Genomic DNA, 1,153,433 nt, shown 5'->3' on the forward strand with positions numbered 1-1,153,433 from the left:
TTCCTAGTATGAAGTACGCGGTGCTGGAGTGAACTGTTATTGTTGCCCCTGCACCATCCTCCATCTTAATTTAAGGTGGCAGGACAGCTAGGGGGCTACAGCCACAGCACCATCCAGCTCTGTGTGTTTCACACCGTCAATGGCGCGTGAGTTGAAGGTAGGAGCACACTGGAGGTGGCAGAAAAAGGTGCTGCGGGGCAGAGGGCGAAGAGCACATGGGGTGAAGGGATAGAAAAAGTGTTGCCTGGGGGCAAAGGTGGTGCCGGGAGCTCAGGGGGCACTGGGGGAAGGTGAAGATTTTAAAAAGCTGCATGCAGGGTAATGGCTGACAGAGGAAATCGAGCCTCTTGCATATCATCTGAGTCCTGGGCCCCAACATCTGCTCCTTGCAGCATGCATGCTTTCACCTTTGGGTGGCTGATCCACCTTCACAGGAGGAGGGAAAAGAAGACAAGGCCGCTCTCTGCCTGCCCTCATGGTTTTTGGCTCTGCCACCCGGCATGATCAATTCAAGGTATGTTGACATTGACACTATTGTTACATTGATGCCCACAAAATGCCAAGAATGACCCTTTTCCACCAGGACCAGTATGGAGACATGCTAGCTGACAACAAATATAAAGACGACAGGTCCACAGTTTTATCATATATGAACTTCATGCCATAGATGCATATAAGCATCACCAACATTGTGCCAAGGCCATCATTTGATCAGACTAGGCAATTGACATTAAACTGTGATGCGCATATCTTGTAAAGAATTACAATCTTTTTACAGGAGTCAGCATTTTACTGGGAATCTGGAATTGGCATGATCCTACAGTTACCCACAAGTTGCAACTATTATGCCAAGAGCCAGCAATTTACCGGACTGGCCTGTGGGTGCACCACTCATGCGAGTGCATACAAACATGCACACTCAATCTCTATCTACCCCTCTCGCTCAATTAGGCATGCAAGATTGCACCCACAAACATTCACACACGCCACTGGAGTTTTTTAATGTGTGCCTTCTGCTTAGTAATAGAACTGGGGGTCGTGTGTAAGACGATCTCTATTACACATGCAGGATATATATATATATATGTAGGCTAGTTTCCGAGAATATTACTAGTATCTGTGTAGGCTAGACTGGCAGAGAAATATGGACACCTATGTGGAACAGAATTGTGGAATATTGCTGCCATCCAAATAGGATAGATTCAGAGTACGTTATGGCATCTATGTCATTTGTGTAGGATAAGCTGGGAGTGTATTATTGGCATCTGCATAGAGAAGCTTAACTAAGCACTGCTGCTATTGGTGTAGGATAGATTCAGAGAGTATTAGTTGCATCTGTGAACAACAGCTCCACTTAGTTTTGTGGGTGTATGTAGGATCGATAAATAGAGCAGTGGTGTAATGGGACCACTGTGGGCTAACTTTATGAACTATTGATGGCTATCTGTGCAGAATATATTGTTACATGTTCTGATAAGATAGCCAGCTGTGTATGACAGTTTCAAGATGTAGTATAGGTTTGTAGAGCATTGACAACATCTGTGAGTGTTTCTGGTATCTGTGAATCACATTTTCATACAGTAATGTTGCCATCAAGGTAGAATCCATGTTGGATATATTGTAAAGTATTATTAGCATCTGTGTAGATTACCTTCCAAAAGAATTGATGGCATCTATGTAAAATGGCTTCCTATAGACATGTTGAGACCTGAGTGGGACAGCATCATGAAATATTGCTCGAGTCTTTGTAGGATAGATTCAGAGATTAAGATTGTGCGACAGCTTCATGGAATATTGTGGCATCTATGTACGCTCTACTCATCGTGTGTCATTGCATTTGTGTTGAATAATTCAAAAGACCATTTCTTACATTTGTGTAGGATAAACAGAGTATTATTGTTATCTGACTAGTAAAGCTGCTAGGTCAGCGGTGGCCGCTACAGGTAAGAGCGGCGGTGGGGCCGGCTGGGGGGGGGGGGGGGGGGTAGATTTCGAGTGACGACCCGGGGGGGGGGGTAATTATTTATTTATTTTTCCCTTTTGGTCGGATCTCGCAATCCCCCCTGCCAGTCCCACCACCCCACCACTCTTACCTTCAGCGGCCACAGCTGTTCTAGGGGTGTTAATGGTGTATGTAAGCTAGATTCAGATAGTATTTTTGACATGGGTGTAGGACAGTTATATGAAATATTACTTTTATTGCTGTAGAATAGTTTCATAATAGTTGATTGATTTCTTTGTGGAGAAACTGTAAGATATATTGCTGGTATATAGGCAGACTTCTTAAGTATAATTGCCTTATGTGTATAATTGCCTTATGTGTAGCACACCTTTAAGTAGTATATGGGGTGTCTATTTAGGGGAGAGACAGAATTATAGGCATGGGTGTAAAACAACTTAAATGAGTATTGCTAGTATGAATGTAGAATAGGATCATGCATTATTAATGGCACCTGTGTAGGGCAGCTTCATTGAAGATTTCTGGTATTTGTGTGAGATTAGTTCAAATCACACAGCACTTGGTATCTATGGGGGCTAGCTTCCTTGAATATTGCTGGTACCACACTAGAATAGATCATTAGAGTGTAATATGCAGACTTGTAGGGCAGCTTCATGTAGTATTGCTGGTATCTTTGTAGAGCGTGTAATTGCCATCTGCGCATTGCATCTGTAGGGTGTACTTCTGCTATATGTGTAGGACAGTCATAGAGAGTTTTTGGCCTGTCTGTGGGACTGCTGTAAGGAGTAACAGTGGCATCTCTCTATGGTAGGTTCATATGGAATTAGAGGCTTCAGAGTAGAGCCATTCACCAGGGTATTACTGGTATCCATGTAGAATAGATGTATAGAGTCATGTTGTAATCTGTGTAAGATACCTCCTGGATGTCTTGCTGCTATCCATGTAGAGCAGAGCCAAGAGTAGCATTGGCACCGATGTAGGGCAGCTTTATGGAGTATTGCTGGTATGCATTATGTGTAGATTCATAGAGTAATACTGTCGCCTGTGTAAGACTTTTTCATGGAGTATTTGTGGTATCCATATAGGATAAACTGTTAGAATGAAACAACCTTCTGCGTAGGACTGTTTCAAGGAGTGTTGGTGGTCTCCTTCTTGGATAAAATAATTATTTTCAGCATCTGCATAGGACGGCTTCATGGAGTATTGCTCAGATCTTTTTATCATTGGCATCTTTGTAGAAGAGCTTTAGGGATTGATCCTTGTATCTATGCAGGATAGATGCATAGACTGCTACTAACAGGGACAACTATAAAAAAATAGAAAATGCGGCGTAACGGCCAGAGCTGCTGACTTTGGAACTGGGAAACCAGGTTCGAGTCTCTGCATCGGCTCATCATCCTGTGATTCTGGGCAAGTCACTGAATCTCCCCGTACCTACCAAAAACAAATGCTTCCTTGTATAATACAACTGGTGCTCATGTAAAGCGCTCCGATACCTACGGGTCGAGTTTATAACAAAAAAGAGAAATGTTGGTATCTGTTTAGGATTGATCCATAGAGTATTTTTATAGGCATCTGTGTAGCACCGCCTCGGGGAGTATTGCTGACATCTTTATAGTATAGATTTCTAGAGGATAGTTGATATCTGTGTAGAGCAGCTAGAAGGAGTAATACTGATGTGTGCCCAGGACAGATTCATATATTGTTTTATCATAGGTGTCTTTGTGAAAGAACTTTCAGTAGTGTGGCTTGTATCCATGAAGGATAGGTTCACAGAGTGTGATTCGTTTCTATGTAGGACAGCTTCAAGAAGATTTGCCGGTACCGTGTAGGACAGATTCATTGAGTAATACTGGCAACGGTGTAGATTTATGGAGTATTGCTGGCTGGCCTCTATGTGGACCCTGAATCTCCACGATGAATCAGTCGAGTGAAAATGTAATAAGAGGGCTTTGGAAGAACTTCCTAGTGGCGTTCGGAATGTCTTTATGCCCTTCTTTTGGATAATTGCAAGGCATCAAAACCTAGAAGAATTTCTAGACACCCACGATTTCTCGGAAATGAGGGGCAGTGGCTTCCTAGTCACAGTATTCCCATAGACTTTTAAAAGGATCACAAGATTCCTGATATGATCACATGAGGTTCCACAGCTACCTAATCAAAAAGGCATGGGTTTTTTTTTCAGGAAGGGGCGTTCTGAATGGGGAAGGGAACATTGATGAGCCACTTGGGAAGAGGTGTGGTGCCGCGGCCTGGGCGACTGACGCCGGAATCTGGGGATCACGGTTCGATCCCCGGCGCCGGCGGCAGATTAGCCCAGCACCATGTGACTCTGGGCAATAGCTTGCTTAATCTTCCCGAAGGCCCCCAGCGCCTAGAGACCCTTACGGGTGATTGTTCGCGCTTTACAAATGTGGATTATTATTGGGCACATAATCCCCAATAAAGGTATGCCATGAGTGGGTTTAACATTTTATAATAAATGCAATTTTTTATGAAGTGTTTCATACCAACCTTCTGCCATCTCCAACGTCTGTAAAAGGTAGGTATTATTGTTACCCAGTTTAATGGAGCACAATTTAACAACTTTAGAAGGATAGAAAACTGAGTCAACATTCCGAGCCTCAACTTTGTAACTTGTAAGACTCAGGATATAACTAATGAGAGAGTTTAACATGGTGAGCCTCCTTTTGCCAGCATTTACTTCTGAGTTAACGGCACAAGAAGAGGGGCACAATACCTGGAAAAACCACTTAACACAGGAAAGTCCTGATCAGTCCAAAGATGTAAATAAGAAGGAGAGTTGGGGTGTGCGGATGAGAGATACGGCACAGATTATGCCTCCATACGTTGACGACCTGTTAATCTATGTGGTGGATCCGGAACCATCTGTGCCTCACCTACTTGGGCTGACGGCCCAGTTCGGGCACATCTCAGGGTTCCGTGTCAATCAACAAAAGACAGTGCTTTTTCTCCTGGCGGCGTTGGCGGCCATCAGTGCTAATGAACTCCCCCTGGTGGAGTGGCAGTGGGAGACGGTAAGCTTTCATTATTTGGGAATGTAGGTTGCTCATGATCAGTTAAGTCAATATGATTTTCATATCAGCAGAGTGATGTCTGGTCTCATTGCCTCATCACATTTCTGGACTTCGGTGCCGCTGTCATTGTGGGCAGAGAGGCATTGAGCAAAATGGTCTTATTAGCCCACTGTCTATCCACCCTGCAGAACTCATTCTGTGCATTCCCGCCCTCACTGTTTCGCAGAATCTATAGCCTACTAGTGACGCTTGTATGGGTGGGTAAGAGGTGTAGATTCCACCTTGAGATCCTTAAATTGGCCCCCACCAGGGAGGCCTTGGGCTTCTGGACCTTAAACTATACCATCTCGCGGGCCTTTTGCAATAAGCCACTTTGTGGTGCGAGGAAGGCCCCAAATGGGAAAATAAACTTGTATCAGGCACCGTTGAGGTGGTCGACCTTCCTAGGGTACTAATGCCTAGTCGCGCCCTTCCGGCCGGTACCCTTCTTTTAGTTACACCTGTGGCGTCAGCATGGGAGAGGGCTGTCAAACAGGTGATAAGTTGGGCACTCTGTGCCAGGCTCCTACCAATCTGGTGGTTATGCCATTTTACACACATTCGGGACTCTGTTGAACTCTTGGGGTGGCTGACTGGGGACTGCAGGAGAGCGGGAGACCTCTTTCTAAACAGAGTCTTTATGTCCAGGGAGGAAATGGGTACGCCCTTTGGAATAGGTGAGGGGCAGTTTTTACAGTATGCCAGTTTTTCGCACACTGCTAGGACATCTGGGTGGTGTTCTGGGAAGAGCCGGCAGAATCCCTGGTATTAGAGGGGATACTGGACCCTGGGTCCATGAAGGGTATTATATCTCGACTGACCGCAGCGCTGAATTCTGATGGAAAGATTGGCCGAGCTCTAAAGCCTGCCGTTTGGGATGAAGATCGTGGCTGCCCACAGACACTGAATGGAAGAGGAGTCTGGCTCACGTGCGTGAGGTGGCCAGTAACGCCAGGTTTAAGCTGACACATTTCTATGATATATATATATATATATATATATATATTCAGTGAAAAAACCATAGGTTTCACACATGTTATAGTTAGCTGTACATTTCACTCGTAAAAAAACAATGAAATTCCACGTTATAGTTAGTGCAGGCAACTATAACTCACGCGACCGCAATCCTCTGCTGATGATGTCAGATATTACATCACTGATGACATATGTGTCTTTATGAAAAATAAATATTTGTAATATATGCATAGCTAAAGATACAGTATTAGCATCAACAGAGGATTGCGGTCGCGTGAGTTATAGTTGCCTGCACTAACTATAACGTGGAATTTCATTGGTTTTTTACGAGTGAAATGTACAGCTAACTATAACATGTGTGAAACCTATGGTTTTTTCACTGAATTTGCAAGGTTTTTTAAATGCTAATTCCTAACTATAACGTGTGTGAAACCTATGGTTTTTTCAGTGAATTTGTACGGTTTTTTAAATGCTAAGTTATGTATTTATTTTTATTTTTTGCGCGCACGGTGCGCTTCGCGCACCGTGCGCGCGCTGTGGGCGCTCGGTGAGCTTCGCGCACCGAGCGCCCACATTGCGCATTTCGTACCGTGCACGCCTCGCCATTTTTTTCAAAATATCAATTGTTTTTTTCTCCCTTGGGGGTCCTTAGATTTATATATTAAATGTGATTGTTATTTATTTATTTATTTTAAATTTTTTTTTACCGTACGCGTACGGTAAGCTTACCGTACGCGCACCCGCGATTTTTTTTAAAAATGATTACATTTATTTTTCATACTTTTTGGCCCTTCGTGAACCCCCTGACGAACGCTAGGGGGTCTGCAACTCTCTTCGTTGCCCCCTTTTCATGTTATCTACCTTTTTTTTTCAGTGCGACAGACAGAAAATGGCGGCCGATACTTCCTGGTTTCGACCGATTCGAATGTTTACTTTGATCTAACAACCAATCAGAAACGCGCTTGCGCACGGCACCGTACGCGTACGGTAAGCTTACCGTAAGCGCACGGTAAGCGCACGGAGCGCTGCCACAGATATATTGATTTAAATGCTATTTTCTCAGGAACTACTGAACAGATTTACACCAGACCTACAAAAGGCACTTCCTTGACCTTATGGCTACCTCTCTGCCAAATTACAAGTAATTCTGTTCAGCCGTTCGGGCTGTAGCTGTGTCTAAAGGTCCTATGGAAAAATGCATGGGGAAAACGCGTTTTGGGACCCCCCTTTTTTTTCAGCCCCCGCTTGACGAATCACCCCGAGACTTTCAGGGTAGGAGCGGAGCGTAGCGCCCCATTAGTTTTGAAAATTTCACGAGGATTCGTCAACCGGTGCCAAAGTTATTCAAAATAGAATTTTCAGATTTCCTATGGAAACATGGTCCTAACTATAACTATCTACTGGCGACCGCCAGTAGATAATATATATAAAGCTTACCTGACACCGCAGTGCCTACATAGGGTCTGCCCAGAGAGGTCAGTGGAATGTATTTGCTATAATGTAATTCCGGCGGATTTCTGGCACGTCGCGTGGGACTGTCCCCTGCTTCGGCTGTTTCGGGAGGCGGGGCTGGGTGAGTAGCACAGAGTAACATAGCGCATGTGAATGCTGCCCTTACGATCCATCACTGTCTGTTGCCTTTCCCCAAGAAGCGGAAAAAAAGCAGACCAAATTTGCCCAGTTGCGGTTTGTATTAGCGCGAAGCTCAACATTGGACAAGCCCGATTCCTCCGAGTCCGACTTGGGCTAAGTGGCTCTCTAATCTCCTGGAGTGGACAGTGAATGAAGGAGGTAGACTCCGGAGAGTCCGTACGGACGAAAATGCGGAGCGTAACTTTGAGATCTGGGGCAGTATGATTATGAAACTGACAGATCTTGATATTGACGGAGAACATGACCTTGATGATAGTTTATGGGAGGGACGACCTTTTGACCTGCCCATGCTGACTGCGGTTCAGCCAGCCCCTGACCAGTTCACAGGACCCGCTGGCACACACGCACACCCCGTGGTAATCCATGACCGGAGGGCCCAAGTATAAAGTGCTGAAGTCAATGGTACATGAGCTACTACACCTCTGGAATAACTGTACGTTCAGCATTTGAATGGTTAATAGGCGCCCCCTCCTATCTATTGTTGCGCCTAGCTCTTCACACTACCCCGCCTCCAACCCCCACACAAGGGAAATGTAATGATTTATATTATTGCTGGTTTTTTTTATCCGCACCTACTGGGGGTACATGAAGACGCTCAAGTTGTATTGTTCCCTTTTCTAATTTCTATTTCCACTGTTGAGCCTCTGCTAGTGGACTGATTGTGGCTAGTTGACCCCCCTTGAGAGGTTCCTATTCCTATGTATCGCATTTTAATATATCAAAACATGCATTGCCTATATCACTCTGAAAAAAATACAATAAACAAATAAAAAAATAAGAGTGAGAGTTTCCTCTGTGCTTCTGAACACATGAATTAACAAAGCACAGGGTTTGTTAATTGGTTTTGAGAAGTCTGTTACCCTGGACTAAGTCATTTATCCTCAGACTTGCTCAGTCCTTTATCTCACTCTTCATCATGAATACACCTTACGCCAAAAGGTTTCGACTCTTGTCATGGCCAATGGAGTGGGTTGCATAGTAAGCTAAATTTAGCAGTTTTGAGTGTTGGGAAAGGGGACCTACTCCTTGTGTTGCAGCTAGCCTCAATATTTGACCCCCAATAACTGGGCCCTTTGGACTAGTGAAAAGATGGCATTGTCTGTAGAGCTCACTCACTCACTGCTCACAACTAGTGGCAGCTCATATCCTGGCATGGGCAAGCACAGATGATGATGAACCCGCAAACTTCGGATGCAATTTGGAAATTGGTAAATTTGCGTTTGTGCGTAGTTTGGTAATTAGTAATTGCATAAATTGTAGCCAATTCAAAGTCTGACAACCTAAAATGCGGAAAGTGCATAAATTGCACTATACATTTTAGCTGTGAAATAGAAAACGCAACAGTAGGCATCGTGGATTTCATCATACCAGTGTGCAAGGCAGTGTTCAAGCCACCAGAGCGCTGTGCATCAGTATCAAAGGGGCAGGAGTATCTTCCTAAATAATTTACAGAGTGTACTGAACATTAGGCCGAGCCAGCAAAGATGGCGGACATGCTCGGGTAGAGCTCCGTATGCCAGCCCAACAATCAATATCTATGCTTGCCGGCGAAGCACTAGGCACGAGCTGGGAAGCATGCACTGGTAAGCAGATGCCCCGATGGGTGCCTGGGAGCAGCAACTGTAAGCGTGCTGCCTCCGAAGTCGGAAGTACCGAGAGCTTCCACCACTGCGCTACTCCCAAAATGGCAGCCCGACGAACTAGAGGCGTAGAGCCAGAGGCTCCCAGCAGCAAGCAGTAAAACCCCAGCCACTGACCACAAGCACTGAAGCGAAATACAACCAGTGCGAGCACCTGCCCAGTGAAATAGCTCAGAGGAAGGGGAAGCGCCCCTAAACAGGAATGCGGCCCTGAGCCTACAACCACCGCAGTGGGAACCCAGTGAGAAAAAGAGTGGAGCAGAACAGGTCCATGGACGTGGGCACCAATAGCCTCAGTCCACAACTGGCGGTAATCACCAGCTGCTGGGCGCACCTAGACTGGGGGACCAACGGAAGGAGAAAGAATCAGCCCAAATCCTTACCTGCCACAGCCAGACCACCAGCGGGTATTCCACTATCCAGCACCAGATCAACAAGTGTGGAGAAGGTCCGCTGGAGAGAGAAGACATGGCGGGAGAGAGAAGGCACCAGTGAGTCCCTGCCCTGTCGGTCCCAGTGGGAATGTGCGACACAGGGGCACCATAGCCAGAACAGAGGAGAATCCTCACCGCACAGTCACTCCCGAGCAGCCTGTCTCTGGTGGCAGAGCGGCTCCAATGAAACTGAGTTCAGCACAGGAGTCTGCCCAGGAATGAAGTCCGGTGCCGGCAACCGCCAGTGGAGGCCAAAGGGAGAGGCCGATTGCAACTAGTGTGGGCCGGCCACCATAAGCGCCAAAATGTTCCAGTCCGCAACCAGCGGAACGCAGAAGCTGAGAGGCGCACCTCGACCGTAGGAGAAGGCGGGCTGAGAAGGAATGCAGCCAGACCCCCCCCCCCCCATCAGCCATAGGTAAATCTCCAGTGGGCGCTTCTGCTCCCCAGCGCCAGATACTAGATTCACAGGGGAGAAGGCAGCTGACAGTTAAAGAGGGACCCCCGCATGAGGGAGGAGAAGGCTGCGAGCCTGTGCCCTGCCGAACCCCTGTGGACATGAGGAGTGAGAATCCTCCCGCTGAGGGGTGCCCGAAAAGACTGGCTTGTCAACCCTAGTCACCGGCAGCCGCCGAGGGTACCTGTGAAGGAATACTGAACTGAGGCAGGCTGGCGAGCTGCTGCATTTCGATGGTCGCTCCAGGCCCCGGGGCACTAACAAGCGGGGATCTCAGCAAGAGGTACACATGCAGAGAAATATTGGCCTGAACAGGGAGAACCCAGTGGAGCTTGGTTATGTTATGTTATGTTAACAAGCATTTGTAAAGAGCAGCTATCACTCCGAGGCGCATCATGGCGCTAAGCAGATTGCTTGGTAGACAGGGCAGCTGAGGGTGGAGAAATGATTTAGATAATTGATCTGCATAGTGCATCAGGAGCTGTAAAAATCCAAGTTTTTAAGACTTCCTGAAAAGAGTTTCTGATTGATTGGATAAAGCAAAGGTGGTTGATTAGTTGGTTCCAGGCTTTGGAACCAACTCCCAAAGCCTGGCATAAACTCGACATCGCTCAATTTATTGGCCTCCTCTCTACGACCATGGTCGGCACTCTGGATGATCCAAACATGGCCGATAGATCATTGTCGGACTGGATTCTTCATGCTTTGGACTCTCTCATCCCGGTAAAGTGGTCAAAAGAAATCGTACTACCAAATCCCATCCTTGGTACAATGCTAAGCTTACATCCTTGCAGAAGGTGTGCAAAAAGCTGGAGAGAGCTTGGAGAAGGGACTACGACCCTAATTTGAAGGGGTGTTATTAGGCAGCCAAACTGAACCAGCATCCTACTATGCAGCCGAGATCAGGAGCAGTAATAACCCCTCCAAAAGAATCTTTTCGATACTGAAAGCTCTTAAATCATCAACAGCCTGAAATACGACCGTAATATCGTCATATAAGCAATGTGAGGCTCTTGCCTCCTTCTTTGTTGAGAAGGTAGAAATGATCTATAAGTCCTTCCCACAGATAGCATTATGTTCTGATTGTGCGCCTAGACCCCCCTCTATGCATACTCTGGCTGTCATCCCGCCAATCTCACAAGAGGAGCTGTATGTGCTCTGTAGCAAGATTAAGCCTGGGGCTCCCACTGATCCACTGAAGCCTTACCAATTTATGAAGATCCTACCTGTGCTCCTTTCTCCCGTGATCAATCTGTCTCTCTCTACGGCAGTTGTCCCCAGCTCATGGAAGCAAGCCAGGGATGTCCCCTTGCTAAAAAAAACGAATCTTGATGCAGCAAAACCAGAGAGTTTCCGTCCCATCTCCCTCCTACCCTGGGTATCTAAGATCTCGGAGGCCTATATTAATTCTATCTTGACGGGCTATCTGGAGGAAAATAACATACTGGACCCCTCTCAGAATGGGTTTCGCTTTAGTCACAGCACGGAATCTGCTCTCCTAGCTGTGACCGAACATCTGAGGGGGGCTTTAGGCGAGGGTCGTACTTCAGCACTGATCCTATTAGATCTTAGTGCCGCGTTCAACACTGTGTCACACCAGATCCTGCTGAAATCACTGGAGGAGGCGGGCATCACAGACTCGGCCGTGGACTGGTTTGCCTCTTTTCTTACGGAGAGGACCTTCCAGGTAGCTGCCCCCCTTTCGCCTCTAAGATTTACACTATCAAACAGGGGGTGCCGCAGGGCTCAGCTCTGAGCCCAACCCTCTTTAATCTCTATGTCCAACCTCTAGCTACGCTGGAAAAGAGCAGTGGGCTCATGGCTGTGTCCTATGTGGATGACACTCAGTTTGTAGTCACACTCTCAGACAATCTAACCCGGTAAGCATCTGAGTTTAGGAGCGATCTTGAGGCCATTGCGGAGTGGATGACTGCCAACTGTCTCCGGCTCAATGCTAGCAAGTCTGAGGTTTTGCTGGTAGGTAAAGACACTGAGCTGTGGAGTGAGCACTGGTGGCCTGCTACTTTGGGGCATGCACCCGCCACCAAACAGGTGGTAAAAAACCTGGGCGTCTGGGTAGACGCTGTCCTCAGCTTCCAGACACAAACCAAGAAGGTGGCAGGAACCTGTTTCAGTATATTGCACGGGCTCAAACCTCTGTTAGGGTTTTTTGACTCCTCCATCAAGCAAGTCATTGCCCAGGCTTCTATATTGTCAAGACTGGACTATGCCAGCTCACTTTATCTTGGGTCTAATAAAACTGAAATCTTGCGACTGCAAAGGGTTCAGAATGTTGCAGCAAGAACTCTTCTTCCCCTTCCCAAGACTTGCTCTGCGTCTAGTGCCATTCATCGGCTTTATTGGTTGCCTGTGGCCAAACGTATAGAGTTTAATTTCCTCTGTATCTCCCTTAAAATCATGAACTCTTCCTCCCAAGCTGTCCTGGCCAACTTGCTTGTACCATACACTTCTCTCTGACAACTTCCGTCAATGGGACAACATCTGGCAGTCGTCCCTCGGGTGAGGAGGGTACGTGCCGGGGTCGTTCCTTTCGCACATTAGCTGCCAAACTTTGGAACGCGCTTCCCTTCTCCATCCGCAATTTGAAGAGTTATCTGGCATATCGGAAAGTAATTAAACCATACCTCTTTCCTCCGTTGTAGGCTTCTTCCGTTGGTAGAGGCATCACAGTTTTCTGCTGTGAGCGCCGGGACGCCTCTCTGCTGCGGCAGCTGTGCACTTAATAAACTGTATAACATAACATAACTGCAATTGATTTTCCCCCTTTTAAGACACATTTGAACACTGGGGGTTTTAGCAGATTGGGGTTAGATAATCTAAGAGTATGGTGTGGTACGTAGCGCGCAACCCTGGTCCGGAGATAGTGAGGGCCAGAGGAGTGGAAGATTCTAAAGGTAATTATCAGAATCCTGAACAGAATTCTTTTGTGGATTGGTAGCCAGTGTAGTGCTTCCAGTGCAGCCGAGGCTGGCGATCTCCTGGGCCATTTGAGTACTAGACGGGCAGCTGCTCATTGTACCATCTGGAGTTTGTGTAGGACCGACTTATTGGCACCTGCATCGAGGCTGTTGCAGTAGTCCAATCTAAATGTAATTAGGGCCACTGCAACTGTTTGTCTCGCCGTGCTAGGGAGAAAGTCAAATAACTTTAAAGTGATTTTATCCTATGAAAGCAGGTCCCAACTACTGCTAATGATTGATGGTGGAAGGATAGTGTTGCGTTGAATTTGACCCCCAAGTTTCTTGCTACCTTCACTGTGTTGGGGGGAGAGGGGATGTCAGATGGTCACCATAGACTGGGGAGAAGGTGTTCCCTTTCCCCAAAGGCATAATTTCTGTCTTTTCTGAATTGCATTTTAGGTGGCTGGCTTTCATCCAATGAAAGACCACTGTGAGACATTGACAGAGGTTTTCTTCAGCCAGTGTGGTATTTTTGTCTAAAACCAAGATTAGCTGCGTATTGTCCACATATGAGATGGTCTCGATGTTAAAGGACGATATCAGACTAATCAATGGAACCAGATAGGCATTAAAGAGCACTGGACAGAAGATGGACCCTTGTAGAACCCCAGACAGCAGGGATTTTTCCACTGACGGATCTTGCCCAAGGGGGATGACTTGTCTGCAGTTTTGCAGAAACTATTTTAGCCAAGCCAGGGCAAGATGAGAGATACTGTAGGATTCAAGACGGTCCAAGAGGATGACATGTGAGACCGTAGCGAATGCGGCTGATAGGTCTAATAAGACCAATACAGCATTCTTTCCTTGATCAAGGGCAGCTTTAATGGTTTCAGCAGTGTACAGAAGGGCTGATTCCGTAGAATGCTGAGGCCTAAAGCCTGATTGATTAGGGTGTAAGATATTAGCTCCTTCCAGGTAAGTCATCAGTTGAGAGTTAATTAATTTTTCAGCGATCTTGCTTAGACATGGAAGTAGGGAGATGGGTCTGAGGTTAGTAAGGGTGGTGGGATCGACAAGTTTCTTCTGGAGCGTTTTGACTGCTGCAAGCTTCCATTCATTGGGAACTTTGGCAAGTGACAGGGTGGCATTTATTATCTTGTTTATGACTGGATTGAGAATGTTTATCATAGAATGTAGAATTGACGGGGACAAGAATCGAAAGGGAACCTGATTTGACAGCAAGAGTTGCCTGGCGAGTTTGGTCTAGGCTAAAAGACTGAAACGTTTGACGTGCCGGTCTGTTTTTACCTAAATCGACATTATTGTTGACGGAAGAGACGGGGGTGCTGGTAAATCTTGTTGTAATGACTAGAACTTCTATTCAAAATAATCCGCTATGTGGTCACAGAGAGACTATGGCGGGCGGATCTTTAGTTTAAGGGATGTGGGATTAGTGAAGGTGTTGACTAACTTAAAGATAGTTTTTTGGTTTGAATTTGCCAGTTTAAGCATTTCGGAAAAATAAGATATTTTGGTTGCTTTGATTTGATGGTGATATTTTTTAAGAGCTGTTTTGAACTTGATTAATTCAGTCTGTTCATAATTGTGTCGCCATCTAAGTTCCAGGATCCTACAGAGGCTGTGTATTTCTTTCAAGTTTTGGGTGCACCATTGGGCCGAGGGTTTCTTAGGCGGTTGGTTTTTTTTGTGAGCCAGGGCACACAAAGCGGTCCCTCAGGGTAAATATCCACTGCGTAAAGCATTGGTTGTCTACTACTGGATCCCCCGACAACTTGGGCCTGCAAACTGATGCTTCTCGATCGAGATTGGGGAGGGCTGCCATATCCCTCCACCTGAGCTTGGTGTTATGAGCGGTGGGGATGCGTCACTTGGGGTTTTCACGCGCTGAAATCTGATTTCTAAGGGAATCAGCTTATGATCAGACCAGGTTAGGCTAATTGGGGCCTTGACTGTAAGAGTCATGAGGTTAGAGCAGATACCATCCAGCGTTTGGCCTGCATTAGGGGTCCGCTGTTCCAGGCCAAGAATCTGCATAATTTCCCTGAAATGTATTGCATCCGGGTCATTTAGGACATCTAGGTGGATGTTAATATCTTACAGTAGTTTTAAATTGGAGAATCTAAGAGTGAGTGAGCTCATGATGTCTCAAATACTATCCAGGAAGGTTTTATAGGGGCCAGGTGGATGGTAGAGCAAGGGTCATTCAAAGGCGAAAGAGTCCTCTAGTTGGAAACAAAAGCTGATACCTTCTGTACCTTTGAAGTCTGATATTTCAAATACTGAACATTTCAGTAGGCTATGATAAATAATCGTCAGACCTCCTCCACATTGCTCTGGTCATTCTAGTCTATGAATAAGATAGTCAGGGGGGAGGGCACAGATGATATCTGGATTGCACCAGGCTTTAAGCCAGGTTTCTGTTACAAAGAGGCAATATAGGTTATCATTTAGGATTAGGTCATAGATGTTTTGGGCATGTTTGCATAATGATCGAGCGTTAATAAGACCACCTCTTAGGTAGGTGAGATCTGGACAATCGCCATTCATTGTGTTCTGTATGGGCTTAAGAATTGTTTTACAGTTTCTACTGCAGATTGGACCCTTCCAGTTTGCAGCATCAAGAGGGTTCTTACAATTGTGAGGGTAGTTATTAAGGGTCAGAACAGGGGGGCATATTATCAAGAACGGCGTTAAAATTATCACCGCTTTCGCGGCAGGAAACTGCAGCTAAAGCGGCGATAATGGGTCTGATAATATGCCCTAGAGAATTCCAATAGAAGCCCATGTTCTGGTGTGAACATGGGCTTCTATTGGAATTCTCTAGGGCATATTAACAAGCCCATTATGGCCGCTTTAGCAGCAATTTCCTGCCGCTAAAGCGGCGATAATTTTAACGCCGTTCTTCATAAAATGCCCCAGAGTCTCTAGTGAAACACATACCTGGTCGAAAAAGAGCAGCATTTCTGGCGTTGGGTGTGTTCCAGACGCGGACGGGCGCAGACAAGCTTGCCTTTGTAGCGCCTACGGTGCGCCGGCAGCACGTCCGCTGCCCGCTGGCACCATCTCCCTATTAAATACACAGAGGCTAAGGACTCAAGGAGGAGCCTAGACCAACTCCCTCCCAAGATGGCCACCACCTGCTGGCCCTGCGGAAGTAGGAAAGCTAAGCACCAGTCCTCCCTCCACTCAATCAGCTGGTTGATGCGGTGGACTGGGGAGGAATTTGCGGGTGGTGTAGCGATGCTGTGGATTGAGGTAAGAGTCCAAAAACAGTTAAAGTGTGTAAAAAGCAGAGAGCGCTAAGCTTGCTAACAGTGCTAGAAAGGCGATAAAAAAAATTTGAAGAGTCACAATACACTCTGTATAAAACATGTTCTGTGCAAACGAAGCTTATCTTACAAACAAAACTGGCACCCGACGTACCTGTCAGCAGCTATCCGCTATAGCAGTAGACAGCAGTAAGGGGAACCCGGCCGCAGAGGAGTGAAATGTAGAGTATCCCCCGGGCAGGAAGGAAACGCAAATCAGCAGCCAGCCTGCGACTTTCCCCGCCATAGCGCCAGGCAGGCTGATTGCAGACCGGATCGACGAGCCGGGAAGACATACATTACGAAGTTAAAGGGGCTGAACATGTCAGAATAGGAGGGAACCATCTACTGGGAAGGCCCCTCAGTAAACCGGGAGAGGGCAGACAGTGCGGGTCAACAGCAACGCAAGGCGTGGGAAGCCCAGAAAACCCTCACAAGTGCAGGGATCCACCTGGACGATATGGTCACAACACTCATGCCAAGGTGGATCAGATGTAACAACCTGTGAGAAAGATAGCAGAATCAGGCACCCAGGGCCGCATCGTCTTTCTAACAGCTCATATCGAGATGCAGGCCGCACCCAGCACCTCAATAGGCATTTGACTCTGAGAGCTCTACCAGCCTGTAGTGGAGGAGACCCCGGAATTTGATGAGGAACCTGGCCTGCCACAAGAGGCGCAATGGGGCGTTTGTGCACCAACAAAGGGCAGCAGACGCCAAAAGTGTCACGACGCACCCACCCGGAGGCCTCTGAACACTGCCCAGTCCCTGAAACAGCTACCTTGTAAGAGATGTCCAACAAACTCGACAGAGTGCTTGCCGCAATAGAACACTCAAGAGTCTCAATGGAAGATAGAGATGGTGCCCTGTCCTCTGATCTCAGTCTTTTGTGGGACGACCACTGCAAGCTTGCAGATAAAGTGACGGATGGAGAAAAAGTAATCATCACTCTTCAGCCGCTAGCCAAGGCATAGCAAGAAAGCTTACAGGACCTTAAAACTTGAATCTCCAGACTGGAGGAAAGAGCAGACGATTTGGAAGGATGTTCTCAGTGTAGTAATATTCGAGTGATTAACTTACCAGAGGGGGTAAAGGGGTCTAACCTAGTACAGTACATAGAGTCATAGCTCAAATCATTCACACCAGATGCTTAACTCATGCCCTTTTCAGTCGCGGCTGGCATGACTCGCGGGCAGGGGGTTGCATGATGGTAGGGGGTCGTGCGGGTGGTGTTTTAATTTTTTCTGGTCCCGCGTCGTCTCTGCTTCTCACAGGAAGCAGGCAGCCTCCCTCCCCTCCCCGAAACCAATCACAATGCTGCAATGGAAGCATTGTGATTGACTGGGACGCCGACCACACAGGCATCTATGGGGAGGCCATTTTCTCCATGTAGGCTGCATGCAGCCTACATAGAGAAAAGGCAGAGTGCGTATGACTGGTTTGGTCGGCCCTGGGGCCGGACAAACAGTCAGCGCCCTCAGAGTGGGCAAGCCACTCCTGTCCTGCCCTAGAGCAGGACCGCCTACCAGCCTGCCCCAAACTAAACCCTTCTGCTTTCTCACAGTGCGCGAAGCAGAAACATAAAGTGGTATTTATAATACCATTTTATGTTTCTGCTTCTCGCACTGCGAGAAAGCAGTGGGGCGACGCTCCTCCGCCCACATGGATAAGCCGTCCCTGGCCCTTTTTCTCAATGGTTAGAGCCCACAGAGTCCAGGCTCGGTTACCCCTGCCAGGGACGTCACCACGACCGCTGCTTCTGAAACTACTCCACTTTCGAGACTGGGACGCATAGCTGAGAGCGGCCAGACAGCACGGACAGCCCCATCTGGAAGACAAGCAAGTAATGATTTTCCCAAACTATTCCAGAGCAGTCCAGCGTAAACGAACATCCTTCCTGGAAGTAAAATGAGTGCTCCGTCAAGGAGGAATCCAATATTCCTTACTCTTTCAAGCCCGTCTCTGAGTTGTGCATGAGGGAGGCATGAAATTCTTTACAGACCCGAAGAAAGCAAACGATTGGCTGGAACTCAATGTGCTGTGCAAGGTGCACCGGGAAACCCCCAGAATGCACAGCAGGCGCAGGCAGGGGAATAGAATCAAGCAACGAAAAGAACAACAGCGCCCAATCCTGACCACGGGTCCCTCAGATCTTGAGGAAATAATGAAGGGAACGCAAGAGGGCACTTCAAGTAGTGGCAGAACTGGATTCCCCGGCCACAAACTCAAAAGACGAGAAGGGTCCACACATCTTCTCATTCGAGGATTAATCCAGAGAAAGCAGAGTCTCCTGTTTAGACTCGATAACACCACCATTGGTGACCCCCAAACAGCGGATACACTAATCTAAGAAACCAGCCCTCTTTACAGATGTCCCCCCTTCCCCTGCTCGATTTACCCATGAGCGGACATCTCGCATAGCTAATGAATCGGTGATTACAAGGTAGGCTCAAAACTACTGCTTCCCTTACATTTCTCCCTTTTTATTGAAGCACAATGGGCCTCGCCGGCCCCACACCTGGGACATACAGCACACACAGGGCATCGAAGGCAGGATCACAGGTCCACAGTACCCACAACACTTTAGAATTTGAGCTCCATGCTTAGTTTGGACATATCACCGGTTGTGATAGACCTGAGATGTTGTGGCCAGGTCCCCACACAGTTTTTTCTTCGCTCCTCAGTTACCTCTCAACACAGTGAGTATAACCCCATACAGGGTGGGCTGTCCCACGCAAAATGAACTTTCCTCAGGGGTTCAAGTCCAGGATTGGCACAAGGTGTTTTCCACCAACCCCTACCTGTGCAAGATGCACCACACCAGGATTACCATGGCAGGCGTCAATCTACTAACCTACTGCAGGAAACCCACCTTACAAAAGCTTGAACACAAGCACATGCAAAAAAGGCTAGCGGGGCACTTTTGCGGCATCACATACTCACCGTTTCCCCTTGGGGCGCTGATCTGGCTTCGGCCAGGGACTCCATTTAGAGAAACCCGCAAGATAGTGGACCCGGAGAGTCGGTATGCACTCATGAAGGGGCTTCGAGATGGACAATAAATACTTCTCTGTAGCATTTGCAGCCCAAACACTGAGCAGGGTAAGTTCTGGGACCTGCTGTCAGCACAACTGGCACAATTTACAATGTCACCCTCGGTTATAGGAGGTGACTATAACTGCGTTTTGGATCTCTCTGTGGACCGGTCCCATCCCCTGGCCCCTCGCTCCGCCGTCTTCGCACAAGTTGATCGCTTCAACTCATGGACAAAACAGTGGCTCCAGACGGATGCGTGGAGAAATCAGAACCCACAGTCTAGACTTTATTCCTTTCTTTCGATACCCCATAATTTACGGGTGCGCCTCGACCGGTTTCTGTGTTCATCAACCATAATTAACCATGGTACAGCAAACGGACTACCTCGGGAGAGTCGTCTCTGACCATGATGCACATCACATAGCCCTCAAGTGGCGACCAACCCCCCCACTGGTCGCCACTGGGAAACTGCCGCGGGAATGCTTGGAAGACCCTGTGTTTCGGCATGACCAGGTAGATAACTTTAAAGAATACTTTGAGAATAATGCACACTCGGCATCCACCAGGGCGCACAAATAGTACGCCTTCAAAGTTGTCACTCGAGGGGCATGCATCAGGCAGATCAACTGGAGTCAGTAGGACGCTCGAACGACGCCTGCGGGAAACCGAATGGGCACTAGTGGCTAGGACTAGCACAGCGGACTCAGTGTCAGCATCTCCACAGCAAGTCGCAGAAGCCAATACGGCTTATGCTGAAGCACTTATAGACTTGCGGAGATACAACTTTAAATTACACGCAATGAGAAAGAATAGAGAGGGGGACAAATCAGGGGCACTCCTAGCCTGGCTAGCCTGTCCGAACTAGGATACATGGCCTATCACCGAAATAATAGACTCCATGGGGGGCGTGGCACGCTCCCAGTCGGAAATCCTACAGCTCTTTCAGAACCATTATGCTATGATCTACAAATGCCCCAAACAAGCCAGCCAACGATTAGCAGACCACTTCCTGACACCCCTTACCATCACGCGGGTCCCAACAGAGGATAGTTCACTCCTGGACACCGAACTCTTACCCACAAATGTGAAGCAGGCCATAGGGGCTCTTGTGTGGAACAAAGCCCCGGGGATGGATGGCCTGCCCTTGGAGTATTACGGAACGTTTGCCATGCTGTTATCTCCAAAACTGGCAGATATGTACAAAGCAGCATTCGAGGAGGGGGAACTACCCGTCTCCCTCTGGGAATCACTAACATATTAATTCCCGAAACCTGAACGAGACCCAACACAACTGGCCTCATACCAGCCAATAACCCTGCTATCCACCAATTGAAACATGCCAGGCAAAATCCTCAAGGATCGTCTAGCCCAGACACTCCCACTATTAATACACCCAGACCAAAATAGGTTTGTGCCGGGAAGGAGCACCTCGCTAAATATACGCAGACTGTTTCAGGACCAGGAGTGGGCACAGAGTCGCTACCCTCAGGCGGCTTATCTGATCCTGGATCTGGAAAAGGCATTTGATACCCTAAACTGGCCTTGCTTTTTCAGGACGCTCGAGCGGATGGAGCTTGGTCCGGTCTTCAGAGCATACACAAAATTACTATATACAAAGCTCACATCCAGGGTGAGACTGGGAAAATATATTTCATCGTCCCTTCCAATAGAGAGGGGCACCCGTCAGGGATGTCCCCTCTCTCCCCTGCTGTTCGCGATGGCGATGGAGCCTCTAGCGATCCGATTGCTCCGGGAGGGACAGAGCTGGGGTATCCCGATAGCAGGCACCACACATAGTGTGGCCTTATAAGCAGATGACCTGCTGCTGTATGTACGAGATATCACAGCAGATCTCAGCCCCATCTGGACCACACTTGCGGAATTCGCACCCGCGTCAGGCATGAAAGTTAGCTAGGTGTAATCTACCATATTCCCGCTGAGCCCGAACCTTCCGCCCATTAAGATACGCGCGGGCAGCTCGAGAATAGCCTGGAGTGAACAAGCCCCACGCTATCTTGGTATCACACTCTACCATTCCCCCTCAGACCTCTTTGACGGCAATCATCGCAGAGCTCTGGCTAGTACTAAAACGCGGGTAAAGTTCTGGTTGAACTCACCCCTAGCCCCTTTAGGCACGATAGCACTGGCGAAAATGATCCTAGTGCCACAATGCCTCTATCACTTTGCCAACATTCCAGTCATTCCTCTCCGCTCCTTCTTCCATGAACTGGATGCATTGTTATCTTCCCTCATTTGGGAAAACACATCACATAGTAGCCCTAGCAAAACTGCAGCTGCCAACAGACCGAGGGGGACTGGGAGCCCCTTCCTATGAGGCCTGTTTCTTCTCGGCGCAGCTTCAATGGCTATCTCGATGGACAGCGGGGCGACAGCTGGAAGAGACCGCCTCGGAAGAGGGCTTAATGACAGCGCAGGCTCTCTGCCGGCTGCTGCTCCAGGGAGGCCGCCCAGTATCAACGCAACCCATACAGGTGGCTGTAGCACGGGCTTGCATTTGGCACCTCCACCGCATGTAAGGCGGAATCCCCCTATATACTCCCTGCTCCCCCTAACCGGTTTACACTGCAGTGACTAGCCTCTCAGTTCTTGAGGTGGGATCCCTGTTTGTGGAGGGCCAGCTGCTCCCATTCAGCCAGATAGTGGAAGAAACTGACCTCCCCTGGGGGCAATTCCTTCTGCACAGACAGATAGTGCTCAGCTGCTGAAACCTATAGAACCTCTCTGAGGGGGAGCCCCCAACACATCCTGTGCTCCATGCAATACTCCTCATGGGCACAGGTAGGCACTTAGTCACTTGGCTCTATAAAGCCATCTGTGACCTCACCACCACTACACTTACCCTACTATGACAGAAGTGGGAAGAGGAATTGGAGTGTCCACTGCATGACATACATACTGCACAGGGCATACCTAACACCAGTACAGCTCCAATGGTACTACCCTGGAACACGCTTCTTATGTCCGAGGAGTCAGTCTCCAGACGCGACTTTCAAACACATGTTTTGGCAATGCCCCACGATACAGCTGTATTGGCAGACGATTCAAGGCACACTAAGGTACATAACGGGACTCGCCGACATAAACACTTGGAATGCCAGTGGGATCAGAGTATTCTGCAGGCAAAAGACTCATAAGGTACAAATGTGAATTGCATCCCTGACCCTCCTGTTAGCGAAGAGAGCAGTTGCTATGAACTGGTGGGATCCAGAAGGGCCCCCGATAGCGTCATGGACAGGAGGCGGTGGGTAAGTGGGGCTCAGCAGAGGAAGACACAATAAGGCAGAAAGATGTGCGGGGCATACGAAAGCACCATATATCCATAGAGTGGGCCATGACACTAAACCAATTTCGACACCAGGTAACAAACACCCCACAGTCACCATCTTTGTCCACGGCAACGGATGTCTCAAGGCACGCCATAAGGTCGAAATCATCTGAGAATCCCCAGACACCGCCGGGACCCCCATACACAGCGCGCCATCAGGGAGATAATAGCATTTACACACCACCCAGATCCACAAGCGCTCAGACCCCCCACCATATATTGATGACAATATAACCCCCTGACAGTCCACGGGGGATGGTCCACACCCTCACCTCCCCTACCCCTGGTTCCATCCCCCAGTTAGTTGTTGGTACCTGGCAGATTTAGAGGCCAGATCTCATCCTGGAAGAATGGTCACTACAGGTGCCATACACAGATAGGACCTGATGCGGCACAACATTAATAGAGCAACCACCTGACATATCCACTAATACTATGTACCACCATAAACTTTAAGGACATAAAGCAATGTGGAGGATGTTTGCGATTAATGTGCCAATGATACATAATGCTAATGTACAATGTAATCAAAATATGAAATAAAATCGTTTGAACAAAAAAAAATATACTAAACATTATATGCATGATAGACTCACCACGGACATTTGATTACAAACAACGTGTAATTTGTCAAGCAATGTTGTGCTCAAGCCATTAGTGAAATCACAGTGCTCACTTTTAGATTGATGCCTTTGGGTAAAGAACAATTCACCAAAACTGTGTAAAATATGCGAGCTAAATATAAATGAAAGAATAAATCCCCATGCTCAGATCTAGGTAAACTATTCCCTTTCCTCCCCATCTCTTCATCTGCTTCTCACGAACGAGTACAAACACTTGATGAATTGCTTGGCTAATTCTCAATGTTCTGCTCGGTTGCTGTTTTTGGCACTCACTGGACGCTTCTGCTCTGTCGTTTCTCAGGAAAGGTGACACGCATTGGAGACACCTATTGGTAAAGTCAAACGCTCTGACCATTTTATAAGTGTTCGTGTTTCCTTATTAAACTGGTGCATTTGTGGCATGGGGGATTGTCAACGGCAGGTCTTTTAGCCATGGTCTCAGGAGTATCATCTTTGCGTGGTGAAAGGGTCTGCTACCTCTAAACGTCAGGCTCCGGGATGCAATAGAAACAAAGGAAGTGGAATGGGAAGTCATTGTATGGTGGAATTAAAAAACAATCTGTAGACCAGGAAAAAACTCTCTGGCCACTCCAGGTCAGTCAACAGGAAGAGCAGGGCTAATCCAGAGAATAAACATGATACAGGACAAATAAGGAGCAGCACGAACAAAACCAACGAGTCCAAGAAGTGAGCAACAATCTCAGTTGCAAAAAAATGTGAACACAGTTTGGTCTCCTAAAAAAGGAACTCCCAGACGTAGATCTTTAAAAAAAAAAGCAGGAAGTACTATTCCACCATATTGCCATGGGAACTATAATCAAGGTTACTGTAATTATGTGGCAGAGGAGAACCAAATTATGTGTCAGGGTTGACAAAATTATGCAGTAAGAAAAGGCAAATTATGCTGCGTAATGTGTCACATTTTGTAATACAATACTTTATCACTTTGCCATTTTTACCTATACTAACACTGTTTTGGGAAATATGTTACTTCATCAGCACAATATAACATTCAGATACACCACTAGGCAACAGAAAGGTGACCAATAAACCTTTACACAGGATCTTTCACTTTGCTGAGACTCAGGTAGCTGCCTTTTCAGAACCTTTCAATCTTTTTTGAGCTAGAAACAATTTTTACTTTTGTTAAAATCTGCAGATTATGCAATAAAATAGATGATGGATTATGTGGCAAATGCGGCAAAGCCATAATATTTATGAAGAAGACACTGCAGCCACAAAATCTGATCATTCCAGTGGTTCTGGATATAATTGGCCATATAAAAGGCTTCTTTTTCAGAAATAACTGATAAACTAGAATCATATGAGAAAAAATAATAAGCTGAAAAAAAGCAGCACCTTCAACATTACAGAGACACTGCAAGCTGAACTCAAGCTCTTTCCCGGCTATATATGACGTTACAGAGGTACCGCACAAACTCGTCTCTTAAGTCCTAGTGCGCACACAGAACTGGGCTCCAAAACGCTGCTAAAAGTCACCAGGACAGCTGTACACTGTGCATTGAGACGGCACCTGATATGGAGGTGCAGTGCAACCTAGAATGCTACAATTGGAGGCAACAGCACCCTTGTCCTAAAAATCCCTAAAAATGTTTCAGCAAGAGAAGCCATAAAAAAATTACACTGGCTTCCAGTCAGGCAGAGATGCAAGTTTAAAGTCTTATGCCTGGCTTTTAAATCATTACACAATCTGGGACCAACACAATTTAGGTACAAATTAAAATGGTATGTTCCCAATAGAACCCTACGGTCAGGAACAGCCAGGAACATGGCAACTACCCCCTTCAAGAAGGCCACCTGGGGAAGCAGGAGCCTCTTTAGATCAGCAACAATGCTGTGGAATACATTACCCATTACTTTAAAAACAGCACCCTCTTTGATTAATTTCAGGAAAGGTTTGAAAACTTGGTTGTTCACACAAACCATCTGAATTATTCAACATGTTTGCTCTCTGTACTAGTGTTTTTACAGTTCTTAGATCATTTGTAGCGCCAAGACGCCTCCGGGCATGAGTTGCGCTTTATACATTTTAATTCAATTCAATGTAATGAGCGAGTCACAATGGTTTATATGAGAATGGTGCTGCCTTGTGGTGCAAGCTGTGGCCTTGTCATGTTAGTCGGCCTTCTTGAACATGTTCTTGGTGAATGAAACAAACACTGATTGGGTTTGGGCGGACCACGCACACCGAGGGACTCCACATCCCGGCATTCTTTGTGGCCCGTGTGCCGCCAACGCGCCTGTTGTTCTGCACCCGGAGGCGCACAAAAAGCACCAGTGCCTCCCGCAGCGCAGGAGAGACGACCATGCACACCGGGGTACTCCACATCCCGGCATTCTTCGCAGCCCGTGTGCCGCCAACGCACCTTTTGTTCTGTGCCTGAAGCACACAAAAAGCACCAGGGCCTTCCACAGCACTGGAGAGCGGACCGTGTACACCAGGAGACTCCACATCCCAGCATTCTTTGCGGCCTGCGTGCTGCCAACACGCCTGTTGTCCGCACCTGGAGGCGAACAAAAAGCACCACGGCCTGCCTCAGCATGGGAGAGCAGACCACGCACACCGGGGACTCCACATTCCAGCATTCTTTGGGGCTCGTGTGCCACCAACTCACCTGTTGTTCTGCACCCGGAGTCTCACAGAAAGCACCAGGGCCTCCCGCAGCGCAGGAGAGTGGACCACGCACACCGGGGGACTCCACATCCTGGCACTCTTTGTGGCCCGTGTGCCACCAATGCGCCTGTTGTTCTGCGCTCTGAGCTGCACAAAAAGCAAGAGGGACTCCCGCAGCAAGGGAGAGCAGACCACGTCACTGGGGGACTCCACATCCCAGCATTCTTCGTGGCCAGTGTGCCGCCAACGCTCCCGGAAGAGGCTGGGCCCCCCTCCGTGAGATCTGCCTCAGGGTCCATCGTGACTTGTGTTTGACCGAGTACTCAAGCTGCCACCACGAAAGGAGGTACAGTGTGTTATCCCCCCTAACTTTCTTCCTTGTTATGAGAACTGTGGCCGAGGTCTGCTCGTCCCCTGTTGCTTTTTTGCTTGCAATTTGCTCCATTTTAGTCCACCTTAGTCATTAAGTATGAGCAAGAGGAAGGAGGGTTCGAACATCAGCAATTACCTAACTCTGGCAGTTGATATGGTTTCTAATGAAATACGACTGCTGGAATGTCATCTTTCACTTACTGCTGATGAAAATGTTGTAATTGCCCTCCTTGCCCATCAATCAAAGCTTTATTGAGCTGCAACTGCTGCTGAGTGTTTCCACCTCAACAAGTCCACCTGCTGATTCACTGGCCCGCAACTGTCCCGTAGAGTCAGGTCAAATTCCTGGTATCAGCATACCCTGTTTGGGGGTTTGGTCCTCAGTGCCAGGAAGGGGATCTGAGTCTAGCACTACTGGAACAGAGGGTGGTGAGTGAATCTGATGTTGAGTGTGGCCAAGCGCAGAAGAAAAACTGCTAAACCAATGAAACCCAGAAATCCGTCTGTAAACGGCAAAATGGCTCCACGTAACAGGGCTGGCAATGATGAAATGACTGGGTCCCTGTCTGTGGCAAATGCAATTACTTGGAGCAAACTGAGTATGCATATTGGTGAACTCCTGGACTCCAAATTGCGCCCCATTATTGATCCACTAGCCTAATTTGAAGCTAAACTGGTGAAGCCCTTGGATCTCAGGCCTTCCGCTTGCACCTAGTACTCAGTCACTGATTTATCCCCTATCATATCTGAACAGAGCATGGAAATGCAACATCCCAAGGTTAAATTACCTGAAAAGCAATCGTAATTATGTGCCTCAAGCCAGGCAACCCTTCCCGTGATTGATCTCCCCCTGCGTCTGCTCCTTACGTTGTTGCCTTGAACAATGTCTCCAAGCTTGCAGCGGACAGTACGGAAACCACCAGGGGACTAATGAATAAATCCATTCACTGGCTGAATAATAACATTGCTGGAAATTGGGACGTTTCAAAAGAGATCCTGATGGAAAGATGTGTGTGGGGGGGATTGGGCACAATGGTGATGTTATTGTGGTTAATTTTCGTAATCCATTTGTTGTCCAGGAAGTTCTGCATAAAGCTGGTTTAGGAAAGGTTAAAACTAGTCCTGTCAAGATATTGCCAATAGCTTTTAATATCAGCATCTTGTTAACCCACCACCTGTATTCCTGACCTCCCCTCTCAAACAAAAATTCCCCTGAATAACAGATTCTCAGCCTTGGCCAGGTTGGAGGACATCAATTGACGGTTTAGGGAGGTGCATGGCTGCTCCAGTCAACTTCAGAAGGGTGGAACACATGAATGTGTTGCCCAATTGTCTACCAATTGTATTCTGATCCATTCTCAGATAGAGCCTGGTGCTCAGGACAAGGGCAGGGCACCCGATTGCCCAACCCCTGTTGCCCATTTTATTAACATTCTTCCACAGAATTCCCTTCTCACAGGATCCAGATTACTGGAGGGGGGGGCGCATCTGATGGTTCCATCTCTACCGCCCATCTGTCTATTAACTCCACTCTGAACTATCCCTATATAGGGCCTGGTGTACTGGATAAGGGTAGGGCACTTGACAGTTCAATTCCGGTGGCCCAATTGTCTCCCACCCTCCAACAGAACTCCCTCCCCCCAGGGTCTGGCATGAGCACCTGCACGGACGAAGGCCCATTAAACAATGTTTGTTTAAATTTTTTAAGTTGGAACATTGCGGGTCTAGCCTCTAAAATCTTGATTGATGGATGGCGTTCATTTGTTGCAAACTTTGATATAGTTTTCTTGCAGGAAACTTGGGAGGTAAATAAAATAGCGTTCAATGGCTTCATGTGCTTTAGTCTGCCTGCAATCCCATCCTCATCTGTAGAGCAAAAGGGGGTTTGACCAACAGGTTTAAAGGTAATATTGGCTGCTTAGTTCTACCGATCCATGAGGATCAGGACTTCTGCCTTAGCTGGAAAGATACCCATAGGATCTATTTGGTAAATTTCTATAATAACAACTTCTCAAGTAAGGGTGATTGCAACTTTCAAGGTCTTTTTGTAGTGATCAATATGATTGTGGAGAAAGAGGAATGCCCCCTTAGGCTGATGGTGGCGGGGGACTTCAATGCTAAATTGGGGCAACCCTCGTCTATATCTCCAACTACCATAGCCATCATCAGTCTTTATTCGATTTTAAAAGATCATAAAAGACACAAACATATAACAAAACATGGCATCTAGAGCCCAATAGAAATTTTTTTTTTAAACCATCAATAAATACTTAAAAATGTATAAAAAAACATTAAACAGATCAGGATGACAACAGAGTTAAAATGTACATAATTAGAAACCACCCACATCTACTACAGAGTAAAGGACTGTCAATTACTGAAGTTCATATCATGTTTACATTAGTTCAAGTAGGTTGATGAGGACACTGCAGAAGTTTACTAGAGGCTTGAGCCCTTAAAATCCATGCCCATCCCAGAAATTTGGCTAATATTATAAAAATAATTGGTAAAGTGCTTGTGCGTAAAATTCTTAATGCGACAGCACTACTCCTAGTACCTAAAGTTCTACACATTGGGGACAACCAGACTCGTCTAGGGGTGGCAAATACTGGGCAAACAAACAGAAAGTGGGCGGTTGATTCTGCTTGTAATCCACATGCAGGACATGTTTCCTCACGTGCACTAGTCCATCTTCCTGTAAGAGACCTAAGTGGTAAAGAGCCAGCTCTAAACTGAAAGTAGAGCTTCCTATCTCCGGGTTTCGTGATCAGGTCCCAGTACTGTTCTAGAGCAGGTGTAATCTTTGCCTCCAGATAAAGGACCGGTCATCCCAGAGGAATTTGCACTACTCCATACATGTTGTTCAACTCGTTCCCAATAAGTCATTTGTAGAGTTCTCTTTGACGGGAACAGTGCAGCCACTGGGTCGCTCCACAACCCCTCCATACCCAAGGCTATCAGGGTCTGTCGGAGATTCCTCAACCATCCGATCTTGTGAAAGACATCTAATTTTATGACATCCATGAGACCTTTGGCATAGGGGGAAAGCTCCGGAGTGGTCCAGAGCCTTCGCCAATATAAGACCGGGCGGAGTTTAGCTATATCCATAATGGCCTTCCTACCTAGTTCGTATCTTAGAGGAACCAAAGGGGTACTCTGAGGAAGACCTGTTATACCGCGGAGGAATTTATTTTCAGCTGTAGTTAGAGAAGTTAGCTGGTCAAACCTCCATAACTCTGCCCCATACAAAACTGAGCATAGGGCCTTTGCCTCGTAGACTTGGAGCACAGGTTTTATGGGTTTAGTAAGAGATTTCTTATGCTCCCTGGTTAATGCTCCTGATATTTGTCTGAGTTTCAGGGCAGCCATCTCTATATGCTTGCTCCATTTGTTATCTTTTGTTACATACATACCTAAGTAAACAAAGTTGTTAACCATATATAACTGTTGCCCAGTCATAAAAAACTTTTTCCCTCTGTAGCTTGGGTGTGGGTTAAAAACCATAAGTTTCGTCTTGGTCACGTTTACCTCCAAACCATGGCCAAGACAAAAATCCTCGAAAACTAGCAAAGCTCTTTGCAGGCCACTCGGTGTTTTTGATACAATAAGCGTGTCATCCGCAAACATAAGGATCGGAGTGATAACTCCGGCCAGCTTTGGGGCATCTGTATTAGCACTAAGCATGGGTTCTACTATCCCATTGATGTATAGCGAAAAGAGCGTGGGGGCCATAGTACAGCCTTGCCGCACACCACGCTCTACCGGGAACTCGGGAGTAACCTCACCTGGGCCTCCCCACTGAATTTTAGCAAAATTAGTCTCGTGTAGCCTCATAATCAGGGTAATCTGCGGGGAGCCCTAATTTTTCCAACACCGCCCACAACCGCTGATGAGGCACAAGATCATAGGCAGCTCTTAGATCCACAAAAGCAACATAGAGACTGCCTTTTCCCAAGGTAACCACCTTCCAATGGAGTTGCACAAAGCGAAAAACCTGATCCACTGTACTAGTTAGTTTACGAAAACCAGCTTGGAAAGGGGACAGGATTTTGTTGTCTTCGATCCACTCTAGTATCTGGTTCAAGACCATCCTCCCTATAACCTTCTGGATTGTGTCTATCAGGCTGATTGGTCTGTAGTTACCTGGTAATGTCTTGTCACCCTTCTTAAACACTGGAATTATGACTGTCTCCCCCCCCCCCCATGATTTAGGGACTGGGGCACCTTCGGCCACAGCATTTGCCAGTAATGTGATATACTTACTCCAGCAGTTTTTGTTGTGGAGAAAGAGATCAGATGGGACCCCATCTAGTCCCGGAGGTCGTCCAATTGCTACAGATCCCAGAGCCTTTAAGGCATCTTCGATACTAAAAGGGCCTTGGCGATAGAAAACATGGGTTATCTCCCAAGTGGGGTTAGACTTAAAGTTACATGCATATTGGGGTTTGAAATATTTTAGCCATTCCTCTTGTGTGACATAATTTGAAGGTCTGTCAGGCTGAGCTCCTCTGTCCCACTTAATAATATTCCAAAATAACTACCTTCGACCTATGTGCCCGAGATATTGATTATAATGTGATAGACTCTAGGGGGCAGGTCCTTTTCTCCCTCCTGGCTGAATGGGGCCTGGTCAACAAGGTCCCTAACTTTACCAATTATTATATTTCAACCTTCATAGGGCCGGGTGCTGGGAGCACTATTGATTACATTTTTACCTCCTGGAGTATGTCCCCAATTGTTAACAATTGTGAGGTCCTTATTCAGACCTATAGTGACCATAACCCCATTTCTGTTAAGATACAGCTGCCACACGTGCAACTTAAGATGAAGTCTTTGCCTCCCCAAGACTTATCTATCAAGGATGCAGGGTGGTTTGGCTCACCACGAACCTGATGAGCATTTGGTTCCAGGTTGTACGCAATAGTACTGCCCTGGTGAATAGTTTCAATCGTGTACCTTGCGACCCGACTCTCATCCTAACTGACTGTTCAAACCTTCTAGTAAAGATAAAAGTGCTGCTTTCCAGACCCAATGTTCATCCGTGTAGCCATGCCAAACCATGGTTTGATAAAGCATGCAGAGCAGCCAATGATACCTTATGCAGGGCCTTAAATCAAATTCCCAGACACCAGTGTGCGATCAGGGAATGCAGAAAGTTATACCAGCGAGCCATTAAAGAAGGAGGTCGGCCATGAAGGAGGAGAAATGGGAATCTATTGTGGGAGCCTGCCAATCTAAAGACCCACAAGCTTTTTGGAAATCAGTGCGGTCAGTTTTATCCCCTGTTTCACCAACAGTTAAAGTAACAGTCCATATCTCGGCTGCGGCATGGTTGGCGCACTTTGCTGGGCTGTATTCTACGGACTGTAAGGTTGGTGATCCCCAGTGCAGTTGCCTCCAATGTGCTCAAAATTTGTTTTTAATGAGGAGGAGGTTCTTAAAGCAATTGTAGACAGTGGGCCGGATGGTATTCCACTTGACTTATTCAGGGAAGACCTAGTATTCTGGACCCCGGTCCTTACTTCAGTTTTTAACTCTACCTGCAGTGAGCGGGTACCCATGCAGTGGCGATCATCTATAATTGTGCCTCTTTTAAAAAAAGAAAACATGCATGATGTCAGGTGCTATTGCCTAATATCCCTTCTGGAATCCTCAGCTAAAATTATAGTTAGAGTTGTGTTGGATCGCTTACTGGATTAGATGAATGCTAACAGTATACTTGCACCAAGCCAGTACGGGTTCAAAAAGGGGCTCGTAACAATTGAGCAGTGTCTTAACATCCACCTTATTGTGGCAAAATACAAATAAGTCAAGGGTGTCTCCACCCATTTGGCGTTTATGGACCTGTATAGCGCATTTGATTATGTCTCCCGTTCAAAGCTGTGGGTCATCTTAGAGAGCATGGGTGTTGACATGGGGCTGGTTACATTCTTAAAGCACCTCCATCATGGGCTTTCAGCCTCAGTCAGGTTTGGGAGCGCTGGAAAATGCACAGAGTCATTCAGCATTAAGCGTGGGGTGCACCAAGGTTGCGTCCTTGCCCCAGTCCTTTTCCTTCTCTATATAAACAACCTGGAGAAAACATTGGTTTCTGTTGGGACAGACGTTCCGCTTGTGGAACAAAAGGCCGTGCCCACACTGCTATATGCTGACGACGCTGTTCTCCTGGCAAGGACTGCCAACAGCCTTACAAAACTTATTTTCAGTTATGTTAGCTTTATGAAGGACCTGGGCCTGGAGCCACATTTCAAGAAAACATTCACAATGATATGTGGCCAAAAAAAATACTTCAACCCGTACTTCATATATAGAGGGCAAACCCCTAGAGAGGGTCAGTTCCTTCCCCTATTTAGGCCTGGATTTTGACAAAGGCTGTTTGTGGCATATGCGCATTAAATATAGAATAACCTGATACACCCATGCTGTAGGCACTACTTTCTTGCTTGCCATGTCTATTGGTAAAAAGCACATTGCTCCTATATTAGAGATATACAACCGCAAATGCTTGCTGATTTTCACATATGGAATGGGTATCTGGGGTTGTAGGGAGGCACATACAATGCACATACAATGCAGATAGAGGAGAATAGATTCTGCCCCAGTTATTAGGTGTCCCCCCTCATCTCTGCATTGTTCCCTTCATCTGGAGCTACGCTTGGAGTATTTCCAAGACACAATTAGTGCTGCCCCCTTGGCCCTTTGGTGCTCAATTTGGTCCAACCAAGAAGCCGACTTTAACCGGGCTGTTATTAGAGATTGTTTAAGCTGCGACCGTGGTTTGACCATTCCATGGTTTCAATATATTAAAACTTGTTTTTCTACACTTGGCTGCGCCTCATTGTTTGAGCACCCAGAGGCAATCTAAAAGAAGGACAGAAAGTGGGTTTGGGACAGTTTTTGTAAGCACAAACAAATTTCTAGGGAACTATTGGAAGTGGCCAATAACTCAGTTAGAGATTATTGCCTTATTTAAGCAACTCCATCAATTGCTCCGTATCTTTTATACGTGACCAACGTTTATGAAAGAAATTTGTTGACAAGTTTTAGGCTGGGTTCTTTTCGTTAGATGATATGTGTTCCTTTAGGTCAGTATTCTTCTAACACTGTTGCCACTTGTCCATGTGATGAGCAATCGAGCCAAACTATTTTACATGTTGTTTTTTCCTGTCAATTCTATCTTCCGTTTACTAGGAAGTTTTTATTACTGTTACTGCACAGACTTAAATTTTCTAAGTGCAAAGCGGCTCTCTTCTACCTACAGCAACTTAGCGATTGTAACATTTGCTTTGCAGTTGCTAGCTTTCTGAAGTGCACTTTAGCTAAGAGGAGTATGCTGTTTTGATGTAAAAATCACTTTAGTGATTTTAGTAGTCATTGTCCCTGATATGTTTTTTAAATGTCCATTGCTGACGTCAATTTTTAATCATTTTTAATAATTTGCCACCATGTTGTAGCTCCCTGGAATTGGAACTGGAACTCTTGCTCTGTCACTTTATTTGATGCTGAATTAGTCCTTTTTGCACTGTCACTTTATTCATCGTATATTAACACGAGGAGTTCATTCGTTAAAAAATGTGATAGTCTCTAACTTACAAGACATGGACTTTCACAGGACTTGTCCTATTTGTAATATGGGGTTGTCATTTTTTAATATGTGAGTCTATAATGAATTTAGTTTTTTCTTTTACTGTGTGGACCTTTTATGATCTGTCCTTGGAAGATCGAAGACAACTTGACTTGACTTGAATGACTGTATCTTTGGATCAGTGGTAGAACATGTTATCTCCGAGAACATGCTAGCTTGATGTTTGAAAGTGAAGTTCTCAGTATGCTGGTTGACATTCTTGAACATTTACTGTTGGCAGGAAAACTGGAAAAAACACAATTGGAAATGGCTGTGAAGTGGAGCTCTTTAAGGTGACCTTCGTAAACACACTTGTGAGTGAAAGCGAAACCTTGTGCATGCTAGGTAGCCTCCTTGAACCAAGTCTTGGTGGTAGGAGATCTCTAATAACAATAACAATAATAACAATAAATGACAGCTAGTTTTTATACAATGTTTGTTACCACAGTTTAGATGTTTGATTCCAGTAGAAGGTGCTCTCTTACTTGATTTATTGGTACTCAATTTAGTGGCCATGGAAGCTATTGAGGCGGAAAAGTCCTTTGCATGTTTAAAGACGTGTACCCCTGGCCTGAGTGTACAAAAGTAGCATTATCTGGATCCCTAATACTGATTTTTGTTGTCATAGACAAACATGGATCATGCATGTGCTCCATTACATAAGCCTGTCTCACGGATTACTATCATGTTGGACCGGAATGGGCGCCCCAAGCGTTACCCTCATAGTGGTGGAAGGCTACTGCCTTCACCGCAAGCTAAGCAGCATGAGTGCGGTGGTGGAAGCATATCATGTAGTGATCAGTAGGAGCGAACTGGTCCTTGTTACCCTGAGTCACTGGAGTGAGGCCCACATGCTCACTCACCTTTTTAAAGATATGCTGCTGTGTCAACAAAACAAAATCAGAGCCGCACCACAGACATACAGACATATAACCAAATTAGAAAATAGACATCAAGGTATCATAAATAGATTGAAAGAACGCCTGAAAATGGAATGGATATGTTCATTTTCTTCTTTATTAATCTTTGTTCTGTTCATAAAAACCATCAGCCAAAGTGTTTCGTCCTTCTTAACATAAGACGTCTTCAGGGCTGTAAGTAAAAAAATATATATAAGGTATATACACATTAAAAAAACACTCCATGCATAACTGACTACATTAATATGTACAAAAACATCTATATACAAAAAGACAAAACCTTTAACACAATACAATGCAATATATACATCTGAATATAACCAAAACTAGTGTAAATCATTGGTCTATGAGCACATTTAAGACCATACCCGAACAAATAAAAAAACAGATGACAGGACATCCCAATTGTATAAAAACAAAGTGTTTGACTCGAATAGCATGCAAAGAGCACTGCATACCCAAAAGGATATATAAAGGCAATAATTCTGTAAATGACTCATTGTGACATCATATTGATATAAGAACAAGACTGTCTTGTAGGGTCTAGCATTTAAAATTCATGCTAGGGAACCTATGAGCCAGGATTGCCTATGTTCAAAGCACAATATAAGCCATTCATCCGTGCAAATCCAAAAAGCAAGAAAAAGAGAAGGAAGAAAAAGGTGCACCACACCCAGAACGACCAAAAGAAAACACCCAAACAAGGACCATATTGTGAGCTAATGGAAATGTACATAAAGAGACACACCCATGTCATTGTAAAGTGTCAGACAAGCTCGCTAAAGGGCACCATTGGATAAGGGCACTTTCCAATATATATGCCCTCTGCTGGCCTCTGAAAAAGGGAACAAGACATTAAAAAACCATAATATTGTAAAAACAGAAAAAGTATATCCTATGGAATAATTACATGAAAGTCGCAAAGACCATTACCCCATTAGTGCTGCCTACCTGTTTAACATAGTGAAAAAACACTCCAAGCAGGCGAGGAAGTCATTCAAGAAATCCAATTGACAAATGAAAAAGTGTAGGTCAACCACGTGGTGTGATAACCATGTGTCAGCATTAAGCATGCAGGTCTAATTGCGAATAGCACTCAATGGTGGAGAATCTCCACCCAATCATGTGCAACTATAAGAGAATTAACACCTTGTAAGTGATATTTGAAATTGACAAAAAGGAACTCAGTAAAGGAGATCAGTTTCTAGATTCCATATGAGATAATCAAACATTAAGTAAAAACTAATATGGGGCCATCTTAACCTCTCCTGAGCAAAAACACTATAACACGGTTGTCCCAATCATACAAGGCCAGTCTGGCTTAATACTAGGGAAACCGTCCCACAACAGCAGACATTGTGTCTGAGAAGGGTCATAAGCATACGAGGGGCACAAGGATTATATAAGGAAGCATAAACAACTGTAACTGTAACCAGGCCTGATGGGAACAAAAAGCAAAGTGCTGTCTAAAATAACTACTTTGCATGCCGACATGCGGCACCAGGGCCCAACATAATATATAGATTTTTTTCAAGGCAAGTTGCAATTACCATCGCGTGCGACAAGACTTGGTGCTGTATCAGCATATATAGCAATTACTAAGGCATAAATGCACAACGCTGCAATGAATGCTACTATCTTACATAGTAGTGCGCAAGCACAGAACAGAGAACTCCATTAGGAAGACATGACAGGCTTAAATGCGCATCCAGGTGTAAACTCTGGTCGCCCTCATGAACTGTGTTGTGGGACAATCAGCTTCAGAGTCTTTCCATCTGTGACAGACATCCTCTCAAGTGGGAAGAAGAGAATGATAAAAGTGTACAATTCAAAGGAAGCAGAACTCCAACATACAACTTCACCGATTCAGAACATAAATTACATTTGATGTCTGGAAATGGACTATAAGAAAGGAATGATGAGACTCCAAAATGTGTCTTCTGCCAAGAAGCCAGACGGGCTGTGTGAGAAGAGGAAGCTCTGAAAGACTTCTGCCGGTGTCCAGACTGGAGACAGGGCCTTATGTTCTCCCTGCTGGATGAGGGGACATCACCAATGGAAACTAAGACCACCTGCCGGAGAGCCTGGAGCATAAGCGCCTTTTTGCTTGTCAAGACCAGTATGCCCATTGGAGGTAGCGAGGTCCAGTGGGGAGTCCTATAGAGAGTACTCCATGAGGGATGTGTGAGGGAACAGCTGTTTACCAATTGGGGTGTTGCCCTTGTGCAGTGTTGACTTGGCAACCCCCTTATGCCAGGAGACAGCCATTGAAGACAGAGCGGTGTGCTAGGCTCTGTTCAGGACTTGCCCAGCCCACAGCGCTGCATTGCGGTGACCCCATATGCCAGGGGCGGCCACCGCTACTGCTGCGAGAGCACTAAAACTCGTAATCGCTGGGGTGGAGACATTACAGCGGAGGAGTCTGTGCTTGATTTGTGAATGACCTTGCCAACCCATATTCCGGGAAGGGCTGAGGGTACCGGCTTTGCCAAGAAGATTGGGCTGTCGCCTGAGGAAAGACGGAGGGTACGTTCAGTGGGTTGAGCCTGCACAGCGAGAGAACTGTTCCTGACTGACCCCGGAGCACTGTAGATGACCCCGCAGATCACGTCGCACCCACACTGGGCTCTAGTCAGGAGCTGAATGATTGGATTAAGTGTGGGAAAGATTGATTTACTGCTTCTTATTTCAGGCTTGAAGCATCTCCAAACACTGGAAAGCCAACAGCGCTACTCGGGAGAGTCCACACCTGATGAGTTCTGTTGTGTGCACCGCGAGCAGCCCGACTTCTCCAAGCACAATCAGAACTCTTGAGTGCTTGCAGTCAGGGCACTTGCTGCAACGCTGAATGCTTCCGTGCTGCAGATGCGGGTTAGACTTAACCTGGGCCTGTGGGACCCCAGGAGACTCCCTACTGATGGTGCTGCGTCACCATAGATACAGTTGACTAATTCTAAAGATTCAAAGAAGACCTACTAATACGCATTCCCTGGATGCAGCCACCAGTTAATGTGGAATAAACCTGGCTGTGTTGCAAAGAAGTAGGTGGGACAGGGATTTGCATAACAAATGCTAAAGTTCCAACTTCAAGGGGATTGTGTTTTGCTAATGAATGTCGTAGGTCCTTTGCATGTGTAGAGTTTAGAAATAAAATACTTATTTTTCACGTAAAAGCAAGCATTTGACTATACAATGATTTACTGACAATACTGGGTGCACTTTGAGATATAAGTCATTTTCATGAATCTGTACCTACGCTCCCCTCCCCCCAAGGGAACCTTTGCCTGCTCGTCCATGGTTACCACTAAGAGTCAAGTGCGGAAGGGCTACGTTGCTCAGGATCCATTGTAAAGCCTCAGCCACCACTCTTGGACCCAGTAACCCCTGCATTCCCCATGGCCCTCTGAAAGGGCTTCTGGCAGAAGAATGAACAGATGCGTTGGCCCTGCCACGGTTCGGATTGCTTTCCAAGTTGTGCCAAGTTATTAAAAATACCAATTGTGACTCCTTAGGTAATCTTTTTCAACCGCTTTTGATCCCATCCATGCAGCTGGCATACCTGCACTTTGTACATATTTAATGTGCACGTTAGTCACAGCTTGTAAAACGGTGCCCAGACATTCGCTAGCCAGGCATTCAGCAAGCGAGCTGATGTCACTGGAAGGAATTCTCCCATTGGCTGCCACCTAGGAGGGTAGCGCGAATTCTAGCCCCGAGCCATCCAGCTGGCAGGAACCCTGCCTCTGTCCATTCAAACACAAACCAGAACACCTCAGTCATTCGTAACCCAGAGATGCAGTTCTGCCCTAGGTCCAGACGAACATGCTGAAACAAGCAGCATCCTGCCTCGGCATGAACTAGACCGGTAGTGACATACATGGGAACGCAGAGGATGGCGTCATCAAGCCTATTTCCTCACAATCGTAAAACTGTTTTAAGCTATAGATGACTGCCAAACCAGGAAGACAATTTTAAGACTTCCAAAAGAGCGTCTGAAATCAGAAAAGGCCTCGACACAGTGTGGCCATTTGGATTGCGCAGCTTCAGACTGTTTTAAGAAAAGAAAGAAAGTAAGTAAATCACACCCATATACCCAGTGACATAGCAAACGTGTAATATGTCCTATTACAAACAAAGAAAATGGGCATCCTCACACTCCCGAATTGGTATTTAAAGATAGCCATTGCATCTCTGGGCACTGCTGTCTTTATTCCTGCTGCATTGATGTTAACAAGGTCACTACCTAAACATCGATGAGTCCCTCATTTAAAGATGTGCCTCTCTTGTCCCTATCTCCCTCCGTCTCTCCTTTTCAGTCACTCCTCTTAATCCCCCTTCCAGTCTGTCGTTTTCTCACTCCCAATTAAGCTCTTTCTTTCACATTTTTTCACATTTTACTTGCAGTCTTTCCTCACTCTTTTTTCTCCATCATCTACCTCTCTCCTTCTTCTTCCAAGTCCTATATTTTTCTCCGCTACGCCATCTCTTTATCTTCCTTTCTCTCTTTCCCCCTCATATCGTATTGGATCCTCTCATTATCTTCTTCATACTTCCTTTTACCGTCTTCTTATTTCCAGCCTTTCTCTTTCTTCTCCATTTCTCTGTTGTTCTCCTTTTTCTTCATCCTCCTCCTTTCCCTCAATTATGTACTTCACTGTTTCTCTCTCTTTCTTCAGTTTCGATTCCTGTCTATACTCAACTTCCCCTCTCTTTTTCTTTCTGCCTCATAGCGCCTTCTTCCCATCACATTTTCTTTCCTTTGTTTTTCTTCTTCCTGTCGCTACTGTCCCGTCAGTCCTTCCAATTCCTTTCTCTACTTTTAAGCTTTCTCCTTTGTAGTCCTTTCTTCCATTTTCTCACCCTGCCTCACTTCTCAATCATCTCCCTAGCTCCCACAATCTTTTTTTCACCCCATGAATCCTAATGTTTCTCCTGTATTGCCCTCCTCCATTCTCATATCCTCTTTTCTTACATCTGTATTGCTCTTTTCCTATTAGTTTCGCATTTTCTTCTTCTCTATCGCCTTCCTTTACATATTCTTTTCTCTGTCCTCTATCGTCGTCCTCGTCTACTTGCCCGCTTGCTCCCACTTGCTTGGTCTTCAGTGTGAAAGTTGCTTTTCAATAAGATGCAAAGTTTAATTAAAGCACTTTATGCTGGCACATGTGGGCTAGAGGCCAAAATAGGGGCTGTTAATCTATGATAATAGTGTTCCAAATTCTCTTTGTCAGATCGCTGGCAAACTGTTTTACACCGTGATGCTTCCGTTTTCATATTTGCTGACAGTGAAAACGCTTACAAACAGGCTAATAAGCAAAACTTAGCACCCTATAAACATTTGGTTCTTACATTAGAAAATGTCATTTTGTAGGTCTACCATCTCCAATTAAATAACACTCAATAGTACTGGCTGCTTTTCTTTACTACAATAATAATGTAGTTTCAATATTTAGTAGGATTTCGCGCAGTGAACATTTTGTTTTCTGAACTCGTGTTGTATATCTGTTATTCATAATTCTATTTTTCTGCAAGATTATTCGGCAGAATCTTCAAGTACTCACTCATATACCCGGCAGAACTCCTGATCCAAACTTACACCCTCGGAAACCACTTGCATACCACTGCCACCTCAGAGTTGGAGTGGAAGTTCAAGGCTTTGGCCTTACTATGTGTCTCGCTCTTCATAACGCTTACTCCAGGAAGAGGAAAGACAAATGCAGGCCCATGCAGGTACCAGCAAAAACACAATTAGATTGCAATGGCAGTTAAAGAAACGGGAGCAGACCCATAATTGTCACCGTCACAACAACAGTCATCCCATGGCCAACCGTGGCCACCACAGAGAAGACATGCATAAACAAGGCTCGTAAATAAAGACTTAAGGGTGTGCTCATGATTTAGCGATCTTATGCGGTCTCCATCTTTGTAGTATTAATTGCTGTTACATGCTTCTTTAAATCCATGCGATGTTCCTAGATCTGGCTTTACAGTGCAGCTATGTGCAGATCTATTGTTGCCAATTAAGTTCTCTGCTTCTTTTTTTGCATAATTTATTCGTCACTCTATGCCTGAAAGGGTATTCTTTTGACTTATACTGGGTGCTCCCTTGTGTCTGGACAAAGCTATACCTCTCTGAAGAGCTCTAATTAGAGCGAAACACTGTGTCAGGGGTTGCTTTTACTCATTTCAGGTTGGCTTGGTTGGTATTTTACCAATTCAAAGCTGTAATACTGTGCCTGGAGTGATAAATGGCTTTTGTCATTTTACAGCTCGGCAAGGACAGCACTGTGCTAGTCCTATGCTTAAAGACTTTGCTGTAAAAATGGCAGAAGACTTTGTCCATTTCTATCTCGGCGTGGATAGCACTGTGCTAATCCTATGCTTAAAAACTTTGATAGAAAAGCAGACATTTGAGGTGAGCAGATCTAGAGTGTCGCTGGTGTTGAGAGTGCTCTATACAGGAGCTGCTCTCCACCTAAACTTGAGAACTACCCAGAGTTCTCTGCTTCTTTTTTTGCATAATTTATTCGTCACTCTATGCCTGAAAGGGTATTCTTTTGAGATATATATATATATATATATATATATATATATATATATATACACATATATATATATAATATATATATATATATATATATATATATATATATATATATATATATATATATATATATATATATTACCTACTGGCGGTCGCCAGTAGGTAGTTATAGTTAGGACCCCTTTTCCATAGGAAAACCTCAACATTCTATTTTGAATAACTTTGGCGCCGGTCGACGAATCCTCGCGAATTTCTCAAAATAGGTGGGGCGCTACGCTCCGCTCCTACCCTGAAAGTCTCGGGGGGATTCGTCAAGCGGGGGCTGAGATAAAAGGGGGGTCCCAAAACGCGTTTTCCCATGCATTTTTCCATAGGACCTTTAGAACGAGCTACAGCCCGAACGGCTGAACAGAATTACTAGAAATTTGGCAGAGAGGTAGTCCTCAGGTCAAGGAAGTGCCTTTTGTAGGTTTGGTGTAAATCTGTTCAGTAGATCCTGAGAAAATAGCCTTTAAATCAATATATATATCTGTGGAAGCTTACGGTGCGCTTACCGTGCGCTTACCGTAAGCTTACCGTACGCGTACGGTGGCGTGCGCGAGCGCGATTCTGATTGGCTGTTAGATCTTAGTAAACATTCGAATCGGTCGAAACCAGGAAGTGGCGGCCGCCATTTTCTCTCTCGAACTGTCAGGGGGGTGAATAAAAAAGGTGGATAATGTGAAAAGGGGGCAGGCTCGACAGTTCCTGACCCCCTAGCCTTGGTCAGGGGGTCCCAGAAGGACCCTCAAGGGCAAAAATAAAAAAAAAATATTTTTCGAAAAATCGCCGTATGCGCGTAGCGTACGCGCACGGCGACCTGCGGAATTACGCGTACCGTGCGCGCACGGAAAAAAAAAATTTGCGAAAAGGGAAGCTTAAAAAAAAATAAAAAAAATTGTGAGGTAAGGTTGGCTCTTATAAGAGCCGTTGGGTTCATACAGGGATGGAGGAAAGAAAGAATGGGAGTATTATGAGCGTCTACAAACATGCTGGTCTATCTTATTGTTAATAAGGGGAAGACTGACCTCCCCAAAAACAATAAGACCACCACATTTTGTACACCTCATTTCAACACTCGCAAATCGAGGGTTGATGTCCAAAGGAAAAGAAGAAGGTGATGCTCCAACAACAGAGGAAGGGCTCAGCTGAGCTGCCGATGATGTACTCGGCTGAGCATCTGAGGCTGGGCTCTGGTGACTTACTGAAGAGTTTTCTCCAGTATGTCGAGCAAAGGTCCTTGGGTGTTTGTCCTGAAGGTGTCTCATCATAGAGTGATTTCCAAAGGAATATTTCCTACTTGGATTTCCTCTTGATAAAACACGATCACAAAGTATGCAAGTGACCTTTGGAGCATTGACCTTTTTCTCCCCCTCTGGAAAAGTGAAATACTCCCATACAAAAGAAGTCTTTTGTTTCCTCCTTCTCTGGATCATGGTGGTGCTGCTGGCCTCACTCTCAGAAGAGCTCTGCTGTTCTGCCATTGTATCCCAATGTCAATCCAGCTCCTGCTCCTAGAGAATCACAAGCAGAAATGAGGGGAATGGGTGTGGTGTGGGAAGAATCTGGAACTGAAAGTAGTATCAACCAATGAAAAGTGTTCTTTCAAGCAGTAAAGAGGGGAATGGGTGTGGTGTGGGAAGTTTCTGGAAGTGAAAGTAATTTCAACCAATAAAAAGTGTTCTTTGTAAGTCACATGGCCTACCGTGCGCGCACGTGACGCTTACGGTGCGCTTACGCAGCGCTTACGTCACTTTCGCGCATGCGCATTACACGCCCCTGCGTAACCGCGACATTGCTTCCGGGTGTACGCGTACGGCACGCACGTATCACGTATCGCGCATGCGCATTACACGCCCCTGCGTAACCGCGACGTTGCTTCCGGGTATACGCGTACGGCACGCACGTATCACGTAGGCGCGCTGCACTAATTACGTCCAGAGCGCGTAGCGTCAGCTTACCGTACGCGTATTTTACAAGCGCGTAGCGTCAGCTTACCGTACGCGCACGGAAAAAAATGCATAAAAAAAAACCGTTCGATAATGCAGGATATAGTACATAAATTATTAAAAAAAGGCTTACAAAAAATGAAATTAAAAAAAATTGCATTAAATTATAATAAAAATATAAAATCGAAATAAAAAACCACTATCCACATTGACCCCACCCCCTGTGCTTTTGGTGGCGTTAAGTGGGCGCGCACGCCACGAATGGCGTAAAGTAACTTAGCATTTAAAAAACCGTACAAATTCACTGAAAAAACCATAGGTTTCACACACGTTATAGTTAGGAATTAGCATTTAAAAAACCTTGCAAATTCACTGAAAAAACCATAGGTTTCACACATGTTATAGTTAGCGGAAATTTTACTGATAAAAAACCAGTGAAATTCCCCCGTTATAGTTAGTGCAGGCAACTATAACTCACGCGACCGCAATCTTCTGCTGATGACATATGTGTCTTTATGAAAGAAAAATATTTGTAATATATGTATAGCTAAAAATGTATGGAAGAAGACATGGGCAAATAAGTGTCTAAATACAGTATTAGCATCAGCAGAGGATTGCGGTCGCGTGAGTTATAGTTGCCTGCACTAACTATAACGGGGGAATTTCACTGGTTTTTTATCAGTAAAATTTCCGCTAACTATAACATGTGTGAAACCTATGGTTTTTTCAGTGAATATATATATATATATATATGTATATGTATATTGGGCTTTAGCTCCACCTAGAGCAGTATTTCTCTATCACAACATACTATCGGCTCTTTAACAGATCCCCTCACCCTTTAGGAATGCATAAGAAACTAGTTTACATCTGAACAGTGATCCGAATGATCACAGTGTTTGTCACATTCAGTCCTTTATACCATATATGGATTAAATACAGAACGTAATACCTTTTTCCTACATTTTCAGCTGCCATTCATAAAGCCAATAAGCTTAGATTTAGTGCACTAAACTGCATTTATGAAAGCAACGAAAGTACATTGCACTAGTAAATGCCTAGGCTTGCCAATGTTGGCACTTAGAAGACAGATCTATTGCCTTTTCCAAGGCGTGTTCCCCTTGCCTCCACTAAGGATTCTGAGAATGTCTTCATGCCCACATGAATGCCTTCATCCCCACATTTACCATTGTGGTCTTTAAGTCTAATCAGTCATTTTTTTCTGAAAGATGCAACCACTTGTATGGTCCATACTTCCCATAAAGACGCCATCCAGTGTAGAAACAGAATGCAGCACAAATGGAAAGAAGAAAAAACAAGGTGAAATAAAGGTATTTCTGTTTGTTGAGCCACTTTAACACCTTACACTTTAACAGCTGCACCCATGGAATGCCCTCTCATAGCGTATTGCATGAAAGGGGGCCTTATTTATACTGCCTTAAAAAGCCAGGGTTGATTTGTATGTGTGCGCCACGGGAGCGTAAAACAAGCATTTGCAATGCAATAGGTCTCGCATTTACGTGAGTTTAAGTTAGTGGCATTGTAAACTATAATGCCTTTTATTTATGTTTTAAAAGCCAAAACATAAATAAATGATATTGTCATGTACAATGCCAATAGCTCAAACTCGCATAAGTGCGAAACCTATTGCAAATGCTTTTTTTGGTCTCCTGACTCCTGCCTGCAGCGAGGAATCCTGGGTATATCAGAGTACCTGAGAGCACTAAATGAAAGAGGGAATGAGAGCAAGTGGTGTTCCTGAGGTGTGGGCAGGATCTGGTAGTAATAGAGCAGGGTAGGAAGCAAAAAAACAGCTCTGGAAGATATTGTAATACTACTCCTATATGGCACAGAGCTTGTGAGTTTAACCCTCCCTTGAAGGGTTTGGGGGGATTCCCATCCAATTTACTGTCCTCAAAAGTGGGGATGCATACTCCAATACAGCATGCTCTGCGTGTTTACGTCAAGAAAACCGCTAAAAAGGGGCAATCTTAGACGAGACATTTAAAAATCACTTCAGGAGCAGTGTAATTGTCTTGTTTGTGATTTTTTTTAAATGTAAGTCCGTGAACTGAAAAAAAAAATCACAACAAGATTTTTCCTAAAAAGCGGTTACCAAATACAGCCTATGAGTCTGGAAATATTCTAAATGCAGATCTCAGGCAGGGATCTCATGTTGGAAATGTTCTTAGCCTGTGGCTTCAGGCATGCTAAAAGAGTGGAACCGCTTGGCCACCCCATAATCACAGACGGGATGATCCCAGCACCAGTGTGTGCATGGGAGAGTGAACACTGAGCATCAATCGAAGGTGCAGGGCCCGACTTCTACCGGGTGCAGTGATTCAGAGGTCAGTGACAACACTAAGGGGTATATTCACAAGAACGTATGATAACTACCGCAAGAGTAGCTTAACGCAACTCTCAACATCGCAGCAAATCGCTGTAAAATTTTGCTGTGCCAACCAAGTATTCACAATGCGGGGGTAGCATGCACCAGATAATGCGTCAAATGTCAGTGTAAAAATCAACGCCACACCGCAAAAATGTGAAGCGCGAACGCAATAAATCATGCGATGCGGCCAATCGTGGTACCAAAAATCTGCGAAAAGCAGACACAGGCCTGCAAATCCCAAGCGTCTGGCGGGAAAATGCACTATAAAAGAAAGTTTAAAAAAACCAAAACCAATTCAAACTGCGTAGCACCATGGATGCACCTAGACCGAGTGCAGAGGACAAGCCGAACCCCACAAGCCCCACAGAGGGCCCGCCAGGAACCCCGTATTCTGGAAAGGGCAAGGAGAAGAGGAAGAGGAAGAGGAAGACGGGGTTCAGTCTGCAGGAAGACCGGATCATCGTAACGGAGGTGACAGAACACCATCAACAACTGTTCGGCACCTCCACTGCGGCACTGGCAACCCAAACGGAAATATGGCAGGCCATCGTCACCAACGTCAATGCAGTCGGAGTGTCGAGGAGGTCAATGGAGGAGGTCAAGAGGCGCTGGCATGAAGTGCACAGCCGAACCAAACAGAAACTCGCCGCCAACAGGAAGGCAGTAACGGCGACAGGTGGTGGGAGTTCTGTGACACAGGAGGAGCTGGAGGAAATGGTGGCCACAGTCAGCAGTGTGGAGATGGTGGCAGGATTTGGGACCCTGGACACAGCTCAATATGACCTGACCCAACAGCAACAGAGTGAGTAACGACCAGGGACTGGGGGGACGGGGGGAGATGGGCACAATGGCACACATGCACAATTATGTGTAGCACACTTCACACCCAAAATGATCGTGGAACATGTCCCTGATAGCCTTGGCACACTGCAGCACACATAGAAACACCAAGTAGGCCTCCGTCCACAATGTGCACAAAGGGGCCCCCCTCCCTATCACCAATATTTCAACCGACCCATGCACATGTGCTGAATCCAGCAAAGCAGTGGCTCTGTGACCCACACTGATTATGCAAGTGACACTGCATGCCCGCATGGCAGCTGCCAAAAAGAATGACATGGCCCACGATTCGACATGGAGGTGGCCCAGTGCGGATCACATCCGTAAAGGAGCAGGTCACACTCTGACATATCCACGTGCACCCACAACACATGCCGTACAATACACCCAGCAGATGAACAACGCACCAGGCCACAAAATGTTTCCAAGAGCACACATGACCCAAGTCATAAACAAATCAGCCCCCAAAAAGCACACAATTCAAAGTCACCCCGCCTCAAAGGGAGAAGGCTACACGAAATCAGAGCTGCAGGGCAACTCCCCCACAATGCAGCACACACACATAGCAAGCACAGAACATCAGCAATGACGGCAATGTGGCACAGAGTGCAACACCAACACCACAGGACAGGGCTCACAACAGGTTCCGCACGTGCGTAGTAACCGTCCACTCACATCTGACATTGCCTGACTCTGTGTGATGACAATGTACGGGTACTACCACACATCATTCATGTAGTCGAAAAACACACTGACTGCCATCAAATAGCCAGCTCCACCCAAACAATCACAATGTACACTGGCATGCAGTCTGAATGGAAACATCTGCAAATCTTCAACATACATGTGTAACTCTGTTAACCTATATCTCCCCTTTACATTGCAGGGAGACAAACAACACCTCCTGCAGAGCACACCACACTTCCCATCATTGATGATGAAGAGGACAACCTGCACATATGTCAAGACACCCTCCAACGCATAATGGACAGCCTCTGCACCCCATCCCCAGGAGCAGGGCAGGCCAGCTGCCCCAAGGTGACCCCACCACCTGCACAGACCACACAGCAGGAAACACACACCGCTACAGCTGTCTCCCAGGACCCCCCGACCAATACATGGAGTTCCAACAGCGTGTGTGGGCTTGCCAGGTGGAGTTGGCTGAACAGCTGCGGGTGGGTTTCGAGCTCGTGGCAGCCAAACTCTATGCAATGCGTGGGTGTCTGAGTCCCATCAGGGACCACGTACAGTCCCTATCGGACAGCCCCTGTATGCACCATGCTCCACCACAGACCTTGGCTGACCTCGCTGGGGCCATTAATCGAATAAAAGTACTGTCTGGTCAGACAGGCACCAGCGATGACAGCACAGACTTGGCACAGATGCGGAGGTCAATGGAGACCATGGAGCAGATACTGGCTGGAAGCATGGCTGCCACGGCTGGACACCAGCGAGTAGTAGCTGGGAACTTCAATGCCCTGCGGTTCATCATCTTGCCATTGCTGCCACTGAGCCTGTCCCAGATGACTGAAGCGGGAACATCGACACACACATCTCCGACCCCTGAAGTGTCAGTGGCACACAGTGATGCTGGCCCATCACCTCCGCAGTCGGATGTGTCAGTGGCACACAGTGATGCAGCCATCACCCCGCCACACACACCGGACACAGAACCCGCATCAGGGGAGCAAGATGGGGAGGGTAATTACTGTGTGAGGAAGAAGGCAGTAGCATCCATGTTAGAATTGGGGATCTCTGGTTGGCACAGGTAGGTACTTGTGACAAGCAGGGACCCTCTCCTCTAGTCAGGGTAAGGGGTTGCACTCCTAAAATAACCCCTGCTCACCCTCTAGGTAGCTTGGCGCGAGCAGACAAGGCTTATCTCAGAGCGTTATAGGTTAAGCATTTGTGACCACATACAGTAACCCAGTGACAACACCACAAATGGACACCACACTAGATTTATATCAAAAATAGTGATCTTTTATATAAAGGCTTAGCACAAGACCAAATAACGACAAAAATGACATACACAGTTCAAGAATATGATTGTAGAAAGAGTTCTTAGGTTAGCGACAAAATCATTCACCTTAGCGTCCGTTTCAACCCCCAGTACCTTATGATGCGATAAAAAGTTCCTAGCGGCACTTCAGCGTTGAAAATCAAGGTGTAGCTTTTCCAGTAGAAATTTACTCGCTAAGGCACAATGCGACAAAATTCGGCCAGCTAACGAGCGGGGCGACAATTTCACCAGCGGTTATCTCGGTTGAGTCTGCGACGATTTTCACAGCGATAAAATTACTCACGCTAACGAGCGGTGCGATGATCTTGGCTTGTTCTGCGACGATTTCACACAGCAGCGGCAGGCTCTGCGACGAAGTTCGCAGCAATAGAATTCTTCCCGCTAAAAGGCGAAGTGCGGATCTAGGGCTGGTAGCGATCAAATTCGGTCCGCTAACGAGCAGGGCGATGATTTTTCCAGCGCTGATCGGGCTCAGCGGCAGCAGGCTCTGCGACGATGTTCGCAGCGATAGAATTCTGCCCGCTAACATGTTGGATTGCGGTTCTTAGGCTGTTAGCGATCAAATTCGGTCCGCTAACGAGCGGTGCGATGATTTTCCCAGCGCTGATTGGGCTCAGCGGCAGCAGGTTCTGCGACGATGTCCTCAGCGATAAAATTCTGCACGCTAACGAGCGGTGCGATGGAAATTTTCTCGCTAAGCCGGCTGTGCGTGAAAAGGTGGAGATCTTTGGTTTCTTTTGTCTTGGCCAGCTTCCCACAGCAGGCACAGCTCCCAGAGGCCCCAAAACTGGTTCCAGCACTCTAGGAGGGGCAGAACTCACACAGGAGAGCTCAGGGGGAAGCTGGGGGTGAAGTCCTTTTGTTCTTGGGACTTCTTAACAGGAGGCCAGCTCTTCTCAGGCCCTTGGAGATATTTTAAAGCACAAGTTGAAATAAAGTCTTTGTAGTCTTTCTCCTCTCCTTCAGCAGCAAGGCAACCACTGCAGGCCAATCCCCCAGGTCAGGGACAGTACTCCTCCTTACAGCTTTCCCAGTTCCTTCTCCTCAGGCAGAGGTTCTTCTTGTCAAGCAGGATCTAATTTCTTGGGAGCAGGGTCCCAATACTTATACCCCTAAATCCTTGGTTCGTCTGGGGTAGAGGGGCCTTTGCCCAGTCCAAACAAGTTCCTGAGCACTTCGTTGACATGACTCTGACTTTTTATTCGGGGTGCAGGGCACAGACATCAGCTGCTCCACAGGAGGTGGAGCCAGCATTGTGGAGGCAGAGCACAGCCCTATTCAGAGTCCAGGTGTACTCCTCCCACCCATCTGAAATAGTTAGGCAAGCAAAAACCAACTTTCTAAAAGTGGCATTTGCAAACACAGAATATTAAAATAAACTTTACTAAAAGATGTATTTTATTATTCTGAGTTCAGTCATACTAAACTCGAATTTCTACCATGTTCCCTGGGTCTGTTAGGATTATAGAATGTAACAATTCTGACAGCCCATTCTGGCCTATGGAGAACAGGTAGCCTTACAATAGTGAAAAACAAAAATGGCTGTAATTCACTATTAGGACATGCCACACACATCAGGGCTTGTCCTACCTTATGCTTACAATGCACTCTGCCCTTGGGCCTACCATAGGGGTGACTAATATGAAGTTAAGGGAAGGTTTAGGGACTAGCAAGTGGGTGCACTTCCCAGTCAGCATGACAGTTCCAGACTGCATGCAGGTTCTGCAATGGCAGACCTTAGACACATTTTACTAGGCCGCTTCTGTGGGTGGCACAACCAGTGCTGCAAGCCCACCAGCAGCATTTGTATTTACACGCCCTGGGCACTCCTGGTGCACTTTACTGGGGTCTGACAGTAAACCAAATAAGTCAATCATGGAATCCAACCAACATATACATTTTAAATAGGGAGCACTTGCACTGTGGCACTGGTTGGCAGTGGCACAGTACTCTGAGCAGCTAACACCAGCAAAACACATGAGGCACAGCGACAAAAAGTGGAAGGGAGACTCACGCCAAGGTGCCAGGTCTAACACGTGTCCCCTCCAGCTGAAATGTGGGGAGAACTACCCTACCCCAGGGAGTTCCTCATCACTAATGCGGAAAAATCTGGACAGACCGTCAGCATTGGCATGATCTGTACCAGGGCGATGTTCCACCATGAAATCCATGCCCTGTAGGGAAATGGACCACCTCAACAGCTTTGATTCTCACCCCTCATATGCATCAACCATCTGAGGGGCCTGTGGTCTGTCTGAACCCGGAAGTGAGACCCAAACAGGTAGGGTCTTAGCTTCTTCAGTGCCCAGACCACAGCAAATGCCTCACGCTCAATAGCACTCCATCTCTGTTCCCGTGGAAGTAACCTTCTGCTAAGGAAGTCTACAGGTTGATCTAGGCCCTCTTCATTAATCTCTGAAAGAACAGCCCCCACACCATGCTCTGAAGCGTCTGTCTGAACGATAAACTCTTTGGAGAAGTTGGGAGCCAAGAGCACGGGCGCCGTGCACATAGCAGCTTTCAGGGCCTCAAAGGCTTTCTGACAGGTGTCAGTCCAAATCACTTTCCTGGGCTGCATCCTAGAAGTCAGCGCTGTCAAGGGGGCAACAATGTTGCCATACCCATTGACAAACCTCCTGTAGTACCCGGTGAGACCTAGGAAGGCTCTCACCTCTGTCTGGGTTTTAGGCGACTCCCAATTCAGGATGGTTTCTATCTTGAGTTGAAGGGGCGGCACCTGGCCGCTCCCAACCTGGTGCCCCAAGTACACCACGGAACCCTGCCCGATCTGGCACTTACTCGCCTTGATCGTGAGGCCTGCCCTCCGCAGCACCATCAACACTTCCCAGAGGTGGCGCAGGTGTTCTTCCCAAGTGGAGCTGAACACTGCGATGTCATCCAGGTAGGCAGCACTGAACTAATCCAGTCCAGCCAACACCTGGTTGACCAACCTCTGGAAGGTGGCGGGGCACTCTTCATCCCAAAGGGCATAACCCGGAACTGGTAGTGCCCATCTGGGGTGGAAAATGCTGACCTCTCTTTGGCCCCCTCGGTCAAGGCGATCTGCCAGTGCACAGACGTTAAATCAAACGTGCTGAGGTAGTTGGCAGCCCCTAACCGATCTATGAGCTCATCAGCTCTGGGGATGGGGTGTGCGTCAGTCCTGGTGACTGAATTGAGTCCTCTGTAGTCCACACAGAACCGGAGTTCGGGTGTGGCTCCCGGCGCTGCAGCCTTTGGGACCAAGACCACTGGGCTGGCCCAAGGACTGCCGGAGGACTCAATTACCCCGAGTGCAAACATCTTGGAGACCTCTTCCTTGATGCATGCCCTCACCCTGTCAGTCACCCTGTAGGCCTTGAGCCTCACAGGTGTACTATCCCCAGTGTCCACATCATGGACGCACCAATCAGTGACACTGGGAACCAGGGAAAACAGATCAGAAAATTGTCCCAGCAGCTGGCAACAATCATTCTGTTGCTCAGGGGTCAGGGCGGAAGAGAGGATGACACCATCCACTGACCCATCTTGCTCCTGGGCTGACAGGAGGTCAGGAAGAGGCTTGGTCTCCTCTTCCATCCCAGCATCTGTTGCCAAGAGCATGCCCACTTGGGACCTCTCCAAGTGGGGCTTGAGGCGGTAGACATGAAGGACCCTTAAGCGGTTCCTTGGAGACTGCAAGTCCACCAAATAGGTAACAGGACTCTTGCGCTCCACAACCTCAAAGGGACCTTTCCACTTATCCTGGAGCGCACGCGGCTCCACGGGGGCTAAGACCCACACCTTCTGTCCAGGCTGAAGCTCTACCAGAGTGGCATTCTGGTCGTACCATCGCTTCATCTCCTCCTGACTGGCTTCCAGATTTGCCTCAGCAAGTTGCCTGAATCGCCTAGTCTGATTCCTGAAGGCCAGCATGTAGCTATATACATTCTGGGGAGGTTTCCTGGGAGATTACTCCCAGCCTTCCTTGACCAGACTTAGAGGTCCTCTCACTGGGTGGCCATACAGGTGCTCAAAGGGGTTGAACCCTAGAGATTTCTGTGGCACCTCACGGTACGCAAAGAGAAGGCATGGCAAGAGGACGTCCCACTTACACCTCATGGGTTCTTCCAGACCCATTATCATGTCCTTGAGGGTACGGTTGAATCTCTCAACCTACCCGTTTCCTTGGGTGTGGTAAGGTGTGGTGAACTTGTAGGTTACACCACACACTTGCCAAAGGGATTTCATATATTTGGATATGAAATTGGTACCCCGGTCAGACACCACCTCTAGAGGGAATCCCACTCTGGAGAAAATTCCCATCAGTGCACGTCCCACCACGGGGGCCGTCACTGTCCTCAGAGGGATGGCTTCCGGGTACCGGGTGGCATGGTCCACCAGGACCAGGATAAACCTGTTGCCCATGGCTGTCCTGGGGTCCAGTGGCCCCATAATGTCAATCCCCACTCGCTGGAATGGGGTACCGACCACAGGGAATGGCTGGAGTGGAGCCTTCTGCTTCCTTCCACTCTTTCCACTTGCCTGGCAAGTCTGACAGGTCCTGCAGTGAGTGTCTGAACTCCTGCGCATTTGGGGCCAATAAAAGTGGGTGACAATCCTTTCAAAGGTCTTGTCCTGCCCCAAATGTCCTGCCAATGGCACATCGTGAGCCAGACCCAGTAGGAAGGCTCTGAAGTCCTGGGGTACCACCAGCGCACGGGCTGTCCCAGGCTCAGCAACCTTAGGCTCTGTATATAGGAGGTCGTTCTCCCAGTAAACGAGACTGATCACCTGCGGCCTAGTCTGCAGCCTGCAGCCGCATACCCACGAGAGAAGGGCATTCTTTCTGTGCCTTACAAAAGTCCTCCCTGGAGGGACTTCCTGCCGCCAATGGATCAGCTCAGGCAGGTCTCCCAGTTCAGCTATCTGCTCCCCTGTAGGCTCCAGGGCATCCCCCTCAAGGTCTAATTCCTCCTGGACCGTGGGAACTTCAGAGGCCGGTTTCCTGTGCCCCCTGCTCCTTCTCTCTAAGGCCGGTCCCTGGGCCTCCCTCTCAGGCTCCAGGACCTCTTGAGCACCTCTACTCGCTGCCATGGACCGTGTGGTGACACACGCCCAATCCGGCATACCCAACATCTCCAGGTGAGCACTCCGCTCCACCTTAGCCCAAGGTGAGCTCTCCAAATCGTTACCTAACAGACAGTCTATAGGGATGGCGGGCCTCACAGCTACCTGAAGAGTACCAGAGACCTCCCCACTCAAAGGGAACCTGAGCCACCTTGCAGTGACTCTCTGTGTTGTCAGCGGCAACAACTGGATAGAATGCTCCTGGGACCACCTGCTCTTGAGACACCAGGTGGCACTTGACAGCTGTTACACTGGCTCCTGTATCTCTCAGAGCTTCCACCCTACGGCCATTGATGGTCACCCACTGCCTGTATTTCTTAGTGTTATCAGGCAGCTGGGTTTGGGGGACCATCTCACAGTCTCCTAATGAGACAAGGGACATCTCTGCAGGACCCCACCCACCTTGGACTGCCATCTCCTCCCCCAAGGCTACACTAGCCATCTGCCGGGGCGGAGCACCAGTGGGTGCTGGTTTACCATACAAAGGACACTTTAAATCAGAGGCAAAATGCCCCATGGTACCACACTTGTAACATTTTAGGGGCCCCTTCTGAACAGGGGGACCTGTCGGGGCCCCAGTCGGCTTCTGGGGTGGAGGAGGCTGAGAACCTTTCCCTTGGTTCCCTTGGGGATTATTTTGGGGCCTTCTTGGGAACTCCCTCTGTTTACCCTTGTCCCCCCCACTTTTCTGCTGGGGACCCTGCCCACCTTTAGCGGAGTCTCCCACTGGGCCCTTGTGGACCCTGGTACTGACCCAGCGGTCCGCCTCCTCAGCAAGCTTTCTAGGGTTAGTCAGCCTACTATCAATCAGGTGCTAGCGTAGCTCAGAAAAACAATTACTGGACAAGTGCTCCCTTGCCATTAAATCAAGAAGCCCTTGAAAATCATCAACCTTTCTACCCTTCACCCAACCATCCAGTGCTCTGCAAAAAAAAGTTACATACGTACTGTTTGGAATCTTTGTGCAACCCCTGAACCTTTGCCTATACAACTCAGGGGTCAACCCATACCTAGTCATCAAAGCATCTTTCATATGGGGATAAGAATTATACACATCTGAAGGCAAGTCTAGCAGTGTGTCCCGCCCCTCACTCAGGAACCGTCCCCACAACCCCACTCCCCAATCCTTCTCAGGGACCCGGTGGGAGGACATGGCTACCTCATAGGCCTTGAACCACTGCCCTATGTCATCATTTTTAAAGAATTCCTTTACCACATCTTTTGGTATGTACAACCTTGATTCTACCTGCACTGGCGGTGTGCTGCCACCAGAGGGAGTGAGTTCTAAACTCCTAGCCTTCAGCTTTATCTCCATCAACTTTGTTTCATGCTCCAGTTGAATTCTTCTCTCTTCCAGAGACAGCTTTTTGCTTTCCAACTCCCCACTCAATTTTGCCATCTCCATTTCATGTGCTCGGGTTTCTTTCCTGTCTGCCAACTCCTCTGACGACAGGCCTCCGCCAAAACTCTGGACGCTTATTGCTGGTTCAATTATGTCTGCCTCCTCCTGTGATCTGGACTCAATCCAGGCCCTCAGCGCCTTTTGGAATTGGGATTTGTTTCTGCACCCAGTCCGGTAAACTCCAAACTTCCTACAGAAGCCCTTCAGCTGGGCCAATATGTAGTCCTCTAATTTTTCCTCTTCCCATTCTACTCCTCCAAGGTCAGAGATCACAGATGCTGCCTTTTCCACAACGACTGAACCAGGCATGACTTAAAAAACTGGAGATTTCTTGGCAAACAAAAATTAAAAGTATGTAGCTGCGTTATGGTCTGAACTCGCTAAGTGGTGTTCACCAATCACTGTACATGAATCACAAATGCAAATACAGGATCCTCACCGCTGACCACCAATGTTAGAATTGGGGATCTCTGGTTGGCACAGGTAGGTACTTGTGAAAAGCAGGGACCCTCTCCTCTAGTCAGGGTAAGGGGTTACACTCCTAAAATAACCCCTGCTCACCCTCTAGGTAGCTTGGCGCGAGCAGACAAGGCTTATCTCAGAGCGTTATAGGTTAAGCATTTGTTACCACATACAGTAACCCAGTGACAACACCACAAATGGACACCGCAATAGATTTATATAAAAAATAGTGATCTTTTATATAAAGGCTTAGCACAAGACCAAATAACGACAAAAATGACATACACAGTTCAAGAATATGATTGTAGAAAGAGTTCTTAGGTTAGCGACAAAATCATTCACCTTAGTGTCCGTTTTAACCCCCAGTACCTTATGATGCGATAAAAAGTTCCTAGCGGCACTTCAGTGTTGAAAATCAAGGTGTAGCTTATCCGGTAGAAATGTGCTCGCTAAGGCACAATGCGACAAAATTCGGCCCGCTAACAAGCGGGGCGACAGTTTCACCAGCGGTTATCTTGGTTGAGTCTGCGACGATTTTCGCAGCAATAACATTACTCACGCTAACGGACGGTGCGATGATCTTGGCTTGTTCTGCGACGATTTCACACAGCAGCAGCAGGCTCTGCGACGAAGTTCGCAGCGATAGAATTCTACCCGCTAACAGGCGAAGCGCGGATCTTGGGCTGGTAGCGATCAAATTCGGTCTGCTAACGAGCGGTGCGATGATTTTCCCAGCGCTGATCGGGCTCAGCGGCAGCAGGCTCTGCGACGATGTTCGCAGCGATAGAATTCTGCCCGCTAACAGGCAGAGCACGGATCTTGGGCTGGTAGCAATCAAATTCGGTCCGGTAACGAGCGGTGCGATGATTTTCCCAGCGCTGATCGGACTCACCGGCAGCAGGCTCTGCGACGATGTCCTCAGCGATAAAATTCTGCACGCTAACGAGCGGTGCAACGGAAATTTTCTCGGTAAGCCGGCTGTGCGTGAAAAAGTGGAGATCTTTGGTTTCTTTCGTCTTGGCCAGCTTCCCACAGCAGGCACAGCTCCCAGAGGCCCCAAAACTGGTTCCAGCACTCTAGGAGGGGCAGAACTCACACAGCAGAGCTCAGGGGGAAGCTGGGGGGTGAAGTCCTTTTGTTCCTGGGACTTCTTAACAGGAGGCCAGCTCTTCTCAGGCCCTTGGAGATATTTTAAAGCACAAGTTGAAATAAAGTCTTTGTAGTCTTTCTCCTCTCCTTCAGCAGCAAGGCAACCACTGCAGGCCAATCCCCCAGGTCAGGGACAGTACTCCTCCTTACAGCTTTCCCAGTTCCTTCTCCTCAGGCAGAGGTTCTTCTTGTCAAGCAGGATCTAATTTCTTGGGAGCAGGGTCCCAATACTTACACCCCTAAATCCTTTGTTCCTCTGGGGTAGAGGGGCCTTTGCCCACTCCAAACCAGTTCCTGAGCACTTTGTTGACATGACTCTGACTTTCTATTCAGGGTGCAGGGCAGAGACGTCAGCCTCTCCACAGGAGGTGGAGCCAGCATTGTGGAGGCAGAGCACAGCCCTATTCAGAGCCCAGGTGTACTCCTCCCACCCATCTGGATGTCAATCTCTCTATTCACCACCAGGCTACCTAGCCCTGCCCCTCTGGAATTCCCCAGCCCTGTCACTCACACAAACCAGACAGGCAGATACACATCATAGCAGAGGCGGGCTGAAATGGTTAGGCAAGCAAATACCAACTTTCTAAAAGTGGCATTTGCAAACACAGAATATTAAAATAAACTTTACTAAAAGATGTATTTTATTATTCTGAGTTCAGGCATACTAAACTCGAATTTCTACCATGTTCCCTGGGTCTGTTAGGATCATAGAATGTAACAATTCTGACAGCCCATTCTGGCCTAAGGAGAACAGGTAGCCTTACAATAGTGAAAAACGAAAATGGCTGTAATTCACTATTAGGACATGCCACACACATCAGGGCTTGTCCTAACATGCTTACAATGCACCCTGCCCTTGGGCCTACCATAGGGGTGACTAATATGAAGTTAAGGGAAGGTTTAGGGACTGGCAAGTGGGTGCACTTGCCCAGTCAGCATGACAGTACCAGACTGCATGCAGGTTCTGCAATGGCAAACCTTAGACACATTTTACTAGGCCGCTTCTGTGGGTGGCACAACCAGTGCTGCAAGCCCACCAGCAGCATTTGTATTTAAAAGCCCTGGGCACTCCTGGTGCACTTTACTGGGGTCTGACAGTAAACCAAATAAGCCAATCATGGAATCCAACCAACATATACATTTTAAATAGGGAGCACTTGCACTGTGGCACTGGTTGGCAGTGGCACAGTGCTCTGAGCAGCTAACACCAGCAAAACACATGAGGCACAGCGACAAAAAGTGGAAGGGAGACTCACGCCAAGGTGCCAGGTCTAACAATCCATCACTGCCAAATGGCCTGTCCCTACCTGGTTGTGCCCTATGCATCATGCCCTGAGACAATACCTCCCACTGACACCCTGAACACTCTGCGTCAATCTCCGGACCCCGACACGGACTGCCATATATACACAGCAATCCTGCTGCGGACTGCACTCCCCCTCTTCCTAATCACTTTTCAATCCCCAAAGGACTCTGGTTGGCCCACCACTAGGCTTCCATGTAATGTGGGCTTGGATAGGCATGTACAGCTCCAGCTCCGTCAATCACCTGAATGTGAATAAAACATTCTAAATCACACAGATGTGTCATGACTATGTTCACTCACGTATGGAAGTATGGCTGGAAGTAGGGACAATGATTGCACATGAAGGTACACCCTGGTAACTGACATCTATGCGCATGTGTATCCCTGAGACACATGGCCAATTGGATGACTGTGAAGGTGAGTACTAGCTGTGTCCCCATTGCACATCAACAACAATCTCACAACCCCCCAACATAGGCACACGTCCATGTATTGAATAGGGCTGTGTGTCGGAATGACCGAATCGGTAGCAGGCCAGGAGTGGTGTCCTACATCACATGTGACAACAGAACTTCACATCGCATACCTACTCACACACATCTGTGTGGACACATTCTGTTATGATATATGACATTTCTCCACATGGTCAGAGGTTGGACACGATACTCACATTGCGAGAGTCATGTAAGTGCACAGGTCGTCCAGCAACTATCCCAAAACAATGTCTGGCTCACAGGGGTGGAGCTTACAAAAGGGAGCCACCCCCATTGCACATGAATCAGTCAGTTCCTCCCTGTGTAGAGATGATGCTCATTGTGGCACACAAGTGGACAATCTAATCAACACACATCACAGTTAGACACCAGTGGAGTGGCATAGACTTTATTGGCATGTGCGTGTCAGTACGGACGAGGCTACGGCCACAACAGGCAGGGACATGCTTAAGACACTTACACGCAGCATGGGAACATGTCGAGGTTCAGAAAATGGTGAATCAAAAATGGGCAACAATCATCACGGATGGCAACGGTCTCAGCCCACCTTGCCTTGCTGGAACAGTCATGTGTTGTTTGGCGTCTGCCCATTGCCCCGTGTGAGGGAGCATGACTCACTGCCCCTGAGATCTGCATAGTGCTCTGCCACCGGAGTGCGCCGATTGTCTGCTCTGCTGACAGTGATCAGGTGAAAGGGTCCAACAGGTTCACGTGTTGTGCTACAGTGCCATGTGTGTACTCTCCCCCCAGCAGTGTGTCCGAATTGGTAACGTTGCCAAATGATGCTGTGCTGCTCCGACCATGGACCTGCATCACCTTGCACAGGTGTGTGTACACACGTATAGTTCCACGCACATGCATCCAGAGTCCTGATGAAGGCAGACATGTCCTTTGTTGTGGTGGGATATGTGAGCATTCCCAATAATGCAACAAGTTGTTGGGACCTGTGCTGTGGGTGACAATCTGATGTGGCTGCAGGAACATAGTTACTCGTCCATGAATGCCCGTGCAGATTCTTGTGCAATGTGTTCCAATAGTACTTCATTGTCATGTTCAAGGAACACCAGGGTGAGCCAATCCATTAACAGGTCCAGGCAGGTGTGCTCAGCCCACGCCGTTTCACCAATCCACAACACAGCCCAATAGGGGAGCGCCTCGATGTGGTCACTGCACACGAGGAATTGTGCAATCTCCCATGCGCAACTGCCAATACATACGCACTATGTCAAGGCATCCCATGCACGGCTATCTCGGTTACACTCCTGTTCATGATCCAACAGGGGGCGCAGACACAAGTCATAATCTAATTAATCTACGGTTGTGTTGGATAGGCAGACATCCATGGGACACTCAAAAGTGCATGTTCGGCAGGGGAACCAGGGCTGAACGCAAGTGACGTAGGCCAAGCAGAAGCTCAGCCGTTAACTGATCCACAGCACTGCCAGTGGCAGTGCGCCCAGTAAATGCTGCATACATGCACCGTACTGTTCCACATGACGGGGGTTGTGCATGTGCCCGGGATGGCCTGCCATTGCGTTGGTGCGTCTCGTGAGAACGGCACTCTTCTGGACTGCGGCAGTTGTGTGGAGGATATGCCACAGCTCTGAGCAATGATTTGAATGTGTGTGCAACGATGGGGAGAATGGGTTGCTGTTTCCGTGAGTGTCACGGGCATCCCATGCGGGGGTACCTCAGGCAGGGGCTTCTGTGTGTGGGGTGTGGATAAGTCAGATAGTTAATTGGAGCAATGCATATTTTGGGAGTCGTCCCCATCTGCCATGGCACCTCTCTCAGGGTGTTCCAGCCACGTTCTGGACCAAGGTCAGAGGTGCAGGTGTCCTCCCGCCTTCTGCTTTGGAACAGTGGAGCTTTCATCCCTGATGTTTGTCTGACTACTACTTGCGTTTTTGGAATGTGATGTGGCTTTGGTCCTGGGATTGGGACAAGGCCTTGGGCTCATGGTGTACGAATGGCGATACACACACACATGTTGGCATGTGGAGCCAGGAGCCCGAGAGGCCTTGCGCTGCTTGTGCAATCTAACTCTGTTTATCTTCCTCGCTCTCTCCCTCTCTTTCCTTTGTTGGGCGCATGGCACACCTTCTTTTCTTGGATTTTGTCTTCCAGGCTGTGTCCTACAGATTGTCCAGTGAGGACCCGCTAGGACTCATCCAAATGGTTGTTTTGGGTTTTGTTTGAATATTGTTTTGTGTTGGTGATTGCATTGCTGTATGACTGATTCTCCATTTTCTGGCCACGCATGTATGTTGATTTTCCTGCGACATCAGGCTAAATATTTGTTTTGGGATTCGTGTTGTTGGTTGCAGTTTCTTTGTCCGGGGTTGGGGGGGCCGGAGGGGAGGGTGTTGCGGGCCTGGGGGTGGTGTCGGTGGGTGTTGTGGCCCTCTTGGGTGTCCGTGCTGCATGTTCAGTTGCTCGGGGGCATCTGTTGCTCTTCATGTGTGGCTATGGGCTGTGCTCCCTTGTCTGATGCAGGTTGTGGTCAGAATTTGCACCAGGTCTGAGCAGGTGTTAATTTCCTGGTGCTAACACGCCTTATCGTCTGTATTGTTTTCCTATCGCAGATCTGTCTGGTCGTTGAGAATGTTGCGGAGTGATGTTGTCGCTGCTTTTTGCTCGGGAACACCTACTCTGCATCTCATTAGCGATAGTTGCCGGGGACATCTGTGGTGGTGTTTGTTGCGGATGCTAACATGGGAAAAGTGGTGCTGTCAGCTGTTTGCACTGGCTTGTGAATGGGGTGGTAAATTTATCACGACTTTGGCTGTGCTAAAGTGCCGTTAAATCGGAGATAGATCCTTAAGAATATCCCCCTAAGTGTGCAGAAACGCAGCGTCTCGATTATAACAATGAAGTTCCTGTAAGGAAAGCACTATAACCTATGTTAACTCTATGGTGTCCTTGTACAAGTACAGTTGGAGTGACATCAATACAGAGTCTCGTACTAATCGAAGATTTACTCGAGCATTAATGCCGAAAGAAAGGGAGAGACATTACCACTTGAACTCACTTAAGGAAATGCTCACCTCATTCCCATGGGACTGTAGAAACGTTACTTCTTGTTCTGTAAATGTTGTCATGGAGATCAACTTTACCCGGTGAGCAAGTTGCAAGGACAATAAAGGCGTGCAACGGCAATAAGGAGCAAGCTGCCGCACTGCCTAAAAAAAAAAGAAAATTAACAGAAGGGGCGCCGCCGCTAAAGTTAAAGCATGCCTTGCAGGTAAAAAAGAAATAACACAGATCATAAGGATAAAGTTGCAAGGAAAATAAAGGTGTGCGGCCACTGTAGTTACAGCGTGCGGTGCAACGGCAATAAGGAGCAAGCTGCCGCACTGCCTAAAAAAAAAAGAAAATTAACAGAAGGGGCGCCGCCGCTAAAGTTAAAGCATGCCGTGCAGGTAAAAAAGAAATAACACAGATCATAAGGATAAAGTTGCAAGGAAAATAAAGGTGTGCGGCCACTGTAGTTACAGCATGCGGTGCTGCCATAAAAACAAAAAAAACAATAAGGTAGATGAAAACGTGCAAGCAAAGCTGCACAATTGCCAGTTAGCATCGGTGCCTGCAGTAGGAGAAAAACATTGAAGAAAATAGTGCTTACAGTCTAAAGAACAAGTACGGTGTAACAACCAAAGTAAAAGGGCCAGTCCTCATGGGAGGTTATTAATGAAGTCAAGGTGGGACTAAGGAGGGACTAACAAGCCCAATAACAAATTAGAAGCCAGCATTTACGAAGGACAATGACACAAGCCAATGACAAACATGAGCGGACAGTGGGTCGGGCTTCCAAATGCGTACTCTAATACAGTATGTCTCGCAGAGCGAGCAGCGCATGCACGCTGCCTCTAGGCTCGACCTAAAAAAGTGCCACTTGTAAATATGTCCCTTAGAAATGTATATTGTCCATGATGCCAAAAAGTTTTGAGACACCCTTGAATACATGAGGAAGGGGTGAGGGATCTCATGGGGACACCTGTCAATTCATAGTGGACGGATTTATAAACTTTTTTTGTGATCACAAATAGTATTTGCTTGACTGAAAATAGAACGCACATGAGTTGGCCCAAAAATAAGAAAGTGCAATATGAACCCGTCGTGGCTCACAATTCATTGACTTGTGAGTGGAAGCCAAACAAATAAGAGAACTGCCTTCACTTCGATCAAATTATTATTCATATTATCACTTTGAGTTTTATATAACACTAGCTAGACCCGAAATGAAAGTGTATGAGCAATTTTCAATCGCCAGAATATAAATTAGGTGCTCACAAAAAAAGAGCTAATCTCTCAGAGAAGGTGGGCTATGCATAAACAAGTTTTAAGTGATTTTCGCGTGTTTCCCGTGCATGTAATTTGCTCATGTCCCAAAATGGTGTGAGTCAGAAATGAAACCATGGCATGCTGAAACGAATTCTCCTAACGTTTTTCTTCAAACTATTCCTAAGGGAGGAACAATCGCTTGTTGTATCCTCTAAATCCAGTACTCTTCTCGTGACACTTGACTGTGAGCAAATTCCACAGCCGATATTTGCAGGTTTACCAGTGGTTACAATGTTACATTTTTGTGCAATTCCCTCGCTATTCTAATCAGCTTGGTACAACATTATGAAGTTATGCATGGTGGTGACTTAAATTGTTGAGATCACTACATAGATTTTTGGTGTGAGGAATGGGGTGTGCTGTACGTAGACGGCCAACGCCCATTAGGCTGAAAAGGCTTTACCCCCCCCCCCCCCCCCTCGTCTCCAGTTGACCTGACTTTGGACTGCACAGGCAGTTGGTTAGCTGTCATGGGCTGGGCTGGACTGCTCAGACTGGGCCTCATCCAAAGTACTTCATAGGAATTCAAAAGACCGTTTATCAGTTCATGTGTATTTTAATTGTTACCAGCCCCTTGCTATCCCCACCCTTGTTATGGACTTGTACTTGCCAGAATGGGAGACAGGAGGTAAGGATTTAATTTACAAAACAAACGTGGCCATGTAGCACAATAATCTGAAGTGCCCAGCCATTGGCCTGGTTTGCCCCTAAGCTCTAAAACAGGAACTGAGGTCTCAACGTATTACATAATTCATCATTTAAAAATCTGCCAAAGACTCACATTTCAAAAAGTATATTTCTTTAACTTGGAAGCATTTCACTTAAATACACTAAAACAAATTTCTGCATTGACTGACATTTATCAGGATTCAACAGTTCCCAAACGTAAACTTTGAATTTGAAACACTCATGCCTGAAAAAACGACGATATTAGCAGGGCCACTGGGATTATGCAATTCAAGCGTTTTTCAAATAACATTGGATTGGCCACATTTGCCACATAACCCTTAGTCTGTTGCATAATCTGTAGATTTTGACAAAAATCAAATGGATCACAATTTACTACAAACATGGTGATACATGTCCCTGCACTCTGGAAGGCCATTTGCAAAGGTTGAATGGTCCTATTCCAGCTGCTTAATGCTGTATTAAAATGTTAAATGTTAAATTGGCATTAATAGGTGAACTCTTCAGAGACAATGCTACCATGTGTAAAAACGACAAAAATAATGAGGTAATACTATCATGAAATGAACTGGTTTATGCTGCATTATTTTCCTTTTCTTGGCACATAATTTAGTTAACACTACTGCATAATTTGGTCCTCCTCTGCCGCATAATTCCAGTTGCTCTGGCTAGTAGTGAACTAAGAGGCAAGTCAGTTGTCATGTGAGCCCCACTTATATTTTTAGAACATACGGATCAACATTAAAGTCAATTAAAACATATAAACGTGAAATTTTTGAAGAGGGCACAGGCTAAATTGAAGTGGTTTTTTAAGGTACTCCTAAGAGGGACGATAGAAGACATGGAGCCACATTGAAATAAGGTAATTGCCTCGAGTAAAACAGATCTTGTCTAGCACTTAAAACGTGTTGAAACCAGGTTTCCTGGTTTCAGGTGCACAATCTAGCCACTAGAGGAAAGGGAAGTGGCTTTGTGACTGAAATAAGGGCATGTTTGGCAGAATCCATAGGGAGTCTTGGCCCGAAGTTCCAATAGGACTTTATCCGGTATACAACCTTTACAACGCAACTTTTACAACGCACTACACTTACAACGCATTTTTTACAATGCAACATCCACTACAACGCATTCCATTACATCGCAGGACACTACAACGCATTTTTAAAAACTACCTTTACAACGCATTCCATTACATCGCATACTACCTTTACAACGCATACCATTACAACACATAATATTACATTAAAACCCCTACACTATCCAACACTTACCCTACTGTTGCACCCCCTGGAGTTAGAATAGTAATTTTTACCCCTATACTATCCAACACTTACCCTACTGTTGCACCCCCTGGAGTTAGAATAGTAATTTTTACCCCTATACTATCCAACACTTACCCTACTGTTGCACCCCCTGGAGTTAGAATAGTAATTTTTACCCCTATACTATCCAACACTTACCCTACTGTTGCACCCCCTGGAGTTAGAATAGTAATTTTTACCCCTATACTATCCAACACTTACCCTACTGTTGCACCCCCTGGAGTTAGAATAGTAATTTTTACCCCTATACTATCCAACACTTACCCTACTTGTTGCACCCCCTGGAGTTAGAATAGTAATTTTTACCCCTATACTATCCAACACTTACCCTACTGTTGCACCCCCTGGAGTTAGAATAGTAATTTTTACCCCTATACTATCCAACACTTGCCCTACTGTTGCACCCCCTGGAGTTAGAATAGTAATTTTTACCCCTATACTATCCAACACTTACCCTACTGTTGCACCCCCTGGAGAAAGATTAGTAATTTTTACCCCTATACTATCCAATACTTACCTTAAATGCAATGTAATATTATGCGTTGTAATGGTATGCGTTGTAAAGGTAGTATGCGATGTAATGGAATGCGTTGTAAAGGTAGTTTTTAAAAATGCGTTGTAGTGTCCTGCGATGTAATGGAATGCGTTGTAGTGGATGTTGCGTTGTAAAAGATGCGTTGTAAGTGCATGCGTTGTAAAAGTGTGCGTTGTAACGACATACATCCCTTTATCCACAGCCAGAGCTCAGAATCTGGGTCTGGCCTTCAATGATTGTTTCACCTCTAGAAAAGTAACTTTCGGCATGTCCAAAAGGCTGACATTTTGAGGCAGGATCAACTTCGATAACCATAATTCAAATTACACTGAATCCCCACTTGCCAACTGCCAAGGATAAGGAGGATAACTTGAAGTGTCTAGGGATACATCATCCTGCATTCACACAGCTCACACTTCACTCACTCACACACGTTCACGAGTCATCAACCGCTCACACAGGCTCACCTTTTACTCTATCCAGTCACAAGACCACACTGGTCACCGAGTTCTCACACGGACATACCACTCACCCTACACTCACACCTCTCACACTGCACTTCCTTTCACCCTGCTCTCACACTGCTCACCCTGCACTAACACAGCTCACCGTCACTCAGCACCTCCAGACCACGCCTGTAACATACCACACATTAAACTACCGAACTCTTTCGAACATGCACACGTCTACAAATGCAGTCACAGTTAGAAATGGGGGTTTTGGTTGGCCAGGGTATGCACCTAAGCCAGGCTGAACCCACCACTCTTGTCAGGGTACAGGAGTTACACACACATGATAACCCCTTGGTAGCTCGGCAGAGCAGTCAGAGTTATCCCAGAGGCAATGTGTAAAGCGTTGACACAACAGACACCAGTGACACACTAGGCACACCACAAAAAGAGACTCCACACAAGGTTATATAAAAATATCCTTTGTAACATACAGAAAACACATTAGACTATAATCACATAAATCACTGTGCCACTAGGCACTTGTCATAAAAATGTATATAAAACACATAGATCATCAATCAATTTGCCTTAAGGCAATGGTCATAGCATCACATGTAGTGCACTAAAGCAATACTTATAGGTTGCACCAGTCATCAAGAAAACGTCATAAAGACATTAGGCATAGCAACACCTTACTCCCTCCCTGTACATATTATGCAGCTCCTGAGAAGGGTATAACACAACATCACTCATAACATTAGGGCATCAAATGTATATTTTAGTTCATACATAAACCCCCCCATTTCACTGTACCTGAATCTCCAAATGTTCAGTGCTTTACAGTGCTTCTCTTCCAGGTTATAGGGTAACCAGGCAACAGGTGCAGGCCGTAGCAGCACCTGTGGGCCTTTTAACAGAACTGCAATTATTTTCCTGGTGTTGATTATGCATCCATATACATTTTAATCAGGGCCCCTCTGGACCGGAAAAGTTGCGACAAGTATGGCCACACAGTGCCTCCCAGGTATGCCAAAAGAGGAGGGGGGCACACACACAATAGATATCCGCAGGGAGCCTCCTCTGGGCCCTGTCTATAGAATAAATCAGGGCAGCTGCCCACGAATGAGCGGTGCAGCTGCTGAACCCTGCAGTTTCCCTCACCACAGTATAGCGCGTCCGGAGCCCTCCAAGGCCTCCTGGACGGCTGCTCTTGCCTCAGGCCTGCCCCTTTAACATGTGGGTGGGCAATTTACAGTATCCAGCCCAGGCGCAGACTTGCTCTGCTTCCGAGGTCAAGCACCTCCTCAATAGCCCCCCGGGAGATCATGCAAACTTTCGACTCTATGGGGCCGTGCTGCTGTAGGTTTCCAAGGTATGGCCTCAGGTCTGTCTCGACTGTCCTGTGTCACTCGTCATGCTAACAGGCAGCACTCACTGGTGTGCTCGCCTGCAGAGTTTCCTGGTGGCACCACACTGCCGGCAGTCACAGAAGATTAACTCGCTCCTGGTGGCTTCCTGGTGGTGCTGGTCTTCCACTTCCTTGGCAGCGGGTGGCCCAGCCTACGATGACGTCCACATTGCCATGCAATGTGGGGGGAATTCCCGGCTGGGATTCCTTCCTGTTTGGATGTCTCAATGTCTCACAGCCCGGTGCTACGTTAGCAGAGCCCTGGCTGGAAATAAAATGTGGGAAAAGCCGCCAGGGAGAGGAAGAACGTTCCTTGCGCCTCAGCTCTCCCCTCCCTCCACCACGCGGCATGCGCAGCGCTACAGTGCAAACGCAAGCACTACTTCCCAGCAGGGGAAGTTCTCCTTACCGGCTGCAATGGAAGACACAGCACTCTTTCACATGCTGGGCTGCCAGACAAAGTTCTTCTCAAGCGCTTTCCTTTTCGTCTTTCACACAGAAAGGCACCAGGACACTTCAGTCCTTTTTCTGCTCCAGGCAGGAGCAACCACTGCAGGCCGTCCTACCCCGCACAAGCCAGTGGCAGCGCTCCTCACAGTTTCTTCAGCTATCCCCCCAGGCAGGATACTTTAAGATCCACCAAGGATCTTTCTTGAAATCTTTTATCTCCCAGTGATTCTCTTTGTGACAAGGATCTCTGAACCCATTCTAAAGCAGTCTTGTCCTCCCTGGTGCAGCATGGCCACAGGAGGCGGAGACAGCATTGTGAAAAAGGAGACACAGCCTATACAGTTGTAAGCAAAACAGCCCCCACCACTCTAAATGCAGACCAGGTCTATTCCGCCCAGCGATGAGTCACCCATGTAAGACAGGACACACCTCAACCCCCCTAATGACTGTCTAGAGTGAATGGATATCCCCAGCTCCTGTCACTCAAACACCAGCCGCTGAATACACAAACAGCCAGAGGCACACAGATTGGCAAAGTAAACAAATGCCAACTTTCTAAAGGTGGTATTTTCAAACACAGAATTTAAAGACTACCTGTACCAAAAGGTGCATTAATAAAGTCTGAGTTCAGAGAGCCTATACTCAATTTTTCTATCCTGTCGCTATGGAAAGCTACACATGTTAAATGTTACAGCGCATCCGAATGATAAGCCTATGGGACAGATAGCCTTTCAACAGTGAAAAACGAAATACACAGTATTTCACTATCAGGACATGTCAAAAATACCAGTACATGTCATACCTTTCACATGCACAGCTCCCTGTCCATGAGGGTACCTTGACCTACCTTAGGGGTGCCTTACAGGTGAGTAAAGGGAAGGTTTGGGCATGGCAAGTGGGCGTATTTCCCAGGACAACATGGCAGCTTACAACTGAGCGCGCAGACACTACATTGGTAGGTCTGAGACACATTTACAGGGCTACTCATGAGGGTAGCACAACCAGTGCTGCAAGCCCACTAGTAGTGTTTGATTGACAGGCCCTGACACACAGCGTGCACTTTACTAGAGACTTACCAGCGAACCAACTATGCCAATCATAGATAACCAATCATATCGGAATTTATACAGAGAGCATATGCACTTTAGCACTGATCAGCAGTGGTAAAGCACCCAGAATCCTAAATACAACAAAAACAGGGAGAGAAAAATAGGAGGCAAAATGTTTGGGGGTAAACCTATTAAAAGGGCCAGGTCTAACATTCACAGAATATCTTTTACTCCTGCACTACTAGATGCATATTCAGTTCCATCCATAACTACATCTCCAATGCAATAGGGGAGAGGGTACTAAGACTGTTGGATGGTATGGGAAAGGAGATTGAGCTCAGGCTGGTGTGGGGGCCAGAACAGTCTTAGGCTGTTGGGATTGGCCAAAAAGGAGTAGTGAAAGCAGGCGAAGGCAGCAGGAGGGGGGGCAGCATAGCAGGCTAAGGCTGAAGCACTACAAATGAGGCTTTGAGTTGCTGTGGGAGTTGACTGGTACCGCAGGTTGGGGATGTGAAGCCGGTGGGGGAAGAAATTACAGCTCAAGAGGTACTTGTTGGCCCTTCACAGAGCCCCATTGGCCTTCACAACAGCCACTGTGAAGAAAGGTGGTGGGTAAATCTGTGGCCAGGCATGCTGTTTTTGCTTCTTCTAAAGCCATAATGTAGACCAACGCCTGGGCCCTGTTGGCCTGTATAGCAATAGCACTCTGCAGGGGCTGGTTTTGGAGGGGAAAGCGTGCCGAAGCTGCAGACGATGTGTGAGATGGGAGTAGTACATGAAGGATCCAGTGAAGTTGTAGAGAATGAAATGAGGTTGTAGGTTGGTGTAGGAGGAAGGCTGGGATGAGGATGTTGTGACCCAGGTCCGCAGGCTGAGGCTGCAGTTAGAAGCACTTCTGGAGTGCAATGAAGTTTGGACAAAACAAACTTTTTTGTCTTGAATTTTACTGATCCAAATGGGGTAGAAAAAAACAATAAGCTCAGATGCTCCTGCACCATCACACTAGACATGGCAGCCATTTTGGAAGGGGGAAATCCCTTGTTGGGAAGCACTATTCACCAATACTTCTACAAGTTATACTGCTGTTGTATCAAAGAGTAGTATTCTTAGCCAAAACTATTGCATCATTGTTGAGGGGTCTTCTTCTTGCACACTGTCACATTATTTCGTTTTAATGTGGTAGCCATGTTAGATGAGGGAACACCACTCAGGAGTCAATAGATGTGCAACAAACACTGCACTCTTTCTCAGCAGCACAACACAAGTTCTGCCCAATCAAATGCTGTAATCAAGGTAAACATGTGGGAGAGGCAAAAGTCTCTCTCACTGTTGTGTTTCCTAATGCTTTGTTCTGTTGATCACCCAAGGTATGGCGATAGCCAGACCTAAAAAGTGCATCTCAGAAGTTTTGAAACACACTCAATACGGTGCTTAGAAATTCACATCATAGCACTATACATTAACTTAAGTACAGTTACGTCATGTGTTGTGTAATATTGGTGAATATCCAAAAGTTGTGAAGTAGTTTTAAATACAGAATTAGTTTTATTTAACAAAACCTTTGTTTTCATTCTTTCCCTTCAATGCCTTTAGTTCCTTTTGTACCGTTCCTGCCTGAGCCCAATGAGCCCTTGACTCCCTCTGAAAACTTAGGGGGCCATTACGATGTCGGGCGGATCGTCACCACCCGACTGGCGGTGGCGATCCACCCGACATCTCACCCCACCCGCCCTCCATTTACCCCCTGCCGCATAACAATGGCGGGGGGGACAGCGGCGGACAGAAAGACCATCCGCTGCATTTCCGCAGGCAAGCAATCATTCTGATTGCCTGCCGTGCGGTCCTGGGCCATAATATGGTGGCGGTGCCTAGCAGGCACCCCCGCCATATTATGATATGTGGGGATTTTGGCCTTTCCATAGCGGCGATGCCGCCATGAAAAGGCATGCGGTCTTTGGCTGTGGGGGCCCTTTGCGGGCCCCCACGGGGGTGGGGGAGTGGGGGCTGTACTTGGGGGGTACCTATGGTACTCCCCTTCATTGGCATGCACAAGGTGGCATGCACCGCGCGGTGCCTGTCACGTTGTGCATGCCAATGCACAACATGCATATTTGACATTGTGGCGGGTGCTGCTTACAGCACCGCCTGCCACAATGTTAAATATGTGGTATGCGACCACCATGGTGGCGGCCGCATCCTAAAGGGCACAGCGAGACCGCCGCACCTCTGGCGGTCGTCCCGTTTGCCGTTACGGTGGTGGCATGGGCCCCTTAGTATTAAGTGAATAACATTGACCAAATAGACTTAGGTGGCATATAGTGTTTAGTTGGTCACTCTGAATACAAATCCTTTCTGGCAGAGGGCATATGTCAAATCCAGTTTGGCGGACATGGGGAAAGCAGGAGCTATCCAGCCTCTATCCCTCATATTGTCTACAAAGATATCTCTGTCTATATTGCTTGAAATGATTGTCCCTCCCCACTGACTGAAGAGTGAGCGCCCCTTAAAGTCAGGTCTAGTTGCGCCCCTGGCTGTAAGTATTAGCAGTGTGTGTGTAATCCACCTTCATAACCGTTCTTATTCTTTTTTTTCAAACTTATGTTTGATGTCTTATCCACCCTCCTGGATTTTTATCAGAGAAAAATATCTTCTATGGATATAATACCTCTCTATTTCTGCCAAAAGAAACTGTGAGGAAAAGCATGAAGAAAATTATTTTGGGAATATATTTCCAGTGAAATAGTTACTTATTAGCAGATAAGGCAAAAGCCAGTCCTTTATTGTAGAATAAACTTTATTTGCTAGTCAGACAAGCATTGGCATAGCCAATAGGTCTCGCCTTTGGGACCTTATAAGTGTTTAGCCATGCAACAGTTGCATAACTAAACACTTATAAGGTCCCAAAAGCGAGACCTATTGGCTATGCCAATGCTTGTTTTAACTGCTGCAATCTATTGGAGCCTCACGGAGAACATCAAAGCGGGCGTGCGGCCGCGAAAGTGATCGCGATCAAACATCAAAGCGGCAGCGCAGCCACGAAAGTGAAAGTAATCGCGGTAAAGCGCGGCACGCGTACCCGCGCACATGCACTGTAGCTCTAGGCTGGCCTGGTAGCACTTTTTGGAGCCCTCACAAAATGACTCGCCAGACCAGCGCATGCACTGGGTCAGGCGAGACCTAAAAAATCCTCGTACCTACAGGAAGACTTTCAAGTTTTCTTTCTCGTGGGAGCTTCTGCAGTCAATCCTGTTCACCCTGCTTTACATGATCTGCCTGCTTCTTATTTGTTATCAACTCTTCTGCTGTCTGTCACTTTAAGATTTCAGTCATTTTGAGTCCAGTGAATGTTAATATGGCATATATTTTGAGCAGACCTGATTTGTTTTCTTAGGACTAGTCATTGCCTTTGGGTGAGTGATGGGGCTTAGCTTTGTGCTGCAGCCATGAAGACAGCTGAGATGGATTGGTTCAGTTGAACTGGGATTCACATTTAGACTGACCCTATGTGGGGGAACCTGCCTATTGGGCTATGCCCCACAATTAGATCTGCAGAGTTAAAAATAATATCTTATAGGGTATCCCTAGGCTCATCTTTATAATGTGGTTTGAGAAGCACCAAGGGACTTCAGGTATTAGTCCAGATTAGCAAGTTCTTTTTATCATAACATAAAATGGTGCATGTGTCATAATTTACCAAATAATACAATCAAAGAAATAAAGATCTTCATCATCTGGGTGCGAGCAGGAGTTCCTTTTGTCTGCACGGAGGTGGTGGTGGACCGGGAGGGGAGGTACACCTTGGTGCGGGGGAAGTTGAACGGCCAAGAGCTGTTGCTAGGCTCGCTGTATGCGCCCAACGTGGATCAGGCCTCTTTCTTGACGCGGTTGACGCAGCTCCTACACCCTTATGCTGGGCTCCCCTGGCTGCTGGGAGGGGATTTTAACATGGTACTAGACGTCCAGTTGGACCGATCCTTCCCGCCCCTCCGCGCCACGGCGGTGGAATCTACCGCCCGGGCGTTGGGGGATTGGCTCACGCACTGGTCGCTGCAGGACTTGTGGCGCACACTTCACCCGACGGACAGACTGTACTCCTACTACTCAGCGGTCCATGATCTCCATCTGCGACTGGACAGGGTGGTGGGGACCCAGTCGTTGCTCCCGCTTGTCGAACAGTCGGAATATCTGGGGCGGACGCATTCCGACCACAACCCCCTATGGCTCCGGATCTGCTGGGTGGCGGACCGCCCGCCGGTGCCCACCTGGCGACTTCAGCCGAGCGCCCTGGAGGACCCGGAGTTCCACTCCTCCCTTGGTACGGCCGTCCTGGCCTACTTTGATGCTAACGAGGGGACGGCGAGCAGTGCCTTGGTGGAGTGGGACGCCCATAAGGTGGCCATCCGTGGGCACTGCCTGGGGGCCCAGTGGAACATACGAAAGGCCCTATCGGACTCCCTAGTGCGCCTCGAAAACGACCTCCTGCAATACGAGAGGGAAGGAGAAGGAGGAGGCAGGCACTCGCGCAGCCTGGAGGATCTCCGCGGGCAACACGCGGAGCTCCTGGAGCGGCTCCGCTGTCATAATTATGCGGCGCACACCGCCAGAACACACGCCAGGGCGGATAGGGCGGGCCGCCTGCTGGCCTGGATCATCCGGCAGGAGGATCGCAGGACCCCGATCGGAGCAATCCGTGGGGAGGATGGAGTGTTGGTACACACACAGCGGGAAATACACCGGTCCTTCGTAGGCCATTACAAACGCTTGTACGCGGCTCAAGGGACGGGCCCCCGGCACCTTCTCGGGGAGTTTCTCGCTTCCATACATCTACCCGTGGCTACCAGGGAGCATAACGCGGCACTCAGTGGCCCCCTTTCCCTAGAGGAAATCGGGGAGGCGATCCAATCGTTAGCGACGGGCAAAACTCCGGGGCCGGACGGATTGCCCGCGGAGTACTATAAGGCATACCGCGAGACCTTGGTGCCGCTGCTGCGCGAACTTTACAGCAAATCGCTGGAGGAGGGGTCGCTCCCACCCTCCATGCGGGAGGCGTTCTTAGTCTCCCTACCTAAGCCGGACCGCGATCCCACGGCCCTGGGCTCCTACCGCCCCCTGGCGATGCTTAACGTCGACTACAAGATACTGGCGAAGGCCCTGGCGGAGCGGTTAGCGCCGGTGGTCCCGCACCTAGTGCACCCTGACCAGAATGGGTTTGTCCCAGCGAGGTCCACGTCGCTCAATCTCAGACGATACTTTCGGGTGGCCGGTGAGGCAGTGCACAGATGGCCCAGAGCAGGGTGCCTCCGCCTTGACTTGGAGAAGGCGTTTGACTGCCTGGAGTGGGGATACCTGTCCACGGTGCTGTTGCAGTACGGACTGGACGGGGACTTCCTCCGGATGGTTGATCTACTTTACAGGAACCCCACGGTCCGTGTTCGGTTGGGCCCTCATGTCTCGGAGGCGGTGCCGGTGGGCCGGGGCACCAGACAGGGATGTCCCTTGTCCCCACTGCTGTTCGCCCTGGCGATGGAGCCCCTAGCGGAGGCTCTGCGGACGACCCTGGGCGATGGGATACCACTGGGAGACGCGGTTCACCAGGTGTCGCTTTATGCGGACGATCTGCTGGTGTACGTCAGAGACGTAGGTAGTATGCCGGAGCGCCTGGCCCCGCTGCTGCGGTCATTTGCCACTATTTCGGGGCTTCGCGTAAACGCGGGTAAATCTTGTCTATACGCTTTTAGCGAGGAGACTGCGGACCCGGGTTACAGCCTGAATGGCACGCCGGTACAGTGGAGGGGCGGTACCTTCCGTTACCTGGGGATACACATTTACCGATGCCCAGTTGACTTGTTTGATGGCAACCTGGGGAGGGCGGTCACGGCGCTTGGGTCGCAGGTGGCCTTCTGGAATACGCTTCCGCTAACCACCACGGGCAGGGTGGCGCTCGCCAAAATGGTCATGCTCCCCCGTCTACTATACTACTTTGTCAACCTGCCACTGTACGTTCCGCCCGCCTTCTTTGGCAGGCTCAACCGGATGCTGCGGGACTTTGTCTGGGGTAACGCCAGGCACCGGTTGGCGCTAGCAAAGCTTTTCCTCCCGACGGACAGGGGTGGGCTGGCGGCGCCCTGCTTTGAGCATTACTACCTGGCGGCGCAGCTGCAATGGATTGCCCGCTGGTTAGCCGACAGGGGCAGGGATGACACAGCCACGGGGGCTGCCCCCTACTCGTTAGAGCGCGTGACCGGGCTTTTCCACCCCCTGGCAGCGGTAACTGGGCCGATGCCGCTCCTCCTGGCAGTGGCGCACAGGTGCTTTAAGAGGGCCTTGTACCTCACGCGTGCGGTGGTGCCATACGCGCCGGCGATACCCTTAGAGGGTTCTCCTGGGGGTGGGGGGGTGCTCGCGGCCCCCGTGCTGACGGACTGGTGGGCGGCAGACGTGCACACGCTGGGGGACCTATACAGGGATGGTGAGCTGATCCCGTACGAGACCTTGGTGTCGGAGGACGGGCTCCCACCCGGTGGATTCCTCTTGCACCGCTCACTACTGGCGAGCCTGACCGCCAAATGGGGGAACATGGCCGCAGAGCCTGCCCAACATCTGACCATGCAATATCTGCATGTCATGGGACGGGGCGGGCACTTGGTCCGCTGGTTTGCCGCCTCATTGCGAGAGCACACGGCGGTCGATCTGGGCCCACTTCGTGGCAAGTGGGAGCTGAACCTGGGACGGCCGCTGACGGACAGGGAGTGGGAGAGGGTGCTCAGGAGCCCAGTGCGTATCCCCCGCAATCTGCGGTTTCGCCAAATTCAGCTGTTCATAGTCCACAGGGCCTACCTCTCACCAGAGCTGATTAACAGGTACTTCCACCGCGTGGATGCGCTTTGCCCCCGGTGCCGCGAGCTGGGGGCGGGGTTGCTACACATGCTGTGGGGCTGCCCTGTGCTGCACGCCTATTGGAGGGCGGTTAATGAGCAGCTGCAAGGGAGTGTGGGGCGCAGCGTTCCCTTTGACTGGCCCGAACATATCTTACACCAATTCACCAGATCGCCCAAAGACAAGGTAGTGTCCAGATTTCTGGACCTGGGGCTCGTGGTGGCGAAGCGCCTCATCACCAGGAGATGGAAGGCGCCTGACCCGCCGCACGCGAGGGCCTGGAGTTCATCGTTTCAGGCATGGGCCAGAGCGGAGGGGACGGCCATCCGCAGGGAGGACACACTGGGGCTGCGGAGGGAGCCCATGGCGGACCGCTGGGAGCAGTTGCTTGCCGAGTTCCGGCGCTCGATGGGGGAGGGCACCACGGGCAGCAGGGAGGAGGCCAGGCAGGACGGCAATGGCGCAAGCGGCGGCGTAGTGTAGGCAGCCTCGCTGGCGAACCAGTGCGGCCCCCATTGTCACAGGTCCACTGGTGAGGCGGTAGGGTGCGATTGGGGATGACTGTGCCTATTGGAGCTTGGGGGGGTGCCCCTGGGGTTGTGGGGGGGGTCGGGGGCGGACTGGGGGGTGGGAGCACACCAAACACGTTAATATACACGCTGCCTTTGTTATGGGTTCTTTCCTTTGTATTGCATGTCACCTTTTTGATTATATCGACACCTCAGTTGCATTGGCGAGTCTAGTTTTCCTATACGGCTCCATGGCTGGTGGGTGGTGGGGCTGGCCCCTTCTAACGAGATGACATCTGAACTCCTAAGGATGAAGGGACTGGGCCTCAGGAGGGCGGTGGTGGGCGCGCCAGCAGACACCAGACTGTCCCCCCCCCTCCCCCCGACAGTTGGCATGATTCACCAGCATGTATAAATCTCCGACTTGATGTCTATGTAATGCGATGCCGTAAGATATGCTTGTGTAATATGATCTAAAAACTTAATAAAACAGATTTGAAAAAGAAATAAAGATCTTCATAGTACATCCAGATTTAAATATGAAGAAAATAATTTGTGTGTTCAGAAGGTAAAATGTTCAATTAGATTAGAGGACACAGAGCAATTTGTCAGCTAAAGCTGCCCTTAAGGAATTAAAGAGAGCAGCTAGTCAACAACAGAAAGAGTAACAGAATAAAAATAATGTGCAGAGTGACCTTTCATCAATGTTAAAAACCTATTTGAACTGGTATTTGGAGCCGACGAGCCCTGTGCGAGTCAGTTGCAGAAGACTCAAATCTCAGGTGATGAATAAGCAGGTGTGTGCAGTCAAAATGAATCCTAAACTTAACATTTTGAGCTGCTTCACTTTGATTTGAAGTGTAGCAAAATCTCCAAACGAGTGAGAGATTGTTGTTAGTATCCAGGTTCAACTCACATGTACTCACCAGTGAATGAAAAGTTGCAAGGTCCTTTCCACAGCACACAGCCTGCTAGCTCTCTCCAACACCATCCGTCAGCATGTAGGAAGACCCAGAGTACAGGGTGAATCCACTGGAAAATTCCAAGAGACATCTTAGCGGCTGTCAATACCTTCAATGATGCAGTTTCAAGCAGGGCTGCAGATTCTGGTGTCCATGGGAATCCAGCAGGTGATTTTCTGGTTACAGCCTTAATGAGACAGCTCATGGTCGATACTTTCCTTCCATCCTCTTCCAAGCTCCATGATTCTGCTTACCAATATTTTCCTTACCTGAGAGTAACAACTGGGCTGAGAAAGTCTTGCAGGCTTTTGTGGTGCAGAAATCCAAGCTGGTGAACGAGAGACTCTGAGTTTTGTCTTCCTCCAGCACAAGAGATCCCCTGCCCTCTAATCCCATGTATTTAATCCAGCTTCATGCATGAAGAACAAACAGAATCTTCAGAATAGCCTGCCAACACTTCCCAAGCTACATGATGGGCATTTGGAGACTAAGGGGCTGATTACGATGACGGCGGTCTTACCATCATCCCGCCGCGGTCGCCGGACTGACTATTTCGCCAAGCAGGTGGCCTCCACAACTGCTGCATTATGACTTTCCCACGGGCTGTCGGTGTTACTGTGGCTGTGTTCACTGACAGAATATCGATTCCCAAAATATCCCCATACACAAATATCGATGCAAAAGTATCAATGTCAAAAATATCGACATCCTATATTTAAAATTGTAAGTACAAAAATATTGAAACAAAAATATTGATGTAAAAAATATAGATGTACAAAATATCGTTTTTTTATTTAAATAACAATGTTAAATATATTAAAAATGAAATTAACTTTAAAAAAGTATTTAGATTTGATATACATTTTAACAAATATAATAAAAAATGTAATTTTAAAAATATTTAAACATACATATATAAAATGTTATATATATATATATTTATTTTTTTAAACAAATTGCCCTCAAGTAGGGATGCACTCGACAGCTTGCCTGCTTTTCAGCATATCGGGTAAGCTTTCGGCGGTAACAGGTAAATTCTATTGCTTGCCTTACGCGTTTTGAGGCTTTCATGCCTCTTTCTCAAAGGCTGTGCTTGTTCCAATCAAGGTGAAGTGACATGCTCACATTTCAACATATTTATTCAGCTGTTTTTAATTGGCTACAGGTCCTAAGTGGGCCGCGCTTAATGCTCTATGATTTCCATTGCATGCTGGGACATTGAGTCCAATGAGAGCCACATATTTAATTCCCAAAGTTGGTTCACTGTACCTTGGGATTATATAAGCGTTTATTATATTCCTTGGCAGGATCCTGCTGCTACACAAAAGTCCTTTTCACATCGGGCTGTACAAAGTCATGGACGCAGTTCCAGACGCAGCCTCTCTGATTTGGCGAGATGGTGCTATCCCCCACGGCGGGGCCGCCGTGCCGTAGTTTTTCAAACAAATTGCCCTCAAGCACTGGGATGCACTCGACCGCTTGCCTGCTCTTCAGCACATCGTGTCAGCCTTTGGCAGTAACAGGTAAATTCTATTGCTTGCCTTACACGTTTCGAGGCTTCCATTACCTTTTGAAATATTGTAAGCATTTATTATATTCCTTGGTAGGATCCTGCTGCTGGCACAAAAGTCCTTTTCACATCGGGCTCACTGTGCTGTACAAAGTCATGGACACAGTTCCAGACACAGCCTCTCTGATTTGGCAAGATGGTGCTATCCCCCACGGTGGGACCGCTGTGCCGTAATATTTCAAACAAATTGCCCTCAAGCATTAGGGATGCACTCAACAGCTTGCCTGCTTTTCAGCATATCGTATCAGCTTTTGGCGGTAACAGGTAAATTCTATTGCTTGCCTTATGCGTTTCGAGACTTCCATGCCTCTTTCTCAAAGGCTGTGCTTGTTCCAATCAAGGTGCAGTGACATGCTCACATTTCAACATATTTATTCAGAAGTTTTTAATTGGCTACTGGCCCCCAGTGGGCCGCGCTTAATGCTCTATGATTTCCATTGCATGCTGAGACATTGAGTCCAATGAGAGCCACAAATTTAATTCCTGGTTCACTGTATATATATATATATATATATATATATATATATATATATATATATATATATATATATATACATATAGATATATATTATCTACTGGCGGTCGCCAGTAGATAGTTATAGTTAGGACCGTGTTTCCATAGGAAATCTCAAAATTCTATTTTGAATAACTTTGGCGCCGGTTGACGAATCCTCGCGAAATTTTCAAAACTAATGGGGCGCTCCGTTCAGCTCCTACCCTGAAAGTCTCGGAGTGATTCGTCAAGCGGGGGCCGAGAAAAAAGGGGGGTCCCAAAACGCGTTTTCCCCATGCATTTTTCCATAGGACCTTTAGACACAGCTACAGCCCGAACGGCTGAACAGAATTACTTGAAATTTGGCAGAGAGGTAGCCATAAGGTCAAGGAAGTGCCTTTTGTAGGTCTGGTGTAAATTTGTTCAATAGTTCCTGAGAAAAAAGCATTTAAAGCAATATATATATCTGGAAGCGCACCGAGTGCCCACAGCGCGCGCACGTTGCGCGAAGCGCACCGTGCGCGCAGGGTGTACGCACGGTGAAAAACCTGAAAAAAAAAAAAAACAAATACATAACTTAGCATTTAAAAAACCGTACAAATTCACTGAAAAAACCATAGGTTTCACACACGTTATAGTTAGGAATTAGCATTTAAAAAACCTTGCAAATTCACTTAAAAAACCATAGGTTTCACACATGTTATAGTTAGCTGTACATTTCACTCGTAAAAAACCAATGAAATTCCACGTTATAGTTAGATCAGGTAACTATAACTTGCGCGACCGCAATCCACAATGTGTCATTTCAGATGTCATCATTGATGTGAAGAGTGATGTCACTGACCATGTCATGAGTGATGTAATATGTGACGTCATCAGCAGTTTATTGTGGGCGCGCAAGTTATAGTTACCTGATCTAACTATAACGTGGAATTTCATTGGTTTTTTACGATATATATATATATATATATATCAAAACACAAGGTGCCCGGAGAGAAGGAAGCCCACAACAGGTAGGTTTAGCCAAATTTCTTTACTTGGAGGGAACAACAAGGAAACAAAGTTCGCCAGCACAGGAGTGTCGTCCAAGCCGCCTGACGCGTTTCGTGGTATTCACTTCTTCAGAGGCGATGGATTGGTTGAAAACAAGAGGCAAGTCAAGTTTCAGGCACTTAAATATCAATTTCATACTCCGCCTCTGTGGGCGTGGTCACAGTTCGTGGCATGATGGTAGTTGCAGTGCCATATTTTCTACAGTGAGCTGACGTTACCCCACATTAGAAATGTCAAAATAAACCAACAGTGGGGGGTGCCGCAAACCAAATGCCCTCGTTGACGCTGGGTGTCTCCAAGCAATAGGCACCTGTCCCATGAACAACGGCGTCGATTGGCGTCGCTGCAGGGGTGCAGAACACCAGTGCTTCCTCCGCGGCTCAGGCGAGACCGCTAAACATCAAAACACAAGGTGCCCGGAGAGAAGGAAGCCCACAACAGGTAGGTTTAGCCAAATTTCTTTACTTGGAGGGAACAACAAGGAAACAAAGTTCGCCAGCACAGGAGTGTCGTCCAAGCCGCCTGACGTGTTTCGTGGTATTCACTTCTTCAGAGGCGATGGATTGGTTGAAAACAAGAGGCAAGTCAAGTTTCAGGCACTTAAATATCAATTTCATACTCTGCCTCTGTGGGCGTGGTCACAGTTCGTGGCATGATGGTAGTTGCAGTGCCATATTTTCTACAGTGAGCTGACGTTACCCCACATTAGAAATGTCAAAATAAACCAACAGTGGGGGGTGCCGCAAACCAAATGCCCTCGTTGACGCTGGGTGTCTCCAAGCAATAGGCACCTGTCCCATGAACAACGGCGTCGATTGGCGTGGCTGCAGGGGTGCAGAAAACCAGTGCTTCCTCCGCGGCTCAGGCGAGACCGCTAAACATCAAAACACAAGGTGCCCGGAGAGAAGGAAGCCCACAACAGGTAGGTTTAGCCAAATTTCTTTACTTGGAGGGAACAACAAGGAAACAAAGTTCGCCAGCACAGGAGTGTCGTCCAAGCCGCCTGGCGTGTTTCGTGGTATTCACTTCTTCAGAGGCGATGGATTGGTTGAAAACAAGAGGCAAGTCAAGTTTCAGGCACTTAAATATCAATTTCATACTCTGCCTCTGTGGGCGTGGTCACAGTTCGTGGCATGATGGTAGTTGCAGTGCCATATTTTCTACAGTGAGCTGACGTTACCCCACATTAGAAATGTCAAAATAAACCAACAGTGAGGGGTGCCGCAAACCAAATGCCCTCGTTGACGCTGGGTGTCTCCAAGCAATAGGCACCTGTCCCATGAACAACGGCGTCGATTGGCGTCGCTGCAGGGGTGCAGAACACCAGTGCTTCCTCCGCGGCTATATATATATATATATATTATCTACTGGCGAGATAGTTATAGTTAGTACCGTGTTTCCATAGGAAATCTGAAAATTCAATTTTGAATAACTTTGGCGCCGGTTGACGAATCCTCGCGAATTTTTCAAAATAGGTGGGGCGCTCCGCTCCGCTCCTACCCTGAAAGTCTCGGGGTGATTAGTCAAGCGGGGGCCGAGAAAAAAGGGGGGTCCCAAAATGCGTTTTCCCCATGCATTTTTCCATAGGACCTTTAGTCGAAGGTACAGCCCGAACGGCTGAACAGAATTACGTGAAATTTGGCAGAGAGGTAGCCATAAGGTCAAGGAAGTGCCTTTTGAAGGTCTCGTGTAAATCTGTTCAGTATTTCCTGAGAAAATAGCATTTAAAACCATACCAATATCTATACGCATGCACCGTGCGCGCACTGTGCGCGCACCCTGCCGTGCGCGAGCGCAATTCTGATTGGTTGTTAGATGTCAGTAAACATTCGAATCGGTCGAAATCAGGAAGTGGCGGCCGCCATTTTGTCTCTCGCAGTCTGAGGCAGTGAAAAACAAAGGTGGAGAACGTGAAAAGGGGGCAGGGTGGACAGTTCCTGACCCCCTAGCCTTTGTCAGGGCGTCACTGAAAGACCCCCAAAGGTGAAAAAAAATTGATTTTTTTTTTCGAAAATGCGCTGGGTGCTCGCACGGAGCGCGCACGGTGCGCGCACGGCACGCACATTGCATCGTGGGCGCTCGGTGCGCGAAGCGCACCGAGTGCCCACAGTGCACGCACGGTGCGCGAAGCGCACGGTGCGCGCACGGTGAAAAACCTGAAAAAAAATATATATTAATAAATACATAACTTAGCATTTAAAAAAACGTACAAATTCACTTAAAAACCATAGGTTTCACACATGTTATAGTTAGGAATTAGCATTTAAAAAACCTTGCAAATTCACTGAAAAAACCATAGGTTTCACACATGTTATAGTTAGCTGGACATTTCCCTCGTAAAAAACTAATGAAATTCCCCCGTTATAGTTAGTGCAGGCAACTATAACTCACGCGACCGCAATCCTCTGCTGATGACGTCAGATATTACATCACTGATTACATATGTGTCTTTCTGAAAAATAAATATTTGTAATATATGTATAGCTAAAGATTAATGGAAGAAGACATGAGTAAATAGGTGTCTAAATACAGTGATGTAATATCTGACGTCATCAGCAGAGGATTGCGGTCGCGTGAGTTATAGTTGCCTGCACTAACTATAACGGGGGAATTTCATTGGTTTTTTACGAGGGAAATGTCCAGCTAACTATAACATGTGTGAAACCTATGGTTTTTTTAAGTGAATATCTATATATATATATAAATTTTTAACAGAAGAGTGCGACATGGTGACTCACTGCAGTAAAATTGAAGGCACCACAAGTACCAGGAGGCCAAAGGGATGGCCACGCCCACATGGGCGGGATGCAGTAAGTTTTCAAACGGATGCCTGATAAAATCACCGTGAACCAGCACTCTCAGTGAAGCCTGTGCCCCTGAGGAAGTGCGAGAGCATGAAACGCGTAGGGCTGGACGAAATCACCGAGAAGTACTTTGCTGTTCTGTCACGCTGCATCCTCAACCAAATAAAGTTGCTGATATCGATTCCTTGTTTGGGCTATCTCATTCCAGGCAAACTTGTGTTGGATTCGTAGCGGTAGCGCCTGAACCGCGAGAGGAGCCCAGCTGGTTGTGCAGTCTGCCGCTTTGCTTAAGTGTCAGGGCGGCCTATGGACAGGGATGCCGATTGAGGAATAAACGAAGGTGTGACAACAGCGGGGTGAGCTTCTCAACCCACTTGGGATTATTAAGTTTTTAACAGAAGAGTGCGACATGGTGACTTACTGCAGTAAAATTGAAGGCACCACAAGTACCAGGAGGCCAAAGGGATGGCCACGCCCACATGGGCGGGGTGCAGTAAGTTTTCAAACGGATGCCTGATAAAATCACCGTGAACCGGCACTCTCAGTGAAGCCTGTGCCCCTGAGGAAGTGCGAGAGCATGAAACGCGTAGGGCTGGACGAAATCACCGAGAAGTACTTTGCTGTTCTGTCACGCTGCATCCTCAACCAAATAAAGTTGCTGATATCGATTCCTTGTTTGGGCTATCTCATTCCAGGCAAACTTGTGTTGGATTCGTAGCGGTACCGCCTGAACCGCGAGAGGAGCCCAGCTGGTTCTGCAGTCTGCCGCTTTGCTTAAGTGTCAGGGCGGCCTATGGACAGGGGTGCCGATTGAGGAATAAACGAAGGTGTGACAACAGCGGGGTGAGCTTCTCAACCAACTTGGGATTATTACGTTTTTAACAGAAGAGTGCGACATGGTGACTCACTGCAGTAAAATTGAAGGCACCACAAGTACCAGGAGGCCAAAGGGATGGCCACGCCCACATGGGCGGGGTGCAGTAAGTTTTCAAACGGATGCCTGATAAAATCACCGTGAACCGGCACTCTCAGTGAAGCCTGTGCCCCTGAGGAAGTGCGAGAGCATGAAACGCGTAGGGCTGGACGAGATCACCGAGAAGTACTTTGCTGTTCTGTCACGCTGCATCCTCAACCAAATAAAGTTGCTGATATCGATTCCTTGTTTGGGCTATCTCATTCCAGGCAAACTTGTGTTGGATATATATATATATATATATATATATATATATATATATATATATATATATATATATATTCCAGCTCCAAAAACAGGCACACAGCACTCACGGGACATTGGTTGTTTTAATTAGAGCAAATGCATTTCGGCGCATTGCCTTCTTCAGTGCTCATTTCAAATGCCGTCAAAGTTACACAAGTTTAAATTGCTTCACGGGTGATTTCATTGGAGGAATGCATAGAGTAAACAACAACGAAGGACTGAGTTCTTGGTGCAAATACCGATGTTATGGCAGCCATGTCTGCATGCACATCCATTACTTCAAACCTTTCAGTAATCATTTCGTTTTGCCATTATTAGTAACTTCTTTTAGTCTTTCATAGACAATGCAGCATTTAGTCTTGCATAGAATAAAAACGAAACTTCTTTTCAATGTACCTTGCATGCAGACATCTCCTTGCAGTCCTTTAGCAAATTAACAGCCTCCATGTCCCACAAAGCCTTGTGCCATATTGACAGTCTCTCTGTCCCTCGTCACTACCGTGGTTTTGAATAGCACGCATTCCTACAGGTTGCAGTCTGTATGACTGGAATCCATCAGTTAAATAACTGACAACCCTTCAGGTCGGTAGGTTAGTATTTCACTTCAGCCACGGCGGTTCAGGCAGTCATTTAATACAAAGCTCCAGGTTTCAGGTTTCACCCAATCTGCCAAAACTCAAGACGGGTGCCTTCTCCTGCAAATGTGAGGGTGAATCAGTTATTTAACTGATGGATTCCAGTCATACAGACTGCAACCTGTAGAATTGTGTGCTATTCAAAACCACGGTAGTGACGAGGGACAGAGAGACTGTCAATATGGCACAAGGACTGCAAGGAGATGTCTGCATGCAAGGTACATTGAAAAGAAGTTTCGTTTTTATTCTATGCAAGAATAAATGCTGCATTGTCTATGAAAGACTAAAAGAAGTTACTAATAATGGCAAAACGAAATGATTACTGAAAGGTTTGAAGTAATGGATGTGCATGCAGACATGGCTGCCATAACATCGGTATTTGCACCAAGAACTCAGTCCTTCGTTGTTGTTTACTCTATGCATTCCTCCAATGAAATCACCCGTGAAGCAATTTAAACTTGTGTAACTTTGACGGCATTTGAAATGAGCACTGAAGAAGGCAATGCGCCGAAATGCATTTGCTCTAATTAAAACAACCAATGTCCCGTGAGTGCTGTGTGCCTGTTTTTGGAGCTGGAGTATTGTACGTGATTCACCCTCACGTTTGCAGGAGAAGGCACCCGTCTTGAGTTTTGGCAGATTGGGTGAAACCTGGAGCTTTATATATATATACCAAGCTGGTGTGGGGCCCGATATCCAATATTTATTGGGACATCACTTGGTGTTGGACTTGCCGTCATTACTTAAGAGGCAACCCTAGAGGACTCCAACTTCCAGCATGCAATGCGCCTGGCAGGATGAATGCGAGAGGTTTGACACACCCTTGAGATGGTGGAGGGGCAAGTAATCACCTGACAGGGAGTGGTCATTATAACATCTGCGTTTGACCCCCAAGGACAACAAGGAGCCCATGAAACCGGCACTGAGGAAAGCCAATCAAGGCTGAAACGCGTCTGCCAAAAGCGTTTCATGGACCTGTGACACCGCGCGCAAGAAATTCAATAAAGCCGTTTTCTGTACCCCGGAGCTGTGTCGTGCTTTCTTTCTACCTGGAGAGAGCATTTGGTTCATATATATATATATATATATATATATATATATATATATATATATATATATATATATATATATATATATATTATCTACTGTCGGTCACAAGTAGATAGTTATAGTTAGGACCGTGTTTCCATAGGAAATCTGAAAATTCTATTTTGAATAACTTTGGCGCCGGTTGATGAATCCTCGCGAATTTTTCAAAATAGGTGGGGCGCTCCGCTCCGCTCCTACCCTGAAAGTCTCGGGGTGATTAGTCAAGCGGGGGCCAAGAAAAAAGGGGGTTCCCAAAACGCGTTTTCCCCATGCATTTTTCCATAGGGACCTTTAGTCCAAGGTACAGCCCGAACGGCTGAACAGAATTACTTGAAATTTGGCAGAGAGGTAGTCCTCAGGTCAGGGATGTGCCTTTTGAATATCTGGAGTCAATCTGTTCAGTAGTTCCTGAGAAAATTTCTGTTAAAAGTACATATATATCTATAAGCGCGCACCGTGCGCGCACCGTGCGCGCACCGTGCGCGCACGGTGACGTGCGCAAGCGCAATTCTGATTGGTTGTTAGATGTCAGTAAACATTCGAATCGGTCGAAATCAGGAAGTGTCGTCCGCCATTTTGTCTCTCGCAGTCTGAGGCAGTGAAAAACAAAGTTGGAGAACGTGAAAAGGGGGCAGGGTGGACAGTTCCTGACACCCTAGCCTTTGTCAGGGGGTCACTGAAGGACCTCCAAGGGTGAAAAAAACATTTTTTTTTTACGAAAAAGCGCGGCACGCACAACGCATCGTGGACGCTCGGTGCGCGAAGCGCACCGAGTGCTCACAGCGCGTGCACGGCGCGCGAAGCACACCGTGCGCGCACAGTGTGCGCATGGTGAAAAACCTGCAAAAAAAAATATTAATAAATAAATAACTTAGCATTTAAAAAACCGTACCAATTCACTTAAAAAACCATAGGTTTCACACATGTTATAGTTAGCTGGACATTTCCCTCGTAAAAAACCAATGAAATTCCCCCGTTATAGTTAGTGCAGGCAACTATAACTCACGCGACCGCAATCCTCTGCTGATGACGTCACATTAATCTTTAGCTATACATATATTACAAATATTTATTTTTCAGAAAGACACATATGTAATCAGGGATGTAATATCTGACGTCATCAGCAGAGGATTGCGTTCGCGTGAGTTATAGTTGCCTGCACTAACTATAACGGGGGAATTTCATTGGTTTTTTACGAGGGAAATGTCCAGCTAACTATAACATGTGTGAAACCTATGGTTTTTTAAGTGAATATATATATATATCACTCACTTAAGTCCGGTAGTGCGGGGCTTTGCCACGCAGCGGTCCTGGGCAGAATCCAGAGTTCCTCGATTTCAAACACAACTTTTTCTCCTTTAAAAGAAAAAAGCTCAGGACACACCAAGATTCTGAAATCTGTTTATTGCATAACAGACAGCCTCCTACCGACGCGTTTTGCCTTTACGGCTTGGTCACGGTAAGGCAAGCAGTGTTTCACTTCCGTATACATTCACAAATTGATTAAACATAGAAAGCGTCACGCATATTACTGGCAAAAATTAGTGGACACCATATTGTAATGGTAAAATCCCCGTATTTTCAAGGCTCATTGGTCTTCATGGTAAGAGTAAAGTGCAAGTGCTTCATATTTGACAGACATTACATTTGCTGTTATAACTACAAATTGCAAGTCATCATTCACTTCATGCCAATGTAATGATTGTGCATATCTAACCACGATAATTTTGGCTTGAACCCACATACATGGAGTACAGTTATGCATCCCGCCCCAGTGGGCTAACAGATGCTCTCAATATTTGGCTGGTGCAATAAATAATTGTAAACATGTCTTATAGTCTAACCTAGTACTTCACAGACAACTTCTCTGTAATTCAAGTGCCAGTACATTTCATTTGTTGCTAGGCAAAAATCCGTAAAGTGCAATTTTACATTGATCTTGCCCAGATGGGCTAATATCCCACAATGATTAATACCACCACAATTGTAAAAAACACCTTATATTTATAGGTTTCATGAAAAGGCACAACTGTTGATGGTGTCAAATTAATATATATTTCCTTTAAAACAATTAATAAACTATTAATTTTAATTTATTTTATAATGTTATAAATATATAAAAATTTACAAATAAATATATATATTTACATACACTTCTAACAACATCTAATAAATAACATTATATTATAAATTAAAACATTAAAATATTTAATAGTCTTTCAAATTAAATTTTGCACTCCATTCAGTGCAACAGTAGGGAAAGTGTTGGATAGCGGAGGGGTAAAAATTACTATTCCCACTCCAGTGGGTGCAACAGTAGGGAAAGTGTTGGATAGCGAAGGGGTAAAACTTACTATTCCCACACTAGTGATGAAGTACTGGGTATTTTAAGCCCAGCGGTGCAGGGGAACACACCCTATGACTTCGGGGTTCTTCCTGTTTCAGACCTACAGAAACACAGAGGTGCCGATCACGATCCGGCAAAAACCGGGTACGAACCGTCGGACGGAGCACAATCTCCGCCCGACGCGTACCCGGTCGTCAATTTTTACAAACAAGGAATTACGAATCGCACGGGTACACCATTACCGTACGATTCGTAAAAAAGCCCGACCGAACAAAAAAACACCTACCAATGCGATCCGGGAAAGCGCCGACCTGACGTCGGGACGCTCGCAGCCAGCCATTCACGACCCAGGAATCACGATTCGCACCGACGTCACCCCGCACGGTGAATATTTTGCGGCAGCCAAAAACTGCCGGGAAATCAGGACGACGCGAACAAGGACCACCAGTACGCGACGGACAGACGACGACGCGAACAAGGAGGACCAGTACGTGACGGACACACAGGACGACGCCACCAAGGAGGACCCGTACGCGACAGGACGACGCGAGCAAGAAGGACCCGTACGCGACAGGACGACGCGATTGGAGTACCAGTACGCGACGGACAGACATGGACCCGAACCTACGAGTCATCCCTGCCCTCATAGCAGTACACCTCCTCTACAGGTTACGACGCAGACGCCGCAGAAGGTCAGAATAACTAAGGGAGGGGGGAAAGTGGGGTGGGGTGGGGGTGGCACGACCAGGGCAGGCCACAAAACAACCACATAAGTCACACACCACACATGGCCTGGACATACCTGACTCCCATGCCCTGGTCACCACGAGGGGGTGGGGGCGTGTCCTGATAAGCCAGCGACCGCCACAACGGAAGTCCGTCACCACGCGAACCGGCAACACAACCAGACAGGTACGTCCCGTACCCACGCCTGAAGAGCGTGGGTACGAGTCGTACCACGCCCACACACACGTCACCCCAACAATGGCGGGACGGATCGTACCCACGTGGCAAAGGCCTGGGTACGGCCCGCACAAGCATCACATAGCGTGGGGACGGATATGTACGGACCCTACCCCCACCCCGTATGCATGGAGCGTACCCCCCATGCCAACAGTGTAAGTACGACTCGAACCCTCACCCGCGGACCTACGGACCGTACCCCCACCAGTGTAAGTACGACTCCTACCCCCACCCGCGGACTCACGGACCGTACCCCCACCACACCAGTGTAAGTACGACTCGAACCCTCACCCGCGTATGCAAGGAGCGTACCCCCCACCCCAACAGTGTAAGTACGACCCGTACCCTCACCCGCGTATGCATGGAGCGTACCCCCCACCCAACAGTGTAAGTACGAATCGAACCCTCACCCGCGGACGTACGGACCGTACCCCCACCCCCACCAGTGTAAGTACGACCCGTACCCCCAACCGCGGACTCACGCACCGTACCCCCACCCCAACAGTGTAAGTACGACCCGTACCCTCACCCGCGTATGCATGGAGTGTACCCCCACCCCAACAGTGTAAGTACGACCCGTACCCCCACCCGCGGACGTACGGACCGTACCCCCACCCCCACCAGTGTAAGTACGACTCCTACCCCCACCCGCGGACTCACGGACCGTACCCCCACCCCAACAGTGTCAGTACGACCCGTACCCTCACCCGCGTATGCATGGAGCGTACCCCCACCCCAACAGTGTAAGTACGACCCGTACCCCCAACCGCGTATGCATGGAGCGTACCCCCCACCCCAACAGTGTAAGTACGACTCGAACCCTCACCCGCGTATGCATGGAGCGTACCCCCCACCCCAACAGTGTAAGTACGACCCGTACCCTCACCCGCGTATGCATGGAGCGTACCCCCACCCCAACAGTGTAAGTACGACCCGTACCCCCACCCGCGTATGCATGGAGCGTACCCCCCACCCCAACAGTGTAAGTACGACTCGAACCCTCACCCGCGGACGTACGGAGCATACCCCCACCCCAACAGTGTAAGTACGACCCGTACCCCCACCCGCGTATGCATGGAGCATACCCCCCACCCCAACAGTGTAAGTACTACTCGAACCCTCACCCGCGGACGTACGGACCGTACCCCCACCCCCACCAGTGTAAGTACGACCCGTACCCCCAACCGCGGACTCACGCACCGTACCCCCACCCCAACAGTGTAAGTACGACCCGTACCCTCACCTCGAATGCATGGAGCGCACCCACACCGTGTATGTTCCAAGCGTACATATCCAGAAATAGGAGGTGTGTGTGCAGAGTCCACCCAGCTGTGCCCAGAGACAGGAGGGGTGTGTGCAGAATCCTCCCAGCAGTGCCCTGAGACAGGAGGGGTGGGGCCCTATCACTCACAGCAGTGCCCTGAGACAGGAGGGGTGGGGCCCTATCACTAACAGCAGTGCCCTGAGACAGGAGGGGTGGGTGTGGAGTCCTCCCAGCAGTGCCCTGAGACAGGAGGGGTGGGTGTGGAGTCCTCCCAGCAGTGCCCTGAGACAGGAGGGGTGTGTGCAGAATCCTCCCAGCAGTGCCCTGAGACAGGAGTGGTATGTGCAGAGTCCTCCCAGCAGTGCCCTGAGACAGGAGGGGTGGGGCCCTATCACTAACAGCAGTGCCCTGAGACAGGAGGGGTGGGGGCCTATCACTTCCAGCAGTGCCCTGAGACAGGAGGGGTGGGGCCCTATCACTAACAGCAGTGCCCTGAGACAGGAGGGGTGGGTGTGGAGTCCTCCCAGCAGTGCCCTGAGACAGGAGGGGTGGGTGTGGAGTCCTCCCAGCAGTGCCCTGAGACAGGAGGGGTGGGTGTGGAGTCCTCCCAGCAGTGCCCTGAGACAGGAGGGGTGTGTGCAGAATCCTCCCAGCAGTGCCCTGAGACAGGAGTGGTATGTGCAGAGCCCTCCCAGCAGTGCCCTGAGACAGGAGGGGTGGGGCCCTATCACTAACAGCAGTGCCCTGAGACAGGAGGGGTGGGGGCCTATCACTTCCAGCAGTGCCCTGAGACAGGAGGGGTGTGTGCAGAATCCTCCCAGCAGTGCCCTGAGACAGGAGGGGTGGGTGTGGAGTCCTCCCAGCAGTGCCCTGAGACAGGAGGGGTGGGGCCCTATCACTAACAGCAGTGCCCTGAGAAAGGAGGGGTGGGGGCCTATCACTTCCAGCAGTGCCCTGAGACAGGAGGGGTGTGTGCAGAATCCTCCCAGCAGTGCCCTGAGACAGGAGGGGTGGGTGTGGAGTCCTCCCAGCAGTGTCCTGAGACAGGAGGGGTGTGTGCAGAGTCCTCCCAGCAGTGCCCTGAGACAGGAGGGGTGTGTGCAGAATCCTCCCAGCAGTGCCCTGAGACAGGAGGGGTGGGTGTGGAGTCCTCCCAGCAGTGCCCTGACACAGGAGGGGTGGGGCCCTATCACTAACAGCAGTGCCCTGAGACAGGAGGGGTGGGGGCCTATCACTTCCAGCAGTGCCCTGAGACAGGAGGGGTGTGTGCAGAATCCTCCCAGCAGTGCCCTGAGACAGGAGGGGTGGGTGTGGAGTCCTCCCAGCAGTGCCCTGAGACAGGAGGGGTGTGTGCAGAGTCCTCCCAGCAGTGCCCTGAGACAGGAGGGGTGTGTGCAGAGTCCTCCCAGCAGTGCCCTGAGACAGGAGGGGTGGGGCCCTATCACTAACAGCAGTGCCCAGAGACAGGAGGGGTGGGTGTGGAGTCCTCCCAGCAGTGCCCTGAGACAGGAGGGGTGGGTGTGGAGTCCACCCAGCAGTGCCCTGAGACAGGAGGGGTGTGTGCAGAATCCTCCCAGCAGTGCCCTGAGACAGGAGGGGTGGGTGTGGAGTCCTCCCAGCAGTGCCCTGAGACAGGAGGGGTGGGTGTGGAGTCCTCCCACCAGTGCCCTGAGACAGGAGGGGTGTGTGCAGAATCCTCCCAGCAGTGCCCTGAGACAGGAGTGGTATGTGCAGAGTCCTCCCAGCAGTGCCCTGAGACAGGAGGGGTGGGGCCCTATCACTAACAGCAGTGCCCTGAGACAGGAGGGGTGGGGGCCTATCACTTCCAGCAGTGCCCTGAGACAGGAGGGGTGTGTGCAGAATCCTCCCAGCAGTGCCCTGAGACAGGAGGGGTGGGCGTGGAGTCCTCCCAGCAGTGCCCTGAGACAGGAGGGGTGGGGCCCTATCACTAACAGCAGTGCCCTGAGACAGGAGGGGTGGGTGTGGAGTCCTCCCAGCAGTGCCCTGAGACAGGAGGGGTGGGTGTGGAGTCCTCCCAGCAGTGCCCTGAGACAGGAGGGGTGGGTGTGGAGTCCTCCCAGCAGTGCCCTGAGACAGGAGGGGTGGGTGTGGAGTCCTCCCAGCAGTGCCCTGAGACAGGAGGGGTGTAACACATGTGTGTGAGGCCGGAATTACCCACATCCATACTGCCTACAAGGGAACATGTCCCCATGAACTCATGTCAACAGACTCCACACACAAGTACAGTGAACACCAAGGATGCCACGATTGTTGCAGGTGGAGACATGGCCATGCATGCATGGCCAAAGTAGAAGGGCTCCGTCACACACACAGCTCATGTACACACAGCTCTGCGCTAAACATTGGGAACACCCTGCAGGGAAGAAATCTGGGTACACAGAGGAAGGAATACACCCTGGGACAATTGAACCATGCAGTAACTGCTGACATGACCTAAGGAAGTTAGCCAACACCTTGTGATGGCACACAGATCCCAGGGTCGCCCCAATGAGCAGAACACTACTACAAATCCCACACACCCAAAGCCTTAAACACCACCCAAAACAATGTAGCAGCCCCACCAACACCAATACCACCATAGCAGGAGTGTGATAATGAAAACAAAATTAAGCTTTATTCAGCATGAGCACAATGTCCGTGGATCGCAGGCAGTTCAATTTTTACAAAGGCCATAGGGCAGTCAATGATTCCCAGCTGGATGGGGGACACAGTGGGATGTGTGTCCCCTACCTTGCCTGCACAGTCAAATGGCATCGTCTTCCATACTGGTGAGGGCATCAGGGGGGGGGGAAGCAACAGGCACCGCAGGGACATCAGGGCAAAGGGGCGGCGTTGTGGGTGCAGGGATGGAGGACTCAACCACAGGGGGTGTGTCATGGCCAAAGGCGGAGGCCAGGATGGCACTACACACCTTAGCAAGGTCCTCCAGGGAGTCCCCTGCACCCGAAGTGACCTCAGGCCCCAAGGGGGGGGGGGGTCAGAGGGATGGGTTGCAGCGCCACCGGGGGAGGGTGGAGACAGGGGGGGAGACTCAACCACCCTGACCGAGGACTTCCTTGACCGCTTGCGTGGTGGTGGAACTGTGGGGCTCAGGGACAGAGCGGCCATGAAGGAGTCCTTGGGGGAGATGTGGCCAGGAGAGCTGAGGGGAGGGGATTTGGAGGGAGTGGATTGTGTGGAATGCGGACTCCCACTCTGGCTGCGTGTCACACATTTGCCCCCCGACCCAGTGGGTGTGCCTATCTCACCCTGTGTGTGCGTGTCAGGAGGAGTGCGGTGGACCTTCCCTGCTGGTGTGGTGCCTGTGTCTGTTATGGTGGGTGCATGCCGACGTCTGGGTGTACGTGGGACAGGCATGGAAGTGGGAAGTGTGGATGGGGCAGGGGTAGGTGGGGGGAGGTCGCGCTGCAGGAGACCCACTGCTGCAGTCAGTGTGGAGTCTATGGACCTCAGCAAGTTGCGTTGGTCAGCCTGCGAAGAATGAATGCCCTCCAAGAATGCCTCGATGTTGGTGAGGGTTTTCCCGTGGGCATGGAGGACATTAAGGATCGCAGCCTGACCAACCTGCAGTTGCCGCTGGATGTCCATAGACTCAGCATTGGCGGCAGCAGTGGAGACAGGGGCAGGGGGTGCGGTGCCTGGCAGGAAGGAGACATGCGGTGACCGGGCACGCTGGGAAGGGACACGAGCAAGTGGGAGGCGGCTGATGGGAACTGAGGGGGCGGTGCAAGGTGTTGTTCCGCTGTCAGCTGCTGGTGCAGCCACCGCCCACTCGGAGAACTCCTCCTCGGACCTGTCAGCTTCGTATTCTGACGTGCCAGTCGACAGGTCCTCGGCAGCACTATCCTCCACCTCTGTCCCACTCGATGTACCAGCCCCGATGTCACGGCTGGCACTGGTGCTCGGTCCCTCCACCTTGCCTGTGTCCATGTCTCCCTCTGTGTCCCCCGACGATGCTGTGGGCAGGGTGGAGAGACATAAATTAATCAGACAGCTGTACACATCAGTCACATGAGTCCAATCGACATAGGTAACATTGCATAGCCTGAAAAGGAAGATCCCTAACATCTTCAAAACAAGGTACCGATGTAGGGCATGAAACACACAGTTGGTTGAGCCACCATGCCACTGAAATACCATGGAGAGCCTGAGACAATAGCTAAAGACAGGAAACGGAGTCTGACATAGCACCCAGGCCCTGGGGACAATCCAGCACTGCATCTGCACCACACAGCATTGGCAAAAATACCGATGACCAGGGACCATATCCATGAACTTGAGACACATGCTGCATAGGTAATGCTGCAAACATGCCCAACATGACTCGGTCACTGCACCTTGCGTGTGTGTCCAGTAACATCACACACTGGCCAGACCCAGCAAGTAGAAATCCGGATTTGACACATAGGCATTGCCCGCCCCAACAAACCCCCACACGAGGCAAATTGTTGAGACACAGGTGGCACCAACATCTCATAGTCTGGGTGATAAACACAGGGGCAGGCAAAAAGCAAGATTGGACGCCAAACAGCCAAGGTGCGCCTGTACAAATAATGAGGTACCAGTGCCCATCCTCAGATGAGTATAACAAGACACACAGGCACTGGCAACTGTGAGTATGAAGAAGGACAATCAGGTCAGGCTGCACAGTGGACACCTGTACATAATAGCACGTCTATATACATGGTGACAGGGGACAATGGCACAGAGCACAACCTACGCTGTAGACAGTGAGAGTGTTCACGTTGATGATGACACATACAACACTGAGGATAAGGTGCCCCAGGGGACAGTAGTGGGCACGCAACTACATGCTACTGAATGGTAATGACTGCTACACACGTCACCATCCCTGCACTATGCGTATCGCACACTCATGCACATCATGTCACAGGCCACTACATAGGACATGCGCGCTGTGAGGCATGACACATGAGAGACCAACTCCCATGTCTGGAGTCAGCATCAGTGCCAACTGACATGGAACCCACATGCAGTGAACTTGACAGTTCACAGGCAAGGTCCCACAACCTGTTACACACCACCCCCACACATGATGCTACAGTCATTGTTCTCGTGGACAAAGCGCCAGCCTACATTACCTTGTGAAGGAGTGACTACACACAGACCAGGGAACACATTGCAAGGAGGGGAAGGGTGGCAGGGGCGCAGCGCTATACTGGGGCAAACTGGATCTGCACAGCACCTTTAAACCCTGCCAGTGAATTCATGCCACTGTGCCCTTACAATTGCCGGTGACACACAACAAACGCACATGTACCTACCCCCTTCCGGCTGCTGCATCGCCTGTAAGCGCCTCTCCAGGTCTGGAAAGACCACCGGCAGCACACGCCTGTGGAGGTGGCTCAGACGGCGGCGGCCGCGGTTCTTGTGGCTCTCAGGTGAGTCCCCCAGCAGGAGCCGTGCAATCCTCCGCGTCCAGCACCGGATATCCTGCCAGCGTTTCCTCACCTGGGACAGGCTCCGCCTCCGACCATCCACACGCCTCACGGCACTGACGGCGGTCAGCCAGATCTGCTCCTTGGCAGTGGCGCCTACCTGTGAGGAAGAACAAGTGACACCACATCAATACACCAGCCACATGTCACAGAGAGACATATGAGAACAAATTAGCTGGTTACAACAAGGCATGTCATGCAGCCAACGCATTGCACCTCTGTCATAGGGACATCATCCTCTGGTGAGGGAAAAGGCAGTACGTGCCATAGTGGGTACACAGGTGGAATGATGGCAATGTCACAATCAATGATCAAGGCTCACACTGTGCATCACACCCACCCCTCCTGTCTCAGGGCACTGCTGGGAGGACTCCACACCCACCCCTCCTGTCTCAGGGCACTGCTGTGAGGACTCCACACCCACCCCTCCTGTCTCAGGGCACTGCTGGGAGGACTCCACACCCACCCCTCCTGTCTCAGGGCACTGCTGGGAGGACTCCACACACACCCCTCCTGTCTCAGGGCACTGCTGGGAGGACTCCACACCCACCCCTCCTGTCTCAGGGCACTGCTGTGAGGACTCCACACCCACCCCTCCTGTCTCAGGGCACTGCTGGGAGGACTCCACACCCACCCCTCCTGTCTCAGGGCACTGCTGTGAGGACTCCACACCCACCCCTCCTGTCGCAGGGCACTGCTGGGAGGACTCCACACCCACCCCTCCTGTCTCAGGGCACTGCTGTGAGGACTCCACACCCACCCCTCCTGTCTCAGGGCACTGCTGTGAGGACTCCACACCCACCCCTCCTGTCGCAGGGCACTGCTGGGAGGACTCCACACCCACCCCTCCTGTCTCAGGGCACTGCTGGGAGGACTCCACACCCACCCCTCCTGTCTCAGGGCACTGCTGGGAGGACTCCACACCCACCCCTCCTGTCGCAGGGCACTGCTGGGAGGACTCCACACCCACCCCTCCTGTCTCAGGGCACTGCTGGGAGGACTCCACACCCACCCCTCCTGTCTCAGGGCACTGCTGGGAGACATCAGGCCCCCCCCCCCTGGTACCCCCCCGACAGTACATGGCATGTGTGTCACACCAGGACACAATGCCTGAAGTCACAGTCACAACATAGGGACAGTCTGTGGCAGTGGCCTATGCACTCACCTGATACCCTGGTCGCCCATACAGCATGGGGTACTGTGGGAGGATCACATCCAGCAGAGCCATGTTCTCCTCCAGGGTGAATGGCTGTGTCCTCTCCACAGCCCTTGACATGGTTCCAGGGAATCAGTAGCAGCAGCTTGGTCGACAAATGCAAAGATGTGCAGGCAAGTACTCCCTCATGGGACCTGGCTGCCTTATATGTGCCCTTCTGCCCAGTCTCATGCACAGGAGTACAGAGTGATTGGTCACTCACATTTGCATCCTATGTTTCCACCAATCCCTTCAAACCTAGCAGTCTGTGGGTTCTCTATCGGTTTCATTCTCCTGCATGATGTCAGCCCCACAAACACATTGCAACAAAGTAGAAGAATTCCAACTGACTTCTGCTGTGCACCTTCCAGAACAATTTCGAAATTTGAACCTGGTCTCCATGACAACCAGCATGCATGTAGGCCTTAATATTTGTCCCCTATGTAATTTGGAGAATCACACACAGGTACGGTGCGTTTCCGGGCCCTAGGGCACCCCAAATGCATGGCAACGGCCCGTACATGCATGCCTACGTTCACTATCACTATGGGTCTGCACGCGTATGCGTACCCGTAGTGGTACGGACCGTACACACGCATGTACGCTCACTATCACTATGGGTCTGCACGCGTATGCGTACCCGTAGTGGTACGGACCGTACACTCGCATGTACGCTCACTATCACTATGGGTCTGCACGCGTATGCGTACCTGTAGTGGTACGGACCGTACACACGCATGTACGCTCACTATCACTATGGGTCTGTACGCGTATGCGTACTCGTAGTGATAGTGAGCGGACATGCGAGTGTACGGTCCGTACCACTACGGGTACGCATACGCGTGCAGACCCATAGTGATAGTGAGCGTACATGCGATTGTACGGTCCGTACCACTACGGGTACGCATACCCGTGCAGACCCATAGTGATAGTGAGCGTACATGCGTGTGTACGGCCCGTACCACTACGGGTACGCATACGCGTGCAGACCCATAGTGATAGTGAGCGTACATGCGTGTGTACGGCCCGTACCACTACGGGTACGCATACGCGTGCAGACCCATAGTGATAGTGAGCGTACATGCGTGTGTACGGCCCGTACCACTACGGGTACGCATACGCGTGCAGACCCATAGTGATAGTGAGCGTACATGCGTGTGTATGGCCCGTTCACTATGGGTCTGCACGCGTATGCGTACCCGTAGTGGTACGGGCCGTACACACGCATGTACGCTCACTATCACTATGGGTCTGCACGCGTATGCGTACTCGTAGTGCTACGGACCGTACAAATGCCTGTACGCTCGCCATCACGATGGGTACACATACGGCAGCACTCCCACAGTGATTTGGGAACATACACAGGCCCTCTTAGCAGCAGTACGGCGGTTCTTACACATCACTGTGGTGATAGGCGACACACAGGTAGGAATAGGGCGGACATACTTGTCCATGGATGGACATACTTGTCCAGGAATGGACATCAAGGCATCGTCTGTGCATTACTACATGTGTGGGGCACAGGTGTCACAGGCTGTGATGTGGAACATGCCTCCTGAGTGGAGAAGGCACCAGATGTATGATGAGATGTGTACAGGTGTACTGTGTGAGGGTGCTATGTGTGCCAGGCATGCCCTTGACTCCTTTGACATGTGTGCATGTCGGACTGCGCACTTGGGGTGAGCGTCACTGGAATGGCACGGACAACAACACACGGAAGTGTCCCATGATGCCCGGAACAGGGGTCATGACACATGACTTGTCACTACCCACAGTGCACAATGTGACTATGTCATATATGTGTCCGGGATTTACATCAGGTTGATGTTGTAGCACCCTCAAAAGCTGCAGCAGTTGCAGCAACCAACATGTGTCTGTGTGTAGATTGTCATTGCACACTGTTCCGCACACCATGCCACATGTGTTATCGGATGTGAGGTGCACATGTATGCATGGGACACGGAGTAGCGTGACAAGGCCATGTCAGCATCCTCACAAGGAATGTGTGGTGAGTCATGACATGTGCACCTTCATGGCAAGGTGTGTGGGCTGGACTAGTGTCATGTCATGTGACCTGTGGCTCCAGTGTTCCGCTACCAGTCTCTGCAATCGGCATCCCACTTCTGCTGATGTGTGGGTGTATGTCACTCCTGTCTTGCGTCGGGCTGTTCACTTGCACTGGGACACAGCCATTCCCATGGCGTGGCATGGGGAGGTTCTCAATCACCGTGTGTAGCTGGGTCTTGGAAGGAGTGTCACCTTGCATCCATACGTGTCCTGGGCATGTAGCACATACCTCACTCCCTATGTAGCATGTGTGTATTGCCAGATTTACATGTGCTCAGTAGACATGAGTTGTTGTGGTAGTGCACTCACTCTTCCTTGTCACTTCCTCATTACTGCAGAGCACCGCCTCTTGCCCGGATAATTCCAGACTTGGCTGCCATGCAGGAGAATGACAGCATCCGGCTCTACCGCTTCACCCAACCGTTGATTCAGGAGTTGACGGCGAGACTGACACCACACCTGCAACCGCTGCACAGGTATCCCACGGCACTGACACCCCAGCTGAAGGTAATGGCTGCCCTACATTTCCTTGCCACGGGTACCTTTCAATATACCATAGCTCATGTTGGTGGCATGTCCCAGAGCATGTTCAGCGGTGTGCTGCATGATTTCTTAGAGGCCATGTTGATTCACCTGGATGACTTCATCAAGTTCCCAAACCCTGAACAGATGACAGAGGTCAAGCGTGGATTCTATGCCCTGGGAGGGATGCCCCATGTCATTGGGTCCATTGATGGGACACATGTAGCTTTGGTACCACCACACGCACGGGAGGTGGCGTACCGAAATCGGAAGCACTACCACTCCATCAATGCCCTTGTGGTGTGTCTGTCCAACATGGTGATTTCACATGTCTGTGCTCGTTTCCCAGGTTCAGCACACGATGCCTACATCATGAGGCGTAGCGGGATGCCTGATATGATGATGCAGCTGCGCAACGAACGGGCATGTGTTGTTGGTGGGTACAGTCTGTCTGTCCTGTATTCTGTATAGCCGAGCAGCACGACCGCTTCGCCAGTTCTAACGATATCCATGTGCTTTCCATGTAGGGGACGCTGGCTATCCCAACATGCCTTGGCTGCTGACACCTCTCCGCAACCCCATCACGCCGGCCCAGCTCCGCTACAACACCGCCCATGGCCGGACAAGGCGAGTGATAGAGAGGACGTTTGGCATGCTGAAGAGCCGATTCCGGTGCCTCCACAAGACCGGCGGCGCACTCCCATATGCCCCGGCGAAGGTTTGCAAGATCTTCATGGTCTGCTGCATGCTGCACAACATGGCAGTTGAAAGAGCTGTGCCACTCATCCTGAATCAACATGACGAGGACCATCCACCCGTGGAGGACGAAGGGCTTGGCAATGGGGCTAGTGATGTGGAGGATGTGGAGCCGCAAGAGGACATCCGGACTCGCCTCATACGCGACTTCTTTGCTTAGTGGTGAGTACCAGTGTCTGAGTGTGCACGCCTTGGTCCCCGTGTGGCATGTGTTGTGATGTGTGTCTCCACCTGCATGTATGGCACGTGAGTCAGAGGTGTGTGTGGGTGTGTCACTGGAGTGATGGTGGCAGTGATGGTAGTATTTCCCCAGTCATAATTGTGACCTAGCATGTTGTCATCCATACATGTGTCGAGTCAATGCACATGCAAGTGGCTGTGCTTTTTGTGGCTGACTTCTTTTGTGTCCATCTTCCCCAGGTACTTGCGCATGCCGTCTGCTGCTTGCATTGTTGTGGCACTACTATTCCTCATGGACACGTCATCGTGGGCTGACTCAGCGTTACAGGCACGGACACGTTTGGAAGTCTCCATGGGGTAAGGGATGCATCTGGGGTGTATTGGGTGTGGCAGTTGTTCACGATGTGTGCACACTGCCCCGGTCGGGGTTTGGTTACTCTGCAGACATGTGGCATCCCCATGGGACACGACATGCAGCTGGGTACACCTGAATAGATGGGCTGCCTGGTTGTCAGTCATCAGTGATGGGATAGTGGATTGTGATGATGGCATCAATGTGTGTGACACTGCCCTCGGACACATACGGTTAACATTGGCTTGACATGGCGTGGGACTTCCACATCAGCGGATCTATGGTGTATGTCAGGCTCTCCGTGTGCAGCTGTGGGTATTTAGCTTTTAGCCGACACTTGTGTGCCAGTTCCATGGCTATCACGCATTTGTGCTGCAGAAGGGGGGTGCCAGTGTTGGACCCACATGTTACTCCACATGATGTGTTCATGTGTACTTCAAGTTGCCTCTGCAATCCCAAAAACATGACTAATAAAGGTGTCCCTATGCCTCCAAGGTGCCTCTTCTCAGTCAATGCTGGTGTGTTGGCACGGTGCATCCTGCATGTCTGGCATGGTATTCCCTGATTGTGGCTATGTGTCAATGTGTCGAGTGGCAAGATGCAAGCTGTGTGTGTGTGCTGAGACTGTGTATTGGGCATGATGTCCATGACTGTGTGGGTATTGTGACATGTGCCATCCCCATGCATCCAACGTTGTCCATGACCCCATTCTCTGCATCCACCGGACTCAAGCTTGCAGGACATGGTTCTGCCACCTGTCTACACATACCTGGGTGCCCCCCAGGACACTGGCCAGGATCCCTGACCTCTGCGCATGACTGTTGCTGTACTCAATGTGTCTGTCAGCACGGTTGTTCGGCCACCCCCTCAGCTGGTTGTGCCCATCACGGGTGTGTATGGTGCTCCATGTCTGTCTTGCCTAATAAACTGTGACCCATGTGTCCTGTGCCAGACTCAGGCCCCAGGGTGTGGATGGTTGAAGAGAACAGATGACTCAGGCATGTTTAGACTTTAAAAGACACATGTTAGGTAATAATGCTACCAGCAGGCATCTACTCTTAATAGTGTGATTTATTATTGGGGGGGGGGGGGGACAAAGTGAGGTGCTTTCCGGGATTAGGGAATCCAAAGTTCAGTAGGGGAGTTGGTGTCCTTGCCATTGGAAATCCTCAGAGTCCATGCCACAGTCTTTGTCAACATTGGTCAGCCAGTGACCAGCAGGGCCATGTGGCAGAGAATGTCTCTTGATGCTGTGATGCTGTTGCTCCAGTGGGCCAGGTGCCAGGCCAGGTGTCCTGGGAGATGGTGATGTAGCAGCCACCCTCACGGTCCTTTCCGTGGACGACCCGGTCCTCCTGCGGGGAACATCACCAGCAGGCCGTGACGACGTCTGGGATGCTCCGTCGGATGTTTCCTCCTCCTCCTCCTGATCCCTCCCTGTGGGTGGTGATGTTCTCCGCCTTCTGGCACAGGGAGGGTCGGCCATGGTGTCGGCCATCCGACGGAGTGTAGCGTGAATCCCCTGGAACGCCGTCACTTGCTCAGCCTGTCTGTCCTCCATCCTCCGTTGGTGTACCAGTAGACAGGCTATTAGGTCCGCATGTTGCTGGGCCTGCTGGGTCTTGATCCCCTCGAGGACGGACACAACCTGGGCCATGCCCGTGGTGTCCTGCCGGTATGAGTCCAGGATGTTACGGACATGGGAAAATACCGGATCCCCAGCCAACTGGTCAGGCTCGCGCCTCCGCCGTCCTCCACTCCCACCACCCCTGCCCACTTGCGCCTGGCCTGCACTTGTGGGCACATGGGGTCTCCGGGACCCCTGAGGGGTGGCATTGGCGTTGTCGCCTGCCTCCTCCTGGGTGCCCGGGACACCGTGTCCCTCCTGGCGAGCCTGGCTGCATTGTGGTGTTGGGGCAGGGATCCTGGGTGTCTCCTGGGATGTGGCAGGAGTGGGGGTGGTGGTTGGCACGGTTGTACCTGACGCAGGTGCTGCAGGTGGTTGGACACCAGAGGGGCCAGGTCGGTCGGGGTCGTCCGCAGAGTGGTGAGAGTGGTCGCTGCCGGTGGGATCGGTCTCCTGCAGATCCGGGTCCTGTGAGTGTTCCCCCCCAGTGTTGGGGGGTGCAGCACGACGTTGACCTGTGTGTGAGAGAGACAATGTTAATTTTGGTCCATGCAACATCCATGTTTCATCCGTTTCAAACTTGGCACATTTCCTCTTGGAATTAGGATCTGTCTTGCATTCCACTCACAGTGCACTTGTGCATGGGTGTGTCCCTTGGGCACCAATTTGGCACCTTTAACTATGTGTGGCACAGTCTTACTTGCTGCGTCACGTGTGACTGCAGTCAGCAGTGGAGTGTGCAGGTGTGGCGATCCATGCATTTGCGCCTTCCTTGTAGCACTGTACATGTGCACATGGAGTGGATCCACACACTTATATGATGCAGGTAGCTGTCCTTGTGCTCGTGTACAGGTTGTGACATGGCCCTGCGTTTTGCCATGTTGAAGAGGGGGGGTTCTGGCACTGGCCACCCTTGTCTACATGCACGCAGTCCACCTGCTGACGAGCAGACATTCCCACACACCAAAGGACTGATTTGCTCTCCCTGTGTCTCCCTCCTTCTCTGTCCCCCTCTCCCTCCCTCTCTGTCCCCCTCTCCCTCCCTCTCTGTCCCCCTCTCCCTCCCTCTGTGTGTCAGCCTCCTCCCTCTGTCCGTCTCCCTCCCTCTCTGTCCCCCTCTCTCTCCCTCTCTGTCCCCCTCTCCCTCCCTCTGTGTGTCCCCCTCTGTCACCTCGGCCCAGCTTCCTGGGCACAGACTGTTAGCAGATCTTTGAATGGCCCTTGGCTTGTTGATGTGAGTTTGTTTCTGATCTCCAGGCACCCATTGGGTGTAGTGTCTGTGTCTGCGCTGCTGCTGTGGTGGTGTGTGCTGCCACTCTTTCACAATGTTGGCTGATCATTAGCTGCCGTCATGTGCAAACTAGTGCCTTCACCCCCATGTTTTAATGCAAGGCATCCGCCATTTGCTGGCAAGTCATTCCTGTGTTGGGACACACTGTTTGTCTGGCTGTGACCTAGGCCATATGGGCAGAGGGCATTGTTGTCTGCTTTGGAGTCGCACTATGTGATTTTTGGTGCCCAGCCTCCCGCCATCCGGGTTACCGTGTCATGTGTTGTTGTCTTCTGTGGCCTGTGACTTGACATTGTCCAGCTGGGTGCATGGGGCATGGTGGCAGCAGTGGCATGTGCCTGCTCATGGAGTGTGGTTGAGTCATGCGATGGCTTGTGGTGGTTGCGTGCCTGTTGGTAATTGTGGTTGTGGTTGCAGTTCCCCCCATGTGAGGTGCGTTGTTTGTGTACTCACCCGGGTCTCGGAGTCCTTCTAATCCTTCGACTGCCTCCACCGGCAGTATGGCCATCACCCTCTCCTCCCAGGGATGGTACTGTACGGGTCTGCGGGAGGGCCCTCCTCCGGTGGCGTTGGCCTGGTCGTGTTCCTCCTGCCTCTTGGCTCTGACCCTCCTCCGCAGATCGTACCACCTGTTCTGGCAATCCTGCTTGGTCCTCCTGGTGTCCGCAACAGCATTCACAGCATCGACGATGGTCTGCCACATGGCTGTTTTGGCTGCCAGGCTGGTGCTTCTGACCAATGTTCCAAAGATCTGTGGCTCGACTCTGAGGATTTGATCAACAAGGACCTCCAACTCTCGGTGACTGAACTTTGGATTCTTGGTAGTGGGCATGGTGAGGGGTGTGGGTGGGGATGGTGTGGGTGTGGGGGGTGTGTGGATGTTGGGGGGGGTGTGGATGGTTGTGTGTGTGTGTGAATGTGATGAGAGGGTGTTTGTGAGGGTGGTCGTGTGAAGGTGTGCAAGTGTAAGGTGTGGTGTAGCTTGTAGTCTGGTTCTGTGGTGTCTGGCAGCAGTGAGTCTGTTGCAAAGGCTCATGGTTTGTGTGTGTGGGCCCTTTTTATTGGTCCATGGGTGGGTGTGGCATTGTTTGAAGTTTGGGTGGGTGTGTTATAAGGAGTGGTGTTGTATTGGGCCTCTGTTTGTTTTTGGCAGTTGCAGGTCAGTGATTGTGATATTTTAGTGGTTGTTGGCCATGTTTAGTGGCTTTGTGCCTTTCGAATGGTGTATTCTTGTGTTGTTTTGTTTAGTCCTGGTTGTGTATGTGCGTTTTGAGCGTGTGTACGGTGTGTACAGGGGCCATTTGGTTGTACGATGATGTCCTTGTGTGTGGCTTTGTACGACTCGTACATGCGGTTTTGATGTTGGGGCATGGGGTGCGCTCCGTACTTAGGAGGTTGTGTTGGGGGTGCGCCAGGAACTACTGGGGTGTACATAGACGGTGGTACGACACGTACAGGGGTGGGGGTACGACTGGAACGTACTGGTGTGTAGGTACACGGGGGCTATGACACGTACAGGGGTGGGGGTGGGGCTCGAACGTACTGGTGTGTAGGTACACGGGGGCTATGACACGTACTGGGGTGGGGGTACGACTGGAACGTACTGGTGTGTAGGTACACGGGGGCTATGACACGTACTGGGGTGGGGGTACGACTGGAACGTACTGGGGTGTAGGTAGACGGGGCTATGACACGTACTGGGGTGGGGGTACGACTGGAACGTACTGGGGTGTAGGTACACGGGGGGGTACGACACGTACTGGGGTGGGGGTACGACTGGAACGTACTGGTGTGTAGGTACACGGGGGCTATGACACGTACAGGGGTGGGGGTGGGGCTCGAACGTACTGGTGTGTAGGTACACGGGGGCTATGACACGTACTGGGGTGGGGGTACGACTGGAACGTACTGGTGTGTAGGTACACGGGGGCTATGACACGTACAGGGGTGGGGGTGGGGCTCGAACGTACTGGTGTGTAGGTACACGGGGGCTATGACACGTACTGGGGTGGGGGTACGACTGGAACGTACTGGGGTGTAGGTAGACGGGGCTATGACACGTACTGGGGTGGGGGTACGACTGGAACGTACTGGTGTGTAGGTACACGGGGGCTATGACACGTACTGGGGTGGGGGTACGACTGGAACGTACTGGTGTGTAGGTACACGGGGGCTATGACACGTACTGGGGTGGGGGTACGACTGGTACGTACTGGTGTGTAGGTACACGGGGGCTATGACACGTACTGGGGTGGGGGTACGACTGGAACGTACTGGGGTGTAGGTACACGGGGGGTACGACACGTACTGGGGTGGGGGTACGACTGGAACGTACTGGTGTGTAGGTACACGGGGGCTATGACACGTACAGGGGTGGGGGTGGGGCTCGAACGTACTGGTGTGTAGGTACACGGGGGCTATGACACGTACTGGGGTGGGGGTACGACTGGAACGTACTGGTGTGTAGGTACACGGGGGCTATGACACGTACTGGGGTGGGGGTACGACTGGAACGTACTGGGGTGTAGGTAGACGGGGCTATGACACGTACTGGGGTGGGGGTACGACTGGAACGTACTGGTGTGTAGGTACACGGGGGCTATGACACGTACTGGGGTGGGGGTACGACTGGAACGTACTGGTGTGTAGGTACACGGGGGCTATGACACGTACTGGGGTGGGGGTACGACTGGTACGTACTGGTGTGTAGGTACACGGGGGCTATGACACGTACTGGGGTGGGGGTACGACTGGAACGTACTGGGGTGTAGGTACACGGGGGCTATGACACGTACAGGGGTGGGGGTGGGGCTCGAACGTACTGGTGTGTAGGTACACAGGGGCTATGACACGTACTGGGGTGGGGGTACGACTGGAACGTACTGGTGTGTAGGTACACGGGGGCTATGACACGTACTGGGGTGGGGGTACGACTGGAACGTACTGGGGTGTAGGTAGACGGGGCTATGACACGTACTGGGGTGGGGGTACGACTGGAACGTACTGGTGTGTAGGTACACGGGGGCTATGACACGTACTGGGGTGGGGGTACGACTGGAACGTACTGGTGTGTAGGTACACGGGGGCTATGACACGTACTGGGGTGGGGGTACGACTAGTACGTACTGGTGTGTAGGTACACGGGGGCTATGACACGTACTGGGGTGGGGGTACGACTGGAACGTACTGGGGTGTAGGTACACGGGGGGGTACGACACGTACTGGGGTGGGGGTACGACTGGAACGTACTGGTGTGTAGGTACACGGGGGCTATGACACGTACAGGGGTGGGGGTGGGGCTCGAACGTCCTGGTGTGTAGGTACACGGGGGCTATGACACGTACTGGGGTGGGGGTACGACTGGAACGTACTGGTGTGTAGGTACACGGGGGCTATGACACGTACTGGGGTGGGGGTACGACTGGAACGTACTGGGGTGTAGGTAGACGGGGCTATGACACGTACTGGGGTGGGGGTACGACTGGAACGTACTGGTGTGTAGGTACACGGGGGCTATGACACGTACTGGGGTGGGGGTACGACTGGAACGTACTGGGGTGTACCTAAACGGGTGGGGGTATACATATATGGGGGGTACGTGTCGGACGTACGGGGGCTGGGGGGGGTGTTGGGCGCGTATGCGGGCACATGTCTCCATGGTTGCTATCGGTGTTCGGTGCGGACGGTGTTTTTTCCATACGGTTGTACGCTCGGACGCACGGGATGGATCGTGATTCCTCGGTCGGACTTGGCTTTTCACGTTTGTAAGGTAAATCGTCCGAGGACGTGTCGGACACATTTTCCGACCCGAGGACGTGTGGGGAATGATTCCCAGTGCGGTTCGTATGGACTTTTTACCATGCGAATCGTGATTGCCAGTTCGTACGGCACTTGTACGATTCGTACGGTAAAAAGACCAGATACGAGTCGCACGGGGGAATTTTTTACAGGATCGTGATTGGCACCAGAGTCTTCTGGGTGAAGTCAAAGATCAGTTTATTGGCTGCAGACCAATTACAGGCGTCCGAGAAGTACAACAGCGTGTATGTTCTCAGGAGACTGCTGAGAATCACAGAAACGGGCTTCTTCTTAAATACAGAATATCCTGCCTCAGGCATACATTCCTTAGTTTTATGGCAAGGTCATATAAAGTATACATTACAAACGAAAAAGCAGAATCATGATGACCATCCCACATTCCAGTTAAGCCAGCCCGCAATTATTTACACAGCAAGGTTCAGATCCCACATCAGATATCAATAGGCCCCAATAAACATGAGCATCTCCTGTTTGGGAAACAAGCCATAAAGTAGGAACAGTCAGGTGCGAAAGAGATTAGCTGGAGGCTCGTGTAAGAAGAAAAGACTTTATGGTGTGTCAAGCCCTGATGCTAATCACAGGTGGCCAGTGGACGGGGAACTCGTGAGACCAGTTTGACCTGGGGCAGCGGAGCCAAGCTGCCCAGGTCACAGAAAAGTCAAGGAAAGGCACATGTGCTCTAAAAGGCCTGTGTTCGCTTCATGCTATATAGCCTATGTGAGGGCAACCCTAAGATGGCCACCGATACAAAATGGAACCCACGTAGTGAGGTGAAATAGCGAATACACAGTGCATCCACAACTAAAACGTTACAAAAAGCACTTGTACATACCGCATTAACCATTCGCGGTTCACTATTACCAGGATGGACAGGGGTAGGGCCTTGCCTCCTACGCGGTCCCAAATTCTAAAGTACGACAGACCCTCCTTTTGCCCTTACATAGGCAATAACTATACTCTCATCAATCCGAGTCTAAGTCAATATTCATGAAGTCATGGAGATGTTGCTGTAGCATCATCCTATTACTTAGCTCGTCCCTCGATACAAGTTTCCTTACACATAACGTAGCACAGAGGCCACATATCGCAGGAGCACACTGTATGCACAGACAGAACAGGAAAAGGATGGCTAAGACCATTCCAATTACCATCAGAACTTTCCAACCCCAGGCAGATATCAGTTCCCAGAACCACCCCACCAGTGACCAATCTCCTTTATCCACGTGTATGGACTCGGATATTTTATGCAGTTTGGAGATGGCTTGATAAACTGTTGGAGCGTTGTCTGGTATGAAAATGCAACAACTGGATTGGATAACCTTACATACCCCACCTCGGTCTGCAAGTATGACGTCTAGAACCATGCGGTTCTGCAAAGTCATGAGGCGATCCGCTTGGAGCTCAGCTGTCAAATTACCAAGGGCACCAGCCGTAACATTAACAGTGGATTCAACCACACGAGTCAGCTGTCTCAGGTTCCTACTATTAACCATAGGTCCCCAAAATGGCAGGAAACCCAAAAAGAAATCTCCCGCTTCCTGACCGGCAGTATCCTCCTTACTAATCACGCCTCTCACAACTCTGGTCTTGTGATAGTCAGAGGCGGCAGTAAATGTTGGCGGTAGCAGATTTGCAATATAACATGTGCCCGAGAAGTCAGGGGGCAACCATGTATATGCTCGATCATTGCAGATAAAATATGTACCCTTGGCAGCCAAAAACGCAGGGGAAAACTGTGACGGAAAAGTGTACGTTTCAGTACAGTCACTTCTTCCCAGTTGAGCTCTAGGATTCTGACCATTACCTTGCAAACAGAACCGACCTATGTGGGGTACGACCCAGATTGGGGATGAGATTTTCCGCTGTCTTTCACCTAGACTAATACTATACCCCGTTGCGTTCCACCCTACATAAGCTCTCAACTCTTCTTTTGGAATGGATGAGTATGCATCGATATCTCTGCTCATATCGGCAACTCCTTTCATTAGAGCTTTGTTATTGGTGCTAGGTCTGATGGAACGCGGTTGTCGCGGGGAGTACGCTTCTAGTGCATAGAGAAACATGGTCTGGAATACCCATGACGATCCATTGTAACTATACGGCAGCACTAGATAAGGAATACCCTTATTAATGGTATGTGGCATTAAACCACACACCCAGCAATTGGTTGTATTCATGACTAGTTGGTGCTGGTGCAAGAGCTGAATAAACGAGTTGTTTACAAATTCGGACCGTCTAACTTGTTCATGTTCAGGTAGAGGGTGAAAAGAGTGTGAGGAGATAGTAGGAGGAGGTATAGGCTGTACTGTGGGTGCAATGGGCTCTTGAGAGGAGAAAAATACAAATCCTACAGTAAACACTATCGTACTACATAATACAAACAGGCATAAAAACACAAAACGTTTGCTTTTCATTATTTTACATATTCTTGCTTTAAAGTTCATTTCCTCAGTGAGTCTCTCCATCTTGAAAAGCTCCATCCTCTAATCGTGCCGCTCGCGGCGGGTAAGTTTCTTCTGCTAAGGAGTACGCCTGTCAGTCCAGGGAACGCCCTAGACCAACCAGAACCGTCGACCTAACGTCTTCGGCCTGTACCCCAAAGTCTTGGTACCGCGACCCTGCGGCTGAACCCGGATGGTGGTTCGAAAAACAAAAAAAAAAATCAAGAAAGTCCTTCAGATGGGAGAGCTCTGGTTATCAAAAAATAGAAAGGCAAAAGAAAAAGAATATTTATTCGTCCATGAGCCTTGGTCTTAGATTGTAACGAGAACGGCCAGGTACTGTTTGATCTTGGAACAAAAGTTCAGGCTCTGTAGTGTCCAATCAAATTGACGGTGGCACAGCTTCTTGCAAAATATCGTCACTTTCCTGCGCTGAAGTTGTGCCTTTTATGCGTGCATCACTGAACGGCACAAAACGAGGTACAGTGTCTGTTTCAGAGTCTGCGATACCCTCCTGGACCCACTGGTCGTACGGCAGAGGCAAAGGGATCCTCTTTACGTGGGCGCCGTGGATCCAATTCCTTTTCCCCTTTACTCGAACAGCCGATCTTGCAGACAGTAGCACGAGATGAGGACCAATCCAGCGGGGCTCATCGTTGGTTTTCCGCTGGAAGTTTTTCACAAGGACCCACGTGCCTGGTTCGATAGGGTGTCCAGGAGCTTCAGAAGCCGGGGGGAGAGTATCATGCACCTGTTGGTGTAAAACACGCAGTTTAGCTGTCAATTCGTGCAAGTAATCAAACAGTACTGGATGCTCGATTTCACTGAATTTCGTCGGCCTTGGCACACCCCATACATTGGCCGGGCGGCCAAAAACGACCTCGTAGGGACTAAGTCCCACTCGTGAGTGTACGGTCATTCTGGTGGACAGGAGTGCTAGAGGCAGAGCGTCAGGCCATTTAAGACCTGAGCTCGCTTGGATTTTGGCCAGTTTGAGTTTTAGAGCGCCATTGTAGCATTCTACTAATCCAGCTGATTGGGGGTGATTTGCAGCGTGAAACTTCTGCTTTATCCCTACTCCCTCACACACATTCTTCATCACTTGACCCACAAACTCACTCCCATTATCACTCCACACCATTCTTGGCATTCCAAACCTAGGGAAAAATTCCTTCACAAGGGCTTTGGCTGTGGATAGAGCAGTGTTATCCTTTAGGGGATAGGCCTCTATCCATTTTGAGAAAGCGCAAACAACCACCAATACATATTTCAGGTTGTTGCACCTTTCCATGTGGATAAAATCCAGTTGCAAAACTTCAAATGGATATGATGGAGGCGCAAAATGACCAGCTGGAGTTGGGGTTCCCCTACCAGGGTTGTACTTCAAGCATACCATACAATTCTTGACCACATTCTCTGCACACTTAGGAATTCCAGTATTCTGCCATACTGGAGCCAACAACTTACAGATTCCTTTTGTACTGATATGTGCCATTCCATGTGCCATAGTAACCACTGGAAGCACATATGCATCAGGTAACAACCATCGCCTATGTTCTGACAAATCAATCCAACAACCATTCTCATCCAACTTACCCATACTTTCTCTCCACTTGCTCAACTCTTTCTCTGTGGCTTCAGCTTGAAGGGACTTTACACTCTCTATTGTGTTTTCACACATTCCAACATTACCAACCCATCTGGCAGGGCCTGCAACATACATTCGAGTCTTCACATCTTTTGCTGTTTCTTTCGCGACTTCGTCAGCAAACGCATTACCACGACCAACATCATCAGTGATTTTCCTGTGCGCACTGCATTTCATAATTGCAACTTGCAACGGTAGGGTCAGCGACTCAAGGAGATCATTCACCAACTTGCCATTCTGAATCTTAGCTCCATGCGAAGTCAGGAACCCACGGTCCTTCCACAATCGCCCAAAACTATGAGCCACGCCAAAGGCGTACTGGCTATCCGTATATATGTTCACTTTCATTCCTTCAGACAACACGCATGCTCTCGTAAGGGTAATCAGTTCTGCTGCTTGAGCCGAATTTTGTGGCACACGTGCAGTTTCCACAATCGTATGCAAAGTCGTGATAGCATATGCAGCAGTCGTATCACCATTCGGAAGTTTGAAACACGAACCATCCACCCATAAAGTACCATCACACTCAGTCAGGGGAGTATCTTTGAGATCTACTCTCCCTTTCGTCTCTTCTTCTGTTCTGAACAGACAATCATGTTGCTCAATCTCATCTAGGTCTGCTGGGATTGGTAATAGTGTAGCTGGATTCAACGTGTTGCATCTCTTTATGTGTATATGATTTGCTAACAGTGTCAGCTCATAACCAGATAATCGCGCACTAGTTAAGTGCTGTGTCTTGGTCCTGTTTAACAATGTGTCCACAGCATGTGGAACCATAACAATCAATGTGTTATCCATCACTAGGCCAGCAGACTGTCGAATAGACATAGCTGCGGCGGCTGTGGCTCTCACAGCTTGGCAATGCCCTCGCTACCGGGTCCAAGGTTGACGAAAAATATGCGCATGGACGCGGTCTGTCGCCAAAAGGCTGTGTTAACACTGATAATGCACAACCATCTTTCTCGTGAACATACAATGTAAAAGGCTTGCTGTAGTCAGGGGTACCCAACACAGGAGCTGAACACAATGCATTACGCAATTCCAAAAAACTTTTCTGACACTCTTCAGACCATGGAATAGGATTCGGTGTGTCTTTACATGTTAATGCTAACAAAGGTTTTGCCAACAAGGAAAAATTAGGAATCCAATGCCTACAGTATGAAGTAATGCCCAAGAAAGCACGCACTTCTCTCTGTGTTCTTGGCACACTCAACTGTGCAATGGCTTGAATTCTTTCTGGGGTCAGTTTCCTTCCCTCCTTCGATAAGAGATGACCTAAGTAGGTCACTTCTTGTCGACAATATTGCAGCTTTGAGAGAGACACTTTGTGATGGAAGGCAGACAAATGACGCAACAATGACAAGGTAGCTTCTTTGCAAATCTTTTCAGTATCCGCGGCGATTAGTAAACCGTCAACGTACTGAATGAGGATAGCGCCACTGGGTAAAGCCAGTGCATCAAGCTGCGCTTTTAAAGCCTGGCTGTATATTGATGGACTCTCACAGTAGCCCTGGGGAGCGCATTTAAAGTGGAAACTGCGACCTCCTAAACTAAAGCCAAAAATGTCTCTGCTCTCCTCTGCAATTGGGATGCTAAAGAAAGCATTCTTTAGATCGATCACTGAGAACCATGCAGCGGAGGCTGGAATCATGGTTAACAAGGCAGTTATATCAGGGACAACTGGAAACTGTGGCACAACAATCTTATTAACCTCTCTAAGATCAATCACAAATCTGTAAACAGGTGGCTGTGAAGGGTCCGTTCGTTTTAAGACAGGTAAAACAGGACTATTGCAAACGTTGCCTCTTGTCTCTTCAATTACACCCTTTTTAATCAAATCACTGACAATTGCTAACAATGCTTTCTGACCTTCATTGGAGATCTTGTACTGGGGAATACGTGGCAATCTGACGTTGGCTTTTAAAGTGACCACGTATGGCGGTATTTCCAGGAGACCCACATCATTGGGACCAGTGGCCCAGAGGGCATCCGGAAGGGATGACAATTCAGGTGGCATTGCATTTTTAGACAAATACATTGGGGAAATCACTTTCTTACCTAATGTAAGTTGTACTCCTGAGGGAGAACAATATAGCGTCGCATGTAATCTTTTCAGCAAATCTAATCCTAGCAGATTTTCACCACAACCTGTTGTTAGAATGAGGGGTGCTTTTAACTCACAAGGTCCAACAGAAAGTGACATAGGACTAGAAATCGGGTTCCTAACTGGGGCGCCAGAAAAACCTACTGAAACATTCATTTCGCCAGACAAAGGCGCGCCAGGGAGTTTTGAATGCATGATTGAACTCTTTGCAGCACCAGTATCCAGCACAAAGGGCTCCGTTATATTTGCTGTAGTTACTTTAACATAAGGTCCGCTCTGATCCACTGGCACTGAAACAACTCCCTCTCTCTGTCTACGGTGGTCCTAGTAATCATCATCTTCTACATTGTCGTCTTCCGCATAATAATCATTATTGTAGTACTGAGCTGTATTGCCAGTCGCATTGGCTTGCTGATCGAAGCTATTTATGGTATTTTGAGGCGGAAGAGGACGCGTGTTCTGGGGAAGATTTCCACGCCCTCTGCCTCTAGGAGCTTGCTGAGCACTTCTACCTCTTGCGCCATACGCATTACTGTTACGCTGCATTAATTTAGGGCAACTATATTTAAAATGACCTTCCTCTTTGCAATATGAACATTGGTTGGGACCTACAGGGATTCGTGGTTGATAATACCCATTCATTTGCAGACTATTCTGAAACTGTTGGGGTTGCTGATAGATACCTTGTGTTTGCCTATAATTACTCTGTCCTCCACGTGGCGGATAGGCCTGCTGCAAGAGGACCTTTGTCTTTAGTTCTTTCGTTTTCTTATCTGTTCTATCTTTTTCGTCTTTGTCTCTATTCTCATAATACTGTGCAATACCCAGTATTTGCGCTGAAGAGGAAACAGCCCAAGAACTTTCTGAATCTTTTAATTTCTTACACAACTCGGGTAGCAGATTCTGCACAAATTTATCAACAAATAACCGTTGGCCACCTTCAGTGCTCATGTCTTGACCACTGTGGTCGATAAACGTTTCTTCAAACCTGGTGAAAAAATCAGACACTGTCTCATCTTTCTTCTGCTTACATGCGGATAGTTTATCCCAATTTACGCGCATCGCAGGCATTATAGTTTTCATGTAGGTAATAATTCTACCAGGGAGCGCTGCTATGAGGGGCTCAGGTTTTGCACCACCAACTTGTCTAGCGTCTGCAGCAACGATATTAGCCCATGTATCACCTAATTCTGCAGCGTGATCTACATTACGAATGGATCCCCATAAAGGCTGTGGAACCACATTCCCAAACAGCATATCTATGTCAGACAGATTCATTACACAAGATTCTGCAGTTTGTCACTACTCCTTATAATATCCTGCAGGGTTTTTACGGGGATCAGGTAATGTCTGTTTAAGTGCTAACACCTCAGATCGCTTCCATGGGACGTGAACCAAAACACGTTGAAAATGTGCTGGAGCAGCAGCAATACCTCGAGCGGCATCAGCCGCAACAGCTTCCTTCCATACCGGAGGGACTTCTCTCATGGGGTATTGTCGCGCTTTTCCCTTTTTCCCCACAGGGAAATCTGGTTCAAACAACGACTGTTGACAGTCATCATTCCTCAAGGCTAATAAGATCGCAACTGCTCTATTGACATCGGGGCCCACAATCATACCTTTTCCAAAATCGAATCTCACTCAACATAACTCCTGCGGGTTTGGGTTTGCACCATTATCCTCCAATTCCTCACAGAGGAATTCACACATTTTATCAAAGACATACCTCTGTTTTGGGGCATCCCATTGGTGAAAAACGTTAACAACTGATTCCACATCATAGAGTGAAGGGAAACCAATCCACCTACGCGCCAGATGATCTAACACCTCTTTCTCGTCGGGACCAGGCAGCTGACTGCGCAATTGCTTACGCTGTAAGCCAGGAGTCGCACTAGATGACCCAAGGAGAGGCGACATTAGACTAGTAACTACATTAGCTAGTCGTTGTCGTGCTGAAGGAGAAGTTGAGGCGAGAACAGGGGGATAGACAGAGGGAAGGAAAACGGATTCAGATACAGGTACCGGGGTAGTGCAAGAAGGAGCGCCAGAGGAGACCGCTGGCGTGCTAGGCAAAGTCGCAGGAAGCGCAGGGGCAACAGGTAGCAAAACTGGCGGCCCTTGAGAGGGCTGCACTGCAGGGATAGGAGCCAGCTGAGGAGGAGCTGGCGGCTGCGGGATGACTTGTGGCATATTTACTGGAGGTTGCGCATTTACAAGCTGTGGAGGTGCGGTGGCATTTTGCGCATACGGGGGTGGCGAACTTAGCAAATAGGACATTAGGGAATCTTTCTCTTTCTCTTTTGTCTCATCTTGCACAAGGGGTGACAAAACAGGGTAACATTTATCAATCCCTAGTTTGCGCTGTCTATGTAATTGCTCATTCCTTTGTTCCTCCTCATTATCTTTAAATTGCACAGCTGCTTGCATCACTGACATACCTCTCTCTCTCTTATCTCTTTTCGCTAGCTTAATTTCCTTCTGTTTGGCTTCCTTTCGCCATAGGCGGAAAGAATCAAACATCGCCGGCCGGGCTTTCTTTTTAAATAATTTTACTTCCAAATTATCTAAGATATCTGTATCGAAACTACCATTTTGGGGCCATTTTAAAACACCGTCCTTTCTGGTGTATCGGATCCATATTTCATTATATGCAATGGGGCCCACGCCATGTTTTACATAAAGCTCATAAGTTGGAGTTCCAATTGGAGGAACCGGACATGAATCCTCTAACTGGAAATCCCTTCTACAACTCAAACAAAACCAATTACCAAATACACTAGCACCAGGCATCTTCGCTCACTAGTCTAGTTTCAAACGTCAAAGGATTATCGAATACGATAGTCTCGTGAATACACAAGTCCTCTGGCTTTGGGACTTGCAAGCACCAAATCAAAATGATCCCGAAGGATACCAAATTCAAACTAGGAGACGCTGCACTTATACTTAACTGAATATTGATGATCAATGGCGTCACCAGAAGACTCTCTCGATTGTTTCGCTCTGCCAAAATCGTCAAGGGTCCAAAACAGGGCGATTAATCAGGGCAGCAGTCCTTCGTAGCCGTCGGGACGCAGAGAACCTCGCAAAAAAGACTTTTGGACCACGTCGACATGCAGGGGTCGATGAAGTGGCGGCCTTCCTCCAGAATTTCCACACGAAGCTCCTCACGAACCTCTGGCTTGGACCGGTACCGCTGAAATCGCGCCGAGTTGGGCGCCAACTGAAGTACTGGGTATTTTAAGCCCAGCGGTGCAGGGGAACACACCCTATGACTTCGGGGTTCTTCCTGTTTCAGACCTACAGAAACACAGAGTCTTCTGAGTGAAGTCAAAGATCAGTTTATTGGCTGCAGACCAATTACAGGCGTCCGAGAAGTACAACAGTGTGTATGTTCTCAGGAGACTGCTGAGAATCACAGAAACGGGCTTCTTCTTAAATACAGAATATCCTGCCTCAGGCATACATTCCTTAGTTTTATGGCATGGTCATATAAAGTATACATTACAAACGAAAAAGCAGAATCATGATGACCATCCCACATTCCAGTTAAGCCAGCCCGCAATTATTTACACAGCAAGGTTCAGATCCCACATCAGATATCGATAGGCCCCAATAAACATGAGCATCTCCTGTTTGGGAAACAAGCCATAAAGCAGGAACAGTCAGGTGCGAAAGAGATTAGCTGGAGGCTCGTGTAGGATGAAAAGACTTTATGGTGTGTCAAGCCCTGATGCTAATCACAGGTGGCCAGTGGACGGGGAACTCGTGAGACCAGTTTGACATGGGGCAGCGGAGCCAAGCTGCCCAGGTCACAGAAAAGTCAAGGAAAGGCACATGTGCTCTAAAAGGCCCGTGTTCGCTTCATGCTATATAGCCTATGTGAGGGCAACCCTAAGATGGCCACCGATACAAAATGGAACCCACGTAGTGAGGTGAAATAGCGAATACACAGTGCATCCACAACTAAAACGTTACAAAAAGCACTTGTACATACCGCATTAACCATTCGCGGTTCACTATTACCGGGATGGACAGGGGTAGGGCCTTGCCTCCTACGCGGTCCCAAATTCTAAAGTACGACAGTGAGTGCAACAGTAGGGAAAGTGTTGGATAGCGGAGGGGTAAAACTTAATATTGCCACTCCAGTAAGTACAATAGTAAAGAAAATGTTAGATAGCAGTGGGGTAAAAATTACTATTCCCACTCCAGTGAGTGCAACAGTAGGGAAAGTGTTGGATAGCGGAGGGGTAAAACTTGATATTGCCACTCCAATGGGTGCAACAGTAAGGAAAATGTTGGATAGCGCAGAGGTAAAAATTACTATTCCCACTCCAGTGAGTGCATCAGTAGGAAAAGTGTTGGATAGCGGAGGCTAAAAATTATTCCCACTCCAGTGGGTGCAACAGTAGGGAAAGTGTTTGATAGCGGAGGGGTAAAAATTTCTATTCCCACTCCGGTGAGTGCAACAGTAGGGAAAGTGTTGGATAGCGGAGGGGTAAAAATTAATATTCCCACTCCAGTTTGTGCAACAGTAGGGAAAACGTTGGATAGCGGAGGGGTAAAAATCTATATTTCCACTTGAGTCAGTTCAAAATTAAAAACAAACAAATTAACAAGAAGAACACAAATGATTTTAAAAAACAAAAAAATAAAACATATATAAAAGTTAATACTTTTTATTTTCTCCCCTATAAAACCACACAATTCACAACCCACATTTAAATTCTTTTTTCAAATGTACCTCCATAATTAACATAATTAATTATCAATTAAACAAATATTATTAATTTCATTTTTTTTAAACAAATTAAAATTAATTGACTTCCCAAACGTTACCCGTATAAAAACAAAACACACACACAAAATAACAATAACACTTGCCATAAATATTTATCAATTGATAAATCAATATTAATAATCAACTAATTATTAATTAATTAGACATAAATTACTTTCCACCCTCTACCCCAATAAATACCACAACCATTTCCATAACTAATTTTACATTAATGAATTAATATCAGTAAACAACAACCTATTAATTGATTTTAAAGTATTTACTTCCCACCCTTCATCACTATAAACCCCACAACTTACCATATTTTAATTAAGTAATTAGCATTATTTAACAAACAATTATTAATTAATTATAAATAAATTACTTCCCCCCCTATTCTCCTATAAACCCCACCACCCACTCCTAAAAAATGACACAATTAACAAAATTAATTACAAATTAATTAATAATTATTAACAACCAATAATAAATATTTAATAATAAAATAACTCCTACCATTAACACTATAAAATATAAATGTAATAAATATTAATAAATTACAAATATTATGACATTTATTATAATTAAATTAATTCCCACCCTATTCCCCTATAAACCCACATCCCGCTCCTAAAAAATCACACAATTAACATAATTGCAAATTAATTAATTGATGATAATTAACAGCTAATTAAATAATAATTAATAATAAATTAATCCCTACAATTAACACTATAAAATCTCAATTAAATAAATACTAATACATAAAACATTATAATTAATGTATTATAATTAAATTACCTCCTACTCTATTCCCCTATAAACCCACAACCCTCTCCTAAAAAAAGACACAATTAACATAATTGCCCATTGATTAATTTAAAACAATTAACAACTAATTAATAAATAATTAATAACAAATTAATTCTCACAATTAACACTATAGAATTAAATAAATACTAATACATAAAAAATAATCATTAATTTATTATAATTAAATTACTTCCTACCCTATTCTCCTATAAACCCGCAACAGAACTTAAAAACACAAAATTTAATTAAGATATAATTAATAACTACTAAAAATGTAACACATATATTAAAAAACAAAACAAATTCTTATACCAAAACATAGATCACATACTTTTAAAATACATACTAAAATACATAACACTAATTAAAACATCGATATTTTAAACAACTATGGGGCCCATTAGGAAGTCTGCCCGCCACCCTAGCGATGTTGGGACCGGCCGCCGGTGGTGCGGCGGTCCTGCACTGCCAATTAGGATGCGACAGCCACCCTGGTGGTCGCATTCCACACATTCAACATTGCGGCAGGTGCGCCGCAATGCCAAAGAGGCATGTTGTGCATTGACATGCACAACGTGGCAGGCACAGCGCGGTGTCTGCCACATTGTGCATGACAATGAAGGGGGATACCATAGGTACACCCCAAGTGCAGCCCCCAACTCCCCCCACCTACTCGGTGGCCCGCAACGGGCCCCCAAAGCAATTCCCCGCAAGCCTTTCGCCGCCATAGAAAGATCTGTGAAACCCTGCATCATAATATGGATGGCGGTGCCTTCTAGGCACCGCCACCATATTATGCCCTAGTTCCGCCCAGCCGGCAATTGGAACGATTGCCAACTTGCGGATAAAGCGGCGGACGACGTTTGCATCTGCCGCGATGCACCTCGCCATAATAATGAGGCGGGGGTAAATCTAGTTGGGATGGCATGCGGATCGCCACCGCCGAGCCCGCGTTGGCAATTTGCCCGCCATCCTAATGACCCCCTATATTTTTGCAAGCGATATTAACAACTTAGATATTTCCAAAACGATATTTCTTACCTGCATGTCGATATTCTTGACCACAATATTTTTCCTGTCGATATTTCTGTATCATGATATTTAAAACTCGATATTTGTGTATGTCGTCATTTTAAACTCGATATTCTGTCTGTGCAACGGTGTGATGACGGTGGTACGTATCGTCACAAGCCAGAATGCAATGCTGGCTAGACTGCTGGCCGCTGCACACGCCCACAACGTGATTCCAGCCAGTCAGCAGTATGTGTTCATTGTTAGAGGAGCTGTAAACTACCTGGCGAGCCAAACAAAAGGTACTGAAGCGCTTAACATGTGTACCTGCACACATGGGCAAAATCACCATCAGCACATTTTTTTTGGCACTTTTACTGCCTTTGCGCCGACACACGCATGGCGGTATTCCCTCCAGGAAAAGGTCTGCGGAAAGTCAGTTCATACTAATGCCGGTAGTAAAAAGGCCTGCACCGCCTCCATGGGCTGCCTCTGCCTCTCCCACCGCTTCCGCAGTAGCAGGTTTTTCCGCGGTGGTGGCTGTCTTGAGGCGGACTTCCCACTGTCCTCATAATCGGGCGGTCAGACTCCCAGGGGAGTGGGTGGTCAGACCGCCAAAAAGCAATGGCGGTTCTCTTACCACTGTTATCGTAATTGGCCCTTAAGAGTCTACCTAGACCCTGACTAAGAACCGAAAAGCAAAACCAGTTTATTCACTAAAAATTGCATCTGCTGAGCGTACTCTTTCTCATCTCAGCACATAGTTAAACTTTATAGCTCTTTATTTGGTGAAGTCAACTGCAGCATGACCTTATTTTAAATCCAGTTGTTTGAGAAATAAGGTATATCTAGTTTCTCTTACACAACTTGATTGTGATGGGATATCAAAACATGTGATTATAGGTTAAGATTCCACATATTGAAAACATTTCCGCTTAGTAGAAATTCCCTCTTTTTTACATCAGCTGTGTGCCCCACTACATGTTACACTCTAATGACAGGTAGCAGCAGAACACACGGACAGTCTGGGTATGCAAGACTGACTCTTTGTTCCACACAATGATTGTGTTAACTTTCCATAGGGGAGGAAACTTGTCCCACTTACCTATGCCAAAAATGACACATTTGTGTCCTTAACCTATAAGGTAGCAATTATGACAATTTATTTTCCTGTTCAATGAGTGTTCAGATGCCCCAGGCCTGGCCCAGAGTACAGGGGGCTCTGAAACGTATCCATTTTAAGCACAACACATGTCAGGGACTTATTTTACAGGGCTTCGACATCATAGACCCTTAAGGCATTGCAAAAATTGTCTATAAAAACAAAAAACAGGGAGAGATTGCCAAAGCAGGAGGATTCTTCACACTTTTGGTAGTGGAAATGGTGGAAACTTTGAGAGGTATAAGAAATATTTGGAGAAATGGAACACCCTGACTTCAGCCCCATGAAAGGCAGTCAGTTGCCTGTGATTCCCGTTCACTCCCTGTTGTAAGAGTTACTTATGTATCAGCCCTCAAGCTTGTACGTGGTCTGACTGAGCAGAAATCTTGCCTTCTGGAGATGATTTGGGTGAAGGGATTGATGCAGTAATTAATGTAGACAGCTGGAAACGAGAGACACGTAGTGAAACAAGAAGTGAATGCAAAGTGAGACACAAAGAAAGTGCCCACAGGACACAACGTTTCAGTTCTCAGTTTGCCTAGTTCACATTAAGGACCGTGTTCCAAGCCTAGCTCTTGAAATCGCCCTCCCAGTGCACTATGGGAATAGCAAATGTGTATTTCTTAGAATGGCGAGATCACTTCTCTCCAACCTTAGTGCAGAAGAACCATTATACCAAAGGCAGGTGAGCAACCCTTTTGCATGTAAATGTCCCAGTGGTAAAACTGCCCTAATGCGCTATGCAGCCCATGACTCAGCATCGTGGCAACAAGGAGTTGTCTTGATCACAAGGAAAACTATTTTCTGCACATTCCAGCATATGAATTTCTCAATTACTCATATTTAAGCCTGGGCAAAGCACTACGCTACGCTCGCGTAGTTTGTGAAGTTTGCGCTACTTCGCACTACGCAAATTGCACGTAGCACAGTGCAAACATGCGTAGCGTAGCGTTGCCTAGTGCAGCGGTCATTTTTTGCTTGCTCGTGGTTCTCAACATCAAGTTGGCGACCGCGAGCAAGCAAAATGACATCCCGGCGAGACATTTTCCTTGTTCGCGATCAGCAACATCAAGTTGCCGATCGCGAGCATGGAAAATAAACATCCTGGCGAGATTCTCAACGCGGGGAGGTCAGGTTTCTCATTGCGAGTGGTCGCGTATGCTCGCGACCGCTCACGATGAGAAACTACCAGTCCGCGTTGAGAAAGCTGCCGCTCGAGTAAAAATCTACTCGAGCGGCAGAAAACTACAGCTCGCACTGTGCAAGATGCCGTTTTCAATGATTCCACAGTGCCGGATGCTTGTCCGCACTGTGCAATCATTGAGAACGGCATCTTGCACAGTGCGAACAGGGTACTACGCAGTAGCTCGCGTAGTGCCAAGTGCACTTTGCTTAGCTTTGCGTAGTGCTACTTTGCGAACTACGCCCAGGGTTACTCATATTACGTTTTTGCGTACATAGTCAAAGTAGTGTGCTTTCTGAATTCACCTGGACTTAAGGATGGAAGCCTCAACTCAAAAATGGAGAAGGGAAGCTTTTCACGGACTGGACTTCCGTACTATACTGATGTGCCCTTGAGCTTCTCACATCTAGTCACCTGGATAAAGTGTAGGGTTAGATTTGCGAACTTTAGACATTTGGAAGGCTCATGAATATGGAAGGTCTTCGAAAGTTACTTAAGGTACGTTTTTTGATGGATGTAGATAGTCTTGAAGTGCTATCTTTTTAATTAGAAACTGGTGTAGGATTTTAAAGTGATAATTAAATTGAATAAGCAGTATAAACGTCAGTTGCATGATTCTAGATAGTGAGTTTTCCTAGAATTTGAGGAACTCTTTGTAAATGGCATTGCACTAGTCCTTGCATGACTTCCATCTGAGGGAACCCGAGAGTCATTTTGCCACTAATCAGACATGACAGGATGTCCAGCATCATATTCTAACCATGTCAATGATTCGTCAAAAGGATCTTTATTTTACATGCAAGTGTGTAACCTTGGCACTCCCTATGAACCATACCACTACCTATGTCCTCTCTTTTTTACATCCCTATAGCGTTGCTCCACACTCTCCCACTTTTACTTCATCATTCCTTCTCTACCTCATTATATTCCACCATCTTAAGCTCTGTGCCTCTGACCCACCCTCTACAAAACTGACCCAGCCGCTACACAACTGACCCAACTGCTACACAAGTGACCCAACCGCTTCACAACTGGCCCAACCGCTTCACAACTGACCCAACCCCTATACAACTGACCCAACCACTACACAACTGACCCAACCTATACACAACTTACCCAACCTCAACACAACTGACCCATCCTCTACACAGCTGACCCACCCTCTACACAACTTCCCTCTTATGTTATAGCAGAACCCGTTACCATGCTGCTCTTATTGTACTTATTATGAGACTAGCAATAATGGCATTCACTTACCCAATAAGCATGGAAGATTAAATTAAAGTAGGTATATGGGGCAGTGGATGGCCCAGTCTCGTGGCAAAGCAGAAAATGTGGGCAGCTTGTGGCCCACCATCATAGTAAATCACAGATACTTGATGAAGGATGTCTCATTTTCAATAAAAATCAGAAAGAGGGGCAGAGGAATGCAGAGTGTTGCTATAAAACGGAACGAGGGGCAGAGGATGTCCGGGCTTCATACCAAGAAATGGGCAGAGGCTAGTCCCACAGTAAGGCAAACATGGGGGCAACAGAACCTTTGCCTCTCAAAGTAAGGCAGGAGAAGTTGTATGTGTGCTGCAGTCCCGCAATGAGACAACAACTGGACACACTTAGAGGCCCATTAGTATGTCGGGTGGATCACCACCGCATGGCAGTGGCGATCCGCCCGACATATCCTCCCGCCTGCATGCCAATTCCCCCTGCCATATTACTATGGCGGGGGGGACCCCGGCGGACAGAAAGACCGTCCACCGGTTTTCAGCCGGTAGGCAATCCGCCCTATTGCCTACCAGGCGGAAAAGCAGTTAATATGGTGGCGGTGTCTGGTAGACACCGCCATCCATATTATGATGCCAGTGGGGTGTTGCCTTTCCGTGGCGGCAACATCGCCACGGAAAGGCAGGCGGTCTTCCACATTGGGGGCCCGTAGCGGGATGCGGAATGCAGGATGCGCCCGCCAGTGTGGCGGGCGCATCCTAATTGTAGATGCAGGACCACCGCATGCATTGCGGGCAGTCCCGTTTCCCGGGGGTATGGCGGGCGGGCAAAGTCCGCCTGCCATACTAATGACCCCCTTAGTGAGCACATTTTACGGTAAGACAGTCTCAGTGGGAGGATATGGCCTAGTTTCAGTTTCAGTAGGGTGGGCATAGAGGCAGCAGGAGCAGGCTGAAGAGGCAGCAGGAGCAGGCTGAAGAGTAAGACAGAAGCAGGCTGAAGTGAGGGCCTACCTCAGAATTGCACTACGGCTGGAGGAGGGGTGAGAGTGTGGCAGCTCTCACAGTGAGACAGGAAGAGAGAGCACTGAGTGATGCAGTCACAAAAGTGGCAGAGGCATCGATTGGTTCTTGCTAGCATTGGCATGAACAATTGTATCAATTTCAAAGAATATATCAGTGGAAATATGGATTAAGGCAAGCACGAGCCCCATTCCAAGATGACCATTAACTTGAAGATGAAGCTTGCTGTGACCTCTTGGGTTGCACCATGTTCACCATATGTGCTGTGTCCCTGCAGTCAGCCATATTGCTGCCTCTATGTACTCTTTGCAGACTCTGCACCACCCATATGTAATCACTTCCAGTACTCGCTGCAGGTCAAACACATTGACTGGTTTAAATCAGATGCAATAGCTACAATTGTAATTGCCCTTAACTCTTTTCCGTTCTGCGCTCTGAATATGAGAATCGACAATTTCAAAACTATTTAATAATAATGTAGGAAATTGAAAGACACGCTGTAATCTGGATATAATGGGAAAATAGCATTTTATGTCCATGGGATTAAGGGGCTATAAAAGGTGAACACCAGCGCTGCTAAGAAGGTCGAGAGCAAAGGAGCCCTGATGGACTTGCTGTTCTGGGGTTTGCAAGAAACTTGATACAGCGAAGCAACGACTAGCAGTCCAGGCGTGGACCATGAAAAGTATAAGTGAAATTCAACAACATGGCACATTCCTGCCCCCTTCCTTCTTCTACAACCTCCCCTTCCATCTGGAAGGCATTAGTAGGCTCAGGGGCCTCCTACCTAAGAACAGCAGAAGCAGGCTTTCTTGCAATTGTATTTTCTATTTAGTTACATCATATTTCTGATCCAGACCAAATGTTACGAGGGCGTCATCTCCTCTCCTACATTTACTATTTTAAAAAAAAAAACATTTGTAATTTTAATCCTTTTGTAGTCCATTATGTTATATTATAGAAAAAAACTAAAAACATTGAACTTGAAACTATATATTAACGCATTCTCTTAAAAGTAAACCCCATTGCCTAGTAGATAGATCAGAGTTACAATGCATCCCTGCTTGCACAATGCTAAAAAACACTAGTTGCACATAGACATATTTTGGCAACCACAGAGTTTCTGTTGGGGGGTAGTAACTCATGTTCCAGCCATGGGCATCTATTCACCAAAATGCCTGGGGTAGCAGAAGTGACACCACCTACCCCTGACCTTAATGCCATCACAGGAAGTGACATCATATGACCTTAGTCTTCCTAGGAAGTGATGTGCATGACCATAACCCTGATGACATCACAATAATTGACATTACTGAAGTTCTATAATAAATGCATGTTTAATATAATAATACAATATAGACCAATATCTGCATTAGAAACCACCTGTATTAGGGTGCTTAAATGGTATGCAAGGGGATGACTGCTTGTTTCTATTATTCCTAAATGAAAAATTATCTATTCATCTGAAGAGGATGTAATGCCACAAAACACAAAATAGCACTAGGAACCTAAATGTTTTATACAACAAACTGCCATGATTTAATAGTTCCCCTCTTGTATACCGTAAAGAGAAATTTGTTGATAAACCATAGGGAGACAAAACAGAGATTTAAATAAAACAATAGTAATGTCCACATGTATTAATTGATGTAGAACATAGATTGAATATGAACTATATTATTGGCCTATATTATTATTTAGTGTAATACATCTTGATTTAAGGCCATTTGTATATCCCTGTCACTTGTGTGAAGCAGAGGCGAGGGTATTTATTCAGACAGTTCGTTTTTCATGTATTTCACAGTAATGAAATATGACAACCACTTGTTTAAATATGTTTGGTTTTAGTTTTATTTTTAATTATTCAGAAGAGTGCACATTGCACTGCTAAATGTTTTACTTTTGTAAAACCGAATGGGTATGGTCCAAGTACCAGTCCCAGTGGAAGCTGCAGAAAGTGAACAGTTCCCATCAAGACACTGTTTACCTTTTGTTCTTGAAGTGGTATATGGTGATTTTTGAAAGAGGTGAGCCATAATACTTGAATTGTAGACAGTCAGCATGAAATCTTATAGGGAGGGTTCCGGTGGTCTGCTCCCCAAGAACATTTTGAAAAAATGGAACCAGATAGTGGAATGATACTCAAAGTATAGCATGGGGCCACATGCAGCCCTCCTGACCATACAGCACTGGCAGCTGTTCACTCCACTCCACACTAACACTAAAAAAATAGTAAATACACAAGCAAGTCTTGTTTCAAAGGTTCATTGAAGTTAAAGAAAGGAAGTAACTAGGTTGTCCTGCACCACTTAATTTTAGGAACACCTTCATTTTCAAAGCCATCTTGCAGCAAAAGTGTTAAAATACGCTAAGGTCTTTTCAAAATTCAAACAGTGTATTTCATTAACGTGCAAAACCATTTCAGCTTAGTACATCAGATTATATTAGCGCATTGAGAAGTCTTTTTTCATTCTTCCCCACACACTGAAAACATTGCCAATAATGAATTAAGAGGCATGTGTACTCTCAGGGTAGCCTGGGTTCCTATAATCCATTAACAACATTATAGTTTAGTAAATCAAACACAGGAGAACGTTTTGTACAGTGCACATCCTGAAGTCATGTATTTTCTAGGTCCTCTTTTATGTGATAATGAAGAAAAAGGAGGGAAAGTGAAGTTAAACAATTTCATAGGATCACGCAATTTGGTACAGTGGGGAAGCTGGGATTAATCCCAGGTTATCTGGTTTCACATTGTGCAATTCAGCAACTAGATGTACATGCTTTGCTTCCCCTATAATCTCCTTACCGCTGCCTCCCATCAAGACTGCCACCCTGCAGACACCAATGCAGCCCTCTGTCACATCACAGACCACACTTAGTGGCCCCTGAGAAAATGTTTGTGAGCACCCATGAGATAATGCATTTAAAGCACAGTTTCCATATACATTTACTAAAAGCCACAGGCTCTGAAAAATGAATCATTAAATATTTAAGCCTTTCATGGTATTTAACTTGACGCTCCCTAAGAGATGACCCAATGTTTTCCAAACTGTAGTGGTAACACCCCCATATGTCACCAGTGCATAATCTTGATAAATCTGCCCGTAATCTGAGTCATTCTCACTCATTCTCATTATCTGTCGCTCACTCTCACTCACTTTCATGCACAGATACATGCTCACACAGATACGCTCACACATATACATGCTTTCTCTCACACACAAACACACTCTTACCATTTTATTTTACTTACCACAGCTGCCAATGAAGGTTTTATTCCAGCTCCTGCTGCTTCATTTTTTATTATGCTGATAGAGAATAAAACACTAATATTCACTATTAGCTTAATAAAAATGGGCCGAAAAGGAGAGTGAGCCAGCTCATTCCTCATGGTACTGATTTTGCCAGCTCCGAGGGCAGGTGTGGCAAAAGCAGTACCAGTGGGAAGCACTGGCGACCCTTAAATGACATCCATTGGTTCAGCTTGCAATGCAAGAGACTGCCAGCCTGTTAGCAGCCTTTGTTGAAACAGAGACAGGCCATATGGTGAGTGAGCAATGATCTTGCATTGCACCCACTACTGACTTTGTTCTTTCTACGCTCTCAGCAAGTTACCCACGGAAGCTGAAGGTGGCGATGATCTTTGAGGGACGTACAGTCTTTGAAAGTGGCATACCCCTCTGGGGGTTAGGATGGAATCGATGGCTTCAAACCCTCTACCTATTGGCATTTTGTATGATCCTGTGACATTAAATATACTAACACCCTAACTTTTGTACAACATTAGTATTTGGAAAGTGGTGTTTAAGATCATCCGAACATCTGACAGAAGCTCAATTCTTCATGATGAATCAGGAAGATAAAGACAAGTCCCCTGAGACCAGATGGAGTTGGTTACATGTTATTACTTCTACATATGTGTTTTTGTAGCGTACGTTATACACTATTTTAGTGGACAGTACAGGCTCTGCTGATAAGGCTCAATTGCTATATAGTCCTCTGTGGCACAAAAACATTATATTAGGTGTGGACCTAATGGAATGAAGCGTGTGTGCCTGTTGGGCTTTCTGATGATAGGAGACTGGCTATAGGGCGTTAGGAACTCTAAGGCGCTGATTACAGGTGCCATTCTGGGGGGTGCAATATGTATGGCACTCAATACCTTCCAACATCCGGGTTCAAAATATATTGGTGGTGCAATAAATATTGCATACTATAATGGAAGGCATTCAAAATGGGCCACAGCATGTGGATTTTAGAGCTTACTTCACCGAAATCTGCATGTCTTCGCAATTGTATTTTTGGGAAGTTTCCCTCATGAGTATCCACAAGTTTGACCTGCAAATATGTACCTGGGAAATATTGTGGGGTAGCAGACTTTATCTCACCTGCCAGCCAATTATGGGACAAACTCCGCACAACTCATAACTCTGATCGACTATGGAAACGCCCTCTACGCGGGAGCCCCGACGAAGCTCATCAAACGACTACAACACATCCAAAACGCCTCGGCACGACTGATCCTCGACGTACCACACCACGGCCACATCACCCCCCACCTGAGGGACCTGCACTGGTTCCCTGTCAGCAAGAGAATATCCTTCAAGCTCCTCATCCACGCACACAAGGCACTCCACAAGACCGGCCCAGCCTACCTCAACAGACGGCTCTCCTTCTACATCCCCAAACGCCAGCTATGCTCCGCCGACCTCTCACTCGCCGCCGTCCCGCACATCCGAAGAACAACCACCGGCGGGAAATCCTTCTCCCACCTCGCCGCCAAGACATGGAATACCCTCCCACTGAGCCTACGACAGACCCAAGACCTGCTGACCTTCAGGAGGATGTTCGAGACCTGGCTGTTTGATCAGTAGCGGCTACCTCCCCCCCAGCGCCTTGAGACCCTCGCGGGTATGTAGTGTGCTTTACAAATGACTGATTGATTGATCCCTGCACAAATAGGTTGTGCAAGGGTCAGATTTTTCAGACCCACTTCTGATCAGGGCCTAAGAGACAGTGTAGTGAACCTTCGAAGATGGCTAGTGCCCAATATAAGTATTGCAGCCCTACAAGTGATGGCAAGGTATACCCACCCTGCTTTGAGATGTGGGTCCTGCTGAAGTAAATGAAATATGGCATACTTAGACCACGGGGCTGAAATGCTGGGTCCCGAAGAAATTTCAGCTCAGAGCCCCATCTGTTGCCTGATGCCGAGTAGCCTCAATCCTTTGATTTACCTCCATAAGCCATCAGCAAGGGGGAGTTCCAAGATTTATTTTTTCCCATTTCCAGTACTGGTGGACATGGATGGTGGTGAAAGGATGTGGCTTAACAGCTAAAGCGGTCGACCTCGAAGCTAAGGAACTAGGTTTGATTCTCGACAGGAACGCTCAACATCCTGTGATTCTAGGCAAATCACCTAATCCCACTGTGCTTAACAAAAAGAATACGTCTGTCTGTAACGCAACTGGTGCTCACATAAAGCCCTCAGATACCTTTTGGTCGAGGTCGTGCTATATAAACCCCCCCCCCCCCCCCTAAAAAATGGAACATTTTATATATGCGATCAATTTGCCCAAATGTCCTACATCGACCAATGTTCCTGCTCCAATGTGCTTTTCAGTGCTTCATTCATTGCTCATTTTCCCATCTATCCCTTGGGGTAGAACAATCATTTATAAAATAGAACGAAATAGATTTGCTTGCTTTGAGATCTTATAATATTGCACAATTTTTAACATAATCCCAGATCATAACACCCATTTTATGATAATTCTGACACTGAAGCCATGCCTCCCAAAGCATACTCTCCTAGCTAGGTCATTCTTCCCTTACAACCTATGCTAGGTATACGACCTAGAGGTAAAGGTCACATCTCCCGAACTGTGTGCCAAAGGAGCGCAAACTGGATTATAAATGAGTGCTGATTTGGAGGATTCCTCATGTTCGGACCTTCGGCGATGTCTACACTGCATGCCTACTTGCCCCAGTCTCCTCATTCCAGCTCAGTCAAGAGACCGATTTTAAGACCGTTAAGCCAGATTCACAAAATAAATCATATTCTTACTCCCTTACTTTTACACCTGCATTTGGAGTAAATTTAGAGTTTTGGGAAAAATCTTTAAAATGTTAACAAGTTTTCCTGGGACGTACATTTAAGAATGCATATGACTTAAAATATATGCATTTTCACATGAAAACATTTTTTTGAGTTTTTATCTCCACAGCAATAAATACCCCATTTTTTGGGGTGTTCCCCTTCTGTCCCCAAGGGATACAGATTACGCCTTTGAGGGTAGAGAATCTCTGACTGGATTCAGGGTGGGAACATCATTTAAACATGTGTGTTTATGCACAAACACACATGTGGATATTCATTAGGCCTGGGCTAAAATTCCGTTCCGCTCGCGGAAATTTTTTGCTTGCTCGCGCTGTAAAATAATACATTCTCGCTTGCGCGCGATCGCCTTACCTGAATCCCCGTGTTCGCCAACAAGTTTTCCCAATCCAGTCGCGTTCTCGACGAGATGTTGGATTGTTGGTAGCCATTTGCGCTGTCTCGCGACAGTTTGAGCCCGCGGTAACGTCATTCGTCACGCGATCACGTCTTTCTTCTCGCGATCAAGCACCGCGAGACAAGTGAAAACAAGATGGCCGCGCCCGCGAGCAACCGCATGGGTAAGTTGGCGAGCCGCGACCACGCAGAAAATACCGCGAACGGGCGGGAAAAAAACTTCCGCATCTTCGCAATATTTCCGCGTGTTTGCGGAGATTTTTAACATTTTCGCAAATTCCGCCCACCCCTAATATTCATTCACCTACTTTTAAAGGCATCCTGGCCCTCGTACATCCATTCACCATTCGCGTGAGATTTGCTTAAAAACACAAACTCACACCAATCCGGTGTAGTATTCAGTATGAGTAAATTAATTTGCTCGCTAAATTCTCGTGTTATGAATACCAAACGTGAATTTACACTTTTAGCAATCTTGAATTAAGTGTACAAAAGGCATGGTGAGTCAGTCAATTTGAGATTATTTCGCTAAAGGAAAGACAGTTTGGGTTTATAGGAACTTCTGAATGTCTTGAAAACGTTTTCTGTTTTTTGGCCTTTTTATTTGCTCTTGCTTCCATGTCACTCAACTTTAATAATTGCAGATTCATTTATTTTTTGATGGAGTTTTATATAGTGCGAACTAGACCTGAAAGTATCAGAGCGCTTCACATGAGCACCAGTTGCGTTACAGATGGACACATTCATTTTTGTTAGGCATGGGAGATTAAGTGATTTGCCTGGAATCACAGGATGTTGAGCGTCCCTGCCGAGACTCGAACCCCGTTCCCCAGCTCCGAGGTCGACCGCTCCAACCCTTAGGCCACATGGTTTCTATCCTGACCATCTTGTGCCATTTTCTATATTTACCATTTCTTTAATCCGTCTTAAATTGATTATGCTATCCAATAAAAAACAAATATTCTTCTGAATTATAACGAATTGCTAAGTGTTTTTAGGTATCCACACTAAATTAAATAAAAATCAAGATGATGAAAGCAACGATGATAATAATACATCAACCATTAGGACAGTCTGCAAAATTAAAGTAGCAGCCTACTTATGTGAAAACAAGGACAGTAGCAATATCAAAGAACTACATAACTAAAGCATTAATGAAGAATGGTTACAAAGAAATGAAGTAACATATTGGTTATTTGTTAGCAGTTATCTCTTGAAAAGTAAAGATGAGTCAGTAGGAAAGAACTTTCTGATGCTGCCTCATGCTTAAATAGTATTAAGTATTCACTGATCCAAGTGAGAGCAAATTGGGTGTCACACATATCTAGATGTCCTTATTCTGTTGATTTTGGAATGACACTGTTTCATATGACGCCAATCAGGGGCGTGGTGACCCCCCAGCTTTAGCAGATAAAGCGAGGTGGAGTTTGTGATGAGCCTATTCTGTCTGCAGTTCAGCTGAAAAAAGGCTCTAATTCCAGTGAAAGGATGGGTGGTTGGTTGAGTAAGTGAAAGGACTGATGGATAAATCGGTGTGTGGCTGAAAGGGTGGATAGATGGATAAATGAAAGAGGGAAAAGAAGGATGTAGGGTGGATAAGTGAAAGAATGAATGGATGAGTGAAAAGGGTGGTTGGATTCATAAGTGAAAGAATGGATGAATGAATGAATGAATGAATGAAAGGGAGGATGAATGGATGGATGAGTGAAAGGGTGGATGAATGACAAGAAAGCATGAATGGATTAGTCAAAGAATGGATGGACGGGTTGAGTGAAAGAGTGGATAGATGGATGGATTGACTGGGTGGATACATGGATGAGCAAAAGAATGGATGGGTGAAAGAATGGATGCTGGGATGTCGTGACTCCCCAGCTTTATAAGCTTCAGTGGGGTGGAGTTCTTGATTGACCTCTTCTGTCTGCAACTTGGCAGACAAAGGAGAGTGAGTGAGTGAAAGGATGGATGGATAGGTGAGTTAAAGAATGGTCGATGGTAGATGGATGGATAAATGACTTAAAGAATGTATGAAAGGTTGGACGAGTGAAATAATGGATGCACTAGTGAAAGGGTGGATGAATGGATGAAAGGCTGGATGGATGAGTGAAAGAATGGATGGATGGATGAGTGAACGGGTGGATGGCTGAGTGAAAGAGAGGATGGGTGGATTTATGGATGGGATGAGTGAAAGGAAGGATGGACAGATGAGTGGAGTGAAAGGGTGGATAGATGAATGGATAGATGGGTTGAAAGGCTGGATGGATGAGTGAAAGGATAGATGGAAGAGTGAAAGAATGGATGGATGAAAGGATGAATGAAAGGGGTGGAGGGTGGTTGGATGAGTGAAAGAATGGATGAGTGAAAGGGAGGTGGATAGATGAAAGCGTGGATGGAAGGACAAGTGAGAGGGAGAACCGATGGATGCAGTGAAAGGAGGAATGGATGACAGAATAGAGAGATTGATGAGTGAATGGGTGAGTGAAAGCATGGATGGATGTGTGGATTGATTGTTGAGTGAAATGATAAAGGGATGGGTGGATGAGTAGTAGGTGGAAGGATGAGTCAAAGGATGGATTATTGGATTGCTGAGAAAAGGGTGGATGGATGGATAAATGAGAGGGAGGACAGATGGATGGAGTGCAAAGATGGATGGAAGACAGAAAGTTTAGGTTGCTGAGTGGATGGGTGCATGGAGAGATGGATGAGTGAAAGGGTGGATGGATGGGTTGATAAATGGATAGATGGATAGGCTTGGAGATGAATGCATAGGTTTTAGATACGGATGGGTGGAAGGATAGAATGGTAAAAGACTGCATGTCACAGTCGCATTTGTCTTTATTCGATCTCCTGAAGGTAGATCATAAAAGATACATACAATAAGAAGGAAACATGTAATATAAAACACATATGTTAAAAAGACTAAACACTATAGAATAATTTCTACTATGTAAAGTGACAGTGCATACATTTTGAATCCAAGAACATCAAACTAAAAAAGACAACAAGATGGATAAAAAGGAAGATTCCAGGGACAAACTTACACTTTACAATACAAGACCCACAACATTTATAAAATGGAAAATGAAAACTATTTCATCAAAACAACATGCTCCTTATTTTGGCTAAACACACTTCAAGAAGCTAGCATCTGTGTGGCATACACAGTGGTCATTGAGTTGCAGCAGGTAAAATTGGGCGGCTTTACACTTAGAAAATGTATGTCTACGTAATAGGGGTAGTAAAAATGTCATTGTGTACGGCAAGTAAAATTGACAAAAGAAGACAAAGTGTAAAATGGTTTGGCTTGAATGCTCATCACATGGACAAATACAAATAGAATCCGAAGAATACTGGCCAAGGGGAAAATAAATTAACCAACAGAAGGAGCCTAAACTGAACCTTGCCAGCAGTGTTCTCTCATACACATTAATCATGTATATTAAGTATGAGGCAGTAGTTGGCACAATTTGAATGATGCAATATTCTCGGACTGCTGGTTTACCCACTTCCGTTAGTTCCCTAGTAGCTTGTTTGTGCTGTAAAAACAGTCCTGTACCCAGTTTCTGTCTTTCTTCACAATTGTCTCAGGGTGCTCAAACAAGTGGGCACATCCCAGCACCTAGAAACTCTCTTTGATATACTTTAACCACATAATCGCCGAACCATGCTCACAAAATAAACAATCTCTAATGACTGACTGATTAAGTTCGGCTTCTTTCTTATACCATATAGAACACCAAAGAGCTACGGGTGCGGCATTAATAGTGTCTTGAACATATCCCAAGCCTAACTCCAAATGCATTGAAAAATGCAGGGTAGAGGGAGGGACACCTAGTAACCTGATCCAGAATCTGTTCTCTTCCGTCTGCATTGCAAGGGCATCCCTATCTCCCTAAATACCCATTCCATATGTCAAAATCGGCAAGCATTTCTGTTTAAAGATCTCTACTATCAGGGCAATGGGTTTTTTGCCGATGGACATGACAAGGGAGGAAGTAGTACCAACAGCTTGGGTAAAGCACATTATCCTATTTTTAGTACAGGTAGACCAAGTAAAGCCCTCATCAAAGTCCAATCCCAAATAAGGGAAGGAACTGACTCTGTCTAATGTTTTGCCTGCAATATTGAGGGGGCATGTTTTTGTATCTCTGGGTCCACAAACCATAGTAAAGGTTTTCTTAAGCTTAGCCTCCAAGCCCAACTCTTTCATGAAACTGCCATAACTAAAAATAAGCCTCTTGAAGCCGTTGGCCGATATTGCCAGGAGCACTGCATCGTCAGCATAAAGTAATCCTGGAACAGGCTTTTTCTCCACGCACGGCACATCTGCCCCAACGGATACCAGAGTTTTTTCCAGATCATTTGTGTAGAGGAAAAAAAGAATTGGGGCAAGCACGCATCCTTGGAACACCCCTGCTTAATACTGAACGATTCTGTGCATATACCGGCACTACCATAACTAACTGTTGCCATATGGTCATGGTGAAGAAGTCTTAAAAATGAAACCTGCCCCTCTTCGACATCCATATTCTCTAAAAAGGACCAAAGCTTTGTTCTAGATAAGTAGTCAAAAGCGCTTGACAAGGCCATACATGCCAGGTGGGTAAGACTCTTTTTTTCTTTTTTACTGAGCAGAAACACAGAGAGTAGAAAGAATTGCTGCAAAAATAAATAGGAATCCTTGTATACATAAAATTTGAACGCCAACATACATAAAGTGCAACGAGCCATATTTAACAATTATATGTCCTTCAAATAAAATCAATGCTGGCTACCATCGGTAGATCTTACCAATAAAAAGTACCATATGCCTATTTACCATCTGGACATAAAGATAGAAATTAATCTTGAAGAAGATTTAACAAAGTGCAATTCGGAAATAACATACAAATATAAAGTGCCAGATACAATATTTAACGAGCATGTACTATTCCCATTCAATTACATTGGTTTCTTATGGATACATTTCCCTCTAAAGTGCAGTGTGCTGATTTGCCATCAAAACATCATGTAAACAATTCCATCTTCCAGGCAACCTTTGCCAAATAGTGCAGCCAGTGCAGTTCACTACAATACTTTCCAAACTACCAATTTCTAAAGTGCGGTGCTAAAGTTCTTTTTCATAGATTCTAGGCAACTGCTCCGTAAAGGTCTCTATCCTCCCCATATATTTCCATACAGCATTAAACATTTTATTGGCACCTTCTTGGCATATGCTTCCTCAAATTTCCTAGTACAAATCAATTTATTCAACCATTCCAAATAAGTAGGGATTTTCTGAGACCTCCATTTCTGAAGTACTAGAGAACGTGCCACAAAGGAGGCAATTGCTACAAATGTTTCCTACCCTCTCCATAACCCAAGGTTGTGTCTCTGGATTGCAAGGCCAAAAAGTGCAATCTCGGCATCAGGGTTCAAACTTTTCTGAACTCCTCAGCTTTAAGCCGAAAAGATCCTCTCCCAGAATTGTCCTAGCTTTGGGCAGGTAAAAAAAATATGGAGCCAACCTCCCTCGCCTCTGACAGCGAAAACATTGATTCTCTAATTCCGGGCGTATCTTGTGAAGAGCATGGGGAGTATAATATGCCTTCTACGCGACAAAAATGCCATTCTTTTGAAACCAGCCACTTTTATGGCCTTGCTGCCTATTTGTGCAATTACTTGCCAATCCTGGTTTGAAAACCTGCATTGTGTCTCCTGGGACACTTTTTCTAAGACTTTATTGACCATGATTGGCTCCCCTTGAGAGCGTATACAGCGATACCAATTGCCCACCCCTCTCAGCTTTGCTCTAAACAGAGCAATCACAAGTGGAGTTGGGCCGGAACAAGGTGAGAGACTGCACTTTTTTAGTTGCAAAATCTGAATGTATTAAAAAAAAAGGCTTACTCTGGTCGCCACACCTAGCTTGGACCTCTTGCCAAGTAATGCCTCCATCCCCCCACAAAAAAATGCCCTAGCTCTTTAAATCCCCAATTGTGCCAGGACCTTAGATGGCTGCTCTGAATTTGGAGGCCCCCTGACTGATGTCTAGTTGGAACACTGAGAGTTTTACTCTCGGAGCCTTCTTATTCCAAGCAAACCTTCAAAAAAGTGTTTCTAAGTCTTTAAAATAGGTCATAATAATTTGTATAGCCACACGGCCTATAAATATAAGTGGCAGTAATGACCTGATAATTTAATTGATACATTGCAGAATATTGACTACGGACATAAATCCCTAAATATCGGATTGGATTGGGAATTGTTGTTTAAAATTGTCGGGAAGAAAATCATTCAAAGTATTCATTATTAAAATCTCAGGCTTGCTTTCAATTAATTTTGGAACCTCCAATCAACTCAAATTGTGTAAATTCGGCTAATAATAGATCAATATTCTGTCTTACCGGACTAAGATATAGAATAATGTCATCCACACACAACTTCGGTTTGGCCATTTCTTGTATTGTTGCTTTTATCTCCATGTTGTTGCGAATTCTTGTGGCTAAGGGTTTGATAAAAAAAGGTAAAAAGCACGGGGAAAGTGGGCACCCTTGCCTAGTCCCCCGATTTACATTGACTGTCCCAGCTAGATTTGAGTTCATAAACACTTGTGTCTGTGCCCCTTGATAGATATTACAAAGCATTTTTATGACCTGGGAGGGAATCCCATAGCTGCCCAGGCCAAAAAAAAGGGCATCCCAGTTCACTAGGTCGAACGCTTTTTCTGCATCGACCATCATAATGAGAGCTGGAGTTTGGTAACTGTTAAAAAAATCAAGTGCCTGTACTAAAAACCCTGTATTTGTGGACATCAGTCTCCATTCAACGAACCCTGTCTGGTCTTTATGGGTCACTTGTTGTGCCAAGAGTGTAAAAAGATGTGCCCAGATTTTCATTAAAATTTTATAGTCTGAATTGAGCAAACTAATTGGTCTATACGAATTAACATCTCTGGAGTTTTTCCCATTCTTTACAAAACTAACAATAATGGATTCCTTAAAGGCTATCGGAACCGGACCACCCTTTTTCACATAATTAAAAAGCTCCTCCAAAAAAGGTGTTCATTCCTAGGCAAAGACTTTATACAATTACAGTAGCAGCCCATCGTTGCCGCATGCTTTTCCTCCCGACATTGAGGCAAGGGCTGGCTGGATTTCAGCTACTGAAATATCAACTTGAATCTCCTCTGCCTGGCTATTCGATAGCTACAGGAGATTGATATCCTCAAAGTATTGTTGAATTGCCTCTTGCCCCACCATATATTTAGTCACATACAACTGCTCATAATGCTGCAGAAAAACTTGAGGAATCTTTTCCTTATCAGTCACCAGGGTTCCTTATAAAAGTTGGAATGTCACAGCCAGAGGGGTTAGCGATCATATTGACCAGGCCTCGTTCAGCCAGTAGGGGAAATAGGACCCACCCCCTTGTGTCCATCGTATAGCAAACTGCATCACAAATAAATGGTTCAAGAATAGTTGAGGGACGTTCTGCCAGAGCCTCTTTTCCACCAGCATATCACTTACTGCAAGAGGCCCTGGAAATTACAATCGCCCTTGCTGGAGAAATTATTGTTATAAAAATTCCCCATATAGAATTCCAGCTAAGGAAAAAGACTTGCACCTCCCCCTAGTCCAAGAAAAGGGCAAGATAGAACAGCCAATATTTACTTTAAACCAGGCTGTCAACCCCCCTTTGGCTCTTCCCGCTGGAGACAGTATCGCTGGCAAACTAAAAACAAGTAAAACCATCAAAAGCTGTCTCTTTCTCTTCCCATATTTTCTGCATAAAGACTTTATCATACTTCAAGATAAAAATTTGCCAGCCTTTGTTGAAAATTTTGGAAGCTAGTCCTGCCACATTCCAGCTTAGAAATGTAATATAAGTATGATCAAAGCCACCTTCCACCATTGGAACGATCGCTTCTGGACCTTTTGGGAGATTAGTCTGGGCTGCATTGGTAATCAATTGTACAGCAGGAATAGGCCTAAGAGATACACCACCCTCAGCCGAGGAGCCCAAGAATTCCCACTCCTCGCACTCCTCGCTTGGCCGTCAATCATTGTCCTCCAGCCCGCCCAATACTGTGCATCTGTTATTAAGAGGTACAATCAGTTGGGAGGGTTCTGACGGAATCCTAGAAGGAGCACTCTTTGTGGCAGCTAACCCATCTACGTCATGGTGTAAGGTGAAAAAGTGTCTGTAGAAATAACCAAGTGTCAGAGTCTTAACAGAGCTGGTTTTAACCAGTCCGGCGCCAGCTTGTCTCAGGATCTCCATTAAACCAAAGGATTAAAAAAGTTAACTACAATATCATCCCCCTTGTACCCTTTTCCCAATCTGCCAACCCCTCTTACATGTCTTGCCAACAATATCTCTTTAGATATTTCCCCGTGACCAGGCACGTTCATGTTCAACCAGTGAATAGTTTTGTTCATAAGGCCCCTTGTGTTTTTGAGGTTGCCAACTCTGAGTCTGGGAACGTTCGCCAGAACAATAACCTAGGTTTTAGAGGTGGGAGGTAAGTCAAACACAGGAAGCGTGTCCGTGCTGGAATCACATATTACAGGTGGCTGGACAGCTTGATTATCTCTAATGGGGTGTGCTTTGTTGATCCTGGATGTTCTGGTAGGAGCTGTGAAGATATCAAAATCAGGGACTTGGTTATCAGCAGCACCCCCACCCCTGTGAGTGGAAGAATAACTTAAAGGGGGGATAAGGGTGCACTGAGTCTCCTGAGAACAAGTGAATGCCCTTAAGGCTGGTCGCATTGCTATTTTGACTTCCAACTGGTCCAGGTGATCAGTAATGGGGCGCAGTTTCACATCCAATAGCTCGCCTATGTAACAACTAAGCTGGGCCCAGATGTTCTCATGTGGCAACAGATACTGGCACAAGTACCTCATCGTCATTACATGGCTTATTTCGGGGGCCATTTTCACTTTTGCAGCGGGATATCTAATTTTTTTAATATTAACGTATTTCCTTCTGTGCTCAGGTTTTCGGCTACTCGCTGGGTCAGGCTCACAGTGTGGATCGCTAACCACCATGCCGGTAGGACTATGCTCAATGGCATTGGACTCCGCTCCCTTTCCTTTTGCAGTAGGCACAACCCCTGGGCAGGCCATCATAACGTTAGCACATAGCCCTCTCTCCCCTAGTAAGGCATCTCCAGGTAAGCCTGCAGGCGGGCCTGAAGCCAAACTAGGCATACTCAACTGGGCGAGTTCAGATGAACTTTGAGCATTAGGATGTTTTAGAGGTACTGCTAGGGCAAGCTCCTCAGGTGTAAGGGAGAGGTGTCACTCTACCAGCCTTATTTTATTATTAACCATAACCAAAGCCCGGGTTAAATATTTATCAATGGTAGAGCGAGTACGAGGCGGTGGCAGCGTGCTAGTGGCACCAAAAGATCCCTTCTTTTTGCCCATGCTCGAGTACAGCAAGTAAAACAGTTCAAAATATAGAGAGGGACCAAGCACCTCGGGCTTCAAAACAAATGCACACGAAGGGGCAAAAAGCAAAAACGTACAATACCTTTGATGGTAGAGGTCAGCTTAAGTACCCTTGTTCATGCTCCTAGGATATCTGGGAACAAGTCTCAGGGGGGTGGCTATGACAGGCTAAGATGGGGCCCGTGCCGAGCCTGCAGCCATGGGAGAAGCCTTGATGCTTTTTGTGGCGCTTCGACGGATTACAGGTGTCGCGACCCCTCAGGGCCCCTCCTCTGGGGCTGAGGCTGGTGCGGCAGGTTTCAGCATCCCACACATCCAAGCTCTTCACATGTTTATAATACAGTTCCCCCCAAAAAGGCCACTCGGGCCACTCTTTAGTCTTTTTTCTTTTTGTTCTTCGTTTGTTTACTTGTGTAACGCATTACATCCCGGCGTTGAGTACTCTATCAATTAGGAGACGGTGATACTGGTGAAGTATACTGTCGTTGTTCACTGGCCCTATTCTTCGTCCCGGTCTGGCCCGTGCACCTCACCAAGTCCAAGGTGATTCCGGTAAACACTCTTGCTGAATGATAGATGAAAGATTGAGTGGATGACAGACTGTAAAGGTGGAATTGTGGATATCAGCAAGTGGATGGAATGATGAATGGATATGCTTGGACAGAAGAGGCAAGAGAGCTCTTATATGGAGGATTGTGATGACTTGCTCTGTTTGCTTGGTGCCATAAGAGTTTTGGTTCGAAGTGGGTGAGGGGGTTCATTTTCTGGCTACTCCCTTAACGCCAATAGGGTCATGCATTAATCATCTACATTTACCTTTTGCTAGCTTTAGAAAACCATGGAGATTGGGCCTGATTCGCATTTACACCTTTTTCCCAACATTGGTATTTAAATACATAAACGTTTCATCCATTGCCTCGCAGCTTCCTTGCTGATGTGGATAAAGGTGATTGTAGAGTGAGTGATCCACTGAAAACTCAAGCCAGTCTCGAGCCAGATACCTGGCTCTGGCTCAGCTCGAGGTCCTCTTGGACCATCGGGTCCCAAAACAAGCTGAGCTTTCATGTGGCTTCTGAGTGTAAACCAAGCTCCGACATCATGCACCAAGAATTCCAGTCAAAGCACTAACTTTTGATGTAAAACAGGAGAGAGAAAGAGATACCCATCTAGTGGCAAATTGCATAATTTGAAACCAAAAAACCTGGGTTGAATCCCAGCTACCCAGCTCAAACAAATTGTCTGATACCAGGCAAATATTATTTTTCACCGTACCTCCTTTTCCTTCATTATCACAGATGAGAGCACCTTCACATATGTGAGTTGAGGGTGTGTTTTTTTTACATCAACCTCTTGTGTTTGATTAAATAGACTTTAATCCACATATAGAGTACACTTGACAACTGACCCATCTTAGTTACATAAAGGTGTTGCCGTGGTGGGGGCAGGAATGTGTTGAAAAACTATGGGGCATATGTACAATAGAAGTCGCATAGCGCAGCATTAGCCTCCATGGCTTAACACCACATTCCACCACCTCTGAAACGCAGGGCTGCACCATATTTACAACAATATGGTGCAGCCTTGCGTTTCCCCCAGCCCTGGCGCTACATTTAGCTGTCTAGCACCAACGCAGGCACCCTTCCTGCACATAAACAATCTTTAAATGGCGTTTTGTAACTTCTATGTGTGCTGCTTTACGCAGCACACAGAAGTTACAAAACGCCATTTTTTTGATGATTGTATATGTCCAGGAAGGGTCACTTTCCTGCCCATGAACAATCAATGGTGTTTTGCTGTTTCTATGTGTGCTGCACAACTCAGCACACATGGAAAGAGAAACAAGCATTTGCAATGCAATAGGTCTCGCATTAGGGAAGTGTGAGCAGTTTGCATTGCTATTAATAATGTAATAGTAGCTATTGGCATTTTAAATGATAATGGCCTGACTTTATGTGTTTGTTTTATAAACTATATTAAAAAGCCATTGCCATGAGCAATGGCAATATCTTTAAATTAGTAAAAAGCGGAGCCTCATCCATTCCGATCACCCAGCCTTATGTACAGCTGTGTGCAAGCTCTGGGGGTGGGGGAGGCTGGGGCATGAAACAATCGAGGGGTCATGTCTTTGCCACCTGCCACTAAATACTTTCGCCCCGAACCCAAAAGGAAGAAACATCGAGACACACTTGTGGGCAACGCCGACCCAGGAATTGCCTTACTTTCTGAGGGGATGTTAACCCCTGAGCATCCTTTAACGGCCACGAGGCAGTGATCACCAGGAGACAGTGGCTACTGGACATGTGACCCCTGAGGGGGCAAGCAGTGTCCTACAGTGCCACTCGCACCCGTCCCCTCGGGCTAGGGCGTAATTTGCCTTAATGGGGCATGCACATATCCCAGTGAGTGAGTGAGTGAGTGTAATCCAACCGACAAAACGCAGAAATTGCAAAGTTACGACCTGTGAAGTAAACATATATTTTCATTATTGACAGTTTACAATAATTGCACAGACACACACCCTTGCCACTTGAAGCACATTAACGTTGTGTACAGTAAGTGCACAGACACACACCCACGACGCTTGAAGCACATCAGGGTCGTGTACAGTATGTTCGAGTACACACATCCTCGCCGCTTGAAGCACATCCGCGTTGTGTACAGTATGTTCGAGTGCACAGACGCACACCCTCGCCGCTTGAAGCACATCAGCGTTGTGTACAGTATGTTCGAGTGCACAGACGCACACCCTCGCCGCTTGAAGCACATCAGCGTTGTGTACAGTATGTTCGAGTACACAGACGCACAGCCTCGCCGCTTGAACCACATCAGCGTTGTGTACAGTATGTTCGAGTGCACAGCTGCACACCCTCTCTGTGTGCTGCACAGGCACGCTGCACATACATTCGAACGCTCACGGAGGTGCGCTGCAGCTGTGAAATAAATACGATCGGACGGTTTTCCACGAGACGAAGGGCTCTCTGTGCCAGTGTTTGTTACATACTTTGTGTTACTTTCGAAAGTTCCTGTCCTTTGAGAAGTGCGCCGGAACCATAATGCCGGGAGACTCTCGCTCTCTGTTTTGTCTATGCAAGTTCGCATTTTCCGTTACACATTCACGATGTTACACCCGTAATTTGCTTATAAATACAGGAGCAGAGTATTCTGAGGTTGAGTTTCTATGTAGCGTGTGTATACACACACACACACAAAGACACACTTGTGTGTGTTAGACCTGCAGAGTGTAATGTGATATTCATTACAGTGTTGGGGACATGACTCGAGTCTTTTTGTGAACGTTGTTATGGGGCTCTAAACAGACGCAAGAATCAAACCGTTTCCAGTGCAAGGCTCTCAACAAGTGCCGAAAAGGGAGGAAGGGGATGCAAGCAGAGCATATGGTGTGCTGCCGTGTGCACTTTCCGGCCGCTTTGATGTCCTCAGTGGCCGCGCGGCTCACTGAGGACATCAAAGCGGCCGCGAAAGTGATCAGGCAGGCTGCCAAATGGTGCGCGCGCCCGGCGCACATGCACTGTATTTGGAGGCCTGAAAAGCACTAGTTTGCACTTCCAGATCCCCCTTTTACAAAAGCTCTCGCGAGAGCAGCGCTAAACGCTGACTCAGGCGAGACCTAAAAACGTGGAGAAGTTAAACATTTCTCCTTGTTGCACCAGGGTAATGCAAGGTATTCCCTGGTCTTAATGTTGGCGCTACCCCATATTTACGCCACCCTTGTAAATAGGGGGCAGCATCAAAATCAACAGGTGTTGCGGTGGAACGCCCACCGCAACACCCATTGCCCTCACCTTTCAAGCTATGAATAGCTTGAATGGGTGCCTTATTTACAAGGCAGCGTTAAGCCACGTTAATTGCCTTAATGCTGCCTTGTAAATAAGTCGGAGCCCCTATCGCCACCACAACATCGTGAAAAGGGACACTGTGGTGGTGATAGGGACTTGTAAATATGCCCCTATGACTTTTAATAAATACTTCTCAATGCAGTGGGATGATCTGCTGAACTAAAGGGAAACGCTTGCACATGTTAAAGAAAATAATCTTTTTTGATTTACATACCAATTAGTTTCAGGGATCAGGTCGTGCACCTCCTCTTAGACTGGGCTCTTGCTTGGTTTTCCCCTGTTACTTGGTCGGCTTTCCCTCCTCTAAGTATCTTCATATGAGCTCATTATGACAGTGGCGGCAGAGATGTCACGCAAGGAAATTGACTAGTCTGTTCATTTACAAACAAGCTAATCTCCTTGATCGCCAGAGGGTGCAAGGTGTTTATTTATGTAAATGGCAATGTTTGTGGAAATCAACAAAAATTAAAAATAGAAAAAAAAGGTTAACCTAGTCATTATAGAAGGAGCTAGGTTGTGAAGACGAAATATGACTAAAGGAGAGCTACACTATACAAAAGCTTCACCAAGAAGTAAGGTGATTATTTTGGACAGAAGTGTACATTTGTGGGTTTGAGCGTGGGAAACCCCCTTTTAGAAGTCTCACTTTACATTTTTGACAGAGGCCTTCCTGAAAGCCCGATTCAGAGATTTGGTGGGAGACTTTAGCATACTAAATTGTATTTATGTCACATTCATTATTTTCCAATTGTCAAATTATAAAATGATTTTCATCCAGCAAATGAGTCGCCTTTGGGACTTTATAAGTGTTTAGCTAGAGCTATTGGCTATTCTAATGTGTTTAAGCTATGTTGTAGAGTAGTGTGGCTTGTGTGCAGCATGTTGCAGAGTTATAATAAAAGAATGCGATAAGCATTTGTATTAACCTATCTATAATTAAGAGGATATTATGTAGAACTGAACGACTTATTAAAAAAAGAGAGAACGAAAATACCGCTTCACAGGGAAACTCTGTAATGTGCCGCAAATGTGCGTGGTTGTGAATAAATAGTGGAAAAGTACAACAAACCCCAAAAACTTCATTGGAGGAACTGGCGCAGAGACATTTAAGCTAACAGTAACACACGCATCATAAAATTCACATTTAATGGGCTGTCCGACCTGGATGTGTTGGCATCGTCGCAGGCACTGCTTAAATTCAAATTGCATTTATATAGCGCTTACTACCCTTGGTGAGGCGTTGATATGTGGAGGCTGAATTAACGGAGCACTATATTTTGGCCTTTACAAGAAACATCTGAACATTTTGGACAAAAACGTAGATACTGGTGCCCCTCCTGGCAAGCTGCGCAGACATAGGAGTGAAGTGCCGGATGACTCTGTGTAACCAACGCAGCATCGCTGATCTGCTTATTTTCATTTAACTACCTGATGCATTCTGGGAGCTGTAGTCCAGGTTCACATTACTTGGTGCAACTGAACTAACTCAGCAACAGCGATGACTTGTAAAACAAAAGTGCAGGCGTGTGAGAGGGAGGAAGGGCAGAGATGGCGGCAGGCAGGGCGTAGCTGCAGCACAAGGGCGCCTGGAGGGCTCACAGGCGCTTTCTAAGTAGATTTTATTTTAACAACCTCTTCCTAACAACCTGTTACACGTAAGAGCATGAGAGTTTGCTGGTAACTGTATAATAGGGTGGGCGGATGTCCTGAACTTTCCTTCCGTGCCCCACATCAACTTTATTTGTAGCATTTTGTTCAGAGAAGAAAAAAAATAAGATTTGCTCAGAAACATTATTATGTGCGGAATTGTCTGCGCTCCACCAGTCTCTGCATTTCATAGGCTTTTCTTTTTTGGATCCATTTCACAGGGGAACAATTAAAGGAAAAGAGAGAGTAAGAGCCGTTTCTTAAAGTTACGGTTTTCAGCAAGTGAGGGGGAGCGAGACAGAGACAGAAAGAGAGAGACTAACAGGAAGAACAAGAGAGACGGGGCAGCGGCAAAGCAGGAGAAGTGAACACGCTATGGGGCATATCTACAAGGCGGCTATAGAAAATTATCGCCGCTTTTGCGGCCGTTTTCGGCCGAAAAGCGGCGATAATTGTATCGCCTAATTAGCAAGGTCACACTAACGCGTGAAACCTTGCTTTAGCGCACAAAATCTTAACGCCCAGTTTTGCATCTCTATTGAGATTCAAAGTGGCCGTTCCTGACCTAACATGACAGGAGAAATGTCGCTAAGCGACATTTCTCCTATCATCAAGCCCCACGCTATGAAGCATAGCGGCAAGAAAAGTAGCGATAACCCCTGTTATCGCTACTTTCCTTACGCCTGCTTCAGGACTGACTTAGCCATGATATCCTATCGAAGGTGGATATCATGGCTAAGTTTGTGGGGCCCTATCAACAAGCTAACGCCACATTTCGTGAGATTAGTGCTAGGTTTCCAGCGATAATCTCACGTTAGGCAGTTAGCGCTAGGATTTTTATCGCTTTTGAGATAATCGTTGCTAATAGCACGCTATCTCAGCGATAACAATCCACGCTAGCAGGCGATAATTATCCTAGCGCTAAGTGTCTTCTCTGGGCGAGGAGGGAAAGACAGAGGGGCATATTATCAAGACAGGCAATAAAATTATCGCCGCTTTAGCGGCAGAAAACTGCCGCTAAAACGGCGATAATGGGCTTGATAATATGCGCTATGGAATTCCAATTGAAGCCCATGTTAGATGTCCTTCACAATGGGTCACTGAAGTGGTTGGACGGGTTAATAATCTGGAGAATTTTTTCGACGTCTCTTTCACTAAATGGGGAAAAGGTGCCCCAAGACGCATTGTTCTTGGCTATCATGAGGGTTGAGTTGCACTTTTCAGAGAAGTCATGGGGTGAGGCGGCAATAGAGCCTTCTTAGAAGCTAAGTCAGTGGAGATGAGTCGTGATTTTTCTGTGAAGAAAACTGCAAATTTCTCACAGGAGGGTGGGTTGCCACTCGGATCTGAGAGGTTTGGACCGTTAACCGATTGCTGTTTGACCAATTCGAAGAGTTTCCTGGGGCGGTTTGCTGCTTGGTCTAGTTGTAGTCTGAAATAGTCAGACTTAGCTCTCTTGATTTGTTTATTGTCTGACATCTCTCAGGAGTTTTAGTTGTCCGAGGAGGGATTGGATCGCCAGGAGCGTTCAACTGCTTTAAGGTTGCGACGTTCTGAATTTAAGTTCTCATTATACCACAGTTTGGATATTTTTGATGCAATAGTTTTAGGCTGGTGTGGAGCAATGTCATCCACGATGAAGGCCATGGTCGAGTTGTAGGTGTCCGTGAGAGTTTGCTCCTCGACCAAGTCGGCTTCGGAGGAGAGGACAGATTTACATTGGGCAGCTAGATTGTCGTGGTTTATTGATTCTGAGATCCCTTTTCCATATCTTTGATTTAGGAGATTGAGCCTTCTTCAACACCACCTCCCTGTTGATATAAAAGAGGATGCTGTGATGATCCGACCAGTCACAAAAGGTTGTGGATTCTAAGGTGATGGTCTGTTCTTTGGCGATGATGAGGTCTAGAGTTTCACCTTTAATGTGGGTGGGTTGGTTGGTCACAGTGCTGAATCAAAGCTTGATCATTTAGAAATGATTTAAGGCAGGATACCGCAGGGTCGTTGGGGTTGGACCAATGCAGGTTGAAGTCCCCAAGAAAGATTTGTGACACAGCAGAGTCGACATTGCTAGAGATGATATCCATTAATTGCTCAATGAAAGGGAGATTGTCCCCCGGTGGGTGGTAAAAGGTGTGTAGTTTACATATCGGTAGGTTCTTACTTGCAATGCTAAGACAGAGGTATTCACAGGAGAACGGGGGAGAGGACTCTAAGTATGAAATCGAGAGAGTATTTCTGTAGATACAGGCTAGACCCCCACCCAACTTCAGAATTCTGTCAAGCCTAATTATATCATGAGTGGGAGGTACTAGGAGGTCTAGGATAGGAGTGGAGGCTGGATTTAGCCAGGTTTCAGTGAGGATGATAATATCTAAGTCATTGTGTAGGATGAGGTCAAAGATATCTGAGGCGTGTTTTCTGGCTGATCTGCAGTTTAATAGTGCACATTTGAGATTTAGGGGATTTAGGGGGGAAGGGGTCTGGGTGACTTTCACCCTGGTAAGGTTGTCAGAGTTGCTGCATCTCAGATTGCGGAGAGATTTGTGTTGGAAAGGATGGAGTGTATTTGCCTCGGCGGGGTCAGGCTAGAGTTGGTCCAGGAGGAGCAAGAGTTGAGATGATCTTGGAGATCAGTGGATGTCGAGAGGGACTCATTGCTTCTGGGGCATGGTGGGGAGTTTGGCGAATGAATAGATTTCGAAATGGAGGGGGCTAACAACTGACCTATGTGATCAATGTCCCAGTGGAGCCTCTGGGCCAATTTAAAGAGCTGAACATGGTAAAAAGATCATCTGAGAGGGCTTTCAGGTCATGTAGCTCAGCCGTGAGACGGCGCAATAGTAGAGATATATCATCTAGGCATACTGCTATGTCTGAATTATGGGCAAGGGATGTAGGGTGTACCGGAGAGGCAAGCGGCGTCGGAAGGACTTGGGGAAGGCCTGTGAGGTCTACTGTGGTGGTGAGAAATTCCTGGATAGGAGACTGATCGGAAAGAACTAGAGGACCTTTTGATGGTAAGGTTGGAGCCTTAGCAAGGGGGGGAGGTCATGGAGCTGAGGTTTGGGTAGATCAAGGGCCGAGGGTGAGCGTTGCACAGGTTCTAGCCTAGCAGGGGCGACATTATAGGGAAGGTGGAAAAGTCACCTGATGGGGAAAGGTTTAGGGAGAGTGAGGAACTCACAGCTGTTAATGGGGGAGTACTGGGTAAACCCATCGAAGAGGTGGTGGATGAGTAGGGGACAGTGGAATTGGTGTATACCGCTTTCCTGAGGGTGGGGTAAATATTGCCCATCTTAGCAAGGTTGTCATTGGAGGCTTGTATTAGAATGATCCCATTATTATAGAGGGTGATAGTGGTGGAGGCTTTGAGGGAGGGCGAAGGAGACGTTGTTAGCTTGAGACCATGAAGGGTTTTCTTAGCTCCTGATATACGCAACTTGGAGTAGAGCACGGTACGCCAGCAAGCACATTTCCTGGTATAAAAGATGAGGTCATTAACCACAGTGCCCTTGTTTTTGCAGAAATAGGGGTCAGAGTTTAGAGTTTCTGGACTAGCTTTGAGGATTCGATGTTTGTGTTTTTTGCGGCATTCTTGGAGAGGTTAGATGGGTAATTGATGATGAAGGCGTTGAGACCTTTGGGATCGGGACTTATCTCCATTTTAATCAGGGAACCTAGTGAGGAAGGGAGCTCAAAGAGGAGAATCAGGAGGAGAGAGGACACGGCAGCAAATCTAGAAATCACAGTGGAAAAGGTGAGGGGGCGCAAAGATCACACTTTTGTAGGCGCGGAGCTCCTGCTGTGCAGATCCAGTGGCAGGAGTGGAGGAGTGCACCTCAAGAGTAGTATGTATAGCATCAATGAATATACGTGAAAATAAAGCTGAGAGTATCCAGGAGGACCCACATTTTTCAAAACTCCTTAAAATCCATAGAGTGGTGGAAAGCACCTCGTGAAATGCAGGCATAGCCTCAAGACCAGTGGAGATAACAGAGAGAAAAAACAAAACTGCTGCTGACGTCACCCAGAAGGATCCAATTTTAAAGTCCAGCAGTCGGCTTCCAAAGCTTCAGTAATAGAATCGGGCTTGATATGGAATCAGCCGATTAAAGTAACGAATCCACATGCAAAACACAACTGTTGACAGGCCTGTAAAGCCACCATCAAACAATAAAACGAGGAAAAGTATCAAATTGGAGCCGCCATTACAAGGTCAGGCACTGTGGGGTGATTTCAATGTCTACAACCCGCCGCCCTTTTAGGGTCAGGCAGTGATTAGCATGCGAGACCACATGCAACTGTAATTGCCATGGATTAAAGATCACATTCACTATGGCTGAGTAATGTAATGCCTCCCCAAGGCGCTTGCATAGCGCATTGTCTTACATAAATTGCCACGTAAGACCAGAAGATGAGCCCCGGTTAATTTAAGACGCGGCCATTTTGGGTCCAGTCCAGCCATTTTGCCCATTTTCGTTGCAGCAAAGAAACAACAAAAACGCGAGTAAATACCTGTTTTTGAGAGAGCATCAAATCATCTAGGCGGAGGGGCCGGACTCAACGTACAGCTCACCTAACGCCCAGACGTGCGCCATGAGGACCCAGAAAGATGCTGACCGGGCAGGAACTGTTCCAGGGAGTCGATGGTATCAAGGGGGGTCGCCGTTTGAGGTGCCGGTGACCGGGTGCAACCACTGGCCACTCAGGGTCTCGCACCGGGACAGAACGGACCTGCTCAATCGAGCCCAACAGTATGGGGCCGGTATCTCTCACAAGCAAGAGTACAAGACCTACAAATGAGCGTGAGTAATGAACAAACAAATATTGTTGTTCCTGGTGCTTGAAGAAAAATGTGGCTTCTCAGATCTGAATGGAGCAGATGTCATGGTGAGTAAACCGAAGCAGTTGTTTATGATACTGATTTTAGAGCAAAGGCCAATGTTTATAAAATCTGACTAGAAAGCTGTGTACTGATCCATGAACAAAAGCTGTTTTGTGCCACCTATTAGCAACAGTGGATGTTTGAAATGCCCAAAGGACAAAGGGAGGGGTGTTTCATTAAGGGCTGCTCTAACTATTTTTATGTTCCTGCAGTCTGTAAAGTGCATTTATTTGACCCAATATTTCTCTGAGTTCGCGTATTATATTAGACTGAACAGCTCAGAAACAGAAAGAGACAAACTCTTTCCAGGCAGCACTGTCTGATAATTAGCCACTAACTCAGAGAATAATGGGCTAAACAATTCACTTTATTCACTGCAAGCAGGGTCGGACTGGCCGAAAGTGCAATCAGGCTGTGCCCGACAGGCTGGTCTGACAGGTCAGTGTGTGGGACAATATTTAGAACGTTTGTGAGCCTGATTTACTGTCTGCTGGGATGGTTTTTATTGTTGATTTCCTTATATTTCCAGCAAACATTTCCTGCAGTCAAGAGCCTAACACAGGCCCCTACACCCCTAGCGGAGCAGAAGGCCTCCAACCCTTTAGGGGTCCTCGTTATTCTTCAGGGGGCCCCCATGCAGCCCAATGCCAAGAAATATTTGTGAAATGTGGGAAACTTCTGTGCCCCTTCTCTTATTCTGCCGGGGGGGGGGGGCATCATTTATGCCACTACCCGCAGTAAGCTGAAATCCTTACAAGCCACCATACCATGCAAAACACTCAAACAGTGCGTCTTTATAAGTTCAAAACTGCCCCGTTTTGCAAACATTGATTAATTTTTTAGCTGTCTAATTTAATAATGGATGCCACTTTTATTTTGATGCCTGGACCTGTTTTTTGCCCCAGTCTTCCCCTAACTGCAGGTGTATAAAACAGATGCTTGGTCCTGTGCTGAGCCAGCTAAGCCATTCATGATAAGGTTCCGGTTTTTGGTATCAGGCTGATTTGGATTGGTTACATTGGAAAATCTGCAGAATTATCAACGTACGATGGTCCACCATGTCAATTTGTAAGTGATCCCGCTGGAAATGTGAGAATGTTAGAAATGGGGGTCTCTAGTTGGCAGAGGTAGGTACCTTTGTCCAAATAGGGACCCTTTCTTCTAGTCAGGGTAAGGGGGGATACACAATTTAGATAACCCCTGCTCACCTTGGTAGCTTGGCACGAGCAGACAGGCTTATCCCGAAGGCAATATGTAAAGTATTTGCACCAACACTCACAGAATCACAGTGATAACACCACAAATGGACATCACACTGGTTTAGAAACATAAAGGATCTTTATCTAAACTTAGCAAGACCAAAACAACAAAAATCTAACATACAAGTATTAAGAAAAATGAGCTTCAAAATGTTTTAGCAACTGAGTCTATAGAAAACTATGGATGCGTGATTTCTTGCTAAGTACCTGTTGTTGCAACAAAATTCACCAGGCCAAGCAGCCCCAGCGATGAGAAGCATCGAAAAACAAAGAGATGCATAGTTCCTGAGACATTCGTGGATGCGATGTGACAGTTTCGCTGTACACAGGGGAGCGATTGGTTGGGTCCGGTCTGTAGGGGGAAGTGATGCGTTGATTCTGATACAACTCCGATCCGCTGGTGTTGCGTCAGGGAAAACTTGCCGCACAGGGACGATGCATGGAAATCCGGGATGCGTCGGCAAATGGCGCTGTGTCGACCTTTTCAGCCGCGATGCGTCGGTTCTTGCAGCGGCAACAGGTGCTGCGTCGGTTTCAGCAGCGATGCAGCGGTGCGGGGAGATTTTTCTCGCACAACAGCGTTGCGTTGGAAAAACTGTTGCAAGAAAAGCAATGCGTCCATTTCCTCGGTGTTGTTTTGCTTTACAGCTCCCAGCAGCAGAACCAACCTCCAGAGGCCCCTTCACAGTCACAGGCACTCCTAACAGGTCAGAACTCCCAGCAAGGAAGTTCAGGGGAGCTGGAGGTGAAGTCTTTGTGTTCCTGAGACTTCAAAACAGGAGGCAAGCTCTACTCAAGCCCTTGGAGACTTTCCTTAAGCAGGGGATCATGCACACAGCAAAGTCCTTCTACTTTCTTTGGCAGAAACAGCAACCGCAGGCCTACCCCAGACACACAGCAAGGGCAGTACTTCTCCTCAGTTTCTCCAGCTCTTCTCCTCAGCAAAGGTTCCTCTTGATTCCAGAAGTAGTCTAAAGTTCAGGGGTTTTAGGTACAATACTTATACCCCAAACTCTCCTTGTTCTCTCTGTGCAAGGGTCTCTGAGCCCAGTCCAAACCAGTTTTGTCCTCTCTTGTGCAGCTGCCTGGCAGGTAGTGGAGACTGCATTGTGTAAGGCAGACAGGCCCTATTCAGGTGCTAGTGAGAACTCCTTACCCTACTCTGAATGCAGCCCAGGTCTATTCATCCCAGCCCTGACTCATTCAGGAAAGGCAGGACAAACATCAACCCCTCCCCCCTTGGCTGTCTGAGAGAATGCACCTCCCCTGCCCCTGTCACTCCAAAACCAGACAGTCAATACACAAACAGGCAGAAGCACACAGAATAGTTAAACAGAAAATGCCTACTTTCTAAAAGTGGCATTTTCAAACATACAATTTAAAAACCATCTTTAGTACAAGATGTGTTATTAAATTCTGAGTTCAAATAGCCTAAACTTTATTTTTTTATCTTATCCCTATGGGAAGATATGCTTGTAAAATGTTACAAAGCATTCCCCATTCTCTCCTATGGGGCAAGATAGCGTTTCAATAGTGAAAAACGAAATTGGCAGTATTTCACTATCAGGACATGTTACTTCAGTACATGTCCTACCTTTCACATACACTACACCCTGCCCAGGGGGTACCTTGGGCCCTACTATAGGGGTCTCCTATATGTAAAAAAATGGAAGATTAGGGCCTGGCAAGTGGGTGCACTTGCCAAGTCGACATGGCAGTTAGCAAATTACGCACAGGCACTGCAGTAGCAGGCCTGAGACATTGTTTCAGGGCTACTCATGTGGGTGGCATAATCAGTGCTGCAGGCCTACTAGTAGCATTTGATTTACCAATCCTGGCACACACAGTGCACTTTACTAAGGACTGACCAGTAAGTCAAATATGCCAATCATGGATAACCAATCATGTTCACAATTTACACAGAGAGCATGTGCACTTTAGCACTGATTAGCAGTGGTAAAGTGATCAGAGTCCTAAAACCAACAACAACAGGTCAGGAAAAAATAGGAGGAAGAAGCAAAAAGTTTGGGGATAACCCTTCAAAAAGGGCCAAGTCCAACAGATAATTATTGCGCTTTTTAAAATCTGTTACTCCAGGTATTAGAATTTTGAAATGTGAGATAATTATTGCCTGTTACAAGTTATGCCCTTTAAAATAAAGCATAACGTATACTTCTTGGTAGTTTGCGACCGAACTCTGCATGCAAAACTATTTGCTGGTCCATTTCCCCATTAAATTTCAGCAGGTTCGACCTGCCAAAATGCACATGGGTGAATTGCAGGTGATGTGTTTATTCCCATGAATCTTGTGATTCTGATCCATCCACAGGATCACTGACAGAATATTGACCACCACAATATCGACTTACACAATTATCGGGACATAAATATCATTGTCAAAAATATCGACCTCCTATATTTAGCATGGTAAGTACAAAAATATCGAAAACAAATTTCGTAAAAAATATCGATGTACAAAATATCGTTTTTTTATATGTATAAAAAATAATGTGAAATTAATTAAATAATTAAAGTAACTTAAAAATAATTATTTAGATTGATTTGTAAATTTTAACAATTATAAGTAATAAATGTAATTTTAAAAAAATTAAACATACATATATAAAATGTAATATATATGTTTACTTAAAAACAATTAATAAATAATAATTTTAATTAGTTTCAAAATCTTATAAATATATAAAAATGTATAAATAAATATATATATACATACACTTTTAACATAAAAATTCATTTAAGATTTTTTTATTATAAATTAAAATATTAAAATATTAAATATTTTTTAAACCTACATTTTGCACTACATTGAGTGCAACAGTAGAGAAAGTGTTGGAGAGCGGAGGGGTACAAATTAATATTCCCACTCCAGCAAGTTCAACAGTAGGGAAAGTGTTGGATAGTGGATAGGTAAAAATTACTATTCCCATTCCAGCGAGTGCAACAGTAGGGAAAGTGTTGGATAGCAAAGGGTAAAAAAATGTACTATTCGAACTCCAGCAAATGCAACAGTAGGGAAAGTGGTGGATAGCGGAGTGGGAAAAATTGGTATTCCCACTCCAGTGACTGCAATAGTAGGAAAAGTGTTGGATAGTGGAGGGGAATAATTTACTATTCTAACTCCAATGAGTGCAACAGTAGGGAAAGTGTTGGATAGCTGAGGGGGATAAAATTACTGTTCCAACTCCAGAGAGTGCAACAGTAGGGAAAGTGTTGGATAGCGGAGGGGTATAAATTACTATTCCCACTCCAGCGAGTGCAACAGTAGGGAAAGTGTTGGATAGTGAAGGATTGAAATTTACTATTCCAACTCCAGCGAATACAACAGTAGGGAAAGTGTTGGATAGCAGAGAGGTAAAAATTAGTATTCCCACTCCAGTAAATGCAATAGTAGGGAAAGTGTTGGATAGCGGAGGGGAAAAAATGACTTCCCACTCCATCGAGTGCAACAGTAGGAAAAGTGTTGGATAGCGGAGGGGTATAAATTACTATTCCCACTCCAGCGAGTGCAACAGTAGGGAAAGTGTTGGATAGCGAAGGATTGAAAAATTACTATTCCCACTCCAGCTAGTACAACAGTAGATAAAGTGTTTGATAGCAGAGGGGAAAACATTACTATTTCCACTCCAGTGAATGCAACAGTAGGGAAAGTGTTGGATAGCAAAGGGGTATAAATTACTATTACCACTCCTGAGAATACAGCAGTAGGGAATGTGTTGGATAGTAGAGGGGAATAAATTACTATTCCCACTCCTGCAAATGCAGCGGTAGGGAAAGTGTTGGATAGCAGAGGGGTAAAAATTCCTATTCCCATTGAACAGAATTCAAATTTAAAAACAAACAAAATATCAACCACAATACAATAATAATAAAAAGCTACAAAACAAAACATATATAAAAATGTAAAAAATTACAAACATATTGTAATGTTAACAAAATCTAAAAATTACATACAAAGATTAATTTAAAAATAAAATAAAATAATTTACAAATATTTTATAATAGACATTATTTATCATAAAAGATATTCATTATTACATAACTTTAATATGTTTTCCCTACCCTATAACACCACACAATTTACTTACAACACACATCTAAATTAAAAAAATGTGTACCTCCATAATTAGCACAATAAATTATCAATTAAACAAATATTATTAATTAAAAAACACATTAAATCAGATAAAAATTAATGAACTGACCAAACGTATACCCCTATAGTACCAAAATCCACAAACAAAATAAAAATAAACAATTACCATAAATATTTATCAAGAACTAAATGAATATTAATGATCAAGTAATCATTAATTAATTTAAACTAAATTACTTTCCACCCTCTACCCCAATAAACACCACAACACACACCTAAAAATAATTACACAATTTCCATAACTAATTTTACATTAAATTGATATCAATTAACCACAAATCATTAATTAATTTTGTAAAAATTACTTCCCACCATTTACCACTATAAACCCCACAATTCACACAACTAACTAATCACACAATTGCCATATTTAAATGTTAATTAATTAATTAGCATTAATTTACAAATAATTAATTAATTATAAATAAATTACCTCCCACCCTATTCCCCTAGAAACCCCACGACCCATTTCTAAAAACATGACACAATGAACATAATTAATTACCAATTAATTAATAACAATTAACAAGCACATTTTAAATAATTATTAATAAATTAAGTCCCACAATTAACAATATAAAATAAAATTAAATAAATATTATATAAAGAATATTAATACATTTATTGAAATTAAATTACTTCCCACCCTACTCCCCTATCAACCCACAACCCGCTCCTAAAAAAATTACACAATTAACATATTTACCAATTAATTAAAATTAACAGGCAATTATTAATTAATTAATAATAAATTAATTCCCACAATTAACACTATAAAATCTAAATTAAATAAATACTAATAAATAAAAATTAATATTTCATTTATTATAATTAAATTTCTTTCGACCCTATTCCCCTATAAACCCACACTGCTACGGAACTAAAACGCAAAATGTAATTAAAATAAAATTAATAACTACTAAAAATGTAACACATATATTAAAAAACACAAGCAATACTTAGACAAAAAAGCATTGACGATGCCAATAGGTATGTTTTTTGTAATTGTATAGTGCACGCATACAGAAGCATACACCATAGCAATACTGACTACATATACATAGATCAATACACCTGCAGAAGCATATTTTTCCAAAGATTAATACACAAAGGCAACTATTAATAAAAACCAACAGGCAAATAAGCACAGGGTGAATTGCATCAGAGGGACACTGGTCAATGTGCAGCAGGGGAGCAAAGGGTGATGTGTAGGAGAGGAATGGAAGATGATTTACATCATAGAACCACTAGTGAAGGGAGTCCTGAGTGATATGCTGCTGAGTAACATGTGTCATGGGAGTAGTGCAGGCACGGCCGGCACAGGTAAGGCGTTGGTGCGGAGTGGGGGGTAGTCGACGGAAGACCTTTAGCTGTTGTTGATATAGGTCCAGGGGGGAAGCTTTCACCCAAAGTTGTTTTAAAATGGGGTAAAGCAGGATATTGGAAAATATCAGACTTCCTTATGGGAGATAGATGGCAAAACTTAGTGGAAGTAAGACAGCGTATACATGATGACTTCCTCCTCTCTGGCTCATTTAGAATACTCAGCAAAGCTTTGTGGATTTGGATCTCGGCCAGATCTTTCTTAGTAGCAGAGAGGTGGCATATGCTCTAAGTGATGATGGAGTTTTTTAAAAGCCAGAGGAACGGAAAAGAATGCTGTTAGTATGCAAAGGCATTGAATCGGGCCAAAAAGCAATAAAAAAATGGGACAAATACAAATGCCCTGAAATGACAAATAAGACGTGGAAAGAAGTCAATATATTAAACTTTAGTGTGTTAAGAGGGGGCAAACGGGTGACGGATGCTTTTTTTCTCTAAATGGCTTCTATATAGAACCCCTGTTTTTTAAACATACATTAATCCTGCCCTCCCAGGTAACTTTTCCTGGTGTATAGGGCATTCCCCAGTAAACTGGATGCATGTTATCAGCCATTGCCCATCTATACAAGGATTCTGGATTGAACAATATCAGTACCTTTTAAGTGAATGGAGGGTCAATCTGCCTTCAACTACTTGGCTGAGAGTCTTGGGGTATGACCCGGCATTGGGCTTGTCCAATACGTGGGTACAATTTATATATTGCAACAGCTGTAGCTCAATCCCTTTTACTTAAAAATTGGCAAGCGCAGGTAATTTCCTCAATGAAGGACTGGCTACAAAAAATAAGATGAGTCAGAACCAGTGAACAGTTATATGATATACGAATAGGGGGAGTTAGGACATTTGAGAAACTCTGGGGACAATATTTTCAATCTGAAGATGCAATAGCAGTTTAAAAGGGACTGATTAAATTAGTTAAACTCTTCTCCCTCATCTGACTGTAGTTACTGTATGAGCTATTCTCCCTTTTTTCTATCTGGTTTTAAGTCAACTGCATTTTTTAGTGATTATAAGATTTTTTGCTATGATGATATTCTCTCATTGTAAGTTATACCTTGTGTATTTATTTTATTTATATAACGTGAAATTTATATTGGTATTGAAGATCCCTATGTGTAATTTAGGATGAATATTCACTGTAGTTTATATCTATGATACTGCAATACCTGGATTCCAAGAAAAATAAAAAAAATAAAAGGACTGGGAAGCAATGAGAGAGGTTGTGGGGAAGAGAGGTTTAGGGAAAACCAAAGGGTGGTAGTAGGGAAAGCACAGACAGCGAGCTTGCTGGACAAACTGCAGACGCATTCACTCTTAAAGAGTGCATTTGTAAAAGTTTTTTAAAAGTCCCTTTGGGAGGCATGTGGCGAGTGGTAGGACACTGGCCACAGGAAGCAGTACTTGGTCCAAGCTCCAGGTCATGGACGAAGACTCCAAGTATGGGAGGAGGAAGCCAGAGGCCAGGAGGAGTGCTAACCAGCCGCGTTCCGTGGAGGGAGTTCTGTGGGGCGGAAAGGCGGGGCGGGGGAGGGGCAGGGTGGGGGGTACTAAAAACCGGAATATGGATAATTGGAGGTAAGTAAACAATTAAATAAATAAAACGAAATTCGTAACGCGCGCTGCATCGCAAAATGCGCGCTACGAAATTTGTTTTATTTATTTAATTGTTTACTTACCTCCAATTATCCATATTCCGGTTTTTAGTACCCCTCACCCTGCCCCTCCCCCGCCCCACCTTTCCGCCCCATGGAACTCCCTCCACTGTCCACGGCTGGTGCTAACCAATAAGAAGCAAGGAAACAAGAGTTAGGTGGGAGTCAACCAATGGTAAGTTCAGGTAAGTAATGGGCGGGCTTTAGGCCCCTTTCAATTTTATTGCTAAGAGATTTAGCAAGCACAGTGCAAGTGCTGTGCAGTCAAAAACGAAAAATGGCCACCCTGTCACACAGCATTTGAGTGCATGTGTTGTGGCACTTGTGCACACACTCATGTCATCAGGCTGGGCCAAGATAGCGTCATGACGCTTACATGAACCATCATCCATCATTGCGCTAAGCCTTTGCTTCTTGTTTTGTTTTCGTTTTTGTTTACCTATGTTTTTCAGCATTAACCATAAGGCGGGTTTTTTCTTTGCCGATGATGAATAAAAAGCAGTAGCAAAGCCAAAACAATGCTTGTCTGTGAAGTGACTGTAACGTTCGTCGAACGAAATCCCGGCATTTCCTACATTTTTGTAATGATGAGTCAATGCATGGGAACATTCTAGTAATGTTGGGACACAATCAATCACGTGACAAGAAAAGCTTTTCAGGGCTTGAGAAAACAGTCTAACTTGCCTCCAGACATCCTTGAGTGTAATACGGATTTGTCGAGTCCCTACATTTTAGGGAATTCCAGTGTATTATTGAACTTGGAAAATCTGTTTTTTTGTTTTTGAATGTTAAATGGAGAGACGCCTGCCCTGTGGCTTTTAAAGGTCGCTGAAAATAGCAATCCCTGTGCTGCACGGACGTGTGGAGAGGAAGCTGTCCTCAAGTCGCAGGAAGAAACCCCCCCAGTAATCCAATCCCTTCCTTCTTTCTCGTGAACCACTGAGCCGCTGAGCCGCAGACACTGAAGAGATGTAACAAGATCTTGCTCCCTTTATGACTGCGGCTTCCCGAGCAGAAAACCCAACGGACTCTTTTCGGAAACCAGAATTGTTGGTGAGAAATGGCTGTGAATCGTGCTAGTGGCCAAGAAGAGTTCGAATAACTCATAAATTCTGTTTTTTAACTTTAGAAAACACTGAAGAACTAAAGCATGCGTCTCAAAGCCAATTGAGTGTTTAGGTTCTAGTTGGGCGTTCAAATGGCTTGATTTACAGATACAAATATGTGTTTGGAATTGATGGATTTATTTTATACCAATAAAGCGATTTATTCACATGTACTTGTAGGTGTGAATAAATCTCTCCAAGAGTATGGGTGTGCCAAGGTGGAAATGCGCTGGAAGTTTGGGCACACCTTCAAAATTCAGTGTTAATGGGTATTCACAAACTTTGTCATGGCATACTCCCAGCATAGACACAGTCGTATATTTACACCTGTCAACGACACAGGTAAATACAATGACCAGAGTGGAAAAGGGGAGGGCCGATGCCATAATCAGTGGGGGTTTCGGTGAAAGGGGATTTTTTTCCACAGAAATAGTTTGCCTGTATTTAAAAAAAAAAGAAATGGTTTGCAGTGCCACAGCATTACTTTCATTTTAATTTATGTGTTAATTAAGACTGTTTAAGTATACAAAAATGCTTTTGTATTGGTGTCAATAGAACTTCACAAAATATTTTCTGAAGTACTCGTGAGAATCAGTGACAGTTGCATTTCCCATGTATACTCCTGTTTTGTTTAAACATTCTCAATTGATGAATAGGTGGGATTTTAGTCTGCATCGGGAAACAGAAACAAAGTAACTTAATAGTTTAGAGAGAATGATTCCTGACACATCGGTTTAAGGGCTAATGTGTTATTTCCTAGTGTTACACGAACTTAATACCTATGAAATGTAGCATACTATTCTGCAAGACTCTTAAGCAAAAGAGCAGCTTCTAGAGTCTCTATAGTGTGACCTCAAGGTATATTGGAAATCGAAGGCAAGTTTTAGACCATTTCTGTGACTTAATAAGGTACGTATTTTGGGGCAGATGTACAAGAACTGACGCTTCTATACAAATTAGTAGAGATGCGTCAGTTCATTTGCGTCACGCAAAAAAAACCCTTGCGCCACCATGGATGCGTCGCATTTCCAATGTGGCACACCGTGGCGCAAGGATTGACAGATGCATGATGCATCTGTTGGCGTAAAGGCAACGCATTGCTGGAGTTGTGTCGCAAGTGCGACGCAACTCCAGCAGTGCTTCGTAATGCCTATTCCTATTATGTTGCATCACTCCTTACGCCTGCTTCAAGCAGGCGTAAGGTTTTGACGCAGTGTTGTCGCAGAAGTGACCCCATGAAATCTTGTAGATTTCACTGCGTCACTTTTACAAGGCTTTCTTACATCGGAATGCCCACCCTGCATACATTATACTTGATGCAGGTATAATGTAGAGCACGGCTTTACAACGTGACGCCTCTTCGTAGATGCGTCACATTGGAAATGTGTTGCAAAGTGGCGCATTGTTTACAACGCCTCTGCATCACAAAAATGACGCAAAGGCGGCATGAAAGTGTCGCAAGGGGCTTGTAAATCTGCCCCTTTGTGTTTAAAAGTACACACATTTAGATTTATTTTCTGTTGATTGCAACATGGTGCATGAGATTCCATGTAAGAACACAAATCATTAATTGTTGGTGAATAACAGTTTAGATTGGATCTCCTGCTTGTGTGTGTCTGTATACTCTCATTATTAGTGTCGATATATCTTTATATATATATCTATATATATCTATATATCCAATATTCGACCTTTTCACTCGGAAGCAATCGGAGGGACACGGCGGGAGCATCAAGAAAATTCTTTATTGCAGGAAGTATGGCATGACGCGTTTCGACAGTAATTGTCTTTATCAAATGCCTTCACACCAGTTTTGGCTCCAAACGCTGCTTTTAAATAATTCTGCTGGTAACCCATTGGTTATAGTTCAGCTGGGCCGACTTCTGATTGGAGCATTATTGAAGCCCACATTGGTGGACTTCAAATCCCAGAAAGCACCATGATGGCCTGCCAGGTAAATATCTCGTATCGGTCCCAATGTTCTCATAGTGAGTGCTGAAAGTTATGGAAATTAAAAGCATTGCCTGTGCGCATGTAGATGCAAACCCGATGTCCCTGCAAAATTCATCCTCCTTTGCCCCCAGGCGTCCAGCCACTTCATTCCAAGTCACACTAAGCCGGAGATAGTTATGCAGTGATTAACCTCTCTCCGTGTAGTCACGAACTGTGCATTTACAGCAGTCTATAGCGATCCCTGGATGCGGCGGTCACGGAGAAATCCAACACCTTGGAAAAACTTTTCTTTGTTGCCCTTGAATCTCCGGACACTCTTTGGACGGGTCACCTCAGCGCGCCAGGGGCTAGCGCGCAAATATATCCAATATTCGACCTTTTCACTCGGAAGCAATCGGAGGGACACGGCGGGAGCATCAAGAAAATTCTTTATTGCAGGAAGTATGGCATGACGCGTTTCGACAGTAATTGTCTTTATCAAATGCCTTCACACCAGTTTTGGCTCCAAACGCTGCTTTTAAATAATTCTGCTGGTAACCCATTGGTTGTAGTTCAGCTGGGCCGACTTCTGATTGGAGCATTATTGAAGCCCACATTGGTGGACTTCAAATCCCAGAAAGCACCATGATGGCCTGCCAGGTAAATATCTCGTATCGGTCCCAATGTTCTCATAGTGAGTGCTGAAAGTTATGGAAATTAAAAGCATTGCCTGTGCGCATGTAGATGCAAACCCGATGTCCCTGCAAAATTCATCCTCCTTTGCCCCCAGGCGTCCAGCCACTTCATTCCAAGTCACACTAAGCCGGAGATAGTTATGCAGTGATTAACCTCTCTCCGTGTAGTCACGAACTGTGCATTTACAGCAGTCTATAGCAATCCCTGGATGCGGCGGTCACGGAGAAATCCAACACCTTGGAAAAACTTTTCTTTGTTGCCCTTGAATCTCCGGACACTCTTTGGACGGGTCACCTCAGCGCGCCAGGGGCTAGCGCGCAAATATATCCAATATTCGACCTTTTCACTCGGAAGCAATCGGAGGGACACGGCGGGAGCATCAAGAAAATTCTTTATTGCAGGAAGTATGGCATGACGCGTTTCGACAGTAATTGTCTTTATCAAATGCCTTCACACCAGTTTTGGCTCCAAACGCTGCTTTTAAATAATTCTGCTGGTAACCCATTGGTTATAGTTCAGCTGGGCCGACTTCTGATTGGAGCATTATTGAAGCCCACATTGGTGGACTTCAAATCCCAGAAAGCACCATGATGGCCTGCCAGGTAAATATCTCGTATCGGTCCCAATGTTCTCATAGTGAGTGCTGAAAGTTATGGAAATTAAAAGCATTGCCTGTGCGCATGTAGATGCAAACCCGATGTCCCTGCAAAATTCATCCTCCTTTGCCCCCAGGCGTCCAGCCACTTCATTCCAAGTCACACTAAGCCGGAGATAGTTATGCAGTGATTAACCTCTCTCCGTGTAGTCACGAACTGTGCATTTACAGCAGTCTATAGCGATCCCTGGATGCGGCGGTCACGGAGAAATCCAACACCTTGGAAAAACTTTTCTTTGTTGCCCTTGAATCTCCGGACACTCTTTGGACGGGTCACCTCAGCGCGCCAGGGGCTAGCGCGCAAATATATCCAATATTCGACCTTTTCACTCGGAAGCAATCGGAGGGACACGGCGGGAGCATCAAGAAAATTCTTTATTGCAGGAAGTATGGCATGACGCGTTTCGACAGTAATTGTCTTTATCAAATGCCTTCACACCAGTTTTGGCTCCAAACGCTGCTTTTAAATAATTCTGCTGGTAACCCATTGGTTGTAGTTCAGCTGGGCCGACTTCTGATTGGAGCATTATTGAAGCCCACATTGGTGGACTTCAAATCCCAGAAAGCACCATGATGGCCTGCCAGGTAAATATCTCGTATCGGTCCCAATGTTCTCATAGTGAGTGCTGAAAGTTATGGAAATTAAAAGCATTGCCTGTGTGCATGTAGATGCAAACCCGATGTCCCTGCAAAATTCATCCTCCTTTGCCCCCAGGCGTCCAGCCACTTCATTCCAAGTCACACTAAGCCGGAGATAGTTATGCAGTGATTAACCTCTCTCCGTGTAGTCACGAACTGTGCATTTACAGCAGTCTATAGCGATCCCTGGATGCGGCGGTCACGGAGAAATCCAACACCTTGGAAAAACTTTTCTTTGTTGCCCTTGAATCTCCGGACACTCTTTGGACGGGTCACCTCAGCGCGCCAGGGGCTAGCGCGCAAATATATCCAATATTCGACCTTTTCACTCGGAAGCAATCGGAGGGACACGGCGGGAGCATCAAGAAAATTCTTTATTGCAGGAAGTATGGCATGATGCGTTTCGACAGTAATTGTCTTTATCAAATGCCTTCACACCAGTTTTGGCTCCAAACGCTGCTTTTAAATAATTCTGCTGGTAACCCATTGGTTATAGTTCAGCTGGGCCGACTTCTGATTGGAGCATTATTGAAGCCCACATTGGTGGACTTCAAATCCCAGAAAGCACCATGATGGCCTGCCAGGTAAATATCTCGTATCGGTCCCAATGTTCTCATAGTGAGTGCTGAAAGTTATGGAAATTAAAAGCATTGCCTGTGCGCATGTAGATGCAAACCCGATGTCCCTGCAAAATTCATCCTCCTTTGCCCCCAGGCGTCCAGCCACTTCATTCCAAGTCACACTAAGCCGGAGATAGTTATGCAGTGATTAACCTCTCTCCGTGTAGTCACGAACTGTGCATTTACAGCAGTCTATAGCGATCCCTGGATGCGGCGGTCACGGAGAAATCCAACACCTTGGAAAAACTTTTCTTTGTTGCCCTTGAATCTCCGGACACTCTTTGGACGGGTCACCTCAGCGCGCCAGGGGCTAGCGCGCAAATATATCCAATATTCGACCTTTTCACTCGGAAGCAATCGGAGGGACACGGCGGGAGCATCAAGAAAATTCTTTATTGCAGGAAGTATGGCATGACGCGTTTCGACAGTAATTGTCTTTATCAAATGCCTTCACACCAGTTTTGGCTCCAAACGCTGCTTTTAAATAATTCTGCTGGTAACCCATTGGTTGTAGTTCAGCTGGGCCGACTTCTGATTGGAGCATTATTGAAGCCCACATTGGTGGACTTCAAATCCCAGAAAGCACCATGATGGCCTGCCAGGTAAATATCTCGTATCGGTCCCAATGTTCTCATAGTGAGTGCTGAAAGTTATGGAAATTAAAAGCATTGCCTGTGCGCATGTAGATGCAAACCCGATGTCCCTGCAAAATTCATCCTCCTTTGCCCCCAGGCGTCCAGCCACTTCATTCCAAGTCACACTAAGCCGGAGATATATATATAGATATGTTGGACCCGGCCTCGTGGCGTGGTCCCGAACCCTCTTACCCGACCCGACGGGGGCAGCCCCCACCCTTCGGGGTCCCGCCGGATTGTACTTTGCCGCCCGCACCAGCCTACGCGACCCGGCCTCAGCCCCAGCGAAGCCCCGACATCGAGGCACCAAGATCCGGCCACGGGGTACCAAGTGGCCACTCCACCGATCCCGGAGGAGGGGAGTTTCGATGGGACCCCCAACCGTCCCTCAACGCCTGGGTTCAATCGCCCTCCGGCCCTCCTGGGTGCTGGCGCCCCTGCCGCTGGGTGTCTGGCCTCTCCCATCTCGGCCCTTCCGCCCCCCAGGCGCAAGGGTCCGGACATCAAAGGGGTCCAGACCTATATCTGGGGCAGCCTCCCGCCAGGACGGCAGTTGTATCCTGGAGTCAAGAGCCCTGCTGATCGGATCGCGGCTGACCCTACGGAGAAAGACTCATTACTTGGAACTTGGACCTCTGAGCCCTGCTGACTGCGTCGCGGCTCCCCCCTCTTGCTGAGAAGAAGACCCTCCCAGACCATCGGAGCCCTGCTGACCTCGTCGCGGCTCGACCTCGCAGAGAGAAACCATCGGAGCCCTGCTGACCTCGTCGCGGCTCGACCTCGCAAGAAGAAACCATCAGAGCCCTGCTGACCTCGTCGCGGCTCGACCTCGCAAGAAGAAACCATCGGAGCCCTGCTGACCTCGTCGCAGCTCGACCTCCCCGCAGCAATCCCCCTGAACCGTACGGAACCCCCGGCTCGAGGATTGAGAGCTAGGCGCAAGGTGTCCAGTACCAGGCTAAGACTGAGACTGTCCCGCTACCCCCTCCCAACAAGACTTTGAGACTCTTTTGGATCTCTCGATCCACCTGTAAATATTGCCACAGAATCTGCCGTGCTTACCGATAAAAACGTATAAGAATTGAAACCCTGGTTGTGTCCCTTTGTGGTGGGGGGGTTGCTTGGCTGTTACGAACCTAGGAGAAGGACCTCACCCAGGAGGCTTCTCAGCGGCGCTCGGCTACTCGCCTACGGAACGGTGATCCTCGGGGTGGTCCGTCCGATACCATCGGGCACCCGGAGGGCGCCCTTCTAACATTGGTGGCCAGCGGTGCGATCCGAGCCCGACGCAGTTCGTACAGCGAGTAACGCACCCACTACCTACCTAGACACAGGGTAACCATGAACGACCAGCAGACCACCCCAACTGCGGAGTTCCGACAAGAACGGTTGGAGGAATATACACATAAGGAACTAAAACAGTTTTGTAAAGACAAAGGCATCGCGACCACCGGATTAAACACAAAAGAGGACCTGCAGAAAGCCCTAAAGACCTGGGTAGAGTACGAAGCGGCCTCCCCCCAAACCGAAGAAAACCCGGTACCAACCACAGCCCCGGCAGAGGGGAGAACAACCAGCACGGAGACCGGCCTCTCCCCGGAGGAGATCCGAGAACGGGAGAGGGCCAGGACCCATGAGTTAGAGCTCGCCTGGCTCCGCCTGGACGGCGAACTCCTACTAGCCGAAAAGAAGTTGGTCCTAGAGCAACTGCGGTTGCAAGAAGAAATAGAGGAGAAAAAGCGGCACCGAGAACTGGAAGAGAGGAGGCTAACCCTCGAGCATGAGCGGGGGTTGAAGGAACTCGAAATCAAGTCTAGAAATGGAGAGACCGGCACCCCCGGAAACCGAGACACCCCCCCGCCGGTCGAGGCGAAAGTACATATCCCCAAGGATGTCGTCAAAGAGTACTACAAAAACGACGACATCCAACAATGGTTTAAGGCCTACGAGGTAGCCATGACCGCCCATCGGGTGCCCCGGAAGGATTGGGGTGCCGGCCTATGGGGACGGTTCCTCAGCGAAGGCAGAGACACCCTGCTACAGCTCCCCGACGCAGTGATGACCTCCTATGACCATATGAAGGAGGCCCTGCTCACCCGCTATGGGCTCACCCCAGAGATGTACCGCCAACGCTTCCGGGACTGCAAGAAGCTCCCCGGTACCACCTGGGTGGAATACGTAGACTTTTTTAGCAGAGCCCTGGAAGGTTAGATCAAGGGCAGCAAGGTCACCTCCTACAAACAACTGTTAGACCTCATTGTATGGGAGCACCTCTCCAACAACTGCTTCATCGAGCTGAGACAACACCTCCTCGACAGCAAGCTGACCGAGCCGCGGAAGCTCGCCGCCGAGGCCGATCGATGGGTAAACACCCGGGTCCCAAGAAACTCGATGGGGGAGTACCAACGGAACCCCACGGGGCCCCCCCGCCAGCGGGGTGGAGGGGGAGGAGGATCGAACAGGAACAGAGACTTTACAGCGGGGCCACCCCGGAGTCCTCCCCGGGGACCGCCCTCCAACCGCACGTCCCCGTCCCTCGCACGAAGAGGGGCACCTCCAGCCCGACCAGGGCCTCGACCGACGGTAACGTGCTACAACTGCCAACAACCCGGGCACTATGCCAGTGACCCTACCTGCCCCGTGAACCGACGAGCGGGGACCACCGGGCCACCCCCCCGCCAGTTGGCGGCCGCTGCCCTGGGGGCGGGGGGAGAAGAGGAAGAAAACTACGACGCCGGACCAACCGAGTGGGAACCCGCCGCCATGACATTAGTCTGCCTGGGCAGTCGGGAGATGGTACCCCGGGCTCCCATCCCGAGCAACACCCAGAAGTACCAACAGTGGGTCACCATTAATGGACGCCGGGCCGAAGCCCTCCGAGACACCGGAGCCAGCGTGACAGCCGTCCGCTGCCACTTGGTGACCCCCGAACAGATCTTGCCTAACGTACTGTGCCCCGTCCGGTCGGCAGACAACACTGAGAGCTGGTGCCAGATGGCCCGGATTCCCTTCGAGTGGGGGGGAGTGTCGGGCATGCTGAAGGTCACCGTCCGCGACGACGCCCCCGTGGACTGCCTCCTCGGGAACGACCTGGAAAGTTCCCCCTGGGCCCACGTTGAGCGCCGAGAGCATCTGGGGATGCTGGGACTGCCCGAATGGGTCTGCGCAACCACCCGGTCCACGACCGCCCGGGCCATCCAACCGAGCGTCGAGGCTTCCCCCGAAGAGCAGGAATGGCCCGAACCACCAGCCCCCTCCGTCGAGGAAGAAGCCGACACCGAGGCCGGGCCGCCAGAACTCGCCCCGGACGAGGTCGCCGCGCTCGGCGACCTCCCCGAACTCGCTCAATGGCGCCAAGAAGGTGGCCCCACACAGGAGCAGTTCTGCCAAGAACAAAAGACCTGCCCCTCCCTCGAAGGGACCCGACAGCAAGCAGCCGCCCAGGCCGCCGGAGACCAGGCGGGGACCCACTGGGTCTATTGGGACAACGACCTCCTCTACAGCGAGCAGAAGACCGCGGAATTGGGGGCCAGCCGCGTGCTGGTGGCCCCCCTCAGGTTCCGGGACTTCCTACTCAATCTGGCGCATGATGTGCCCCTCGCCGGGCACCTGGGGCAGGACAAAACATACAGCCGCCTGGTGACCCACTTCTACTGGCCCTGCATGCAGAAGGACGTGGACAATCATTGCCGGACCTGCCCGACCTGCCAAGCCAGCGGGAAGAGCGGGGGAAGGGTCAAAGCCCCTCTCCAGCCTTTCCCCGTAGTCAACACCCCGTTCGAGCGAGTGGGGATCGACATCGTGGGGCCCCTGGACCCCCGAACCTCCCAGGGGCATCGCTTCATCCTCGTCCTGGTCGACCATGCCACCCGATACCCCGAGGCCATCCCTCTCCGGACAGTGACGGCCCCCGTGGTGGGCCGGGCCTTGATGGGAATCTTCTCCCGAGTAGGATTCCCCCGGGAGGTTGTGAGCGACCGAGGCACCAACTTTATCTCGAAGTATATGCGGTCCCTGTGGCAACAGTGCGGGGTCACCTACAAATTCACTACCCCATACCACCCCCAGGGGAACGGTCTAGTCGAACGATTCAACCGAACATTGAAAGGGATGATCAAAGGCCTGGAGGAGCCCCTGAGACGCAAGTGGGACGTCCTGCTGCCCTGCCTCCTGTTTGCCTATCGGGAGGTCCCGCAAAAATCTCTGGGGTTCAGCCCCTTCGAACTCTTGTACGGACACCCTGTCCGAGGCCCTCTCAGCCTGGTCAAAGAAGGCTGGGAGACCACCATCCAAAATGCTCCCCCGGATGTCTACCGGTACCTCCTGACCCTGCGAAACCAGACACGGAAATTCAGGGCACTGGCCGAAGCCAACCTCGAGGCCAGCCAGGAAGAGATGAAACGCTGGTATGACCAGAACGCCTCCTCCATCGAGTTCGAGCCCGGCCAGCAGGTCTGGGTCATGTCGCCCGTCGACCCCTGTGCCCTCCAAGACAAGTGGACCGGGCCCTTCAAGGTGGTCGAGAAGAAAAGCCCCATCACCTACCTGGTCGACCTGGAATCCCCCAGGAACCCTCTCCGGGTCCTCCACGCCAACAGACTCAAACCCCACTTTGCCCGAACCGAACTTAGTCTGTTGTTGGCTACGGACGATGGGGCCGAGGACGACTCCGAACCCCTACCCGACCTCCTGAAAACCTCCGAAAAGGACGGCTCCGTGGAAGGAGTCATCCTCTCTGCTACCCTGACTCCCGATCAGCGCCGAGACTGTCAAGGGCTGCCTCATCGCTTCGCTGCTCTCTTCTCCCTCACTCCCGGAGTCACCCGATGGTGCATCCACGACGTCGACACCGGGGACAGCCCCCCTGTGCGACACCGAGCCTACCGGGTCCCCGAGCGAGTGCGGGCCTGCATCCACGCCGAGGTCGCCAAGATGTTGGCCCTGGGGGTCATCGAACCCTCCGACAGTCCCTGGGCCAGCCCTGTGGTCCTGGTGCCGAAAGCTGCCGCCCCCGGCACCACCCCGGAGCTCCGGTTTTGTGTGGACTATCGGGGATTGAATGCCGTCACCAAAACCGATGCCCATCCCATTCCTCGGGCAGATGAACTGATCGACCGCCTAGGAGCAGCCCGCTACCTTAGCACCTTCGACCTCACCGCCGGATACTGGCAGATCGGGCTCACCCCCAGCGCCCAGGAACGGTCCGCTTTCTCCACCCCCGATGGCCATTACCACTTCTGCGTGATGCCCTTCGGCATGGAAAATGCCCCGGCGACCTTCCAGAGGCTAGTAAATAAGGTAATGGCCGGCCTAGAAGCGTTCAGCGCCGCCTACCTGGACGATATTGCGGTGTTCAGCAGCCACTGGGCCGAGCACCTGAGGCACCTCGGGGAGGTCCTGACCGCCCTCCAAAGGGCCGGACTTACCATAAAAGCCAGCAAGTGTCAGATAGGCCAAGGGTCAGTAACCTATCTGGGACATCAGGTGGGGAGCGGCCATGTGGCTCCCCTCCAGCCAAAGATCGACGCCATCGTGGCCTGGGAGCCCCCAACCACTCAAACAGCCGTAAGGGCCTTCCTGGGACTCACGGGCTATTACCGGCGGTTCATCCAGAACTATGGAAGCATTGTGGGCCCCCTCACGGAGCTCACATCAAAGAAGCAGCCCAAGAAGGTGCACTCGACGCCCCGCTGTCAGGCAGCCTTCGAGACCCTCAAGACAGCAATGTGTACCGCTCCCGTGCTGCAGGCCCCCGACTACAGCAAGGAGTTTGTAGTGCAGACGGATGCCTCAGAGTACGGAATCGGGGCCGTCTTGTCCCAGGTAAACCCTGAGGGGGTGGACCAGCCGGTGGCCTTCATCAGCCGGCGCCTGCTGCCCAGGGAGCAGAGATGGAGCACCATCGAACGGGAGGCCTTCGCCGTGGTGTGGGCCCACAAGAAGCTCCGGCCCTACCTCTTTGGCACCCACTTTCGGGTCCAAACCGACCACCGACCCTTGCGGTGGTTAATGCAGATGAGAGGCGAGAACCCGAAGTTGCTGCGATGGTCTATCTCTCTGCAGGGGATGGACTTCACTGTAGATCATCGGCCCGGCAACGACCACGCCAACGCAGACGGCCTGTCCCGCTTCTTCCGCCTCGGCGAGGAGAACCCCCAAGACGATGGGTGACTCTCCCTGCCTTCAGCTGGGGGGGACGCCTGTTGGACCCGGCCTCGTGGCGTGGTCCCAAACCCTCCTACCCGACCCGACGGGGGCAGCCCCCACCCTTCGGGGTCCCGCCGGATTGTACTTTGCCGCCCGCACCAGCCTACGCGACCCGGCCTCAGCCCCAGCGAAGCCCCGACATCGAGGCACCAAGATCCGGCCACGGGGTACCAAGTGGCCACTCCACCGATCCCGGAGGAGGGGAGTTTCGATGGGACCCCCAACCGTCCCTCAACGCCTGGGTTCAATCGCCCTCCGGCCCTCCTGGGCACTGGTGCCCCTCCCGCTGGGTGTCTGGCCTCTCCAATCTCGGCCCCTCCGCCCCCCAGGCGCAAGGGTCCGGACATCAAAGGGGTCCAGACCTATATCTGGGGCAGCCTCCCGCCAGGACGGCAGTTGTATCCTGGAGTCAAGAGCCCTGCTGATCGGATCGCGGCTGACCCTACGGAGAAAGACTCATTACTTGGAACTTGGACCTCTGAGCCCTGCTGACTGCGTCGCGGCTCCCCCCTCTTGCTGAGAAGAAGACCCTCCCAGACCATCGGAGCCGTGCTGACCTCGTCGCGGCTCGACCTCGCAGAGAGAAACCATCGGAGCCCTGCTGACCTCGTCGCGGCTCGACCTCGCAAGAAGAAACCATCGGAGCCCTGCTGACCTCGTCGCGGCTCGACCTCGCAAGAAGAAACCATCGGAGCCCTGCTGACCTCGTCGCGGCTCGACCTCCCCGCAGCAATCCCCCTGAACCGTACGGAACCCCCCGGCTCAAGGATTGAGAGCTAGGCGCAGGGTGTCCAGTACCAGGCTAAGACTGAGACTGTCCCGCTACCTCCTCTCAACAAGACTTTGAGACTCTTTTGGATCTCTCGATCCACCTGTAAATATTGCCACAGAATCTGCCGTGCTTACCGATAAAAACGTATAAGAATTGAAACCCTGGTTGTGTCCCTTTGTGGTGGGGGGGTTGCTTGGCTGTTACGAACCTAGGAGAAGGACCTCACCCAGGAGGCTTCTCAGCGGCGCTCGGCTACTCGCCTACGGAACGGTGATCCTCGGGGTGGTCCGTCCGATACCATCGGGCACCCGGAGGGCGCCCTTCTAACAAGATATATGTAGAGAGAGAGATATATAGATATAGATAGATATATATATTTACTACCTACAGGCGGTCACCAGTAGGTAGTTATAGTTAGCACCATGTTTCTGCAGTTTTGACTTGCCTCTGGCAAGCCGAAAAATGGGGGCAGAGAAAAAGGGGGGGGTAAAAAAACTTGCGTTTTCCAAGCTAATTCCCGTAGGAGTTTTAGATACGACTACAGCCCGAACTGCTGAATGGAATGCACCAAATAGGGCAGAAAGGTAGATATTGGTCCAGAGAAGTGCCTTTTTTCTGATTTGGTGTAAATCGGTTCAGTAGTTTTGGAAATATTAAGGGAAATCCAACTTTGTATATATAGGGATGCAGATCCTCCATTGATCCTCCTCACATTCTCGAATGCATGCGCCAGCAGCAATGCAGTGAATGGCTGGTCGCAACCTGAGAGGAAAGTTGCGGCCGCCATTTTGTTCATCTGGACTTGGTTCCCTGCAGGGTAAAGTTAAAAAGAGATAGAAGAGGTCAGGGTAGAGGTACCCTGACCCCATTGAACTAATGATAGAATGTAAAAAATGTATCAAATACCTTTTCTTGTCTACCACGCCAGGATTTGCGGATCCTCCTCAGATCCTCAACGATTCAGGTGGATTCAGGGAGGAGCCGGGGATCCAGATCTCAATTTTAAAAAAACGTACACTCACTCACAGATCCACACACCTGCTCACACACTCACTCACACCCACTTAACCACCCACACACACCCACTCACACACCCATACAGCTACTCACACACCCACTAAAATACCCACCAACCACTCACACACCCAATCACAGACTCAAACATCCACTCACATAGCCACTCACACAGCCACTCACACACTCACTCAGACACTCACACAACCACTTACACACCCACTCACACACCCATGCAACCAGTCATACACCCACTTACAGACCCTCAAAACGACTCACACAACCACTCACAGACACACTCAGCTTTCACACAACCACTTACACACCCACTCACACACCCATGCAACCAGTCATACACCCACTTACAGACCCTCAAAACGAATCACACAACCACTCACAGACCCACTCAGCTTTCACACACCCACTTACACACTCACTCACCCACTCACACATCCAGGTTGCAGGGATGGTATATTTAGGAAATAGCATTAAAAAACATAGAAATCCACTAAACAAACCAAAGTTTACACGGACGTTATGGTTAGGAAAATAAATTAACAAAACCTTAGAAATTCACTGTAAAAAACAAAGGTTACAGGGACGGTATGGTTAGGCTCATATTTTTCTCATACAAAACCAAAGAAATTCAGCAGTTATAGTTAGAGTTATCTCAGGTAACTATAGCTCGTGCCCTAAAGTAACTATAACTCGCGACCTCGCCATGCACTGCTAATTAGCGCACATGTTTAATCAATCATGACATCTTCTATGACATCCTTGACAATATCACTGCAACATTTGCTGTAAAATTATTGATGAGAAAACTGTGCATGGTGAGGGTGTGAGTTATAGTTACCCTAGAGCACAAGTTATAGTTACCTGAGATAACTCTAACTTTAACTGCTAAATTTCAAGGGTTTTTACAAGTGAAATCTGAACCTAACTATAAAGTCCCTGTAACCTATGGTATTTTTCAGGAAAGGTATATTGTTTTTATTCAAAAGCGTTTTTTCTTTTGCCAATATCTTTGGCGCCGTTTGACGAATTTTTGCAAACTTTTCAAAACTAATGGTTTGCTCAGGTCAGCACCTTTCTTGGACGTTTTGGGGTGATTCGTCAAGCGGGGGCCAAAAATTAAAGGGGTTCCCAAAACACGTTTTCCCCATGTTAATTTTCCCAGGAATTTTGGAACAGGCAACAGCCCAAACTGCTGAACGGAATTACACCAAATTTGGCAAAAAGGTAGCTCTTGGTTCAGAAAGCGCCCTTTTTTAAAATGGTGTAAATCCATTCAGTAGTTGCTGAGAAATTAAAAAAATACAAATATCGATATCTGAGCGAATCCTTCTAAGAACAAGGTTAATTCTGATCGGCTGCCAACCCTCCAAACCAGAATATGTTGGCAGCTATCTTGTGACTCAGTAACTGACCTAACAAGAAAAGGGGCAGGATAGAAACATCCTGACCCCCTAGGCCTGCTCCAGGGGTCGCCGAGGGCCAAAACAAGCATTTTAAACAAAATAATTTCAGCCAAATTCACGCTGGGTGTGCAAATCCAGATGAAATTATAATAAAAATGAAGCATGGTCTCCCGCACTTCATATGTTTCAAGCCCCCGGGAGGGCTAGGTCCCGGGGGCAATTCTTAATTATGGTGTGGGGGCCCCCACAGTCCCGGGGACCGCCACCTCCCTGGGGCTTCTTGTCAAAAAATGCATTGGGGTGCTCCTGCTCCCCAATGCTGCCCTGACAAATGCCACCTCCCCAGGGCATTCCTAATTATGTGCGGGCCACCCCAAGCCCCGAGGACCACCACCTCCCCAGGGCTTAAATTAATGTAATATAAGTGTGGGGGGTCCAGTATATCTTACTGCACTGCTCTTGCTTCTTTCTGTACCTCTCTTGCAAATTTCTGCACCCCTCTTGTCTCTTTCGACACCCCTCTTCTCTCTTTATGCACCCCTGTTCCCTCTTTCTGCACCTCTTCTGCCTTTTTCTGCACCTCTGCTGCCTCTTGATTTACCTCTGTTGGTTCTTTCTGCACTTCTCTTGCTCTTTCTGCACCCTTCGTACCTCTTTCAGCACCACTGTTGCTTCCTGCTGCACTTCTCTTCCTTCTTTCTGCACCCCTCCTGCCTCTGTCTGTATCTCTCTTGCCTCTTTGTGCACCTCTTCTACCTTTTTCTCTACCGCTCTTGCTTCTTTTTGCACCTCTGTTGGTTCTTTCTGCACTGCTCTTGCTTCTTTCTGACCTCATTTGCCTCTTTCTGCATTTCTCTTGCTTCTTTCTACACCTCTGTTGCTTCTTTCAGCAGTTCTTTTGCCTCTTTCTGTACTTCTCTTCCTTCTTTATTCACCCCTCCTGCCTCTTTCTGTACCTCTCTTGCCTCTTTGTGCACCTCTCCTACTTCTTTCTGCACTCCTCTTGCCTCTTTTAGCACCTCTGTTGCTTCTTTCTGCACTTCTCTTCCGTCTTTCTGCACCTTACTTGCTTCTTTCTACACCCCTCTTGCCTCTTTAAGCACCCCTCTTTTCTCTTTCCGCACCTCTCTTGCCTCTTTCTGCACCCCTGTTCCTTCTTTCTTACCTTTCCTGCATGTGTCTGTACCTCTTTTGCCTCTTTTGGTACCTCTGTTGGTTCTTTCTGCACTTCTCTTCATTCTTTCTGCACCCCTCCTACCTCTTTCTGCACCTCTCTTGCCTCTTTCTGTACTCCACTTGCTTGTTTCTGCACCCCTTTTGCCTGTTTTGGCACCTCTGTTGCTTCTTTCGGCACTGCTCTAGCCTCTTTATGCACCTCTGACTTTGAGGTAGTTTTCATCCCCCTGCCTACAGGGGAGGTCATGCCAATCACAGGGGTAAACCCAACCCATAGTGTAACCTAGTGTATGTAGGTGTTTTGACTGTATTCTAAGTGTTTTTCAGCATAGCACTGGCTCCGAGCCAGGTTAGTCAGAGTCAGTTACCACCAGTACCAGTCAGCAAAGGGGGCACAGGATGACTTTGCAACAAGGCCTCTTTCTGCACCTCTTCTGGTTCTTTCTGCATATCTCTTGTTTCTTTCTGCACCTTTCTTTGTCTTTCTGGACTTCTGTTGCCTCTTTCTGCATTTCTCTTGCTTTTTTCTGCAGAGGCTTAGTTAGCAATTAGCATTTAAAAAACCTTTGAAATTCACTGAAAAAAACCATAGGTTTCAGGGACGTTATAGTTAAGGATTAGCATTTAAAAAACCTTAGAAATTCACTGAAAAAACCATAGGCTTCAGGGACGATATAGTTAGAAATTACCATTTAAAAAACCTTAGAAATTCACTGAAACAAGTCACAGGTTTCAGGGACATTATAGTTAGTTGGATATTTCACTCGTACAAAACAAGAGAAATTCGGCTGTTATAGTTAGTTGCTAACTATAACTTGCACCCCACAGTACAATGCTGATGATGTCACATATCACATCATTCATGACATGGTCAGTGACATCACTGATGACATCACTGATGACATCTCAAATGACATCACTGATGACATCATCCACATGATAATCTGATGCACCTCCTCACACCCTAATATAACCCTTGATACACCCACTCTAAAATACAGACTACCATTTTCAAAACCATAGACACACCAATACCAGTTACTACATACCCACTCACTGATTCCTAGGTCTTCACACACATCTACTCATTCACCCATGCAGTCACTCATACATGCAGTTACTCATCAATACACCACTACCATATGCACTCATACACATATACAGACACTCACACACCCCCACTCATCCATAGAGTTACTCACACACCTAGTCAGTCATGCAAAGAATCAATAACACTCCCATTTATTCACCTATACAGTTATTCACACTCCACCTCACTTATTTATACAGATAGTAACACATACTTACTCGGATACAAGCACATACTCATTGATACAGCCACTCTCACAATCACTCACTCTCACATATAGTCATTTATATACTCCAGCATTCACATATACTGCCTTACACATATGTAGTTACTCACACATGTACCACTGAGACATCCATTCACTCAGCAACACACCCATACACACACTCACCCACCCAAAAAGCCCTTCACAGATGCACTCTTGAATCCATACACCCAGTGAATCACCCACTTATACATCTATGCACAGACACACACCCCCCACCCACCCACACAGACACTCAGGCACCCATACAGATACTCAGACAGCCAATCAATAACCCATATAGACACTCATGTAGCTATATATAATATTACAAAAACCGCAGCGTCCTCTGCTTTTTTGCCACACACGGACCGCAAAACTTGGTGCAAGTTGAATATTTATTTTGTGGATGTCTTCGCCATTACGCGTTTCAACGCCTCAGAGTCTTGGTCACATGGTAACGTTCTCGACATCATTTGCATTATTTAAAGTGACATTGTGCGTTGTGATATTATTATTATTATCTTCTTTATTGGGTTTTTTTTCAGAATGAAAAACCATAAAAGAAACATGTTAAGCATACAAATACATGTTAAAACAAAACTAATATTACAAGATTAAAATTTAAAATTGAAATTGGAATTCACACCGATACAAAATCGTATATCCTACAAATAAGGACTCTCATAGTATCATTACATCGCCGGGGCTTAGGAACAGCAGAAATTTTACAGATTTTTCCTATGCTTTATAATACATTTTAGAAAGTTAAGAACGAGATAACAGACCAGTTCCAATTCTGGCAGTTGGAGGCGTAGCATGGTAGGGCGACATTGTCTAAGTCCCCATCGTTTTAATAGAGATAGTAGCCAAACCTTCCTATGTGAATGATAAAATTTACAAAACAGAATTGTATGTAAGTTAGACTGCATTGATTCATCATCACAAGGACAAAGAGTGAGATTTACATCCCACATATTTCTCTCAGGGAAGGTGACTAGTCTATAGAAAAAGTTCAATCTGAATCTTGTTAGTAACATTCTGTCATAGGTACTAATCTGTAATGTTAAATATGGCTGGATAGAGTAAGTAGTCTGAATCATGTTAGCATGGAGGACCGAGGATTTTGTGGACTCAGATGTCAGCCTCAAAGACTCTAAATGAGTCAAGGCCAGTTTTTTCAACTCTTTCTTCGATATTTCAATAATATTTTTTGGTATTAGATAATATTTCTCCAGGCCAAGATCCTTGAAGAAGTTTCTTACATACCGAAGCCATTTTATTTTTGGAGAGTGATCAAAAGTCATGGAGTCTATCATAATTTCCTGGGTTAAGGCATTTTTATCTGAGGTCCAGATACGGCGCCAAAGCAATAATGGTTGGATCCATAATAGATCCTCTAGGTAGGGGATTCCAAGTTCCAGGTGAGCAGCATAGATTGAGGTGCTACTTGGAGTAGCTAGGAGGAATCTGAGGAAAGTATTTTCAGCCACCTGAAGGGCACCAACATTTACAAATCCCCAGATTCCCGCTCCATACAGAGCAATCGCCTGGCACTTGGCTATATACATTTTTAGTAACTCCACTGGGGGCCTTTTCCCTAGTCTCTGTGAAAAACTCATCAAAGACATTATGGCTCTTTTAAACAGATGGTATCTGGCCTCAACTGCTGGCCTCCAGTTAAGTCTTTCGTCGATCATAATACCCAGGTAGCAGTACTGGACAGTTACCTCAAGTTTTTGATTTTTGATCGTGTTTTTCCTCTGCCTGCTACCATGACAAACGTTTTTTTAACATTGACATGTAAGTCCAACCCAGCCATGAAGTCAACGTATCTATTCAGGGACTTCTGTAATTCACATGAGGTGTGTGCCAGAATGACTGCGTCATCAGCGTAGAGCAGAGCGGGAATCAAGCGCCGTTTTACCCGAGGAAGGTCCATAGCCCCCCTCAACATCTCTACCTCCAAACCATTTGTGTACAGAGAGAAGAGGAAGGGGGCCAGGACACACCCCTGCCTGACTCCACGCTTTACTCCAAAAGGCGCCGTCAACTCCCCCTTCGTACCAAACCGCACCCTTGCTGATGCTTTTGAGTATAGCTCTCTCAGGAAGTCTATAAGAGGGGGATCCACTCCCATGTGTGTCAGAATTGTCCAGAGTTTTACGTGTGACACACAGTCGAAGGCGGCGGATAGGTCTACGTAGACCATATACACCGTGTCCTTCTTTGCTTGAAAATATTTTCCCAATATCAGGCTAAGATTAAGGGCCTGCTCCACTGTTCCAAACCCCTCCCGAAATCCGAATTGGATGTCTGAGATAATATGTCCCTCCTCAGCCCACTGCCGGAGACGTTCAAGCACGACTCTACCAACGACCTTGCCCAAAGAGTCCAATAGAGAGATAGGACGATAACATTTAACGTCCTGACGATCTCCCTTTTTAAAAATTGGGACCATAATTGATTTGGTCCAAGAATTTAACAGGCCCACCTTAGCCGCTGCGGTGCATACTCTAGTAAGGATAGGGGACCAGAGATCCATATTGTATTTAAAGAGATCTACTGGGACCCCATCAGGGCCTGGGGCTTTCCCGTTTTTAATTAATTTCAGGGCCACTACAACCTCAGTAATATCAAAGTACAGAGAGATTGGATATTCAACTTTTGGGAGTGGAAATTCTAACCCTGTTGAAGAATCTGTATCATTAAAAATCTTAGAAAAGTGGGCCACCCAGGTATCTTCGTCTATGGCCACTTCTATCTTGGGACTATTTTTGTCTAGTAAGTATGGAGATTTGACAGTTCGCCAAAAAGCCCGACTGTTTTTAGAGACGGCACTAGTATGTAACTCGTCCCATAGTTTCTGTTTTAAATCATTAATCCTTTGCTTGCGTACAATTCCGTATTGCTGTCTCAGACGTTGGACCTGGGCCGGGTCTCTATCTGTTTTCTTCAGAGCCTTCTTTAACTTCGTTAAGGCCATAGTACAGTTATGATTAAACCACCCTTTGGTAGTTGGATTTAGGGTCTTTGGAGTTATTGTAAGAAGTCCCTTAATTTTCTCTAATATTTGTGAGAAATTATTTAGGACTTCTTCATCCGATTCTAATAAATCGAGGCACTTAGTTATGTTTGTATATGCCTCCTTCACCAGTTTTCCGGTTATTTCTTCTGGATTTATCACCCCCCATTTCAGAGTATATCCATTTTGCCTTCCTAGCTCCAGGTTATTCTGTGCAAGAGTTTTCGCTATAGCAACAGTTAAAGGTTGAGAGTTGATTGGATAAAACTCAATCCTGAGAGCGGAATGATCACTTAAGGTGTTTAACAGGACCTCAAATGACTTAACTCGGGGGGACAGTCCTAATGACAAGAAGATATAATCCACTGTCGTTTTATGACCCCTACCCACAGATGTCGGTTGCAGGAAATTTGAACCTGAACTTGGCTCGTTGGCTATTACAAGTTCCAGGTCTAATAGGATATTATTCATGGCGGTCCCCATCTTGCTATGGACAAAGTGCATAATGGGGGCGTCATGTTCGTCCACAATCCCACAACGATTTTTTCCGACGTGTGGGCATGGGTGTAGGTTCAAATCTCCTCCCCATATGAGATGAACTGCCCCTTTTCCTACCATAAAATTATGGGTTAGTTTGTCTTTAATATTAATAAGAAGGGTCAAAAATTGGTCCTCCTCTAAGTTATTATAGAGGTTAAGCAGAAGAACAGACTCTTTTTTATTGAAGGCTAAGATAAATAATTGAAAGTTTGGGTCGGAAGCAACTACAGATACTTTTAGGTGGTTAACTGTATTAGCGATGTATGTAATCAACCCCCCCTTGGGTTTGCCTATACTATTGCCCAGGGCTGGAGTGAAGTATGTTTTAAAGCCCGGGAGATGGAGCTCCGTCATGGACCAAGTCTCCTGTAGGCATATAATTTTCCCCTGCTCCAAAAAATTCGCCGCCGACCCGTCCTCAATTTTTGAGCGAAGACCCGCTACGTTCCAAAAGAGGATAGGTAAAGGCTGCGATTCTATGTTGGTCACGACTTCATTTGCTAATCGCATCGAATTTCCCTCAAACATTGGATTAGGTATCTTAACATTAGTAGATTCAGCCAAAGTTAGTGGTCAGTCGACCAATTCAAGAACACTGAACCTATTTGCCGTTGGAATACTGGCCCAGGCGTCCCTTTGGGGCGGCTCTCTATTTGGCATCCTCTGACTGTGGGAACCCCACTCGTCTCGTCCTCCACCCCCATATCGTGGTCTCGGTATGTACCGGGGCCCATCATACTGACCGAGACGAGGACCCGCTAATTGCCATGGGTTGGCAAATTTACCATAACGTATGGCTGCTGTTTCCCAGGGATGATCGTAGTTATTATTGGGAGACTCTCTAGAATGCCCAAAAGGATAAAAGAAAGAAAGTCGCCTAGTTCCTATTTCTCCCTTGACGTTCGGAAACTCCCATGAGCAAATATGATCTACTGCCCTGGGGTCTTCGAATGATATCAGAATGCAGTCTCCCGATATGGTTTTCCTGCTGTTTCCCACCCAGGGGGTTCTACGTACCATCAGGATCCTACATGACCCAGTTGCTGGGATGGGACGATTAATATTTAGCCAATATTGGACCTTGTTTTTCAGTGACCATGTGGGTTCTATGTTATGATCCTCTAGCTCAGGCACCCCTGTCATGACCACTACGTATGGACTAGCTTCCGGTGGCAAATCGACCGCCAATCTGATTTCGGGAATTTGCCCAATATCGTCTCTATTAGTTCCGGGCACCGCAAAATTATTGGCAGATTTTTTTGTAGACAAAATATTAGTTTTAGGCAAGAGTTTTTTTGGTGCAGGTATTTTAGAGACTGGGATTTTTACTGTCGAGGCGTTACCATGGGGAGGGGTTATAGTGATGTTAATGAGGGGATCCACTGCTCTATTGATGTCTCTTGCTTCAGAAGAAGGTATTTTAGATGAAATTTCTAGGGGTAAGGTTTCGAGTGTTTTATTTTGTCTGTGTTGACTCTTTTTAGGGGGGGGCTTGATTCCCTCCCTTTTTTTGTCCCCCTTCGGTTGCTTGAATTTCGTAATATTGACAAGATTCGATAGCTGGTACTCAATCTGTGTTAATCTTACTTCAAGTGGAGCAAGGACAGATTTTAAAAGATCTGCGATGTGGTTTATCAATTGTGAATTTTCATAGTCCTTTAATATCATACTGGATGGTAAGACGGTGGATGCTTCTACAGTAATAGGATCTTGATTTTCTTGTGTGGAATGATTGATTACCGCAGAGTCGACTAACTGATCTATACTAAGTGGCATTATCTCTTTACCAAGATGGTGGTCACTAGTCTCACGGGGGGGGTAAGATGTTTTGACTTTTTCTTATGTTTCTTATCGCCCCCTCCCTCCTCCCCCTTGTTTGCCTTATTTCATCTGATGTTAGTTCTGGAATCAGTTCTGGTGTCCTTTCTAGATCTAGACTTCGCTGGAAATCAGAAAGTTCTGAGGCCGACAAATCCACATTGTTTGGTAGGCTGCGCCTGCCCTCACAAAGCGGCCGCCTCTCAGTATTATTAGGCCTTTCCGGGGTTTTTGCGTTCCTTAGATTTCCTATAGATGATCTCTTGGCCAGTTCTAAGTCCAATGACACCCTGCCTTCAATTAAACTAATACTTTGGTCAACAAAATGTGTTTGCCTTGGCAATAAAATCATCCATAGGACCTAGAAGCTTTCCCCCCCCCCCTTACTTTGGTTTTCTTTCCTCTTGTTACAACCATAGTTTCCAAAGGCCCATATGGATAGATAGGGACTTATATACGCGAGTTATCAACACAGCTGAGACTTTGGGAATGTGCAAATACAAAGGTAATGAGTTCACACAAAGTCTAGTAATAAATGGACCGACCTCAGGGTATGTAGAAGGTTAGGGACGTGGCCCGGTCCGGTCTCTTCCGTCCTCGGACGGCCTCAAACGGCCCGCCCTTTGCCCGGGCTTCGCCCCGGGCGCTCCCGCGCAGCGGGGGAGCGCCTGCTTTAAATAGGAGAATACGTAGGCGAAGGGGGCCTGGCGTCCAGGGAGAGCAGCCCAGGTGTAGCCAGTTGGTCTCGCAGGGGCTCCTGGACAATGAAGTCCCCTGCTGCTCGCAGCCCTGGCCAAATGCGGTCACCCCTGGCAAAGGCAACCCCGTGTAGCAGCCCTTACGGTGATCTGCGGACGCTGCGGGACCCGCGCAGCGGGTCCGGCGAGTTGCTATTTGCAGGGACGACAAAGAGAGTCACAAAATAGTCCGGCGTCAGACCAGGAGGCGGTATGAATCCCGTTGTGATTGGTACAAGGTTTGCACATGTTCATAGACATAGAAGAAACACACATATATATATACACACATATGACTCTAATAATATTTTGCTTAAATGCATTTTTTACCCTATGGAATCAAATCGTCATAAACATCAATGTGTTTCCGAACTGTATATATTTTCCCCATTATCACAGCAGTTTATATTTTTTACATGTCACAGTAAGAATTGCGATAAAAATTAAAGATTTCAATTTTTTATCACCTCGTAATTATTTATTTTGTTTCTTGATCTAAAATTGAAGTTTGCTTGATATTTGCATAAATGCAAAAAGGACTAATTAGTTGCCTTACTGGTTGATACTGTTATTTCTTAGTATTTGAGTAGGTCATTGTTTCTCATTTTTCATTTCGCTGACATGCTATATAACCATACTGTAAATGTTTAGATATGCCTTGTAACCTTAGTGTGCAAATTGTGCAAAAATGTGCAAGAAAGTATTAGATAAATAAAATACTGTTATTGAATTACCCGTCCTTGTTGATTAAATTCCTATGTTTTTATAATTTTCACTGCTTTTTTGTTTCTATATTGTTGCTTGGATCCCACTTATGTCCATTCATGAAGATCACAATAACTAAAAAATCTTATTAAATTTGGAGTCATTTCATATATAGATTGCAGTTATATGTATGTCCTTACATATAGATATTGATTGGGTAATCTCATGGAACACATGCTTTTCAAATGTGGTACAATAAATATATTAATACATAACCATATATATATATATATATATATATATATATATATATATATATATATATATATATATATATATATATATATATATATATATATATTACCTACTGGCGGTCGCCAGTAGGTAGTTATAGTTAGGACCCCTTTTCCATAGGAAATCCGCAACATTCTATTTTGAATAACTTTGGCGCCGGTCGACGAATCCTCGCGAATTTCTCAAAATAGGTGGGGCGCTACGCTCCGCTCCTACCCTGAAAGTCTCGGGGGGATTCGTCAAGCGGGGGCTGAGATAAAAGGGGGGTCCCAAAACGCGTTTTTCCCATGCATTTTTCCATAGGACCTTTAGACAGGGCTACAGCCCGAACGGCTGAACAGAATTACTAGAAATTTGGCAGAGAGGTAGTCCTCAGGTCAAGGAAGTGCCTTTTGTAGGTTTGGTGTAAATCTGTTCAGTAGATTCTGAGAAAATAGCCTTTAAATCAATATATATATCTGAGCCAGCTTACGGTACGCTTACCGTAAGCTTACCGTACGCGTACGGTGGCGTGCGCGAGCGCGATTCTGATTGGCTGTTACATCTAAGTAAACATTCGAATCGGTCGAAACCAGGAAGCGGCGGCCGCCATTTTCTCTCTCACACTCTGAGGGGGGGATGTAAATAAAGGCAAAAAACATATAAAGGGGCTGTTTAGACAGCGCCCATGCACATAGCCATGTTAGTTGAGTCCTCAAAGGCCAAAAACGGTAAATTTTTATTTTTTGAAAATTTCGCCGATTACGCTTACCGTACGCGTACGGTGCGCTTACGCTAAAAATATTAATAAAAAAAAAAACACTCTCTGTGCATGGCATATTATTGTCATCACTTACAAATTAAATTTAACAGATTACCTATCACAAGGAAGCGCATAATATGTCCTCCATGTGCGCACGGTGCGTAACATGGGCACGCGGTGCGCGTAGCGCACTGCGTGCCCACCTTGCGTGTATGGCACTAACTGCGTAAAGTGGGCGCGCGGTGCGCGAAGCGCACCGCGTGCTCACCGTGCGCGCACGGTGCGCGAAGCGCACCGTGCGCGCACGGTGCGCGAAGCGCACCGTGCGCGCACGGAACGAACTGCGTTAAGTGGGCGTGCACGCCACGAATGGCGTAAAGTAACTTAGCATTTAAAAAACCTTGCAAATTCACTGAAAAAACCATAGGTTTCACACACGTTATAGTTAGCGGAAATTTTACTGATAAAAAACCAATGAAATTCCCCCGTTATAGTTAGTGCAGGCAACTATAACTCACGCGACCGCAATCTTCTGCTGATGACATATGTGTCTTTATGAAAAAAAAATATTTCTAATATATGTATAGCTAAAAATTTATGGAAGAAGACATGGGCAAATAAGTGTCTAAATACAGTATTAGCATCAGCAGAAGATTGTGGTCGCGTGAGTTATAGTTGCCTGCACTAACTATAACGGGGGAATTTCATTGGTTTTTTATCAGTAAAATTTCCGCTAACTATAACATGTCTGAAACCTATGGTTTTTTCAGTGAATATATATATATATATATATATATATATATATATATACAAAAAAGAAGTAGAGAACTCTGGGTAGTTCTCAAGTTTAGGTGGAAAGCAGCTCCTGTATAGAGCACTCTCAACACCAGCGACACTCTAGATCTGCTCACCTCAAATGTCTGCTTTTCTATCAAAGTTTTTAAGCAAAGGATTAGCACAGTGCTATCCACGCCGAGATAGAAATGGACAAAGTTTTTTGTCATTTTACAGCTCGGCAAGGTCAGCACTGTGCTAGTCCTATGCTTGAAGACTTTGCTGTAGAAATGGCAAAAGACTTTGTCCATTTCTATCTCGGCGTGGATAGCACTGTGCTAATCCTATGCTTAAAAACTTTGATAGAAAAGCAGACATTTGAGGTGAGCAGATCTAGAGTGTCGCTGGTGTTGAGAGTGCTCTATACAGGAGCTGCTTTCCACCTAAACTTGAGAACTACCCAGAGTTCTCTACTTCTTTTTTGCATAATTTATTCGTCACTCTATGCCTGAAAGGGTATTTTTTTGACTTATACTGGGTGCTCCCTTGTGACTGGACAAAGCTATACCTCTCTGAAGAGCTCTAATTAGAGCAAAACACTGTGTCAGGGGTTGCTTTTACTCATTTCAGGTTGGCTTGGTTGGTATTTTACCAATTCAAAGCTGTAATACTGTGCCTGGAGTGGTAAATGGCTTTTGTCATTTTACAGCTCGGCAAGGTCAGCACTGTGCTAGTCCTATGCTTAAAGACTTTGCTGTAGAAATGGCAAAAGACTTTGTCCATTTCTATCTCGGCGTGGATAGCACTGTGCTAATCCTATGCTTAAAAACTTTGATAGAAAAGCAGAAATTTGAGGTGAGCAGATCTAGAGTGTCGCTGGTGTTGAGAGTGCTTTATACAGGAGCTGCTTTCCACCTAAACTTGAGAACTACCCAGAGTTCTCTACTTCTTTTTTGCATAATTTATTCGTCACTCTATGCCTGAAAGGGTATTTTTTTGACTTATACTGGGTGCTCCCTTGTGTCTGGACAAAGCTATACCTCTCTGAAGAGCTCTAATTAGAGCGCAACACTGTGTCAGGGGTTGCTTTTACTCATTTCAGGTTGGCTTGGTTGGTATTTTACCAATTCAAAGCTGTAATACTGTGCCTGGAGTGGTAAATGGCTTTTGTCATTTTACAGCTCGGCAAGGTCAGCACTGTGCTAGTCCTATGCTTAAAGACTTTGCTGTAGAAATGGCAAAAGACTGTCCATTTCTATCTCGGCGTGGATAGCACTGTGCTAATCCTATGCTTAAAAACTTTGATAGAAAAGCAGACATTTGAGGTGAGCAGATCTAGAGTGTCGCTGGTGTTGAGAGTGCTCTATACAGGAGCTGCTTTCCACCTAAACTTGAGAACTACCCAGAGTTCTCTACTTCTTTTTTGCATAATTTATTCGTCACTCTATGCCTGAAAGGGTATTTTTTTGATTGATATATATATATATATATATAAATATAAAAAATATATACAGTACTACCTAAAAAGCCATGTAAAACCATCAACTCAATGTGCAAAGATGTTTTCTTGTGTATGCAAATTCCAATTTGTTAGTTATGGATGAGAATGTTATATACAAGTAAATACATCTTCCGTGATATTGAGACCCCCTGGGGCCTTTGAGTCCATCTCTAGAATGTATTTTGTCTCTAACTTTCTCAGTTTAGCTTCTTTATTACCACTCTGTCTACTTGGGGGTACTGAGTCAATTAGATAACATTTTAATTCCTTACTCCTGGAGTTGTGATATTCATGAAAGTGTCTAGCTACAGGATATGTATTATCATGGTTGTTAATGGTCCTAATGTGTTGTAAAATCCGTTTGTGGGCTTGTAACTTGGTACTGCCAATGTATTGTAGCCCACATGGACACATTAGGACATATATGACATATTCTGTTTTGCAGGTGAGTAACTTGTTGATTTTAATCTCATCTTGACTGAATGGCGTTGTATATGATGTTTTATTTATGCCCAATTGGCACGCCTTGCATGTTTTACACCTGTAAAATCCATTATGAGATTTGAGCCAACTGCAAGTTTCAATTAATTCCGGAGTAGTTGACACTAGTCTGTCTCTCATTGATGTGGCTCTTTTGTAAGTAATGGATATTCTGTGTGGTAGTGTCTGTCCTAGTACTGGGTCACTTAAAATTAGGGGCCAGTTACTTGTAATAATGTTGCGTAACTCCTTATGTTGTTTGCTATAATGCATGATTATACGAAATTCCTCAGACTCATTTTTCCTATCACAGATATTATTTTTCAGTGATGTCTGGTGTTCTTTTGTTTTATGTTTTATTAGGTCAAGTCTGTTTGTATTCATGGATTTATTTATTGCTCCCTCTATTGTTTTCAGTGATAGCCCCTCACTAGGAATCTGTTTTTGGTCTCCTCTTGTGTTTCATTACTATTAATCCTCCTTAACCTTAGCATTTCCCCATAGGGGATGCTATTGATCAGGTGTCGTGGATGGGCACTAGAGCTATGTAAAGTTGAATTTCCTGCTGTTTCTTTACGATATAATCGTGTTTCAATTTTATTATCCTGAATAAAGATATTTGTGTCTAGGAAATTTACAGATTTATTACTAATAGTGCCTGTAAATTGTAAATTCAATGAGTTGCTATTGATGGATTTTATAAACGTCTGTGCCTCATGTTCAGTGCCCTTCCATATAATGAAATGGTCATCTATAAAACGTAGCCAGATAACTATGTTGTTTTTAACAGTTTCCTTAAATTCTTTGGATAGAACCAGCTCCTCCCACCAGCCCATGTGTAAGCAAGCATAGCTGGGAGAGAAGCTGGCTCCCATGGCTACTCCTGTTGTCTGTTGGTAATGCAGATTATTAAACATGAAGACATTATTTGTCAAACAAAATTCCACCATCTCAATTATCATGGCACTATGTCCTGTTAGCTCTCCCTCTTCTGGTCTTAAATAATATTGAAGTGCCTTGATGCCATCATTGTGTCTGATACTTGTATACAATGATGTGACATCTAATGCCATCATCATATAGTCATTTTGCCATTCTACATCTTTAAGTTTGTACAAAAAATCTCCTGTATCCCTTACGTATTAGTTCAAACCTTGTACATGGTTTTGTAAATAAAAAATCCACGTATTGTGAAGTGTGTTCCAAAAGACTCCTTCGTGCAGATATGATTGGTCTGCCTGGTGGTTTGTTTCTGTCCTTATGTATTTTAGGTACAAAGTATATCGATGGAGTAACAGGATAGTAATTTTTCAAAAAGTTGTATTCATCTTTGGTTATCAGTTCTTTAGTTTTCCAGGATAATAGTTTGGTGTAATACTTTTGGTGTATTTCTTTTAGATCCGCTCCATTCCGCCTGGTGTAACAATTGGCATTATTAAGTTGGGAGAGTGCTTCTTTCGTGTAATCTGCTTTATTCCAGAGGACAATATTGCCTCCCTTGTCAGAGTTCCTAATGACTATTGAGGAATCCTTTTCTAATTTTTTCATGAGCATATGGTATCCTGATGACTGTTTATTATATTTTTCCTTGCTGTTCAGTACTTTGTAGTGCAATTTCTTTATCGGCGCTAGTTACATGTTCGTTTAAGACATCAATGGAGTCCCTTGATATATATACCACAAAGGAATTGCCCGTTATTAGGAGGCCCACACTGGATCCAAAGCGCCAATTTTTCGGTGGAGATAGCAGCCCCTGCGGTAAATCAGACATACAGCGACTGGTGTAAGTTGTCAGCTCTTTATTCCCCCAATAAAGCCTCAGTGGGCGTGTCTTTACAACAGAGCATTATGGTATGTGCAGTCCTTACTTTACTTAAATCCCAAGTGGGTGTCACTGCATCTCAAATCCCAATAATAAAACCACAGTGGGTGAGGCAGGCATTGTTGAATACGCTGTCAATACTGTCTCTCACTATAAGGCATGCTTCCAGTCCTGCATTACGTGCCCGAACCTTCAGACACTCCAGGGCCCGCACACAGGCGGCGGTTCCTCCTCGCGACCCAGGCATGGCCGCCAAATATCCCACAAAAGAATTGCCCGTTATGAGGAGGCCCACACTGGATGCAAAGCGCCAACTTTTCGGTGGAGATAGCAGCCCCTTCAACATGCCGCTTCCTGCTTTGGCCCTACGCGTTTCGGATGTGCTCCTTGATCACGAGCCATGCGGTAAATCAGACATACAGTGACTGGTGTAAGTTGTCAGCTCTTTATTCCCTCAATAAAGCCTCAGTGGGCGTGTCTTTACAACAGAGCATTATGGTATGTGCATTCCTTACTTTAGTTAAATCCCAAGTGGGTGTCTCCGCATTTCAAATCCCAATAATAAAACTACAGTGGGTGAGGCAGGCATCGTTGAATACGCTGTCAATAATGTCTCTCACTATAAGGCATGCTTCCAGTCCTGCATTACATGCCCGAACCTTCAGACACTCCAGGGCCGCACACAGGCGGCGGATCCTCCTCGCGACCCAGGCATGGCCGCCAAATGTCCCACAAAAGAATTGCCCGTTATGAGGAGGCCCACACTGGATGCAAAGCACCAATTTTTCGGTGGAGATAGCAGCCCCTTCAACATGCCGCTTCTTGCTTTGGCCCTACGCGTATATAAAGTTATAGTTAGAACCTAGTTTCCATAGGAAAATTATTTTTTGATGTGCTTATAACTTTGGCGTCGTTTGACGAATCTTTTCAAAATTTTCCAAAACGTTTCTCTTTTCAGATCAGCTCCTATCTCGAAAGTTTGGGGGTGATTCGTCAAGGGGGTGCTGAGAAAAAAGGGGGGTCCGAAAACGTGTTTTCTCCATGCAATTTCCATAGGAAACTTTAGACAAGGCTACAGGTCAAACTGCTGGACGGAATTACGCCAAATTTGGCAGGGAGAAAGGTCCAGAAAGCACACTTTTGTTGAAATGGTGTAAATCCGTTCAGTAGTTTTTGAGAAATTAAAGGAAAAACATATATATACATCTGGGTCGAGCTTGCCTCTGATTGGCTTCTAACAAACCAGGAAGTGTTAGCAGCCATCTTGTGCCTCGCATCGAGTGAAAATAAAATCAAAGGTCCTGGGGGCTCTGTCTGTGCGAGATACCCCTTTCACGCTCCCTCTCCCCACATCACCAGCTCGCAGCTATGCCTTTAGAAGCCAGTCTGTCGGCTCACAGCTCTCTACCTCTGCGAGCCAGTACACTGCTGCGTCGGCTCTCAGCTCTCTACCTCTACGAGCCAGTACGCGGCTGTGCCTTTGCGAGCGGGCGGCCCGAAGCTCTCCCTCTGCAAGTCGAGCCCACGGGCCGCAGCTCTTCCTCTGCGAGCCTGTGTGTGAACTGTTGAAACTAGGAACTGTTGGCAGCCATTTTGTGATTCAGTCCACGTCAGTTCACACCTCTCCATCTACAAGACATTGAGTCCGTAGTTCTACCTCTGCGAGGCAACTCTGAAAACATACCAGAGCTCTGTCTGTGCGAGATACCCCTTTCACGCTCCCTGTCCCCACATCACCAGCTAGCAGCTATGCCTTTAGAAGCTAGTCCGTCAGCTTGCTGCTCTGCGTCTGCGAGACGTCGGGCCCGCAGCTCTACCTCTGCGAGCCAGCCCATTAGCTCGTAGCTGTGTGTCTGCTAACAGGCCCGTCGGCCCGTTGCTCTCTCTGTGCAAGTTAGACCACAGCTCTCTGAAGCATAGCAGCCAACAACCTTCTCGGGCCCGCAACTCTCCCTCTGCGAACCACCGGTCGGCTCGCAGCTCTTTGTGTGCAAGTTCTCGGGCCCGCAGTTATATCTCTGAAGCCAAGACTGGAAATATACCGCAGCTCTCTCTCTGCGAGATACCCCCTTCACACTCCCTCTCCCCACATCACAGTCCCGCAAGTTAGAAAAAACTGTACTAATGACAAATAGCAGAATAGTAGTTTAATATTTAAAAAACCTTTGAAATTCACTGAACAAACCAAAGGTTTTACAGACGTTATAGTTAGAAATTAGCATTTAAAAAACCTTTGAAATTCATTGAAAAAAACCATAGGTTTCAGGGACGTTATAGTTAGAAATTAGCATTTAAAAAACCTTTGAAATTCACTGAAAAAATCATAGGTTTTACAGACGTTATAGTTAGAAATTAGCATTTAAAATACCTTTGAAATTCACTGAAAAAATCATAGTTTTCAGGGACGTTATAGTTAGTTGGACATTTCACTCATACAAAGCCAGAGAAATTCCACCGTTATAGTTAGTTCAGCCAACTATAACTCGAGCCCCCGCAATGTACTGCTGATGACGTCACATATTACATCATTCATGACATGGTCAGTGACATCACTGATGACATCACTGATGACATCTCAAATGACATCACTGATGACATCATCCACGTAAAAATCTGATGCACCTCCTCACACCTGAATATAACCTTTGATATACCCACTCTAAGATGCAAACAACCATTTTCGAAAAAATAGACACATCAATACCAGTTACTAAATATGGACTGACTGGTTCATAGGTCTACACACACATCCACTCATTCACCCATACAATCACTCATACATGCAGTCCCTCATCAATGTAACACTATCAAATGCACTCATACACCTATACAGACACTCACACACTGCCACATATCCTGGGTTACTCACACAGCTAGTCAGTCATGCAAAGAATCAATCACACTTCCATTTACTCACCTATACAGTTATACAGACACCAGCTCACTTATTCATACAGATACTAACACACAATTACTCTGTTATAGAATCACTGAAACAAATACACACTCATCCATGCAGCCACTCTCACAATTACTGACTCTCGCTTATAGTTATTTATTTACACCATCACTCACATATACTGCCTTTTACATATGTAGTTCCTTGCACATGTACCACTGAAACATCCATTCACTCACCAACACACCCATACACACACTCACCCACCCATACAGCTGTTTCCACATGCACTCTTGAACCCATACACCCAGAGAATCAACCACTCACACATCTATGCACAGAGTCACACACCTCCCACCCACACCCACACCCACACCCACACCCACAAACACTCAGGCAGCCATTCAAATAATCAGGCAAGCAATCAATAACTCATATAGACACTCATGCAGCTACTCACCAACCCATGCAGCAGCTTACACAACAACAGACAAACTGATACAGACTTTCACACAGTTTAGTCACTAACCCATGCATTCAGTAATACACGATTAATCACTCACTTATACAGTCAGTCACGTACCTAGTAAATCCTCCATACAGACACTTATACAACCACTCATTCTTCAATGGAGCTTGGCATATATATAAATCAAATTTAAACTTTATAGAAACACACAGTCACTGGATGATGTCATCAGTGATGTATACATATATATAATTTTTTATTTTTTTCATTTTAATCAATTAATTATTATTTAACCGTGAGATAAATTTTTATCGGTGTGAGCTAAGTGTCAAAATAGATCGGTAACAATACCACAGAGTGTGCCACGTAAAGTTGTTTTCATTTGCCTGATATGCCGCATAATTTGTTTTTTCTTGTGGTACTTTACTCTTACTTGCTGCAAAATTTAGTCAGCTCTCCTACAGAATGTGGTCCTTTTATGCTCCGTAGCTCTATTGAGTTTGAGTGTGATTCATTGAATGCATGCCCTATCTTTTGTAGTTGCACATTACATGTCAGTAAGCTGAAGGAGCCTTATGCTTTCTCAGAATCTAAATAATTGCATGTAATCTTACTGGGTTGTTGTAAAGGGTGTGTTTGCTTCTTATTTGTCTTCTTAGTGCTTCAGGCTGGCACACTTCAATCTGCCACTGAGGGTTTTCTCAAAAAGGGTTCTCTGCATTGGGCATTTTCAGCCTTCACCATCCCCAAGAAACTATAAGGGATGTTTTTGGAGGGTTTGGGTTATTTCCATGATGGTGTTCCATTGGGGTGTGCCTTGCAATGTTCCACCTAAAATATGCGTATTTAATATATGTCATGGATTGTCTCTATGGGACGGTTACAGTGGTGAATAGGGTCTCACAGCCAACTAGTAAATCTATGCCAGCTAAGGTGTGACATTTGCCAAATTTAAGGGTCTAGAGCATGGGTACTCGCAAACATTTTCTCAAGGACCACAAAGTTTGGTCTGTGATGTGACGAGGGTTGCATCAATGCCAGCAGGGTGGTGATTTGGGGGGGGAAAGGGTTCCAATAAGGTGGGTATAGGCTAGCTAAGCGAAGCATACACATCTAGTGGCTGAATTGCACAATGTGAAACCAGAAAACCTGAGATTAATCACAGCATCCCCACTTTACCAGTTTGTGTGGAATGAATAATCTGTTTGAATTTTGAAGATACTTTATCATATTTTTACACTTTAGCTGCAAGATAGCTTTGAAAATGAAGGTGTTCCTAAAATTAAGTTGTGCAGGACAACCTAGTTACTTACTTTTTTAATATCCAATCAACCTTTAAATAAAGGTGTGCCAGTGTATTTAACCTCTTTTAAATGTTAGTGCTGATTTCAGCAAACAGCAGCCCAGTGCTGCTGTTGATCCCGGGGGCGCATGTGAAGGTCAGAAGGGCCGCATGTGGCCCCCGAGCTGCACTTTGAGTATAACTGGTAACCCTAGTGCAGTGATAAAGGCTAGGCTGTTCTAGACTCATACAATGTGCTCTGATAAAGGATTTGGCAGGCTAGTGTCAAGAAGGATCCTTACTCTGGGCTCCTTATACATACACTGGTACAACTTATCTATAGGGATATAGTCTAAGCCCTGGTGAATTGTTGTGTGGGAAGTACCATACTGCTCCTATGAAGAGGGGTTCTCTTTCCCTAGTTTAACTCTTGTCACCATCAGTCCCAAACCACTAATTCCTGTTTCCATGTACAAACACGCCATAAGATCCATACTTCCAGGCCCTAGTTATTTGTCTCCCTGCGTCCTTCTTTTCTTTAGACATGGTGAACCTCTTGATTTTTTATCTACTGATCTCAGTCCAGGATCACACCTGGGACCTGTGGGGAAAAGTATGGTATCAACCCAGAAGAGCCGTGTCCTTGATTTTAGTTATCTTCTCTTCATTTCTATATTCTACGTGCCACCCATACTGTGCAGGAAAATTCTGCAGCTAGATCAATGCTGGAAAAGTCGACAATTAGATCTAGTGCATACTCAAAACAGCGTAGCCACGGGAGTGAGTTGGCAGGTGTGTGGTGTGCACTGGTACACTTGAAGAAGAGCAAAGTGAAAGAGGCAGTACAGGGTGCATATAGTGTATGCATGCAATCAGATGTTGTGGTGTCTAGTGGGGGGTGCGCTGTATAGTGTGAGAATGAATGCAATAACACAGGGAAGCAAATTATCATTATGAATAGTTGCTTGGATGATAATTTAATGGAGTATGTGTGTAATATCTTGTGGAGATGTATTGTGTTGTAGGGCATGTGGGTTGGAGGGTTGAGTTGGCTGGTGGTCTTATGTCATGAGGGTATGTCCTGTTATGTGCTGTGTTCATGGAAGGTCCACCAATTCAATGTAAAATGTCTCAGTTGCTGAGCTGCATTAAATTCCTAGCTGACCTCTCCCTGAATCAATTCCATGATAGTCCCACGCACAACTTAGACTCGATCCTTGACCTAATTATCTCCAACCCCAACTCCATTTATCTCGAATCTATTCTTCCCTGTGACTGGTCCGACCATCACTATATCAATTTCTGTATCCTTGAAAGCTGGAACTCCAAAAGATCACAACCAATAAAACAAAAACAGTGGAAAAGTCTGCTCCATAATACAAACGTTGATGAGCTCATATCTTGCTGCAATATCTCCCTACCGCCGCCTACAAACATGGCCGACGTTCACGACCTCACTGAGCACTATAATAACGCCATGATGTCTACCCTGAATGCAACTGCCCCCTCCCAACTAAAAAGAATACCCATTAAAGACTCCAAACCATGGTCCAATAACAGCGTAAATGCTGACAGACACAGCTTGAGATTATCAGAACGAGCCTGGAGATCGTCTCCATCCACGGCTATCTAAAATTGCTAAGACTAAAAAGAAGTAGATACAACAAACTCGTCAGAACGTCAAGAAACCTTCTTCAAAGCCCAACTGGACAAAGCCAAAAATCGCCCGAAACGGCTTTTTGAGCTGATTAATTCACAATCCAATAACACCTCTATCCAATCTCCATACGTCTCCAGCACTCAACCAAACTGTGATGCTGTTGCTGACTTCTTCCTCAGTAAGGCGAGCAAGATCAAATCAGATCTCAAGTCTGCTCTAATCAAACTTGCACCCTCCCCTGACTCCTCTTTTCCTACACCCCTCCGCCCACGACGACCTGTCTCTCCTCCAAAACACAATGCCTCCTGGAGTCAATTCACAACCCTCAATAACACTGCCATCCTCAACATACTCTCGACCCTGAAACCTTCTAATCACTTCAGTGACCCCCCTTCCCCCAAACTTCTTCAAAGAAATTATAGGATTACTAGTCCCGCTCTTGTCCAAGATCATCAATGCCTCTCTTCTACAAGGTGAGATCCCTGACTGCCTGAAGGCTGGCCTTGTGCTCCCTATTCTCAAAAACCCCACGACGGACCTTGAAGACCTGAATAACTACCGACCAATCATAAACATCCCTACCCTTGCAAAACTCCTGGAGAAATGTGTACATGAACAACTATGCAAACACATTGATCAATTCCAACTTCTCGATTAATTCCAATCAGGCTTTCGTGCGGGCACAGCACTGAAACGGCCATCACTCATATAGTGGATGATGCTCTCACTCTTCCTGACCAGAATAAAACCTGCCTACTAATACTATTTGATCTCTCATCTGCATTTGACACTGTCAAATATGACAATCTACTGAACCTCTTGGATTGCAGGATGGGGCTACTGGGCATGGTCCTTAAATGGTTTGCCTCTTTTCTCAACAACAGAATGCAAAGAGGCAAATCCAATCAATCTCTATCCAGCTCCAGTCCTGTACTCTGGGTGTCCCCCAAGGTTCCTCACTCTCCCCTCACGCTCTTTAACCTTTTCATTGAACCACTGACTGTAATCCTCAAAGCATCCAACATACAATATCACATGTATGCGGATGACACCCAACTGTACATGAAAATATCCTCCCCCGAAGACATCAAGTCACTCAACGGAACCTTGCTCAAAACCCTAAATTGGCTAACTACCAACCACCTCAAACTAAACACCCTCAAAACGGAATTCCTCCTCATCTCACCCACTAAGCAAAGCCCCACTGAGGTGAAATATCTAAGTAACCTCACTGCTCTCAACTGCACACCACACATAATTGACTCCAAGAGCACATCAGAGCATCTACCAAAGGAGCAAACTTCCAACTGAGCATCCTAAGAAAACTCAAACCCTACCTTCCCCAAGATGACTTCAAATTGGCGATGCAAGCATTAGTCATCTCTAGACTAGAATATGGCAATGCTACTCTATGTGGACTGCCAAAACTCAGCTTAGCCCCCCTCAGAGCTTAACTTAATGCAGTGACCAGACTCATCACCGGTTCCAAGAAAACCAACCACATCTCTCCAGACCTGAAATTGTTCAACTGGCTTCCATTTGAGGCAAGGATCCACTTAAAAATTGCATGACCCACAGAGCCCTACACTTCAATACCCTCCTCTACCTGAAAAACAAGCTCAAACTCTCTGGCTGCAATCGGCCCTCAAGGAGCACCAACACACTGCTGCTTAAGCCTACGAAATTTTTTAAAAACTGAAAACATACAATCGTACATTCTCTGACATTGTCTCGAGAATCTGGAACTCCTTACCAGCGGAAACAAGACTGATTCCCTCAACATTTGCCTTCAAAAGGGAAGTAAAGGCCCTTCTAATGAACAATGCGCTGAACTAGAAGTTTTTCTCCTCCTGCCTCCGATCCTGTTTAGCTGTCGCCTGCCACTTTGTCATTTTGTTCCTGCTGTATATTGCTTTTCTTGTTCCTGTTGTATATGTTTTTTTCTTTCTTTTCGCCTACAGCTATCATCCTATGTCTCCCGCAACCCATATGTAAAGCGCTCTGATACCCGCTTTAATCATGTTCGAGCTATACAAAACTTTTAAAATAAATAAATGGCTCAAAATGGTTTGGAACAGAGTGATCTAGTTGTGCAGTGCATGTAGTGCACAAATCTGTGCAGTTCTGTAATGTGGCAAAGTTTGTTTATGTGTAAGGAATTCTATAATGTGAAATGAAGGGATGTGCCACTTTTTAAAGGTGTGCAGTTACTGTGTGTTATGGTGTGACGATGTGTGGGGTGTTATGGTGTTAAGAGGTGTGGTAAGTGGAATCTACTGGACGATGTGAGGTAGTGTATTGTGGATGTTGTTTGGTGCAGTGTGGTACTGTAGACTTGTGTGAAATGTGTAGTATGGTGCAGCGAGTTTTGATTTTGCATGTTGTGGTCATAGAAGGCCTGCTATTTTGTGTAGATTTGTTGTATGATGTATGGTTTCTTTTTTGCTGTGCTGTAGGTGGTGTAATGGGATATGATTAGGTGTTATCTTTGTGTGAGGTGATTTGAGTGATATGCTACTGCAAAATGTGCAGTGATATGATGAAGTTGGGGGTGTTGTAGTATGATATTGAATTAACTAGAATTGGTACTTGTTTCTTACTCAGTCGAGAGTTTTAGGTGTGGAATGTTGCCTTGAAGTTGATGTGGTTTGACGGACCTGAGGTGTTACCATAACATCTTCATAGTCTATGGTTTAATTTAGTGATTCTTACTTGGAACGTTGTAAATGGTTCGAACTGGGCAATTAAGGAAGGGAATGAACGGAGCTGATTGTGAATTCTCCATACTGCCGCTTAAGGCTTCTGTTCAAATACAAAAAAATACATTATTAAATGCATTCACTGGAAAATCTGTTATGAGAGCACAACAATTTTGGCGACGAGGTGACATGTCAGCAGAAGCCCAGCATGGACTAAGTCTTCACTGAGTGCGGTGCACATAAATTTGAACCTCTTTTTGGAATAACATATGAACCTCTTTACGGGATCCATCTGCTCCAGGAAGCATTGCACTTGAGGATGAGGGATAATTGGAGGAGGTCCCAAAGGTGATGTAGCGATCAGTGCTTATGAAGCGACGGACAGACAGTCCAGGCAAGTCCACATCATAATGCCAATCTTCACGCAAGTACTGTTTTCGTTCTACATAAGCAAAGAGCGGTGCTAGTAGACCTACACAGGGATTCCCTCAAATAGTTATTACAGGTGAAAGAAAAATACACTATTTAAATGATCAACCCCCCACACACACACACGTTTGTGCTGATGCTGCTTGGTTTAATCTGAAGTGCACTGAGGTCAGTTGAACAGGACCTAGTCCATTTGCTCTGACCCCTCCAACTGTATGTGCGATTGGCTAATACATGATTGCTATATATTTAAATTGCCTATGAGACCCAAGTATATGGTACAAAGTGTACCCAGGGCTGATAAGTGGACTGCAGCCCGTATTGTGACACAGCTGCAGTGAGAGAATCAGTGGCGTAGCTAGACATGTTGCCGCCTGTTGCGGTACCTCTGGTGGTCGCCTTGTGGCAGCCATATGTAAGAGCGAGGGGGCTGCTGGCGATTCCTGCGGCAGCCACCCCGAGACAGCCACAGTTAAGAGCGGGAGTGCCTCCAAGACTCGTGCCGTTCGTGGCAGACCGCCCCCTCCCCGCCCCCCTCTTGCTACACCACTGGCCAGAGTGAACACATGGCTCAGGGTCTGCCACTGAAGCCTAGCCCAGCAGATGTTAAACCAACCTGACATGGCAAAATAAAGCCTCTTGCCAAGACCAACCCTTCCATTTTAATAATTACAATAGGGAAGACCTTAGAATCCCATAAGGTGGCATGCTAAATCTTAAAAAGAAGGAGATGATTCATTTATGTTTTACTTATCCTGACAGTGGATATTCGCAATTGTCATTTTCCCTGTAGCAAGGCTAGTAGTCCCATTGGATTACAGTAGCCCAACAAATAAGTGCTATCTTCATTCGGAACTACGAAATATAATGCATAGTGCGGAATTATGATTTAAATTGATTTAAAGGAACTATTAATATTAAGGTGGCTTTAGAAACTCACCACTTTCTTGCCCCAAAGTTCTAGTAGCCATATTTGATTAATGAAAGCCACCTGCTGCCCTTCTGCTAGGAGGTGTGATTGGTTCCCAGGAAAGGTGAACAAAAGACCTATTGGTGGGAGGAGGTGTGACCTCTTTCTGACAAGATGGCCCGAGGGCTGTGGTCGCAGATGGCCCAACTTCAAAAAGCCAGATGCCTCTGTTAGGCAAATGCAAGTTACACCTTAGTTTGCCAGCTCCTTTAAATAAGTACAGGCTGGCATCTCTCCCAGGGGGAAAGCCTGTTGAAGAACTGGCTTTCTAGGGGGTGGGGGGGGGGGGGGGTGACTTGTACTGGACACACCTCAGAGCTGTGCCCATAGCTCTGACCCAGAAAAGCAGGGTCCCAACACCTTGGATTGTGGCAAAGAGATGCACTATGGTATTTTTATGTGACAACCCCACAAGAAATTATGTAAGATTGGGTAGGATTGCCCAGTGAGAACTTTGCCATCATTGGTTAGGGAGCCCCCCCCCCCCCCCGCCTACAAACTCAAAATTGGCACCCCTGACTTCCAGCCTCAGAGCACTACTGGCTTTGGAAAGAACAGAAGAAGAACTGCACCTGCTGAACCTGTGGATCTCAGAACGAAAGGCTGCAACAAAGAAGAGTGTGCCTGCTGAACGAAGACAGGACTTCAGAAAGGGATGAGCTCTGCCTTCTGTCGACTCAGTGGAAAGAAGCCCCAAGGGCTGGACCTGCCCACACTTGTGCTAAGGACCAGTGAGTGGACTCCAAGGGTGAGTTGGCTAGCTTCCTGTTAAGCTGCCTTAACAGGACCCTTAGCTATTGCTAAAGTGTATTCTTTCTCCCCACAGAACTGCAGCTTCTGAGCCTAAAGCTGAAACATAAAGTTTTTGGCACATAATCAGATGCACCACCACTACTTTGCTGGTTATCAGGTATCACTACTGGCTTTGGAAAGAACAGAAGAAGAACTGCACCTGCTTAACCTATGGATCTCAGAACGAAAGGCTGCAACAAAGACGAGTGTACCTGCTAAACGAAGACAGGACTTCAGAAAGGGATGAGCTCTGCCTTCTGTCGACTCAGTGGAAAGAAACCCCAAGGGCTGGACCTGCCCACACTTGTGCTGAGGACCAGTGAGTGGACTCCAACGGTGAGTTGGCTAGCCTCCTGTTAAGCTGCCTTAACAGGACCCTTAGCTATTGCTAAAGTCTATTCTTTCTCCCCACAGAACTGCAACTTCTGAGCCTAATGCTACAACATCAAGTTTTTGGCACATAATCAGATACACCACCACTACTTTGCTGGTTAGTAGGTATCACTACTGGCTTTGGAAAGAACAGAAGAAGAACTGCACCTGCTTAACCTATGGATCTCAGAACGAAAGGCTGCAACAAAGACGAGTGTACCTGCTAAACGAAGACAGGACTTCAGAAAGGGATGAGCTCTGCCTTCTGTCGACTCAGTGGAAAGAAACCTCAAGGGCTGGACCTGCCCCCACTTGTGCTGAGGACCAGTGAGTGGACTCCAACGGTGAGTTGGCTAGCCTCCTGTTAAGCTGCCTTAACAGGACCCTTAGCAATTGCTAAAGTCTATTCTTTCTCCCCACAGAACTGCAACTTCTGAGCCTAATGCTACAACATCAAGTTTTAGGCACATAATCAGATACACCACCACTACTTTGCTGGTTAGTAGGTAGCCTTGTACTCCTGTGCAGAACCAACACTTCCACTGGACTTCTGGATTTCATCTGTCTGTCGACACTGAACCAAAAGCCGGGCCCACGCTGCAGAGGATCCCACCGATGAGTCTGTCGATGAGAAAAATAACCTGAAAAGTTTAAAGTGCAATGTCAAAGTTTGAGAGGTACCCACCTGACCCCTGCATCTAACCCATGTTCCTTCAGTGTCAGCCTGTAACTTTGACTTTGGCCCAAACCCTCACTTTCGAAGCTCATGGACTACTACTACAAGTGACAAGCAGTGATTTATAACATTTTTTGAGTGAGTTACAGTGAATTATGAAAACCTTCCAAAATCATAACTCTGGTTCCCTTCATCGTATTTTTTTTGTTCTAGTGTCTATTTAAAGATAAAAATGTATATTATTTCCTATAAATTCCAGTGCTATTTTTATTGTGTTGTATCTCCTAGTTATTCTGCTACCTAAAAGTGCTTTACACTTGTTTTCCTGCTCTGTGATTCAATTGTGAGGCGGGCGGGTCCAGAGAGAGCAGGGAGAGAGAAAAGCCCGCTGTGCACACCGAACCAGCCCGCCGAACCGGCGGCCACTGGTTGCTTGGAGAGCCCCTGATGCAGTGTGCAGTGGAGAGGAGATGGGCTAGGAGGCAGATGACAGGAGAGAAAGCAGTGAATTGGGAGTCCACCGAAACCTGCCAACGCCAAACACGCAGCCAACACCACTATGGGCCCCGAGTTCTGGCTGACAGCTGTAAGTGGCCACTCTGGCTTTCTGTGCTGGTGGATAGAGTTGCCCCTGGGAGGAGGACGGGAGTCACAACCCGTGGGTGGACTTGGCCACACCACTGTGTTGGCAATGTGGGTACTCTCTGCCTGCTGGGACACATTGGTGAGCAAAGTAAGTTTAGGTGCTGCACAGATGGGGTCCGCAGGTGAGAGGAAGGGTTCCCCATGGGTTAGTTTATTGGGCCCGAGAGTATGGACAGAGGGATCCAACTGGGTTCAAGAAGGCATGGAACTGGAATGTGCCCCCGCTGTTGCGGGCCAGGGTCCATGTTCTATCGCCCCAATCAGGGTAGTCCATCAAGGTATTGATTGGTCTCCACTGACTTTGAGCTCTGCATCTAACATCTTAATTTTTATGTCCTAATGTCATGATGTCATGATTCATGTTGTTGTATGCCTTACTAAGACCAAATAACAAATATAATTTCAGGACCTGCATAATGTGCGCAGTGAGGATGTTCTTGTGACATGTGCTGCCTATAAGTCTTTATCTTATTGCACTGTGATGTTATTACAATTGCCGAGTTAGCAAAGTGATTTATGTCTTATGTGACTGTGGTCTATGGGGCACATGCATCAAGCCTTTTCCCGTTCACAAATGGGCCGATCTGCAGAATCTGCCTGTTTGCGAATGGAAAAAGGCCTTTTCCTATGCATGTACGTTTTGGCATTCGCAATTTAGGTAATTGCAATTTTTTCCGATTACTTAAATTGCGAATGTATTTAGGGAATCACCATCAGCGATTTCCGAATGTCGATGCATGTAGCCTTTCCTAAATGCCAACTGTACATTTAGGAAACGCTAATTACCATCAACTTAACGTTGATGGTAAAATGTGCATGCTTTAAAAAATGCATAAAAATGCATTTTTCAAAGTGCCACGTAGCTTTACATGTGTAGACTTATCTTTTTTTGTGGGGTGCTTCAGGGGGGCCTTAGACCGCCGGGCACCCTTGGATTTGCATTTGCGATTACCAATTTGGTAATTGCAATAAGCAAATGCAATACCATTCATGCCTATAGGCCTTTAGGCCCATCCGAATGAATGGTGTCACTTTACCTAACAGTGATTCATCATTTTCGAATCGCTATTAGGTAATGTTAAGGAATCGCACATCTGTTTGCGATTCCTACATGCATAGCATTTTGCGATTCCCAAAAAGCGAATCGGGACAATTCGCTATTTGGAAATCGAAAAATGCAGGCTTGATGCATGTGCCCCTATGTGCTTTATTTACAATATATGAGATATTTGTATATACTGCTGTTTGGAGTCTCTTTTGTGGTGTATTTAGTGTGTCACTGATGTGCGGGTGTGTTGCGCAAATGCTTTACGCATTGCCTCTGGGATAAGCCCGACTGCTTGTGCGAAGCTACCAAGTGGGTGAGCAGGGGCTATCTTGGGGTGTAATTCCCTTACCCTGACTAGAGTGGTGGGCTCTGCCTGGCTTAAGTACATACCCTAGCCAACCAGAAACTCAATTTCTAACATGGAGAAACCAAATGTCATTACATTTTAGACACAGAGCACATGTACTGGTCACCAGTGATAATGTACCTAGAGTCCTAAAACCAGCAAAAACGAAGTTCAGCACATAGTCAAAAACAAAAAGACCGGGGAAACCATGCCAAAATATGTCAGATATACCAGTCAACCACCAAACCAATTTCTCACGTGCAGATTTTGGTGTTATTTTTTATTTGAATCCAAAAGATTGGAGTCTGGGGTAACTGTTTTACAAGATTATGCAGACTATCACTTGTTGATGGTGGGGAATTCCAAGAAGAAAGCAATAGTGTATGATAGGCGCCAAAACCAGCCTCATTGTCCATGGAATTTGAGAGTGGAAAAATAGAAAAAGTAAGCCGTTAAACGCATTTAAGTTTTGCAGAATTAAAACCCTTGGGTCTTGTCCCCAAGAAATAAAAGTATCATTGAAAGGTCATGGTGATGGCTTAAATAGTTTTTTTAATAAGTGAATGGGAAAGAAACATTTAAATATGTGCTTCAGGTCTATGTAACAAAAACATCCTGAACTCTTTTATATTCTATAGAATTAGTTCTTTTTTCAAGGTTGTTCTTTTTAGAGTATAGTAGAATATATTAGTCATTGTGCTCTGTTCTTAAAAGTTTTTCATTGCTACCTCTCCATCTTGAGTTAGGTATAGGTGAATAATTATTGCACCAGGTGCTGCTCTCAACCTGGGGCTTAACATTTCCAAGGCTGTTGATAATACCATATGCCGAAAGATAAAAGTGAGCTGGCTTCATCCCCTTCTCTAGGGTATTCTGTACTTGAAAATCTTATTAGGGATTCTTAAGTCGTTGAATTATCACATGAAGATTTGTTAATAGAGTTTAGAGAAGCAATGTTAAAGTGATGATTAAAAAAGCAGTGGGGGCTTTACATTTTAAAGAAGATGGAAGCCATCGTCCTAAAAGTGTGCGCTTTATAGTGGTTTCAAATGCAGCAATGATGGCAAAATAGTGGAATTATTTGCTGCCATTCCACGCCCATCTTTTACATGGATTTCTTTTTTATCCTTAGGACGGATGGAGCTCAAATTATAGAATAATATAGGGAAGTGGGAGCCAGTGTCTTGATATATGTATATGTACTCTTTGTAAGAATGGAATCTAGGCCTTTAAACAGGTTCTTGTGGCGTGCACCATGTTGTTAATCCCTGGAAACAAATATATTTGGCTAATGCTTCTCTGCCACAATGTATGAGCAGTTTATCAAGCAGTGTTTTTTAAACATAAACCTCCAATATTGATTAAAAGTTTTGAATTTTAAAGGCGTTCTTAGCTATATAGTTTGTTTAATTTTGATCATCCAACTGGTATTGTGTATTACTTAAGTACATTTGCCGATCACTTAATGAACTCAATAGCAAGTTTTAAATAAACTGAACTAACCAATTTGCTCTGTAAAAGTAGGTTAAAAATGTAATTGTCAAGTCCTAGTCATTTATAAATGTGATGTTACTTTGGAGTAATTTCTGAACTTAATTACAAATTTACATGTGGAAAACATATTTGTGATTCATTTTTAAAAAGCATACCGTCAATCAAAAATATTCTTTTTACTTGTATGTGCCACCATATTGCTTTTTAAAACATGATCACCAATCATATGCACCATGTAGGCTTTGTAATGTGTCACAAATAAGTGCAGTTGCCTTCATATTTGATTCCTAATACCATCTTCTTTAGTTTCAACTATAAATAGCAATTTCATGAGCATGTAGCTTCTTTGGGTCCTTCTGTAGCCACAGATGTTATATTTTTTGCCCATCACGTATGTACATTAGTCCATAGTATGCAAATTATTAAATGTTTATATGTGCATGGATTGTGATCTAAAGTGAACTCTCCTATTATCTAAAACATTTATTGCTTTTCCTTCACAGACAAGTAGATGTACACGTATGCTCACTTTAGATATGAGAACATATATTGTGTGCATGTATTTACATTCGTAGGCATACCAAAGATTGTATCTAAGCTTTGACTATAAAATAAGACTGTTCCCTTTTACATGGTGGATGTTATCGGGGTATGAAAAATTCCTTAAATGTCACTACATGTGATGTATTTGCAAATTACATATGCTAATTACCGGCCCCACAAATGCTTTTTTCTAATGGTATAATCCTATTTTAGGAGTCCGTAAACTTTTATCGACTTCTAAAATGAGATTGCTAGCCCATCCCAATTCGGTATTTGGCAGGGATATGTTGTGGGCATTGATTGTAAATACCGTAATCTGGTTGCCGACATTACAAAGTTACTTATTTGTGTGGTAACCCTTTACCAAAAGAGAAAGTGTCGCTCTGGGAACCCTTGCCCTTTGTGAATGTAAAACAAGCATTTGCAACGCATTAAGTCTCACATTACTGAAAGTTTGAGCTGTTGGCATTGCTAATAATAATGCTCTAACTTTCACTACCGCGAGACCTATTGCATTGTAAATGCTTGTTTTTTTATGGCAGGTTCATGCGCTAAGCATTTGACTGTATGTTACCAGTGGGCGAGTGGCGCATAACAAAAGAAATGCATGGCCGCCATTCTTGAACAGGAGGCATGCCACGCCAGCTTCATTGACAATCTGTGGCTTCCCTGGCGTCCGTGTTGTTAATAGGAAAGTGGGCCTAGTGTTAAAACCTAAAACCTGTGACCTGGGAGACTGCGCAGGCGCCATTGTTAAGTGTGTCTTGCCATTGGGGGAGCCATGCATAACAATAGAAATGCGCTTCCGCCACGCTTTAAAGCATGAATTTTAAAAAAACATAAAATAAAGTGTGGCGCTGCTTTCCCAAAAATATATTATAGTGTGAGCAGCAATCTTGAACATGAAGTGTACCACACCAGCTTAATTTACAATCTGTGGCTTCCCTGGCACCACTGTTGTTCATAGGAAAGCGGGCGCTGTGCTAAAACCTAAAGCGTGGCGCCTGGGAGAGGAACGGGGATCCGTGGCTGTGACATGCGAGACCACACGGCCGCCATTGTTGAGTGTGTGTTGAAGTGGGCGAGCCGCGCATAGCAAAAGAAATGCACAGCCTTCATTCTTAAACATGAAGCTTTTGCACTGTTGAAAAAAAAAACATAAAGCTTGAATTAAAAAAAAATAATTCATAATAAAGTGTGGCATGCTGCACTGCTTTCCAAAAAATATATTATAACGAGAGCAGCGTTAATGGCCCAGTTGCCATAAAGCAAAAACCAGTAGATAAAGCAAGGAGTACCGCACTGCTTAATAAAAGCAGTTGCACGGGAGCATGTTGCTGTAGCAGGAAGTCATTTAAGGAAATAGTGCTCACAGACTTTAAATAAAACATACAGAGTAACAACACATGCTACAGGTGCAGTCCTCATGGGGGGTTACAAAAGGGGGTACTAAGGAGGGACTGCTAAGCCTATTCACAAATCAAAAGCCATCATTTACTAAGGACAATAAGAGGAGCCAATTCAAAAGGTGGGCGGAAAATGGGCAGAGCTTCAAGTCCATACCTGAATACAGCATGTCTTGAAGAGACAGCGCAAGGGCTGCCTAGGGGAGACCTCAAAGGTTTGTTGGAGGGCAGACAGTAGCGAACACTCAAACATAAAAAGTACATTTTTTTAAATGAAGACCCATTTTCTTCAAGGGAATGATGAGCTGCATACTCACAAACATGTTAGGCCACGATCCCTGTAAAGGCCACTAACTGGAGTGTGTCGCAATCTGTATTAATTAATATTCATGCAATAGGCAGTGCTTAATTTGACCCGGTGGTTGCCAGTGGGGGCCACCAACACTCATGTTTGAGGACTGCCTCTTATTTTTCTGCATCAGACATTTACTGAGAGCAAGAGAGGGAAAACACACCAAGGAGAAAGACAAAGAAAGAGAAAAACTGAAAAAAATGTATGAAGGTAGAACGCAGGACCCTGCATGGGTGAGATAAAGGGGCAAATCTGGGAGTGGATTAAAACAGCGTGAGGTGGATTCAAGACAATGCAGCCTTGGTATTTGGTGCACCAACATATAATAGCACAAGCTACTGGCTTCTGAGCAGAGATTTTGGGACCAGCACGCATTCTTTAAAAAATTAAGCACTGGCAATAAGCTGGCACATGGCCCACTCTGAATCTGAATTCTAGGAACCGACCTACGAATTAATACGTTGTATACTGGTCGTAGAAATACTGGTTACAAATTGCAACAGGCATTCTGTGATTAGTATTCAGTACATCCCGACTGAGATCTTTAGGTTGGAAGTGCAGGTTAATTTGAAGAGGTTTCCAACTCAGAGCCTTCATTTAAAGTAGAGTTCACCCATTTAAAGGAACAACGCTGACTTTTTTCACTGGCCAAGCTGTACTTTCAGCTGGGAAGTGCCAGCACTACTCAGCAGGGCTGATTTACATTGGTGCGACAGGTGGCAGTAGGTAGACTAAGTAGCAGGGCAACAACATTTCTAAATTGGCTAGTGATGTGTAATATTTCTATTAAGAAAGCTATGCTTTGAACACATCTCAGTTATTGGTAACCTGTTACCAACTTTCTCGACTTTTATGCGTGATTCCTTGCAAACTGACTGGAAATGTTTCCTCCAGCATGTCAGTAATTACTCCCAAGTGCTAGTCGGGGCTGAAAATTGATGTTCTGTTTTCTTGTGACTCAACACACTATTTTGCTTGCCCTTTCAAACGGAATAGGTGTTGGCAATTTTTTTGTTTCTCGCAACAACTGAAAAGGAGTGTGAAAATAATGATTTTAAAGGGAACCTCAAGATGCTGGACACTTTGAGGACTGCAGGGATTACTACAAGTAGTAACTGGCGAGAACTTTGTACTTCCCATGTCTTAATTTCAATTCACTGTATTAGCTCTTCTCAGCAGGGCTGCCACTCACTGAATACAACAGCACTAATGGTACTTCACTCAGTGTCATGCTTTGACTGGGAAGGTACCGGCAGGGCGGTCCTAGAACTTGTGGGGCCCTGGGCGAAAGGAAAAATGTGAGGCCCCTCTGATTTGAATGTGACATCACAAGAATTTACATCATAGAAAACTAGGACTATTGATCATCTTTGTCATTGCTGAAGAGACCTATGGCATATGTACAACAGAATGGAGAAGTATAGCATCAAGCAAACATTGATAACATCACGCTTCGGCATTCTGAAAACGCAGGGCTGCACCATATTTTCAAGAATATGATGCAGCCCTGTGTTTCCCCTGCGCTGGCGCTAAATTTAGCTGCCTAACGCCAACGCAGGCACCCTTGCACCATAGTGCAAGGGTGCCTGTGTTGAAGGGAATCTTGAAATGCTGTTTTGTAACTTCTATGTGTGCTGCTTAATGCAGCACACATTAAAGTTGCAAAACAGCATTTTTTTTAAATGATTAGTTATGTGCAGGAAGGGGGTCCTTCCTGCACATAAACTACCATAGGCAATTTGCTGTTTCTATGTGTGCTGCACAAGGGGCATAGGATTGGATAGCAACTCTTTAAATAAACAAAGCCTGGGGAGGAGGCAAGCGGTTGATAGCAGAATAGTTTTGTGAGTTGCATTCTGGCTGTGTAACTGCAGATCAGGAGTTTGAATGTATGCAAGGCACAATCGTCCTTCCTGGGTCCATTATATGAGCGTCATTAAATAGTATAATAGTATCTACTTAGAAAAAGTGAATTGAAACACTATTATATGTAAGTGATAATTCAAATGACAGCTAAAAATACCTTTGAAACACCACTACATAGGTATTGTGTGTTTCACCACTGCGTTAATACCCAATGAGTTGAGTGCATCTTAACATGCTAAATATTCTAGGCAAAAGATCAGAATAACATCACTGTTACCAAGCATTGGCATAGGTCTCGCCTATAAGAACTTTTGGCTTTGGCAATGTGTATGTGCTGTGTTGTACAACAGTGTGGCTGCTCTTCAGCATGGTTAAAAGTTAGTGGCATGGAGTAGCCTTGAGGGGAGTGGTAGGAGTAGTGTCATAGGCTGGATTTGTTGGAGAAGAGCGTTGTTGAGTGGAGTAAGGGGGAGTAGAGTGTCATATAGTTGAGAATGGGGAGTAGAGTTCAGTGGTACAGTGGCAGAGAGTGTTGTAGAGTGCAGAGTCGTGGAGTGTGGTAGAGTGGAATGGGGTGGAATGGGGTGGAGTGGATTGAGATAGTGAGTGAATTGGATTGTAGTAGATTGGGGCTGAGTGAGGTCGATTAATTTGATTGGAGTTGGGTGGATTGAAATGGGGTGAGGTAGATTGGATTGAGGTGGATTGGAGTAGGGTGAATTAAAGAAGGGTGTATTAGATTAGTTTGGGGTGGATTGGATTGGATTGGGGTGTTTTGGAGTGGGGCGAATTGTTTTGGATTGGAGTGGGGCACACTAGATTGGTGCAGATTGGAGTTGGGCAGATTGTTTTGAATTGGAGCTGATTGGAGTGGGGCAGATTGGAGTGGAGCTGATTGGAGTGGGGCACATTGTTTTGGACTGGAGTGTGGCAGATAGCTTTGAGTTGAAGTGGGGCAGATTGTTTCAGGTTGGAGTGGGGCAAATTGTTTTGGATTGAGTGAGGCAGATTGTTCTGGGGAAGATTTTTTGGTATTGGAGTGGGGTTGATTGGATTGCAGTGGGATGGAATGGGGAGGAGGTGGGTTGGATTGGGTTGAGGTGAGCTGGATTGGATTGGAGTGGGGTAGATTGGATTGGGGTGGGTTGGATTGGTGGGGGGTGGATTGGATTGGAGTAGGGTGGATTGTGGTGCATTGGAGTGAAGTGAATTAGGATTGAATGAGTGAACTGTGGTGTGGCAGATTGGAGTGGGCGGATTGGAGTGGGGTGGATTGTAGTGGGGCAGATTGTTTTGGATGGAGTGGGGCAGATTGGAGTGGCACAGATTGTTTTGGATTGGATCGGGCAGACTAGAGTTGTGCAGATTGGAGTGGGGCAGATTGTTTTGGAGTCGGGCAGATTGGAGTGGGGCAGATTGAAGTGGAGCTGATTGGAGTGGGGCACATTGTTTTGGACTGGAGTAGGGCAGATCATTTTGGATTGGAGTTGGGCACATTGTTTTAGATTGAGTGGGGCAGATTGTTGTGGGGAAGATTTTTTGGGATTGGAGTGGGGTGGATTGGATTGCAGTGGGATGTAATGGGGAGGGGTGGATTAGATTGGGTTGAGGTGAGATGGATTTGATTGGAGTGGGGTAGATTGGATTAGGGTGGGTTGGATTGCTGTGGGGTGGATTGTGATACATTGCAGTGAAGTGAATTAGGATGGAATGGGTGGACTGGGGTGTGGCGGATTGGAGTGTGGCGGATTGGAGTGTGGCGGATTGGAGTGTGGCAGATTGGAGTGTGGTGGATTGGAGTAGGGTGAATTAAAGAAGGGTGTATTAGATTAGTTTGGGGTGGATTGGATTGGGGTGGATTAGATCGGATTGTGGCGTTTTGGAGTAGGGCGAATTGTTTTAGATTGGAGTGGGGCAGACTAGATTGGTGCAGATTGGAGTGGGGAAGATTGGAGTGGAGCTGATTGAAGTGGGGCACATTGTTTTGGACTGGAGTGTGGCGGAAAGCTTTGAGTTGAAGTGGGGCAGATTGTTTTGGGTTGGAGTAGGGCAAATTGTTTTGGATTGAGTGAAGCAGATTGTTGTGGGGAAGATTTTTGGGGATTGGAGCAGGGCAAATTGGATTGCAGTGGGATGGATTGGAGAGGAGGTGGATTGGATTGGGTTGAGTTGATGTGGATTGGAGTGGGGTAGATTGGATTGGGGTGGGTTGGATTGCTGTGGGGTGGAATGGATTGGAGTAGGGTGGGTTGTGGTGCATTGGAGTGAAGAGGATTAGGATTTAATGGGTGGACTGGGGTGTGGCGGATTGGAGTGTGGCGGATTGGAGTGTGGCGGATTGGAGTGTGGTGGATTTGAGTGTGGTCAATTGGAGTGGGGAGGATTGGAGTGGGTCAGATTGTTTTGGATAGAGTGGGGCAGATTGGAGTGGCACAGATTGTTTTGGATTGGATGAGGCAGACTAGAGTTGTGCAGATTGGAGTGGGGCAGATTGGAGTGGGGCAGATTGGAGTGGAGCTGATTGGAGTGGGGCACATTGTTTTGGACTGAGTAGGGCAGATTGTTTTGGATTGGAGTGGGGTTAATTGTTTTGGATTGAGTGGGGCAGATTGTTGTGCGGAAGATTTTTTGGGATTGGAGTGGGTGGATTGGATTGCAGTGGGATGTATTGGGGAGGGGGTGGATTTGATTGGGTTGAGGTGAGGTGGATTTGATTGGAGTGGGGTAGATTGGATTGCTGTGTGGTGGATTGGAGTGGGGTGGATTGTGATACATTGCAGTGAAGTGAATTAGGATGGGGGTGTGGCGGATTGGAGTGTGGCAAATTGGAGTGTGGCAAATTGGAGTGTGGCAGATTGGAGTGAATGGGACAGTACCGATGCTACTCAGCAGGGCTGCACTCACTGAATGGAACAGTACTAATGGAGCTTCTCTGGCTGCTATGCTTTGAATGGGACAGTACCGATACTACTCAGCAGGGCTGCACTCACTGAATGGGACAGTACTAATGGAGCTTCTCTGGCTGCTATGCTTTGAATGGGACAGTACCGATGCTACTCAGCAGGGCTGCACTCACTGAATGGGACAGTACTAATGGAGCTTCTCTGGCTGCTATGCTTTGAATGGGACAGTACCGAGGCTACTCAGCAGGGCTGCACTCACTGAATGGGACAGTACTAATGGAGCTTCACTGGTTGCTATGCTTTGAATGGGACACTACCGGTGCTACTCAGCAGGGCTGCACTCACTGAATGGGACAGTACTAATGGAGCTTCTCTGGATGCTATGCTTTGAATGGGACAGTACCGATGCTACTCAGCAGGGCTGCACTCACTGAATGGGACAGTACTAATGGAGCTTCTCTGGCTGCTATGCTTTGAATGGGACACTACGGGTGCTACTCAGCTGGGCTGCACTCACTGAATGGGACAGTACTAATGGAGCTTCTCTGACTGCTATGCTTTGAACAAGACAGCAGGTGCGCTTCTCCTTAAGATTAGTTTGGGGTGGATTGGGGTGGATTGGATTAGATTGGGGTGTTTTGGAGTGGGGCGAATTGTTTTGGATTGGAGTGGGGCACACTAGATTGGTGCAGATTGGAGTTGGGCAGATTGTTTTGAATTGGAGCTGATTGGAGTGGGGCAGATTGGAGTGGAGCTGATTGGAGTGGGGCACATTGTTTTGGACTGGAGTGTGGCAGATAGCTTTGAGTTGAAGTGGGGCAGATTGTTTCAGGTTGGAGTGGGGCAAATTGTTTTGGATTGAGTGAGGCAGATTGTTCTTGGGAAGATTTTTGGGTATTGGAGTGGGGTGGATTGGATTGCAGTGGGATGGATTGGGGAGGAAGTGGGTTGGATTGGGTTGAGGTGAGCTGGATTGGATTGGAGTGGGGTAGATTGGATTGGGGTGGGTTGGATTGGTGGGGGGTAGATTGGATTGGAGTAGGGTGGATTGTGGTGCATTGGAGTGAAGTGAATTAGGATTGAATGAGTGAACTTTGGTGTGGCAGATTGGAGTGGGGCGGATTGAAGTGGGGTGGATTGTAGTGGGGCAGATTGTTTTGGAGTCGGGCAGATTGGAGTGGGGCAGATTGAGGTGGAGCTGATTGGAGTGGGGCACATTGTTTTGGACTGGAGTAGGGCAGATCATTTTGGATTGGAGTTGGGCAAATTGTTTTGGATTGAGTGGGGCAGATTGTTGTGGGGAAGATTTTTTGGGATTGGAGTGGGGTGGATTGGATTGCAGTGGGATGTAATGGGGAGGGGTGGATTGGATTAAGTTGAGGTGAGATGGATTTGATTGGAGTGGGGTAGATTGGATTAGGGTGGGTTGGATTGCTGTGGGGTGGATTGTGATACATTGCAGTGAAGTGAATTAGGATGGAATGGGTGGACTGGGGTGTGGCGGATTGGAGTGTGGCGGATTGGAGTGTGGCGGATTGGAGTGTGGCGGATTGGAGTAGGTCAGATTGTTTTGGATGGAGTGGGGCAGATTGGAGTGGCACAGATTGTTTTGGATTGGATGAGGCAGACTAGAGTTGTGCAGATTGAAGTGGGGCAGATTGGAGTGGGGCAGATTGGAGTGGAGCTGATTGGAGTGGGGCACATTGTTTTGGACTGAGTAGGGCAGATTGTTTTGGATTGGAGTGGGGTTAATTGTTTTGGATTGAGTGGGGCAGATTGTTGTGCGGAAGATTTTTTGGGATTGGAGTGGGTGGATTGGATTGCAGTGGGATATATTGGGGTGGATTGTGATACATTGCAGTGAAGTGAATTAGGATGGGGGTGTGGCGGATTGGAGTGTGGCAGATTGGAGTGTGGCAGATTGGAGTGTGGCGGATTGGAGTGTGGCGGATTAAAGAAGGGTGTATTAGATTAGTTTGGGGTGGATTGGATTGGGGTGGATTAAAGAAGGGTGTATTAGATTAGTTTGGGGTGGATTGGATTGGATTGGGGCGTTTTGGAGTAGGGCGAATTATTTTGGATTGGAGTGGGGCAGACTAGATTGGTGCAGATTGGAGTGGGGCAGATTATTTTGAATTGGAGCTGATTGGAGTGGGGCAGATTGTTTTGAATTGGAGTTTATTGGAGTGGGGCAGATTGTTTTGAATGGGAGCTGATTGGAGTGGGGCATATTGTTTTGAATTGGAGTGGGCTGGAGTGTGCCAGTCTGAGCAGGATGCTCCCTCCCCTCATCAACCTGTCCTTAGCTGGTAATGTCCGGCTCCTTTTGGAAACAAAAAAGTCTTCTGTTGCCTGGAAACGGAATACACAAAAGGCAGACAAGACTTCTCCACCGGTTTTTTTAAACTGTTGTGCTGCCCCGCCCTCGTTCCTGAGAGCCCACTTTGCTGTGGTCACGTCCCCTACCTAGTCTTTCCCCTCCCCCCACCATTGCAGGCCCAGGAATGCTACCACGCCCTGACCAGCGAGTTTAAGACACCTCGCTTAACATTGACAATGTGATTGCATTGTGGAGGGGCCCTGAAGGAGCAGGTGGGCGGACTATGAAAGTGCAGCCTATCAGACAGAAGCGGGCCCCATGTTTTGAACTGAGCGCGGGGCCCTAGGCAGCTGCCCACACTGCCCATGCCTAGCGTCGGCCCTGGGTACCGGTGCTCCATGACTCAGCTGCTGGACTTTGAATGGAAGAGTACTGGCGCGTCCCGTCACGGCTGCCATGCATCAAATGGGACAGTGCCTGTACTCCTCCTCTAGGCTTCCATACTTTGAATGGGACAGTTCGAGTGCTTCTCTTCAGGGCTGATCTGCTTTCTATTGGACAATACTGATGCTTCTCAGCAAGGCTGCCATGCTTTGAATAGGACAGTACCGATGCTACTCAGCAGGGCTGCACTCACTGAATGGGACAGTACTAATGGAGCTTCTCTGGCTGCTATGCTTTGAATGGGACAGTACCGATGCTACTCAGCAGGGCTGCACTCACTGAATGGGACAGTACTAATGGAGCTTCTCTGGCTGCTATGCTTTGAATGGGACAGTACCGATGCTACTCAGCAGGGCTGCACTCACTGAATGGGACAGTACTAATGGAGCTTCTCTGGCTGCTATGCTTTGAATGGGACACTACCGGTGCTACTCAGCAGGGCTGCACTCACTGAATGGGACAGTACTAATGGAGCTTCTCTGGCTGCTATGCTTTGAATGGGACAGTACCGATGCTACTCAGCAGGGCTGCACTCACTGAATGGGACAGTACTAATGGAGCTTCTCTGGCTGCTATGCTTTGAATGGGACACTACCGGTGCTACTCAGCAGGGCTGCACTCACTGAATGGGACAGTACTAATGGAGCTTCTCTGGCTGCTATGCTTTGAATGGGACAGTACCGATGCTACTCAGCAGGGCTGCACTCACTGTAATGGAGCTTCTCTGGCTGCTATGCTTTGAATGGGACACTACCGGTGCTACTCAGCAGGGCTGCACTCACTGAATGGGACAGTACTAATGGAGCTTCTCTGGCTGCTATGCTTTGAATGGGACACTACCGGTGCTACTCAGCAGGGCTGCACTCACTGAATGGGACAGTACTAATGGAGCTTCTCTGGCTGCTATGCTTTGAATGGGACACTACCGGTGCTACTCAGCTGGGCTGCACTCACTGAATGGGACAGTACTAATGGAGCTTCTCTGGCTGCTATGCTTTGAATGGGACACTACCGGTGCTACTCAGCTGGGCTGCACTCACTGAATGGGACAGTACTAATGGAGCTTCTCTGACTGCTATGCTTTGAACAAGACAGCAGGTGCGCTTCTCCTTAAGGCTGCCATGGTTCGATTGGTACAGGACCAATGCTTCTCAGCTGGGCTGTTTTGCGGTGCATGGGACAGTTATTGCGCTTCTCAGCTGGGATGCTTTGAATGGGACAGTACTGCCGTTTCTCAGCAGGGCGCTTTAGCCTGACTAGAGCAGCACCAACAGTTTTTAGGTCTCGCCTGCCTACGCAGTGCGCGGAGACCTTTAGTCGCCGTGCAGCTCTTTTTCAAAGCACATACTCGTGCTTGTGGCGGCATACGCCTTGCAGGAGCGCACCACAAGCACGAGTATGTGCTTTTGAAAAAGAGTACAATGCTCGCGCACGCACACACGCCACTCCCGGGCGATCACTTTTGCGGCCACGAAAGCGGCCAATGCTTGTTAGTGTAAGAGGCATGGTCTACGCGACAAGAAGTGCAGTAGGCTTGGTTTGGGCAATTGTGCCTTGATATTACAAGAACGAGGCCTAGGATAATATGACAAGCATCTATTTAGTCCGTGTGTAAAAGAGCACTCTGTTACTCTGTATTATGCTGCTGTACATACTCAAACGCTCAGCACACTGATCCTGCTTTATGCAAATCAGTTTCAGACATTTTTGAACCGGAGAGGCTTTTCCCTGTAGTAACCTACTCCTTTCCAATGCTTGTTGCTTGACGGTGCTGCTTCAGTTTTATATTACACACAGTTTCGACACCAGATACAGTTGTATAAACACAGCTGTACCTGTCCTTCGCTGTCCTGCTTGTGACCCTCTTGATATGCTGCCTATGGCTGTGCTGGTAGACTCGACTACTTCATAAAGTGTCCAGCTTGCCTTCACGAGGCTAGAGACAGTTTGGGCCAAACAGGGGGCAGCACAGACTAGCTTGTTGGTGTGAAAACGCCCGTTTTATTGGAAACAGGTGCACCTTACAAACAACATCCCTTGGCCTGTGCCGTACAAAACTAATCCTCACTAAGTATAGCCTTCCTATCTTAACCCCAACCCCTTCCCTAAACATGTTTCCCCCCCTGCAACAATCATAACACAAATTACAATTCCTAACTTTCCTACCTTACCTAACTAGGTAACTTCTTATGTTCTATCCCACTGTAACCATACCTCATTATATCCCCAATGACCATGGGGAAAACGCCACTCGAAAGTCGGTTCTACCGGCTTTCGACCCCCCCTTAGGCCTCCTGAGGCTTCGGGTATTTGCACACATCCATGGCCCTGCCCAAAGCCTCATTCTGTCACAAAAAACCCTCATGTTTCTGTTGATCTTCCTGCGCGCCCTATCTATGGCCGCCGGCCGCTCAGCCCCTCGCCAAATTCTCCTTGGAATGAACTCCGACCATATGATGTAGCAACCGGACCACTGTGTCCGAATCTCCAGCAAATCCCGCTTCATTTGCTTCAACAAAGCCAGGCCCTTGCATTGCACTAAATCATTTCCCCCTAAGTGTATGACCAAAACATCGGGACACACTCCCCCCTGACTACCCTGTTCAGAGCTGTAAATAGCTCATGCCACCTCATACCCCCCTGTCCCTGCCACTGACATCGAAAAAGCCTAGGATCCAATTCTAAGTTAAGATACCTGCTCTTGTCCCATTCATAACTCTCTGCTCGCTTCACGAAAGAGTGGCCTGTGATGAGGATGGACAAACCGGCCACGTCCGGCCTCACCACCGCACCTGGAAGGAGACACATGTCAGAACAATGAAAATACATTGCCTACCTCCTCCTCCCTCCCGGAACCCTGCAACCTGACGTACGTCTTGTAACAATCCGACTTCCACCTCCCCAAGCGCATAAGGTCCTCCCTCCCCCACCCCTGTCTGGCTGCATCCGTCGCAACACCTATGCGAAAAGAATGCGTCCCGAAAAGTTTTGGGTCTTCACCCATGACGTGCTGGGCGTGCCGAAGAACCCACAGCAGCTGGGCCGCTGTCACCCATTCCCCCCCGACCCAGCGAAAAACCTCCCCCTCCACCGCTGTTAACCTGGACGCCAAAAGCCCTCCCCGCTCCGACACGGGCCCCAGAAGCACCCATGTCCCCGCGCCCCGCTGATCAGTCTTCGAGCGCTGCAACCGAACCGCCACCTTCCTGGTCCGCAACTCCACCTCCCCCCATCGTACCCCTGGCTTTCCCCTCTGTCCCACCAGCTCAGACACCCTAAAGGCCCCAAAATACATCCATGACATAAGAGTGGAAAACAAAATGGTCTCTTCCCGGTTGCGGCAAAAACTGGGCAAGCGCTGTATCGAACCGCACAGAATATGCGCTGTGATGGGACGACGCTGACGGGCCGTGGCACCTCTTTCTCGCACCCAACCCTCCAGTAAACGTGCGCCCAATTCCCCTGCCGACGGCGCATAGCCCCACCACAACTTCCCCATGAACTCTATGGCCGACAACTTGCCCGCGATCGTCGCCTTCGACATCCCCTTGTCCATCATTGCCAAAATAAACTGTACTACTTGCTCACTCCTCACCCCCTGATCGTCTTGTCGCCCCGCCCCACTGTCCAAAAACTCCCACCAAGCCTGCTCGTATGCTTTCCACTTGGACCCTGCCGCCGACCCTCTTACCAGTTGTACGACCCTTTCTCTCCTACCAACCACAGCCCCGCTAGCACTGGCGTCTTGTGTTCGTCCGCCGCCGTGGCTAGCCCATGGAACCTCTGCCACTGTGAACGAGACAGAGCATCCGCAATGTCATTGTCCACCCCCGGCACATGCCGTGCTTGAAACAAGATGTCATGCTCCAAACAGCGCAGCACATACACCCTCAACAACTTGAGCACCTGTGGGTTCCTAGCTGACTGCCGATTGATGACATGGACCACTGACATGTTGTCCACCTTGAAAATCACCCGTTTGTGTGCCAGTGTCCGCGCCCACACCGTCACTGCCACCACCAATGGGAACAGTTCCAAAAAAATATGCTCCTCCCCCACCCTGCCAGTGTGGCGGGCAGTCTTCCGCTCACCACCTCCCCTGCCAGTGCAAACCAAAACCGCCCACCCCCGCCGCATCCGAGGAGATGGTCACATCCCACTCCCAGTCTTCCGGGGGAGCCATCGGGATACCATTAAAGCGTGCTAAAAAAGCCCGCCACATGCGCAGATCCTCCTTTGTGCCCTCCGACAAACGCATATGATGGTGCGGCAGCGTCCCCCCCGCCAGGGCCCAACCCAGCCGTCTACAAAACGTGCGCCCCGTCCGCACCACCCAGCAGGCAATATTCAAATGTCCCAAAAGAACCTGCACCTCCCGCACTGTCACTTTCTGTTTTCCCAGCATGTTGTCCACCAAGCCCAGCATGTGCAGCTTTTTATCCCCCGGCAAGCGAGCCTCCATGGCCACCGAGTCTAGCTCAATGCCCAAAAATGACAGCACCGTGCTGGGACCTTGTGTCTTCTCTGGCGCCAGGGGCACACCCAGGTAGCCCATGAGCTCTGTAAAACTGTCCAGCTGTCGCTGGCAGTCTGCCGAACCGGACAGTCCCACCAGGAAAAAGTCATCCAGGTAGTGCGTCACCGTCTCTTTGCCCGTGCGCCAGGAAAACGCCCACTGCAAGAAGGTACTGAAGCGCTCAAACAAAGCGCACGAAATTGAACACCCCATGGGCAACGCTTTGTAGACTAAAATGGCGCCGTCAAACTGTATACCCAACTGTTGGTAATCCTCCGGGTGCACTGGTAACAACCGGAACGCCGACTTGATGTCACACTTCGCCATGAGCGCGCCCGTCCCCACCGCCGTGCGACATCCACCGAGGAGTAAGACACCGACGACAACTCCGCCACTATGTAATCATTGACCGATGCACCCTCCGGCCATGACAGATGCTGAATCAGGCAAAACTGTCCCGGCTCCTTCTTCGGCACTACTCCGATGGGCGAGATTATCAGATCCCGAATCGGTGCTGCCCCAAACGGACCCGCCATCCGCCCCTCCCGTACCTCCCTGTCCAATTTCTCCCGGACCACCGTTTTATGCGCAGCGACCGATTTCAGGTTCTCGGCCCACCTGGCAATTCGCGGACCCTCGTATCCCAGCCGGAAGCCCTCCTAAAAACCCCGCCGTAGCAGCCCCGCGTCTTCGGTCCGTGGATAAGACGCCAAGAGGGGTTCCAGCTGATCCGGCTTAACTGGCGTACGAGCCCTTGCCCAAAGTCCCTTGTCCCCCCTACCTCCCCGGCTTCCCGACTGCTGCCCCCCAGGTGCAGACTGTTGACCTTGGTTGCCTCCCGTCCCCCAGCATTGCACCACCGGGTGATGTTTCCCGCAATTTGAGCATTCATGCCGGAATTTGCAGTATTGTCGAGCACAAAGGCCTTTGTTGAAATCCCAACACGCTCCCACTGGGGTCCCGCCGGTATTGTCTCCCTGCCCCACCCCCACACGGGTGGGGTGGCTAGGGAAAGGGCGGGGCGCGAGTGGCAGCCCGCTGGCCGTATAGATTGTTTAGCCAAACTTCGCCCCTCCCATGGTCTGGTGGTACAAGTCCGAATCACTCTCCCCCCCCCCATTTCGCCTCCGGATCCCAGGCCAATCGCGCTCGAAACTCCTCATCGTAGTGCGACAACACGTAACCCCCATAGGTGACATGCGCCCTCCGGACCACATCCATGTATTTAAAAAGTGCGATGGACCTCTCTGGGTACTTTTCGCAGTATACACTGGCGAAAATCAAAAACCCCGCCGACCAATTCTCTATATTCAGGGGCACTCTCGGCCGCTTGGCTAACTCCTGCTCCTCCTCCTTCGACCCTTCCTTCGCCGTCAGCTCCCAGTGCAGGAGCTTCAGAATATCCACGTAATTCCCTTTCCATATCTTTTCCTTTGTGGCCAACGACAAGTGCGCCCCCAAAGGTTTCGTAATGCCCATATATGGCAATTTGCGCACCGGTAGATCATGACTCTCCTTCCCCTCCTTGCCGCCCTTTTCCTTCCCCCCAGCCACATCTGTGTCCGTGGATCCGACCTCCCCTGCGCCTGCGCCGTCCGGTCCCACCCCGCATCTCGCACATACGTGCCCTTATTCAAACGCACCCCCATCCCCTTCCCCCCATCCGTGCCGACCGAGACTGTAACCCGGGGATCCCCGCCCGACCCGCCCCCTGCCCCATTCCGTGCCTTACCTGGCGTCAAGGTCGGCGTCCGCACCGGATCCCGCCGCCTCACCAGTGGAACAGGGGGTGCCATCACTCTCGCTGCCTTGTGTCGTTGGTGCGCCTCCTGTAAGGTACTAGCAAAAGCATTACTCCGATCCCCCCCAACCCGCTCCTCCCCCTGCCTTTACTCCCGTATTTCCCCCTCCTCTACGCTCTCCTCATTATAGTCCAATTACACTCCCCCTGCCTCATAGTCTAAACCCGTGCGGTCCTGCCATAGGCCGCCCTCCGCGGGCTCCAGCCTGCTCAGCCCAGCTCGCTCCTTACAAGTGTGCAACAGCTCTCCGAGATCCACACTCTCTCTCCTCCTCTTGGTATGTCGCTCTTCTGGGTCCCAATCGGAGCTGACGGACCTCTGCCCACGTACCCCGGTATTCGCATCGACCCGTCGGGGTGGGGTTAGCGGGGACTTACCGCCCCGCCTTCCGTATGACGCCGCTGCAAGGTCCCTCGCTGGAGCGTGACCGCCCGCATAAGGCAGAGCCGGCCCATTCCTTCGGCGGATTGGAGCCGCATGCTGCTCTCCCAAGCACCTCGCCACACTGTCCTGCCGAAACAAATAGGTGGAGTCCAACATGCCGGGGTTAAAGTTACCCGCCGCCTCGCCCCAGCCTCCAGCGTCCCCCCGGGGTCCCCCCCTCCCGATCCAGGATGAATGACCCCCGCGCCGCGAAGGAGTCGACCGCCATGTCCCAGCGACCCACCTCCGCCCTGGGTGCCCCATCCCCCTGACCCCCACACCCCTGCCCCCTCCTCCCCGTCACTCCGCACTAGGGAGTCCAATTCCTGGCATACTGCCCCACCCCCGTGCCTCCCCCAGCCCACCCACACCGCCTCCAGCACCCGACGTCCCTGCTAGCGTCCCCCAGGCCTCCCCACCTGGCCCTCACCGTGCGTGCCCTCCTGCCCCCCTGTGCCCCACGATTTCCGCGTCATCACTGACCCCCGGCGCGGTAACTCCAAATCTTCTGCCCCCGCCCCCCAACCCCTCCCCCCTCTGCTACCGCCATGCGCCCCCCCATCACCCACCCACCCGCCCTGCCCCTCCCCCACCCCGGGCTCCGTGACCGGGCAGCAACCCCCGCACCCCCAATCTTTCTGCATGCCCCCCCCCCTTCCCCCTCCTCAGAACTTTCAATCAGTAGGGGCGAAGACCCACCCTCACTGATCACTGCCTGCGCGTCGCCCTCCTCGCCCTGCCGCATGACCGTGCCCTGCTCACCCCCCTGCTGTACCTGCAGTGCCTCTCCTCCCCTTACTTTCCTTGCCTGCCTGCCTGCCTTCCTCTCGCTTGGGTGGCCCCCCGCACCTTCCACAAACTGCAACTCGGGCCCCGCCCCGCCTCCCCCTTCGCCGCCTCCGTGCCTGCGCTGCCGCTGTCACCATGCGGCCGCACCCCCCCCCCCGCCGCCGCCCGTTTCCCAGCACGAGGTGGCTCACAAGCGAGGATCGCTGCAGCGACGCCGCTCGCCGCGCGTCGCTGGGGTCTCACCTTAGCGTCGGGCTACAACAAGTCCGTGCGGCCCGCTTCTTCTAGTAGGCGGGAGGCCTCCCGCACTCTCGGATCGTCGGAACGCGCCATCCGCCACCACCGCGCCCGTCCAAACTCCCGATGTCACCGCTGATGCGCCGCAAAATCACCACGCACCCACCACGAAACTCCCGCAGTGATCCCACCTGCCCTCTAGGGATATCCCGCAAACAACGCACGAGACCAGTGCCCCAAGCCGGCTGTTGTGTCACGATCACCAAAATGGTGGATCGCCACACAAAATGTCCGGTTATATAGCCCACTAGCCCAAAAGCAGCCCAACACCAGCCCAACCAGCCCAAAGAAGCCCAACTAGCCCAACCAGCCCCCGTGTTCCGGCTGCCCCTCCCTGGGGGGGCGAGCCTCCCGTTGGTTGGCCGCCCCAACAAAGCCCTATTGTGCCGGACCGACGTAACTTATGTAATGGCGACAGCTTTTTCTTTCTTGCAATGCCGACAACTTGTCTCTCCTCTCACCACTCGCTCGCAAACATGGGAGACCCCGTAAAGGTTAATTCCAAACACCTCTATTTTCTGACAGGGGCACATTATGGATACGCATTTGTGTCATCAGGCAACAAATAAGATTTCCCTAGTAGATACACTGTACAAGGGGCAGAGCCTAGAACACAATAACAGTACAGGTCATACATCTCACAGCCCATGCCTCAACAACAAAATTAAAAAGGTTTTATCGAAATTAAAACCAGAGGCTACCAGCCCTGCTTTTATCAATCCCGTATTCGCTGTACTGCAAACCTTTACATCGACTCACCTGTGTTCATTAGTACAAGTTCTACAACCACAGTGTCCAGAAGTTACACAAAGTAAACCGAGTTCCGTGCGTGCCAAACTTTTGAAATGGCAAAACCATGCCCACAGACAACTTCTTGACTGCAACCTTCGTTTAACCCCTTCCCCACTCATGATGGAACCGCTCCGTCATGAGCCACGGTCGCCGTGTGCTCATGACGGAGTGGTTCCGTCATGCTGCGGCCGTTGGCGGCCACGCCGCCCACGCGGCGCTAATTCCCCGCCTGTGCGGGCGATTAGCGCAGTGGGCGGAGTCATGACGGAACCACTCCGTCATGAGCACAGCTCAACCGCGGCTCATGACGGAGCGGTTTCGTCATGAGCACCGCGCCACCGCGCTGCACCCCCCAGCGCTGCGGCGGAATTCCCGCCGCAGCGAAAGGGTTAAAGGTGCGCATGTGTCGACGCTCTGATTGGCTCAATGGTAATCACGACAACGTTTCCACCGTGACGTCATCAGCGAAGGTCTCCTGAAATAAGTTCAAGGAAACTTATCCTTATTTTCAACATGCTGTCTTGCTGAAGTACCGTACAGGTCATGTAAATGTGCGTCATTCAATGAAATCATGTTCAACTGCGACACGTACAGGAAGGTAAACAAATAATAGTGAGGGCATCAACTAATCTCAAACCCATATCGTCGCGAGGCATCATGGGGCGCGTCTTAGAACGGGAAACACGAAAGAACAGAAACAAGCATTTGAAATGCAATCAGTCTCGCATTTACGCTTGTTTAAGTTATTGGCATTTTAAATGAGTGCCTTTTATTTATGTTTTAAAAACCAAAACATAAATAAAAGGCATTGTCATTTATAATGCCAATAGCTCAAATTTGCATAATTGCAAGACCGATTGCATTGCAAATGCGTGTTAAGTGGGGAGCAGGCATCAAGGTGAAGAGGCTTCACTGAGTGTTGCCCTTTCATTTCAGAGACGTTTTAAGGTGTGAGAAAAGAGGGAAATTGCCCAAAGGCCCCACCTCTCAAGGGGCCCCTCTTAAGAAAGTGAACCTTCTCTCTATTGGACCTCTGTCTAGTCTGAGCCTCCCTCCCTCACTGCCTGCATCTGCCTGAGACTGCTAGCTTAACCGTTTTTAGGGTCATTGCAATACATAGTTCAACTGTTTTTGTGACCCTATTAAACTTTAAGATATAATTTTGTATACATCATGCAGGCTTGAATTAGTAAATCCGTACAGAGGCCCCCATATTATGTCTTGCCTGGGACCCCCGACATCCTTCAGATTACACTGCTTCATTTGATCACTGTAATTCTGAAGGTGGCAGCTTTTGTCTCACTGACCGCAGCTCTGAGGACTGAAGTCTGTGTGATCCAATGAACAGCTCAATATGCTGTCCTCAAAGCCCTTGTGCTGGAAGGAAGGAAATAACAGACTGTGAGCCTCTCTGTTCGGATCCCTGTGCAAACTGACATTGCAAACTGGCTTAAAGTGGCAGCTTGACTGGCTTGCACTCTACCCCTTCACCTCAACATTTGAAGGTGTCTGACTAACAGTAACAATTCTCTAACATAAGATTGTTTGGGTGAAACCCATGCCCCCAGTGTATAAGTCTGGAGTAGTGCTGCAGAACACTGCGGTTTGTCATCGTGAGCTGTGTGGAGCAGCTTTGTCCTAAGGTTCCTACCACCTGCTCGGGCAGCTCAGGGCCCTGCCCTCTGTTGACCTATGACTTTTAAGCGGGGTTCGAAGTGGCTAAAGAAGTATGGGAACTGTGATCCTACGTACAACAGAGGTGGGGGGTCACTAAGTGTGGGGGCAGGGTGAGATGGAAATGTCGACTTACACTAATATCGAGTTTTAAATATTGTGACAGAAATATTGACAGCAACAATATCGTGGTCAAGAATATCGACTTTAAAGTAAGAAATATCAATTTAAAAAATATAGAAGTCATTAATATCGTTTGCCAAAATATAGTTGGTTAAAATATCGATTTTTAAATTAGTGTTTTAGTATATATTTTAAATGTATGTGATGTATTTTTTGTATAAGTATTGTTTATGTTTTTTTAATATATGTGTTAAAGTTTTAGTAGTTATTCATTTTATTTTAATTACATTTTGAGGTTTTTTTAGTTCCGTGGGGGGTTGTGGGTTTATAGGGGAATTGGGTGGGAAGTAATTTAATTATAATAAGTTAATGACTATATTTATTTATTAATATTTTTTAATTGAGATTTTATAATGTTAATTGTGTTTTTAATTTTTTGGGGGACATTGTTTAGATGCGGGCTGTGGGGTGTATGGGGTAAAGGGTGGGAAAGTAATTTAATTTTAATTAATTAATAATTAGTTAATTATTAGTTAATTAATTGACAATTAATTATGGCAATTGTGTAATTAATTTTAGGTGCAGGTTTTGGGGTTTATAGAGGTAAAGGGTGGGAAGAAATTTATTTTTAATTAATTAAAAACTAGTTGTTACTTATTTGATAATTATGGTAATTGTGTAATTAATTTTAGGTGTGGCTTGTGGGGTTTTTAGGGACAAAGGATGGGAAGTACTTTATTTTTAAATAATTAGGGGCCGATTCCGATCCTGTATTTTTTTTTCCTGTACGAGTCGTAAAACTGAAGTCCGAGCGCACAAGTACGATCCGTACCGGCGTTCCGAATTCACAAGCGTATGGAAAACGTCCCGTACGGAGCGAACTGTGTACGACCCCTACCCCGGGTACACTTGTGCCCGGGGTACGAGTCGTACGGCCCCCCACCCCAGCCCCGTATGTACGGACCGTACCCCAGGCGTACCCCCACCACAGCCCCGTATGTATGCGCCGTACACCCAGCCCCATATGTACACGCCGTACCCCCAGCCCTGTATGTACGCGCCATACCCCCAGCCCCGTATGTATGCGCCGTACCCCCACCCCAACCCCGTATGTATGCGCCGTACCCCCAGCCCCGTATGTACGCGCCGTACCCTCACCCCAGCCCCGTATGTACGCACCGTACCCCCAGCCCCGTATGTACGCGCCATACCCCCAGCCCCGTATGTATGCGCCGTACCCCCAGCCCCGTATGTATGCACCGTACCCCCACCCCAGCCCCGTATGTATGCGCCGTACCCCCAGCGCGTAGTGCTGGGGGTACGGCATGTCCATACGGGGCTGGTGTGGGGGTACGGTGCGTACATACAGGGCTGGGGTGGGGGTACGGCATGTACATATGGGGCTGCGGTGGGGGTACGGCACGTACATACGGGGCTGGGGTGGGGGTACGGTGCATACATACAGGGCTGTGGTGGGGGTACGGCACATACATACGGGGCTGGGGGTACAGGGCGTACATACGGGGCTGGGGTGGGGGTACGGCGCGTACATACGGGGCTGGGGTGGGGGTACGGCGCGTACATATGGGGCTGGGGTGGGGGTACGGCGCGTACATACGGGGCTGGGGGTACGGCGCGTATATACGGGGCTGGGGGTATGGCGCGTACATACGGGGCTGGGGTGGGGGTACGGCGCGTACATATGCAATGTTGGGGTACGCACCGTACATGATGACACGTACGATGTGGCTGATGGCGAGTACGTCGCGTAGCGGGCTCCCTTTTCCTCTTGCATCGCGGCATACTTAGCTTTTCCGGCACTTTTTGGCTCCCGTAAAAATATAGCCGTGTGGAGTGCTGTGGGTACGAATCGTACTTGCTGGTCCGTAAAACGCTGCCTGACTCCGTGCGGATGTCGCGTACGCGCTGTCCAGGATCGGAATTGTATGTATTTCTTAGCCGTACGGTGTTTTTTACGATTCGTACGGAAATGATATTTCTGTACGAATCGTACTTGCTGGTTTGTACGGTGGAATTCCCGGGTACGAGTCGTACGGAGAAAACGCTACGTACGACCATTTGTACCCGAGTTTTACAGGATCGGAATCGGCACCTTAATGATTAGTTGATAATGAATATCAATGAATTCATTGACAATTAATTAGTGTAATTATTTTTTGTGTATGGGTTTTGGGTTTATAGGGGTGAAGGGTGGGGAGTACTTTAATTTTACGTACTTTATAATTAGTTGTTAAATACTATTAGTCATTTAATTGAAAACTTTTTAGTTGTGTAATTAATTTTTTTACAGTTTAATGTTAGGTGTGGGTTATGGGGATTATAGGTGTAAAGGGTGTGAAGTTAATTACATTTTATGTGTTTTAATTTGTTTTGTAATTAACATTTGTTTAATTGATAATTAATTATGGTAATTATGCAAAAACAAATCTCGATGTGGTTTGTGAGTTGTGTGGTGTTATAGGGTAGTAAGTACATAGACTAAATATATGTAATAATTAATGTTTTTGTTAATAAATATTTTCTAAATAAAAATATTTCTTTGTTTGAAATTTTTTTAAATGATTTAATATAATATTTGTAGGTATCTGTGATATGTACTTAACATTATAATATGTTTGTTTTTTATTTTTTATTTTTAATATTAAATATATTTCTATTTTTATTTTTAACTATTTATATATTTTTTATTTGATTTTAAAAAAAATGTTCTGTTGTTGATATTTTTCTTGTTTATGATTTTTAACTGACTGAAGTGAGAATAGGAAATTTGACTTCTCTGCTATCCAACACTTTCCTTATTGATGCACTGACTGAAGTGGGAATAGTAAATATTATACCTCCGCTATCCAACAATTTCCCTATTGATGCACTGACTGGAATGGGAATAGTAAATGTTATCCCTCCGCTGTCCAATGTTTTCCCTACTGTTGCAGTCACTGGAGTGGGAGTAGTAAGTTGTATCCCCCTGCTATCCAACACTTTTCCTACTGTTGCACTCACTGGCGTGGGAATAGTAATTTTTACCCCTCCCCTATCAAACACTTTCCTTACTGTTGCACTCACTGAAGTAGGAATAGTAATTGTTACCCATCCGCTATCCAACAATTTCCCTATTGATGCACTGACTGGAGTGGGAATAGTAAATTTTATCCCTCCGCTGTCCAATATTTTCCCTACTGTTTCAGTCACTGGAGTGGGAATAGTAATTTTTACCCTTCCGCTATCCAACACTTTTCCTACTGTTGCACTCATTGAAGTGGAAATAGTAATTTTTACCCCTCCCTTATCCAACACTTTCCCTATTGTTGCACTGACTGGAGTGGCAATAGTAATTTTTACCCCACTGCTATCCAACACTTTCCCTACTGTTGCACTCAATGGAGTGGGAAAAGTAATTTTTACCCCTTCGCTATTCAACACTTGCCCTACTGTTGCACTCACTGGAGTGGGAATAGTAGATTTTAGCCCTCCGCTATCCAGCTGTCAGACTCTTACTTACATTTCTGCGGGAAAGGCATGCAAGCCGAAAGGTCCGAACTTCCCCGGTTCACTATTGTACCAACTGAGTCAAAGCAACAACAGTAAACTAGGGGAAGAAGGGAAAACAGGGAAGGAAGAAGAAAGTGTCCCACGGCGTTCCCCACTCACGGACCAGGCAGCCAGGAGAAATCCCTCCCAGAAAAGAGACAGAATGGGTGAGTATGTGAAGAAATGTTGACTAAAATAATAGTATTGAGGTAAGGTGTATCACTCTAAAGTACCTGAATAGTTCCCTTCTTCCACTAGTTATTGACAGGTTATTCAAGTGGGTTATACAAACTTTGTCTACAGAAAAGGAAAGGAAAGGCATCAGGAGGGTTATGCAACAATGTAGTGAAAAGGAAAATAAAAGAAAAGCAATGGCACCCACCTATGTACTACGATTGGCCCATGATAACAGGAACCCTGAGGAAAAAACTAATCCCTTAGCAACTTGCTAACACAATGTAAAAGCATACTCAGTATACGGGCTACACTAAATTCCTCCCTAACTTCAGGAAGAAGTAATACGGAAATCCTTTATTTTACAGGGATGAGCTTGTTCAGTCAAAATAAGGAAAAGGAAAAGACAAGATCTTCAAGGAGAAGGGTCCAAAGTAGATATGTGTCAGAACAAAGTTAATTACTGTAATCTTTGGCGGAGCATTCTGCACAGCTACCGTAAATAATGGATTGCTGGTTTCTCTTTTCTTTTCTCTTTGCCGGAATAGAGAAGCTTCCAGATGGCGATGCAGACATTAACTCAGGAGGCTAGGGGCATGTGCCGCAATAGCCGACGAAGAGGAACGCCAGGAACCTGCTGGGAGATCGAAACGAGGAGCCAGGATGACGCAGGCAGGAGACGCAATGAGAGAAGGAAAGGGACGCCTGGATCCCAACTAAGAACCGGAAGGACTGCAGGTGAGTAACCTGGAAGCAAACAGAAAGGATCTCAAAACTAGAACGCAAAGCCTTCCAGTATGGGATCAGAGGAGTTTTATACTCCTTTGCCGGTGCCTGCGTACATAACATAGCGGGACCGGAAATCATGACACCAACACTTTCCATACTGTTGCACTCACTGAAGTGGGAATGGTAATTTTTACCCTTCCACTATCCAACACTTTCCCTACTGTTGCACTCATTGGAGTTGGAATAGTAATTTTACCTCTCCGGTATCTAACACTTTCCCTACTGTTACACTCACTGGAGTGGAAATAGTAATTTGTACCCCTTCGCTATCCAACACTTTCCCTACTGTTGCACTCATTGGAGTGGAAATAGTAATTTTTACCACTTGGCTATCCAATGCTTTCCCTACTGTTGCACTCACTGGAGTGGGAAATTTAAGTTTAAAGATTTTTAAATAGTTTAATGTTTTAATTTATAATAGAATGTTTTTTAATAGATTCTATCTTATTGGTATTTGTATGTATATATATATATATATATATATATATATATATATATATATATATATATATATATATATATATATATATATATATATATATATACACACATGTATACATATATATATTTGTTAAAAAGTTCTGTAATTTTAAAATTACAAAATACATTTAAATCAATAGTTTAATAATTGTTTTAAAGTAAATATATATATATATATTAATTATTATATGTGTTTAAAATTAAGTTTATTTGTTATATTTGTTAACATGTATATTAAATCTATTTTTTATTACTTTTATTCTTTATTATATATAATATTTATTCATTTATTGTGTATATATATATAAAAATGACATTTTGAACAACTATATTTATGACCGATATTTTTTTCCGATATTTTTGTACTTACCATTATAGGTATAGGATGTAGATATTTTTGACATCGATATTTTGATCACGATATTTTTGTATGGGGATATTTTGGGTGTGGATATTTTGTCAGTGTACCCGGTCAAATACGTAGGTAAAAAGCAGAAAATATTCTGTAACTATTTTGTTGGCCTTACATCTATTGGTAACTGTACATACAATATACATTTAAGGTGTATGCATTATATTATATACTGTATACACCTTAAACGAAAAATAAGTCCAGGTTATACTAATCTGTGGGAAATACATTATTTTGATAGGAAAGCTCAAATAGTTAATGTGATTGCTTTAGATGTTTATGTGTGCAACCCAGTTTTCACAGATTTGAATGCTGGTTCATGCACTGAGGAATTGTTACTATGGGGTCCCATCCTGTGACAGAAAGCACTGTGAATATCTAAGTTGTTAGTTTAAATAAATGTATTCCACACAGTATAAGATAAGCTGCTTCCAGGGCTTTTAGTGTGCCGGGTCCCTCAATTCTCAGACCAGGTAGTAATTAAAAATGGGCATTGAGACAGGTCCCAAGCAGGCCCTATGATCATGTCCTTAACTTTACGGGCAAAAACACTGATCGACTTCTGAAAAATAGAATGTAAAAGATCGTTAGGGTAATCCATGTCAGTAATTTAGCCCCTGTTTATGTTTCACATGTTTTATTTAATCTTGAACTCCAAAGAGTGTTTGCTATTTCCAGGATGCTGTTTTTTTGTATTTTGTGGAGTAGCATATTACACTTGCATAGTAGATACTTTGAACTGAGTCGCCTCTGAGTGTTTACTAAGGGGCCCCAATTGAGAGGTCTGGAGTTGAGGTTGAATACAGTGCAAGTTTCTTGCTGTGCCTGTCAGTGGGTTCAAAACATATTCAGAATACATGGTCATCCAATCCTTGAGCCTCTGCAGAGCACACAGAACAATGGTCATGTATTCCAATTGCAATTGTGATTCTTTGGAAATGTTTTTGAAGGAAGTACGCAGTTCGCAAAACATTGCCAAGACACAAGGAAAAATTCAGCAATAAACCAGCCCTATAAGAAAGAAGTCAACACTGGGGACTGGTAAAGAAATGTTACTTTTTGTGAGATTTTTTTGAACCACTTTTTTTATTGAGTTGTTGCTGATGCTTTTTATTGTTTGGTAAATGGCGATGCTGCCAACACAAATATATTTAGATAATTCTGAGTCTGTTGTAAGGAAGTAGTACCTGATTAACAGTAAATTAATGTACGAGGAAATAAAGCTGAAAATAGAAAGGAAAAAAAACAAAAAACATAGATGAAGCTTGCAACAAGTATCCATAGGGAAGCAAGTGAGTTCTGTGCCAGGTCTCAGGTGCATGGTGAGATTTTCAGAGTTGGAAATCCAACCTAGTCACTGTCTCCTATACAACCCATAGTTTCTGGGTGGATCATCCCTGAAAAGAGCTTCAGCGGGAAAGCCTTGGCATAATCCAGTTTATATAGAATTACCCATCATGATCAAGGATCAAAACCTAGCAAAGGATCTAGCCCAAAAAAAAACAATTAACATGAAAAAGAAGGAATCATTATTTAAATCATATTTGAATTATATGTGTTATTGTGTTGTTTCCTGCTATAGCCAAACACCTTTCCCCTGTCCATAAAGAAGATATGTTTACACAATAGAGTTGAGACCGGTTATTTTTTCCTAAGTGTAATGTGAGAACCTGACACCTGCTGGCCAAGAGAGGTACGGTGGAATTCCTTGTCCCACCTGCACCATTGTCATCCTCCGAATTACCACCAGGTGTCTTCGTTGCTTATGTGTCAGAAGACACAGCAGAGAAAGGTATGTTTTCAAAGAAGGGGTATGCAACTACACAAGCACCTGGATGTCCACTTATTCCTTGGACATGTGGGCTTGTAAGCTCCACCCCAAGATCAGTGGTGCAATGCATAATAATGAGAACCCACTGCAGAATGCTATGGGGGGGGCTTAAGTTACCCATTACTCACAGATATACATTCGTCTTGGGCTGAATGCCCCCCTCCTGAAAATGTGGTGGTCCCCTAAGGAGTTGGGGGCTGTCGGCGCCACAGGGGTTGCAGGGGCCTGCATTACACTCCTGCCCAAGATCTGCTGCTCTGGGACTGCATGCTGAAAGAGAAGATGGGCTTTGTTGTGACACAATCTCATAGGTAGTGATTAGTTAGAGCGCTTGGCATGTGCTTAGAATAGAACCAGTAGCTCTTACACCTGATATCAGTATCAGGCGTGCGCTATCACCTCATAACAGAGTTCTGTTGGAACGTAGACCTGGGATGCAAGCCCAGCCTGAATTTACACCTAGGCTCTGAGACCATTAGGTCCTAACACCTGAGAGCCGAGCCCTCGCTGCGTTTACACCTACGATTAGAAATTAGGCTGCATTTACACCTGAAATCTGAGCCCAACATGCATTTACTCTTGAGATTAAAGACTGCATTTACACCTGAGATCTGAACTAGACTGGCATTTACACCTTAGAGTAGAGACTGGTGTGCACTTACACCTTAGATACGAGAGCGTCTTTCACTTACATCTAAGATTCGAGTCAGGCCTTCAGTGCCATCTGAGAATAGTGCAAACACTGTGCAAAAGGCTGTGCTTATGCCTCAGAACAGAGCCCAGTGGTCACTTACACACCAAGTCTGTGCCTGGTCTCTCTCGTTAGATACTAGTCTGCACTTACACCTGAGATACGGGTGCGGACTACACCCACACATAAGATCGCTTTACCTACATGCGAGATTAGAGGTCAGCCTGTATTTGTAACACAGAATAGGGCTAAACACAGTGGCTGCTCCTCCATAGGGGCTTGGGGGCATCACCCCACTGCTTTCTCACAGTGCGAGAAGCAGAAACATAAAATGGTAAAACTACCATTTTATGTTTCTGCTTCTCGCACTGCGACTTAGACTCGCTGAAAGAACATGGAGACAACACCCTTTTCCCTTCCATCTCGCCCTCCTTAGAACCGCTAGATCTACCTACAAAAAAAAATTCTTGCCTGTGCCAACAACAGACCCAGAGAACTGTTCAACATTGTTAGAAACCAAACCTCCCCGGCCCCCCTCAACTTGTTGGCCTCCACTAACAAATGTAAAGAACTTGCTAACTTTTTCTCCGAAAAAATTGCCAAAATTAATCAATCCTTCCTTGTAACTCAGCCCCCTCCCACCCCACAATATCCTTGTGATGCTACCTCAATACCACACTCCCCCCTGACTCTACCCCCTACTCATTCCCTACACCTTCCCTCATCTACCCTGCCTGAACCCTACCTCACTAACCCACTGCTTAAAAAGAATGCCTCTTGGCAGAATTTCCATTCCGTTTCCGAACTGGAAGTCTTTAACATCTTATCCAAACTAAAACCGTCCTCTCACACAAAAGACCCTCTCCCATCTACCCTCGTCCAAGATCTAAAGCATGTCATCGTCCCTTAGTGGACCAACATCATTAACTCCTCCCTTTCTACGGGGTGCTTCCCTGTCTCCCTCCAACTCGGACAAATCACACTCATCCCTAAAAACCCCAAGGCCGATCCTAATGGCCCTAACAACCTCCGCCCCATCTCCAACCTCCCCCTTCTCTCCAAAGCCCTTGAAAAATGTGCCCTACTTCAATTAGATAAACACATTGACACTTACAACCTGCTCGACTCTCTACAATCCGGCTTCCGCAAAGGCTCCAGCACAGAAACTGCACTGCCTAATATAGTGGATGACATCCACCTCGCCCTGGATAAGGGCAAGGCCTGCCTACTCATTCTTCTCGACCTCACTGCTGCATTTGATACAGTTAACCATTCAACTTTACTTAATGCACTCAAAGATCGTTTCGACCTTAATGGCACTGTCCTAAACTGGTTCGCCTCCTACTTCCAACACAGAACCCAACAAATTAAAATTCAAAACTGTCTCTCTTGCCCCACAACTGTCTCCCTCGGTGTACCCCAAGGATCTATCCTCTCTCTCGCTCTCTTCAACCTCTTTATGGAACCCCTTACCCTCATACTTAAACAATCCGGAATTAACTATCACCTGTATGCTGATGACACCCAACTGTACTATAGAATTAAATCCCACTCCGATATCTTACACCTCAACACTGCCCTAACCAAGATCCAATCCTGGTTCTACTCCAATCATCTCAAACTGAATCCAAACAAAATTGAAATCATTCTTTTCTCTCCTAAAAACAACCGTCTCCCCATTCAAACATGGATTGCTGACCTTAATGCCCTAAACTGCTCTCTCTCCCTCGCCGAATCAGTAAAATCTCTTGGCATCACCATCAACAGTAAGTTAACGCTCAATTCCCATATAAAAAATTCGGCAAAAGGAGCACTCTTCACACACTCCGACATCTCAAAAAAATCAAACCTTTCATTCCAGCTGAAGATTTAAAATCGGTTGTCCAAGCTGTAGTCCTCTCGAAAATTGACTACAGAAACGCTTTACTCTCCGGAACTCCCAAAGTTCACCTTGCCCCCCTCAAATCTGTTCTCGACCTAGCGGTCAGGCTAACAACCGACTGTAAACGTTTCAACCACATCTCACCTGCCCTCAAGGACCTTAAATGGCTTCCTATCAAAGCCAGATCCTCCTATAAAATTGCCTGCATTACGCGCAAAGCTCTTTATCAAAAGACCCCGCTCTACCTCTCAAACAAACTCAACAAAGCAGGTTGCGCCCGCCCGCTGAGAAGCACCAACTCTCTTCTCCTCATCCCCCCTCTTTTGAAAACAAAGCCTCTCAATTCTGCTCCTTCTCTGGTAAGGCCCCCAGCATCTAGAATGCCCTCCCTAAAGATCTACGAGCTAACCCCTCTTATGTCAGTTTCAAAAAAGACCTTAAAATACACCTGTTGAAAAAATATTGGGGTACATAATCCCTCTCTTACTGTACTTACTATACTCTCCCTCCTCCCTAATACCCTTACCTTCTCCCCCTCTTACCGATACATCCCCTTCCCTGACCCCTGTCCACCCTGCTTCCCTCCTCTCCCCACCCTAACATCCCCATCCCACCCTTCTCACGCACTAAACCCCGCCATCTTTATTCTGACCACTGAGTCTATCCCATGTGTACTGTATTATAATTTGTTACCTTTCTTTCCTTTTTCCAATCAATTAGATCTATAGTACTCAATATGCTCTTTTAGTCCACCATGTATTAATGCTGCATTTGAAACAACTGTTCTGTATTCCTGTAACGCTTCTCTGAGACCTGCCTGCTTGCCACAAACACTTACTTGCCGTGAGGGGAACGGCCCTTCCAGTTGGGTGCCTCTTTGCTTCTTTTCTTCGTTCTGCCTGTGGTCGCCTCCACCGCCGCCGTGAGGGGAACGGCATATCCGCACTCAATTTCCCAGCATCCCTGGTGAGCGGCGCTTGCGTTGACGACACCTGGCAGCGCCGGATTACTACTTAGGCCGCCAGGTGTCACCGCAACGCGGGACGCTTCTCTGAGACCTGCCTGCTTGCCACAAACACTTACTTGCCTTGAGGGGAACGGCCCTTCCAGTTGGGTGCCTCTTTGCTTCTTTTCTTCGTTCTGCCTGTGGTCGCCTCCACCGCCGCCGAGAAGGGAACGGCATATCCGCACTCAATTTCCCAGCATCCCTGGTGAGCGGCGCTTGCGGTGACGACACCTGGCAGCGCCGGATCACTACTTAGGCCGCCAGGTGTCACCGGAGCACGGGACGCGCGCGGGCAGCGCCCGGGCGAAGCCCGGGCCAAGGGTGGGCCCGTCCTTGCCCGTCACTGACAGGAGCAGACTGGACTGGGCAACCCCCCTAAAGACGTGTTCCTAGCAGATGCCTTCAGGTATTGTTGAAATTGCCCATATCTCCCTGCATGTTGGAGAGTGTTGTGATAGGGAAATAGTGTGGTAATTAAATAGTTTATCGACCTCATACTTCCTGTATATTCTCGCTTGACCTGCGAAGCCCATAGCGCCATAATTTGTTATCGTGTCTTTTTGCTACCACCATGCCAGCTAAAGATACGAAAGGGAAAGCGTCTAACGCACAATATTCTGGAACTATGGAAATTTATCACCAAGGTCAATTGCGTTATTGATCAGGAAATTACGCTGCTGGAACGCCGCGTATCACAGGATCTCGCGGCTGCCAGGAGGTCTTCGATGGGCCACATTGCCAATGTTCGTACCCCTGTCCAACAAACTACTAAAAGCCCTGTTACCCCATGCTCTGATATTGACATTTCGACTCTGGACTTGTTACCTAGTGGAATAGTTGCTGTATCAATGGGTGAAGAGTCCATGGTCTCTGAATCATTGCTGAGATCACCTCGCCCATTACCATCCACACACAACGTAATCCCAGAGCCATGCACTAGACAACTGCGTGATAGGCACCCTGGGGCTGTCCCCAAAACCAAACAAGGGCTTATCCCCACAAATGGTGGGAAGGCTAAGAAAGGCAGCAAAAAAATAAAGCCTGTGAACCATCCGAGAAATTCCAGAATGCTTAATGCCCACTTGGAGCAGCATACATTGGTTGCACCTGTAAATAAAGATGCACCCTTAGTTCTTCCATCACCTGTTATGCAGGATGCAAGTGGGGGGACTAATGCCATAGTTAGGGACGAGGGAAGTGCCCTGATCTGTCTAACATTTATGACGCAAATAGATCTCTCCTGCGTCCCATAGAGGACAGAATATATAAGATTGAACATCACCTATCTAGGATCGAACAAGGGCTCCGGGGTAATATCGATTCTAGAAGTAATACTGACCAACCTGGGGTCCCCAAATCGCTGGATAGCACCAGAGTAGAAACTGCATTGGCTGCTTCCCAAAACCTGCCAAGATTGCCCCCAACTCACCAGGACCTAACCGTAATTAACAAGCCTATAGTTGTACCCGATAATGAGCAACCACCCCAATGTAATGTACTCCAACATAAATATGATGCTAGGCCTTCTATATCCGAGACACCTAGGGGAGAAAACATTCCAATTTACCTCCTGAAGCTGCCCCATTTGTTGTCATCTTAACAGGGGTTCCCGTATTGGGTAAACACGAGGTTGAATCCCCCACAACCTTGAGAAATAGGGTTGTGCACTGGCTTAATAAAAACAGACCACTCCCATTGCACAAAGCCTGCAAGATAATCATGGTTAGGAGGGTGCCATGGGTTGGCCATTTGGCAAAAAACATAGGGGGGGATTGTATTCTAATCAACTTTGATGATCCAAACATAGTTGATCATATTTGTAATTGGAATGATTCTAAAATAGGTGTATCTATTAAGGCCTTTCCTTTGACTTATTTCTATCCCCCTGGCCACTTTGCCACAAAATCGGATGGATGGAAAATTGTGCATAGGAATGGGAGGGGCCTGCCACAAGGGCGTTGGCCTAGTCCCCCTTTTCCCCTGGATCCTATTTCTTTGCAAAATCGGTTTAGCAGCCTAGAGACTGTTGACTGACTGAGGGGCGGAGGAATGACATCAAGTAATTCTCCGCTCTCCCTAGGTTGCTGTTTACCCGATAATACATCCATCTCTTTGAGGGTAATAGATGCCCATAATAGTCGTATTACTAGTAGGGAAGTATTACCGGGGGTTAGATTGAGCGCCATATATGGTAAACCATATGTGGTGAAGTCAACTGTAGTACTCCCGAGGACATTAGTGGAAGAACAAAACATCTCTGAGGAAGGTGTGGTTAAACCAACAACTAGTCGAACAACACCTAAAAACGCTATATTACCAGAGGCAGGACTTAACATCATGACCTGGAATATAGCTGGCCTTAGTGTAAAGGTAAATACCCCTTTTTGGAATGATTTTATTGCACAAGGGTTCAACATTATATGTCTCCAAGAGACTTGGTATAAAGAACCTATTTATGTGGAAGGTTATACATCACACTGGGTATTGGCTGCGAACTCGGCAGCAGGAAGGGCGAAAGGTGGCCTCCTAATTTTAATATCAACCAAGTTAATTAAGTTTAAGCCTAACACTTATTATGAGGTGGCCCCTTATGCTCAGTTATTACGTTTAGAGCATGCCACAGGCAAGGACTTAATCATTATTAATTATTACAACAATACCTTTGATGCACGCAGGGGTCCCATCGTGCATGAAATAGGGAGAGAGATAGATAAGATGCTGGCCTGCTCTAGGAACCAACCGATTTTATTATGGGCAGGAGATTTTAATATACAGGCTTGTCCATATGCAAACCAAAGGACATGCGGCTTCTTGGGGGAAATAGACGATAATGTTAGTCTCCCACATACCCACTTCCCCCACTACGATTATGGAACCGCACTTAATAATTTGATAGCTAAATTGTACCTAGAGTTTCTCGACTGCTCCTTGAAAAGGGGCAATATTAAATGCCCAACTTTCAAAGGTAGGGGTGCCCACTCTAACATTGACCACATTCTCGCCTCCTGCAATACTGCGTATATCGATCTATGGATAATAGAGCAAGCAGTAAGCGATCATAATAGTATCTCTGTAACATTACTGACGTGGGGAAATGTACATTCAGACCCCATCAGTTTTGTTAGAGATATAGTTGCAGAGAGACCAAATGGGGTGAGAATCAAGTGGGCAAATGTTAATTCTGTTAAACTCCTGGGAGAAGTTATAACTAAATGTATAACAGAAATTGACTACTGCCTAAGTAATGAGATAGTACCTGCCATACTGCTTTCCAAATTTTATAAAATTAATACCGTTATTGAAGGCTTATTGACAGGTAGGAGTAGGCCATCGAAAACAAGGCCAGTCGGTTGGTTTGACAAGAATTGTATACAGGCCTTGTCGAAATTAAAAACTGCCCTGGCCACTAAACCTAGGGATAACACTCTTATTAAAACTGAACGTCATAATTATAAGATTTCCTTGGAAGTCCGGAAAAAAGAAATACAGGAGGAGTTATGGCATAAACTCAATTTAGCTGCTAACACTAATAACAATGGTTTATTTTGGGAGACAATTAACTGCCCTTTCCTTAAGAATGATACCATTCCCGAACTAACGTCACATGTAAACTGCAACGACTGGATTGACAATTTTACTAATATTTTTAACCCTGATAGGCTGGTTTTAGATTTTTTAGCAAATCACAACTCTCTATGGCTATCGTCACCTTTATCCATTAGTCTGGATGAGGTTTATTTGGGGCTGTCAAAAAGTAGAGGGGGTAAAACCCCGGGCCCGGATGGTGTTCCCGTGGACCTGTACATACAGGAGATGAACTTATGGGCACCAATTTTATCCCGTATTTTTAACGCTGCCATAGAAGGCAACTTTCCTTCGACCTGGGGACAATCTATTATTGTCCCCTTATTCAAGAAGGGGACCAGGTCCGAGGTACGGAACTATCGCCCTATCTCCCTCCTGGACTCATCAATCAAAATTCTGAGTAGAATACTCCTTAACAGACTGGAGATATGGGCAGAGGAAAATACTATTCTATCACCAGTCCAGTATGGGTTCAGGAGGGGAATGGGTACGATGGAGCAGTGCCTGAACCTCGACCTCATCATAAACAAATATGTTACGGTCAAAAAAGGGAACCTGTTTCTATGTTTCGCTGATCTCAGCAGCGCTTTTGATCTGGTCGAACATTCTATTTTATGGCCCATACTTTTGGAAATGGGTGCACCCAAAGATATTGTACATTTCCTGGCCAGACTATATGAAAGGCTTTCTTATAAAGTGCGTTTTGGCCACGATGGGGAATCCACTCCTTTTTTTAGAGTGACTAGAGGCATCAGGCAGGGTTGTGTTTTGGCCCCCTTGCTTTTTTCTTTATTTGTTAATCAAATTGATACAACCCTTAGACAAGTTCCTGCTGATGCCCCTCGAGTAGATGGCGATCCCATCCCAATACTGCTATATGCGGATGACGCCGTCCTCCTGTCACGTACCCAAATTGGCCTCCAACGCTTAATTAGCAGCTTCTGCAGGTTTATTGACAGCAGGAAACTGCTAATTAATAAAGAAAAAACATATGTTATGACCTGCGGGAAGAAGATAGGGGTTAAAAGGACTTTCTTCCTGGATGAGGCTAAAATTCAATCCGTTAGTAGTTTCTGTTATCTTGGTGTTACATTCTCTGGTGATGGGAGATGGGATAACGAATGTGAAAATGTGCACCTTAAAATGGTAAAGAATACCAATGGTGTATTTAGATTTGCCTCTAAGCTTGGGAATAGTAGAATCAGGGACATGATTTCGATTTATAAAGCCAGATGTTTATCATCCGCTTTGTATGGGGCTGGTGTGTGGGGTCACTATACCCTTTGTGGTAACCGTATCCAACTCGACGAAAACTCATTTTTGAGGCGTCTTTTGAGTGCCCCTGCATCAGCCTCTACAGAGCTAATCCATAGAGAGGTGGGTTTAGACTATATTAAAGATCTTGTAGTTCTTCGTCCATTGCCTTTATGGCGATCCATCTGGTCTAAAACCGAAACCATATTTACCCAAAAAGTAATTAGAGACTGTCTAAGGCTGGACCATTGTTTTCATATCCCCTGGCTCAGACATATTCATCACTGGTATAAGCTCCTTTTTAATTTGGATCCTTTTTTAATACCGGAGGAAGCTGCCAGTATATCCAAATCAGATCTTAAGGTGTCTTTTTTATGTCATTCAAAACAATCTAGAGATCTTGTCTGCGCCAAACAATGTACCTCTGTTTTTTATTGTGAAAATAACATGAGTGAAGGTTTCCAGCTATACCTAACAGAAGTTACAAGAAGATCTCATCATTTGTTCTTACCCGCCTAAGGCTTGGTATAGTACGCCACCTTGTGTCCTTCCCCATCACTAGGCAGCACAGTAATACTTTATGCCCCTGTGACGACTTATCCAAACAGAGTTGCTGTCATTTTATGTTGTTTTGTAAATTTTATACGTTTTTAAGACGATATTTTTTAAAACCTATCTTTTTAAAATACAATGTACGGTCTACTAGGAATGCAATGCAGTTAATGTTTAACCTGGAAAGTGCAGATATATGTTTTTATGTAGCTACCTATTTCCTAAAGTGTATGAGCGCCAGAAAATCCATTGTTATTTAATTTTTTAGGATTTCTGCATGTTGCACTGTCACTTTACCGAGCATCGTAGTGGTTTCTCCCGCGATACCCTGTATATGTCCCGAAATGCGAATTGCACTTTACATTGCATATTTTGCACATTAAGTGGCACGTTAGCCTTTAGGATATGCAAAATTATTGAGTATATTAGAACCATCTTCATCTGTTTCTATACCGATTATCTCATTTTGCACTGGCTCTTTTATGGGGATAGTATCATAATTAACTTGTCTTGTACATAACCATGTAACTGGTCTATACATCTTGCCCTTTTACAGTTTTATTGTATGTTTGTTGTATGTTCATATTTTATGTCTGCTATATGGTTGTATATACAAGCCGAATAAAGCATTTTTGAATTGAATTGAATTGAACATCATCATTCTAATGTTAAGCGCTCTGTTACCCCTGGGTGGAGCCAGCGCTATATAAAACTTCTTAAATAAATAAATAACACCTGCTGTTCTGCAGCTTGTATGTAAGACCTGTCAAGCACCAAGCCCCAGTCTCGCTGCCTCATTACAATTTTTTTTTTACTGTTAGCTTTGTAGGACCCTCAAACCTGTTTGTAATGTGTGTATGCACACTGTATACAAGGCTAAAAGGCTAATTTTATCTTGCTTCGGTCGGCTGAAATATTACATAGATTATTAAGCTGGCTGCATATGAATTTGAGTGTATTTACAAAATGATTGCTGCAGGGCAGTACTGAGCTCAGAAACAACAGGACACTTGTCATTATCATATGAAGTCTCTTTATTGATGTCATAACTACACTTTCACAATTGTTTATGAACCTTCTTGCTTTTTCACATTTGCTCGAAAATGCATCATTTGCCCACTCTTTTTTCAAAATTTTCTCGGGCGGAGAACCCCCTTGAACCCTCCATAGGTTGTTCGGGCTCGCTCGCTGCAGTGCAGTACAATAATTATTTTACGCAACACCACTTTCAAATCTCACCAGCCGCCACTGGCTAAACACCAGCTCAAGGCCAGCACGTAACCTCAGACCAGAGCCCAGCCTGCACTTTCACCTGAGATATGAGCCGGACCTCATTTACAGAGAGATTATCCTGCGCTTCCACTTACATGCGGAGCCATTATGTTCATAGACAATAAATAAGAGCTCCCACCAAACTCACGACTAAAATCAAAGGTTTGTTTGCATTTGTACCTGGGTTCTGAACATGGTTTTGTACCTGAGACAAAATTCCCCTTTGCACTTATAGTGACATTAAAGTCCAGCAAAATAAAATGTACTCTTGAACATCTCCGAATCACGACAACACCGTTAACATGTTTACATTGATCAGAAATAGCAATTAAATCGGTAACATTATGCAGCTGCTGCCTTCCGGAGCAGAGAGAAAAACCCCAGCCCTAACCTACAAAACTAGACTATTCGCAGGGTTTTAAGTGGGATAAAAAAAGTGGGGGGTCTCACAAAGGGGTGTGGCCGCTAAAATTAAGGGCGTGACTTTAAACATTTATGCTAAGAATCTGTGCTCGGCATAATGTGCCACCTGACTGGTAATTGGCTGCTTCTGTTATTGCCTCCACATGTATTATACAAGCCAGGACTATTGGCTTTGTCAAAGGTTGGTAGTTGCTAGGATACATATACTACATGCATACATACAATACATACAACTATGGCTTTGTTGTATATAATATATGCTTTAGTTCTTGCACGAGAGGTTATGGCGTAATGGCTAGAGCTGCCAACTTTCGAGCTGAGGAAGCAGGTTTGAGTAATCAGCGGAGGCTCCTGTGATTCTGAGAAAATTACTTAAACTCCCGTGCCTATCGAAAAATACATGAATATGTCTTTGTTGGTGCTCATGGTAAGCACTAAGAGTATTTCAATATAGAACTGCAAAAAAATTAAAGTTACATCAAAAACAGTGACCTCTTGCAGAGTTGAGATTTTTTTCCCCATTTTTAGAGTGAGGACGAAAATGGTGAGCCCGATAGGGACCCGTCTCGGCACCTGCTTTTAACGGCAGGACGCAGCCCACTTAAAGCCCTGACTATTCATTAAATCTAGGTTTCAATCTTGTTTGATACCGTGACCTGGGAAATCAAGGTTCCAAATATTTTTACTCAAACCATTTTTCAACACCTTTTTTTTTAAGATAAAACAATCTGTAGTTTTGCTGGGATGTAATCGGTATTGGGGTAATCCATATTGTTAAACTGAGAACTTTCAAACCCACATCCTCCCAGAGGGAATAGATTCTCAATGTAAGGAAAAACCAGGCTCGTTTTTGCAGTTTTATATAGCGCGAACTCGCCCCGAAGTTATTCGAGCGCTTTCTTCACATGAGCCCAACACAGTTTACATGCACACCAAGTACAGTTGTGTACTTTTCCGGCGTGTGTGCTTGTCGACTTGTGAATCTGAGGATAGTTCTGAAAATCGGGGCGGGCGAAGCAGCAGTGTCCTGCAGCAGGGTGCCTAAAGGAAGGGGACAGGCAGTGAGTGGTAGGACGGCAGAGGATAAGACCTGATCGAGTCTCTTGCTCAGCCGGGCAGGGGTAAGGGCGGGGCCCCAGCTTCCTCTCTTGTGTGTCGCCGGAGTGGCTCCTGCCTGCTCCAATCAGCGGGCCGACGCCCTAACAATGCAGCTTCTCTGCGAGTGTAACTGACTTCTGACACTAGTCTATTTTTGGCCGGCCCCGCCCCCTGCGTGCTATTTCTGTTCCCAATCAGGGCTGGGGGCAGTAGAGCTTCGCGGAGCCGCTGTGCTTGGGGGAGGGCAGGCAGGGGGCCAGCACAGGTGGATCCCGGGGCGGAGGGGGCCGCGTGGTGCTGGAGGCTGCGCCGCCTCACCTCTCTGCGCACAGGATGCAGGGAGCTGTAGGAGGTGCCCGGTAGTGCTGCAGAGACCCGCGGAGTCCTGCAGATGCAGTGTGCACGATCCACTTCCTGGAACCGCACTCTGCCCGGGGCTGGAGACTGCACTGCCCTCTAGATGCCTGCGCGCTGGAGCCTCTCTGCAAGAAACAGGCTGACGGAGTTGCAGAGCCGTTTTGAGGAGTTGATTCCTAGACTGGGGCGCTCGGCTCGGATTTCGGCCACCGCCAGCTGGAGCTGATCGGACAGCATCCGGGGGACGTCTGGAGCCATCGGGCGGGCTGCGGACTGTGGATCGGACCTCGAGAGGGCGGTGGGTCAGGTTCTTGCGGAACTTCTCACGCCCCCTTGCCAAGCGCTGGAGTATCACAGATTGTTGGTGCGAGAGGGACGGGCGTTGAAAAGAGGGGGTACTATAGCGATGGAATAGCAAACTTCAGCTCCCTAATCAGGACACTGACCCCCATCTTCAGAGAGGGGCCTCACATCGATTGGCCGGAAGATACACAGTATCGACAGATAGGCAGAAAGACACCATAACAGCAGATTTCCAGGGTGGACGGTACCAGTCAGGAGAACGCCGTGCACATACTGTTGGGCATCGGAGTCGGACCCTTGGCATGTGCCCGCTCCTGCGCCGGGACCCCCGCGGTTTAACGCCCGGTGCCCGGCTCGGATGAGTACGGCCAACGGCACAGGACGGGGACAGGAGACACCGCTGCTCAATGCCAGGATTACAGCAAATGTTAAACACCATTTACGAGGCCGATTCCCTTTTCTCTACAGATGGCATCCGAGGGAGGGAAGCCCTGAGGTCGGCAGCGCTCGGAAGCCAAGGTAGGTGCCTACTTTACGATGGTGTTTTCTGCTGAACGCCGGCATAGATCTGAGATGGACTTTAATCTGCATATATAACGCTCACAAGACTCTCTGCAGATGCATTGACCCAATAAGCTGTGTTTGATAACCTGCCATCCAGCCACACGTGTAAGTTCTTTCTCTGTTTTGGGCCGTGGCCCTTTTCTTCTCTTCCCTGTGGCTTTAGACTGTTCATGTACCAAGGCTTTCCCATCTTGTGATCCCATCATATACGAGCCAATGAAACACTGGAAGGTTCCGTGGTTTGTACCCTGTGCGCTGGAGAGCCCTTACCAAGGTGATAGACATAGAAGAACTTCCTGGCCCTTGGGAACCTTCCTCTCCCCAAAGCGCCGTGAGGCGTCTATGGCGCCGCCGGTGCTCTTCGGGAGTTCCCCCCAAAACAAGTGAAACAAGCGTTATGTTTTAAAAGGTAAAGTGACCCATAGGGTAGTTATGTGGTACCCATGAATGCCGGTACGGCCGGGGGCATACCGCAATAAGAGTCTCTCTCATGCTCTATCCAATAGATAGTGCTGGTTGTAGGCACGTCCCTGCTGGGTGAGCATGTTGACGTATGCCGAGGCTAGTGACGACGCCTTCCTAGTGTTAAAGAACGAGGAAGGCGCTCGCCTTTCACGAACACTTTGCTTACCTTAGATTAGTCCAGTGGCGCAGCAAGCGTGCAGTGGGCATGGGTGCAAGTAACGCAAATTGCCCATCCCTAACTGTTAAACGGCTAGTAAAATGCAACCCTACACTGGGTTCTGTAGGGCCCTAAGGCCTATGGGCTCCGGTACCACTGCACCTGTTGCACCATTGGTAGCTACGCACAGGACAGGTCCTAAATCGGATTGACCGGGACAGCGCCCTGGGCGGAAAGAAAATGTGTGTTTGTTGTGGGGGCGGGGGTCATTGCGGTGTGACGGCAGATGCGTGAGGAAGATGGGAGGATGGCAGGGGGTTGATGGGGTGCTAACAACAGCACAGGTACATTAAGGGCTGATTACAAAGTTTTTACGGGGACTCGATTGAGACCAAGCGGGGTGGACGGGCTGCTGTTTGCATAACGTTAAATCAGGCAACTCCCTGCTGCTCCCCTCGGATTATTGGCGCCCTGGGCTTGGGCCTAGCTCGCCCCTGCCAAAGGCCGGCCTTGCTACGCCCTTGTCCACTTGTGCATAGCGTGACTGCTCCAACCATATGTCTGCGGCCGACCTAGACGTCACGTGCTTCGACTCCATTAGCACGGTTATTACAGACACCACCAGCCCCTTACTGAAAACCGCACCGTTTTTGTAAGCATTAGCCAGCAAGACGGCTAAGGGGGCTTCCGCGCTTGCGGCATAGAAAGAACGTCAGGTTTCCTCTGTACGTAATCCTTCCGAGCTCAACCACCTGAGAGACCATATGTGAGACAATCAGCACTTGGACTTTGCAGGGGAATAGTTGTTCTGCTTGAATGTCACTTTTATTGCCATGGCTATAATTGGGCTTCTTATTATTGGCAGTAAATGTTCTTATTAATTTTAACACGTCATTTGGATTTATCTGCGCATCCCAAGGAGCCATAAAACAGGAATTCAGAAAGCCTGATAGTGCTGTGTGTGTGATTTATAAAAACGACTAACAGTTTGCGTGCTCCATTGAACATGGCTTCTGCAGCGCCAGCCTCCTAGCTGACACTGGGTCTCAGACTTGGAATTGGACATGTTTGCCAGGTTTTCTCCTCATACTCTCTTTCTAACCCTTCCAACCAATGCATTGATTCAAAATGTTTATTCGGCATAATACAATGGCCATACAAGTACATACAAATATATCATCAATAAATATCAAACATCAAAACGACTGTAATAGAATGTAGAGTTAAAAAACTATCAGTTCACTACAGTCGAATGCTTTTCCTAAAATATGTGGCACCCCATATATAAAGTGCAATCTTGAAACATACCAAAAGATTCCCAAGTGCAAATATAAAATGTAAGGCAATTTTATATGCCCTGATATTTTGTGCTAGGAAAATTGGTTTTAATTAATGTCTCCTCAGACCCTCCTAAAAACTTCAGATTCAAATAAAGTGCTGCGTGCTTTGTGTTGATGCACCGTCGCAAGGGCAGGGAGTCATGACTATGGGCATTTCTTTGATGTCAGGGAAGGCAACTAGATGATGTATGATGGGTAAAACCAAACCATGCTGAATGTTGGTCATCCAGGTCAGATAAGATTGACATCCCTCCTATAGATCATTCGATACATATGAAACAACTGTACGCTTCCTAGGATTCTTCCCACAATCTACGCTCCTGTCTGTGGTTTAAAAAGGATGCCTTAATTACACTCTTCTTAATGGAAAATGATATTTGAGGGTCTCTTTAAAAAGGTAAATTGAATATTAGATTAAAAGTTTCATTTATGTATGACAACCTAGGGATTTAAAAGCATAATCTAGGGCTAGAGAGTAAAAAATAATGGATTTAGTAAAACATGTTTCTGTTTTTGCCCAGATTGGCTGCCAAAGTAATAAGGGTTTTAAGGCTAATTAGTCCTCCAATAAGTGCAACCCCACCTCCTTATGGACTATAAAAGATGATGCAGAGGCATGTACACAAAGGAAATGCTTAACGAAGCGGGTGTCTTCTGCCTGAAGGATTTGCTAGGTGAATATCCCCACAGGCCTCCCCCAAAAGTTGTGGTTAACAAGTATCTTGCCGTATATATTTCAACCATTTCCTTAACTGGTCGGCTGCCAATTTTATTGGAAAACCTAAATACTCCCTCACAGGTTCATCTCATTTTCAGCTGGGCATTTAAAACCTGTTGTGTCCAAGATCCATTATTAGTGAATAAAATCCTTAGATAGCAAGAATAGTTAACACTTAAAATTGGTGAACCCACAATACATAAAGTTTTGCAGTTTTGCCCTGCAAACCATCATAAATAGTTTGGCCTATTTAATCTTCATTTCCCTAGCTTTCTTAAAATTCCCAAACGTATCCATCAATTTCTGTAGATTGATGAGTGTCCTTGATAACAAGACGGCGTCTTTGGCGTACAATAAATGTAGAACCATAGGTGCACCAGCCTGTAAAGTCTGAAGGATACCATTCACTCTAGTAATAAAAAGTGAAAAGAGTAACGGTGCCAATACACACCCCTGTCTAATTCCCCTCTTAATATTAAATAAATAGGAACATTCCCTGTTAGGGCCGTACCGAACAGTAGCCAACAGATTTTCATATAATCTTGCAAGGAAACCAATTATATTCCTCACAGTGCCCTGAAAATCAAGGTAGACCAAAGAATGGAATAGTTAACCAAATCGACGGCTCTACCGAGTTCGGCAAAACAAAAGTAGATGGACCCAGACTTATCTTTAGTGTACTTCCCTATAAGCAATTCAAGGTTCACACACCGCTTCACAGTCCCCCCCGTCCTCCCCTAAACCCAAATTCTACCTCAGATATGATAGAATTGTCTCAGCCAATCCGCCAATCTCTATAGAAAGACCTTACCCATCAGTTTGGCTGAGGATTCTAGGAGGGAGACAGGACTGTAGCATTTAGGATCAGATATATTCCCCTTCTTATAAATGGGGACTATAATTGAAATTGCCCAAGAAGGGGGACTTGAACCCTCAGCATTTGCATTAAGTTCCCTAGTCAGAATGGGATCCCAAAGTCCTCCATAACTTGGAACGTGTCAACTTGAAGCCTATCTGGTCCTGGCACCCCCGAACTCGTGTTTATAGCCACAAGAACCTCCTCCAAAGTTATATACAGATGGGTCTGAGACTTAAGCAGCTCTCCCTTGCCTGTTGGTGATGATGCATCCTCCATATGGGAGTCAAAGATGCCCATGAAGTGAGTGACCCATGCTTTACAAGATACCAGGTAGGTGAGTTTAGGCTGTGAGTCATCTTTTAGAAAAGAGGCGGTTACTGTGTTCCAAAATAGTGACGGATCCTTTGTTTCAGTTGCCTGTGCAAGATTTGACCAGGCCTCCTCTTGCAATACTCTCTTCCTCGCTGCGAGCACCTGCTTATAGTTCTTGCGCAGGTTCTTGATAGCTGAAAAGTCCCAAGGAGAGCTGTGAAGGGCATCCCTTAAGAGTTTGGCTGCCGGGCCGACGTGTGATCAAACCACCCCTGCTTTCCTGTACTACCTAACTTTAAGAGTTGTGTAAGTAGTAAATTAAGTGATCTAGTAATCGGCCCAAAGGCATTCTGTAGCCCATCATGGTCCACCTCCTTGTCTAAACAGTAGCTGAATTCTAAAGAGTTCATAGCTAACAGTTGCTGCAGAACTCTGCATAGAGCAATCCCTGCCCACTTAATCCGGATGCCATTAGGCCTAACTGGGGCAACATTGTGATGCATGCAATTCCTTTGATATTGTGAACCTGTATTGTCAAAGAGATAACTTATGGGTTGTGGTCACTCACCGCTGTTGGAATAATATTAGTGGAACAGACCAAATTCATAGCACCGGAATAAATCAAAGCATGATCAATAATAGTACGTGCATCTCTGCCAATTAATAAAGGTATATGTTTGCTTGCATCCACACAACTTCTTTCCAAACGTGTAAGATCGTACTTAACAATCAAAAGGTTCATGGCTTTTCCATAGTCATTACGATGAAAGTTTGGAATTTCAGCCCCCTCAACATCAGATATACCACACACCGTCTCGCATGGAAGGCGCACTTCCGAATATTTAAATCACCTAGCCAGCGATTAGTAATACTTTAAAGAATTGACCGCAGAAACTATTCAATTCCTTCATCTAATGCATACACAAACGGACTATGGGAAGAGTCAAAACAGTATTGTGAAAATTGACAACAACCAAATCCGGCCCACCTTTAGATGGTAACCAGAGAAGTTGTACAGAGGATTAAACGGTTGCTGCCATCCTAGTGGTAACATGTAACAAATTAGGTACTGAAATCTGCAGCCCCCCTTTACCATGCCTTGCTGGGGATGGAATAGCTCCTAGAAAAAGGCTGTAAACCCTGCAACGTGTACTGGCTCCACGCAAAAAGTCTCCTGAATACAAATTGCATTAGAACCTGAGGTAATGAGGCACCAGTTTGGGGAATTCAGTTTGCCAAAGGTGAATCAAGGTGTTTGTCTACTTCTAACCTAGTAGACGTATTTGATTTATAGCATTGAATATGAGTGGGAGCCACATGTTTGGACCGGCACCTAAGTCTGATAATTGGTTGTCCCATATCCTCATCACCAACTTTGTCCACACATCTACCCATATTGCTAGCAAAAGGATGATCCTCAATAGTATAGAGTCAATCGTTCTCCTGTTAAGTACTCAAACACTGGTACCTATTAGACAGTGGAATAGCGGATGGATATTGGATCGCTCATTAGGCGTCTCTAGGACTCAACATAAATAATGATAAAAGTTGCCCAGAGGAAGGAGCGTGATGTTTTTGCCAGTCGTTATAAGTGTCGCTGATCTACCGCTTATCTTGGTTGTTTGAAATGAATAATGAAATAGTACCCCATGAACACCTTTTCATTATGGCCGATCCAACCTTCTCTCCTTGTCATCAAAATTTGGTCAGCTTTGGCTATTGGAAATATAAACTTAGATTGGAGCTAGTGTAGAACTTGGTTCTTTAACTGGGAAGGGGTTTCAAATGTACCATGGGTCAAAGGCGGAACATTGACCGGTACTTCCACACAAGGACAACAAGCCGGCGGTAGATTTATGGTCATCGCATTGGACACCCCCTCATTACCATTACCTCTTCCATTTCCTGATAGATAGATAGATATATTTATTTGCAAAATTAATTAAAATCGTTGCAATTCATACAAAAAGAACATAAAAAGAACTTTCCGCTCTCAATTTAAAATAGTTTTTTTTGTTTTCAAAAGGAAAAGGGGAGGAAGTTCATAGCTGACTCAGCAGGGGTTCATGGGTGGTGTCTGCCAGTAAAATTGAGTTAATCTTGATCATGAATTTTACAAATCGGGCGGCCATCTGAGCTGAGTCCCCCTTCATACACTCCTCTAAGGCTTCTTGGCATGTCCGCACGTTGAGAATTCTCCAGATGGGGCACAACCAAAACATTCGAAAGGAGAGTAAAATTCTACAGATGCACAAAACGTGTATTAAGTTTTCTTCCATTTCCTGAGACTTGGATGAAGCCACCAGAGGAAAGTTCAAACAATTGACCGCCATTTGATTTCTGGCGTCATCAGAAATAGCTTTATTTAGGGTTGAGAAACTATGTAATACAAAAACTGCTGAATTCGACATAATGGTACAAGAATAGGTCACACGATTTTAAGAGCCAGATATGTTTACAATTATAACAGACAAGTATTATTATTTTTATTTATTATTACAGAGTTTAATATAGCGCGAACTTGACCCGAAGCTATCGGATATCAGAGCACTTTACATAGCACCAGTTGCATTACATGAGGACACATTCATTTTTGTCAGGCACGGGAAGATTACATGATTTGCCCAGAATCACAGGGTGTTCAGCGTCAAGGTATATTTACACATTAAGCACCCGAGTTCATGATAGAAGTCAGTTATCACAAACTGTGACAGGAACCCTTCGCTCAATTATTAAATTATTTCTCTGTTTTTGCTACTCCTGTTCAGTGTTAACAGCAAAAATATAGAATTTCCCTTCAAAAAATTACCAGAACATTTTAGCATTAACAACATGGACTTCCGCACTAGAGGCATGGGTGCCCAAGTTTTTGAGTGTTGATGTTAAGCACTTTGTACTTTAACAAATGTGCATAGGATAAATGAACAAGGGCTGGGCCAAAGTCCGGACTTCTTTGACGCCCAACAAAATCAGTGAGCCGAAAAAGTATTTGAAGGGACCACTTATAAGTAAAATGTACCTGGGGCATAATGACCTGGTGAAACTTAGTGTGAAAAACATTTGCTACAAATGGCCTCATCTTATCTGAGTATGCTTCAGGTTTGTGTAAGGATTTGGTAACAAAAAAAATCACTTTTGTGGGATTTATTTATTTGTTGATGCTTACCCCACTACCATTAGTGTTTTTAGGTCCCGCCTGACCCAGCGCATGCGCTGGTCTGGCGAGACTTATTGAGAGGGCTCCAAAAAGTGCTACCAGGCCAGCATAGAGCTACAGTGTATGTGCGCGGGCGCGCGCTTTACCGCGATTACCTTCACTTTCGTGATCGCGATCACTTTCACTTTCGCGGCCGCAGGGCCGCTTGGCATAGCAAATAGGTCTCGCTTTTGGGACCTTATAAGTATTTAGTTATGCAACTGTTGCATGGCTAAACACTTATAAGGTCCCAAAGGCGAGACCTATTGGCTATGCCAATGCTTGTTTTTATTTTTACAGGGATGGAACAGCATTCTGGGTAATGCTCATTCCATTAGACCAAAACTTTTTAAGGCCCAATAGAGACAGAACAGACTGAACATGGGAGACCAATTAAAAGGTAGGTGTCCCTTCGTAGTGTGGAACATCTGTATAAATATTACTGTGTGGTCACAACTCGTCTGAGGTGCCTAACATCTCAGCTGGGACGGCTCAAGGTTCAAGGCACCTAAAAAGGGCGAGGCTTAATTCGGCATAATTGGGAAAATGCTGGGTGTTCTAGTCTGCACATTAAGGGGGCTCTTATAACCTTATTTACAACCGTCCTCCACATACCACAATTTTCCCGGCTCCAGATCCTTGATCCATAAAGGGCCGAAGAGTGGCTGGGCCTTACAAATAGGTAAAGGTGGCAATGCAGCTCAATTCCCGAATTATGTGACAAAGTGCTTAGTGGAATTTGCTCTGCATGGTAATGGTAACACACACCGATTTATCTGGTCGAATTCCCAGTGTTGCTAAACCCAGTCCACGGTTCTACAAAGATGTGGATCCTCTCCAACAAAAACTGCCAATATGGATTCGGGGCATAAGTGTCTAGTCCAGATTTTAAGCCATATATTTGGTGTTGTGAGATTAATTCTAAGACGCCTTACATTACAGAAAACTGCAAACACTTCTGCAGGAACTAGCAACTACCACCTCTTCCTGGACCGAAATGGCTTTATCTAAACATGCATTCGACATAACGAAGATCTGGACTTTTCTTTGGCATGACAGAGGATAGCCCAGTGGGCACATGTAGGTCAGAGGTTCAGATCCGAGCTGGTCATCTTAACCTTTCCTATTTCTGATGTTGATAAAATACGCACCATTTAGTAATAGCAACACCTATTATTTGAGCATTTAAAGACATTTCACAATGCGTTTCTTAGCGTACTCAGTATAAATAGTAACAGCAAAAATTAATATAAATTTTATTGCAAGAAGTTGCAGCCTCATGAGCATTTGTGGGCATACTGGTTTACATGTTCTGGTGTGTGCGCTAACTGTTGGATGGAAAAATACATAATGCGCTTAGAGTGGCAACATTTCGTATGAAGGTGGTAAGTTTACTTGGAGAGATAAAACACTCTGACTTGTGGAATCTGTAGGTCTTCAGTTCGAATCTTGGCGAAGTCTTCTCTAGAAATTTCATAACACAACGTAGCGCCATTAAAAACGGGCTCTTCCCACAGAAACAGCGGGCGTGTTCTTTAGTGATCCCCTTCAGGCCCTACCATGTTCTAGCGCTAAGAGATTTCTATTGGAACAGTGGTGCCCTTCAGAAACACATGAAGCAGTATAGGAGCAAACTTGGGGACTGGAATGAGAGCACTCTGGTTATATGTCCAGGTATCACCGATGGCCCTTGGGTCGCCTTTTATGGGTGACGCTGCTGCATCGTTGGGAAAAACCCCTGAAGCACTTTAGGTCCTCCGGGGTCACGCCTCAGCTAGCCAGTCACGCCCATGCTTATAATGCAAAACTGCCATCTGCCAAACACAACCACTGTCCTTCCAGCCCTTTTGTCACTGGCCCCCCTATTCGTAGTGCCCCCCAGCGCACGACGGGAGACATCTGCCCTAAGCGGCCGAACTTCAGCCGGTGGTCTGGGCATCCCTCAAAGGCTGGCGGCAATCCGGTCTCACGTGTCTATCAAGAGTAGTATAGACTCCAGGACCTTTGCGTTAATTGAAAACCACCTTCCAGGATCCGATCTGACCCACTCAATGTGCCAGAATAGCCTGGGAAGGATGACGGAGGCAGGAATCGATTGCAGGAAATCTAGTATAGAATACCACAGCTGCAGTTACCTTGAGAGGTTAGGAACAAAAAAGACGCTCAACTGGCCACCCAACTTCCGATTGGTACCAGATTACACAGGGTAAGACAGACATTATTACGCACCCGCTATGCATCTTTGCGCCCACTATAGAAAATGCAGCAGGCTTCCCCAACAAGTAGCTCTCCAGCTACCCTTGAGTAGCTTACCTGTATGCAGCTCAACGTACTAACTTTAAAAGCTTATGCTTGGTTGAATTAATATATGATTACCAGAATACAAAAGTGTCTTCTTTGAGTAAAAATTTGAGTATTTTACCCAGACTCTCAATTTCCCCAAACCAATTTAAATCTGGTATTCGACTGATGAATCATGCAGCACTAGTGACTAACTGGTAGTATCACTTTGGTGCCATGGCATTCCCGCTATGGCCGGTAGGTATTACTCAAAAAGGTTGGAGATCCCGTGGAATGCATTAGAAGGCGAGTAGGCATTCGCTCATGATGCTCCAGTGCTGAGACAGCTCAGCCTAAAAGGGCAGGGAAGTCACAATACAGAAAAAGGTGACTCTTCGTAACATAGTCATTGGGGGTTCACGCAACAGCCTGTGGAACAGAATGATGTCTGCTGCACCAAATGGCAGAGATGTCGCTCGCACTGGAGAAGCTCCCTGCCATACCCAGATGCGTCATGGTGAATTTGCCTCCCCCTACCAAAGTGACTTTCAAAGGTTTGTAAAACCTGCCCTGCGATCAGGTATGCAATGCGCATAGTGCAAATGCGAATAAGACCTTTTTAGTGGTCAAATGCACTTCAGGGGCTTCAGGCACAGGCCCCCTCCTATTTCAGAGAGCCAAATTCTCTACTGTGCTTTCATAATGCACGGTAAAATTTGTAGTCCTAGAGTGCTGAAAGCCATGAGGTAAACTCTGCACACAATGTGTCCTCAAAATCATGAAGTAAAGTCCCCATGGAAGCAGAAACAAATCTGGACAATATGTCTTATGTAGGCACATTGTACTTCGAGTTTCATGGTAAAGTCTGCATAGATCATCCACTAAAATACCCGCAAGAAAGTCTGCATTTGGGGTTGTGAAGTAAAGTTTACACTTCACATGCCCTCAAAATCACATGGTAATTCATGTGATTCCTGTGGGGTCAATATGGCTGGGGTTTCTATAGCGCTCACCCACTCACTATCTTGCGCTATTTTCACAGCTCAATAGATTTGTTGCAGTGCTATTAAAGGTAGGGATATTCCCCCTTCCCCCTATAAATTATGTGATCCGAAGGGCTCCTCCAAATAATTGTATCAATCCTCCAAGCACACGCTCAGTTATTAGTCATGTTATGAACACCATTTCAGAGCGACAGCTTTGGTTCATTTCTTGATTTTCTTTATTTTTACTCTTCTTTTTAGCCGCCAACACGTGTTTCGTCGTGACTGGGTGTACTCCACGACTTCCTCAGGGCTAAAAATATAAGAAGAAATATAGCATGCTTGTTACAGCGTGTGAAATACACATATTGAATCACAGCTGGGATATAGGGCGCACTTGCATTGCCACTTGGTGATCATTTGTGGAAACCCATGTTTATATGTACATTAGTAAAATCCTCATTTACTATTCTTTCATTTTGTGGTATTTTAAACAAACAGTAGCCGGTATTGGTGACGTAACACATGTGAATATCCGAAGTCAAAATTAGCGAAGCATGCTACCATCCCAAGAAAACAGCAGTATATTGTGTATCATGTAGGTAATTTAAAGCATGCCCTTCGCATACCTGTCTTTCCCGTAATACGGTTTGTTGAATCAATCCTGTAGTCAAGGGAAATTATATGTGTCAATAAATATCAATAATGAGTCGCAATTGACACTTAATCACTGTGTCTAATTACTCCTACCTCAATATCCGTTCTAATTCCGTCCCAGATATCAGAAGAAAATATTCTTTATGTGGCATATCTGTATAAAACAACAATATCGTATTCACTTGTAATGGAGTAAATCTGAAGATGCTCTGAGCATATGATATTTACGCACCTTTTCTGAAAGCTTTATTTCCAGAGGGCTTGCACTACAGCATGTATGGAGATGTTAACCAGCATCTTACATATGCACCAGCAGTAAGTGACATCCCAGGTTTGGAAAAGAGAGTGCACACCTTGCAGTTAATCAGAGTGAAAGGGAAGGACTCTCCGCAATTTAATTTGCATGGATTAACGCACATTTGCGTTCCATAAAGACCTTCTGACTTATCCATAGGAAGGAAATCCTACATTTTAGACACTGGAGTACCTCAGAAAATCCATAAATGCTGTAGCTATCCTATAGTACTCCTTTGAAACCTTTGGGGTCACTAAAAGACAGAAATACCTTTTATACTTTGTTCTTCGTTTACAAAATGCAAAATGTCACTCCTCCACCTTTTTTCCTCTCTAACCCTGGTGATCCTGCATTACATTGGTCGAAATGGAAAAAAGTTTTCCTAAATTATGCAAGAGTTTGTGGAGTATCTCTGAGCGCAGAGAGAAAATCTGCGTTATTATTACACTGCCTGGGTTCCGAAGGACAGGAAGTGTTTGAACACCTTCCTGATTTGGCTGATAACTAATCTGATAGTCTCAATGAATTCGAGATCTGTCTTAAGAAACTTGATATGCACTACCTTCCGAAAGTAAGTACAATATTAGAGTGGTACCATTTTTGGAGGCGAGTGCAGAAGCCTGAAGAATCTGTTTAGGCTTATATTACCGCGCTTCGTAAATTGGGTGCCACCTGTAAATTTGATGGGTCTCTTGAACGCATTCGTGATCAATTTATGCTAAGATGCAATATAGAGAAAATTAAAGATGAACTTTGGCAGAAAGATGACCCAAAGCTTGATGAGGTTGTTGCTATAGCCGAGAAAAGCAAATGGTGTTCTGGAGAAGAAGGTTCACTCTGTTGCGAAGAACCCGGTAAAGCCTTCTTGGAAGCAACGTGAACCTTTACACTCCTCTTCAGCCTCTAAACTCAAGGGAAATTTCAAGATGAAGTGTTACCGATGTGACTCGATCGGTCATCTTGCCAACGACAAGTCGTGCCCTGCGCTCTCCTCTAATTGTCACAATTGTGGGAAAATTGGCCACTTAGCCAAAGCTTGTAGAGTTCAAAAGAACAAAAAGGGCAGACGAGTCAAAGAGGTTTCTCTCGAGTATAAAAGTGATTCAGACTATGATGAACTACACTGTGGTGAAGTTTTATTACAAGGACAACTGAACAAGGGTAAAGGACCTGTAGATGAAGTACAGGTGAATGATTGCAACATTAAAATGCTTTTTGACTCAGGGGCAAAAATCTCCCTTATACCCAAAGAATTCCTTGACATGAAACTTCATGGGAAGGTGAGAGTATACAAACCTGATATTAAGCCCCTGGCCTATGGTGGTCAACCCATAACATTGTTTGGCTATTTCTAATATAAATACAAAGGGACAATAACTGCTGGGAAAATATATATCTCCCGCAGAGGCGACAGCATTATTAGCTGGTTTCACCAGGCTGATCTGGGTTTGTCGATGGTTCCTGGTTGCGATCCATGCATTGTCCTCAGAGACATTACTCCCGATCCGGTCCCTTTGAATGTTGTTTCGAGTGAGATTGGTTCAAAAGTTGTTTCAAGTGAAGTTGATTCAAACTGTACTTTACGTACTGAGTTTAATGGGGTCTTCAATGAGAAGTTGGGTTGCCTCTCAGGTTATACTCACAAAATCACACTTAAGCCTGACGCTGTTCCTGTGACGTGTAAGGTGCGCAGCGTACCTTTGACCTTGAGGGAGCCCATGCGCCTTGACCTCGATAAGATGAAGAAAGAGGGGATCATTGTTGAGACGGAGGCGAGTGAGTGGTTGTCTCCGGTTGTTATTGCACGCAAGGCCTCCGGAGAAGTACGTTTGTGTGTGGACCTCCGTGCTCTCAACCGCGCAGTTGTCGCTGACAGGTACCCTCTTCCTAACATCATGGAGATGCTGGCCCAGTTAAGTGATGCATGTGTTTTCTCCACTCTTGATCTCAGGGCGACCTACCATCAGGTTAAAATTGAACTTAACTGCATTTATAACTCCTTTTGGCACCTACAAATTCACTCGTCTTCCCTTAGGCTTGAACTCCGCAGCCTCTGTGTTCCAAAGAGTCATGGAAGGCGTGTTGAATGGCGTGGAAGGAGTTAAGATATACCAAGATGACGTCCTGTTTCATGGCTCATCTCAACAGGAACATGATGTGAGACTGAGGGCTGTTCTCGAGCGATTTGGTGCAAGAGGTTTGACTTTGTGCGAGAGCAAATGCAGGTTCAATCTCTCGGAAATCGATTACCTGGGTCACTGCTTGATGGGGGATGGAGTCAGACCTAAGGATCGCCTTGTTAGGACAATTGAGGTCCCACAATCCAGGGACGAACTCGTCACCTTCTTAGGGATGGCGGAGTATTACAATAAATGTGTTCCTCGCTTTGCTTGCCGCACCTTCACGCTGAGATTCCTCTTAAAGAAAGGCCGTGTTGTTCTCATGATCTCCCCAGTGCCAGTTGGAATTCGAGGGTGTCAAGAAGGCTCTGTGTTCAGCTCCCTCCCTTCAGAGCATCGACATTTCTTCAAGCTCAATTCTGGTTACTGATGCCAGTTCAAAGGGCCTTGGTGCCGTCCTTAAGCAAGCGAGAAATGGCAAGGAAGTGACTATCATGTTCCTCTCCAGAGCCCTTGTCGGTCCAGAGCTTCAGTATTCCGTAATCGAGAAGGAGGCACTCTGTATCGTCTGGGCCATCAGGAAATTAAAAAATATTCTCTGGGGTAGCTCATTCGGATCACAAACCGTTAAAGGATGTGTTATGCAAGAAGGGTCTAGACGCTGTCTCCTCCAGAATATGCAAGTGGGTAATTGATTTTGTCGTTAAGTACATCCCTGGGGCGGATAATAAGGTCGCTGACTGCCTCTCTCGCTTAGTGCCTAAACAGTGTGGGGAACCCTCACCTGACCCCAAAGATTCATGGGAAATTGATGACTTTAAGGTGTTTGAAATTGTTGAAGGGATTGTCTCCAAGGCTGAGTGGAAGGACGCCATGAAAAGAGATATAGACATGCGCGAAGTTTGCAGATTGGTGTCTGAGGGTTGGACAGGCGTCAGGACTTTGAGTGAAGGTGTCCGGAAATTCTGGAACATTTTAAATGAACTTTCTGTGGCTAGAGGATTACTCTGGAGGGGCACCAGGCTTGTCCCTCCATCACCTGTTTGGGAAAGAAATTGTTCACTTAGCTCATCAGGGACACCAGGGTAGTTCCAAAACTAAGGAAAGGAGTTGATTACATTTTTGGTTGCCAAGCATCGATATCTTTGTTGAGCGAATGATAAGAGACTGCACAGAATGTAATGCCTGCGATAAGGTTTACAAGACTAGAGTACAATCTATGATCATTCGAGAAACACCCACACAATGTTGGCAACATGTAGCCTTAGATCTCTTGGGACCTGTTCCCAGTAAGGCTGGGCAGTCCTACGTCCTTGTCTTAATCGACATGTACTCTAGATGGCCAGAAGTTAAGGTGAAACAGAGTATAGAAACTAGGGACATTAGAAAATTCTTGGAAGACATCAGAATCTCTTCTGACTGCCAACAGTGTTCAGCTTGTGTCAAGAGAGATGGAGGAATTTTTGGCAGAAAGGGGATTACACAAACGTTGTTCTCTCTACCACCCCAAGTGCAATTGAATGGTAGAGAGGTTCAACCGTGTACTGAAGGAGTCCATTCAACTGGCCAAAGATCAGGGTAGGGATTGGAGATCTGTGATACTTGAGAGAGTTATGGTCTATCGCTTAACTCCTCACTCCACCACTGAGACAATTCCCTTTGTATTGTTTAGGGGTCGCACCCCTAACATTAATTTGTTCCGGACTTGGATGAAGGGAAAGGGTGACATTGTTGTTCATGAGGATACCCAGTGGCGGGCACTTCAGGATCTCAAGTCAGCCAAGAGGAAAATTAATTTTGATGACAGGCATGCTGTCTCTCACACGATTGTACGTGTGGGTGACCGCGTGAAAGTACGCTTTCCCCAGAAGTCTGCTGGTGCGAAATTCTCCCCTCCTTTTAGGGTGACCAAACTGTTTCGCAAAGCTGTGAAGCTTGACGATGGGCGCATTTGGAATTTGGGTAGGATTGCTCCCTTGTGTTCCAATGCCCACTCTGTTCAAGGTGATCTACATTGTCCCTCCAAGGTTGACTCTCCTCTACTCCAGATTTAGGGTTCCTTGGAGCTCACTTATGTTCTCTTGCTTCATTGTGTTTATATGCTTTTCTTTGTGTTTGGGGGAAGGTGTGTGGTAAATTGCCTTATGTGTTACTGTATATCACTAGGATGCTTCTATGTAGAATACTCTTCCACTGTGGCTCTAGAATGTGGAGTGCTTGGTCCCTGTTGCCAAGTGTTAGAGTCAGTTGCTGTTTGGTGCCCTATGGATAGGACGTTGCTGTATCTGATGCCTAATTAAACACTCCAAGAACCATACTTCCTCCTGTACTTCTTCACATACACTCCAAGGTGAGGTAGCAGCATTGTGACTTGTTGAATTTCCAACTTTTAACTTGGGACTTTGTGCATAGGCCCAGATTATTTTGAGAAAAGAACAAAGTGAAAACCAAAATCATTATGAATTTCAAAATAATTTTCTTTTAACCACTCCCTTAGAGATTTATTGAAGCAACCAAGAAAAGGTGTTTCTTTTCCTGTGCCCCTCCCAGGCCAGGCTCGCCTGCCCCAAACCTCCACAGCCCAGCGTGCCCACCAGAGCCACCTCTGAGTCCAGAAATCCAAGAATTAACTGGGAGCATGCGAGAAAATTCTCGAGCCCATGCGGGCCCCAGAGGGTCTTGCTGGACTGTGGTGGCAGAGATAGAAGCAACGCGAGCTGCAAACAATGGCTGTGTCAAACCTGCAGGGAGACCAACAAAGCAAAAAGAGAGTTGAGGAAGATGCGACAGGGCTCCAAGCTTCATTGAGATGCTCATTCTCTCTGAGGTGGTGAACGGGAAAAAGAGACCCGTCCGCTGCATCGCTTCGCCTTTTATTGGCAGGACTGCTGCATCTCTGGGAACGTCCTCCGAAGCGCTTTTGCATCTCCCGGGTCACGTTCCAGCTAACCAGTCACACCCTGCTCCTCACTGAAAGATTGTGGTGCATTGCGCCACAATCCTCGATTCAGGAATGGCTATATGTGCGGCTCCCCCGGGTTGGGCGAGCCTTTGTCATTTTTTCGATTGTGATTTCAATACATGTTCTGCCTGGGTACCGTGGTGTTTTGATTGCTCACAGCTTTGTGTACTTAGCTTGGTGGGTGTGTTTTTGGAATGAGGGGCATTCCTATGAGAAACATTTGTCCTTGGTGTCTTGGATATGGGGTGGTGCAAGAACCAGTGTCAGCAGACTTGTCTTACTGATGTCTGTTCTGCCTGGAATGTGCTTGAGATCTGTGTGTACTCAGGTCTTTAATCTCACACAGCATTGTGGCTTAAGTTTTGTTGGTGGTGGTATTGGGATGGGGGGATATTTGTAGAATTGGTGTCAAGAAGTGCGATATCTGGTGACATTACGGCCTCATGTGCCTGAGTACTGGAGTGCTGCATGTTTTACCCCATGAATGTCATTGATTGCCTTTAAGATTAATTGAGTGTACATTTGTCTCATTTGGATATCATGAAAATCTGGCATGTATCGATCCTCGTGAGTCAATGTTGGACACCTCTGTTTGTGAATGACTAGATCTTGGACAGGAACTAAAAGAAATTTCCATTAGCAATGTGCAGTTCGCGTTTGGGCGATCCCAAAAAAAGGAGGATACTACGAGGCGTGTATGGGTCTTCACTCGCAGGGCATGTGGAAACTGGGCACAAGAACAGTTAGCAAAGTCCCCCAAAGAAGGTATCAGGCTGAGCTGTATGCGGTGATGCTGACCACCTAGGTGTGACCCTAAGACTCCATCCATCCATCATTCAGCTGCTCTGTTTAGGTTAGTTCGGTGGTTTGTATTTTTGTCATAGCTAGATTACAGGTTTCAAAGTATATGTGAACAGGATTTCCATCATGCGTGCAGCTCTATGTGTTGGGTACTCATCACTTTTTGGAAGCCCTGGGCCTGCATGTTGTTAAGTGGTCAGTTGTAGGTTTGGAGTTGGAGTAGGGCGGTCTACCCTCAAATGAAAGTCTCCCATTATAAAAATGTTCTTGCCGTTGCTTGGCAGCTAGATTGAGTGTTCACAGAATGTATTCAGGAAGGTGGAGAACACCCCCCTCCCCCCTTGCTTACCCTATCTATTAAGTTGATGAATGAGAGGTGATTGTCTTATTGCCAGACTATTTTCCTCTGAAGCCAGCTGTGTCACAAATGGGTTCACTCAGGATCCCATATATGTATCTCAGGGCTGCTCAGATGTTTATTATGTTGAACTTCAGGTAGTGGTTCTGGGCAGGAGCAGAGTTGTTGGGAAGTTAACCTATGATGATTGGTCCCTTAACTGGGAAACTGATGGGTGGAAAATAAAGGAGGGTGTCAGAGGATGGCAGCATAGTAGTGGGGTGAGGCAGCTCTGCATTGGTGAGAGCAATGATGTGTCCCTTAACTGGGAAACTGAGGGGGTGCGGAATAAAAGTTGGATGTAGGGGCATTGCAGCAGACTAGTGGGGTAAGGGAAGACAGCTAGGCAGTAGCAACGGATACCCTTGAAGTGTATGGTGTGTGATGAGCAGACAATTAAAAGTATATTTCTGTAGGGACGCAGACAAAATATGGGGGAGTATATTCAGCTGTGCTCAGTTTTGTGTTTTTTGGATCTTACAAGCATTTCCCCAAAAGGCAGCAAATTTCTGTTATTGTCTTCAATCACGAACGTCATGACAGTACTGTAGTAGCGAATAGTGATTTTTAGGTCGAGCCTGCTACAGCGCAAGTGCTCTAGCTTGCAAGACACTGTTGTTTACACTAAAGGGCTTGGAACCTTGCTTACCATTTGTTGGCTTCAGTGTAACTCTTCTTTGCAGCCTCCAAATTGACCAGCGCAGGCCAAGTGTCACTTGCGTTTCTTTTATGTGGAACATGGACCCAGCACAGATTGATTCGAAGTGATTAGTGCTTCTCTGCTGATCACGCTGTGATTGAGGTGCTGTTTCTTCTTCCGCTCCTCCTGCCTCCATTTGGTACTCCCTTCCTTCTCCCCAGCACCTCCCTCGTTTTGTTTTTCGCGTAATGCCTTTCTCTGTCCGTTATTGACTCCCCCATTTGTTAACATATTGCACATCACTGCGGGCTGGTGTGCAACATGGCTTTAAGAAAAGGTCTATCTGACTTTTGGTTGTGGTGCCGGAGGTAGTATTTATGTTGGGGTTTTGGTAAATTGGGAAACATTTCCATACATCTGAAAAAAATGTGTTAAACATTTCTAATAAATAACATAAACTAAACCACAGTTGGTGCCAATCACAGTATTGGGTAAAGAAGTACAACCATTGTAAAGGGCCTCTAGAAGAGGATAAAAATGTACTTTTTTTAATTGACTCATTTTAAAGTCCTTCTCCAAGACAGTTCACACATGGTCAATAAAGCCAAAGACAAATGGCACAATATAGACTGAAAGACTGAACGTTTTGGGGTCTCTTATGTCATGGGGACTTCCAGAAGTAACAAGATCAAAGGAGCATGTGATAAGTTACAAAGTCCTGAACATTAAGGTAGAATTACCCAATGAAAACTCAGTGAAATAGGCTTGTGAAAAAAATATGACTTCACTCACAGGTCAGGACAGTGGATTGATAAAGTGGGCGGATCCATTGCCACATGCTATATGCTCGGATTGGCTAAAGCACAATGTGAATGACCCTTGAAAAGACCAAAAATGCCTTCACTCACAGGTCAAGACAGTGGATTGATAAAGTGGGCTGATCCATTGACCACATGCTATATGCTCGGATTGGCTAAAGCAAAATGTGAATGACACTTGAAAAGACCAAAGGATGCGGAGGGCTAACCGAAAGCCTTTGTACGTATACACGTCTGTGCTTTTTTGGTTGAAAACTTGAAGCTGGGGACACAGTTAAAGCTGCCTCTAGGTCAGTCCTAAAAGAGACGACCACCCGCGACATGCAAGAATTTAGCATAAATAATTCTATCTGACGCGCTTCATCACTGCCTCGGTTCTACTTTGGCCGTGTTGCAAAGCACTGTAGTTACACAGTGACAAGATGCTCCTGAGGAAGGCAGCCAGAGTGCACTTTGGATATTGTACAGAGACGCGCTATAGAGACTGTAAAATGACTTGTGACATGTGAGGGACTGCACCCTGAACCCCCTGCGCAGACGCATTCCAGAGCAAGAGAACTGCTGTGCGTGGGAAGAGGGCAGATAGTTTGAACACTAAACCTCTTCGTGAGGATACACACTTAACAGTTAATGAAAACCACACCACGTTTCTGAAAAGTGCTCCTAGAACACCAGGCTGTCTTCAGAAGGGCAGCGTGCTGTGCCACATGTGAAATTCATAGTAAGTCAGATATCCGAAGCCTCTGGGCCCCGTGGATGTTTGTGTACCAAATTACTGGGTACTACAGGCATAGGCAAAGCCACTAAGTCTAGCCTATGCATGAGCTATTGGCTTTGCCAATATGGTTAGTATTGTTGTACACCAGAGTGGCTGCTGTTCAGCATGACTAAAAGTCAGTGGGGTAAAGGAGAGTGGCATGTCGTACAGTGAACTGTTGTGGAATGGCGTAGAGGAGCCCGTAGTGGCATATAGTAGAGTTGAGTGGCAAGGAGTGGAGTGGCATGGAGTAGCATAAAATTTTGTGGAGTGTCGTGGAGGGAGTAGAGTGCTGTAGAGTAGAAGGGAGTAGAGTTGAGTGCTGTAGAATGGAGTACTCATGACATAGAGTGTTGTGGAGTGGTGTAGAGCGGAGTGGAGTGGCATAAAGGGTGTTGCATAGAGTTGTAGAGTGGCATAGAGTGAAGTAGAATGTTGTAGAGTGGAGTGTTGTCAAGTGGAGTGGCACAGAGTGTCATAGAGCGAAGTGGCATAGAGTGTCAGAGTGTAGAATGGCATAGAGTGAAGAGGAGTGCTGTAGAGTGGAGTGGCATTGGGTGGAGTAGAGTGTCAGTGGAGCAGAGTGTAATGGAGTAGAGCATCATAGAGTGGAGTATAGTGTTGTAGAGTGGAGTAAAGTGGCCTAGAGTGAAGTGGCGTAAAGTAAAGTGGTGCAGAGTATATATGGGTAGAGGGAAGTGGCAAGGAGTGCATTGGTTTTGAGTTAAGTGGTGTTGAGTGCATTGGCGTACAGCGCAGTGAGATAGAGTGCAGTGGCGTAGAGGGGTGCAGAGTGGAGTACGGTTGCACAGAGTGGAGTGGTGCATGGTAGAGTGGAGTAGTGCAGGGTAGAGTGCAGTGGCATAGAGTGCAGTGATGTGAAGTGGTGCAGAGAAGAGTGGTGTAGAGAGCAGTGATATAGAGTACAGTGGTGCAGAGTAGACTAGATGGGTGTAGAATGCAATGGTGTAGAGTGACATAACGTGCAGTAGCTTAGAGTGCAGTGGCATAAAGTAGAATGTTGTATAGGATAGTGCTGTAAAGTGCAGTGGTGTAAAGTAGTTGGCATAGGATGCAGTGGTTTTGAAAAAAGTGGTGTAGAGTGAATTGGCATAGAGTGCAGTGGTTTAGAGTACAATAGCATAGCGTTTATTGCATAGTGGAGAAGAGTGACATAGAGTGCAGTGGCATAGTTTAGATTGTTTCAGGGTAGAATGGAGTGGTGCGGGGTCGAGTGGAGTGGTAAAGAGTAGTGGTATAGAGTGCAGTGTTGCAGAGTGGAGTGGCACAGAGTAGAGTGGCGTAAAGTACAGTTGCATAGAGTGCAGTGGCTTAGAGTATATTGTTTCAAAGTAGAGTGAAAAGCGTAGAGTGAAGTGGTGCAGAGCAGGGTGGAGTGGAGTGGTGCAGGGAAGAGTGGAGGGGTACAGACTACTGGCATAGAGTGCAGTGGCTTCGGGGTCAGTATTGCAGAGTGGAGTGGCACAGAATGGATTGGTGTAGAGTGCAGTGGTGCATAGTAGAGTGGGGTAGAGTTCACTGACATAGAGTAGTGCAGAGCGGAATAGAAAATCATAGAGTGAAGTAGGATAGAGTACAGTATCATAGAGGGCAGTGGTGTACAGTAGATTATTGTGGCATAGAGTGTTGTGTTGTAGAGTGGTGCAGGCTAGAGTGCAGTGGCATAGAGTAAAGTGGCGCAGACTAGAATGGCATTAAGTGCCATGGCAGAGAGTGCAGTGCTGCAATGTAGAGTGTCGTAGAGTGCATTGGTGTATAGTGCAGTGGTGTAGAGTGTTGCAGAATAAAGTGACAGAGTGCAATGGTGTGGCATAGAGTAAAGTGGCGTACAGTGCAGTTGTGCAGAGTAGATTGGCATGGAGTGCAGTGATGAAGAGTGCATTGGTTTTAAATAAAGTGGTGTACAGAGCATTGGTGTAGAGTGGAGTGGCGTACAGTGCAGTGGTGAAGAATAGAGTGGCGTAGTGATGGGTGGTGTAGATTGAAGTGGCACAGAGTAGAATAGACTGCAGTGGCATAGAGTGGATTGTTTCAGAGTAGAGTGAAGTGGCATAGTGTGCAGTGGTATAGAGTAGAGTGCCGTAAAGTACAGTGGTGCAGAGTAGATTAAAGTAGCTTAGAGCGGATTGGCATAGTAGTTTAGAATGGAGCGATGTACAGTGGCGGCGAGAGCAGTGTTGTGGAGTAGAATTAACTGACATACAGTGGAGTGGTGCAGAATAGAGTGGCATACAGTGCATTGGCATAGAGTAGAGTAGAGTGCAGTAGCATAGATGTAGTGGCGTAGAGTGGCATAGAGTTGAGTGCTTCAGAGTACAGTGTAGTGTCGTAGAGTGCAGTGGCATAGAGTGGAGTCATGCAGATTTGAGTGACAGAGCGTAGTGACAAAGATTTCAGTGGCATAGAGTGCACTGGTGTATCGTGGTGCAGAGTAGAGTGGTGCAAGGAGCAGTGACGTAGAATAGAGTGGCGTAGAGTGCAATGGTATAGAGTTATGTAGCGTGCAGTGCTGTGGATTACAGTGGTATACAGAAGAATGCGGTAGAGTATAATGGTGTAAAGTGCAGTGTTGCAAGTAGTTGACATAGATACAGTGACATAGGGTGCATTGGTTTTGAGTAAAGTGGTGTAGAGTGAATTGGTGTAGAGTGCAGTGCTTTCGAATATAGTGGCATAGCGTATAGTGCAGTGACATAGAGTGTAGTGGCGTGGTGTAGAGTGCAGTGGTGTAGAGCAGATTGTTTCAGAGTAGAGTCAAGTGGCATATAATGGAGTAGTCAAGGGTAGAGTGAAGTGGTATAGAGTAGTGGTGTAGAGTGCATTGGCACAGAGTGCAGTGTTGTGGAGTGGCGTAGAGTGGAGTGGCAAAGAGTACAGTGGTACATAGTAGAGTGGGGTAGAGTGCACTGGCATAGAGTAGAGTGGTGCAGAGTATAGTAGAAAGGCGTAAATGGAAATGGCATAGAGTGTAGTGCCGTAGAGTGCAGTAGATTGGCATAGAGTGGGGCAGAGTAGAGTGTAGTGGCATAGATAAAGTGGCATAGAGTCCTGTGATGCAGAGTTGAGAGTGGTAGAGTGCAATGGTGCAGAGTAGAGTGGTGTAGAGTGCATTGGTGTAGAGTAGCGTGGCGTAAAGTATGGTGGCATACAGTGCACTGGTGCAGAGTAGATTGGCCTAGAATGCAGTGGCATAGTGTATTGGTTTTAAGTAAAGTGGTATAGTGTGCAATGGTGTAGTGTGCAGTGGCATTGAGTGCAGTGGCGTTGAGTGCAGCGGTGTAGAATAGTGTGGAGTGACATAGAGTGGAGTGATGCAGAGTGAAGTAGAGTGACGTAGAGAAGAGTGATCATAGTAGAGTGAAGTGGCACAGAGTGCAGTGGCATAAAGTAGTGTTGTATAGTAGATTAGAGTATCTTAGATTAGATTGGCCTGGAGTACAGTGGCATAGAGTGTAGTGATGCAGAGTAGAGTGAAGTAGAGTTCAGTACGCAGAGTGCAGTGGCAAGAGTAGAGTGGCATAAAGTAGAGTGGCAGAGAATGCAGTGGGTTGGAAAAATGCAGAGTAAAGTGGCGTGGCATAACGTGGAGTATGCAGGGTATGGTAGCATACTGCCATTGCAGGCAACACATCTTCCATTGAAATGACCTCTACATTTGCACTCACATACAGTTTTAATGATAAAGTATACAGCGCACAAACGATAATGTGTGGAAATGTCATTACCCAATGTTTTGATTTGATCGCCAGCACAATTCATTTACAGACATTTACATTTTGTTGTGTGCTAGAAAATAAAAATAACATCTTACAGCCTTCCTCACTCAGACTCCCAGTAGCCTTCATGATTGTCACATAATTCCTCTCACTTTGAAGTTAGAGACGGAAAAATAAACAACAAGCTTCCTGGAAGACACAGCCTCACATTTGACCAATTGCCTTTGAATGCACTGCAAATGTGACAAGATAAGAACGAGGTTTAAAGAAAGGTCTGTTTACAGAAAGCGAATTTGTGGAAGAATACAGTAAGCAAGATTTGGACAACCGGATGTATGAATTCGAGCTGGACAGCCTGAGCAAATAATGCCAGCAAATCGAAAGCCAGAAAATGTGAGTTGCATGCCACAAAGTCAATGGTAAGCAACGGGCTGAATGCATTCCAACGCCAACTTTCTGAATGTCCCCAAGATGCCTTTAGCAAACCAGAGAGCAACATGGTCTTCTCAGAGGAATTTACCCCCAAACGTTTAGCTTTTTCCTCCTAGTCTTTGTTGATTCTCTCTGTACAACCGTAGGAATCTGGGCACCTACCCACTGTACGGCAGAGGGAAAGTGTGCACGCCCGCCTCACCAGCATTGGGCATGGGGTTCAAATGCAATGGGTCTAGTTGGCGTACCTCTGCGTCCTATAAACAGGTACACCACATACCTGGGGCTGGTACAGCACTGGCTAGTTGTGGGACTTAGCACTGAGTGTCCCACCCACTGGATAGCCTGTCAACACCTTATCGGCCTGTGGGGCGCCATTACACCCCTGCCTAGGTTGGCACCAATTATGCCTCAGACAGCCCTGAGTGGGTAGTCCCACACCCTTAGGGTACCCCTCCCCCCAGGCAATCCCTTACGGGCGCAAGGAGGGGGTGGTAGGCTGAAGTCTAGGTAGGTACATATGGATGTTCTCTGTCCCGGTTGGGAAGAACCCCCAATGTGGGGCTTCCCCTACTTTAGAGTTCGGCTCTTCCTGTTGGATACTCCTGGGGTATTGCTGATTCTCTTGCGTGGCCTCAGGGTCCATGAGCACATCCTCACTGTCAAGGCAGTGGGGAATTGCATGCGCCTTCTTACACAGGCTAGGAAGAGGCACTGACTTGGTGTTCAGAAGCATGGGCCGGTCTGCCAACGCAGAGCAGGGAGCGTTTACTTGTATTTGAGAGGTGTTAACTATGTGCCTAGGTGCTCACTGGCCCTCATGCTATTTTGAATACGTGTCCAGCCTGCTGTTGCAGGTTAGAGGATGCGCCCTGGCACTTTTAGCATTGTGGATAGGTGCGGTCTGCCAACGTTGGCCGGTGAGTGCATATCTGCATTCTGGGGTTCTAACACCCTGGTCAGGCCTGCCGATGCAGACCTGTGTCTTCACACTTGCACCTTTGGTGCTATTGGTAAGGTACCCGGCCCGCCGGCACAAGACGGGTGTGTGCATTCGCACCCGTGAGGGGGTTGACCTGAGTCCGACTAGCCTGGGCAGGGTGCTGAGCGTGCACTTGCACCTAAGGTGCAAGGGCCTGGGTAAGTCCCGGTCTGCCATCGCAGACCAGTGTGTGCACATTGACAGCTGTAGTGATTAAACTCATGAGCAGCTGGCCATCGCAGGCTGCTGCATGTGTGCACCTAACCTGTGGTGCCCGTGAATGCGTGCGACGCCTTCCATCGCAGGCCTGTACGTAAGCACTGACAAACTTAATAGTTAAACCTGTACACAGTCTGCTGTGGCAAACTTTGACAGGCACACTTGCACCCCTGGTGCTCGTGACTGTGTCCAACCTGCCGACGCAGGTCGTGTGCGCACTAGCGCAAGTGCCCCCAGGTAGTGAGGAATGCCTGTGTGTTTTCACTACCTATGAGGGGGGGCTCTTCCCATAGGTTAACATGGGGATGTAGTTGGCATAACTTCAGGGTGCAATAGTGGATTTCAGTGGAGCAGCCTCTTAATGTTTCTTATCAATGGAATTCCCGATGCCAAACCCCTTCTGAAGGGGTTTATGGCATAACTCGCTTAGAAATGCCACTTATAAAATATGAAAATTTCTATGCCCTAAGAGTCTTGTGTGCTTTGTTGCCTAGCTCCAGTGGACACCAGGGTCGGGGGAGCACATCTGTACATTTCCCAGGTGGCAGCCATAAACCATGGGCATCCCAAGAGAACGGCAGACCTCTGCCATTTGAGGGCCAAATGAAATAGTTTGGAGAGCGAGGTATTGACACTTAGACTCAGGGGGCCGGTTCATGTACCCACTAAAGATTAAGATCCTTGTTCCTTGGCCCCATGGCAGACAGGCCTACAATTTTGGGGAGACAGTGGTGGTTCAAAGGGAAACCCCTTACACCACCCCTAACTTAAAAAACACAATAGCATAACTATGGGTGCCCTCCTTCAGCATAGGGTGAGATATGCTTGCTCGACGCAGGACTGGAGAACCCGGACTGCGTGGTGCATATTGCCAGAGGACTCTGTTGTGCACATGGAGGATAACTGCCAACGAAGGGAACCATCTGCCTTTTCTGAATATTGGCTGACCTGGGCTGAAAACCACCTGCAGTGTGGTTCCCTGAAGTGTGCTCTCCAACGGTCCGTCAGCGGGCCTCCTATTCTCCTGGAGATCTCAGGGACATCAAAGATCTCCCGAGAGGGACCTACACGATCTACCTGTGTCATCTGGGGAGGGTGCCCTCTCAAGTGCCCACATCGGCTACTGAAGTGAATCGAGTAGCGCGGTGTGAGCGTGGAAATCGTGCTGCACCTCTCTTGTGCGACACGCTGACTGCATGCTCATTGCGTTCGGTGCCTGATTCACAGTGTGCGACCCTTGGAGGTGGGGGTGTACCGGTAGTAGTGGCTCATTCTCCCTCATGTGACTCTACAGAACTTGCATCCGTGTGTGACTGGACTGGTCTGGTGCATCCTGCATCATCGTGCACCAGGCGCAGTGCCTCTTTTCCAGGGAGGTGCGGAAAGATCTGAAGTGTCTGTTGCGAATCATCTTAACGAGCACCAGATGCCTGGATTACCTGGGCACGGCCCTGATCATTGTGTACCGGACGGGGTGTCTCCTACCATTTAGAGGTTTCCCTGTATTATTCCTCATTCCTCAGTTATTCCGTGTTTGACCCTCATTGCGGCAGAACAACTACCCTCTCCACACCTGGCCCTTCTCGAAAACATCTTAGCACCAGGTAGTAGTCAGTGAGATTGACTGAGTTAAAGGAACGCTACTGAGACATTTCGGAAGCGGGCCATGGGAATGCATGAATCCTTTGTGTTTTGAGACCTGTGGTTGAACTTCCTGAGTGGCTGCTAACCTTCCCTTGTTTACGGCTACCTCCTAATTAAAACTGTACATATTCCCACCTGCTTTGAGAGGACCCAGACTAAGTGTGACTCAGGCCATGTGGCCCAGTATCCGGGAGGCGGGCTGGTTATCTTCCATCAGGGGGTATAGGACAATCGAGGTGAACTAGAAGGTGGAGGGAGCCTTGTGCCACAAAGTCTGCAGGGTGCGATATCCATTGACCTACTGGGTAGCAGTGGCACTGCATTAGGGTGCCAAGTGTGTATGTGTGCAAGAGCTTTTCTGTATGGACTGGTTGATACACATCGCACCGATTAGCAGTGTGAAGTGAGTGTGTGTGAGTGACGGTGTGCAGACTGCCCATGATTCCCGATACTGGCAGGCTGTGCCGATTTATGCGTTGATTTCATGCCAAAAGCACAATACATTTGATATTGGGTTTACCTGTGGCTCCGGTCACGGTGCTGCTAAAAAGTGTTCTATTTCTGTGTATGCACATATCTTTGAAACCGTTGTGACTGGGGTGTACCCTATAACCGTGTGGGACTGTATTATCAGGATTGCTAGGGTGGGCCTGGGGTGGACAGCGCTTCACACAACATAAAGGTGCTCTCTCTATTGGCAGGGGGGCGGGGTTAGATTATGAATTGTCCAGTGTGTATAATATTGATATCATAACCATACATGTGGGCCTGGTACTGCTAGTAATATTTCCAAATGCATGTTGCGTTATGCCCAAAAGTGTATGATGTTCATGTTATAATGATTAAGTATATTGAATACAAACGTTTTTACATACATCCTGTGTGAAGACTCTTTTGTGACACTCAGTGTATTTTATCCCATGTGACTGCTGTGCTGTAGCTTTACACATTGCCTCTGAATTAAACTTGACTGCTCAGTGCCAAGCTACCCAAGGGTGAGCACCGGTTACGGAGAGAGTGTAATCTCCCACCCCTGACTGGCGCGTTAGGTTCTGCCAAGCTGGGGGAATGCCTTCAGCCAACCAGAAGTGCCAGTTCCAACAGCTGCGACCTCAAAAACAGCAGTGAAGGAGGGGACTTTGACTCAGCTTTGTGTTTACCAGACATGGCACGGTTTATTCATTTTATTGAGTGCTAAATCCTACAAGTGTCCAGCGGATACATAGGCCGCGCAAACCATTATGCACTGACGCAGACACTTTCACTTATTATTTTTCAGTATCCTCAAGGAGTAATGGCGCTGAAATGAGCAGGAACTGCATTTGCTCTGCATTTGTCCGGTATGTGTGACTGCTTGCATTAAATGCAGCAGCTTTACCTCTGGTAACCTCTGTGTACGTGTAGGCTGCGCTTACATTACAGCTCGATGCAAAGACGCGCACTTTCTGCACTGCGTAGTTCGTTCATTGTTTGACAAGGACATTAAGTTAAAGCAGTCCTACGAGTAGACAGCCACACTAAAATGAACACATGTCTGACTTTGTAGCACGTTGTGAAGTACGGTACAAGGGAATGCAACCCGTAATAAAAAGCACCGCGCACACAAGCATGCAATATGCACTTCTCATATTTGTTGTGTTAAAGCTTCCAGAAATGACAGCGCAGCAGATACAATCAGATTACTTGGCATGTTCTCTATAGCGTTGCAACCTGCATTAATAAGAATCCAATTTTCTAGGTCGTACAAATCACATATTTGATGCTGTGTAACAGCATGCCGTGTTAGTACTGCACAAGCACACATTTCGCATGTTCAATTTCTGTTGTTAAAGCTTCTGTGTTAACCGTACAGTACTTACATGCTCACCACGGCACATGCCCCCTTACCATGTAATGGCATGCGGTGGCGGCAGAGCAGTACAAATACGTCTACGTGCTGCGTGTTCACTGAGGGGTAATGGTATCCAGTGATAAGTGCAGCCATACTTTTTCTTCGCATTACATATTTGTCAGTAAAGTCACGCATCAACAATAATAGCGGAGTGCAATTTCCATACTCCAGTATCAAACGAGAGAGAACCTGTACCATATGTTTTGTTATCTTCCTTGATAGGTTTTGTGAAACAACCCTCACCCACTAGTTCCATCAGTGGCATGCTTCATCACAGGGTTCCCACCCAGTGTACCTAGTATATCTGGGTGTGCTTCGACGCCTGAGTTACAGCAGAGCGTTTTTTTTCAGGGATGCAAATGAGTTTAAAAGGACCTACAGGGGTCCCTCCCTAGATAGGTTTGTTTTATTAATGGGACCCTCGATAAGGTTAAAAACTGTAAGGTTGGATGTGAAAAGAGACATTATGAGCTCCCACATCTGTTTGTCAGTCTACATGTTTCAGCCTCATCTTGTATGCCACTTAGGGTCAAATGACTTTCTTCAGGGCGAGCAACAAGATCTCTACTACATTATCTGGTATGATACATAATTTTGTGCACTCGTGATTAATTTGTATTGAGCCAAGCTATTTTGCCCATATCTTACGTCCTGGTTTTCTCAGCACAGGATACTGGGCCAGACATACGACCGTTTTTTGCGGTCCCAGAGGGCTTTCAGACCCCTATGCGAACGCAGAAAACAAGTTGGCCATGTACTATGCCTATTTTGCGAGTCGCAAATTTGCGACTCGCAAAATAGGAATAGCGAGTTGCTTTTAGGAAGGGGCGTTCCGAGGGCGTCCCTTCCTAATAACAAGTCCTCCAGGTATATATGACTATTTTGCGACCAAATTTGCGGTCGCAAAACAGTCGCAGTTTACCACCTTTCCCAGAAGGGTGGTAAAGCACTCGCACCCCGATTTTTCTGATTTCTTATAGTCACGTGGGCGTGAGATGTCACTGGGAATGGGCTTAAGAATGTATGATTGCCGCTTGGATGTGACACAAAGGCCTCTTGTTTGAAGAGCCTACCTTTTGTGGTCTGTCGTGGCTCCAGTCTTCTGGAGACAGGGTAGACTCACCTACTCACTATGGTGTGATTGCCCCACTTGAGATACAGGGGCGTGCAGTAAGCTCAGAGGTATGTAGCATAAGCTGTGGCCACATCTGGATTTCATTTGCTCAGGGCCTCAATACCATCCTTCTTCCTCCTTACTGTAAACCATACTTTTCCTGTGATTATAATCCTCTTAACCCCCCCCCCCCCCAGCATAGGAGCATGTTATTTTCAGTGCCTTGATAAGTATCTTCTTTGTCCGACAAACAATTTTGTAAGTTTAAATGGCCATAGGCTGTAGTGAGAGAAGGGCTGAAGCACAAAATTATGCAACCTAGGGTCCTACAACCACTCTCCATCTCAACCGTGGACTCTATCTGGCTTCAGGGGAGCAGGTTTTAGATGATGGAGCCATTTGATTGTGAATTTGCTGCCCAATCCTGGTAGCCCCAGGCTTTTAATGAATGCCGGAAGGCTAATACAGGCAATAACACTCTTTGGTATCCACACAAATAGTTTTGAAAACCCATAATATCAGATCTAGGTGTGTTTTTCAATGTAGACTTTAAACCCCATCTCGAGATTCCTTCTCCACCTACTCCGATTACAAAGATTCTTTACATCGGACCTTGATGTCAGGAAACCGCGATTCTTATTATATCTGTGTCTGGGAAACCGCTTTTACTTTAATCACTCAGTAACTATGCATTTTTAGATGTTATCCGCAAGGTACCTTCTTAGTCCTCTGTACTCTAATCATTTTACTTCTTACCATTTTGCAACCTAGTTGCCAATTGGAAAGATCCTATTTCCCTTCATAATCTTCATACCGCTGCCCGCTCGCCATTTATTCAGTTAATTCACAGCACAATTGAGCAAGCAGAAGACGATTGCATTCAATTTCCAACTCTGTGGTCTTCAGTATATGTATATTTCGAGATAACCGTTAACTGCCAGTTTCTTTGTGCCCCTTTGGGCTCTCTCTGCTCTGGATATTTAGGGATGTAATTACGATTTTAGTCAAGGGCTAGTAATTGACATGAGGCCATTTCAAAGCGATCCCAATCAAGACATTTGGTCTCAATGGTTTGAAATGAATCTTACAGTCGAAAACTGAGAACGGAACATTCTGGTTAAGGAGACACTTGTGTGGGCATGTTGGGGCAAAGGAAGTTTCGGAGACTGGTTAGTGGAGATAGAGGAAAAGAGAACGTGTAGGAATATCGGTAAAATTAGCAAAATCGCTAAACTGGAGGACATGTTAAACTATAAAGCTGAAAATGTTTCAGAATTTGGACCTCGTAGACAGTTCCCATTATTTGAAAAATATTGTACCATAACTTTGCGAAAAAGTTTGGCTTATGTAATCAAAACACTATATGAACATGTTAATATAAACTGGAGAGACGCATTAAAAACATGAAACTCATTTTTGCAAAACTGTATTTATTTCATTTTAGCAAACTATCAGGATATACTGTTCCAGTGATTTCACCTGTAATGTTTTAATGTACAATGCTAACTGTTAAAAAGTAACTTTTTTTTAAATGATTAATTTGTTTTTTTTTCCTCAAGTACCAGTGATGTTACTTTTTGATTGTGTATGTTGCATAGTTCTCTTCCTAGTACATCAAGAAGCATCTTAGTATGAGGCAGTTTACGTGTCGTGAGCCTACAGGGTTCCAGATGTGGGCGGGTCTAGGGGGCGGTGTGCAATAAAGATGAGGGAGTGTCTTGCTCAGTTAGTGAGCCAATCCATGGCCTTGGGAGATGCCCTCCTTCCCCTCCACATCGCCACTCGTCTTTTACCCTGCAATAAGGCCAACCCACTCATTTCCTACTGGTTTTGGGCACTGTCTTCACATTGCCCAACAGCGCTATTGTCAGGTCCACCTGTAGGGTCAGTCCAGTCTTATAATTTTAGCGTTTGTACCAGTTCATGCCAATTGCGAGCAATGCCAGGTGCACGAATCCCGCCTCCGATGAGGAGCATCTGTCGCAGCTAGTGCTGTCCCTTCCTATACAGTTTGAGGGGTGTGTAGTGTAATTGCTGTAGGTAGTTATAATGTGTGAGGCAGTGCCTCACATTCATTGATACTACTTTGGTATGCTGACAGCAGTATTCCCACTGCGCATCTGTAATTGCAGGCATCGGGTCTCGTGACCAGTGGTCTCGGGATCTATGTGCTGTCTTTGGCATGTCGGCGATAGTTAGCAGATAGAGTGGTGTGATGGTTTGTTTGGCAACTAGGCCAGCAGTGAGTAAGCTGAGTGGTCGCCAGTCTGCAGGCTCCTGCGGGTAAGATGGAAGGCCTCACTGAGGCTTTCAGTCGGTGGAAGGTAAACATGTCCAGGGGAGTGGACGTGCCATTAAATAGGTAGTCATCTAATGTCATCTAATGTTATGAATTGGCCAACTACATAAAGATCACCCAGTGTGCTAAATTGTCTCTCATGTAGGGATTATACAATTGCTATTTCATTGGTAATAGTCAACTTTAAGATGTTTATTAATCTAATGTACGGTGAGTACATAATATCAATATCGCATAACTGCGCCATGGGCAACCACGCCCACACGGTACAATGCACTGTGTCGATCTCCTGCAGTCGGTAGGTGTTTTCATCACTGCTGTGTTTAGGTTCCATGGAGCTACTAGTACTCGCTCTAGGTGACGATGATTAGTAATTATGGAACAAGTGAGTGGCCAAGTGGGTCTGTGCAATATAATATGCTTCAAAATGGGGTTCCCCTTGGTTATACGGCTGCTGCAAAAAATGTCAGCTTATGCGTGGCTGCTACCCAGCCTATGTTAGTTTTATTAGTCGTGACTGAACCTAGGTAAAGAAGCTGCGGGATAAGGGAAACTGAATGTTTTGACACAAATAGAGCAATTGTGGGAGTATTACTATTTGAACCAAGGCAATCTGGCCCGCCGCATGAGACGGTAGTTGGATCCATTTATCTATATTTGTGTATTATTTGTAATTGTAAATTTTAGACATTATTTCACCATAATTTTCCCTCATGGGGATGTCTACACCACTGTGAATTTGTATGCCAAGATATCTGCTCCTCCTGACCATTTGCCAAAGTGAACTTTTCCGTTATTGTGGTGGCCATGTTGACCTCTGGTCCTTTACCATAAGCAGGATGTCATCTGTGTATGGGAAAGTCAAAACTATGTGGGACCCATAGCAAATACCCCTTTCTGAGTGCATTTCCAACAGCCGACTCATCAAGGGTTCGCATTAGAGCAAATAGTATAGGAGATGAGAGACATTGCTTACGGGTTCCATGCTGTATATTTCTTAGGTGGATGCTAGGTTATTCACTTTGATGCGGGCCGTGGGTTTGGTTTAAAGTAACTCTATCTAATTAAGTGTACCTTACCCAGTCCCATTCTGGACAGGACCCTTAGCATGGAGGGTCATTCTATTGAGTCAAATGCTGTGACAGCATCGAGAAACAAGGCAGCTGCCTTCATCTCCGCATTGATCTGGTGTAAAACCGTGGAGTGTTCTCAAGTTGTCTGATGTGGAGCGGCTTGGTATGAAGTCGGATTGCACCAGTAGAACCAGACCATGCAGCAGTGGTAGCTGCAACGCAGCCAGGACTTTTACCAGGATTTTATTGTCTGTGTTAATGAGAGATAGCAATCGGTAGGAAGGGCAATGAATGGCGGACTTCCAGGTTTAAGTAATGTGGCTACTAGTGCTTCTCTGACAGTCGAAGGGAGTTCTCCCTTTTGAATCGCTTCACTGTACATTTCTAGTATGCGGGGAGCTAGGAGGTCTATGTACTCTTTATAGACTTCTCCTGGCAAACCATCGCGGCCTTGAGCCTTTACATTGCTTAAATCTTTGACTGCGTTTTTATTGTCATCTGTTGTGAGCGGGGCACATAGAATGCTCCATTCTGCCTCCTCTACCCAAGGGAGTGTGATGGATTCTAAATGTCGTTGTAGTTCTGTTTCTGTGTGTTGCCAAGTGGTATGGCATGATGTTGTGTAGTAGTGCATGTATTCTGCTAGAATTTCCTCAGAACGATGGACCTCTATTTCCTCAGTAGTCGTTAATGTCGTGTTATAGTCTGCTACCCAGCTCTGCTTCATCAATCCAGACAGGGTGCTGCCCAGACGCTCGCCCTTACCATAGGATCGACCTGCTGCATATTTGCCCAGTTAATGTATTTCCCTGTCCGCTGCATCACTGTATTTTCATTGTGTTGCACTTGTCATAAAATGTTGGGGTTGTTAGCTGCAGTGTATTCGGCTTCTAGCTGTGAAAGCTTTCCAAGATTAGCGAGGTTATATCTTATGAATTCTAATGTCCTGAGTCCCTTAGAAATGCATTCACCCCGTATAACAGACTTAAAGGTCTACCACACTGTACCCTTGCTCTGTACTGAATCTTTATTGATCTCAAAGAAATTGACTATGTCCTGTCTAATGTCATCCTTAAACACTTTGTCGAGTTACATTGTAGGTTGAAGACGCCATATGCGGTTCATGCCGTCTTCTCTCGGTAGGTGCATAGTCAGCATTACTGGTGAACGATCCAATAGTCTTCTGGGATGTGGTAAACTTGCTTCCTCCATCCCACTAAGTCCATAGTCCTCAGCCAGATGTCGAAGCAGGATGCGGTGCCATGTACTGAGGATTAAAGGAATATTCCCACCTATCCCCCACTCTATCTCTAGTAGGTCATGTTGTGACATAATATCCATTGTAGCTGTTCTGGTCCTGAGATATTGTCTGCCTCTGGTGTTAGTATTGTCTTTCGTACTGTGAAGCGTTCGAGTGAGATCTCCCCCCAGGGTATGGTGGAGGCCTGTAACTTAATCCATCATGATGATAGCATTGATAATATTGAGGGTCGTCGTAGTTAGGGCCGTAGATGTTAATGAGGATAATATGTGAATGTTGGAGTCATCCTAGTACTATAAGGAACCCGCCCTCTGGGTCAACGTCCACATGAAACAATACGAAGGGTTGTCCATGTCTAGGATGGGGTCATGGTAGTTTAGGAGTTTAGGTTCTCCGGGGTCCTAGCGTTTGGTGTGCCCGCTCCACAATGAATATGGAGGACAGTTGTCTTTTCCAATCGTAGACAAGAGTAGTTGTTCCACAAAGACCTCCATTTTCCCCATGACTGTTGTTTTACGGGACCCAACGACAGGAATACTGCTGTGGCTCGATTTGGCTTCCAGGTCTTAATTTTTTTCGCTTCACATATTCCAGTGCCTCCATCAGGCGTTTTTGTATAGCAGCAACACTATCAAGGAGCCTTCCACCTCCGAAATCTGGTTTTGGTCGGTGTGAAGCGTTCATGTTTTTCAGGGCGTTCTTTCATAGGTAGCATCCAGTCCAAGAAATAGTCAGTACATCTATTTTGCGAGTCCATTTTAGCGAGGCTACTTAGTAGAATCAGCAAGAGGGACTGCACTTCTGCGCCGGACTCAGCAGGTGTGTGCAACTCCACGTCCGTACCCAAGGTCTTACCTTGGAAGCGTGTCTCGTTTTTGGCCTCAAAGGCCAGCTTGCCCGGACTTAAGTCTGGCCTTCCAGAACTCATTGGTTCCCCTCGGTGGGCCATGTAACCGTGGTCACCTCTGTGGTTTATGACAGAGAGAAGCATTTTTTTAATCTTCACTGGCCGACGTTGCATAATTGTATTAGCCCTCTGTCTGTCAATATATATGTATATGATCTGGGGCAGCAAAAAAAAGGATGCAATCTCCTCTGTCCTGTGGTCCTGCCCATGGAAATCTAGACCTGACGGCTGGGCCTCGGCTGTCAGTTTGTCTCTGCCTTGGGAAGGGCTTTATGCAGGTGCGCAACGCCCATTGGGCTGAAAGGGCTTCATCCCCCCCCACCCTCGTCGTATGTCTCAGCCCGGGCTGCTGTGGGCTCGGCTGGGCAGTGTCTGGAGTCTTCGCTCTTGGCACGCCCAAGTTTTTCACAGGTCTTTAAAGAACATATGCACATTTACATACCTTTGTAAACTGGTTACCGAGGCTTCGTTTTTTTATGGTTCCAGTACCCCAGTAACCATGGGTGCCCACTCTGCCTATTCCTTTGCTGTAGTGTGAGAATGCATTTCATGAAAAGGAATATAAAGTAGAGTTGCTAAATGAAAAATGCCAGCCATGGGTTGTTTAAAGAGCCTGCAAAGACCTCGTCTTGACTAAATAGGGTTTAAAATAAAAAAGTATGCATTCACTTGTAATGTGACTTTTCAGTCTATGTTCCCTTTAATTATCAGTCATGGATCATTCAGGCAGCCCAAGAACACAATCAAGAGTGCTTTTTATTTATATTTGCTGTTCAAAGTATGCACATATAAGTGCTGAAAATACGGCTCTAGGTGACTGTTTATTTTTGTACCATCTAGGACTTCAAAATAATGAGCTGGCAACCCTAATCGTAAGACTGGAAGTTTGTTGCAGGATCAGCACATTATTTATTTCCTCCACCCTCGATCCCTGATTAATGCCATGATAGCAATAGTTTAACTTGTGTCTTAAACCCTATGCCGCCGTCAATAACATGCTGAATTACTTCACGTGTTGTCTCAATGCAGGGTGCATTCCCAGACACACTCCTCATCCTCGACGTTCACTTTCACGCTCACCCTGCATTCACAGCCATCACAATGCACTCACACTGATCACCATGCACTCACACCATTCACCTGCTCACCCTGCACTCACAGTGATCACAATGCACTCACACTGATCACCATGCACTCACACCATTCACCCGCTCACCTTGCACTCACAGTGATCACCCTGGGGGTAACTAGACATAATATCGAAAAAAAAATATCGAGTAGCAAGAATATCGAGTTTTTAATATCGAATGGACAGAATATCGACTTGCAAAAATATAGTGGTGAAGAATATCGAAAAACAGGTAAGAAATATCGATTGCAATAATATAGAAGTAAGTAATATCGACAGTCATAATATAGTTGTTAAAAATATCGAATTTTTTATAGTGTTTTAAGTGTTAGTATATGTGTTAAAAGTATGTATTAATATTGGAATGTATGTTAGAATATTTGTAAATTATTGTATTTTATGTTTTTTTATTTTTTTGTAATTTAATTCCGTAGCGGGTTGTGGGTTTATAGGGGAGTAGGGTGGGAAGTAATTTAATTATAGTACATTAAATAATAATTTATAGGAATTATTAATTATTTTTAATTTAATTTTGCGTTTTACTTCTGTAGCGGGTTGTGGGTTTATAGGGGAATAGGGTGGGAAGTAATTTAATTATAGTACATTAAATAATAATTCCTATAAATTATTAATTATTTTTAATTTAATTTTGCGTTTTACTTCTGTAGCGGGTTGTGGGTTTATAGGGGAATAGGGTGGGAAGTAATTTAATTGTTATTAGTTAATTATTAATTGGTATTGCAAATTAATTGGTTGTTGATTAATTATTAATTGGTAAATAATTAGTATTAATTGGTAATTAATTTGTATTAATTGTTTAATTGATAATTATGTTAATTGTATTCATTTAATATTTGTAGCGGGCAGTGTGTTTATAGGGGAATATGGTGGCAAGTAATATAATTGTAAATAAATAATTATTTAATTTATTTGTGTATATTGTTAATTAATATATCTTTAATTTAATTTTGCATTTTACTTCTGTAGCGGGTTGTGGGTTTATAGGGTAATAGGGTGGGAAGTAATTTAATTGTTATTAGTTAATTATTAATTGGTATTGCAAATTAATTGGTTGTTGATTCATTATTAATTTGTAAATAATTAGTATTAATTGGTAATTAATTAGTATTAATAGGTAAATTGATAATTATGTTAATTGTATTCAATTAATATTTGTAGCGGGTATTGTGTTTATACGGGAATATGGTGGGAAGTAATATAATTGGAAAAAAATAACTATTTAAATAATTTGTGTATATCCTTAATTAATATATTATAAATTAATTATTAATTGGTATTATTTGCATTTATTAATGTTTGTTATTGAAAAACAATTGTTTGTTAATTAATTATTAATTGTTAATTAATTAAACAAAAATGTATTGGTATTTATAAATAATCAATTCTTTTGTGATTGGTAATTAATTGTAATACTTGTTTTTGTATTAATAATTAATTAATTTAAAAATAAAAATACATTTATTATTTTCTCTACTATTGCACTTACTTGAGTGGGAATAGTAATTTTTACCCCTACGCTATCCAATGCTTTCCCTATTATTGCACTCTCTGGAGTGTGAATAGTAATTTTTACCCTCCCGCTATCCAACGCTTTCCCTACTGTTGCACTCACTGGAGTGGGAATAGTAATTTTTACCCTCCCGCTATCCAACGCTTTCCCTACTGTTGCACTCTCTGGAGTGGGAATAGTCATTTTTACCCCTACGCTATCCAACGCTTTCCCTACTGTTGCACTCACTGGAGTGGGAATAGTAAATGTTACCCTCCCGCTATCCAACGTTTTCCCTACTGTTGCCCTCTCTGGAGTGGGAATAGTAATTTTTACCCCTACGCTATCCAACGCTTTCCCTACTGTTGCACTCACTGGAGTGGGAATAGTAAATGTTACCCTCCCGCTATCCAACGCTTTCCCTACTGTTGCACTCTCTGGAGTGGGAATAGTAATTTTTACCCCTACGCTATCCAATGTTTTCCCTATTATTGCACTCTCTGGAGTGGGAATAGTAATTTTTACCCTCCCGCTATCCAACGCTTTCCCTACTGTTGCACTCACTGGAGTTGGAATAGTAAATGTTACCCTCCCGCTATCCAACGCTTTCCCTACTGTTGCACTCTCTGGAGTGGGAATAGTAATTTTTACCCCTACGCTATCCAACGCTTTCCCTACTGTTGCACTCACTGGAGTGGGAATAGTAAATGTTACCCTCCCGCTATCCAATGCTTTCCCTACTGTTGCACTCTCTGGAGTGGGAATAGTAATTTTTACCCCTACGCTATCCAATGTTTTCCCTATTATTGCACTCTCTGGAGTGGGAATAGTCATTTTTACCCTCCCGCTATCCAACGCTTTCCCTACTGTTGCATTCTCTGGAGTGGGAATAGTAATTTTTACCCTCCCGCTATCCAACGCTTTCCCTACTATTGCACTTACTGGAGTGGCCCGCTATCCTACACAGAAAATATTGAATATTTTTAATTAATATCACGTTAAGATATATGTATTAATTTTTTTTTTTTACTTACTTTAATTATTCATTAAGTTTACTGTTATTTAAGTATTTATAAGTATGTGTCAGTTAATTATATGTATTATTTCATTTATTTAACATTACTTTTAAAACATTTAAAAAATTCGATATTTTGACTAACTATATTATTTACAACGATATTTTGGATTCGATATTTTTGTAATTTCCTGTTTGGAGATAGGACTTCGATATTTTGGCATTCTATATTTTGGCATCGATATTTTTGTAAGTCTATATTTTTGTAGTCGATATTATGTCAGTGATCCCACTCTGGGCTCACAATGCACTTGCGCTGTTCACCCTGTACCTCACCCTGCAGTCACACAAGTACACTACTCGCCCTGCACTCATGTGACACTTCATGTGACACTTCACTCACCTGTCCCCCTCGGGGCCCGCCTCCCACCGCGGGGGCTCATGTTACGACAGTGGCTGCCCTGCCACCCAACCGGGTGTGTGGGGCAGACCCACCTAGGCGACTGACCCTTTACCTAGTGATGAACCTTTGACACTCATTGAGCCAGGAGAGACTGGCAGAGCAGTGAGAACCCGCTAGGCTTGTGTGTGGGGGGGGAGGGGGGGGAGGAGGAGAGACAGCTGTGCAGAAGATCCAGAACATAAGGGAGCCTGTCTCTGAAAGTGGGTACGGAATGCCTGGCCTGGCTGCCTCGCGCTGTCTCACTTGGGCCCGCAGAGCTCGCAGGGAGGGAGGGCCCTCTAGAGGGGGCAGATCTGCTCTGCCATTAAACCCAACGCTGCCAAGCAGTAAAGCTGGATTCGGGGCTGCGTGAGCTGCAGTGTGCACTGGGTGCTGCCAAAGAACTTGACGTTGTACACAAGGGCGTCCACCAAGCCGTGGGAGAGGGATGGGAGAGGCTTACTTTAACAAGCATTGGCATAGGCAATAGGTTTCGCCTTTGGGGCCTTTTAAGTGTTTAGCCATGCAGCACGTTATCGTGGGTGCTGTGCCTCTAGGGATAAAAGAGCTATACAAATGCTATGTCGCAAGGTAGAACAGAAATAGGACACCACTCAACAACGTTTTATTTACCGATTCTAGAAATCGGTTACAAGAGAAACTTGTAGTTAGGACTGTAGCAGTTATTGTGCTTGACACAGATTTCCATTTATGCAAGGCAGAATAAGGGAGTGCCGGGAACCAATCATTGAAGCTTGACGTAAAATGAATCCCAATAAGGAAGGGGGAGAGGTGTCTGCTCCACCCTAGGAGGGCTTTAGATAGTGCCTGAGGAAATGAAGACAGACTAGGCATGAAGACATTAGACAGCAATGTGCACCTGTTTACAGTATGCTTCCATCACATGGGGTGCTTTGCAAAAGGGGTGGGGAGAGCTCAGGAGATCTTGGTACTGAATGAGGAGGTACATATTAAAGCAAAGGCTTGCAGTGTATAAGGAGAGCATTCAAAGAGGCCCGGTCCAGAGCAAAGGTGGGGACCATGCTAGTTGCATTGCAGAGAGAGAGGAGGGGCGCACAGCCAACGTGTGCATTATACAGTGAGTGGTAATGTGTGAGGGCAGAGTACTGGGTGGTGCACTAGTGACAGAAACATAGGGGAGAATAATGACCTGGGACGATAATAAGGTAAATGCATGGGGGAGTACAGTACAGAGTGAGGAGAAACAACGTACTGGGAGAGACAGGGAACAGCAAAGAGGCACTGCTTAGGGTGGGGGCAGGCAGATTTAGTGGATACAGGGTAAAATAAGCTAAAAACTTGAGATGAACGTTCAAACATTTTGTAGTACTACCTAATGTAATTTTAGTAAGTGCCTTGTTGACACAACAAGAGAACTTTCAAAACCACCCTTCACAAAAATAAAATTGAAAATCTGCTTCAATTCATAAAAGCCGATATGTCTGTCAATGATATTCTCTTGCAGTAGAGGTGCAGCAGGTTACCTTTGATCTAAAAAAAAAAGTGAATGAGGAGCTGCACATACTTCGGTATAAATAACTGCATAATATACATTATGCTCCATGAAGAACCTATCAAAAGACCAACTAATGCAAGCATCTATATCAGTGCAAAACTGTGACGGAAACTCTCAAAAGTAGCAAAGTTTAAGGCAAAGCTTTACGTTTTACTGAGTATTAGGACAATTATAGAAAGTAGTGTCTCAATGTACATCTTAAAATGACTCTTCTGCCTAGTAAATTACAGGTCAAAACGTATAATAAAGCACTTTGTCAACCTTCCAACATGAAGAATGTACAGTACCCGTCACTTGATTCGCCTACTCCAACGCTATCACGCCGTGCAACTTAAAATCACACCGTTTATTTGGCAAGTAAGCATCCATCATAACCCGTATGTTGCCCTTTAATATCAGTTACTTAACAGCTAAACTAACATCGCAAATCGAACGGAATTTAAGAAAATCTGGTTTATGGTGACCAGAATTTTAAAGCCCAAAAACGTGGCTTTTCCCAAAAATAGAAGGACTACAATTTTACTTCAACCCAGCGCACAGAAAGACAGTGCTCCTCAGCAGAGAATTACAGAAGAGGCAGTAAGAACATTCATAAAATGCCATTTTTAAAGCCAGTAGCATGCCTGTTTATTAAATTGCTTTCTTATATCAGCTGCTAACTATCCCTACTTTGCAACACATAAAAAGCTACCTCCCACCGTTTTCAGCCGACCCTCCTTACATGACATGAGTTTAATTTTCTGAAATCTACCGGGACAGCTGGCGAAAAAACGGGACTGTCCGGGCAAATCCAGGATGCCAGGTCACCCTGCGCAGGTTATTTAGAGAAATCATTCAGAAACATTGGTTTTAAAAGGAGGTGGGCTGTTAAAGAAGCATGTGTTGTTCCTAAGAGATGTGTTGGGTTGTTAGGGCGGAGAAGTTGCGCTATAGGCTGGCAAGAGAAAAGACTTGTTTTAGTGGATAGGGGCATCACATGTGTGTGCTAAGTTGTTTGCAGATGACATGTTTACATGAGGACCTATAGCCAAAATAGGTCTTACGATGTTTACGTTCTCGGGTGTTATGGGGAAAACGAAAAACATCATATATAATGCACTGATGCATATAACCTTCCAGACCAATACTTTCTTCAGAAACTGAATGACCGGTGGTTGGCACAAACTAAAGGGTTAGCTTACCTGGCAGGAATACAGATAACGACCTTCAACCATGGTAGTAAGCCATGCTTTCAGACTCGAGTAGTTAGTTCTGGCGCAGCAAAGCTGATTGTCTGCTTTTAATAACAAGCACCTCACTGGCTGACATCTCAACACTAGAGTCCCATCTAAGAGGTCCGTGAACCAGTAGTTGGTGTGGAGGACATCTTTCAGTGGTCAACTGCTAGCATATGTGAAGAGTGGACCAGAGAATTAAGTGTTAACGATTTATGCATTATTAATATGCAGGATAAAGTATGAAGTTAACATTCACAGCAGTCGTACATGCCAACATTTAGAACACCAGTGTACATCCAAAGTGCAGATTCTTTGCACTCACCGAACAAGAGTTAATATAATTCACGTATTTTCATTTTCAACTACTCAAGGCTAATAAATAGGAACAAATGCGTAAAAGAAAGCTTTATTTCAGATACTGCAAGTCTCATTGCGAGTGAGAACAAAATCTCACACTTGGTCAGGCGGGCTACTGAATGGTAAATGGGACTTATTACAGAGTTTTGAGAATTACAAATAACATGCATGTTTTTAGAGCGTCCAAGGCTTCCGAAAGCCATCCCTGCACACATAAGGTAATACGAGTCAACTGGAGACCCTAACAGGGGCTGTGGGTGAATGAACATCATTTTGAAGAGTGATATGGGTTTAAACAGCGGTTGAAGTGCATTAAATAAGCAATACACTGCACAGGTGGTGGGACGGGGCGGGGGAGAGTGTTATTGGCCTATCATATACACTTTGAAAGGAGAGACAGGATCTGGCGAAGCAGGGACCGGACGCTACACAGTGTTATGTGTCACAGGCTCGCGAAGGACAGAGAGCGGCGCTCAGTGCTTCAGACGGTACAGGTTAGTACTGGAGCGGCGGTTCCAGGTAGAGACCGGTGGACTAAGGCGTCGGGTGAGGGCAGTGTGCACACTTTCTTTCAGAGGTGTGAACAGTAGGACCTGCAAGGAAGCCAAGAAAAAAGTCAGGCGGCCTGCTCTCAGTGCAGTCTCACTTGAGGGGAGCGGATTAGGGGGCGCAATATCTCCAGTAGTGTGGTTACGTAGTGAGGCAAGTTAAAAATGAAAGTGCTGTTAGTTAAGTGTTAGCTTAAGCATGGTTGTTTCATCCCGATATAAGGCAAACTAAAGATAAATAGTCTGTCAAACAATCCCTATAGCCCAAAAATTCCCTTACCACCATATGCTCCTACCCCCTAAACCCTAATAAAATACCTTACCACCCTATGCCCCTACCCACCCCAAATCCCTTAAAACTTCCTTATCCCCCTACACACCCCTACATCCTCCCAACAGCCTTACCACCCAATACCCTTACTCACACCTAAACCCTAAAAACACTCTTACCACGCAATAACCTTACCCAAAACAAAACCCTAAAAGCATCCTTACCACCCAATACCCTTACCCACCCGTAACTACACCCTTACCATCCAATATATTTACCCAACCCAGAATCCTAGAACTTCCCTTACCACCCAATATCCCTACTCACCCCTAAGCCCTAAAAACACCCTCACCACCCAATGCCCCTACCATCCTCTAAACCCTAAAACGCCCTTATAACATAATACCCTTACCCACACTTAAACCCTCAAAATACCCTTACTACCATATGCCCCTACCCACCTCTAAACCCTAAATATTACCCTTCTCACCCTATACTTCTACCCACCCTAAAAATGTCCTTTCCACCCAATCGCTTTGCCCACCTCTAAACCCTAAAAACACCCTTAGCACAATATACCCTTAAACCCTAAAAATCACCCTTACCACCAAAGACACTAACTCACCCTAAAAACACCCATACCACCTTATACCTCTACCCATCCCCAATGACTCGAAACCTAAACCCTTAAATGTGTGTGTGTGTGTGTATATATGTATATACACACGCATGCACACACATATATGTAAATATATATATATATACACATACATACACACATGTAAGGGTTTAGGTTTAGAGTTAGTAAGGATGGGTAGAGGTATAGGGTGATCTATATATATTTATTGTATTGTGATTGAATTTATTTAGCACTCACTACCCCATACGAGGCGTCAAAGTGCGTTTATGGCGAGTAGCACGCTACTCCGGAACCTATAAAAGGATTAGTAGTGAATTAGTATAGTGAAACTATGGAAGCAATTTCAGTGGTGGATATGTTAGTCAGTTATTTGGATTGAGAAGGATAGTGGAGGGATAGAAGAGGGAAAAAGGTTTGCATTTATATAGCGCTTGCTACCCTTGATGGGATGTTGAATCGTGTTTTGGGCGAGTAGCACGCTGTTTCGCAACCCAGAAAGGAATAGTAGTGAATGAGTATAGTGAAAATAGGGAAGCCATTTGAGTGGTGGATATGTTAGTCAGTTATTTGGATTGAGAAGGATAGTGGATCACTTTATCCCTGGGGCTTAAGTTTGTCACTGCCCATGTACTTGCAGTGCCTATCACCCTGGACAGCACCTGAATTCTGTGCACATAGGTGTGGTTTAGCCATGCTTTAGCACTAAATCGAAACTGACATCAATACTGTATCAACATTGCAAACTTGTTGTTTTAGAGTTTAAAAGCTGAAGTCATGAGCTACCTTAAAACAAATGTGGTTTTCCCACCTGGAAATCAAATTCTTGATATCATGACTTCATAGAGTTCAAAGCTCCATTTCCCAACGCCGTAAGCACCTCACATGGGAAGAAAAACTGGTTGATGCAGCAAGGTGCTGATGCTGAAAAAATTGTTTTGCAACCACAAAATTGGAAGCCGCAACAAAACAGAATTAAACTGGCTTCAAAGGAGGAGCAGGGGGTGGTGGCTGCGCTTTGGGTGAGGCCCTATTGGAAATGATGAGCCTCTCCCATTTTCCCTGCTTCCTTATGGTGAGGGAAGCAGGTCTGGTGTAGTGCTGAGCAGGGAGTTTAAATGAAAGGAAGATCTTGCCACTAGCACACTGTGTGACTTTATGCAAATCTTGATCTTTCACTGGGCCACGTTACTCCACTTTTGTTTGATGGTGTTTGGAAACTCTTTGGTTTGGTGGCGCTTAGTGCAGGATTATTTTGTGACTCCCTCTGACCCTATGTCGGTGGCTTACAACGAGGTACATTTTATTGAAGGTTCTAAAACTTTTGGAAACAGTGTGGTGCAGCCATCCTGCTTATCACTGAAGAGAAAATGCGTCCTTCAAAAGGAGATACTGACATACAGATGTATTTTCTAAAAAGAAAATCAAATCATGGCGGCATTCATTAGGAGCTCCTCCTCACTTCTCTGTGGTTCTCCTTTCTTTGACCGTCATCGTCCTTAAGGAAGAGTTTAAAAGCGTAGTTCATATTTGTACCGCGTGTTGACAGAGCTCCACATGTGGCTGGTGAGTTGACTTCACCAGACCTGATGAAGCAGATTTTGTTAACGTCCCTCGGGGGAAGACCACCTCAAGTTTGAAGGCTTTCTTCAGAAGCAGCATCTGAAAGGCTTTTTTTTCCCAGAGACACAAATTGCTGTTTCAGGCGAGAAATGAAGAGATTGTGCACTTTGGCGGGGTGTTTCACCTCTTGTAACTTGTTCACGTAAAGACAGACTCATTCTGGACAGCTGGAACTGTATAGGTATATAAAGTGGACAACATTCCATACGAATATGGGATTCCGAGGAAAACTAAAAGATGAAGTTTGTCAGGATATAAATTGTCCATTTTTGTAGACCAAATAGATAGTTAGTTACAGAGTACCTAACTGGGTTGACCATTGTCTAGAGAGAGCAGTGTAATCAGCAGTTTAAGTATTTGAACAATTCTAAATGATTTCAGATTGTATGTAACTAATTTGGGGAGTAAACTGCTAAGGACCTAATCCTGCTTGGCTCTGTTGGGGACCTGGAGGACCTAGGCCTGAGGCTAGCTTGAATCCAGTGGCACAGTGAGCATGGGACCTATGTCTGGGCATACCCTTCCCACTTAGGGCGACAAAAGCAGAAGGGGGACCTGCTTGGCAGTTCGAGCTAGACTGTTCCTATGAGGAACAGGATCAAGACTGATTTGCATATGGCTGGGTCCAAACTCAGGTGGCGTGGTGAGCAAAAGAACGATGGATTACACACAGTTCTTTGTGACTGGGGGTGAATGTTTGCATTGTTCAGCATTCCATTCATCATTTGTTCCTTTTGCTTTTGTTGTCCTAATTGGGAAGGGTATGTCCAGACGTGGGTCTCGTGCTCACTGGCCACTGAATTCAAGCTAGCCTGGCTGATGAGGGGTGATGCCCCGAAACAGGTCGCAGGATTCTTGTTTCTGGTCCAGGGAGGACCTGGCTTGGCAGTTCGGGCTGGACTGTTCCCATGAGGATCAGGGTCATGACTTGATTTACGTATGCCTGGGTCCAAACTGGGGTGGTGTGGTGAGCAAAAGAGTGAAGGATTAAACCGATATGTTTGTGACTTGGGGTGAATGTTTGCATTGTTCAGCATTCCATCCATCATTTCTTCCTTTTACTTTTGCAATCACTTCATAGCACACAGTGACACTTCTGGAGGGTGGCCAATTAACTTGGGTAAGTAGGTGAAGAAAACATAAGGCCTGATTCACAATCTGCATTTTGTAGTAGGTTTATTTGTACTATGATATTCCTACTAACTATGAAGTGCTATTCATTAACCTACATGCGGGGGTCTCCACCTCTACCTCTCCCATCTTTTATGTGTTGAAATCTCTACCCGACAGATGAGATCTTCACATACGTAGGTATACGTTTTAGTAGTAAATGTGGAAGGGACAGAGAGTGGCTGGAAAATGGGAGGGGTTACGGGAGGAGTAAAAAGGGGTTAAGGGAGGAACATGCACCCACAAAACAGTATGACAATTCCTATTCACAAACTACACTTCTAAAATTAGTACACACAAAACAGTAGTAAATGTTCTCCACCTCAGAGTTGGAGTAAGTTCTCACCACACCTGGTCAACCATGTGTACTGCAACACCCTCCCTCCTTGTGGGAGTGTCAAAGACCACAATTTACTTCCCCCCACGTCTTATTCTAGCAATGTTTCTACATGCATTTTCTTATATAATTCACCTAAACAGTGGTTTTTTAGATGGCCATTTTTGTTTTCTTTTGCTACATTCTCGGAAACAGTTTTGGGCCGGTGGTTCTTTAATGCCACTGGGACAAAGTACTACCCGGTAACCTTTAAGACCAAGTATACAGCTGATGAGTTGACTCCTTCTCAAAACAAGCTTAGTCTGCCTATATCTGCTTCAGCAGCAACTTCTACTTGTGAGTGTGCTCCCAAAAGCCACCTAGGCACCATTGGACTCATCTGCCGCGACCTAACAGATGCAGAGCCTCAATCCTGATCCGAAATTGTGGCCTTCTCAGCACTTTCTGTAAACCTGTTCTCTGTGCAAGGGAATTGCAGTTACAGTATTTATCAAATTGAGACACTCTTTACCTCTCAAAAAATCTTGTATTGCTGTTTATAAAATCAGAAGAAATGAAAATCTTCAACTACTGAAGAAGCACAAACGGGATTGAGATGGAGAACTGAGCTGTGCCATCACTTGCTTGGTATTAATAAGCAAATAGCTTAAGCCCAACAACGGAGTGTAATGATGTCTTAAGCCATCAAGCAGACAGGGTCTTCTGAGAAAAAAGAAAAGTGCTAGAAATCCACCTGCCCCGGTGCCAGTCTAGCGCACAGTTGTGGACCACAAAAGAATGCGGCCTTTGACACCGTCCCCCATGAGGGCCTGCTCGCAAGACTCTTTGAGATTGGCCTGCGGGGGACGGTGCTCAAATGGTTTTCTTCCTTCTTGGCCGGCCGCCGGCAAACGATCTGGACATCATCTGACACCGCTGTTATGCCGCCTTTGGGAGTCGGGGTCCCTCAGGGCTCTATATTGAGCCCGACCCTCTTTAATATCTATATGACCCCTTTGGCGGTGGTGGCGGAGTCTTTTGGTGCCCGGATCGTGTCGTATGCCGACGACACTCAGCTCCTCTTCTCATGTGAGAGGGGTGCTGACTTTGACGGGGAGAGTATCCAGAATTGCCTTGGGGCTGTGTTCGCATGGTTCCAACTGCACAGCCTCAAGTGCAATTCCGATAAATCGGAGGTACTCTTCTTCGGGTGCGATTCGGAGCCCAGCTGGCAGGCCTGGTGGCCCATCGACATGTTCCCTCCGTCCGGCTCTTCTCCCATGGCTAAAAACCTGGGGGTTAAGATGGACAAGGGGCTGACGATGAAAGCCCAGATTCTGGGGGTAACCGGCACCTGTTTCGGCCTGCTAAAAATGTTGCGGAAGTTTCTGCCTCTCTTGTCCGAGGAGCACAGGAGGCTGACGGTGCAGGCCCTGATAGGCTCCAGGTTGGATTATGCCAACAGCCTGTACCTGGGCCTGCCAGAGTATTTGCTGCAGAGGCTTCAAGTGGCACAGAACGCGGCGGCCAGGGCCATCTTTGGCCTAAGTAGACGCATCAGCGCCTCTGGGTTGTTGGTGACGCTACACTGGCTACCCATCCGCAAACGGATTGCCTTTAAGGCTCTGACCTTGGCCTATAAAGCTCTCCATGCGGTGGGAGCTAAACATCTTCAAAAGAGACTCGCTTTTTACCATCCTACTCGCGCGTTGAGGTCGGAATCTTTACTTCTTGCGGCTGTTCCGCGTGTGAAGAGGGCTCGCCTAGGGGGCCGCTCCTTCAGTCTGCTGGCCCCACAGATGTGGAATTCCTTACCGCTCCCTTTGCGGGGGGCGACTACTCTTCTTGATTTTAGGAAAGGCCTCAAAACCTGGCTGTTTTCTCAATAGGTTTGTTTGTAGCCCCGTTTCTTTTGTGGACTTTTGAACTGTTTTCTCTGTGTTGTGTTATTTTGTAACCTGTTCACCTTACCTAAAGCGCCGGGATTCTCTTTTTGAGTAACCGTTGCGCTATACAAAAAAAATAAATAACATAACATAACATAACATAACATTCGAGTAGCTGAAAGAACGCGCTTGAAAACCTCACTTGCCATTTATTTATCCCATGTTCCTCCGCATGACCAATGATCGACAACGCGCAGAATGGTTGGGTTGTCTAGAGGCTACGAAACAACTGGAGATGTTCTTCTTATCGGAGAACGGAAATCTGTATTACTGATAACTTACTTCTGGTCCTTGTGTACTCCTACCTACAAAGTGTGTGCTGATGTTCTAACTTTCTTTACATTTGGCTTGAGTTCCTTGATTTCTATGGATACAAAAATGTGTTTTATAGCCGCTAGTCAGCATTCTGTTTCAACACATTGTGCTTCTGGTTCGTTCTTCTCTACTGGAATTAATTTAAATCCCTTCTTATGAACCATAAATGGATATTTTCGTCATAGATTATGATGAATCTTAGATATGTTTTGTACCCACAATAGACTTAGCATAACTTTTATATCGATTACGTTTACAACAATGTTATCTAGACTGACAGACCTGCTTTTTGTAATTTGCAAAATGCATATTTCATCTGTAAACATTCCTTGACATTGTGGAAAACTGGTTAGCTACCACTCTGATATACCCTTGTGGTGCCTCTTGTTATATTTCTGAAGCTTGGAAGCCTATTCAATTTGGTTTCTTCACTACTGTTTTTTTAGGTCTGGCATGGCATTGTTTCTGTCTGTAAGTCATATTACTATAATTTCCTTAAATATGCGTACAGAGAGCTTTGGCTCCATCTAGACGATTATGACTCTCTCACCTTATGCTATTTGCTGTTTAGTGTACCATTCCAGGAAGTGATTACATTGGAAGGAACAGGAACTATTTTACATCTGAAAAATGACATTGTCACGCCATTCGTCACATTCAATTATTTTTCCCCTATACAGAGAGAAAATATTTTTAGATATTTTATTTCCATTATTGGGAAAACCAGTAGGAGAGGCTATAATGTAATCAAGAGCATCTGTATAGGCAAAGCATGTAAGCACGGTTTGTGAGTGCTGTGTTTGCACACTAAAGCCATACCTATTGGCTTTATCAAATTTTTGTTTCTTTGTTCGTAATGTTTCACATCACTCTCTTTGATTCCCCTCTCACTGCATTGGCATATCTCTTAACTGGGGCCAGTCTGTAGTCCCTTTTATTGGCACTGCCATAGCAGACCGAAGTTGTGTGTTTTTTTTGTTATAGTTGCACTCAGGGCCACATATACCCTCCCCAAGTGCATCGCTTGCATTGTTGCTCTATTTTATCTGACATCAGTGATTTCGATCTTCCAATGCACTCTCTCAAAATCTATGCTCAAAGCTTGTTCTACTAAATAGTAAACAGGCCTCAGACTTTTTATGCAGTTTTGCTGCATCTGTACTCCCAGAAAACCCTCGTGCAGTTCATTTTCCCACAAATAAATTCGCTCAGTGAATATTCATACTTACATTTTCCGTCAGCAGCTTTTAGTAATTTCTCAATATTTATATTTTTACTGGCCTTACAATGGAAATACTTGCAATATTGATACAGTACCAGCCATGTGACACCCCAAGACCCATAAAGTGCTCTCAATCTCCTGCACATCCATGACGCCATTTTTTCCGGTGTCTTCAGAATTGATATTCATGTGACTCCTCTGTGGCTTCAGTTACTTGCAGGTATTCTGTGTTTGAATCACAGCAGAAGGAGCCAGACCCTTTCCTCTTCTCCTTCTTCCAAGCAGTCACCATCTTTGTTTACTATTTTAATTCTATCATAGTATTGCCTCTGTACAGTGCCTTCTGTGGTACTTCCAGTCTCTGATATATTGATGTCTTCCCAGGACTCTTCAGGAACTATTTCATGTTCTTCTGCTGAACGCCACAGTCCCTTTTCACTTCTGTTGTATTGTGAGAGCAGGATTTGGTGTTATGATTCTAGAAAGATGAACAGCCAGTTGTCCTTTCAAATAGCACAAATAAAGCTATGCTTCAAATTATCAGGACTTCTACTGATTGGCTAATCACCCGGCAGGTTATCCAGCCACTGACAACTATGCTGCTAAGGGAGTGAGCATCTGAACATCCATGTCTTGAGTCCGTTCCTGAATTCCATCAGGGAGGGGGAGGTTTGGAGGTGGAGAGGGAGGGGAAGGTCATTCCAGGACTTAGAGGCGAGGTAGGAGAAGGGGCTATTACTTTGCCACCAGTTAGCGGCAGCTCCTCCATAATGGCGGAGGAGCGTCGCCTCACCTCTCAAAGTCAGCAGTTGAATAATAAAATGATAATAAAACTATTTTATTATCATTTTCTCTTTTACGTGACTGGCTGAGCATATGTGCCATAGGTGTGTAGGGAGGGGCGGGGCCAGGCCATGGCATGAAGGAGGTGTGGTGGGTACTGTAAGTGTGCATGAGGATATGGCCGTCCGTCTTAGGATGTCCAAACCAACATATGCACTTAAGTTTCTCGAACCCAGCTGTGGAGAAATGGCACAGACTCCCTGTATCTGAGCGAGCGTCAAACCAGCCCGCGAAGGCCAATCCCGGCCCATCTCTCATGCTTGGTAATAGCATGAGAGCAGCCCCTGCAATGGATGGGGAGACTGTGATGGTGTCCCAGGGATAGCCGGGGATAGGAGAGCCGAGGACAGAGGAACACTGAGGCATAAGGTGGCTGGCAGCATCAGGTAAGTCTTTTTTTCTCTTTTATTTCTTAATTCCCCCCCCCCGACTGCCCAAAGTGTGTCAAAATCTCTTACACCGGACCTGGTGTATGGTCCTCTCTCCTGGACTGAGAGGCATCTAAGTCCTTCTCTTGTGTATATTATCTGCCCTCTTGATGACATCAAGTTTAGCATAGTATGTGTTTTGGTTTTTGAAGGTTAAGGCACTTGGGTAGTATATATGATTGGTCCAGTCCCGGTATCTGGTATTTTTTGTAAGAAAATGTACAGAGACATGTTGCCTGTAAAATCATAGCACATCTAATGATCTAATCGGCTTTTTAAAAACTGGCATTGAAATGAAAATGCAGTTTTGTTAGGGCTGACAGCGAACCTGCTTTAGAACACAGGTCTTTGCAACATCTTTACTTAGTAGGGCTTACCATGTGGCACACTCCTTTCGTAGTGTCTGATAAATGCACAAAATTGACTACAAGTGCATCTTATCATGCACATAATTAGTTGATCATTCTTACTATGTGGCACACTCTTAGTCTATTTATATATACAACTGGACTCACCCATCAGGCTAAAAGGACTTGGTATAAATAATAATAAAAAACCTACCCTATAGGTATCATTAAAAAATAAACTATTATAGACTCAAAATTATATACACATAATTTATGAAATCAAAAGACAACAAGAAAAGAAAAACAAGAGTACTTGTTGTAGTCACAATATTTTTCGATATTTGACAGTTTTAAGGTTCAAGCAACAATAAAGAAGTGTCCCAAGTTCAGATCCCAAGTGCAGAGTGTATGAGCATGCTCAAAAATAGTACAGGCGGTGCAAACTGTTGCATAAGAAGAACGGCGAAAAGAATATTCATTTCAGCAAAGTTCATAAAGTTCATAATGGTTCCATTCTTTTTTATAGAATAATCCAATTCTTTTCCGGCTTATATGGTGTTGACGGCGTTTCGATATTGCATAATTCAATGGGTTATCATCAGGACATCATGTTTAAGGAAACATCCAGAAAACAAAAGAAGGCTGCATAGAAATTTTACCAAATACCATATTTGCCATAAGCCTAAGAAAGATTTGAGAACAACAACTCAAGGTAAAAAAGTACCTGCAAAGTCAATACTTGGATAGCTGCAAAACACAAACAAAACAGGGTCACTTATCAATATATTAATTGGAACCAGAACTTGAAAGAGCCAAAAAATGGTACAAAAAATGGTGCCAGCTGTAATAAGAGATGTGCTCATAGTAACAATACAAATTACTCAAAGATCGCGAATAATTGCTGAATTGTATGAATGCTAAATTGTATGAAAAAGAACTGCAACTGAAACAGAATAATCAAGTTGAACCAGGCAACAAAAGAAAAAGGTTTTGCTCTAATCAAAGGAATAAATCATTAAAAGGAAGTGACAGGAATGACCTGAACAGAATAAATCCCCTATAAAAATTGCTGCTGCAACCGTTAGCACGAGGGAATAGTGTTAATCGGATCGGAAGGTTGCAATCATCTCTGTTTTAAAGGATGGCCAATCAGTGGCGGCCGGCACAGGTAAGAGCGGTGTAGCAGGGGCGGGGCAGGATGGGGGGAGTTGACAGACGACGGGATAGGTAAAATTAAATAAAAAAATTAATAAAACCACTTAACCTTGTGCTGTCCGCATCGACGACTACTGGTTTGAATTCCCTAGACGAATGGAACAACTTGATCTCTGTTTGATGAAAATCACACACATTCTGACTTTCCTAAGGCTTAGCATGGATCGATATCTATTTAAACTCTAGATATGATGTATATACCATTGGTTCTAGGTAAGGCATTGCCAAGTCGGGGTCTAATTTACTTATCTAGATATGATGTATATACCATTGGTTCTATTTGAGGCATTGCCAAGTCGAGTTCTAATTTCCTTATCAAGGAAATAACTGATTCACTGTTTATGGCCAATATGTGACATCATTCACTATATTAGTACTCTGTTACATATGACATGAAGTTACATTTCTTTCTGTATTTTTATGCCAGCTAGATAGCAGCGTTTAATTTGATTAGTACTTTTCTTACTTACTTTCCATTTGTTAACCCTGACTTTGGGTGCCACCCGATTTTATATTTAATTTTCCTAGTCCTATTTTTTCACCCTTAAGTAATTAACTCCTTTTAATTGTTTTTCCCTTTATTGAGGCAGGACCTATTTTTGTAATAGAATGGAAGATTAGTCACTGTAATATGGAGACCTTAGTTTGTTGGCTTTCTGCGCAGTGTTATGCGCTATTTTATGTATATGGCCGATTTTGGACACACCAACCTCACATAAGATATTTTTTTTGCCAAGTAATGCACACTAGTCTCTGTTGATTTGCGTGTACGCCACTGATACATCAGCCATCCTTTACATTGTAGACACTAGCAGCCTTCCGACCGACATGATTCCTTCGTGCTGACTATGGCAGCGATAATTTTTTACTTGGATTTATTCCATTCAGGTAATTCCTGTCACTTCCTTTTAGTGATTTATACCTTTGAGTAGCGCAAAACGTTTTTCTTTTGTTGCTATGCTCAATTTGATTATTCTGTTTCAGTTGCAGTTCTCATTCACACAATTTGGTATTCATACTCTTGAGCAATTATTTAGCCTCAGTTTACACGCCGCTCTTCCCAGATTTTTTAGTAACTTGCATTGTTACCATGAACACAACTCTTTTCATGGGTGGCACCGTTTTTGCACCATTTTTTGTCTCTTTCCAGTTCTGGTTCCAACTAATATACTGATAAGTGGCCCTGTTATGTTTGTGTTTCGAAGATATCCAATTACTGACTTTGCAGGTACTTTTTGACCTTTAGTTGTTCTCAACTCATTCTTAGACTTATGACAAATATGGTATACAAGGTTCTTATGGTTTTAAAATTCTTTCTATGCAGCATTCTTTTGTTTTCTGGAGGTTCTCCTAAACATATTGTGCTGATGATGACCTATTGAACTACTAAAGGTCGAAACACCGTCGACACTATATTGGCTGGAAAACATTTGGAGTATTCCATACAAAACCATGGAATCAATATGAACTTTATGAACATTGTTGAATTTATTATTCTTTTCACCGTTTTCTTTTCTTCTTATATAATACTTTGTGCTGCTGACGCTATTTTTGAGCATGCTCACACACTCTGCACTTGGGACATTTCTATATTGCTGCTTGAACCTTAAAATTGTTGTATCTAAATATGTTGTGGCTACAACCATGGATCATATTTTCTTTTCTTTTTGTCTTTGATTTAATAAATTATCTGTATATTGTTTTGAGTCTATAACTGTTTTTTTTAATGATACCTTTAGGACAGTGTTTTTTGTTATTACACTCTTTGTGTAGTCTTTTTTTCGACTTTATCATTTTGGAGCATACATTTCACAATCGTAACAGTTTCGACAGAGACCATATACATCAAGTGGATAAATCAGATATCTAATTTCTTGCTTCACTGTATAGGCTTCATCAGTCTGCTCCAAACACCCCTTCACCCATAAGGCATTCATTGTATTTTTTTTTTTTTTTTTTAATTTTATTGAAACAATAAATCAGTTACAAGCATGGGCCTACAACCACCAGGGCCGAAGGCATTCATTGTAAAACTATGCAGGGCTCCTGTTCTCTATTGTATTTCATTTTCTTCTCTTATTTTTATTGCCTGTGTCGTTTCTGACCATATTTCCAGGTCTTCTATCACTCTTACTTCCGGCTTGACTGTTTTTGTCCTAATTTCTGCCTCAGCCGCCCACTCCAGGAAGTCCTTTTCCCGGTTAGCTACCATAGGACCTCCGGTTTTTGGTCTATGGATGGCCATTCAATGTTTGGCTAATACAAGACCCAGTAAAACAAATGTGTACTTAATCCCTAATTTTCTGGGCTTAGGGATGGCGTGAATGAGGCAGTGTTTGATAGTCCTGTCAGTATGTATCTTGTTATTGTTCTTACCCTGGTGGTCACTGTTTGCCAGTACCTTGTAAGGCATCTACAAGTCCACGTTATATTAAGAAAAAGTATCTCTCTCCATATTTTGGACACGTAGAGGATCTATCTGGATATATCCTGTGCAATCTATGGGCACTGAGCATATATTTAAATTTGTTTCATTGTTAGGATGATTAGTAACCTCCTTTCCCAAATGTCCACACCCTCACAACACTTCGCCGCATGCTGTAGTTGTGCTGCAATGTAATAGACCTCAAAAGTGGGCAGGCTAAGGCCACCCTCATTTCGATCCATCATTAGGAGTTCTAGGCATGGCCTACTTCTTTTTCTTGCCTACACTAGGGAAAATAATGGGTTATCTAGTTGTTTGCTTGTGGATCAAGGAATTCTGCACAATGTGTTTTGTAGCATATAAAAACAACAAGGAAGAAGTACCACCTCCATAAGGGCGAATCAGCCTATTATTAATATAAGATGAGTGTGTTCCAGAACTCTGTGGATATCTTAATGCTCTATATCGCTTTGCCAGTATTGTAAGCGTATTATTTTTCTGTTGTTTGAGCTATCTGTATGCCCGGGCAACTAAATCATTTGGTTTACCACTGCATTTCTATGTTCAAGAGTTCATCTGGTGCAAACATAGCTAGTCTACCCAGGGGGAAAATCACTGCCTATCTCAGTTTATATGTAGGCCAGTGGCTTCCGCAAACCTCTATACTTTGTGAAATGATCTATGGGGCATGGCCTATTAAGGTAAATCAACGTATCATCACCATACATGGAAAATGTGTGCGCCATGTCCCTGACTTTTATCCCCCAGATGGGCAGCACCTCTCTGACCCTAATCACCAATAGATCCAGTAGAAGGGCAAAAAACAGAGGCGACAAATAGTCTTAGTGTAGATTTTTTACAGGGGCAACATCGTTACAAAGAGCTTAATTAATAGAGAAACAGCGTCAGTAAATAGGCCCTCTCTGATAGGTGCAACTTCTTCACTCCAAGTGGATCTAATCATGCAACGTCTTTAGGTCAAGAATCCAAAAAGTGTTCAACATCTTTGATGAAGGGAGGCCCCCATTCATGTAATATCCATACATATCCTTGAATGTGGAGGTTCCTTCATAGGCAAACCTTAGTGTGCGTGTCCACCTCCGGAAGGGGGCCCTTAACTAGGGTTACAGCCCTTGAAACTGCACAGCCTTCTGTGATCCTAGCTCGTCCTCTCCGCAGCTTCCTTAATATTCAGCACCAGCTCAAAGCTGCGCGCACTGAGTTCACAGCACACTGAGTTTACAGCACACTGAGTTCACAGCACACTGAGTTCACAGCACACTGAGTTCACAGCACACTGAGTTCACAGCACACTGAGTTCACAGCACACTGAGTTCACAGCACACTGAGTTCACAGCACACTGAGTTCACAGCACACTGAGTTCACAGCACACTGAGTTCACAGCACACTGAGTTCACAGCACTCTGAGTTCACAGCACTCTGAGTTCACAGCACTCTGAGTTCACAGCACTCTGAGTTCACAGCACTCTGAGTTCACAGCACTCTGAGTTCACAGCACTCTGAGTTCACAGCACTCTGAGTTCACAGCACTCTGAGTTCACAGCACTCTGAGTTCACAGCACTCCGAGTTCACAGCACTCCGAGTTCACAGCACTCCGAGTTCACAGCACACTGAGTTTACAGCACTCTGAGTTCACAGCACTCTGAGCTATGACGTGAGGCTCGCGGCCTCTTAAATCGTTCAACATCAGCAGGTCAGAGCCTTCAAAACCTAGCACCAGTACAGTCCTTAAATTGTGCTACATGGAGAGGGCGCAGAACACTAAAGTGTGCAGCAAGCTTGGTATATCTAAAGTGTACACGAGAGGTCACAACACCCTAAGCTATGTCACATCGTTGGTGCACAGGGCCCATAACTGTGCAGTGTCCTAATGTGTGTGACATTCTTTCCAAACAGCCCTGTAATGCGTATGTCACTGCGGCCCCTATTGTCTGTAACATTCATTCAACGTAGCCAATAAAGTGTGCAATATTATGAGATTAGTTTCCTAAATTGCACACCATTCTGGGATCGCAGCTTCGTGAACTGTACAACCTCGTGGGTTCGCTGACCCTATTCCCCTAAAGATCCGTGAGTAAGGCGTTAGACGGTGCTATGGCACGGCTGAAGCCTGACTCATGCCTTTCTAAGCCATGCCTTCCCGGAATTCACTCGAAGTCTCCCATAAACCGAGGGGGGGAAAGCTTCAAGGGAGCCGTCGCTTCATAATCGTAGCCTTCCCGAGCCTTGTCGGGGCTGGCTCCGTGCGCTCTCTTTCTTAGTCAGTGAAACGCGCGTTTCGACAACCAGCATCGCAGGAATGGCCATGCTGGGGTGCGAGAGGGGAGGGGGCGGGTAACCCCTCTGCTGCTGGGCCGCCGTGTGAGTGCAGACCCTACGGCGGTTTCCAGAAATCAAGAAGGCAACCCCTCCATCATACCGGGTTTCTGCCCCTCGGACCCTCTGGTGCAGAGCGTCGCTTCCCACACACTCTCTCACCGCTGTCCTGCGGCAGCCAGCATGGCCAGTTTAAACCATATACTTCCAGTTAGATATTGCATGGCGAGACCAGTAGCCTCGTTTAACCGGCCATTTCTGCCCTAGAGACAAAGGACCCGGAGCCAGTGCTTTGTTTAATTCTGCTGTAGACCAGCCTGCACTGAAGACCTAATGTTAGCCAGGAGGCCAGTGCCATCCATGCCTTCTCTCCTGCTAGCCCTTTAGAACACAAAGGCAGCCACATTTTCTTAGTCAACCCCCGCCTAGTCCTCTTGTTAAGGTACACAGTGGAGAGTTGCGTTTATTTTCTTTCGCTCTAATTTTTGTTCAGATTTCACTGTCAGATTAGTACAGAGAGCAAAAAATAACCCTGTGTGGGAAGGAAATTGCATAACACTCCCCAGTGTTTCCAGATGTTAATCTGTGGTCGTCACTTCCTGTTTTACTTGAAATGACTTGTATCCATAGTTATGATGACCCATTGCCATTCACCGACTCAACTAGAGGTTAAAAATAAAGAAAAGCAACGATGATTGGTTAGACGTCGGTTTCGTAACATACAGCTACAGCACTGATCCACGGGTAATGTCTCCTGAATTTTCAGCAGAAAAACCAAGCATAGAATCAATCTGTAACAAACCGGCACTTATACAATCGGGGGGTTTGGTAAAAGTAAAACGCAGCTCCTGTTTCTGTTTGTTGGACCTGGTATGCGATTGACTGCTGCATCCCTACAAACCATACATAGGAGCCATTCTATAAGGGAGAGTGTTCATCCGTGCAGAGGAGGACACAGTTCCTTGGGGGTTTCTCCTAGGGCAAGATCGCAACTGGTGTTTGCTCTAGAAAATTTATTGGTGCGTATGCATGCCTTTCTTCTCTCAACCCGGCACGTGGAAGGCTCTCTCACGGACTGCAATCCGGGGTAGCCATTGCCTGGCGTGTCATGTCCTACTTGTCATTGTATGTGCTAACCCCATTTTCAGGTACCATTGATAAGGCGGGTAAACTCCTAACCCTTTTTTTTTTACTTACTGTACTTAAACCCATTGCTTTACCCCTCTCCCCTGGTCAGCAAAGAGGAGACTGTTGCAGGGCAAATGGTGAGACGGAACAGGGGGTCAAACGTGATGTCATCGGGAGTCAAAGATTGTGTGATATCAGTCCAGCTGTCTCTGGCATTTTGGTGAGTTCACGCCCATGTGCCCTCTATAAGAGCACGCCAGAGGCTGCGCTCGGGGCGTGCCCCGCTCGAGATATTGCGAATTACTCTCTTGGCCTCAGAGGCCCAGCCCCAAAATAGAAGTTGTGCCACAGATTAGGATCATCGCTGGCGAGAATACTTCCGAGGAGTTTTGTAATCGCACAACGGCCGTTCAGAAGACTCTCTTTTGCTGTAAGTGCTCTCAGGGTATCCTCGCGGACTGCTCAGCGCGGCCGGTGCGGGTTGATGAGCTCGTGCACAAATAAAAGGCACAGCGCAGCCGGTGCAGGATGATGAGCTCGTGCACAAATAAAAGGCACAGCGCGGCCCGTGCGGGATGATGAGCTCGTGCACAAATAAAAGGCACAGCGCGGCCCGTGCGGGATGATGAGCTCGTGCACAAATAAAAGGCTCAGCGCGGCCGGTGCGGGTTGATGAGCTCGTGCACAAATAAAAGGCACAGCGCAGCCGGTGCAGGATGATGAGCTCGTGCACAAATAAAAGGCACAGCGCGGCCCGTGCGGGATGATGAGCTCGTGCAGAAATAAAAGGCTCAGCGCGGCCGGTGCGGGATGATGAGCTCGTACACAAATAAAAGGCACAGCCCGGCCGGTGCGGGATGATGAGCTCGTGCACAAATAAAAGGCACAGCCGGCCGGCCGGTGCGGGATGATGAGCTCGTGCACAAATAAAAGGCTCAGCGCGGCCGGTGCGGGATGATGAGCTCGTGATAAAAGGCACAGCGCGGCCGGTGCGGGATGATGAGCTCGTGCACAATTAAAAGGCTCAGCGCGGCCGGTGCGGGATGATGAGCTCGTGCACAAATAAGAGGCTCAGCGCGGCCGGTGCGGGTGGATGAGCTCGTGCACAAATAAAAGGCACAGCCCGGCCGGTGCGGGATGATGAGCTCGTGCACAAATAAAAGGCACAGCCGGGCGGCCGGTGCGGGATGATGAGCTCGTGCACAAATAAAAGGCTCAGCGCGCCCGGTGCGGGGTGATGAGCTCGTGCACAAATAAAAGCCACAGCACGACTGGTGCGGGATGATGAGCTCGTGCACAAATATAAGGCACAGCGCGGCCGGTGCGGGATGATGAGCTCGTGCACAAATAAAAGGCTCAGCGCGGCCGGTGCGGGATGATGAGCTCGTGCACAAATATAAGGCACAGCGCGGCCGGTGCGGGATGATGAGCTCGTGCACAAATAAAAGGCTCAGCGCGGCCGGTGCGGGATGATGAGCTCGTGCACAAATAAAAGGCTCAGCGCGGCCGGTGCGGTATGATGTTAAAACAAACAAGTGATGGACGGAATGCTGACAATGCAGACATTCTCCCCCAGTCAAGAGATCTGGGTTAAATCCATCGTTCTTTTGCCCACTACGCCACCCCAGTTCAGACATGGCCATATGCAAATCAGTCTTGACCCTGTGCCTCATGGGAACAGTCCAGCCCGAACTGCCAAGCCATGTCTTCCCTGGACCGGAATCAAGCATCCTAGGACCGGTTTCTGGCTATCAGCCGTCATCAGCCATCAGTGCGGTATGATGAGCTCGTGCACAAATAAAAGGCATTATTTATTCGCATACCGTAAGGAACCAAACGCGTCTCGGATGGATTTCCTATGTCTGCTTTTACACGGGACAGATTGGAGCGTTTATGAGCCCCGCAGGATTTTGCAATATTTGCCACACGAATTTAGTTTTTTTTTTGGTTTAAAAGAACTGCCCCTCTTCCGACAGAACTGTCCCAAACAAGATTCACCCAAGGAAATAATGTTAAAATACTGCGTTTAAAGGATTTCTAATCAAATGCTTTATTAGTGACGTTTCATGAACACACATACATTAATGTGTTTCTGGTAATATGCACAAGGCATGCCGCGTGTCGTAAACCAGTGCATGGCTTTACAACACTCGAACAGGCCTGGTCATTACTCAAAGAATGTTTAAAGTAAACAAACACCTGAAATATAATGTGTGTCCTGCACCGTTAAGCTGCCTAGCGGTGCAATGCGGCATGTCGAAGATCCTACCCGCACACACACGTCTATGATGGAGGCCTGCGGTGCCAGCTGCTTGGAGAATGGGGCTACCAGAGGCCTTTCACGGGTTCTGCAGACCCGCGACACAAGGGAGGGGCGTGTTACAACACGCCAGGGGACCCCGAACCTTCAGGGGCCCCAGTTTAACCGAAGGCTAATGAAATACTGTGAGGTATGAGAGACAGCATCATTTTACGTCACGCCACTGGGCTGTCCCCGCATGATGGGGTGACTATGGAATATTGAAGTCGGCCCTTGGAAGTTTTTTTATACCAGTGAAGTGCACACCCCGAGGGACTGAGCTCTTCCGTGTCTAAGAAGTAGGAAACAAACAAGTAAAGCTGTTAGCATCTTGGAGTCAGTGGTCTGAGTGCGCCGCCACGCGCTGTGCTCGCAGGACAAGAGCACGTCGTGTCTGTCCCACGAGCGGGGAGCAGCACGCTTCCTGGAGTTTTTGAAAGTCAGACCTTGCCTTCCAGCTTGTCCCTTGCTTTGGGCAGAGTTCCCTTTGCAGGGATGAGCCGGTGGGGAGGGCGGGCACGGCTGTGGCAGAGCGGGGCCTGTGATAACAGAGCACTTCCACGCAGCCCCGCCCTCGGGAGCTGTAATCGTGTCCCAGAAGGGCAGTTATTCATTTGGGGCATGCATCTGCTGATTAGAAGCGACAGTTTACTCACGGCTTCAAGATATTTATGTTGTTTATATCAGCTGCACGTGGCTGCTTCTCTCCTGGGTCTCTTCCATGCAACGCTGTGGCGGCTTCTAGCAGCATCCCTCGACTTATTAATTTATTTACTTATGCAATTTAATATAGCATGGATTTAACCAAAAGGTGTCAGAGCGCTTTACAATAGGATCAAGTGCATTACATGAGGAGATGTACAAACTTACACGTTACAGAAAAAGTAAAATGAAATAAGAGGTGACAATCACAGCAACAAAACAAAAACACTGGGATTAGGTTAGCACAGGCATAGAAAACATATGAACTCGATTCTCGTAGTGAGGCACCTCTGGAGGTTCACTGGAGTGGTGGTGGAGGCCTACGAACTGCACCCAGTAGTGATGCAAAGCTGCGCCCATCAGGCTGGTGGGAGCTTAAGATGTCCTGTTTTACCTCTCCTCTTGACATCTTTCTGTCTCGCTGCTTCTCCAGCTATGCGCCGCCATTTTTACACACAGAGTGTTTGCAGGAGGAGGCTGAGGGCTCTGGGCTTCCCAGTGTTTCTCCCCACATCTTCATTGTAGTTTCTTGGTGCGCCTTCCTACAGATGTTATGTTATTGAGTATTTATAGCACGCACGGATACTCAGGAGTGTCCCGGCGCGTGAGCCAGTAATAAGGAGACAGAAGGGTGTGGAATGATGATAGCCACGATGGAGACGCCATCAGTCACAATGTGTGTACAGGGGTTTTCTCTTGGTGTAACCTTTTGTTTGGCCAACTTCCACGTGGATGCTTCCTGCCTAGGGTGCTGTATGCCACAGGACCACAAGGTTCGTCTTACTCTGTGCCCAAAGCGCCCTTAGGGGCTAATGGAGCAAGGTCTGGATTAGGGGGTTATTTCCTACCAGAAATTAGGCCTCCTGAAACACTCCTGCTTTTTGTCTCAACCCCCATTACATACACACATCAAGCATCCTCCACACAGCCTTTGGAACATGTAGGCTGACTCCCCAGGGAACCGTGTGGGCCATCATGCATATATATATACATATTGATATATATACGTTAGCAGCCAGACTCCACTGAGCACTCATTTTCAGTTTTGTAGTAGCGTAAAGGTCACACATAATATTTGACTCACAGTTTTTATTATATATATTATACGTTGATTTGGGGATTATAAACTGTTCGAGACTTTAAACTGAATCCCTTAGACCCTCACTCTTTTTGTGATATCTTATTCTTGTTATGTCTCAACCCCCATTACATACACACATCAAGCATCCTCCACACAGCCTTTGGAACATGTAGGCTGACTCCCCAGTGAACCGTGTGGGCCATCTCTGAGAACCCTGAGAAGTAAAAATCTCCTGCCCTGACCCAGGAGTGAAAGAGTTTTGGGGCACCACTGCCCCTTAAGTGAGATTGATAGATCTGTTGACAGCTAAAATGTTTTTGTCTTGTTCTTTACCACTTCTCACCCCAAAAAAACTTTGGAACATACATTTTTTTTAAATATTTGGAATCGGGAGGCAGAGTGCCAAAAGCCAAACCAGGAGCTTTTCCGGCACCCTGACATGTCCGTGCCAACTGTGCCCTTCCAACGGCATCGTCTTGGTTGCTTTCCTTCCCTACTGGCATGACTCTCACTTCCAAAGACTGCCTGTTTAGGAGCTTAGAATGTTGTTCTTCAGTTGAACACTCCAATATGAGGAAGTTGCATCTTGTTTGCCCAGTCTTGAGCTATTTTTATTTAGTCCTCCATATGCCTTTGGCACAATCCCTTATCCACAGCAGCCACAGAGACGTGTGTCATCGTTTTGTGCGAATTTGCTACACTCTATGGTAAAAACTGTGATGAACACCCAAACCATTGCACGGAAATCTACTGCTTGCCTTGGCACCTACGTAGCACAGGGAACTGGATCTATAATCCATTACTCGACTTTAAAACGCATCAGAGGCCTGCTTATTGTAAGCATTCCCCCTGTTGCCAGGATAGGGTGTCCTGAGCTCTCTTAGCCATCTTGGCTAGTGTGTCATTGTAGATGGACAGGAGTTGGCATCCTGTTCAGTTATGATAAATGCATGAATCTTCCTCTGTAGCACACACAAAGCTTAACCATGACAAAGGGACTGTACAGGCTTCAGCGAGTACCTGTTCTTTTATTCATGCGAGCAACAGATTCCAGGACTCAAGTGCCGGGCTATTAATGCAACTTGGAACATATCCAACAGCAGCCTGGAGAAGACACAATACTTGACAATCATGTTTGTGAGCCTGCTGAGGAGAGCTTGCTGGACGCTCGCCTTTACAAGCTTTTTTAAGCAACAATGGTAATGTTAACCTCCAATAAACTGGGGAAGAGACGAAGGTAGCCGAACACCTGTGTCAGCCAGGGAAAGAGAGAAGGACGAATACTCATCCCTATATGCTCGTGAAAGAGACAATGGTAAAGTTCACCTTTGTGAATAAGGGTGAGGAGACTTTGGTAGGTGATCTCACTTATCAAGCTGGAAAATACTGATTGGTGGATGCTCATCCCTAAGGGCTTGTTAAGGAGACGAATGAAATGTTCACCTACAAGAGCCTGTTGAAGAGACCGTGGTAGACAATTACCCCTCTGGTCCTAAAGAAGAGAGAATGGTGGGTGCTCATCTCTACGAGCTTGTTCAGGAGACAGTGGCAATGTTCGCCTTCAAGAGCCTGTTGAAGAGACCGTGGTAGACAATTACCCCTCTGGTCCTAAAGAAGAGAGAATGGTGGGTGCTCATCTCTACGAGCTTGTTCAGGAGACAGTGGCAATGTTCGCCTTCAAGAGCCTGGAGAAGAGGCAGTGGTAGACAATTACCCCTCTGGTCCTAAAGAAGAGAGAATGGTGGGTGCTCCTCTCTACGAGCTTGTTCAGGAGACAATGGCAATGTTCGCCTTCAAGAGCCTGTTGAAGAGACCGTGGTAGACAATTACCCCTCTGGTCCTAAAGAAGAGAGAATGGTGGGTGCTCATCTCTACGAGCTTGTTCAGGAGACAGTGGCAATGTTCGCCTTCAAGAGCCTGTTGAAGAGACCGTGGTAGACAATTACCCCTCTGGTCCTAAAGAAGAGAGAATGGTGGGTGCTCATCTCTACGAGCTTGTTCAGGAGACAGTGGCAATGTTCGCCCTCAAGAGCCTGTTGAAGAGACCGTGGTAGACAATTACCCCTCTGGTCCTAAAGAAGAGAGAATGGTGGGTGCTCCTCTCTACGAGCTTGTTCAGGAGACAGTGGCAATGTTCGCCTTCAAGAGCCTGTTGAAGAGACCGTGGTAGACAATTACCCCTCTGGTCCTAAAGAAGAGAGAATGGTGGGTGCTCATCTCTACGAGCTTGTTCAGGAGACAGTGGCAATGTTCGCCTTCAAGAGCCTGTTGAAGAGACCGTGGTAGACAATTACCCCTCTGGTCCTAAAGAAGAGAGAATGGTGGGTGCTCATCTCTACGAGCTTGTTCAGGAGACAATGGCAATGTTCGCCTTCAAGAGCCTGGAGAAGAGGCCGTGGTAGACAATTACCCCTCTGGTCCTAAAGAAGAGAGAATGGTGGGTGCTCATCACTACGAGCTTGTTCAGGAGACAGTAGCAATGTTCGTCTTCAAGAGCCTGTTGAAGAGACCGTGGTAGACAATTACCCCTCTGGTCCTAAAGAAGAGAGAATGGTGGGTGCTCATCTCTACGAGCTTGTTCAGGAGACAATGGCAATGTTCGCCTTCAAGAGCCTGGAGAAGAGGCCGTGGTAGACAATTACCCCTCTGGTCCTAAAGAAGAGAGAATGGTGGGTGCTCATCTCTACGAGCTTGTTCAGGAGACGATGGCAATGTTCGCCTTCAAGAGCCTGGAGAAGAGGCCGTGGTAGACAATTACCCCTCTGGTCCTAAAGAAAAGAGAATGGTGGGTGCTCCTCTCTACGAGCTTGTTCAGGAGACAGTGGCAATGTTCGCCTTCAAGAGCCTGTTGAAGAGACCGTGGTAGACAATTACCCACTGGTCCTAAAGAAGAGAGAATGGTGGGTGCTCCTCTCTACCAGCTTGTTCAGGAGACAGTGGCAATGTTCACCTTCAAGAGCCTGTTGAAGAGGCCGTGGTAGACAATTACCCCTCTGGTCCTAAAGAAGAGAGAATGGTGGGTGCTCATCTCTACGAGCTTGTTCAGGAGACAGTGGCAATATTCGCCTTCAAGAGCCTGTTGAAGAGACCGTGGTAGACAATTACCCCTCTGGTCCTAAAGAAGAGAGAATGGTGGGTGCTCATCTCTACGAGTTTGTTCAGGCGACAGTGGCAATGTTCACCTTCAAGAGCCTGTTGAAGAGACCGTGGTAGACAATTACCCCTCTGGTACTAAATAAGAGAGAATGGTGGGTGCTCCTCTCTACCAGCTTGTTCAGGAGACAGTGGCAATGTTCGCCTTCAAGAGGCTGGAGAAGAGGCAGTGGTAGACAATTACCCCTCTGGTCCTAAAGAAAAGAGAATGGTGGGTGCTCCTCTCTACGAGCTTGTTCAGGAGACCGTGGCAATGTTCGCCTTCAAGAGCCTGGAGAAGAGGCAGTGGTAGATGGTCACCGTAATGCAGTGCTTACTTTGAGCCGGAGGTTTTCAACACCGACTACTATGACAGCCTGCCCATTGTGGCGCTGTCTGTGTTATGTTTTTTAGAAGCACAACAACTGTTGTTTGATAATTAAATATACATTACAATCCCTAATACCTTTTACCCAAAGCTATAGGAAAAGCCTGGGCGGCATGTATTAGTCATCATTTTAACATGTATTCAAAGTCTGAATTGCCACGCTTGTATGAGTGCGATGGCTAGTAGCGATAGTACGGTCATTGGTATTGCTAGTGGGAGCAATAAATGGTGCAAGATGCAGTTGCCACCTAATAAGGGCCATTGTTTTACAAATTAAGCACTGCTGCTATGTGACTGCAGAAGAGAATTGTGGATGGGCATCCCTGCAAGCTAGTTGAAGAGACAATGACCACAATCAAGCCCACAAGCATTCTCAACAGACAGCAGCAGACATCCACCCTCATTAGCTTGATGCAGAGACAATCACTGGCATCTCCCAATAACCCTTGAGAAAAGACAGTGGGGCCTGTGAGTCTAGTGAAGATACGAGGGCAGACATTAGCCTAAGTGCCAGGAAATGAGACAATAAGTAGCATTCTCCAACTCGAGAAACCAAGGCAGGCAGTCATAACTATGATCTTAGTGAAAAAGGTGAGGTTCCAGTACAGTGATATGCAGTGCGTCACAAAACCCCAGATAAAATAGATTGGAATGAAATGATGGCAGACATTCCATCCACAGACTTGGCGAAGGTTTAAGACATTAACCAGCAGGAGTTAGGTAAAGAGACAATGGCATATAAGTTCACAGCGAAGTGCCTGGCCACAAAATTATATTTGGCATTCACCGTTAACAGTGTGGAGGAGAGACCATGATAGGCATGCACACACGTGAGCCTAGAGAAGACACGAGTCTCCCATCAGGTGATATGTAGACTATTACAAAATCGCAATAAATAAAAAAATGGTCCATGCATTCCTTTCACAGGCTCCACGAAGATATAATATCGGACATTCACCCCCATGATCTTACTTGCAGAGTTCATTCCTAGCCTGATTGTACACATCAGCCAATAAGCATGGACAACAGGGGAAAGCTGACGCTCGCCTCCCAATTTTGTAAAAGAGTTATTACCCAATTCAGAGAGGCGATGAGATCAGCCATCCCAATGAGCTTGGTGAAGAGAAAATCCTAAATGTTAGCACCTACGAGCCTGCCCAAGAGAGATGACGCGGAGAAGCCGTATTCAAGTGCCCTTAGCCTACCAAGAACTATGAAGGGAAATATGAACCCTTGTGAGTGTGCTTAAGGCGCAAGAGGCTGATGTTCGCTTCGAGAAGGTATATTTATATCCCCGAGAGCCTCCTGAAGTGCTGTCATGAGGTTGGTGATTAGGATGATGCAGATCTCTATAAGAAGTCAGAAAAGAATGGTGAGAGATGTTCACCTTCAAGAAGAGGGAAACGTTGAGATATTCCTGGGAAGTAGAGGAAGGCGAGATTTTAGACCAGTTGGAGTCTGGCCACCCTGTGTAAGATATAAATATATATTTTTTTTCTGGTGCTTTATATAGCACAACTTGACCCGAATGTATCCGGCATCAGAGCGCTTTACATGAGCACCAGTTGTGTTACATAAGGACACATTCATTTTTGTTAGGCACGGGGAGATTAAGTGATTGGCCCAGAATCACAGTATGTTAATCGTCGTTGCCGAGACTCGAACCAGGTTCCCCAGATTCGAGGTCGACCGCCCTAGCCGTTAGGCTACATCCTCATTCTGCAAATTTTGCAGGTTCTAGGCAAGATGGACCCTTTTATGTCCTTGCACAGGTGCCCTGTGAGTGACCTTGCATGGGGTGCCCATTCATGCATAAGTGGTCACGAGACCTGGCTTTGCACTGGCACACAATAGAGCACCATGTAGTGCAGTGTATATATTGGTTTAGATTTTATCGAGCCTGGACTCAGCCAGTCACTAGGGCAAAGACTCTCCATAGGGTGCCTGTTGCATCCACCTGAGAGAAGTCCTATAGAGGCCCTTCTGAACAAGACCCTGCAAACGGGGCTTTTCATCCGCCAGTTGCCACATGCTAACCATGCACCGTCTAGATGCTGCCTGGCCTGTCTTGGCCATAGCCTATCATGCTGTAAAAAACTGTGAAGGCTGTTAATTCTGCCTTAATCCTAGTGGTGTCCTTGCCCAGGCACATTATGCAGAAGGTGCTAGCAAGAAGGTGTCGTACCCAAACATTGTTTATCCCGGCTTTGCAATTACCCTGAAAATGACCCTTTAGAGATGCTGAAATTGCAGCCTGGGTGTTCGTTGGCTGCCTGGACGCCCCCAGTAACCTGCGAAAAGAACCGACATCCAGAAACGGCAGGGTCCAGCTGACATGGCGTTTCTTGCTCGGATGGTGACTGGCTGAGGGGGTGGCTAACCTGGCCATGCCGTGGAAAAGTACTTCCGGGATATGCCGGTTCTAGCTTAACCCCACCCATGCATACTTAGCGCTCTCACGAGTTCACGCCAGGGCTGTGCTCGTTCGGTTGCTTCCCTTTTAAGAGTTCCGAAAGGTACAGGGCACATGCCCCGGCACGCAGCCTTCGTCACTGAGTTCACACGCCGCAGATCCCAGCCTGCTGCTGATGCACCCACTGCGTGGGCCCACGCTTTTATCTCTCCCAAGCCACCTGAGTCACAGCAATAACACAAACAAAAAAGCGCCTGATTGGCAGGCCCGGTTCACTCTGGCGGTGGGAAAGGAGGGAGAGGAAATGAAGCCGCAGCCAAGCATCTTAATTGCATCCGTGAAAGAAAGACCATTTTCTAGCATTCATCGCTCGCAGCCAAACCCTGTGAAAATGATCCAAGCAGAATCCTTGATTGTGTGGCATCGAAGTGCGTGTGACCCGTGGACGGGGCATCCATGCGGGAAGGGCTCGCCCTCACCATGATCCCCTCAGCCCAAGGTTCATGTCATCATGGGTTCCGATGCTTTATGCCAATGTCGCTCACCGGTGCTCATGTGGATGAGCGGTGGTTTAGCTTTCTGGATAAAGTAGTCCCGAATGATCGGCTTATGAATGCAGTTTACTCCATATCTATCAGTCTGGTTATGAATGAAGTTTACTCCATATCTATCAGTCTGGTTATGAATGAAGTTTACTCCATATCTATCAGTCTGGTTATGAATGAAGTTTACTCCATATCTATCAGTCTGGTTATGAATGAAGTTTACTCCATATCTATCCGTCTGGTTATGAATGAAGTTTACTCCATATCTATCAGTCTGGTTATGAATGCAGTTTACTCCATATCTATCAGTCTGGTTAATATTGTGTTTCAGATTTGGGGCGCTCACCTCCAGAATCTGTCGAAGCTTTCAGAAACGTGTCCTACTTCGTTACATGCACTGTTGTGCTGGCAGGTTTGTGGGTTGAAATGACTAGAGCCACCCTGTTAGATGCTTCGCTCTCCACGGTCCAGTGCACCTCATTCACCAAGTGTTCTGCACTGAGGTACACGTGGGAATACACAGCGCAGTCGTATCCGCCAACGTTTTGCTACTGCTGCTGTCACCCTCTGTGCTGGCAAAAAAATGTGCTTGTGTGATGCACAACCACGCACCGGGGTGCAGAGATGAAATTGTGCTGTCTTGCATGATTTGTACTGAAAGCATTCCCTTCCAGTACAAATTGCTTTGCCTAGACATACCCCGAAGGATCCCATATATTGGATAGGTAGTGTGCACTACAGCACACGTGCAACACATTGTGTTTTTAGGTCTCGCCTGACCCAGCGCATGCGCTGGTCTGGCGAGACTTTTTCAGAGGGCTCCAAAAAGTGCTACCAGGCCAGCCTAGAGCTACAGTGCAAGTGCGCGGGCGCCGCGCTTGACCGCGATTACTTTCACTTTTGCGGCCGCTTTGATGTTTGATGGCGATCACTTTCGCGGCCGCACGGTCGCTTGGCATAGCCAATAGGTCTCGCTTTTGGGACCTTATAAGTATTTAGTTATGCAACTGTTGCATGGCTAAACACTTATAAGTTCCCAAAGGCGAGACCTATTGGCTATGCCAATGCTTGTTTTAGAAGGAAGCATGTTTCTCCCTATTAGCGCCTGCTCTTAAGGTAGTAATTCATTTTCGACGCTCAGCCCGGTTAAGATATCCCCTTAGATTAGGCTGTGCCTCAAAATGTATGGGTATTTGCATTGATCTGCCCCAGTAAACCTCTCTGGACGCAAGGCAGTGCAAAGCATTTTCTGTACTAAGAGCATCTTTCTCGTGCAAATTACCTTTTGCACTGGAATCTAAATACCTTGCAGTAGTTTCCACTGCTTCGTAAATCTGGGTCTAAAGGGCATGGTTCATAGGGCAAGTCTGATCTCAAATCTCCTCCTGGAGAATCAACAGTTCCAACAAACCCAAGGCTACTGCAAAGTCTGCTTCCGCATGTGGGTGCCAGAATATGGTTATTCTAGGATTCTGGCTCGAATATTGTGAGGCAGGCTCTGAGTTCAGTGGTCTCTGTTGACGACCATGGTGATTGTAAGGTAACACGTTTGAATCCGCAGATTTCGTGTTCCTTGCTTCTGAGGTGAGTGCCATAGAATGGGGATTAGCAACATCTCTTATTTAGATCATAGAAGTGTGGGATATGTGTAAAAGTGCTGTTATCATTACACAAAGATGAACGTGAGAGGGGCTTTGAAAACAGAATTTGTTCTAATGAATGCTGGAGAAGTACTAGGAGGTCACAAATCCATTGGGAATTAAACTAACAATAAAGCCAGGAGCAAACTCCCTGGGTTTCATTCTGGATACAAATCTTGATCTGAAGGAACTACAGCCAATTTGTCCAATTCATTTTCTATTAAGAAACAGGCAATCGTTTTTAAGCAAAGTTGTCAGACTAATAGTCCATGATTTGGTGCTACCCCTATCTGGACAACGGAAAGGAGTTGTAGTAGTTTTACTCAACGGTTCTTCTGCTTGTTGCACACTTTCCTGTACTCAGAGGTTTGGCTTAAGTCAGGAGCTCTAATAATGGCACATATTTCATCACTGCTGAATGGCACTGAGTTTTTTCTTATAGAAACAAATCCAACGTGCCGTGGTATTTTAATATAACGTCAACAAATGAGTAAGTCCCAGCGGTAGGACGGATGGCGAGGGAGGGTTATGTAGTAGTAGAGAGGAGTTGCAGGTGTTATGGTATAGAAAGCCCTTCGCTTACACTGGATGGGGAGGGGAGAGGTGTGTGTATGGTCAATGTTCTTAACGAGGGAGGAAGGATGGGCATAGAGAACGGGTGGTGACGGATGACACCTCCTCTTCCCAATGATCGATCGGTGCTGTGTCGGTCAGATGCCCAAGACTGGTACCCCACCCACTGAACTACAAGGAGGGGGACAGAAGGGGCTATTTCCGTTCACAAGAGAGCGGGAGGTCCAGCAAGAAGAGATGCCCCAGGGATGAACAATACCAATAAAGGGTATTCCTGCTGTTCCTCAATATATAGAAGAGGAGGAAGAAGAAGAGTCAAAGGAGAGGCTGGATCCAACTAAATACAATATGTGTTAAGAGTTGGTCATCCATTTGTTGGATAATAATGCCCTCACCCACCCTTTCAGGTGTCCTGCTTCATCATATGGGCTGCTCCTCATCGGGCCGGCGGTGCAATGCCTAACGGGCTCCCTTAATAAGGGGCACTTTATCGGAGATCTTCAATCCAACTGCCGTATGGTGAAGTGCGGGTGTGGGGGCCTGAGTGATGTAGATGTGAGTAAGTGATATAAAACAGGGTTGAGAGTGCCAGCTGGGAATTAATTTTATTCTGGGGGCCTCCTTCCCTGATTAAAAACGTGAAGGTGTAGCACTCAACAGAGTATAATGTCTCATATGTGAGTGGCCTATGTTATAATGGTCAACATGTTTCTCGCTAAGAGTTATTACACTCGCGATTCTTCAGGACCTATGAAACAACTATCTACAAATGGAGAGAATATAATAATAATAATAATAATATTCTCAGTTGAATTGGAATAAAGCGAGTCAGTATCTCCTAATTAAAATACCTGTTGGTGTCTGGTATTACCCTATTCAGTATTAGTCCAAACCACAACAGTACCCAGTACCCGGTACTCGGTAGCGAGGGTAGGTCTAATCGTATGACATGAGCTACGGAAAACTCGTACTTTATGAGGAATTGTTGCTCATGTTGCATCCACCGGGTACTGTAATAACTCTTAGCGAGAAACATGTTGATCATTATAACATAGGCCACTCACATATGAGACATTATACTCTGTTGAGTGCTACACCTTCACGTTTTCAATCAGGGAAGGAGGCCCCCAGAATAAAATTAATTCCCAGCTGGCACTCTCAACCCTGTTTTATATCACTTACTCACATCTACATCACTCAGGCCCCCACACCCGCACTTCACCATAAGGCAGTTGGATTGAAGATCTCCGACAAAGTGCCCCTTATTAAGGGAGCCCGTTAGGCATTGAACCGCCGGCCCGACGAGGAGCAGCCCATATGATGAAGCATGACACCTGAAAGGGTGTGTGAGGGCATTATTATCCAACAAATGGATTACCAACTCTTAACACATATTGTATTTAGTTGGATCCAGCCTCTCCTTTGACTCTTCTTCTTCCTCCTCTTCTATATATTGAGGAACAGCAGGAATACCCTTTATTGGTATTGTGCACCCCACCCATCTGGCCATGGTCATCTTCCTTTAAAGGCTTTACAATTATCAGATTCTTATCTTTACAACTATCCCTGCGGCCCCATTCATTGTGTTCGGCCCACTACATATCGCCATGCATTCTCCTCACAACCTGGCCACCCGCCATACTCCACCGCTCCGGAGGCCACCATTGGAAGATTAGCAGCACTGGATAGCAACCCTTAATAAAGGATGCGAGCATACGATTTGGCAGGGGTGACGCGGGAATGCTCACTTCAGTAAGTGTGATGAGGCAGTGGAGAGATGCCAAGGCTATGCAGTGTAGCAGGAAGGTGGGTCACGGCATTGAACAGCAACAGGAATGACAAGGGAAAGGAGCGAGGTCGAAGGGATGGTAAATATGTGCAATGTGAGACAAGGGGTAACTAATTAAATCAGTGTTTTAGGTGCGCATCGCAGGACCGGGACGGCTACCACTATGCAAGATTGTCTTAATCAATAACAATTTAAATGCATTTCGCCTATTTTCATTTTTTAAATTGTGTCTTAGGAGGACAACATGGAATTATGGCTTAATGTGGCCTTCCTAGATACACCGTAGACACTGTTGATATAGTGTGATAGGAGGATGGCTGGCATGTGTTAGGGGCGTAGCAGAGTTTGAGCCTCATGTAGTTATGAAAGGAAGCAAATCATACCTCTATTTAAAAATCGGAAATGTCCGGATACTAGAACTGTGTTTGAATACTTTATGCAATTGGTGTCTTTTTCCAAGAGTTAGTTAGCATCAGGCCTCCCTTCCTGAGTCTGTTATTGGCCCGGGTCCCCATCTTCCAGGGCCATACATATTTTAAAGGGGAGGGGGCCACATGGGCCCCCTTCCTGAGCCTCATTAGGCCCAGGGGACCTCATCCCCCCGGGCCTTACACGGCACCCCTCCCCGAGACTTATTATTAGACCCAGGGCACCCTATCTCCCAGGGCCGTTTTTTTTCAATGAAAGGGGAGGGGGGCGCATGGTCCCCCTCCCCAAACCTCATTAGCTCTGGGAACTTGATTCCTCAGGGCCGTTTGTTTAATGTAAAGGGAAGGGGGCCACACGGCCTCCATCCCCAAGACTTATTTGGCCGTGGGGACCCCATCCCCCAGGGCCACCACTTAAAATAAAGGGTAGGGGAGCTGCTTAGCCCCCATCCCCGAGTTGATATCGACCTTATACCCAGGGGCTTGAATTACGTAAAGGTGGGTGCCCTGGTGCCCACCCTGGGCATCCACCATTCACTCCCCAGCCAGTTCCCCACATGCATCGGGACCTGGCATTGCTCCTGCCCGCAGGAAGCAGCTACTTATGCTGCTCCCTCCGGGTGGGAGCAATATTTTGATCTCTTTCCCTGCCCACATCAGTTTGGGCAGGGAAACAGAGCAAACATCTTCTCCTAGCCAGTGGAAGCATTTTCAAAGATTCCGCCGGCTGGGAGCAAATTTTGTGTTTGCTCTGTGTGGCGGGAGTTTTGAAAATGCTCCTCCCATGTGGAAGCAAGCACAGGTTTCCCTGTCCGCTAAGGTGTGGGCAGGGAAAGCACTGTGTTCCAGAGGTGGGCTCCCCAAGTCACAGCTAGTGAGTAGGCCCCAGGGTCCCTGGGCCAAAAACTGCCTGGGGTGGGGAGCCACTCATGCCGCCTTCCCCAAAATAACAAATAGTGTAGTCCCCTGGATGGTTTAAAAAAAAAAAAGAAGCATAGGAGATGACACTTGTTTTTTAAAGAAAGACATTGCAGCAAATTTGCATAATCTCAGTAAATTTGCTGCAAAAATTATTTTAAAAAAATAAATAAATTGGCCCCAGGCCTTGGGGGTCAAGGTATTCCTATCCTGCCCCTTTATGTCTTTTTTTTGAAAATTTTATTGAACAATAAATCAATTACAAGCATGGGCCTACAACCACCAGGGCCGGCCGCTATATTCAGAAAGGATCATACAGATGTTAAGGCAGTAGTCGACTCCCGGGGTCCAGCCCCGTACATGACTCCGGATAGTCCTAGGGAAGCAGGATACATAAGTTTAACATAAATAACAAATAAAAACAAAAGGCGAGGCGTAAGGGCAAAAAATGTGGGTCAGGCTACATCCGGGGGACTCTACTTCTGACCTTCAAATAGCTATTTAAAAGGAAGGAGTAATGATAGGTCGGGGGGGGGGTCACGGGAGAGGAATGTCTATATTCGACTCTTCCAAAAGCCGCAAGGAACCATCAAGGGTCAGGGGGACAAGGCAATTTCGGTGTCCACTAGGGGGGGGTCACAGATACCCCCACGATACGAGTTCCATTGCCCCCAGATTCTACCCCATGCCCCCGGTTTACCACGAGCCACATACACAGTCTTCTCCCTGAACATGCACCAGTCCATGTTCTCCTTCCATACGGACACGGTGGGAGGCCGCTGGGAACCCCAAAGCTGCGCTATATCTCTCTTGGCAATCATGTTACCCAGGGCCGCCCACCGAGTCTGAGCCGCGTTATAATCATTGGGCTCCCACACATTCAAGACACAGCGACGCACCTCCGGCAGCAGCACAACCCCGGTGACTTGTCCCATGACCACATGAACCCGGCGCCAGTATTCCGCCACCTCGCGACACTCCCAAAGGATATGGAGAAAGGTGGCACTGAGTCCACATCCCCGCTTACAAAGCCCGTCTTCAGAAAATCCCATCGAGACCAAACGGGGACCCGTCACATACACCCGGTGGAGAATCTTAAGTTGGACCAGGCGGAGACGGGCTGGAATGGCCACTTCCTTGGGGGACGACAGTGCGGACTGCCAGTCCTCGTCGTCCAGTTCCACCCCATCCCCCGTCCACGCCTCCCGGAGGCGCACCAAGAGGTCAGCCCGATTATTGATAAGTTTTTTATAAATTAATGAAATAGTACTGTCGGGGACATGACCATCGAGTATGCGGTCCTCGAGGGGCGAAGAAGCCGGGATATTGGTCCCCTCCCCAAAAACAGAGAGCAGGGCATGCCGGATCTGGGCGTAGCGGAAGAACTCCCTTTCCGTGAGTTCGTATTCGCTCTGGAGCGCCGCGAATGTTTTAACAGCACCCTTAATCCATAAGTCTCCCACTCTACTAATACCAATCGTGTCCCAACGTTCAAACCCCTTCGTTGTCCAGAGGCTTCCCAGGCGGTCGGAGGCAAACAGAGGAGTAGCACATGTTAATCGCTCACTCCAGCCCAAGGCTACATTGGCCGCCTTCCAGATCCGTACCGCAATCTTAGTAGGGCCCGTAAGGGTCCGTCCAGCCGAGCTGGAGTAAAGTGCCCTGTTATAGTTTCCGCCGGGAAGCAGGAATTTATCCATCTCATACGCCGGATTCAAGCCAGGCGCATACGTGGCATGGTTAATGGCCGACAGCTGTGAGGCCCAATAATACCTGCGAATGTCGGGAAGCGCGATGCCCCCGTCGTACCAGGGGAGAGTAAGCTTTGCCAGAGCGATACGTGCCCGTCCGTCCCACACCAGTCTCCTCTGCAGGCTCTCCACCTCCCGAAAGTAGGACACAGGAATAACATCGAAGGAGTTCTGAAGTGCATAGAGAAATCTGGGAAGGGACATCATTTTAAACAGTGCTGCCCGACCCAGCGGGGACAAGGGCAGCTTACACCACCGAGCCGTGTCCTCCCTCAAACGACGAAGTGGAAGCAGGAGATTCTGCTCATAGCGAGCCACCGGGTCCATCGAGACGTATATTCCCAGGTATTTAAAGCCGGACAGAGATAATTGGATCGGAAGCCGAGGCGGCAAGAGAGGAGGGTCACCGGAGATAGGATAGACACAGGATTTAGACCAGTTGATCGTTAGACCCGAATTTCTCCCAAAGGAAGTCAGAACATCAAAGAGAACATTAAGCGACTGCCGCGGCGAGGTGAGATACAGGAGAATATCGTCCGCATACAACAAGACCCGATCCTCGAAGCCCGGGGCCCACCGGATCCCTCTGAGCGAGGGCTCCCAGCGGAGCCAAGCAGCGAGCGGCTCCAAGGCAAGAGCAAAGAGCAGAGGGGACAACGGGCACCCCTGCCTCGTACCCCTACCGAGAGCGAAGGGCCGAGAGACCCGCCCATTAACTACCACCTGAGCCATGGGTCCCGTGTAAAGAAGCTTCACCCAGCCAAGAAATCCCTCCCCAAAGCCGAATTTGGTCAAGACAGCCCAGAGAAATGGCCACTCGATGGTGTCAAAGGCCATCGTGGCGTCTAAAGAAACCAGCACGGCTGGTTCGGAGAGGTACTCCGCCCTGGCGAGGGCGCCGTGAAGACGCCGCAAGTTAAGAGCGGTGTTACGGTGAGGGATGAAGCCGCATTGATCAGGATGAATCAAATCGCAGATGACGCTCAACAAACGATTGGCAAGGACTTTCGCCAGGATTTTAGGCTCTGCATTTAGCAGCGAAATGGGCCTGTAGGAGGCACAGCGATCTCGTGGCTTACCGTCCTTAGGGATCACGACTATCGTTGCCAGACGTTGGTCGTCAGGAAGGGAGCCTGCCTCAAGGGACTCCTGAAACATACGACGGAGGAAGGGCGCGAGTTTATCCGGGCGCAACTTATATAATTCAATAGGCAGCCCGTTGGGACCCATCGCCTTGCCCGAACGAAGGGACCGAATCGCCGTTGCAATTTCATCTACAGACAAGGGGGCGTCCAGCTGCTCACGGTCTTCGACAGACAGGCCGGGCAAAGCAATATCCTTCAGCAGAAGGCAAGAGTCTTCTTCGTCCCTATCAGTCACCGGGGAGTACACGGCCCGGAGGTGGTCAGCGAAACATTCCACAATCTCACCAGGCTCAGTCACACACACTCCATCCGAGACACACAGCTCCGGGACCACACGGTTCACTCTTTCCTTCCTATCCAACCACGCAATCAACTTTCCCGCCTTGTCCCCGGCATCATACAATCGACCCTGCTGCTCCCTATACAACGTTTTGGCGGCGTCAGTGACAAGAGACCTGTATTCAAACTGTTTCAGGCTGAGGGCATGGAGCCCGTCCGGAGTGACGCCCGTCTCCAAGGCCGACTCCAGCCCCGAAATGTCAGTCTCCAGCTTCACCACTGCCTCACTCTTGAGCTTCTTAGTTTATGTCTTTTTTTAACCTTTTTTGTAGGGCTCTGTGGTGTAAAATATACAGTTTGTTTTAACCTTAATTTCTCCAAGACAACTAAACTGATTTGCACCAAAACACAAAAAGCACTCTTTCTGGACCAAGATTTAGCTCTCTGTCAAATGTGGTGTACATCCGTTCAGCGGGTTGGGCTGTAGGAGTGTCTAAAGTTCCTATGGCAAAATGAATGGGGAAAACACATTTTTGGGATCCCCCTTTTTCTTGGTTCCCACTTGATGGATCACACCGAAACGTTCCATGCAGAAACTAGCCAAAAAGTAGCACTTTTTTTGGAAAATTACATGGAGATTCGTCAAACGGGGCCAAAGTTATTAGCAACACATAAAAGGCATTTCCTACTGAAACACAATCATAACTATAACTACCCAGTGGCAACCGACACTGTATATATATATCAAAGAATGTTTGGGTAGCAGAAATATTGGCCAGCACTTATAAACTCTGTTACTGGTCCCCCCCTGCATATTTATTCTAATATAACATTTTTATTTTACTGAGTGTTTACCAACCTAAGGCATTAAGCATTTTCGTAGTATTTTCTTTTGTTATTCTTTTGTCTTATTTTCACTATGTATTGTAATTATACAGAAATACTGCGACAGCCAACACGTGTTTCGTGCACAAACGCGCATCTTCAGGGCTGTCACAAACAAAAACAATATACCTCAGTTTCTTATTTAAATCAACCATGAAAATTAAACAAACATCCCAAAAACATATATCAGAGCATATAGTTTTGCACAATAAGTGTTTTTCTGAGTGGGTGTATGGATGAGTGTGTGGGCGCATAAGTGATTCTATTGATGTGGATGAGTGTGTGGGCGCATAAGTGATACTATTGATGTGTGAATGGGTATGTGAGTGGTTTTGTGGATCGGTGAATGGATGCAAGAGTGGCTGTAAGGGTGAGTGAATAGCCCTGCTAGTAGCTGTATGGGTGAGTGAGTGGCTGTGTGAGTGGCTGTATGGGCAAGTGAGTGTGTGAGTGGCTTCATTGGCCTGTAAGTGGGTGTGTGAGTGGTTTTGTGGCTGTGTGAGTGACTGTATGGGCCTGTGAGTGTCTGTGAGTTGCTGTATGGGTGATTGAGGGGTTGTGTGAGTGGTTGTATGAGCGAGTGTGTGTATCAGTAGCTGTATGGGTCTGTGAATGGGTATGTGAGTGGTTGTGTGGGTGTGACACTGGGTGTGTGAGTGGTTGTATGGGGGTGTGAGGGGTTCTGTGGATTAATTTATCAGTGATGTCACTGACCATGTCATGAGTGATGTAATATGTGAGGTCATAAGCAGTGCATTGCAGGGCGTAAGTTATAGTTAGCCCGGGTATATAGAACTGCTGAATTTCCGTGGTTTTGTATGAGTAAAATCTGAGTCCAACAATAATGTCCCTATAACCTTTGTTTTTTGCTGTGGATTTGTAAGGTTTTTTAAATTCTATTTTCTAATTATAACGTCCCTGTAGCCTTTGTTTTTTTCAGTGAATTTCTACATTAAAAAAATTATATTTCTTAAGTCTAACGTACCTATAACCTTTGTTTTTTTCAGTGCATTTCAACATTTTTTTAAATTCTATTTCCTAACTGTAACCTGGAACCTTTGAGATGGGGTCTGTGAGTGGCTGTATAGGTAGGTGAATGGGTGTGTGAGTGTCTGAGTGGGTCTGTGAGCATGTGCATGAGTGTCTGAGTGGGTGTGTGAGTCGGTGCATGAGTCTGGGTCTGCATTAGAGTCTGAAGGTCTGTGAGTGGGTTCATGAGTCTGAGTGGGTGAGGGAATGGGAACATAAGTGTCTGAGTGGGTTGATGAGTGATTGGGTCTATGAGAGCGTGCAAGAGTTTTTGTGCGAGTCTGTGAGTGGGCGCATGAGTGGATCTGTGGATGTGTGAGTAGGTCTGTGAGTCTTGCAGTGGGTCTGTGAGTGGGTGCATGAGTGAGTTGGTGTGTGAGTCGCTGAGGGGGTCTGTGAGTGTGTGTGTCTCTCAGTTGGTCTATGTGTTAAATGGTAGCGGCAGTTTCAGTCGATAATCTTTCAAGTATTTGCCCGGCGGTAATCGCCTCTCATACCACTCGATAATTTACCAATAAAAGAGGCAGGCGCCGGAGACTGGAAGGCAGGAAACAAAGTTTTATTCCGTCGGAGCAGAACACATCAGATCAGACAGCAAGGTATCGTCACGAGGTGCTCTAACTGCATCTCTGAGACCTGGTCTCTTATACACTGGTTTATTGCTTTATTACACATAGTATATTCTTGAGATTCCCTTGATGCCTGAAAGAACATCCCCTGAAGCCCCGGCTCAGATCCGATCCCACACATAGATACAGTAGAAGTTCCCACCCTACCCGCAGTGGGAGATGGCTATCGCGCAGCAGGGAATTCCGCTAATTCCCGGGGGTGTGTGCAGCCGGCCGGGTCTCAGAGGGTAGGGGCTTTGATCTACTGTAATCCCTTTGATGTGGGGTGTTTCCCTTACAGTAGGGGCAATAAACTGCATCCGCAGGGCTAGGTGATGGCCTGGGACCAGTTCAGACAATGGGGCGCAGAGGAAGGGGGTTATCAAAGGAGAGGCATGACCATGTATGGGTTGTCGGTTGGAAGTGGTTCCGTAGCAGGGTCGCGCAGAAGGAGAGGGTTTATGGTCTGTATGAGAGAGCGGGGGTGGCCAGCGCGCGGGGGATGCTTGCAGCGCCAGGGGAAAGCGCTGGCGGTCGAGAGTGAGCGGGGAGAGAGTGGGGTGCCTAAAATGGCAGCCGTGCGTTCGCTTGTGCGTGGTGCTGGGGAGGGGCAAGATGGCGCAGATAATGTTCAGTTTGCGAGCTAAATTTCCACAGTCCTCCCTTTTAACATATCTCGCCAGCTTGTCCGGCCAATATTCGCCTTTGTTAGCCTTTCAGTTACAGTATCGTCAATGTTCGTCACACATTTTAAAGATACAGAGTCGTTTTAGGGTAGGCAGGAGTAATCTGACACATTTGTACATTGTCTCATACAGTTTGATAAGGTAGGCGAGGAGGAAGTACATTCAAAGTTGCAGTATAGTTGTGTACATGGCTGGTGTTGTATGAATGTTACTATACAAAGTTACATTTTCTTAACTTCTCAGTGTACAGTCGGAAGTGATTGATGCAACATCATGAAAACTTGATAAGAAGATAGTTAATATAATAAGGTGGTTGGGAGAGGATTTTCAACTTTGACATGGGTTCTTCTTTCCAGTGTCCTTGTTTATAAAGAGCTATCACTGGTAAGCTCTCATTGTTGTTCTTCTTTCGTTGGCACTGTTGAGCACCGGCGGTGGAACTAAGGTCCAGCTCAAATCCGATTTCTTCACGTGGCAGGGTGTGACCACTCACTGTTCTTTGATCACAGTCCTGTTCCTTAACACAGTTCACCACAGGTACTTTTGAGACAGGGTGCCGGCCTTCTGTTCCTCGGTAGTAGGTCAAAGTCATAGTCCAAATGAAAGAGGAAGAGAGAATGGGGTGGCATGGGATCGGATCAAAAATGCGGACCAAGGAGAGCAGAATCTTTTCAGCACTGGGCCCATCAATCGGGCCCGACGGGTTAAGACTTCAGGCACGCTGGTCAGTGAGCAGGGGCCTCGATGTAGCCCTTCGCGCTCATCGTTCTGATAATGGTGCCTCGTCTCACACTCTTGTTGTTTCGTCGCTTCCCCCTTGGTCGATGTCATAGATGTTTTATGATCCGCAGCCAGACTGTGCGTCACATCCGACCCCTCTCTTCCGATGGCTGCAGGTTATCCTTGAATAGGTTATAAGAAACGAAAGTCTTAGAGATCTTGGCAGGGAAGACATTTACATACTTCATTCTCTCTCCCAACCACTGAGTAGTTGCGGAAATGCTCTTATCTGTTACTACATGATTGGTGCCTATTAACTCTGATGTTAATGTGCGTGTTACTAATCTATTAATTACTGCTGTGGTGCAGGGTTCTGTGGGTGTCCCTGTCCATCGTCTGGCCTTCTAGGTGTCGGTTCCTGCGCCTTATAATACAAGGTTTGGTAGTACCCGTAAGTGCGAGGTGCTACTGTCATGCGTTCATGAGTATCCTTTTCATACAGTAGGTGACCTTTTATTAGCTTAAAACAGGGCCATCAGTTGTTTCGTTCGGGATACTCTGAGACGGCTTAGTATAGGGCTGGAGTTATTTCTGGGAGAACAGGGTGCTTTAGACATTCTATTTCGGGCTAATTGGTCAGGAGTGATTCTGGGTGGTGGAGATGGTGTCCTTTAAGAACAAAAACCACTGACATATAGTCCCCGTGTCGAGGGTCAAATTGGGAGACATCAGTCGTCTTACCTGTCCTTTCTTTCTCAGCCGATTAGGCTTAACGTTTGCAGAAAGGAGAGGTAGTAATCGTGGTAAAGTATGGTCGTTTTTGTTTCTGTCAATTTTGTTCGAACAACACCGTGTTCGGGCCAATTATACACTTACCAAAGAGGTGTATGTCGTTAATTTATTCAAGAAGAAGGAGGACAAGAAAGAGCCTTTTGCGAGGGAGGGGGAGAGAGAGGGAGAGAGAGAGAGAGAGAGAGAGAGAGAGAGAGAGAGACGTGTGCAGAGAGAGAGAGAGAGAGAGAGAGAGAGAGAGAGAGAGAGACGTGTGCATCAAGTAGGCTACTTTGGCGTACATACGACACAAAACAAGAGAGAGAGAGAGAGATGGGTAAGATAATAGGCCACTTGGTGCACACACAACATGGAGTAGCATGGGTCTGTTCCATATAAGAAAACACAAGCGGGGAAAAGACATAAATTCGGTGACCACGTACACACAAATGCCAGATAGGGTGTGACAGTACATGCATCAAGACGGAGACTCAGGGCTGCGTCGAGCACGGGGACTTCTCCTTTCCTGTCCTCTATTCCTATGTATGCTGCGTACCTTTAGCATTTTGTAGTTTATCTTATGGGTTGTCTGACCCTTTATTCTTCCTCCCTTTGATCGGTGGACGAGCACCTCAATCATACGATGACGCTCTCTTCAAGTGACCCGAACATGAAATGCATACACATTCATATCGTATAATCGTAGTACACACGCACAATCATATCATACAGTTTTTCATGTTCCCAATGGTGGTCTGTAATTTTACGCACTATCTCACAACGTTTGTCTATGTTTTCCCTGATATTGAACTTGGTTCGGTCCATGTCCACTCCACTCTTCAGTCGGAACTTCGTCGTGACCTATAGAGGGGAAAATAAGAGGGGAGGGGAGGGGAGGTGCAGTACTCAAAATACCCCAGCGCGCGCAGACACGAAAGGTTCTACCTACCATGTACCAGGCTAGCCGCCGGGTTGGGTAATACCACGGACCCATTATTCTTTAGTTTGAGGCAAAGATGCTCTAGTTCATTCATCTCCTAAATTCGCGTTCCCTGGTCGTGCATGTATTTCTCAATTGGTCGTGTATTATGGTGCAGGATACCATACCTTGCATGCGACATATACCTTAAGTTATAGTTCATTATTGATTTGACAATTCCTGGAAAAAGGGCAGGCGTGATGGGTACAAATTCCGTTAAACAAAAAGATTTTTAGGCAAATTGTGTCTGTGTTATCTGTATGCTTTCGCTTAGGAGTAACAATCATTTATTTAAAAGAAAAAAACTTTCAACAACCCAGATGATTAGTCATGACACTGATTTCGTAATTCCCTTTTAAGAAGCCCTTTATTTAAAACAATGTCAGTATGGAAGTACGGGCCTACAGCCGCCATAGACCGGCCACGGTGTGAGAGGCGTCGAGCAACATGAGCAACACTGGATTAACATAAAAATCGGTCCCCCCCCCCCCTTTTTTCCCACCATCATGTGTGTAAGCATCGCATATATATATATATATATATCTCTCTTTTTTAACACAAATGTCACGTGACTGGAACGCCACAAGGAGTTGTAGGCCACTCCTACATCAGCGCCATCTTAGGGCGGGGTCGGGTCAGTGCACAGTCTAAGTCTTTCCATGAATTAGCAGTTGAACCAGAATTCCTTTCGGCAGTTCGAGAACTTTCGTTAGCGTCAACTTTGCGTCAGCATGGCGTCACTGCAACCTTGTAGCAATGCCACGGTTTGTTCTTAGGGCGGGGCAGCAGGCGGGTTCTTCCGCCGACGCTTTACTGTCTCACTGTATCAAGCGGAGGCAAGGTGGCTGCCGCCCGGGGGCAAAAAGAGCAATGGTGGTGGTTTTGTCCTTACCGGAAGTCCGCAGGAGTCGAACGTCAAATGACTCCAACCAATTCTGCAAGGCTGAGGGGAGCGTTCTGTCAAGGGTGGGGCCCATGCCCTAGCAAACAAGCTTTCGAGTCCAGAATTGTCTCACGGTGGGCCAGGCCTGGAACCGGAGGGGTCAACCGCCGGAGTTCAAGGGCAGCAGTAGCAGCAGCTCTTCGGTACAGTCACCGGAGAGGAGCCAGCAGCAGTAACAGCAGCAGTTCGGGTGGTGCTGCCACCGGGGTGATTCCAGTAGCAGTGACGACAGCAGTTTGGATGGTATCACCACCGGGGTGGGTCCCCGATTACCTTGCTGCGGGGGCCCACTCCTCACGTCGGGCGCTAGCGGCAGTCCTGGTGAACCCGGTGCTTGGGTGGTTGCCTGGCGGCCGCGTGCAGGGGTGCCGGCTCAGCCGAACGGCGAATGAAGTGGCAGGGCGCAACTCAGCTGGCCGACGTGTGAAAGGTGTGGTTTGGGGTGCCCTCATCTGCTGGCGAGCCTCCACCTGGGGAGGTGGGGGAGGTCCGTCCGCGTCGCCTCCCCCCGCCAGGGCACCCTCCGTTATTGAAGGAAGAAGTGACTGGGAAGATCCGCACAGCGTGCCAGGGTGAAATTCAGCAGGCCGATGAAAAAGATGGCTGGGTGCAGCTTAGCTGGCCGGTGAGTGAAAGACGGTTGGGTGCAGCTTAGCTGGTCGGCGAATTAAAGACGGTTGGGTGCAGCTAAGCTGGCCGGTGAGTGAAAGACGGTTGGGTGCAGCTAAGCTGGCCGGAGAGTTAAAGACGGTTGGGGTGCCCGGCGAGCCTCCACCTGGGGAGGTGGGGGAGGCCCGTCCGCGTCGCTTCCCCCCGCCAGGGCACCAGCCCTCATTAAAAGAAGAAGAGAAAGCGGAAAGGGCCGCACAGCATGGCGGGCTCCGCCTTGGTGTTGCCAGAACTTCGGCGCTTCGTATAGCCTCCGGCCTATTCGCACAATCGCTCGCCACTGATGTCAATGGATTTTTGCATGGCTTTTATAGCCCAAAGTCAACTAAGAGGGACCGCCCAAAACAGGCCAATGTTGCAATTTCGAGGAAGGAGAGGCGAGGACGGTGTCACGTGGACGTTAAGGCTTTGGGATGGAGGTTGCAGCAGACTGTCATGTAAATAGTTGTTTTAAAACGTGTTTTAACCTGTTTACCCTGTTGGTGTGTTTGTTATATCCTATAAGTTATTAAAATGTTATAACTACATTACTTCGTTGGAGTGTTTGTACGTATTTGTAGTTTGATGACGAGCACAAGGAGGTTACTGTGCAATCGGAAAATTAACATAGCCCAATTGTGCGCGATCTAGCCCTAGTTTGGTGACGTCGATGGTGGGTGTCAGCAGGCTTCCGTTTGTGCGGGATTTTGTCATGCTTATTGGGCGGGGTGGGCAGTAGGGCAGACATGTTTAGGTAGCGAGAGTAATGGAGTCGGGCTACCTCGCGGTCGTCTCGACCGTGAGCTTGACTCGTTCCCTTGGTTTCATATGTCCCACAAAGGGTTAACTCCTAGCGTTATTTTAGTTTTTGTAAGGTCAAAAAGGATCCTACCAGTGCCTTTACTATCTTGTCGATTCCTGTTCGTTCATCCTTAGTTAATCGATTCATTCTGGTGGACTCTTTCTTTCCTATCTCATGGTCGTCTAGCGTTGTAGTCGACGTTGGGTTCGGCACAAGAGGCTCAGCCGGCGCGGAGGCCGTGAGGGCCGAGGCCCTTGTACTGCTTTCGCTCGTGTTCGGGGTTTGTGGGTGTTGTACTATTGATTGGGAGGGTGCATACGGAGGGGGCATGTAAATGATCGGAGGACCTAACAGTAACTCGTCATTCGTTCGCTGCTTGGAGGACAACTCAGGGTAGAGCAAAGAAGGGGTCCTAACAGCGTACTGGCCTGAGGTTTCGGGTTCCTGTCTTAGTTTAGTTTCCCTTCTCTCTTTTATGTCTTCTTCTAACTTTCTAGCGGCAAGGTGAGCTGCCTTTCGTAATTCCTTTTCTGCTTTTACTTCTTCCCTCTTTTTCCGTTGCGTTGCTTCTTTGCGCCACATGCCGATACTGTCAAGCATAGTAGGCGTCGTCTTATTGCTACGCAGAGCTATTTCTAGCGCTTCTATCTTATGGTCGTCGAAGGATCCCATCAGTGGCCACTGACTTTCGGGGTCCTTCTTGGTATATTTATGCCACAGCTTGCTATAAGCTACGGCGACTAGTCCATATTTAGTGAACATGTCCTTATTAGGGGTGCCTTCCAGTGGAGCCGGGTGGTTCACCTCTAATAAGCGGTCCGGGCAGAACCAACTACCAATCAGTGGGGAGAAGATAGGCATGACGGGTTTCAACGGGGACAAAAGTCAGCACTACCTATCTTTTCACTGCTTGCAAAGACTAGACAGAATATCTCTATTCCTCGTTATTTGTAAGCAGAGAATACCTCCAAAGAACCAATATCGAACAACTGGTGTTCGGACAATCAATCAATCAATCAATGGGGAGATAAAGATAGGCACGACGGGTTTCAACGGGGACAAAAGTCTGCGTTACCTACCCTTCACTATTTGCAAAGACTAGACAGAATATTCCTATTCTACGTTATTTGCAAACAGAGAATATCTCAAAAAGCACTATTCTTCAAAACAATCAATGTTCGGACAATCAATCAATGGGGAGATAAAGATAGGCACGACGGGTTTCAACGGGGACAAAAGTCTGCGTTACCTACCCTTCACTATCTGCAAAGGGAGAGAGAGAGAGTATTTCTACTCCTCCCCGTTTGTAGACAGCGAATATCTCAAAGAGAACAATCAATGAGCAATACTAGTATTCAAACAATCAATCAATTATTTCGCACTTTTGTCGTATTTCACGACCTTACCCGGACCGCGTGGACAGTTTCTCGTCTTCCGCCTCCAGCGCCCGATCGTCCTCTATTCTCCGTATTTGCCGCGGCACTCCTGATGGTTCCCAGTCAGGACCGTAGATCACTCGAGAGAGGTCTGCTCGGAACCAGTGAAGTTCGGATGATCGGCTGCCAGACGAGGGTCTATTGGGCAGGAGCTCTCCCGATCGTTGCAGTCGTTCACTCTGTCGTCGGGACCTCTCCCACTGGATCCACGTGTCGCTGATGGGCCCCACGTTTGGGACGCCAATTGTTAAATGGTAGCGGCAGTTTCAGTCGATAATCTTTCAAGTATTTGCCCGGCGGTAATCGCCTCTCATACCACTCGATAATTTACCAATAAAAGAGGCAGGCGCCGGAGACTGGAAGGCAGGAAACAAAGTTTTATTCCGTCGGAGCAGAACACATCAGATCAGACAGCAAGGTATCGTCACGAGGTGCTCTAACTGCATCTCTGAGACCTGGTCTCTTATACACTGGTTTATTGCTTTATTACACATAGTATATTCTTGAGATTCCCTTGATGCCTGAAAGAACATCCCCTGAAGCCCCGGCTCAGATCCGATCCCACACATAGATACAGTAGAAGTTCCCACCCTACCCGCAGTGGGAGATGGCTATCGCGCAGCAGGGAATTCCGCTAATTCCCGGGGGTGTGTGCAGCCGGCCGGGTCTCAGAGGGTAGGGGCTTTGATCTACTGTAATCCCTTTGATGTGGGGTGTTTCCCTTACAGTAGGGGCAATAAACTGCATCCGCAGGGCTAGGTGATGGCCTGGGACCAGTTCAGACAATGGGGCGCAGAGGAAGGGGGTTATCAAAGGAGAGGCATGACCATGTATGGGTTGTCGGTTGGAAGTGGTTCCGTAGCAGGGTCGCGCAGAAGGAGAGGGTTTAAGGTCTGTATGAGAGAGCGGGGGTGGCCAGCGCGCGGGGGATGCTTGCAGCGCCAGGGGAAAGCGCTGGCGGTCGAGAGTGAGCGGGGAGAGAGTGGGGTGCCTAAAATGGCAGCCGTGCGTTCGCTTGTGCGTGGTGCTGGGGAGGGGCAAGATGGCGCAGATAATGTTCAGTTTGCGAGCTAAATTTCCACATATGAGTGGGTGAATGAGTGCTTGAATGGATCTGACAGTGGGTGGCTCTGTGAATGGGAACGGGAGCGTCTGAGTTGGTGGATGAGTGATTGGGTCTATGAGAGCATGCAAGAGTCTCTGAGCGTGTGTGAGTGGGTGCATGAGTGTCTGAGTGGATCTGTGGGTGCTTGACTGTCTTAGTGGGTCTGTGAGTGGGTGTGTGAGTCTTGGAGTGGGTCTGTGAGTGGGTGCATGAGTGTGTGAGTTGGTGTGTGAGTCTCTGAGTGTGTCTGTGAGTGTGTGTGTTTCTCTCAGTTGGTCTGTGAGTGGCTGAATGAGTGCTTGAATGGATCTGTGAGTGGGTGCATAAGTGTCAGAGTGTGTCTGCCAGTGGGTGTGTGTCTCTAAGTAGATCTGTGAGTGGATGTGTGAGTGTATGACTGGGTCTGATAGTGGGTGCGTGGTTAATAAAAAGTTGGGGGGGCACAAGGCAGCAGGTCCTCGTGCCAGCTCCCCCTGTGACAGTCCTCCTATCCAGCTTGCCTGTAGTCCACTACTCTCTGTTGCCTTTGGTTTGTGCCTCCTCCGCTGGGTTTCTGCTTGTTGTTCTGCCTCTTTTCTCCTCGCTTTTGCTCATTATTTTGCCTCTTTCTGCCTAATATTTTGCCTCTTGCTGCTTGTTTCTGACCTCCATTTTGCCTCATGGTGCTCATTCTGCTCGTTATTTTGCCTCTTTCTGCTCGCTCCTGACCTTTACTTTGCCTCTTTCTGCTTGTTCCTGACCTTTATTCAGCCTCTTGCAGCTCCCTTCTGCCCTTTAATCTGCCTTTTTCTGCTCATTTCTGACTTTTAATCTGCCTTTTTCTGCTTCCTTCTGACCATTATTTTGCCTATTTCTGCACTTTATTCTTCCTCTTTCTGCTTGTATCTAACCTTTATTCTGACCTCTATTTAGCCTCTTTCTGCTAATTTCTGACCTTTATTCTGCCTCTTTCTCCTAATTTCTCTCCTTTATTTTGACATTTCTCGCCCACTGGAACCGTAGTGTTTCCTTTTCCTTGGCTGAAGCTGTCACAGCTCCCGCCAAGCAAAAGCAAAGAGCTCTGTCCCAGGGGTGGGCCCCCTGGGACAGACCAGCAGCCGGCCCTGGGGGAGGATTGTCCCCAGGGCCATTATTGTGTCTCGGAGGGGTTTTGTGAATGGGTATGTGAGTGGTTGTGTGGGTGTGTGACTGGGTGCAAGAGAGGTTGTATGGGGCTGTGAGTTGATGTGAGTGGTTCTGTGGATGATGTAATCAGTGATATCATCAGTGATGTAATTTGAGATGTTATAAATTATGTCAGCAGTGATGTCACTGACCATGTCATGAGTGATGTAATATGTGAGGCCATAAGCAGTGCACTGCGGGGCGTAAGTTAAAGTTAGCTCAAGTAAATATAACTGCTGAATTTCAGTGTTTTTGTACAAGTGAAATCTGAGCCCAACAATAACGTCCCTATAACCTTTATTTTTTGGGGGTATTTCTAAGGTTTTTAAATTCTATTTACTAACTATAACGTCTCTGTAGCCTTTGTTTTTTTCAGTGAATTTCTACTTTTTTAAATTCTATTTCCTAACTATATTGTACCTGCAGCCTTTGTGTTTTTTTCCCAGTGAATTCTATTTCATAACTGTAACCTGTAACCTTTGAGAGGGGGTGTGTGAGTGGCTGTATAGGTAGGTGAGTGGGTGTGTGAGTGGCTGTAGGGGTCTCGAAGTGAGTATATGAGTGGGTTTGTGGGTGTAGGAGTTCCTGTGTGGATCTGTGAGTTGGTGCATGAGTTTCTGAATGGGTGTGTGAGTCTTTGACTGGGTCTGTGAGTGCATGCATTAGTGTCTTTGAAGGTCTGTGAGTTGATGGATGAGTCTCTGAGTGGGTGAGTGAGTGGGTGTATGAGTGTCTGAGCTGGTCCTGATGGTGGTTGTTCCCAGGGCCATTATTGGCTCCAGGAGGGGTGCCGTGGGCCCCCTTCCTTCTCTTTTCATGGGCCAGCCCTAGGGAGATGGTGGTCCCCGGGAGGGGGCCATGCGGTCCCCCTCCCACATGTATTTTACTTGCTGTCCTGGGTGGTGGTTCTGGGGGCTCTAAAGAACACATGGAGGGGGGGGTCAGTGCGGCGCTCCTTCACTTTTTTTAAATTAAGCCCGGGGTTTCAGGGAGCTCATGGAGAAGGGTCCACACGCACCCCCCTCCGATATATAAAGAAAGCCCCGCAGAGGTGGTGGTCCCCAGGGCTCCTAGAGCCTTAGGAGGAGGAGCTCTGTGTGCCCCCCTCTTTTATAAATGCCCCCAGGACCGGGCTCACAGTCAGTTTTTTCCCCCATTAGTTATTCTTCCTCCTTCTTAAAGCCTGTCAACTCCCTCTTTTAAGCTGTCCTGTGAAAATGTTGTGGTATAACATCTTGCCCTGACTGTTTTTTAGATGGAGACTGAACAACTACCGCTATGTCACTTCCTGAGGCTTTTACTATGACATGGCTCTGTCGTCCTCTTTTCATTCATCTCAACAGAATGAAACACTGAAATTTATACCCTGTGACCTTCAGGCTAACAGCAGATACCAGCTGCCAGCACTGAACACACTTAGCTACCTGCCCACTTTTGTGCTGAAGAGTCTGTCGGCACTCTGTTTAGAAGTGGGGTGGTCAAGATTGCCACTTGTACTGGGCCGGAAGTAAAGCACACACGGACGAGGTGCTCCGTTCATCCTTGAAAAGCACTCAGTTTTGTCATCATATATACATACTCCCCACTGACCTTGTTGTGGCGAATGTGGTATTTTAGCTTCGAGAACAGCCACGCACTATGCTACACATGCAAGAATATTGATGCTGTTTTAACATTAATGCAGTGTATAGGTTAGCGCAAATGTTTGTTCTGGAGCTGTTGTGGCTCTGAAGCTTTGTAAGCTCTACTATCTTTATCAGGAATAAAAATACCCATTGAATCTAAGACACCTTCAGATATCAATAGCAGATGCTAAAAAGAAACTGATACCCAGTGAATTTGTCTCTTTTATATTTAGTAGTCCTGGGTGGAGTTCCGCAAGTGGCAGAGTGGAGCGCGAACCGTAGTTCACTCTGATCTCCCTGCCGCTCGAGTAGAAATTCTACCCGAGGGACAGCTCGCGCTCGCCAACTTACTGTTGGCAAAAGTGAGTGAAGAAAAAACTCAGCTGCACTACGCGGAGCGGAGTTTTCTGCACTCCTCGAGTGCAGAAAATTCTTCAAACCCCACGAACGGAGCGGAGTTCACCGCCCAGGCCTAATGTTTAGTTGTATGTCCAAACTCCATGGATCGACTGCCAACTGGATTAAGAAGTACTGGTCAGTAACTAGTCAACTGGAATATACACTAAGGTACGCCCCAGGTACAAAGAAGCTATTGCTAGAATCCTGGCCCAGTAGCAGCAGAGCGCCCTGTTGACACCACCTTTACCATTCAGCCATCTTGCAACATTTGTGACCTTTCAGCTCCTGGAATTTCAGATTTCTGTATGATAGGAGTATTCTGGTCTTTGTAACATCTTTATTGTCTATCAGAGCATTTTCTGTTTTGGAAAAACAACGTCTTATCTGCAGCCCAGATCTACTAATTCCTCTAGAATTCCAATGGTTTCTGTCCTGGTTGGCAACAATCTGCATCTAAAGGCAGAGAGTTAAGTGGCTCCTAGCAGAAATGTTCTACAATGGGCTTCAATCTCTGAAATACAGGTTTAACTGGATCAACCCCAGCCATACCTGCCCTTTTGCACAAAGCCTAATTTCCCAGGTGCCAGTTTGCACGTGCTGACACCCGGTGCTGATTACAATCCACAGTGTTTACCCCTGGGAAGTATGCTCTCTAAATTGTATTGCAACATTTAATTAGTGCTTAGCACCACTGTCGAGCACTGTAGCGCTTGCCTACAAGGTTAGCACACTACACCATGTAGGATGGTTGGTTGGAAGTGTGTTGTCTTAGTTTTGATACTGTGTGGTAAGTGTATCCATGTTTGGCGTGAAGACCACCGAGGTGTGGTTATCATATTATAGGACGCAATGCGTAATGGATGAAGAAGTATGAGAGAGGCACACAGTTGATGATTTTCAGTAAGCTGGCAACTTTGAGCAGCACTGCAGGTTCCTTTTTGGTATTTATATTAATATTTTCATAGTTATTTTAGCTGGATCCTGCATGGATCACTGACATAGTATGGTGTTAAACAATATAGTGGACAACATTTTTTATAAAACCTCGTTTACCACAATATCATGCTCCTATACTTATAATGGTAAGTACCAGAATACCAGGGGAAACATTTTGTTGGCATTAATATTGCCTAAAAATATACAAAAATGTAAAACAAATGTAAAATGTAGAGGTTAAAGTAGCAAATGTTAGATATTTTAATATATACTTTTAATATAATGTAAATTCAATAAATTCCACTAATATTTTATATATATATATAATTATGCCCCATAATTTGTACAAACCTTTTTTTAACATTATAGTAATGTTGCAGATATTTAAAATTTACCAAGCGGAAAACATAAATACACACACACACACACACAATAAGACGATAAAATACTATAAACATTCAAATGAATTTTAAAATAAATAGTATAATATTTTTTAAAAAAAACAATAAATGCTATAAAATCTTGTCAACCAATATTATTAAAACTATTGGAGTCTAAGGATATTAAACATACTATTCACACTCTAGTTTATGCAACAGTAGGGAAAGTGTTGGACTTTGAAGGGTTTCGATTTACTATTCCTACTCCAGTCAGTGTAACAGTAAGTTTAGCATTGGACTTTGGAGGGGTTACATTTTTCTATTCCCACTCTAAATAGCGCAACAGTAGGGAAATTGTTAGATTTCAGAGTGGTAAAATGTACTATTCCCACTCTAAACAGCGCAAAAGTTTGGAAAGTGTTGAGCTGTGAAGAGGTTAACTTTCCTATTTCTAGCAGTAGCGGCTGTTACCGAATAGGGATGGTGGAGTGGTGGGGGAGAAGTGAAGGGGGGGAATTAAAAAATAAATAAAATCACTTACCTGAATACCACCAGGTGTCACCTCTTCTCTGCAGCAAGAAGCACACAGCCTCCAAGAATTCCCTAACCAATCACAACGCTGCCTTCCAGCAGGGTTGTGATTGGTATGAGTGCTGTGGTTCGGCGCTTAGAGAGAGACTGGGAGGCTGTGCATGTTCTCCACCCAGGCTGTACAATACAGCCTGTGGAGAACATGCCAAGTACTCCTGATGGTTTGGCCGGCCCGAGACAGCCTGCCAAACTGTCATGCGCACTTAAGGTGCAGCCACCACTCCTCCTCCCTCGATGTCACCAGAGCCAGGCCGCGCCCTAACCTAACCGGGCTTCAACTGCAAGTTCAATACAAAACATAAAATTATAATAATGGAACGTTATAATCATTTTATGTTTTGTATTGAGCTTGCAGTTGAAGCAGTGGGGCGACGCGCCTCTGCCTTAGCGGAGGAGCCGCCGCTGATTCCTAACACAGTCTAAGAACTTCAAACACTTTAATTAACATGAAAAGTGTATATATATATGAATTTTTTTTTAAAAGTTATCAATTTACATAATTACTTTTAAATAAAATATTTTATTTGTGCTTCCTTTTTAACTTATTTATTGTAATTTGATTGCATATTTTATGTGATGCTTGTCTGTTCTTTTATGGTTATTTCTAATTGAATAAAGAGAATATTTAATTGAATTGGATTCAATAAAATAATTATCAAATAATGAATATTTGTATTCAATTATGAAATATCTTCCCAACCTATACCCCTGCAAACCTAGCAGCCCACACCTAAATATAACAAAAAAATAAGTATTGCATAATTTAAATATTTAGCATCAATTAAATAATTCAGTCATAATTAATTGTTAATTAATACTAAATTAAATTCCGATCCTAGTCTCCTACAAACCTAGCAGCCTGCACCTAAAATATAAGTAAAATAAATATTTCATAATTTACATACTCAAAATTCAATTAAATAATACATTTACAAATAACAATTGATTGTAAATCAATTATCACTTAATTAACTTCCCTCCCTATACCCTACAAACTTAGCAGCCTGCTTCTAAAATATAAGTGAAATAATTTAGCATTCCATAGTTGACACTATTAAAAATCAATTAAGTAATTAATTAATGATTAATACATTGTTAATTATTACCTAATTTCCCACCCTAGACCCATACAAGCCAAGCAGCCCGCAACTGTAATATAAGTAAAATAAATAAGTACTCCTGCAAACTTAGCAGCCCTCAACTAAAATATAAGTGAAAGAATTCAGTAGTCCATAATTTAGATAAGTATAAATCAATTAAATAATTAACAATTAATAAGTTGTTAAAGAATTATTACGTACCTTCCAAACCTAGACCCATACAAACCTAGCAGCCCACAACTAAAATATAAGTAAAAGAGACAAGTATTCCTTAACTTACATAATAAAAAATCAATTAAACAATTAATAATACATTTTTAATTATTACTTAACTACCCACCCTGTACCCCTTCTAACAAAACTGCCCACAAATAACATATAACAAAAATAAATCAGTATCACATTATTGACCTAAATAGCAATCATAAAATTAAATAAAATGTATTAAAAAAAATTCATAATTAATTATAACCTAATTAACTTCCCAACCTATGGCCCCACAAACCCAATAACCTGCTACAACACTATAACTTACTATTAATAATTGAATACAACATTCTAAATCACTTAAGATTACAAGCAATATTTTAAAACAAATAATATTTACATAAACATAGTAACACGTTATCTCAACTATATCATTAAAATAAGGAAAAATTATATTTTAACAACTAAATTACTGAAACTATTTAATAAACTCGCTATTCTTTAAAACAATATTACTTACCTCAAAACCAATATTCTTGTCAACGATGTTTGTACATCATGATATTTGTGTGTCATGATATTTAATTTCCAATATTTATCTCGATATTTTGCCTAAACGCCTATTCCACTGGGTTGTTTATTCTGATAAATTTTGCTTAAAGTTAATGGTCTTGAGCAGGCGTAGGTTAAAAAGGAGAAATGTTGGGGAGATCTGCTCTGTTGAATTATTTTAATATCATCCCAAATCTGACTGCCATTGTGAGATGTTAAGCAGTGGCCATAGTGTGTAGCTAGAATGAAGAAAAGAGGGAAGCCCTAATCACCCTGCATCTCACAGGTTAACCAAACACATTAATAACACAAACTGAGGTGTGGGAATAAATTGCTACTGTTTCATTAAAAGGATTACTTCAATTAATCTTTGGTCGAAATCTAAATTTCATACATTGTTTATTTAACACATCCAATAGTGTTCTCCAACGTTTTGGCACTAGGAATGCAACACTAGCTAGTGTCATTTATAAAATACTTGAATGTAACATTTATACGTAATCGATACAAAACATTACAAATAAACCATACACAGTGAAAAATAAAAACTCTTCTTCTTCCAATACATATAGAAAAAAGGCTGTGCTTGCAATTCTGCACAGTCGCAGTGACCGATAGTCTCTTTTGTCTGTACACATATGCGAAGTACCAATACCTCTCTTCGGTAATTAATAATGTGTACAGGGTACTTAATACATAGATGTTATACTTCAAAAGACTTCATTAGCAGAGTGTGTAGCTAGTTGGGACCTACAGTGGTGGACTAAATTTGAATCCTGCGTTGGCCAGTGGCATGTGTCAGACCTCTTCAGTTATTCCACGCCTGTTCATTTACTGTGGCTTGGTACTGCATTGGGTGATTGATTTGACCCTTAGGAGTTTTGTCTTATGTGAATGTAAGAGTGTTGTCAGAACCTTGTTCAGAGGGCCACAGAGTAAGCAGGATCTGCTGGGCCCAACCTTGAGGGTTAAAGTCTTTGCCTCCTGCTGTCCTGGGTCCCTGACCTACTATGGGTCCTGAACAACTGAGTACCACTTTAGCACTTGACTCTCAGTGGTAGCGCAGGTCGAGGAGCCCAAGGCTTCTTGTTGGGCAGCGGTAGACGCAGAAAGGTTAACACAAGCTCACAACTCAAGATATGCGCAGCAGCAGCAATAAATGATTGCCCATTCAAATACTTGCTTTTATGAAAGAAGGAGTATTTATATACAGTGACAAAGTAAAATGCGACATTCACAAACATTACAAACAGCCCCCTGAGGTCAGGGCTATGGCCTGATCGGCACAGCAGCAAACGTCACGGTGGCCCCACCTGTTATACGGGTTTGCCGTCTTGATACGGCATACGTACTATGACTCGATCGGCACAAATGCAATCTTCACTATGGCTCTACCTGGCATACGTGGGCAACGACTTGATACCACACATGGTCTACAGCCCAATTGGCAAGGCAGCAATCTTCAAGGAGGCCCCACCTGGCAAATGGTGTAGCCGACCTGGTACTGCACACGGCGATGATCCCTGTATTGTACCATTCACAGGCACACATACACCCAGCACATGTATTCTTCATGCTCTGCGCAGCACTACACACAGACTGATGGAGGCCAAGGTTGAGTTAAGCACACAGCAGCGGAACTTGAAATGAGTGACCCTGTAGGCCTCACTCCAGCGACAGAGGCAAAAGGACCTGTTCTCTCGCCTACTGATCACTACATATTATGCTGCCACCTCCACGCTTGTGCTGCTTAACTATTGGCAAAGGTAGTAGCCTTTCACCACTATGAGGATAGCGCTTTGGGCACCCTCTCGGTCAAAAAAGACCGTAATAGGTGGGACAGGCTTATGTCACAGTGCACACGCGTGATCCGTGTTCACCCAGGACTATAAAAATCAGCATTAAGGATCCAGGCATCATTACAGTTGGGGTATTCAGGGCAGGGGTCCACGTCCATCACCATGTGAAGGACTTTTCTGTCTCAAAAGTGTCAAGCAGTAACAGGAGTAATTAGGCAGTCTGTATGAACTACAATCAACTGTCTGTCCACTAAGTGTTATGGTAGATTTAGTGTAGGTTATAAATTGCATTGTGGTTGTATTAAATAGTACTTAATACCACTGACTAGGCATTGTTCTGCCATGTTGCTGGACAGCATGCTGCTCCTGATCTCAGGGTTACTGTTCTTTTGTAGTTCTCGTTGATTATTGGGATTAGTCTTGTGCGCTACAGAATCCATTCCATGCCTTTACTCCAGTTTCTATGTGATGGATTACATTAGTAGGAAATAAACTTAATTGTACTATCTGTAATTTACATGATACAGTGTTAGCTAAAACTGGGACATTGAGCCGTAGGGCACTATTAATTAGGGTGAGCTGTGGGGGGGGGGGGGGGGGGGGGATGGGTCAAGTTTAATTTCTGTTGTCCCTAGTAATAAGGTCTACTTCCTTTTCATCATTGCAAACCATGCCGAGGCCTACTCACTCACTAACTGGTCTTAGTTCTGCTTGTGGTCGGACAAAGAAAGGAATTACAGAAAGCCTGTGCTTTTGAAAACGGCCTGGGACTGACAAAGGTTTTGAAAACTATTGTGCATGTGACCCACTTATGTTGCCTATCCAATAGCAGTGTATCCTAATTTCTATTTCAACTTCCTTCTTCTTCTGTCATTGTAATTGTCCTACCAACACATCTGTAGACCGATTGAAAATGATGTACATTTTAAAGGTTTTTATCCTAAAATTAACTGTATAGGTGCATGTAATTATTATTTATAAATCAACTGAAAATGGATTTGAAATCACTGTCCACAGGTTTACCATGACCTCCTACTGCAGCGTTGAGCTTTGGTTGACCAATTTATAGATTTATTTTTTGGGAGTTTAATATGGTGTGAACTTGACCCGAAGGTATCAAAGCGATTTTCATGAGCCCCAATTACGTTACAGACTGGAACATTAATTTTGGTAGGCACGGAGAGATTAAGTCCCTCATTACGATGTCCCCGACACCGTTTCGGTGAGGGAACTGCCGGACATAGGTCAGTGGTTCCGCATACCAAATTATGATACGACCGCACATAGTGCGGGTCACAAACTCCAATTTTACAATGGGAGCTTGTGCGGCGGTCCGGAACCGCCACAGCACAAGCTCGCATTGTAAAATGGACGTTCTTGCACATCCCTGCACCGTGTGGCAGACACCTCAGTGTGCCTGCCACAAAGTGCAGAGATGTGAAAGGGAGCATCATAGATGCCCCCCAGGGCCACATGCGTAGGGCCAGGGCGGCCCTTCAAGGGGCCGCCAAAGACACTTTCCGACATCAGTTCCATGTCGGAAAGGCCAACGTGGATTGGCTATCTGAAAGTGTCATCATAATCCCGACTGCGGAAACGCCGTTCTTTAGGGATTATGAGGCCTTTCCGACAGGCCGATGGGTTCCTTGAGCCCGTCAGAACCGCGTTGGATTCCCCAGCCAGTTTACACTTGAACCGCCGACATTATAATTCAGTGGTCGTAATGTAAACCTACCATGCCGGTTGGTAAGCGGTGGGATGTTTCCCAACTGACATCGTAATTAGACCCCTATGTGATTACCCCAGAATCATAGGATTTACTCTATTTATTTATTTTAAAGGTTTTATATAGCGCTAGCTGGACCCTGAGGTATCGAAGCGCTTTACAAACTCAAGCGTGAGGTAATCAGCAAGGTTACCAGAATTACATAACATATAAAACTGTGAAAATAATATTAAAGAGGAGCAAGCAATAAAGTAAAAACTGAAACAAATGTAACGTCATTAAGGATGAGAATAACTGAAATGTGGTCCATTAAAAACAAATTGGTGGGGAAGGGAGGGGTGGAACATCATAAGCAAACCGGGTGAACACAGAGAATGAGCAGATCCAACAGAGCAACACAGGTATTGGACTGAAAACGTGAACCTAGTAGAGCCAGATTCAGTTTGATTCAAGAACTCAAGTATTTGTTGAGGAGATGGCATTTTAGGTCTTTTTTGAAGCCAGGGAAGGAGGGGTTGCAGCGAAGGTCCCTAGGGAGGGAGTTCCAAATGCTGGGAGCGTTACCAGAAAAAGAGCGAGTTTCTGTAATTTTCCTTTTTAGTTTTGGTGGCACAAGAAGAAGAGCGGAGGAGCTTCTCAAAGTTCTGGACATTCGAGTGTTAGTGAGCTTATTGTCTACGTAGTCAGGGCAGTGAGAGTGAAGTGCTTTGTGGGTGATGCAGGCAGTTTTGTAGATGCACCTTCCTTCGATGGGAAGCCAGTTTAGGACTTGAGGGCCGGCGTGATGTGATCATATAACTTGAGGTCTGCAATAAGCTGAGCTGTCATGTTAAGAACTGATTTGAGGGGACTGAGGTGAGTTTTCGGTGTCCCAGTAAGGATAGCATTCCCGTAGTCCAGTTTAGAGAGGACTAGAGATTGCATGACCTCTTTGAAATCATTCGATGGAATGAAAGGTTTAATTTTTTTGAGGTGTTTAAGTGTGAAAAGCCCTCCTTTGGCTAAGTTATTGATCTGATCCTTCAGAGACAAATTTTTATCCAGGGTGAAGCCGAAGGACTTTGCCGAGTTGGATAGAGTGAGCGAACAGTTTAGGGCCTTTATGTCACTGATTCAGTCTTTGATTGGAAGGTGGTTACTTTTGGGGAAGAATAGAATGACTTCTGTTTTGTTGGGGTTTCATTTTAGATGGTTGGAGTAAAACCAGAATTGAATCTTGCTCAAAGTAGTGTTGCGATGTAGGATGTCTGTGTGTGATTTGATGTGATAGTAGAGTTGCGTGTCATCTGCATAGAGGTGATATTTAATTCCTGTTTGTTTAAGGATGATCATAAGGGGTTCCATAAGGAGGTTGAAAAGGGAGGGGGGAGAGTATTGAGCCCTGGGGGACAACAAAAGAGACAGGTGTAGGTTTTGCGAGGTAAGAATTGATTTTGATTTGTTGCGTCCGATGTTGGAGGTAAGAAGAGAACCATTTTAAAACTGTGCCATTGAAACCGGAGCGTGACCTTCAGCGGTTCCAATAAAGATGCGTGGTTGACTGTATCGAAAGCCACTGAGAGGTCCAGTAGGATGAGAAGGTAGGAGTCTCTGGAGAACGACCTGTACAACGCGGTCGTTACACCGTGGTATGTTTACATCACGGGCATTACAATGCAAGTCGTTACAACGACTTGCTCTAAGCTAAAGAATAGTATGATTTACTATTCCAACACCTTCCCTACTGTTACATAGGCTGGAGTTGGAATAGTAAATCATACTATTCCTAAGTCCAGCGCCCACCAGCGCAAGTCGTTGTAACGACTTGCGTTATAACGAACGCGATGTAAAGTACCGCGTTGTGAATGTATGCGTTGTAAAGTCATACATTCAGGATCTCCATTCTCTAAGGCTCGAAGAATGTCATCTGTAATGTTGAGCATGGTGGTTTCTGTGCTGCAGCCTTTCCTGAAACCAGACTGGAAGGAGTCAAGTAGGTTGTATTCATTTATGTGTCTATAGAGTTGTTGTAAGACGCATTTCTTCATGGTTTTTGCTAAGAACAGGAGGTTAGAGATAGGACGGAGATTGTTGAGATCATTAGGGTCGGCCTTGGGGTTTTTGGGAATAGGTGTGATTTGACCAAGTTGGAGGGAGTCTGGTACACACCCAGTGGCGAGGGAGGTGTTAATAATTTTTGTCCAACATGGAGCGATAATGTGGTTTAGGTTGTGTACCATTTTAGCAGGAAGAGGAGTTGGCTTTAATTTCTCGACTATATTGAAGACTTCCAAATCAGTCATGGGTATGAAATTTGACCAATTGGCGCTGTTTTTCAAATGTGTATTGGAAGGGTAGTCGTCCGTATCAATCGGTGTTGATTGATTATGGGAAGGTTCAGGTGGTTGGGCTGATGAAGAGGGAGGAGGTTCGGTGCGGGTGGTTAAAGGAAGTGACAGGGAGGTGACTTGAAGGAAAGATTGATCAATTTTATTGTTTTTTTTTTTTTATTGAAGAAGTTAGCCATTTCATCACATCTTTCTTTGGAGGCTGTTATTTCGTGTGGGGCTTAAGAGATCTGTCGTTCGACTAAGTTCAATAGGTCTTTTGGCCTGTTCTTTGCACGCTCTAGTTGGATGCGAAATAAAGAGGCGCTTTCTCTGTAAATGTGCTTCTTATAGGCTAGCCTTGCAGCTCTGAGGTGAGATAGCTGTAATGATGAGGGGTTTTGTCTCTATGTCCTTTCTGCTAGTCCGAGTTGTCTTCTGTTATTGTTGAGATCAGAGTTAAACCATGATTTCGATTGAGTTGATCTTTGTTGTTTGAGTTTGAGTGGTCCTACTTGGCCGAGAACTTCTGTTACCGCCTTGTTGAAGTGTTCAGTGAGCTCATTTGCATTTTGAGAGTACGGGAGCCGTTGAAGTTGTTCACTGATCTTTGATTCAAGTTCCGTAGAATGGACATGCTTGAGGTTTCTGGTCCACAGCTTGGGTTTGTTAGCTGGGTCAGCGTGAGGTTTTGCGATATTCTTGATGTTGAAGAGTATGAGATGGTGGTCAGACCAGTCAATGGGGACGATGTCATTTAGGGAGAACAGTTCATTTCTTGTGATAATTGCGTCTAGGGTAGCACCTTTGATGTGTGTTGGTTTATTGCAGAGTTGCTTTAGGTCATTAATCTCAAGAAGGTTTGTGAGGCACCTGACTGAGGAGTCTTCTGTGTAGTTCAAGTGAATGTTAAAATCTCCCAAGAATACGTCCTTCGAGTCAGAAAGGGTGAACTGAGTAAGTAAGTAATCGAACAGGATGTTTAGTATCCCTGCCAAGACTTGAACCCTGTTCTCCAGCGTAACGCAGAGTGGCCAAAACTCCATGAACTCTGCCGGCAAAGTGTAATTTATCGTCCAACCCTTGTTTAAAACCTATTTTTAAGGAAATATCGTATACTGACCAGTTTGAAGGCGGTAACATTTTAATCAGATATGCAATTTTTAGCTGAGGCATACTACAATGTTTTTTTTTTTTTATTGGAAGTAAAGAGAAATCTTTTAGGGTAATATGTTGTTGACTTTTACAGCTATATACATTTTGAAAGAGTTGTTTTATTGTATGTTCTGAAGAAAGTTTTCGTGTAAAATGGTATCAATGTTAAGGTTTTTTGTATTGAATTTATGTGGGTTTAGTAAAATGTGTTATAGTTTAAGGGTCTAGTGTAAAATGGTATAGACACTAAGGGCCTCATGTAGGTAGCGAAATACCGGTCGGTAACGGCCGAAAATCGGTAAATATGCCGTTACCGACCGGTAATCAGACAAGTGAGATGTAGGAGTCCAAAAACCACTGTTCGGTAAATATGAGGCGGTAAATACCGATTCATAGTTACCGAATACATAATTAACGAATCGGTAAATATGAAGTGGTAAATATGAAGTGGTAAAAATCAAAATGACATGTAGGAGCACTCGGTAAATAAGAAATCCAAGAAAATCGGTAAATAAGAGTCGGTAATTAACACGGATTGAAAGCAGGTGGTAACCAACAACAGTGCAGCTAAGCAATCCCAAAATGCAACAGCGTGGACACCCTGGCAGCTATGTACGTCATTGCAAGGCGCCTACGTCTACAGGCAGCAGGACTGAGGGTTTGGCGACGGAAGGAACGCATCCACAGACAGCGCATCACACTATTCCAGCTGACTGATGCAGAGATACATGAGAGGCACAGGCTACACCCCGAAACCATCATGGACTCAATCAGGGACCCGCACCCACTCCTGGACCAGCCAATAAGAAGGGCGCACGCCATACCCCCACATGTGCAGGTGCTCTGCAGCCCACATCCGCTGGCATCCGGCATTTCTCAGGTGGTGACAGCTGCGGTGGGTGGTGTATCCCAGAGTTGCCTGTCCCGTTCCTTCAGGAATTTCTACCACCACTATATTGGCTGCATTGATGGGACACACATCCCACACTGTCCACCAGCTGACACAGAGCACATCTACAGGATCAGGAAGTCCACCCACTCCATCAATGTGCATACCGAATGGAATGATGTTGTGAATGGTCCCGTGGGTGGCAGAACCAAAAGGTGTGCGTATGCTAATTACAACGAGGTCTGCAAGTTGTCGCACAGTGAGGCGGCTTCCAGACTGAGAGCTATTGACCAAGCAAACATGGAGAAGGCCTAAGCCGTTATAGATATTAGCTCTAGCACTCTCACTTCTAGGATTCATACATGAGACAACAGGCACATGCAAGTACACGGCGCATGCAATGTACAAGCCCCGATTGTGGCGTGCGTCCTACGAGGTATCCCAGTGCCTGTGATTACACCTTCTTTCACTGTGCTTGCAAACGGTATTCATTTAATTATGATTAATGAAGTTTGCTGCGGGATGTGAGTGGTAATCCCATACATAACTGTCTCGCATGAAGTTGTCTGCTGCTATACTGTTCTTTTTCCACCCCCGCATGGGCGGCGGGATATTTCCATCTGGCCTTCGATTCCAACCTTGAAAGCAGAGTCCAACAAGTTGAGCAGAATAGAGCGCCATTGTCCCACAAAGAGGTGCCTTTGACTTCCTCTCGTGAAATATTTGTCCTTCACGTTGCTACTTCGCGCACTGAGGAACAGGCGCCTCTGAATACTGACCTCCCCCTGCATTTCGGCTCTTTGATCCAAAGTATTATCAATGCCTCGTCCACGACCGGCCTGGCTCAATTTATTTTGAACATGTGGGGCTCGGGTCTCGTGACCTCTTTCCAAACTATTTTTGGTGTAATTCCGGCATTTGTTCATTCACTGTTCTCGAGCATCTTTGGAGGTGTTCCGCTGCTTCTGGCGCTGGTGGCAGGTGTGCTGCTTTTACTCTTCATACTCCGGAATGGCTGCTCCTTCTGTGCCACACGAGCACCTGTCCCGTCTGCATCTTCTTCGTGATAGGATGCTTGACTACTATGGTACTTTGCCATTGGCGACTTTGAGCCTGGCTTATGGATTATCCTTCAGGTATTCCTACTTCACCTGCGTACAACCTGTATTACACTGCCTGGATTGTCCCTTTGAATGGCCTCTGGATTTGTGCTTGACCAACATGGTGTCTCCGGTGCCGGATTTCGATCGACTGATGCGGCCCTTAGTGTCTCACGAGTTGTCCTGTTCTGGTGTCCGGATCATGGCGTGTGGAGCGGCGCATGGTATCCTGGGTAATTGGGACATCTCAGCGGCAGCCTACGACTTCTTGTCCATGAGCTATTTGGAGGAACATTCCGGGTGCCCTCTGATTGTGCTGGAGGCTCCGTTGGTTGGAGAACACGTATGTTCCTTTTCTTTACTCAATTGGATGGCTGAGACTTTTAGTGGCCCTGGAAACGATTGCTTGTTGGAAGCCGTGGCCACATATGCTGCCTATACATTCATGGATTAACTGGATTGTCGTCCATTGCGCCTGTGCTACTGGACAGCACCCTGGCGCAACATTTATTTCTTTTATTTCTCGTGTTTCTCTTCCTGATGGTCTGCTTGAGTTTTTTACTTTACTTGCATTGTGTTTTTTGGAATTGTATGCTGCAATGAATTGGACTGTAGGACTTTGGCGCTGCATTGGTTACGCCCTGTTCTGCTCTGACGTAACTGAACTCTGCGTTCTCTCTTTTCTTGCCTATTACATATTGCTTCGCTCAAGGGGGCGTGTAGTGAGTTCTCCCTGAATACGTACATGCATTGTTCAGTTGGCATAACCACGTTGAATGTTATGTAGCCATATTTGTGTCTTTGCACACGACACTGCGTTTACATGTTCTTTCTTGAATAAACTGCTGACTCGAGACTTCCTTCAGACGAGTGCATTCTGTTGTTCCCATCCCAAGCTCTGCGCAGCGACCTTGGTCTGTACATGCTGTGACACACAGTCTGGAATGTTACACAATGCATGTTTTCCACTATAGGTTGTTCGACCCACGATTTAGCCATGGCACACGCGCAGCTGCACATACCTGACAGTTGGTGCTTTTCATAGCTCAGACATCATGTTTATTATTCAGACCGAAGACGAGCCTTCCTGCGAGGAGACTCCTGATGCTCCTGTGATGTGATTTCACTAAGCTGATCTTTGTGGTATGGGGTCCCCTATTCAAGCCTGAGAGACCTTCTGTGATGACATGATTGTGATATTGGCTACTTAGATAAGGGAAGGTGGTAGTATCCTCGGTATTTTCCGATTCGCTAAATACCACCTCGGTATTTTCCGATTCGCTAAATACCACCTCGGTATTTACCGATTCGGTGGATACCACCTCGGTATTTACCGATTCGGTGAATTCCGATTCGTATTTACCGACTGTTACCGAATCGGTAACTGTTACCGAATTTTTACCTACATATAACTTACCGGTTCTAATTTACCGATTTGGTACGGCTCGGTATTTATGAACCGGTAAAATTTGTTTACCTACATGAGGCCCTAAGTTTTTAAATTTAGAAATTGATGTTATGTCACATGTTATAAACTGAGCTGACTTCTAAGAAAATCTTTGGGCCCCCATACAAATTTATTTTTTCTTGCAAATCTAGCACTTCTGCTGAACCATATATGAAAAAGTCCTCAAAGTTTATGATTGAAAAATCAAAGATAAGTAAAGTCAACTTGGTAAATTATTATTTGACACCAGTCTCTCTGATTTCCTTTAGCTGAATGGTGGAGGAAGAAATTATGTTTAGCAGACCCAATCAGACCTGGGACACACCCTTATTAGATGGGATGTTCCAAGGTCCTCCTTAGAGTGGGGATTGGGGTGGGTAGCTGGACCTTTTGTGTGCTAGGGACTGCTTTCAGAAATCAGTGAGATGCATTTGTATTTGTGATAACAAACTTAGAAGGGAAGCTGCACTCCTGTTTCTCATCACTCATCAGCTATAAATAATGTGTGCATTGATTATAAATTTCAAGATCCTGCACCAACGGGGGGAAGATAAAGATAGCAAACCTTGAGTGGTCGGTTGAATATAGGTCATTCTCAACCACTCACAGAGATCAAGATTGCATTATGTTTTAAGACATTACAGGACTGGCACTGGACGTTGACAAAATTGAACAGAGCAGGTCTCCTCCCACACGCGACCTGCTGGAGATGTGCGAACACCTACTGCGATACAACACATATCATCTGTGAACGTCCCTCGACACAACCCTTCTGGTCATATGTTGGATCAGTCTTGAGTGCCTCTATGCCTCTACAACTACCACTCACCCCTTCAGTTATTCTCTTCCGTGATGTACGGAATTCACCTGAACTCTCACGCCAACAGCGTCGCCTCTTTCTCACAGCCCTGGCCACAGCCAAGATATGTATACTCCGCTAATGGAGGTAGCCATCACCCCTATCACAGGAGGCATGGCTTATGGCCGTGGTCCAAACAGCTTCTCCCGAACGCGTCATTTACAACCTGCAGGACCAGACCGAATTATTCCTCGAGACGTGTGCACCTTTCCTCCATGGCGAGAACACTGACAGGCACCCTGCCTCAGGTGCCCCAGCCCCCCCCCCCCCCATAAACTATGTTGGGCCATTCTGAATCATATAACACAGAAAGCTTACTCACCACCCCCTCCTTCCTTCCCCTCCCTACCTCCACTACTACTTGCATAATGTCGCTTTCTACCCCTACCTCACTCCCCCAACACTACCCTACCCCACCCATCCTGCCCTATCTCCCCTCATCCCATCCCTACCTCCTCCTATTTCCCCCTCTATGTAATTACAGACCCCTTACACTATCCCACCAACCCTTCCCCTTATCCTCCTGCCTTGACTCCCCATCCTCGTCCCTTTTCTCCCTCTCCTCTCCTCCCCTCTCCAACTCCATTAACCTTCCCCCCTACAGTCCCTTCTCCCCGTCCCCCCAGACATGCAGATCTACCAAATAACACGACCCACCCCCCTTACACCGGAGACAGGAGACGAGGGCCCAAGCCCCACCAGCCTGCTCTCCTTTTCTTTTTCTTCTTTATCTCTTTTATTGTGTCTCCACCCATTCCTCCAACAATATATGGATATACCACTGACAGCAGGACCGGAGGTTATTCCTCCCTCCCTCCCTGTTTTGCATCTCAACCTTGACCTCTGACCCACACTGTGCCTGCACCCCCCTGACCCCGGACGCTCTCCCTACTTACTAGTCCCACCATCCCTCTGCACAGAAGATGCCTTTTATTCAGGGTGCTCATCTTCCCCTATCCCCACACTACAGGCACCGCTGAATGTGTCCCCCGGGGACCAGCCCTACGCCAGTGACACGGGCCTTCCATGTTTTTCTCCTCGCAGGCAACCATCATTCATCCTTGGCCCTCGGTATTACTTAAGAGCATCTGTTAGTGCCCTCCAGCAGCCCTTGGACATTGTCTCCTACCTCACCCTCTACGCCTACCTTCCCACCCCACCCTCCTCCCTTATTGTTATGGATCATCTCATCCTGTTTTCTTCCATACGAAGCTGTCACACCTGACTATTGGATGACGTTTATCCATGCTGTACATTTCTACTCCTTACTTAATAAACAATTGCAACACAAAAAAGCTTGCATTATTAGTGTTAGTCACTGTGAGTTCAGGGTCAGACCGGTGTCTCCTCAACCATTGGCTGGGGTCAGGATTGAACATGTATTGGTACGATCACTCACAGAGGTGGGGCTCAACCCTTAATTGCTACAGTTGCTCACAGAAGTCCGGATTTTAACCGGCATAGGTTACACATTGCCAGTGTTCCATATCCAAGCTTTTTATGTACTTGGGTTTTCTTAGCGCCGCCTACAATCGATTTAATTGTATTATTTATACGTTGTCAATCAACATTGTTTAATAAGTGGACTGTCCTCTATATCTTTTTCGGGTTCACATAAGAAAGTACATTGAGAAAAGATTTGTAATTGAAAGTCAGATGCAGACCCTCTCTCCAACCGAAAATAGAGCTATTCGGAGCATTGTAATGTTGGTAGTAGGTGATCTCTGGGGGCCGAAGAATGGTTCCGCCCTCGCCACCCGCATGAATGGCGTATTCTGTAAGAGCACGTGACCCCGGCTGACACCTCAGCTGCGCAGACGGGATGATGGCTGGAGGAGCGGAGCTGAGCTGAGCTGCACCCTTCTCCACCCCGCGCGCCCTTCACCAGGAGTTCCCAAGGCCCGTCCCGGTCTTGGCTTTTTCTTGGGACATGCGTGACGCTCGTGGAGGCTTAAGATCGCCCGACTGATCTTTCTCAGAGGATTACTGGAGCACGGGATCTGGTGTCGGGGGTTCAAAGCCCGTGGCTTCGTAGACGTGATAAGTGGGTACCTTGGAGAGCCGCGTGCTACTTTGTGTTACGTGAGCGGTGTGACGTCCGAGCTGCAGGGCTAGTGTCCAGTCAATTCCTCATTGTGACCCTCCCTCAACACACAGACTAATACGTACTCCGCAGCCCTCTTCCCTCCAAATAGACACCGCTTTTCAGTCTCTGGCGGAAACATGGTTTGTCAAGTAGAGCACAGACAAGGCGCGCCCCTCTTCGAGTTAATTGCGAAAATAGTGGCACCACAGTTTGATCTACTTTCCTGCCCTGCTGCAAACCGTGTGTAATCTGTTTCAGAGTCGTTTTGCATCTATTCAAAACCAACTTGTTACACTATCCCTCTGAAGATCGCTGCCAATGTGTGTACTGCCAGAGGACCAGAAATGGACAAGAAGGAACCGTGCCACCTGAGAGCACACCAGAACCAAGAGAAGGATGCCCATATACACCTGATGAATATTCTCATGAGTTAGCCTCAATCAGGTTGGCCTCCCCAAGGACTTAGTGGCACAAATCTCCTGGCAGTATCGCAGAGACTGTTTGACACTGACTGAATGTAGGGCACCAGTAGAGGTTGTCCCACGGGCTCAACCCAGGCTGTGTTCCCAGTAACCACCTGATTGTATAAGAATATCTAGTGTAAATTACTGCCTTCTGACGTTTGACCAAAAGGCAACATATTACGTTATATCTAGTTTTTTAAAGTACATCTCCCTTTTCAAAGACCCAACACTGGCTAAACATTGAATTATTAATCTGTATTCAGTGGTTTGTTATAGTATTTGTAGCGTGCTACACATCGAAAAAGTGTTTTGACGCCTCGTCTGGGGTAGTAAGCACTATGTAAATGCAATTACAATACAATGCAATACAATATTCTAAGGGCTTCATTGAGAGTTTGCTGGGCGGCCCACCATCCACCAGCTTGGAGGCGGTCTTTATGTGTGCTGCCTTGCTGCCACTACTGCCCACCACATTTAGAGATCTCTGCAAACCTGGCTGAGATTGCTATGCCATTAAAGGAGCCGCTGCTATGGTAGCTCCTCTAAAGGCATACGTCTGCTGAGACGGTTGCCATGCTTAGTGTGGCCATTGAGCAAACTTTTTTCTTTAAAAATAAACTCCCAGAAGGGAAACCCACTGACTCCTGTTCCTCATACAGACCGATCTCGCTTCTAAACGCAGAGCCCAAAATACTGGCGAAGACGCTGGCCAATAGGCTTCAGTCGGTGCTTCCTTCATTAGTCCACCCCGACCAGTCGGGGTTCATGCCCCACCGCAACACGGCCCTTAACATCAGGAGACTGAACGGTGTACTGGGACAGCGCCACAGATTGCAGGAGGACGCGGTGGTGGTCTCCCTGGACGCCACCATGGCCTTCGATACCCTGGAATGGCAGTATATGTTCGCAGTCCTGCGAAAACTGGGCTTCGGACCTCACTTCACAGCTTGGGTGCGCCTACTATATGCTGAACCCCTGGCGCAGGTGCTGGTGAACAATAGGCTGTCAGAGGTTTTCACGCTGGAAAGAGGGACGCGGCAGGGCTGCCCCCTTTCTCCCCTTCTTTTCGCCCTCTCCCTGGAACCACTCGCGGCCTGGATACGGCAGGATCCCGCCTTGAGGGGCATAGCTTGGGCAGAGGGGTGGGAGGACAGGATATCCCTCTACGCCGACGACATACTCCTTTCTCTCTGTAAGCCGGGAGGATCGATAATTGTGGCGCTCGACATACTGGCTAGTTTCGGGCTCAATTCTGGATTCCGGGTCAATTGGGCCAAATCACATCTCTATGTCTTGCGAGGGGACCCCCCGAGGCTACCGGACACTTGTCCTATTAAGGTGGCAGAGGACGGGTTTAAGTACCTGGGAGTGTACATCACCGCTAATAAGGCTCTGTTGTACGAGCATAACCTTAAGCCGCCACTACTTCGGCTCCAAAGGGAAGCCAAGTCCTGGCAGCACCTACTGCTGTCCTTGTTGGGCCGGGCGGCCTTATTTAAGATGCTAGCGCTCCCACGGTTTCTCTATGCGCTACAAAACTATCCGGACCTGGTTCCGAACGGCTACTTCCTAGCTATCGAGGCCGCACTGCGCGACCTCCTCTGGGCCGGGCTACCCCGGATCTCGCTCGCCAAGCTCACATTGGGCTGGTACGACGGCGGAATAGCCCTCCCCGACATCCGTAAGTATTACTGGGCAGCCCACCTATCCGCGATCAACCAAGGGACGTATGGAGACGGTAACGATCCAGCCTACGGTATGGACAGATGGTTGCTCCCAGGGGGGAACTATGAAATAGCTCTTTACTCAAGAAGAGGTATGCGTCGACTCACGGGACCTACACTCCACTCGGTGCAGATCTGGCGCATCGCTCAGAAGAAGCTCGGTTGGTCGGGAGTCCTCACGATGGCCAAGCCACTCTGGGCCTCTGAAAAATTGGGCAACCTGGGGCGCACCAAGGGGTTCCGCAACTGGGACTTGATCGGTATCTCCCAAATTAAGGATATCTGGGGCCCTACGGGGATCCGCACATTTGCCCAAATGCAAGACGCGTATGAGCTGGCTCAAACCGAATACTTTAGATATCTGCAGGTGCGTCACTCCTTACAGGCCAATATCCCACCTGAGACCAAACTGCCACAAGCCTCCCCGCTTGAAGATAGATTGCTAGATGGTCACCTCGCGGAACACGCCATATCCCTCACTTACAAAAAACTTATCAATAACGCCCCCGATACGCTCATGCCCCTTAGAGAAAAATGGGTTGCCGAAGGGCTGGAGATAGATGACGAGGAGTGGCTATACGCCCTGGCTTCCCCGCGCGAGGTCGCGATATCAGCCCGACTGCGACTTATCCAACTGAAGATCTTACACAGAGTCTACATCTCCTGCACGAGACTCCACTCAATGGGGAGGGCAGACACGGTACTCTGTAGGAGGGGATGTGGTGGCACGGGTACCTTTTTCCATGTGTTGTGGGGCTGCCCCAAGATTCAGAGGTACTGGCGAAGGGTGGTGCGGTGTATGGAGGAGGTGTGGGAGGTGGAAATCCGCCCGGAGGCTAAGAGGTGCCTCCTCAATATATGGGAGCCAACGGACCTGCCACAGAAAGGGAGACTCTGGGTGACGCTCGGGCAAGTGGTAGCGAAGAAAAACATAGCCAGGCTCTGGGGAAGTCCTACTCCACCTAAGCTGTCAGATTGGAACATTGATATGGACTGGTGCATGCTGCAGGAAAAGACTGTTTACGTGGCGAGAGGGTGCCCACGTAAGTGGGTCGAGGTGTGGTCCAAGTGGAATGATTACAGGGGGGGCATTTGTGAGCCTCCTTCCGTCGCACAGGAGGACCCCGGGGATGTGTAAAATCCTGCTGCTCTTGTTGCTCCAAGTGCTCATAGAAAGACGTGGAGATACACCACCGGGACGTGCAATACAGACGGGGCCCTGAGTGTTGACCGTAGTTTGGGGGGGGGGAAGGGGGGGGGAGTTTGACTGTTAGGCATCTTTACGCCTGTTGGGGCACTATGCTCATGATTTATAGTGGTGTTGAAAAAAGAAAATGAGACCTTCAACTTCCTCCTCCTCAACAGGATACATTCACATCCTTTAACGCCGCCGTACACCCGGGTTGACGGCACATGGCTGTGTGATCAGACTACCTGTAAGAGTATAACCTTCGCGGCCGGCCCGTAGGGTTGTAGGCTTTACGCTGTGTACTGTGTAACTCTGAAATAAAGGTCTTTTAAAAATAATAATAAATAAATAAATAAATAAACTCCCAGTTAATTTGTTTTTTAAAAAGAAACCATAAATGACCCTGACACTCAGGAAGTTTTCTCCCAGGGCGTGGAGGTCATTTTTGTCTTCTTTTCTGTTCAGGAATGCCAGAATTTTCCTGGCCATGCAAACAAAAAAAAAAACTTCATAATGGCTGTCCCAAACAGAGTGGATGTTCTGTTTTTTTTTTTACATCCAATGGTTAGGTCGGGCTCTTGATGTGAGCTATCTGCGGGTAGAGCCAGTAGGGACTCCTCCTGTGGTAATATGTTGCTCCTCCCAACTGTAAACAGAGTTTCGTGGACAAAGTACTTAATGGCAGGGCATGATGCTCACCAAACTATAAATGAGGCCCTAAGTCCATTTTGGAAGGGTATTATTCCAGGAGCGTGTTGATTTGATCACAGTGTCATTCGAACCATGAGATATATGTGACCGGTTTAAAGAAATGTGTAGGATGAGCAGAAAAAAATGGGCATATTCTGGTCCAATTTTATCAGTCATTAGAGGCTCATTCCAAGTGGCCTGTTGATTCGATGGGACCATTAGTGAGACTTTTTGAGCCCACTGGTTTTACAAAATGGGGTATCTTACCAGAGACTTTGGCTGCTGAAAACAGCCAAGCTCTCTGGGTGAAATACTAGATAAAAACACTCTAGAATGTGCACGGAAATGTTGTTTTCCCCTACATCAAAACTATCTCCTCTACCCGGCTTCAAAGTTACAGAAACCCCGGTTATCAGTTACTCTGGGGAGGGCGAACAGGGGTTGTTTCAGGCAGCGATCTGTCCCACTCATAATGGAGTCCTATGCAGTGGCGGCTGGTGACTTTTGAAAGTGGTAGGGCGTAAAAGTTAGTGATGAGTGGGATTGTCCCCCTGAGAAAAGAATGGGTAAATTATGCATTTTCAAGCATATTTGAGAAAGCAAGAAGGTTAATTAAGCAATTATGAAAGTGTAATTATGACATCAATAATGCTCACTAACATTACTGTAAATAATCTCTGTGATGCCCTGCCATTTCTCATACGCGAGATCCTGTTTTGATCTAAAAGAACACTTTTTAATGGTTGTTACATGAAACAAACACATTTCTCTGCAACATATCTAGAATAGACTCTCACACATCACATACAATCAAAATAAATTAAAGGAAAACGTATTTAAATCAATTTGTTTAAAAAGAATTTAATGTCACCAGGGCAAGAATCTCTGCAGCAAATAGCTGGCGCTATAGGGCGGCCCCTGAAATTCTGGGGTGCTGGGCCAGAGCTGAGCCCACTTTGTTCATTCCTTAAAACGTCTCTGACCAGGCCCTGTGATTTTGTTTGTCCGGACAATTACATTTGGAAGCCCGAACTTTCATCAAACCACTTTACATAGGCTGCAAGCCATTTGTTAGGCCATAAACAAACACTGCACACATGCATTGATTGTCACTGGTGAAGCACTGGAGAGGAAGGGTTCATTGAATAAATACCACCAAGAGGCACGGGTATGGCTCTGACTATCTTATATAATAGATACGAGGCTACATCAAGCTTGCTTGTGACATGTTTCATGACAAGCTACAGCTCTGCCTGTGGCCTCATCCTATGCATTGTCAGAATCATTCTCAGGCGCTCCTTGCAGACAGACATGCATCCTACAGTTCCAGGGACATTAATATGTGTCATCATCACACTCACAGAGCTGAAGTGGGACAGCCACGGAAGGGAATCCCATGCATGGGAGCTACAGCTCGTGTCGTTTTCAGAGTGTAATACCGTTAATAGCATTTCCAATGGCCTGTGTTCTCAGGCATTAATTATTAATCAACAAATAATTAGCCTTAATGACGTCCATTCTGAGTTCATGTGCTTGGAGGTGGCATAAAATCTGTATGGATGGGATTTATTTGCACACTTTACCGGCCTTTGATGCGTGAAGCATGGCAGGACTTCACCAGGCACCTGCACAACGCATAGATTGAAAAAAGGCCGTTCGTTCGTAGTACAGTTTACCAGTTTGTGACATTTTAGGCAGCTGTGTGACAGAGAATTTAACAAAAGTAAGCACTAATTTGAATGAATGCAAAACGTTTTTTCAATTTTCTCAGTTGCACACAACTTTATGAAAAGCGGATGATTTCATAAAAAAATGTTATGTGTACATTTGTGCTATTGGCAAGGTGGGCATGTGACCAAACAGATGACCAGGAGTCAGAGTAGTACACAGGAACTGCCAGTTGTGTGTGCCTGGAAGACAGGAGGAGCGGGAACTGTGTTCGTTTGCAGGGTGTGGGTAGCGGAGTAGTGTGAAGGAAAAGGGGACTATGTGGTGTTGTGCAGCTTCGGCTTATAGCACAGAAGGTGAGAGCACAGATGTGTGAGGCCGCATGTCCCTTTCTGACAGCTAACAAAGGCTATTTGTGCATTCTTAGCCGTGTGTTCCAGGCAGGTTGAAAGTGCTCTGCAGGAGAACAGGTAAGTGTGTGGGGGTGTTTGTCGAGTAAGCAGCAGGCATTGTAATGTAGGGACAGGGAGCAGGGAAGGACAATGTGACAGACCGTATGTGTATGTGGTCGTGCAGTTTGGGGGAGCGGATGACGTGGAGTGCATGTGGGGTAGGTCGGAGATGCAGTGAGTGGGGAACAGGAAAAGCAATGTGCGTGTGCTGGAACAGCAGAAGCCTGATTTCGGATGGCCTGGAATGCGGGTGATGACGAGGGAAGAGGACCTTTACGGGAACTCGCACCTGGATGAAGTCCAAGTGCCTAAAGCTCAACTCGGGCGAAACGGAAGTCTCATCTTCATGACCAAGCCATCTCCCTGCGATGATACCTGGTGGCCCCCCGAACTCGCCCAACACCAACCCCCACCGCCCACACACGTAACCTCAGATTCATCCTGGACAGCCAACTGACCATGAGGCAATATCTCCATGCTGTATTCTCTTCCTGCTTCCATACCCTTGCATGCTCCGCAAGATCTTCAGATGGATCCCCACTTCCACCAGGAAAACTGTCACCCTTGTCCTCATATCCAGCCACCTTCATTCCGTCAACACACTCTATGCCGGAGCCACCAAACAGCTCCTCAACCGCCTCCAGACCATCCAGAAAACCGCATCAAGAGACACCCTCAACCTCCCTAGAAGAACCAGTGTCACCCCCCACCTCAAAAGCCTGCACTGGCTGCCTATCCAGAAAAGATGCCTTTTCAAACTCCTGACACACGCCTCCAAAGCCCTCCACAGCTCCGGACCCACCTTCATCAACCACCGCCTGACGCTCCACCGACCTACCAGCGAGCTCCACTCCACTTCCCTCACCTTGGAACGCATTTCCCGCATCCGTCGTAGCCACTGCGGAAGTCATGCATTCTCCTACCTAGCTGCCAAGTCCTGGAACAACCCCCCCCCTCCACTTGCGAACCGCCCCTTTGCTGAAAGACTTCAGGAAGAAGCTCAAGACATGGATTTTCGACCAATGCTCACAGAACCCCAGTGCCTGGAGGCCCCCTGGGTTGCAAGTCTTGCTCTTCAAGACTGACTGATAGATTGATTGAAGCGGTTGGTGAATGCTGCAGTACACAAAAAACACAAAACATAAAGCCACTGTGGGAGGGCAGGTCGGATAATCAGACGAGGAGGCTGTATATAATGGGATGCTTTGCGAGTTTTATTAGAAATGACAGGTATTGTGCCACTCGAAGGTTGTATAGGATTCTCAATAGTCCCCTGGTGTTCTTCTGTTGTTACTGGCCCTTCTACTGATGGTTCTCGGCCTCTTCCGACTGCTCCTAGCTTGTCATTGGATTCTTCCTTTCCCGGTTGTTCATCTGGACCCACATTCGTCCCACGGAGGCTCATAGGAGAGAGTAAAATACGGGCTGTCAGATACTTATACTGGATGTACCAAGAGTGTAAACCATCACCGTCACCGCAACACCAGGTGTGAATTGTGACTTCCTATTTTCTAAGGAGGGTGGCTTCCGTATGAGTGAACACGGTCGAGATTTGTGATGGGGAATTAGGGTTGGAGGGTGGATAGGAATACGGCCGCGACGGGAAGTGCTTGTTGCTAATTTACAGGGGTCCCCGTTCTCTTTCCTCCCGACAGCATCTAAGTCCCCAGTCAAACAGTAAGGGGTGAATATCTGCAAACGATTCTCAATATCGACATACAACAGTAAAGGGGGCAAATGCAAACCTAACTGCAATCAGTTCCTAATATCGGCATACAATCCCACCCTTTTTATCCGGTCCCACCCTCCACCCGGGCTTCTTTCACCCTCGCTCAGGGTTACTCACGGGCTCCGCCGCAACTCTCCTGAGCTGCGGCTGCTCTCCAGCCTCCTCCGGTGGGGACCACCACTCCTCGCACCACTTCTCGTCTTCTTCGGGATATCCGTCTTCGGTCTTCGTCCCGACCCGTTCTCCGTCCTCGCGTCTTTCCTCTTCGTTGCTTCCGCCTTTCGATTCCTCTCGTCCTTCTTCTGCTTCCTCCCCGATCCTGTATCTCTCGTCTCTTTTCACTATCTGGTCCGTAGTGCTTCCGGGGTTAGTCCCTCCTCTAGCCACGCCCTCATCGTCGATGATTCGTTCCTGCACATGGGGAGGACAAGGGGGGGTGGTTATCCTTTTCGTCGTTTGTTCGAAGGACCTTTGGCGTCGGGTGCCGACTCTCCCGGCTTCCTGAACTCAGGGGACACGGCGGTCCCCCGAAGGTAAGTGGCATGGGGAACCAGATTCCTTCTCACATCCCCTTTCCCTTGCTGTCCTTCCCGTAGGGGGGTTTGTTTGAGGAAATCGAAAGTCTACGTTTGCTTGTTCGCTTCCTTTACTGTGTTTGGTGTGAAATCGATACGGTTGGAGGGATAAAAACCACCGTAGCACTCTATCGTTGTTTCCCTTGTTACGTGCCAACCACTCTAATGGCACATGATCGGTATACAGGGTGAATTCCCTTCCTTCCAAGTAATACTTCAAGGCGTCAATGGCCCATTTGATGGCCAGGGCTTCCTTTTCGATGACTGCATAGTTCTGTTCCCTGGGGAACAATTTTCTACTAATATAGAGTATGGGTTTTTCCTCCCCTTGGTGTGTTAATTGAGATAGGACAGCCCCCAGTCCTTGATCGGAGGCGTCTGTTTGGAGAATAAAAGGTAAGCTATAATCGGGGCTAGCCAGCACGGCGTCTGATGTCAGGGTGGATTTCAAATTATGAAAAGCTTGAACCACTGTGGGGCTGGGATTTCTTAACATGGCTTCGGTTTTCACTGATTTATGTAACAGATCTGTTAGGGGAGCAGCTATTTGGGAGAACCGGGGTATTAACCTCCTATAGTATCCCAGGAGTCCCAGGAAGGCCCGGAGTTCTCGGGCAGTACGAGGGAGGGGAATTTGTGCAATAGCCGATAGTTTATTGTTTTGTGGCCGAATAACTCCTTCTCCTAACAGATAACCCAAGTATCTTACTGTTTGGGCTGCGAGATGGCTCTTGGCCGGGTAGATTTTAAGACCATGACTGCCCAATGCGTGAATCACTTCATAGAGATGAGTCAAATGTTGTTCCCAGGTTTCGCTATAGATGACAATGTCATCAATGTACGCCCCGGCGTACCTTTCATGTGGTTGTAGTAGACGGTTCATAGCCCTCTGAAAGGTGGCCGGAGCCCCATGCAACCCGAAAGGGAGTACTACGAATTGGAATAACCCATCGGGAGTGGAAAAGGCTGTCTTTTCTCTGTCTTGGGGTCGAAGGGGTATTTGCCAGTACCCCTTACACAAATCCAGGGTACTAATGTATTTAGCCTTCCCAATCCACTCTATCGTCTCATCCACTCGGGGCAATGGGTAAGTGTCAAACTCCGAGAATTTATTGACCTCCCTAAAATCAATACAAAAGCGCACCGAACCATCTGGTTTCGGTACAAGAACTATTGGCGAGTTCCATTCACTTGTGGAGGGTTCTATGATACCCATCTGTAACATCTGCTGGACCTCTTCTCGTATGGTGTTTCTACGGGCCTCCGGTAACCGATAAGGACGAAGGCGTACCATTTTCCCTACATGTGTTTTTATCGAGTGCTCCACCAAGGTGGTTCTTCCAGGGGTTAAGGAGAAGATGGGTTGGAGGGGCAAGAGAGTGTTCACTAATTCTGTCTGTAAGTCGGAGGGTAGCTCCGCATCAATGCATTGAACATATAAAGGGGTGTCCTTCACAGTCCCTACCAAAGAGGGGAGAGGCCCTTCCCATCGTTTCAAAAGGTTCACATGGTATACCTGGGTGGTTCCACGTTTTTTATCCAATTCAATCTTATACGTAACGGGAGTCACCCTTTCTAACACTATGTAGGGACCCTGCCATTGCCCTAATAGTTTGTGGTCGGAGGAGGCCAACATGAGCAGTACGGCATCGCCCACAGCAAAGGATCTACTCTTCGCCTTTTTGTCATACTGTACTTTTTGGGCTTCCTGTGCTTTTTCCATATTGTTTCTTACTATCGTTCTTATTTGTCCCAGATGGGTCCGAAGTTGGGCTACGTATTCTACTAGCGGTTTGGAGTGGTCTGGTTCCGCCTCCCAGGTCTCCCGCATCATGTCCATTAAGGACCTAGGTTGGTGACCATACAGAAGCTCAAATGGGGAGTATCCAGTGCTTTTCTGGATTTTGCAGCGGATCGCATATAGGGCTAAGGGTAACATATCCTCCCATTTTTTTGTTTCTAGATCCAGGAGTTTTTTTAGTGTGGTCTTGAGGGTGGCATTGTATCGCTCCACCAGGCCGTCGGTCTGGGGGTGATACGCCGCTGTTCTTATTTGCTTTATCCCCAGTTGGGCACATACTTGTCTCATTAACTTGGACACAAACGGTGTTCCCTGGTCAGTTAATATTTCCTTCGGGAACCCCACCCTGGAAAATATAGCGATCATCGCTTTGGCTATGCTGGTGGCATCGGTATGTTTTAAGGCAACGGCTTCCGGGAACCTGGTAGCATAATCTACCAGTACTAGCACGTAGCGACACCCGCTACGGGAAGGAAGTAAAGGTCCTATTATATCCATTCCGATTCTACAAAACGGCTCATCAATTATTGGGAGAGGTTGTAACGGGGCTTTTGGGGGTCTATTCCTACTGTTTTTTTGGCATATAGGACACTCACGACAATAGGTTTCCACTTGTTTGTATATGCCCTGCCAATAAAACTGCTCTAAGATTAATTGTTCTGTTTTCTCCTCCCCGAAATGTCCTCCCAATAAATGACTATGGACTAAGTAGAGCACTTTGTCCCTGAAAGGGGTGGGAACCAACAACTGGGGATTTGCTGTGGATTTGGCCTGTCTGTATAATAGACCGTTCTTGAGGAAGAATTGGGGTCCTACATGTAGCGGATCTACCTGGTCTTTGGCTTGGTTCCATGCTTCTTGTAGAACGGGGTCCTCTCTCTGGGCAGCTCGAAAGTCTTGGTTGGTTTCCCAGGGACTCTCTTCTGTTCTTACGGGAAAAGCGGAAACGGAATGACCCTTTTCTTTCCTTCTTTGATTCTTAGTTTTTCTAATCTTGGAGGGCGGCCACTCGGGATTCTCGTCCTGGGAGAAGGGAGCTACCTTCCACCAATCCTTCTCTTCAGGAACTGATTTCGTGAGTAGCTCTGATAGGTGGTTATAGTCGCTCCCCAGTATAATTTGTTCCGGGAAACGGGGAATTAGACCCACTTTCAGATCCGAGCCGGAATCCGAGGCATGTTGTATGCGAACATGAGTGGTGGGGTAAGCTTTAGTATCCCCGTGTACACACTGTATGTGTACCGTGCCATCTGGATCCCCACATGCCGGACCTAAATCCTGGGGTCGTACGACACTCTGTCGGCAGCCTGTATCGGCTAATGCTGTCAGGGGTTGTCCGTTTACATAGACCCCGCAGTGGTACGGTGGAGTTTGTTGGGTCGTGGTACGACAACTGAAGTTCCGAGCCACCCCGATCTCCATGGGTTCTTCCTTCTGAGGACAAAACGGGGCTATGTGTCCTAACCCCCCACAGTTAAAACATTGGGGTCCGGGGTGGGGAGGTCTGAACACTGGTGAGCCCTGAGGTCTAAAGGGTAGAGGGCCTGGGACGATAGTAACAGGGTCTGGCTTTCGGCCTAACGTAGGTCGAGAGGGTCGAGGAGTCCCACTTATCCCTGACCTCCAAGGATGCTCTTCTCGTCCCTTCTGTACTTCTTGGGCTCGGCTATAGGCGCTGGCTATCTCCACCGCGGTCTCCAGGGTTAGATGAGCATGTTGTCTCACCCATTTCTGTATGGGAGGATGAAGGGAGGACAAATATTGTTCCAAATAGACTTTGGCCATGATATCATCCTTAGTGGCAGTGGTGGGTTTTAGCCACCGATCGGCCATATCTTTTACTCGAAAATATAGGGCCCTGGGTGTTTCTTGGGGCCCTTCTTTGATCTGTCTGAGTCTCAATCGGTATGTGTCGTCATCGACGCCTAGTCGTTCCATGATGCATCGTTTTATTTCCGGATACGGAGTCATTCCTGTGATGTTTGCTGCTTGGTAAGAGGCTTGCAGGTCTCCTGAGAGCAAGGGTCCTAGATATTGTCCCCATTTGTCAGCTGGCCAGGCTGCTGCTAAAGCCATGCGCTCAAAGTTATTGAAGAAAAATTCCGGGTCCTCACCACTGACGTATTTTTGTAGGATGACTGAGGGTAACGTACTGGGACCTCTTTGTTGTCCCAGGGCATCTGCTATCTTTCCCATGGTCGTATCGTGAGACTGTCCTTGATTGGTGAGGACTTGTTGTAGTTTCCCCCGGTCTTCTTCCACCACCGTGAGGAATCTCTCCATTGCATTTCCTAGGCTCTCCTGATTTTCCGCCATCTTGTTCAGTACAGCCTCCATGTCTCCTGGCGATCCCACTTCTGACACCACCTGTGGGAGGGCTGGTCGGATAATCAGACGAGGAGGCTGTATATAATGGGATGCTTTGCGAGTTTTATTAGAAATGACCGGTATTGTGCCACTCGAAGGTTGTATAGGATTCTCAACAGTCCCCTGGTGTTCTTCTGTTGTTACTGGCCCTTCTACTGATGGTTCTCCGCCTCTTCCGACTGCTCCTAGCTTGTCATTGGATTCTTCCTTTCCCGGTTGTTCATCTGGACCCACATTCGTCCCACGGAGGCTCATAGGAGAGAGTAAAATACGGGCTGTCAGATACTTATACTGGATGTACCAAGAGTGTAAACCATCACCGTCACCACAACACCAGGTGTGAATTGTGACTTCCTATTTTCTAAGGAGGGTGGCTTCCGTATGAGTGAACACGGTCGAGATTTGTGAAGGGGAATTAGGGTTGGAGGGTGGATAGGAATACGGCCGCGACGGGAAGTGCTTGTTGCTAATTTACAGGGGTCCCCGTTCTCTTTCCTCCCGACAGCATCTAAGTCCCCAGTCAAACAGTAAGGGGTGAATATCTGCAAACGATTCTCAATATCGACATACAACAGTAAAGGGGGCAAATGCAAACCTAACTGCAATCAGTTCCTAATATCGGCATACAATCCCACCCTTTTTATCCGGTCCCACCCTCCACCCGGGCTTCTTTCACCCTCGCTCAGGGTTACTCACGGGCTCCGCCGCAACTCTCCTGAGCTGCGGCCGCTCTCCAGCCTCCTCCGGTGGGGACCACCACTCCTCGCACCACTTCTCGTCTTCTTCGGGATATCCGTCGTCTTCGGTCTTCGTCCCGACTCGTTCTCCGTCCTCGCGTCTTTCCTCTTCGTTGCTTCCGCCTTTCGATTCCTCTCGTCCTTCTTCTGCTTCCTCCCCAATCCTGTATCTCTCGTCTCTTTTCACTACCTGGTCCGTAGTGCTTCCGGGGTTAGTCCCTCCTCTAGCCACGCCCTCATCGTCGATGATTCGTTCCTGCACATGGGGAGGACAAGGGGGGGGGGGTGGTTATCCTTTTCGTCGTTTGTTCGAAGGACCTTTGGCGTCGGGTGCCGACTCTCCCGGCTTCCTGAACTCTGGGGACATGGCGGTCCCCCGAAGGTAAGTGGCATGGGGAACCAGATCCCTTCTCATAGCCACAATTTCCTCTTCCCAGGAATGCATCACTTCTGTTACAATAATACATCGTTGATAATGCTTCTCATATCTTGGATATTGTTTTTTTATTTCATCTTTCAACTGTCTAAGACTGGCCATTAGCACTTCTAAAATATCTCAAACCCCCTCCCACCCTGCTTTTCATATGTACATCTATGTATTACATCTTCTAAGGCTATTATAGAAGTCTTTTCTTGTCTCCCCTACTAATTTTGTGTGCAGTTTAGAGTATTATTCTTTCCTCCACTAAGGCTCCACGTTCACCTCCTCTCCTCGCCTTACAACACCACATCCACCATTTCTGCCTACACTGACTTCCCCTGTGGTTCCATTTTCACTTTTTAACACTTCCTCGTTTCTCTGCTCACGATCTGTCCCTGACTGCACGACGTGCTAGTACCTTGTTTATTCAAATTGAACAAACTATCTACTGGTCATGATCTGAAGGCCCTCCCCTCATCGTGCTCCTATTCCTTTTCTCTTCAAGTGTGCATGTTGTACCAGTGGTTAGTACCCCTGTCTTGTGTTACCTTTGATGCGACTGGTAATATATGATTCTGAGTGCCAATTTCTCCATTTCTCCTTCATATTGTTTTATTCCCTTCAGGGTTTTTGTTCCCCTTGAAATCCGAATGTTCCATTTCTGTTTTTCTTTCTTTTTGATGATTGCTTATACCAGGGTGACCATCTGCTTGGAGTCAAATCTGGGCAGTGACTGTAAAATGTGGGACAAATGGTCAAAATTCAGGACAGAAATTCAGGACAAAAGCTCAGTTTCATGATCACATCTGAAGAGAAGGCTATACCCCACTATTTTACCAATAAATGTATTTACTGTGTTTTAAATTGCACCATTTCTTCACTGTGCTCTCTATGTGATTGTGTCTAGGAGTATATTAGATTCAAGTGACACACTATGGGGCCGATTCCGATTTCGGCCGGAAGGTCCCTTCCGACCGAATGGGAATGTGATGGCTGGATTCCTTTCCGACGGAGCCATTCCGATGGGCTTGGTCGGAAAGGAATCCGACTCGGATTTCCGGATGGCTGACAACAGGCTCGGAGAGCCCGTCCGCCGTCTGGAAATCCCTCAGTACTCCCCCGGCCACCTCTTTATGACCGAGGGAGTACAATGGCAGTTTTTCACTGCCTTTTCGTGCTGGTCTTTCCGGCATGAAAAGGCAGTGGGAAACTGTCTTTGGGGGCTCCAGTAGGGCCCCAATGGGTGCGAGGCTGCCGAATGTGGACCCCTGCACCCGGTGGCAGGCACCTTGGGGTGCCGGGCCACAGGGTGCAGAGATGAACTGCACCCCTGCTTTTCACAATGCAAGCATGCATTCTGCTCGGAATGCATGCTTGCATTGTGAAGTATACGAGTGTGACCGAACCCTGTTCGGGCGCATCGTACTTGCAGGGCCGTAACCTAGGACAGCAGGTCAGTCGGTTACAGTCCGTTCGACATCGGAATTGGCCCCTATGTCTTTGTTAAATGGAAAACTGATGCCCTTGAGCACACTGTCAAGGTCATTACCCCTTCCAGAATCATCTTTTCCTTCTTTCTTGGAGAGAAAGTAAAAGCAACATTTTGATCATGTTTCTGATTTGAGGTGATTTTTACCTTCTGCTAAGTAAGTCAAGTTGAGCAACAACATTGGACTCACCTCGCCATCCATTAAACATCAAACCTTAACGAGAGGATTGAAAAGGTGCAAATGAAACAATTTGAATATTCCCACTCATACTTCATGATCATTGTACCAAGGGTGCGGTAAGCACTGCACCTCCATGTGCTGTTCAGTGCACCATACACCACTGAGTATTATACCCTTACAAACCGCATTCTACACCACCATAGTACAGGACACCGCCACGCTCAGCACACTGAATTACAATCTGAGGCACACGGCACCATCACCCTGAGAACAGTGCACCACCACGTTTTGCAAAGTGCACCATCACCCCCCTGCATGGTGTCGGTAAGGACTTTGATGGGAACATTCAGGGCTAGACTAGGCCAGGGTTTATGCTACAGACGAGGCCTACCTCCGGCCTCTAGCATTGCACAGTAATGGCAGGTACATACCAGCTGAGGTGTGGAGCGGGATCCTGGAGAGGGATCCTGGAGAGGGTTGACTCGGAAGAGGTTTTAAGAAAATGGCAATATTTGAAAGGTTAGAATAGTACAAAACCGGCTGCGCTGGGCTGCCCTCTCCAGAGCAAGGGGCAGTCAGTTAACTCGTGTTGTCAAATGTGAAAAAGCAGCATATATGGAAAAACAACAACAAATACATTTAATATAAAAAAGCCCTTCTGTTCAGGAAGGGTAGTCAGAGTTGTGTGAAAGCAGCATAGAGCTGGGACTGAGAAAGTCTTTGCAACAGGAATCAAACTAGGCAGACTTCAAGTTTCTGTCAATGGTTGATATAACACGGCAACTAGCAAAACTTTGGAAACTGTTCTCCATGATATCCCAGAATGCACAGTGATGTTCTGTCTGTGTCATGGTGCTATGTAAAATGGGGGGTAGTTGTGGGGATTTATTTATTTGCAGATTTATATAGCGCAAACTCGACCCAAAGGTATTGGAGCGCTTTACATGAGCACCAGTCACGTTACACAAGGACCCATTCATTTTTAGGTCTCGCCTACGCAGCGTGCATGCGTTGCATAGGAGAGACCTTTGGTCATCGGCACAGCTTTGCGGCCAAAAACGTTCCATTGCCTTCAATGGCAACCCGTGCACGTGTGGCGATTCACTTGCGGGAGCGAGCGGCTGGCGCCATATGTTATCAATTATCGAGGCGCCAGCTGCTCGCTCCCGCAAATGAATCGTGCAGGCCCCCTCCTCGCTCCCCCTGCTGCCTCGCGAGCTTGTGCTTTTTTTCCATACCAACACAATGGGAAGTCAGTGAATGATTCTTTTCCTCAGTTCCTCTTATCCTTTTAACTGAAGATTCTTATTATCACGGAGCTGCATATGTAACTACCAGTATTCTGGGAGGGGTTGCGTGCGTGCGTGCGCGTGTGTGTGTGTGTGTGTGAGCGTTTGCGCGTGCAGGTGTGTGTGCTTTGTCAGTCAATCGAAGGGGCAGATATACTACAGTTTGAACAACGCTGCTCAAAAACATTCTATGTCTTGCTCAAGCTAGCAAATTTAGAAAAGCGTAATATTTACCACACGACGTGTAGCGTTGATGACATGTTTTAATAAATGTAAATAAAGCTGCACTTGTGACGTAAAACGAGATATATCTGTGCGCTGTGATGCAAAGACTATTGAGCAGTACCTTGCATGCCATTTGAACACCAGGCATTATCTCAAGTACACTTATCTTCACACAGGCGACGGCCCAAGGGATACATTTTGTAATATTTTAAAATCTTGCATGTGACAGTTATAAATCACCATATGTAGATCACTCAAACTTTTATCCACTGTTTGTCACTTTTTCATTTGCGGTTAGTATTGCATTCGGCACTAGGCAACACTACTTTATATGGCTTTAGTACATAGAGGTATGCATAGCTCCTACCCTACGACATCCACTTTACACACATTAGTATGGGTTTTGTGCTAGGGCAAAAATGCATGCTTAATTTGTAAGGGCCTTTGCCGGTGCTTAGTACTTGAACACATCAGTTTAACAATTAAATATACATTTTCGAAAATAATTCTAACAGATCTGGTCTTACAGCTTTGGGCTGCCTGGAATTGTTCAAACTGTCCCATTTGTTGATTCTGGCAGGTCCATTTGGTACTACAAGCTGAGAAGTCTCCTGAGTAACACATTGGCCCTGGCAGTGTTTTTTTTACCAATTAATCATTGGTCCATTTAGCATTTTGCTTAATGAGATTTTCTGCGCAAAAAACATTACTGTGTGAAAGTTGATCGGCGCTATTGATCAAGCCACTTTGCGCCACATGTGTGTCTGTACAAAACGTTAGTAACTCTGCTTCCAAGAAGCCTTTTCTTAAGGACGGAGCCTACCAGAAGGCACAGTTGTCTGGTTTACTAATGACATCTTGACAGGTCAAAGCCTACCAGACAGCTCAATCGTCTGGTTTGCTAACAATATCTTGGGATATTCGGAAAGTTTACCTGGGACTGCATTCCACCCATTGTTTATTACTGGCTTTCTGGTTTGCAACTCAAATTTACTTACTTTCTATTTGGTGGCTTTTTTTTGTTTTAAGCTGTCCAGTGCAAGTTTGTCCCTTCCCTTGCCCAAATCTTATTTACTGTATTCTTCCACCTGTACTGGATTTCGCTAAACAGGCCTATAAATGTTGTTCTTATGTTGTCACATTGGCAGTGCAATGAATGATAGAGGTCAAATGCTGCATACAACATAGCCAAAGGTTCTGGCTAAACGCATAAGGTCCCAAAGGCGAGACCTATTGGCTATGACAATGCTTGTTTTGGTAGGCGCGGGGAGATTAAGTGATTTGCCCAGAATCCCAGGATGCTGAGCAGACGCCGAAACTCGAACCCAGTTCCCCAGCTCCAAGGTCTGCAGCTCTATCCGTAAGGCTACATGCTGGAAAGTTTGCTAAAAGTTGTTAGTGCTCATGTACAGTCGAACATTGTACTCGGACCGTATGGCTATTTTTCAGTGAGATAGCTCATTAGATTGTTCCCCAATTGCATAGCCCAATTTATACATTGCAAATCAAAGGAGCACATCTCAGCAGAGTCACCTCAGCATTTTATTCTTTCCAGGATGATAACATCAGTGCAATTGAGTTTTGTAATTATGCCTTGTCCCTTGTATTTGATGGATCTGGAAATAAGTGGTATGTGTGTTAGATAAAACAGAAGTGTGATTCAAATTAAGTATTTTCCTCACTGTCATTTTGGTGATATTATAGGCAACTTTTTGGGAAGGGAATATCTCCTGCTTGGTATACGGGCATGTTCCCCACACTGAGTACCCAATTATGAGTATGTCTGGCACCCTGACTTTCAATTTTGGCCTTGTCTCATGATAATCTAAGTGTGTGCACAGAGGCATACACCTGGCTCTGGCTATGAGAGTTTCAGGATTTGTCCCATGACCTCGTAGGGCAGGGAGACATTGAAGTGAGGTGAGGTGAAGTGGAGACAGGGCTGCCTTTCAGAATTCTACCAGGCCTTTTGGTTAGCAAGGAGCTGCTTATTGTAGGGGCGAGGGTGAGATTTGGGACTGCAGACTCTGTTGTGAAATGTGAGGAGATCTCTAAGTGAAGCTTGCCCTTTTATCTTTTGCTGATTACTGATTACTGATTCTGTCTGTTCCTCTGCTGCATGTGCTCCAATATGGAAGCAGCCCAGTACTACCTGCTGTGAAAAGCATAACGCTACATGAATGCTGTATGCGGAGGACAACCTGAAAAGGACATTTGAAAGAAGAAGCACACTAAACTGCTTATGCAGTTTATGCCAGTGGGTCCACATCCCCTGTCTGGAAACTGGATATAAAAATGGGACCGATACCATTCCACTTGGATCCAGTTCCAAGTCCTTTATGACCAAGGAAGGGAGTTTTCTGCAGAGTACTGAAAGAACTGTAGTGCAACCAGGGTAGGTGTCATCCTTACAAACAGTCTCCCGGAAGTGAGGGAACATCTTCTTAAACCTGTGTTTTGTACTGGGGTGCTATGTAGCTAAAAGCATGCTGTCTGAGGGAGGGAAGGAGCCTGCCTGCCCCTGCTGGAGGAGAGACTGTCCTGGAAGAGTGAAGTCCAGCATGTCTCCAGAGGCTGTGGGGCGCCCAAAAGGAAGTGAACTGCTCAAGAGCAATATTGGGAGCACCCTGGTACCTGTTGGTCCCCCAGCCTCTAACTGTCGTTCGTTACCGTAAGCAGGACGCTGCAGCTGTGGAACTGCTGGTCACCTGGGTGGGGTTGCAACTGCGTGATGGCTGAAAGCCCTGTCATGGCTGCGTCTGGCTGATTGCCGTAGGCCTGGACCCTGGCTTCACCATCGTGTTTGTTGTTGGCCTACTTGGGGCTACATGTATCTTCGGTCCACTTGGGACGGCAACCTTTCAAGATTGCTGGCTGCCCGACCCTCTGGTGTACCCACTCCTGTGGAGCCGCATCAGGGCAGCTTGATCTGCAACCTCACCTATGCAGTAAAAGGGGCTGCGGCATCTGCAGAAGAGACTGTGTTGTTACACAGCTCCTGCCCAAATCTGTTGAATACCTAGGGGCCTGTAGGTTCTCCATGGCTCTCGACTGCCAGATAACCACCCTGGTACACAGCAGCATCAGGAAGGACTCTCGAGATATTGCCTTGCCCGAAGAGGGATAAGATAACTCAGAGACTTCATTTGAGCTGTGCCTACCAAATCACTGGACCTGAGCCTGATTCACGCTACTCGTGACTACTCTAGACAGTGCACCTTGAACCAGGTAGAAGGCTTGGGCCATGGCAGTGCAGAGAATACATCCATGAGGGTCTTCGAGAAAGCATCGAAGCTGAAGCGGGCAGAGGTATTGTGGTAGCCTATGACACTAGATTGCCTCTACAATAACTGCAGATGCAGAAACGAAGCGGACCACATGGTGTGGGTGAGAGTGTCCCATCTCATGTCTGGATGTGATATGCTTGCAACGTTACTGCCGTCTAACAGCACCAAGAAGGTTCACCTGCTGCATAAAAATGCCAAGGCAGAGTCTATACATATACCTCAAAATTAGCAACCAAAGATCTGAGCCAACGGATGAACTGTTGCTAATCAACTCAGGGCAAGAAGAACAAGGCAGAACAATGGCTACATTCCGAGAAGCTGATCCCACCGTATCAGAAAGCATTGCTTCCCTGGAGGAAGTCTCAGCAGAGAGGCCAGGAACAGAAAAGGGACCATCAGAGTCGAAACACAGGTCAAATACCATGGCAAGCTCTGGTGATTCAAATATTATTGTTATAGATGGAGGCACATTATGGTTATTAAAACATAGAAAAGAGAGGGTTTTTTGTTTAGGACCTGTTGAATTTCATCCTATTTTCCATTCTCCTTTCAGTCCATGGTTCTTTCCACCCACCCCTCTTCTGTTGTATTAAATCGTTCCAGAATGCTGCGAACATTCTAAGGTGAGCTCCCTATTCCAATGGTCATTCTTGGCCATGGATGTCGGATGGAACAAACTAATAAAGCTTACCTCACGAGAGAAATATTTACTTTGTTGTTGAAGCTTTATTTATTTCACTGGCGACGAGTTGAAGTTGCTTGGATGGCAATTATCCAACATCCCCGCCGTCTGTAGCCCAGCTGCGGTGTTCGATTGACTGACATCTTTGAAGTACGCGACTAGAGTTTATTCCCTTGAGCAGTGACAGCTTCAGGATCCGGGTGTGGAGGAGAAATTCGTATTGAATTGCGGGAAGAAGAGGAAGTAAACCACTGAACACCCGGGTCGGCTGAGTAGCGTCGTGTCAAGGGAGGAGCTTCTGCGTTGACAAACTGACCACATGTGTTTTCTGTAAAAAATATTGAAAGAACTACACCTAGAATTTCGAGATGGTTCCTTGATCTAGAAGGGTACAATTTTAAGATTGTGTATATCCCAGGACCTAGTAACCAAACAGCTGACTGCTTGTCTACTCCCCTTGCCAAGTGAGGAGTTGGAAGTAAATGTAGCTGAAGAATTTGTGATTGCAGCTATTACAGCAGGCATACAGGAGAAGGAATGGGAAAATAGAGTGAAAGATGATCCAGCTATTCAGAGTGTAAAAGAATTCATTCTGATAGTATGGCCAACTAACTGCTCTGACTTATAAGATGATGTAAAGAGATTTTGAAAAGTGAGGAATGATGTGTACATATATAAGGAAAAATTGTATAGGGGAGACAAACTTGTTCCGCCTGAAAGCTTGCGTGAGAAGATAGTACTGTTAGCACATGAAGGTCACTTAAGATGCAGTCTAACGAAGAGTAAGACCAGGTTACATTATTGGTACATGGGCATGGACTCTATGATTGAAAGGAGTGTTAGACAAAGCATAAGATGTTCATGCAACGACAAGAGCAAACACGTGGCAAAGGTCACATTTCTGCTGTGGAAGTACCTATGGCCCCTTGGTCAAATTGGCACTAGACATCATTGGTCAAATAAATGTTAAGGGGCTAGTAGGAAGATTCATATTGACATTAGTGGATTATCACTCTAAATGGGAGGTCACTAAAATTGTCGGACAATGTCATTACTAGTACTGTCATTAACTTTTTACAATATGTATTCTGAAATGAGGTTGTTCCACAAACCTTAATAACAGACAATGGTGTTCAATTTTCATCATCGCGTATGAAAGAGTTTCTACATAGATTTTCTGTAAGCCATTTTCAAACTGCTCTGTATTGTCCGAGAGCAAACGGTTTAGTTGAAAGAGTCAACCGTATGATAAATGATTGTATCCAACTAAATGTGAACAGAGGGTTGGACTTTAAGGAAGAGTTGGATGAAATGATTCGGTCCTACCTTGTAACCCCTCACTCCATCACGGGGGTTTCCCCATTCAAGTCTCTCAAAGGAAGAGAACCAGGCACCAAGTTAAGTCTCCTGTGGCTATTTGGTAATAAGGTGGAGGAAGTAGATCGTAACAAGATCAGAGAAAGGGTCCAAGAACACCAAAGGAAATATGTTAACAGGTACAACAGTAAAGTGATGGTGAGGAGTAAGATTTGGAAGGAAGGGGATGTGATCAGAGTAAAACTACCAAGAGCAATATATTCCAGGTCTTCAAAGTTTTCAGAGAGGAAGAAAATACGTAAAGTGTTCAGAAATGTTGTACTTCTTGATGATGGAGAAGTGTGGAGCAATGACAGGATTGTCAGAGATATCAGTGAGGATGTACAAAATGCCTCAAGGGAATATAGTGTTTCCGGTACAGGGAGGACCTGGCTTGGCAGTTCGGGCTGGACTGTTCCCATGAGGCACAGGGTCAAGACTGATTTGCATATGGCCCGGTCTAAACTGGGGTGGCATGGTGAGCAAAAGAATGATGGATTTAACCCAGATCTCTTGACTGGGGGTGAATGTTTTGATTTGTTCTGCATTCCGTCCATCAATTGTGTGTCTTTTGCTTTCTTGCCCTAAGTGCGCCAGGTATGCCCAGACGTGGGTCCTGTGCTCACTGTGCCACTGGAATCAAGCTATCCTGGCTGAAGAGGGGTGAAACCCCGAAACCGGTCCTAGGATGCTTGTTTCCGGTCCAGAGAGGACCTGGCTTGGCAGTTCGGGCTGGACTGTTCCCATGAGGCACAGGGTCAAGACTGATTTGCATATGGCCAGGTCTAAACTGGGGTGGCATAGTGAGCAAAAGAATGATGGATTTAACCCAGATCTCTTGACTGGGGGTGAATGTTTTGATTTGTTCTGCATTTCGTACATCAATTGTGTGTCTTCTGCTCAAGGGAATACAGAGCACAAACAAATGCTGGGCATGATATTCAACCGAGAAAGGAGGTTCTTAGCAACCACTGTAAAAAAACGTTGTGGCATAATGATTATAAGATGTTTTAGCAATATATGTATATATATTTTCTTGTTAATCTACAGCTTTGCCATACGTTTATTTTTCGCTTACGTATTGTTTCCCTAGGGAAGGAGATGTGTTGTATTTTATCCTATTTTCCATTCTCCTTTCCGTCCATAGTTCTTTCCACCCACCCCTCTTCTGTTGTATTAAATTGTTCCAGAATGCTGCGAACATTCTAAGGTGAGCTCCCTAGTCCAACAGTCATTCTAGGCCATGGATGTCGGATGGAACAGACTAATAAAGCTTACCTCGTGAGAGAAAATATTTACTTCGTTGTTGAAGCTTTATTTATTTCAGGGCCCATCCTACATTTAATTATAGTAACGTACTCTCAATTGTTACAATCAAGTAAATTAGACACGGTGAAGTAAAGTGATTTGACTGCGATCACATAGTTTGGTCATGCAGGGAAGCCGGGATTTCAACCCAGGTTTCCTGATCACATATTATAAATTTAAGCCGCTAACTAGATTGACATCTAGTGTTTGCTCCATTCTTTTTGTACAGTTCTGTCAGGAGCTAACACACAGATAACATGTTAAAACAATCTGACAAAAGGAGGGACCAAAAGCTGGAAGCATTCGCACTGGTTTGCAATAGGAGATTCAATTGCAAAGGTTAAATTACTCACATGATGCTTCGACACTGTAACTGTGTATTCTACTATGCTGTCTGAGACTGTATGTCATTATGCCATGTATGATTATGATATCGTATCACGTTTTGTTGTTTATTTGAATGGTTGTGCAAAAATAAATAAAAAACAGATAAAAAAAAAAAAAACAATCTGACAAAAGTATCTACAAAACATACTTAGTGAAGGGAAGTGAGGACATTCTTTGTATGCTATTATCACGGCCTTTCTCTGACTCAAAATAGTGATTCAAGCCTTCAGAAAAGGAAACTAGATGTGATAGTCTTGAATGGGATTAAGAAAAAGCAAACACAGTTTGCTTTCCAGCCCAGCCACTCGCCTAAAGTCAAAATGACTGGCTGCAGACATATAGCCCTGTGGTCGACTCTCTCTGGTTACAACCCAAAGCGTCCAGCCAAACCAAGTCAGCCACATCTCGGCAGGGCGCTGGCAGGGCTGAATCCAAGTCACAGACACCCAAGCACAAGGCGGTCTCCAGATGAGACTGCTACATGTAAGCACAACTCGCTTTCAGAGAAGCTATAGTTATGGACACGTTCTGTCCGTTGTAACACTGATAACAGGCACCATGCCTGATTTACGGACCCTCCGTATAAATAACGTGTCCAGTAGAAGTTGTCGCTATTGTCCATTCTTCTTCTTGCCTCGGTCTACTTCACTGTGTTGTTCGCTTTTAAGTCTGCCTGTTCCCATCATCGTTTGCCTTCCCCATAATCTTTGCTTCTCCCTCTTTTATGTCCCTTTGCTGACTGTCTATGCCTGTTTTTATTCTCTTCAATGCTTTCCTCTTGTATTGGTTGTTTCAGCCTTGCTTTGGTTTGCACAGGGCTTTAAGTGGGATGAAAAAACTGGGGGGTCTCTCAAAGGGGCCAGTGTAATTAAGGGTAATTAAGGGTGTGGCTTAAAAACACTTTTTTGCTGTTTCTGTCATTGCATCCAGATATATGATAAAACAAGTAACATCATATCATACCTACAACAAGTCATGACTATTGGCTTTTTCAATGGTTGTTAGTTGCATAAGATGAATAAGCAGCAACTATGGCTTGTATATAATATTGAAAAAGCTTCCACTTAAAGCCCTGTTGACAACACGACAATGTTGCTGCTCCTGAGTTTCAAAAAGAGAAGGGAAATCCAGAGAGAAAATTACTCTCTTTAAAGGATTTCCCTTCCCCTCCAATGCTCACCTGGCATGATGTCATGCCGTAACTTCTCCACTAGTGAGAAGTGAGCACAGTGAGCACGCCCACACTAGTGTGAAGGAGCAGTGTGAGCACACGCACATCGATGTGCCTGCTGTCACTGCAGTCCGGCAACAAACAGACCGCCTGTGCCAGGGCACAAAACAGAGCCCGATAGAGACCCGTTTCGAGGCCTCTTTTAAAAAGCTGCCGGTGCTCAGTACTGGTGAGACCCGACCCACTTAAAGCTCTGGGTTTGCGTCTCCTCTTGTTCCCTGTTCCTATTAGTGTCTGCCTGATCTCCGTCACTTCCGTCCACCCTTTATATCTGTCTCCTTAATTTTTATGTCTGGCAGTAGTCAATTCCTTTTGATTTTACCTAAATTATGAATATAATATGCCTACTTTTAGGTTCTTTCAACGAGCCCTCTTCGTCCATTGGCATTCTGTTGTGTCATTCACATTTTAATTTTACATACTGATGCATACCGCATAGGAATGAGGGTCAGTCCACTTAAGCCATTGGCTAACTTCACTCTGGGTGACTGCATTTTACTCTTTCACGAGGCGTTCATGCACACTCAAAGTAGTTCCCCTCTACGCCAGGCATTACGATGGCAATGTGTGTTTAAGGTTAAAAAAAAGCTTTGTTGTGTACATTATTATTTTTAAGATTGACGAGGTCTCAGCAGCTTTCTCAGAAATAAAGTTTTGCAAAAAATCACGACCAAACAAAACAAGCATTGACGAAGCCAAAAGGCAGGCAGCCAACGCAAGACGTATTGGCTTTGCCAATGCTTGTTTTTTCTGTCTACTTTGCCTTTAAGTATTGCATTTTTTTTCTCCTCTTGACACTTATCACTTCTACAGATTTCACTTCCTTCTTATTTTGTCATGCGCCTAGTTTATATTTTACTTGATATCTCTCTGTTTCTGCCACTTTTGTATTTCCAGTGGGTGCCTGCTTACGTGATTAACTCTATTCTTTTTGGTGTATAGCTGTACCTATTACTGGTTTCTTTTTGGCTTGCTATTTGAGGCATGGAGCAAGGATTGATGTATGGTTGTTCTTGAGGATACATTGATACACAATATTAGATCAAGGAGTTGGATAGCCAACGATCATATGATCGACACGAACATGAATAACCTGATCTTGGTGAACAAGATCCTGCCATGGTAAATGGAAAACTGTATGGGTGACTATCAGTCCAGGGTTCTGGGTCCATCAGTTGGCGTGAAGCCATTTATTTCCTAACAGAGCTCTAAACTGTTGGACCTAGACATGGAGAAGGTTCCCAAATATGTGGATGTCACAGAATCAAAAGGATTCCTAAAGTGGCTAAGTCAGATGGAGCAACAGCCTACCTTGATGTTGAAAGTCAACAAAGACCAGGACAGCGAACACATGTAGGAAGAACAGAGAACAAATCGAATACTGGCCATTCATGGGCACAAACTCTATCTTTCCTGACTTAACTCGACAAGCTGGGAGGAGGAGGATGTCAAACGAAGCTGAATGCTGTTAAAAAGGTGCTTCAGTGGCTGAGGTGGGCCTGCTGTCATCTGCTAAGCTTAAATGTAATGAGAAAGCCCCTGTCCTGAGACTTTACAGAGGCTGGGGGCACTGTACTGCTGAGAGCCTAGGCAGGAATGTTATAATATTATTTCCCTTCTCTAAATTATATTAAGAGATGGACACAATCGGCAGTAATGACACAGAGAGACCTCTGTGCTCTGAGTTGGTCACGTTAACACATATGTTGATCAACTGATGTTGGTGTGCGCAGACGTGGACTTATCCAAGACTCTAGAAAGAGCACATAAGAGGGAAGCTAGTGTAGGAGTCTTTTGCATTTGGAGTAGATGTCTTGGACAAGTGGCTTGGCAATTTCTTTAACTGAGTTGCAGTTGTTTTTTATGAAAACACAGTTAAATATTAAAAACAAAATATCAATTGTACCAAACTCTATACAGTTACAGACGTCACAAACGAGCATGTAGCTGCACAATGGGTGAGGTCATATGCTGTCAGGGACCACATGAGGAAATGCAAGGCCCATTGGCCTAGGTCCCATCATGCGAAATTCGCATGATGGCATGGGTCACACATTAGTATGCTTTGTATGAGTCAATATGTTGGCATAAATCACATTACGGTAAGGGTCGCACACTGGCATTGGGGTCTCACTGACAGGGCCCTGATAAACTGTGGTGACACATGGCAGTGACCGCACACTAGCAGGGTTGGCACAGTGATAAGAGGGACACACTGGCAGCTAATATACACTCTGCCGGGGTCATAGAGTGGCAGGGGTTTCACACCGAAGCAGGCCACACTGTGGCAGAGATGCTGCACAATATGGAGGGGGGGGGTTGGTGTGGAGGGGGACCTTAGGCGGGAGTGACATTTAGGCAGGGGACTCACAAATACGTTTCCCAGATCTTGACACCTTTTTATCTAGGGTGTAGCGGCAAAATTCATTTCTCACTTTAAGAGTCGAAGAAGCGGATCCTTGTCCAGCAACACAGAGGAACCCTTTGGAGGGCACAACGCATTGGCTGGAGCCACGCTATGCCAAGGGAGACACCTATTGGGAGAAATTAATTTGGGTTGCTGGGTGGAGGGCATCACATACTAACTTGGATGTAACAGCACGGCCCTTTCCCTCTCGATTGTTCTCTTATAGTCTCAGAGTGGGCACAGAGGACTCAGATGGGTAACAGATCTTCTGTTAGGATGTGGTGGCCAAATTAATGTATCCCATAAAGATGCCAAGACGGGGTTCTTTATATAGCACCAAAGCTCTATCACCTAAAGGACATCCCAGTTGTCCCTTTTCTGATCCTGCCAGCCGTATGAGAACATTTCTCTCAGTCAGCTAGACTGAGGCTGTCATTTGATCTCCTGCTGCCGAAGATGGGGGCATTTGTGAGGTGCCCGCACACGATCCAGGTGAGGGTAGCTCGGATTACTTACTATTATCTTGAAATGCTCATGCATCTATACACATTCCCTGCGAAGTTACTGCAGAAATAGAAACAAACAAAGGAAGTGGCAAGCTTAAAATGGCCACTTCCTCTTCTTGTTGTTTTTTTAAAGCCATAGACACAGGGCTACAAAGCACGAAGAGGTTTTGGGAATCAGTATCGGCTCTAGGGACGCGCTTATCAGAAACAGAAGTATGTAACAGAGGCTAAAGGTACCTAGTGTCACACGAGATTTTCTGCTTCCTGATGTTTGTAGTTTGATGGAAGATGCAAAATAAATAACCACATTAATAAGCATTTGAAAATCCCAAAGGACTTGGCATTTGGCTTTGCCAGTGCTTTTTACATTGTCAAAAAATGCTCTTCAGCATTGGCAAAAAAAAAAAACAACTGTGATGATGTGTACATTTGCATGCATCATTGTGTAAATGCACGTATGCAAGATGATGCTACAGCGGCGAAGCATGATGAAGTATATATGTGCCTGGTTCATTGCACTTGGGCACTCATGTCATGCTGCTACTACTAGTTTAAAAAAATAAAAAATTCCATTCCAGGAAATGCTCTAAAATAGGGTATGCTCTAAAATAACTTTTGAAGAAGGTGCAACCTGGCAGCAAATTGCAGCTGCCAAGCCCTCCCAAAAAGATTTTTAAAGAATGAAAAAAGGATGCAACAAGATGGAGGTGGGGATGCAGACTTGGACTGGATGAGGGTGTGTGGGTAAAAGTTAATGCCACCTAGCGCCAAGAGCAATGAAGAGCAAACTCACTTCCCTCTTCGGAAACACGGTCATGGAGAAGATCAGGTAATATGACTTCTTGTGCTGAAAATGCGTGGAAATGATGGTGGTACGTCCTGGAGAGTTTGGATGTAAGAGTCCCCATTTTAAAATGGGACGGATTGAGTTAGTGACACCCATTGGATGAGGCTATCCTGAGAGAGGAAATTCATGCTAAATGGTTGCCACTCAGGACTATGGGGCTGCCCCATCAAGGTTTCCCAAGGAAAGTGTCGCAATTGCAAATTTATTTGCACGTCTTAAGTGATCTGGAGGGGTGGGCGGGATGGTCCATGTAGAAGTGCTTTATCCCAGCCCCCTTGATGCCCAAGAGCAAACAACAATCCTATAGGTCCATACAGTGCTGCAGCTTTTGGCAGAATTGAGCAGGTACTGTAGATGCAGGTGTAGCAGAGTACAGTTGTATGCGTTTCCCTGTAAGAATTGAAGAGCGTGTACTTAATCGGATAACTTTCAGCTAAGTGGCAACAGATTGATAGGAGCCTCAAGTCTTGAAGATAAGAAACAGGCACCAGCTCCTTTAGGGCTGACTGCAATTATGCCAACTTCTGAATATTTTTTACGGTGTGAGAGGTGTGGCTGGACCTTAGGAGGGGCGTACACTGCTGGTGGAGCACTACTACCCTTCACCCTGACCCACCCCCCAAAAAAAGAAAAGGCTTCTCAGTGTACCCCTGATGTCCGGGGATGTTTTCGTATCCCGGAGTGGACATTAGCTGTGCAGTGGCTCCAAACCCGAGCTGGAAACCCACTCTATGCAGGGGTTTCCAGCTTACCTTTGATCCAACGTGCGATATCCACTCCTCACTGGGTGACCGTGTGAAGAGAGCTGATCTTGTTTGGCACACGGTGGCACCCTGCGTGTTTGCAAGTCTGCCTCTCAGATGGAGCACATAGCCCATCTGGGGCTTCTTTATTCCCTCCCCAATTAAGGGGGCCTGCACATTCAAGCCATGAGCAGGTAGTGAAAGCCACAACAGTGGGCATGAAGCATGTGTAAAGGAGCTCCCATCTCTTTTCTGGTTCCGGTTTGCCTTGAAACCAGAGCCTAAATTCCCACCCCAGCCTACTAAAGAGCCCTTCTCCTGGGCGTGCTGTAAATTGATCTCCTTTTATCTGAATGACGAGCCTCAGTTCTACATGAACTTATGCCTCTGCAGGAAAGGAAATGAAGCAAGTAGAAGGAAGCACGAGGCACGTTGAAGAAGCTAGAAATTGTGTTTTCACAAATCTTTTCTGTTATTTGGCATAAAGATACATTAAATCTGATTTCATGCTGTCACAATATTTATCTCAAGTGGGGAAAAAATCAGCCTGCGATTTGTGCCTGTCATATGTTTGCTGTTATAAGATTGAACATTGATAGAGCGGACTCCACAAAATAAATCAAAAATAGAGTTTAAAAAGAATTCTCTTATTACGCTACCTGTAAGAAATTGGATTATTATTTGTTGTGGGCAATTGCCCACCTCGAGGAATAATCGCAGCTCTTGTAAGGATGATCCATTAAAGTTACAAACATTCATTTTAGCTCAACTCCCTGGTAGCTATGGCAAAGAACAGGCAGGCTTTAATTAGTGCAATTTGTAAAGTATTCATGCATTATCAAAACAGAATAAAGTCAAAAAGCAAAAGAATCAAAATCCCAAACCAAATTAGAAAAATAGAGCAAAAGTTTACAAAATAACAAAAAAAATTAATATGGGGAATCTGAGATATTAATTTTTAAATATTTAAGTCAAAATAGCATCAAAATGCAGAAAGGGCCAATGGTAGTCAATGGTCACAATAGATTGGGCCTAGGCGCGATTTCATGCTGACTGTGATGGAGCGTGGGTCGAATATATCAGCCAAATTCATCCTGGTCAAAGATGTTACTTTCTGACTTAGTTTTTTAAGGTGCCAACCAACCACAGGAGACCACTTCTAAGGACCTCAGGGGAAGCATTTGGAGACTGGCAGGGTTTCATACAGAGGCCAACAGCAGGGTCCAGTTTCCACTAGTCAGTTGGGTTGTTTCAATAAAAGCCCTCTTGCAGCTTGTTGTATCCCTGTAGCCATACAAGAGGTTAGACAACTTTCACTTGGAGTCCATATATTTGTCCTGCATACAAGAGGGAGCATCCCCAGTGCTCTGTACTCCTCTCAGGACATAGACAGCAGGTCCTGTCCTCTTCTGATTTTCCATGGGTCCAGAAAGTGTTCTGAAGAGGGTGCCTGGGGATACCACATTTATGTCTGTCACTAGTCACTTGGGGGAAGTTATTCCTGGCTTCTCCCTAACCCAAAGGGTAATAGTTCCCGATGGTAATCCTACCCATTTTTATAGACGTTTCTGTTTGCCTTACTGAAAATGGGCCCAAATTGCAATGTCTCAGGGCATTTTTAAGATGGCTAAAAAACTTCGAGCTACGCATCTTGGACTCTAAGGGTTGGAGTGTCTGTGCGGATTGCAATATGGTAATTCTAGTTTCATCCTACATCTAAGAATAAGTCCAGTTTGAGGCAGGCACTGTAGCCACAACCAATCTAGAGACAAAAGTCTGGTAGGACAAAAGCAAGGTCCTTCAGCAACCAGACAGGGGATCCATTCTGTTGTCTCCATTCCAAGTGTACTCCAAGTTTTACATGTGGCTCAGCAGACTAGTCAAGCAGGACTTGATACTTTTGTGTCAAAAAGGATGCCCACAGGCCACAGCCTGCATATTCTGTGGAGTTCAGAGGCATCCTCTCTGCCCATTTAGGACAATCTATTGTTTGTTCATGGTATGCATTTCACAACTTTTTCACACGTATTCAAGGTTGAGCGTAGGCTGAGAGCTGGCACAGTCCTTTGTTAAATGGCCTTCTGACAGTTCAGGCAGGTAAAGGGTGACTTTCTAAAAGCTACTTTTCCATAATATTTATTTAAAATCTGACTTCACAGCTGAATTGTGTTTTAATACCTGTTAAACATAGTAGTTTAATTATTTTTCTAGCTGATCCCTTTCCCAAGATACAGTATTAGTATTCTAATCTGTACTTGAGTTTTCTAAATAGAACAGCTATGCCTTGGACTTTGTCATTGTAGGGACATAGTAATGTTAATTTTCTACATGTCCCATTTTTAAATACCATGCACCCTACCTTTTGTGCCACAAAGCTTACAAGGGCGACTTACTAATATTTAGAAGGGAGGTTTTTACCCATGAAAAGGGTTATTTTAGCTGGTCAATTTGCTGCAGGCAGGCTACACAGGATAAGTCTGAATTCAAGTTTTTTATCACGCTTGTGAGTGGCACAACAAAATGCTGCAGGTGACATTTAACTTTTTATACCATGGGTGTACTTATGCACCATATACTTGGCCTTAAAGAAAAGTTAAATACTTCATTCAGTGATTAGTAAATTTAACCATTTTAAAGGGGGGCTCAGGCACTTTACTTCTGTTTATCGGGAGTTGTTAGAAATGGGGGTCTCTAGTTGGCAAGGGTTTACACCTTTGTCCAAGTAGGGACCCTTCGTACTAGTCAGGATAAGGGAGTTACACTCCTAAAATAACCCCTGCTCACCCCCGTGGTAGCTTGGCACGAGCAGTCAGGCTTACTCTAGAGGCAGTGTGTAAAGCATTTGCACATAACCAACAGTAATTCAGTGTAAGCTCTACAAACTGACACCACACCAGTTTAGAAAAATATCCTATATTTTTATATACTTAAGACAAGACCAATACGATAAAAATCCACAATACAGTACTTAAAAATCTTCCGTTCTCAAAGTATCCTTGAAAAACAGTTCCTTGATGTCGATAGCTCCGTCCGGGGCTATCACGGCGTCGTGAACAACCAAATCCAAACAGTTCTGGCTGACTGCAGCGTCACGGGTGAGCTACGGTGTCGGCAAGAACCGCAAACAGTACCTTTCAGAAATGCAGATCGTCGATGACCTCTCATTGTCCCACGCGTTGCAGGTCGATCTCCTCTCTGATGGAATCAGGAGCACTGACGTTGGCAGACGTCAGGTGCTGCGGTGCAAAGTGCAGCGGTGCGGTGTGCGGTGCTCTCAGGTCACGATGCGAGCAGCGGCTCAGTGGCAGCGTCAGATGGCGACGTCGGTGAGACCAGAGTCGCGGAGTGAGATGAAGGCGGTGCTCGTCACGGTGCTGGCAGGTCACGGTGCAGCAGCGGCAGCGTCGTCTTCGCTGAAGTGCTGTCGTCGGCTGACGAACTGGAGTAGATGGCACCGGCGTCGGTCGGCCAAGACTGCGGTGCGGGATGAGGGCAGTGCGTCGTGTAACTTTAAGAGTGGTGCCCTTGAACCACGGTGTAAGCAGCGGCATCGAGTCCGGCGTGGAACAGTGTTGTGGCGGATACTAAGGAGTCCTTGTGAAGCAAGGCGGTGCGGAGTGCGGTGCCCACAAGTCGTGGTGCGAACAGCGGCTCGGTGGCGGCGTCAACAGGCGTTGTCGGTGAGACCAGGGTCGCGGTGCGGCGTTGCTCTCTGCGGTGCCAAAGTTTCGGCGTGAAGCGAGGCGGTGCCCACAGGTCGCGGTGCAAACAGCGGCTCGGTGGCGGCGGCGACAGGCGTCGTCGTTGAGACCAAGGTTGCGTTGCGGCGGTGCCCTCTGTGGTGCCTTCAGGTCACGGAGACTTCTTGAACAGGGGGCAAGCTCTACCTCAAGCCCTTGGAGAAACTCACAAAAGTAGATAGCAGAAAGTTCAGTTCAGTCCTTTCACTGCCCGAGACAGAAGCAGCCACTGCAGGCCAACACAGCAAAGCACACAGCAAAGTGGTAGTTCCTCCTCACAGCTTCTCCAGCTCTTCTTCTTGGCAGTCTTCTTGATCCAAAAGAGTTCTAAAGTTCTGGGGTCTGGGTCCCCCTTTTTATCCTCAATTTCTCTTTGTTCTCTGGAGGCAGAGAGGCCTTTGCCTAGTCCAAACCAGTTCTGGTCAGTCCTGGAGCACTTTGTTGACAAGACTCCTTCTTTCCTTTCACAGTGTAGGCCAGGGACATCAGACGCACCACAGGAGGTGGAGCCAGCATTGTGGAGGGAAGGCACAGCCCTATTCAGGTCCCAGGTGAAACTCCTCACACCCTCACATGTAGATCTTGCTATTCAGCCCTGTGCTGACTCGTCCTGTCTCCTGGAATTGCCCAGCCCCTGTCACTCAAACTCCAGACAAGGAATACACAACCTAGCAGAGGCAGACTTGGATGGTTAGACAAGAAAATACCTACTTTCTAAAAGTGGTATTTTCAAACACAGAATGTTAAAACCAACTTCACTAAAAGATGCATTTTATCATTTTGAGTTCAGGCATACTAAACTCGAATTTCTACCATGTTCCCTGGGTCAGTTAGGATTATAGGATGCAATAATCAAACTGCCCATTCTGGCCTATGGGGAACAGGTAGCCCTGCAATAGTGAAAAACGAAGTAGGCTGTAATTCACTATCAGGACATGTCACACATACCAGGGCATGTCCTACCTTTCACATACAATGCACCCTGCCCATTGGGGTACCTTGGGCCTACAAAAGGGGCGACTCACTTGTAGAAAAGGGAAGGTTTAGGGACTTGCAAGTATGTGCACTTGCCAAGTCGACATGACAGCTCCAGGCTGCGCACAGGCTCTTCAATGGCAGGCCAGAGTTACACTTTGCGTGCTGTTTGCGTGGGTGGCACAATCCAGTGCTGCAGCCCACCAATAGCATTTGATTTATAGGCCCTGGCACTCGCAGTGCACTTTACAACGGACTGACACATAAATCAAATAGGCCAATCATGGAAACACCAATACAGAACACAGTTTATACAGGAGCACCTGCACTTTACTACTGGACAGCAGTGAGGAAAGTGTGCAGAATCATTACATCTGCAAAAATAGAGTCCGAAACGGGAGGTCAGAAAGCAAAATGTCAGGGGAAACACGCCAAAAGATGCCAAGTCTAACAGAAGTAAAGTACAAAGAGTTGTGCACAGATATGTAAATTTAGTGCACAGAGTTGTAAAGCCATTAAAAATATAGAGTCCACCACAAGAACGAAAAATAAGGGCTGAGAGCGCAGGAAAGGAAGACATTACCAGTATACAAATGTACATTATGTATGCTCATGCACCCTCTTTCCCGGCACGATGAGCAGCGAAATAGGAGAATTGTCATGGGGAGTCGTGTGTAACTTGGTGTTCTTCCACCCTTGTTCACCACACTTGATACTACCATCCCTCTTCAAATCACATATTAAAAAACTAATCCCTGACGTCTTTCCATAGGGTGACTGGGCGTCCTGGATTTGCCGGGACAGTCCTGATTTTGCACCCTCTGTCCCGGACGATTTTGGCAACTTTGGCTCATGTCCCGGTTTTTAGAGGGGGTTGACTGAAAACAGTAAAATGCACTTTTTTGGCTGTTCTAAAGCTGTGCTAGTTAAAAACTGTTATAAGTAAGCAATTTAATTAACAAGTATGATGCTGGTTATAGAAATTACATTTTATTTATTTTCTTAGTGCCTCTTCTGTGACCCCCTGTTGATGAGAGCTGTTATTCTGCGCCATTCCGTTGATATAAAATTATAGTCCTTCTTCTATGTTTGCAAAATGTCCTGGTTTTTGGTTCTCAAGATCTGGTCACACTATCTTTCCACCTTCCCCATTCTCTCTCAGCAATGCCTCTGGTGGCCTGCCACTCTCCCAATCAATCGTCTGGGATACATTCTCCTCACCCTTCCTCCACCCAATACAAACAAGCATTTGCAATGCAGTAGGTCTCGCATTTACACAAGCTTAAGCTATTGGCATTGTAAATGACAATGCCTTTTATTTATGTTTTAAAAACGAAAACAAAAATAAAAGGCATTGTTATTTGCAATGTCAATAGCTCAAACTCGCGTAAAGGCGAGACCTATTGCATTGCAAATGCTTGTTTGACTCCCTATCATGCAGCCTCTTTTTGGCCTTGATTTTGGGGTTTGTGCCTCAAGCCAGCGAAACCTGAAAGGAATTTTGGACTTGGATCCTAGCGACAGGCCTTACTTGCACATCCAGTGTGAGCTGGTTGTTTGTTTCTGTCATATGAATTTACTGAGACTCAGTTTAGATGTATCAAGTTTCTGAGGCCAGTGCATTTCCAAAATAGGTCATCTTTGTTTTGTAATTGTCCATACATTTGATGTACGTGCTATGAAGAAGGGAAGGCCTTTAGGGGAATGGTTTAATAATTCACACACTCTCCTCCTACAATAAATACAGCTTCATTGTGTCAGTGGATTCCACTACTGTTATTTATTGTTGACCACTGGTTAAAAAAACACTACTAAGCAACTTCACTCAGGCTGATACAATGACTTGAAAAAGCTCAGGGGCAAATTAACCCCCAAAGTGAAACTTGTTTTCAACAATCTTCCACAATAAATGGCACATCAGTGGAAGACATTGAAATATTGGAGCTCAAGGAAATCACGATATCACCCAAAGATACTTTTTCATTTACAATAAGCTCACCTGCGGCAAAGATCAACCCATTCAAAATCACACTGTTTGTGGAAATCTTTTATTTAATCAATATGGCACCGTTCGAAGAGCATCCATCCAATACCTCTTCTTGTTTTGTATATGAGTGAGTACAGTAGGCAATTTTAGTAGAGAAGTAAACATTGTCAGACCCACGTTTGTGGTACAACTGCACGCCGAGCTGTGACCCGCAGCAACCCGGGCAGGGAGTGACTGTAAAGTGAAAGCAAATTTGGGTGCGCGCTTGGCGGGGGCGGGGGAGCGCATTCCAGGCGAGGGAGCGGACCCTTTGAAGTACGATGCCAAACGGATTGCATGGCGGCACGATGCACGTGATTGTGCGCGTGCTCGCCGTGCAATCCACTTTTGGGAGCACTTTTGGGAGCCCCTTACTAGAGTCTCGCATAGCGATTGCTACGCAATAGCTAGGCGAGACCTAAAAATCACTTTCTGGCTTCCTGCCCCACCTTCTGCGCATTCTCTCCTCTCACTCTGTGAGAGCCGCTTTTCAGCATAGCATGCTTTTCCCTGGCAGCGCAGGTCTACCGAGACCAGTGGCTTTGAGGGGGGGTGGCAACTGATGACGCATGACTACACTCTCATTCCACTGCCTCCCTCGGATCAATAGAGTTGGAGAATCGCTAGCACAGCGAGAGCACAGGCTTCGGCACCTGGCTCTATTCTGTGCTCTGACGTCACTGCAGTGAAAATACTTCTATGTTGACGTCTCTGGCGACAAAGACGTGAATAACTCGGTTTCAATACCTGGGTTCTATATAATGGCTTACACAACAGATGTTTTTATTGCTTACCTAAATTGTACTTTTGTTGTTTACCTGCCGCGATGAACGGGTAAAGTTCTCTCTGCCTGCTTCATTCAAAGCTGTGGATTGCAGGTTGTCCGAAATTCAACCTAGCTTCCTGTTTGTCTGGGTCTCCAGCTTGAAATGTTTTTCCGGAAACACAGTGTGTTAGGATGACTTTCAAATATACTTCCTGGGTAGGCTAATTTGGCTGTGTCCTGTGAAGAGGAGAGTAGGAGGGACTTACAGAAGCTTCTCTTGAGGGATATAGGATGGAATATATTCCTTTGGAGCTGGTCTTAATGTAACTGCTGTTCACTCACCGGGAGACATGTTCAGGCATCGTGGGGAGCTTTGGCACAGGGGCAGCTTGCATAAGTAACTTGATATACAAGGGCAGACATATGAGAAGATTGTGTCTTATAGACAGATATAGGGGCTTGGATAAGATGGTGAGACAGTGAGAAGCTTTTTGTACGTTTCTGGGGTACATGGATGATGTGCTTACTTCACATGAACTGATGAGGTGAGAAGGTTGATGCGCACGAGTCAAGAAATGTGGTGCTCACGAACAGAGCGTGAGAAGCTTTGGGCACATGAACAATCACAGTGAGGAGTATGGGGCACTTGGTAGACAGTGTGAGGAGTGTAGGGTACATGACAGACAGACAGTGGGGGAGCTTCTACACACGAACAGATTGAAGTTTGTGGGGAGCATGAACAACAGCTAAAGGCGCTTAGAACACTTGGCCTGATGAAGCACAAAGATTGATGCGCATGGACAAACAACACGAGGTCCATGTTACTATGTCTCAGTCATATTCATTTAGGGGTTTGGGCACATAGGCAGGCAGTGTGCTAGCTTGGGGCACCTGGAAAGGCACTGCGAGGAGCTAAATGCACAAGACAAGAAGTTGTGAATTGCTGTGGTTACAGGAAGGGCCACGGTGAGGTGATTGAGCACAGTGATGGGGAATGCGAGGAGTTTGCAGTGCCTCGATGAATTCAATTCAATTATTTTGTTTTGGAACTCCTACGGAGGTCCACAAAAACACACCAACAAATTAAAAGGACAAACTTTACATACAATACAGAATTCTTCCTTATATATTGCTATAAAAATTCTTATATCAAACATACTGAGAGATGTGCAAATAATGCCACGATGAAGGAATTGGCCTCTAATTCACTGCAGCTGGCACTTTTCACAGGTAGTCCCAGGTGACTTTTCTACACGAGTGTAATCTCACGTAAATCCTTATTGTGCTTAGTGTGTTTCTTATATTTCGTGTTTGCGCTCTTAGTGCGATTTTTGCATGTCATGCAGACGACTTACTGCCCTTACTGCCCGATACATCAGTTACCTAGAATGATGTTTGTACCAGAGGGCATACCTTGAGTGACGTTTTTAAGTAGACTGCCACCCAAATGATTGAGCAGGTATTTCGTGGCTATTTTGTGTGGGTATGGCAAACATCCTGTACAGTTTGCACGCAGTCTACAGCCTTGTGTAAATCGTGCATCCCACAAAAATTCCACGGGGAACAAACACGCGAGTTCACTCACTACCTTTACAATCACAGCATCTGTAGTTAGCTCAGGGCACAGACTCCATAAGAATGCGGCCCCCGGGGGAAGTAGGGTCGACAGACAAGTCTTCCCCCGGGGTGTTCGCGCGAGACAAGGACAGGGAATTTGAGGGTGGGATAAGGGGCGGGGTTTAGGAAGGGATAAAGGGGGCTGGGAGAGGAAGTTCTTCCTCTTCCTGTCCCCAGCGCCCCAGGGTGGGTTTAGGAAGTCTGTTTTGGCCACCCGCCCACCCTACAAGTTTGATGGAAGTTTCGGGTGTAAGTTATGAAAGCGTGCCAGTTTAGGACGGGTTGAGAGCGTGTGTGGGCGTACTTGGGAGGGGGGGGGGGGGAGTCCATGACGGGCATACTCACCCTTCCGGGGAGGGGGATACTGGTGCAAGGTGGGGTGTGCGTCATGCAGGAGTGCGATGGATGGAGATGATGGAGGACGGTGGAAGAGAAGTGATGAAGCGAATGGGATAAGTGAGGAGGTTGCTGTGTGATGCGGGAGTGAGTACTTGGAGTATGGGAGCGAATGGAAGGATGAGAGATCTGTCGTTGGGGATTGTTGGGGGGTTTGATTGATGTTGTTGTTATGGTTGTTCAACCCTGTCCTAATAAATGGCCTTTTACGCTAACAAATTGCGTGGAGTGGTTATTGCGCGATGATCATCCATGCTCCTTGGTACACTCACGCATGCGTGCTGCAAAGACCGGAATACCGGACGCCGTGAGAGTCGAGGTTTATGGAAGTTATCACATAAATGACAGTCAAAGTATCACTGATTCAGGATAATTGTTCAACTAAGATGACAGAACATGGATGATAGCACAGACACAGCTGTGCTCTCACAACTGACTGGTTACTAGTTTTATCAGATTCAAGTATATAAGGAAATAACATCGTTCTAGGATGACATAAGCATAGACAAAACAAAAAATCGTTTCCACAAATGGGCAGGCCTTTAAGGGAGTGTCGACCCGGTCTCTGATTGGTCGGTGGGGATGAGGAAGAGCCTGTGACCCGTCGGGAGCCTACCTACCACGACGGGCTGTGCTACTTCCGGTCTGTTGTCCATTACAAGCTTCTATTTCAGGTGCTCCAGATCCGCCACTCACGAGACAAGGCGTGATTGTAAGAGCCACAACAACAGCGTATTTCGAAAGTATTTTGTGCCAGTAGATCAAAGACCGTGCCGTAGCTCAGTTGTCGGGGTCTCGCCAAAGCCCCAGTGTTTTGGAAGGTAATCGAATCCCGGCCCTTGCCGGGCCTCCGGTGGGGGCCGTGGTACGCGATACTGGTCTCTGAAACTCTAGTAGAGCTGCAGGGAGGCCCGCCAGGTCGAGGAGGTCATTGGAAAGGAGGGTTTCGCAGCGCAGAAGAGCCTGGCAATAGAAGTACTGCAATCTGATCTTCCATCTAATGATCCTTTGGAGTGCACAATATGAAATCAAACAATGAAAACCTTCACTCATTCCTCCACCCTCACCCAGCGCGATGGCACATCCTTGTAAGGCAGCAACATCTGCATGCCCTGCTTCCCAAGAGCCCCGACTGCCGGCAGTGCTGCCCTGCCCTGCCCCACCGGAAGTCATGCTGCCTGCTAATGATGCTCCTACATTGTAACCCACAGCAGTGCTTGGATCAGATGTTGGAGGATCTGATGCCCCCAGAAAGCTGGCACTAGCAGTGCTCCTTCTGCGTATAGCTGTCCCCTCAAAATAAGTATTGGGGTTTCCTATACAGGATATCATGCCTTCGGCGGAGGGGTCAACACCTCCAATGCAATGCATGTGCAGTGGCTTAATAAAACTTCAGCCCCCCCTGCAAAGACATAGGGTAGCCCTTTAAGCCCCGGACCCAGCCAGGAGCTCACAGTGCTGGAGGGGGCTCCCTGGAGCACGAGCCCCCCCGTCCCGCAGGGGCTGCGGGGGCTATTGTTGCGCCAATGGGCTTGTGTGCTTCAAAGGGTGTTAAGAAGACCACTAAAGCAGGTATGGACTTAATGTTTCCATGGAGAGATGGACATTCACATGGGTAGAATGGATGCATTCCAAGAGAAGGTTTGATGCCTCCCAGGAACGGATGGATGGGATGTTTTCTTGTGAACCAGGGCTAGATACCTCCAAGTGGTGAATGGCGCAAAGAGTGTGATGAATACTTCCAAACGAGTAATGTGTGCCACTAAGAATGGGATCATAAGGCATCTTCCAAAGAAGATGTGATAACTCAAAGGGTGGCTGCACACCTCCACAGGGGGATTTAGTCATTTTATTTCAGTTTTTATATAGCGCAAGCCTAGTTCAGTTAGACGTCAGAGCAATTTACAGAGGTGCAGGTGAACCACAATGTAGACACTTGAACTTAAAGTCTACGGCAAACAATTCACACAGATGGAGCAGGAAGTGTTGGACTGTTTCAAAGAAGGGTGGACACCTGCAAGTTATGGATGGTCATGTCGGCTCATGGTAGTCACCATAGTCACCACGAAGGGTGTGATGGTTAGTGGCAACAGCAGGACTCACAACTCCCAGACGGGACAGATACCTTCAAGGCTTCAATAAATGCACACCCAGTGCCTCTTCTACTGCACTTCAAGCTGCTGGCAGTGCTGTATTTACGGTACCTCTGCTCAGAATCAGCGCTTTCCAGCGCTGCATCTGAACAGTAAATGTGGGCGCTATTAAACATGCACCATCAAGGTCTCACAGCCGCCGTCCACTTCACATATGAATAATGAAACAATATTTTACATTGTAAACTGATATATCTCATTCCCTTCTATGCTGAGATATGTGGTGACATCATGCAACCCTTTACTTCAACAATAGTTTTTACTTAAAAAACAAAAAAATAGGTTAAAAGCCCGCATTGAAACCACTCGAATACCATAAAACCTCTCATTACATCCAAATTGAAGTTTTTTTTAATTCAGCTAAGTTATATAAAAACAGAGCTGTTAAGTGCTTATATTGACACACACAGCAGAATTTTATAAAAGTACTTAAATAGATCAGCAGGCTACTCAAAGCCTTTTCCGCACATATCTACAATAGTGGCAGTAAAGTAATGTTAAACTGTTGTAGTAAAGTAAAGATGGGTGAAAGATGCCTACTAATTGAAATTGCCTTAGAGTGACTTAGTAAACATTATTTGATGTGTACCTGTGGTGTGTGTGTGTGATGTGAATATGTGAGATGTACTTTCCCCCCTCATTTTTGGACTACTTTTGCAGTTTACATATGACTCTTGGCTGACTCTAAATGTAATACTTGTGGGAGAAGCTGGTGAGTAAAGCGAGCTTTAGGCATATGACTGTGTGTGATGAAGATGGGTGTAAATTTGGGTAGCTTTGGTAGCTGCTACAGAGTACATCAGGGCAGTGGCAGCTCCTCTGCTATGGCGGAGGAGCGTCGCCCCACTGCTTTTGCGCAGTGCAAAGTAAAGGAAATATAAAATGATAATAACTTAGAGTTATTTTTATTTTATGTTTCCTTTGTGGGCAGGCGGCTGGGCGGGGTTGCTCTGCTCTCGGAGCAGGGCAGAGGAGGAGTGGTTTGCCCACTCCTAAGTGCGCAATCAATGTAAACAGTCATGCGCACTTTCCCTGTTCTCCATGCAGGCTTTATTACAGCCTGCATGAAGAACATGCCCAGACCCCCATTCCCTGGTTGAGCGTCGAACCAGGACACTCAAAACCAATCAGAACGCTGCATTGTGATTTGTGTGGGGAACCTGGGTGCTTACCAATCACAACGCTGCATTGCATTTCCAAAGTTTCCGCTTCGACCCTGTCGTACCACACATGTGTACTACAGATTTTACTTGGAGCCTGAGAGTCGTGTGGTCATCATTGGCCATCACATCCTCGCAGGTGCCTCCAGTCTCACTGTGATGGTGGAAGTGGGTTTTTCTTCTCACCTCCCGACACTTACTAGCCCAACTAAGTGCTTGAATACAAACTGTCTATATCTGTCTTCTCTCTTTGGAGCTGTGATATGTCAGGGTTTCCGGAAGCCCATGAAGCACTCCTCAGAATCCTGGCAATGCAGTAAGATATCCACCTCTTGACATCCCCAACTCAGATAATACACACAGAATATTAGGGAATCAAGCGAGGGAAGGGAATAGGGACGGAGCAGCTGGGAATGGGAGTCCTGTAGGAGAGAAAAAAGACCATGAAACACAATTCAAAATAACCCTACACTAATAATCTTGCTACGACTGAGCCATACCTTGAATCATACAGTATAATTTCTCACAACATATGACAGTAATGGGTACTCTCACTCCTCTTGGCATACTCCTAGGATAGAAAAAGAACTATTATAAACGTTCTTTCTTCCTATCGCCCCTTCATTCCACTTCCCATTAAGAAAACACATTCAAACATACCATTCGAAAAAATACCAGAAAACCTGAAATAGGAGCCAATCCAAGAAAATCAAATGAAGAAGCACAAAGCAATTACTCCATTGTCTCACATTATAATCCAAAAGGCAAGGAAAAAGCAAGTTATATATCCGCTGGATATCCAAGGGTTAAGCATCCAAAGTACAAGTCCTCAGAGAACATCAACCAAAATACAGCCTGTCAGGCAGGGTATCTCCATAATCCAGATAGGCCATTAACTAATGAAGCAAATGACAAACAGAACTGTCCTTTAGAAAGGAAACAAATCCTTACTCCTACCTGGTAGAAATATAGTCCCGAAGAGGTCAGAAGAGGAACAGCAGTTCAGAGTAGAGCACCTGGGGTGATAATACTTCTTACCACCGCTCGGTGCCTGACGAAAGACTGGAATAACCGCCTTCCCAATATCGCCTTGGAATGCAGTTTTGTAAGGGGGATGAGACTTTTCAACGAGGCTGCGAGGTGGAAGCCGAGGGATTCACGGCACTCCCGCTGAGCTGCTCCGAAATTCCAAAGATGATCCGTGGAGCAAGGGCGGGATCGAATAGCCGTTCACCTCCTGATCAGGAAACACTGGTTCTCCTATCCAGGAGAACGGAACAAACAGCAAGGCGCAGAGAAAAGAGAAGCCCTGCGAGGAACCCGCCGTGCGGGCGTCTGGCACTAAAAGAAGAATTACGCACACCGGCCGGTGTGCGCAGATGAATTAAATACGCACTCCTCTTCCTCTCACTCTGACTTCTGGGAGTTGCAGTCCCATGATTCCGAAGTCCAGGCAGGTGCCGCCTGGTTTATATCCTGACAGTACGCCCCCCTCCCACGCGCCTCCTAGAGCCAGGTTTTCCATGACACCTCAAATAGAACGAGCGCACTGCGGACGGCACATGAACATTGACGCACGGTTCCCAGGAATCATCTTCCGAGGAGTAGCCCTTCCAGGACACCAGATACCACACCTTGCCCTGTCTGTACTTGGAGTCCAGGATACCTCTGACCTCATATTCCAGATGCCCATCACGCACCACTGGAGGGATTGAACGACATGTAACCCCACGTGCCCGCTTCAATAAACTACAGTGGAATACTGGATGGATACGGAGATTGGCCGGCAGTTTCAGGCGATAGGACACTGGATTGATCCTCCTCAGAACTGTGTATGTACCAATGTATCTGGGATGGAAAATGCTTCTCACCCTGAAGCGTATATTCCGTGTAAACAACCAAACCCGATCTCCCGGTTGATAAAGGGGACCATCCTTACGGTGTCGGTCAGCCCTCTTCTTGTAGGACAGTTTAGCCATGGACAAATGGTTAACATGTTTCATCACTGTAGGTTGATTTGCCACCTTGCCTGGAATAGACACCGGTAGCACTCTAGTATGAAACCCTTAATTGGCCAAGGACGGGTTCTTGCCAGTAGAATAGTGTAATGCATTATTGTAGGCTAACTCAGCCAACCCCAACAATGCCACCCAGGAATCATTGGCCTCTTTATCATAGCAAAATAGGTATTGTTGGAGGGTTTAGTTTAACCTCTCGGTTTGTCCATCTGTTTGCGGGTGTAAGCTAGTGGAAAGTGTTGAGTCAATATGTAGCGCCTTGCACCACATTTTCCAAAATCTCGCAATGAAGTGCGGTCCCTTGTCGGACACGATGACTTTCAGAATCCCATGTAATCAAATGATATGAGTCAATAATTAACTGAGCAGTTTGCCCTGCTGTAGGCAAATTGTTACACAGGATGAAATGTCCCATCTTAGTGAGACTGTCCACCACAACAAGAATAGCCGTATGCCCTTGGTCTTTTGGCAACCCTGGGACGAAGTCCACGCTAATATTTTGCCATGGTAGGGTCGGAGTGGGCATTGTTCTCAACTTTCCTCTTTGTTTTGCATGGTCGCCTTTTGCCCTGGCGCATGTCTCACATCGCGATATCCAACCCCTTACGTCCTCACCCAATAAATCCCACTAGAAATGACGTTGGATCAAGTGTTTGGTCTTTATACACCCTTGATGCCCAGCAAGAACCGATTTGTGACACCAGTTAAAAGCTTTCAACCGGAGCTCATGAGTTGGTAGGTAGAGTTTGTTATTGAAAAAGGGGAGGCCTTGCGCAAGTTTCGGATGACTATCGCCTGCCTCCCTTCTCCTCCAGGAGGCTAAGGACTTGTGCTTTTTTACCTCCTCCAGGAAGTCCTCTACCTTAACCACACATACCACTTTGGTAGGGTTAATGATGGCATCCAGAATCCCCTTTTTTTCCCCTTCTCCTGTGTCTTTTCTGGACAGGGCGTCCATCTTTCTGTTGTTGGAACCAGGTCGAAAAGTGACCACAAACTCGTACTCCGCAAAAAACAGCATCCATCGCATCTGCCGCTTTGAAAATTACCTGGCGGTTTCATAGATACTGCCTCCATTCCTGGAAGGCCTTCTTTATTGCAAGCAGTTCTTTTTCAGCAATAGTGTAGTAGCCCTCTCTCCTAGACCCTGTAAGTAGCTTGCGCCAATAGCATCTCAATTTAGTAGCCATTAAAATTGTTAAAATATTTAGGCTTTTTGCAGGCAATGTTGCCTGCCCTCAACAAAATCAGCTGCTCAGGTTGGCTTAGCTGGGTTTAGCTGAGCTGGGGCGGGTTGAAGAGGATGACGTTGTTCCTGCCTGCACATCTCCATCTCTGATCACCTGCCTTTCACACTCTCGCACTGCACTTTTCATCCTGTGCAACGAGTACCGGTGCGGAGCAGCAGGTGTGCCAGAGCAGAGCAGCCGGTGCAGGAAAGCGTCCAGGTGGCGCAAGCAGTATTGAACGGCTACCGGGACCCACAACACTTGCCTTTTTCAGGCTGCTTCCTATTAACTTGACTGGAGCAGCTTGAAAGGGTTAAGGAGCCCTATGCTGGCCTGATCAGCTCCATGGACTCGTAGTGGGCTGACTGGCTGTGGCGGGCACCGGGCATTTCCCCCGTGGGCACCACGGTGGGGGCTGGTTTTAGGAACCTGGGGGCCATTTTTGTTACCGGGGGCGGGCACTGTCGGCCCCCTGTAACAAAATCGGCCGAAACTGACCCTTTCAAACAGCTCAGCCGCACCCCCCTCTGCCCCCCTGGGAGGGGCACAGCCGAGCAGTTTGGCAGGGCCGGTTTTGGTTCACAGTCCGGGTCTGGTAGTGAGCCCCTATCCCGGCCTAATAGTTGTGTAGGCCATGCGGCTCAGTAGAAGTCCAGGGCACATAAAACCATTTTTTTTTAAATCCCCCCAAAAACATAGTCAAACACTGCCTTATTTTAATAATTAAAATAAGACAGAGTTTCACTCTTTTTATTTATTTTAAATCGTTTTATGTGCTGCGGACGTTCTCTGAGCTCCGAAAGATGCCGCTATTATTAAAAAAAAAAAAAAAATGAAACACTGCTTTATTTCAATGATTAAATGTAATCGTCAAAATAAAGCAAAAAAAAAATCAGCCTATATTAGAGGCACTGTAGAGCAGGGCAGCCCTGCTTCATCCTTGTGCTTCTGGATGAGGCAGTATAATCTCTTTGTGAGTGCTCCAAAAACAAAACGGAGCATTGGCATTTGTGGGCAGATGTCTTGGAGATGCATAAACCTGACCTCTTATGTCAAATGTTTTACAAAACAAGTACTCTCAATGAACCCTTTGCCACTTAATAAGTTTATTGTCTAGGCACTTTCGGAAATCCTGATTGAGGCAACTTGTTCGCTGACAGTTTTGTGTATGATTGTGAATACGTGGTATTTCGTGGGTTGTTTGATTGATCGATGCGGAGCATGAGGACGCCATTGCTGGGAGCTCTAAGTCATGGTTATTTTCGTATGTTATTTTCACCCACGAGATGTGCAACTGGTGAAGCTTGGCAGGAGATCCGAAGTCAATCCTATCAATGTTTCTAGGGAACTCTTAAGTATTTCGTTCAAACCACAGTATGGTCTCCGAAGAACTTAGTCTTCTAGTCAATGAAGCTGGGCATCTCTCAGAAAAATGCATGAGTTACTTGGCGTTTAGTAGCTCACAACGATTTTCACTGATCAGAAGTAGTTCTTACCGCAGAAAAAGTTGGAGACCTCTGATCTAGAACACAAATAGCGTTTATATTGTGTTATCAAACACTTAACCAACACCTGGGGATGAGGTGGTGGGAGGAGGAGATGCTAGAAGGAAAGAAGAGAGAGAATATATGTCACACAAGTTATTTTAACACACTAGTGCCGTTATACTTAGTTTTTGCCCAATTTTAAACATGCCATACTGAGTTTTAATCACAGCGGTAAGAAGTTACTCTGTATATTTTTGCTATTGGCAACATGTCATATTAAGAATTTGCTGCAGTGTCTGCATTTTGTTCTAGCCTCTTAACTGATGATAGCATCCTCATGAGTTGCAAGTCAAATTAAAATGTTACCCATTGGTCAGGCTCATGCAGTGTGTTTCCTATTTGGTGGCAAGATATAACAGTCTTTTTCTATTGCTAATAAAAATGGTAGTGAATCATCACGAGAGCAACTACAAATTCAACCAGTTCATTCTTTGAACATTGTTCAGTGGTTACTACTCACCTTGTTACTTACAGTTTGCGCAAATTACTTTTTGGCTAATTTGTATTGAACATTTTTCCTGACCTGTCTCAAAACATATGTAGAGTTTGTACCACTGATTTCTTTTTGGGGTAGTCTATGCTATAACTTTGTGCTGTCATGTTCCAAGCTGTAGTCCCATTTAGTGTGATTTGCATAAATGAGTGAGGTATATCACAGATGTTATAAGTATCTAAGAGTGGAACCAGAGTCTATCTTTTGAAAGTGAATATATCACCAAAATTATCTTTTGACCGGCAGGCATAGGGGCTATCCCGGGAAAATGGAGCTTGCTGGCAGAGAGTAGACGTGCAAACATGAATGAATTGGCCTCTCCACGTCCAGCATTGATAGTCAGAACAAAGAATCAATTCTCAGATTGGTTCCCCATGTTGCCAAGAGAGGACAGAAATGTAGCCTTTTAGTTTCTCTCTTGCTATTGCTCAGTAATCCATGGCTGTTGCCTCTTAACCACGGTCTCATAGTGCTATCTGGGTGTGTTTCATGTTAAACCTATTCTTCATCTCTAGGTCTTTTTCAGAAGACTGTACTTTCTCACACTACCTCTTTGTGTGCTTTCTGTCTCCTAAATGTTATTCACTTGAGGATTCCATGCGAGCAGAGCCTAATTTGAGCCGGTGGTTTCCGGTGCTCGGCACCAGCACTGTATTGTCACCACTGTCCCTTATGACAGCCTGCTACATAGTGGCACTGCTTGTCTTATACTTTGAGGAGCACAACAGCTGCTGTTTAATAATTGCATATACATTAAACTCACTAATACCTGACATCCAAAGCTATAAGAATAGATTGGGTGGCATGCATTAGTCATTTTAATGTATACTTAAAGTGGAATTGTCACACTTGTTTGAGTGTGATGGCTAGTAGGGCTGGTACTGTCATTTGCAGTGCAATTGGGAACAATGGATGGTGCAAACTGCAGTGGACTCCTGACAGTGGCCCCAACACTTATTTTTTGTTGTTGTTGTTTTTATTTTTTTACAAAGTAAGCCCTAATAATGCGAGTGTGCTGACTAATCGTATGCCTGTTCATGCCATTGGATCTTGCAGTGGATTGTGGTGTTTCTACCTCTGTTATGTTTCTGCTTGATTAGGCTGTTTAGCACAAGTGGGTCAGATAGTCCTCTGCAGCTTAATTTTCTCAACTTCTGATCCACTTTTGTTCTCTGGGGTATAGACTGAAGAGGGATGGAGTATATTGAGCTGTGAGTGCACAGACCATTGTCCAAAAACTAACCATCGGATGCACCTATCAGTCTCTCAGGTGGTTTTGCTGGTCTGTATGCTGTATGCCTTGTCTCAGTGACCCACCTCTTCTTTGTCCCATTGCATAAGTGTCCCATTGTCTCCCAGTATTAACCTCTCCACCATGCTTAGCTCATCTGGCCATTGAAGAATTGAATCAGCCACAAGCAAATATTAACTAGACACACTCCAAATGGGACAATCCAGGTTAGACTTCTAGGTGATTTCCCCCCTGAAAGGGAAAACAGCCAATCAGAGCCCGGGCTTGGTATGAGAGAGGTACAGAGGAAGTGTATTTTTGAATCCCTCTGGTGGACATGATCATGCCACATGGCTTTCTTAGGCGCCGTGGCTTTCAAAATCCATCACCAGATCAATGAGGAGAACATTAGATTAAAGTGGTAGGTAGACTATTGAAGGAGAGATTTACAGCCCAGGACCAAACAACAGTGAGAGAAGCGATTGTATTTAGCTGATTTCGCTCTCAGCTGCGATGACCAGGTAAGAAACCCAGGAGCAGGTAAAAGGGCAATGAACATTGAAAAACATATGGAAGAGCATGTGCAAATTTACTTAGATGTCATTAGTAAACACAAGAAAGGCTCCATTAATTCAGCAAAGATCCATCATGCAGGACAAAGTATCCGTACTGGTCTCGCCTCCCTTGACTGCTTGCCCACCAACCCAACTTCCTCTCAGGGAAAGAGGGTGACATGGGCTTTTTGCATACTGCAAGCCACAAAATGATATTTCCATGTTGATACCGTGTCCAGCGCAATAGTTTTGACATGCACATGATGGGATGAGGTCGGTGATTTACCGTGGCTGTATGGAGGGTAGGACATTGTCAGGCACTAGAAAGGGAAGGTAAAGATGGACAGTAGGGCCCTTTCAGAAGAAGTAAGGCATGTGTAGTAAATGGTGCCTCAGTCTCTAGGGTGGCAGCTTGTGAAGATGAAAACCTTCAATCAGAGGGCAGTGGGCCAGCATACATGCTGGTAACATAACTTTCAGCAGCCCAGTTACATTTTCACTGATTTTGAGAAGAACTGACCAGATAGTCACATTGAAATGAGCTGGTTGCTTTTAAAACATTATCCTGAGTATATCCCGGCTGTACATAGTCTTATGGAGGGTCGGCGTAGCGGTGTGGCAGAACCTAGAGAGTGGAAGTGGTGAAACCGTGGCCATTGGGCTGTAGTCTGGCTGCTGCACACTGTTTTAATTGTGAGTTCAATTGATACATTTTGTATTCTTTAGAAAGAAGGGAGGCATGATTGAGGCTATGTTTAAAGTATAAGGTCTGCCAATTAACAGCTTTCGATGTGGAAGCCCACTTAGATGAAAGTTCTGGAAAGTTATGGAGAGGTGCTTGCTGTTTGATTAGTCAATGGTTCATACATATAGATGGAAATAGCTACAAATGATATTGATGGCTCACAGGTAAAACAGGCCAACTATAGGAAGATTTAGAAAGGGCTTTAGAGTTTACAGCTAGGCCTGGGTGAAATGTTTCTATGCTGGCATAATCTTGTGTAATTTATATTACGCTTGTCATGCGAAATTCTTGAAATTCGGCCGCATTGTATAATTTCACATTTCTTGAGGTAAGAATCCTTTTCTTGGAGTGCTACAACAGTGGGTATGAACAGACCGTGAGTGATAGTTGTTTGTGGCACTTGTGTTTTTGAGTTAAGTTTGTAGTGCAAAATGCTAAAATACATGGCGCTAAATTCCAGATCAGTATTCTGTGTACACTTTCAAAACTTTGCATAGTTACACAAAGGAATTTTCGTGAATTTTGCGCACTCCTACCTACTTATGGCATACTTTGGAATGGCTTGCAAGCATTTAAGAGCAGGAACCAATTCACCTGCTTGGTGATGCTTGTAAGGGTCAATTGTAGTTTTCCCCTTGCTCTGGAACACATTTGCATGCAACTTAACAGCTTAACACACTTAGATAAAGGAACAGTGCATTCATTTCTTGCGTTGGGTGTAAGATATAAATGATTATCTGGTTTGATGACGCTGAGTTATACATTCCACGTCTTGCTCTGTGTGTCAGTTTTCAGGTGATTTCCCGTGACTTTCAGAAGCGTAACACAATCTACCATGGGAATTTGCCAAAATGACGGTGTAGGAGAGTGTGAGGCGACCATTGAGCAGAAGTGCATTATTAAATAAAAAAATGTGCTTATAGAAACATTGCGCTGCAACACAATTGCACAACATTTCAAATGTCACTCGCAGTGCTGGTCTTTCATGGGCAACTCCTGAACTAACATTTGTTCGATTCAGCTCCTCTTCTTTCAGCCATGTTTAGCTAACTGAGTAGAAACATCCTGGTCCTTCCTTTGCGCTTAGCACTTCATAAAGGAAGGAGCGGGCTATACAGATGCCAATACTAACAAACGATAAATGTAGCAGTTCCTTTCTTGATGAGTGAGCTAAAGAATGAAGCAAAGTGGTTTTAGGGCCTCTCCTTTTCCCACCAATGGAGGCAGCACTGAAAATAACAATAGCAGTCCTGCATTGTGGCAGCCATTGCTGGTCCACTCTAAGCTGGTAGCCCTCTAAAGCATTATTGTAGATGGGGCAGCTCTGCTACACCAAAACCTTCAATTTTCATTTGCTGCTACCATTTTCATTAAACTGTGACTGCATTGGCTACACCTATTTTAACATTTTTCCTATTTGATAAGTTAAACTAATCTTTCCTTCTTGATTACTAGTTTGCTGTTTGTTTAGGCAAATTAGTGAAGAGTTTTTATAAAAATTGACTTTGTTGCTCTAGGTTCAATATGTGTTTTCCCAGAGGTTGCAATTATATTATTTGTAAGAACATCTGCTATTGTTTTGAACAGTTTCCTGTTTGGCGGCAAACTATAGTTAACACAAGTAGATAATGGATGGAGCGCTTAAACTTTTCAGACACTCACCCCCAGTCACTATTAGATCTGGGTTTAATCCATCATGGGTCTTTAGCTCACTTTGCCACCCCAGTTCAGACACAGCTATATGCAAATTAGTCTTGACCGTGTTCCTCATGGGAACAGTCCAGCCAGAACTGCCAAGCCATGTCTTCCCGGGACCGGAAACAAGTATCCTTGGACCGGTTTCGGGGTGACACCCCTCATGCGCCAGGCTAGCTTGAATCTAGTGGCAAAGTGACTATAGATCTCCATTGGTTCAGCTCTTTTATCCCCTTGCTTGCATGTTAATGTTGTATTCAGTCTGACCTATAGTTATATATTTTTATTTTCATTTTCAATAATGGGAACCTACGTTAAGTCTCAGAGATATTCTATTACTTTAGCATATTGTTCTCAAGTAATTTTGCTACTCATTGGACATAAATGATACTGTCCTTTTATCCCATTGGTAACAAATTGTAATGTGTTTCCTTATTAGTCCTAATAGCAGATACACCTTCTTCAGCAGGGGAATGAATTAACAGAAAAACAGAGACCGGTTTTTGATTGGAAACATTCTACTCACATTTACTTTGCAAAATCAGAATTGAAAGCAGCATGTTGGAGAACTCTTGTCTTTCTCTCTCTGGGGGTTCTAGGTGGGGGATTCGAGGAGAAGGGGGGAATCCATGGTTCCTGCTTTAATGGATGGCTAGCTTATATCCTTCATTGCCCACTCTCAGCAAGTGTAACATTCCTTAAAGCACCCGGGCCTTAAGTAAATGCCCAACGCAAAACTGCATTTCATGGCAGCCATGGCACATTGCTGTGGCGCTGCCCTCATTTGTATAATTCTTTTGTACTGCTTCTCAGATTTTATTTTACATTTCCCCATTGTTCTTGAATTATCTTATTCTTTCTTTCAAAGTTATATTACACTTTTTTTATCAGCGGCAAAAGCTGCATTGTTAAATCAACACTGAAATGTATCGGTAATTGTTTACATTAGTGACATCTCAACCCAACTGTACTGCCACTTTTATACAGTGGCGACTACCCCACTATGACGGAAGAGCTTCGCCTCACTGCTTTTGAGCAGTGTAAAAAAAGGAAATATCAAATGATATAACTTTGGGTTAATATCATTTTATGTTTCCTTTGCTGGTGGGAGGGTGGGCGGGGATGCTCTGCTCTTGGAGCAGGGGAGGAGTGGTTTGCCCACTCCTAAGTCCACAATGTCTGTTTGGTCGGCCCTCTTGGGTCACCCTAACCAGTCATGCGCACTTTCCCCATTCTCCATGCAGGCTGCATTACAGCCTGTGTGCAGAACATGCCCAGGCCTCCATTCCCTGGTTGAGCGTCCAACCAGGACGCTCAAAACCAATGATTGGTCAGGGGAGCCTTGCTGTTCTTCCTTGCTTACTGTCCCACGAAGCGAGCAGGAGCAAGGAGCAGAGACACGGCGGCGGGACCTGGCGACAATGTAAGTGTACAAGTTTTAAAAAAAAATGTAATTTACATTTCGCTGATCCTTCCCCAAGCCCCCCCCCCCCCCCCCTCCACCCCTGTGTGTCCACACCCATCACACCACACGTGAGTCATGCTGGCCGCCACTGCTTTTATACCGCTGCAACGTCTAGAATCTTCTTAGTATCTAGTGTTGTTTTGATGACACATTATGTTTACTCCCCAGTGTGTTCAACATATATTTCTTTTTATTTGTTTTTGTTCAACACTTTTGAGATGTACCTTTCTGTCATCTAGAAGTTAGTCAAGTATCAGTTTAGAACAACAACCTGAAATTGCATAAGATTAGGAAACAGCCCATGAATGTAGGTTCTGACTGTGCTGCTGAAAGCACTGTGTCTTATTGATGCTTCTGAGGCTCACTGCAGACAAGGAAGTGCGCATACATTGGTCCTGCTTTATTGAAGCGAGAGAGGCTTCCTGCTTCCTTAGCCGCTCGCGCCTCTAAGGCAGCTTTGCTTACACTTGTTTGCAAACCTTATTATTTTTTGTACTTGTTTCCAGTGGTGGCCGGCATGTCTCACGGGGGCTGGGGGAGGGGGTGTAGGGCAGCGAAATGTAAATTAAAAAATGTATACACTTACCTTGTTGCCGGTTCCTGCTGCCGTGTCTCTGCTCCTTGCTCCTACTCTCCTCATGGGACAGGAAGCCAAAAAGAACAGCCAGGCTCCCCTGTCCAATTGTGATTGGTTTTCAGCATCCCAGTTCGACATTCAACAAGGGAATGGGGACCTGGGCTTGTTCTCCATGCAGGCTGTATTGCAGCCTGCATGGAGAACGGGGAAAGTGCGCATGACTGGTTTGGGTGGCTCGAGAGGGCCTACCAAACAGTTATTGTACACTAAGGAGTAGGCAAACGACTCCTGCCATGCGAGCAGAGCAGCATCGCCCACCTGCCCTCCCACAAAGGAAACATAAAATTATAATAACTCAAAGTTATAGTCATTTTATATTTCCTTTCCTTTACACTGCTCAATAGCAGTGGGGCAACGCTCCTTCGCCATAGCAGAGGAGCTGCCACTGATTGTTTCCTGTCTGTGGGTTTAGTAGCAGGTAAAGTTGAGCCGATGCTTTCGCCACCCATTATGTACAGGGATGAAATGAAAGTTGGCTGTATGCTGCCTCTGATATTACCTCTTGTAGCTGTAGACCTGATAAAGTGTGACCCAGGAAGGGAAACTCCTGTCTACTATTTGTCAAGGGTTGGGGCTCATTTTGAGAATTCAGTTTTCTAGGAGCCCTGCGCCACAAGGGCTATGCATTTTTGGTTCAGATGTAAGCAGATATAGATGAGGTTTGGCTTCATGCTTGGTTACTCTTACAGCCACGACTAAATCAAAAGCAGGGCACGAGTCGGGGGTACACGTGGGTGGATGGCTTCCACCCACTATTTTCACAGGGTGGACGCTGTTCACCCTGCCAAGAAGTTGAGCCCCACTGAAAAATATGCAGAATTTGTCCCGGTGTAATTTCCAAACACTGTGACACATTAAGCAGCGCCTGCACGTTGTTGTCTGCTTTCAATCGCATCAACGTGCAGGCGGGGACGGGGCTTTCTTATTCCAGACTCCTCCTGGGCCCATAACAAAGGCCCAATGTGAGGGGTCATCAGGCCTCCCTTGGTACACGGCTCCTGGCTGGCAGCAGTCAGGAGCCTCACACCTAGATGAAAATGCGGCAGATCGGAAACAAAGGCTTACACCTTGTTAGTACTTCACACACACTTAAGAGAGGTAGCTTTTCACTTTGTTCAGTCCCTGTTTAGGGGAGCTGCATACACTGTAAGAATGTCAGATGTGTTGATCTTTCCCTGTATTTGCACAAAATAAATGTAATTTATATAGTGTTTACTACCCCTGAGGAGGCGTCGAAATAATTTAGGTACCACTATTTTTTCTTTTAAAGCGCTATGGTTGAGGAGGTTTACGCTGACAAAAGGCAATACTGTTTTATGTGTAGCTTACAAAAGTGTGAATCTTCTTCCTAAATCAGGAGGGTTTCCCTATATGCTCCAAAATGCTCCAATGTACTCATGATAGACATGTTAAACGTATATGTGAGGGCTTAAGATCTGATGTCATTTTTTATGATGCCACTTCCTGTGATGTCACGCTGTGATGTCATGCGCCACGATGTCACATGCCATGATATCACATGCCGCGATGTCACGCGCCTTGATGCCACTTGCATTCAGATTAACTAGGTTAGTCCCCCCACTTCTTTTTTTAGGACTTGTGCCCTGATCAAAAGCACAATCTTTTAGGTTGCATTACAAATTACATTTAGAAATGCGAATACCAGGTTGAATAAATGTATGATTCCATTTTTCTTCTGTTGTTTTCCGAGATGAAATTAGTTTATTGGGTTCTTGGTACCCCTGAAACACTGACTGCAAACCTCACAATCGTGTGGCACCTCCAGTGCTTTGTGAGGCATCTAAAGACCAACAGGGTCATTCAGAAGCTGTCCGATGGCCGGCGGGCCAGCTTATTTACAGATTCTTGTCTGACTGTATTGTCAAAATAAACTCCCAAAGTGGACATTAAATTAAAAAAAACTAATGGTCTCTATCCGCATTAAGTTTTCTTCCTCCACTTGAGGTGCAGTTCCATTTTTACTGCCCACATTTGCTGTACTTTTAACGGTCGGCAGGGCTAGGGGAAATAAGTGACAGAAGAGACAGTTACTCCGCCCTAAATAGGGCAGAATGTTTGTTATTGTGACCTAGTTGTACGTTGGTGGACGCGCCTCAGGTTCAGAAATGCAAACTGGGGGAGCATGGAGGCTCTACAGGCGCTACATTGGCCATGCAGTGCCTTACCCTTGTAAATCAAAAATAAACATTCAAGGAAAATGGGCAGTAGTGGGGAGTTTCTGAAGTTAGCTAAGTTTAAAACTATATATTTCTTCTTCAGTAAAGTGCGCTGCTTACTTTTCATCGATCTCTATCGCGCCACATGTGTAATAGATGAACCATGCTTAAAAATGCTTTCCTAACACACATTTAAAACCCACTTATAACGCAAAACTCCCTTCATTGGCTATCTTAGCAGTTTCCAAAGGTAGACATCCCCAAACTTCGAAATGCACAGTGAAGTATCCTCAAAGAGGTGATTCATAAGGTTAAATATAGCACTGTGTACTTATTGAGCCGTTTACATCAATGCAATGGTGTGAAAAACGGACTAATGGCAATTAAACATAGACAAGCATTGGCATAGCCAATAGGTCTCGCCTTTGGGACCTTATAAGTGTTTAGCCATGCAACAGTTGCATAACTAAATACCTATAAGGTCCCAAAAGCGAGACCTATTGGCTATGCCAATGCTTGTTTTTTTAAACGGTCGTGACATACAAACACCAGCTGTGTCGATACAATACTGGCCAGGAAGCAACACAATGCCGTATTAACTTCTATGCTGTCAATATTAAGTAGCTTCCATATACAATGTGGGAACACCACCACCTTGTAGACAGTTGTAGTAACAAAGAGCAACAAGGAAGCTATCGACTTCAGGAATGTGAAAGAAAGCTCTCGTATCTTGAAAGCTGATGACCCATGACGAGAGATGAAAGCCATTTGGCGCCTCTGCTCGTAAGCGCGTGCCTGCGCACATGCACGCAAGCTCTAGGACACAGTGTAGCACTTTGAAAAGCCCCTTACTAAAAGTCGAGCAGCAGCGCATGCGCTGCTCTAGGCTCGACCTAAAAATAATCTGCAACCTACACTCAGGTCATCTTTGTCATTTGTAGTTCTTTTTTCACTTTGTCTTTGTATATTTCCTTTTTACTCCCTCATCTTAGTGGTGTAGTGTTCACCATGTGAATTTAAATTTCGGAGATGTTACATTTACTCCACAGTGGGAAATCCCAATTGTGTGCCATGCGTCCCCCCTTTCACTGCCTATCTCTAAAACAGATTTTCAATTTCTGCTGGTGTGTTTTAGACTAATGTTGGGGTTCTGTGATTTGCTTTGCAATCCTGTGATAGGTATTACTGGTGCATTGTTAATTTGTTCATATAATGTCCTTACAAGACCTTAACATTGTAAAGTTGGGAAACTTCGATCTCATCAGTGTATCTACAAGCTGGCATCTCACCCCTCCTCTCTAATAATTATTAATAACAAACTGCACAATTATCTAATGATAATTTAGCACTGTGAGAAAGATTAATTAGTATGGAAGTAAGGGTGCCCGGTGTTAGGGCTGGAACCTTTCCAATACTCTTTACAGTATCCACTGGATATATTTGCATACAGTTAATCTAAGTGGCAACACCCCCAATAAGTGTTTGTCCTGAAAATCTGTCATAAATCCAGACCCTCTTGGAATGTCATTTTAAATCCCCTGCATACTTGGACTTTCCCTGATATGAAACATTTATATCATTGGACCAACCTAGAGACTGCACTTTCTTGGTCTTAGGTAGAAGGGATGTCTCACAGATGTCCCATAAAACCATGTGACCTCTTGCAGGAAAGCCTCTGTAAGGCTGAGCTTCCACTCAGAAACATCTGCACGTTTTACCTTCTTTAGTATTGTGGTTTTTCCAAAACGAAGCTAGCCTTATTCAGATTTGGTGCTCTGGGACAGTGACTGGACAGCAAGATTATAATGCCTGATTGACCAATGGGATTCCATAGAGGTCAAAGAATAGGAGTTGCTGCTTGGTGCCAGTGGCAGCGTCATTCTGATTGGACACCTTCTTTGCACAATTCTTTTTTTGTGTGAAGGCGGCGCCAATGTTCAAGGTAAATGCAAGAAAAAATCTGTTGAAAGTCCCCTTTTTCCTGATTAAACAAGACCAGTGAAGAAGCCCTCATTTATTTTGTTGAGTTAATTTGGTCTTTTAATCAATTTGAGCGAACCATAGTTTAAAGTACCAACTCAGCCAATCACAGTTCTCAAGACTTTGGCTGCGACGGCTGATGTTTGCTTAGACCCTGGACTTAAGCCCTCCCAGCACCCGAGGATGCTTTTTAATAATAACCTTGGTAACTGATTGCTGAAGCCTTCAGACCTCCAAGGACCCTGGAAATCGCTAGCGCTGCATTATTAATAATGAGTAATAGAGGGCAACATGACCGAGCAGAATAGCCAGCTCAACAGTCTAAAGGTAGAATTCCAGAAGCAGACTCACTCTTGCGGCTTCACCCAACTCCTTGTTGATGGAACGTCATCCTTCACTACTGTGTTGTATGGTGAGGGCTTTTTTTGCATCTGAGGCTTGCACTTCTCAAGTTTCTATCTCATTGATGCATCCGCAGGGGAGCACAGAGGATTGAAAGGCACCCCGCACAGCCATTGGTCTGGATCTCTAGCGGAATACTTCTATACGGTAATGAGCACTCCAAGAGAGTATGACTGACCATATTAAAGATTATACTTAGCTTCATGCAGGAACTCTGTGGCTTTGCATAGTAATGCTGAAAATATTCTGGAGAATTTTTTATACCTGCATTTATGTATTATCCACATATTATTTTTATGGTGTCTTACGGGGATACAGTTGTTATCTTATGGTCATATCTTCTCTAATGTTATTACCGCTACTCACATGGTTTAAAAAACAGCTACCTTGCCACAACAACCTGGATGTTAGGGGACTTCTGACATGGCACTCAGCAAGTTTCCTGGACTATCTGCTCCAGTGTGTGGATGTTGACCATGTATGCTTCTTGAACAAACCTTTGTTTTTACCCTCTTACAATATAGAACATTTAGATGATAGTGTAATTTAGAACTAGGCCAGAGGAGAAATGACACTTGTGACTTCCTGACCACAAAGATATATTCAGTAGCACTAACCTCTGTTAGATATTGTATTCACGTTCAGTTCTAACTGCTTTATGTGTTTGATTTGATTTATTTTTGGGGATCTATTAAGTGCCAATTGTTCTTTTGTGATAACTTAGTAACTCGAGCCTTGTGAAATACTCATGAAAAACATGTACCTATATCATGCCATAGTATTAATAAACATGGACATCATGACTGATGTTCTTCATTCGCTGACCCAAGAGCCTTCGGAGGTGAAGGCTTTGTTAAAGAGCTCCGTTTTGAAGGGTTTTCTGAAACGGGGGTCGTTATGTCTAAATCAGAATTCAGGTTCCAGGGCACTCGAAGGTTTTAAGTCAAAGACTCCCTGTGATTCTGAAGGTTGAAGGAATGATGCGATATCAGGTGTGTTGCGACTAAACCAAGGCTCCTTGCGGAGATATAGTGAGATGATAGCATTTTTTTGGTTGTTAGCCAGATCTTGAATTTTTAAATTGAAATCGCATTTATATAGCGCATACTACCCCTGATAAGGCGTTGAAGTGCTGTACTGCGAGTAGCTTGCTACCAAGGATGCCAAAGCTTGTAGTCAGACCATTGGCTATTGGGAGTAGGCTTGCATGCTAAAGGAAAGCATTCCATACATTACAATATCTTTGTGGTATGTTAGTGACTTAGATCATTAGAGGGGTCCATGTGTGAAGCAAAGGAATTCAGAGAAAGCTTTAGGAGAGACAGGCGTGAGCTTTAGAGCTGCTTGTATACAGAATATGCATATTGAAGGGAAGCAGAAGTGCATTTGAAATAAAGGAGGAAAAAGTAATTCAAGGCCATATTTTCATGCAGGATTTAAAGGAGTTGCAAGTGGAGATTATATGTGACAACATTTAATCTGTGGATGTAAATGTGTGGAAAGAAACAGTTATATATTCAGCTCTAAAAGAATGTGTATTTTTAAAGACACAGCAGATATTTGCCTCATTGCAAAAAGCAAGCCCAGTGCGCCAAAGACCACGTTACCAGCGACTGTAAAACAGTGCGGCGTTCAAGCACTTCTCAGGACCCATAAATGCAATTTGGCAACACATATCACTGCACGCTGTATGCAATGCAAACAATACTTTCAAACCGCGAAAGATCCCCCTAGGTGTACTTTCTACAGCAGTAGATTCAATACCCTAAAATATTGTTATAGTTTATGCAAATCATTTTAAACCATAGATAAACAATACATATCATACTAACATGTTATGTGTACCACCCATCAACTTAATATATAACAAGGCAGCTGGTAAGCACATTGCAGCAATCTCAGTTCAGTGCATGCTTATGTTCACTATCTGTTTCAGAAGGTGCTGTTCCTTGCGCCCACCTGAAGATTGTCAGGCCCCACAGAACAGACACTGTGTACTGCAGAATGGATGTGTCTGAGGTCACCCTGACCCTCCAGCAGCCAACTTGCCTTGTATGCCATATTGATGATGCAGAGTGCCTTGAATTTAATCATAGCTGTCAGTGAGAGCCTACAGACTACTTTCAAAGCCCAGTTGTGGTGATGTAGACTCAATGATGTGTCAGTTGATAAAAGCTATAATTTTCTTTCTAATATTCCGCTTTCAGTACTTTGAGAAAATGTGTCTAATTCATAGTATTTTCTACTGAAAGTCTATCCAATGGGTTAAAGACCGTAAAGGGAATTTCCCAAGTCTGCCTTGCATGTTTCTCCTTCTGTGATAATCCATTGAAGAGTCTTGTGTCAGAGGCTCTGCTGCTCTCATTCTCTACTCTAAGCTTTCTGACCCAACAGCAGACAATGAGACAAGTCTTGTGTCTGACAGGAACTTTACCCGGCAACCGCCATGGAGCAGAGGGCTGGGAACCTGACATTGAGAAGAGGAATTAAAGGAAGCAAACCAAGAATAGTACCGACCCACATGTTCCTGTAATGTGGCCTTATCAGGGAAACATTTGGAATTCCCCCCACTCATGCACCAAAAATGTGTGCAATTATTTACTCAAATTATCGTGTTAACAATGTATTGTATAACACAGGGCTTCTCAAACACTTTGTGGTGTCAACTCACGTTTAATAATGTTGTGGTCCTGATACTTCAATTTTCAACATGACTTAGTATAAGGTAGGGCATGTCCTGGTGTGTGTGGCATGTCCTAATAGTGAATTACAGCCATCTTCGTTTTTCACTATTGCAAGGCTACCAGTCCCCATAGGCCAGAATGGGCAGTTTGATTATAACACCTTATAATCCTAACTGACCCAGGGAACATGGTAGAAATTCGAGTTTAGTATGCCTGAAGTCAGAATGATAAAATACAGCTTTTAGTGAAGTTGGTTTTAACATTCTGTGTTTGAAAATATCACTTTTAGAAAGTAGATATTTTCTTACCTAACTATCCAGCCTGCTTCTGCTAGCTTGTGTATTGTGTGTCTGGTTTTGTGAGTGACAGGGGCTGGGGGATTCCAGGAGACAGGGTGAGTCTGCACCGGGCTGAATAGACCCATCTGCATGTAGAGTGGTGGGAGGAGTAGCACCTGGGTCTGAATAGGGTTGTGCCTGCCTTCCACAATGCTGGCTCCACCTCCTGTGGTGCGCCTGATGCCCCTGGCCCACCCTGCCAATGGAAAGAAGCAGTCCTGTAAACAAAGTGCTCCAGGACTGCACAGAACTGGTTCGGACTAGGTACAGGCCCCTCTGCCTTCAGAGGACAAAGGATTTAGTAGTATGAATATGGGTACCCAGACCCCAAGACTTTAGATCACTTCTGGAACAACAAGACAAACCTCTGCCAAGGAGAAGAACCAAGGAAGCTGTAGGAGTTGCACTGCCCCCTTGCCAGTGTGCTGTGTTGCTGGGTTGGCCTACAGTGGTGTCTTTAGTGCCAAGTAGAGGAGAAGGAACTTTCAAAGAACTTTCATCATCTTGCAGAATATTACTCCAAGGGCTTGAACTTGTGCTTACTTCCTGCCGAAGTCTCGGGGACAAAAGACTTCACCACCAGCTCCCCTCTGAATTTTCTTGCTGGGAATTCTGTCTGCAGAAGCCTGCGTGTCGCTGGGAGCTGGAAGCGCGACTCAACGAAGAAGCATGTCGCAGTCGCAGCTGTTGCCGTCGCATAGCCGGAGAAGCGTGTCGCCACCGCAGAGGTCGCCGCCGCATCACCAGAGAAGCGTGCCTTCGTCAAAGCTGTTACCCGACACATCACAGGAGAAGCGTGTCGCCGCCACAGAGGGTTACAGAGTTCGCCGCACGGCCGGTGGGCGTGCATGCATTGTCTTTACGTTGTTGCATCAAGGGCACCATCTTATTGCATCGCACCGGATTGTCGCATCGCATTGAGGTGCTATCTTGTCGCATTGTAACCGGAATGCAGTACGAGAATCAACGCATCACCTCCTCTCCAGTAAGGACCAAGACACATCCCCTTCTCTGCGCAAGCACTGAGGCGCGACACATCATCTCCCCTGAAGCAAGGAACCGACGCATCTCCATCCTTGCGAACCTTTTGTTTGTTTTGCGTTACGCATCCAGGTACTTTTGTGAGAATTTTGTTGCATTTATCATCAACTTGAACTAAGTTACTTCTACCACCTTTAAGTCTATTTTGAGTACAGTATTGTGGATTCTTGTCGTTTGTGGTCTTGTGTTAAGTCTATATAAAGAATCTTTATTTTTATAAAACCTGTGTGGTGTCCATCTGTAGTGTTTTCACTGTATTACTGTATGTGTTCACTAATGCTTAACACACTGCCTCTGAGATAAGCCTGTCTGCTCGTGCCAAGCTACCAAGGGGTGAGCAGGGGTTATCCAGTAGTGTAATCCCCTTTCCCTGACTTAGAAGCAAGGGTCCCTATTTGGTAAAAGGTACCTACCTCTGCCAACTAGAGACCCCCAGTTCTAACACTCGTGAACCAAATGCTGTGCTGTGAGGTGCCTTGGCACGTCTGCTCCTTTGTGCAGTGCTAAATGAGCAATGAACAGTGCTTTATTTGAGCCTGTGGTTTCTGGTGCTCAGTGTAGGAACTTCCTTGTCAACACTGGTGCTTGTGGCAGTCTGCCACAGGGTGTCATGGCCTGGCTAATTAAGAGATAGCAAACACAAGGAGATAATAGACAGAGGGCTGAAACTTTTCAGACACTCACCCCTTGTCACAGATCTGGGATGAATCCATCATCGTTCTTTAGCTCACGTTGCCACCACAGTTCAGACCGAGCCAAATGCAAATCAGTCTTTCCCCTGTGCCTCATGGGAACAGCCCAGCCCAAACTGCCAAGCCAGGTCTTCCCTGGACCGGAAACAAGCATCTTAGGACCGGTTTCGGGGTAACACCCCTCATCAGCCAGACTAGCTTGAATCCAATGGCAAAGTGAGCAAGGGACCCACGTCTGGGCATATCCTGCCAACTTATGGCGAATAAAGCAAACACAAGGAGATCATGGACAGAGCGCTGAAACTGTTCAGACTCTCACCACCAGTTGCAGATCTAGGTTGAATCCATCATCGTTCTTTAGCTCACTTCGCCACCCCAGTTCAGACCCAGCAATCAGTCATGACCCTGTGCCTCATGGGAACAGTCCAGTCCGAACTGCATAGCCAGGTCTTTCCTGGACCGGAAGCAAGCATCACAGGATTTAGAGATAACCGCAACAGTTAATGTTTTATTAAATATACATTAAAATGACTATTAACTGCCGCCCAAGCCATTTCTAATAGCTTTCGGGCCTGAATTAGTCCGAATTGTCACACTTGTAGGAGTGTGATGTTAGTAATTGTGGTGTTACTATCATGGGCAGAGCTGGCAGGGTCAATGGGTGTTGCAAGCTGCAGTGGCTTCCTGACAAGAGCCCTGGCACTTATTTTTTCTATAAATTAAGCACTAGCAGTGAAGACCCTCTACATCCATTCTCCTTAGAATAGGTTGTTGCTGCGTAGTGCGCTAATCCTCACATGGAGCTTGGCAGGCATCAGCCTGTTGAAATCATGGTTGACACCTTCCCTGCATTTTCCCTCTGGCCTTCGAATATCAAACTGTGACCCACAGCAGCAGGAATGTGAAACTCCACCCCTTGGCCGGCCCGGCCCCCAGGCGCAAAACTCTCTTCCACAGCACTCGCCTGTGATTGCAATAGAGCAACCAAGTTATGTTTCCAATTTTAGTTAGTTACAGTTACACGCGCATTTCCCAGGCTGGTTGGTGTGATGTATTTTTATTTAGTGGACCCTCCCTTCTCCATATATTCTGGATGCATAACAGCTGTTCCTGAATTTCACTTTCAAGGACTAGGCCTACCTGCTCTCTGATAATGGTGTGGCAGGTGATGGTAGCAGGACAGGACAACTCTGTCCTGTACCCTCTGCAGAGAATGGGGACTTGCACCATCGGCTTAGAGTTTATGTTGCGTTGAGGGACTGAATTCACATTCAGTGTGTACGGGCCCCATGCTCATGCCCCATGGACGTGGCTAGACCGTTAACAGAGTTGATGTGGTAGTCTTTTGACACGGCGGATGGCTGTGGCACCTGGTCAACATAGAGGGTCCTGTATTGTGGATGGATCTTTTTTTCAAGCACCTTTGATGGGCGAGACACTGATGCACCACTGCGATCATGCACCATGGATGGGCTAGATTTTAATGACTAATAATGGTCCTTATGCTAATGAACTAGGAATGTGAATGATGCCATTACACTAGGATGGGCCTTTATACTCATGCACCATGAAAAGGCCTAACACTCATCCTTCATGGACTGATCTAAACCTCATGCACCTAGAATGGGTATGATTTCACCATAAATGGTCGTGATGGCCATGGATGGGCCTGATAGTCATGCACCATGAATGGGCCTGATAGTCATGCACCATGGATAGGCCTGATTGTCATGCACCATGGATAGGCCTGATTGTCATGCACCATGGATGGGCCTGATTGTCATGCACCGTGGATGGGCCTGATAGTCATGCACCGTGGATGGGCCTGATAGTCATGCACTGTGGATGGGCCTGATAGTCATGCACCATGGATGGACCTGATAGTCATGCACCATGGATGGACCTGATAGTCATGCACCAAGGATGGACTGATAGTCATGCACCATGGATGGTCCTGTTGGTCATGCATCATAGATGGGCCTGATTATCTTGAAACATAGATGTGCGTTATGCTCTTCCACAATGAATAAACCTGACAGTCATGCAGTATGAACGGCCCCTATGCTTTTGCACCATACATTGGCATGACGCTTATTCAGTAGGGAACGGCCTCATACCCATACACCATAGAAGGTTCAGGCGCTAATGGACAAGGGAGGGTCCTTACGCTCTCAAAGTGCCAAATTTCTTGTATTTTTCCAAGTCCGTATCCTTACTCTAGGGCCACCTGCAGGTCAATGCTACGCCAGGTCCACGTGAGCACCCTTTGCTCGTTAGTGTGTATGCACTCGCTAGTCTCTTTACTTATAGTGCATGTTCGACACAGAGGGAACATTAGCTTACCATTGACTCTGTATGGTAGTACAAGGAAGTAAAGCCTCATGAGAGGGTAGAATTTACATTTAACTAACCCAAAGTTTTCGTCTACGGCTTTAAAGTCCCTATATATGATGCTGGGGTGACCTACGGGTATGATTTCATCTTGTTCACAAATGGATACAGACTCGTGAAATCGTCGTAAAGTATTTTCTCACCCTCTCCAAGGGTCCTGTACAACTGTATTGGGTTTGTACAACCCCCAAATAAGGCATCGCGGGACTCCAAAGGTGTGGGTAACTCGTGTTACACATCTGATGTTAACATATCTAGCCACTTATGCTCACAGAGGGATCTCAGAATAAAAGCACAGTTTTAAACATATTTCACCTTTGACATCTGTGCAAGTGTTCAAATTTGGTATCCAACAGTCTATTAAACGTGTACCCACCCTTCAGCCCCCCTGTTCCTATCCTGTTCACCATTGCGCTGAGGGCTTTGTCACAACCAAAGCTTCAGGCCATGGCCTATCGCAGTCTGCATTGCAGCCCAGTTCAAAGCCTGCTTCTGACGTTTAGCGCTTAGGAAATCATGGTTTAAACAACAGATTTTATTTTATACATTTTGTAACCACAGATTTCCACACTGCCTGCAACCTCTTAAGCAAATGCAACACAACGAAACAAACGATATGCTTCAGCCACTGGTTCCCAAACCGCAACAGAGGTTCTTGAGCCCTTGCAGATAAAAGAAATAGCTGTTCCTCTGATACCCCTATTTTACACACACATTTTAATAAATACTGGCTATCACCATGTGCTGCCTTGTCAACCGGCTTTGGGGTGACACTGTAACGCTTTTGCATTTTCACAACTACAAGCTGACACATGTTTTTTTTTCAAGCCATAAATAAAAGCAGACATTTTCAGAGCTGGAAAAACAGAAACTGGGCTTCACTATGAAACACATTGAATGGAAACAATTTATTTTAATGATATGTGTTATCATTGTTTTTACCTGCAGCAGTAGTTTTCCTGTATTGCCCGGTTGCTCCCCGCAATTTAGCTTGAAGCTTTTCTCCATTTTGCTTGGGCCCCTCTGTCCATAGACTTAAAATAAGCATTTCACAGCTGCTTCTGATTGGGTGTGTGTGGCCTTGGGGCAGCATTTTATACTTAGTAGAGCTTGCTAAATATGCAAGGACCCACTTTGGGGAGGGGTAGCATCCATCTTCGTTTGGGTTCCATTTTAAAGCATATGGCTACTTCTGATTGTGTGCGTGGCCTTGGGACTGCATTTTATACTTAGTAGTGCTTGCTAATTATGCGATGGGCCCACTTTGGGGAGGGGGAGAAATCTGCATTTGGGTTCCATTTCATAGCAGATAGCCATGCGTCTGATTGTGTGTGCAGGCCCTTGGGATGACATTTTATACTTAGTAGAACTTGCTCATTATGCAATGGGCCCACTTTGGGGAGGGTGAGTAGCAGCCATCTGCACTTGGGTTCCATTTCATAGCATTCTTGATTCAATTCTGAATTCGTCTAGCCATTTCCAACAAAACTTTTTAAAGTCAAATATGCACCGACCAACATAAGACAGATGTCTTAGGGAGACAGTGGGGCCGAGGGTTCCGTCCATGTATTTCCTGAGCCTCTTGTTGAGGAGCCTTCCAGCTGTCTCATCAATGATTGATGGCTGCCGCTGTCTGAGCATGCCTAGGCTTGCTTTGTTAGGGACTCACATACTGTGCACCCTGACACCCTCCCCCGAAGTGATGGCACTTCCTGGGAGGGCTCAGAAGTCCCGGTAACGGAAGTGACATCACTTCCGGGGTGGTACAACTGAAACTTTTTGCTTGATGAGGAAGGTATCCCTCATTACTGCTGATAGGCTTGCCACTCATGCACTTGCTGCCGCAGATAATATCTCTGCAGAAAGGTGGGAAACATTGAGTATAACATTTTTATTTGTTTTTATAATCATCAGTGACCACGATAAATGGTCTGGTAATTTGTAACTTTCTGTACCAAATATAAGGTGACACCACAGTGCCATTCCCACGAGTAGAGCATGACGCTGTCAGAGAAGCACTGCAGGATAAGAGCACAAGGGAAAATACGGAGAAAAAAGTATTGTCTAAGGACACCTGCAGGGCAATTTCAGACCTGGCATCAAAGTGTGAGTGGTAGTAGAGAGACGCTTTCAGAGAAAGGTAATTGCTCAGGGCCCCCACATTCAAAGGGCCAAAATGGAGAAGTATAATCTCTCTCTAGTTGATTTCTGTTTATTTCTGTAATTTAACCTTTAACATATCATTCAATATTTTGAGGCAACATAGCCCTGAATTAGCAAAAAGATAATGAAAATGTAAATTGTTCCAAACATGGGCCCCCAAAATATTTTGTGGCTGGGGTCTGAAAATCTTTAAGATGTCACTGTGTGGCAGAGTCACTGGTGGGTGCAGGGCATTAAGCACGACTACTGGAGCTATGTGGCAGGGAAGCCCAAAAGATGTGACAGAGTTGACTAAATTATGTGAGAAGGAAAGGCACATTATCTGGTGTAAGAAATTGAATTATTTGTTGAAGAGTTTGTGAACACACTTAAAAGAATAATCACAATCCTTGTCAAGGTGAATCACAGAGGTGCATAAATAAGCCTGTGCATAACCCTCTGGCAGTTTGGCACAAACCAGTCAGGCTTAACTTAGAGGCAATGTGTAAAGTATTTATGCAGCACTCACAAAGCAATATGAATAACAGTAAATGAAATGACACCAGATCATAAAAAAATCCAATCAGTAGAACTGAAGGCATGTATTTTTTAAGTTTGAATTAAAAATAACGGCAACAGGTACAAAGCGTCAACGGCAGTTATCTGTTTGCACTGCAAATTCAAATGTTAAGGCCAACCGAGGTGGAGCGTTGGTCGGATACAGGGAACAGGTTTGTCCCAATGGACAGTTTACTTTCAGACATAGGAATTATTCTGGGGAAAAGTGGATCTCGACGAGTAATCGGCTTGGCAAGCTAGCGGTCAGCTGGATCCGATGCAGCTCTTGACGACGGCAGGTTGCTGAAAAGTGGGGTCCCGGTACAGTCTTCAATGGAAGCGGGAAAGCTCTGAGCAGGTGTAGCCTGCTCAGCATCGGTCCCACTGAAGCCCTGTACTTTTGGGCTTTAAAACTTTTCTGGAAGTCAGATCTCCTTCAGCATGCCAAGCCAGTAATTTGAATCTGACTGGCCATTCAATGGCTTTTTCTATACGGTGGTCCCGGTCTCCCGCTGGTTAGTTGAAGGAAAAGTTGGCAAACCGCTTTTACAGTCCGAACAGAAGTACACTTGAACATCAGCCAGGGGCCCAGGACCTGGGAGGCACAACTTGGGGGTTAGCACTCAACACAACAGAGGCCTGCAGCACGGCCCAGGACAGGTCTAGTTGGAACAGATCAGCAGGGCAGTTGCAGAAAAAGGCTTTTGGAAGCTGGTAGGTACTTCTCAGCACTGGGCCCGGCCCCTTCAAGGCCCTACCCCCTCCTCACACAGTGAGATTAATCGTCAAGTTGGCAGGTATGTATATTGTCCTTTACCATCTAACTCCAACATGACAAAACCCTTCTTCCCCTGATCAGAACCTCCTGTTCTCCCTCCCACTGGGTTTGGAACCAAACTGACTGGGAAGACAAAGGGAGGCAGGTGTATATGTGTAAGCTAAAGCTGCCAGTAACAGGATAGGTATCCTTTGAAGCTCAGGAAGGGGTTGGTCACAACCCTGCAGGTAATCCTGCTCATGGAAGTAAAAAACCTCTCCACACCCAACCCTTTTGTCCATTGTCTGAGAACAATCCACGTCTCAGCACTGGGGAGCCATTCACCACCCAGGTGACACTGGCAGAAAGGCACATTTGGATTAGGCAGAAGAATTCCCAGCTTTCAAGAAGTGTCATTTTCAGGATAGTTATATAAAATCCGACTTTAGCATTAAGTGGAATTTTAAATCACCATTTACGAAAGTACTTGAATAATTATTCTACCTTCTCCCAAGCCGAACTTAAGCATTATAAGTCGGTATAATGTAACCAGTATTTCACCATGGGAAAGCTGGTCTTGCTACAGTGAAAACCACTTTGGAGGTTTTTCACCGCCAGGACATGTAAAACTTTAAATATACAATATCCTACGTTTGAACTACTATTCACCCTGCACTATAGGGGTGACTTTGGAAAGGAAGCTTTAGGCTTGGCAAAAGGCTTATTTTGCTAGGTCAAAATGGCAGTTTCAAACTTCCTACCCAGGCTGCAATGACAGACAATGAGTGCTGGAGCCCACTAGACGCATTTAAATTTCAGGCCCAGGGTACATGCTGTACCCTATTCTAGGGACTTACAAGTAAATAAATGTGCCAATTGGGTATATGCCAATTTTGTCATGTTTAAAAGGGAGAGCAAAAGCACTTTATCTATTGCCAACAAAAGTGGGTACCGGTAAAGAAGGCAAAAATTCTTGGGGATTTTAATGCAAAACCTAGTAAGTTCCAACATCTGCATAACACAACACATTTGTGATAGTATTATTTCAATATTTTATCACTTTTTCACATGTTAAATCTGTCTGGGTAAAAATGTTACCTCATTTGTATCAGTTTAATAACGAAATAAGGGAGTAAGCAACTGAAAGATGGTTAGTTAACCTTTAAAGAGGCCCTTCCACTACACTGGAAGACTTTTCGCCACGTTTTTCGAATCTTTGGATCCGTTTAAACTAGAAATAAAAGTTTTTTTAGAAAGAAAATCTGCGGATTATGCAGCAGATGATGGTTTATGTGGCAAACGCAATAAATCCTTAATTATGTGGGAAACAGTGCAGATTTAAATTATGCCAGGTGCCCGTGCATTATGATGGTATGGGAACTATATAACCTGGCAGAATAGTGTGAAGGAAGCAAAGCATTAAGGTGACACTCAGAAGTCGGATATAGGCTTGGCAGCACATTGTGAGGATGGCTGTCACTGCAGGGAACAGGGCATGGATTGAGGACACGTAGAGGGCTGTGCCACACTGGCAGTATTGTGCGAGGGAGGCAGAGAGTCATTGCAGGGTGCGGGGCATGGATATGACACTCAGTGGTCATCTCCAGACCTGGCAACACAGTGTGAGGAAGACTAAGGTCACTAAAGACAGAGCTTCCTGGCCTTGGCTCCTTCCCCTTCTGTTGTGGCTGGCCCCGGCCCCTCGTCTCCTTCTGCCAAGGCCTATTGTCTGCAGGGGGGGGGAAGCCTTTTAGGTCAATGAGAGGAAACGAGGGGGGGGCGAAGAGAGTTCAGGGGACAGGATGAGGTGACGTGTGGGACTGACTGATGACTGAAAGGCATGCGGACCATTGTGAGCCATTAACTTACTTTCAGGAAGAGCAACAAAGGGGTCAAATAAAGCATGGCAACTATTAGCAAAAAAAAGAAAAATACGAAATTTACTGAGCAAGTCGTGAGACCTACTATTTTAAAGATATAACCAATTGTTATTGTTTTTAAATCCAAATAGTGTATTACAAACAGCCATGAAGGGGTTTAACTCAATAAGCCAACACACATGCTATATACAAAGTATTTAACATGGTGCTATAAGAATTACATTGTCACACACCAGGCCGGGTCATAAAAATGATATCTTCCTTTAACATACCACTTCTTAAAATTAAATAACAGAAATTATTGAAATAGATATCATTTCTTACATAAATCTAGCTGGACTCAATCTGATTTACTTAAATGGACAGCGTAATCGCTTATTTAAACAACTTAAATTATAAGGGTAGTCCCTGAACCGCCATACTTTTTAGACCTCACCTTTAGGATCAGTACCCCCAATTCCTGAAGGACCAAAAAATATGTCAGTAGGCGTGGCATATTTTAGCCTTGAATTCTTTGTTGTGAGCGCTGCAATGACAAATGCTGCAGCTATGCACCCTGATGCAGAGATGTCAAATTGTATCACTGATATAGCTATGAAGTAGTCTATGTGTCCTCTATTGCAGTGCATTGGTGATTCTCTCTCTTTATGCATTGTAATGGAAGCACTGCTTCGGTATAATCTTACACCTAGTACCTCATCACCTGTTATCTTCCCCAATAACCCTAATCCCAAGAATAAGCATTAATGGGGGCATCAGTATCTCTAGTGAGAAGATTGTTAGGAATTACAAGTGGGATTGTGAGGGTTTTTTGGGAAATTAGAAATTACCAGTGGATCTATAAATCTGGAACTTCCTCATTTTCCCCAAGTATTTTACCAATGAACTCTACCTGTTTTGGCATGTTAAAAATCTTTGGTTTGTCACTGCAAACTCACAGTTACCACAGACCTCTTAATAACGATGAGGCTAGTAACTGTTGATACCAGCCCCACTGAAATTTAAAGGCACTCATAATGAAGCCCCTTAATGTACCAATGTATGCCATGAAGAGGAAATACTCCATATATTATGAATGACAGTTCCAACTAATAATGTTTGTAATGTGGGCCATCAAAATGTGAAAGATACTTCCAAGAAGCAGCCCGACCTAATATAGTGAAATAAAATATTATACATCCCATCATATCACAAGTCACAGGCAGCAAGAAGTAAGAGTGGAATTGTGTCAACATGTGGCCACCAAAAAATACCCAGACTGTGTTCTTATTCCGAATACTCTACAGCAGTCGTGTTTGGACTTCTTTTGCTGGCTTACGGCTCAGTGCCAAAGTGTGTTGCTTGTTATAAACATACTGGTGATTGGTATGTACATGATTGACTGATTTGAGTTAGCTGTAAGTCCCTTGTCTAGGGGTAAGACAAATACCTAGGGCATATACCTTGAATTCTCCTCGTGGGCATGCAGCACTGGGTGTGTGTGCCATCCACGTAGGTAGCTCTTCGGTTGTGCCACCGATTTGCCCTGGTGGGGCCTGTGTGTGCAGGTTATTATTATTCGGCTTGGCATTATGAAAAGCTTCGTGCCAAGGTTCTGCATGTCTCTTGCTTTATCGGAGTTCTCCCTGGGGACAGGGTGAAGTGTCAGGAAGCGGTAGGGCATGTGTGCATTACATGCAATGGTCGTGAATGGCAACCGGATAGTGTGTTCTGTACGACGGGCCAGCTTCTCGCATTGGATTGGCATGAGGGAATGTAAGGAAAGGTTATTGAGCAGTATTTCCTACAGGCAGCATAGTCGCAGTATAGTGTTTGATGTCGACGAGTTCATAATGGCGAATCCACTCAGGTAGTGCGAGTGGATCTGACGTACGTATGTGGAAATGTAACTTTGGGAAAGTGGACATTTCAATGCTTGTGGCTCTGTGTGCCTGTTGGCCTGTCTCCACTTCACATCTGGGTGCTAAGAGTACAACTACATCTGTGCATTCCAGATAGAAGGCCATAAAATAGAGGCTCAAAGGGAAACTGCAGCCCTCTGACTGAGGGGCATTTCTGGGAGGATTGCGTGGGTGTGGAATTGACACCTGCATTCCAAGGGGCAGGGTCTTGACCCCACCAAATATAGTGATCAAATCTCCCGGGGTAGGATGGCAGACTGGACAAAATTTAGAGAGGGCCTCTGCATTTCAGAGGTGGCCTTTTGAACTGATAATAACTTAATTGTGGGTATAACCACTGGGGCTCCGGCCTCAAAAGTTAGAGATGCTGTTAGATTTGGAACCATACTATGCTGGTTCGACGCTGTGACATCGATTAGAAGAATCATTAGGGAGGGAAGGACTGCAACAGGAGTATCGGCAGACATGTGGTGGCCTGGAGCTTGTCGTGCTCCAGGAAGGGGACTAACACATTGTGTACATTGCCTGGACGTTGCCGGCCTGCAGCTAAGTGCCAACTGTGGTGTCCCGGGCCCCTAAGTACTCTCCAAGTGCCGGTTGACTGGCTTGTCCACAAGATCCCAGGGACACAAAGGATCTCCCTGTTTCAACAAGTTCCAAAGGACCACACAGGGTGTGGCAGAAACAGGTGGAAGTGATCATTGGTTGGGACAAGGACCGTCCCGACATACACCGTCATCACACTGTGTAGAGAGAGGAGTGAGCTCATAAAGTTCAGCAGCCCACCTGAGGATGTGAGACGTGAGAAGTCAGAGGATTGTGGGGGAAGCATGCAGAGTCCGAGGGGCCCGTGCTTGCAACCAGGGGACCTGTGCTAGCTTGAACTTCGGAGAGTGTGGTGTCAGAGGGGTTTTGAAGGACCTGAGCAGGGAGTTGAGATTGTCTTCGACCTCCAGAACGGGAGTACAACAGTGTCTGCAGCGCAGCCTCAGTCCGAGGTCGCTGGTTCTCTCTCCCTCGTCTCAAGCCACAAGGTACTTTGTTGAGAAAATCACAATGGGGGCCCGATGGCGTTCTGTTGTGCCTTGTGGACACCTACGGCAGGCTGTTGAGAGTTACAGCAGTTCACACCTCTGATCACACCTCTGATCAAATGATTCTCCAGACTTAGAAGCGGCTCAGTTTCCTGACCACAACGTTTTGTCTAAGGGTGGATAGAGATCCCGCACTTGTGCTGGTGCCGCTGGGTCCCTGGAGGTCTAATCTGGATGGAAGAAACTAGGTAACTGTTTCTTTCCGCTTTAGGTGGTTCTGACAATCTACTCAGCGTGGCGCCAGCAGGAGCAACATGTATCGTTGGCTGGTTTAGTGACTGAGGCGCTGGGTCATGAGGCGTAGTTAAAGACCTGTGATTGCTTGACCATTTCATCTGTCTGGGGAACGCGATATTCAGGAATGTTGTGTGGGAGGAATACCTCTCAATAGGGCAGATATGTTTATGCCCTTTAGATACTATTGGGAAAGTTCGACTATTGCATATAACTGTAAAGTGCATATACAATGTATATTTCGTTTTGATTTTAATGTGTGTGTAATACAAAGACTAGTCTTTTATGCATATGGTGTGTAGTATTTGTAGCATACACAGTGTGTTGCAAGGGTGGTGTTGTGCCAACACTTTACACTTGGGCCCTGAGGATAAGCCTGACTGGTCTGTGCCAAGCTACCCAAAGGTGAGCACAGGTTATCGGACATGTGTATCATACTCATCCTATCTAGGATGGTGGATTGTGAATGGTCTGATGCATCTCAGCCAGCTGGAAACCGTTGGGTCTAACAATATTTATTTGGTCCCTTCACTTCTAAGATTTCATCATTTTTTTAAAACCCCAAAGCAGTTGTTCTTAAGGTCTCGCCTGTGCAGCGCTTGCGCTGTCTCTTTGAGACATACTGTATTCATGTATGGACTTGAAGCTCCGCCCATCTTTTCAGTTGGCTCCTGTTACCGTCCTTTCCAAATGGTTGCTTTTGATTTGTGAATAGGCTTAGTAGTCCCTCCTTAGTATCCCCTTTTGTAACCTCCCATGAGGACTGGCCCTTTTACTGTGTGTCATTACTCTGTATGTTTTATTTACAGTGTTTGAGCACTACTTTTCTAAATGGCTTTCTCCTATTGCATACACCACATGCATACATGACATGCTTCCCTACAACAGGGTCACTTTTCAACCTTCTGCAAACTGTGCTCCTCATCGCCCGGGTGCCGCGCTTTAGGTTTCAGCACAGCGCCCGCTTTCATATTAGCATCAACATAGGCGCCAACTTAATATTTTAGCAGGTGCCACTTTTATAAAGCACCACGGCATGTCGCTTCTAATCAACAACAGGCCAGCACGCACAACTTAATTTTCCCTTCCTCCGGTGCCCCTCCCCATATGGGAACGAAGCCCGTGATAGAGATGGCTCTTGGGTGAGCATTATCTGTGTCAGTATCAAGCGGGTGCCGCCTTAGTTTTGTTTTGCACACCGCGGCGTGCCCCTTGAAGCTATTTTTGCTTCGCATTGAGCCCTCCACCAACTCAACCCAAACTCAGCCTTTCCCTTAATAAGACAGCAGCGCTTCTTCAATACCTGTTCCTCCTCCTCGGCATTTGTTGCTCTGCCCAACCTTCTCGCGACGGCTCTAGGGGTCTCCCTGCTTCACCATGCAATAAATGCGACACCTGCACTTTGTAAGTGCTAGAATCCATGGATACCCGCAGGGCTGTAGAAGTCTCACTGCCTCAACAGGTCCTGCCGGCGCCAAATGCTTGTGTATTTCTTCTATTTACATTGCCTTCATTTTGTATCTCGGTCTGTGTTTTGTTGTCTTTGCTATATACCCATTGCGTTAAGTGACCGCACTCCATAGGTGCATTATTTAACGTCTTGCTTCAGAATATTGAATGCAACTACGGCATTTGCTTTTGGAAGGTTTTAACAGCCAAAATAACGAAACAATATAATACTCTGGCGAACAGATAAAACACAGTATTTATTTTGCATGCAAAGAGTGTTCATGTGCTTCTTACCAGAGAGCCTTGTCCAGCGGGCACGATATGACACCATGAACCCGCCTGAGGTAAGTGCATCTTGCAGTCTTGAGCCAGACTTGTCTCCCACCTTCCGTAAACCCCTTATGAAGGATCATTCTGGTCTGGGCAATGTTTCTATTGACCTTGCAGCAGCCGTCCATTAAAGGCAAACAGGACAGATTATTTCTAACAAGCAGAAAAACCGCCTCTACCGCAAGCACAACGCGTTTCATTTACACCATAACAAGCCCCATAATGTATGTGCCAAACGCAGTCATTTCACGCTGCGGTGAGTGAGCTCACATTATATACTGAGGACCCGTATTTCCCTTAACGCTAGAAACCAGTATAAAATAACTAATACTTTAATAGTTTGCCCCATTATACATTGATTTATGCCAACAGCAAAGCACCACTTATTCTGAAAGCTTTTGGGGTACGTAATGGTGCTTTTAGTCTTGGACAGTAAAGTATCTTAAAGTATAGTTAAAAAGATGCTGATAAATCAGGTTCATTAGCCTGGGTTTACCCTTGTAGAAGCCATGCCGCTGTCCCTAACAGTTGCGGTTCGCGTGTGGGGGGCGGGTGAGGAGGTTGCGTGGGGGTTTGCGCAGGGGGGATTTAAAAAAGACATTAAAAAACGTCACTTACCGGGTCCCGCGCCGCCTCCGCTCCTGGCCGGTCCTGCGCCAGCGTTTTCCTGCTCCTGGAACAGGAAGCAGGCATCCTCCCTCCCCTCTACTAAGCCAATCACAACACTGCAATGGCAGCGTTGTGATTGGTGCGGACGGCGCCCCGCTGAGTGCCTGCAGGGAGGCCAATTTCTCTATGTAGGCTGCATGCAGATTACATAGAGAAAATCCAGAGTGCGTATGACTGGGGCCGACCAAAGTCAGTGCCCATATCATTGGGCAAGCCACTCCTCCCCGAACCCCCCCAACCAGGCATACCATTCTGCTTTCTCGCAGTGCAAGTAGCAGAAACATAAAATGGTTTTTAAAATACCATATCATGTTTCTGCTTCTCGCAGTGCGAGAAAGCAGTGGGGCGACGCTCCTCCACCCTAATGGAGGAGCCGCCCCTGGAATGTTTCTCCAATAATTGCCACTTATAACTTTTGCTCAATAAAACACCTTAGCCAGTATCTGTGGAAAATGCACCCTCCAAAAATCCACACTACGGGCACTTGAAGTTGCCACACGGGCATTCCTCCTGCCTCGATCACTCTTTCTTTGTCTGTTTCTCCGATAAATGTTTCACCCTTTCAAAATTGAAAAACTCAGTGTTTCCAGTAATAGTTTTCTAAATATATATATTTTTTTCTCCCAAATTAAAACGTGCTTCCTTTGTTGCGCGATGGATTTAATAAAACCCTGCAGTTACGTTTCAAAATGTAGCATTTTGAATAGCCGCGCTGCACCATGTTTTACAATAGCAACCTACATTTTAAAACTCTGCAGCCAGTACCTCAAAAGGCTTTGCTCCATAACAGAGACAGAAAGGTTCAATTCTTAGGCCCATCTATAATATGAGACTGTGCAAATAACGGTTACGGAGCCAGCTGCAATTGCGACTGACTCTGTCCCCGCTCCAACGGAATTCCAAAGAAATCCCTCTGCCTGGAAATCTACCTATTTCATTATTGTCCAACCAGCATTGAAATGACTATGGTGTGGTACGGCCTACCGCCCCCTCCTCCCCTGACTGTGACACAAAACCAATATAACATTTTGTTTGGAATAGGGGGTCGTTGACCCCCGATCGTATTTATTAACAAACAAACAAGTTATATTCATAATTTCAATACGCAGAAATGACAAGACAGGATTCGGTACATTTGTTGGTAACTGTTCTCACAATATATAAGCAGTCAGGGGCCAGAGATTCTGTCATCGCTGTGAAGTAGACTCTATTTAAGTTCATAAAACAAGTTGCCAGTTCTTTACCGCTTCCAGGCCCGGTGCCCTCTCTCTCTGCTCGAGGTCCTGTGCCCGCACCTGCTTCTCCTCCATCAGTCTTCCCTCTTCTGGACCCTCTTCCAATTTTAAAACTGCATCCCTCTCTGCTCTCTTCCTCTCCCTCAAATATCCTCCGTTGTGGCAACATGTCCTTCACTATGACCACTCGAAAGCAATTGCTTGCGTCCGTGCTTCATTTCTTCCTGTGTATGGAATGTTCTCGGATTCCATATTGTTAATGTTTCCAGCAAACATCTTCGGCTTTATCCAGTGTATTATACTGGGTCACTTGAGGCTTCCTTCAAAAACGCAGCATACACCACCCACTGCCCTAGGGGAAATAGTCATAATACATTTTGTTTACAAAATGGCACTAACGTCTCTCCCCCCCCCCCCCCCCCCCCCAAAAAAAAGGCTCCCTCACACCACTTAGGCGCTGCCGAAATCAATTACCATGAAATAAGACACAGTTGAAGACTTGTGTCCTTAAACTTATTTAATGGTTAATGTGAGTTGGATGTTATGTTATGTTATGTTATGTTAACCTCCATTTATAACACGCACGGCTACTCGAAAGTGTCCCTGTATCCAGGCAATGAGTGTGAGATGGCAACATGTCCTTCACTATGACCACTCGAAAGCAATTGCTTGCGTCCGTGCTTCATTTCTTCCTGTGTATGGAATGTTCTCGGATTCCATATTGTTAATGTTTCCAGCAAACATCTTCGGCTTTATCCAGTGTATTATACTGGGTCACTTGAGGCTTCCTTCAAAAACGCAGCATACACCACCCACTGCCCTAGGGGAAATAGTCATAATACATTTTGTTTACAAAATGGCACTAACGTCTCTCCCCCCCCCCCCCCCCCCAAAAAAAAGGCTCCCTCACACCACTTAGGCGCTGCCGAAATCAATTACCATGAAATAAGACACAGTTGAAGACTTGTGTCCTTAAACTTATTTAATGGTTAATGTGAGTTGGATGTTATGTTATGTTATGTTATGTTAACCTCCATTTATAACACGCACGGCTACTCGAAAGTGTCCCTGTATCCAGGCAATGAGTGTGAGATGGACGCTTCATTTCCCTCAGTCTATTTAAGCTCTTACTCTGTGCTCACATTAATGTGTGCCCTTATATTTTATATTTAGGGCTCCAGTTTCAACGCTGAACACACAATTCTGCACCACACAATTCAAAACCACCCAGCATAATTACACTATACATAATACCACGCAGCACAAGTTCATTCAACTCCACATTTAATAACACTCTACTCATAAATACACCCCACATAAAACCAATAGATACTACTAAGCAACTATCCACATAAATATACTCCACACTATGCCACATAATTCCAATCAGCACAGTTCTACGCCACACAGTCAACTCAACATGTTTCCACTATACACACCACATAATTCAACAAAAAAGCATAATACAAATCAACAACACAATTACATAACACACCACATACATACAATCCACACCACATGATTCCACATCACACCACAAAATTCAACAGCACACCACATAATTAAACTCCACTACATAACACTCCACAAAACAAAATACCATACCACATAATTACTCTCCATAGCACACAATCCGAATACACAAAATTCCTATACTCTAAATACCACATATTTACTAGCCACATAATTCCACTGCACACCATACCACAGTATTCCACTACACACCACATACACCACTTCAATCCAAAACACATAAGTAAAAAACATTTACATTTACAACGCCAATAGCTCTTAACTCTCGGAAATGTAAGACCTATTGCATTGTAAATGCTTGTTTAACATTGGCATGGTTATACCTAGTTGATTGTGGACTATTATGTTTATAGCACCTATGCAACTCCCTTGTGGTCCACCCCAAGCCCTCTGGAGTGCTTGACAGCTGTAAGCACAGTTTATGATAAAATAAAATAGACCTTTTATATCGCTGAAAGCTGAGCTCTATTGCATAACCATTTCCTGGAATCGTGTTTTGTGCACGAGTCGAAAATAGACAATAATTCTTAAAGGATGTATTTCCCAAAAAACTTTAAAGTGGAACAGTGGTAATTTCACCAACACCTTGGGAATAGCAGAATTGGTTTCATTCATCCATCCTCCCACGCAGCATCACAGGCTCTGTAATATGGCGCGTTCTTTGGTCCTGATGAAATGGCAGACCATTATTAACATTATGAAACCTGATGAAGAAAGGCCACAATATGTTTCCAATTATTTAAATAACTTGAAAATCCCACTAACTAAGCACACGCACAATGATAAATAAGTTAAATTAGATACTGGTAATCAATTTACAGTAATTATTTTAGAGCCCAGGACATTTTAAGAAAGCTATGCTGGGCCCAGTAGTTAAGCCTGTGTTTCTGTTCCAGTTGAGAAGTAATTATCTACTCTTTCCAGGCATTCTGCTCTTCTCAGTGCTGCCTTTTCGCTTCCGTTTCCTGTTTTAAGGCTTCCGACCGATCCGTTTCCATTCCTTGTTTTCCCAAGTATTCGCAAAAACCAGGACACATCCGTGGCAGGGTCTAGGGGTGGGTCAATAAGCGGAAACTGTTGCAGAGAGCCAACAGGGCTCATGAAGGGTCTCTGCCCGCTCTTTGTCTCTCTGGCAGAATACCTGTCTTCACTGCCCATTGAGTATGATGTCGTTATGTTATACATATTTTTGTCATGCAGCCTGCCATTGGTATGGCCGTGCAGCACCAAGCTGGTTTACGGCCTTGTTTGTCAAGTTCTGAGTAGTCCATGGCATACCTCAGACATGTGTTTGTGAGTTGTGATAATAGACAGTGTTAGGGTGTTCAATATATTATTGCTAATTAAATATATATGTAATAGGTTTCGTCAGTGTGGCCGAAGGTATAGCCAAGATGCCATGTACAAACTGGGTTATTTCACTTTGCAGAGTGCCCGGCAGGTGTGTAATTCCGTGCATTAATTGGAGGCATTGAGTTGTGCTGCAGTAGAAAAAGAATTGTTGGTAGAAATGAGTGACATTTACGAGGGAAGGGACTTGGCCTACACGCTGTGGAGGTGCAATCTAGGTTTATTTACTCTAGCCTGGCTCCCGTGGAGGAACTAGTACATCTCCAGCACACCTGAACATGGTTCATAGTAATTCCCCTCAATTTGAATGTTCACTTCTTGATCGGCTGACGCAAGTAGGAGGCATTTAAGGTGGTAAGGGTATATATTAGGGTTTGCGGGTGGATAAAGAAATTGGGTTTTAAGGGTGTTTTTAGGGTTTAGGGGTGGGTAAGGGTATTGGGAACAAAAGGTATTTTGGGGTTTAGAGGTGGGTAGGGGTATATGGTGGCAAGAGTACAGTAGGGTTTTTGGGTGGGTAGGAGCATACCGTGGTAGGGGTAATTAACAAAGGGGGCTTGGTGGGGTACCCCCAATCAAAATCAAAATAACATTATTTTATTGAAACAAAAATGGTGGGATGCGGAGGTCTCTCTCCCCCACACCCATCTCCTACAAAAAAGATTTTAAAAAATTAAAAAAGGAATATATATTTATTTTTATTTACCTTATTTATACTTACATGCGTGGTAAAGGCATGCGTGGTAAAACAGATGCGTGGTAAAAGTATGCATTGTAACGTTGTACAGCATTTCCGAATACCAAGGCTGCCTTGCCTTGATTCCACGCCATGCTTCGTTTTTCCCACCACCTTATACTTCCGGTCTTTTCATCTCACTTTTCCAGTTTGTTTTATCCTTGTTTTTTTCTTATGTCGCGTTTATGCTGTGTTTCTCCTCCTCCTCGTGCCTCTCTTTTCTGATTCTCTTGCGCTGGGTTATGGTGTGATGAGGAAAAATAAATTAGTCTCAGGCTAAATGCAATTTCCTGTATATTCTTGTGTAATTTCCAGCATTTCGCATTCCACGTATTACACTAAATGCTCACGATTACGCTGTTACGCAACGTCGTGTAATTGGGACGTTGATCTGGTAAAACTCCTATTGCGAGAGCACAGACACAATACAACACAAAAAAACAGAACACAAGGGGCTGTTGTTGCTCGTATCACTTTCAATTTTGTGCTGTATTTACTTTTGTGTGAAATGCATCCTTTCATCTAAAATAGATGTGAGGAGGATATATTTTCTACTAAAAAAATAGCATAAAACTCCAGATTGGCATTTCACAAACTTTCACAAGATTTTACGTTTTTTTTTAAAACATTTTAAATGGAAATTATGCAAATTTCACCCATACCTAAAGAAGTCCCTGTGCACAAAAAACGAGAGCTGATGCCCAACACCTGCCAGATCTGCACACTGAAACATTTCATGTAAGTCCCACAAGTTTCAGGAATTCTGGTCTTGTGATAGTAGAGTGGGTTCCTTTCAGGTGTTCGACCTCCTTGGTCCACCAGCCTTTCTGTGAGAATTCAAAAGGGATTTGGGATGCACCCTCGGGTACCTGAAGAAGTCTTTAGTTTTCACCTATTGTGAAGGATCTATCACTTTAAGCTCCTTTTAGACCAGCAGGTCTGGCTGTCATGATGACGCAGGTAGTATTGTATAAAATATCGCAAGAAACTCTGCAACATTAGGTGAGGGGCTGCACAAATGTTTCATATTACTGCAGCGTCACACTTAAATGGGCTGCACAGACTACCCCATCACCCTGCACTATGAAGGTTGTCCCTCTTCTAACATGGACAACTTTTGCCAATAATCCTCCAAAAAGTTCCTCTTAGTGCAAGAGTGTACCAAAAACAAGACCCTTCTGCTAAATTATACCCGGATTTTACTGTGGTTGGCCACCTCAGAGATATTTGGGGAAGTACTGGCCAATTAAGGGCTGGAAATCCCCTAAACTGCAGGTTTAGGGGATTCTGGCCACGATCATGTCTTGGCCAAACAGACTTATTTAGACTTGCCTGAGCCTGAATTTTGCAGTTTTCAAGTCCTTTCCCGAAGGATTTTGTGCCTAATGTGTGCCAGTGGTTGGCTTCATCTTATTTTTTATCATCTGATCTTGACCCAGATAGAATAAGGACGAGAAAGTTAGGAAACAGTAATAATGGGAGAATGCAGATATGAAAAGGAACACTCAAGGGTGATACAACGAAATAAGAAGCGCAAGTTGTGGAAGAAAGAGACAGGTTTAGCAATCAACCCAGTATTAGGCGGTGCTGGCCTCCCAAGACAAAGTTTGGCTCCCTGCACTTACGGTTTGTTTCACAGAACTAAGCAGTGAGGTATGGCAGAGCAGAGGTTGACTGTCCTCCTGAAGGATTCCCCACTGGTCGGTGAATCTGAAAGGCCAGCAGACACTCGGAAACCTGCACTGCTCTGCCCTTCTGCCTATCCCTGGCTCTGGCCTTAGCCACAGCATGGGTGACGGCCAGGTGACCCTGTAATCCATCCAGCGAGTCTGCCAGAAGGGGGCGCCAGTGTTACAGGTGGCCGGCGGATTGTTGGTAGCTCAGACGGAAGTACCTGCAGTGATGGCTGCACTTGCTGCTTTGCCAACCCTCGCTCTGCTTCTGAGGCCACAGCATGGGTGACGGCCAGGCGACCCTGTAATCCATCCAGTGAGTCTGCCAGAAGGGGGCGCCAGTGTTACAGGTGGCCGGCGGATTGTTGGTAGCTCAGACGGAAGTACCTGCACTGATGGCTGCACTTGCTGCCTTGCTAACCCTCGCTCTGCTTCTGAGGCCACAGCATGTGTGACGGCCAGGTGACCCTGTAATCTATCCAGTGAGTCTGCCAGAAGGGGGCGCCAGTGTTACAGGTGGCCGGCGGATTGTTGGTAGCTCAGACGGAAGTACCTGCAGTGATGGCTCCACTTGCTGCCTTGCTAACCCTCGCTCTGCTTCTGAGGCCACAGCATGGGTGACGGCCAGGTGACCCTGTAATCCATCCAGCGAGTCTGCCAGAAGGGGGCGCCAGTGTTACAGGTGGCCGGCGGATTGTTGGTAGCTCAGACGGAAGTACCTGCAGTGATGCCTCCACTTGCTGCCTTGCCAACCCTCGCTCTGCTTCTGAGGCCACAGCATGGGTGACGGCCAGGTGACCCTGTAATCCATCCAGCGAGTCTGCCAGAAGGGGGCGCCAGTGTTACAGGTGGCCGGCGGATTGTTGGTAGCTCAGATGGAAGTACCTGCAGTGATGGCTGCACTTGCTGCCTTGCTAACCCTCGCTCTGCTTCTGAGGCCACAGCATGTGTGACGGCCAGGTGACCCTGTAATCTATCCAGTGAGTCTGCCAGAAGGGGGCGCCAGTGTTACAGGTGGCCGGCGGATTGTTGGTAGCTCAGACGGAAGTACCTGCAGTGATGGCTCCACTTGCTGCCTTGCTAACCCTCGCTCTGCTTCTGAGGCCACAGCATGGGTGACGGCCAGGTGACCCTGTAATCCATCCAGTGAGTCTGCCAGAAGGGGGCGCCAGTGTTACAGGTGGCCGGCGGATTGTTGGTAGCTCAGACGGAAGTACCTGCAGTGATGGCTCCACTCGCTGCCTTGCCAACCCTCGCTCTGCTTCTGAGGCCACAGCATGGGTGACGGCCAGGTGACCCTGTAATCTATCCAGTGAGTCTGCCAGAAGGGGGCGCCAGTGTTACAGGTGGCCGGCGGATTGTCGGTAGCTCAGACGGAAGTACCTGCAGTGATGGCTGCACTTGCTGCCTTGCTAACCCTCGCTCTGCTTCTGAGGCCACAGCATGTGTGACGGCCAGGTGACCCTGTAATCTATCCAGTGAGTCTGCCAGAAGGGGGCGCCAGTGTTACAGGTGGCGGGCGGATTGTTGGTAGCTCAGACGGAAGTACCTGCGGTGATGGCTCCACTCGCTGCCTTGCCAACCCTCGCTCTGCTTCTGAGGCCACAGCATGGGTGACGGCCAGGTGACCCTGTAATCCATCCAGCGAGTCTGCCAGAAGGGGGCGCCAGTGTGACAGGTGGCGGGCGGATTGTTGGTAGCTCAGACGGAAGTACCTGCAGTGATGCCTCATCTTGCTGCCTTGCCAACCCTCGCTCTGCTTCTGAGGCCACAGCATGGGTGACGGCCAGGCGACCCTGTAATCCATCCAGCGAGTCTGCCAGAAGGGGGCGCCAGTGTTACAGGTGGCGGGCGGATTGTCGGTAGCTCAGACGGAAGTACCTGCAGCGATGCCTCATCTCGCTGCCTTGCCAACCCTCGCTCTGCTTCTGAGGCCACACCATGGGTGACGGCCAGGTGACCCTGTAATCTATCCAGTGAGTCTGCCAGAAGGGGGCGCCAGTGTTACAGGTGGCCGGCGGATTGTTGGTAGCTCAGACGGAAGTACCTGCGGTGATGGCTCCACTTGCTGCCTTGCCAACCCTGGCACTGCTTCTGAGGCCACAGCATGGGTGACGGCCAGGCGACCCTGTACTCCATCCAGGGAGTCTGCCAGAAGGGGGCGCCAGTGTTACAGGTGGCCGACGGATTGTTGGTAGCTCAGACGGAAGTACCTGCAGGGATGGCTCCACTTGCTGCCTTGCCAACCCTCGCTCTGCTTCTGAGGCCACAGCATGGGTGACGGCCAGGTGACCCTGTAATCCATCCAGCGAGTCTGCCAGAAGGGGGCGCTAGTGTTACAGGTGGCCGGCGGATTGTTGGTAGCTCAGACGGAAGTACCTGCAGTGATGCCTCCACTCGCTGCCTTGCCAACCCTCGCTCTGCTTCTGAGGCCACAGCATGGGTGACGGCCAGGTGACCCTGTAATCCATCCAGTGAGTCTGCCAGAAGGGGGCGCCAGTGTTACAGGTGGCCGGCGGATTGTTGGTAGCTCAGACGGAAGTACCTGCAGTGATGGCTCCACTCGCTGCCTTGCCAACCCTCGCTCTGCTTCTGAGGCCACAGCATGGGTGACGGCCAGGTGACCCAGTAATCTATCCAGCGAGTCTGCCAGAAGGGGGCGCCAGTGTTACAGGTGGCCGGCGGATTGTTGGTAGCTCAGACGGAAGTACCTGGAGTGATGCCTCCACTTGCTGCCTTGCCAACCCTCGCTCTGCTTCTGAGGCCACAGCATGGGTGACGGCCAGGTGACCCTGTAATCTATCCAGTGAGTCTGCCAGAAGGGGGCGCCAGTGTTACAGGTGGCCGACGGATTGTTGGTAGCTCAGACGGAAGTACCTGCAGGGATGGCTCCACTTGCTGCCTTGCCAACCCTCGCTCTGCTTCTGAGGCCACAGCATGGGTGACGGCCAGGTGACCCAGTAATCTATCCAGCGAGTCTGCCAGAAGGGGGCGCCAGTGTGACAGGTGGCGGGCGGATTGTTGGTAGCTCAGACGGAAGTACCTGGAGTGATGCCTCCACTTGCTGCCTTGCCAACCCTCGCTCTGCTTCTGAGGCCACAGCATGGGTGACGGCCAGGTGACCCTGTAATCTATCCAGTGAGTCTGCCAGAAGGGGGCGCCAGTGTTACAGGTGGCCGACGGATTGTTGGTAGCTCAGACGGAAGTACCTGCAGGGATGGCTCCACTTGCTGCCTTGCCAACCCTCGCTCTGCTTCTGAGGCCACAGCATGGGTGACGGCCAGGTGACCCAGTAATCTATCCAGCGAGTCTGCCAGAAGGGGGCGCCAGTGTTACAGGTGGCCGGCGGATTGTCGGTAGCTCAGACGGAAGTACCTGCAGTGATGGCTGCACTCGCTGCCTTGCCAACCCTCGCTCTGCTTCTGAGGCCACAGCATGTGTGACGGCCAGGTGACCCTGTAATCTATCCAGTGAGTCTGCCAGAAGGGGGCGCCAGTGTTACAGGTGGCCGGCGGATTGTTGGTAGCTCAGACGGAAGTACCTGCAGTGATGGCTCCACTTGCTGCCTTGCCAACCCTGGCACTGCTTCTGAGGCCACAGCATGGGTGACGGCCAGGCGACCCTGTACTCCATCCAGGGAGTCTGCCAGAAGGGGGCGCCAGTGTTACAGGTGGCCGGCGGATTGTTGGTAGCTCAGACGGAAGTGCCTGCAGCGATGCCTCCACTCGCTGCCTTGCCAACCCTCGCTCTGCTCCTGAGGCCACAGCATGGGTGACGGCCAGGTGACTCTGTAATCCATCCAGCGAGTCTGCCAGAAGGGGGCGCCGGTGTTACAGGTGGCCGGCGGATTGTTGGTAGCTCAGACGGAAGTACCTGCAGGGATGGCTCCACTCGCTGCCTTGCCAACCCTCGCTCTGCTCCTGTGCTGGCAGCTGCCGCTGTCCTTGGAGCCAAGGTCGCGCGGAGCACTGAGGCGAGGTTCCTGTGACTTTTTCCTCCCTCCGAGTGAAACGCATAATAAAGAGCACATCCAGCTTTGACCTTTTGATTCCGGCGCGGTAGGAATTTCCGCTGAGACTGTTGCTTTGTGCCCAGGGACGAGAAAGCAAAGGAAGCTAGAAAGAAAACCCTGCACAGCGCGGCTGGGAGCTCACGGTAGAACCTGCCCAAACTAGATGTATGCATCGGGTACAACTGCGTGTCCACAATCAAGGAAACAAGACGTAAAGGCTCTCTGGCAAAGCCTGGTCATCTGGTGCCTCCCGCGGGGGCGGTGGTCAGACACTCTGGATGTCAGCTTCTGTGTGTTTCTGCCCGTTTAAGAACACAACCTCGGTGCACTCTTGTTTCTGTATTGTGCTGAGTCCATTGGATATGCCCTAAATGTAATTTTCATGGCAGGTCATCTAAAGAGCTACTTACCTTTAGTCGGGTAATCTCCTGAAGCCATCAGCTGATGCACTAGTCACCTCCGGACCGTTCACCGCCAGGGTAGCTCTTCTCCAGAGTCTTTGCTTTTCAGTTCTTGTCTTCCTTCGTGCTAGCTCTTCTTTCCTTTTTCCTGGTCTAAGTTCACTTGCCGCAGGCTCAGGAAGTAGGGATCCCAAGGGTGCTGTAGCGGGAAGCGGCGTTTACTTAGCATGCGTTAGTTCGCATGCCGTTACTACGCGGTCGTTAGTACGACCGCGTTGTTAGTTAGCATACCTTTACTTCGCAATTCGGAACTACGAATTGCAGTAAGGGGGGGAAGGTGTTGGATTTAAAATCCAACACCTTCCCTAGTGTCCGCATAGACTGGAGTTGGAATAGTAAATTATACTATTCCAACATCCAGCACCTCCTTACTGCAATTCGTAGTTCCGAATTGCGAAGTAGAGGTATGCTAAGTAACAACGCGGTCGTACTACCGACCGCGTAGTAACGGCATGCGAAGTAAACGCATGCGAAGAAAAGTTATATATTCTGCTGTAGCACCCCAAATATAACCATGCTGGAGTTCAGGCGGTGACTGAGACATAAAAAGGCCTTTAAATTTTGTTTTTCTCTAGTCACATTTGTTGAGCGTTCAGAGACAGAGGTTGACTGTGAGGTTATGTCTGAGAAATTGCTGCTTATTTTTTCAGCATGGAGATGTATTTTCTTTTCTTTCTCTGGCTGCAAAGTGAGAGCATTTTCTAGATATTATATCATGTTATGCAATTTGTAGAGTGTACTGTCACCCGAGAAGGTATCCTGGCGCTCATCAGGTGTGTATCGAGCCACACCTTGGGCCTAGTGGGACTACATGAAAAGCCAGGTCTTCAGCTTCTTGCGGAATTCAAGAAGTGAGAAAGAGGCTCGTATGTGTAGCAGCAGATCATTCCACGCGTTAGGAGTGATGTAGGAGAAGGCTTGACTGCCAGATCTGGTTATCCACATACGTGGAAATAAATTATGTAACAATCTTGCTGGGGAGCAAGGAGTATGAAAAGAAAGGCTGTAGGATGTCAATTTTATTTTAACACAAAACAGCAATGAAATACCTGTAAAAGGGCTTCTCAAATATTTCAAATTATATCAGCCATCAGGAAGGCACATTTTTGTAATTCTGAATTGTGATGAAAACAAAGATTTTAATAGGATCAAAACAAATCAATACACTTTTCTTGGTGATGCACAAATGCTAAATATTTTCCGAGAGCCAATTTCCATACATTATCATATGTGCACCGTATAGGTTTATCAGTAAAAATGTATGTCTGTGCAAATGTTGTGGCCAGTTCAATGGAAAATGTGCTGTCTATAAATGACATCAGGTACAAGGTGCCTACAAGGGATTTTATTCAGAAAGAGCAATTCTTATTCAAATTGCAAAAAGGAAATTCAATGTCTATAATTTTTGAACCAATACAAATAGATTTAGTAACTTATGCAATCAATGTGTAAATAATCAAATCAGTAACAACAAACACAGGGATATCTTTTGATCAATATATTTTTTCATTTATAATTTAAAATTCATAGGGTACACTCAACACTGAAGCTGATTTCAATGCATACAAATGAAAAAGGTACACTACACTTTGACCTATAATTCATAAGTAAAAAAATCCATTCCTAATACAATCCAAAGAAGTGACATATATCTTCATAAATAAAACAGTCACTTGAAGTACATCAGTACGTGAGGAAATGGACAGTACAGTCGACGTTTCGGTCTTCTATCGTATGAATCCCTCAGACCATCTTCAGGACAACAGAATCTGCATTTAGCATTGACCCATTTAACAAACCGGTCAATCTATAAGACCTTGATAGTATTATATGGACTCCAAAGGCACTCACTGGTGCTCCTGGCCTTGCTCTGGTATCTTTATTGACAGAGCAATGATGCCGAAATCTTGTGGCGTATCTATTTTCAATGCAAACTGCAAGATATATATTCGCGCTATATGTTTTTTTTGCCCAGTCTTTCGTTATCCTAATCTTGCAAAAAGGGTTCATTTAGGTAAAAACAAATTCCAATTATTAAATAGAACTCCTGACAATGGTGTTACATTTTAAATTCAGAATTTGTGCTTTTCCAGACCAAGGACTCTTAAACTATACTGCCTACCAATACGTATGACATGTGACTCCTACACCTTGTAGTCCTTTGTCTTGCGTAACATTTCCTATATACTGATTTACACATCCATTATTGTCTCTGTGCAATGTGTGTGTGATGTAAGGTGCCCTGACACCTTACGCTGGTATGAGTGGCGCTATAAAATGAAATGAATCTGAGAGAGAGTGGTTATGGAGACTTAAGGGACACTGTTAATTGGTGGTAGTGAGGGAATCCGTGGCAGAGGTGGTCATTGGGGAGCACCAACAAACATTGTTGCACAGGGCGCCACCCATGCTTAAGCTGTCCCTGCTTTCTAATATCAAATGATTCCAGGACATAGATGCATGCTTTTCCGAGACTGAAGTGCTAATAACAGCATGTGCATGTGCATGTTTTTATTTTCTGCATTTACTTTAAAGCCTTTGTGCAGATAGGTGAGACGCGTTAAATGCGTGCCAGGCGGTACTCAGCACTGCTCTGTCCTTCAGCCAGATGGTAGAATTTGGAATCGGAGGGCCTGTCAAACCGTGCCTGTCGTTGGCTGCTTTTCCTTCATGCTGGTCGAACAGGAATGACTGGAACGGAATTGCTAGTAAGAAAACAACCAGATTAAGGTGCCACAAACAAAAAATAATTGTGCTGGAGCCCGGCCTGTGCTGCTGGCAGTCTGTGTGCTCCCGAAGCCCCACGCCTTGCAACCTGGACAAAAAAGGTGTGCACCTCCCACCTTTACACCCATGAGCACACCTAGGCAGGTTCCCTTACCCAATTCACAGACACAGGCTTGTGCCCTAGTTGTGATAATGTGACAGGACTGTTTCCTTGTTTGTGCTACTGTGAGATCTCTCCCTCCATGACAGTGCTGGTATGACATCACCTTGTGGCATGTCAATGCTAGGTTGAAATCACCTTTTCCTTGTCAGTGCTTGGGTGGAATCCCAACTTCTACTCTATGTTAGCCCCCGTGTGAGATCAACTCTTCCTTGTTAATGCTTTTGTGAGTTCACTGCTCTCACGTCACTTACAGAGTGAAGTCACTGCTTCCGTTTCAGTGCAAGTTGAGAATACCACTTTGATGTCAATGCTTGAGGGAGATCTCTGCTACTGCGTTACTAATATTGTGAGGTCACTTCTTCCGTGCCTGTACGAGATCACTGTTTCCATGTCTGTCAGTTCTAGGGTTAGATCAATGATTCCGTGTTAGTGTGAGATCACTGCGTTCCTGTGCGAATCTGTGATATGTATTGTAGTGTGAAGTCACTGTTTCTATATTAATGCTAACTTGAGATCTGCTTCTTCCATGTTAGTACACGTGAGAGACTTCTGAATTATTATGAAGTCACATTTACCATAGCGGTGCCAAAGTGAAATCATTGCTTCCCTAACTACATTAGTGCAGCACTAATGCATCTCTAAATGTACCCTTGTACGTCAGCTACTGCTCTATTAATGTAAGATCGCCATATCGTCTCAGTGTTTTGGAGTGTGGGATCATAACCTTTCCTAATTCTGTCTAGTGTGAGATCCCTGGACCCAATTTATAGACCCAGGACTTTCAGGGCCGAATTATGAGTCTGGTGGTCTGAGGACTGCCAGACTCGTGGGGACGCGGCAGTGGTGGTCCAGCCACCATTGCACCGGGGGTCCGACTGTCCGATTACAACTTTGGCTATTGGACAGCCATTGCACTGCCACAAACGCTGTGGATCCATTGCTCCCTGGAGGTGGCACAGTGGTCAGGGGCTCAGCAATATGCTGGTGATGCCGCTGCTGCACCGCCATGCATATTCCGAGTTTCAGGACTGCCAGCGGTGTCATGGCGGTCTTTACCCCATGAAAATGCTGGTGGTCCTGAAACAAAGGGGCCCCTACAGGGCCCCCTGTTGCCTATGTGCATGGGGATGCAAGCAGGGGGGCACAACATGTGCCCCCCTGTGTGCATGCACGCCAGTTCCTTCACAGCATAGACTTTGCAGTCCATGCTGTCATAGACCTGTTTTTGGCGTCCCCATTTCATGAGGCACCGCCGTGGGATCCCAATAAAAAGCCCGCTAGACATGAGGAAACTCATAAACTGGCAGACGGTGCACACACAGGTTTGGCGGCGTGGGCCGCCGGTGTGGCGGTCTGCTCCCTCACTGCCAAGCTCGTAATCAGACGTGTGAGATCATAACGTTGTTCCTTTCTCTTCTATTGTGATGTCACTACTTTCCCCCAGTGTCTTCTAGTGTGAAATCCCCACTTCTCCCCACTTTGTGTCATCTTTTCTAGTAAGAGATCACTTTTACCCCATGTCATGTAGTCTGCTATCACAAGTCTTTCTCATCCCATTCGTATCATATCAATACTTCTTCCCGCTTTCTTCCAGTGAAATCATTTTTATTCTTCCCCGTCCTTTGTAGTGTGAGATCACTACTTCATTCTGTTCTTTCCTAGTGTGAAATCACCACTTTTCACTATCTCCTCTAGTGTGAGATCACTGCTTCCATTTTTCAGTGATAGATATCTTGATTAGTTTGAGCTTAGTGCTTCAGTATCGGTGCTAGTTGAGATCACTACTTCCATGTCTGTGCCAGGGCAAGCTAACTGCATACGGGTCATCATAAGTGAGAAATAATCCAACATTACTGCTTCTGTGTTAGTGCTTCTGCAAAATCACTTTTTCAGAATTAATGCCAGTGGCAGAGCTTGAATTCGTGTGAGATCACTTTTTCCATAACCTGCCAGTGTGAGATCTTTGGTTGCTCTAATGCTTCTCTAGATGCACCAGTGTGTGGTAATTGCAGTGCCTTTGTGATATCGCTACTTCTTCCCAATGCCTTCTCGGTTGAATTCAGTGCCTTTCTCCATTCCATGTAGTGGTAAATCACTATTTCTTCCCATCTCACGCATAAAGTCACTATGTCTTCTTCCACATCTTTTTTAATGAGAGATCGTCATTTTTCCCTATTTTCTTCACATGAGGTCAGTACTTGTTCCTATCTCTTGATTTTTTTTTAGTAAAATCGTTTTTATTAGCGTTTCATAGTATAATACAGTACATATGCATCAGTTATTTCAGAAATAGACATCATGCTAAATTTACATCGTGTTGTTATTCATAGCCATTTCACAGTGTGTAACCCATCCATCATTTCATTGGGTAGTATCGCTGATGTGAGGAGGCATCTGGGTATAGAGCATGTGTCCATGAGAGGTGGTCTGTGGCCTGTACTGAAGATCGGGCGTGAGCTCTCAACGCTAGCCCTGTAGGTGACGTGTTGCTAGGCTGAGAAAACGATCTGAACTCTTCAAACTGGGGGATGAACTCGGGTACACTGTGTCTATAGTGACTTCGCATAGTAGGGGCCAGCGGGTTAATACATCCTGACTGAGCTTCTGATTGCACGGCGCTGAGAAGGGGGGGCAAAGGCGTCCGACCGTAGGCAACGCTTGGCCCCTATGTCCTGGTCCACTATCCTTGGCCCATTAGGTGTCTATTCTGTGGAGGAACTACAGTGGATAACCGTGGTGTGTGTACACGCTGTGGGGGAGCGGGCGCTCTGGGACAACGGCTCCTCCGCCGCTTCCTGTTTAAAGGAGTGTAATAGGATAGCCCAGGACATGGATATGGGGTGTTTGCGGATACCCTTAAGCTCTTCAGAACGAAGCACCTCCTCTTCTGCGGCACCCCATTTGTTGACCGCCTCCTGCCAGGCCACTAGCGGAGGCCCCCTCGGTGCCCTCCAGTGCATTGCGATGTACCGTTTAGCTAGCGGCAGCGCCAAAGACGCAAAACACGTCTCTACTTTCCGAGACTTGCAGCGCTTGTGTATGGCCAGTGCGCAGGCCTCCCAGGTGTGTATGTCAGTAAGTCCCGTGACTGTGAGGAGGGCAGCGTAGACTGCGGTCCAGTAGGCGCGAAGCGCTGGACAATCCCAGAACATGTGGAGAAAGGATGCGGCGGGCATTGGGCATCTGGGGCATGTAAAGGGCGTGTCTGGGTAATACTGTTGGAGCTTCTCGGGCGTCAAATAGGCGCAATGTGGTATGTGTAGTTGTATGCTTTTAAGTCGATAGTTGCGGGACACTTTTCTGGGGAACTCTAATGCACGGCCCTATTCCCTGTCATGCAGTGCCTTTGAAACTCAGAATCCCCTTTTGTCCCGAAGGGGCACGAAGGTGATTGGTTTTAGAGCCCGCACCGCTTGCACCGCTTTGTATATCCAAGTGACCAGATAACGCCCCGGGCCCATCTGTAGTAATATGTGTATCACCGGGTGTGTGGGGGGCTCAGTGTCTATTGTGTGCCACATTCTATGGCAGTCTTCTAGCAGTTGTTAATGTAAAATAAATTGCCCCCTAGGAATCGCCATATCCGCCGCCAACTCCGCAAATGTCTGTAATTGTCCATTCACATATAGAATGCCTACCTCCGTGATCTTGTGTGTCGTCCAGTCGCAGAGCGCCCGCTCAGTGTAATGTGCCCGGCCTCTTGGGAACCCCACCAGAGGCAGGATGGGAGGAGTACATGGGCGCTTCGCGGTCCAGTCGGTGTATGTGTGTCAGACAGGCTCGTGCCACCGTCATCTGAAGGGGCCGGTCACTTAGTTGCTCTACCCCAGGGAGCAGCATGCGAAGTACGGTTGGGGTGGGAGTGGGCCCAGTAGCTGTGACTATTTCCCCCAGCGCGCGGCCCACTGTCCATCTCGAAACCCACTGAAGCTGGGCTGCGAGGAAATAGGCCTCAAAGGAGGGAGCGCCCAGTCCCCCCTGAGTCACGGGCAGCTGGAGCTTAACAAGGGTGATTCTCCTACGGCTCGAGCCCCATCTAAGAGTACCGAGGAGGGTGTCCGGCTGGCGGAAGAAGCAACACGGAGGGATCACCGGAAGGGTAGCAAAATAGTAGAGCAATCGCGGAACCAGTATCATTTTGGCCACTGCGATTTTGCCAATGACCGCAAGGGGGAGATCCTTCCAAAAGTGCACGGAAACCTGCTACCAGCCATTACCCTACGATAGTTCCCTTCATAAAGGTTTGCGGTGTGTGGTATTAGCGAACACCCAGGTACCGCACTTCTTGGGGGCTCCAGGAGACTTCGATGCCTCCTAGCCGTAACGGACAGGGAGGAAGAGCGCTAACGAGTGGATATACCGTTGATTTAGACCAGTTCAATTTGAGACCCGCCACTGCCTCAAATTCCTGTAGCAAGTTAAGAATGGAGGTGAGATCCGATGTAATTGTTCCTATCTCTTGTAGTGTGGGATCACTACTTCTTCCATTCATTTCTAGTGTGATATGCCCCCTAGTTCCACATCTAATCTGATGTAAGGTCACTACTTCTACCCAGTCTCTTCTAGTGTGAGATTACTACTCGTAACCATCTCCACCAGTGTGAGTTCTAGTGCATGATTATTGGTTCTTTCCATTTCCTTCACTTTTGAGTTTACAATTCTTTCTCCTTCTCCTCTAGTATGAAATTGTGATTTATTTTCAAGAACTTGAATTGGGAGATTACCAGCGCTGGTTCTTCGCAATCTTTTTCATTCACAAATCTCCACTTATTCTTAATCTTCTCAACTCAAAGATCACTACTTTCTCTGATCTCATCTAATGGCAAATTTCATCTTCTTCTTTTATCCTCTAGTTTGAGAAATCTACTTTTTCCAATGTACTCTGGTGTTAAATATCCCCTTCCCGTCTCCTCTTATGTTAAATATCTGCTTCTTGCTTTGCTAGTGTGTGGTTACAGCATTTATCCACTCCTTAAATGTGACCACCGCTTTCTCTATCTACTCTTATGTGAGCTAATAATTTAGTCCATTCTCTCACAATGTGGATTATTGCTTCTTCCCAATTGCTTTTCATGTGAGATCACTTCTTCTTTCCAGTGTGTTCTAGTGTGAGATCACTACTTTACCTTTCTTCTTGCCAGCTCCTCTAATGTGAGATATATTTATTTCCATCCCCTAGTCTTACATCTCTTCCTTTTCCATTTTCCCTTAATGTGTAAAGTTCTATTTTCCACCACCCCTCTAGCTTGAGGTCGCTTCTTCTTATAAATCACTGAAAGTGTGAAACCACTTGGCTTTTCCAATGACATTTTGCAGGGTCACCCTCTCGTCCACCGGTACAAAGACCAACAAAATAGAGATCGGCACTGGAGTTGAAGTAAAATAAATCAAGTTTATTAATCACTCATGAGTGGGACCACGTCCACACAACACTCTCAAGTGCTGCAGGAGGTAGTACACTGAACTCACAGACCATCGTCCTTATATACTGGTTTTCTGTAATGTAAGCATATGGACAGAAATGGAATGAACAAGTTTAGAAATAGCTATCAGTAAACTAGTGCAGATGGATAACCACTTGGTCAGCAAATAGGGAGGGCAGGAATGCTTATGGCAGCAGTAAACAGTCAACAGATAACATCTAAGACCAGGTGCACCGGCAGCTACAAACCCCCAGCACGTACATTGCTTAGACATGCCAGGAGGTCAACTAAAATAGATGACACAAGCAGAGTGAAAAGGCAAACAGCAGAGTACGAAAGAACTGTGAAGGAAACGATATGGACACCACAGCCAAAATGGCTGTTGCTTATGCTAATGTTAATTATTACACGTTTCCACAGACGACACTTTTAGCATAAGCTAAGACATTTTCTTATTTCTTCAAAGGGGTATGATATACATCATGAATATCACTTAACATAATTCACAAATTTCTAGTTCCATTGCTAAACAGGCATTTGCAAATCTGGACATTCGTTTTTAGATGGAACACAAGCAGTACAAGTGGAAATACAGAGGGAACAGAGCATTGGCCCACATTGAATACATAAACAACAAGAGCAGAGAATTGCAATAATTATGAATAAGGCCAACTATACTTTCAGACCCCATACAGAAATTTTGCTCCAGAACCATCCAGTCCAAGTCCATGTTCCTGAGTTTTGATGTATCTCAGTGTCTATTTTATGCATTTTGGAAATGGCATCATAAACAGAAGGGGCGTGGTCAGGGATAAACACGCAGCAACTACTCCCGATAGACATGCTCCGCCACAATCAGCCAAGATCACATCTAGAACCATTCTATTTTGTAAAGTCACAATTCTCGTAATTTGGAGTTCTTCTGTAATATTTCCAAGAGCCATTGCTGTTTGATTAGTCACTGCCTCTCCCACTCGGGTCACTACTCAAGGTTCATCGGAAGATCTCGAACTGGGTCGTGGGAACTGGAGAGCCGAATGGCTGCAGTCCATAAGAACCTCAGGTGAGAAAAAAAAGGTCCAAGGGGGGTAGATTCCAGGGGACCAGGGCCAAAAAGGAAATCCCTGGCCAGGGAGCTCCCAACCGTAGCCCCTCACCTGGCAGCCATCTTGTCCAGTATGTTGTTCCTGTTGTATGGTTTTCCTTCTTAACTTGATAAAATATGCAAGGTGGGCTTGGAGAAAACTCTTTCTGACTTTACTGTGTCAAATGCTGCTTGAATGTTAAATTCAGCTAGACAGGTCTGCTGGAGTTTTACATTTAACATTTGGGGCCCACTTTAAAGTGGCCTCCCTATCACAGGAAAATGTGAGCTGACATCTGGGCAGGGCCCTTTCTTTGCCTCCTAGCCAGGCAGGCTCCATTCACAGTGGTCCTCTTTTTGACCATACAGTGTCAAAACCTGCTGAAGTGTCAAATCTTGCTTGACAGGTCTGCTGCGGTTTTACATATAACACTTGGGGCGCACTTCACGGGGCAAGAACAGGATGCCAAAACAAATCTTGTGTATCCGCTGGCTACTGAGAACCCCTGCTTTGTTCTACCGGACTTCTATCGCTGAGTTTAATGAGCTACAGTGACTGTCCCAAACTGGATTTTAGTGTTAGATGTGGAAGGACACTAGAATTACCATAGTACGCACCCCACACAAATCCCAGCATTCAGAGCTCAGGTTTAGTGTGACCGCGAACTCTTGCCATCTTGAAAATGCCTAATGTGGATAGGGTTGGCCCTGGGAACTTTTGCCCTATTGTTTAGGGGGTGCCCAGTAATCATTCCCATCTACTAGCATAAATGTGGCTTCTCCAGGCACCTAATTTAGTACACTCCTGAACCCGTGGAAGATCTGAAGAGGACTGAACCTGCTGTCTGAGATGTTAAAAGAGCCTAGAAGATTGGACTTGCTTTCCCCATTGTACACAGGACAAAGAAGTGAACTCCAAGCGTAGTAAGGCTGACCTCTTCTTAAAGTCACAGGGACAATTACAAGAGGCCTTTTCCTGCAACTGCCCAGATGATTAGTGGAAACTGGACCTGGACTGGACCCTGGTGTGTTTACTCTGTCTGACACCAAGGGAGCCTCCCCTGAGGTCCTGGGGGACTTGGAAGTGTACTTCTATGGTGGATTGGGACTTAAAGGACTAAGGTCAGAAGGTAAAAACTTTGACCAAGACGAATCTGGTTGGTGTATCCGGTCCATGCTCCATCGTGGTCAGCATCAAATTGTGCCTAGGTTTAGATCTACTGTGACTAAGAAAAAGTGGTTTCAGATAATACTTGTGAGGGCAAAGTGTGAAGTGGCACAGCAGAAGAAAGTGAGATAATGTCTCGTCCACCCAGGGAGCAAAGGCAGTGATCTGACCTCTCATCCGAAGTTTATAACCACCTTTTAGTTACTGAAGCCACCAGTAATGTTCCCAGTTGAAATTTTAGGTGGAGAGATCTTTTTTCTAACGGGTATATGTCAACAATACAGTTTTTAGGGTCCAGATCTTGATTAAATGAAAAGTAACGTTTTGAAAAAGGACTTTGAAGCTTAAAGTTCACTGTTTTTTGTGGCTTCAATATGCCTCTGTTTTTAGTTTAAGACTGTCCTTCAAGATCGTTTCCGGATGGAGCCAATATTCCTTCAGGCTAATACTAATCATAGCATTTGACAGGTGGGCAAACCATGGTAGCATATGATGATCGTGTTGTTTCATGATATCTAATAAAGTTAATCTGTATTATGCCAATTCATCCTTGGACCATATGCCCAGCCAGTATTTTAATGGAGCCAGTACGGTATAGACCTCAATTTTCCCTAGGCCTGATTCAGTTCTCACAGCCAGCATTGGCGTGACACAGCCCTGATGTACATGAAATTGTTCTCGGTTGTTTGTAGTTCTGCGGTCTTCGTATGTCTCCAAAATCTCAATGCCATATAAGCAAGCTATCATTTTATATGCCAACGTTGCTGACTTCACTGAGTGGTTGCCACAAGAGTTTGCAAAACTCAACCCTATCCCTGCTTGCTGGCCCAAAGTGATATTACTTTTCGAAAACTGTGGAGACCACTTGAGTTTATCGTGCAGTCTTGTGCCTAGATAATCCTAGGTGGTTACTTGATTTAGAGGTGTTTTGTAAATCTTAAAAGTGGCTCGCAGTTTTTGCTTTTGGTTGAGAATCATGTATTTTATTTTCCCTAAATTGATGGACAGTTTTCCTAGCCATGCAAAAGGACTCGAAGCCTTTCAGTAGGCGGGGCATCGATAGCTCTGTTCTAGCCAACAGTACCGCATCGTCAGTAAAAAGTAAGCTTGGTATTTTTTCATTGCCTGATTTGGGTATATCCAAATTGAGGTCCTGCAAAGTTGCTGCAATATAATTTCTGAAGCTGTTGAAGCAAGTTGGTGCATGAACGCAACCTTGTTTTACGCCTCGCTGTATTAGTATCTCTGCTGTGTATTCACCTGTAGTGATACATCTAATCCTTGTGGTGTGACCAGAATGCAGTGTAATTTCGTCTGGAATACTCATTCCATTTAGGATTTCCCATAGAATAGAGTGATCAACACTATCGAAAGTTGTTTGGAGGTCGACAAAGACCAAATTAGTAGTAGTTTCAAAATGTATATTTTACAGGGATAATGTCATACTCGTGAAACAGTTTCATATTTCATGGAAATGACAGCAATCTCTGAAATGCGGATATTGTTCTGTGGGAGCCTTGCTGTCTCTAGGCTTGACAGTGCATTTAGACAAGGACAGCCCCAAACTACTCTGCTAAGCTTTGCAATTGTCCTTTCATAAGAATTCTGATGTTCATTTCACCTGCAGTTGTGCCCATTGTTTACTGCACTTCCCAGGCAGTAGTACGCATTGTGCTGTCTTAACAAAGCAAAGCATCTTTTAAAAAAACAACCCTACTGTCTTAACTACTTATTTTAACATATTTCTGTTCTTTTTTTAACTTCAGATGGCAAACAGTACAGTCCATCATTAAATGTAGATTTTCTCAAAAACATTTGCCTATTGAAAAAAAAAATAGCAAATTTGTCATGTTTCACCCATGGAATAGAGATCTATATTACTATTTTGGTGTTCAGCTGACACTTGAAGAATACTTGGGTTTCCAGCCCTGAGGTTTGTGATGTCTCTTGAACCTTTCTGTGTTAGTATGGGGCCATATTCTGCATTACATATTTACCCTTTATGTATCATCCCTTCTGTCTCAATAGATACTGCCACTGTTTCTCCTACTTTTTTTCCTTATCTCCTTTTCTACCAGAGCTGCACTTAACTATTCTACCATCACTGAAGAATACACTTACCACTTTTACCCTCACCACTTTTACCCTCACTGCTTTAGCTACCACTGCTCCTACATCCCTTATTCTAATGTTGCCTCCACTTTTACCGCCACTGACTATCGCAACCTTTTACTACCACTGCTTTCACTAGCGCTGCTTGTATTACAAGTAGTTCGATCACTACTGTTCATACAAACACTGCTTTTATCCACATAAGATTACCACTGTTTCTACCACCCCAATGCTTCTGTCACTACTGATTTACCACCACAGCTATTTCCACACATGTAACATTGTAATTCTATTGAAGTGTCTGGTGTTTGTCTCTGGCAGCAGCACAGCTGGGAGGAGGGTGGTACTTAATCTACATGGATGTTTAGGTCTGACTTGATAGTGCAACTCTCACCTGACCTTTTAACCTACACAAGTATTAGGCTACAGTTCATTGCTTCCACCCAAATATGTTTCCATTCACATGCTTTTACTTGTAATGATTCACGTTACCATACAGCATGCTTTTAAAGCCAGACCTATTGGCATTACCAAGACTTGTTTCCATTGCTTCTACTACCACTTTTTCCAACAGTACCACGTTTACAAACACGAGTTCTATTATCCCTGTTTCTAATAGCACCGTTTTTATTAACACTACTTCTGCAGCCAGTGTTCTATTACAGCAAATACTACTACTGCTGTTTCTAAAGCCACTGTTTTACCACTTCTTCTACAACTGCACTGGGGTACCATGCCTTGCCCTTTAATAAAGGTACTGGCATTTTACGTCCATCACTAGCATTGGGCACTTGGGTATGATCGCTATAAGTAGATATCGGTCAGAGCATTAATACTTCAAATGCCCTTAGAGAAGGGCTTGGGTGTGGATGGTACCCAGCACTGCATCCCCTGCACATGGAAACGGCTCTGGGCCCATGTGGTTCCGTGTGAGGGGGGGGGCAGGCTCACAGCAGGGGAGTATTCAGCAGGTTGAACACATTCTGCTGTGATCCAGGAGAATGTGGTGCAGATGCAAAGGATTTGCACGTTTGGAATGCTGTGAAATGTGGGTCTGGGCATTGACTGTGTACTGCAGTTGCACTTGGAAACTAGTCAGTGTATAGACGGTGCTGTGGGCCTGGATGCAGCAGCGAGCCGTCATAGAAGGTTCTGGCCATAGTGCTGTGCAAATGAGCAAGATGGCTGGCCCATCGAAAAGGGTCGGTGCGAACGAAATGATTGACTACAGGGACAACCAACCCTACAGGGGTCCTGGGCTTATACGAGAGGATGTGGTCCGTTGGCTAGACTGCCGTCTTTGGTGCTGGAACCAGGGTTCGAGCCTCGGGGTCGCGTCCACATCCTGTGATTCTGGGCAAATTACTCAATATCCCCGTGCCTGAATGTGTAACATAACCGGTGCTCATGTAAAGCGCTCCAATACCTTCGGGTCGAGTTCGCGCTATATAAAATCTGCAACAAAAAAAAACGTAAGGTCCCCCACTATGCACTCACTCAGGAGCTCTCAGGCTGTGCTGAGCAGGGCCCCCTGAAGCTTGCCCCCTCCACCCGGCACTGCGGGGGCCTTGGTTACGCCACTGTCTCGTGCTTGAGGGAGGGAGCAGTGACAGTGCTCTGCTCTGTGTGAAACGGTAACTGCCCGAGACTCCTCTTACTTCTGTCGCGTTTACTAAGCAGGGCCGTCTCTGCTGCTTCGGCAAGGATCGGCCTCCTCTCTGTGGAAACGCATCACAGAATCCATAACAGATGGCAGGCCGGAATGTGACTGGTTCAGCCCCAGCCCATGGCACCAGCTCAGCTGGCAGGAGGCTAGAGCAGCTGTCGGGCTTCAGCCCAGGGATACAGAACAGCTGTGGCCGCCTGTCAGTTCCTGCGCACTGGTGCCCCAAGGTATCACTGGTGATCCTCGGGTTGCACCCCTGGCCCGGCTAAAGAGGGGTGTGGGGGGCATTCACTGCTCAGCAGCCACTATCGCTGATGGGCATTGGGGGTTGTGGCTGGGAGGCGCGGACTGCCCCTTTCTGTAAAGCGCTGTAAGGGTTGAAGACTGTAGTTGCTCTGTGAAGGAACTTGAATATACAGAGCTGTGAAGTCCGAGGACCCAAGGTGCTGTGCTGTGTCACCTGTCTGTAAAGTGCCATGAGGTGATGATGTGCAGTGTGGTCTAACGGTATCTGTAAAGCGCTGCGAGTCTGAGGATAGAAGGTCTCTTTTCTCTAACGGGTTGTCTGGGCGCAGTTTAAAAGCACCCGTTCGGAAAGCTCCGTAAGGTCTCATGATCAGGGGCGTAGCTTCGGGGGGAGGAGGGGTGGGCGGTGTTTGGTGTGGGACACCCCCAAATAAATGCTATTTTTGCTCTGGAAATTGGGTCTGGGAGTCCTCGTTCCGATCTCCTCGGCCTTTATTTGTTTTTGTCTCCATCCAAATTTGAGTGAAAGGTTTTAACTTATGAATTGTTTCATCAGGAACTTAGGGCCAGATGTACAAACATTCACATTTGCGAGTCGCAAATTGCGTCGAATTGAGACTCGCAATAGTGAATGTAAAACAGTGTCTCAGACACTGCAATTCCCAATGGGGTCGCTAATTGCATACCTCATTAATATTCATGAGGCAGTTGCAATTTGTGACCCCATTGGGAATGGCTAGCAATCACAGGGATGGTGGCCTGCTGGGGTCAGCAGACCACCATGTCTGTGACTGCTTTTTTAATAAAGCAGTTTTTTTTTTTTTTAATGCAGCCTGTTTTCCTTAAAGGAAAATGGGATGCATTTAAAAGAGAAAAATGAAACTTTTCAGTTTCATTTTTTAAAGGCAGGCTGTGGTCTCTGGGACCACTGCCTGCTCTTAAAAAATATTTTCGCACCCATTCACAAAGGGGGAGGGGTCCTCCGGGGACCCCTTCCCGTTTGCGAGTAGTTTACCACCCTTTTGAAAAGGATGGTAAACTGCGAGTTTTGCAACCGCAAACGCGGTCACAAAACAATCATACATTGCAGTCAGACTCGCTATTAGGAATGGATGCCCTTGGCACGCCTCTTCCTAATAGCGAGTCGCAAACCATATTTTGCAAGTCGCTAATAGATTAACTACTCACAAAATTTGGTTTGTTCATGGGGCTGACCAATTTTGCGGGCGCAAACGGGACAAACTCCTTTTGCGACCGCAAAAAACGGTCGTACATCTGCCCCTAAGACAAAGGCCCACCTGATCAAATCAGTATTGAACCTGTTCCTCATGGGAAAAGTGTATCCCACACCTTTGACTTCTCACCCCTTCACCCTTCATGGATTCTGGTCTTTCGTTTGAAAATTTGTGATTCACCCCCTGAATTTCTCTGACTAAGCTAGGCCTGTGCTCATGAAACCAATGACTGTAATCCCACACTTACGTCTAGTGTTGGGAGAACTGAGTATGAAGATTCTGTCTAAAACACAGTCTGTAAGTCTTTGTAAGGCCTGAGGATTGACGATGCTGTGTAATGCCACATTTCTGTGAAACACTGCGAGCAGTAGCGGCTCGTGGAGGGAGTGCTGCGGGGCGGTGCGAGGGAGGAGCAGGGTGGGGGGTAGTAAACTACAGAATACGGCCGAATGGAGGTAAGTAAACAAATAAATAAATAAACAAATTTTGTTGCGCGCGCTGCATTGCATTTGGCAATGCAGCACGCGCAATGAAATTTGTTTTATTTATTAATTGGCTTACTTACCTCTGTTCGACCCTATGCCGTAGTTTGCTACCCCCACCCTGCTCCTTCCCCGCCCCGCCCTACCACCCCGCAGCACTCCCTCCACGAGCCGCTACTGACTGAGAGTTCTGAGGATAGAGGGTGCTGCAAAATGTCACCTGTCCAGAAAGTATTTTCAGGTACGAGTATGAAGATATTGTCCAAAAAGCACCATTGTGCAAAGCATTGTTGGGTCTCAAGCTACAAACAGCTGTCTGTAAAGCACTGCAAACTGTGAGAAAGGAAGGTGGTGTCTGAAGACACCTATCTGCAAAGCTCTGGGAGGTCTGAGGATAAAAAGTGATGTCTAAAGGCACCTATCTGCAAAGCTCTGGGAGGTCTGAGGATAGAAGGTGTCTGAAGGCACCTATCTGCAAAGCTATGGGAGGTCTGAGTATAGAAAGTGATGTCTGAAGGCACCTATCTGCAAAGCTGTGGGAGGTCTGAGGATAGAAGGTGCTGTCTGAAGGCGCCTATCAGCAAAGCTCTGGGAGGTCTGAGGATAGAAGGTGCTGTCTGAAGGTGCCTATCTGCAAAACTGTGGGAGGTCTGAGGATAGAAAGTGCTGTCTGAAGGCACCTATCTGCAAAGCTCTGGGAGGCCTGACGAAAGAAGGTGCTGTCTGAAGGCGCCTATCTGCAAAGCTCTGGGAGGCCTGACGATAGAAGGTGCTGCTTGAAGGCACCTATCTGCAAAGCTCTGGGAGGTCTGAGGATAGATGGTGCTGCTTGAAGGCACCTATCTGCAAAGCTCTGGGAGGTCTGATGATAGAAAGTGATGTCTGAAGGCGCCTATCTGCAAAGCTCTGGGAGATCTGAGGATAGATGGTGCTGTCTGAAGGTATCTATCTGCAAAGCTCTGGGAGGTCTGAGGATAGAAGGTGCTGTCTGAAGGTGCCTATCTGCAAAGCTATGGGAGGTCTGAGGATAGAAGGTGTCTGAAGGCACCCATCTGCAAAGCTCTGGGAGGTCTGACGATAGAAGGTGCGTTCTGAAGGCACCTATCTGCAAAGCTCTGGGAGGTCTGAGGATAGATGGTGCTGTCTGAAGGCACCTATCTGCAAAGCTATGGGAGGTCTGAGGATAATAGGTGTCTGAAGGCACCCATCTGCAAAGCTCTGGGAGGTCTGACGATAGAAGGTGCTGTCTGAAGGCACCTATCTGCAAAGCTCTGGGAGGTCTGAGGACAGATGCTGCTGTCTGAAGGCACCTATCTGCAAAGCTATGGGAGGTCAGAGGAGAGAAGGTGTCTGAAGGCACCCATCTGCAAAGCTCTGGGAGGTCTGAGGACAGATGCTGCTGTCTGAAGGCACCTATCTGCAAAGCTATGGGAGGTCAGAGGAGAGAAGGTGTCTGAAGGCACCCATCTGCAAAGCTCTGGGAGGTCTGACGATAGAAGGTGCGTTCTGAAGGCACCTATCTGCAAAGCTCTGGGAGGTCTGAGGACAGATGCTGCTGTCTGAAGGCACCTATCTGCAAAGCTATGGGAGGTCAGAGGAGAGAAGGTGTCTGAAGGCACCCATCTGCAAAGCTCTGGGAGGTCTGAGGATAGAAAGTGATGTCTGAAGGCGTCTATCTGCAAAGCTCTGGGAGGTCTGAGGATAGATGGTGTTGTCTGAAGGCACCCATCTGTAAAGCTCCGGGAGGTCTGAGGATAGAAAGTGATGTCTGAAGGCGCCTATCTGCAAAGCTCTGGGAGGTCTGAGGATAGAAAGTGATGTCTGAAGGCGCCTATCTGCAAAGCTCTGGGAGGTCTGAGGATAGATGGTGCTGTCTGAAGGCACCTATCTGCAAAGCTCTGGGAAGTCTGAGGATAGAAGGTTTCTGAAGGCACCCATCTGCAAAGCTCTGGGAGGTCTGAGGATAGATGGTGCTGTCTGAAGGCGCCTATCTGCAAAGCTCTGGGAGGTCTGAGGATAGAAAGTGATGTCTGAAGGCGCCCATCTGCAAAGCTCTGGGAGGTCTGAGGATAGATGGTGCTGTCTGAAGGCGCCTATCTGCAAAGCTCTGGGAGGTCTGAGGATAGAAAGTGATGTCTGAAGGCACCAATCTGCAAAGCTCTGGGAGGTCTGAGGATAGAAGGTGTCTGAAGGCACCCATCTGCAAAGCTCTGGGAGGTCTGACGATAGAAGGTGCTGTCTGAAGGCACCTAGGTGCTGTTTGAGGTGTAGTTTTTGCCAAGCTCTGTTACGTCCCCGGGTAGAAGGTGCTGCATAACGTCAGCTGGCTATGAAGCGTTATAAGGGTTGAGTATCCTATTTTGTCGAGTTGAGTATATGCTGTCCTAAGCATCTGTCTGCAAAGCGTTGAGGAAAGAAGGCACTTTTTCTCAGCGTTTGGTTCTCTGTGTATGTATTCATTAGTTCCAGCGCGCCCCTGTTTCTCGCTGCTTATAAAACTTGTGTCTGTATATCTGTTTACTCAAACTATTGGCTCCAATCCCATTTTAAATCTCAGAATGAATTCGTTTTGCTTCAAACATACAATTGCCACGTGCTATTCAGGTTTGGAAATAAGTAGCTCACAGGCCATTAATTTTGGTTTTAGGAAAAGGAGAAAAAGCCACGTGAGAAAATCCATTGACGTCAGTGTTCTAATTCAGCATGTGTAATGCATGCCAGAGATCTGCGTCTCCAGAAGACTTTCCATCCTGGGGGGGGCCTCCCACGGAGTCACCCTTTCAGGGTAGGCTCCCTCAAGGCCTCCTCATGCAGAGATCCAGGGGGTCTATTGTTTATAGGCCCCCAACTCTCTTATCTTACTCGAATTTCCAGTAAATCAAATGTCTTTCTGCTGGTCCGGTTGCGTAGCTATTTTAATGTTAAGTTGCTAGGTAAGGAATTCCTGGTTACAGTTAGAACACGAATGCTGTGTAAAATGGCGTAAAATTGACATTGCTGGGGATAGCACTATGGGATTCAGAAGCTTATTACTGGGCGGCGCATTTAACCAATATCAACAGGTAGATATTCGCCCTTATGATCATTCTACCTGTCGACTTCAACGGGCAAAGTTGGGGACACAATCGCACATGCATTAACTCTATGGGAGTTAGGGGGGTTAGGGGATGCAGAGTTTACTCCCTGCCCCCCAAGTGGCCTGGAACAGGGCACAAAACGTTTGGGCTGGTCCCGTAAAATCACGAGAGGAACCTGGCTCGTGGAGGTCTTAAGCCAAGGGACGCAAGTGCAGTTTAAAAGACTCTGCTCACCGAGCTATTGGGTAATGTTTAATATGTGATATATGAACTAGGAGCATGCCAAATCTACCAGAAGCGCATCCTAGTCTGACAGACACACTAGAAGAAGCTGGTATAACCAGGAGCACCTGTAGGGCAGCAAAGAGACAGCCCATCCTACCAGAACCAAGCACAGCCATGTACTATGTTGAGCTGTTTAACAACATGAGGGGTCACGAAAACTATCTAGCACCTGCAATGTTACTTTAGCACTGTGCTACTACTAAATTCATGGAACCTCAAAGACCAACAAAGGCCATGTAATGAGCTTACACCTCACCGAATTGCGGAACACGCTGCACTTAAAGAGCTTCCAGAGCCTATATTACAATCCTGACCATTAGCAGTCACCAAGTAGGAACTACCCTTGGCCTACACTGGGAATGGCCTTTTGGGACCTCTCCCATACAAAATAAACCTGCCATGGCCCAAGGGGATGTTGGAAACCTACCTGGGACACAAGCGTATGGGGAGGAAGATGGACAGCAAGGGCAGGCGGCACCAATATGCCTTGCCACAGTGCCCCAGCAAGCCCAAATACCATCAATGGAACCAATTACAACAAATATTAGAGGAGTTAAAAGCAATGAAAATGTTGCAAGAACAGGCCCATAGAAAGACTAGCTCTAAATTAAATATGATTGATACCAATATGCAATGCCTGGCATAAAGAGTAGCAGAAGTGGAACAGAGTGACCGATCTGGAAGATTCTAATCGGGCCAGGTGTGTATAACTTCCAAACCCCAAGCTGAACTAACTGAGATAGAGGTTAAAATGGACAACTCAGAAAATAGGTCTCGGAGATCTAATCTACACTTCACAGGAATACCTGAAGGGCAAGAAAACGGAATCACAGTAACTGAGCTAATCTCCGAACTGATGCACGAATATGTTGACACGAACATGGCCGTGGGTATTATGGATTTCACCATTACTCGGGCACATCGGGTCCCTGATACACTTCTTTCAAAGACGAATCCTGAATATACACCATAACATGGGGTGCTAACAGAAATGTTAGCACCCCATCTGAATAAGTTTCTAGTTGATGTATTTATTAATATTCTAGAAGGGTGTGAAACTCCAAACTCATTTACTCAATCAGCAGTGGTCAGTTTCAGACTTGCACTGGTGGTTCATGGTGTCCTACAAAAGGATCAGAATGGATTCCTTCACGGGAGGAGTATGTCTACAAACACACACTACTTAATTCAGGCGATCAATTACTTCACTGTGCATAAGACTATAGCAGCAGTCATAATGTTAGACGCAGACAAAGCGTTCAGTAGAGTCCAGTGGAACGTTCCATTATCTGTGCTCAGGGCGGACTGGCCGTAGCAGGCACCATGTAAGTTTCCCCAATGGGCCGGAACGGTAGGGGGCGGTTTTGGACCGGTGGGGGCTGTTTTTGGTACAGGGGTTTTGCAGCAGCGCTGCAATATCGGCCCCGTGTACCAAAATCAGCAGCATTCCCCAGAGGCCAGTCCGACTTAATTGCCAGGGCCAGTTTGTGTTCCCAGTCCGGCCCTGTCTGTGCTAGCTAAATTAGCTGTTCGAGGCATATGAGCTGCAGATCACACACTGAGGATAAGATCGCCATCTGGTGTTGGGCTCGGATGATTGCAGGTTGTTGTTGTCTTCGGAGAAGTCTTTGGTCACGAGGTTGGTGACTCCTCCCCTGGACAACAGTGCGCATGGGCATCCACTCCATCGGCAGATTGTTTTTTTCCGCCATTGGGTTCGGATGAACTTTTTTCCGCTCCAGCAGAAAACTTCCAGCAATCAATTTAACTCTTTAATCTTCATTTCATCGACGTCGACATCAACTCGGACCGGTTCCGGAAGCGGCTGATGGACAGGACACCCTTCAAAAAATGCCCCCAGTGTGGAGCGAAGTTCCCCCACAGTGACCACCACGAGGTTTGCAACCTCTGCCTGTCGCCGGAACACAACGAGTCCACCTGTCCAGCTTGTTCCGCTTTCCGTTCGAAGAAGACCCTCCGGGACCGAAGAGCTCGACGCCATATTATGGCCAAACCAGCTCCAGAACCGGAGGACATCTTTGCTCAAGATGTTCCCGAAGACGACACCGAAGATCTCGAGATCGTGTCCGAAGCCGACGATTCCGATGACCTCATCACTCCAGGGCAGCGTGTGAGTACCACCCCCCCTGCCCCTGCCCCATCCAAAAAAGCATTGGTCAAGACTCCGCCAGTTGGGCCCAGTCGCGACCGGAAATCCTCTTCAGAAGCCCCGCCCTCGGGCCCGGCTCCGAAGACAACTAAGCCTGTGGGTGGCTCGGGCTCGAGCAAACCTCACCTAATTGTGCCTTTAACACCCTCGGCACCAAAACACCCATTGTCGGCACCGAAACAGGCTCCAAGACCGAAATCTCCTTCGGCACAGAAACGTTCCTCGGCACCGAAGTCTCCACCGGCACCGAAACGTTCTTCAACATCGATGCCTGAAAGTCCATCGGCACCGAAACCTCAGTCGGCACCGAAACCTCAGTCGGCACCGAAAAATCAGTCGGCACCGAAAAATCAGTCGGCACCGAAAAATCAGTCGGCACCGAAAAATCAGTCGGCACCGAAAAATCAGTCGGCACCGAAAAATCAGTCGACACCGAAAAATCAGTCGACACCGAAAAATCAGTCAACACCGAAAAAATCATCGGAGCCGAAAACTGCGTCCCCGCCGAAACAAGCTCATAAAGACCCGAAGCGGACGTCACAGACACCACCTTCGGAGCCAGATGATCTTTTTCGACCAGATCCTACTCAGAAGCGGATCTATATCAATCCTAAAACGGGACATGTGACTGCCATCCCATATAAAAAGCGGAAGCTGGACACTACACCTCCCCCAGCTCCCATACGGAAAAAGGACTGTGCTACTTCACCACTTCGTCCTTCCTCTCCTGTTTTACCTCCTAACCCGTCCCCCCCTCCTCCTCCTGATTCTCCTTTACCTTTACCTTTACCATCTCCCTATCATTCACCTCCTCCACAGGATGATAATGATGACTTAGGGGGAGGGGCGGACCCTGATTTATTTGATGATCCTGTTGACCCAAACGACCCTTTTACGTTCCCAGACCCAGCACCCATGGATGACTGGTCTTATCCTATACCTGACATGCCTGACCCCACTACCTACCCTTCCAAGCCCTCCCCTCCTGATGACCACCTAGGGTACGGCCAACTTATAAATAGGGCAGCAACATTCCACGGCGTTACTATGCACACAGACGCCATTGAAGAGGACTTCCTCCTTGATACCTTTGAGCAGTCACAAAAGACTGTTCACATACTGCCCATGATCAAAGGGGTCATAAAGCATGCTACTGAAGTCTTTAAGGACCCTGTTCGAGCTAGGGTTCTCAACCCACGCATCGAAAAAAAGTACCGACCAGCCCCGCAAGACCCTGCATACATTAAGGCCCAGCTCCCTTTAGACTCCCTAGTCGTATCAAATGCCAGGAAGCGCGCTAACTCACAGACAACTGGAGAAACGCCTCCCCCAGACAAGGAGTCTAAGCTTTTAGAAGCCTCGGGCAAACGGGTCGCCGCGCAGGCGGCTAACCATTGGCGTATTGCGAATACCCAGGCCCTGTTAGCCAGGTATGATAGAGCGCATTATGACCAACTTGAGGACCTTATGCAACATCTGCCTGAACCTTTTAAGTCCCAGGCCTCTGACCTCATCCAAGAAGGCAAATTAATATCTAATGCCTCCATTAAATGCGCCTTAGATGCAGCAGACACTGCTTCTAGAGCGGTCAATACTGGCGTCTTACTCAGACGACATGCCTGGCTCCGTATTTCCGGTTTTAAACCGGAGGTTCAAACCGCAATTCTAGCTCAACCTTTCAACCAAGAGCAGCTATTTGGCCCTGCAGTGGATACTGCATTAGAAAAAATGAAAAAGGATAATGAAACTGCCAAGTCTATGGGAGCACTGCAGTCTCATCAAAACCGGGGTCCCTTTCGTCGCTCCTTTTATAGAGGAGGCTCCAAAAACACATCAACTGAGACCACGTCCACCTTTAAAAATTCTGGACAAACATCCCCTAACAGAGGTTACTTCCGGGGAGGTTATAGGGGAAACAATAACAAAGGTCGAGGACGGGGCAACAACAACAACACCCGCACCTCACCAGCCACCAAACAGTGACTTGCCACCACTCCCCCCAGACCATTCCACTCCGGTCGGGGGGCGACTCCAACAATTCCTGCCTGTCTGGACTTCCATCACCACAGACAGGTGGGTAAGACAAATTATCCAGTCTGGCTACTGCCTCGAACTCATACAATCCCCCCCAAACATACCGCCCAAACAACGTCCAATGTCCTCGCATCATCTCTCTCTCCTCAAACAAGAAGTTCAATCCCTGTTACAAAAACATGCGATAGAACCAGTCCCCCTTCAACATCAGGGAAAAGGGGTATATTCTCTATACTTCCTCATTCCCAAAAAGGACAAAACACTAAGGCCCATACTGGATCTCAGACTACTAAACCAGTATATACATTCGGATCATTTTCACATGACCACTCTCCAACAAGTCCTCCCACTTTTACAACAGGGAGACTTCCTCGCCACATTGGACCTCAAGGACGCATACTTTCACATCCCTATGCATCCCGCTCACAGAAAATATCTACGATTTGTGGTAGATGGGCAACACTATCAATTTACAGTTCTCCCATTCGGAGTAACAACAGCACCCAGAGTGTTCACCAAGTGCCTAGCAGTCGTGGCAGCGCATCTCAGAAGACAACAGATCCATGTCTTCCCCTATCTGGACGATTGGCTCATAAAAGCCAATACATACCAAAAATGCGTTCTCCACACTCATCGCACGATTCAAACTCTCCACGATTTGGGATTCACTATCAACTACCCCAAATCCCACCTACAACCTTCCCACTTACATCAGTATCTAGGAGCAACCATAGATACATCCAAAGCCATTGCCTATCCCAGCACAGCCAGGATAGCCAGTATACAAAATCTCATCTCTCAATTTCAAACTCATCCATCTCTTCCAGCAAGAGTGTTCATGCAGCTCCTAGGCATGATGGCGTCGTGCATCTCCATAGTCCCACACGCACGACTTCAAATGCGTCCCTTACAAGAATGCTTAGCACAACAGTGGAACCAAGCTCACGGACAACTTACCGATCTGGTGTTGGTGGACAGTCGCTCACTTCGATCACTGAAATGGTGGAACACCATCAACCTGTCCAAAGGGAGACCGTTCTTAGAGCCTCTTCCACAAGTTGTGCTAACTACAGACGCATCTCTCACGGGGTGGGGAGCCCACCTCCTTCACCATACCACTCAGGACAGATGGACCAGTCAACAAAAACTGCTCCACATCAACCACCTGGAACTCTTAGCAGTGTTCCTAGCACTAAAATCCTTTCAAATTCACCTAAAGAACAAAACTGTCCTCATACGCACAGACAACATGACGACAATGTATTATATACAGAAACAGGGAGGGACACACTCTCTCCAACTGTCCCAACTGGCACAGCAAATCTGGAGATGGGCAATTCCCCAAAACATCTACCTGTTAGCAGAACATCTCCCAGGGATCCACAATCAAGTGGCCGACCTCCTAAGTCGCCACACACAACAGATCCACGAATGGGAACTACACCCCAAGGTTCTACTCCCCTTCTTCCAAAAGTGGGGACAACCAGACATAGACCTGTTCGCCACTCCCGAAAACACAAAATGCCCAACCTTCGCCGCCAGGTTTCCACACCCACAGTCGAAGGGCAATGCCCTATGGATGAACTGGTCAGGCAGATTTGCGTACGCCTTTCCGCCTCTCCCACTAGTTCCATTTGTGGTACGCAAACTGAAACAACAGTCACTAACACTAATACTAGTGGCTCCCACTTGGGCACGTCAACCGTGGTTCACCACACTTCTGGAACTATCTTTAGTTCCACATCAAAAGCTACGCCTCTCCCCGGATCTGTTAACCCAGAACCATGGAGAAATCAGACACCCAGATCCTCAAACACTGAACCTAGCGATCTGGCTCCTGAGGTCTTAGAGTTCGGTTACCTCAATCTCCCTCCAGACTGTATGAATATCATAAAAGAAGCCAGACGCCCTACTACTAGAGCGTGTTATGCCGCTAAATGGAAACGATTTGCCATCTACTGCGCTAATAATGACATACATCCATTGGATGCTTCCATCCAAAACATCATTTGCTATCTACTACACTTGCAAAGATGCAATCTAGCGTATTCCTCTATACGATTACACCTAGCAGCCTTGGCAGCCTACTTGCAAAATAGGCAACACCTGTCCCTTTTTAAGGTACCAGCCATCAAAGCGTTTATGGAAGGTCTCAAAAGGATTCTTCCCCCAAGATTGCCACCTGCCCCAGTGTGGAATCTCAATGTGGTTCTAACAAGACTCATGGGCCCCCCATTTGAACCTATGCACAAATGTGAATTGCAATTCCTAACATGGAAGGTAGCCTTCCTTATCGCAATCACTTCCCTGCGCAGAGTAAGTGAAATACAAGCCCTTACACTTGAAGAACCTTTCTTACAACTACACCGTAACAAAGTGGTTCTTAGGACAAACCCTAAATTTCTTCCAAAAGTGATTTCCCCTTTCCACCTTAACCAATCAGTAGAACTACCGGTCTTTTTCCCAAATCCAGACTCGGTAGCTGAAAAGGCCCTACATACCCTAGATGTTAAAAGAGCATTGCTTTATTACATCGACAGAACAAAACCTTTTCGAAAGACAAAACAACTCTTTGTTGCTTTCGCGCCACCACACAAAGGCAACCCGATCTCCAAATCAGGAATAGCCAGGTGGATAGTTAAATGCATCCAAATATGCTACCTCAAGGCTAAACGTACACTCACAGTTCCCCCTAGGGCGCACTCCACGCGTAAAATAGGGGCTTCTATGGCCTTCTTAGGCAATATTCCCTTAGAAGACATTTGCAAGGCAGCCACATGGTCTACCACGCACACCTTCACTAAACACTATTGTGTTGACGTGCAGGCCAAACAACAGGCCTCCGTGGGCCAGGCTGTCCTAAAAACTTTATTTCAAACTGCTGCAACGGATACAGGCGACCACCGCTAAGGGGAGCACTGCTGTATAATCTATCCTCAGTGTGTGATCTGCAGCTCATATGCCTCGAACGGAATATGCTACTTACCAGTATGCATCTGTTCTTGGCATGTAGAGCTGCAGAGTCACACACGCCCGCCCGCCTCCCCGGGACCTGTATCTGTTCCAGCATCCGTCTTACTTAGACATTACACATGGACATCCTTTCTTTCTTTTCTATATACTCCATCTTTTCCCATCATGGCGAAAAACAATCTGCCGATGGAGTGGATGCCCATGCGCACTGTTGTCCAGGGGAGGAGTCACCAACCTCGTGACCAAAGACTTCTCCGAAGACAACAACAACCTGCAATCATCCGAGCCCAACACCAGATGGCGATCTTATCCTCAGTGTGTGACTCTGCAGCTCTACATGCCAAGAACAGATGCATACTGGTAAGTAGCATATTCCTTCCCACCTATGTTTATTAAGGTACTTAAAAATGTATATTTTAATGGCAAGGCCTCTATTATTTATAGAACCCCTGGCTTTTGCCCTTTGACAAGATTATACTTTTCAAGCCCCTATAGTGGAATCAGTAAAGTTGAAACTATTTGCGATAATATGGCTCATTATTTGGCAGAGGAAAAAGCCAATATCTCATGCGCCTTGTCTAAAATTAGTGAATACGCGGAAATTGGGGGGTATAAGATGAATCCCTCAAAATCTAAGGCTTTGCTTTTTAATTGCTCCCCAGAGGTATTACCGGTATCCATTCAGCCTCATTATTCTTCCATCTCACCAATAAGGTATCTGGGTATTTTCGTAACATCTAAAGTAAAGGATTTATTTGAACTTCATTTTAAGGCAGCATTTCACAATGTGTGTAAGTTCTTAAATCGATTGCAAAATCTCCCTTTATCTATTATAGATCGAGTGGCTCAAAATAAAAAAATTAAGGTTTCACAGACCTTTTTTGACACAGTCAATATGGAAATTAGATATGTTTTATGGAAGGGGAGAAAGGCTAGACTTAGAATCCAAACCATACAGTTAGATTCAGAAGAGGGTAGCTTAGTCCTTCGGAATATAAAAAGTACTATCAGGCGTCATTACTTGAGAGGCTATCTAAATCCTCCTCAGCAAGCTCACACAGAGCTAATTTTACCTGCAGCTCATGATGAAAGAGTCGAGATAGGATCTTCCCCCTTTCTAAAGATCTCCAGTCTACACCAAAAATCCAGATACAGGACTCCCAGTGTCATTTTAGATCGGTTTCACAAAATATGGGAGTAATATAAGATCTCTTGGTTTCATCATCAGCTAACATCGGCAGACTGTATTCCCTTGGGTTTACCTTTGTTTGTTTGTACTTGTTCCCGGTGTTAACGTTTGGGATTTCGTAGGCTGTCAGATTTTTTTCACAGTGGGTGATTTGTGCAATGACAGAGATTAGTGCATTTAAACAGCAGTTTTATTGCCTCTTTTTTCCAGTTTTGCTCAAATCAAGCATTTCTGCTCTGCATATGGAATGGGAATTTATATCTTAGCAGATAGTTTGGGGAAAGCTTATTTGTTCCTCCAAAATACTAACCCTGGGCGTGGTTCGCGAAGTAGCACTTCGCGAAGCTACGCAAAGTGCAGTTCGCACTACGCGAGCTACGCGTAGCACTTCGCGAACTACGCGTAGCACTTCGCGAACTGCGTAGTACCTTGTTCGCACTGTGCCAGATGTCGTTTTCAATTATTGCACAGTGCGGACAAGCAACCGGCACTGTGCAATCATTGAAAATGGCATCTTGCACAGTGCGAGCTGTAGTTTTCTGCTGCTCGAGTAGATTTTTACTCGAGCGGCAGCTTTCTCAACGCGAACTGGTAGTTTCTCATCGCGAGGGGTCGCGAGCATACGCGACCACTCGCAATGAGAAACTTGACCTCCTCGCGTTGGGAATCTCGCCGGGAGGTTTATTTTCCATGCTCGCGATCGCCAACTTGATGTTGCTGATCGCGAACAAGGAAAAAGTCTCGCCGGGATGTCATTTTGCTTGCTCGCGGTCGCCAACTTGACGTTGAGGACCACGAGCAAGCAAAAAATGACCGCAGCACTACGCAACACTACACTACGCGTGTTCGCACTGTGTTACGTGCAGTTCGCGTAGTGCGAAGTAGCGCGAACTTCGCAAACTACGCGAGCGTAGCGTAGTGCTTTGCCCAGGCTTACAAAATACAGGGGATAGGGAATTGGTACAGACAACTCCATCCAAAGAACGGCAAGGCTTTGGTCACGGGCATTCTGTGGACAGTATAAGCCTCTACAGGTTGCCGCTTAGATTTCACCCAGTGGTTGTTATGTAATCGAATTAGTTAAAAGACTATCAGAGCTGCTAACTTGAGAAGGATGTCGTTTTACAGTAAATGGATGCTACACTATACCCCTTCAAAACTCCGTAAAATGTATTCAGGGGTAGAACCAGCTTGTTTCAGATGTGAGCAGGCTAATGGGGACTGGCTCCATGCTATGTTTACATGCACCATTCTTTTTAAATTCTGGAAGGATAATTTTGATGAAATTAGCCAAAAATTGCAGCTTATTCTCCTCCCCGATTCCTATGCTACTTTATTTTATATTGTGACACCCACGGGTGAGATGACCATTGGGCAACGTCGGATGGTTTTTTTCTCCACTTTGGTGGCAAGGTCACTGGTGTTAGCAAACTGGAAATCTGACGTGATTCCCATAGTTTTCCAACAGATCCAGAAGATACATACAGTATACACACATGCAGTTTCTATATGCAAAAAGAGTGGACTCTACAGCTAAAGTAAGCAGGATATGGAAACATTGGGAGTCAACTTTATGAGCTTTGGATAATGTTGGGGAGAATGTGTTTTTTGACTAATAAATAATGCAATCACATACTTTTCCACCGTGGGACCTGGTCTGCGCTTTATAGAACCTCAAAATTAAACAAAAGACCCATGTGTCTCTTGGCCATTGTGGTGTTATTAAAATGTATTTATTCAGCTATCAGGTCATAAAGTACTGACCTCTGAGATCCTGGAGCCGTTTACCCAGCGAGCTACTTCTGCTGTTTTTTCTTGATTGTAAATCTCAGGCACTGCCCGAGGGTATGCAATTCACATCAATTTTTTCAGTTTTTTAGATTTTTTTATGGATACTGAAAACCCTTCTTCAGATGCATCCTGACCTTTCTTCGCTGCTTGTTGATTGACTCCGCCTTGACTCCTTGGGGTGATCATCATCCTTTCTATTTTGGCTAGTAGCTGGGTGAGAAAATAAGTCCTGGGCGTGATCTTCTCAGCAAGAGTCATACAGTGAGCCTTTCTTCATAACTTCAGGCAGTGCTTCTTTATGCGATCATACGCAAATGAAAATGGTTAGAATTGACGACCAGCCTAGGCCTCTTCAAAACCAGTATGGTTGGGAAGGAAACAGCGTCACATGGAACAGAGTCTGGCATGATGCCAAGTCTGTCCCAGCCCTGTCAGTATTTCAGAGGTGCTATCTTGTCTCAGAATCTGCCAGTTTCTCAGTGGGCCTGCCTGGGATGCACCCGAGGTGATTAGTTTACCTGTGAGTACATTGTCAGATGGGTCACATATTTTCATGAGTGCACCTTGACCAGGTGCACCATATACTGTCCATGGCTGATTGAAAACAAAATAATCATTGGTGATGCCAATTGATTACTCATTTGGGACTTTTACTTGTGCCTTACAGAATTGGCAAGATGCAGTGCAGCAAGGTAAAAATCTTTAAAAATAAAAAACGGAACGATTCACGTTGCTATAGCATTTTGTAGGCTTGTGCCTGTTATTTTACGCAAGTGCACTGCAAAGTTATAAAGGCGGCATTTTTTAAGTTATCAAATCTAGGATAGATCAGTAAATGATAGAAGTAGAAGTTGCACAAAAGCGCTTTAAATGCAAACAGGCCAGCAGCTATTTGATGGCAAATGGGGTAAGCGACCTAAAAATGCATCGTTCTCGCTCCTTATGCAGGTGGGTGAGAGGCTGAAGCAGCACGTGAGGCAAAAGCACACGAGTAAGAAATAATGTGAAACAGAAGCATAGGAGGGCAAGTGCAACGTCAGGGGTGGAGGGGGAGAAGATCACGGGCGAGAGGGAGCAACATGGAGTTTGTTAGAGGGGGAAAAGAAGTACAGGAGGGAGACTGCTGGAAAACACATGCACTCTCATGAATGCTTAACCTAAATGAAAAAAAGTAGGTCCTGAAAATTAGGCAGTGGGAATACAGAAGTAATGAGGCTATGCTCTAGGGGAGGAACACATGCAAGTTGAAAAAGAAAGCCCATACAAGCTAATGAGTAAGAAGCAAGCAGTGACAAAGCCAACCAATGGTAAGCAAAGGGCGGGCTCTAAGTCAGCTGTAAGTTGATATAAGGTCTTTTCGAAACCAGGTCAGCTTGTGCTGTCAGGTAGGTGGGACCAAAAAAGGCATCATTCGCTCTGCGTATGCTGTCAAAATGTTCACATACACAGAACGGTGAAGAGGGTCAAACAAGTTGTTCCAGGTGAGCCAACTTCTCTGTCTGTCATTGGCCACCTCCCAAAGTCCTGAGACAGCTCCCCTGAATACTCACCAACAAGTGGGTACACTCAGACTGTGCCCCATCCTCATGCAAGCCCTGATAGCTTTCTAAAGGGCTGGGTTCAAGATACCCATGCGTAGATACTAACAGCTCAGCTCCTGCTGCATTGTTGGTGTCTGTGCCTGAGTTGATCCAGATTGCCACCATCTTTCTACAGCCCCATCTTTGTCTAGTGTAGAATTGGAACCCATAACACCTCTCTAAAAGGGCACCATAGAGGTAGGGCCACCTCTAAGTGGTGAAAATGTAGCACGTTACCTAGAGCCGTATCAGTTGTTCACATGCTAGAGGACTCCTTCTTTTGCAGGGGTCAGAATCCAGACTCAGCGTGCACTCCCTTTTCAGTGTTATTGCTTCATATCAGAGACTTGCATAGCACATACTAGGTAAAGGCATAAATGTGTGCACAAGACCTGTCCGACAGCGAGGACTTTCCAGTCATACTGCTTTCTTTTATCCGCGAACAAAACTTATGGCTATTTGTTTTAAAAGAGCTAGTGAACTCTTATCTGCTCTTTTTGTGCACGCGGCAGAAAACGTGCATTATTGTTGTTAAATTTGTACTATAAAGTTGGTCGTTATGTGCGTTCCTTGTAATTTGCTGGAAAATGTTTTTTGTGGCCTGCAAGTGTGGACAAAGGGCAACAGCAATTATTGCAATGACAGGTGGCCCAGTCAAAATTTAGGATGTCAAATGTACAAGTCTTGTCAACATATATTCAGGGCCACTGAAATTATAAAATTGTGTGGCTGCAATGATTTTCTCATAAATACAGATATGCCGCATTTGCCACACAATACATCATCTGCAGCATAATCTACAGATATTAACAACAAAAATGTGTTTTTAGCTCTAACGGTTTAAAAGTTACTAGAAATGCAGCAACAGTTGTTGCAGTGCATTGAAAGGTCCTTTGCAAAGCAGGGCTGGTCACCTTTCTGTTGCTTATTGCTAAATTTGGGTGTTAAACTGGTACTAATGAGGGACAACCAATGCCCAGACAGTGTTACCAAGTTTACAAATGACAAAATTATGAGGTAATGGTGTTACAAAATGTGCAGCATTATGCCGCTTAATTTGTTTTTTCTTTCTTCATAATTTACTCAACCCTGCTGCATAATTTAGCCCTACTCCTGCCGCATAATTCCAGTGGCCCTGCATATAGTTGGCTTAGTTTTAGGTGCTTACGTGACCACTTCTCACAGGTAATTGCGAATGTAGTCACATACCTGATTCAGATTAAGATGGAAGAAACTTGCCTCTATTAAACTTCTTTTTTATACATATTTATACATACATATATATATTGTCATGTGAATGTAATGGACCGTGAACAAAGATGACCATGCACTCAAGGAGCCGACAGTGAGGAAGAATTTACCCTTGAAATCTACCATGCTTGAGAAAAATTGCTAGAAGAATCTTTCAGGTTTTAAGGCTAGATGTGCAAATCATTTTTGAGGTTGCGAATGGTTTGCGACCGCAAACTCCTTTTTTAAATGTACAAACACCAAATTGTGACTCGGTAACTTGTTGCCGAGTCACAATTTTGGTTTGGAACCAAATAGTGATTTGGGTTTTGGAAAGTGCATGTTTGGGGCTTCACTTCCAAATTCCAAATCGTAGTAGTGTGGTAAATAAAATTCATTACCGGGACTTAATTTGATACGGAAACATAATAAAATAGCTCAGTAAAATGAGAGGCAGAATCCGTGGTATTAGAGGTTCGGAATGGGCTTTATTCCAATGAACGATTATAATCGGTTGCTCCAAGTTCCATCACCACGGAGGTTCAGGAAGTGAAGTACATACTTTATTGACAAGAAATGACTTTTATAGTACATACATTACAATGAAGCGAATGCAGTAGGCGTAACAATTGATAAGGAAAATAACGATTCATATGCGTAACCGAAAATGGGTGTAATAAGGAGTAAAAAGGAACATAATTGGTTATGATGTCATATATAGGTGGATCTATAAGATAATACTTGGCATAGATGCGCGCGCAGCAGCATGACGTGTGATTGACGTGCAACTAGGGGGTGAAGGGGACTTGACATTTAGCTCTACATGTGGAGACGAAAAGTCTGGGGGGTCAAGTCAACCTAATCCCAAATCATATCTAACATCCTATGTTTAAAGAACTATGTTATCCACAAAAGAAGGACTCTCGGACAGAATCTATTCTATACTGACCGTGCGTGCGTGTACAAGCGTCTAAGTGTCTACACTAAATGCGAGGGGGTAGGAATATTCCATGGTAACAGGACTATGAATTACTTGCATAAAGACAGAGAAGCCGAGCCATTGCTCGGTAGCTGGAAGAATGTTTATTTAAACTACTAGACAGGAATGCATCGGCTAAGGGGTGAAGCAGATAACTCGAAGGTGAAATACAGTTCTTGGCAGAGAATAGGCTGATGTCAGGCTTCGTGAGCCGCGCAGAGAATGAGACAAAGTTCATGGTCACAGATGCAGGCTCAGACGGGAGTTTTCAGAGGCAGAAGGCAAGAAGAGTTTGACGACAGAATCAGGGCCTACTTGCCTGGACTGTAAAATGGCATAGGTGAACCATATAAAGCTGGTGGCTTTTCATACTTAGGAATGGAATATCCGGCCTATTCATGGCGGATCTGACAGAGGACATGTTGACGGTGGACGCACATGTGTTTGCGTCTTCATAACTGGAACTGGAGGAAACATACATGTACTTGTAATATGCACATAGAACCGTTGGGGTCCAAGATAGGGGACATAACTGACCAGAAAAATCCATATTTCCACATTCCCTCCTTGTCCCCTACTTGCCCGTCAAGAGATATCAATCTTCATCAATCCATTGATCTGTTCATATAACATCATTTGTTCTTCTTTCTTCTTCCGTGACGAATGAATTCTTGGTGGTGGAATACACGATGTGGCACACAGACCACAGATCGCTGGTCCACATTGTAGACATAGACAGCAACTGAATAGTATGAGAAGGCCAATACCTAGGAATGATAGAACTCTCCATCCCCAGGCTGATATCACACTCCAAAACCAACCGGACCAAGTCCAAGTGCCTGGGTTCTGGTGTATCTGGCTTACAATCTTATGAAGGCGAGTTATAGCTTTATATACAGATGGCGAATTTTCTGGTATGAATACGCAGCAGCTTGATCCGATGACCCTACAAGCTCCGCCCCTATCAGCCAGGATGACGTCAAGGACAAGACGATTTTGAAGCACAACAATCCGCATAGCAGACTGCTCTTCTGTTAAATTGCCTAAGGCGGAAATAGTTTCATTCACTACCGCTTCAAGGGTTCTAGTTAATCTACGTATCAGCTTACTATTAGTAACAGTACCTATATAGGGAAAGATGCCTTTATTGAAATCTGTGTATTTTTCCCATGCTGTTTCAGTGTAATCGACAATTGGGAGATCTTTCCTTACTCTACTATTTACTAAATGAATATTTCTGTGATAATCAGGAGGAGCTAAAAAAACTGGTGGCAAAAGAAATGCAATGTAGCAGGTACCATCCCAATCTAGGGGTAGACGCATATATGCAGTCTGACCACATATAAAGTAGGAGTGGCGATAAGCTCTAAATGAAGATTTGCCTTGATCACTGAATTCTACTGTAGTAGTGCATTTACTATGGCCCATATGTATGGAACCAACTTTTCTTACACACAATTCACCTTTCGCTGGGAATACTGACATGGTTGGTAAAACTAGTTCAACTTCGGATTCGACATTTAGAACCATGAGATTAGGAGTAAAGTTACCTAATCCATATACTTCATTTTCTAGATCAGTTCCTGTTCCTTTGGGGCGACCCTCCTTGTCAGGGTAACAGACTTTGAATAAAACTAGGTTCAGATTTCCCCATACCCACTGGTCTTGGTAAACGGCTGTATCTGAGTCTATGGAATTGATTAAACTAAACCATGCTCCACAGGAGCCATTATGTGTAAACGGATGTGGAAAGAAAGGCAGGACTCCTTCATAATTCTGATAGGGAGGGAGCCGGCCACACACCCAACAATTAGTTGCATTACTAGTCTGATGGGAATGATGTAACATACTAATGAAAGTGTTATTGCGCAGCGCAAGTCTATAAGACAATTCATGCGGGGGTAAGTCACTAAAAGAATGTTCAGCAGTAACATTGTAAACGTTTCTGGCAATAGGGTAATATATGTGCAACAATATACTTGCAGTAATTATTAAAAGACTTAAGAAAAACAAGATTAATAATGTCACTATGCAATGGCTACGCAGTGATTTACAATACGCCTGTCGTTTCATCATTTTTCGCGACTGTCCATGATTCAGGTCTAGGCGATACATGTCGGAGACAGATTCAACCGCTTCACCTAGGAGAGGACTTAAACAATCAAATCGTCCGACGGCCTAGGCCTTAATTTTAGTTTATAGAGTTCTTTACTGTCGGCCTCAGCCAGAGGTAGTTTTGAGTCAATTGGTGAGGACACACGAGGTGGGCTGTTTACATCTGAAGGAAGTCCATGAAATTTCTTGATATGACTTGAATGCACCCATCCTTTCCTGCCCTCGATCTTCACGGCTGTCCTTGTGGTCAGCAGGACCAGCTGGGGTGTCTTCCACCTGGGCTCCAGCTGAGTCTTTCGGTCGAAATTTCTCACAAGCACAAGGTCCCCCGGAACTACGTCATGGGGTTTCACCTCAGTGTTGTCGGGAAAGGCTGCAGCTACCTGTGAACGACAAGATTGTAGTGCAGACATCAAGGAAGCCAAGTAATCTGTCAGCATATTACAGTCAATATCAGTTATTTTGCGTGGTATAGGCGTCCCCCACATATTTGGTGGTCTGCCGAAGATCACCTCATACGGGGATAGCCCTGTTCGAGAGTGTGCTACCATTCTCATGTAGAAGAGTGCAACTGGTAACGCTACTACCCAGTCGACACCTTTCTCTCTGCATATTTTGGACAGTCTGATTTTCAGTATCTGATTATGTCTTTCTACGAGACCTGCTGCTTCGGGGTGTCGGACACAGTGAAATTTCCACTGATAACCTAACAGAAGTGAAACATGTTTCATTAATTCGGATGAGAACGGCTGGCCGTTATCTGAGTGAACAACACGTGGTAAACCGTATCGTGGGAAGAATTCTCGAACTAACTGTTTGGCAGTAGTCGGGGCAGTGTAATCTGAAACCGGGTATGCCTCCGTCCAGCGGGACAGAGCGCAGACAACTACGAGAACATATTTGAATCCTCGACATCGTTCCATCTGGATATAATCCATCTGGAGTACTTCAAAAGGGTGATTAGGAGGATGAAATCCACCTTGTTCTACGGGAACACTTTTTCCTGGGTTGAACTGGCAACAGATCATACAGGTACGGACCTTTTGTTTGGCTGCTGCTCGTAAATGTTTATTGAACCAAATGTGTTGAATGCTGTCTAGCATAGCTTTTTCTCCTAGATGTGCTGGACTATGTATAGTGTTAACTATAACTTGGACCATTGAATCAGGAAGGAACCACACAGACTTTTCCTTCATCATCCATCCTTGGTCCGTTTGGATCCCTCCTAATTCAGTCCATTTCTTTATTTCGTCTGGTGTAGCATGTGTCTGTATGTCAATTACGTCAAGGGTAGGATCTTTAACTGTCATACAATGTGTCGGCATCGGGACTATTGTCTTTGTCATGTCGGATGTTTGGGTTTGAGCAGTCTGTTTAGCTGTTCTGTCGGCTAGATCATTGCCTTGAGAAATGATATCAGTAACCTTCGTATGAGCCTTACATTTCATAATTGATATTGCAGTAGGTAGATGTATTGCATCTAATAAGGCATGAATGAGGGGTCCGTGCTGAATGTGGGCACCGTGGGAAGTTAAATAACCTCTCTCTCGCCATAGCACGCCGAAGTCATGTACAACTCCGAATGCATAACGTGAATCAGTGTATATGTTGACTTTTTTATTTGTGGCTTGAATACAGGCTTGTGTCAGAGCAATAAGCTCTGCGGCTTGAGCTGACAAAGTATTTATACGATTAGTTTCAATGACTTCAGTATCTGTTGTGACTGCGTAAGCAGCCACCAACTCTCCTGTATTTGTTCTCATACATGAACCATCTACATACAATGTCAGGTCTGGGTCTGACAATGGGACATCGGTTAAGTCTTGTCTAGGTTTCGTCGTTATTGTAATAACTTCAATACAGTCATGGGCTAGTGGGTCTGTTCCGATTACTGGCAAAAGTGTGGCAGGATTCAATGTGTTACAGCGTCTGATTTCTATATGTGGCTGGAACAATGTAAGTTCGTACCCTGTAAGTCGCGCTATAGTCAAGTGTTGTGTTTGCGTTCTATTTACAAGAACCTCTACTGCATGTGGTACTTGAACTGTCAATGGATGTCCTAACACTATGGCATCGCTTTGTCTGATTGCTAAAGCTGTCGCTGCCACTGATTTTAGGCATGCAGGCAAAGCCTGAGCTACGGGATCTAATGTACTAGAAAAATAAGCACATGGTTTGTGTGCTCCTGCTTGTTCCTGTGTGAGTACTGACAAGGCAGTACCTTCGCGTTCTGTAACAAAGAGTGTAAACTGTTTTCTGTAACATGGCGTTGCTAAAACAGGTGCTTGACATAAAGCTTTCTTTAGGCTTTCAAAAGCTTGTGTATGTTCCTGAGTCCAAGGGAGAACAGTCGATGTGGCTGCCTCCTGTGTTGTCAATTGAATGAGTGGTTTTGCTAGAAATGCGTACTGAGGGATCCACTGCCTGCAATATGACGTGAGGCCTATGAAAGCCCGCACCTCCTTTTGTGTCTTGGGTATTGGCATGTTAGCTATTAACTGAATGCGGTCGGGTGTAAGCTGCCTTCCCTCCTTGGACAGCGAGTGTCCAAGATAAATAACTCGCTGGACACAGAATTGCAGCTTAGAAGGGGACACCTTGTGCCCCTTTTCGGCTAGAAATTGTAAAACTGTCAGTGATGCTTTTTCACATTCCGCTTCACTTCTCGCGGTGATCAACAGATCATCGACGTATTGAAGCAGAGCAGTGTTAACTGGCATGTGGATACTGTCGAGTTCTCGTTTCAGTGCTTGGCTATAGATGCTGGGGCTTTCTGTAAATCCTTGAGGTGCGCGTGAGAATTTAAAGCTACGTCCATTTAAACTAAATCCGAACAAATATTGGCTTTCCGGATCTATTGGGACGCTGAAAAAGGCATTCTTGAGATCGATTACAGTAAAGAATGTCGCTTCGGAATCAATAGCTGTCAGTAATGACGAGATATCTGGGACCACAGGAAATTGTGGCACAATGCATTTGTTTAATTCGCGCAGATCAATAACCAATCGATATACTGGCGGGGCCTTTGGATCTGTTCGTTTAAGAATCGGAATTATCGGTGAATTACATACATTGGAGTCTGTTTCTACAACTACTCCTTGGGTAATGAGCTCGTCAATGATTTGTAGTAAAGCCACTACAGCATCTGGTGGTAACTTGTATTGTCGCATTCGTGGTAGCACCACTCCTGCCTTTAATGTGACTCGATATGGTGTAATATTCATGCATCCAACATCAGTAGGGCCTTGTGCCCATAGATGTTTAGGTAAAGTCTGCAGTCGGGGATCCATGTCTCTAGACACATAATGACCTTTAAAATCACGTAAAAACAACCTTACTCCTTCCGTAGAACAACATATTATAGCTCCTAGAGCTTTCAGTGTTTTTATTCCTAACAGATTTTCTGGACATGATTTAGTAAGCAATAAATCTGTAGTTCGGGTCAAAGGTCCTATCGTAAGTGGGAGAGGCTGTGACACTTCATTAACAATAGGTTTTCCTGAAAAACCAAGGGAAATATTCTGTGAGCCTGAGAGGGGTGCCCCTGGAACTTCACTACGTTTTATGGTTGTTCGACTTGCCCCTGTATCGAGTAAAAATTTTCTGTCTTGGCCTAATAATTCACTATGTACATAAGGTCCTTCTTGATCTACAGGGATCTCGATAAGGGGTAAGTCAACTTCCCTCTCTAGGCTTGTTCATGCGTATCGTTGATAATCAGGATAGTCGTACTGTGCGGTCTGGTACAGTTGTCGTGTCGTGGTTTGTGTGGCAGCAACAGGCAGCGCTGGTGCAGCTGGCACAAACTGTATAGACTGTTGTGAAGCTGGCATGGACTGTGCATGCTGCGGAGCTCCTTGTTCATTCTGGTCCTGTCTAGGTGGCCGTGGTCTTTCTTGTGTTTTACCTATGGCGATATTATGTTTCAAAACTGGGCAATCGTGTACGTAATGACCTGGCTTTTTACAATAATTGCATGTCCCTTTTACAGGTCCGGCTGAATCACCGGAATGTGTCATACCCTTTTTATGTCCTTCAGCTGGGACTGTCTGAGAAACTAACATTTTCATTTTCGTGTCTTTCATGCGTCTGTGTTCATGTTCTTGTTCCTCTCTAATTCTATTGTGATGGTACTGTAACATTTGTAACATTTGTGATGGAGTGTTACCTTGCCAGGTACTCTCGAATTTTAATACTCTATTCTTTACTTGGGGCAGAGCATTTTCTACTAATTTTGTTACAAACAGATGTGGGTATGATTCGCTACTTGCTTTTAGGCCACTATTTATACCAAAACATTTTTTAAATCGGGCATAGTAATCACTAGTGTCTTCATCTTGCTTCTGTTTACAGGCTGAAATTGTACCCCAATCTTCCTTTTTTGTAGTTAGTAAACGTGGCAGTACCTGTACTAATAAACCTGGTAGTGCTTTAGTTTTATCCCCGAGTCCTGCTCCTGCAGTTCGGGCCTTTTCTTCTGCTTCTAATACTGACCATTCTATCTTTTGGTCTCCTACCTCCCACTCTTTTTCCCTGAGTTTCTCATAAATGCCAGCAGGCATCAATACCTTTAATATTGTCATAATGTCGGGATAGGTATACTCTCCCATGAGTAACATGTCTTTAATTTCTCGGTGAAAACCCGCTGGATCTTTGTCATGACTGGGTACCACTTTCTTCATTTCTAACAATTCTATTTTTGATATGGGCGTATATACAAATACGCGCTTAAACTCGTTGTCCTCGCCCTTTATTGGGTGCACTTCTCGTAAGGGATTCTGTCTATCCATGTAATACGTGGTTCTTTCCTTGATGGGCAATGAGACACGGTCTGAACATACAAAAAGAATATACTGCTTTCTTGATTCTAGAATTTCTTTAATTAATTTAGTACCTGAACCTCTCCATCTATTCATAAGCAATTCAGTCAATATGTCAGGTAAGGGACCAGGGTCCGAATGCTGACTCTGATATAGTATAATGAGTTGTTGAATCATATAAATCCCAGCTAACCGCTGTTCATCTGGGGTGAGATTAAAAAATGCGCGTGCTACTGTATCATCACTATATTTTCCGGGACTGTCCACCCAATGGACAGCTGCCCTAGCTAAATCTTGTTCATCCATAGAATCGAGGAAATGATAACCCCTTCGTTCTCGGAGTAGTTTGTCGGCGGCTTGGAACGAATGCTCGTTAGACCTGATGTTAATTATAGGTATTTGGAAATTCCTGTTATTATCTGGACATATCGGACGTATCGAGTCAATAGGACATCTATTACTATTACAAGATCTTCCTTTACCTACATAGGCTATGGTGTCTGACTGTCCTGCGGGCAGTCCTGACCCTTCCTCCTCGTTTTGTTCGAACTCGTCTACCGCTAATCTTTCTTCGTGTAGGCGTTCTATTTCTTTACGGATCTTTCGGCACATGGCTATTATACAATTTTGTTTATCATGTCTACCCTCTGATATATTCTGGCTCCATCTGGTAAGAATTTGCATTGCTTCCGGGTCTACCCCCGGTCGGTCTTCATTTCTGATCACACAATTTATGAGGAAACGTAACAGTTCCCCCTGTATCTCCACTTTCTGGTATTCCATAGCTCTGTTAATACATTCTGGATCTCGCCCTGTTTGGACAAAATGGTATATTTTATCTAGATGCGTAGTCATTCCTGGTAACTTCCCTAAGTACACTGCGGCTCGTCTGATACGCAATGATGCCATGATCATTTCGTCCTCTTTGCCGGGCACAGGGTCATATCTGCAATCTATAAGAAGTTCCTTAAGCGTACGGGCATTTATGAGTTTGGGGGTACGTGAATGTGCTGACTCTTGAAAAGTAAGTTTATTTATTCTGGGTGGCGTAGAAAAAATGTTACTAGCACCTCCCGTAGCCCCATCTGGGGTGTCGGGTGTAAAAGGATTCGTTGAACGTGACACAGCAACTATAGGTGTGGACACAGCTATAGAAGCAGCTGTAGGAACAGATGTAGAAACAGATGTGCTTGTCGGAACTTGTGACACGATCTGTTGCTGTAGGGATACGGGTACTGGGTCTTGGCGTTGAACCTCCCTGATAGGCGGTCTATGTGGGGCGGAATTAGCATACTCGGGAGCTGCGTCATCTAAATATGAGGAAAGAAAAACATCTTCTGCGGTTCTAGGATGCCCCTTAGGATGTACCTTTATTGGGAATAATGGGGGCGGCAAGTCTTTCGGTGTTTCTGGAGTAGCTTTAGGTAATCCTTCGGCCAGAAGGGGATACATACCATTCATAAGGGCATTTCTTTGTCTGTCTACTTGTTCTGATTTCACTCGGATACCTTCCTCAATTAATAGATTTTCTCGAACTTTATTGGAATTCTCTTTACTCTTCTCCTCCTGTCTACGTGCTTTTTCTGTACGTCTATGAGATTCTTTACGCCATAACTCAACGGCATCTTTCTGTGACTGTCTGACTTTCCTTTTCCATAATTCTTCTTCTACTTTCATGATGCACTCTGCATCCCAGGTTCCCGCTGTGGGCCACCTCTGACTTTCTGGTAATTCCTTGGTGTAGTCTACCCATAAATCAAGAAATAATATAGCGTCTAAGCCATGTTTATGATACATGAAGTACCCTGGAGTGTCCCTAGGAGGAATAGGAACGGCTTCTTCGAGTACCCCTTTTCTTGTAGTGATCTGTCTTAGTTTCGAAAAGAGCGGCATATTGAGAACTGATCTGATACTTAATCTTGAACACACTTAGTACAAAAGCACAATAATGAACAACCATTCATACCACAATATGCAGGACGTTTAACACATTAAACATTAAACATTAAACATTTTTTAACCTTTAAAATAACCAACAATGATGATCGTCTGCATAACTAATCACCAAGCATAATTCTTTGACAATAACTAGATACTTCGGAATACTTGATATACTGCTAAACAGTACATATACACTGCTAAAACAGTGCAGACCGGATTTGTGTACCCAAACCCGTCTTGACCGGCACAACCTATGTGCACGTCAGAAATGCCTCCCCAGCAATGGTACTCACCGGGTAGCTTCGGAAACGGAAGGCCTCGGAAACTGAACTTGGACCGGACTGGACTCGACTCGACGGAAACTGGACTCGACTTCGAACTGGTGGGCCTCTGTATACCTCGGATCTTGCTCTCTCAGCTAGGCTCTGGTCGGGATACTTCGCACTTCTCACCGCCTCGTCTGGGTGTTGATCGCAGCCTCAGTCGCCCCCGCTTGACCGGAGGGAGATACAGGAAATCCTGCTGGTACGCGTTATTGTCCGTCCAGCTGTGGCAGGAGACCGGGCCTGCAACTCACCGCCGGCGCGTGAGATGAGAAAGTGTCCCTGTTCGGGCGCCATTCATGTGGTAAATAAAATTCATTACCGGGACTTAATTTGATACGGAAACATAATAAAATAGCTCAGTAAAATGAGAGGCAGAATCCGTGGTATTAGAGGTTCGGAATGGGCTTTATTCCAATGAACGATTATAATCGGTTGCTCCAAGTTCCATCACCACGGAGGTTCAGGAAGTGAAGTACATACTTTATTGACAAGAAATGACTTTTATAGTACATACATTACAATGAAGCGAATGCAGTAGGCGTAACAATTGATAAGGAAAATAACGATTCATATGCGTAACCGAAAATGGGTGTAATAAGGAGTAAAAAGGAACATAATTGGTTATGATGTCATATATAGGTGGATCTATAAGATAATACTTGGCATAGATGCGCGCGCAGCAGCATGACGTGTGATTGACGTGCAACTAGGGGGTGAAGGGGACTTGACATTTAGCTCTACATGTGGAGACGAAAAGTCTGGGGGGTCAAGTCAACCTAATCCCAAATCATATCTAACATCCTATGTTTAAAGAACTATGTTATCCACAAAAGAAGGACTCTCGGACAGAATCTATTCTATACTGACCGTGCGTGCGTGTACAAGCGTCTAAGTGTCTACACTAAATGCGAGGGGGTAGGAATATTCCATGGTAACAGGACTATGAATTACTTGCATAAAGACAGAGAAGCCGAGCCATTGCTCGGTAGCTGGAAGAATGTTTATTTAAACTACTAGACAGGAATGCATCGGCTAAGGGGTGAAGCAGATAACTCGAAGGTGAAATACAGTTCTTGGCAGAGAATAGGCTGATGTCAGGCTTCGTGAGCCGCGCAGAGAATGAGACAAAGTTCATGGTCACAGATGCAGGCTCAGACGGGAGTTTTCAGAGGCAGAAGGCAAGAAGAGTTTGACGACAGAATCAGGGCCTACTTGCCTGGACTGTAAAATGGCATAGGTGAACCATATAAAGCCGGTGGCTTTTCATACTTAGGAATGGAATATCCGGCCTATTCATGGCGGATCTGACAGAGGACATGTTGACGGTGGACGCACATGTGTTTGCGTCTTCATAACTGGAACTGGAGGAAACATACATGTACTTGTAATATGCACATAGAACCGTTGGGGTCCAAGATAGGGGACATAACTGACCAGAAAAATCCATATTTACACAGTAGTATATATTGTTTTGCGACCGAAATGCGGATGTAAAACATTAGTATTTTACCGACACCTCAGAGAAAGCAGTAACCCATTCGCAAACGGAAATGGGTCCCCAATGGACCACAGGCTTCTTTGTGAATGAAAAAAAAAAAATGCACGTATATGTTTTTTTGTTCAAAAGAATTTTGTTTTCCTTTAAGGAAAACTGGTTTTATTTAAAGAAACGAAAATTACTTTATTTAAAAGCAATCACGGACATGGTGCTCTGCTGCCTTCAGCAGGCCACCATCCCTGTGATGGTTGCGATTCTTAATGAGTCACAATTTGCGACTTAGCTCATTAATATTCATGAAATAGGTTGAATTGCGACTAACTATGAATCAGTAATTTGCAAAATGGCCTATTAGTACAAAGGTCGCTTCGCAAATTACCACAATGGTCGTAAAAATACTGATCGCAAATTGCAACCTGTATTTTGCAACTAGTTTTACGTACATCTGGCCGTTGGTGCTGTCATGGGCAAGGAAGGAATACGCCATTTTCCATAGGCAGAAGCGGAGGAAAAACAGACAGATGAAACCCTAGCTCAGAGCTGGTGGAAATGCTTATGCAATCCCCTCATCTCTTTTTCGTCTGCTAGAGTAGTGGCAAGAGAAGAGCATCTCCAGCACCTTTACTTTCAGTGCAAAGCATTATATTAAATTTGATTTACAAATTAGGCTAAGTGTAATAATACATTATTCACTAAATCTGGTGCAGGCTTTCTTACTATGAAGGTAACCAACATGGAGAAATATAGCTAGCAAATGTACATTTGTTTTGGAAAAATAAAATTGTGTAAATACTTTAAATGATAATTTCATTGGACAATTTCTAAATTATGTGACATTTTGGCATGCAGAGCGTCCTTTCTATGCATATAAAGTATAAATATGGAGTGTATTGCAATGTTTTTGGTAATGGGTATAATTGAACTTTGACTGTAAGCTTTTTTCTTTTTCTCAGCGGATGTGACCCTGACCACACCTGTACGAGTGCCGCAGACCCTCCCCATGGACCTCCGTATGGGCCAGCGGCTCCCGAAGCCCTGTTCCGACACAGCAATCCTCGCTCTAAAGCAGACGCAGCAGCTGCAGGATTACATTTTCTTTCCTGACCCCCACCAGGAAGAGTTGGACCACATCACTCTCCAACAGATGAGGGTAAAGCAGTTTGCTCAGCACCTTATGGGGGTACAGTTTAGTAGCTGGGAGCAAAGCTGGTGGGATTCTGGGTTGGGTAATGATGGAGCTTGGGTTAGAACGGGGAGCTTTACGTGTGGAGTTGCTTTTCTGGAGGCCTGTGCGACTTTTATGTCAGCATGATGTGGCCACAAAGTTTGTATTTCTATAAGGTTTGCGATGTGTGTTTTCCGTCATAGACTGAATGTAGACAACTACAGTCATATACGATCACAACAATGTTGACCAAAGGGTCCAACCAATAGAATTCAAAATACATTTCTGCAGTTGCTCACATCCTTACATGTAGGGGATTTGTGCTGCTGATTCTGTGTGTTTCCGTTTTATTTTTGGTTCTGTCTCATCACAAGCTTAGTTGCAGTGACTGAGGAGCTAAGAGATTGATAGACTAATTAAAGTCTCCCTTGAATGAAGAGAAACTTGGGCTGAGGATGATCATCGAGGACCCCTGTTTCTAGGTTGTTGGGTTTCTTAGAATGAGAATATTGGACAACTGTCGAGAAGCTTTATGTGAGGGAAAAAAGGTTGCAGATTCCATGACTGGTTTGGTTGACAATGCTTCAAAGACTTGCAAAATGAGTGGGGACATTTGGGATGCACATGTCCAAAGAAATACCAAAGGGAAATTTGTTTTTTTGTTTTTTGGGGGGGGGGATATAGGAAAAGGTGCTAAAGAAGAAATTGTCTGTGTTTTTTCCCTGTAAATGGCATCAACAAAAGGTTTGCAATGCTGAAATCACCATCTTCCCAGCTTTCAGGAACAGGCAGACTTAATTCAGAAAACCAAATTTTTTACAACACTTTTGGCATTTTACTGGGAAATGGCCAATTTTTCCTATTTTTCTGTGCTTTTAACCTCCTTCTAGTTTGTGGTGGAAACAGGTGTAAAATCCATGGTGGATGCAGGAATGCTATACGTTACGGAAAACTAGACAGAATTCTGAATTCAGCAAGGGGTCATTTGTGTAGCTCCTTCAAGGTTTTCCAAACTAACTGCTAAAATAAAATAAAATTGAAAATATGTAGGAAAAAATTGCAATTTTTGACAACGTTTTCATTGGTAACTTCTCGTCACAATGGTCGATTTACAAAAGCAATAAACGATTGCATACGCTAGACCCTTCTGGTTGTGGGGATATATAGGGTGTTTTGGTTTTCTAAGAAATCGAGGTACCCAGAGCCAATAACTGAGTTGGACCGTGCAAGGGTTTTACCTCGTATACCGGATATAGATCAATTAATATGGTAAAATATAGAGAGTGAAAAGTAGGCATCAAGAAAACTAATGTATTTCCGAAAGGTGCGCAAGAAATGAGTTTATATGCGGTGGTTATTTACATATCTCTGAATTTGTGGGTACCCATACTAGCTTGTGAGTTAGAGGGCATTTCTCAAAATGTCTTTTTTCTTACACACAAATGCAGGAACATCCAATGGGTAATAAAAAGTTTTCCACTATTATATGCTCCCACATGTCTCCTGATAAAAATGGTACCTCACTTGTGTGTGTAGGCCTAGAACCTGCGAAAGAAATAGGGCCAAAAACACAACATGGACACATCACATTTTCCACTGAAAACTGACCTTGTTTTTGCAGTCTGCCTAGCTGTGGGTTTTGGGCCCGAGTTGAACTGATACATAGGGAAAGCTAGCAAATCTGTACCTTTTTTTAAACTAGACACCTAGGGGAATCAAGGATGGGGGGTGACTTGTGTCGTTCTCACCAGATTGTGTTACCCAGAATTTGCTGCAAACCTCAAAGTGTGACTAGAAAACACATTTGTTTCACTTTTCTGTGGTAGAAAGTTCTGCAGTCTGCAGAGAGCCACAAACTTCCTTCCACCCAGCATTCCCCAAAGTCTCCCGATAAAAATGGCACCCCACTTAAGCGGGTAGGCCTAATGCCTGCAACAGGAAACGGCCCAAACCACAACATGGACACATCATATTTTTCCACTGAACACTGACCCTTTTTTGCAATGCACCTACCTGTGGATTTAGGGCCCTAGCTCTCTAGCAAACCTGTACATTTTGTAATACTACACACCTAAGGGAATCAAGGATGGGGTGACTTGCATGGCTCTCACCTGGTTGTGTTACCCAGAATCCCTTGCAAACCATAAACTTTGACTAAAAAAACACATTTTCCTTTCATTCTGTGGTGGAGGGTTATGGCATCTGTGGGAAGCCGCAAACTTCCTTCCACCCAGCATTCACTCAAGTCTCCTGGTAAAATAAAGTACCACAATTGTGTAGGTAGACCAAGTGCCTGCGGCAGAACAAATCAAACCAAGGTCAATGAGTGTCCCTTTGCAAGGACTTCCGTTTAGGTTAATTTGATTTGTTCCTTTTGCGGGCTTTAGGCCCAGCCACACGGCCGCCTTCTTATTGGGACAAGCGGGAAAACAATGGGTGGTAGGAAATTTGTGGATTCCTTTTGATTCTGGAAGAGTACAGCACAGAAGTTCATGGAAAATGTTCGATTTTAGTTACATTTTAAGGTATGCAGGGCAATTGTGGGTAAGAAAAGGTTATGGAGTCCATAAGAGGTACACCTGTACTCTCCTGGGTGTCTACTTTTCCGAAATGCCAGGGTTTGGAAGGTTTTTCTGGGTGGCTTTGGAACCCAGTCCCAAATACTGCAGCTACACCTTTTCTGGTGTTTCCACATTGCTCTTGGACCCCACACCTTTGCCGTCACTAGACCCACCCACACAGGTAAGGTACCGTTTTTATCCTATGATATGTGGAAACTCTGGGTGGCAAGGAGTTTGAAGCTCCCAGCGGATTCCAGTAATTGGAGGGATCTATGCAAGCCACCCTGGAGTCCCCAGGTGTCTAGTTTACAAAAATATCTAGAGTTGGTAGATGTTCCTTAGAGAAAGCGTACACCCTGGCAAAGAAAGACTGGAAAGACAAATATTACTGCACAACCATCTACTCCTCAAGTACACACACATACTGGTTGGATTTGGCATGAGGGTGAGTAAAAGGTTCAAAGTGTAAATTTTATTAACAAGAGATTTCCCAAAAAGGAAATACCCTGCTAATAATTGAAAGTTCAAAAAGCTGAACCAGTTACTCATAGCTCGTGAGCTGTAAAGCCACGACAAGGCACCAACCTCTTTACAGGCCATTCACACACCTTTCATGCATGACGCACAAAACCATTCACACTGCCAGCTGCGGGCTCGGCACATTACACCACTCACATCAACAAACAGCACCATTCAAGGGCCCATCACTATACGCCCACAGGACTGACAGAACAATAACACTGCCTGGCAGATGACGGAGTTTGTGGACTGGCGTTTGACTGGCAGTGTGTTAGAAATAGGGTGTCTGGTTCTCAGAGAATGCACTCTATACAAGCAGTACCCACCACTCTAGTCGTGGTAAGCTAGATAAACACTAAAAGATATCCTATGCTCACCTTCTGGTAGTTTGGCACAAAACAGTCCGGCTTATCTAAAGAGACAATATGTAAAGTATTTGTGCACACACACATACACACAGTTACCCAATAAGTTAAGATAATAGTTTATTGTTAAGTTAATTAAAACCTTTACAATTTCCATGTAAAAAAGTAGCGTAGCAGCAAAGTTCATGTTCAAGAACAGATTTATTTTTTAAAAACATGTCATAAAACTTTCATGAATTGTTAACATACGTAAATCAATTGTCAGTAATTATTAGCACAGACCGTGAATTAGAAATCAAAGCACAGTTCTAAGAGAGAGTCTGTTCAGTGATCAGTTGATTTGTAAACAGTGATAATGGTAGGTTGCTATTGGCTGTCCTGCTTGGGTGTGAGTCGTCCGGGTGAGGGGCAGCCTGAAAATATGTTTTTCGCTGTAATGTGACCCTTTAACAGGCATTTGGATGTAGTAATGAAGTATTCATGGCGGTTGGCGACAGAGCTTTTGCCCCTGCCGCTTCCATAAATTGAACAAAGCGACATGCTAGCTGAACGTCTCCACCTCCAAGGCATGCCTTCACAGCTTGTCGACAGGTTCTTAACCCCTTACTTACAAAGAGTGGCTTCAGTAACTTTCGCCGTTCAGCCTGTAGAACCCTACAGATACACAATAGGTGTAATACACTTTCGTTGGCGTCTTCACATAAGCAGCATATTGTCTGACTCGGGGGTCGATTCCAAGGGGGAAGATGTGTTAATGATGGTAAGATGCCCAAACGGGAGTGAAGGTATTTTTCTTTCATCCTTCGATTAAATCCCACGCCTAGGTATGGTTGTGGAGAGGACTTATCATAGCTGTGGACAAGAAACCATCCGTGGGCTCTTTCAGTGAGTTTTGCCTTATCTTCTACTAGAGATAGTCTTTTCACTGTCTTGTTTACAGTTTGTTTAAAACAATGGTACCCTGAGGCCGCCCAGAGTTCTTCAAGTCCCAAACGATCTATTGCTGCTGTCAATTAGCTCCTTGCTGGGCACTCCCTCTTTAGATGTATTTCGATCCATAAATGGGAGTTCAGTTTACCTGCATCAGCTTATTTTTATCCTGTACCAGCTCTGGGCATAGGCTCCTTTGCGTGCTATGTCTTGGCAGGCCGAATTCTAGCCTAATTTGGGCTGGAGACACGTACTTTGGTAAGTTGAATATCATCCTGGCCGCTCTTGATACAGTGCTGTCTAAAGTAACCACGTCTCTTCCCCTCAGTCACTCACTCCCGTAAGTGAATGCCGGGATGAGTTTTGCTTGCCAAACTTGTAGCAGTGGGATAAGGTTGGGGCCAGCAGTTTTATGTTTAATCGATTTTATAGCTACCGCAATGGAGTTACCTCTTCTTTTAATTGCCTTTTTTTGTGAGTTGAAAGTCCCTTTATTATCCATCATCACGCCTAAGTACTTGTATTGGTCAACTGCTTCAATTGATGAGTCTGCCATATGCCAGCAGTATTTGGAGGTTCCCTTTTTTGGATGTATCCTCATAACCTTCGTTTTATCTTTGTTGATGGTAAACCCTTTGGATGCTGAATATCTACTAGTTGTATGTAGTAAATGTTGGAGGCCGATAGGGGTCCGACTGACCAATACGAGGTCGTCTGCATACAGTAGGTTGGAATACTCCACAAAGGGATAGAAAAATAGAATATATTTGTATGAGTAAAACAAGACCAAAATGACAAAAATCCAATATGTAGAACCGGGGTTATGACTTTTTAAAGATAAAATCCAATTATAGTGCTCAGAGACATAAAGCACCAACTGGGGACATCTGGGCATGCTAGCCCGTGGTAAATCCAAAGTTAAGGCTGACCACGATGGAGGGCCAGCTGGCTACAGGACTCACTCAGGTCCTACTGAAAAAGTACCTTGGATGCAGGAAGCGTCGACATCGAAGACTTGATGCGAGGAGTACAGGAAGCGATGCGTCATTGATCCCATGGATGCAGGTGATGCATTGGATCCAATTTGTGCAGGTGATGAAGGCTTCGGCGACTAACCCCTTTATGATGAAGGCGATGCATTGATGTCGAGCCATGCAGTACATCGCCGTTGAGCTTCTCAGTCCGTTGCAGCAGAGTCGTCAAGCGGTGCGTTGGTTACAATAGGCGCAAAGTCGTTGATGCATCGGTTTTGATGGAGCAGCACAGCAGAAATCACATTTCAAGAGCCCAGGACTGAACCCTTGGTAGGGAAGGGCTCACAGAGGGCAGTGTCCAGGTGCTGTTGAAGGGTTGAAGTGAGTCTTTTAAGTCCCTGAGACTTCAGAACAGGGGGCAAGCCAGCAAGTCCTTGGAGTCACTGTAGGTTCAAGTGAGATGGGTCCAGTCCTTGTCCTCAGCTGGGCAGATTTCAGTAGGCAGCAAGGCAGCACAGCAGTGCAGAAAGTTAGTTATTTCAGTGCAGCAGTCAAGCAGAGTGGCAATCCTTGTAGCACGGTAGTCTTTACTTCTGGCAGAGTTCTTCACAGCTCCAGTAGTTTACTGTCTAGGTAGGGTCAGAGCCACAATAGTTCAAAGAAGGCTCTTTGAAGCTCGCACAGTCCCAGCCCTGACTCCAGACAATTAGCAGGGGGTAATCAGTCCTTTGTGTGGGAAACCGAACACTACCTGTTCAGGTGTAAGTGTCAGCTCACCCTCTCTTCCTGCCCAGGAAGAGCTATCAGAATTCAAATAAATGAAGATGAGTTCTCTAGCGCACCTACCCTTCCTGTGTTTGGGGCTGTCTAGAGGGAATGCACAAAGTGTAGCTATCATCCACCCCAGATGTGTATTGGAGATGTGCTGCAGGCACACAAAGCAGTAAGAGCAGAGAAATGTTCACTTTCTAAAAGTGGCATTTCTAACATATAAACCCAACCTTGCCATTAAAGAAGATTTATCATTACTATTCCTAAGATATAAAACATGATTCATCAACTCCTTTCTGATCAGGAATTACAGCTTCAAACTGTATTAAGGAATTCCCACTGTTAGCCTATGAGAGGAGTAGGCCTCACGGTAGTGAAACATGAATTTAGCTGTTTATCACTACCAGGACATGCTAAATTTAAAAGCAAATGTTCTACCTCTTACTTGCACAATACCCTGCCCTATGTGTTTAAGGCTTGGCCCAGGGTTTTGAATGCCAAATCGAAGTGACAGTAAACTGAACTCACAGGCCTGAGACAGGTTTGAAAGACTATTTGTGTGGTTGGCACAATCAGTGCTGGAGGCCCACTAGCAGAATTTAATTTATAGGCCCTGAATATATGGTATACCACTTTACAAGAGTCTTACAAGTCAACTAATATGTCAATTGGGTACATAGCAATGTTACCATGTTTAGGGGAGAAGCACATGCACCTTAGCAATGATCAGCAGTGGTGAAGTGCTCAGAGTCTAAGGCCAACAAAAAGAATGAACAAAAAGAGGAGGTAAGCAGGCAAAAACGTTTGAGGGAAGACCACCCTAAGGATGACAGTTCTAACACGATGTATGCATATTGACTAGTAGTAATTCACTACACACACGGACACCTCCGACCAAATTCCAGGTCACACACACCGCCAGTCCATCCACACCACCAGCCAAGCGCCAATCTACTCACATCACCAGCAAGCACCAGTCAACACACACCACCAGCCAAGCGCCAGTCCACCCACACCACCAGCCAAGCCTTGGTCCACACACACTGCCATCACTTAAAAAAAAGAAAACAAACCAAGTGGTAGGAGATGAAAAACTAATTATGACTTCAAACACAATAGCTCTAAATAAATCAAACTACTACCAACCGTGAAACGAAACCAAAAAAATTAAATGATACAGACCAGTCAGTTCACCGTTATGCTCATGGTTGCTCCCAATATTTCAGTTGTGTGTGGTATGATTTAACACATGCAGGCACACATAGCACAGGATTAGAAGGACACTCGGGCAGCATACTCGATTCTCCTTCCGCACGCCTCTTCAGACACAGACTCTACATCTTTTACAGGGAAAGTGTTTTTTGGGTGTGGGAGGAATGTATTCAGGTATGTGGTGATCTTTCAGTCTAGCCACATCCTCCACCACTCCAACTCTAGGAACACTTGAATGCTCCATTACAAAAAGACTGCCTATCATAGACTGCTGAAACTGAAGAAAAGTCATCTGAATCTGGAGAACAATCCTCGAATACAACAAAACATTGAAAGTTGCCAAATGAAGCAAATGGATAGCCAACTTCTTATACCAAATGTATGACTTGCGAACAGCACTCTTAGGGTCCAACCTCTGATCTACTCTATCTACACCACCCTTGTGCTTATGGTAGTCCTAAATGCACACAAGTTTGCGAACTTCAGCAACCTGACCACAGTCACAGATGCAGCACTTTCATCATGAATGGTAGTCAGGATGTGGCCCTCTCTTTTGTCTGAAAAGTTCACAGCTAGAATTTCATCATTACGCAAGGCACTGCACTGTCCCCTCTGAAGTTTTTACATAGAAGCTCTTTAGGGTTCCTTTACGGTTAGAGTGGATTGTGCCATATGCATCAGTGTCCACTTTGAACAATTCCTTGAACGATTTTACACCATTGTAGAAATTATCTACGTATAAATGGTGACATTTTTTTAAAAGTCCTCTACCAAGTTCCCACAAAATGTTCTCACTGACTCCAAAAGTAGACGGACAACCAGGGTAGTCATTAGAAGAATCTCTACCAGTGTACACCCTAAAATTAGAGACATATCCAGCACTACTCTCAGGCAGCATATACATCTTAATACCATAAATTGCCCTCCTGTTAGGGATGTACTGCCTAAGAACGAAACAGCCCTTAAACAGGACCAAAGACTTTTCCACAGCCATTTCGTTCCCTGGAACACAGACCTCTGAACATCAATCTACAAAATGATCAACAACAGGCTGAATCTTGAATAAACAGTCACAATCAGGGTGATTCTTTGGCAGATCTGAAGCATTATCAACAAAATCAGCATCCGAAGCAGAAGCAAATACCGATCCCTACCTATGATTGCAGGAAGTTTAGAAGTTGCCATCAAAAGACTACTAGACCAATATGAAGAAAGAAACGCTTCCATATCAATCCCTTCAAATAAGTTAAACCCCATAACTTCTTCACCTCAACCTGATTTGAGGGAGTCCACCGGGTAGCTCTAGAGTGGGGCTTAAGTCTGACACTATTGTCCTTCAAATAGTGTTCAGCATACAAATTAGTCTTGTAAAAAATCTCATTCAAAAATACATCATCCATAAACAACTGAAATAAAATTATAGGCAAAAAAATTTCAGTATTGATTCTACAACCTGCAATATCACTAAAGGCAGGCAACACAGGTTGCACTATGTTTGGGGAAACCCAGAGTTTAGCATTTCTAATGGGAAGCCTTTCAGCCCCAGGCACTTGCTTCACACTGATCGTGGCTTCACTCATGGACCGAATATTCACTACCAGAAAATCTTGGACTTTGTCCTCTGCCTCTGGTGCAGACTCAGGCTTGGATCTATGGTCAGAGGAAGATTTGAAAAGCAAACCAACAACCTGCTGTGCGGTAATCATGCAGTTAGCCATAATCCTTACAAATTAAAGTAGCACAACAAATATGTCAACAATAACCAACACTGTGTTAAATATGTAATAAACAAACTGTGGCTTTGTTAAAAAGAAAGTACAACTACTAGTATATAGTAATTTGGAAGGAAAAATCAATCAATACAAAGCACACGAAGACCTATATACTCAAAAACGATATGACTCAGATACCAGAGACAGCATGACTGTGGATCAACTGCACCTACTCTGCATAGAGACAGAAAGCTCTAAAGAAGTCCCATTGGAATAAAAAAGAAAACACATTACACATATCACAAGGCAGTATAGAGAGTGCACAAATCAGTACGTTACTTTGAAAGACAATCACACAAAAAGCTAAAGATTCAAACATTAGTACAGCTGTCAAAAACAAATTATACAAACAGGCTAAGGATACACATTAGATGAAAATATTACAAAATTAATTGCTTACCAACCACAACTCCACAAACTTCAGAGCTGCCAAAGCTGCACCTGCAAACAGGGTTCAGCACACAACAAAGGAAACGATCGGCTCTGCAATAAAGAATAAAAATTCATACACAAAATAAAATAACACAGTATCATTCAAAACACACTGATATTCCCCCGAAAGGAGGCGGAACGAAGGCAAAAAAGACAACATGAGATGGAAGCAAACCCTACCCCAGAAGCACATCCCCCACCACATACATAACCTTATTCCCTGGTGACTCAAGTGTTCCTATCTACCCAGAGGTCTTAAGAATTAGCAATCTTCCCTTGGAGCTTGGAGGGAGGGGAGGGGGCAGAATAAAAAAAAAACAAAGGCCCTCAAGGGGAGCCACTCTTCTAGACACTATCCCTGGTGTATAGTGGGTTTCCGCCCCACTAGAAGGCAGGTCGGCCTAAAACGGGCAATCAGCCCTCGGGGACAGAATGCAAAAAAATTCTTACTCAAGGGGAGCAACCCTTGCCCAAGGGGTCTCTCCCACAAATCCAAAAAAGCCATGGCTCCACCTGGGAATCTTGGAACAGGAATCCAGTAGAGAGAGACACCGAAGGAAAGGAACAACTTTTTCCTTTCCCCCTCTGTGTGTTCTGCATCCACCTCCCACACCCCCCACCCATTGCCGGGAGAAGGACTTACCCAAACAGAGTCCTTTCTCCTCAAAGCGCTGGAAGCAAATTGCTTCCTGTGCATTTCAGCACCATCTGATGACATTAGCGTGCCATGGGCGCACTGACGTCATCAGATCGCAGGGGGGGGGGGGGTCGGGTGTTGCGGCAGAAGCACTTCCGCTGCCACCCCTAATGAATCCATGTTGTGGGGGGGCTCGTGAAACATAGAGTGGTTGTCTATAAGCTATTGCTGTTAAACCTCGTTGATGTGTACACTGTTATATACACAAGATTGTATCTCTTTTTCATGCTGTGGTTGTATTGATGTGGCCCAGCCAATAACACATTGTAGAATTTGTTTTTAATTATGTGAGCATAGTGTGACAATAAATCCCAAGACAGTGTGCCTGGTGTGATCTCACATATCCCAGTGTTGTATAGCCTGTGTATCTGTGCAGGATTTTGTGACAAGCTTCATTGCAAAACAGCATGGCTTGTAGGTTATGTATCCTAAAAGGACAAACTGTGACTGGTGAATCGATTTAGCCTGCTGTGGTAGTGCACATTTTGATGCAGTGTGAACTATGAATCCATTCTGCAGACCAAAAAAACAACATGTAGGAGATTGCCCTTTAGTCATGCTTATTGTGTCAACCTGAATCTCAGGAACATTACATTTCAATAGAAGTGGCTGCGTATGACAGTGGCAATCACAATGAAACTCCACCAATCTACCATTCACTCTCACTTTGTTATTCTTTCACTTTTTCACTTGTTCACTGTTGCTCGACTTTCAGTCTGTTTGCAGCCCTAGATGTTTTTAGCCAACCATTCACCAAAATGTGTGCATGGACAACCTGCCATGTCTATCCCGTATTTATCCACGTTGTGATCCCAGTTCAGGTACAGACTCCTATTTTAAACCCTACCAGGGTTACAGCACCATCTGAAAATGAGTGCCTTCATCTGAAGTGTGGGGCTTTTTCACTGACTGGAGTACTGGCTAATAGACTCCTACCCTGTATGCCGACTCTGATACACCAGGATCAATCTGGGTTCATCCCCAAACGCAGCACCACACACAGCCTAAGACGACTGGCACACGTGTGGCACTCCACACCTATAGAAACTGAAGATTGCGCTCTGGCGCTACTCAACGTAGAACAGGCTTTAGACTCAGTGGACTGGTCATTTTTATGGGCAACACTGAGGGAAATGGGAATAGGAGAGGTATACATTAAGTGGTTGCAACTGTTATATAACACCCCTCAGGCCGGGTTGCGTATGGGGGGGCTAATCTCGAGAGCCTTCACAATGCAGCAGGGCACCAGACAGGGGTGTCCCCTGTCACCACTCCTTTTTGCGGCGGCAGTGGAACCACTAGCGGAATCTCTACGGAAACAATTGGATAACTGGGGGATTAAACTGGGAGATACTAATCACGCTTCAAACTCTTCCGGCATCGATGAGAGAGGTTATAGTGATTATGATCCCTAAAACCGATAGGAACACACGAAAACGAGGCTCCTACAGACTGATCTCTCTCTTAAATCTGGATATGAACATTTTGAGTGGAGTACTGGCTAATAGACTCCTACCCTGTATGCCGACTCTGATACACCAGGATCAATCTGGGTTCATCCCCAAACGCAGCACCACACACAGCCTAAGACGACTGGCACACGTGTGGCACTCCACACCTATAGAAACTGAAGATTGCGCTCTGGCGCTACTCAACGTAGAACAGGCTTTAGACTCCGTGGACTGGTCTTTTTTATGGGTAACACTGAGAGAAATGGGAATAGGAGAGGGATACATTAAGTGGTTGCAACTGTTATACAACACCCCTCAGGCCGGATTGCGTATGGGGGGGCTAATCTCGAGAGCCTTCACATTGCAGCAGGGCACCAGACAGGGGTGTCCCCTGTCGCCGCTCCTTTTTGCGGCGGCAGTGGAACCACTAGCGGAATCTCTACAGAAACAATTGGATAACTGGGGGATTAAGCTGGGAGATACTAATCACATGGTCTCTATGTACGCAGACGATGCTTTAATTTACACTCAACAACCCACTCAAGCGGTTCCCAAACTATTAGATATACTACGCAAATTTGGGGAACAGTCTGGACTAAAAACAAACCCCAACAAATCAACATTGCTACCTATAGGACGGTTAACCAAAATGCCAAGGGAATCATGGCCAACGATAGGACTACCATGGGCGGTGCTTGACCCCAAATACCTGGGAATCAGACTGGCAAGTTCACCCGAGTGTCACCTGAAACTTAACATAGGAAGAGTAGTGGAAGGGGTGACGGGTGAGGTGCTCTTTTGGCAAGGGCTATTATTATGGCTCATGGGAAAAATCGCAATACAAAAATGATTGTTCTGTTGCGGTGTCTAGTACATCCCTACTTATTTCTTCAAAACATTGAATAATTTGCTAACAGAATTGTTATGGGGGTCAAAACGCAAAAGAGTGAGCTTAAAGACACTGCAGAGAACAGGGCAAAATGAGGGGTTAGAGGTTCCCCATTTGGAACTATACTGTATAGCCTCTCAACTTCAGCACACAATTCATTGGCTTGACAACAGTGATAACTGGGAAAAAAGGTTGCTGGCCAAAGCGAATGACAGTGACTCACTAGCAGGACACTTAATGAGGGTGCGGGGGTCTCGCAGGCCTGCCCAAACATAATCCAACATGTGGCACCAATGTGGGCCATGCCCAGTATGCTCCGGACATGCCGCTTTGGGTGATACAACCCTACGCGAAAATAGCGGAATCTATGTCCATCCATAAGTGGAAAGAAGGCAGTTGCCTGACAATTGGAGACCTATTCTCAAATAACGAATCCATCTCCTGTGAAAACGCAAAGGATATGTTTGAGTTAGGATGGGAACAATTTTTGCAATATAGAAAGATATCGCATGTGACCAGTGAACTGTGGGCATCATTTCCGGAAGAGCCATCAACAACAAAAGTGCTCCAAGTCATGTTGTATATAGCTCAGGATGGTCGTCTAGTCTTGCACATGTACCGAGCACTAAGAAAAGATCTGAAAGACCCAGTTCTGCCGGTCCAGGCGCGCTGTGACTAAGCCATGGGAGAGCCCCTATCAAAGCGGCAATGGATTAAAGTGCATGAGGGAGTTAAGGGAGTGAACTTTAATCTGAGGTTTAAGTTAATCCAATATAATTACATACATCAAACATACTTCTCCCCCAAAACATTAATTACAATTTTCCTGACTCAGACGGCCGATTGCCCCAGCTGTAGAGGTTTTTACATGCGGTGTGGCACTGTCCGGTCATAACCTCCTATTGGACCGAAATTTTAGATATGTTGGAAAAGACCACGGGATGGATAGTTTCCAAAGAATTGAGAAAAGTGTTGTTGGGACTGCTACCTACTCCCAAAAACAAAAAGTTAAGTAGGATACTGGTAATGCTGGGACTTATATTGGCGAAACGATGAATCGCAATATCCTGGAAGAGTCCCAACCCACCCTATATAAAGATGTTGTTGAATGATTTGTGTGAATGGGCGACAGCAGAAGCTACACATATGAAAAGGGTCAGGCACGACGAAAAGCTAGAAGATGACTTAAGTGTATGGACGGCAATGCTAGCAGACATTAAGGATATGCAGACAGCAATAACAACACCCACCACGAATACCCCATAATAATAACTCTACGTGAATGTGTGAGGAAATCATGAAACAGAACTAAGATAGAATACAGGTGACATTACAGGAGGGCGGTTTAACAAAGACTCTACAAGTGCTGAAACGGGAGGTCTAAGAGGCTGAGCTGGGATGGTGCTAAGTTAAGAAAAAGGAGAATTTTGATGCTGATTATAGTTATAGACTAAGACAAACAACTGAACATAGCTTGGAAATGTTGAATTGTAAGACACTTGGATATATAACATGTATAGAAAGTTGCTTTAATCCTAGACTTATGTGCGGACTAGATAATGGTCCATTTGATTGAACAGAATGCCAATAAAGATGTGTTATTAAAAAAATAAAAATAAAAAGTATATAGGTACAGAATACCCGGTTGAACAGAAAATGTGGGAAATGTGTTCTATGGATACTCTTGTATGTGATTGAGGAAAGTATTGTCTGGGAAACACGAGGAGAGCCAATTGTAAGAGGAAATACTATGTAGGATCAATGATGTTGTGGATCAATTGGATTAAATAAGATATTAAGTGAGAATAAATAGGAATGCACAACTGTTAATAGTATTGAGTATTGGAGAAAGAAAGTAAGGATCTAGTCTTCTTGGCTGCATTTCATTTGGGATGCACTGTATAATTCTATATGTAGGGAATACCTGGTTGAACAAAGAATGTGCAAAATGTATTCTAAAGTCTGTTGTAATGATATTTTTTGGGAGTGATTTGATGTAAAGTTGTAAAGATAATTTGAATTATTGTTATATTACAATAATATTATATGTATTGTAGAGACATCGATTAAAAAGTAAAAAGTAAACACAGCTGAATAGATTTATGCTATCCTGATGAAGGCTTGAAAAGAGTTGGCCGAAACCATGGCCACAACTATGGAGCCTTAGTCAATAAAAAAATGGAAGAATGAGTGGCTTATGAAGAAAAGCCTCTGAGTATTTATTGTGAACATGGGAAGGGGTATTTGAATAATGATAAACCACCTCACGTTTTTGAGCTCTCTCTGCCAAGTTTTCATTGATATAAGAGGGTGAATGATTTGCCTGCTTGGCTAGGTTTACATTGTATTTTAATATTTGTAATGTATTTAACAGATTTCAGGCAATTTATGTGATGTATCCAATGATTTTCTGATTTTTTTAAGTGATACATTTTTGATTATTACAGTGAAAAATATGTCTATGCTAAAGAGTATTCCATGTGTTTGAGATGGGAAACCCTTAATATTATGTGACCACACCTGGTAAATACCTCACCCTGCAGTGTCGGTATTTACCAGGGGGTCCATCAATATCTCGGCCTATTCTGTGGCACTTTTAATCGGGCTTATTCATCAAATTTAACAGATTTTACATTATAACAATTTCAGCAGCGTGATTTGCCACAAATTAAAAGTTTAAGTAAGGGGATGGGGGCTCACTCTAGCTAGATGAGGTATTTCCAGTAAATGCAAGAAACGCCTAAAAACAAAAACTAAATGTATACATAGAAACCATCTTCCATTCCCAAAACAAATAAGAAACATTAAACATACCAACTATTTATTAGAACTTGAAATATTGGAAGCATCATGGAAAAAGTGGCGTGACAGAACTTTTATGGATTTGTTTGGCCCTCTTGTTCTGAATTTTACAGTTTCTCTATCTGTTTTGCCCCATTTTATATTGAACATTGTACTTTCTAGAACTGGAATACTCTATTAGTATCATAGTCTCAGGTGGAGGTCAATAAATGTGTTTCCTCTTGATCATAATAGCCCCTCATTTGCATCTGATCCTATAACTCGGGATAAGGTCTGAAAGGCCAGTTACACCTTCAGCAGTAGACTATTACACGGTGATAGATAACCAGTTTGGGTGGTTATATCAAATGAAATCAAATGGCAACTATGGAATCAAGTGTTAAAATAAGAGGAAAAGCACCATGTAACGAGTTTAACATTGTCATTAAGACTATGCACACATATGTTTTCTTATTTACGGTTTGAACCAAATTTGGATAACTTTTAATAAGAGGAGAAGTGAATTGATGCCAAACGAGCATTACATAGTAAAATGTAAGTGGAGAAAATCATTAGAAGCAAAATGGCGAGAGAAGGAAACACCTGAATGACTGCAGTGGAGTGAACCAGATAGAGACATTGGGTAAGGAAAGGGAAAGGAACTTGAAAGGCCGCAGTTGACTGGATGGTAGGAACTCTACAGCATTTCCCTACAAGTAGTTGAATGAAAGGTCAGAAAGGTGACAGCAGAGCCATTCACGCATCAGTTAACATAGCAGTTGACTGACTTGCTTGCCCCTTTCAGAATAACTTGCCTGTCCTGTAGTGCGGTCTCTTTTTTAGCACATACTAGTCAATGTGTTGAAGAGAATGAATGAAAACATAGGGGAAGGGCGATCTTAACCAGCGAAATATAGGAAGAGAGCAACGGTTAGTGACCATCCAGACCTGGGTCATGTGAGGTATACAGAAAAGTAATCCGTGACAAGTTTGAATCATTTGATTTGAATATGACTCTATTGTAGGCAAATGGTTTGAAAAACAGTCAGTGAGAAAAAAACATTGAGAAGGGAAATACGTTTGAAAAAATATAACCAGGTTAAGAATAGGATAAATTGTAGGGTCAGAGTCAGAATTGAAACTAGTAATTGAGTGAAGCGTTAGTTAGGTTTACAATGTTCGTTCAGTTTAGAGTTAAAGTTATATGTTTAGTGAGGTGAAAATTGCGGGTTAGGACAAAGGAAAGGATTTGGATAACAGCGTGGTTTAGGTGCAGAGATATGGTTACGGTTATGGTATTGATTGGGGTTATTACTAGTTTTAGTGTTGCAGCTAATTTACACGTGCGAATGAGAGAAATGTAAAACGTTAGAGCTACATGTAAATTCAAGCTAATTGTTTCGAATAACTATTTTCATTGAAATGTGCAATTTCCTACCATTTGAGAAAGAACTTTTAGATTAGAAATAAACGCAATTATAACCAATTCGTTCAATTTCTTTACAGTACATCTGATGGAAACATTATTTTCACACCGTATTATAATTGAGTGGAGGGAAATTAGAATTAGTGGGGAAAGCAGCATGAAGGCCAGAGCCACATTAAACAGGTTAGAGAGTATGACTGTGTACATTGAGTTTACAGCAATATTTCGAATGCAGTGGAATTCCCTGATACAAAATGACCGGAAGTAGTCAGCACAGGAGATGTGCGTGATTTGAGTGTCAAAGGAGAGTGACTGATTAATCAATAAACACGTAGTATAAGCAGTCTGAAGATGATGTACTTTGAATGTATAAATAAAAGAAGCCAGGCTTCGTACTCTACTGAGCATGCTGGGTTCAGCCGTGGTCCGTGCAGGTAACAGTGGTGGGGCCATGTAAGGGGGGATTTCGAGGGCAGATGCAGAGAGAAAATGTATTATTTATTTAATTTAATCTTGGCATCGTCCCTCGAAATCCCCCCTTATCCGACCCCACCGCCTTTACCTGCACGGACCATGGCTGTGGGTTTCAAACTTGAAAGTAGCAGCATCCGCTATTTGACCATGAAGACCAGATCCATGACAAATGTTCAAGATAACATCTATGTAAATGGTTTCCATTAGGAGTAAATTTAAGTAAATGTATCTCGTATACAAATCCTAAAAATCTACTATCCCTAGTGGACCAGTGTTGGACACTCCACTCTCAGGGATGATAGATTTCGTGAGCCTTTCAGTGGGTGCTTCAGCTGCTTATTAGCAGGCCTTAGCGGGATATATTTGTGACTTTTTGCTTTTAATAATCTTTGTTTATTATTTGCAACAAAAAAATTGCAAAGTAACACATCCATATTTGCTGGCCACAAGATATGAATCCCTTGTAAAGCCTTTGTCTACCGTTTTAATGTAGGAGCTTGACACTGAAACATATCCCTTTCCCACACCTTTCCACACATCCCCTCTCCCACATTAGGAGCGCCATCCTTCCAGTAGCACAGTCCAACCCCCTTAAGTTCTCCACCTTCCTTCTCTCATGCACCGATTCAGAAAAGCGCCTCAGATCGCCTCAAATTTGTGTACATGATCGTTGAGTCTATATATTATTTGTTCAAAACACACAGCTTTGTACAAGTCTTCAAACCTTTGCCTGTGGGATGGAACTTTTGCTGTCTTCCAAAATCTCAGTACCCCCTCTTTTGCTATTGCTAGTGCCGTGGTTATCCAACACTTTACATGGGATGTCGGAGTGGGTAGCGCAGGGAAATAATGGAGAAGAACTCTGTTCTTGAAGCAATAGGGGCTTCCCCAGGGTGGCCGTATAGTGGAACGTTTTTGCTGCCAGTAGTCAGATACCTTCTCACATTCCCATAGGACATGTATGATGTCCTTCCTCCCTACTGCCCCACCAACAGCATGATTGTAAACTCAGTTTGGCCCTGTCGCCTTACCAGGGTCAAGTGCCATCTATGTAGAATCTTAAAGTGGCTGTATTTCAGCCGGACTTCCCTCAAATCCCTACTGTGATCAGTCATCAGTTCTTCCCAGTCTTCATCCTCAAACCCGATTGTAAGTCGGGTTTCACACCACCAACATAGCTCCATAGCCGATTCAGAAGGAGTAATTACTATCAATGGGGAGAGATTAAAGCCCCGAAATGGTGTCCCCAAAGTTTTTCCACATGCTTATGTATTTGTGTATAGGATTTCATATGGAGGCCTCCCTAATGCTGTGTTCAGGGCACTCTTTAGTTGTGTATATCTCCAGGCTTGTGTGGCTGGCAAACCAAAGTCACTCTGCAGGTCCATAAAGAATTTGATATCTCCATTTCTAATCACGTTCGTCAGACACTTAATGATACACCTTATTCAGACTGACCAGCTGACATCCGTTTGCACAACCTTGACAGTGCATTGTGCCACAGGGGGGTGCTCGCGTGCACAAATTCAGAAACCCCCACCAATGCATGGGCTCCTTTCCACTTCATCAGAGAGGATTGTATGACCGAATTTCCTGCCTTCAACCAGTTCGGTGACACGGTGTAGTATATCACTAAACCTCCCTCCACTCGTAGTATGTGTTGTTCCAGGGTGATCCATGGGGGCGTTTCCCTGAATGTTTTGGTCATTTAGACAGAGTGGGCTAGCTGGTGTGCAAGCCAATAGCATTCCACATTGGAAAATCTTAGTCTGTCCGCTTTCGAAGTGGCGTATAGTTTCAAGCTATGTAGCCATGGTTAAATCACCCCTCCCCTCAAACTAACAAATATATACTTTTATCTATTTGGCGTAGGAGGGCCCAAGGGATTGGTAGAGGTAGCATGTCAAAAATATAATTATATCTGGGTGCTACCGTTATTTTTACTACTTGCACCCTCCCCCACAAGGACAGGTTACATTTTCCCCATTTTCTAAACTCAGCAGCAGTTTTTTTTCCATTAGTGGGGTGAGATTATCCTGAACCATATCCTCTAGACCTCAAGAGACCAGCACTCCCAAGTATTTAAGAAGTCTTCGTGTCCACTGAAAGGGCGTGTTCCCTAGGGATGTAGGCACTGTTGTTCTCGTGAAGTGAAGAAGTTCACATTTAGTCCAGTTAATGTAGCTGTTCTGAACCTTTTGATTTGTGTACCCCCATTGAATCTTTACTGGAATCCAGAAACCACACTGAGTCATTTTTGGAGGCCTAAGCAATTTCTGTGATTTGAAACTCCAAACAAATTGCAGAGATAAAGAAACAAGCATACACTAAACAAATGCTCAAATATTTAAACATTTTGTTTGTCACTATAAAATATATTTTAAAATGTTCAATTTATGTACTTTTAATAAGTTATTAAATGTAATATTATTTAATTTTGTAAAACGGTTTCGGACCCCTTGAGTAGGCCTTGCAGACCCCCTGGGGTCCTTGGATCACAGGTTAAGAACCACCGAGTTAATACAATACCGTGAAAATTTTGTGAATCAGTATATCAGCGCCCTTAGCCTCTCTGCGAATTGTCGGGAGAGGGTCATAAAAATATGTTCATTATAGACTAACACCTTATGGGCACCCACCGCTGTCCTTATAACCTCAATTCCCTTATGTCGTGTGGCCACCTCCAATGGTTCCAGGGCCAAGAGAAAATGCCAGTGTAAATTGTTGAGAGTACAGCATTGAAGTGCGCAGGCCGAATATTAAAAACTATTGTCTAAGATAATACACAAGTGGAGAAGTGTGGCTCAATGATTAGAGCGGCAGACCCTGATGCAGAGATCTAGCCCGGGACCAGGGTTCAATTCCCCGCCTCGGCGGGTCTTGGGCGCAAAAATTCCACGGACCTGATAATTCTCGCCTCGGTGCCATTCCAATCATGGAGTCCCACTCTGCAACTCTGGGCAATAGCTTGCTTAATCTCCACAACGGCCCCACAACGCTAAGGATGCCTGGCCTCCACCTTGGGGGTGCCCAGGAGTGGACGCCTCACAGGGAAAGCCAGGATGGGTTCCACAGTGGTATTCGTACCAGCGCCTTGAGACCCTTGCGGGTGAGTAGTGCGCCATACAAGTATCAATTTACATTACATTTACATTTACATTACAGTTTAACGAATTGGCTGTTCCTCCCGCTGCCTCAAGTGCGGGATATCATTGCGTGAAACGCTTGCAACAGATATTTATAACCAATAGAAGAAAAGTTTATCCATATGTTTGCACAAATTGAAGTGCTTAAAACTTATAATAAGCACACTAATTATTTCTGGTGAATAGAGACTGTTAAAATGCAAAGCAGTACTTACGCCAAACTATTTCGCCTTTCTTTCGTATAAAACTTTACTGTCACTTAATCATAATACAAGAAAACATGCACGATATCAAAACCTGGGCTCCTGACTAACCCAGTCCCAGCACACACTATCTCCCATTTGGTTATACCTTCCTAACTTCAGAAACGAATAAGTATTTTATTGCATTAAAAAATGCATGACGCATACTTGAGTATTGATGGACATTTGCACAATTAAAAGATTGCAAAACACAATTTTTAATGTAGTTATGTTCTAAATCATTGTTGTTTAACTATTAAAAAAAATCAAGAGTGAAATCCACAGGTAGGTGCCAGTACTAAGGTAATTTTTGGGGAAGTTCTTTGTCCAACCTGAGGCAAGGTGATTCAGCCAATCTATTGATAGCCTAGACATATTTCCCCAACCCACCCCGAAGGATATGCGATTCACATAGTCCTCATCCAGTGGGGCTTAAAACAGTTTGGCAAGCACAGATGGTACACCAAAGTTTGTAAATCTCATCTATGCAATACCTATTCCACCCACCTTATTTAAGGTGCCAAAAGCTATAATCCACTTGGACATCCGCCATGCCTGATGGAGTATCCATTCCATCAAACTCTTAATAAGTACCTTGGTTCTTAAGTGATGCAGTGTCACACTTATCGAAAGTGATTTTGGTTTGTCACGGAATAAATGTCATCCTGCTTGGATACATTTTTTTCCAATGAAATGATGTCATGCAGGTGAATAAGGGCCCTTTTCACTGAAGTGATGTCATGCTGGTAGAGAGCACCGTTTGGACTTTGATGAATAGCTGTCTTACTGGTGGAGGACATCTGTTCTCTGAAGGTATGTGATGTTGGTTCAGAACCATCCATATAAGCCACAGGAACCACATGTAGACCCAAGTGGACATAGGCATATGACATCAGCATGCAACAGTGTCCTACTAGGTATCAATGGAAATTGAAATTCACGATTTATGCAGTACCAAGAATGTACTGTACTGTGCCACATGTCAAAAAATGAAGATATGACCAAAACAATTCGTTTTATATCACATCTCAAATCATTCTGAATAATTAGGGCCTTCCCCAGATGGCTTTGTGCAATTATGAATCTTTGCAAATGGACCTAAATAAATTAGGTATACTACTACTAACAAAAAGGTCTTGCAGTCGTACAACTGCTCACAAATTCCGTATGAACCACAGGTGCCTCTCTCTGGTGCATAACAGCCTTTGCTCTGCGTTAAAGTGTCATCATCCTTGTGGAGAACATCATTTGTTGAAGTGATGCAGTACTCATAGAGATCAGCGCCTGTTTTTACTGAAGTGATGTCATGCTGGTGGAGAAGCTTCAGTAAAGGGATGGAATACTCGTGGAGATCAGCATTTGTTCCTCCGTCAAGAAACATCATCCTTGCAGAGTAAAAGGTTGTAGGAATGGCTCTGTTGTTTTTGTCAAGGGTGGAGTAGTGACGTGTGGTACTGCTTCTGTCTCTGGACAAGGGACAGTCTACTTCCATTAGACATGTATAGTTGAATCAGAGTATTTAGAGTGCAATTAGATGTATAACAGACCACATTTCCGTTATATTTTCCTTTTTTGCAACACATAGTGAGTGTGTTGTTTCCTTTGGTTAACAGATTAAACTATTTCTCCTGAGGAAGAGATTGATTTCCCAAAAGACGTTGAGAGTACTCTACAATTTTCTTTTAAAAGTTGTGGTTTAATCTAAAATCTTAATCAATCCCTTTATAAATTTAAATCAATTACTCAAGAGTAATTGCATTGCTATGGAATAATTTCCCAAAGTATGTATTTACATATGAGGAAATAAAAACCTGAGACAGAGTATGGTCTACTTCTTGCTACAGTGTTGGTGTGTTCTCCAAGCTTTACGAGAGGTTTGCCATCTCACATTGTCGTAGGTAATCCCTGTCACTAGTGGTTACATTTATCTGTAGGCCCAGGCTGACTTCCCTCCTCTCTTTCCCAAATAGATACATTTATGCTTAGAGCCCAGAATTGTAGAAGTGAAAAGGTTAGTAAGGTATGGCAGTGCTAGGTTTTCCTTTCTCTGAAGAGTGGAGCTTGTGGGAGGAAAGGGACACAAGGGTTGAGATATAGCCCTTTGTCTGGCTATTAAGTGACGACCTGCTCCCACAGCAGGAGTGCCTAGTGTGCAAGAGGTGAGCCCTGCCCATACGTTTCTGGGTTCTAGGGCTGTTAATCTTAGTCGGTAGTTGTTTAGACCCGATCTGTCTGTGCTTGATCATGGTTGGTCACATAGTGAAATGCACCAGGGGACAGGATAAAGAACTCTGCCAGTTTCTTTCTATAATTTCTTATGCAGTAGCAGCATGCTACCATTCTCCAGAGCAGGGGCCACACGCTACTCCTGCATGGATGCATACTTCTGTTCAAGCCTTACCGTCTGGCCAGGCTTCACCTCAGTGCCCAATATTTTCCATATCTTGACTTCACTGCACCCACATCCTGGTCCATGGGGCCGCTGGAGAGATTTGATTCTCCTGTGATGAGACATGCCAAAAGTGGAAGACATGTTGAGCAACCAAAGCTCTGCTGGATAAACTGCTCTAAAAAAGAAGGGTTCTATGGCCTGGATCAGGTCAGTCCTGTATTAATCTAGCCTGTAGGGCAGCATGTATATTTTGAGTATAATATTAAGCAAAGTTTCAAGACATTGAATGCTTGGTGACTCTATTTTATTTTTAGTCCATCTAAATATAGAACCAAAACCTGTAAATTTGTAAAGTTGTTGCCAAGTAGCAGACATTTAGAACTAGACTATTTTTGAAAATCCAAAATACATATGATGTCACAGGCGTTTTGCAGTATTATGCATTTTTAACTTAAGTCAATTAGTTCAAACTAAACATAAATGCAGTACACATCCAGTGACAAGTGGGATCATTTCTGTATATAAAAGTAGAACATTTTAGAAAGATTCCTGTTTTTTCATAATTCTTTGTAGTCTTATCAGGTATTTTATTCTTTAACCAAAGTTGCTAAGGATTATGGGCTCGCTCTTCTTCTTGTAGAGGTAGTGTAGCACCTCTGTCACCTTCTGCTCTGGGGTTCTCAGAATTCTCTTGATGTGCCTCCTTACACCACAGCCAACCTGTCTAAGAGACCGTAGTTGCCTGTTATGATACCTTCCTTGCTAACTTCTATTACCTTTTCTTTATTCTCTACACAGCTGAACATGGAGACTTCCTGCCGTGACATAGATCCAGGGAAGCAGGAGGAGCTTCGCCAGCTCTTGAACAAGGACAAGAGCAAGCAAAGTAAGAACATAGTGTCAATGCGGCTGCCAGTGAGTCGTACGTTCATCACCTACATAGGGAAGATGTTTTATGAGTGATAGAGGCTGTCTTACTCTGATCAACTTAAAATGAATCAATTGTGAATGAGAGATTTGAGGCTAACACTGCATCATCAATGCGCTTCTGTGTTCCTACTTACAGCCATCTGTTTTCTGAATCTAAAAGACAATTATTGTGTAATTGAGTTAAAGATATACATAATTTCATTAACTTGAGGTCCGCTTGGTCCTAACATCAGCACATTAACTTGTGGTTAATTAGTGAAAAACTGAATGATTCACTGTTTGATACTGTTGATTACCTAATGGATTGGACAGCTCCTCCCTCTATTTACTGTATTTCATGCATCATATTTGTGGTGGTATTTGATGCTTCAAATTTGGATTTTATTTGATGTCTTAAATTTGGGTGGTATCTGATGCTTCCTATTCGGGTGATTTTTATATGTCCTGCTGGTTAAGATACTGATGCTACATATGAGGCACCAGGTATTCGGTGCTTCATTTTAGGAGTGGTGATTGAATATTTGATGTCTTTTTATGTCGAGCATTCAAGACCTCTTGTATATACTTTAGTATATATTTATATTTGTATGTACTTTGCGGGCTCTGGAGATCAGCCCTAGGATTTGTCTGCTTCCGCTTAGGGACTTTTTGTTCTGTTCAACTGCCTCTATTAAACTGTCTTGATAGAAAACAACCGGTAGAGGACCACCGAAGGCCCTGATTTTATATTAAAAACAGAGATTTGGACTATACCATTTCCAGCTGAAAGGCAGTATTTCTCTCCATGTGTGTAACGCCCTGAACGTCTCAGGATCGTTTAACAGACACGACAATGAGGACGCAACCACTTGTGAAGGGTTAGTTCTTTTAATGAAGGCAAATAACATACAAAGAACAAACAAAAGTTATAGTCACTGGAATCCTCCAGGCTAAGTACGTTACCAGCCCACAGCACGGATGGTCCTAACCGTCCTCTGCATATACGCCGATCCCGGCGTATGCCAACAGAGGGCAGAAATGAAATGGCTGACAATGCCAATCGGTAGGCTGTGAGGGGCACGAAGAGTGTTGGGGAGAATCGAGGAGTCAGGGAAACACCCAGCCGGGGTCTCTACCTGAAGGGAGCAGCCGCTCAACCTCTTCCTCAGACTGCACCGGGACGCGGAGTCACCTCCTGGTGATGCGTCACCGATACCCCAATCACAAGCAAGACGACTGAACCGAGAGCAGCCGCTCGATCGATCCTGTGGACTTCCGAGTCTGTAACGCGGCAAACACCTCCTGGTGTGCGTTACAGCTGGCAGTCCCTGTGTCTCTGGTCGGGCTGGGAGTTACGACTCCAATCAGCAAAAGCGCCACTGCGCTTGGACTCAGCCGAGTCAAAAAGCGAAGCTCAATGGTTGACCGGTAGAGCTTCCGGGTCCTTCACAGGTGACGATGGGGCAAGACACGGCCCAGGGAGTAACGACTCGACCTACCTCCGTTCTTGCCTTACTGGAGCACCACTCCGGAACACTGCTCTTCACGAAGCAGGTACGTCGGTGTAAACACAATATCCGACAGCCTTGTACCTCCCGGTTCCTCCCTTTATAGGGCGTGTTTTCCTGTTTACATAAGGGCGTGTTTCCCTTGAGTTATGTAACAGCTCTCCTGTTTACATAAGGGCGTGTTTCCCTTGAGTTATGTAACAGCTCTCCTGTTTACATAAGGGCGTGTTTCCCTTGAGTTATGTAACAGCTCTCCTGTTTACATAACCTCTCAACCGCTAAGCGTCCTGGGAGATGTAGTCCGTTTTCGCTGGTTACAGTTTTCCTCCCCTCGTATGACAGGAATTCTTGACAATGTGTTCCCATACCGGGCGTGTCACGCAGTTTGGTGCTTACTTTCCTCCATGTTAAAGAACAGTAGATGTTTCAGCACCCAGGCTAATGTGCTGCATAGCTAATTACATATAAGGTCCCAAAGGTGAGACCCATTGCATTGCAAATCCTTGTTTTACAGGCTACCATATTTGATGTGTACTTTATTTTAGGGCGGTATTCTGTGCTTTATATCATAGGGTTTATGCAGCTAACTTACTTTGAGGGACTCACCAATGAGTTTTATGTTTTTGAGAACTAAGGCTTCCTTGAATGGTACCTTTCTAGATGTTAAAACAGTACTAATGGTGTTTGTCCAGTGATGTGGTTCTGAGACCAAATATTCCAAAGAGGAAACTGCGATCCCACGGCCTAACATTTTTCAGATGACAGTGTTAAGTGTAATGTTTATAAACTTGAGTTGTAAATTAGGAAGTGATAGAGGTACAATATGGACTTGTGCGGATGTATAATGTGTAGTACTCTTTTCTTTCTTTTTTTTGCAAATCTATCTTTTTTTCATGTTTTTCCTAAAATGTTTTGAGTTTTGGGCTCTGGATAGCTGGAAGCTTCACCTCTGATTATTTAGGTCTTTCCGTAATGTTCCCCTTTCAGTGTTTTGTAAACCAGCTGCCTTGTGTGCATGAAAGGTGCAGGCTTCCTAAAAGTCAACGTGTAGAGAAGAAGTCTTTCTCCACTCACATTTGGAGCTTACCAAATGAGCTTAGATAATGCTACGTGGCAGTCCAGGACAGGCCTGGGTGTCAAAAGTGAAAACAAACCTGTTTTTGCTCCGGAAATGCCAGATTGTATACTGTGCCTACCTTAAATGTGCCTTAAAAGGTTAAACCAAGCTATTTAGTGTTCAAACCTGAAACGTAAGTGGAGTCTTTTCTTACATGTAAAATGGTAACGTGTTTAGGTGCTATATATTACGTTTGTGGCTACAGCCAGATGCAAGATTTTAATATGTTCAGTATTACTAAAAGCGAAATATTTCCCTCGCTCCCGCTACGAATAATAAAATAAAATAAAAAGTATTGGCCTTGCCAAAGTTTCCGATACAGGATAGTTTCAAATGTGACCGGGTACAAATGCCCCTTTGCTTCTTTCAGCGAGGAGGGTCTCCCAGACAGAAAGTAGCTTATAACTACATGTGATGAGAACAAGAACATTGGCTTCTGCGAGTGAGGACAACTTTAGTTGTAAAGGACATCATCTTCCAAAAACAAATCTACAGATCTATTTTAACCATGGGTGAGAAGGGGGTGGGGAACACCGCTTTGCTTTAGAACAAACATCAAAAGTAATCCTGCCCTCTCGTGTTAATAGTGCATTTTTGTTCTGAAAACAGTTTGGGTTTGATCCCAAAAGAATCTCAATTAGTTTATTTTCAACCTCCGACCACCAACTTTAGATTTACTTCATTTTTATGTGGTATTGATCATAAAATTCCCTGTTTATCTACATTTATGTGGGAGTATTAATTTGCTTTATTCTTGATCGTAAAGTATTTATCTTGCTGTTCATATACGACAATCAATTTTCTCTGAGGAAGGCCTTGCTCCGTGTGCCTGGCTACCAATTTTAGGATAGAAATTCCTCACCGAAATCAACCTTCTGGTTAGTAACTATATAGTTGTTTGTTTTGTGTTTAAAAGACTTTATTTGTTATAAATAAATATGATTATACAACACAAAGAACTATGATAAATAATCAGAAATTCACATATGGTATTAAGAACATGAGAGAAATAATAAAATCTTTATAATTTTGTAAGAGAGGGAAGGAAAGGAGGGGTACAGAAAAGAAAAGGATAAAAAGGAAATAACTGGTGTCCTAAGTATAATGACCTAAACAACAATGTTCTCATCCACATCCTAAGATAAATAAGTGAAACAAATATTGTATAATAAAAACAAGAATTCTATCCCACATACAAATACCATAGAAATGCAGTGAGAGAATATATATGGGGGATACAACATTTCAGATAATATAGAATTATTGTTGAACATGACATTTTCATCCTGGTTAAGAAATGCAGTGAGACATAACCATAACAATTCAGCATTATGAGAAGATAAACATTGAGTAGTATACACAGTATGTAATTTATGACGCAAGCATAGCGAATCCCACCACACCTTATAAGATAACATAGATGATGATTTCCATTTAAATGTAATTTGCTGAAAAGCAAACGCTAATAAAATATCTAATAACTTATGTTTAGGGAAACATGGTACAAGGTAATTAGTTAAAGAACCTAGAAAAATATAAAGAATATTAAAGGGATGCTCTAAGCTAAAAATCTTTCTAATCTGGGACCATACCCTATGCCAAAAGAAAGTGTATTGGGCCATCTAAACAACATATCCATAAGATCTGCCTTAGGAAAATCACAACTCCAACAGCTACCAAAAGTATATGAGATAATTCTCGAGCAGTGTAAGGGGTAAAATATAGTTTTTGATAGATAAAAAGTAGGGATTGAGTATTACTCACTGACCTAGAAATGTTATAGATACGTGCTCATATGTTATTCCAAAAAGTAACCTCCCAAACAATATCAAGGTCTTGTTCCCATAGGAGCTCCAACTTGGATTTGGTTCGAGAGGGGTCTGGAAGAGAAAGAGTATTATAAATAAGTGAAGCTTTAGGGCCAGTTTTCAGGAAATCAGTAAATCCGGAAGAAAAGGAAACTGAATAGGTGGACTGCTGCAATGAAAAATATACATCCAGAATAACACTCATTAATGATTGAAAATGAGGATAAAAAGATTTGGGACAATGATAAAAATTGAGGGAAAGAGATAGGAGAATTATTATGAAAAAGTTGAGCTACCCACATAAGACGCTTGTACTTCCAAGTACGCCAAAACAAAAGGCCTGTTATTGAGCTTAAACAGATAATTATACCATAATGACATCTTCAGAAATATAGAGGAAATCAAAGTGATTGGTAAAAAGGTTGATTTGATCAATACAACCTTTTTTGCAAAATAGAAGAATGGAAAAGCAACTTTGTAGAAGAAAAAGATAACAACTCGTTGAAAGTAAAAGAAAGTAGAAATGCTTTATCAAACTCCAGCCACAATGAAAAGGATGAAGTCAGTTCAGAAGTCCAAAGCGCCACATGACGAATGGTAAAAGCCTTAAGCGAATCATTAAAATTCGGAAGATTCACACCTCCAGATAATTTGGATCTTTATAAAGTAACTAAAGCTGCTCTTGTTTTTTTATTATGCCATAAAAATCTTATGAGAATAGTGTTCATTTTCTTTAAGAAATGCTTTTTAATATGAACTGGTAACATAGAAAGAAGATATAAAAAAGAGGAAAGATCATCATTTTAATAGAATCCAAGCAACCCCACCAAGATAAAAATAAAGGATTCCAGAAAGATATAATACTCTCTATTTTAGTAATTAATTATTTAAAGTTAATTTTGATAGTATCAGGAATAGAACTGGTAAACCAAAGCACAAATAATTAATCTTGGCAGAAGTAGACCATTTGTAAGATAGTAAGAGTGACTAAAAGTATATTTATTTAGTGGAAGGATTTCCGTTTTTTCTTTATTTATTTTATAGCCAGAGAACTGCGAAATGGAAGCCATTTCCTGCAAAAGTGGGGGCAAGGAACTATCAGGAAAAGAAATAAATAGAAGAATATAATCTGCATGAGCAGCGAATTGTAAATGCTGATCTCAGTAAGGAAATCCATGAAGGGAAGATTTATTACGAATTCGAGAAAGAAAGGGTTCAAGGGCTAAGACAAATAATAGAGGAGAAAGTGGACATCCTTGTCTAACTCGTGTATGAAAAGGGAAATAGGAAGAGACTCTACCATTGACCAGTATTGACGCTCGAGGAACACAATATAAAAGAGAAATAAGGGCTATGAATTAAGGACCAAATCCATGCCATTGTAACGATTTAAGCATAAACTCCCAGCTTATTCTATCAAACACCTTCTCAGAATCGATTGTTATGGCTGCAAGAGAAGCTTTGAATGTAGGAGCTTTACTAAGAACATTACGAAACAATCAAGCATTATCTGATATGAGTCTCCCTTAAATAAAATCAGATTGTTCTTTCCCAGTAAAATGAGGAAGAAAGGACTCTAGATGAAGAGCTAAATGTTTTGCAAATATTTTATAATCCACATTTAATAAGAAGATTGGTCTATAGTTTTTACAATCTTGGGGATCTTTACCATCCTTGTGTATAAGACAGATAATTGCTTCCTGGAAAGTACCTAAAGTGGTGGAGGAATTAATAAAATACTTAAACAACCGATCTAAATAGGGAAGAAGTAGGTGAGAAAAATGAAGATGAAATTGCACTGTGAAACAATCAGGACCTGGTGTTTTCACTAATTTTAAAGACTTTAATGCTCCAGACAGTTCATCAGAAGTAATTTCACCTTCTAAAGAATCAAAATCCAGGTCAGGGGGAGTAATATGGGAAGTCTGGCTTAGGTATTCCGCAATTATGAATGATTGGGGTACTACTTCTGTAGCATATAAGAACTCTTATTTTACAAACTCTTTCAAAATAGGTTGATGATTAGTAATAGACTGCCCTTGTGAAGTGGATCCAGAATCATTGACATGCCTCTTTCCTAACCTCTAAATAATTTGCTAGCAATTTACCAACTTTCTTTTTCCCACCATGATACCGATCCTTATTCTTCAGAAGTATGTGATTAGCTTTCTCAGTAGCAATAGCATTAAACTGCATTTTAGCCTGTAACAAATCACGCCAATCAGAAGACGATTTAGAAGAGCAATACCGTTTCCCGAAAATCTGGATTGAGGAAAGCAATGCATTATGTGCAGACTCTTTAAACGTGTCCCACAATAAAGAAGGAGAAATCTCTGAATTATCATTAAAGGAGAAAAATTTAGAAGCAAAAGGAATAAAAGAACTAGAAAATTGAGCATTCTGAAGTAAAAAATTATTGAATCCCCATCTCTGTGATAGGGATCTAAGGGAAGCCAAATCCAAGTTAGTGACAACCATGGCATGATCAGAAAGTACAATTGGAGTAATGTGGGATTGTGTAAGGCACTGTGAAAATGATTTAGAGAGAAAAATGTGGTCTGGTTGTGAAAGTGGACCAGGAGTAGCAGAATAAAAGGTATAGTCTTTAACAGTAGGGTTAGATAGTCTCCATAAATCTACCAATGCACTTTTAGAAATGGCTAAGTGAAATTATATGTACATTTTATGTGCCAAATATTGAACTGACACCTGTCTATGGAAAAAAAGATCTAAGATTTGATTACAGTCCCCACCTAGAATAACGTATGAATCATAATATTGTGCACAGTTTCTTGCAATGGAAGGCCAAAAAGAGAATGATCAGGTTGTGCAGGAGCATAAACATTCAATATAGTCAGAGGTATATTATCTACAAGAATATTAACAATAATCCATCTACCTGCATCATCCGTTTCTTGTGAAACCACAGTAAGATTAAGATACTTATTACACAATACAACAACCCCATTCTTTTTATTCACTAAAGGGGAAACAAATGCGTGTCTAAACCAGTTTCGTTTAAATATCAGTGCTTCAGATTGAGTAAGGTGGGTTTCTTGAAGAAGACGGAGGTCAGGATTAGATTTACCTAAATGCGATAATACTCTGTGTTTCACAGGATTAAGAAACCCCTTAATATTCTATGATATTACTCGGAATTATATAATGTGAATAAAGGCCATTTGAGAACGTTAAAACTACTAAAGACTAAGACAATAAATATCGAAAGGTAAAACATAAGAAAAAGCTAGTAAAAGAGGAAGGAAAAGAAAAAAGTGACAAATAGAGAATACGGAAAACGAGGAGAGGCAGAAAAGGAAGGTAACGAGAAAAAGCAGAAAGAAGAGACAGTACATATCCAAAAAGGATGACTGTAAGGACATACTTGAATAAATGACTATAGGAAAAAGAATGTGGTGGTGACGATGCATGAGACCATGACACACCCAGAAGGGAAGAAATCCACGTCACACCCGGACCATGTACACTTACGAAATAGGACCGCACAAAGTTAACATATACAATGAATCTGTAAAGAAGACAAGGAGAACAACTTAAAACAGACAGTATAACATATTAAATCATTTCCAAAAGTTACACATGAGACATATTCAATACTTCAAGAAAACCTTATTAAACTGTTAGAAAAATTCCTGAAAAGGAGAAAAAATCTTCAACCATTAGAGGGACTAGCTGTATCCATAGTGACCAAGGTATGCGTTTGTATGAAGTTTTAAGTTCACCTGGATCCTCAAACGTTGTCGTGTTATTCTCGAATGTCACAGTAAAGATACAGGGATGAAAAAGACCATATCTGGTGCCAAAAGAACACAGAGGAGTGCGGAGATTAAGAAATTCCTTCCTTCTGCTGCAGTGGCATTAGAAACATCCCTTGGAAATAGCGTCTGTAATAACCAACGTTTCATCCCCTGGTACAAAAGCTTGCAAATCAGGTGCATTTTTCCACTCTGTCCTTAAAGCCACAAACTCTTGAGAGCAATCATCTGGCCACAGAAAGTCTGATCCTTTAATCAACGACTTCCTCATAGAAACAGATTTTTTTGCATACCCCTTGATGAATGAACTGTAGTATTCCATAAATCCCAAAAAGGAAAGTAGCTCCTCTTTGCAACAAGGTTCCTTCAGATTAAGAATGTTGTCCAACAATCCTTTTTTTAGTTGACACACCAGAGCTAGATATGTAGTTACCAAGATAATCAACCTCTGCAATGCCAAATTTGCATTTATCCTTTCTTAGAGATAAACCTGCTTCCATCAACGTGCTTAATACCATATGCACTCTAACATCATGCTCTCTTTTGTTCTCACCACAAATTAACAAATCGTCTTGGTAACAACGTACCCCTTCCACTCATCGCAACACCTTCACAACGATCCTTTGAAAGACAGAGACTCTTGATATGAGCCCAAACGGCATACTTTTCAACTTAAAAGCTCCAAATGGTGTTATGAATGCCGTTTACTCCTGTGACACCTGATAGAGTTCTGTCTGATGATAAGCGGCGGTAAGATCAAGCGTAGTTAAGTGTTTCACACCTTTAAGTGTCATAATCAATGCATCAATGTTAGTCAGCGTAAATTTGTCCACCAACACCTTACAATTTAATGCTCTTAGTTCCACACACACCCTTATAGACCCACTGGATTTCTTCACCACTATAATGGGAACCAACCAATCTGTGGCTTCCACAGCTTCAATAACACCAGCTCCACCAATTTCTTCAGTTCTTTCTCAACACAGTCTTGCATAATCAATGGTATAGGCCTTACATTTGCTACTACTGGTACTGCATCTCCCTTTAACTTAATGTGATGTTTATTGTTCCACTTCAAATGAAACCTTTAAAACTGACTGTATTTGTTCTTGAGGGTCACTATTAGGATCAAGTTTGACACACAGGTGCTGTTGATGTGGCCACCCTATCAATGTATCTCCTTTATATGACACATATACATTTCCATTAGTCTTTTGTGTGCCAAGACTCAATTGAGCTACAAAATAACCCATCATATCTATTGGAAGACCTCCATACCCCCTGGAGAAATATCCATCTCTTTTAATGTCACATGTTTTTCAAAATGTTTTTGGAAAATATTCTTAGAAAGGATAGTTAGATGCGAACAAGAGTCTAAGCGCATTTGAACCTTAGTTTGATTAATTCGAACCAATGCACTTGGATGACAGTGTTTCCCTTTTAAATTAATCTCTTAAACATGAAAAATTACCTCTTACATTACTTCTTTTACATTCCTTAGTACACATTTCCTATTATTTATGCTATTACAACCCCTACCTAACTGCCCGTTCTTTCAGCATATATCTTTCCCTGCATGCTCTTTGCTCTCCACTTACCTTTTCTCCACTATATTCACTTCGCTTCCTATTTTATCATCTTTTTGATTGGCTTTCTTGACTATACGCATGTCTTTAACACATTTGACCATATGTTTCACTTTCTTTGCAACATTAATTACCTCATCAAGAGGCAGTTTGTCTTTGAGCCACAGTTCCTCACGTATCTTGTCTTTGCTACATTTCAACACAAATTGATCCCTTATTCTCTTTTCTACAGCTGACTCAAATTTGCAGGTAGGAGCAAGTTTCCTAAGACTGGTGACAAACTCTTCCACCGTTTCTTCCTGTCCTTGTGCTCTCAATCTGAAATAATACTTATCCATTATTGTGCTGGTGCGAGGAAGATAATGTTTGTCAAGTTTGAGAATACAAATTTCATATTCATTTAAATTGCGCTCCTCCTCAGGATTTAAATCTAGTAGTTTGTCTAAAACTTTCTGACTCTTACCTCCTAGACAATGCAAAAGTGATGAATACTTGTGTTCTGCACTTAAGTTAGTGCCACACACCCTGGCTTAGTTTCCCAAAAACATTTTCCACTTGTTCTGCCTAATTAACGGTTCTCCCGGACTATTCAGAAAAAACTGTGGTAGAGTAACGTTCTGCATGTTTTACTCCACCGTTTTCACTACTTATAGCCCTAATACAGATATGCAACCAACCAACTAACATACAAGATTTTAAGATGATAGAAAGGAGGTTTATAATGTAACATACACCAGGATGTGCCTGTCACCAGCTTTCCACTGTACCTGGAATCCTTTACAGTACAGTGTGCCTATCACCGATTTACACAATGATAGGCTTGCTTGTTCACCATAAGAACCAGAAAGAGCTGATTACTCACAGTCCGGTGTGCCTGTCACCGAGTTACTAATAACAGGCTTGCTTTCATCAACATGCGGAACAAGGTGTGCCTGTCACCGTTTTCTTACCATTCATTAATATTGTTGCCAATAGGAATTTCAACAATCGTACAGCAGAGGTGCCTCCTATCCCTTACTTCAACTTATTCCTATTTCAAAATCCCAATGCAAAATGGCCCCAACTGGCGTTAGTCAATTTTCTATAGGAAGTAGGGCTTGTTTTCTCGTACAACCCCTCACACCTTCTTTCTATATTTGGTTGAGCACGATATGTTGATGATGCACCTCCACTTTCACTGCACCAATCACCACAAAAAGTCTCCTGATATAGAATGCATATGTGTTTCATTCGACGCGGCCCCTTATTTAATAAATCCACTGTGATCTGGCCGAGTGATCCTCTCCTCCTTACCCTGACGCAAGGTTGCTGCATGCACTACCATCCACGGATTCCTCACCTCAGGCAAGGGACGGATGGTATGGTTTACCAGTGCTACGGTATGGCTTCCAGGGCACCATTGAGGTGTTACTCTTCAATCCTAGACATCCTCAGTCACCAGTGTAATGCTCCAATAGCACGATGCACCTCTTAAAATTTTTAGGACTAGGAGTATTTTATAAACACCCCATCTGGCACCGGGCTCAATACCAACTGTCGCTTGACCTCTGAACACAATGTTGTATATTCCACAATCTTCATAGGCAGTGGCAACTCGTGAACATTACCCTTCTCTAGATACCCACAGAAGACGCCACCCTATTGTGTGTATTTTAATACTACTCCAGTGCTTAATTTGTTAGAAAAATAAGTGTCAGGGGCCTCATTGGGAGGTCACTTTCACTTGCTGTACCCATTGCTGCAGTCAGTGATGCCAGTTGCAGTAACAACACAACTACTAACCATCACACTCCTACAAGCGTGACAATTCTGACTATTCCAGGCCGCCAAAGGTATAAGAATGCTTTGGTTTGGTGGCAGGTATTCGTTTTTTCATCTATGTTGAATTAATAAACAATTCTTGTTGCGCTCATCTCTAAATTAGACAAACAACGCTACCATGGGCCAGACTGTCATAAGTTTTGATGCTGACAATTAAGGGCCAGTGCCGAGCACCAGAAACCCCCGGCTCAAATAAAGCACTGTACTCACCACTATATTTGTGCTCCATGGCGCTTTCAGAATCTTGGGGCTTTTTACAGTTCTGGATCTTGTTGATCAATGCAGTTTGTTGAAATTGTATTTGGTTGTCTTTCATATTGTTTGAAGCCATATTGGAGTGTTATTGGTGAAGTTTTAAATGACTAGTCTTGTCTTTACTGGTAGACTATAGCGGATATTGGATTGTTAGATCGTTTTATGGATCTTTCAGGGAACATTATGCACAGGGATGTATTTGTCAAAGGACTTTTTTATTTGTGTTGTACTTCTAAGGTATAACATTGTTCATTGCTCATCTTAAAATAGCTGTTTTGTGTTGAAGCACCTATGCCTATTATATGGTGTCAATGCAAATCTTTCTGAGTGAATGTGTTGCAAGTTTAAGTTAACTTTTTCTTGAGATGTGAATGGATGAGCAGATATTGATATGATGTTAAAGAAGCAAACTGTTAGTCATTTGTGTGTCATGGAGAGTGTGAGTTGTGACTATAACTTGTTTAACTTATTCCATGGGGTTATCCTTTGGCTAATACCATCTTCTTTGAATTTCTTAAGGCAGACCTATCGCCAACCACCATCACTTCGATGTCTGGATCTTACTCTTCCAGCCACTGGAGTGCAGGCAACACACTTCCAGTGTCTAGAGGAAGCTAGTCTCATTCTTGATCTTGTGTTCTGCTAAGCCAATGGCATCCAATTGGATCCCACTTACCTCAGTAGTCAGACTGATACCACATTTTGAGTCCTAGTCCCATACATGTGTTATATAGACACACACATACACTCTTTCTTTCTCTTGTACTGCCACCACCACTATATGTGATTCACCCACGTCATGAACGGTAATCCAACACCCAGTATTATGGCATGCTTAGTGAGCCCACAGGTTCTGGATCTTGCATTACCAGGGACAAACCTAGACCTCTGTGCACATGGTAGATTAGTGGGGCAAACAATTGCATTAGATGTGAAGGGTTAACAAGAAAATTGGGATATCCGTTTATCATGCAGTTGTACACTCAGGGTACGAATTAACACCTGTTCAAAATGCAGTGCATATTCCTGTCCTAATTCCCCTTATGAATGTGTAACCAACTGTACAAGTCCTGATGATTGCCCCCTCTGATAACCCTGTTTCCCCTACTTGTATCCCCTCACTCATTCCCACTCATGCATAAATACATACATACTGGATGCAATTTTACATTACAGGGCTAGAGATATTTTTGCAAGGCGTGAGAAAGTGCCCCTCTATGAAATGATCACCACCACTGTTTTCTTGGTCTTTGGTACACTTTTGACAGAAATGCACTAGGTTCCTGGTATCATGGTCCCCATTGCCATGCCTCTTACCTAAAACTGTACAAGTGTTCCCCCAGTTGGCAATACTGTTACCCCCCCCCCCCCCCCCCCTTGTAAGTTTCTAGTAAATGAAATGGTACCCCTGGTACCTAGGGCAGGGAGGCTTAAGATGTTCTCTAAGGGCTGCTGCATGTATTAGGCTACCCTAAGGCAACCCCTCAGCATACTCATGCAAACTGCCATTGCAGGCTGTGTGAAATGGTGCAGAGAAAAGTGAAGACAAAACATGGCACACCTCCTGTGTGACATGCCTACAGACACTGCATGCAATATAAGCAAGCCACGCCTACAGCAGGCTTTACAGCCTTAAGGCAGGGTGCAATATATTACATGTGAGGACATTTCTACATGAGCAGATATGCCTCTGTGATGTCCATGCCGATTCTTGGAGATTGCCAGTGAACAGGTAAGCCATCTTGAGTATATGTACAGGCTACTGGTGATTACGAGTTCCCCAGCTACATGTTGGCTTCACTGAAACTAAAGATGTATGGTATTAAACATATTGTATTAATAAACTCACACTGATTCCATTGATGGATTTAATAATGCGTGCACCCAGCAAGCACCTTAGATGTACCCCCTGAAAACATACCTAACTCCAGTGCACTTGCTGGCTGGTGTAGACCAGCTTGCAACCACAGACAAGTTTCTGATCCCCTGCAGGTGAGAGCCCATGCTTTCTGAGGGCAGTAGCAATGCCTGCTCTGGCAGGATGGCTAAGTAATCAGCATATCAAGGCCGGAGTCTTCAAAGGCCTCTGCTGCCTTTGATATGTGACCCAGGATTCTCCCAAACAGAGGAAATTGCACCCCCTGCCCGTCCCGGGCACCAGGACAGGTGGAAAATTAGTTAGTCAGGAGGCATGTTCCGCATCAGGCTAGTTCCACCCCTAAGGTGGGCTGCCTGATGTGAACACGAAATCCCATAATGGAGTATTCTGGAGTCACTCCTGATGCCAGGAACTTAGATTAGATGGCTTCAGAAGAAGAGGACAAAGAAGAGGTGCGAGAAAACGAGAGCTGAAGACTGCTGTGGACTTTTGGTGCCACACCCTGTCTGCCTGCACCAGTCTCGACAGTCGTGACAGAGTGACTCATCCTGCAGCTGAGCAACTACCCCGGTAGAGTGCAAGCTTTTAGCAGATTGACAGCAATCTCCCTTGAAGTAGAAGAGCTACTCCTCTGAAGTCCACAGACATCAAATAAGCAGAGTCAGGGTCACAGTGTTGCCTCTCCCCATCCAACCCGACACAGCAGCTGCCCAGTAAGAGGTACTTGTGCTCCCAAAGGTCAGGTGTCCCCCCCCAGTGAGTGAGAGGGCACCAGGACTGACCGAGTTGCACAGCACCAATACCCAGGGTACCTGACCCCTTGCAGCAAACAAATCAGTTGAGAGTTGTTGGGTTGTATTTATTTCCACTCGTGCCTCTTGTGGCACCTGTGGAGTTCTATGTGCTTAGGGGTTCTAGAATGGGTGGTGCGGGAGAACGGTTGGACCCAGGAGCTGGACGGTTGGGTCTTCGTGCAACTCCGGTCTTGTTGGCAATAAATTAATCCTGAATCAACTTACCTGGTTGTGCCATCTTTGTTCTTGATAATCTGTTTCCACTGAAGAAGTGCAGCGGATTCCTGCGTTTCATGCCCATCTACAGAGTACCGCTCTCTCCCTGAGGTACTGTGTGTCACATTTACCGGAGTCTCCGCGATTTTGGGCATGACGCGAGCTCTGTTGCGAGTTGCCTGACCTTGTATGTCCTGTTCTCTTTTAACATACGCACACAACGTTAGCGCCCAATTTGGCGCTGCCAGACTTTGCCTGCCCTACTTCGAGATAACGTGCGCACGTACTCATGCAACGTCAGTGGCCATTTTAAGTTCCATCTTCTTTGAGTCTTTGCCTGAACTTGATTTTACGCGCTTTTACACACATACGGAGACTTTCATTGATGTTCATGTGTCTTTGGCATTTCTTCAAATTTGTTGTTTTGGCCGTTTTGTCCTCACTGAGTAATTAACACAGCGGTGACACACACACCTTCTAAAACACTATGTCCCTATTCCATTTCGGTGACACACACACCATTACCATAAGGACATTTTCAATAACAAATTCATGCAGTGCTACATGCACCTTCTTTTCCAGTGTTTTCTTATTTATTGCACTAAATTGTTCCATTTATTTTATTGAATCTGCATTTGACTTCCAATTAACTTGTGCGTATTTTCTCTGCCATGCATCAAGTTATAATGCCTCTTGCTGCTTCCCCTGAATCTGATTGGGAAAAATGGAAAGAAAGTTTTGAGGCATATTTGAATGCTCTTGACTGCGAGTCGGTCACACATAAAAAGAAATTTGCCATTCTAAGAAACTGTTTAGGTTCAGAAGGCTGCAGTATTTTGAAACATATTCCCAAAATCATAGTTTTGTCCATTGAAGGTGAAGGTGATGGAATTGAGGATGAATATGCTACAGCCATTAAATCCCTTGATACCATATTTAAAGCTTGTAAAAATGTTACGCTAGAAAGGTATACATTTTACAAAAGGGCACAATTACCAGGAGAGTCTGCTTCCAGTTATATGGGTGCTTCACGCATTTTAGGTGTTTCATGCGAGAACAAAGCATTTCAAGAAGAGATGATCAGAGATCAACTAGTAGAGAAAACCAATAATAAAAAAGTTCAAGAGGCTCATTTGTCCAACCCTGACTTGACCTTACAAAAAGCGTTGGAGATAGCCACCAGGATTGAAAGCTCCACTTCTTATCTGGAACAAATGACAATTTACAATGCTAGTTCTCCAACACAAGATGTTTTAGCTGTCAAAAGCAAATACAAAGCTTTCAAAGATGAGCCACGCCAAGAAAGACCTGGTGGAAATGTAAGAGCAAGTATCAAACCCTCTAATAAGAGTTGGGAATGCTACCGTTGCTGCAACACTTCTCATCTTGGAAATGCCAGATTCTGTCCTGCAATGGATAAAACCTGTGCCAAATGTTTCAAAAGAGGTCATTTCTCCAAAGTCTGTAAATCTGCTGGCAGATCGTCGTTCAATACAGTCTCATCCAAGAAAGTACTCAACGTTGACCACCTCACAGGAGAGTCATCCTCAAGTGAAGGAGACCGAATTTGCATGGTAACAAGATCTCAAGAACACGCACAATGTGCTTTTGCAGTCACTGCTAATACACAAGAAGTAAGACGACCTTTGTGTGTACTGAACGTCAACGGAGTGACATCAAAATGTTGGCTGATTCTGGATCCCCATTTACACTTATTAGTGATAAGATATGAGAGGATTTGTTTCAGTCGCAAGGGCTTTCTTTAAAACATTCAACAATATGGCCTGTTGGTTATGGTGGTAAAACCATCGATGTGCTAGGTGAATTCTATGCCAATTTATGTTTCAATGGCAGTAAATCTCAAGGTGTTGTGTATGTAGCCAAGGATGATGCTTGTTTGCTGGGGTGGCATGGCCGAGGTAATTTGGGGATTGTACTGGAGCTCAATAACCCTCACCAAGTCATATTAAAGAAAGATTTGATCTGTGTACAAACCATCAAGGAAGAAGAATGGGAGTCAACCTACCCTGAAATCTTTAAGGATGAATTAGGCCTATTCAAAGGGTTCCAACACAAGATTAGATTGGTTGGTGGTGCGAAATCATTGATGCACAAAGTTCGCAGAGTACCTCTAGCTCTGCGTGAGGCATTAAAAAAAGAATTGGACAAGTTGTGTTCTAGCAATGTCATAGAACCCATCGAATCTTCCGATTGGGTTTCCCCCATTGTTTTAGCCCAAAAAGCCAAATGGGGCGTTGCTCATGTTGCCACATGTGGGTTGATCAACACCCATTGCCCAACATCACAGAAATGACAACTACTCTGAAGGATGGTAAGGGGTTCAGTCTACTAGATAAGACTTCCGCTTATTATCAGATCGATTTGCACCCCGAGTCTAGGCACTACCCTGCGTTCATCACCCCGGAAGGTTTATTTCAATAAAAATGCATGCCTTTCAGACTTGCATCTGCAGTCTTTCAGAGGATTGTGGAGAGTATGTTCAAAGGCATTTCCGGGATGATGGCGTTCCAGGATGACGTGTTGGCACATGGTTCTTGTGAGAAGTTGGCCTGGCATATATTGGTCACTAGTTATAGTGGCCACCTTGCACCAGTCCAATTCGGCTCTTATGGTAGATAGGTTTAAGACAACCTTTTAAAGAAAGCTATCCTAGTGGTAGCTGTGGAGAGCAGCCTTCAGGCTAAGTCTCAGAGGAATGTAAAGCAGCTTGTTTTACCTTATAATCTCTTGAATTACCAAATGAAAGGACACCACACAAGTATATATATCAAATATATATGTATTTATTTCTAGACACACTCTGTGTCAGGAACACATTCAAATATCAACGTTTCACAATAAGTTAAGCACAAATATGGCTGGGGCCCTAGGGGCGTATCAGACCATATACTAAAAAAGAGGTTTAGGAAAGTCGACTTGCAAGGGAACAAGGCCTAGGGCCTGTAGAATCGCTGGGGCTTCACTAATCCACCCAAGGCAGGTAAGTAAAAGACCCACGGGAGACGCGTGCAGTGTGAGAACACAGCCGCGGGTTCCCTATTGATTTCAATGGAGCAAGTCGTGGTTAGATTTTTAAAGTTTTAGGGTACTTCGAGGAAGTCTACAAGCAAGCCACTTACAAGGCAAGTAATTCGAGGGCCAACACACACTAGGGCACCGGAGTGCACGAGTTACCTCACCCAGGGAAGCCGTGTGCATAGGTGTCTTTTGGTGTCGGGTCACGTCGCTGTTTTCTGTGGAAGCCAAAGAAGATTTGCTGCTTGCGAAGACTGGAGAAGTGTGCGGTGGAATCCAAGACTGGATTCAAGATGAAGATGACCTGAAAGCAGAAGGGACAGTGTTCACAGTCACTTGCCAGTGACCCGGGGCCAGGAAGATGGATACCCACGGAAGTCGGGTGATTTCAGGTGATCAAGGGTGTTTTGACTCTTCAGCCACGAGGTTCAGGAGGTGTCGACGATGACCAGGAGCTGGATTCGGAGTGTCCCACGAAGTCTGCAGCTTACTGAGGTGTCGGCAACCGGATTGGAGCCAACAAGCCTTGGCAACAGCAAGTCTCGTGGAAATCGAAGAAAGTCAGCGGTGCAGACCAGCAAGGTCTGAGGGACTCACCCAGCGAGGGTAAGTCAGGGCAGGCCTGGAGCAACCAGGGGAGCCCTTTGGTTCGAAGAAGAAGTCTTCAGAGGACCCACAAGCCAGTCGGCAAGGGATCGCGAAGACGCCTCGTGAGGATTCGCTTCACAGGAGCCCACGGTCACTCGGGACGAGGTAGGCCTCTGATTTTCAAGGGAAATCCTGCTGGAGGCTTGGACCACACGTGGTCCAATGCACAAATTCGTAGAACGTCGTGAAGGGGTTGCACTCGACAATAGTGCACGGTACCCGGGTATTGCTGTTCCTCGTCACTCGTGGGGTCCACTCACCTCAGCTCTGCTGGGGACTCACAATGGCCGTCTAAAAGTCAGGAAATCCACTTCCGGGGCTGCAGGGACTTCGGACTCCGGCGGGAGCGGGAAAGTTTGCGACCATTGTTTCAAGTTTTTGGTGCCTGCCAAGCAGGGGAGTCACTCCTTGACTCCAAGGGAGATTCTTCCGTCTTCCAAAGGTAGTGGAACGTCGAAGGGCAAGGATTCTTCTCGTAGAGTGTCGTCCAGGGATATCGGATTTGCAATGGCAAGGTTTACCTATCTTATAGTAAAAGACAGGGAGAGACTAGCTCTATGACCACTCCTCTAGGAGGGTCAGGGGGGTGGGTGGTTACACCCACTTCCCTTTGTCCAGTTTCGCGCCAGAGCAGTGGCTGGTAGCCCCTGAACCGGTTTGAGCTGGCATATGCACAGAGCAGCCTACTGCTCCCCCAGTGCAGGACTTCAAAGCACTCTAAGAGTGCACCCACCCAGCTCCAATACACTAAATCCTGTCTGGAAGGTGGTGACACCTCCCTGTGACAGGATGCCTATTGTTGGGCCTCCTCCACTGCAAGTTTCAGTCAGCAGCAGGAGGGCAGCCCAGTGTCTGTGCTGGTGGTATCCATTTTGTGATGCCAGGGCTCTTTCAGATTTGTCCCGTGTTTCCACAGTGGGTACATGTTGCCCCCTCTATAAGGGTGTGATCATAGTCCCACACCAGTTACTGGTGTGGGGGTATGATTCCAACCTGTTTGACACCAAACGCGACATATTTTGATGCAGTAATTCCAAAGTTAGCATTTACCGGGGGGTTATAATGCACTTAAGAGTATATGGTTTAACCACATCCACAAACAGCCACAGGAAATAGACCCTGCCAGCTGCAGAGGGGCCCTGCTCAGGCAGAGGCACCCCCTCACATTGTAAACCAAGCACCCTGCCCTCAGGATTGATAGGGCCTGCCTTAGGGGTGGCTGATAGGTTTATATTTGTGTGTATGGTGAGATATAGGAACCTATACCTCTGTGAGGAGTGCTAACACTACCTCACCCAGGCTGCAGTAGCAGCCTGTGGTGTCAGATTTAGTCTGCTTCCCAGGGGTGGCATAATACATGCTTCAGCCCCCGGTAGGCCTGTAAAGTACATATGCCCTTGGTACCCAAGATACCATATACTAGGGGCTCATAAGGCACCACAGTATCCAATCACTAGTGCATCTAATATGCACTTCAAGTTGTTTAGAGAGAACAGAGAGACTGGGGCCCTGATTAGCAGGGACCCAGCCAGACTATAGCCAGAAACCAGTGTTAACATCAGAAAATAAGTGGGGGCAACATAAGTGCAGATCCTACTCTCCTACAGTTCTGATCGGAAACAAAACAATGAAAGATTGCATACTGTTTTTTCTATTTTACAGAGCAAAGGTGTCACTCTGAGCCTTGAGAAATGTTGATTAAATGTGAGTTCTGTGGAATATTTAGGTTACAAACTGTCTGCCAAGGGTGTTGAACCTAAAGACAGCCTGGTTAAGGCAATAGAAGATTTTAGTGCACCTGGTGGTAAGGATCAATTGAGATCCTTCATGGGACTCAGAGTTTTATGCGAGATTCATACCAAATTGTTCTGCCAAAACTTTTCACATGAGGAATCTTCTAAAAAAGAATGTAGTCTTCAAGTGGTGTGTTGAGTGTACTGAGGAATTTAAGTTGATCAAAAAAGAAATTGCTCATGCCATTCCTCTTAAGCCTTTTGACATTAATGAGCACACGATAATTCTGACTGATGCTAGGCAGAAAGGGTTGGGCGCCGTTCTCATGCAACATAGAAATGGCAAGGATGAGGTGGTAGCTTTTGCTTCCAGAGGTCTTAGGGGTGCTGAAGCAACATACTCTGTAATGGAGCGAGAAGCTTTAATTTGCTGGTGGGGCATTGGTCATTTTAAACAATATTTATGGGGCTCCAAATTTACAGTAAGAGTGGACCATAAACCTTCAGTTCAGCTTTTCACCACCAAGGGGGGAGACAAGGCAACCCTTTGGATTGCCAAGTGGCAATATAGACTTTTAGAGCACAATTTCAATGTTGAGTACGTTCCTGGAAAGAAAAAAAAACATTTTGGCTGATTGTTTGTCCAGGTTTCCCAGCTGTCTAGATAATGCTTGTGATTACGAAGATAAGAATTTTGATTCTGAGATTTCTTTGTTATGCTGTGTCTCATCCGGATGGTGCCATTTTAGAGAGCGAATGGAGAGATGCGTATGAAGCAGACCTAGATATTAAGAGACTTATAAACCTGGTGTACACAGGTTGGACGAGAAAATGTTCACAAGATGATGCTATCAAAAAATACAAACATGTCTTCAATTAACTATCTATCGTCAATGGACTCCTTTATTGTTCTTCTTTACTTGGGGTTCCTGTAGGCATGAGAGACAAGGTTCTTAGTTAGTCCTCGAAGGTCACATTGGCATGCGTATCATGAAAAGAAGAATTAGAGAACATTTTTGGTGGCCTGGTCTAGATAAGCAAGTGGAACACTTTGTGAGAGACTGCATGTGCTGTGCTGTTAGTGATAAGTCACAAGTAACGGTGCCTAGTCCTGTAGAGGCTGTAGACATTCCTTCTAAGGCTTGGTCCAGACTTGCCATTGACATCATTGGTCCTTAGACGTTGTCGGTCAACGGTGTTCCTGAGTATGGAATAGTTCTGATGGATGATTACAGTCCCCACCACTGTATGATAGAATTTCTTGAATTCCTATTTGCAAGAGAAGGTATCCCTGATGAGGTAGTTTCGGACAATTGATGTCAATTCACATCTTTACAATTTGAGAAGTTTATTGACTTCATGGGAATAAAGCACTCCAAAACCTTGCTTTACCATCCAAGGAGCAATGGTCTCGTTGAGACGTTTAATAGGGTAATCAAAGAATATATATACAAATGTCCAAAGCCAGTGGTTTGAACTGCAAAAATGAACTGAAAAACCTATTGTGGGCAGTGCGCACCACTCCAAATTCTGATACTGATGTTTCTCCGTTCATTTAACTGAGAGGTCGTCTTCCCTCTTCTAAGTTGTTGAGAGGGTGGATGGGTGTGTTTGAGTTACCAGAAGAAAAGATGAAGGAGGTTGGCAAGAAAAGAGTGGAAGCTCAGAACAAATATGTTCAGCCAAGAACTAAGGAATTGAGAGTGAGGGTTGGTGATCTCATCAGGGTTAAATGTCAGCAGATTTTACCTAAGGGTGAGTCCAAGTATTCTAGTTTCACGACTGTTGAGAGTCAACAAAGCTGCAGTGAAACTGGAAGATGCAAGATGGTGGAACAAAAATCAAATCTCGGTTCCCAGGTCACACTATTTCGAGGCCCCTGGGAAAATTGTGTCTCCTGCCAATCAGGGTGAGATATGCCATGATGCCGTTGATCATGTTCCTTCCTCCAAGTTTACAAGATTACTCAACAAGTTTCATTACTATGTTATGCATTAGCATGTTTTATATTATGCTTTTTTCTTTTTGTTTTTCTCCCTGCCTTGTTTTTATGCTTTGTTTTATTTCCATATCTGTTCCTATGCTTTGTTTTGTTTCATTGTATAGGGGGGAAGATGTGTTGGGTTGTATTTATTTCCACTCGTGCCTCTCATGGCACCTGTGGCGTTCTGTGTGCGTAGGGGTTCTAGAATGAGTGGTGCGGGAGAACGGTTGGACCCAGGGGCTGGACCGTTGGGTCTTCGTGCAACTCCTGTCTTGTTGGCAATAAATTAATCCTGAATCAACTTACCTCCTGGCTTCAAGAGTCTAATCCGGACTCCCACTGCACCGAGACCGAGCACCTGTTGACGGACATCAGCACTGCAGAGATCCACATCCAGAGTGGCCCAGCTGTCCTGATTTCTGCACCCTCATCTGGCGAGACTGACAACAACGAGGCCCTTTAACGCACAGAATCCAGCCTTTCTATCCACTCTGCACCTGAGCGTCCTAGCCCGGGACCCGATAATCGACTGTGCCTTCTTGCTCCCATGACCCTTGTGACACGAGCCCCCATTGGGAGATCCTGGACTTGTCCCCAAGTCCCTCTCTGCAACCTATTTTTAGGTGCCCCCCTTTTTTTCACCAGCGTAGCGCGCAAAGCTCCCAACCTAACCAGTACCTCTGCACCTTGACGCCCCAGGGCAGGTAACGAGTAACTGCTGCAGGTGGTACTTTGGAACTTGGCCCCTTACGCCCGAAGTCCTGAAAGAGACCCCCAGAAACCGACCATAAATAACTGTATGCAACATATTAGTTTTTTCCCTTAGAAAAACATTGCTGCGTAAAGACGCTAAGTGAACATTTTACTTACCTGTAAAAATCGATATTTAAAAAAATACTTACTTGATAACGAAGCTCTTGGTATCAAAATGTATATAAAAATACGATTGTTCTCGGATTTATTCTTGAGTGTGTGTCTCATTTACTGCCTCAGTGAGTACAACAAATGCTTACCACTACTCTCTGATAAGTCAAAACTGCTCGCCTGCGTTACAACTACTGCATTTAGTGTTAACATTTTTGCTGCTGTAAACCAATAAGGTTTGCCTGTACTGTCTACACGGTGTACTTCATTTTGGTCCGCTATATAGAGAGCCAGCTTCCTACACAGGACAGTGCTTTACATTTTTCATGTTACCCAGCTGGTCTTCCTTTTACATTACTGTGCCGAACATCTTTCAGCATTGTTCTGCTGGGCCCATAATCCTGCAATTCAAATTAAATGCATCACAGCTAGTGAGGTATACGCAGCAGCACTTTGCTCATTCTGTATTTATGATCAGGGTGAAATGAGGATGTTCCCTATACTAGGTCATAGCTCAAGTTTGCTAATATTATCTACTGCACTCTCATGGTATGACCTGCACAAGTAAAGACGACTCATTTTGTACTATTTCACAGCCTTTTTCACACATGCCAACAATTGAGAACAAAAAAGACACCACACGACCCTTACCCCGTCAATTTGTTCATTGAGTTGCGTTGATGGGGAACATTTTCTAAGCAGAGAAGGCTAAAGTAAATGTATTTTTTACTTTAAAAGTCATTTGCATGCTTATGAAAATGCATATGTCATTAATTGTGGGTTACTTTTGAGTTAGCAGGTTGTTTAGGTTCAGTAGTTGCCCGAACATGTACAGTGACCTACTCACAAATGCCATAGCCAAGAAGAAGCACATTAACATTAATAGGGGAGGGTTACACAGTGCCACATAGCAGCAATGAACAAGGAACAATGAACTATGAAGGGTCAGGTTTAAACGGTTGCAGCTGTGGATGGCTACAGCGAATCCTGCCTGAGTGTAGCCACCGGTGACCCTCAGCCCCTCCCCTCGCCATTGGAGCAGTGGAGACACGTACCTTATTGCAGCTGTTGTTCGGTACGTGAATGAAGGCGGCCTGACGGAGGGTCGTGGTTCCATGCTGCTGTGTGGCGGAAGTTATCTAAGAATACTGATTATTTTTTTTTTTTCTTTTCTCTTTTCCTTTTTTAAACTGTTTTCTAATATTAAGAAGAAGCTACTAGGGGAAGAATAATACCTCCATGGATATAACTGTTATAAAGAGGTATACTGTAAGTGCGAGTAGCAGTAAAGAAAGCCCAGACGGTGTTTTTTCTAAAAAATAGATTGAACTATTAAACTGCGGAAAGATGTTCAGAACCGCCCTGTCTAACACTGGTGCTTGTTGAAGGTTTCTCCATCTACACACGGCACACAAATAACCAGTATTGGCATCTGAATTTTTTTTACATCGAAATAACCTCCTCCCCTGCCGCTTTGGTTCACCACGGTGGATTAAAAAAAACTGGAAACACCGACCTCATACTATATTTATATCTCACAATAGGGTAAATTAATAGTGTGTTTTGGGTTGTTTGCTCACTACTACCAAGATGGGTAAACATTTAAAAATCTCCAATCTATTAACCAATGCTGATACAAGTGGGGGCTGAAATCAAAGACTCGTTCAACTCAAGCGAAAATAGCCTCAGCAACTTTAAGAGCGGAACGCTTGCAGAAAACTCGTGAAGGCTCAGCTAGAATATCGAGCCCACTAAGTTCTGAAGACGATCTGGCGGAGCTCGGGTAGGGCACTAATGACGATCAGTCCCTGGAAACCCCTGAGACCCCGGCTTTAGAAAAGATTAATGAAGGTCTTACATCTGAGAGATTAGCGGTGGCTCAAGGCGACTTAGTTTCAATAGGGGCTATTTCATAGGACGACAGTCAGGAAGTAGGAAATCCTGCGAATTCAGAAACGTGCCAAAATCAAGAGTCTGCAATTGAAGATTCCACTGGCACACACCAAACTAAAGCTAAGGAGTATCCCCTATTTTTGAAGTCCAGAACACCTCTTCCACCTACTCAGCCTCCAGTTGCAGCACAAGAACAAGAAACTCTGGGTAAAAAACAAGCACACGGACCAATGGATGTTCCAATATCTATTTGTTCCCTATCTATTTCACCTTCAAGACCCCTGGATCATTCAAAGGGGGATCTAAGGGATGATCAGCCCTCGAGCTCCCTGGTAAAAACAACGACCTTAGCAGAAAGTCAAGTACCGACTCCGTAAGTGCCCGCCCGGGCCCTGCACTTAGACACTGGGGCCAGCTTTCAATGTGACATTAAATCCATGCTGAATCTCATCGTGGATGAGATACCTGAGATGAAAGTGACACAAGCAAATGAGATTGTGGCCCTACATCTTCGTTTGTCAAAAATTGAAGAGGCAGTCGCCAGCTATCCAATAAGATTGCAGGAGGCTGAGTCTAGGATATCTCTTCTCGAGGATCAGATGACTGTGATCCAGCAGCAGGCAACCCTGGATAAAAACCAAAAACTTTTTGGGAAAGTAAGCTTGAAGAATTAGAAAATCATTCCAGACGTTCCAATCTGCGACTGGTTGGAGTCCCAGAGGGTTGTGAGGGGACGCAAATGCTCCAGTGGGTGGAGTCATTCATTAAAGATAATGTGCTACCTGGGTTTACTGAAGATCTAACCATTACAAGAGCCCATAGAGTCCCAGCTCAGCCATTTCCGAATTCAAAGTTACCTAGAACAATCCTTGTGAACTTTGCAGACTTTCGGATTAAAGATCGGGTATTGACTCAGGCTATCCAAAAGAGACAGATTTCAACTCCAGAAGTTCCTAGCTGTCGCATCTTTTCTGATATGTCTGCAGCAGCAGCCCGCCGCCGGAAATAATTTGTTAAACTTCTCTACCTGTTTAAGGCACAAGGGGCTCAGGCTTCCATAGCCCAGCAATCTAAGCTCTGGGTTCTTGTACAAGGGAAATGTCATATGTATGCGAACCTTGAAGAAGCACAGGAGCTCCTTCAGAAAATCACTGTGGGAAAATAGAGAACTAAATCTGGTTGTCATTGATATAGTTTTTTTTCTGGAGAGGAGGGAAGAAGGAAAGTGGGAAAGAGGGGGGAAAAGGAGAGAAGTATGTTTCTGTTCTTCTTTAATTAAGAGTAAGGGAGGGGCAGGGCCACTAAGGGTGCAATAACATGGCACCCAGTTTGAGGGGTAGTCAATGGGAGAACGCAGGGGGTATGGTAGGCTATTCCCCATCTGCAGGGGTTCATGGGGAGGGTGGCAAGGTAGCCGGGGTAGAGTGTGGAGGGGGTTAGCAAAGGAAAAAATGAACAGGAAAAGTATGAAGCTCACAGGATTAGTTTACAGGGGACCAGGAAATTCCAGGGATCTGAGGCGAAACAATGGGAAATGTAAGTTTCAAATAATGGGAAAATATGTGGAAGGCCAACCAAGATGGAACCAACAATGCTGAATAGCAAAGCAAAGCAAGGAGAGCTTTATTCGACTACTATATTAACAATCATAAAAGCACATAAAAATACAGTCATATCACATAATTACAATCATCAGAATAAAAATATTAAAAATCCAGTTAAAGGTTTACACACCATTAATAAAACACCCATCTAGAAAGCGGCGTATGCCTTAACATTTATAGTTTGTCCATTCTAATAGACTTCCTTTGATAAAGTACTTTCTTTAAGAACATGGCCACACACCAGGCAGAATGTTCGTCCTCTAAAAACTGTAATTTGAGCAGTGCTGGGCGGCATTGCCGCTACTCATAATGATTTAAAAGTGATAAAATCCACGCTTTCCTTAAGACCATATAAAATTTTCAAAATAAGACTAAATGGATAGTAGATTGGGCAGATTGATTGTCACACAGACATGATTGCAGTTTACGTGACCAATCATTCACACTTGGAATAGTCACAAGTCTGTGGACAATATCAAATCTGAACCTGGTTAGTAATTGCCTATCAAAGCCACCTGGCACAAATGCTAGATAAGGTTCCATATGTGAAGTAGTGACAGTTAGCGGATGTTGGCTTACACTTGGCTTTAAGATCTCGCCTGCCATTCTTATTGTGGCCAACAGGTGAAGACCTTCCTTCCTTAAGTTCTTCCTGGTTATTGACTGCATGGACCCGGGGTCTGTAAAATATTCTAAATGTCCTAGGTCACTCATAAAATAAAACTCACCCATGGGATCTTTAAGGCCCCCTCCAGTTTAAGGCAGTCTTGTAAAATCTTCCTATTTAGCGTAGTCTGCTCTTTTAACCAGATCCTATGCCACAGGAGAATAGGTTCCAATTTTATAAGGGCTGAGATATAGGAGAGACCCAACTCGTCATGGCAGGCATATGAAGATGTGCTGGCTGGGACCGATAAAATGTATCTTAAGAAAGAGTTTTCTACAGTTTGCAATGCGTGGGTGTTGGTAAAGCCCCAAACACCAGCCTCATACTTTGTGGTGGTTAACATCCTTCCAGATGCTAACATCCTTCTGGATGCTCTTGACAAGGTTTTAAAGAACCTTGGTGGTGATCTAAATTCCATCAGTAATGCCAGCAAAAAAGAAGTTATGGTGATTTTTGTGGGGGATTTCAACTGTGTTTTATGCCTGCATGAGGACAGAAGAATCTGTGGACTTCATGATGATGATGAGGGTACCTGTAATACCCATTTTTGCCATACTCCAGTGGGAGAGCTAGTTAATGAATTGATGTTAAGTTTTGAGCTGGATTTCGCGAATGATTTATTGGCCAGTCCTATTTCCATGCCACCTGCATTTAACGGTAGAGGTGTATTCTCAACTATTGATTACATACTCATATCAATAAATAATGCTCCCAGGCTGTACTCCTTTATGGTTGATGATAATGCCATGAGTGATCACTTCCCCCTGTGTTTAGAGATTAATTTACCAGCACATAGATCTGGAAGGGTGGATAGTGGGATTGAGGCGTTAAGCAAGGTAAAACTCGACAAACTTAATGGCTATGCTCTATGATGGCCCAAGGTAGATCCTACCGCAGCTTTGCAACAATTAGTAGTAAAGTGCAGTTCTGCTGTTGATACGTGCTTGAGTGAGTCAGCCTCCCATGACCAGATCCTATTGTCCTTCCAGAATATAGTTGCTGGGGTGAGGGAATTATTACATGTACTACTCCGTAATAAAGTTAAAAAACAGGGGTGGATTGATACAGTATGCACAAAACATATACCAACCTAAAGAACGAGTTACATAGGGAGCCTAGAAGTCCAAATAAGTTAAGCAGGCAAGAATGGATTATAGGCTGGCCCTTAAGGAAAGAAAATAGACCTTGAGAACTGAAGCTTGGGAGTCCCTACATAGTGCGGCTCAGAGGAAAGACGGTGTTGTTTTTTGGAGGGCAGTGAAAGCCCCATTTTTGCAACCTCATGGCAGACCTTCTATAGAAATAGCTATTCTGGAGAAATCGTGGATTGATCACTTCTCTAGAGTTTACAATGGGCAGGACAATTCCATATTAACAGACAGTAATACACCAGCGGTTGACATTGCTTTCGAAGATTTAAAGTTCACTTTGGAGGAAGTAGAACGTGCTCTGTCTTCGAGTCAGGGCGGCAAAGCCCCTGGCCCGGATGGAGTCCCAATGGATCTGTTTAAGTGTAATATTGCCCTATGGGGGCCTATTGTAACAAAGGTTATAAATGCGAGCTGTGCAGCTCCAATGCCCAGGACCTGGAGGGAATCCATCATTGTCCCAATCTTTAAAAAAGGTGAATGAAATGAGCCTGGGAGTTATAGACCCATCTCATTATTAGACTCCATGGTCAAGGTAGTTGGACGTCATTTATTAGAACGCATGCAAGCTTGGGCTGAAGAAAGTGAGGTTTTATCTGATATCCAGTACGGTTTTAGAGAGGGGCTGGGGACAACCGAGCAGAGTTTGAACCTGGCCATTCTTGTGGGGAAATACACCAGAGCAAAGAAGGGAAGTTTGTTCTTGGTGTCCGTGGACCTCACCGCGGCCTTTGATTCTGTGATGCATGATAGGCTGTGGGAGGTTCTCGAGGCTGCGGGGGTGGACCCTTACATTATTCTCTTTTTAAGGCGCCTGTATAGTGATGCAACGGCCAGCGTGCGGTTTGGATTGGGTGGTGAGCGCACATCGGCTTTTCCCATCAGGAGAGGGGTCAGGCAGGGTTGCGTTATGGCCCCCTTTCTTTCTAATTTGTATATTAACGGTTTGGGAACTGCATTGCTTAAGAATAATCAAGACTTTCCTTCAGTGAATGGATGACCCATACCTGCTCTCCTTTACGCGGATGACGCAGTTTTAATGTCATGAACTCAAAATGGTCTCCAGAGGGTTTTAGATAGTTTTAGTAATTTTATGTAGGACATTGGCCTTGCTATTAATTTCTCCAAGACATTTACTATGTCCTGTGGTCGTAGGAGCAATAGGTTAAAAGTCATGTTTGTGGAGAGGCAGAAGTTGGTGGAGACTAAGAGTTTTACTTACCTTGGGATCCTTTTTGACCAAGGCAATGCATGGGCCCCAGCGGTTACTGCGAAAAAACTGGCGTTTAAAGACAACAGCGGTGCTGGCTTCTTTTTTGAAGAAGTTAGACAGGAAACTGCCAGGTGAGCTTATTCAAACATATAAAGCTAAATGCATAACCACGGCAAATGCAGAATATAAAAATAGTAACATGTAATGTCAATGGATTACTGAACCCGCGGAAAAGTTCTGCTTTTTTAAATTGGATAACTTCCCTCTCTCTCGAGATTATCTTTTTACAAGAAACACTTCTTAGGTCTGATACCCCAAAGATATCACTTCCCAAGAAATATGCGCAGGCATATTTTTCATCCGCCAATTTAGCCATTAGAGGGGTACTATTTAACACCCTCGATTGGCAGGTGAAGGATGTCTGGCGAGATGGTAAAGGTAGATGGCTTTCGGTAAAAGTAAAGCTTGAGGAAATAGTGTTGAATGTGGTTAACTATTACGGCCCTATTGAGGACGATACTGCAGCATTCGAGCAAATGTATCAATTGGCAGTACGAATGGAAGACATATTCATTTTGAGAGGTGATTTTAATTTAATTCAGAATTTGGCACTTGACACATCAAATAAGGCGAAACGCCAGCTAAAGTACAAAATCGCAAAACTAATAAGCAGTCTGTCAAAAGATTTCTCCTTAATAGATCCTTGGAGACTAGGGCATCCTGGTTTCTTGCAATTTACCTGTTACTCTGCAAGATTGCAAGATAGATCAGCATCCCGATTGGATTTTTTTTTGTGGATAAGTTGGTTGCCAATGGCTCTGCAAAAATACTGGCCAACTCTTTTTCAGATCACTCTCTAGTTTCATTTACATTAAAACTAGGAATCACTTCAAAAAGAGGCCAAGATGGCAGTTTGATAAATCTTTATTACAATATACTACTTGGGTGACAGAAACCAGGGGGTTTATCAAGGAGTTTTTCCTGCTTAATCTAAATACTGCCCCTTTGTTTATGGTTTGGGAGGCATTCACAGCTACTTTTAGAGGCCAGACAATATCATATAAGGCAAGAATAAGTAATTTACAGAAGCAAAGGATTCTGGAATAACAGACTGCCATGGAGAAGGCTAGATTAAATGCAACCCTTACAGATATAGCAGAGCCCATCATAAAAGCACAACATCAAGAGTTAGCTAGAGCCAAGGAGCAATTGAAGGATTTTTTCCTGGTAGAGGAAATTACAGGAAGTAAGGTCTATTAACAAAAACTTAATGAGGAAAGCCAGCAGATTGGTAGATTTCTGGCTTGGTCCACGAAAAGTCAGAAAGCTGCTCAATTAATTAGTCAAGTTAAAAATCCATCTACGGGTACGTTAAAAGATGACAAACAGGCAATTGCTGAGGTGTTCCTTGCACATTTTAATCAAATTTAAGCAGAAACACAGCTGATAGATGAGGCAGAATTGATGCATTATTTTGAATCACTGGAGCTACCACAGGTATCACAGCAGCTTTCGGAGACATTGAATGGCCCAATAGGAATTTCAGAAGTTCTATCTGTATTAAAAAGTATGCCCAATGCTAAGGCTAGTGGAGTGGACGGGATCCCGGTGGAAGTGTATAAGGCATTTCAAGAACTACTTCCCTTTTTAGTAAAATTGTTCAATCAAATAAATGAAGGTATAGACATCCCCAAAAGTTTTAAGGAATCAGTGCTAGTATTTTTTCTTAAAAAGGATAAAGATCCCTGCAACCCCAGCTCTTATCGTCCTATTAGTTTGTTAAATACGGACTACAAATTGCTTATGAAAATTTGGGCAAAAAGGATAGCTCTATGTGCACAATAGGTGTTTCATTCTGACCAAAATGGTTTTGCCCCAGGACTGTTGATGGCATCTAATATGTATTTTTTAATACAAGCCATTGATTATTTCTCCACCAGTAAGACCAATGTGGTGATTATGATGATGGATGCCGAGAAGGCTTGTGATTTAGTAGACTGGAGTCCTTTATTTTTTATTCTGGATAAGTTTGGTTTTCCGTTACAATTTCTACAAGAATTATATAGTTATGCGGAAGCCAAAATTATCATTAACGGATCAGACGCTGGTAAGGTTAATATTAAGCGTGTCACACGGCAAGGATGTCCGTTATCTCCCCTTCTGTTTTCTTTGTTTATTGAACCCCTAGCTGTCAAGAGCTTAATGATCGTGCCTTCCATTGAGGGGATGGCAAAAATCAAGCTATATGCGGATGATATTATTTTATATCTTAAGGCAGGGGCGTCTAATGTACAGAATGTTCTCGATGAAATCCAGAAGTTTACACAGGTGGGGGGATATAAAGTAAATCAAGCGAAAACTGAAATTCTTACATTTAATTTGATTCCTTCGGATATTCCAGCTTCCATACAGTTAAGGCCACCACATCCAGTTAGATATTTGGGGATACATGCTACAAATGAATTTGGGCAGTTATTTTCCCTGAATTATAATAGTATGCTCATGAAAGTGAAAAAATTATTAGATAAATGGTCTCTGCTCCACTTATCGTTAATAGGAAGAATTTATATGGTTACAATGTTGGTGCTCCCTTTGTTTCTGTTTCTTTTTAGCAACCTCCTTTTGAAAATTAGGAATTATTATTTTAAGGAGTTAGATCAAACAATTAGGAAGTTTGTATGGAATAATAAACACCCCCGGGTTAAGTTAGCTACATTACAATTAGATGTAACATCAGGAGTATTGGCACTCCCACATTTTTCAACTTATTATCAGTCTTCCCTAGCTAACTTACTTTCACAATCAGGTGAGGAAAATTCAATTTTTGACAATTTTCTGTTAGTACCCATGCTGAAGGAAAATGCTATAAGACTTCACGTTTTTTTACGTCTGGCGAAACTTCCTAAAAAACCCAGATATAAGGTGATATTGACATTAGCGGAAAGAACCCAACTATTTTTTAAATCACAAGATATTCCAGCATTTCATGCATATACCCCTATTTAGGACTGTGCAGTAGGAGGTCTTATATTGTCCAGAGGGCTTTATCAAGTATGGCAAGAACTAGGTTTTGTTCAGCTTGGGGATTTTTATAACCATGAAACATTAATTACCTGGGAAACGGCTCGATTGCAAGTCACTACTTTAACTACTGCCCTCCCTTTGAGTTTTCTTCAGCTAGTTAATTTTCTCAAAATTAATTATTCAATGATGGGTGAAGCGGCATGTCAAATCGCCAGGCAGATGGTAAATAAAATGGTGGGGGTCGGATGCTGGTATCGGCTACTACATCAAAAGGACCATTCCGAAGAGATTTTGACGAAAGAGCTCCAGAAAATTCATTCAGAGACGGGTTGCAAGTTCAATGTTAAAGAATGGAAACAGCTTAGCGAGATAGCGAATAAAGCACTTAGAGGCGCTAATTTTGAGAGAATGAACTTCTTATCTAGATGGTTAGCATATTACACACCCCAGAGATTGTATAAAATGTTTCATACGAGCCCGAACCAATGCTTTCGATGTAACAAACAGGGTAATGGAGGATGGGTGCATATATTTTATGAATGTAATATCTTACAGCAATTCTGGGAAGAGGTTTTTGCCAAGATTTCTCTGATTATGTCTTTGACAATTGATCCATCAGCTATGTTGGTTTTATTTGGTTCCTCAGGGGTGGTGAAATGTTTAACAAAATACCAGCAGTATTTTAGACTAATCTCCATAGCAGTCGCTAGGTCAACCAATAAACAACCCAGTATGGAGCACTGGTATGACAAAATGTGCAGGACTTTTAGATGTGATGAGGCCTACGCAAAACATGTAGGAGCAACTGTAAGATTTAGAGCTATTTGGCAGAATTTCTCTACTTATGGTATTGCAGAGGAAAGAAGATTATAAGACCTGGGTGCTCTATAGGAACTTTTTAATAAGTTTTGCTACTAGCACAATGCACTTTGGATAGTATGTGACCTTATTTATCTGCTAGGACATCAGCACATTGCCCTTTTCATGTGGTTAGAGGTATATTTGCCGCTAGTCTTATATGCACTTTAAATAGAATGTTCCTCAGTGTGATCTAGCTATTTTAGATCATAGCTGTCATTAATTAAGAATCGATATGTGTATTTCTGGGAAATCACAGGGAGTATGCCTGAGTATTGACTATAGCTTAATGTAGATTATTGAGGACTAGGTTTTATATTCTTTAGATTAGATGTATTATGGAATGTTTATACAGTTGTCATTAATCCAGATTTATCGATTTTATCGTAATTGAATTTGGTGTTGTTATTATTGGACATCTATTACCTGCGCTTCTTGTTATTTATTCTGTGATGCCCTACAGTTTGTCTGTTTGCTCTAGTTTATTTTCCTGTTCTAATAAATAAAAAATAATAATAATAAAAAAAAGGTCAGGTTTAAACATTACTTTGAAAAGCTAGCAGTAATTCTCATTGAGTACATGGAAAGATATTTCAACGAATTGTGCAGCATTAATGTTTCTGGTTAAGGTACTGAGGTATCCCGATGAGATCTCTGAAGAGATCTCTGAGATCATGGTTGAGCGCATCTTGTGGGTCTGTAAGGGCCTTTTGATGGCGTCTCTTAGTGGGGTCATCAACTCAGAAAACATCTAAATGGATTTCTGATGGTATCTGAGAGGATCTTGGAGAAAATCGCTTTGGTTGGTCTTACAGGATCTCTGAGGAAATCTCTGTGGGAGATCTCATGATCTTTGAGAGCATTTTTGAGAGTATTATTGAAGGGAATCTTTGAAGAGAACTCTGTTGTGATCCCTCCTTAGTCCTTAGAATGATTATTCGAATAATTCAACCATAATAATATATTTCACAGCCATGTGTGATACATGTACAGTTCACAAATTATAGAAGGAGGGTTAGTCTGCTTGAGAAAGAAAAGCTAACACTGTCAGGTACATCCCTTTGGCAAAACATAGCTCTGCAGTCTCATGGAACCTCCACAGATATTGGTACTGAAGGGATCCCTGTGGGATCTTTGAGGAAAGATCTGAGGAGATCATTGTGAAGAGTTTGTTATGGGTCTCTGATGGAATCGTGACAGGATATCTGTTATTTTGCACATCAGGCCACCTCAGTTTCGACCCAGCCATATGCAAATCAGTCTTGATCCTGATTCATTGGGAACAGTCCAGCCTGACTTCCAGGACAGGTCCTTCCTGAACCGGAACACAAGCAACCAAGACTGGTTTCGGCTGGACTGTTCCCAGTTGAGCAGGATCAGGGCTATTTTGCATATGGCAGGGCTCAAACTGAGGTGACATGATTTTCAGAAGAACAGGAGAGGGATGTGGCCGAGAGTAGTTACCAGTAGCTGTGATAAATTCTAGCATTCCCCCATTTTTTTTGTATACTTCGGTCGGAATTTGGGAAATGGGGAGGGGTCACCCGCCGCCAATCTAGGACAGCTCCCACTCCCTGACCCGTTTCTTTTTTAGGTCGAGCTTTAGCTGCACCGCGCATTCGCGGCTTGCTCTGTGAGGCATGCAGTAGTAGAGTGTGGGAGACAAGCTGCCCTCACTCTCTGCCCATATTTTTCATTGGCTTCTGTCGTTGTGCTTCGTAAATTCTGTCTTCTGATTGATTATGAGGCTGTTAGTCCCGCCTTATTATGGCCATGTCATCATTTGTACACTCCCATGGCTATTGGCCCCTTTACTTCGAGTGTTACACTGTATGGTACGTGTTATTTAGAGCACAATTTTTTTCTGTGCCTTCTCAACCCCTCCCCCTCTGTCCTTGCTTTCTCCCCCGCCCGCACTCCCGTTGTCTGTGCCTTCTCGCTCCCCTCCCATCCGCACTCCCGTTGCCCGTGCCTCCTTCCCCCTCCCCCACTCCTGTTGTCTGTGCCTTCTCGCACCCCCCGCCCTCCAGTCCGCACTCCCGCTGTCCGTGCCTTCTAGCCCACTGCCCTCCCCACCCGTCCGAAGTCCCGTTTTCAAAGCAATAGGTCTCGCATAAATGCGAATCCTATTGCATTGCAAATGCTTGTCCTTTATTGAGACTGTGGCAGCCGACTGTCTGCAATGCCATAGGTCTCACATTGCAAATAGTTTTTTGTACACTGGACAGTCCCTTTAAGCAGCCAATCAGGGCTGAATGATTGACCGGCGTGGACAGGCCCCGGGATCAAAACGGGGCCACTGCCATGCTCTAGGTCCTGGCCCATGGCTTGCTTCCTGCAAACACAGCGAAAGCACATGTGGTCATTGTATGGCCGTGTTCTCATGCCAGCTTCAGCAGATTGTCGCCAGCCCAGATGGTGATGTTTGCTGAAGTCCGGCCGTGGCCTGCCGTGGTCCCAGTGTCTGTCTGTGGAAATTTCCTACACCTGCATCGGGCGCTTAATGCAGTTTCTTACTTCCTGCCTTTTACATGTCCCGTCTCCCCCCTCGGCTGGACCCACCTATCGGCAGTGTGACCTCCCTCCTAAACCAAGGAATGCCCACGCTGCAGCCCTTCGAAACTGCACCGGGGAATGTGGCACCGTCGAAGATGTGAATCAGTAAACCCAAGGCATTCCAAGCGAAGTAAAGGTTGTGCGTCCTGGCTGCCCCTTTGACACAACGTCTTGGAGTGCAGCCACCAGGGTGCCCCCCAGGGCCGGACTGGCCGTAGCGGGCACCGGGCAATCCCCCGGTGCGCTGCACGGGTGGGGGGCTGGTTTTAGGCCCCTGGGGGCCGTGTTTGTTACAGGGCCGTTTTTGCAGCATAGCTGCAAAATAGGCCCTGTAACAAAATCGGCCGAAAACCGGCCCTGGCAAACAGTTCGGCCGCACCCCCAACCCCCCTAGGGGGCCGGCCGAGCACTTTGTCAGGGCCGGTTTTGGTTCCCAGTCCGACCCCGGTGCCCCCTTGCCAGGGCTTTTCACGTTCTGCAGTCCTTGCTGGCACAGAACCGCCAGTGGGCAGGATACCGAAGGTGGAATACACATGTATGTGGGCAGAATGTGGGTAGTTTCTGAACTGGCAACAGACCTTGCGGTTCGTTCCTCATCCCTTACTCCAGTGTGTCCGGTACCTGCCTAGGGTGTGTCAGAGAGCACAGAGGCTTGTCTCGCGGTGATTCTTGCAGCAACACCCAACTCTGTATGCAGATCCAGGCCCCGGAAGAAGATGGGAGCGTGTGGGCATCCTGTGTTTCCCATACCACACACCTTCTGCACATAACCTTCGAAAAGCAACATTATTTACTACGTACATTTTTAATCCTCATACTTGAATCTGCACGGTGTTTGTAAGTTTCCATTGTTTGATAACCAAAGTGATTGCAAAGGATCACACATTTTTACCAAATGAAAAAGTCTGGATTAACAGAAACCCAGGTTGTGCGCTACAAAACTTCACAACTGTTCACCAGGTTGCACCCCCCCTTGTCACTGTAGTATGATGGCAAAGGCATTAAGAACTTAGCCTTGCTTTAAATGGGCAGGAAGGTGGTTTTCTCGTACCAAGCCCACTAGCAGAGCTAGTTCATTGTACACCGGATGTTGAGATCACGTCCTTAGCACTTGAGGGTGAAAGCACACTCCCTAAGCTGGAGAGCACCTCCTGTAACGTGGCCATGAAGCCCTCTGCAGGGAAGTTAGTCTTACCTTTCTGGGTGAGCGACACAGAGTCTGTCAGAGGGCGTCTTACCTCTGCGGACCTGTGATGTCACCTGGGACTACATGGCTAATTATGGCATAGCATTCAGTACTGCTTGGTGGCATGCTTACGGGTCTAATGCATACTTGTAGACATGCACGGAGCACTCTCCAATCCAGAGGGATAGCAGTGCTGTCTGTGTTCATGCCAAGCAGCATTGTTCCAGATGGTGGTGTACAGAAGCTGTGCAGGTAGGGATAGCAAACTCCTTCCAAATAAGTGACATCACCATTGCAAAAGTAAAAGATAGGGATTTGAATTATGAACTTAACCTTTGTAAATGTATAAAGCCCGTGTATGCTTCTTTACATTGATGTCAGACGAGTGAGAGAAAAATTGGAACACCGATTGGGGACCTGAGCAGGACCCCCTCAATCTTTCACCAGCATAGATTCCCCCTATTCCTTATAGGCCGTAAAGGACACATTTTGAGCAGGGTCTCATGCTGTGGCCCCCTTCATGCCCCCCCAAGGCATATAATCTCCTGTTTTAATTGGATCCACGAAACCCTTGCTGTTTCGTGTGTACATGAGTTGGTGTACACCTACCCTCAGAAGCTTTTCTTCCCTGCCGTTTTGACATTTAAAAGTGAGAACCGGAAATGTGCAAATCAAGGACAAGTTATATTATTATTATTATTTTTAAACAGATTTATATTGAGTTTTCATAGTCAATCAAAACATGCATTACAACCGCTCCGTAGTGTGTATCAGAGCACAACTCTTTTTTTTTTTTTTAAATCTGTTTTTTATTGATTTTACACAACCATTCAAATAAACAACAAAACATGATACAATATCATAATCATACGTGGCATAATGACATACAGTCTCAGACAGCATAGTAGAATACACAGTTACAGTGTCGAAGCATCATGTGAGTAATTTAACCTTTGCAATTGAATCTCCTATTGCAAACCAGTGCGAATGCTTCCAGCTTTTGGTCCCTCATCCAGTGTCCAACTACAGCCTACCCTGCGTACTCAAATCTATCAATGCACAATCAGAGCACAACTCGTTAATATGAGCAACCCAATATGTCAATGGCAAACAAGAAAGGAACAAACAACCATCAGACTAATCCATCCCCCATAGGCAAGTACAAGTGATAGTGTGAAGGAGACTTCTTACCCTGCTTACATGGATTTGGGCCAGGACGTCGCCATCCATATATTTGATGGTTGCCTTATTTTTCTCCCTTTTAGCTCACCTGTTCTATGAAGTATCTAAAGTCTGCAACCTCTTCAACAGCCCTCGCCACACAACTATGAGTCCTATTTCCTTTCGAGTCCCAAATGAGCCTGCCAGAGTACTAGGGAAAGAGCTATAGAGTATGACGCACAGGAACAGTGCTGGTAAACATACAGTTTGTTGATGAACTCTTGGTAGGGTGACCAGAATTGTAAAGCCTAAAACTGAGACATTTCATAGGGATAGAAGAAGGACTACAATGTTATTTCAATCGAGTGCACTGAATGAGAGCACCTATTAGCAAGGAATTACAGAAGATGCAGTAAGAACAAAAATGAAAGCCACTTTCGAAAGCCAGTAGGATGCTTGTTAATTAAATACCTTTCTTATAACAGCTGATAACTATCCCTGCTTTGGAAATCCTAAAAAGGCACCTCCCACCGTTTTCAGTCGACCCTCTCTAAAACCAGAACATGAGCTTAATTTCCCCAAATATGCTGGTACAGCTGCTGGAAACCTGGGACTGCTCCAGCAAATCCGGGGCGCCTGGTCACCCTAACTCTCGGCCCTCAAAAAGAAGTGCAAGAGGCATGAATGTTGCTGGCGTAGAGCCTACGATCAAGGCTGCAGAAATGACGATTAGATTGCTCTGTAAGCTTATCATCTGGATATCAACGGGTCACTCCGAGACTATTATTCCAAGAAAATCTCCGCCTCCAAGAACTCATCTTCCAAATTTTTTCAGATTATAAAATCTCTTACCTCCCTTAACTTCTATCTCACACTCCTCATGCCATTGCTTGTTTGTAGAGAGCTGTAATGCCCTGGTCTCCTTTTTCTCAGAAAAGGTGGAAAACAAATATGCATCTTTTTTGGCTGAAGCCAGGAACCATCCACAACTGGAGGCATGGTATGACTCCGCAGGCAGAAATATTTAGCTTCAGCACTTTAGCCCTATTCAATCTGACAAAATCTCTTCCCTCAGCTACGCCATTAAATCTGGATCCCCAGCTGATCTTATTTCCCCCGCCATCCTCGAGCAGAGCTGTGAAACTATCCAGCCAGTTCTGTGTGAATTTATTAATTTTACTCTGTCCTTTGAATGCATTCCCCAGCAATGGAAACACACTATGGTGGTGCTCCTCCTCAAAATACCTCTACTCGATCCCTCCAAGCGGGAAAATTATCCACGTATATCACTCCTACCCCTTTTTTCCAAAATCGCAGAGAAGCATTTGAATGCAGCTTTCCAGCTATCTGTAGGATAATGATCTCCTGTACGGGACTAAATCTTGTGTGTGTCCCTCCTATAGCACTGAATCCGCCCTGCTGCTGACCTCAGTCAGCCCCATTTGGATCATGGATGAGGGGGCCACCACGGCCATTCTGATGTTGGATCTCAGTGCCACCTTTGACACTGTGTAACACTACATTCTGATAAAGAAGCTTTGGAACTGTGGCATCTATGACAATGCACTGTGCTGGTTGTCCTCCTTCCTGACGGTGTGCCCCCTCCAGGTCTCTCGAAAACCTTTTAATTTGATGGTGCAAAATCAGCCCAACCCCTTTTAATGCATATGTCCCCCTTCTGGCAGAGGCCATTGAGCGATATGGTTTTACCATTATTTCGTACGTAGATGACACGCAAATTGTCATCACTTTGTCGCAGACAGCGACACTGTGGCCTCCTTCCTCCGCTTATGCCTTTCAGAAGTAGCGGCATGGATGGACTCAAAACTGTCTGAGACTGAATGCCGGGAAGACGGAGGTAGTCCTTGGCAAACACATCAACATTTGGTCCAATGCTTGGTGGCCCACTGACCTTGGATCTGCCCCCGTCCAAGGCTAAGGTTAAGAATCTGGGCATCTGGTTTAATGATAAGTTGTCCTTTGATACCCAGATCGCTGCCCTCACTGGGAAATGCTTTGGGATATTGAGGTCCTTGAGAAAAATCCTCCACCTCCTACATGAAGCTGCCCAAATAACAGCAGTCCAGGGCTTTGTTGTTATCCAGGCTGGACTACTGCAGCGTTCTGTATCTGGGTGTGTCCCAGTCCCTTTGAACAGGCTAAAACACGTGCAGAATGCTTTGCTATTGCTTTAAGGCTTTTTCGTCTCAACGCCCTCATTATCTTCGGTTGATGGTGACACCCTATGCACCATCCAGAAACCTAAGATCCGATGAAGCTAAATGGGCCATCATTCCAAAGGTCAAAAAGGACAAAGCAAGAGGCTGGTCTTTCGGCCTTTTTGCACCTAAAGCTTGGAACTCTCTACCCGTGGAAATTCGGCAAGCCCTATCCGAAATACTTTTTAGTAAAAAATTGAAAACCTGACTTTTTAGCTCAGATTTAGGCTTCCCTGGGTTGGGCAACTTGTCTTCTCCGGACTCTCAGTATTCTAGTGCTGGGATACTTCGCAAGGAGTAGTTACTCGCTCTATAAATCACAGTATTATGATTTCCTTTTTGCTTATGCATTCACTCCTGCCCCCAACAGAAGGTTTGTATTTGCAGCTCCCAGCTGCAGTGCCGCGCTCTTGATGCCCCCTGCTGGTGGTGCCATGCAAATTGCCTGTTGAACTCACCAGCCATGATGGCAGAGCCTCTGAGGCCAGTTTTATCCATGACTTGCTTTATCCTCTTACCTTGGGTCGAGCTTCTAATTCCACTGCACGAATTTTCTGTAACTCCTCCATGTGAGAACTGCATGCAAAGATAGCCTTATCTTCGAATGCAACAACGCCCGGTTAACAAATAAAATGTACTTTATCATCCCAAATTGTTTCAGCATCTTTAGCATTTTTACAATTAGTTTATAATAATAATGCACTTTTGTAATACAAAGGTTGCATAAATACTTTATGATAAACTATAATAATGGGTACTATTGATACAAATAAAAAAATGCTGGTGTATTTAACGAAATATTGTTGCTCTTTCCTTAACATGAATGATTTCTTTTGCAGTCTTTATGGAATGTCACCGTTTCAAGATGGCTAATTAATTATAAATAACCAGCCCGTCAAAGAGTGGAAACTGCAGTTTTATTAGAAGAGGGCAGGTGTGCCATGCCTGCACACGTACTGTTGCACTTTTTTAGGTCGAGCATACGGCAGCGCGCATTCACTGCTCGCTCTGAGAGGCATGATGTATTAGGGTATGCACTGGAAGCCCCGCCCACTCTCCACCCATATTTGTCATTGGCTTGTGTCATTGTCCTTCCAAAATGGTGGCTTCTGATTTGTACAAAGGCTTGTAGTCCCTCTTTGGTACCACCTTGTCTGCATTTGTTACTGCCCATAATGACTGGACCTTTTACTTGGCTCGTTACACGGTCTCCGTTATGTACTGGGTGAGCACTATTTTCTTTAATGTTCTTTCCTTATTCCAGCACGGATTGCTTTCACTTTAGCGGCTGCTCTGCTTTATTTAATTGATTTGCAGCGCGATCTGCATCAGTTCAGTGTAGCACATGCATTTGTAATGCAACAGGTCTCGCATTTACGCAAGTTTGAGCTTTTGGCATTGTAAATGACAATGCCTTTTATTTATGTTTTGGTTTTTGAAACATAAATAAAACGCATTGTTATTTAGAATGCCAATAGCTCAAAATCACGTAAATGCGATACCTATTGCATTGCAATGTCTTTATTGGTCTTGCGTGCTTTCTGCACCCCTGGAAGGGCAGGGTGGCTATTTACACCCTATTTGATGGGTAGGAGGGGGTCAGAAAGCCCCCTTGCCCACAAGTACAAAAGTGAGAAATAGAATCCATGGTGTGGGTTTTGCCCATTCTGATACTCATTGTAGTCCCCTCTCCTGGTGACCCCTTTAGGGTGCAGATTGGAGTTTCTCTAATTTTCTTGCCCTCCTAGATATCGGTGATAGGTGTCCAAAGAATGGTATGGCATCAGGTGCTACATCCATGCGCCAAATACTCATTCTGTGCCCTGGTGGGGAGGCAGAATTGTGGGTGTTATGCCCATTCTGCCGGCCATTATGTCAAAACTATTCCCAAATGAACCCACATTACCTCGGAGTTGCCATGGTGGTGACTGATATTCATGCTGTGGACTCCAGAGGAGGTGGGGTTATAAAGATTATTTCCCTGCACGGAATTTGGGTGTGATCTAATTTTCACAGTCACCCTGATATCCCACAAGGTTAATAAGGACAAAGACCAGTTGACCACCAGTGACACTCAAAACCACTCTCGTACCCTCCATGGGGGTCTGTTGACCCGAATATAAAAATGTGGGCGCATGGAGATGAATCCTGGTGATTCCTAACACCCTCAGGAAAGATTACCTGTAAGAAGTTGGGGTTTGTTGAATAAAGCAAGCCACCATTAGCAATAAAAGTGCGTAAAGACACTAGCATGATAAGAGACACAATACATGCACTTTGTTTAGAAGCAGCCGCCAAGAGCAAGACCTTGTTTAAAGACACTTTAATTAGAAAAGATAGGTTGGTATACTTTGTTCTGAAGCCACCATTATGATCGGTTGGGTTAGAAATAGACTGAGCCACCAGGACTGTGATTAAAATGTGGCTTAAGTTCACATGAACAAGTCTGCAATGACAAGAGAGTGCTGGAAACAGTTCTGCGAGATTTTTAAAATCTTGGTTGCTATCTTGGGTACCAACAGTATGGAAACCACGCCCCGAATGCCACTTCCCTGCTAGGCAATCGGAGCATGTAGAGAGAGGAAGGAGCATTCATAACGGCACATACCTGCACCCTGATCCACATGGCGTCGAAAGCAGTGTCCCACGTCAGCGCGCCTGGTTACTTCCAGAGGAGTCGTGATAAAGAATGATCAGAAGAGAAAAAATGTAATAACATTATTTTTGAGATCTTTTGTTGTGCCCAAATCTTGAGACAACAAAGGTTTTCAGCAAAATGGCTAAAATTTGTAGCGAATCAAAGCTAAACAATTTTCTCATATTTCATGCAAAGTACTGTGATGAAAGGGCACTATGAATTGATCGGAACCTGATAAGACCGTTCGACATTACAAAGAATCTACTTGGTTTCCCGACAAGTTTGTTTATATCTCACACAATTACCTATAATTGAATACTCACCTGTGCAAGTGGAGGGATTGAATACTTAGTTGTGCAAGTTGAGAAACTGCATACTAACAGGTGCAACTTAAGAGACGGAATACTTACCTGTGCCAGTGGATAGAGTACTTGAGAGTATAATGAAAGGAATACAATAGCTACACAATTAAGAGCTGTATGTAGGGAAGAGGTGTGGCGCCGCGGCCAGGGTGACTGAGTCCGGAATCTGGGGATCACGGTTCGATCCCCGGCACCGGCGGCAGATTGTGGCGCCGCGGCCAGGGTGACTGAGTCCGGAATCTGGGGATCACGGTTCGATCCCCGGCGCCGGCGGCAGATTGTGGCGCCGCGGCCAGGGTGACTGAGTCCGGAATCTGGGGATCACGGTTTGATCCCCGGCACCGGCGGCAGATTGTGGCGCTGCAGCCAGGGTGACTGAGTCCGGAATCTGGGGCTCACGGTTCGATCCCCGGCGCCGGCGGCAGATTGTGGCGCCGCGGCCAGGGTGACTGAGTCCGGAATCTGGGGATCACGGTTCGGTCCCGGCGCCGGCGGCAGATTAGCCCAGCACCATGTGACTCTGGGCAATAGCTTGCTTAATCTTCCCGAGGGCCCCCGGCGCCTAGAGACCCTTACGGGTGATTGTTTGCGCTTTACAAATGTGGATTATTATTATTATTATGAGAAACAGATGTCATCGATGTGGAAGTTCACTTCTAGACATATCCTCTGATGTGGAAATTAATGTCCGTCAACTTTCAATTTTTCTCCCTCTCATCCCATTCCCCCCTTTCCTTCAGTGTCTTCTAAGAGTGCATGCTGTAATCCACCTGCTTTGAAGGATGCAGTTGGGCATAGGAGAACTTGTTTTGTACATCACTTCTTCTGGGCCAATGAAAAAAGGCCAGTCAATCTGAATTAACTAAAAGTAAGTGTGGTCAGATTCCAACACCCGATGGCAGAATGGTCCAGTTACCACCTCATTCTTTAAAAAAAGAATCCATGGGCCCAAATTTTACTTTTGGCGCACTGTTCCTTTTTCTACCACTGGGAACCTCAAGGCAGATTGGGACAGTGTTACAGGTTACAAAAAGAGCTCCTCCTCACAGGCGCAACGTCATGGCAGTCTACACATGCACTATGGAGAGCGCATTAGTGTAGTACAAGGTTGAAACCATGGCTCCATCTTTCACAGGAGGCAGTCTGATTCCTCTTGAAAGAAGGCAGTGCCTGGGAGGTTCTTGGGAGCTCTGTGACCCCCTCTCGGGGAACCTTCAGAGGGTGCTCTGACTATGTGCCACCTTTGTGTGGTGCACAATCAGTGTGACTCCCAACTGTTTTTTTCCCTATCTGGGGTGTGGAATTAATTAAAATATCTACTTGTCCATGGGGCAGGTTGCTTCATAAATCTACTTGTCGTGTAACAAAATCAACTTGCCCCTTTGATGCCCTGTAGTGCAGCGACAAATTATGGCAGCAATCTCATTATATAAGAGCTCTGATATAGCCTCTCTGATTATACCAGGGCGCATACCATAATAGTGTTTGAATACTTGCAATCCCCTTATGTGGCCACGTTTCCTGCTGATCTACATACTGGGGATAAAAGAAGTGGTAAGCCATAGTTCCAGGTTTGGAATGCCCTTTTGAGTATGTGCAAACCTACTAACTTGCATGTTTTAAGGGTTTTCAACAACTCTTCTCTAATCTTTTCCCATACTGACAAATGTTGAAAATTTACTCCTGACAATGGCAGATGTAAACCTTTTCCCAGAGTTGGGAAAAAAATGGTTGGAGGGAAAGGGAACTTGCAAACACTCAGATTTACTCATGAGCAAATCTACACATGCACATTTGCTCATGCTAAAATGCAGTTCACAAATATTTTCGAGGAGTACTTTTTCTTGTCCTACTTCTGTAAATGCTTGGGAATTCATGGAAGCCATATAGCTGCACTTAATGCAAGGACATATACCATGGGTGCATTTTTGACATTTTCTTTAATAATTGGGTCCCTAATTTAGTCTGGCGTTGACCGTGACCTTTTGTGTTCATTAAAATTCTGTCTCTCTTTCTGTATCGGCTGGCTTCACTGTGAGTGACAGCATTCTGCTCTTTCACAAGGAGCATATCGGCATACAAAGTAGTTTTGTTCAGCGCCAGTAACTACTGTGGCAGTGTGTGCTTTTTGAGACCCAAAACAATTTTTGCTTTTGCCAATGTTTGTTGTAATGCTGAGGGCCCGGCAGCGCCCACGCTAATAAAGTTTTACAAAAACCATGCCAAAACAAGTCACACATTGACAAAATTAAAAAGCTGACCACCAATTTCAGATTTACTGGCTTTGCCAGTGCTTGTTTATTTGTGTTTCCCATAATCTTATTGAAACTGGTTACACTGATTTTCCATTATGAATATTTTTGGTAAGTACTACAATGCATCAACACATTACTAAATGATGCAGCAAAGAAATGGTACCTGAAATTTTACAATAGTTTAGCAAAATGTTTTTTTTCCTGCTTTAATTTTTTTATGAACATTTTATTTTCAAAGCAAGGAATCATCAATCTTGCTTTGAAGCTTCTGCAAATATATGCATCTAATCAGAGAGAATTCTGGGGGCATTATACATAGCCTCATATGGCTAAACTTTGAAAACATGCATACACGTTTTTATACTGGAACCATTGTCAGAATTGCAGTCAGAGCTCACAACATTTACTTAGAGTGCTCACCCTAATAATAAAGGCTTTTCGTTAATGAACCATGCATACAAGTTTGAACAGCAATAACATGTTGGCTAAAATATTACCTTCATTGCAGACAGTGCCCTTCCCTGATCCATAAGGTGGTACTGCAAACTGGCAGCTAAAGGGTTTGTGCTGTAGGGGGTTGGGCCTACTTGTCATACACATGAAAACTGGTTGCCCTTGACCCCAAACAATATGCCTGTGCCGACACCGTTATGTGCATGTGGCCACTTACCCTTGTACATGAGGAAATTACTTCTTTGTGATCCCACCAGTGAAGGATGTGCGCTGTTGCAACCCATGTTACAGAATGGCACACACAAAAATCCACAATCTCTTCTGTAATATCAAAGTGACGTGGGGCACAATGTGTTGGGACAAATGCTCATTGTATCTTCAGGGCACTTTCTGTTATATGAGTGTTGGACCTGCGATGGGCAAGCCCAGCACAAAGGGGGGTAGCTTGGCTCGAGTGACAAGGCGGTAGAAGGCTGTTGTGTTAAGCCGGCTATGACCAAATAATAACTCCCTGCACACCACATAAAAAGAAGGACACCAAACCACTGTTATAGAAAAATACGTTTCGTTTATGTAAAAGTTCTCTGGGTTGGAAGAAGTTCAATTAGTTAATCACATTCACCTTTCTTACATGGGTTTGATTAGCTGTATACTGGTTGCGTAGGAATAAATGGTTGGACTCTAATAAATAAATATACTGGATAAATATCAGGATTCAATACATTTGGAATAAATATCAGCAATGACTGGAATAAATATCAGCAAAACATCACAGTTGCATAGCAAGTTAGATACCGATCGTTTCACATAAATATCTCAGGGTCATACTGGTATCGCTGCCACCAATTAATCACTTTCAGGGTAAACACATTTAGATTGCCATTTAATGCGGAATGCGCGCTCTTACAGTTTTTGAAGTGTTCACGGGTTCGGGCTCTCAGGGCACAAGATACTCGTGATAATCCTTTAGTTGCACTTAAGCATATTGCGCGTGTATCTGGAAGATAAAGACATACAATGACTACGGCAATTACACTCCGCGGCCAGCCGGTTCAATACTACTGCGGCCGGAGGAGTCTGTGCGCTTCTGTCAACGCAGGCGGGGTCTCCGAAGGCGGCTTCAGTTCACGAGTCCTCAGACCGTTGAACGGGCTGCCGGAGGGGTCAAACTACCTGCGCGCACAGTTCAAAATTGGAGCCGCACCTCAGTCCCGGAACAATGCGGCAACTTCAGGGGAAGAGACGGTCCCACCTCACTTTAGCTGCGCCGGTAAGCGCTCCAGTCAGTATGGCCCTTCTCCCAAGGGCGAAGGGGGGTTCCAGGGGCTCCGCGATCCTCCCTCCGATCTCACTCACGGGGGGGGCTTCCGCCCACAACAACAGTCCCCAAGTCACTCGGGCAGGGCAGAGACGGTACTCTCGCCCAAATGAAGGCCAGCCTTTCCCCGCCCCAGTGCAGCACCTCACCTTCTGTCCACGATCAGCGCTTCGACGGCGGTGGGTTCGGAGACGTCCGAACGCCCGCCAGGAGGCACTTAAGTTGAAGGGGCCCTGTCAAGGGTCGCAGTCGCGATCTCACCACTGGGGGAGGCGGGGAGGCTCTAACTATGGCCAAAGTCTCTGAGGGGCAATTGGGCACTCGCTGGCCAGGCGCTGAAGGCGAGAGGTCACTGCTCGCGCTTCTGACTGGAACGCCAGTCAGGGTCCACGCCAACAACCTCGGCTGTACTTCTGCCTGCGCTATCAGCTGCCTCGGGGGGGGGGAACAGGGCAGGTGTCAATCTGGTGTCAAGTCCTCTTCTATGTTTCTTCTCTTCTCCACTTTTTCTCATCATGGCCGCCAGGGACTGGGCCTTTTATAGCCAGTGCCCTGGGGTGCCAGCACGAGCCAGAAGGTTCTAGAACCTTCCCTGGCTGTGTCAATGACATGGCCCTTCCAAGGTGTCTTTTTGGTCATTAGGAGCCACCATACTGGGCTTCCTAAGGCAGCCATTTTGTGTACTTGTAACTTCTGAGGGGATTCCTGTCAGGTTTGCAGGTTACACAAAGTGCGCCAAAACCTCCGAAGGGTCAGAGGTCAGAAGGACTCCAATGGGAGTCACTCTCATAGGGGACAATGGTGTCCACCATTTTAGGGTTGACAACCTCAGTGTGTAATGCCACCGGTTCCGTCAGGCGCCTTGTACATTGGTGCCAGGAACTTGGTGAGCAACTGAGCGTCAAGGAGCATCTAACCCAATGGGACAACACACAAAAAGGTCCTGGTAGACAAATAAAAAGCGACAAATTTTAGGAGGCACGGGGGAACAAAATAAATCATGGTGTGAGGGGACTCTCAGAAGCAGACAGGTCTAACACGCGTCCCCCCCAGCTGAAAGTGGGGAGAGCTACCCAACCCCTTGGGAGTCCTCAACACTAAGGCGGAAATACCTGGAGAGACCGTCTGCATTGGCGTGGTCAGCTCAGGGCCGATGTTCCACCCGAAAGTCCATTCCCTGTAGGGAGATAGACCACCTCAACAGTTTTGGGTTTTCCCCCTTCATCTGCATGAGCCAACGAAGGGGTCGGTGGTCTGTCTGAACCAGGAAGTGCGAACCAAACAGGTATGGTCGCAGCTTCTTCAGTGCCCAGACCACCGCAAAGGCATCCCGCTCAATGGTACTCCATCTCTGTTCCCGGGGAAGTAGTCTCCGTGACAGGAAGATCACGGGCTGATCCAGACCCTCTTCATTGAGTTGCGATAGCACCGCCCCAATGCCAATGTCGGATGCGTCTGTCTGGACAATGAATTCCTTCGAGAAGTCTGGAGCCTTCAAAACTGGAGCGTTGCACAATGCCTGTTTCAGAGTGTCGAAGGCTCGTTGGCAAGCCTCGGTCCAGATGACTCTCCTGGGTTGCTTCTTGGCCGTGAGTTCAGTAAGGGGAGCCACGATAGTGCCATACCCCTTCACGAACCGTCTGTAGTAACCTGTGAGGCCCAGGAAGGCTCGGACCTCAGTCTGGGTCTTGGGGGTTCCCAGGCCACGATTGCCTCAATCTTTGCCTGAAGGGGTTGCACCGTTCCCCGGCCCACCAAGTGACCTAAGTACACCACCGACCCCTGCCCAATCTGACACTTGCTGGCCTTGATCGTCAGACCAGCTTGTTCCAGGGCCTGGAGAACGTCTTGCAGGTGCTGCAAGTGATCCTCCCAACTGCTACTGAAGACAGCAATGTCGTCAAGGTAAGCAGCAGAGAAGGATTCCTTCCCAGTGAGGATCATGTTCACCAGCCGCTGGAAGGTTGCAGGAGCGTTCTTGAGCCCAAAGGGCATCACACAGAACTGGTAGTGTCCATCAGGTGTGGAGAAGGCTGACCTTTCCCTCGCTCCACCAGTCATAGGAATCTGCCAGTACCCTGCTGTGAGGTCAATGGTACTCAGATATTGGGCAGCTCCCAACCGGTCAATTAGTTCATCCGCCCGAGGGATCGGATGAGCATCGGTCTTCGTGACCGAATTAAGTCCTCGATAGTCCACGCAGAATCGCAATTCTGGCGTGGTGCCAGGTGGTGCAGCTTTAGGAACTAAAACCACCGGGCTAGACCAAGGGCTATTTGAAGGTTCAATACCTCCAAGCTCCAGCATCTTAGCTACTTCACTTCGGATGCTGGCCTTCACCTTGTCCGACAGCCGGTAAGACTTAGACTTCACAGGTGGGCTGTCGCCGGTGTCCACGTCATGAACACACAGATGGGTCTTACCCGGGACAAGGGAGAACAGAGGAGAGAATGACCCCAGGACCTGGCGGCATTCCTCCTGCTGCTCCGGAGTTAGGGATGGTGAGAGTTTCACTCCCTCCAATGACCCATCCTTTTCTTGAGACACCAACAGGTCGGGGAGAGGCTCAATGTCCTCTTCCTCCGATCCATCAGTCACCAGGATCAACATGACTTCGGGCCTCTCATAGTGGGGCTTGAGGCGATTGGCATGCAGCACCCGACGTGGATGCCGTGGGGTCTTGACGTCCACCAGGTAGGTAGACTTGCCCATCTTTTCCAATACCTCATATGGGCCTGTCCAACGGTCCTGAAGAGCGCTTAGCTCTCCGGTTCCATCACCCACACCTTCTGTCCAGGCTCCAGCTCCACTGGGTGAGCGTTGTGGTCATACCACGCTTTCATCACTGCCTGGCTGGCTTCCAAGTTGTCAGAAGCTTGCTTCCACAACTTAGCCATTTGGCTCCGGAAGGCCAGCATATAGCTCACCACGTCCTGGGGAACTTTCCGGGGAGACTTTTCCCACGAGTCCCTCACCAGGCTGAGAGGTCCACGTACAGGGTGCCCATACAGAAGCTCGAAGGGGCTAACGCCCACTCCCTTCTGTGGCACTTCCCTGTAGGAAAAAAGTAAGCAGGGTAGGAGGACGTCCCATTTCCTCCGCAGGCTTTCGGGTAGACTTCTGATCATACCCTTCAACGTCTTGTTGAACCTTTCCACAAGGCCATTGGCCTGTGGGTGATAAGGAGTGGTGAACCGGTAGGTCACTCCACACTCCTTCCACATTGCCCGCATGTATGCTGACATGAAGTTGGTCCCCCTATCAGACACAACTTCCTTGGGGAAACCCACTCGGGTAAAGATCCCCATCAGGGCCTTTGCCACCACCGGTGCAGTGATGGTTCTCAGAGGAATTGCCTCTGGATACCTTGTGGCATGATCCACCAGTACCAGGATAAACCTGTGACCGGATGTTGTCGGTGGATCTAAGGGCCCAGCAATGTCGATGCCCACCCTTTCAAAGGGGGTGCCAACGACGGGAAGTGGTTCTAGGGGAGCCTTCAGCTTCGTCCCTGTTTTCCCACTGGCTTGGCATGACACACACGACCGACAATATGCGTCGGACGCCACCCTCATTCGAGGCCAATAAAAGTGGGGGACAAGCCTGGCAAAGGTCTTGTCCTGACCCAAGTGTCCTGCCAAGGGAATCTCATGAGCTAACTCTAACAGGAAGGCTCGGTAACACTGTGGGACTACCAGGGCCCGTGACAATCCGTGCACTGGCGCCCTGGGTTCACTGTAGAGGAGGCCATCCTCCCAGTAAATACAATAGTTCCCAGACTCGTTACCCGCTGCTTGGGCTTCAGCCTGTTGCCTCAGACCCTTGAGGGTGGGACATTCCCTTTGTCCCCTGCTCAGTTCCTCCCTGGACGGACCTCCCTCCACTCGCCAATCAGCGGGGATAGGTAAGTTCTCCAACGGAACCATGTCCTCCTCCGTGGACTCCGGGTCCACCTCCGTAGGTGGCCTATCCGTCTCACGGGGCACGGACGTCGAGGCAGGCTCCTCCTGTCCTCGGCATGCTCCCTCATCAGCAGCTACGGGGTGGGCCATTGTTCCAGACTCCGACCCCTGCGACTTCTCCTCCCGAGCAGTCGCCGACCTGGTACTCACACAGGCCCAATCAGGTGTACCCAGCATCTCTGAATGAGTCCGGTATTCCACCTCCTTCCAAGCATTGTGCTCCATATCATTGCCCAGCAAACAATCGACTGGCACGGCGGGGCTTACGGCGACTCGAAGTGGACCTGCAACCCCTCCCCACTCAAAGGGAACCTCGGCCACAGGATAGTGGCCCATTCTGCCGTCAGCCAGTGCGGCTGGATGAAGTACGCCCGGAACCACCTGCTCGGAGGACACCAGATGACTCCTTACCATAGTCATACTGACTCCTGTATCTCTCAGAGCTTCCCCTCTATGGCCATTGATGGTGACCCACTGCCCATACTTGGTAGTATTCGAGGGCACCTGGATCTTTGGAACCATCTCCCGATCACCCAGGGACACTAAGGTGACTCCCGCCCACTCCCTTCCCTCACTTAAGGGCATCTCCTCCCCGAGCGCTACACTAGCGACTCCCGGGGCCTTTCCTCCAGCGGGAGGGGGTGGTCTCTTTGGGCATTTCGGGTCTCCTTTGTAATGTCCAATACCACCGCACTCAAAGCAATGGACAACCCTTGGCTGCTGACTCTGGCCAGGGTTAGGGTTCTTCTGCGGGTTAGCCTTAGAGTTGGAAAAGGTGTTTTTCCCCTTAAAGTTATTTTGGGGGCCTTTGGAGAACTCTTGTTTCTTGTTATCTCCCCCCTCTTTCCTTAGGGGAGCGCCCTGTCCGGACTTCTGAGAATCTCCTCCAGTCCCCGTCGTGGACACTCGGGTACTTGCCCAAATGTCCGCCTCCTCATCAAGCTTACGGGGGCAAGTAAGTTTGCTGTCTACCAGGTGTTGCCTCCGCTCGGGAAGGCATTTCTCGAGTAGATGCTCCTTGAGAATTAAGTCATACAACCCTTGATAGTCCTCCACCTCACTACCTTGGACCCACCCTTCCAGGGCTTTCTTGGCAAAATCCAGGAAGTCAACCCAATTTTGTGAGCTCAGCTTGTGGCTACCCCTAAACCTTTGCCGGTATTTCTCCGGGGTCAACCCAAACTTCCTAATGAGCGCCACCTTCATGGCGGGGTAGTCTACCTGTTCCTCCCGGTCTAGGGCCAATAGGGCATCCCTTCCTGTCGGAGGCATGTACCGGTATAATCCACCACCCCAGTGCTTCTCATGGATCCCATGGGCTCTTAAGGAGACCTCATAGGCTGCCAGCCACTTGGCTATGTCGTCCCCAGCGGAATAACTGGCGACTACGTCCTTTGGTAAATGGGGCCTGGGCTCCCTGGCAATTTCCTTGGACTCGACACCCCCCGGAGTATTGTTAATGGTCTTGAGGTCGAGTTCTCGTAACTTGAACTCATGTTCCATCCTCCTCCCTTCCATCTCCAGCTTGGCCAACTCCCACCTTAACTGTCTTTCCTCTCTCCTGTCGGCTAACTCGGTTTCTGATAACCCTCTTGATGACACACTACTGCCCTCCCGTGAGGCTACCTTGGGGCTGATAGACATCGCACCCACCCCCAGGGGACATTCTGTAATCATCTCCATGACAGTTTCCCTGTCTGATTCCTCCTCCTCTACCGTTCCCTCCGTGTGTGCTTCCACCCAGGCTCGCAGACTAGTACGGAGCTCCTCTCTCTTGGCTCCTCGCCTAACGAACACTCCCCTTTCCTGATAGAACTCCCTGAGCTGTGCCACAGTATAGGTCTCCAGCTCTGACATTTTGAATTCCATTTTTGTCAGTTGAAAGTGTGGACCACCACTCCGAAGTAGGTTATGAAGATAGGAACTTTCTCTGAGGATCACCTTCACCCACCTCCAGGACAGAATTTAAAAAAAACAAAATCACAGAATTAGAAGGCCGCTGGGAGAATACTCCGGGTGTGTACCTGTGATGCACACTGAATTATTATGAGGTTCACAACAGCACGGCTCGTAATCCCAACCGCTGCCACCAATTTTATGTTGGACCTGCGATGGGCAAGCCCAGCACAAAGGGGGGTAGCTTGGCTCGAGTGACAAGGCGGTAGAAGGCTGTTGTGTTAAGCCGGCTATGACCAAATAATAACTCCCTGCACACCACATAAAAAGAAGGACACCACACCACTGTTATAGAAAAATACGTTTCGTTTATGTAAAAGTTCTCTGGGTTGGAAGAAGTTCAATTAGTTAATCACATTCACCTTTCTTACATGGGTTTGATTAGCTGTGTACTGGTTGCGTAGGAATAAATGGTTGGACTCTAATAAATAAATATACTGGATTAATATCAGGATTCAATACATTTGGAATAAATATCAGCAATGACTGGAATAAATATCAGCAAAACATCACAGTTGCATAGCAAGTTAGATACCGATCGTTTCACATAAATATCTCAGGGTCATGCTGGTATCGCTGCCACCAATTAATCACTTTCAGGGTAAACACATTTAGATTGCCATTTAATGCGGAATGCGCGCTCTTACAGTTTTTGAAGTGTTCACGAGTTCGGGCTCTCTGGGCACAAGATACTCGTGATAATCCTTTAGTTGCACTTAAGCATATTGCGCGTGTATCTGGAAGATAAAGACATACAATGACTACGGCAATTACACTCCGCGGCCAGCCGGTTTAATACTACTGCGGCCGGAGGAGTCTGTGCGCTTCTGTCAACGCAGGCGGGGTCTCCGAAGGCGGCTTCAGTTCACGATTCCTCAGACCGTTGAACGGGCTGCCGGAGGGGTCAAACTACCTGCGCGCACAGTTCAAAATTGGAGCCGCACCTCAGTCCCGGAACAATGCGGCAACTTCAGGGGAAGAGACGGTCCCACCTCACTTTAGCTGCGCCGGTAAGCGCTCCAGTCGGTATGGCCCTTCTCCCAAGGGCGAAGGGGGGTTCCAGGGGCTCCGCGATCCTCCCTCCGATCTCACTCACGGGGGGGGGGCTCCCGTCCACAACAACAGTCCCCAGGTCACTCGGGCAGGGCAGAGACGGTACTCTCGCCCAAATGAAGGCCAGCCTTTTCCCGCCCCAGCGCAGCACCTCACCTTCTGTCCACGATCAGCGCTTCGACGGCGGTGGGTTCGGAGACGTCCGAACGCCCGCCAGGAGGCACTTAAGTTGAAGGGGCCCTGTCAAGGGTCGCAGTCGCGATCTCACCACTGGGGGAGGCGGGGAGGCTCTAACTATGGCCAAAGTCTCTGAGGGGCAATTGGGCACTCGCTGGCCAGGCGCTGAAGGCGAGAGGTCACTGCTCGCGCTTCTGACTGGAACGCCAGTCAGGGTCCACACCAACAACCTCGGCTGTACTTCTGCCTGCGCTATCAGCTGCCTCAGGGGGGGGAACAGGGCAGGTGTCAATCTGGTGTCAAGTCCTCTTCTATGTTTCTTCTCTTCTCCACTTTTTCTCATCATGGCCGCCAGGGACTGGGCCTTTTACAGCCAGTGCCCTGGGGTGCCAGCACGAGCCAGAAGGTTCTAGAACCTTCCCTGGCTGTGTCAATGACATGGCCCTTCCAAGGTGTCTTTTTGGTCATTAGGAGCCACCATACTGGGCTTCCTAAGGCAGCCATTTTGTGTACTTGTAACTTCTGAGGGGATTCCTGTCAGGTTTGCAGGTTACACAAAGTGCGCTAAAACCTCCGAAGGGTCAGAGGTCAGAAGGACTCCAATGGGAGTCACTCTCATAGGGGACAATGGTGTCCACCATTTTAGGGTTGACAACCTCAGTGTGTAATGCCACCGGTTCCGTCAGGCGCCTTGTACATTGGTGCCAGGAACTTGGTGAGCAACTGAGCGTCAAGGAGCATCTAACCCCATGGGACAACACACAAAAAGGTCCTGGTAGACAAATAAAAAGCGACAAATTTTAGGAGGCACGGGGGAACAAAATAAATCATGGTGTGAGGGGACTCTCAGAAGCAGACAGGTCTAACAATGAGCCTATACTTTTTAGTGTGCTCCCTGCTTGCCCCCCCCCTTTGCAGGGGGCTGCACAACTGTTTGTGTACCAGAAGCAGAAGGGTGCAGGCCTGATGCTAGGACAGTCCAGGCACCACTGCATTCTGTTACAAAATAGTGTCTAGTGTGTCTGCTGCCCACTGAGGACGGCAGATTGGGGGTAACCCCCCACTGTATGCCCTCACCAGGGGTTGGAAAGACAGTTTGGTCTCAAGGGGTGGGGGAGTGGCCTGGCAGGATGGGCCACCCGCCCACACAATTTCTTTTTTAATGCCTATTCCTGGTCCCTCGTGGGCTGTCCTACCAAGTACCACGCATCAGGCGTTAGACTAACGCATTTTTTTGTAGTTCTCCGCATCACAGCACTGAAATGCATTGTCACGCATAATGCATAGTCTCAGCCCTGTCATAGAAGCGCTGCAAACTGAGTGTGTGTGGCATCAGTGAGCGCGCCTGTGTCCTGCTCGGCTTTTTCCGGCTTGGGGTGTGCCCTTGCAGCTGAGCAGGCCCACAGAGTCAGTGTGCTGCTGCAATGTATCTCCAACATTCCAATCCCGCGGTGTATCTCCAACATTCCAATCCCACGGTGTGCTCTTAGTTCTGGCAGCCGGACGTCACAGCCCTGCTCCCGGGGAGAGCCCAACTACTACTGAAACAGTTGGTGCCATCCTGCCCCAGTCAGGTTGTGACACAACTGTGTTGCACCACATGGGGGACGTGACATCACGTCCTTCTGCTGCCAGAGCGCGCCGCAGAATCCGGAGTTATATTTTGAGAGGTCGGTCCGTGGCAAATTAATCAAGGTGCTCGGCTGGTTCGCAGAGCACTGCTGCTCGCACCGGCCCAGCCGCCTGCGCTGTTAGACTAAATTTATACTATGCCCACACTGCTGCCCACTGTTAAATGGTAGCGGCAGTTTCAGTCGATAATCTTTCAAGTATTTGCCCGGCGGTAATCGCCTCTCATACCACTCGATAATTTACCAATAAAAGAGGCAGGCGCCGGAGACTGGAAGGCAGGAAACAAAGTTTTATTCCGTCGGAGCAGAACACATCAGATCAGACAGCAAGGTATCGTCACGAGGTGCTCTAACTGCATCTCTGAGACCTGGTCTCTTATACACTGGTTTATTGCTTTATTACACATAGTATATTCTTGAGATTCCCTTGATGCCTGAAAGAACATCCCCTGAAGCCCCGGCTCAGATCCGATCCCACACATAGATACAGTAGAAGTTCCCACCCTACCCGCAGTGGGAGATGGCTATCGCGCAGCAGGGAATTCCGCTAATTCCCGGGGGTGTGTGCAACCGGCCGGGTCTCAGAGGGTAGGGGCTTTGATCTACTGTAATCCCTTTGATGTGGGGTGTTTCCCTTACAGTAGGGGCAATAAACTGCATCCGCAGGGCTAGGTGATGGCCTGGGACTAGTTCAGACAATGGGGCGCAGAGGAAGGGGGTTATCAAAGGAGAGGCATGACCATGTATGGGTTGTCGGTCGGAAGTGGTTCCGTAGCAGGGTCGCGCAGAAGGAGAGGGTTTATGGCCTGTATGAGAGAGCGGGGGTGGCCAGCGCGCGGGGGATGCTTGCAGCGCCAGGGGAAAGCGCTGGCGGTCGAGAGTGAGCGGGGAGAGAGTGGGGTGCCTAAAATGGCGGCCGTGCATTCGCTGTGCGTGGCGCTGGGGAGAGGCAAGATGGCGCAGATAATGTTCAGTTTGCACGCTAAATTTCCACAGTCCTCCCTTTTAACATGTCTCGCCAGCTTGCCTAGTTTGGATCTATCCCCATAATACCCCGTACCTCCACCTCATTCAGAGCTTTCATCCGCTCAGTTTCAAAGTCCAAAGTCTTAGGGCAGATGCAGTTCATAAAAAGCGAACATAAAGGTGGCAGACACTGAATCCCCAAGCAACATCCACATAGTATCATGATTGGTATGAGGATGAATGAAAACAGCCTCCATCCCCAACCTTTAATAGCGTCCCAAAACCAACTCCCCAGTGACCATTCCTCTTGTTCTTGATGGACCTCTGTGGACAGTCTGTGGAGGTGTTCAATTGCTTTGTAGACTGAGGGTGAGTTATCCGGTACGTAGGTACAACAGCTGGACCCAATGATGCGGCATGCTCCTCCGCGGTCAGCCAGAACCACATCTAGAACAAGGCGGTTCTGGAGAGCCACCAGGCGGACGGCCTGAAGCTCAGCGGTGTTGTTGGCGAGGGCGCCAGCTGTAATGTTCATTGCTGTTTCGACTGCCTGGGTTAAGTGGCGGATGGCACGGCTGTTTGCCATCGGACCCCAGAGCGGAACAAGACCCTTTACTGCGTCCATGAACTGTGCTCTGGTGGAGTCGGTTTGTACAATGTCTTTGGCACGTTTCTGTCGGTGATGGTTTGCTGGAGCCACATACGTCGGAGGAAGGACAAAGGCGATGTAGCAGGTGCCTCCCCAACCTTTCGGGAGCCAGGTGTAGGCCTTAGTACCACACACGAAGTACATATTCGGGGAGGCAACAAAGGAAGGTGGGTCAACTGAGTCCAATGTTCGGGTGATGAGGCAGGAGCTGTGGCCCACCAGCTGTGCCCCCAGGCCTTCGAGGCATACAGATCCAGTGATGTTGATGACGGACAGGGCCACTGTTAGGGTGGCGGCCGTCCGTTTTCGGAGGTAAGAGAAGGTGGGTCTGGCTGGATTGTTGAACACTTGCATTTCAACTCGTTCTTTGGCAGGGATGTCCATGTGAAAGGAAGTGTTCGATCTCAGAGGGCAGAAGAGGGCGGAAGTTCTACCAGTTTTGTTCAGCCAGAACCCATGGTAGAAGTGTGACATGGTTCTGCCGGAAGTGGCATTGTCCTTGTAGCTCTCCTGCAGGAGGATCAGCCAGGCGAGGCAGGAACCATGGACAGAAAAAGGTGAAGGGATAAAAGGGATTGAGTGCCCAGTGGCATGTGGTAGCAATCCACAGATCCAGCAGTTAGTGGCGTTGGTGGCAAGATTGTGTTGGTGGAGTAACTGCACAAAAGAGTTATTCCAGAACTCCTTACGCCTTTCTCGGAGTTGGGGTGAAAGTGAGATCAGATGGTGTTCTTTCGTGGTGGTAGGTTGAACGGTAGTCAGCAATGTCTTATGAGCGGGTGTGCTCTCCTCCATGATCCAGAAGGTAACCACGAGGAGAAGGCAAAAGAGAAGGGAAATGAAAAGTGCTATGGTCTTAAAGCTGTGCATTCGGTCAGTCTTTGGGTTTTTGAAGTGGATCTTCGGACGTCCGGTTGCTTCCATCATCTTCATGTCGGGCGCTTCCATCACCTTCAAGAGACTCGGTAGCGGGCAGAACCACAGACTTTGTTTTAGTTTCTCTCCTGGTGGCCTTTGAGGTGACTAGGCTACCGTTCTGAGATTTCCACTTAGCCTGTGGTCTGCTTAGCCGAAGTTCTCTCCTTTCGTCGCAAGTTATACCCTTCTTTGGATGGCACAGTGGGATCGGGATATTCAATCAACTCAAGTGTCTCTGTATCCGGGCAGCGGCTCAGGGATGGTCGGTCTTTGTCCAGTAGTTCCTCTTGGGCGGTGATGTTGTCCGTGGTTGTCAGGGTCGGTGATACCTTCTTGCAGTGGTGTGCATGCAGCCAATTGCGTTTCCCCTCCACTCGAAGAGCTGTTCGGGTGGTGATCAGGACTTGCAGGGGGCCCGTCCACCGGGGCTCCAGACTCTTGGTGCGCTGGAAGTTACGCACTAAGACGAAGTCACCGGGTTGGATGTCGTGTCCCGGGCCCCTGGAAACATCGGGAATGGCGTGCAGCACCTGCTGATGGATAACAGACAACGTCTTAGTTAGGTTATACAAATAGTCAGACATGAGGACGTCCGGGACGTCGTGGATGGATGATGGTTTTGGTGCAGTCCAAAGGTTCATGGGCCGCCCAAAGACGACCTCGTAGGGGGTTAAGTGGTGTTTGGTGGGGGTGGAACGCATTGATAGCAATGCTAGTGGGAGAGCGTCTGGCCATCTTAGTCCTGTGGTGGCGACTATTTTTGCTATCTTAAGCTTCAATGTGGCATTGTGTCGCTCAACCAGGCCTGCAGATTGGGGATGGAAGACCGCATGGAACTTCTGTTTTACACCCAACCCTTTTAAGATGAGTTGGATAACTTCGGCTACGAAGTGGGGGCCATTGTCGCTCCACAAAATTCGACAAAGGCCGTATCGGGGGAAGAACTCCTTCAGTAGTACTTTTGCGGTAGTCATAGCGGTGTTATCATGGGTCGGGTAGGCTTCCACCCACTTGCTGAAGGCACACACAACGACAAGCACATACTTTAAACCTTGGCACCTTTCTAGCTGGACGTAGTCCATTTGTAGGACTTCAAAGGGGTGATTGGGGACCCCAAACCCTCCCCGGGGTACAGCAGTTCCTTTCCCAGGGTTGTGTTGGAGGCATACTAGGCATTGTTGGACCAGACGTTTGGCTGAGTCTGGTATTCTGTCGTTGTGCCAGACTTTGGAGATGAGTTCGATCATGGGGGCAGACCCTATGTGTGCGGGGGAGTGTGCCATGGTCAGCATGGGGATCAAGTATGAGTCGGGTAGCAACCATTTGTTCGAGTCTTTAGTTCGCCAACAACCGTCATCGTCCTTCAATCCTACCCGGGCCCATTCAGTTAATTCGTGTGGTGTGCTGGCTAGTTGGATATCCCTAATCGTTTCCCTAGCATCCTTCCATTTCTCAGTTTGTGACCTGGTCACGTACATGCGGGTCGTGGACCTATTCTCGGCTGTGGTTCGGGCAGTAATGTCAGCTAGTGCATTTCCCTGACCTATAATGTCTGTCACCTTCTTGTGTGCCTGGCATTTGATCACAGCTATCCGTGTGGGGAGGAGGACTGCTTCGGTCAGGGCAGAGACTAGATCTCCATGCAGGATGGGTGTGCCATGAGAAGTCAAGAATCCCCTCTCTTTCCATAAGAGCCCGAAGTGGTGAACTACCCCAAAGGCATACTGACTGTCTGTGTAAATGTTTGCGGTTGTCCCTGCTGCCAGGATGCAGGCTCGTGTGAGGGCAATTAGTTCAGCCGCCTGTGCGGATCGCTGTGTGATGCGGGCTGTCTCAACAACTGTTCGAGCTGTGGTGACTGCATAGGCAGCTGAGGTGGTGCCATCAGGGAGCTTGATGCATGAGCCATCCACCCACAGTTCTCCGTCAGGGTCCGGGAAGGCAGTATCCCGGAGGTCAACCCTACTCTTGGTTTGTTCGTCGGTGAGGGTCACGCAGTCATGTATAGGGGATGCATTGGGGTCAGCGTCAGGGAGAGGTAGTAGAGTAGCTGGATTCAGAGTGGTGCATCGTTTCAATGTGATATGGGGTGCAAGCAGAGTCAGTTCATACCCAGTCAGTCGTGCGCTAGTCAGGTGTTGTGTCTTGGTTTGGTTCAGGAGGGTATCAACAGCATGGGGTACCAATACTGTGAGGGGGTTCGAGAGCACGATCCCCTCACTTTGTCGGATAGAGACAGCAGCGGCGGCTACTGCTCGAAGGCAGGCGGGCAAGGCTCTGGCTACGGGGTCGAGAGTGGCAGAGAAGTAGGCACAAGGGCGTTGCTTAGGGCCTATGGACTGGGTTAGGACAGACAACGCACATCCCTCCCTTTCGTGGGTGTAGAGGGAGAAAGGTTTAGTGTAGTCTGGGGTTCCTAGGACTGGGGCCGAGCAGAGGGCGTCTCGTAATTCTTTGAAGGAGGATTGGCATTCGGGTGTCCAGGGGAGGGGGAAGGGGACATCCTTAGCCAGCAGGGAAAGCAGAGGCTTTATGGTGAGACTGAAGTTTGGCAACCACTGTCGACAAAAGGAGGTGAGGCCCACTAGGGATCGTACTTGCTTCTGAGTTTTGGGAACAGGGGTTTCTAGGATGGTTTGAATTCGGTCAGGGGTAAGTTTCCTCCCGTCTTTGGATAGTAGGTGGCCTAGATAAGTTACCTGGGGCTGGCAGAATTGCAATTTCTTTCTGGAGACCTTGTGATCGTTCTCCGCAAGGAAGCGGAGGAGGTGAATGGTGGCTGTGACGGCAAGAGGAGTGGTGTCGGCCGCCAAAAGAATGTCATCGACGTACTGTATCAATACCACTCCATCGGGTAGTTGGACTGCATCCAGTTGCCTCTTGAGGGCTTGGCTGTAAATACTGGGACTCTCAGTGTAGCCTTGGGGTGCCCTGCAGAATCTGTACGAACGGGCTTTTAAAGTGAAGCCGAACAGGTAGCGGCTGTCTGGGTGGATGGGGATGGAAAAGAATGCGTTCTTGAGGTCAATAACAGTAAAGATGGTGGCAGTGGATGGAATCAGGGTGAGGATGGTGGTGATGTCTGAGACTACGGGGTACTGGGGTATGACTACTTTGTTAACCTCTCGCAAGTCAACAATGAAACGGTAGGCTTTCTCATCCCCCTCGCCTTGCTTCTTTACAATGGGTAGGATAGGGCTGTTGCAAACATTACTCACTACTTCTTCTACCACTCCTGCCTCGACCAGGGACTCGATGATTTCCACCAATGCCTTCTCGCCTTCGGGTGATATCCGATACTGTGGAAGCTTTGGGAGCACTGCGTCCGGTCGGACGGTTATGTGTACCGGGTCGATCACCATGCGCCCTACATCTGAGTCGGTTTTAGCCCATAGATGTGAAGGTAATGTGTCGAGTAGGGACATATCAGCATCGGTTATAGAGAGCATACGCCGTGTGTGACAGGGTCTGGACAGATCTGGGTTATCGTGTAGGATGACTCGAACTCCGTCTGGGGAGCATCTGATAGTGGCTCGAAAATGTTTTAGCAAATCAAGTCCCATAATAGCATCGGGGGTGTTGGAGGAGAGCAGAAAGGTCGTGTCAGTGGTGTTATCTTCTAAGTCAAAGGAGATTGGTGCTGATAAGGGGTTAGTGGAGGGCGTTCCGTCAAAGCCTATTGAGGTTACGTGTGAGCCAGACAAGGGTGCCCTAGGAATCAGTCGTTTAGATAACGCACTACGTGTCGCCCCAGTATCTACCAGGAATGGAGATTTTGTGCCCAAGACCTTAGCGGTGACGTAAGGACCTTGCTGGTCAACACGGAGTTCGACTGGATCCCTCCCTTGCCCCTGGCGGTCCTATGCGAAGTCATGAGTGCTCTCATAGTCGGACTGCTGACACTGGTTTTGGCGGGGGCGATCAAAGGTGTTTGGTCTGCCTGGCCTGTCGTTGATGGTGTTGTTCGTGTGCCCTCGTCCCTGTCCTCTATTTCTGGGTTCATATGCTGTGTCTCTGGGGTCCCTATTCTTGTTTATTTCCAGAAGGACCGGGCACTGGGATTTCCAGTGTCCGAACCCTCTACAGAACGCACATTGATTTCCATCTAAGTCTCTCCGTCCGTTGTAGGGTGTAGGCGTATGGTCTCTAGGGGGTAGCTTTCTAGGGGCGGTTGGTTGGTAATTCTCTTTTGGGGGTTCCCTTCCTATGGTCACCCCTTGCAACTGTGCTATCATCACCCTCTCCTTTAATTCCTTTTTCTTCTTCTCTGACGCCCTATCGTTCTCGTTCTTCTGGTTTTCGTAGTATTGGGCCATCTGGAGAATTGCTGCGGGTTTGGAGGCTGCCCAACTGCTCTCGCTGGTCTGTAGCTTCTGGGAAACTTCTTGAGACAGACCCTTTACATAATTCTGGACAAAGAGGTGGTGTCCGGTTGCGGTGGTCATGTCTTGGCCACTGTAATCGGAAAACACAGTCTCGAATCGGGAGAAGTATTCAGACACATCCTCCTGGGGTTTCTGGCGGCAAGCCGTCACTATCGACCAGTCTACCTTTCTTTCTGGGATTAGAGTCTTCAGCTTTTGTACAATCTTGTCTGGGAGCTCTAAGATGGCTTTCGGGGGTTTCTGTCCTGGTGCTCGCTGTTTATCTATGGTATCGAGTTGTATCCAGGTATATCCGAACGGCTCAGCGTGGTCAACTTTCCGGATTTGTTTCCACACATCAGCCGGCAGGCATAGCCCAAAGAACAAGTCGATATCTGCCAACGTCATTATCGTTGAGCCTAAGGCTGTACCCAATTCAGTGTAGAAGGCAGTCGGGTTCTTTCTCAAGTCGGGTAGAGTCTTTCTAAAGGTCAAAATATCTTGCCGGTCCCACGGCTGGTAGACCCAGTTATATACAACCCTTCCCTTCGCATCTTGGTGGTTGATGTCGTCGTGTGTTCCCTGACCCCGTGGGGGGACCCAGTAGGGGGCAGCTTCTTTAATGGGCATCATGGCATCGGCCCTTCCTCCCTGGGGCTTAGTTGCTATGGGGGTTTCTGTTTTGGTGGTCTGTCCATGTTCTTTAAGGTGTCGGTAGACCTCGAGTGTACGAGTGAAGAGGTTCGTTACATCGCCCTCTCCTTCTTCCCCAATGTCTACCTTCCTATATAGGGCCGCTAAGCCTTCGGGACCTTTATCGTGGTATCTGTCCTCATATGCATTCAGGGCGTGATAACAGAGCCGTACGACGAAGTGTCGTCTGCGGCTGTCGGCATACGAGCTATACACGTCTGTTATATACTCCTCACTTTCTTTTCGCTCCACCAGCGTCCCTACTATCCTATCGATTCCTGATCTTTCATCCTTAGTTAATCGATTCATTCTGGTGGACTCTTTCTTTCCCATCTCATGGTCATCTAGCGTTGTAGTCGACATCGGGTTCAGTACAAGAGGCTCAGCCGGCGCGGAGGCCGTGAGGGCCGAGGCCCCTGTACTGCTTTCGCTCGTGTTCGGGGGTTGTGGGTGTTGCACTACTGATTGGGAGGGTGCATACGGAGGGGGCATGTAAATGATCGGGGGACCTAACAGTAATTCGTCATTCGTTCGCTGCTTGGAGGACAACTCAGGGTAGAGCAAAGAAGGGGTCCTAACAGCGTACTGGCCTGAGGTTTCGGGCTCCTGTCTTAGTTTAGTTTCCCTTCTCTCCTTTATGTCTTCTTCTAACTTTCTAGCGGCAAGGTGAGCTGCCTTTCGTAATTCCTTTTCTGCTTTTACTTCTTCCCTCTTTTTCCGTTGCGTCGCTTCTTTGCGCCACATGCCAATACTGTCAAGCATAGTAGGCGTCGTCTTATTGCTACGCAGAGCTACTTCTAGCGCTTCTATCTGGCGGTCGTCGAAGGATCCCATCAGTGGCCACTGACTTTCGGGGTCCTTCTTGGTATATTTATGCCACAGCTTGCTATAAGCTACGGCGACTAGTCCATATTTAGTGAACATGTCCTTATTAGGGGTGCCTTCCAGTGGAGCCGGGTGGTTCACCTCTAATAAGCGGTCCGGGCAGAACCAACTACCAATCAGTGGGGAGAAGATAGGCATGACGGGTTTCAACGGGGACAAAAGTCAGCACTACCTATCTTTTCACTGCTTGCAAAGACTAGACAGAATATCTCTATTCCTCGTTATTTGTAAGCAGAGAATACCTCCAAAGAACCAATATCGAACAACTAGTGTTCGGACAATCAATCAATCAATCAATGGGGAGATAAAGATAGGCACGACGGGTTTCAACGGGGACAAAAGTCTGCGTTACCTACCCTTCACTATTTGCAAAGACTAGACAGAATATTCCTATTCTACGTTATTTGCAAACAGAGAATATCTCAAAAAGCACTATTCTTCAAAACAATCAATGTTCGGACAATCAATCAATGGGGAGATAAAGATAGGCACGACGGGTTTCAACGGGGACAAAAGTCTGCGTTACCTACCCTTCACTATCTGCAAAGGGAGAGAGAGAGAGAGTATTTCTACTCCTCCCCGTTTGTAGACAACGAATATCTCAAAGAGAACAATCAATGAGCAATACTAGTATTCAAACAATCAATCAATTATTTCGCACTTTTGTCGTATTTCACGACCTTACCCGGACCGCGTGGACAGTTTCTCGTCTTCCGCCTCCAGCGCCCGATCGTCCTCTATTCTCCGTATTTGCCGCGGCACTCCTGATGGTTCCCAGTCAGGACCGTAGATCACTCGAGAGAGGTCTGCTCGGAACCAGTGAAGTTCGGATGATCGGCTGCCAGACGAGGGTCTATTGGGCAGGAGCTCTCCCGATCGTTGCAGTCGTTCACTCTGTCGTCGGGACCTCTCCCACTGGATCCACGTGTCGCTGATGGGCCCCACGTTTGGGACGCCAATTGTTAAATGGTAGCGGCAGTTTCAGTCGATAATCTTTCAAGTATTTGCCCGGCGGTAATCGCCTCTCATACCACTCGATAATTTACCAATAAAAGAGGCAGGCGCCGGAGACTGGAAGGCAGGAAACAAAGTTTTATTCCGTCGGAGCAGAACACATCAGATCAGACAGCAAGGTATCGTCACGAGGTGCTCTAACTGCATCTCTGAGACCTGGTCTCTTATACACTGGTTTATTGCTTTATTACACATAGTATATTCTTGAGATTCCCTTGATGCCTGAAAGAACATCCCCTGAAGCCCCGGCTCAGATCCGATCCCACACATAGATACAGTAGAAGTTCCCACCCTACCCGCAGTGGGAGATGGCTATCGCGCAGCAGGGAATTCCGCTAATTCCCGGGGGTGTGTGCAACCGGCCGGGTCTCAGAGGGTAGGGGCTTTGATCTACTGTAATCCCTTTGATGTGGGGTGTTTCCCTTACAGTAGGGGCAATAAACTGCATCCGCAGGGCTAGGTGATGGCCTGGGACTAGTTCAGACAATGGGGCGCAGAGGAAGGGGGTTATCAAAGGAGAGGCATGACCATGTATGGGTTGTCGGTCGGAAGTGGTTCCGTAGCAGGGTCGCGCAGAAGGAGAGGGTTTATGGCCTGTATGAGAGAGCGGGGGTGGCCAGCGCGCGGGGGATGCTTGCAGCGCCAGGGGAAAGCGCTGGCGGTCGAGAGTGAGCGGGGAGAGAGTGGGGTGCCTAAAATGGCGGCCGTGCATTCGCTGTGCGTGGCGCTGGGGAGAGGCAAGATGGCGCAGATAATGTTCAGTTTGCACGCTAAATTTCCACACCCACCATTGAATTTAATTATTTCCGAGCCCGGCTGCCGAAGGTGAGTGCTGCAGCCAGTGATGGGCCATCAAAGTCACGGATGACAGTCACTGACCGGGTTGCAGCTACCGCCAGAATTCAGAGGACAGCTGGCTGGCGGCAGGCTGTATCCTGGACCGCTTAAGGCGGATTAATTGCCACGGGGGTTCAGTCAAGCTGCCTTGCACAGTGAATCGCCGACGCGCCAGTCACGTTGCCTGGGGCTCAGGCTGAAAGATTCAAAAGAACAGAACAGTAGGTGTGTAATTATAACACGATAAAATGTAATGGTAGCGTGCAATCTGTCTGAACTCTATGGAAGTTACAAGGCCGCCTATTGAGGAACGTAAGCCACCAGCCATACCACAGACCGCATGACTTGTCTCTTATCTTTGGCCAGTTCCCTAGAGATACGCCTTCGTTTGAATTGTAGCCCTACCGACCCATAGGGCCGTCTCGCTCCTACCACTAGAATGTCTTTTGATCAGAAGTTTGCCCAATTGACAGGGTGGCCTTATATGATGGAACAGGTGTTCGACAGCAGTTGCATGCGATGTGAGACTTTCTTGATTCACAAAATGGCGTTCTTGACTGAGGAAGTGAGGCAGTCTCATTAAATGGGTGTAATTTCTGAAATGTATATGTTTCCCTTCTCTTCATTGCTTGATTTGGCTCGCGAGAAAGTGTCACACAAAGTCGTTAAATGCCACTCATAATTATACTGAAATTATGAAAATGTCACACATAAGCAATCTGAAACTTGGGCAGCTATGAGTGGACTTTATGCCAGTAGATCCCTGCTTGAAGACTGCCTTCCTGCCCATGGAGAAGAGCACTGAAAATGAGAAAGTCTCCCCTTTTAAAGTTACATCTCCCATTCAGATCCGTGCTCGGGCTGAGCTGTGCCCTCATGCACAAACCACTCCAAAAAGAGCGGGAGCCTAAAAAAAATCTTGCCCCGAGATGGGCACAGTATAGCGGTCAGTCCTCCGAAAGGACCCCAGTCATCCACTGGTCTTGACCGTCTCAAGGGCTAGGGGCTTAGCAGCTCCTTTCAAATGTTATACAGGCGGATGTGCACCCACTGAACTGTAGCAAGCCCTCTGGGTGAGCTCCAGTACCCGGCCACGGCCAATTTCATTGCTGCTCTCCGCCGTCGGGTCCCTCCATGCCGCAGCTTAAAGACTTACTCACGGTCTCGGGCCAAGCTGCAGGAGCCCCCAGGCCTCCGACTGCAGAAGCAGATTTCCTCTGGAGCTCCGTGCGACTAACGAGACCGCCGCAAGTAGAGCGGTGCATGCCCTTGCCGCCATCATGCCTCCAGCCTCATCTTGCCTCCGTAGGCCCATTGTCCAGGTGGCTCAACATGCACCAACATACCTGGGAGCCGGGGCCAGGCCGAAGTCCCCAAGACAGCATCCGATGGTCGGGGCACTCCACCGGCGAAGACAGGCCCCCAGAGCTGGGGCCGACACGCCCGCGCAATGAGCTAGTGCCGACATGGAGGCCTGGCGGGAGCAATTCCCCTGGGCACTGCTGGCGCTGGCCCTACTCCAATAGAAAAACAAGCATTTGCAATGCAATAGGTCTTGCATTTATGAAACTCTTGTAAATGCGAAACCTATTGCATTGCAAATGCTTGTTTGTAAAAGCGCCCATGCAGCGCTTTCACTATAATGTCGGCCGCGCCCCTTTCCTTAGACGAGCCCTGTCTAAAGAAAGGGGCGCAGGTGCCATTACCGTGAATCGCGGTATGGGGCGCTTTTAGAAAAAGAAGCATTTGTTTGTCAACTTTAATAAATAGTAAAAAAAAAAAAACTTGCCCGCTTTCCGTGCCACAGATAAACCAAAGGCAGGGCCACCACTGTATGAGCGGGCCAGCACTGTATGAGCATGCTGTGCTATGAAAAAAAACAATAATAATGGGGGAGAGCGTATCCTGCCTGCAACAGCAGGCAGGAGCAAAACATTTAAACAAATAGTGCTTGGAGGCATGGGAGGTTACAAAATGAGATAAGGCGGTACTAAGGAGGGACTACTAAGCCTATTGACAAATGAAAAGCCACAGTTTCCAAAGGACAATGACAATAAAAAATATGGGCGGAGCTTCAAGGCCATAACTCAATACAGCATGCCTCGCAGAGCAGCGCATGCTCTGCCCAGGCTTGACCTAATGACATCAGTGACGCACTGCACGTCTCTGTAAATAGGCTGTGAGGAAAGCTCTTCTGTTGCAGCCCAAGTTGGGGGCCATAAAAGAGAATTCCTCTGGTTGGTGCTCCTGCACTTACACTTTCTCCACATTAAAGAGATAGTGCTGAGGGCGTGAACGTCACGTCCTTGATTTTAAACGGTTAAGTTGTCTAATTGTTAGTTAACGCATTATTCAACAGCCATGGCTCTGATATCTAGAGGCGCTGCAATGAACCTTTGTGCAGTGGAGGGAGATTGGCCTCACAGTAGGTTGGACTTAAGCCCTACGCCCAACCCCCACTGCACTAGTCCAAAGGCCATGCATAGCGGGTGTCGGCCTCACTGAAGGTTGGGTGCATTCCCAAACTTAGGCTATGTTCTGTGGCAAAACAGAGCTGCAGTTTCGTTGCAGTGTCTGGTCACAGGACAAGGCCAGCTGTCTGCTCCTTGTTCCCGCTGCCAAAGAATGCGCGCATTGGAAGATGACCGCACAAGCGATGGGAAGAGTGAAGTATAGAGATACGAGGCTCCAACTGTACAGCATAAACACATCACTAATAAAACTTTGTTACGGGCATGGTATTGTTTCTTTTTCTCAGAAGCAGGGCCCCTGGAATTGTGTGATTCTGCTGCTGTGGCGTTTTCCACATAATTCTGGATCTGCTGCATTTGAAACATATTCTTCATATGCTCCATAAATTGTGGATTTTACAAACAAAATTGTTTCTAGCTCAGCTGGATAAAAAGTTATTTAAACTGTGCAAAGTCGACTGGTCGCCTTCAATTGCGTATTGCTGTAATTGAGGGTTAAACTGTTACTAATGAGGTGGGGCTTTTGCCCAGACAGTGTTAACGTGTAGAAAAGGCAAATAATACAGTAATACTGTCACAAATGTGCTGCATTATGCGGCATAATTTGCCTTTCTTGTCACATAATTTATTCAACCGCATCAGATAATTTGGTCCTCCCCTGTTGCAGGATTCCAGTGGCTTTGCTCATGTTTTAAACAACCTCAGAATTTCCCTGAAAAAAAGCAGTTATTTTAAGAGTAAGGTTACAGAAGAAAATCCCAAAGAAACCCCTGAATTTCGCCAGTTTACCTTGGCTGCAAAAACCCTAACTCACACGCTTGTCGTGCACTGCTCATAACCTCACACATTACATCACTGATGACATCTGACATTACGTCATCAAAAACATCTGAAATGACATTGATGACATCACTGATGAGATCCTGTATGGCATCAGCATTGCAAACATCAAACTGAAGACAGCTTGTTAGCCTGCTGTATCGACAGTGTAGTGGGTGAAGCAAACAAACACACATAGATTTGGCTCTCTTGACTGTACTGAGTGATGGGCAAGCAGTGGGATATTTAGTTTGAATTGTGAATGTCAGAATCCACGCTGCTTCAAATAGTGTGTTAGCCTCAATGTGTCAGTAGTAATACAGTTATCAATAGTACTAACTGTACTGTATCATGCTTGCTACTGCCGGTTCTCCATTGCTGGGGCTGGACATAGGGCGTGTTACGCCTAGCTGATTTAATTGTTCCTTGGAAGGATGAAAGTCTGAGCTGTCCCCGTTGGGATTGAAATTTGCGACATTCAGGTCGCAATAGATGTAAACAGAGATGTCTACTCCACTGTAGGTGGTGCAGATTAGTAGGAAGCGTGGCAGATGGAGTCTAGCACCCTGTTAACCCCCACACATGGCGCGTGGACTTCCTGCTGTGATATGGATGTGGGGCGGAAGCCTGTGCAAGGAGATAAGCACATGAGGACAATGGGGACAAGGAGCCGTGCCCCTCAGCTCCCCGCCTGTTTCTGGGTCATTGGTTGTCACCACTCTAGCTGGTGCACCAGTGGATTCTACATTAAAAGGGATGCAGGGAGTGAGAGAAAGGCGTGGGCCACGCTTCAGGAGGGGAGTGCCAGATACCATTAATGTCCCTCTCCCACTGAGCAACCCTGCACGTAAACACAATTAATTATTTTTGTAAATATGTACATTTCTTACGTGTGTCTTTTTTTAGGTGTGGTTATGTTTTAAGGTGATTACATTTTTTCTTTCAGTTGATCACACAACATCGATTTTGAGCCACACTTCACTCTTTCATATAATTCACGTGTGATCCTCCAAGCAAAAAATGGAGGACACGTAGTCTTGCATTGTTCCTTAACATACTTTCACTTCATGTTATGTTTTGTAGTAAAACATTTTAATTTAGTTTGTTCAACTAGTACTAATGATTTTTCTTTAGCGTTTCTGTAAAGTCTTGGTGCACGCCAAGTGTACTTGCCAATGAATTGATTAATATGTAGGTTTCAGATTGGGGATTAGGGTATAGACATTTTTTTAAAAATAAAAGCCATGCACCACCATGCATTACTGGCGAACACATCATGTGATTATGTGATTGCAGTAGTCTCCTAACTTGCGGTATATGCCACATGCACATGACACGGCGAAGGTACAATATGTCACCCTCACATTGGTGTTTCGGATGCATGCGTTTTGATACAGGCCATATGTCGCCAATACAGCCACAGAATATCGTAGAACGAGGCACACTCTGCTGCTTCGATACCCTGTAAGCAAAGCTTTAAGTGGGATGAAAAAACTGGGGGCGGGGTCTCTCAAAGGGGCGTGACAAATGTAATTAAGGGCTTGGCTTGAAAACACATAAGGTAAAAATCTGTTCTTAGCATAGTGTGCCCCCGACTTGTATTTTGCTGTTTCTGTCATTGCATCCAGATATATGATACAACAAGTAACATCATACCTACAACAAGTCAGGACTATTGGCTTTGTCAATGGTTGTTAGTTGCATAAGATAAATAACAAGCAACTATGGCTAGTATATAATATTGAAAAAGCTTCCACTTAAAGCCCTGGTGACACAACGGCAATGTTGCTGCTCCTGAGTTTCAAAAAGAGAAGGGAAATCCAGAGAGAAACTAACTCTCTTTATAGGATTTCCCTTCCCCTTCAACGCTCAACCTGGCATGACGTAATTTCTCCACTTATGAGAAGTGAGCAGTGTGAGCACGCGTACATCGATGTGCCTTCTGTCACTGCAGCCCGGAAAAAAATGGACCGCCTGTGCCAGGGCACAAAACAAAGCCCGATAGAGACGCGTTTCGAGGCCCCCTTTAAAAAATTGCCGGTGCTCAGCACCGGTGAGACCCGGCCCACTTAAAGCCTTGCCTGTACTTATTCCTGATGATGCGTGAGTACAGTGTGTCATGCTCCCTTGTATCCAGATGGCATGGTTATCCACACAAGGCGGTAGAACATGTCATGTACTAACTCCAGTGCTAGCGTTTCTGTGGTAGTAAAGGTTGGGTTGCCTAGCCAGTGGTACATCGGATCCATCCCACGTGGGACAGAAGGGTGTGAATTACAAGATGCCTTAGGACTTGCCCCTTAGGAGTAGCAAAGTTCGGGTACCCACCCCATGGGGCTTCTTGGAATAGGAGCTTCCGATATGGGCCTCCCCTCAAAAACAAAGGGCGATCAGATTGTAGCTCCGGGTTACTGTAACTCGTCCATATATCTGTAAGGGGAGGGAAACAAGTAGGGTTCCTCGTCCATGGAATGCATTTCGCTCTTCAGCCCACCCCTCCCTTGCACACTGCGCACTGGTTTATTTATCTATAAAGCCTTTAAGGAAGTGGCTATTTATGTGTGGCTCCTTAAGCAATAGAGGAAGTGAAGCCCAGTTGGTGTGAGAACTAAAACGGTCCATCCTGCCCGCCAGTGCAGGGCCTCCCGCCTCAGGCTCTCTGAACCGGTGAGGCAGTGATAACGTCAGCAGAATAAGCCATTGGGCAGTCCCTGCAGCCACGAGGGCAGCTCTTGTGTACCCGCTAAGATGCGTTATGACGCTGAATCTTGTGAAGTCTGGCCGCAGCCGGTTTGAGTGGGCCGTTTCCAGTAGATAGCCAATCCTCATGCTCCTGTTCGGACGTCTACAGATAGCAGCTTCCGGTGGACGCATGCGCGGGCAAATCTGGCACAGTCAGATGGCCTGACCACAGCAGTTTCAGTGGGTGACAAGAGGGCAGATTCCCATGGTAGACCGAGCTAGCCAAGGCGAGTGGCTGCCCCTGAAGTCATGTGGGTGCCACAGCGGATAATTCCGAAATCCGTAGGCACATGTGACATGTGACGTGGCGTAACGAGATCAAAGACAAAAGCATGTAAAGCAAATCATTGTCTACACAAGCTCCTACCCTAAGCAACAGATTCTCAAGTCTTTCGTTCTTGAACTGTCACCTTTATTAACTTCAGGGTTGACCATTTTGTGACCCTGTGATGTCCACGCTGAACATTACGGAGTTGTTGCGGCCTTGTGTTTCTTTGCCCAGGTCTGACCACGAAGCTCAAGGCCAGCCTGCTGCTGTCCACCGAGGTCCGTGCTCGCGCATGTGAACAAATCTGCCTGTTTTCGGCCTTCAATAGAGCTGAAGTTCTGTTCACAGTATTGTACTAACAAAAGAGGGGTCATCCAGTCTACACCACGGTGCACTAAAGATAGGGGGCTTTAGTAGGACTGATAGTCCAGAGGGCGAGGATCTTCAACTTCCCTGCTATTTTTTATTAACTGATTGACTTTGACTCATCACTGGTTCGAAAAGAAGTTCCCATATTTCCCCAGACTTAAAAGCCCTGAATTGGTTACCGCTTGAAGCCACAATTCACCTAAAAATAGCCTGCACGACGCATAAGGCTATACATTACAATGCACCCAGCTACCTCACACAGAAGTTGACGATCTCTGGGGGGTCAAGATCTTCAAGAAGTGCGAAGAACCTGCTACTGAAACCTCAAAGATTCAACAAGAAAAAAACGTATAAACGATCCTTCTCTAGGATGGCGCCCAGGATATGGAATACACTTCCCCGAGAAACCAGACTGAATGCTTCTACCGCATCTTTCAAAAAGGAAGTAAAAGCGATTCTGATGGCAAAATTCACCTGATCATAGACTAAAGAGACTCGGAGATCAATCGTACCCTTACTAGTAATCCTTACTATGTCAAGGGTCCAACTAGACACTCTAGTCACTTTATCTGACCTTGACCTGACTCAATGGATATGTTTTGTTCTGTACCCTATTGCTTCCCTTTGCATGAGTTGTTATGTATATGTGACTTACCTGCATTTATCTGTTTTGTATAATTAGCCTGATTTAATGTAAAGTGCTCTGATCTCCGCAAGGATCGTGTTCGCGCTCTATAAAACCTTCAAAATAAATAAATAAAAAATAGAATTTCTCCAGGTCTTCTGCGGAACCTGTCCAGAGACACCAAACATCGTCAATATAACGAAGCCACTGTGTGATGCTGCTTTTAAAGGGGTTATTTTGGAATAGAAACTTATCTTCATTTAGCCATATAGAGGACCGCCATTTCTAGGGCGAAGGGACAACCCATGGCGGTCCCCTTAGTCTGGATATAAAACATATCCTCAAACTTGAAATAGTTCTTTTTCAGAGCTACCTCGGCCAGTTGGAGAATGAACGCTGTGGGTACTTGATGAGGCCTCGATCGACTTTCTTGGTAAATTTCAATCACCTCAAGGGCCTCATCTTGCGGTATCTGAGTATACAATGAGGTGACGTCAAGTGACACCATCCACTGTGCCTGATCATCAAACTGTTGGCCTCCAACTTTAGTGATGAAGTCAGTGGTATCTCTTGGGTAAGATGGAACATCAGTCAAGAACGGTTTAAAAAAAACAACCACATATTTTGAGATAGGCTCTAAAAGGGAATCACACACCAAGACTATCAGGCGTCCAGGTGGATCATTGAGTCTTTTGTGAATCTTTGGCAGGAAATAGATCACTGGGATCCTAGGGTACTTTTTTGATAGAAAGTCAAATTCCTTTGGTCCCAGGAATCCTTGCTCAAAGCCACATTTGAGTATCACCCCAATTGCTTCCTGTATGAATCTTGTGGGATCTTCCTTGACTTGGCAATACCACTCCTGATTACAGACATGTCTTCTACCTTCTGCTAAGTACATCTCACGGGGCCAGATCACTAAGGCTCCCCCTTATCTGCTTGCTTGAAAACTACTGAGTTATCATTTTTTAAATCACAAATGACTTTTTGTTGGTTCAAAGAGATATTTCTTCTCAGGAAGGATTTCTTTCTGTCCAACTGGTTCAAAGATGACATAACTACCTGTTTATACACTATAATTTCCTTAGGAATATTATGCGTAGGAGGAGTGAACTTGGATTTGTGTGCTAACCCAGAAACCTCTTCAGTTCCCGTAAAGTGGCATTTTCAGACCTACAGTTTAAAAACCAACTTCACTAAAAGATGTGTTTTTAAATTGTGAGTTCAGAGACACCAATCTCCAATTTACTATCTGCTCCCCATTGAAAGATACACTTGTAAGATGTTACAAGGCAGCTCCAATGATAACCTATGGGAGGGATAGGTCTTCGTGTACTGAAAAACAAATTTAGCAGTTTTTCACTACCAGTACACGTAAACCTTGAAAGCACTTGTCCTACCTTTTTGATAGACTGCACCCTGCCCATGAGGCTACCTAGGGCCTAATTTAGGGGTGCTTTATATGTAAGGCTCCCTGTTTTCCATTCTTACAGATAAATACAGACAGAATTTTTAAAAGTGGATAAATACAGAGAATTGAGCTTCTTTTAAGTGACTCTCCATGCTGTCTTTCATGAATTATAGACCAGCAGCTGAGCAGATGGAAAGCATGGGAAGTTAAAAATAGGATGACATTTCTGTAAATAACGGCATATGTCGACATAGATTAATGGTATAATGCTAATATTTACCAGTGGATGTATTGTTATGTAATATTTAACAACTTGTATAGCTAAAACACAACAGACATCAAAGTATAAGTACACGTCTATCAGTTAAATAAATATGGAAATGTACAATTTTACAACTTGTTATACGAAAAACACAAATATATGGATAAATACAGATAAAATGGCAAAAAAAGAAATATGGATAAATACAGACGCAAATGTTAAAAAAAAAAAAATACCATTAAACTGGGAGCCCTATTTATATGTAATAAAAGGAAAGGTTTGGGAATGGCAAGTAACTGAATTTAGCAAACACAAGGAGATTATGGACAGAGCGCTGAAAATCTGGGTTGAATCCATCATCGTTCTTTCGCTCACTTGCCACCCCAGTTCAGACCCAGCTATATGCAAATCAGTCTTGACCTTGTGCCTCAAGGAAACAGTCCAGCCCGAATTGCCAAGCCAGGTCTTCCCTGGACCGGAAACAAACATCCTGAGACCGGTTTCGGGGTAACACACCTCATCAGCCAGGCTAGCTTGAATCCAGTGGCAAAGGGATCAAGGGACCCACGACTGGGCATACTCCGCCAACTTGGGTTGGACTGTTCCCATGAGGCACAGGCTCAAGACTGATTTGCATATGGCTGGGTCTGAACTGGGGTGGCGAAGTGAGCTAAAGGATGATGATGGATTCAACCCAGATCTGTGACTGGGGGCGAGTGTCTGAAAAGTTTCAGCAGTCGGTCCATCATCTCCTTTTGTTTGCTAAGTAAGTGAGCTTGTCAGGTCGACATGACCGTTCAAAACTGCACCCACAGGCTCTGCCGTGGCAGGCCTGAGACATGTTTGAATGGCTACACACGTGGGTGTCACAATCAGTGCTGCAGGCCCACTGGTAGCATTTGATTTACAGGCCCTTGGTATATGTAGTGCACTGTACTAGGGACTGATTAATACATTAAATATGCCAATAATGGAGAAACAAAATGCCATTATCTTTTAGACACAGAGCACATGCCTGTTAGCTCTGGTCAGCAATGGTAAAGTGCCCAGAGTCCTAAAATGTGCAACAACGAACTCCAGCATAAAGTCAACAACAGGAGGTCAGAAGCAAAAAGATGGGAAAACCACACCAAAAGATGCCAGGTCTAATATTAACAGTTCAGAGTATGCTAGGTGGATGTTGCCATATGTTTTAGTATGATTCATTTTTAATGTATATAGTGTATTTTTAAGGCACTTCCTACCTTCAAACTGTTCTTCATTGATAGAAGACTAGCTGAAAGAGGAATGTCTAGATTCGTTTTCCTGAGCTGGAATAGTTGTTTCCTGACTCTTGGTTTGTCCTACAGATTGGATACTTCTGGTCAGAATGTTTTGACTGATAATATATGAGAGGCAGATTGAGCCCTTGTGGCAGACTTCCCAATAGAGAACATAATATCTGTGAGCCTCCTGAGACTTTCTGGTATATGTAGTCTTTAAAAATTCTACAGTTTAATATTGTTCACGTAAGGGGGGGTACGGTGGGGGGTTAGGGTCTGCGCAACACAGTCATTGTGTAGTCCTTTATTATTTTATCTGAAATACAATGAGAGGAGCCCCACAGAACCTAAAGGGACAGGGCACCAAGTATGACTTAAATGTCAAATATATAATTCCCTTTGAGTACATTTATATACAAACACTCCACATCCATTCACATACGTCAAACCAGACACAACGGGAACAGAAATTAGCAGGATATCGAAACACTTATGAATTCTATTTAATAAAAAAGCTTTCAGTCACAAATACATTGAGTTAAAAGATACTAGAAACATAAATCATACAAATTTCATAATATAAAGTCGGAAAGGACTTTAAAAGACAATCACATTTGTCATCAATGCATTAATTTGTAAAAGTACATAAAACCGACATATTGCAAAAAATCAATTCTTTGTCAGAAAGTTGTTCCGTATGATACAAATTTAACTGCAAAGAAGGCGTCAACGTGTTTCGGTGGATTGAGAACATTAGAACCACCTTCTTCAGGACAAACACTTATATCTTCTCCTCTCCCAGGCATTTTTCAGAAGACCTAGTTAAAAGAAAAATCATCTATAATCCATTCTAATCATAAAGGCCTTCTAACATACATGTTTAAAACAATGCATTATGTCACCTAAAATAAACCCAATAATTACCATAAGTGTTCCTGTATTCATACAACAAGGTGCTTACCCAAAATTAAGAGCAACACTTCAGCATTAATGCTATCACCATATTCAATGAAACACCCTCCATTTATCTCACTCATCCTATTACTTTAGTACATTTTTTCAGTCTCATTACTAAGACATTTTGGACGTCTTGCTTTGTGCATTTTTTCTCTCTGAAATTCTTCATGAAACTGCACTGTTATCTTTTCTGGCCTGGAGGCTCTTGCATGCTTCAAACGATGCTACAGCCACAGAGTTCTCTGGTAATGTATATGGTAAGGACCTCACTGTTCATTTCCTGTTCCCTGATTGCACTGGGAAAACTGCAAAGAGTGCTCTGGTTAATTAAAGAACAGGTTAATACCTCACCTACAATCTTTGTTTTTATGTAGAGGTCGATGTCACACCTCCAGCTTTCTCATTTTATAAATCATTTGTGGATTATTTATAAAGCAGAACCCTGTGCCAGCAATTAGCTTTTAGAATACTGATATTAGAATCTCTGTTTTTTAAACATACATTTTATTGATCTTACAAAAACAAAAAAGAAGAAACGCATACACAGAGGGCAGTAAAACTAAAGATATTTTGGTTACCTTTTCAAGTATGAGCTTTGCATAGCGATACATTACTTTGTATAAAGCCAACCAACCCAGTGCCCTATTAGCTCATAACAAAGCAAAGAAGTTAGACATAACTAGGAAAAAATCCTCTCCAGACCAATTGGATAACTTCTTTTTCTGTTGCATTGGAGCGGTGTCCAGGATGGATGCAGTATTCAATGAACAGGCTTTGCTGTTTGTATACAAGGTTTGTGGTTAGGGACGCTTCCCTTCTTTTGCCTTCCCCTCCTTTACCCCCCCCCAACACTTCCCTTTCCCTTCTCCCCACAAGATTAGAATTTCTATCATTGATGCGAGTATTTACACCAGTACCAGATATGCTAATGTCCTGTTACAAAAGTAAGTGCCTACTTTTAATGTTCTGACAGTAGACAAGACCTCTTAATTTTACTAAAATTCTAGTTCTGATTTGCTTGCAGTTTCTTTCAGTAAGTCCTCTTCATCCACTGGTCCGTTTTTGTGTCATTTACATTTTGTAATGTAAGGATTGAGCAGCTTGAAAGTTATTCTTCTTTCAACATTGACCCAGTGGAGGTCGCGGAGGGGTTGGGTGATTTGGGAAATAGGTCTGTACTTTCACCTGACAAGGATACATTCACCTATAGCTGCTTTATTCTTAGTCAATCAATCATGGCATTTGTAAAGCGCACTACATACCCCCGAGGGTCTCAAGGCGCTGGGGGGGGGTGCTCCTACTGTTCGAAGAGCCAGGTCTTAAGGAGTCTTCTGAAGGTCAGAAGGTCTTCGGTCTGCCGCAGGCGAATGGGAAGTGTGTTCCATGTCTTGGTGGCGAGATTCTACAACTTAATTCTACAACTCGAACATCTCTGGCATTTGATGGCACATTTTGTTTTAATATTTCTTCACGGACATACATTTCAGCTAGTTTGGTAAACGTTTGCAGCATGTGCAGAATGGGAAAACATATTTGCATTTGAGTGGTCCCCTAATCCACAGGAGCTACGAAGTTTGTCACTGAGCCCACTGTAAAGCGTTGTCGGCAGATCCTCTGGGTTCCTCCCCCTTAGCACCCATGAGATGGTGGCCATGTTGTTTTTCACAAACAGGCTGTCCTCCAGGCAGGAAGTTTTTCAGAAACCGACGCTCTGAGGCAGGAAGTAGATTTCTGTTCTAGTCCAAATTTGCATTTGGTGGTCAAAATTGTTTTTATTACAGGCTGTGCCAAAATTAGCATTGAGAGTTCATTTACTAACAGCGGGGATCTCACTCATTAACCACAGACATTTAACAGCTGAGTAGCCCGCAGCAGTTCATGAGACCAGTCTATTAAGGAGCTGCTCCTTACTGACAGATTGTGTTTTGTATCATATGTGCCTTCAGAACATTTATATCAGTGATACTGAAAGTAGGGCCTGGGCCGCATGCAGCCCTTCTGAACTTTACATACGGCCGAGTTACTCGACTCCTTGCTAACAAAAAAAAGATGTTAATTGAACGGGAAGTATATTTCAAGGTGATTTGAAGTTAAAGAATGGAAATAACTAGGGTGTCCTGCACTGCTTAACTTTAGTAACACTTTCATTTTTAAAGACAGCAAAAGTGTAAACAAATGATAGTCTCTTTAAAATTCAAAAAGTGCATTTCTTTTAAATGCACAACCGTTTCACCTTATACATCAGAATATATCAGTGCATTGGGAAGTATTTTTCTTTCTAAAAGTGATACTTTTCAAACATGAATTTAGAAACATTAATTCTCTTCCCCTCCCGCCTTGACAGCAATTCCAGTTGTGAACCAAGACGCAAGTCAGTTGCTATGTGCACTCATTGGGTGGCCAGGGCTCCTATTATATATGAACAACTTTATATTTTATTAAATCAGACACAGGAGAAAATTTTCTAAAGCGCAAATCCGGAATTCATGTATTTCGGGATCCTTATATGTGATAATGAAGAAAAAGAAAGGAGGGAACGTGAAATAAAACTATTGCCAAGGATCACACAATTTGGTTAAGTGGGGAAGCTGGGATTAATCCAAGGTTTTCTGATTTCACATTGTCGAATTAGCCTCTAGATGTATATGCTTCTCTTTCCCTACACCTACCTTACTACCGATTCCCCCCGCACCCTCGACCACCACCCTGAAGATATCATCACAAAGTTTATGGCCCCTGGGGAAATGTTTGTGAGTACCCATAGCTTAGATCATATTAGCCTATCACTTTACGAGGCCTTTTCTGTTAGTCCTGGCATTCAGTGATAATGGGGCAACATCTGTAATGGGAAATGTTTTTTGTCACTTGTGTCCAAGAGCCCATGTACTATTGCACAGCGACTGGATAACAAGTTCAACACCTGCAATGCTGATATTCCAATTATACCTTGGTCTAAAAGGCAAGGCTTACTCCTGCAGGTTACACTGGTAAGAACCCCAAAACAGCTATTACTTATAATAAATGTAATGTCTTGTTAGTGATACGGCTTACAAAGAATATGGATCAGCTACCACATAGACAAGGTGAGACAGGTAAAATGATAATCAACAAATTAAACCAGAAAGTTGTGGCACCCTGCCTGGGCTGGTCAACGACCCCATACAATATTCTATCACTCTGGCGGTAAGGTGCACTTTTAATAAAAAGAAAAAGGGTCCCATGAACAATCTTATTTTGTGGAACCGAGATTTTGAGTCCTCGGTAAAGCCCAGAATAATTTGGGCCTCAGTTAATTTACAAATGCATTGTTACTCAATGAACGAAGATTCCAGACAGAGTGCTACGTGTGTCAAGTATTCTATAGCTCTGCATTCTTGTCAGTGTGCAAGGACTGATCACTCATTGGCTGATCCCATGTGGCTGAGTTTGCAAGAAGTCTACAAAACCATCCCCTCCTCAGAAGGAAACACCCAAAAGTAAACTGGAAATCACACCCCATAGGATGCCATTTTTTTAGGGTAGCAAATAACTGGTTTCAAGGTCAATGTTTCAGAGTGAAGTTAAGAGGGCTACTGGATCTGGTGCTTTGCGATCTAGCTGAAGGTGGTCCACTTAAAGCTCCAGCTAATCACAAAGTCAATTCTCAAATGGAGACTAAAATTGCTGGAATTAACTTACATTTGTAAGAGGTCCGAAAGCTATTAAAATGATGAGACTGTATGGATCACTGTTACATTTTGAAGGGAAAAGACTGCCCCAGGATTTTGGGCATATGAGGACCCACTAGTTCTGACTGTCAACAGGGGAGCAGGACCTTATGATCAAGGTCGTACCGCACATGTAACAGTAATATCTCCCGGAGAAGCAAAGCTTGAATTGGTTCTGACGTCAGAATTTCTAGCCATCACCAAAGTGATACTAGGTAGAAGCCGTAGAGAATCAAACCTGGTAGTGGGTCAAAGTCGACTCACAAATCCCTCCAAAATGAACTTCAGGTGTCTGTAACAGCCATTAACACAGCCGTGGCACGTGCAGGTAAGAGCGGAAGGGCCGCGTGGGGGGAGGGGTGGAGGTTCGACTGGCAATGATGAGGGACAATGTCTTGTTGCTTACCAGTAATCTTCATTACCCCGATTAGGGTCCTCCTCATCCCAGTCCTCACAAAGTGAGGCAGTCCTGCCTCCAACCAGCCAATCACAACGCCAGAAACCAAAAGTCAAAGGTCATATAAACCCCTCCCACCCACTGCCATGCCTGTTATCAACAAGTTCCAGACACAAACACAGCAGGAGGGAGGGAAGAGGAGGACCCTAATCGGGGTAATGAAGATTAACGGTAAGTAACAAGACATTAGCCCCTCATGGGTCCTCCTTGTCTCAGTCCTTACAAAGTGAGGAACTCACAAGCAAAGAACCAGGAAGAAAAAATGCAGGACACTTGGGATCCATGCAGAAAGTGAAAAACTAATCAAACAAATGATCAACGAACAGCAACGTTCAGAACGCACAAAGTAAAACTGTCAACAGATGCATGTAAAACATCAAGACGACAATGCCCAACAAACATGTGACAGGACCGCTAAGAGGCCGCAACTACAAAAACTCCAGGACAGAGACCCCTGCTACCTCAGCCCAGAAAGCGGACACAAAACGTATCGAACGACCCGGCACCAGAGACGGCGGAGTCAGACCCACAAGAAAGGCAGACTGCCAAATGCACAGAGCAAGTGAAGGCGGAAGGAGAAAACAACCAACCCCGAGACACACCGCTACAGGAGACAAACAGGGCAGGAGAAAGACAAAACCCCAAGGCACGGAGGATGAAAAACCAAAAGGTGCGAACATCCAAGGAGGAAGGAACAAAGGAATCCCCATCCCCAGGCAAAATAGGAAGGAACCACCTCTAGCTGCAAATGGAACACGAAGGAAACCCAGGGAGAAAAGTAGGGGCCCAGCCGCAAAACAACCCCATCCAGCAGAAACTACAAAGAAGGGAATGAGAGAAGCAAAGCACCCAACTCACCCAACCGAAGTGCAGAGGTAACGGTCAACAAAAAAGCCACCGTTGTGGACAACCACAACAAACAACCTCCAAGAAAGGCACAAAAGGGGGCAACAGCAGACCCCGCAAACCAGTAGGCAAACCCAAGAAGACATAACCACAGGAGAGACCAGACGCAGAAGCCGAAAACTATGCAGAATCCGACTCACCAAAGGAGCAACTACCTCCAAAGAGGCACCGGGACCCCGACAAGCCTGAAACGTAGCCCAACGAGCAGACAAGGTGGAAGGGGAAACCCATCCCGGTGAAGCCGGATCTTCAAACACGGATCCAGACCAAGAGAAGAGCACCAGGAGACAAAAAAGCCCCAACGCGCACCATAGTTCTCAAGTGTCGAAGGCCGACGCAACAACCGAATGCCACAGGCCACCACAGAAGAACAGCCAAAAACCGCAACGACAGCCGCCCAGAGCCAGGTGGTCAGATGCAAGCGACAAACACAGGTGCGGACAAAGAAGCAGAGCCGGAGTCAAGAGAAGCCGGCTAAACCCACCCCCCTCCCCTCAGCAGCAGGAGCGGAAATCAAAGGCTGCGAGGCTAAAAAGGAGCCACCAACAACACAGACACCTTTTCACCCCCCTGAATCCGCTGCAGCGTCCTCAGGAGGAGAGAAATAGGAGGGAAGGCATACAGAAAGCCCAAAGGCCAAGGAAACGTGAGAGCAACCCCAAGCCTGAGGACAGACCACCACGGAACAAAACGGGGGGAAAAGAGTGCCATGAGGGGAAGCAAAAAAGACCGAACCAGAGGGCCTCGAACTGAAGACAAAGGCTCCGGAATAGGGGAACGGACAGACGGCACAAAACAGAGGACGGGAGGAAGCTGCCCGTAGGAAAACTCAGACACCCCTGAAAACAAACAGCCCTTAATGCCAACAGACGAGAGTTCGCCCAGACCCAAATCACGGAAGACAGCAGGCGCTGAGATGCGCACCTGGATCACCCAACCCCCCCCCCCCCTTCCCAATGAAGGCGATAACAACAACAAGCCACCTGAAAGCCGGTACAACCAACAAACTTGTCGGCCACCAACACCACCAAGGACCCCAATGCGGCCCCCCAACCCCATGGACAGGCGTCCGAGGCCAACAAGAGGAGAGAAGGAAGCAGAAAATGCACCCCCTACACTAGGTCGGGAGTGCAAAGCCACCAGGCCAAAGAAGGAACCAGAACAGGGGATAGAGGAACCAGAGCCACGCAACCCCCATGGGAAGGGACCCAATGAGTCAACAGAAGAACCACCAAGGACTGGAGGCACAGGCGAGCCCAAGAAACCACAACTGTGGTGGCAGCCACCAACCCCCAGACCTGCAACCAACCCTGAGTCGAAGCAGAAGTGCGACCCAGCAGGACCCGCAGAAGAGCCAACAGGGTAGAGAACCGAACCGGAAGGAGAAAAACATCCCCCGCAAAGTGACAAACAAGCCTTCGATAAAGCAAGGTCCCGAACAGGAGCCATACGAGAAAGGCCAGGTCCAACATGAACCCCATAACCTGGAACAAGGCCATCGACGCCAACACCGCCAGAAGAGCCCCAAGGAGGGTGGAAGCAGAAACCAGACAACAGCAACATAGTGAAACACAGGGAAACACAGACTCAGTAAAACCCCCACAGCAGGAGCCAACACCATGTAAAAACCCGGGGAGCAGTAGAGAGGCTAAAAAGGCGACACCAGAAACCGGTAATGGAACACGTCCACCGTAAATCGCAGGAACCGATGACCCGCCGGATGGACAGGAACGGGAAAACAAGCGACTTCCAAATCCAGGGAAGCCAAAAATCAGCCACCAGGATGAGGGGAATGACGGACTGCAAAGGTCATCCAAAATGACCCAGCCGCACCAATAAGTACAAAGCCCCGGAACCCAGAATCGAGCGGAAGGAATCAACGGGCGCCGGGACCGGGATCAGAAAGGAACAGAACCCTGAGTCCTGCACTGCCCCCGGAACCAGTACAACAGTGCCCTGTGACAAAAACAGGTCAAGGCCAGAGAACATGGCAGATCGCAACACGGGGCCTATGGACAACCCGGTAACCAGAAAACAGTCCAAAAGGGGGATGGCCCCAGAACGGAATCCGGGAACCAAGACCGATGACCGACAGGCCCCACCAGTTGGAAATCAGACCAGACCAACAAACCAGAAACAAAGGAACCCAGACCCCAAATTAGCAACAGTGCCAATAATGCAGACAGGAACCCACAACCAGTGAAACACCAGGACTGGAACACGCATCAACTCGAGGAAGAGACCGCAACCATAACCACCAGGACACGGCGACTCCACCAGGGCATAACACTAAGTGCCAACAAACAGAGGCAGCCGCAGGCGCAGTAGAGGCCTGGAACCAATCTAACGCAGCCCCCCAACCACGAGCCCGACCACGAAAGGGCCGAGAAGAAGACAGAGTACCCGGAATCTCCAGAACATGGAAAAAGACCCCCGCATAAACCGCCTCCGGAGAAAGCCAAAAAAACCTACAAAAAGAAAGGCAGGCAACGGACCAAAGAGTCTGAGCAGCGCCAGGGCACCAAGCGTGGTCCGAAGAGACCTCCTACCAGCCACCGTCACCCCGGCAGCCCAGGAGACGGCCCACAGGGAACCAAAAGTCACATCCGAGAGGAATAGTGCCAAGACCTCCATCTGAGCCAACACAGGATTAGGGTCCTCCTGAACCTGCAAACAATCAAACAACTTCTCAAATCCCACAGAAGGACCTGTGAGGCATAGGCCGCAGAAGTGTCAGCACGCACCCCAAAATGAGAAGCCTTAGATTACAAAAGAGAACTGACTTTGGGAACCGGAGGAAACAAGGTGTCAAAGTCCGCCAGGCGATACCGCTTCCCCACAAAGCAAGGAATACCCTGCATATCAACCTCAAGCCATTCCTTAGACAACATATCCCTCAGGACAGAGGAGCAATACAGGGAGTAAAACCCCTCATTCGAAAATGAGTTAGGGCCGAAAGTAAGTACCTCTCAATATGGACCAGCATGTCCGAAAGAAGCTTGCCCTGGGCGTACTTCCCTTAGGGAAATTGTCCATGTCCTCCACATCATCCGCAGGCACCAGCAGCGCACACTGGACATCCAAATCAGCCCTAGAACCTGCAAAACATCAACCTCTTGCAGGTCCTGGACATAATGCCGCTTGGACACCGCTAATGCAGGCAACGGAGAGGAAGCCCCAGCACTCAGGGCCAAAGGAAAAAGAAGTAAACCACACAGGAAAGCTCCAAACACACAAAAAGGAAGTGTCCAACAACTCCCATGACAAACTGCCCCCAATGAACCAAGTCTTTTGACAAGAGACTTGGAAAATCAGCAAAAGGGCAGCCCTGCAGTCTCCACCCACAGCCAAAGACACACAACATGGCCGCGGGGCCTGACGCTGCTTGAATCCACCAGTGCTGGAACGACTCAGGGCCAGGACATCAGGAAAGCAGCACAATGAAAGACCTTCAACAAAGTAGGTTTTGTTTTTAAAAACTCACGGCACCGCAACACATCCCACAGAAAACCGGAAACAGTAAACCGGATACACCAGCGTTCCGACCGCCTTCGGAGCAAGAAAAAAACAGGCATGGCGGTGGGTGGGAGGGGTTTATATGACCTTTGACTTTTGGTTTCTGGCGTTTTGATTGGCTGGTTGGAGGCAGGACTGCCTCATTTTGTAAGGACTGGGACGAGGAGGATCCATGAGGGGGTAATGAACACACAAAGACAACATGCCATATAGGCATACCACGTGTTGAAACCTACCACTCACATGGTGGAAGAATGAAAGCTCCCAGTCATGGGAGAATTAATTGATGTTACAAGGCGATAATTACCAGAGTGCTCTATCAATGTTAGGTATCCCTTCATTGAACCTCAACTGCTAGCAAGTTCCTGTCTGCCTGTAGGTTTGCGAAGTCGCTGCAGTCACCCTCTTCCATGAAGGGAGGTGACGGTGTGGAACCCGTCCATCAGAACCATATGATTAATGGTTGAAGCAGCAAAACAATGCAGGGTGCAGTTCCTTGCGTGGACGCAATGTCAAGTCCAGCGCATCATTTCCGTCTCAACAGGAGTTCATGAGCAGTCGATCCATATATGATTTGTCATGTTTTATAGAAATATTTACTATCACCCAATTCATGTAGAAGTGAACAAAGAGCTTGTTTCCAGGGAGAGAAGGCCCCACCCAGGACTTGAACACTGAAGGCAATAGCAGGTTGCAATTCCCTTTCCTTGCGTAGCGGTCTATTAGAACTGGATATCCTCTTGGGGCCCAAGTGACGGGAGTCATAGTGAGAATTGTGGCCTAGATTCCAGTGGAGATTGGTGTTTTCACAAGCATGGCACGGAGACGATCATTCATTCGGTGTCTGTTCCAGAGGTGCAAATCAGAGAGTGGAGAGGTGCAACTAGAGATGAAGTCTGAGATAGAAACAGCAGAGGTGGAAATTAAGTAAATGTCTAGATGAGCAAACTGAAACAAAAAGCGTCATCAAAGTGAGGCGTGAAACGGAGAGTGGGTAGCTGCACTGTGCAATATAGTGTGGATGTTTAACCGGTAACAGAGAGTGCAAGAGTGCAGCCTGAGACTAGGGAGCTGTGGCTTGAGGTAGAGAGGAGCGGTGCAGTCTGAAAGTGAGAGCCTGGGACTGAAGGCTGAGCCTCAACGCCCGTGAGGAGGAGAGTGGCGGTGCAGCTTGAGAAGGGGAGCATTGAACGAAGCAGTCTCAAAAAAGGAGGGTGTTGAGGAGTGCAGCCTGAGATGGAGAGAGCTGAGATGGAGGGAATGGAGGGGTGCAGTCTGAAATGTAGAGTGTGGAGGTGCAGCCTGAGAGGGAGAGTTTGGAGGCTCAGCCTGAGAGGGAGAGTTTGGAGGCTCAGCCTGAGAGGGAGAGTGTGGAGGCTCAGCCTGAGAGGGAGAGTTTGAAAACGTGCGCAGCCTGAGAGGGAGAGTGTGGAGGCGCAGCCTGAGAGGGAGAGTGTGGAGGTGCAGCTTGAGAGGGAGAGTGTGTAGGTGCAGCCTGAGAGGGAGAGTGTGTAGGTGCAGCCTGAGAGGGAGAGTATGGAGGTGCAGCCTGAGAGGGAGAGTGGGGAGGCGCAGCCTGAGAGGGAGAGTCTGGAGGCGCAGCCTGAGAGGGAGAGTGGGAAGGCGCAGCCTGGGAGAGTGTGGTGACGCAGTCTGAGAGGGAGAGTCTGGAGGTGCAGCCTGAAAGGGAGAGTATGGAGGTGCAGCTTGAGAGGAAGCATGTGGAGGTGCAGCCAGAGAGGGAGAGTGTAGAGGCACAGCCAGAGAGGGAGAGTGTGGAGGCACAGCCTGAGAGGGAGAGTGTGGAGGTGCAGCCAGAGAGGAAGAGTGTGATGGCACAGCCTGAGAGGGAGAGTGTGGAGGTGCACCCTGGGAGATTGTGGAGGTGCCACCAGAGAGGGAGAGAGTGGAGATGCAGCTAGAGAGGGAGAGTTTGTAGGTGCAGCCTGAGATGGAGAGTGTGGAGTCACAGCCTGGGAAAGTGTGGAGGTGCAGCCTGGGAGGGAGAGTGTGGAGATGCTGCCAGATAGGGAGAGTGTGGAGGCTCAGCCTGAGAGGGAGAGTGTAGAGGTGTGGCCTGACTGGGAGAGTGTGGAGGTGCAGCCTGAGATGGAGACTGTGGCGATGGCGACGCAGCCTGAGAGGAAGAGTGTGGAGGTGCAGCCAGAGAGGGAGAGTGTGGTGACACAGCCTGAGAGAGTGTGGAGGTGCAGCCAGAGAGGGAGAGTGTGGAGATGCTGCCAGATAGGGAGAGTGTGGAGGCTCAACCTGAGAGGGAGAGTGTAGAGGTGCGGCCTGACAGGGAGAGTGTAGAGGTGCAGCCTGAGATGGAGACTGTGGCGATGCAGCCTGAGAGAGTGTGGAGGTGCAGCCAGAGAGGGAGAGTGTGGTGACGCAGCCTGAGAGAGTGTGGAGGTGCAGCCAGAGAGGGAGAGTGTGAAGGTACTGCCAGAGAGGGAGAGTGTGGAGGCGCAGCCAGAGAGGGAGAGTGTGGTGACGCAGCCTGGGAGAGTGTGGAGGCGCAGCCTGAGAGGGAGAGTGTGGAGGCGCAGCCTGAGAGGGAGAGTGTGGTGACGCAGCCTGAGAGGGAGAGTGTGGTGACGCAGCCTGGGAGAGTGTGGAGGTGCAGCCGGAGAGGGAGAGTGTGAAGAGACTGCCAGAGAGGGAGAGTGTGGAGGCGCAGCCAGAGAGGGAGAGTGTGGTGACGCAGCCTGGGAGAGTGTGGTGACGCAGCCTGGGAGAGTGTGGAGGCGGAGCCTGAGAGGGAGAGTGTGGAGGCAGAGCCTGAGAGGGAGAGTGTGGAGGCGCATGCCTGAGAGGGAGAGTGTGGTGACGCAGCCTGAGAGGGAGAGTGTGGAGGTGCAGCGTGAGAGGGAGAATGTGGAGTTGCAGCCTGAGAGGGAGAGTGTGGAGGTGCAGCCTGAGAGGAAGCGTGTGGAGGCGCAGCCAGAGAGGGAGAGTGTGGTGACGCAGCCTGAGAGTGTGGACGTGCAGCCAGAGAGGGAGAGTGTGGAGGCACAGCCTGAAAGGGAGAGTGTAGAGGTGCAGTCTGAGTGGGAGAGTCTGGAGGCGCTGCCAGAGAGGGAGAGTGTGGTGACGCAGCCTGGGAGATTGTGGAGGTGCAGCCTGAGAGGGAGAGTGCGGCAACGCAACCTGAGAGGGTGAGTGTGGAGGTGCAGCGTGAGAGGGAGAGTATGGCGACGCGGCCTGAGAGGAAGAGTGTGGAGGCGCAGCCAGAGAGGGAGAGTGTGATGACGCAGCCTGAGAGAGAGTGGAGGTGCAGCCAGAGAGGGAGAGTGTGAAGGTGCAGCCTTGGAGTGAGAGTGTGGTGACGCAGCCTGAGAGGGAGAGTGTGGTGACACTGCCTGGGAGAGTGTAGAGATGCAGCCAGAGAGGCAGAGTGTGGTGACGCAGCCTGAGAGAGTGTGGAGGTGCAGCCAGAGAGGGAGAGTGTGGAGGTGCAGCCTTAGAGGGAGAGTGTGGCGACGTAGCCTGAGAGGGAGAGTGTAGAGGTGCGGTCTGAGTGGGAGAGTGTAGAGGCGCAGCCTGAGAGGGAGAGTGTGGTGACGCAGCCTGGGAGAGTGTGCATGGCAGTCTAGCCTGAAACATGTGTCAGCCTGAGACGGAGAGCATGAAGATGAAGCCTTAAGACATTGGGTGTGGAGGCGCAGCCAAAGAGGGAGAGTGTGGAGGTGCAGCCAAAGAGGGAGAGTGTGGAGGTGCAGCCAAAGAGGGAGAGTGTGGAGGTGCAGCCAGAGAGGGAGAGTGTGGAGGTGCAGCCAGAGAGGGAGAGTGTATTGGTGCGGTCTGAGTGGGAGAGTGTGGTGACGCAGCCTGGGAGAGTGTGGAGGTGCAGCCTGAGAGGGAGAGTGTGGTGACGCAGCCTGGGAGAGTGTGGAGGTGCAGCCTGAGAGGGAGAGTGTGGCGACGCAGCCTGAGAGGGAAAGTGTAGAGGTGCGGGCTGAGTGGGAGAGTGTAGCGGCGCAGCCTGAGAGGGAGAGTGTGGTGGCGCAGCCTGGGAGAGTGTGCATGGTATTCTAGCCTGAAACATGTGTCAGCCTGAGACGGAGAGCATGAAGATGAAGCCTTAAGACATTGGGTGTGGAGGTGCAGCCAGAGAGGGAGAGTGTGGAGGTGCAACCTTAGAGGGAGAGTGTGGCGACGCAGCCTGAGAGGGAGAGTGTATTGGTGCAGTCTGAGTGGGAGAGTGTAGAGGCGCAGCCTGAGAGGAAGAGTGTTGTGGCGCAGCCAGAGAAGGAGAGTGTGGTGACGCAGCCTGAGAGAGTGTGGAGGTGCAGCCAGAGAGGGAGAGTGTGGAGGTGCAGCCTTAGAGGGAGAGTGTGGCGACCCAGCCTGGGAGAGTGTAGAGGTGCAGCCAGAGAGGGAGAGTGTGGCGACGCAGCCTGAGAGGGAGAGTGTAGAGGTGCGGTCTGAGTGGGAGAGTGTAGAGGCACAGCCTGAGAGGGAGAGTGTGGTGACGCAGCCTGGGAGAGTGTGCATGGCAGGCTAGCCTGAAACATGTGTCAGCCTGAGATAGAGAGCATGAAGATGAAGCCTTAAGACATTGGGTGTGGAGGTGCAGCCACAGAGGGAGAGTCTGGAGGTGCAGCCAGAGAGGGAGAGTGTGGAGGTGCAGCCAGAGAGGGAGAGTGTGGAGGTGCAGCCAGAGAGGGAGAGTGTGGAGGTGCAACCTTAGAGGGAGAGTGTGGCGACACAGCCAGAGAGGGAGAGTGTATTGGTGCGGTCTGAGTGGGAGTGTGTGGTGACGCAGCCTGGGAGAGTGTGGAGGTGCAGCTTGAGAGGGAGAGTGTGGTGATGCAGCCTGGGAGAGTGTGGAGGTGCAGCCTGAGAGGGAGAGTGTGGCAATGCAGCCTGAGGGGGAGAGTGTAGAGGTGCGGTCTGAGTGGGAGAGTGTAGAGGCACAGCCTGAGAGGGAGAGTGTGGTGACGCAGCCTGGAAGAGTGTGCATGGCAGGCTAGCCTGAAACATGTGTCAGCCTGAGATAGAGAGCATGAAGATGAAGCCTTAAGACATTGGGTGTGGAGGTGCAGCCACAGAGGGAGAGTGTGGAGGTGCAGCCAGAGAGGGAGAGTGTATTGGTGCGGCCTGAGTGGGAGAGTGTAGAGTCGCAGCCTGAGAGGGAATGTGTGGAGGTGCAGCCTTAGAGGGAGAGTGTGGCGACGCAGCCTGAGAGGGAGAGTGTAGAGGTGTGGTCTGAGTGGGAGAGTGTCCTGGCGCAGCCAGAGAGGGAGACTGTGGTGACGCAGCCTGGGAGAGTGTGGAGGTGCAGCCTGAGAGGGAGAGTGTGGTGACGCAGCCTGGGAGAGTGTGGAGGTGCAGCCTTAGAGGGAGAGTGTGGCGACGCAGCCTGAGAGGGAGAGTGTAGAGGTACGGTCTGAGTGGGAGAGTGTAGAGGCGCAGCCTGAGAGGAAGAGTGTCCTGGCGCAGCCAGAGAGGGAGACTGTGTTGACGCAGCCTGGGAGAGTGTGGAGGTGCAGTCTGGTAGAGTGAGCATGGCAGTCTAGCCTGAAACATGTCTCAGTCTGAGACGGAGAGCATGAAGATGGCGCCTTAAGACATTGGGTGTGAAGGTGAATCTCTGTACACCGAATCCTGTGATTCTCGTAGCACAGAAAAGGGGGGAGGAGAGGAAAAACTTTATAAATAGACGATGCCCTGGGACAGACCACATAAAGACGAAGGGGAGGGACAACCGTAGGTTAGAAGGGACTTTCGGGTGAGGGATTATGTGAGGTGGAAATGTGAGAAGGGGAGCATAGTTTTAGTAGAGGGCAAGGTAGGTGGGAAGATGTGAAGTGTGTGAGAAAGAGGATAAAGGATGGGAAGGTAAACTGGAAACGTTTAAGAAAAAGCCAAACACGGGGGACAGAGAAGGAATCCAGGGAAGAAGAAGCGAGATGGAAGTTACTGAACAGATTTTTATTCAAATGTAATTCAACAAATTGAGCTTTTCGTTTTTGTCGGGACCTGAGATCAGTTCAGTGGATTAAGCTCTTTGGGTCACGAGTTTCATAGCGGAAAGGTCTGCCCTGGGAAAACATCCGGTTCCGTTTACCGAGGAGATTATAGGTACTGAAGCTCTAAGACGTAAGCCTCAGGGAAACACAACACATAAAGCCCTGAGAGGGAAGCTGCACCGGACCATTGAGAGTATCATCGAACCGCCGAAGAACACGATTTCCAGATAAAACACAGGCTGAAAACCAAGCCCAGTGACCCAGATTAAAGGCAAGGACCACAGAAGGCGCATCCTGCCTTTGCAGCTGCTAGGTTTGTGGAAGGTCCCAGCCTATTCCCGTTGCCTTGGAGCTGGCCATTGGCGTCTAGTGGCTCTCTCCGTTTCAGGTGGTTGTTGTATTGAACTAGTAGAAGTTTCACTGTGTGTTCTCCACTGGACATAGGCCTTCATGAAGGCTGGCATGCCAAGTCAGTGACAGAGCTGTAACCCAGAAGTGATTGTGCCACATGATTTCGACTTGCTGCTTATACACAGGGCATAAGCTCCAATAATCAGCTTTGTTCCACATTTATGTGGGTATTAATTCACTCCTGACATAGGTGGAACTTTTTAATGAGCCATAATTTGATTACTGTACATTAAATCCGTTTCTGGGGCGCTCCTCGTGAGATTTGTGTTCCATGGTATATAAGCACATGAAGTCAATGGGTGTATTAGTAAGTGTCTGGGAACCCGCATCTTCGGGTATGTTTGAGGGTTCGAGTAGGCTGCTTTGCCCATGGATGGGAGCCTTTTCGGTCAGAAGGGTTATTGGTACTTTGGCAACGTTAAACAAAATAATTTGGATACCACTTCATCTATGCTTCTCATTGGTGTAGCATTTCAAATTAAAATACTGCTGCCCATTTATTATGTCTATATTATTGTTGTTATTGTAATGATCATCTTTACGCACTTACCGCAAAAAATTGCTTCTTAATGTTGTGATTTATTATTTGTTTCCTTTCACTTTTTTCCATTTAATCACGTTGTTCCTCATTAGCAAATATTTTCTTTTTTCTACTGATATCTAAGCTAGTATACCATTATTTGCTTTTATTTTTCTGTGTTGTCTTCTGAACCAAAGAAATACCTAACTCATTTTCTGATGTTATATTCAAGTGAAATAGATCGATGATTATTTCTTTGGTGGAAATAAAAATCGATCTTTTTAATTTGCAGTTGCTCATTGCAAGTTACAGCACGGAACAGAAGTGCTTCCCACAGTTACTAACAAATGGTAGAACTACATATGCGTGAAATAAAATGAGGTATTGGTGATGTTATATGTGTGAGTGGTGAGCAATTATACAGAAATGGATCAAACTCTGTACATGCAAGGGATGGTGGCAACATTCACAGCATATATGTAAATGTACATGCTTATCTCTAAGAGGTCAGTGTAAGTGGGTTGGAGGTTATGCTTAAAATCATTTGTAACTTGTCAATTTACATTTTGATCATTGACGGTGGGGTGTATAATTGTGAATGTAAGAGGGGCTGGAGTCCCGACTGGCACGGTCGGTTTGTAGCCTCTCCTGACAACCCTGCCCAGCATGGGTACAGCCAGCGAAGGACTTTGGTTATGTGCATTCGTAGAGTCTCAGACCTCCTTTGGCCAGCGCACTCCCATAGAGTTCACATTCCAATGCGTCAGTATATGAACCAGAGGCTGGGTCAACTCCTTAAGTTTCGATGTGTCCTGTGCATTTTCTGAGAGAAGTCCCAGCACTTAGCACTGCTGTCGTAATTACCACCATTTTTAGGTCGAGCCTGGGCAACGCATGCGCTGCTCTGCGCGGCATGCTGTGTTCGAATAGGGAGTTGAAGCTCTGCCCGCTCTCCGCTCATATATTTCATTGGCGGTGGGGAGGCTATGGCGAATCCCACCTCTGCGTAGCCTCAGGGGACTGCTGCTGCCACACCCTACTGTAATGGAGACCGCTGGGGGAGGTGAACGGCATGAGAAGCTCGCCGGGGCGTTGTTGATGCTGATGCCGATGCTGGGACGCGGTGCGGCCAGGACTTCTCCGATGGAATTGGTGAGCATTTCAGTATTTAAACAGCATTGGAACAGTGGGCACATAGGTGGAGTGAGGTGCTCGGTCGCAAAAAGGCTGCTGGGAGACGCTCCAGTCGTGGACCGCTCCGTGTGTGTGCTTTCTGCTTTTTGGCTGCTGCTGGTGGAGGATCTGCTAAGTGGAAGGCTGGAGCGGTGTCACACGGAAAGCGGGGCTGAGGCTCTGAACCACTGGGGGGGCTGTTTGAGACTTCGAAGGCATTGCGAAGGAGGAGAGACAGTAACTCAGAGATACCAAGTAAGCTGGAATACCGAGACTCACAATTTAATTTTTTTCTTGGCTTTCTGGAGTGGATTTTGCAGATTAACGCACCTTCTATGAAACTTTTCTTTTCTTGCGGCTGTTGTGGGCTGCAGTAGTGAAACCTGGCCTGGATTTTGCTGGATAAGGGGCTAGATTGAACTGGGCTCTGTTCTGCAGAAGTGTTGCAGTGTCACGGCTCAGAGGAGCACACACCCCCACACCCTCGACTATATAAGTGTGTTTTTAAGCATTTGCTTTCTGGATCTACTGCTACGATGGGGAAAGACTTAAAATTGCCAATGTAATGGCTGATGTTAACTCAAATGTGGCTCATAAAACTAAAACTCGAACAACCCAGCTGAAGACTGTTTCCGCAAATGTTAGGGCTGAGCGCTCGCAGAAGCCTCGTCGTGGAACAGTTCCAATCTCTAGTCCTACGAGCTCTGAAGATGAGGTTCTGCAACATGGGACGGGGACTCAGGAGGACCCTAATCAGGAGAGGGATGTAAATCCCAGTCAGAGAGAAACAACTGTGAATCTAGTGTTTGAAGAACAAGGCAGTGCACCATTAGGTTCAATAATGGTGGAGGTGAGTTCTGCGGTCAGCCCGTTAGCCGCGATTCAAGTTGCAATGGTAATCACTCAGGAAAATCTTGCCAATACATCGCAAAGCAAGGCTAAGGAATACCCGTTACTTATGAATCCAAGCTGCCTCCACCTCTTTCATCAAACCTAACCTCAGAACAAGATCTCTGCGAGCGCATCCAACCGAGTCCCCCCTTAGCCATCCAGGGTCCTGCTCCACTTCATTGACCACTGGGGAGTCCCCCGTTATCGTCTGTGGCGGAAAAAAATGTGGCAGTAGAACAACAAGTACGATTAGGGTTGGAAGATCCGTTTGGAGATCAGCTATCAGAGGCTGGGACTAGCTTCTAATTTGATATTAAAGCCATCATAAATTTGATTCTTGATGAGATAAGGGAGATAAAAGCAACGCAAGCAAATAACATAGCAGCCTTACATTCACGTTTATCAAAAATCGAAAAAGCAGTCGGGTCGTATCCGGCAAGACTCCAAGAAGCTGAATCAAGGATTTCTCACCTTGAAGATCAGATGACTTCAATGCAGCGTCAGACCTCGTTAGAGAAAAATAGAAAATCTGCTGAAAACAAAGTTGGAAGCGCTGGAAAACCATTCTCGACGTTCTAACTTGCAGCTAGTTGGGGTCCCAGAAGGCTGTGAGGGATCACAAACGCTCCAGTGGGTTGAGTCTTTTATCAAGGAGAATGTGTTGCTGAGTTCTCTGGTGACCTTACTATAATACGAGCACATAGAGTCCCAGCCCAGCCATTCCTGAACTCAAAGTTCCCTAGAACTATCTTAGTTAACTTTGCGGACTACCGAGTGAAGGAACAAATATTGACCTCGACCTACTCGAGAGGTTCCTAGTTGCCGCATCTTCTCTGATATGAGTGCAGCCGCGGCTTGGCGACGGAAAGAGTTTGTTGAGCTTCTCTATCGGTTCAAGGCACAGGGGGCGCAGGCGGCCATCGCTCAACAATCAAAGCTGTGGGTCTTGGTTCAAGGGAAGTTCCACATGTTTGCAAATCTCGATGAAGCCCAGGAAATTACTACAGAAAAGCAAAATGTCTGAACTATCTGGAGTGACTGCTGGAAAAAAAAATCTCTCTCTTCTCCCCCTTCTTCCTTCTTCCTTTTTTTTTGTTATCTCACAGGGCAGGGCAGGGCAGTAGGTCACATTAGGGTGCAATAACATGGCACCCGGCTTAGGGGAAATTCAGGGAGGGAAGGCAGAGGGTATGGAGGGCTTTTCCCCATCTGCCAGGAGGGGGGGAGGCGGAGGTGTGGCTTAGGGAAGGGGTAAGCAGTGGAAAAAATGAGCAAGAGAAAAGCGAATGGTTTTGGATATGCGTACAAGTTTCTAAGATACTGCAGAGAGTGGTTAAGATGGGAGGTGTTGGTCAAAGAAAGGTGAAGTTTGTTGAGGGAAACTTCAGATGGGGCAAAGCTGAGACAGGCAATTTAGGATGGACCAAATGTTGCAAGATATAAAAGTGATTACATGCAATGTCAATGGATTACTGAACCCGCGTAAAAGTTCTGCTTTGTTAAATTAGTTAGCATCCCTTTCTCCTGAAATTATATTCCTACAAGAAACGTATTTTAGGACGGAAACTCCTAAGATAGCGCTACCTAAAAAATATTCATTGGCGTATTTTTCTACCTAAAAAATATTCATTGGCGTGTTTTTCATCTGCTAATTTAGCGGTGCGAGGGGTGGGGATCCTTCTATCAAATACATTAGATTGGCAGGTTGAGGAGGTCCAGCGTGACGGAAAAGGCAGATGGCTATGGATGAAAGTAAAACTGGAGGGGATAGTGTTAAATTTAGTCAATTACTACGCTCCCATAGAAGATGATACTGTGACGTTTGAGCAAATTTATCAACTGGTAGCGAGTACGAAAGATATACTGATCCTAGGGGGACATTTTAATTATATACAGAATCTGGCACTAGACATCTCAAATAAAATAAAACGGCAGCTTAAGCCTAAAACTGCAAAGCTAATAAAAAGTTTTTTAACAGACTTTGCCTTAATGGACCCCTGGAGGCAGGGACACCCCAGCTCCTCTCAATTTACATGTTATTCCTCAAGATATAGAACGGCATCTCGTTTAGACTTTTTGCTTGTGGATAAGCTGCTGGCCAATGGCAAATCAGAGATATTAGCCAATTCCTTTTCCGATCACTCTGTAGTTTCTTTCACGTTAAGATTGAGTATTAAGCCGAAAGAGAGAGCAAGATGGCAGTTCGATAATTCCCTAATTGAAGATAATACCTGGGTGGCCGAAATTAAGATTTTTATCAGGGAATTTTTCCAGTTTAATGCAAATACTGCCCCAACTTTTGTGGTTTGGGAGGCATTTAAAGCCACCTTTAGAGGACAGATGATAGCCTATAAGCTCAGGTTAAACAAACAATGCAGGCAAAAGATCTCGGAGTTACAGTCCACAGTAGAGGAAGCTAGACAACCTAGATTCTACAGCAATTGTAGAACACACCTTTAAAGCACTACAACAAGATCTATCAAAAGCAAAATATTGGTTGAAAGATTTCTTTCTGCTAGAGGAGATCACGGGAAGCAAGGCGTAGCAACAAATGGTTTACGAGCAAAGCCAGCATATTGGCAGATTCCTGTCCTAGACTACGAAAAGTAAGAAAGTGGCGCAAATAATCAGCCATGTCAGAAATCCTTTTACTGGCTTTGCTAGAAAAAGATAAACAGGCAATATCGGAGGTGTTCCTTTCTCATTTCAAACAAATCTATGCGGATACATTGGCAGTCGAGGAATCAGAATTGCGGTCCTATCTGGAATTACTGGAGTTACCTCAGATATCTCAGCAGCATACCGAGATGCTCAATAGTACAATAGAAATGTCAGAAGTCGGTGCAGTACTTAAAAGTATGTCTAACGCTTAGGCTAGTGGATCGGAAGGGATGCCGGTCGAAGTATTTAAGATATTCCAAGAAGAACTACTTCCTTTTTTAACTAAATTGTTTAATCAAATCAAGGATGGGATAGATATTCTTATTAGTTTTAAGGAGTCAGTACTCATAGTTTTCCTTAAAAAGGATAAAGATCCTCGCGATGCAAATTCCTACCGCCCTATCAGTTTGTTAAATACAGACTACAAACTGTTCATGAAATCTGGGCTAGAAGGATTGCTCCGTGAGCCCAACAAGTAGTCCATACTGATCAAATGGGACGGCTAATGGCCACCAATACATACTTTCTCATGCAAGCAGGCGATTATTTTTCAGTTAATAAAACTAAAGCGGCCATCTTGATGATAGACGCTGAAAAGGCTTTTGATTTGGTAAATTGGTGTGCCTTATTTGCTATTTTGGATAAGTTTGGTTTTTCCGTTCAGTTGATACATATGCTAAAAAGTTATGTAGCCAGGCGGAAGCAAAAATTGCCATCAATGGTGCTCAAGCCGGGGGGGGTGATTATTAAACGAGGCACACATCAGGCTTGTCCTTTATCCCCCCTTTTGTTTTTCCTGTTTATAGAACCCCTTGCTGTAAAAATTCGTAACAATTTATTGATCGTGACCCCCATTGAAAGTATGCCCAAAATCAAGTGGTATGCAGATGATATAATTTTATATCTTAAAGCTGAAGGGTCTAGCAGGCAGAATGCGATGGATGAAATTCAGAAATTCAGAAAGGTAGGGGATATAAAGTTAACCAAGCAAAAACAGAAATCCTTACATTCAATTCGGTTCCTTCTGATCTCCCGGCATCCTCACATCCTCGACTGCCACATCCAATCAGATATCCAGGCATGTATGTTACAAACGATTACGACCAATTTTTTCCGCTGAATTATACTACCATGTTAGGGAAAGTGAAAAAATTATTAGAAAAGTGGACTTTGCTGAATTTATTATTGATAGGTTGGAGGTCTTATGGTTAAAATGTCGGTGCTTCCGTTGTTTCAGTTTCTCTTTAGTAATCTTCCCTTGAAAATCCCAAGTGCCTATTTTAAGGAATTAGACGAAATGATCCGGAAGTTAAGGTGGAATAATAAACACCCCAGGGTGAAGCTAGCCACATTACAATTGAATGTAGCATCGGGGGGCTAGCGCTCCCACATTTTCCGACTTATTATCAGGCTTCTTTGCTCAATTTGCTATCGCAACTAGGAGAGGAAAATTCAGTTTTTGATAATTTCTGCTTAACACAAATGTTGAAGGAAAGTGCCATAAAACTTCCTATTTTTTTACGATCAGCAAAACTCCCTAAAAAGACCAGGTATAAGGTCATTTTGGCATTGGCAACTAGGATTATGCTTTTTTAAAATCACAAAATATTTCAGCATATCATGCTTATACCCCCATCCAAGATTGTGTAGTTGCAGGTCTAATGTTGCCATGAGGGCTCTACCAAGCATGGCAAGAATTAGGTTTTGGTCAGCTTGGGGATTTCTATAATCATCAAACATTGATTTCTTGGGAAACGATAAGGCTGCAATTCGGCAATTTAAAAACTGCATTTTCATTAAGCTATCTTCAGTTCATGAATTTTCTAAAGAATAACTATACCATGCTGAGTGAGGCCGCGCGTCAAGTTACTATGCAAATGTTGCATTAAATAGTGGGAGTGGGATTGTGGTATCAGCTGTTACATCAGCAAGCTCACAGTGAAGAGATCATTGTGAAAGAGCTCCAGAAAATGTACTCAGAGACAGGTTGCAAGTTCAATACGAAAGAATGGCGACAACTTAGTGAATTCTCGAATAAAACATTGCGAGGTGCTAATTATAAAAGAATAAATTTTTTATCCAGATGGCTAGCATATTACACTCCTCTGAGATTGCATAAGATGTTTCCTACTAGTCCGAATCAATGTTTTAGATGTAATAAACAGGATGAAGGAGGATGGGTACACACATTTTATGAATGTAGTAAATTGCTGCAATTTTGGAAGGATGTTTTTATTATGATTTCTCATTTTCTGTTGTCAACTATTGACCCATCATCTAGGCTGGTATTATTTGGGGCATAGCCGGAGGTTCAATGTTTTACGAAATATCAACCGTATTTTGTAATAATTTCTATAGCGGTTGCTAGGTCCCTTGTTCTGCAAAATTGGAAAACTATTAAACAACCTAGGATTAACCAATGGGTTAATACAATGTGCAGGACTTATAGATTCAAGGAGGCCTATGCAAAACGTGTAGGAACTACGGCAAGATTTAGAGCTATCTGGCAAAAATTCAGTATAGCTGAGTAAGAGCAGGTTTGAAGACCATTCCGTAGCTGGGAAACAATTTTTGCACTTTATTTAGTAAAACAGACGCTGATAGCCGCACTTGCACATTAAAGAGTTCTTGGATATTTGTATTGATGTTGCTACTGGCATGGTTTTAAGTGAGTTTTTGCAATTTTTTATTTTGTATTTTTGAAATATTCACTCCTAGTTGCACATGCACTTTAAATTGTTGCTGATAGTGTTGTGCTATTTTTTAGATTTGTCTGGGCCAATTATGCAGTAACAGTGTATTAAGGATTAGAAGTTACTGTAGAATATAGTTTTTTGCACCTTCTCATATTTCTTAAACCCTTGATGCTAATCCAGAGTACTGTTGTTTTTTATGCATTATTATGTAATGTATATTGTGTTTTCTCTGTTTTTATTCCTGCTCTAATAAAAAATTATTTAAAAAAGAAATATATTTTTCATTGGTTTGTGTCGTCCTTTGTAAATGTTTGCTTCTAATTAGTTAATAGGCTTGTTAGTCCCGCCTTAGTACCGCCTTGTCTTCATTTGTAACCTCCCATGAGGACTGGCCCTTTTACTTCTGTTGTTACACGGTATGTCTTATTTAGTCTATAAGCGCTTTCTTTAATGAGATTCTCCTACTGCAAGCACGACATGCTTTCCTGCAACATTCAGCGCGTCATGCGCGCTTACACCTTCTAAGCATCCGGAGACAATGGCGGCTGCTTCTTTGAAATGAAATAGGTCTTGCATTTACAAGAGTTTGAGCTATTGGCATTGTAAATGACAATGCCTTTTATTTATGCGTTTATTATCAAAACAGATAAATAAAAGGCTTTGTCATTTACAATGCCAATAGCTTAAACTCTCGCAAATGCGAGTGCTATGCATTGGAAATACTTGTTAGATAGTGTTTTTCGCTGGCGCACAATTAATGGAGATCAGTTGCTGCTGCCGGAGTAGATTGTAAGGCTTAAAGGTTAAACCTAGCGAACACTTTGGGCCTCACCCACTTTGACTCTCCTACCTCAGCAGCTTTTCTTCCTGTTTTTGTTTGAAAATTCCTGGCTGCTCCTGCGTTGCGGTGTTTGCTGGACTCCTGGCTCAGTTATGTGGCTGGCGCTGAGGTGGAGGGGGACAACTCCAGCTGGTTTGAAGGCTGCATGTCTTAAGTCTGCTTACCAGATCCCTGTGAAACTGGTAGGTGCTACAAACTCAAGACTCAGGGGGCTAGAAGCTCGGGGTCTGGTGATGGCTTTATTTTACTCTGCTGGCTGAGGAAGCGTGGAATTATGTGGCAATGGAGGACCAAGTAAAGTAAAGAAAAGATGAATTATATGGCAAGGAAAGGTAAAATATGATGCATATTATGCAAATGGAGTACATTATGTGATGGATTTGGTGCGTTATTATCTAGGTAGTTTAATGCAATATGGCACGCAATGTAAACCAAATATCTACAAAGCCAGTAGATCTGGTGTTGGCAGCCAGCCCTTTGGCTTTGTCGATGCTTATTTAGTCCCAGTTTTTGCAAATGTATATTGTTGTGTTATGTTATGTTATGTTATTTTCATTTCTAACACGCACAGATACTACAAGAGTGGCCAGGCGTCATGGAAGCTGTGCGCCTCTCGTCAATCTGAAAAAACATTGGGTTAAGGCAAAAATATTTGTTGGTCTGCACTGAAGGAAAACACTTCTTCATAAAAGGGTAGAAAGCCGTCACTCACAGTCAAGTTAGCCATTGCCCGATGGGTAAAATGAAGAGACATTTAAAGACATCTGCGTTGAACAAGATATGCAGCATGTGTATAATTCTTTAAAGGTTGTGTCCTCTTGAAGAATCAGCAGAGTTTATGATGCAAACACGAACTTGTGCTGGTGACAAATGAAAACCATGAAAAGAATGATTCATTCTTTCCACCCTTTATGAAGTATACAACATACTTTGCTTTTTGTTTTCTGTCCTAGCCGTGGAGAAGCACCAGTGTCAAGGGCCCTAATGCAAGGGGGGAAAGGAAGCCCCCACCCCCCAGTGTGACAGTAAAACAGAGCTATATGTAGGATGCTGTACATTCCTCACAACCTTGCTCCCTGGTGCCACTGCGCCTGCTGCACTACTGAGAGTTACTCCCTCGTGTTGTAGATGAAAGTCCTCCGCAGAGTCCACACATTGGAAATGTTTCCCCAATCTGATCAGCATTGTTCCTCTCTGCTCTTTAAGTGCCTGTGTGCAGCAATCGATGTGTGAGTTGTTGTTTGTTTCCAAGCGTCAGGCATCGGCTGCTTCTGCCTTGTCCTCATGAGTGGGGTCCAGTGCTTCGTGGTCCTCTGGCAGTTCACAGTGTGCTCTGCAAGTGGTGTACTGTGCTCGACCCGCAGGTAACAGCAGAGTGTGAGACTCTTATAAATACATTTGCTGCACCAGTTTAACATTTGCGATAAAGAAAGAAATCACTTTTTACGGTCGACCCTAGCGGTAGCGCGCATGCGCTGCTTGCTCTGCGAGGCAAGCAGTAGTTGAGTATGCTGTGTAAGCCTCGCCCACTCTCCGCCCATACTTTTCATTGGCTGGTGTCTTTGTCCTTGGTAAATGCTAACTTCCGATTCATTGCGAGGCTTGTTAGTCCCGTCTTGTTACCGCCCTGTCTCCATTTGGTTCCGCCCATGAGGACTGGATCTTTTACTTAGCTTGTTACACTGCATGCTTTATCTACTGGGGAGCACTATATGTTTTATTGGCAAACCAACAAGCTCAAGTATCTGCTTTCAGAGGCTCTCGAAACTGCTTCCGCTGCAGAACTTGGACGTGTCGAGGATCACACACACTCCAGCTGCCTTTTATCTCCGGCCAGCTTGTGTCCGTTGCGGCGAGGTGGGAACATTGTGTTATCCAACTGGCTTGCTCTTATAAAACAATTACCATTTTGAAACACCTAGTAAAGAGATTCACTTCTATGTATTGTGCTACCAAGGGGCAGCGCGTGTATGTTATGTGGTGGGAATGCTCTGGGACTGGAAGTTTGTCCCTGCCAAGCTTTCATGTTTGTGGGTGTTCTCTCAATCCAATCCCTCCTGTAACACGGTCCAAAATGTAATATTGTTCGGGCAGGATTAAGTCTTTAAGGACGGTGAAAACGGAGAACAGACTCACCCAAAATTGTTTGCGATGCAGGGAAATGGGATTCTGCAATTGAAAGGCATTTGCGCATGCGTAAATGTACGTAACGTATATATATGTTTAAAAAAATACCCATGTACGCATGTGAGAACATTGAAATTTACAAAGATTTCCACAACTGACCTCAGGAAGGTGTGATTGTCATCATGGTTTCCCGGCAGTACTCTTGCAATCCTCTGTCAATTCCAAAATGTATTCCTGAGCGACTTTTCTTCAGAATCGGCCCTATATCTGGTGCATCATAAGATGGTCCCTGGAAGGGTGTGCAGTGAACATTAATACCTGTTGATCAATAGTGCGCCGTCGCGCGGCTACACGTTCTCGTTCATTAACACGTCATCAAGATCATTTTTGAGGTGTTTTAGATGGGGCTAAAATGCCCATTTTGGAAGCAGTGAATGGTTTTACACCTCAGGTGAGATTTCAAATACCAGGGACCCGATGCCCTGTGCCGGAGTGAAAGGACCGGAAAACACCGCACAGGGAATCACCCATATTGCTGGGTTTGATTTTTTTCCGGGGATGTTTGTTGTATCAACACGTTATTCTAAGTTCTGCAGGCTAAAAACGGGGATCTCTTCAGGGACCATGGGAGACAGAAGGGAGCAACTCAGTGATGCCTTCAAGCATTTGGAATGCAATAGGTCTCGCATTTGCGAGAGTTTAAGCTACTGGCATTGTAAATGACAATGCCTTTTATTTAAGTTTTAAAAACCAAGACCTAAATAAAACGCATTGTCATTTACAATGCTAATAGCTCAAACTCACGTAAATGCGAGACCTATAGCATTGCAGATGCCTGTTGCTTTTGATACTGCGTCAAGCAGGCTTTCGTGAAAGTGCAATACGAACATGTACCTCATTCGGCCATAGGTACATAGCAATTGTTTAACATGAGGTCAACCACCCGGACTTATTTTTAGTACTGGTATCATTCTTTACGTTTTTTACCTTGACCTCGTTATTGTCTAACACAGCCTGGCCCTATCCTTAATCAAAGTAATGCTCCATTACCAAAGCACTTGTTGAAATATAAAATCTGACCCTTCTTGTTTTTGAGTTGAGCTATGCGTCATCCATTTTACCTCTGCCCTCCTTTCTAGCCCCGGCTCTATCCTTGACACCTCACCTGCACAAACATTTGTAAAGAATCTAGATTGGGGTATTGCAGGCTGTGTATACATGCAGAGTCAGCTCAAAAGAACAGCTTGCGACTGCTTGGAGTTTCCAGACAATTGTTAAGTCCTAAATAAAGTTTACACAGATAACATATCTTGTTGTGCAGCCTCAAGACGCGAAGATTACTCAAAACACCAAGGCTGTTGATTCTCACCATTGCCTCATTTGTGTGTTTTTCTCAAAGCTCTATTTACCATGGGGCGTCCCCTGTTTGTGACCCTTTGCTATAAAAGCCCATGTAATCATTGCTCGGTGTGCTTCCTCCTTGAGTATCTCTTTGTGCTTGTTGGACGAGGCCTCCGCTCATGAATGATAATAAATGATCTGATTTTTACTTCACTCCAGTGTCGATTCTCCTCACTTGAACCCGTGGACCAAAGGTGACCCTGCACCAGTGTGTCTGCTAAAAGACACACTTCCACATGCTCATCTTTCTATTTAAAGTGCTCACAATTGTGGTAGCGTTTATTTCAGTGTTGCAATCGTGCTGGCGCTCATGATCCGTTTCTTGTTGCCTTCGAACCCTTCCAGGACCGCCTGCTTGTGACTTATGGCCACTTCACCGCCCCTGGTTGAAAACTTTCGGATTTCTTTGTATGGGCATTTAACTGAACCCCCATTGGTTTCCCCAAGGGTCTTCTCGTTGGTATGACAGCTGGGTTACAGAAGATTAAAATATGCATTTGTGGTTCACTGTCGCAAGACATCTGGCCAAAGAGACATGCACATTTTAAAGCGCACAGCTCCCTGCAGCTGCCATTCGGCAGAGCTGGCCCGCTTCGTCCCGTCACTCAGTTCAGGACAAGTCTGTTGCTGAAAAATACAATGCTAATAAATAAACTTTATTGCCATTTTATTTTTCAGCTCTAGCCTGTGGGATGACATTCCTCCGCTCAAACGGAGGACCCGCCCCTGCCGTCTTATTCATCTGATCACGTCCTACTGAGCCGTCACCCTTTTGCACTGATAGTTAAAAGCACCAAGAAGCGTGTAAGTCAAAGTGAGCCTTATATAAAGTCTTCATTCCCTAATGGACCAGTCAATTATCATCCATTTTACCGGTCAGATGGATATTTGAATAGCACTGTGAAGTAAATGGGACAAGCTACCCTTACCTCTATTGCATACTTGAGGTTTAGAACAGAATACAGAATCCTTGCAGATTGTGCCACAAGATCAGTCGAGTCAAATGGGCTTCTAGAGTTGTAAACAAAGCCAAGGCAAGAGAGGGAGTATAATGTGAGCATAGTTAGTTAGAATCATCAGAACACATTTTAGTTCTTGATACACGATGCAGTTGGCTATTGAGCTGAAAATAACGGGTACCTGGCAAAACAACCACCTGCATTCTCGTGGCAGAGCCTGGGGTGGGAGTGTTTATTAAGTAGTTTTGTAAAGTGTTACTTGTACCTGTGTGGTTACTTCAGGAAATTGAGGCTAATCACAGATAAGAATCATACAAGGAGGCTGGGTTACGTTAGTCTAATCAGGTACTAGCATCAGAGCCTTCTGGCAAAGCCTTGCTACCATTGTACATGTAGTAAAAGATCCGCTAAACACGTTTGGGCTGCTCTGCAGATTTACTTCTGTAAGTCTATAGATGCATGTGTCTAATGATTTACTATAGACTTTGGCTGCAGACTTACTTCTGTAAGTCTATAGATGCGTGTGTCTAATGAGTTGCTATAGACTTTGGCAGCAGACTAACTACCGTAAGTCTATAGATGTGTGTGTCTAATGATTTGCTATAGAGTTTGGCTACATACTTCTGTAAGTCTATAGATGTGTGTGTCTAATGATTTGCTATAGACTTTGGCTGCATACTTACTTCTATAAGTCTATAGATGCGTGTGTCTAATGATTTGCTATAGACTTTGGCTGCAGACTTACTTCTGTAAGTCTATAAATGCGTGTGACAGATTTACTTCTGTAAGTCTATAGATGAGTGTGTCTAATGATGTGCTATGGACTTTGGCTATAGATTTACTTCTGGAAGTCTATAGATGCGTGTGTCTAATGAGTTGCTATAGACTTTGGCAGCAGACTAACTACCGTAAGTCTATAGATGTGTGTGTCTAATGATTTGCTATAGAGTTTGGCTACATACTTCTGTAAGTCTATAGATGTGTGTGTCTAATGATTTGCTATAGACTTTGGCTGCATACTTACTTCTATAAGTCTATAGATGCGTGTGTCTAATGATTTGCTATAGACTTTGGCTGCAGACTTACTTCTGTAAGTCTATAAATGCGTGTGACAGATTTACTTCTGTAAGTCTATAGATGAGTGTGTCTAATGATGTGCTATGGACTTTGGCTATAGATTTACTTCTGGAAGTCTATAGATGCGTGTGTCTAATGATTTACTATAGACTTTGGCTGCAGATTTACTTCTGTGAGTCTATAGATGAGTGTGTCTAATGATGTGCTATGGACTTTGGCTATAGACTTACTTCTGTACGTCTATAGATGCGTCTGTCTATTGTTTTACTACAGACTTTGGCTATAGGTTTACTTCTGTAAATCTATCGATGCGTGTGTCTCTTGTTTTACTATAGACGTTGGCTATAGGTTTACTTCTGTAACTCTATCGATGCGTGTGTCTCTTGTTTTACTATAGACGTTGGCTATAGGTTTCCTTCTGTAAATCTATCGATGCGTGTGTCTATTCATAGGGATTTTCAGTTTAGATTTGCACTAATAGTCAAGGTTACAGCTTGTAAAGATGGCGCATACTATACACAGCACAAGCGCTGACTGGGAACTGTTATCAAACACTCCAGCGTAGAGCAAATATTGTCTCTGGGGAGACGCCCTTTTGTGTTAAAAATAAACTCAGTAGTACGCTGCAGCTCATTCAAGGAAAAAGAGCAAGCGATGGCAAACAGGCCGAGCCCGTTCAGACTGTGCCCACTAGCAAATATTGGAGCGGCTTCAAATCGTTTCAACAAATGATCCAGGGAGCCATAGAAGCAGTGCCCTCTGCCCGATCTGAAAGGGGAAGGTGGCTTGTTCTTGGCAGTCCATGTACCCTTGTATAGGGCATGCGAAATGGGAAAAAGAATGCGTAGTAAGGTGGCATATTCGGCAGGAGGTTTTGCTGCATTCTGTTTGTGCCCACAGACCAGGAGGTAATGTGGCCTCCACCGAAGAAGGTTTGACTGATCATGGAAGATCAGATTAGTTTGACTGATCATGGAAGATCAGATTAGTTTGACTGATCATGGAAGATCAGATTAGTTTGACTGATCATGGAAGATCAGATTAGTTTGACTGATCATGGAAGATCAGATCTGCTGTTTTTCACGATTGCTCCAGGTGTGCTTGGATGAACTATATGCAGTCTGTTTTTTCATCTCGTATTGGTAAGTGGAAATAAGTCTCAATCTAGCATTCATAACATGTTTAATGTTCAATGGAATAAGCGTTTTGTTCTGCCATAAATTATGCATGCCTTTAATTCTCTACTACAGGTCGGTGGTGCACATTTCGTCATATCCCTTTGGCTTATGCCACAATAGGGATGTGACGTCATATGAGTGAATTTGATACAATGATCTTTGGGGACGGATCTTTAAGATTCACAATTTTGAGTCTAGATTTGAAATTGTCTATTGACTACCCGGAAGTTGGCCAGTTGTATTTTTCAAAGGCCACTGTTCTTGAAATGCAATGGTGCAAGCGAAGTGGACACATACATTGTATATGGCCATTGGGACCATGAATCAGAGCGACCCGATATCCAGGGGTGTAAATCCAACATTACTGGACTTCCACACTAACTGTCATGAGTGGTCCTTAGACAGCTTCCCGGGCACACACACAGCTTTGTTGTTTTTTCACCCCTTCTCAGAGCCCCTGCAACTCCCCTCAGCCTATTGCTGGAAGAATTAGCCCCTTTCCCCCCGAAATTCTTTCTTAACACCGCCTAACCTCCCCCCCCCCCCTCCCCCCCGTAATTTGGCTCTAGTTGCGCCTCTGGCCCCTGCTGACATAGTAATATTTCAAACGACACCAACCATACTTAGGGCGTACACAACATATTGTCTGCAGCTATAGAGGCCCTCGAGGAAGGCCCCACTCAATGTGTTGTGCTTTTGGCCTCACCCTGCATCGTGGCTTGTGTGCTTGGCCATAATTCTGTGCAATTTTTTTTTCAGTGTCTACCCCTTACTCCTGAGGATTGTCCCCAAATGGTGAAACTGTGCATTTCACGCACAGGGAATATGCAAGGAATAATGGCGCCCGAGACAGAGTGAATTTTTCCCTGGTGCCCTCAATGAAATGTCTGTATTTGTGGCTCCCCTCTGCTGGTAGTGCAGTGAGGCTCCTTGCCGTATGTGTTCCTACTTCCGCTTGCCTTCATCTCTGTTTCTCCCCAACTGGAAAATATTAGCAGGTGTCGAATTCCCCTGTAAATATGCTGGTGTTTGGTGTATTTCAAACCCAGTTTGCATTTTAGTCTTTTATCAGCCTAACTATAAAGTACACAGTTTGAACAGGAGAGGCATTATTAAACCACAAGCCTTGTGGGCATTCTTCACCTCGCACAGGACAACCCCTGCCTCTCCCCGAAGAACGCCTCCTCTGCATGTAGGACCACCTAAAAGTGGACATACTTCCAGACTTTCCAGGGCTGTATCTTATTTCGGCGAGCATATATGTCCACAGATCTTAAATTTGTGAGCCTAGGAACTGCCATTGTACTGGGATATAACCATTGTGCACTCCTACGAGTAACCCAGGGTGTGCAAAACGTCCTGTGACTAGTTTCTGCAGAGACTTGTTTTTGACCACACTTTGCCAAGATGCCTTGCTGCAATGCGACCATTCCTGTAAATGACCACAAATGCTTGTTTATATTGATCCGGGTTAATGCCATTTTTTCCCATCACCTTTGTGCCCTTGTTGACCATATTCTCTCCGAGGATTCAATAGTTAGCAAGCTTTGTATAGGCGCTGCGGCATCACCGCACAATCTGTACGTCACCAAAACGTCAAACATGGAAATAATCAATAAAAATGTAACTTGCCTATCTTCATTCTGTGCAAGTAATACCTCAATTATTAATGATATTATGTAACATTTTCATTGTAAAACTAAACAGATATAGATAAGAAAACAAGCCTTTCTGGTAGAAGTAACTACATTTCCTATACGCATACGTCCTGGTTTTTCTTATAGATTGATGAACCCGGGTGCAAGTCATATCACATTGGATTGGGACCAAATATCCCTGATGAAGAGAAAATGTATCAAAATAAAATTTAGTTAGTAATGCATATGCATTCTCCATCGCCACCCAGTCGCACAAATTGTTCTCGTACACTTGATACCTAGAAAATATATTGCTTTGTCCCCTGACCTTGCTTCTCATTCACCAGGACAAGGAATTATAGTTCTGTGCCCAACCACTTGTAAACGTATACACTGTTTCATGGATACTGGTCTTATAGTAAACCCTGTGGGGTGCTCGCCCAAAACCCTGGTCATCAAGTCAAGATTCTTTGATCATGCGTGAGAGGTGTTTTAAGTCCGTCTGTAAGCCTTGTCCCATTCTTGGCCATACCTCCTGCGAATTGGCACCAGCACTTGGTAAGGAGAGAGCATGGACTGAATACAGTCCTGGATCAATAAACTCATGTTGTTCAGTGTTTCCGAATCAGTATATTTCAGGGTCCATGCATCTCGCCATGTTGGTAGTATTAATTGGGAATGGACACACCCAGTGTACATCAATGAATAAATACCCAAACTTTGGGCATGATCCGCTCCTCATTCATTTTTGTAAATAAGAACTACCCATAAAGTTACATAATCCTGTTGGGGGCAGTCCAAATGTTTTGAAAGATATGTAAAAATCTGCTGAAGTGCTTAAAAATGTCTACAGAAACAAAAGAAAATTCTTTACATACATCTGTTAGAACAATTGTAGCAATTATCTTGATGTATCTCCATTTAATGGCAAAACTGTTTTAATTTTTCGCATAAAAAACATCAATTTGCACTCTTTCAGAACAATACCCTTTCAGGCTTAGAGTGCCGCATAACTTATACAAAAAAGGCAGCAAGAAACTCTGGGCAGTTCCCAAGTTTAGGTGGACAGCAGCTGCTGTATAGAGCTCCCTACAACACATGCAACACTCTGAATCTGCTCACCTCAAATATCTCTTTTGTAGCAAAACTTTAAAGTATAGGATTAGCACATTGCCCTCCACGCCGATCTAGAAAGTGACAAAGTCTTTTGCCACAGACTTTTGAGGCATGTGCAGGGCCGGACTTGCCGTAGTGGGAACCGGACGTTTCCCTGCTGGGCTGCCATGGTGGGGGTCAGTTTTCGGCCCCCGGGGGGCATTTTTTGTTACCGGGGGGCCTGCAATATCGGCCCCCTGTAACATAATCGGCCGAAACCGGCCCTAGCAAACAGCTCGGCTGCACCCTCCTGCCCCACAGGGGGGCCGGCCGAGCAGTTTGCCAGGGCCTGTTTTGGTTCCCACTCCGGCCCTGGGTATGTGTATTCAAGTAATGCTCTATATGTGAGAGTGCTGTGGATAAATTAGTGTGTGACTGTCACGTGGCCTATTTGAATAAATAATCTTTGACGTTGTGCTTGAGGATCAATGATATGCTCCTATTAATTTTCATTGCTGTGGCTAAGCCTGAATTTAAAACAAAAATGAGTGACAGAATGCGCAATCAAGCATTACATGCTGTTGAATCGATGGATATAAAGTATGTAACTGCAGACTACAGGGGAGCTTTTGGGGGGGTTGTTTCTGAAAGGCAGAGACTACTGAAACTGTATTTCAGCTAAAATGTAGCAGCGCCTATGCCTGGGTGTGGAAGAGAAGTGTGAGAAAAGATGTGTCATGAATATGGAGTGTGTGCATCATACAATTTATGGGCCACAGAAACTGTCCAAAAGTTAAGGGTGCTACCCTTGGGAGATGCAGTCCGACATGAGCTCAGGGCTCGACAAATCTTAAAAATCGTACTTGACCTGCAGGTCTAGTGACTAGAATTTTCTACTCGACCTAACATCAATGTACTCGACCCACAAATTGGTTGCATACACATTTTCTTCAAAACATTTGCAGCGCAGGCTTACATCATTGGCAGAGCTCCACTCGCAGGGCTCCCAGAAACATGGTTAAACACCCAAGGTGCAGGAGGAGAACTTCTGCTTCGCTAGGGCACTAGTGTTGTTCATGGCCTGCCTCCGGTCAAGTGAATTGGGTACAGGGGTTGGCAAAGATAGTTTACACGCTTCTCCGTCAGTATATCCTGCTGCGGCTCATTGTAATCAGCCAATGAGAAGTGTGTACACTTTACTGTGCGGAGATTAGCTACGATCTGATTGGTTGATTGCAACTAGGCCTCAGCAGACTGAGCCCGCGTGGCAATCAGCCAATCAACACCTTTTCTTTTCCCGCATTTTGTCACGGCAGTTCCTGAACATTTCACCCAGCTGCCCTCTAGAGCCTTCAACCGGCACTGCACTTTAGCACAGCGACAAAGCTCACTCGCCAGGCCGGTCAAGTAGGCCTGAAAACTGTCTCGCCCTGGAAGAAATTGACTAACATTTGCGAGCGGGCGAGTACATTTTTCAAGCCCTGAGCTGAGCTGTAGTGTGCGCTCAAGTGCCCATATTAGCAGCAGGTTGAGGAACAATGAAACAATCAATTGTGTCTAATCTGTAGTGCAGGCTTTAGGGTCCATCTATATTTGGTACTGAAAAACATAAGAATGTGGGTTACAACCAAAGCACTTGCTCTGATGAGTCCACTGAGGAGCAGCAGGTAGCAGCCCATAGCAGTTGTCATTGTTCAGCCAGCCATAGTATATGCTTTTGGAAACTGCCATGGAATTGGAATGAAGTGTCCAATATGAAACCTGCCCCAGTGGAAGTTCTCTGTAGTCCGCATCGGACTGGCCCATATAATACCTTATAGGGCTGATCATCCTCTAACTTGCCATGATATGTGTTCAGTCCTGCCAGCTGTGCGTGGCCTAGGAGAGTGAATGTAGGAACTGGGATTATAATCCAGCCATCATATGTGCTCTTGATTGACCACCCATGCGTGGCAGAGGATCAGGTCATGGTCATGGAGTAAGCCATCATACATGCTAAAGGGACCGTCAGGCATCAACACATACCAGATGGCATCATGCAGTCAGCCATAGCATATAGCATGGGGGTAGTCCACCCACAGGTTACTGAAGAGAAATCTATGGAATCAACAGATGCCCCACATACATAGCTCTGCGGGGTTCACCCAGGGCCGGTGACAACGCACCCATTGGTGTGGGTGATCAAAGAGAGGGCGGTAATCAATGACTCAAAGGAGCACCGAGCAGCAGAGTGGAGGAAATGGTGGGAATAAACCAAGGATGTGATGGGAGCCGAGTAAAATGAATGTCATGGTCCAGATCCGAACCTGTCTTGACAGGCCTGAGTTGGGGGGGCCGCCACAGGAAGTAGTCCTTAACCTCATCCACTTTTACCTGAATACGCGGTTAGACGCCCTTGGGGCAGGGGTTACGCAGGGAGGAGGATGGGTGTAGGAAGGGGAGGAGGATGGCCAGCAGGTGAGGATCTGCTGTAGTTAAGGAAAGTCCCCACATAGGAGAAGCAACCTGAGGGACTGACTATGTAGATGCAACTACAGAAATCTAAGCGTTTAGGTGGGGGTACCGCTAGCCTAGGAACACAAACACATTCGAAGTAAAATAATCACAGTCTGCAATGGAGAAGGAAAACGTACAAAGGGAAACCAACAATGTCCATGGAATCTCACTTTTGTACCAGGACTCGAGGTCAGAGACCTTGCTTGACTCCATCTAGCCTCCTTCCTTTTCACTCCTCCCACCAGGCACCAGTCGTCTGTTGTCAGTGTGCTGTCAGCGACTGTCAAACACATTCACTCTACATGCGCTCACTGCAGAGAGTCCATTGCATTGGTTCCCCTATAAGTCCTAGCCTATTGTGACAGTATTCGCTGTCGTCCTCCCTGCATCCCGCCTACCTCTTCTCCGCCATTCCCCTTCCTTATATGATGATCTTGAGTTCTAAATGCGACAGGGAATTAAGACCTATGCATGCATTTCCAATGTCCCCAGTCGTTGCCGGTACTCATTCTGTGCAAGAATGCAATTGGATTCCTGGTGGGACTTGGCCGAGACATCAATGGTCTCTTCTTATGTTGATGTCACATTTCTCCTTTGCTTTGCCCACAGGTGCCAATGCGAGCCCAGCTGTGAAGCAAAAGCTAGCCATTTTGATAAGAAGCAAGCAGCGAAGCAATGAAGCCACGAAGCAGCAAATGGTCATGGAGCGGAACTGCATGAGCAACAGGAATGGCCCTCCTGTCCATTACAGGTGAGATAATGCAGCGAATCTCCTACAAGTGAGTCACTCCTCGCAGTGCGGTACAGGTGAGCTAGAAATGCTGTCCACGACAGGGGAGATGGCTCAGCTGTTGAGTGCATCATGTGCTGCCTATAAAAGAGTCAGGCAACTATCTCCTGGACTCAACTTCCCTGTACATTTCAGGTGATTAAGCCCATGCTGTCCCACAAAAGGAAGTCAGTCCTTGCTGTACTCCTCAAATGACTCAGTACCTGCTGGTTGCCATGCCATGAGAGAGGAGGTGGAAGTGATGTGTGTATGTGTGCGTCTGCATGCATGTGTGATCGTAGTACATACAAAGGTGAGATAGGCCAAACTCCTACCTAGAATTACATGCAGTCCTGTTTTCTCCCACCGGGTTGTCTGAATCTTGTATCCAATACAAGTGACAGGCCTGGCTGCCACCCTAGCGAAATGGATTCCAATTCAGTCTGATGCTTGCGGTTAGAAGGAGTTCTACTTGGTGCTACATCTTGGTCACAGACACACCGGATGCACATCCAAGGCCTTGTCAAAGATAAGAGAGAAACTCAGGGAAGAAGAGGAGGGGCTGCGGGAGAAGGAGAGACATGAACCTCAGGTAGGAGAGAATGTGTACAGGCACTGGACTGAAATGAGGGAAAGAGCGTCAGGGATGACTGAGAGACTCTCATGCGAATGTGATGGAGCTGGATGCAGATACAAAGATGGTGTACACAGTTCCAGAGAGAGATTGGAAGAATTGGGGGTGGGGGGCTGAAGCAAAAGGGCAACTATGCAGTGAGGAGGTTCAGAAATAGACACTATTAAAGGTATTGGGAGGGGGAGGAAGACATGGTCCCAAAACTGGCACATTTATCAGGAAAAAGCGGGGGTTAAGGGCCAAAGATTTGTAGCCAGGATAGTGGTGTGGATCGAATGTTGTTGGGAAAGGGTGGCGCCAGAGGGGCAGCCCTCCTGTTTCACGGGCTCTCTGATAAGCTTTTTACCCCAGTAGTCTGTTTAGTTCATGGTGTGCATTCACATTTGCTCACTCTCTCACTCCACATTGTTCTAGGACAGAGTAATCTGACATCAGTATAAGCTTCCGGTTAAGACAGGCCCTACTACAAACTATGAGGCCATTAGATGACACTGCTGACTGCAGGCGAGGCCGCCCCCTGCTGCCTACAGTGTTGTCGTTCTGTCCCCAAAACGGGGCAGGTCTCCAATGCACCACTAGTAAGTCTGGCCTCACTAATGTCTAATTTCTTTCGGTCCCTATTGCCCATTAAAACGAATGTGTCTGTGTCCCTCCTGCGTCACCTCGATGAAGCGACTGGTAGCGGCGGGTGCACTGCTCATCCCTCCCAAGGATGCTCACTCCAGATCTGATGCTGCATCCCCTCCTTTCTGCCTGGGTAAAATTGTCATTATATACAGGCCTTTGTTATTGTGAAGCTAGATTCATTTTATTCAGGTCATATACTCATATCATCATAACGGCCCCAAGACGAGGGGGCCGATACATGCAGACACAGACAGACCAGACCCAGACCCAGACCCAGACCCAGACCCAGACACAGACACAGACACAGACACAGACACAGACACAGACACACACACTCTCTCTCTCTCTCGCTCTCTCTCTCTTATATAAAATAGATTACACATAAGGTATCTCTTCAAAAAGGATTCCTAAAAGAGGCAACGAAGGCAAATCCACACGTTCCCAGATGTGCACTAGTGAGGAGTCCCAAAGCAAGAAATGGAACTGACACAGTGAAGAGCGTTAGAAAGAGGTCATATGAATTGGGCTGGGTTTGGGAGACAGGGAGGCAGATATAAAGCAGATGTTTACATGTGGATACGCCATTCCACCTTATCAGGTACCCAAATAGCTTCTTCTAAATGAAGGGAGTCAGTTCGTTCCAAAGTAAGGTGGTCAAACAGCCGATGCCCACATCCATGTATGAACAGTACAGCTGCAGCATTCCATTCCAGAGCTCAGCTCTGCATGACCCGATGACTTCTCAAGCCCAGGATTAACAAAAGGGGGTGAATTCTGCTAACTGTATCAAATACTCTCTGGCAACTTTAAACACACCTAGAGCCCACACAATCAAGAGTATAGGCAGAGAGACTGTGTGAGGGGCTAGCAGTAATGTTTAGGCTCATCTATAGCTGCCATTTTATCAAAGTCGCCACCAACAAGTCTTACTATTGAACTCTTGCTCTAGAACCACTATCTGCAATGTAATACATGCAATATCTCTACTGCATTGGTACTACTAAAGCATTTAATGCTTCTGTCGTCTTTCAGCACCACCATTTTTACTATGCATTCCTTTTGTTTTTAGGTCGAGCATTCGAGACCTCTTGTATATACTTTAGTATATACTTTAGTATATACTTATATGTGAATGTACTTTGTGGGCTCTGGAGATCAGCCCTAGGACTTGTCTGCTTCTGCTTATGGACTTTTTTTCTGTTCAACGGCCTCTATTTAACTGTCTTGATAGAAAACGACCAGCAGAAGTCAGTAAAATACCAGAATTGCTTTCTGCTGAGGGTCTTTATTTTTTTCTTTTTCTGGCAACTGTCTCTATTCAACTTTCTTGATAGAAAACGACCAGCAGAGGTCAGTAAAATACCAGACTCACTTAAGCATTCTCTAGATTACAGTCCATATGAATTGTCTTCCACAGGCACCCGTAGACAATAATATTTTTTTCAAATCTTGTATTTTCAGTGATATGACCACTGAAGGCCCTGCTTTTATATTAAAAACAGAGCTTTGGACTATTCCATTTCCCGCTGAAAGGCAATATTTCTCCCCATGTGTTCCCATACCTGGCGTGTCATGCAGTTTGGTGCTTACTTTCCCTCCATGTTAAAGAACAGTAGATGTTTCAGCACCCAGGCTAATGTGCTGCATAGCTAAATACAAATAAGGTCCCAAAGGCGAGACCGATAGCAGTGCAAATGCTTGTTCTTGCACTACCATCATCTTCCTCAAGGGCTGCGCCATCACACCTTAAATGTTCTTTCCTGCTCATATTACATTATTTTTATTTGTTGCTTTCTTGGTCACTGTAGCTCTGCCCTCTCTCATTCTCGCTCTCTTTTTCACTCTATTTCCTCTCTGTGGTTGGCTCCCTTTAGTAGGGACTCTCACGCTAGTCAAGTTAAGGGAGTCAGACAGCTAAGATAACCCCTGCTCACCCCCTTGGTAGCTTGGTGCAAGCAGTCAGGCTTATATCAGAGGCAATGTGTAATACATTTGTACATATCACACAGTAGCACAGTGAAAACACCACAAATGGGGTTCACACCAGTTTAGAAAAATAGCCGATATCTATCTGAATAAAACAAGAACAAAACGACAGAAATCCAACATTTACAGGTCAAGATATCACTTTTAGAAAGATTACTGTTAAGATATAGCTCCTACAAAACAATAGCTCCACCTGGGGCTATTTTGACATCATGATACGTACTAATTGGACAGTTTGGTGCCGACCGCAAGTAGCGTGGGCTGGCTATGGATTCACATGCACCCTCAGTAACAGTACCTGTGGAAAAAGAGGAAAACAAAGACTTTGCACGGTGTTGGGGAGGTGAGGTGTCGCTGGTGCCGGTGCAACATCAGTTCCTTACTGCTGCGCAGGGGAGGTGATGTGGCGTTGGTGGCGATGCATTGGTTCCTTACAACGGTGCATTGTCAATGAGTTTGGAGGTCGCCTATGTCTGTTATCGACTCAGCGATAATGCGGTTGAGGTGCTAACATCCACAGGCGTCCTGGCTGCGGTGTTAGTTGGGGCGGTGCACTGTGCTCTTCACAATCGGTGTCCTTGGCTTCAATGCAGGCCGCAGCATGGAGTCAGTGCAAAGCGATGTCGTCAGGGAGGTCGGGGCTCCGGTGCAAGTCGGGGAGGTACGTTGTGCACTTTACAAGCGGTCCCTAAGGCTCCGGTGCAGGAGGCGGCATTGACAGCATCAATGTTGCTTTTCTTGAGTTGCAGCACCAGCCACACGATTCCAAGGGCCCAAGACCTGTAGTTGACACCACTTGGCAATCAGGACTCCCAGCAGAGAAGTCAAGGTGCTATTAGCAGGATGCAGGTGAAGTCTTTGATGGTCCTGAGACTTCTTAGCAGGAGGCCAGTGCACACAAGCCCTTGGAGAACCTTGGAAGCAGGATTCAGAAAGCAAAGTCCAGTCCTTTCACTCCCAGGACAGAAGTAGCAGGTCAGTCCAACAAAGCAACATGCAGAGTGGAAGTCCCTCCTACAGCATCCAGCTCTTCTTCCTGGCAGAATGTCCTTAGTCCAGAAGTCGTCTGATTTTGGGGTGTCAGAAGTCCAATACTTATACCCCTTTCTGCCTTTGAAGTAGGCAAACTTCAAAGGAAAGTTTTCATAGTGCGCAAGACCCTGTCTTTCCATGACCTGGCTCCAGACACACTACAGTGGGGTGGAGACAGCTTAGTGTGAGGACAAGCACAGCCCTATTCAGGTGTCCGTGACAACTCCTCTTACCGCTCTAGCTCAGGAAGACCCATCAGCCTGGTGATGGGCCATCAGAATATGCAAGGCACTCCTCAGTTCCCTTTGTGTGACTGTCTAAAGTGAATGCACAAGAGCCCAACTGTCATAACCCAGACATGGATTCCACAGTCAGGCACAGGCACAGAATGGTTAAGCAAGAAAATGTCACACAATTTAAAAATCAACTTCACCAAAAGATGTATTTTTAAATTGTGAGTTCAGAGACCCCAAACACCCAAATCTCTATCTGCTCCCAAAGGGAAATCACTCTTAAAAGATGTTTCAAGGCAATCTCTATGTTATCCTATAGGAGAGATAGTCCTTGCAATATTGAAAAACGAAGTTAGCAGTATTTCAGTATTAGGACATGTAAAACACAGTACATGCCCTAATTTTTTAAATACACTGCACCCTCCCCTTGGGGCTGCCTTGGGCCTACCTTAGGGATGACTTGCGTGTAGCAAAACTGAGTGTTTGGGCCTGGCAAATGGGCAAACTTGCCAGGTCTAATTGGCAGTTTAACACTGCACTCACAGGCACTGCAGTGGCAGGTCTGAGACATGTTTGCAGGGCTACTCATGTGAGTGGCACAATCCGTGCTGCAGGCCCACTAGTAACATTTGATTTACAGGCCCTGGGCATGCCTGATGCACATCACTAGGGACGTACTAGTAAATCAAATATGCCAAACATGGATAAACCAATCACCAATGCAATTTACACAGGGAGCTCTTGCACTTTAGCACTGGTCAGCAGTGGAAAAGTGCTCAGAGTCCTAAAACCAGCAAAAATAAAATGCAGCACAGAGTCAACAAACATTTGCAGTGCAACAGGTCTCGCAATTGCGAGACTTTGAGCTATTGGCATTGTAAATGACAATGGCTTTTATTTTGTGTTGGTTTTCAAAACAGATAAATAAAAGCCATTATCATCTACAATGCCAATAGCTACAACTCTCGCAAATGCGAGACCTATTGCATTGCAAATACTTATTCTCATATTCCCTTTACTGTTTGAGTTCTGAGGAGGAATGTAATTCCTCTATCGTTGTTCAGTTGTCATCATTTATGCAGTGCACACGGAAAGCAAATTGTCTCTAGGCCTTTGAATACTAGATTAAATTATCTGCATGACACTTAAATATCAATTTTGGGTGATGAAAGACTTAAGCATCCCTGCTAGGAATCAAACCTGACATATGCAGGCTGAACATAACGCTTTGCAGCATGCGCATAACCCACTGAGGTATCCTGCTTTGTCTTTGCCAACAACAGGTAACAGGTGCACCTCCTATCACAACCCTTTTTGATCTACTTGCCAATCACAGTGACCTCCTACATGGAGGTCAGCGAGACTCCTACACCTCCATCATACTCCATCAGGATGAGAGAGTGGAACCTTGCCTTCATGACATCTCTCTTTGCAGTGTGAAACTTTGGCTCAAGATATGGCCTTTGATTGTTTTCTTTCACAGTCTTTCTGCAGCTATGCCAGTCTTCTGCTACCCCTTTCCCGCCAGCTTTTATGTTGGCAGCCCCCTGGATGCCCCTGGCACATGGAGCCGGTGAAGTGTTAGCATTATGTTACTGGAGACGTTCAATCTTGCCCCTGTCAGCGAAGAAAGCAATTTACAACTGGGTGACATTGACTGTCCCTAATCTCTAATCCCTAATACAGGTGACGTTTCAGCTTCTCTTCTGCTGCATCTATTTCGGCTAATGGATGGTCAGAATTTACACATTTTTTTCCAAATTCATAAACATATTTAAACTGTGCGTGCATGTTTTTATTTCGTAAAACATCCATGTACAGGCATTGAATTTGTGGAAAAGAGGACATCAGTCAGATTTTCTGACTTCTACTACATGCACCAAGTACACATAGAAAATATGAGTTATTTCAGAATTTTCCTTTGGTGTCTATTTTTCCCGATTGAAAATGTTTTGGCCCCGTCTCATCCCCAGACACATTCTATCAAAGCGAGTCACTTTGATGTACTTTGCAGTAGCCCAACCCCTTTTTAATATCCCTCCCTTTCCGCTAAGACGCTATTGGGCTACCCCCACGCCCCCTTCGGCGACGCAGAGGACAATTGATGTGTCAAACAGGCGAGATAGAAGGGGCTGCTGAACTCACAATGCTCCTTCATCGTACTCGAGTGACCGCACGTGCACTTCGTTGAGAGTAAGTGGGATTGTATAATTCACATGCAGAGCTCCATCTTCACAGACCTGAAATCTAAATAATTGTCTTGACAAGGACGTGGCGATATACCCAGAGCAGGAGACTTTAAAATCCAAGCATTTGCAATGCAACAGGTCTCGCATTTATGCAAGGTTGAGCTATTGGCATTGTAAATGACAATGCCTTTTATTTATGTTTTTGTTTTTAAAACATAAATAAAAGGCATTGTCATTTACAATGCCAATAGCTTAAACTTGGGTAAATGCGCGACCTATTGCATTGCAAATGCTTGTTTTCTATTTTTGTAGCACGCTTCTCCTTGGCAGGGACTGGGATGTAAATCCGCACTCGCTGGCCGGCGCTGTGCAGAAACAAAAGCGTATGTTGAAGCACTGGCTTATTAAATCTAATTGAAAGCAGCGCCATGAATAAATAAATAAAGGCCCGCTCTTGAGGAGAAAGCAGCGCCGTTCATAAATACATAAAACGGCATTAGACATGCTGTATTTGACCAAGCAATGAAAATCCAAAACGTGCAGTGCGGCGTCCATGAAGCGGCTGCTGTGCTGGTACACGAGCAGAGACAAAGCTAAAAATTGTGCTTAAAAGACTAAAGAGCAGTACAGTGTAACAACCGAAGTAAAAGGGCCAGTCGCCATGGGAGGTTACAGATGAATACAAGGCGGAACTAAGGAGGGACTAACAAGCCTATTCGCGAATCAGGAACCAGCATTTTCGAAGGACAATGACACAAGCAATGGAATGGGGCCACTCTTCATCAGGAATAAAATCACCAAACATATTCAACAAAGGAACCTCCGCTCTAGAGAGGCACCTCGCCTCAAAATCCCAAGATACAAGGAAAAAAAAACATGGGTGGCAGACCTTCTCTGTTCAAGTAGCCAAAATATGGAACTCTTTACCCCCCAACATAAGATCCACAGACATCCACCTTATCTTCAGAAAACTACTCAAGAATTTGCTCTGCCCCACATAAGCACCATACGCAAACAGAAATATACCGCATATCCCTCTGTATATAAGCATATATTTGCACTATAGATATGTACGTATATATGTGTGTATTGCTTTGTATAAACATGTAGAATATTTAGGTTTTAAATAAATAAATACATTTTTAAGTACAACAACACTTGAAAACCAGAGTTCATCTAATGCATCTTTAATCTACATATACTTATTTCTTTCATGCATCTATATAACTTTCATGTACTTGGATCTATATAGTTATTACTTTTCTCCTAAAAAAGCATATCCAATGCACTACTCTATTTCTCACCCTATACCTCTGTCAATATCTTTAATCAACATATTCTTACTTCCTTTATGCATCTATATACTTTCCATGTAGTTATGGATCTATACATTTATGACTTTCTTCTAAGTCAGCATATCCAACGCACTACCCTACGCCTCTCTCAATATATCTTTTACCTAAACTCTCTGACTCATCTCAAACCTCTTTCTACTACTATTTCCAATGCACTATCCTATTCTCACTCTATACGTCTATCAATATATCCTCCACACCCACTCTCTCATTCATCCAAAACCCCATACCACTACTATGATCCCCAAAATTTCTAGATTCTCCCCTACTCTACCCCTTCTTGCATAATCTGACACCTCTTTTACTATACCAATCCCCTAAAATAAGCCTTTCTAAACTCTTCCCTCTCCACTCCACATCCCTTTTTACTCATCCCAAGCCTCCTCCTACTGCTATGCCCTTCATTCAAAAAATAAAAGTCTAAATCCTTCACTCTTCTATCCCTCCACTATCCCTTTCAATCAAAATAACAGACTAACATGTCCACCTTTCAAATTTCATGTTTCACTATACTAATTCACCACTAATCCTTTATGTGTTCCCGAGTAGCGTGCTACTTGCCGAAAAAGCGCTTTAACACCTCATCAGGGGTAGCAAGCACTATATAAATGCAAACCTTTTTTCCCTCTTCTATCCCTCTGCTACCCCTCTCTAGCCAAATAACTGAATAACAAATCCACCACTCAAATTACTTCCATATTTCACTATGCTAATTCAACTCTAATCCTTTATGGGTTCCGGAGTAGCGTGCTACTCGCTAAAAGCGCTTCAACACCCAAACAGGGGTAACAAGCGCTTTTTAAATGCAACCTTTTTTCCCTCTTCTATCCCTCTGCTACCCCTCTCTATCCAAATAACTGAATAACATATCCACCACTCAAATTACTTCCATATTTCACTATACTAATTCAACTCTAATCCTTTATGGATTCCGGAGTAGCGTGCTACTCGCCAAAAAAGCACATCAACACCCCATCAGGGTAACAAGTGCTATATAAATGCAAACCTATTACCCTCTTCTATCCCTCCGCTATCCCTCTCAATCCAAATAACTGACTAATCTATCCAGCATTCAAATTACTTTCATTATTCACTATACTAATTCAACACTAATCCTTTATGGGTTTCGGAGTAGCGTGCTACTCTCCGAAAAAGCGCTTTGACGCCTCGTCAGGGGTAGTAAGCGCTATGTAAATGCAATTACAATACAATATAATACAAGTCAATGACAAATATGGGTGGAGAGTGGGCGGGGCTTCTATTCCATACTCTGCTACAACAAGTCTCGTAGAGCAACGCAAGCGTGCTAGGCTCGACCTAAAAATTTGAGGACAGAAGCAAAAAGATAGGGCAAATCATGGCAAAAGATGCCAGGTCTAACAAATAGATGCAGTATCTCTGCTGCATTTATACTACTGAAGCATTTAATGCTTCTGTCATCTTGCAGCACCACCAATGTTACTAAGCATTCCTTATGTCTTCTTGCCCTGCCATCAACTTCTTGAAGGGCTGTGCCATCACACATTAAATGTTCTTTCCTGATCATATTCCATTTCCATTTTTTTTATTTGTGGTTTTCTCGGTCACTGTGGTTTGCCCTCTCTCATTCGTGTTCTCTTTCTCCTCTGTGGTTGTCTCTCTTTCTCAAAAGCACCGCTCTCTCCTTTTGAATCAGTCTCGCTTGTACATCACACTTGTTATAATTCATGTTCCTTGCTTGCTTTCCTCTCCCACGTGGATGTCAATGCACTTGCAAAGTCTGATTCTTATGGGCTCATTCATTTCCATTTCCCCTTTACTACAGCTCTTTTATGTACATGCATTTATACACACATGTTTGTGTTGTTCGAATATAAGATATTACAGTGTTAACGATAGTGCTATTGGCTTTGTCTTGTTCCACGGGAATTTAACATTTGTCTTTCTACCTCTAGGACCCTGGAGCACGTGGAACCTGAACCCCCGCCTCCTAACATGCTTACCAATTTTACAGCTCAGCTCGCAGCCAGCCCCAGTGACATGCCAGAGCACTTCCCTCTACGAAAGACAGGTACAGCCCCTGCCGCGGGTTCCTGGGCTAGAGCTCAGCTTATGTTTCCAGTTGATTTATGATTTCTCAAATGTGCAATAAAAACCCTCTCTCAAGTATGGGGATATAAGCTGTGGACCTAGAAGCAGAATCAGTCCCCGATACTTTGAGGGGACATCGTGTACACCCCTCCCCATAACCAAGCTGTTGCCTCTTAGTAGTGTGGAGCGAGGTGGGGAATAAGACCGCTTTAAGGCAAGTATAGAGGGCGGTACAGTGCAATAATAGGTGTTTGCCCTCTCTTTAGCATCTGAACCCAACCTGAAAGTACGCTACAAACCCAAGAAGTCAGTCGACCGGCGGAAAAACCCCTTGACCCGGAAGGAGAGCGCCCCTCCCATGCTGAAGAGGAGGCCGCCAGAGACAATCGGTAGGTGGCGCTTCTCTTCTGGGGTCGAATTTCGTTGTACATGTAGTTAGAGGAGGCACTCCAAAGTCACCAGCTGTTGTCAGACCTCTGAACTCTATCTTCTTCTCTAAGCTTCAGCTTGAAAAGGTCTTCCTAATAAATGAACAGCCAGACATCGTCTGGAGTGGAGTGATGATGTGTGCTATTCACTTTAGTTGGTTTCTCATTATTTCTTTTCGCCCAGGACTGGAATGAAACAACACAAACCTCTTTGGCCTTGTGTATGTCATTTCTGTCACACCAATGAGGCACAAATGGCAGCTCAGGAGGTTACTCCCAATGTCAGGTCAGGACATTTGAAGCGGTAATGCATTTAATTTGTATAGCTTTTTCTGAATTTCATATGCTCCTTGTGGTGGAAGCAGTAAGAGAAGAACCATACAAATTTGTGTCAACAAGACAAGCACATATTAGCTGTTGATTCTATTCTTTTTAAATGTAAGATTATAAAAGATGGCACCATCTAGGAAAGATAGGAATCCTCCCTTTACTTTGGATGATGTCAATGTTTTAAATTAATTACCTGCTACATGGATTCTGGAATGCACAATTTGTGCCTATACTTCAGTCTCTTGACTATGTTTTTGGATAGTGGCTGAAAAGAAGGCTCTGAACAGGTGCATAATGTGTAAAGTTTCAGCTGGGGAAAGGGGTGGATTTTGGGGGAAGGAAGAAGGGTAAAGCTCTTGGAACAGATTCAGTCCAACCGCACCAAAGGCCTCCTCTGTTTTTAACAACCTGAGAACCTCTTTACTCCCCCTCCGCCTCACGACAGCGAGGGAGTACATCCTAAAATACTCATATTACACTGGCAGTCGGGCTGGGCATGCTGCACATTCCGCAGATGGTGGCTTTATGTTGTAGCCATTACTGGAAAGAAAATGACCGCAGCCCGAGTAGGATAGCTATGGGTTGAAAATGAATATGGACCTTTTCTTCCACTGAACATTTATCCTAACCGCAAATTTGGACGGTACATGGAGAAATGCTGACTAACTCACCAGAATGTAATCTCATCGCCAGACAAGGTACAAGGACTGTGCCATATTGGCTGCTTCCTTAGTGACTTATGGGTATGTTCTTTAAACTACACATCTTTTGATAGACCGCTTCTGTAGTTGTGGAAAATGGTAGATACCTGTTTGGGGATTGGAAATGGCCTGCACGCGGCCATGCTCAACCTAAGACTAGGCAGCTATGCATTTTGTAGGTTTTCTTTTCTCAGGCATCATCACTTTGCAGTACTGGCAAGACCCCCGATACACCAGAAGTGAAGACAACACATGAATGTGGTGCAGGGTCCGGGTTTGGCTATTTGAGTTCTCACTGTAAACATGGCATGCCTAAGCAGCTTATGTACAGCTAATGGGCCTGTCTGGTTATCCATTGGCACAGAATGATGCTGGATGGCCAGGCACTGGCTGCCCACTTCATTCAATAGCAGCAGTTTGGAAAGTAGCTGGGCTTCATCGGAGGGCATCATTAGATTGAGCCAAACCTGAGAGTTTCTTGAAAGCGAATTTGCTGTTGTGAAGTGTGTAGTGATTCAATGTTTGGTACTTAATAAAATGCCACTACAACCAACCAGGGAACGTTCCAGACCTAAAATAAAATCACACTTGAATTTAAGTTCACAATTATATTGGCAGCAACCTCCGCAGGTTGTTCTGCAGTGTGTTGCGTTCTTTTCTCCTTACTTGAATCTTGTTTATTTAAAGAAACTTGACTCAAAAGATGTTTCCAAAACACCATATGCTAGTCCCTTTTTATATTCATGGTAACCTTAGTTTAAAGGGGCAGAGGCTTTAAGCTCTTCCCATGCACGCCCACCATCTTGTGCGAGGTGAGTGTTCGGCCATGTAGAGGGCCTGTTTATCTGTCACAAAAGGGACAAAGTATGTCATGAGATGCCGAACAACGAATGCCATGTTCTCCTTGTGACTGTGTCCAGTGCTATCCCTGTTTGACTGCCCACATTGTACCTTCAGATGGCTTTTCATTTTCCACTCATTCAATTTCCATCTTCAAAAAGCAAGGTCTTTTGCTGAAAGATGTGTTCAGTGTTCTGATACGCTAGGGTATGCCACAAATTACCTGTCCACTGACATGCACTGATCTTGTTTACCTTTGAGAGGGAGCGCCACAGCACCCTCCCTTGCCACTTTACTCTGTCACTGCGTAAAATCTTTCTACGGGTGCCTCCTGCGTCTTCATGGAGAAGCCTGGACTTGCCCGGCTTTCGCCGACTGTCATCACATGCTAAGGACTGAGGTTCCTCGAGGGCACAATCAAAGTGTCAGATGTTCCAAACATGGTGACATTTTGGCAGCGCCCAGTCTAAAGCAGATAAGACAACCTGTTACCAGGGCCTGCTGCAACTGGTACCAGGATGCTGAGGTCTGGCACTGAAAGCAGGTATTCAGCTTCTGGAAGAAAACAATTTACGACTGTAGATGCTGCCTCTCTTCTCTAGCCCTTCATCAGAACCGCAGATGTTTTCTTGATGTACACTGATACCTCCGCATGTCACCTGTGCAATCCCCTTTCTTTATGTCCATTCCTCATTACTGGCATTCAGATTGTCTATGCCCCTCTTTATGTACAGAACTGACTTTTGGAAGATGATCCTTGCAAATGAAACTCCACCATTTTGACATGGGTGTGGTTTCTGGATTGTCAAATCAATATTGTGACACACCTAAAAAGAGGAGAACTGTTACAGTTTACAAACTCTGTGTTCAAAGCTGGATCTTTGTCACTTTGGGCATACAGGAACACTCTCAGAAGGCAAAATGAAAGGGAATTTGTAGGTACTATATTGAACCACCACAATCCCCAAAAGATGACTTTAAAGTACAACAGAGTATAATATAGAGAGCTCTGGATGTCCTAATTCTCAAATCACCTCTTTCTGCGTCGAATTATTTCATGCACATGGTGATAGGTAGGTGGCTCTTTGTTTTTAGGAGCTGAAATGGTTAACAATAAATATATGGAATTCCCATATGCACCTCGGAGGTAACTAAGATCTACTCTCACACAAGTAATGGTACTGTATGTAGAATTCTGAGGGCCAAGTATTTTGCCTTTCCAGCATATAATACTGCTGTAAAAAGAAGGTTGACTTCAACTCATGTCAGTGCAGTGCAGGTATTTTAGCCATCACTGGCTGGAGCAATACAGTGATGTAAGCAGCTCATATTGGGTGGGTCGGTCACCTGCTATAACATTACAGCGAAACCGGCTGCCTATTGCCTTTTGCTAACCTGCTTATCTCCATTTCTGTTGTGTCTGCTTCCAAAGGGTGGGGAACCTCGGATTCCTTCAGCCTTTGAGTTGTCTGGTGCTGAATGGTAGATGGAGTATACATCCATAGTGTAGTGTGCCTCTGGTTCCAGACGGAGGGCTGTCTGTGGCTCCTGAGAGTAGGCAGTTTTCGGTTCCATGTAAAAAGGACCTTCAAAGGGCATAAGTCCAGTCCCATAGTATAAGGTGAGTCTGGTTGCATAGCATAGCGGGCCTCTGGTTACAAAGCATAAGCTGTACTTGAGACCACAGGATAAGGATAGGACGTTTTCAGTTATATAAAGGTGGAAGCCCAGGGTACATGCAATCATGGAGTGCGTTTCTGTAGAGTTGTGCAAGTCTACCACCATTGAAAGCGGAGGATCAGGTTACATGCAGTCACTGAGCCATTTTCCATAGCGTAGTATATCTATAGGGTCATTAAGAAAGAAAGCACGGATTACTTACAGTCAGTGAGTATGTCTCCATAGAGTTGTATGTACCTAGCATCATTAAGGAGGCTTGTATTGCATACAGTCAGGAAATCCTTTGCTATGAAATTGTGTATTTGTACCCTTATTAAGAAAGGAGGCCTAGGATACATACACTTTGGAAGTCTTTTTTCTAGAGAAATAGAATATCTACCATCAGTAAGAATGGAGTCACAGGTCAGCTGCAGTCAGGGAGCCTAGTTCCATAAAGCAGTGCATCTCTAGCACCATTGAAATGTTATCTCAGGTTACATACTGTCAGGGATTCTGTCTCCATCAAGCAGTTTATCACTAGCGACACTGAGATGCGAGCTCCGGTTACATACAGTCAGTGAGTCTGTCTCCATACAGCAGTATATCGCTAGCATCATTGAGATGTGAGCTCAGGTTAAATACAGTCAGGGAGCCTAGTTTTAGAGAGCAGTATATCTCTTGCGTCATTGAGATGTGAAATCGGGTTACATACAGTCAGGGAGTCTGTCTCCATAAAGCAGTATATCGCCAGCGTCCTTGAGATGTGAGCTCTGGTTAGATACAGTCAGGGAGTCTGTCTCCATAAAGCAGTATATCGCTAGCATCATTGAGATGTGCGATCGGGTTATATACAGTCAGGGAGTCTGTCTCCATAAAGCAGTATATCGCTAGCGTCACTGAGATGTGAGCTCAGGTTACATACAGTCAGGGAGTCTGTCTCCATAAAGCAGTATATCGCTAGCATCATTAGGATGTGAGATCGGGTTTCACACAGTCAGGGAGTCTGTCTCCATAAAGCAGTATATCTGTAGCATCGAGATGTGAGATCGGGTTACATACAGTCAGGGAGTCTGTCTCCATAAAGCAGTATATCGCTAGCATCATTAAGATGTGAGATCGGGTTACATACAGTCAGGGAGTCTGTCTCCATAAAGCAGTATATCTGTAGCATCGAGATGTGAGATCGGGTTACATACAGTCAGTGAGTCTGTCTCCATAAAGCAGTATATCGTTAGTGTCACTGAGATGTGGGCTCGGGTTACATACAGTCAGGGAGTCTGTCTCCATAAAGCAGTATATCGCTAGCGTCACTGAGATGTGAGATCGGGTTACATACAGTCAGGGAGTCTGTCTCCATAAAGCAGTATATTGCTAGCATCATTGAGATGTGAGATCGGGTTACATACAGTCAGGGACTCTGTCTCCATAAAGCAGTATATTGCTAGCATCATTGAGATGTGAGATCGGGTTTACATACAGTCAGTGAGTCTGTCTCCATATAGCAGTATATCGCTAGCGTCACGGAGATGTGAGCTCAGGTTACATACAGACAGGGAGTCTGTCTCCATAAAGCAGTATATCGCTAGCATCATTAAGATGTGAGATCTGGTTACATACAGTCAGGGAGTCTGTCTCCATAAAGCAGTATATCTGTAGCATCGAGATGTGGGCTCGGGTTACATACAGTCAGGGAGTCTGTCTCCATAAAGCAGTATATCGCTAGCATCATTAAGATGTGAGATCGGGTTACATACAGTCAGGGAGTCTGTCTCCATAAAGCAGTATATCGATAGCATCATAAAGATGTGAGATCGGGTTACATACAGTCAGGGAGTCTGTCTCCATAAAGCAGTATATCTGTAGCGTCATTGAGATGTGAGATCGGGTTACATACAGTCAGGGAGTCTGTCTCCATACAGCAGTATATTGCTAGCATCATTGAGATGTGAGATCGGGTTACATACAGTCAGGGAGTCTGTCTCCATATAGCAGTATATCGCTAGCGTCACGGAGATGTGAGCTCAGGTTACATACAGTCAGGGAGTCCGTCTCCATAAAGCAGTATATCGCTAGCATCATTAAGATGTGAGATCGGGTTACATACAGTCAGGGAGTCTGTCTCCATAAAGCAGTATATCTGTAGCATCGAGATGTGAGATCGGGTTACATACAGTCAGGGAGTCTGTCTCCATAAAGCAGTATATCTGTAGCATCGAGATGTGAGATCGGGTTACATACAGTCAGTGAGTCTGTCTCCATACAGCAGTATATCGCTAGCGTCACTGAGATGTGAGCTCAGGTTAAATACAGTCAGGGAGCCTAGTTTTATAGAGCAGTATATCTCTTGCATCACTGAGATCTGAGATCGGTTTACATACAGGCAGGGAGTGTGATTTCATAGAGGTGTCTCTCTACCATTATTGCATATGGAGGCCCATTTGCCTTTTGCTTAGAAGGTACAATCCCTCGCTGGATCTGCATAGCAGCTTCTCTTTATGTCTGTGCAGTGTAGCTCACCCCCACAGTACGGACAGTGCAGTACCATAATGAACTAAAATGGACTCGCTCTGTCACGCATAGAAAGTTAGATTTCACTTGAACGTCCCTATACAGAGGAATATCAGATTCTGGCTCTAGTTGCAGTCAGACAGTTTGCATAACACAGATGAAAATGAAATACAATAATGTGACTGAGAATAGATTTTAGGACTACATTCGGAATCGGTGGTCAAGAATTATGAATGTCGATTCCCAAACTAGTCTATGTTTATGATTATTAAGATTGATTCCTGTTAAGGCAGACAAAGATCCTGTCCACCTCACAAAAACTGAGACGCAAACCCTGCTTTCCAGGCACAGCTCTGCAATGCTGCACATTTGCAGCATTGGTTCCAAGTTGAGAAATGGAGTTACAAAAATGAACGATGACTGGCTACGGAAGGCTTGCCATCAATTTCTACGAACACTAAGTCGCTGGTTTTAGCTATGTATGTGCAGACAATAATACATTTCTCCAAAGGGCTTTTGATGGAAATGGGACAGATCGGTTTGGCTGCTTTGTTTATAGAAAATTGCCAAAATAGATCCTTCTAATTCCCTCACTCTTTTCATTTCAATATCGGAACCCAAAAGGGATCGTTACAGATTGAATGACTTATGCCAAACCCAATGACTGCTAGAAAACAGGGCCTTGCAGCTCATAGGGGCCTAGAGTTACTTCCGTCCGTTCATGGATCATCAGTGCAGTATGTGCAGTGGCACCAAGGCTCCGAGGAGCGAAGGTCCCATTGCTCCCCAATGATGGTTGTTTTTACTCCCTTAGCCTGGAAGCAGTGGCTCTTTGTTTCGTGCTTGCGTTAGGAAAAATGTCGCTCTTGCTATGCTCCTGTTGACTCTGTTGTTTGATGGTACCTATGCATCTCCATTGTTCTAATCAATATAGCAGTAGTATTAGACACCTGACTCTTGCATTGAATCAAAATGTTAGCTTGAGCCTGGTTTTTGGATCTAACTTGGGTCCCTACATTAGGGTCTTACACTAGTATTCAGATGCTGGTGCCTACTTTGGGACAGTGGTGGCATCAAACACATGTTAAGTGCCTAACATGTGCCTGATCCCCCAGAGCCTTGTGGGTATTTTAAAGAGGCACCCTATCAGAATTACCCTTGTAGGCGAGTACATCTCTGGTGACTTCTACTCTTTGCTGCACTTCTGAGAAATGCATAATTTACATTTAGACAAATATTATAGATATCGGTTCACAACATAAAACAATGCATTCATTGAAAACCAGTGCATTTATTTGACTACCATGGCGAAAAGCGCTGCTGAAGATCTACAGTTTATAATTAAATAGACAGAGGAGTTCACTGAAAAAAATCTTTTGTTGAAGCTATTTCAGGTTTCAGGCGAACGACAAAAAAAGATTTGAAATGTCGCCCGTGCAACTTTACGTGTCCCCAAGAATGCGTTACTGATAAGATTACACATGGCATCAGGTATCACATCATAGCTAATACCACAAGTGACGTCACTGATGGACCATGCTCAGGGATGCCTTTTTGCAATTTAAGGCAATGTCAACTGGTAATCCTGTGCCTGCAGGTTTGTAACCAAGTGTTGCCCATGGAACCCTTGTGGTAATCTGGAAAAAAATCCTATCTCCTTTTTGGTCCTTGGTTGCTGAACCCTAAGGTGAACCAGAAGTCCCATATATTCTGCTCTGCCGTGATCCTCATCTCTGCTGCAACCTCATGCTAAGTGACAGAGACGATGCTCAGACCTGCACTACTTCTCGGATTCTTCATACCAAGCACAAGGATAGGGAGAAAATGCTAATCACAAAATAGCCTCAATGGGATTAAATATTTAGTCAAAGACATGAGCCATGTAGAGTTAGGTGGACACTTTGAGAAGCCAGAAGATCACACATAAGAACACACTACACTACTCCTTTCCAAAGAAGAGATTTCATATTTTGTTTCTGATAATAATATCACAAATATCTTGTGTGTCTTGTTGATGTGAAGCTTATGTAACCCGTCCCTACTCCTTATTGGCAATGTAACCTTTTATTAGTTCCTGGGGACAAGATGGCGGCCATGTCTACTGTGACCTTTTTTTTTTAAATCTCCTTGGCCTCTCCTTTAGCTCGTGACTGATATTCATAGAGATAAATTGTGTCTACATGTGTAATATGGAAGCTAGTGTGGGCAGCGTAAAAGGCGGGCGATCTGTGTAGTTCATCTTTGACAAATTGTTAATGACATAGGCACCAGCACATTCATATTCATTCATTTACTTGTCCAATTACTTGATAGCAGGCAGACTGAGTGCTTCCTTTTGCCTTTATTGAAAAACTCTCCCCGATGCCAATGCCAAATTCCTAAATAGGATTGTTTTCAATATTGTAGGCAGAGCGTTTTGCTGAACAGAAGCACTTATTTTGCAATAAATAGTAATGTTGTCATCAGTGGGTCACCAGCAGCATGTCTGATAGCTTAACAATACGTGAGCCTCTCAGTTTTCATTTTAGATGTCTTTCGTTGTCAGAACCAAATGATTTGCCTCCAGTTCCTCTAATCTTCGAGTCTTGATGTGATAATCTGAGATATGAATTTTGCCTTAAGAAGCCCCACAGTGATTTTTACCAAGTACTTGTGCACTTTTGTGCAGGATTGCGCTGAAGCTCATGCTCTCTTTGATTGGCTGTCATCCATTGATATGACTGTGTGTCTTGTCTTGGTCATTGTAGACTCTTCCCCAAGCAGCAGTAGCACCCCTGTGTCCGGCTGCAGCTCCCCCAACGACAGCATTCCTGCGGAAAATGGAAGTATCCCCTCAATTCCAGGCATGGCTCCTGAGGTAATGGCGCACGCCCACCTTCTTCTTCATCTCTTTTCCCAGACTGGCAAAGCCTTTACTTCTTTTGAGCAAATAAATGTTCTTCTGAACTATATCTTCTCATTCTGGTGTACCTCCTGTCTTCATTTCTCACCCAGTTTCTCCAGCCTTTTGCACTCTGCAAAAGTTGTAGCGGGATCCTTCATGTTCCACCTTTGATTCAACTACCTGTACTTCCTTCGCATCCATTTCTTTCTTCACCCGTTTTTCTGGGCTCCCCTCATGTGGACTGTCCTTGGCTAGACAGTTCTGCAGCATCATATCTCGATTACATTCTTAGATTTTCACTCCTCTGCTGGCCTTCTCATGAGCCAGAGAAGGGGGCAGCCTTTCACTGCCATCTTCAGAAACTGAGCTTCTCGCTTCTGAGCCAATCACGATGGAACTCTCCCCTTTCCTGGTCTATCTGTCCCATGTGCTTTCGTCCTCTGCAGTTTCTCTTGAGGCCTGTCTTCCTCCAGGCTCCACTCCGGTTTTTTTGTTCCTCTGCTCTTTTCTGTGCTGCTCTTTGGTTTTCTGAAGGAAAGGCTGCTATATGACTTGCTTGTGGATGGAACCGGTGGACTGAGAACTGGAGCCCATTCGATGGCTGTCGCTTATTGTTCTGAAAATCTTGGATGTCAGAGGAAACTTGGCAATGTTGTGAGCAGGCCAGATTACTGGCAGAGCTTTCAGGGTGTGTGCCTGGGTGTTTCATCTAAACCCCTTCTTTACCTGGGGATCCCCGAAAAGGAATGCATACAACCGTCTTCTGCGACAACTCATCACATGTAACCAGACATTACGGTGGTCCGGTTTAATGGGCAAAGAGAAATTGCAGGAGTTCATTTTAACCTACAGATAAATAAATGTTGGGCTGATGTGCAATAAGGTGAAGACAGGTAGACACGGTTGAGGTCCAGCGACGTCCAGTCCAGTGTCACTCAACTCTCTGGACACTGGTGTACTCGAATGACTCAAAGCCTAACATAGTCATTTGCTTATGATAGCAAAGTCTCTGACTCCTTGACTGCGCTTACCCATTATGTTGCCCTTTTATGCCGTCCCTTGCTTACTGTAATCGAAATATGGATCAAAAGATATTTTACTATAATTTACCAACCAGGGGGTTTTGAGAATTAACACCAAACAATGGAAACCGGTGTGGTGGTCTATGTGCTATTTTGCCTCTGGGCGTGTTGTTTCTTACTGAGTACAGTAGCTGATGGCGGAGGCTTGAATATGTGCTCATCAGTCCTGGCAAATAAGACCAAGTAAATTTCTTGAACTGGCCAATCACATGAAGCAGTTTAGGTGCTATGCTTGTCTGCATTTTAGGGCAGATTACTAAGGGAATGTGATGGGAGATTTTCTGACTTTGGATTCCAAATATTTAGAGGTTGGACACTGCATCATTGAAGTCCGAAATCGTGAAACCAAATATAATAATGTAGCCGCGCCTCTGAGAACTTCAGGATGTTAGATTACACCAATTCGGCCAACATTAGAGTTTCAACCCTGGAAGTCCGCTGCCAGCTCAGTACAGTTGTGAAACCTACACACACATGATGGATGAAATGCTTGAATTCATCTCAGCCACTGGCAATTATTCGGCCTATCCCAGTCCATCATTATTTTGTGTGCAACACCCTCCTCAGTTTAGACTCGTTGCATGCAAACCATCGATACTAGCTTTAGTAGCCTATAGCTGTTACTTACTAGCAGAGGTGGTAAGCCAAAGATCAGTGAGAAGAGTCGAGCCAGAGCCGAGCCAGCGGCCAGCTTGACTCTAAGACCCAAAACAAGAGCGGAGCAGCGAAAATAGTCACTGGCAAAGTCTTCTGCTTTCTCTCGTTCTTCCTCCAGCTTGCTGTCTGCTTCATATTTCTCCCTGTGTACCTGTTTCTCTTTTCTTGTGTTCTCTCTTCTGTTTGTTTCTGGCTCCACTTTCTCTCCTCGCTTTTTCCTTTTTCCGTGTTTACCTCAGTCTGTTTCTCTTCCACCACTTCTCACTTTTTGTCGTTTTCGCTTCTCACCCGCTACCTCCCTTTCTCCGCTGACTCTCAATCTGTATTCTGGCTCTTATTTCCTCTCTACTTCATACCAGCCCAGTTCTCAACCCCTGGCCCCATTACCATTCTTTCTGCCTCCCCCTCTGCACACTGTCGAGTAATGCTCCAAGCCGCTAGGCTGCAGCAGAGGAAGGCGCCCAGGGTCACAGGCTTTTTGCTACGTCGGAAAACACTGCCAGCCTGTTCACTAGTTCACCCAGGACGGCGTGGAGGGTGGCGTGGCCCATGCCTTCAGGGATGCAGGAGAGGCGGAATCTATAGCGCCTCGGCTCGACCTTGTTTCGCTTGGAGGCTCCATGGGCACTTCAGGCCGAGCTAGAGCCCGACATCAGGCCGAGCTAGAGCCCGACATCTGCTCGAGCCTTCAATGGCTGTGCGCAGAGACTAGGATCGCGCAATAACCACTCCACGCTGTTAGTTTAGCGTAAAAGGGTCAGACTGATTTGCATATGGCCATGTCTGAACTGGGGTGGCAGAGTGGGCTAAAAAACGGTGATGGATCAAACCCAGATCTGTTGACTGGGTGTGAGTGTTTGATTGGTTCTGATGCTCCGTCCATCACCACCCCCTTTTGTACTGCTTTGTTCGCCATAAGTTGGCAGGGTATGCTCAGACGTAAGTCCCTTGCTCACTTTGCCACTGGATTCAAGCAAGCCTGGCTGAAGACGGCTGAAATGCCAGAAACCGGTCCCAGGAAGCTTGTTTCCGGTCCAGGGAAGGCATGGCTTGGCAGTTCGGGCTGGACTGTTCCCATGAGGCACAGGGTCATACTGATTTGCATATGGCCATGTCTGAACTGGGGTGGCAGAGTGGGCTAAAGAACGGTGATGGATCAAACCCAGATCTGTTGACTGGGTGTGAGTGTTTGATTGGTTCTGATGCTCCGTCCATCACCACCCCCTTTTGTACCAGTTTAGCGTAAAAGGCCATTTATTAGGACAGGGTTGAACAACATATACACAACATCAGTAACCCCCAACAATCCCCAACCTCATGTGTCTCATCCCTCCATTCCCTCCCACACTCCAATTACTCACTCCCACATCACCCAGCGACCTCTTCACTTATCCCATTCGCTTCCTCAATTCTCTTTCAACCTCCTCCATCATCTCCAGCCATCACACTCCTGCATGACGCACCCCCACTTTGCACCTGTATCCCCCTCCCCGGAGGGGTGAGTATGCCTGTCATGGCCTTCCCCCCCACCCCCCCCCGCCTCCCCAATTACCGCTAATGCCTCGCCTCAACCCGTCCTAAACTGGCACGCTTTATTCAGTTACACCCCTTACCCCACCTAGAACAAGTCGGGTGGGCGGGTGGACAACGGAAAACTTTTCCTAACCCTCCCTAAGGCGCTGGGGACAGGAAGAGGAAGAGTTTCCTCTCCTGCCCCCTTTTAACCCTTTCCTAAGACCCCACCCCCTAAACCCAACTAAACCCCCCTGTCCTAGGTCTCGCGCAAATTCCCCAGGGGAAAACTGGTCTGCCGACCTTACTTCCCCTGGGGGCCGCATTGTGCAATAACCACTCCACCGTGTTAGTTTAGTGTAAAAGGCCATTTATTAGGACAGGGTTGAACAACATATACACGACATCAATAACCCCCAACAATCCCCACCCTCATGACTCTCATCCCTCCGTTCACTCCCACACTCCAATTACTCACTCCCACAACACCTAGCGACCTCTTCACTTATCCCATTCACTTCCTCAATTCTCTTTCAACCTCCTCCATCTCCAGCCATCGCACTCCTGCATGACGCACCCCCACCTTGCACATGTATCCCCCTCCCCGGAAGGGTGAGTATGCCCGTCATGGACTCCCCCCTCCCAAGTACCGCCAACCAGGAAACCCCCGGAGGGCGGTTACCTGCCCCACACATCTCGAGTGCACCTTTCGTCCTCAAATCCGTCGACACCAAATGGACTCGTTCCACAATTTACTGATGACATCCCTCAATTCCAACATATAATATGCATTACCCATGTACTAAAGGAGCACTCCATCGTCGCGAAAAAGAAGGGGCTCCTCGAGCCGTAAACCTGTGTGAGCAATAACTTTGATACCATTGTTACCACAAAAAACTCTCATGGCCCTATTCAGCTTTCGCCGTGCTCTTTCGACAGCTGCGGGCTTCATCCGGCGCGGTACGAATTCAGTCCACACAATACAGGCACCAGCCACATTGCTTCGCATTGCTTCCAAGTCCCGTTGCATCAAATGTAAAAGAGACACTCTGGATTGTTTCACCAAGTCATTTTCCCCCAAGTGGATAACAAGCATGTCTGGGCAACCCCTCTGAGACACATTTTTTGTCAGCCAGGGCAACAAGGCTCCCCAGCGCATCCCGCTCTTGCCCCATCAGTGTACCTCATGGTGGCTGCTCCGCAGGCCAAGGCTACGACCGTACACCTGCCTGTCCGCGTATTTTGATGCCCAATGAACAAAAGAATGTCCGACAATCCAGGTAACCGTCTTAGCTCCTGGACCCCCAACGCAAACTACGAAAGAAAAAGTCCGTGAAGGCCCACTGAAGAAAGGAACTGAAAGTTTCAAAAAGAGCACATGAAATCGCGCAGCCCATGGGCAAGACCTTGTCAACAAAAATTGCCCCCCCAAATTGCATCCCCAACAAGGAGAAATCCGCTGGATGAATGGGAAGGAGGCGAAACGCCGATTCGATGTCACACTTTGCCAACTCCGCCCCCCGGCCGCACGCCTGCACCAAGCAGGTCGCATCATCCACTGACGCATACAGCACCTTGGAATCTTCCACCGCAATGAAATCATTCGCTGACGTCCCCTCCGGCAAGGACAAATGATGGATCAATCTAAACTCCCCTTGCTCCTTCTTGGGCACCACCCCCAGCGGGGAGACAATAAGATCCGGCAGCGGCCATGTGTCAAAAGGACCCGCGATCCTGCCCTCCAGTACCTCCTTCCTCAATCTGGCAATTCTTTCGCTGACCTCAAATTCTCCGCCCATCTCCGCTCCCTAGGACCCTGATAACCCACACGAAACCCCTCCGCAAAACCCCAATGAATCTTCAACGCAGCTTCCCTATAAGGGTATCGAGAGAGCTATGGACCCATCGCCTCCACATTAACTGGCTTTGGAGCCCTTAGGCCCAGCCTGCCCCCGCGTGATCCGCCACTGCTCGGAGGATGTGGCCAGCGTGAAACGTGTGACAGGGTGGCAGCTGCCACACTTGGAGCACTCGTGCTTGAATTTGCAAGGGTGCTGCGTGCAGAATCCTTTATTGAAATTCCAACAGACCCCTGTGGTAACCCCCCCCCCAGGTTTAGGTGACTGTCCCGTAGTTCCTGTGGGAAAGGTCTGTCCTCCCGCTCCCCCTGAAACACTTTGCCGCCGCGCCCCAGACTGGGCGGGACGCAGCTGAAACGTCCGATAAGAAACCGGAAGCCCACTGGCCGTGTGTGTAGACGCCGCCGACTGAGTGGAGGACATCCATTGTACCCACCGCTCCTGATCCACCTCCCCCCAAGGCTTGTCCGGGTTAACGCTGATCCTAGCCCTGAACTCCTCGTCGTAACTGAGCCACGCAAAGCCACCGAAATGCATCTGGGCTTTGCGGATAATATCCATATACTTCAGCAGCGCTGTGGCCCTATCCAGGTGCTTCTCACAATATATGCTAGCGTAGATCAAAAATGCCGACGTCCAATTCTCCATATTCACCGGCACTCTCGGCCGCCTAGTCAACTCCCATTCCTCCTCTTTCGAACCCTCCTTGGCCTGAATCTCCCTATGCAACAGCTTGAAAACGTCCACGTATTCGTGCTTCCAAATCCTAGACCTGGTCTTCTCAGATAAATGGGACCCCAAAGTCATAGCCAAGCCCATGTACGGCAACTTCTTGCGATGCTTATCCCCAGATTCCTCCTTCCCCTCCTGCTCCCCCGGCTTGTCAGTCTGAGCACCTGCCCGTACTAACTGCTTCACCCCCCCTGCCGTCTCTGCCCCCTTGTATGGCGCTCCCACCTCCCGCACAGACCCATCCCCAACACCCACCGACCAGCAGGCCTTCTTCCGTCCCCTTCTGCCACCTTCTTCCCACGCATCCCACCAGGCACCCTCACCTGCAAGCTTCACTGGCACCGCACGCTCCTGTCTGCCGGCCACTGACGACTTCAGGTTCTCCTTCCGGGTCCCACTGCAGCTGGCCTTCGGCGCCTGCAAAACACCAATCTGTCCCGTTGCCGCCTTCTCCCTTCCCCTAGACACTTCACACACCTCACCTTCCTCCAACTCCTCACTGTCCGAATTATAGTCCAATTGCTCCACATGCACCTCTTCCACAGGCACCTTCCGCACCTCACTCACCACTCTCTTCGCACCTTTCCCTTTCATGCCAGGCACAAACTCGCAATCCGGCGCCGACGATGCCCGCTCCCTCGATAGAGGGCAGGCCGCCGCGGATCCCCCTGCTGCTTCGCCCCGGTGTTTGGAGGCCGTCTTGCGCCCCGCCGGCCCACCCTTGCCTCTACCAGCTTCCACCGCTGGCTCCCACCCCCCCTACCCCCCCCAGACCGTCGAAGCCTGAGGGGGCCCCAGCGCCATCAGGTCTCTGCATCGTCAAGGCAGTCCCTACTTCAACCATCAACAGACCCATTGGCCTCGTGCCCTAGAATGCCCCCTGCCCTGTCCTCGCCAACCCCCCCCCCCCCCAGCCCGTCTCCCTGGCTGCGCACATCACCTGCCACCTGAGCTCAGTCTCCTCAATAATACGCCGCTGGTCGCCTATGCGCTCCTCCAGCGTCATGTTATCCCACCTATCGGACCAACGCCCACCCTCCCCTGTACTGGGGCCTGACCCCCCACCCCTGGAAGGGCCGGGGGCATCACATCCTGGCATCACCTTCGCCCCCTGCGCAAGCGCTGCCTTCAAGGGGCCTTTCCCCTTGCCCCCACCACCCCCCCACTCCCACCTTGGGCCCCCGATAGATCGATGGGCTGCTCCCCCACTCCTCCCCCCCCAACAGAATCACTGCCTGACAATGCCAAAACAAACTCTCCCCCAGCCTGGACTTCGCCATCACTCTCCCCCTCCCCTTACAACTCACTGGGAGCAGCACTGGGGCCTTCCAGCACCTCCCTGTGCCCCTGCGTGCTTCCATCTGGTGCCTGCAATCTCCCCCCCTTTTCCCTTCCACTACCTCCGCAAGCGCGCTCCGAGCGCCTAACGCGGCCCCTCCCCCCGCACCCTCCGTAGCCTCCAAAGCTACCACAACATCCTGCATGCGCGCGGGGAGGCTCAGATGCCGTCCCCCGTGCTTACTGGCCTCCGCCAGCTGCCTTCCCCGCCTCCGCGCTGCCATACCTGATTTGTGCGGTGGTGGCTCATCCTAGCATGCCACCACCGCTGCTGCCACACCTGCAGATGCCGACCGTGGCGTACGGGTCATTCCGACCCACGCCTGGTCGAGCACGCCGGGTCGCAGGAGATCGGTTCGCCCGGCCTATCACCAGTAGAGCGGCACGCACGGCAGCCGCGTCCGGCTCAACCATTCCCCCGCCTTCCACTGACGATCCGCCTCCGCCGCCGAAGGTCTCTTTACCAAACGGCCGCCAACAGCCCTCCGGCCTACCGCACACCGGGACACCAGTGGCGCGAGCTCCCCAGACCCGGCCGACGGACCAGGCCAAAAATACCTATGCCTAGACAATGGAAAACTTTTCCTAACCCTCCCTAAGGCGCCGGGGACAGGAAGAGGAAGAGCTTCCTCTCCTGCCCCCTTTTAACCCTTTCCTAAGACCCCACCCCTAAACCCAACTAAATCCCCCTGTCCTAGGTCTCGCGCGAATTCCCCAGGGGAAGATTGGTCTGCCGACCTTACTTCCCCTGGGGGCCGCATTGCGGGCCTGGACCCAGCAAAGACCAGCATACATAGGAATACCTGTTAATGTAGACCTTACAGAGATCAACCAAACATCAATTAAAAATTCATAATTGTAAAAAAAAGGAGTTACTACAGTTCCAGAAAACTATTTTTAAAAATGGCACAACAAACGTGTTCATTGTTAGGATACTACCTAAAAGGTCAAATCCGATTTGGTGATTTGAGATTCTATTTCATAACTAACGGTTTGTAACAGTGTCACAGTGAAGCGGGGGTGAATAGAGGCGCCGTCTGCAAAGAAAGTCCATCCGAGCTCTGCTCCAGCATGGGCCAATCACTGGCCTCCACGGAATGGATGAATGCTGCACTGCGAGACGCAGCTTCCGGCAAAGCGGGCTAGGGTTAAGAAGCGATTGCAAGCCGACATTTAGCAGGAACACCCTTCGAATATCGTATGTTTATTGGAGACATCCCGGGGAGGAGAAGTTGGGGGGCGGTTCGAGTGAGGCTTCAAGGAGCTGAAGGAGAGAACAAACTCGCCCCTTCCGTTCTTGAGCGGGAAGTCTTGCACCTGGGATGATCACAGTGGGATGACTGATAGCCTCAGCACAAAAGAGCGAGGGAACATTTTTGAGGAGATTGACCTCATTTTTTTCTTAGTAGGAGCGAAATAAAAAATCCGCACCTTTTATTTTGATCAAGGATTACAAGGAAAGACTAAAATGGGAGTAAAGGGAAGAACTGGATCACACGAGTGACTAACACTGTCACTAATTCGGCTCTTTTGTTTGCTAACTAAGTTGGGAAGCACTGCGTCTTTCAGAAAGAAAATATACACGACCTCTGACCCCTCTGTGTGTTTTGCAATCTGAGAAGTTCTTGGAGTAGTCACACCAGAGGGGTTACTGTAGTTCACTTTAGAGCTTCTAAATAGATCGAGCCGCCGTCCACAGCGGTTGGAAATTCCCCTGGTTCCTGCTCTAAAGCGTCAGTTATTCGCTTTAAAAAACGCCCTAATCCAGCAGACAGCCGTCTCCATGTCTCAAGTACATCCAGGCTTCAGAAGACCTTTCCGGGAGCATCTGATGTGAACTGCCTGTGGAGCCCTTGGCAGGGGGTTCCATCAGCTACCACCCCTGGCTATATTGACGCAGAATGTGAGTGCCCCGTGAAGAAACCAGCCCTGGTCGCACAGAGCTGGACTGAGGGGCACATAAGTCACCAGCCTCCGAGGGTCCAATGAAGGCACCATCCCCTGAGAGTCCAAACGTGGTACAAACCCCGACTGCACAGAGCCACTCTGAGGTGGCGAAAAAGGCGCCATCCTACAAGGGACTAATGAGGGAACCAGCCTTTGTCCGTCCAATGAAGCCACCAGCCACTGAGAGTCCAAATATGGTACCAACTCTGACTGCTCTGAGACACACTGAGGGGGCAATAAAGGTGCCTGCGTATGAGGGAACACCAAGGGTACCAGCCTCCAAGGGTCGAATGAGGGTAGCAGCCTCCGAGGGTCCAAATATAGTACCAACCCTGACTGCACAGAGCAGCTGACAGGACAAGAAAGACGCCATCCTCAAGGGTCTAATAAGGGAGCCAGCCTTTGTGGGTCCAATGAGGGCACCGAGCTCTGAGAGTTCAGTAAGGGTACCAGCGTCAGAGAGTTAAATGAGGGGACCAGCCTTTGAGCGTCCAAATATGGCACCAGCCCTGACTGCACTGAGACACACTGAGGGGGCAATAAAGGCACCTACGTGTGAGGGACACCAAGGGTACCAGCCTCCAAGAGTCGAATGAGGGTAGCAGCCTCCGAGGGTTTAAGGTAGGCACCAGCCTCTGAGGGTCCAAATATGCTACCAGTCCTGACTGGAGAGACTCATGCTGAGGGGAAAACGAGAGTAGTAGTTTCTGAATATCCACGGACGATGCCAGTCTCTGTATTTCGACTGAGCGGACAAGCCTCGGAAGGTCCAAGGAAGGCACCAGCCTCTTCGAGTCCAAATATAACATAGCGTGTGTATTTCTGAGACATATTTTCCTTGAGTTATCACTTGCTGATGATACCTCTTTTTTCTGGTGTTTACACACTTGTGGCCATATTATAGATGGTGTTCCAGTGACCCAGGGGACACAGCTGCCCACTTTTTGTTCCCCCATGGCACTTTGATATTACAGAAGGGCTTCAGACACTGGCATGGCCATTACTGTTTTACAGATCGCATCAGCACTAAACATGCATCAATATTATCTCAAGGGAATGCTCTCTTATTTAGATTGGAATATGGCCCCATGCAAATGAGGGTGTATTTTGCTTTTTCCACTGTGTCATTACAGGTGCAGAGGCTTGAAGTCCATGAGAACGTGCACTATGTGTGTGCCCTGCATAGGTGGTGCCTTCTAATCCTGTCAGGGGAGACAATATGGCATTACAGCCAGAGTGGCGGACTTGAAACGGGGTTCCAGGGGAACCAGGTTCAAGTCTCGTTGTCAGCACAATATCCTGTGATTCTGGGCAAATCGCTTAATCACCCGGCGCCTAAAAATGTGAATCTGACCTTGTGTAATGTAACTGGTGCTCATGTAAAGTGCTCCAATACCTTTGGGTCGAGTTTGTGCTATATAAAGCTGCAAAAAAGAAATACAATAAAAATAAATTACAGCACCCCTTTGTGGTCTTTTAATTCTTGACGGTGTGCCATTTGTTTGATCGCTTGCCCTGCTGATGCTTCCTGTCTGTGGTCTCACTTCCTTCCTAATGATTCCTTTTTGTGATGTATAATGTCCTGATGAAAGTTATTTTCTGTTCCCATCATTCCCCATCAGTACCTTCTTTTGGTTCATTGGTCTTGAAGAAGTCACTGTGCTATGGTCTGTCTCTTGCTGCTTTTATCTCTTCTTTATCATCATAGTTTCTGCAGATGCCTTCTTCCTGTGGCTGCTTTCTCAGGATTCCTCCTTACTATGGCCTATCTCTGTGTAGTGATACCTTAGGTCCCTGATTTACCAGCCATTCCATAGTCTCTTTTCTGATTTCAATGCACATCTTATTCTTCTCTCACAGACACCACTGTCCCAACGTCTGATGATGCAGGAAAGCTCCTTGGCGCAGTTAGCCCACCCGAGTGCCAACTCGCTGCCGACCATCACTTTGGGACTTCCAGCTACTGCCACCAGCCTCAGGGTAAGGATGGGTGCCCAGGGAGGTAATACATAGAGAGAAAGACTTAAGTAGAGAAGGATAGAGACAATATTTTAGGATCAAAATAATATTTAGATGAGGGCTCTGCAATGGAATGGTTGCATGACGATGAGGGAACAAGGCACGATCAGAGAACAGACTAGGAAGCAGAGACTTGTGGAGAGCAGGTTTAAGAAAGATGTAATGGCTGGAGGGATGGTTATCCAGGAAGAAATGAGTAAAGAGATGATCTAAGGAAGAAAGAATAGTAAAGCGACTAGGAAATATGGAAAGGGCCTAGAAATCGAGCTATGGTGAACAGAAAGGGATTAAAGAAGTATTGAAAGAGTAAAGTGGTGATTGAAATAAAAGTAATAAGTGAATAGAGAGGCTGACGCATAACAAAGGGAATGTGTGGAAGCAGAAAGCATTAAAAGATTGGGCCAGTAATTGCAGATATGAAGTAGGTATCATGACTCGAGATAAGCACATGACAACATGCATTAAATTTCTCTAGATAATATGGTGTTTGCTCTGGTGAGCTTAAGCATTCTGTCCACTCTGCCAGGCGTCGGGGCAGGGCACGGGTTGCTCCAGAATCTTTGATACGTGCAAAGTGGAACAATCCGCATAACTTTAATACTGCAGTACTTCTGCCCCATCTCCATCGCCTAAATGTGGTTTCAAATTAAAATCTTTCAGAATTAAAGTATTCCAAATTTCCATTTTCAGTACTTGTGTTTTATGTATTATAGTTTTATATATCATGTCTGGATACCTCCTCTTGAGTGGCAGGGAGTGGGCCTTGGTCCATTCCACACTGAACAATTGTCTTCTGCCAGATGAAATATACAGGATAATAGCTCAAAAAGACTAGAGACAGAATAGAGGTGGACCAGCCAAAATATTCAAAGAGAGAGCCGAACCAAGGGACTAAAATTCCTTGGTTCGTCTCTCTCTGTTGCCAGGCAGGTCGCTCCCCACGCCGCACAGCACCACCTGTTTTGCCCGTGTCCCTGAAGCTCTCCGCTGCTGCTGGGTGTTCGAGGCCCTCCCCCACCCGCAGGCTTCCACCTGCACCTCAGATCTCTGTGTGCCCACTCTCCCCCTTTCTCCTGTCTGCCCCCGGTTTGTGATTATTGCATTCTGTTTACTGTTTCGTATTGCTTAACTGTAGTCTGCCTTATTCCTTCTTCCTTTGTACTGTTACTGTGCCCCTTGCCTCCTGTTTATTTTTCGCCCGTTCTGCTCTCCTGTTTTCCGCCTCTGCGTCCCCTGTGGCCCCGCCCCTCCGCTCGCCCATTCGTCCCGCTCCCGCCTTCCAGCTGCTCCCCCCTCCCACCTCCCCTTCTTATAGCGGCCGCACCGCTGGCGCGCCAAAGGTGCGCCTAAGGCAAGCCTGCCTGTGCCCGTCCGTGCCCAGCGCCAGACCCCCTGGCCCCGACGAACGCCACGACACCCGACGCCGCTATGACGCCAGCACCCACCACGCACTCAACACTGGCCGCTCACACACCTGCTTCCGGGCCACCCCGAAACACACCCAAGGACCCTTCTCCTGCCGGAACTGCAGCTATAGCAGCCTCCAAGCCACCTCCACGTTCACCGGGGTAGGACGCAACAACCTCAGATGCATACTACTTGACACCTGCTCCGCCCGAAAACACGCCATGGAACTCTGGGACCTACTCGGCTCCTCCTCCCCGGACGTCGCCTTCCTGACGGAGACCTGGGTGAACCCCTTCTCGCCATCCGACATCGCCATAGCCATCCCGGACGGCTACCAGATCACCCGCAGGGACCGCACCAACGGAACAGGAGGAGAAATCGCCATCGTCCACAGAAATACCCTCAGAATCTCGACCTGCACCGACGACACCCTCAGCGCCGCCGAACACCTGCACTTCCAGATCCACATCGACTCCCAACACCACCCTCGGAGGAACCCTCATCTACAGACCCCCCGGCCCCTGGCCGCAGTTCAGCTACTCCATTGCCGACTTCGTCAGCATGCACGCCCTTGCATCCACGGACTACATCCTCCACGGAGACCTGAACTTCCACCTTGAGAACACCAACGACAGCAACTCCACCACCCTGCTCAACAACCTTGCCAACCTCGGACTCAAACAGCTCGTCACGACTCCCACCCACTCCACGGACACACGCTCGACCCCATCTTCTCCGCCAGCAATCACGTCACCAGCCACACCACCGAACTCCACTGGACCGACCACCGATGCGTCCACTTCACCTTCGAGAAGCCCACCGCGCACCACCACACACAATGGGCCCCCCGCCACAGCTGGATTAAAGTCACCGAAGACCAGCTAATTGCCACCCTCGCCCAAAACCCACCAACTGACACCACCGACACCTCCACCCGCAACCTCAGGCAATGGATCGACGACGACGCCAACACTCTTGCCCCGATCAAGAATCTCTCTAACAGCCACACCAACAGGAAAGCCATCTGGGTCACTGCCGACCTCAAGGCATCCAAGCAGGCCTGCCGTAGGCTTGAGAAGAAGTGGCACAACGAACAGACACCGGACAGCAATGCAGCTTACAAGAGCACCATCCGCAGACACCACCAACTCATCTGAGCCGCCAAAAGGACGTCCTTCAAAGAACGCATCAACCACAACACACACAACAGCAAAGAGCTCTTCAACATTGTGAAGGAACTCTCCAACCCCAGCTCCAACTCCAACGACATCCCGCCATCGCAAGACCTCTGCGACTCCCTAGCCACCTTCTTCCACCGCAAGATCTCAGACATCCACAACAGCTTCAACAACCAGGCCCCCGACAGACACGACACCTCAGACTTACCGCCCCCCAGCCACACCGACCCCCTGCTCTCCTGAACCAGCGTCAACGACGACGACACCATCAAAATCATGAACACCATCCACTCCGGCTCACCATCTGACCCCTGCCTGCACCACATCTTCAACAAAGCAAGCTCCGCCATCGCATCCCATATCCGCAAGATCATAAATAGCTCCTTCGAGACCGCCACCTTCCCGGAGAGCTGGAAGCACATCGAGATCAACGCCTTACTCAAGAAACCCACGGCGGACCCCAAGGACCTCAAGAACTTCCGGCCCATCTCCCTACTCCCGTTCCTGGCGAAAGTCATCGAGAAGATTGTCAACAGGCAACTGACCTCCTTCCTCGAAGAGAACAACATCCTGGACCCGTCCCAATCCGGATTCCGCAGCAACCACAGCACCGAAACAGCCCTCATCGCCACCACCGACGACATCAGGGTCCTGCTGGACAACAGAGAAACTGCGGCCCTCATCCTCCTGGACCTTTTGGCATCCTTCGACACCGTCTGCCACCACACCCTACGCACACGCCTCCACAACGCAGGGATCCGCGACAAAGCCCTGGACTGGATCACCTCCTGCCTCACCGGCAGAACCCAGAGTGTCCGCCTCCATTCCGATCTAAAGACACCAAGATCATCTGCGGCGTACCCCAAGGATCGTCCCTCAGCCCGACACTCTTCAACGTCTACATGGCACTGCTCACCAACATCGTCCGATCGCACAACCTCAACATCATCTCATACGCCGACGACACCCAGCTGATCCTCTCTCTCACCAAGGCCCCCACAGCCGCCAAATCCAACCTCCACGAAGGAATGAAGGCCATCGCCGAATGGATGAGGGACAGCCGCCTGAAACTGAACTCGGACAAGACAGAGGTCCTCATCATCGGATCCACCTCATCCGTCTGGGACGACTCATTGAGGCCGGCCGCGCTGGGAGCTGCACCGACGCCCACTGACCACGCACGCAACCTGGGGGTCATCCTGGACTCCTCGTTGTCAATGACCCAGCAAGTAAACGCCGTCTCTTCCTCCTGCTTCAACACCCTCCGCATGCTCCGCACGATCTACAGATGAATCCCCACCGGAACCAGAAGGACGGTCACCCAGGCTCTCATCAGCAGCAGACTGGACTACGGCAACGCCCTCTATTAAGGAACCTCAGCCAAACTCCAGAAACAACTACAACGCATACAGAACGCCTCTGCACGCCTCATCCTCGACATCCCGCGCCACAGCCACATCACAGCCCACTTGAATGACCTGCACTGGCTCCCCGCCAACAAGAGGATCACCTTCAAGCTCCTCACCCACGCTTACAAAACACTCCACAACACCGGACCAGCGTACCTCAACGAACGACTCACCTTCTACACCCTGAACCGCCAGCTTCGCTCCGCTGACCTCGCCACCTTCCCCTGCATCCGAGGAGCGACCGGCGGTGGCAGATCATTCTCCCACCTCGCCGCCAAGACTTGGAACACCCTCCCCATCCGCCTGCGACAGACCCAGGACCTGCTAACCTTCAGGAGACTTCTCAAGACCTCGCTGTTCGAGCAGTAGCAGCACCCCCGCCCCTCCCACAGCGCCTTGAGACCCTCACGGGTGAATAGTGCACTCTACAAATGGATTGATTGATTGATTGATTGCATGAGACGAACATTTTTTTCCATCTCTAAGACAGAACACAGGTGAACGAACAGTAGAGAAGTGAAAGCATTGGCCAAGTTGGAGACCTTGCAAAGACTTTGCTCAAGAGAGCTTGCCCACTCTCCTGAACTGAATGAAGATGCCAGTTTCTGCGTTAATATTCCTATCTCGATTGGCCTTTGTATTTGCTTTTGAAAAGTGGTAGATGCAAATTGTGAGTTCCGCCAACGATGTTTGCAGTCTAGGAATGGTTACCTATGCCAGTGTCTGTGCACAAATGTGTTCCGAAAACATAAGTGGGTAGGAGCCTTTAAAATAGGGAAGCAATGTCCAGAACTATATATTATCATGGAATGTACTGCCTGGTATGAACATTATTACCCCCTTGTTTTCCTTTCACGCTGGCCTTGTTACCACTGGTCTCGCCTGTCATGTAGGCAGAGACAGAAGGAGAAGGTAAACAATGTCCTCAGAGCACTAATCCAGCAGCAGGACTTAGGGTGCTTAACCCTGTGATTGCATCAGGTATGTGATGCCACTTCTGATACCCCTGGCCTTTTGGGGAATTGATTTCGATAGTAGGAAGCCAATGCATTTGACAGATGGAGAAGCTAGAGCTAATATTGTAAACGTTTGTCAGACACAGAAGGTTATTAGTGTGGAAAAGATAGGACTTGTGACATTGCACGGAGCAGAGTGAGTTTTGGAATGTCATATCGGGTACTCTGGCACTACCAGGTGGGAGAACCAGAAAGGGCCAGTGTATGGGCCTTTTTTTTAGGTCTCGCCTGACCCAGCGCATGCGCTGGTCTGGCGAGACTTTTTGAGAGGGCTCCAAAAAGTGCTACCAGGCCAGCCTAGAGCTACAGTGCATGTGCGCAGGCGCGCGCGCCGCGCTTTACCTTTCACTTTCCCTTTCGCGGCCGCACGGCCGCGTTGATGTTTGATCGCGATCACTTTCAGGGCTGCTTGGCATAGCCAATAGGTCTCGCTTTTGGGACCTTATAAGTATTTAGTTATGCAACTGTTGCGTGGCTAAACACTTATAAGGTCCCAAAGGCGAGACCTATTGGCTATGCCAATGCTTGTTTTTTTGTTTCATCACTGCTTTCGGGACAAAAAGGCCACACACACCCTTTCAAGCGCGTCTATCTGGCAGTGCCAGAGTGCCTAATCTGCCAGCTCAAAACGGCTTCTAGTTGGCAACACGGGCTTTTGTGAAAAGGTTTGCCAAATGTCACTTGAAGAACTTTATAGACCCTAAATTCCTATGGCTGTGTGTATGACGTGTCTTTAAAATGATGCTATTGTTATTGACCAACATTTCCGTAGGTGCAGTCTGCCCTTAGCATGTCGTCACAGTGGCTTTTGGTAGACCACTGTGTTTCTTTCCAAGTTTCCTTCGCAGGTGGGAGCCTCATTTGTTTTTCTGTGATGTGTGGTGAATAGGTTGAGTCTGGAAGTTTTATTGAGCTGCGCACTTAGCGACTAAGGCAAGAAAGCTGTACCAAAGTGTTTTCTCATTTGGTGCAGACGCTTTTTATCTGGCAAAAGAGGCAAGTAGCTGACGGTGGAAAGTCATGTAGCCTGCTGGCTGAGTATATGGGATGTGTTGGGAGTGTGTTCAGAGTTCTCTCTAAATGTGTGGCCCGTAACTGTGGTGTATGTTATATGTTGGCGGGCAATGCCGTTTTGACCATTTTGCTACCAACCTCAGTGGTATTTCTATGCAGTTAGATGTGTTCGTGATATTCTGTTTAATGTGCATTGCTGATTGTTGTGCATGTGACAGCTGATACTGTTCGATGTGGGTGCTGTTGTTAGCATACTGATATCCAACCGTATGGCAGATCTTTGCGGTGTTGGGTGCTTGAACAGTCTTCTGACTGCAGTGTACTGTTGAGGGGGGAAGGAAACGGAGTAAAAAATGCTTGACGTACTTTCTAACTCAGTGTTTGAAAAGCTCGAAAGTCAGCCTTAAATCTGCCTCAATGCGCTAGGGATGGGTCTGTGTGGGTTGGAGTGTGAAGGGGTAGAAACAACGGGTTAAGGGAAAGGGAATAGGAAACGGCAGAGAACTTTTTCGGCTGCGATACTGAGTTTCATCCCCAAGTTTTGCTTCTGGCAGCTAGCGCCGTGGCCGTTAATCTTTCAAAAATGACCTTTGGAGTAAAGAAACCAGGCGCATTTCATATAAAACCCTTCGTGCTCCCCGGCGATTGTTTTTAGTGGCGTGCAAACATAATTCTGCACGTAATAAAAATCTGCTTACTACAGTGTGGCCACGAGATGGTGCCTTTGTGTTAAAAGTTAGCATTGGTAATTTCGTTTTTTATTACTATGGAGAATAACGGGAAATTGATGTCTCGTTCTAACATAACATGCTTCGGGTACTTGACGTCTTTCTTCACGTGCTCCTCTCTGCCTCAAATTTCCTCCTGTTCTGCTCCCTCGCCAATATTCATTGATTCATTGTGTCCACAGGCAGAAGCAGATCGAAGGAACCACCCCGGCTTGGTGCACAGAGTTCCAATGATGAACAGCTCTGTTATCGCAGGACCCCATTCTCAGATATATATCCCATCACCCGTGGAGCCGCATGACCCCGGAAGCTCGCTCGCCCCGCACCTACAGCCTGTCATCATTTTGGAACCCTCGGGACCCCACACGCCGCTTGTCACAGGTAGGTGCGGGTATTCACGCTGTGTTAGTAAAAGTTACTAGGACGGCCCTGCCGAGGGAACAAGCGGACTCGAAGCAAAAGGGCGGAACTTATCTGTAAACATTTCAGACACCAAAGACTTCGTGCTAAATGAAAGGCCTGAAAAGGCTGCATGACTTTTTCTGAGCGTAGTGAAATCAGAGTAATTGTCTATTTCAAGTGTAATCCACAATATTTTTATAAATGTGCAAAATATAGGTAAGTGGCGTGGTTTAAATAATGTAAGATCCTGCTCGATTTATAATTGCTTTTTTGTCTTTCCCGTAAAAGAGTTATGTGGATTTTCCGTAGTGCATTTATACTGTATTGCAGCATTTATACAACGCTTACTAGTGCTTGCCTACAGGAGCAGCACACCGTGTTGGGTGTGTGGTTCGAAAGATGGTGTTTTTGTTTTGCTCCTGTGTTTGGAAGTGTGTCCATGTCGTGAATGATGACCTCCGAGGTGCAGTTATCTGTTCTGTCTGGGGCGGAGCACTTAGCGGTGTGTGGGATGATGGAGTGTAATAGACAATTGCACAGTTTTATTGTTTTCATCATGCTGGTAATTTTGAACAGCTCTGATTGTCCCTTTGTGGTATTTTATATGATAAAATGTGCTTATCTGGTTACTGCACTGGATTGTCCAAGCTGAGATTTTGCTTACATTTGTGGACCTGAGCTGTCAGAACTGGAGAGATCTCTTGGGATGGACGTTTTTTTATTATCATCCAATATCTTAGTGAGATGTATAGAAGCAGTCTGATTGTGTAGATATTTGGGACTTGCAGGGAAAGGATTATATTAGAGCCCTCCAAAATTGTCCAGTAATGTGTGACATCTGTCTTCAGTTATTTTATCACTGTTTATTTGGTGATGTTTGGCGGTACATTGCTGGTAATGGACAATCATCATAGCAGATATGTCTTGTGACTTATTAGATAGAAGCTGTCCTTTATTCCTGACTGCTGTGTATTATGGTTTTGGTATTATTGTGAGCCATACCTCTGAAAAATTGAAGTATATACCTATATAATGCCACAGTGAAGCATAGGTCAGCCTTTTCATTTGCTTGCCTGCATAATGAAAGTATTTTGCTGGTTGAGGTGTTTGCAATCCATGGGTTGTAAGCTGATGATTCCATTTGAGGATGCAACTCTATTCTGGACTCTGTTGCTGGGATGCTTGTGGTGCAGTTACCTAGGAAATAGCCACGTTTTAAACTGTCTTTGGAAGTGTATATAGCCCTGGGTGCTTCTAATACTGGCTGATAGTGAGTTCCAGAGCTTGGCGGATTGTACTGCAAAAGCATCGTCTCCTATGGATTTCTTGTGGTAAGGTGGTATGATAACTGGTGCTAGCCTGGAGCGCAGTGTTCTGTTTGGATTAAATTGCTTGAATGTAACTTGTATGTATAGACGTCCTTTTTTAGGTCTCGTCTGACCCAGCGCATGCGCTGGTCTGGCGAGACTTATTGAGAGGGCTCCAAAAAGTGCTACCAGGCCAGCCTAGAGCTACAGTGCATGTGCGCGGGCGTGCGCGTCGCGTTTTACCGCGATTACTTTCACTTTCGGCCGCACGGCCGCTTTGATGTTTGATCGCGATCACTTTCACTTTCGCAGCCGCACGGCCGCTTTGCATAGCCAATAGGTCTCGCTTTTGTGACCTTATAAGTATTTAGTTACGCAACTGTTGCATGGCTAAACACTTATAAGGTCCTAAAGGCGAGACCTATTGGCTATGCCAATGCTTGTCTTAGTAGGTTCTGTGGACAATGAAGAGTGCCCCGAGCATTGTCTTTCTAGCTCTAGGTAGACAGTGGAGAGATCGCAGAACTGGAGCGGTGTGTTCTCATGGATAAAGGTGGAGAAGAAGCCTTGCTTCAGCATCTTGGATTAGTTGTATTTTTTTGTATAATGAAATGTGGATGCACCAAGGCATAGGCTGTTGGCATAGTCAAGCTTGTAGATTATGAGTAGGGCTCCCGGTTGTATGGTATTTATTTTTTGGACATTTCCGTCTGTATTTACCTATATTTATTTTTTGCTAAGTTAATCTGAATTTATCCATATTAATTTTGGGGTTTGTGGAAAAATAAAGCTGAAATGAGTACATTTCCGCATTTATTCCACCGGTAAATATGCACGCATGTAATATGCAAATTTCAGTATCAACCATGTGCATATCTACCTCTGTTAAAGCCTCTTTACTAAAAATCCGATCTTTTTTAGCCCCCTTACCTATCAATCCACACAGCTATTGCCTGGCAGTCATGACAGACAGTATTTATAATTACTCAAAAAGCAACCCAGTTTCCGTTTTTATCCACATTTCAAAAAGAAATACAGGCAAGAAAATAAATGTTTTCTGTTTGTATTTATCTGTAATAATCAGTAAAAAACGGAAAACCAGGAGCCGTAATTATGAGTGACGATGGCTTGCAGTTTGAGTTGATATGCAGGGTATGGGAAGATGCAAAGTAGTGTTTTTATTGTGTAGAAGGCGCTCTTTGTGATGTTGTTAGCATGCAGTATCAAGAACAGGTCTGAATCCATGGTTACTTCAAGGTTTCTAACTTCCCTTGAGGTTGAGGGAGGGGCTTTGTGTTCCTTAGACCGTATGGTGTTAGGCTGGTAGTTTTGGCATTGTCTGCATGTCATAATCTCTGTGATATTGAGTTTTAAAAGGTTATTTATCATGCATGAGTTCATGACAAGAATGCAGTTATCAAGATTTGAATTGTAGAGGTCTTTGGGGCACTTTCTTTTTAAAATGATTTGGGTGTCATCTGCATGGTTGTAACTGGTGTGGTTGTATTACTTAATTAGATTTGATTAGATAGTAATATAATAATAGCGGGGATATTGTGGACCCTTGATGAATGTCACAATGATGTATGTGAGGAGGTGATGTTAAACTGAGTAGGTAGACTACACTTTGTCAGTCAGTGAGGTAGGAAGCAATCTATTTTAAAGCATTTTCACCAATTCTGATATTGTGATGTCTTTGCAGTAGTTTGTGGTGGTGTGCAGTGTCAAACGCAGCTGATAAATCCAGACGTAATAAGGCAGCCACTCCGTTTTGTCCACTGTGAGTTTGAGATCATCCCTGATGGATATGATGGCTGACTCTGTGCCTATGCCTGGTCTAAAACCGAACTGTTGGTATGATTGTAAACCATATTGTTTGGTAAAGTTAGGGAGTTGGGTAAATACTGTTTTCTCCAAAAATATTGCCAAGAATGTCAATTTGATATGGACCTGTAGTTTGCTGGATCAGGTAGATTGAGGTTTTTCTTTTTCAGGAGAGATTTGATTTAGGAGTTTTTGAGCTCTGGTGCGAATGAACCTAGTTCCAGGTACTTGTTGAGTAAGCATCTGGCTACGTCTCCTGCACAGGTTGAGTGAAAGATATCTTTGAAGATTCTTGGCGGTGCTGGGTGTGTAGGTATTCTTGATCGTCTGGCTGCAATGATAATAATAACCACATCTTTCTGTTACAGGGTATTGAAGGTATGCTATAACAGATAGTTATTGGTGTCTCTTTCTGTGAAGGTTAGGTCATGCATTATTGTGGTGTTGTCCGGTTCTCCATCAGGACATTTTCAGTCTTTGCAATTAGTTTGAGAACAATTAATTGAACGTTTTGTCACAGAAGTCTTGTGATCCTGGTGTTTCTATATTTATTCACTCTGGATTGCGGAATTCTGTTAGAGTTTCATGACTTTCTTTTGAAGGGCAATCTGCTTCAGTTATGTACGTGAAGTAGTAGTATCTTTTTATGGTTATTATGGCTCTTTTGTAGGCTGTGTTATAGTGCCATAGCATGCTTTTGTCTGTTTCAGCTCCTGATTGTCTCCATTGGCGTTGTAGTATATTTGGTAGTGATTACATTCTTCTGATGTTGTCATTAACCCATGTGGTGTTTTATTTTATATAGTTCACTTAGGATGTGGTTTTTGTTGTTATCTGTTTGTCTAGTGCACTAGAGATCCAATTGTGGAAGCTGTGTATTTCTTTTGGCCACATGATTATTGTTTTTTTTCAAGATGTGTTTTGAGTTACTGTCTGGCTATTTTTTTCCATTTCCTGTATGAGCGTTTGTTGTTGTTAGTTATTGTTGTCTTCAAGCTGTTGTTATTGATAGGTGTGTGGAACTTGAAGGTGATGATGTTGTGGTTGCTTCAGCTTATGGAGAGTTGTCTGTAACTGTGGCTTGTCCTAAGGGTGCAAACTTGACATCTAACATGTGTCCTGCACAGTGAGTTGGGCCACAAACTATTTATTGTAGGTTGAAGCCTTCAGGTTGGTTCCGATAGCTGTGGTTTTGGTTAGCTTCTACTTGTCAACCCAAATGTTGAGGTCTCCTAGAATGCATACGTTTGGGTGGTCTAGGTTACTGTATTAATTAGGACATCTTTAAATTTGGCAATGGTCCATTGTGGTCTATATATTAAGAGGAAGGTAAAGCTAATAGTTGGAGTGGGGTGACAGCTTATCAATAATGATTCGCGTCCATAGTGAGACTTTCAATTATTGTTATTTGTAGTGTTTTTATTTCAATGGATGATAGCTAGGCCTCCTCTAATGTTGGAAATACGATTTTTGTTCATGATGTGAACTTCAGGAGGGGTGGATATGTGGCATGTGGGTGCAGAATCTTAGGTAAGCTATGTTTCTGTGTTAAGTTGAGGTTGTTCATGGAACTTGCATTGAAGAGCAGGCATTTTGTTCTGTTTCTTTCTTCTTTATATCTTGTAGTAAGGAAGGCGGTGGAGGTAGATAGGATATTTTGTTATGGCTGGTTTGGGGGTGAAATGTGCTTGTGGCTTTTGATGGAGGTGGCAGGAGATTGTTTGGTTAGAGAAATGTGGACTTTCAGATGTGTACTTGTGTGTAGGCTTTATGTGGTGGGTCATGGTGTTCTAACATCTGTGTTTGGTGACTTGTGTAGAGTGTGGGGGGATTGTGGTCGGAAGGTTTGCCAATTATCTGACCTGTCTGTCGCATTCAGACTGTTGTCTGCTAGTTGTTGGATTTTCAATGGTGGGGGCTGTCAGAGGGGCCAGGTCTTGCGACCTTCCACTGACTTTTGTGATTGTGTTCAGTGTCTACAGTTGTTTTCATCTCACTGAATGATCTTCTGGCCTTTCACTTCTCCATCCAAGTGTCTCGAATTTCTGCTGCTGTGAGTGTAGCCCAATTTTGCAACCTCACATGAAGGACTGTTCAATTAGTCAGTATACTGATTTATAAAAGATTCAGTAAAAACACATTTGTCAAAATAAATTAGCGCTGTGCATAAAAGTTTCTTTCGTAGAGCTATACAGTACTTTTGTGGTCATTTTTTCCCATGTACGTTTTAATATCCAGAGTCGAGCTGTATGTCTTATAGTGATTTTGTAGTATTAGAAATTTGGATTCTGAGCATTCCATTGAAGGTACATGAGTGGTTCAGGGCCAATAATGTCTGATTCAGGCCGCCTGCTCCAACATTTCAATGTTAGTTTTTCAAGTTCTCCCTTTTTCATTTAGAATATTCTACCCTACCCTCGAGTATGCTCGAATAAGTTGTATGACGGAACCATGACTCCCTCAACAATGCCATTTTTTACAATGCATATGCCTTTAACACACAAATGTTAACATTTTACAGGTAAGTATGTATATTATATAAATATATACAACAGACTTCCTAAAAAAGATCCAGGACATACAATGGAATGATCAACTAATCATAGTCACCATAGATGTGACATCTTTATACACATCGATCCTTTACTTAGATGGATTAGCAGCTGTCAGACAATTTTTGAAGACTAGATCATTGAGCGCTCTGGAACATTCCGAGATGCTCATCGAAATATTAAATTATTGTCTGACACACATCTTCCTCCTTAAGGCAGAATTATTTCTCCAAAAGCAAGGTACGGCGATGGGAACCTCATTCGCCCCCACATATTTGAATCTAATCATGGCGGTTTGGGAAACAGACATACTAAACAGCAAATACAGGTCTAACATCAAAATCTGGACAAGATTTATAGGTGACCTTTTCGTGGTATGGGAAGGTGATTTATCAGATCTTGAAACATTCATCCAAACACTGCACAACAATAACTACAATCTTTCTTTCACATCAACATACAGCAAATAGCAAGTAACATTCTAAGATGTGGAAGTGTTCATCAAGGATTACAAAATATGCACAAAAATGCATCGTAAACCAACCGCTTGCAATAGTATACTCCACGCCAACAGTGGACATCCAAAACATCTAAAGTGGAGTATACCTTACGGAGAAATGCTCTGTGCCAAGAGAAATTGTTCAGAACCCTCAGACATTGAACAAAATCTGGATGAGATGAGTATATGATTCCTGGACAGGGGTTACCCAATAGAAATCATCAAAAATGCAAGTGCTAAAGTTAAGCTTACATCAAGATCAGAACTAATAGAAACAAAGGAAGATCAAGAAGAGGATGATATAACACGTTTGATCATGGACTTCAATGTCGAAAATAAGACCCTAAAAATTGTCATAAAGAAAAATTGAAGCATTCTATTGCAAGATGAAACATTGAAGCAGACGTTACCATTGAGTCCTATCATCACATACAGGAAAACAGCTTCTTTAGGTGACCTCTTAACACATAGCCATCTGGAGGTTAAAGAACCGGAAACATCAACATGGCTAACCACACCTGGATTTTGGAAGTGTTCAAAATGCAGGGCCTGCGAACATGGTCGGAACACCTGTTCATACCAACTCCAAATGGGAAAACAGACCCTATCACCGATCATATCACATGTGAATCTAAATATGTGATATACATATTGGAATGCCCCTTTAAAAACCAGTACGTAAGGAGTACCATCAATAAATTAAAGCTGGGAGTACTCCAGCATCTCAGAGCCATAAAGAACAAAGACCTTTCTTATTCCATGGCGAAACATTTCGTGGAACATCACTCAGGTGACAGCCAACTATTAACATACTTTGGCTTGAAAATAGTAAAACAAAAAGAACGAGGAGGTGACAGAACCTTGGACCTGAGAAAAACAGAGTCTCGATACATCCTAGCCATTGGGACTGAAAATCCGTATGGTCATAATCTGGATGCAGAGTTGCATGTATATATGCAATAAAGAGGGGACTTCCAAGAGAAAAAGATGTGACCGTGATAAAATCTAATAGGAATATCAAAGAGGAACTTTTATGGCAAATTATGAAAGGGAGGAAAGTGGAGAAAAAAAGACTTTTTGTGCAATAACATGACAAGTGTAATGGGACTTTGTCCGTGGAATCTCTTCATTGTATGTGACGAATCCAAGATTAAGATAAACTTTCATAGAAAAATCTGTGAGTCCTTATGAAAAAAATCATGAACAGATTGCTCGAAGCACCAAGCACTTTTTTTCATAGAACATATATCTGATCAACTTCTTTTTGATTAAAAACATTTGGAGAAGACATGAATAACGAAGAATAAAACACTATGATACGGACTAATTGCTATGAACTTGAGATTAGCATATGGTTCCGATTTAATTCCTTTAGAAATAATCGAATATTGCACTTAAGAAATAATCGAATATTGCACTTTAGAAAACGAAGCCATTATGGACAATAACTTGACTGATTATTCAGTACTTTACAGATATTTAAGTTATTGAACTCACACAATATGTTTGCTCGTTTTCAATGTCTTTTATAAATTGCACTTTTTTCCTCGACTCTTCCTGCTAGAGAGAACCATTGCGTAATTTTGCACAAAAATGTTTAATTACTTTTAATTCCTCTTAAGAGCAACTATGAATGTATATAAATGTGTTTCTTACAGTTAGGTAATAATGGTACTTTTTACCGAAACAGACATGAGTAAAAATGGCAGCAGTCAGTTGCCATATCTCTGTACAAGATGAGGGTTAGCAGTCTAGTATGTTGTAAATAATAGAACCAGACAAAGGGATCTAAATGCACATGTTCACTTTAAATAGACGTTCTAGATAGCAGGGCTCTATGGTCCAGTTGAAGGTAGGAGGCAGAACACGTTGACCGTCCATGCTCTGCACAATGGTGTACTAATAAAGCTTTTTATTTTTTTAAATTACCTGTGGATTCTTGCTCCGTGGTGCTGTGGAACTCTTGCCGTGTGGAGGTGTAGAGTTTTGTTGGAATATAGATATATATATATATATCCTCTCAAACGCTGCAGGAAATATCAACAAAACAGGGTGCCGCAGACTCCGCTTTTTTGCAACAATGTTATTTTAATGGCGGCACAACAACTTAACGCGTTTCGGAGCCAACGCTCCTTGCTCACGAGGATATATATATAAAATACCAAAAAACAACGGTTACAGGGATGTTATAGTTAGGTTCAGATTTCACTCTTACAAAACCTTTGAAATTCAGCAGGTATAGTTACTTGAGCTAACTATAACGCACTACTCTACAATGCACTGCTTACGACCTCACATATTACTCATGACATGGTCATCATTCATGACATGGTCAGTGACATCACTGATAACATCTCAAATGACATCACTGATGACCTCATCCAGTGATTATAATTGTTTTCTAAAGGTTTCTGAGTATTAAAGATATATTCTTAGATACAACAAAAGTTAAATGAGTATAGCTTGTGTACTACTAATGAGTGATAAGATTTGTAACATATATTATGTGAGTGAATGTGTGTAACCGTGTGTGAGTGCTCTATGGGTGTGTGAGTGGTTGTATGGGGAGTGAGTGGCTGTGTGAGTGGCTGTATGGGTAAGTGAGTGACTGTGAGTGTGGCTGAATGGGTGTGTCAGTGGTGTATGGGTGAGTAACTGGGTATGTGGGAGGCTGTATAGGTAAGTGATGGATTGTGTGAGTGTCTGTATTAGTGAGTGAGTGGGTGCCTAAGTGGTGTATAGTTGAGTGAGTGACTGTATGGGGAAATATCAGGGTATTCACTTAATCAACATAAAATCCAAATCATTATTAATGAATATCTTAGGCTGAACGACCTTGGGTCGCTCAGTCGGCAATGTATTTGGGAGCAAATATTTTATCTAATATAGGGGAAATCATGAAGTTGAATCTTGCCCCAGTTATTCAGAAGAAATCACAGGACTCCGCCCTGCTGAATAATCTTCACCTATCATTTATAGGCCGTTGTGATGTGGTGAAAATGATTTTTTTGCCTCCAGTTTTATTTCTTTTTAGATCAATACCCTTGATATTTGAGACAGTATGGTTTAAAAAGTTGGACGGGTTGGTAAATAGATTTATATGGGCATATGGTAAGACAAGACGGTCCATGAAGTTTGTCTCTTCCCAGGGAGAGTGCAAGATTATCGGCCCCAGACTTTAGATTATATTATTTAGCATCAGCACTACAATATATGTGTGTATTAGAGGGGGGAAAACCCCTTAGACCCCTGGAATCAGGGGAGGGTACCTGATATGTGAGTTATTGGTGGGGAAGGATGCTAAAAACCTGTACTTAAGGTTTAGCGAACCTAGTTACTACTGGAAGGTGAGATTTAAGACCCTACTAGCAGCAGGCCAGGTGTGGAAGGTGATAAACAGAAAGTCGTGGATAGGGAGAATAAATTATTATACCCCCCATATATGAATCCACCTTTACCTATAGTTTTCCATGATCATATAATAAAACAATGGAAAGACTTTGGGGTGGTTGGGGACTTAGTCGATGTAGTTGGGTTTAGGTCATTTTCAGAGTTACAGGACAGATATGGGGTAAATAGGAAAGATTTTTTTAAATAGCTACAGGTACGTAGCTATTTGGGGAAGAAAACAGGGGGCCCAAATGGGCTAGCGAAAAATACCATGATTGATAGTTTAAGGGTGGAAGCTGTATGCACCTTTAGTAGAATTTATAGTGAGCTGATCGCCATGCAGCCAGATGATCTAGAGAGACAGGCTGAAAAATGGGATCAAAGGCTTGGGATTAAAGGATCCGGTTTCCTTGATTTCTTAGACAAGGGACATAATATACTTTGTTCATCAAAGCTACAGGCACAGTACTTTAAAACGATTTTAGATTTGTATTATACACCAGATATAATAGCAGTAAAGTGGGGTTGTTCTGGTGGTGTCTGTTGTCCCCATTGCCAAGCCGTCAGGGCAGATGTGGTGCACATGTTTTGGACCTGTCCGCAGCTAGATGTTCTTAAAAAGGTATAGATCAGTTCCTAGAGCTAACCCTGAAGGTGAATGTGGTTTTAACCCTAGAAGTAATGTGGCTGGGGTTAATAGCACAGGATCTGATGGTAGCCAACCATACTTTATGTTTTTGGCAATGGCAGTGGATAAAATCTGTATCGCCACAGCTTGGCTAGACCCGGTGGCTCCATCTTTTTCACAATGGCTTGCCTGGCTCCTCTCTACTTTAAATGTGGAGAAAGGAATTTATGAAAGAAAATGCCAAAAGGCTCAAAAGCTGGGGAAATCAATATGGGCTCCAATCCATCGGTGGAAGGCGGAGGTCGGGGGGCCTGAAATAATAGCAAATTTAAATTTTGCACATGAAAATAATGCTGCTATTAGTGTACAGGTTTTCCCCCCCCTTTTTCAGTGAATTTCTAAGGTTTTTAAATTCTATTTCTTAACTATAATGTCCCTGTAACCTTTGTTTTTTAGCGAATTTCCATGTTTGTTTAATAGCATTACCTAACTATAACATCCTTGTAACCTTTGGGATTTTCAGTGAATTTCCAAGGTTTTGAAAACTTTAATTCCTAACTGTAACCTGTAACATATGAGAGTGTGACTGAGTGCATGAGTGTCTCAGTGGGTGAGCGAGGGTGTGCATGAGTGTTTCAATGGGTACAGTATGTGAGTGGGTATGTGAGTGTTTCAGTGGGTATGTGAGTGGGTGTGTGAGTGTCAGGGTGGGTGCATAAATGTCTGAGTGAGTGTCTCAGTGGGTCCGTGAGTAGGTATGAGAATGTCTGACTGGGTTTACTAGTACCTCCATGCGTGTGTGAGTCAGTCTGTGAGTGAATGCTGAGTGTCTGAGTGGGTCTGTGAGTGGGTGTGCAAGTATCTGAGTGAGTCTGTGAGTGGGCTTGTGAGTAGTATGTCTGAGTGGATCTGTTAGTGGGTGCATGAGTGTCTGAATGGGTGTGTGAGTGGCTGAATGGGTCTGTGAGTGGGTGCATGAGCATCTCAGTGTATCTGTGATTGGGTATGTGATTGTCTGAGTGGGTCTATCAGTGGGTGTGTTATTTTTCTAAAACAATCTTTTTGTGTTAAATACAATCAGGTGACTGCCAACATTTAAGCCAAATATACATTCAGTGTTGACAATTGTGAATACTCCGACCTTACATATAAACTCCTGCCAATGAGGACTCAGGACTTCAGACCCCTCTGATATGCAATAGGAAACTACCAACGGGAAAAGTTTGTCATGTCCATCATAGCATCATTGTGTGCACCTATAGTCCCCAGTCGACAATTGCAGTTCCCCATACAATGATCATCAACAGCCCCCCTCCCCTCCCTAGCCCAGGCATGCTATGGCTGGGCCTGCTACCAGTTAGGGAGCAGTATTCAGACTTTTTCTCCATCATGTGATCAAGAGGGCATCAAATTAATTCTCATTATATTATTATTGCCCAAGTTCCGAAATCTGCCATGCGCTCATTGAGTGAGAGCTACTTGTTGTCAGCGTAGGTACTCATTCCAAGGTCTACAGTGTTATCTGTGGAATCAGGGAGTACCCCGGGTTTCTTCAAGTAGGGGTCAATTCAGGTGTTTTAATTCCTCCACCACAGTCTCCCATGCCCTGGCAGCCTCAAGGGATCCCTGACCCCGCCTGGTGTTTCTGAGTCAAACCACTCCCTCATAATCCCACTAGTATAAGACTTAAGAGCTACAGAAACCCCTTGTCAGGGCCCACTATCTGATAATATCCTCTCCGTCAATTGAGCCTTATTTGAGACTAGTGACTAAGCCCTCCCATCGTTGGCTTTTGACTAGATTCCGTTTTAATTAATTCCTTTTTTCTTGGGTAACATCTTGGGGTGGAGTAAACCAGAGAATCTAGGTCCATGTCAGTGTGATAACTTTTCTCCTCAGGATACATTGCACGTTATGATGTTTTGCGATTTCTGTACAGAAATTCGAAGGAGGTTTTTAGTTCCTGTCCTGAGGGGCAAGGGTTTTTTACAGGTCTGGCCAGCTCTCCTTTATTTGCAAATGCTTAGCAATACCTGGGATATTTTTAATATCGCTAGCTTTCTGGTTGCAGCTGTACGACTTAAAAAAAGAAGATTCTCTTCGATAAACCCTGTTTGAAATTATCTATTTTTTTACATCGATTGCATTTAAAACCTTCCTAACTGCTTTTAACCTTAATGAAATATCTATTTAATAATTGCTGTTTTTTTTGTCTTCGCCCATTTTGTTTTATATTTGATTCGATTGTGTTAATTATATAATGTGTATTTTACTTTTATGATTTTAAATAATCGAATAAAGTGGTTTGGCTGACTGACTGACTTAAATTCTCCAACCTTCACTATGCTATCTTTGTGCCTTCCAGTTCCGAGCAATCTCTCTTTTAGCCAGTAGAAGCGCCGGGACTTGAAAACTGCCAGTTGCTTTACTCTTGGGAGTATGTGGGAACCAGTGGCGGAGACAATGTTTTTGTGTGCAGTGGACCACCCTGTCTATCATCCTGGCCAAAGTGTCTGTCACCGTCTTCTAAAAATCACCCAGGTCTGAACAACTCCAAAACATATGAAGGAACTCAGATCCTGTTTCTGAACAATGAGGACATTTCACTTTTGTTGTCGCAAAATGACGGTTTATCCGTTCCGGTGTGAGGTATGCCCTCTGGAGCACATAGAAGTTAATCAATTTGATTTGTGCATTCCTAGATACTTTAGGAATGCGGCCTAGCAATCCCTCCCACACTTTCTCTTTTATAAGGGGCCCCAAGTCCTCTTCCCAGCTCGTCCGCAAGTTATCTAATGGGACCATCCCTTCTCACAGGAGTCGTCGATATAGACAAGTAACTGCTTTGTATGTTCCCGAAGATAACACAATGTATTGTCACCCTGCTGATAGCGGAGGTTCTCACAACCCTGTATCCCAGTGTTTCTGAATCATCACTGTGAGCGCTCTATGTAGGAGGAAGTGTCCCTGAGGGTGCTCGTACCTCTCTCTGAAGTCTTCAAATGGCAATAATGTTCCCTCCTCCTACAGGACCCCTATTGTGCTCACACCAGCTGCCGCCCACTCCCTCAATCAGTGCCATTTACCTCCGTGTGGGAGTTCAATAAGCCATTTCAGTGGGATATTCGGGCATAGGGTTGTTTATTTTTTTACCTCTATAGGCTCCGAATCCAGCACTTATGAAGCACTTGAAACTGAGGGCTACCATCTGCCCTCGGGTGGCTAGCCGCAGCACCATTCAGGACAATATTTTTCTAAGAGTGTGACTACAGGACGACGTCCCCACTCTGCTCCCGGGTTTGCAAAATTATGAGTGAAACTTGAGTACGAAATGTTTTTTTATTCCTGCTACTTTTATATAAATGTTTGTTCATGCTTCACATGGTGTTGGGTGCCGTAGGGGGATCACACAATTAAATTAATTCATAGGGGTTTTTTAATGAAGGGGAAACACTGGAAACAGAAACTATGAATAATAATGAAAATTTTAACTTTGCAGGTACGCATTTGAGTGTGTCTAAAGAGGGCGAGTATTGCCCAATTCATTTTTGCATTCAATCGAATGAATGATTAGGAAGGACTTTGTCACAAGGGATCCGTATCCTGATGAAAGCCAGCTGACCCATAGTGGTAGCATGATTTGGCCGCAACATGTTGATACAAAATTAATAGGGTATAAGAAACATAGCCGTAGCCACTCGATAATACCCATTTTATTTGAATCCTGCCAAGTGGGACCCATAATAAAAAAAACAGGGGTACCCACTTAGACAGTTTTATTTCCATTTTTTGTCAGTTGTAGGGGTCTCTATAGAAACAACTCTTTCCTGAAAAAATAGCGCTCCACTATGAGCGTTGGTCTGCGCCATGGTGTAGAAGCCCCAATACCCCCAACCCCTTTTGTTTAATTGGGGTTATCTTAGTCCTTCCCTGGATGTGAGTTTCAGTGTCTCATGTTGGGGAGGCTTAATCTCCTGTCCCTTTTTTTGTGTGTATAAGATAGTGCTGCTCTTCATCTGCCAGACTCTCAAATAAATCCTATTATTAGTGATCTGAGGTCTTGGAAGACGCCCCCTGGAATCCATCATCAGTGGGTGTGTGAGTGGGTGTCTTAGTGTTTATGTGAGTGTGTTAGTAGCTGTGTGAGTTACTCGGCCACAAAAGAACTGCACCTGCCCTTTTATGCAACAAGAGTCCACAGTTTTGCACAAGTTATCTACACAAGTGGAGTACTTTCTTCTGGTTAATTTGCAACTGCTACCTCGTTGGGTAAATGTCCTGTGCGTATTCTACATTAAATCTGTGTAATGGACCACGAGGAAATGTCTCCTATGACCCTGTGTGCATTTGGCAATGTGATTATTCCTTCTGCGTCTTTATCCAGAAATCTGTGATAACATGAATCCTCCCATATAGAGGACAACAAGACTACAAAAAGGTATATCCACCAAACAACGATACTTCCTCTTATTTGTATGAAGTAACTGCTTCTTTGTTTTGTGGAGAGGTCCCTATATTCCTCAGCACTCAAGAACGTGTCACCAAAATTGTCTGGAAATGCGCTGGGGGCCTTTTGGTAAGCTGTCCATCATACTGGCAAAAGGCCAGAAGACCTTAGCATACAACTAAGGTGGGCGGTGAGGCCGGGGCAATCGTTATATGGAGAGGGGGTCACACGACCCCCCTCCCTGGGCTGATTTTGGCCTTGGGGCCCCATTCCCCGTAACCCGCCACAATTCAATAGTGAGGGGGACTGCGCAGCCCCCCCCCCCCGACCAATTTTGGACGCTGGGACCCCATCCCTCGAGGCCTGGCCTTAATTGAATGGGGGAGGGGGCCACACAGCTCCCCCCTCCCTGGGGACCCGATCCCCTGGGTCCTGGCCATGACTCCCAAGGTGACCTGGAGCCCACTCAAGGCACCCAATGTGCTTTGGGATTACAGAGGGAGCCTCAGGCCCCGTTGTCCCAGCCTGCTGCCCGCCTCCAGGAATTCACCAACCCTTGCAGCGAAGCCACAGACATCTCCCCATCCCAGGCCATCTGAGACAAGCTCAGAACCTTCTTCCACCTCAAGATCAGAATATATATATATGCATGTTGTTATCCTTGCGTGTTTCGGTTCCACAGTGAGCCTTGATCACAGGTAAGGCAGCTTGTCAAAAAGTGACTATGTGCTTTTTTAAAACCATGCCACTACGTTACTGTCGTAGTTTCCAAGCATACATGTCCCACAATGCACAGATGATGTAAAATCCTTCGTTATCAACTGCGATGTAAAATTCAGATGAAACATAATGGTGTCCAAACTATCGCAGTTCTATGTTTTCCTGTGCACTTGTACAGTAAAGTTCTTTCAAATAAGAGAAGCACGTGCATTTTCACCCCAGCCTGGCACAGCAAATCATAATTATAATCATAGGTATTAGTGTCTAATCAGTGTAGGTTCATCACGACTTACAACAAACAACAGGACAAATTGAGAACAATTTTTAACAAGCATTGGCACATTATCAGGAGTGATCCAGTGTTGGGTAAAATTGTTCAAAGAAGACCTCAATTTACATTTAGAAAGGCCAGATCTTTGCACCAAGCACTAGTCAGCAATGTGTTACCCAGTAAACAAACTAAATTAGCAGGTTCTTGGCTCCAAAGAAAGGATGGTTTTATCAAATGCCATAAATGTAAGGCCTGTACGTATGGAAAAAATACAACTTGTTTCCCAGCAGGTTTTTCCCATAAACCCATCCAACACATCAAGGGGCAGTACACATGCAAGACTGACTATGCGGTCTACATATTACAGTGCCCTTGTGGCCTCAAATATGTGGGCTCTACGATTTTACCTGTGCACAAGAGGGTGTTGCAGCATCTACGGGCCATTAAAAATGGGGACAAAAGTTATCCCGTGGCCCGACACTTTGACAGATGCCACAACAAAGACCCGGAAGGTCTTCTTTATTTTGTAATTGATGCAGTTCCAGCTGGTAGCCGAGGTGGAAACCGGGAAAAGAAGCTCCGCAAACTTGAGTCTTGCTACATTATCAGACTCAATACTAAAACTCCACATGGTCTTAATATGGAAGAAGACTTACACACACATCTGTAGAATCCTCTCGTCCTCTTTCTATCTGGTTTTATCTGTATTTTGTTTATTGTATGATTACGTTACTGTTTTGGACTTAAAACAGCTATTTTTAACTATAATTGACTCTTTCTGTATGTTGCATCAGCCCACTTGGGCAGTAACTTTATAGATACCATGCATTTATTGTCAGTTCTATTTTTGATATGCTAAATCATGTTTTGACACAATGTGAGCCAAGCACTGAAATTATATTCAGTGCGAATGATCACTTGATCCAAACTTCTTTGCAATGTATTAACTTTGCGGGCTAAAACAATATTCTGGTTTTAATGTTTTCATAACTTGACCACTTGGGTAATAATCGTGTCATAATTGATGAATGTTATCAAAATACTCTAAAATAATGAGTACATATTATGCGTGTCTGACCATAATGAATTGGTCTTTCATTTTATGGCACATGCCAAGATCGTGTATCTATTGCAGTTGAAGTGAACTACGAGTCTTCTGTTTATTTCTATGCTTGTAGTCCATCACGTGCGTTGATCGTCACTCACTGTTTTAAATTGCCTTTGAAAACTTTACCAAACTGCTAGTGAACAAGCCTGCAGGGCAGGCGAAACGCGTCTAGCTTTTTCGGCTGGCAATAAATAATTTTCAGCACAGACACGGCGTCGATTGCTTTTCTTGAACTTGGAGAAGTTTTGGATAATATTTGTGACCGCGTTTGGGAGGTCTCTTCATCGACGCGCCCTTCGTTCTGGAGGCAACGGGTGTTCCCATTCACCTGTGGACTATATATATATATATATATATATATATATATATATATATATATATATATATATATATATATATACACATATATACACAAATCCAAGTCGGGTCTTTGCTGAGATCTATCCCGTGCCAGTTGGCGCGTGGTGGTGCCGATAACCCAAAACCGTCCATTTTAATCTCCAATTCACAGACAGTCAATAATCACGCGCTCTCAGGCATCCAGATAATACCAGGAGTTTATTTCAACCGCTACTCTTTCTGACACACGGCACACGTAGCGGTTGAAATAAACTCCTGGTATTATCTGGACCCCTGAGAGCGAGTGATTATTGACTGTCTGTGAATTGGTATATATATATATATATTATCTACTGGCGGTCGCCAGTAGATAGTTATAGTTAGGACCGTGTTCCCATAGGAAATCTGAAAATTCTATTTTGAATAACTTTGGCGCCGGTTTACGAATCCTCGCGAAATTTTCAAAACTAATGGGGCGCTCCGCTCAGCTCCTACCCTGAAAGTCTCGGGGTGATTCGTCAAGCGGGGGCTGAGAATAAAGGGGGGTCCCAAAATGCGTTTTCCCCATGCATTTTCCCATAGGACCTTTAGTCGAAGCTACAGCCCGAACGGCTGAACAGAATTACTTGAAATTTGGCAAAGAGGTAGTCCTCAGGTCAGGCATGTGCCTTTTGCATATATGGTGTCCATCTGTTCAGTAGTTCCTGAGAAAATTGCAGTTAAAAGTACATAAATATCTATATGCACCAAATGTGCGCGAGCGTAATTCTGATTGGTGGTTAGATGTCAGTCAACATTCGAATCGGTCGAAATCAGGAAGTGTAGGACGCCATTTTCTGTGTCGCATTGAAAAAGAAAGGTGGAGAACGTGAAAAGGGGGCAGGGTGAAGAACCAGAACCTTTTGGACCTGGCGGCGCAGGGTACGCCTTAATCTCCTGGGTTCTCCTGCTTCAGCTAACAGAGACACGGGGACTCTCTGTCGGCGTAAAATATCAGATCTTATTAGCTGCAGCTAGTACAGTGGTCCTAGAAGTACACACACGGTATGTTCTCAGGAGACTGCCACTTCACTCCGTGGCGTACAATCTTATATTGGTGTAGAAGACATATACATTAACCAAAGACACACCTAAAACATCCAATAAGAAAGGTTGGAAAACAGAACAGAACCAATAGGTAAGGTTTGAAAATAAAGTATCAAGTAACTCGAAGAAGCCTCTCCTCCAACTGTGTTTGTCACCCCTCCCCGTGAACTAATTCATTAACTGGTTTGTAACCGACTCGCAGGTGGCGAGATACGTTTGTGTGTTTTGGAGGACAGTTGTGAAACGAGAGAATACTAGCGGAGGACAGCGAAGGCCAGACGATAAGATAAAGTCAGAAGAGAATAGTGTGAACCAACAGATAGTTGAGACAGGGATTAGAAAAACCAGACGGGGATTAGTGTACTCGGCCAGTCCCTAACACCAGCTTTGTAAACAGAGGCAGAAGGCTGTTTGGACACAATATTGCAGGAAAAGCAGAAAAGACTTAGTCCGTCGTGCTGCCTGAGTGAGGGCAACACAAAATGGCGGCGGTTTACAAAATGGCGGGTCAATACGATCGAGATCGAAAATCGCATGTTCGAGGCATATGAGCTGCAGATTATACACTGTGCATAGATCGCCATCTGGTGTTGGGCCCGGATGTTTGCAGTTTGTTTTTCCTCTTGGAAAGTCTTTGGAAGTCACGAGTTCGGTGACTCCTCCTTTGGTTCGTATTGCGCATGGGCTTCGGCTTCATCCTCAGATTGTTTTTTTCCGCCATCGGGCTCGGATGTAATACTTCGCGCTCCGGTTCCGAACTTTCCAGTTCAACGATCGACGCAAAAATCCTCGCTCATCGAGTTTCTTCAGATAATAAATCATCTTAATCTCCTTCTCTTCGGCACTTCTTCGATTCCGGTCGCCGACGGCGGCCTTCGGGCCTATTCCGGCTCCGGTCTCGGCTGATGGAAAGAACTCCCTTCAAGAAGTGCCCTCGATGTGGGTCCAAGTTTCCCCACACCGATCTTCATGAGGTGTGCAACCTCTGCCTCTCCCCTGAACACGAGGCCCGAGACTGTCCCGCCTGCAAGTCTTTTCGCTCTAAAAAGACTATTCGAGATCGACGGGCTAGACGCAACATGGCGCACTCCTCGACCTCCGCTCCAGTCGACATCTTCGGGGACGACGTCGAAGCTCCGGGACAGCAGAACATCGAACAGGAGGACGACGACCTCGTCTGCGCTTCCGAGGCCGACGACTCAGATGTGGAGGACATCACATCCTCCACCTCCTCTACCCTCCCCACCTCCACCCCCTCCACCTCATCGTTCCCCAACCTGGTCTCCTGTCCCAGATGATTTAGGAGACCCTTATTATGATCCAGCAGATGTGCCACAAGACCCGACCCCTACTGGATCTCCAGACCCATGGGACAACTATAACAATCCAGACATCCCAGATGTCCCACAGGATGACCTTTACCCATCTAGGCCATCCCCACCTGAAGATTCCTTAGGCTTTCACCACTTGTTACAAAGGGCGGCACACTACCACGGGGTGGAGTTACATACTGACCCAGTGGAGGAAGATTTTCTCCTAGACACCTTCGACGATCCACATAGGTCTACTGTCATTCTACCTATGTTAAAGGGAGTAATTAAACATGCACCTGAGGTTTTTAAACACCCAGTCAGGGCCAGGGTCCTAAACCCCCGTATAGAGAAAAAATACAAAGCCGCCCCCACAGACCCTTCATACATTAAAGGCCCTGCACCATTGGATTCCCTAGTGGTATCTACAGCTAGGAAGCACTCAAATTCTCAGGCGTCAGGCGAAGCACCACCACCTGACAAAGAGTCCAAGCTCCTAGACGCGTCAGGGAAGCGCACTGCGTCACAAGCCGCCAATATATGGCGTATCGCCAATACGCAAGCGCTGTTGGCCAGATACGACAGTGCGCATTATGATTAGTTAGAGACCATCATGCACCATGTCCCTGAAAAGTACAAGAATAGGGCTAATGAATTAATCCAAGAGGGAAAAACAATAACTAATACCTCTACACGCTGTGCCCTAGATGCAGCAGATACAGCCTCCAGGGCCATAAACACTAGTGTCCTTCTCCGTCGCCATGCCTGGCTCAGAGTTTCAGTTTTTAAACCTGAGGTACAAGCCTCGATATTAAACCACCCATTCGACCAAGATCATCTATTTGGCCCCAAAGTTGATGAAGCCCTCGAAAAGATGAAAAAAGATACTGACACGGCGATATCCATGGGAGCCCTGCAGTCCCACACTCCCAGGCGCTCCTTTTGCCGTTCTAACTTTCGGGGCACGGGCAGAGGCTACTCTTCGGATAGTGCATCCACGTCCTACAAGTCCCCTCCTCAATCTACCTTCAGAAAGGGTTATCAAAGAGGCGGATACAGAGGCAATAATAATAAGGGCAGAGGCAAGACAAATACCGCCCGCTCTGCCACACCTCCTGCCCAATGACTTCCGCCGCTCCCTCCAGACCATTCCACTCCGGTCAGGGGCAGAATACAACATTTCCTTCACGTCTGGGAGACAATCACCTCAGACAGATGGGGGACCGAAATTATTCGTTCAGGGTATTGCCTAGAATTAACATCTACCCCCCCAAACATTCCACCCAGGCAACGCCCTATGTTTCAAGAACAAGCTACTTTACTAAAACAAGAGGTGATCTCCATCCTGCAAAAAGAAGCCATAGAGCAGGCCCCCATAAATCAACAAAATTTAGGGGTCTACTCCCTGTACTTTCTGATTCCAAAGAGAGACGAGACTCTACGACCTATCCTAGATTTCAGACCTCTAAACGCTTACATACATTCAGACCATTTTCACATGGTAACCCTTCAACAGGTTCTTCCACTCCTCTCCCAGAACGATTTTCTCACCACTCTGGACTTGAAAGACGCATACTTTCACATCCCAGTACACCAGTCTCACAGAAAGTACCTCAGATTTGTGGTGGACGGGCAACGCTACCAGTTCAAGGTGCTCTCGTTCGGGGTAACAACAGCACCAAGGGTATTCACCAAGTGCCTAGCGGTAGTGGCTGCACACCTCAGAAGACAGCACATTCACGTCTTCCCGTATCTGGACGACTGGCTAATAAAAGCCACGTCCTACGAACAATGTGTGCAACATACCGCCGCTACAATCCAACTACTTCACCAGCTAGGTTTCACGGTGAACCGCCAAAAGTCCCACCTGGTACATCACACACAAAACAATACCTCGGTGCCACCATAGACACCTCAAAAGCCATAGCCTATCCCAATCCTGCCAGGATTGCAAATATACAGGCTCTGCGTCAAAAATTCCTATGTCAACACTCTCTCCCAGCAAGAGTGTTTATGCAGCTCATAGGGATGATGGCCTCTTGCATCTTCATAGTGCCCCATGCAAGACTCCAGATGCGTCCACTCCAAGAGTGTTTAGCGCGCCAGTGGAACCAGGCCCAGGGGCAACTGACAGATCTGGTGTTGGTAGACGGTCGCACCCATTGCTCTCTGCAGTGGTGGAACACCACAAACCTTTCCAAAGGTCGACCGTTCCTGGACCCGGTCCCACAAATAATCCTAACCACAGATGCATCGCTCTCCGGCTGGGGAGCTCATCTGTTACATCTCACAGTACAGGGCACATGGATGCCGCAACAGAAGTTACTCCACATCAACCATCTGGAGTTACTGGCAATCTTCCTCGCCCTAAAATCCTTCCAGACGCAGATTTCAGGCAAGGCAGTCCTCATTCGCACAGACAACATGACTGCCATGTACTACATTCAAAAACAGGGGGGCGCACACTCTCCACAGCTCTCTCAACTAGCACAGAGCATATGGAGATGGGCAATTCCACAAGAAATCTTTCTCCTGGCCCAACACGTCCCAGGAGTCCAAAACACCGTGGCAGATCTGCTCAGCAGACAAACGCAGCAGATCCACGAGTGGGAACTCCACCCACAGGTTCTTCACCCGTTCTTTCAGAAGTGGGGGCATCCACATATAGACCTGTTCGCCACCCACGAAAACAAAAAATGCCCAAGCTTCGCCGCCAGATATCCACACCCATTGTCCAAAGGCAATGCGATATGGATGAACTGGTCAAACAAATTTGCATACGCTTTTCCACCTCTCCCACTAATTCCATTAGTGGTGCAAAAGCTACAACAGCATTCCCTAACACTGATCCTAGTAGCTCCAACATGGGCCAGACAACCGTGGTACACCATGCTGCTGGAACTCTCAGTAGTACCACACCAAAAGCTACACCTCTCACCATGCCTCCTAACCCAGAACCATGGAGAGATCAGGCACCCGGACCCAGCTCAACTCAACCTTGCGATCTGGCTCCTGAAGTCCTAGAATTCGGATACCTTAACCTTCCCCCTGACTGCATGAATATTATCAGGGAAGCTAGACGCCCTACTACTAGAGCATGCTACGCGGCAAAGTGGAAAAGATTTGTTGTTTGCTGCCACAACAACACAATCAATCCTTTAAATGTGTCCATACAGCACATTACATGTTACCTACTCCATCTACAAAGGTGTAACCTAGCATATACTTCCATTCGGTTACACCTCGCTGCAGTTGCTGCTTATTTACAGAACAGGCAGCACCTATCACTTTTCAGAGTGCCTGCCATCAAGGCCTTTATGGAAGGCCTCAAAAGAGTAATTCCACCCAGAGTACCACCTTCACCTGTCTGGAATCTGAATATAGTTCTCACAAGGTTAATGGGACCCCCTTTCGAACCATTACATAAATGTGAGCTCCAATTTCTCACATGGAAAACAGCTTTTCTAGTGGCCATCACTTCCCTCAGAAGGGTTAGTAAAATACAAGCACTCACTATACAGGAACCTTTTCTCCAGATGCATCAGAACAAGGTTGTACTCCGCACCAACCCAAAATTTCTACCCATAGTCATCTCTCCATTCCATCTAAACCAGTCGGTAGAATTACCAGTCTTTTTCTCACAACCTCAAACCGTTGCGGAAAGGGCTTTACACACACTGGATGTTAAAAGGGCTTTACTTTATTACATCCAACGGACACAACCTTTCAGGAAAACCAAACAGCTATTTGTCTCCTTCTCTCCACCACATAAAGGCAACCCTATTTCTAAATCAGGGATAGCTAGGTGGATTGTAAAATGCATACAGATTTGCTACCACAAAGCAAAGCGAACTCTAGCTGTCCCCCTAAAGCCCACTCTACAAGGAAGATAGGGGCTTCTATGGCTTTTCTAGGAAACATACCACTAGATGACATCTGCAAAGCAGCGACATGGTCAACACCGCACACTTTCACAAAACATTACTGTGTAGATGTGCAAACCAAGCAACAAGCTAGTGTGGGCCAGGCTGTACTAAAAACACTGTTCCAAACAACTGCAACGGATGCCGGTGGTCGCCGCTAGGGTTGGGTACTGCTATATAGTCTATGCACAGTGTAAATTCTGCAGCTCATATGCCTCGAACGGAATATGCTACTTACCAGTATGCATCTGTTCTTGGCATGTAGAGCTGCAGATCTATACACGCCCACCCGCCTCCCCGGCTACCTGTATCCGTTCCAGTCTATCTTATTTAGATACAACACACATGGGTTTCTTTACTGTTATCACTACGCTCCATCTTTCCCTGCTGGCGAAAAACAATCTGAGGATGGAGCCGAAGCCCATGCGCAATACGAACCAAAGGAGGAGTCACCGAACTCGTGACTTCCAAAGACTTTCCAAGAGGAAAAACAAACTGCAAACATCCGGGCCCAACACCAGATGGCGATCTATGCACAGTGTATAGATCTGCAGCTCTACATGCCAAGAACAGATGCATACTGGTAAGTAGCATATTCCTTCCTCAGACCCTCTTTTGCCAGAACTCCGGCAATAGTATACGGACTCATGTTAATCTGAGTCGATGTCAATGGTCATGAGGTCATCAAGCTGTTGCTGTAACATCATTCTAATATTCGCTGTTCTTTGTGATTTGGATTTAGGGATGCACATAGTAGCACAAAGGTCGCAGACGGCGGGACCACAGTGCATACAAAGGCAACAAGAGAAAATGGTCAAAACTACTCCAAGGAATGTCAATACCTTCCAACCCCATTTGGACAGTAGTCCCCAAAACCACTCCAATAATGACCAATCTCCTTCGTCCTGATGAATTGACTCAGAGATTATATGTAACTTAGAGATAGCTTGGTATACTGTCGGAGCGTCATCAGGTATGAAAATACAGCAACTTGACCCGATCAATTTGCACACTCCACCACGGTCCGCAAGAACAAAGTCTAAGGCAACTCGGCTTTGCAAAGTCATAAGACGATTCGCCTGTAGTTCTGCCGTGATATTACTTAAGGCTCCTACAGTGATGTCTATAGTGGTTTCTACGACACAAACCAGTTGCCTTATATTTCTGCTGTTGGCCATTGGACCCCAAAAAGGGAGAAATCCTTTGAGGAAATCTCCTCCCTCTTGTCCTGCTGTGTCTTTAGAATAAATAATCCCTCTGCCATATCTGTTTCGATGATGATTTGCAGAAGCGGTGTATGTAGGGGGAAGAAGGAAAGCTATATAACAGGTACCAGAAAAACCAGTTGGCAACCACGTGTAAGCCCTATCGTGGCAGATAAAATACGTGCCTTGAGATGGTACTAGAGGCGGCGAGTTCTGAGAGGAGTAGACGTATGTGTGGGAACAGTTGTTTCTTTGTACGGTGTCAGTAGACTGACCATTTATTTGCAAACAGAAATTTCCCTGATGAGGAATAGTCCAAATCGGTGGAGATTTTCCTTGTTTAACCTTATCACTAAGCCTAGTGACATAATGGGTGACGTTCCAGTTAGTGTATGCTTTTCTTTCGTCAACGGAAATTTTACTATTTTCCATGATTTTAGCCATAGCTACCATTCCCTTTATCAATGAACTATGACTGAAATCCGGACCACCAATATATGAACTAACGGATCGTCTGAATTTGCTTTGATAGGCATTGGAGAAGATAACAAAATAAGCCCAAGCAGAACCCTCGTAAGAGAACGGAACAACTAAATACGGCATTCCTTTTTCTGTGGTATGTGGCGTAAGTCCACACACCCAACAGTCCGTTGTATTGATCACTAATTGGTGTTGATGTAATAACTGGACAAATGAATTGTTGTAATATTCGGTTCTTCTAATGAGTTCATGTTGAGGAAGGGTATGAAATAGATGTGGAGAATCAGTAGAAGAAGACGAAGAGGTAGAAGGAGAGAACTTTTTGCTGCAGAGCATAAATAATCCAACTTATACACGCCAAAAGATACACAATAATATAATAATACATAAGGCTATACTAAAACGACTGTACAGGATTCTTTTTTCATTATATCCTTTCTCTCTCTTTTTCCTAATGTAGTTTCCATCTTTCTAAATGGATGCTCACGGCAAACTTCCTCAATCACTTAATTATGATTATCTGCCGTCCTATGACACTGCAAGTCCTGCAGGCCTATTGCCACTACTCAGGTCACAACCAAGACTCCTACCGTGACCCTGCAACCGGGATAGAAACTACACGGAAGATAGAATCTCAAGTTTTCTTCTTTGGTCTAGGTCTCAAATTATAACGAGCCTTATCAGGTACAGTCTGATCCTGAAACAATGTTTGTGGATCTGTGGTATTTAGACGAAGGTGCGGTGGTACAGCTTCCTGGAGAATGTCGTTGCTTTCTTTCTCTGACAATGTTCCATTCACGTGTGCATCACTAAAAGGTACAAAACGAGGAACCTTCTCGCTTTCAGAGTCTCTTATACCCTTACGCACCCATTGATCGAAGGGTAGAGGCAAAGGCACTTTCTTACAATGCACGCCGTGAATCCAATTTTTCTTTCCTTTGACTTTTACTGCTGTTCTCGTTGTTAGGAGAACCAACCGAGGTTCCTTCCACCAGGGCTCCAAATTTTTCGTCCTTTGGAAATTCTTTATGCAAACCCAGTCACTTGGTCGGATGGAATGACCTGGGTCTGTGGAAGCCTCGGGCAAAGTGCTCTGAACCTGTTGATGAAGAATATGCAATTTAGTTGTGAGGTCATGCAAGTCTGAGTACTTTTTGGGGCGAGGGACTCCCCATACGTTAGCTGGGCGTCCGAAAACAATCTCATAAGGGCTAAGTCCCAAACGAGAATGCACAGCCGTGCTATTGGATAAGAGAGCCAAAGGTAGGGCATCGGGCCAACTAAGGCCTGTACTGGCTTGAATTTTAGCCAGCTTAAGCTTTAGAGTGCAATTATAGCACTCTACTAGACCCGCTGACTGTGGATGGTTTGCCGCATGGAATTTTTGCTTAATGCCAAGACCTGCACAAACTTTTTGCATGATCTGGCCCACAAATTCACTCCCATTGTCACTCCAGACATTGCGCGGCAACCCAAATCTAGGGAAAAATTATTTTAGGAGTATTTTGGCTGTGGATAGAGCAGTATTGTCTTTCAGTGGATATGCCTCTATCCATCTGGAAAAGGCACAAACCACTACTAGAACATATTTGAGATTGTTGCATCGTTCCATGTGAATGTAATCGATTTGCAACACCTCAAATGGATAGGTTGGAGGAGCAAAATGACCTGCTGGAGTTGGGGTTCCCTTTCCCGGATTGTACATTAAGCAAATGATACAATGTTTTACTACATTTTCTGCACACTTCGGTATTCCCTCATTCTGCCATACCGGAGCCAAAAGCTTGCATATCCCTTTCGCACTTAGGTGAGCTGGACCATGCGCCATAGTAACTACAGGTAGTACATAGGCGTCTGGTAACAGCCAACGTTGGTGCTCTGACAATTCCACCCAACATCCCATCTCATCTAACATTCTTGTACTTTCTTTCCACTTACTTAATTATTTCTCTGTAGCCTCTTCTTGAATTGATCTCACACTCTCTACTGTATCCTCATACATTCCTCTTTCTCTGACCCAATTCGCAGGGCCCACAACATACATGCGACTGGTAGCATCTCTGGCAGTCTTTTTCGCTACCTTGTCCGCAAATGCATTTCCACGACCAATATCGTCGGTAACTTTCTTGTGGGCACTACACTTCACAATTGCTATCTGGGTAGGCAAAGCAAGTGACTCGAGAAGGTCAGTCACCAACTGACCATGTTGTATTTTAGTCCCATGGGAAGTAAGGAATCCCCTTTCTTTCCACAGACGTCCAAAATTGAACGCTACACCAAAAGCGTATTGGCTATCGGTATACACGTTCACTCTTTTTCCTTTGGATAACACACACGCTCTAGTTAAGGCTATCAGTTCAGCTGCCTGAGCTGAATTATGTCTGATGCGTGCTGTTTCCACGACTGTATGCAAAGTAGTAACCGCATAGGCTGAAGTCGTCTCTCCATTAGGAAGCTTGAAACAAGAACCATCTACCCATAGCGTTCCATCTGGATTCACTAATGGCGTATCTGTCAGATCAATTCTACCTTTTGTCTCTTCCTCAGTACGGAGGAAACAATCATGTTGTTCTTGAACACCCTTCTCTTCTGGAAGAGGCAACAAAGTAGCTGGATTTAATTTGTTACATCGTTTGATGTGTACGTGACTAGCCAAAAGTGTCAGCTCATATCCAGTCAAATTGCTGCTGCTGCTGTCGCTTTAAGACAACTAGGCAATGCTTTGGCTACTGGATCTAACGTAGCTGGAAAATATGCACATGGTCGCTGTTTGTCTCCAAATCGCTGCGTTAAGACTGACAATGCACAACCTTCTCTTTCATGAACATAGAGCGTGAAAGACTTACTGTAATCAGGAGTACCTAGTACAGGAGCAGAACACAAAGCAGCACGTAAGTCAGAAAAACTCCTCTGACACTCGTCAGTCCATGGAAGGGGCTGAGGCGTATCTTTCAGAGTAAGTGCCAACAAAGGTTTGGCCAATAGAGAGAAGTTAGGGATCCACTGCCTACAATAGGAAGTAATGTCCAGAAAGGCACGTACCTCTCTTTGTGTGGATGGCACAGACATTTGCGCAATAGCTTGGATACGTTCTGGGGTTAACCGTCTTCCCTCCTTTGACAAGATATGACCCAAGTAGGTAACCTCTCGACGAACATATTGTAGCTTGGAAGGTGAAACCTTATGATTAAGATCGGACAAGTGTCGCAACAATGCAACCGTCACATTCTTACATATTTCCTCTGAATCAGCAGCTATCAACAAGTCGTCCATGTACTGAATAAGAGCAGCACCAGACGGCAAAGAAAAAGCATCAATATGACATTTCAAAGCTTGACTATAAATAGAAGGACTTTCACAATAGCCCTGAGGTGCGCGCTTAAACCGGTTGCTTCGGCCTCCAAGAGAGAAGCCAAAAATATCTCTACTTTCTTCAGCAATGGGAATACTAAAGAAAGCATTTTTCAGATCGATAACAGAAAACCAAACTGCTGTGGAAGGTATCATCGTCAACAGTGCAGTGATATCTGGGACAACAGGAAACTGTGGTACAACAATTTTGTTTACCTCCCGAAGATCAATCACAAAACAATAAACAGGAGGCTGAGAAGGATCAGTGCGTTTAAGAACAGGAAGAATAGGACTATTGCATATGTTTCCTCTCGTTTCTTCAACCACACCCTTCTGAATCAAATCATGAATGATTTCCAAAAGCGCTTTTTCACCTTCAGCGGAAATTCTATACTGCGTAATACGTGGCAATTCAACATTAGGCTTGAGAGTAACAACATATGGTGGGATCTCAAGACAACCAACATCATTTGGACCCGTAGCCCAAAGCGTTGTAGGAAGAGAGAGCAATTCAGGAGGAAACTGATCTTTAGACAAATACATTGGAGAAGTCAATTTCTGTCCTAAAGTGAGATATACACCAGAAGGAGAACAAGATATCGTTGCATGCAATCTTTTCAATAGATCCAAGCCCAATAGATTCTCACCACAACCATTCGTCAAGAGAAGCAGAGCTTCCAAATCATAAGGGCCAATTGAAATAGGCAAAGGGCAAGAAACTGGATTCCGAACTGGGGCGCCAGAAAAACCTACGGATACATTCGTTAAGCCAGACAAATGTGCCCCAGGGAGTTTTGAATGAATGATAGAACTTCTCATCGCACCAGTATCTAAAAGAAATGGCTCTGAAACACCCATTGTAGTGACATTAACATAAGGTCCATTCTGATCTACTGGAATCGACACAACTCCCCTACTTTGTCCATGGCTGTCCTAGTTAGCATGAAGACTTTCATTATCGCCTTCAACGTAACAATCCTCATTGTAGTACTGTGTAGACCGAGCGTTTTGCTGATCAAAGTAGTTCACGGAATTAGGAGGAGGAAGGGAACACTGTTCTTGAGTCAACATACCTCGACCTCTACCTTTGTTTGCTGACTGGAGGCCAGCACGACCTCGTGAAGCAGATGGTGTGCCATTACGCTGCAATAAAACCGGACAACTATTCTTAAAATGACCTTCCTCTCTACAATAGGCACATTGATTAGGACCTAACAAAGGTCGCGGAATATATGGCTCAGGCTTTTGATACACTCTCTGAAATTGCGGAGGCTGTTGAAACTGGGGCTGAGCATAACGAGGTGGATAAGCCTGTTGCGAGAGAACCTTAGTTTTTAATTCTTTAGTCTTTTTCTCTTGCTTATCTTTTTCTTCTTTATCTCTATTTTCATAATATTGAGCAGTAGCCAATATCTGAGCTGAAGAAGAAACAGCCCATGAACTCTCAGAGTCTTTCAACTTATGCGACAGCTCGGGAAACAAATTAAATACGAACTTATCCACAAATAATCGCTGTCCACCCTCCGTAGTCATATCCTGACCACTGTGATCAATGAATGTCTCTTCGAAACGAGTGAAGAAATCAGAGACACTCTCATCTTTCTTCTGTTTACACGCGGCTAGTTTATCCCAGTTAACTCTCAAGGCAGGCATCATCGTTTTCATTAATGTAATAATCCTACCAGGGAGTTCTGAAATCAAAGCGTCAGGCTTCGCACCACCCACTTGGTCTCTATCTGCGGCAGTGATAGCATCCCAATTTCCACCAAATTCTTGGGCATGATTCTCTTTACGAATTTTAGCCCATAATGCTTGTGGGACTACATTCCCCATCAACATATCAATATCTGCTAAATTCATGATGCAGGCATCAACAGTCTGTGACAATTCTTTATAATAACCTGCAGGGTTCTTACGAGGATCCGGTAGAGAGTGTTTAAGGGCTAAAACTTCAGATCTTTTCCAGGGGACATGTACCCATATTCACTGGAAGTGAGCAGGAATAGGTTGATTACCACCTACTCCCGCAACCTCTTCTCTCCACAATGGAGGAACCTCTCTCATTGGATAATTTTTCAGTGTCAACCTAAATGAGGGATCGGAATCGAGAAAAGTCTGAGAGGTAAATAAGGTTCTAAAGGAAACAAGTCGTTTTACGGCGTCCTCAACCTTAGAACCCACAATGAGACCCGTATCAAAATCAGCCTGAATATCTAACAGACCCTGAGGAACCGAACACAAATCCATATCCTCCCATCCTTTAACGAGAGTATCACACATAGCATTGAAAACATATCTTTGCATAGGCGCATTCCATTGTGAGAAGGTAGGCATGATGTCGAGCACACCATACCTAGGACCCTTTTCAATCCATTTATGAGCGAGAGAGTCCAACATTTCTCGTTCTTCGGAAGCTGGGAACTGACTACGAGACTGTCTTCGAGAAAAAGCCGGAGACACATTTAAAGCCTCAAAGAAAGGAGATAAAAGACCAGAAACCGTTTCTGTGAGTCGTTTACGCATAGACGGAGAATTGGACATAAGAATAGGGGACAAAGTATTAGGCGAACTAACGGAAGGGAAATCAGTAATTACCGGAGGAGCAGAAGACAAAGAAGATGAAGGCAAAGGAGTCGAAGGCAAAGCCGGAAGAGGCGGCAATACTTGAGGGGGCAAATGTGGAAGAGCCGGAGCAAGCGGAGGCGCAGCTGGCGGCTGAACAGGCTGAAACAACGGGGGTGCATTAGCACCTTGTACATAGGGCGGAGGCAATCTCAATAAGTGAGACATCAAGGGATCTTCCTCTGAATCCTTTCTTTTATCGGAAGAGGAAGCTGAAAACATCGGATAGCATTTATCTATCGCCATATGATGCTGTCTCTCTGAAATTTCCATCGCGTTGTCGACTTCATCATCTTTAAATTGTTGAGCAGCCTGTATAATCGTCATACTCTGTGTTTTCCTATCTCGTTTTTCTTGCTTAATTTTTCTCTGTTTGGCTTCCTTACGCCAAAGGCGGAAAGAGTCAAACATTGCCGGCCGGGCTTTTCTTTTGAATAAAATAGCTTTCAAATTATCTAATATATCAGGCTCGAAACTACCATTTTCTGGCCATTTTAAAACACCATCATTCTTCGTGTATCGGATCCATGCCTCGTTAAAGGCAATGGGGCCAACACCATGTTTAGAATAGAGCTCATAAGTGGGAGTTCCAACTGAAGGAATCGGACAAGAGTCCTCCAGCCGGTAATCCCTATTTCATCCAAAGCAACAAAGTTTCTCAAACTTAGTCAGACCAGGCATCTTGTGATTTCACCGGACTGTTCACAAACATCAAGGGGGTAAACTCAGTTTACGTAGCACAAATGCACTTACCCCTCGGCTTCGGCTATTGCAATAGTCGAATCTAAGGACCAAAGGAACAAAGAAACAAAGGACCAAAATTGTGGGAGCGACCCACCAAATACTTAACTAAGGATGTCTTCTTACGCCAACAGAGGCCCGTCTATCGTCTCGCCTTACCATACATCATCGAAAGAGGGCCAAGGCAGGGCGGTAGTCAGGGCAGCAGTCGTCTGTAGCCGTCAGGAAGGAGTAACCGCGCTGCAAAAGACCTTCGGACCACTTTCGACATACAGGGGTCGCTTGACGTGGCTCGCGATTCCTCCAGAATTTTCTTGCGGGGTTCCTCACGACCTTCAGGCAGAACCACTACCTCTGAAACTGCCCCACGTTGGGCGCCAGTTGAAGAACCAGAACCTTTTGGACCTGGCGGCGCAGGGGACGCCTTAATCTCCTGGGTTCTCCTGCTTCAGCTAACTGAGACACGGGGACAGTCTGTCGGCGTAAAAGATCAGATCTTATTAGCTGCAGCTAGTACAGTGGTCCTAGAAGTACACACACGGTATGTTCTCAGGAGACTGCCACTTCACTCCGTGGCGTACAATCTTATATTGGTGTAGAAGACATATACATTAACCAAAGACACACCTAAAACATCCAATAAGAAAGGTTGGAAAACAGAACAGAACCAATAGGAAGGGTTTGAAAATAAAGTATCAAGTAACTCGAAGAAGCCTCTCCTCCAACTGTGTTTGTCACCCCTCCCCGCGAACTAATTCATTAACAGGTTTGTAACCGACTCGCAGGTGGCGAGATACGTTTGTGTGTTTTGGAGGACAGTTGTGAAACGAGAGAATACTAGCGGAGGACAGCGAAGGCCAGACGATAAGATAAAGTCAGAAGAGAATAGTGTGAACCAACAGATAGTTGAGACAGGGATTAGAAAAACCAGACAGGGATTAGTGTACTCGGCCAGTCCCTAACACCAGATTTGTAAACAGAGGCAGAAGGCTGTTTGGACACAATATTGCAGGAAAAGCAGAAAAGACTTCGTCTGTCGTGCTGCCTGAGTGAGGGCAACACAAAATGGCGGCGGTTTACAAAATGGCGGGTCAATACGATCGAGATCGAAAATCGAATTTCCTCAAGGGTAGAGAGTTCCTGACCCCCTAGCCTTACCCCGAAGGGTGAAAAAAACTTTTTTTTTTTTTTTTTAAATCGCGGGGTGCGCGCACCATGCGCGCACGGTGAAAACCCCTTAAAAAATTTTTTTTTTACCTGTTTATAGAAGATATTAACTATGCTGTTCAACTTTATCCAAATTAAAAATAAAAGAGCTGAGCCATTCCATATTACAGGATACAGTCAATCTATAACTATATACATAGGTATTTTATTGTAAAATAAATATATAAAAAATATAATAATACATACATAAATTAGTATTTAAAAAACCTTGCAAATTCACTGAAAAAACGATAGGTTTCACACATGTTATAGTTAGCTGGACATTTCACTCGTAAAAAACCATTGAAATTCCCCCGTTATAGTTAGTTCAGCTAACTATAACTCGCGTGACCGCAATCCACTGCTGATGACGTCGCATATTACATCACTCATGACATGGTCAGTGACATCACTCATGACATCACTGATGACATCTCAAATGACATCACTGATGACATCATCCAGTGAATGTGTGTCTTTCTGGAAAAAAAATATTTTTTATATATGTATATCTAAAGGTTAATGGAAGAATAAATGGGGAAATAAGTGTCTAAATGGATGGGTTTTTTTTGTAAAATTAATTGTATAACTGACTTATTAACAGTATCTTAGTGAATACAGTGATGTAATATGCGACGTCATCAGCAGTGGATTGCGGTCGTGCGAGTTATAGTTAGCTGAACTAACTATAACGGGGGAATTTCAATGTTTTTTTACGAGTGAAATGTCCAGCTAACTATAACATGTGTGAAACCTATGGTTTTTTCAGTGAATATATATATATATATATATATATATATATATATGTGTGTGTGTATATATATATATATATATATATATATGTATGTATATTCTGAACAACACCTCTCCAAACTCCAATAGGGGAGAAAGAGCAGGCACTCGAAGTCAGGAGAATGAGACCATTTAATGAATCAAAATTCCCCAGATACAGGAACACACGAAAGAAGCGTTTCGGCAGTAGCATTGCCTTTGTCAATTTCGATATATATATATATGCCACATAGAGATTTGAATAATACGCACTCCCAGGAAATGCCAGTTGCAGAGTTTATCGCATAACGGTTACACATTTCAACAGACTCGACATATGTGATCAAGGCAGCGAGTCTGTAGAAACTTCACCTCTATGCAAAAAACTCTGCAAACAGCATTTCCTGAGAGTGCATTTTATTCAAACCACTATGTGGCATAAATTCATTGACACTGTGCACCACCTATCTCGGGCCAAGGATTCCGGCGGGAGCATTTTGTGTGTTGGATATATATATATATTTTTGTAATTTGGCATGGTGATGTAGACAGTGCAAGCAATTTTGTAGAAACAATCAATGAAAATAATTTGAACTTAGAATTCACGGCCTACATAGATGACCATTCTGGGGATTTTTTGGATGTAACTTTATATAAAGCAAAACATAAATTGGAAACCACACCGTAAAATCATTGCAGGGAACTCAACGCTTCATGCGAAAAGTTTCCATCCCAAGCATCTCATTGACAGTATACCTTATGGCGAATTATTGAGATTGTAAATAATATGCAGTACAGAAATGGAATTATTGAAATGCCAAAAAGAAATGATTGCTAGATTTGCACAGAGAGGGTATTGTCAAACCATACTCAATCAGGCAATAAAGATAGCAGATGGAAATCAATTAGGTAATGAGCAGACGAAGAGGACTGATAAGCTTAAGTCATCGCTAGTTCAATCTAGTGTCTCACAGAGAGAAAGACAAATGAGGAAGATACAACTGTCAGGCTAATAACAAACTGTAGCTGGCAGGAAAACAAAATCAGAAGTATTATTAATAGAAACTGGCCACTAGTTTTAACGAATACAGTCATGGCACAGAAAATCTTGAAGAAGCCCACATTAACATTCAGGCGGGCTTTATCTATGAGGTCAACTTTGGTGAAAAATAGCCCATAAATCAAATCTAGCACGTCCTGGCTCAAACCCCAAAAAATGGTTTCTTTAAGTGTGTATCATGCAGGGCATGTAAATTTGGAATAAACACTACGGAATACATGACCCCATTTAGTTCGGAACCCACACTGTTGAAAGATAATTACAACTGCCGTACTGAATATGCAGTTTATGTGCTGACATGCACCTGTGGCTTGCGCTGTGTTGAAAGCACGAAGCTACAGGTGCATGTGAGAATACTCCAGCACTTAAGAGCAATAGTGAATTCCGACCAAACATACCCAGTGGCGAGGCATTTTAAAAGAGAACATCATAATTACCTCAATTGTTTAGCATACTATGTAATAGGGTCCATACCCCGTCTCAGGCGAGGGGGTAACAGAGAAAAACTACCGAGAAAACTGGAGTCAAAAATGATTTTAGAACTAGACACTTTTTTTGATTTTCTTGAATTAAAGTATGTATAGATATGAGTGAGATAACCTGAGAATGAAATTGGTGGCTTGTTATATAATTTTATGAAATATTGATACATTTTTTATGAAATATTGATACATTTTTTTAATGAAATATTTATTACATTTTGATGAGCTTTTACGGAATTAAGATGATGCTTTTATGAATAATCATATATTGTAGTGACATTTTAACAATATACTATGATATAAATGGATTTAATACATCTTTTTATGATTTTGGTATAGGCTTATACTATTTTCCTCCCGAATAGTCAATAATAAATCATTTGGATGGTGAAGCGCAAAGTAATTAGGATTAGTAACAAAAATAGAAAAAATGCACCTCTGCACTTAATGTATAGCTGCAACATAAGGGTTTTTTATTCGTTTGTCTAGTAGCGGATTATTAGTTTTAACATAGGAGAAAGTATGCACTTAAAAAATGGAAGCACTAAGCACTTTAAGGTAACATTAAGCACGTTAGAAGTTAATGACACATGTGGTCAGTATAAGATAGTATTTTGTGTGACAAAGAATTATAAGCATTCAAGCAGTTAGAAAGGGAGCCTCAGGGCAAACGTAGACATGTTACGAATACATCTTCAGTTTATATCATTTAAAGAAGTGGTCAGACATGTTCCAATATGGGAATGACAATGACATTTAGCAATATGCAGTCAGAAATAGTCTTCCGTTTGGAGGCAGAAAGAGAAAGAAAATTCTAAAGCGTAATGATCGACACTTCTTGTTTTGTTTTCCTTCATTTAATATGACTGATATATATATATTTATATATTTATTGAATTGTAGTTTTTAAAAAAAATTTTGAATGTATCTATTTATTCAAGTAATTATGTGTCCAATGATTCATGATTTAGCTGGAAACCCATAACAGTGTCTTTTGTTCACAGAGCGGCAAATTAAACCACTCAAATGTATAGTAAGTGGCACACAATGTTTGTAAATATCATAATTGGAAAAAAAGCCTTAGAAATGCATAGTCTGTTTTCCATGGCGATTTTTAAAACGCATGTCATGTGATATGATGGTAATGATTTTAAAGACCAGGATTGGCAGCGCTCCCTCATGTGATCAAGGTCACGTGTAGTGACCGAAACGCGTAATGGCGAGCTGGTGCGAGTAACAACTTAATAAAGAAAATGTATGCACTAAAAGTGGAGTCCGTACCCTTTTGTCCGTCACTAGAGAATAGAGGTTTGGTTTGGGAAACGTTGTGGAAATATATATCCAACACACAAAATCTATATACACTTACCTTCAAAAAAATTGCATTTCGTTGTAAAGTCATGCGTGGTAAAGGCAAATTCATGGTAGAAAAAAGTCGCTGTAAAGTCATTCGTGGATATCTTACAGGATTGTTTTACCCTGGATTACGCCTTAAAAATTCCATGGCAATTTTAACAGTGGAGTGGACGGCAATAAAAGCTCCAGGCTTGATTTTAGGGCAAGGGGAAGAGCAGCGGGTGACAAGAAGAAACAGACAGTGGTAACTCATATGTCCCTTATCTTACCCCTAGGCTGTCAACCCTATCTTACTTGGGTGACAAATTATCAGCACTGTCATGCCCTGGCTAGACTACGGCTGAATAATGTACACCAGCTGGTATTGTACCTTAAAGTAAATCAATGGGATCTAAGTACAAACCCCTTGCCCATGCGATGGAGCCTCTAAACAATGCACTTTGCACTTTCTACTTTTTTGTGGGTTTAATGCAAGTCTGAGAAAACAATTTCTTAAACCAATTTTTCTTGTACACAATATCAAGGATTTTAAAGTTGCCATGAGTTTGTTGTTTAGCTTAAAATCCCCAAATATTTAACGTGGCCTCGTTTATCAGTAAAGCAATTTACTTGAGGAAGAGAACGTTTTAAGAAGGAGGGTTTGCAAGCATTTGTAGCTTTTTCTGTAAGATTAGTGAACTAGACAAATAAAATTTATTGGATTATGAATGTTATTTTAATCATAAATATTTAAACAAAATGGTTTGTACTGTTTTAGCATGTGCTTTTATGCCCTATGCCAATAGTGCCAAAATAAAGTTTTGAACTTGACATTTGTGGTAAAGACACTTTTGTTTTAAAGGCGTGGTTGTAAAGGCATGGCGTGGTTCAGGCGTGGTTGTTTCTCATTCGAATAGGATTATAGCCTTTCAGCCTCACACTATATCAGTTTTTCAAGGCCTATGCCTCGTTATAAGCCTCCTCTTTACTCGGGTTATATCTCCGGTTCAGATCCTTTATCAGTTGGTTTTGATTCATTAATCTTTATTTCGGTTTAGAAAAACCATAAAAGATACATAATAACATTCATACATATTGGATAATAAAACACCATTAAGAACGGAACATTACATTTAGTGCCGCCTTGGCTGGAGCGATTACTTGTTATGACCTTTTGTTCAGTCCATAAGCCTTGAGAATATGTACACAATACAATAAATAACACCTAATAATAAACAAGTTAAAAGATTATTATAAAAAGAGGCCACCCAGTACCGAATAATAATGTGGAGCATTGACCTGTTTGACATTGATATTCTAAACTACAGTCTAATTGGTCATTACTACTCACATTTTCTATGAAAAAGAAATATATATGTTCTCACAAAACATGTATCACACAGTTAGTAAGAATTAAAATCAGTGACAGTCTGAGGCGAGAGGAGGGAAACAATTTCTATGTTTTCACCTGGGGTAGTATTTTTTAAGAGAATCCAGCGCCTACGCCAAAGTGAGCTTAAAATCTGCTGTGAGATGACCCGTGCCCGGGTTCCCACAAATAGCTGCCAGATTATGTAATCAATAGGTTTTCACCAGTTCCACACGCGATGTTGCCAAGCATGCTTCCTTGGGGTCGCTCCAGAGACTAGGGTTACCTATCCTGCTGCAATCTTCCTTTAGCTACGCAAACCAAGGGATCTTTTTCTCTGCACCCCGGAAACCCAAAAGCTCTTTTGTTTCTATCCGGTATGCATCCAATTCGGGGGTTGGTATATCCCTCGGCAATAGACTGTAATGTTTAATATGTTGTGAGTCTCCATTGGTGCATTGCTGCCCAGGTTTCCAGAAGCAGCATCAATGCTCGTAGGCCTGCATTACTTTTCTAACTTAATCAGTGCTTTTTTGGCCCCATTTTGGGCATAGTTGTTGGGAATGTGTGCCTTTCGTAAGTAAGGTATTGAAGGGATTTGGAGACCGTAAGAAAGGCTCTTAAGTAGTTATGGAAAATGACACACAACTCAGGCGATTATTACTATTGCTTCATACCATGTCAAAAGCGAGAATCCTTTCAATGTTACGCCACCTTCTTTTTTCTTTAGCCTGCTTTGATTTTCAGGTAGTTTGTGCTCTCTTTTGTTTTGTTAGAATGTGTGATTCTGTCAGGTCCAAAGTATGTGGTCATGTAGGGGGAGAGAAGAAAGCAGCACTAAGGGGACATGACAGAAATCTGTTATTACGTAATCATCATGGTAGATGTACTGACAAGTTGTGGTGGGCAGAACTCCCCTTACATAATTTTAGTGCAGTGCCCCAAATGTGCTTTGATGTTTGTAGGTGTGAAAGGTCTCCTGAGTACGTGCTCTATCTCTAATATTTCAACATGCCTGAAACATGTTTCTCACACTTCTTATAAAGTGGATTGTTTTGCCTTTATTCATATTAAGATTGGTTCAATAATGACACAGTGTTTGTTTTTATTTGGATCATCAGCAGTGAATTGCTCAGATCCAAGTATGTAACTGATCGATAAAACGGATGTCCCTTGTGTCTGCATGCACACGTTGTTTACATTTTTATAAAAATGTAAACATATACTCCTTCCGGTGGGTCTGGTTCATGTACACACAATACAAATAAATTAATACAACGCATGAGCTAAAATATTCATCCAGTGGGCTTTGCTCTGATGTGTTCTTCTTTTCTGTACCAGGAATCCTTCCCTTCCACTTTGCTCACCAATTCATCTCTGCTGACCGGTTGTCAGTCTCAAGTCCTCATAAACCTCTTGGACGCACACGGTCGGAACCACTCCCTCAGAACCAAAAAACAGCGCAGCAACAGCAGCAAATGTACCAGGCTCAGCACGCCCATTTCCTAGAAAGGTTTAAATCCAACACAATCCTTGGCAAGGTAAGTCACAGCTGTGGCGCAATCAGCCTACTCAGAACTCACCATGCCGGTGTCCATGCGTAGGTGAGGTCTTCATTATGTAATGTGTTAATGTGGCAGTGCTCTGAGAAGTGAAGTCCTACTGGATGTATTTTTAAGGAAGTGGTACATTTATGTACTTGGTTGTGCAGCTGCATGGAGGGTGCTGCAGCAGAATGGATACTCCTTGAAGTGGTTTAGACTATGCAGCTAGATGGCATGTTTGTCATTTTGAAACAGGCCTGTCTGTGGAGCACAGGTTGGAACTGGCAGCAGGACATCATTGTGTAGCACACTGCGGTTGTTCAAAAGGTTTGAGATTCTGTAGAATGCTGGAAATTGTTTAGCAGGTTTAGAATTTCTAGATGAGATCCCGTTGCAGGTAGATATTGTGCATCACAGTGGCCATTGTGTAGTAGATGGTTTGAGACAGACATTACATAGCAAGTTTAGGAAGAACTAGAAAGGGATATTTTGACCATATCCGCAGTTATGCAGCAGGTTGAAACAGCATCGATTATTGATTAGTTTATTGGGCGCTGTCCTGTAGTTTGTATAATTTGTAACAGGTGGGATGTTGGTCAGTGTGTAGCATGTTTTGGACTGCTTATCCCTTGCATATTACACAGCATATCTCTAGCAGTGCATTGTCTGCATTTTGGAGAGAGTGTACTAGCTTGAAGTTGTTTAGAACATGTAATTTGTGCCTTTGGTAGTGTTACATCTTGCCTTCCAGGAGGGATGGATACCGACTGTGTCCAGCTGTGCCTCGTTCCATGATAGGAGCCAATCATCTGTTTTTCATTGTTGGTCATATGAAAGGAAGGTGCTGGAAGAACTGAAGCTATAATGGGGGTGCTGTGAATGCCCAGTTATATTGTTGAAGTCATTTGTGAACTTTAAAGAAATCGATCTCCTCAGCATCCTTTCGGGTCTGATCTCAAGAAATACGAAGTCCTTGGCACAGTCATAGTGATAGAAACCTTGCATTGTATTTGAAAGAATACTGATTACTTACACTATTCCAACTCACCCTCATGTAGAATAAGGTCCAGGTTTGTTATGCAGTGGTGCCTCTCATTTAACATGTTGACCAGAGACACGATGGCAATTTTTTTCTTTGTGGAGTATGTGTGTAGGGATGGATTAACCCCTGAAGGATGTACAGGCATGTACCCTCACCCTCAGTGCTCACCTGCACGTGAAACCGGTATCCTGATTTTTATTATAGCCTAGCCAGGATGCCAATCTAGAGTATGTGCTGAGGCCTGGGCCTGTCCATGGTGAAACCAAGGCCCAAAACCTGTTCTGTGACATAAGAGGGCCCACCAAGCATAACCTTTGTAGCAACATGGGAATACTGTCCATCTGTAGGAGCGTTGACAACCAATGGTGGTGGCATGTTACCTATTTTTGAAGGATACTTTTTTTCTCTTTTCCTAGATGTGCAGCCTACATGTAAATCTTTGTTATGTTGTAACAGCCCAAGCTTTGCACTGACATGTCATGTGTATGTGGCACATGCATTATCGCAAGGGTGTGTTGTGACCAATGAAATTCATTTTGGATGGTCCCCGTTTTAACACGGACAGGACAAAGAGAGCATTATATTCCACAGAAAGTTAAAGCATACTGCCTGCTGCATCGTGTGACTGGAGGGTGGCAACTTAGACACTAAAATGAGGGTGGATGGAGACAGGGCTATCCTTAGAAATTATATGAGAATCTTTTAGCAAGGGTTTGCTGATTCAATGTATTGAGCGTAGCCATATGGTTGATGGTAGGGCAGAGAGGTGTATAAGCATATTCTGTTTTTAAAGCTGAGGAGCTTTCTAGGCCGGGCCGGCCCTTTTATCTGTCACTGATTACCACACCAAGAAAGCTAATTACAGCCAAGTGCAGGGTCCTTACATTTCATTGGGCCTTTGTTTTAGATATTTCAGCTTGAAGCCGGCTTAATCACTACCTGCCATAAGAGCCAACACTTGCATAAAGGCTTTGTGTGCACTACAGACAGAAAATGTTTCAAAGGGAACCACCATCGAACCGATCCCAAGACTTAGACATTGGAAACAGATCCCCTTTCTGGAACATGGGATCCAAACCACATACCTTTGTTCCTGTTCCAAGTTCTTCTTGACCAAGGAATAGGTGTGTGCACAAAGAGCTTCTGTGTGGCCAGGCCTGGTGTTTGCCTAGCATTCAGTATCCCAAAGGGGACATTACATGAAGTCTGCACAATTTGCTGAAGAACCTGTGGATTTTTATAGAGCATAGAAGCATGCTCAGAGAGAGAAGGAGAGTGCCTGGTCCTGCAGGAGGAAAGCCTGACCAGGTGGAGAAGGCCTGCTTGTTCCTGGTGTGAGGAATGGCAAGTAGAAGCCAGCATGTGTCGGAGTGCACTGTCTACCCAATCAGAGATGGCTCCCCAAGTATCCCCGTGTGGCTCATTTGGTGAACTACTTGAAATAATTTTAACTTTATTTATCAGTGTGTCGTCTTGCTTCTTTGCTGTGCTCAGAGCTGCCTGGCTGCTGCCATTACAGGCTGTGTCTAGAAAACATTGCTGTGGCAGCCAGTGACTTCCCCGCAGCTGCAAAGGAGAGATTACCATTGATTTTAGCCTGCTACTCGCCATCTCCACCATGATCTGACGGGCCTGCATGCCACTGCCAATGAGCTGTGTGTTCAGATGTCAATTCTGCTGCTGCCAAGGAATTTTGAAAGCCTGGAAGCTGCAGTTGTCAAGGAGAAATGACCTCTTTATGTACTGCCATCCCAACGCCATCTGAGAGGAGGTAGTGCTCAATCGTACTCCTGAGAGGGCAACTCTTCCTTGTGACCGCAAATAATAATGGACAACCCCCATAACCCTGAGCAGCACTTTACCAAGACTGCCCAGTGCAGTGTGTGCAAAATTGAGAGACTGTATCTGGTCCTAGAACTGTGTAGTTAAACCTGGATGGTGGGCCGATGGCCAATTAGCAAGATACAAGAATGAGTAGATCTCTCAATCCCCGGCATTGGGCCATCGATTGAAAAGTGTTAAGAGTGGACTCGCACCTGATCTGATCCTTGCCTAAGATTCCCCTAAGTAAATATCCTGCAAAGATGGGTGGAGGGTTACAGCTACAATGTAATAGAGCTGTAATAGTGCAGAGTTACCACCCCGATCAGAATCCCAGATGAGTGCAGGCAATATACGCACTGCTAACAGCCAATAGTGATTAGAAAAGACCTGTTACTGACCCCCATTGCTGTGCGTAGTATTACGTTTTGTTGTACTTCTCTTTTAACAAGGGAAGCAATGGGCGGGGCAGTATCTTATTGTGGTTGTTGGTAGATTGTTTAGTTATTTCTCCCCACATTTCCTCCCTGAGAAACCTTTGACTGCTTACCCTCACTACGCTGAGATCAAATGCAGAAAGAGCATACTTGGCCCAATTTGAAGAGCCATAGTAGGACGGAGCCCAGGTAACCAGTGATTAATGACCCCAACCACCACGTTGTGCCCCAGCAGCCCCTGTCTATCCAGTGTACAAGGAAGCGCTAAAGGCGGAAAACATTTCTAACACAAAGAAACGCTAAAGGCAGTGGAAACCTGGGGGGCGTGGCTTGGACGGCAATGGGTTTAGACGCCTGAATCCAGTGCTCCGCTGAACCTAGAAGCGAGCAACAAAAAGAACACGCGAGAGCTGATTAGTTTAAGGAAAAGAGCACACCAAAAGAAAGCGGAGATACCAAGGGTGAAAGTGACCCGACTTGCGAGCTCAGCCACAACAGTGAAAGCGAGAAAAGCACGGAGAAGAGGATCTCCCGGAGCGAGCGGTAGAAACCAAGATGGTGCCCGCGAGGGAGACCCTCCACCGCTGCGAGACCTGCTGCTGAATGTGCCCCAAAAAACAACAAACGAACACCGGAGGACCAGCAGCGAGCCTACGTAAGGTTAGTGCTGTAGATCTCCCGTGGTGAGCACCGAGGCATCAGTAACAATAGCAGGAAAACTCTGGTGAGGGGAAAGATACTCTCTCATTTATAACAAAACTGAAACCACCAATGGGGTCCGCCATCTTAGGTTTGAATATCGGGTAAACAACTCAGTGTGGAAAGAACTTGCTAATGGTGGAAAGAGAGTCAATAGGAAGATCGCAACAGAGGGGGCACGCCTGATTAACTTTGGAAAAACGCGCCTTTATCACAAGTGCGGGGAAGTACTACGGTAGCTATCGACAATCGCAAGCTCAGAAAAAATTGCCGCGAGCACAAAAACGAAAGTAATTATCAGTGCGAGCCGCCATTACAGCCAGTAAAAAGCACAGCGGTAACCAAACCTGCAATTTCAGCATAAAGGAAGCACCCCTAGCGCAACACAGCGATAAATGTTGGGAACCCCAAAAACGAGTATTCTTTTCTCCCCGCTAGAGAGATTGGAAATAAGGGCGTTGACACAGCTTGACCGGGCACAGAGATACAGCAAGCGAAGTATACCGCCAGCAGGCAAGCATAATAAGGAGAGAGTAAAGACTGCAAAACCCTACGCGCATATGGCACAGAGGCACAAGATACAGCAAAAGAAGCAGACAGTAGAGGACCTATCAATCGGGGTGGCCAACTTACGTGTTTCCAACATATAAGAGAAGGGGATGAGAAAGCACAGGAGTTTCTGATATGAGTATGATATCCATAACTCAGTGGGGTGCATAACGGGGAAGTAAACAAGCGATAAAGCCAGACGAAGGCTAACAAGAAGTCAAGTGGGCAAAATCAAACCCCTCCACCCACACCAACAAAACATACAGCCCCCTGTATACAACCATACAGACCTTCCAATCAAGATATAAGCTAGCAGTGAAGAATAATATCCATTTACCCATAATCAAACAACAAGGGAGATGGCCAACGCACGCTGCTCAGGCGGTTTTTAACCCAGTAAACAAAGGAGGTTGTAAGGTACAAGCTCAGACTGCAAGGGCAGAAAACAACAACAGCTCCGCGTCATCAGCACAGCGACCCCATACTAAGACTGGAGGACAAGAGGCAACAAGAGACGCCAAACATTTTCGTCAAGGTAAGGGGGCAAGAAACTAACCATAGAACGGAAAACGATAGGAAGGCTCAGCCTACAGCAAAAGACAGGAAGGATATCCGACATGGCTGGCACCGAAGGAAGAATCACGCAGCAGACAAAAAAGAAGAAGAGAGAACCTCTTGACTCCCCTATCAAACAAAAGAATTACATCAATACCACGCTGGACATGATCCTGAAAAAACTGGCGGATGTACACGACCTAGCAAAATCGACTAAACAAACAACGGATGCTATACAGCTGGAACTGGCTGCAGTCAGAGCCGGCATCCATGCGGCGAACAACAGGCTAACGGAGGTAGAGCAGATGGTGAGCGATATAGAGGATGGTGAACAAAAGGCAAACAAGACGCTATTAGAGCTATCCAAAACAGCGGCAGTACTTCGCAGACAAACAGCAGAATTAGACGACCGTAACAGTCATGAGAACATCAGAATACTAGGGGTCGCCGAAGGAGAGGAAGAGAAAAGCGGGTCGTGCATCGCCTTCATACAAGACATGATCCCAAAAATAACCAACATTAAGTTTGACCTTCCTTTCGAGCTAGACAAGGCCTACAGAGTACCAGCCTTCGAAACCTCAAATAAAACGACCCCACGGCCCATTATATGCAAACCTCTCCGATTACAACACACGGAAGCCATCTTCGCAGTGGCCAGGAAAAACCATAATATACAGTGGAACGGCCCAAAAATAATCCTCACCCAGGACTACTCCAAGCACACAGTGGACTTACGGAAAGGTTTTCTGGCACAGCGAGATACGTTAAGAAAGGAGAACATCATCTTCTCATTCATAGGCCCTACAAAGTTCAGAATCACCGATAAAGGCAGAACGTACGTATTTGAAGACCCCAAAGAGCTGACAAGTTACCTGCAAGGTCCCACACAGGAAGAAATGGAACTTTCTCTGGCAACCACGATCAAGAGGAGAGCCTCGCCAGACCTAAGAGTGGAATGAGGGTGATTTTTTTTTGGGGGGGGGGGATTGTGTAATGTTAGTAATGTACGTTAGGCACACATGCTTCATTTCTACCCACTGCACTCTATCCTTTTTAAACATTTCCATCTACACTTTTGCACTCAAGGGAGGGAACGACATCAGACCATGGGAGGGTGCAACGAGGAGGGAACAATGGAGGACGTCCCAGTTATCACACACCCTTTGTCCCGAAGGGAGGAAGACAATACCGAACAGAAAGGGAAAAATGACTTGGTCAAACAACCAATACCTAGCATAACAAAATGGCAATAGACAATACGAAAACACTAACGTCCAACCTAAAGATAGTCTCCCTAAATGTTAAAGGGCTCAACCACCCAGCTAAAAGGAAACAAATACTAGATTACCTAGCTAAAACTAAAGCAGATATCTTCCTCCTGCAGGAGACCAGATTATCCCTTGACGATGCAGAACGGATTAGGGCGAGATGGGTTGGACAGATGGCCTGCTCTCCAGCCGTAGGAAAGAAACGGGGTGTGATCACTCTGATAAATAGGAACTCCAAAATAAATATAGAAGACCAAAATAGCGATGATGAAGGGAGAACACTGTTGACACATTTGAAAAGGGGGGAGGAAAACATCCATGTACTCAACATCTACGGGCCAACCGCTGACGACTCCGATTTCTGGGTCGGCATCTCTAAAAGGTTGGAGGCACTCCCACAAAATGACCTAACAGTGATGGCAGGTGACTTCAATATGGCGCTAGACTACACTATAGACAGACAGTCACAGTGCCACTCACTGCCCCCAAGCGCACACAACATACTACGAAATTTATGTACCAGGTTTAATCTTAAAGACACATGGCGGCTACAACACCTGGACACAACAGATTACACGTTTTATTCCAACCCACACAATTCATACAGCAGAATAGATTACATACTGATCACAGTAACACACACCCACTTAATAGAACACACAGACATAGCCACGAGAACTGTCTCAGACCATTCCTGCATTAGCCTACTGCTGTGCGGGCGGCACTATGAGGATCACCCACAAAGATGGAGATCCAACAGTGATGTGTTGTCAGACCAAAACAACAGAATCAAAATAGAGGAGGCCATTAAGGAATATATTAGCTTTAATGACACTGCAGACACTGATCCTAAAACCATGCGGGACGCATTAAAAGCCACAATTAGGGGGACAATTATGGACATTAAAGCCAAGATGAACAGAAATGCGAAGGCACAGTTGCGACAACTAGAGAAGGATATCCAAAGATTAGAGGCAACCCATATCTCAGACTCAAGGAACGTAGGTGCACTTACAGAACTCACAAAGAAGAAATATGAATTCAACAGAATTTTGAGCGAAAGAGCTGGTATGTGGATAAACAAATTTAAAGCAATAAACCTATGTAAGGCTAACAAAGCGAGTAAGCTCCTGGCCTCTTACCTAAAACATAAACAAAGACAGCATACCATCTCATCAATCACAGACTCACAAAATATCACACACACAAGACATAAAGAAATACTACAGACATTTAGTGAATTTTACCAAGACCTCTATAAAAAAGATCAAACACTGGACGAAAATGGGTGTACTGAGTACCCAAACAGACTAAACCTCCCAAAGATAACACCAGAAGAAGCACACACCCTAGGGAGGGAGATAAGCTCTACTGAAATTGAGATGGCAGTCAAGTCCCTTATAGCTAACAAGGCACCCGGGCCAAATGGATACACAGCCACCTTTTAGAAGACATTCTTAATTAACTCACTTACAACCCACTATGAAAAAAGTTTTTAACTACTGCGAAGGGGCGGGGATGGTCTCACATACCATGTCCGAAGCTAATATTATAGTTATCCTCAAGGAAGGCAAAAACTCCCAGATGCCCCAAAATTACAGGCCTATCTCTCTGATTAACGTTGATTGCAAGATATACGCAAAAATTCTGGCATCAAGACTTAATAAGGTACTACCTCAATTGATAAGTAACTCACAAGTTGGCTTTCTCAAGACACGCATGTCACACGGTAATACTAGACTCCTATGCCATATACTAGATAGTGCCGCCAAGTCCAACAAACCAGCGGTGACCATCACACTAGACGCAGAGAAGGCATTTGATAGGGTATTGTGGCATTTCCTAGAACAGTGCATGCGGGCCTTCAACCTGGGGAACTCTTTCATGCGGAAAGTAATGGCACTATACGAAAAGCCCACTGCCCGTATCGTAGTCAATGGGGCAGTCTCAGAGCCCTTCACCTTGCAGCGAGGTACAAGGCAAGGTTGCCCCCTGTCCCCCTCACTGTTCCTGCTGGCTCTAGAGCCTCTGATTAAGGATATAGAGGCCAATGAAGAGATGAAAGGGGTCACCATCAATGAGGTCTCAATCAAACTAGCCGCATACGCGGATGACATTCTCGTTGTCACAGAAAGCCCTAAATCCTCTATCGCGGTCCTCATGGATTCCATAGACAGGTACTCCGCCCTCTCAGGCTATAAACTCAATAAAAACAAGTCAGAATGCAAACCACTCAATATACACACCACAAAAGACATACCGGGGGACTCAGGCCTTGCCTGGCAAACCAGTTTCATAAAATACTTGGGTATATACTTTGGGAATGATCTTAAAAACACACTAGAACAAAATGAAAAACTAATGCTGGACAAGATAAAGATGCTGTTGGAGGGCTGGTCACCCAAATTCATTACTTGGTGGGGAAGGATAGAGACAGTAAAGATGATGGTTACCCCTATGGTCAACTGCCTGGCAAATATGCTCCCTCTAATACTCACAGACGACTTCCATCGCAAAATAGACAAGCTGCTGAATAACTTCATCTGGCGAGACAAAAAAGCAATGATAAGCCTTAAAAATCTAAGACTGGGGAAAAACCTGGGGGGGTAAACCTGGCGGAATTTAAACCCTTCCAAACGGCCTTCTTGGTAAAACAGGGGAGTTATTGGATCCTGCCCGACCAGGAGTACACTCCAGTATGGCTGAGGTTGGAGAGAGCCATACTAAATAACCTTGAACCCTTAGCTCTACTAACAGCCAACAAACATACACTAACAACAAACCCAATACTCAAAAATACCAGAAACGCCCTACTAAAGGTGGACCAGAGGATGGAACACAGCATAAAAAACTCGAAATGGGAATCTCTGCGGGCAAACTCTAGGATAAAATACAGGGGCAAGCCACTCTCGATGGACTCGTGGGGGAAAACGGGGATCTCCCACCCTATACAACTTGAAGAGGGAGGGAATCCCATCACTTTCAATATGCTAAAAATCAAACATAATTTATCAGACATAGAACTGTATACTTTTCTAAAAATGAAAACAGCACTGACCAAAGCGACACTTTCCATTACCAAGCTGTCAATCTTCCAGTATATGTCCAACCTCAATAAATTAGGCCACCAGGTATCACACCTCTACAGACTCCTAAGGTCCAGCTCAACCAAACTTAATGAAAAGACACGCAAATACTGGGAATCTAAGCTTGGGGACACACTTAGCGAAAATGGGATCCAGGCACTATGGTCCTCCCCCACACAAAGTAAAATATCCCCGGTACTAGCACAGACAAAGTTCTGGACACTACACAAAATCTACTGGACCCCAGCGCGCCTGGCGACCCTGGGACTGAACACCAATGACCAGTGCTGGAATTGTAACAATGGAAAGGGGGACCTGGCCCATCTCCTATATTACTGCCCAAAAGTCAAGGCATTCTGCGAGAAGATCTTTGCCTTTTTAAACAACATGCTAGGTTGTACTCTTAAAACGGAGTTTGCCACCCTGGTAACCGCATTCATTAGGACAGATGCAGACACTCAACAAGACAGAGACCTACTCGACCTCCTTCTAACAGCAGGAGTAAAAATGGTACTCAATAACTGGAAAGACACCTCTAAGGCAACGTTTAAGGGATGGCTCAACTGGGTGACGTACCATAGGGGAGCGGATACAGTGGCCCTATGATGCTCACCGTGGAGCCAGCCCAACAGGAAAATGTTGGCATCCCTGGACAAGTACCTAGACCCGTATGATCCGCCCTATATAGGCCCAGTAGAGCTACCCGGATAGCAACCTGCATTAGACAATAGCGAACACGCTAATTCTCCCTCTATGAAATGCCTCCTCTCTCTGCTCTGGCCCCTTGCCCCTGTCCCACTCTGTGCTTTCTATGACCCATACGAGGACAGTGGGTGGGGGACAGCCAAAATAGGCTAATTGTAACACAACCTACACAGCCAAAGTGGATGACCCTGTAACAACAAGCGATGCAGATTGCATGTTAATTGTTATATGTATGTGATATGTTATATGTTATATGTCATTGGTTTTGGGGGGAAAAAACTAAATATTAATAAAAATCTACTAAAATCAAAAACATTTTTTAAAAAGGCTGTGGAAACCAGGTAAAATGCGAAAAGGTGAGAGTGGTGAAGACCCCGTGCAAGAAACAAAACCGCTACTCACCGCCAAAGAAGAAGACTGCGACGCACAACCAGAGAGCCGGCCTAACGACGCAAATGTCAGTAAATAGCTAGTGTTAAACAAAGGTGCCGGTGGGAAGCAGATGCTGCTGGAGCAGGCTCCGCTTTTGGCAACAGAAAGTTACACAGTTTATGATGGTCTGCATTCTTTTTTTTTTTTTTTTCCATAGATGACTTAAATTCTTTATGAAACAAGGTCTTGGACTGGGCCTCAGTAGTGTCGACGTTTCAACCCTATATAAGCGATCCTAGATCGTCATGCGGGTCTTCATCAGGACTAAAAATACACAATGGCAACCTAACGGACAGTCTAGGCAGGCCTTGTATTGGCACGGTGTGGAGTAGAATCACTCATCCAATGGGATTCTTTTATTTTTATTTTTTTAAAACCTTTATTTTCAAAAGTCTGGACACAGCTATTCAGCCGACAACCCGGAGGTTCGGCAGCTTCGGTAAAGAGGAACAGAGATGCGTCCACAGTACAATGAAGGAGGAGTGGAAAGATTCCATTTTTTAAATAAACACAAAACACACAACAACCCCCAGCAAGGCAAGAACACTGAATGCCCATGGTGATAGCCCCCCAGGGGAGGCAGGACCCCAATCATCTACCATTTACAGTACCGTGAAAAGAGGAAGAAGGGGGACAGCAGAGGCCAAAGAAGTCCATTAACCCTACTGAGCTGGAAAGAAGGTTAGGAGGAAAGCTGTTCCTCGGGGGGATCCAGATCAGGGGCAAGACAAATTCCCCCCCTGTATTGGTTCCACCGCCCCCAGATGGCGTGCCACTTCCGAGGGCGGCCTCTAGCGCAGTATACCGTCTTCTCCCTTAGCATACTCCAGTCCGTATTTTCTTTCCACTCGGTCAATGTGGGGGGGCCCACGGATCCCCACAATCGCGCTATATCTCTCTTAGCGACCATGTTGCCCAGAGTCACCCATTGGGTCTGCGCCGCATTGTGATCAGTGGGCCCCCAGACATTCAGGAGACAACACCGCGCTTCCGGCTGCATAGCAATGCCCGTCACCTCCCCCATCACTGCATGGACTCTCCGCCAGAATTCCGTGATGACACCACATTCCCAAATGATATGCAGGAAAGTACCCACCATACCACATCCCCTCCTGCATAGGCCGTCCTCCGAGAATCCCATGTGAACCAGCCTTGGCCCCGTCACGTACACTCGATGCAGTATTTTAAGCTGCACCAGCCTCAGACGCGACGGGATCGCAACCTCCTTAGGAGAGGAAACAGCAGACTGCCAATCCTCGTCATCCAACTCGAGGCCATCCCTAGACCACTGGTCCCTCAACCCCAGAAGCATATCCGCCCGGACGTTTATCAGTTTCTTATAGATGAGCGAGATCGTGCTCTCGGGCATATGACCATCAAGGACCCGGTCCTCCAAAGGAGAGGACTCAGGCACCTTCTCACCCTCTATGAGGACTGATCGGAGGGCGTGACGCACCTGAATATAGCGGAAAAACTCAGATGGTCCCAGCTCATACTCCTTCTGCAACTCTTCAAAGGACTTCACCCTCCCCTTAATCAGGACATCTCCGACCCTGGAGATGCCGATCAAGTCCCATTTGTCAAAGCCTTTTGTGTGCCAAAGCCTACCCAATCTCTCAGATTCAAACAGCGGGGTAGCGAGCGTGAGCCTATCCTTCCAGCCCAGCGAGTCAGTTGCCATCTTCCACACACGCACCGCCACACCAGTAGGCCCCGTGAGGGACGAGTCCAGGGACCGCGAATACAACGCCCTGTAATAGTTACCACCACGCAGCAACCACCTGTCCATGGCATACCCAGGGCTGAGGGCCGGGCCATAAAACCCATGATTAATCGCACTCAGCTGGGTGGCCCAATAGTACCGTCGGATGTCTGGAAGCGCGATACCCCCGTCGTACCATGGGAGCGTCAACTTTGCAATAGCTATTCGCGGCCGCCCGTCCCACAGCAACGCTCGTTGGAGGCCTTCGACCTCCCGAAAGTAGTTGGCCGGTACCCAATCCAAAGTATTTTGCAGCGCGTAGAGGAACCGGGGAAGAGACATCATTTTGAACAGGGCCGCACGCCCAACGAGGGAGAGCGGCAGCCTCCGCCAGCCCTCCACATCCCGCCTCAGGCGCGCTAGGGGGGGAAGCAGGTTCCTCTCATATCGCACGGCAGAATCCATGGAGATAAAGATCCCCAGATACACGAAGCCCTGCTGAGCAACCTGGATCGAACAAGTTCGAGGGATCGGTGGAACCTCGCCATTAAGAACATATAAATACGATTTACTCCAGTTGATAACGAGACCCGAGTTCCTACCGAAAGATGTGAGTACGTCACAGACCACTATAAGTGATTTCTTGGGTTAGGCAAGATACAACAGGATGTCATCAGCATAGAGCGATATACGGTCCTCGTGCTCAGGCGACCATCTAAGTCCCCGTATATCCGGGTGCCAGCGTATCCACGCAGCCAGCGGCTCAAGGGCGAGGGCGAACAGCAATGGCGACAGGGGACAACCTTGCCGAGTACCCCTCCCAAGCTGAAACGGAGTCGACGCCCGACCATTTACCACCACACTCGCAAGAGGGCCCTCATACAGCAACCTCACCCAGCTCACAAAACCGTGGCCAAAGCCGAACTTGGTCAACACGGCCCACAAATATGCCCATTCCACCGTGTCAAAGGCCATCGTGGCATCGAGAGACGCCACAATAGCTGATTCACGCAGCGTGCCCGCCCTGGCGATTACACCATGAAGTCGCCGAAGATTTAACGCTGTGTTACGGTGCGGGATGAATCCGGATTGATCCGGATGGACCAAGTCACCGATTACCCTGATCAACCGGGCCGCCAGGATTTTAGCCAGAATTTTCGGCTCTGCGTTAAGGAGTGAGATAGGCCTATATGAAGCGCACTTATCTCGGGGTTTGCCCTCTTTGTGTATAACCACAATCGTCGCCAGTCGCTGATCCAACGGGAGGGCCCCACTCCCCCGCGCCTCCACGAACATGGCGCGCAGGTGAGGGGCAACCCTATCCGGAAATAGCTTGTACAGGTCGACCGGCAAGCCGTTCGGACCCGAGGCCTTGCCCGAGTTCAACGCGCGGATAGCCCCCGCCACCTCATCGACCGTTATGTCACCATCTAGATCGTCCCTATCTATATCAGAGAGACAGGGCAATGCAATATCACGCAGGAGGTCATGCGAGTCCTCGGGCGGCCTGTCCGACACTGAGGCATAAACCGTACGGAAATAGTCCGAGAAACACTGCACAATCCTCTCAGGTTCCACAATCACCTCTCCCCCCTCTCCCGTCAACTCCGGCACTACTCTATTGACCCGTTCTTTTTTGTCCAGCCAAGCCAGGAGTTTCCCGGCCTTGTCACCAACATCATACAGACGGCCCTGCTGTTCCCTACCGAGGGTCTTAGCGGCATTCGTCACCAGGTCCTTATACTCGGATTGCTTCAAGCACAGCTCATGCAGTGAGGCCTCTGTAACCTCCTCCTCCAGCGCTCCCTCCAAAGCCGCGATCTCCTCCTCAACCTGCAAAACCTCGCCATCTCTCCGCCGCTTGGCAGCCACTACAAGGGAGAGGGCTTCCCCTCGCAGCACGGTCTTAAATGCTTCCCACAGCGACACTGCCGAGTCCACGGATCCCTGATTGTCCTTGAAAAAATGATCTACTGTCTTTACCAGCGCGCTGCGCGTCTTGGGGTCTCGGAAATACCAAGGGTTGATAGGGGCCACCCTTCCCCCTCCCTCTCGACCCAGATCCAGCCTGACCCACACCGGCGAATGGTCAGATATGCCACGCGCCATGTGCCTGGCCTCAGACACCAATGAGGCATACGCAGCCAGAGTGAGTAAGTAGTCAATCCTAGAAAGGCTACCATGCGCCCCGGAGTGGAAAGTGTATTGGCTCTGTGTGGGGTGCCGGAGCCTCCAGCAGTCTATCAGGCCAAGCGTATCTAGAAAGTCTGGAAGCCACTTCTGAGCCCCCCCCGTGTCTCTGGGCGGGTATCTATCCAGCAGGCCGGAGCCAACAGCGTTGAAATCCCCTCCCACTACAAGCATACCCCCCGGGAGATCCAGCAGGGCCCTACCCAGATCTGTGAAAGTGGAGGCCTGCAGGGCCGGCGGGACATAAACCGAAACTAAAACCAAAGTTCTTCCTTCCCACCGCCCCGCCACCGCCACAAACCTCCCCCTATCATCAACAATGGTGGAGTCCACCTCAAATGGTAGCGAGGCTCTGACTAGGATGCCCACACCCCTGGACCCAGAGGAGAATCCCGAATGAGCTATGAATTTATAACCCTTCCTATTCAGGGCATAGCACGTATTACCTATAAGATGCGTCTCCTGCAGCAGGGCGACATCCGGCAATGACCGTTTCAAGAATTGCAAAACAATCCCACGCTTAATGCGATCCCCCAAACCATTCACATTCCAGCTTATAACACTTAAACCCCTACCCCCCATCCCCAAACGTAAAGAGGCCCACCCCACACCCGAAGAGCCCCCATGAAACAGTCCTGGAAATAATCACTATGCCTTGCTGAAACAAACCCCCCAACAACAACCCCAAAATCCCGAAAACCCCCCCCACCCTGCACCCCTGCTGCAGCTTACAAAGCCCCCCCAACTTGCAGTGTGCCTGTCGCCCTACCAAACCCAAAATCTACAAAAAGTACCCTAAGGGAGGAAAGAGCTCCCCTCGTCCTCCCACAACCTCCGAGTTTACTGCAAGTCATTATCTAAAGTCAGTCCGAGTCAGTCCGGTTCCGAATACATCAACCTTGTTCATCCCGGCCACTGTCCCCGTCTACGGCAGTGTCCTCTTCCGTGCGTCGTCGAGGCAGAGCATCCAGCCATTCATCCGCCATGGCAGGTGACTCAAAGAAGAATGTTCGGTCTTCAAACACCACCCGTAGTCTGGCAGGGAAGAGCATGGCGTATTTCAGGTCCCTCTCCCGAAGCCTCCTCTTCACCCCCAGGAAGCCCTGCCGCTGCCTCTGTACCTGCTGGGTGAAGTCAGGATAGAAATTCACCGACGCGTTCTGGAAGGGGACCGGGCCCGTTACCCTCGAGGCCTGCAGGATGGCGTCCCGGTCTCGAAAATGAAAGAGCCGGGCGACGATCGGCCTCGGTGTGGCTCCCACCTTGGGCCGCCCACCAGGCACTCTACGGGCCCGCTCAACTGCGAAGAACTTCCCTAGACCCTTAGGCTGCAGATGATTGAGCACCAAGTCCTCCACAAGCAGGTCCACTGAGATCTCGTCCGAGGACTCCGGGACCCCGATAATGCGCACGTTGTTGCGCCTGGCCCGGCTCTCGAAATCCTCCAGCCGACGGGCTGCGAGATCATGCTCGGTCCGCAACTTACGGACCTCGGTCTGCAGGTCCGAGACATCATCGGCGAGGCCCGTGGTCTTGATGTCCAGGGATTTGACCCGTTCATTTGTTTTGCCCAAGTCCGCGCGGATCAGATTAACATCCACCAAGATGGTATCCACTTTGTGCGCCAGGGCATCAAACTGTCTCCCAATCGAGGTCTGCAGCCCGTCAAGTGCACCCATGACATCCTGCAGTGAGAGCTCCGGGGCCAAGGGTGAAGCAGTCTTCTGTGCATCCGGGGACTGGCTCGGTGCACCCGGTGACCCCTTCTGCTGGGCATAGCGGTCCATGTTATTGGCTTGAGTGTAGGCTCCCCGCCTGGTGGCCTTGGGCTTCGGGCGATCCACCTCTGCTTTGCCCGACATGGTGGGCTCGAGCAGGTCGGGTCAAACAGGACTGCCCTCTCTCAGCGAGAGAAAGCAAGAGTGCTCCGTCTTACGATGGGTCGCCAGTGTGGCATGCAGAGCGTCCAAATGATAATAAAGCATACGCGAGCACTCCCTGGGCTGGGCAGACAAAGGGCGAGAAAGTGAAAGTGAAAGGATAGGGACCTCCGTCCGGCAGTTCACACCTCGCCTGGCCGCTGTTGTTCAATTAGAGGTCGGGCATCCTGCCAACTCGAGCCCCTGGCATCCCTCGGAGATGGGCCTCAATCTTCCGCCATGCATAACTCCGGTTCCCGGTGGGCGATTCGACCTCGGGTGGCATCGATCGCCTCCCTGACAAGTCATCTACACGATGCCATGCATACAAACAGGATTATATACAGGATAGAAGACGGAGGGCACGAGGGTCTCGGGAGCTCAAAGCTCACGCGGCCATCTTGGTCAAGCGCTAGGCTCCTCCCCGATGGTCTGCATTCTTAAAACCATTGCCTCCCTTTAATTCTGCCAAAAAGCAGAATATTGGTAACAGATTACCTGCCTGGATTGAATCCTTTGATTTCATTGATGTGCTGAAATTAGCAAATGACAAAAAGATCCTTAAATGACAGAAGAATTTGGCAGGAAGGAGTAAAAGAAGTGATAACGAAAATACCACATGGTGATGAAATGATGTACCGTCATATAAAAGATGCAATAAACACCAATTTCAATACAATGCCAAATGTTGACTTAGAAAGGCAAAAAGCTGATAAAATGATGGATGAGTTTATATAAAGTCTTGGTTCGCTCATCAAGCACTGCAAGTTCAATGAGTGCAACGATGAAGACGCCATACATCTGAGTAATAGATAGTTGTCTCCATGATTCCTTCAGGTGACGAATCCTGAAAGAGATACTCAGTTTGCAGTGAGTATTCATGGCTGCTAGAGTGGAAGAAAGAGCTGACAGACAAGTTGCTAACATGGAGGCTAGAACGGCCCAAAATGAATCAGCGCAAGTGTGAAAAGTTAGCCGAAACACAAGTAAGAAGGCCATAGAGTAATGTCTTCGAAGAAAAAGAAGTTGTGTTTTCAATGTGGATTTTCCTTTCCACATGAAGGGAAATGTCCCGCCATTGGACAGATATACAAAGGCTGCAGGAAAGAGAACCATTTTTTAACAGTGTGCATAGTGAGGGAAAGATCAAGTGCATCACGTCGAGAAAATAAAATGAATGCCAGAAAGTACCAGCGAAGTTTCAACCACGCCCACCAGGTCAGGCAGCAACATCAGTGGAGGAAAGTAGAAACTGAACAATGTCAATTGTCATTAAATTCCTTGTCTAAAAATGTGTCATCTTCGAGCAACGGTGAAGAAGATGGGTATGTGATGTCTGTGTCGACCACAGGACAACGTATGCATTCAGGATTAGCTTCTTACTAGGAAAAGTGCCTGTCAAAACGAGATTGACAAGTGAAAGGGCGAAATTCATTCGAACACTGTCCCAAAATCACACTGAAGGTGAATGGGTGCTCCATACCTTTTATCCTAGACAGTGGCGCGTCGATAAACATTATGCCAGTGGAAACTTACAATGAACTGTCTCAAATACCCCGTTAAACCCTGTTGAAAACCAAAGTGTGTACATGGGCTGCTTCAACGCAACTGCAAAGTCAAGGTTAATTGATAGTAACTGTGAAGCTTAAAAAGATGAAAGTACAAGCTCCAGTTCATATCCTGCAAGGCACTTCATCGATCATGTTCTGCAAGGCACTTAATCTAGTGCATGTTTACTCAGTTTCAGCACTGCTGCTGACATGGGGTTGGTTCTGTAAACTACGTCAATGTCTATCATGAGATAGTGAGTCAGTTTCCATCTTTGTTTTATGGACTAGGAAGACTTAAGACAATAAAAGCATTCCACTGAATTATGGAACCTCATCGCCACCCTGGCACCCGACATCGTCTTCCTCACTGAGACCTGGCTCAACCCCACATCCTCCCCAGAAATTGCCACAGCGATCCCTGATGGATATAAAATCTCTTACCAGAATGGCACCATCATCCACAATGAGACCATACAGTGCACCACCACCTCTGACAACACCACCACCCCTATAGAACATCTCAACTTCAAGCTCCACATGGACGAGAAGACAACTATCGGAGGCATTCTCGCATACTGATCCCCAGGCCCGTGCTCCAGCTTCTGCAACACCATTGCTGACTTCCCTGCGCCCCTAGCCTTAAAGTCCAAGGACTACATCTTCCTCAATGATCAAAATGTCCACATCGACGACCCCAATGAGAAAAACACCACACAACTTCTCTACAGTATGAGCAGCCTTGGATTGACCCAGATCGTCCACGACCCTACACACACAGAAGGACAAACGCTGGACCCAATTTTCACCTCCTGCAACCGCGCCAAATACAGCCATGTCACAGCACTCACATGGACTTATCACTCCATCTTCCACTTCAGCATCACAAAGCCCCCACCCCCCCGGAGGTGGAACAAAATCGCAAGAGACCAGCTGGGCAAACTACCTCAACACCTCCAACCCTGCTACCACAAGCAACTTAGAACAGGGAGTGAAAAACTTCAACACCTGGATCAGCAATTGTGCAGACAGCATCGCCCCCATCAACAGCAACATCCAGTAAAAATCCTCCTAAAATGCCAGCTGGTACACCCAAGAACCCAAAACAGCGAAATGAGACAGCAAACAGTTAGAGAGGAGATGGCGCACAGGCAAGGACACCTCCAACAGGGCAGTTTTCAAGAACTCCCTCAATTTCTACCACCGCCTGCTCAGAGCAACCAAGGAAACAGCCCTTGCCCTACGCATTGAAACCCATCGACACCAGCGCCAACAACACCAAGGAACTTTTCAACATTGTTCAGGAATTCTCCAAACCGGCTGCCAGCAAAAACAACATCACAACCTCACAGGAGCTGTGTGACAACCACGGCCACTTTTTCCATGACAAGACGACAACCATATATAGAAACTTGGAACCCTAACCCACACCTGCAGGCTTCCTTGACAGATATGTCACCCCCGTAACTGACACGAACCACACACTGACTAACTGGAATATCCTCTACACCCAGGACACCACCTCCACCATGAAATCCATGCACTCTGGAGCTCCCTCAGCACATCTTTAACCCCATAGAGTTAAATAACTATCGCCCATCCTCCATGCTCCCTTTTCCAGTGAAGGTACTGGAAAAGATCATCAACAATCAACTCAGGACAAACCTGGAGCAAAACCAGCCACATCACCCCACCCAATCCAGCGTACCCAGCAATCACAGCAGCAGACCCGCCCTGATCATAGCCACCCATGACATCTGAACCCTCTTGGACTGAGGAGAAACAGCAGCTTTGATCCTCCTCGACCTCTCAGCAGCCTTTGACACAGGATCCCACCACATATGGATTGAAAGACTCCACTACGTCGGCATTCAAGGAGACGCGCTCCGATGGATCACTTCCTTCCTCACTGGAAGAACCCAGAGGATCCTCTTCCCACCTTTCATCTCTGAACCCAAGAAGAGCACACCTCTCTGGCCACGTGGGAATGGTGTTGTCAAGCAATTTATGAGCACCCTCAAGAAGACTTCAGTGGGCTACGCTGAAAAAGTTTGAACTAAAATCAGTCCTGCAGTCTACTATTCGTGCATACAGGTCGACTCCTCATTTTATCACAGGTGATAGCCCTGCCACCTTAATGTTTGCGAGAGCCATAGGAACCAAATTACCACAATGAACCACTGAAAGTTCTATTGATGTTGATAACCTTTGCACCACTGACTCGCCTCACAAACACAAAATAAAGACCGATGCGGATAGACACCACAGTGCTCGGAACACTGTGTTCAAAAGAGGAGACCAAGTTATTGTCTGGCAGAAACAGAAACGCAAGTCTGATACTCCTTTTGATGCTGACCCACTGAGGTTTTGACTAGTAAAGAAAACATGGTAACTGCTCACCGTCTTTGAAAGTCCATTAAGCGAGATACTTAGCATTTCAAGTACCTGCCTCTACATTCGCCAACTCCAGATGCCGGAGGTCAGAATCTTGAGAGCCCCAATGACTGCACCAGTGTCTCTGTCACCAGTGCCAGTCATGGGCACTTCTCCTGTATCTCTGCCGTCTCACATGTCAAGGTTTGGGCGACTGAATCGAGCACCAAGGCATATGATGTAAATATGTATAATTTGTACTTTTTATTTAACAAAGGGGGAGATGTAGTGTCTTGTGAGTTGTAGATGAGGGGACTATTTTGCTTCCCTACAGGCTCTGTGGAATAGTGACAGTAAGTGCGTGGGTTTGGGGGATAGAATTCATGAGGTAGAATGTTCCGTTGACGGTTACATGCTGAGGAATAAAGACGTGTAATACTAAGCTTTTTGTTTGGCGTGATCCCTTACGTGTACCTGGGCTAGGGAGGACACTACAGTTCTGCCTGCAGGTGTGTTGACAATGAAACAGTGTTCAGATATCTCCTCACAACTCTGGCCTTGATATATTTTTCTCTGCATAATTCTATAGTTTGGAGCCATTTGTTGTAGATCTAGTCCGAGAGAAGAGAGAGAGAGAGAGAGAGATGCAGAACAACCATTGGATGAGTTATGATATTCCATTCCCACCCAGCTGCAACTTGTAGCATTGTCTACCGTGATGGTGTACGGCATGGAGCCAAAGAGGGTAATAGAGTAGTACATTTGCTCTCAATGAACTCCCCCCCCCCCCCCCCATCTGTTTTTATTGATGAACTTTAACCACCTGTTCTATATTTCTTGAGCTGCCTAGATTTCATAGCTGGAAAAATCAGTTAAAAACTCTGGAGATCTTTAGCCAACCTGCACATTCCCATGTGGTCTATTTCATCAGAACCTGGTTGCCATTTCATCAGAACTGTTGCCTCAACATATTGAAGGGGAGGCAGGAGGGACCATAACACTTTCAAATGCACCTTGAGGCTTTCTGTTAGATATTATATACCATACATGTAAACACATCTTTTTAAATCCCTGCAGACTTCAGGACAATCGCAAGGTCCTGGACTGATTAGCAGTGACTTAAATGTCAATAGCAAAGGTCCCACCAGGTGGCACAGATAGGAATGTAAGGTTAGACATTGAAGCGGGAGTCACTTTAGAATCCCCAGAGTAGTAGCATTTCATGCAAGTTTTAGAACTTGCATGGTCCTTGCAGAAGATGTGCACCTTTCAGTGTCTTAAACATCTCTCTATGTAAGGACGTATTTTGACAGGGTTACACAGTATCATTGATATTAAAAGGTTTCTGGGCGATGCATTGCAAGAAGTAGTGGAAAATGAAAACATATCGAATTGAAGGCTGGAACTATTGACTAATGTATTGTTGAATGCTGTGTAGGTTCTAGTGGTAGACCCTGAGGTTACAGCACGTCTGTCCCCTAACTGTGAGACTCGTTGTTTCCTGCAGCGTGTTCTGGAGAAGCCGCGCCTCCGCCAGATTCCTTCAGAGGACATGGATGCCGATGAGGGACAACAGGAAGCAGTCAGTGATCGAGGAGAGCACTGCAGAGGCCGAGCAGATCCCCTGCGAGGTGGGAGGCAGGACAACACGAGGGACGGAGGCAGTAGCTCGAAGGATCAGGAGAGGAACCAGCAGCGGCTACTGCAGCAGCACGAGGAGCTGATTCACCAGCAGGTATGAGGGAGCAGAACTCACGAGGCAATAACTCCCCTCTTCTGATCCCAGGCTCTACAGTTTGTACCTTGGGCTGGTTCTGACAATTATGGTGGAGTAATCACAAGGATTTTACAGTACATTATTTAATATGCAATTAAACACCTTCATGCTTACTGTATTCACATTACTGCCGGTTAAAAATTTAAAAAACGAATGAGTTGCACGCGTTCTTCTGAGCTCTCTGTGCAAACTTCATTTTTACTTATTTAAATCCCGCTATAGCCAAAACAACCCAAAAAAAAAGTTACAAAAATTAAGTACCTCTATTTTGTGTAATGCAACGACCTGTAATTTACAGGGCGAAGAAACTACAAAACCCTTATTATCAAGCGCGACAAAAAAATACCATATTATTTTAGCTGTAATAGAGGTCGGTGTCCAATCGCATTAGAGCTCTTGTTCCATGTAGCCGCTAGAGGGCAGCAAATGTGCATGGTTCACGGAATCCTAACCAAGTGCTCGAGGTCAGTGTCCAATCGCATCAGAGCTCTTGTTCCATGTAGTCGCTAGAGGGCAGCAAATGTGCATGGTTCACGGAATCCTAACCAAGTGCTCGCTGGTGGCAGTATGCTGCTTGAAAAACGCGAATTCCGATTTTGAATACGATGATAATGAATGTGAAACAGGTATGTAACCTAAAAAGGATTTGGGAAATGGAATTGACACTGCACATTATGTAGTTAGGCTCATACCTGGTCAATACTTCCTGTTCTTCCACTTAGGGAAGCAGTAAATCAGGATCGCTGTTGTCAGCCCAGTGGGGCTGGGACCAGGACATTCTTTCAACATATCTAAATGAGATAAATAGATTTAGAGTAAAAATAAATGGGAATCATTTATGACGTCAGTGATTACCTTGGACATCTGGCAAAACATTGGTCACTTCTGCTTTGTAAACACCAGGGACCACAGTGACGTACGAGTGCTTGGTACTTCCATGCCATGTATCGTGGGCGCTATATAGCCTGTAGAGTGACTATGGGGTATATCAGCAAGCAGTGTCGGTGGTTTGTATAGTTTCCAGACTCCTGGTTATATCTGTCAGTGTTTTCGGTGCCAGCAGTGTCGGCAGTTTGTATAGTGTTCAGACTCCTGATTATATCTGTCACTGCCTCCCGAAGCCAGCAGTGTCAGTGGTTTGTATAGTGTCCAGACTCCTGGTTTTATCTGTCAGTGCTTCTGATGCCAACAGTGTTGGTGGTTTGTATAGTGTCCAGACTCCTGGTTATATCTGTCAGTGCTTCCGATGCCAGCAGTGTCGGTGGTTTGTATAGTTTCCAGACTCCTGGTTATATCTGTCAGTGTTTTCGGTGCCAGCAGTGTCGGCAGTTTGTATAGTGTTCAGACTCCTGATTATATCTGTCACTGCCTCCCGAAGCCAGCAGTGTCAGTGGTTTGTATAGTGTCCAGACTCCTGGTTTTATCTGTCAGTGCTTCTGATGCCAACAGTGTTGGTGGTTTGTATAGTGTCCAGACTCCTGGTTTTATCTGTCAGTGCTTCTGATGCCAACAGTGTTGGTGGTTTGTATAGTGTCCAGACTCCTGGTTATATCTGTCAGTGCTTCCGATGCCAGCAGAGTTGGTGGTTTGTATAGTGTCCAGACTCCTGGTTATATCTGGCACTGCCTCCCGATGCCAGCAGTGTCAGTGGCTTTTATAGTGTCCAGACTCCTGATTATATCTGTCACTGCCTCCCGATGCCAGTAGTGTCAGTGGCTTGTATAGTGTTCAGACTCCTGGTTATATCTGCGAGTTCTTCTGATGCCAGCTGTGTCAGTGGTTTGTATAGTGTCCAGACTCCTGGTTATATCTGGCACTGTCTCCCGATGCCAGCAGTGTCAGTGGCTTGTATAGTGTCCAGACTCCTGATTATATCTGTCACTGCCTCCCGATGCCAGTAGTGTCAGTGGCTTGTATAGTGTTCAGACTCCTGGTTATATCTGCGAGTTCTTCTGATGCCAGCTGTGTCGGTGGTTTGTATAGTGTCCAGACTCCTGGTTATATCTGGCACTGTCTCCCGATGCCAGCTGTGTCGGTGGTTTGTATAGTGTCCAGACTCCTGGTTATATCTGGCACTGTCTCCCGATGCCAGCAGTGTCAGTGGCTTGTATAGTGTCCAGACTCCTGGTTATATCTGGCACTGTCTCCCGATGCCAGCAGTGTCAGTGGCTTGTATAGTGTCCAGACTCCTGGTTATATCTGTCAGTGCTTCCGATGCCAGCAGAGTTGGTGGTTTGTATAGTGTCCAGACTCCTGGTTATATCTGTGAGTTCTTCTGATGCCAGCTGTGTCGGTGGTTTGTATAGTGTCCAGACTCCTGGTTATATCTGGCAGTGCTCCCTGACCCAGCAGTGTTGTTGCTGAGGATATTGCGCAGTTATCTGTTTATAGGTATTTATTCACTTTTGTGCTTGCAGTGCTCTGGGCACTGCAATGTAACACGTTTTCACCTGGGCATGCTTCCAGTGCCAGCAGTGGTGTCGCTCTGTATACTGCACAGTGACCTGTTTGTATCTGGCAATGCTTACAGTGCAGGCAGTGTCAGTACTAACTGTGCTTGGTGGTAGGGGTCATCTAACTGCACAGTGAGACTACAAATAGTATGCATGTTTTTGGTAGATGGGTACTCAGAAGACTATACATTGTGGCACTCTTACTTGGTACCACTGTCCCGGCTGTGATTGTCTGCTGTGCAGTATACATTCTGTCAGTTGCTTGAAGCTGTGCAGCACACACTGGCCTCAGAAAGGTGGGGCAGTGCTGTTGTGACGCTGCCAAAGACATGGATGTGTGTGCCACATAATGGGAGTGTTTGGAATCGCTGCAGCCCATGTATGTTCAATTGATGTGGAGTATAATCCCCATATGTATCTGTTTTCAAATGTGCAGCACTTTACCCCTATACTGTCTCTTGTTGATTGCAACTGGCTGGAAGGCGACACACCTTGCAATACACAACTAAATCAGTAAAGCTGTGCAGCAGTGGTGCAGCATGGATGTTGTCTGTAGTGGGAAGCTGTGCAGCACAGCCATTCACAATAATTGTGTACTGTGCACTGCAGATTCTATGGGATAAGTTCCTTTAAAAAAGGAAAGTTAGTGATCAGGACTGTGCAGCAGAGGCACGGTGAGCAGTGTGCACTGTGCAGCACAGACACCGATCCGGTTTTGTAGCACTGACACATTGAGTTGTAGGGCTCAGGAATGTGACACTATCAGTCAGACTTAGTGATCTGGGATATGAAACCTACAGTATTGGTGATGGCGCTCAGTAATGGAGTTGTGCAGCACAGCCACCCTCAGTTATCATGCTGTGCTGCACAGATGCTACGAGTGACGGACTGCGGAGCACAGGCACAGGTCCTTGTGAGGTGTTTAGCACAAGCAGGCTTAGTGATATGAAAGTGCAGCGCAGACATCACGCACCTGCATGGTGTGCTTCACACTTAAAGCCACGCGTACATGGATGTATGTGCGGTTTGTAGTGATTGCCCTGTTATTCTGTGTCATCAGCAGGCCTACATCTGGGAACATCATCAACGAATGCAGCAGCAACTTAAGCGGCACAGTCCCCTCGACACCCTGGGGGTCCCAAACCTCCATGGAGGGCACCGGCCACTGTCCAGGGCCAAATCCTCTCCTGCCGCCGCGAATACCTCGCTTCCTGACCAGGAGCCTCCCAGCAAAACGATGACCCTGCCTGCTCCGGAACCATCTGCAAAGCCCTCCTTCACTACAGGTAGGCCTTGGGGATTGAATATGAACTGATTTTGGCTTGATTAACTCCTTATCAGTGTTATGAATTATGTTGTGTAAGACTAACTAAAATACTTGTGAAGAATAGAGGTGACTGGTTTGCCCAAACACATCACGAGGTGTACTAGACAGCTTTAGCTATCTCGCCACCCTTATGTATTGAAAAATAAGAATATCATTCATATATATATATATATATATATATTCACTGAAAAAAACATAGGTTTCACACAAGTTATAGTTAGCTGTACATTTCACTCGTAAAAAACCAATGAAATTCCACGTTATAGTTAGTGCAGGCAACTATAACTCACGCGACCGCAATCCTCTGCTAATGACATATGTGTCTTTATGAAAAAAAAATATTTGTAATATATGTATAGCTAAAATTTAATGGAAGAAGACATGGGCAAATAAGTGTCTAAATACAGTATTAGCATCAGCAGAGGATTGCGGTCTCGTGAGTTATAGTTGCCTGCACTAACTATAACGTGGAATTTCATTGGTTTTTTACGAGTGAAATGTACAGCTAACTATAACTTGTGTGAAACCTATGGTTTTTTCAGTGAATTTGCAAGGTTTTTTAAATGCTAATTCCTAACTATAACGTGTGTGAAACCTATGGTTTTTTCAGTGAATTTGTACGTTTTTTTAAATGCTAAGTTACTTTACGCCGTTCGTGCCGTGCGCGCCCACTTCACGCAGTTCGTTCCGTGCGCACGCGCGCCCACTTAACGCAGTTAGTGCCGTGCACGCGCGGTGGGCACGCGGTGCGCTACGCGCACCGCGTGCCCGCGTTACGCTGGATGGGCCATGTACGCACGATGCCCTTCGCGCACCGTCCGCACACGGAGGACATATTATGCGCTTCGTTGTGAAAGGTTTTCTATTACATGTTCTGTAGCTGTGTCTAAAGGTCCTATGGAAAAATGCATGGGGAAAACGCGTTTTGGGACCGCCCTTTTTTCTCAGCCCCCGCTTGACGAATCCCCCCGAGACTTTCAGGGTAGGAGCGGAGCGTAGCGCCCCATTAGTTTTGATAATTTCGCGAGGATTCGTCGACCGGCGCCAAAGTTATTCCAAATAGAATGTTGCGGATTTCCTATGGAAACAGGGTCCTAACTATAACTACCTACTGGCGACCGCCAGTAGGTAATATATATATATATATATATATATATATATATATATATATTCAGGCTACAAAATGCGGAGCACTCATGGGATGCAGTCAGTTGAATTTATTATTGCAAATGTATTTCGGCGTCTAGCCTTCTTCAGTGCATGTCAACTTGGCATTAAACATTGCGCTGGTTTAAATACATTTTAAAGCAATTTCATTGGAGAGGCACATGATCATAGCCAGCGATGAGGGACAAACTCTGTTCAAGGTCAAATACCACTCTTCCTCTCTGCCATGTTTGCGTGTGTTACGTTCTTCACAGCCTGATGGAAAGCATTTCGTTTTTGTTATTCAAAGTTCTCATATACTATTGCTTAGATGAAATATGCAATGTCATTTTCACGCTGCATGGCTTATCCGGCTCCTCAAAATTAATCCGGCCATGGTGCTTCCAATTGTCAATGCCATGATGTAATATTGCCGTCCCTCGCCTGCCAGGATCTCAAATGTTGCACCATCCTACAGGATTCCGTATGTATTACTTCTATCCTCCAATTAAATAATTGTCAGCTGCGCTGGTAGGATGCTTACACATTTTTTCTCTTGGTGGTTCTAGCAGTAATTAAATTGTGGCTCCAGGTCTCACCCTTAATCTGCTGAACTCGTGGCGGGTGCTATTCTTCCGCTAAAACGTGAGATTGAGGTCACGAAAATATTCAGGCTACAAAATGCGGAGCACTCACAAATGCATTCGCAATAATAAATTCAACTGACTGCATCCCGTGAGTGCTCTGCATTTTGTAGCCTGAATATGTTTGTGACCTCACCCTCACGTTTTAGCGGAAGAATAGCACCCGCCAAGAGTTCAGCAGATTAAGGGTGAGACCTGGAGCCACTATATATACAGCTTTAGCTATCTCGCCACCCTCATGTATTGAAAAATAAGAAAATTATATATATATATATTTTTTTTTTTCCCACTGAAAAAACCATAGGTTTCAGGGACGTTATAGTTAGTTGGTCATTTCACTCATACAAGAGGCAGAGAAATGTGGCTGTTATAGTTATTAGAGCTAACTATATCTCGCGCCCTCGCAATGCATTGCTGATGACGTTACATATTACATCACTCATGACATGCTCAGTGACATCACTGATGACATCTCAAATGACATCACTGATGACATCATCCAGTGACTGAGTGTTTCTAAAAATTTCAAGAACATTATATCTATATATGCCAAGGTATATTGAAGAATGATTGGTTGTCTGCGAACCTGTATGGGTGCCTGAGTGTCTGTGTGGGTGGGGGTGTGACTCCCTACATGGGTGGGGGTGTGAGTGGGTGATTCACTGGGTGTATGTGTTTATGAGTGCGTGTGTTCAGTAGTGTATCCGTGAGTGAGTGTACGTATAGCTGTGTTGGTGAGTGAATGGATGTGTTCATGGTAAATGTGTAAGTAACTACATATGTGAAATACAGTATTTGTGTGTTTTGGAGTATATAAGTGAGTATATGTAACAGTGAGTGATTGTGACAGTGGCTGCATGGATAAGTGTACTTGGTGTGTGTATAACTGTATAGGTGAGTAAATGGCAATGTAATTAATAACTGCTATTGGCCTGTCTATGGTTTTGATATTGTTAGTCTGTATTTTAGAGTGGGTGTATAAAAGGTTTTCTTAGGGTGTGAGGATGTGCATCAGATGATCACATGTATGATGTCATCAGTGATGTCATTTGAGATGTCACCAGTGATGTCATCAGTGATGTCACAGAGTATGTCATGAGTGATGTAATATGTGACATCATCAGCAGTGCATTACGCAAGTTATAGTTAGCTCTACTAACTATAACAGCTGAATTTCTCTGGTTTTGTACGAGTGAAATGTCCAACTAACTATAACGTCCCTGAAAGCTATGGTTTTTTCAGTGAATTTCAAAGGTTTTCTAAATGCTAATTTCTAACTATAACGTCCCTAAAGCCTATTTTTTTTTCTGTGAATTTCAAAGGTTTTTTAACTGCTAATTTATAACTAAATAGCAGTTGCGTTTCCAGATTGGTGGAGAAAGGTGAGCTTGGCCGCCTAACACCTCTTAGAAATCCCACTGTGTGGGATTTACTGGAAGTAACAGGAGGGGCAGTTAGCCCCTAACGTTAACCTATTAAGTCCCACGCAGCAGGATTGCTAACTTTTCATTCCAGGCCACGCCCCCTTTCTCCACCACTCTGCAAACGCGCCCCCTGGCGCATTGTAAGTTAGGGAATTAATTCCCCTTGAATACGGAGGGTCCCTGGAGGCCAACTAGTCCAAGACAAGAGGCCTGTTTCATTTGAGAAGGTTGTTATGAATCTAAAGGTTTCGCTATCATCCTTATTAGGATTCTCCTTCTTATATAGTAGGCTTTGTCTTGAAATCTTATTAACCTTATTTAAGGTTTTGGCCAACAGTTCCGGGCAGTAGCCCCGTGACTTGAACCGTTCGATTAATGAGGACGCTTCCTTAAGAAAATCAGTATTTAGAGAACAATTGTGTTTTAAACGCAAGAGTTCACCATATGGTATACTATTGTTTAATGATTTCTGATGACTGCTTCGTGTTTCAAGTACAGAATTACCTGCTGTGTCTCTCCTATAGAGGGTGGTACAGATTTTGTTATCCCTCACAAATACTCTCAGATCTAGGAAAGACACTTCTGTTGAACTTAAGTGTCCACTAAAATGCAGATTCAAACTATTGTTGTTTAGTTCTTTGATACATTTCTCAGCTTCTTGTTTGGGCCCCTTCCACAAAATAAACAAATCATCAATGTATCTATACCATGCTGCGATACAACTGACCCAATGATTGTACTGGTTGGCCCAGGCCACCTCCTTCTCCCACCAGCCAACGAACAAGTTCGCATAACTGGGGGCGAAGCAGGTGCCCATCGCTGTTCCCTGTATCTGCCGGTAATGCTGCTTATTGAATAAAAAGATGTTATTTGTCAGGCAGAATATTATAAATTCAACCAGCATTGCATTGTGTTCTGAGAAGTGTAGAGATCTACTCTTCAAAATATTGAACAGCATTAATTCCCTGAGTATGTTCAATACAAGTATATAAACTTATTATATCCAAGACAATCATCCACATATCTGGTTCCCATGGTATATTCATAATATTTTTGATGAAATGGGTAGTGTCCTTGATATATGAGGGCAACATATGAACAAACTCTGCCAATAAAAAATCCACACAAAAAAATATATATATATAAATTCACTGAAAAAAAACATAGGTTTCAGGGATGTTATAGTTAGTTGGACACTTCACTTGTACAAAACCATAGAAATTCCGCCCTTATAGTTATAGTTAGCTAACTATAACTCGCGCCCCCGCAATGCACTGCTGATGACGTTACATATTACATCATGACATGGTCAGTGACATCACTGATGACATCATCCAGTGACTTTGTGTTACTTTAAAGTTTAAATATGTTTTATATATATGCCAAGGTTTATTGAAGAATGAGTTGGTGTATAAGTGTGTGGATGGAGGATTTAGCAGGTGCGTGACTGACTGTATAAGTGAGTGATTAAATCTGTCTTACTGAATGCATGGGTTAGTGACTAAACTGTGTGAATGTCTGTATCAGTCTGTTGTGTAAGCTGCTGTATGGGCTGGTCAGTAGCTACATGAGTGTCAATATGGGTTATTGAATGGTTGCCTGAGTATTTGTATGGGAGACTAAGTGTGTGTGTGGGTGGGTGGGAGGTGTGTGACTGTGCATAGATGTATGAGTGGTTGATTCACTGGGTGTATGGGTTCAAGAGTGCATGTGGAAACAGCTGTATGGGTGGGTGAGTGTGTGTATGGGTGTGTTGGTGAGTGAATGGATGTCTCAGTGGTACATGTCCAAGTAACTACATATGTAAAAGGCAGTGTATGTGAGAGTTGGAGTATATAAATTACTATATGTGAGAGTGGCTGTATGGATGAGTGTGTACTTGTATCAGTGATTATATAAGAGAGTAAGTATGTGTTAGTATCTGTATGAATAAGTGAGGTGGTGTGTGTATAACTGTATAGGTGAGTAAATGGGAGTGTGATTGATTCTTTGCATGACTGACTAGGTGTGTGAGTAACTTCATGGATGAGTGGCAGTGTGTGAGTTTGTGTATAGGTGTATGAGTGCATATGATAGTGTTGTATTGATGAGTAACTGCATGTATGAGTGATTGTATGGGTGAATGAGTGGATGTGTTTGTAGACCTAGGAATCAGTGAGTGCGTATGTAGTAACTGCTATTGGTGTGTCGATGGTTTCGTAAATGGTAGTCTGTATTTTACAGTGGGTGTATCAAAGGTTATATTAGACTGTGAGGAGGTGCATCAGATTTTCACGTGGATGATGTAATCAGTGATGTCATTTGAGATGTCATCAGTGATGTCATCAGTGATGTCACTGACCATGTCATGAATGATGTAATGTGTGACGTCATCAGCAGTGCATTGCGGGGGCGTGAGTTATAGTTAGCTGAACTAACTATAACGGCGGAATTTCTATGGTTTTGTACAAGTGAAATGTCCAACTAACTATAACATCCCTGAAACCTATGGTTTTTTCAGTCAATTTCTAAGGTTTTTTAAATGCTAATTTCTAACTATAACGTGCCGGAAACCTATGGTTTTTTTCAGTGAATTTCAATGGTTTTTTAAATGCTAATTTCTAACTATAACATCCCTGAAACCTATGTTTTTTTCAGTGAATTTCAATGGTTTTTTGAGCAAAAATTTCTAAATATAATGAGCCTCAATCCTATGCTTTTTTCAGTGAATTTCTAAGGTTTTTTAAATGCTAATTTCTAACTATAACACTCAGGGCGAATTCTGCTTCTTTTGGCCCGGGGGTCCTTGTGGGACCCCCCTGAGCAGGCCTAGGGGTCAGGGTGTTTCTACCCTGCCCCCTTTTCTTGTTTATCACGTTTTTTTCTTCTGATTTCTTGTGACTTGGTTACCGAGTCACAAGATGGCTGCCAACACTTCCTGGTTTGGAGTGTTGGCAGCCAATTAGAATGAAGCTCGTGGGCGGGAGGGTTTGCGAATCCACCGTGGCCATAGATATCAAAACTTTTTCTTTTTTAAATTTCTCAGCAACTACTGAACGGATGTAGACCATTTAACAAAAAGAACTCTTTCTGAACCAAGGGCTGCCTTTTTGCCAAATTTGATGTAATTCAGTTCAGCAGGTCGGGCTGTAGCTTTGTCTAAAGTTTCCTATGGAAAGTAACATGGGAAAAACGCGTTTTGGGACCCCCCTTTTTTCTCGGCCCCCGCTTGGCGAATCACCCCGAAACTTTCAAGACAAGAGCTGACCGGAGCTGATCCCTAGTTTTGAAAATTTCACGAAGATTCGTCAACCGGCGCTAAAGTTATTGGGAAAATAAACGCTTTTCCTATGGAAACTAGGTCCTAACTATAACTACCTACTGGCGACCGCCAGTAGGTAATATATATATGTATATATATATATGTGTGTGTATATATATATATATATTCACTGAAAAAACCATAGGTTTCACACACGTTATAGTTAGGAATTAGCATTTAAAAAACCTTGCAAATTCACTGAAAAAACCATAGGTTTCACACATGTTATAGTTAGCGGAAATTTTACTGATAAAAAACCAGTGAAATTCCCCCGTTATAGTTAGGGCAGGCAACTATAACTCACGCGACCGCAATCTTCTGCTGATGCTAATACTGTATTTAGACACTTATTTGCCCATGTCTTCTTCCATACATTTTTAGCTATACATATATTACAAATATTTTTTTCATAAAGACACATATGTCATCAGCAGAAGATTGCGGTCGCGTGAGATATAGTTGCCTGCACTAACTATAACGGGGGAATTTCACTGGTTTTTTATCAGTAAAATTTCCGCTAACTATAACATGTGTGAAACCTATGGTTTTTTCAGTGAATTTGCAAGGTTTTTTAAATGCTAATTCCTAACTATAACGTGTGTGAAACCTATGGTTTTTTCAGTGAATTTGTACGGTTTTTTAAATGCTAAGTTACTTTACGCCATTCGTGGCGTGCGCGCCCACTTAACGCAGTTCGTTCCGTGCGCGCACGGTGCGCTTCGCGCACCGTGCGCGCACAGTAAGCACACGGGGTGGAGAGAGTGTGGATAATTTTTTCTTTTATTATTTTTGTTTAAAATATTATAGTTTATCACACCTCTTATAAGCCATGCACAATTGGTGGCCTGCGGCCACCAATTCCACACGGGGTGGGGAGAGTGTGGATAGTTTTTTTTTTTTAATTATTTTTTACCGTACGCGTACGGTAAGCGTAATCGGCGAAATTAGCGAAAAAATAAAAATTGCATTTTTGGCCTTGGGGGATCTTTGGGGACTCCCTCAACATGGCTATGTGTGTGGGAGCTGTCTAAACAGCCCCTTTACATGTTTTTTGGCTTTATTTTAAAACCTAACTCTCAGTGCGAGAGAGAAAATGGCGGCCGCCCCTTCCTGGTTTCGGCCGATTCGAATGTTTACTAAGATCTAAGAGCCAATCAGAATCGCGCTCGCGCACGCCACCGTACGCGTACGGTAAGCGTACCGTAAGCGCACCGTAAGCTGGCTCAGATATATATATTGATTTAAAGGCTATTTTCTCAGAATCTACTGAACAGATTTACACCAAACCTACAAAAGGCACTTCCTTGACCTGAGGACTACCTCTCTGCCAAATTTCTAGTAATTCTGTTCAGCCGTTCGGGCTGTAGCCCTGTCTAAAGGTCCTATGGAAAAATGCATGGGAAAAACGCGTTTTGGGACCCCCCTTTTATCTCAGCCCCCGCTTGACGAATCCCCCCGAGACTTTCAGGGTAGGAGCAGAGCGTAGCGCCCCACCTATTTTGAAAAATTCGCGAGGATTCGTCGACCGGCGCCAAAGTTATTCAAAATAGAATGTTGAGGATTTCCTATGGAAACGTGGTCCTAACTATAACTACCTACTGGCGACCGCCAGTAGGTAATATATATATATATATATATATGTGTGTGTGTGTGTATATATATATATATATATATATATATATATATTAAAATGAAGATTGGGTTACAGGTAAAATGCCCGGCGCCCTAAAGTCTCAGACACTGGTCCCCACCAGTGTTAGTCAAAAATATTGAACACAAACAAATCTGAGAACTGTATATATTCACACATTCATTAATACAAAGAAAATTTGTCTTCTTGTTCGTTCATCTTTTGATGTTTTTATTCTTGTTTCTTTTGAAGTCAGGTTAACAGAAAATTTGTCACAATAATGCCAACACGTGTTTCGCGCCCACTGCGCTTCTTCAGGGCTCATCTTCCATTGTTAGTCCCATTTCTAGAGACAAAGCTCGAAAGTGTCTTTCCATAGTGATATAGGTTCTCTTTATTTCGAAACTGGTCCTTATTTTAAGTCTATTCCAAATGAGACTTGTCATTGAAAAATTATTTTTCGATTGATGTCTTGTCTAGCGTTCCATGATACGATCGCTAGGTTAACAGCGTCCAGCAATCCGAGTCTCCTTCTGAGACTCGGATTGCTGGACGCTGTTAACCTGGAGCTTCGATTTTCATTACTGCCAGAACCGCTGTGGCTGAATTGAAATACGACCCCACCGACCTGCCTGGTCGTCAGTTATCAAATTGATGGACTGCAGTCACATATACTGCAACCTGTGGGAATGTGTGTTATTTTTAACCACGGCAGTGACGAGGGACAGTGAAACTATCCAAAAGGCACCATCCTATTTGGGGGACAAAGCTTGTCATCTTACAAGGGACTGGAAAGAGACAGCCTATTGAAAGGTACTTTAAGAAAAAGCTTCGTTTTTTTCTTCATGCAAGAGTAAATGGTGCATTGTCTATCACAGACTATAAGAAGTTGACAGTTCTGAAAAAACCAAACAAGTACCAGTTGCATTTAAACTAAGGACATACACACAGACATGGCTGCCAGAATATCGCTAAATGATAGCATGAATTGTGCCAGTCCTTTGTTGCTGTTAATTCTCTCGAGTTCCCCCAATGAAATCACTTGTGAAATGATTTAAACCTGTGAAGTAATTCGAACATGTGTTTGTGATGGCGTTTTAATATGGGCACTGAGGAAGGCAGAGTGCCGAAATGCATTTGCTTAAAATAAAACGATCAAAAGTCCCGTGAGTGCTGAGGGCCTGCTTTTGGAGCTGTAATATATATATATATAAATATATATCACCAGCAAAAGGTCCCCACCAAAGAGACCAGGGAGCACACACGGTTTCGATTCCTCTTTTATTCCTAGGCAAACGCGTTTCAGCGATTCCGCCTTCGTCAGTGCCATCACAATTTATTCCCCACATTTCACCAGGCAACATTGTCCCATTTCATTGGACAGTCGCACTGTCACGATGGAAGAAGGACTACGGGTCGATTTCCTGAAAGTTCCTGCCCGTGTCAGCCATCTTAACCTGCCCAATTTATTCCTTGTAGTAAGTTTAATTGTCTTTTTATACCCAATTCTGCATTTCAATTTTCAAATGAATCTTTGTAGATAAACTCGATGCTGGCTAAAAGACATTATGTGGCAGGTAAGTTCCATCTCTGAAGCGTGGAGCAAATCCCTCGCCCTGCCGTGCTCTGACCTTGTTATGAAATTGCTTCGCTGGGGTGCGATTAGTATCCTCAATCCCATCCGCTAAAGTAGTGGCGACATTGTGTCAACGAATGCAACAGTCAATAGGTCAGCGGCGGTTCTGGCAGCTCCTTGCTATTCTCACCAAATGCCACTGAACTGCCGAACAACTTTCTGGGCGGGTGCATCCTCCGTGACCGTGGCCGTCACGTAATATTTCACCACCAAAAGGTCCCCACCAAAGAGACCAGGGAGCACACACGGTTTCGATTCCGCTTTTATTCCTAGGCAAACGTGTTTCAGCGATTCCGCCTTCGTCAGTGCCATCACAATTTATTCCCCACATTTCACCAGGCAACATTGTCCCATTTCATTGGACAGTCGCACTGTCACGATGGAAGAAGGACTACGGGTCGATTTCCTGAAAGTTCCTGCCTGTGTCAGCCATCTTAACCTGCTCATTTTAGTCCTTGTAGTAAGTTTAATTGTCTTTTTATACCAAATTCTGCATTTCAATTTTCAAATGAATCCTTGTAGATACACTCGATGCTGGCAAAAAGACATTATGTGGCAGGTAAGTTCCATCTCTGAAGCGTGGAGCGAATCCCTCGCCCTGCCGTGCTCTGACCTTGTTATGAAATTGCTTCGCTGGGGTGCGATTAGTATCCTCAATCCCATCCACTAAAGTAGTGGCGACATTGTGTCAACGAATGCAACAGTCAATAGGTCAGCGGCGGTTCTGGCAGCTCCTTACTATTCTCACCAAATGCCACTGAACTGCCGAACAACTTTCTGGGCGGGTGCATCCTCCGTGACCGTGGCCGTCACGTAATATTTCACCACCAAAAGGTCCCCACCAAAGAGACCAGGGAGCACACACGGTTTCGATTCCTCTTTTATTCCTAGGCAAACGCGTTTCAGCGATTCCGCCTTCGTCAGTGCCATCACAATTTATTCCCCACATTTCACCAGGCAACATTGTCACATTTCATTGGACAGTCGCACTGTCACAATGGAAGAAGGACTACGGGTCGATTTCCTGAAAGTTCCTGCCCGTGTCAGCCATCTTAACCTGCCCATTTTAGTCCTTGTAGTAAGTTTATAATATAAATATATATATATCTATATATATCTATATATATTCACTGAAAAAACATAGGTTTCAGACATGTTATAGTTAGGAATTAGCATTTAAAAAAACCTTAGAAATTAACTGAAAAAACCATAGGTTTCAAGGGTGTTATAGTTAGCTGGATATTTCACTCGTACAAAACCATTGAAATTCCTCCGTTATAGGTAATTCTACTAACTATAACTCGCGCGCCCGCAATCCACTGCTGATGATATCACATATCACATATCACATCTACTAGATGATGTCATCAGTGATGTCATTTGAGATGTCATCAGTGATGTCATTACTGATGTCACTGACCATGTCATGAATGATTTAAAATGTGACATCATCAGCAGTGGATTTCGGGCGCGCGAGTTATAGTTAGTAGAACGGAGGAATTTCAATGGTTTTGTACGAGTGAAATGTCCAGCTAACTATAACACCCCTGAAACCTATGTTTTTTTCAGTGAATTTCTAAGGTTTTTTAAATGCTAATTCCTAACTATAACATGTCTGAAACCTATGTTTTTTTCAGTGAATTTCAAAGGTTTTTTAAATGCTATTTCCTAACTATAACATGTCTGAAACCTATGGTTTTTCAGTGAATTTCAAACGTTTTTTAAATGCTAATTGCTAACTATAACATGTCTGAAACCTATGTTTTTTTCAGTGAATTTCAAAGATTTCTTAAATGACAATTTTTAAATGTAATAATAGTTATATTTATTTTTTTGATACTGATTTTCTACATTTTTTTTACCTGTTTATTTTTACATATTTTATTTTTTAAATTGCATCATATATTTTTAATATAAATGGAAATAAAAATGTTTTTTCAAATATTAAAACTGTTTTTTTTTTGTATATATTTTTTTAAATATATTTATATTCTTTATTGGGTTTTTTTTCAAATTTTTTTGGGGAGTCGCGCACCCAAAGCGTACCTTTCTCCATCGCTGCGCGGAACCTAGCTGCCATTTTAGGATTGTTGTGTAGGATCCGCGTAGGATGTGCGATGGGTGCGTATTTTTCTGCGCGATTGCTATGCGACCGGTATGCGACTCCAGGCACATACGCTACACATACGTATTACTTTACGCGACGCTCGCGCGCTTGCGCGTGACGTCATATACTAGTTCGAGGCGTTAGGAGTCGCGCACCCAGCGCGTGCACACCAGGGGGCCGTGCCGAGCGCCGTGCTGGGTGCGCGACTCCTAATTTCCCCGTAATTGTTTTTTTAGCACCTATCACTAATTTCTATTCTCCCCGGAGACCCCATCCCCCGGTGCTTATATACAACGTTGGGGATCATTTTGCACACTTCTGTCATTGGGCTACATGTGGGCTACATCTGGGTAATATTTGTGCTGCAGTTGGGCTCTTTTGTCTCTGGGCGCCATCTTGGGAGATTTATTTGTTATGAAGTTTCCTAATGTCCTCATTTACTGCAGTCTCCTCAGTAGGAAATGCTTTCAGTTTTTTACTTTGATTCCATCAAGAAGGTATTCAGATATGTCACACATTTGCCATATATTCTGAATGTTAGCACTCTAGTTGCTCATTATATCACTGTAGTAAAGATACTGCTCACCAGGGAAGTCTGCTGCTGGTATTAAAAGTGCATGTTTCAGTCTACATGTCAGAATTGTTTAATGAAATAGAAGAGGATTTGAGAAGTCAAAATGTGCCCTAATTTTTCTTTCTGCAGCACTAATCATAATTTCTATGGCAAAATGAACCCCCTCATTTTGTTCCTTTGCAAATTAAATGTTTTAAGTGTTACCACTTTATTCCAATCAAGATGGCTTCAGGTGTGCCATACTTTTGTCATAAGTAAGACTGTTAGCGCTCTAGTTGTTCTTTAGAACACTCTGGGACATTCTGTCATTGGGCTATACTTGGGCTACATCTGGGTGATATTTGTGCTACATTTGGGCTCTTTTGTCTCTGGTGGCCATCTTGGGAAACTTATTTGTTATGAAGTTTCCTAATTTCCTCATTTACTGCAGTCTCCTCAGTAGGAAATACTTTCAGTTTTTTACCTTGATTCCATCAACTAGGCATTCAGATGTGTCACACATTTGCCATAAATTCTGAATGTTAGCACTCTAGTTGCTCATTAGATCACTGTAGTAAAGCTACTGCTCACCAGGGAAGTCTGCTGCTGGTATTGAAAGTGCATGTTTCAGTCTGCATGTCAGAATTTTTTTAATGAAATAGAAGAGGATTTGAGAAGTCACTCAAAATGTGCCCTAATTTTTCTTTTTGCAGCACTAATCATACTTTCTATGGCAAAATGAACCCCCTCATTTTGTTCCATTTTAAATTAAATGTTTGAAGAGTTACCACTTTATTCCAATCAAGATGACTTCAGGTGTGCAATACATTTATCATAAGTAAGACTGTTAGCGCTCTAGTTGTTCTTTGGAACACTCTGGGAAGCTGCAGTAGAACACAAAGGAATCAACTGACAGTCTCTGCCCTTGTTGGATGTACATGTTTTACTGAGAATGTCAGACTTCATTCTCACATGACTGAGAAAGATAATGTGAATTTACAGAAAATATGATCTCAGTTTAGCTTATAGATCACCTTCCAAACCTCTGTGGTAAAAGCATGAGAAAATATTTTTCTCTCAAACATGATTCATGATATCCCAGCAGAAGGCTTCTTCACATGGTAAAATCACCTTAGAACACACCACAATTCCTAAAATGAGTATGGTACCATCAACAAATGATTTATAATGTAACTAAACTCTTAAAACCTTCAATTAACTGCAATGCTTTTTAATGAGGTGCTATCATGTATATTGGTCCCAAGATGGCTGCCAACACTTCTTGGATGAAGTGCTGACAGCCAATCAGATCTCACGATGAGATGTGTGGTTAGGCTCCACCCAGATATATGTGATTTTACTTTTGATTTTCTCAGGAACTACTGAACGGATGTGCACCATTTAACCAAAAGGCACGAGTGTGAACCAAGGGCTACATCTTTGCCAAATTTGGTGTAATTCCATTCAGCAGTTCGGGCTGTAGCTGCGATTAAAGATTCCTATGGATAATTGCATGGGGAAACCACGTTTTGTAACCCCCTCTTTTTCTTGGCCCCCGCTTGACGAATCACCCCGAGACTTTCAGGATAGGAGCAGACCGGAGCGCCCCACCAGTTTTGAAAATTTCGAGACGATTCGTCAACCGACGTCAAAGTTATTCCAAATAGAATGTTGCAGATTTCCTATGGATAATAGGTCCTAACTATAACTACCTACTGGCGACTGCCGGTAGATAAAATATTTATATATATATATATATATATATATTAACACGGGGTATTTCAGTTTATCTTTGTAATGACGTCACGCCCATTGCCTTGTGCAAAGCCCCACCCTGGCCCAACAGGACCCAACTGAAACTGTAAAAGCCGCCGCGTCGCTGTTCCAAAGCCCCCGAGCCTGGAAGTCTGTCCATTTGTTACTTTGACCGCGTTTGACTAAATATGTATATTTTTCAAAAGTCAGAAGGAAACTCCGCCTTTACGGTCGCGTTTCTCCTGACCAAGTTGTATCGCTAATAATGCCCCTGCAAAAAAATTCTCTTTTGCAGCCTGTGTACCTCGTGGGTTGGTCCCAGGTGCTCATAAATACACGGCTCTAGGGGCCCAGGCAGGCAATGTGTACATTACTCTACGAATAAATGTTAAATGTTTATACACATTGTATATAAACACGCACGTATTAAGTAGAGAATAGCCAAAAGACAGTCTTCCTTAATTGAAGGCAGGTAAGTAAACCATCTCGAGGGGTCTAATTCTGGCTGTGATTTCTCGAAAACTTTGATAACAAAATGATCGTCACTTTAACGTCCTGTTACCAACAGACTTACAAAATATTCCCCCGTCGAAGCCTCCTTTTGACTCCAGGGGTTGAAGGCGGGATGGGGGTGGGTACACACCCTCGAGGCTACCCATGGGGAGAAGGGGTGTATGGAAGGCTATGGACTGGTTTTTGCCCAGGAAGGGGCATTACAGACAGGGCAGGTGGGGCGAAGAAAAGCAATCTAGAAGTGTGTTGTTTTTAACTGAACTATGAACTGAAAGGTGCAAGCCACGAGGGAACATGTGTGACTCGTACAGTAACGTGGGCATGGAATGCCAACCCCGGCAGTACCAGGCTCCTACTTGCCTGGTGGCGCTGCGCCTACTTTTAAAAGCGAGTTTACGAACGGGGCTGAAGAAAGTACCTTGGCAGCAGCATGCACGAGAGATGTGCATAGTGTGCAAGCTTTGCTCCAGTGCAAGGCCCTTACAATCAGCAGACGCGCCAGAGCACCTACAATGGCCGAGAAACTAGGTTCATGAACACGTTCGTCATACCGAGGACCCTTCCTCTTGCACCACGGCATTTAAGTGCGAGTGAGGGCATTGGTGCAAGGCACCCCGGAGCCTCCTGCGTTTCTTTGGTGCAGGAGGGGAGACTAATTTAAGGCAGTTCGGTGCACGTGGAGTGCCCTCCTACATGGAATTAGCCTTCCTACGGAAGAGGAGCCTTTGTCCCGGGTAGGATGACGATCCTTTATCCCTGCGCCAGAGAGCTCGAGCGTATTTCCATCTCGTCTCAGAGCCCGGCAAAATTCCTGCACCCAAGGCTAGAACGTCAAGGGGACCCAAGGGAGCCTGACAACATCGGCGCTGGATGTCCCGTCCTTTCATAATTCACCTTTTTCCTGCTGCATTTCCCCTCGCAACATTGAGCCAGAAACAGTGATTTCTGGGTAATGGAGTCCACCGAGGATTGCAGTGGCAGTGTGACCAGGTGATCAGGGGTCATTAACTTTCCTCCAATGAGGTAGTTGCAGGACATTCAAAGGTGGGGGCGGAGCAACATCCAAGAAACAGCCGCATCTGAAGAAGGCCATTTTAGCCGAAATGCATTATGCACATGCTGTTTTAATAAAGGACTCCCTGATTTCCCCGAAGTGGCCTCTTCTCCTTGCTTACCTGAAGGGGGTTCGATCATGAATTCTGAGCGTCTGCCAGTGGCGCTTCAAGAGGCACCGTTCTTGAAGTGGCGGGAGTAGTGCTGGCACCAGCTGTTTCAGCTTCAACTGCTTTTCCGAGGTATCGGATCAACTCCTGTCCGCCCTGGGGTCCGGCTGAGCAAAGGCTTCTACCTATGGTGGTTCGTGATTTCACGAGGATTCGAGCGTATTTCCATCTCGTCTCAGAGCCCGGCAAAATTCCTGCACCCAAGGCTAGAACGTCAAGGGGACCCAAGGGAGCCTGACAACATCGGCGCTGGATGTCCCGTCCTTTCATAATTCACCTTTTTCCTGCTGCATTTCCCCTCGCAACATTGAGCCAGAAACAGTGATTTCTGGGTAATGGAGTCCACCGAGGATTGCAGTGGCAGTGTGACCAGGTGATCAGGGGTCATTAACTTTCCTCCAATGAGGTAGTTGCAGGACATTCAAAGGTGGGGGCGGAGCAACATCCAAGAAACAGCCGCATCTGAAGAAGGCCATTTTAGCCGAAATGCATTATGCACATGCTGTTTTAATAAAGGACTCCCTGATTTCCCCGAAGTGGCCTCTTCTCCTTGCTTACCTGAAGGGGGTTCGATCATGAATTCTGAGCGTCTGCCAGTGGCGCTTCAAGAGGCACCGTTCTTGAAGTGGCGGGAGTAGTGCTGGCACCAGCTGTTTCAGCTTCAACTGCTTTTCCGAGGTATCGGATCAACTCCTGTCCGCCCTGGGGTCCGGCTGAGCAAAGGCTTCTACCTATGGTGGTTCGTGATTTCACGAGGATTCGAGCGTATTTCCATCTCGTCTCAGAGCCCGGCAAAATTCCTGCACCCAAGGCTAGAACGTCAAGGGGACCCAAGGGAGCCTGACAACATCGGCGCTGGATGTCCCGTCCTTTCATAATTCACCTTTTTCCTGCTGCATTTCCCCTCGCAACATTGAGCCAGAAACAGTGATTTCTGGGTAATGGAGTCCACCGAGGATTGCAGTGGCAGTGTGACCAGGTGATCAGGGGTCATTAACTTTCCTCCAATGAGGTAGTTGCAGGACATTCAAAGGTGGGGGCGGAGCAACATCCAAGAAACAGCCGCATCTGAAGAAGGCCATTTTAGCCGAAATGCATTATGCACATGCTGTTTTAATAAAGGACTCCCTGATTTCCCCGAAGTGGCCTCTTCTCCTTGCTTACCTGAAGGGGGTTCGATCATATATATATATATATTAACACGGGGTATTTCAGTTTATCTTTGTAATGACGTCACGCCCATTGCCTTGTGCAAAGCCCCACCCTGGCCCAACAGGACCCAACTGAAACTGTAAAAGCCGCCGCGTCGCTGTTCCAAAGCCCCCGAGCCTGGAAGTCTGTCCATTTGTTACTTTGACCGCGTTTGACTAAATATGTATATTTTTCAAAAGTCAGAAGGAAACTCCGCCTTTACGGTCGCGTTTCTCCTGACCAAGTTGTATCGCTAATAATGCCCCTGCAAAAAAATTCTCTTTTGCAGCCTGTGTACCTCGTGGGTTGGTCCCAGGTGCTCATAAATACACGGCTCTAGGGGCCCAGGCAGGCAATGTGTACATTACTCTACGAATAAATGTTAAATGTTTATACACATTGTATATAAACACGCACGTATTAAGTAGAGAATAGCCAAAAGACAGTCTTCCTTAATTGAAGGCAGGTAAGTAAACCATCTCGAGGGGTCTAATTCTGGCTGTGATTTCTCGAAAACTTTGATAACAAAATGATCGTCACTTTAACGTCCTGTTACCAACAGACTTACAAAATATTCCCCCGTCGAAGCCTCCTTTTGACTCCAGGGGTTGAAGGCGGGATGGGGGTGGGTACACACCCTCGAGGCTACCCATGGGGAGAAGGGGTGTATGGAAGGCTATGGACTGGTTTTTGCCCAGGAAGGGGCATTACAGACAGGGCAGGTGGGGCGAAGAAAAGCAATCTAGAAGTGTGTTGTTTTTAACTGAACTATGAACTGAAAGGTGCAAGCCACGAGGGAACATGTGTGACTCGTACAGTAACGTGGGCATGGAATGCCAACCCCGGCAGTACCAGGCTCCTACTTGCCTGGTGGCGCTGCGCCTACTTTTAAAAGCGAGTTTACGAACGGGGCTGAAGAAAGTACCTTGGCAGCAGCATGCACGAGAGATGTGCATAGTGTGCAAGCTTTGCTCCAGTGCAAGGCCCTTACAATCAGCAGACGCGCCAGAGCACCTACAATGGCCGAGAAACTAGGTTCATGAACACGTTCGTCATACCGAGGACCCTTCCTCTTGCACCACGGCATTTAAGTGCGAGTGAGGGCATTGGTGCAAGGCACCCCGGAGCCTCCTGCGTTTCTTTGGTGCAGGAGGGGAGACTAATTTAAGGCAGTTCGGTGCACGTGGAGTGCCCTCCTACATGGAATTAGCCTTCCTACGGAAGAGGAGCCTTTGTCCCGGGTAGGATGACGATCCTTTATCCCTGCGCCAGAGAGCTCTCCTGCGGGAATACATGCCTGCACACAAGCTTCGCGTAGATCCCCGCAGCACTGGTAAAGGTGCCCCCGCCGTCCTCATTCCTGCATTTTAAGTCTCCAGTTCGACCACTTTGTGCGGTTTCTAAGACCAGAAGCCTCACAAGGGGGCACACTCCTGCCCCCCAGAAGCCTCACTCATGACACCTTCACGGGGCGTGACATCCTGTACTAGGCTCATTGAAGGCACCAACCTGGGGCAAGGAGACGGATTTTAGGCACGTTGAAGGAGCCTGGGGGAAGGGGCATGATACCTATTCTAGGCACACTGAAGGTACCTTCCCGGGTGGGAAGGCCTACTACTCTAGCCATATTCACGGTACCTTCCCGGCAGCGAGCAGACCCAATCCAGGCACATTCAAGGTACCTTCCCAACAACCAGAAGTCCTATTGTAGGCGCATTACCGCTGGCGACAAGGCGCATTCACGGTACATTCCCGGCGGCTTGAGGTCCTATTGTAGGCGCATCACTGCTGGCGACGAGGCGCATTTACGGTACATTCCCGGCAGCTAGAAGTCCTATTGTAGTCGCATCACCGCTAGCGACGATGCGCATTCACAGTACCTTCCTGTGGCCGCAAAGCCCCATTCTAGGCACGTCCTGGAAGGCGCCAGCGTCCACAGCCCCCTCGTGTGTGCCCTTGCTCAGCCGCTTGTTCTCGCTTCTTTGTTTTACAAGGAACACAGGCTAAACGGTAAACCTCCGAGGATGGGGCCAGGTGGGGTCTGCGTGCCTCCCATCCCGGGAGATGCCCTGGACACCCCCCCCCCCCCCTCCACCTGTAGCCCCGCACCGTGTATCCATGTTTGCGGGCATAGCGAGGCGGCTAATTAGGAATAATCCGAGTGAAAAGGCCCCTGCCGGGCCTGGATGGAGCCTCGCTGCTGAATGATGTTAGCAAGCGAGGAGAGCGGATGAAAGTGCTCAGCTGCAGGGGCCAGAGCCTGCCAGCCCGCAGCAGTGGCTGCCAGGGCTGGGGCGGCAATGAGGTCACCCTTCAGCTACAGAACCAGGGCCTTTAACGGCACTCGTCTGGGGCCATGTCACCCCACAGCTGCAGGGGCCTTCACTGGGCTCTCTAGCAGCTTCCGCCATCCACTGCCAAGCAAGGGGCAGCAGAGTGCCCCTGAGGTCACCCCAAGCCATTTCCGGACCCATGTGCTTTCAGGAAAGTAGACGTAATTTCTGAGACACACAATAGTGAATAGATGAGTGTGTTGCGCGACAACAAACCGAATATCCTTTCAAGTTCGGCATCGTGGCCCGCTGTTTGCAGTGCCCAATACTGGTGTGTGTACTACTGCTAAGATCTCACTCCGATAGATACATTTAACAAGGATCACAAGCCTCTCATCAAATTGAGAAGCTGGTATTAGAAATCAGGCCTCTTGCACCAAGAGGCAACTATTCAGCCACCAGACCACCCAACACACAAATAAGTGCATACTTTAATCTTTTTAAAATCTAAATCGTAGTTGTTTGTCTCCATGGAAGATGTGAATTGGTAGGAACTTTTAGTTTTTCTGTCATGTTTTTACTTTGTTCTTCAAATTTTGTCTCGGGTCCAGTTGGAGCTCTCGGAGAACATGTTGATAGCAGACTGAGGTATTGTTTGTTGTTTTTGGAGGGGATGGGGTGCTCTGATTAATTCACGGCGGCACAACTGCTAAAAAGAAGTCATAACACAGAAAGACACACAAGACCAACATGAAACTCGGTCTGGCCAACAATGCGATTCTCGAGCATATATTGTAAGACTGCAGCCAGTTGATCAATATCCCACTCAAAAACTCCAAATTTACTGAAGACACACCGATGGGAAAGACGACCATCCACCTCTGGGGCTTTAGAACCAGCTAAAATATCCAGTGTAACAACCCAAAAATAGTGCATAGAGTATGTGCCTCCAAACAGACCCACCGCTCAACATCCAAAGAAATACAAAACACGCAGAAGACAAGCCCACTAAAACAACCATGGCATATAGGTGCGTACTATTAACACCAATCAAGAAACACTAAAACTCAACTAGGGAACAAAACAAAACTCCCGAGCTCATGCACCATCAACAACCCACCAAGAGCCATATCCTGGAAGGAGCCAAACCACCAATAATCGGACAAGGAGAATGTCAAATCAGAGACAACCCAAAATGAAGCCATAGGTCTTCAACTCTATCATTTGTGACCTGCAACACTCTTCGATAATCAACAATATATGCAGATCGAATGCTCTAATCAACAAATAATGTATGTCCCACAGGCACTATCCAACAACCACTAACCTCCACAAGCACTAGCCAACAACCACAAGTACTATCGACAACCACAGGCACCTCCCACAACCAAAAGTTCACAGGCACTACCCACAACCAAAAGCCCACAGGCACTACCCACAACCAAAAGCCCACAGGCACTACCACAACCAAAAGCCCACAGGCACTACCCACAACCAAAAAGTCCACAGGCACTACGCACAACCAAACGTCCACAGGCACTACCCACAATCTACTAAGACCTAAGGCTCGGAAAAGATCAACCACCAACAATGATCCACAACTCAAACGTTGTTGAACCATAGAGGGTTTACGCGAAGGCCGCAAACACAATGACTAGCCATCATAATCTCACTATCAACAACCAACGACAATGAAAATCCAAAGTCAAATAACCACCAAAAACCCCCATCCGGGAAGAATAGCACCCCTCAATCATTTCAAGCTTCTGAGAGCAACAATGATATTCTGGGATGACAGGCTGGCGTGGCGGTACTCATGCCAACATATCACACCGGTGGAGTCAACAACACCAAATGACCCATGACACCCCTCCCCCCATGAGTAGGAAATAATCAACAACTCCAATTTGAGAGGGATCCTCACTAATCCAGTGGGATCTTCAGATAACACAATGCCATGGCTGTCAAACCACAACTATCCCAATCGTGGTTGAAAAATGAAGGGACAGCAACACACAACAACCTGGGGGGGGGGAGCAACCTACGGTGGTGCCAAGTTGAGGGACGACCCAAACCTCAAAGTCAGACCGACCTTATGGAGTGGGAACCTGAAGAGAACACACTGTGGTTATAACAGGAAACAAACCCCATTGCAACTCACAGGACCAGAAATGCGCCAGCCGAGGCATGAAAGTGTCTCTGGGTACAGGCCATGGACACCCAGCGTTTATGCCACAGGGGTGCACCGCCCCCACCGGGTTTCCCCTAAGTACCGTTTCCGAACCAGTTACATGTCAGTGAGGCAATAACCCCAGCCCTCTCGTCCGAATGAAACCGAGGCATTAGTCAGCCCAAAACTAACCCACCCGCGAGAGTCCTCAACCCGGGAAACACACGCACCTGGCGATCACGGCGGGTGGGCTTCACGCTTCTGGGGAGCGTGTCATGCCTCCACCCTTGCAAGCACCCAGATGCATCTATCGGCTCCTCTTGCTATATGTTTGGGTTTCAGGGCACAATTAGCTTTGTTCATCTTAAGTATTAAGTGCCCCATTAATTCACCACAATGTTTGAAGTATGTCGAATGAATTACGGAGAAGACATCTTCCTGGGGAATGGGGTGGCTTCACATCCCAGTGGGTACTTGGGGGATCGGTCAGCACTTACGTACCACCAAGAAGGGATTGTGTTTAGGGGCGAGGGCACATAGCCATACTCGTGAGGGAAAAGAGGGCATTTGTCTCCTTGCTTTCGAGGGTCTGCCGATAGATGAACAATAAATGGTATTTTGGAGGGGGTATGGGGTGCTTTTTTGGTAGAAGATAATTTCAATCTTGTTCACAGTGACACTTGTAGGGAGGAAGGCGTATATGTTCCACTCCCTCTTTTCAGTTACCCCCCAACACCCTCCGACTTCGACCCGCTCCATTCCTCCTCATCTTCTAGGGCTGAGCCCCCAGACACCCACAGGAGCAGCTGCGGGAGCAACATCTCTGCCCGCGAAGGGTCCACGCCAATCCAGGGCCGTGCATGGGAAACACAGAAAGAGAAAACACGCATGCGGTGAAAACCAGTCCAAGTAAAAAAAAAAGAAAAAAACAGCTAAATCCAATAGCATTAAAGAAAGCCAGCTAAGAACAGTCCAGGGAAAGCAGTCCGGGGGAAAGCAGTCCGGGGGAAATCCAGGTACTTTTTGATAATCAATCCAGATTCCCCGAGACGAGTGTTGCAAGTTGGCCAGAAGAGTGCTCTGATCTGCCCTTCGCGGGTGTAAAACTCCAAGAAGCGCTGCGTAGTGAAGCCACCAAGTAGGCTAGAGTTGTGGCTGAGTAATCCAAGTAGCCCAATGTGGTGATATGTTCGTGCGGGAGAATCACTTTGGGCCCCCTTACACCCTTGTACCGGGGTCTTCCATCGGTCCCGGGGCTCAAGCAGTCTGGACTCCCACCTGTGTGATCCAGCTGCCCCTCACTCCCGCGTCTCATGAATTGGGCAATGCCCCCGGGACCTGTCTCACCCGCCCGCGCTTCATTTTTAAAAATAATTTCTGTGGGATTCGCGACCCCATTAAAATTTCCGCCAAAAGTATTTAAAAAAAATGCTTTTTTTGGCCCTTGGGGTCTTTGTGGGACCCCCTGAGCAGGCCTAGGGGGTCAGGGTGTTTCTATCCTGCCCCCTTTTCATGTTTTTAGGTCTCGCTTGGCGTAGGCTGTGCACATGCGCCGTCTCGCTGGCGAGATTTAACGATTTGGGGTATTTTGTGTAAAGAGCATTAAGCCCCGCCCCTCTTTTCCATTGGCTGGCATCACTGTTTATGCTAAACGGTGGCCAGCCATTGGAAAAGAGTTGGTAGTGATGTTTTCGTTCGGTTTTTTGAGCCGTCCCATTTGGACGGGCTCGTCTGCCTTCCTTGCGTCGTAAAAGCTTTCTTACCTTTATGTGGCCATGTGTTTCAAACACATGGCCCCATAAAGACAAGAAATCAGCTGCAGCGCGGTCCTCTTTCACTTTCGGACCGCGCAAGCTGTTTGCCAAGCACGCTCAATGCTCCACCTCTATCATTCCAAAGTACTTTAAGGGACAGAGAGGGGTGCTTAAGCCTTCCTTGGATGCAAGCGGCCATCTTGGAATGACCATACTAGTAAAACTTCACACAATCTTGTATTTGAATTAACGATGACGCTTGCATTTCCCACATTTAATCCACACTAATATGTAGCTATTTTATCAACGTAAATGTGTCACTTGTGTTATTAATTTTGGATTACGATTTAATTGAAAAAAATACTTGCAATCGAAAAACACAGCTACGTGTCTACAGTTAACTTAAAAGAATACACACTTTCATTAGATTGGCACAAACAAAAAATACTTTAGTTTCAGGGTAACTATTTTAACTCGCCTAACGTAATCGAATTACTTAAAGATGGCCGCCGCGTGCGCACACACCGAGCGGCCCGTCTCCTTGCTCAACTCCTCTATCCTTCCAGCTACTTCTTGGACTTCACACATCCCAATTCCCAGCCCTAGGTGAAAGAAGTTGTGCGAGCCGTCGACGCTGTCCAACCCCCTTGACTGAGTGCGCCTCCCTTTGGACTTTGCACGCTCGCGACCGTCACCCCCACTTGTCAACCCGTCCCCGGGGATCGTTGGCGTGCCCCCTCTTTCCCTCTCCCCAGCCCTTCGGCTGCCAGCTGCACGCTGGTGCCTCGCACTCCGACGCCCCCTGCCGCCGGTTAATGGCCCACGCCCCCCGGGGCTGCCCCCGCCTGGTAGCTGCGCGGCGCCCGGGACCCCGGACACCCTGGGTCGGACTCCAGAGGACCCGCCGCCCCCGCCCGGACTCCCAGTAGCGGCCACGATGAGGTGAGGAGCCGCCGGTCACCAAGGAGATGCTGCACGGCTATATTTAGGCTTCCATTGAAAAAAAAACTGACTGTATTCCTCGTTTTAACGCTGCGTGCAGAAGGACCACGGGCCCCCTTGTTGGGAGCATTGCACAGGTTAATTTAACTTTGTATAACGAATCGCCTGTCACCCGCAGTCCCTGCTTCAGGGTTTCTTTTTTATATTTACCTGGTTGAAGGGCAAATACAATGAAGGTGTGGTGCGTGAAATTGGGAGTAAATCACTGGGTGTGGGTGCTGTTAGGGTTTCTGGTTAATGAGGGGGTTCTTGTAGCCCATCGAACATTAACATAAACCTAATATGGTGGGAAAAAAACAGGTGATGCTGCCTCCACCCCTGCCAGGCAGCCACCACACCTGATCACTTGCCTTACCCTTTGCTTTCCAGTAGGTTCATCGCGTGTGTTTCTGACATTTTATTCCCCATATCTGTGCTGCTGGCTTTTCTGCATGTCTCGGCTTTGCATTTATCCACTGTTAAAGGGGGCGTAGTATTGAAGGGGACTTTACCCACCACTAAAGTAGCCACAGATAAGATTGGTATATAACCACTGGGTGTGCATAGAAAAGTGTCCCCGAAGCCCCAGGTGACGGTGTTTTTGGGGCTCATGAATAGAACATGTATCTGGGCTCTTCAGGAATAATGTTGTGTTGACAGTGTGCGGTTCCGTTAATTGTTAATGGAAATTGAATTTACAAGTTGTAAGATGGTGGCAGCAATCAAACGGGCCTATCTGTTTACGGTCCGGCATAAAAAGTATGTGGACAGACTTGTATCTAATTTAAACATGATTTGGGTTTTCGATTCGCATAAAATGGGCGAAGCAGATAGCTTGGGATTGGGAAACGTATTCCGAAATGTGGGTCCGTTCTCAGGATGGAGTTGCCAATACAGGGTAGATTAGTAGTAATTGGTGGGTATATCGTGACCCATCTACGCCCTCATTCTGTGCTCAAAGCTGTACATATAAGCACACACTTAAACATTCTTCCTTGGGGCTGTTGCAGCTCTCCCAGTTAGGTAAGATTATATTTTTCTGACTGCAGAATACCCTCCAACCCGTTTGAACAAGCATTGAAAATGCAATAGGTCGCGCCTTTTATTAAGTTAAAGCCATTTGCTTTGCTATACAATACCATTAGCAAAGCAAATGGCTTTAACTTAATCAAAGGCGAGACCTATTGCATTTTCAATGCTTGTTTAATGTTTTTTCTACTGTTTTCTTGTGACTCGGTTCTACCGAGTCACAAGATGGCTGCCAACACTTCCTGGTTTGGAGTGTTGGCAGCCAATCACAGTGAAGCTCGTGGTCGGGAGGGTTCGCGCACCGCTGCCCTAGATATCGAAACATTTTCTTTTTCCAATTTCTCAGCAACTACTGAACGGATTTACACCATTTAACAAAAAGGACTCTTTCTGAATCAAGGGCTACCTTTTTGAAAAATGTGGTGTAATTCCGTTCAGCAGTTCGGGCTGTAGCTTTGTCTAAAGTTTCCTATGGAAAATAACATGGGAAAACTGCGTTTTGGGACCCCCCTTTTTTCTCGGACCTCGCTTGGCGAATCACTCCGAAACTTTCAAGACAGGAGCTGACCGGAGCTGATCACTAGTTTTTAAAATTTTGCAAAGATTCAACAAAGTTATTGGGAAAACAAAAAATGCTTTTCCAATGGAAACTAGGTCCTAGCTATAACTACCTACTGGCGACCGCCAGTGGGGTGGAGATATATATATATATATATATATATATATATATATATATATATATATATATATATATATATATATATATATATATATATATATATATATATATATATATATATATATATATATTTATATATAAGATCTAGGCGGGTTGGCAGACGAAGCAGGCACCGCCCACTTGGGAAGTACTAACGTTGTTGCCTGCTTCATGCGGAATTGGAGTGCCGAATCAATGAAAACCCCTCCCTGCCTGCTGTCATGCCTTAACCAATCGGAGTGAGGCAATTGGTGTTTAAAAGTGGGAAAGTTGGAACATTCACCTAATTTGCGGCATTTGATAAAGGCATTGCGCCGAAACGCGTCATGTCGTGGTGAAATTAAAACATCGATTTCCCTGAAGGACATATGTGGGCTCGACTTCTTTCGGAGAGGGGAGGAGTGTGGTTGGAGATGTTGTGTGCTGCCATGAGTGCACTAGAGCCCCCATCGCAAAGCAGCTCAGCGATAGCAGTGGCATTTTTTGGTTCTCTAAAAACATTTTGGAAACGCTGACCTGCCACAACCCCGCAATGTGACCCTGCCAACAATGCTTGGACTGTGACTGCACTGGAACAGCGCACTCACTTAAGTCACGCCTCCAGGGCCGAGAAGGGCAGTCTTGTGGTGAGACGAAGGTCCTGGAAATCGCTGTTTTCCTACACAGTAAGATCTAGGCGGGTTGGGAGACGAAGCAGGCACCGCACACTTGGGAAGTACTAACGTTGGTGCCTGCTTCATGCGGATTTGGAGTGCCGAGTCCGTGAAAACCCCTCCCTGACTGCTGTCTTGCCTTAACCAATCGGAGTGAGGCAATTTTGGAGAGGGGAGGAGTGTGAATGGAGATGTTGTGTGTGTCCACGAGTGCACTAGAGCCCCCATCTCAAAGCAGATAGTCCCGATATTTAAAAAGGGTGACCAGGACAGTACTTCATGTTATAGGCCTATTTCCCTCCTGGACTCTGTGGTGAAGGTGGTGGGCCACATGATTCTTGACAGACTGGTATCCTGGGCGGATAAAAGCAATTTTATACCTGAGATCCAATACGGCTTTCGCCACGGTCGATCCACTGTGAAGCAGTGTCTAAATCTGTATCTTGTCCTGAATAAGTATACAGTGGCTCGTGCCTGCCCTATATACCTAGCCTTTATGAACCTGTCCTCGGCCTTTGACTGTGTGAACAGGTCCAAGCTATGGCAGTTGATGTCATCCATCGGCACTGATAATAATATCATTTTGTTTTTGAGGGATCTTCATCGAGATTCCAGGACACTAGTACGTTACTCAAAGGACTTGATAGTGTCCCGCCAGTTTAACATTAAGAGGGGGGTGTGCCATGGGTGTATCCTCGCACCCTTCCTTTTTAATTTATACATTAATTCTTTAGAGAAGGCCCTTCTAGCAACTAAAGCAAACACCCCCCAGGTAGGCACGCGCAGTCTCCCGGTCCTCTTGTATGCAGACGATGCAGTCCTCCAGGCGAGGGCTGCAAGGGGCTTACAACTTCTTCTTAACTCTTTTGCCTCTTTCATACAGGAACTGGACCTGTTGGTGAATCATTCTAAACATACATCATGCAAGTGGGCCTCGGCAAGGCAAAGCAGCCCACTTTTAAATTAGGATGCACCCCAATACCTAAAGTAAATGTTTTCTCCTATTTGGTAATAGTGTTCGACGACTCCTTGAGTTGGCGCCCCTTGCTTAACTGCAAGAAAAGGGACCTAGTGAACACACAAAGGTGACAGGTTACAGTTAGGATTAAAAGTTAAAAAAAATATACAAATTCACAGAAAAAAACTAAAGGTTACATGAGCATTATATTTAGGAAATCGAATTAAAAAAACCTTAGAAATTCACTGAAAAAAACAAAGGTTACAGAGATGTTATAGTTAGGCTCAGATTTCGCTTGTTCAAAACCATTGAAATTCAGCAGTTATAGTTATCTGAGCAAACTATAACTTACGCCACTGCTTATGACCTCATATATCACATCACTCATGACATGGTCAGTGACATCACTGATTACATCTCAAAGGACATCACTGATAACTTTATCCCCAGTATCACTCACACACCCACTCACACGCCTATGCAGCCTCTCATACACCCACTCACACATGCACACAACGACTCACATACCCATTCATAGACACATTTTAGTATCACACAGCCATCCACTCATCCATAGAGCCACTCACATGCACACTTAATCACTCATACAGCCACTCACACACCCATCCAGCTACTCATACAAGCAGTCTCTCACCTATAAAGCCACACTCATCCATACAGCTACTCACAAACACATATTCACCTTTACACCCACTCACTCACCCATACAGCCTCTCAACACAGCCACTCACTCATAAGCACTCACAAAACCACTTACATTCCCATTCACACATCCATACAAGCACTCCCACATCCGCGCACGCACCCATACAGCTGTTCACACATTCACTCTCAAATATAGCCACTCACACACCAACTCACTTTACCAAACCCACTCAAACATCCACTCGCTCACATTCACCCACTTACACACCAAGTCACACTCATATAGCCTTTCAGACACCACACACTCACTCACCCACCCATACAGCCAATCGCTCACCCCCAGAAACAGCCACTGACACACTGACTCACTCCCCAATGCAGCCACTCACTTACCCAGCTACTCACGCACCCACTTATACACCCATACAGCCACCCCAAACCTACTCACACACCCATACAGCCACTCACTCATCCACTTACACACGGATACAGTCAGACACTCAAACACTCAGATCACATATGTTCGAAATAGTATCACTCATTAGCAGTACCGAAAGAATATTAATTTAACTTATGCAGTAGCTTAGTATATATCTTTTAGTCTCAGAAGCATTTATGTAATACTTGCACTCACTGGATGTTGTCATCAGTGATGTCCTGAGTGATGTCACTGGCCATGTCATGAGAGATGTAATATGTGAGGTCATAAGCAGTGCATTGCAGGGGCGTAAGTGACAATTAGCTCAGGTAACTATAACTGCTGAATTTCAATGGTTTTGTATGAGTGAAATCTGAGCCTAACTATAACATCTTGGTAACATTTGTTTTTTTACAGTGAATTCCTAAGGTTATTTTATTCTATTTCCTAATTCGAAGGTCCCTGGAACCTTGTGTTTTCCAGTGAAAATATTTATATATGTATGTACACACACATATACACATACACATGCTTTGGGTCAGGTCTCTTCATCCATTAGTCTGTTTGGTAGTCATTCACATGTTGCTTCCACCCACTGCAGTGTACAACATGAAACAATGAGTCAGCCTACTCCATCCATTGGCTGCATTGTGCTGAAAGTGGCATTATTGATCCAGGTATGGTGGGCCAATAATTTACTTTTCCAATTCTTTTTAATTTCCATGCTTTATTCATTTTTTATTTTTAGTCATCTTTGTGTGTCAAGTTAGACTAATTCAGCGTAATTCAGAGCCAGTAATATATTTTCTTTGTTCCAATAACAATCATATTGTAGTAAAGTGCCTCTTTTTGCATGATTTGTCCCCACGTTTTGCCTGATGTCCTTTTGAACTGTAAAAGTGCACTGGGTCCCTACTAGCCAGGTTCCAAGTGCCAGATCCCTTTCCCAAAAACACTGTACCATGATTGGCACAACTTCAGCTCCCATGTAAGTCCCTAGTTAATGGACCCCTGGTACCTAGGGCATGGGTACTGAAGAGGGTCCTCTGGGGCTGCAGGACTGGTTGGGCCCCCCAGGCCCTCTCACCCAAGCTATGCACTCTGCCATTGCAGGCTGCATGTCTTGATGCAGGAAAATCCAGAGAGCCGACATGGCACACAGCCCTGTGTGCCATAACACCGATACACTGTATAAGATGTACGTAAGTCACCCCTACCTCAGGCCTTTAGCCCTAAGGCAGGGTGCACTATATCCTATGTGTGGGCATATCAGCATGAGCAGATATGCCCTACAATGTCAGCCCATTCTATGATAGTGTAAGTGAACAGGGAAGCCATAAAGAGTACATGGGCTGGATACTTGTAACACTTGTTTCCTATCTCCATGATGGTTTCACTGATTTCTAAGATGTTTGGTGCTAAACATCTTGTCTTAATAAATCTTCACTGATTCCAGTGTTGGATTGCATAATAAATTCACACAGGAGACACTTTTAGATGGTCCCCTTAGACCTAGCCAAAAACTAGTGGGGTGTCTGGCCAGTTTTCACCATCATGCCACCAACAGACATGCAGAGCGGCTGCATCACTATTCTGACTGGAATTGTGTTTTAATGATTTATTGCCGATTTTTGTTTCCTTGAACGCTGGCTGCCGTCGGACTGTTACCTGGAGATGCCTGGCTCCAAATTTTCGGCAATGCACAGGCGCTGCCTGCTTATTTAAATTTTATGGTTTTCTTTCTCATAATTGATTTACTAGTAGTTCACTGAAATTCAAGAGAGCTTGAACCAGTGATGGGGGTTGTTGGACACCGGTTTGCCTTCTTGTTTGCCCAATCACTGTTTCTCAGCCAGTGCTGGCTCACACAGCTGCTATTGGCTAACAACCCAGCCATACCCAATGTTGGAAATCAAATTGATGCACATACCACATCCACGCAAAGAAGGTGCTCCGATGGCACATGCTTGTCTGCACCCGTCTGCAACTGGACAGCAGCCAGCGCCAAAACTCCAGGCCAATTATTTAGCTATCCCAGAAACCGACTGCTACAACTTGCACTCGGAGGTAAGAACCCGGCCTGTAAGACATTTAATGTTAATGTAACAGACTCCATGTATGGTTGCCCTATGTGTAGACTCATTTGCTCACCTGAAGGAGCTCGTGAGGAATCCTTCCCCCTCAAACCTAACTGTTTTCCTGATCAAGCTGCTAAGATAGCTACCACATTAAGCTGCTCATTGTTAAACACAAGATTCGCCATAAAAGATAAGCACAAAATATTTCAATATCTGGATGACCATAGCCCAGAGATTTGTTTCTTAACAGAAACTTGGCCTGACAAGTCATGAGGCCCAGATATAGCAGCCACCCTTCCACCAGGATACATCTCTTTTACATTGGACCGGGGAGAAACGGGTGGGTGCCTGGCTATTTTGCATAAAGTTAACCTTGGTAGTAAATGTGAACCGTTTGATCTAGCTGAGGCAGAGGCTCTTAGATTTAGCTGTCAACTGAATTTTCAAACTAGGTTTCATGGTATATTGGTCTATCGAATACCAGGTGCTAAAGCAAAAATCGGGGAAGTGATTCGTCAGCTGTTGAAAATTGTGTTCAGATCGCAAATGTTACCATTTTAGGAGACCTCAATTTTCATTTGGATGAGACATAATGATAAGGAGGCAAGACAACTAATTGACAGTATATCTAACCATGCTCTCAAATTACTTATCACCCCTCCAACACATAATGCTGATCACATTTTAGATGCAATCTTTACTAACCATACAGGACTTTCAATAGAAAGTATCTTACCTATTACACGCTCAGATCACTTGGTGATTAATTTTACCCTTCAGGCTTTATCTGCCAAGGGGAAGATGATGGACAGAGGATCAGTAAAAAAATATCCATCTCTGGCATAAATTAGACAAACCTGAGTTTGCGGCAATTCTTGACCCTTCGCCACAGGATATGGGCGGGGAGATTAATGTGTCTGCAGATAAATTCTCCACCTGGATTGAGAAAGCAGCAACAGTGCTGGCTCCTATGAAACAGGTCAGTAGCCATAGAAGTCTTCCAACAGCAGGATGTATTCCCCTCAACTCAAGGAGCTAAAGAGACTTTGCAAGAAACAAGAAAAAATATGGAAGATTAATTACATAGAGGCAGAGGAAGCAAAATATAAAAAGCTCTTATCGGAGTACAAAGCTGAAATAATAGCCGCAAAAACAGTGAAGATCAAAACGTTCAGTAATTCCCCCAAGAAATTATTTAAAACTGTTAAACAGCTCTCTTGTCTGCCAAATGTAAGTCTTTGGTTGCCCACTAAAATTTTCTGCAACTACCTAGCAGAAATTTTGAAGACTGAGGTAGAGGAAATGTTTATAGGATCTTCACTGTAGAAATTCAGGGAAACACTCCTAGACTGAGTACCATGCTCCACGCTAACAATACTCCATTGTTAAATAACTTTCCCCCATGAAAATGGATGCGGTTGCTCAGATGATCAAACTCACCAAATTCAGTGGTCCTACAGACCCCAGCCCAGTAACTATTTTTCAAATTATGGCCCACAGCCTAGCCCCTACGCTTACTATTCTATTGAATAATATTCTGACTAAGGCGTTTTTCCTACAAATTGGAAAAAAGTTTCAGTCCTTCCTCTATTAAAGAAGGATACCTTAGATCCCAGTATGCTGAAGAACTACTGCCCTATTGCCAGACTGCCATTTCCAGAAAAAGTTATTGAAAAAAATCTCAATACGGCCCTCTCCAACTCCTTGGAGCAGAATGCGATTCTGGATGGCTCACAATTCAGCTTCAGGAACTCCCATAGTGTTGAATCGTCCCTAGTAGCAGTAATGGAGGAAATTCAGGAAATAATGGATTCAGGTGGCAAGGCTGCAGTGGTCCTTTTGTACCTAACCACAGCTTTTGAAACTGTTGGTTACTAAGTTCTGACACAGAGACTTATATATATAGGTGTTAGGGACAATGCCTGGGTTTGCTGATCTCATTTCAGTGACAGAAGGCAATTTGTCTCTTGCAGAGATTTTATTTCCCACACTTTTCTTTGCAGTGTGGGGTCCCACAGGGATCATCATTAGGCCCCACACTGTTTAACATATATGTTGCCCCATTGGCTGACCTGATTAGATCTTTCGGTTTCAACACAGTATCATATGTTGATGATATGCAACTTGTAATCTTCATCCACACCCACATGGAGTAAGTAGTCATGAGGTTCAAAAACGGCATGTCAGCCATTATCACCTGGATGGATAATCAGTGTCTTAAGCTGATCTCCGATAAGACGGAGACAGTCCTTGGAGCAGACTCGCCTTTTTGGAACTCATCATGGTGGCCTGTCAACCTTGGCCCACTTCCCTCTACTGTTTCCAAAGTAAGAAACCTTGGAGCGATTTTCTATTCAAAACTCACCTTCAAGAAACAGACCAACCATCTGATCGCATCCTGCATCAATCAGTTGAAAATCTTTATTTATTTTTTAAAGTGCTACCTTTCATTCCCCCAGACCTTCAAGCTATGGTGGTGGTTTCCATAATACTATCACCTTTAGAATATTGCAACACCATCTACCTAGGCATGCAACAAGGACTGTTAACTAAGATTCAAAGACTGCAAATCGCAGCAGCTCGGCTGCTGAAAAATGTAAAGAAAAACTAATCTGTAGCTAAGGTGCTGAAGGAGCTACACTGGCTGCCAATCAAAGAGCAGGATAGCTTTTAAAGCACTCTGCATGGCCCACAAGGCCTGGCATGGACAGTGTCCGGCCTACTTGAGGGAAAAAATTTCCTGCCACATCACCAAAAGAAATTTGCTCTCCAGCCTTTCTAAGACTATCGGAATTCCCACGATTGTCTAAGCCTTCTAGCGAGGTAGAAGTTTTGGTCCTGCTGCCTCCATTCTTTGGAACCAAATGCCTTTTAATTTTAGATCACACACAAACCTCAGGACTTTAAGAAAGCAGCTAAAAACCTGGCTGTTTTCATCAACCACGTAAACCACTCTTATTCTGTCCTATGATCGTTTCTCCAGTAGGCAATGAAGTGCTGAGCTAGCGCCAAGGCACCTTAGGGTATACGCCACACTTTAAAAATATAAAAGCGCTTTCAGAGGACAGAAACAATACCTGCTCTGGGCGTGGTTTTTTCACACTTCCTCCAGAACTGGATGGCCTTCCCGGGCTGGAAGCTTCAAAGGCATTGCCGCCTTTGAAATCCACCTCAGAAACCTCCAGATAGCGGGGGAGGCCATGTTTATGTGGAAATTTGCTCCTTTTGTAGAGGCGCTGATATGTTTCTGCATGTTTAGGTTTCTTCCAGCGTCACTCCCAGCAATTTCGCTGAGTCGACAATGAGAGGTTGACCTTTGAGTACTGTTAGGTGATTCAGCCTGTCGAGGATGATGGTCGATTGGTTGGGGGGGGAGGGCAATTAAGAGGAATTAAGTTTTGAGAGTGTTTAGTTTCAAATTGTTTTTGGTCAGCCAGGTTTGAGTTTTTTGTAGAGTTGAATTGAGAGATTTGATGTCCTCAAGTGAGTGGATCTTTATGTAGAGTTGGGTGTCATCTGCGTACATGTGATAGTGGACATTGGAAAGACTGAGAAGTTCGGTGAGTGGTTCCATGAAGAGGTTGAAAAGTGTGGGTGAAAGCGATGATCCCTGCGTTACTCCTAAAGTGACTGGACGGGGTTGGATAAGGATTGGTTAACCTTAAATCTTTGAGATCTATTTTGGAGGAAAGAGGTGAACCAATTAAGCACAGATCCAGATAATCCTATTCTGTATTTCAGGAGCTCTAGCAGGTTGTCGTGTTTGACGGTATCAAATGCCAATGAAAGGTCAAGTAAGATTAGTAAACAGGCTTCGTTTTGGTCAAGGATTTTTAGTGCGTTGTCTATTATGTGGGTCATGGCTGATTCCGTACGGTGACCTGCACGGAAGCCTGTTTGGTGTTGGTTGAGCAGGTTGAATTGTTAAATGTGGTTGCTAAGCTGCGTGTGAACAAATTTTCCCAAGAGTTTGGCCAAAGTGGGGATGTTGGATATCGGGCGATAGTTATTTAAGTCCGATGGGTCGGCCGTTGGTTTCTTTAGGATAGGGGATACCTGTCCTGTTTTAAGGATTTCTGGGATGGATCCTTGAAGGAGGGAGGTATTTATAATCTTGGTCCATAGAGGTAGTAACAGTGGTATGAAGTCTTTTTAGTAATTTGCGTTGAGGGTCTGCGAAGTGGCTGGAGGGATTCAAAGACGTTAGCGTTTTTAGTATAGGTTCTTCACTGTAAGTGTTGAAGGAGGACCAGCATGCAGGGTGGAGGGTGGTAGAATGTGTGTAGTGAACATATTGATATGTTATTACTAGAGATATGTAAACAAAGGTATTCACAGGAGTATAGTACAGGGGAGTTGGAACTGATCACTGTTAGATTGCTCTGATGTATGCAAGCGATACCGCCACCTGGCCTATCAATTCTGTCTAGTCTTGTGATGTCATAGTTTGGGGATACCAGTATGTCCAGGATGGGCGTAGATGATTCATTTAGCCATGTTTCCATCAGGATTAGTATGTCAGGTTCATTAGTGCGTATGAGGTCAGCTATATCGGATGCATGTCTTGATGCCGACCTACAATTTAGGAGTATACATTTTAGCCGCGTCTTTTTGGGTGATGTGTTGGGTTCGAGTATGAGGGGGATTCGCGTGAGGTTGTTTTCAACTATGCCTCTAGAATTGTGTCTTGTAGCTCTGTGGGAATTGGTAGGGATAGATTGGATTAGGGAATGTATATGTAGGTTATCTGGGTGCCCAGAATTAAGTGAGAGGTACGGTAGCTCATAAGAACGGAGTAGGGAGATTTGGTATTTAATTGTATGTTACAAATAAACTCCTATGTTACCCGATGGGACAGATAGCCTTTCAATAGTGAAAAACGAAATGCTCAGTATTTCACTATCAGTACATGTCCACCATTCACATACACTGCACCCTGCCACTGGGGGTACCTTGGGCCTACCTGAGGGGTGTCTTACATGTAAGAAAAAGGAAGGTTAGGGCCTGGCAATTCGGTGCACTGGCCAGGTCGGCATGCCAGTTTCAAACTATGCACAGACACTGAAGTGGCAGGTCTGTGACCCTTAGAAAGGCTGCTTGTGTAGGTGGCACAATCAGTGCTGCAGGCCCACCAGCAGTCAGGCCTGGGCACACACAGTGCACTGTACCTAGGGACTTACAAATCAAATAAGTCAATCATGGAAACACCAATCCGATTTACCTAGGGAGCACCTGCTCTTTGACACTGATCAGCAGTGGCAAAGTGCCCAAAGCATCTAGACCAGCAAAAACGAAATCCAGCACACAGCAAAAATACAGGAGGCAGAGGCAAAAAGACAGGGAAAACCCAGCCATGGATGCCAGGTCTAACATTTATGCCTCTCTACGCCACTCCACGCCACTACATTCTACTCTATGCCACTCTATGCCATTCTACTCCACGCCACTCCACTGCACACAATGCCACTCTGTGGCACTTGACTCTATGCCACTCCACTCTGCGCCAGTTCCCTCTGTGCAGTCCACTCCATGACACTCCACACTGCTCCACTCCACGCCACTCCACTGCACATCACTCCACCCTGCGCCTCTCTACTCTATGCTACTCTACTCTATACCACTCCACTCCACTCAATGCCAGTCTTTGGCACTCTACATCATTCTACTTTATGCCACTGCACTGTACGCCACTCCACTCCAGTGCCACTCTACAGTGCTCACTGCCACTCCACTCTAAACCTCTCTACTCTACGCAATCTGTTCCAAGTCACTTTACTCTATTCCACCTCACTCTAAGCCAGGCTCTCCATGCCATTTGTAGCGTCTCCCCAGCGAGGGTACCCACCAATGGCTATGCCACACACGGAGCTTACTAATACATGTCTTTATTCGTTTGCAGGTAACTGTAAAGTCAACATTCTAGAGCAGACTTCACTGCAATACACTCTATTCAGTATATCATAGCTCTATGGAGTTCTTCAGGAGCCAGAAGGATTCCATCATTGTTAATTCGCAAGACACTACATCTCCCCCTTTGTTAAATGAAAACTTGACACTTTTACAAAAATATGCATGCATATATACATTTAAATCTCTTCAATTAACTTCAGCTGATGTGGATGGAGTGCCATTACCTTAAATTAGGCACTCTGGAAAAGTAGTCACCAGGGTCCTGATCCTTTCCTGAATGATGCACAATGTTATAATTGTACTCTTGTAGCTGTAATCTCCAGCATTTAATGTGAGGAGGCATCTTTGCTTTTGGATTGTCAAATATTGTTTTTATGTGTGATGATCTGTCACCAGTGTAAAAGGCTTTATGTATAGAAATACATGGAAGTGTTCAAACGCCCACACAACAGCAAACTTACTTTCTCAGGTTGTGAGTAATCACTTTCTGCGTGGGTCAAACTCCTACCGTCATATGTCACAATATGCCTTAGGAAAACAAAACAGTTGATGGACAGAATGCAGAACAGTGTCATACATTCTCCCCAGTACAGAGATCTGGGCCTAAATCCATCCTTTTTTTGCTCATCATGCCATTCCAGTTTGAACCCAGCCATATGAAATATGCCTTAGAGCATTCTGGTGCCCACTGTGCTGTGCAAGGATAGCACCTAACCCAACTGGGCTAGCGTCAATGACAACCTCTGTATGAAGTTTTGCATTGAAATAAGCCATTTCACTAGCAATCTCAATGGCTTGATTTTCTCACATTCATGTCGCCACTAAAATAAAACATTGTTGTTCTTCAAAACTCTCAATGGAGCACTTACAGTGCCAAAGTCTTGTTTATATCTAGAACAGTTGCTGGCCATGCCAAGAAATGAATGGACCATGGAAGCATCTTGTGGGGTATCAGCGCTTGTACTTTAGCAGGATCTCGTGTCATACCCCTGTCAGAAAAGATATGTCCAAAGAATTTTAACTTTGTCTTATGGAACGCACATTTGTCTGCATTCACAGTCAAACCTGCTTTGGCAAGCAAATGACACACTTGTGTGAGAGCTTTATCATTTTCTTTTATGGGTTGCTCTAAAACCAATATGTCATCGCTGTGGTTGAACGCATTCATGACTGGCTGTACGATACGTTGAATGCTGTCTTGAAACAGTTCTGCAGTGGATGACACAACAAAACTTGGTGTTTTGCATCAAAACAAACCAGCATGTGTAGAAAAGATTGTAATGTACCTACAATCTTTTTCGAGTTACAACTGATAATAACCTTTATTTAAATCAAGGCAAGAGAAGACCTGTGCACCATTTAGTTGCATTATCATGTAAGCAATGTGCGGACCTCGATGTAATTCGCATTTAATTGCCTTGTTTGCCGGACGTATGTCAATTCATATGCTGTCCTTTTTGGGCACTACTACGATGGGAGAAACCCATGGCGTTTGACCAGTAGAACGCTCAAGAAAATCAGGCTTAAGTAACAAATCAAGTTCTCTTTCAACAGCATCTTGTAAATGAAACGCAGTTCACTTAGGTCTCTGAGCAACAGGACGGACATTTTCATTCATATGCAACTTTACTTTCATAGTCGGAAGCTTTCCCAAACCATGAAACAACAAAGGGAAATGACTTACAGTCCCAAAACAGCAGCTGTGCTGAAGCTGAGTAGACAGGCACTTGACGCTCTCCCTTGAAGCACATAGATGGGTTTGTTTTCATGTGTTTCATCATCATTATAAATCAACCTTGACTTTTTAAGGGTGCTGATGCAGCTCATGTATACACTTTGGTTTTCAACGGCATAAGTTGTGATAAGGGATGCAATTCATTATATTTCGCCTTAGACATAATATTTATCGATTCGCTACTGTCGATGATGAAAGGTATTGAACAACCATTTACTGTCAATATAATTTTCGGACAATATTTGAATGACTTTGGTACCTTGGCATGTTGACTGTCCTTTGACTGACATTTTCTTCACATGCACCCAGTTTGACATGCGTCCTTCAGTCTTTTTCTTTGACCTGCTTTTCACACTCATAACTGATTAATTCTTGGCACTTCCGGCCTCCATGTCATCAGCTTGACAATCAGCATGGTCTTCTGCTCTAGCAGCCATCAACACTCGTTCTGGACTCAGAGTTTCTCTTAGGATTCGCTGTCCGAATGAATCTGACAAGCATCCATCAGTGACCCTAAGACGTATAGCCCCTTCATTGTTAAATTCATTGATGGTTTTGCCACTTTTCTGTCTTTCTGGACTGAAAATGTATCTTTCATAGTCAACATTTGCATTAAATTGAACTTGAAATTCAAGTTTTTTTTTTTTTGATTCCTTAATCAGTTCATGGCATTTTCTTTATGACTTCCTTTACGCAATCACCAGCAAGATTTGTGACGTATTTGATAATCTTATCAGTCTCTTCAAGTGCATCAATGAAATCTTCAATGTCGCTATCCATGTAGTCCATCGATCCCCAAAATTTAGCTCTGGCAGTATCGAATGATGATGGTGGTTTCAAGAAAGCAGCAGCATAGTAACCGTTTGTGGGTGTGGCTGATGCTGAGAGTGGAGTTCTCTCCAACACTGTCTGCTGTCCACTTGGACCTGGATCATCCAATCATCTCTGAGGTCCTGCGATGTACTGGTCTCTGGATCATCATGGACAGTCGGTGGTCTCTCTGGGGCTCCATTGGAGCCTTTCACTTTCTCTGAGATCTTTTGCGTTGTTTGTTCTGAGCCGCCACCCAGCAGCTTTACTGCTGTGTCACTACAGGTATTGAACAGTTCAGTAAGCACAACTCCATTGCTTCTTCTTGGGTCTCTTCGCCCGCCAATGAGGTTGTAGAGCTCTTCCTTTTTCAAGGCGCTGGTAAGTACACTGACAGAATGTGATTGTCTGCTTCCAAACACAGTGTTCTCTTGCACTTGTCTGTCACTCTGTACTTTACTTGACACATGGTTAATCTCTTCCTAGCAGCACTTGTAATTGCAGCATTATCTTTCGCTTGACTGCCGCTTTGTACTTTTTGACACTAGGTTGATCACTGCTTGGCAGCACTTGTAATCGCAGCGTTATTACTCCATACTAGGTATCGCTCTATGTTGAGGAGTAGCGCGGTACCTTTATGTATGGCCTGACCAACAGGTTCTCGACTAATGACGTGCAGATTTTATGTAAATGCTTTTGTTTTCAACTGCTTCACATCGCCTGGAACTGCACTTTGACTCCACATGCATTCAGCTTTGATTCAGTACTTTGACGAAGGCATATGTGTCACACACAAACAGTTTGCTTGGACCATGCAAACTCACTGAGAGAGTACTGCAATCATTGGGTTACTTATCCCCTATCTCATCGCCATTTGTAGCGTCATCCCAGCCGGGGTACCCGCCAATCACTATGCCACACACAAAGCTTAGTAATACACGTCTTTATACGTGTGCATGTAACTGCGAACTCAACATTCTAAAGCAGTCTTCACGGCAATACACTCTATTCAGGCTGTCATAACTCTGCGGAGCTCATCAGAAGCCAAAAGAGATCCATCATTGTTAATTTGCAAGACACTACACACTGTACACACTCCACGCCACTTTATTCCATGGCACTGAAACCAGTGCCACTCTACTCTACACCAGTCTGTGCCACTCTATTCTACATCACTCCACTCTACACCCCTCCATGCCACTCTACTCCACTCCGCACAATGCCACTTTAGGACACTTCACTCTCCTTTACTCCACTCTACTCTACAGCACTCTACGCCACCCCACCATGCTCTATGCTACTCTACTGTACACCACTCCACTCTATTCCACTCTACTCCACCCCATTGTACTCCACCCCACCCCCACTCATATCTATGCCACTCCACTCTACAGCACTCCACGGTATACTAATCTAATCTACGCCACTCCGCTCTGTGCCACTCTATGCCCCTCCACTGTATGCCACTCCACTCTACACCTCTCCATACCACTTCACACAATGCCCCTCTCTGGCATTCTATGCAACTCCTCTCTACAGCACTCCACACCTCTCTGCTCAACACACTCTAAACCACTCTGCATCACTCCACTCTACACCACTCCACTCTACACCACTCTATTCCACTCTGTCATTCTACGCCACTCTGCGCCACTCCAGTCTATACTCTACTCTATGCCTCTCTTCTGTACACCACTGTGTTCTATGCTACTCCACTCTGTGCCACTCCACGGCTCTCTACATCACTCCACTCCACGCTACTCTGCTCTTCTCCACTCTCCTCTATAGTACACCACTAAGTTTTAATCATCCTGAACTGCAGCCATGCTATTGTACAACATGGTTAAAAAACATTGACAAAGCTAATAGCTCTCACATAGGCGAGACCTATTGTCTTTGTAAATGCTTGTTTACTGTTTGGGATCTCTAAATAGGCATCAAAAAAGATGGTAGAGTGACTGCAGGCCGGGACATAGAAGTGGTGGAAACATTTCAATGTCTGCAATTGATACTTGCCTAGTGTTTGTTCTGCCATTGATCAATTATGTCTAAGATCCCCATTGTTGGACACCAGTACACATATACGTTTTTCTAGTTTGAAATAGACAATCAAAACACAAAGTAATTTCTTGCCAATGTTTTCTGCAGGCCACACTTATGTCAACTATTTTGCTTTAAAGCAAAGCAAAGAAAAGAATGGGATGATAGAAAGGGCTAAAACCATGGCCATCAAAAGATGGGTAATTGTTAAGCTGGGTAAACTAAACCAGACAAGGAATGGTGAACTTTCCCTGTATCTCTTTTAGTAATTGCCAGGCATTTCGCTCTGTATCAGCCCAGAAGTCCCTCGTGGCCCGGAAAAACATTTTTTTTGAATTTTGTCTGTAGACTCTCAAAATACAGTGCTGGCTTCCTTTCAAAGTCGGTAGCTGTATGGGTGAATGTGAGGCTGTATGAGTGAGTGACTGATTTTATGATCAGGCTCTATGAGTGAGAGGGTGTGTGAGTAGCTCTAGGGATAAGTGAGTGGTTGTGTAAGTGAATGTAAGGGTCTTGTAGTGGGCGTATGGGAGGTTGTATGGGGGTCTGAGTGAGTGTGTGAGTGTTTCTGTGGATGATGTTATCAGTGATGTCATTGACCATGTCATGCGTGATGTAATATGTGAGGTAATTAGCAGTAACCTTTGTTTTTTTCAGTGACTTTTTACAGTTATTTTATTCTTTTTTCTAACTATAACGTCCCTGTAACCTTTGGCTTTTTTCAGTGAATTCCTATGGTTTGTTACATTTTATTTCCTAACTATAATGTCCCTATAACCTTTGATTTTTTTAGGTGAATTTATAAGGTTTTTCAAAATTGTATTTCCTAACTGTAGCCACTAACCTTTGACACTGAGTGTATGAGTGCATGAGTGTCTCAGTGGATATATGAGTGTCTGAATAGGTTTGTAAGTGGGTGTGAGAGAGTATTAGTGGGGCTGTAAGTGGGTATATGAGTATCTAAGTGGGCCTGTGAGTCGGTGTGTGAGTCTCGGAGTAGATCTGTAGTGGGTGAGTGAGAATAGGAGTGATTTTATAAGTGGACGCATGAGTGTCTGTCTGTGTCTGTGAGTGGGTGTATGTGTCTGAGTTAGTCTGTGAGGGTGTGCATGAGTGAATGGGTCTGTGTGTGGCTATGAGAGTGTCTGTGTTCTGTGAGTGGTTGCATAATGGCCTGAGTAGGTTCTGCTTGTTTTCTGCTCACTTCTGACCTTTATTTTGCCTGTTTCTGCTTGTTGCTGACCTTTATTTTGCCTCTTGTTGCTCATTGACTGACCTTTATTTTGCCTGTTTCTGCTTGTTTCTGACCTTTATTTTGCCTCCTGTTCATTTCTGACCTTTATTTTGCCATTTTCTGCTATTTTTATCTGTATTTTGCCTCGCTACTCGTTGTTGATCTCTATTTTATCTCTTTCGGCTCATTTCTGATCTTTATTTTGCCTCTTTCTGCTTGTTTCTGGTCCTATTTTGCCTTCTTCTGCTCATTTCTGACCTTTATTTTGCCTCTTTCCGCTCATTTTTTATCTCTATTTTGCCTCTTTCTGCTTGTTGTTTACCATTATTTTGCCTCTTACTGCTTGTTGCTGACCTTTATTTTGCCTCTTGCTGCTCATTGACTGACCTTTATTTTGCCTGTTTCTGCTTGTTTCTGACCTGTATCTTGCCTCTTTCTGCTTGCTTCAAGCCTTTATTTTGCATCCTGCTAATTTCTGACCTTTATTTTGCCTCTTTCTAATAATTTTTATCTGTATTTTGCCTCGCTACTTGATTTTGATCTTTATTTTGCATCTTTCTGCTCATTTTTGATCTCAATTTTGTCTCTTTCTGCTAATTTTTTATCTTTATTTTGCCTCTTTCTGCTTGTTTCTGATCTCTGTTTTGCCTTCTGCTCGTTTCTGACCTTTATTTTGCCTCTTTCCGCTCATTTTTTATCTCTATTTTGCCTCTTTCTGCTTGTTGTTTACCATTATTTTGCCTCTTACTGCTTGTTGCTGACCTTTATTTTGCCTCTTGCTGCTCATTGACTGACCTTTATTTTGCCTGTTTCTGCTTGTTTCTGACCTGTATCTTGCCTCTTTCTGCTTGCTTCAAGCCTTTATTTTGCATCCTGCTAATTTCTGACCTTTATTTTGCCTCTTTCTGATAATTTTTATCTGTATTTTGCCTCGCTACTTGATTTTGATCTTTATTTTGCATCTTTCTGCTCATTTTTGATCTCAATTTTGTCTCTTTCTGCTAATTTTTTATCTTTATTTTGCCTCTTTCTGCTTGTTTCTGATCTCTGTTTTGCCTTCTGCTCGTTTCTGACCTTTATTTTGCCTCTTTCTCATTTGTTTCTCTATTTTGCCTCTTTCTGCTTGTTTTTTACTATAATTTTTTCTCATATCTGACCTTTATTTTGCCTATTTCTCCTTGTTTCTGATCTCTATTTTTCCTCTTTCTGCCTGTTTTTGACCTTCTAGTTTCTGGTCTCTATTTTTCCTCTTTCTGCTTGATTCTGATCTCTATTTTTCCTCTTTCTGCTTATTTATGATCTCTATTTGGCTTCTTTCTGCTTGTTTCTAACATTTACTTTGCATCTTTCTGTTCGTTTTGGACCTTTCATTTGCCTCTTTATGCTCTTTTCTCCCCGGGACGCAGGGGAAGCATCAAGGCCCCTATAGTCTCAGCTGGCTCACTGCATCCTGTGGGAGCCGGCATTGCTCTAGCATGAAGGGAACTGCTATAAAGCCTACTCCCTATGTGCAGGAGAAATAGTTTAATCTCTCTCCCTGCTCACATGTCTGCAGGCAGGGAAAGGGATGAAACCTCTGCTTCCAGCGGGTGGGAGCACTTTGACAGCTCCCACCCACTGAAAGCGGAGTGTTGCTTTTGCTAGGCGGCAGCTGTCACAGCTCTCGCCAAGCAAAAGCAAACAGCTATATCCCAAGGATGGGCACCCCGGGACATAGCAAGAGCTGGCCCTATGGGGTGGTGGTCCTCAGGGCCATTACTGACTCCAGGAGGGGGGCTTCTGTTTGCACGGGCTGGTCCCAGGTAGGTGTTGGTCCCTGGCATCATATATGGCCAGGGAGGGTGGCTGCATGGCCCCTCTCCCATTTTTTTTCAGTGATTTGGGCCCAGGGAAGTGGTGGTCCCTGGGACCTGGGGAGGTCCGTGTGGCCCCACATACATTTTATATTTGGCTCTGGAGAGGTGGTAGTCCCTGGGGTTTCAAGGAAGCCCAAGACGGGGTTCTGCTTCGCTCCCCTCAATTAAGTCAATAAAGCCCCGGGGAGGTGGTGGCCCCCGGGACTCTAAGAACCTTAGGAGGTGGGGTCTGTGTGCCCCCTCGTTTTTATTTTTAAAATTTTTGGGATCTGGCCTACCCGGGGACTCATTTCAAAACTAGCACAGGAGACCTTGCTTGTCTTTTTTGCTGCTAATTTTATTTTTAATGTTTTTTGTGGGACTCAACTAAAACAGAGTCCCATGATGGCTGCTGACTCTTCCTGGTTAAAGTCTTGGCAGCCAATTAGATTATAGCATGGGGCGATCAGATCCACGGCGTATCCTTGCCCCTAGATGTACAAATTTGGATTTTGGTAAATATCTTTAAAACCACTGAACAGATATACACCAAACTACTGAAAGTCACTACTCTGGACCAGGATCTAGATTCCTGCCAAATTTGCTGTAATTCTGTACCGTGTTTCGGGCTGTAGTCGTGTTAAAAAACCCTACGGGAATTAACATAGGGAAAACGTGTTTCAGGGCCCCCCTTTTTTCTTGGCCCCGCTTCACAGATCACCCCAAAACTTTCCAGACACCATCTGAAGTGAGCATCGTATTAGTTGTGAACATTTCGTGGAGATTCGTCAAACGTCGGCAAAGATATTGGCAAAACAAAAGACGCTCTTCCTTTGAAGCAGGAAGATAACATTGTCAGCCCTAGAAATAAAATAAAAATAAGAGAAAATAAATTAAATAGAAATATAATATAGTGGTTATAACAGTAGGAGAAAATACCATGCAGAAACATCTGGGTGGTATTTCTAAAAGTGCCCCAGTTGTCCAGTGGACTTGAGCATCGGTTTCTTGCGCCCCTGGTCACTGGTGTATTATAGAAGGGGGCCAGAATGGCTTGTGTGGCCTCTTTATAATAGGAATCATACCAGTGCACATTTTTGTGCTGGTGCAGTCACGAAGACTGGTCCCTCATTTGCATGATGGCATGACCCTATTCAAATGAGAAAACATTATACCTTTGTACCCATGCTACATTGCTGCAGCTACAAACGCCCATTCCACCTATCACTAATGTGATAGGTGATAGGTGAAGTGCAGGCGTTGTGAACAGTGCATTAATGTAATATATCCCACTCTGAACCATGGCGTACCCTATTATGGTCCCCTAATGTTTATAGCAAGAAACAACAACCTACAAATACATGTGTTGAGAATAACTGCAAATACTTGTGATATTAAGGAGCGGACGGTTGATGCCTTAAAAAATTTCAAAGGTTGTATGCGTGATATAGCACAGTGGATGAACTCTAATAAATTAAAACTTAACGCTGGGAAGACAGAGGTTTTGTTCTTCGGCAAGGGCCCAGTGCCAGATTCAGCTCTATGGTGGTCACCAGAAATGGGTCCACCACCATCCCCTGCTACATGCATCCGTAATTTAGGGGTGAGATGGGAGGCAGACCTCTCTCTTTCCGCCCAAATACAGCAGGTCTCTGCAACTTGCTTTAGTAAATTAAAAAATCTCCGGAAAATTTTACATTTCTTACCGGAAGGTCGCCGCAGATCAGTAGTACATGCCACAGTTACATCTAGGCTAGATTACGCAAATGGCCTATATTTGGGCCTTCCCAAATACGCCATTTGCCGCCTACAGATGATACAGAATGCTGCTGCGAGACTGGTCTGTCTTATACCATTCCGACACCAAGTCTCTCCGCATCTGCAGGAGCTCCACTGGCTCCCAGTGGAGAAAATAATTAATAAGGCCTTGACTTTGGCTTATCAGTCTCTTAATGGAAAATGCCCTGGTTATCTGAAGGAAAGACTGTGTCCCTATAAGCAAAATCGTGCGCTGCGATCAAATTCTTATAATGTGCTATGCACCCCACGCTGTGCGAAAACACACCTGGGCGGAAGAACTTTCACAGTTAGAACAGCTTTACTGTGGAATGCCTTACCAGGGTCCCTGCGGCAGGCTAAGTCAGAAACCTGTTTTAGAAAGGCCTTGAAGATGTGGCTCTTTAGGGCTGACTAATATGGTTTGTTATACTGGTGCTCGTTTCTGGACGCAAATTACCTGCTGCTTCAGCGCCGGGACACCCCTGACTGGGGTAGCTGTCGCGCTTTATAAGCTTTAGTATTATTATTATTATTATTATTATTGTTATTATCTTGACTGAAAAATTAGCTAAAATGCACATAAATGTGGCAATAAAAGGAAGAGACAAATGCATGTATAGACATGTGGTGGTTGTTACAGTAAGACATTATAACATGTTAGGACATGATGATGTTTGCACAGATGGATCTCCGACTGCGCCAACACTATAGCCCCCCTCAAGAAGAACAATACACATGCCAGGAAAGCCAGCTGGTTCACCACCGAACTCCGAGAGTCCAGATGCACATGCTGCCACCTCGAAAAGGCCTGGAGGAACTCCAAATCTACAGAAGCCCACAACAACTTCAGAGCCGCCACCAACGCCCACCACCAACTCATCAGAAATACAAGAAAGAAAGTGATCAAAGACAGAATCTCCACGCACGCGCACAACAGCAAAGAACTCTTCATCATCATAAAGGAGTTCTCCCAACCCATCAGCGAGTCTACAGACATCCCTCCCTCACAAGACCTCTGCAACAAACTCAGCACCTTCTTCCACCACAAAATCAAGAACATTTACGACAATTTCGACGAAGACAGCCAACACACAGAACCCTCACTAACCACCCCGACACCTTGAAGCCAACGATTGACAGCTGGACAGCCCTCACCACTGAAGACACACTGAAGATGATTAAGTCAACCCACACGAGGCCCCCATGGACCCCTGCCTCCACCACATCTTCAACAGACCTGCTGACACCATCGCCCCCATGCTTCCCCACACCATCAACCGCTCCCTCCCGAATGCCTCCTTCCCCTACGACTGGAAGCACGCTGAGGTCAACCCCCTCCTGAAGAAACCCTCAGCGGACCCCACCGACCTCAAACTACAGACCCATCTCCCTGCTCCCATTCCCAGCGAAAGTAATTGAGAAAGCCATCAACAGCCAACTTGTCACTTTCATCGAAGAGCACGACATCCTTGACTCCTCCCAATCTGCCTTCAGAAAGAACTCCAGCATGGAAACTGCACTCCTTGCCGCAACAAACGACATCTGCTCCCTCCTGAACAGAGGAGAGACAGTAGCCCTCATCCTCCTCGACCTTTCAGCGGCCTTTGAAATAGTCTCTCACCGCACCCTAACACTCAGATTTCACGATGCAGGGATCCGGTACAATGCCCTCGACTGGATCCGCTCATTCCTCTCCGGCAGAACGCAGCGGCACCGGCAGAGCGCATCTCTCTGCTCCCCTTCCCGGCCAAGGTCATCGAGAAAATCGTCAACAGACAGCTAACCTGATACCTCGAAGAAAACAGAATCCTGGACCCTTCCCAGTCAGGGTTCCGCAGCAACCACAGCACCGAGACTGCCCTCATCGCCACAACCGACGACATCAGGACCCTGCTTGACAACGGCGAGACCGCAGCACTCATCCTCCTTGACCTCTCCGCCGCCTTCGACACCGTCTGCCACCGCACGCTACGCGCACGCCTCCTCGCCGCAGGGATCCGAGACAAGGCTCTGGAATGGACCACCCCCTTCCTCTCCGGCAGAACCCAGAGCATCCGCCTCCCCCCATTCCGGTCCAAAGCCTCCGAGATCATCTGCGGCGTACCCCAAGGATCCTCCCTCAGCCCGACACTGTTCAACATTTACATGGCCCCGCTCACACACGTCGCCCGACAGCACGACCTCAACATAATCTCCTACGCCGACGACACTCAACTGATCCTCTCCCTCACCAAGGACCCCATCACCGCCAAAGCCAACCTCCACGAAGGAATGAAGGCCGTCGCTGACTGGATGAAGACCAGCCGTCTGAAGCTGAACTCGGACAAGACGGAGGTCCTCATCTTCGGCACCAACCCTTCAGCCTGGGACGACTCCTGGTGGCCGACGGTACTAGGAGCAGCCCCGACACCCACCGACCACGCACGCAACTCGGGAATCATCCTCGACTCAACGCTCTCAATGACCAAGCAGGTCAACCCCGTCTCCTCCTCCTGCTTCAACACCCTCCGCAAGATCTACAGATGGATCCCGACAGACACAAGAAAGACAGTCACCCAGGCCCTCGTCAGCAGCAGACTCGACTACGGAAACGCTCTCTAGGCAGGAGCCCCGACCAAGCTCATCAAACGACTACAACGCATCCAAAACGCCTCGGCGCGACTGATCCTCGACGTACCACGCCACGGCCACATCAACCCCCACCTGAGGGACCTGCACTGGCTCACCGTCAGCAAGAGGATATCCTTCAAGCTCCTCATCCACGCACACAATGCACTCCACAAGACCGGCCCATCCTACCTCAACAGACGGCTCTCCTCCACTCCACTGGCTCCCCATCGAGGCAAGAATCACCTTCAAGATTCTCACCCACACACACAAAGCCCTCCACAACACCGGACCAGCATACCTGAATAGCCGACTCACATTCCACACACCCCAAAGGACCCTACGATCAACCCAGCTCTCCCACGCTGTGGTCCCTTGCACCAGGAGGTCCAGATCGGGAGGCCGCTCCTTCTCCTTCCTCACGACCAGAGCCTGGAACGCCCTCCCGCTCCACCTCAGACAAACGACATCACTCCCCAACTTCACGAGGGACCTCAAAACATGGCTGTTCGATAGACCTCCTCCTTGATGGACAGGACCCTGCACCCCACCACCCCCCAGCGCCTTGAGACCCTTATGAGTGAGTAATCGCGCTCAACAAACCCATGATTGATTGATTGACATGCAGTGCTTAAAACAAGACGCGAATACGCCATCAGTAGAAGTGGAATTGATAACAGGAAGAGACAACGACATGCTGTCATTATTGTAGGAAGGAAATATAGCATGTACAGAATATGTTGGTTATAGCACGAAACCAAATTGGATGTCTAGAAAATGTTATTTTAACAGGAGACAAACATTAAATGCATAAATGTTGTGGCTCAAGAAGAAGACAAGATAACATGTATATATATGTGCTGGCTGTACCAGGAGGAACTTAGCATTAAAATGTAATTCGTAGGCATGTGATGATCGTCACCAGAAGACAACATAATATGAATGTGTGTGTGTTAGTTATACAGGGAGAACGGTTACCAGTAATAGATATGTATTGGCTCTCACTGTATAGGAAATGGACCCATGGTCATTTCCACAGGAAGGAGAGGATGTGATGGTTATGACATTAATAGATGTCATGTAGAGATGTGAGGTGGTACCACAGAGAAGTTGAGATTGATAAATGTAGGATTTTTGCAGTGGAAGAAAAATAATGGTTGTTATAGAAAAAGAAGCTACTCTGCAAAGACAGGGGTGGGCTAACTTTACCGCTGCCAGTTTCTGAAGTGGCTTTGTGTGTTAATCTTCAGAGAAGCCCTCTTCTGACTATGATCTGGCCTGCGAAGAACCCCTGCCTCCACGGCCTCTGCTGTGAACACCAAATCCTGGCGCAAATAGACCAACAATCGCTGTGTTCTTTACAATGTACACTGTAATATTATATTTATTTAATTTAGCATGCTTGGTCCTGACAACAAGGCAGCACCTCAGGCAAACCTTTTAATTGCAGCAGGAACATCTTAAACTTGAGTTGCTGTACATGTAACAGCATTATTTGTGGGTTCAAGCTGCAATCCAAATGACACAAACCAGGGTGTGAAACAGTGGGACTGCGAACAGTAATTGGGATAGTGATCTCTAGTTTTTTGTTTTTTATGCCACTCCTATATGAGCAGATTGTTTAAAAGAGGCATCAAATGGTTTGATTCGGATCATGCAGTTTTTGCTCAAACTCAAAAGCTAGGATTGTAACTAGTAGGCCCTTCTGGGTATGGTGATGCTCTATGATGACCCTGTTAACTCCATGGATATAAATCTAAAGCCCAGCTGCATAGGTCCTAACAAGAAGATTATGAGGCGGAAGGCTTATGATAAAACAAAGGTGCGATGATCCTAGCCGAGGCTACTGCAACCCAATGTGCAGCGTCCATCTTCTCTTGAAAACTAGACGTTTTCATGAGTTCTGAGTCAGCATCAAAAGAAATTGATATTTGTCACATATGTATACAGTGTCCATGGCCACTTCACACTCCCAGTGCTGTTCAAGGCAGGAATAACTGCTAAGAGAGCGTATCCCTTTAGTGACCTCTGGCCAGAGTATGTGAGAAATGGAGTATGAGTCAACAATCCTGAAGGTTCAGCAAAGTTTCAACACACTACCTTGTGTAGGGATATTTTCAACAAGAATGGCTTTGCACCTGAATACCATTGCTCTTTTCTTGGCTGGAGATCCCGGTCCAAGATGCTTTAAACTCCTACCCATGGAAGCCAAGTACTAGTTTGTCCCTTTCTTAGGATCGTCCACAAGTTGGTACAGTTTCCGGTACACAACAGTAAAGTTATCACAATATGTGATTTACCTGTTCTTTATGTCCTCTGTGGGGGCTGGTTTTGGTTGTATTGGACTGAGTTTTTGGATAGCGCGTTCCTACTCCGGAGGAGACCCAAAGTGTTATTTGACTGTGTTTTTCAACTGTTCATTGTTGCTGCTGACTCCTTTCACTTCAGCATTCTTTGTTATTCTCCTCTATACCCCAGGAATTGTTTATGATTCAGTCATGCTGAAGCACCAGTGTTCCTGTGGAGACAACAGTAATCACCCTGAGCATGCAGGGAGGATCCAGAGCATCTGGTCCCGACTTCAAGAGCGGGGGCTGCGCAGCCACTGTGAGGTACCTACACCCAAGTAGACGTAAAGAACTTTTCTGATTACAGTCATGGGTACAGTTGGGCAGCGTTTACTTATAGGAGGTAGGACATCCTGGGCTTCATCATGCAGTCTCTTTCTTTCACCGCGTTTAGAGCAGTCAGAATGGGAAATGGGTGAACCAGCCAACTCCTTTGGACTCACTGCGGTTCCAACAAAAAGGCTTGAGGGTGCTGGTCACTTCCACAGGTGGTGCCTGTTGACTGTGATTGCACATAGCAATGCTAAAAATGTTGTCAATTAATCTCTTCCAGGATAAGGATGTAGTAAGGAGCTCGATGGTCAGTAGCTGTTAAGATGTCAAAGAGGAGCAGGAGAATAGCACTGCCAACACTTGGTTGTGTGGGAGTTCTATAGTCTAGAAAATCTTGGCTTTTTAGTGCTGCAGAGCGGTCACCTGCACACAGCATTGACCTGGAGGCCGTACTCTGTGACATTGTTTTGGTGTTACTGTTCTGCTTTTTCCGTGGCTATGCTCATGATGGTTAGGTTGGTGATCATGCACTATTTGTGGATGGGTAGTGTTGGTCCAATAATTACTTTTTTAGCTGTGCTGGCTAACACTGCATTACAAAGAGATGCTGGCACACAGTGTACCATTGTAATACACAGGGATGATGTTCTGCAGTCTAACACTCTAGGACACAGAGTTGCTTACTGCAGTACAATGACAAGATGTTCTGCAGTCTAACACTAGGACACAGAGATGCTGTTCTGCTGTGTGACGCTTGAGTACTCGGAGATGGTATTCTGCAGCCTAACGCTCTAGTATTCAGAGATGGTGTTATGTGATCTTACATTCTCTACACAGAGATGCTGTTCTGCATTTTAACACCCTAGTACACAGAGGTGATCTTCAGCAGTCTTATACTTTACTATACAGAGATGCTGTTCTGAAATATAACATTGTACTACAAAGAAAAGGTGCTCAGCAGCTTGGGACTCCAGTACACAGTGATGCTTCTCCCCACTCTAACACTCCAATGCACAGAGAGGCAGTTCTGATTCCTAACATCAGCATACAGAGATGCCGCTCTGCAGACTAAGGTTGCAGTACACGGGAATGCTGTCCTTTACTCCAATACCGTAATACTCAGATATACTGTTCTGTAGTCTAATGCTTTAGGACTTAGAGATGTAGCTCCACAATCTTAACACAAAAGAGATGCTCTGCAGCCAAGATTGTAGTACACAGGGATGCTACTTATCAGTCTAGCACTATGATTCAAAGATATGCTGCCGAGCAGTCTAATACTGTACAGCACTGTTTTGCTGTTCTGCAGCTCTGTCGTACAAGAGATGCTTCTTAGCTATCTAACGTCATGGATTGTGGAACAGTATCTCTTTGTACTTGGCCTGTAGCACACAGAGATGCTCTTCTACAGACAAACACTGTAGAACAAAAAGATAGTGCTTGTAGTCTGGTTTTGTAGTGCACAGAGATCCCTCTCTGCAGTATAATGGTGCAGCACATATAGATTCCTCAGCAGCCTAACATTGTAGTACACAGAGGCCTACTCAGCAGTCCAATGCTGTAGAGCACCGACTTTCCAGTTGGAACCGTGGTATACAGAGTGATTGTCTGACAGTGTAAAGCTGTAGCACACGGAATACCACAAGATTATTTTAAAGCACGCCTGATCATTTTTACCTTTTTTCCCTCTTTTAGTGCATCCGCGGCCGCAAAGCCACACTGGAGGAGCTACAGTCAGTCCATTCAGAGCGCCATGTCCTGTTATATGGCACCAACCCACTCAACCGCCTGAAACTGGACAACAGGAAGCTTGCAGGTACTGGACCCTTCTCCTGGGGCAATGAGGATGGGAGGGGTCTGTGGCAGAGGTATTGGCCCTGTAGGCCATCAAAGGCATGAGGCTCTTCTCACCAGCCCACCCCGGACTGAGCTTCAGATTTTGGCTTTCAAATACTTGCTTGAATAGTGCTAAATGTGTGACAAGGGGATTGCCACATATTCAACACTCTTTTTGTTTGAATTAATGAGACATCCATGTATTACAATGCAATACTGCTGTATTAAAACTCAGAATAGCTGTGTTAGCAACAGCAAATGGCTGGTGGTTTAAGAAACTTTTCCCAGACTTAGTTATAGAATTTGACAGCCTAAATAAGCTGGCATTAAACTGTTTCCCATTTGTTCTCCAGATGCAAACCCTGTTCGAGGCATGTGTGCTGTAGATACACATGCTTTGCATACTCCTGCCATCTAGTGTTGGGTACAGATGTTTGCAAGTTGTTTTCCTTCGAAGAAGTCTTTCCAGTCATGAGGTAAGGTGACTCCTCCTTTCGGGGATAGTGCACATGGGCATCGATTCCATTGTTCAATAGTTTTTTTCCGCCATCGGGTTCAGACGTGTATTGCTGCTCTCCGGTTCGAAACTGTTCTTCGGGTTCCCTTCAGTGGGCAATGCACTCTACCCTCGATGGTATTGTTTTCGTATGCGTTTTTCTGTTCTCCGTGTATCGAATCAGTCAACAAATTCTCAATCTTTGACCGAAGACGTTGTGGAAGGCCCTCGAGCATAGCCGTGTCGGTCCAGCCTTCTGCCGATGGAACAGACTCCTTTCCAATTTTGTCCTCAGTGCCACGCCAAGTACCCTCGCACCAACCTACATCAAGTTTGGAACTTGTGCCTCTCTCCGGAGCACAAGGAGGAAGACTGCGATGCCTGTAAATCGTTAAGGCCCAAGAAAACTTATGCGATTGTCTGACTCGACGACGAGAAATGCAACACCAAAGCATTCAACACACTCCGGATATCTTCGGTGAAGAATCAGAGCAAGAAGAGATCGAAGCATTGGTAGCAGAAGAAGAAGAGGCCTTCTCCGTTCCAGAGTCAGATTCTGTACTCCAGATCGATTTGGAGTTTATAGACGTGCCCCCGGGACAGGGTGCCGTGAGTGCCGAAGACCTCTTGCCCCCCAAAACCTTTTCCAAAAAGTATAAGGCTACGGCACCACCTCTGCCTTCTGGTCAAGGTCTGCACTGAGACAATGTTTCCGACGCCCCACCTCCTGGCTCGGCACCAAAACAAATTGTCAAGCCTTCTGGCTCGGGACCGAGTAGTCCGAAATCATCTTCTGATCCGAAGCCCTTAGGTTTGAAGGACAAATCTAGTTCGGAGCCGAAACCCTCTGCTCTGAAACAAAAACATGCTTCGGAGCCGAAACCTTCCGCTCCCAAAAGCAAATCTATATCACACACGAAATCAAAGGACGGAATCTCCGAGCCTCCTGAGCCAATTTTAAACCTTCTTAAAGCCAAATTGAATCCTAAACAAAAGAAGATTTATATCAATCCTTATACGGGACATATTTCTGCTAAAACACCAGCCAAACGCAAACTTGCTTCAGAGGACCCTGCATATAAGATTTCTCTGAAGAACAAAAAAGACATGGCTACCAGTCCTTCTTATCCTGCCCCACAATCCTCTCCACTTCCAACATCTTCTCCACATTTACCAATTTGAGATCCTTTACACGTAACACCTCAGGGATCTCCACATACACAGCCTGAAGGGGATGATATTGATGAAGAAGCCACTTATTTGCTGTTAAACCCCTGGAATAATTACACCATTGACCCTCCATTAGATACTGAGCCAGACTTTTACCCTGCAAAGCCATCACCACTGGACGATAGTGTGACTTATCAACCACTTATTGCTAGAGCAGCAGAGTATCATGGGCGAGCCTTACATAGAGTCCTGAGAAGAAAACTTTTTATTGAAACATTTGGGTCCACACACTAGTCAAGTCAAACACTCCCTATGCTAAAGGGCATGATGAGACATGCAGATGATATCTTCAAAGACCTTGTGCGAGCACGTATTTTAACCCCTAGAGTCGATAAAAATATAAACCTTCACATCTGATCCTGTGTTTATCAAAGGACAATTACCTATCGACTCCGTAGTGGTGTCCAATGCTCGCAAAAGAGCTAATTCGCAAACCTCTGGGGATGCACCTCCCCAGACAAGGAATATAAGCTTATAGATGGCTCGGGTAAATGAGTGGCTGCTCAAGCCGCCTACCACTGGCACATCGCAAACACACAGGGCCTACTAGCTAGGTACAACAGGGCACACTGGGAAGAGATGGATCAACTGCTCCAATATCTCCCAGAAGAACACAAAGCCAAAGCACAAGAGCTAGTTCAAGAGGGGAAACTCATTTCTAACTCTTCAATCAGATGTGCTCTAGATGCTGATGACACCGCAGCTAGGGAGATCAATACCAGCATTCTCATTAAAAGGTATGCATGGCTTAGGATTTTGGTGTTTAAACCTGAGGTTCAGCAGTCCATTTTAAACACCCCTTTTGACAAAGAACACCTGTTTGGTCCCGAAGTCGATCAGTCTTTAGAAAAAATAAAAAAAGACACTGAAGTGGCAAAATCCATGGGAGCGCTCCAGTCCCATCAAAAAGAGGCTCCTTGCGTTGCTCCTTTTATAGAGCATCGTCTAAAACTACATCTTCAGACCCAAATGCTTCCTCTTATGAAGGCAACACCCAATCCTCTCCCTCTAGACGTTTCTATAGAGGAGGGTATAGAGGAAACAGTTTAAAGGGTAGGGGTAAAGGTGTCACAGTGCGTAGCACCCCTTCCCCTAACAAACCGTGACTTGCCCACACTTCCCCCTGATTACTTAACACCTGTCGAGAAAGACTTCAACAGTTTTCCCCCATTTGGCATTCACAAACTATCGTCAGACCACTTACACTTACTCAAACAAGAGGTGCAATCTCTTTTAGAAAAGGAAGCCATAGAACTAGTTCCATTACAGTACCAAGGTTCAGGGGTTTACTCTCTCTATTTTCTAATCCCCAAAAAGGACTGCTCCTAAAGACCAATTTTGGATTTCAAGATTGTTAAACCAGTACATACTGTCATAACATTTCCATATGGTATCGCTTCAGCAGGTCCTTCCACTTCTAAAGCAAGGCGATTTTATGTCCACACTAGACTTCAAAGATGCATATTTTCACATTCCCATTCATCCAGCTCATCGCAAATATCTCAGATTTATGATAGCAGGCAAACACTATCAGTTCAATGTACTCCCATTCGGAGTAACTACTGCTCCCGGAACGTTTACCAAATGTCTAGCAGTAGTGGCAGCTCATCTCAGAAGACAACAAATTCACGTCTTCCCATACCTAGACGATTGGCTCATCAAAGCCAGCACACACCAGAAGTGTCTAGAACACACTCAGACCACGCTACACCTACTCCACCAATTGAGTTTCACGGTCAACATGCAAAGGTCTCACAGATACAATCTTATAAAGGAGCCTCTCTCAACACTCACACGGCTCTAGCCTCTCCCGATCCAGCCAGAATTCACAATATCCAAAATCTATTGCTACAGTTCCACGGCAACCAAACCTTACTAGCCAGGACTTTCATGCAGCTACTGGGAATATGGCATCATGCAAAAGTGTCTCATGCAAGACTACACATGCTTCCGCTACAAGAATGCTCAGCATGTCAGTGGAATCAGCCACAGGGTCAATTAACAGATCTAGTGTTGGTAGACAGCCGCAACCATTACTCTCTGCAGTGGTAGAACCCACAAAATGTATCAAAAGGGCAGCCCTTCATCAACCCTGTTCCACAGATCGTGCTAACAGCAGCCGCATCTCTCACAGGTTGGGGTGTTATGTTAGGCGATTTGTAAAGCGCATGGCTGCCCTAGCAAAAGGACGCCCCAGCGCTAAAGATCAGGGAGAAAGTAGAATAAAATGTTTTAGCCACTAAAACAACCATGTCTTTACTGCCTTTCTGAACGCCAAAAGATTGGGAATGCTCCTGATAGCGAGAGGCATTGAGTTCCATAAAATAGGGGCTAACACCTTAAATGAACAACCTCCGACTGGCTCTACGGAAACGTGGCAACCACAACAGGTGTAGATCTGCAGAGCACGGGAGGGGACATAGTGGCCGCCAAGGTCTCCGAGAATCGCCGGGCCGGAGCCTGTCAAAACTTTAAGAATAGCACAGAGTGCTTTAAACCTAATTCTTTGCTCCACAGGGAGCAAGTGGAATCGACGCAGCACCCCTGTGACCGAGCTATACTTAGGCAGTGCAAGTAAGGTGCGAGCTGCCACATTCATGGTGCGTTGGAGCCTACTGGTCACAGATTTGTTAGCACCAAACAAGAGGCTGTTACAGTAATCTAACCTCGCCAGGATCGTGGCTTGCACAACCAGCTGGCGCGTGTGAGGGTCAAACAGACCCAAAATGGGTTTAAGTCTGCGCAAAATACCAAAACAGGTCCCTGCCACTAACTTAGCATGCTCCTCAAACGAGAGTGCCGCATCCAACTGGATGCCGAGATTATTTACCGCTGCTTTGGGTGAAGGAGGACTACCCAACACTGACGGCCACCAGTTGTTGCCCCAGAGGTGTTGATCTCTGCCAAACAGGAGGAACTGGGTTTTAGATGAGTTTAACTGCAAACAGTTCACCTCCATCCAGCCCGCTATGGCTGCCAAATCCTCCTGAAATGTAATCATGTTCTGGCTGGAGTCCTTGGTCCAGGAGAAGATCAGTTGCGTATCGTCCGCATATGATACCAACTGTATGTTGCGCGTTTTGGCCAAAAAGGCCAGCAGACGAACGTAAATGTTTAACAGGGTTGGACTCAGAGCCGACTCCTGTGGGACTCCTCAGCACAGAGGGTGTATCTGTGAGTGGAACGGAGGAGCGATGACCTGCCACACAGAAAGGAGGAGAACCAATCAAGGGCACTACCAGTGACACCGATCTCACGAGGCCGATGGATCAGGATGCTGTGTGAGACTGTGTCAAAGGCCGCGCTGAGATCAAGCAGGATGAGGGCAGTCAAGTTGCCCTCATCTATGGAGGCTCTTAGTTGTTCTGTTACACCTAGCAAAGCTGACTCAGTGCTGTGCTTAGGACGAAAGCAATTCTGGGACGGGTCCAGTATGGAGTGAGACTCCAAATATTGCATCGAAATGCCTTTCACATAAGATTCTGTAATTTTGGCTACGAACGGCAGGAGCGAAATGGGGCGGCAGCTCTCCGGCCTTGAGGCATCAAGATAAGGTTTCTTCAGAAGGGGGATAGCTTTCGCATTCTTCCAGGTTTGAGGAACCCTGGAGTTGGTAAGGCAAAGGTTAATAAGATCCAGGCAGCTAGGCAGGAGACAGTCCTGATGCTGGACAAAAAGATCAGGCTTGAGGGGTTCATCAGGGGACCCTGACTTGATCTTCATAACCAAAGCCTTGAGGCCGTCTAGAGTAATAGAAGGGAAGGTGTGCATAGAGTTGGCCCCATATCCTGCAGACTCATCCCACAGCATCACAGAGGCTTCACACTTCCCATGGAAGCTATTGTAAATACCCACTACTTTATTGATAAAGTAGGTGGCCAACACCTCACACTGGTCGTTAGAGGTGATGGAGCTGTTACTAGTCACTGGAGATTTCACCATATCCTTTAATAGGGAGAAAATAGTTTTGGAGGGATTCTTGCTCGTGTTAATTTTGTTAGCAACGAATGTGGAACGGGTTTTCCAATCAATTTGTGGTAGGTTTTCCTAGTGATTATGAACTCAGATTTGGCCATTGGACAGTAGGATCATCTCCAACTGCGCTCAAGAATTTTACAGTTTTTCCTGGCCTTAGCAAGAGACTCATCAAACCACTCCTGGGAATGGCCTTTCTTAGGATGGGTCCATTTGGCTGGAATGCACCTATCTGGTGCCTGATTAATCCAGTTCCCAAAGCCAGCACTAGCCATCTCGATATCCAAAGAGAGAGTAGGCTGAGAACTGGCAAGAATATTATGGAAAGTAGGATGGTCCAATTTCTGCCAGGGACGTTTATATATGGCATTAAGCCGGTATGATGCAGTGAGAAACCTATTAGGTGATGGTCAGTCCAAACCATTGGAACCACTATTGGGGCCTGTGTGAGCAGAATGTTAGTTAACACAGGGTCGAGCGGATGACCTGCCTTATGCGTAAGTCCGGAGACCAATTGATTTAGTTGTCAGGCAGCCAAATCATTCAAGAAATGATGTATGTCTGGGTCCTTATCGGACTCCAGATGTAAATTCAGATCGCCAATAATAGTAAAGTTGGCAGATTGAAGTGCAAGGCTACTAACTGCGTAAATAAACCCTTCTCTAAAATGTTTGGAGGGCCCAGGTGGGAGATAGATCAGCAGTCCAGAGAACGTAAAATTACTTGATAAGGCTGTTTTAAAGATGGCGCTTTCGCAATCTCGACTAGGTGCATGATCAAAAGTGCAGGTATAGTAGTCTTTATAGATTGCGGCGATACCCCTGCCACGACCAACCTCTCTGTTAATGTTCTTCATGACAAAACCCGGGGGCAGAGCCAAGGCAGGAATAGCAACAGAGTCTTGGGAAAGCCATGTTTCAGTTAAAAACAGGATATCTAAGGAGTTTTCAGATAGTAAGTCAAAGATTTCAGCATGATGTTTAGCCAGCGAACGACAATGATGCCAACGTTGGCTTTGGTTGGAAATTTGCCTAACTGAGCGCCTAGGTGATGCTGAGGCTGGAAATTGCAAAGACAGCATTGCCATGAACCCTCCGAGGGAGACCAACAGTGGGACCCGCACATGGATAAAGCCCTATGTACCGTGAGCAACTCCTCACGTGAGTACATCATCCTTTGGACGGGCAAATGGGCAGGGTCCCTGGCAATGTCCAGGCGCGGACGGGCGCAGACGGGCTTGCCTTTGGCGTGCCAGCGGCGCTTCCGTGCTGCGGCCAGCAGTGGCCGGTGCAGGTAAGCGCGGTGGGGGTCTGGGGGATGTTGACAGACGATGGAATAGGAGTTATTTATTTAATTTGCTCTAATCTGTCATCTGTCGACATCCCCCCACCCCGCCCTACTGTGCTTACCTGCACCAGCTGCTGCTGGCTGCGGCATGCATAAAGTACCTGGGGGCACAACAGGCTCCTGCCAGGTGCGCCTCTGATTGGATAAAAAGAACCAATCAGAGCGCTGCACCACCGGTGACAAAAAAATCCCACTTTCAGCACAACCAGGATTTAAAGGTGCCTAGCGCACTCAAGACAATGAATACTGGGTGGCAGCACAGCAGTTACAAAATAAAGTATTAGCAGCAGTTATATCAGCGATAAAAACATATAAAAACACTCTTCCCCCCAACAGCACGACTGCGCTACGGCGAGCCTAAAATACCAGGGGGCACAACAGGCTCCTCCCAGGTGCGCCTCTGATTGGATAAAAAGAACCAATCAGAGCGCTGCACCACCGGTAACAAAAAAAAAAACACACAAAAAAAACACTTTCAGCACAACCAGGATTTAAAGGTGCCTAGCGCACTCAAGACAATGAATACTGGGTAGCAGCACAGCAGTTACAAAATAAAGTATTAGCAGCAGTTATATCAGCGATAAAAACATAACACTCTTCCCCCCCAACACATCTCCACCATTACACAATTCAGGGTCTCTGGGACAACAGGCACAAAAGTCTCCACATCAACTATCTAGAGCTTCTAGCAGTATTTCTAGCGCTGAAAGCTTCTCAGTCTCCTCTCAAAGGCAAAGTTGTCCTTGTCTGCACGGACAACATGACAGCTATGTACTATATACAAAACAGGGGGGGGACACACTCTCTCCATCCGTCACGCCTCTCTGACAATTTGGAGCTGGGCAATCCAAAACAAGATTCACCTTCTTGCAGAACACCTTCCAGGAGTGAACAATCAAATTGCGACCTCCTCAGCAGAAGGAGGCAGCAAATACATGAGTGGGAACTTCATCCCCACGTTCTCCTTCCATACGTTCCAACAGAGGGGATACCCACAAATAGATCTGTTCTCCATAGTAGACAACGCACAATGCCCAAACAAGTTCCTACTCCCTCTCTCCAAAGTCAATGCCCTGTAGATGAATTGGTCAGGGATATTTGCCTACGCTCTTCTGCCTCTCCCACTCCTTCCGTTTCTGGTTCGGAAACTCAGGCAAACATCACTTACACTGATTTTGGTAGCTCCCACATGGGCCCGTCAACCATGGTACACCATGGTTCCACATCAAAAGCTACATCTCACCTCCAGTCTTCTCACTCAGAACCATGGAGAAATCAAGCATCCAAATCCCAAGGAGCTCAACTTAGCGATTTGGCTCCTGAAGCCATAGAGTTTGGATATTTACATTTGCCCCCAGATTGTTTGACTATTCTGAAAGAAGCAAGAAAGCCTACTACCAGAGCTTGTTATACACCAAAGTGGAAATGATTTGGTGTCTATTGTAACAACAAAATTATTCCTCTAGATACCTCTGTTCAAAACATCTGTTACCTTTTGCACCTACAGCAAACTGGGCTTGCTTACACATCTATTCAATTGCACCTTGCAGCAGTAGCTGCATATTTGCAAAATAGACAGCATTTATCTTTATTCAAAGTTCCTGTCATTAAAGCTTTCATGGAGGGCCTAAAGAGTGTAAAACCCACCAAGAATCCCTCCAGCCCCAATGTGGAATCTTAACATTGTACTTACAAGACTTATGGGTCCACCCTTTGAACCATTTCACAATTGTCCTTTACAGTTTCTTTCATGCAAGGTTACCTTCCTCATTGCAATCATTTCATTAAGGAGAATTGGTGAGCTACAGGCATTAACCTTAGCAGAACCCTTCTTTAAACTTCATATTGCACCAATCCCAGATTCCTTCCCAAAGTACTTTCTGCTTTCCATCTTAACCAATCAGTATAGTTACCTGTGTTCTTTCCTCAACCTGATTCAGCAGCAGAACAAGCTCTTCACACACTTGATGTCAGAAGAGCATTATTGTACTACATAGAAAGGACAAAAGATTTTCGTAAAACAAAGCAACTGTTTGTTGCATTCGCTCCACCTCACAAAGGCAATCCTATCTCTAAATCTGAAATTTCGAGATGGATTGTTAAATGCATCCAAACCTGCTATGCAAAAGCTAAAAAAACATTACCTATACCCCCTAGAGCGCATTCCACTCGCAAAATAGGGGCTACAATGGCCTTTTTAGGTAACATCCCTCTAGCTGACATCTGTGAGGCAGCAACATGGTCTACACCACACACATTTACTTAACACTATTGTGTGGATGTGTTAGCACGCCAACAAGCCAATGTAGGGCTAGCAGTGCTTAAGACAACTGCAACATCTACTGGTTAGCCACCACTTTGGGAGCATACTGCCATATAGTCTATGCAAAGCATGTGTATCTCAAGCAAATATGCCTCGAACGGATTATGTTACTTACCCAGTAAGCGTCTGTTCTTGGCGTGTAGATCTGTAGATTCACATGCGCCCACCCGCATCCCCGGGCACCTATAGTTGTTGCAGTTCTCACTATTTACATTGCATACGCATGGACATCTCTGTACTACACTCACTTACTCCATTCTCACCCTCTTGCAGGAAAACAATCTAACAATGTAGTCGAAGCCCATGCGCACTATCACCGAATGGAGGAGTCACCTTACCTCGTGACTGCAAAGCATGTGAATCTGCAGCTCTACATGCCAAGAACAGGGGCTTACTGGGTAAGTAACATAATCCTTTTGAGTGTACAAATGGTTTGATTATGCAGAATGTTCTAAGGTACTATGTACCTTGAATTGCCATGCCCGTGTACCGTGTGTTACGGACACTGTTCAGGAAACTCCTTTTCACCCTCTGTATCTGTATGGCTTTGTCACTTGCATATGTGTGTACAGAGTGCTATCTATGTCACTGGAAGCTTCTGGGTACTGTAAAGTGTGAGACAAGGACCTCAGGCCCGCATTGTTTGTATGCCTTGTTAGGGCTTTAAGTGGGCCAGGTTCTGCCGGTGCTGAGCACTGGCAGTTCTTGAAACCAGTGGCTGAGATGGGTCCCTATCTGGCTCTCCATTTTTGCCCTCACCCTCAAGGTGAAAAACAAAATCATAACTCTGCAGTAGTAACACGACTTAAAGCCTTTGATGTAACTTCAGAGAGGCTTGTTTTAGTACAGAGAGGCTTTTTTTAGTACTTTTTACAGTCTCATCATTTCAGAACTGAAGCATTTTCAATATTCTATGCAATGAAGCCATAGTTGTCGCTTATTTATTTTAAGGAACTAACCATTGACAAAGACAATAGTCCTGGTTTGTTGTAGGTGTAATGTTATTTCTCGTAATATATATGTTCGAGCCATATGAGCTGCAGATCTACACACTTTTGCATAGATCGCCATCTGGTGTTGGGCCCGGATGTTTGCAGTTTGTTTTTCCTCTTGGAAAGTCCTTTGGAAGTCACGAGGTCGGTGACTCCTCCTTTGGATCGTATTGCGCATGGGCTTCGGCTCCATCCTCAGATTGTTTTTTTCCGCCATCGGGCTCGGATGTAATCTTCGCGCTCCGGTTCCGAACATTTTCCAGTTCGACGATCGAAGCGGAATCTCACCTTACATCGCGGTATTGTTTCGATCGCGATCTCGTTAATCAACGCACCTTCTCATCGACACATCTTCGATTCCAGTCGTCGACGGCGGCCTTCGGGCCTACCCAAGCTCCGGTCCCGGCTGATGGAAAGGACTCCATTCAAGAAGTGCCCTCGATGTGGGTCCAAATTGTCCCACACCGATCTTCATGAGGTGTGCATCCTCTGCCTCTCCCCTGAACACGAGGCTCGAGACTGTCCGGCCTGTAAGTCTTTCAGGTCGAAAAAGACTATTCGGGACCGAAGAGCCAGACGAAACATGGCACACTCCTCGACCTCAGTTCCTGTCGACATCTTCGGAGACGACATCGAAGATCCGGGACAGCAGCGCACTGAAGAGGACCTCGTCAGTGCTTCCGAGGCCGATGACACAGATGTGGAGGACATCACTCCGGCGCAGAGGGTCGTGAGTAATATCCCCCCCCCACACCCGCGCCAACACCCAAAAAGGCTTCGGTCACGCCTTCGCCTCCGGGCCTAGGCAAGACCTCAGACACTGCTTCACACACCCCACCTTCGGGCCCGGTGAAGAAGCCAAATAAGCCTTCCGGCAGCTCGGGCTCGAGCCAGCCTGCCAGCGGTGCCGAAGTGTGTTTCGGCACCGAAAAAGAAAACAGCCTCTACCTCGACACCGAGCTCCGCACCGCAGCCCTCGGGGTCGAAACCCAGCGCTTACGTACCGACGCCATCTTCGGTACCGACCAAACCCCATAAGCCCGCCTTGGCGCCGACCAAGAAATCGGAGGTTCCCAAGCCCAGTGCTAAGCAAGCTGGCACGGACAAGCCTAAAAAGTCATCGGCCCCGAAGACTTCGGCGCCGACGGACCAAACACTGTCACAGGAACTATTTACACCGGATCCCTTCCAAAAAACTCTCACCAAGGATCCAAAAACTGGACATTTGGTGCTCTCTTCCAAAAAGAGATATTTGGACAAACCGGCTCCGCCTCCACCTCCAAAGAGGAAGGACTCTGCTACCTCCCCTTTCAGAATACCTTCCCCACCTCCTCCACCCTCTCCACCTCTGCCCCCTCCGCCTTCTCCACCCCCACCTCATCGCTCTCCAACCCCGTCTCCAGACGATGATGATCAGGGGGACCCATATCACGATACAGGGGATGTGCCCAAAGACCCCACCCCTACAGGATCCCCAGACCCATGGGACGACTACAACAACCCAGATATTCCCGACATCCCACAAGATGACCTTTACCCTTCCAGGCCATCTCCACCGGAAGATTAATTAGGTTTCCACCACCTACTTCAAAGGGCGGCACATTATCACGGGGAAGAGTTGCACACTGACCCAGTGGAAGAGGATTTCCTCCTCGACACATTTAAGACCACACATAGGTCTACCTCCATACTACCTATGCTTAAGGGGGTGGTAAAACATGCGCCAGAGGTTTTTAAGGACCCAGTCAGGGCCAGGGTCATTAACCCACGCATAGAGAAAAAATACACAGCTCCCCTCACAGATCCTGCCTATATCAAAGGGCCAGCGCCACTAGATTCCCTAGTGATTTCCACTGCACGGAAAAGATCAAATTCCCAGGCGTCAGGCGAAGCACCACCACCTGACAAAGAGTCAAAGCTACTGGACGCATCAGGAAAGCGCACTGCGTCACAGGCAGCCAATATATGGCGTATCGTCAACACCCAAGCGCTATTGGCCAGATAAGATAGGGCACATTATGATGAATTAGAAACCATAATGCACCACCTCCCTGAAAGATATAAAACGAGGGCCAATGAATTAATTCAAGAGGGTAAGACAATAACTGACACCTCTATACGCTGTGCCTTAGATGCAGCAGACACAGCCTCCAGGGCCATTAATACTAGCGTCCTCCTTCGTCGCCATGCTTGGCTCAGAATATCAGGTTTTAAACCAGAGGTACAAGCCTCCATCTTAAATCATCCTTTTGACCAAGAACACCTTTTCGGCCCAAAGGTAGATGAGGCCTTCGAAAAAATGAAGGACACAGATACGGCGAAGTCCATGGGAGCCCTACAGTCACACCCTCTTAGGCGCTCCTTTCGCCGCTCTTCCTTTCGGAGTACATCTAGAGGCTACTCCTCAGATAACACGTCCACTTCCTACAAATCCCCCACTCAGTCCACCTTCACAAGGGGTTATCAAAGAGGCACCTATAGGGGCAATAATAATAAAGGCAGAGGCAAGACAAATACCGCCCGCTCTGCCACACCGCCTACCCAATGAATTCCCCCCGCTCCCTCCAGACCATCCCACTCTGGTCGGGGGCAGACTTCAAGATTTCCTTCATGTCTGGCAGACCATCACCTCAGACAAGTGGGTGAACAATACCTCGGTGCCACCATAGACACCTCAAAAGCAATAGCCTACCCCAATCCAGCCAGGATTGCAAGCATTCAGGCTTTGCGACAAACATTCACACTTCAACACTCCCTTCCAGCAAGATTGTTTATGCAACTAATAGGGATGATGGCCTCTTGCATTTTCATAGTGCCCCACGCAAGACTCCAGATGCGTCCACTCCAAGAGTGCTTAGCGCGCCAATGGAACCAGGCCCAGGGGCAACTGACAGATCTGGTGTTGGTAGACGGTCGCACCCATCGCTCTCTGCAGTGGTGGAACACCACAAACCTTTCCAAAGGTCGACCGTTCCTGGACCCGGTTCCACAAATAATACTAACTACAGACGCATCGGTCTCCGGCTGGGGAGCTCATCTATTACACCTCACAGTGCAGGGCACATGGACGCCGCAACAAAAGTTACTCCATATCAACCATCTGGAGTTACTAGCAATCTTTCTAGCCCTAAAATCTTTTCAGACACAGATTTTAGGCAAAGCAGTCCTCATTTGCACAGACAACATGACGGCCATGTATTACATTCAAAAGCAAGGCGGCACGCACTCTCCACAGCTCTCTCAATTAGCACAGAGCATATGGAGATGGGCAATTCCACACAAAATCTTTCTCCTAGCCCAACATGTCCCAGGAGTCCAAAACACCATGGCAGATCTGCTCAGCAGACAGATGCAACAGATCCACGAGTGGGAACTTCACCCGCAGGTTCTTCACCCGTTCTTTCAAACGTGGGGGCATCCACAAATAGACCTATTCGCCACCCACGAAAACAAAAAATGCCCAAGCTTCGCCGCCAGATACCCACATCCATTGTCCAAAGGAAATGCGATATGGATGAACTGGTCAGGCAAATTTGCCTACGCCTATCCACCTCTCCCACTAATTCCATTAGTGGTGCGAAAGCTACAACAGCATTCCCTCAGGCTAATCCTAGTAGCTCCAACATGGGCCAGACAACCGTGGTGCACCACGCTGCTGGAACTCTCGGTAGTACCACGCCAAAAGCTACACCTCTCACCATGCCTCCTAACCCAGAACCATGGATAGATCAGGCACCCGGACCCAGCTCAGCTCAACCTTGCGATCTGGCTCCTGAAATCCTAGAATTCGGATACCTAAACCTTCCCCCTGACTGTATGTACGTCATCAGAGAAGCTAGACGCCCTACCACTAGAGCCTGCTACGCTGCCAAGTGGAAAAGATTTGTTGTTTATTGCCATAACAACACAATTAATCCTCTAGACGTGTCTATACAACACATCATATGCTACCTACTCCACCTACAAAGGTGTAATCTAGCCTATTCATCCATTCGGCTACACCTCGCAGCAATTGCAGCTTACCTACAAAACAGGCAGCACCTATCACTTTTCAGAGTACCTGCCACTAAAGCCTTCATGGAAGGCCTAAAATGAATAATTCCCCCCAGAGTACCACCCTCACCTGTGTGGAACTTAAATATCGTTCTCACAAGGCTAATGGGGCCTCCCTTCGAACCTTTGCATAAATGCGAACTGCAATTTCTCACATGAAAAACAGCTTTCCTTGTAGCCATCACTTCCCTTAGAAGGGTCAGTGAGATACAAGCACTTACCATACAAGAACCTTTTCTTCAAATGCACCAGAACAAGGTTGTTCTCCGTGCCAACCCAAAATTCCTACCTAAAGTCATTTCACTTTTTCACCTAAACCAATCTGTAGAATTACCGGTATTTTTCTCGCAACCTCAGACTGTTGCGGAAAGGGCTCTACACACGCTAGATGTCAAACGAGCCTTACTTTACTATATCCAAAGAACACAACCTTTCAGGAAGACCAAACAACTGTTTGTCTCTTTCTCTCCACCACACAAAGGCAACCCCATCTCAAAATCAGGGATAGCTAGGTGGATTGTAAAATGCATCCAGATTTGCTACCACAAAGCAAAACGAACGCGCTCCGTTCCCCCTAAAGCCCATTCTACACGGAAGATAGGGGCTTCTATGGCTTTTCTAGGGAGCATCCCATTAGATGATATCTGCAAAGCAGCTACATGGTCAACACCGCACACTTTCACTAAACACTACTGTGTAGATGTGCAAACCAAGCAACAAGCTAGTGTGGGCCAGGCTGTACTAAAAACACTATTTCAAACCACTGCAACAGATACCGGTGGTCGCCGCTAAGGCTGGGAGCTGCTATATAGTCTATGCAAAAGTGTGTAATCTGCATCTCATATGCCTTGAACGGAATATGCTACTTACCAGTATGCATCTGTTCTTGGCATGTAGAGCTGCAGATCTACACATGCCCACCCGCCTCCCCGGCTACCTGTATCTTTTCCAGTCCATCTTATTTAGATACAACACACATGGGTTTCTTCACTGTTATTACTACGCTCCATCTTTCCCTGCTGGCGAAAAACAATCTGAGGATGGAGCCGAAGCCCAGGCGCAATACGATCCAAAGGAGGAGTCACCGACCTCGTGACTTCCAAAGGACTTTCCAAGAGGAAAAACAAACTGCAAACATCCGGGCCCAACACCAGATGGCGATCTATGCAAAAGTGTGTAGATCTGCAGCTCTACATGCCAAGAACAGATGCATGCTGGTAAGTAGCATATTCCATCTGGATGCAATGATAGAAACAGCAAAATGCCAGTCGGTGGCACACTATGCTAACCACAGATTTTTAGTTTACATGTTTTTAAGTCACACCCTTAATTACATCGGCCACGCCCCTTTGGGAGACCCCCAGTTTTTTCAACCCGCTTAGAGCCCTGTGCCTTGCATTAATGTAGACCCTGCGTGAAGCGCTTTCTAGCCTGCTCTTCCTAATGTCTTGTCTTACTGTTGTCTCATCAGGGAACTCCCTGTAGCCCCCTGTATCTGTATGCCTGTAAGCTCTTTCTTGTGCTCCCCTGTGCAGCCCTGTCTGTTTGCCTTGTGTTACAGTAAGCTCTGCCGGGCCGCCCTCCAACCATTTGTCTTGTCTTGTGTTACAGTCAGCTCTGCACGGAGTCCCTCCTGTCCTCCTGTTAATGTGTGCATAAGTTGCTGTAAGCTCTGCAGGAAGCTCTCGTCTGTGTGCCGTATTATAAATCTCCGCCGGAATCTCCCTGTGTTCGTTGTTTCCGTTGTTGTAAGAACTGCAAGAGGCTCCCCCTATAACCCTGTGTTTGTGTGTCTTGTGTCATTACTGTGAGCTGTGAAGAAACCCCCGTCTGTGCCTTGTGTTGGGTATCCTCGGCTGGAGCTCCGCCTCAATCTAACTACCTGTGTCCGTATTGTTTACAGTAAGCTCTGCAGGAAACTCCCCTGCGTGCCTTGTAACACTGCCATCAAATTAGAATCACCCTTTGACCCCTGTTCATGTAAGTTCAACTGTGTGCCTCGTGTTACGGTCAGCGCAGCGAGGATCTCATCCCTAAGTGTCTGTAGGTCTTGTGGTACTGCAATCTCAGAAGCAGTGCCCTCTAGCCCCGGTGTGACTGCATACATCCTCCATTACCGCGGTGTACCCAAGCACTAACGCAAAGGCTGTCAGAGCCCCCCTTGAGATTTCCAATGGGGGGGGGAGCGGTAATGAATGAACCACCTCTCTGCGGTCATCAGGGCCATTTGTTTCCAGGATGTCAAAGATCAAACTAACGTTTAATAAGCCTTATCTGTGGAGGGCGTACCAGTCCCCTCCCCGTGAAACACATACTTCTGCTGCAAAGAGTTCCCAGCAGCAATCTTGGAGCCCTTCCAGGCATCTGCTGAAGTCCAAGCAGCCATCATGCTTGGCAAGCGACGGGTGGAGAGGGGAGAGCGCTCTGGAATTCATTTCCTATCCGCAGAGCTCTTTGAATTTGGGGACCTTTATGATCACAAAGGGAACCGTGAAGCGTTTGTTCCGACTGGGCTTGAATTTGACATCCCCCTCTCTCATTTGCCTCCCCCCCTCATTTGCCTCCCCCCTCCAAGTTCCCTGCACACAGCGCAGCCCTCCCTCCACCATTCTTTAAACTAGATTACTTGATACTTGATGTTGGTTCAGCTGCTCAGTAACCACAAGGCTTTAAGAGCACCGCGAAGAGGGCGATGAAAGCACCCCGCAGCGATAGCGTCGGGGAAGGCTTCAACGCAGTTGTGGACCATGGCCCAGCTCGGTGGTGCCTCTCTGCGGGGCCTGTCCTTACTGCTGCTTTAGCCCGGAGTACATTGTTTTCATGCACAGTGTGGGTTTGTTGGCAGCAAAGGGGCTCGTCCACCTCGTGTAGGCTTGCGGTAAACTGAAGTAAACGTGAAAGAGGCGGACATGGTCATTATTTCAGCAGTGTTCCTGCAGACACAGATGTTCTAAGACTGACCTGTAAAGAAATCAACAGAGCCCTGCACACTCTCAGCATCCCTGCTAGGCCTGGGCAGTGGCCAATCACCTGCAGGTTTAGTTTTTCTTGTCTGCTGCCTTCTTCTGTCTGTCACTATCCGAGGTGCAAGTGATAGAAGCAAGCAGACCTGGATTGTTTTCTCTCATTCTGATTGTGTCCTCATTCTGAATCTGGTGGCCAAGGCCCAATTTCCATTTTTTGGTCTCAGAATAGTTGTTGTCCAACGGCATCTTTTCTAATCATCCTTCTAAGTGACCATTTATCCACGTAACCTGCAGAACCAGTCTGGACAGAGGGTCCCACTTTCTGTCCCATTTCCTGAGGGTCGCAGAGCTCTTATGCCTCTTGCCTCTCACCCCCTTTATTCCATAGTGTCTAGGACGTGTCTACAGCAGTCTGAATGTCACCGCATGTATGGCCCAGTACAGGTACAAACGTACCAAGTCATGGACACTGATGCCCCCGCTCCTTCTTCCTCAGTGTCAGAGTTGGAGACATGACTGATTGACTATATAGAGGGCGATCTCGCCTGTTAAAGCAAGACGTCTTTGTAGAGTGTGAGTCCGCCCCCATCACTGTAGGCGATAGCTGCACAGTCCTATCCACAGGTAAACTGTGAGCCTGAACTGCCCTATTACCTTCAAGAGGGCCGTCACAGACTGAACCCTTCTCATAGTTCATCCCTTTTGATTGAGAGATGCGCTACAACCACTCCAGGTGGGACGAGCACGCGCGGTAATGCGGTGATTGTTTCACTCTGAAAACTTCCCAGAAAAACTTCTTTTAATCCTTTTAAATCTGTTTAAAACTGTGATTTTTAATTGTTTGAATTTGAGGCACATACCTGCTGCTATTTCACGTGTGGCACCATTCTACACCACTTCCGTTGCGTCAACGCGGTCGAGTGGTTGCAGGGGAACTCAGCTGCTGTTTGCAGGGCTGATTGGCGGAGTGGGGCGAGGGACTGCATAATTAAAGCGCTGGAGTGGACACGCAGCTGACCCACCAAAGGCAAGCCCGTCTGCGCCTGTCTGCGCCCGAAGGGGACCAGGGGCCAGGACCCCTGGTCAAATTCAGTCCTACTTGGCGGAAGAATTACGGGCACTAGAGCGCAAGGATCTCCCCCTGGAGAACCAGGTAAAAGTTGCACTTATAGCTGAGGATTTGCTTACTACACAGGCGGAGAGGAAAGAGGAGGGCTGCACAGCCCCATATCCCTAAGGGCACAGGGCCAGAAAACACCAGGGATCTAAAGGCAGTAGTACTCAACACACACGCCCTCCAGAAGCATAGTCTAGGGATCTTCACCCTCCTTCAGGAGGAGGCCCCTGACATCCTAGCAGTCACAGAACCTGGCTTGACGAAGGCTCAGGTCCAGACATTATAGCAGCACTACCCTTAGAGTACGATGCCCTATGACATAATAGGCATGATGGGAAAAGAGGGGGGCTAGCGCTGCTCTATAACAAACCCGATTCAACGACCTTCTCACTGAAATAGTCACTGACTTACGCTCCCGATACCAACAACTCCTGGTGGTGGGGGACTTCAACTTCCACTGGGACCAGATACCAAGAGTCACAGGCCAGGCAGTTAGAGGAAATCATGGCAACACTAGGGCTGTTGCAGCTCGTGGATTCCCCCTCCCATGACAAGGGACATACCCTAGACCTCATTTGGTCCACTCAGCCATATCAGACCATGTAGTTGGTCGGACCACTACCTGATCAGGCTCCAGATCCCCCAAGATAGGCACCCCACCCAACCCAACCCCCTCCGGAATGGAGAATGATACGAAGATGGAGCAAAACTGAGGCAGACCGCCTAGGGACGCTGTGCAAGGCAACTCGCCGAGGAGATTACAGCCGGAGGATCTTGAGGAGAAGAGTGAATCCTGTTACCCGCACAACATCTCATACTTAGAGGAGTCCCACTTTTCTGCATTTCACTACAAGTCCCATAATGCTTTGGGAGGGTTAGAGTGATTGTGTGTGGTCCCATGCTGCCTGACAACGAATCAGATCACTCGAGTGGTCCCATGATGCTTGGCAACAAATCAGATCACTCGAGCTCTTCAAATAGGGAAATGCCTCTCGCAGTAATTGCTTGGCTTCTTTTATCCGTTGAGAACCCTGCCTGTTGTGAACCCTGCCTGTGATGATTACTACGAGTATTGTTGGATGGATATGCTGTAACATTGAAGCTCTGCGTGCCACTGACCGCATAACGCTCGTCACCCTGCTACATTGAAGCTCTGCGTGTCACTGACGGCATAACGCTCGTCACCCTGCTACTTTGAAGCGTTGCGTGCCACTGACGGCATATCGCTCTTCACTCTACAACATTGAAACCCTGCAACATCGAACCCCTGCATGCCACGGAAGGCATATTTGAAGTTCTGCAACATTGAACCCCTGCATGCCACGGAAGGCATATTTGAAGTTCTGCGTGCCTCCGGCAACAGATCGCTCTTCATCTTGCTACACTCCGAAAAATAAGTGAATTCTTTTAAAGACCGGAACTAAAACAGAACTTATCAGATTGCTACGAGCGTTTCGCTGGCAAGAAGAACGAAAGGATTCTTTCATTTTCATTTTTCAAAGACTTCGATAAACGAAGATTAATTACCATTGGTGAACTCTTTTCAAGGAACACCTAATTACGAGTGCCTCACGAAGCGCGCTACAAATTTAAGGCTCCATTATTTTTCTGCTGGCAGTTGTGTTCTAAACCTTCATTTTTCCTTTGGACTCAGCGTTTCCTCTAACAAAGAGTTGTGAGTATTATGTGCTCTCGGCCCTCCTGGAAAAAATGCACTCTGTATGATTGAAATACGGAGAGCGGCAAACCGAAGCCACAATAGACATTTATTGAGACAAGCCTCTCCTGGACTATAACGCTATTTCCTGTTCATTATCTTTGGCTTGAGTTATGTTCTAACACAGGTGAGTGGAGACCATACACAATCCTTCTCTTTTAGTTAAATAGCACTGATACCTCTCCTGCTGTATATTATACAACTTGAGTGGAGTATTAATGACCTGTTCCTTTCTCTTTTCACAGTAACTACTAGTTGTCTACTAGACTGTGGTTCTCTCCTACGCTGAGTCCCTGTGCAGTTCCGAGTCTGCTCATCGCTCCCTGGGGGTATCTGTAAGCCTGCTGCTATAATAACGTAGGGGGCTTGCGGTATCTTCGGGGAAGGTGAGACCTAGCTTCGCTCCTGAGGATTGCTGTCTGCAAGTCGTGATAAATCCATCACCACCCAGGTGAGAGCAGCCATCAATAGGGTGGCACCGGCTTGTAGAGAAAGAGTGAGGAATAAGGGTAAGGGAGCTACCTGGTTCACGGAGGAACTAAGGGGGCAGAAACGGACCCTATGCCAACACGAAAGGCAGTGGCGTGAGTCATATGACCCTGAGGCCCTCAAGAAATACAGGGCCAGGCTAGCCACATACAAAAAAAACATTTTGGCAAGAAAGGCCGAGTGCTATGAGGCCAGGATCATGGAGGCAGATAACAAACAAAAAGAAACCTTTAGAATTCTGAAGGAACTCAGTCAAAACCAGGCGCAGGAAACAGTTGCTAGCCCGGAACACTGCAAAAGGTTTCTGACCTTTTTCCTAGATAAAATAAAGGACATCCTAACTGACATACATAACACCCCCACCAGCCAGAGCCCCCTGGTTATGGATGAGCCACAATGTGACTTCAGGGAGCGTCTTTCCAAGGCTAGACCATGACTCCTTGTCCCACATTGCCGCTCAAATTAGGTCGGACTCGCCAACGGACCCATGCCCACCATGTATATTCAAGATGGCTCTTCCAGTGATTGAGGAAGAGATCCTCGCTCTGATCAATCTATCGCTGGAAACTGGGAGGGTCCCCAGTAACTTCAAGGAAGCCAGAGTAACCCCCCTATTGAAAAAGGCGGGGGTAGACGTCGCTAACCTGAAGAATTATAGTCCCATTTCCCAACTTCCTTTCTTGGCTAAAATAGTGGAACAGCATGACCTTAAAACCCTGTCCCTATCTATGGAGAAACATCAGCTACTCGAGGTTCGGCAGGCAGGATTAAGAGCCCACCACAGCACAAGGCTGGTGATGCTGTCTGTGCTGGATGAACTCAGGCTCAAAGCCGAAAGCAAGAAGCCGTGTGCCTTGGTCCTATTAGATCTTTCGGCAGCGTTTGACAGGGTCAACCACAGCCAACTCCTGGCACGAACCAGGGACATGGAATATAAATGGATCACCTCCTTCCTGACAGGTTGGACTCAAAGGATCCAAATGGGTGACTGCGTGTCCAATAAAGGGACATTAACCTATGGAGTTCCACACTATCTCCACTCCTGTTCAATATCTATCTAAGACCTTTGGTGGGGAGACCTGGCCGGTATCGACTGCCAGGTCTTCAACTATGCCGATGACACACAATTAATTCTTCAAATTGACAATACGTCACAAGCCCACACATGCGTGCAAAATATCCTCAGATACGTGGTCAACTGGATGACCGGCTAGCCTGTCCACGGTTAAACACAACGACCAAAGGGGGTCGAGCCATCTCGGTCTTGATCCCCCAGTTGTGGAATAAGCTACCAGGAAACCTTCGTACAGAAAAAGCCCTTCTCCCCGTTAGAAAAAACTGAAGACCCTCCTCTTTACAGGGGCCTGGACATAACGCACTCTTTGACCTGGGACTAACAGTCACTCACTGGGGCGGGCCATAGCTACTCTGTCTTAGCGCTTAGAGACCTGCCGGTGATTATGCGCTCTACAAATCCCAAAATAACAGTTAACATTGTTCTCCACTGAAGCAAAGGTACGATAGACTGATGGGAGCTGCTGTGTCCTTTGAACACATTCAAGTTTTTGTAAATCTTTTCCCACATTCGAAGCTGATGCACCACTGAGGTGCACCGAGGGGGTGCTCACAGGAAGGCACATGGATATGCAGATGGACTGGGCTTGTGAAGACACATTGAGAAGAAGGGCAGACAGTGAGCGGTATATTGCATGCTTCTCCGGAAACATAGAAAGGCATATTAGGAAAAAGGGATACTGAGAGACATGCCAGAAATACACAGGAAGACAAATTCAAAGGTAAGGCACACTGGATGGCTCATTAAGGGTGCACTTGAAGACAAATTGAGGGTAACGTGACTATATGATTGATGGCACTTTGACATGGGAAGAGGACTTACTCAGGGCACGTTGACGTTAGATAGCTGACGTTGAAGCATGGCACATTGAGCAGAAATTCAAAAACACTTACGAATGAAAATTGAGATTAGAGGAGAGGTACACAGGTGTTAAATGGTAGCGGCAGTCGTAGTCGATAACCTTTCAAGTATTGCCCGGCGGTAATCGCCTCTTATACCATTCGATGCTAAACCAATAAAGAGGCAGGCGCCGGAGACTGGAAGGCAGGAAACAAAGTTTTATTCCGTCGGAGTGGAACACATCAGATCAGACAGCGAAGTATCGTCACGAGGTGCTCTAACTGCATCTCTGAGACCTGGCCTCTTATACACACGTTTATGACTTTATTGCAGGGTTATCATACATGGCACATTCTTGAGATCACTTTGATGCATGAAAGAACATCCTCAGAATCCCCGGCTCAGATCCGATCCCACGCATAGCTACAGTAGAAGTTCTCACCCCACCCGCAGTAGGAGATGGCTATCACACAGCAGGATATTCCGCCAGTTCCCGGGGGTGTGTGCAACCGGTCGGGTCTCAGGGGGTGGGGGCCTTGATCTGCTGTAATCCCTTTGATGTGGGGTGTTTCCCTTACAGTAGGGGCAATAAACTGCATCCGCAGGGCTAGGTGATGGCCTGGGATCGGTTCGGACAATCGGGCGCGGAGGAAGGGGGTTATCAGAAAGGATGTATGACCATGTATGGGATGAAAGGAGGTGTTGGTCAGGCACGGGGTGCGATTCCATGGCAGGGTCGCGCAGAAGGAGAGGTTTTACGGCCCATGTATGAGAGAGCGGGGGTGGCCAGCGCGCGGGGGATGTTCGCAGCGCCTGAGGGGCGCGCTGGTGATCGGCAATGAGCGGGGAGAGAGAGTGGGGTGCCTAAAATGGCGGCCGTGCGTTCGCTGTGCGTGGCGCTGGGGAGAGGCAAGATGGCGCAGATAATGTTCAGTTACAAGCTAAATTTCCACAGTCCTCCCTTTTAACATATCTCGCCAGCTTGTTTAGTTCGGATCTATCCCCATAATACTACGAACTTCCACCTCATACAGAGCTTTCATCCGTTCCGCTTCAAAGTTCAAAGTCTTAGGGCAGATGCAGTTCATAAAAAGCGAACATAAAGGTGGCAGACACTGAATCCCCAAGCAACATCCACATAGTATCACAATTGGTATTAGGATAAATGAAAACAGCCTCCATCCCCAACTTTTAATAGTGTCCCAAAACCAACTCCCAAGTGACCATCCTTCTTGCTCCTGATGAACCTCTGCGGAAAGTCTGTGGAGGTGTTCAATTGCTTTGTAGACTGAGGGTGAGTTATCCGGTACGTAGGTACAACAGCTGGACCCAATGATGCGGCATGCTCCTCCGCGATCAGCCAGAACCACATCTAGAACGAGGCGGTTCTGAAGAGCCACCAGGCGGACGGCCTGAAGCTCGGCGGTGTTGTTGGCGAGGATGCCAGCCGTAATGTTCATCGCCGTCTCGACTGCCTGAGTTAAGTGGCGGATGGCACGGCTGTTTGCCATTGGACCCCAGAGTGGAACAAGTCCCTTTACTGCATCCAGGAACTGTGCTCCGGTGGAGTCGGCTTGTACAAGGTCTTTGGCACGTTTCTGTCGGTGATGGTTTGCTGGAGCCACATATGTCGGAGGAAGGACACAAGCGATGTAGCCAGGTGTAGGCCTTAGTACCACAGACGAAGTACATATTCGGGAAGGCAACAAAGGAGGGTGGATCAACTGAGTCCAATGTTCGGGTGATGAGGCAGGAGCTGTGGCCCACCAGCTGGACCCCCAGGCCTTCGAGGCACACAAATCCAGTGATGTTGATGACGGATAGGGCCACTGTTAGGGTGGCGGCCGTTCGTTTCCGGAGGTAAGAGAAGGTGGGTCTGGCTGGGTTGTTGAACACTTGCATTTCAACTCGTTCTTTGGCAGGGATGTCCATGTGAAAGGAAGTGTTTGATCTCAGAGGACAGAAGGGGGCAGAAGTTCTTACAGTTTTGTTCAGCCAGAACCCATGGTAGAAGTGTGACATAGTTCTGCCGGAAGTGGCATTGTCCTTGTAGCTTTCTTGCAGGAGGATTAGCCAGGCGAGGCAGGAACCATGGACAGAAAAAGGTGAAGGGATGAAAGGGATAGAGTGTCCAGTGGCATGTGGTAGCAATCCACAGATCCAGCAATTAGTGGCATTGGCGGCAAGATTGTGTTGGTGGAGCAACTGCACAAAAGAGTTATTCCAGAACTCCTTACGCCTTTCTCGGAGTTGGGGTGAAAGTTAGATCAGATGGTGTTCTTTCATGGTGATAGGTTGAACGGTGGTCAGCAATGTCTTATGAGCGGGTGTGCTCTCCTCCATGATCCAGAAGGTGACCATGAGGAGAAGGCAAAAGAGAAGGGTAATGAAAAGTGCAATAGTCTTTGAGCTGTGCATTCTGTCAGTCTTTGGGTTTTTGTAGTGGATCTTCGGACGTCCGGTTGCTTCCATCATCTTCATGTCGGATGCTTCCATCACCTTCAAGGGACTCGGTAGCGGGCAGAACCACAGACTTTGTTTAGTTTCTCTCCTGGTGGCCTTTGAGGTGACTAGGCAACCGCTCTGAGATTTCAACTTAGTTTGTGGTCTGCTTAGCCGAAGTTCCCTCCTTTCGTCGTAGGTTATACCCTTCCTTGGATGGCACAGTGGGATCGGGATATTTCATTAATTCAAGTGTCTCTGTATCCGGGCAGCGGCTCAGGGATGGTCGGTCTTTGTCCAGAAGTTCTTCTTGGGCGGTGATGTTGTCCGTGGTCGTCAGGGTCGATGATACCTTCTTGCAGTGGTGTGCATGCAGCCAATTGCGCTTCCCCTCCACTCGAAGAGCTGTTCGGGTGGTGATCAGGACTTGCAGGGGGCCCGTCCACCGGGGCTCCAGACTCTTGGTGCGCTGGAAGTTACGCACTAAGACAAAGTCACCGGGTTGGATGTCGTGTCCGGGGCCCCTGGAAACATCGGGAATGGCTTGCAGCACCTGCTGATGGATAACAGACAACGTTTTAGTTAGGTTATACAAATAGTCAGACATGAGGACGTCCGGAACGTCGTGGATGGATGTTGGCTTCGGTGCAGTCCAAAGGTTCATGGGCCGCCCGAAGACGACCTCGTAGGGGGTTAAGTGGTGTTTGGTGGGGGTGGAACGCATTGATAGTAATGCTAGCGGGAGAGCGTCTGGCCATTTCAGTCCTGTGGTGGCAACTATTTTTGCTATCTTAAGCTTCAATGTGGCATTATGTCGCTCAACCAAGCCTGCAGATTGGGGATGGAAGACCGCATGGAACTTCTGTTTTACACCCAGCCCCTTTAAGATGAGTTGGATAACCTCGGCTACAAAGTGGGGGCCGTTGTCGCTCCACAAAATTCGACAAAGGCCGTATCGGGGGAAGAATTCTTTCAGTAGTACTTTTGCGGTAGTCATAGCGGTGTTGTCGTGGGTTGGGTAGGCTTCCACCCACTTGCTGAAGGCACACACAACGACAAGTACGTACTTCAAACCTTGGCACCTTTCTAACTGGACGTAGTCCATTTGTAGGACTTCAAAGGGGTGATTGGGAACCCCAAACCCTCCCCGGGGTACAGCAGTTCCTTTCCCAGGGTTGTGTTGGAGGCATACCAGGCATTGTTGGACCAGACGTTTGGCTGAGTCTGGGATTTTGTCGTTGTGCCAGACTTTGGAGATGAGTTCGATCATGGGGGCAGACCCTATGTGTGCGGGGGAGTGTGCCATGGTCAGCATGGGGATCAAGTATGAGTCAGGTAGCAACCATTTGTTCGAGTCTTTAGTTCGCCAGCAACCGTCATCGTCCTTCAATCCCACCTGTGCCCATTCAGTTAATTCGTGTGGTGTGCTGGCTAGTTGGATGTCCCTAATCGTTTCCCTAGCATCCTTCCATTTCTCAGTTTGTGACCTGGTCACGTACATACGGGTCGTGGACCTATTCTCGGCTGTGGTTCGGGCAGTAATGTCGGCTAGTGCATTTCCCTGTCCTATAATGTCTGTCACCTTCTTGTGTGCCTGGCATTTGATCACAGCCAGCCGTGTGGGGAGGAGGACTGCTTCGGTCAGGGCAGAGACTAGATCTCCATGCAGGATGGGTGTGCCATGGGAAGTCAAGAATCCCCTCTCTTTCCATAAGAGCCCAAAGTGGTGAACTACCCCGAAGGCGTACTGACTGTCTGTGTAAATGTTTGCGGTTGTCCCTGCTGCCAGGATGCATGCTCATGTGAGAGCAATTAGTTCCGCCGCCTGTGCGGATCGCTGTGTGATGCGGGCTGTCTCAACAACTGTTCGGGCTGTGGTGACTGCATAGGCAGCTGAGGTGGTGCCATCGGGGAGCTTGATGCATGAGCCATCCACCCACAGTTCTCCGTCAGGGTCCGGGAAGGCAGTATCTCGGAGGTCAACCCTACTCTTGGTCTGTTCGTCGGTGAGGGTCACGCAGTCATGTATAGGGGACGCATTGGGGTCAGTGTCAGGGAGAGGTAGTAGAGTAGCTGGATTCAGAGTGGTGCATCGTTTCAATGTGATGTGGGGTGCAAGCAGAGTCAGTTCGTAACCAGTCAGTCGTGCGCTAGTCAGGTGTTGAGTCTTGGTCTGGTTCAGGAGGGTGTCAACCGCATGGGGTACCAATACAGTGAGGGGGTTCGAGAGCACGATCCCCTCACTTTGCCGGATAGAGACAGCAGCGGCGGTTACTGCTCGAAGGCAGGCGGGCAAAGCTCTGGCTACAGGGTCAAGAGTGGCAGAGAAGTAGGCACAAGGGCGTTGTTTAGGACCTATGGACTGGGTTAGGACAGACAACGCACATCCCTCCCTTTCGTGGGTGTAGAGGGAGAAAGGTTTAGTGTAGTCTGGGGTTCCTAGGACTGGGGCCGAGCAGAGGGCGTCTCGTAATTCTTTGAAGGAGGATTGGCATTCGGGTGTCCAGGGGAGGGGGAAGGGGACATCTTTAGCCAGCAGGGAAAGCAGAGGTTTTACAATAAGACTGAAGTTTGGCAACCATTGTCGACAAAAGGAGGTGAGGCCTACTAGAGACCGCACTTGCTTCTGAGTTTTGGGAACAGGGGTTTCTAGGATGGTCTGAATTCGGTCAGGGGTAAGTTTCCTCCCATCCTTGGATAGGAGGTGGCCTAGGTATGTCACTTGGGGTTGGCAGAACTGCAACTTCTTCCTGGAGACCTTGTGACCGTTCTCCGCGAGGAAGTGGAGGAGGTGAAGGGTGGCCGTGACAGCAAGTGGGGTGGTGTCGGCCGCCAAAAGGATGTCATCGACGTACTGTATTAACACCACTCCATCGGGCAATTGGACTGCATCTAGTTGTCTCTTGAGGGCTTGGCTATAAATGCTGGGACTCTCAGTGTAGCCTTGGGGTGCCCTACAGAATCTGTACGACCGTGCTTTCAAAGTGAAGCCGAACAGGTAGCGGCTGTCTGGGTGGATGGGGATGGAGAAGAATGCGTTCTTGAGATCAATAACAGTAAAGGTGGTGGCAGTGGACGGAATTAGGGTGAGGATGGTGGTGATGTCTGAGACCACGGGGTACTGAGGTATGACTACTTTGTTGACTTCTCGTAAGTCAACAATGAAGCGGTATGCTTTCTCATCTCCCTCGCCTTGCTTCTTTACAATGGGTAGGATAGGGCTGTTGCAAACATTACTGACTACTTCTACTACTCCTGCATTGACTAGGGACTGGATGATTTCCACCAATGCCTTCTCACCTTCGGGCGATATTCGATACTGTGGAAGCTTTGGTAGCACTGCGTCCGGTCGGACGGTTATGTGTACTGGGTCGATCACCATGCGCCCTACATCTGAGTCGGTTTTAGCCCATAGATGTGAGGGTAACGTGTCGAGTAGGGACAGGTCAGCATCAGTTATAGAGAGCATACGTCGTGTGTGACAAGGTCTGAACAGATCTGGGTTATCGTGCAGGATGACTCGAACTCCGTCTGGGGAGCATCTGATGGTAGCTCGGAAATGTTTTAGCAAATCAAGTCCCATAATAGCATCGGGGGTGTTGGAGGAGAGCAGAAAGGTCGTGTCAGTGGCGTTATCTTCTAAGTCAAAGGAGATTGGTGCTGATAAGGGGTTAGTGGAGGGCGTTCCATCGAAGCCTATTGAGGTTACGTGTGAGCCAGACAAGGGTGCCCTAGGAATCAGTTGTTTAGATAACGCACTACGTGTCGCCCCAGTATCTACCAGGAATGGAGACTTTGTGCCCAAGACCTTAGCAGTGACGTAAGGACCTTGCTGGTCAACACGGAGTTCGACTGGATCCCTCCCTTGCCCCTGGCGGTCCTATGCGAAGTCATGGGTGCTTTCATAGTCGGACTGCTGACACTGGTTTTGTCGGGGCGATCAAAGGTGTTTGGTCTGCCTGGCCTGTCGTTGATGGCGTCGTTCGTGTACCCTCGTCCCTGTCCTCTATTTCTGGGGTCATATGCTGTGTCTCTGGGGTCCCTATTTTTGTTCAATTCCAGAAGGACCGGGCACTGGGATTTCAAGTGTCCGAACCCTCTACAGAACGCACATTGGTTCCCATCTAAGTCTCTCCGTCCGTTGTAGGGTGCAGGTGTATGGTCTCTAGGGGGTAGCTTTCTAGGGGCGGTTGGTTGGTAATTCCCTTTTGGGGGTTCCCTTCCTATGGTCACCCCTTGCAACTGTGCTATCATTACCCTCTCCTTCAGTTCCTTTTTCTTCCTCTCTGACGCCCTATCGTTCTCATTCTTTTGGTTTTCGTAGTATTGGGCCATCTGGAGGATTGCTGCGGGTTTGGAGGCTGCCCAACTACTCTCGCTGGTCTGTAGCTTCTGGGAGACTTCTTGTGACAGACCCTTCACATAATTCTGGACAAAGAGGTGATGTCCGGTTGCGGTGGTCATGTCCTGGCCACTATAATCGGAAAACACAGTCTCGAATCGAGAGAAGTATTCAGACACATCCTCCTGGGGTTTCTGGCGACAAGCCGTCACTATCGACCAGTCTACCTTTCTTTCTGGGATTAGAGTCTTCAACTTCTGTACAATCTTGTCTGGGAGCTCCAATATGGCTTTCGGGGGTTTCTGTCCCGGTTCTCGCTGTTTATCTATGGTATCGAGTTGTACCCAGGTATATCCGAACGGCTCAGCGTGGTCAACTTTCCGGATTTGCTTCCACACATCAGCCGGCAGACATAACCCGAAGAACAAGTCGATATCTGCTAAAGTCATTATTGTTGAACCTAAGGCTGTACCTAGGTCGGTGTAGAAGGCAGTCGGGTTCTTTCTTAAGTCGGGTAGAGTTTTTCTAAAGGTCAAAATGTCTTGTCGGTCCCATGGCTGGTAGACCCAATTATATACAACCCTTCCCTTCGCATCTTGGTGGTTGATGTCGTCATGTGTTCCCTGACCTCGTGGGGGGACCCAGTAGGGGGCGGCCTCTTTGATGGGCATCATGGTATCAGTCCTTCCTGCCTGGGGCTTAGTCGCTATGGGAGTTTCTGCTTTGGTTGTCTGTCTGTGCTCTTTAAGGTGTCGATAGACCTCGAGTGTACGAGTGAAGAGGTTCGTCACCCTCTCCTTCTTCCCCAATGTCTACCTTCCTATATAGGGCCGCTAAGCCTTCGGGACCTTTATCGTGGTACCTATCCTCATGTATTCAGGGCGTGATAACAAAGTCGTACGACAAAGTGTCGTCTGCGGTTGTCGGCATACGAGTTATACACGTCTGTTATATACTCCTCACTTTCCTTTCGCTCCACCAGTGTCCCTACTATCTTGTCGATTCCTGCTCGTTCATCCTTTGTTAGTCGATTCATTCTGGTGGAATCTTTCTTTCTCATCTCAGGGTCATCCAACGTTATTGCCGACGTTGTGTTCAGTACAAGAGGCTCGGCCGGCGCGGAGGCCGTGAGGACCGAGGCCCCTGTACTGCTTTCGCTTGTGTTTGGGGGTTGTGGGTGTTGCACTACCGATTGGGAGGGTGCGTATGGAGGGGGCATGTAAATGATCGGGGGACCTAATAGTAATTCGTCATTCGTTCGTTGCTTAGAGGACAACTCAGGGTAGAGCATAGAGGGGGTCCTAACAGGGTACTGGCCTGATGTTTCGGGCTCCTGTCTTAGTTTAGTTTCCCTTCTCTCCTTTATTTCTTCTTTTAACTTTCTAGCGGCAAGGTGAGCTGCCTTTCGTAATTCCTTTTCTGCTTTCACTTCTTCCCTCTTTTTCCGTTGTGTTGCTTCTTTGCGCCACATGCCGATACTGTCAAGCATAGTAGGCGTCGTCTTATTGCTACGCAGAGCTATTTCTAGCATTTCTATCTTATGGTCGTCGAAGGATCCCATCAGTGGCCACTGACTCTCGGGGTCCTTCTTTGTATATTTATGCCATAGCTTGCTATAAGCTACGGCGACTAGTCCATATTTAGTGAACATGTCCTTATTAGGGGTGCCCTCCAGTGGAGCCGGATGGTTCACCTCTAATAAGCGGTCCGGGCAGAACCAACTACCAATCAGTGGGGAGAAGATAGGCATGACGGGTTACAACGGGGACAAAAGTCAGCACTACCTATCTTTTCACTGCTTGCAAAGACTAGACAGAATATCTCTATTCCTCGTTATTTGTAAGCAGAGAATACCTCCAAAGAACCAATATCGAACAACTAGTGTTCGGACAATCAATCAATCAATGGGGAGATAAAGATAGGCACGACGGGTTACAATGGGGACAAAAGTCTGCGTTACCTACCCTTCACTATTTGCAAAGACTAGACAGAATATTTCTATTCTATGTTATTTGCAAACAGAGAATATCTCAAAGAGCACTATCCTTCAAAACAATCAATGTTCGGACAATCAATCAGTGGGGAGATAAAGATAGGCACGACGGGTTACAACGGGGACAAAAGTCTGCGTTACCTACCCTTCACTATCTGCAAAGGGAGAGAGAGAGGGTATTTCTACTCCTCCCCGTTTGTAGACAGCGAATATCTCAAAGAGAACAATCAATAAGCAATACTAGTATTTTTCAATCAATCAATCAATCAATCGTTTCGCAATTTGTCGTATTTCACGACCTTACCCGGACCGCGTGGACAGTTTCTCGTCTTCCGCCTCCAGCGCCCGATCGTCCTCTACTCTCCGTTATTGCCGCGGCACTCCTGATGGTTCCCAGTCAGGACCGTAGATCACTCGAGAGAGGTCTGCTCGGAACCAGTGAAGTTCGGATGATCGGCTGCCAGACGAGGGTCTATCGGGCAGGAGCTCTCCCGATCGTTGCAGTCGTTCACTCTGTCGTCGGGACCTCTCCCACTGGATCCACGTGTCGCTGATGGGCCCCACGCTTGGGACGCCAATTGTTAAATGGTAGCGGCAGTCGTAGTCCATAACCTTTCAAGTATTGCCCGGCGGTAATCGCCTCTTATACCATTCGATGCTAAACCAATAAAGAGGCAGGCGCCGGAGACTGGAAGGCAGGAAACAAAGTTTTATTCCGTCGGAGTGGAACACATCAGATCAGACAGCGAAGTATCGTCACGAGGTGCTCTAACTGCATCTCTGAGACCTGGCCTCTTATACACACGTTTATGACTTTATTGCAGGGTTATCATACATGGCACATTCTTGAGATCACTTTGATGCATGAAAGAACATCCTCAGAATCCCCGGCTCAGATCCGATCCCACGCATAGCTACAGTAGAAGTTCTCACCCCACCCGCAGTAGGAGATGGCTATCACACAGCAGGATATTCCGCCAGTTCCCGGGGGTGTGTGCAACCGGTCGGGTCTCAGGGGATGGGGGCCTTGATCTGCTGTAATCCCTTTGATGTGGGGTGTTTCCCTTACAGTAGGGGCAATAAACTGCATCCGCAGGGCTAGGTGATGGCCTGGGATCGGTTCGGACAATCGGGCGCGGAGGAAGGGGGTTATCAGAAAGGATGTATGACCATGTATGGGATGAAAGGAGGTGTTGGTCAGGCACGGGGTGCGATTCCATGGCAGGGTTGCGCATAAGGAGAGGTTTTACGGCCCATGTATGAGAGAGCGGGGGTGGCCAGCGCGCGGGGGATGTTCGCAGCGCCTGAGGGGCGCGCTGGTGATCGGCAATGAGCGGGGAGAGAGAGTGGGGTGCCTAAAATGGCGGCCGTGCGTTCGCTGTGCGTGGCGCTGGGGAGAGGCAAGATGGCGCAGATAATGTTCAGTTACAAGCTAAATTTCCACACAGGGAGGTACAATTTGGTTAAACAGGAGACACATCAGGGACCGTATTAAACATAGTGCCCCAGGGGCGCAAAAGGAACATGCTTCCAGTTTGTTCCCCCTGAGGGCACTGTGGTATCACAGGAGTGCCGATGCTTGTGCAGCCCCTTCTGTAATACTGCTTGTTCTGGACCAAATGTACTGCCAGCTATATCCTGAAAGGGCGTTACCTCATTTTCATTGGCGTGTGGCCTCATGCAAATGAGGAAATGACTTTGCCACTGTGCTCGGGCCGTATTATGGTCATGGGCGCAGAGGCAAACGTGCACTTTGGAGGCACACTGACACTGTGCAACAATAAGCAGGTGTACTGTCAGTACACCCCTTGAGGGCAGCCCTCTCAAGATTTGAAAGGAGGTTCCATAGACCTCCCAGACAGCCCCCTCCAGGTTGGTGCAGTTAATCAATGCACCCTCCTCAAGAAGGATGTCTAATCCCTCTTCAAAGTGCCGGTTGGTTGCCCCCTGTACAAAGGAACATGGAGTGACTTTGAAGCAGCCTCTCCATATTTCACTGAAAAGACTCTCCAAATTGACCTCTAGTCATGCGGTTGAAGAGCAGCGAGTGTTTGGTGGTATCAAAAGCTGTCGAAAAGAGCATGCAGGTGCCTTGGTCCATGAATCGTAGTACTTCTCCTACGAGGATAATTCAGCTGTGTCTGCCCTTCTTCTGGCCTGGTAGTCGGACAAGCTAACACACAGAATGTTGTGAGATTTGTGGTTGCTATCAAGCTGTCTGGCCACAGTCATTTCTCAGAAATCAGCCAGGCTAGGGAGGACCCAAATTGCACTGAAGTAGGATAGTATCAAAATGGTGCATTTATCAGCTCACATTATATTCAAGAATTCGAATAAAAAGTATAGGTTTATGTAATGGATTTCCACAAAATCTTATGTTATTATCATCTCCTCTGCCCTCAAGCATCTGGAAACATGTTTTTTTAAATTTGATTACCATGGGGCAAAATTTGTGCATATTTTGCACCGTTTTGGCTGTTAGCTTAAAATATAAATGTAGTCAACTGAATTAATCGCAAACTTGTCCTCTTTGATGGAAGTAGAGCAAAATGTATTTGCCCTATTATGAATGAAGTATTATGAATGAAGTAAAAATGGCACCCAACAGTTTTTTCCCTAGGACTGCCGGCTAGAGGACAAGCAGATTAGGTTAGGGCAGATGAGTGAGATTATGTGAGTGCGTGGGTAGGTTGGTGGTAGAATACCTTTGCTCATTTTATGTTTTGTAATTCAAGCTCATTAATTGGAGTTGTGGCCGGGTGTCAGTTTCATTGCCTGCCCATGAACTGCTTAGCATTAGTGCACGGTAGTGATGCGTTATGTTTTTTAAACAGTGACACCTAGACCCATCAAGAGACATTTTCTTCAATAGCATAATAGAAATAATGTCCTATTATAACTAAGGCTCCCTGTTTTCCGATTTTTATTGATAAATACAGACAGAAAAACATTTATTTTCTTGTCTGTATTTATTTTTAAACGTGGATATAACGGAAATTGGGTGCTTTTTGAGTGATCCTAAATACACTTTGCCATGACTGCCAGGCCAATAACTGTGGCTTGATAGATAAGGGGGATAAAAAAGAAAGGGATTTTAGCAAAGCGGATTAAACAGCAGTAGATATGCACAAGGCTGATGCTGAAATGTGCATATTTTCATATACGTGCATTGATTTATCTTCTGCAGGTGTTCGTATCACTGAAACCTGGCAGGCATTCAAACATGACTGCATATTTATTAGTTAAATAAATGTGGAAATACACCAGGTTTGGCTTTATTTTTTCACAAAGCCCTTAATAAATATGGATAAATACAGATAAAGTTGACAAAAAATAAATATGGATAAATATTGACGGAAAAAAAATATAAATACCATAAAACCGGGAGCCCTAATTATAACATGTTGCATTTGTGCTATTCAGTGAAATGACAGATGTCAACATTTTAGTCTTTTCCATTCCCATAATAGGGGTTCTGTCCCAACGGATGTTGGTAATGCTGCCTTGCGGAGGAGATGGGGTAAGTGTTGCTAAATGTATTTATTTAACTTATTTTTTTGTTTTTAGTGTGGATGTAATTATAAGTCCTTGACACACTCCACTTCATCCCTCAGACTCACATGGGAAACACAGGAAACCAGTCAGCATGAATGGTGGAAGAGTAGTTGCACAATCCACAAAATAACGTTTGCTATATTGATTGGTCAATTGATATGACTGTAGAGTCATTAATGAGTAGATGTGTTCCAATTCTTTCTTTTATGTTATGGTGTGATATTTTATGCCTCACATGGTGTGTTTTGTGTAAGGCGTTTAAGTCAATAGGTTGACATCTCACAACGCTGGGGAAGGGTAAGTAACGCATTAGTGACAGGAAGTATATTGCATCTTCAATAAAATTCAAAAGTAGTATCATATATCGAATAATTAATCAGTCAAAGTCAGAAAGTCTACCTAAGGTGTAAAAACCTTTTTTTAGCCTATGTTTTGAAATGTGAGTCTTCAAATACGACTTGAAATTTGGAGAAGCGGCAATGAAGAGGAGTCTAACATGAAATCAGCTATTAAGTTTGGTTGATGTCCAAGGAGTGCAGGTCGTAGGACAAGTTAAATAGGTGTGTTTTCGATTCCCTTAAGAACTCTAGGAAATGTGTTGCCTTTCCGAACACTGAGGAATGGATCTCATCAGAGAGGAGCCCTGCACACAGAGGGGTCTACCTGTATGCCGTTCAAGCTTGGAATGTTCAGTACGTCATCGTCTTTCTATGTTTTATACAGACTCCTTGTTGGAAAGTGGATTATTGGTAGGGGCAGATGTAGGTCTGCAACTAGCAATAAGGCTACTAACACAGTATAGGCCTCAGAATAGGTCTTAGAAAATTATTCCTATGCTCAACCCTTGGTAATATAGCTGCGAGCAGGCAGGCTTAACTTCAAAGACAGGTATGTAAAGCATTTAAAAACACCAATTCAGTAAATAATTAAGACACACCACAAAATAAAAATCCAACACCAATGTTTAAAAATGGGGAATATTTTTATCTTTTAAATGACACCAAAATGAAACAAAATCCACCGCAGGAAACCAGAGATATGAATTTTTAAAGATTAGTCACTTTTCAGTGCTGAGAAACCAACAGTGCCCCTTTTAGTCATTTTGTGGCCTCTGACAGGAAAATATTCACCTTTAGCAATTGTTCTGGAGGATCTCTCACCATTCTTGTGCAGCCCCCTCCAGCTGGCTGGGTCCAATTAGAACTCCTTCCTGAAGTTCTTATTGCGGGTCCCAAAGTATCCAACACACAATCCAAGGTTCTGGAATCTCCAAGAGGGTCCTTGAAAGTGTGAGACTTCAATTCCCACAATCCACTTGAACAAACCCTTACACATCCACTGTTACTACTCCAGGCTGGGGATTATTTGTGGTGATGTCCAGGTGAGCTCTTTTAACCTGTAGCTTGCAGGGAGTCCACTCTTTAGTCCTTTTACATTAAAGTAATCCACAGGCTGCAGTTGCAGATGGTGCAGAAGGTGCAGTCCTTTGGAAATGCACATCAGAATTCCAGCATGGCCCGTCTTGCTTTCTTAAGTTTCAAGCAGCAGATCTGAGAAGCACCGCCCCTCTCAGATACTTATTCAGTGTTCTCTGGGGTCAAGCAGGAGGGCACTCCTGTCCAATGAGCTGCATGGTTCCACCCAAAGGTCTGACCACTTCCTGCAGAGTGTGGCAAAATGCTAACTCAGAAACCACTATTCCGAAATTCAATATGTCAGAACTTTCAGTAGGGAGAGAAGAGCTGGCTAGACACACCCGTAGGATGGCTATTCTCCATTGTCTCTCCCGCTTGCATCTGCACATTCCTTCCTTAAGCCTAGGATCTGGCTGTAGGTGAACAGTTTAAAGTTGTAAATGACACTGAGGCCTTCTCTTTCCTTTGAAGACCATGGTTTACGACTCCTCCCCCTGCTCTGGCATTAATATGGCCAGTAACCTCTCCTCCCCAAGAGGCTTCCTACCCCAGGGGTCATTTATCACCTCTTCAAAGTTGCCAGGCTCACCCACTTATCTCTGATCAATCAGGGCAGAGCAGTACAGGGTTGAGTTCTGGCATACAGACAAAAAAAGGTCTTAGAACTTCTTGTCTGTACATTTTACAATAAATTCAACAATACCATATTGTTGGATTTATCATTACCATTCTACTGAGTCCTTTAATCCTAGTTTTATGGATTTTCTTTCTCCAGTTAGTAACCAATAGCTTTTTCCAATGTTAACCTAAGGCATGGGATTTGCAATGGGAAAAGTGACTTGGGCCATTTTCCCAGCACCAGGGCATATAAAAATTTATGTTCGAGGCATATGAGCTGAAGATCTCACACTTGCATTAGATCGCCATCTGCTGTTGGGCTCGCATGCTTGCACCTTGTTGTTGTCTTGGAAGAAGTCTTTGTAGTCACGAGATAGGTGACTCCTCCCTTGGACGATAGTGCGTATGGGCATCAACTCCATCCTTAGTTTTTTTTTTTCCGCCATTGGGTTCGGATGCAACTTTTGCGCTCCGGTTAGAAATCTTCATTTCAAACTTTTTCGCCGCGCAAAACTTCCAGAAACTTTTCGGATTCACATCGAACATCTTCATCTTCGACGCTCCTTTCATCGGCTCGATTCCGGTCGTTGACGAGGGCCGCTGGGCCTATCCACGCTGTGAGGCCTACGGCTCATGGAAAGGACGCCATTCAAGAAATGCCCCCAGTGTGGAGCAAAGTTCCCGCACAGTGACCATCACAAAGTCTGCAACCTGTGCCTATCACCTGAACACGACAAGTCCAGCTGTCCAGCCTGCGCATCCTTTCGATCGAAGAAGACTAGTCGAGATCGAAGGGCTTGAAGTCACATCATGGCGCAGAAATCAGCTCCGGAACCAGAGAACATCTTCGACGAAGGCCCGGCTGTCCCGGAAGAAGATTCCGAAGATCTCAAAATCGTATCAGAGGCAGACGACTCAGACGACCCCATCACTCCTGGTCAACAAGTGAGTACTACTGCCCCTGCCCCAACCCCACCACCAAAACCGAAGGCACTGGTCAAGACTTCGCCTGTTGGCCCCAGTCGCGATCGAAAACACACTTCAGAAGCCCCGCCTCCGGGCCCGGCTCCAAAGAAAAAAGACAAGCCTTCCGGTAGCTCGGGACCGAGCAAACCTCATGTAATCGTCCCGCCGGCAGCTTCGGCATCGAAGCCAAAGGAACACTCCGCTCCGAAATCGGTTCCAACGCCTTCCACCTCCAATGACAAATCGGCCCCAAAAACCTCGAGGACCGTGGATAAGCCGGCTTCGAACACTTCCAAGCCTAAAGATCCAATTTTGGCTCCGAAACCAAGATCCTCGGAACCAAAAGACAAGCCTAAGGACTCTACCACGCCTCCTAAGGCCAAAGACCATAAAACCCAACACCAGCCCCGCTCAGAACTGAAAAAATCGGCACCGAAGGCGGTTCCTGAGGAAAAGGAACTTTTTCATCCGGATCCTGTCGATCCTAGACAGAAAAAGATTTATATTAACCCTGAAACAGGACATGTCACAGCTGAGCCATGTAAGAAGAGGAAGTTAGACACAGCACCTGCCCCTCCAGTGCCTGTGAAGAAGGACTTGGCTACATCACCTATGCCTCCTTCTCCTGTACTTCCTTCTAACCCACCTCCTCTCCCTAAATCTATTGCACCACCTCTGCCTGTAACTTCTCCACCACATACACTACCTCCAGATAATGATGGTGATGACCTAGGGGTGTGGGGTGACCCAACCGACCCGTTCACAGATCCAGACGATCCACCACAAGATGATTGGGAGTACCCTGTCCCAACAGATCTACCAGACCTCCCAAGCCCCCAGCCATACCCCTCAAAACCATCTCCCCCAGACGATAATCTTGGTTTTGGACAATTACTTAATAGGGCTGCCGTTTACCACGGCGTCACAATGCACTCAGACACAGCAGAGGAGGACTTCCTTTTGGATACATTTGAACTGTCCCAAAAGACAGCGCAAATATTGCCAATGATCAGGAGAGTCATTAAGCATGCCCCTGAAGTGTTCAAAGATCCTGTACGTGCCAGGATTCTTAACTCTAGAATCGATACAAAATATAGACTTGCCCCTGGAGACCCTGCTTACATTAGGGGACAGCTGCCTTTAGATTCTCTAGTAGGTTCCAATGCTAGAAAGCGCGCCAACTCACATACCTCCGGGGATGCGCCAACCCCCAATAAAGAATACAAATTACTGGACGCTTCTGGTAAAAGGGTAGCTGCGCAGGCAGCCAATCACTGGCGCATAGCCAACACGCAAGCACTGTTGGCTAAATATGATAGGGCCCACTATGACCAACTGGAAACCCTATTACAACATTTGCCTGACCAATAGAAAACCCAAGCAAATGATCTCACCCAAGAAGGCAAGCTAATTTCAAACGCGTCAATTAAATGCGCACTTGACGCTGCAGACACTGCCTCTAGATCCATCAATACTAGTGTACTCCTTAGACGCCATGCCTGGCTGCGCATTTCAGGTTTTAAGCAGGAGGTCCAGACTACCATCCTCAACCATCCCTTCAACCAAGAACAACTTTTTGGCCCGGCTGTAGACACTGCACTCGAAAATATGAAGAAAGACACTGAGACTGCTAAGTCCATGGGAGCGTTAAAGTCTCCACAAACACGAGGCTCCTTTCGTCGCTCCTTCTATAGAGGAGCCTCCAAAAACATGGGAGCAGACACCTCATCTTCGTTTAAAACCACTACACAGACATCCCCCAGTAGAGGATATTTTAGAGGCGGATACAGAGGGAATAACAATAAAGGAAGAGGCCTAGGTAATAACACTCACACCTCCCCCTCTACAAAACAGTGACTTCCCTCCACTTCCCCCAGACCATTCCACTCCAGTCGGAGGAAGATTATCACAGTTCCTACCTGCCTGGAATTCCATCACAACAGACAAGTGGGTAAGACAGATTATCCAGTATGGTTACTGCCTGGAACTTACAGCTACCCCACCACACATACCTTCCAAGCAGCGTTCAATGTCCACAGAGCATCATACGCTCCTAAAACAGGAGGTTCTCTCACTGATTCAAAAGCACGCAGTAGAACCTGTTCCCTTATAACATCAAGGAACAGGGGTTTACTCGCTGTACTTCCTAATCCCCAAAAAGGACGGGGCTCTAAGACCGATACTCGACCTCAGACCCCTCAACCTATATATACACTCTGATCATTTTCATATGATCACTCTCCAACAAGTGCTCCCGCTGCTACAACAAGGCGATTTCCTTGCCACACTAGATCTCAAGGACGCTTACTTCCACATTCCCATACATCCTGCTCACAGGAAGTATCTAAGGTTTGTAGTGGACGGACAACACTATCAGTTCAAAGTCCTTCCCTTCGGAGTCACCACCACACCCAGGGTATTCACAAAATGTCTTGCGGTAGTAGCAGCACACCTGAGAAGACAACACATCCATGTCTTCCCATATCTGGACGACTGGCTAATAAAAGCAAAGTCCTTCAACCAATGTGTTCAACACACTCACCAAACCATCCAAACAATACACAACTTGGGGTTCACAGTCAACTACACCAAGTCGCATCTCCAGCCCCCTCATATACACCAATATCTGGGGGCCACAATTAACACCTCCACAGCTCTAGCATATCCCAGTCCAACCAGGATAGCCAGCATACAAACTCTCATCACAAAATTTCAAGCCCAACACTCTCTCCCAGCCAGAGTGTTCATGCAACTCATAGGCATGATGGCATCTGGCATTTTTATTGTACCTTATGCAAGACTTCAAATGCGACCCTTACAGGAATGTCTAGCACATCAGTGGAATCAGGCTCAAGGGCAACTTACAGATCTGGTGTTGGTAGACAGCCGCACACATCGCTCTCTGCAGTGGTGGAACACAAAAAACTTGTCCAAAGGGCGGCCGTTCCTCGAACTTATTCCACAGATAGTACTCACGACAGACGCATCACTCACAGGATGGGGAGCCCATCTCCTCTGACATACAACCCAAGGCAAGTGCACCACTCAACAAAATCTGCTCCACATCAATCACCTGGAACTAATAGCAATATTTCTAGCTGTAAAAACATTCCCAGTACATGTACAAAACAAGCTGTCCTGATCCGGACGGACAACATGACAGCCATGTACTACATACAAAAACAAGGAGGCACACACTCTCTGCAGCTGTCCCAGCTCACACAGAACATTTGGAGATGGGCCATCCCACAAAATATATATCTGCTTGCCGAACACCTTCCAGGAGTTCACAATCAGATCGCTGATCTGTTAAGTTGACAGACACAACAGATTCACGAATGGGAACTACATCCCCAGGTTCTTCTACCATTTTTCCACATGTGGGGCCAACCAGACATAGATCTGTTCGCCACACACGAAAACGCAAAATGCCCAACCTTCACCGCCAGGTTACCACACCCATTGTCCAAGGGCAATGCGATATGGATGCACTGGTCAGGCAGATTTGCGTATGCTTTTCTGCCACTCCCACTGATTCCACTAGTGGTACGCAAGCTCCGACAACAGTCTCTCAAACTAATCTTAGTAGCTCCCACATGGGCACGCCAACTGTGGTTCACAACACTGTTGGAACTCTCACTAGTTCCGCACCAAAAACTATGCCTGTCCCCATCCCTGCTAACGCAGAACCATGGAGAGATCAGACATCCAGATCCAGGTCAGCTGAATCTGGCGATCTGGCTCCTGAAGTCCTAGAGTTCGGTTACCTTAACCTAACACCGGACTGTATGAACATCATTAAAGAAGCCAGACGTCCTACTACTAGAGCTTGCTATGCTGCAAAAGGGAAAAGATATGCCATTTACTGCACCAACAACCATATTCATCCACTGGATGCCTCCATCCAGAATATCATTTGCTACCTACTGCACTTGCAAAGATGTAACCTAGAATATTCATCCATACGTTTACATCTAGCAGCACTTGCTGCTTATCTGCAAAACAGACAACACTTGTCACTTTTTAGAGTCCCTGCAATTAAAGCCTTCATAGAGCGCCCCAAAAGAATCATTCCTCCTAGGTTCCCACCCTCTCCAGTGTGGAATCTAAATATTGTTCTTACCAGGCTCATGGGACCCCCATTTGAACCTTTACATAAATGCGAACTGCAGTTCCCCACATGGAAAGTGGCTTTCCTTATTGCCATCACCTCTCTTAGAAGAGTAAGTGAGATCCAGGCTTTAAGCATACAATAACCATTCTTACAATTACATCGTAACAAGGTGGTTCTCAGGACAAACCCAAAATTCCTTCCTAAAGTCATCTCTCTATGATTTGATTTGATAAAAAATTTATAACGCGCAAAACAATAACCCGAAGGTATCAAGGCGCCTAAAAATAAGATCAGTAATTGAAACAAACATCCTTACATATAGGCCTGCCGAAAGAGGCAAGTTTTAAGCGCGCTACGGAACTTCTGCAGGGAGGGCAAAGATCTGAGGTCAAGTGGAAGATCATTCCACCATTTGGGGGCCAGAGTGGAAAAGGCCCTGCCACCCCATTTAGCTCTTCGAATACGGGGAGCTATAAGAAGCAATTTCCCGGCGGAACGCAAGTTCCTTCCAGTAATGTAGTGGGAGATGATGGATCCGACTCCTGAATCATTATTCTTGGCAAAGGCTCTGTATGTCATACATAAGATCTTAAACCGAATTCGGAGTTCCACCGGTAACCAGTGCAGCGTTTTCCTAGCCTCCATGGCCGAAGAGCGTCTGGGGATATCCAGAACAAATCTGGCTGTGGCATTTTGAACTACCTGCAAGCGTTGCAGGAGGCTCCTATTTAGCCCTGCATACAACGCATTGCAGTAGTCCAAACGTGAGCCAATAAGTGCGACAGCAATTTGCTTTCTGGCCTGCAAGGAAAGGTAGTTCCTAATCCTTCGAAGAGTGTGAATCAGACCCCAACAGGTGGAGATGGTCCTACTCACCTGTTTGTTCATATCAAGAGCAGGGTCTATCAGCACCCCGAGATTCTTAGCAGATGTAGTGGGGGAAGGACAGATTCCCAACGAGTCAGGCCACCAATTGGCTGACCAGATGTTGTCTTTCCCTCCAAACACCATCACCTCAGTCTTCTCCCCATTCAGTTTAAGGGAGTTCTGGATCATCCAGTGACCAACCGCCTCCATACAGGATCTAAACTTGGAGGCGGTTTGCACATCTGAATGGGAGAGAGAGACGAGTATTTGGGTGTCGTCTGCATAGGAGACTACCTCCATCCCGAACGTTCTTATTAGTCTGGCCAGAGGGGTTACATAGATGTTAAATAGGGTCGGGCTAAGCGCCGACCCTTGAGGGACCCCACATAGCACAGGACGGGATGGAGATAGAAACTCCCCCAGCTTGACTCTTTGTTCCCTCCCAACGAGGAAAGAAGTCAATAGATCTAGAGCTGCGTCCTTCACCCCCACATCCCTCAGGCGTGATGTAAGAACTGAGGGGGAGAGGGTATCGAAGGCCGCAGTTAGATCAAGTAGGACCAGGAGGGCGGTCTGGCCCCCATCAACTGTCGTGCGGATCTTATCAAGCACGATGGTAAGGGCTGACTCGGTACTATGATCCGTCCTGAATCCATGTTGGGAGGGGTCCAGGCAGCCCGAACTCTCCACAAAGACAGCAAGATGCTTGTTAAGATGTGCCTCAAGCATCTTTGCTGGAGCCGGGAGCAGTGAGATTGGACGGAAATTTTTTAAGACTTCCGGATCGAGAGAAGCCTTCTTTAGCAGAGGTTTCACCACTGCCTTCTTCCACTCCAGAGGAAAGGTGCCATCAGAGATGGCAAGATTCATTATTTCTAGCAGTGGAGGTAGAAGGATGTCCCTACACTGCTTGATGATCTTCAATGGGCAAGTATCCAAGGGCGAGCCGGACTTGGTCTTTTCAAGCAAGATCTCCAGATCATGCAGAGCCAGCGGGGGAAAAGAGTCCAGGGTACACCGTGGGGAGATGTCAGTAGAGATCATGTTCATCTCTGCCAAGGCGGTAGGCACACTGATAGACGCTCTTTGTTCCTCAAGACCCAGATGGATGTCGTGTATTTTAGTAAGGAAGAAAGAGGCAATCTTATCACATAGAGCTTGAGATGGAGTGACAGGATCAGGAGTTTGCAGATTGACTAGAGAGTCCACGATTTTGAAGAGCTCTTTCGGCGAAGAGAGCGAGGTTGTTAAGGCTACAAAGTAGTCTTGTTTGGCCTGAACGATCGCCATCTTATATTTCTTGACAAGGAGTTTGTGAACTTCCTTGTTCTTAAAGTCCCAGCTAGCATGCCAGAGCCTCTCCTTCCTCCCTACTTCTTGGCGGAGGAGTCTAAGGGAGTCAGAGAACCAAGGGGCAGATGGTCTCTTTCTGGCTCGGCGACGGGTCTGTACTGGGGCCAATTCATTCAGGGCCTCCCTGGTAACCTGTTCGAAGTGGCCAACTGCAGACTGTACACTACCCAAGTCTAAGTTGGATAGGCTAGCAGCCCAGGGCGCAAAGGAATCACTGCTGATGTTTCTAAAATTCCTAGCGGATTCCATTACGTGATTCCCTGTTTTACAAACACTCACCCTATGGTATTCCAGGCAGAAAGGAACCGCAAGATGGTCCGACCAGGATAGATAGACTGGATCTTTAGTAGTCAAACGAAGATCATTAGAGAAGATGCCATCTAATGTGTGGCCTGCGCGATGGGTAGCCCTGCTGACTCGCTGCGTGAGTCCACAGGACGCCAGAGTCTCAATAAGGCTTGATGTATCAGGTAGGTCAGACCGTTCTAAATGAAAATTGAAATCACCCAAAATGGAAAGATTTTCTTGACCAAAATAGGGTTCCAAGGACCGAAAAAGGTTGTGCGCAAAATCGGCCCTCGAGCCTGGAGGTCGATATATTAGAATTCCATTAAGAACGGGACATTGCGCTTCCTTTATAGTAAAATAAAGAGCTTGAAAGCAATCCGGGAAATCAGATATAGGTACCGTGTGACATTGAAGGTGGGCTTTATGGAGGATCGCTACGCCCCCTCCCACTCGACCCTGTCTGTCGAGTCTGACCAGGCAGTACCCTTCCGGGACCGCTTCAATTAAATCTGGACCAGATGAATCTTTGGCCCATGTTTCCGTGACAAATACTAGGGTAGGCATTCTATCTGATACCATCTCCTTAAACATGACCTTGTTTTTCACAAGGGAGCGGGCGTTAATAAGGATACCTTCTACACTCACTGTACTAGAGCTGGTGGTGGCTAGTTGAACAGACGAAGGGTGATAATGGACAGAGTTGGGAGGCCTACGCGAGAGATGGCAGCCACAGCGTAGGGGAAGAAGGAGTTCATCAGGCTCGTAAGAATGCAAACATCTTAATCCTCGAGGTTTCAAACCTAGCATTTGCCGAGGTGAATAACTATAGCGGGGTGAAGGGGAATCAGCGGAATCCAGAGTCCAGCCGTCCAGCGCTTCCTCAGCGCGGACGGGCGCAGACGGGCTGGACTCTGGCGTGACTCCGGCGTTACTAAGGCGTCCGCGCTGCGCGTACACGCTGCGCGCCATACCCAGCTGATTATATAGGGCTCTAGCCAATCCACGTGGCGGCTTCAGCGAATGGCTGAGGAGCGCTTGTGACCCACCCAAGATGGCGTTCCAGGGAAAACAAAGCGCGGGGACCGGGCCGCCCGAATGGCGGTGAGTATCACCAATTTAAAATGCAGCAGTGCGTTCCGGGATCAAGGACACAGGTAGGGCGGCTGTAAAGTCTAATTAAACATTAAAAACGAGGAATAATAAGCGCAAATTGAAATAGAAAACAATGGACAAAACGGGGTAATTTAAAATTCAATGTAGGCTTTCCAGCGCGTAGCACTATATGCAGAACGCTATATGCAAAGCGGAGTTCAAACAGGAGTGAGAGGCTCTCCTACCTGCCTTATATGCTATCGCCAATATCTGCCTCTAGCCAATCCACGTGGCGGCTTCAGCGAATGGCTGAGGAGCGCTTGTGACCCACCCAAGATGGCGTTCCAGGGAAAACAAAGCGCGGGGACCGGGCCGCCCGAATGGCGGTGAGTATCACCAATTTAAAATGCAGCAGTGCGTTCCGGGATCAAGGACACAGGTAGGGCGGCTGTAAAGTCTAATTAAACATTAAAAACGAGGAATAGTAAACACATATCCACCTCAATCTCGCGCTACTTTATGGAGAACGATGGGTCGGTCGCCTCCCCTGCCACCCTGTGGGAGGCGTTTAAGACTGTGGTGCGAGGCGAGGCTCTGTCGGCTATCGCGGCTCGGCGCCGGGAACGTAGCCAGCAGACCGTAGCGCTAGAGGAGCAACTCGGGGAACTTGAAAGGGAGGCACCGACCAGCGGCGACCGGGAACTCAGGCACGCGATGCAGCTAAAGGCGGCGGAGTACAGAGAGCTGGTGTCTCAGGAGGCCCAGACGGTGGCTCGTCATAGGATCGGCAGGATATATGACCAGGGCGATAAAGCCGGGAAACTTATCGCCTGGCTTGAGCGGAAACAACAAGCCAGCAGGGTGGTGCCGGAGTTGCGCACTGACTCGGGGAGAGTGCTCACGGAACCCCGGGAAATAGTACAACAGTTCGCTGACTACTACCGGCAGGTGTACAGGCGAGAGTCGGACAGGCCGGAGGAGGACTCCATGGACCTCCTCGCGGACATACGACTGCCTACTCTCTCGGACACGGATCGGGAGGCTCTTGACAGCCCGCTCACCGAGACTGAGCTCCAGCAGGCGATCGGTAACCTCCGTCCTGGTAAAGCGCTCGGACCGAACGGCATACCTATAGAGCTCTACAAACTCCAGCCAGACGTCACCAGTAGGCACCTCAAACTCATGTTCGATAGCTGTAAAACACAAGGGCGGCTGCCCCGGGACCAGCGGTTGGCGACCATAGTCGCGATTCCGAAAGAAGGTAAACCTAAAGACGCTTGCGCATCATACAGACCCATCTCGCTTCTAAACGCGGAACCTAAAATACTTGCCAAAACGCTGGCCAACCGGCTCAAGCCGGTGCTCTCGTCGCTAATACACCCTGACCAATCGGGATTCATGCCCCACCGCAACACGGCCCTCAATATCAGAAGGTTGCATGGGGTGCTGGGGCAGTGCCACAGTCTGCAAGAGGACGCGGTGGTGGTCTCGTTGGATGCCACCATGGCCTTCGACACCCTAGAGTGGCCCTACATGTTCGCAGTTCTGCGCAAGTTGGGCTTTGGACCCCAGTTTATCGCTTGGGTGCGTCTACTCTACGCGGAACCCCTGGCGCAGGTGCTTGTAAATAATAAGGTGTCTGAAGTATTCAAGCTGGCCAGAGGAACTCGACAGGGCTGTCCCCTGTCCCCCCTCCTATTCGCCCTCTCCCTTGAACCGCTCGCGGCCTGGATAAGACAGGTGGCCACCGTGCAGGGCATAACATGGACGGAGGGATGGGAGGATAAGATATCTTTATATGCCGACGACATACTTCTTTACCTCTCAAAGCCGCGCGGGTCATTGATCGCGGCGCTGAATATATTGGACAGTTTCGGCCGCAATTCTGGCTTCCGAGTCAACTGGGCCAAATCGCATTTATACGTCCTCCGTGGGGACCCTCCCAGGCTCCCTGCCTCCTGCCCTATTCGGGTGGCAGAGGACGGGTTTAAATATCTCGGAGTGTATATTACCCTCGATAAAGCTCTGCTCTACGAACATAACCTCAAGCCGCCGCTCCTTCGGCTTCAACGGGAGGCGAAGTCCTGGCAGCATCTGCCCCTGTCATTGCTGGGCAGGGCAGCCCTATTTAAGATGCTCTCGCTCCCGCGGTTTCTATATGCGCTTCAAAATTACCCGCACCTGGTCCCAAACAGCTACTTTCTGGCAATCGAAGCGGCGCTCCGCGAACTCCTCTGGGCCGGGCAGCCACGAATCTCACTGGCCAAACTAACACTGGGGTGGTACGACGGCGGCATCGCTCTCCCCGACATTCGTAAGTACTACTGGGCGGCCCACCTAGCCGCAATCAACCAAGGGACTTACGGGGACGGGAATGACCCGGCTTACGGGATGGATAGATGGCTACTGCCCGGAGGCAATTACGAAATAGCGCTCTACTCCAGGCGGGGGGCGCGCACACTCACCGGCCCGACGCTGCACTCGGTACAGCTGTGGCACATCGCGCAGAAAAAGCTCGGATGGTCCGGAGTCCTCACGATGGCCACGCCACTATGGGCCTCGGACGCGCTGGGTAACCTGCGGCGCACCAAAGGATTCCGTGAGTGGGACCTTATCGGCATCTCTCAAATCAAAGATATGTGGGGACCCACCGGGGTCCGCTCATTCGCCCAAATGCAGGAAGCCTACGAATTGGCAGATGCCGAACACTATAGATACTTGCAGGTGCGCCACTCATTGCAGGCAAATATCCCACCGGCGGTCAAGCTGCCGCCAGCCTCCCCGCTCGAGGATAGATTACTTGACGGGCTCCTCGCGGAACATGCCATATCCCTCACCTATAAAAAGCTTATTAACAACCCCCCAGACCTGCTCCTCCCCCTCAGAGACAAGTGGATCGCTGAAGGGCTGGAAATAGATGACGAGGAGTGGACGCACGCTTTGGCCTCTCCGCGTGAGGTCGCGATATCGGCCAGATTGCGGCTCATCCAATTGAAGATCCTGCACAGAGTTTATATATCTTGCACTAGATTGCATATGATGGGCAGGGCTGACACAACGCTATGTAGGAGGGGGTGCGGGGGTGTTGGAACCTTTTTCCACGTGCTGTGGGACTGCCCCAAGATTCAGAGGTACTGGAGGAGGGTGGTGCGGGAGATGGAAGAGGTGTGGGAGGTGGGGATACGCCCGGAGGCCAAGAGGTGCCTCCTCAACATATGGGAACCAACTGACCTGTCGCCAAAAGGGAGGATCTGGGTTACACTTGGGCAAATGATAGCAAAACGGAATATTGCCAGGCTCTGGGGTAGTGCTGTTCCACCGAAACTTTCCGACTGGGCCAGCGACATGGACTGGTGCATGCTGCACGAAAAGACAGTGTATGTGGCTAGGGGGTGCCCGCGCAAGTGGATCGAGGTATGGTCCAAGTGGAATGACTTTAGGGGAGGAATCTGCGAGCCTCCCTCCACTGTGCAGGATGATCCGGGAGACGTTTAGACCCGTCTCACCGCAACTTATGGAGCTGGAGAGGGGATGGAGAGCGCTGGCTCGCCAAGGGCGCATATAAAAACGCAGTGCTGATCGACGTTTCGGGGGGGGGGGGGGGGGAGTCGGTAAATCCCTGCACTGTATACCTCCTGGCAATCTGCCTTCTGCCGTGATTGTTTGCTAAGTATGAGACGAATAACACTCTTTCTTACCTCACGGTACCTGTGCATTCCGTAACGCCGCCGTACCTCCGGGTTGACGGCATAGGGCTGTGTGATCAGATATTCATCCAAATGTGTTCTTCGCGGCCGGCCCGATGGGTTGTTGGCTCTTTGCTGTGTATCGTAAAAGCTCAATAAAGGTTTTCAAAACATAAAAAAAAAAAAAAAAAAAAAAAAACGAGGAATAATAAGCGCAAATTGAAATAGAAAACAATGGACAAAACGGGGTAATTTAAAATTCAATGTAGGCTTTCCAGCGCGTAGCGCTATATGCAGAACGCTATATGCAAAGCGGAGTTCAAACAGGAGTGAGAGGCTCTCCTACCTGCCTTATATGCTATCGCCAATATCTGCCTCTAGCCAATCCACGTGGCGGCTTCAGCGAATGGCTGAGGAGCGCTTGTGACCCACCCAAGATGGCGTTCCAGGGAAAACAAAGCGCGGGGACCGGGCCGCCCGAATGGCGGTGAGTATCACCAATTTAAAATGCAGCAGTGCGTTCCGGGATCAAGGACACAGGTAGGGCGGCTGTAAAGTCTAATTAAACATTAAAAACGAGGAATAATAAGCGCAAATTGAAATAGAAAACAATGGACAAAACGGGGTAATTTAAAATTCAATGTAGGCTTTCCAGCGCGTAGCGCTATATGCAGAACGCTATATGCAAAGCGGAGTTCAAACAATCAGTGGAGTTACCAGTGTTTTTTCCGTACCCGGACTCCGTAGCGGAGAGAGCTCTACACACCCTAGATGTAAAAAGAGCCCTGCTTTATTACATTGACAGAATCCAATCATTTCGCAAAACAAAACAACTGTTCATAGCTTTCTCCTCGCCACATAAGGGTAATCCCATCTCCAAGGCTGGGATTGCAGGGTGGATCGTTAAATGTATCCAAATATGCTACCAAAAAGCAAAACGCACATTAACAATTCCCCCTAGGGCGCATTCCACACGTAAACTAGGGGACTCTATGGCATTCTTAGGGAACATTCCCCTAGAAGACATTTGTAAGGCAGCAACATGGTCTACAACACACACCTTCACTAAACGCTATGGTGTTGACGTGCAAGCCAAGCAGCAAGCTTCTGTGGGCCAAGCTGTTCTTAAAACTCTCTTTCAAACTACTGCAACTGATACAGGTGACCACCGCTAGGGGAAATACTGATGTACAGTCTATGCAAGTGTGAGATCTGCAGCTCATATGCCTCGAACGGAAAATGCTACTTACCAGTATGCATCTGTTCTTGGCATGTAGAGCTGCAGATCCTCACACGCCCACCCACCTCCCTGGGACCTGTATCTCTTCCAGTTCTATCTTACTTGATACACACACATGGACATCTTTTTCTTTCTACTAACTCCATCATTTGCCATCATGGCGAAAAACAATCTAAGGATGGAGTCGATGCCCATGCGCACTATCGTCCAAGGGAGGAGTCGCCTATCTTGTGACTACAAAGACTTCTTCCAAGACAACAACAAGGTGCAAGCATCCGAGCCCAGATTGCGATCTAATGCAAGTGTGAGGATCTGCAGCTCTACATGCCAAGAACAGATGCATACTGGTAAGTAGCATTTTCCTTTATAAGTATGCTACATATATCTACAGGACCCCCACCCCAGGAACACCTAGGGGAGACTTTACGGGTTCTGAATATGTAAAAATATTGCAGATCCTCCCTCCACAGTGCTCCTACCACTAAAGTCGATTTTGGGCAGCACTTTGTCACAATGTGGGGAGTGAAATGTACAATACCCAGGGCATATAAAACTCATTTTATAAGGGTCCACCTAATAAATACCTTACCCCCACCCCTGGGACACCTAAGGGAGACCCTGGGGGTACCTAATATGCCCAAACATTGTAGGTTAACCACATGTAAGTGCCCCAAACACCAAAGTCGAGTTTGGGCACAATTTACTTTTTAAAAGCAGTCCTGCCACACAGAGCCGCTTTTAAAATGTCCTCAGGCTTCAGCAGTGCACACATGCAAGTGAAGAAAGGTCTGCTGGCCTCTAAACTGCCATGCCCTATTATATACTAGGGGCTGATGGGTAGTTTCAATCCCCCTGCCCTAATATGTACTAGGGCCCTATGGGGTAGGTCGTGCCAATCAACGGGGTACCCCAACCCTTAGTGTACCCTTGTGTATGTATGTGTTTTCACTGTATTCTAAGTGTTTTCAGCATAGCACTGGCCCTGGGCCTAGTTAAGCAGAGCCCATGGTCAGTCAGAGTCAGTTACTACCAGTAATAGTCAGCAAAAGGTTGAGGGGTGCCCAGGGCACAGGATGACTTTGCAACACAGCCCCTCCCCAAACAAAAGGTGATGGGTTACTAACCTACACCCTGGTAGTCCTCATCAGCTAAGTGGAAAAACCTGGAAAGTCCATCCGCATTTGCATGGGCAGCCCCAGGTCGGTGTTCCATTGTAAAGTCCATTCCCTGTAGGGAGATGGACCACCTTAACAGCTTGGGTTTCTCCCGTCTCATCTGCATGAGCCATCTGAGAGGCCTGTGGTCTGTTTGAACACGAAAGTGAGTCCCAAACAAATATGGTCTCAACTTTTTAAGGGACCAAACCACCTGCAAAAGCCTCTCTCTCAATGGCACTCCACCTCTGCTCTCTGGGAAGAATCCTCCTGCTAATAAAGGTAACTGGCTGATCAAGGCCCTCTTCATTTAGCTGTGACAACACTGCCCCAATCCCTTGTTCTGAAGCATCTGTCCGAATCACAAATTATTTTGTGTAGTCAGGGGCCAGCTACACTGGTGCTGAACACATAGCAACTTTCAGAGTGTCAAAAGCCTTCTGACACTCTGTGGTCCAATACATCTTTTTAGGCCTCTTATTAGAAGTGAGCTCTGTTAGGGGCCCCACAATGATCCCATAATTTTTAACAAACCTTCTATAATACCCTGTCAATCCAAGTAATGCTCTGACCTGAGTCTGGGTAACAGGGGCTGTCCAATCCAAAATAGTTGGCCCAGGTACACCACAGAACTCTGCCCTATTTGGCACTTATTTCCCTTATTAGTCAGGCCTGCCCGCTGCTTGGCCTGAAGCACTTCCCTTAGGTGGCTTAAGTGACCCCCCACCCCCTCCCAGGTAGAACTGTATACAGCTATATCATCCAGGTAAGCTGCACTGAACTGTTCCAACCCAGACAATACCCTGTTCACCAACCTTTGGAAGGTGGCAGGTGCATTCTTTAAGCCAAAGGTTATTACCTTGAACTGATAATGTCCCTATGGTGTGGAGAATGCTGACCTCTCCTTTGCTCCATCAGTAGGGGCAATCTGCCAGTAACCTGAAGTCAAATCAAAAGTACTCGGATACTTAGCAGCCCCTAACCTGTCAATGAGCTGATCAGCTCCAGGTAGAGGGTGAGCGTCAGTCTTTGTGACTGCATTCAATCCTCTGTAGTCCACACAGAACCTTAACTCACTAGGTCCCCCAGAGGATTAGATTTAGGTAAGAGCACCACTGGACTGGCCCACTCTCAGACAGTTAAATTACCCCCAATTCCAGCATCTTAGCAACTTCAGCTTTAATGCTGGCTCTGACATGGTCAGACAACCTGTACAGTTTGTTTTTGACAGGTAGGCTGTCACCAGTGTCAATGTGGTGCACACAGCACTCAGTGAGGCCTGGGGTCAAAGAGATCAGACTAGCAAACTGCTCCAGCACTTTGTTACCGTCTCTGTGCTGCTGCTCTGTCAACTTGGGGGCGAGAACAACCCCCTGCACCGACCCATCCTGCACATTAGTGGAGAGGAAGTTGGGCTCAGGCTCAGTTTCCTCCTCTACTCCCTCATCAGTGACCGGTAACATGGTCATATCTGACCTGTCATGGTGGGGTTTCAACCTATTCACAAGCAGGACCCTATGAGGGTTCCTGCTTGTCAACCAAATAGGTAACCTCACCCTTCTTTTCTAAGATTGGATAGGGCCCACTCCACTTGTCATGGAGGGCCCTGGAAGCCACAGGTTCCAACACCCACACCAATTGTCCGGGAGTATACTCAGGCATAGTAGCCTTCTGATCATACCAGTGCTTCATGAGCTCCTGGCTGGCCTCCAGGTTCTTGTTTGCCTTGTACAAGTACTCTGCCATTCTAGATCTCAGGCCTAGCACATAGTCAAGCACATTGTCCTTTGCTTCTTTAAGGGGCTTCTCTAAAGACTCTCAGCAGGCTCAATGGCCCCTTCACAGGGTGTCCAAACAACAACTCAAAGGGACTGAAACCAACCCCTTTCTGTGGCACATCCCTGTAGGCAAACAGTAAGCATGGGACAACATCCCATCTCCTCCTGAGTTTCTCTGACAACCCATTTATCATGCTCTTCAGTGTTTTGTTGAATCTCTCAACAAGACCATTTGCTTGTGGGTGATAGGGGCTGGTGAACCTGTAGTGAACACACCAAGCAGTGCTCTAGCCACTGCAGGAGCAGCAATGGTTCTAAGAGGGATTGCTTCAGGGTACCTAGTGGCATGGCCCACTAACACTAAGATATACCTATTCCCTGATGCAGTAGGTGGGTCCAGGGGACCAACAATGTCCATCCTCACCCTTTCAAAAGGAACCCCAACTACTGGCAGTGGTATTAGGGGAGTCTTTGTCTTGCCCCCTGCGTTGCCACCAGCCTTACAGGTGACACAGGAGCTGCAAAACTCCTTTAACTTTTCAGATATATGGGGCCAGTAGAAATGGTTCACCAACCGGTTCCATGTCTTTGTCTGTCCTAAATGTCCTACCAATGGGATATCATGACCCAAAGTCAGGATTAACTCTGTACTTCTGGGGCACCACCAACATCATGGTGCCCCCCTCCTTGAGATTTCTGGCCTCAGTATAAAGCAGTCCATCTTCCCAGTAGTTTGTGAAACCCACTGTCATACCCCTCCTCTTGCTTAGAAGCAATCCGCCTCAAGCTCTCAAGGGTGGGACATTCACGCTGTCCCTGACTGAACTCCTCTCCTGAGGGTCCGCCTGCTCCTGTCAGTTCTGCCAAATCTGACAGCTCTGGTAGGGATGGAGTCCCTCCCTCAGAGGCCAGATCCTCCCCATCAGGGTTAAATTCTTCCTGCACCTCTGCAGTTCCCTGGGCTGGCTCACCAGGCGCCAAGAGCCCTTGTCCTTGGATGCTTGGCCTTTTGTTCCAGGGTCCAAGTGTCCAGCCCTTCCCTTCAGCACATACCCACTCAGGGAGCTCCAATATTTTCATATGGAGTCCTCTCTCCACCTCTGACCAAGCAGAGGCTTCAAGATCATTGCCCAGTATACACTGAACCGGGAGCACCTTTGACACAGCTACCTGAATTGGGCCTGTCACACCTCCCCTTTCCAAATCCACCACAGCCATAGGATGGAGTTTGGTAGTGCTATCTGCATAAGTCAACTGGTGAAACTCACCAGGTAACAACCTCTCTGGAGGCACCAGCTCATCCAGGACCACAGTGGCACTAGCCTTTGTGTCTCTGATAGCCTCAACATCAGTCCAATTCACTTTAGGCCTCTGCCTGTACTTGTCCATGTTTGGAGGTAAGGCAGCAAGGGTTGCAATATTCACCCCACCCAGGGACACTAAGGTTGCTTCCACCACCTGACTACCCCTCTCTGGGGCACCACTCTCCACCCCTACACTTACACTGGCAATCCCTGTGGATGGCCCCTTAAGGAGGGAGATTCTTGGTGCAGACAGCATCTCCCTGTTTGTGCCCTGGCTGGTTACAGTCAAAGCAATTGCCCACCTTTGAGGGATCAAAGAACCTACCATTCTTTCCATGATACCCCATCCCTTTGAATTTGGGTTGGTTTGGGCCCCCCCTCCTTGTGCAGGTTTTTGAGGTTCTTTGGAGGACTCCTGGATTTGACTTTCTTTCCCTTGGGCTTTGATCCGGGGAGGGACATTTCCTCCTTTCTTCTGTTCCCTCCACTGGTGCTGAATGGAAACCGGGTTTTCACCCACTCATCAGCTGCTTCTCCCAGCTCTACGGGGTCTGTCAGCTTAGACGCCTCTAGATACCGGCGTAACTTCTCTTCTGCACAAGTCAAAATATCTTCTTTCAAAATCAAAACTATACAATCCCTCATATGTATCAACAGTGTTACCAACAATCCATCCTTCCAGTGCCTTCACTGAAACGTCCACAAAGTCTACCCAAGACTTTGAACTCAGTTTCTGGGTGCCTATAAACTTCACCCTAGAGTCAGACCAAATCTTCTGACTAACCATACCTTCATCTGATGGTATGATTCTGCATCCTCTCCCTCCAGGGTCAGGAGCCTATCCCTCCCAGCTACAGGAATCAACTCCCACAGGAGTGCACCCCAATACTTAGAGCGGAGCCTACTCATTCTAAGGGCCCTCTCAAAAGCTGCCAGCCACTTGTCCAAGTCATCCCCCTCAGTGTACTTGGGTACTATACCCTTGGGAATTTTGTGATCAAGACCACCACTCTTGGACATTTCAAAATCTTCATCATTTTCACAGCCACCATTTCTTTTCAACGCCTCCTCCCTCTCCCATCTCTTCTCAGCCAATTCCAGTTTCCTCTGCTTCAAAGCTAATTGAGCCTTAATCTGTCTCTCTGCAAGGGAGAGTGGTGGTTCCTGAGTAAGGGACCCTTCCCCCCCTCCCACCATCTGGAATCATATGGCTAACACTAGAAAAAATGGAAGAGGCATCATCCTACCCCCACCCACACCCCTCTGGTGTGAGGTTGGGGGGCTCACCCTCCATCCCCCCATGAGTCTCCTCAGCTACCCCCAGCCCAGGCCGTTAGGGACTTAAGCAACCCTGCCTTCTTAATCTTGTTGGAAGCAGGCAGCCCCCTAAGCCTACACTATACCCTAAGATCGCCCACCGCGAACTGGGACAGTTTAGCCAGGTCCAGCTCCATGGTTTCCTAGTTTTGGGTCACAACAACTAGGCACACAGGCTTAGAACAATTTGGAAAAATCAAAACAATGGATTAAAAGCAGTTTTAGTCCAAATTTCATAAATCAAACTCAAAAGTTTTGTTCTAAGGCAATTTAGAGGATTTTTAAAATCTTAATTCACTTTACCAAAAGGTGTCCACACCGCTGAGCACCAAATGTTGGAAAGTGGATTATTGGTAGGGGCAAATGTAGGTCTGCCACTGGCAACAAGGCCACTAACCAGTGGCGGTGCGTCCATTGGGGGCGGTTGGGGCGTTGCCCCCGCGCCCGCAGCTTCCTCAGCGTCTCTGAACTTAAGTAAACTCTCAGTTTACTTAAGTTCAGAGACGCTGAGGGAGAACTGTCAGTCAGTATGACGTTGGACCGCCCACCCCCTTCAGCGTCTGAAGGGGGTGGGCGGTCTGGCGTCATGTTGACTGACAGGCATTGTCTGGGGCAACAGGCAGCAGCACACAAGTGCGCAAGAGTGGGGACGGAGGACGATTTTTGCACCGTGCCCAGTCATGCGCACTGATGTTTCCAAAGGCTGGCGCATGCCCATTAGGAGAGCGAGGGTTGAGCCAAGGCTCAAACCACAGTCTCCTAATGGGTAGGCGGGCGGAGCGTAAGCCTGCTCTAAGCCAATCCTGGTGCTGCTCCAGCACCAGGATTGGCTGAGAGGGGTCTTGCCAGCAGTGATGGGCTGCCTGTTCCGGTGACTGTAGGCGCCAGAACGGACCCGAGGCGGCACGGACCCGGACCTGCTCAGGTAGGATTTTATTTTTATTTAAAAAACCCCACCCCCGCGCGACCACCCGCCCCCCCCCCCCCCCCCCCCCCCCGCGACTGTGTGCTACTCGTCTTTAAACATGCACTCATGATATTTAGTTAGGTAGAGAAATAGGATGCGCCATTTTTAAAATCAGAAATCTAATTTAATGGGAAATGAGCTGCCGAGAAGAGTCAGACAGGGGAAGAAATCTAGGATTATACAATCCACATAATTTATTAATATACCTCGGGGGAAAACCAAGCTGCCCTTTAGCTCTACTGCAGACTGACACCTTCTTGCCGCACGATGACGCTTTAGAAGCCTCAGGTTTCCTAATGTAAAGCAGGACATCCTGCATGACAAGGAAATATCGAATCCCATGTTCAGAGCACACCCTCGCAAGGCGGCAGATAAACATACTTCAAAGTAAGGTTACATCGCTCAAGAATCTGAACAACATCGGATTAATTGTTTTTCTGAATTCCGAAATTACTTGTATATATGGGAGAAAATTCAAACCACGAGGAGCGCTACCTGGCGTGGACAAAGAGGGACTACGTTTTGAATAATTATAAAAAAAAATATTAAAAAAATGCTAAAACGCTTATTGGGCAAGTGGCATTAATTCCCAATTTAGAGTGAAACATTTATTTGCCCTCTTTCTCCATCACAAACTCCTCCTCCTTGAACTGCCCTTTATCTTCATGGACTACTGCTATTGTACTGTAGGAAACCTGCTTCTTCTTTAAGAGAAATCCAGATTAGCCAATACTCCCTTTGATAATATCAATGCTGCTCAACAAGGCTTAGGTTTGCGTGGAAGTTTTACCTTACTATAAGGGCATACACACCACTCACTCACTGGGGGAGGGGTGAATATTTTAGAAGAAGTAACGTTTTCGCCTCCTATCTGAAGCCTTTGTGTTCAGGCGTTACATTTTGTTGTGTTAGGTGTACGCAGGCTTCCGAGACAGGGTTTCTGTGTAGCTCAATTTATGAATTGTATGTGTGCAGGTTTCGCGTCCTTTCTTTCTGCGTTTTAGGGTGTGCTGGTTTCAGAGGCCTTAAACCTACTTGTTCTGTCTCAGGGCCGCTAGAATTATGCAGCAGGAAAGGACCCAATTATGTGACAGGATTTATCTGCCGCGAGGAAAGGCAAACGTGGCATAAAGCGGCATTTATTTGTGTGGTGGTATTACAGCGTAATGTTGTCAATTTTGCATGTGAATGACATAATAATGAAATACTACCCTGCATTACACTGTAAAATGTAGTCAACCCTGCTGCATAATTTGGTACTTCCTGTTGCATAATTCCAGAGGACCTGATTAAAGTGCTGCTGCTCTTCCGGTCCTTGAGAGAGGTGGAGAGAAGCAAAGGAGAGAGATGGGAGGGTAATAGGGGTCATAAGGAGGATGCTGGGGCATTGCTGGGTGTATTGCATTAATAACCTTCCTGCTTCCTCATATTTGCTTGAAAATGCTCCATTTATCCTCTATTTTTTCAAAATTTTCTCGGGGGAGAACCCCCGAACCCCCCGAAGGTTGTTCACTGCAGAACTGTCATAATTTAACGCCCATCACTTTCAAATGTCACCAGTCGCCACTGACACTAACACAGTAAAAGGCTCAGAATAGATCTTAGAAAATGATTCCTATGCTCAACCCCTGGTAACGTGGCTGCGAGAAGGCAGGCTTAACTTTAAAGATATGTAAAGCATTTAAAAACACCAATTCAGTAAATAATTAAGACAAAACACAAAATAAAAATCCAACACCAATTTATAAAAATAGAGAATATTTTTATCTTTTAAATGACACCAAAACGAAAAAACATCCACTGTAGGGACCAGAGATATGAATTTTTAAAGAATAGTCACTTTCTAGTGCTTAGAAACCAACAGTGCCCCTTTTAGTCATTTTGTGGCCTCTGACAGGGACACATTCACCTTTAGCAATTGTTCTGGAGGATCTCTCACCACTCTTGTGCAGCCCCCTCCAGCAGGCTGGGTCCTGTTAATACTCCTTTCTGAAGTTCTTCTTGCGGGTCCCAGCGTATCCAACACACAATCCAAGGTTCTGGAATCTCCAAGAGGGTCCTTGAAAGTGTGTGACTTCAATTCCCACAATCCACTTGAACAAAACCCTTACACATCCACTGTTACTACTCCAGGCTGGGGATTATTTGTGGTGATGTCCAGGTGAGCTCTTTTAACCTGTAGCTTTCAGGGAGTCCACTCTTTAGTCCTTTTACATCAACGTAATCCACAGGCTGTAGTTGCAGATGGTGCTGAAGGTGCAATCATTTGGAAATGCACATCAAACTTCCAGCATGGCCCGTCTTGCTTTCTTAAGTTTCAAGCTGCAGATCTGAGAGGCACCGCCCCTCTCAGATACTTATTCAGTGTTATGTGGGGTCACGCAGGAGGGCACTCCTGTCCAATGAGCTGCAGGGTTCCACCCAAAGGTCTGACCACTTCCTGCAGAGTGTAGCAAAATGCTAACCCAGAAACCACTATTCTTCAAAAATTCAATAGGTCATAACTTTCAGCAGGGAGAGAAGAGCTGGCTAGACACACCCCTAGGATGGCTATTCTCCATAGTCTCTCCCCCTTGCATCTGTGTATTCCTTCCTTAAGCCTAGCATCTGGCTGTAGGTGAACAGTTTAAAGTTGTAAATGACACTGAGGCCTTCTCTTTCCTCTGAAGACCATGGTTTACGACTCCTCCCCCTGCTCTGGCGTTCCTATGCCCAGTAACCTCTCCTCCCCAAGAGGCTTCCTAACCCCAGGGGTCATTTATCACCTCTTCAAAGCATCCAGGCTCACCCACTTATCTCTAACCAATCAGGGCAGAGCAGTACAGGGTTGAATTCTGGCTTACAGACAAAAATGTCTTATATCTTCTTGTCTGTACATTTTACAATAAATTCAACAATACCATATTGTTGGATTTATCATTATGATTCTACTGAGACCTTTAATCCTTGTTTTATGGCTTTTCTTTCTCCAGTTATTAACTAATAACCTTTTCCAATGTTAACCTATGGTATGGGATTTGCAATGGGAAAAGTGACTTGGGCCATTTTTCCAACACCAGGGCTTATAAAAACATATTTTATAAGTATGCTACATATATCTACAGGGCCTCCACCCAAGGAGCACCTAGGGGAGACATTAGGGGTTCTGAATATGTAAAAATATTTCAGATCCTCCCTCCATAGTGCCCTTACCACCAAAGTCGATTTTGGGCAGCACTTTATCACAATGTGGGGAGTGAAATGTACAATTTCACTTTACCCAGGGTATATAAAACTCATTTTTTAAGGGTCTACCTAATAAATACCTGACCCCCACCCCTGGGACACCTAGGGGAGACCCTGTGGGTACCTAATATGCCCAAACATTGTAGGTTAACCATTTTTAAGTGCCCCAAACACAAAAGTTGAGTTTGGGCACAATTTACTTTTTAAAAGCAGTCCTGCCACACAGAACCACTTTTAAAATTACCTCCTGTTTCAGAAGTGCACACATGCGAGTGCAGAAAGGTCTGCTGGCCTCTAAACTGCCATGCCCTTTTATATACTAGGGACTGATAAGTAGTTTCAACCCGCGTGCCCTAATATGTACTAGGGCCCTATGGGGTAGGTCATGCCAATCAGAGGTGTATCCCAACCCTTAGTGTACCCTAGTGTGTGAGGGTGCTTTCACTGTATTCTAAGGAGCCGATTCCGATTTCCGCCGAAAGAGCTCCGAACGATGGTCGGAGCCCTTCCGACCGAAATGGAACGTGTCTGCCGGATTCCTTTCCGACGAGGAATCAGACTCGGATTTCCGGATGGCTGACGACCGGCTCGGAGAGCCCGTCCGTCGTCCGGAAATCCCTCAGTACTCCCCCGGCCGCCTCTTTGCGACCGAGGGAGTACGATGGCAGTTTTTCACTGCCTTTTCGTGCAGGTCTTTCCGGCATGAAAAGGCAGTCGGAAACTGTCTTTGGGTGCCCCCAGTAGGGCCCCCATGGGTGCAAGGCTGCTGAATGGCGGCCTGGGGTCACCTATGGTGCCCCTCTGTGGATCCCTGCACCCGGTGGCAGGCACCTTGGGGTGCTGGTCACAGGGTGCAGGGATGAACTGCACCCCTGTTTTTCACAATACAAGCATGCATTCTGCTCGCTATGCATGCTTGCATTGTGAAGTATACGAGTGCGACCGAACTCTGTTCGGTCGCATCGTACTTGCAGGGCTGTAACCGATGACAGCAGGTCTGTCGGTTACGGCTCCTGACCGATGTCGGACGGACCTAAGTCCGTCCGACATCGGAATCGGCCCCTAAGTGTTTTCAGCATAGCACTGGCCCTAGGCCTGGTTAAGCAGAGCCCCGGGTCAGTTATAACTGGTACAAGTCAGTAAAAAGTTAGGTGGTGCCCAGGGCACAGGATGACTTTGCAACACTCCTACTTTGTTTGTGCAAAAGAAAAAAAATGTTGAGCTGGACAAAAACAACATTGTGCTTGCTCAGCTTTACATTCAGCCAGCAGTCACCAGGGCGGCTGCGCTTGCCAGGACTGCAGAAATGTCTGCATAGGGTGAGGAGTGTCTCCTCGATGGGTGCGGAGAGCATAAACCCTGCTGACCTGGTAGAGTCTAAATCGGGCGTAATAGGCACAAAAACCAGACCAAGTTAAAGTAAAAGGCCGCTTTATTAGAACAGGTATGCACTTCTAAAGCTCATTACCATTTACAAATTTAAATTCATTTTCTCCCTAATACAATAAACAAAACTTAACCCCGACCCTTAAATCTCCAACAATAAAACTCCTCCAAACGAATTCCTAAAAGGTTCCTATCTTCCCCATCCCCTTTCTTTCATTCACTCACTTACACACATGACTCAACCCTTGCTTCCCTGTGTCCGCTCTGCAAAAGCCTACTCTGCAATGCCCCCAGCCCTTTTGGCCTGTGGCGAGCTCTGCCATTTCCGCCATGAGGAAAAACCCCTGCCAAGGCATTTTTTTCTGCCCCCCAAGGGTGTTGCCAAAACAGGTACCACCGCAAAAACAAGCAGGGCTAGAAAATGATAGCTGTCGCCAAAATAGCCTTACTTAAGTTAACACCATCTTTTAAGAGCTAATGTCAACGCATACATTTCGCTCGGATTTCTGGCTGATATAATTCATTCCCCACAAAAACTGCAAATCCTCTTTTCTAGTATCTGAGTGTTCTTACCAACCTATGCCCCTATGCTCACAAAGAAAATGCATCTCCTGGTTAACCTTTCGCCTAGCTCTTTCAACTGCTGTGAATTTTACGGCTCCACACCATACCCTCTAAGGCACCTAAGCTGTCAATACTATTTTTGCACCTGACCAAGATTTATCTATCAGCTCATGGTGCTTCTTCATTTCGTTTATCAATCCTAAACCTGACAGTTGTACAAGATCATTCTCACCCAGGTGTCATCATAAAATATCAGGGCACGCTAACAGCCTCCAGTTTAGACAAGCAAGGCAAAAGTGGACCTCATTTCATACCCTTAAGCAAACAAGAGAGTGAGGAAAAAACAAATCTCGTCCCTCTCCCCTAGATGCTTACAACAAACAAATGAGAATGAGCTGAATGCCATATCATTCTCCCTGCATCAAGTGAACATTCAGTAGTCTCTCTGGGAAAAAAACATTAGGTTTTTTGAAGAACCTTCACCCACCAACCATTCCATACCCATCCCCCCACCACCACCAGTGACTTCTGATCTCATCACTACGGAGACCATGATTTTTTTTCCAAAAGAATTATTTTCAGCCTGTTTCCTCGCACATTTAATAAAAGAGTGTCTGACTATCCAAATGGGAAACAAGACACCAGCGGATCGCCACACAACCTGAAATGAGAAAGAGGAGTTAACAACAATTTAAAGGTTAAGCATCCTCAATAATCCTGATGTAACAAAGGCAACAATCAGAAGACAAACAACCTAATCTTTTAACTTCATTCAAAGAGAACCCCAACGTGGATGCGTCAGAAGCAGTGTCAATTCTAAAGAAATGAGTGCCAAAAGAGAAAAGGTCTTCACCAATTTGACATAAAAGTTTTCTCTTTACCCCTAGAACCTGCGATGTTAGAATTCTAAACCCATCTTGATGCACAAAAGCTAGATCAGAAACCACACCCTGCCTGCTTTAAATTCCTGCCATGCTGCCACTAGACGCACTGATACACCAGTTTTGTTGATCACAATCTTAGCCCCTCTTCCTCTCTCTGTCAGTTTTGGATTTCTCCAAAAAGATTTGTATAGTATCACCAGACAAGGTTACATTGTCAACCTTCCCCCCACCCCCGACTTTCCTCTACCCAAAAGATCGAATATCCTAAAGACACCAAAAAATAGCCAACACATGCATAGCCTAAACAACAATTCTTCAAAGAAAGAAAAGCATATTGAAGAAAAGTCTTTTACGATATGCAATAACAACTTCAGGGAGATGGGATCCCTAACATGAATACCTTGTTTATTTTCTTTAGTCCATCATTGCAACATTCTCCTACCCATCTCACCCGCTGAAGGCTCATAACCCCAGAAAAACTTTCCTTAAAATAAATGGCTATCTTACTAGCAATTGTAATGGCTGCAAGTTTCTAATCTATGTTGCTGATGATTAAACCAAGAATATCATCTCTGCACAGCATGAGGTCTTGCTTGTACTGATTTGTACGAGTCATCCCCAAATTCAAAAATTCTTCCCATACTGTCTTAGGGCCTGATTCCGATGTCGTTCGGAAGGCCTCTGAATCGGATTTGGCTTTCCCTGATCCTATTCGTAGTCCTTGTTTCTGACTGAATCGTACACAGGTTCGAACGACCAAGTACAAAACGGAGATCGCGTACGCGTCGACCGAATCGTTACCGGGACCCGAACCTGTCCGTACGACTCGTTTGTGGCCGAATCGTGCTGCGCAGTGGAGCCGAACTCCAACAGAGCAAGTACTATGCACAATTCGGACAGCCACTTTGCCTCGGTCTCAGCGAGACTTAATGGCTGAATCATACTTCGGGGCGTACCTGGCCCCCCTTCACCCGGGGCCCTCCGAATCTGTCACGGGGGTGTGCCCCCCACAGGGTGTACGTTTTCCCCACCCACCCCTCTTTGCTATGGGAGCCTGTGTACGCATCTGTACACAGGCTCCCATAGAGTTCAAAGGGAGTCTGAGAGAACCGAGTCCGTAAGCATATGGCTGCATCGTACTTGCTTGTTCGGACTCCCGGAGCACGTTTCGCTCGGAAAGCCCTCCGGATCCGAGTCGTACAGAGGGCTTTCCTATTGAGATTAAAATTGGGCCCTTAGTGCTTACTGACAGAGATTTCTCAACAAGTTCAAGCATCCTCAGTCCACTAGCTGCCACACCTCCTGTGGTACCACTGTTTTCTGCAAATCTACTCTGGGCGCCAAACCATGGAATCTCTGCCACTGTGAATGAGACAATGTGTCAGTGATATTATTGTTCACACCTGGTACATGCTTGGCTCTAAGAACAATGTTAAATATCAAACAGCCTAGCATAAATCTTTGCAGCAATCTCAACGGATGTTTATCTTTTACCTTCTGCCCATTGATCTGATCTACCACAGGTTGGTTATCTACGTTAAAGGTAACAGTTTTGTTCTCCAGGTTATTCCCCCATACTGTCAGGGCTACCAACAATGGTAACAATTCAAAGAACTTCTGCCTTCTTCATCCCATTTTGTCGGCAACTTCTCCACACACCACCTACCTTCCCAGAACAGACCAAAACTATTGGTTCCAGCTGCATCTGAAAATATTTTCACCATCCAACAAAAATCCAAATGTAAACCACATAGTGACACCATTGAAACCTTTCCGGAGCATCAACCAAACCTCAAAATCTGCCCACATCACAGCTGAAAACCTGATCCTGGGCTTCGCCCCTGACATTACAAACCCCAGGCAGTTATAGACAGACCTGCCTGCTCTTAACACTGTATAGGCAAAATTAAGTTGTCCTAAAAGACGTTGGGTTAGTTTCAATTGCAATTTAGATGCTGCCATAGCTTCTTACAAAAGAGCCACCATCTCCTTAACTATCTGCTCAGGTAATCTTGCCTCCAGTTTGACTGTGTCCAATTCAATACCTAAGAAAACCAAACATGTACTAGGACCTTCAGTTTTCTCAGGAGCAAGCGGTACCCCCAACTTCGACATCAGCTCTTGAAAGTGTCTCATAACCTTGTAACAATCCTGTGTGCCACTAGCACCTACAAACAGAATATTATCCATGGGTGATAAAATCAAAACCTGTTCTAAAGGTAAAGCACCACTGCAAAAAGGTGCCAAAGGACTCAAATAGGTTACAAGAAATTGCACAACCCATAGGCAAGACCATATCAACATACACCTTGTTTTCAAACTGAATACCTTACAAAGAAAAGTCCACTGGATGAACTGGGAGTAGACGAAAATCTGACTAAATATCAAGCTTTGCTAATTCCGCACCAGGGCCCTCTGATCTCACAAGTGCTATGGCTACGTCCACTGAAGCAAACTGCACAGCAGTGTCTTCTTTTGCTATATACACATTTAGCGACAAGCCATGTCGCCATGAGATGGTGACTCATGCGGAACTACTTCAGACATTTTAGGGACCACTCCTAGAGACGAAACCATCAAATCAGGCAAAGGCCAAGATACAAATGAACTGGCCTTTTTCCCTTCTTCCACCTCTTTTGCGAACTTCTGTCGGACAATGTCTGAATGTTCTTAGTAGGCGCACAACGTGACATTCACTCTTCCCATTTGCCCAAGAACTCTCAGAAACAGAGCGTGTTGTTCATGGCGTAGCCTCTTTATTCATGAAACAGGTAATTCACCATTGACCAGCACGAGAGTAACAGTATCCCTTTTGGATAGAAAATTATCAAAGCATCACTCTTAGTGGTATTAATCATGACGAATGCTGCAAGGCAATTAGACACGACATTACACTTGAACTTGAGCTTGGCCGTACACTTTAGTGGCCTTGGCCTGTCAAAGGCAGTAAAGAAGATATGCACCACGTTACATTGGAACTCTTGAACTTGGCCATACACTTGAACTTGGCCGTCTCGGCCCACCAAGCCCCCCCTCTGCTGTGCACATTGTGCCAGCAGGCCCCAACGCGCTACAGCGAACAGTTGCACTACTTGAAAACCAGGGCCCCGCATGGCACTCTGGCATGCCCACCGGGGTACCTGCACTCAGGCAGCCTCCCCAAGGTTCACCTCAGTCCATACGTTGTGGGTTAGGGCAGAAGAGTCCAGGACCACCAGCAGGCCAGTCCCCCCTTCCGCCTACCCTCTGCACACGTGGCTCCTACCCCCTCCTGGGGGCCATCGAGTTACTGAACCGCCATTGTTGTGCTTGCCTTTTGTTGTTAACTGTCACCGTTCCGCCCTCGCTCTGTCCGCCCTCGCTCTGTTGCCGGGTGGGTGGGTGGTCGACGATGTGCCCCTGCAGCTTGCCGGATGTTCAAGGGGACAAAGAGGCTGACGATCGCCGGGCGCGGACTTAAATAACCTTCCCGCGCACCCCAATGACGTCACCTCATTCAACCCCCTTTTCGCCCCTGGGGGAAGGTCCAGTCCCGTGGCGCTACTAAGGGCACCCCTCCTCTAGGCGCGGGGGGCGCCTGACATAGTAGGCGCACAACGTGACATTCACTCTTCCCATTTGCCCAAGAACTCTCAGAAACAGAGCGTGTTGTTCATGGCGTAGCCTCTTTATTCATGAAACAGGTAATTCACCATTGACCAGCACGAGAGTAACAGTATCCCTTTTGGATAGAAAATTATCAAAGCATCACTCTTAGTGGTATTAATCATGACGAATGCTGCAAGGAAATTAGGCTCGACATTACACTTGAACTTGAGCTTGGCCGTACACTTAAGTGGCCTTGGCGGCCTTGGCCTGTCAAAGGCAGTAAAGAAGATATGCACCACGTTACATTGGAACTCTTGAACTTGGCCATACACTTGAACTTGGCCGTCTCGGCCCACCAAGCCCCCCCTCTGCTGTGCACATTGTCCCAGCAGGCCCCAACGTGCTACAGCGAACAGTTGCACTACTTGAAAACCAGGGCCCCGCATGGCACGCTGGCATGCCCATCGGCGTACCTGCACTCAGGCAGCCTCCCCAAGGTTCACCTCAGTCTATACGTTGTGGGTTAGGGCAGAAGAGTCCAGGACCACCAGCAGGCCAGTCCCCCCTTCCGCCTACCCTCTGCACACGTGGCTCCTACCCCCTCCTGGGGGCCATCCAGTTGCTGAACCGCCACCGGGCGAGAAAGCTCCCTGGCGCGCTCGCCCTCCCCCCTGGTGCTAACTGTGCTCCCAAATGGCCCCTAGTATTGTTTGTATAATGAGCCACTGCCCGTCTACCAAAATATGTCCTCTATCCTGATGCCACTGCTCCATTGTATTATCTGGGCAGTCCTGTGATACATTACCTGCCCCCTCTCAGTGGCCATCGAGTTGTGAAGGCCCTAGTTTACACTATCTCCTGTTTTTCTGAATTAATCCATGTCCCCCTGCCAGGAACCCGTGACCAGCTTTATTTCCACCACCTGTATCCCCAAAAGGGGAACTACTACCCCAGGCCCTCCATTAAATTCCCACCCGTACGAGTGCCTGCCTGCTAGCGCAACCCGATTAGACTCCCCTGGGCTACTGGGGCAGAGGAGGAAGTGTTGGACCCCCTGCCTTACCCTTACTGATCGCCTATATCACTTTCTTCACCACCTTGTCCGCGGCCTTAACCAGAACCCCTTAACCTATACTGCCTGCGTTATTGCTACCGACCACATATAGGAAGTTCCCTTCAGACCATTGGTCATTAAGCGGTGGCGAAATAATGCACCCTCTTATAGCCTTGTGATAATTTCCCGGGCCGAAGAATGCTTTATATAAATACGTCTTGGCAACTACCTTCAGGAACTGCCACATTGTCCAGAAGCCCCTCTTAATGCCCACCGAGTTGGGAAGGCCCCATTACACTATCTCCCGTTTTCACTTAAGACATCCGCCTCCCTCCCCCAGGGAACTAGTCCCCTAGGACCTCCAATAGCAATTCGGCCCACGAGGGTGCCTAAAACCTTAGCGCAACCCTAAATATCCTCTCTCGAGCCTCTTCGGTATGTCCAGGAAGTCCGGAACCACCAGCAGGTCTGATTTCTCTGTCACCAGCCCGGTGACGTCTGGGACCACCAGCAGGTCAGTCCCTTCTGTCGCCCGCCAGATGCCCCAGAAGCTAAGACCAGGCTGATGACAGCCATAGGCAACTTCACCAGTACTTCTGGGAATCCCCATGACACACAGCGTGAGTGGATGCCTGTGTTGTGACCCATCTCCCAGCAGCTCCAATCCCAAAAGACTGCCGCCCAATACCTTTAACTGCGGACATTAGCCATAGTCAACTTACCATCCGGGCACCTCCTTGTGCTTAGAAACCACTCAGCTGTGCTACATATTGTGTCCTTCAATAGACCCTCTTGTGCAGGACTTTTACTGGCCTGGGCCCCTGCACTACCTCCTTCTGAGATATTGCTCTGCCCACTTACAAAGGCTGCTACCTTCGTGAGAGGTGTTGCTTTAACCCCTAACTGTTAAGACCTGTTATTATAGGACGCCCCAGGGGTATACCTGGCTGGTTTTACCATGATAATATACCACATGCCGCATAATTACCCTGTACCCGAGGTGAATTTCGTAAATTGTACTCCATCACCACCTTTACCAGGGGGCCTCCAGTTACCGCATCCTCTGCTATGTGTCCCTTAAGCTTATTAATCCTCCCACCCCCGCATAGCCCATACTATGTGAATATGGCGTTGCCCTTGGTCGAGGGAAGCAGAGGCTGTATGATTTAATATTGCCTGGTAGGCTAGCCAGACCCGGTAACCCACGCAACAATAGTCACCGCTCAGCCCCGAAACAGACTACTACCCTGACGGTTATTATGTCCCCCGTAAAAACCCTATGTGAAAGGAATAAATACTGTTCCATATGGGCACCAAACTGGTGATTGTAAACTTGGGTTTGGAAGGGGTCCTCCTGCAACAAATGCCTTGGAAAATATTGGCACCGTCTCCTCTTTACTTATTAGCATCACCGTGAGAACATAATGAGAAACTACCTCCATGCCAGTATTGGTCCCCCCCCGCACTAATGGCTCAAGGGTAATTGAAAAAAGACAACATTTCAACTGTTTCTGACTTATTAGCAGCACCCTGAGCACATAATGAGAGATTCTCCCTCTAGGCCAAGACTGGTTTCGCCCTGTGCTATCACACCAGCCATGTGATTATGACTGCGGTACAACGTTTATGTCCCTTGTGCTGAGCTGACCAGGACGTCTAGTGAGTAACTGGAAGAAGGCAAAAGTTTTGGACTGTGTTCCGAATGGAAGTATGGGTAGAGCGCCTGGCTCTGTACGGGACCAGTATGGCTTGCCTTTTTAACCGGGCCGTGTTACCCCCAGGTAACTTAATTTTTGCCACTGACGGGAGTATTGGGACCGACTTCCTGAAAGTGACCGAGACCAATAGCTGGTTTCCTCATTGCTTAGTAACAATAAACCCAGAAGTAAATATGTGCTGCCTTTACCTTCACAGCACTGCCTGGTTTTAAATCTACATTGCAGAGGGTCCCTGCCACCTCGATCCCCCCAGTGGAGTTGCCGGTGTCTACCCAGGGTCGGTGTGTAATAGGTGGGTTGGGTGAGACTTGAGCAACAGTTGGATAATAACTGCCAGCCTTCTTTGTGACGGTGCTTTACACCAGTTATCGAATTCGTACGCACGTCTGGATTTATTACTCGACTAATTCGGCCGAGGTTCATTCAACGTTGGACAGATGAAATACTAATTGACCTAGACCGGGGTTCGAGGCTGCTAACCATGACCCCTAGAATTAAGTCTGCTACTCGGGCATCCTCTCCCTAGGGGGACATTAAATTCCTAAAAGGAGAAACCCCTTTTGACTGTCATGAGCCTTGACAGATGCGGGTCTCCAGCAAGATTACCTCTCATGATATGTCGTCCTTGCATGTCCTTCCTCTCAACCGGCGTACACTGGCGCCAAACCTACAGCATTGCCTTGAAGCGCTTTACTCCTTGAAAACTGAGCATTCTTCCGCTATCTTTAGATCTCGCTGGTGGAGTGAATTATACCATGTGGTGTATATATAACGTGGACATATATAACATAGAACATAGAAATGAAGAGAATGAGGAGCTTCCCAGTAGCCGTCACGATTGGTGTCGATCACCAGCATCATGTCTCACAAAGCAGTATAAGAACGCCCCCTCTAGTACATACAAGTTTCCTAACAAGACGATAGCGGCTTGTGATGGACAAAAATCATTGTTTCAACCTTTCGATAAGTGATTCACCCCGACAAGTAAAGCACACCACCCGGCCAACTCGCTGACGAGAACACCATAAACATCTAACCAAAGCAATGTTTCGGCTCGGGGCTGCACCCAGAAGTTGCGAAAACGTTCACCACCATCCCAATCGGAATGAGGACCCTACTAAGTCGCAGCCGCCCTGCCATACATGATTTCAGATAGGCATGTTTTGTTATTTTAGACAGGCATGTTCTGTTACTGTGATCGATCTTCAGTGTCTGTGACATTCCTAACAGAAAAGCATACCTTTGAATCATAGTATGTAACCCTGTACTCAGATCTGACTTCCTTCCGTGTGCGATCTATGGCCAATCGCGCTAGTTCAGTGTGTATCATTTCCCCTAACCATGCAGTCGGAAAGTACACTGAGGTAATTCAATGCAGGATTTGTGCTCTACCAACCCTCACTTATATATGGTTCATATAAAATAATCTTGCTTTACATTTAATAGCCTTTTAGGCTATATAAATAGATATCATTACCAACTGGCATATTTTGGCTAACTCACAGCAACGTCCTCAGGGCATGGGAGTATTATCGAGTGTTTCATGTTTAAAACATATTATTACTTCCCATAAATGACACTTAATTCATAGACATAGCATAACGTGTATTTGCACCGAACGCTTTTACCCCTAATGGGACCTCTGGGAGGAATACAACGCAGGGAAATTTATCAAAACCATGACAGCGCAAGGGTCAAGATTGCTGCACCCCGTATATACCGAGCGACTGAACCAATCATTCAGTAAAAATTGTTATAGTGTGTGTATCAGCCGACTAGTACTGCTAGAATTATTTGGCCCTTATCTTTCTCATAAATTCAAAACACTATAAATAAGAGCACCCATTCCAGATTATTATACATCCCTAATACCTTGTTCCTTTTGGATAGTATTTGTCCCTGAAACATAAACCCTTCTGCGGAGCATGAAATCAAATCATTCAAAATAACGACTTACTTAACTGGAAAACCCAAATCCATGATGTATTAACAATCAAAACGGCACGCGGCGCCAACACAGTCCAACTACTGTCTCTCTTTCGCCCGCGAGTTCTTGAACGGTTACCCCACAACAGCACCACTCTCAGGGTCTGGGAGCAGTAGGAGCATTCCTGCAGCCTTTAGCGAAGGCTCCATGTGGACCTTGTGGTTTCCTGAGACACACTGCTCAGGATTGCTTGCAGGATTGCCGTTCGATCATTGTGTGTAACCAAATGCCGCCAACTCGTCTTCCCTAACGGACTGCCACAGGAGCTCTGCCCTACTCTTGCGTGGCTTCGCAAATAAATTCGACCACCCGAAGACACCTACTGGTGATAGTTATAATTCACACTGACCAGATGTGCTTGGCCCTTGCTTTAAAGTTTCCTTCAAAACGGCACGCTCCGCCCCTAGTCCGGGGTCCCGAGGCCCCTCTTCTCTTACGGCGGTCCCCGGATTCTGAACAATCAAGCTTTCTGAGCCGTCAAGCTTTCTGGGCAATCCAGCTGGCAAGAAAATGCGATAACTTCCATGCGCCCACCCTGGTGCATGAACCGGATCCCCGACACAAACGGTTGCTCTGCCCACCAGGCCACGCCCCCTCCACACTCTGGCGTGGCCTCGTTCCCACGCGGAACACTTGCGCGGCCGAATTAAATGACCCATATATGTACTGGTACCCAAATTTGACTTTCATTTCCCTGCCAAACCTTGCCCATCAACTGCATGGAGCGGCCACCGGTACTTGAAATCGCCACCGTGCCCCCGAGCCCCTTAACATTTAATCGGGCAACGCGTTCTCCCGAAATGTACTAACCATTGAATAGTAATAAAGGAATTTAGCGGCGCCGTGCATTATGCGGCAAAGCTAAAATTGCGTAACTACCCTTGCCTACCGCCTACACGCCTCCTGACGACCCTCACCGTACAACGAGAACCAAGTTGCATCACCTGTATATGGTTGCGGGATGCCTCGCATCACGAGCCGCATCGCTCTGTCTGCCACTCCGACGCGACCCCTGAAACCTTTACCGCGCGCTACCATCAACCCTGGCTTACTAATTGTAACACGATTTGCTACTTTCCCGAAACGACTACGCCTAGGCCCCCTTAAACCTCCTGAGCCACACTTGGCACACCGGCGACTGGAACTCACTCCTCCTCGACGATGTGCCCCTGCAGCTTGCCGCATGTTCAAGGGGACAAAGAGGCTGACGATCGCCGGCCGCGGACTTAAATGACCTTCCCGCGCACCCCAATGACGTCACCTCATTCAAACCCCTTTTCGCCCCTGGGGGAAGGTCCAGTCCCGTGGCGCTACTAAGGGCGCCCCTCCTCTAGGCGTGGGGGGCGCCTGACATTAGCAGACTTCAGATTCTCTGCATACTTGCCTATTCTGATTCCTTGATAACCAAGCCTGAAACCCCAATCCAATCTAGTTGCCTCAATTCTTTTAGGATAAAAATGTTACCAATAACTCAAAACATCAACTGAAACTAGGGTAAAAGCCTTTGTATCCAGACTGAAAGGATCCCCCCTACCCTGCTTTGACCACTGCCACCAAAATGTGCTTGTTTCCCAAACAACTGGAGGACTGCATGCTTTCCCCTACATTTGGAACATTTGTGCTTATACGGGTTCTCGGGCAATATCCCCTGTTGAGGATCCAGCACGCACTTGCATTGGGACTTTGACCTCTTCCCCAAGACCCCACCCCCCCAATTTGGGCCTCCCCAGAAAGAGCTGATACTGAATTGCCAAACCACTTGCAATGTGCATCGTTGAGGTAGTCCACTGGGGGTACATCCATTGCACCCAGACTTCATTATCTGCATTTCCCAGGGTTTATCTGGGATAAGAACCATTCCTGCCCAAAACATGTCATGATAGTGCAACCAAGCACAACCCCCAAATTCAATGGGAGCCTTACGAATAGTATCAATGTAATAAAATAAAGAGACCGACCTTTCAGAGACCGACCTTTTCTCAATAGACACTACAAATATCAAAAATGCTGATGTCTATGTATCAATAGTTGTGGGACACTTGATCCCTTTGCTAATTCCCAGGTTTCTTCCCTGGAACCCACCTTGGATTGAATCTCCCTATGAAACAATTTGAAAATATCTACAAACTCCCCCTCCAAATCTTCTTTTTTGCTGCTGTATTCAAATGTGCACCCAAAGGCATAGGTAAACCCATATGAGGAAGCATTTTCAAACGATCTGATTTACTTTTTGCATCCCCTTATTTTGATTTATCATTTCAATTGACCCTTTTTTTCTCTGTAATTTCTGCTTTTTTACTTACCTTTACACCCTCACTTTTGCCCAACTCAGTGTCTTTTTTACCTTTTTCAACTGAGTCCTCCGCAATCAATTCTGTACCCACAGCTTTATCCACTGACAACACTTGCAAATCGTGAATCCATCTTTTATAAACCCCTTTTTTCATTAGACATCTCCTAACAGTTCCATCATTCCATCTCACCTGTTCTGATCTTGTTCGCTGACTCTTGCAATGTACGCTTGTGCTCGCCTTTCCCTTGCAATCTCTTAACACCCCTCCTTGGATTCAATGACTCCTTTTTTTTCCCCAACAGCCTGTAAAATATGACTTTTCGACAAAGCATTAGCGTCCCCCACCTTTTTTCCCCCATCTGAAGCATGAGACATTTTGCACACCCGAATCAACACTACTCACACCTGGGTATTTCCCATCTCCAACACCTCCATCAAATTGTTTCCAATCCACTTTTTGCACACTCTGAAATGGCGACAATGTCTGGATGGTTGCACCAAACCTCTCCCTCCCTTCTGGCTGGTCCTCCAAGGTCACAACAAACCCAGCCGGCTGGCAATCGCTGAATCTGCTGGGGTTATGCAGCATTCTCCCTTCGGTACCCTGTAAGTCACCCAGACATGATGGGAAAAGTCCTGTGATCTGCCCTGTCTAACATTCTTTGTGTAAGGTCACCGTCTCCCGCCACCCAAACCCATTTGCCAACTGGTGGAGCTAACCTATTGCCTTGGAAAGCTAAAAGAGAGGCACTGCCTACATCTTCTACTACATCAAAAACATCTGCATCTAACATAGATGACCTTGTATACTTAAAATAATTACCAGAATTTCTATTGACAGAACCGCCTAACGGAACGCTCCTGTCATCCCTTCCAGCCATATCTGTAGAAATATCACTTTTTGCTGAACATTTGAAAGCAGGGAGTGCTTTTTCTCCATTTCTTGCCCGCATGTATCATGAGAGGAGCTCCTCTGCAGCACTGGGGAGAAATAACAGCATATTTGTATTGGCAGTGCTCAAACGTGCGCAAGCACTCAAACGGCCCCCGCTGACTGGAACTGCTCGCCACATCACTTGTGGGCAGAGGAGACACGGCATGCTGGCCGCTGCTGACATTGCTTGCCTTGGAAGCCCGCCCCTCACTAACCAGACGTTTCCCTTTCACTGCGCATGTGTGCACGTGACCCCTACCGCCCACAGACTCGTCACCTGTGCTTACACGCTGACTTCCCGAAGACTCCACCATAACACGTAACTCTCCCGCCAGGATGTGGTCCGTCAGCTAGACTGCCGACTTTGGTGCTGGAAACCAGGGTTCGAGCCTCGGGTTCGCGCCCACATCCTGTGATTCTGGGCAAATCACTTAATCTCCCAGTTCCTGAATGTGTAACGTAAACGGGGCTCACGTAAAGCGCTCCAGTACCTTCGGGTCGAGTTCGCGCTATATAAAATCTGCAAAAAATAAATAACAAGCATTGGCATAGCCAATAGGTCTCGCTTTTGGGACCTAATAAGTATTTAGTTATGCAGCACAATATCCTTGATGCAACAACATCGACTGTTGCATGGCTAAATACTTATAAGGTCCCAAAGGCGAGACCTGTTGGCTATGCCAATGCTTGTTAAGAACTGGGGGCAATGCCCCAAAACAAGTGCAGCAGCCCTCTTGCCGGCAAGTACATGTCCTGTTCAGAAGAGTATTTGTGTTGTATTACAAGTCTTTCGTGCCAATGGAGAAGTTCATGTCCTGTCCTGGTAAAATACACCGTAGCCTCGCTGAGAACTGCAGATGCTGTCCTTTCAAACCCTGGGAAAGCCCTACAAAGAGGTGCAGGTGCTCTCTTAAGTACTGAGTACTGACAATCCCGTACTGGGAAATCTAGCAATACCCCCAATAAAATGATAGAAAGCCTGCAGAGAGCTACCTCTGGTGTTACAAAAATCCAGCACGCTGATGAGTAATGCCAGCACCCGTCATTTGCAGATATAGCCCCACAGCAAAGTGCCAGAAATGCTGAGAAGTGGGAATACGGCCCTATGAGAGGGATAGCGGCCATGCTGGCAGCTGATGGAACTGTGCTATTGAGCGTCACCCTGTTGACACATTGATACTGCCTCATTGAAAGCAAAGCAGCTATGTTGGAATGTGAAATACTATCACATTAAAAGTACAGCGATGCTGTTAATAAGTGAAATACTGTTCTATTGAAAATCTAGCAGTCCTGTTGGCAAGTGTAATACTGTCCCGTTTTATTGAAGTGCAACAGCTATGTTGACAAGCACATAACATCCCCATACTGTCCTACTGAAAGCATAACAGTCCTACTGACAACTGCAGTAGAGTCCAGTTGAAAGTACAGCAATCATCTTGACCCATATAATGCTGTCCCATTAATACTTCATACTCACTAATGACACGGTAATACTGTCTCTTTGGAAGTGCAGAAGCCATGTTGACAAGTACAATACTGTCTACTGAAAGTACAGCAGCCATGTTGACAACTATCATACAACGCCTTTAATCTTAATACAATCTTCCTGCGTGGTGCCCCAAAGGAAAAAATACAAGTCCGGCAGCCAAGATGCATGCGCTGGCTCAGGCGAGACCTAAAAATCTGCTGTCACTTGAGGTTTTTATGTTTTTGGTGCAGCGACGAACATGCCAGCACCGCCGCCGCAACACCACTCGACACCAAACGTTTTGTGTGGGTCGTTCTGACCCAAACCGGAGAGAGAATTTCAGGCGTTATCAGGTCTTCCCTGCCTGCTTCACAAAACACCCTCAGAGCTTCCGTCACAGCCGCCGATTTCTTCGCCATAATTTCTAGACCTACGCTGTCTATGGGCATAAAAATTGACACGAGCCACAAAAAAATCCTACTCTGACCCCACAGCGTCGAATGATGCAACTCAAAAAACACTAACGGAAACTTAAACCCCTCCAACGTGCAAAAAGAACCAATGCGTGCCACCTAAAGGGCCTGGCCTGTACCATCTGCCTGAAGCTGGACATCCTACAGATGCCCCCCCCCCCCCCCCAGCAGCCCTCATTAATTACCCTTGACGCCTGCCTCTAACACGCATGTGAATCAGACGTTCTGTGGTCCAGCCAGTGTCAGCTGCCTGTGGTGCTTCATGGAGGCAGATGGGGCCCAGAGCTGGCACACACATACTGCTCGGAGCATGACGTTGGGTTGGTGCATCAGCTCTAAGTGTTTATTCAAAAAGTAGGATTTCCGCAATGGTGCTAGCTCCCAGATTTCCCCACATACTTAAAGAAGTATCATTGTGGCATCTCCCTACACTGTTCATGGGATATGAGACAGGAAATAACTGATCTGGTAAGCAAAAACTCAAGTGTGGCAGTGCACCTGTCAGCGCATTTGCTAAGTGGCCGAGATGTGCGAGGCAGAGAGAGGGAAACTGAAACAAAGGGACTGTCTGGAAGTGATAGAGAGTTCATCGGGCTGCGACGGGAGACTGAGCGGAAATGCGGGGAACAGTTGGAACCAGGCTTGGCATTGGGAGAGGAGGGAAAGAGGCAGAAGAGAATGCGAACAGATGGAAGAATAAGGTGGGAGAACGAGCGAAAGGAGAACATACACTGATAAAAAGTGAGAGTGAGAAATAAAGGGAAGAGGTGACAGAGAAAGGAAAGCGTGACGGAAAAAGGGCAGAGGCACAAGGTGAAAATTAAGGAGTGAGAGAAGAGATAGAAGAAAAAAGGAAGTGTGACAGAGAGACGAGTTGAATCGAAAGGGGCAGAGGTGCGCGTAAGAGATGAGGAGAAGTTATGAAATAGAAAGGCAGGCAGGCGTGTGAGAGAGAAGGGAGAGAGAACGAGACGAGAGGGAAAGGTCCAAGGGAGAGATAGATTCGACAGCAGTCAGTGAGACTTAGGTGAATGGAAGCAGTGGATTGAGGAATGGAACTTCAGGACGGGAAGGGTAAGATATGATTGATTTGGGAGGGTGGCAGATGTCACGTAGGGTTAATTACAGGAAATGTGGCTCTAGGTGATAATGACGTGGAGAGTAGGCAAGGACGGAGATGGGAAAGCAAGAGGGAAGGGCACAGTTATAGCCCCAGAGATGGGTGAACTAGAAAGATAAAAGAAGGAAGAGAGACCTAAAAGTGGATGACCGAGGAGGAAAACATTTGAATTGAATGTAATCGTTTCTTACAACTCGGCATCTACCATCAACTGTTTAGTTTCACGATGAGAAATAGAGAAAGCTAGATAGACGAGAGAGCTAGAGAGACCATGTGTCAGTGGTGGGAGACTCGGCTCTGCCGCTCGCCCTTTGATGGCGCAATCATGATTGAGGGGGTCTGTCTCTATGGCCTGAGCGCGCGTCCTCTTAAGCTGCACACCTGGACTTGATCAGGCCAGAATCCCTGAGGTTTTCCGGCCCTTTCTTTGACAATGACGTGATCCTGATCAAAACAAGATGTTTTCCTTCAAAAAGAAAGGAAGAAGAAAGGAATTCTTCTTAAAAAAAAAACCAGAAAACAATATGAGCGATGTTAATGTTATTTCTCGGGCTCTTTCACAAGTTGTGATGGAGGCTGCAGCTCGAACAAGTCCAAAGTACCGAACTACCTCACCTCACCCATAGGACTCCCTCAGCTCCCGGAGTGAGCGCATTATGAAGATTTCTGATTGTGTAAGAAACAGATCTCACAGTTTCCATGGTTAGGTGAACTGAAGTGGTTATCTCTTGTGTACGTTTGTCCTGAATGTATTTTATGTGGCCTTATCCTCCCATCACTACCCCATCAGTGGGAATATACAAAGTGCCGAATGAGTGCCCACTGCTTGGTGTACGCCTGCACCAGCGCCATAGGGCACTCCTGTCATTCCAGCTATAGTGACTGCTTAGAGGTGGCTGCAAGAGCTGTAGTATGGAATCCGTCTAGCTGCAAAGAGTGGCCTTGATCTTCTTTAAACCAAAGCCGAAAAAAGCACATAGAGGGCTTTATAGGGTCTTATGGGTAGGGTGGTAGGAGGATGCAGAAACGTGTGAAGAAAGTGTTCCTCCTGAAAACTCTGGGTCTCCCACATTCACTTCTGTAGCGTGTTTATCCCCTGAAAATAAGGCACTTTGGTTATTCCAGAGTAGCTCACAAACCCTCACACAGAATACAAAATTTGCGATGATCTACCTACCAAGAGGTGGGCATCTCATTTTCCACTGAGGTTCTCCTAGTGCAAAGATAGGTAATGAGTATGTAATTTGAGTGTGTAAAGCAGCAATAGAGTTTGTCAGTCATAACGTGCCTGGGGCTCTGTGCCATCGTTATTGGCTTCCGGTAAACAATGTGATAATGTTTAAGGCAGCTTGTATTTTGCATTTAATTTATTACTGCCAACACCCAACCCTGTTGCACAGCAGATTTTCTAAATGCATTCCCATTAGATCACTAAGATCTTTCCAACTCCCAATGTCCTCTAAGCCAGAGTTCAAACTCCTTAAGCGGGGTGGCAGATCTTTTGATGCCTGCGGTGCCCAACTAAGGATCTTTCTCTGAATGGATAAATCCACTCGTATGTTGCAATGTCGACTACAGAGACATTGTGCTCTCAAAATGTCATGTGCAAAATATTAAGGACCAAAATGTTGAGAATATATGTTTTGATCTTTTAGATTTGGTTTTACATTATATTAGAACATTGGAATGTTGGAAGCTCCATTGTATACAATGGAGTGCTCCGGGCTTATAATGACTGGTATAAGCCCGGAGCTCCAAAATTCCGATGTTTCTTTGTTCACAGCTCTGGCTGTGAACAAAGGCTTCAGGGAGCTGAGGGGATTTGAATCCCCTCGCGCTCCCTGAAGGCTTTGTTTTATTTGTTAGAACATTCTGCCCTCTAGTGGCAGAATGTTCTAATAGCCTTGTAGCCCTTCGTAGCGGGGCTATACTAGCTATTAAAGTCCCGCTGCTTTGTTAAAGTCCCTCGCCTTCGGCTCGGGCCTTTAACGATGCAGCGGGCCTTTAATAGCCGGTATAGCCCGCTACGGCGGGCTATAAGGCTATATTAGAACATTGGAATGTTGGTAGCTCCATTGAAAACAATGGAGTGCTCCGGGCTTATAATGGCTGGTATAAGCCCGGAGCTCCAACATTCCAATGTGTCTTTGTTCATAGCTCTGGCTGTGAACAAAGGCTTCAGGGAGCCTGAGGGGATTTCAATCCCCTCGCGCTCCCTGAAGGCTTTGTTTTATTTGTTAGAACATTCTGCCCTCTAGTGGCAGAATGTTCTAATAGCCTTATAGCCCTTCGTAGCAGGGCTATACCGGCTTTTAAAGTCCCTCTGCTTTGTTAAAGTCCCTCGCCTTCGACTCGGGCCTTTAACGCTGCAGCGGGCCTTTAATAGCCGGTATAGCCCGCTACGGCAGGCTATAAGGCTATAATATAGCCCGCAACCAAGGGCTACACCAGTTGTTAAAGGCCTTGAAACCGATTTGCGGCTCGGGCCTATAACAAGGGACAGAGCCTTTAACAACTGGTGTAGCCTGAGGCAGAAGGGCTATACGGCTATTAGAACATTCCACTCACTAAGGGTGGAATGTTCTAAATTAAAGAGGTAGAAACATGAAGGCAAACATTGGAATGTTGGAGCTCCGGGCTTATACCAGCCATTATAAGCCCTGGGCTACTAAATTGCATTCAATGGAGCTCTCAACATTTCAATGTTCTAAATAGGAATACATTACAGTGCAGTAAAGTACAGTTAGCAATTTCAAATCTAAGGTAGAGGATTAGTGGGAAACGATATAAGCATTAACATCTGACATAGTTTTCATCTCAAGCCCTCCAAATCATTCCTCAAGGGGGAGGACAGAGTAAAGGGGCATCTCTTACTTGTTGATGCTAGTCTCATCCTTCATGTGTAATCCAGTCTAACATAGGAAAGGTACACGGGTAGTGAAAGCATTTGCTTTTGTCTTGGTGGTCTGAACCCCAACAGCTTTGTATGTCTTCATTTGGCAGTGTAGCTTATAGGTTGTTCATTCAGACAAGGCATTAGCTTCATGGCTTCTGACCATTCCTGCAGTGTCGGGGTTATCGCAGAGTCCCAGTTTTGTAGGACACATAGGGGCAGATTTATCGAGGATTTGCATTGCGCTTTCATCACGCAAAGTGAAGAAAGGCAACACAAAACCTTAAAGAAGACTTACTATTCCATGAAGAGCCACCTTGCGTGGCTCTGCGTGGCATAGTAAATCTGGAATAACGCACAGCAGTGCAAGTTGCTGCCTTGTGTTACTCTGCCCTGAGAAAGGCTGTCCATGGGTAGATAGTGGGTCTTCCCACCCATCTACGCATGTTTTTCGGCACATTCCCAGATTTACTTAAACAAGTAAACCTGGGAATGCATTAAAATTCTATGCCTTCCTGGTGAAACATACCGATTAGAAATATGTTTATTGCTCATCGTTTTTTCCTCTTTCTACATGTGCTGCAGAAAGAAAGATTAAGAATTCTTAGAGGATTGTTTTTGTGCAGGAAAGTGTCCCTTCCTGCACCAGCACAAACCTGCCTGTAATGCAGGCACCCTTGTACAATAGTACAAGGGTGCCTGTGTTGGTGCTAGGCTGCACTCAGTGCGCCAGTGCAGGGAGAGAGCATGAATGCACCACATGTTGGTAGATATAGTGCATTCCTGCCCTTTCCTTGTCATTCAACACAGCGCAGCAAGGTGTCTTGCTGCATTGCGTTGCATGACTTGTTCGTAAATTTGGGCCAAAGTGTATCTGTCGAACGGGCAGTCTAGCTGTCTCCTTTTATGCGAGTTTGCACCTTCACATCCAGTGTATCATGAAGGAGTGTGAGTTCAATGTAGGGGTCAAGGGTAAGGCGCAATTACCCGAGAGGTGATGCCACATATGAGTCCAGAAATCTTGGCTCTTTGGGCAGGACCATAAAATATGAAAAATATCTCTTGCTGGAACCAATAGTCCGAATACTGCAGCAGTGCCAATCATGGCTAATTGACTAATGCCAATCAATAAGAATTTGAAATAAACTGAATTTGAGTCTGGCGTCTGGCAGTCCATTGTCACGGGTAGCTAGGAGTTTATTCCAGTCTATAGTGGAATAATCCTTCTCAGGATTACCATTTGTTCCTTACGAATTGCACCATAGGGTTACAGTAGAGGTCTTCGATCACTGTAGTGTAGAGACCGCTGATGAGTTTCCTATAACTGCCCCCCTTTTCAAGGTAGACGTGAACAGTAATGTCCAAAATGGAGGCTATTTGATTGTGTGTGGCGACTTTCAGAGCACAGTTCAACTGTTGGTAATGCAAGAATTGGTAGAGGGGCATATTGAATTCTTCGCAAAGAGTCACAAGTGATTTAATAACCTCTTCATAGAGAACATGTCGAGCTGATCCATATTGGCCAGAACAGTGGCACTCCGTTTAGGCAGATGGCGGAATAGTCCTTTAAGGGATCAATAGGTTCACAAAACTGTTCTGTTCATGATATCAATAAGCTGCCATCCAGATCGTCTGGAAGTTTGTCATAGAGGGTTTGACCTAACTGCTTGCGAGGGGTGGTGCAAGTATATCATCTGTGATGCTGGTGCTCCACCTTATAGTTGGTTTTCTAGAAGAACCCAATCTGGAACATTAAAAATATTTGTGCACATAGGTAAGTGTGAATTTACTTTTATTAACTCTACAACTACATCCCTTGAAAATATATAATGTCAAGGTACATATATACTGACTTTGAAAAGTTTTGGTACTTGAGATTTTGGTTGCATGATAATCTTAAATTGACATTAAGGCGCATACCGAAATTTACACATCTGAGAATCAAAAAGAACAGAAAAACTTGAATAATTTCTCTCACTCTCTAACCTAGATCTCTACAGTACCTAGAAACCGTAACAGTGTAGACTTTTTGTTTTCCAAAAATCCAATTAAATAAAAATATTGTTGATTAGAAGAACAAATAATGATGGAATGGCAATGGGGGCTTTCCACTGCACCAGACCACCCAGTTGAAGACTGTTTTTTCATATATTTTGTGGCCTTCCAGTTTGCATCTGCACAGACTGACCTTAACTCTCCGATATTTTCAAGCACTCCGCATTCTCTTTGATGATCATCACTGCTTAGACCTTTACACAGAAGCAAATGTGCGACCTCTCCAGCCGACCAGTTCTCTTCTGTAGTGTTGTATTGGCACACATCAAGATTTCTCCTGCAGAAAATGATCTGCTCAAGGAGAATTTCTTCGAGTACAAACTGGACAGCTGGATGTTTCTTTACCCCAAACAGAAATGTTGACTGGGATCAGCATTGCCTAAAAGCAGCTGTATGCAGAATTGCATAATGTTCCTTTTCATGGCACATATACTCTCGGAGCTTACATGCTTACAGTGGGATGGGTATCATTTAGAAATATTTTGGGGATGCTTTAAATGCGATTTGAAATGTGATTTTAAACAAAGGTTGATGCTAGAGAGCACAGATATTTTATAAGAGTACTAAACAGTAGATGTCAGCTTAGAAATAAGAGAGAAATTGCCTGGTTTACAGTTGTGATTAGCGAATGACGTCCTCCAGATCAGCCAGAATAGCAAGCTAGTTGAAACGAATTGAAGATGGCTGTATGTTCAGCCTGCTTTCTGGCATTCTGAAAGGGGCTCAGGTAAATGTGTGCATAAGCTGAGACTCTCAGATCCAGCACCCAGAACGGCAGATGTATTAATGTAATGACAAACCCAGCACACGGACCGGTGTCAAAGACCCAATTACCGTTGCCGAGACAGAGGATAGGGTTTAATAGGAATGGATGATGAACTGTCCTGTTTCTAACAAGAGATTTTCACATCTCATTAGTTTTGAATTACGTCCGTTGTAAGTGTGAGTAAGTACGTATTCCTTTTACCTGGATTGTTTATTCTGTCGACTCGTGGAACAGGACAGCATACTCGCTCTTGCATCCTTCTCTGCTTCAATTTGTTCACTGCTACAGATATCCTTGTCTTGTGACCCATTACCACAAGCCTGAGAGATGTTTGTCTCGATCTCTGAAGAGATAGCCGGTGCCCCAAGATTTTACCATTGATTAATTATATTGGGAAGTTGTTTTGAAGCTTGATTCAAAATATCAGTTTAACAACTCCCTACAAAGATCTTCATTTAAAAGTTACCATATTACTGCAATATCCAACATGGGAAACCCATTTGAGCAGTTTGATATTATGCCAGAAGGACAATATCAACAAATGTTAACAAATGTAACATAGTCATCTATATTATTACCAACAATTAACAGTACATGTCATACATTGATTTGAAGTGAAGCATAAAATGTTTTGTATGAGGAGGGTGATAGGAGCCAATTTTTCGAAAGTGACTTTTTTGATGGTGAGTGTGTTTTGTTCTGAATAACCTCTCTCCTTACTTTCAGGTGGACAGTGACACTATTTGGAATGAGTTCCACTCTTCCAATGCGGCCCGTTGGGCTGCTGGTAGTGTCATAGAACTGGCGTTCAAGGTGGCTACCAGGGAACTCAAGGTAGGTGGTTGGATTGAGGATTGTGGATCATCTTGGACATGTTTGAGAGTTATGTGCAGAACTGTAAATTAGTAAAGTTGCCTGGTATGTCTGAGTGGTGTACACCAATAAAGAAGTGTCTTCTAAAGGCTGTGCATTATGGTGAATGTTGCTTTGGGTTAGCTGTCATGGAGGTACACATAGTACAGATATCTAAGCTTTGTGTATCATGGTGAATGGCCTACGGTCGAGTATCTTGAGGAAGATACGCGATAACTGTGTGCCATGGTGCAGATGCCTTGTCACAGTGAGTGCCTGGACAATTATGAACCACTGGGGAGGTACATCATGGATGTGTTCCATGGTGGCATCTGGTGCTGTACAGATGGTTGTGTGCTAATGCCAAGGTACTTGAGGGTTGTGTGTCATGCTGTTAAATCTTGTTTAGCTTTTCTTGGGTTGAAAGCATTTGGTAATAATGGGTAATCTAACACTGGTTGGGAAACTGGTTATAAAAGGCTTCAAAAGCCTAGAATACTAAAAGAATAAAGAATGTAGCCTGACTAGGCTAAAATACAAAAATATATACAATAATGCAATATCATGAGTGCATGATATCTAATAAAGAAAAAAGGAAAGTAAATCACAACAAGCAAGGGTGGCTAGTTAGGAAATATACATTTGGTCTTTACAGAAAGGTTATCCTTAAGCACAAGGACTGCAGAGGCTTGCACAAGATAAGATTGATACTAAAGCAGTTTTAAGATGTGCAGCTTCTACAGCTAGGCCAATCAGAAAGGGTGCACGTGATGCAGCTTGCAACTTCCAGTTTGACAATATCTCTTCTGTGAGTGGCCCTAGTACAAAACATAGACGTGCAATTTCTTGTCGCGATAAGGTCGTTGTTTCTGGACAAGTGCTTTAAATCGAATGCAGTTGAGTTTGAAATGGATAAGTTACTGGAGGCATGTCCGGTGAAGGATGAAATGGTTAGAGGCAAAACGCTTGCACTTGCCTGCTGTTTTGAAACGTTCAATAGAGTTAGTTTTTGTGTTTGTTTGTTTGCCACCTATGGGCCACTTGGGTCTTCTGTGAAGCACTTTACCAATGTAGACGTCTTAAAGCAGAGCAGTATTCACACATTCATAGTGAACAGAATGAGCTATTGTTTATCCATTGGCCTGCTCTGAGAAATAACAGTATCTGGCTTTTAGCCCCTTAATCCCTCATTGGGACCCTGAAAATAGCCTATCATTACCACAAGTTGCCAGCTTCCATGTGTAGGTGGGACACTTGGGAATAAGAGCACGGTTGTGAGGGTGAGTTTTAGTCTGAATATTATGAGTCTAAGTACCTTGGCCTATGCTCTTGTCAGTACACAATTGCTACAAGCAACCTTCTGGTAGTAGCCAAGGTCAATTGTGAGAATGGGGCCTATTATAGACCATCATTGGCTTTTACTCCAATTATCTAAAACAGTTTTAAGAGGAAGGAGTGAGGGAGAAGGGAGCTCAGTCAGAATATAGTTTTCACCCTCTGTAGGATTGTGTTTCCTTGTAGGGGGGCTGTGAGTCTTTGTAGTGTGAACTTTGTGGTTCATGATGGAGGCACCATACATGCCCTTCCTCTGGTGAATCTACCCAGAGATAGCCACTGCAGTGGAGATGCCCAAAGAGTGTGAAAGTAGCTGAGGTTGTTCATCATGGTACAGTTGCTTCAGGTGTCTTTGCCATGGTTAAGTTGCCTGATTGGTGATAAGGTAGAAGAGCCTAAGGTTTGTAAGGCATCCTGCAGCCTCTTTAGGGCTGTGGTTCTTGGTGGAGTTTCTTAGTGAGACAGTGTTATGGTGGGGATGTCTCAGGTTTTGACACTGCTTTGGAGGTACTTGTGAGTTGTGTGTCAGGTGGAGGTGCACCGGCTTTATGCAGAACAGTGGAAGTGGATAAAGGTGATGGGTCCTGGTGGGTTCTCTTTTGGGTTGGGGCGTCATGGATGAGGTACCTGAGAAGCAAGCATCGTGGCAGAGGTGTGTGCAGCACAGAGAAGGTTGCTACGACTGGTCGGTCATGGTGGACATTTCTGATTACTTGTCATCATAGAAGAGGTGCCTGAGGGTGTATGTGTTTATGAAGGTGTCTGGGGGTGTTGTACCTCATGGTGGCAGTGGAGAGTTGTGTGTTCTGGTGAAGATTTCAAGGGAATGGGTTTGGGGTTGGGGGGCTTATTACGGTATTGATTTCTAAGAGTTGTAGGTCATGCAGAAGGCACAGTATTAGAATGCATGTGGTGACGTTTTTGATGTTCGTGCATCATGGTGAATCTGATTGAGGCGTGTGTGCCTTGGTGGAGGACCTGTCTGCTCGCTCTCCATTAGTGCATGAATAATCATGAGGATTAAATGTCAATGTGAAGATTGCCGAGGGTGAGTTGAGGACAACCCCTGTTTTCTTGCTTCACTTCCTTTCAGCTACGAGACTTCTACTGTTAATGGGGAATCCAAGAATATCACATTTTTCATATCTTAAGTTATGTGATGCAGTTTTACTGATTAAGTTGTATATGATTCTGTTTGTTGTTTGGTCTGTAAATCTGTTCATCTCTGCCTTTATCTGGTAACCAAACTGGTAGCATGGTACTGCCTCTCTGAGCTCACTTCAGTTTAAGGTTGAAAACCTATAATAAAGGGGTTTGTATAAGACACAGAAGATTGTTATCCCTCCCTTGAAGTGTCCTTGAAGGAGTTAATGTTATGCTAGTGGCAAAAATAATGATTTGGGGTCATGGCGTATCCCTCAATGATCTGTTGATGATTTGAGGATGAAAGGGATTTTTCCTGTTTTTGATGGCAGTCTACCTGCTGAGCTTAAAATGGGCAGATTTATTTCTGAAAATCCAAGGCTTCTTGTTCTGCACAAGAGACATTTGTGTGTTCCTCTGGGCAGTAACCTTGGTGTTTGACATCTCTAACTACTAGTATATCCTCCCTGAGTGACTAAACTGATGGACAGATTGGGCTGTCGCCCACAAGCCATGTATCATCTTATTGATGATGACACAAATTATTGTCTCATACAGGTAATAGGCTATCTTTTTACTAGGGGGTATTGGTTGATTGGCACATTTGAGTGAGTGATTTAGTATCTTCCATTGTGCATCCACTAGAGTTCTTGTTTTCTGCAAGAAATGGATGGAATTTTCTTCTCCCTAGGGGGACATGATGTATTTCCTTCCCCTGAACTAATAGATGATTAGCTCTCATGAATTAGGTAGCTTTTTTAAGTAAATGAAGACAGGGACAATTTCCATAGGTAATTGACGAATTCGTATAAATGAGGGACGGGCTAGAGAGGGTTTGCTATAGTGGTGATGAAGTGTTTTTCTTACAGTGAGGGCTGCAGTCTCTGTCTCTTGGTAAGGGAAATATATTCCTACGTGCAAAGACTGCAATGATTGTATCCCATGTGTAGTGGAGTAGCTTCCTATAGGTGAAGGAAGGAGCTGCAGAAATGTTCCCTGACTACTGATAGGATGAAGCCCCTCTACAGTCAATGCATGGATTCTTCATCTTCTAAGATTGATGTAATGCCTTGAGTGATGAATTATGTGTCTGTTTCCTATGAATGGCAATGTGTTATTATTATTCAATATTAGGAACAGTACTCTAAACTAATTGGAGGCCTCCTACAACTGAGGGCAAAGCCTGGAGTGGTTGTCTCAGTGATGAAGCCTCTCCCTAAGGGTGAAGGCTTGCGGTGTCTCCATTGAGTGAAAACACGTCTTGCTACAGAAGTGGGAAGTTCTGACTGTGCCCCAAGAGTTGTGGATTAGCTGTCCTTAAGTGAGAGATGGAGCTATCACAGTTCTCTCTGATGAGTATGTGGGTGGGTTAGTTTCCAAAGACAATAAATGGAGTGATTGCCTACCGTGGATGGTATGGCGTCTTCCAAATAGAGGGTGTGACATGCTGATTCAGAAGGAATCCTAAAATGTCTTCCTATTGTTGAGGGTTTCAATGATTGCCTCTCAGTGTTAGTGGTGATGGCATGAATGATTGTCTGCATCAAATCATGTGGTGTCAAGCAACTATTACAGCCAAAGAAACTGATGTCCAAGAAGAAAACACTCCTCTGCTTGGTTTAACTGTATACATTCAGCTAGTATAGCCAATCATCCAGCTCGCTTGCATCTCAGATATTTGGTTTTATGACAAATAAAGCCTATACTCAGTTTCAGAAACTCCTTCCCAGTGGTGTCTATATTGCCAGGCAATGGAATGCTTTAAATCTAGTGTAAGGTCTCGAAAAAGGGTAAACACTTGAACGTCTTGCTTGGAAATCCAGCATTGTTTCCTGTGGCAGGAACAAAAACAGCTAAACAAAACTTGTGCTTCATGGCGGGTCTCTGTGAGAGGGCATAAGTGAGCTCCAGGATGGAAAACTCCATTCCCCAGTCTCCTAGGACTATTGTATATAAAGTTTGTTTAACGTTCAAGAGAGGGTGACGCACATGAAAAAAAGACGTATTCTTCCACCTCAAGTAGATCGCCAGCGGTCTCCTTTCTGAGCCAGCGCAGTGCCGTAGAAGGCCTCACATTTCATTACAAGCTCGAGGGGAGCATATCAGCCCACTGAACCGTCAGTTAGTTTTACATTTGACCCAAGCAATGCAGCGTGAACCTCTGAGCAGCGTTCTCATTAATCACTCTCAGGAAGTTGAGCTTAGCTGCTGCAATGCTCGACAAACCCGACACTTGGGGCTTTCACGCGGTCCGTTATGTTATTTTGGTTGCTTCTAAAACCATTCTTGAAGCCATGTGCAGGCATGCTTTGTTATACATGTGCATCAGATCATCTCACAGACTTGTTATTTGCAATTATTCTAATAATTGTTTGCATTTTGTTTTGCTTCAGAACGGTTTTGCTGTGGTCAGACCTCCCGGGCACCATGCAGACCCTACAACAGCCATGTAAGGACCACTTTTGAATACGAACATCTAGTTGTTAATGGTTTTATGACACTCCAATGATTTACCACCTCCATTTATGCTCCTTTTCCATCCTGAGTATCAGTGCATATCTATCAATTTGTTTACAGCAAAATGGGGACAAAAGATTTGTGGTACTCCAGTCATGTCACTTATTCGATCAGTTATCTTGCACTGGGACACCAGAATGACCAACAAAGAGGAATGTATATACACAGAGCTGCAGATGGGGCGCGATTAGACAGCTGTCCCCAACTTGGCAGCAATTGAATGTATCACATAGATTTATAGTCATTGAAAGTCAGATAAAAGTCCACAGAGTCCACTTCAGTGTTGTGCACGTTTCAGAAGCAAACAATCATGCAGACTATCTTACTTTCACCTGGATGTCCATCAGGCTTTGGCCATGCAGTCAAATTTGTCTCACTACCTACTATATTAACATACAGTCTGTTTTTACACTAAACAGAAATATTTTACCTTCTGTGGATGTCCATGACCATAGTTGCAAATTTGGAGCAGTGTTTCGCATCCTGTGTACTTCTCTTTTGATGAAGTGGTTAAGAGACTTCTTAAATATACCCTTTTTCTGATTGATAAGGCAATAAAGGCCTGTCTGAAGTTCTAATATTTTATGCAGAATTTTCATGTTCTTCATTAGGAAATCAATATCCGTCCATTATTTGATTTTGTGATAATCTGTATTGCTTTTGTTAAATTTCTGAGAATATATTTTGCTAACTCATTGAAAGCATTTAGAATAGTTTAATTGGTTGATTCTCTGTGCACAATTGCGTCTCGGTGAGTGCGTGCATATTTGAGTTTCCATCGCTTGGCTGTCATCTGACCAAATAATTGAGTATTGATTACTCTTCATTGAAGGTTTCTCGCAGTGCACATTTGTCTCTGCTCTTAATACAGTGGGCTGATGCATGTGATCACTCACAATTCTAGGGATTTTTTTAAAGTCCTTTGCAAGATTGAAACTTTCCAATGATACAAGTATAATCCAGAATAGAACGCTTACTTGCTATGTGGCGTCTGAGTGCAGATTCACTATTTTTTGTCCAGCAAAGGCTTCTTCAGGTCTATTCTTGCATTGTATTCTCTGCATGCAATTACCAGTGCATGTGCAAAGTTTAAGTTGAATAGGGAAGATACTCTTATCAATTGACGAATAGTTCATGTGGAAATTAACCCTTATGGAAAGCATATATTTAAAGGTATTTTATCCTTGTTAACATTATCAATCTTTACATTAATAAAGACTACAGTCAAGCCTCCTCACCAGCAGTGCTCGACAATTTAATGGTTTGACATACCACTTGGAGCCCAGCATGAGGTTGTCCTCTCACCCCATGTTTAGCTTCTCTGCAGAATGTTTTTAGACATTTCTATGTAAGTGGAATAATAACACCTCTACCTCCTCTTATAGTGACCTGTCATTGCTCACAATCTTTACCATGTAAGGTGAAGTGTAGAAAGGCAGAAACCTGGTGATCTCAATGTAGAGCGGAAGAGACAAAGGGCCATATGTACAAAGGCAATCTTTTGCGATTCGCTGTTTGTTAATCGCAAACACCAATGTTTAAATGTGTCTTTGACACATTTTGCGATTCCCAGTGGGTTGCAAATAGTCCTACCTCATGAAAATCAATGAGGTAGGTCTCTGTTTTCGACTCATTGAGAATCTTTAAAATCTGCTGGGGTCAGCAGACCACCATGTCTATGATTGCTTTTAAATAAATAAGCAAACCCCGCCCATTTTCCTTAGAGGGAAATAGAATGTGTTTGAGAAAAAGAATGCAAAGGTTTTTAAAATTTTTTTTAAGAGAAGGCAGTGGTCCGTCGGCCGCTCTTAAAAAACAGTTTTTACAAACATTAGCAAAAGGGAAGGGGTTCCCATTTGTGAATGGGTTACCACCTACTCAAAGTAAGTGGTAAAATGTGAATGTTTTGTGATCGTATTTTGGTCGTAAAACATTCACACATACACCTGATATTCGGTAATAGAAAGGGAAGCCCTAAACACGCGCCCTCCTAATACCGAATCGCAAACCCAATTTGTGATTCAGTAATAGCTTACCGAATCACAAATTGGGCTTTGTACATGTGAAAAAGCCTTTTTGCGTTAGCAAACTAGCGGATTCTGCTAATTTGCCCGTTTTCGACCACAATAAGCTTTTGTACATGTGGCCCCAAGTGACAGTGGTACCAGTGGTAAACAGAACCCACAGTGAATACTGCTCAGTGACCACTGGCCACCCAATGGCCCGCAGAAATGGTCTTGTAGTTTTCTTTATCTTACTGTGCATTGTGTTGAATTACTATTGTGTATATGTCTGAAATATATCTGTTGTCTTTACACAGGGGCTTCTGCTTTTTTAACTCTGTGGCAATCGCTGCCAGGCGCTTACAGCAGAAGTTGAACGTCAGCAAGATCTTGATCCTCGACTGGGTGAGTCACGTTGGATCCTTGAATCCTATCAGGCAGTTCTTCTGTTTCTTTTGTGTATGAAATGGTTTTGGCCTCCCACGTGTCCAGCTTAACAAGGATGGGGTGGACACTGTCATGGGCAGTACTGTGAATCCATTCTCATTTATGATCATTTATATCTAGAAGGCTTTGTGTTTTGAATCTGAAATTGGTGAAGTTTTTGGGATTAGCCACTGAAAATTCTTGCATGATGTTGGCTGACTCTTTGTGAGCCAATTTACTTAAGACGTTTTGCAGGAGTGACCTGTCCGGTAGAAAAATCGAGGTATTTTCCGTATCGCTCGTGCATCTACAGAGCAGGAGCGGTGTGGGCATGATCTGAAGAATGTTCCGTTATTTTATTTATTTGCAGTTTTATATTGTTTGAACAAGATCCAGTGGGTCTCGAAGCACTTTTACTTAAGCAGAGCTTCATACTGCATAGAAGCACTTTACATAAGTGTTTCACACAAAGATTCACATAAGATAACATGCATACTGAGTAAGCACAGTCAAAATAAAAATGCATATAATACAAACGTCACAAGACTGTGGATTCCATACCATTAATCAAAGCAGCATGTATATCATTGCTTGAGTTTGGAGATATCCATGGAACTGTCGGGTGAGGAGATGCTAAAAGTTATTGGATTACTTTTGAGGGATTAAGATTTGCGTAGATAGGGCCAGTGCTCAATTTCCTCGTCACATGGGCAGTGCTGGATCCACCATTGTTTTCCTGAGCATGAGCAGTGGGACAACAACTACCAAAGCTAGTATAGCTGTTACTGAGAGTGCAAGCTTCCAATATTGCCACCACCATGAGACCCTGCACTGAGGCCTGGGAGGTCCATTGGACAGTCAGCCTCTCGTGTTAGTGAACACTCAGGTAATTCCTACTGCACACGACAACTTTTCTGACCGTTGACTTATGGGCTCGTCTCGCATTTCCCATTGTGACAATTTACACAAATTTGTTTACACAAATTTGTTGCATCACTTTTTCGCTTTTTTTCTGGGCTGGGTTAGAGTAGAATGGAAAATCTTGAAAATCCCTACTCTGTGATTTTGCCCAAACTACCCCGCTGTACTGAATCTTTAAAGCATGCCACACAAGATTAATTTATTTAAACTTGAAGTGGTTTTACAATCTGTACTCATTACCATGTAACAGCTATATAAGGCAATGTGCTCAGAATTAAAACTGGTGTGCACCTGTACTTCAACACTGGTTGAGATGTGTCATAGACTAAATCAAAGCAAGATTTGTTTTATTTAGGGAAAACCACTTTTCCATTGCCGCTTCCATGGAGTCTGCCTCAGCAGAAGTGTGAGATTACCAATAGTAATGGACATTCAAATATAATAGTTCCTGCCTTATGATTGTCATTGTTCACGCTTTGTTGGAGAGTGGATGGACGGATTACACCGCATACAGCTACTTCGTGGTTGTCTCGCTCTACGACCTGATTGTGATTTTCATCTTCTTCGTGGTGTACATCTTCCGAGTGTACAGACTGATGACCTGCATGTCCTGGCCATTCGCGGAACTTATACATTATATAAGTGGCCAGGAGACTGACAGGACCTTTGTTTAAGTGTTCCCTTCAGTTGGAGCTAAATCTGTTATGGGAGATGCACAGAGTGTAAGACTGAGCCTCGACAGAAAGCAGATAGAACATCAAATCAAGACCAGCATTGGCTAAGCCAGTAGGTCTCTCTTTTAGGCTGTGCTGATACAGACCTACTGCCAATTCAGACTAGAACATCAAATCAAGACCAGCATTGGCTAAGCCAGTAGGTCTCTCTTTTAGGCTGTGCTGATACAGACCTACTGCCAATTCAGACCCACTGCCAATGCTACTCAACAGCAACAAAAATGTAAAACAAAATGCTTATTTTCTAATGCTAACCAACGTTAGCAAAGAAAAAGAAAAATGCATTCATGTTTCTGCTCAAATGCGTCCCCACGCATGCACATGTATGAGTAATGATACCACAGCAGCCCAGTGTGATGATGTATATATGTGCATGTATCACGCACATGCATAAGGCATGGCACAGCCAACATTTTGTAAGATGTTTTTGTGTTTTGCTCCGAGGTGGATGACGTCCACCATGGAACAGTAAATTAAAAAAATTAGTTAGTGCGTGAAAGGAGTGGCCTGACAGCAAATTTGAGATGAAGGAGCCTCCAAAAAAAAATCACAATGGAGGAGTGCGTGGGGGAAATGTAAAGGCCAAAGTTTGAGGGGCGAGGGATCGAGGCACCAACAGAGGAGCTTGGAGTCATGGGGAATTAAAATACTATTAAAAAACCAGACTGGGGGAAATAAGGCATCACACAAGGGAGAGAGCAAGAAAACACATGGACTCCTATGGAGTGTTAAAAGCAAAAGAAAAAAGTTGTTTCCAAAATGTGAGCAGTGGAAGAATACAAGTCTTCCAGTAAAAGGGATGGGAAAGAAGCTGTGCTCCCGGGGAGGGACCTTCACATCAAGAGAAAGGAAAACTATTAAATAAGCAAGCACACAAATGAGAATGACAAGAATGTCATCCAATGATATGCGATGGTCTAAAAAAAAGCCCTCTATAAATATTGGCATTGTTCACAATAAGTCTTTAACAACAAAGAGATAAAACCTGTCTGTAAGACCTAAAAAACTACTTGTGTCAACCAAACAGGCTGTGTTCACCACGTCATGAAGAGAAGCATTCTCATAAGCAAAGTTCTTTGTCACCAAGGGGGGAGCTAGAGGTGGAAGGGAGTTTGGGGGCCTTTGCTATGGCTCAGGAGGCATGGTTGACTCTAGACTCTGACTCCTGGGGATGGGCAAGATTTGTGACCACTATAGAATGTGTTTGTCACCTTGCTCGTGATCTCAGTGATTATAGGAGTTAGGGATGCAGGACAGAAAGAACCAGGGTCCGTATTATACATTATCCCTTGGGTGAACAGGCTTGTGCGCCTGTGTTGTTCACTCCCAAGGCAAAATGGTACTACAGAAGGGTCAAAAGTTGTCTTTTTTTAAATACCTTGATATGGCTTTGAAAGAACTTTCAATTCACGAGATTTGGGAAATGCCTTTAACCCCACAAGCTTTTAAGAAAATAATTTACAAATCAGTAAAACATTTATCTCTTCTGAAAGATAAAGAATTGTTTATTAAGCAGTTACATGCATGGATGATAGTCAATAAATATACGATGCTTAAAGATCAGCCGTACTTAGAAATACCTTGGACAGTACAAACCAAAAATATATTTATGAAAGCAAGATTTGGTAACCTGCCAGGCTTAAAGCTTGTGATGCCTTGGCTGAGATCAGCTACATCGACTCCCTGCCGACTATGCAATTTATGGGAAGAAAATATCACACATTTGGTTTGCATATGTGAAGCAATGACAGCTGAAAGAAAGAAATACCTGAAAAACTTCTTCATCAAAAAAGGTGTTCGCATATGTAGACATGCTATGGTAGTTTGTTTTAGTCCAACGGACATTATAATGAACGCTAATTTTACCAAAGTTTTGATACTTGCAAAACAGAAATTGGATGTCAGAGAATTGAGTCTAGTAAATCTAGAAATTATGAATAGCTAGGAAGGAATTCTGTATTATATGAGTAAATTTGCTCATGAGTAATGACATTATTATTGCTATTATCTATATCAAGTCTTTCCTATATGTCTTAAAAATGATGGATTGAATTAATAATTTTGTGGTATTATCTGGCAAAAAATTCCGATTAAGATTAAGAATTTTAGACTTATTTGAAATGTTTTATTGGGTGTGTATTAAAAATTGTTCTAATTGTAAGATTTAAATTAATCGTACAATAACATTTTACTTACTACAGAGGGGTCCACAGATGCTTGAAAATCCCCTTCTGTAATAATGATACTGCTCGTGCACATGTCATGCTAGCATGAGAGGGTGTGCCCTCATTTACATGGGGTCGTGGCCTCATGTAAATGAGGAAACCACTTTGACTCTTCGCCTGCGTCATATTATGTATGTGGGCACGGAGCCAAGCATGCTCTTGGGTGAACTGGAAGTGCACCATAATAAGGTGGCACACTTTCAGTGCGCCTTCTAAAGACAGCCCTTTGGAGAGGAGAAAGGGGTTATCATGGACCCCTAGACACCCCCCTGCAGGTGGGGGCAGTCACTCACTGCGCCTGCCTTTAAGTGGATCTCTCTTCCCTCTTCAAAGTGCAGGTGACATTCCGCCTTTACTGTGAAAACGGATCAGATTTGAAGCAGCAGCTCCGTATTTCACTTGAATGCACTGCCCCTATGTCAGTTCGAGTTTGCAGCTGCCCTATGGGCAGCACATTCTTTTTAATAGGGTGCACTGTTCATGTTTGTGCCCAGCGCACCTTTTGAAAGGTGTGCCATGGCGCAACAGGGAAAGTGCGCTGTATGCATAATACGGTTTTAGGTAGACAGTGTAAATTGGGGGATGTACAGGAGGCTGGAAGACAGAGAGATTACATACAGTGTTGACAAGCAGAGAACATGAAAACTGTAGGAATGGGGATTGTGAACATCAGATTGTGAGAGGGGGCAAACACTACCGGAGTCCAAATGCAGGTAACCACGAGCTTTATTTAAGACACCCCAGCCACAGCAGGGAGAGTGCAAAGCACAAGCCACTGTCCTTGTTACACATTCCAGTTATCCTCACACTTCTTCATATTCCAAATCCCCCATGCTCTGAAGAGTCCATAAGTCACATAAAAGGGAAATGGGGGATACCCCCCACCCCCTTTTCTTCACAAACTATAAGTGGTACATATGGAATATATATATATATATATATATATATATATATATATATATATATATATATATATATTCACTTAAAAAACCATAGGTTTCACACATGTTCTAGTTAGCTGGACATTTCCCTCGTAAAAAATCATTGAAATTCCCCTGTTATAGTTAGCGCAGGCAACTATAACTCACGCGACCGCAATCCTCTGCTGATGACGTCAGATATTACATCACTGTATTTAGACACCTATTTACCCATGTCTTCTTCCATTAATCTTTAGCTATACATGTATTACAAATATTTATTTTTCAGAAAGACACATATGTAATCAGTGATGTAATATCTGACGTCATCAGCAGAGGATTGCGGTCGCGTGAGTTATAGTTGCCTGCACTAACTATAACGGGGGAATTTCAATGGTTTTTTACGAGGGAAATGTCCAGCTAACTATAACATGTGTGAAACCTATGGTTTTTTAAGTGAATTTGCAAGGTTTTTTAAATGCTAATTCCTAACTATAACGTGTGTGAAACCTATGGTTTTTTAAGTGAATTTGTACGGTTTTTTAAATGCTAAGTTATGTATTTATTAATTTATTTATTTTTCAGGTTTTTCACCGTGCGCGCACCGTGCGCGCTCTGTGGGCGCTTGGTGCGCTTCACGCACCAAGCGCCCACGATGCGTTGTGCATGCCGTGCGCGTACGGTGCGCGCACTCCGCGATTTTTCAGAAAAAAAATATTGTTTTTTCTACCCTTGGGGGTCCTTCAGTGACCCCCTGACAAAGGCTAGGGGGTCAGGAACTGTCCATCCTGCCCCCTTTTCACGTTTTCCACCTTTGTTTTTCTCTGCCTCAGACTGCGAGAGACAAAATGGCGGCCGACACTTCCTGATTTCGACGGATTCGAATGTTTACTGACATCTAACAACCAATCAGAATTGCGCTCGCGCACGGCACCGTGCGCGTACGGTATGCTTACCGTACGCGCACGGTATGCTTACCGTACGCGCACGGTGCACGCTTATAGATATATATGTACTTTTAACTGCAATTTTCTCAGGAACTACTGAACAGATTTACACCAGACCTGCAAAAGGCACATCCCGGACCTGAGGACTACCTCTCTGCCAAATTTCAAGTAATTCTGTTCAGCCGTTTGGGCTGTACCTTGGATTAAAGGTCCCTATGGAAAATTGCATGGGAAAAACGCGTTTTGGGACCCCCCTTTTTTCTCAGCCCCCGCTTGACGAATCCCCCCGAGACTTTCAGGGTAGGAGCGGAGCGGAGCGCCCCACCTATTTTGAAAATTTCGCAAGGATTCATCAATCGGCGCAAAAGTTATTCCAAATAGAATGTTGCAGATTTCCTATGGAAACACGGTCCTAACTATAACTATCTACTGGCGACCGCCAGTAGATTATATATATATATATATATATATATATATATATATATATATATATATATATATATATATATATATATAGTCACTTAAAAAACCATAGGTTTCACACATGTTATAGTTAGCTGGACATTTCACTCGTGAAAAACCATTGAAATTCCCACGTTATAGTTAGTGCAGGCAACTATAACTCACACGACCGCAATCACTGTATTTAGGCACTTATTTATCCATGTCTTCTTCCATTAATTTTTAGCTATACATATATTACAAATATTTTTTTTTCAGAAAGACACATATGTCATCAGTGATGTAATATCTGACGTCATCAGCAGAGGATTGCGGTCGCGTGAGTTATAGTTGCCTGCACTAACTATAACGGGGGAATTTCAATGGTTTTTCACGAGTGAAATGTCCAGCTAACTGTAACATGTGTGAAATCTATGGTTTTTTAAGTGAATTTGCAAGGTTTTTTAAATGCTAATTCCTAACTATAACGTGTGTGAAACCTATGGTTTTTTCAGTGAATTTGTACGGTTTTTTAAATGCGAAGTTATATATATATTTTTTTTTAAGGTTTTTCACCGTGCGCGTACCGTACGCGCACGGTTTGCTTTGCGCACGTTACGCAGTTCGCGGAATTTTTCCGTTTCTACCGTACGCGCACGCTACGCGTACTCCGCGATTTTTCTCAAAAACATTTAAGGAAATTTTGGCCCTTGGGGGTCCTTCTGGGACCCCCTGACAAAGGCTAGGGGGTCAGGAACTGTCCACCCTGCCCCCTTTTCACGTTCTCCACCTTTGTTTTTCACCCCCTCAGACTGCAAGAGACAAAATGGCATCCGACACTTCCTGGTTTCGACCGATTCGAATGTTTACTAAGATCTAACAACCAATCAGAATCGCGCTCACGCACGGCAGCGTGCGCGTACGGTAAGTTTTACCGTACGCGCACGGTGCGCGCTTATAGATATATATATATGCTTTTAAATGCTATTTTCTCAGGAAATACTGAACAGATTTACACCAGACCTGCAAAAGGCACATCCCTGACCTGAGGACTACCTCTCTGCCAAATTGCAAGTAATTCTGTTCAGCCGTTCGGGCTGTAGCTTGGACTAAAGGTCCTATGGAAAAATGCATGGGGAAAACGCGTTTTGGGACCCCCCTTTTTCTCAGCCCCCGCTTTACGAATCCCCCCGAGACTTTCAGGGAAGGAGCGGAGCGGAGCGCCCCACCTATTTTGAACATTTTGCGAGGATTCGTCAATCTGCGCCAAAGTTATTCCAAATAGAATGTTGCGGATTTCCTATGGAAACACGATCCTAACTATAACTATCTACTGGCGACCGCCAATCCAGGGCAAATATTTGACAGAACAGAACTGAATAGCTTGATATTTGAGATAGAGTGACATGAATTAACCTATACAAATATAACTGGGCAAAATATTTAAAAGAACAAAACTGGGTGGCTATATGTTCAAGAAACATTAAAAGGATTACCTTGTACAGTGGAAACACTTGTGTTAACGTGTTGGCAGTGTAAAGGGAAAACAATAGGACACTATGGCGAATCTCATACTACCTACTGACGTAGTCTCTCAAATACCCTTGTGGTCTAAATGGACGTGTTCTCACCCTGTATAAGGTATCACGTGAAGAACACCCATCTGTTCTCTTGTCCCGCTCTTGGCTGTCATTTATTTTCTCAAATTCACTGTTAGTGTTCAGGTTACCGAGTGGTGTAGAAACTTTGGTATCAGCCACTGAATTATTTAATTTTGCTGCTCTCCGCAAGTTACATATCATCCCATCTTTAGTTTTTACTGTTTTGCAAAATCATTTCATCACTCTCAAAGCCTTTGAAAACGTTGACCTTATGTCATTCCCCACTGGCCTTTTGATTTGTACCCAGTCACCTACCCCACATCAGTGGTCTTGGTGTGAAGATCTAAGTCATTTTTCCTTTTCCTCAAGGTTTAAAGTCTTATTTCTCTCTGTCTCTAATGTTGTCTAGTGTGAACTTCTGTCCAGCCCGTATGCCACTTCATCCAGGCCGGGACTAGATTTGAATTTGGCCTCCTACTCCTCAGTAGTTCAAAAGGAGTTCTTTATGTAGTTTGATGAGGTGTAATTTAGAAAGTCTCCTCCCTTCTCAATGTTTCTTCTTTCCAACCGACAGTCTAAGCTTTAGAAAACGAGATCCCTTCTTTTAATGTTTTGTTAAACCTCTCCACAACACCATAAGGTTCTAGGTGATAAAGTGCAGAACAGTTAGGTTTGATACCATTACTTTTCAAAAATTCTTTAATTTCTTTGGAATAAAATTGGACCTCATTATCGGACAGAATAGTGGATGTCTAACCTTCTCTTGCAAAGATTTCTGCTAAGAATTTTATGATACTCTTCGAAGTGATCTCAGAGAAGATTTTAATTTCAGGCCACCGGGAGTATAAATCCATTAAAACCACAATGTATATAGTGGCTACTTCTCCAGTCAAGGGACCAACAATATCGATGGCACGATCATTCCATGGCTTTTGTGGTAGTTTATGAGCATGCTTAGGAGGTTTAGTACTGACAATCTCTGAGAATCTTTGTATTTAAATGTCCATACCTGGCCACCATAAATCCAATCTAAGCCTCTCTTTATTCTTAGGGACACTGTTAGAAATGGGATTTCTGGTTGGCTAAGGCTTGCGCCAAAGCCAGGCAGAAACCACCACTCTAGTCAGGGCAAGAGAGTTACACGCCAAAGATAACCCCTGCTCACCCCCTTGGTAGCTTGGCACGAGCAGTTAGGCTTATCCCGGAGGCAATGTGTAAAGCGTATGCTCAACCCACACACCGCAACAAAACACTAGGCACCCTACAAAAGGAACTCCACACAAGGTTATATAAAAAATAACCTTTGTATTATCATAAAAAAGATTAGAATAGTAATCACATAATATACACTGTGCCAACTGGCACTAGGGAGAATTTACAGGGGATTATATACACCTGACAGTGCCAATTGGGCCACTGTCAGAACCATCACAAGTACACATAATAAATGTAGAACCAATAATAAAGGTAGAACACAACCAGTAACTACTGGCAAAACACTGTACTCACCATCATATCTTGCAATATAAATCATATTATGCAATCAGCATCACCTTAGGCGTGAAATACATTCTGCGCGAACCTCATAAGCATAAACACATTATGCAAAAACTTCATAAGCCTAAACGCATTAGACAATAACCTCACAAGCATAAACACAGTATGCCCTAACCTCCTAGGCATAAATCACATTTGGCATATACCTCACATAAGTCACATTATGCAGAAACACATAAATCATAGGAGGGCCTGGCGCCCTACCAACCTTACACGGTCCCCCTGGCCAACTGGCCTTCAAAGAGGGCTCAAATGCCCTATGTCCAAAATGTCAGGGCTGGCTGCCAAGGCAGTAGAAACCAAAAGCGCGCGATTGCGCTGGGGCACAGGAGTGTATCTCACTCTATCTCATTCAAAATGCCCCCTAAAGAAATGTTGGCCTAAACGTTGCAGCTGCCGCTAATTGCCGTGCAGCTGTGAAGCAAAGAAGGCCTGGCAACACTGTGCCCTCTCCTGTCTCACACAGGGACTTCCATACAAATCTGCGCAAAACGTTGCAGCTGCCCTCTATCAGGCAGGGTAGCTGGGAGTGAACAAAGAGCAGGCATAGGCCCCTTGGTGCCCTCTGGACCCCTATTGGGGACCTAGAAACAATTATGCCCACGTTGCAGCTGCCCGCTACGGCGGTGCAGCTGTGATAATATCCATGAAGGGGGGCCCTGCACCACTGTGCCCTCTGGCCCCCACGGGCTCTTAAAAACAAATATGCCCATTGCTGGGGCGGCCCGCTCTCTTTCGGGACCGCCCAGACCCTAGAACTGGCACTGTGCCTCGGGGCCCCGCTCTGTTGCTCTGTAAACAAAATGGCCCCCCAAGCCCCACTCCGGGCCTCAGTAAACTAAATGCGGCCTCCCGATCGTAGGAGCGGGCTGCTCTCTGGCGGTACCGCTCAGAACTAAGGACTGCCACCGTACCGAGTCGAGCCCCACTCACCGGGCTCTGGGGCAGTACTCCTCCGGTCTCCTCTCCTCGCTGGTCACTCGGCGGTCCCCAGGCACCGACAATGTGCCTCGGTGGGTCCTGCCGACTGGGGAGCCTCTCTCCCCATTTCTCCTGACACGCGGGGCTCTCCCTCGCAAACGGGAGCCCCGCTTCAGTATCGGCACCGCTTAGCCGCACTTCCGGTTCTCTCAGGCTCCTGAAGCTCCGCCCCACGTCAGGCAGCTTCGCCTGACTTCCGGGTCGCGGCATGATTGTGGCGGCCGGTAGCTCCTTTCTTATGGCGATCTCAGAGTGCGGGGTGGACTCGCTGCATAAATAAAATCCAAAAGCTGGGTGGGCACCTGCTATAAAGATAAAAGCATAAGCGGGGTGGGCACCCGCAATTTAAATATCCAAGAATGTGGGGTGGGCACCCGCTCCCGGCAGCATCACGTGAGAATCCCTAGGCCGGGGATTTCCTCTCTGTCCCTTCATGCAGCGCAGCACAGCGTGGCAAAGCCCACGCGCTCCTCTCTCCTGGCAAAATATCGCCCTCCCAGGGCACCAGGAAAATAAAAGGTGTAGCGCTCACAGAGCGCAAGGAACCATAGCTCCAACAGCAAAAGTCCTCAGAAATCAAGGGGGCAGGGCTGGGCCCAGGGAGGCAAGCCCTCTTTACGGTTCCTCCTGGGCCCCAGCAGCAGCACGCCCCAGCAAGGTTAGGAACAAGCACACCAGCACCAACACACATGGGGTCACAGCCCCTTTACGTATACCACTTCTCTCCATTGTCTGCAGTGCAGGGTTGGGGGGAACCAGATGCAACTGGTTCAGGGGGGAATTGGAGCACTTTGTTTTCCAAGCTCCTCTTCCCCTTTGTCAGGTGGGGGCTAGGTGCTCAGACACACCACAGGGGGCGGAGCCAGCATTGTCCAGGTTGGGCACAGTCCTATTCAGAGTCAGGGGATTACTCCTCCCACTACTCCCACTGCAGATGTCCCACTCAGCCTAGCGCTGACTCACCCTGCGCCTCCTGGAGCCACACACACCTCCAAGCCCCTGTCATTGACAAGCCAGACATGCAATTCACATCAGGTAGGCAGACACATAGCACACAGAAATGCCAACTTCTAAAAGTGGTATTTCTCAACCAGTCATCATAAAACTGCGCACACCATTGCGCAGCATTCATTATTACCATTCAATCCATACTAAACTCGACCACGCCGCTCCTCTCATTCCAGGAATTACCACTGACACACTGATCAGGGAATCCCCAATGCATTCCTATGGGAGGGCAGGCTAACCTCATTGTACACAGATTGTGCACACACTTTACACTGGACCACAGTGCTGAAGTGCCCAGAGGCCTAAAACCACCAACACCATGTCAGAGAGAAGGCAAAAAAGTTTAGGGATGAACCTGCCAAAAAGGGCCAAGTCCACCAGATACCAAAGTGCCTTTCATGAGCTTTAACAATAAGTTCATCCTGTATTTTCTCAGGAGGAATCCGCTTGGTACCCCTAAATAAACATCCTTCCATTTCAGATCATTCGTCCTTGACACACCAATATGGTTTGATCTCATTCCAATTCTTATCCTAATAGGTCACCCATTAACAATAGACAATCTCACCTTGACTACATTTAAACACTCTCCAACTCTTTTTTTCCACAAATTTTCAGCAATTAATCCATCTGTTACCACACAAACACGAGTTGCGGCTGTTTCATCTTCTTCCCTTGACGTTATATCACTTTTTTCACACAATTCTCTATCTACCAACCTAAACAGACAGTCACCTGCTCTGTTCTTGATCCCTGGAATATAATCTACAGCGAAAGTGAATTCCTGTTAATAGAAAATGCATCCCCTGATACGACTAGAGATGGAATCCAGACCTTTCTTTCAAATATTTCTTTCAGAGGCTTATGGGCCGTCCTACTCTTAATGGCGCTGTCCCAAATGAAATTCCTAAACTTGTTCATCGCCCAGAAAACAGCTAAAGCGTCCTTCTCTATCGCTGAATAGTATGATTCAGAACCCTGTAATAATCTTGTTGCAAATGCTAATCACCTTCTGCAGCCTCTTGTGAATATGCAGCACATATACCTGTTGAGCTTGCATTAGTGGTTATTATAACTGCTCTTCCTGGGACAAATGAACTCAATTTAGGGCATGTCTCAGACTGTTTTTAATATTCTGAAAGTCCTCTTCACAAGTTTCTTCCCATACGAAGTGTCGTTTGGCTTTCATAAGTGCCCTCATCTGAAAGGTCCTGCTTGCAAACTTTTTGATAAATTTGCTACAGAATTCATTCATCCAAATAAAGGATTTAGGTTTTTCTTTACACCTACACCTAAATCCTTTTGAACAGCCACTCTAGGATGTTGTCTGTCACCCTTTTCAGAGGCATACAGTTTTGATTGAGTTTCTGGGTCTCTGTGTTTGAGGTTCATTGGAAATATCCTTTCATGCTGATAGGTTGGCCCCCATACCCACCAGGTTGTATGTCCATTTCATACAAAGAGACATTGTTCCCAAACCCTTCTTTAAACAAGCATTTGCAATGCAACAGGTCTCGCATTTACATGAGTTTGAACTATTGACATTGCAAATGACAATGCCTTTTATTTTGGTTCCGTTTTTAAAACCTAAATAAAAGGCATTGTTATTTACAATGTCAATAGCTTAAACTCACGTGAACGCGATACCTATTGCATTGCAAATGCTTGTTTAGGACTTGTGCCCTGCTGCAGTCTATTTGCCAACTGTTGTATTATTGCCAGACTTTCCCAGATGTGTCCATAAAATGGATCTTTTATCCTGAATTTTGACAGTCTTTGTCCATAATTTTGCCTCTATGGCAGGTAGACAACATAGAGGTAGTGGGAAGAACTATCACCTATCTCTTGACACCAGCCCCCTCCTTACATTGGGAAATATATTTTTAGCTGGCCGGTCTGGAATCCCCTAATGCTGTTGCGATTGTTTGTATATATAAATGCTGTTCTACCGTGCTCCGGGTTGTATCGGAAGACAAAACGGATGCGATATCACGTGACACCGACTCCAGGAAATTGTCAAATGAAGTCCTTCTTCAGTTCCCGCGGCTCAGGGGTCTGATTTTAGTGATGTAGCCACTTCCTAGGGCTGATTCCTCTTTTTGTGTCTACCCTGCTTGTTAGTGGCGTGGGTTGCTGTATGCATTATCCATGGGCACACGCCGAGTTCAGCCGGTTGTCAGGAGGATGGCTCCAATACTTTCGCTTTCTGTTTGGCTTCTCAGGGCAGTGTGGCGGGGCGTGCTGGAGGCTGAACTGCGGTTCTTGCAGGTCCTGGGGCTGCACCGACCACCTGGTGAGTGTGTGTAGTCTGTGTGATAGTGATAGGCAATCATCTGGACCCAAACCGATTTACAAGATTGCTTGACTTTATTGGCCACAGTGGTCGAAGTCTCTTTCCAATCAGACTCTTCCCTTTGTGATGCTCACGGTGTACGTTTTCACTTTTAATTTTCTACTTCAAATAACGCATGGAATGGGAATAGTCTCTGCAAAGTGAAAACGACATAACTGCTTCATCAGCGTGTAGCTCGGCATCTTTTTACTCACTTCTTAACAACTAAGAAATGAAGTGCAGATTCTGATGGAATACACAAATGAGAACCAAGTGTGCATCCAGTATTTTGCACTGACTCTATTTATGTGGTAATAAAGGGCCAAATTATACAGCAGGCTAGACCAAGTTATCTGGCAAGGAAAGGGAATTTGTGTTTTTTGTTTATTTTGCTACTGTAATATTTCAACACCCGCCTTGAAACCGGATGGTAGAAAACGCAAATGTGTAATGAGAAAGAAAACTGCAAATTCAACAGATCGCGCAAAAAATGTTACTCAGCAAATAATGTTTTTGTCTGTCTTGGAAGCACCTGAAAGACTCCCTTTTATCACTGTGCTTTCTAACTGTTAGAGTAATTATTTGCGTGTGGAGCCCACACGTACTGTTTCTATAATAAACAAGCGGCAGTGAAAGCTATTGTAAAACAAACACGCCCGCGAGAGGTGTGCGCGCCACAGCGAAACGTGTTTTCAATTATTGCGCCCATGTCTGGGCACGATATTTGAAACCACATGGCCTTTGGTGCGCGTAATAGACACCAATAGGCCATGGGCGGAGCAATGCGCCCACATTTGGCCAATTGTGCGCAGTCTTTCATAAAAAGACGCACGCAAAGGCCAATAGCGTGGCACAAAAGGAATCGCACACGCATGAGCGTGGCTCGATTTTGAAACCCCGTACAAGAGGTCTCTCGCTGCGCGAGCAGTGTTGCGCACTGCAACGCTAGGCGCGAGACCTAAAAATGTCTGGGATATTATTGTTAACCTAGAACACGAATAAAACATTGCTTCAACATCATTGATTGTTAGATCTGAAAGAAACACTTTAGTGATAGATTCCTTACCTTAGAATTCCCAGGCGTTAGACTGGATCTGGAAAGTTTTCGTCAGTGGTACCCCTGCGCATCGGAAGGTGGCGTCGTGCGGGTCCGCGTCTGTCGCTGGCGTCGTAGGCGCCGAGATGACATCACAGAGACTACTTAGGCACCACCCATGTGCGCTGATGTCAGTTCTTTCTTTTTCCGCGCCAGCATCGCAGATCCGATTAGAGTACGTACCCTAGTCACTTTTCGACTATATATCTGAGACTTTTTGTCTTCTCCTTTTGAGTCTTTGACTCCTGATGCCACGTAGGGATGCCTGAGTTTAAGTCCTGCGTGGCCTGTCGCCGCATGATGTCGGTGGCCAACCCCCATGGCGTCTGTCTCTACTGTCTGGAGCGCGACCATTACTCCCGGTCATGTTCCGAAGGCCTGACGGGAGTGGTCCCGTAAGCTGCTAGAGGCCCGGCATTCGTCTCCGCGCCGTTCGAGGCCCAGGGGTCGATCGAGGGACCGATCGCGGAGCCATCATCATCGCTCCTTGGGATCGAAGTCTTCACACTCGAAATCGGGTAAGAGACGACATAAGAAGAAGTCGAAGAAGCGTTTCCGCTTTCCGACGTCCTCCCATCGGTCTCCAGACGCGGACGAGGGGCCCGGGGGTACCACCCCCGCACCTCCTTTGAGGCCTCTGAGTCCTGCGGCCTACCCGCCCTACCCAAGTCCGTCGGCGACTCCTGCCCAGGTGCAAGATTTTCTTGCAGCCATGGACCGCCTCTTCAGGCCTCAGGATCGCCCGCGGCTCCGATCCCGGCGCCACAGTGGGTTCCATTCCTTCCGCCACCGCCTTTGCCCGGGTTTCCGGACAATTTTGCCCCTAGTTGGGACACTAATTGGGACACGGAGCCGGACCGACGCCGTCCGGCGCCGTTAGACAATTTTTATTCCCCTTTCCCTCCCCCACCTCCGCAGCCTGTTCCTCAGGCAGTGGAGGAAGGGGATGACTGGGAGGGGTCTGAGGACCCTCTTGCACGGCAGTGCGGGTCGGAACAGGAATGGACAGAAGGATGCCGGTGGCCTTGACCTCTCCTCTGACCCTGGTTTTCTTTCTCCTCCTGCGGTGGCCATGGAGGAGGGGGCTACATACACTGTGGTGCTCCATAGAGCAGCTGAGGCCCCTGACCTCGACCTGCCTATGGTGACCCTCAAGACTAATCTCCTCACTGAAGTGCTTCAGCCGGCGGCAAGCTCTTTGGAGCCCCTGCTGCCGTTCAATGAGGCCTTAACTGACGTCTTGATGGGCACCTGGTCTAGACCAGCCACGGGGGTTCCCGTGGATAGGAATGTAGCCAGGCGCCATCGCCCGGCTCCGAGTGACCCTGCTTTTCTGTCTACCCACCCAACCCCGGCGAGCCTGGTCATCCAGGCCTCAACTTACCAGAGCGCATTTCCTACCCCTCCGCCGGATAAAGAATCCAAGAAGCTGGAACAGTTCGGCAAGAAACTGTTTTCATCTGCCAGCTTAGGGCTGCGGTCGGTGAACACTCCATGCCTCTTGGGCCGCTATTCCCACGCTGTGTGAGACATGGTTGCGCAGGTGCTGCATCAGTGTCCGGAGGAGGCTCGGACAGTGCTTTCCCAAGCTGTTGCTGAGGGGAAAGATGCAGCAAAGTTCGCCATCAGGTGTGGACTGGACACCGCGGAGTCATTGGGTAGTGCGATTTCCACGACAATGGCCCTCCGTCGCCACGCCTGGTTGCGGTCCACTGGTTTTCCAGGGGATGTTCAAAGTTCTCTTATGGACATGTCCTTTGATGGCACCCGCTTGTTTGGCGATAAGGCAGATAGGGCGCTGGAGCGTTTTAAGGACTCCCGGGCTACGGCCAAGTCCTTAGGTCTCTCCACCACGCGCCCGGCCACGTCTGCTTTTCGTTTCTTTCGTGGCCACGGAAGGGGCGCACTGACACGTTCGTTCAGCCACAAGCCTGCGCAGAACCAACCTCAGCGCGGCTGCGCGGGACAGGGGGCCAGAGTGCGGGTCAGTCCACCTCCACTCCCGCAGCCTCCGCCTCAAAGCCTTCCTAGTCTGAGCTTTGGGGCTCACCCCACGCCAGTGGGTGGCAGGATTTGCCATCACCTCCCCCACTGGCGTTCCGTTACCTCGGACAGGTGGGTACTGCAAATTGTTTGAAGGGGCTACTACCGCCCCTTCAAAACTGCCCTTCCAGCCATACCACCTCAGTTCCACTGCATGATTGGGGCCCATATTGCACTTCTCCAGCAGGAAGTCACAGCCCTCTTGGCCAAGGGGGCCATCGAGCGCGTTCCTGGGCCAGAAGTAGGACTTGGTTGTTATTCCCACTACTTTCTGGCTCCCAAGAAGGACAAGCATTTACAATGCAATGGTCTCGGCATTGTTAAAGTTAGAGCTATTGGCACTGCTCATGACATTATTTTTGTTTATGTTTTTATTTTTAAAACATTTAAAGAAACGCCATTGTTATTTACAGTGTCAATAGCTTAATCTATCTCAAATGCGAGACCTATTGCATTTGCACCCACACACAGAGCCACACACACAAAGCCACCGACAAACACAGAGCCACCCACACAGAACCACCTACACAGAGCTATTCACATAGAGCCACCCACACACAGAAAGAGCCACCCACGCATAGAGCCACCTACAAAAAAAGCCACCCACACAGAGGCACACACATACACACACACACACATAGAGCCTCCCACACACACACACAGAGCCACACATACATACACAGAGCCGCATACACACACAGCCACACACACATACAGAACCACACACACAGACACAGATAGATCTAGACACATACACATTGCTCTTGGGAGCCAAAGCAGAAGTGGCACCGTTGTTTCTAGATCTTTGCATTTATCACCAAAAATTAAGCATTTGAAAAATAAATGAATAAAAATTGACAGATTATCTGAAAGGTTTCTGAGGAGCCTTCTGGAAGCATGACACAGCGTCAAATAGTTACATTTTGCCGAATATTGCACACGTTTACGTTAGAACCACTGTCAGTAATGAAAATGACTTTCCAGCTCACAGTATTTTACTATATCTAACTTGAAATCTCTACTCCACCTAACTTTAATGCACTTGACCCATTAACTTTTTAAGGCTATTGGCATTGCTCATGACATTTTTTTTGTTTATGTTTTTGTTTTTAAAACATTTAACCCCTTCGACGCTCATGACGGAACGGTTCCGTCATGAGCGTCGGTTGAGCTGTGCTCATGACGGAACCGTTCCGTCATGACCACGCCCGCGCAGGTAACGGTCAGCACCGCGGGGGAATCCGCCCCGCATGGAAGGGGTTAAAGAAATGGCATTGTTATTTACAATGTCAATAGCTTAATCACTCTCAAATGCGAGACCTATTGCATTTGCACCCACACACAGAGCCACACACCCAAAGCCACCCACACACACAGAGCCACCCATAGAGCCACCCACAGAGCCACCTCCACACACACAGAGTTACCCACACACAGACAGACCCACCACGCATAGAGCCACCTACAAAAAAAGCCACCCACAGACAGACCCTCCCCCACACACAGAGCCACCCCCACACACACACAGAGCCACACACACAGAGCCACCCACACACAGACCCTCCCCCACACACAGAGCCACCCCCACACACACAGCTACCCCCACACAGAGCCACCCTGCACACAGAGCCCTGACAGGAAGGCAGGGTAATAATGCTGGCCTGGCAGGCTGCGTGTGGTCGGAATTTTCAAGACTGGAGATAGTCGTGTTCTGTATTCACCACTGTGATGAGGAGGGGTGTTAGACCTGTCAGCCCTTTGGGTGGTCCCTCCTCATCATTATTTATTTTGTCCCACTTTTGCCTCAAACCCTGTTAGAATTTTTCCTTTTTGGGAACCACCAGACTTTTTAGTATTGATGCAGATTCAGGGAGCCATTTTCCCTACCCCTGGAACTTCTGTCTGAGGGCCTGAAACACAAAATGGTGGCCACCCATTGTCACCTGTGACATCACTGGAACCTACTAGAACCTTCTGCAACATTCTGGAACCCTGTGACAGTTGGAGGCGGTTTAGAATGTTGGGAAGCTAAGTCAGAGTTGACAGTTGGAGTGGGCAGTTGGCACCTGACTGGTGAAGAGAGAGCAGCAGAAACCTGAAGGAGGAAGGAGTGAGGCAGCAGGGGTGGAAACTTGCGCCTGGAGTGGGGTCCATAAACCCACCCTTGATACTAGTCCCTACTGACTGAGCCCAGCCTGGAGCCCTGTGTGGGAGAAAGCAAGAGAAACCATCTTAAGGACCTGGACAGCAGGAACAGGCCTTAAAAGTAAAGAACAGCAAGTTCCTGACCTGCTTACTGGTAACTTCTTGAAGTCCGACGTCGAGAAGCCTGGAGACCTGGAGCCCGAGGTGGAGAAGCGGCGCTGACTGGAAAGCAGACGTCGTACCCGGAGCCGCCAGAGGTCGAGAGAGGGCGCCGACGGAGGTCGTGGAGAGTACCAGAGGTCGAGGAGGAAGTCACCCGAGGTCGAGTGTGCGGCGTCGACGGGGGAGGGAAGTCCGCCCTCCAGAGTCGCCGGAGACCGAGGTGAAGCGTGCCGGAGGTCGGGAGTGGAGGTCGCACTCCGGAGTCGCAGGAACCCGAGGAAAGGAGCACCGGAGGTCGGGAGTGGAGATCGCACTCCGGAGCCGCCCGAAGTCGACATCGAGCCAAGATTGCCCTACGTCATCGAACCGGAGGTCGACATCGAGCCGAGGCCGCCGACATCGAACCGTAGCCGCCCGAAGTCGACATCGAGCCAAGACTGCCCGACGTCATCGAACCGGAGGTCGACATCGAGCCGAGGCCGCCGACATCGAACCGGAACCGCCTACCGGCGTCGTCAAGAACTGTCATTGCGCCGAGGCTGCCGACATCGAACCGGAGCCGCCTCACGGCGTCGACACGACTCCAGCGGCATCGGAGCTTCATAAAAAGGGCAGTAAGTGGAATAGAGGGCGCCTAAGGCCCTGTGGAGCCCTAAGAGACCATCCTAGGGGCTAGAGAGGTGCTGGAACCAGCTTGATTGTGCCAGGGGTGAGCTGAGACTAATACAGAGGGGTTGTGTAGTGTGGGAGAGCCGGATCTCTAGATTCCCCCTTGATCTACCTCAGTTTAGGCCTCAGCCTTGTCCAAGCCAGGGAGTATACCCCTCAGGCCATCCAAATCTCTACAAGCTGGGATTGGGTCAAATCATCCCATAGTACCTCAGGAATGTGAACTGATTTTCAAGTGTCACTGTTGGCTTTTATTATTTATTGAGAGCACTGTATTTATTGTATTCATCCTATTTATTGCCTCACAGTATTTATTGTTTCACAGTATTTATTGTCGCACAATATTTATTGTCTCGCAGTATTTATTGCCTCATAATATTTAATTGCCTGTTATGTAATGCACTTATATTTATGCCTTGATTATTTATGATCTACCTTATTTATTGAATCGTTAAGATAGTATTTATTTGACGTACCCTTCCACAGGAAAAGCCTTGTGTACTGTGATTGTATTATTATTTATTTAATCAGCAACTAAGAGAAAAGAAGATAAAGAGATATATTTTCAGTATAATTTTTAAGGTGTAGTGTCGTTTTTGGAATGGATGAACGCATGGTTATTGTGAGGGTGTGACGTATGCTTAGCACGGTGCCTGATCCCTGACCACTCGAGCCAAGCTACCACAGTGTATGTCTGGGAGAACACCACCACCCTTCCGGTGTGGGAGTGTTTTTCTAACATAATTGGTGTTCAGTGGTGGGATTGAGCTGTGCCTACGTATACTCGACAATAACTGTGGGTAGTCCATAGGCCTACACCGGGAGTTTTCTCAAAGCGGCCTTCCTAATTGGGAGTTTTTGTTTTTCCAAATTTACTCTGGTGGTGGGAGGAGGTATTATATAAGGTACCCCCCTGCATAGCTTCTGTAAAAACCTGTCTTCTGTTCTGAGTGGGCAAAATGGAGTTTGTGCTAGAAGACCTGGAAACCTATACTGTGGCCCAACTCAGAGAGTTTTGTCAGAGAGAGGGGGTGTACTGTCCCCCAGGTGCCAAGAAGGCTGAACTCCAGACCAGCTTGAGGGCTTGGGGGGAGGCACGACGAGAGAGTAAGGCTGAGTAGGAGGACAGGGATGGAGAGCCTGACAGCGAGGGGGCTGGGATGTACCAACCTGAAGTGGGGAACCTAGTAGCGGGGCCCAGAACCATTTCCAGGAAGGGCAGCACTGTCTCTAGCGGTGGCTTATCTGAAGCAGAGTTAACTGACCGGAGGGAGAAAAGACAGCTCACATGGAAGTTAGCGGAGCTGGAGAAAGAAAAGGAGGGACAGAGGATGGCTCACGTGTTAAGGCTGAAAGAGATAGATCTTCAGATCCTAAGAGTTAGGGCACACCCTGTTCCTAATGGTGGCAGCGAAGAAAGAGAGTTCACTAGGGAACCCAAACCCTACTTGCCGAAGGACATAGTAGCTAGCTATGGGGCGGGTGACGATATCGCCAAGTGGCTAGCGGCCTATGAGGTCTCGTTAAGGGCCCATGGGGTTCCAGAGAAGTACTGGGGAGGGGGATTGTACAAGTACATGCCTCCAGCTGGTAGGGATGCATTATTGGCCCTAGAGCAGGATGAGCAGACCCACTACCCCATCATGAAAGTGGCGCTCATACGAAAGTTTGGACTAACACCCGAGAAATACAGACAGAAGTTCCGGGGTAGCCACAAACTGGGCACACAGAATTGGGTGGACTTCCTGGATTATGCAAAGAAGGCATTAGAGGGTTGGATTCAGGGCAGTGAAGTAAGGAACTACGAGGGGTTGTTTGATTTAGTATTGAAGGAACACCTGCTCGAAAAATGTTTCCCTGAACTGCGTCAACACCTGGTGGATAGCAAGCTGACCAATCCCCGGAAGCTTGCTGAGGAGGCGGACATTTGGGCTAGTACCCGGGTGTCCACAAGGGGGACTGGAGGGGATACTCAAAAGGCCGGACAGGGCGCCCCCCAGAAGAAAGAGGGAGGGGAAAAGAAAAAGGAGTTCTCCAAAGGCCCCCAAAATAATTTCCAAGGTAAGGGAACAGGATTCACCCCTAGGGCTAACCCACCCCGAAACCCTACTCCTGGCCAGAGTCAGCAGCCAAGGGTTGTCCATTGCTTCGAGTGCGGTGGCGTTGGACACTATAAGGGAGATGCGAAGTGCCCAAAACGACCACCCCCTCCCATTGGAGGAAAGACCCCCAGAGTAGCTAGTGCAGTGCTCGGGGAGGAGATGCCCTTAATTAAGGGAAGGGAGTGGGCGGGTGTCACTTTAGTGTCCCTGGGAGAACGGGAGATGGTTCCTAAGATCCAGGTGCCCGCAAATACTGTAAAGTATGGGCAGTGGGTCACCATCAACGGCCAAAGAGGGGAGGCTCTGAGAGACACAGGAGCCAGTATGACTATGGTACGTAGCCAACTGGTGTCTCCAGAGCAGGTAATTCCCGATGTACTCCACCCAGCCGCGATGGCTGACGGCAGAACAGGCCACTATCCAGTGGCCGAGGTTCCCTTTGAATGGGAGGGGGTTGCAGGTTCACTTCGAGTTGCCGTAAGCCCTGCCGTGCCAGTCGATTGTCTACTGGGGAATGACATGGAGCACAATGCTTGGAAGGAGGTGGAATACCGGACTCATACTGAGATGCTGGGTACACCTGACTGGGCCTGTGTGAGCACAGGGTCCGCGACTACCCGGAGAGGGAGTTCGTTTCGGCTGGAGCCTGGAACAAAGGCCCAGCCAGCTGCCAGTCAAGGGAAGAACCGAGGACAGGAGGAGCCTGCCTCGGCGTCCGCCCCCCGTAGGACGGATAGGCCACCGGAGGTGGTGGACCAGGAGTCTGCGGTGGGGGATGTCACCGAACTGGAGGACCTACCCATCCCGGCCGAGTGGCACGTGGAGGGAGGCCCGTCCAGGGAGGAATTCTGCCAGGGCCAGAAGGAGTGCCCTACCCTTGAGGGACTGAGGCGACAGGCCAAAGCCCAGGCAGCAGGGAACGTTGAAGGGAACTACAGTGTTTACTGGGAGGATGGCCTCCTCTACAGTGAACCCAAGGCACCCCTACATGGATCGTCACGAGCCTTGGTAGTCCCTCAACGTTATCGAGCCTTCCTTCTGGAGTTGGCTCACGAGATCCCATTGGCAGGACACCTGGGGCAAGACAAGACCTTCGCCCGTCTTGTCCCACACTTTTATTGGCCTCAAATAAAAGTGTCGTCCGATACCTACTGCCGGACATGTGTGTCTTGCCAAGCCAGTGGGAAAACAGGGGTGAAGCTGAAAGCTCCCCTGGAACCACTTCCTGTCGTTAGCACCCCCTTTGAAAGGGTGGGCATCGACATTGTGGGTCCGTTAGATCCGCCTACGTCAGCTGGTCACAGGTTTATCCTGGTTCTGGTGGATCATGCCACACGGTACCCAGAGGCAATACCTCTGAGGACCATAACAGCACCTGTTGTGGCTAGGGCCCTGATGGGAATCTTTACCCGAGTGGGTTTTCCCAAGGAAGTTGTGTCCGACAGGGGGACCAACTTCATGTCAGCGTACATGCGGGCCATGTGGAAGGAGTGTGGAGTGACCTACCGGTTCACAACTCCTTACCACCCCCAGACCAATGGTCTGGTGGAGAGGTTTAACAAAACCTTGAAAGGCATGATCAGAAGTCTGCCTGAAAGCCTGCGGAGGAAATGGGACGTCCTCCTACCCTGTTTATTGTTTTCCTACAGGGAAGTGCCACAGAAGGGAGTGGGCTTCAGCCCCTTCGAGCTTTTGTATGGGCACCCTGTACGTGGACCTCTCAACCTGGTGAGAGACGGATGGGAAAGAACTCCCAGGAAGCTTCCCCAGGACGTGGTGAGCTACATGCTGGCCTTCCGGAGCCAAATGGCTAAGTTGTGGAAGCAAGCTTCTGACAACTTGGAAGCCAGCCAAGCAGTAATGAAGGCGTGGTATGACCACAACGCTCACCCGGTGGAATTGGAGCCTGGCCAGAAGGTGTGGGTGATCGAACCGGGAGAGCTTAGCGCCCTCCAGGATCGCTGGTCAGGACCCTTTGAGGTGTTGGAGAAGAAGGGTAAGGCTACCTACTTGGTGGATCTTAAAACCCCTCGTCAGCCCCTACGGGTGCTGCACGCCAACCGCCTCAAACCCCACCACGAGAGGCCCGAAGTCATCTTGATGATGGTGACTGACGGAGGAGAGGACGTGGAAAGCGAGCCTCTCCCCGATTTATTTGCGTCTCAAGAGAAGGATGGGTCGGTGGAGGGAGTGATCCTCTCCCCCTCCCTAACTCCTGAACAGCAAGAGGACTGCCGCCAGGTCCTGGGACAGTACTCTTCGTTGTTCTCCCTTGTTCCGGGTAGGACTCACCTGTGCGTCCATGATGTGGACACAGGAGACAGCCCACCTGTGAAGTCCAAGATCTACCGGATGTCAGACAAGGTGAAGGCCAGCATTCACAGTGAAGTCACTAAGATGCTGGAGCTAGGAGTGATCGAACCTTCCAGCAGCCCCTGGTCCAGCCCGGTGGTGTTAGTACCAAAAGCTGCACCACCGGGTGCCCAACCGGAACTGAGGTTCTGTGTGGTCTACCGGGGACTGAATTCAGTAACCAAAACTGATGCTCATCCGATCCCTAGGGCGGATGAATTGATTGACCGGCTGGGAGCTGCCCAATATCTAAGTACCTTTGACCTTACTTCTGGGTACTGGCAGATCTCTTTGACTGATGGAGCAAAGGAAAGGTCAGCCTTCTCCACGCCCAATGGCCACTACCAGTTCTGTGTGATGCCCTTTGGGCTCAAGAACGCACCTGCCACGTTTCAGCGCCTGGTAAACCAGATCCTCACCGGAATGGAGAGTTTCTCTGCTGCTTATCTGGATGACATAGCCGTCTTCAGTAACAGCTGGGAGGATCACTTGCGTCACCTGCAAGCTGTTCTCCAGGCCCTGAGACAAGCTGGATTGACGATCAAGGCCAGCAAGTGCCAGATCGGGCAGGGGTCGGTAGTGTACCTTGGACACTTGGTGGGTAGGGGAGCGGTGCAACCCCTCCAGGCGAAAATCGAGGCCATCATGGCCTGGGAACCCCCCAAGACACAGACTGAGGTCCGAGCTTTTCTGGGCCTCACGGGATATTACCGCCGCTTCGTGAAGGGGTACGGTACCATTGTAGCCCCCCTCACGGAGCTCACGTCCAAGAAACAACCTCGACGGGTAGTCTGGACGGAGGCTTGTCAGCAGGCCTTCGTGAAGCTGAAGCAAGCCATGTGCGAGGCCCCGGTCTTAAGGGCCCCAGACTTTTCCAAGAAGTTCATTGTCCAGACAGATGCATCAGAACATGGCATTGGGGCAGTATTATCGCAACTCAATGAAGAGGGTCTGGATCAACCCGTGGTCTTCCTATCCCGGAGACTACTTCCCAGGGAACAGAAGTGGAGTGCAATAGAGCGTGAAGCCTTTGCAGTGGTATGGGCTCTGAAGAAGTTGCGGCCATACCTGTTTGGCTCGCACTTCCTAGTTCAGACCGACCACAGACCCCTTCGTTGGCTGATGCAGATGAAGGGGGAGAATCCCAAGTTGTTGAGGTGGTCTATCTCCCTACAGGGAATGGACTTTCAGGTGGAACATCGGCCTGGAGTGGACCACGCCAATGCAGACGGTCTCTCAAGGTATTTCCGCCTTAGTGATGAGAACTCCCAAGGGGTTGGGTAGCTCTCCCCACTTTCAGCTGGGGGGGACGCGTGTTAGACCTGTAAGCCCTTTGGGTGGTCCCTCCTCATCATTATTTATTTTGTCCCACTTTTGCCTCAAACCCTGTTAGAATTTTTCCTTTTTGGGAACCACCAGACTTTTTAGTATTGATGCAGATTCAGGGAGCCATTTTATCTACCCCTGGAACTTCTGTCTGAGGGCCTGAAACACAAAATGGTGGCCACCCATTGTCACCTGTGACATCACTGGAACCTACTAGAACCTTCTGCAACATTCTGGAACCCTGTGACAGTTGGAGGCGGTTTAGAATGTTGGGAAGCTAAGTCAGAGTTGACAGTTGGAGTGGGCAGTTGGCACCTGACTGGTGAAGAGAGAGCAGCAGAAACCTGAAGGAGGAAGGAGTGAGGCAGCAGGGGTGGAAACTTGTGCCTGGAGTGGGGTCCATAAACCCACCCTTGATACTAGTCCCTACTGACTGAGCCCAGCCTGGAGCCCTGTGTGGGAGAAAGCAAGAGAAACCATCTTAAGGACCTGGACAGCAGGAACAGGCCTTAAAAGTAAAGAACAGCAAGTTCCTGACCTGGTTACTGGTAACTTCTTGAAGTCCGACGTCGAGAAGCCTGGAGACCTGGAGCCCGAGGTGGAGAAGCGGCGCTGACTGGAAAGCAGACGTCGTACCCGGAGCCGCCAGAGGTCGAGAGAGGGCGCCGACGGAGGTCATGGAGTGTACCAGAGGTCGAGGAGGAAGTCACCCGAGGTCGAGTGTGCGGCGTCGACGGGGGAGTGAAGTCCGCCCTCCGGAGTCGCCGGAGACCGAGGTGAAGCGTGCCGGAGGTCGGGAGTGGAGGTCGCACTCCGGAGTCGCCGGAACCCGAGGAAAGGAGCACCGGAGGTCGGGAGTGGAGATCGCACTCCGGAGCCGCCCGAAGTCGACATCGAGCCAAGATTGCCCTACGTCATCGAACCGGAGGTCGACATCGAGCCGAGGCTGCCGACATCGAACCGGAGCCGCCCGAAGTCGACATCGAGCCAAGACTGCCCGACGTCATCGAACCGGAGGTCGACATCGAACCGGAACCGCCTACCGGCGTCGTCAAGAACTGTCATTGCGCCGAGGCCGCCGACATCGAACCGGAGCCGCCTCACGGCGTCGACACGACTCCAGCGGCATCGGAGCTTCATAAAAAGGGCAGTAAGTGGAATAGAGGGCGCCTAAGGCCCTGTGGAGCCCTAAGAGACCATCCTAGGGGCTAGAGAGGTGCTGGAACCAGCTTGATTGTGCCAGGGGTGAGCTGAGACTAATACAGAGGGGTTGTGTAGTGTGGGAGAGCCAGATCTCTAGATTCCCCCTTGATCTACCTCAGTTTAGGCCTCAGCCTTGTCCAAGCCAGGGAGTATACCCCTCAGGCCATCCAAATCTCTACAAGCTGGGATTGGGTCAAATCATCCCATAGTACCTCAGGAATGTGAACTGATTTTCAAGTGTCACTGTTGGCTTTTATTATTTATTGAGAGCACTGTATTTATTGTATTCATCCTATTTATTGCCTCACAGTATTTATTGTTTCACAGTATTTATTGTCGCACAATATTTATTGTCTCGCAGTATTTATTGCCTCATAATATTTAATTACCTGTTATGTAATGCACTTATATTTATGCCTTGATTATTTATGATCTACCTTATTTATTGAATCGTTAAGATAGTATTTATTTGACGTACCCTTCCACAGGAAAAGCCTTGTGTACTGTGATTGTATTATTATTTATTTAATCAGCAACTAAGAGAAAAGAAGATAAAGAGATATATTTTCAGTATAATTTTTAAGGTGTAGTGTCGTTTTTGGAACGGATGAACGCATGGTTATTGTGAGGGTGTGACGTATGCTTAGCACGGTGCCTGATCCCTGACCACTCGAGCCAAGCTACCACAGTGTATGTCTGGGAGAACACCACCACCCTTCCGGTGTGGGAGTGTTTTTCTAACAAGGGGTTAGGAGGGCTCAGAATAAAATGTTGGCCCTGCCTGCCGTGATAAAACACTCCATTAGCTTCACTGTTTTTAAATGAGTGATAATTGTGGCACAGCCACACTGAAAGGTGATTGATTTTTTATCTGTAGCAGCACGCTTTCTGAAAAGGTTAACCCAAAAGTCCCGCGAATACCCTGTCCCCTTGCCTTGCTGCGAATTTCGCACAAGTCTATTTGGCATAGCTAATACTGAAAAAATATTCATTTGTCCAAAGACGCTGACATAGGAAATTACCTCACAAAATGACAAAACAATGGCGCATCTTCTGCCCGGACGATAGCGGGAACAGAAACTGAAAGGGTGCAAAGGAACAGCATGTCTGAACTGAAAGGAACAACTGGGAGATTGTATGGAACTTGTGGACAATGTAATATAAAAACAATACCACACTTGTTCCTAATCCCCCTCAAGCCTTGCTTACTCTCAATGTTCCTTTCAACAGTGCCAATTTTATGCCGAGAGATACCCACTTCGACGTGCTCCTGCAACACATGTCATTCAGACTAAGTCTCTGCAGTAAGTGTGTTTTTGTGCGAGGTGCCGGTTCGTATTTACTCCCTCCCCTCCTGCGCGTTAGCGTTAGAGTGAAACTTCCCCGCCGCTGCTTCTACCTCGGCTGCACCAATCCATTGGAAGTTATTATCCACCTGCCTGCACCACAAACGACTTTAGAAAATGTGGGTGCCAGGCAGGAAATCGGTAAGCGTACCCCATCTTCTGAGTCCAGCGTTTCATTAATTGTCACCTACGCGCATTTATCAGACAGCCAGTTACAGTGAACTCATGAAATGTTGTCCCCAAGTTCTGTATCCAGGCACATTGACTCTGTCCCTTTCTCTCTCACTCCCTAACGTGCGCGCACACACACAACCATACATCTATAGATGTATCTAGATGTATCCCTAACGTGCATATAGGAACTCAGATTTATCTATACAACAGGAGATCCGTGTCCCTGAGGATACTAAAAGCCCTCTCAAAAAAGACACACAGACATACACACCTATACAGCAAGAAATCCTCTGCGTGGAGACTGCACGTTTAAGCGCACGCACACACACATTAACACACACCTACAGCAAGGGAGCCCCTCCCTGGCTATTGCACTCGCACACGCAAGCAGCAGGAGATACCAGTCCATGACGATAAAAATTCACAAATACGGACGTGCGCAAACACTAATGCATATTTAAACACAAACTACAGAAAGCAGTCCCCTCCGTAGCTATTGCAAATTCACACACACACACACATCTGCACCCTGCGGCTCCGATGCGAACTCCTGGGCTCTGTGGTGCTCTGCCCCGGGGTCTATGGCCTTTCCTGTGGCCCGGTGTTGTGCTGCTGAATTGGTGTGACGGCTCACGCGAGCCCATGGTCTGACCCCGCCCACTGGGCCTCGCGCCCTGCTTGGGAACCGGACACTCCTCCGATCTGTTCCCGCAAGCAGCAGGAGATCCCAGTCCGTGACGATAAAAATTCACACATACGGACGTGCGCAAACACTACTGCATATTTAAACACAAACTACAGAAAGAAGTCCCCTCCGTAGCTATTGCAAATTCACATACACATCTGCACCCTGCGGCTCCGATGCGAACTCCTAGGCTCTGTGGTGCTCTGCCCCGGGGTCTATGGCCTTTCCTGTGGCCCGGTGGAGTGCTGCTGAATTGGTGTGACTGACGGCTCACGCGAGCCCGTGGTCTGACCCCGCCCACTGGGCCTCGCGCCCTGCTTGGGAACCGGACACTCCTCCGATCTGTTCCCCTGCAGCGGTAGCGGTGTGCTCCATTTCCAGGCATTAGAAAAGAGGCTGGCAGGCTGCGGTGCCCTTAGCTGAGCCCGGAGACGTGGTGGAGCAGCACGCTTGTCATCATACCGTGCCTGCATTGCCTCATTACGCCGTGGGTTTGTAGCTGTTCTGACTCGAAGGGAAAGTTTCTGATGAATCCGCGGATGTGGATTTTCATTCCGCCCAGGCTTACGTGTTGAGCTTGAAATGGTTTCCATTTCAGGGTGCTGGCCAATTCGTAGAAAGCAGTCCGCGGCGTGCGCTTCACTTACCTGGGCAAAATGAACCTCCTCGGAGTTGCAAGCGCGCTTTTGAGTGCAGGTAAGATTTGCGTAATTAATCTATTTTCATGTGTGGAGCCAACAGCAGGGGGAGAGGACGCCAGGAACACCGCCGCCTTTCTCCGAGGCAGAGCAAAAATGCCTCGGAGAAACGCAGCGTCCTTTTCGGATTCGGGGGCGTGTTTGTCTTTTCTCTCCTCCAGCCATTGGCTGGAGGAGAGAATGAGACTTTCTTTAAAAAACACGCCCCCCGATCCGAAAAGGACGGGGCATGATTAGAGTGACGGGACCTCTTCTCCAATGGCTGGCCAGCATTTACTAGGCCAGCCAATGGAGAACAGGGGAGAAGAGGGGCGGGTTCAAGCCCCTCTTCTCCCAAGTCATTATCTCTCGCGAGCGAGACTGCGCAAGCGCAGCCATCGCTAGCCGAGACCTAAAAAAGGGGGCCTGCGTCCCATCTTGGACCTCAGGAACATCAACCGCTTCAAGATGTTGACTCTAGCTCAGGGCTTGGCTGCCCTCGACACTGGATGGTAGCGTTGGACTTGCAGGACGCATATTTTCATATCCCCGTCCTGCCGGCCTACCGGCATTACCTGCGGTTCACGGTAGGCCAAGAGAACTTTCAGTTTACCGTGCTCCCCTTCGGCCTTACCAGTGCCCCTCGGGTGTTCACGAAAGTGATGGCGGTAGTCGCAGCTCATCTGCGCAGATCAGGGGTTCCAGTCTTCCCCTATCTCGAAAACTGGTTGTTGAAGGCGGGCTCGCCCCAGGCAGTCGTCTCCCTCCTCCAGACTATGGCCGACCTCCTGCATTTGCTGAGGTTCTCCATCAACGTGCCGAAGTCGCACCTGAGTCCCTCTCAGAAGCTCTCCTTCATCGGAGCAGTTCTGGATTCGACGCAGTTTTGGGTTTATCCTCCCGAGCAGAGAGTCCGGGATATTCAGGCTATGATTCCGATCTTTCAGCCTCTATCCTGGGTTTCAGTCAGGTTGACCCTCCGGCTCCTGGGCCAAATGGTCTCCTGCATCCTGCTAGTGCAACATGCCTGATGGCATATGCGAGCTCTGCAGTGGGAACTGAAGTTCCAGTGGGCACAAAATCAGGGCAACCTGTCCGATCACGTCCAGATCTTGGAGGGCATTGCAGTGGTTGCTCACAAATCGCGATTGGGTCAATGGCAGATCCCTCTCCCTTCCCCAACCGGAGCACACAGTGGTGACGGATGCGTCCCTCCTGGGATGGCCATTACAAAAATGGGGTAACCCATGGTGAAAAGGACCTGGGTGAATAGCTAATACCAAAAACAATGGTCCTTGACAAGTGATCAATCTATCTGAGACAATATGCTAAGCGAAGCATATTGTCTCAGATAGATTGATCACTTGTCAAGGACCATTGTTTTTGGTATTACCTCCTGGGATGGGGCGGCCACATTGGAGAGGCGGAGATCAGAGGCCTCTGGTCTCCGGCAGAGTCCCGGCTCCATATCAACCTTTTGGAGCTTCGGGCGATCCGACTTGCACTGAGAGCCTTCCTTCCCTCTGTCCGGGGAAGTGTGGCGCAGGTGTTCACGGACAACACTACCGCCATGTGGTACTGCAACAAGCAGGGCGGGGTGGGGTTGTGGACCCTATGGCAGGAGGCTCTGCTCCTCTGGACATGGCTGGAACATCAGGGCATTTCCCTGGTGGTTCAACACCTGGCAGGTTCTCTGAACGCCAGTGCGGACGAACTCAGCCGAACTCAGCCGCCGGTGCATGATGGATCACGAATGGCGTCTGAACTCGGACGTGGCGCAAGGTCTCTTTTTGCAGTGGGGGGAGCCTTGGTTAGATCTATTCGCCACCGAAGAGAATGCGCAATGTCGTCAGTTCTGCGCGTTGGAATTTCCAAGGCAGTGCTCACTCGGTGACGCTTTTCGTCACGAGTGGAGCTGCAGTCTGTTGTACGCCTTTCCGCCTATACCACTTCTGCCTAGAGTGCTGAAGAAGATCCGGCGCGATCAGGCCCAAGTGGTTCCGGATTGGGCACGAAGATACTGGTATCCCGAGCTACTCAGCATGGCAATCGATCCCCCGATTCGACTGCTTCTTCGGGAGGATCTTCTGTCGCAGCAGCAGGGGACGGTCCTCCACCCGAACCTGTCCAGCCTCCACCTCCATGTGTGGAGATTGAGCAGCGACAGTTGACAGCTTTCGACCTTCCTTCCGAAGTCTGTGATATTATTCTGGCAGCCAGGCGTCCCTCTACTAAGACGGTATTCGCCTGCAGGTGGAACAAATTTGTGACATGGTGCACGGCAAAGGCTGTGGATCCCCTTTCGGCCCCTCTTTCCGAGGTTCTTCTGTTCCTTCTCTCTTTGGCCCAGCAGGGCTCTGCTCTGGGCACTATCAAGGGTTATCTCTCGGCCATTTCCGTCTTTCTACGGCTTCTAGATCAGCCTTCTCTTTTTAAGTCCCCGGTTGTAAATCGCTTCCTGAAAGGCATTACACACGTTTCCTCCTATGCCTTTCATCATGCCTCAATAGGACTTAAACTTGTCTTGACCTATCTGATGTGCACTCCCTTTGAGCCACTTCATAACTGTCCCTTACGTCTTCTCACTCTCAAGACGGCTTTCCTGGTAACTAACACCTCTGCCAGACGAGTGAGCTCCGGGCTCTTTCTTCTAAACTGCCTTTTTTCTCTGTTCATCCGGACAGAGTGGTTCTAAGGACTCGTCCTTCTTTCTTGCCAAAGGTTGTCATGCCCTTCCACATCGGGTAGACCTTCACGTTGCCCACCTTCTTTCCGCTTCCACATCCTTCCAAAGAGGAAGAGAGGCTCCACCGTCTGGACCCAAAACGTGCGCTCTCGTTCTATCTGAAGCGCACACAACAGTTCCGGGTTGATGACCAACTTTTTGTTGGCTACGTGGGTGCCAAGAAAGGTCGGGCCGTGCACAAATGGACCATCTCTCGGTGAATCGTTCTGTGAATCAAAACCTGTTAGTCATTGGCTAAGAAGGAGCCTCCTGTGGGGCTGCGTGCCCATTCTACCAGGGCAACGGCAGCCACTACTGCCTTGGGACGCGGCGTTCCCTTGCAGGACATCTGTCAGGCAGCTATGTGGGCCTCGCTGCACATTTTTACCAAGCACTACGGCCTGGACAGCCAAGTCCGGAGAGACTGCTTCTTTGGCCGTTCTGTTCTCCGAGACTTTCTGGTGTGATCTTGGTTCGCAGACCCTCCGCCGAGGTTGGTATTGCTGGGGTATCTATTCTAAGGTAAGGAATCTATCATTAACGTGTTTCTTTCAGATGCACAAGTTACTTACCTTCGGTAACGATATATCTGTAAGAAACATTAGTTAGTGATAGATTTCTTACCGTCCCATCCATCCTCCCCGTTCTGTGAACTGATTTCTAGGGTTAAGGTCATCCCTTTCAGGGCCCTAGTTTCATGGCACCAGTGGTCAGTTTCTTGCATGGCTCTGCGTTCCTGGCGCGGAAAGTCGTGTACAGAACTGACATCAGCGCGCATGGGTGGCGCCTAAGTAGTCTCCGTGACGTCGTCTCTGCGCCTACAACGCCAGCGACGGACGCGGAGCCGCACAACGCCACCTTCCGATGCGCAGGGGTACTGCTGACAAAAACTTTCCGGATCCAGTCTGATGCCTGGAGAGATTCTAAGGTAAGGAATCTATCACTAACTAATGTTTCTTACAGATATATCGTTCCCGAAGGTAAGTACCTTGTGCGTCCAGCCTAGCGGCAGCGCTCATGTGCTGCTCGCTCTGCGAGACTGCTGTAGTAGAGTATGGGAGAGAAGCCGTGCCCACTCTCCGCCCATATTTTTCATTGGCTTGTGTCATTATCTTTCGTAAATGCTGCCTTTGAATTCGTTAATAGGCTTGTTAGTCTCTCCTTGGTACGGGCGTGTCTTCATTTGTAACCTCCCATGGCTACTGGCCCCTTTACTTTGGTTGTTACATGGGACCTGTTATTTAGTCTGTAAGCACTATTTACTTTATTGAGTTGCTCTTACTGCAGGCCAGACGTGCAGTGCTTCAGCTGAAACGGCTTGTATTTTTTTTAAACGCACGGCCGCCCCCGTAACTCGGGCGCCCACTTTCAATCACTTTAACCCGGCATTATCTCGTGTCTGTTTCAACCCCTCAAGTCAAATGGATTTAGAAATTATTAGCGAATTAAGTCATGTGAATTCCAGGTAGCACATAATCGTGTGTTAATGGGCTGAAGCTGAAAACAGCACATCTGTGTTACATGTCATCTGCACTAAAGCCACCTGACAGGTTGTTTTCAAAAGCCTGTTTTATTACCAACAAAACCACCACCAATGCCACCACCTCCACCACAACCAGTACCACCACCAATACTACCACCACCCCCAATTCCACCACCACCAATACCATCACCAATACCACCACCAATACCACCACCACAAATACCACCATCACCAATACCACCATGAATACCACCACCAATTCCTCCAATACCACCACCATCAATACCATCACCACCAATACCACCGCCACCAATACCACAGCCAGTACCAATACCACCACCAATACCACCACCTCAGCGCCTCTCGCTCAATAGTAATAGCAGGGGCACTGTACGAGGCCGGAGCTGCAGCCGAGACCATCCCTCCCTCCATGTCTGCCATAAAGCACAGCCCGTCCTGCACCCGGTAGTTAAGCCAGCTGGAGTGTTTTTTATTCGGCCAAAGATAGCAATGACATTATGCAATACCACACTGCACACTTAAATCACGGAGAGGGCAGAAAATAGTCCCCCCCCCCCCCCTCCTGCTCTTCCTCCTGAGCTGCGACAGTGCAATCACAGAGCAAAAGGTGTTGGAGCGCTTTGTTAGTGTTTATAGCTCGGATCATATGTAATTCTCACTTCACACTTTGTGTCTGTGTAATTTACAACACTTACACATTTTCTTCACTGCACTATTTATCACTACTTTGAAGACGTTGCAGGCCGGTCTCTACCTCTGATATTTGCAATCTAACAAGCGATTGAGAAGGCCCTTTAGTGCAATGCAATAGGTCTCACATTTGTGAGAGTTTAAGCTATTAGTATTGTGAATGACAATGCCTTTTATTTATTTTTTAAAACCCAAAACATAAATAAAATGCATTTTCAATTACAATGCCAATAGCTCAGACTCGTGTGAATGCGAGACCTATTGCATTGCAAATGCGTGTTTACCACATCTTTGGGATTTTCAACATGTGAATTCAGTCAGTGAAACAAGCTTAGTTCGATTTCATATATGAATCATAAATGCATTAGGGACATTATAAGAGAATTAAACAGACATTAGTATCAGAATTCGTACGATTCATATAAAATTGCATTATCATTTTGGTTAAAACAGTTGTCCTTTAAGATATTCTCAAATCTAAATAATTACAAAATATTATATTAGACTGACTTTAAAACACAAACTCTCTAATTGCTCACCCGTAGTACTATCTCCTTGCATACTTCTGATACCTTCTGACTTGTTTTTCTTTAAAGTTTTCTGGCTTTTACAGCATGCTATAAAATGCCCTTCTTACTGCACCAATTACATGTCGCCTTCCACGCAGGACACACTTTCCAAACAGCCATGTGAGCAGTCATGCCACACCTGTAGCATTGCCCTTTGAAGGTAAGCTCTCTTAACTTATGGTGATCTTTTTTCTGTCTTTTACTGCAATAATGATTCATCTTTCATCACTCACTTTACCCTTTGCTTCGCCTCAACTCTTTCTGGTAATTGGAGGCAGGGATACGAGCTGGACCAAGGAGTGGTGGCCATCATGTCTGGGGCCGTTACCCACTCCCTGCAAAGCAGCTAAGAACCTGGGGATCTGGGTTGATCCCAGACTCTCCTATGACAACCATGTGCACAAAGTGGTAGGGAAATGCTTCGGGGTGATGAAGACCTTGAACCGTACCCTAGACCTCCTCCCTCTTGAAGCCAGGCGCACTATGACCCAAGCTCTAGTGACCTCGAGGATAGACTATGGAAATGTGCTTCTGCTCGGAACAACACAAAAAAACATCAGGAGACTTCAAGTACTCCAAAACACGGCAGCACGCCTAGTCCTTAGACTCCCAAAAAGATCAGCCTCTAAACCAGCCCTAGCCACTCTGCACTGGCTCCCCATAAAAACGAGAGTCCTATTTAAAGCACTTCTAATGTGCTACAGGATCATCTCACACAAAGCTCCCCCCTACATGACTGATCTGGCTATCCCCTACGAGCCTAACAGAACTCTCCGCTCTGGGGGAACTGGATTGCTTAAAATTCCCCGCGTCAAGAAAGCCAGAATGGGTGGTTGTTCTTTTCGTGTAATGGCTGCCAAAGAATGGAACTCTCTCCCCATGAGTATCAGACTAGCGGATTCAGAGACCTTGTTCAGAAAACTTCTGAAAACCCATCTGTTTTCCCTTTAATTTCCCTCTCCTGGCCCTGACTTTTCTCCACAGCGCGGGGACACGCCGGGATGGCGTCACCATGCGCTTTACAAGCCCCTTTATTATTATTATTATTATTATTATACACTACCAAATGCTCCACGTGCTTGGACATGATAAGAACCTCATTTAAATGGGGGTCATCCTTTAGCCATGGTTCCTGTCTAATTCTATCAATATTGCACGTTAGCAAAAAATGGTTGTGTATGCGTTTGTCTAACGCTGCACTAAATTTTACACACGGCAGCTAATTTCCTCAGGGATGATATAAATCCCTTAACAGTTTCCCGTTCCCTCTGAACTCTTTTACCAAAACGGTATGGCAAAAAAATGGATATCTAATTTCTTTATGCAAATTTCAAATGCATTTAGAACCCTCGAGGCATCACCACTTAACTCTGGTAAGTATTCGCGCTACACAGATATGTGAAGTGGGAGCCCCAGGACAAGGACACACGGGGTGACATCGCAGCTTCTGAGTGTGACGGTGGATGGGAATTCCAAGAATAGGAATTAATGTACAATCGTACAAAGCCCGTAAATAATACTGTTGAAGTGGACGGAAGCGACCCGTGTACAATGAAACCCCAGCAGGCTGGCATGAATAACAAGCATTGGCATAGCCAATAGGTCTCGCCTTAGGGACCTTATTAGTATTTAGCCATGCAACAGTTGCATAACTAAATACTTATAAGGTCCCAAAAGCGAGACCTATTGGCTATGCCAATCGGCCGTGAAAGTGATCGTGATCGCGATCAAACATCAAAGCGGCCGTGAAAGTGAAAGTAATCGCGGTAAAGCGCGGCGCGCGCACCCGCGCACATGCACTGTAGGCTGCCTGGTAGCACTTTTTGGAGCCCTCTCAGTAAGTCTCGCCAGACCAGCGCATGCGCTGGGTCAGGCGAGACCTAAAATGCCCATGCAGAACCTCTCAGCCTCACTGCTCCCTATGACCAGTGAATTTCACACCAGTATAGATGACGTGACAGCTGCAGTCCTATGGTAATAGCCTTCCAGGATACAAAACAGGTAACACGTGTAGCAGACAGGCTGTAAAACGCTTTGTGAAACACATCTTGGATAATCCGATAAAGTGTCCCGCAGGGGCCCGAGTTTGAAAGGTCCAAGGAGAACCAGTGTGGGGAAACCTTCACCGTCCAAACCACGTCACTCGCACTCACTCGACCCAGGGACCATCGACTAACAGTTGACCACTTAAGTGCTTACATGGTGCGCCAAGAGGCTGACTTGAAGGAAGGGCAGGTGCAGGTAACTCGTTAAACACTGCGCCTTGGAAAATGTTAAATGTCGACGGTGCCTGGAGAGTAAATAGTGCCAAACTGTTATTCTGAAAATATACACGTTTGTGAAAGGCATGTGCATTTGGAGGATAATTAAAAACATGTCCAGGCTGCCGAAATTCTTTACAGAAACGGGCAAATCTTTAGGATGCCTGGAAACATGGCATTTTGTAAACCACTAATCCTCGGGATGGGTGATGCAGTTCCCTTCTGAAAGACGCTGAAAAGGTCATAGCTCAAGGCTTTGCGTCAGACAGTAACTTCAGCGCCCTGATGAAATCAGAAACCTACGGTCAAGAAGAAACGCCAGTAGTAACTCACCTCACGAACCAATAAAGAAAGCGGGCTCTCATGGAGATTGTGCGCGCGTCGGCACTGAGTGCGCGCGTCGGCACGTGAGTGCGCGCGTCGGCACGTGAGAACACGCAGGGGATGAATCGCACCGGACAGTGGAATCCCAGCGTCTGCATGAGGGCGGATGCCGTGCTGGTGAGCGATGGGCCTCTGGGTTGTGCTAGCAGGTGCCAGTAGTCTGCACATGTATCCACGCGGAGCAGCAGAGACCGATTGCATCGATAGCCGTGACCGGTCTTCTGGCATGGCATCGGCACACAGGAACACAGGCTCGTCATGTTAAGACAAGCAGGCCATGTGTGCAGGGCGCTTAACAACTTCCACCAAGGCGCGGGGACTTGCCAGCCGCCAAAGGTCTGGCTGCAGCTGTGGCGCGCCCTCGACTCCTGAGTGGACACCCCGCCGCAGCCACTCCTTAGAGATACGTCTTTTGAAGCATCCAGGCGGACTGTGCAGTCTTCGCAGCACTGACAAATATTAAAAAACACCATGATTACCGGCAAAAACTCCAAACCTTTCTCTCGCCTCTGTGACGACACAATAGCAGCCGCATGTTTGTGCAACATGTACTTATTTTTGTATAAAGCAAAATACGCTTGGCGAGTGCGAAACGCACCCTCGGCCACCTGATGAAGTTTGGGGTGTTTTTTTTTTTCAATTTCCCACCCTAGAAAAGCACTTGCTCCTTCCTTTTATTAAGAGTGTGATTACGTCTTTCCCCAGGGTGTGAAATCACCACAAAATGTTTTAAGTAACACATATTTTGGAGTTTTGCTCCAATTCCTCCACACTTTCCCCACTAAACTCGTGGCTTGAGAAACCCACCACGCTGGTGGCTATTTGTTTTGTTTAAGCGCAATGCAGGCTTCAGAAATAAAACTCATGCCGATTCACAGAATTTGGATGTGATGTGGAATTCTGATATGAAAATAGCTTTCTTTTTTTGTGCACCTAAGTTGGACATGAAACAAGTCCCGACTATTTAGTGAAACATCTCCACCATCTACAATTTCTGCCATTAAAACCATATTTGTATGTTTTCACAGACCGTGTGTTAGCTAAAATATATTTAAAATGAATTAAGCAATGTGCAAAGTGGTTGTGCTTAGAAACAATGTCAAAATGATATATCCAGGAGAGGGACACATTTAAATATTACAAATATAAAATATGTGTAAGTTTAAGAGGAAGCAAATGTGTGTATGAAAAGAGCTATGCGAGTCTGGTGTAAAAAAAATTATATATATATATGTATATATATATATATATATATATATATATATATATATATATATATATATATATATATATATATATGAGAGAAATGTTCGTGTTACACTGAAAGGGCATGCAATCCTCACTGCATCTCTCAGTTACTTTAAAAAGCACAACGTCCCCCGTGGAATTTTTTTTTAAATAGTATGCACATACATATTAAAGAAAGTGATACTTGTAGTTGAATAAAATCCATTTTGCATGTGAGGCGATACAGTTTCGTGACAGGCCTTGAAGAATACGGAGGCACTTTCTCAGCGATAAATACACTTCATGCAAGACCTTATGCTTCGGTAAGGCCAAAGGTGCCTGAATGGTTTGTGTTAAAAACTCGCCGCGCTCATTATGCCCTAAATATCGTTGCTGAGTCTCGGCAGGTAGCGCGCTAGACGGCACAGGTAGTTTCCGGTGCCAGCAGCGCATGATATTTGACTTCCAGCCATGTTGATTCAATGATTTGATTTCCAACCATGTTGATCTAATGTCTGTCTGTCTTGTAGGACGTCCACCACGGCAACGGCACGCAACAGGTGTTCTACTGCGACCCCAGCGTCCTATACATCTCCCTGCACCGCCACGACGACGGCAACTTCTTCCCCGGCAGCGGGGCCGCGGAGGAGGTGAGCAGCCCTTATAGCGCTGCGTAGCGCGTTCGTATTGCAGAGAGGCACCTTCACGAGGCCTGATTTAGGAATGAGTGAACCCTTTTCAATAATTTGAGGCATTCCGGGGTCCCAAGCTGTAACATGTCGCAAGCCTAAATGAAAGCAGTCGCCCAGTGGCTGTGCTTGTCTCATACTTTAGGCTACGCACTCACATTTTTTGGAATGGTACAATTTCGATTTTTAATTTTATTTTATGTAATTGATTATCACGCACTTTTAAAGTGCAAAATAGATGACTGTATTTTTTTTTACACCTCGAGTTAGTTAGACCTCTTGTACGAAATTACTTTTCCTTTGATGGTGATTCAGAGGTTTTTTGCATAGCACTGTAATTCTCGACAAACTGTGTTCAACTAATTAAATTATTTTCTGGAGAAGCTTGGGAATTTATCAACACCATTAATGCATTTAAACGTTCTCTGAATTTGCTAGCATTTCCAGATTGTAAAATATTTCGGCGCCGTCCAACGGCTTTTGTGCTCTTTCTGCAGTTACTTAAAAAATAATGTTGTAGGATTTTGCTGTCATTTTTTCTATATCTCTGCAATAAATTTCACATCTCCGCGCCACAAACAGGTGAGGAGTGCGCTGCTGCCTTCCTATCTTCGGCTGCAGAAAGATCCTCCAGTCTGCCACCAGAGGGCAGGCACAGGTCATGGAAGTATTTGGCCTCCGTTTATAGGTAGGCTTTCGCCATCCTCATTGCAGTTTGCAGTGGCTCTGAGGCGAGACTGAAGTTTCCTCGTCCTAGATCTGGAATGAACATTGCCGTTGCTTCATTGTCGACATCACGCGTCTTCTATGCTATTCTTTCCCCAATTAATGCCAAGTTTAACCGACATTGCCACACCTTCCTCAGCTTCTCGTTTTGTACATCTTTTTCAAGAGTGATTTCACCAGTGTTAAAATTCAAGCCTAACAAACTATTGTCAGGGGTAAAAAAAATGACGATCCCACGCCTGCCACCAAGTGTCACGCGATGTTAAGAGGTGCCCTAGGGGCTGTTGATTTGAAAACAAGATTGGAAAAATGGGGATTGACTCGGGATGACCCCAACTTTCTCCCGGATATTCAGTATGAGGACTCGTTGACCAGCTTCTTGATTTTTATGTCCCCACTCCCCAACCACATGCACAGCAGGAATGACTTTCCATGACACCTTCCTGAATGCTTCAAAGCGCCAGGGCTACAGAGAGCTTCCTTTGTTATTTTTTTAATGTAATATGGAATCGTGCAATGCTATTGCTAACTGCATCATTTTACAGCATGCTTTTCAAAGGGGTTTTTGGGCTGCACATTAACAGACATGAATATTTCCCATCTGTTTTGCGTCTTGTTTGCTCTCTCCCTTTTCTGCAAGTCCTATCCGTGTGGGAATATCAAAGCGACCGAGGATTGTTTATGATGCTACGCAAGTCCCTCAAAGGATTACCAAGCGCCTTTTATGAGCTGTTCCCACCCAGCCCCTCCCTCTCTGCCCTGCTTGTTCTTTCGCTGGTATGCATCCCAGTTTGATGTGGCAGCCTTGCAGGTGGCTGGCGGTTGCAACATGTCTGCTGGGTGCCAAGGGTTCTAGAACGCTCTCTTCATGCACGCTGAAGGACAGCGCCGCGTCCAAGCTTCCCTTCCTACAGACCTCACCATTCTTCGCATTTACGCGAGTTTAAGATATTAGTATTGTAAATGACAATGCCTATCGGTTAAACTTGCGTAAATGCGAGACCTATTGCATTGCAAATGGTTACGTTTAAAATTGAGCGCGGCGCCACTTCAAGAAAACCGCGCGCATTTTTTTTTTTAACTTTAACACTGAGCGCGGTGTCCTTAAAGCGGGCGCCGTGCTCAAACAGAGTGCGGTGTACCAGAAGTGGACGCTGCGCTAAACATGAATCTTAACTATTAATAAATACAAAAATAAAGTGAGCGCGGTGTCCCTAAAGCGGGCGCCGCGCTCATTAAAGTAAAAAGCATACAATTTAGAGCACATTGCGCTGCAGCCGTCATTGTCCCCATCAGTGTCCATTATTAAAATAGTGCTTACCCACCAGGTGAAGCCCACTGTGTAACAAGCCAAGTAAAAGGTCTAGTCCTTATGGGCATTAACAAATGGAGACAAGGTGGGACTAACAAGCCTCATAATCAATCAAAAGCCAGCATTTTCGAACGACAATGACACAAAGCCAATGATAAATATGGGCGGAGAGTGGGCAAGGCTTCCACAGCATGCCCTACTACAGCATGCCTTGCCTTGCAGAGCGAGCAGTGCAGCCGGTAGGCTCGACCTAAAATAATAATTGGGGTGACTAACCAGGTTAGGCAGTATGCAAGCGAAATCATGATGTGTGCCTACAGTGCATGATGTCACGACGCGTGACATTGCACGTGACATCACAGGAAGTGACATTACAAGAAGTGACATCAGATATTAAGACCTCACACATATGTTTATCAAGTATCATGAGTACAATTAAGCTCATAGGACCACTATCTCATGACCGTCAGCATCAACAGGAATGCTTTTGTGCAACTGTGAAGGATCACAAAAGCTTACCATTTTTTTAACCATCATAAGTGTTGCACATCATGAAGGCTACAATATTTGTTAAGGGATTGTGTGAACTTGTGGAAAAGCAGTTGCAACCTGACGCATCCTTTCCAGATCACACATTCTGTCATTCTCAGATCATTTTACACTGGTTTGTTAACTGCTTTGGACAGAAGCTTTCCACATTTGCGTCTCCTCTCGCACCTACTCTAGGTTGACAGTGTGACAGAATACATTGCCACCCTCTGCTTCTGTCCAGTGTCTATGTAAAGCCGGCTGGGGGTCTCCACAGCTTCTGTCCAGTGGTCTATTTAAAGCCGGCTGCGGATCTCCACAGCTTCTGTCCAGTGGGCTATGTAGACCTGGCTGGGGGTCTCCACAGCTTCTGTCCAGTGGTCTATGTAGAGCCGGCTTGGGGTCTCCACAGCTTCTGTCCAGTGGTCTATGTAGAGCCGGCTGGGGGTCTCCACAGCTTCAGTCCAGTGGTCTATGTAGAGCGGGCAGGGGGTCTCCACAGCTTCTGTACAGTGGTCTACGAAGAGCCGGCTGGGGCTCTCCAGAGCTTCTGTCCTGTGGTCTAAGTAGAGCTGGCTGGGGGTCTCCACAGCTTTTGTCCAGTGGTCTATGTAGAGCCGGCTGGGGGTCTCCACAGCTTCTGTCCAGTGGTCTATTTAAAGCCGGCTGCGGGTCTCCACAGCTTCTGTCCAGTGGTCTATATAGAGCTGGCTGGGGGTCTCCACAGCTTCTGTCTAGTGGTCTATGTAAAGCGGTTGGGGGGTCTCCACAGCTTCTGTCCAGTGGTCTATGTAGAGCCAGCTGGGGGTCTCCACGGCTTCTGTTCAATGGTCTATGTAGAGCCGGCTGCGGGTCTCCACAGCTTCTGTCCAGTGGTCTATGTAGACCCGGCTGGGGGTTTCCACAGCTGCTGTCCAGTGGTCTATGTAGAGCCGGCTGGGGGTCTCCACAGCTTCTGTCGAGTGGTCTATGTAGAGCCGGCGGGGGGTCTCCACAGCTTCCGTCCAGTGGTCTCTGTAAAGCGGGCGGGGGGGGTCTCCACAGCTTCTGTCCAGTGGTCTATGTAGAGCGCGTGGTGGGTCTCCACAGCTTCTGTCCAGTGGTCTAAGTAGAGCTGGCTGGGGGTCTCCACAGTGCTTCTGCTTCTGTCCTGTGGTCTATGTAGAGCCAGCTGGGGGTCTCCACAGTTTCTGTCTAGTGGTCTATGTAGAGCCGGCTGGGGGTCTCCACAGCTTCTGTCCAGTGATCTATGTAGAGCCGGCTGGGGGTCTCCACAGCTTCTTTCCAGTGGTCTATGTAGAGCCGGCTGGGGGTCTCCACAGCTTCTGTCCAGTGGTCTATGTAGAGCCGGCTGGGAGTTTCCACAGCTTCTGTCCAGTAGTCTATGTAGAGCGGGCGGGGGGGGGTCTCAACAGCTTCTGTCCATTGGTCTATGTAAAGCGAGTGGGGGGTCTCCACAACTTCTGTCCAGTGGTCTATGTAGAGCCGACGGGGGGTCTCCACAGCTTCTGTCCAGTGGTCTATGTAAAGCCGGCTGCGGGTCTCCACAGCTTCTGTCCAGTAGTCTATGTAGAGAAGGCGGGGGGTCTCCACAGCTTCTGTCCAGTGGTCTATGTAAAGCCGGCTGCGGGTATCCACAGCTTCTGTCCAGTAGTCTATGTAGAGCGGGCGGGGGTCTCCACAGCTTCTGTCCAGTGGTCTATGTAGAGCCGGCAGGGGGTCTCCATAGCTTCTGTCCAGTGGTCTATGTAGAGCCGGCTGGGGGTCCCCACAGCTTCTGTCCATTGGTCTACATAGAGCCGGCGCGGGGGGGGGGGGTCTCCACAGCTTCTGTCCAGTGGTCTATGTAGAGCGGCGCGGGGGGGTCGCCACAGCTTCTGTCCAGTGGTCTATGTAGAGCCGGCGGGGGGTTCTCCACAGCTTCTGTCCAGTGGTCTATGTAGAGCCGGCGGGGGGTCTCCACAGCTTCTGTCCTGTGGTCTATGTAGAGCTGGCTGGGGGTCTCCACAGCTTCTGTCCAGTGGTCTATGTAGAGCCGGCTGGGGGTCTCCACAGCTTCTGTCCAGTGGTCTATGTAGAGCCGGCTGGGAGATTCCACAGCTTCTGTCCAGTAGTCTATGTAGAGCGGGCGGGGGGGGTCTCAACAGCTTCTGTCCATTGGTCTATGTAAAGCGAGTGGAGGGTCTCCACAGCTTCTGTCCAGTGGTCTATGCAGAGCCGGCGGGGGGTCTCCACAGCTTCTGTCCAGTAGTCTATGTAAAGCCGGCTGCGGGTCTCCACAGCTTCTGCCCAGTAGTCTATGTAGAGCGGGCAGGGGTCTCCACAGCTTCTGTCCAGTGGTCTATGTAGAGCCGGCGGGGGGTCTCCACAGCTTCTGTCCAGTGGTCTAAGTAGAGCCGGCTGGGGGTCCCCACAGCTTCTGTCCAGTGGTCTATGTAAAGCAGGCAGGGGGTCTCCACAGCTTCTGTCCAGTGGTCTATGTAGAGCCGGCGGGGGGTTCTCCACAGCTTCTGTCCAGTGGTCTATGTAGAGCCGGCGGGGGGTCTCCACAGCTTCTGTCCGGTGGTCTATGTAGAGCTGGCTGGGGGTCTCCACAGCATCTGTCCAGTGGTCTATGTAGAGCCGGCTGGGGGGTCTCCACAGCTTCTGTCCAGTGGTCTATGTAGAGCCAGCTGGGGCTCCCTACAGCTTCTGTCCAGTGGTGTATGTAGAGCCGGCTGGGGGTCTCCACAGCTTCTGTCCAGTGGTCTATGTAGAGCCGGCTGGGGATCGCCACAGCTTCTGTCCAGTTGCCTATGTAGAGCCAGCTGGGGGTCGCCACAGCTTCTGTCCAGTGGTCTATGTAAAGCGGGCAGGGGGTCTCCACAGCTTCTGTCCAGTGGTCTATGTAGAGCAGGTGGGGGTCTCCACAGCTTCTGTCCAGTGGTCTATGTAAAGCGGGCGTGGGATCTCCACAGCTTCTGTCCAGTGGTCTATGTAGAGCCGACGGGGGGTCTCCACAGGTTCTGTCCAGTGGTCTATTTAAAGCTGGCTGCGGGTCTCCACAGCTTCTATCCAGTGGTCTATGTAGAGCGGACAGGGGGTCTCCACAGCTTCTGTCCAGTGGTCTATGTAGAGCGGGCTGGGGGTCTCCACAGCTTCTATCCAGTGGTCTATGTAAAGCGGGCGGAGCGTTCTCCACAGCTTCTCTCGAGTGGTCTATGTAGAGCTGGCTGGGGGTCTCCACAGCTTCTTTCCAGTGGTCTATTTAGAGCCGGCTAGGGGTCTCCACAGCTTCTGTATAGTGGTCTATGTAGAGCCGGCGGGGGGGCTCCACAGCTTCTGTTCAGTGGTCTTTGTAAATCCGGCTGGGGGTCTCCACAGCTTCTGTCCAGTGGTCTATGTAGAGCCGGCTTGGGGTCTCCACATCTTCTGTCCAGTGGTCTATGTAAAGCGAGGGGAGGGTCTCCACAACTTCTGTCCTGTGGTCTATGTAAAGCGGGCGGGGGGCTCCACTGCTTCTGTCCAGTGGTCTATGTAGAGCCAGCGGGGAGTCTCCACAGGATCTGTCCAGTGGTGTATGTAAAGCGGGCGGGGGGTCTCCAGAGCTTCTGTCCAGTGGTCTATGTAGAGCGCGCAGGGGGTCTCCACAGCTTCTGTCCTGTGGTCTATGTAGAGTCGGCTGGGGGTCTCCACAGCTTCTGTTCAGTGGTCTTTGTAGAGCCGGCTGGGGGTCTCCACAGCTTCTGTCTAGTGGTCTATGTAGAACCGGCTGGAGGTCGCCACAGCTTCTGTCCCGTGGTCTATGTAGAGCCGGCTGGAGGTCGCCACAGCTTCTGTCCCGTGGTCTATGTAAAGCTGGCTGGAGGGGTCTCAACAGCTTCTGTCCAGTGGTCTATGTAAAGCGAGTGAGGGGTCTCCACAGCTTCTGTCCAGTGGTCTATGTAAAGCGGGCGTGGGATCTCCACAGCTTCTGTCCAGTGGTCTATGTAGAGCCGACGGGGGGTCTCCACAGGTTCTGTCCAGTGGTCTATTTAAAGCTGGCTGCGGGTCTCCACAGCTTCTATCCAGTGGTCTATGTAGAGCGGACAGGGGGTCTCCACAGCTTCTGTCCAGTGGTCTATGTAGAGCGGGCTGGGGGTCTCCACAGCTTCTATCCAGTGGTCTATGTAAAGCGGGCGGAGCGTTCTCCACAGCTTCTCTCGAGTGGTCTATGTAGAGCTGGCTGGGGGTCTCCACAGCTTTTGTCCAGTGGTCTATTTAGAGCCGGCTGGGGGTCTCCACAGTGTCTGTCCAGTAGTCTATGTAAAGCCGGCTGGGGGTCTCCACAGCTTCTGTATAGTGGTCTATGTAGAGCCGGCTGGGGGGCTCCACAGCTTCTGTTCAGTGGTCTATGTAAATCCGGCTGGGGGTCTCCACAGCTTCTGTCCAGTGGTCTATGTAGAGCCGGCAGGGGGTCTCCACATCTTCTGTCCAGTGGTCTATGTAAAGCAAGGGGAGGGTCTCCACAGCTTCTGTCCTGTGGTCTATGTAAAGCGGGCGGGGGGCTCCACTGCTTCTGTCCAGTGGTCTATGTAGAGCCGGCGGGGAGTCTCCACAGGATCTGTCCAGTGGTGTATGTAAAGCGGGCGGGGGGTCTCCAGAGCTTCTGTCCAGTGGTCTATGTAGAGCGCGCAGGGGGTCTCCACAGCTTCTGCCCTGTGGTCTATGTAGAGTCGGCTGGGGGTCTCCACAGCTTCTGTTCAGTGGTCTTTGTAGAGCCGGCTGGGGGTCTCCACAGCTTCTGTCTAGTGGTCTATGTAGAGCCGGCTGGAGGTCGCCACAGCTTCTGTCCCGTGGTCTATGTAGAGCCGGCTGGAGGTCGCCACAGCTTCTGTCCCGTGGTCTATGTAAAGCTGGCTGGGGGGGTCTCAACAGCTTCTGTCCAGTGGTCTATGTAAAGCGAGTGAGGGGTCTCCACAGCTTCTGTCCAGTGGTCTATGTAAAGCCGGGGGGGGGTCTCCACAGCTTCTGTCCTGTGGTCTATGTAAAGCCGGCTGCGGGTCTCCACAGCTTCTGTCCAGTAGTCTATGTAGAGCGGGCGGGGGGTCTCCACAGCTTCTGTCCAGTGGTCTATTTAGAGGCGGCGGGGGGGTCTCCACAGGTTCTGTCCAGTGGTCTAAGTAGAGCCGGCTGGGGTCCCCACAGCTTCTGTCCAGTGGTCTATGTAGAGCGGGCGGGGGGTCTCCACAGGTTCTGTCCAGTGGTCTATTTAAAGCTGGCTGCGGGTCTCCACAGCTTCTATCCAGTGGTCTATGTAGAGCGGGCTGGGGGTCTCCACAGCTTCTATCCAGTGGTCTATGTAAAGCGGGCGGAGCGTTCTCCACAGCTTCTCTCGAGTGGTCTATGTAGAGCTGGCTGGGGGTCTCCACAGCTTCTTTCCAGTGGTCTATTTAGAGCCGGCTGGGGGTCTCCACAGTGTCTGTCCAGTAGTCTATGTAAAGCCGGCTGGGGGTCTCCACAGCTTCTGTATAGTGGTCTATGTAGAGCCGGCTGGGGGGCTCCACAGCTTCTGTTCAGTGGTCTTTGTAAATCCGGCTGGGGGTCTCCACAGCTTCTGTCCAGTGGTCTATGTAGAGCCGGCTGGGGGTCTCCACATCTTCTGTCCAGTGGTCTATGTAAAGCGAGGGGAGGGTCTCCACAGCTTCTGTCCTGTGGTCTATGTAAAGCGGGCGGGGGGCTCCACTGCTTCTGTCCAGTGGTCTATGTAGAGCCAGCGGGGAGTCTCCACAGGATCTGTCCAGTGGTGTATGTAAAGCGGGCGGGGGGTCTCCAGAGCTTCTGTCCAGTGGTCTATGTAGAGCGCGCAGGGGGTCTCCACAGCTTCTGTCCAGTGGTCTATGTAGAGCCGGCTGGGGGTCTCCACAGCTTCTGTCCAGTGGTCTATGTAGAGCCGGCTGGGAGATTCCACAGCTTCTGTCCAGTAGTCTATGTAGAGCGGGCGGGGGGGTCTCAACAGCTTCTGTCCATTGGTCTATGTAAAGCGAGTGGAGGGTCTCCACAGCTTCTGTCCAGTGGTCTATGCAGAGCCGGCGGGGGGTCTCCACAGCTTCTGTCCAGTGGTCTATGTAAAGCCAGCTGCGGGTCTCCACAGCTTCTGCCCAGTAGTCTATGTAGAGCGGGCAGGGGTCTCCACAGCTTCTGTCCAGTGGTCTATGTAGAGCCGGCGGGGGGTCTCCACAGCTTCTGTCCAGTGGTCTAAGTAGAGCCGGCTGGGGGTCCCCACAGCTTCTGTCCAGTGGTCTATGTAAAGCAGGCAGGGGGTCTCCACAGCTTCTGTCCAGTGGTCTATGTAGAGCCGGCGGGGGGTTCTCCACAGCTTCTGTCCAGTGGTCTATGTAGAGCCGGCGGGGGGTCTCCACAGCTTCTGTCCGGTGGTCTATGTAGAGCTGGCTGGGGGTCTCCACAGCTTCTGTCCAGTGGTCTATGTAGAGCCGGCTGGGGGGTCTCCACAGCTTCTGTCCAGTGGTCTATGTAGAGCCAGCTGGGGCTCCCTACAGCTTCTGTCCAGTGGTGTATGTAGAGCCGGCTGGGGGTCTCCACAGCTTCTGTCCAGTGGTCTATGTAGAGCCGGCTGGGGATCGCCACAGCTTCTGTCCAGTTGCCTATGTAGAGCCAGCTGGGGGTCTCCACAGCTTCTGTCCAGTGGTCTATGTAAAGCGGGCAGGGGGTCTCCACAGCTTCTGTCCAGTGGTCTATGTAGAGCAGGTGGGGGTCTCCACAGCTTCTGTCCAGTGGTCTATGTAAAGCGGGCGTGGGATCTCCACAGCTTCTTTCCAGTGGTCTATGTAGAGCCGACGGGGGGGGGGTCTCCACAGGTTCTGTCCAGTGGTCTATTTAAAGCTGGCTGCGGGTCTCCACAGCTTCTATCCAGTGGTATATGTAGAGCGGGCTGGGGGTCTCCACAGCTTCTATCCAGTGGTCTATGTAAAGCGGGCGGAGCGTTCTCCACAGCTTCTCTCGAGTGGTCTATGTAGAGCTGGCTGGGGGTCTCCACAGCTTCTTTCCAGTGGTCTATTTAGAGCCGGCTGGGGGTCTCCACAGTGTCTGTCCAGTAGTCTATGTAAAGCCGGCTGGGGGTCTCCACAGCTTCTGTATAGTGATCTATGTAGAGCCGGCTGGGGGGCTCCACAGCTTCTGTTCAGTGGTCTTTGTAAATCCGGCTGGGGGTCTCCACAGCTTCTGTCCAGTGGTCTATGTAGAGCCGGCTGGGGGTCTCCACATCTTCTGTCCAGTGGTCTATGTAATGCGAGGGGAGGGTCTCCACAGCTTCTGTCCTGTGGTCTATGTAAAGCGGGCGGGGGGCTCCACTGCTTCTGTCCAGTGGTCTATGTAGAGCCAGCGGGGAGTCTCCACAGGATCTGTCCAGTGGTGTATGTAAAGCGGGCGGGGGGTCTCCAGAGCTTCTGTCCAGTGGTCTATGTAGAGCGCGCAGGGGGTCTCCACAGCTTCTGTCCTGTGGTCTATGTAGAGTCGGCTGGGGGTCTCCACAGCTTCTGTTCAGTGGTCTTTGTAGAGCCGGCTGGGGGTCTCCACAGCTTCTGTCTAGTGGTCTATGTAGAGCCGGCTGGAGGTCGCCACAGCTTCTGTCCCGTGGTCTATGTAGAGCCGGCTGGAGGTCGCCACAGCTTCTGTCCCGTGGTCTATGTAAAGCTGGCTGGAGGGGTCTCAACAGCTTCTGTCCAGTGGTCTATGTAAAGCGAGTGAGGGGTCTCCACAGCTTCTGTCCAGTGGTCTATGTAAAGCGGGCGTGGGATCTCCACAGCTTCTGTCCAGTGGTCTATGTAGAGCCGACGGGGGGTCTCCACAGGTTCTGTCCAGTGGTCTATTTAAAGCTGGCTGCGGGTCTCCACAGCTTCTATCCAGTGGTCTATGTAGAGCGGACAGGGGGTCTCCACAGCTTCTGTCCAGTGGTCTATGTAGAGCGGGCTGGGGGTCTCCACAGCTTCTATCCAGTGGTCTATGTAAAGCGGGCGGAGCGTTCTCCACAGCTTCTCTCGAGTGGTCTATGTAGAGCTGGCTGGGGGTCTCCACAGCTTTTGTCCAGTGGTCTATTTAGAGCCGGCTGGGGGTCTCCACAGTGTCTGTCCAGTAGTCTATGTAAAGCCGGCTGGGGGTCTCCACAGCTTCTGTATAGTGGTCTATGTAGAGCCGGCTGGGGGGCTCCACAGCTTCTGTTCAGTGGTCTATGTAAATCCGGCTGGGGGTCTCCACAGCTTCTGTCCAGTGGTCTATGTAGAGCCGGCTGGGGGTCTCCACATCTTCTGTCCAGTGGTCTATGTAAAGCGAGGGGAGGGTCTCCACAGCTTCTGTCCTGTGGTCTATGTAAAGCGGGCGGGGGGCTCCACTGCTTCTGTCCAGTGGTCTATGTAGAGCCGGCGGGGAGTCTCCACAGGATCTGTCCAGTGGTGTATGTAAAGCGGGCGGGGGGTCTCCAGAGCTTCTGTCCAGTGGTCTATGTAGAGCGTGCAGGGGGTCTCCACAGCTTCTGTCCTGTGGTCTATGTAGAGTCGGCTGGGGGTCTCCACAGCTTCTGTTCAGTGGTCTTTGTAGAGCCGGCTGGGGGTCTCCACAGCTTCTGTCTAGTGGTCTATGTAGAGCCGGCTGGAGGTCGCTACAGCTTCTGTCCCGTGGTCTATGTAGAGCCGGCTGGAGGTCGCCACAGCTTCTGTCCCGTGGTCTATGTAAAGCTGGCTGGGGGGGTCTCAACAGCTTCTGTCCAGTGGTCTATGTAAAGCGAGTGAGGGGTCTCCACAGCTTCTGTCCAGTGGTCTATGTAAAGCCGGTGGGGGGGTCTCCACAGCTTCTGTCCTGTGGTCTATGTAAAGCCGGCTGCGGGTCTCCACAGCTTCTGTCCAGTAGTCTATGTAGAGCGTGCGGGGGGTCTCCACAGCTTCTGTCCAGTGGTCTATTTAGAGGCGGCGGGGGGGTCTCCACAGGTTCTGTCCAGTGGTCTAAGTAGAGCCGGCTGGGGTCCCCACAGCTTCTGTCCAGTGGTCTATGTAGAGCGGGCGGGGGGGTCTCCACAGCTTCTGTCCAGTGGTCTATGTAGAGGCGGCGGGGGGGTCTCCACAGCTTCTGTCCAGTGGTCTAAGTAGAGCCGGCGGGGGGTCTCCACAGCTTCTGTCCAGTGGTCTATGTAGAGCCAGCGGGGGGTCTTCACAGCTTCTGTCCAGTGGTCTATGTAGAGCCGATGGGGGGGCTCCATAGCTTCTGTCCAGTGGTCTATGTAGAGCCGGCGGGGGGGTCTCCACAGCTTCTGTCCAGTGGTCTATGTAGAGCCAGCGGGGGGGTCTCCACAGCTTCTGTCCAGTGTGTCTATGTAGAGCCGGTGGGGGGTCTCCACAGCTTCTGTCCAGTGGTCTATGTAGAGCCGGCGGGGGGGTCTCCACAGCTTCTGTCCAGTGGTCTATGTAGAGCCGGCTGGGGGTCTCCACAGCTTCTGTCCAGTGGTCTATGTAAAGCCGGCTGGGTGGTCTCCACAGCTTCTGTCCAGTGGTCTATGTAGAGCCGGCTGGGTGGTCTCCACAGCTGCTGTCCAGTGGTCTATGTAGAGCCGGCTGGGGGTCTCCACAGCTTCTGTCCAGTGGTCTATGTAGAGCCGGCTGGGGGTCTCCACAGCTTCTGTCCAGTGGTCTATGTAGAGCCGGTGGGGGGTCTCCACAGCTTCTGTCCAGTGGTCTATGTAGAGCCGGCGGGGGGGTCTCCATAGCTTCTGTCCAGTGGTGTATGTAGAGCTGGTGGGGTGTCTCCACAGCTTCTGTCCAGTGGTCTATGTTGAGCCAGCTGGGGGGCTCCACACAGTCAACAGCATACATCTCTGCACAGAAACCCAAAGCACCCCAAGACATGGACACACTGGAACACTCGGGTGCTCGAAACGCAAATTGATGACATTTGTTTTCCTTCACAAATCCAACAACAAATGCTGATGTTTCCGTAGGCAAGCCTCTGTCCAGCTGTGCAAAGCACGACGAAATGTAACCCGGGGAGTCCAAACACCCCCCCTGTAGGAGCCTCCTCGCCAGTGCAGATGTGACCACGCTTTTTGTACTCCGTCATGAAAATACTACGAGGTATTCAGACCTGAAAGCGCTGATTATTTCAACCAAAAACCTGTCTGGGAAGAAACTGAACACTGGGTGGACTCCTCAAGGGAAGCTAGATTTGAAGAGGAAAAAGGGCAGCTTAAAAGAAAGTGTTAGGAAACCCACACTCCAGAGCATAACACGGTATGCCTCGCGGCTGGAAACTAATATACAGCTACTTTGGCAGCCAGAGACGCAATTTATCAAACTGTTTCCCTAAAGTGAATGCCGACCCCAGAGAAACGTATGAAATTAATGCAGATCTGAGAAGTCCTGCATACCTCAGGTGACGGTCAAAAAGTATGTGTGTGTGTGTGCGTGTATAAATATATTCTTTGCTGTTATCAGTTCCCTCTCCAGCTCTGTCTGTAGTGGTGAACTCCAACATTCAACGTTTCTTGAGCCTCTGACTGAGACTTGAACACGGCCTCACTCACTGATTTAGACATATCATGTTTACTGCTACGAAGATGTCAGAAGATCTCTTGAGCACTACACAAAAATATACAATAGAATAAAATATAATAGTGCACTTGCAGCCTTTTCAAGGCTTTTGGGGTTAACTGAGTTTTATGTTAGGGTAACCGTGATTTGAATAGCAGTGTATGACCATTAGTATGACCCTGCCAGGGTTCAAGGATTCTCTCACAGAATCTAGTCTGTTTACGGTAGAGTTTGTGATTATTTTCTATCGTGGTTTGTGCTGTTGTGACCTCGTGGTTGCCAGCTCTAGGCAATATCCGAGCTGTGTTGTATGCACGCTTATTGTCCTGTCCATGTGTTCTGTTGAGTGTTGTCTGTCATCCAGTGGAGACTTTACGTGTACAGCAACCTCTAAATACCAGTCACCGCCACACATATCTGCCTGCCCGGTTGCAGCTCTAGAAATTGTGCATCACTGTGTGCATTGTGCGTTATTGCACATGATGTGAGTTCATTGATACCCAACCGCACGGACCCTCTGAGCGGTGTTGGGTGGCTGTTCAAAGTATTGTCCAATACGTTGTTTTGAGTGTTTATTTGTGGTTTTTCTGAGGGGCCTACTTTGTGATAAGGGTTATACTCACCTGTATGGTGTGTGCACTGTGTTTGATGCATTTTTTATGCTTTGTCTAAAGTTTCCTGTGGATGCAGGGTGTAGGTGTGCAGATTCTTTGCCTACCTCCACATCTCCGAAACACTGTCTTTACCATCTCCTCAAGTAGCTAGGGTCAAAGTCTTGCTCTCACCCCCTTCAGTTGTCAGCTTCAATGCAGCACAGATTGTATGAATACCATGGCCACATGTGTGAAGTATTTTTGCAGTTTCAAACAACTCAATTCTCAGAATGGGGCCTTTTGCAAACAAAAAAGTGCATTGTATGTACAAACCACAATTTGAAATTCCGTATCAGGTTACCAAATTGCGATTTGGGTTTGTGACCCAATACCGCTTTGGTATTTGGAAGAAGTGTATTAAGTGTGTTCCTTTCTCAAAATACTAAATCGCAGTGATATTTATTAATGGTTTGCAGTCGAATTCCGGTCGCAAAAGATTAAATATATTACCACCTCCTCAAGGGAGGTAGAAAGCCATGCACATCCAGGAAGGGGTCAAATGGGTCTTTTTACCCTTTGGAAATGTTTTTTTTTTTTTAAAGTGTTGTTAGAGGTCTAATGAACCTCTGCCTACGCATAAAAAAAATGTAGTTTCACTTTTCAGTTTTTTAACTCCCGTTTTTTTATTGAAAGAATACGAGTTGCATAAAAAAATGCTTTTTGTAAAAGCAATCTCAGACATGGTGGTCTGCTGACTCCAGAATGCCATCATCCCTGTGATGGTTGCAATTCCTAGTAATTCGCAATGTGTGGCATACCTCATTAATATGCAGAAGGGAGATCAAATTGCGAACCACTAAGAATACCAACCTATTAGTACATAGGTCGGTTGCAAATTACCACACTGATCACAAAAATACATTTTGCACTGTGCGCCCAATATTTTGCGGCCAGTGCTACGTACATCTGACCCATAGTTCTGAATGATTAACAGTCTCTAATTCATGAAGCCCTTGTCTTGTACAAATTCCTTATGTAAGTGACAAGGTATAGCAGCCATTCAAAATAGTAGTACTGCAGTACTCAAAGTGGGTGCCTCAAGGTTATCTTAACATTGGAGGCTTTCTTGAATGTAAGTTTATTTATTTATTTATTTATTTTATACTTGTGGCGGGTACCCCACACCCAATCAATGGCATAGTGTTTGAGCTGCTCATTTAGTGGTCTGCTTTCTGTGGCATGGCTGCCAGGCTAGACCTTAGGTGGAACGCTTTCTTCAGTCCACCCATGACCACACGTTTACTCATATTTTAATTAACTACGTAAACCATGTACTGTTCTAAAGTGATATTCAGCAGCAGGAGCCCTAAAGGAAATATTTCATTGCTGGCAAACAGGGCGTGACACCAGTGCCAGCACCTCCCTTTGTTGAAGGGCCAGACCAGTTAACGGGCCGGACTCTGGTCAGAAAGTAGACACTATGAATAGAATGGGAATGTGTGCTGTGACGGATATGGCTTTACCATATGAGGCATGATGAATATGGCCCAGGGATCAAGACTACTTTAATAGGCAAGATTTGCAACACTTTTTCTATAATTAGTTGTCTTACTCAGATGTGACTTGCAACTGGCTTTACAGGAGTTAAACAGACTTACGCAAGGAAGAAAAGCTTTCGGACCAGTCCTAATGTGAGTTTTTAGTGATTTTGAGAGTGTTTCCTCTGGAAATGATATACCCATCCTCTGGTAAGAAGCACCGGCTGAGGATTGCGGAGAGCAGTGCATGTTCACGACCGATAAGAAGCCACTCAAAGATGAGTTTCTGATTTATGACTAACACTCAGATGTTCCCCAACTCTTTGTGCTCAGGTAAGTAACATCATACCTACGCGTTGTTCTAGTTGCCAACACAGACCGTGTTCATACCTTCGCAATGCTTGTCAAGTCCAGCACCCTTGTGAGCCTGCTGCATGCTGTGGTCAAAAGTGTGCTGCCCCTGCAAACAGTGCATCATATTATCTATGCACCTGATACATGACTGTGCATGGACCAATGGGTTGCCCGTTCGTTACTTGAGCGGCCACCCAGACCCTCCTTTTTGTTAATGTGGCACCCGTGTGATGTGTGGGCATAGTATCAGGTCTGCATTGCACACTGTACGCATTTAAGATGTGCAATGAAGTATTTGAGAAGCCAACCATTTGCGTTTTACATTTCTTTTGTTACAACCGGTTTTAAATGGTCCTAAATAGCTCCTACTTGGACTACAGCCTTCCAGGACAAGACACATATAACACATCAGTAGTCATAAGCAATTGGTGTTAATGTATTTATTAGTTTTTCTACACAACTGTACCAATATTTTTTTTTTAAGTAGCTGGAACCCTTCTAGCTATCCAGTTAGATGCTGCCAATTCCGTCTTATCGTGTCCGTTACTTTGAGAACAACGTAGGATGTATTTTCAGTTTTATTGGATTTCAAATGCAGATTACAAATTGGTTTGTTTTCTTTTTGACCAAGACCTTGGCATCAGATCATCAATGTAAAAAAAAATGGTATTGTTATTCTTGCGCACTGGCATTCAGGCACGTGACTAGAGTTTTTCAGTTGTGGTCTAGAATCTAGCACTCCATTTCAGTTTCAATGTGGATATTCTGTTTCGATATTTTGTAATTAGGTTATGGGGACTGTTTTTTTTTTTTTTTAGTTCAGTGTTCAAGTATATTTAATCATGCTGAATTTCACTTTTTCATCTTGTATTTTAATTTTTAGTTTCTGGTTTTAGTTCCAATAATCGTTGTGGTTTGTGTGTAGATTTTCCTTTTGAATTTTGTATTTAGATTTTCTTTTTTGATGGTAAGTGATTTTTTGATGTCAAGTTTTTCGTTTTCTACATCAGTGTTTGATTTTATATATTGGGTTTCAGGTCATGAATTTATTTTGCAATGCTGTATTTTGATTTTCATATCATGTTGTCTTTTGGTTGTGCTGTCTGGTTTAACATGTAGGGTTTTATGGCAAAAGTTTAGTTATGCACATTGAAAAATAATGCCTTGCAGACTTGGGGTTCTAGTATTTTATTCTGAAGGGTAGCTTCGAATTCTAGTCTCTGTATTTGTTCAATTGTATGCTGTTAGTTTTTATTTATCATGATGGTTGAAAGTTTTCAGAAACTTATTTTAGGTATATCCTTGCTTTTTTGGCATCTCCATGTTAAAATTCGGGATTCGTTGTTTGGCTTTACCTTTTAGTGTACAACAATAATTTTTATCGTTGCAGCGCAATTTAATTTGGTCAATTTTAGTTTAGAGTATTTGTGGGTTTTTTTTTTTACATTTTCTCCCATTACATTTTTACATACGTACCTTTCAGATCCACAAATTGAATTTTACCTTTCTTTGTTGGAATTTGTTTTTCCATTTTGAATATGCATTTTCAGTGTAACATTTCAGTTTTTAACAACCAGTTAGTGTTTGGTTTATCAGTTCAATTCAACAGGCTTTATTCGGTCATAACAATGACCATAAAAACACATATTTAAAAATGCATTGTACATCATATAGTTTTTCAGATTCAGAGATTATTAAGAAAAATTCAAAGATTGATCTGCGTTTGGTGTATGTTTTTGGGGATTTGGTAGTATTAAGATTTATCGACATAGTCTTCACTAAGTATTAGCTAATTGATATTAGGCCCTTAATTTCATGCATTTCAAATAGAATGCACTAATATATATATATATATGATCAAGGCCACAGGACGTGGCCGAAACGCGTCATGGGCAGCACGGATTAAAATTAACTTTTCATTTTGGCACCAGCAAATTCTGTAGTCCGTACCTGTATTGCACTTGGACTGTTTGGATATAATATACATATATCTATATATCTATATATATATATATATATATATATATATATAGAGAGAGAGAGAGAGAGAGAGAGAGAGAGAGAGAGAGAGAGAGAGAGAGAGAGAGAGAGAGAGAGAGAGAGAGAGAGAGAGAGAGAGAGAGAGAGAGAGAGAGAGAGTGTTACAGAAGCACAGACTCCTAAAATATTTATGGCATACTAAGGAAAGCAGTTCGGATTTTCCAATACATAGATAAATGGCATTTTGACTCTATGAGGAAGCTGTCAGATGATAAGTTCTGCCATACCAAGAATAGATACAAAGTAAATGTGTACATTTCTTTATTAACAGAAAACCAAACTTTCAAGGTTTGTACAGATTGTAATCTGAGGTTGTTAATTATGTAATTAACTCTTACAGTATTATACATACTCAACTGTAATAAATTCTGTTAGTTCCTCGAACAATCTCGGTTGGTAAGCACGTGAGTGTTTCAGTTGCCAGTGAATTATATTAATAATTTCATCTCCACTAAAAGATCCTTGGGCAACCCCTGAGAGCAGCACGTCAGCTCGGAGCGCCTCACATCTTCTGCTCAAGCTCACTTGAGAGCGCTTGTACTGGCAGGCAAGGCCCACGGTTTGTCAGAAGCATGCCCAGACTAGGCAGTGATGTGAACTGCAAGCACGAGTCATTTCCATTTTAACTGTGCGCAATTTTTGTATTTCTGGAAACCCTGATGCCACCTTTTTGTTCACAGCACCTCATCTGAAAACATTCCTGTGTAGAGAAAACTCATTCTTGGCCCAAAAGCTTCTACTTGTGTTAGTTTAGCTTTAAAATGAGAAATGCCATTGCCCGAATTCTGACCATCCTGGTCTCTAACTCTATCCCAGTCACTGAGGTTCTGTTTCTTTATTTTACATAATTTTTTCCTTCATGTAATAATGTACCTGATATTGGGAAAGATGCGTTTTTCATCATTCTGGATGTAAGTTCACCAGTAAGGGGGGGATCTCCCAAGGACCGTTATCACTTGAGCACAAGGATCTTCATTGGTGCACCAGGGGATGCGACTGAAGGTCTGGTGAGATAGCAGCGTCCCTATTGCACTTCAGGAGGCACATTGCCACACAAGTCGAAATGGAAAGAGCCAGGAGGTCCTACTACTTGGCAGCAGTAGAAGACACCTGGGTCCGTATTACAGTAAGTGCCCCGGGAGCGAGCTCACGCTGCCCTGGGGGCAGCGCATTAATGCGACAACACAGAGTGACGGCTTGCTGCTTGCAGCCGCTCCATGTTTTCACTGTGCATGCGCAACCCGTCTGCACTTTTGAGGATGATTAGAGATCCCCTTGCAGGTGGGTGCAGTCAGTGACTTCACCCGCCTGCAAGGGAATGTCTGGGGGGGTCAATAGGATCCCCTTTACCCCTGCAGAGGGTTTCTCTCAGGGGGCGCACTCAGTTCACTACGTAGAAGGTGGCACACTTTGAGTGCGCCCCCTGAAAGCTCTGCGCCCGCGTCTGTAATATGGCACGAGTGCAGGCGCAAAGGCATTCCCTCATTTGCATAGGCAACACCCTTATGCAATGTGGGCACGCCCCCCGAAGGTAGTGCTGGCGCTTTAAGTGCACAAGCGCAATCGGTATTACTGAAGGGTACGAGCAAGCATCTGCGCCCCCTTCTGTAATATCAAAGTGCGCCAGGGGCGCGCAAAGCGGGTACAAACGCCCATTGCATCCCTGGGGCACTTACTGTAATACGGCCCCTTGTGCTCTAGTTTCTTTGTAGCTGCATCTGGGAAACAATGGAGACTCAAGGGGGTTCCCTCAAGGCTTTTTTAAATAAAGGCGTCAAGACTGATTAACTTGGCTGTCTACTCAGCGGTCAGAGTTGTGGTAGAGATGTACAGCGGAAAGGTGTACTTTTTCATTAGTGCACTCTTCAGTGTCCACAAGTCTGCATATCAATTCACAGCCTTCGGAGCGTGATTTACAAATCCCTGATTTATTTTCAAGGTGACTGTTTTTGTCAAATTCCAAAAGCCCATTTTTCAGATGTCAAGTACAGTGGTCTGTATACAGTGCGAAGGCACTCTTGAGATGACTGTGATTTAGATACTGGTCACTCTCGGGCAACATCGAAACACTTCCGACGGAAGCCTCATTGCACATACAACCCCTTTCCGACACTGCACTCCCACATGGCGTAGGCATGCTACCCATGCAATAAAGTGCTTCTGTGCAAACACGGATTGTTTCCACCAATGTCTGCCACTGTTGGTCAAGCCTGGCTTCCTCGTAAATGAGCACTACTAGACTGCACCACCTGGATATTAGTTTGATTAGCACATTACCTAGGGCGCAGCCAGTTATTTATTGATTTATTTATTTATTTGAAAGGTTTTATATAGCGCTGGCTAGACCCGGAGGTATCAGAGCGCTTTACATGAGTATCAGACCAAAGTTTCAGGTTACATCGTTACAAAGGTTACACAGTTATTAGAACATAGCTAAATAGTTACATGTTAGGTCGAGATAAACAATAAGGACATACACGTAAGGGAAAAAGCAGGTAAGGGGAGGGATTAAGGGGAGAGGGGGTATGAGCAGGGGAAGCAGACGGCGAATGAAGGAGTGAAAGGGGGGAGGGTGAGAGACAGCAAGAAAGAAGAGGGGGGAAGGTGATGGGGACACAAACCTGTAGACGAGTCAAAGCTGCGTCCAAAGTCCAGTAAGCTGTGATCCCAGGGTAAGTGGTATCATTCCACCAGCTCCGTTGCGCGAGGTTCCCTTTCCGCAGTGGACTCTCTCAGAGGGGTCGCTGAGACTCCAATGCCTACCTACTGGATCCTTCCCCAAAAAGGGGAGAGGAAGTCCTTTGGCAAGGGGCGCCATACCATACCTCAACTGTGAGTGACTCCCTTGGCACTGCGAACTCTCTCAGAGGGATCACTGAGACTCCAGAGTAGAATAATTGGATCTTTCCCCAACAAGGGGAGAAGGAGTGCTTAGTTAAAGGGCACATGGGGCCAGGCGAGGGGAGAGATTCAGGGGAGAGGGGATAAGAGCAGGGGAAGTAGACAAAGAGTGAAATAGGGTAAGCGGTGGGGGAGGGTGAGAGCCAGAGCATGAAAGAGGGCGGATCTTCCTTATCTCTGCTAGTTCTTCAGGTTTCGCTCCCTCCGTTGGGTTTGCCATTGATTCTTCCGTCTTGTGTCTACGCCAGACCCCGTTACTGCCAACACCCAGCTTGTGACAACTACCATTGAGTTTGTTACTAGTGCTCTGCTAGTTACTAGCGCTTAGTTTACTACTAAGGATCTAATTACAAGTGACCTGTAGCAGAGGTAATCCCGGATCCCACATTCCAATTACCAAGGTCATTGCAGTGCCAGCTCCAGGCTTAATCAGAGAGATCCCAAGCTGATCCAACGTAGACTCTTATGTCATGGGTAATAATATGTGGAAGCGGATGATATGCACTGATGTTCTCTTGTCAGTCTGCAATCCCGTTGCTTGTACCCGGGTAACTCATGTAGTACTATTTACTATTGCACCCAGGGATAATGGGGCAGCAATAGCACACCTTTTGTGATGCCCGATGTGAAAGTGTCTACCGGCACATCATGAGTACCGAGCTACTCTTAATGAGTGCTCATAGATTGGGCTTCTTGCTCGACTGAAGCAGGTTACTAGCGTTCAGCATGTAACTAGCGCCAAGTTTTCCGTACACAGCACTCAAATCGTTGTAATTTGACTCAATATTGTTGTTACTTGCTCTCAGTTTGCTGCTAGTGCTAGGCTTGTTAGTAGCACACAAACTGTAAGTGCTAGCAGTCATTTTGTTCCTATTACACCTATTGATGTAACTGGAAAGCTGAATTTCCCCTCTAGTCTTTGTGTTGCTGTGGCAAGTGCTGAGTTTATTTACACAACAGCTTGTCACAACTGTTCAAATTTTTACTGATGCTCCCTCTGTTATTGCTAGTTCTCGGGATGTTGTTCCTGATGCTCAGTTTATTGGTAGGAACAGTGTTCCAAATGAGCTATATTCCACAACTTCAACCTGCCCCTTACTGGCCTAATTTTTTTTTTTTTTTTTCCTAGGTTGGATCCGGCAGTGGTGAAGGATTTAATGTGAACGTAGCGTGGGCTGGTGGCTTAGATCCCCCCATGGGGGATCCAGAATACCTGGCTGCTTTCAGGTACAATTTAGATTGCAGAATCATCACTATTGCCCATTGTTGTTTTTTTCCTATTTTGTTCCTGCTTTCTTGCGTTTCTTTAGTACTTTTTCATGTATTTTGATTATTTTCCTCCAATCGGTCGTTACCTCCTTCTCTTTTCATTTACCCACTTGATCATTTGCTGTATAACTTCTTGAATCTTTTCCTCTGCATTCCAGCATGTTACTTGATTTACTTTGTATTCTTAATTGCTCATTACTTATTTTTCTGATTGTATTTTTTAATCAACTTACCCAATTATTTATTTTCTTATTTTGATTTTGTTCATACTAATATGTTTTTGTCTATGTAGTGACCTCCATTTTCCATTTCCTTTTTACTATTCCTCATTTTGTTTTGCCGTCGATTCTCTCCACGTTCCTATCACATCATTCCCACTTGTGTTCGTACTTTTTTCTTTTTGCCCCGTTATTCCACTTTAAATGCTTATTCCATTTACTTTTATTTGATTTTTCCTTTATCTATGAATTCTTTGTTTATTTCCGTGTTTTGGTTTTGTTGAATTTCAAGACCATTCTTCATGCTTTCTTCCTTCATTTGCTCTGTTAATTTTTTTTTTTTACTTGTCTCTTATTCCCCTGTCCCCCTTCATACTATTTACAAGATGCAGTTATCTCTACCATTTGTTTCATTTTTTGCTCTCTCATTCCTGTTCCACTTCTCTTCCCACCATTCATTTTTGATTGCCTGTTATAACCCGTGTCTTCATCTTTTGTCGGTAGCTAGTGACTGCTTTTGTCAATCACTTACTGAATGCATCTTTCAGTTGCTATTTACTTTCTTGATTTCCTCTGTGTTTCTCTGTCTCTCTCTCTCTCCCTCTCTTTCTCATGCGGCAGAAAGGTCCTATGCTATTATACTCGTAACCTAGGAATCTTGACAGCAACACTATTCTAATCCAATGCACAGAGAAAGTGGATGAGGTGTTACTGTCCAGGTAAGGCCCTCTCTGCACTCTTGGGGTGTTATGCATGCATCGCATTGAACAGACTGCTGAGAGAAGCAGTCTGCAATTCCGTCTGGTGGGGATTCCTTCTGGTGGAGAGTGGTGTACACAAGTCTGATCTTGGCATTTGCTGTCCCCTTGAACTATGAACTTCCTGGGGAGTCACATGGTTCATGGCTGAGCATTAAAACATAGCAAAGGTAAGAACGGATGCCTGATGCCTTCAGGCTAGCTGCATATTTTTATAGTAAACCCCATCTGAGGCACAGACCTGAAATAAGCAGAATTGCCATTCGCTTTCTCTCCACCATTGCCCCTGAATTGAACCCACGCTACCACAACAATTCATAAGAGTCTCTTAGAAATCCCGATTATAGATAGTCCTGATTCTCACTGTGAGGGAAATGTGTGATGTTCAGGACCTGGTATCGCCTCCGAGGTTTATTATTAACTGGATGCAAAGAGAAGTAGGTTGAGCCATGCCACTCAACTGTGGGTATCCTGCAGACACTGCTGCAGTATTTTATTTCTGAGTGGCGTTCAGTAGGGCACACTGAGAATTCAAAGTGCCCAATGCCGTGCAATTGAGAGAAATCAAGGGGGGAAATTGCAATGGTCAGAAGAGAGAGCGCAATAAGAAAAAGCGTCACAGCTGGGAAGAAAGTGATGGGTCTGAAGATGAGGGTCTGACGATGGGATGTATCTACACATACGACTTCCTCTTGATCAGGGTGAGGCAAAAGAAGCTATAAATGAGCCAATTTGGCTGCCTTCAGATACTTTTCATCTATCTTGCGGCTGTTAGTCCTCTTTGCCTTACTTCTCTGGTTCTTTGACATTTCTCTGAAATGTATTGAGAGAAAGGACAAATTGTGTGTGTGCGTGTGTGTGGGTGGGTGCGCGCAACTCATCGGAGGGACAGTGTGGGCCCCACTATATCTGGGTTTTTCCATTCTGGAGAAAGACTGAAATGACCCGAGGAAGCTCCACGGTTGCTCGGCACTGGCGTGGCCAGCAGCCAGGGAAGCCATACACTATGAAGTATAGGATGGCCTGACCCCAGATATACATTAAGGATTGCGCAGTTCCTTGAATTCAAGAACATTGCGAGCCCTGTTGTTCCCAACTACTTCTGGACGGTAGTTTCGCCCGTACAGCAAAATAAGAAGTTTTCTTTTCCCCGCAGTGTGGCACTACAGCTGGTATGGACTTTGATCCTTCGCTCTCCCCGCATTGCACACCAAGGTCAGATGTAACTTATTTAAACCAGTTGGCACTTCACCAGGAGACTCCACAGCTCTAAAAATGTCAAACTTTCTGAAACTTGTTGTGCAATTAAAAAACATGGTTTCTTTTTTATGACAGATACCCGAACACCTACTTTTTCAAAAAGGGTTGTACCTCTATACCTACAGCTTATTGAATAATTTGGGACTCTTCTCAAAAGTCTTTTTAAAGATATCACTGATCCAACGCCAAACCTAAACAACTTTTTTAAAGTCTTGGATTTCTGATCTTTCCGTTCCATTTGCAATTTAGCAACGACGGCAGCAACCTTGGCCAAAACTGTGCCCAGAGGGAAAACATCGTTTAAAGATGTTCATGTTTCTCGACTATTGGTGGCTATCTTTGGCATTTTCGCAGTAATCAGATCTGGGTCGATTGTGAAATTTGAGATTAGAAGATAGCATTTTATAGGTAACACTCTTAAATATATATCAAACAATTCATATATTAAAAAACTGAGCAGTCACCTTACTTCATTAACCAAAGTGAGTATTTTAGTCAAATGCAAAATTGATTCTTAAATCAAACTGTACATATTTGTAACATCAAAATTTACAATATTGAACTAGACCACAAAAATGTATTCTCTGAAAATGGAAGAGTGCAAAAATGCTAATGTGAAGTGGGTGTATTTCTATTTATTTCAGCACAGGATTTGCTGGTAAATATTAATTGCTACACCCATCCGGTGTGCCAACATGTCTACTTTCAGTTGCCGTCCTGTCCGACATGGTCTCCAATTGTACTCAGGCTTGGTTTGTTCTGTTGCTCCTATGCGCCTGCCCATACCTTTTTTTTATTAATTTATCATCTGAGTCCTCATCACTTCTTCCTCGAAGCAGTTGTGCTCTTCTGTCTTTTTGGTCAAAATATATATTTGGTAAAAGTGGCAAATGTAATCTCTCCATAGCCACTGAAGCTTCCCGAGGATCACAATATCTCCTCTTCTAATGATGCTCACCCACTGAAAACGAACTTCCTTGTGTGGTGTGTTTTTATTCTTTTGTGTTTTTATTCTTTAGGGCTAATTAGCCATTGCCTACTAGGCTGGACCCACTCCTAACCAAACCACGCTAAACCTCTTCTATTAGGCATCATCGTCTGTGGAAAAATATAATATTTGCCTATTATGTCATGGTTTCTGCTAAATAATACATATTGAAATATTGCAATTAAATCTCATTATGAATTCTTCCATTGTAAACCACTTTGGCTGTATCCACCCTCTTTTAATTGTAGAAGGTCTCCAAAGTCAGTGTTGTGCCTCACATCCCTCTGACCCTTCCACAAAAAAGTAATAAAACACGTTAACTAATCCAGCAGAATCGGAGGGCAGACACGGCTGCTGTACTGGAAGTCCATTTGCAACCAGCGTTAGCATTGGCTGCTTAATCTGCTTTTGATTTATCTGCAGGCTTGAATGGTCCGGTGGCTGACATCTGGCCGGCGGATGGCTTCAATGCACAAATGTGTTTTATTTGAGAGACCGCCGAAGCTGGAGAGTGCGCTTGACTTTGAAGCTGACAAGGACCTTCAGTATATTTGGCTGAGATTTCGATTTTTTTCCCCGTCACTTCCACAGTTCCATCCAATCATGTGTACTTTTTTTTACTCCAAGCAATAGTAATAGATTTTTTTTTTAAACACACCTCTGCCGTGCCTTTACTTTTTGTGTGCATCTGAATCTTACAAGACATTTGCGATTGTTGCTGTACAGAAGGTTGATGCCCTTCGACCAAGTCACGTACATTTATTGCCAGTGCCTTCAAATGTCTCACCTACCTAGTTCTTCATGAAATTGGCAGAACAGGTTCCTTTCTGCAGCAGGCCACTTTGTGCCTGTCACTGGCTTCGAACCACTTCTTGTGTGTTTGAAATGGACCCATCAATGCACCATGCTTTTCCGGCTGGGAGAAGCTGGGCTGTAACAAGGACGGTTGGCACCCATAGCCTGCCCTCTTTGTCTGCTACAAATGTAGCAATAACTCTGGTCAGTTTCATATCTTCCATGTTTTGCATTTTTTAATCAACTATAAGAAATGTATGTATTTTCATCGTTTGTATGTTTATTTCTCAAGTTTTTTTTAACAGTTTAGATTTCGATTTAGAAATGATCCCCAAAAACAAAGGGATGCTGCTATTTCACGTTTAGGTCAAGTTTATTTACTAATGTATCAAAGTATCAAGAATTAGTTCCAATCTCTGCCTCTCCCATTCATGCATATATAATGCAACATCAGAATGACACAATTCAAGTGTAGAGCTCTACGCACCAGTCTCACCAGGGCCGTGTCAATGCTTAGGTGACAAAAGAAATAGCCAAAAGGCCTTCCTCCTGCAAGCCAATATGAGATTTGTTTTTATTTAAATTTTTATTGAGCAGAGCATTAGGTTCAAGAAATACATGGTGTACTAAAAAACATTTTCACTAACATTAAAACCAGTTAAAAAAAAAAATCAAAATGACAACCTCACAATAATAATAATAAATTTAAAAAAAAATGACAAAAAGCTAAAGCAGCTAATTATGTTCTCATTCATAGAACAAGTACAAGTCTATCCTAGAGCACAGCAGCAATAAGGAAAATTCCTAATACATCTAAGTTGCAATGCCAGTAAAGTGCTAGTGCCATCATATCGCCTAAAGCCAACATAAATACAACAGATATATATATATATATATATATTTTTTTTTTTTTCCCCTTCCTTTTTCTTTCTCTTTCCTTTTTTATGAGATTGAAGTGACGACGAAGAAAGCACTACAATTGGCACCCTCCTTAGATATTGCTGTGAGTTCTTTTCTATAAAATCAATTCCACATACTTAAAAACAAAACATTTTAAAATGATATATGTATATTATTATTATTTTACAAAGGAGTGCAATATTCCTTATTTTTTCTTTCTCCTTCAACAATCATATTGCCATGTGTTACACACCCCTACTACCACCCCCATTAAACAGAATTCTATAGAATCTACTGCCTGGACGAGCATGTCATCTGAACAACCACAATTCCTGGTCCCAACTGGGGCCACTGCTTTCCTACTGAGAGGAGAGAATTTACAGCCGAATTTAGAGCTAGCTAGACAGGGTATTCTGTCACAAACTCGATGGAGTACTCTGTCCACTAAACCCTTGCTCTGACCGCCTCATTTAGAGACAGGCTGACCTAAAGATTTCCATCAACGGAGTCCCCAGTGACTTTGTTGCCAGAAATGTCTCTGGCGGCCGAACCGAGTAGGAGCATTTGGAGGAAGGGCATTACACTGCCTGCCCTTTTTAGGGTGGAACGTGTAATGTAAAAAAACAGAACAGAGCAAAAATAATGACCCACCCCCACACACCCTCAGGGAAAACTCCCAGGGTTTTGGCGTCATTCGTTTCTTGTTTTTCAAAATAAACTCCCACTTTTGGCATTTGTTAAAAAAAAAAATGTTATAAGTTTGATGGACAGCCTTTAAACCCGACGACGGCCATCCACACAATTTTGTGCAGTCAGGGGAAAAGAGCCATCACTGTAACACCTTTCAAGGTACAGAGAGGACCACTGGGCCAGCAGGCATGTCTACATTTTGCAGTCTGTCAGGATGGCGTTAGTGATGCCCTCCGCCACCTTGATGGGTAAATCAGACCCCTTATCTAGCTCTTTAGTGAGAGCATTCAGACTGCAGTTTGTAAACCTGGCCCTTTTCGTGAGCTGTAACTTTGCACTGAAGATTCACTTACGCATCCAGAGGTGATTCCATTATCAATGGGCTTTAGACAGAAATAGTTTTCAGTCGAACCCCAGAGGGACCAATTCAGCCTTCTTGTCTCAGAAGAAATATCCACTTCTAATATGCAACTGAAAGTAATCTGATCCTTGGTGTTTTATACACACAAAAATGCAGTTGCCACATTTTAGGAAATGACAAAATATAATTCCTGAATAATGGGCATTAGTCTCATCAAAGGCTACTTTTTCTGATTGATCCTATCAGAAGCCTGGATTGGTGCAGAACGCCTGCCTCTGCACTGCACAGTGCCTAGGTTTGCCCCTTCAGGGAGAAAGGTGCCTACAAGGGGAGCGGATTGAAGAAGGGTTATTACAAAGTTGGCAACAACATCAAGAGAAAGTCTGAGGGGACGGTGGAATTAAAACCAGATCCCTGCCAGGGCTTTGAACTTGGAAGTTTTTTTTGTTTTTTTTTATTTCGTTTGAGATCTAAAACGTAACCTGTCGATGATTCTGGTCTTTTCAGAGCTTGACGCAATATACAAAACATTGAAAAAAAAATTGTCAAAGTGTGGGCCAAGCAGCGGTTTCAGCAGTTCTGCACAGGAGCTGGAGCTGCTGCTGTCATTTAAAGCAGTCAAGAGACTAGCACAACATGGATGCATTCAGATGACCGTACCTTGGGAGAAGTAGATGCTTGCGGCTGCTGTGAGTCCAACTTTCCTCAGATGGCTGCAGGGATTTATTATTGTAATTTTTTTTTGTTTAATGGTATCCATTCCCCACGCTCTGCAGCACATGTGGTTTGATTTTTACATAAAAGAAATCTCAAAATAGGTCTTTATTTACGTAGAAACTTGATTTCCACTGGGATTTCCTGGGCAGCCTTGGTAGCTTGTCTGTTGTAGCATAGAGCACGCAATGAAGAGCTCGCAGGCATCTCTTTGGCTATGCTTGGTTCCCTAGGGCAGCTGGCTAGTTTCTCCTCTGCATAGTGTTAAATGTGCACACGTCTTCCCAAGTCTGGTGCAGGGCCTGCTTTAGGGCAGTGCAACTGGTGCAGCCACACTGGGCGCTAAGTTGTGGAGGGACAGGGGGGCGCTGACATCAGGGGAGGGGGGCGCTGACATCAGGGGGGGGGTGCTGTGTTTAGTAATACCTTATGATTGGAGAGATGAGGGTCACTTTTGCCCAGTGGTATTGAGAGAATCTGAGAAGGGGGTCATTGGTTGTGGGGGCGCCAAAAATGATTGTCGCACCGGGCGCCACCAGCGCTAAAGCCGGCCCTGGTCCGGTGTTATGCCTTTGGAAAGCCATATGAGCAGCGCTTGACATGGTAGACTCCACACCAGTCCTTTCATCCTTCCAGATGGGAATTTGATTTCCTTATTTTTAATTCACCTGAGTGAAATGAATATAACACCTTAAAGGGTCCCATAGTATCATTGTCTTCAATTTGCAATGACATTCTGAATTCTGTCATCTATTTCTGAATCAAAGCGTCTGTACAAAATGTTAAAAAATATAACAAAAAAATATCTCATGCCCCACTGTTTAAATGCTTTCACACAGTCATGGGTTCATAGATTGCATTGATTTGCATACCTCTCAAAGGTATAATACTTGCGGCCGGAGTGCATTATGTTGCGTACATCAAAATCGCTCTGAGTGGACATTTCAATACTGGGCCAAGGATTTGTAATGTCAGACGTGATCCTGAGAAAACATTCTTATCAAACAAAATGTTGGGTGGAGATAAAATACCACAATTAGAATGTAAAGGCAAGGCCAGAATTGCACATGGTTTCGTTGTCTGAGCTGGAATAACATTGATGGCTTTGTTAACGTTAAGGTGCATTATGCCATGGCCATGCCATACTAATTATAAACATTTAAGTATCACACTTCGACTACTTGTTTGTTTACTTCATAGCATGGGGAGGATGCTCTATATCTGCGAAGAACGTTTCAAATCATTCTAGGCATACAGAAATACAAAAAATGGCAAAATACAGAAAATAAAGAATTGTAGTAAGCACAGAAAGTATTGCACATCCAGGGATCTTGAGTCATTTACCATATCATTTACCATATTATAGACAAATCAGCTTACAGTCTACCAAGTCAGCCCTTTACCCACCTGTAGGTGCACTCAAAGGCCCTTCTTGTTCTCCAGCTTTTCCCTGGCTATTCCTGTGCGTTCTCTCAGTACTCTCCTTGTTGTTCCTCCTTTCCCCAAAATGCAAAGGCATATGGTGCATTTGCACACCTGCCAAAAAATGTCTTCCTGCGTTTCCTGCAGCCAGCCAAGGCAGATACTTCATCCTGGTAGAGTTTCACTACCCGTATTCTCCTCACCTATGCAGCTACGGTGGTCGTGGACAAAGTGTGAAACCCAGCTTGTTGCATCCCTTTTGGCCCAGCCCAGTAGCCATGCAGAATATATGTGGGTGAGGTTAGAAAACACAGCCGAACAGCTTCATTCTGTAGGAGTATGGCTGACGACGTGAAATTAGTAACTCAAATGGCCTCTGGCTCTGCCCACGCAACTAGGCATAGCCTTTACAGAATTTGTGCCCATTACAACCTCATCGCAGTTAGCCATAGATATCATACAACATAGACTGATCATGCTACAGTTCTGTTCAGCTTGCAAGTATCCACTCTTTCAGCAAAGCCTACTGTCAGAATTTTTTAGAAATGCCAGTGCGTGGACAACATTGACTCTTCCACCATCTCTCTTCAACTTAAAACTTTGTTGTTTGAGAAAAAAGAATGCCATTTCAACTGTCTGATTTTTGGCTAGCTTCCATCCTGGGGATCATTATGCTTCAAAAACCACTGTAACCTCTCATCAATGCCAGAAAATTGACTGGATTTATTAAAATAAACAAAAGATCTTTGCGAAAGCATTGGGAAAATACAAAGCATTATAATGGCAAACTGACATTGCAGTGTCACGCTGAAATCCATAACTGTTTGGCCAGAAAGGAAAAACAACTTCACTTTTCCCGTTGCATCCATGTGGCCACCTGCCCAACCAGGGAACTCTAAAGATATTAAGAAAAAATTAAAATCCAGTATACTCCACCTTAAAAAATCACCCACAACCGAGAACCTAACCTCTATACTCCAGAGCTCTTGAAAGGTATCTTTTAACAAAAACTAAGGAGGACCACTAGCTCAACACACACAAGTCCTCAACCTTTAAACTCATTTCTTAACTGAGACTATATTCCTTCAACTACTCTCCACTTTGAATTTGCCAACCTCTCAAAACCCCTTTGTACATATGAGAAAACTAACTTTGTTCAGTTCCTGATGTTGTGATACCTAGCTGCCATCTCGGCCAGAGCGACCACCAATCACTGCAATGAATACCAACATAACTCAAAACTGTTTCCCTCAAACAGACTGTGGAAAAATGCCACAAACCCAATGCCCACCTTTAATTATCATCCAACTTACAATGGTCATTGCCTTGGAAAACCAGTTGAAAAGAGCTTCTTATGCACACCTATCAGCGTACATAGAAGAAACAGATCTTCTCTCTGACATCAACAAGATTCTGCCCTGGGTGGAGCACATAATCTACACTTAGCGCAACAAGGGGTGAGATGCAGTTTACGGTGGACACCAGCTAAGGGGAGTACATCTGCTTTTGGACCGTTGGGTCAACTGCAATATGGTCCCTCATTCTACTCTGTCTCTGACACTCAAATCTATCGTGATATAAGGCCTCATCCTTTACTACATTACCTACTTCCTCATAAAAAGTTTCTCATTCTGCCTCTGCCTCCCTTCTGCTTTGAGCCTTTACCCTCACCACACTGATTTATTCTCACCCGTTTAACAGTCACCCACTCTTTAACATAAACCTGAGACCATTACCTCCTCTAACCTTAGCTGCTACAATGATGCCAGTGACCCACAGATCAAAGTATAACTTCAGAGCCCATCAGAGCTTGATTTCTGTCCAGTCAGCCAGTGCCCGTCTCTTAGCAATGTACACACATCATCATGATATTCACGGCTCATGTCTTGTCTTCCTTCTGCAAAAAAAAAAAAATACCTCCTGATTGGGCATTTTGTTATTCAATGTGTCCTGGTGAAAACTCCTTCTCAGTTCAAATAGCTAAGATATTGAGTTTACTCCTTGCAAGAATTAGAATAACCTAAACACCTGGAATTCACAACAGCATTACAAACCTCACTTTTCCCACATACATAAGGACTTTTATGATTAAGTAGTAAACAGAAGTGTAGATAACCATGTGTGGAAATGTATCTCCTCATGCTTATGTGCTGAGATGCCGCTGCAGTATGTTTCTCCACACCTCACCCAACACCTTCCATAAAAGTCCAGCTACGGCCAGCAACCTGTACAACCCTACATTTTGATAAGGGCGACTAGAAGCCCGGTGCAAATCAGATAATTTTGTAAAAGATAAAATACATCAGTTGCAAGTTGCGCTTCTTCTTCCCATTCTCTTCTTCCTTGTAGTTTCGCTTTTAGATAAAGTTAGAGAGTGATGATGAAATGATACCATGGAAATAGAATGCTTTATGGTTTTAAACATGAATAGTGCCGAGTCCTGTTGCCTAATTTTAGGGCAGTCTGTGATAGACAAAGTAGCTTGTGCACTATCCTTTAAAAGGTACCACACTAATCAGCTACACTGAATGGTCGTAAACTGAGATCTAAGTTTCTTCTGAGACCGCTTCAGGTGATGCCAAGGCTCAGAATGTAATTCATTGTTACCTGACCAGAACACTCTGCCCTCCCATGCTGATGTTTTCTTTTGGCAGTGGCATAGCGTGTGCCATTGGTCCCAGGACAAAGCGATACCAAAGGGGTCCAGGGAAGACATGGCTTGGCAGTTCGGGCTGGATGTTCCCATGAGGCACAGGGTCAGACTGATTTGCATATGGCCATGTCTGAACTGGGGTGGTGGAGTGAGCTAAAGAATGATGATGGATTAAACCCAGATCAGTTGACTGGGGGTGAGTGTTTGATTTGCTCAAACGCTCCGTCCATCATCCCCTTTGGTATCGCATTGGTCCCAGGACAAGCAAGGAAAATTGGCGCCTCCCTGCTATGTGGGTAGTAAAATTTAACAATATTCAGGTTACAGTGTACCCTTCAGGTCTGTGGCCCCCAGCTGCCAGTGCACCTTCTGCATAATTGATAACTACGTCTCTGCCTTTGGTTTGAAAGACTATACAAATGCTAACAATGAATGAAGGTGTAAAATGTGTTTTTCCTTGCTCATTACAGGACAGTAGTGATGCCCATTGCACGCGAGTTTGCTCCAGATGTGGTGCTGGTGTCAGCAGGATTTGATGCCGCCGAAGGACACTCGGCCCCCCTTGGAGGATACAAAGTATCTGCTAAATGTAAGGAGAAACCTCAATTTTTTTTTAAAGCTGTCCCATGTGTTAGGATCTCCGTCACTCTAATGATGTATGCATTCATATACCTGAGATTTGTAGTGTGAATGTGCCTTCATCTGGCCATTTCAGGAAGTGGAATTAAATTCAGGTGGCTTTCATAGGACGGTCAAAACTGAAACTCACTTTGCCAAATGCCTTTAGGCATGAGTGAATTAGCTGCCAGGAAAAGGCTTTTACTAAGGGTAAGCTGGTTTTGAGATACCAAAAATTTTTAAAAACGCCTTCCATGAGGAGCCTAGCGCGCAACCAAGATGGCCGCGTAGGCTTGTGGCTCCCGAGGGCCTCCACAACCTCCCACGTCTATCCTGTCATAATCCTGGTTTTTTAGAGGGGCTTTTGTCTATGATCTTGCGCTAAGGTGCCACTCGTTTTCCAAATCGAAATTGGACTCCGGGAACCGGACTGGTGGCGATCTGAAGTTTGCGGCCTTCTCCGGCCTTGGTCCCGAACTCGAGTTGGTGAGGTGCCCGGGTGCGAACTGAACAACAGCGGCATGCCAGTCTGGGCCTGCCCCGGACCCCGTGCTTTCACTTTCGGTTTCGAGTTGATCAGAGTCAGTAAGGTGGTCGTTGGATTCAAGAAGTTCAGCGATGCTGGTTCTCCTGGATCTGTCGGCCGCCTTTGACACGGTTGATCATGCTAGACTCCTGATGCGACTGGTTGAGATAGGCATCCGCGACCAGGCTCTGGGGTGGATACAATCGTATCTGTCCCAGAGAACACAGAAGGTGGCACTGGGGACGGTATCCTCAACACCCAAAGTCCTCAGTTGTGGCGTCCCGCAAGGGTCGGCTCTCAGCCCCCTCTTGTTCAACATCTACCTCGCTCCACTTTTTACGTTGATTGCCAATTGGGGTGTCAAGGCAATATCATACGCCGATGACACCCAATTGGTATTTCCGTATTCAGAGGTGTCGCAGGAGTCCTTCTCGAGCTTTAAGGGCTGTCTCCAAGATGTGGCCTGTTGGATGAATACGAATAAACTAAAGCTAAATGCTAATAAAACGGAAGTGATCTTTTTCGGTAAAGGCCCCCCTCCACCTTCAGAGCTATGGTGGCCAACGGAGATGGGCTTCAGAGCTATGGTGGCCAACGGAGATGGGACTAGCCCCCTCACCCAGCCTAACGGCAAAAAATCTGGGAGTGCGATGGGATGATAGTCTGTCCTTTATCTCGCATACTCAACAAGTAGTCGGCTGCTGCTTGAGTAAGCTGAGGAATCTCCGTAAAATTCTAAGACTTCTACCTGAGAGTTGTCGGAAAACAGTTATCCATGCCACAGTGACATCTAGGCTGGATTACGCCAACGGTCTCTATCTGGGCTTACCTAAATACCTTATTCAAAAACTTCAGCTGGTCCAAAATGCGGCTGCGAGACTGCTAATGCGGATTCCTTTTAAGCACTCTGTCTCTCCGTATCTTCGATCACTGCACTGGCTACCAGTCGACAGCAGAATCAAATTTAAGGCACTCACGCTGGCCTTTAGATCTCTGTTTGGCGCCTGTCCCAAGTATCTGAAAAATCGGCTCCCGAGATACTCCCAGGCCCGTGCGCTTCGCTCCAATCGCCGAGTTCGACTTGCCGTCCCACGAGCAAAAAGGGTTCGGTTGGGGGGGCGAACTTTTTCAGCTAATGTTGCAACACTTTGGAACACTCTACCCCCAGCAATTCAGCAAGCCCCCTCTGAATATTGCTTCAAGCGGCTGCTAAAGACCTGGCTCTTTGCCCAACCACGCTAAGCTTCCCCACTTCTGTTCTCTGGGTTAACTGTGTTTCTTGTCCTAGCGCCGGGACACCTCCTCGTGAGGTAGCTGTTCGCGCTTTATAAAATGCTGTATTATTATTATTATTATTATCTGCGGAAACTGACGTCGGGACTTTGGGTGAGCAGTGCCGAGGACGGAGTGCATAGCCTGACTCTCGAACTGTAAACGGGCCTATTTCAGTTGGTGGCCCGGACCTCCTGCACTTGTCGCCTGCCTTCCTCCGGGTGCTGGAGGGTGCTGACCTTGGTGGTCGCTGATGATGGCGGCGAGAGTGGACGGCGACAAGCTGAAACCCAAGTCTACCCGGAGGGGAGCCTTTTCCCAGGCCAACAACATGGACCGCTATGCGCAGCCAAAGGAATCCCCTAGTGGATCATATAAATCGCCTGAGCCGCCCAAGGAGGCCTCAGGCGCATCATCCGAATTGACTTTGCTGGATGTCATGGGGGCCATTGAGGAGATGAAGGCGACTGTGAACCAGCAATTTGATACCTTGGCTAATAAATTGGACTCGGTGTTGATTGATGTGACTTTGGTCAGAGCGGACCTGTCCAAAACAAATGACCGGGTCGACTCATTGACTCAAGCGGCGTCGAGCCTAACTGTAGATGTGGCCGCTTTGCAGACGGAGGTGCGGAGGTTGCAGCTCGCCAGTGACCTGACTGATCGTCGCCTGGAGGATTCCGAAAGCAGGGCCAGGCGGAATAATGTCCGTATTATCGGGGTGCCCGAACGATCGGAGGAGGCTGCTGCGGATCTTTTTGTGGAGGATCTAGTGGTGACTCATCTAGCACCCAAGGGGCTGAGCAAGTTCTTCGCCGTGGAACGGGCCCACAGGATTCCAGGTGGTGCGCCCAAGGTGGGTGCTCCCCCGCGGCCTATCATTGCCCGACTTTTTAACTTTCGGGATAGAGATGCTATCCTTCAGGCATCGAGGGTGGCTGGGCCATTAAAGTTTGAGAACTCTGTTAGCTTTTACCCAGACTTCACGCAAGCGGTTCAAAAGCAACGGTTGGGATTTTTGGCCATCAAACGGCGCTTGAGGGACATGGAGCTGAAATATGCGATGCTATTCCCGGCTAGGCTGCGGGTTGAGTTAGAGGGTCGCTCACATTTCTTTGACCGGCCGGAGGCGGTGGGAGAGTGGCTGGATGCCCTACCTAGGGGTCGAGGTCGGGAAGGTCGGATGGCGGAGAGTGTTCGACGGAGTAGGAATGGAACTGGGATCCTGGCTATGGACCGGACTGGTAACGTTTTGCACCTGTGGCTGCACTGGACTCCAGTTTGTAACACTTTGCCCTTTGGTATTTGGAGGTTGCGGGGGGCTTGCTGGGGCCCTTTCCTCCTTCTGGGGTTTTTCTTGTCCTTTTTGTAGTGAGTTTCGTATTGGGGCGACAGGCACACTGCACGTTGGGGGGGCTGTTTGGGCTCACGCAGGGGTGCAGGAAGGGGGGAGTTTTGTTGGGGTTGATGGGGTGGAGTTGGGGTTTGTTTGTTTGCATCACAAGGCGGGGTAATGTTTTCTGTTGTGCTATTATGATTGTGCTCTCCGGGAGGGGGATGGTTTGTGCTGGGAGGGATGGGGGGTAAGGGGTTGAGACTTCTTTCATGGAATGTGAATGGGCTGGGGGACAGGATAAAGCGGGGGGTGGTCCTGCAGTTCTTGAAACGTATTTCGCCTGACATTGTGTTTCTGCAGGAGACGCACCTCATAGGGAACTCTTTCCATGCCATGAACAGGCGAGGATATCGCCTTCTGGCCCATTCTGGTTTCACCTCTGGCTCGAGGGGAGTGGGCATTTTAGTTAGGACCTCTCTCCCGTTGGAGGTGGATGAGGTTCTCCACGACGACAGAGGGCGCTACACTGCGCTGGTGGGGAGATGGGAGGGTAAGTTGATTTCGCTGGTTACTGTCTACGTTCCGCCGGGCCTGCAGACGGCCACCTTTGCTGATTTGGGGCGCCTGCTACTTGGGCTCCCGGGGGGCGGGTTTGGTCTTGTGGGGGGATTTTAACGCAGTGGTTTTCGGAGTTGAGGATCGACACCCCCCTAGGGACCTCCCTCGGGCCCAGAACTGGCTGGGGGACTTTCTGGATACCCTGGGACTTATAGATTGCTGGCGGTTGAAACACCCTGGACAAGCGCAATATACCTTCCACTCCGGGGCCCACGGTAGTCTTTCGAGGCTTGACTATATGCTAGTGCCTGCGGCCCAAGCTGGGATGATTGGGGAGGTGCGACACTTGGCCCGCGGTATATCTGATCACTCCCCTCTTTTGCTACACTTAGATATCGCCTTGGGGGCGGAGGGGAGGGTGGCGCCGATCAACCCCTGGTACCTACGAAACCCCACGATCCGTGCAGACCTGGTTAAGTCCCTGGACCACTATTTTGACGACAACGTGGGGTCGGTGTCTTCCGCCGTCTCCCTTTGGGAGGCCTTTAAGACGGTGCTCCGGGGCCAGGCTCTGTCTCTCATCTCCCATACCAAAAAATGCAAGGCGAAAGAGGTGGTTCGACTAGAAAATGAGATCACCGAGTTGGAGATCGATTTGGAGCAAGGTGTTACGGATGACAGACTGCATGTGCTGGGGCTTAAGCAGGCCGACTACAAGGCGCTGGTTACTGAATCTGCTAAGAGTATGAGCAGGGAGCAACAGGGGCGTTTGTACCATCTGGGTGATAAGGCGGGGAAGTTGATTGCCTGGTTGGATAAGAAGGAGAGAGCGAGTCGAGTGGTGCCGGTTGTTGAGAGGGTGGATGGTGTGTGTGTGTGTGTGACGGACCCCGGTGATATTGTTGATTGCTTTGCGGAGTATTTTCATGGGGTTTACTCTCCGGTCTCTGAGCGATCGGAGGAAGACTCTCGACTGCTGCTTAAAGACATTGCTCTGCCATCTCTATCTGATGAGGATAAATTATTGATGGATGCGGCCCCGTCGCCGGATGAGATTGCTTTGGCCATTCGCTCTATTGCTTCTGGCAAGGCCATGGGTCCTAATGGCCTTCCCATCGAATTATATAAGTTGCGCCCAGATAAGATTGCGCCGTATCTCCGGGACATGTTCCTTGAGGCACAGGCGGCGGGCTCCCTCCCCCCTGACCAACGTCTTGCTACTATTGTTGTTATCCATAAGGAAGGGAAGCCGCGGGATCGGTGTACTTCTTACAGGCCTATCTCTTTGTTGAACGCGGAGCCCAAAATCCTTGCCAAGGTACTGGCCAATCGCCTGATCCGGGTCGTGGGCGACCTGATTCATCAGGATCAATCCGGTTTTATACCCCATCGCAATACCGCTTTGAACCTGCGGCGACTGCATGGCGTCCTCGCTAGAGCGCCATTCATCCGTGAACCGGCCATTTTGGCGTCCCTGGACGCTACCATGGCGTTTGACACCTTGGAATGGCCGTATATTTGGGCAGCATTGGCTAAGTTTGGGTTTGGCCCGGGGTTTATCGGTTGGGTGAAATTGCTTTATGATAACCCACTGGCGCAGGTGGTGGTCAACGGACGGGTGTCGGCTCCCTTTGTTTTGGGTAGGGGCACGCGACAGGGATGTCCGTTGTCGCCTCTTCTCTTTGCGCTTTGTTTGGAGCCCCTTGCGGAGTGGCTGCGGTGGCAGCCTTCGATGCGTGGCCTTAGATGGACGCCGGAGTACGAGGATCGTGTCTCCCTATATGCGGACGATATCCTCTTGTATCTTGCATCTCCGCGCAAATCGCTCATTGTATTGGTGGATGTGTTGAGCTCCTTTGGTCGCAACTCCGGATTGGTCATTAACTGGGCTAAGTCTTGTGTGTACGTTCTCTCCGGGGAGGCCCCCCCCCCTTCCGCGGGGTTGCCCCATCCAGGTTGCGCAGTCGGGGTTCAAGTATTTGGGAATCTTTATAACCCTGGACCCGGTGGCCCGGAATGAGCGGAATCTTCTCCCCCCCCTTCAGCGCCTAAGGGTGGATGTAGCGGGTTGGCGGCGGCTGCCGCTCTCGCCGCTCGGCCGGGCGGCGTTGTTCAAAATGATGTCGCTGCCACGCTTTTTGTACGCTCTACAGAACACTGTGGACGTCGTGCCGGCCCGCTATTTTCGGGAGGTGGAGTTTCTTCAGCGTCGATTGTTTTGGGATGGGCGGCCGCGGATTGCTCTTGCCAAGCTAACTCTACCGTGGTATGATGGGGGGGTCGCTCTCCCTGATATTAAACGATATTATTGGGCCTCCCAGTTGGCTGCTGTCAATCACGGGATGTATGGGCCTGCTTTGAACCCGGCTTTTGAGATGGACAAATTGTTATTGCCAAGCGGGGATTATAATCGAGCACTTTACTCGGGGTCCCTTGATGCGCGATTGACAGGCCCGACGCGGGTCGCGGTGCAGGTGTGGCATGCGGCCAATGCGGCGATGGGGTGGAGGGATCGCTTGACTCGCGCAACGCCATTGTACGCTTCCCGGCGTTTGGGTTATCTGTGTAATACGAAAGGCTTTGAGAAATGGGATATGATTGGTATCAGCAAGGTAGGGGATCTCTGGACGAAAGGGAAATTTAAGACGTTCGACATGCTGAAAACCGAATATCAGTTGAACGATAGGGAATACTTTCGGTACGCTCAGGTTCATCACGCTTTGTCTTCCGTATTCCCGGACGTTGCGGCTATTCCGGAGTCCTCCCCGTTGGAAGATAGAGTATTGGACGGCTATGTGCCGGATAGCACCATTTCGCTGATTTATAAGAAGCTTATCAATGATCGAATGGGTTTGCTGACCTCATTGCGAGAGACATGGACTGCCGACGGCTTGGAACTTGACGACGAGGATTGGGTGTCAGCGGTGGCCTCCCCGAAAGAGGTGGCTATCCCGGCCCGTTTGCGTTTCGTCCAGCTTAAAATACTTCATAGAGTGTACGTCACGGGGCCTGGTTTGATGCGTATGGGGTATTCGGTGGATGGTCTGTGTAAGCGAGGCTGTGGACTACTGGGGACTTTCCTCCATATCCTGTGGGAGTGTCCGGAGGTGACTCGGTTTTGGTGTAGAGTGCATGCGGTGTTAGAAGAGGTCACGCATGTTGCCTTGTTGCCGGAGGCACGGAGATGTTTGCTGAATGTCTGGGAGCCGACTGATTACAATGTGATGCAGACGCAGTGGGTGACTCTGGGCTATATGGTAGCGAAGCGTGACATTGCACAACTGTGGGGCTCTCAGAGGCCACCGACGGTCTCAGCGTGGAAGGAACACATGGACTGGTGTATGTTCAGAGAGAAAACGGTATATGTGGCGAGAGGCAAGCCTTGGAAGTGGATTAAGGTGTGGGGTCCCTGGAACTCCTATCGTGGAGGTATTTGCGCCCCGCCCCAGACGCGTGAGATGGATGCTGCTCTGTCTCCCTAGCCCGCGCATTCCTCTATGCTCCTGCGACATGCGCATTTGGTTTCTTCTGCCTGCCCCCCCCCCCCCCCCCCCCTCTTTCTCCCTGGGTTTGTTTACTCCTTCGATACGGGGAGCACATGTTACTGCTATTAACCTCCTCTGCCTTGTGTGTGTGATGTTTTTCGTTTTCTTCAAAAATATGAAACCTTTCTTTGCTTGTCTATGGACTGCGGCTGCGGCCGGCTGAGTTGATTAGCACTCCAGTAGCTCTCTTATTGCTTCATCGATGTGTTTGTTAAGCTGTGTCTAGGCTTATAGTGTGCATTAGCGGCCGGCCTGTTGGTTGTAGGCCCATACTTTTATGTCTCTGAAACTGTAATAAAGGTTTAAAAAAAAAAATTCAAAAAACGCCTTCCATTAGTACCTTTTTCCATTCTGTTTTATGACTGGTAATGCAGTAGGTTTATAGAACTCTCTAATGCATGTTAACAGACAAGGTGTACCTTGTTTTGTAGGGAACTATCATTGAAGTTGACTGTCTTTTTAATTCAGTCATTCTATACAAATCTTCCAAAAATATATGGGTTCGGATTTGCATTGTCCTGGTCATATGCATGATTTAAAATGCATCCATTACTTACCAGTAATGACATTACTCCTAGTCCTTCTCTCTTGCCTTCTTTCTTTGCAAATGAGTACTCCTTGCCTCCAATCAGACATCCCCTTCCCAAAATAAAAGCTCCTCCCACCCCCCTCGTCAGCTTCTGTACATAAACAAACCTCACCAAAACTCAGTTGCTCCATATCGGGAATGTGGGAGGGCACTTGAAAAAAGCAGAAGGAGAAAAACTAGGAGTATTGCCATTACTGGCAAGTAATGGCAGCATTACCTCTGCGTCCCTTGCTCGCCTTCCTTCCTTATAAATAAGACATAGCAAGTAAAGAAAATGGACAACTGAGTTGCAAGAACACCCAGATCACATAACAAATATATCTCTATTCCTTCATAGAGGACTAAAACTCGACGAAGAACATTATTGAGGTGCTCAAACTCAGCAAGCCTAAAATGACCTACAAAATTAAATGGAGTAGCCCATGTAGCTGCCATGCAAATCTCCACATTGGAGTTCCTTTGCAATTCAGCCATTGTCATAGCCACACTGCATGTAGATCTTCCCTGAATACCAGGAAGGGGAACTACACCCTCCACCCCTTATGCCAAGAGAATCAAAGAACGCATCCATCTACTCAAAGTAGCTGTGGATGGCTTCTCCCCTCTTCTTGTTGGTTCAAAATTTACAAACAAGGAGTCCCCTCTTCGAAAGCTTTTAACTTAATCTAGATACTCCAGGAGAGATCTCCTAATATCTAAACAATGCACCCTGAGATCCTCATCCGAGGAAGGAGCTGGACAAAATTCGGGGAGAATAACTTCCTGTCTAGAATGAAAAGCAGAGTTAACCCTGGGAGTAAAAGAAAGTACAGGAGTCGACGCCATTCAATCGTGGAAAACCTTACAAAATGGATATTTGAAGGATAAAGCACCCAATTCCCCTAGGGGTCTAGCAAAAGTAATTGCCACTAAAATACTAGCCATGAAAGTCAAAATCTTCAAATCCAACCGTGCAAGAGGCTGAAACCGGGGACCAGTCAGGTCATCTAAAACCAACTGCAGATTCCAATTCGGAATTGAACAGACAGGTCTGCGAAACTGATTTAACAACCCCTGGAGAAACTTAAGCATCGGACTCTTCTCATACTTCCAATTCTTCCATGATCCCCGAACTGCCCAAATAGCAGCTCACTGAACCCTGAGAGTAGCCACCGTCAAACATAAACTAGCCCTATCCTGCAAGAGCTACATAACTAGAAAGGGACTAACTGAGGTAGGATCCACCTGCTTCTTCAACCACCATGCCCAAAAAGCCCTCCAATGCCTAGCATAAGAGGAGAAAGTAAAAGACCTATGTGATTCTTGAAAAGTCATCCCAACTTCTCAGTTACACCGAAGACCACTAAACCTCTCCGCTCAACCTCCAGGGCATCAAATGTAACTTCCACAATGACCTCACTGGGAGTGACGGGAAGCTTAGAGGGGAAAAGACAACTGGGAGACTCCACCCCCGGTCCCTCTTCAACAATTCTATGAGCGGAAATCAATTTGCTAGACTCCCAACGGGGAACAACAAAATCACCTGCACTCTGTCCCTTTTGACCCTCACCAAGAATGACTTGATTTAAGGAAAGGGCGGGAATGCTTCGATCAGAGATGCAGGCCAGGGACACGTCAGACTGTCTATCTCCCTAGCCAGAAGACAACTCCCGCTTGTGCAGATGGTCTGAACCTTGGCATTCTCTAGAAAAGCAAACAGACCCCGTTCCGGCTGACCCCACTTCTGAACAATGAGGCTGAATAGAGCAGGGTGAGGAGATACATTCTGGGAAGAAGTTCTTTCTGCTCAGGAGATCTGCCCTGACATTCTCCTCCCCTGAATATAGAGTGCAGTCAGAAACAGTACAGATCTCTAAGCCCACATGAAACTACCCCGTGCAGTCAAGTTCGGAGTCCTGGATCTTGTGCTGCCTTGCCTGTTGATGCAAGTATTTGTTACCATATTGTCGATATACACCACCACAGCTTTCATCACTAGAATAGCTGGAAGTGTATTACTGCAAGATATACAGCCTTCACCTCTCTCTACTTCAAAGATCTCTGAGAGTCCCTTAGTGACCAGACCCCCTGAACATGCTTTAACTCCAACCAGGCCTCTCTTGTTAGCACCACCAGAACAGGAGGAGACACGGGAACCTCTTCCCTCCTGAGATGATCCTGATGCAACCACCATAATAGATCCCTGTGAATCTGCACTGTCATCATGATGCGAGTTGAAAGACTTCAAAACTCTGGAGATCAATTAGAAAGAATCCACCAGACAAGTTTGTGCAGGTGATACTTGTTCCAAGGCCCTAAAAACTTGGTCGAAGTCAAGTGACCCTGAACCATTCCACTGCCCTTCGAGCCAAGGGCAGAACTTGAGCATAAGGACTCCTCGTTCCAACAGCGCCACAAGCCCTCTGTGAATCTGGAAATGAGCCAGTATGTTCACTGGATCTTGGGACAGAATCAGAGAAGATTGCTCCCAGTTAACCAGAAACCTGTGGCCTTGGAACACCTGCAGGACTCTTCCCACATGCTCTACCAACTGGGATCTGTCTGAAGATTGTACAAACAGGCCATCCAGATAAGGTTGGATGAACACTCCTTATGAGTGAAGAATTGCAATCATTGGTGCCAGGAAGTTTGTGAAAACCCTTGGGAATGTTTTGAGATCAAAGGGGAGCACAGAAACTGAAAATGATCTTCTCCCATTGCTAAGCGAAGAAACATCCATGATGGAAATGCTATTGGTACTTGAAGTTAGATAACCTGCAGATCCACAGAAGCTACACAATCCCCTGGACTCACCATCGGCAGGATTGATTGAAGAGTCATTATTGGAAAATGGTTTGACCTGATCCACATGTTTACCCATTTTAAGTCCACAACATGACAAAATGCCCCTGAAGCCTGCTGGACCAAGAACAAGATGGAGTAAGCACCCTTCCTCACCTTTGAGGAAGGTACCCTGCAGATTTCCCCCTTTGACAACAGGGCACTGACTTCATCTAGAAGACCCTTTCACTCTGCTTTGGATCCCAGAATCTGGATGGATGCTCGTATCCAAGGGAATTAGCCTTAACTTTATAACATATCCATTGGTCACAAGGTACCACTTGTGGTGACATCCTGCCTCCACTCCTGGAAATGCTGTGTCCTGCCTCCCATAGGCAGATAACAGGAGAATATTAATTGCCAGGTGCCCTTCTTCGATGCACCTTTCTGAGTTGGGACATTGCGTTTGGTTGAGAACTTGGGTTGGAACCTCCTCTTCTGAAATGATGAATGGCGAGCCTTGTGCTTTGGGTAGGATTTAGAGGACCTATCCATTCCTTCCCCAAGGAAGATCCACCCTTGAAGGGCAAAGCATGTTTATGTTCCTTAAATGCTTTAGAAATCTTGGCAGGCAGCTGCTCCCCAGAAAGAGATTTCCCCTGAAACAGAGTTTTCATTAAAGACATCTTCTCCCCTTGGTTCTCCTTCCATTGCTGCAACCAGAGAGATCTCTTGGCAGTAATGAAGGCACCTTTGGACATAGCCGAAGAGCAAATAATGTCAGAAGACATTTCAACAAGCAGCCATGCCTGCTTCTCCATTGCAGCTAAGAGATCAGAACATTCCAGCCCCTCTTGTACTACCATAGCCATTTTATCAAACCCCAGAACCAAAGGTTGCACTGAGTAGGCTGAATTAATACTTGCTTTCAGCTCCAGAATGAGAAAGCGTCCTCACACTCCAAAAGATACAGTTCTGCAGTAAATGGGAGACCTGGATCGTATCAACTTCCTTCCATTCTCCCATCACCATGTCTTCAACTGGACTATAAAAAGGGCATGGAAAATATGGGTGGTGTAATATATTGAGGAAATAAGGCTCCAACCTCCTGTCCAGACTGAAAAGAAGGAAACCCCAGATCTCCCGAATAAAGGTCAGAATGTCCCACATCTCTTCACGAGACAAGTATTTTCCCCCTGAAGATGCACAATGAGCCTTCAAGTCAGATTTGTACAGCTGCACAGCTTTTGCCATTGCTGTCTTCACTGGCTTTGATGATTGAGACATCATAGCTCTGGACACCACTGCCTCTATCATGTCCTGAATCTCCTCCTTAGACCAGCCGGGACTCCTAGACCTCAGAGACCTTTTAGGTCAGAGATGACACTCCCTTTCACAGGAATAATTGGTGGACAACAGATGCCTCCTCTTTGAAGTTCTTTTCCCCTCCATCGTTGCACACGGAATGAAGGAGCCACAATAGATATCCCTATAAAACTAGGAGCAAAACCTTTGCCCTAACCCATGGTTACTCGCAAACATTACCCAAGTGGCGAAAAAAGTATGGTCTGTGGCATGCCTGAGGGCCACATTGTTGCCAGCGGGGTGTGGGTCGGGATGGTGTAATTTGAACGTAGGGTGAGGGGAAGCAAAGCATATTCCTGGTGTGGACAACAAACCAAGCTTTCGTGTGGCTTCTGTCTGCCATCCACACTCTAAACCCATACGCCAAGAATTAAAGACAAAGTATTAACTTTTGATGTAAACATAAGAAGGAAAGAGAAACTCATCTAGTGGCTCAATTGCACTATGTGAAACCAGAAAGCCTCGAATCAATTGCGGCATCCCCTCTTTTCCAAACTGTGTGATCATAAGGCAATTATTGTATTTCACTTTGCCTCCTTTTTCTTCATTACTAAATTTGAGAGCACTTTGAATACATGAGTTCAGGATGGGCGAGGGACATAACCTTCTCTTGTGTTTCAGTTAATAAACTATATTGTTTCTCCAATTATAATAAGAACCTAAACCACACAAAGGATGCACCTGACAAATGGGCCTCTCTGTTCACTATAGGCATTGTTGTCAGGAGGGGGGGTATGAATGTTTCTAAGTTCATGTTTGAAAAATTATTACTTCTAATAAATGCCTTTCAATGCTGTGATATCATCTGATGTACTAAGGTGAAACGGTACTGCATGCTAATGAAATGCACATTTTTTAATTTTGAAGAGGGTTTTCCACATTTTTACATGTTTAGTGCAAGATGTCTTAAAAAATGAAGATATTCCTGAAGATAAGTTGTACAGGGTACCGTTTTTCTTTCTTTACTTTACTTTATTTAAAGTGGAAATAAATGTAAGCCCAGCATTCAGAATGTGTGTGCTCTGTCAAGTAAACATCAGCCAAGTGCTGCTGTTTATCAGTGGGCCGCATGTAAAGGTCAGGAGGGCCGCATGTGGCCCCCAGGCCCAACTTTGACTATCCTTGCCCTAACCAATGGAGAGAAACCAGCACACTCTACAGATCTACTAAATGCCCCACCAAAACTAAGAAATATGGGCCCAATCCAGGCTCTTACTGCTTCTGTCATGAACCACCATAAGTGCTGCTTCACGGAGTTGACCTCTGTCCCGCAAAGCCTCTAATCTGGTAGTACAGCCCCAGCAGCAAAGGACGGCCGGACTTCGTTGCGGCGTCCGAAGAAAGTATTAATTCCCCGCTGCACTGAAGACTAAGAGATACACTGCCCTGCTGGGAAACTTTGTCAGCGAGCACCCCACGCCGCCAAAGAAGTCAAAGACTCCCATCCTGCCAAACAGAATGACAAAATGAAGAGCGATGTCCCCTTAGACCCTGTCCTGAGGCAAAAACAGGCACGTCTGCTAGAGACAACAAGCATTAAAATTGCAATAGGTCTCACCTTTCATTAAGTTAAAGCCATTTGCTTTGCTATACCATACCATTAGCAAAGCAAATAGCTTTAACTTAATCAAAGAGACCTATTGCATTTTCAATGCTTTTTTTTTTTGCAACTTCAACATGTAATTCTTTTATTATTGCTTTGATCTGATCTGCTTTGAGCCTAAGACACAAAAGATGCAAACTGCGAAACCAACTTCAGTTGAATGCAAATGGTGTAAAAAAAAGAGAGCTGGTCTGCAGGGTCTAAAAAAGGCATTATTCAGCATGGGTCGAATTATACATTGTTAAACGGCGTGGTCCTGCTGTGAGATTTCGCACCACTGCATTGAAACAAAGAGCGCCACACTACCCGAGTTTGGACCTCTCAGCGCTACAATTTATGTTTAGGGCATGGGCTGCCGCCACTGACAGACCGGTCACATTTGGTCCATTTTGGCTTTGAGAATTATGACGGGTAAAAGTGGAAGGTTTGGGCGAGGCTGACAGACTGCAAATTCATACGAGATCGTAAAGAATATGGCAAAGCCTACTGAAGGGTGAACAATATTGAAAATAAAAGTCCACTGGAGGGCGATAAAAAGTAGCAAATGTAAATGATGCCATGAAAGTAAAATAAAATAGAAGTGACCACCAGGATCATCATGCCTTATGTGAGCAAGGGCTGACTGGAAGAAGAACGGGATTTCCACAAGCATGATTAAGACGGGGGGAGGGAGGGAAAGCGAAAGCACGCCATGCGCGTGTTGTGCTGAAATGCCGCGACTTGTACGCGTGCACATCTCCTGTCCATACGCGTGCACATCTTTTGTCCGTCCGTACGCACATGGAATCCGTATTGATTCCAAAAGGACCTTGCATGGCGAGAGCAGCGCATGCGCGCTGCTAACGCCAGGCGAGACCTAAAAAAGAACAGGACTCAGAGGTGTGGGGGTGGGAGGAGCTTTTATTTTTGGAAGGGGAGATATGATTGGAAGCAAGGAAAACTCATTTGTGGGAAACGAAGGTGCTGAAGTGGCACAGAGGTAATAAGCCTTTGTCGTACCATATGCGGTTGACCATGTTTTAAACATAAGTAACTTCTGTTTGTCCACAAACATATAAAATCATAAAAGCAGAACTTTGATGGCTAACATGGGCTATTAATTGTAGGAAATTACAGGAGAGCTAGAGTTTTATACTGATTGTTTTGGTCACACTTGTCTGCTTGTTTTGCTTTTTGCTTCCAGTGTCATGGTCGGAGAAGACAACCATTCCAGCTCTTGTATGCAGACACATGCAATAGTACTAAAATGAGATAACATAAATAGTGTTTTTTTAATTAAAGCCATATGATATACACCCTCTCGACAAATGTGCAATGGCAGCTGACCCAAAAATGTGGTGACGTCTAGAGTTTGGAAAACAATTTGGTTGACTTTGTGCTATATTCTCAACCACAGTATTCTTAATTTCCAAGCGAAAGAATAAAAATAAGTTTTTGCAACACATCAAATCTGCTCTTGAAGAAGGACAGTGAGTTTGTTCTCTTCTAAAATAAGTGCATACCCTGAGCTGGCTAGTACCAAGTATGTTCTGCATCAGAAGAAGACTCAGTATATTTCTACTCATACCTTCCACTCTATCTTATCCCTGACACTACAAATGACTGCACCTTCAGACCTCAAGTGTAGCTTCTCAGCCCGCTCATGTCTTATTGCAACATAAATAATGTGATGGATGGAATTAATTTCAGCCACCGGCAACTGAACATGCTGCATTCCATTCTCATGCTTGTTTGCTTACCATGCCACTCTAGACAAAGATCCGCCTTACGTAAATCAGTTCGACAGTGCTCCTCATGGTAACAGTCTGTCCCGAACTGCCAGACAACACCTCCTCAAAAGAAACAACAAGCACCCGGAGGCCGATTTCTACCTACTTATGTCTCATCAGTGTGCAGTCACGGCCGGTGCAGGTAAGAGCCGTGGGGTGGGGCGGAATGGGGTCGACAGACAACGTTGAGTGAAAATAAAATTTAAAAAAAGAAAAACACTTGCCTTGCCGCAGCGAGCGCAAGGCAAGTGGTTTTCTTTTTAAAAAAAATTTATTTTCCCTCGTCGTCGCCTGTCTACCCCCGCCCCACTGCTGCACCGCTCTTACCTGCAACAGCCGCCACTGTCAGTGCGGTGTAGCTTGAGTTCTATGGCCAAGTTAGCACATGGCTCTGAGTGACATAGATAACTCGAGCTTCACTTTCATTGTCTATAACATCACTCAGAACCCCCTCAGTGAAAAACATTTCTGTAATTTGAGGCTACCCATCTATAATTCTATATTTCTTGCTAATGTGACACTGTGCCTCAGTGCTGTCAGTTGTCCCCGTATCTGATTTCTTTTCTCTGTTTCCAATGTGCTAGGTTTTGGGTACATGACGAAGCAGCTCATGTCTTTGGCAGGTGGTGGTGTTGTCCTGGCTCTAGAGGGCGGACATGATCTGACTGCAATCTGTGATGCTTCGGAGTCATGTGTGTCTGCACTGCTAGGCAAAGAGGTAAGATGTTTCATATTTCAATTGGGGCTCAGGAATCGGAACATAGTGAGTACAAAAGGCTGGTTTTGTTGAGAGACACTTCTATGATCTCTTGGATAGAATGCTCAAAGTGAAATATCACACCAGGGACTTCCTAGCAACAACCCTTTATTTACAAAGCTTATAGAAATATCACTGTCAAGCTTTCAGCATACTGTCATGGAAAGCTCTGCGTGTGTCGTGGGTTTGCAGCATCTGCTCAGTGACACAATAATCACTAAAGGGTTTAGAAATGGCCGGAAGTGTCCGTTCGTGCTGCTTAGGCTAGGGCGCCTTACACTGGTGGGTGGAGACTCCTGGGTTGTAGGATGTTGTGATAATCCACCTGAACGAATCTCTCAATTAGAAGAAATAACTAATGCGCAATAGTAAAGGTGGCTATAGAAAGGTCACAGCACTGTCAGACTTTGGTTACTACACTAGGAATTCTTGTACTATCCTAAAGTTTAACCCGGATGTGAAAAGTGAACTTGATCTAATACCTACTTATCAGACTATGCCATCTCTCTATATTGGGTAATTCAGCACTTCAGAAACTGACATTTATTTTTCCATAATCCTTAGTCACTTTCTACTGGTTACTACTTAAGAATAAGTAGACAACACCTTCTCCCGACTATGCAGACAGCTTCTTGTTGCCATACCGCCACCTACCTATCTCTACTTTCTAATTCGAAGACAACACACCATCACCTTGTATAGGCTGACTATGTTGTGCTGGAGATACCGCTTTGGTTTGTGTGCTTGCTTTTGGCTCTTCAAGAGTCTTAACACCCTCCCCCACGTTTCTGGACTCATCACTTGCTCTGTGTTGCTTGTATTTGCAGTTGGATCCATTCCCAGAAGAGATTCTCCGGCAACGACCCAACATGAATGCAATTCGCTCCTTGGAACGAGTCATCCAAGTCCAGAGTGAGTTCTCTTTCTTCTCGGGGAATGAGACCAACATTGTTCCATTTCTCGTGGTATGGGCGGGGGTTGCAGGTCAACAAGATGGATTTAAGAAATAACTTTGAATACAATTTTAAATCTGGAATACATCAGCTTCAAAAGGATGCTTCTGCGACAACCGCTATCCCTGAAAATTAGTCACAAATGCTGTTCAGATTTTAATTCAATTAATACCAGAGACTAATAGAGGCTTAGTGGCTTTGCAATTGGCTCTGGTGCTTGTTTTAAGTAGCCAACTTGTCCCCGGCTGTGGAAAGAGTTTAAAGTCTGGCTGGGTAAGGCTGCAAGCATGGGAAGCCCTTAGGAGCCAAGGACACACTGGAGACTCGGGTCCTGGCCTCTGGAAAAAACCCTCGGCTACCAGGAAAAGATATGGACTTTACTACATATGCAGTAGTGTAATCGATTAGGGTTAGTTGCACAAAAAATCAGTTTGTCCTTCTAGTTCTGAAGCTTTAAAGAAAACAAAAGGTCACAAACAAATGTTTTAAAAGATGAAGCTGGTTGATGAATGAGGCATAAGGGTCACGTGAAAAGCGTACGTGTCAGTTTGTTGGCTATAGGCCTGGATCATGAATCAATGAATTTCTTTCACTCTTCATTGCATGTCCTTAACGTTACTAATGCGCTGTTACATTTAATGCATGATAAAACAATATAAAAAAAATACAGCTCAGTGCTGGGTAATTGTGGCCATTAAATATTTTAATTATGTAACAAAATGACAAAAGAAATGTAAAATACATAAAATGTTGAAAATATTGGATTTGAAATTGTGCCTTCTGAATTTTCCAAGGGTTTGTTATTAAAAATTGAAAAGTTAAAGTCTTAACCGATAAGTGTTCTAGAGTAAATATTTGAACAGATTGGTAAAGTAACATGGTTACATTTATTTACTCATACATTACAAATGCCTGAAAAATATAAACTGTTATGATGATGATGGATAACATGGCTCTGAAGAGATTCTTGGGTCCAGGGAATTGCTTCAGATCCATAGATATATTATGGGTGTTGAAATAGAAGGAACTAATTAGCATACAATATTTTTATAGGTGCTGTCTTTGTCAGGATGAGTTGGAGCCCTACTCAGTAGTGGGTTGGGTCTAGTTCTCTTCTTCATTCACAGCATGTGCTCCACTGTTAAAATGCAGGTACAGTCTGTCTGGATGTTAGGTTCATCCCCTCTCTACTTTCTTTGTTACCGAACTCATTCTGACTCGGACCATATGCCTAGGTTGTGAACATTTGGCCTGAGCAATTGTGAGGGTCCGAGTGTTTACTAGGTCTTTTTGAAGCATTTTTCTCTGGCAGCAAGTGTGTAGCACTCATGCTGTTCAAGTTTTAATTCTCTTACATTACATGTCTTTTTGCAGGTAAATATTGGCGCTCTGTGCAGCGTTTTGCCTCCAAAGTGGGATATGCTTTCCTTGATGCCCAGAATCATGACAATGATGAGGTGGAGACGGTTACTGCTCTGGCATCGCTGTCCGTAGGAGTTAATCAGAGAAATGTCTCAGAGAACAGGTAAACTGTATCTTCTAAGTCATTCTGCATTCTAGAGGTCCAAAGGTAACAGTGATGAAAGGAGACATACTAAAGGTCTAATTGAAAGACCCAGCATTATTCCAAAAATAGATCTCACTGTTACAAAACAATGCGTGTGTCCAGAGGCTGTAATTTCCATAGACTTTATAATTGGCGTCACACATTAAAACACTCAGTGCATATAAAGAAGATAAACTGGCATACATTGCGTATGCCTTGTGATGGAAAAACATCCCTAGACCACAATACGGGTGCTTGGAACAGTGACTGAATTTGCAATGACCTCATTACTTGCAGACACCCATATAGCTCAGTTCCTGCAAATCAGCAAAATGGCTCCTCTCTGACCATCAGACTTCAGTTCCTGAGTAGCTTTTCATCCATTATTTCGTATTTAGGTCAAGCCTACAAGACAGTGCATGTGTTGTCTATTATGAGACATATTGTAAGCTTGCCAAGAACATGTAGGGACTTTCAGCCCACCCTAACCTAACCCATAATTCCAGCATCCTTCAAATCATTCCAAAAGGCCCTTTTCTCTGCTTGTAATATTTCTTTCCTCATTCATATCATCCTGATAAAACAAATTCATGTTGTTAGATCACCACCACCTTCCACCATGTGATACCTCGTATGCTTCTCCAGCATCCTCTCATAGCAACAATCTTTAATGCTCCAATCTTTCCCTAGCTCTCTTTTCAAACCTTTCAAATGTTTATGTCCGTCAGTAATCATAGACAATGGCTTGACAACCTTGTTATTGATAAGGACTAAGATGTCATCTTGCGCCCCTGTAGGGAACATGTAGGCATGTGTTTTAATCTAATTCAGCAAATAAAGAACATGCGGGTCTGGGCAAATCACATGTTTCTTACCCTCAGATAATAAATATGTGTAATGTAAAAGTTTCCAACCATACACCATATGTACATAAATGTTTATCTACAATACTTTATGTTGGAGGTCCTCTTTTTAAATACACTTGTTCTCTTTGAAACACTACGTTTCTCTTTGGAGCATTGCCAGTCTTTTATGGAAGGTCTAAAAACAAGAAGACCTAAATAAAGACCTCCATATGCACCCTTCTTACCTTCTTTCTACCAGACTAATTCTCACCCGATTCCCCTAATATCCATACCCAAATCTTCGTCTCTCTCTCATTTGGACTTCTGTCTAACCTCCTCTGAAGAGTCTTCCTACCTTTTTGACTAAGATAACCTTTTCTGTGCCCCAACAAATACCTTTGCCAACAAATCAGCCTGATCATTATCACTCTGAAGCTCCACTATGTATTCATGCCTTCTACTCATTCTTTTTTACTGGCAGCGAACCTCTTTACTTTGAAACCACAATCCTTATTTCTGGCCCAAAAAGCGATCAGCTGACTTCTCAATTCTTACACAACCTGTCTGGCTCCTTCCCTTCTTCTGCACAATCATTGAGATGTTATCTACCATCAACTCAGCCTGTGCTTGGTGAAAAATGCACTACATCGAAACAGCCATTGTGGTTGTCCAGTTTCGTTATTATTAATTTTTATAACTGGCTGTCTTCTATCCTCATTCTGCTTGACCTGTTCTATCCTCACTCTGCTTGACCACAATATCATCCCGTCCACACTGTTTGATTTATGCTTTTCTGACACTCTTCTTGCCTCCCTGCCTGATTCTTCGCATAGTAAAAATGGCCTTCTCTTCCCAAAATTCATCACATACCATGACTCAATACTATAATAAGGTGGCTTTTCTATCAACCAACCCCCATTTTCTTATTTTCCCCTATGTCCTCTTTCCTTATTACTCACATCACCGACTGCCTGTTCGTCCTTCAGTAATTGATGAGTCCAGCAGGCCACCATACCTGGGAGGGCCAGCCATTCCCAATGTGGTTGCAAATTGCGACAGCCTCATTAATATGCAAAAGGCATGCAATTTGCGACCCCATTGGGAATCGCAAACAGTGTCTCAGACACTGTTGTACATTGTGATTTGCGACTCCCAAATTGCGACTCGCAATTTGTCGCAATTTGCAAGCCGGAAATCACAATGGTTGTACATCTGTCCCTAAATTTCTTATCTGAGCGTGATACCTGAGAATTTCAGCATTGAAGATTTTAGTAATGCAAGTTGGTGGATTTGGTAAGCTTCACAACAAGGAGACCATATTATTTTAGTTCTATACCTCAAGCTCTTGCTCAGCTTAAATGGAATAACGACCCCAGCACTGACGTCGGGCTGAACTCAAGTACAGCCTGCTACAGGGAAACGTCAAACTCACCACTCTCCAACACATAGAATCATACTAAAGCCTCTAAAGTGACCTCTCTGCATTTCAAGTGTCACATTAATAGCTGCTGCATTTCGACTCTCTATCACCACTATCCCACAAGGACACCTGTTTTTTTAATTAATGCTACAATGTTAGTCTGCTGTTCTGAAATCTCTGTAAAACATAATTTCACTAGAAATTATCCAAGTGAACAGATGACTGTATATACAAACCAAAATCTATTTTCTTTCACAGCAAATCTCATGATGAGCCAATGGAGGAAGACGAACCCATGAACCTATGATCGTTGGTAATGGATTTGCACCACCAAAACAAAAGAATGGCCCAAACATACATTGTCAAAGTAGTTGGATCCTCTGCTTTCAAGACTTCGTTTCCTCCTTGCCTGTTCACCATGTGAAGCTCAAGTTGAATTTCAAGTGAGCTATGACATTCAGCATTCCTGGACTGGATCCAAAAAGGAGCTGCCAATACAAAACTCAAGTTATCTCCCATGATTTACAGAGCACCAGTAATGTTGGAAGCTGGTCCCAGACCACTCACAACTAAAGTTTCAAATCATTTCTTACTTTATAGGACCTAAAAGACTGCACTTTGGCACCACACTCACAGTTCAGATGTGGTTCCATGTTGTACAGTGCTTTATACTGTAAAATAATGCAGATTATGTAGACTGCCATCAAATGCTGGATGTGATATCTTATGACATAGGACTAAAGAGGTAATTCGGTTGTTGGGTTATATATCACAATTTGTTGACCAATGATAATAGGCTATTACCAAGGACCAGACCTTCTTCTGCACCTGTGATGATATTTGACATTGTTTGACCAAAGTTTTGAAATTTCTGCTTTCCTGGCCCTTCTAGCTATCAGGATCATGCTGGAATCCATCAAATTGCCAGGTGCAAAGTGCTTGGACGTCAACACCAAGGTTTCAAGCTGAATGGGAGAGTGCGCCTTGTGCTTTTGGCACTGCTGCATGCATGAGCCTGATGAAAGTGCAGTTTCTAGATTTGTCACATAAGGTTTGCAGGAGTGAGGTTTGTATAAATAATTCGATAATGTAAGGAAGGGGATCTCTGTAGTAGGAATTTTACTAACCTTGATCGCCAGAGTGTTCTGAAAGAAAGGTGGATGTGTTAAATTTATTTCTGGAGAGCTGTCAAGTCCCTACTCCATTTGAATCTTGAAGGACCTAGAGTCCTATTTATTTACAAGGTTTAATTACTTTACGTGAATTGTGTAGATAGTAGTATGAGACAGTTACTTGTAAAGCATTTTTGAGGAACACAAAATTTGTGGTTAAAGTTGGGGAATATTAGCATTTTTAATCTTAAATGTCTAGCATATTATGAAACAGAAGAATGGACAAAAACTGAAATGTGTTCCTTCTTATCTAAACATTGACCACTACTATTGCAGTATGTCGCTTCAGTTCTGTCTGTGGTATATTTGTTTTCAACTACGTCCAAATTGGCACTGACACCAGTGTGAGCAGTGTTTTCTGTGGAAAACGGGATGTCTCTTGAGCTTCCAAAAGGACATTTGGAACGTGTCTCCTGCACTTTCTTTTGACATACCAAACAAACATTGTCTTGCCCATATCATGTGATGCAAATGCGCCTTATCCAACAGGAGATTCTCCAAATGTATTCAACATTAGCCTCTTGTCATGTGTGCATGTCCTGACACAAGGTTCTGTAACAGTAGCAAGATGAGAATGTGGCTCCTTAGTCAATGGCCTTGAATTCAAATGAAATACGTGATCCCTTTCAGAAACTGCATGTATGTGTATGTGTGTGTGTGTATATATATATATATACACTTATTTGTTCGATGGCATGTGTGGCTGTAGATCCACATACTGTGTAGTGTTAGGTTCGGATGTGTGCAAGTTGTTTTTCTTCAAAGAAGTCTCCTGATTCGCGAGGTAAAGTGTCTCCTCCTCTCAGTGATATTCCCGCATGGGCATCAACTCCATTTTATTATGTTTTCTTTCCGCCATTGGGTTCAGATGTGTTAGTTGGTGCTCCGGTTCGAGACCGCTTTCGGGCTCCCTTCAGTTCTTTGTTAACCTCTGAACCCGTTGATATTGTTTTTGTTCGCGTTACACCGTTGCCTTTCGAAAACCAAAGCAATCTTTCGATCAAAGATTCAATGTTCTCCAGTCGCGGCCTTCAGGCCTCCCCTATTTGGGCCTTTTCTATTTCGGGCCTTGTTTTCCTGTCTCATCGGATTCGACTAACGATGCATTGCTGATGGACAAAACTCAATTTCAATACCGCCCCAACTGCCACGCAAAATGCCTGCATACAGACCTGCATCAGGTTTGCAACCTGTGTCTGTCTCCCGACCACAAGGAGGAAAACTGTGAGGTCCGTCTATCCTTTGGTTGTACAGCAGTACAATGCAAGGAAATACATTAGATGACTTTACCACACATTTTGTACCATGCATGTTCTTACCGCATAGATGATTTTACAACGCATGTCATTACCATGCATTGTTTTTATATATAAAAACAATGTACAACCCCCAACTTACCTTAAATGCACTGTAAAGGCATGCGTTGTAAAGGCATGCAGGTTGTAAAAATATGCATGCTAAAAAATGTGTGATAAAGTTAAAATTAGGTAAAAACCTTGTTGTAAAGGCTGTTTCTCGATTCTTTGGATCAAAGAAAACGTTGCAGGACTGTTGGGCTCGTCAGAAGGAAATGCAGTGCCGAAATCTGGAAGAGGCAACCTACATCTTTAGCCAAAACAATGTCAAACAGACAGAGGAGGATCTGCATGAGGATTCAGCAGCAGGACCTGAAATAGAGTTTGGCCTACAGATGCAGAACTTGCCTTCGGAACAACGCGCAGTGGATTCCCACAACCCTGCCCAACTCCATAACAGACATTCGGTTTTGACCGAAATCACAGCTCCCGGGCCATCTCTGCCATCAGGCCATGGTAGACATTGAATATCTGCTAAGCATGCCTGCCTCGGGCACGGCATTGAAAGCCAAGCCGAAACTTTCATCTTCGAGCCTACCAATCTCGGTGTCGAGCAAACCATCTGCCGCATCGGCTCCAAGTGCCCAATCCTCCATCGCTTTGGCTCCGACCACTTCGGCGGCGAAACAAAAACCAAGTTCTGCACCTAAACTATCCATTTTGGCACCAGAACCGATCCTCGAAACAATGAAATAGAGTCTTGATCCGAAGCAGAAGATACCTATTCAGTCTTCTACTGATCTAACCTCTTCGATGCTTTGGGAAAAAGGGTGGCAGCACAGGCATCCAACCCTAAGCAAATTTCCAATACTCAGGGGTTATTAGAAAGGTACAACAGGGCCCATTGGAACACAATGGAGGAACTCCTCCAACATCTTCTGGAGGAGTACAAAAAAGAGGCCATCAGATTGTCAAGGAGGGTAAATTAATTTAAAGCAACTCCATCAGATATGCCCTCAACTCAGCAGACACAGCTTCCTAAATACAAGTATTTTGCTGTGTAGACATGCTTGGCTACGTATATTAGGCTTTAAGCCAGAGGTACAGCAGGCACTCCTTAATGTCCCTTTTGATCAACAACATGTGTTTGTTCTCCAAGTGAACCAAACATTACAAAAAATTAAGAAGGACACAGAGGTTCCCAAATCAATGGGGGCGCTTCAGACTCCTCACTCCTTGTGGTTCCTTTCGATGCTCCATATGCAAATTGGGAAATAAAGCAACACCATCAGATGCCTCTACCTCTTCTTATATGCAGCAGCTTCACACCTTCCCATCAAGAGGATATTACAGAGGCACATATAGATGGAATAATTCCAAAGGGTGTGGAAGAGGTGCCTCCAATCGTAACACACCCTCCACTTCCAAACAGTGACTCACTTTTCATTCCCCCGACCATTTAACACCTCTGGGGGCGACTACAACTTTTCTTCCCCAACTGGAAAACCATAACAACAGACCAGTGAACGTTTGATATTATCCAACATGGTTATTGTCTGGAGCCCATCAAAACACCTCAAAACATCCCACCTCGCAGGCACATACTTTTCAAACAGCACCAAACCTTGCTCAAAAAAGAAGTTCAGGCTCTATCACAAAAAGGAGCCATAGAATCTGTTCCTCTTGCACAACAAGGTACAATAGTATACTCTCTTTACTTCCTCGTTCCGAAAAAAGATGATTCACTGTGGCCCATACTGGATCTCAGACCGTTAAATCAATACATCCTCTCAGAGCACTGCCACATGGTGACTCTTCAAGATGTAATTACTCTATTGCACAAGCCAACTTTATATCTTCGCTAGACTTAAAAGATGCTTGCTTTCACCTCCTAATACACATAACCTATCAAAATGGTGACTGCTCCTCGACCCGGTTCCCCAGAGAATTCTCACAGCGGACGTATCCCGTACAGTTCAGGGTCTCTGGGACACCAAACACCAGAGTCTCCACATCAATTGCATAGAGCTTCAAGCAGTTCACCTAGCATTGAACGCATTTCTGGATCACCTCAAAGGCAAAGTTGTTTTGGTCTGGACCAACAACACAGCAGCCATGTTCTATTTACAAAAACGGGGGTGGGGAGGGGCACTATCTAATGTTATGCCTATTTCCAATGATTTGGTTTTTAGACAATACGTCACAGCATTCACCTGTTGGTGGAACATCTCCCAGGGACGGACAAAGATCTTGCCGACCTCCTCAGCAGGATGCAGCAACAAGTCCACGAGAGGAAACTCTACCCCAGAGTCCTCCTCCCATACTTCCACAGGTGGGGGATTCCACAGATAGACCTCTTCACAACCGCAGACAATGCAAAATGCCCAAACTTCACCTCCAGACTTGTACACCCACTATTAAAGGGTATCTATTGATGACCTGGTCAAATATTTGCCTGCACTTTTCCACCTCTCCCTCTTTTTCCATTTGTGGTTTGGAAGGTCAGGCAAACGTCTCTCACCCTCATTGTGATAGCTCCAACTTGAGGTCGATAATCATGGTTCACCTCACTACTCCATCTTTCAGTATTGCCACACGAAACTCTTCCCCTCAACACGGGTCCTCTCAGTCAGAATCATGGTGACGTCAGGCACCCAAATCCAAAGGAACTCAACAATGTGATTTGGCTCCTGAGTTCATAGAATTCGGTTACCTGAATCTCCCACCACAATGTATGGCCATTTTCAAAGAGGCCTGTAAACCCCAACTAGGCTGTGTTATGCTATGAAGTGGAAAAGATTTGTTTTCAACTGCTGATATAAACACATTGACCCATTTGATGCAACTGTGCAAAACAAAGTCTGCCATCTACTGCATTTGCAAACGTCTGCACTAGCGTAAACTTCAATACGCTTGCTTCAAGCTGCAGTAGCTGAATGCATGCAAACCAGAAAACATTTATCACTGTTAAGATGCCAGTCATTAAGGCATTCATGGAAGGCCTTAAAAGAGTAATTCCACCCAGGGGTCCTCCTGCACCTACTTGGAATCTCAACATTGTACTTACCAGACTCATGGGTCCACCATTTGAACCATTGCATAATTGCCCTCTACAATTCCTATATTGGAAGGTAGCCTTTTTAGTAGCCATCACTCCTCTTAGTCATGTCATTGCGCTCCAGGCACTAACCTTGGAATAACCTTTCTTCCAACTACACAGAGATAGGCTATTCCTTTGAACTATCCCAAAATTCCTTCCAAAGGTAGTTTCTACTTTTCACCTGAATCAGTCAGTTGAATTTTCTGTCTTCTTTCCGCAACCCTATTAAGTTGCTGAAAGTCATTTATACCCTAGATGTTAAACGACCTTTAATGTTCTATATTGACAGAACTAAAGAGTTTTGTTAAACCAGTCTACTCTTTGTGGCTTTTTCACCCCCTCACATAGGAAAGCCCATATCAAAAACAGGTATTTCTAGAAGGATATTTAAATGTATTCAGACATTTTACATCAAAGTGAAAAGAACCTTGACCACACCCCCTAGAGCACACTTTACTCACAAAATAGGAGCATCTGTGGCTTTCCTAGGCAATATACAAATAGCTGAGATTTGTAAAGCAGCTACATGGTCAACTCCCCACTCTTTCACCTACTGTGTAGATGAATTAACATGCCAACAAGCAAAACTAGGATAGGCAGTGCTGCATACTCTTTTCCAAACAATTCCAAAACCCACAGGTTAGCCACCCCTCTCTGAAGGGCAATGCTTTATAGTCAATGCAGAGCATATATATCTACAGCCACACATGCCATTGAATGTATTATGTTACCCTGTATGCATCTGATCGTGGCATGTAGTGCTGTAGGTTCACATGCGCCCGCCCTCCTCCCTGGAGTCCTGTGGTTGTAGTAGATCTACTTATAATCATATGCATGGTCATCTCTTTACCAACACTTACTCACACTCTATTTTCACCCAACTGCGGGAAAACAATCCAAAAATATAGTCAATATCCATGCGCCGTATCACAGAGAGGAGGAGTCAATTTACCTTGTGACTCGAGAGACTTCTTTGAAGAAAAACAACTTGAACGCATCCGGACCCAACACTAGATGGCAGGAGCATGCAGAGGATGTGAATCTACAACACTACATGCCACGAACAGAGGCTTACAGGTTAAGTAACATAATATATATATATATATATATATATATATATATATATATATATATATATATATATATATATATATATATACACACGTTACTGTTGGATTGAATAAAATATTGCACTAATTTGATGGGTCCGTGTTCGTCTTTGCAAGAGGAACCAGCAAGTTGGAGACGAAGTCCTTTGCATATATATATATATACACACACACATCATCCTGTCAAAAAAACACCTACCCAATAATCTGCAGCGAAACTTTGTTTACCATGGAAGATATGACAGTGTGAACAATATATACATACCCACCTTCCGCAGGATGCCAGCACTTTCATGCCTATCTTTGTCAACGTGAAAATCAACAACAAAGTCCTGCTATAATATAGCAAAACAGAAAAAAATGGAAGAAGGACAGGAATTATACTCTACTTTAGAAGAAACCAATTTCAACATAATGGCTGACACTCACAAAACCAAGACTTGTACTTTGTAAATAAAATATGACTTCTTTGTGTTTTATATTACCAATGCTCTAATCTGCCTTCCACTAGGAGACCCTTTTGGAGAGCCCTCTCAATGGTTGCCTCTACCAGGCTATGCCTCGATCCTTCTATGGAGGACACCCTCTCCTTCATTCAGTGACTTCTTAAAACATCATATGTGTGGTTGATATGTTTTGAAACTCAGCTCAGTCGCAACATTGTACCTTTCTCTTAAGCCACACGTACATCCTCGGGTGATCGCAAAGTTAGACAGGAGTAGAAGCAAAGAATAAAATGTTGGTATTGTACACCTATTAAAACTCTGAACTGGAGATCCTCTAGCCAGTCTTTGAATTTACTGGAGAAAGGTTAATACCTTTTTATTATGGAAGCAATGGAAGACTTTAAGCATGAACTGGTTGAAGGAATGTCCAAGGCAACGTTTTCTATGCAAGAAAATATTACTTCTATATGCAAAGGTCTCATTGAAGAGTCTTGGGTCTTGGCGACTGCTTTGGTAAACGCTTGCCTAAATGGTGGCAACAAGGTTTATCTAGAAGAAAAAATATATATAAATATATATTTTTTGTAAAAATGTTAATTTGAACAATAAATGTTTATTTGCTATTAAGAGAAATGACCATTTGTGAGAGCCTTCTTTGTCTACTGTGCAACTGTGGTGCATATCTTTTATAAATAATATTACTTCTTCAAATCATGCCATATCCAATGTATTCCCTTCCAGTGTATGATATCATATGATCTGCACTTGTTTGAATTTGCAGTGCTCACTCTCCTTCGATAGGTAATTCTGTAGCTGAAGTGAATTTTAACAGCATCAGCTGTTATGGAACAGTCTCATTCAACTTACTAATCCCTCAAACAAAATTTACATTTCTTTTTTAAAGCTGCTTGAGCATAGTGCCTCTTTACAGCAAACCCTATTAAGATCAAGTGTTCTTATCTTTGGCAGTGTTAGAGCTGGTTTATTTTCCCTTTATAGGCACAGAAAAAAGTGTATGGTTCTGCTGTTAATGAATGGTTGCCATTCCTGTTAGCCACGTTTGGAATCACCAATTTAAAAGAAATGTGAAGGCGGACCTTGTGCTGCCAGTAGTTCCTATGCCCTTCTCAGCTGGCTAATCCCTGCTATGCTGCTACTGTTAACACCATTTCCCCTTCATGCTGCCAGAGGCTAAGCCCTTGTCTTAAAGGAGGATGGGCATTAACAGCCAACGAGGGATATGTATTCCTTCTCTGGAACAGGACTTGAAGGCAAACTGCTTGCAAAATAGTTTACTCTCAAGAAGTATGAAGTATCCAAAGTGAAAGACTGCTCTAGTATGCCCCACTTTCGTAAATTCAGCGCACAGCCCTTTGGCCCTACAAAGTACTCAGACAGACAGACAGACAAAACCACTTTATTCGATTAATTAAAATCATAAAAGTACAATGCAGGGATACGCACATATAAAAATAATGTATTATCCTAAAAGCGAATGGGCAATAATAAAAAATTAAAATGACATAAATAATCCAATCTACAACCTGATATCACAATCTTAGTTAAAATACAAATCCAGTTAAAATTCAGTCAGAATTAGCCATGGGCAATATTCTTTTTCTGCGGTGAACAGCAGCAACAAGGAAGCTGGCCACACAAAAAATAGTCCTTACATCCTCTAGCAGTTGAAGATGTAAAAGGGCTGGTCTAACCTGGATAAAGCCCTTTTCCCTCAAGAGAGGGACTAAAAACCTCCTACATGAATCATTATAAAAATCACAAAACATGGTAAAGTGCAAGGTGTCCTGCGGTGAAAAGTTATCACACTGGCACGGGCCCATCTCCTCTATTTTGCACCAGCCAGAGTGATTGCCCAACAAGGGGTGAATTAAATTAAAACGGAATCTAGTCAGGAGCCAACGGTGATAAGGATTGGTCACGATTCTTAGATAGGGCTCAATCAATGAAGAAGAAATTGTTAAATAATGGGCCTTGACCATAGATTTTTGTAACTCTAGTTGCTCCCGTTCCAACGTTAATGAGTTTAAAAAATGTATTTTCACCCAATTTACATCTTCTTTTTTAATCCCTGCTGGAGTATTATAAATTTCGGGACGCCCTAACTTGTCAAACATGCACTTAACATAGGACAGCCACGGGAGCGCAACACAATCACGTAAGATCTCGTGGTTCAGAGTCAGCTCCGGATTAAGCCATGTTCTAATCCAGCAAACTAAGGGGGCCAGTCTCAATAGGTCAGTCACATACCCCAACCCTAGTTCCTGGTGGATAGAAAAGGTTGGGGATGATTGGGGCACAGACAAAACGGAGCGTAAAAAGTTGTTTTCCGCCAACTGCACCCCTGTCACAAGTTCGTAGCCCCAGATAGCAGCACCATATGTGGCAATAGCCAAACATTTAGAACAATAAATAGCAAGAATAGCTTCAAAGGGTCTAGCTCCCAACCGCTTTGAGAACCCCAATAGTTCTGAAGTCGATCTGACTACTGCATTTTTCTTAGCTTTAAATTGGGGGACCCAGGAGCATCTATCGTCGAACAGGACCCCCAAATATGTAAAAGAAGACAGTTTAGAGACCTCGGCCCCGTTACAGAAAAAAGTTCTAGCTTTTCTGGGTCTTTGACCCATTATCATAACGTGTGATTTAGACATGTTCACCACCAGGTCCAAAGATTTCATGTAGGCCCCAAATGCATCCAAAAGTCTCTGAAGCCCTAAAGCAGTCCGTGATAGCAACACGGCATCGTCCGCATAAAGGAGGACCGGGACAGACTTGTTCCCCATGCGAGGGACGTCCAAGCTGGCCTTGTCCAGGGATTTATCTAGTGCATTAATGTAGAGAGTGAAAAGTAACGGCGCCATAATGCACCCCTGGCAGACTCCTCTGTCTGACTTAAAGGGTCTGGTACATTTGCCGTCCCGAGAAACTCTAACTACAGCTGAGAGATCCTGATGTAGATCTGCTAGAAAATGAACCAGGCACGGATCAATACCCATGTCAAGTAAAATGGACCAGAGTTTCGATCTGTTGACCAGATCGAATGCCGAACTGAGGTCCATAAAGACCATCTGCAGGGAACCTTTTTTAGCTATCGTATATTTACCAGCCAGTAAGTATAAATTGAGGCACTGATCCATGGTACCTCTTCCTGACCTAAAGCCATATTGGAGGTTGGTTAATACCCCATTATCATTGACCCAATCTGTGAGTTTAGCCAAGATCACTTTACCCAAAATCTTTACGGCAGAATCAATCAATTATATAGGCCTATAGCAACGTGGGTCCCCTCTCTGGCCTTTTTTAAAGACTGGTATAATAGTAGACCGTGACCAGGATTCTGGAAACCGCTGAACAACTGAAGCATTAAAGACATTTGTTAAAATTTTGGCCCAGAATTTCGATTTGCCTTTATACAGGTCTGCAGGAACACAGTCGGGACCCGGGGCCTTATTGGCGGGATTCTCCAGTATTGCCTTTTCAACATCTCCCATGTTAAAAACCAGGGAGGGGAGTCCCCCATTTTTATCTAAAAAAGGAAACGGGTCCCGGGTCTCACTTGATCCATAAATGGTCTCAAAGTGCTCTATCCACTGATTTTCTGGGATATTAGTGTCTAGGCTATCGTTCCCTAGACCCCCAAAAAAGGGGGTATTGACAATAGCCCAAAATTTTGAGCTATCCTTAAGGACTTCTACCGACATTAATGCATTCCAGGCCTCTAATTTGATTTCGCTTTTGCGGGTGTGTAATATTAACTTATAATGCTTCCTGAGGCTGGCTATCTGCTTGCTATCTCTTGGTGTTTTTTTCAGGGCTAGCATTAAATTTTGATGGGCCCTGGAACAGTTTGCGTCAAACCACCTTTCACCAAAATTAGGTTTTGATTTCGAGGGAACAGTCAGGTCCATGGCGACCTGACCGCAAATCCCTTCAAATGCGCAAATGATCTCAGCTTTTGGTAAAGTGTGATCAGTGCATTTTGCAATATCAATTTCAGCCTTCAAGCAAAGATTTAAAAAAAAGGATTCTGGGATTACCTTTAACCATTTGAGCCTTCTCCCCTGGTCCGAAATTGCCACCCGATTAGTTTCTAGGATCCTGCCCGGTAAGCTCAGAAAACCCATATCTTTATATAACTCCAGAACTACTGGATTATGATCGCTAAAAACGGACAGGATAGCATTATAGAACACTACACTAGCTAACATAGAGGGAGACAAAAATATATAATCGATGATCGTGACCCGTCCCTTGGCCTTAAATGTCGCTACCCGGTCAGATGGATCATTAAAACCGGGTTCAAAGAGGTCGGTTCCCGCAAGAAAATCCTTCAAGGCCTCCCTCTGTTGTGTATGCTCAAAGTGCGGTGGTAATGAGTATTCGGGCCCATTTTGTCGTCAACACAACAGTTCACAGCACAGGGATGAATATTAAAATCGCCCTATAATTTGAAAAAAAGTGGATTGCTTCGCCCTATAAGTTTCAACAAAGGCTTTTAAAAAGGATAAATGTTCATTCCTGGACACACATTCCCCTGAGTTATAGAAATTAATTAATAATGTTTTAGGGAGATTGGGTGTGGTTAATTCCACTATCAGACAGTTATGGGAACTTACTTCAATCAACTTTGTTGAGCCTTTGAACTTTAGAGAAAATAGGAATATCAAGCCCCCCTTGGCTCTGCCTGCCGTAGAAGGACAAGCAGGTGAATGAAATGTTTTAAACCCATCCAGCCAGAAGTTACTCTCCCACTCCCACGTTTCCTGGAGGGCAATAAAATCGGAATTTTTTATAAATTCTAGCCATCTAGGGTCATCCCTTTTAGATTTAAGACCCGCAATGTTCCAACTGATGATCTTGCAATTATGGGGGGCATTCAAATCTTTGGGCACTAAATTAGAACCCGGGTTCAAAGAACAATCAGATTGTAAAGGTAGTCAGTCATTCTCCTCTAACTGGGATAATGGCGAAAATCTGTTTGATGTAATTATGCCCCCGCGATCATGTCCTGTAATCCCAACAAATGTTTGCGGGGCTACTTTACCATCAAGACTAATATTTTCAGGACAGCACTCCAAATATTTGGGATCAATATAGCCTTGGGAGGCCTGATATTGCCTCTTCAGGTGAGGCTCAAGGTAATTTTTAGCATACACAATTGGTCGGTTAACTGGGGGATAGAAGAAGCCCAAAGGCAAAGCTCTAATGTCCCCCTTCCCCGGTTCAGAAGCATCCCAAAACAGTCTGTCAACTACGTGTCTGTTACTGAAATTAACAACGATACAGTCACCGACCACTTGCTTGGGGCAATTTCCCACCCACTCCACCCTCCTAGCCATTATGATACTGGATGAAATCTCAGGCTTTCCCGTACAATATTGATACAAAGTACTCATTTGGGGTGAATTAGCTTATATATAAAATATTACTTTTTGTTTGTTTTCCTTGCCATGTGATGCTGTAGTACTTTTAAACTGCAGCCCAGCTAGAGCACAATGGAGCTCTGTGGATCCATACTATTTAGTAATACACGTGGGTGATGTAACTATAAAGTGCAGCTAACAGAACACATTTAATTTCAATGCACTGGGATCCATTTCTGCACTAACATAAAATAGACATACAGTGAAGTTAACTAATCCAGTTAGGTGAAACTAGTTTTACAGTATGGTCTCTGATGTTGATGCAGCGCGGCTGTTATAAAACCTTTCCTTATGACACTAACCCAGAAAACCGTTACACTATTTGCTCGTCGGTGGGGCCCGTAAGACCAAAAACACACATTCACTCAGTTTTCTGGATCAGTGATAATTAGACGAGCTGCAAGACATACGGGGTACCTTGTTAATGTTTTTAACTAAATAATAACTATATACATTATATACATTTGATTTTGGAATTGTCGGTTCTAAACATCAAGGTACTCCGCTATTTCAGTCGATGGACCAACTAGTAGGAATCAGTTGATGGCGATTAAGTCCAGCCCAATCACAATTTAAAACCTTTTAACAATTATTGATCATAACTTTAATTCTAATAACCACAGACTCAGTTTTTGAGTTAGCATTAAATGTTCACTAGATTCATTGAATAAATTGAATAAGTAAAGGTTTATTAGACAAATATTCTAGACATTATTACATACGCATTTAAGTAAAGATTGAATAGAAACGGAAAATACTCATTACCCTTGGCCTTAGGGCGATGACGAGAATGGTTCACCAGAACATGAACCGAAGATCACAGGATAGGTTCCCAATACTGACTGACTGTCCTTCTTACCTCCTCGGACGTAATCCCTCCCGAGATAGAATCCCGCGACGGTTTCGTTCCTTTTCCCCATCAACGTTTAAAGTCCAAAATTGACAACGTCTTTTTCAGCATCTGAAGGAAAAATCGTCTCAACAGACAGCGTGTCGTGTTGAATAGATCGATGTAAAATAAGTGCGCACACCTCATTGTAAGCACAAGCTCTTTTATACCCTTTACACTAACTTGCTATACCCAAATTGAAACCTTTTAGGGGCTACATTCATTCTGATTGGTCCATTGGAGGGGTGGCGATGGTCACCTCATTACCCTCCTTGCTCGAACCGGTTCGCAAACAATCAATGCATACAATAGTTCTCGTGATTCATCAGGTCCAAATGTACTTTAACTTACTTAATATATTTGCAACATTATTCGACAGTCATGAATTAGTTCATCTTCTGGAGTTCGATTCTCCCATCCGTTCCCATGCATTCATGCTGAACTGTTGGCACAACTCTTATTTTCTGGTCAGACTGGCCTTGACATCTCTCACTCCGGGCATAGGCCACACACTCGCGACTGGAATTTTCACTCTACTCATGCGCGGGGGCCATCTTTATTCGGCGCACGCAATCACGTCTCTCTGCAGCAGCCATTTTCAGGCGAGGCCTAGCAGGCCCGAACGGAACTAATATGAAAACAACATAGCAGAAATTAGACATAGCAAATAAGCCCTTCTGTTTACCACCCACCATTCTAATGACCCGTTTTAGGTGTTACCTAGCATAAGCGACATTTAAAGCCATTTTACTTACCATCTGCATTCTTTGCCTAAATATAATTTTACTACAAACAAAATAAATGCAATTTACGTCTACTTTCTACACGAATCACAAACCTATGTTAATTTAATGACACATTTGTACATAAATTAGATTTTTGCAATGCCAGTTAGTTTCCCGCGTGTAGTGTCTAATTAAAGGTGCATTTGTTGATTAATACCTGCATTCAAACAGTATTTTTAAAGTTATGAGGTCTTTAATTTCGAAGGGGTACAATATATTTTTTGCATTTCCCCTGCTCCATCAATGGATACCTCTAACAGCAGATTCCTCACCTTTAGAATATGTCCAGGTACCAGACTGGATCTAGAAACATTTACCCAGAAGTGCTCCTGCGCACCAGCTCTGCATTACATATTTTCCTTGATGAATAAGCAGCATGTAAGCGCCACCCCTGCACTTTGTCGTCAGTTCCTTTCTTTCCATGCCTTTAAACGTGGTTTTGGAGCTTCGCTACCCTTCCTGTTAGTCAGTTTGACAAGATTTGTTTCTTGAAAAGTGTTTAACTGTTGTGCAAGAGAACTGTGTCTCCTCCATATACTACAGGATTTAAACCATGAAAAGATGTCACAAACTAATGTCTGTGACAAACCTGCACAAGATATGCCTTTGCTGTTTGGGAACAGGATACAAAACCAAGCCATGTGAGGAATGCACCCTCATGAATCTGAAGGCGATTTGGGAATGTGAAGTGGGCTGTAGGTCAGCCAGCCAGCCTTTGGAGATGATAATGGAGATGATGGGGATGACCTGCTGTATAGAGCTAGACGTTAGCTGCAGTTACCCACCCACACTTTCTTCCCTCTTTTTAGCTAGTAGAGGCTGATTTTTTTACTCTTGACAGTGCACTGAGGTCTGGTAACCAGACCTCAGTGCCAGTGCTCCTTCCCTCAAACAAGGTGTTTTCTAATTGTGCTACAATTGGCAAATGACTTTAGCACCCATGTAAGTACCTAGTAAATTGTACTACTTTAGATACCTAGGGCAGGGGTACTAAAAGAGGTCCCCTAAGGGCTGCTGCACATCTTATGCCAGCTTAAGGGACCCACTTACAAATTCTACACAGACTGCCATTGCAGGCAGCGTGGCATTGTGCAAACCATGAGTGAAAACCTGGGAGACGAGGGTCGGGCAAGATGGCGGCCGGACCTTTTGCCGGGCAAGCTGGCTAGGGACACTCTCTCCCGGCTGACCCGCCAGTCTGCTCTTGTAATGGATCCGGAGGCTTTGGAATAGTGGGATTTATATTTTAGAGCTTTGCCACACTACCTCCGCGTTTGGGAAAAAGATCTTTAGCGCAACGGAATGCTTTGGCGCTCCCTCATCTCAAGGAGTCGACTTACCTGCCGGATTTTCACCTGGCTGGTAGGATTCTGTGCGCGCTGTCCTGGCAGTTCTGGTAGCGGCGTCTTTCAGCGCGAGGATATGCCGCCAAAGGAGAAGAACACTCCTACAGCTCCCGGCGTCACTGGACGTGCCTCGCTCACCGGGGGGGGCAGCTCCTTGAAGGTAAATACAGAGGAGGTACGCGCTGCGACGCCGCCGATTTTGGGAGCAACTACCCTTGAGGAAACATCGCATACCCAGCAAGTTTCTGCAGAGACGCTGGCTCCAGTCACAGCGAAGCCAAAGTCAAAGCACACAGTTCCTACTATGTTTAAAAAATCGGCAGTTAAGAGCTAGACGCCACAGCCATCTATTACGTCTAACAAAGGTCAGTCTGTTTCTATAACTCCTGCTGCAACTGTATCCTCAAAACTTCCAGCAAAGCTAGTTTTAGATAAAATTGATGCTGGCTATTCTCCCCTGAGCACATTAATGTCTGCTGGGTTCCCCAGTAGCAAGGGGGGGAACCGCAAATAATGTTGCAATGTCGATTGCAGTAGGGGAGGACATCAATGCTGAGCCTGGAGCTACTATTGAAAATGCAGTCCATATGTTACAAACTTGTGGAACTCTGGGAGCTGTAGTCTCAGCTCTGGCTTCTGGAACTATAGCAAAATCCACTGAGTCAGGGGAGGGCCAGCCATTACTGCTACAGCTAAACAAAACTACGCCAGGCGGGAGGTCGCAATCAACTCAACAAGCGTCAGGCTCAAATGGGGACCCTGAAGGCGCTGATAAATTCTACTCTCTCTCTGATCATACTGGCTCATCTGAGGATGATTTTGGGGAGTGGACGGATGATGACAGTGAGCTGGGGGATTGGCGAACCAGCGAAGCACTGAGCTCACTATCTGGTCCCAGTACAGTTCGCAAAGTAGCCAGAGAACAGGGGGCCCCAACATCCTGTCCTGATGCAGGTTCATAAACCTGGGATTATTCTTACTCCATGCAGCCTGGTATGGAAAGTGATACTACTGACCTAGGGAACTCGAATGGAGCCAATATCTCCCATGTACACACCGGCGAGATGACACTGGCGATTATCTATCAGACCATCATGGCCCACCGCGAAGAAACTCAACAAGAAAGTGCTCGGACTCAGGGTGCATGTCGCAGGGTTCAAAATTCTATCCGCAGAGTAGCAAAGACATGCTCAGAGATTGCCTCTAGAATTGGGGAAGCGGAAGCAAGGATTTCTACTCTTGAAGATGATATGGCTGCTCAGTGAGGAGCTACAGACCTCATAAAGAACCAAAGAGAAGATATTGTGTGGAAGCTCACGGACCTTGAAAACAGAGCTCGGCGGAGCAATCGAAGAATTCTGGGAGTCCAGGAAGGAATCGAAGGGTCGGACACTAGGCAGTTTGTGGGGGATCTTTTTAGTGAAGCATTCCCCGAGGTCAAACAATGGGACTGGCAAACTGAAATTCAGTGGGCTCACTGCTTTCCATTTAAGCAAAAGAAGCGTACTGGCCAGATAGAAGACAAACCTCGCGCCATCCTTATTAGTTTAAACAATTTTCTGGCCAGGGAGAAGATCTACGACCTGGCTCGGCCCGATAGGAAGCGAAGGGGCAAAGGGTGTGAGTTTTTCGTTAGACCTGATCTATGTCCGGCTATGGACGAGCGGAGGTGGCAGCTCCACCAGCTAATAACACCGCTTCAGTCTAAGGGAGCCCAGGCTTTCTTGTTCTTCCCATCTAAATAGAAAATTATCTATCAAGGCCAAACCAGATTCTTTGTTTCTGAAATTCAGGCTCAAGATTTTTTGAACTTACTCTAGGGGGGTAATGTAGCTTTATCGCTAAGTCATTTGTTCCTCTTCTCTGGATCTTTAACATGTAATGTGCAGGGGGGTGTTGTTCTTGAGTGGAGAGAAGTATAAATGTTGCTTTTTTTTTTCTTTTCTTTTGTGGCGTTTTTTCTCTTCTCAGGATTGTATCCCATATTATTATTAGCAGTCTGTTGAGGATACCGGGGGATTCTGTGTTCCTTTCAGCTCCTCCATCACAAGGACCTAGGTCCTTGCGCCTCACGTAGGGGGTGGTGGTTTGGGGGGGGTTCAGGTGGGTGGAATCGGGGAGAGTGGTTTGGGGGGGCTTCGGGGCGGGGGGGGGGGTGGGGTTGGCCCTAAAATTAAAAAATTGCTTGAATGTATACTACAATCGTGGCATTTTTGTAGGCTTTCGTATTAATATGGCATGCCTAAGGCTAGAAGGATGGTTTAAAGCTGTTATATGTGTACTTGGTGGGTTTGGTTCTATATGGGAAATAGATGGCACAGGGTAAGATTTGCTTAGCCTCCTGGAATATATGTGGGCTCAATGACGGCAAAAAAAAGGGCACTGCTCTCAAAAATTGTTCCGGCTCTGCACATCGATTTACTTTGTTTGCAAGAGACTCATGTCCCCTGGAGTGATCGGGACCTTCTCAGAATTCCAGGGTTTGATTTAGTTGGGTGCTCCCGTCAGACATCTAGAATTAGAGGAGTTGCAATTCTAATGAGAAGGGGGATTGGTGTATGCAGGAAAACCTGCCAAGATAATTCTGGGAGGTGGGCTATTACAGAGCTGATAATCAATGGCAGATCCTTAACAGTATGCACGGTGTATGGCTCAAATTTAGATGACTCTGAAGTTCTCCATCATTTGAATGTAGAGCTGGCATTATACTCTCATCCGATTTGCCTGTGTGGGGACATGAACATTAATCTGCCCGCGGATTTTAATATATCGTGTGATATAGGATATGGGGGTAAGAAGCCCAGGGTCTTTAGTGCCCTTCAGGCCCTGACTCAAGAGCATTGCCTGATTGATCTTTGGTTCCACCATAACAAGAATCAAGACGGCTTTACGTATTACTCAGCCCCCCATAACAAAATGGTCCAGTTGGATTATTTTTTTATGACGGATCAGTTAGGTGACGATTCCTCTATTTCAGCCCCTCCAAGAACTTTATCAGACCACAATCCCTTGATCGTTGAATGCCCGTTCTCCCAAATCCATGGCCCTCTAAGGATCTGGACATTTGAAAGGAAGCTTTTAATGGAGCAGTCCTATTTAGATCATATGAGGATGTGGATATCTGAGTTTTTGAATATTAATAGGGGGACAGCTTCTGGCACCACTGTTTGGGACACATTTAAGGCTGTGGTTCGTGGAGGGACGAAGAGTTTTTCTGCTTTTCGGCACAAGTGGATTCGAGAACAAACTGCTAGTCGAATGGAAGAGCTCAGATTAGCAGAAGTCCAGTTAATAGATGCTATTAAAGATGGACAGGATACAGCCGAAAACCAGGCAATGGTTGCCAGGACTAGGGCTAGTGTGCTGGAGTTCTTTGGCCAGGACCTTGCTGCCAAATGTTTGCAATTTCGTACTGAGATGTTTGAGTTAGGTGAAAGATCTGGCAGGGTTCTGGCCAAACGACTCCAGCAGAGGAACTTGGCTAATCGTATTACCAAGATACAAGATTATTTAGGCCGGGTTCAGGATACACCAGAGGGGGTTATGGGAGTTTTTCGAAACTTTTATCATACATTATATACTGAGGATAATATCGGCATAGATATAGAGGCGGAAGCAGGGACCTTTTTTCGGGACATTCACACCCTCCATCTCACATCCCAACAAAATGAAGTTCTTTCTGCTCCCATAGAATGGGACGAGGCCGAGCTTGCGATTAATTCTTTAGCCAACGGAAGGGCTGCCGGTCCAGATGCAATTCCTCTGGAATTTTATAAGTTGTTTTGTGCAGAGGTTCGGCAGGATTTTTTGTCGGTTCTCAGAGATGCGCAGCACGGCTCCATCCCGGATTCCTGGCGCCAGACTAATATCATTCTCTTCAAGAAAAAAAATAAGCCAGAGCTTGACCCCTCTTCATACCGTCCCATATCACTTATAAATACTGATAGCAAAATTTATGCTAAAATTTTATCCACTAGATTAGCTTCGGTCATTACTCCTTTGGTATCATTGCGTCAGCACAGGTTTATCCCGGGCAGGGATACGGCCGATCATATCCGCCGAGCTATTGCATTACTGGACTGGGCACAGGTCGCTGGCTCTCCCATTGGTTTGATCCTGTTGGACGCCGAGAAGGCATTCGAAAGGGTCGCCTGGGGATTCTTATGGGCGGTTCTTCGATGGAAGGGCTTTAGCTCTGAATTTATTTGTGTGATTCAAACATTGTATATTGCTCCAGTAGCTACCCTATCTATTTCCGGGCTAGTATCGAATTCATTCAACATCAGCAGGGGTACTCGGCAGGCGTGTCCCTGCTCGCCTCTGCTATTTGCCCTATATATTGACCCTTTTTTAAACAAAATTGAACATTCATCAGACATTGTGCTGGCTAGGGTAAACTCTACAGATTATAAAGTTCTGGCCTATGCGGACGATATCGTTGTATTGACCAATGATGTGGCATCGGCCTTCCCTGCTTTACAGACCCTAGCAGAACATTATGGTCAGCTTTCTGGCTACAAACTCAACGTTACCAAAACCCAAGTCATTCAATCTTCTGCTATAGGCCCCTCTCAAGCTCCTGTGATCCAATCTGCAATATACCTAGGAGTTAATATTACTGCCTTAGTAAGTGACATCCCAGATCTGAACATCGGACCAGTGATTGAGTCAGTTAATTCTATATTGGTAAGATTGAATAACCTACATCTTTCTTTATTTGGTAGGTGCAATGTCTTAAAGATGCTTGTCTTACCAAAGTTTTTATATCTCTTTAGAACCATTCCCATTGAGTTCTCTCAACTGGGTATGGCTAGGGCAGAGAGGACTTGTAATAGATTTCTCTGGGGATATCATCTCCCTCGCAGGGCAGCAAGATGGATGTGCCTTCCTAGAGAACGAGGTGGCTGGTCAGTACCCAATCTGCTGTTTTATTTCTGGTCTTCACTGATCCAACATTTTGGCATACCACTGTTCGGTGATAGGGCGGTGGTTCCGCTGTCTTGTAGACCCTCAATTTATGAAATAGGACAAGGAGAGGAAGCCAAGGGGATTTTGATGCGAATTCTTGAGCCCAGTTACTATAAGAAGACCCGATTCAAGGTTATTGGGACAATGTTTTCTGTTTGGCGCAAGATCCGCCGTAAATGGTCTATTCCTAATAATAATTTCTATACACCTTTTACAGCTGCTAGACTTCTACCCTTAATCTTTCAAGATCAGACTACCTTCAGATGGGCGTCCTCTGGTCTGGCAGTTCTAGGGGATTTAGCCTTGGATGGGATCATGGCCCCTTTTTCTTTTTTAAAGGATAAGTTTAATCTTAATACACATGACTTTTTCAAATATTTGCAGATTCAAAGCTTTGTTGATAGATTGAAGGCCCAAACAGTCACTATATTTGATAGGATTATCTTGTTTGAATTAGTCTCAAGGAGGTCTAAAATTGGTGCTATCTATCAGCAACTATTATCTGGCCTTCCGGACGATATCCTGCTGCAGAATTCCAAACTGGAGGCTAAGCTAGGGGTGTCAGGTGTGGATATCACCCAGGCACTTGAACTGTCCAATAAGGTTTTAATTTCTGGAAGCTTACGCTCTCAATGCTTCATGGCCCTATTTGACTTATAATACACCCCGGCGAAGATTTTTAATTGGGGGGGGGGGGGGGGTAGCAGGGTCCACTTATGCCCGAGATGTAGACTTCCAGCTGCAAACAATATACATATGTTTTTTGCTTGTCCTAAATTGGAGTCCTTTCTTTTGGAGGTAGAACAGTTCATCAACTCTAGGCTTATGATATCAGTTATTCTTTCACCCGAGATGGTTGTCTGTGGGTTAGAAAACAACAGACAGCCTGGGAGATCCTGTCATGCATCAGCCCTCCTGCTTATTGCGATGTCCTTAGTCCGCATCTGTATTACATCACAATGGATTAGTCCAGATGCGCAGACCTTTATCAACTGGAGAGTGAGGATTCTAGCTCTTTACAATTTGGAGTCAGCAGTTTGGTGTAGATGGGGAAGAAAGAGGCGGGTATGGGGTCAGAAGATTTGGGCTCCAGTGGTGGAATGGCTCAGTGAATAGACACCATTTGGGTTCTGTTATTTTTCTTCTTTCATGGTTCGTTTCTGGATTTAATGTGCCCTCTAGCCATGTTGCTTTATGCATATTTCTCTCTGATTTCATATAAGTACCCTTCCATATTTGTTTTTGGAATGCTTTTTTTCTTCTGCCATGATTACTATGTTGTTATTATATGTTTTTTGCTTACCAAGCTTCAATAATTTTTTTTTTTTTAAAGAAAACCTGGTTTAAAGAAAACCTGACATTACACATTCCTGTGTGTCATGCCAAAGTCCCTGCATCTAATATATGCACGTCACCCCTACAGCAGGAACTTGGGGTCCTAAGGCATGATGCATTATATTTGATGTGAAGACATATCTGCCTGAGCAGATATGCCCCTGTGATGTCTGGTTCTATTACTAGATATTGCCAATGAGCAGGGAAGCCATCTTAAGGTGTATCGTGGACACTGTCAAAATGACTTTTCCAGCGACATAATGGCTTCACTGAAACATATGGTGTTTAGTTTCAAACTTTGTTTATTAATAAGCTGACACTGATGTTAGTGTTGGATTTATTAATACAGGCACCCATACTGCACTTTAGGGGTGCTATGTGAAAACCTACCAGGTATTGGAGTGCTGACTGATTGATTTTCGCCAGCCTGCTACCAGAGATAACTTTCTGACCCCCAAGGGGGAGGGCCTTTGTTCTCCGGAGGTGAGAAACAAAGCCTGCTCGTCAGAGAGTGTTCGCCCCCCTCCCACAGGATGACCTGCAGATTAGCATTCCAAGGCAGGGGAGCTTAAAAGAGCCAACCACCTTTGGTGTGCAAATCTGGCTATCCTCAAAGGGGAGGATGCCGACCCCCTTACCCTAAGCCATCTAGCGGCAGGACATGCATGAAAATTAGCTATTCGGGAGGCGTGTTGCATTGCTAGGCTGAGCACACCTCTAGTGTGACCAAGTATGACATGAAAACAGCTTTAGAAATTCCACCATATTGTGTGTGGTGGAATTAGGAATTCTGGGACAGGGTGATTCCCACCCCTCAATGGAAGTGGTCATCAAGGGGGTGTAGTGACCCAAGGGCTATGTAGCCCACTGGCCACTACCCCTCACTCCCCTTAAGGCCCCTAAATTGAGTATTTTGGCGACCCCCCTTATACCAGGACTTCAGACTTCTACGGACCAAAACAATAAGTGGACAAAGAAGTACACTGCTGACCCGAGAAACCGAGGAACACAACTGACTTGGCGCCAACCCTGCCTGCCTGCCTGCTGCTCTCGACCCTCGTGGTGCAACTGATTTGTTCTGACGCTGTGCAGACCTCAAGAAACCCAGAGACCTGTCAGTGCTTCACCAATTGGCACAGAAACTCCCTTGGAGTAGAGGAGCTACTCCCATGCTGCCACAGGCACCAAAGACGCAAGGTGCGATCCACCAAGTTGCCGCCCCCTGGCCAGCCCAACATACCAGCTCATAAGGGAGAGGACCCTTTGCTCCTGAAGGTCAGATCTGTCCTCCCACCAAGTAAGAGGACACCAGGACCAACCAGAGGCGCACAGGACCGATACCCGGTGTACTGGCCACCTTGCAACAGCCAAGACTTGTTGTGCCCAGTCTGGACACCAATGCCAAGGAAGACCAACCTGCACGTCGATGGACTTCAGGGACAGTGAGACCCAGTTTGTGAGTGGCCCAGCTGTCCTGTTTGCCCCCCTTCTGCAAAACAAAGCCCAAGATGTGAGTCTGTTACCGCCGCCACCAGATGCCTCAAAGCACCTATGCACTCGCTCTCCAGAGCCTGAGTCCAAGGGAGGTGATGGTGCCAATGGGGCCCCCAGACCAACAAGAGCCAAGCCCATGACTTCCAGTCACCGCCTGCAGCCTCTTTCTGCAGGCCCTCTCCATCCACGAGTGACTCTAACACGGAATCCCAACGCCAAAAGACACCACTGCGCCTGAAACCCACAACCCAAGGAAAAGTGGACCAAGTTTTTCCCTAAGTGCTCGGAAATCTAAAGGGTCGAGCTGTCCTGTAGGTTCCCCCAGACTGATTCTCCTGTCCCTGCTTCCAGCCTCTTTGTAACCGGACCGTTCTCCTATTAAAGTGAATGGGATCCCAAACACTGTGACAAACCTCTGCACATGGACGCCCAGAGCCTCCCTTGGTGACCTGTTGGTGTGACCTTGGACCTTGCCCAATACTCACCTTAAGTCCTAAAGAACAGTCCCATAGGTCGCTGCTCAGTGACCGAATGCAATACATGTTTTTTTCCCTCCAAAGGATAAAGTTGCCAATCCAGAAAATGCACTGTGTCCATTTCTGAAAACTTCAAAAATTCATAAATTGAAAGGTACTTACCCAATTCCAATGATCTTGGTTTCTAAATTTATATAAAAGTATGTGCTATTTTTATAAATTGGTGTTGCATTTCTTTATTTAGTGTGTGTGTCTCGTTTACTGTCTTTGTGTATACAATACATGATTAACACTACCCTCTGATATGCCTAACTGCTTGCCCATACTACCACAAAAGAGAGCATTTGAGATGCCATCTGTGCCTCTGTAATTCTTCTGGGGCTTGCCTGGACTCTGCACAGTGTACCTCATATTTGTGCACTATATAGAGTGCCAGCTTCCTACACTTGCCCTCTCATTATGATGACAAAAATCTCAACATGAATTTGCAGGAGGCCACTAGGTTGAGTTCCATGTCCAGACCACCAACAGAGGAAAGTGCTTCCTTTTCTTTGGTGGTTAGAATAGCTGAGGGTTTGGTCCCACAACTCCCTTTACTCATAGTTGTGTTACAACTTGTGCAGGCTTCCTCTGAGCCTTTGCTGCCATACAATGAAGCCCCTATGGAGACATTCATGGCACTTGGGCAAAGCCTCATTCTAGCCCTCCAGTGAGCCACACAACAATGCATGTCACCAGGGACAGTGATAATCCTAGTCCCCCAACCCTGCAGCATCAGCATCCAAGTCACTTTATATTCCCCTTAGTGACATTAGACCACCCTATAGTAGGTTAGATCCAACACTTTTGCTAAGGGTGGCAAACGATCATACCTGATAGATGGGTCCTACAGATTGTTCAATGCAGCTATTCCCTTCTATTTATTTCCAGCCCTCTGCAACTTCCAACCACATCAAAGCAGCTTTCAGAGGAGTACACAGCCATATTGTTGCAGGAGGTGTGGGCTCTTTTGTCCAAAGGGCCAAAGAGTGGACACCGCCATCAGATATAGGAACTAGTTCTTACTCCCAGTATTTCCTTGTAGCAAAAACGTTTGGAAGCCTATGTCCTATTTTAGATCTCTGCCCTCTAAGCTCCAAATAAGTTTCAAGGTGTTCACAGTGGACCAGGTTCTGTCTTCCCTGGAGCTGGGTGACTCGATGGTATTCCTGGGCCTGCAGCGCACATATTTTCATAAATCCATCCTGCAGTCCCACAGACGTTACATGCGTGGTTCAAGGTACACCATGTGTATTTTCAGTTTGCTGTGCTCCCTCACCAGTGCTCATCAGCTGTTCACTAAAGTGATGGTAATAAGCACAGCACACCTTCAGAGGTTAGGAGATACCAGTTTTCCACCACCTCCCTGGCTGACAGCTGAAAGCGGACTGGCCACAGTCAGTTTTATGCCACTGCCAGACGATGGTGAACCTCCTAATATTATTAGTGTTTGTAATAAAGGTGCCAAAGTTACACCTGACTCCTTCGCAGAGGCTCGCTTTCGTTCGAGCCCTCTTGGATATGGTACAGTTCAGGGCCTTCCGTCCATCACAATGAGTGCAGTACATTTGGGCTATGATTCCGTTGTTTCAGCCTCAGACCTGGGTCTCAGTGACAGTGGCTCTAAGGTTTATTGCTCTTTTTGCCTTCTGAATCCTACTCATCTACTATGCAAGATTCCATATGAGGCTCTGCAGTGGAATCTGAACTGTCAGGGAGCCCTGCACCAAAACAACCTTTCAGATTCCAACCAGGTTTTGACGAGACTGCAGAAGATCTGCAGTGGTGGCTGCTGAACTGCAATTGGACTAGTGACAGACATCCCTCCCTTCCCAAACCAGATCTAGCAGTAGAGATGGATGCGTCACTGCTGGGTTGAGAAGGATATCTGGTAGAGGTAAAGATCAGAGGACTCTGGCCTCCAGTGGAAACCTGACTTCACATCAACCTGCTGGTGCTGCAGGCTATTCGTCCAGCGCTGAAGGCCTTCCTTCAGACTGTTTATTAAAGAGAGGCTGATACAGGTCCTAACCAACATTACCACTGCAATGTGGTGCTGGAGCAAACAGGGCGGTTTGGGTTTTTGTGTTCTGAGCTGAGAGGCTCTTGCCTCTTGAGTTGGCTGGGATGGCTGGGTTTTTCCCTAGTCGCAAATCACCTGGCGAGCTCTTTGAATGCCTGGGCAGTTGAACTCAGTTGAAAGCACCTACCGATCACAAATCACATTTGCATACTGAGATGGCACAGGGCATCTTCTATTAAAGGGGAAAACCCTGACCGGATCTTTTTGCCACCGCTGACAATGCACAGTTCCCAAGAGGTCTCTTTCAGGGAGATGCATAACGGCTACAGTGGAGCATGGGTTTGCTATACACTTTTCCATCCCCACCTCTCCTGCTCCGAGTTCTAAAGAGGATCAGGAATGACCAGTCCCATGTCATCCTCATTGCTCCAAATTGGGACAGCAGAATATGGTACCTGGAACTTCTGGGCATGAGTGCATCTGTGCCTCGATCAGGTTTCCTCCCCGGGCGGATCTCATAGCAACAGGGCAGTGTTCTGCACTTTGGCCTGAACAATCTGCACCTCCATGTATGGAGATTGAGTGATGGCAGTTGACTGCATTCGATATCCCTTTGAGGTTACGTATGTTACCCTTGCTGCGTGGCGAGGCATGTGTGCTTTAGATACACATTCTTTGCATACTCCTGCCATCTAGTGTTGGGTCTGGATGTTTGCAAGTTGTTTTTCTACGAAGACGTCTTTCCTAGTCACGAGGTAAGGTGACTCCTCCTTTTGGTGATAGTGCACATGGGCATCGACTCCATCGTTGGATTGTTTTTTTCCGCCATTGGGTTTGGATGTGTTTTGCAGCGCTCCGGTTTGAAACTGTTTTCTCGGGTTCCCCTCGACGCGCAATCCTCTCTACCTCGACGGTATTGTTTCCGTACGCATTCTCACTTCTCCGCGTATTGTTTTCGACATCAGAATCGACCTTCGATCAGGAAGCCTCATGGACGGCCTTCAAGGCCTAACCGCGCTTTGTAGCTCTCAGTCGATGGATCGGACTCTGTTTAAATTCTGCCCTCGGTGCCACGCGAAGTATCTGCACACTGACTCACACGAAGTGTGCAACTTGTGCTTATCACTTGAGCACAAGGAAGAAAATTGTGACGCTTGCAGATCGTTTAGAGCAAAGAAGACTCTTTGCAATCGTCAGGCTCGACGTTGGGAAATGCACCGTCAAAGTATCGGACACGCCGGACAGCTTCGGTGAAGTCTCCGGTCAGGAAGATATTGAAGCATCAGTGGCAGAAGACAAGGAGGCCTTCTCTGAACAAGACTCGGGCTCAGAACTCAAGATCGACCTCAACACAGAGGAGCTGTCGCAGGGTCAAGGTGACGTGAGTACCGAAGACACCTTGCCCCCACAGACTGTCCTGAAGAAACATAAGGCTTCGGTACCATCTCTGCCCTCTGGCCAAGGTCGGTACCGAGACGACCTTTCAGATGCCCCACCCTCGGGCCCGGCACCAAAACAACCTTTCAAGCCTTCAGGCTGGGTACCAAGTCAACTAAAACCCTCCCTGGAGCCGAAAGCCTCTGGTTCCAAACATAAATCCGGCTCGGAGCCAAAATCCACTGTGCCCAAGACCAAGCAATCTTCAGAGCCAACACCTTACGCCTCCTTCGACGCCAAAAGCACTGGCACCGAAAACTTCGGCACCGAAACTTAAAGATACCCCTTTGGATCCAAAAATGGACATTATTGCATTAACACCCGATCCAAAGCAAAAAAGACTGCATATCAACCCTGATACTGGTCATATCCACATTAAACCACCTCACAAACACAAGCTTCAAGAAGAGGAGGACACTTCTTAACAAGATCCCCTTGAAGAGAAAGACTGTGGCTACAATTCCTTTTCACTTCTCATCGCCCACACCTCCAGCACCCCTGTAAACGCCCGAGAATCCTTGGCAGATTACACCTCAAGATTCTCCTATATCTCATCTTGACGACGATGATGCAGAGGATGGGGGAATGTCTATCCCACTAGATTCATGGATAGATTACACACTAGATCCCCCAGGTGACACTGATCCAGACTTGTACCCAACCAAACCATCTCCTACAGACAACAATGCATCACAGCATGAGCTCATTGCCAAGGCTGCACATTACCACGGGTCAGAGCTCTATAAAGAATCACAGGAAGAAGATTTCTTATTTGAGGCACTAGCATCCACACATAGATCGTCACAAACACTCCCTATGCTTAAAGGCATGCTGACGAAAACTTTAAAGACTCAGAGCCCGGATCTTAACTCCTAAGGTAGACAATTGCCCCTAGATTACCTAGTGGTATCAAATGCTCGTAAGTGAGCAAATTCTCAATAATCAGGAGCCGCTCCTCCACCAGATAAGGAGTCCACTCTAATTGACGCTTCTGGCAAGCGAATAGCTGCTCAGGCAGCAAATCACTGGTGTATCGCACATATCCAGTGCCTTTTAGTTAGGTATGACAGGGCAAATTGGGATGAAATGGAGCAATTTCTCCAATACCTCCCAGACGAGCATAAGGCTAAAGCTCAGGACTTGGTAAATGAAGGTAAGCTCATTTCTAATTCCTTGATTCAATGTGCTCTAGATGCTGCAGACTCCTCAGCTAGAGAAATTAACACCCTAGCATCATACTTAGTAGGCACGCCTGGTTAAGGATCTCAAGGTTAAAACCTGAGGTCCAACAAGCAATCCTTAACGCGCCCTTTGATAAGAAACACATATTTGGTCCTAACGGTTACCAGGCGTTAGAAAAAATAAAGAAGGACACTGAAGTCGCTAAATCCATGGGAGCACTTCAGACTGCATCCAACAGAGGTTCCTTTCATGCCTCCTTATACAGAGTAGGGTCAAAAACAACATCCCCAGATCAGAATACCTCCACTTACAAGGGTAATAACCAATCCTCTCCCTCCAGAGGATTTATTTTAGGAGGATATAGAAGCAACAACTTTAAGGGTAGGGGTAAGAACAACACACCGAGAAACTCACCCAACAAACAGTGACTTGCCCATGGTTCCCCCCGATTACAAGACTTCACCAATTTCTCCCCATTTGGCAGTCGTTAACATCAGACAAATGGGTTCTTGGTGTTATCCAACATGGTTATTGCCTGGAGGTTATCACCAATCCCCCAAACATTCTACCACGACCTCACAAGTTATCTCCGGAACACGTCCACTTGATAAAATAAGAGGTCCAGTCCCTTTTACAAAAAGGGGCAATAGAGCCAGTTCCCATATAGTACCAAGGCTCGGGGGTTTACTCTCTGAATTTTCTCATCCCCAAAAAGGACGGTTCCCTAAGACCTATTATAGATCTCAGAGAGCTAAACCACTACATACAGTCAGAAAATGTTCACATGGTGACACATTAACAAGTGCGCCCGCTTTTACAAAGAGCTGACTTTATTTCTAATCAGGATTTAAAAGACTCATATTTTCATGTTCCAATTCATCCAGCTCATTGCAAATACCTACGATTTGTGATAGCGAACAAGCACTACCAGTTCAAGGTACTTCCCTTTGGAGTAACTACAGCGCCCAGAGTTTTTACCAAATGCCTAGCAGTAGTTGCTGCTCACCTCAGAAGACAACAAATCCATGTCTTCCCCCAACTGGACGACCGGCTCATCAAAGCCAGTACTTACCATAACTGTCTCCAGTACACACAAACCACAATAGATCTTCTTCATCAATTGGGTTTCACCATCAAAGCACAAAAATCACACCTGCAGCCATCACAGATGCAGACTTATCTAGGAGCTACTCTAGACACAGTCAGATCCCTAGCCTCTCCCACTGTAGCCAGAATACACAATATTCAAACTGCCATTCTACAGTTTCAACCCACCCAAGCATTAGCAGCCAGAGTGTTCATGCAATTACTGGGAAGGAAGGCCTCCTGCATCGCAAGTATACCCAATGCGAGGCTTCACAAGCACCCCCTACTAGAATGCTTAGCACGTCGGTGGAATCAAGCACAGGGTCCATTGACCGATCTAGTGTTGATAGATGGCCGCACTCATCGCTCTCTCCAGTGGTGGAACCCACAAAACTTATCAGCAGATCAGCCTTTTATCGACCCTGTTCCACAAATCATGCTCCCAGCAGACGCATCTCTAACAGATTACATAATACAAGGCATATGGAGCAACAAGCACAACACTCTCCACATCAACTATCTGGAGCTCTTAGCTGTTTTTCTAGCGCTAAAAGCTTTTCAGGCTTAGCTAGTAGCCAAAACTGTCCTAGTCCACCGGACAACATGACAGCAATGTATTATGTGCAGAAGCAAGGGGGACACACTCTCTCCAACTGTCCACACTCGCTCAAGCCATTTGGAAGTGGACGGTACATCACAAAATTTATTTTCTGGCAGATCACCTCCCAGGAGTAAACAATCAAATTGCCGATCTCCTCAACAGGAGAAGACAACAAATTAATGAGTGGGAACTTCACCCCCAAGTTGTACTTTTTTATTTCCAACAGTAGGGGTTTCCACAAAGCGACCCTTGACCCCAGGGTAGGTCGCTCCCCTGTCCTCACAGCGCCACCAGACCTGTGTGCCTTCTCCCTTTTGCTGTCTGCCTGCTTGGTTTTGCCTGTGTTGCCCTTTGCTGTCTGCTTGTTGTGATCGCGCTCCCCTCTCTCTGTGTACCCCGAGTGTGTGCCCTTTGCTGTCTGCCTGCTTGGTTTTGCCTGTGCGTGCCCTTTGCTGTCTGCTTGTTGTGATCGCGCTCCCCTCTCTCCGTGTACCCCGAGTGTGTGCCCTTTGCTGTCTGCCTGCTTGGTTTTGCCTGTGCGTGCCCTTTGCTGTCTGCTTGTTGTGATCGCGCTCCCCTCTCTCCGTGTACCCCGAGTGTGTGCCCTTTGCTGAGTGTCCCCGCCGTCCCCCCCGTCCTTCCGCCGCCTTTCTCCTCGTTTGCCGCCTTTTTTTCCCGTTTTTCGTACCTTTTTCGGTACTTTTTCGTCTTCTCGGCCTCCTCGCCATTCTCGAGGACTTCCCGCCGTTGCTTTTCCCGCTTTTTCACCTACCCGCCCACCTCCCGCCTCCCAGCTAACCCCGCCTCCCCGGCTACCCCTTAAATGGCGGCTGCTGTGAGGCCGCGCAGCAGACGCGCGCAGCGAGCGCGTCGCTGGCGCGCCAAAGGCGCGCCTAAGGCAAGCCCGTCGGCGCCCGTCCGCGCCTGGACCGCGCCCAGCGCCCGACCGCCTGGTCCCCGCGCCCCCCGCCTGACTTACGACTCCGCCACGCTCACCAACCTCAACCCCGGCCGCACGCCGGGCTGCTACCACGCCACCCCGAAACGGACCCACGGACCCTTCACCTGCAACAACTGCCGCTTCACCTGCCTTCGGGCCCACTCCGCTCCCGCCGAGAACAACTCCCCCGGAAGCAATCTCCACTGCATCCTGGTCAACACCCGATCCGTCCACAGGCACGCCATCGAACTGTGGAACCTCATCAACTCAACAAACCCGGACATCGCCTTCCTCACCGAGACCTGGATGAACCCCTCCTCGGCACCCGACATCGCCATAGCCATCCCCGACGGCTTCAAAATCATCCGGAAAGACCGCACCAACCGCATCGGAGGAGGCATCGCCATCGCACACAAAAGCTCCATCCGCATCTCGACCCACACCGATGACTCACTCCCCGACGCCGAACATCTCCACTTCACGATCCACAGCGACCCCAAGACCACCCTCAAAGGCACCCTCATGTACAGACCTCCAGGACCTCGCACCAAGTTCAGCGAAGACATCGCAGACTTCGTCAACCCTCACGCACTCTCGTCCACCGACTACATCCTCCTAGGAGACCTCAACTTTCACCTGGAGAACCTCACCGACAAAAACACCACCGCCTTACTGGACAACCTCGCCAACCTGGGACTGAAACAGCTAGTCAACACACCCACCCACCACGCCGGACACACGCTCGACCCCATCTTCTCCTCCAGCAAACACATCACCGTCAGCCACGCCACCGAACTCACCTGGTCGGACCACAGCTGTGTCCACTTCAGCTTCAAGAAGACCACCGTGCTTCACCACACCCAGCAACCACCAAGAAGACACTGGAATCGTATCACCACTGAACAGCTCGCATCAACCCTCTCCCAGAACCAACCCACCAGCACCACCGACCCAAACGAAGCCGCCAACAACCTCACAAGCTGGATCTCCGACTGCGCCAACCTCCTGGTCCCCCTGAAGCCTCAAGCTAACACCAACAACCACAAGAAAAACTCCTGGTTCACCCCCGACCTGAAGGACTCCAAGAAAGAATGCCGCACCCGCGAGAAGACGTGGCGCCTCAACCAGTCCGAAGAGAACATGTCAGCTCTCAAGGACGCCACCCGCCAACACCAGCAACACCTCCGCGCCGCACGACAAACAGCCTACCGGAACAGACTTGACAACAACGCCCACAACAGCAAGGAACTATTTGGCATCGTCAAAGAGCTCTCCAACCCGGACGCAGAAAACAACCCCATCCCTCCCTCACAGGACCTCTGCAACTCCCTCGCAACCTTCTTCCACCACAAGATCATCGACATATACAACAGCTTCCCGACCGCCAACGCGAACCCCCACCCGGAACCCGCCACCGACATCACCACCATCCTCACCTGGAGCCCTACCACCACCAAGGAGACCACCCGCGTCATGAACTCGATCCACTCCGGATCCCCATCAGACCCCTGCCCGCACCACATCTACAACAAGGCCGACAGCATCATCGCACCGCACCTCCGAGACGTCATCAACGCCTCCCTCACCGCCGCCACCTTCCCGGAGAGCTGGAAACACGCAGAGCTCAACGCCCTCCTAAAGAAACCTACAGCAGACCCCACCGAACTCAAAAACTTCCGGCCCATCTCTCTCCTACCGTTCCCCGCCAAAGTGATTGAGAAAATCGTCAACGCTCAACTCACCACCGCCCTGGAAACCAACGACTCCCTCGACCCCACACAGTTCGGTTTCAGGGCCAACCACAGCACCGAAACCGCCCTCATCGCAGCCACGGACGACATCCGAGCCCTGACCGACAAGGGAGAAACCGTGGCCCTCATACTCCTGGACCTCTCTGCAGCCTTCGACACGGTCTGCCACCGCACCCTGATACGCCGCCTCAGCAACGCCGGCATCAGAGGCAAGGCCCTGGAATGGATCGTCTCCTTCTTCTCCGGAAGGACTCAGAGAGTCCGCCTGCCCCCCTTCAGATCCACAGCCACGGAGATCATCTGTGGCGTACCCCAAGGATCCTCCCTCAGCCCCACCCTCTTCAACTTCTACATGAGCCCCCTGGCGAACATCGCACGCAAACACGGACTCGACCTCATATCCTACGCCGACGACACCCAGCTCATCCTATCCCTCACAAACAACCCCACCTCACCTAGGACCAGACTACATGACGGAATGAAGGAAGTAGCGAACTGGATGACAGACAGCCGGCTGAAACTGAACACAGACAAGACGGAGGTCCTCATCCTCGGCCCTACTCCCACCGCATGGGACGACTCCTGGTGGCCCCCTGCCCTAGGCAGCACTCCCCAACCCACCGACCACGCACGCAACCTCGGCTTCATCCTGGACTCATCCCTCTCCATGACCAGACAGGTCAACTTGGTGACCTCGGCATGCTTCAACACCCTCCGCATGCTCCGCAAGATCTTCCGCTGGATCCCCACCGACACCAGGAAGACCGTCACCCACGCCCTCGTCACCAGCCGCCTGGACTACGTGAACACTCTGTACGCCGGCATCACCACCAAGCTGCAGAGGAAACTACAACGGATCCAGAACGCTGCCGCACGACTCATCCTGGACATACCCCGCCACCACCACATTTCCGGACACCTGAAGAGACTTCATTGGCTCCCAGTCAACAAGAGGATCACCTTCCGACTCCTCACCCACGCACACAAAGCCCTTCACAACCTCGGACCCAAACTCATCAACAACCGCGTCTCCTTCTACACTCCTCCGCGCACTCTACGCTCTACCGGACAGGCCCTGGCAGCCGTACCCCGCATCCGCAAAGCCACCGCCGGAGGAAGATCCTTCTCCTTCCTAGCAGCGAAAACCTAGAACTCTCTGCCCAGCCACCTTCGCGCCATACCTGACCACCTCTCCTTCAGAAGGCAGCTCAAGACCAGGCTCTTCGAGCACTGACCCCCCCCCCCTCTCCAGCGCCTTGAGACCCTTTATGGGTGAGTAGCGCGCTTTATAAATGCGATTGATTGATTGATTGACCTATTTGCCACAGCCGAAAACGCAAAATGCCCAAACTTCGGCTCCAGGTACCCGCACCCGCTATCGAATGGGCAATGCCCTATGGATCAACTGGTAAGGAATATTTGCCTATGCTTTTCCACCACTCCCACTCATTCCATGGGTGGTTCGAAAACTCAGGCAAACATCTCTCACACTAATTCTAGTAGCTCCCACATGGGCTTGTCCACCTTGGTACACCACTCTGTCTCTGTTCCGCATCAAAAACGACATCTAAACTTCAGTCTCCTCACACACAGCCATGGAGAAATCAGACATCCAGATCCCAAAGAGCTGTATTTAGCAATCTGGCTCTTGAAGTCATAGAGTTTGGTTATTTAAATTTACCACCAGACTGTATGAATATTCTAAAAAAAGCGCGAAGGGCTACCACCAGACCGTGCTATGCAGCAAAATGGAAACAATTTGCTGTATATCGCAATAACAAAAAAATCAATCCTTTAGATGCTTCTATACAAAACATTATGTGCTATCTGTTACATCTGCAACAATCAGGCCTTGCTTACACGTCTATTTGTTTGCACTTTGCAGCAGTAGCTGCGTACTTGCAAAATAGACAATATTTGTCATTAGTTCCAGTAATCAGGCCTTCATGGAAGGCTTAGAAAGAGTAATACCACAGAGGATTCCCCCTGCCCCAATTTAGAATCTCAACATTGTTCTCACAAGGCTCATGGGTCCACCTGTTGAACCATTACACAGGTGCCCTTCACAGTTTCTCTCATGGAAAGTTGCATTCCTCATTGCTATCACATCCCTGAGGAGAGTTGGTGAGCTACAGGCATTAACGTTGGAAGAGCCTTTCTTTCAGCTACATAAAGATAGAATAGTTCTCCATACCAACCCAGAATTCCTTCCCAAGGTAGTTTCTTCTTTTCATATAAACCAATCGGTTGAGTTGTCAGTCTTCTTTCCTCAACCATATTCTGTGGCAAAACGTGCTTGTTGTATCCTTGTTCCCATGTTGGTACATTCCATCCACCCCTCCCCTGCCCTCACCCTTGGTTCCCCCCCGAGAGAGCTCATCTTAGAATGTTGGGGTTGAGGCTGTTGCTTGGAGAATGGATGGTCAATAACGAAGTACACTACGAGTTCTGTTTCTGTCATCTTCTTTACTTTCAACACTGGTGACGTTTACTGCGTAGGGGGCAGTTGTGACCATCTCCCCTCTGTGTACTTTCTCCACTCCATCCTCTGCTGTCAGCTCCTGAGGAACGGCTGACGTGCTTATCCTGCGAACATCGGATGTACAGTCACAATCGTAAGGCAAAAAAATGTAGGTGATTGGTTTTGTGGATTTTGCTCTACATCCTAAATTTACGAAGAGCTTGGGAGTTATCTCGCAGCTAGTACGGATTTCAAAGGTCATCCTCAGCCGGCAAGTTGGGAACAAGTGACTAGCGTAATTCATCAACTGTGAAGCAGATTATCACAGCAGCGTTCCTCTTCCCTATCACCTCACATCAAGCGGGTCCTGGTGCTTGTCATGGAGGTTGCGGATCCTTCGGCTTGTGAATTTGATAGACAATAACTGTGTGAGGTTTTGACACTTTTCCCCGGTTGTCTTTAATCATTTTGTCCTGTGTTGTAGAGGGAACATTTCCGCAGCATTGTTACGCGGTGTGACATGGTAAGACGCCTCCCTCAGAGCTCATCTGCAGTTAGTGACTCCCGTCACTTGAGTTGCCTGCCAGTGCGGGTTCTGTGTGTGGAGGAGGGAGACTGTAGCTGTGACGCCGTCTGGGCTGTTCATTTGAAGTTTACCGGAGTCCTCACGCCTGGAGGAAGTGGTACCGCAGTTCGTCATGTTGTGTAGGAGCACATCAGCAACCCAGATCCTGTCAGCGAGGGAAGGTATGTCAGTGAGACATTCCCTCAAGCAGACATTCCCTCAAGGTTACCGCAGTATGTTGTGCTGTCTAGTATGGTGGGTGAGTATGTTGTTTGGCATGTTGTATGTGAGTTTTTAACATGTGCATTCCCAGAGTTGTGGGTTTCATGATTGTGGATTTGAGGTGTGTGGAGTGTTCATTTGATACTTACCAACGAGCACTGCATTTCCGTAGGTGCCATCCTGGAAGCGCCGGTTGATGATGGACTGTCGGAAGATGTATGAGTCATGCACACTGCCTGGGTAGTTTGCGGCGACATTGGTGAAGAGTCCCCGGTGGTCCACTATTGCCTGCACATTGATGGAATGCGTGTGCTTTCTGATGCGGTAATTGTGTGCAGTGTCGGCAGGGGGCACAAGTAGGACATGTGTGCAGTCGATTGCCCCCAACATGTGCGGAAATCCAGCTGTGGCGTAGAAGCCTTGCTTGGTCTTGAGCTGTTCCTGTGCAGTGTGGGGGAAGTATAGGTACTGGGGTACCAAGCTGATGATGGCATCCAGGACAGGTGTGCGGAACTTGGATAGGGCTGGCTGTGAGACTCCTCTAACTCTGGCGGTTGTTGGTTAGAATGTCCCAGAGGCCCACAGGTGCAGCACAGCCAGCAGCTTTGTCTGAGGTGGGATGTTGGTTGTCTGCTGTGTTGGTACAGCCAGCCTGTGGGCAATGATGTTCAGGATGCGGAGGATGGTTGTCCTTTTGAGTCTGTAGTGGGCAATGACATTCTCTGGCGCTAAGTCTGTGAGGTTGGTGCGTTTCCTGAAGGTCCGCTGTCTTTGTCTGCGCTGCCTCTGTGGTGGTCCAGGGGTGCGGGAGTGTCCGGGGGGCGGTGGCAGGCCTGGTGGTGGTGACGGTGGGTGTTGTGGCCCTGTTGGGGCTCCGAGCTGCATGATGAGTAGCTCCATGGCATCTGTAGTTCTTCAGGTGTGGCTCTGGGCTGGGCTTCCTTTTATGGTGCCGGTTGTCGGCCGACTTTGCACCAGGTCAGGGCAGGTGTTAATTTCCTGCTGCTAACGCGCCTTATCGCCTGTTTTGTGGTCTTATCGACGATCTGGCTGGTCGTTGAGAATGTTGCGAAGTGGTGTGTTCGCTGCTTTTTGCACGGGAACGCCTACTCTGCATCTCATTAGCGTTAGTTGCCGGTGTCATCTGTGACGATGTTTTTTGTGGCTGCTATCGCAGGTAAACTGGTGATATGGGCTGTTAGCACCGGCTTGTGAATGGGGCGATAAATTTATCACCAATTTGGCTGCGATAAGGTGCTGATAACTCTGTGATACGTCCTTGAGAATATGCCCCTAAATGTTTTGGCAAGAGAAGGTTAAACTGGCAGCAATTGCTGCCTTTGGTTGAGAGTATTGCACATTGCCAACATCCAGACCTCTTAATAGTGCACTGTGATGGCAATGACCTAGGCATTGTTACTGGGTTGGTTTGGAAATTGCAATGATATAGACCTTTGGCCAATTAATGACACATTTGCCTCACACTGTTTTGGTATAGTCCAACATATGCCAAAGGCGGAAATGGACAAATAAATTCTGTCCACAGATTGACAAAGCCAGGAAACATGTTAATAAAGCTGTTGATGCATTCCTCAGAGACCATAACATGGGATCTATCTACCACAACCATCTGCGTTTTGACATGCATGACATTTATAGAAGGGATGGTGTTCACTTTACAGATAAAGGCAACAGTGTGTTTCTCAGCAACTTGAAACTCTGCATCCAGTCTTATGTGGAGCTCTCACATACTCAAAATGAACACAAAGGCTCTCTTCAGATCCACCCAATTCTACAACACTAACAAATATTAATTTGAATACTTTTATTTTCCAACAATATTTTCTGGAGTTACGACTCAGTCGTCACAAGCACAAATTCAATGCACAACAACATATTTAAGATTTGTGACTTAATTTCATACTATACATATTACAAACACTTTCTGAGTAATTTTGCAAGTGTCTAAGTGTGTGAATAAGTGTGAGTAGGTCTGTAAAGATATGTCAGTTCATGAGTGAATGTGTGAATAGGAGCAAGAGTGGGTCTCAGAGTGACTGCATGAGTGTCTAAGTGGGTCTGAGACTGTGACCATGAGTCTCCTGAGTGAGTCAGTGAGTGAGTGTGTAAGTGTCTGACTAGGTCTGTGAGTGAGGCTCTGGGTGCCTCTGTGAGTTGCTGCATTACTGCATCACTGGGTATGTGAGTGGGTGAGCAAGTCTTTGAATGGGTCTGTAACTGAGTGTGTAAAGGGTCTGAGTGGGTCTGTGAGTGGGTGAGTGAGTCTGTGAGTGTGTAAGTGTCTGAATGGGTCTGTGAGTGATTCTCTGAGTGGATATGTGAGTGGGTACATGATTGTCTGAGTCTCTCCCTGGCTAGGTACATAAGTGTCTGAGTAGGTCTATCAGTGGATGCATAAGTCTCTGAGTGGGTCTGTGATTGTGCGCATGAATGTGTCTGTGAGTGGTGGGAGCATGAGTCTCTGAGTAGGTCTGTGAGTCGGTGCATGACTCTCTAAGTAGGTCTGTGAGTGGGTGAATGAGTTTCTCATTGAGTATATGAGTGGATGCATGAGTCTTTGAATAGGGTGCAACTTGATGTGTAAGTCTTTAAGCGAGATTGTGAATGGGTGTGTGACTCTTGGAGCAGATCTGTGAGTGGGTGAATGAGACTGAGTGGGTCTGTGGGTGGGTAGGTGAGTCACTAGGTGGGTCTGTGAGTGGGTTCATGAATGTCTGAATGGGTCTGAGGGTGGGTAAATGAATCTCTGAGGGGGTCTGTGAGGGGGTGCATGAGCCTGTAAATAGGTATGTGAGTGGTTGTATGAGTTTCTGATGGAGTATGAGTGGGTGCATGAGTCTTTGAATAGGTGTGTAACAAGGTGTGTAAGTCTTTAAGTTAATTTGTGACTGGGTGTGTTACTCTTGAAGTAGATCTGTGAGTGGGTGCATGTGACTGAGTGGGTCTGCGGGTGGGTGTGTGAGTGACTGTGTCTGTGAAAATGAATCTCTGATTGGGTCTGTGAGGGGGCACACGAGTGTGAATAGGTATGTGAGTGAATGAGTGATCGTCTCAATGGGTTTGTGAGTGGGTGCATAAGTGTGTGAGTGGGTCTGTGAATGAGTGCATGAGTCTCTGAGTGGGTCTGGGAGTGGGTGAATTAGTCTTTGAGTAGGTTTGTGAGTGGGTGCATGACTGAATAGGTGTGTAACTAGGTGCATGTGTTTCTGAGTGGGTAAATGAATCTCTGAGTGGGTCTGTGAGGGGGCACATGAGTCTGTGAATAGGTATGTGAGTGAATGAGTGATTGCCTCAATGGGTTTGTGAGTGGGTGCATAAGTGTGTGAGTGGGTCTGTGAATGAGTGCATGAGTCTGAGTGGGTCTGGGAGTGGGTGAATTGGTCTTTGAGTAGGTCTGTGAGTGGGTGCATGACTCTGAATAGGTGTGTAACTAGGTGCATGAGTCTCTAAATTAGTCTGTGAGTGGGCGCCTGACTGAGTGGATCTTTGAGTGGGTGAATGAGTCTCTGAGTGGGTATGTGAGTGACGGAGTGGGTCTGTGAGTGGGTGCACAAGTCTCTGAGTGGGTCTGTGAGTGGGTGCATGAGTGTCTGATTGGGTCTATGAGTGAGTGAATGAGTCTCTGAATAGGTCTCTGAGTCTGTGAAAGGGTGCATGCATCTCTCACTAGGTCTGTCATTGCATGTGTTAGTGTCTGTGTGACTTTGTGAGGGCACGCATTACTGTATAACTAAATGATCAAATGTATATTTTGATGTGTTTCGACGTGGGTTGCGACTCCATCCACATGGGAAAAGAAACTGATCTTGGCATTCTAAAACTCATAAGGCATCCCTGAGAAAATCCCTACAATACATCTAGTGGGCCAGGGTGCTCCTACCCTAACCCCTTCTATTGCTTTTTACATTTACTTCTATCTATCACCCAGACCATCTGCCACTTCATAAAATAACGGCTGCTACTTTTTAAAAAAACTTCTCTTGGCGAGGTCGTGGCTCCAACGTGACGGTAACCAGAGGGCGCGGAACACCACGATGGGGTCACAACTCTATTCTCATGGAAGAAAAATTATTTCAGCCTTCTAAAACTAATAATGGACCCCTCACAGACCCCTACAATATACCCATGGGGTCAGGATAGTCCTATCCTGACCCTTTCAATCATTTTAAATATTACATTTTAACCCCCGGGACATGGTTCCACTAATAGTGGGTGCAATTCTCTAAACAGGTTGCAACCAAACACTCACAACACATCTTGTGGTGCTGGGGTGCGAGAGCCTTCACGTCCGTATCACGAATGATTTTCACCAGTTCACAAAAAGGGGGATTCTGGACCTACACCCACCTTTCAGCCATATTGGGAGTTATTCCGTTCAGCAGTTCAGACAGCCATATCTAAATTTCCTATGGGAAATATTATGGAAAACACATGTTTTTTGATCCCCCTTTTTCTCAGCCCCCACTTGAAAAATCTCCCTGAAACTCTCCATGCGCAACAAAAATCATCGGGCACTTTTTGGGGAAGCTTTTGTGGAGATTTGTCAAATGACGCTTTGTCTATGGAAACTACATATACATATATATACATTCACTTAAAAAACCATAGGTTTCACACATGTTATAGTTAGGTGGACATTTCACTCGTAAAAAACCAATGAAATTCCACCGTTATAGTTAGTTCAGATAACTATAACTCGCGCGCCCGCAATCCAGTGCTCATGACGTCACATATTTCATCACTCATGACATGGTCAGTGGCATCTCTGATGACATCACTGATGACATCATCCTTTGGATAGAGTGGCGGTCACGCGAGTTATAGTTATCTGAACTAACTATAACGGTGGAATTTCATTGGTTTTTTACGAGTGAAATGTCCACCTAACTATAACATGTGTGAAACCTATGGTTTTTTAAGTGAATTTGCAAGGTTTTTTAAATGCTAATTCCTAACTATAACGTGCGTGAAACCTATGGTTTTTTCAGTGAATTTGTACGTTTTTTTAAATGCTCATTTTTTTATTTCTTTTTAATGGTTTTTCACCGTTTGCGCACGGTGAACTCGCACGGTGCGCTGCGCGCACCGTGCGCGCACCCCGCGATTTAAAAAATAAATAAAATAAAATGTTTTTTCACCCTTCGGGGTCCTTTAGGGACCCCCTGACAAAGGCTAGGGGGTCAGGAACTCTCTACCCTGCCCCCTTTTTACGTTCGCCACCTCTCTTTTTCACTCTCGCACCCACAACAAACAAAATGGCGGCCGACACTTCCTGATTTCGACCGATTCGAACGTTGACTGACATGTAACCACCAATCAGATTTACGCTCGCGCACGTAAGGGTGCGCGCACCGTGCGCACACGGTGTGCGGCTATAGATATGTATGTGCTTTTAAATGCAATTTTCTCAGGAACTACTGAACAGATTGACTCCATATATGCAAAAGGCACTTCCCTGACCTGAGGACTACCTCTCTGCCAAATTTCAAGTAATTCTATTCAGCCGTTCGGGCTGTACCTTCGACTAAAGGTCCTATGGGAAAATGCGTTTTGGGACCCCCCTTTTTTCTCGGCCCCCGCTTGACGAATCACCCCGAGACTTTCAGGATAGAAGCTGAGCGGAGCGCCCCAAATTGCGCGAGGATTCGTCAACCGGCGCCAGAGTTATTCAAAATAGAATTTTCAGATTTCCTATGGAAACACGGTCCTAACTATAACTATCTACTGGCGACCGACAGTAGATAATATATATATATATATATATATAGTGTATATATACACATATATATTTATTTTCTTATATATATATATATATATATATATATATATATACATACATACACACACACACACACATATATATATATAAGTATATCTATATCTATAGCCACTGAAAAAAACAGAGGTTTCAGGGACGTTGTAGTTAGAAATTAGACTTGAAAAAACCTTCGAAATTCATTGAAATGCGAGTTTCTAACTATAACCTGTGGTTTTTTCAGTGAATTCCCAAGGTTTTTAAAATGTTAATTTCTAACTATAACGTCCCTGCAACCTGTGTTTTTTTCATTGAATTTTTAAGTTTTTTAAATGCTAATTTCTAACTATAACGTCCCTAAAACCAATGTTTTTTTCAGTGAATTTCTAAGGTTTGTTAAATGCTAATTACTAACTATAACGTCCCTGTAACCCATGCTTTTTTCAAAGAATTTTCAAAGGTTTTTTACATGCTAATTTCTAACTATAAGGTATATTTGCGTTTGCAGAGTGGTGCAGAAAGGGGCCTGGGCCTCCGACCAGCGCTCAGGAATTCCGCTGTGTAGGACCTGCAGAAAGTACCAGGAGGGCTACTTGGCCGCCAAAGTTCCTCAGGAGTAAAGTGGACTTCATCACCCAACCCGTACTGTGTCAGGAGGTGCGTTTGCAGAATGGTGGAGAAAGGTAAGCGTGGCCTCCGCAGCCCTCTTAGCAATCCCACTGTGTGGGACTTACTGGAGGTAACAGGGGGGGTTGTTGGCCCTCAAGGTCAACCTTGGGGGCCAACTACCCCTCCTATTGCCTCCAGTAAGTGCCACACAGCAGGATTGATAAGTTCTCAAATCAGGCCACGCCCCCTTTTCCCACCACTCTGCAAATGCACTTCCTGGCGTGCTCTTGGATGGGGATTAAAGTCCCCTTCAATGCTGGGGGTCCTTAGGGGTCAACTAGCCTACCTGGTACCACCAGTATGTCCTAGATAGTGAGATTGCTGACAGGTGGACACAGGCCATTTATCTAGAACTCTGCAAATGCGCCTCCTGGTGCGTTCTGGGTCGGGGTATTAAGTCCCCTTGAATCCTGAGGGTCCCTGGGGGTCAACTAGTCCACCAGGTACCTCCAGAAAGCCCCACACAGATGGATTACTAAGAGTGGTCCGAGGCCATGCCCCCTTTTTACACCACTCTGCAAACGCACCTCCTGGCGCACTGCGGGGGAAGAAGTCCACTTTAGTCCTGGGGGTCCTTAGAACACAAGAGAACCTCTTTGCCCTACCAGCAATGCGCCAAGAGCAGCGTTTGCAGAGTGGCGTAAAAAGGGGTGTGGCCTCAGACCACCTCTCAGCAATCCCACTGTGTGGGGCTTACTGGAGGCACCTGATGGGCTAGTTGGCCCCCAGGGACCCTCAGGATTCAAGGGGACTTAATCACCAACTTAGAACGTGCCAGGAGGCGCGTTTGCAAAGTGATGCAGGGAGGGGGCAGACCCTCCGGTGACATGTCGGCTTTTCTTTTTTTTGTTAGAATGGGGCTTGTGTAGCCCCCCTTCTCTTAAATATTTTTGGCCCTGGGAACTCCATCCCCCAGTGTCTGACCCATTTAAAAGAAAAAAAAACGGGATGGGGGACCCCTCCCGAGGCCGATTTCGGCCCTGGGGACCCCACCCCCGGGTCATGGCCTCGCTTTAAAAACATTTTATACTATTTAAATGTGAGGGGGGGCGAGTGGCCCCACCTTCCCTAGGCCACTTTTGGCCCTGGGAGCCCCATCCCCGGGGCCTGGCTTAATTTTTTTTTCTAATTACCGGAGGGCACCACATGTCCCTCCTTCCCTGAGCCTCTTCTGGCCCTGGGGACCCCATCCACTGGGGCCTGCCTTGCCTTTATTTTAGAGGGGGCCATGTGGCCCCCCCCTAAGGCCAATTATGGCCCCGGGGACCCCATCCTAAGGGCCGGCCTTCCATTTAAAAAAACTAAACAAAATTAATTAAAAGGGAGGGGGCTGAGTGGCCCCCCTCTCGGGCCACTTCTGGCCCCAGGGACCCCATCCCCCGGGGCCAGCCCTCATGTTGGGGACCGAGGGGGGCACCCCAATGCCCACGCGGTCCCTGCCGGCTCCCTGCCTACTGCGGGAGCCGGCACTTCTTTTGGACAAGGGGAGCTGCTGACATGCAGTTCCCCTTGTCCAAAAGCAATCTGCTTTGCTTCGTGGAAGGGAGAGCAGGTTTCCTGCTCTCGCTTCCACGAAGCAAAGCAGTGCTCGCAATGACAGAGTGGGAGCCGTGATCCTGCCCTGTCATGAACTGCAATGTTTGGGGGTAGGCACTCCGGGACATTGCTGGAGCCTGCCCTAGAGGGGTGGCGGTCCCCAGGGCCATCTAGGGCTCCAGGAGGGGGGCCACGCGGACCCCCTCCCAACATTTACATTTACGGAGCCGGGGGTCTGCTACGGACCACGCATTAGCATAATTAGAGCTCCGGGGAGGTGGTGGCTTCCCGGGCAGTGTGGGGGACAGGAGCCCCCCACACTTACTTTTCATTTATGTTGCCCCAGGGGTGCGGGGGTGACCCCCCACATTTAAACATCAAACCCATGGGGAGGTGACTGTCCCCGGGGCTTGGGGCAGTACGCAAGGCCCCCCAACCAAACTTTTAAAATGCCCCAGGGAGGTGGTGGTCCCTGGGACTGCGGGGGGCCATGTGCCCCCTGCACATTATTAATCATGCCCTAGGGAGGTGGCGGTCCATGGGGCTGCAGTGGCCCACGTGGCCCCCGCAAACATTAATAACATTGCCCCCGGGACCTGACCCACCCGGGGGCTTCTACAAAACGAAACGCGGAAGACCACGCTTTGTTTTTTATTGGGATTCGCAAACCCAGCGCGAATCCCCCCAAAAATAAAAAATAAAGAATGCTTTTTTGGGCCCTCGTGGTCCATGTGGGACACCTTGAGCAGGCCTAGGGGGTCAGGGTGTTTCTACCCTGCCCCCTTATCTTCCTTTTTAATCGTTTTTTGACCCTTTTGCTTGTGACTCAGTTCAACCAAGTCACAAGATGGCTGCCAGCACTTCTTCTTGATTTGGAGTGCTGGCAGCCAATCAGAATGAAGCTCATGGTCTGGAGATATCGATATTTCTTTATTTTTGAATTTCTCAGGAACTTCTGAACTGATTCACACAATTTAAAGCAAATAGAGCACTCTGGGCCAAGAGCTACCTCTCTGCCAAATTTGGTGTAATTCCGTTCAGCAGTCAGGGCTGTGGCCGCAGCAACATTTTCCTGTGGAAATTAACATTAGGAAAATGCGTTTGGGACCCCCCTTTTTTCTCAGCTACTGCTTGACGAATCACCCTGAATCTTTGAAGAAAGGAGCTGACCGGAGCGGGACATTAGTTTTGCGAATTTCGCAAAGATTCGTCAATCGACGCCAAAGATATTGGCAAATCAAAAAACGCTTTTCCTATGGAAACTACGTCCTAACTATAACTACCTACTGGCAGTAGGTAATATATATATATATATTCACTGAAAAAACCATAGGTTTCACACATGTTATAGTTAGCTGGACATTTTACTGATAAAAAACCAATGAAATTCCCCCGTTATAGTTACTGCAGGCAACTATAACTCACGCGACCGCAATCCTCTGCTGATGCTAATACTGTATTTAGACACTTATTTGCCCATGTCTTCTTCCATTAAATTTTAGCTTTACATATATTACAAATATTTTTTTTTCATAAAGACACATATGTCATCAGCAGAAGATTGCGGTCGCGTGAGTTATAGTTGCCTGCAGTAACTATAACGGGGGAATTTCATTGGTTTTTTATCAGTAAAATGTCCAGCTAACTATAACATGTGTGAAACCTATGGTTTTTTCAGTGAATTTGCAAGGTTTTTTAAATGCTAAGTTACTTTACGCCATTCGTGGCGTGCGCGCCCAGTTAACGCAGTTCGTTCCGTGCGCGCATGGTGCGCTTCGCGCGCCGTGCGCGCACAGAGAGCACGCGGTGCGCTTCGCGCACCCACTTTCCGCAGCTAGTGCCGTGCACGCACAGTGGTCACGCGGTGCGCGCCCACGTTAAGCGGGATGAGCCATGTACGCACGATGCGCTTCGCGCACCGTGCGCACATGGGGGACATATTTTGCGCATCTTTGTGAAATGTATTCTTTGTTAACTTCCTACCTATGATAAGCCATGCACAAATGGTGCACTTCGGGCACCATTTGCACACGGGGTGGGGAGAATGTGGATAATTTTTTTTTTTTTACTATTTTTTACCGTGCGCGTACGGTAAGCGTAATCGGCGATTTTCCGAAAAAAAAAAATTTTTTTTTTTTGGGCTTGGGGGTGGTTTGGGGACCCCTGTATCAATGCTGGGTGGTTAGGATTTCATTAAACTGCCTCTTTACACATTTTTGGGGTTGGTTTTTGCTGCCCTACTCAGGAAGCGAGAGAGAAAATGGCGGCCGCCGCTTCCTGGTTTCGACCGATTCGAATGTTTACTAAGAACTAAGAGCCAATCAGAATCGCGCACGCCACCGTACGCGTACGGTAAGCTTACGGTAAGCGCACGGTAAGCGCACCGTAAGCTGCCACAGATATATATATTGATTTAAAGGCTATTTTCTCAGAATCTACTGAACAGATTTACACCAAACCTACAAAAGGCACTTCCTTGACCTGGGGACTACCTCTCTGCCAAATTTCATTAAATTCTGTTCAGCCGTTCGGGCTGTAGCCCTGTCTAAAGGTCCTATGGAAAAATGCATGGGAAAAACGCGTTTTGGGACCCCCCTTTTATCTCAGCCCCCGCTTGACGAATCCCCCCGAGACTTTCAGGGTAGGAGCGGAGCGTAGCGCCCCACCTATTTTGAAAAATTCGCGAGGATTCGTCGACCCGCGCCAAAGTTATTCAAAATAGAATGTTGCGGATTTCCTATGGAAACGTGGTCCTAACTATAACTACCTACTGGCGACCGCCAGTAGGTAATATATATATATATATATATATATATATATATATATATATATATATATACATGTATACCTATATATGAAGTGCATGTTTGATTGCTCGATCTGTACTCAGACACGTGTGGAAAGTTAGGGAAGCTCTCGGGAGGACTGGGAGTGGATTGGACATCAAATCATAGTGCAAGGAATTGGGATTTTAAAAATAACGTTTAATGGAGGTTACCTAGGATGTCAGGAGGCAGCTTCAGATTCACGTATGATTAGTTTAGGCTGAAGTTGGGAGGACAGAGAGAAAATCTCACTGTTGGTGGGCTTCTCCATGACTTTCCTGTCACTGCACACAGTCTCATTCTCCTTGAAGTGCAGTGCAAAATTGTTGACTTTGATTGAAGATTGCTTTAGTGTGACACTAGTGAAACCTTATGAAGGTAGCAGAGGAGCAATATCATTTGTAAAATAAAAGTTATAGGGGGGATTGGATAGGTTACTCAAGCAGTATATTGGTTTGGCTGTAAATTTTTATGACATGCGTTTTAAGATTATTTGAGGTAGCACTACTAACATTAAGTGCCTTCTTTTTTCGCCTCCTTTTAGGAACATCACAGTAGAGGTGGCCACGGACAGGGAAGTTTGACTAATCCTCTACTGCACCACCATGTAGGGAGTCATTCCCTCTGCTACTGGTAATTTCAAGTACAATTATTTATTTACTCTTATGAGATTTCTTCTAAGAATCTCACCAATTGTTATGTGCAGTGTGGCCTTCTGTCAAGATCTTTATTTCATTTCTTCAAACGTTTGTCAAAATTCTTCTTTACATATACCACCTTATATTTGCTGTTCATATTCCCTTGTTTCAAAGCCTCCTTCCCCCTATTTTCTTGGTTTTTCCGCTTCCTCCATTTCTACTTACTGTCACATTATCAGTCTCTCCTGTACACCTCTTACATTCCACCTTACCATTCCCTTCTTCCTTTAGTAATTGTTTTCCTGATGCTTTTCTAGCCTTATCTCCATTAATAAAACTTTATAGGGTTCAATTTTAAAGTAATTGATTTTTAAAATATTGAAATACGCCTTTTAAAGTGATTATTTGGCTAACAATAAATTCAGATTTGGTAGGTATTTTAATTTGTGCAAAATTCTACAATTGATAGTGACATTGCTAAATAAGTGCCTTGTTATATAGAAACTGACAAGAGAGGTACTGAAGAAGATGGCCAAGAATGTTGTGTGGAGGAGGAGGAGAAATAAAAGGCCATCGGGATAAGCAGTAAGTTAAGGCCCCATGCCCTTATCAATAGTTGCTACATGTTTTGTGCTTTGTCAAGGTATTACTTTTCTGCATTGATCCTTCCAAAGCCCAGTCTCCAATCCTTTACCCTTTTCAAGTTATCCACGTTACTAAATTTCTGGCCCTGCCCTTCAGCCACTGCAATTAAGTGAAGAAGAAGAAATGTGTTTATGTTGTCCTGACAAATACCTACCACTTCTCACCTCAATCCATTTCTGTCAAGTGCCCCATATTCTCCCTCATCTTCTCCCTAAGATTCTTCCTTGTGTACCATTACAGTGGTCTGTCTTCTAACTTTGATTAACCATCCAACTGGTTCATACTACATCCTAAACGTAGGCCAAGCCCCGGGCCTAAAACGTCAAACATACCTAAGACTCACTTGCTCGCTAACCTGGAAATAAGACTAGTTGTACTGGTAATGAGATAGGGTTGAGGGAATGGTGGGCGCAATGGGACTCAGGGTGAGACTCAGACCTACATGAAGAGTAGTGCCACTGGAATCATTATTATCACCCTTTAGTTGTCTAAAAATCATGCTGCCTCACCAGGTTGGCCCTCTTAATATTTTATGATATAGTAAAAGTAATTGTGCAGTATAAATGTAAAGTACCAAAGTGTTGCAGTCTAGTAATGTTTTCAAACACAGGTGAAATAGGAGTCATTACATTAATTTAATTAATGCAAAGTACTGCAAATCGTAATTGTGTGAAGAATGTGTAAGTTACAGTGTCATGGAATCACAAAAAATATTTTGGTGGCCCTAGAGAATCAGCGATGCAGTGTATCGGACTGTACAACCGTACTTGCCCCAGGTGCTACAATTCATGTTCTACTCTTCTTTCCTCACAAGATCCTGCAGTTCCTGCTGGAGGCCTATCCCTGAGCTACATTAAGCAGGATGTATACTGGTAGGAGGTAGCCTCCAAAAAAGGTAGATAATTGTGGTGGCATATCAGCAGCTGTTGATAATGGAAGAGAAAGAGGCAGTAGCAGTCCCTTTAACATCCAGTGTCCAACTGGTAGACCTTAGGGTAAGGCATCATCATCCCAACCACTGCATGCAGCCGGGTGTATTCTCGTCCCACATAGCAGCCACCCTCTGGGACCATGTTCAGGGGGTTAAAATTGAATATGTAAAATGGTAGAATGGATCAGGGTAGGACTATCCTGACCCCATGGGTGTATTGAAGGGGTCTGTTATTAGTTTTTGAAGGCTCAAATTTATATTTTTTCCAAGCGGATGGAGTTGTGACCCCATCGTGGTGCTCCCCCCCCTTCTAAATGGTAGAGCTGCTCCACCAAGAGGCCCTGAGAAGCATTTGCGAACTAAAGGAGGGCTACGGAGGGGATTAAATCTAGACTGGGACTTTCAGAACAGTGTTTTAAGTAGGGAGAGAGGTAGAACTGCTAATGGTGGTGTGGGAGGGAACGGTTGGGGAAGAGGTAGGTTAGTTTAGTGTAGTTTAGTTTTGTGGGTTTTGAGGGATTTACGGAGATGGGTGGGTCAGTTGCATGTGGCGTGGGTTTCCTTAATTTTTATAACAATAGACACTATATTTTTTTGTAGTTATGTGTTTTTAATTTTGTATTATGGTTAGATATAATTAGCTGTAACTTTAGTTGTACTTTTTATTGTGACATCCATTAACAAGGATGCTCCACATATCTAATGTCAGAGTAAACATAGTCCAATTGTCCACCCTCATCATCCTCTCTACTTGACTTGACCCCCTTACCGCCAGACTAACCCCAAAGCAGGCTTTCAATCTGCCCTCCTGCAATCAGTTTTGGAAAACCGATGATGCATAATCTTTTCCTCTCCCCTTCATGACTTGACTTGATGTCACCTGAGAGCGCTCATACTCCCATCAGTCATTTGTAGTAATATCTGTATACTACCCTATCCAAGGTGCCAAGTCCCCACTCACCACTAAGGAGGAATAATTCTTACAATAAACCATGGAATACAGACAATAGCTTCATATTATGTATACTTTGACATCCTTGTCTACACTGAACTCAATCACTCCCTCTATAAAGTTCTTAACTTAGTAGAAATGTTTTGACTGCCACCTCCCCTAAGACTTGCTGTAGATGAAGTTTTTTTTTCAAAGGGACTAACAACTGGTGGCCATACCAGGCGCAAAACAAGGAAGCCTTCACAGGCAAAATAAGATTATTTTTATTTAGAGTGGCGCAATTACACCAGTAAAGAGGTTTAGGTTTAGGGGATCTGTAAAGCGCGTGACTACCCTTGGGCATCTCAGAGCTGAGGTGATACAGGACAGGCAGGTGTTAGCACTTGGGTTTAGGGGAAGAGCCATGTTTTGAGTCTTTTTTGGAAGGATACTTCAGGGCATATCATCAAGGCGATGCGATAAAATTATCGCCGCTTTAGCGTCCGTTTTCGGACGAAAAGAGGCTATAATTTTATCGCCCTATCAGCATGGACACGCTAACGTGTGAATCCATGCCTTAGCGCCTGTTTCCTGAACGCCCAGCTTTGTATCTCTAATGAGATGCAAAGTGGGCGTTCCTTCCCAAAATAACTGGAGAAATGTCTCTAACCGACATTTCTCCAATTATCAATGGGCACGCTAACAAGCATAGCGATGAGAAAAGTAGTGCTAACCGCAGTTATCGCTACTTTCCTTACGCCTGCTTTTAGTTTGACTTAGCCATGATATCCAATGGAAGGTGGATATCATGATTAAGTCTGCCCTGCCCTATCAACAACGTAGCGCCAAACTTTGTGCGATTATCACTGGAATCCCAGCGATAATTGCACATTTGGCAGCTAACTCGGTTACTTTTATCGCTCTGGAGATAAGCGTCGCTGATAGTGCGCTATCTCCGTGATAAAAACAAGCGATAGCCGACGATAATTATCCTAGAGCTAAGTGCGCTTAGCGATAATTATCGCCGGTTGTTGATGATATGCCCCCAGGTTTTTAATTACTCAGAGTTGTGGATCCATACTGTTCCACAGTTTGGGTACCAGATGAGTGAATGACCTTCCGCCCCATCTGGCTCTCTTGAATCTGGTAGGATTCATCAGGAAGCTGGAGCTTGACCTAAGGTGGCGACAGGGTGAATAATGTGAGACCAACTTTTGGATCAGGGAGGGTCCTCTCCCATACATGGCTCGGTGAGCCAGGCTTAAGGACTTAAATTTGATCCTGGCTTGGACCGGAAGCCAGTGAAGCTCCCTCAGTGAGGGTCTGGCTGAATGGTTTCTGGGTATATTCAACAGCAGTCGGGCAGCTGCATTCTGTACGACTTGCAGTCTATTCGTAACGTATTTAGGAGAGCCCAGAAAGAGAGAGTTGCCATAGTCCAGCCTCGATACCACCACGACTTGCACTACAGTCTTCCTCGACTCCTTTGGGAGCAGGGCCATTATTTTTCTGATCATAGGGAGTATCCCAAAGCAGGTACTTGATAGTTTTTTGCCTGGACCTCCATTGTCAAGTTCTGGTCCAGCCACATACCTAAGTTTTTTATGGCTGTTTTAGGAGGGGGGGGTGGAAGGCCCCCAATTAGCTGGCCAGGGAATCTCCGAGCGAAGGCTGAAGTTGCTGCCCAAGATCATTAGCTCGGTTTTGTCCCCATTCAATTTGAGGCTACAGTCAGCCATCCAGGATCCGATTTTTTCCAGGCAAGGGACAAGTTGTCTATGGTCCGAGTTAAGGGAATCTGAGATTGAAGACCACTAGTTGAGTGTCATCCGCATATGACACGATAGAGAGGGCAAATTCCTGTATTATGTGGGCCAAGGGGCTAAGGTATTTGTTAAAGAGTGTTGGACTTAGGGAGGATCCCTGAGGGACTCCCCATGGAGCTGAGACGGAGTCTAACGTGAATCCGCCTCCATGCATTGGAAGGATCTCTCACTCAGGAATGACGCAAGAAGGATTCTTATTCTGCACCATGAAACAAAAAGAGAAATTCAGAGTGAGTAGAATATCCAAGACAAAGACCAGCAAAAAATCAATAGTGTAAAGGGGGAGTAATTTTCTAAAGTAATCATAATGAACATTCAAGTAACAGAAAGAGGTTAACCCTTTGAGTGCTCATGACGGAATGGTTCCGTCATGAGCCCCTGTGCTCATGACGGAACCATTCTGTCCTGAATACAGGCATGAAAAATCCCTCTGCTACAGACATCAGAGGGATTTCCCTTTCTTTTTGCCTTGGGAAGTGGGGAAGAGCTTCCCCAACCTCCCGAGGCCTGTTATGGGCTTTCATTGTAATGACAATCGCACGTATGGCGTGCTGTCATCATTACAATGAAAACGAAACTGAAACTTAGTTTCAGTTTCACCGTTTCGGTGCTTGTGGGGCTATCTCAGCACCCCGAGCACCAAAAGACATGGGAGAGGTATCGTTGAAAAGGGAAGGGCAGAAAGCACCCTAGACACCAGGGATTCTTTTTTTATAGGCCAGGGGTGTTGGCTGCCCAGAATGGGCATCCCAATGCCTTCACCCTATTCCCCCAAAGAAGTCAAGACTTTCTGCCCCCCCAGGAGGTATATGGGGGCAATAGCTCCGGATCTGCCCCCCAGGGGGACAGCAAGCCCACTAGGCACCAGGGTTTTTTTTGGGTTTTTTTATACGTAGGGGTGGGGGCTACCCAGAATGGGCATGCCAATGCCCCCAAACCTAAAAAAAATGGTACAGTCTTTCTGCCCCCCGAGGCAGATGGGGCAAAAGCCCCTTATCTGCCCCTGGGCGGCAGAAATCACACTAGGCACCAGGGATTTTTCTTTTTCTAAAGTTTGGGGTGGGGGCTGCCCAGAAAGAGCATGCCAATGCCCCCCCCCGAAAAAAATGCCACAGTCTTTCTGCCCCCCCCCAGGAGGCAGATGGGGGCAGTAGCCCCTGATCTGCCCCCCGGGAGGGAGCAGAAAGCCCACAAAGCACCAGGGGCTTCTTTTATATATATACGTAGGGGTGGGGCCTGTCTTTCTGCCCCCCCTCTCCGGGAGGCAGATGGGGGCAAAAGCCTCTTATCTGTCTCCCGGGGGGGGGGGGCCAGGAAGTCCAAGAGGTATCAGGGTATACCTCACTGGAGTTCCCAGGGTGTCTAGTTTTCAGAAATGTGTGAGGTTGGTAGGTTTCCCTGGAAGGCTGCTGAGCCAGGGGCCAAATACCCAAGTGCCCCCCTTGCAAAACCAGGATGTTTTGTGATAGGTAATTTTGAAGTCTCCACATCACGTTTAGGGCACTTACCCTTTCGCAGACACCAGGCCTACCCACACAAGTGAGGTACCATTTTTCTCGGAAAACTTTGGGGAATGCGGTTTGGTGGAATTTTGTGGATCCATGCAGATTCCAGAACTTTCCACCACAGAAAAGTGAGGGAAAGGTGTTTTTTTCTTTTTACAAAGTTTGAGGTTTCCAAGGGATTCAGGGTAACCGAACCTGGTGAGAGCCAGACAGTTCACCACATCCTGGATTCCCCTGGATGTCTAGTTTTAAAAGATTTATAGGTTTGCTAGGTTTCCCTAGGTGCCGGCAGAGCTAGGGTTCAAAATCTACAGCTAGGCACTTTGCAAAAAAAGGGTCCGTTTTCACTGTAAAAATGTGGTATGTCCACGTTGCATTTTGGGCCTTTTCTTGTCGCGGGCACTAGGTCTACCCACACAAGTGAGGTACCATTTGTCTCGGAAGACTTTGAGGAATGCGGGTGGGTGGAACTTTGTGGATTCACACAGATATCAGAACTTTGCACCAAAGAAATATGAGGAAAATGTGGGTTTTTTTTACAAAGTTTGAGGTTTGGAAGAAATTTTGGGTACCAGAACCTGGTGAGAGCCAGTCAAGTCTCCACATCCTGGATTTCCCTGGGTGCCTAGTTTTCACAAATGTATAGATTTGCTATGTTTCCCTAGGTGCTGGCAGAGCTAGGATTCAAAATCTACAGCTAGGCACTTTGCAAAAAAAGGGTCAGTTTTCACTGTAAAAATGTGGTGTGTCCATGTTGCGTTTTGGGCCGTTTCCTGTTGCAGGCACTACACCTACCCACACAAGTGAGGTACCACTTTTATCGGGAGACTTAGGGAAACAGAGAATTGTAGGGCAACTGTTATTACCTGTTGACGTTCGATGCATTTATGTCTTCCAAATGTAAGACAATGTGTGAAAAAGAAGTCACTTTGAAAAATGTCCTATAATTCACAAGCTAGTATGGGTACCCACAATTTCGGAAATGTGCAAATAGCTACTGTTTCTAAACTCTATATTTCGTTCCCATTTCAGAAATACATAGGTGCCTTTCATACTGATTTTTCACTATTTATATTTTCCCAAATGAATTGCTATATACTCGGTACACAATAAAAAACCATTGCAAGACACTGCTCAGTTATTAACTATGGGTTCCTCGGGTTCTTGGTGAACCTACAAGTCCTATATAACCCCACAACCAGAAGGGTGCAGCAGATGTAATGGTGTATTGCTTTAAAAAATCTGCTATACTTAGAAGACGTTACAGGTGAAAACGTTGGCACCAATGGCAGTTGTTTTTAACTCATTTTCAATTTTTCCTATTTTCAACTGTTAGTTTCTATAAGAAACCCTTGAAGGATTTACACAAATGACTCATTGCTAAATTCAAAATTGCATCTGCTGTTCAGAAATGTATAGCTTTTCAGGATCTATCATTGCTTTCAAACCCATGTTTACCATTAACTGAAAGGAGGTTGAAAACACAAAAAATAGGAAAAATAGGCTATGTCCCAATAAAATGCCAAAACTCTGTAAAAAAACATGTGGTTTCTGACAAAAGTCTGTCAGTCCCTGAAAGCTCGGAAGATGGTGATTTCAGCACCACAACCCCTTTGTTGATACCCTTTTTTCCCATTTGTCCAGAAGAAACTAAACTTTTACTGTATTTTGGATAATTTCTGGGTCCCTCTCCAGGGGAATCAACAAACCCTGGGTACCTTTAAAATCCCCATGATGTTGGAAGAAAAGGACGCAAATTTGGCGTGGATACCTTATGTGGTCAAAAAGCTACAGGGGCCTAAGCTTGAACTACCCCAATATAAAACAAAGGCTTAGCACAGGGGACGAAAAAGCCTAGCAGCGAAGGGGTTGACTTTGGGAGATTGTGGGGAAAAAGTGCATACTATCTATCCTTGGCCTACCATTGTTATAATTTATTATCTCCACTATCATGTTTCTTTCTGGCCTAGATAAGGGCGAGGGTGTGGGCAAATTAGAAATGTTTTGACTCTCACCACCTGCAATTGTTTAACATTGTTGCTTGCACCACATCCACACCACCAAGTGTGAGATCTAATAATGGTCGAAATAGATAACAACACAATAGATATCACACTTTGGGGGTAGAGGCTTAGGGCATTGATGATTGGGATGGGTAGGCAGATTATATATAAATTTAGAGAGACAAACACAGCATTCAACAAGTCCATGAGTGAAGCACATCTTTAAGGGAAGGACAGTTAAGCTAACACACTCAGTCTTAAGCAGCCATTAGATTCCAAGATAGTTATAGTTATCAATGTGCAGCTTAAAATTGCAATGATACACACAGTTAAAATTGTTTAGGATAAAGGTTTTTAAAAAATGCACCACAGAGGTTAAATTTCTTTGCAGAGCGCAGGTTTGTAGAAATATGAAGAAATGACAAAATTGCAGAGTCAAGAAAAACAAGATGGTTGAGGACTCAGTGTGGAGCATAAACTAGCATTCAATTAACTGACAGCCAATCTAGTACCACTGATCCCATACAACTAGCTGAAAGTACCGTAAACGACTGAACATTAAAGTTTAGCTGTGCCCATCATCATCCTTTCCACCACTTAGAATTTGCCATTCGAGCCACAATGCTTAATTATTAGAAATAGATCATCCCTTTTGGCTTCACAGGGTTAGGCCTTGTTGAGACCTCTTGTTTACCATGGACGTAGATAGGCATTGGTCCTTCTTCCACATGTTGTTGTTGAAGACAGATTATATTTCTGCCAAACAGAGGCAGACCTGTTGAACAAGAAAATATATATATTTTTAGATTTAGTTTATTATAAGTAAATTGAGAAGTATCAGAATAATCAAGAGATATTGATGTGCAAATGACCAACATTTTAAGAAAGTAACACTCCCACCATTCATCCTGAATACCACGATTGATCACGGAAGCATGAAATACTAAGTTTACCTAAATTAAGCCTGTCATATCTATCGCATGAATCATCAGTTGCCATTCAGAGATGCAAGTTACTTGTTCCAAGTGTGGTGTACATATACTTATCTATATATCTCTTTCTGTCCCATGGAACCAACATACATAAACTATGCAGAGCATTTCTTTTAATTTTTTTACTTACAGCTGTTCACAGGAATGCATAGTTAGGCATTGCTGACTTAAATCCCATTGATTGCTCACTACAAAGCCTACGGTTGGCCATTAGAATGAATTTGTTTCCTTCTCTGTGACCACTCACCACTCAGTCACCAGACCAAATGACTGCATCTACTAGGGCTGCTTATCTGCGCAATGCCTACTGTTTCATTTAGGTTTATTTATATTAGATCCACAATAAATATAAAAATATTTTTTTCTTCATGGTAGACATTTCAATTGTATTATTGTTTATTTTTCTAATCTAGAAACAAGAGTTCAGCCTCATCTTCAGGGTGGTTCATAAGGGAGGTTTATCAGGAAGGGTTATGACAAAAAGCACTAGAATACTTTGGTTACCTAAGTCACCCCTCACAGGGCAGATTCCTGTCCCTGCTTATTTTTTTAATAGACACTGAGATGTTCTGGGTACCTTCTCCTGGAGGTCGATCTAGATCTTCACCAGTTTCACTAAAGCGATAAGCTCCATAACACCCGACTTGGCAGACTACATTGTTTGATTCCTGCTCTGCCCTTTCTTTTTTTTGTGGGTTTTTAACAGAACTTTATTGAAAAAACTTGCACATCCAGTTACAAAATATACAGGCGGGGATTCTGCAAATTAGGAAGGGAAGGCACAACTGATACATACTCCATAAAAACAGCTACAAAATGATAGTCCACATCAGTACATGAGGTAAAACAGTGGATGAAGGAGTTGGAGGGGCCAGAAGGAGTGCCCAGAGGAGGCAAAGTATGTGTAGGAGAGGCCACAGAGGGTCAGTAGTTAGCAGAGGAGGGGGGCAACCTCTACGAGCCAGCACCGGTGGCCGCTGCGGGTGGGGAGCCGGCAGGGAGCACGGGAGAGGATGCAGAGGGTGAGGCGCTCTGATACCTGATATCTTCGAGTCGAGTTCACACTAAATAAAACTCAATTAAAAACAAGCATTTGCAATGCATTAGGTCTCGCATTTACGCGAGTTTGAGCTATTGACATTGCAAATAACAATGCCTATTGGCATTGTCATTTGCAATGCCAATAGCTTTAACTCGTGTAACTGCGAGACCTATTGCATTGCAAATGCTTGTTTTTATTTTTGCTTATAAGCATTAGTCTTTTTTAGCCGCGGCTGGTGCAGGTAAGAGCGGTGGGGCAGGGTGACACATGTTCTGGTTAGTCTAAGAGCGTCAATCTCTCTAATGTTGGAAATCAATGGCAGCGGTCTCCGGTGGCGGCGCAGACTTGGGATTCACAGCAGCTATCAGAGGAGGCTCGGAGGAATTACTTATTAGCCTGCATGCAACCAGGCAGAAAACTCACTACACACTGCTAAATATACTTAATCACGTATATTAGAGAAAAATGAACTTGATAATTACAACAAATAACTAAACTGCAGAAAAAGTGTTCATGGAAAAAAACCAGCGGCATGGTGTATGAAGAAGGGGAAAAGACAAGGAAGGCGGAAGGTGGAGAGAGGGGGAGAGGAGGTCAAATAATTTTAAAGAGAAAGCAGGTGTAAAACACCAAAGTACACATTATTTCGACAGCCTGCAGAAAGTACACTCAAAATAGACATTTTGTATTCTAAACAGAGAGATCGTGTTTGGTTTCTAAAATAATATATTCGCCCAACCAACGAAAGACTGACAGCTTCTCGACAAGGCGTCCAACTGTAAAAATATGTTTACAACAAATAACAAATGCACAGCAATTACTGAAAGCAAATAGAGCGGCTTGGAAACAGAACACGTACCTCACGTCAAACATATTTATGCACGTGTATATATATCCAGGCATAGGAAAACAAGTGTTGCCCCCTGACAGGACACATCCGCCCATTACAGATGCAAATCATTGCAGAGTTCAGCCCAAGCAAACAACCACAAGGAAGCGCGATCCTGACATGTAAACTCACGAGGCAGCCATTAAAATACATGCGCATGACTTCACGAGAAAGCAATCTACGTTAGATGCCTCAGTTAATGAAAACGGACTTATTGTCTGGACTGTGAACCCGCCCACGGTTTTACAACTCTGTGGGAGACCCCTATCCACCACCCCCATGGTTCAAATGTGTTTTTGTGCATTAGATATAGTTTGAAAAAGCCAGCGCAAAATACAGTAAGTAAGTCACCAAGCGAGCCAGACAAGGCCCATGATGGCGAAAGGTGACGCGGAAAAATTCAATTTAACCATCATCCGCAATTGACAAAATCTCAGAATAAAAAAAAAATCTTTATAAGGTTTCCAGGATAACGAGTACTGCTGTTACATTCAAAGCGGGCGGGAATGGTATTTGCTTCTGATTTGAAAACATGGGTTTGTGAATTTGGCATAAATTGTTCTTGCATCCACCATGATTTTGTTCACAGAGCGGGGTGAAATTTCGTGGGCAAAGGGGTAGGAATGGGAATACTGTTCTGTGAAACTGGATGCAAACTGAAGCTTAATAGTAATCCGTATTTTGGTGGGAAAGCTTGGATTCAGTTGAAACTAGCACAAGAGACGACCGGCTCTGCACAGGAGAAACCCAGAAAGTTATCAAAGCATCACACTCCTTTATCTGCGATATCAATAACACATTAACGGACCTATTAAAGTTATGCCCATGAAGGGCAACATGCTGATTAACAAGCAAAGGGAAGCACTTCAAAAACATACCGGAGTCCTTGGTGCGGATGACCAGTGGTGGGCTGGAGATACGAGATAGGATAGGGAAGGGACGCCCGGCGGGAAACTGGCACGAGCTGTGTTGCTAAAATAAACAAGCCCGGCGGAGCGTGGCGCGCTCTGGGGAAGGAAGGGCCGTAGGGTTTCCACATTCCTCTTCGTCCTGCTTAATAGCAAGCCCAGTGTGTCAACAGCCTGCTGCTGGTTTCGGTTTTGATGTCGAGCCAGGAATCAAAAACAAAAAATGTGGAGCTTGACATTAAACTGAATTAAGATGTCTTTTTTGTCCGAGAGATATTCATAACCCCGTGCGCCCTTATAGCGATCTCGCGGCGATTTGTGAGTAAAAGTATTTATCTTGTTTCAGAGGGGGCTGAAAAGGCACAGAGGGGTGCATGTTACGTGCACGCGCTTTCTATAGATATAGACAGTGAAGTGCAGTGAAGTAGGCGGTGTGACTGGCGGATGCATAAAGAAAGTAGAGGCATGTTGTTCTGAGGCTGAAGTGAGAACATTCCAAACTGATTTACATGAAGTATTTTCGGAGTTATCTGTGAGTGGCAAATGGCGTGTACATTTCGCGGGCGCTTTGATGTTCGCAGTGGCCGCGCGGCTCACTGAGAACATCAAAGCGCCCGCGAAATGTAAGTGATCGCGATCACACTTCAAAGCGGCCGTGTGGCCCGCGAAAGTGAAAGGAAACGAGTGCTTTCAGGCCTCAAAATGGTGCGCGCGCCCGGACGGCGCACATGCACTGTATTTGGAGGCCTGAAAAGCCACTATTTGCACTTCCAAAACTCGCTTACTATAAGTCTCGCCAGAGCAGCGCTAAAGCGCTGGCTCAGGCGAGACCTAAAAAGTTGCAGCGCTTGCTTGCATGTTACCTCCCAGTGCCCCAGTTGCCGTCGGTCCCACATCTGCTGCTCTGTTTCCAGGAGCATCTGAGGCTAAATTCCCAATATTGGTATGGGGAATATCTCCAAAACATCCTTTGCCTTAGGGTCCACGCTTTCTTTCTCCTTTTTTCTTTCTCCTTTTCTTGTAGTTCAGTGATCTGGGGGGAAAAACTGAGAAGAGGCAGTGGTGTTGGGGCACAACCCATAACTCTTTTCTCTGAGGTCACTTATTTTGGTATTCTAGTTTCTCCATGTTCTTAAACTGACTTAATTTCCTTCCTCGTTAGTGAGTCCCCCCACTAGTTCCGATACTTGCACGTGGTTTTACCGTACTAGTGTGAGTGGAGTCCCTTTAGCTGGAGGCTCGCTATCTTTACATTTCTCAGCCCCCAGCTTAGTTATTTACTACATATGTACATGGAAGAGTAGGAGAGGGGTCTGCTGGTGTTGTTTCTGCAGCTCATCCCTTGGAAGGAAGGGGGAGGTAACGGATAAGAAGGATGGGGTTCACTCAATTCTTCCACTAACTGGTCTTGTGGAGAGAGGTAGGGAAAGGTATTGTGCATTCACCACTAAAAGTCCCCTTGCGTTCAGCTTCGGTCGAATGTCTGGAGTGGCTCGTGAAGGTGCCAGGAGGCTGGATCTAAGTCCCTCTTTCTCACACACATTCATCCTTCAAGAATCTGTGTTCTGGATCCTGGCAGTCCAGTCTGTCTTCCCCACCTCTGGGCTTTTTCTGGTGCCCAGGTAATTAATCTAAACCATGGATTTTCATACATGCAGTCCCTTTATTTCTGGACTCCTCCTACTCTTACCTACAAAGCCAGTCTATTATCCAATTGGCTGCTACTCATATGACATCAGTTTGTGCCCTTTCAACCAATTATGGACAAACTTAGAGATAACAGAAGCTGTGCGAGAAAACAAAGTACGGTAAGCAAAGTTATCCTTTACCTATATTTGCCTCAGCCTGCTCACACTGTCTAGTTACATGGCCAGGACCTGCAGGGCTGTGCTCCACCCCATTTCCCCTGGAAAAATATACCTCTAGCGCCTGGGGTCGTCGCATGGAGTCTGGTCCAGGGCTCTTGAGCTCACTTAGCACCGATGGTTTCCTACATACAATAAATCATCTGTAAAATAAAACACAAACGTTTGGAGCCTGAAACGTCTACCATGCATTGAAAGCAAATAGACCGCGGACAGAGTGCAGTGGATATGTAAGGGCATTGGGGAGGCCTAGTAGAATGTAACTAGGGAAACGTGGTATGTCTCTATTATACATTTTGTTAATGGCGGTAAGTACCCCAGACCAGAAAGTGCAAGGCAATTCTCATAAAAAGGGTCAGTGTTTCCTGCTGTCCGCAATGTCTCCAACATTGACCAGTCACTGGCAGCGGTACTAGAGCCAAATTTCGGGGGGGCTAAGAATTTTTTTGGGGGGGGGGGTAATTCTTCAAGCAATAGGCAGAGTGGAGCTGCAGGGGCTCTAAGAAGGGGTGAAAAAACAACAAAGCCTCATTACCAAGTAAATGGTCTTTTAAAGTCCTGTGAAGTACTCGGGACGCGCAATCTGAGGACCTTACTTGTGACCCTGCCACCTTGCTCCTGCTATCACCGTGAGGGGAATGGCCAGTGCAGGGGAGAAAGAGCTCTGCTACTGCCCCGGAAACGCCGTGAGGGAAACGGCCGGCGAACTACAATACCCAGAGGCCCTGTTGCTGGGCGCCCGGCTGTGACGAGATCAGCCCGCGCCCAGCTAGTTTAAAAATCACACAGGCTCAACGCGGCGCAGGACGCGCAATCTGAGGACCTTACTTGTGACCCTGCCACCTTGCTCCTGCTATCGCCGTGAGGGGAACGACCAGTGCAGGGGAGAATTAGAGCTCTGCTACTGCCCCGGAAACGCCGTGAGGGAAACGGCCGGCGAACTACAATACCCAGAGGCCCTGTTGCTGGGCGCCCGGCTGTGACGAGATCAGCCCGCGCCCAGCTAGTTTAAAAATCACACAGGCTCAACGCGCCGCGGGACGCGCAATCTGAGGACCTTACTTGTGACCCTGCCACCTTGCTCCTGCTATCGCCGTGAGGGGAACGGCCAGTGCAGGGGAGAATTAGAGCTCTGCTACTGCCCCGGAAACGCCGTGAGGGAAACGGCCGGCGAACTACAATACCCAGAGGCCCTGTTGCTGGGCGCCCGGCTGTGACGAGATCAGCCCACGCCCAGCTAGTTTAAAAATCACACAGGCTCAACGCGGCGCGGGACGCGCAATCTGAGGACCTTACTTGTGACCCTGCCACCTTGCTCCTGCTATCGCCGTGAGGGGAACGGCCAGTGCAGGGGAGAATTAGAGCTCTGCTACTGCCCCGGAAACGCCGTGAGGGAAACGGCCGGCGAACTACAATACCCAGAGGCCCTGTTGCTGGGCGCCCGGCTGTGACGAGATCAGCCCGCGCCCAGCTAGTTTAAAAATCACACAGGCTCAACGCGGCGCGGGACGCGCGCGGGTGGCGACCGGGCGAAGCGGACCGAGTGAGGCCGGGACGGGCCACGTTACTAAGGTGTCAGGTATTCATCTTAGATTAGCAGGACCTGGTGAACTGTACTGTACTGTCCCACGAACTGAGGTGTCATTTTGCAGGATAAGAAAGTGCTTGATGTTTTTTAATTTTATTATTTTGGCTAACTCTTATTTTGTGTAGGCGTCATCAGAGCCTGGTATTGTTTAATTACATTTTTAACATATCCCGAGGTATCCATGAACATGTCGAAATCCACGTTAGGAAACAAATCTTCCACTCCTACAACACTAGATAATTATTTAGTAAAAGTCGTCACTAAAATAAATAGTGAAAGACGCAAATCACTAGGCCAGGGCTCCACTCCCACCACCATTTCCCCTTTACTGATCAGTACGCCCACTACATTATCTACACCATTTCATGGTGCGAGTTGCAGTATTGAAAATCACGGCCCGGCAACTCTGGTAGATCTAACTCCTCTTTCTTCCGATTTAGAGTTGATCGAAGCTAATATGGACGTCCCAAAAGACATTAATGAGGCTCCATTAGAGGAGTCTTTGGTTCCGGTAATCCAGAGAGTCCTGAGACCCCGTAAACACATACAATCTAAACGGGGAGGTGGTCGAAGTAGTCATAAAAAAATAGGCCCTGTGCCCTTAACTGGGGATACCCTGAGGGAAGTTCCACCAAATAACCCCAAAACAATAATAGATCCTGACCAATTAGACTGTCTGGTTGGCATTTTGGAGGCTTAAATTCTTAAGATAGTCGAACCCCTAGTAACTAAAATTGGTGAACTATCGGCAGAAATTGAAAGTCTACGAAACCTTCTGGGTCCTCGCAGTAATTAATCTGTAAAAGCTAGTACTGCAGCTGGGGGTACTTGCGGAACCATTGAGTCACACAAGTCCCCCAAGGAAGCATCAAATCCAGCCGAATCCCCAGTTGTTGTACCCATGACAGTAGTAAATAAAACCACACCTTTAGACATTTGCCCAAAGAGCAAGAGGGAAACCAGGATTACGCGCACGGTGGGTGCACAACCAGATTTACCCCCTGAGTGTGCCCCTTTTGTGGCAGTGTTGACTAATGTCCCACCCTTACTGGACGGTGACTTGATAAATAAATCAGAATCCCACGAATCTCTTAAGAATAAATCTGTTTCGTGGTTAAATAAACAGTGTGGGTTCCCTGTACAATTATCACATCAGATATTAACTACCAGGAGAGTCTCATGGATAGGGCACTCACGTAAGAACACTAAGGGGGACTGTGTCATAATAAACTTCAGTAATCCATTCTTAGTTAATAATGCTCTATTAAGAGCTTCCTTGCTCCCACATACTGACCAGGGTATTACTCTCCGCCCACTGGGATATTTTTATAGGCATCAAACAAAGCAATCTATTAATGATCCCTCTAGGGGCAGAGTATTCAGCACTGAAGGGCAGTTTCTCCATGGTGTTGCTACATTTATTAGTTTTCAACCTCTGAGTGACTTAGACTCAAATGATTGACTTAATTTTGATTGGGATCCTCCTATATCCATCACGGAAGCTCCCATTCTGACCATGGAGGAGGACCAGGGGATAAATGAAATCCAATTATGTTCGGGGGCTGAGGGCACCCTAAATGTTATGACTATAGAGAGTAATGTTAATGATGGAAATATGGATAGCTCAGTTGGAGTGCCATCCCAGCTTTTAGGTACGAGGGTCCTTAGCTGGAATATAGCCGGGCTTAACAGTAAAGCACAAGATCCCCTGTGGAGGGACTGCTTATTAGGTTGTGAAATTATTGGGCTACAAGAGACCTGGGACACGGAAAATACCTTTTTGTTGGATGGGTATTCTGCTTTCTGGTCACCTGCGGTGGCCTCTTGTAGGGGGAGGGCAAAAGGCGGACTCTTAACCCTCATCTCATTGAAACTTGAGGGTACCTATAGTAAAGTGGAGACAGGTTCGCCTTATTGCCTCGCTGTGGAAATTCAAACTAACTCAAACGGGAACTGGCTTATTGTCAATTTTTATAATTCTTTTGCTAAGAGTACGCCAAATGAACATTTAGTCAGTCTATATGATTTCTTGGAAACGTATAATGATAATAATAAGAATCCCTATTCGGTTATAGTGCTTGGTGATTTTAATGTTCATCGTTGTTTAAGCAATTGTTTTGTGTGGGACAGTTTAGGTCCATCAAACCAAGAAAATACTCATTTTGAACATACCCCGCAGGGCATGTACCTAGAGGAGCTCCTCGCTGAAAATGCTTTGGTCTATCCCGCTAATCATACAGTTGATATCCCAACATACAAAGGAAGTGGCTTGGGCTCCACTATTGATTATATTTTTGTAAGTACAATTCTAGTAGACAGTGTGAGTCAGTACAAGGTCAATTGGACTACTTATGGTGATCATAATCCTGTCCAGGTGACCTTGTCTGACGACTTAAGGAAAAGAGAATTTGACACTCTCGCTGCTTGAATTTTGGATGTAAGGCCCACTGACCAAACACGTCGTCTGAAATGGTGCCGAGTGGTACCAAAGGACTTCAATGAAAATTTGTTGGGAAAGGTTGGGGATGAAATGTCTACCTGTTTTGAAAGACGGGATCACTGGCGATGAGGTCCTGGCAGCCTATGGCAAAATTTGTTCCCAGGTCAATAGTGACCTTAAAAAAGTATGGAAGGGGCAACCCATGAATGGGGAGAAATGGTTTGATCACAATTACTCAATAGCCCAACGGGAGTTAATGAGAGCATTGAAAGCTGTGCCATCTGACAAAGCGGAAATCGCTGTACTTAGGAAAGCTTATAAAAAGGCTCAGAGTAAGCGTAAAAATGAAATCAGAGAGGAAGCATGGAATGAACTTTTATCTATAGATGTAATTAAAAATAGTGCCAAATTTTGGTCCGTGGTCAATAAGTCTTTTTTTCATGGCAAAAGTAATAATGAGCTTGACTGCGGTATTCAAGAAAAAAAATGGTTTAGTCATTTTAAACAGGTGTATGATGGAGATGGGATAAGGGTGGCCCCTACTCTAAACTTGGAGAATTATACTTTGTCCTTTACAGAACTAGAAGTTACACATGCCATCATGCAAATGACAAGTAATAAGGCTCCGGGACCCGATGGAGTCCCGGCAGACCTTTTGAAATCAGACATAAAAACTTGGTCCAAAATTTTATTGTTAATGCCTGTCAATTGGGTCTTCCTCCCACTTGGGCGAAATCGGTTATAATAGCCATAATATAAAAAAGGCGACAGAGGTGACCCGAGTTGCTATCTCCCAATATCCCTAATAGATTCTTCTGTGAAAGTACTGGGTAGGGTGGTCCTTGCACAACTGACTGGTTGGTTAGAGGAATCAGGAACACTCTCCATGGCTCAGTACGGATTCAGAAAAGGGATGGGTACCATAGACCAATGTCTGAACCTGCAACTATTAATAGGCAAATACACGGTGGCCAAGAAGGGAGTCTTATTGGTAGCCTTTATGGACCTGTCATCGGCCTTTGACCGTGTAAATAGGTCAAAACTGTGGTCCTTGCTCCTATCCTATGGAGTAGACAAAAACATCGTCTACTTCTTAGCTGATTTACACAGGGACTTATCGGCCAAGGTCCGGTATGACCAATTGGGCAACTGTACAGAAGACATACCCATATCTAATGGAGTTAGACAGGGGTGCATTTTGGCACCCCTGCTCTTTACCCTATAAATAAATTAGATAATGCCTTAATCACCTCATGTAATGATATTCCGCATGCAGGGAAATGCCTAATTCCCGCACTTTTATATGCGGATGATGCCGCCTTACTTGCAAGAACGGGGGTGGGCCTTCAGCTATTGTTAGATTCATTTGCGGGTTTTATGAAGGCGTTGGACCTTACTGTCAATTTCTCAAAATCGCATGTAATGGCCATTAGACCAAAATCCTCAAAGATTAAAACCTTTAAATGTGGGGGCCATCCATTATCCAGGGTATCATCATTCCCTTACCTGGGCGTTGTTTTCGATGATCAAGGTTCCTGGGTAACCCAAATAACAGCAAAAAAGTTTGTTTTATCCAGAGCGACTGTAGCTGTTTTAGGTTTTGCTAGGAAGTTAGGTGCCAGGCCAATGAAGGCCCTTATTCAAGTATATAGAGCCAAATGCTTCTCTCTAGCAATGTATGGAGCCGAGGTATCGGGCATTAAAAATGTTAAAAGTATACAGATTGTTGAGGATAGGTTTTTAAAAAACCTCCTATCAGTTCCGATTTCAACTGCTAATTATAATACCCATCAGGAGCTTGAAATTGGTTTTGTAGAAGACTCTATTGCTGTGGCCCCATTATTGAAATGGATTAGCATTTGGTTAAACCCGGACCTACAGCTCAATCGTACGATCATGAAAGATTGTATCTCACTAGATTATGGGTTATGCATACCCTGGTTGAAATACATTCAGAAACTGGCAATAAAGTTGGGCCGACCTGAATTATACCAGTCACCAGAAGCTCTAGTAAAGGGAGACATAAAATGGTGTAAGGAAACTTTTATGCACATAGCTACTATGGATCGGGAAGGGAATGAGCTGGCAAAGGTAACTGTCAGGGCTCACCAGCTATGTAAAACAACACCATCCATGGAACCATACCTAGGATATGTCACAAATCCTAATCACCGTTTTTTATTGACTAGATTTAGACTAAATCAATTACATCTACTGTTTGGAGAAAAGAAAGGTTGGAAAAGGGTAGAGGATCTCGGCCGTTGTTCCTGTGATAATTTTTCACCACAGGATGTCACACACTTTCTTTTCTTCTGTGTGCACTTTATTGATATCAGGAAACGCTTCTTACTCCCGATTTTAAAAAACAAAGGCTTTGTGCAGGTGAGACCGGCTCTTCTCCACCTTCAAATGTTAACCGATGTTTGGGAAACTTTTAACATTGCGAATTTGTTATCTGTTGTTATTAGATTTCTGAGGAATTGAATTGTGTCCTCTTTTAAATGCTTTTAAAATGGAATTGTTTCTCTTTTTTAAATTGTATATTCAGCTGTTTTTATATGTTTTTAGGTGCTATCGATTATTCAAAATGAAACCTGTATCTTTTAATTGTTTTTTATTCATTATATTGTAGCATGCTTTTATGGTTTGCACTTAAACCGAATAAAGACTTTTGACTACTTGGGTGCGGCTCTGTGTATGCCTGGGAAGCTGTATCGGCCGGGCGGCCACACACGAGGGAGGGGGGGGGCGGGGGGGGCTGAAGCCCTTTGAGCCCAATGGGCGTTGCGAGCCTGCCAGTCACGCTTGGTTCCCATTTAGTCATGCGTGCGCGAGTGTAATACCAGTAGTGAGTTATTTTTAATAGTGTTTCTTGGTTCCCAGTACAACTAGTGGAGGTGTAGGCAAGATGAAGAATGTTGGTCCACTCCTTGGGCGTAAAGGTGCGCTCACATTCCACTTCCCAACGTTGTTGCGTCGCCGAAGCTGGCTTAACTGGGGGCATATTAAGAAAAGCATACATATCTGCCAAAATCTTCCTATCTGATGCCCAAGTCAGAAGCCATCTCTCACAGGGAGTGAGGTGACGGCTAGCATATGGTCTAATATGCGATTGCGTAATCCAGTGTGTGATGGCGAGATATTGCCAATGAGCAGAAGGGGTGATCTTATACTGTACACTTATCTGCAAGAAATTCAAGAGACCATCCTGATTGAAAAAATCACCCATTCTCTTACAGCCTGCAGCCTGCCAGTGTGCATATGGGTGTCCCTCTACAGCAGGGGGGAAATCTGGGTTGTCAATGACAGTCAATCAGTCAAAGAGACTTTATTCGATTGCTTTTTGAGACAGTCATAAAAGTATATATAAACAGTTCATTCATTGAAATTTGTTTGTTAAAACTATAAAATAGTATAAACTATATGTAATTACATTAAAATTGCGACATACAAACAGTCATAATAGTCTCCATGATTTACAAAGCAATAGTTTTCCTGAGGCTAAATACTTTTTTAAAGAACATGCCTATCCTCCGGGCTCTGTGTACATCGTCCAGGAGCTGTAGCACAAGCAATGCAGGACGGCATTGTCTCAGGCCCAGCTCTTTTAAGATTGGGACAATCCAGACTCTCCTCAGGTTACTATAAAACCTACAGAATAACAAAACATGTATTGTCGATTGGTCCGAACAGTTGTCACACGGACAAAGTCCTAAAGTTCAAGACCAATCATTCATACCTGGAAAGCTCACTAGCCTGTGAAAAATATTACATCTAAAACGGGTTAGTAAGAACCTGTCGTAGCCACCGGGTACAAACAATAAATAAGACTGCATATTAAAAGAAGATAAAATCATTTGATTATACTGTACAGTGGGCTTTGAACTCTCGCTTGCCAGTCTAATAGAGTCCCGATGAAATAGTCCCTGTTTTTTTAGACCGTTTCTACTAATCGACTGCATGGAGCTCGGGTTATTGTAATATGTAAATGGCCAAGGTCAGACATGAAACTTCTAATAAACCTCAGCCATGGTATCAATAGCGCTCCTTCAAGTTTTAAACTATCTGCTAAAACATCCCGATTTAGCTTTGTCTCAGGTTTAGACCATATTCTGTGCCATAGGAGGATAGGCTCCATTTTTATCAAGTCTGAGATAAATGGCAGACCTAGCTCTGAGTGGCAAACGTATGCAGACGTGCTACTAGGGACAGCTAAAATATATCTCAGAAAGATGTTCTCCACCGTTTGGAGCGACTGAGTCTCCGCAAAGCCCCAAACTGCCGCTTCATACATGGCCGCAGAGACTCATTTAGCTTTGTAAATCTGTATAAGTTTCCACGGTGGTCATCTCCCTAATTTCCTTGAAAAGTTTGCAAGGTACATCGTTGATCTAGCCATTATAAGTTTTGTTGTTGTAATGGCTCGTGACCAGGAATCATTACAATCAAACAATATTCCTAGGTATGCAAAGCTTATAGTATGCTCTATTTTTTGGCCATCCAGGAACATGTCCCTACATAAGTGACTCCCGGGCCCACATCTCATAATGTAAGTCTTCGAGGTATTCACCTTAAGATCAAGTTGCCCCATAAACTTAGTAAAACTATTTCAAACCAGTTGTAGACCTAATTGCGTACGGGACATTAAAACTGCATCATCTGCATAAGGAAGAGCTGGAATAGGGCGTGCAGCTATTTGTGGGAAGTCGTGATTGTCCTTGATCAATGCTTCGCATAGACCATTAATATAAAGGTTAAAAAGGAAGTGGGCCAGGACACAGCCTTGCCTGACCCCCTTCTTAATTGGAAATGGGGCAGTGCGTTCTCCACCAATGCCAAAACGTACTCGCGCCTTGGCATCATAATATAGGATTCTGAGGAAGAGTATTATCTGTTTATCTACCCCTAGCTGTTCTAGGATAGCCCACAAATCCTCATGTCTCACAGAATCAAAAGCAGCGATGAGATCAACAAATGACAAGAACAGTCTACCTTTTTTCACTCTCGTATACTTTCCCACTAAAATAGATAAATTAAGACACTGCTCCACTGTCCCCAGTCCAGCCCGATAACCATATTGTATATCGGCCAGGATGTTATTTTCCTCAGCCCATTCGCTTAGACGTTCCAGTATTATACGTCCAGCTACTTTAGTCAGAGCATTCAATAAAGAAATAGGTCTATAACACTTCGGGTCCTGACGGTCCCCCTTTTTAAAAATTGGAACAATGGTCGATTCCTCCCATGTAGTTGGAAAAGGGGAAAGGCAGCTTGCATTTAAAACCTGGGTGATAATTGGTCCCCAAAGTTCAGTGTTGAATGAAAAAAGATCTATGGGGACCCCATCCGGGCCCGGGGCCTTCCCCCCTGAGCTCATATCAAGCACACAGGTTACCTCCTTCAGTGTAAACCTAAGCTCAGAATACATAGTCTCAGGAATAATAGCAATTTCCCTATAACTACTCTCGGGGGTGAAAGCAGCATTTCCATCAATATTGTACACCCTCGAGAAATAGTCAATCCACTCGTTCTCGGCTATAGTTACCTCTACAGTCGGCCCCTCACTGGAATTTAGAAAGGGTGTTTTTATCACCCTCCAATAAGCCGCACTATCACTCCTTAAGGATGCTTCATGGAGGGATTCCAAGGCCTTATTTCTCACTGTGGCTTTTCGTTCTCTGAGGGCCACTCTATATTCCCCTCTTACCCTCCTTATGTTTTCAACATTTTTGGGTACCTTGTGTAGTTCCCTTATCAGGGTGGAGTAGGCCCGGAAACACTTTGAATCAAACCAACCACTAGGGTCTTTTTTTTTCATTAAAACAAATAATGAATCCCTTACTGCCTCAGATATTAACTTATAAGACAAAAGAATGCCAACTGGAGTTACTGTCTCATACAAACACGTATCAATAGCTGAACTACACTTGCCTATCACTTTTCTAGTGATAGTAACAGGGTCCACTTTCGACCAACGCAGGTTATAGCCATTTATCTTGTTAAAATCTGGTCTGTTACATGTTGCCTATGTAATTTATTAGATGGAGTTTGAACTGAGAGACACAAAGGGTAATGGTCGCTCAGAGAATTGTCATCCACGTGAAATGAAATCAGTCTGTGAGCATGGCTATTCGATATAAGGAAGTAATCTATGGTAGTATGACAGCCCCTTCCATTGAAAGTATGGGGCATAGGTACAGGTATGTTGATTAATTCATTAGCAAAGCCCAGATTCATACTGAAAATCAAATTATTATACAAATCCCCCAAAGGGGAGTGACGGAAATGGGTATTGCCGATACCGTCCTCTGGCACATCGCCACAGGTTTTCCCTCCTTCGCTTGGGCAAAGTGCACAGTTAAAGTCACCTACCATAACCAACATCATGTCTCTATCATTTTTCCTATGTACAGACTGCATATTATTATGTAGTTGCATTAAGACATCTCTCACTAGGGCCAGAGGTATGTTGTTGTAAAAATGTATCAATAATATGCAATAATTACCATCAACATGGATTAGCATTAGTTGATAATAAGGTTCCCTGGTGAGAAGCTCTGCCTTTTTCATTTCCAATCTATTTGATATGTATATACCAAGGCCGCCTTTTGCTCTACTGCTAAGCCCTTCGATAGCTGGAGTATGAAATGTCTTAAAACCATTAATATGAATTGGCTCCTTAGCCCACGTTTCTTACAAGCATAAAATATTAAATTTCATCATGAATTCCCCAAAAAGGGGATTCAACTGTTTAGACAACAGACCAGCAATATTCCAGGATACTATTTCACAACATACTTTCTCTACAATAGCATGTTGTGGCGGTGTGTCTAATAAACTCACTAATCCACAATCGCTACTGATTGAGAGCTGTTCTGTTATGGCAGTACTTCTAGGTTCGTAGATAGCCCTAGTACTAGGGTACATAGGGGCCATGTCCTGAGCCTCCATAGTATAAAATGTTTGTTGGACTTGAGCTGCAAAATTGTTTAATTTATAGATCTCAACACTACAACTGTTATTTTCTCGAGAGATGCTTAAGGGGGGAATAAGTCAGTCTTGTTCATTCAATGTACTGAGAATGCCAAAGCGATTACTAACTGGAATAGAGAATCTAGGGCAATAATTCCTTGGGGGTAGTTTCCCCACAGGACTAGTTCTCGGAAATCCGCAATGAAATCCGTGCGGTTGATAAAAATACCCTAATGGCAATATACTTATATTGTGGGGGGAGATGAACTGAGTTCCTGCAACCTCAAGAATAGACTGTACTAATCAGGGTAATCTGAAAGTTAAGACCACGCAGTCTCCTCCCAGGGACTTAAAGGACTTATCAACCCAAGGTATTCACCGTACCATTTTAAATTCTGAGAAGAGAGCATCGGTCAGCCCAGTTCTGCTAGATAACAAATGCAGCGATTTATTCCTTAAAGTGGACCAGTGCTCACCGTCATTATGGGAGAGAGGTGGGACATTAGCCAAAACTATCGTATATGGCGTGGCTTCGGGTGGAAGATCTAAGTTCAGATTTGTGTTTACTTGGTGTCCCTGGTTATAGTCCAAGGTATGCATAGAAGCAAATACACCCACCCCATGTGTCAGTGCCGTTCCTTCCGATGTTATGGGAACCGTGGTGGGAGGTTTAGGGCCCTGATTACTTCCATAATTTGATCCCCCAAATTGAGGCTGTGGCCTCGGTTGATTAGGTAAAAGGGGTGCGAGAGGCAGAGCTCTTTGGATGACAAGCTGATCCTGGGGCTGATCTCTAGGCATATCAGTATTCGAGATGGAACAAAAAGTCAGCCACTGGTCGCCAGGTATGCCCACCGCATAATTGTTTGCCACTACACTATTACCTAAAAGTCCCCTAGTTGTTCTAGCATCCCCCCTATTAGCTATCTTTTTAACATCGTCAACGATATTCATGACTGTCCCCTCCAATTTCACAAACCTATCCTCAATTGAAATCAGTTTTTGGGTCAGTGGGTCTAATAAGACAGATACCATTGTCTTCATCCTTTTCCAAAAATCGCCCTCCTGTGATGAGGGTGATGGGCTGTTTGCTACCGTTGAGTGCAATGGGATAGTGAATCCCGGGTTGATATCTCTGACGTTATTTCTTGTTTTCCGTCTCGTAATCCTTGGGCTATCTGCTTTGACGTTTGATTTCTGTGTGCCCCTCCCCTTCCTCTTCTTAGTGGGTGGCTCATGAGTGGTATTAAGGTTTAGAACAGTTTGCTGCCCTTTATCTGTTGCCGGAGAGCTATTACATATGCTTAATGATACAGGGGGAGGGGTGGATGCTATTACAGTATTTGACCTAGGTTTAGTCCGAGGGAGAGTTTTGTTGTTGGGCTGCTGAGAAAGAGAAACAGCAGCATCCTGAGTTGTCTTAGTTTGGGACGTCAGTGGCTCTAGTGACAACCTACGCTCTGTTAACTCTATCTCATGAATCAATGCTGATTCAGCTCTCAGTATAAATGCATCTAAAGTACTCACCACCCCCTGTCCTGCAATGCATTTACGTTTACTCATTATCAAAACACTGTACAGGTAAACATACAACAGAGAAAATCTACACAGGAATGTCTTTGAGAGGGTCTACAAATACCAGTTCCTAGAGATGTAGCCCAGCTTCTGTCAGCCTCTGACGAGCTTGGACGGGCCCGCCCTTCGCCCGCGTGCGTCCCGCGCTGCGCCTTTGAAGCAGCTCCTGGTGCCGACTGGTGACGCTGATGGCTGTGCACCACGAGGAGAATGCTGGATGATGCGGTCCCTCTGACTGTTAACGTGGCAGAGGCAGTCCAGAATCGGAAATCAGCGTCGCAGCCCTCGGGACCAGGAAAAGAAGCAGGTGAGGCTAATGCAGGTTGAGGTAAAGGCAAGGCCGGACCCGCGCTGCGGGAGCCCGCTACCGCCTTTGAAGCGGCTCCTGGCACCAACTGGTGACGCTGATGGCCGTGCGCCACGAGGAGAATGCTGGATGATGCGGTCCCTCTGACCGTTAACGTGGTAGAGGCAGTCCAGAATCGGAAATCAGCGTCACAGCCCTCGGGACCGGGAAATGAAGCAGGTGAGACTAATGCAGGTTGAGGCAAAGGCAATGACAGGAGTCTTTGGTGAAATGAGAGTGGCAGCCCCTCTGCAACTTGTAACTTATCCCAAATGCTCACTGTGGCTCTGAGATCTGAAGAAATGTACACCTCCACCGGTCTATGTATCTTTTGAAGCCAGGGATTGTTCCAAATATGAATTGGCTTGATCAATGAAACACCAATGTTTCTCCGATTAGGGCCTGTACCATTACACCATAAATCACAGCTGTGCTGCCTGATAGTAATGAATCAGATGGGGAATGTCAAGTCCTCCCTCCCTCAGGGGCCAGTAGGTTTGATGCTTTGGCATACGTGCTCGCTTGCCATTCCAGATGTCAATCAATCAATCAATCAATGGGTTGTATAGGGCAGCTACTCACCCGTGAGGGTCTCAATGCCCGGGAGGGGGGGTGGCGGGTTCCTGCAGATCCTTCTGGTTCAATCGAAGAGCCAGGTCTTGAGATCGTTCCTGAATTGAGTCAGCAACCGGGGTTGCTTGATGTGGAGGGGCAGGGTGTTCCAGGTCTTGGCGGTGAGGTAGGAGAAGGATCTTCCTCTGGTTTTTTTCTTGTGGATCTGAGGGATGGATGCAAGGGCCAGCTTATGTGTCTGTTGGGAACGTGAAATGTGAGGCAGTGGTTCAGATATGCTGGTCCAGCATCGTGGAGGGCTTTGTAAGCGTAAGTGAGAAGCTTTGAAGGTGATTCTTTTGTCGACTGGGAGCCAGTGAAGTTCACTAAGGTGTTCGGTGATGTGGCTACGGCGGGGGGTGTTGAAGGCCAGTCTGGATGCTGCATATTGAACGTTCTGTAGTTTCCTGAGTTGAGTCTGCTGGTTATGAATGCGTAAGTTACCGTCTTTCTTGCTTCGGTGGGGATCCATCTGAAAGTCTTTCGAAGCAAGTGTAGTATGTGGAAGCATAAGGAGGATCTGGCGGCTAATTGTGAGCGAGAAGTCCAGTATGATGCCAAGGTTGCGTGTGTGGTCAGTGGGAGTGGGTGGGGTACCCAGTGTGGTAGGCCACCAGGAGTTGTCCCAGGCAGAGGGCGTAGGTCCCAGGATGAGCACTTCCGTCTTGTCCGAGTTGAGTTTAAGGCAGCTGTCCTTCATCCAGGAGGCAACGGCCTTCACCCCACAGTGGAAGATGATTCTGTAGTACTCTATAAGATGTTGCATTTTGCTAATCACATTTGGGGGTGGCTGCAGTGGGAAGGTCTGCATTCCATATAATACTTTTAGCAATACAGTCATTTTCACCGCCGCCAACCGTCCCTTCCAAGTAAGGGTTCTGCCCCTCCAAGAGTGTAAAATGGCTCTTGTTGTGTTTAGAAGTGTGGCATAACTTCTCTCCACAGTGGTCGCGAGGGTGGGGCAAATCTGTAAACCCAGGTAAAGGATCTCCCCGACATCCACTGGAAAGGGAATTGGCTTTCAATAAAGGCTCTGTCTGTGTGTCAGGTAGTAAGCATCATTAGTTGCATCTTATTTAGTTAGACCTTGAAAGCCAGACACTCTCCCAAATAAGTCTAATTTGTTCATCAGGTGAGTAAGAGAAGTATGCGGTTGTCCAACAGCAACCATCACATCATTTGCATACATAGACAACTTATGCTCCCTGCCTCCTACATGGACCCCACTTATGAGAGGGTTGCCCCACACCTTTTCTGCGAAGAGTTCCATATATAATGCCAAAATAAAAAGTTGAGAAGGGGCATCCCTGTCTAGTGCCACGGGCAAAAAGGAAGGGATCTGATAATATCCCATTAACTCTTACTCGAGCCGAAGGGGCATTGCAACTACACCAGGCCCATTTCTGAAAGCGGGCTCCAAGCCCGACCTTATTGAGCACCAGGTGGAGAAACGGCCAGTGAACCCGGTCAAATACTTTTCCAGCATCCACCGAGAAGTGAAGGGCTGGTGTGTGTGAGTGGTGGACTTTAGCAATAAGGTGGCACAGGCGTTTGGTGTTATCAGTACATCTCCACTCAGGGCTGAAACCCGCCTGGTCTCGATCAATTGAGCTCTGCATATAAGGGGCTAATCCTGCAGCCAGAATGCTAGTGAAAAGTTTGGCATCAACATTCAACAGAGAAATGGGATGAGATGACATGCAGTGCTCAGGGTCCCTCCCAGGGTTAGGGAGAACTGTCATGACAGCCACCTGCATAGTGTCAGTAAGTGTTTCAGAAGCACTGAAAGAATTGAAAAGGCGAATGAGGATAGGTGCTAGTTTGTGGGCAATTACCTTACAGTAATCAGCTGTGTAGCCATCTTGGCCCAATGCCTTCCCAGGCTTCAGGTACGATATCGCTGTCAAGACCTCCTCAACTCGAATGCCACTGTCCATCTGTAGGGATACAATGTGAGGGAGGTGGTACATACGTGTTTCTTCATGGTATTGCTGAGCCACGGTGAGGACAAGCGATTCTGCCATGTGCAAGGTCGAATAAAACCTTTCAAATTCTTGTGTAATGTGGGAATCTTGTAAATTGTGTCCCCATGAGCATTTTCTAAAGCCATAATCCTCTGTTTAAGAGTCATGGTGTGTAAACAGTAAGCCAGAAGATGCCTCGCCTTATTGCCACCGATACAATAACGTTGTTAAGTGCATAGCAGTGCATGTTCTGCTCTATCTATACCAACCACTAAAAAGGGGACCCCTGAATATGAATTAATAGGCAGATGGTGCAGGGGTAAGGTAAGACAAAATACTACTAGAAAAAAACCACCTGCTTACAAACTAAGGATATATATAGGCCCAAAATTGGGTCAAAGCAATATACAAAACAACACCAGAGCTGACAATGGGGCAAGATCAAGGCAGGATTGCAAACAAACTGTTGATTACAAAATAATAATTTATTTAAATATGATAATTCCAAGAATAACTCAATTTATATCCGCTTTCTCATAACAATGAGATAAATACACAATACAGCAATACAGCAAAAATAATATATAAGTCCCACACTAAACACTTGACAAAGTCAAACATACCGGCATTCATTCACACAAACATGCTCATTTGTTCAACATTTACTCAAAATTATCATACATAGTAATTCATGAAAAAGTCTAAAATCATCAGGATCCAAAGAGGTCAATGAGTCTCGTGTTTCCTCCCAATGATCGAAGGAGGCAGGGTTTCCAAATAGGCACGAGAAATTAAACGTTTCGGTGTCAAGCCCAGGAGGGGCTACACCTTCGTCAGGGCAATTGATTTATAAGTCGTGTGGGACATATAAATGCACCTTAACTGGGTATATAGCGTCCGTTTAAACCTATAAATGGAACAATTATTAAGGCCGCGTTCGGCTCAGAGAAACAAAGATGCAAATAATTCAGGATGCAGTGAATTCCTACGGAATTCTGGGCATAGCAGGCTGGACAGAAGACACTATGGGAGGGAGAGATCTCCGGTAGCTGGATTCAAAAAGTGAGCACGAGGTTCAAGCCTTGATGACTCATGAGTTTCATAGGGCGAGGAGAAGACCACATGAAGACCGCTACAGCTCAGCACCCACTGTAACAGATGAGGACCTTTACGTGGTATATGAAGTCTTGTTACAGGATGTACCGTGAGGGCGATCCGTGTGTAACTGGCGATTGTATTCGTTGTCCAATCTGTAGAGAGTGCGCTTTAGATGTCCTCACGGCAGTTCACTGTGTTCCGGTATGGACACCAAATAGAGTATGTTTGTGTGAATGAATGCCAGTATGTTTGACTTTGTGAAGTGTTTAGTGTGGGGCTTATATAATATTTTTGCTGTATTGTGTATTTATCTCATTGTTATGAGAAAGCTGATATAAATTGAGTTATTCTTGGAATTATCATATTTAAATAAATTATTATTTCGTAATCAACAGTTTGTTTGCAATCCTGCCTTGATCTTGCCCCATTGTCAGCTCTGGTGTCGTTTTGTATATTGCTTTGACCCAATTTTGGGCCTATATATCCTTAGTTTGTAGGCAGGTGGTTTTTTTCTAGTTGTATTCTATCTATATCAACCACCAGAAGCTCTTTGCAGGCCGCCATCAGTTGCCTTCTCACCCTATAGGGGCATGTGCATTGGTGTTCTCAATCTAGATTCTTCTTTCAAGGAGTCCCACAGTAGCGCAATGGGAGTGTCAGGATTATCATTGAATTCAAGAAAGGTGGTCAACGACTCCTCTTTTGTGTGTCTCCTGGATTCATACTGTAATAAATTTGAATTAAGACACCAAGTGCCAACTTGAGGGGATGGTGTCTGGATACATATGTTCAAGGTAATGGGTGAGTGGTCAGACAGGGCGGCAATGTCTATCCCTGCATCTACCACGGCTGTGGTCAAGTGGGGGATCAGAGAAAGACATTGATTCTGCTGTAAGTTTGATGGACAGCAGAGAAGCAGGTATATGTCTTGTCGATAGAGTGATGGAGACGCCAAACATCGGACAGATCTATGCCATCAAGCCATTGTAAACTGTCCTATTCTCTAGATGGGTCTATCCAATGATGCATTAGGTGCTAAACTAAAGTACCCCCTGTTAGAACTGGTGGTCTCTAGTTGGCAGAGGTAGGTACCTTTGACCAAAAAGGGACCCTTGCTTCTAGTCAGGGTAAGGGGGTACACTTCTAAAATAACCCCTGCTCACCCCCTTGGTAGCTTGGCACGAGCAGACAGGCTTATCCCAGAGGCAGTGTGTAAAGCATTTGTGAACACATACAGTAATACAGTGAAAACACTACAAATGGACACCACGCCAGTTTAGAAAAATAAGTAATCTTTACCAGACTTAACACAAGACCAAACGACAAAAATCCACAATACGGTACTCAAAAATAGTCTCTAAAATGGTAGAAATAGCTTAGTTCAATGTAGATGGTAAATGCAACACTTTACTCTCAAAGTACCTTGGATGCGTCAAGCAATACAAACAAAAGGGTCGCAAGGAAGGTGATGCGTCGGTTCCTTGCTTCGGGGGAGGTGATGTGTTGGTTCCTTACTGCAGCGCAGGAGAGGTGATGCATCGGTTCCTTACTGGAGAGGAGGTGGTGTGTCAGTTTCTTACTGTGATCCGGTGTGATGCGACAAGATGGCGCCTCGATGTGATGCGACGATCCGGTGCGATAAAATGGCGCCTTGATGCGATGTGAAAATGTTGGATGCGATTTGTGCACGCCCGACGGCCGTGCGGTGAACTCGGTAACTTCTGAGCCGCGACAGGCCTTTGACACGCTTCTCCGGTGATGCGATGGCGACCTCGGCGGTGGCGACATTCTTCTCCGGTGATGCGACACGCTTCGTCAATGATGCAACGGTGAACAGCTGCAGCGATGGCACGCTTGTTCAGCGATGGGACGGCAACTGCTGCGGCAGTGACACGCTTCTCTTCGTTGCGTCATGCTCCCAGCGACTCGCAGTCTTCTCAGAGGGCCCAAACAACAGTAGGCACCTCTCTGCAGGCAGAATTCCACAGCAAGTGAATTCAGGGGAGCTGGTGGTGAAGTCTTGTATCCCTGAGACTTCAGGCAGGAGGCAAGGACAGTTCAAGTTCTTGGAGATTCTTCTTCAAGATTGCAAAAGTACACAAAAAATTCCTTTTCTCCCTACTTTGGCAAATAAAGTAACCACTGCAGGCCAACCCCAACAGCACAGCACAGGTGCAGTCTTCTCCTTCAGGTCGACTTGATTCCCAGAAGTGATCTAAAGTCTTGGGGTCTGGGTCCCCATATTTATACTACTAAATCCTTTGCCCGCTAAAAGCGGAGGGGCCTGTACCTAGTCTAAACCAGTTCTGTGCAGTCCTGGAGCACTTTGTTTACAGGACTCCTTCTTTCCTTTAACAGTGTGGGCCAGGGACATCAGACGCACCACAGGAGGTAGAGCCAGCATTGTGGAAGGCAGGCACAGCCGTTTCAGACCCAGGTGCTGACTCCTCCCACCACTCTACATGCAGATAGGTTTATTCAGCCCTGTGCTGACTCACCCTGTCTCCTGGATTTCCCCAGCCCCTGTCACTCACAAACCAGACATGGAATACACAACCTAGCAGAGGCAGGCTTGGATGGTTAGGCAAGAAAATACCTACTTTCTAAAAGTGGTATTTTCAAACACAGAATGTTAAAACCAACTTCACTAAAAGATGTATTTTATCATTCTGAGTTCAGGCATATTAAACTCAAATTTCTACCTAGTTCCCTGAGTCAGTTAGGATTATAAGATGTTATAATCAAACTGCCCATTCTGGCCTATGGGAACCGGTAGCCTTGCAATAGGAAAAAACGAAATTGGCTGTAATACACTATAAGGACATGTCACACACATCAGGGCAAGTCCTACCTTTTGCGTACAATGCACCATGCCCTTGGGCCTACCTTTGGGGTGACTAATATGTAGAAAAGGGAAGGTTTAGGGACTGGCAAGTGAGAGCACTTGCCAAGTCGACATGGCAGTCACAGACTGCACACAGGCTCTGCAATGGCAGGCCTGAGACACACTTTACAAGCTGCTTCTGTGGGTGGCACAACCAGTGCTGCAATCCCACCAGCAGCATTTGATTTACATGCCTTGGGCACACATGGTGCACTGAACTAGGGTCTGACAAGTAAATCAAATAAACCAATCATGGAGTCACTAATCCAATACAACACTTTACAATATCGTTCCCCAATGGTCGTTCCCCTTCTAAAAAAACCAGGCCTTGACCCAGAGATACATGCTAACTATAGGCCCATTTCTCTCCTGCCCAGTTTGGCTAAGATCGTCGAGAAGCACGTCCACTCTGTGCTTTCTTCCTTCCTTGAAGACCATGGGTTACTCCACTCTACCCAATCTGGCTTCCGCTCCAACTTGAGCACTGAGACCGCTCTTTTGGAAGTTAATGAAGCCATTAAGGAAGTTCTCGACACAGGTGAAAGAGCAATGCTGGTGATGTTGGATCTGTCGGCGGCCTTCGACACCGTCCTGCATGAGGCCCTCTTGAGAAGACTTCACGAGATCGGTCTCAGAGGGACGGTGTTGAGCTGGCTGAGATCTTACCTAGCGGGTCGTCGACAAGTGGTCTGGGCCCCCCCGTACTCCGCCGAGGTGCCGCCTATGGATGTCGGAGTCCCGCAAGGGTCGGTGCTGAGCCCGACCCTTTTTAACATCTTCATGACTCCATTGGCGGTACTGGCGGAGTCGATGGGTGCCCAGATCATATCATACGCTGACGACACCCAGCTCCTCTTCACCTGCAAGAAGGGCATGGAGTTTGACGGGGAGAGCATCCGTGGTTGCCTTGGGGCTGTCTTCAACTGGTTTCAGCGGAGCAGCCTCAAGTGCAACCTTGATAAATCCGAGGTGCTCTTCTTCGGCTGTCAGGCAGAACCGCCCTGGCAGGAATGGTGGCCGGTTTGCATGTCCCCCCCTTCCTCTTCCTCTTTGGTCGCTAAAAACCTTGGGGTCAAAATCGATAACACCCTGGCCTTGAAAACACAGATCACAGGTCTCTCGGGTACCTGTTTTGGTCTGCTAAAAATGATGCGTAAATTCCTTCCTTTGCTCCCTTTAGCCCACAGGAAGCTGACAGTACAAGCTCTGATTTGTTCCAGGCTTGATTATTCAAATGTCCTCTACCTGGGTTTGCCGGATTATCTCTTGCACAAACTCCAGGTTGTACAAAATTCTGCGGCAAGAGCCATCTTCGGCCGACCCCGGCAAGCCAGATCATCTGAGTTGCTTTCCTCCCTTCACTGGCTTCCGATCAAGAAGCGAATCACATTCAAAGCTCTTACACTGGCCCATAAGGCACTCCATTTGGTGGGGGCCTCCTACATTCAGAAACGGCTTTCTTTCTACAAACCCACCAGATCTCTCCGGTCGGAAAGTCTTGGCCTGGCAATGGTGCCTCCCATTAGGAAAGTCAGAATAGGTGGACGTTCCTTTAAACATCTCGCCCCCAAACTATGGAACTCCCTTCCTGTTGATCTCCGCCGCATTCCCAACCTGTTTGCCTTTAGAAAGGCCTTGAAAACCTGGCTTTTTAATCAGTAATTCTGTTATGTTTCTGTTGTCTTTTCTCCTTTTCTCAGTAATGGGTCAGAAAGCGCCGGGACACTCCTTGGAGTAGCCATGCGCTATATAAGTCACCCATTAACATAACATAACATAACAATAGGGAGCACTTGCACTGTGGCACTGAATAGCAGTGGCACAGTGCCCAAAGCATTTAGATCAGCAAAACATACAGCAAAAACACAGGAGGCAACAGCAAAAAAATGTAAGGGAGTCCCACGCCAATGGTGCCAGATCTAACACCCCCTAATCAAAACATCTGAGTCAGGGGGTGCCAGCGCCTGCTCCTCAGCATCTATGATAAAAGATTCCGGATGAGCGTTATGGGCAAATATCATGGTTATCGTAATTATATGAGAAGGGAAGGGAGATATGCAATGACAGTAATCTGCCTGTGATCTCAGCCTGCACTTGCAGCACCTTACAAGGGAAATGTGTGGCCAAAACGATGGCGACCCCCTCCCGCTTGTGTGGAATTGAGGAGAAGAATTGTTGATCATACCAGCGGGATCTCAACCGAGTCCAGTCCCTTTGGAGCAATTGAGTCTCCTGTCGGAGACAAATGTCACATTTGGACTCCCTAATCAGAGAGAGGAGGACCAGGTGCTTCACCGGGGCATTAGGTCTTCGAACATTGAGGCTAAATTCTTTAAGCACGTGACAGGATGCTTAGGAGACCTGAACTACCAATAGGCACCATTAAAGTAGGAGAGAAGAAAACAACCTCCATCCCTATATCGCAAGAGTGACTGTAAAGACTAGGGCAAGTGTACTGAGCAGTGTAGTGTAAAATAAAGAAAACCAAAACTTTCAACAAAGCAACAGACAAATTGTGCTTCCTTGCCTGGCAGACAACCATGCCAAACATTGCGGATAGAAGTCTGTGTTTGGCGTCTGAGCAACTGTATATCAGATCATCGTGGTAGTAAGAGCTCTGTCGCTTGATGCATTAGAAATCTAATGTGCCAACGGGCAGGCTAGTATTCTGGCCTAGGAACAATGCAGATCAGTATGTCCTCCCGGAAGAGCTGCTCCTTCAAAAGTCAATCATTTTCCGGCTCAGAAGCAGTCCCCTGCTGTTGAAGCTGTCTCAGCAGAGCCGTTCGCTCCTCTAGTCTCTTGATGCAGTAGTTTTTACCAGAGGTTGTGTTTTAGATTTCTGGTGGCGGCTTTGGCTCGCACTGGGCAGGGAAACAGTGTTCATCTCCAAGGAACAAGAGTCATCCTCTGAAGATTTTATGCAACCCTTGTTCCAGACAAAGAAGAGCCAAAAGTTGTGGCCCCAGCGGTAGCGCACTCCCTTTACTCTAAGACAGGCAGTAGCAGGTCCAAGAGTTCTGCGTCTCTGAAGGGTAATAGCTGATAGGTCCTGGAACATCACAGCTTTTGTACCCTCAAAAGAAATAGTGGCTTTGTCCCTGACAGCCGCCATGATGGTGTCTTTTGTTTGTAGACAGGTGAGGATATCCTGAGGGGCCCTTGGAAACCTAGCTGGGTGATCCGCCCGGTGCGTACTTTCGAGAGCAATATCCTTGTACAGTAGTTCTGGTGCCACATAGCGGAACAAGCGAATAAAGTATTCTTCCAGCCTCCCAGGGTCCGGCAGCAAAGGAACTCCTTTAATACGTAGATTGTTTTTCTCTCAGGTCCAGTAGCTCTTGTTTATGAGTACTAAATTCTTCTTCTCTCTGGCCATTTGAATTCTACAGTGAATCCAACCTCTGACCCATTTCAGATAAGTCCCTTTTGATGTCTTTCACGTCCCTGCCATATCCTTTTTTAGGGCACGCAATATCATCTCTCAATGTTCCAAAGAGAGTTTCTAATAATTTGCATGTGACAGGTTCCTCAGCAATTGATGCTTCTCTCTCAGTGCATGCAACACTACGGAACATCCTGGGGCCGTAGGTGGCCGCTGGTCTGATTTTTTTGTTGGGTGTTTGTAGAGCATGTCTTTCAATGACGTATCTTTTTTCGAGTGATTGGTAGCCATTGGGTCTGGTCCTTGCTGGATGGCCAATTGCTTGTCTTTGTTTAATGGCCATTGGGCCGGCCTCACTTCTTACTCCTGGGGGTGAGATGTAAACTGGATCTTGGAACCCAGCCTGACCATCTGAAGCGCCCAACAGTCTGGAGTAGATTGTAGCCAAGCCTGACGAAAATGGCAAATCTTGCCTCCAACCACAAAGTCTTGCCCAGCCTCTTGATAGTCAGGAGCACTGGTTCTTAGGAGATTTAGACTTCACTCTGGCTCCCTGTGAGCACCAGATCTCCCCTCCTTACCTTGATGCTGCCTACGGGAAGGTTGACGAACAGACGAATTTCGGACATTCTGTGGAAAACAAGGCTGCTTTAAAGACGAAGAATGCTCTTTTCCTGAAAAAACTTTGTTGGAATTGGCCCTTTTTGCAGGGTCATCCCTGAACTTTTTGCCTTCCTCCTGGTATTTTTTCTGACCTGGTGTTGGTGGTTTTAGGGCTCTGGGCACTTTATCATTGCTGTCCAGTGTAAAGTGCATGTGCTCTCTATGGTAAACGTGGTAAGATTGATCTACATCTGTTTGGCTAATTTCATTTATCTATCAGTCCCCAGTAAAGTGGTATCTCATATACCCGGGGCCAGTAAATTAAATGCTACTGGTGGGCTTTCAGCTCTGATTGCTCCAACCACCAAATTAGCCTTTCAAACCTCTCTCAGGCCTCTGCCACTGCCTGCACGCGCAGTTTGCTGCCACTGTGATGTGGCACATAAAGTGGGTTTCACGTGTGTGACTCCCTTTTTACTACATATCAGTCACCCCTAAGGTAGGCCCTAGCTAGCCAATGGGCAGGGTGTGCTGTAGGTTAAAGGTAGGACATGTGCCTTAACTGTGTGACATGTCCTGGTAGTGACAAACAGCCATTTTGGTTTCTCACTACTGTGAGGATGCCTTCTCATAGGAGTGCATTGGGGATTCCCTGATAAGTGTTTCAATGGTAATTCCTGATCTGAGTGGAGAAGCTTGATCAAGTTTGGTATGTTTGGGATGGTGGTAATAAATGCTGGGTAATAGTGTGCACAGATTTATTGTCACTATTTTATAAATGCCACTTTTAGAAGTGGGCATTTATGTGTGCTATGTGTCTTTGTGCCTGCCTGATGTGTATTGCATGTCTGGCTCTGGAGTGACAGAGACTGGGGAGGTGTAGTGGCTCCAGAGGTGCTGGGTGAGTCAGCGCTAGGGTGAATGGGCCTGATCTGCATTTGGAGCAGTGGAAGGAGTAGCCCCTGACTCTGAATAGGTTTGTGCCTGCCTTGTACAATGCGGGCTCCGCCCCCCTGTGGTGTGTCTGGGGCTAGAGCCTACACTTACAATGGGGACTGTTGTGCACTTGTTAAGTGCCCCCTAGAACTGGTTTGGACTGGGTCCCAAGCCCTGTGCCAGGGCAGGACAAAGAAGACATGTAGTATAAATATTGGGGCTGTGACCCCAGGAAGGTGTGGAACTTTGTGCTTACTTGAGGCCGGCCGGCTGCCGGACTGCCAGGAGGAACCGCCACTGGGGGGGAATGACTTACTGCCCTGCTTAGCAGCTGAAGGATCTGCTATTGTGCAGGGAAACCTGGTGTGCAGGCCGCCTGTGCACATCTGGGAGAGGAGTGCTGCCTGCCCCCTACTAGTGGTTACAAAGATGGGACCGGCTGGGTGCTGCTAGGACCACCAGTGGCGTGAGGAGCATTGCTGCCAGTTCCCCTACTGCTGCGGGCCTATGAGGGGGCGTGTGCAGCCACTTTGAATCGGCCCGCAAAACCGGAAGTCAGGCAGAGCCCGATTGTGGGTGGGAGGACTGAGCCTGGTGGAAACCGAGGAAAAGGGATGCTGTTGCGCCGACCTTAAGGTGGGAGCCCAGCCCGCATTACGGTGTCCCGTGGAGATCCAAGGAGGATTGAGGGACCAACGGAGACTTTGCTCCGTGATCCCTGCGGCCAGAGTCTGGCAAGTTGGCACCTGTCTGTAGGCGTGGCTCCCGGGAGGAAAGGGAGAGCCCCACGTGTTGCCTGAAGCCACTGGGAGAAGGAAGAGGAAATCAGGCGACAGACGCATGGCTGAGTGTGGAGCCGATGGAGGCTTCGCTCCATACCTGACTGCCCGTGCATTGATCTGCCTGCAACGGAGAGGAGACCTGGTGAGGGGGGCTCACCAGGCTCATGGTGGGTGGCCCCTGTTGCGAGTTCCTACAAAGAGAAGCCCCTGCGAGTGGGGCTTGGAGAGGAACACTGCAGTTGCCAATTTTGCTATGAGGGGAGCCCCGGTGAGTGGGGTTCCCAAGGCACCGTTGGTGATCGCGGGCAGCTGCAACGTGGGGCACACATGGTTGGGGAGGACAAGGGTGAGTTGCACCCCCTCCCCAGAAGAGGATTGTGCCCAGAATTGAGTGCTGCATCAGCAGCCTGGAGGCTAGTACAAAGCCATACGCTAATAGAGCCCTGACTTTGTGACAGAGGGCATTACGGGACATCCCAAGACGGGCCCTGAGGAAGGCCTGTTGGCCTGGAGATCACCTTGTGTTCTGGTGGGGCGTGAGGCCCCAAGGTGATGTGTGCACCTCATGAATGTTACTGTGGTGCCCTGGTAATTTAGGATTTATTTTGAAAGAAATGAGAAGGACCCTTTTACGCCAAAGGAATAGGGTACAATACAGTAATGTCACAAAAAGGGTTTCCTTTGGACTAAAAGCTACAGGTTCCCTATAACTAACATGATTTACTCCACTCACTACAATGGCCACACAGACTCACAATTCTGGGAATAATCCTGATGGTCACTCAGGCTGTTCACACTCCACTTACACCATCCATATAATGAGAGTAGAAAGTTAAACCCAAACTCAAAATACACAGTTTTGTTTAAAACAACAATACATCAATTTATTTATAAATGTATGTGCAAGAAGAATTTGATACAAACAACATGAACCATTAACTAAAAACCAATCTGAAATCAATAGTCTATTACACAAAAGATTAAAATATAAATTACATAGAGAGAGTACACATAAAAGAGGACAACAGACTGTCATAACACACACATCCGTGGTGGAGCAATAAAAACAAACTAGAATCCGATGCTACGATGGATTAATAATCTATGGTTCCAGCAAGTCCACGGATTATGTAAGAAATTGTCGACGCGTTTTGATGGAAAGAAAAATATTGCACCATCTTTGTCAAGACTGTATTTTGCGACTCTCTTGATTCATAATATTTGTCCAAAAACTGTTTTTACAAACACCTGAAGGTTTGTTATCAAGGCGAGAAAGAATTCCCGTCGTGATTCGGGCAGTATTATTAGTTGTTTTATTGTCGTGCGGAATATAAACTCCCGTCTGGCCCTTAGAAATATTAAGACCTCGGCAAAAAACTTTTCTGCTCCTTTATAATGCTGGAACATTACACTCCTCTTTAAAAGCTCCTCCACAAGGGGGGACTCTCTCTTGCTTGGTGTTTTTCTGAGCTTACCTGCTGGACCCTGGGGCAGCCATGGACAACTGGAAGGAGGACCCCACTGAGGTCCAGAAACAACTAAGTATTCTGCCCAAGCTGACCCCAGGACCAATGTGTCTCACCAAGGGCCAGTGAAGCTGCCCCCCTTACACCACCTGAGGACCAGTTGGGAGAAAGCCTTGGATTTGTACACCCAGAGATCAAGAACAGAAGGAAGGCTAGTTTATGGGAGCCTGGAGAACCAGCTCTGAGGATTATACCTCTTTGTAGGTCTGGTATGACTGTCCCTGGTGGCTAGAGCTTACCACCAAGAGTAAAATGAGCCAAGGATCGTCCAGAACCGACCAGCGGGGTCTGAGTTACGACATTCAGAAGACTAGCAATCTTTCACCTTATTTTTGAGCAGAGAGTGGGAGGCGCTGCTGCTCTTTTCAAAAGCTCCCCTTGGGGTGGGCCAGGGCCCGGGGGTCGGCACACAAACCTTTTATTACAAATTCTCCGGGGAGGGGTTGTGCCTGGTGCCCTCTCTCCAGATTCTCCCATGGCCCGGGTGTCTCATACCATGGGCCATATTTTCGCAGGAGGGGGCCGGACCCCGTCTCCGACACCCGAGCGGCAGAAGTCAGGGGGAGCGCCGTTGCACCCATTAGTGGTGGTATGCCTGACCCGCTCCCTGTGCCCTTGTCTGGGAGGAGCAGGTGGCCACCACAAGTATGAGTATCCCTGCCTGCAGGAGCAGGGAAGAAGAAGTTTCCGTCTCCCATGGCCACACGTGAAGGGACAGGCTGTGCAGGTGCCAGAGGGATAGCAAGGGATGGGCTCCCCCGGCTGCCTTCAATGACTGGAGAAAACAAAATGAAAAAATGGGTGAAGACATAGGCAGGTGATCTCCCAGGGACATCGGAAGAGCCACTCGTCTCACATTCACTGCTCCAGCTGGAGCACCCATAATACTGTGAAGGGCTTCTATATTTGCATACTTTTTTCTGCTCATGGCGGCCCCAAGATGGCAGGGGCATCACCAACAAATTCAGCAAGTGTTGTGGGGGAGAGCTGTAGAAGTCTCAGCATCCTCCCAGGAGTAATATTTAAAGTACTGACCCTATGTCGGCAAGGTCATAGAATCCTGGACATTTTTGGGATTTTGCTTAAAGTTTTGAAAGTTGTCCCCAGGCTGGAGCTTCTGCTTTACAGCTCGGAGTGCAGTGCCCTTTAGGGACTTGCTGTGTGACTGCATTTATTGTAGCCTGAATATGCTTAAAGAAAGTACATATGTACCGCGCCCCCTAGCAGCTTATTCAATAGTTGCAAGTTATGTAATCAGAATATGATGCTCCCTAGGGAATGTTTTTATAATTACATTTTAATGGCTGAAAGTTTATTTTAAAAAATCATGCAGACACACATTTTTCACAATTTAAAATACTTTCTTATTTTAATAATGTTGGCAGTGATTATGTATGACAGTGAATATGCTTTATTAATGGCAGTTATTATTATTGAGGATGGCATTTACATACAAAATTATGTTTTTAACATGTGGTTTGTCCATTTTGAACCTTTCACCAAGCCAATAGACATTTTTAATATGTTTGTGGAATCCCTTTAGATGGTAAAATGTGATTATGCAATGTTATCTATGGTATTTTGATCTGCCAATGTATATATTTGTAAATGAATGCACAGTAATTAGTAGTGTGGGGGTAATAAATGCACTTTTACTTTTCTCTTCAGAAAAAGTACTGACTGAACAATCAAATATTGAGTGTTATTATTGAGTACCAGTGAATGGTGATTGATTACTAGCCCACAGCACCTCCCCTGAATAGGCCTGCTCGGCTTTGCTACCTGAGAGAGTCAAGTGCTATAATGGGGTGCTTGGTTCCCAGTAAAGAGAATTGTGGATCTATTTCTTGTGCAGGCCACACAACTAATAACCCATTTTCCTAGTGAGGCAACAATCAGGGTCCCTTCATTCCCTTTTAAGGACCTCCATGATATCAGGATGTACTGAAAAATCCAACTCTGCAGATTTCTGAAATTGTTGCAGCAAATTGCCAGCAAAAAAACAAAAAGGCTCAAGGGAATCCTCCAGCCAAAATCCATATCATGTTTAACATGTGCAAACAGTTCAGGAAGCAAATGTGTTTGCCCTTTTGATTATCTTGCCCTGGACCTTTCTACTCTTCAAAGCGGGAAGAAAAATATAGAGAGGCATCTCAAAGTACTGCTTTAGCAGGAGCCTTTACCACCTGACGTTCCAGTAATTTCTCTTTAATTAGCTTCTTAAGTCACTCATCCTTCCACTGCTTACCAACCCTCTTGGGAAAAGGTGAGGGAGAAGAATGCGGGGAGGAAGAAGAGGACTCCATACGCCTCAGTTTGAGAGACTGTTTCCCCATAATAACACAAAACAGGAAACCAACAGCTAAACAGGGAACACTATCTGCTATGCGGACTTACCTCACACCAAACATGTTCTAAATATTCTCCCTATCATTTCTGTGCACCCAGGGAGCAGAGGAGCCCAAACAGCACATGTGCAGCCTTCCTTGCTTTCTGCACATGAACCTAGCCGGAGTCCGCGGAAGCCGGTATGCGGAAAGAAGCCCACCACCTCCTCCCCCTTCCAGATGATTGATTCAGGGAAGGCGGACCCAGACACCACAGACACAGCACAAGACCAGTGGAGACCATGCATCTTTCCGACACAAAGCAACAGGAGCAGGCCCATAGAATCGGTTGGCCTAAGCCCAGCAGAGACTGAGCAGGAACCGCCCATAGAGCCGTCAGCTCTTAATCCCAGAAGGAGCGCCCAACCAAAGATAAGATTCCTGGCAGCCCAATCCCAGCAAGGGCCACACCTCCTCTGCCCTGTCTTGAGAGAGAAAGGAAAAAGAACAGGAGGATTACTGGGTAAAGTGTATCCTTATAGGCTAGTTCCTATGGTGGAGGGACGCTTGTACTGGCCTTTCCTGGTCTCTTTTCCATCTCCCCTGGTGGACTCCACCTCATTAGTAATGAAATGGGATGAGGGCATTCCATTCACAAGGGGGCCAAAAAACCATTTTCCTAATGAGCATTAATGAGGTTGGTCACTATTTGCAACCCCCTGCAATTGGATGTAAACATGAGAATAGTGGCATGCTGCAAGGAACCACAATCCCTGTATTGGCATTTCCAAACAAGAATTGTTTTCTTTTTTTTAAAGAAGCCTGTGTTACTAAGATAAACATGCTGCTTTAAATAAAAATATTTCTCATTCAGAAGAGTGGGGAGTGGTCTGCTGGACCACTGTTTACTTCCCCTGAGGGTGTCCCACACATTTCCCAATAGAAAGCTGTCCACTGGGAACAGCTTCCACTTCCCCAATGAATTTCATCTCTTTTAGGTGGTGGTAACTTTTCAATGGTTTGCAACTGTAATTGTGGTCACCAACCATTGTTACGTTTGATTCTGAATTGCAAACAGGAGTGAAATGACAGCTACCAGCTGAATCTAGATTAAATAACTCTGTTAAACTGTGCTCTGGATATTTCATAAGCCAAAACCTGGCAAATTGCACAGGTGGAAAATATCTGAAAAATGAGTGTTTACATTTGAAATCAAGGGGTGTATTTAACAAGGGCATTGGGCTGCCAGAGTGTCACTTTCTGCGATTCTCCAGTGGCACTGTGCCCTGCACCATATTTACAAGAATTCACAAAGCCACTTTGCGTGACTTAACGCCGCCTTGTAAATGTGATCATCCTCAACGCAGTTTTCTACGACAAAGGGGCTTACAATGCATGGATGTCATTTGGGAGTAGTTAGGGGTCGCAGCTCTGACCTCTAATTTGCTCTCTGCTATTTTTGGCACTTCCTTTGTGACCCTTTGTGACCCTTTGTGACCCCTGGCCACTAAGGAACCAAAACCATTGGCTCCTCTGAGGCAAGGGATCACAAAAGAAGTTCCAGGAGTAGCAGGGTGTAACTTAGAGGTCAGAGCTGCGACCCCTCACTACTCTCAAATGATGCCCATGGTGCAATGGGTTTGCTGTGGACATTCCAACGCAACACCCATTGCTTTTTGACACTGCTCCAGATTTACAAGGATCTGTAAATCTGAGTGTGAGAAAGTGGCCTGGTATATGCTGTCCACTAATTAAAGTGGGCACCTTGTACCAGTCCCCACGACGGCTGTGAAGAAGTACTGCTGCCGTGAAGGTAAAAAGGGTGCGGCGGAATGCAAGCCTGGATTCTGGAAGGAAGGAACCTGAAAGCAGAGGGGACAGAGTCCTGCTTACTTCAGAGTGACTTGGGGCTCGGGAGACAAATGCCCACCGAAGTCTGGTGCTTCAGGTGCGAAGAAGGGATGCTTGACTCTGCAGCCACAAGGATCAGAAGTCATCGAGGATGATCAGGAGCCGGAGGTGAGCTGTTCCACAAAGGATGTCGAGTGCTGAGGGGTTGGTGTCCGGCGGGAGCACCAACAAGCCTTGGCAAAAGCAACTCATGCAGGAAGGTCAAGCAGGTTAAGGTGTGAACCAGCAAGGTCCAGAAGACTCACCAAGCAATAGGGAGTCAAGGCACATCTGGAGCAACCAGTAAAGCCCATGAGAAATCAAGATGGCCCTCCGGGGGACCCACAGGCCGAAGGACCAGAAGTCGCGAGGGGACCTCGAGCAAGATTGCAAAGCACAAGCCCACGGGGCACTCGGTGCAAGGAGGTCAGAGTTCTTTGGTACAAATACTGCTCAGGGTCAGAACTACATGGAGTCCAATGCACAAGCTCGGGAATTGTCAGCAAACATATGCACTTGCAAATGGACACGGTGCACAGGGATTCGGGTAACGCAGCCTCCATGAGTGATACTGGCCTCAAACTTGGTGAGATGGCAGATCAACCTCAGGAACTTTCAGCAACCCACCTCCTGTGTTGCTGAAATCTTCAGAGTCCACAGGAGCTCAGGAGCAGCGGACCAGTCAGTTGCAGTTTGATGCCTGCGAAGCAGGGGAGGGACCCCTTCACTCCAAGGGCGATTCTTCTGTCGTCTTAAGTGCACCACAGGTCCTGCAAGGAGCCTGTATGGAGGAAAGGCACAAACTAAGCTTCGGACGGAAAGGGGGACGAAGTCGAGCCCAGTCGAGGTCCAGCGAAGTCCAAGGTCTCCAGATGGTCAAAGGTCAGTGGTTTCTTCTTGTAGAAATTTGTCCACGGAAAATCTAATGTCCTGTAGCCAGGTACCCCATTTTATACCCATGGGAGAGGGTTGGACAGATTCAGGGGACCCTCCTAGCGGAGGGGCAGGACGGACTGGTGGCTACATCCATGTCCTTTGTCCAGTTTCGCACCAGAGCAGGAGTCAATGGCTCTCAGAACTGGTTTGAGCTGGACTATGCACGGGGACACCAAATGTGTCCCAAGTGCAGACTTTCAGACACTCTCAGAGTGCACCCACCCAGCCCCAATACACTAAATCCTATCTGGGAGGTGGTCACACCTCCCCGTGACAGGATGCCTATTGTGCTGCCTTCCTCTGCTCGAGCTTGGCTCAGCAGCAGGAGGGCAGAAATGTGTCTCTGGTCGGCAGCATCCATTTTGTGCTGTCCGGGTCGAGAAGGCTGGCACCGGTAAGACCAGTGACCCCACGAAGCTGGATTCAGAAGGGTGAAATCCTACCAGTTACTGGTGTGGAGGTATGATACTAAGATGTTTGATACCAAACTCGATATGTTTCTATGCAGTCGTTTTCGAGATAGCATTTACCGCAAGGTTATAATGCACCTCTACCTATATGTCAGGCTGAGTCACAGACAACCCGGGAGAATGATCTCCGCAGGCTGCAGAGAGGCTCTGCTCATACAGGGGCACCCTCTCACATAAAACCATGCACCCTGCCTTCAGGATTGTTAAGGCCTGCTATAGGGGTGACATAATTTTTAAGTGTAGTGACAATTAGATTTGGTGAACCTATATCTAATGTAAGTGGTGCAAGCACCATCTTACACAGGCTGCAGTAGCAGACCTTGAGTTCCATTTTGCATGGCCTCTCATGGGTGGCATAATACATGCTTCAGCCCATGGAAGGCCTCTGGGGTACCTATGCCCTGGGTACATGTGTGCCATATACTAGGGACTGATAAGAGTACCCCAGTATAACATCTGGAGTGTACCACAGTGCTGATTAGCCAAATCTCAGTCAGACTAGTCAAAAACCAGCAAAACACCAGGCAAAAAAGTGGGGGTAACCATGCAGTCAGATCCAACCTTCCTACACTGAGGAAGAGCCAAAAACATACACCTCTCTAAGAGTGGCGCAACAAGGAGAAATACTTTTATTTCTTGTCATTTTTTGCTATTTCTATATGTGCTGCATTCTGCAGCAAACAATGAAGGAGCAAAACACCATTGATGATTATTTTTGTACAGGAAGGCGTCACAACAACAATCATCCTTGCAATCCTGGCCCCCTTGCACCATGGTGCAAGGGTGGCTGCACTGGGGCTAGGCTGCTTTGTTTTTTCACTGGCGCAGAGGTGAGTACAGGAATGCACAGTACTGTTGCAAATACGGCGCATTCCTGTATATAGAAAATGACGCAGCACGGCGCAGCAAAATTGCTTGTGGTATCGCGCTGTGCCATTTTCTTGTAAATATGGCCCCAAGTGTGGAAAACAGTGTTTTATTTGTAAAAGAATGAGTGCGAGTGCCCACAGCCCCGCTCAGACGTCCACGGTCGATGCTATTCAATGTAGCCGAATACTAAGGTTGCCTAGTTCTGAATCCACCTCAGCCTCTTAATATACTGCCAGACACTCTCTGAGGTTAGTCTCACTGGTGCAGGTCTCTGCTTTCTCCATTGGTGATGGTTTTTCCGTCTTTCTCTTTCTCCTACGTTCCCGTTTGTGTGTGTGCCCTCTCTTGCTCGCTGGAACTGTCCGAAGAGGAATAATAAGCAAGGTCCCCAAAAATGAGTGCCAGTGGCTCCCACCAGCAACCCCTGGCACAAATTAAGCAGTGGTGAAAACACAGATTCCCACGATAATGCCCCATTTCTCATGGTACAGTTGAGAATAATACCACGGTATTCTTACATTTTGGAATAAAAGACTCCCACTGAACTGGTAAATCCAGATATTACAGCATTGGGATGCCAATTCAGAATGAGGGTTCAAGTTTCACCTTCCATGCTCTCCGGAAAGTTCCCATGGCCTGTAAACTGTTATTATGCACATCGTGTTGCTCTCCAGTTCTGTTGACACTATATGCATACCGATATACAAACAAAAAAATGATTTGTTTAATAATCGGGCACCTTTTTGAATTCTATAGCATAGTTTACATTGATTCCTTTCATGGAACACTTCACCTGGCGCTTGACTGATCACCGTTCTTGCCCTGTATGTTTACTGACAAAATAAAAACAAAACTGTTAATTATACAAAACGTTTAATGAAAGAAAGTTCATCAAGAAACAGATTTCGCAGATAGACAAAATCGAAGGTGAGTAGGGGGGTGAAGTGGTGATAAAGGGTGGAGGGTGGACAGACGGAGGTTGCACAGATAGAAATGAAGCAATTCAAAGAGCAGAACTACAGATAAACAGATGTCTTGCATCTAGTAGTTCATGGACGCCCCCGCTTGTCAGTATTCTCAGAGTAGGGCGTCATTGAAAGGGTTGCTGATACGCTGAGGTGTGCAGTGTGTGTGGGATCGCGATGGGATGCTGGCACAGAAATCCACGCACCCCTTGAATCAAAATAACTTCCCCCTAGCACTTGCACGGAGACGTGGGCTAAGACAACAAACTAAAACAAGCCCAACTTGCACGCTCTGCGTCGGGGATCGCTCTCTTTTGTCTAAACAGCCCGCCTGGGCCTGGCAGGCAATCACTAGTGTTTACGTTCACCGTCACCGACGAGTGCACCGCGCCCAGTGCGACCTCAACCTCCAGGGGAGGCCTTGTACAAGAGGCCGAATGATTGGCACCGATGTAAATAGAACGGGGAATGTAAATATTCGAGGACCTTCCGAGGAAAGACCCGGGCTCCCCGGGGAAAGGCCGGGAGCTTGGCTTCTACGTTTGTTTATTCATCTGTAGCAACCACGGCATCTCAAAGCCGGCATCACTTGTGGTTGTGGCTCCAGAGGGCTGGGGACGACGAAGGCCCGGAGCGGACATCTGTCCAGGTGGGAGGTTTGAGTAGGCCATCCAGCCCCTCTGGTGCTTGGAGCCCTTCTTTCACATTTGCTCTTTATGATGTTCCACCTGCTTCCTCAGTCTTTCAAGGATTGCCTCTAAAATGATGGGCATTTTATCAATCTCTGTACGAGTTGAAAGAATGCACAGTTTATCTGCTTGAATTCAGTTTAGCAGATTGCTCCCGATTTTTACCAAAGATGCACCATTATGCGTTACATAGACCTGGCATCCCTGACGTGGTTTCCCCCCTAACCTTTTCCCTTCAGACATCGTGTCTTTGCTGATTTAGGGGCATATTATCAAGGACGGCGTTAAAATTATCGCCGCTTTAGCTAAAGCTAAAGCTGGCCTTAGGACACTGCTAAAGTGCTTGTGCTCGCTCATTAAAACATGGTCAGATTGGCTCCTACCCAGTGGGCATATTTAATCTACTTATAAGTCCCTAGTAAAGTGGCACTACCTGTGCCCAGGGCTTCTGAATTAAATGCTACTAGAGGACCTACTGCACTGATTGTGCCACCCACTTAAGTAACTTTGAACACGCCTCAGGCCTGCCATTGCAGCCTATATATGCAGTTTTAAACTGCCACGTCAACCTGCCAAAAAAAAAACTTTTGCCAGGCCCAAACCTTCTTTTTTAAAACATATATAAATCTTCCCTAGGGTAGGCCCTGGACAGCCCAGAGGGAAGGTTGCAGTGTATTAAAAAAAATAGGCAAGTACTTTTTAAGTTTTACATGTCCTGGTAGTGAAAAACTCCTAAAATCATTTTACACTACTGCAAGGCCTAAATCTCCCATAGGATAACACTGGAGTTACCTCATTACATTTTATAAGTCTAATTTACAAATGGGAACAGGTATTCAGTTCATGTTTGGTGTCTTTGGAATTGTAATGAAAAATCCTGACTTATGGTGATGTTGGATTTTAAAGTGCAATTTTGAAACTGCCACTTTTAGAAACCTGGTATTTTCCTGCCTTAACAATTTGGTGCCTGTAGACTGTCTCTGGGCCAACTTATAGGGTGTTGCTGACAGTTGGGCGTTGTGTATTTCTCCTAGACAGGGCTTTGTATATTACTCCTAGACAGCCACATACAATTAGTCTTGTCTCCACATAAAGGGCTGCACACCGCCTGTAGTTAGTCTGGAGCCAGGGTAAGGAAGGCAGGGCACCTATGCACTTCTTAAGGTATGCCCCTAGAAGCTTCTCTCTACTTCAGAGGCACAACTGGGTATAAAAACTGGACCTCGGACACCACCACGTCAGTACACCTCTGGACATGTGGAAACTCTGCCAGGAAGAAGGACTGCTGTGCTGCTGAAATGACTGCCACTCTGCTGACCTGCTGTCTGCTGCCCTCTTGCCTGGGTGAGAAGGACTGGACCTGCATTGCTTGAACCCAGTAACTGAAAGGGCTAGGTGGCTGGACCCCTGATCTGAAACCTTAGGGACACAACCGGCTTCCAACAACCTTGCACCTGCACCTGGACTCTGCCATCTGTGAGTCTACTATGCCAAGTGGTGTCACCCCTAGGATCTGCTTCACATGGTTACCCCCACTTTTTGCTGCTGTAACACTGTTTTTCGACTTTAGCCTGGCTGGGACCCTGCTATTCATGACCCCAGCCTAGCTGCGTCCTCTCTAAATTGATTCCATGTACCTTAGGTACATCACAGGTTGGATTCTGAGGTGCCCTTATAAGTCCCTAGTATATGGTATACTATGGACCCAGGGCATAGGTACCCCAGAGGCCTACCAGGGGCTGAAGCATGTATTATGCCACCCCTGGAAAGCCCTCCAAAATGACACCACAGGTCTGCTACTGCAGCCTGGGTAAGGTGATGCATGCACCCCTTACTGAGATATAGGTTCACTATATCTCACCTATCACTGCACATAGAAACCTATGGCAGGCCTTATCAATCGTGAAGGCAGGGTGCTTGGTTATATGTGAGAGTGTGCCCAGGCATGAGCTGAGCCCCTCTGCAGCCTTCAGAATCCATCCTCCGGGGTTCTCAGTGATGCAGCCTGACCATATATTCAAGTGCATTATAACTAAACGGTTAATGCTAACTTTGGACTGGCTGCACGGAAACATGTTGTGTTTGGTGTCAAACACCTTGGAATCATACCCCACATCAGTAACTGGTGTGGGAGTATGATCTAACCCTTCTAGAGGGAGAGACATGACAGCACCGGTATACCCGGTACCAACTTAAAAGAGCCCTGGCATCACAAAATGGATGCTGCAGCCACATACATGGGTCTGGCCTCCTGCTGCTGAGCGAAACTCCGGCAGGGAAGGCCTAGACAATAGGTTTCCTGTCACAGACAGGCTGATGTGTATTGGGGCTGGGTGGGAGCACTCTCAGAGTGCTTTGAAGGCCTGCACTGGGGGCACATTTGGTGTCCCTGTGCAAAGTCCAGCTCAAACCGGTTCAGGGATTTCCAGCCCCTGCTCTGGCACAAAACTGGACAAAGGAAATGGGTGTTGCCACCCCTCTTTCCAAACCCTCCCATAGGTGGGTCCCCTGAGTTAGTCCAACCCCTTCCTTAGGTATAAGTAAGGAACCCCTGGCAACAGGATTTTTAGACATCCCTGGACGAAACTCTGCAACTGAATCCTGGAACTTCAACGCTCTACTCAAGATTAGAGGACTGAAGAAATCTCCCTTGGGGTCAAGGAGTGACTCCCCTGCTTGGCAGGCACCAATGAAGCAATTGCCGTCTGCATCTCAGAAGCTTCCGACGGACTCCAAAGTATCTGCAGCCCAGGAAGAGGATTTCCAGACTTCTCAGAGGCCGACCCGAGTCCTTAGCAAAGCTGAGACCTGCAGCCCTTGTGAGTAACGTGGAACTGGAACTCCTGGTCACCGTGCACATTTGCAAGTGCATTGACTTCTCGACGTTTCTTGAAGTCGTGCTTTGATTTACTTGTAGCCCTCACCTCAAACAGAAATTCACTGAAGATTGTCGGCCTAGTCACCCCGAGTGACCCATGGGCCGCCATTTTGTGATTCCTCTTGAGGTCCCTTCACAATCCCTGGTCCGTCGACTGGTGGGTCCCTGTGAAGGCAACTTTGATTTTCCTTGGGCTTCCCTGGTTGCTCCAGACGTGCCCTGACTCCCCACCAAGTGGTGAGTCCCTCAGACCTTGCTGGTGTGCACCAAAGCATCTTTCTCCTTTCTGCGTGGGTTGCTGTTGCCAAGGCTTGTTGTGTCCAATCTGGGCACCAATGCTGCAGAACTCGACATCCATTATGGGACAGCTTGAATCCAGCTCCTGGTCATCCTCGACACCTCCTGGTCCTCGTGGCTGAAGAGTAAAGCTTCGCCTTCTTCACCTGAAATCACCCGACATCGGTGGGCATTCACCTATCGTGCCCCTGGTCACTGGCTAGTGACCCAGACTCTGTCCCCTCTGCTTTCAGGTTCTTCTCTACTTCGATCCAGGCTTGGATCTCTTCGGACACTTCGCATCTTCCCGGCAGCAGCACTTCTTTGCCAGCTCCCATTGAAAACGATGACGCGACCAGACACCATATGACACCTATGCACCCGGCTACCCTGGGTGAGGTAACTTGAGTACTCCGCTGCTCCCGTGGGTGTTGACCCTAAAACTGCCTAAGTCCAAAAGGGTTTGGTACTAGCTCATCTCTAAGTGTCCCTAATCTTTAAAAATCTAACCGCGACTTTCCCCATAGAAGCTAACGGGAGCTCGCTGCTGTGTTCTCACACTGCACATGGCCCGTGGGTCCCCTGTGTCACTACCTTGGGTGGTTCCTTGGGGTCCCAGCGATTCTACAGGCTCTAGGCCTTGTGTCTAGTTAAGTCGTGGTTCTTAATCCACTATTTTAGTATATGGTTTGGCCCGCCCCTAGGGCCTGACGTGTATTTGTGCTATTTTACTGTAATATTTGAAGTGTAACTTATGTGTTTGGACCTCTAGCATCATAAAGAGACTAGTAGGGTGTGTTTAGAAATAAATACATATATTTTATATATACCTGGTGTGGTTGTCCTTTCAGTTGATCATTCAAGAGATTATAGACTGGTAAAACAAGCTGCTTTACATCCCTTCAAGACAGCCTGAAGGCTGCTCTCCATAGCTACCACTAGGATAGCTTTCAATAAAGGTTGTCTTTAATCTATCATCAATAAGGGGTTGTTTGGACTGGTGCAAGGTGCCCACTATAACTAGTGGACAGCATATGCCAGGCCAAATTCTCACAACCCCAGTCCCGGATGCTTGGAAGTGGGATTAAGGTGCTATTCAAGCCTCTGTGTATCCAGGAGAATGACTCATCTCCTCCGCTGCATTGCGTATTCCAATGAAGAACCGGCGCATCTCTGCTGCTGCGTAGATTAGACCAATAGCAAAGACCCTCATTGCCTCCGCAGCCCGCAACACCTTCAGAACCGCCGCTGAGTGCCGCATCCTCGGCACAGACCCTTGCATCTCTTGGCGACTGCAGCCTTGACGATGAGGTTGGACTCCGCATCACTCTCTCACAGCTCTTCAGAATTGGCGCATTGCCCCAACTGCATGCCCCATTCTCGACACCGGACTTCGCACGGCAAGCCCCATCAACAGGATCCCAGATGACGATCCAGGACCTAGCATCAAAGCCTCGCCTCATCTCGGAACCGACGCATCACTTCAGCTGCATAACGAATCTTCAACGCAGATCCTCGCAATGCTCTGCAAACCAGGATTGAAGGTACTTTGTTCAGCGGTCCTAACTGGGTCCCTTTAGCCAGCCTGCACTCCACTCAACCAGATATCCGTAGTTGGCGCTGTGTGGTTTTAACACTATTTCCACAAAAATCTTCAAAATGGAATATCTCCAGTTCTACTGAATGGATTGTTGTAGATTTGGTCTTGTTTTATTTATTCAAGAAAGTGATATTTTTCTAACTTGATGAGATTTTTGTGTGTGTGGTGTTTTCACATTATTTCTGTTCGAAGTGTTGTACTAATACTTTCTACATTGGCTCTAAGTTAAGTCTGACAGCTCTGTGCCCCGAAACTGGTCCCAGGATGCTTGTTTCCGGTCCAGGGAAGACCTGGCTTGGCAGTTTGGGCTGGACTATTCTCACAAGGCACCGGGTCAAGACTGATTTGCATATAGCTGGGTCTGAACTGGGGGGGGGGGTGAGTGTGCTAAAGAACAATGATGGATTCAACCCAGTTCTGTGACTGGGGGTGAGTGTCTGAAAAGTTTTAGCGCTCCGTCCATCTTCTCCCTGTGTTTGCTTTGTTCGGTATGCCCAGATGTGGGTCCCTTGCTCCCTTTGCCACTGGATTCAAGCTAGCCTGACTGATGAGAGGTGTTATCCCGAAATAGGTCAAAGGATGCTTGTTTCCAGTCCAGGGAAGACTTGGCTTGGCAGTTCTGGCAGTTCAGGCTGGACTGTTCCCATGAGGCACAGGGTCAATACTGATTTGCATATAGCTGGGTCTGAACTGGGGTGGCAAAGTGAGCTAAAGAACGATGATGGATTCAAACCAGATCTGTGACTGGGGGTGTGTGTCTGAAAAGTTTCAGCGCTCCGTTCATCCATCGTCTCCTTGTGTTTGCTTTGGTCAGTACAGGGCACCTTTAGCTGTTTAATGGTTAAAAATTAAAACCGGTAACATTTTATCTGACACAAAATGTGTGCCATTATTGGAGACCAACACCTTAAATACACCTTCCAATGCAAGCAAATTTTCAATTAACCCAATCACAACTTCAGTGGTGATCAAACTCACAAATGAATAAGGAATTTGCTTTGAACAATAGTCAGTTACTACAATCAAGCATTTCATATAGTAATAAATTATCATTGGGCCCCATCGGTTAAGGCAATCTGCCAGTACCCAGACGTTAAATCAAACATGCTGAGGAGCCTGGCAGCTCCCAACCGATCAATGAGCTTATCAGCTCTGGGGATGGGGTGTGCGTCAGTCTTGGTGATGGCATTAAACCCACAGTAGTCCACACAAAAACGCAGTTCTGGAGTGGTATCGGGTGTAGCAGCCTTTGGGCCCAAGACAACTGGGCTGGCCCAAGGACTGCTCGAGTGCTCTATCACCCCTAATGCCAACATCTTACAGACTTCCTCCTTGATGCTGATCCTGACCCGGTAAGTCAACCTGTAAATCTTGTGTTTTACCGGAGGGCTGCCACCAGTGTCCATGCCATGGGTACACCAGTGAGTAACACCTGGGTTCAGAGAGAACAGTGGGGCAAACTGCCCCAATAACTGGTGACAGTCACTCTGCTGCTCTGGAGTCAGTGTAGGGGAGAGGCTCACACCTTCCACTGATCCATCGTGCTCCTTGGTGGACAGGAGGTTAGGGAGAGGCTCCACCCCATCATCTGTCACCAAGAGCATACTCATTTCGGACCTCTCGAAGTGGGGCTTGAGGAGGTTGACGTGGGAAACCCTGAAAGGGTTCCTGGGAGTCTGCAATTTCACCAGGTAGGTGACATCACTTTTGCGCTCCACCACCTCAAAAGGCCCAGTCCACTTGTCCTGCAAGGCACAAGGTTCCACTTGGGCCATGACCCACACTTTTTGCCCAGGTTGAAATTCGACCAGAGTGGCATTCTAGTCATACCACTTTTTCATTTCTTCCTGGCTTGCTCCCAGGTTTGCCTGAGCGAGTTTCCTGAAGCGGGCAGTTTGTTTCTGAAGGCCAGCAGGTAATGGAACACATCCTGTGGAGTTTTCCTGGGAGCTGCCTTCCAGCCTTCCCATGAAACTAAGAGGCCCTCTCATAGGGTGACCATACAGGAGCTCAAAGGGACTGAACCCAAGAGACTTCGGAGGCACTTCCCTGTATGCATAGAGAAGGTATGGCAAGAAGACGTCCCACTTACGCCTCATGCGTTCTGTTAAACCATTAACCATGCCCTTCAAGGTTTGGTTGAATCTCTCTACCAAACTGTTACCTTGTGGGTGGTAAGGAGTGGTGAACTTGTAGGCTGAACACCACAATCCTTCCACAGGGATGTCATATACTTCGATATGAAATTGGTCTCACGGTCAGAAACCACCTCTCTGGGGAAACCACTGGCGCCATCGTTGTCCTGAGAGGGATTGCCTCCGGGTACCAGGTGGCATGGTCCACCAAGACCAGGATGTACCTGTTGCCCTTGGTTGTCTTGGGATCCAGTGGCCCCACAATGTCCATCCCTACCCTTTCAAAAGGGGTTCCAACAACTGGAAAAGGTTGGAGAATAGCTTTGACCTTCCTCCCACTCTTACCACTTGCCTGGCAAGATTGACAAGACCTGCAATGTCCATCTGACTGCCTTCGCATTTGGGGCCAGAAGAAGTGGGTGACAATCCTGTCAAAGGTCTTATCCTGCCCCAAATGTCCTGCCAAAGGCACGTCATGAACTAGACCCAGTAGGAAGGTCTTGAAGCGCTGGGGTACCACCAGCACATGGGCTGACCCAGGCTTAGCGACCATAGGCTTGCTATACAGGAGACCGTTCTCCCAGTAGATCCAATGTGATTCATACTGATCACCAACTGCCTGGTCTGCAGCCTGCCACCGCAGACCCTCCAGAGAAGGGCACTACTTCTGCTCCCTGCAGAAGTCTTCCCTGGTGGGACCACCTTCTTGCTGCCAATAGGTCAGCTCGGGGATGTCCCCCAATTCAGCTACCTGTTCCCCTGTAGGTACCGGAGCGTACCCCTCAAGGTCGGCCTCCTCCCAGTCCGTGGGAACTTCAGGGGCCGGTTTCCCGCAACCCTGCCCTTTCTCTTGGCAGGGAACTGGGCCACTGTTTCAGGCTCCAGGTCCTTCTGATCACCCTTTCGGGCCGCCATTGACCGAGTGGACATACATGCCCACTCTGGCAACCCAACCATCTTCAAGTGAGACCTGAACTCATCATCCTTCCACGAGGATTGCTCCAGGTCGTTACCTAGCAGACAATCTACAGGCATGGTAGGGCTAACATCCACCCTCAAGGGACCTGAGACCCCTTCATTCATAGGGAATCTGCGCCACCATACACTGGCGCTCCGAGTTGTCTACAGCAACTACTTGGTGGAATGCCCCGGGGACTACCTGCTCCTCAGAGAACAGGTGACATCGGACTGAGGTCACACTGGCTCTAGTATCTCCAAGAGCCTCTACCCTTTTCCTATTGATGGTCACCCAGGTGCTGTATTTCTTTGTGTTAGGGGGCACCTGGTTTCCTGGGACCATCTCACTGTCCCCTAGTGAGATGAAGATAATTTCTGCAGGATCCCCACCCTCCTGTGGGCACCCCTCCTCCCCAAGCGCTACACTAGCCAACACCTTGGACTGCCCACCGGTGGGTGGCTGTGCTCTCTTGGAACACTTGGGGTCCCCCTTCAAGTGACCCACCTGGTTACATGCAAAACACTTGTGGGGGCTGGTCTCAGCAGGCTATCCTGAAGAGACCCCTTGTTTCTTATCTCCTGGGGGATGGGAACCTTTACCCTGGGTGTTAGTTTGGGGCCCTTTAAAGAACTCCTGTGCTTTACCCTTATTCCCCCCCACATTTCTGCTGGGAACTTTACCCACCTTTGGCTGAGTCTCACCCAAATGCTTTCTTGTGTACTCTGGTACTTACCCAGTGGTCCGCCTCCATGGCAAGCTTCCGGGGGTCAGTCAGCTTCCTATTGACTAAGTGCTTGCGCAGCTCTGTAAAACATAGACTAGACAAGTGCTCCCATGCAATTAAATTGTAGAGCCCCTGAAAATCTGTTAAATTACTGCCCTTCACCCAGCCATCCAGTGACCTGCAGAAACAATCTACACATTCCAACCAAGTGTTGGTATCAGTTTTCCTACTGGACCATAACTGATCCCTGTACTTGACAGGGGTGAGTCCATACCTAGTGAGGAGAGCGTCCCTCATATGAGCATAGGTGAGGTTCTGCCCCTTACCCAAAGCTATCAGAATATCCCTTGCTTCTTCTGGAAAGAAAGGCCACAACCCTGCCTCCCAATTCCTTTCAGGGACCCCATTCATGTGAATAGACGACTCGTACCCTTGAAACCACCTTTGTATTTCATCCCCATTCTTGAATTCTTTACCTACATTCTTGGGGATGTGTACAATCCTATCTGTCTGCACTGAAGATTTGCTGCCACCATCCGTGCTGGACTTGCTCTCCAATTCCAGCTCCTTGAGCCCACGCTCATGGCCTAATACCATCCTTTGTGCCTCCATCTTGAGACTCTCAAGCTCTATCTCATGTCTCCTAGCTTCCCTTCTGTCCTCCAGCTACTCTGGGGACAAACCACTGCTACCTAACCTGGAGGGACCTCCCTCCCAACATCACATCTTCCCTAGGAGTAGGCTCTTCTGCCTTCCCACTAAGATCTCCAGACTACCCACTTGCATGTCTGGCTGCTACCCAGGCCCTCAGCGCCTTTTGTAGATCCTCTTACCTGGTGAGGCCTCTGACTTGGACGTTTAGGTTTTTAGAAATAGCCTTCAACTCCTTGATGTTGTAGGTTTCCAACCTTTCCTCCTCAAAGGTCACCTCTAGGAATGCAAGTGATGATGCTGCTGTATCAGGCATGATGCAGTAGGAAGTTAAAGTTCCAAAATGATCACAAAAATAGACCAGAAAAAACAGTATGTGGTGTTGCAAAGTCATCCTCTGCCCTGGCCACCCCCCAACTTTTTGCTGACTGGAACTGGTGGTAACTGACTCTGACTGACCCTGGGCTCTGCCTAACCAGGCCCAGGGCCAGTGCAAAGCTGAAAGGAACACATTAGAATACAGTTAAAACACCCAACATATACTAGGGTACACTATGGTATGGTGGGGTACCCCCTGTAATTGGCATGACCTACCCCATAAGCCCCTAGTATATATTAGGGCAGGGGATTGAAACTACCTAGAAGTCCCAAGTACCCTGGGGTATGGCAGTTTAGAGGCCAGCAGCTTTTCCTGCACTAGTATGTGTGCAGTGCTGAAGCCTGAGGTCAGTTTAAAAGCAGCACTGGGTGCCAGGACTGCTTTGAAAACAGTAAATTGCTGGTCAAATTCGAGTTTGATGCTAGGAACCCAGTAAAAGGAGAATCTGCAATATTTCTATAGATTCAGAACCCCTAAAGTCTCCCCTAGTTGCATAGGGAGTGGGGGGTCCTGTAGAAATTAGGGAAATAATTATAAAATATGTTTTTATAAGCCCTGGTGCTTGAAGAGTGGCCCAAGTCATTTTCCCCATTGCAAACCCCATGGCCCATAGGTTAACATTGTAGGAAGTTAATGATTAATAAATATTCATATGAGAGGAGTAGCCGGACCATTCAAAGACTTCCCAGAATGGTAGTAGTAAATCCAACAATATTATATTGTTGAATTTCTCCTAAATGTACATACAAGAAGTTATAAGACTTTCTTGTTTGTAAGTCCAAATTCAGTGGTCTGCCCTGATTGGTCAGAGTTAAGTGGATTAGCCAGGCTGCTTTTAAGAGGTGATAAAGAACCACTCTGCTGGGAGGGCAGTGTGCTGGTCTATAGGTATGCCAGGCCAGGAGGTGAAGTCGTAAACTATGCTCTTCAAAGGCAGAGGGGAGGCCTGGGTTTCAGTTTCACTCTGACACTCTTGACCCAGAGTCAGGGCTAGGCTTGAGGAAGGTATGTGCAGATGGTAGGGGAAGAGTCCATGGAAATAAGCCATCCCAGGGGGTGTGTTTAGCCAGCTCTTACCTCCATGCTGGAAAATCAGCCATTATGGATTTGGAAGAATGATGCACTCTGGGACAACATAAGGCCACATTCTGCAGGATGTGGTCATAACTATGAGGAGTTGCCCTGCTTTCATTGGTCAGAAGTGACCTGTGGCTTGACCCAGAGAATTTTGAATAAGTATCTGAGAAGGGCAGAGCCCTCCAGATCTGCTGCTTGAAACTTACTGAAGCAAGACGTGCCCTGCTGCGAAGTTCTGCTGTGCAAAGACTTCTAAGGCCTGACCTCTGAAAACTGCACCATCTGAAAACTGCAGCCCTGTGGATTACCTTGCTACAAAAGGACTAAGAAGTAGACTCCCTGCAAGCTACAGGTTAACAGAGCTCACCTGGACATCCCCACAAAGAATTCCCAGCCTGGAGTACCAGTGGATTTGTAAGGGTTTTGTTCAAGTGGATTGCGGAATTGAAGTTTCACACTTTCAAGGACCCTCTTGGAGGTTCCAGAACCTTGGACTGTGTGTTGGATACTTTGGGACCCGCAAGCAGAACTTCAGGAAGGAATTCTAACTGGACCCGCCTGCTGGAGAAGGCGGCACTGCACAGTGGTGAGATATTCTCCAGGACAGTTTCTAAAGGTGTGTCCCTGTCAGAGAAAACGAAATGACTAAAAGGGGCACTGTTGGTTTCTAAGCACTAGAAAGTGACTAATCTTTAAAAATTCATATCTCTGGTTCCCTACAGTGGATTGTTTTCGTTTTGGTGTCATTTAAAAGATAAAAATATTACCTATTGTTATAAATTGGTGTTGGATTTTTATTTTGTGTTGTGTCTTAATTATTTACTGAAATTGTGTTTTTAAATGCTTTACATACCTGTCTTTGAAGTTAAGCCTGTCTGCTCGCAGCCATGTTACCAAGGGTTGAGCATAGGAATAATTTTCTAAGACCTATGCTGGGTCCTATCATGTGTTAGTGGCCTTATTGCCAGTGGCAGACCTACATTTGCCCCTACTAATAACCCACTTTCCAACATGTGGCACGTTATGGTCTGCGATATGGTAGTAGTGCACACAATCACTGTAAGTCAAGTGCAAACACCAGTCCTATCCTCACCGCTGACAACCAGTGTTAGAAATGGGGGTCTCTACATGTCAATGGTTTGTACCTTGTCCAAGTAGGGACCCTTCCTTCTAGTCAGGATAAGAGAGTTACACTCCTAAAACAACCCCTGCTCACCCCCTTGGTATCTTGGCACGAGTAGTCAGGCTTATCTTAGAGGCAGTGTGTAAAGCATTTGCACATAACCAACAGTATTACAGTGAAGACACTGCAAAAGGACACCACACCTGCTTAGAAAAATATCCAATATTTTTTTATACTTAAGTAAAGACCAAAAAAGATACAAATCCACAATACAGTACTTAGAAATCTTCAGTTATCAAAATAAACTTGAAATAAAGTTCTTTGAAGTTGATAGCTCCGTCTGGGGCTATCACGGCATCGTGAACAACAAATCCTAAACAGTTCTGGCTGACCGCGCAGTCGCGGGCCAGCTATGGTGTTGGGAAGACCCACAAAACAGTACCTTTAGAAATGCAGGTCGTGTGCGACATCTCGTTGAGCTCTGAAAGCACAGCGTCCACAGGCATTGGTTCCGGAGGTCGAAGCAGAAGTTGTCGGGCCCTTGAAGTCACACACGTTGCAGATCGAACTCCTCGCGGTTGAAGTCAGGAGCGCCGGTGTCAGCAGGCGTCGGGTGCTGCAGTGGGAAGTGCAGCGGTGCGGCGTGCGGTGCTCTCAGGTCACATTGCAGGCAGCGGCTCAGTAACGGTCGTCCAGCGACAGCCGTGAGACCTGAGCTGTGGTGTGAAGTGATGTGGTGCTCGTCATGGTGCTGCAGGTTACGGTGCAAGCAGCGTTGTCATCCTTGCTGAAGTGATGTCGTCGGCTGACGAACTGGAGTCGATGGTGCCAGCGTTGGTAGGCCGAGGCTGCAGTGCGGGATGAGGACGGTGCGTCGTGTAGCTTAGGAGCAGTGCCCTCAAACCACGGTGCAAGCAGCGGCATCAATGTCGGCGTGGAGCGTCAGGGATACCAAGGCAGCGTTGTGAAGCTAGGCGGTCTGTAGTGCGGTGCCCATGCTCGGTGGTGGCATCACATGGCTTCGTCGATGAGACGATGGTTGCAGTGTGGTATTGTGGCGGTGCCCTCTGCGGTGCCTTCAGGACACAGAGTTGGCATTGGCATCGTAGATGGAGTTGGGTTGCTTTTTATTCTGTTGCAGCACAAAACACACAGTCCCCAGTGCTGAGAGCAGAAGGACTTGAAATCTTTGCTGTTCCTGACACTTCTTGAACAGGGGGAAAGCTCTAACTTAAGCCCTTGGAGAAACTCAATAAAGAAGTTGTAGAAAGTTCAAGTCCAGTCCTTTCATTGCCCAAGACAGAAGCAGCCACTGCAGGCCAACACAGCAAAGCACTCAGCAAAGTGGTAGTTCCTCCTCACAGCTTCTTCAGCTCTTCTTCTTGGTAGTCTTCTTGGTCCAAAAGAGTTTTAAAGTTCTTGGGTCTGGGTCCCAATATTTATACCACCAAATCCTTTGTTCTTTGAGGGCAGAGAGTGTCTGTACCCAGCCCAAACCAGTTCCGTCCTCACTGGTGAAGCTTCCTGACAGGGGGTGGAGACGGCATTGTGCAAGGCAGACCAGGCCCATTGAGGTGCAAGGAAATCTCCTCCCACTACTCTAAATGCAGCCCAGATCTATTCAGCCCAACCCTGACCCATCAGGCTCTCTGGAGCCACTGCCCCTCTCCAGCCCCTGTCATCCCAAAGCCAGACAGTCAGTCCACAACCCCAGTAGAGGCACACAGTATGGCTAAGCAAGAAAACACCTGTTTTCTAAAAGTGGTATTTTCAAACACAGAATGTAAATATCATCTTCACTAAATGATCCATTTTAACATACTAAATTGTACTTTTCTACCTTGTTTCCAGGGGTAGTTATGTTTATAAGATGGTATAAACAAACTCCCCATTCTGTCCTATGGGAACAGGCAGCCTTGCAATGGTGAAAAACATTACTACATGTACTACCTTTAACATACACAGCACCCTGTCCACAAGGGTACCTTGGGCCTACCTTAGGGGTGCCTGACATGTAGAAAAAGGGAACATTGGGGCCTGGCAAGTGGGTGCACTTTTCAGGTCGACATGGCAGTTACAAACTGCGCACAGACTCTGCGATGGCAGGTCTGAGTTACCTTTTCCGGGCTACTTCTGTGGGTGGCACAACCAGTGCTGCAAGCCCATTAGTAGCATTTGATTTACCAGCCCTAGCACTCTGCACTTTACTAGCGCCTCACCGGTAAATCAAATAGACCAATCATGGAAACACCAATCCATAACATAATTTACAACAGGAGCACTTGCACTTTAACACTGAACAGCAGTGAAGAAAGTGCGCAGAGACACTAAACCAGCAAAAACAGAGTCAAAACCGGAAGGTAAGAAAGCAAAAAGACTGGGGAAACATGCCAAAAGATGCCAAATCTAACAAGGTTTATTTATCAAATGTTACAAATCGACTATTGGTTGTAATATGCGTACATCTGGGCCATTGTCCATATACATAAAGTTAGACTCTGTGTGTGTGCTATAAGATTTGGAGTATCAGTATGCTAATTGCTTGATGTGGTAGCTCTTTCAGTGTCAGGAATGTGTTTTAGTTTAATGAAATCACAGGAAAAATGTTTTGAGTATCCCCCACTAGCTACTATTGTTATAGTTTGTAAGCAGGCTCCTCCTAGCAAACTAATCAAGCTACTCACCCATGCCTACAAATCCCTCCACAACACCAGACCCAAATACTTCAACGAAAGAGTCTCCTTCCACTTACCCAAGAGAAACCTCCGCTCCGTCGACGTCGCACCAGCAGAAACCCCATGCATCTGCAGAACCAGAGCGGGTGGAAGAGCCTTCTTCTATATCACAGCCAAGGCCTGGAACGAGCTCCCGGTCAACATCAGACACTCCCCCACGCCGCACACTTCCAGGAAGAGCTTCAAGACCTGGCTGTTCGGCTGACACAGACCTGCACCCCCCATCCTCCCCCCCAGTGCCTTTAGACCATCACGGGTGAGTAGCGCTCTTCACAGTTCCCTGATTGATTGATTTAGATACTGCAGATGGTACAACACTCTGCTGCCAGACTTGTTTGGATGATCTTCGGCCTCGGGAGCACTAAAAGCTCTAAACTGGCTGCCACTGCATAAAAGGGTCCTTTCAGAATTCTACTATTCACGCTCAGAGCTTATAGAGCTCTGGGGACAAAATATCTAATTTCCAGATTTTCACCCTACACTACTAAATTGACTCTGAGGGCTTCACATACTAATATTTTGATGTCCCCTACTTTCAGACTCAAAACTCGAGGAGTTAAATCCTTCGAAGTTCTGGGTTCAAAGACCTGGAGCTAGCTTCTTAGTCATTTGTGAGGAGCCATCTTCAGAAAACAACCCAAGACCGGGCTCTTTGGTGTCTCTGATGTGCAGTTTTAACAGTTTATTCTTTGATATACACCCCCTTCTGGTCATTTTGTGTTATGAGGTCAATCTTGCTGCAGCTTAGCACCAGGATGCTCCTTTGGGAGTGGCAGTGAGCTCTACAAGCACACTATGTATTCATTCATTCATACTATAATGAGCATGAGTCCTAATCTCATACGGCACAAGGCTACTTTAAGAGGAACAGTTAAATGGAAAGAGATAAGGGACTGTGAAAGGGAAAGATGGAAATACGAGATAGCAATGATAAGAAAAGAGTAAAGAAAGGGCATAAAGAGGTCAAAGAAACTAAGCCGTACACCCCACCCAAATACTGTCCCCATGTTTAGGAGGCAGTGAAGGCCTTGTGTAGCCACAGTAGAAGTGACAGTTGAGCAATTAGTGTAACACGAGTAGTGTGTATATACTGTTTGATTTGAATTATTGCAAATATTATTAATCTATTATGTGAAAAGAACTGAAACAAATTAACTTATGTCGACTGTTCTAGTCAATAGATGTTACTGTCTTCATGTAGTCAACAATGGTATCTGAGTGTTGCTACCTAAGAGGTCTGAAAATTAGTGGTCAAGGGAGACCGGAGTTTGGTGTGTGCATGGTTGGTATCCTATTGGCACACTCAATTTCAAGGTACCAATAGGACGAGGAATACATGTCTGTTAAAAGCTAGCACAGTTTTTGGCAACATTTTCATAATTTTCTGGCAGGCCAGAGAGTCTAAGGATCTCTCTTCTTTTCCTATCCTCCAATTCGGGGACCTCCATCTAGGAATTAATCATTTTTTGTTATGATATCATTTCCTTTTCAAGGCAGATTGTGAATCTTCAGTTTTGCTTACCCTAGATTCAGTCTAATCAGTTCTGCTTGATGATTCTTTGACACCCCCCCACCCAGTCCTATCACTTCATTTTGTAGGAATTAGGTATTTGGTTTTGTACTTCGCATTAAATCATGATGAGCAATCATGCGCTGAAGGATCAGTTCCATGTTGGTTGTGGACTCCAACTTACCTTCAATAGGAGAGTACGAAATTCGAGGTTCCTGTTTGGTTCTTTAATATCCTGATTTTTGTTCTTTGAGGTCTTTAGGGTCTTTATCATTTCAATCTGACATTAGTGAAAATGTTATGTTTGGTTAGAGTAGAAACGCCAAAATGTTGGTTAAATAGTTTATGATCTAGGTGGTCTCGCTGATGTAGCTGTAAATCCCTAGTATTGAGGATTATTACTACTTTCTAGATTTTATTGCACGTTTATAGCAAATTGAATAAACTTACAGAGCCTCAATCTGCATGAGGATTGAAGCCAAAGGGCTGGCTCTGCCCTGACCTGATTTAGCGTGACATATTGGAAATATTGTGCACAAATCTGTCAGTCAGGTATAGAGCACCAGTGTGCACCATTCAAGTCTAACTTTACAAAGTTCTACTATTTCTTAGTACTAGATGTACAGTGCATGACTAGAAGAGCAATGTGTAACAAAGATGGCAGTCAGTTTAAATATCATTTTAAGATCAAAGCTGTCTGCCCACATTGTTCTGATCTTTATGCACAGTTTGTTTGGATCATATCATCAGTGCACTGATTCAGAAAACTTCTATTAAGGAATGTGTGGTAATGACAGGTCTTTCTTCGTGATGCCCTCACACACCCCGAGAGGGGGGAACAACCTTTACAACGCAACTTTTACAACGCACTACCTTTACAACGCATTTTTTACAACGCATAATCCATTACAACGCATGACATTACAACGCATGACACTACAACGCATTTTTAAAAACTACCTTTACAACGCATTCCATTACAACGCATACTACCATTACAACGCATACCATTACAACGCATAATATTACACAACACTATCCAACACTTACCCTACTGTTGCACCCCCTGGAGTTAGAATAGTAATTTTTACCCCTATACTATCCAACACTTACCCTACTGTTGCACCCCCTGGAGTTAGAATAGTAATTTTTACCCCTATTCTATCCAACACTTACCCTACTGTTGCACCCCCTGGAGTTAGAATAGTAATTTTTACCCCTATACTATCCAACACTTACCCTACTGTTGCACCCCCTGGAGTTAGAATAGTAATTTTTACCCCTATACTATCCAACACTTACCCTACTGTTGCACACCCTGGAGTTAGAATAGTAATTTTTACCCCTATACTATCCAACACTTACCCTACTGTTGCACCCCCTGGAGTTAGAATAGTAATTTTTACCCCTATACTATCCAACACTTACCCTACTGTTGCACCCCCTGGAGTTAGAATAGTAATTTTTACCCCTATTCTATCCAACACTTACCCTACTGTTGCACCCCCTGGAGTTAGAATAGTAATTTTTACCCCTATACTATCCAACACTTACCCTACTGTTGCACCCCCTGGAGTTAGAATAGTAATTTTTACCCCTATACTATCCAACACTTACCCTACTGTTGCACCCCCTGGAGTTAGAATAGTAATTTTTACCCCTATACTATCCAACACTTACCCTACTGTTGCACCCCCTGGAGTTAGAAAAGTAACTTTTACCCCTATACTATCTAATACTTACCTTAAATGCAATTTAATATTATGCGTTGTAATGGTATGCGTTGTAAAGGTATTATGCGTTGTAATGGAAATGCGTTGTAAAGGTAGTTTTTAAAAATGCGTTGTAGTGTCATGCGTTGTAATGTCATGCGTTGTAATGGATTATGCGTTGTAAAAAATGCGTTGTTAGTGCATGCGTTGTAAAAGTGTGCGTTGTAACGTCATACATCCCCCGAGAGGTGTCATGCTTCATCTTCGGGCGGTTGCCCCTCGTCAGGTCAGCGCTGCAATGCCTGACGGGCTCCCGAAACCGGGGCTCTTTGCCAGGGATCTTTTGAAGAAGAAGCCATAAGGTGCGTGCGGGTGTGGGGGCTGGGTAGTGCACAAGGGAGAGAAAATAATTAAAATAGGTATCGAGCAGTCCTCTTAAATCAAATTTTAATAAACTAGGTAGCTCTAGCCTAATTAAAAACTGAGTGGATGCCCCTGTGTGGGAAATGATGTTCCTGTGGGGTAATCTATGTGTAAATGGTCAACATGTTTCATGCCTAGGCTTGCCCCTAACGGGTCAATTGGCACTTCGTCAGGACCGGTAAAAGGAAGGTGATAATAGTGCACTACCACCTGGTATTCAGTATATTGACATAAATTACAAGGGGCGGTAGGAATGCCCTAGTAGACGTGTACTGGGGATTTCAGTAGACCCCTAGAACAACGTCATGGACTGACGGGGATGGCCAGAGCACCTCGTTGCTCCAGTGATAGGCGTTAATGGGCAACTTGCCGTTCGTCCTACCTTTGCTCCAGGGCCCTGTGATAAAAACATTGAAATAATTTACTGTTTAATCCTTAAAGGATCTTACCTCCACCATCTTGATTATAGGCTTTTTGGCAGTGTTGTGACAGGGGCCTTTGTACGGAGGGGATTTAGAAAATACCTACATCTCTTGCATCCAGAAGATCTCCCCTCTGGTGACCACAACACTGCTCTGCTATTTCTATCATCCAAATGGTGGACAATGGGTAACTCTGGGAGGGGCGTGGACATGAGTGGCAGGACCATGACTTCCTGAGCCTCCAGTGGCCCTACCTGAATAGCAGTTTGGCGTCACTGGATCGCTGGCTGCCTTGTATGAAAAACTGGTCTTGAATCAGTGGTCACTCATATCTCCGGGATCTGTGGTTGTCCCTGGTCTCCGCTGACTATTCAGGCAGGCAGCCCACACATAACAAAGAGCATAAAATCAGGTTTGACTCTACTGATTTGAAAAAGCTCCACTCCCAAGCGACCGTCTTGCTGGGCTCAGACCACGCCCCATTTTATTGCCATTTTTAAAGTAATGGAGACCTTACAAATGTTTCCTTGCCTCACTCACATCGCCTTAACCAATGAAATACATTACAATTTACTGGCATAACAATTTTGGCACATGTTTTTCATCTACAAGCCTTGAAATAACAAGTGGTACAATTACCTTATTTAATTTTTCTCAATTTAATAACCATAGAAGGATTAAAGAGTCAATTTGCTGTGCCAGGATTCACACTCCTAAACAGAATGTTGTACCAGATGTCACTACCAAATGTCTGCCTCACTCATTAATTTCTCAAACAAAGTAAATTCGTCAAATGTAATATATAGAAAGCATTACATAAAAATAAATCCAATCATTCCTACAAAAGTAACATAGTCAACTTGTGGTTTACATTTTTTTGCCATTAAAATCCTCTTTTATTGGGCCAATTCCTCACTACATAATAAATGCTCTTTTGCCTTTTTCTCCAGTTTAATTGTGTTTCTTAGTCATACTCTAACCTTTATTTCAATTAAAGAAATACATTGGCAGAAACCCAAGGATAAACTGATTTTTATTTGAAGAAATTTACTACCAAACCAAACCAATATTTCTGGAATAAGTTTATTGAGTCTCTGGTAGAATTGAAGCCACCCTTGCAGAGGCACTGGGACCATTCAGCTTGCCCAATTAGAATCCTCCACTCACTCAAACCATCCTCAACCCCACATTCAACATGTGATTACATCGCCACATTCCAGATTACCATACAGAAGAGCATTTACAAAAACATTCTTCTTCCTTTAACCAAAAGAAAATAAAGCACACATAGAAAAAATAAGAACAGAAAACACAAATCTGTCTTAATATTAGTTGTAAAGTACGAAGACCAAGTCTGCATTCAAAAAATTATTCAGAACTAATGTTCTCCCTAAATCTCAGTAGAACTCTACGGACACAGAAGCTACATTTTACATTATTATCTCTAGCTCCATGGGGACAGCTCACCTCACTTACAAGCTCTTCACCAGCATGCACACAGGTTTGTCACATCACAACAGGACATCACTCTGGACTTTGACTACCTTATAAGCATTCCACCATTGGTAGCCCACCACTCTGTATGTCGGCTTCCGTAGGCTTGCAAAATTTATAATCAACATTTCTGACAAATTCCTGTTTTTAAATTCAAACAACTTCACCATCTACGTTTTGAATATCGTTCACAATTTTCTTTGCATCATTCTTCTCCTTTGTTTTCAGTTTAGCAACTACAACTCTCTTCCTAAATCACCCTATCAGGTTCCTGGACACCCACACGTCTCTCCAAAGATGTTCTCATCCATCGTGGACATAGCTTAGAGGAAATTTGCATGCCCTGAATAACCTCGTGAAGTGACACACAAATTGTAGAGTATCGGATACTGTTGTATGTCCACAACAAAGATCAAACAGCCTCCACCCCTTTCATCCCACTAGGTCTATCCCACTGTACTTATTTGACCAAACACTGTATTCATGTGCTATTCTTTACCATCCGTTTGGGTATGATAGAACAAACTCCTACGGTTTTGATCTCTTGTTGCTACAAAAGAAGCTCCTATTTTTCAACACTTGAAAACGGTGAAACACCATCTGAATGGCCCTCTCTGAAGGGTCACCCCCAAATTTTGCCTTCCTCCTCCTCTGTTTTTTTACCTTCTTTTTGTTAGCTTTAGGATTCTGAGCACTTAACCACTGCTGACCAGTGCTAAAGTGCAAGTGCTTCTACCCTAAACAGAGTGACATTGGACTATGCCCAGTTGGCATGAATAGTTAATTTATATGCTCCTTGTAAAGTGGTATGCCATATACCCAGGCCTAAATGTTGCTAGTGGGACTGCAGCACAGATTGTGACCCCTACACAAGTAGCCTTTCAAACCTGTCTCGGGCCACCATTGCATGGTCTGTTTGTGCAGTTTACTGCCACTTTGACTTGCCATATAAAATCCCTTGCCAAGATTTAAACTCTCCTTTTATTACACATCACCCTAATGTGGCCATGGGTAGCCCAAAAAGTTGCTCTATAAGTAAAAGGTAGGAGATGTACTTCTAAGTTTCACATGTCATGGTAGCGACAAATACCCTAAATCATTTTTCACTACTGTGAGGCCTACTCCTCTCATAGGCTAGCATTAGGAGTTCCTTAATACACTTTTAAGCTGTAATTCCTGAATAGAAAGGAGTGGCTGCATCATGTTTCATATCTTTGGAATGGTAATGATAACTCCTCTTAACTGTAAAGTTGGATTTAACATTACTCTTTTAGAAATGCCACCATAGATTGCTGTCAGTTTTTGAACCGGGATCTGCACAAGTCTCCCTGTTCAGGTTCTACTAATGAACTTATTCTAACTCTGGTGCAAATTTTCACAGAACATATGGATCCCCGCATTCCAATTTTTAAATACAACCCAACTAATTCAATAAATACCCTTACCTGGGCCATTGTCTGATTCATTATCTTTCTTATTGCTTTTTTTGGCAAAGGTTCGGTATCATATTTACACATATATATAAACACAATTCACACACTTTACAGTAACATGTGACATACTTCACTGTGACAATGTACAAATAATTAGTGAAAGTTCATGATTCAAACAAACAAATGACGATATGTGGAGACATCTCTTATACATAAGCAATCCATAAACAAAACGACATGTCTTTTTACATTACACATATACAACATATATTTACAAGTGCTTTGTTCCTCTAACTTGTGGCAGATTGAACCAGATGTCTTTTTGGAGTATCTTGTGTCCTACTCTTGTGATAAGGGTCCTTTTGGTGGGTCAGGGGTATTTAAACAAAGCTGTGTGCTTTCCACCACAGTAGGAGACACACGTAGTCTGGAGGAACACTTCTATACTTTCCCATAAGGGTGGATCCCTTTGTTTTCTGGCAATATAACTTGAGGAGGACGTATCCACCTCTTCTGCTCTTTTGAGCATTACCTCTTCACTCCCTTCTTGTGTTACTTTGGTAGTATTAATAACTCCTTCAACTACTCTGGTGATGCGACGAATACTACGACTGTTAAACATGGGACCCCAGAATGGCAGAATACCCTTCATTGCATCAGTAAATTGCTGGAGGGTAGTATCTGTTTGATCTATATCTTCTGTATTGATAACTCTTTTGGCCGATGCAAGTGTAGATCCCTGCGCTGTAGCCTATGATTTCTGTAATAATTAGATGGTACAATGTATACAGGGGGTAACAGAAAAGAAACATAACATATACCAGACCAGCCCCTTGGGAGCCATTCGTATGATTGAGACCCACAGACAAAGTATATATTATGAGGCAGGAGTAGAGGAGGACTACTAGTGGGGTTCAGTCAGTATATGTAGTTGCAATTGCTTTTTCCCACCGGGACGTTTGCAAATCCCTGAACACAGAAACTAGCGGTAACATTTACTACCGGCACTGACATTGCTCAGTCTTGGGTAATATTGGGTGCATGGAAAGACCTAAAATACTCAGTGACGTTGAATCCCTGGAAATCTAACATCTCATCTTGGAGCCAAGGGGCATTCGTTTTTCGTTCATAAACATTCATGCAAGCATCAGGATGCAAAGTATTTGGCTTCCCTCCTTCTCCTGGGGTGAAGCCTTGGTGTTCTACTATATATTAAATCACAGTCTCATAGTCAGATTGGATAATATTCATAGCATCTGCATGATAATGTATATACACCATTGAGAGCAACTGGAACCATGACTCACAACTACTTAGGTATGACATGGGTAAGGACACCAATGGATCATTTATATGCATGACAGAAGAGAGTAACCACACACCCAACAGTCAGTAGCATTGGACGTCTGATGTGCTTGATGCAGCATTTGGCGAAAGGCATTTTCAACATACGTCTGTCACTGTCTCTCTTTATGCGGGGCCAATGTTACAAAGATATGTTCAGGAGGGACAGGTATTGTTCCAAGGAGGGCATGCACAGGATGTTTCTCTTCCAAGTACCACACTACCCCAAACACTGTTATTAATACTACGAAAATGAATACTACCACTACTACCCTACTCTTAGTGGACCAACTAGACCAGCCAGGACTGCTTGGCACTTCCAGAGGGGCTGCTAATGGCTGTTCTTCTTCTATAATGGGACGACCAAAGGGATACATTTTCAATAATTCACAACTGCCAGAGGAGATCCGTATACTGGAGTCAACAGTAATGTAGAGAGATAAGGAGCACAAATCACCCAGCGTCCTTCAGAGCCTCACTGGTAGACTCCTATTTTTTATCTCTGATGTGCATCCGTTGGTGGAGCTGCGCATTCGCTGTCCTTGCTGAAAAATGCATCCACTTCTTTCAGGATTGGGTACCTTCCCTCCTGGGAGAACACCCTCAACTGATCCTGTCCAGTGTCTAGGGCAGTGCACTACTCTTCTTCTGAACCTATTGCTATCAACTGTACCTTAGACAGTGTACCTGCACCCTATTCTTCATCCATGAAGTCCATCCCTATTCTCCTCACTGTCCCTTCCGTGCACTGTCCTTCTGTCGGGGACGCAAGTTATATCGAGCTACTCCAGGTACAGTATCATCACGGAAAATAATCTGACACTCAGGGGCAGAAGACTGAGACTCAATAGAGAGCTGGACGAATGCTGCTCTTGGACAGCTCTGATCTCAGGAGGTGTAGCCTCCTGCAAAGTAGTGTTGCTCTTCTCTTTCGTCTGTGCCCCACACACTCGAGCATCAGAGAAGGGGATGAAACGAGGGACACGCTCAGTTTTGTGGTCTGCGATGCCCTCACTCACCCAACGGTCATAGGGAAGCGAAAGCGGAATCCTGCGGGGGTGGTGTGAATCCAGGGCTTCCTTCCATCTACTTTCACTGCTGTACGGGTGGCGAGCAGCACTTGGTAGGGTCCCTTCCAACGAGGCTCCAGGCAGTTCTCCCTCTGGAAGTTTTAACCAAGATGTAATCTCCAGGCTGCAGCGAGTGCCCGGGCCACTCTAGTACTGGCCGTAGTGTCTCCTGGACCTGTTGATGAACAGAGCGTAGATCTTTGGTCAACTCATAAAGGTAGTCTACAAGTAAGGGGTACTCTATCTCAGAGAAGCGTCTGGGGCGTGGTACGCCCCATACATTTGCAGGGCGACCAAAGACCACCTTGTATGGGAACAACGCTGTCCTAGAGTGCGCTCTCGCTCTAATAGATAACAGAGCTAGAGGTAGATCAGCTGGCCACTGCAATCCTGTGCTTTCCTTTATCTTGCCTAACCTTAGCTTGAGAGTACTGTTGTATCTCTCAACCAAACCTGCTGATTGGGGATGATTTGCAGCATGGAACTTCTGTTTAATGTGCAAACCATCACACACCAGTTGTATGACCCTTGCATTGAAGTGACTTCCGTTGTCACTTCAAATCTAGCAGGGCAAACCAAACCACGAGAAGAACTCCAGGAGTGCCTTCGCCGTCGCCAGTGCTGTATTCTCTTTGGTGGAGTAGGCTTCAACCCATTTACTGAATGCACAAACCACCACCAATACATAATTCAGATTGTTCACTCGTTCCATTTCGATAAAATCCATTTGGAGGACTTCAAAGGGGAAGGAAGGCGGTTCAAAATTGCCAGTGGGTGTAGTGGTGCCCTTCCAAGGATTGTGCATCATGCAGATCATACAATGCTTCACTAAATGAGCAGCTACTGTGGGGATATTGCCATTCTATAACACAAAACAACCTTGGGTCTATATTAGCACACAAGACAAATGTCTACTACAAAGATGTGTAAAAAGTGATAGAATGATTGAAAGCTCTCATAATATCTCATGAATGAATGGGGGATAATCCCTTTAAGGACGAAAACCCTCACTCACCATAGGTGACATGCTTCATCGTATGGGTTTCTCCTCCCAGTAGGAAAACCTAGTCCTACTGAGGGCTACAACTTCCTCACTATGAGAAAGGAGCTCAGGGATGTTTTGTAAAGATTGTCACTATCTACTTTGAGATGCTAAAATCCCATATGTGAGTATTAGATGTAGTGAGAGTGTAGCGCAAAATATGGAAAGAAAAAAAGTATATGGTGGTGAGTTAAAATGCCTCATGAATTCAAAAAGAGTGTCTTTTTTAGCTTGCCCTCACTGGCAGGATTAAAAAGCAGTGCAAGGAGTAGTATTGATTTAAAACTACTCAATAGATATAGGTCGACATGTTTCAGCCTTTCGATCAATAGAATGTATCTTTGGCTTTCTTCAGGACCAGAATGACTTAACAAATGCTGCTGCTACTTTCAATATAGCGAATAAATGAAAAGATAATACAACACCAGTAATCCTATGCGTAGATATCAGGTATTACTGGGAATATCTAGAAAAAGAGAGAAACAGAGGAGACAAACATAAAATCACAATCCCACAAATCTATATGTTGTGCATGAGCTACTAATATATATATATTATTCCTTTTATTAGTAGCTTCGTTTGTCATATCAAACAAATCAAACTTACCCATAAAGGTAGGATAAGTCACCTCACCTCAACCTGGCGGCAGCTCAGGGAAGGGGGCCCCCACTCTGTAAAGAATAAAATCAGGTATCACACCTAGCCTTCATAAAGGTGGACCCTGGTATTGGTGATCTTGTGTGTGCAAAGAACATACTGTACTGAACCAATTATGTAAAACGATTCTTTGTGATTTATATTCATATCTATTTGGGTAACTGTAAGTTTAGAGAAAACAATGGTCTTCAAATGACCATAACATAGTTGTTATGGATACTACGGCGTACAGAACTGAATGTCTGCGCCAACTTAGAGACAGGAGATTGTATAGATTATTCAAGATGGACTCGACAAAACGTCTCTCTGATGAGACCAAAAAGATGATAGAGGAAGCCAAAGAAAACAACTGGATCACGGAGCAGGAAGCATCCTATTTTCCTATCATTCCATATTTCTATGTATTACCTAAAATACATAAAGAGAAACGACCGCCACCTGGAAGGCCTATAATATCCGGTATAGGTTCAATTCTTGAACCTTTATCAACGTTCGTTGATTTCTTTTTACGATCCCTGGTATCCAGTATGCCTACTTTTCTGCAAGATACGAAAGACTTGTTACGTCTTTTGGCAGAGACTCCGTTTGATAGAGACCAGGATTTTCTGGACTCTTTTGACGTAGAGTCTTTGTATACGCGCATACCGCAGGATGAAACTCTCAGTACCATACAAGTTCTACTTGAAACTCACCCCACTGACAGCATAACACCGGTACAATTTATCATGTCATGTGCCTACAAAGTCATGAAAGAAAATTTCTTCAAGTTTGAGGACGACCTATACTTACAAATCTCGGGCACATCTATGGGCAGTGTTTGTGCCCCTAGCCTGGCAAATCGCTGCGTCCACAAATTTGAGCAGACAATGGTTCTACAAGAAACTAACCCTTTCCACAGACACATTCATGTCTGGAAACATTACATAGATGATATCTTTGTAATATGGAGAGGTTCCTTAGAAACCATTAAGTCTTTTCATCTATGGCTCAAGGAGAGAAATGATTATTTATGATTCACCTTTGACTTTTCCAAGGATAGTTTATCCTTCTTGGATGTTTGAATCCTTCTGGAGGATGGTGGTTTAAGTACAGAATTATACAAAAAGCCAATGGCGTGTAATTCGCTATTACCATACCATAGTTACCACCCGAAGTCTCTCCGGGAGAACTTGCCCTTTTGGCAATTTCTCAGTGTTAGACCTGTCAGCCCTTTGGGTGGTCCCTCCTCATCATTATTTATTTTGTCCCACTTTTGCCTCAATCCCTGTTATAATTTTTCCTTTTTGGGAACCACCAGACTTTTTAGTGTTGATGCAGGGTCAGGGAGCCATTTTCCCTACCCCTGGAACTTCTGTCTGAGGGCCTGAGACACAAAATGGTGGCCACCCCTTGTCAGCTGTGACATCACTAGAACCTTCTGTAACATTCTAGAACCCTGTGACAGTGGGAGGCAGTTTAGAATGTTGGGAGGCCATCTCAGAGTGGCAGTTGGCAACTGACTGGAGAAGAGAGAGGACAGATATAGAAGGAGGTCGTAGTAAGGCAGCAGGTTTGGAAACCAGTGCTTGGAGTGGGGTCCAGAAACCCATCCTTGATGCTAGTCCCTACTGACCAAGCCCAGCCTAAAGCCCTGTGTGGGACCAAGACCAGAAGAACCATCTTAAGGAACTGAACATTTGAAACAGGCCTTAAAAAGGAAGAACAGCAAGTTCCTGACCTGTTCAGTGGTGTCCTCCTGAAGTCCTGACGTCGAGAAGCCTGGAGACCTGGGGCCTGAGGTCGAGAAGCGGCGCTGACAGAAAGCAGACGTCGTACCCGGAGCCGCCAGAGGTCGAGTGAGGGCGTCGACGGAGGTCGTGGAGAGGCGCCGGAGGTCGAGTGGAGATTCACCCGAGATCGAGGTGAGGGCGCCGACGGAGGTCGTGGAGAGGCGCCGGAGGTCGAGTGGAGATTCACCCGAGGTCAAGGTGAGGGCGCCGACTGAGGTCGTGGAGAGGCGCCGGAGGTCGAGTGGAGATTCACCCGAGGTCGAGGTGAGGGCGCCGACGGAGGTCGTGAAGCGCGCCTGAGGTCGGGAGTGGAGATCGCACTCCGGAGACACCCGGAAGCGGGGAGGCCGTGTCCCTGCAATGCCGGAAGGCGACATCGAGCCGAGGCCGCCCAGCGACATCGAGTCGAGATCGCCCAGCGACATCGAGTCGAGACCGCCCAGCGACATCGAGTCGAGACCGCCCAGCGACATCGAGACGAGGCCGCCCAGCGACATCGAGCCGGAGTCGCGTCACGACATCGACACGGCGCCGAGCGAAGCCGATCATCGTGAAAAGGGCAGTAAGGGGTAGAGGGGGCGTCTGAGGCCCCGTGGAGCCCTAAAAGACCATTCTAGGGGCTAGAGGGGTGTTAGAACCAGCCTGGGAGTGCCAGGGGTGAACTAAGACTGGTGCAGTGACATCTGTGAGGGGCTGTGTAGTTTGGAGGGCCAGATCTTTAGGTTACCCTGGTTCTGCCTCAGCTTAGGCCCCAGCCTTGACCAATCTAGGTGGGACACCCCCATGCCACCCAAATGACCATAAGCTGTATATGGGCAAAGTAAGACCAAGTTACCTCATGAAAGTGATCTGATCTATACTGTCATTGATTGCTTGTCCTTATTTATTGAGGGTGCTTTATTTATTGTCTTCCACTAATGTATTCCTGCACTGTATTTATTGTCTGACTGTATTTATTTGCCGTCTGTATTTATTGCACAACTATTTATTCCTTGCTTATTGATGACCTAAACCTATTTATTGAAATTCCAAAGTAGCATTGTTTATTTGACCTGCTTTTTTAAAGAAAAATCCTATTGTATTGTATTTATGTTATGAAACCTGCAACTAAGAGAAAATAAGATAAAGACATATATATTTTCAACTTGTCTTCCATAATTTTTACGGTGTAGTGTCGTTTTTGGACCGGATGAACGCATGGTTATTGTGAGGGTGTGACGTACGCTTAACACGGTGCCTGACCCCCAACCGCTCGAGCCAAGCTACCACTGTGCTGGGAACCTGGTGACTGCTAACCCGGTTGCCCGGTTCCCAACATAAAATTGGTGTTCAGTGGTGGGATAGAGCTGTGCTTGCGTCTACTCGACAATAACTGTGGGTAGTCCATAGGCCTACACCGGGAGTTTTCTCCAAGCGGACTTCCTAATTTTGAGTTTTGTTTTTTCCAAATTTACTTCTGGTGGTGGGAGGAGGTATTACAAAAGGTACCCCCCTGCATAGCTTCTGTAAGCAACTGTCTTCTATCCTGAGTGGGCAAAATGGAGTTTGTGTTGGAGGATGTGGAAACTTACACTGTGGCCCAACTCAAAGAGTTTTGTGAGAGAGAGGGGGTGTATTGTCCCCCAGGTGCAAAGAAGGGTGAGCTCCAAACCAGCTTGAGGGCTTGGGGGGAGGCACGACGAGAAAGTAAGGCTGAACCGGAGGGAGAAAAGACGGCTCACATGGGAGTTGGCGAAGCTGGAGAAAGAAAAGGAGGAACAGAGGATGGCTCACGAGTTGAGGCTCAGGGAGATAGATCTCCAGATCCTACGGGTCGGGGCACACACTGTTCCTAATGGTGGCAGCGAAGAAAGAGAAATCCCCAGGGAACCCAAACCCTATTTGCCAAAAGACATAGTAGCTAGCTATAGTGCGGGAGATGATATCGCCAAGTGGCTAGCAGCCTATGAGGTCTCTTTAAGAGCCCATGGGGTTCCAGAGAAATATTGGGGAGGGGGATTGTATAAATACATGCCTCCAGCTGGCATACATTATTGGCCCTAGAGCAGGATGAGCAGACCCACTACCCCACCATGAAAGTGGCGCTCGTGAGGAAGTTTGGACTAACACCCGAGAAGTATAGACAGAAGTTCCGGGGTAGCCACAAACTGGGCACACAGAATTGGGTGGATTTCCTGGACTATGCAAAGAAGGCATTAGAGGGTTGGATACAAGGCAGCGAGGTGAGGGACTACAAGGGGTTGTTTGATTTGATGTTGAAGGAACACCTGCTTGAAAAATGTTTCCCTGACCTGCGTCAACACCTGGTGGATAGCAAGCTGACCAATCCCCGGAAGCTTGCTGAGGAGGCGGACATTTGGGCTAGTACCCGGGTGTCCACAAGGGGGACTGGAGGGGACTCTTAAAAGACCGGACAGGGCGCCCCCCAGAAGAAAGAGGGAGGGGAAAAGTAAACGGAGTTCTCTAAAGGCCCCCAAAATAGTTCCCAAGGGAAGGGAACAGGATTCACCCCTAGGGCTAACCCCTCCAGAAACCCTAATCCTGGCCAGAGTCAGCAGCCAAGGGTTGTCCATTGCTACGAGTGCGGTGGTGTCGGACACTATAAGGGAGATGTGAAGTGCCCGAAAAGACCACCCCCTCCCATCGGAGGAAAGGCCCCCGGAGTAGCTAGTGTAGTGCTCGGGGAGGAGATGCCTTTAGATAAGGGAAGGGAGTGGGCGGGTGTCACTTTAGTGTCCCTGGGAGAACGGGAGATGGTTCCTAAGATCCAGGTGCCCGCAAATACCACAAAGTATGGGCAGTGGGTCACCATCAACGGCCAAAGAGGGGAGGCTCTGAGAGACACAGGAGCCAGTATGACTATGGTACGTAGCCAACTGGTGTCTCCAGAGCAGGTGATTCCCGATGTACTCCACCCTGCCGCGATGGCTGACGGCAGAATGGGTCACTACCCGGTGGCCGAGGTTCCATTTGAATGGGAAGGGGTTGCAGGTTTACTTCGAGTTGCCGTAAGCCCTGCCGTGCCAGTCGATTGTCTGCTGGGGAATGACATGGAGCATAATGCTTGGAAGGAGGTGGAATACCGGACTCATGCTCAGATGCTGGGTACACCTGACTGGGCCTGTGTCAGCACAGGGTCTGCGACTACCCGGAGGGGGAGTTCGTTTAGGCGGGAGCCTGGAACAAAGGCACCGCCGGCTGCCGACCAAGGGAAGAACCGAGGACAGGAGGAGCCTGCCTCGGCATCCGCGCCCCGTGTGACGGATAGGCCACCGGAGGTGGTGGACCAGGAGTCCGCGGAGGGGGATGTTACCGAACTGGAGAACCTACCCATCCCGGCCGAGTGGCACGTGGAGGGAGGGCCGACCAGGGAGGAATTCTGCAAGGGCCAGAAGGAGTGTCCTACCCTTGAGGGACTGAGGCGACAGGCCGAAGCCCAGGCAGCAGGGAACGTTGAGGGGAACTATAATATTTACTGGGAGGATGGCCTCCTCTACAGTGAACCCAAGGCACCCATGCACGGATCGTCACGGGCCTTGGTTGTCCCTCAACGTTATCGAGCCTTCCTCCTGGAATTGGCTCATGAAATTCCCTTGGCAGGACACCTGGGGCAAGACAAGACCTTTGCCCGGCTTGTCCCGCACTTTTATTGGCCTCAGATGAAAGTGTCGTCCGACACCTATTGCCGGACGTGTGTGTCTTGTCAAGCCAGTGGGAAAACAGGGGTGAAGCTGAAAGCTCCCCTGGAACCACTTCCTGTCGTTAGCACCCCCTTTGAAAGGGTGGGCATCGACATTGTGGGTCCGTTAGATCCGCCTACTACAGCTGGTCACAGGTTTATCCCGGTTCTGGTGGATCATGCCACACGGTACCCAGAGGCTATACCTCTGAGGACCATTACGGCACCTGTTGTGGCTAGGGCCCTGATGGGAATCTTTACCCGAGTGGGTTTTCCCAAGGAAGTTGTGTCCGACAGGGGGACCAACTTCATGTCAGCATATATGCGGGCGGTGTGGAAGGAGTGTGGAGTGACCTACCGGTTCACCACTCCTTACCACCCCCAGACCAATGGTCTGGTGGAGAGGTTCAATAAAACCTTGAAAGGCATGATCAGAAGTCTGCCTGAAAGCCTGCGGAGGAAATGGGACGTCCTCCTACCCTGTCTATTGTTTTCTTACAGGGAAGTGCCACAGAAGGGAGTGGGCTTCAGCCCCTTCGAGCTTCTGTATGGGCACCCTGTGCGTGGACCTCTCAGCCTGGTGAGAGACGGATGGGAAAGAACTCCCAGAAAGCTTCCCCAGGATGTGGTGAGCTACATGCTGGCCTTCCGGAGCCAAATGGCTAAGTTGTGGAAGCAAGCTTCTGACAACTTGGAAGCCAGCCAAGCAGTGATGAAGGCGTGGTATGACCACAATGCTCACCCGGTGGAGTTGGAGCCTGGCCAGAAGGTGTGAGTGATCGAACCAGGAGAGCTTAGCGCCCTCCAGGATCGCTGGTCAGGACCCTTTGAGGTGTTGGAGAAGAAGGGTAAGGCTACCTATTTGGTGGATCTTAAGACCCCTCGCCAGCCCCTACGGGTGCTGCATGCCAACCGCCTCAAACCCCACCATGAGAGGCCCGAAGTCATCTTGCTGATGGTGACTGACGGAGTAGAGGACGTGGAAAGCGAGCCTCTCCCCGACTTATTTGCGTCTCAAGAGAAGGATGGGTTGGTGGAGGGAGTGATTCTCTCCCCGTCCCTAACTCCTGAACAGCAGGAGGACTTCCGCCAGGTCCTGGGGCAGTACTCTTCGTTGTTCTCCCTTGTTCCGGGTAGGACTCACCTGTGCATCCATGATGTGGACACAGGAGACAGCCCACCTGTGAAGTCAAAGATCTACCGGATGACAGACAAGGTGAAGGCCAGCATTCACAGTGAAGTCACTAAGATGCTGGAGCTAGGAGTGATTGAACCTTCTAGCAGCCCCTGGTCCAGTCCAGTGGTATTAGTACCAAAAGCTGTACCACCGGGTGCCCAACCGGAACTGAGGTTCTGTGTGGACTACCGGGGACTGAATTCAGTAACCAAGACTGATGCTCATCCGATTCCGAGGGCGGATGAACTGATTGACCGGCTGGGAGCTGCCCAATATCTGAGTACCTTTGACCTTACTTCCGGGTACTGGCAGATCTCTCTGACTGATGGAGCTAAGGAAAGGTCAGCCTTCTCCACGCCCAAGGGCCACTACCAGTTCTGCGTGATGCCCTTTGGGCTCAAGAACGCACCTGCCACGTTTCAGCGTCTGGTGAACCAGATCCTCACTGGAATGGAGAGTTTCTCTGCTGCTTATCTGGACGACATTGCCGTCTTCAGTAACAGCTGGGAGGATCACTTGCGTCACCTGCAAGCTGTTCTCCAGGCCCTGAAACACGCTAGTTTAACGATCAAGGCCAGTAAATGCCAGATCGGGCAGGGGTCGGTAGTGTACCTTGGACACTTGGTGGGTAGGGGAGCGGTGCAACCCCTGCAGGCGAAAATCGAGGCTATCATGGCCTGGGAACCCCCCCAAGACTCAGACTGAGGTCCGAGCTTTTCTGGGCCTCACCGGATATTACCGCCGCTTCGTGAAGGGGTATGGTACCATTGTGGCCCCCCTCACGGAGCTCACGTCCAAGAAGCAACCTCGACGGGTAGTCTGGACGGAGGCTTGTCAGCAGGCCTTTGTGAAACTGAAGCAAGCCATGTGCGAGGCCCCGGTCTTAAGGGCCCCAGATTTTTCCAAGGAGTTCATTGTCCAGACAGATGCATCGGAACATGGCATTGGGGCAGTGTTATCGCAACTCAATGAAGAGGGTCTGGATCAACCCGTGGTCTTCCTATCCCGGAGACTACTTCCCAGGGAACAGAAGTGGAGTGCAATAGAGCGTGAAGCCTTTGCCGTGGTATGGGCTCTGAAGAAGTTGCGGCCATACCTGTTTGGCTCACACTTCCTAGTTCAGACCGACCACAGACCCCTACGGTGGCTGATGCAGATGAAGGGGGAGAATCCCAAGTTGCTAAGGTGGTCTATCTCCCTACAAGGAATGGACTTTCAGGTGGAACATCGGCCTGGAGTGGACCACGCCAATGCAGACGGTCTCTCAAGGTATTTCCGCCTTAGTGATGAGAACTCCCAAGGGGTTGGGTAGCTCTCCCCACTTTCAGCTGGGGGGGATGCATGTTAGACCTGTCAGCCCTTTGGGTGGTCCCTCCTCATCATTATTTATTTTGTCCCACTTTTGCCTCAAACCCTGTTATAATTTTTCCTTTTTGGGAACCACCAGACTTTTTAGTGTTGATGCAGGGTCAGGGAGCCATTTTCCCTACCCCTGGAACTTCTGTCTGAGGGCCTGAGACACAAAATGGTGGCCACCCCTTGTCACCTGTGACATCACTAGAACCTTCTGTAACATTCTAGAACCCTGTGACAGTGGGAGGCAGTTTAGAATGTTGGGAGGCCATCTCAGAGTGGCAGTTGGCAACTGACTGGAGAAGAGAGAGGACAGATATAGAAGGAGGTCGGAATAAGGCAGCAGGGGTGGAAACCAGTGCTTGGAGTGGGGTCCAGAAACCCACCCTTGATGCTAGTCCCTACTGACCAAGCCCAGCCTAAAGCCCTGTGTGGGACCAAGACCAGAAGAACCATCTTAAGGAACTGAACATTTGAAGCAGGCCTTAAAAAGGAAGAACAGCAAGTTCCTGACCTGTTCAGTGGTGTCCTACTGAAGTCCTGACGTCGAGAAGCCTGGAGACCTGGGGCCTGAGGTCGAGAAGCGGCGCTGACAGAAAGCAGACGTCGTACCCGGAGCCGCCAGAGGTCGAGTGAGGGCGCCGATGGAGGTCGTGGAGAGGCGCCGGAGATCGAGTGGAGATTCACCCGAGATCGAGGTGAGGGCGCCGACGGAGGTCGTGGAGAGGCGCCGGAGGTCGAGTGGAGATTCACTCGAGGTAAGGGCGCCGACTGAGGTCATGGAGAGGCGCCGGAGGTCGAGTGGAGATTCACCTGAGCTCGAGGTGAGGGCGCCGACGGAGGTCGTGAAGCGCGCCGTAGGTCGGGAGTGGAGATCGCACTCCGGAGACACCCGGAAGCGGGGAGGCCGTGTCCCTGCAACGCCGGAAGGCGACATCGAGCCGAGGCCGCCCAGCGACATCGAGTCGAGATCGCCCAGCGACATCGAGTCGAGACGCCCAGCGACATCGAGTCGAGACCGCCCAGCGACATCGAGTCGAGACCGCCCAGCGACATCGAGACGAGGCCGCCCAGCGACATCGAGCCGGAGTCGCCTCACGACATCGACACGGCGCCGAGCGGAGCCGATCATCGTGAAAAGGGCAGTAAGTGGTAGAGGGGGCGTCTGAGGCCCCGTGGAGCCCTAAAAGACCATTCTAGGGGCTAGAGGGGTGTTAGAACCAGCCTGGGAGTGCCAGGGGTGAACTAAGACTGGTGCAGTGACATCTGTGAGGGGCTGTGTAGTTTGGAGGGCCAGATCTTTAGGTTACCCTGGTTCTGCCTCAGCTTAGGCCCCAGCCTTGACCAATCTAGGTGGGACACCCCCATGCCACCCAAATGACCATAAGCTGTATATGGGCAAAGTAAGACCAAGTTACCTCATGAAAGTGATCTGATCTATACTGTCATTGATTGCTTGTCCTTACTTGTTGAGGGTGCTTTATTTATTGTCTTCCACTAATTTATTCCTGCACTGTATTTATTGTCTGGCTGTATTTATTTGCCGTCTGTATTTATTGCACAACTATTTATTCCTTGCTTATTGATGACCTGAACCTATTTATTGAAATTCCAAAGTAGCATTGTTTATTTGACCTGCTCTTTTAACCCCTTCAGCGCGGCGCGGATTCCCGCGCCACGCTGAAGGTTCGTTGCGCGGGCGGGCTCATGACGGAACGGTTCCGTCATGAGCACAGCCCAACCGACGCTCATGACGGAACCGTTCCGTCATGAGCGCCGAAGGGGTTAAAGAAAAATCCTATTGTATTGTATTTATGTTATGAAACCTGCAACTAAGAGAAAATAAGATAAAGACATATATATTTTCAACTTGTCTTCCATAATTTTTACGGTGTAGTGTCGTTTTTGGAACGGATGAACGCATGGTTATTGTGAGGGTGTGACGTACGCTTAACACGGTACCTGACCCCCAACCGCTCGAGCCAAGCTACCACTGTGCTGGGAACCTGGTGACTGCTAACCCGGTTGCCCGGTTTCCAACACTCAGGATAAGGAGAAATTGCTCTTCCATTGAGAGATACAGAGAGCATGCCAAAGTACTCACCAACGATCTGAAAGAAAAGAAATATCCAATGGCAACGATACGTAAATCGCAAAAAAGAGCAGCCAACAATAACAGAGAGGCTCTGATTGAAATTCAACAGCCTAAAGAGAGAAGTTCAAGGTTGACTTTTGTCAATACATTTTGCGGCTATTCCAACCAAATTTAAAAAAGTATCATCAATAATTGGAAGATATTGAACTCCGGAAAAGAGACATTACCTGTTCCCATGTTCGCATTCAAGAGGAGCGCCAACATTAGAGACCAAGTAGTACATACTCGTCCAAGACAGAAGAAAATTGATGGACAAGAAGCCTTATGGGACTTACCCCCCGTGAAAGGTCACTTTCCTTGTGGCATGTGTGCTGTATGTCCACAAACTAAGAGAACAACGGAAATTGATATTGGCACGGACAGACCCTGGTCATTAACGAAACATACTAATTGCAATAGCGAAAGATTGATTTATTTGATCTGGTGCCCATGTAATCTTCGTTATGTGGGAATGACAACTCGCAAGATCAAAATAAGAATATCTGAACATAAGACTACTATCCGATGCAAAAAGAGGTCTACCAAGCTAACAAATCATTTCCTAGACATGGATCACTCAGCGAATGATCTTCGCTGGGTGGTTTTAGAACAACCTTGGATTCCAGCGCACATAATGGATGTATCAAAGTTTTTATTCCGATGAGAACAGCGTTGGGTTTTTAGACTACAGAGTGATACCAAATGACTAAATGAGGAGATCCCCTGGTTGGCCCTATAGAAACACTGTACTCTACAGCACATACTATAAACACATATGTAATATCCTAATCTGCCTTTCCCTAAAAGACTGGGTTATAGTTTTATATTGAAAAAACCTCTTAGAACTATCATTCCAGTTAATAGGGTATGTGTCCCTCTGACGACAAGATTCTGTCTACATCGCCTATTTCTTAAGTTTCCATAGTTAAGGCAATTCGGGTGAATTTTGAGAAGGTTCCTTAACATACTGTTTCTTAAAGATACTGTTTTTTCAACATAATGTATTTGGAAGAATCCACAAATATATGAGGAAATGGACCTTTGGATAAAGTTATGTTAATGTGCAACTAATAAAACGCAGTACCACTCATACACGCAGGTGCGAAAAACATAATGTTATCTTTTCATGTTCACGCATGCGCATTACGTTTTCCTAGTTCAATGCAGTCAGGCATAGCGTATTGAGTGATCGGCGCCAAAATATATTTTTCATAATGATGATATGGCCTTTAAGATAAAATTATATGAATGTTGAACTACAAAAGCGTAGTACCAAGCACACACGCATGCGCGGAGACATAACGCTATCTTATTATGTTCTCGCATGCGCATTACGTTTTTTTTGTTTATTGCGTTCAGGCACAGTGGCAGGATACCTACAGGTCCTGTAACGAGTACCGAGTGATCAATGCCAAAAATAGTATTTAAGAGTGATTTGCTTGTCCGGTCGGCACCTCCAGTTGCAGCTCTGTACCACAACGGGGTACCGACGGACAGGTAAGCGATGACAACAGAATTGCACAACATAATACTCTTGATTGTTCTTAGTCTTCTCTTTGCACTAAACATGTATGCAGGAAAATCTCTCGTAAAAATGGCAGTTAGTGACAATATGCGAGTTTCTCAAATGTGTTCTTTTCACAAAAGTAACGGTGTTAAGTGCTACCGCTATTGAGAACAGCGGATATACTCTTGTGGAGTTTATGTTTACACCCTGTCGTAGTCTTTGCAAGTTATGAGTAACGATCTAGGCAGAATAAGCAGACTTTGAGCACAATAGTTAGTAGCGATCGGTCTAAATCATAACCGGTGTGCTCTTACATTATACGGACTTTTGTAGGAATTAGTGTGATTATCACGATTGTGAGAAGCCGACAACATGAAATGTTCGTAGTTGATTGAATTTGGATAAGCAAGTCACATTTATTTTGATTCCAACAACACTATTAATCAAAAGATTTCTGAGGTTCCTCCAAAGCACATGAACATGTGTGTTATGGTCATTTGAATACCATTGTTTTCTCTAAACTTACAGTTACCCAAATAGATATGAATATAACTCACAAAGAATCGTTTTACTCAGTTTTAACTCACCACCAAATACTTTTTTTCTTTCCATATTTTGCGCTGCACTCTCACTACACCTAATACTCACATATGGGATTTTAGCATCTCAAATTAGATAGTGACAATCTTTAGAAAACATCCCTGAGCTCCTTCCTCATAGTGAGGAAGTTGTAGCCCTCATTAGGACTAGGTTTTCGTACTGGGAGGAGAAACCCATATGATGAAGCATGTCACCTATGGTGAGTGAGGGTTTTCGTCCTTAAAGGGATTATCCCCCATTCATTGATGAGAGATGATGAGAGATTTCAATCCTTCTATCACTTTTTACACATCTTTGTAGTAGACATTTGTCTTGTGTGCTTATATAGATCCAAGGTTGTTTCGTGTTATTGATTACAATTAGGAGATATTCTCCTTGTTGGTCTTTAAAAATCATTCCCTTGGACTCTCCCCCACCTATTTTTGTGTTACAAGATATTGTCATTCTGCCATACAGGGGCTAACACCTTACATATTCCCTTCGCACTAATGTGGGCTGGGCCATGTGCCATAGTGACAACAGGTAGCACATATGCGTTGGGCAGCATCCATCTTCGTTTCCCTGAGAGGGTTGTCCAGCACCCATCCTCATCTAGACGCCCTGTCTTCTCCTGCCATATTGCCAACTCATCCATGGTCGCCTCACTCTGTATCTCTCTAACACTGTCTAGTGTGTCCTCAAACTTTCCATTGTCTGACACCCATCTAGCCGGACCTGCTATAAACATCTTTTTCATTTTCGATCTAGCTGTCTCTTTTGCTGCCTGATGTGCAAATGCATTTCCTCTCCCTACATCATCAGTAATCGCTTTATGGGCACTACACTTCACTACTGCTACTTTTTGCAGAAGTGTCAAGGCTGACAAAAGTCTGTGTATCAAGGGGCCGTTCTGGATTCATAAACCATTTGATGTCAAGAACCTTCTCTCCACCCAGAGGTGCCAAACATTATGAGCAACCCCAAAGGCGTACTGGCTGTCAGTATAAATATTGACAACCAGTCCTGAAGAACCTAGACCTTATGGACCTGGCGGCGCAGGGTACGCCTTAATCTCCTGAGTTCACCTGTTTTGTCGAACAGAGACACTGGACACTCCGTTAGGCGTAGAAGGTTTGGTTTATTAACTGCAGCTAAGTACAGTTGTCCCAGAAGTACACTCGGTATATTCTTAGGAGACTGCCACTTTACTTCGTGGCGCACAATCTTTTATAACACACATATTCACAAAGAACACTCCCAATGCATACAGGGTTAACCAATGAGAAGAATGTGAAAACAAGATATTAAGTAACTCAAATAAGCCTCTCTTCCAACTGTGTTTGTCACCCTTCCCCACAAGTTAATCAGTGGTAGTGTTTATAATTCGACTTGCAGGTGGCAGGACACATTTGTATGCCCCGGAGGACAGTTGTGAAATGAGAGAATACGAGTAAAGAATAGCGAAGGCCAGAGGATAAGATAAAGTCAGGAAAGAATGGTGCGAACCAACAGATAGTCGAGACAGGGATCAGTCAAACCAGACGAGGATTAGTGGAGTCGGCCAGACCCTGACACCAGCTTTAAACAGAGGCAGGAGGTTATTTGACACTTTGCAGTAGGAAGAGGGAAAACAACACCTCGTTCACCGTGCTGCCCGAGTGAGGGCAACACAAAATGGCGGCGGAACACAAAATGGTGGCTAAATACGAACGGGATCGGAAAACTAAATTACCTCAGACCCTCCTTTTGCCATTACTCAGGCAAGACGCACAGACTCATTTTAATCTGAGTCAACGTCAATGGCCATGAGGTCATCAAGCTGTTGCTGCAACATCATTTTAATGCTCTCCGTCTTGTGTGACACAGGCCTTGGGACACACATAGAGGCACAAAGACCACAGATGGCGGGGCCACACTGCATACAGAGACAACAGGAAAAAATGATGGCCAAAACCACTCCAAGGAATGTTAATACCTTCCATCCCCATTTGGAGAGTAATCCCCAAAACCATTCCAATAAAGACCAATCTTCTTCGTCCTGATGAATCGACTCGGAGATCACATGTACCGTAGGGGCATCGTCAGGTATATAAATGCAACAGCTAGATCCGATCAATTTACAAACTCCACCACGATCCGCAAGAATAACATCCAGAGCAATCCGGTTCTGCAATGTAATGAGACGATCCGCCTGAAATTCAGCTGTGAGATTACTCAAGGCTCCCACAGTGACATCTATGGTAGTCTCAACAACACGAACCAATTGTCTCAGGTTTCTACTGTTGGCCATTGGGCCCCAAAAAGGGAGAAATCCTTTAAGGAAATGACCTCCCTCTTGTCCTGCCGTGTCTTTAGAATCAATAATCCCTCTGCCAAATCTGTTTCTGTGATGTCCCGAAGGAGCAGTGTATGTAGGAGGGAGGAAAAAGGCTATATAGCACGTTCCTGAAAAATCCGTTGGTAGCCACATGTAGGCTCTATCGTGGCAGACAAAATACGTGCCCTGGGATGGCACTAACGGTGGTGAATTCTGAGATGTGTGAATGTATGTATGGGAACAAAAACTCTTTCCTTGTCCAGTGTCAGTAGTCTGGCCATTCATTTGTAAACAAAAGTTACCTCGATGAGGCACAGTCCAAATTGGTGGAGATTTTCCCTGTTTAACCCTATCTGTAAGGCTAGTAACGTAACGAGTCACGTTCCAACCATCGTACAGCCCCCCTAATACCCCACAGTCTGCTATCTCTGAACTATTAGGAGTGAGCGCAGATCTGTCCCTTAAACATCCTCACTTTACAATATTGGGAGACTTTAACCATCACGTAGATGTAAGCGGCTGCAGTCGCGCCACCCACCTCCTAGACTCCATGCAAACTATGAACCTGACTCAAGGGGTTAGGGGTCCTACACATGTTGCTGGCCACACCCTTGATCTAATCTTCTCTAACTGCACGAAGCTTAAAATTCTTGCTTCCATACCTCTGACATGGTCTGACCACTTCCTAATTCCGTTCGAGGTGTCGTCACCCCAATCTCTTAAGAAGCAATCTGCCATCAGAGCACAAGGCAGAAAATGGCACAAGATCTCATTTGCTGCCTTAGAGCAATCATACAATACTAGCCTAGACTTACTCCCGGACGATCTCAATGAAGCGGTTCTCACATTTAACAAAGACCTCATGACCGCCATTGAGAAAGTCGCACCCGTACAAACCCTTACCTCCCGTAGATCAAAACCGTCAGCTCCCTGGTTTACCCTGGAATTAAGGGAAAACAGAAGCAGATGTAAGAAACTGGAACGCCTATGGCATCGGACCTATGATCCCGCTACTAAATCTCTATATAGACAGGCCCTTAAAGAGTTTCATAAACTCAAACGCAACACCATGAGTGTATATTTTGCAGAAACCATCGTTAACGCAAAAAACTCTACCAAGGCCCTCTTCAACATCGTTAAAGAGTTTACCAATCCCACTGCTCTGTCCGCCCCCGTCACCCCCTCCCAAGCACTTAGCGAAGGCCTATCTGACTTCTTTGCGGAAAAAATTGCCAACATTACGGCAACAATCCTTCAGAATCGTACTGAAATCACTCTAGATCCTGACACCACGTGCACTAATTCATTTACTGCTTTTAAACCACTCACCAAGGAGTATGCCCTGAATCTATTTTTAAAATGCAGATCAGGCTCTCCTCTGGATCCAGCCCCGGGTCTGATCCTGAATGAGATAGCCCCGCTAGTTATTAACCCTCTGCTTGAAATCTGGAACTCCTCCCTATTTTCAGGTGTTGTCCCCTCCGTATGGAAACACGCGTTGTTAATCCCCATTAAAAAAAAAGCCGGTATCGATCCAACTTGTTTGAGCAACTATCGACCGATTTCACTTCTACCCAAGCCAGCCAAAGTGCTCGAGAAGGCGGTACAAGAACAGCTGTCCAGCTACCTGGAGTCAAATTCTCTGTTCCATGACTCTCAGTCAGGATTCAGGCTGGAATTCAGCACTGAATCAGCTCTATTAGAAGTGTCCGAGTCGATACGTGAGTGCACGGATAGGGGAGAGGAGGCCATGTTGGCCCTCCTCGACCTATCCGCTGCATTCAACACCATCTCCCATGAAACACTACTCACACGCTTGCAAGAGGTGGGAGTTGGTGGGACCCCTCTCGCCTGGGTCAAATCATTCCTTACGGAAAGATTCCAACAAGTGATGCTGGGCTCCTTCTTTTCCACCAAGAAACCATTGACATGGGGAGTGCCACAGGGATCTGCCCTTAGTCCGCTCCTGTTCAATGTATACCTGAAGCCTCTGGCAAAAGTGGTGGAATCACGGGGCGTCAGAGTGATCTTCTATGCTGATGACACTCAGCTGGTGTTCTCCTTTAAAGATCATTCTGAAAGCTCTTGGCTACATTTTCACAACTGCATGGTGGATATCGACGCATGGATGTCCTCAAACAATTTAAAACTGAATACAGATAAGACGGAAGTCTTATTTTTTAACCAGAAATCCCCCATACCTTCCAGCCTCTGGTGGCCGGCTAATCTAGACCCTCCCCCTGTACCTGTTCAAGCTGCCCGCAATCTGGGCTTCCATTTTGACACTGCCCTCTCTTGTAAAACCCAAATTAACAAAGTTACAGCGTCCTGTTTTGGAAAGCTCCGTATGATCAAAAAAATCACCCCTTTCTTGCCATTAGATTCACGTAAGACAGTAATCCACGCCCTTATCACCTCCCATTTGGACTATGCAAATAGTCTGTACGTTGGAGCCCCGGCATATCTCTTAAATAGACTACAAACAGTACAGAATTCAGCTGCTAGGCTGATCTGTAACGTCCCCTACCGTCATTCCATTACACCCCATCTGATTAAACTCCATTGGCTCCCAGTGAGATTACGTATCCAGTTTAAATCACTGACCCTTGGTTTTAGAGCTCTTAATGGTCGAGGCCCCACCTACCTGAGACACAGACTGAAGATCTCACAAGCATCACGAAACCTCAGATCTAACCATCTTCGCTTAATGATCTGCCCCCATTTTCGTCTAGCACGAACGGTAATAAGAGCCTTTGCGGTAGCCACCTCCAGACTGTGGAATCATCTTCCAACAGAACTGAAACTCCTGACTTCCGAGCCTCTGTTTCGGAAGAAACTTAGGACTTGGCTCTTCTCCCTGATCTAGCCCAATATTTCCTTCCTGAACTTCTCTGAACCTTACGAGATATTGTCTCTAGCGCCGGGACACCTCCGTTGGAGGTAGCCGCGCGCTTTACAAACCTCTAAATAAATAAATAAAATCGTATGCCCGTTTCTCATCAACAGGAACCCTACTATTCTCCACAATTCTAGCCATAGCCACTATTCCTTTTATCAGAGAACTATGACTAAAATCTTGTCCACTACCATATGAACCAACTGGACATCTAAATCGGTTCTGATATGCATTTGAAAACATCACAAAATAGGCCCAAGTGGAACCTTCATAAGAAAATGGAAGGGCTAAATATGGCATCCCTTTGTCTGTGGTATGAGGCATAAGTCCACACACCCAACCATCGGTTGTGTTGACTACCAATTGGTGTTGATGCAACAACTGGACAAACGAATTGTTAAAATATTCTGTTCTCCTGATTAGTTCATGTTGGGGAAGCGTATGTAATTGATGTGGGGAGATAGTAGAATGAAGAGGCAAGGAAATAGAAGTAGGGACAGATTTGTGCTGCATAGCATGAACAATCCAACCTACACAAGCCAATAATGTACTAAAAAACATAAGAACACATAATGTTATGCCACATTGACTGTGAATTTACAATTTTTCTTTCTCATCTCTTCCTTCTTATTATTCTTTCCCAATTTGACATCCATCCTCTAAAATTGTTGCTCACGGCACTCTTCCTTACTCACTTGGCTGTGATTATTAGCCGTCCTATGACACTGCAAGTCCTGGGGGCCTAGCCACTATACAGGTCACGAACCAAGACTCCTACCGTGACCCTGCAACCTGGACAGATGATACATGACACGAAAGAGATGAAAATCTAAGGTGTCCTTGACCAGTCTAGGCCTTAAATTATATCGAGTTCTGTTCAGTACAGTTTGGTCCTGAAATAGTGTCTGTGGATCTGTAGTGTTCAATCGGAGATGTGGCGGTACGGCTTCTTGTAAAACGTCGTCATCTTCTTTCTCTGACCGAGTTCCATCTAGGTGTGCACTACTGAATGGTACAAACCGGGGGACCTTTTCGCCTTCAAAATCACCTACACCCTTACGGACCCACTGGTCAAAAGGCAAGGGCAAGGGCACCTTTTTGCAGTGCACGCCATGGATCCAGTTCTTTTCCCCTTCGACATTCACTGCTGTATGTGTCACCAGAAGAACTTGTCGAGGCACCTTCCAATGAGGTTCCAAATTCCTTGTCCTCTGAAACTTTTTCACACAGACCCAGTCTCCCGGTTGGATAGAATGACCTGGGTCTTTGGAGGCCTCTGGTAAAGCGTTTTGAACCTGTTGGTGGAGAACACGTAATTTAGTGGTGAGGTCATGTAAGTAGTCAATCAGCATTGGATACTGTATGTCAGAATACTTTTTAGGGCGAGGGACTCCCCAGACATTAGCCGGGCGCCCAAAAACAACCTCGTATGGGCTGAGTCCCAAACGAGAATGTACAGCTGTTCTAGTGGATAGGAGAGCCAAAGGTAAAGCATCAGGCCAGGCAAGTCCCGTGCTAGCCTGTACCTTTGCAAGCTTAAGTTTGAGAGTGCCGTTATAGCACTCTACCAAACCCGCTGATTGGGGATGGTTCGCCGCATGGAATTTCTGCCTGATACCAAGACCGGCACACACCTTTTTCATAATCTGGCCCACAAATTCACTTCCATTGTCACTCCAGACAATGCGAGGTAAACCAAATCTAGGGAATAACTCTTTCAGAAGGACTTTGGCAGTGGACAAAGCAGTGTTGTCTTTCACGGGGTAGGCCTCTATCCATCTGGAGAAGGCACACACCACCACCAAAACATATTTGAGATTGTTGCATCGTTCCATGTGAATATAATCAATTTGCAACACCTCAAAAGGATATGTTGGGGGAGCAAAATGACCTGCTGGAGTTGGGGTTCCCTTTCCTGGATTATGCATCAAGCAAACGATACAATGCTTCACTAAATTATCTGCACATTTTGGAATCCCTTCGTTCAGCCACACTGGAGCCAGAAGCTAACATATTCCTTTCGCACTGATGTGGGCTGGACCATGTGCCATAGCAACTACAGGCAGTACATAGGCATCTGGTAACAGCCAACGCTGATGTTCTGACAATTCTATCCAACATCCCATCGCGTCTAACATTCCTGTACTCTCTTTCCACTTACTCAACTCTTTCTCTGTAGCCTCTCCTTGAATCGATCTCACACTTTCTATTGTATCCTCACACATTCCTTTTTCCTTGACCCAATTTGCAGGGCCCGCAAAATACATGCGACTTATAGCGTCTCTGGCTGTTTCTTTTGCTACCTCATCCGCAAAAGCATTCCCACGACCAACATCATCAGTAATCCTCTTATGCGCACTACACTTTATGATTGCTATCTGGATAGGCAAAACAAGTGACTCAAGAAGATCAGTTACCAACTGACCATGCTGTATTTTAGTACCGTGGGAGGTAAAGAATCCTCTTTCCTTCCACAAACGACCAAAACTATGTGCCACACCAAACGCATACTGGCTGTCGGTATATCTATTCACTCTCTTCCCCTTAGATAACACACACGCTCTGGTCAAAGCTATCAGTTCAGCTGCCTGAGCTGAATTATGTCTGATGCGTGCTGTCTCCACGATTGTATGCAAGGTGGTAACAGCATAAGCTTAAGTTGTTTCACCATTAGGGAGTTTAAAACAAGAACCATCCACCCATAGGATCCTATCCGGGTCCATTAGTGGTGTATCTTTCAAATCAATACTACCTTTTGTCTCCTCCTCAGTACGGAAAAAACAATCATGTTGTTCCTGAATACCTTTCTCCGCTGGAAGAGGTAACAATGCGGCTGGATTTAAAGTGGTACATCGTTTGATGGGCACGTTACTAGCCAAGAGCGTCAGCTCATACCCAGACAAGCGAGCACTTGTAAGATGCTGCGTTTTCGTCCTATTTAGCAAGGTATCCACTGCATGTGGTACCATAACAATAAGAGTGTTATCTAGCACCACTCCAGCAGACTGATGAATAGAAATTGCTGCTGCTGCTGTAGCTTTAAGACAACTGGGCAATGCCTTGGCTACTGGATCTAATGTAGCCGAAAAGTGGGCACATGGCCGCTGCTTGTCTCCAAATCGTTGTGTTAAGACTGTCAACGCACAACCCTCTCTTTCATGGACATAGAGCGTGAAGGGCTTACTATAATCCAGAGCACCCAACACAGGAGCAGAGCACAGAGCAGCACGTAAATCAGAAAAACTCTTCTGACATTTGTCAGTCCAAGGAAGGGGTTGGGGTGTGTCTTTCAAAGTGAGTGCCAACAAAGGTTTAGCCAACAAAGAAAAATTTGGAATCCACTGTCTGCAATAAGAGGTAATGCCCAGAAAGGCACGCACTTCTCTTTGTGTGGATGGCACAGACATTTGTGCAATTGCTTGAATACGTTCTGGGGTCAGTCGCCTTCCCTCCTTCGACAAGAAATGACCTAAATAGGTAACCTCTTGGCGGGCATATTGTAATTTAGAAGGTGAAACCTTATGGTGAAGGTCAGACAAGTGACGCAATAGTGCAATAGTCACGTTCTTGCAAATATCCTCTGTATCAGCAGCAATCAATAAATCATCCACATACTGAATAAGGGTAGCACCTGGCGGCAAAGGAAAATCATCAAGCTGGCACTTCAGAGCTTGGCTATAGATGGAGGGACTTTCACAATAGCCTTGGGGTGCGCGCTTGAACCGGAAACTTCAGCCTCCTAAAGAGAAGCCAAAAATATCCCTACTCTCTATAGCAATGGGGATGCTGAAGAAAGCATTTTTCAGATCAATAACAGAAAACCAAGCTGCCGAGGCAGGTATCATAGTTAACAGGGCAGTGATATCTGGAACAACAGGAAACTGTGGTACAACAATTTTATTAACCTCCCGGAGATCAATAACAAAACGATAAACAGGAGGCTGAGAAGGATCAGTGAGTTTAAGAACCGGGAGAATGTCAAGGTACTTATAGAGCGCACTGTCACCAGACGGCCACCTTGCGATGTCGCCTTTTGCGGTTTCCTAGCACTGATACTCATACCGCTGTGGAACCCCTCCTGGCTTTCCCTGTGAAGTGTCCACTCCTGGGCACCCCCGGGGTGAAGCCAGGCATCCTTAGCGCTGTTGGGGCCGATGTGGAGGCTAAGCAAGCTATTGCCCAGAGTTGCAGCGTGGGGCTCGTGATTAGAATAGGCACCGAGGCGAGAATAGATAGGTCTGAGGAAATTGAGCCCGAGCCCCGCCGAGGCGGGAATCGAACCCTGGTCCCTGGCCAGAACTCTGCTTCAGGGTCTGCCGCTCTAACCATTGAGCCACACTCCTCCACAACAAGACTATTGCATACATTTCCCCTCGTCTCCTCAACCACACCCTTCTGAACCAAATCATAAATAATAGCAAAAAGCGCTCTTTCACCATCATTGGGAATTTTGTATTGAGGATTGCGTGGCAATTTAGCATTGGGCTTGAGGGTAACGACATAGGGTGGGATCTCAAGACAACCAACATCATTTGGACTCGTAGCCCAAAGCGTTGCAGGGAGAGAGAGCAATTCAGGTGGAAATTGATCTTTAGACAAATACTTTGGAGAAGTCAGTTTCTGCCCCAAAGCGAGATGTACACCAGAAGAAGAACAGTATATTGTTGCATGCAATCTTTTCAATAAATCCAAACCCAACAGATTTTCGCCGCAACCGGTCGTTAAAAGAAGCGGAGCTTCCAAATCATAAGAACCAATTGAAATAGGCAGAGGACAAGAGACCGGGCTATGAACTGGGGCGCCAGAAAATCCTATGGATACGTTTGTTAAGCCAGACAAAGGTGCCCCAGGAAGTTTGGAGTGAATAATAGAACTTCTCATCGCACCAGTATCTAAAAGAAATGGCTCTGAAACACCCATTGTAGTGACATTAACATAAGGACCATTCTGATCTACTGGAATCGATACAACTCCCTCACTTTGTCTATGGCTGTCCTAGTTAGCGTGAAGACCGTCATTCTCACCTTCATCATAGTAATCATCATTGTAATACTGTGTAGACTGAGTATTTTGCTGATCAAAGTAGTTAGGTGGAAGGGAATGCTGTGTCTGGGGCAACATACCTCGACCTCTACCCCTGGGCGCTAACTGGGAACCACCACGACCTCGTGGAGTAGATAGTCCTCCATTGCGCTGTAATAAAACCGAGCAGCCATTCTTAAAGTGACCTGCCTCCCTACAATAGGCGCATTGGTTAGGACCTAACAAAGGCCACGGAATATAGGGCTCAGGCTTTTGAAACGCCCTCTGAAACTGGGGAGGCTGTTGAAACTGGCGCTGAGCAGAGCGAGGAGGATAAGCTTGTTGCAGAAGAACCTTTGTTTTTAATTCTTAAGTCTTTTTCTCTTGCTTGTCTTTTTCCTCTTTGTCCCTGTTTTCGTAATATTGAGCAGTAGCCAATATCTGAGCAGAAGAAGAAACTGCCCATGAACTTTCAGAGTCTTTTAATTTATGTGACAACTCGGGGAGCAAATTAAATATGAATTGATCTACAAATAATCGCTGTCCACCCTCCATAGTCATATCCTGACCACTGTGATCAATAAACGTCTCCTCAAAACGAGTGAAGAAATCGGAGACACTCTCATCTTTCTTCTGTCTACATGCAGCTAATTTATCCCAATTAACTCGTAAGGCGGGCATCATTGTTTTCATTAAAGTAATAATCCTACCAGGGAGTTCTGTGATCAAAACATCAGGCTTAGCACCACCCACTTGTGCTCTATCCGAGGCAGTTATAGCATCCCATGTACCACCCAATTCTTGAACGTGATCCTCTCTACGAATCCGAGCCCATAACGCTTGTGGGACTACATTTCCCATCAACATGTCAATATCGGCTAAATTCATAATACAGGCATCAACAGTCTGAGACAATTCTTTATAGTAACCATCAGGGTTTTTACGGGGATCCGGTAAAGATTGTTTGAGGCCCAAAACATCAGATCTCTTCCAGGGCACATGTACCCATATACGCTGGAAGTGAGCGGGAATAGCTGGATTATTACCTGCTTGCGCAACCTCTTCCCTCCATATCGGAGGAACCTCTCTCATTGGGTAATGTTTCAATGTCTGCCGAACAGCAGGATCAGAATCAAGAAAAGTTTGTGAAGAAAACAAGGACCTAAAAGTAACAAGTGTCCTTACGGCGTCCTCAACCTTAGAACCCACAATGAGTCCTTTATCGAAATTAGCCTGAACGTCCAACAGACCCAGGGGAAGTAAACCCAAATCCATATCCTCCCATCCTTTAGCAAGAGTGTCACACATAACATTAAATACATATCTCTGCGTGGGCGCATCCCACTGATGAAAGGTGATCATGATATCTTTCACACTATACTGGGGACCCTTCTCGATCCATTTGCGAGCGAGAGAGTCCAACACCAACCGTTCGTCGGAACCTGGAAGTTGACTACGAGACTGTCTTCGAGAAAAAGCCGGAGACATGTTCAGAGTCCCAAAGAAAGGGGACAAAAAAACAGAGACAGTATCTGTTATTCGTTTGCGCACAGTAGGAGAATTAGACATAAGGACAGGGGATAAGGTATTAGGCGATACAGGAGAGGAACTGGCAGTTATAAGGGGAGCCGAAGGCAAAGAAGATTGATGTTCAGGAGATGGAGACAAAGGAATCGGTGGCACGAGAGGTGAGAGTGGTAATACCGGAAGGGGCAAATGTGGAAGAACCGGAACAGGTGGGGGAAAAACAGGCAACTGAACAGGTTGTAACAACGGGGGTGCATTAGCACCTTGTACATAGGGTGGAGGCAATCTCAATAGGTGAGACATCAAAGGGTCTTCCTCCAGATCCTTACTTTTATCAGAAGGGGAATTAGGCAACACCGGATAGCATCTATCTATTGCCATACGATGCTGTCTCTCTGAAATTTCCATTACATTATCAATCTCATTATCTTTAAACTGCTGGGCAGCCTGTGTAATCGTCATATTTTGTGCTTTCTTATCTCGTTTTGCCTGCTTAGTTTCTTTCTGTTTGGCTTCCTTACACCAGAGGCGGAAAGAGTCAAACATTGCCGGCCGGGCTTGTCTTTTGAACAATATCGCTTCCAAATTGTCTAATATGTCAGGCTCAAAACTACCATTTTGTGGCCACTGTAGAACGCCAATGTTCTTCGTGTATCGGATCCATGCCTTATTAAAGACAATGGGGCCGACACCATGTTTTGAATAAAGCTCATAGGTGGGAGTTCCAACCGGAGGAATCGGACAAGAGTCCTCCAGCCGGGAATCCTTATTACAACCAAGGCAACAGAACTTCCTAAACTTACTCAGACCAGGCATCGTTATTTCACTGGACTGTTCACAAACATCAAGGGGTTAAATCAAATAATACAGCACAAACGTACTCACCCCTCGGCTTCGGCTTTTGCAATAGCCGAATCAAAGACCCAAATGAAAACAAAATAGTGGGAGCTACCCACCAATACTTAACTAAGTGTCTTCTTATGCCAACAGAGTCCCGTCTAATGTCTCGCGATACCAAACATCATGAAAGGGACAAAAGCAGGGCGGCAGTCAGGGCAGCAGTCGTCAGCAGCCGTCAGAAAGGAGAAACCGCGCTGCAAAAGACCTTTGGACCATTTCGACATACAGGGGTCGCTTGACGTGGTTGGTGATTCCTCCAGAATTTTCTTGCCGGGCTCCTCACGATCCTCGGGCAGAACTGCTACCTCTGAAGCCGCCCCACGTTGGGCGCCAAATTGAAGAACCTAGACCTTATGGGCCTGGCGGCGCAGGGTACGCCTTAATCTCCTGAGTTCACCTGCTTTGTCGAACAGAGACACGGGACACTCCGTTAGGCATAGAAGGTTTGGTTTATTAGCTGCAGCTAAGTACACTTGTCCCAGAAGTACACTCGGTATGTTCTTAGGAGACTGCCACTTTACTTTGTGGCGCACAATCTTTTATAACACACATATTCACAAAGAACACTCCCAATGCATACAGGGTTAACCAATGAGAAGAATGTGAAAACAAGATATTAAGTAACTCAAATAAGCCTCTCTTCCAACTGTGTTTGTCACCCTTCCCCACAAGTTAATCAGTGGTAGTGTTTATAATTCGACTTGCAGGTGGCAGGACACATTTGTATGCCCCGGAGGACAGTTGTGAAATGAGAGAATACGAGTAAAGAATAGCGAAGGCCAGAGGATAAGATAAAGTCAGGAAAGAATGGTGCGAACCAACAGATAGTCGAGACAGGGATCAGTCAAACCAGACGAGGATTAGTGGAGTCGGCCAGACCCTGACACCAGCTTTAAACAGAGGCAGGAGGTTATTTGACACTTTGCAGTAGGAAGAGGGAAAACAACACCTCGTTCACCGTGCTGCCTGAGTGAGGGCAACACAAAATGGCGGCGGGACACAAAATGGTGGCTAAATACGAACGGGATCGGAAAACTGAATTACCTCAGTCCTTCACTTAACTCACAAGCCCAAAGTAGAGCAATAAGCTCTGCAGCCTGGGCTGACTGATATGGGGCACGTGATGTTTCGACAACTGTGTGCAACGTTGTTATTGAATACGCTGTAGTAGTGTGCCATCCGGTAACTTAAAACAAGAGCCATCGACATATAGTTCCCCTTGTGGGTCAGATAGAGGAGCATCAGTCAAGTGTACCTGTCCCTTCGTCTCCTCCTCCGTCCGATACACACAATGGTGTACATCTACATCTCCGTCCACCGAAGGGAGGGGTAGTAACATTGCTGGATTCAGGGTCGCACATCGTTTGATGGTGATATTTCTTTTTTATTCTGTAGAGTTTTATATAGCGCGAACTAGACCCGAGACATCGGGTATCAAAGCGCTTTACATGAGCACCAGTTTCGTTACATGAGGACACATTCATTTTTGTTAGGCACGGGGAGATTAAGTGATTTGCCCAGAATTACAGGATGGTGAGCGTAGTTGCCAAGACTCAAACCCGGTTCCCCAGCTTCGAGGTTAACAGCTCAAGCCGTAAGGCTACATCCTTGGATATGTGGTACAAACAGGGTGAGCTCATAGCTAGTTAAATGTGCACTAGTAAGATGCTGCGTTTTAGTTCTATTCAGGAGCGTATCCATAACTGTGAGATTAGTATCAAGAACGAGCCCCGCCGATTGTCTAATAAAGACTTCCACAGCTGCAGCAGCTCTCAGACAGCTCAGGAGAGCTCTGGGGACGTTATCCAGGATAGCAGAATAGTAAGCGCAAGGCCTTTGCTTACCACCAAAGGTGTGTGTCAAGACAGAGAGCGCACAGCCAGCCATCTCATGTACATAGCACACAAACAGCTTTTGATAGTCAGGCGTACCAAGCACAGGAGCAGAGCAAAGCACACCTTTTAATTGTTCAAAAGCTTACTGGCATGCAGGTGTCCAAAGTAAGGGTTCATGCACATCCTTAGTAGTTCACTGGAGTAGGGGTTTTATTAGTAGGGAGTAATTAGGGATCCATTGACGGCAGTACGAAGTAATGACAATAAACGCGAGCACATCACGCTGGGTTTTAGGAACAGGCATATTAGTTATAGCAGCAATACGTTCAGGCGTTAGTTTACGACCCTCCTTTCACAGTAGGTAACCGAGGTAGGTGACCTCCTGTCGACAATACTGGAATTTGGAGAGGGACACTTTATGTCTGTGCTGTGCCAAATGTAGCAATAATTTAACAGTTGCGTCTTTGCAGCCATCCTCAGTGTCAGAAGCCACTAAGAGGTCGTCAACATACTGCAATAAGACGGTACCAGAGGGGAGCGTCAAGGAATCCAATTGCCCCCTTCAAAGCTTGACTATGAATACTAGGGCTCTCCGTATAGCCCTGAGGAGCCCGACAGAATTGGAAGCTCCTGCCAGCTAGGGAAAATCCAAACAAATATCTGCTATCTGGATGGATTGGAATGCTAAAAAAACTATTTTTCAAAACGATCACGGAGAAACATTTCGCTATGGGAGGAATCATCGTTATCAATGTTGTGATGCAGAAACCACAGGATATTGAGGGATCACAATATTATGGATTGCACGCAGGTCAATTATAAAGCTATAAACATCAGGGTGACCATCAGGGGCATCAGAGGGAGCCTTCTAAAGGACAAGAAGGATAGGGCTATTGCAAACATTCGCCACAGTCTCCTCAACCACCCCTGTCCTTATCAAATCCCGAATCAAGAGGGCTTTCTCCCCGGCCTGTGGTATTTTATACTAAGGAACATGTGGTAGTACAGCATTATCCTTGATCTTGATAGAGACTGGTGGTATTTTTAACAACCCCACATCCGTATTCCCTGTACCCCATATAGCACACAGCACATCCTTAAACTCAGGAGGGAGGGGGTATCCTTAGTAAAGCATTGTTTCATACTGACCACCTTCGGGACAGTTGTCATATAAACACGTCTGGTGAACAGAATATAGTTGCATGAAGCTTTTTCAATAAATCTAATCCCAGCAAGTTTTCACCGCAATTGTTTGTCAGTAGAAATGGGGAGGCAACCGTGAAAGGGCCAATAGTCAAGCCAAGGGGCTTGGAAATGAGGCTCACAACCGGCATGCCAGAAACACCTACCGAAACATTATGTTGGCCAGACAGAGCTGCCCCTGGGACTGGCGAACGAGAAACAGAGCTATTCATAGCACCCGTATCAATAAGGAATTTCTTTTTTGTACCATGTATGTCCGCGTTGACATAGGGTCCATGCTGATCTACAGGCACCGAAACTGGTTCCTCACCCTGTCCCTGGCAAACCTAGCTGTATGACAGTCCTGTTGCCTCATCCATATCATAATCATCATGATAATATTGCCCTCCTCGAGCATCGTCAAAATAATTCTTATTCTGATGACCCACCAACGCATCTGTACTCTGCATGTCATCACGGCTACCTCCACCATGTCCACGTCCCCGATGACCTCGCGGGGCCACAGCCTTGTTCAACAATTCCGGACACTCATTTCTCCAATGCCCCTCCTTTTTGCAATACGCAAATTGATTCGGTCCAACAGGTGCACCCACAGTACTATTTCTTTTCGCCTCTCCCTCTGCCATTGCCCTTTCATCGCTTGCTGCATTAACACTTTCGTCTTCAGGTACTTAGACTTTTTCTCCGCCCTCTCCTTGTTCTCTCTGTGCTCATAATACTGCGCCACACTCAATATTTCTCACTATTACCGATAGCGAGGAAGTGGTCCATGTACTCTCTGAAGCCTGCAGCCGAGCAGTGATCTTGGAAAGCAGGTTCGTAACAAATCTGTTAACAAACAATCGGATTCCACCCTCCACCGACAAGTCTTGGCCACTGAAGTCCAAGAACACACCTTCAAACCTAGTGAAGAAATCAGACACACTTTCATCCTTCTTCTGATGGCACGCTGCTAACTTGTCCCAATCTACTCGCCGAGGTGGGATAAGAGAATGCATATAGGTAATGATACGACCCGGCAAAGCTAATATTTCAGCCCCCGGCTTCTCGCCAGGCTTCTCGCCAGGCTTCTGGTCTCTATCCCATGCCTTTATCTCATTCCAAGTGCCCCCTAACTCTACTGCATGATCCTGCGTATGCATCTGTCTCCAAATATCCACAGGTACCAAGAGCCTTAAAAACAGCTCAATATCAGTCAGCGTCATTACTGTCAAGGAAGCCGCCTCCGTCAACTCCTTGTAATATGCCGTTGGATTCTTCCAAGGATCCGACAACTGACTTTTAAGAGAAAGTATCTCACTCCTCTTCCAAGGAGTGTAAACCCACTGTTCCTGAAAATGTGCTTCTACCCATTGCTGAGTCACAACGTTCGCTGCATTATGCTGCTTTGGGATCTCAGGATGGTAAATAGGGTGTATCCCCCTCATTGGGAACTGCGTACCCAAAGTTGGCGTTTTCTGGTGCAACCTACTACGATAACCAAACAGGGTTGCAACATTGCTGAAGACATCATTAGGAGACAAATCGGTAACATACACTCTATCTCCAATGTCATATATGATCTGTGGCGCTACACCATTAAAACACTGTTTCCACAACCCTATTAGAGTTGCTGACATGTGTTTAAGAGCATGCTGCTGTACATACAGCTCATAGTCTTTAATTACACTCCATACATCCTCCACATTGTAAATTGAGTTTCGGGCCCACTGTGTAGCCTGATCAGCCCCCATTCTTTTCTCCTCATTTCCAACATCCGATCTCATCCCATCCGTGCAAGCGCTGCTGCCCAATTTCCCTCAACCTCTCCACGCATAGGCATCTCAACACTCAGCAGCACTGGAGTCGACACACTCGAAGGAGACAGAACAGATGACGAAGCAGGTAGCAGCGTTAACAACGGCTGCGAAGAAGGGGTGAGAGAAGGAGAAACAACAGGTGTAGGAGCATCAGACCGGACAGGAGAGCTAGCGGCCTCCACCCCTGCAGCTGACACAGACAAAGAGGAAGCAGGCAGGCCGAAGCTGTAGCCGCCGACCAAGAGACAGGGGGACCGGCATCAACGAGTGCAGATTCTGAGGGTTGGGGCATAAGGAAGTGAGGGTTGGGTATCTAATAGTTCTTCTACAAAGGCATCACCTTCATCACGGGCTAAATAGCATTTTTCACTCTGCAAACAAAACTTCCTATGGACACATTCCATACCCTTCTCTACTTTCTCTCTATCATAAGCCATGTCTTTCTGTGTCACCGTCTGCACCTTACCCCTCCGGGCCTCCTTCTCTGCCTTCATAAGTCGTTGCTTCACTTCTTTCTGCCATACCTGAAGATTGTCAAACATCGACTGTCTGCTTCTCTTAGCAAATAATTTGTCCTGCAGGAAATTAAATTTTTGTTCATCAAATGTACCTGTAAGTGGCCACTGCAAGTCGGCATTGTCCCTCGTATATTTATGCCATAGTGTGCTAAACATAATAGGGCCAATACCATACTTGACGTATACGTCAAAATTTGCGGTACCTTCCGGAGGCGCAGGCTGCCTCTCCTCTAACCGGGCGTCAGTGGAACAACATCGACATCCAAAACACCCCAATTTACTCAAACAAGGCATCTTAATATAACACACGCTCCCTGACCACACTGAACAGATATTATAACAAACAACACAAATCAAGACGGTCCGAGAATCTTATCAGGCAGCTTGAAGACTGCACCAAGACAAGACAGTCCGGAAACTGTACCAAGATAAGAGACAGGCTTTAGCCCCAGACCTTTTCAAAAGTAAGTCAAATTTCCAAGTGGCCTGGAAGAGCATTCGCAAAACACTCTGTTTCTCGAGGGTCCACAGACCCACCAAGTTAATCAGGATGGTGCCGCACTTACCAAGAATTCAAGATAAAACTCACCTGGTGCACACAGGTCAAACAAGATTATTCTCCACTGCCGACTCTTCAGACCAAACGGTCAGATCCAAGGGTTCTGCCTTCTCAGGACCCCCGCCAGGGTGTCCGCTAGATGAGGAGCCGCCGGATCAGACAGGCAGGCAGTCTTGAGTGCAAAACGCTATCATTTAGGGTACCCTGATCTGACCAGACACAACCCCGTCCTCCTTACAACTGATTACGGGTGAGGATGGGACACCGAATGGAGGGGTCCCACATTGGGCGCCAACTGAAGGAAGCGACCCGTTAAGGGCCACCTAGGTCACTTACAACCACCTATTAGCCTTCTACAAGTGAAGAGTCGATTAGACAGTAGAGAATATAAACAATAGTTTATTAGTAAATTACACTGCAGTGGAGCCCAGTCCGATCAGACCCCATAGATGTCTGTTGAGGGTACTGGCTGCCCGACCCTTGGTAACACAAATTCATTCTTCTGACAACCCCCCAAACACGCCACCAATGAAAAGTTAGTGGCCTAAGCTGTACATGAACAGAGAAAGCACAGAAGGATGGGCTGCCACCTGCATGGTGGGTACACGTTCTCACTATCACAAGGTTGCCTTGCGCAGCCTGGCTCCTCCTAACGTAAGAGCAGGGCTACGAGGGAGGATAGGCATGCAGAGACAGAACAGTTTATTCGTGGGAATGGGAACAGCGAAACCCAACCTTGAAGAAACAAAACATCGAGGCTGCCTTCTGCTGAGGCAAACAGAATGAAACAGACATTTAGTTTTGATTATAATACAAAATGGTGGCTAAATACAAAATGGCGCCGCAAATGCTAACCTAAGCTTGTATTGCAATTTTAACGTGCTAGAGCACACTTCAGGCATAGTGGTTTCTGCTAATCATAGGCTTCTAAATGCTAACATCTCATAACGTAAAATATTCTGCAAAAGTACATAAATTGCCAAAATCTAACAGTAGTTTCTGCTATACTTCTTTGTTCCAACAATGACTACCAATCTGGTCCTATTTAAGCTGATCTGTAAGTTCTCATATTGGAATTCCACAATAAGCCTTCCTAACAAAGCAACACATGCATCAATGTCTCTTTCTCTCTGTGTGATCTTTTAAAAATTATGGGCCAGATGTAGGTGGCCAAATAGCGATTGGTAACGCTGAAAATCACAGAATTAAACCATGTGAAATTTAGAGGCAGAAACACCGAATCGCTAAATAAGGAATCACTAAAAACAACGGAACACAACTAGCGATTCCTTATGTAGCGAAAATGGCACACCGACTCACTATTTAGCGATTAGCAAAATAAGGAATCGCTATAAAAAATCGCTAAGCAATGTATATAAACTCGCTATTACCAAATCCTTAAAAAATCGCTAATTAAGAGTCGCAAATTACCACGAACTCAAAGCAGGTGGTAACCAGGTGCACAGCATATAAACAGCCCCAGAATGCATCAGCCTGAACACAATGGTGGCCCTCTACGTCATAGCAAGGCGATTAAGGATACGAGCTGCAGCACAAAGGATCTGGAGACGAAAGGAACGCGTATACAGATTGTGCATCACCTTATTCCAACTCACAGAGGCTGAAATCCATGAGAGGTACAGGCTTCACCCAGACACCATCCTGGACCTGATACGGGACCTGTACCCAATCCTGGAGCACCAAGGGCGCACGCGATACCTCCACATGTACAGATACTCTGTTGCCTGCACCTACTGGCATCTGGCAGTTACCAGGGGGTAATAGCTGTGGCATGTGGAGTCTCACAGAGTTGCCTGTCACGTTTCTTCAATACATTCCTGGACTCCATGTTGCAAAGGATGCCACACTATATCCAATTCCCCTGCACACAGGCAGGACTGCATAAGACCAAGATGGACTTTTATCAGAAAGCCCAGTTCCCACACGTCATAGGGTGCATTGACGGGACGCATATACCAATCTGCCCCGCCACTGCGACTGAGTACATCTACCGCAACCGCAAAGCCACACATTCAATAAATGTACAGGTTATATGTGATGCTTCTCACATCATCACCGACATAGTTGCAAAATTCCCAGGGAGCACGCATGATTCCTACATATTCAGGAACAGTGGGATCTATACCCGTCTTGTTGTGGGTGAATTTGGAGAAGGCTACCTGCTAGGTAAATCCATGTGACACACCTTGAAGCATACATTTGATGCAACGATTGCTGACTGTGAATAATTTTCCTTTCTTTTACACTTAGGTGATAGTGCATATGCGGTGCGTGCTTTCATCCTGACTCCGTACCTCAACCCATCTACCCCAAGTGTAAGGAGATATAATGTGGCACATAAATCTACGGGCAATGTGGTGGAGCATACTTTTGGACTCCTCAAAAGCAGGATTCGCTGCCTCCACAAAAGTGGAGGCGCACAGCAGTGCCGGCCCCTGATCTGCTGCAAAATAATAGCTGCATGTGCCATGCTGCATAACCTTGCCACAAAGAGGGGGACACGCGTGGAAATCAGTGAATCAGAGGATGAGGATGAGGAATGTCCCCAGCCACAGCACAGCGCTGCAGGCGTCGCAGCTGCAAGACGGGCAGAGATCACACACAACTATTTCTGAGTAAGTAATGAGACAAAACTAGTAACTGCAATTGTTTGACGGTGTTTAATTGACCTTCATTCAGGCAATTGTACAGCACACCACAACACTATGATGGCCTCACACTGCCTGGTCAAGCCAAACATGGCATAGTCACTCCACCATGCAACATCCCTAGTTCCATCATTGTGTCCAATGGGCTACGTCACCCACCGCACAACGGAATGTGATGGCAGTGCTTATCTTCTGCGCCCACATGCAGCACTGCTGCATTCAGCAGGCACACTGTCCTCGCCAGTGCTGTGTCCTGTGGCTGAACCGTGCCTACCACTGTGCCTCCTGTTCTCCTGTAATGGGGGGTGATGCTGCTGCGGCTTGTTGCCTCCTCACTCTCAGCCCCATCCCCCGATCCTGTGGCAGCAATTTGGTTGGTCTGAAGCACCTCCAAAGCACTGGTGACTGTTACCAACCCCTGAGTGAGTTCACGGCTGCACTTGGCCATCTCCAATTGCATGGCCACTGAGCGCCTGCTGAGGACATAGGTGGCATTGCACAGCCTGTGAACTGCCTTAGTATGCCCTTCCAGTCTCTCTCTGTCCCTGCGCCTTTCACCACGGTCGTTATCAATCTTGTTGCATAACAGCCTCACAGCATCATGCCCTCTGCCACGGTGTTGTTGAGGCAGTAGATGGCCTCCTTCATGTCTTTGATGTACCTATTGTTTGCCACCATCTGGCGTTGCATTGCCCTCATTGTTTTTCCTTGCGGGCGCTGCACTATAAGCATCTTCCCCTCCAGACCAGAGAAGACACTGGACTCCCCTGCCTCAGGACTGTGTGCCCTTTGACGGCATCTACGTGCACCTGTGTTGCCAACCTCCATGGGGGATTATGTTACAGATGCCTGTATATCATCATCCTGCGGGGTCTGTTGTGCTCTCTGGCTCTCATCCTCTGTGCCCTCCATCTCCTGGAGGCTACCCACTGTATACTTCCTGGCTCGTGGTGGTGGTGGTGGTGGTGGTGATAGTGGTGTGGCGTCAGCAGGTGATAGGACATCCTCCTCCAGTGTGTTTTGCTCCCTGGAAGACTCTCCTGTCTCCCCTTCTGCAGCTTGGTGCGATGTTTCGCCTGTGGATACCGAATTTGCTATTACTCACTTGTCTGGCAGCATTTGCCTACAAATAGATTCCATAACTGCCAATCTAGCTGTCTGCCCCCCGCTTGCTTATCTATTGATGTGTGTGACATGCATATGCTTTTTGTGGACTGACTGATGTGCTATTAGTTTATAGGGACTACATCTCCCATGATGCATTGCTGAATTTAGGCAAAACATGGCCTGGAGTGGGATTCTTGCAGGGGGATTGGGGTTAGGGAGGGGGCGCAGCATGCTGTGCATGCATCTTACCTTGTCTGTTGGATCCTGTGGCTGAACTGTCCATGTCTCCGATGCCACTGACGCTCTCCGGCTGGACTTCACTATTTCTTCTAATGCAGTCGGTGCAGGCGCTGTTGATGTCCCCCCACCTGTCTTCCTGGCTTGTTTCAGCCCGTCGGCCACCCTCTCCTTGGCACGTTTCCGGAGATCGTACCATCGCTTCTTGAGGTCCTCTGTTGAGCGATGGGTGATGCCGATAGCATTGATTTTCTACTGGACCACCAGCCAAATCCTCCATTTTGTGCCTCAGGGACGTGCAGTGATTTCTTTCCAACGAGCTGGTCGTGATCCTTCACCACCTCCTCTATAAGGACTTCCAACTCCCTCCCACTGAACTTGTGTTTGCGCTTTCTTTCTCCAGCATCCTTCCTCTTCTCCTGTGAGTCCATGGTTCTGTTGTTGTGCATCAGCTAGGTGTGCTTTTGCTCCTGCTCCCTGCCTCTCCAACAGCTTCAGGATCAGTGCAGCTGCATGGGTGTGGCCACTTCCTGGTTGTGAGGTCATCAGGAAGCACAGGATTGGCTGAATCACAGATTTGTGATTTTTTTAAATACCGGATTCGCTAATTACCGAATCGGTATTATGGAATCAGTAATACCGGTTCCGTAATGAGAAATCGGTAATTTTATTCACGATTTTTTCCGATTCGCTAACTTTTAGCGTTTATCTACATCGAAAATACCGAGTTCTTAATAGCGAATCGGTAAAATTCGCTATTAAGAACTCGGTATTTCGGTTTTACCTACATCGGGCCCTTAGTTTCAACACCACTATGCTAATTTGACTATCGAGCTACATTTATTTACACCTACTGATCCAGTTCCTCTTCCTTCTCACTTTGAACTAAGTCTGGTAAATGTTTTTATACAGTCCCGCCTTCAAATCCGGAAGATGGTAACCTCTCTGGTCTATACCATGTTCCTCCAGTAACACCGAAATAATTGTTAAACACAGCAAACTATGACTTCCACTTAATAAGTGGTTCTCCTGGTGCCTCAAAAAAAGTATTGGCAGGTTCAACTCATGCATAGTGAGCAACCCCAACTACCACACGTGAGCCCTATTTTGAGCATTTGTTTTTATTGGTGTCCATGAACTTCACATTGACAGACCAGGGGACGGCACTCAAGGTGAATTATACAAAGGCAGATAACACAGTTCATCTTTGAGGATGTTATATTGTTACATGTATCTTTTAATATTTAATATAATTACATCACAACATTAACCCCTCCATCCCTCTCCCATGGTGTAAGATATAGCAGAGGTGAAATAAATGTCCCTTTCCCCTGATCCTAGACGAAGTGGGACCCAAGTAGACCGGTGAGAGGATGGGTATGTGAACCGACTGTCCCGTTGCCAAGAAAGGAGTTCTAAGTCCTACCGGTGCAAGGGTCGGGTGAGTGTCATCCTTAGTGACATTCTGAAATTGATCAAGGAGCTGGTCCCGTGCCTACAAGTTAAAATATTTCCGGAAGCCTGTCCGCTCCTCCCTATGTAGTAATGTACTCTCAGCTCGACCCCATGTAAGGATGCCTTTGTCCATGTTGGGACTGCCAGTGTGTTATTATGTTTCCACTGCATGGTGATGGCGTGTTTAGCTAAGATTAGAGCCAGGTCCAGGAATGTAACCGCGGGTGAGGTAAGAGGCCAAGGAGCAGGCATGCTGGTGGATTGTGAATTGTGAGGCCTGTTGTGTCCGTGAGCACATGTAAGACCCTGTTCCTATTTGGCTGGAAGTTGGGGGTGACCATAGCAAATGTTTGAGCATGGCTTCAGGTAAAGAGGGCAGCTCAAAGCTACCCCTGGAAGAATCCTATTCAGTTTGGCAGGCATAGTAAGCCCTATTGAGGATATTGAATTGGATGTATTTGAAGCGAGCCATGCGTGCCATGTTGTGGGGGTAAGCCAGCACCTTCCACCAGTCTGAGTCATGTATAGGATTAGCTAGGTCCGCCTCTGAAGCCATGTGCAGTGTGTTAGATTGTTGGTCCTTACGTCGCAAGAAGGCTCTGTAGAACCATCTGACTAGCTTGCCTCGGGTACCCGCCTTTTGAAGAGTTTGGTAGAGCGCATGTGTAGATGGTAACGCATTTTTAATGAGACAACGCCCATGGAGGGAGTGCTTTATGTGTTCCTACATGAAATTGTTCGGGCGGGAGGTCATGTTCGCCCATTAAATTAGGGAAGTCCATCAGCTCCCCATGTAGAAATAGGTCTCCTATTGAATTCGGCTTTAGATGATCTCTTTTCATGAAGAGAACAGCAAGTAAGCCATTAGCCTACCCATTGTAACTGGGCCGATAGGTATTGACATTCAAAATTAGAGAGAGCCAACTCTCCCGCTTCCACTGGCAGCTTCAACGTAGAAAGGGTCTCTGGGCGGTGTCGACTAAGTGGGAGAAGCATATATAATGAACCCTTGTATTGAAACATGGCCGCCTATGTCTGAAACTGGGGATCGAGCCTTGGCTTAGGGGATAGCAAGCAAGTCTATTGCAAGAGGAAAATGGATGATTTGGCCCAATTTACTCAGAGACCCGATAGAGATGAAAAATCTGATAAGATCTGGGTTAATAAAGATAGATCCATTGATGCATCTCGGACATAGCAAAATATGATTTGCATACAAAAGATTATATGGGTCTAGTTTTTATTCGGTATCCCCCAGGTAGCTCCGTGCCGATGCAAATGAGCAGCCAAAGGTTTCAATCCCATGTAAAACAAACACAGGGATAGGGGGCAACCCTACCAGGTGCCTCTGTGTATCTGCCAGGGAGCAGAGATGCACTTGCCCGTCCTCACATGCGCAGTTGGGGCTGCCTATAGTATTTGTATCCATCTATGCCCAAGCTGGCCTATCCCAAACTGTTGCAGCACCCTGTGCATGTAGTCCCAATGGAGAGAGTCAAAGGCCTTCTCCAGGTCGAGGGCACTGCACACTGCGTTGGGGTATTGGGCTGCAGTTTTGTTCGTGACATGCCATAGTCGGCGGAGATTGTGAAATGTACTGCGACCAGGAATGAACCTGTAGATCATCATGTATTATGTTAGGCACCACACGTGTACCCTTGTGACCAAATCTGAAGTTTTAGACATGCACAGATACTTTAATAGGAGACCTACCTTAGCAGAAGGCACTGGCACTTCACGCTATACACTGTTTCGCAACACATGCAGTTACCTTGACCTCCAGCACCACAGCAGCTTAGTCGTGCATGTGTGTCCTGTGTTACAAAGGTGTGTGCATTACAGAGACAGCGCTCAATTAGTTCTCGCTAGTTTGGCATGCACATGTACACAGTTACTGGGAATCTTTGTTTTTTGTTGCGCTGTAAAAATCAACCCTTCCTGTGAGAATAGCAGTGGAGTATTCTGAGCCCACACCCAAACCAAATAGAGGGGCATATTTACAAGGAGGCGATAATAAATTATCGCCGCTTTTGCGGCCGTTTTCGGCCAAAAAGCGGCGATAATTTTATCGCCTAATTAGCAAGGTCACGCTAGCGCGTGAACCCTTGCTTTAGCATCGGGATTCCTAAAGCCCAGCTTTGCATCTCTAATGAGATGCAAAGTGGGCGTTCCTGACCTGACATGATAGGAGAAATGTCGCTAAGCGACAATTCTCCTATCATCAAGCCCCACGCTATGAAGCATAGCGGCAGGAAAAGTAGCGATAACCCCTGTTATCGCTACTTTCCTTACGCCTGCTTCAGGACTGACTTAGCCATGATATCCTATGGAAGGTGGATATCATGGCTAAGTTTGTGAGTCCCTATCAACAAGCTAACGTGAGATTATCGCTGGGTTTCCAGCGATAATCTCGCGTTAGGCAGTTAACGTGAGGATTTTTATTGCTTTTGAGATAATCGTTGCTAATAGCACGCTATCTCAGCGATAAAAATCCACGCTAGCCGGCGAAAATTATCCTAGCGCTAAGTGCGCTTAGCGATAATTATCGCAGGTTGTTGTTGATATGCCCCAGAGTTTCTCTCATTGCAGAGAATGGGAAACCCAGCACCTTCCAAAATGGTGGCATGAGAGCATCATAACATCAAAGGATGGAAGGCCACTAGCCGCGTTGCTAGCACTGCGCTGCTCGCAGCCTACATGTGATATGCATCCCCCCTGTCCTGTATATATGGTAGATGTCCTCTCGCTGCTGAAAAGCGGTTCGACCCGACTCTGATGTGCACCCTGCATTCCACTGCTTTCAGGGTAAAACCCCGCCTCCATCTCCGCCCTCTCTGCCTGTAGAAACCTGTGATGGGCTTCCACCTGCTCTTGCACACTGCACTGTGGTGCCACACACCATGGATTTTTCCACGTGTTCGGCTCTCTGTTGCTCCTTATTCTTTCAGGATGACTTGGTTGCCAGCATTCAAGACACCAACTCGTTGCCAACATTGCTATGTAGAAGTTCACCACCTAACTGAAGAGAGTTTTCAAATAAGTGCATTAAGGCTCTGGTGAAATGCAAGTCTTTTGTATGTAGATGATGGGCCCCACAGCTTAACTTTTTAGAATTCTCCCATCGTTCAAACCATCCTGAACTCCACAGTCACACATCCATCAACACTACAGCCATATTACCATACTCAAGATAAGATATTACAGAAACCTTGACAATGTGAAATAATCAGACATCCTGAAACTAACCACTCAGAATGGAATGTTTTACATGGTTGGGTCCCCTGGGGGCTTGCCTCAGAAGAGTATCAATGGAGAACCTATGGATAAATGCAGTCCCTCAACCCTGCATAGGAATCAATCCGCGAGATATGTATTCTTACGGTTTCCAATCACTCTTTGCATTGTTATGTAGTGATGTTGGGTATTTTTATAGCACAGCATTCACTAGGCCTCTTTGCTTTGCGCAGATACTGGTCTAAGGTTCTGATTCATCCAGTGGACCTTCTCCACAGGAAAACTTTGCTCCCGAATCTCCTTGCTGTCAACAGTTAATTTGGAGGCATTTCATGAAATGGAGGTGCATCTTCTGACCATCCTTCGTAAGCTATATTAACGTTGGCTATATTATATATTATGGGTCGTTTTTGCAATGGCTGTTCACACTGGTGGTGGTGGACCAATGCGTCTTGAGCCATTCCAAGTGACTTAGGTGGTCTCATGTGTAAGTCTTTCTGAAGCGATTTTTGTGGGTCTTCTGCTTCTCATTTGCAGCGGATGTCGCAAATCTAGGTTCTAAGGAAAATATGCCATTTGAGGTTCTTGTTTACCTGTAGATGAAACAGGTCTGTCCCTATTGTGCACTGTTTCTATTGTTCTTGAGTGTAAACTCCCTTTTCTCATTTTGTAACTCCGGCACATTTGTCTACCTTGGAGCCATATTATGTACTAGGGCACACTTTCCCTCTTTGCACCTGGCGTAGTTAAAACAGGTGCGCTGGGCGCAAACAGAGACAGTGGCCCTATTACATAGAATGGGCTGCCCTCAGGGCAGCTGCGAACTCGTGCTGCCCTGGGGGCAGCGCATTCAACTGAAATTCAGCGGCTTTGAAGCAGCTGCTCCATTTTCACTTTGCAGGTAGCAACCTGCCTGCACTTTGAAGGGGGATTAGAGATTTGTTTGCAGGCAGGTGCAGTCAGTGACTGCACCCCCCTGCAAGGGAATGTGTGAGGGTCCATAGGACCCCCTTTCCCCCCTACAGAGGGCTACTCTCAGGCACCTGCTGACAGCTTCTTTGCCTCTGCGACCGTGTCTGTAATATGACGCGGACGCAGAGGGAAAGGGATTCCCTCATTTGCATGGGGTGCGCCCCCATGCAAATAAGGGAACTCCCCCTGCAGATAACGCTGGCGTTTTATGTTCACCCCACTATCGGTATTACAGAAGGGGCCGCACAAGCATCTGCGGCCCCTTCTGTAATACCAAATTGCCCGGGGGTGTGCAAAGCGGGTGCAAACGCCCGATGCGTCCTCGGGGGACTCTGCAATACGGCCCTAGGTTCTCTTTCACCAGCAGAGTCATCTTTGATGTTCCCTTTCCTCAAGGCCTTCTCTTACCTGGTTCAATGGCCCTTGGTTCCTTATTCTGTGTTCCCCACAGACAGGTTTGGAGAAAGATAGATAATCACGAAGGTATGTACCTACCCAGCAATAGTTCAGCAGAGCAAGGCATACATCTCCTATTGCAACACGTGAGAGGTAACTGCTGTCTGAGTCAGGTGAAGGGTAGCATTGATGTCTTCAGTAAGCAACATCTAAACCAATAAAAAAAGCTTGACATGCCAAAGGTGTGTGCAGCCAGTTCTTGGACGCACAGCCCTTCTGTCTCTGGCAGGAGATGAACTGTTCTGCTATCTGTGTCCGGTGATAATAACTGTGCCGTCTGTGACTGAGGAATATGCCAGCTGAGCAAGGCAGGGTTCTGCTGTCAGTGGCGGGTGTAATTGTGGGCTATTGTGTCTGCATCTGGACAAGACAGGAGACAGTCTGTTCCATGCTGCAGTGTTGATGAACTCTGCTCCTGCCGACTGCATGGACACCCCAGCCTACATGTCCCTTTACTAGTGGACACATTTCCCTTAGGGAAGAGTCAGACCGCCACTTTACCTCATGCTCATTGGTGCATTTATCTATGCAGCCCAGACTTGGAAAAAGGAAATGCATACTATGAACTATACCTGCCCCCTGTTGCCGACATTGTTTCCTCCTTCCATAATGTACTGTTACTTAAAGGTCATGGCGACCATAGATCTGTAATTACATTGATCACACCGGGAAGTAGAGAGAAGTAGGCAGGCTGTAGTTCTGCACACAGCTGTATCTCCCAGCAGCAGCACTTTAAACCAAAAGCACTGACTCAAGGTCATTGAGGGCAATGCTGCCTCCTATTGGAACACAAGCTGATGCAGCATCAATCTATAAGGGCTTTTGGACCAAAGACTAGATATACCATCTAAGAGTGAAAGAAATGTGTAGATGAAAGCTTGCTCACTCAGAAAATATTTACATCACACAACTTTAACCATTCAGAAACGTGTTGTAAACCCACCTGTTCAGATAAAGAGCCGGTTCGTTGAGGGCTGCAGCGCTTTGTTTCCTTTTTGATGTCTCTAGCACTTTACAATTCAAGATTCTGATTTGGATGTGAACAATAACAAGGGCTTCATGGTCCTCAGGTGCCTTATTCACTGGAGAGTGCTTGTTCAGGGTGAAGATCTCCAACCTGCAACATGACATGACCCAATGATGAACAATCTATGGGGTGCACAAACAGACAGACTAGTTGTTAAGTTTTAAGCATGAATGAATGCCACTTTAAAGCTACTATAATGCTTCAGATCCAATTGAAAGCTTTCTGCACAATGAAAGTTAGCTCGTGGTCCCAAATGTGTATTTCACATCAGAAAGGACAGCTGTCAGGAAAGTTCATCTTATTGCCCATATCAGGAACCTGCCTAATAAGCGCTTGGGTGCATTGAACACAGGTGCACAAAAGAGATTCGATGAGCCGAGTATCAACAAATCCAATGTCTAAAAGTAATTTGCTTTTACCAGTCAAAACCAGTGCGTAAGCCTATAGTATAAAGACTGAGGGCCTGCTTCGCAATGTAAACTTACACTTTCGTGTAAGTTTGCGATTGTTTGCTATGCACAAAGGCATTTATGAGTGCGGACTCTCCGCACATGAGCAGAAATACATTTTATGTGCGAAGACTCCACACTCGTAAAGATACTACTCCTAAATCTCTTTGTGAACAGCAAATGCTAGTGTAAGTTTACCTGTGTGAATCAGACCCCCAGAGTTAATGACCCACACCAGAATCTAGCCCAGTGTGGACTCTTGAGTTGTGCAATGCTTCAGCAGGGCAGGCATTAGTAGCAATGGGAAGCAAACTGGGTTGGTGCCAAACAGCGGAGTACTGTCAACCAACTGATGGACTAGTTAGCAGGAAGAGGTGTGTGTCATAGACTCTACCGTCTTTAGATTGAATTGGCTTGAAGTCCAGAACTAAACAAGCCATTTCTGCGGGGGCAGCAAGTTGGAACCTCTTCTGTTATTGGAATCATTATTGGAGGCATATTATCAAGGACGGCGTTAAAAATTATCGCCGGCTTAGCGGCAGAAAACTGCCGCAAAAGCGGCGATAATGTGCCTGATAATATGCCCTGGAGAATTCCAATAGAAGTCCATGTTCTGGTGATAATTTTTAACGCCGTCCTTGATAATATGCCCCTTGATTCGTTGCAAGGGCCTGCACAGGGATGCTTGCCTTTCAGCTGTACCCAAAGATCAGGCTCAACGGAACATAGGGACTCTGTAAAACACTTTGCGCAGGCGTGTAGGTTACAGTACATGCAAGCTAAACTTATTGCGCGAGCCCGTGTGGATGACGTTTTAGCAAAAAGATCGCACCTGGAGGGGTGAGGACTGGGTGACGTCGAGTACTTATTTTGTATGCCATGCTCCCTTATTTCTGTAAAAACTAGCGAAATTGGCTGTTTATAAATCACCTCAATAAATAATTAAACTATCTCGCTGCAAATGCACTACACTGCAGCCCAAGAAATCCAGAATGTATATCTTATTTATTTAACATTACTGTAAGGGTTCACCTGGCAAGTCGGAAAATTGAAAAAAAGAATTTCATTTTGAAAGGAAATGCTGGTCTAAAGCACCAGTTAAAGGCCCAGATGTTCAAAACAAACTAGTTACAAAATACTAGTCGCAAATTTCGACCAGTATTTTTTTGTGACCAATAAATAATTTTATGAACTAATCACATACTAATAGGTCGGCTCATAAAATTGCGAATTGTAAGGGGTAATAATCCGACCTAGCACTTGAATATTAGAGAGGTAGGTCTCAAATTGTGGCTCACTATGATTGGAGGCCATCACAGAAATGGTGCTGTGTTGGGACAGCAGATCACCACATCTGAGGTTTTAATAAAGTATTATTTTTAAATATTTAGCCTGTTTTCCCTAAAGGAGACGGCTGCATTACATACTTTGTTTGAAAGTGGGTAGTAGTATCCCTGGTCAACTGACTACTCCGCAATAAACTTTTTTTTAATTCACAAAGATGAAGGTATCCCAAATGAACCCCTTCCGTTTTGTGAATTCATTACCACCCCAGCACAGAAATCTCGAATATTTCAATATTTTGCAATTGAAACTCTTTCGCAAAGCACTGATACATATCATACCAATTTGGTATTTGGAAAGGACAACCGCAACACGTCTCCTCCAAATGTCAGTTTGGTATTGGCTTGTCAGTAGAAGGTTACTGGCTCTAAAAATGGGATCATTATATAAGAAAAATATATTTGGCAGTCCCAAGTTCAGAATCGGGGTGCTACATTGGACCAATATTGTCTAGTTGTGGCACTTAATTGCACACCAACAAGCCACTGAAGTACTTATCTTTACTTGTAATATTGGAGGAAACCAACCAAGTGAAGAGGATCTTTCCTTGTGTGGTGTTCTGCTTCATGTTGATGTAGCATTACATTATATCTACAGACCCTCAGAATCCACAATGATTGCAGGCATCCCATTTATACTGGCAGAAATAGCGGATCCACTCCAGATAGAGTATACCCATAAAAGCATGTTGCTAGGGTTGTAGTTCTTCTCTCTGAGCTGGACATGAGATGAAGAATTTACACAGACGCTTTGAGCATGCAGCCATGCCATTTCTTTCTATAGTGTTATCTTCCTGCAGGGCTTGATTAACCACAAAAGTCCCCAGTAGGTCAATGATCGCATTTAAAGATTCAGCCCAGACACAGAAAGCCCTAAGCAGCCCTGGTCAGGGCAGGGGAACTATATTTATCTTTATCTTGCCTTTGGCTAAAATGAGGGGCTCCATTTGTGACATATGCATTGTATCAGGTACGGCCAGTGGACCAATTTCTAAACCTGAGTGCAGGTAAATAAACCTGTACTCTAATGAACAGCTGCCACCATCCTCCAGTCTGACCTTACCCTGGCCAGCAGGACTTTCATAAAAGGAGGATACACCTAGGACGCATTGCCTTCTCAAACATAGCACAGGACTCATTGGCTCATTGGGAGAACATCATAAAGCATGTGGAGCACTTTCAGGTCTCATGATATAAATCATACTGGATGGTAAACAGTTAATGTAGGGGTACGACGTCATTGGGAAGTAGTATGAGAAGACTCCACATAAATAAAATGGGTGAGAAAATGAGTGAGCGGGGCCCTTATTTAGAGAAAGGGAAGGGAAGAGACCCACGTCCAGGAGAGAGGTAAGAGTGCAACCTTCTTAAAAAGAATGGGCAAGAGAGAGACCCAGGGAAAAGGAAAATTATATTATAAGCGAGAGAACAGCTAAAGGGAAGGGTGGGAGTAAGACCCATAATAAGAGAGATGATGAGAGAGAGAGAGAGGATGAGGTTGACATTTACATCATGGTAAAGTGTAGGGAAAGACCCACATGGGGAGAAAGAACAGCTCTCCCGTGACAGAAGGAAAAAAGGGTAAAAGAGTGACTTAACAGAGGGAGAAAAATGGAAAAGGATCGAGAGATATGCCACTTTGCACACAATTGTTTATACAACTGATTGCTAAGTTTTTTTTTTGTTGCTAATTGATATGGCCTAGAGATAGCTACCAGAGCAACAGAGCACTGTGGAATCACATTTCTTTTCAGCAGAGTTCAAAAATGTGTGTTGCGTATGTAGTGTATTGCACTTCGAGTTGACAAGCAAGTATAGACATCAGCATGTAACCTGGTGGGAGTGAACATAAACAATAGGCTAGTACTAGAAGGCACACTTCACAGCACTTTAAAACATATTTCTACCGTATATGGCCTTATACATACATATATTCACTGAAAAAACCATAGGTTTCACACATGTTATAGTTAGCTGGACATTTTACTGATAAAAAACCAATGAAATTCCCCCGTTATAGTTACTGTAGGCAACTATAACTCACGCGACCGCAATCCTCTGCTGATGCTAATACTGTATTTAGACACTTATTTGCCCATATCTTCTTCCATTAAATTTTAGCTATACATATATTACAAATATTTTTTTTTCATAAAGACACATATGTCATCAGCAGAGGATTACGGTCGCGTGAGTTATAGTTGCCTACAGTAACTATAACGGGGGAATTTCATTGGTTTTTTATCAGTAAAATGTCCAGCTAACTATAACATGTGTGAAACCTATGGTTTTTTCAGTGAATTAGCAAGGTTTTTTAAATGCTATTTCCTAACTATAACGTGTGTGAAACCTATGGTTTTTTCAGTGAATTTGTACGGTTTTTTAAATGCTAAGTTACTTTACGCCATTTGTGGCGTGCGCGCCCACTTAACGCAGTTCGTTCCGTGCACGGTTTTTATCAACTTTAATAAGCCCTGTACATTTGGTGGCCTTCGGCCACCAAAAGCACAGGGGGTGAGGTCAATGTGGATAGTGTTTTTTTTATTTCGATTTTATAATTTCATGTTGCCAAAATTACGTTTTTTTTCTCTATTAATAAGCCCTGCACATTTGGTGGCCTGCGGCCACCAAAAGCACAGGGGGTGGGGTAAGTGTGGATAGTGTTTTTTTTATTTTTATTTTTTTACCGTAAGCGTACGGTAAGCTTACGGTAAGCGTACGGTAAGCGTACGGTAAGCGTACCCCGCGAAATTGCCGAAAAAAAAATAAAACCGTTTTTGCTCTTGGGGGATGTTTGGGGACTCCCTCAACATGACTATGTGGGAGGGAGTTGTCAAAACAGCCCCGTAACATGTTTTTGGCCATCATATTTGATAAACAACACTCAGTGCGAGAGACAAAATGGCGGACGCCGCTTCCTGGTTTCGGCCGATTCGAATGTTTACTAAGATCTAAGAGCCAATCAGAATCGCGCTCGCGCACGCCACCGTAAGCTTACGGTAAGCGTACGGTAAGCGTACGGTAAGCGTACCGTAAGCGGGCTCAGATATATATATTGATTTAAAGGCTATTTTCTCAGAATCTACTGAACAGATTTACACCAAACCTACAAAAGGCACTTCCTTGACCTAGGGACTACCTCTCTGCCAAATTTCTAGTAATTCTGTTCAGCCGTTCGGGCTGTAGCTCGTTCTAAAGGTCCTATGGAAAAATGCATGGGAAAAACGCGTTTTGGGACCCCCCTTTTATCTCAGCCCCCGCTTGACGAATCCCCCCGAGACTTTCAGGGTAGGAGCGGAGCGTAGCGCCCCACCTATTTTGAGAAATTCGCGAGGATTCGTCGACCGGCGCCAAAGTTATTCAAAATAGAATGTTGAGGTTTTCCTATGGAAACGTGGTCCTAACTATAACTACCTACTGGCGACCGCCAGTAGGTAATATACATGTATATATATATATATGTGTGTATATATATACTCATCGGGAGAGCGGCGGACCAGGATTGTGTTTGTTTGTATATATATAATATGTGTGAGAAAACCCTCTTGCTTCACAACAATAAGGTAGGAGTCGCACTCAGGATTGCAGGAAAAGAAAATTTTTAATGACTGACGCGTTTCAACCTCACGGTCTTTGTTATATATATATAATTCTGGCAGTCATTATATCTCAACAAAGATGCACTATGCTAAAATTTATAGTTGTCGACACTTGATAGGGTGGTTCTTGCTTACGTGATGCCCTGTAGTTGTGAATTATCGTTAATGAACACTATGTTCCTATTGATTATTCAGATTTTTACTACTATCTACACAAAAGAATGCATTCACTATGCAATGTATGACAAATGCTAAATTGTGATGCTTTAGCTATGAAAGATCGTATAGGAACACTATGTTCTTATTTGACATTCAGATTTTCATGCCTATCAATGTGGAATATTGTATTCATTATGTATTGTATGACAAATGCGAAATTGCCTGGGAAAGTATTGGTATGTGTTTTCAACTCACAGTCCTATGTTTATGTTCAATCGTAAACTGTTTTGGCAAATTTCTAAGCGGTTTTCTGATTAGTCACCTTATATATATTCACTGATTGGTCCTGCGCGTCATGTGATCAAGACGAAACGCGTCAGGCTGAGCACTTGCGTGATACTCTCATGCACTATACACTTTAATCTGCAAACCAAATAAAAAGAATTTAATTTCCACGTTATGGTCCGTACCTGCTTTTGGATCCCATCAAGGATCGCTCCAGGATTTAGGCTATCTTGTAATTCTGACGAAGTACGGCTGTCTTCGTCATTACGGACCCTCTCTCCATGTTGTGGCTGGCGGGCTTGCAGTCGGTATCACGGAAGTGAATTTGTTGTGTAACCCGGAACGGGTATTTGCCGACCAGCCCCCTGCACCTTCCATGCTGAAAGTCGGATCTGAACTTGGCTGCCGTGAGGATTTGTTCGTAAGGACCGAGGCATCGGAGGACACTAAAGGTACCGGCCTGTCCAATCCGTACGGTAAGCTGTTCAGCGGGCTGACTAGGCAGGCATTGCAGGTGGAGGAGATAGTGGAAATATTACTGTTCATCCAACGAAAGCAAACGTTTGGACAATTTGTTATTGATTGCACGTTACCTAATCATGTTATCGTCAGCGGACGCGCTGAAGGACCGTGAAACAGCAGCAGACGCTCTGTTTTCAAATGTTTCAAGAGTAGAAGATACACGCACCACTCAAGACACCAATCTTAGTCACAGTAATGATGTTAAATCCATGCTGAAGAAGCTAGAAAAGCTCCACCGTACCGAAATGACTAAATGGTGGGAGAGAAAATCATTGGAAAAATACAAAGAGGTTGGGAGAGTCCCGCGAGGATTGAGAAAAATAATTGCGCCCTCATTTGAAAATCCTAACCCAATGATGTTGAAGGAGTGGGCAACAAATAACCTAGATGCCTCTATGAATATGGTATTAATTCTGATAAAATACGCTGAAATTGACAGAGAAAAAATACTGAAAGAAATAGAGGAAGTCAATGCTTTATTGGAAAAAAATGAAAACAAAGAACAAATAAAGAAAGGACGTGAAGAAATACAATCCAGACTGAATAAACATGAGGAAACTATAAAAGAAAGGAAAATCTACAAATTTGCAAGGGACAAAAAAGACTACGAGACTGGACGAGTGTTCACTTTCTCGAAAAAATTTGACAACATAAAACGCCGAGCACTAATTAGTGATGAAAGTAATATCATTAGAGCATCGACTTCTCCCATGCAAGTTGACAACAATCTTTCCTCAGTTGAATCGAGTAGTGTGGAGAGTAGCATTGAATCAGATGACAACACAGGTCGCAAAACATCTCAAATACCCACCAATTTTGCACCTGGGGAAGAGCTATCTTTTTTAGTGGAAGACCGCCGGCAAGCTCTGAGACCACGCAACCAAACAATGGGTCAAGAAGTAGAAAGAACCAACGGAGGAAACAGAGGCGGAAAATCAAACTACAGAGGAAGAGGCAAGAAAAATTACAGCAACCGAAAATAAATAAGGTAAATGATGATGTTGTGGACAATACTGTGATTAATTTATCAGAAATAACTTTATCAATTGCTGAACAGCAACTGTTAGCTTTAGGTTTGTCATTTTGTCCGTCTAATCGTTTTAAATACATGCAAACGAGAGTGGATGTATTCAAATTTATCCGCAAATTAAAGTTGAAAAAACATTTCCAACTTAAAAACGCAGCGAATACTGCAGCACAAACTAGACCACTGCAAGGACTATGTTCAAATCTGCAAGCTTCAGATGTAGGCACGATATTAGCAGTGCACTCTCTGGCAAATGACAACAACACAACAGGGAATTCTACACAGGAAGATCTTTGTGAAACTGGTATTATGTGTAATATTTCAGCTATTAGTCCATTCAAGCCTCCTTCAACATTTATCCCTATGATGCCACGGGACGCGATCGATGTGTTTAGTGACTGCATGATTGAAGACCTTAAAAAATTGAATTCCAATGTTCTCAAACAGAAAAGACGCTATAATTATTCAGAGCTACAATACACTAAACTCATCCACAAATTGCAGAAACACACAGAAGTCATTATCAATAAAGCTGACAAGGGCGGAAATATTGTCCTGTGGCCCAGATCTCTCTACTTGGAGGAAGCCTGGCATCATCTTAATGATGCCAGTTGTTACAGGAAAGCTAGCTTCCAAGAATTGCGCCAAATTAAAGACAATGTATTTGCCGAACTATTGCAATGGAAACGAGTGGGATTACTAACTAAAAACGAATACAATTTTTTAAAGAATGATCATCCTATGACTCCCATTTTATATTTTATCCCTAAAGTGCATAAGAATATAACACCAGTCCCAGGCAGACCTATTATATCAGCACAAAAGAGTCTACTAGAAGCTACGTCGAAATATGTAGACTATTGTCTACATGAATTTGTGGAAAATCTGCCTTCTTACATAAGGGATACTGGACATTTTTAACTAAATTGAAAAATGTCAAATGGGAGAATGACTGCTATCTAATAGTGATGGACATATGTTCACTGTATACCAGCATTAACCACAATGATGGTACAAATGCAGTCCGTTTTTATCTAGACAAAAGAAGTATAAACATAACAAAATGATTACCACTTGTTTGACTAACAACTATTTCTTATTCAATAAGGAAGTTTTCCAACAGCTTTGCGGCGTGACCATGGGAGCATGCTTCTCCCCCAGTTACGCGTGTTTGAACGTGGGCTGGTGGGAGGGGCATGTTTTGAGGGTCACCCACAAGGTTATGTTTGAACAACATGTTCTCCATTGGTGGAGATTTATCGATGATGTTTGTTTAATTTGGAAAGGTACCATCGAGTCAGCCAATAACTTTGTGGAAGAAATCAACAAAAATACATTGAATCTTAAATTTACTTCTGATATAAGTAACACTAAAGTACAATTCCTGGACGTTGAAATTTTCATTAGGGAGGGCACACTACACACTAAATTGCATAGAAAAGCAACAGCCGGGAACTCTGTACTACATGCAAAGAGTTCCCACCCTCGCCACCTTATTCGTGGTATCCCCTATGGGGAATTTTTAAGAACTAAACGGATCTGCAGCCATGAGGATGATCTCAAAACTTGTCAAAAAGAAACGTTTGAAAGATTCTTAAACAGGGGTTATGAGGCTTCTGATTTGCACATAGCTCGAGACAAGGCAAATAGCACTGCTCTGGTTGCTCAACAGCACATTGCTCATGAGGTCCAAGAATCATCAAGGCAAAGTACCAATGATACCAACTCCACTATTTCTGAATCTATAGGTAACATCAGACTGATAACTAACTATTGTATACAAGAGAGACAGATTCGCAGAATTTTATATAAAAATTGGCCAATAATTCGGACAGACATCACTATGTCGCAAATTCTCCCAGAACTCCCTCTGTTGACATTTAGAAGGGCCCCCTCAATGAGGGATGCGCTAGTAAAAAATAGTCCTGAGGTGAGGACTTCCAACACATGGCTAACAACCAGACATGTTTTTTTTAAGTGTAACTCTTGTCGCGCGTGTAAATTTGGGAAAAATGTATCTGAATATGTCTGTCAAGAATTCCTGTCATACGAGGGGAGGAAAACGGTAACCAGCGAAAACGGACTACATCTCCCAGGATGCTTAGCGGTTGAGAGGTTATGTAAACAGGAGAGCTGTTACATAACTCAAGGGAAACACGCCCTTATGTAAACAGGAGAGCTGTTACATAACTCAAGGGAAACACGCCCTTATGTAAACAGGAGAGCTGTTACATAACTCAAGGGAAACACGCCCTTATGTAAACAGGAGAGCTGTTACATAACTCAAGGGAAACACGCCCTTATGTAAACAGGAGAGCTGTTACATAACTCAAGGAAAACACGCCCTATAAAGGGAGGAACCGGGAGGTACAAGGCTGTCGGATATTGTGTTTACACCGACGTACCTGCTTCGTGAAGAGCAGTGTTCCGGAGTGGTGCTCCAGTAAGGCAAGAACGGAGGTAGGTCGAGTCGTTACTCCCTGGGCCGTGTCTTGCCCCATCGTCACCTGTGAAGGACCCGGAAGCTCTACCGGCCAACACATCGCATCGAAATGTCGTCACCGTATTGCATCCTGCATTGTGGAATAAGAACGGAATCCCTTGACGCAGATGAGAGCGGGAGTCAGACGGTGGCTACAGCGGCAGAAAAAGATGTGGCTCTCCCCCAGGCTTATCACAGTTTTGAGGATGTATTTGATGAGGTGAAGGCGGAAGTGCTACCACCACATAGACAGTTTGACTGCCAGATCGACCTGGTGCCAGGGGCCAGCGTTCCCAGCGGCAGGCTGTATGCCCTGACGGAGCCTGAAAACGTGCATCTCCGGGGGTACCTGGATAAACTCCTCAAGCTAGGATTCATCCGCCCGTCCAAGTCTCCGGCCGCCTCGCCACTCTTCTTCATCCCGAAGGCTAATGGGGAGCTGAGAGCCTGTGTGGACTTTAGGGCATTGAATGCGATAACCATAAAAAATCGGTACCCCTTGCCTCTCATCAGTGTACTTCTGGAACAGGTCAAGAAAGCTCGTATCTACACCAAGTTGGATTTGAAAGGGGCATACCATCTGGTGCGCATGAGGGACGGAGACGAGTGGAAGACCGCCTTTAAGACCAGGTTCGGCCTTTTTGAGTACCTCGTCATGCCGTTCGGTCTGTGCAACGCCCCGGCAGCCTTTCAGTACTTTTTGAATGAGGTATTCAGAGAGGAGTTGGATATCTACGTGGTCGTATATATCGACGACATCCTCATCTATTCGTCCAGTGTGGAGGAGCACGTACACCACGTCAAAGCTGTGCTCCAAAAGCTGAGGGAAAACATGCTGTTTTGTAAACTCAGCAAGTGTGACTTCCACGTCACATCCGTGGAATTCCTCGGAGTGATGCTGAGTCCAGAGGGACAGGAGATGGCAGAACGAAAGATCAAGGCGGTGAAAGAATGGCCGGTGCCCCAAAGCGTGAAGGACGTCCAAAGTTTCATTGGCTTCGCCAACTTTTACAGGCGGTTTATAGATGGATTTTCAGGAGTGGTGGCCCCAATCACACAGCTACTGAGGAAGTCCAAGGAGTTTGTCTGGTCCCCTGAAGCGAACAAAGCCTTTGAGGCCCTGAAAAGCGCCTTTGGTAAGGCGCCGGTGTTGGCTCACCCCGATCCGGATCTCCCCTACGTGGTGGAAGCGGACGCGTCGGATGTGGCGCTGGGGGCTATCTTGTCCCAACGCAACCACGACACAGGGGTGCTTCATCCCGTTGCGTACATGTCCCGGAAACTCAACGACGCCGAACGCAACTACCATATTGCGGAGAAGGAGCTTCTCGCAATCAAGGACGCCTTCACCGAATGGAGGCATTGGTTGATGGGGGCAAGACATGTGGTATCGGTGTACACGGACCATCGGAACCTACAGTTCATGACGGCCACTAGACACCTTTCTCCCAGGCAGCTGCGGTGGATGATCTTCTTTGCGGGGTTCAACTTCCGCATCACATATCGGCCGGGGACGGAAAACCGGAAGGCGGACGCCCTGTCCCGTCAATCTGCAGTTAAGGAACCATTGCCTGCAACCGAGCGTTCCATCATTTCCCCGAGGATGGTATTGGGGGTTATCCAACCGGATACTTTCCTGAGGGGTATAAAGAGAGGGATCAGGTCATTCGCATGGCGGAGGTGGCTCCTCACTCACAGAGAATGGCAGCTGAAGGACGGGATACCCCTGAAGGGCAGGTGCCTATTGATACCCACGCCTAGGCTAAGGAAACAAGCATTCATCTGGTGCCATGACTCTCCATGCGCAGGTCATTTGGGCTTTGAAAAAACGGTGGCTAGCATGGGACGGCATTTCTGGTGGCCAACCATGAGAGTGGATGTCAGGAGGTGGGGACAGGAGTGTCCTACGTGTGCTACCATGAAGGCCGACCATGGCCGAACCCAAGGGCTCTTACATCCACTTCCGACCCCGGATAGACCATGGGATAGCATATCACTGGACTTCGTGGTGGGCCTACCGGTAGACCAGGGGATGACGGCAATACTGGTGGTGGTGGATTACTTGACGAAAATGGGGCACTTCATCCCCTGCAAGAGAGTCCCTACGGCCGGGGAATTGGCGTCACTACTCCTAAAGAATGTGGTACGACTGCATGGATTACCTGGGGTGATCGTGTCGGACCGGGGGTCGCAGTTTACTGCGCAATTCTGGAAGACTTGGTGCACTGCGCTGCATGTTAAGACCGCCCTGTCCACCAGCTACCACCCTCAAACGGACGGCCAAACCGAGCGCCTGAACCAAACGCTCAAACAGTATCTGCGATGTTTTGTGGACCAGGGCAGGGAAGAATGGGTCGACTTGCTATGGGTTGCAGAGATAGCCTATAACAACGCCACTCACAGCTCCACACAGTCATCTCCGTTCTATAGCAACTATGGCCAACATCCCAGGTTCTTGCCATTTCTACATCCGTTCAGAGAGGACAGGATTCCCGCCACAGCGGACAGGGTGGCACACATAAAAGACACGTTGATGCGCTCAAGGGCTGTCCTAATAGAGGCCAAGAGAAGATACAAGGCTGCGGCAGATAGGAAGAGAAGGCCCGGGCCACTGTACCGCACTGGAGACTACGTCTGGATATTCACAAGAAACATGAGGTTTCGAAAGAACAGTGTGTTCCATCCCAAGTACATGGGCCCCTATCGAATTACCAAGTGTATGGGTCCCGTGAACGTGAAGGTGTGCTTGCCCCAGTCATTGCGGATACACCCTGCCTTTCATGTATCATTGCTCAAACCAGCACCCTCCAAGCCGTCTGGGACACCTAGGCCGGTATGCGTGGAGTCGGAGGTGGAGTATGAAGTGTCGGGCATACGGGCGTCCAAATGGCGCAGGGGGAAGCTGTGGTACCTGGTTGCGTGGAAAGGCTATGGCCCGGAGGAGCATTCATGGGAACCGGCTGAAGGGGTTCATACTCCGCGCTTGGTCTCCTTGTTCCATCGGCGTTTTCCTGCCAGCGCTGGACCCGTGGGGAGCCGCTGAGAGAGAGGATGTACTGTCAAGAATTCCTGTCATACGAGGGGAGGAAAACGGTAACCAGCGAAAACGGACTACATCTCCCAGGATGCTTAGCGGTTGAGAGGTTATGTAAACAGGAGAGCTGTTACATAACTCAAGGGAAACACGCCCTTATGTAAACAGGAGAGCTGTTACATAACTCAAGGGAAACACGCCCTTATGTAAACAGGAGAGCTGTTACATAACTCAAGGGAAACACGCCCTTATGTAAACAGGAGAGCTGTTACATAACTCAAGGGAAACACGCCCTTATGTAAACAGGAGAGCTGTTACATAACTCAAGGAAAACACGCCCTATAAAGGGAGGAACCGGGAGGTACAAGGCTGTCGGATATTGTGTTTACACCGACGTACCTGCTTCGTGAAGAGCAGTGTTCCGGAGTGGTGCTCCAGTAAGGCAAGAACGGAGGTAGGTCGAGTCGTTACTCCCTGGGCCGTGTCTTGCCCCATCGTCACCTGTGAAGGACCCGGAAGCTCTACCGGTCAACCATTGAGCTTCGCTTTTTGACTCGGCTGAGTCCAAGCGCAGTGGCGCTTTTGCTGGTTGGAGTCGTAACTCCCAGCCCGACCAGAGACACAGGGACTGCCAGCTGTAACGCACACCAGGAGGTGTTTTCCGCGTTACGGACTCGGAAGTCCACAGGATCGATCGAGCGGCTGCTCTCGGTTCAGTCTTCTTGCTTGTGATTGGGGTATCGGTGACGCATCACCAGGAGGTGACTCCGCGTCCCGGTGCAGTCTGAGGAAGAGGTTGAGCGGCTGCTCCCTTCAGGTAGAGACCCCGGCTGGGTGTTTCCCTGACTCCTCGATTCTCCCCAACACTCTTCGTGCCCCTCACAGCCTACCGATTGGCATTGTCGGCCATTTCATTTCTGCCCTCTGTTGGCATACGCCGGGATCGGCGTATATGCAGAGGACGGTTAGGACCATCCGTGCTGTGGGCTGGTAACGTACTTAGCCTGGAGGATTCCAGTGACTATAACTTTTGTTTGTTCTTTGTATTTTATTTGCCTTCATTAAAAGAACTAACCCTTCACAAGTGGTTGCGTCCTCATTGTCGTGTCTGTTAAACGATCCTGAGACGTTCAGGGCGTTACAATGTCACAGCTTTCAGTCCCAATCCAGTTAAAATAAAAGGACATTTTTTCTTGCAGAACTGAATATGCAATCTATATTTTAGAATGCACTTGCCAGCTACTATATGTTGGCAGCACTAAATTGCAAGTTTTTAACAGGATTTTACAACATCTTAGAGCAGTGGTCAACTCCGATCCCACCTATCCTGTAGCGCGACATCTTAAGTTAGTACACAATAATAACCTTAATGACCTCAGTTACTATGTCATCAGTGCGATACCCAAAAACATTAGAGGGGGAAATAGGGAAAAAAGGCTGAGACAAGTGGAGTCTGAATTCATCATGTTATTAGATACTAAAATGCCAAATGGGCTTAATAACAATGAAGATTTGCACAACTTTTTATAATGAATTATTTTAACTCAATAATTATGGTGATGTTGATTGTTTGGTGAAGTCCTGGTTTGCTTTTAGACTGGCGTTTTATCCCTACTTTTGCCAGGTGGTTTTATCTGGGCCCCTAGATTTTATCTGGTTTTTGTGGGATTTATTGTCGGTTTTAGGCTCTTGGATTTTACTTATTTTAGACATCATTTTATCAAATTTGTGCAATTTTGTGATTTTTTGGCTGCTAACTTATGGTTTTATTTAGACCTATATGTTATTGTATGACAGAAAAGAAGTATACACATTTTAGGTCTGCGTTCAACTCTAATCCAAAATATATAATTTTCTTGTCTCATTAGATGCTATAAACAAGAACAGTTTTGAAGATGGTGACGTGTATATCTGTATGAACATCATACCTCCAATTAACTGAAACATGGGAAAACTCTTATAACGTCTATTATAAGCTGCAATGTATTTTACACTTATCATTTTTCTATATCTATAAGTCTACTATGATTATGCACTTTAATATTAGCACTATTTTGCACTTTTGTTAGAACAACCGCAGAACACGCCAAATATTTCAATGGGCTTGTGTATAAGATAACATCAAAAATTAAATTTGCATACAAGCAATTCTGGCAGTCATTATATCTCAACAAAGATGCACTATGCTAAAATTTATCGTTATCGACACTTGATAGGGTGGTTCTTGCTTATGTGATGCCCTGTAGTTGTGAATTATCGTTAATGAACACTATGTTCCTATTGATTATTCAGATTTTTACAACTATCTACACAAAAGAATGCATTCACTATGCAATGTATGACAAATGCTAAATTGTGATGCTTTAGCTATGAAAGATCGTATAGGAACACTATGTTCTTATTTGACATTCAGATTTTCATGCCTATCAATGTGGAATATTGTATTCATTATGTATTGTATGACAAATGCGAAAATTCCTGTGAAAGTATTGGTATGTGTTTTCAACTCACAGTCCTATGTTTATGTTCAATCGTAAACTGTTTTGGCAAATTTCTAAGCGGTTTTCTGATTAGTCACCTTATATATATTCACTGATTGGTCCTGCGCGTCATGTGATCAAGACTGCCGTGGGGCAGTCGAAACGCGTCAGGCTGAGCACTTGCCTGATACTCTCATGCACTATGCACTATGCACTTTAATCTGCAAACCAAATAAAAAGAATTTAATTTCCACGTTGTGGTCCGTACCTGCTTTTGGATCCCATCAAGGATCGCTCCAGGATTTTGGCTATCATATATATATATATATATATATATATATATATAGCAACAATCCTTTTTCACACACGGTTCCCTGGAACAGGAACGCACTCCTCTTATTTTGTGCAAGTTTGTTGTTTTATTTAGTTCCTGCGATGTGCCGCCATGACGCGTTTCGACCTGTGCAGGCCTTGATCACATATATACACACATTTAGAACTTCCAGGGAGAAGGAAATTATGTGATTTGTTACCTTATTTGTGGACTTTTAGTCTTCAGCCAAAGCACAGTCGCTGCATGCATAAAGCACCAACCCTTTTCATATAATTTATAGTGTTATTGAATTTGCTACATATTTTCCAAAATACATTTATTGGATCTTTTCTCTCTGTCAGAAAGTAAATTAGTGAACATTTCAAGATATCCACTATCAATAGATAAAAAATGAGAAGTGAAAAACATAGTTAAAGCTGTTCCATTGAATAAAACATCAAAACTAAAAGATATTTATTTAGATTCATGTGAAAGATCGGCTATCTACATATTTTGAGGTTCTGGTGCGTCAAACACAATGAAAGGAAGGAAAGGCAGAAATGTGGTTCAGAGAATGTAAAGGCTCATAAAACCACTCTTGCTACTTGCTTGGCAAATCTGGCAGGACCAACAAACGGATCTGAATTTGTTCTCATTTTGGCACAGTACAAGTAGGTGACAAGCATGTCAAATGTCTTGCCCTGTCCCAAATGACCTGCCAGAAGCACATCAGGAGCTAAACCCAGTAGGAAGGCTCTGAAGCGCAGGGGCTTCCCCAGGCTCAGTTACCTTAGGTTCGCTATATAAGAGACCATTCTCCCAATACATCAGATGGGATCCAGACTCTTTGTCAGCTGCCTGTGCCTGCTGCTGAAGACCCAGAAGAGTAGGACACTCTTCCTTTGCTGCCTTCAGAATCCCTCCCTGGTGAGAAACCCTTCCTGCTGCCAACAAGTCAGCTGAGGCAGATTCCACAGTACAGCCACTTCTTCCCCTATAGGTTCTGAGGCGTCCCCCTCAGGGTCAGCCTCCTCCTGGACCGTGGGAATTTGTAGTACAATCCACACTCCAAAGTCCTTCCACGTGGCCTTCATGTACAGCGAGATTATGATGGTACCCCGGTCAGATACCACCTCATTGGGGAAATCCATGCAGGTAAAGATACCCATCAGTGCCCGGACCACGATGGGCACCATCACTGTACTCAGAGGGATAGCTTCTGGGTACTGGGAGGCATAGTCCACCAACATCAGGATGAACCTGTTGTCCATGGCTGTCTTGGGATCCAGAGGACCCACACTATTTAATGCCCACCTGCTCAAAAGGGGGTGCTCAGAACAGAGAATGGTTGCAGGAGAGCCCTACATCTCCCCCCACTCTTGCTGCTCTCTTGACAAGTCTGGCAGGACCTACAAAACACATCTGATTTTTTTCTCATTTGGAGATGGTAAAAGTGGGTGACAAGCCTGTCAAAGTTCTTACCCTGTCCCAAAATGACCTGCCTGAAGCACAACATGAGCCAAACCCAGTAGGCACTGAAGCGCAGGTGGTGCCCTATGCTCAGTTACCATAGGCTCGCTGTATAGAAGACCATTCTCCCAATAGATCAGATGGATCCAGACTCTTTTCCAGCTGCCTGGGCCTGTGCCTGCTGCCGAAGACCCACACGATTAGGGCACTCTTCCTGCACTGAATTCAGAATTCCTCCCTGGTGGGATCCCCTTCCTGCTGCCAATGGGCCAGCTGAGGCAGATTCCACAGTTCAGCCTCCTCCTGGACCGAGGGAATTTCTGGAGCGGGTTTTCCAGGCCCCTTGCCCCTCCTCTTCTTGGCAGACACCTTGGCCATTCTTTCAGGCTCCAGGTCCTTCAGATCACCCTGGGCTGCCAAGGACCATGTGGTCAGGCACGCCTACTCAGGCAATCCCAACATCTCCAAGTGGTACCGGTATTCAACCCCCCTCCAGGCAGTGTGTTCCAGGTTGTTTCCCAGAAGACAATCCAAAGGCATCGATGGGCTCACAGCTACCTTAAAGGAACGTGAGACCCACCCCTCTCAAAGGTAACCTGCACCACCCTGCAATGGCTCTCACTATTGCCTACTGCAATTACTTGGTAAAGCACTCCAGGGACCACTTGCTCTTCAGACACCAGGTGACACCTGACAGTTGTCACAATGGCTCCTGTGTCTCTCAGGGCCTCTACCCTTTGTCCATTAATGGTCACCCACTGCCTGTATTTCTTAGAGTTATCAGGCATAAGCTGTCTCTGGAACATCTCAGTGTCCCCTAGTGAGACAAGGGTCATCTCAGCTGGTTCCCCACACACCCATCTGGGACCAACTCCTCCCCAAGCGCTGCACTGGCCGTCCCCAGTGACTGCCCACTGGTCGGGGCCTGTCCCACTTGGGGCACTTGCGACTTTCTCTAAAGTACCTTTCCTGGGTATAATCAAAGTACTTCAGGGGCTCCTTCCCTCCAGGCTTTCCTGGTGGGACCCAACTCTAATTTTGCTCAACATGGGGCTGAGAATCCTTGTCCTGGGTACTATTATGGGTCCCTTTATAGAACTCACCTTTTGTTATTTTTCCCCCCGTTTCTGCTGCGGAGGATCCTGCCCACCCTTGGCTGAGTTTCCCACATACTGATTACTTTGGGTCTCCCTAGCAAGCTTCCTGGGGTCAGTAAGCTTGCTGTCAATTAAGTGCTGGCGTAGCTCTGGAAAACAATGACTAGACAAGTGCTCCCATGCAATCAAATTGTACAGACCCTGATAGCCTATTACCTTACTGCCCTTCTTCCAACCATCCAGTGCTCTGCAGTAGAAATCAACATATTCAACTCAAGTGCGAGAACCAAGTTTAGTACTCTCCTTAAAGTTTACCCTGTAACTCTCTGGGGTGAGACCATGCCTTTTGGTTACAGCTTCTTTCATGGAAGGGTACCTTGTCTGGTCTTCTGTACTTAAGGATGACAGGGTGTCCCTACTCTCCACTGTGAAATACCTCCACAGACCTGCTCCCCAGTCTCCCCCATGGGATCCTACTCATTCTTAATACTGCTTCATAAGCCCTAAACCACTGTTCTATGTCATCTTCACAACAAAATCCTTCACCACATTCTTGGGGATATGTGCCTTTCCCTCAGACTGCACTGTAGAACTGCTGCCACTGTCTGAGATGGACCTGGTTTTATAAATGCAGCTCCTTCAAGCTCAGCACATGATCGTCTTTCTCTCCTCTATGGCCAGTTTGTTCTTTTCTGCCTCTATTAAGTTTGGCTAGTTCGAGCTGGAGATCCCTCTCATGCTCCATCTTGAGCCTTTACAGCTCCAGCAGACACTTCCTAGCTTCCCGCCTTTCCTCCAGCTCCTCTGGGGGACAGACCTCTTGAAGAAATATTGCTACTTGCCCTGGAAGGTGCCTTCCTCCCAGGTGGATCCTGATTAATAAAATCCCCATGCAAGCTCTGCTGCTCCATATCCACCTTATCATAACCATCCTCTGTGTGCCTACCAGCTCCCCTTGCTATCAACTAGGGCCTCATTGCCTTTTGAAGCTCCTCCTTCTTAGTGATGCCTCTCATAGGACATTTAAACTCCTTATAGAACTTTTTGAGCTGAGGTACGGTTTAGGCCTCCAACATCTCTACTTCAAACACCAAATCTCCATCTTCAACTGCTGGCTCACCAGGCTGAGATATGATTGTGAATCAAACTCAAGAGCTGCAAAGAAGAGAAAAATAAAAAAAAAACAGTATGTGATATAGAAAGGCCTGTGATATGGAAGTGGTGTACACCAATCACCTTATGCAAAGTACAAACACAAGTCCTATCCTCACAGCTGACCACCAATGTTAGAAATAGAGGGCTCTAATTGGCAGTGGCTTGCACCTTGTCCACGTAGGGACCCTCCCTCTAGTCAAGGTAAGGGAATCGCAAAGCAAAGATAACCCCTGCTCGCCCCCTTGTTAGCTTAGCTTGAGCAGTCAGGCTTAGCTCAGAGTCAATGCGTAAAGCATTTGTACATACACACACACTA

The 1,153,433-nt window shown here is 46.2% G+C and overlaps 1 protein-coding gene across 4 annotated transcripts; it reads left to right on the plus strand.

Moving 5' to 3' along the window:
• Positions 1-246,073: 246,073 nt before the first annotated feature.
• On the plus strand, positions 246,074-972,689 carry HDAC7 (histone deacetylase 7). Of its 4 annotated transcripts, none has more exons than XM_085600245.1 (25): positions 246,074-247,077; positions 489,623-489,819; positions 513,667-513,754; positions 627,985-628,126; positions 638,135-638,250; positions 638,537-638,659; positions 647,484-647,593; positions 658,608-658,727; positions 665,701-665,899; positions 705,288-705,487; positions 727,323-727,550; positions 731,106-731,331; positions 782,622-782,755; positions 784,460-784,580; positions 819,468-819,517; positions 868,846-868,953; positions 873,843-873,898; positions 876,287-876,374; positions 915,933-916,052; positions 937,763-937,860; positions 949,132-949,250; positions 965,187-965,320; positions 966,187-966,271; positions 967,687-967,837; positions 970,382-972,689. In XM_085600245.1, the coding sequence occupies exons 1-25, from the start codon at positions 246,966-246,968 to the stop codon at positions 970,428-970,430; spliced, it is 3,174 nt and encodes a 1,057-aa protein (XP_085456371.1). In that variant the 5' UTR covers positions 246,074-246,965; the 3' UTR covers positions 970,431-972,689. The 4 variants fall into 4 exon arrangements, with proteins under 4 accessions (XP_085456371.1, XP_085456372.1, XP_085456373.1 ...); XM_085600246.1 differs by having other exon boundaries at positions 731,109-731,331; XM_085600248.1 differs by lacking the exons at positions 246,074-247,077; positions 489,623-489,819; positions 513,667-513,754 and adding an exon at positions 615,474-615,587.
• The last annotated feature ends 180,744 nt before the right edge of the window (positions 972,690-1,153,433 follow it).

The sequence above is a fragment of the Triturus cristatus genome, chromosome 4_2 (assembly GCF_964204655.1).
Source record: "Triturus cristatus chromosome 4_2, aTriCri1.1, whole genome shotgun sequence".
Lineage (NCBI taxonomy): Eukaryota > Metazoa > Chordata > Amphibia > Caudata > Salamandridae > Triturus > Triturus cristatus.

Excerpts from the sequence above, each read along its gene's own strand:
- HDAC7 (XM_085600245.1), top strand. The coding sequence starts at position 246,966 with ATGCCAGGATTACAGCAAATGTTAAACACCATTTACGAGGCCGATTCC. Across the intron at positions 647,594-658,607 it reads TTCCAGGCATGGCTCCTGAG|ACACCACTGTCCCAACGTCT; the intron begins GTAATGGCGCAC and ends CTTCTCTCACAG. Across the intron at positions 819,518-868,845 it reads TGCCTTGCGGAGGAGATGGG|GTGGACAGTGACACTATTTG; the intron begins GTAAGTGTTGCT and ends CCTTACTTTCAG.